The sequence below is a fragment of the Pseudopodoces humilis genome, chromosome 17 (genome assembly GCF_049639895.1).
Source record: "Pseudopodoces humilis isolate 2021_Gansu_Grassland_sample_001 chromosome 17, ASM4963989v1, whole genome shotgun sequence".
Taxonomy (NCBI): domain Eukaryota; kingdom Metazoa; phylum Chordata; class Aves; order Passeriformes; family Paridae; genus Pseudopodoces; species Pseudopodoces humilis.
The window spans coordinates 13,815,130-14,907,500 of NC_142216.1; the positions used below are offsets into that span (position 1 = coordinate 13,815,130).

Below are 1,092,371 nucleotides of genomic sequence, written 5' to 3' on the forward strand. Positions count from 1 at the left end.
AGGGAATGCGCTTGGGAGCGCTTCTGTCACAAGCTACACACTGGCAGGAATTCCCTTCCTGTGCGCAGCAGAGGACACTTGTCACACTCGGTGTGGATGAGCTCCGGCCCCACTGTCCCCCTGTCCCACTGTCCCACTGTCCCAATGTCCCACTGTCCCCCTGTCCCCACTGTCCCCCTGTCCCACTGTCCCAATGTCCCACTGTCCCCCTGTCCCCACTGTCCCCCTGTCCCCCTGTCCCCACTGTCCCCCTGTCCGGCCCGCAGGACACCCTCCCGGGTGGCAGGGCACTCTGGCTCGGGCCCCACAATCCCGGCAGGAATCCCGGAGCGCTCATCCTCGGGGCAGGAGGATGGAGCTGCATCCCTCGGGAGATGACGTGACTGGGACGATCCCGCTGCTGGGAGGGGTTCGCCCTGACTTCTGAGTGAATAACGAGCCAGTGAAACAAGCAATATATACCAAACTAATCGGGTTTTCTGCCAGATGTGATCTCCACGGCAGGTCGATGGAAATTTATTTACCAGTATTTTTAAACTTTCCTGACTGGAAGTGACTGTCTGGCCCCGTTCCTCAGTCGCAGGGCCAGGGCTGCAGCCGAGGACAGACCTTCCTCTGCCTCTGCTGAGGAGCTCAGTGCCGGCCCCACGGGCACTCGGGAGGGCTGGGTGGCTCCTGGCGACACCCGGGTGGCAGCTGCCAAGCGCTGCTGGTGTCCCGCAGGGGACAGGAGGGCATGAGCAGCTCTGGTTTCACTCGGGGGGTCTCCCAGATGGGTTAAACAAGGTTATAATAAACAAGGTTATTATAAACAGGGTTATTGCAAGGGAGAAGATTCACAGCCACACTCAGCTCCTAGAGCATGTGACAAGGCATAGCCACACACTCTGAGAGAACAGACACCTGAACTTCCCAGCTGTGTCGGGGGATGATGGCAATGCTTCCAGTGGGCACCAAAGGGCTTTAATAAAGCAACAGAGATAAGAGTTATTTTGAGGTAAAATCCACCCAAACCTGTTTTGTTCGTAGGTGAAAAAAAATCTGAGCGCCCAAAGGTCATAGTCAGGAATTTATTCCCTCGCTGCAGGCTTGTTTGCTGAAAGATAAAGATCTTTGATGCAGGTGTACAAAGTGCCAAGGATCGGGAAGGCAGCACAGAGTAAGCCCGTGGCCAAGTGACGTGTTTGTGGCAGGAATCACAGGAGCTGTCAGAGGTGTCCTGCCATGTATCCCGCTCTCCCAAGGCTGAGCTCAGCTGACAGAGGGTTTCCTGCCCTGGTAGTGATGCTGGCAAGGATGCTGCCCTGTTAGAGCCAGCCTTGCCCCTGGCAGGGAATGGCCTGACCATTTGCAAAATTGTAAATATTGACCCGTGGCTTGGTAGAACCCTGACTCAGGAGTGGCTGGAGACTGTCCCACAGACTGCAGCACCTCACCCCGGGTCCTGGGTAGTGGCCCCACCACCGGGGACTTGGCCACCTTAAAGGTCCTTTCCAGCCTCAATGAATCTGTGATTTCTATTGCATCTTGTTTCATGAGCAAACTAGTCAGGGACCTCTTATGACCCACTTTGAAGAATCTGGGAGTCCAGCCAGCAGGTTTCCTGGTATACTGGGAAAGCCAGCTGCTGCACGGGCCCTCTTTAATGGTCACACTGCTGCAGGATGCTGTGACTGCCCATCCCTCACATCCCTCCTCAGCCACGCTGCACTGTGTGGGACAGCCCTGTGCCACACATTCCCTGGGCCCTGAACACAGGGAGAGGGGCCTGGACCAGCGGGGCACCGGGCATGGTGCAGCCAACACCTGCCAGAGCAGCAGGATGGCTGTGCACACGTCAGATGCTTCTTTTTATTATTTTTTAATTTTTTTTTTTTTTTTAGGCCACCAGCAATGGGTCTTTTAAGGAGTAATTTGAAAGAAAACAATTAAGTGACTTTGCCAGTGTTTACAGAAAATCCCTTTCATGTGGGCACTGGAAAGTACAGAAGGTTGTGTGCTCTTCCCAGCCTCCTGGGAACCTCTGCTCTTCCTGCTGGGCTGGAAACAGCTTCTGAAAGCGGGAAGGCTTCAGGTTACTTCCACAATGAAACATTCCAGTGCTCCAAACCCAGTTTTGACTGTTCTAAAAAATAAAATTCCATTTGGAAACGGAAAGATATCGATGTGTAGTTTGGGGGTGGGCAGGATAGGGAAGAGGCTTTCTAGAATGGTAAGAGAGCTCTCCACAGAAATGATACTGTGTTTTGAGTTGAAAAATACTGGAGGTTTTAAATAAAATGTAGTATTTTGGCTAAATGTAATTGTTTCCTGGTAATTGAATTTAAACCCATTTTTTGGTCCTATTTCAGTTCAGATATCTGAAGGTGCTGGTTAAGAGACCAATACTGTGCCTCAGCCACTTTTCACCTTTGAGTTTTTGTTATTTGCACTCAATTAAGAATAGAGCTTCAAGTGTCGAGTACAAAATTAGAGACTTTTGAATGTATTAGGAAAAAAGAAACCCGAGTATCAAGCAACCAGCTCCTGTAAAACAGAGCCCACCAGCAGATAAAGGCAGCTCCTGTTACTGAGCAGCTTGTAACCAGCCTGCTGTGGACTCTGGTGGGATTGGGGAGTGCAGCACATGAGGTCATGCTGGAGATGTTGACCCCAGGGCAAAAAAAATTAGTTTTCTGCAGGCTTTGTTCTCTGCTCTGTTCTTCCTTTACACATAGGTAAGAGCTTACCTACAAACCAAACCTTCCTCTTCTTTGCTCATGTGAAAACAATCGCCTGTTTGTTTATTGTTTTACAGTTCAAACAGACTCTGATAACACCGAATTCTTTTGTTGTGAGTGTAAGTGGTAAAAGGGAGTAAGTTACCATATGCACATTCCAGATTACATTTATAAATTCATAAGGTTCAATGACAGGTTGAGTTTTTTCTGGGTTAATAAATAAAGAGGAGGGGACAAACAAAATTTTTTTACTTGAGTCAGAACTACCTGCAAATATTTTCTGAGGTATTTATTTCAAAACCAATTACATTTAAAAAATTTACACAATTACTTTCTTTGTAAATAGAGTTGATGACTTCTGGAAAACAAAGGGTATTCGGTCAGCTTCTTTACATACAGCCTTTTCCTATATGCTCTACATATGCTCTGAATTCTTTTTTAAAAGCTTTAAAATAAATATGCCTTTTGGAAATATCTCTGTGCTGAAACATAAGACCACAAATACAGGACCGTTAAAATACACAATAATTTGTTATCACTTTGCTGTTTACTTCTTCTGTTGTAGTATTTGAAAGCACTGGTTGCTGCTGATTTTCTTCCCATTGCCACATTTCCCCTTTTGAAATGTCCTGAGCATTTGCTGAGCGTTTTACAAAGAGAGAAACACTATTACCCACGAAATCAAAAGCAGAAAAGAGAAAATAACAGCCACAGTGAGTAGCCCAGTGCCCCGCAGAAATGCTTTGCCCTCCGCTGGCGCTGGCCCAGGGCTCCCGGCGCTGCCGGCTCTGCTCGCTGGAGCGGCACCGCTCCCAGTGCTCCCAGTCCTCCCTGCCGGAAAAAAAACACAAGCCCTGCTTAGAGCTGTGGACAGAAATGGTGTAAATTCCTTTATTCTTCATTTTTTATTAATTTAAAAGCCTTGTGTATAGTGCTGTTCATAAGAGCAATTTATTTAGCAGTCCGCACCAAGTCTGGCTTCAGATAAAATGGGGTTAAACCGGGCTATTTTCCAAATGCCTCACTTTCAGTTTTACTTGTCTTCATTTTCTTCCCTGCTCAACCACTTCATCAGCCAACTGCTACCACATTCTGCTTTGGCCTCCAGAGAATTAGCAGCCCTGACTCCCAGCAGGCTGTCAGAAAGCCCGAGAGAAAAAAATCCCACAAAATCTGGCACAAAAGTGAGATGTTATTTCTGATTGTCTTTTTCACTTTTACTTTTCCTCTCCAGCCCTTCGAGGCTCCCGTCTTCCCATCCTGCAGTTTCCTTTTCCACCCCTTTGCTTGGCAGGGATCCCTGCTCCATTCTGCTGTTTCAATAGCTGAAGCTCTCCAAAACTTCTTGTTTTTCCCCGGTGTTGGACAGCAGGAATCCGGCGTTGGCTGGTGCTCACCGGGAACCTCCCAGGAGCTGCCCTCACGCCAGGCTGGGCACGCCACCCTCCCCACGGCGTGCCACCAGCTCCCCTCGGGACATTTTGTCACGGGCTGGCCGGTCAAGCCGAAATGAGTGAGATTCGGGGAGAGAAGCTGTGGAGGGCACGTCCTCACAGCTGGTCCCACACTGCACGGCAGCTGTGCCAGAGCCCGCGGGGTGGGCACCATCACCCTCCCTGCGGCATGTGGCCGTACCGCCGCCTGTCTCTTCCTCCCGAACTACTTTCAGAACCCGGCTTTCCCACGCTCCGAAGTGTGTCCACGTTCCAGCTGCCACGAGCTTTCCCCCGGAGCCCACAGCGAGTCACCCCTGTCACTGCCATGGGCTGCCCCGATGGCTCCTGGCTCCCCGCCAGCCCCTGCGGGGAGCCCACCACGGCTGGGCCGGGCCACCCGAGGGCAGTGCACCCGGGCCAGGGCCACCTCCGAGCCCAGGGCCACCTCCGAGCCCAGGGCCACCTCCGAGCCCAGGGCCGCCCGTCCGTGCGATGCCAGCACCGGCTCGCCGCGGCCGTGTGCTCCAGGGCACCGAGCAGCCCCGATCCGCTCCCTGACACCCGCGCTGTGCCCTCAGCGCTTCCCCTCGGAAGCAGGGAGCAGGGCAGCGCTTCTGGCGGCTGTTCCCGGCCCTGGCCCGGTGCTCCGGGGCCGCCGAGCGCCCAGGCCCGTCCCTGCCCGGCCCCGCCGCCCCGGGGCGCTCGGGGGCGCGCGGCCCGCGGGACCCGCCCGGGGCGGGGAACGCGCCCGCGGGTGTGTCTGGGGGCGTGGCCGGGCGTGGGTGTGTCCGAGGGAGTGGTCGGGTGTGGGTGTGTCGGGGGCGTGGTCGGGGGCGTCGCCGCGCCGGGGGCGGTGCCGCCGCGGGGCTCGCGGGGCGGGCGCCGGCGGAGCAGGAAATGGAGGCGTGAGCGGGCGGAGCGGCCGGGGCTCCGCGCCCAGCGCTGACCGCGGGCTCGCCGCCGCCCTCCCGCACCGCCCCGGCCCGCCCCCGCCGCGGGGCCGGCATGTGGGGCTGCCCGGCGGCGGGGCCTCCCTGCGCGGCTGGGCCGGCGCGGCCCCCGCACCGCTGCGCGCCGCCCGCGGGAGGGGAGCCCCGGCGCGGCCCCCGGAGCGCAGCGCGGCGGTGCATGGGGCGGCGCGGCCGGCGGTGCGGACCATGCCGCGGAAGGAGCTGCCGCTGCCCGAGGGCTGGGAGGAGGCGCGGGACTACGACGGGAAGGTGTATTACATCGACCACGGCAGCCGCACCACCAGCTGGGTGGACCCCCGCGACAGGTGGGCGGCGGCGGCGGGCGGGGACCCCGCGGTCGCGGTGTGCGCGCAGAGCCCGGCGCGGCTCCCGGGAGCCCGGCCGGTCCCTGCTGCTGCCGTCCCCCGGCTCCTCCCAGGCTCCACGGCACGGCAGGGCGGGACGGTGGCGGCGTTACCTGCGGGCCTGGCCGGGCACTGCCGCCTGCCCCGCTGCGCGGGAGAGGAGGGATGCAGGGCGCTCAGCGAGTTGCGGTGCTGCCGATCTGGTCCCTCCTCCGCCGGCCCCAGCCGCGCTGCGGAGCCGCAGCTGCGATCGGCGCGGCCATGCGGCCCTTGCGGGGCTGGGAGCCCTTGCGGGGCACGCCAGGGGAGCGGCGGTGGCTCGGTGCTGGGGAGGGACAAAGTGCGGCCGGGAGGTGTCGGCGGGCCCTGTCCGGCATCGTGGCCCGCCTCTGCGGGCAGCTGCGCGGCCTTACCGAGCTTGGCCATCGCGGAGGTCACTGACTTCAGGGTGTGTCTCTGATCGCCCCTCTTTGCCGCCTTCTTCCCTGCCGTATCCCCTTGCTCCTGCTTGCCCTGAGTAGTTCTTTCCCTGCATCGCTCACTTAGAAAAGTAAGATAAACAGAAAACAGGGTGCTGCTCAAGACCGAGGTCATTTCCAAGCAACACTCTGTCCTAGCATGTTGTACTTCCATGCTTGAGGCAGTCATGGTGAGCTAGAGCACGGGAGCTTGGACATGCAGGAAGCTCAGCTGCTGGATCACCATTGAAATTAGAAGTTTTTAAATTTCTCGTTTAATGCTTTTTTAGCTACAGTTCCCAGAAACAGGAACTCAAAAATCCATCCTAGCGAGTTGGAAATTCCAACAATCTGAACTATGCAGTTTGTCGTTAATAAATTTCACACACTTCCCTATCTGACAGTGAGCGTTTTCCTTGTGATAGGGCAGAAAGTGCAATTTCTGAATTTCTGTTCCTTTCTTCCCCTTGCTCCAGCGATCAGTTCCTTGAAGGGGCTTCCATTCTTGGTGGGGTGTCAGGACTTTGCCTTTGCTCCGTGTACTTAGATGGGTTTTTTGTTAAGCGTGGAAGTGAATGATTGTCCAGTTTTACAAGATTTTAAGGAGTGTTCTGCATTCCAGGAATAATCCTTGTGTGTACTGTACACAAATGTAACCTGCTGCCAGGCAGGGCTTTGGAACTCATCTTGGGGTTCAGTTTTAGGAATGTGGTTGAGAAGGGCCAATAACAGAGTTGTTCTAAGGTGTTTTCTTTAACCTTCATAAAATTTGATGGAAGCTTAAATTAGGAATGCTTTCCTGGCATCCTTATTTTGTTCAGAGAATGAAGACTAGTGAGAAATCTAATAGGCCTAATGCAGGCTTATAAAAATTCCTGTGTGTCCTTGGTTAGTGATTCAGGAATGACAGAAATGACTAAATGGGTGCCTTATTTAGCCATGTGTACTGAGCTGTCGCAGAATCATTACCTGCTCACCACTGCTAGAGGAGAATAATCAAACACATTCTGATAACTCCTATCACATGGCACTTGTTGTGCACATAGAAATACACCTGAATACACGTGGCCCTGACGAGCTTTGCATCTGAGTCATCTTCCAGTAGTGCTACCAAGGAAACAACCTGCATTGGACACTGCCCCTGAAAATCTGCAAGGGTTTGAGGAGTCTAGTGGTCCACAGTAGAACAACTGTGTGACACAACACTTACCCATCATCTGGTGGACTGTGACTTTTTATCAGCTGAAATTCTCCTCTGCCGTACGGGAAAGAATCTTGTCTTCCAAGTAATTACCACTCCCTGTGAATACCAGTTGATGGGGGATTTCTCATCAGCTCAGGTGAGAAGATGCCTGCTCCCTACAGTGGAGTGAATTTGGATTTACACACTGAGCCCTAACTTTATCACTGTATTTTAAAGTTTAAATGTTTGCAAGGTTAGCCTTTTACAAGTCGTATTTAAAATTGCTGCAGCTGAGACGTTGGTTTGTGAATTTGCTCCATTGCTCTGTGTGCTGTGCTTACACATTCTGTCTGTAACCCAGCAAAAAGCAATAGATATTGGGTAACATGGCTGTAGAAATGCAGGTTTGAGGATTGTGGAGGAAGATGTGTATGTTAGGGCTCACTCTGAACCCAGTGGCAGTGGGGACCTTTGTAAACCTGATCAGTGAGTAGCAACTGGTAGTGAAAGATAGAACACAGGTTTTTAAACCTTCCCTAAATCTTTCATTCTAGCTTAATTTAGTGGAAATAAACATGAGCAGGGATACCATCTAGCTTCAGGGCATGGGCCATCCCACTGTTTTGTGATAAGCAGGCTTGCAGTCCTGCTGAGGTTGGCTGCCAGGGAAGCAGATCTGAATGTGGGCACACAGGGGTCTGCAGCAGGGAAGGGGAGGCAGGGGTGAAAGGTGGGACCTCAGCTGGCCTTGGGCTGTGAAATCAGAAGCTGGGCTGGTGCTTTTCCAGTTCTTGTTTAACACATGACTCCAGTCCTGCTGATGGGCTGTTGGTGAGAGGGGCTGTTAGACTTTGCCAGGAGGAGGTCCCTGGTACCCAGTGGCTTCTCACTGTCCTGTGGAGCTGGCCCGAGTGATGCTCTGGTTGAAGCAGCTGCATGTCAAAGCACTTTTACCTTGTACCTTTTAAGACTCAGGGTGGTCCTGAGAAACCTGTGGATGTTGGAACATTTTGGGAAGTCACCTGAGATTAAATAATCTGAAGAATTTTATGATTTAACTGTTGCTGTCCCTGTGGTGTGGTGTAATGGAAAAGAATCAAGAATCAATGTAATGCAAAAGGTACTTTTCAGGTTAAAGAGCTCTAAGGCAATTCTTCTGAGCAGATGGAGGGGAAAAAACAGAACCCTACTGTGTTTTCCCTTTTGTAAGAGGAAGCTCACACAGCTGCCTTTTTTGGTAGATCTGTTGGAAATTGGAAAATTCAGGAATTGAATAAAGTGTGACAGGAGATCAAACCTTACTGAGCTGGAGGAGAAAATTTGTCATTCCTGGTTTTAAAACTAAGCAGAACCTTTCAGATCTGCACCAGTACATACCAGTTGGCAAACCACGTCAGAGAGCTGTCTCAGTTGCTTTCTTAACACAGAGGGTGCATTGCTCTGGAAGCTGCTGTGCTGGTGGCCAGACAGAAAATACCAGTGATGTCTCAAAACTTTAGCACCAGCTGCTGCTTGTTCTTAAGCATCAGCACAAGTAGCACTTGAGCAACAGAGCGCCCCGAGTGAGATTTCAGTTTTCATCAGAAGTGAGGATTAGAGATGGGAATCTCTGTTCCAGTGCTGTGCTATCATTGGGCTCTTTAGGGGAACTTCTACTCTCCTTCAGACTGTCTCGTAAGAGAATAAATTTTTTAACTTCTCTTTGTCTTTCAGTACAGAAGCTTCAGGATGCATTGAAAATTTGGCCATGCCTGATAACCCATCCCACTCTTGAATATTTATGGTGTACTCTCCTGCTGGCCTGGTGGTGTAAGCAGGTTTTTCTGGGTTATTTTAGATGGAGCTGACTGAACTTCTCATTTCACTTCTATCACTGGACTCCTGTTGAGAATGAAAGCTATTGAAATAGGAGCAATTGTAGCTTAAATTTGGTGAAATTGCTAAACAGCATCAGATGTTTTCAATTTTGGGAGGCAGCAGTATCTTAGTTGATGGCACATCATTTCTTGAAGGCTCTTGATGCTGTAAAGGGTTGGGATGTAAAGGATGTTCATTATGTAAAAGCCCAGGTTCTGCATTTTCTGCCTGAATTCCCTTCCTGCCCTACATGAAGGTTTTTCTAGTATGAGCCTCCAAAGCAGTGAAGAGATTTACCAAGGCTGAGGGCCAGTGCATGTGGTGTTGCATGTAAGATCTTGTGTGTTTGAAATAGTTAGGGCCACCTATTGACTCAGAAAGATTCAGCTTTGCTGATCTCGAGAATTGCCCTTCTAGGCTTTATGAGAAACACTGCAGAGTATTGTCTCCTCTGCATTATTCTGATCTTTGTTTTTTGTCCCCAGTCTGCTCTGCACACTTGGTCCACAAACTGCCTTTATTAAAGATTTAAAAATGTGAGAGTTGTGCTGAAAATTCATACATAACTGTCTACTCCTAGGATTACTTGCTTAATGTAGAATAACTTTAATGACTGGAATAAAGCTGCTATAGCTAACTTAAATGTGAGAATCCTTCAAAATAAAAGGGCTGGAAGAAGGGGGGGCAATGAAAGGCAGCAGGAACAAAAGGCGTTGTGCTCTTCTGTAGATGAAAATCAGTAAGCATAAGGAGAAGAGAGAAAGATTCTCCAAGCTAGAAGAACCAGGGGAGAGAAATGCTCTTTCATCAGTGCCAACAGCATAGGTCATGCAGCTGAACGCTGCTAGTTTGATGCCTGGTGTTGCCTTTCTTTGATGATATCTAGCTAAGCACCCTGTCACATATATGTGAATCTGCTGCTTTCTCGTGTTTGCATTCCCCAAAATAGCTGACAGCTTCATAAGGAACAGGCAGCTCAGTGTGTGCCCATAGAAACTGCTGATGACCATTTTCCACGAGTACAGAAGGGAGTGACAGAAATGCAGTCTTCAAAGTCATCCAAATGCCACCTCTTGGAACAGGTGTCCTAATGCGTAGGATTTGTGCTGTTATCACTTTTTTCCATGGTAATAGTTTTATGTAGGTGCTAATACATGAGGAGACAAGGATAGCAAGTAAGATTATTGTGACACTTGAAATTATTTTAATTTTTTAATATCAAGTGTCTTCCAAGATGAGTTAGCTCAAGATGCACCTCTAGATTGGAAAAGTGGGTTGGAGCTGAAATGCATCACACCAGTTATAAAAGATCAGGCTTTATTATTTTGGGGGAGTTTTGGGTTGATTTTTTTTTTCCCCCTGGACTCCACAGATAAGCCTGAATGTTTTGAAGACTGCAGGATCTGCCTTCAGAACCAGTGTGCATCCTCAGTAGTGTAAGCTCACCTCACACTGGGGAGGGAACTGAACACAACAGATGTGATGCTTTTTAACAAGGGCATCACTACTAAAGGTGTGCTATGCACATGTGTGTAGAGACAGAGGATGCTGACAGTGACTTTAGAATGACAAAAAGATGTTACTTTATCCTGCTTCCCTATGGAACATTAAAAAAAAAATAAAAAAATGTGAGGCTTTGTTCAGCTCAGCAGCTTTTTTGTGCATCTTGGGGAATTCGGAGTCTTAAAGGATCAGAAATGCTTTTGAAGAAATGTCTGTATATCACATTGTTTAGAAATATGTAGGTTGAGCTTCATCTTCTGCAAGGTCATCTTGCTCACAAGTTCACTCCTTTAATTTTGCTTCAAAAACTGACAGCATATGAAGTTAGAACTTGCCACTGACTGGGAACTTATTTGGCAACGGACTCAGCAATTCCATTCCCTATGTAGGTCATATATTTTCATATCAGCATAGTTATCTTGATCTCCATCCACTGGAATGGCAGGAAATTGGCTAGTAAATTCCAGAAGATGTGGGTTTGACAGGGAAGAGTTAGCTGCGGTGTTGGGCACCTGGGGCAGGTGCTTGGTGCTGTTGTGTTTGGGGCACCTTAAGCTGCTGCTTCTGCCAGGGTAAAATTCTGTATCGTTGCAGGGAGTGAGGTCCAGAAGCTGGTCTGGCTGAAAAATGCCATTTTGCTGTCTGGGTTAATTTACAGGAACAGTTGATCCAGGCTGTGTATGCTTGTGCAGAAACTCGTGGTGGCACAGCTGGGGCTGAGCTGGGAGGCTTGGAGGAGTGGGAATGGGGCTGGCAACCCAGGAATGCTGCTGAGGATGCACTTGTGAAACTGTCCCCAGTTTCTGGTCAGGCTCTCTGCCAGCCCAGCTGAGGAGGTGTTCCCAGGTGCTTAGCTCTGCCCCATGATTTCTGATCAAGTTTTACAGGAAGAATGGATTTTCACTTGCTGGAACCCATGTGAAACCAACAATGAGGCAGAGCATCTCCTAAAGATATTCTTCATAGGGCAGCTTCATAGCTAGCACAGTTTTTGGAAGATGAGTTTGCAGCAAAATTTTCCATGTCTGAGTGTGATTTAAATTCCTCTAGATTGTGCCAGAAAATGTATTGGGAAATATGGGAAGTTTTGTCCAAAGGAGTTTAATGAAATCACTTGTATGTAAAGAAGTGATGTTTGCAAGGTGGCTTGGGGAGGTCCTGTAACTGACCCACCACTCCAGCTTTTGGGACTGGCTCTAATCTCAGTTGCTGGAGGAGTCTGTTAGGAAATGACTCCTGTTGTGTGCTCCTGGAGGTGGCTGCAGGCTGCCGAGGCTGTCCTTGCTCTGTGCTCAGCATTCTGAGCAGCATCACCGCCCCAGAGCGCGTTCCTGCACGCGTCACGGACACTGCTGAGCTCACGTCTGACAGGAGGGAAATGTCCTGGGCTGGGCTTGGCAATCACTTGTGTTGTATGGGACACCTTCAAGCCTTTCTCAGAGAGAGGGACAGACCATACAGCTGGCTTGGGAAAGCCTTGCTGGTCTCCCTGTGCCATGGCTGGCTGCACCTGATGGCCTTGAGTGCTGCAGCAGCAGGACGTGTGTTAGCTGGAATAATTAATCAATAAAGAGCGGTGGCAGCAGCTTGGCAGAGTTAGGAGGAGGTGTGTAGACTAATGCTGCTGCCTGCAACCTGTAGGAGAGCTATGCAGATTGACCACTTCCTTGGAGAGACCTGTTCATGCTGGCTGCTTGCCATTTAGAGACCTGTTTAGTAAGGTTATGTGCTTTGCTTGTGGTAATGAGGACTTGGCTTTATTTGAGCAGTTTAAGCTCAGTTCTTGTTCACAGAGCCTAAGGTTACTGTTCCCTCCTCCCTTTAAAGCTACATGCATAGATAATTGGCTGAACAAACAGTGGGCAAAACTGCTCCCTGCAGAAAAATAACTGCTTTTCACTGCCACTCATTCTGTGAAGTGGCATCTGGAAGACTCTCCAGATAGTCACAGGAGGTTTGGTGTGTAACAGGAAGATGCAAAGAAGCCAAATCCTACAGCTGTCAGTGTTCTCTGTTTTTTTTCATGCTCTTGGATGGGTTCTCCTGGCTTGGTTTGTTCTCAGTTTATGCTGATACTTACGGATTCCACCCCAGCCATGATGTTCTGCAGCATAAGTACCCAACACATTTAAAAAACAGATGAATTGCTTTCTCAATTCATGGAGGTGCTGTAGGGATTAATTAGTTCTGACAAAGTGCTTTCTGGCTGAGATGTCAAACTGATGTTTCAGGACTAATGGTATTGTTTAGTGAAACTGTTTGGTTCTTCTCAAATGCCTAATTACTATTTTAGAAGAATGTACTCCACGGAGGAAAGCTTTATTGATTTAAAGCACGCAATAAACAGTATTGATTTGCAAGAGGCAGTCATTCATATCTGCTCTGTTGAGTTGAGATGTAAGGTGGTCACACAGCTACTTTGAACCAAAATGTAAGCGAAACTATTGCTTAAATGACCCTGCAACAGCTTGCAGATTTCTCATATATGACTTTCAACTGCCTTGTACTCAGAACAAGGGCAGTCCCCTGCCAAGGAGAGGGCTCTCTGCTATTTCATCCTTCACAACCCTACCCCACAGGGAGGATGGCCTGCAGAGGAACAGCAGTGGGTGAAATAACCTTCTGGACCCTCCAAGCAGCACAGGAAAACGTAGGTAAACCCTGAAGGGCTCTGTGAAAATGTACTGTGGATAATTGGGTGGTTAATTTTGCTAGACACAGCTTTGGATGTCATGAACCAACTGGGATTCTGCAGCCACTAGAAGCCATGCTGGTGGCACAGCTGCCCAAGCTGTCCCCTTGGCCATGCAGCCTGCAGGCCATCAGCTCCATCAACCCCATGGGATATCCTCCAGAGGGCTCAGGCAGGTTGGCACCGTGGCTTGGCAGCAGAAACCTGTCACACCACGGCACCTGGCCCCTGAGTGAAGAGGAGGAGTCATCTCCTGACATCTTCATCCTGGACACTGGCTCCATTGTTGGACTGTTTGAAACATTGAGTGTATATTTGAGCTGCTTATCCAAATTATCTCAAAGGGGATTTGGGTGGGGATGATAATGGAAAGTATTTGGCTGTCACATGTGATGTCGCTGTGTGACTTATCCAGGTTTCTGTGAGGTTTCCAGGTTCTTCTGAGATACCTCAGGCTGGTGGCCTGTCTTGGGTGGTGCTTGGGTGGTATTTTTCAAAAAAATAGTAAGACTTACCTAAATCCTGATGACCTCTACTGTATCTAATTCCAGGTGAGCTTTTCATATTGAATTGTGTTGGTTTTTTTTTTTTTTAATAAATATTCTTAGCATTAATAATATTTGGTATTGTAGAGTTTTGGCATGGTTTAAACTTGAAATTAAATCATCACTTTGAACAAAGGTTTTTTGCTGGAGCATGGATGTGGTGATGCTCAGGTGTATTTGATTAGTGGTGTGTTAACCTTGCAGAGAATAAGGAGGTTAAATTCTCCCATTCAGTATATTATTCAACATTTCTCAACATCTGGTCTCTCTCCATTTCAGCTGTCAGTTGACTCACTTGTTTAGATTTTTGTGAAATTCCTTGAAGTCATCTCCACTTCCAGCTAACCTAAATAGCTTGTCAGCCAGCAAGGCAGTAAGCCAGGCTTGCTATTTGTCTTTCTTTATGTCACTTATGTCACACCACAAGGACTAATCATCAGAGTTAACACAAGTTATGACCTTGATGGGACTGTTTAATTCTTAAATGGACACATACATAGAAGACTTTAGGCTGTTTAACAGCTAGCTCTCAAAAAGTTTTCCAGTATTCTAGACATGGGCAGATTTGTCTGACAAAGAGATCTCTTTGCAGCCCTCAGTGAGTCTTATTCTGTCTTATTTTAATCTGTATGTGGAGGGAAGTGAAATGTCATGGCTTCTGCCATGTCCCATTGTTTTCTGTGGCACTGAAGTTTTGTAAGATATCTTGGACTCCTTAACTTTTCTGTTTTTCTTTTTAAATTTGGATATGAAAACTCAGCTGAGGTGGTCTATAATTCTGAGTAAAGGTAGACACATTGTCATCTGTCATCTGTTAATTACTAATTGACTGCTGTGTGGCAGCCATGGTGAATTTCTCATACAACTGGCTTACTAATAATTCAGTTTAGAAGGTATCTGCCTTCATCTGGCTGATGCCAATGTAAGCAGAACCTGAATATGAATACTTCTTAAAGCAATCTCAGTTGCTTCTCTTATATTCATTGGGCAGTACTCATCACTTCCTTTTTAAGATTCCTTTTCAGGAGAAGATTGGGTGGATGGCAGGGGAGAGGTGCATGGCAGGAGCCTGGTGTGGTCATTTGCAAAAGGGTTGCATGGATAAAAATCTTAGTTTGCAAAGACAAATTTGCAACTGAACTGGTCACACAGTCTTCCACTCAGGCTTGTTTTCACACATCTTTTGTAAATGACACTCTTATCCCTAAAGCAAATGTTCTGTGTTGAATTTTCTCATCTTTATTCTCTGTTTGTCCAGTAGTCTGTTGTTAATACCCCAGAGTGCTTCCTGGTTTCTTTCCTATCTGCTTCCCAGACGGAGGCTCCTGCAGTTTTGGATGGTAGCTCTGACAAGTTGTGTTGCATCTTCAGTATCTTGGCTGTGCTGGGGCTCCTTTCCTGTGCGGTCACCGCGGGGTTTGGGTCAGGTGCTGTGGTGGTTCTTCCTTCCCATCAGGAAAAGATCCCTGGGTGAGTGGAGGAGCACATGACTGCAGCTGAGCACGCTGCAGTTCACAGCCTGCTTTGGACCCCCCTGTGTGGGGCTGGGAGGATTTGGTCTCGTGTCAGACCGTGTCCCATTGTGTCTGTGTGGCTGCTGCCACCACCCCAGGCACCAAGATGGGCCTGGAGCCTGCTCCGGTTTCCTGACCAGAGCCAAGTGGCACCAGGTCCTTGAGAGAAGGTGGCATTTGGTGCAGTTAGCTCCTGAGTGCTGGGGTTTTGCTGTGTGTAGTAACAAAAATGAGAGCAGCCCAAGTGGTTTTCATACCTATAAACCTTCTGCTTGGAAGTTTGCTTGTGGCACTTGCTTCTGATGGAGTGTGGCATGTTGGTAAGTGCCCCTTCACAGTCAGATTTAATGCAGAACAGATTTGCAGTGAAATAACCCAAGTTTAATAATTTTAACAATGCCCTTTAAAGGCTTTATTGTTTGAATTACTTGTCTGGAGTAGATGGACAGCTATGTGGCAACAACTCTGAATGACAGTACTGCCTCTTACCTGTTTTTGTTGAAGGCAGGCTGGAATGCTGCTTTGGTGCAGCTGCTTTTTGACCAGCCTAGATGCCTGTTCAGAGGTGTAGGGAATAATGAGGTTATGTCAGTATGAATTAGGGATTTCACAACAGTTTTATTATTTATGTTGCACTCTCTGTATTTATGGAGGATTTAGTCCCCCCCAGCTAGTGGCTTTGCAGTCAAAGGCAAGCTGTTGACCTGTCATTTTATACCTTTGTGTCCCAGCTCTGGTGCACTCCTTTCTCCAGTGATTGTTGCCTCAACTTTTTCTCTCCCAAACCATATAAAACTGTTGCTTATTTCCCTTATGACCACATTTACAGGGTCTTTAAAGCCTTTCATAAATAAGCACTTTGCCTAATGGGAGAAGGAGGTTTATGGAGTTTTGGTTTTTTTGTTTGTTTTTTTTTTTAAAAAAGGCAAGAAATACACTGTAGGTAATAGATTCCAAAAATGCAAATTCATTTAAGCAACTTCTTAAAAAGAAGGGAGGGAGGAAGGAATTGAAGATTAAAACCTGTGTTTATATACATGTAGAAGCTGGAGGCAAAGCAATCCATTCATAAATATACAATAGGATTTATGTCATGGTGAGAAGTGCTACATGCATATTCATGTGTAATTTGCAAATCCTTTGGCGATTAAATACTTTACTCCAAACTCAAGAACTAAATAACCTTCTTGTTGAAATGAGATGTCCAAAGGCTCTAATGCTTTTCCAGTGGAGGGGAAAGGCTGGGTGGTGTAATAGATTCAATACATCAATTTTGACTCTATTAAAAGATTTTTGGTGTGCTTTGGGCATTATTTTATTAGTATAATCAGGAAGTTTTGAACAAAGCATGAAGCAGAGAATTGCAAGAAATATTGTAAAGCCTATCATGCTAAGAAAAGCAAATAGGCTTAGGAACTTGTTAGGATGTTTTTCTCAACTGATTTTAATGTCAAATACCTTTATCTAAACTTTCATATCCCACAGGTAAGCAAAGAGTTAAACTAGTATCAGTTGGAAGTGCAGCTATCTTAAATAAGTAGCTTTGTGCAAGTGGAAGTGAATTGCCTTTAAAGGATGTAGCCTCTGCTCTTCACTAAGAGATTGATATGAATACACTGTTGCCGATGATTTAGGTTTTCAAAAGTCTTTAAGTATTGTAGCCAAAGTACATACTTTCTAACATCTTGAACAGGGGAAAATGCTGCTGTGGAGTTACTGCTGCCTGCAGCTGGAGTTGCAGCCCGTAGTGCTCAGTGGCAGTGCCCGTTCCTGGCTAGGGTGAGGTGATGCAGCTGGTGCATCTTGCCCATCAGCCATCGCACTGAGTGATACTCTGAAATGGCACAGCGAGTGCCAGGCATCCTGCCGAGAAAACAGAGCTCAGCCTGTGCCTCTGACACCGCCGTGAAGAGGCTGGGATTTGTGCGATTCTGAGCTCTGTGCCTGCCCTCACCTTCCTCACGTCCTGTCCCAGCTGGAAGTGGCAGCCCCGTGTCCCTGTGCAGCCACCAGCTGCTGGGCTCGTGCAGCAGTGGTGGCCATGTGGCACTGGGGCTCTGTGGTGGCTGGTGTTTGTGTGTTGCTGTGAGCAATCACCAATGAACCAGAGCTCTTCTCAGTTCTTAAAACTGGGGCTAAGCCTGGTCAGTTCCATCTAGGTAAATTCCCTGTATACCCTTTGGGAAAGCTGTGGTTTATTCTTGTATCAGGACCATCACAAAATATTTCTTATTGCACTCTCTTGGTGTTCCTGATGGCTCATTTTGGAATTGCTTCTTTTTGTGGCTTTATGAGCTCTTTATCCTTTTTGCATAGTTTTGTGTTGGGAGAATATAAAGTACATCGATGCTAGATGGGAGAAGCCAGCAGAGTTCTCATGTTCTTTCTTCACCACTGAAGTTATTCCCTCTTTGAAAGTTGTGTTGTCTGATTTAGTTTTCCTGCTCCCGTTCTGTAACAGCCCAGCTGTGGGATGCTTTGATTGAGCAGAACAAGAAGACAGAGCAGTGCACTCAACTCACTAAGGACTATATATGCATTTTTCTGGCTGGCACAGGTGTAGCAAATTGCCCTTTTAGTCCTGTTTACTTGTTTTTCTCATTCAGTCACAGGTAGTTTCTGCTCCTTGGTGATCAGAGAAGAGCCCTGCATCCCCTGCTGCTGTCTTGTGCTGTGATCAGGGGGCATGTGGCAGAGACACTGTCCCTTCCGTGCCTGGGGGCTCTGTTGTACAAAGCTGTGCTTCAGCTGGCTTGAAATAATGTTTCCAGGTAACTGTGAAAAGCTGTTGCTTTTACAATGAGCACTGAGAATTTGTATCATCTGCCGTGTCAGAGCAGCAGCATGTCTAAGCTGGTGGCTGATCGTGTAAGGCTGTCAATGAAGATGCAGCACTGAGTACTTGAAGATTGTAAATTGGTGTAGTTCTATAAGAAGCACAAAATTGAGCTGAACAAACCCAGTTCTCCTTAAGCTGAGTCCTGAGCTGGTGAGTTCTTGGCTTTATAGGGTGGGCACTTCACCCATCAAGCAGTTCAGATGCACACAGGGGAATGGCTGGTATGTGAGGTATGGTGTTTCTGATTACCGTGACCAGATGTATGAGCTGGTTTTATGCCAGTATTTTTTTATTATGTGTTGATGAGGAAAGCTAGAAGAGGTAAAGTTATTAACAAATCCCATGTTTTAAAAGAGTGCTGTACAGGTAGAGGTTGGATGGGAGGTGAATTTAATTCCCTCCTGTTTTAGTAACTATAAGTGGTTGCCTCTGGATCAGTCTCAGAGGGGTGCGGTGTACCATTGCTGACAGTATTGTAACCACTTGCAATTCTGCTGGTGGAAGAAGTAAAAGTCTTTGCTGTAGAGGTTGGTTCTGGCTGTGGGCCTGGCACAAGCCCCACTGGCAGGGCTGGAGCAAGCTGAGTGACTGAGCCATCCTGCTGTGGGTGGTGGCCATTCCTTTAGCCCAGGTGCCCATCTGACTCCTCACTGATTTTGCTGGCATGCAGAAAACTGTTCCCTCTCTTTTTGGCCACAGTTTCTGCTGCTGCAGTAAGCTGGAACAGCCCAAGGACTGTCTGGCAGCAGTGACAAGTTGAGGTGGGAGTGACCTTCCTGCCAAGCGTGGTTCCCCTGGAAGTCACAGCTCACTCCTGAGCTGCTGTCAGTGCAGTTGTGCTGTGCTTGCCTGGCACCACGGGTGGTGAGTGTGGGTTCAGCCAGGCAGCTGTGTCACTTGTAGTTTGTCTTTCAAAGCAGACAGCTTAAATATCAGATTGATGCTTTCTCTGCTGTGCCGTGGGCTGTAATTCCATCTGCTGCGACACGGTGAAGGTGACACCTGAAAAGGTATGTGCTGCTTTCTGGATGTCCTCCCTGTACCTTCTGCATGCAGAACTGGAGGCACCATTTTACCTGCTTGTTGGCCTTGCTCAGTGTGTGGTTGCTTGGGAGCCTAGCAAAACACTCAATAATTTCTCTGAAGTGCTGCTAGAATTTCAATGTTGTATTTCATTCATCCTGACCACTGCGGTTTCTGCAGTATCACCGCCCTTTGTCTTCACTGCTTTGGAACAGTAGAAGCATCTGTTTATGCCATTGATCTGGCAATTATTAGAAGGACATTGAACAAAGGACATTATTAGTGGAAAGCAGGAGTGTTTTCTCCTCTGCCCGTGAGGTCTGTGTTTTTAATAGTTCTGCAGATTCATCACTGATTTTGGAACTTGATAGCAAGTTGGCTCTCTGGATCAGTCTGTAGATTAGATTAAAGTTACTAGACAAGGGTAGCAGAAGTACTTTGTCAGAGAATTTCGGCTTGATCTTTGCAGGTGAGCTGAACTGTAGGTAATGATTTATTTAGCTGAGTTGGTGGGAGTAAGTTAATATGCAGGTTGTGAATTCTGCACTGGTGGTGTAGATCAGCATTTGGGTAGAAATAAATAAAAAGAGTAATACAGTGCAACTGTTCACTGAAAAAAAAACTGTCACGGGAGTTGCATTTCATTCAGGTGCTGATGGTGAAGCAGTAGTGAGTTAAGCAGCAAATTTCAAACCTGTAAGTTCTCATGATGGCTTGCTTAATAGCAGGTATACGGTACTGTAAGGCACAGTGTCAGATCCATTAAACACAGTTTTGACATAAGGATGAAAATGAATAGCTGAGATATTTTAGGTAATTGCCTTGAGCAACAGTGATGGTTGTATTCGAGCAGCTTCAGTGAGCTATAAACAAGCTTCAGCTGAGGCCAGATCAAGCAACTGATGATTTGCACAGTGCCTGGTGTGGTTTGCCTGGAGAGCAGCACACATGGTGTGTGCAGGCTGTACTCCTGAATTCCTCATTTTCTGTACCCACAGAGGAGTGGGTGTTCAAATAACACTTTCCATCTCCCCAGCTGCATTAGTTTTACCTCAAATGTCTTGCAACAAATTCTGGTTTTGACTGAGGGAGACTGACTCATTCAGCTGCCTCTTATCCCTTGGCATATATAAAGGCTACAAAACCTGATAGTGATGGAGAAAAAGTGTTACTGAGGGATCTTGGCAAGAAATACTACTTTACACTGTCTGAAAAAAAAACTCTCAGCTTTTTCCTTTTTTATTTGGATGGAAGAAGGGAAAGCACAACGGAGGTAAGCTGAACAGGAATGTCTTTCTAACAATGTGAGCTATAAAAAATTTGGATTATGCATAAAGACTGGCTTTGAAGTAGCTTGTTTTTCAGAACCTTGCTTTCTGAATTTCAGGGGAAGGTACTAGCAACCTGGGGTATTCCAGGCCTCACAAGAAAATCTCAGGAATTAAATGTCTTGTGCCTTTAAGCACCTATAGATCCTGCAACTTGTTTGCTAGGTTGCTGTACAAAGAGGACTTATTTTTGTGAGGAGAGCTTAGATGTAGCTCACCATCTTCTTTTCCTGACTATATCCCCTTTACTGAAAACTGAGAGAAAGAAAATACCTTGTTACAGATGAACAGGGGCTGGGGTATGATATGGCACAACGCAAAGAAATGTTATTTCCTACTGTGCTGGGTTTGTGTGGCCTCTACTAGATTTTAAGAGGTTATTTTGACCAACTTGTATTTTCCAAGACAAAGCTGAAGCTCTTATGGATTTGTGCCTTCTGCTGCTTCCCTCAACTTGCAGGGAAGAAAAACATGTGAAAACGGAGGTGGTTTGGCTTCACTTGTTACAAAGCCTCAGAATAATATTCTGTGCGTTATGCACCAAATGCTTAAAATCCCATTTTGGAGTTCACATTAAATAATAGGCAATATGGCAATACATAGATGGTAAAAATGGAAAATTCAGTGCCAAAGACATCTTTTTGAGAGTACAGCACAAAGCTGTAGGTATGTGATTGCTTAGGATAGGGCTGTCCATAGGATGTAGCCATGCTATGTGGAGGAAGCCAGTTAGAGTTCATCGGCATGTTATACTGGGTATTTAGACATTTGGGAAGCTGAATTGAAATCCTCAGCAGAAATTCAAGACTTGCCAGAAACATTTTATAATCCTTGGAAACCATAGCTATTGCTCTCAGTTTTTGCACAGAAAGCACCTGGATGCTTTGGCCACGTGCAGTGTGGAAGGGAGCCCTGGTCTGAGCCACAGACCTGGGGCTGCTGTCACTTCACCTGGGGTGCTCTGGGGAGAGCTGCTGCCTTGCAGATCATAACTGGGCACCAGGAAATGAACTGGAGATGACTGAAGGGAACAGCCATCTCTGGTGTGCTGCAGCATTCTCTGTCTGGCAAACACCTAGGACAGGGATCTCCATCTGGCCTGGGCTCGGCCCTTGAGGAGTGGCTGCTGCCATAGGAACCACGATGGCTCCAACCCTACTGCCAGGATTAAACGCAGTACAGCCCCACTGTGGGCTCCCATGTTGAGCTCTTTGTCCTCACAACCCATCACCTGCACTGCTGCCATCCCTAACATCCCTCTTACAGCTTCAGAATATTGCTTAAACCTGCTGCAGTCTGCTTCCAGATGCTCAGTGATCAGAAAGGGAGTAAGGATTTTAACCATGTATGGGGAAGCGCTGTGTGCAACTGAGGGTCACAGCAGCCAGTCTGAGCCGCGCAGGGCTCAGCTTTGTATTCAGATGTGCTGGCCTGCGAGCTGCAGACATTCCAGATACTTGTGTTCGTTTTGGCTGTATCCAGGCACGCACTGACAAAGAGCAAGATGCGTGCAGTGAAGTATAAATCCCGTCCTCTAATGACTCAAAGCACTGTTGTGTGCGCATACATGCTTAACAGATTGTATAATTAGCTGGCTTTGTAAGCTGGCAGCATGTATGATTCTCCAGTAGCTCCCTAAAAAATCCTGTGTGATGTAGGGAGTGCACGCAGGTCCTTAAGCTGCTTGTATCCGTGTAGTGATGACTGCTGGGCACAGGAGAGGGGGCTGCATCCCCTGTGCCCGGAGGAGAAGGGCTTCCCAGGCCCAGTGCCACCACCTCTGCCCGTCCCTGAGCACTGGGCTGGCAGCAGCTCGTTTTTCCCCTTGGCTGCTGATGCTGGGCTGGTTTGGACGCTGCTCTGGGGACAGGGGCTGTCCCCAAGGCAGTCCCCATGCAGTGCCCTTGAAGACAGGCTCAGCAGATGGTGCAGCCAAGTGCTTCAGTGTGCACAGCCTGAGCTACCACTGCAGCCCCAGTGGTAGGCATTGGCCCAGACTGGAACCCGGTTTTATTTGCAATATTGAACTCAGGAGTGTTAATGGCGGGGCACACAAGGCTGCCTGCAGAGCTGTCCCAGGCCTGCAGCGCGGGCACAGAGGCGCTGCCGGCCCGGAGCGGAGCGGGGCCGGCGGGGGAAGGCTGGCCTGCGCTGCCCAGGGGAATGCCGCAGCTTGTGCCGATGTCCGGGACACCCGAGGGTGGGAGCAGCACCGGGCACCAGCGCTGCGTGCTTGGCATTTCACTGGGGCCGGGGAGGAGAACACGACCTTGAAAATCCTTATCGAGATGAAAAGGTGCAGTGAGGGAGCGCCTTCCTCCGCGCACAGCGCCCGACTGGCCGGGCTGACAGCCACGGCCCCGGGCCTTCCCACAGCCCGGCCGGCCGGGCCGACAGCCACGGCCCCGGGCCTTCCCACAGCCCGGCCGGCCCCCCGAGGGCTGCTCTGGGCTCAGGCGTGTGGGATCGGCTTCTGCAGGTGACTCTTTCTATGCATCTCTAAGTAATAATGAGCCTGGAGGCAGAAGCAAAGCGAGCTCTGGCAGCTGGAGAAGATGGGCCACTTGAGGGGAGCAGGTTTAATTATGATTCTGTGGCAGGTGAAACTTACCTGTGAGTTTGGTGCCCAGAAATCTGGTGAGCAGCCAGGCAGCTCATCCCAGCCACCAAGGGGGGTTGTGGTTTTCCCCAGTGCTGCTTCTTTTCCTGGCACTCCTCGGTCCCTGTACACCATCGACAGCCGAGTCCCCGTAACCCAGCTGGGAATGCTCTGGTCAGAGCGGTCTGGCTGCTGTTCTGCTCTGTTGCTGAACAGGAGCAGTTTGTGGGAGGGCTTGGAGGGTGCAGAGCTGGTCTGGGAAGAGGAGCAAGGAAAAGCTGTGTAGGGAGAGGTGGGAGAGATGCTTTTTACAGCCACAAAAACCCTTAGCATGGCTAAGTTGCTGATGTCTTTGTGCTGCGGATCCAACACAATTCCCCTCTCTCCCCTGTGCTAGCACATGTACAGTCACATGCTAATTCAGGTTAAATAACTGCATCTCCTAGAAATCGATCCTTTTCTAAGATGTTTTTTGGGTGCTTCTAATCCTGAAGCATGTCCCAGGAAAGTGACATTGTACAGATAAAGCAACCCTTGCAGTGCAAAAAAGTAATCAACACTTACTACTATGAATATGTGCTGTAAAATGAAAAATGCTGCATTCCTGAAGAAATCTAAGTATTGTTACAGCTTGACTATGGCACACTTCTGTTACTGAGGCTGCACTGCAGCTTTGGAAGCAGATACTTAAAATTCATTGGTTTGTGGTGGGATTTTTTTCCTCTTGACAAGGATAGAATAAAACCTGTCTTTTTCCATGGCTATAGGAATATACCCTTGTGTACTGTGTCTTTCAGTTGGAGGAATTCAGGCATGTACTGATGTCTTCAATAATTCCTTTGTAAATACTTAGCTTAGAACATTTGCATAAAACCTTATCTCACTTAACAAGTTCAGATTTTTTTTTTCAGTTTTACAGGATCTAGGAATTTGGATGTGCACTAATGACCTTGGGCTGGGACATTTGTTTTTATGTCCTGTGGAATGGAGCAGCCTCAGCCCAAGGAAGGTGGAACTTGCCCCTGCTGACGCGGGCACTCCTGTTGCTGTAGTTCATGAAGATTTGTTTCCCTGCTGAATGAGCTGAAGCAGCTTGCTGAGGAGTGACATGAGTAGTCATGCCACCACCTCGGATGCTCCTGTGGAAAAAGGATGTGGCCATGTTGAGTGGCAGAGTTGTCAGGCTTGGTATGGGCTGGCATGTGCTGTATCTAGTGAGATTACAGAGAATGTGCTGCACGTCCAGAGCCTTCTTCTGAACCAAGCACGGGATGGTGTGAACACACCTTTTCTGTCAAAGCTGGTGGCCTTGCTGGCCAGCTTCTGCATTGCTCTGAGCTTCATGCCAGGCCTTCAGCGTTTGTTTGCCACAATACTTAAGATCAATCTGGCATCTCTGGCCTTTTTCTTTGTGGTTATCTGGCTTGTAAAGCTGTGATGAAATGCAACCTGTTTGTTGGGATTCATCTCCTTCATTTTTTATCATGGAATAGCTAGGATGGTGGTAGTGCTGCTGGTGTCTCTGCTGTCAGGCAAGCCAGGAGCTTGACTGAGGTACAGACCTGCTGCATATGTATGGGAGAAGTAGGAATACAGAGACAGCAAAAAGACAATCTGTGGGTTTAGCCAGCTTCACCAGGGTACACTGGAAAAGGGAGGATTGATTGTTCCTTTGGAAGGAAAGAGGTTCCTGTGCTCTTGGTCATAAACTTAAATAGAATAGTAGCTAAATATTAATAATGAGACTATGTAAGGTGTGTCTCTGACACATACCTGAAGCATGAAGTGTGAGCAGCAGTGATAAAGTGATATGTATGCTGAGTCTCTGCTTAGTGGAAAGAAATGTTGTCTGTTTTGAACTAAGGAATAACTGAAAAACCAAATCCTCACCTGGCTTGTGCCATTTTTGAGCTGGCAGGACTGTTAAGTGGGCTTTAAACTACCCAAGATAGATGGGAAAGGGGAATGAAAGAGAGCAAGTGGCATTAGAACTTCCATGTTAACACAAATTTGATCTGTTGGCAAAATATATTCATAGTGGATCATTAAAAATAAACGATGTTTGTGAGAGTAAATCAATCAAACTCACTTGGTGATGTAGATCTCACTTTTGCTGTCCTCAGATGCGTGAACAGCCTTCAATAGTTGTTGATTTTTATCGACTCCCTTGCAATGTGTGAAGTACTGAGCTATGTTTAGTGCTTTGTACAGTTCTGCCTATAAACACAGTTTGGCATTTTGAGTATTTTTTGTGGCTTAACTACCTGGTAAATCAAGGCTTTGTTAATTTGGATGAAAAAGATACTAAACCTATTAATTTTATACTCTCACCTTCTAACCCTACATCTCCTAAAGCTTTAATCTCCACAAAGTTGTTCTGAAAATGTGTTCTTATTCTGACATTTCTGTTCATTTTTATACGGTATGGCTTTTCAGGATCCGAGAACACATTGCCTCAACACTTACAGCAACAGTAGTAGATCGTAAAACTCATTCTTCATTCTCATAAAGAATTCCAAGTGCTGTGCTTCAGCAGTGCTGCATTTATGAGCTGAGGGCTGTGCAACCTGGGCTTTCTCATTTTTGGATCAGAAGTGAGTTGCCATGCTTTCATTTCCAAAGGCTGTCCTCAGTGCTAACTCACAAGTCTGAATCTGTTGAAATAGTTTTGGTTTGCCACTCTTGAAGAAATGGCATGGATTGCAATCTGCAAGGCTATGCTTACACTTGAGTGAGTATTCTGCATCTTGAATTCACAGCTGCTTCACAGCTGCTTTGCAAGCAAAAGGATTTTTCTTCTCCTGTGTTCTCCACTGCTCTGACATCATCTTGACCAGGCATCTTCTCTGATTCTTGCAGGCAGCCAGAAATACTCCTGTTCGTACTGGGTGCTGCTGACTTTACGATGGCATTGGAGGAGGCCTCTGAGTGCCCTGAGACCCCTTGAGGGTTCATGTGGCTTGGTAGTTTCCTCTGTGTGACAAGGTTCTGCTCCATCTGGCCAGATGTCCAAGGTGGCGGGCTGATGTCAGATCAGAGCCTGCAGTAATGGTTTCAGAACTAAGCACTGCACAAGAGCTGAGTGGCTGCAGCTGATCTGACTTAGGGCAAGGAGCAGAAAAGATGCTTTGGTGATGCCCTGCTGTTTGCCTAGGCTGTGTTCTGCAAGGGGGGCAGACCAGAGAGCCTGCTAATGTTGCTGTTGGGGATTGGGACCATCAGGTAGCTCTATAACTCAGTCAGAACTTTTATAATGCAAAAATAGCAAGCAGGCAGCCCTACCAAAGCTGCTGTATGGATGAGCAGTTAGCCCAGTGCTAGCACGAGGCAAACCAGGGAGCAGCATGCAAACCATGTGCACGTAAAACAAACTCCTGTGCTTCCCTTGTCCTTTCCTAATAGGTTTTCATACTAGCAGTGCTTGTTTTCTACACTGGGGAGATTAGATGAGTCCAGTGATGCCACCATCCTAGGGTTGTATTTCCCACTTCAAATGTCATGTGAATAAAGGGCACAGGAGCTGACAGAAGGCAGGTTGCAGGAGGCATTTGCTGTTCACAGAACATGCTGTTGAGAAGTACAGCAGCATGCTTTTCTTCTGAAAGAAGTCAGGTTTTCACTGTACATGAAGTGTAAATTCAGTGTCTGATGAAGCCCAGTTGTGGAGTGAACCCCAAATCTCTTCCCTATCATCCCTGCCTGGATGGTCAGCTCACTGCTCTGCACTTGTTTCTGAATGCTGAGGTAGGGCAATTATTTCATACTTGCTTCCATGCTGAGATCTCAAATATTTATCTTTTTCTGACAGTAGCCATTGGTTCTCTGCTCTAGGAGCTGTACTGTGGGGGGAGTTTGTCCTAAACACCTCCTTATCTTGAGGCATCTTGCCAATATAAACTGCTGCCACCCAAACTAGGCAGCCTTTCAGGGAAGCAGGAATGCAGGCTGTAAGAGCAGAGACAGAGCCTTCCAGTTCATAATCTCCCAAATATGTCAGGGAGCTAGTCTGACTACTCTGGATGCTTGGTAGGCAGTTTACCCCATACTCTGATGTGACCAGTGCCTTTATTCAAGAACAGTTGAATTTCCAAGTGAAGAGAAAGCTGACTTAGTTAATCTACTCAGGCTGTGCTTGTAGCAAGGCTGCTTTTCATCCTAGAGGAACTGAAAGCAAACTTAAAAACCAATTTCAGCTATTTAAAATTAAAGATGTTTGAATTACTTGCATGGTTAAATTCCAATTCTTGCATGCTTTTAATTCAGTAGTGTTGTACTGTTCTCATCAAGTTGTACCTTACACTTTTATATCTTTTCTGCTTAATTGGTTCAGGAAAGCATGCAGGATATAGAGGCTGGCAGGCAAGTTAATGTTGTGAGAAGCCTCATCTCCCATTTCCTGACTTTTTAACCTTGAACTATCCCAGGAATTTTTGCATTTGAGTGATTAAGAAGGTATGACTGACCTCCTGCTTGAAGAACCGGTTTGTTAATCCCTGGGAATGATCTAAAATCTGCAAGTGGTTTTTGATAACCTTCTCCTTGCAAATAGCTTAGTTGTTCTTTGCTTCCAGAGGTAAGTGATCTGCCCTGAAATGACATACACAGAAAAACTGACTGTCAGTGTGTGCAAAGCAGAGCTTGTGAGCATGCAGGCCTTTTCAGAAGTGGATAGAACAAGCAAGCAGCTGACTGTACTGGTATTCTAGACATACTTTTTGGTTCTTGGTGGGGTCATAAATCATGTATTATATAGATTAATGCTTCTGTGAATCTATTTGACTAATAGACATGTATAAATGCGTTTTGTGTTCAGAATACCTGCTGGTGCCTGACTTTCAGGTGTCTTTGGTGTCTCCTGATCTTTTGTGGAGAATCTACTTGGGCAATATGTGACTAATTTCTGTATAAAAGAAGAATTCAGATGTTACCTGCTCATGTGAAAGCAGTAGAGGGTCTAACTGGCAGATTACACACAACTCAAGATCACCTTAACAAGGTGCAGAACTTACCCTCATGGCCTGGCCAGAAAATATCACTGAGTTCTTGAGTGTCAGTAAAAATGTGTAAAATTATGATAGCTTGGAAAACAAGCTCTGAGGATAGATGTTGGACTTGCTTATCCTAGAGGTGGCCCAATGCCTCAGGCATTGGGGGCCAGGAGGAAGTACAAGGTAAAAGAGGTCTTCAGGAGGCTGAGAAGATGCTCAATAACCACAGCAGTGAAGGCAACCACTTCTGAAAAGCAAACAGCTCTGCAGTTTGAGTTGCTTGAGGAGATGTGTTGTTTATTTTAAGCCATTTCTCTTGGTAATATATATGTTGTAGTTTAAGCAGATTTGTTTAGTTTACACTAACAGCTTCTAATATGCTTTTTTTCTCAGAGCTGACCCCATTTTACTGTAAGAGTGTAATTCTGTTCCCAGTTATCCTTTATCACAGCAAGACCAGGACCACACACTGGCAGTCACTGAAATGACATGCTCTTGAGGTAACCAGAAGTTTAGGGGGACTGGACCTTTGTGTGGGTTTTGGCACAATGTCTGCCTTCCAAAACCTTGAAATGTTGTATTTGATCTCGTTAGACTCCTTTGAGTATAGTTAAGAGAATTCTCAAATCTCTGATCACTTCTTAAAAGCTTCCCCTTGTTACCTGGCAAGGACATTCATGTTCATGGTTCCCCTCTGCTAATGGTGGCCCTGAATTGGGCCTTTCTGCTCCTCTGGGTGTAGAGGTCTCCCCCTCAACTCCTCTGCAGCTGGTGAGGTTTTGGTGCCACTGAGGTGTCACTTGGCCTGGAGCTGTGTCACTGCCGAGGCTGCTGGCTGTTGGGGATGAGCTGTTCCCATCCCTGTTCCCTAAAGTGCTGTTGGAATGGGAATCCAAGGGAGCTTTTCAGCCTGCCACAGGTGTGTAGAGATGGGCTGAGAAAAGCTTTGCCAGCAAGATATAAAACATTCACTGCCACACCTGCAGCCTCCAAAGGCAGTCCTCCTCCAAAGGCAGTGAGAGAAGATGCTCTCAGGGAAAATAGTTCCTGTAGTGACAAATGGCCCTGGTGTGTTTGAGGGCTGGATCACCAAGTTGAGTAATAAATGCGTAGGTGTCTATTTTTAAAGGCTTTTGTGAGGAGGAGATTGCAGACAAATTTTCTAGGACTACAGCAAAGTGATACGTTTTTCTGTGCTGAAGTTTAAAAATAACCATCGTCTGTCTTGAGAATGAGATGACCTCATTAAAAACAAAGAAGCTTGTATGTCATCGTGTGGAGCCTCCTGGCAGTGATTCTTGCAGCAGCCTTCTGAGTTCCAGTAGCAGCTCTGCTGGAAGTTTGAGTTCCTCAAAACTCTGTGTGCACAGCAACCCCAATGTCACAGCTGGAACTGAGATGCCTTTAGCTCATTCTCTATCCTGGTCTGTGTAGCATATCCTGGCACATAATGAGCAGTGAGTTTTATTCAAACAAGAAATGAAGAAATGCTGTGTTAAAAAACATAAAATCAAAAAAGTAAATAGAAGCCATTGAAAATAAAATCTGACTCCAAACTTCTTCTGCAAAATGCTGGGTTGAAAGGCTGTTTGGTTTTGTAAGAGAAATGGTATGAGTGGAAGTATCTGCCACAACTCATAATTGTGTCACCTGGCTTGACTTCTTGCCCATGAGGCTTGTCTGCCTCACACTCTTGCTGTGTACCTGTGAGTGCAGGAGGGAAGGGGAGAGCTCAGCAGGGCTGGTAGGGTGTTTGTCAGGGTTTGGTGGCTCATGCTGTAGCTGTAAGAGGAGCTGACATGATGGTCCCGGTGCTGCCTCTGTTCCTGGTGCAGTGAGCTGCTGCTGTGGGTACAGCAAACTGCAGGAAATCCCCTGGTCTGTCCTCTCGCCTCTAGAGTCATGAAGGATTTCATACAAGGCCATGTGATCTGTCCTGAACTGATTAAAATAAGGCTCTCCTGTTTAAATGGCTTTACTTTGTTAGGGGGTCTAAGGAGCCCTGCAAACACAGGGATTAGGTGGGTTTGTGCACGGTGGAGAAGCTTGGCACTGAGCTCTTGGTTTATAAACCTTCTCCTCTCGGTGACCCAGGCGGTGTTTGCTATGTGCACATCCACCTACGTGCACTTACGTCCTTGTGGCTGTGAGCCTCACCAGCAGCTGCTTGTGGTCTACTGCTGTGGGCCCCCAATTGATACCAAAATGCAGTAATTACAAAAATAACATTTCCTGGTTTAGGAAGTTCAGCATTGATTTCTGTTACCATTGTAGTATTACCTCCAGATTTGCAAGTGGCGCAGGTCACCCATCTCCAGCTCCCGCCAGGAACCTCTGTACAGCCATGTTTAACAAACCTTCTGTCAATCAAAAACTGGTTATACAAGGATTATTTGCCTTCAGTTTCCCATGTAATGAGGTTTTTGATTGACAACAGTGGAGTTCAAGAATACAGAAAGGCTTTCTGAATCTAAGATGAGCAAGTTTCCATTTAATACTGTTTGCACATGATAGAATTGGCTTCCAGTTTTATCTGTGATAGAAACTGAAGGTGATCAAAAATAAGAAATACAGAAACCCTTCTCATTTTAAAATAATGTGACTTAGAAAATAGAGGTAGGAAGCTAACTTTCTATTTCCTGCTGTAGGAGTGGGATTTGGACATTATTTGCTGTACAAATAGTTGAGCTACTGTGGGCAAACTTTTTGCAAAGATGGAAGTGTCTCAGAATGTTCACTGTGGCTGTGGTGAGCAGTGGCTCTACTTTTCAGTCCTGCCTCCACCTGAAGAGTGTCAGATGCTCCTCAGATTAGGAAGTTGGGTGATGCTGTTCTTCAACCTCTGTTACCAGGATTAGTTTCTGAAACAGCAACCTTGACCTGCTGTGTGTGGTGGTTGCTGTGGGTACCTGTTTTCCATGTGTCCTAATGAGGAATTAATTGCACTTGTTCAAGTAAATTTGAATTTCTTGAATGAAATGAAATGTAAAAATTACATACTGGAAGCTAAGAAAATGTCATGGAAATGGATAAGTGTAGGTTGGTATGTCTTTTTCAAAATACTAATTATTCCTAATAATGACTCCACTTTAAACATACCTGTGGGGGAATGGCAGTCACAGGTATGATGAATGTGAGAAACAGGTGAGTTTGTATGAGATGAACATATGGGTTAGTTCTGGGTGAGCTAGAAGGCCAGAGTTAGGCTGTGATTTCTAAGTATCTTCTCTAGCTTAGGCTAGTTTCTCTTGTAGAGCTCCTACACCAAGCTCAGCCTCCAGCTTAGGAGCAGATGAAGCACTTGAGGAGTAGTTCAGGTCTAACTGATGTCTGCTGGGTGTCAGAGCAAAGGGAGCACAGCTGGAAGATACAAACCAACTCTTGTCCCAAAGTGTCACCTTAAGTGTTTAACTAGGCCAGTTTGGATTTCAGAAAAAGTGCTATATGTGCAGACCTTAAGTTTAGCTCCTTGGTTCCCTCTTTGTGACTGGAGATCAGAAGTCATAGATCAGGATTTTCTGAACTTTTGGGTGCATTGCTTTCATGTGAAAGCTGGGTGAATGCATCTAAAGGTTTCCCTAAGGAAGGAGGGTAAGGATTGCACAAACCATTTTGCAGGTTTCTCCTTCCTCAGTTACAGGCACAGTGGTGAGAGGGGTCCATTTTTGTGCATTGCTGCTTTGAGTCCAGCTGCAGGGAGCACCTATTGCGTGATAATGTGGTTTGACTGAGCTGATGAGATTTTTTTTTTCAAGGCAGCTAGGAAGCTTTGTGAATTGAAAAGGAGATGTTTCAAAGGAATGGTCCTGCAGATGTGTCCTAGCTTTAACTTCCCACATGCAGAGGAACAGTCCCGTTTTATGCAGCAGTAATGCACTAACTAAATAATTTCCTGCTGTGAGAAAGAAGCTTCTCCCTTTGCTCTTTAATCCGTCATTGTGAGTATGCTCGAGGAAACACTGGATCCCTTCTGGAAAATTGGTTTATTTTAGTCTTCATAACAACCCCTAAAATCATATCTTAAAACAAGGAAATAATACCTTTTTTCTTTTTATGCTGTATTCAAAGTCTTGCTACACAACATATTACATGTCTTTCATCTAATTGAACCATTGCTACTTTGATTTGTGCCTATTTTTCCCACAACAGCTAGGGAGAGGAGCTTAGAAAAGAAAGTGATATGGTTATGAAGCTGCAGTTACTTGGGGAAATAGCTATTTTGTCTATAACAAGTGGAATTACACTCTTAGTTATAAAACTAATTATTATTCTATTTGCTAGTTGAATGACAGATTTCTCCACTGTACAAATGGGATAGTTGAAAGCTTTGGGCAGCCAGGAAGGGGGGCATTAGTCTGTGCTTGGTGATGGGTGCTCCTTGTGAGATATGCTGAAAATATCAGTCCCAAAGGTGAAATAATTGTCTGTTTCTGAGCCCTAGTAACTGGCAAGTATCCAGTTGGCTTGTGTCATTGCTATAGCAGACTGATCCTGCCTTGCTTTTTTCTTCCTTTTTCCAAAACTCTTAACTGAAAGAACTGGCTGGATGTAGTTCATGCATTGCATTTCATATGGAAAATAGGAATAAGCATCCTTCAGTTGCTTGGTCCTGGCTTCCTATTGAGTCTGACAGTTTCTGAGCAGTTTTGTAAGGAATTCAGCTGCTTCTAACAAAATAGGACTAGACAAAAGCTGAACAGAAGCTTTCTAAGTTTGGTGTTGCACTTTGGAGCACCAAAGTTGGCACTACAGTGCCATTCCCTGATGAAAGTATTCCAAAGACCTAGAGCTGATAGTGCAGCTCTACACTGGTTTTTGTTTATTACCAAGACAGGGTTTAATATTAATGTTAGGTGTGATTCTTGAGCAGAATTCTGCAAGAAACCACTCAGTGTGTAACACAATTTACTGAGATGTGTTTTATGTCTGCAGCACGCCCTCAGCTAATGTACTTTAAGTATGGGTTTAATTACTGCCCCACATTGAGGGATTCTTGCTTGGATCACTCACCAAAAATGTTGAGCACTGTAGCTGGGACATGGGAGATGCATGGCTCCTGGTTTAATCACTCTGCTGGGCTGGATGTGCAATGCCAGGGACTGCAAACCCAGGATGGAATTGCATCTCTTTTTACAAAGCTCTCTACAGAAGTGTCAGAATGGCAGTCATGAGGTGTTTAGAGTGTCACTAACTAAATTATGCAGGGGAAAAGACCCCTTGGACTTCCTGTGGCCTTGCAGCCCCACCTTGATTCCTGGGGGCAGTTGTGGGCACCACAATAAAAACAAAGACATTAAACCATTAGAGAGTGTCCAGAGGACAGCCAGGAGGATGGTGAAGGGTCTGGAGGGCAAGCCTTATGAGGAGTGACTGAGAGCACTTGGTTTGCTCAGCCTGGAGGAGACTGCAGGGAGATCTCCTTGTGGTCTGCAACTTCCTTGTGAGGGGAAGCAGAGGGGCAGGTACTGATCTGTACCTGACCACTTGCAGGACTTGAGGAAACAGCACGAGGCTGAGCCTGGAGGTTTAGGTTGGATAGAGGAAAAAGTTTTTTTCAGCCAGAGGGTGGTAGGACACTGCTCAGGCTCCCCTGGGAATGGGCACAGCCCCGAGGCTGCCAGAGCTTGGACACTGCTCCAGGGATGCCCAGGGTGGGATTATTGGGGTGTCTGTGCAGGGACAGGGACTGGACTCAGTCATCCCTGTGGGTCCCCTCCAGCTCAGCACATTTCATGGTTCTGTGATCCCAGCATGACTGTGCCCCTCTCAGGGATGGGAGCAGGTCCATCTACTTCAGCATTTAGCACTGTGCCCTCCCTCTTCCCTTCCTGTGCTGCTTCCACATGAACCACTGTCGTTAAATAAAAGCAGATGCCACTTTCAGAGATGGGGGAAAGTGTTAACCCTGGTGTTTAACTTAACATTGCCAGCATGTTTGCTACAGCACTTTCATCTCTGTTATCTCCAGAGAGTGGCTTGTATATGACCTTGCTCTGCATTTTTACCCTTGTGCATCTTTGATTTGATCAACTCAGAGCAGCACATATTGGGTACTCAGGCTGAGGAAACAGCTTGATCCACAGGGAAGAACAAGGGATAAGGGATAGCAATCACAAGCATTGAGATTCTATTTTATTTTCAGGTAGTCTCTATTTTCTATACAAACACACTTTTGGTACACAGTCTGAATTAAGAACTGTAAAAATAAACCCTTCAGTGTAACTTTATTGGGAAAGTTTCACAGTTCTATGTTGTGAAGCTGTGAGTTCTTTTGCACTGCAGAGCTTTAAATTAAATTGAAATTTTGTGAGAGAATAGTGATTCAAACTCTGCTTCATACGGCAAAGGCAATGCATTGAGAGGGAAATGCAACAGCAGTTAAATTAGAGGTGTTAGTGGCTTACATGGCTTTTACAAAAATGTTCCCACCCCATTCTTACTGCATACCAGACTTACAGGTCATATTTAGGGGGAATTACATTAATTGTTAAATGTTGATTTTATGTTGAATCTCTTCTGGTTGAAGGCTTTTTTCCTAAGACTCTTAACAAATAGTGACTGTAAGATGTTAATATGGGAGTACCAGCTGGTTCTCAGTGCCTCCAGATGATGTCTGCTCAGAACTTAGTAAAACTCTGTCAGCCCTCCTCAGTGACCTTTGGCTAGGGAAGACTTGCTAGAAGCTGTTCAGTGTCCTGCAGTGGGTTGCAGCCCTGCTGTGTCCCCCCCTTTGCCTCCCTGCAATGTGCTGCTTGCATGTGGCAGAGCTGGGTACAGCTCTGTGGGTGCTTGCTCAGCCCTTTGCTCTCGGTGTGTCCTGCCTAGAGGGACTGTGCTGTTGTCCCCTGTGTCCTGTGCTCTGCCACGAGGGCTTCTCTGGGAAGTCAGACTCAGCCCCCTTCCACATACACCACGCAGAGCACTGTGTGATGGATCTCTGGGCCTCTGGCATCCTGTGCTTTTTGGCAGCTGGGGATGTGAGGCACCTGCAAGATTAATTCCTCCTGGCTTGTGCCTCCCTGCAGTGCTGTTTGGTTTGTAGTTTTGTTGGTGCAAGCTGAACCTCATTAACTCTGAGTCAAAGGGAGGAAAGGGACATGGTTTCGGTGATTAAAATCTCTGGGGTCACTCAAGGAGTGGGCACTCTAAGCTTTGTGTTTAGCCATACAAGCCTTCAGAGTGTTGCTGGATGTGCTCTGTAATAGAAAAACTCATCAGAGCAGAGCTGTGGAAATACTTCCTTGTTCAGACAGAGTGGGTTACACGTTTTCTGATACTGAGAAACTAATCTTGTTTGTCATTAATGAAACAGAGCATATTGCAATGCAAATGAGAGAAGTTGCATGGCAAGTGGTCCCACAGTCCTCAGCACTTGCTATTGATTGTTCAGTCTTACTTATTCATGCTATGCAAATTGCATTTCTCATCTTGCTCCTTCTTGTCTACATATTTTTGGTACAGGACTTGCCTGCAAACAGTCTTGTTCTTTCACTGGAGAGACAGGAATTGTTTCTGGCAAAGTTCTTAACGTTCCTTTGTCGAGTGAGTACTGGCTGAGCCGGGCAAGGCTCTGGAAATCTGTCAGAATGAATTCATCCTGCTCTAACTTCAGATGGAGAAATAGAAGAGTTGGTGGTATATTATTTGATAAGAACAAAAGCTTTAAAATAGTTTTCAAATCTCTTTGTTTTTGATACTGAAGCCCTTGTGGCATTTGTTTTCTGGTCAGTTGTTTGGAACAGGCATGTGGGAGTGTTCTTTTATTCGTGCTAAATATTATTTTGCATTTCAGGTATACTAAACCACTGACCTTTGCTGACTGCATCAGTGATGAGCTGCCCTTAGGATGGGAAGAAGCTTATGACCCTCAGGTTGGAGTCTATTACATAGACCACAACACCAGTAAGTGACGTGCTGCTGTGTTTCTGCAGAGCGATTTATGCCTGTATAAAAATATACTGAACAAAAAAACACAGAGTTGCTAACAGTGTGTTTTAAAGTAGATGAGATCTGCAGCTTGTGAAATCAAATCCTGTTCTTCTTCATCATACAAAGTACTTCCCTCTCTAAGCAGGAATTTGAGACCTTCTGGGTTGCAGTCTTCAAGTTGGCAGCCACGTTCAAGCCGATACTGTGGGCACACCTCTGTCAGATTTGGTTCTACTGAAGAGTCCAACTGGGTAGCACTGATCTGGAGTTTGTTCTTAGCCTGGAATTTGTCCCTGTGGCAAGACCATCAGAAACAGTACGAAGGTCTTGTGTTGATTCCCCTGGCAGGGGTGAAGTGAATGAGCATGAGCTCCCTTGGCTGCAGGAGCTCACACTGCCCTTGCTGGAGACAAAACCCTCAAATAAGCTTGGGATGTCCTGGTCAGGGCTCAGGCTTGTGGTGTCTTTATCCTGTGTCCTCAAACTAAGCCACTGCTCACACCCTTTGCTAGATTGCTTGGTAGACCAAAAGAGTTAATTTTGTAAGCTCATTTGAATTATAAGAAAATACACTGGTTTATATATCATTACAGGTGTTACTAGAATAACTAGTAATGGGTTATGCTAGAACAAATCCCCTGAAAAAGTAATAAGCAAAACAAATCAGTGACTCTGATTCTCTTTATAGAGCAGTTGCAGCCCAAAAATTCACAGCAGAACCATGGCCAGGCCCTTTTAGGGGAGCTTGCAACTTGTGCTAAGAGAGAAACCTTTAAAAGACAAAAGTGCATTGAAGTACCTTGAAATTGTGGTTTTTTAAAAAATCTACTTCTAGGACTTCAACTGAGAACTTCAACTTTATTTTTTCTTCTTTTTTTTTGTTTTTTTTTTTTTTTTACAAATTTGCAAGATTTTTTTAAAAATAAAAATGTGGAAGTCTGGTGCAATTTTTTCCTTGGTGGAATTCCCCTCCCCCCCCCCCCTCCTTGGGTATCTTCATCTCCACACCCTTCTCTTTCTCAAAACTGACACAATTTCACCTGGCCTGAGACTGCACCCTCCAAGCTTTAGCAATGTCTCTTGGGTATTAAAAATGCAGAATGAAAAAAGCCTGCTCCCAAAAAGCCTAACTGACCCCTGCAATACAAAGATCCTGTATGCAATATACAAAGATCATTTCCAGCTGTAAGGTGACACAAATACTTTTATTTAGAACTCATGTAGATCCTGTGATTTTAGGATGACATATCTTCAAATTACTTCACTGTAAGTATTTTTCTGTGAGGTAGGGGACGTTGATTTTTCTTTCTATTTGAAGGTCAGAAAGGGTAAGCAAATCTACAGGATCACACACAGGAGATCTGCAGGGGAGAGGAGTGGACAAACTTTACTTTAGAAGGTGCTAAGTTGCAAGGCACAAATTTAGGTCTCCTAGGGGTCTGTAAGACCAGGTCTGGTGTTCATTTCACTGTCTAGGAATGGGAGAATAGCCTTGACCTAAAGCTGTGGAACATGGAAGCCTGTTGGACCCCTGGAGTGTTTCAGTTAGCAGAAAATCCAGCATTGTTAAATTTGTAGTTGGACTCAGTGATCCTAAAGGCCTTTTCCAGCCTAAATGGTTGAATGCAGTTGGGACAAACCAAACATGGTTTTGTTTATACATTTGAGTTGGTGCAGGATGAGCATGCAAGGTCTGGTTGCAGTTCTGGGGCAGTTACCCTGCTCTGTGCCACTCACAGGCACCATGGGATGCAGGGACATGCAGAGAAGCCTTCCAACTCTGCTGACACCTGCTTAATAACAGTGCCTTTTTAAAAGTTCCACTTCTATGGGATGCCAGAGGCCACAATATTTAAATGGGAATTTCAGCAGAAAAGTTAAGAAGAAGAGAAACAAACTCATTACATATTTCTTATCCCAGCTCTAATCCAGATCACAATAGAGCAGAACACATCCATTTAGCTTAACCTAATCAAGCAGCTCATCTTTATGGTTTATGTTGAAGTATCCTCTGGAGAGTGTCCAAAACCTTCTTCCTCTCCAAGGTCGCTGGCAGATTCCCTGGCAGGAAGGAGCTGCTGAGGGTGGAAAGGGGATGGAGCCACGTTGGGTCTTGCTCATACTGCACAAGTACTCAAGACTAATTATCAGAAACGAGCCCAAGGATAGGCTTAAATCTAAAGCCAGCAGCTATTAAAAGAAGCAAGATGGAGAACAATTGTAACCACCTCTCTGAGGGAAGATAAATACAATTAAATTGAATTGGGTACCCAGAATATTCCTAATACAGTATTAATGCATAGCCTTGAGTGTGTCTCTCTGGGAGAACTTTGGAATGTGATTTGCACAAAGGAATTACGCTGATGCAAGCATTGTAAGCCTACATTCCTCCACCATGAAGCAAGCAGATTTATTTATGACAAACTCAACATTAAATTAGGAATTCACAAGACAACAAATGATGTAATAGCCTGCATTTCTATCATTCTTTTATTGTTCTTTTTGAATGTATTTTGCATTTCTCAGTAGCTGGGGCTCAGTGAGAGCCCTTGACCAACATTTTCATTGATTGGTTTTACATGTTTGAAAGCCAAACTCAAAGCTGTGATCAAGGGGTTACAGTTAGTGCTTTGATTACTGAAAAGGTTGAGGTGAATATTTAGAATAAATCCGGACACAAAGCATTTCAGTACCTCAGTGTGTTGTCCATCCTCTCTGGGAGCTCTCTGCTGAGCATTCCCTGGGTCAGATTGTGTATGGGCTTGGAGCACTGGCAGTGCTTCACCACCTCACAGAGGTGTTCAGGATTGGAGGCTTTTCCAGTCTTCCTCCTCATTGCTTATAATAGAGGAATTTTCCTGCAGCAGCTTCCACCACCCTTCTTGGGATTATAGGAGAAATGGGCTGCTAGTCTGTGGAAAAACTGGAACTAGCCAGGCTTGAAGACTTATGTTGAGGTAAACTTATGATCCAGTGTCCTGCATCAGACTTTAAGAGCCACGGGTACTTCGCCAACATACTTTTTATGCTGGAAATTAGAGAGCTCCAAGTCACAGTTGCAGGTGGCTGTGCAGTCGTGTCCAGGGAAGCTGCATGTCTGGGAACGTGGGGGCAGCTCCCTGGGTAACAGCAGACTTTCCCCTTCTGGTTCAGCTGTGGAGAGAAGGCAGTTACTTCATCTGGGTAATGGTTATCTGGAAAATGGGATTTGGAGGCACGAATCGAGGCAAGAGCATGGGATTTCAGAGTCTTACGGATTCTGTGTCCTCCTGATCTTTCTTTTGCTCCCTCTAAAGTCATGGTGCTATCTATGAGGGCACCAGCACCTACAGCTGCCACAAGCAGCTGCTTTTCCCTCATAATATGATGAGGCAGTTTTTCAGGTCCAGGCCTAGCTTTAATATTATATCAGCTGAAATACTGCTTCTGCTTGCAGGACCTGTAAAGGACTCTTTGTTGAAATGCTTCTGCAGAATTTACTGAGGTTTTTTGATTGCAATTTGTGGCTTCTCCAAGTTTTGCGATATAATTTGAAGTGCCATGTATTCTTTTGGGTCTTGAGACATTGTTAAAAACTACTTACTGCTGGAGTAGCCAATTAATTTTCTTCTTCATGGACAGCTTGTGAAGAGGATTGAGTGTCCATCCCTTGGGTAAACCCCTTTATTTCTAGGTCTGCTGCTAAGAATGTTGTCTAACTTCCCCACATCCTCTGTACAGCAGTGTTAGTCTTACGCCTGACTCGCTTAAGAGCTGCTCATACCTTCCACTCTGGCAGCTTTTACTAAATATTTAAAGAGGCTCTTAAGATATGCAGATTAGATTCCCACTGATAGTTTCAAGCAAGTCCTTTCTATTAATTATTCATTATGTGGTAACTAGGCATCCTTATTCAAGCATGTTAGTTTAGACAGTTCAGAGCACTTGGTCAACTAAATATTGGAACCTGCTCCAAACAAGAACATGTAATAGCCTTGAAATATAAATGAAAAATATTTTGGGCACTTCTTCACAAAACAAAGACAAACACTGACAATAAATTTACCTCATTAGTGTTAGGACTAGCTGCATATCTGTGACCTTAGGCCTTTTTCATTATTAGAAACCTGGAAAGCAATGCATTGGCTGTGTTGGGGTAACGCAGATGGAAGTGTTGTAACTGCTGCATTCACATTGTGTTACCCTAAACTCAGTGGAGTTCTTCGTGTCCTTCATATTCTTCAGTCATTTACTGCTGTGCCTGCTTTCCCTAAAGGAGTTGTTTACTCCTCTCTGAGATTCTGTTCATATAATGTTGTTTAAGATGCTTTCACAAATCTGTGATTTAATCAGACTTTATTTTTACTCTGGAATCTGAGTGAGCAGGTTTTCTTTCTCCTCAGCAATAAAGGCCACTTGGCAGCCAAAGAGGGCGGGCAGAGTTGTAATTGCTTTCATCTTGTTGGTGCAGTATAATGCAGTCATGTGGCAATGATATTTTCTGAGAGTTTTTTTATTGGTGAAATAGTAGAGGTATTTTATTAGTAATGTTATAAAGCAGTTGCTATAAGGATAACAGTCAATGTCAGTATCCTAGAGCTGTGTATTCATATTCTTGGGTGGATGTTTTTAAGAGCCAGAACCAGGGCAGCTGCAGCAGCAGAGGAGTTGGAGAGTTATATGACAGTTTTGTTGTGAATTATTCTATTCAGCATGGCAGAACTGGAATTCATTGGAATTCATTGTGGATCAAGTCACCTCCTTAGAAAAAAGGAAAATGTCTTTATTCAACTTTTTTATTACAGGGATGAGGCAAGAGACTATTTTAAAATGTCATAAACAGTGGAGGTTTTCCAGACAGCAGAAAAAACCTGCATTCTGTTGATCTTGCCTTCTTCTGTTTTCTCTCCAAGAAACGACTCAGATAGAAGACCCTCGGGTGCAATGGCGCCGGGAGCAGGAGCACATGCTGAAGGATTACCTTGTCCTGGCCCAGGAGGCCATTGCTGCCCAGAAGGAGATCTATCAAGTGAAGCAGCAGAGGCTTGAACTGGCCCAGCAAGAGTATCGGCAGCTGCACGATGTTTGGGAGCACAAACTGGGCTCTCAGACCAGCTGTGAGTAGTTAGTGAGCTCTTAACCAGTGACTTCCTCAGCTGTGGACCCAGTAGGACAATAAAAGGCATGAAGCTGGCCCTTAGATACAGCACTGGGATGTTATGCCATGTCACTCTTTGATCAGTTTGTTTTAGAAATGGTATCTGCCCAGCACCTGTTTGGTAAAGGCTGATTGTTACAAAACACTCCGTGTGTGGCTCAGTCACTGGAGTCAATGTGCAGATTTTCTGCATGGGCTTCAACAAATGCTAAAAAATGCAGTGGTTGGCTCAATGTGAAAAAGTTAAATAATGCTTTCCTTGCTTCCCCTGTTTAAAGTACAGAAACAAGGCATCTTGGATAGTATTCCAGGCCCTTTTTCAGTTTTGTATCCCAGGCAGTTGAGTGATGGTCTAGTGGAGCTCAGGGTCTGTATTTTATGCCATGTTCCAAGTCACCACTGGTGGATTGCCTCTCTGTGTGTGAAGAACAGTGGTTTGTGCTCCATATTCTGTGTCACACACACATCAATACCAATGCCTCTTCAGGGTTTGGTGCAGAAATGTTTATAGAATGCTGTATTTCCTCCTTACTGGTACTATTTAGGTGCTGGAAAATGTCCAGAACAGGATTTATTTCCTGCATGTATTCCAGAATTTTTGTTATAATCCTCAGTATTGCAGATTTTCTGTGTTCTTGCCAGCCAAGAACCTCCCCCTGTTTCACTCTTATGAGTTATGTGTGATGGTGGAGAATTCCACTGGCTAATCCTGTGCCTGGTGTTAAAATTTTTTAAGTAGTTTTCTGTCAGCTGAAGGGTTCTTGTTTGACAAGGGTGTTGTCCCTCATCTGTAAAGGACTGGGTTTGCTCTTTTCTTAGGAGCATTCTGCCCAAGTATTGGTGTTCCAGAGCAGTACACTGAGAACATGAGTTACATGGGTGAGATGGGATCTGCCTTGAAAAATACAGCCAAACAGAAATAACTAGAAATGCTTTCCCATGTTTTATAGGGTATAAACTGGTGGCTGCAAGGATCAAAATATCTCCCTTGCCCACAGCTACCTCTAACAGCATTGCACATTGGGGAGCTTCGGTACCTTTTGAGGCAGAAGGGTTTAACCACTGCTGAGAAGAGAGTTCTACTCTTAATGGGACATTGATTTAATCTGGTGTGACACATTGTATGGTTGGTCGTGTCCTCAAGGCTGTGAAAAGGCCTGCATCACATTTTTCAGTTTCTTCTCATTCTTTGCTTTTCTTTGTTTCTAAACATCCAGTGGATTGTTTGCTCAATGAGGAAGTCTGAAAAAAATAATTAAGTAAACTTTCATGCAATGCCTATCCCTTCAGTTCTGTTAAATGCCTTTGGAAATGCAGGAAGCCACACTCTTGAATGGAGTGAAAGTGTTTGGGAGTTTGAGTTAAGTGTGTTAACCTGGAACAAATCCAGACTTTGGAGATGCAGGACATGCTTTGGCCCCTTCAGTCTGTACTTTTTGTGGAGTACTTGACTGCACTATTGCCTTTCCCTGTCTTTGAGCAGCGAGGTGAAGAAAGTGGGTAACAGACCTACACCAGCAAAGTGTGGAGGTCTGGGTGTGCAGGAGTGATGGGAGATCTCTGTCTGTGATGGGACTGGTAAAAGTGTAGGGAGGAAGGCAGAGAGCTGCTAAATTGGCTGTTGTATTTGTTCCAGTGCTTTCTGGCTCCTCATCAAGTTCCAAGTATGACCCCGAGATCCTCAAAGCAGAGATTGCTACTACAAAATCCAGGGTGAGTAGTAAAAATGGACCTTTGCTTGCCATGAGTAATGGTTTCAAATATTTCCAGACCTCATGGCAAATACTGAAAGGAGATGCCAAAGCAGTTGGAAGAGCTAATGTTGCCATTTAGGAGGTCATTGATCAGAATTTTCTAATGTTGCAGTCTTAGGAATTTGAAACAGGTGGTTTTATTCCCCTTAGACTTTAGCCTGGCTTGGCAGTGGCAGTGCAGGATGGCTGTGGGATGTGGAGCTGCCTGCTGGCTCCTCCAGTGCTGGAGAGCTGCGGGTCCTCCCCAGGGACTGGCAGCTGTTTTGTGCAGGGCTTAGTGGAGGCTGTCAGCAGGGGAGGGTGTGCTCTCATGCAGAGCACAGTTTGGGAGGAAGAAAGGACTGAAGTAAAGTAGGTCAGTGTGGCCTCTGTGGAGGAATATAAAACAGCAAGCTGTAGGGTCAGTGGATTTACAATATGGATTAGCATCCTGCTGCTGATGATGCACCACTCGTGCAGTGCGGCCTTTTCATTGGGGAGATTGCAGGGTGGCTTCAGATGTTGCAGGGTAACTCCTGTCCTGATGCTTAGCAGTTTTTTTTTTTAATAACTGGGAAGGTTTTAATGTGTTTCACTGCTGTCTTTTTTGAATTTTTCTCAATTTTTCCACTTGCACGGCTGGAACTTCCCTTGAGCCCCATGTTAAGAGATGTAATAGCAGCTACTGGGTAAAACCCTAGCCAGTGATAAACTCCTGATGAGGAGGCAGTCAGGTCTGTTTGCTGCTCTTGAGATGAGCTGATTGCCTGGAAACTTTGTTTAGAGCACTGTCTACACTGAATAAGTTTTGAGTTGAATGGGTAGCACTGTACCTAAATACTCATACAAAAAACCATTCTAAAAATGTGACACCTTGCTGCAGGTTAATAAACTCAAGAGAGAAGTTGCTCACATGAAGCAAGAGCTCCAGTACAAAGAGCATGGATTTCAAACACTGAAGAAGTAAGTGTGTTCTCAAGATATTTTTTTTCAGAACATCTCTGGCTTGCAATGCATCCCCCACTACATTTATAAATAGCTGCCTAAATAACATAAGCTGAAATATGCTGCTGATATCTTTAGGCTGCAAGCAGTACACAGCCGTGGGGGAGTTTTCTCAAATCAGTGCCTGTATGGGATTGACCACATTAGAACTGATTTCATGGCAAAAAGCTTTTAAACCAGGGTCCCATCAATTAACAGATATTCTGTTTTACTCAGTATTGTTCAGTGTGAATGTCACTACAGCCCATTGTCTTAATTATAAGAGCCATTGGTTTAGGGCACTGAGATAAAACTGGAGGTGGAGTGGGAGGAAAAGTTTCAGGTACTTGCCTTTGTGTGACTAGACATCAGGCATCTTTTAGATAAATATTTATTATAAGGGTCAACCATGGTAGAATTCCTTTGAGGAAGGGGAAGGATGAGGTGACTTGTAATTAGGTTGTGCAAGCAAATACATCTGTGCATGTGAGTCTGTGCCTGTTTTTGAAATCATGACTGAAAATAAGGTGATTCTCATAGATGGCTAAACTGATCCTCTCTAGGTTAGGAACAAGGCAGCTAGCAGCAGTCTGCCCTAACACTGTTTTGTGGGGTTTGTATGCACCTTTGCCCTCCCTAAGGAGTCAAAGAGATGATATTGCTGAAATTAGAGTTCTGAAGTGTAATGTACTGCTGAGTGGAGTAACTTAGGCAGTGGGGAGTGGGGTCCTTTGTTCCTTCTGTTGTCCTTATTATACTTTGGAGTGTGTTTTTGTTAAAAATCCATGTCAAGATGCATGGATCTAGGATGATTCAATTAACTGAATGATATTAAATATTAGCTCACTGGGTTTTTTAAAATTTCTATACAGAATTGACATGAAAATGTCTGATACTCAAGGTGGCTACAAACTTGACGAGGCACAAGCCATTTTAAGTGAAATGAAAGCTCTCAAGAAGGCCATCACATCAGGGGAGAAGGAAAAACAAGACCTCATTCAGGTATTGAAACAATATGACTTTTGTAGTATTTTACGTCACCATTGCTAGAAGATTGAATTTCTGAGAAGTAATTTAAGTGTTTTGTATTTCAGATACATAATTGAGGTTTTTATTAACATAAACTAGTTTTGTGTTGTGGTTGGACTGCAGCCTCTGCAGTTCTTCAGATGCTGTAAATGAGAAGTATAAAACACAGTCCAGCCATGCCTGACCTCGAGTTTGCCGAGTCTGAGTGGGCATAGCAAACATGGTCAGATCTGAGTCATGGGTTTAGGCTAAAGTTATGTAGCTGCTGAGGTACTTTGGGCAGAAGTGAACTCACCTCATGATTTTTTGTGGTTTTAGAGCTTAGCCAGGTTAAAAGACAGCTTTGTGAATGACAGAGGATCCCAGTCAGACCTGTGGGCCAGCAGTGTGTCTGTGGAAAGCTCCAGCCCTCTGCTACCACGGCAGTACCTGGATGTCAGCTCCCAGACAGATGTTTCAGGAAATGTGAGTAATGTGTGGGAAGCCTTGTGCACATGGAGACATTCCTCTGAACTGTGTGTAGAACTACCTCACCATGAGTTTCCAAGCATGGACAAGTTTCTGTGAAATCACAGCTTCTCCTGGTTTAAACTGCAGTGACTTTGTTTTTGTGTGCAGTGTTAATGTATCTCTAAGGGCAACGTGATGTTTCCCCACACTGTCTCTATCAGAGCAACCCAGGTAGGAATAAAAGGATAGGAAGTTTGATTTGGCCTGTAGGTGTAGCTTTTTGTTATATAAATATTCCCTTAGCTCTTTATAGCAGTGATAAGTTACAAGAAAAGAAACATTCAGCAGGTCTGTATGGGCTCAGCTCCAGTGAGGACTCTTCCCCTACGAGTGTTTCACTGTGCTACAAGTGAGAATATCAGCTTATGTGTAGATATTTTGATGCCACCAAAGTTATAGTGCTCATAAACCTTCAGTCCCACACGTGCAAGGAGATCAGAAGTGTCAGGTTGGTCCCAGCCTTGGTAAGGACTCGATCAGTGCTGAGGGTACATCTTATTTCTCACAGGACAGCACAGAGCCTCTCCTGTGAACCTTTACTTAAAGGTTTGCAGCCACTTTCCGTCAGGGCCACACATGTTAGTAAAGATCTGCAGATTTGGGCATGATATGATGTCCCTTGTCTTTAACAGCCAAAGCAATATGTCATTCAAACCAAAATACAGTGCAGCACTTAAGGATGCAAAAGAGCATTTAAGAAGAAGGATTGCTAAGGTATTTGTGTGTTCACAGAAATAGAAGCCCAAGACAGATGTGGTGGATTTTCTCTTCTTTCTAGGCCAGAAAAGGCCTTTGAATCTTGTTGGGGTTAAGTATTTGAAGAAATCATTAAAAGTTTATTTAAATGCAGCATGTTTGTGTTCTGTGATTGGTTTAACTAGAAAATGACTGACAAGATCAAGTGTCACTTGTAACAGTGTCAAGGAAATATCAAAAGAGGAGTGGTTCCTAAGTTGCTGATTTGATGTTTCTGTCTCAGTTTATTGCCAGCAGCAGTAACCAGCTGGCCGAGAAGGTGCGATTACGGCTGCAGTATGAAGAGGCAAAGAGAAGGTAATTCTTTGGCCCATTGCCCTTTTTGGTTGTCACAGAGCTTATTCTGAGGATAAGTTTCACTAGAAGAGGTGCCTCCAGACTGAAACCCATCATTGCTGATATGTAAATGTGGTAATTTTTGAGACAATAGGCTTTTTGGGCCAGTGTTATCTTTCAAGAAATGAATAACCATCCTAGAAATTACTGAGGTGTGACTAATACATAAAGAATTCAGTCTGGCCACACCTATGGGGACATAAGTGGTTCTGGTACCTGTTGCCAGTGCTTCCCCATTCCTAATAAGGAGACTGTACTGCAAGGCATCTCCTTACCTTATTTGAAATGAATGAATGCTTGCATGCCTAAGTGTGATAAGGAGAAATGTATATTGTGTTAACACCTTACATCAAAATACGGTCAATGGCTGCAATTCCAGAGCTTATCCGTAAGAATGTAAGTTTTCACCTTTGCCCTCTGATCTCAGATGAATGAAGAATAGATTAAAAAAAAATTTTATCTACTTAACAGGCCAATTTAAGTAAAAGCTTTCCAAGATTTACTTTTTAATAGATAGTAGCTGACTCAACTGTGTAGTTAAATGAAAAACCACCAAGAATTATTACTTAGACTTTGGCTGGCCTAGTCTTTGTTCAGTGATGTAACCATTGCTGGGGGTGACTTTCTTCACTTCTAACTGCTCTAGAGGGACTTTGCAACTCCAAAATAACAAAGTTCAGATGCATTTGTACAATCTGTGCTTGGGATATACGCAAAGACAAAGCTTTTTCTCCAGCCTCTGGTTAGAAATAAGAGCCTTAAGGCTGAGGTTACTAATAATGCTCTCATTTTGGTGTACTGGCATGGCCAATAGTCCGTGTTTCTCAGTGGCATAAAATTTGATCTGTGGCAGAACTATGTGTCCAACTGCTTTTGGCACAAATTTATACTTCTTTGCTTAGGTGGAGCAATTTTACCAGAACTGTTTGTTTTGTCAGTCCAAGATTTTCCAAACTACCTTGACATTCAAATCATTCAGTGACTTTTAAAAACAACTTTAAAAATACCACTCCTTCAAATGCAGTGGTTAATTAGGCCGTAGTAAAATTGCCTTTTACTTTTAAGCTTTGCTGAAGGCTTCAATTTAATTCACACTGACTTTACACATTCAGATTGAAGAGGAATACTCCTCCTTTATCCTGTACCTTTTCCAAGGAGGGGCAAGTGAATAGTGACAAGCCTGAAAACTTATTTAATATGCTCTTTATAAAGAGAGAGAACCTTATGAAGACAGCACAGTAGTTGAAGTGATGATGAGTGGCATACAACACACTTTGCAGTTAAAGAATACTTGCTGCTTACACCCCATGTTTGTCCTAGGTTATCTATAGGTTTTTCTCAAAGTTTAAAAAACATTACCATGAAGAAAGATGGATCTAAATGCATATGAATAGTTGATGCTAAAATGAAAAGATCTCCAGGTATCAGAGCCACCGTGGTTTTGGCACAGTATTTAGTAGGAGCTGCAGAAACAAATACCTTGACTGGTTTAAAGCTGGAACAATACTATGGATATAGTGACTCACAAGGAACCTTCTGTTCCTGTGAAAATTCTTCCTTATGATGTTAGAAGTGTTTCCTGTCCCCACAGCAGCATTAAAATGTTCCAAAAACACAATAGAAGGCTAAGTACTTCGCCAACGCACAAACTGTGCAGAAAGCGAGTGATGGAAATACATGTGTTGTATTAGCTCTGCAGTATCTGGAGAGGTAAAACTTAAGGTTTGAAATCAAGATGGTCCCATATTAATTAGTTTAGAACTACTAGATCTGTAAAGGGCTGGTGCTTTAGAAAGCAGGCTCCGGCAGACGCTGTTTGCACCATTGCTGTGGACCAGACTAAAAGCTCAGATGTGGGTGAGTATCTGACTGAACTTCACCACACCAGAACTGCCAGGACTCAGTTCCCCATCACTGCATCCTCTCCTGTCACAGCTCAGGCAAACAACAGATCCCCAGAGCAGATAATATAGGACCCAAAAAAAGACACAGGGCAGCTACAGTGACAAACCTTTGGCTTAATCGTATTCAAAACTGAGAATGAGTATCATGTCTAAAAGGCTGTCATTGCTACCTCTCAGCAAGGAGATAGCTGCTGCAGCATGAATGCAATCAGAGATGCAACTAAATTCTGTTGTACAACTTCAGACATGTAGGAGTAACTCAGTTGTGTAGCACAACTTGCACCCTGCATTGTTCTAATTTCTTCAGCAGTTAAAATTCCAGCTTGGGTTCTGTGTGACTGGTGGTAACTCAGGGATTTTAGAAATACGTTTTTTTAATCTTCTGAAATGAAATATTTTAATGTCACATTAAGCAACATTACAATGACGGTGGGTATTTCACTGGTCAGTTTTTAAACCACACCTCCCACTTAGCTTGTGGCTTTTTTTGCTCAAGAACAGAAGCTTATCTGATACAGGATTGTTAATTACTGGTTGTAGATACACATCTTAGTTCGTGCTCCTGTGGAGATGCATGTGCTCTGGACAATCTCCAGAGACTAAAAATTGTATGTGCTATGCCTATGTTGCATAATAATAGAAGGTGCTAACTTTCCCTAATTAACTAAAAAGAGTCTTGTTATGATGATGAATAAATCATCTAACTGCCTTTTCTAGGTAGAAAGAAAACAACTAAATAAAACTTGAGCTTCTTGTTCTGTATTTGTTCATTCTGGTGGCCATTCAGAAGGGTAGTGTGACCTGAGGCCAGCACTGCAAGCCCAGCCTGGATCATCAGCAGTGATGCAGTTCAGACTCAGGCAGTGAATGCTGAAGGGCTGGAGTGTTCAGCACAGTGCAGACCTTCTGCAGTGTGTTTCTTTTGTGATGGTGCTGTTTTATTGCAAAAATAGAATAATAAAACTCCTTTTAACTGAAAAGGGGGAAAATAATGATCATGTACCTGAGATAAAACTGGAGGTTAGCTTAACAAAGCTTTTAGACTCAGAAATGCATAGAGAACAAATTCCAATGGAAAAGCCATATCCATGCAAATGTGTGCCAAAAGTGATCAGATTTATGCTAGCCAATCCTCTTAGACTCATATCCCTTCAAAATGCACAGAGGAATTCTTGGATTATGAATTAATGCCACTGTTAATTCTTCATTGGAGCACAGTATTGCACTTAATCAGGCACTCAAAAACAAAACAGCTCTTAAGACTACCTAAAAATAGTTGAGCTGAATATCTATCAATTATGGAACTTCATTAGAGTGAGCAACCTGCTGTGGGAAATGGGTTTACAGAAAGTGATGCTTCCCTTCAGAAAGGTGATTTCACGTCTGTCTCCTGTGATGCTGGAGGCAGGTCAGTGTGTGTGAGCCTAATCCTTCGCAGGCTCTCTCAGGCCTTAAGTTCCTCTTGGCCTCTGGAGCCTGGAAGACAAAGCTTTATTCTTCAAGGCCATTCAGGAGCCTTCTAGCTGCTGCTGCCCAGATCTGCATCTTACTGCTTACTCCACACACTTTGATGTTGCTGTTTAGCACTGAATTTGCTCTGTGCCTGCCTGTGCGCTGGTTTGCTGGAGGAAGCACACACCATCCTCTGTGTTTCTGCAGCATAAACCAAATTCTAGAGAGATGAATCCAGATCAGTACCTGCAACTATTTGCTGTAACAGATTTAAGTCCAGTAAGTCTGTCACCAGATCACAAAGCCCTTTTCAAGGACAGAAACATATTGGACATTCATTTTACATGTCGCTTCCATTTCTTATGTATTTGCTAAACCTGAGTGTGGGATTAACCCGAGTTCATCACGTGAAGGGGCCTTGCCTTGCCTCTCTGATGTTCAGTCAGGTGAATTTTTTTGGAAAATATCTTGCAAAATACTTTCTTCTACTTGTTTGCCTTCTGAATTTTTAAATTTTTTTCATCCCAGACGGTTCTGGCCTTCCCATTCCTTGCTTCCCGCTTGATATTTTGGATTGTGTGAGTTCAGAAACACAGATCCTTGGTAATTCTAATTCAGATTTATCTGTACTATTGTTTCTCTTCAAACTACCATGATCAGCCTATCAGGTCTTGAAGACTTGTAGGTTAGTGAGTGCAAAGGAGGCAGCTCCCTTTGGGAGGACCAAGATTACTGCCCTTGGTTCTGTATCCTGCTTCTCTCTATCTTTTGCATTGCAGAGCTGACCATTTGTGGACCTAACTGAGCAGGTCAGATATTTGGGAAATTTGGAACAGGCAGACACTTGGAGTGAGCAGCCTCCTTCCCTACCACAAGCTGTGCTCTCCTCCTCTTGTCAGTCAAAGCTCTTGAAAAATTCTACATCCATATTGCTGTTGCTTTTAGTCACTGTCTTCCTCCCTGAGCTGATGTGGAGTGGTGCTGGAGGACTGGTGATACAGGCTTTCAACTGAAATCTGGAGTGATACCTCTAATGAAAATAGGCTTTGATTCTGATGCAAATAAGCTGCTCTGGATTTTGGTAGGATCACATTGCCTCTCCTACTCCTCACATCCTCAAGTGCAGGTTGCACCAGGAGTAGTGTAGCTCCTTAATGTGTCTAGAATGCTTACTGTTGAATCAACAGGTGGGTTCTTGCAGTAGCAGCATGGAAATATGATTAACTTCCTCATTGTAAAGACAAAAAAAGAGTTTCTAAGCTTTTGACTAAACACTAATCTTTATCTGAATTGTATATGGGGAGTACACAGTTATTTCCATAAAAGTGATTAAAGAGTAGGTAATTATCACATCATATCCTCCACACAAACTACTCTGAGATCACACTGTAATACATATGAAACATTTGTAGTATATCTGATTGCCTTTTCAAAATCCAGAATTTTTGTTGTATTATTCCCTGACTGGTGGACACTCTGCAGATTAGCTAGAAGCTTCTTTTTCCATTGTGAACAAACCTGAGTTAAAATCCCATTCTGCATGTCCACATCCCAGTGGTGCTGTCACTTGGCACCATTCTGGTAAGGGGGACACACAAGAGTGGTTGTCCTGGAGCTCAGAGCCTTCCTCAGGGCTCTGGAAGTTGTGGTTGGTCATGGTGCACCTCTGCGTATCTGGAGCAGGAGATCAGGCACTCCTCAGGGAATAACTGCATTTTTTTTTCCCCCTGCAGAATAGCAAACCTGAAAATCCAGCTGGCTAAACTTGACAGTGAGGCCTGGCCTGGCGTGCTGGACTCTGAGCGGGATCGTCTGATACTGATTAATGAGAAGGAGGAGCTCTTAAAAGAAATGCGATTTATTAGCCCCAGAAAATGGACTCGAGGAGAGGTGGAGAGACTGGAGACAGAGAGGAGGCGCCTGGAGGAGGACCTTCAGGCTGCTAGAGACACTCAGAGCAAAGCTCTCACTGAGAGGTGGGTTAGTGGGCACAGAGCAGTGCCTTTTTGGGCAAGAGGTAACTGGCAGCAAGCACCAGCATCCCCTGGCTGACTGCCCACAGCAGTGCCCTCACATTCCCAGGACACTCTACTCAGAAAGCTTCTGAACTCATCTCTCAAACAGCCCATGTGCAAGTTTTACTGTGCTAGTGGGGAAAGGTTGCTGTTCCTACAACAAATCCTTTATGGGAATGTAAAGAATGCTCTAAATAGCCCAGTGTAGTGTTAATGTAGTGTAACATTTCTGTATGCAGCCAGCACCTCACAGCAGCTTCTACTGCAGTTGCTGTGCAGTCTGGGCCTTGGTAAATGTCAGCAGATGGAATTTTAAATTTCTTAAATTTGCTGTTTGTTCTGAGCATCCTTGTATGTGATTCCTGTAGGATCTGGTATTTGACAGGGCTGTGGGGCTTGCAGAGAATATCCTGTGAATCTAAACTAGCTGAAAAAAATGCCAACTTTCTTCCCTAATTTTACCTGTGTTGCAGGAGGAGATCTCAGGGGAATGTACAGTGGGGATGAATACTGCATTAGGCATTGCCTACAGGTGTTTTACAGTCTGGATGTATTAATGAGGGTGGCTCAGTAGTGTTTCTGGTAGCTGCAGTCTCTTGAAATGGAGTAGGCACACTGCATCCACTCTCTCTTTGGCTCCATATTTTCATTTCTTCAATGCAGTGTCCAAATGACACCAATTTTATACATAGGCTTTTTGTGGTTTTATCATGCTGGAAAAAATGTAAATGTCTTGGCCATTACACTTTTACCTGCTTGAGGTATCTGTGGTTTGACAAATGGTTCTGGTCTTGCCATAAGGTAAAGACCTTCATTTGGGATTTTTGGGAATATGGTCACATTCTAGAGTGACAAAGACGTAACACATTTATGGAGAAGGATTTTATGTCCAGAGGCCTGTTCAGCTAGGGTGTGAGCAATGTGTTTGTCTCAAGCCAGTTCAGGTGGGAAATAAAGCTGAGATGCTGCTAAAGCCAATAATGGAAATCTGTAATGCAATGGTTAATAACTAAATCCAGTAACCCTCAATCATCCATAGGCTTTAGTGGAAGGAAATTAGGACATTTATAGTTTTATTAGCACATTAGGAATGCAGTAGTGTTTAGTGAGTAAAATCTGCCCAGCTCTTTTGAGGCCTGATCCTGGAAACATTAGCTTTTATGGTACCAGCTGTAATTATTTTCTCTTGTGAATTTTTTCAGGATTGAGTTCTGCATTTTAAGAGTTTATGAAGTTGGTAAACACCTACATATCTGGACCAAATTCAGTCCTGTGTATTCCTATCAACTTTTGTAGGATTTCACAGCAAAAAAAAAGTAGATTTTTCCTTTACTCCTTATTTCACATAGTAAATGCTGCTTTAGCTTGTCTCTTTTTTGATCTCCTCTTAGATTGAAGCTGAACAGTAAAAGAAATCAGCTTGTCCGAGAGCTGGAGGAAACCACACGGTTGGTTGCCATGCTGCACACCCAGCTGAAGAGGTAGGTGACCCTTTCCAGAAGCTGTGGTTGCTTTTGCTGCACATTGTGCCACTGACTTCCTCTGCTAACAGTTCCAGCTCACAGCTAAGGGCTAAAAGGCCTTTCAGTCCCAGTAGTGACCTAAGGCCCCTGTGTAGTCAGTGTAAGGAGAAGCCTTGGGATCATAGGTCAGTTTATGGTGCTTTTCAATGGGCTGAACAACCTCCTGCTGGTGCCTCTGTCTCACAGCAGGAGTTTGCACAGTCCCTTCTATTTCAGCAATATTTAGGTGATGAGGGATAGCTGAGACTTATTCACTAAAGTTTGAGTTACTGAAGTATTACATTAATAAAGTATGTTAAAGCTTTACAGACAGCAAGTGGAGTGAATCTTACTAATGCAACTACACATTAATGTGTGAATGATCATATTTCTCTAATTCCAAGTGTACTGTTGCTTGCAATGTAGACAATATATAGAGATACCCCTGAATCTGTTGTGGTTCATATGGTGTGAAGAATGGCTTCTAGTTCAGGCTGTATTTTTTGGAAGAACACAGGATTGGTGTTTCCAACATGCATGACTGCAGGCACTAAGGCCAAATCATTTTGCTAAAACTGTATTTTTATCATTCTGATAGCAAGGAAGTTTGGTGGGGTTTTTGTTTGGTTGAGGTTTTTTCCTGCCAGTGTGTACTGAATTTACTCTGTTTGTAGCTTCTGCTCCACTTGGATTCTGTTTCATTTTGTGAAGATGACACCGAAAAGACTGGAAAGAAATCATAGTGCAAGACTGACGTGTAAATAAGCCAGCATGGAGAATAGCTATCTGTGAGGCTTTTATGCAGTGGAAATGCATCATATTTTCATTTCACCTAGCTGATTAGGGATCTTTTGAGGTGACCAAGAAGCATGTGAAACTAATTTCTTCCTAACTGTGTGCCCAGCATTCTTGGCATGCTCCTTCATAAGAATAAGTGTTTGTTATTAACCCCATAATGCAAAATGTCTGGCATTCAAAGGCATGTACAAAAAGAAGTTGAGCCCAGTTTTTCGATAGGGAAAAGATTAATTTAAAACCTCTCCCTTTTAATAGTGAAGTACACTGAAAAGCTGTAAATTCATTAGGCTTCAACAGATGTGTATATACTGCCAATATGCAAAAACATCTATCAGAAGCTTTTTTGAACAAATGTGATGCACAGCACATCTGTCAGAAGACATTTTCTGCCAAAATTATACTAAATACAGCATACTTGCCTGGTTCTCCTAAGGTCATGGAAATAATTATACAAACATAGTTTCCAGCTTTTACTCTATAAATAATAAATAAGGGATTATTAGGCTTATTAATATCTCACAGTTTTTCAGCAGGGCAACTTAAGCCACTTACTCAGAAATTTTCAGAAATACTCAGAAATTTTTCAATATCTAATCCCTATCTGAAGTGAGGGTCAATAATGACCAAAGTCTTCAATATGCAGAGCAGGAGTGTTGGTTTAAGTGGAATTTCTAGAGATTGTACATTGGTACATGTTGCAGTCACTACTGGAATACTTGCTGGGTCTCCTGAGCAGAAAACTGTGCTGTGGTGTCTGGACTTTCTTATCTGAACAGACTTCTATTCAGCACCTGCTTGAAATTAATTTTGTTGTCAGTTATGTTCTGAATGTAGAACTCTAGGGATAAATAAAGCGTGTGAATTGATTTCACAGCCCAGCCCCTACTTTCTCCCTTGCTCTCTTGGCCCTGGATTCCATGTAGCAGTCTTTCACATGGATAAATCCTGCCAGCTTTCTGGACTGCTGGCTGCTGTGATCTCTGAGGGCCAGATCCAGGCAGCTGTGATACTGCCTTTTGGCTGCAGGTCCAAGATTGAGGCAAATGGAAGAAAATTTCCATATGGTCAGACAGTTCATTGCTATAACTTCATCTTCTTGCATGGGCCTTGCTGGTTTTTGCAGTCTGCTTTGAAGATTAACAGGAGCCATAGATACTTTCCAGAGAGATGCGGGAGGAGGGGGATGGCACAAATTTTAATTGGATTGAAGCTGTTCATTAGAGTTGTTTTGGCTAAACAAAGGCTCTTAGGAGTCTGATATGGTGAGTAGAAAAAATGAATATGGTTGATACTGTTTTACCAAGCAGTGACCCACAATTTCTGCTGTGTAGACTGTGGTTCTGGATTGCTCTGGGGACTAATGCGTGTGGCCTGAGCTAACAAAGCAACACCCTGTGGGCTTAGAGATGTGGTGACATTGCAGTGTTTTCATGAGAAATCAGAAGGTACAGTGTCATGGTTTTCTGACTTGTTTCCTTCAGTCTCTCCACCAGCATGCTTTCCCTCTCCTCAAGCAGCAGCCCTGGTTCTCTTGCATCTAGCAGAGGATCTCTTGCCACCTCCAGCCAGGATTCGTCCACCTCAGCCAGTTTCACTGATCTCTACTATGAGCACCTGGAGCAGCTGGAGCAGTTGGACTCGGAATATCAAAACAAGCTTGACTTGCTCTTAGAAGGGGCCACTGGGTTTAGGCCATCAGGCTGTATCACCACCATTCACGAGGATGAAGTAGCAAAAACTCAAAAAGCAGATACCACCAGTCGCATGCAGGCTCTGAGGTCCTTGTCTGGTACTCCCAAATCCATGACATCACTGTCCCCAAGGTCATCTCTCTCTTCTCCATCCCCACCTTGCTCTCCGCTGGTGATAGACCCACTTCTGACTGGTGATGCCTTTTCAAGCCATATGGATTTTGATGATGCAGAGATAAGTGCAAATCTGTCAGAACTCACCCTAAACACTGGGAGTGGCAACTGTAGACTGGAAGAGCCTCGAGCAGGAGATAAACATCTAGGTCAAGGTATGGTAGGAAAAGATTTTCACACACTGCATGCATTTATATTTAATGTCATTCATAAAGCATTGAGAAGCAAGTGTTTCAGAAGCTGTCATCTTGCTGTTTTTATGTTGAAAAATGTTTTCAACTCTGTTTTCTGTCTTGTTTGGGAGGGTTGTTCCTGTCTTGGAGGGAGGGTTGGTATTTTAATTTGTACACAAAAATACTGATATAATGAGTCTTGCATGAGACTGATTTATGTGTGTTTTTATTGTAGACAGATTGTGGACACAAATCACAGGGATTTCATGTGCAAATGTAAATGGTCGTGGTGGGATTCCTGCTTTGGTTTGGCACTTAACTATTCAGAATATCATCTATTGTTTTGGGTCTGGGAGACACAGTGCCATATTGGTGCAAAGTTTTTTGACCAAGCTTTTGAGGAGGGCTGGAAAATTCATATAGCTTAACAGTTAACAAATTATAGTAGTAATAATCCTTCCCCACCACTTTGGTATGCATAAGATCCTGCTCTGGTTCCCAGTAAATCAGTGGCAATGAATTTATTAATTTCAGCTGAGCAGACATGTCAAGGCTGTGCTCAAATTCTGCTGTTTTGGTCTCTTAGCAACAAAAACGTGTTTAGATTGTAAGCATGATAAAGTAAGACATTAGAGATAGTGGATATTCTCATATATATGCATATGGCTTGTTGGTGGGTGGGAAGGGTTCATCCTTTTTTTGGAATGGAGGGGCTGAAGCGGATGGAAAGCAGTTGGCACAACCAGGGCACAGTGCTAGGGCCTGTCTGAAGTTCTTGTGACTGCAGTTGGGTTAAATCCAATGAGTGAAAGGACTGGATTTGTAGCTGCAGTGAGGAAGAGCTTTAAAGGCAATATAAACTTGCAAGATACAGTTCTGTGAACCAGCAGTACAGATTGTTTCTGTTTTTCGTGGGATTATTGAACAGCCCATGTGAATAAAAGGAACCAGTACCATGTTACCACCACCTTCTGCATTAAGAAGGCTGACACAATTTAAAACACAATAAAAAACACAAGTGCAAATCTTCCCCTTTGAGCTACCATTTTCCTACAAGCAAGAGGTATTATGCATTTGAGTAGGAAACACTAATTATTAGAACTGGGTGCTGATTAGTTTTAACCTTTTTAGCTCTTCAAGATTTGCCAAGGCTGTTAAAGTGAAAGCTCAGGTGTTAAGCAGATTAAGTGATTACTGCTGTTAGCCAGTCAGCAGACAAAATAATCACCATAAGTAGTTTATTTCAGGGCAATAACGAGATGAGATTCTACTCCTCAGGCATTTTGGGGGTGGGGGGGTTCAGTGTAACACCCAAAATGCAGGGGACTGGCTCTGGGGTGGTCAGTCCTGGGCAAAGCACACTCACATGTCCTGGAAGCAGAGCTGAGCAGTATATCTGAGGGCTTTGCTGCTGCCTTCTGGTAGAGCAGAATCTCCTCTAGCTTTGAAACTGAAATAAAAGCTGCCTTTCTCACCTGAGAAACACCTGAGTGATTTAGGGGAAACGAATAGCAAAACCTGGAGCCTGGCAGAGTCCAGCATTCTCTGATTAAATGGTCTGGATGTGAGGACAGTGCATGACATGGCTCTTCAAGGCCCATGGAAGGGCAAGTAGCAGGAAGAGCAGAGCAAACTTCAAATTCTTCATGTGAGTGAAAACAAAAAGGTGAAACAACACTAATAGCATCCACCTCCTTGGAAAATGGAGAAGAGTTGAGTCAGTTCTGAACTCTTTTCATCAACTTTTTTATTAGTGTGATATCTCTTCAGACGCTTAAGGCTAAAGACTGAAAGTCTGAATTTTGTGTTAATTAGCTGCAGGAAAGGGCTGAACTTCTCAAGTCTTTTGCAAAACCAGTAAGGAAAAGGGTGTCTGGAATTGTTGTCAGGGAGCCATTCATTTTATTCACCTTTACACTGTAGCACTCTGCTGTAGAGAAGTTACTTCACTGTTGTGCACTTTCTGTATTCAGCCCCCCTGGCCCTGAGGTCCTCGGGGCAGGTGGTCAAGAATGAGGCTTTCTGGATTGGAAAGACTCCATGGCTTTGGGAACTGAGGGAGAAAGAGAGGTTTGGTGTGTGGAGGCCAACCTGCAGTGCCTTTCCCAGTGAGCCAGTGTCATGTAAAGGGATTCCCAGAGCAGCATTTGGTGTGTAAAACTCCAAGAATCATATTCAGGAAGCCAGCCAGTGGGGAAGAAGTTATTTTCCTATTAAAACCATGGACTAGGAGGTATTGAAGGATCATTGAGGAAAGAAGTTTTGACCCTTCCCACGAACCTCTAGCACGGCCTGTGATCCACAGCACTGCAGGAGCCTGGCCCTGGCACATGGCAGGAGGGAGGATGGATTAAAGTGGGAGTGGAGTGTTAAATGGATCCATTTGTTTCAGTTAATGACTGATACTTGTGTTACAGGTGATAACTTCTATTCATGTGGATTGGCCTATGGGGAAAAGGTCTTGGACATACTATTTCTGTCCAGTGGTTCCATGGGAGTACCAAGATGAGAAATGCCATTTGGTGGTAGTGTCAAAAAATGCGTGGATAAATGGGCCCAAAATGGCACAGGTGTCTGAAAGCATTGGGGTTACTTGTAGCACCCTCTACTGTTGGCTTACGAGTCCTTATGGTATTCCATAACCCTTGCACATTTTTCCTCCAGTTTATTCAAAGCTGGGTTTAATTCTTTAAGTGGCTTTGTGAGACTGTGAAGAAAACAACACCAAGAGAAATCCAAAAAAACAAACTCAAACCCCAAAAAACCAACCAAAACCCAAACTTGCTTTGTAGTAAAGAAAATATGCTTTGGAAACCATATATTGGTTTGAGGGCATGTGCTTGTCTAACTCTATGGGAAAGAAGGACCACTTCTGAAAAACAAAAGCCTGTTGGAGCAGAGTGTAGTGCTCTGCTACTGTGAGGCTCCAGCTGCTCCCAGGGTGACACTTTGGCACCTCCTCACTCTTGGAGCAGGTCTCCCACATCCCTGAGGATGAGAGCCAGGAGCTGGGTATGGCCCAGCACTCATTAGCCACATTGGCAGATGGAGTTCTCCAGACTCTTGGCTGCAGCTCCTCTCCACTGAAATGTTCAAGTGGAAAGATGCAGAATATGCAGGTTTCCAGGGAGAATCTTTCCCTGTTTTGAAGCACAAGAAATTTGTGTGAGATAACACCTCTGTACAAAATTTGCTTCACCTTCTTTGATTTCTCTTCCTTATCTCCTTTTCCCTGTATTCCTGCATATGACTGCTCTTTTAAATCCTATAAATCTCTTTCTCTCCACATTCAGCTAGTTAACCTGGTCTTTCTGGACCTGCCTTTTGTCCTGTGTAGACAAACATTTCAGATTTAGGGGGTGTTTTTTTTGCTGTTCCCATCTTGAAAACTTGGTATTAGCACTCCAGGTGGGATATGCAGCTCCACATGATCCGTTCCTGGCCAGAGCATGGTCAGCAGTGCTTGCCCAGCCATTGTTCTCTGGGTGGCTGGAGCAGGATGATTGCTGCCTGCCTAAGGGTGCCTTGCAGTAGGAGTTTGTTTATTGGTTCATATTTATAAGTTCACTAGAATTTGGAAGTCCTGCTGCTTCTGAGCATTGCTCATCATGTCAAGGGTACCACCCTGCCTTTCCAGGGCTTTGGAAGCCTCTTCTGGCATCTCCTGCAAGGACCCATGCCCGGGGAGGTGCCAGGGCAGGCAGCTGTAACTGGGCCCAGCCTGTGTGTAACCTCAGCCCTCACACTGCTGCAGGGCCCAGGGAATAAATGGGCACTCACTGTGCAATGAAACCCTCTCTCAACTCCACCACACAGTCTATTCCCATTTTCTGTGCACTTTTTGTTCTCTAAGGCAGTTTGGCACATTCCCTCACTTCAAGGCCATCTTTCAACTCAGCCTGCCCTGCCTCTGTCCTCTCTGTCTTCAGAAATGTGCTGTTACTTAACAATACCTGGCTGGGGAAAAAAATGCAATTCAGGGGGAGGATAAGAAGAAAAGCTGCTGGTTAACCAGTTTGTTTTCATTAACAGCTGCTTTTGGTTTTCCTCTGCTTTTCTGACAGGTATAAACACAGCTGGAGGGACGGCGCTGAAGGTGGCAGGCGTGTCAGCTGCAGTGTCTGATGAATCTGTTGCTGGAGATAGCGGGGTGTACGAGGCATCTGTACAAAGGTAGACATCAGATCTCTCTCCAGAACGAAGCCAATGACTCAGCTTTGCACAAAAGTCAGCTGGAATACTGCTGGTTATGAGCTTTTTTTGTAATTCGATGGCTAAACGTCTCAATCTCAGGTTTCTTAATACTTCTGAAAAAACTGAGCAGGTTGAATTTGATTATCAAAATGACCTATGCTTCCCATAATAGAAGCAGCTGAAAGGAATCTCACAGAGAGCTGTTTGAACAGCTGGCCTGTTTGTGAAGGTGTCGGTAAGCTGTGTCTGCTGCCTTGGTGGGGGGAGCAGAGCCATCTGGCAGGTGGAAAACTCCCCTCCTCTCAGCCAGTGACAGCCCTCAGTCAGTGTGAGGGGACTTAGGGGTGTTTAAGGAAGAAAGCAGAAGCACCTTGAACTGCCTGATGGATGTACACGTGCAGCGATGCAGTTCCCGAGTGCTTGAAGCAAGAGCAGGATGTGATGCCTGCAAGACTTCTCCCACTAAGGGCACAGCTGGGAGCCACTGCTCTTGCTGGCTTTCTGGATTGTCTGTGGGAGCTTTGTCAAAAAGTTCACTGGAAGGTACTGATCTTAGTGGTACATGGTTTGGCTGCATCTAATGTGGGTTTTCCTACTGTTTTATTAGCACTGAGGTGAATTATAGGGTTGTTAGTTGCAAAACACAGCTGTAGAGGTGAAATATCACTCATCTCAGATTCCACTCATTCATTAGTTATCTCCATTAATTCACTAGATAAATGAGTAATTTTTATGTTTACAGCACAGTTCACTTTGACAAGGGAATGTAATGGTTCTGAAAACTAGAGCTCCTGGGCTCAGGCAGTCAGCTGGGAGTCCCAGGGCCCCTGTGTCCCTTCAGTGGGGTAGGGAGCTCTGGAGAGGGGAGTGGGACAATCACAGAAGGCATCCCATACACACTCACATTTCTGATAGTGTTGTTTAGGTTATCGGATTGCCAACCCCTGTGGTGCCTGCAGTGTCTTTTTGGTGCCTGTCCAAGTAGTGAGGGTGGGATGAGCCACCCTCTGCAGCTGAAATGTAACAAAATGCAAGAGAGTGCAAAGCAGTAATATGGAAAACACTTAGAAGAGAAGAATGCTAATCCTGTTTTTATGTGCTACAGCATAGCCTCTTGAATCAACTAAACAATGAATGTAGTTTTGGGGACTTTCAGTGCATAAAACTTGGGAGGAGAAATATATTGGGAGGGAAATGATGCAGAATAGCTCTTTCCAGCAAAGCTAGTCAGTGTACTCTGTCACTTTTAATGTGCTTAAGAAAGTTTGATTTCTTAAAGAAACAAAGGAATTACATAAATCTAATACAAGTTGAGAATTTTTGCTGTCACGATGCAGGACAGGATTGTGGTTGTTAAGTTGTATTTCTCTTGCTGGCCAATCAACCATTTTTACTAAAAGCCAGTCAAGGGAACCCTTTAAAAATCCCCCACTGCTTTATTTTTGCAGTCTTTTGTGTGGCTTTTTTTCTTTTGGCGGTGAGGAGGGAAGACATATGACTTTCTGCTGATAAGCACTGCAATACATACCTCTAAGGCTGGTTGCACTTACTTCTTAAATAGGCTTTCTTTAAGCTGCTAATTTTACAAAATCCATATACCCAACCCCTGAATGGAAAGAAAAAGGTCTTGTATCACCTAAATGCAAACACTTCAATAAGAGGCAAACCAAATCCTTAATTGTTGATTCCTTTCAGACCATGTGTGTCAGAAGTGATGGTGTTTGACAGTGATGATACAGAAGCAGTTGGAACAGCCAAAGTGCAAATTGCAATGAGGTATGTGCAACGTATTTTACTGGATTTGCCTTCCAGTGGAAAGAATGATAAATGGGATTTAAAAGATTGTGTTTTCTATGCTGTTTTCTTCTCCTGTCCTATTAGTGTTAACTAACTAATGTCCTTTTTTAGTATAATTAAGAATTACACTTGACTCCAGGAGGTTCTTGGCCCAGATGTCCTCTTTCATGTCAGTGGAAATCAACTGGTGATACTGGGGTATGGGGGTGCAAACAAGCAGCAGGAGCACTGGCAGTGCTGGGCTGGAGAAAGCCCTTGGCTGGATTGCAGAATCCTTAAGGGTGCAGCTTGGGTGGGGAAAACTGCTGAGAATAAGAGGCAGTCTCAATCCTTGACCTCATGTGGAACCGAAAGGTATAGGAGGGCAGGCACAGAGCCATCCTCCTTAAATGACTTTTTGGAAGTGATGTGGGATTTGAGGAAAAGAAGTAGTTCAAAACTCGTTTGTCATGGCCCTCCAAAGCAAAAGGTTATTCATGACAAATACTCAAATATTTTTACTTGTAGCTTTCCTGTATTGCAGCTGTTAAAACCTCTCAAAAAATTGTAGCTACAATGCAGCAATTTAACTAGACCCTAGGAAAAGCAGTGTGTGTTAGGTCAAGTCTACAGTCCATTGTATCTGAATCCTGAAGTACTGGATGTTCTGGATTGTTCTATATTCTGGATGTTCTGGTAGCAAAACTTGATGAAAAAGGAAACTGGTTTTGTTTTAAACTATGGGCAAGTCATGGTCCCATTTATAGTGTTGTCTTTTTTGTAAATTTTTGGTATTGTTCGTGTGGCATATTCAGTCACAGAGTCCAAGGCAGACTTCTCTAATAATAATGCTTTTCTGTGTCTTTCTGATTCAGATATGATGACAAAAATAAGCAATTTGCAATACTGGTCATCCAGCTGAGTAATGTTCCAGCACTGCTGTTACAACAAGATCAAAAAGTGTAAGTGCATGAAATAAACACACTTGATATAATTGTGTTGGATCCCAATGAGAATGAAAGTGAGATTGCCTTATGATTTTTCACACTCTTAAAAATTTGCCCTTCCTGAAATATTTCTATACTTTGTGTGGTGACACTTATGAACTAATAAACCTGTGAACTGAAATAAGGTACAGTTTCTTCCTCAAAGGTCTGTATTTGATAGGGAAGGACTTGATGGAATTAGCACTGGCTGGTGACGTTCTTAATTGTAGCACTGTCTTGAGCACCTGCATTGAGTGAAGAGGGGGAGTTTGTCCTGCTGCAGAACTCCTTGGACACCTGCACAGGGCTGGGAAATGTGTGGCTACTGCTAGACTCATTCCAAGCACAAGGTCTTTAAATTCAGCTGTGTGCTGAATAAGCTGACAAAAACTGGATTCATTTTTGCTGTTCCTACCTACATAAGGGTGTGAGCAGTGTGACAGGTTGCACAGATGCAAACAGCCATGTAAAACAGGATCCCATGATGTCTGATTATGAGGTTCAGAAGGATGAAGTCTGTGGCAGCTCGTGCCACTTCACATCTCTGATGCTGTGATGAGATGCTCCTTTTTTCTCAGTTGGCTGCAGCTCCAAAGAACAGGAAAGGATAGTGGTGTCCACAGTGCTTCGGTTGACTTTCACTGAGGGATTTGTGTGGGGAGCTGCACACCTGTAGGGCAGTGCTGAGTGCTGTGCTGTTCCCACAGGAACATTCGTGTGGCTGTCCTGCCCTGCTCAGAGAGCACGAGCTGCTTGTTCCGCACCAGGCCGGTGGAAGCTTCAGACAATCTCGTGTACAATGAAGTATTTTGGGTTTCCATCTCCTACCCTGCTTTACGCCAGAAGACTTTAAGAGTCGATGTTTGCACTGTAGATAAGTCTCACCTTGAAGAATGTTTGGTGAGTATCCAGCTCTATTTTAATAACTTTGTGTTTGTTTCCTCTTTTTAATTAGACACGATGTTACACTCTTGAGGTATGGCAATTTCTGTGAAAGCCTTCCTGATAATCTTTAGCTATGTGGTCTCTCCCCCACAGCATTCTTTGCAATGACAATTCTCATCAGGAAAAACAATTATGAGATAAATGTTTTGTTACAGAACTGCCTCCTCAGACCACTAGATATTTCTCCTTCATGATTTGGTGTCAAACTCTAACTACTTTTCTTCCTTTTGGAAACATTTATGGTATTGCAATTGAGAACAAATTACTTTGGTTTTGGATACATCAGGTTGTGTACTAAATGTAATGTATTAAAAAATGACAAAGCAGATGAAGAGAAATGAGATATACAAAGCTAAAACATCTGGGTTTGGGCAGTCATTTGTGTCAGCCTTGCAAATTTCTTGAAAGGGAGTCATCCTCTCCTTTCTCTTTCTCTTTAAGGCTCCGGCTGTAATTTCTCCCTGCTGCAGTAGCACTGTTTGTACTTCTGGATTCTTGTACAGTGGAGCTGGAGTGAAACATTTGCTACTTAGATAGGAGGCCCTTGACAATGCTAAAAATAATTAAACATAAAGCATTGCTAGTGGTTGTTGAAATGGAATAAACAGACAGTTTTTCTTTTTGTTGAATTTTCCAAAAATCAAACAGTCCTGGATTTTCACTCTGATTTCTTCTGACTGGTATGGTAGCTGTTCATTTTACTACTACACTAAAACTGTGTTTTTCCTCTCAATAGGGTGGAGCACAAATTAGCCTTGCTGAAATATGTAGATCCGGAGAGAAATCAACCCGTTGGTATAACCTCCTTAGTTACAAATATCAGCAGAAGCAAAACAGGAAAAGTAAACAAGGAAACAGCCACTCTGAAGTACCCTGCACTGAAAAAACAGTAAGAACTGCTTAAATTGAACAAATCTCTTCTAAACAGGACAAGCAAGAGGGTTTGTGTGACTGTTACTATAGAGAAGTGAAGGCTGGTGTGTTTATATTTAAAACTTGAACATGTCGTTACATGCAGCAAAATAACTAATTTGTTGATTCCAGACATGCCCTTGTCCTGTGCTAAACACTTACTGAAATCTGCTGCTCAGGAAGCTGGGGGATGTGGTACATGGCATGGTGTAAGTGAAGTGTGAGCTCCAGCCTTCCTGCCCACCAGGCAGTTCACAGTGCTGCCATGAACTTGCTGGGCAAGTCAAGATAGAGTTTGCACATGCAAAATACAGAAGGTGCTCAGCCTGGAGCTGCACACCTGCACATGCTGGGGGAGCTGTGCCAGCTGTGCCCACAAGGCTGCACTGAGCTGTGTGTGTGCAGTGAGGCTGGGGGCTGCTCTCACCGCACAGGCTGGGCACTCTGCAGCCTCTCAGAGTCATTTCTTCACGAGAAGCCTCATTCTCTCCTCAGGACTCTGTCTCAGCACTCTTAGAGCAGACAGCTGTTGAACTGGAAGCTGTGGAGAAGAAACTGGAGGAAAGCAGAAGCACTTTAACTAGTGGAGAGAGCTGGTATGTGCCACCCCACCATCATCTTGTTGTGGAGTTATCAGAGCATTTGGGTGCAGAGGAAAAAGCAGATGATACTGAGCTGTGGGAGTATTCTTCTTTCCCTGTTTTGGTGAAAAATCCTGTTTCTTCTGTTCTGGAGGTTGTGCTTAGAGAATGAGCACAAAGCCGATAAATGTTGAAAATTGTCAGTAGCACTATGCTAATTTTGTTACTTGTACGGTCGTCTGTGGATGCCCTGAAAACTCCACTCTGTGGTTCAAGGCTTTGCTTGAATTTTAATGTGGCTGTTCTTCATATGGTCCAGATTCAGATTTCCTTAAAGAAGTCCAACATTTGAAATAGAAAGCAAGCCTGACCAATGGGATTGATGGAGAAGCCTGCTGTGAGGTCAAGGGAGCTGAAAAGGGTGTTAAAACAGTGCTTGAATTTTGTCCAGTAACACTTTTTAACTAAGATTTATGGCATCCTGAGAGCTCCCCTCAAGATACATTTGCCTTAAACTCAGACCACGTGGCTGAACCCTCATCTTGCTTCTTTTGAAGCCAGATCAGGATAAAGTTTTTGGTTTCATGTAATGTAGTCTTCTGATGAAGCTTCTCTCCTTTCTAAGCCTGTGTTTGTGTAATGTCAGTGGCTGCAGGGCCTGTCAGGTGTACCGGGCTGCCTTGGGGATGTGTTTCTGTCCAGCAGCTTACAGGAGGTACCTCCTGCTCCAGCACCAAAGTATTGTCCACAACAGGCCTGTTCAATGACAAAGTTGTTCCTTCCAGGCAAGATGAAGAGGTTCCTGACCTGGAAGAACAGGATGAGATCAGTGAGAATGAAGCAGAGGAGGAAGAAGAATTCTGTGTTGGAAAATCGCTGTGGGAAACAGAAGAAAGTCTGAATTCCCAGCTGCACACAGAGATAGCAGTGAAGGTACAGTCAAGAGCCTTTTGAACAGAAAGATGATTTAAGATTCCTATTTCTCAGCTGACTGGGTTGTTGCTGAGCTGAGCAAAGCTACAGCAGTTATTTGGAAGTTCATCATTGATGATTAAATTTTTATCTACCTGAAGTCTTTGTAAATAATTCTGTGTGACCATTTTGTCCCACAGTTAGTACAGCACCATTTCATGCCTTCTTTTTGCTGAATATGGAAATGGTTTCCATTAATGGGACAGTGGTTTTTACCTTGTTTAATTTTGAATGTAGCTGTAGTCAAACAGGAGTGTGCTGTACACAGCTCTCTCTGTACATTGATTTGGATCTTTGCTGCAGATGCACAAGATAATGGTCTTTCAAATCATACCTGCTCTCTGTGGGATTGCCAGGTCACAGTGATGTGTGGATCCACAGGCAAAGTCCATTGGAATCAATTGTGTTGTACAGCAATCAGTGGATGCAGAGCCCTTAGGGAGCAATCCAGTTAATGCAGCAGAGCTCCAGGAGTGAAGAGTCAGGACACACTGCATGAGAAGGGCTAAAGAATGTCTGGGTTTGAATGCAGCAAGCACAGATGTGGCACAGGTGGCTGTCACACAGCCCTGGGGGTGTGTCCTGGGCACATGGAAAGCTGGCATTTACACTGCACTGTGTGTCTTTCAGGTGGATAAAGAGACCAACACAGAGAGCCTTGCACAGTCCTCGACTGTAGTTCGTCCAAAAGACAAAAGAGCAGCAAATCCACCCCAAACTCAGTTTGTCAGGGGTAGCACCATCATCCGCTCAAAAACATTTTCCCCAGGACCACAGAGTCAGTATGTGTGTCGGGTAAGGAAAATGAAACCCTGAGCTTCTAAGTGCTTGTTTTCAGTCTGAATTTCTCACAGAAACTCAACAGTGCTTTCTTCTCTCCCCCTCTGACTTCAGAAGTTGCTCTGTCCTCACCTCCTGGACAGTATCTTACCTTGAAACTAACAGCATTAAGCACAAATTCATCAGATAGATATGTGCACATATATTTGTGGCACATGCAGCTTGTTGAGATGCCCAAACCGACCTGGAAGGGCTGCTGTAAGACAGTGATGAATAAGCTGCATATTAAACAGTTTCCTGCTGCTTGAAGTGTTCTGTGCTAACTCAGTTAGCTCTGTCCACCTGACTTCAGATCAGGTGAACATAAAATCTCTTGATAAAAATGGAAAGTACCTGATAATATCAGAAAAATAACTGTGGAAGCCTGAAAGTCATCAGTGTGCTTTGTGTGAAGGTAACTGAACATGCCATGTGTTGGGTCAGATGTCACTTCCCCTGCTTTGAAATGTTTGTTCGCAATTATTTCCTGAATTGAAGGTCAGAATAAACTATAAATATCTAATATTTTAAGTGAAATTGGCAAACAAGCAAGCAAGCACTGTCTTTCACCACATATGACCTGTCCCAAGTGGACAAGCCCGTAATACAGCTGAGCCAGATTGGCTGTGTAGGGTCTCCCTGGTTCAGAAGCAGGTGCTTCCAGAGGAACAAACCTTACTCATTCTGCAGCAGTGGCCTGTGCTTGAGTGGTACAGGTGTTGTGTCCCAGTGCACACAGATCACAGTGCCTGTTCCCCTCCTCCCCAGCTTTGAGAAGGGATATGAGAAGGGAATTGAAATTAAACCCTGCTTGAGCTGAGCTCTTTGTAAGGGTCTGCAGACAGCCACAAAACAAGGCAGGCTGTGTGTAACATGGCAAGTTTTCAGCTGATTAAACCCAGGGGGTTTACCAGATAAAACCAGGTTTACCAGGTAAACCAGGAGAGCTTTCAGATAAACTTGCCTCTTCCACCACTAGCTTAAAATACAGGTTATAGAAAAAGACAGATTAGAGAAAACAGAAATCTCTAATAAAATAGTCCAATGTTTTACATATGCTAGGAAAGATTATTATTATTGTTATTATTATTATTACTACTGCTACTACTTACAGCTTATTTTTCTGGGCTGTGTTGCCCAGCCTAGTTACTTGCACAGGAGAAGAGCAGTGGGGCAGAAGCCCATCATAGCCTAACTTAGTGTCTCTCTTTGCTCACAGCCTATTCCCAAAAAGGGACAGAGTTCAAGGCTTGTGGCAGGATCTGGCTGTGCCAGTGTGTGTGCTGTATACTCAGACTGAGGTGACAGCTGTCTGCCTTTCACAACAACCTCTGGTCTCGCTGATAGTGTGTTTATGCACTGCTTGTATTTCTTTCATGAAAAATTTGTGGGTTCCATCTTCCTTTTCAGCTGAATCGCAGTGATAGTGACAGTTCCACACTATCCAAAAAGCCCCCCTTCGTTCGGAATGCAATGGAGAGACGAAGTGTCAGAGTGAAACGGGTAAGACCATCACCACTTTTTTTTTTCCTCTAACACAGACACATGCAAAAACCAAAAAATTGTTTTAAAGGAAAAGTTTGGAATCATAAATCAGTTGTCACATGCTTTCATTCACAACCTTTTCATTGTGTGCGTGAAGTCTCTCAAGGATTCTTTGAAATATCAGATTATGACAGGAAAGTTTAAGGTGGAACTCACCTAAAACAATTAATTTAGGAAAATGGTTCCTGGTATTTTCCATCTTGTCAGAGAAGTAGCACAAACAGTTTTGCTATGTTTATTGTTGTGAGCTTCTTAAGTATTTATAATAAATTTGAGGAGCTGGAAAAGAAGATGAGGAGAACAATGTCTCAGATGCTCAGGTGACCCTTTTGTAGTGATGCCATGGCACACAATAAACCCCTGTGACCATTGTGATGGCAATCACTTAAATTCCCCAGGATACTGACACTGAGCTCCTAAGGAGATGGTTTTCTTGGGACAGCTTGTTTTTGAAACTAGCAGAAGGCAATACTGGAAAAAGCCATCACAGGTTTTTCTGCAGCACTGTGGATTCATCTGAAGATGAGACATTAAACTTAGTAGGAAGGTGTGCAAGCAAGACTTGTTTGATTTGGAGAAGCTGCCAAGGAAGAACTTGAGCAGAAGCAGAGAAATCAAAACACTTATAGATAAGACTTCCTTGAGTTCGTGGTATCTGTCTCAAGACAGACTGGAAAGCAGGATCAATAGAGATGGTTTGTGCAAAGAGAAGCATTAAAAAGATGGGTCTCATGATGTGTTGGCACTTTCTGGGTGGAGTGGTTGGGAGAGTTCTCCTCAGTGTGTTCACACACCCCTTCTCTTCCAGCCTTCAATCAAGTCCTTCAGTACAGAGCGCCTGATCCGCACCTCACTGGACCTGGAGCTGGACCTGCAGGCTTCAAAAACCTGGCACGACCAGCTGGTTCAGGAGATCTCGGTGCTGAGGGAACTGAAGGAACAGCTGGAACAAGCTCAAAGTCAGGGTGAAAAAGAGTTGCCACAGTGGGTGAAGGATGATGAGAGGTTTCGACTGCTGCTGAGGCTTGTGGAGAAACGAGTGAGTCATTCCTGCCTTGGGGTTTCGTTCCACTTGGTGGAGAAATGGAGAAATTTTGGGAAGAGGGGACTTTGGACAGTCAGTAAATGAAGTTTGAGCACTTGTTAGTCACTCTTGTCTGCCACATATGGCTCCATCAAGCTGTTAGTCCTGAGCCCTTGCATTTGCCAGCACAGAGATTTGCTGCCCTAGCAGAGGTGCAAATACGAGAAGTCACAAATGCCATCTGTTCTGCCAAGTGTGTTCCCCCAATCTGCAGGAGGTGTGGTGTGTGGTGGTTGGCACTTACTTTACCTTATTTTATATCACACCCTCTCCCATGCACAGGGCTCCTTCTCAGCTTCTGGGATTTCTCAGCACCTCTGCTGGCACCAGGCAGACACCAAGCTATGCTGGCACCAGGTGTAGGAGGGAGTTGGTGTGAGGTGCTCTTTGGAGTGCTGTCTTCTTTTGTGTGCTGATCTTCTGTCTTAAAAGATCTATCAAGAAGATACAAAGAGAGCACTGACAGAAGCAATTATTCTTACCACAGGCTTGAAGGACACCTTACAAAAAGTTCTCTCCCTTAGAATGATTAGTTGACAAGCTTCAGTTTAGCTTCTGTGGCTTGTGATTTCCAGAGTCAACAGTTTCCAAACCCCTCAGACCTGCAGCTGAAATACTGCTGTGTTTGGAGATCAGTTAGGATAAGATAATCCCTCCTGGAAACAAACAACTCTTCATTATTCATTTAGGTGCAAAATCCAGAACACAAGTGTGAGCTCAAGGCCGATAAAATGATGAGAGCTGCTGCCAAGGACGTCCACAGGCTGCGAGGGCAGAGTCGAAAGGAGCCTCTGGAAGTGCAGTCATTCAGGTAATTATAGGTAAAGGGGAGGAAAAATTGACTACTACCCTGATTTTCTGTGGATGACTGAGATGCTGATGAAGAAGACTGATCTCTGCAGAAGTAGTTAACTGTTCTGCTTAAATAAGAACTTCTGTATTTTCCTATCAGAGGTCTGACTCAGGGAAATTAGTTGCAGCACTGCACATGATCAAAGCAACCAGCATTCTCCAAGTCATTCTCCACCTGGCAACAAATTCTTTAACACACAAGCAGCCCTTCGCTTCCCTTAACAGACCCAGAAAGCAAAAAGCCCTGAGCTTTTCTGAAATAGCTTTTGGTAATGTCAGTGTTGTGGGTTTAACTCACACCTGATAAGTAAATAAAAGGTGTAGGATGTGAGAGGATGTACATCTGCTCCTGGCGGGGACAGCTGGTGGGATAAATTCTCATGTGGATGATGGACATTTCTGGCAGGATTTCTGTTGCATTTACAACTGATCATCTTTTTGCAGAGAGAAAATGGCATTTTTCACACGGCCAAGAATAAACATCCCAACGCTCTCTGCAGACGATGTGTGATCATCATAAAGTATTTGCTTTCTGGACAATTCTACAAATGCAGATTGGGTTTTGAAGTTATTTATGTGGAATTATGAAGGTACCAAGGCATTTGTATATTAGAGCTTTTGTCAGTATGTGGATGTTTTGAAGATTTTTAGGTTAAAGTTATATCATCACAGAAACCAGCATTAAAGTGACAAGATTGTATAGTTTGTATATTTAGGAATGTATTTTTGGGAAATAGAATTTTAAATAAGAACAAATGCAGCGTAAGGTGCTGTTATTCTTAAATAATGCTGTTTAGACTTTTTGTACAGCTCTACCTTTTAGAGGTTTTACTGCAATAAAATAAATTTGAAGGAACCTCACCCCTACCTTCTATGATGTTCTGCATCGGACTCTCCTCTGAGTGATGTATTTTGTACCCTGTGGGGAATGCTGGGAGCCAGCTGGGACTCCCAAGTGCTGTGAACGAATTCTCTGTGAGCTGTGAAGCATTTGTGTTTCCTGCCAGGTCATAAAAGTAGGTGTGAAGTTCAGAATACTTGCACTTTTAACATTTGTACTGCAGATCATGTCTGTAATGGGTCTGTTAAGGTAACGTGGGGAGCCCATTGAAACCACTGCTGTGGGAGGAGGGCTGCAGGTTTAAAGTCCATTTTAGGTTTTTCCAATAAAGTGACCTTTCTGGACAAATGTGCCTTCTTGCTTTTTGTCTTGAGTGGATCTTGTCATCCCCTGGCACCTAAACTGGGGTCCTTTTGTGTCTCCAGTGGGAAGCATATAGTTTTTCTCATGTCTTGTCACATGAGATGCTGTAATTGACACATTTCAGTTAAACATGGAATATCCTGAGCTGGAAGGGCGACACAAGGATCATCCAGTCCAGCCCCTGTCCCTGCACAAACCCCCCGGCAATCCCACCCTGGGCATCCCTGGAGCTCTGGCAGCCTCGGGGCTGTGCCCATTCCCTGGGGAGCCTGAGCAGTGTCCTACCACCCTCTGGGGGAAGAACCTTTCCCTGAGATCCAGCCTAAACCTCCCTGGCCCAGCTCCAGCCGTTCCCTCGGCTCCTGTCACTTGCTGGCTTTCCTCCCTGTCTGAGCATTCCCCGTGTCCATTTTGCGGAGACCTCCTGGAGACGGGACACGTTTCCAAGTGCGGGGTGGTGACAGGGAATGAGGGGCTTTGGGAGGGTGCGGGGGTGCTCTTTCGCAGTTCCCCTCAGGCCGCAGGTGTCCATGGCCGCGGCCGGCCCGGTTTCCAGGGCAGCATTCCCGGTCCCGCCGGGTCCTCCCCGCCGCCCGGGGGCGCTGCAGCCGCGGCCGCGCCCCCGCGCCCGCCTTCCGCTTCCCGCGGCTCCGGTCCCGGTTCCGGCCGCCCGAGGATGGAGGCGCGCGTGGCGCAGTCCGCGGCGAGGCTGGCGCGGCAGGTGCGGGGCCGGGCGGGGCGGGACGGCAGGGCACGGCACCGCACGGACCGGGACAGCCCCGACCGGGACAGCCCCGGGGCTCCGCGGGGCACAGGTGGCGGGCGACCCCCGAGAGCCTGCCCCGGTACCGAAGCCCGCGCGGTGCCCGGTGCTCCGGGCGGGTCGCTGGGCCCCGCGGCAGCGGAAGGTCTGTCTGGGAAGGGAAGGCGGAGAGCGGGCAGGGCTGAAAGCGCTTCCAGGGCTGCTCCCGTCTCTCCCGGGGCTGAGGGTAGGGCTGCAGCGCTGCCTCGTCTCACACCTGGGCGTGAGGGCGAGATCGTGAGAGCGTTCCAAAACAGCTTCCCGAAGAGTCAGCGGGACCCGGCCCCACACGGCCTGGTGACACCGCTCGGTTCCCGGTGCTGTGCCGTGCTCTGGCCGGGCGGGGATCACCCGGCGAGCCCAGGGGCGGCAGCAGCGCCGGCTCCGGGCCCCCGGAGCCCTGGGCAGCCAGGGAGAGCCGTGTCTCCTGTGCTGCCGGCACCCTGGCCTCCTCGAACAGCTTTACTGCAGCCATAAGGTGCTGAGGTTTGGGAAAAGATGGTGACAACCCTCTGCCTTTCAGTGACGATAATAATAGAAAATAAAAGTGCCAGGTCTGTCCGAGGCAATGACCAGTATTGACAGTAGAGTGCAGAGGCAGCTTCAGGAAAGGTTTGACTCCTCCAGGTTCACTTTTCATACCTTGCCCATTGTCTCAGGAGCATCCAGCTGAGAGGTCCTGGACCTTTTGGGTTTTTGCCTGCCACACTTGTGTGCTCTTGAGCAACTTTAGAGTGTGATTTCTGCTCACAATATATAACAGGCACTGAGATAATAAATCTGGTGGTTGAATCTCTGCAGCTCCTTCTTGCATTTGATTTTCCCTTTCTCCTTTGTTGCTAGGAGAGGAAGGCCACCTCAGGTGTTCTGGCAAGGTGGCTCTCACTTTGCTGTCACTGCTGTTAGGTCTTTAGTTCATAAGCAGATTCCAGGCACTGGAAGCAGAGCAGGAGGGATAGTGTTCAGCTCTAACTCTTGGAGGCTACAGGAGGCCATGCAGAATTACTGAGCCTCGCTCTGCCTGTCACTCCCAGCCACATGCTCCCTGTTTCCAGCTGCAGCATGCCCTGGAGCCTGTGGGGAGCCAGGCTGCACGAAAATAACCCAATAAAGAGCAAGCAGTGTGTGCTCAGCCGGCTCAGCAGGGCTTGGCAGAGTAGGAGTAGAGATAAAACTGAGCAGGAGGCAAGGAGGGGAGGGAAAGGAGGTGTTCTGCTCCCTTTGCTGTGCTCTCTCTGGCCATTTTCTCTCCTTTATGATTTTTTATTTTTCTTTTTAACATGATGGGGAAAAGCTCTGTCATATTAAGGCCCAGAGACAGACGTCTGTACAAGTTTCACGTTACCCACCTGCTCAAGTAGGGTTCCTGGAAGACAGTCTTATGTGCTAAGGGAAAATGTAAGGATTATTTTGGTCCTATTGAAAAAGCTGTAGTTTTTTTGTATTCACAGGTGAGGGGAAGATTTCTAGTACTCAGCTGAGCAAAGAGCCCTTGGAGATGTCAGCATGGCCTCATGTAATTCCCACAGCTCATGACGTGGTCATCAGGTATGACCCTTTACTGACAAGTTGTACTAGACAGTGCAGGTGCAGTAAACCAGGGCTGAACAGCAGCTTCTTCCATCCTTTTCTCAGTCTTTTAGATCAGAGTTGTATTGGCATTGTCTCCCTTCCTCACTTGGATGGTACCATGAGAGAGGAGTTGTTAGAAGGCTCCTCTGTAGTTTTGTAGTTTGTTTTTAGAAAGAATGTAGATTTCATAATATCCTCTCAATAACATCTAGCATTCACAGATCTTTGCTAGAGAATTAACTTTTTCACAGTAAAAGTGTTACTGCTGTAATAAGAGGCATTTCTGATGTAAACATCTGAAGACCGTTCTTTCCAGGCAGGCTCAGCAACATGGTTATGGCTGTGGGGTTCACAGAGTCATAGCATACCTCAAGTTGGAAGGGACCCATGGACATCAAGTCTACCTCCCCACTCCTCACAGGACTACCTAAAACTAAACCATATTGTTAAGAGCATATTCCAGATGCTTCTTGAACACTGTCAGGTTTGGCGCCACAACCAGGAGAGCCTGTTTCAGTGTACCAGCACCCTCCCAGTGAAGAACCTTCCTGAACCGGTATGAACTTCCCCTGAGACAGATTCATTTCATTTCCCTGTCTCCTGTCACTGATCACCAGAGAGAGGAGAGTGGTGAGTGGTGTTCCCTGAACAGGGGTGACCCCATTGCCAGTTTGCAGATGAAAACTGTACTCAGCTATGTGGCTGTCCCAGCCCAGATTTTGGGATCTCAGCCCCATCAGTTCTGGAACCCAGTGTACGCATTGCTGAGTTCAGGCTTTTCTGCTGGGTCATTTTGAATGAAAACTTCATTTCGTCATCAGTATAAGCTGTTGGTGAGCACAATAAAAAGGAAACTGAAATGGCAGCAGCGGTACTGGGGTAGGCAGCTAGGCCACCATGGTGAAACCTTTTGTGCTCAGTTCTCACCTGAGTAACAACATAAGGACTGCTGCTGGAACTTTCTGAAGAAGGGGAGCACTAAACAGGAGAGACAAATGTGTCAGTCTGGGGTGACACACTGGGCTTGGTCCCATCTGAAATGGTGCCATCCCAAATGCCTCCAGGTGCCAGTGCTGTGAATTTGCTGGTTTAATGCAGCCATAGGAAAAAGGTAGATGAGACTTGCTGAGCTGTGGCAGTATTTTAGAGTTTTTTATCTCCTGGCCAAATCCAAGTGATTACAGTGCTAATTGTCACCCCATAAAAGAGCTCTTAGGGCCAGATGTCTATCCAGGGGTCGGTGATTCCTGGGCACTGTGGTTCTGGTTTCTGACCATGCACATGCATAAACCTCTTTCATTGTCCTCACTTGGATTGTAACACTGTGGAAAGAAGCTCCAGTAGGTTACTGGCCATCTCACCTCCTGTGAGTCTTCCCTTTCCTTGAGTGGCCAGAGGCATTTCTGATTATGCAGGAAAATCCAACTCAGATTCCTCTTCAGTAAAGCTTGTCAGTGATCCCGAAATATTCCAACTGTTGTAGCTTTGGGGGAATCTTAGTGCAGGAGGAATACTTGTGAGCTGCTTGTTGTCTTGGACATGCAGGGACTTTAGTTTCAAAAGGAGAACGTGATTTTCTGGTTCTGGAGAATGTTTGCCTTTGATGCTGAACTCTTCTTGGGGTCTTTGAGGCCTGTCCTGAAGCTGGTGACTTCACTAGAGGGACGATAATATTGTGTGGACGGAGAATTTACAGATTATATGATAATTAGGGGTAGAAGATACCTTTGCACTTACCTTTAAAGCACGTTCTAGGCTTGGGGGGATGTGTTATGTATGTCACTGCTCTGATGTTTGTAGCAATAATGGTCACTGAAACTTACAGCAACACAACTGTGAAAACACAGTGAAATCTCTATTTTTTAATTTGAAGTGTAGATGATTTTACAAACGGGTCTATAAGTTATGTGAAATGCTACCAAATCAGGCCAGGAAGAAAAGTTGAAAATAAACAAATCTATTTGCTGTTGCTTTTATGGGGGTAGGTTTGTCTATGTATGTAAATGAGAGAAAAACTGATTTTTGGGACACCTGCCTTGGGTTTTGAAAAGAAAAGCTGAAATGGGACTATTTGAAGTGAGTTGCTTATAAGGTACAGCTGTGCTGTTCAATGATTTTAGTTGTGTAGATGCCAAACCAGAGGATTTGATAGAGCTTTGGGGTTTTTTTCTCAAAGTCCTGTTTCTTCACATCCAAACTGCAGGAAACAGCATTGTGTTCTCTGTAGCAGAGGAAACCTTGAGCTGTAACAGAAGTGGGCCATAAATTGAAGCACAACTGAAGAATGACCTCAAAAGTACTGATTTTCAGCTTGGCCCACAAATAGGCCAATCTTAAAATGGTTTTGCCTCAGATTTGTGAGCATGTGCAGTTAGTTACAGCAACATTCCTGGAAGCTGTTGTTCAGGTGGACAAACAAGACCAAGAAATTCAACGGCCCAGTTTTTTCCCTAATTAAATAGTCTGATTGTTTCAAGAGCAACAAAGTAAATGAACCCTTTTTTTATAAGGTTTGGTGGCCTACAGTAATAGCCTGAGCTGCATCCTGCTGTGGAAGTGCTGACAGAGGAGAGCCTGGATGGGGGAGCCAAGGGGGTGACAAGCCAGGGTGGGCAGTGCTCTCTGCCTCCCTCCATAGCAGCACCAAGTCTCTCAAACCTTCAGTAGCCTCCAGGATTCTGTGTCAGAGCCAGCTTTGTGGCTCAGGGCACAAAGCCTGTTATGGGGGAGGACAAAAGATGGACAACAGAGATGAAACTACAGCTATTTGGTTTCTTTAGGGCGTGAGGTGAGGAAGATTCCTGCTCCTTGCAGCAGCTTCGAATCATTTTGATGCTGGCAAATTTGTCTGAGTCGGGGCTGTGAAGTCTAGTGGGACACTGGGAAGTTTGTTTGGAACAGATTCCCAAGTGCTCCTGAATGCCTTGTGTCAGTTTTAAGAGAGGAGACATACATTTCCTTCCTAGACAGGGCGGGAGAGGTTGTGTGGCCAGGTGGAAGTGAGTGCACCCTGCAGAAATGCCCCTGTGGAGCAGCACACTACTTCTGGCATTCCTGTCTGTAGGTAGGGTTTGAGCTTGCTGGGGTTGTGTGAATGGTCGTGGTTTCCTCTTCTGAAACTGGCCTGTGAGATGGTGAAACAGGCTGAAGGAGGCTTTAGGGATTTTTGAGTCAAATCATTTGATATCTTTGTTAAAAAACCTGGAAAAAGTGCTTATTTAGGGAATATCTCATTAGTATGTCCTGTTGTCTTTCTTGTACTTATGTCTTGATATTAGTGAAACTTTTCTCACTGCCTTTTTGAAGGAGTGTTTCAGAATCCTTGTTTTTCACACCAGTAGAAACAATCTTCAAATATTAATTGTTTGGAATTATTCAGTTTACATGTAGCTGCTGTTACCTTTACAAGGCAAACTAGCAATGTGCCCAAGATCTTGCAGCTCCTCACCTCCTGTCCCCTCTCCAGGAATTATTGTGTGACAACTCAATTTGCTTTTCAGGAAAACGAGATCAAGTTGTTAACTGCAGAAATTGAGCGTCTGAAGAACTTTGGGTGCTTGGGAGTCTCCCCGAGTTTGGAAGGGTTGCGAGACGAAAACGCAAAACTCAAGTACCGGTTAAACTTCCTTAAGAAGGTAAGGGAATAAAGAGTTATTTTGTACCATGTGGCTTTTGTTCTCATTAGGACAAGCTAAATAAATGGTGTGAGTTTGTTACAGCTCTGACATGTGGCAGCATGCTTGTTCTGCATTCTGACACCTTAATTAATGGTACATCAGATATTTCTTGGTTCCTTAAAGAGAAACCTGTTTTATGGAAAAAGTCAGTAGGTTAATAAGCCCACATGGTCATGTCTTGGGCAGTCCTCAACCAGTTGGCCCAGCTGAGGTCTATCCCAGGCTCACCAGCACAGGTGTGAGAAGTAATGCAGCCATGCAGTCAGGAGAAGGTTTGTGCTGGGAGGTTCAGCAGGAGAATCATATGGTTTTTATGTTGTATATGTTGCTCCTGTGCCTGGAGGTGTCAGCCAAATCTGTCAGCTGTGCTTTGCCAGGCAGCCAAGAAGAAAAGTGGGATGTAACAGCTCCTCAGATGTTGTGAATTTAGCCTTCTGGATTTTGGTGGTTTTCTTTTTCAGAGCCTTCAAGAGGAAAGAAATAAATCAACCAAAAGCATGGTTAATATCAACAGCTGTCTCCAGGAGATCTTTGGAGCTGCCATTCAGGCTGCCTACCCAGACTTAGAAAACCCTCCTCTGGTGGTGACACCAAGTCAGCAGCCCAAATTTGGGGACTACCAGTGTAACAGTGCCATGGGCATATCACAGGTAAATGATGTAAGCAATCTCAACAAAGAAGCAAAAACAGGGATGTTGTCTTTTGGAAGGTACGGGATAGACAACACAGTGAGAGTTGCAATGTGAGACTTGTTCTGGGCTTGCTGCAGGTGCCTGGGCTGAGAATTGAGTGAGTATTTAATGCATTTTAAGGGAAGCATTGGCCTTTACAGAGCTGGCCTTAAAACCTCTGTTCAGGTGCCTGGTATGAGAGAGTTAACGTGTGTGACACAGAAAAACTGCTCGGTTCGTGGGATCTAAATCAAATCAGGGTTTAAGTGCTGCATCGATTTACTAATGATGTGCAATTAACTACCAATTAGTGAGTTGTATGTTTGGAACTGAAAACAGCAAAACAATAAATCACGATTCTGGAGAATTGCAAAATGTTGAGAAACACCTGCATATCTCTAACCGCTCTTCTCCAGAGCCAGGAAGGTGTAATATCCCCACGTTTGTGTGCACATACCCCCTTCTCACAAGGCAGGTGACAAAGGGGCATCTCCAGTTTCCCTTCTTGGCTCACACCTCACATTGCTATGGGTGCTATGGCTTCCTCCTGCTCACAGACACACATGGCAAAGCAAAGGGGCCCAGGTGCTGCTCTGTGTGCTCTGTTCAGTTTGGATACCTGTGTCTTACATCCCAAACTGCCCTCCCTGAGCTCCAGCCAGAAGAAACTGGGCATTGCCAGTCCTGGGCGTGCTCAGGAAGCACCTTCTGAGAGCCCAGCCAGGTGTGGATTGCTGCTTGGGCACTACCCTTCCCAGTCCTCTGGCTCAGTCCTTTGTTTAAATCTCTTGTTAAGTCCCTGGGTACAGGGAGTCTGACTAAAGAGGACCCAAATGGAATCAGAGAGACTTCAGCAGTTGCTCAGCCTGCTCAGTGGGCTGGGACTGTGCTGAAGTAAATCCAGGAGGTGTGGGAGAAAGAAGGTAGTGTGTGCTAGCTTACGTGCTGAAGCGGCCAAACTTTTAGCGCAGTGATGTCTTTGGGTGACTAAGTAGACACTTTGTAATTACAGATCTTATATTTGGCAATCTAAACAGAAAGAACTCCTTTTTCGTGTCCTGTTGTCAACTCACCTTTTTTAACCATTTAGACTGGTAGTTTTGACACTGAACTTGCACTGCCCCTCACGGAGCTCTGCTGTCCCAGGCTGTCCCGGTACAAGGAGCGTGACTGGGGCAGCACGGACACAATACGTGCCAGGCAGCAGGCTCTGGGCTGCAGTGCCAGGAGGAAACAGCCCTCCCACATCCCGTGTCTCCCCTCGGTCTCATTAGCATATTGTGACTGTGCTGCTGCCCTGGGTGACTGCACTGACACGGGATTCAGGGCGCTGCCACTTCTCTGACCGCCGCGTTACCCCAATTAAGTCGCGGTTGGGATTCTCGAGCAGTCCAGGCCAGTGCCGACGTGGTTCACATAACTCGGTGTCTGAACGGTCTCCTTCCAGCCAGCTTTCAGTTCCAGGTTGTCAGCTGTGGTGGTGAATAAGGGTTCCTAGTGCTGGGCTTGGCTGTGGAGTTTGTTACCTGGGCAGGCTTGGCTGTGCTCACACAGGCAGTGTGTCAGCACGGCAGAGCCAGGGGATGACAGCAGCAGGTTGGGAACTTTCTGTCAGCCTGTTTTAGGGGCTTGGCTGTGGTGCAGGTCTTGCCAGGGTGTCCCCTGGGCAGAGCTGACACGGGTCAGGGTCACTGGGACTGCCAGCGGAGCGGGAAGTGCCCTGACTGGGGCAGCACTGGTACGTGCCAGGCAGCAGCCTCTCCCTGCCGGTGCGCTGATGTGGAAGGGACCCTCACAAATGCCTGTTGTTTTCCTGGGAGCTCATTAGCATATTAATGCTTGGGGTTTCAGCCAGGAGCTCTGCTTGCTCCTTAGAGTAACAGGAGTGTGGTAACCATTTCTGGAATGGTTCAGATAACATGCCTGTAATCTGGTGTAATGTGCCCATAATCTGGGTTTGCATTTATTTTTCCTGTAGTTTGCACTTTGAGTAGCTCTAAAGCTACTGAGGTTTGCTTTTCATGCCCTTTTTAAGCCTTTTCCATTTTGTAAGGATCCTGTGTATGACAGGTTAAACAGAAGACTGTAACTATAGTAGAAATACATTTTAGAGCAGACTGCAAATTAGCAAATACAAGCAGTGAGCGTAAATTCTGAGTTGACAAAGAGGTACAACGTCTTCGTGGCCTCAGTGGGATTGTTTTAAACACATCACAGTAATACTGGAAAATCATGTGCTCAGAAACAAATACTTGTGGTAATTTTATACAAGTGTGAATGTAGTGTTTTGCAAGGGATGGGTTGAGCTAGCTTACAGAATACTCCTAAAGGATGTTTTTGTAAGATTTGCAAAAAGCTTCGTGAGAAGATGCTTTGGGAATGGACAGGGAAGTTGTGTGCTTGGACTAGGTGATCTTCAAAGGTGTGTTCCAGCTCAAACCACTCTGATGCTATCTGATGTGTCCTGTTCTTTGAGTTCCTCACAGTGGGCTGCTCATGTCTCCAGGGAAAATGAGAGCTACTTTAACAGCAGTTTCTCTGATGCTCTTTGAAGAAAATTGGGTAGTGCTGGGATTAACTTTGTTTGCTTGGGTTGTTGGATTCTATTTATTTATTCACTTATTAATCTATTCACTTATTTATTTATTAAGCTCGAGACTAAGACAGGGCTGAAGGCAGTTTGCTTTGGTTGTGTTTAATCATAAATAAACAGACCTGCTCTGAAACCACACTCAGCATCTGCTGGAGGCACAGTTGAGAACTTCAAATGTGAATGCTGGCATAGCTGAGGACACCCATGAGACTGATCAACAGGATTGTGTAGCACTGAAGGACTTTGCCAGCTATGTTGATTTTTAGAGGGTTTGTCCCTTTTACTAGCTTAGAGAAATAGAAATTTGCCAAACCGCTTAGCAGATTTTGAAAAATAGCCTGGGAGACTTTCTTCTGACATAGGGACTGCTCTGAGGAGAAGGAGGTAAACATGTTTGGTCCAGTTAGGTTTATGATCTAATCTGTAAAATTTGCTAGAGATGTTTCTCTTTGTGTGTATCTCTGTATTATGAAGCTAAAGGACCATGAGGATGTTTCAGTGCCTCAGTATCTGTGCTCTCCGTTTTGCTCTCTAGAATGTTTCAGAGGATTGAATTTTACTTGATCTTTGTTGTGTTCCAGATACTGCTCAAAACTAGGGAACAGAAGGTGATCCCACGAGAAATAGCAGAGAAAATAGTAAAAAATATCCCTGCCAATGAATGCATTGAGAAGGTTGAAATTGCTGGTCCTGGTAAGATAATTTCATTTTACAGACTTTGTATATCTTAAAGCAAAAAGGGCAGTTTATATAGTGAGAGGAAGCAGAGTTGAGTTCTACTGTTTTGTGGTTTAAAACTCCAGTTTCACAGTGAATTAGCTTCTTCTGTCTTGGTAAGCTTTGTAGCACTCAGACTTGTGCAGCAGCAGAAAATCTGCTTCTGCCTTAGAATTGGCAGGTATGATCATGAGCCCTTTAATTAGCAATTTTTCCACTGATCCTTAAGGGACCAGCTTTTCCTCTTTCAATACTGGTGATGGGAATCAAGCCACAGTCATGGAATCACAGCAAAAATCAACAGCCCTTTTCACTGTTGCTTGCATGGAGAGGAGACGTTGTCCTCTGAGAACTGAGAGGCTGGAGTAGCATGGAGTTTATTAATTATTGCATTTGTTTTGTCCCTGTGACCCAGGGAAAAATACAAGAGCTCGTACTCCTTAGAACTTCAGCATAAACACAAAAATCCCATGGCTATGCCCCCTTCCAGGGCTGGGGCTTGTTCACTGCCTCTATGAAATAAGAGAAGTAAAACAATGTCATACCATGAGCATAAATCATTCTAGATGAAACTATATGTTTTAGGATATTAATTTTTAAAAAAGATAAAGCAGGATTTGGTTTTGCATTCTGGAAACCAAATTATTTATTTTCTCACAAAAAATTGCTTCTGTAAATTCATCTTTGAGTGACAGTGTACAAAAAGGAGTTAGGTCAATGCTGTAGCTTGCGGCATGTGACTCCTGCAGTAACAGCTATAGTGGTGTGAACAGACTCTTCTAATCTGGGAACAAACATTGTCTTCAAGTGACAGCTTTGTTGTCCTGTGACTGAAAAATGTTTTGTCAAGCTGACTTCATGTGCTCTTGTGCTTGATGCATGAAAACAGAAATCCAGGGGGAAGGAAACAAAGTGTTTTAAGGTGCTTCTGCAGCCCCAGCACTCATTGCTGATTTTTTCCTGCAAAGGTTTTATCAATGTCCACTTGAGAAAGGATTTTGTGTCGAAGCAGCTGAGCAGTTTATTGATCAATGGAGTTCAACCACCAGCTATTGGCAAAAGGAAAAAGGTACAGCAGTAAGCACACAGCCATCTTGCTACAGGGGAAATGTTCTGGACTGCAGGTAGCTTTGAAATTCCCCCCTGGAGGGATGTGCTGAGCAGATGTCCACATCAGCAGGTTGTTAGAGCAGAGTATGTGGGATGTGGCATAGGAACCGGGGACCATGGGGTAGGTCACCTGTACTTGCTGTGGTCTCTGGTGGCTGAGGGACAGGGCTCCTTGGGGGTGGGGGTTGTGCCCAGGTCAGTCTGGGAGTGATCCCTGACCCTCAGCTGGGCTGCAGCAAAGCTCACTCTGATGTTCCCTGCTGAGGGTCAGCAGAGATGATTCTCGTTCCCCCTGTTCCCCCTAACAAAACCCAGATCAAATACACGAGGTGTGGTAATGGCCTTTTATTCATGTGTTCCTTTGGTTCTGTGCCCAAGGTGGTGGTGGATTTTTCCTCCCCCAACATTGCAAAGGAGATGCACGTTGGCCACCTGCGCTCTACCATCATCGGGGAGAGCATGTGCCGGCTCTTCGAGTTTGCGGGTTATGATGTTCTGAGGTGAGACTCCAGGGCTGGCTGTAGTGGGCTTGCTGGGCTGTTTGTGCAGTCCCTGTCTCTCTTCTGCTCTGTATTGGCTTAGTTTATAACCACACAGCAAATAACCCTTTATGGGTAGTAGATACTAAGCTGAGCAAGTGTAGCAGGGTTAGGCATCAAGGGCAGCAGCAGCTTCAGTGCAGTGAAATTGGGGAGCTTGCTTTGTTTGAGTTTCTGGTATTATGTGTGTTTCTTTTAGAATATATATTTTTGAAATGTGTGTATCTTAAAGTATATGTTTAAGAGATGATTATTGTTCTCTTTAATTGTTCCAAGGTTGAACCATTTAGGGGATTGGGGTACCCAGTTTGGAATGCTCATTGCTCACCTCCAGGACAAATTTCCAGATTACTTAACTGTTTCTCCTCCCATTGGGGATCTCCAAGCTTTTTACAAGGTATGTGTAGCAGATAAGTGTGATGTTTATGTCAGCATCTGAAAGGCAGATTGAGGAGCTTTACAAATTGCAGCATAGTTTCGGAGAAATAAAAGAATCAAGTCGCTGTTATTATTGCAATAACCAGCCATGGTGGGGTGAATTGTGGTATCTGGTATTGAGCTGTCTGTATGGGGCACAGTCAAAGGCCTTTGTAAGCACACGGCCTTTCTGTCTTGAGGTGAGCATGCTTAGAGAGCCTGTCAGGAGTCCTGGTTTGTTTCAGGGGAGAAAGCAGTGCTTTTCCACACATTTCCCTGCAGGAATCCAAGCGGAGGTTTGACACAGAGGAGGAGTTTAAGAAGCGAGCCTACCAATGTGTGGTGCTGCTGCAGAGCAAAAACCCCGACTTCATTAAAGCCTGGAATCTCATCTGTGACGTGTCACGCAGAGGTGACTGCCACATCTGGAATCATGTCTCAGCAGTAGAACAGTGTGGCTTTCCTCACTTTGAGCACACCCTTCTGTTTACTCCTGAAAATCAATGCCACACTGCTAAAAGAAGCTGAAAGCAAAAAGCCAGTACAACCAAAGTACTGGGTTGTGTTATGTGGAGACTTTCAGCTAAATCTTTTGTCTCCCAAGTTGTAGTCTGATGGCTTGACCAAGAGATGGATAATGCTTTTTGGGCCTTGCTGTACCCACTGGTAAACATTCCACTGGTTCGCACTGTGTGCTTTTAATGTAAGTTTTTCGTTCTGTTTCTCTCAAGAATTCCAGAAAATCTACAACTGTTTGGACATCACAATCACAGAGAGAGGGGAATCCTTCTACCATGAGATGATGAAAGACATTGTGAAAGAATTTGAAGATAAAGGTGAGGCTTTTGGTCTCAGGTCAGAAGCAGCTGTGAGGATGAGCATGGTAACCTCAATCCTATTCAGCAGAGCTTAGGGCTGATGCTTTTCAAGTTGCATCTTCCCCACCTTTGCTTTTTTTCTCAGCCACATTTCCTAGGAGGCTTTTCCTCATTCCAGAAAGCCTGAATCTTTCTTGCTGACATCAAAAGCAGTTTGTCTGTGATATTTGTAGGCAGTAGCACAGAGTACTACTGGAATTTATTGTATTCTGACTAAACAGTCAGGGAGCAATATATGACAGACTTCCTAGTCTTAGAGTTGTGACTGTGTGGGAACTTTGAGAAATCTTTGTGAAGACAGTGGGATCATGTTGACTTTGAAACTGACAAGAAGCCAAATGCAGCATAAAAAGTCTCTGGTTTTATGTGTTCCTGTCTGGATTTTGCAGTTCTTGAGCCTCACCATCTGAAGCATTCTGACTGTCTCACCTCAGAAGCACCCTGTACAGAGTCCTCATCACACCTCTGTAGCATTTCTGTTGCTTTTAATGCCATATTTTGCGATGGGTTTGTGGTTGTACAGGCAGATCTGGATGCAAGTGATGGGAGTTTTTGAATTAGGTCTTTCCTGGTAAGGCCACATTTATACAGATCTGTTTCCTTGGGTGTCGTTCTGGAAGTGCTGTACAGAATGGGACTTGTGTTGACACCGGAGTTCTCATGTAGGTCTTTTCGTATTTTTGATTATGTGAGTGTGTGGCCTTTTCTTCCTGGTAGCAGCAGGGAAGGGAAGTGTTGCTGCTGGCCCAGAACCTCCCTGTTGTGATTCAACACAGAATGTTTTTCATTGCTTATGCAGGATTTGTCCAGGTTGATGATGGCCGGAAGGTGGTGTTCGTCCCGGGTTTCCCCGTCCCACTGACAATCATGAAATCGGACGGAGGTTACACCTATGACACATCAGACTTGGCTGCTCTGAAGCACAGGCTGTGTGAAGAGAAGGGTGACATCCTTATCTACGTTGTTGATAGTGGCCAGGTGAGTTCAGCATCCTCTGCTGTAACTGAAGGTGCTGGTCAGCACAAAGTGTGTGAAATGATGGATGCAGCAGTAACACAGGTAGAACACCACAGGGTCTTTAGTGTGATTGGTATATTTACTCCTTATCTGAGCAGTGATGGGAATTTGCCTGTTGCTGGTTCTGTAAAGCTGGAAAACTCTTGGAAAGGTTGGACTTTTCAAGGCAGAATTTGTAAAGCTGGAAGCATTTTAAGTCTTATTGTGAGAGCATTGTTGTGAATAGGATAAAGCTGTGAAGAAACTGCACTTGGAGGAATGGATTAAGAACCAGTTGCTGGTGTTTATTTCCTTGCAGTCTGTGCATTTCCAAACAGTGTTTGCAGCTGGACAGATGATTGGCTGGTATGATCCCAAAGTCACCAGAGTGGCCCATGCTGCCTTTGGAGTGGTGCTGGGAGAAGACAAGTAAGTGTCTGGGTGTACTTTTTCTTCTGTCTGTGCTCTCATTCATTGACAAGTACATATGTGGCACACAAAAAAAAAACAAAACAAAAGAAAGCACTGCATCCTATGCTATTACCCATAACTGTGTCATTGTGTTCTGTGTCATTGTCCTTGATCCACACAGTCACTGCTGCTGTGGTCACATTCCCTCTCGAGCCTGGCTTCTGCTGCCTGACATTTGGCCAAGGGGTACTTGGATTGGCTGGTGGAAGCTGATGTAGGTACTGGGAGATGGCAGTGGTAAAGACCATGATTTTCATTACTTTCCATCTCCTTCATGGTAGATGAAACAAAAATTGGGAGGTCTAGTACTGGTATTGTGTGCTGCTTAATGTCTGCAGCTGTACAGTTCTGACTGTTGAATTCTTCCTGGCCATTCCTGCTGACCATGCTGTGGGCACTCTCTCACTTTTGGAGCTGTCCATGTCATGGCAATTCCTTCAATACAAAAGGATTTGCCATGTGCTTTTTTGCCAAGCTTGCTGGGCAGTAGGCAGAGGGTGGAAGTGTTTTGCCTCTTATGCAGGTGGTGATTTTGGCTGTGTGTTTTCAGGAAGAAGTTCAAAACTCGTTCAGGGGACACGGTGCGTCTCATAGACCTTCTGGAGGAAGGGCTGAAACGAGCCATGGACAAGCTGAAGGACAAGGAACGGGACAAGGTAGTTGTGATATATTGCTACTCTTTCCTGAGAACTTCCCAAATGTGTTCACAGACTTACTGTCTGCAATGCTTAATGAGATTTCTGTCAGTCTTGCTTCTTGATGGCCTGCAGAGGACTGGACAGTGTGGGTCATGGAATGTAACAGAAGGACCAAACTCTGTCCAAGCACGGTGTGAGGCAGTGTAATTGGGAAGTGTAGTGTAGGGTGAAAGTGAGAAGCCCCTTTTCAATCAGGAACACAAGGAAGCAAGGGAAAAAAAAAATCCACCTTGAAAATCTCTAAAGGGCTCATAGGAGTTAGGCACAAAGTGCTGCTTTGCCCTGCTGCCACCATTCCAGCAGAGAGGGGTTTGCAAGTGTTTGGATTGACCAAAATGCAAAATGTAAGAGTAGGAGGACCAGCATTTGTTCCCTGTACATGCAGTTTGTAGGAAGCAGGAGCAGAGCACATCACACTTGGCAGGTTGTGGGACACAGAGGTCCTGTGGGCTGTCAGAAGAGGGAGTCAGCCCTAACCTGAGCAGGGCTGTGGTGCCAGTGGATTGCAGGAGAAGTGAGGGGTGGGTGTGGGGTTGTCTGGTGCCCTGAAGCAGAGAGGTGTGTGTGAACTGAGCACCAGGTGGGTAAATCCCCTCAGCAGCCTGGGCTTTCCTTCTGAGCCCTGGTGAGAGGCCAGGGCTGTGTGTTGTGCTCATTCTTCCTCTTGACTGTTGCCTGTTTCGAAATCGCACCAGGTCCTGACACCAGAAGAGCTGAAAGCTGCCCAGACATCGGTGGCTTTTGGATGCATTAAATATGCAGATCTGTCCCACAACAGACTCAATGATTACGTGTTCTCCTTTGACAAGATGCTGGATGACCGGGGGAACACAGCTGCCTATCTGCTCTATGCCTTCACACGGATCAGGTGCGTGGGGTGCAGGAGCTGCTGCCCTCTGCATCTGTGTCACAAAGGGACATGTGGACAAAGGGGTGACAGTCATGTCAGTGCTGTTGGGGGTGTTTGGTAAGAGAAGCCAGCCACACTGGTATGCACCACAGACTAGATTTTGTCATTGCACACGATGTGTCCAGTGCCACCTGAAACAGCTCCTCTGTGTGACACACAGCCCAGGGAGGACACTGTGGGAGTTGCTGGTAAGCAGAGGATTTAGGTGGTTGGAAAAGGATGCATCTTTGTTCCAGCAGCTGGTCAGTTCAGGTATTGTCACACCTGTTTTTCTGGCACCCTGAGCCCCAGTTTGCTTGGCAGTGTCAGGTGTCCTTGCTGATGCAGGTGCCTGGAGCCCATTCCTCCCTGTTCCTCTGCCGTGTCCTCTTTGGTCTGGTCACCCAGGACTGGGCAAGGGAGGCCATCAGCCCTGATCTAGGCCAGACAGGTGGCCAGGCTGGGCCTGGGCAGGCTGGGCAGTGGGACCCTCACAAGCAGACTCTGTTTTGGACCATTCCAGGGCAATTGCTCGCCTGGCCAATATTGATGAACAGATGCTGCAGAAGGCAGCCAGAGAGGAGTTGCTTGTCCTTGACCATGAGAAGGAGTGGAAGCTGGGCAAGTGCATCCTGAGGTTTCCTGAGATCCTGCAGAAGATCCTGGAAGACTTGTTATTGCACACACTCTGTGATTACCTGTATGAGCTGGCCACCACCTTCACCGAGTTCTACGACAGCTGCTACTGTGTTGAGAAAGACAGGCAGACTGGTGAGTGTTGGCCATGGGGTGCTGTGTGTTCCTGTGTCACATCCTCTGGTGTTACAGCCATCTCCAGGGTGTTATTCTTTGTTGGAAAGGCTGTTGTCACACTTCTGTGTCCATGTAGGAGGACTGACAGAGACTGGCAGAGCCTGTGTTGTCACTGAGCAGGAAGGCTGAGTAGAGCTGGGAGCAGTCAGGCACCTGGAAACAGGAGGGGTGGTCAGTCTGCCTGGCTTTCGGGGAGCAGGAAGGGTCCCATGTGCCAGTCCAGGGCCTGGTTTTGGGCGGAGGGGTTTCCCCTGGGGAAGGTACTGTTGTTCTGGGCAGCTACTCCAGCTCCTCTGTCTGTGTTTTCCAGGCCAGATTGTGAAGGTGAATATGTGGAGACTGCTGCTGTGTGAAGCCACTGCCACCGTCATGGCCAAAGGATTCGACATCCTGGGGATTAAGCCTGTGGAGAGGATGTAGCAGTTCCCTGTGGAATGACAATAAAGGGACTAAACAACTGGAGTTGTCTCTGTCTGTTGGAGTGGGGTTGTGGTAAGGGAAAAAAAGTAGAGGGGGAGGGAAGAGAAGAGAAAAGGAGTGTGGCTTCAGCAGCTGCAGATACAGAGGCACACAAGTGGCTGTGAGCTTAGCTCAGAGCAATTCTTGGTGCAGGAGCCAAAACCTATGAACTCAACACCCAAGGGTACCTCCAGAAAGCCTCCAGCCACCCACACTCCCAAATCCAATGATACTCTGATCCATACTCCCTCCATCCACTTTACCTTAGGTGCCAGGTATGAGCAGGTCACCCAGTCTTTGATGTCATCTGTGATGGCATGGGGAGGCAGGCAGCAGTTTTACCTGGAGGAGCAGGAATCCCAGGGGAGGAGCAGATCAGTTAAACTACATTCCCTCTAAGGAAAACACAAGGGAATTGCCTTTCCCCTGAGCAGCAATGTTTGAATCCCTACAGAGTTGCAAACCTCTGCAGTACATACCAATCTTGGGCAACTACAAGGAGCCACAGCTCCTGCCTTTGCTTTGGGGTTGTTGGAGGCGCTGCTGTGAGCCTCCTAAAAAAACTTCCTGAGTTTTAAAGCAGCACAGAAATGCAGCTGTGCTACCACTGGAGACAAGATACTCCATTGATGCAGATGCTCACTGACATATTTATGTACATACATATTTGTGTATATATATATAGATCTGTATCAGGTTCTTCCATGTCCAGAGAGCTGGGGGGGGCTCAGCTCTCACAGCTGGACAGTGTCCAGTGCCTCGTGTGCTGGACACCAGCTGGCACTTTACCAAGGGCACACCTGTGCAAATGGGCTGAGCACTGCCCACATCCCCAGCAGGCCTGGTGCCTGCAGTGACAGCAGGGTGACAGCCATGTCACATCACCTGCTGCTCCCTGTCCCCCAGCTGCACCCACACCCGTGCCATGGCCGTGCTCTCCCTGCTCCCGGGGCTGAGGCAGAGCCAGGCAGGGCTGGGCAGTGCCTCTCCAGCCAGGGCCCCATCCCGCCCTACCTGGGGCCACGCCGGGCAGGCTGGGGGTGGCAGTGGTGACGAGCCGGGTCCTGCACGCTCAGGTTCAGTGGCAGAAGCAGCGTCAGCCGCAGTCCAGTGGTGGCCACAGTGACCAGTCCAGGTCTGGGTCCAGAGCAGCAGACCCACGTGTTCCTCCAGGCACGGGCACGGCAGAGGCTGCCACACTGAGCTGTGACCTCAGCAGAAGGGGGACAGCCCTCTCCAGGCAATCCCCGAGTCTCAGCACCAAATGCCTACCCTGGCACGGTGGGGTCACACCAGCAGGACACCAGCAGCCCGGGGAGAGGGGCAGCCCCACAGCTCAGGGCTGGAGTCAGCAATGGCCATAGCAGGGGTGTGTGGACTGTCTGTCTGTGCAAGGGTAGCTCAGAGTCCCCATGGGGCTATTCAGGGGAAGATGCAGCCAGGAACAGGGCCAGCTCCCTGCTGCCAGGACTAACCAGAGGGTGCAGGGTAGGCAGCAGTGTCAGGGCATCCCAAGGAGCCTCAGAGCTGGGCAGAGGGGTTCAGGCCACTGCTGGGGAAACAGGGACCCAGGGATGGGCTGGGGGTGGAGGGGGCACTAAAGAGCCCTGTCTGGGCTGGAGACTGATGCCATGCAGGGATCAGAGCCCTGGGAACCCAGCTGTTCTGGGGTGGGGTGTCACTCAGAAGCCAGGCACTGGCTGTGGAATCAGTGCTGGGGGAGCCCTGGGGGAGGGCCATGTGTCAGTGCAGGGGAGCCATGGGGCAGTGTCCCCTGCCCAGACCAGGAGCTGGAGCACAGCATGAGAAGGTCTGAGCTGAATGTTGGAGTGTGGACAGAACCCCTGAGGGTGTCAAGTGGGACAACAGGGCTGGCAGGGCAGCTGCCCCATCCCACACTGCTGGAGCTGGGCCAGAGGTGGCAGCCAGGGTCAGCCAAGAGCAAAGATCATCAGACACATCCATGGCGATGAGGTCCGAGGTAGAGCCAGGAAGGTGAGCCAGCAAGGGAGGTCAGGATCAGGTCCAAGGACAGCAACCAGGGTTAGCCACAGTCTAAGGATCACTAGGCAAGTCCATATTGATGGGCAAAGGCCGCAGTCAAGCTGGGAAGTCAGTCTGTGGGCCAAGGTCCAGGTTCAGATTACTGGGGTCAATGGCCAGGCACAGGCATGGCTGTTCTCTGGCCAGGCCCCAGCAGCAAAACTTCAACCCATTCTCCAGCAGGGATGGCCAGGGCCTCCCAGCCTGGGCACATGGCAGCCACTGCCCCACAGGTGCTCTCTAAGCTGTCCCCATGGAGTCAAGCCCCATCACACTGGGGATGGAGCGGGGAATAGAGCAGCGCTCGCAGTGACACTCCTTTTCTCTTTGGCAGCAGCAGGACTCCCACCTGTCACCAGTGCAGAGCAGCAGCTGGGCTGGCAGGGACATTGCTGGCCACCCCCCCTCCCCCCACGATGCCCAGAGCTCTTGCTTGGTGACAATGAGTGATGTACCTGGAAGAGCCTGTTGCACTCCATTATCATGTGGGCCAAGCCCTGCGTTGCTGCCAGGTTCTCGTTCAGCTCCCTCTGGTCTGGTTTCCCCAAGCTGCACTTCCTCTGACTGGATCTAGGAGAGGGGAAGGTGAGAGGAAGGCTGATCGAGCAGAGTGCTGGGAACCACACACAAAACACACTGCACTGAAGGACCTGCACATGGAGGGCTCATGCAATGTGACCACTGAAGGTCAATTCCCTCCCAGCACATCCCAAAGGTGTCCAGGGCACTACAGACCAGTAGTAATGGACACCCAAGAAAGGCAAGTCAAGGAATTTATTCCCCAAACACATCATCACACACTTGGCCAAGAAAAACAATGACCCCAAACTTATTTGTGTATAATCTTCAATATCAAGCTCCTTTGATACCTGCAAAGCCCATGTAGAACCTTTTAAATTCTTTGGGCCAAACCACACCCAACACATTTGAAAAACAGTACCCTCTTTTAATTCATGCTACTGGAATTACATCATCAGTCCTGGCTTATGAAACTTTTATCTGTGTGCATTCCTGCCAAATGGCTTGAAAATTGGGTGGAAGATAATAGTCCTCAGTGCTGCTCCTCAGAGTCAGACCTGTCAGCTTGAACCCTTTGAAGTGGGAACCCTGCACCAAGGCATTAATGCACAGTTACAGCAGAGCTAAAGCTTCAAAGCATCCTGGCTCCTAAACACTGACAACAAAGAGAAAACTCCATTGCTATCTTTGGTCCTAACATTTCAGAGCAGTGTTGATGTAAAGCAAAGAGGAACAACTCCCAGAGTGTAACTCCTAGGAGCTCAAACAGCACAGCAATCCTGCAGGACCTGCTGCTGCCGACATTCCATCGCATCCCCGGGTGCCTGCAGTGGCCCTGTGGTGTGCCAGCTCTGCACAGGGATGCCTGAGGCATTTCCTGATGTTTTGTGACATTCAAAAGAAAATCCTTAGTGTTTTATCTCCCTTCCCCTGTGCTATCCAGAGCCTGAAAGATGCCAACAGCACATCTGACAGCTTCTGCTTTGGGACCAGCCCTCCCCTGTAGATCCCCAAGTGAGGCGTTCAGCTCTCTCCGCTGTCGGGAGCACGATGCTCCCTGCACAGCCAGCTGTGCTCTCCTGCCCTGATCCGTCTGTCCACAGCCCAGGAGCAGGAGCAGAGCAAACAGCCCTGCCTCAGGAGGCCAGATAAGGCATGAATGCTCTCAGAGATTATTTGTCTACTTTGGCCCAAGGGCACCTTCCTCCCTGCACGTACAAACAGGGGATGTTATGCAACCCAGATACTTTTACTTATTTAGATAAATTTACAGAATCCCTGTGGCTCGATTTGGCAGGAATGATCCCCTTATCACTCAGCAGAACCAGTGCCAGCAGCTGCCTCAATCTGCCAGGTACCTGCAGGGCCTTAAGGCCGTACCCAGGCTCAGGTTGCCAGTGCAGGAGCACATTTCCAATGGCCAGCACCACTTAATGTTAGCAGTGGGGCACATGCTGGGCTCCTGGGCAACCAGGGGAGTGCAGCACTGGTGGGGGTCACACACAGACTGGTCAGGAGCATGGCAATGGGGCCTTACCACAGCCCTTGGCACTGGGCAGCGAGCGGCCGCGTCGCTCCATGCACTGTGGGCAGCTCCTGCTGCACCCGAGCAAACAGATTTAAGGCAAACCCCAGGGCACACACCGTCTATTTCCCCCTCAAAATCAGACACTGAGCCTAGGCCAGCTACAGAAAGCATCACTCCAGCAGGAACACTGTGGACAGCTGCAGTGCCAAGGTGCCAATACCTGGTTGAGGAGGAGGAGGAACTGTCCCTCCTCAGGGTGTTGAGGTGAAACAAAGAAGGCGCAAGACAGACAGCGATGTTGGTTGGGGTCATCTGGTTCTCCTCAACAAAAGCCACCACATCTCGCAGGAAGAACAGGAGGATTTTCAAAGCTTCTCGGTTTTCCTTTGGGAGAAGGAGAATAGCAGCCTGGACAGCCTGAAACTGCTGGTCCTTTGGCACGTCTGAAAACATGAACCATGACAAAAATCACACGTTGTGACTTGCAGAAGCATCCATCAGCAGGTCCCAAGCAGGGCACTGAGCTTGTAGGTTCAACTTCCTTGTCCCAAGCTCACAGCAGACAAGGAAAGACCATTTTCCCATCAAACATGAACCGTTCCTCCTACTGCCTGTCAAGTGCACGTTCACACCCAGGGATGCTGCTGCCTGACTTGAAATTTATCTTGACCACCATGCTAATGAACATATCCTGAACTGAGTTACAATCCAAATGTGGGCCTGTCTCCCCATAAAATATTACTCTGCAGTGATACTTTGGAGCAGGTAGCTCTACTGTCTTTTCCTTTCAGCTTCAAGCACAAAGAGAACAGATGCTCTCAGATAATTCAGAGACCAGTGTTTTGCCAACAGATTTTAATTCACACTAACCCCCACTGAGACTGTCTGCCCAAACAGCTCCAGCAGGAGGGTGGGTCTGCTTCATCCTGCCACGCATTCCCAGCACAAAGATTTCTCCAATTAACACCACTGCAAAGGCTAGATCACTTCTCCTTCCCTCCAGGTAGAAGCACATACATAGAACACACAAAACACACTGCTTGGTGAAAGCAGCACAATTTTTACCTCCAAAACAGTAATTTAATCTGTGCACTTGCTCCAGTCACATCTGGCAGAAGACAGGCAAGGGGAATGAACAGAATTTGGACATTTGCTGTTTCTTTCCCAAAACAAGAGACAGGAGGTAGACAGTGGCCAGATTACAATAATTTGAGAAAAACAGTTATACATCCTTTGGGTATGGGAATTGTAGATCTTCTTACAAAGGAGAATTTGTGAATGCAAGAAGAAAACTTACTTCAAACAAATAAATAATTTTCAGAGAAAATTTTAAAACCCTGACAGGTGACAAAACCCAACAGAACTTTCATGAACTTATACTGTACACAGAACAGCAGCTGCTCATTGACTTATGTCAATAAAAGCCACGTGGGTTAGGCTGCACAACCAGTCCTCTCAGAAAGCTCACACTTCATTTTTCAAAACCTTTTCTCAAAAGCAGGAGAAACCTGTCTGTCCCAACAACATATACTTCAAATTCCTTCCCCAGTTCATCTGCTTTTGGAAAGTGAATTCCTTGAGGGTAAAGCACTAGAAATAGAACCCATTTAAACTGTATGAAATGCAATATTTCAGCTTTGTGTTTTCTTGGGTTTTGGGTTGAGTCTCAAGGACAGTAACAGTGTGAGCACAGGCAGAAAGCTGCTGGCATTTCCCAGTTGCTTCAGTTTTGGGCACTTTAATAAAGAAATGTCATCCATATATCAGCTCTTCTCGCTCAAGGAGCTATGCCATGGCATGAACAAGGGAACCAGGTTATTTCTTCATTTTGCATAGGGAAATGACTGTTCAAAAGCACAGTTTAAGGGGGCTGCTGCAGCATTTCATTACTCTCATCCTTCAGAGAAGAGAATTAGCTGGTTCATAGGATGCAGATGGGAATCTCCCAAGTCCAGAGGCACAGTGAACTCATGTTCCAGAAATGTCCTGCCTGACTTGTCCCCTCTGACTACAGAGGCACTTGGCACTAGTCCTAGTCTGGCCACTGCCTTGTACAGCTGGATATTAAGATATCCAAGGCACTGGAAAATGACAGCTTTTGGTACCTACATTGGTAGATGTGGAGGAAGGATTCACAGAGCCTGCTGGTAAATATAGGCTCAGGAAGGTCTCGGAAATACTGCTTCACCATATCTGCCACGTCAAATGCTGACTGCCCTTCATAACAGACATTGTTTGGGTTGGTTTCATTCATTTCTCTTAAGGACAGAATCCTGGATTTAACACCGGATTTTCGGAACAGACCAACCTGTGGGTAAAAGAAATTATTAAAGACAAAGAGAGGAGTCACTGGGAATCAAAATTTTGACAAGCAAGTGATCCTTCACCTTTCTTGTAATAACAGATATCCTACAGCAGTGGGATTGAACACCGAAATACTTTTGTATCATTAGAAGCCACACAGACATTTCTCTGAGGCAAACCATGCCTGATGCCCACAGAATCAGCTGTGACATACCAATTTTCATGTTTGTTTGGCTTTTGTTTAATACAAAAGTACTCATTTTGCCTTTTAAAATCACTACCATTGATGTATGTCTGTTTTCTTGGGCAGGCTGGTGTTTACACACGGCAACTCTAAGTTTCAAATTCACCAGTGTGTGCCCATCAAACACGAACACACATCGAGTGCTGGCTTACACAAACCAACTTTGAGATCCACAAGGCTGCTTGTAATACCTCATACATGTGATACATCTAATCCTTCCACAGGCTGGCAAAGGGCAGATGCCATTTTGAGGGAAATTTTGATTTTCTTTGTAATGTGATTGTCAGCTGAGTGAGATTTAGGAGTTTCCCATGAGCTTGACCCCACCAAAGCTCCTGGTGACAGTTTTGCTCTGTACCAATGAGACAGTATTTACATTCTGATTTATTTATATGAACTGGATGCATACTATAAGCTCAAAATGAAAAACACTTGCATTGTCACTTCACAGAACTCACACACTTTTGCACTTTGGTGGATATTATACACTGAGACAATGGCAAAGCAGAGGAAGAGAAGCCCTCTCTTTAACTAATATGTCTCATGTCAGAAGGTCTTCATTTCTGCAGCTGTGCTATGAAAATACCATATACAGCACACACTTCCTCTGCCAGCTCCACTCAGGGGATAAATTTGTTTAAAATTTGCAGAAAAATTTGTTACAGGCACTGCTGTAATGGTTTCTCTCTGCATTTCAGCTGAAACAAGATTAATTTTCACATTAGCTCTGGCACTACGAGCAGCCACAGAACAGAGGGAAGGAACAATGATTGTCTGGCAGATTTGCCTCCTTGGGATGCAGAGACATGACACCTCCCCAGGCAAAGCCAGCCTGACTGCAAGCACCAAGAGACATGAATGCAGAGGGTTTCAGTGAGAGAAGGCACAAAAACACAGTACAGGGCTACAGGTATTCCCAGAGGGAGTCAGCACTGGTATTTCCTCCCAGGCCACCTGCTCAGATCTACACCCTTCTGCCTATTCAGAGCCTTAGGGGGCAAGAAAGTCCTTCACAACAGCATGTGAGAGAGCCTGGTTCCCTGGAGCAGACCTGTCCATGGCTCTGAGCTTCTCTGGGCTGCCTCGAGTTCATACCTGGTCAAGAAAGTGGCTCCTCAGATACTCCAGGGCTTGCAGGATGCCATTGGGCAGGGGGTGGCTTGTTCGCTGCACATTCAGAAGTAAAGGAACCCCAAACACATTTTTGTCCTTGTAGTCTGAGGCTTTTGGTTTTTTTATGAACTTTGGTATGGTCCTGGAAATGAAAAAGAATAGTTGCAGCTTACTAGGTGTCCAGCACTTTCCAGCTGCTGCTTTACACTCATCAGAAAGGGTTGAGCTGTACCTTGTCACAGCCCCAAATTCTGCCACACACCTGTACACACAGCATCAGGAGGGAGAGAAAATCAGCAAAGGCAATGACAGGGATGACTTCCTCATTCCATTGCTGAAATTAATAAAGCATCCTCATGGGAAATGCATTCCATCCCTTTATGGCACTGTAGGGTTTTTTCATTCTTTCTATATTCAAGTACCAGCTCCCTATCACAACATGCTGACTGATGTATGGAAGTCCTCTGAGTGTCTGAATTTGTCACTGGTTTAGTTCAAACAGACACTCAGGGCTGAAGGGCTGGATTCTCAGCCCAGCCCATTCTCACCTCAGGTCCCACAGTTCCTGGGATGGTCCTCTGACAAAGACCTGAAATTGGGCAAATTTAAAGAGAAACTATGATGTGCCTTAGAATCAGTAACAGCACTACCAGCAGCGAGGGGCCAAAGTACAGCCCACAGCAGAGGAAACCCTGGAGCCATGGAAATAACCATGAAGCTGCTGGCACTTTAATAGCATGAAATTCTTCATCTTGAACATGTGCAATGTAGGCAGACAAGGAAATTCAAATGCTTACATCAACTCCTCACTCCAGCTCAGGTTGCTTTAATACCAGACAACTTACCAGTTCCAGCCCTGCTTACTGGAAGGGGAATATCTGTCCATTAAAGCCGTGAGTCTCAACAGTGCCAGCTTTTGTGTGCGGGCCAGCTGGGCAGCTGACTGGCCATCAGTCTGAAGGGAAAGACTTTCCAGGTTCATACTCTCTTCCACAGACCAGGGCTGCTTCCTGGGCCTACAGGATAAATATTGTTTAAGCTTAGGACCATTTCCACCATCCCTGTGTTTTACCTGCATCTGTGAAGCAGCCAAGACTCTAAATGAGCTGCATTTAGCTGCACTTAAACAAGGTACTTCCCATCCAGGAGGGCCCCTGGCAATTCCAACTGTTCCCTGATTCCCATGCACATTATGAGTGTCCTGCTTACAGCAGAGGTCAGATATTGGTACCTGGGGAGTGGTACTTGCCACCAGCAGTGCAGACCCTGCTACCTAGCACAGACTTCAGAACACTTTGCTCTGGCAAATCAATTGTATTTTGAGTGGACAGAATCAAAGACAAACCCAAGGATGGCTGACCTGTTGGTATTTTTAGAGTCTGTGAAGTATGTCAGGTCTGCAGAACCAATCTCCTTGCCCAGGCCACAGCTGCTCTCTCCCTCAGCCTCCCCTGCTGTCTTATCTTCTGAGCCCTCTGTGTCAAGAGAGCTTTCTTTTGGGGAGGGTGGATACAAAGAGGTCAAATCACTGGCAAAGTCAGAATCCCCATCATCTGAGAACTTCTCTGTCCACTGATCAACCAACTTTTTGAGACCATTGACATCTGCTATGACACTGTTCAGTTCTGAAAAAACATCATCATCACCGACTTGTGTTGCCTCCAGGCTCTCCAGGTCAGTGTTGGGGATGTTGTCATACACACTCAGCCTGTGATCTCTGCCCGACAGGGGACTCCTGGGGGCTTTGGGATCCTTGGAACCGCTTCTGCTCCGGCTCCTCCTGCAGCCATGGAAACTCCCAGTTCTCCAGTTGACAGAAGAGCTGTCTGCTGGAGACAGGGAGCTATCTGTAAGTACTGTGGGGAAAGTGCCAGGTTTATGGCCTTGTGGTATTTGAAACATCTGGTTCTTTTGTAACGTCACGTCATTTCTAAGGTTCTGCTGGGATAGATCACTCCCCAGCAACATCTTGCTGGAGTCCATGTGCTCTGTATACATCCCCCTTCCTTCACAGGGGCTGCCTGGGTTTGTAACAGGACTTGGAGTGCTCCCTGTGCTGCTATTTACAGACTGATTGCTGCTGTTGCAGCTCCGGGGAGAAAAGGAAGAATTGTTCTTTGTTCGGATGCCAGAGAGGTCAGAAATATTTACACAGTTCAGCATCTTCATCTTTTCTTCATTAAGTCCTTCCAGAAGAACAGGTTCACTTATTATGGGTTTGGCCTTTGACTGACCACTCCTTAAATTGCAGCTCCTTAAGTGCAGCTTCTCCATTTTCTTCAGGAGGCTCTTCCTCTTTTTAGATGGTGATTTATCCAAAAGCTTCTCCTCACTGCTGATACTTAAAAATTCACTGGGGGGAGGAGAGCAACTAAAAGCAGAGTCCAGTGAAGGTACCTTAACTGAGGAACATCTTGAGGAACTCGTGCTGGTTTCCACATCTTCAAAAGGTTTTTGGGAGTTAACAATGTCACTGTCGGTACTGCTGGTGCTGTGAAGTGAGGACACATCGTGCTTCTCACCATGATCCAGAAAGACACTGTCCTCACTGTGGATGATCTTCAGTATTGGACTGCCTGGGGTGGAGGCAGCAGCACCTTCCTCTGCTGGAAAAGCTGCCAGGCTCTCGATGCGAGACCACCGCTGACTGCACCTCTCATAGGCCCATCTGTCACTTATTGCACAAGGTTCATCATCTTCAGAGTCGTCACTCTTAGAAGGAGGAAAAAACAACAAAACCAGTTCAAGGGCAAAGTTTGGCAAATTTTAAATTACAAAAACCAGTTTAACATAAAAAAGAGACTTAAATTTTCTGCCAACCTCCAAAACCCCCAAGACCAACACAGTGACTATTCAGTCACTGAAGATCTGCCCTAAGTTAGTTGAAAAACATGCTGACAAATGATGCCCAAGCATGCTGACAAATCTGGGAAGTTTACCACAGGAAAAGGTGACAGATTTGATCTAAGGATGAAAAATCCTGTTTTGTGGTAAATCCAAGGGTTTTGAAAGATAATCATATTGGGTTTACACCGCCTTTCCTAAAGTCAAACAAATCACACACTCTCACACTTCTGTGACCAAAACTCATGCATCTTCAGGCAAAGAAGTGTTTGGCTGTGGAACTGCAGCAGCATCAGTATCTGTGGTACCCTTTTGCAGCCCTCAGCCTCCCTTGCCACCTGCCCCAGGTGCCCCCTTTGCTGGATTGTCCCCATTCTGAAACGTTAGAGATGGGAGCCACCTGCCTCTTCTCTGTGGGCTCTCTTGCCCCATTCTGCCCTGACAGAGAACTCTCCAAAACCCAGACATTTTTCCAGAAGATAGCATTATTTTCTGGCTAGCCCTGCAGTTAATCCATGGTGGCTCAGAGGCTTTGCAGACCTGGTGCTGCCCAGCCAAGCTGTGGCCACTGCTCTGATTTAGCTGCAGCAGCAGAGCATAACCTAAAACCTACTCAGCTTGTACTGGCTGAATATTTGGATTGCCCTTTTAATTTCTTTGTTTAGTCACTTTCAGCACTTAAATAAGGCCAGGAAAGCAATGATAGCCATGTTGAGATGGGGCTTTGGGGCAACTACTGGACAGTAACGTGTGTCAAATCAAATTTCAAAAGTATTTCAAAAGTCACCCCTAACATACCTTGCAAAGTTTATGTAGTTGCAATCTCCACCCCTTTGTTTTCTCAACATAGAATGCAAATAGCAGAGCTTTGTGGGATGGAATAGAATAGAAAGGAAAGTTCAGAAATTGCTAATCCTTCATGCACTTCTAAACCCAGGTGTTTGATACAATAGCTAAACACATCTTTAATCAGAACAGGAACTGTATGTTACAGACATACCCGTTTCCTGTCACGGCTTATTTCCACTTTCATTGATGCATACTTGTTCAATGTGTTCAACCTTCTAGGGTTTGAGAAAAAACACAGGAGTTTTAAATTCCAACTATTTTATTTCTTGAAAACAAACATACACCAAAACTAGTTGTGATCTCCTACCACAGAGTCTTCATTATTGTCAAAGACTGACATTCTGTTAGAGGCTCCCATACACTGGTCCCCAAAACCAGCACCAATGACAACACCATGATGTTCACACTTCTAGTTCTGCCATGTTAAAGCTAGAGAAGACAACTATAATTAATAATTTAATTTTTAAAAATCATATTGTTAGCCTTAATGATTGTGAAAAACTCTATATTGATTTAAGATTTTGAAAATAGATTTGTGGGCTTCTTGAAAAAAAAGAAGTTTAAAAATCAAGATGTTAACCTGTATCCCTGAAAGGACTGTATTATCTATCATTTTAACTAAAGCCTGTGGAATCAATAAGGTCCCAAACTACTCAATCACTTAGTTGTCAAACAATAGGTGGCATCAACATGGGACACACTGAGAGTCACCAAGGAGCACTCGGGACAGAAGTGATACCAGGAAATAAAATATACCCAAAATTCTTTAGTATCTGCTGTGCTTTAGAGATGTGTGTGTGAACAACTCATCCTGGTGCTCTGGAACAGGCAGAGCTGGAACTCAGGTGACCTGACAGGACAGAAAAGGACCAGACCATTTCACCAGGAGAGGAACTTTCTAACTGTTAGAAATCATAATTTTTGCTAAAGAAACTCTGCTGAACAATCTCATAATGAGAATTCTTCAGTAACTGCAGTACCAGCTGAAGCAGAAGCCTCACACTGTCCTGGCACTCTTCCATGGGGAAATTCCACAGGGTCTGACTTGGCACTGACAGTGCAGGTTCACTTGTGTGCTCTGAACAGCTGTGGCCAAGCAATAACTTCAAATCAATACCTTTGCTTCTCACCCAAGAAATATTCAGGAAAATTGAACAGATCTCATGCAGATAATTTTTTTCTATCTGCTGGAACAGAAGCTGGAGGAAATTCCTGCACTCCATTATACATGTTCCTAGAGAGCAGCCTGCCACGTTTGCAAGGAACTGGCTATTTTTAATCAGCCTGCAGCCATTTCACATTACAAAAAAGATATTTGATGCCCAGTGTAACATCCCTGAGAAGTTGGCTGAAGAGGAAGTGCAAACATGTGCTTACTTTACCTTTTAATTCCTAAAACAACCAACTTCAGTGGCACTAAAATATGTGTTTAAAGGGTTTCCTTCAGTCACAGATTCGGTGACTTTGTTAGTCTCTGACAAAAACTGAGGTGTGAAAAGATGAGCAACAAATAACTGTGGGGCCTGGGGGTATCAAAGATGATTCATGATTAATGTTTACCTGAACAGTGATTCAATCGCATCTCCATCTAAAAATTCATGATCTCTCCTCACAGCTTTTACATCAATGGGAAACTGCATATCTGTGAACAAAGAAGTTGAATCTGAAATCTGAGTTGTAATTGCAATGACTTCCAATTTTACAATTTATTTATGGCAGGCAAAATGAAACTACTCCTATTTCTATAGCTGTACATTCATGCCAGTATCCTTCCAGCAAGTGAGGATCAGTTCCTTAGGGCAAGTGGAGAACAAATGTAGGGATCTGCTTGCTGCTGTTATTGCAGGTGGACAAGCCCTTCTGCATTTCCAGGAGCTTGCAGTCACCAAGTGCCATAGACATGAAAAGCAAAATCACTTTTAGATTTGCTTTGGCTCTCTGCACCTTCTACAGAATAAAGCTGGGATTGTTTTACAGGAGCCTCTGCCATGGGGAGGTGCAATGCAGCACATGAGATGCACTCTGAGCTCTAGGGAGCCTGACACATCATGCTGGGCTGGAAGCTGAAGAGTTCAGTGTTTCAGCTCCTGAGATTCAGCCTCGCACACGAGGGAGCCACTGAGGTCCAAACATATTTTCTTAGCTTATTTTATAAGCTTAATTTTCCTAGCCAGCTCAGGACACTGAATAAACAGCAAGGTAATGCAGAAGATTCATTTTCCAGAAGCATGGCAATGCACATTTCCAACAAACAGCTTATAGAATAAAATCTGCTGTAGACAGACAGGAAGCATTTCCAGGTTTCATGGAATACAGCTTTCAAACCCAGCTCTATGGGCTCAATTTCAATTTTTCAATTTTTCAGTGACTGGAGGAGGTGGGAATGAGAGCAGTTAATGTTCTTTTAACTGTAGTTCTTTGATAAAATCTCTCTTTAAAATAGATTAGCTTTTGTTACTTTCAATGTTTGTAATAAAAACCATATTTTAGAGAACAACAGTTTTAAGGTATATGCACAAGTGTGGCCTGAAAAATTATACAAATTCTCAACAAATCCATGCCTCCTCCTAAGAAATAAGCACTCTTTGTAAGTTTATCAACATGAAAACATGCTGAAATTTCATTTTTGACTGCCTGGCTGCTGCTGAATATTTCTTCTGAACACTTATGATTGCAAGATGACTTTTTCCAACATTCAAAACACCAATAAAACAATCTCACTCAGACCACAGGCTGGAGAGCCTCAGAGGAGGTTTGGTTGCAATCAGTGGTTGGAAACATCACTTCCAGCACTCCAAGAAAAAGAGACTGAAAAAATTATAAGCTACTAAAAATAACAAAAGCAGAAATTTGACTGAGTTACAGTCTAACAATAGGAAAATAAAACCAGGGAAGATTTGTCCCTTTATAGAATTCTACTGAGTCCCTGCTGAGATCTCCCTTCTGCAAGAAAACACACCAGGCCACTGCTTTTCTACAGGTTTGCATGAAGATATAAAAGAATTTGGAAGTACTTCCATCAAAAGTGTCAGGTTCTGAAATATATTATTTATGTAAACAGTTCCACTCGAATTCAGTGTCAGCTGCTTGGCAAGTCTTTGTGATCATACCTTCAAACAGCTGAGCATACTGGGGAAATCCAGCAGCTCTCAGCCAGTCGCAGGCTTCTCTGGCTTCAATTTCTGCAATGAGAACACACAACTGTTCATGGGCAGTGCTCACCAGAGTCAGTGATAAGCTAATTTCACCTGGCACACTCCCTGAGAATCTTGTATGTTATTGTTTTGTTAGGATAAAAAGGAATTGATATTAATTAATATCAAATAATTAATATTAGAAAGGAATTGTTGCTAGAAAGGAATAAATCCTTGTATCCAATGCACTTACAAGCACATAACTCTGTAACAGTCATTCCAGCACAGGAGAGATAAGCAAGCACAGGAGAGAACAGATAACAGCACATAGTTGGGATGTGACACATGGGGGTAAATCAGCTGTCCCTGAGCTGGGGGCAGTGGAGCATCTGCTGCAAGTCAAAATGAGCCACCAGAGCAGGGTGTGGGACACATATCTGTGTCCTCACACGGCAAAGCCCGCTCGTGCATTCCACCGCTGAGAGATGGTGATAAGACACAAACAAATCCTATAAATAAACTTAAAATTCTCTCACTACTTTAATAACACTGGACACGGCCTAAGCATTCCCAGAACAAGAGTTCTCAGGAGTACCTGTTGCTAGGGTCTATCAATATTTATTTCCTTGCCAACTACCTACGCAGCTTGGCAGCCACCGCAGCACAGATGTCAAGAGCTGCTCACTGTGACAACTGGGAAAGGCCTGTGGCCAGTTCTGCAGTGTTCCCACAGAAGCTGAGCAGAACAGAACATCACAGAATCACACACCAGGCTCCTCAAAAACACAAGCAGGTCAGCATGAGCACATGCCCTCAGGCTCTAATCTCTGCCAGCGCTGGGAATGGCTGGGTCAGTGGAAGAGGATTCCCAAACACACTTTCTCTAGGTCTGCCTGCACTCCTGCTTGTGTTACACCAGACACCAACCTAAAGGCAAAGACTTCTTTAAAGGAACATTTTTGAGCTACCTTAAAATCCAGCATGCTCAGTAGAGAGAAATGTTTTTAAAGCACCTTAAAGTGTGGCATGATAGGCCAGAGGAAGAGAGCTGCTCCTTAAAACTATTTTCTTTACACATACACTCCCAGATTAGGATTTCAAGGCACTTCACATACATACCTGTCCAAATTCACTTCTGCTTTTTGTTTGCTTTGCTCAGACTTCTCAATTGTAAGTCATCAGTGCAATCAGACACTAATGAAAAAAATCACACAACTTCCATGATTTTATTTTATACTTAAAATTGTTTCTGTTATCACTTAATCAAACTGGGCAATGCCATTCTAACAGAGACTTCCCTGCACAAAACTGTATGGCTTTCTCCATCTGAGAATAAAGTGATACCACAGGAAGACCAGGATAGTTTTACACAAAACAGATGCATAAATCTCTTCTTTTTTCACACTGCAGAACAGAAACTAATTTCTTCTACAACAGCCTATATACACTATGCCTATGTTTATTGCTATACTTAGTGCCACAATTTATCATAATCTTTACCACAACACAGCATTTACTGGAGACAATAAAAGACAAGCATTGTATTTATAGAGAAAAAAGGCAAAGAAAAGCTATTTGTGGAGAAGAGCTGGGAGGATAACCAGTCTAATACCAAAAGTCTTCACAAGGACAAAGTGATTTTCATCTAGAAAAACCCAATAAATTCACACAGCCATCTCAGCTGCTGAGAAACTGGAGCTCTCCTCATTCCTCAGCCTACTCAGCCAGAGCCTGTGCACAGCAATCCTGGGCTCAGACAGGGACTCTGTAGAGGCTGAAGCTTCCCCAGTTCCTAACACATTAAAAGCACAACTCCATTTTTAGACCAAACCAAACCATGAAAAGTGATGCAAGAAAGAACAGAAAAATAAAGCAGAAAAATATTTTGCACCTATTGAGGTTATTGTCAGTGAATATGACTGAAAATGTAACAGCATTGTCACACTTACAAGTGGCCTCTTCCACAGAACAAGGACAGAGGAGCTGGGAGAATTTTCCTTGCTGATGTACATCTTCAGGCCTTTTAACATACCTTTGCACAATCACAGGGCATGTTAGGATTAGATATTAGGAATAAATTCTTCCCTGTGAGGGTGGTGAGGCCCTGGCACAGGTTGCCCAGAGAAGCTGTAGCTGCTCCATTCCTGGAAATGTTCAAGGCCAGGCTGGACAGGGCTTGGAGCAACCTGGTCTAGACAAAAGTATGACAACTTTTTAACATCTTTTGGGTGCTATCTGCACAACTGAAAGAGCAGAGCAACCCAAATGTGTCACCTCCCTCTCCTGAACTGATTTCATAATTAAGCAGATAAAAAAAAAAAAATCCTGCAAAGCTTGGTATTCCTAGTTCAGAGGCTGCCTGCAACTTTTCCATACCAAGCCAGCTATTTCCCCATGGGCTATGGGTGGTAGGTTACTACCAGGTGTTTATGAGAAACAACACAGAGAACACAGCCCGTGCCACCCTTTGGCTGTAGGGTGTCCCACAGGTACGTTCCGTGCTGCAGCCTCAGCCCAGTCCCCCTGCAAAGAGTATTCAGAGTCCTGCCTGTGCCAGCAGCCCTGCCCTCCTCAGCTGCTGCCCTTTCCCCACTGCACCCTCCTCCCTGGAGCCCCAGCAGCTCCATCAGCTGGGCTGTGACCCCTCTCCTGCAGCCCCTGGGCTGGAAAGCCGTGTGTGCCCACCTGAGCACTGTCCTGCAGACACGCACTCCTCAGGTACTTGGAAACCAGCTGCTACAGTGGGAGTTAAATCTCTATCAGAATGAACAGCAGCGTTAACCAGATTGTTTGCAATAAGGGAAAGACATCTGTGCTGACATTTGGGCATTGTCTCTGAGATGTTTTCCTCACAAGAAGCAGCACTTCCCTATCAAGGCAGAGGCAGCAACCAAGATCAGTGACAGCTGTGTATCAGCCTTATTGTCAGGTGATCACAAACTTCAGCTAAAGAAGAACATCAAACTGCATTTAAATTTTAAAATACTCTAAATAAAATGTAAGAATAACAATTTCTATTTGAAAGCACCAGCACAGTGAACCTTGCTGCCAGGATGCAATGTTTCAGTTGCTGCCAAAGCAGGAGACCTCTTCCATTCCCCAACTGTGAGTTCCTACCTCTCCTCACCAACATCCTGAGCTGATGCCAGCAGGTCCTGTCAGCCAAACTGGCAGGAAATTAGTCACTTTTGTTTGGCAAGATGAGATTTAGGAAGTTTTAGCTTTCTGAATTTGCTACCACACGTTCTAATAAGTTCCAGTGACAGTACAAGGGCAGTGCTGGGTCCATGCAGGGAGGGTTGTGGGAACGTGCAGCTGCCTGCTCAGGCCAGGGAGCTCAGCCTACTGTGAAACCTTTACCTAAATGTATTGATTTTCATAGAGGTGTCTCATTTTAGGTCTATTTCAAAGCAAATTTTTTAACAGATTTTTAAAACAAATGCATTACTTTATCTCCTACAAAATAGTTTTCCAGTTTCAACAGGTAGGAATCACATGGTGATCAGGATTTCCTTAATTAAAAGGATTTTAGCCTGAATGTCTTCCAAAACCATGGCAGGAAGATGAGGAGAGGTCTTCTTGCTGTTTGCAGCACTCCTGCATTAGTTACTGCAGGATCCTCCTTGTCCCTTTCTCTGTAGGATGCAAGTGCAGTGCTTGTGGCAAAGAAAGGATTTCTCGACATGCCCAGCAGACAGGAGAACAGAACAGAGGGTAGGACTGACTCCTCACTCTGCACATTGCACCACTCTGTAATGAAACAGGAAAAAATCCAAAGGATTCTGCTCTTTCACAACCTCTGTCATTATACAGGAAGACCTTTTTTATTTTTCCTCGAAATGGCAGTAATGCTCCTCAACAGCCACAGCCAAGCAGTGCCCAGGGTGCCCACCTCAGAACCTGCATGATGTGCCCCAGCAGGGCCAGCTGTGCCTCACAGGGGAATGCTGCTGCCTCCTCCTGTCACTGCCACCCCAGACTGCCACCCCCCAGCCTCTCCAGAACTCTCTCCAGAACCCATGAATGCTTGGCAGCCTCATGTCAAACTCTGCCACACATTCCTCCTACAGCTCAGGAGCTGTGGGCGGTGAGCTGGCAGGTCCTTTACCCTGACTTAGATCCTGTCATTCCCGGCTGTGCTGGCAGTGGTGGAAGTGACAAGGGGTTTTTCAGGTTCCATTTGGACATCAAGTGATGAGTTTCCCATCACATCTTTCTGGTTTGTGCATCTTCCTAGGGCTGTAAGAATTGATGTAACTTCCCTGTGTCTTACAGCTGCTAATGAGGCATTTCATTTTACACACACCTGTGAAAAATGCATTTGCTGCGCTAGAACTGATCTCTGGATGACGTTCAGAACTGCATTTTACCTGTGACAGGATTTTTAATAACTGTTTTTATTTACGTTATATCCTTTTGCTTGGGAGCAAAAGGGAGTTGGAATGTGATGTCTACTCTTTGAGCTGAAGGGTCAAATGTGATGTTTTCAAAGTAGGGTGTTTGCACTGACCAAGACAAGCAGTCAGGGACTTGTAAAACCATCAAACTCTCCAAGAGCTAAGATGGAACATAAATAAGTGGAAATGTTTATTCTGTTTTCCCTTGTGCAGTGCAAAATATCAAAGCTTAATTGTTCTTTACTAACCCACTTAAGTAAGAGGGGGGGGGAAAACAAGAGATTATAGCTTGGAATTCAGCCAGGATAATTTAGGCTCCATGCAGATAGTGAACATAAATGTCTGGAAAATGAAAAGGCCAAGATATTTGTCCTTTCATTCCTACTTTACTATCATGCTGGTGTTTTGGAACTGCAGCCAACTCTTCAGTTATCACAGCTGGGAACTGCAATGTATCCCAGAACTTTGTGGCAACCTCAATTGCATCTTTATCCAGCTCCTTGGCATCAGCTCCCAAGCTGATTACCAGGACTCCCAAGCTGATAGTAAGGTCTTTACACAGGTCCTTGTCATTTGCCTCCCCTGTTGGTTCCTGGGACCCAGACAAGTTTAAAGGCATTTTCTTTGCTGACCACATTAACTGGCTTGTCAGTGCTGGCTGATCTTTTAATTGCTTCTAAATATGTTAGAGAAGGTAGTGCTTGCTCTACAGGAATTTCAAAGGGCTCAAAGAAAGTCACATCAACTTTAGGAGAAATAAGAGTATAACTATCTAATTTCCAATCCACACTAGAAAATCCTTATCCAAATAAGTGGATGAGAGAGGGGATTTATCTCCCTGCAATCTAATCCCAGATATGTTGCTTCACTGTGCTGCAGCCCTGCTGGCTGCGAAGCGAGAACAGATTCCACATTTCTCTGACGCAGGAGCTCCTTATGGATGTTTTTTCACAGGACCCTTGTACATGATTGAGAAACACTTGATGCAAGATTCCTGGAGGAATTGTAGCAGGGAGGGCACTGCTTGCTGCCTCTAGAGCCAATATCAATAAACCTATAGCACAGAAGTAACAAACCCCAAAACCAGTGAGCTGTCTGTGCTCTCTCATTGCATGGCACTAAGTTTTCTTTAATTATACAAAATGCCAATGACACTGCAGTGTGTGATACAGGTTCAATCTACATGTAAGGAACTATTTAACCCACCAGAGACTGCCCAGGAAGTGGTTGTAACTAAAAGCAAGCTGGATTATTTGCCTTGCCAAGGCTGTCCTGAGCCTGCAGAGCCTAGGGCAGTGGACAGTACTGGGTCACTCAACCCTGATGGAGCATGCTGATATTCAAAGATAAGCAACAAAGTCAGACAATCTACCTGGAACTTTCCAAGTGCATCCAACAAGTCAGCAAAAGCAGCAGCTACTGGAAGAGCATGATCCCAGGTGGTGACAGCTGGAGAGCTGCTGTCACACTGACCAAGCAGAGGTAAGAAACAGCAGCACCCACTGGATCCTCACCTGGGGATGTCATCTGCCACAGCACCCACTGGATCCTCACCTGGGGATGTCATCTGCCACAGAACCCTCTGGATCCTCACCTGGGGATGTCATCTGCCACAGCACCTCGCCCCGCCGGCCCCTGCAGCCGCTCCGCTCCGCTGGGACCGCCCTTCCCGGGCCGGGCTCAGCCCAGCCCAGCCCAGCCCAGCCCAGCCCAGCCCAGCCCAGCCCAGCCCAGCTCAGCCCAGCTCAGCCCAGCCCAGCCCAGCTCAGCCCAGCCCAGCCCAGCCCAGCCCAGCCCAGCTCAGCCCAGCCCAGCTCCGTGTCCCCGGGTCGCGCCGCCCGTGCCGCAGGAGGGGTGTCCCAGGTACCTGCCCGTCCCTGCCGGGTGTCCCTGTGTCCCTGTGTGTCCCTGTGTGTCCCTGTGTCCCTGGGTGTCCCTGGGTGTCCCTGTGTCCCTGGGTGTCCCTGGGTGTCCCTGTGTCCCTGGGTGTCCCTCTGTGTCCCTGTGTCCCTGTGTGTCCCTGTGTGTCCCTGTGTGTCCCTGTGTCCCTGTGTGTCCCTGTGTGTCCCTGTGTGTCCCTGTGTCCCTGTGTCCCTGTGTGTCCCCGGCTGTTCAGAGCCGCTATCCCAGTGCCCCGCACTCGCTCAGATGTCAGGAGGCAAATCGCCACCCCCTGGTTCCCTTGCTGGCTTACCTCCATGTTTTAAAGTTTTGCCAATGTCATTCCTCAAAGTTTTACAAAATCAGCTACTTTTGTTGTTGTTTTTTTTTTTTTCTTTTTCAAATACACAGAACTATGCTACCTCTACCCTACACAAAAATAAAATAAAATAATAAAAAAAAATATGGACTGATGCTGCATCTCGAAAAGGAGATGCCGTGCCCCAAGGCACAGGAGGAACAGAGCAGAGCTGGGATTCATCCCTAAAACTGACCTCTCATCCCCACTACCGACCCAGGCTACTGTGACCCAGGCTCATGGTGTTTTGCAGTATTGTTTTGCAGTGAGGTTCCCAGCCACAGTGGTTTTCTTGGGTCAGACAGAACCTGGGCTTTCACTTTGTTTAGATGGACTTAGTCTAGACTAAAAAGGGTTTGTGGTCTGAAAAGCTCACACACAGCTGAGCAATCAATCTGGGTGCTAAAATCATATTAGCATATTTTTCAACCTCTGCAACAGACTGGACTTCTTTGCATTTGCTGCAGCTTTGACTTTCTGCTTTTAATGATGTGGTACAAAATCCAGTAGAAAACCGTGATCAGTCTTTGCAGCCTGAATAAACATCAACAGGTACAGAGTAGCATGTAGGCTGCTACATGTAGGAACATATCAAAAGTTTAGAATTCTTTCACCAGAAGTTGACATTAAATCTCTAATAATTTTACATCTTCTGGACTGTCAGGCATTACATTTCAATAAGGGCAGATGGATGCTGTGTTAATTTACAGAGGTTGAAAGATAATTCAGACTCTGTGAAACACTCCAGGAAGCCAGACCAGGCTCTAAATTTCTGTAGAACAAATTCTTGTAGTGCTTAGGCTCTTAGAGTGTGGAGCCTAAAATGCAGCAGGAGAAATAAGAACTTGAATGAAGTGGATAAGCAAAAATTTTTTAATAAAAGAAGAATTAGGGTAGATGAAGAAATCTTCTTTTTCCTAATCTCATTTAGGAACATTATACCCTAATGAAATTATAATTTATGGGTGTGTTTCATTATCACTAGCTTTCTGTATAACAACCAAATGCAAAATTTGCACAGATCTATGATTTATTTTTGTGCAATTGCTTCCTAAATGGATAAATTGTATGGCACAATGAAAAAGATGTTTGATATTTGCACTAGGTGACACAATACAAAAGAAATTAGGGTAGTGTGATATATGGCATTAGCTATGATTACCTAAGAAAATGCTTTTTGCCAGACCCACCCAAAGCCATATAAAAAGTACACACCCTGCTCTGATTAAATTTGCAGCTATGTGCTTGGATTAAGGAGACAGAATGTATCATTTAAATCTCGGGATAACATCACTAGACTGCTCCCATCCCATAGAAATGCTCCAACCAGAGCATGCAGTTTCTCTTTCCCACCCATTTTCCTTTGGGCATTTCCCATGAGCTGGCAGTGCATAACCCTAAAATGCTCATTTTTTTTCTCTTAAAAACAAACTACCATCAAGCTCCCTAGTGTTGTGTGGGTTACCAGTCATGAAAAGACCCACATAACATCTTAGGGGTGAACTCCCTCAGTACAACACAGCATTCAGTGAAGAATTTCTGAAGGCTTTCCAGGAAGGAATGACATTCCTGCATTTTGATCATTTTGTGTATCCTATAGGACAATGAACCCAGGGAATTCTGGCATCTGCCTCTCACTAGAGGAGGTCCAGCCCACACAAAGGAACCTTACATGCTGGAGTAAAGGGTGTGTGCAATAAGGATGTCTCAGCTTCAGAAGGGCCATTTGGGTATTTTCACATGTCAAACCCTCCACATTCCTGCCTGGCTGGTGGCTTGTGGGGCTGCTGGTGGAGGTTCCCAAGACAGAGAGAAAGACAAGAAAATGTTTCCTGCTCACCTGGGCTTTTCAGTTCCCATCTCTGCAGCTCACCAAGGACCACATAATAACATTACCAGAGCCCCAAAGCTCATGCCACAGTTTGGGACTGATGCCTGGAAAATGGGGTCATTTTCCCCAAATGGTCTTTGTTGCTTGGTTTCCTATTTTCTTGAACCCCCACTGAAGGCTCTCCAGAACCTTTCTGACAGGCGTCCTTCCAAGCTTTGGCCAAACCCCTGCCTGTAGGCAGCCCATGCAGGGATTCTGCCCATAGCAGCTCCAAAACAGTCACATCCCACCTCACTCAAATGCAGTGAAAACAATCCTAGAGTGGGTCATTTTAAACAACTTCACAAAGTACTGCATGACCAAAATTAAATGTTTTTAGAAATGATCCTGTGGCTGCTAAATCCCTCACTCATGCTTAAGCAAAACACTGCAGAACACCCAAGTCACCAAAGTTGTTTCAGACAGTCACTGTGCCAAGCAATGGAGTCACTTCCCATTAAAGCCAAGCTCCCTGCATATTTTAATTCCTGTCACTGGAATATTTCCCATACATTTACAAGAGATCACCTCACTTCTTTCTTCCCCTCTCTCCCTTTTACCACCTCCCTCAACACTTTTAATGAATCAAAGCTGTGTGACATTTCATTTCTAACTTTCTCTTGGTAAGATCCCAAAGTAATTGTTTTCTATTTTCTTCTCTGATGATCTTGAGTTAACACAGGAGATCAAGGAACCTAACTTAAGCTGTGACTATACTAGGAGGCATCAAGAAAGACATTTCTATGGAAACAAGTTGTTCAGAGAGAAGCCAAATGATTAATTAACAAGTTAGATCAATTGGGAGGAAAAATGCAGAACAAAATACAAGCAATACATTGAGATAGTTAAAAGAGGGGGATGTTAAAGGTGGTGAGGAATAACTATCAGTTAGAAAGAAGAAAATTAATAAGCTCACTAGAAAAGGACTTAAAAATAATTAGATTAAATTAAGGAGAAAAATAGATAGGCTAACAAAACAAAAAATTCCTGAGAAGGAAATCCATTGGTTAAAAAGTATTTTTCCAGGGGCAAAGACTGAAACTTTATAATCTATGACACAACAGAAGTTAGACAAAGTGCACATACATGTATTGCAGGGAAAAAGATGTGGGAGCAGAAACATGGACTGTGTCACTGTTTTTCCTCTCCTGTGACAAGAATAAGCTGAATGAAGTCTTTAACCTTTTTTAAAAAGAGGAAAATAATATTGTTAAATATAAACTCTTGGATATGCTGAAGTGCTCTTGAGGTGAAGTCAAAACATAAACCCATCATATTATAGAAGTAGCATCTTGTTACCACTCCGGTCTTCCTGTCAGAAAGCAGCTGTGTGAGAACAGAAGAATGAGAAAATAAGCACATTCAGTGGCCCCCTGAAATTAACAGCAGGGTTTTTTTTTCCCTGAAAGTCAAAATAAAATGGTTTGGGTCCAAGTCATTCAAAAAGCTCTTGGATTACAGGAAGCCCATTCTCTTGGTTTGTCCCTCTGTAGTCATTCAAAACCATTTAGACCTGATATTCCAGGCTTCTCCATCAAAATATTAAAACACTATTAAAAACTCTCAAATGGTTTTCATATTTTCACCACCTCCCAATGAACTTTGGCTACTTTCACTGGGACATTCCAGTGAAACCTGCAGCAGATAAAGCATTATCCCATTTCCAAGTTTACTTTCACAGAGGTGAACTCCAGAAAATTCTGCTGTGGATTTTGGTCCCTAATGGGATCATGTCATCATTAATTCTGATTTTTATATCTTCCTTTCTAAACTGAGCCTTCAATTAAAAGGTCACAACAACACAAAGTGGTAGAGAATTACCCATACCCTACCATCCCTTACCTTTTCTGGAAATCCCTGCAGAATAAAACCCGGGGAGAATTCCCCTTCTAATACCAGATAACAGAACTGAGATTCAAAGACAAACCCTTTTTAAAATGGAAATGTAAAATGTCCTGCATCCCTGAGATGTCAGTCCATTTATATGGCTGTTTACCTGCTCCCATGATAATCACAACTACTCCATGTTGTTATGAATGAAAATATCGTGGAATTTTTGCTCCAGGAAAACAACACAATGTTGCCTCAGCCAGAAGGTATCAATTGATTTGATCTTCCCTCCTTGAAATTCTGATGCCCCCATTTCCATTAAAGTTGTGTAAAAATTCTCATTAGAGCAGGTCAAATCTCAAGCTGGAATTTAGCTTTTGCCTTCTGTTGTTAAAAGTTTTTTTAGAGAGGAAAACGCTATGCTATCATGATGAATTCCAGGGATTTTCACAGGAACTTTTAGGGTTAGACTAAACAAATTGAAGAATTCTTTCAGAACTATTGACATTCCTAAAATGTGGGTGAGAGAATGTAGCGACAAAACCCGTAACTTCTTGTTTCATAGATTCACAGAGACTGTTCAACATGAAAAAGCTCAGGAGAAATGTAGTGGGAGCATGAGCTGGAAATCTATGTCCAATGTTCAGGGAACAGAGCATGGAGGAGTTTAACTAGTGCAGGGAACAGGGTACCCAGAGCAAAATCACTGCTCTGAGCCCCTGCCAGCCAGGAAAAACGAGCACAGTAAGCACTTTGATTTTCTCAATCACTTAACTCCTTCTCCTATCTCAAGAGCCACTTAAAAGCAAAGGTGACATTGAAGGCAGAGCCACTGACACTTCTGAAGTCTCTACAGGAAAGCTTTGACCTGCAGAGCCTTGGCCAGGGTTCTCGAGTAACAGAGCAAAATCTGTGCTCACTACCAGACCTTCCCAAGGACAGAAAGTGCTTGATCAATAACACAGCCTTGGAGGCTTCATTTCAGTTCTTTCTTCCAAAATATAGTCAATGCTTTGGATAAATATAACTGGACTGAAAGAATACTGCAACAAAAGTTCAGGTGAAAATCAACATTTAACTGCTGAAGCTTAAAAAACCAGATCTGCATAGGTTGCAGAAAAAAAATAAAGAAAGATGCTTGTAATCTCTTATATTTCCTACTCCCAGTATTGTCTCAAAAAGGTTTTGTCATCTCTGTTATTAAAATGCATTTCTAGAATCATAACAGAACTTGGCCTTGGTTTATTTATGCTCCAGCAAGAGTAGGCCCTTCATAGTGGAATGAATAAGCTGCTAAAATGGTCCTGAGGAAGCTTTTAGATTGTACCTGCTTATATTTGGACCTGAGATATTTGTGAATAGATGACTCTTACCTCTGCAGCACACAGAGGCACTGTCAGTAATGCTTGGATTTTTAATCAAAGTAGCATCATTTCAGAAATGTTCATTCATCATTTCAGAAAATATGTTTTTTCAAGCAAAGCAGTCCAGCTACAATCTGCTACTCTCCAGAGTAAATTTTTGAGGCTAATGTTCCTTTTAAGGAAACTCTTGAGGGTTTTCATGTGAGGAAGAAATCTAAGTAAGTCCCTGCCTAACCAGCACGTGTCCCAGGCATTAGTGAACACAGTGTCCTGCCTTGGACAGTGGTGGTCATTGCCAAAGACATTACATGATGTGGGAGAGCCAGACAAACACATGGGAGCAGACAGAGCATCATGACATATATGAAGGTCCTGTGCCTAATATGTGTGGAATGGTATGGAAAAGAAAAGTATCTTCTTTAACTCCTCCCACATAAGAAGCCACAGATTTTATCTGGTTTTGATTCCCAAAGCCTTGTTTCACAGCCCTCTGCCCACTGTCTGCTGTGGTGGCCCGGGCTGTTCAACATGGTTATTGGACACGGAGGGAGAAGTTGGGCACAGAAGCAGCTCGCCTCTGTCTCAACACTGAGACACAATCTACAGTCAGTGATATCCTCTGGCTTCTGGAGGGGTTCTGAAGGCCAGGCACCCCTGGGGGAGCTCATTCCTGCTCGGAGTGACTGTCAGTTCAGCAGCACACAAAGGGAACAAACTCACCAGGACATTTTCAGCTGTTTAAATAAATAAACCCAGACTACCCACTCTATGTCTTACCAGTGCCATGGATGGGTGATCTGTTCTAGAAACAACACTTTGACACTTGAGAAATAAAACTCTTTGCATAAAATAACCAACAGGAGTCACGTCTGTGCTGCTGTGTCCCTCTGACAGGTGAGCAGGTGTGAAGCTGTTCACAAACCTGCCCTGAGCTGTTCCTTTCTACAGCCAGTGCAGTGTGAGCCAAGTGCCTTGGCACAAACAGGAACCCTCCCCTGATGCAGCCCCACCATTTCACCAGGGTTTGAGTTTGGTTTGCAGGGAAACAGTGTCACAGAGGACAATTCCTCAAGAGACCACAGTGTGCCACCATCCCTGGCTAAGGAGGTGATGTGACACAGAGACTGACAGGCAGCTCAGCCCTTCCCTCTGCAGATCAGACATTGTTGTGACACTGCTGTGGACCAAGACTGAATGAAATGAGATCTGTATCCAAACTCTGCATCCTCTTTCAGTCATGCTTCTTGAAAAACAGCAGTTTCTTGCCTGACCAGAAAAGCAAAATACTACTTTGTGCTTACCTTTCTTCCTATCTTCATTTTATCTCAGCTGTTGAACTAAAGTAGTTGGACAGAGGATTCTTCAAGGGCCCAGTGGATGCTCCTTCCAGCAACAAATCAAAGCAGCTGGACAGGTCAATTTTTTTGCCAATTAGCCAAAGCTAGTACCTCCTAATTTTAGGAGATTGATTTTGTGCATGAAAAGACAGTTTCTGTTTCCAACAATATGTGTTAACAGCTCAGGAAGGAGCAACAGGCAATATCAGCTATTACAGAGCAAATATCAGAGCAAAGACTGTCTTGAGTTTATCTGTGCCTGCAATCAGATCTGGAAATCCCCTGAGAACAGGTTTGCTTGTGAGTGTTTTCAAGAACTCCTTGCTTTTGAGTTAAATAGATGACAGAGAAATAAAGACATCTGAATGTCAGAGCTTGGGAACTGATGGTCCTGAGTTATTACCAGTGGTGTGGTATTGCCATCGGTGTGAGCAATGGGATGCAAAGAAACACGGAGGGTTTTATTATAAAAGAGCAAGGTATGGTGACTCACATATATAAGAAGCACTAGAAAGTATAAACTTTGAAAATTTTGGCAATTTGTTGGTGAAATTGAATATTAATAGTAAAATCTGAAAGGTAATTGTGTTTTGATAGAATAATGATTAAATAGATTTAACAAATACTGGCTTGAATTCTCCACAGTTTGGCCACAGTCACATCCTTGCTTCAATATTTTCAAACATTTGTGAAGTCATAGTTTTGTCCAGATGAATAACTGGGGACCAGAAGATCTCACCTATGGTTCTGCTGTTTGCTGTGAGCAACTAATGCCACAGTGACCTTGACCCATTTGCATCCCCCCATAAGATGAAACTATTTCCAAAGGTATTTGTCAAGAATTAACCAATCTGTTTCCAGGAATGTGACAATAACAGAAAAGGAAAAAGTAATGGTAGTGAATTTTAGCCAAATCAATCATTATAGATTATGGACTGATTTTATGATAAAAATTATGCCCTTTGCTCTTTTCCTGACTCAAATTTATCATCAGCAGATAATTCTTTGAAATCTTTGAGGCAGTCCCAGAAAACAACCACTGTTCTATTTCTGTGGTTTTTTATATGTGTTCATTTCCATGACAGATGCTTAAGCTTTTCATTTGAATCACTGTTATTAGGCCAGTGGTAAACTTCTGAAAATGCAATTGTTGTTTGGGAGGAATGGCAGCCAAAAGATTTTGATAAATAGCCTCAATAGATTCCACAAGTATATGTAGCATTTTCATCTGAAAAGCAGAATAGCTCATCTCTGGACCTCAGAGAAATGGAGACTCATTTTGGCTTTTCACTCTGGCACTTTAAATGGGAAGATGTCAAAGGGAACAAGAATAAAGCAACCAATGAGGAGGAAAAAAGAAAAAAAGGAAACTGCAGATCAGTATTTGTAAGGCAAAGTGTAAAATTGCAGTAGCAACTTACAAATCTATTTTCTGAATGTACAAGACGTGCTGTCTGGTCAGGGAACTACAGAGGAGCTCCCCTTGCAAACGTCCCATGGACTGTGACAAGAACCAAAAAACAGGTCAATATTCTGAGTGCTTTAAAAATAATTTCCTTTGCAGCAACTCTAAAAAGTGGAAATACCTTAGAAAGATGACAGTGTTGCTTTAATCATGTATCTCATTTTTACAATAGTCCTGGAATTGATGTCAAATCTATTTAAAGGCAACATAAAAGCAGATTCATATGCCATAGTAGGGTGAGCTTCCTTAATAGACTACAGTGTATCTCAGCAATGCCTGGGAGCTTGTTTTATTCTCTGCATGATAATTGTTTACTGAAAGAAGAGAGTAGAGTTGACATAAAAAATCAGCTTGTAAAATATTTTGAAATATATTAGAGCTCTGGAAATAAATATTTAACATAATAAATAGATAATGTCCAGTTCTTTTGTCTACCACAGGAATCAATTTGCCCTCTGCCCCACACCCACCTGTACTGACCTAAAATGTTCTGCCTGATAATACTGAGAAGATAATACTGAAAGAGTTCAATCACAGTTGGATGGAAAATTCATTCCCCCTTCTTAAAACTGAGTTCTCTAAACATACAGATGGGCATCAAGCAGGGGAACTATCAAGATAGCCTAACCAGCTCAGAATGGGATGGGGGTGCTGGCACAGTTTTCCTGTCCTCCAGGTCCCAGAAAGCATTCCTGCTTCCACACCCAAGCCAGCTCCTGGGAACCAGGGCATGGCCAAAGCCAAGGTGAGGCAGCACCTCCAGCCCCAGCCATGGACCTGCTGGAGGCCAGAGCATGGAGATGACTGCAGCCACCGAGCACCACTGCGCTGCTTGCCCAGGACCCTCCACACAGGGGGCTTTCCAGCAGGCTCTGTGTTTTATGGATGCAGCGTGTCTCTCATCAGAGCCTGAGTTGTGTACATAACTCGTGCTGACCTCTTCCTTCTCCACCGAGGCGCTCGTCCGAGCCAGAGATCTGTCGGGCGTCACCAGGCTGCTTATTTGACGCACTATTTTTAAATAGCTCACAAATATTTAAACAACATTTCTATCAGCATTACATGTTTAGAAGACATCCAGGAATGTCAAGAGTACCCGAGCTGGCTGGCCCACATTGAGCAGAACCCTGCAGCAGTGCCGAGCTGTCGAGTGGCCTGCAGCTCACACCAGCCCATGCACAGCCCCTGGCAAGAGGCGCAGAGCTTTCAGCACCCCGGCGAGAGGGCTCTCGTGAGACAGGCTGGGTATGCACGGTGTGACTGTCTCAAACACCCAGCCTCGGTTATGGTTTACTCGGGACTTCATTTTAGGGGATAACAAAGAGCCCAAAGTCACTGCTGAAGACATCAATATCCAGTTTTTAGTCCTTTCATCGCTGTGACGTCTCTCAGCCACTCGCAGATCCTCTCCTGGAGGAGCTTACAGCACCCATTCCGGCTAACAAAGCTTTGCTGGCTCTGACAAAGGCTGTGAGCCCAAGTCTTGAGGCTAACTCAGCCAGTGCCTCTATCACACAGCAGTGTGAAGACAAAAGCCAGTTGGATTTTAGTTCTAATTTAATGCAAATTTAGGATACATAGCTGTATCTTCCATAACATCTCCACAAGATCTCCACTATCAGGTAGTGGGTGCAAAGGCATTCACTATCCAGGGAATTAATAATCAATTTCTGCTTTGAAAAAGGAGCAAGGCCAGTAAAGCTTGGTTTTAAGACCTAAAAGCCTTTGCATTGGTTATTTTACCACTTGGCTATAGCAGACTTTCAAAACTCAAGAGAAGAGTATTTCACACATTTGAAATTTGAAGAAGATTGCTGCTAAGATGTTCAAAATAGAAATACTGACATTGAAGCACCCAAACCAATAAAACCTGTTCATAAAGTACTTCACATCAAAAGATATTGATGTGCTTTAGCTCATTTTGGATTTCAGCAGCAGTCAGACCTTGCCTAAGACTGGGGCAGAGCTTGGTGCCAGTCTACCTGTGATGGGAGGCTGCATCCATTCTTACTTGTGTCCAGGCACAACACAACCCCTTTATTGAGCCAAACCATTTTTCTTTGGATGGCTTGGCTGTGTAGGTTATTAGAGGACACGGAGCTAACAGGTAATTACAGCATTGTCTTGAGAGAGGGCTGGCAAGGAGTATGAAGCACATTGAAAATCTCCATCTTCTTTAAGCAGCGGTGACTAAGTCAGACAAGAAAAAAAGCACATTTTCCTGTCAATATTAGTATGCCAGTACATGCAAACACCTGTAAGTTGTGCCCTGCAGAAAAGCCATTTCTCACTTTCTGCAAAACATCTTGACCTGATATTTTGCATACTACAAGGCTAGCTCAGAAAGATCTAAATCCCTTTTGCAGAGGAGACACCATCCCTATGTCTGTCAGTGGCAGAGAAGTGAAAGGATTCCAAACATCCTTCCCAACACGCTGCCACTACTTACAAACCAAGAACCCAGCACCCAGCCAAGGCCAGAGCTTGGATGTGCCCTTTTCTGTAGGTGCAACCCTCGGGGAATGAATGGGTAGGTGTGCACTGCAGTTCATGTGCTGCTAACTTTAGGGACATTTACCTTTGCCTACAAAGCACTGCCACATATTTCTGTGACAGGAGGCTTTGCCTTGTCTCCCCACATTTAAGAATAACTATTGTTGTCAGGTTCCAGCTGGACACAGGAATGCTGTGCAGTTTCTACTGTGGCATTCAGAGAGTCCCTACCTCTGATAATAGAGAGTGAGGGAGTGCCTGGGCTGACAGGACCTGATGGCTTGGTTTGCATCAATATCACTTACTCAACTTCACTATAACTTTTTGTGGTTCTTCTGAAGGAGGCAGTATAAAAAACCAAATATTCATACACAGCCTCTTTGCTCCTCTCTACAAATGCCCCACTTCATCTTTAAGAAGTAAAAACAGCAAAAAGGAAAGGAAAAAAAAAAAAAAAAGGAAAGAACACTGCTCTTTTGCAACATCAAGCCAGCGTAAGCAGTGACAGCACCCACATGAAATATTTTACCATTAATGGCTCCAATAGAAATCTTTCTGGATGATCTATTGAAGCCCTGCAATCAGAAATAGTCTAAGCTTTGCTCAGCCCCATTTCAAAATCATGGTTCTCTGATGAGAAGGGAGTTGCCTTCACATGTACCATCAAATTTAGAAATCCATTTAAGTCCTTTTGATGTTATTTGAATGATCACTTCTGAAAGGTTATAAAAAAAATGCAGCTAAGCCATATTTGTTTTTTCTGCAAGGTTTTGAAAGTGTAAACACTTAAATCATCAACCAAGTGCATATCATTCATATTCACCATAACTTTTAAAAGCATACTTAGCATACCACTGAGAAAGATTACTCTGCTGACAAAAATCAAGTGTCTGGATTAATTTAAAGGAGTGCATTTCACACTCCATCATTCCAGAATAAGAGAACAAGGAACTGTTCAGTTAAATTAAACTGTGAGTTACTCTGGAACAAATTAAAGGAAATTAAGCTCTGCACTTGTGTCTAGTCCAGACGTGTAATTCAGGTCTGATGCTGTTAAAAGCCAATAGTCTAGCAGGGTTTCATAAAGGCTGAATCATTTTACAACTAATATTTGTTTGCACTCTTGCACAACATGAGAAGGCAGCAGGATTTGTGGCTTGTAAGACAAGCTGGCAGTTTCAGGCCAACGCTCTTCAAGGACTTTTTGAAGGAGAACAGGTGTGGGAAACCAGCCTGGGAATGGTGGGGCAGAAGCAAAGAGGTCAGCAAGGAGAGAGGATGCTCATTGCTGCCACCATGGCATGTCTGAGCAGCAGGGCCTCCCCAGCACACTCTGGTGGCCACCAGGGCTGGGTTTGGTTTGTGTGGGTCAGCTCAAGGGCTCTGTGTCACACCCTGCCCAGCCCCAGCTGCTCCAGTGGGGCCCTTCTGGGCTGGCAGGGGTTTGCTCTCTGAGAAAAGGATTTTGTTTGATAACCCCAGAGCCCACATGCAAACACAGTCCAGCTCAGCAGAACAGATGATCTCCTGAGGAGACTCTAAAAAGAAGAGAGCGAATGAAGAAATTTAATAGGAGAGTGTAATAAATGGTAGCAATCAGTTTTAGCTTTGTATGTGTTACCCAAAGCCCACTTCTCTAAGTGCACTTTTACTCTTTTCCTTTTCCCCTCTTTTTCTCCCCGATCTTTAAATAACCATTTACTATCAACTCTCTCCTTAATTTTCATTTAAAATTTTCTGTTTCAGTTTCTTTTCCTTTTCCCTTCCTCCCCCCAATCTTTAATTAACCATTTATTATCAACTGTCTCCCTAATTTTCACTATAAATTTTCAGTTTCTTTTCTCCCTGGCTTTGCATAGATATATTTAATCTAAACTTTTCATAGCAGAAGAAAGAGTAGTTTGAAAAACAATGTTCCAACAGGATGAAAACCCATTTTATAACCAGTTACCCTTAAAAAGTAAATCAGAATATTATTCTCATATACTTGACAGCATTCCAGGGAAAATATAAACATATTTAATTTACATTAATTGCCCTAACTAGGTTGTTTAGGCAGTGGTGGCTGTGGCCAGTGGAGGAGCCAGATGAGCACTGAGAACCCAAAAGGTTTAGTGACCTGGAAGGTTTAATGGCAGAGCAGGACTTCAGTCAGTGCAAAGCATTACAGAAACTCAGGGCACAGAGCTCCATTTCTCCAAGTGGGGCAGGCACTGGAGGGAGAGTGAAGCTGTGTCTTTGACCTGCAGGAGAGCCAGCAGTGCTGCTTAGGCTTCTCTGCCTGCAGACAGAGGTTGTGTAACTCTCAGAAATGCTGGCCTGCAGGCTGGTGTGTGGCACAGGCTGTGGCTCCAAACTGAGGAGCCAGATGAGTCAGACCTCTGCAGCCTCACAGCCATGGAGTGACAGCCACAAGCTGTGACCTGAAGCTGGCTCTGCTGCTGCCACCAGCAAACAGGCCAAGTGTGTTTCATCTCTGGCAGCAACAGCTTATTCCTCTCTCATGTCCAGCCTGATGTGGTTATCCCTAGTTTGTAAATCCACACACTAATCAGCTTGGGAGTTAATATTTCCATAAATTCTGATTTCCAACGTGCTGTACTTCTCCATAGGAAAAGAGGTATTTTGGTGCCCCAGGTTCTACCTGCACACTCCAGAGAGGACCAAAGCACAGGGAAGGTGCTCCTCTGAAGAGCTCTGCTGAGTGGGAGAAGGCAAGTTAACAAGTCAACAAGTCAAGTATGCATTCCCTATGTAAAAGGCTTCAGAAGGACCAAGACAAAAGCACATTTTCCTGTCAATATTAGGATGCCAGCACACATAAACACCTGTAAGTTGTGTCCTGCAGAAAAGCCATTTCTCACTTTCTGCAAAACATCTTGACCTGATATTTTGCATACTACAAGGCTAGCTCAGGAAGATCTGAATCCCTTTTGCAGAGGAGACACCATCCCTATGTCTGTCAGTGGCAGAGAAGTGAAAGGATTCCAAACACCCTTCCCAACACGCTGCCACTACCTACAAACCAGGAACCCAGCACCCAGCCAAGGCCAGAGCTTGGATGTGCTCTTTTCTGTAGGTGCAACCCTACAGAAGGCAAAGAGAGAGAGTAGATGTGCACAGGGACAGAGAGCAGGTGAATGAATGGGCAAATCCAGATCCAAAAGCCCTTACAGGACCTCACCCTTCAGGCCAGCCACACATTGTCTTTTCTGAAATCAGGAAAAATGAGAGTGGGAGATCATTTCCATCATCTTAGTGTGATTAATCCTACTCTGCTACAACAGCTGAAATACCAACCATTTGTTTTTATACATTTGGCAAAACACCTTTCCCTTTTATTGCCTCGACCAAATCAGCCCAATTTTTCAGGCTGATTGGGCGTTTGGCAGTAATGCACCTAAATGGCTCTGCTGCTGCAGGATGGCCGAGCACTGGCACAGGGAGATTGATAGCACTGAGCCCCAGGTAAGGATGCTCCATTTTCCTGCAGACTGATTAGGACTGTCTATTCCAGCGATTTAAGTGTTTTTTCAAAGAACACATTTGAAGAGCTGAAATGGATACACACTGTCAGCTCCTGGCAGTTTAAGTGCAAACAGCTGCCCTGAAAGCTCTGTGCAGCACCACAAAGAGATGAGCCTCTATGAAAGCTAGTCAATCAAAGAAGATAAATCTTTGTGTCAGTTCTAATTATTGAGATACTCCAGTTAACTCAGGGAATCATAGACATTAGACTGGCTTTAAATGCCCACGTGGTTGAGACTATACCATTGCTCCTGGGAGGCAATTTCACTGTCTGACAGATCAAGAGGCTTTTCTCAGCTAGTTAATTCCAATTAAGTTTTTCCTCTCAATTTCATCCTCCTATCCATTATCCTCAGTCAGCTACCCTTCACAATTCCTCTCCTGCCGTGCTGCTAGTGCCAAGACTTCTGGAAATAGTGACATTATTACAAGTACCTGGTGATGACACCCATGAGGCTTCCCAGTGCCTCCCAGGCCTCAGAGAAAAGATGGTTTCTGTCTTTAAGAGCTTTTTTCCAGCTTCTACAGACTTTAAATAAAGCTCAACAGTTTAAATTACATATGTCAGTAACCTCCCCTTCTTGTGCTTTGACTCTTGCCCTCCGATAAACTTTGTTTCTCCTGGCCCTGACTTCAGGCAGCAAAGTGTAAAGGAGATGTGTTTAGATGGTGTAACACTAGAAAAGAGCTGCTGCTACAGGATTACCTCCTGATATTTTTCTAGAAGTCCACAAGCACCGGTGTAGTGGAAAATGTCTTGAGAATAGATGACAAAATACAAAAAGTTTATACTGCTGCCTCATGACCTTTATATAAAGCAAAATTACAGGGGATTCCAGTAAATAATTCCTTTCCTTCCTCCTCCAAGAAGTGATGGGAATGGCTGTATCCTTCAAAGTGGATGGGATTCATCAGTGTCTTGTCTCTGACAGCAAAAGAGGCTGCTCACACAGCACAGCTCCCCTTCCCTTAACCACATTGCTGTCCCTCTCACACGCCCAGGAAGACAAATGGAATCAAACAATCTGTAAACATATTCATCCAGCTCAGGAAGATCAAGGGGTTTGCAAGTTTATTTCAAGAAACAAGAGGGATTTAGCCCTTTATTCAACACAGCAGCGAGCATCAAAGGATGGAGAGCTCCTCTGAGGAAGCAGGTCCCCTTACTCAAGAGCAGGGCTGCCAGGGATAAAGTGTGTGCATGGCCAGGTCAGGGATGGAGCTCCAACCCAGATTTACACCAGTGTAAAGGAAAACACTCCCCAGCTCAGTATCCACATTATTCAGGCCAAGGAAAAAATGTAGTGGCAGCTGTGAACAGCCCTGATAGGAGGACCTTCATGCAGGGGTTTAGTTTGTTTTTGCAGCTGATTCTCTGCATATCCTTTATCTTTTTTTTTTTTTTTCCCTCCTTTCAGAGATGGTTGACCTTAAATGCAAAAGGATAACGTGGGTCAGGAGGAGTGTTTATTATGTATGAGTTATTTTCTTTCATGTTAGCTAAATCCTTTTGTAAAAGTTGGCAGAAGTCCTTGTTACAGCTAAATTTTGGACCCATGGGTGATCTGGAATTTAAGATTATTTATGTCTCAGTATAAAAAAAGCAGTGGAAAGGAAGCAAATTCAAAGAAAATAATCAGAGCACAGCTGAGGTCTGTAGCTTTACTTGTTTAAAGCATTCAAGTCTATCACTGCCCTCATCTTCACTGATGTTGGGTGACTGTTTCAGTGGTTTGAGGCTTGTGCATAGATGCTGGAGCACTTGTAGAAATTACACATCACACTATTTCAGTGTTGTTTCACAAGGCAAGGAGCATGAAGCACTTTACAGATTCCAAGACCTGACTTGCACAGCAGAGCTCCTGTGTACAGGTGTGCTGACATTACCTGCAACTCTTGTTGCAGTTTAACTTCTTTGCACTGCAGGTAGAGAGGAACAGCAGGTGGGGAGCAAATCCTGCTGCTGCTGTCACTGCAGCCTCCTCCTGTCCCCAGTCCATGGCTGGGCTGGGGTGACAAGCAGACAGACTCTGCTGTCCTCAGTCACTCTGGTACGTGTTTCCTCAACAAATCACCTCTGTTTGCACTGTAAAAAGGAACTGCTGAGTGTGAACCAGAGCTGAAGTTCAGCCCTGTTCTGCCAGTGCTGTCCAGACTGGGGTCATTGCAGGGAAGATTATTCCTGAAGGGTGGGGCTGTAAAGAACATTTTTAGGAAAGGGTTATTTTTGTGTGTTTATTCTCAAAATGGTCCCAGGGTAAATCCATACTGGCTGTTTTTCCAAGTCTCATTTACTCTTAATCAACATTCACAGAAAACTGAGGCAAAAGTTCTTAAAATATTCAGAAAGCAGTTTTGCTTCTTCACCATGCTATTTCACAGCCATCTTCCAGCAAAGGTAAAGGGAAAACCACAGTTGTTCCTTATACAAACATGCCCAAGAGAAAACTCTCAGAACCTTGTACCCTCAGAGGCAAGGGTCAACCCTGCTGACAGGATAAGCTCTGCCCACACTTCTCCTTTGGCTGCTCATTTTTCCAGCAGACCTCTCTGCAAACAGGCACCACTCCTGGATCCCATAGCCCACCCCTGCCCTGCACAGAACAAGGAAGAAAGCAGCACCCCACAGCCCCTCCAAACTGTGCCCCAGCAGCCAGGGGTAGCTGTAACTGCTCAGCTCCAGGTTGAGAAGACCTGTCTCAGCTTTCAAGAACACATTTGAATGCACAGCAGCTTTCACTTTGAGGTGTCCTCCCTCTCCAGCACAGCAGACATTAAATATGTGCATATTTAATGCTCTGCCAGCTCTGCAGCCATCAGGTTGGATCAGCAAGGGGAACTCGCCTGAGTAATTCAGGTGTCTGTGGAATGTCAGAGCCTGCAGGTACAGCTAGGGTGACATTTTCAGAGGTATCTACGTTTCTTAGACTCTTCAAGCTCCATTGAAACTTGCTTGAGGTGAATTTGAATGGAGCATAGGCCCCCAGATCTCTTTTGTATTTTAGGTTAGCTTCTATCCTTTAAATTTTGCAATAAATAACAAGTAGACACTGCTTGGAAAGCTGGGAGCAGAGGAGGAGTTTGGATAGCATGATCATAAATGAGAAAAATTCTCTTGAATATTGAAAGTATATTTAATGTGGTGCTCAAGGTCACACAGCAAATCAATGGACAAAACTGAACCAAAGCCCTGAGGGCACATTACTTGCAATCACATGCAGGAGCAATTGAGTAATTGCAAAGACTTAGAAGCAGCACTACATCAACTTCACATATGGCTAGAAAGGGGCCTGGGGACATTCAGTGATTTGCTGGAGGGGAGAGAGGGCCAAGAGCAGGGCTGACATTAGATTTGAGCAGCTAATATCACACAAGTAACCTGGCATGGGGAAGCCTGCTATTTATAGTCCACAAAAATTCTGATTTTAGTTCCTTAGTTTTCAGTATATCCACTGCTGGAGACATGAGGAGTCCTCCACTTGAAGGCCACATCTTGCTGACTGTTGGCACTGTGTTGAGAGACCCTGAGGTGAGAGGCACGCAGTGACTCAGCTCTGGCACCTGGCATGACACTGCTGGCTAGCTGTGTCCCACTGAGAACCTTCCCCTTGGTGCTGAGCTTCCCCACGAGCTGCTGGCCCAGCAGCATCTTTACCAGCCCTACCTGGCAACCACTTGCCTCTCATTTCAGCTGTCAAAATTATATTTATGCTAGCACAGTATTTCCTGTTTCCTAATTTGGATGGTTCCCTCAGTCATTTTTCCACTAAAATGCTCAAGCATTTTTTGAAAACATCTAAACAGGAAGAGACCTGACCTCTCCTCCCTGAACATCTTGTGCTCCCTGCTCCTGGCAGCAGCAGATCACTCCTGTGCCAGCTGCTGTGGCGACTCCAGGACAAGCTGAGGGTGGATCCCATACCTTGGGGTGCACATGGGCTCTGCTTGTGTGCACTCATGGGTTGCCTTGAAAGGCTCAGCAGTCTTGGGATCCCAGGCAAGTCTTTCTTGTTCACACCCTGCTTTCTGAGCCCCCAGCCCAGCTCACTGCCTTTCCTGAGTGTGCAGATGGATCCCAGGTTCTGGTCAGCTGGTCATCCCCAAAAGGGGAAATGCCCATTGGTTCAAATGGTTTGATGTTGAGCTAGATGCTTCAGGCAGCAGATACCAGGCAGCTCCTCTGCTGGGCACTGTCCTTGGGAACAGAATGGCTTGAGGGGTTTTCCCACCTGGAGACCTGTAGGCTGTGGGACATCCATCATCACTGCACCTCACCTGGGAAAGTGCAGCCCCAGGGGCAGAGCCATCCCAATCCCTGCCTCAATTGCTTCCACAAAGGCCCCAGGGAGGAATCTCTCTTTCCCTGAGCTGTACAAACTCTGCATCCCAGGATTCAGTCTGTGCTTGCGCTCCCTTGCTGTTGGGATGCTGGATGCAGCAGGTGCATCCAGCCCAGCCCCACTGCAGGACCCACGGACACTTTTGGGGTGATGGGAGGAGGGCCTGAGGTCACTGCCCACTGCCAGGCTCCAGCTCCTCTCCTTGGGAGAGCAGTGCTACCCTCAACAGACATGACACACTTGGGGTTTAGGCAGACAAACTCCCTGCAGATGACTGATGTTGAGTTGGGCAGAAGCAGTGAGGAGGTGCTTTCCTTACTGCTGACAGCACAGAGTTCCCTGGCACCGGCACATCCCAGCTCTGGGGCACTGCACTCAGCCATGGGGAGCACAGCAAGAGTCTGTGCTGCATTCCCAGCCAACAGGGCAGTGGGATAAATGGGAAAAAGTTGGTTCTGCCTTCAGGAGGTGGAGAAGCTAAAGCACTTCATTTCCTGGAGTATCCACATAGCCCCAGGGAAGGAGAGAAGCGGTGCCAAAGCCTCTGTCAAACCCTCTGGCTGTGGGACAGAGAGGGAACTACCCTGCAGCCCCACTGCTAGTGAGCCCCACTTCCCCAGAGCTGGGCTCACAGCCATGCTGCCCTGGGCTCTCCTGGCAGAGGTTTAGTGGCCAGGCTCCAGATCCAGCTCTTTGGCTAGTGCAAATCAAGAGCTGACACACCCGAGGGTGATAGGACAGAAAAAGAGTGAAAAAACCCAGCAAGTGAAAAGAAACTTGACGCCCTGCATGTGTCTGTGCCCACAGATTGCTCCTGCAGAGCTCTTGGGCAGCTGCCTCCCAGCACGTCCTTATCTGCACTCTCCTCCAGAAGCCCTCAGTGCCTGGAAATCACATTCAATACATGCAGTGGGACATATTTAACATACTATTGTGGGGGCTTGCAGCAGTTAAGTCATGCTGCAGAATTAATCTGAGATTGGTGATAACTGCAGAAAATTAGATTTATGTTAATTTTTTTAATGTTGGGTTTTTTTCTCAAAGAGTTGCTGTTCCAAGTCCCAGCTCTACCCTACAGCAGTGAATCTGTAGTGCCACCCTCCTATGCCACAGAAAGGAGCACTTTGGAGTGTCTTTGGGGCTTGGGAAGGTGGCCTCACCTGGCACTGGCTGCTTGGAGCAGGAGCCAGGTTGTGGCCATGTTTTCATGGAATGCTGTGAGGCTACACCACTGCCCCAGAGCTGGAACTGGGCTCCAGCCTCCCAGCACAGCAAATCCTTCTTCTCCCTGCTCTGCTCAAGCACCTTCTGCCGTGTGGGCTGCTGCAGGGGGATATGAATGAGGAAAGAGCAGCACATGGAGTATTTTGGGAGACTCCTGATACTAAGGCACAGTCACTAACTGTGGCTAAGTAAGATTTATAGATATTCTGGACTGGTGCCAAGGAAGGGGGGAAAGGCAGTCCCAGACAAAGGAAAGCAATAATGTGTCATTGGTCAGGAAGATTCATGTGGTGAAAATGAATAGCAGCGAGTGGCTTGCAGTGAAAGCCCATCCATCTTGTCTGGCAGGGAGCACACGCTGCTGGGTGCCTGGGCAGCACGGTGTGTGACAGCCAGGTCACGAGCTGCTATGTACATCTCTCCAGGTTCAGGGGTACAGCAGGGGCTCCCCTCTGCACACACAGAGCACAGCCCTGCTTCCCCCACTCACTGCACATCTGTGCCCACCAACATCCCTCCAAGGAGCAGCAGGGGAGCTGCTCTCCAGGCTGGGCCAGCATCAGCACCAGGGCACAATATCCCTGCTCAGGCTGAGCAGAGCCGGGTCTCAAGATCAGAGAGAACAAAAGGAAAGCATCCCACTGTACATCCCTGGCTGTGTCGTTTGTTTAGTCTTAGACTGGGAAAGCTATGCTTGATTTTGGTGGCAAATGAAAGCCACAGAGTGATGCCATCATTAACTCAAGTGCTGCACTTCAGCCAAGAGCTGCCTGGGTGCAGTGGGTGGGGTGGCCTCATAATCTGGGTCTGGGTCTGTACACAAACCACTTCAAAAAGGAGGCTTCAAATGCTGTCATTGCTTTAGTTACTCAGCAAATGCTTCACACTTATATACTCCTAGTCTTTTAATAATATACCAGGTTTTTACACAGCTGTAACAAGTTCAGAAGATGACTTGCCTATCCCATCACCAGCCTGCCCAAAGCTGACCATGTGCATATTCCACCCCTGCTCAGCACAATGCTCAATGGAAAAACACCCACAATTAATGCTCCCTCTGCTACCGAGCTGACTAAAGATTCAGCTTGGATGGGAGAGGAAGTGCAGGGTCCAGCATGGCTTCCTGTGTGCCTATAAATATCTACTGGGATGGTTTAGGCAGAGGTCAGCCCCAGGCAGCTGCACGAGTGCCGGCCTCCTGTGCCTCGCACTGCTGGAGTGGCAAAACTCGTCCCCCCATGGAGCAAGAGCTTTGGGACACAGACAGGGAGCTCCTGCTGCATCACCTGATGTTAATCAGAGTTTGACATTTGCTGCAGTGGGAGTAGGGCCACTGGATACCTGCCAGGGCAGGGTCCCATCAGGGTGACCCCCGTGGGCTGGCACCATGTGAGCCTCTCTAGTCACCTGTTGGTCTCTCAGACTTGGCTGAGTGGCAAATGAAAGCCAGAAATGTTTTCAAAACGCTCTAGAAGACAAGAACAGACAGAAAGATGCTATTTGTGTGCTTTGGTCCAGCAAAGGGACTTCAGGGAGCAGTTTTGCTCTGCCCAGAGTGGGTTGGTTGGGGGTCCTCAGCACAAGCAGCACTCCTGGTTCCCACAAACCCAAGCACACTGTGACATCTAGTGGCAAGTTACCCCAGAGCCCAGGGAAAGCTGTGTCTGACAGGCCTTTCCCACAGCTCCTGGACAGCCAGCCCAGACAGGTTTGCTTTGTCACACACTCTTGAGGTGCCTCTGTGCACCTAAACCTGTATTCAGGTGTAGCAGAGAGTGTTGCATGCAGGTGTGAGCAGGTGTGAGACTGTGTATGACAGCTCGTGGCTCAGGCCGAGGTGTGCAGGTGACAGGGACTGTATTTGGTGTGCAGCTTGGGCCATATGTGACATGGCTGTCAACCAGTGTCCCCCAGCAGTGACCAGTGCTGGTACTTGGCCAGCTCAGGTGGCCTTGCCAACATTTCCCAGAAGCGAGGGGCACAAAGATCAGAGAGGTGGAGCAGCAGACAGGGAACCCCATACCCTTCCTGCTCATTCACCTCCATCTCTTCCCCATCCTTCAGCAAGGTTTATTTAATATTTCACCCTTTTTTTCAGACTCTGATTTCATGCACCACCATCAGTGACATATTCCTTATTAGCTGAATAATGATACAGAAATTAAATCAACAGGCTTTTACTAACAAGTAGAAAGGCCCCATCATGCACGTCTGGGCAGCATGAGTCAGGGATGTCATCTGATTACTGGGCTGCTTTGTGAAAGAAGGGACAAACAGATACCAAATATGGGGAATAAAACTGAGAAAAAAGGTCACATTTCAAGAAGATCCTCATTCCTGTGTGAGAGTTCAGAACTGGGCAGGAAAGTGGGAAGCTGCTGTGCAGCACATGAGCACCAGCCTCTTCACACAAGCACCCTCTGTGCACCCACCACAGACCTGCCCCACACAAACTCCCTGCTCCTGGAGGACGATGGAAACAGCAGCAAAGTCTGCGGTGTCAGAGCCCTGGGAAGCTAAAAGCAGGGTGGGCAGCACCAATCCTGCTTCAGGAGCTTCAGGTCTCTGAAGAGGGCTGAGACCCATGAGTGGTGCCCAGGCTCCAGTGCCAGAGGTTGTCAGGCACCACAGTAAAACCTCCCAAGCCACCAGCAGGGCCTCTCCTTTGTATCTGCCTTTCATAAAGCTTTGTTCGATGCACAAAACGGATTCTATATGATTTATTCGCCAGAGAAGCCAAGTTCCCTTCCCACACAAGCATTCCTTCCAACAGCTCCAGGTCCTGCCTTTTCCCAGGAGCACTGAGGGAAGCAGGATGAGGTGGAGGAGGGATGGGAACAGCAGGCAGTGTGTGTGCTCAGCCCCCTGCTGCACAAGGCTTGCTGGACCAGTTTTTGGCAGGTGTCAGAAATTTTGGAAAGACAGATTTTTGGCAGGTGTCAGATAATGTTAACCCTGGAAGTGTGAACCCTGGAGATGGTAAACTTCAGAAGCTGAAACAACAAATTTATACCAAGAAGAACAACAATCCACACAAAAACACTTCAAGAAACACCTCCCCATTTCTTAATAGCTCTCTAAAGTCAGGGCAAGTGCTGGGGAGAGGGGGGTGACAGTGCTGACCCCAGCACCCCAGCTGACCCTCTGCAGCCCCCCAGCAGCATCCTCAGCACTGCTCAGCCCCTGTGGGTACTGCTGGGACCTGGCTGGCCCTGCTGCCCACCTCAGCAGCCACCTGGGCTTCATGCCTGGTGTTCCTACTGGCTCTGCCAGCAGCTGCCACCAGGGAATGAGCCCACAGAGAGCAGGTGGATGGTGGCTTCTCCTTGCCCAGCGCTCCCGTGGCACAGCAGTCATGGCAAAGGAGGGTTCTTCCCTGTGGCTTGGCCCTTCCTGACCTCCAGCCAGCGCCCCTCACTTCCCACAGTGGTCATTGCATCAGCACTCCAGGGCTGAATGCTCTTACAGTGAATACCTGGCAACACAACCCGCTCCTGTCTCATGACTCTTAGCTTATGTCAACAATTTATTCATTTCCAAAACACATGTAATTTTCTACCTTAAAAAGCACACCTCTACTACTGCCTGGGAGACCTGTGTGTATCAACAGATGGATGTTCAGCCCTAGCCTGAAATGCAGCAAACTAATTGTGTTTCTCCCCAGTTCTCGTGCTCGGCACATTGCCAGGGTGACGCAGGGCAATGAGAAATAAATTGACTCGAAACTTGGCTAGAGAGCATCAGCAAACAGAGGGTTGAAAACTCAGCTTGATTTATTTTATAGAGAGGCAAAGGACAAGAAATGCAGTACTATTCCCAGCTGTGGTCCTGGCAAACAGTCCTCCAAGGTCCGTGTGAGAGTGGAGCTGCTGGTGAGGCTGGGCAGCCACAGCCCCAGGGACTGTCTGACAGGGGAGTGCCATTGGGAAGGGACATGGCACTAATCCCCTTTCTGAAAACATTCTGCAACCCTTGCCTCTCCTGCCCAGAGAATACAAAGTGTTTTACATGAAGCAATAAAATAAAGGCCACCTTCTGACACACAGACGCGTAATAGCCTCCTACAGAGCTGTCAGAGTTGCTATAGGATTTTTTTGGCATTACAAAGTAAGCCTTTAGCAAAGGCAGGAGCTGGGGCTGGCCCAGTTGATGGCCAGAGAAATGCCAGGACTGGTCCAGCATGGGGCACCAGTTCCTGCTGTTGGGGAGCTTCAGCCTGGGTGGAGAGATCTGGGAAAAGCAGCAATGAGACAAGAGAGGAACCGAGGCATTGAGCCAGCTGAGACAGGAACCACCCTGGGGTACATGGGGAAGATGTGGGAGCACAGCTGAGCATGGAGGCCTGGAGCAGCAGCACTGTTCCTCTCAGCCCCTGCTTGTGCTGGGTGACAGCCACATATTGCTGCAGGCTCAGACACCTGCCCCAAAGGTCCCCTCTCTCTGCCTTTCCTCCCAGAAAACAGATCGAAAACAGAAATTTTGCTATTGCATTTCAGGAAAAATGAATTATTGCTCAGGGTGACCTCCTCTGATGCTGGAGGCCTCATGGAGGATATGCTGTCCCCGAGAGTGTCTCTGCTGCTGCTGTTTTCCCAGCTCTGCCACCCCACTTGGTCCCTATGGGAAAGCTCACGCAGCAGGGATGAGACTCCCGAGGGAGCACTGAGCGTCCTGGTGCTCCCTGGGGAGCAGCAGGGCTGGAGCTAGTGAGGTGGCAGCAGGATGGGTGGCTGCTCCCCTCGAGAGGACAAATCTTTGCCAGGCAGGGACATTCTGCCACTGCCTCTCTCCAGGGACAGCTGCACTGCACCACTGAATGCCCACCATGGGACTTGCAGATGCTCAAATGCTAGATCTCAAAATTCCTACTAACTAAATTTTTTCTTCTAAATCTAAACAAAATATATCACAGAAAAACTTTCTGTTTTCTGATGGGCTTTTTTTTTTTTTTTCCTTTGGGTTCATTTTTCTGATAAATGAGCCCAAATAGGAGCAGCACATCCTGGGAACAGTCAGACCCACACCACTCTCGAGTTCATGCCTTGTTTTCTGGCTAATTGCATTATAGTTTGATTGCTGGTTTAAAAACCTCAAAGAAATAGAGTAAGCAAGGAAAGAAAACAAACATCCTCCTACCTTCCATGGGGAGAGGCAACTGCAGAGGGTCACTGTCCTGTGCAGAAGTTACTCCTGTGTCCCTTCAAGCGAGCAAGTCCTGCCCGGGGCAACTGAACTCCAACCCCATCTGCTCGGCTTTAAGCAGGACGGCTGAGATCCCACCCAGGACGGGGTGGAGAATCCTCCCTGGGAAAGAGCAGCTCTGTCACAGCTCCTTCCAGCCGCTCTGCGCATCCCGGCAGGGCTCTTGACACGCCGCTTCCTTTCTCTCCCCCTCGGAATTCAACTCTCCGACTGCCATCTCTCACCAGCATCTGCAGCTGAGCCTGCCACAGGGACTGTGCCTGGCAGTGCCAAAGGCGTGGGTGGCATGGGTCCCACCAAGGAATACTGGCAGGATCAATACGGGATACACACCGTTTAAATCTGTTGTGGGATGGAGAGGAATGGAGCACACAGAGGTACTCGAAGCACTACAGTTACATCAATGAGAAATCCTCGAGGAACTGGAGCACGGCCCAGCAGAGTGAGCTCAGTGCAAAGGACACTGCTGAGTGCTACAGTGTGGACACCACCCTGACACCGCTCCAGTTCTGCCAGAGGCGATGGGAAAAACATGTTCAATCCAGCGCTTTTGCACCAGAAGTCTTTTAGTCTGAAATTCTTTTGTGCAGCAAAGGTTATTTTCTTTAAAACAAAGTCTCTATGGAATTCATTCTGTCTGGAGAAGAGGCAGCTGACCATGGTTTGAATTTCCCTCTCAGTGAACATCCCTGGGCCCTGCCACACCAGGCAGGGGGTGCATGGAAGGCAGCAGCATTTCATGCCTGCTCACCCAACTGCTGCGTGGCTTGGAGATCCCCTGGGTTGTGGGCAGTAGAGGATGGCAGTGGTGTGTTTGGGCTGTAAGGTGTTTATTGCCCATCACATGCATTGATTCAGCTCTGGGTGAATTCTCTCTTTGTCTGTGACTGAACTGCCCAGCAGCAGGCAGCTCCCGCAGCCCAGCCCTGGCTCCCACTGCCACAGCTCGCACAGGGGACACTTACATTGGCATTGCAGTGGAGAGATGGAGATGGAGAAAGCAGATAGGGTACAACAGCAGAGAGACAGCTGTCACTGACAGCAGTGCTGAGCCCTGGTCTGTATTTGCAGCATTCACAGCACACAGAGGATGCCTGACAGGGCACTGGTGCTCTTTGTAGGTTCACTCTGTGCCTCACACCAGCTAACAAGGTTAAGCATTAATGAAGCAAAATATAAAAATATTCCAGGTGTTAATGCCTATGACACATATGACTCAAACTAAAATTTCCTACCACTGATGATGTTTCTGGTTGGAACTGGCTTCTGTGTGACTGGAGGGGGACATTCAGATTCATGTCCTGGTCACTCTGACCAGAGTGTGGTTAAAATAGTCACATCCCTTAACGGGGTACATGGGTGTGGTGAGAACAGAAATCAGCTTTTGATGCCTTCTGAAATAGGATGTGTGGAGGAATAGGCTTTTCTGACTTCCTTTCCCAGAGGATATGGAGACACAAGCCCCACGCAGGGGACCCTCAGCACAGGGGCCCAGCACACGGTGTCACCTCAGCTGACCGGCGTGGCAGTGCCGGGAGAAGCCAGGGCTCTGCAGGACACTGCAGACACATCACAATACCTAGCACGGAAATTGAGTAGAAAAGACAAAAATTCCTCTTCAAAAGAGGAGCACAAAGCCCTGGAGCGTCGCAAGTCGCATGCCACACACTTGCACACCATGAGGAGTACTGTGAGGAGAGCTGGCAGCGCGGGCTCAGCGGGCAGGGCAGCAGGACCGCTGTGGCTGCTGTGCTGTCTCCTGCAGGCAGCCCCAGGAACCATCCCGTGCCTCCGTGTGACGCCCTCTCCCCCGAGGCCGCCTGACCCCGGCTTCCTTCCCAGCCTCTCTGAACTCCCGGGCCCTCAGAGGAGCAGCACCACGGTATTTTTAGCCTGTTTACAAAGCCGGAGCAGTACATTTGTGTGCAGCTTGCAGCGAGGGAGCACAAGCCATGCAGGCCGCGGGGCAGCTGGCGGAGGGGGGTGGCCAGGGCAAAGGATGGCTTCAGAGGTAGAAAGAGAAGCAGAAGGAGCGCCAGGAAAACATTACCATTTTGCCTTTCCTTTAATAAGCATTTGATAAATTTTCTTTAATAAAAATTTAGTAAATTTTAAAGCCCTTCTTCTGGTGCTCCTTCAAGTGCTGAGAGTTTCAGCACCCACCCAAGTGGCAAGCCAGTGCAGAAGCCCTACAGGCTCCTGCTGCTCCCCTCTGTCATTGTTGGACACCATGTGGCCAGAAGGAATCACAGGGATCCACCAGCTGGATCTATTATGCAGTCTCCAGTGGAAGCATTATCCACTGTACCAATTTCTTTCCTGAATTGTGGTGTTTGAGCTGAGGACAGCAGTCCAGGAGCAATGGCATCAATTGTTATCAAAAAAGTAGCCAACCTTTGCCAGCTCCTCCAGGAAGTCTCTTGAGGTTGGTGCACACAAATGCATCAGCATTTGGGTGTCCTGTCACCTCACAGAATCTGGGGCAAACTGAGAAGCAGCTGTATTACAGCTCCTGAACCTGGTGCAGGGTGGCAGATACCACCCTCAGCTCTGTCCCTTCTGCTTATAAACCTATGTCCATGCTTCTTTCTCACAGCCCAGCTCAAAAGGCTCCCTGATGGTGCTGAGCCTTCTTCACACCATTTGGAGTGAAGAGCTGCAATTTGAGTTCTGGCTGTTGTTTTGCAGAAGAAAGACACATCCACCTGGCAGAACTGGTGTCATTGAGCTCCTCAGTAATACCCATGCCTGACCAACACATCCTGTGCCAACATGTGATGAATGTTTCCAGTGTTTCCCCGCTGTTTCCAGTGCATTGTAGTGCTGGTCTGGTGGGATGGCTCCACAGATGCAGCAGTGGCTGGGTTTGGTGCTGCTCTTCAGCCCAGCACAAAAGCCCAGAGGCATGACCAGCACACTCAAATTAAATCTAGGATTTTCAAAGTGGTTTGTGGACCTTGGAGGCACAAAAATCATAGATCTTGTACACAAAAGCAATTCCCAATGTCCTGTTCCCCCGCTGAAAGTCCCCAGTTAATCTGACAGCCTGTTTGCTCCATCCCGGTTGTGAACTGAAAGACAGCCTCAGCCCAAAGGGTAACTTGGCTCTTGCTTTGACAGAACAACAGGGATGTTTACAATAACAATCCAGCCCCTTGGCACCTCTGAAAGGTCTGCTTATAACAAGTGGGCTCAGGGAAAAGAGAAATACCTTTACTCATTTTGAACTCTCTCTCAGGGATGCGGACAGGGACACCCATCTGGCCAGAATCAAAATGCTACTACAAAACCTCCTGTCTCTGTGAGATGAACACAAGCCCCAGGAGGAAAGGTCTATGCACAGCCCACTGAGCTGCTTGAAAGAAAAAGAATCTAGAAAGCCATTTTCAGTAACTGGAGCTGTTATTACTCCTGCCCTGGGATGCTGCCAGATCCCTGCTGGGCACCGTGTGCCTGAGAGGAGGAACAGCTCAGGCCCTGTGCCCAGTGCTCACCATGGGGTCCCTGCACAGCCCCACACCTGCCACGCCCCTGCCCATCACCATCCTCACACAGCCCCAGGGTCTGCTCTGCCCACCTCTGCACATGCTAATGCACAGCTGGAGAGCTCGAGGTACAAGGCTTGGGGAAAGGTGGCTGGACACAGAGAAAGATTATTTCTGACACCCTAGAAAGGCTTCCTGAAAAACCATGCAGGTTCAAGTTCACAAGTTTCTGTAAGCACCGAAAATGAAGGTTTAGAAGTGACTCAGGTCATTTTTCAGCACTGTGGCTGTTGGGCACTGCATGGCTGACTGACAGTCATGTTTTAAAGTGTCTACAAAACTCCAGCTAAACAAAAAATATAACATTTAATTCTATATAAATCTGAGTATTTCCAGCTCTACATACAAATCATCAGCTCAAAACACCCACATGGTCCCACCAGTGAAAAAGCAGCCTGGGAAAAAGCAGCTCTGTGGTGCAACAGAAAATGCAGCAGCATTAAAGGAGCGCCAAAAAAAGTAAAGGTATTTTCCTTCCTTGATCAAGGACGTAGCCCCGATGCTTGAATCACACCAGTGTGGGATTACAGCTGCCCTTGGACTGACCTGCAAGGCGTTTTTCCCTGGCTGTTCTCCAGAAGCTGTCCCAGGCCCAGCTGGTGGAGCCCCCGGGGTGGTCGCTGAGGCATCTCCTGAGGTGGGGCCTCCCCCACGCCGCCATCCTCATCCTCACCACACCCCAACCCTCGCACAGGAGCCACAGGCCAGGACCAAAGCTAATCCATTCTCTCAGCTCCTGCCTCTTAAGCTGGACTGGAAAAGCTTCTGCCCAGGAGAAGCCTGCAGATAACTGTTGAGCATGGCTCTGGCAGGAGCAGGAAGAGGAGCCTGGGCAGCAGCCCCCAGCAGGGTCCCAGCACAGAGCACAGCCCAGCCAGGCTTGGCTCCCACCTCCTGTAAACACAGCTGTTCCTCCGACAGGGAGGATAAATAAGGAGCGAGGCCACGCACATCCCGGGAGCTCTGCACCTCTGCATTCCCAACCCCTGCGTCAAATGTCTGCACACAGCTCTTAATTGGACAGGCTGGGTTTGCCAGGGTTTGGGATTTTAATTCTGATTCATCTGGAATGGAGCAGCTTGGTCTAGAAGCAAAATAGGATATTTCTCCCGTGTTAGGGGATTTACCTGAGTGATGGTTTTGTGCAGAGACCATTCTGTTTGAAAAGTACTTGGCTTAAACATTCTCCAAAGAAACTCCAAAGGCACTCCTTTCCTGTGGTGTCCACTCTCTGAGCAGCAACAGGGATATAAAAAACCCTCTGCCACTTTACCTGTTCAGTTACATGCCTGGAAATAGTGCCCACACAAGTATGTTCTTCCAAGCACATGCAACCAATTAAATTTAGGTTTCCTCCCCATCTGGGATGTGAGAATGAAACATTTTTACAGTGGAAGTGTGTATGTACAAAAAGTAAGTATGTGACTCCTAGCTCAGCCCTGGTGAAGATCCTTGGCAAAATCAGTCCTGGAAAAGAAATTGATTGGGAGGTGACTTGAATGGCAGGTTACTTGGTGTTACGTGTCACGTATCAACCACTTCTAGAGCTGGCAGCAGGTTTGGGTCAGTATCTCACTGACCTGGAATGAGTCCCAGTGGTGTTTTCTGAGGGAAGTTCAGCACACAGGACACTTCCCAAGCTGCTCCAGCACACACATCACTGCCACACAGCTGTCACTGCCACACTCATGTTCCTGACACACTCCCCACTTCCTCAGCTGGGACATCACCAGACCCCACAGCAGCATGGATGCTCCTCACCAAGCACATCCCGCCTCCAGGAGAGGCCTGAGAGCAGCCTGGGAGTCCCTAAAGCTGATTCTTTATATTGTTTCTGATGCTGCAAGCCTGCATCCTGATTAGGACAACTGAGTTAATGTTTCCCAGAGGAAGGAAACCCAAGATTGACAGGCACAGTGGCTGCTCTGAGCTGTGAGCTGCAGCACTGAGCATACCCTCCTCAGAGTCCAGGACCCCTCCTCAGAGACCTGCAGAGCACACCTGATAGCTCTCAGCCACACATAATGCGTTTGATACAATTGACATGCAGGACTGGTTTTTTTCTTTAACACCTGAAGTTAGTATCAAGATGAGGAGAAAGCATTAAGGATATGCTTCCACTATAAAAAGTTCTTGGGGTTTGGACAAATGCAATCCCCAGCTATCACTGCAGGAGTATCCAGGCCATGAAAGCAGCCATTCCCCACACCTCCTTAACTTGTCCCCAGAGAAATGCTCAGGGCAGGAAGCTTGTCCTGCACAGGGTGACATATCCATGGCCACATCCAGGATACATCACAGGGGATTGCACTTCCACATTAAGGATGAGACTTAACGTGACAAAGGCATTTAGGTTTGAAAAAATTACATAAATGGCCACCTGAACACCAATGGCAGACACGGGTGTGGAAGAGGCTGTTTTCCACCTCAGTGCCCAGTGAGCCTCATGGGAGGACATAGGCACAAGCTGAACCCTATAAGGGCAAAGCAGAGCTCCTTGCAGGGCCATGGCAGGTGGAGACATCTCACAGCCTTTGGACATGGCTGCTGCTCAAGGGAAGGGAAAAGTGCCATGAGAAGCTGGGACTGAGACAACAAAATAACAATATTATGCTCATTTCGGTTCATTTTGGGGCACTAAATGCTTATTCCCTTCAGTGTCACCTCCCACTGTAGTTATGCTAACAAAACCCAGAGCATTTGGATTCTAAAAGCGGTGAAATGTGTTTTGTACCTCCTGCAGAGCTCTGCTGCGAGCCTGATCCCAGGGAAGTGTAGTTACCCTTCTGCTGATGAGAAAAGGTCGTGTGAGTTTGAAGAGAGCAGGAAGGAGCCACCAGAGGCACAGTGGCCATGGCTGAGCTGCCTCCTCCACAGCAGCTTTTCTGGAGCCTGTGCTCTTCCCTGTGCTGGGGCAGGGCTGGGCATTGGGCACGTGCTACTGCCTGTCCCACACACATCTGCTGTGAACAGCTGGCACCTTCCATGTGGGGACAGCAAGAGCAGGATGAGCTTCAGGTCTGGTGCCTCTCAGAGCACAAATTTGTCCTGCTTCATTTCACTTTTAACTTGATGAGCCCAGTGAGTCTGTGGCTATCACCCACTATTTCATGGAGCAATCGCAGCTGTAAAGAAGAAAATCTGTTTCATAAGGCCAAAAAAAATCAAGAATGAACAGTCAGGCTGTTCATAGAAAGGAGTTAAAGTACCTCCTGTTGTTTCCCAGACATGGGCCTTAAAAATGAGGCGTGCTAAAAATAAAGCTGTGCTAGGAAAAAGCAGCAAAGAGCTCCACATTCCTAGAAGCTTCTCACACTCACATCTCCGCCTTGGGACTCCTGTGAGGCCCGAAACATTTCCCGAAACATCAGGCCATTTCAAGATGAAGCAAACATCCTCCCTCAGCAGATACGTTTCAGTAATGTTAGAATTTTTAATTATCCAGAATGGTAAAACAACATACTTGGAAAAAAAAAAATAAAGCTAGCAACTAGTCATTAGGGTTCCTGCAAAAATAATCTAAATATGTCCATAGCATTAAAGGCCATGATACAACTGTTTTTATACACAATTTAGCATTTCCCTTGTGGAGAACTCAAGTGTTTGGGCATCTGGATTTCATCTGCACCTGAAGAGGCAGTGGGTGTGATGTTTTAACTGCTGGCTGCAGTGTGTTTGGATACTGCCACTCTCTCTCAGGAAGATTTAAAGGAGCGTATGATCATGTGCATACTGTTAAAAAAAGATAAAGAACAACCTTAACAGCTAAGGTTGAACTCGAGTCGTTCTTTTACCCAAAAAGACAACTTTATTAGCCAGCATAGAGGAGTATTTATTCCGAGTAAAATAAAAAATGGATGGTTTGAAGATAAGCAGCTTATCAGTGAGCCAAAGGCCTCTGGCAGCACTCACAGCACGCTGTTTGAGCAAGCCCAGGGGTGTCCTGTGCTTCTGCCATGGCAGGGCTGGGCATCAGAACGTGCTGAAAGTCTTGAGGAAAAGGCATTTCTGATTTTTCTTTACACGCAGAATTTGGCCATTTCAGCTGCTAGAAACCAATATGAGAGATTTCCTTCCCCTCTAGTCTAGCAGCTAAAGCTGTCATTTCCTAGGAGAGACCAAGGGAGAGGTTTCCCTGGCAGAGGGAGGCTGTGACTCAGTCAGATATCCCCTGTTAATGTCCACTCTCAGAGCACAGAGCAAACCTGCTGTCTGCTGTCCAAAACACCAATGACAACCCTACAGTGGTAAAAGCAGCCCATGTCTCTCAGCTCCAGCCACATTCCTCTGTTGCAAATAGCAACACGGAGGTCGCTTCTTCCCTACTCCAAAGGAGTTTTCAACCAAGATTTTAGGGTTATTGATGCAAGGACAAGCAGCACTGTGTGACTGCAGACAGGTACATCGGCAGTCATTTTCTTGGGCAAGTCCTCTGTCCCTTGAGAGGGACCAGCCCCACACTGCCTCACAGGGACTGCCACCTCCCATCCTTGGGGCAGGCTCTGGTGGTGGGACAGGGCTGGGGGGCTGCACCCACCTGACTGCTCCATGTGCCCTGCTTCCCAAAAGCACAAGGCAGCACACGGGCTGTCCTGTGTGCCAGAGCAGAGGGGCTGCAGGCAGCAGCAGAGAGGCTGTGGGAGCTGTGGTACCTTACACAGAGGCCTGTGCTTCTGCCATGGCAGGGCAGACACAGGCAGTGCTCCCACACAGACCACCATTCCCCTTGCTTCCCAAGCTAACACAGCCTTCTTGGCAAGGGTGAGAGACCTGCAGGGTCAGGGAGTGAGAACCAAGGTACCGAGGGCTGCGCTCACAACCCTCCCAGTTTGGTGCCTGCACAGGGAGGAGCTCCCAGCAGGAACCTGCTTTAGCTGTGCCCTAAGGAACACACAGCCTGGGGCAGCAGCTGCTGGAAAAACGGAGCACTGAACAGGCCCAGGCCTGATAAAATGAGGACTGGGCTCAGCCTGTCTGTGTGAGAAGACTTTGCCAAGGCTCATCACCCTGCCCCAGGACAAGCTCCCACAGCTGCCGGGAGCAAGCGCTCAGCTGCTCCTGTACCACTTCTTCCTTCACTCAGGAAAGTTTACATTACATATTACATTCCAGGAACACGCAGAACCTGGAAATTGCGCAGCTATTTGTAGTTTATGCAAAAAAAAGAGTGTCATTTAATACCTCTAAAACTTGTGGAAATCGATGGTGATCCTATAATGGAACACTCTGGAGCCAAGGTACTCATTTATGGACACCTGATTGCTCATCAATTCTGATTTTTAAATCAGCTTGTTAAACTGTGGATTAAGGCTTTAATCACCCTTAAGCTATGGATTTCCTTTTAAATGATAACTGCCACATAGCCTTGGTTATTTAAGATTTTGCTCTTCCATAATTGTTCTCTGGAACATATGAAACTTCCACACCAGGAGAACAGCAGACAGCCTTCCAATAAGGCTGGGAGCCTGTGCCAGCACAGGGATTTTCATGCTATTTTAAGCATTTACAAGTTGTCTCAAGCCTTAAACGACAAAAACATCAAGTAGTGAGAGTGCACTGAACTCAATATTTTGCTGTTGAGGCAGCCTAGTGGGAACATGCTAGTGCAAACATTTGAATGTAAGCACCAGCTGGAGGCACTTCCTCCAGCTCTGCCACGAGGAGTTCCTGGGTGAGAACAGAAGCCCTGGCCGTGAGCAGGAGCTGCTGCCCTACAAGGAAAGGTATTAGCTCTGCTGAGGGAACGCAGGGCCACACCACTGACAGCAGCGGGGCTGAAGGTGGCAATAGACGACTGAAAAGGACCAGGGTTGGTGGGAACAATTTAGAGGCTTAAGGAAGATTGAAAACTTGTTTGAGCAAGTTGACTTCATCACGCTGCCGGGGGCAGGGTTTGTGGGGCGGGGAGGTGCGCGGGCTCGCCCGGCCCAGCGCGTCTCCCTCACACCCCGGCCGGCTCTCGAGAGCTTCAGCCGCACCTGGCACAGAGAATTCCGTGTGTGCGACAGAATCTCAGCCGGACCAGCTCAGGGGCACCCAGGGGTGTTTGGTCCCAGCAGCACCAGATGGCCCCACTAACACCTGTGTGCCAGCCCGGCCTGGGCTCGGGCACTGCCCGGCTCTGCCGGCGCCGTGCCGGGCGCTGAGAGCGGCCCTGGGGCCAGAGGGGCCAGCCCCGAGTTCCACAGCCCCGGCGAGCCCTGGCATCTGTGTCCTGCCCTAAAACACAGGGCTGCAGGCGCTCAGGCTTCGCTGGTTCCGGAGCAGCCGCAGCCAGGGATGATAAAGCGGGACAGAAGTGGTGTTCAGCAGCCCCACAGCAGCAGCTCTGCCCCTCAGGAACGGCTGGTGACACTCTGGGGAGAGGCTGTGCCCTGCAGAGCTGCGCCACGAAGGCGTGGGGGAGTGACCCGACAAAACCCCCCCAGCACCTTTTTAATAAAAAGGGGTTGCAAAATAATATTTTAAGAACGAAGGCATGTGTTCCGCTAATCTACACAAATATTATCCATAGCCAAATAGCAGGGTAGAGTCCAGAGCTGAAGGAGTGATTTTATTTTTAAAATAAGATGTGCTCAGTTTCCCATGAAATCCTCTGAAAGGAAAATATTGTGCAAAAAACCCCAACACACTTCAGTGTTCAGAGACTTAGAATGATGCATTTATAAGCATATACCAGGCTAAAAATTGGCAGCTCAAGAGGATCATGTCTCTGAAGATAGGGGATGAAGAGCCAAGCAGCACATTGTTAGAGTCTGAAAGAGATACTCCCTTTGAATAAAATACTGTTGTTGTAGGCGTGGGAGCTGGAGAGGATAGGACAGCAGTCTCGTATTTCTTCAGGGAACACAGGCATTTCAATGAAATCATGAATGATACTCTAAATGAGAATCATATTTCAAACAAACATGTAAGTGACAAGTGTTATTTCAACATGTCTAGTTTCGTATCTGTTGAAAGGGCTGTTAGGAAATCTCTCTAAAAATGCCTGAATATTTTTTTTTTACTCCAGCAACACTTGCCATCAGTGTGAGCTGCAGCAACTGGGAAGGAGGCTCCAAGTGTGATGTTTATTTTGTTGACACACTCTGACTTGGAGAAATATGTTCCGATAATTACAGTGACTAGAGACTAGTGATATTTTAATTAAATATTGTGAGGAGTGACCCCAAGCCTTGCTGTGCCATCAAATCTCATCATAACATGTTTTTTAGGTTAAACAGCATATCCTAGGCACAAGAGCCCATGAAGTGTGAAACCCAACTTTGCCTCTGACAAGCAGATGTGGTGTTGAAGGTAATCTCTGAGCCAGATCCACCTTCCAGGAGTTTCTTCTGGAGCTGTTTCCACTGAGGTTGTGCAGGGTTTGCTTTCAGCAGGAACATGAGCAGTAGCACAGGGCACTTGTGCCCACACGGCCTGCAGGGCTGCCCCAGACTGCCCCAAAAAGAAATCCAACATGTTGCTGGATCATGAGTGAGCAGGGATGTCTGCACCATCCCTATGGAGGTGGAAAAGGTTCCCCAGGGCCAGTGCAAGGTGCAGCCCCCCTGTGCCCTCAGCAGCACGGGGCTGCAGGCTGGGGGCACGCCTCAGACATGCCCCAACCCTCCATGTCCTTGGAAATGCTCCCAGATCAACCAGCTGGCCCACAGTACTGTCTAGGCTGGATAAAACTTAGCAAATACATTTGAAAATAACCTTAGAATGCTTCTGAGATAGGATCAGTTCTTCCATAGTTTCCACCTTTCAGCAAAGCCCATCTGGAACAAACCAGAGGTGCAGAATTCAGCATTAACTGACGGGTGATTTCTAAGGTGGTGATCAGAGCAAATTGGGGTGTCTGCTCCACGAGAGCCACAACAACCACTGCAAGTACAGACAAGGGACATGCCAGTTTTCAGGCAGAACTCTAGAACTGGGGTGACTCCTTTGCAAACACATTGCTTAGATTAACACAATCAAACTCCTGCTTATCAAGAAACTTGAGAATCTTTTCTGCACAAGATATTTAATAATTCTACCTGAAAGTTACAGGGACATTTGTAGAGGAGCTGGTGACTCAAAGGGACCTGGTGTGCTGCAGGGACCCCCACAAGCAGGACCTGCAGCTGACCCAGCCTGGAGTCAGTTTCAGAATTTCAGAATCACTCATTTGCAGGCCCATGTACCCAGTATTGGTCATCACCTGCAAAGGTAATGAAAACTCCAGAAGCAAAAGCAAGAAAACTCTAGGAGATGTGGGGGGATAATTAGGAGTCATGTATATTTGCTGGGCTGTAAACAGAAACAAAAAAATCAAAATAAAATCAAAAGCCCCCAGTTTTGATGTGAGAGTTTGCTTTTAAAAATGTGTTTTGGTCTAAGTTTAAATGTCTCTGATGGTCAGCACATGAAATTAGTAATGGAGATGATGGTAAGGAGATGCAGATTTGGAAAACGCTACCGAAGTGTAACAGTAATTTAGGTCTCACACAAAGCATCCTGAGTTTGGATCCTGTAGTGGATCACTGTATATTTTTAACACCTATGGTCAGATTTCTTCTAGCTGATGTGCTAGAGGCAACTAAATTAGAAATACACGTGCCTCTGGATAATCAAGTCCAACCACTGACCCAGGACTGCCAAGCCCATCCCCAAACCATGTCCCCAAGTGCCACATCTGTGTGATACATAACCCTATGGGGGGAGCATCCACTGTCATTGTCCTAGGCTGCAGGCAAGAGGGGGCTCCCACCCACTCAAATAGATCCTATGGGGTTAATCCTGGCTCTGAGGCAGAGCCTATGGAGCCCTGGGGGGGAAATGAGCAGTTACTTTCGTGTCAAGACTAATCTTGGGTTTTTTAGTTGTTACAGAGGAAATGGACACGGAGCTGAAGTGTAACCACAGCCAGTGAACTGTCACCAATCAGCCTAAAATAAATACCACATTAATGTCTGAGGCTGGAACATGCTGTGGAGTGTTTTGTAACCATATCTGTGAGCTCAGGGAGCCTCCTGCATACTGCAATATTTGCCTAAAGCTCCTCTCTTGGTCTGGCAGCAGAGCTGTTTGCATTGGCATCTCTGCCCCTCTTCAAGGTCCCAGTGTGAGGGAGAAAAGCAGCTGAAAATTGAGAACTTGAAATCACACCCCTCTTATGAGATCCCCAGAGGTCCCATTCTCACCCTTCACAGCAAAGAGCAGCAGTATTTGGTGTGAAAGATGCTTATAACATCTCTAACACATTCCTGGTGGGAACTGGAACTCATTTTTTACTGCCCTGTAGCAGGACTGAATATCTATTTGTCTGAAGGTTTTTCTCACTTTGTCCTTCTCTGTTGTCTATTTTCTGTGGTAGCAGAATCAAACCTTAGTCCTCAAAGGATATGAGAACTTCAGGACCAAAATATTTTCCTGTGTCATGCAGGTCTCAGTTTGAGCTAACAAACACCCCCAAAAATACCAGAAACAGCTGGGGTGTTTACCCAGAGGTAAATGGATTGAGAAAAGCTGAGAGAGAGCCCCCAACTGCCAGCAACACCTCATGCAAACAATGGCTACAGAGGCTGGAAAGGATCAGTTGATCCCGTCTATAAGTAAAATATCTCAGGCTCTTGGAATTCCTCACCTTTCCTGATGCTGCCTTAGCCTAAAACTGCACCTCTGGCCCTGCCTGTGGGTCACCCCACCAACAGCTCTGGGACAATGGACTTGGGAAAGGCAGGGGTGGAAAGCACGGGTTTCCAGAGGATGGTGAATGTCTTAAAAACTGGCTGCCATTAAATACCCCAGAAATGGCCAAACAAGAGATGAGTTTATCAGGTGCTGCACACTTGCACTTCCCCGGTATCAACTGACAAAGCATGCGGGGGCTTCCCTGTTGGTCTGTGTTTCCCCCTTACCCTTCCGTGCTGTGCTCCCAGGTGTGTGTGCACACCAGCAGCTCAGCAATGTCCCTCTCATGAAGGGTAAATCCTTCCCTGAAGTCCCTGCTTAACCAGGGGACAAAGGAGAAACAGCAGCTGGGTGGAAAGCAGGGAGGGAGGAGAGTCCAAAGCAGCAGCTCAGCATTGTGAGCATCCTGTGAGCACCTCTCCAAGGGGGACCCAAAAAGCGATGCCTTTTCCTCAGATTACTGCTCTAAACCCCTGTGCACCTAACAAGGGAATTTTCCCTGGGAAGTTTTATTTTCTGCTACCAAATGATATCAGTAACTCTCCAGGAACCAGATCAAAGCCTGGGATATAAAAAGTGCATGAACAGATTCCATTAGAGGCAGCTCAGTAATTTACACACCTGGACACATCTGGATTAAGAAAGATGCAACCTTTGATACATTTAACACAGCCCCTCCAGAAAAGTGAGAACATGCACCAGTCATGGTGCATTGCATGAGAACTCTTCAAGCTGACAAACACACACAAATCTGTAGATTTTGGTTGACATCTGCCTGCTCCCTCCACTCTGGGAACAGCACAGCAGAGCCCTGGTACTTCCTGACACTTCCGTACTGTATCCTAAAATGGCAGAAAGTGGATATAATTACTTGAACCCCTGTAGATAGGCCTTTAGAGCAGGGGGTTCCACTCCAGGATTTAAGGGCAAACTTAATTTTTAATCTGTATTTCTAAAAATAGGGAAGTTACAAGGATTATTAAATTAGAGACTTGCATTTCTTGAGTCCAACAAAAATTCAAATATAGCTGGCTTGAACAGTCTTACAGTAAGTCACTTGTTTCATACAAACTTCTTAAAAAAATAATAAATCAGATCACCAGCTAAAATAGAAGCAAAGAAAACTTAGTTTATCCTGTCCCCTCAGCTTGCACATGGGCTGCACCAGAAGCAGTTAAGGACCCCAGCTGAAATGCAAACCAGTTTCAGCAAAAGGCTAGTACAATTCCCTCCACAAGGTATTTCTGCATTAAAAAAAAACCATACTGAACAGATCAGAACTTCCTAAACTTGTAAAGAATTTGTGTTCCTCAGCTGCTCACTACCCCTTAAAATCATTGCTGTGGTGCAGAGCTCACTGGAGACACAATACAGAAGGGAATTTTCATTTCTGGCAGTTTAAAATGCAAAGCTTTGTGGTTTGGATGGATAAAATATTTGCAGAGAACCCTGAAGGACCATCTCTGACACAGCTGGTCACAAGCTGCCCTGCCAGGATGCTGCTGTGGCACATGCTCCCTTCCTCTCAAATTCCTGCCCAGTAGGATCCAGTTAGGACAACTTCAGGATGACAAAATTTGGCATTTCAAAACATACGCGAAGGGCAGTTCCAAGAGAGGAGAATACTTTGCACATGAAGTATTTTACTCAGTAAAACATGCCACTGAGTTCTCCATCCCTGTGCAGGGAGCAGCAGGTGCTCCCAAGTGGATTTGGAAGGGGAAAGCTTACAATGCTTCCAGAGCAGACTTCATTCTTCAACACTGCAAACCAGTGCTGTTTAACACATCCAGTGTTTCTGAAAACAGGACCCGAATCCAAGAGCTGTGAATTATCAGCTTATTAGACAAAGAGCATGAAACCACAGCAGTGACACTGCCTGGGTTAAAGATATTCTGCAACAACACCCAGTATCAAATGATGCAGAAATTTACGATGCCAAAGGAAAGGAACATGCCCAGAAATCCCTCCCACAAAACCTACAAATGCAGGCCAACAATGAACAATCTCAAATTATTTATTAGGAAAAGACAAAGTACTGTTTCAACATTCATACAGAACAAATGGTAATAAACCCAGGAAAATAAACTGTAAAAAGTAGGCCCATGACAGAGGAGCTGGTTTATGACAAAGCAAATGAAATCCAAACTTCACTCATGCAAACAAGCAGTTAAGAATTATTTACAGTTTTGATGGGATGAATTACAGCATTGTCCATATTTGGGCCCAAATCAAATTACTCAGTGACATATTAAAGGGATCTAATCTGTACATTCAATAATGAGAATCTATAAAAAGAAAAATAATTTAAACAATTTACAAGAGCTGTATTACAGATGGCATAAAGGCATCATTTACAAGAGCTGTTTAACAGGTGACACAAAGGTATTCATGAGTAATTTATAATGAAAAATTTGTAGCACATATTTTTACATCACATCTTCAGTGTCTCAACAGTAAACAAGAAAGCAGAGACATACCATGAGTACAATGTAATAGAATAAGGCAACTTAACCAAATGGCTCTTCAGAGAACTTCCATCCTACCAGGGTTTACAAGTTACAAATTTGCCTCTCTGCTTTGCTAACCAAAACAAATACTTGAAGACAGCATCTGGTGATTACAAGGCCTGCATATAAGACAGTGAATGGAAAATTAAATGTTTGTTTGTTAAAATGCCAAAACTCAAGAATGTAAAAGTGCAGGTTATCTAAAGCCCTCTATACCCTAACACAAACACATTGATTTTTATGTTCTAGGTGTTGAAATTTAATGTCTCAAAATACTATTTCACTAGTCTTTCATAATGCACAATCTGAAACTAATATACCTCCTCCCAAAGCTTGTATTTACAATTTCTTAAACTGATGCCAGAAATGTGAATTGCGAAATGCCAGCAATTTATAGCAAAGATTAGCAACCAGCACACTATATTCCAGTTCATTTTATAGGTGACACTAATTAGCACATTTAGATTTTAAAATTACTTTAAATGGGTATTTCTGACTTTTTACCAGCTTTCCTAAACACTTTCAGTAGTGGCTGACTTTCTTGGAAGTTTTAGCAGAGAACAAATGCCAGTTGTGTTCTACTTGACACAATTTCTGCAAACAGCTACAGTAACAAAACAAGATGAAGGATAACAGGGAGTACAGCTATGAAAATTCATCTGTCTCCTAATGTGCCACGGGCCTTACATAAAGCAGCACAGGTAACCACACCTGCCAATGACTTGCCACATTAACACACATAGTCCACACAGTCAAAAAACCAAACCCAAAAGGGAAACTCAAAATAAGGCCAAAAAGTATTGGCAAATGATAAAATTTAAGTCTGTCAAAAGGACTAGGCCATAAATATTTTATTTACAATTTCTATTTAGAATCTTTATTTTCAACAATGATTTAGCACCAGCAGGAATATGCAAAGTAGCATTACTGTGTTCCCCAGGCAGAAGACCTTGAGGCCAAATCTAGCTCATTAGTTTAAAAGAATGATCTACTCAACTAACTACAGAGTGAGCAGGATTTGACACTCAGTTATGCACACAGAGTGCTCAAACCTAATTCCATTAGCACATTAATAATTACAGACATATTACAGCATCATCTGAGATGTTTCCAAAAGTGTGTTTTAAAGAATACTTTATATGCTTTCCATGTGTGAAATAAATGAAACCAATAAAACAGGTTTATTTGGAGACTTTTGTTAACTTAGAGAATTACTAATTTTACCACAGTTGACAAAATACTGGTGATGTACTTAGGAATATATCAGTAAAACTTTAAAGAACTTTAAGCAGGAATTATTCTTCTAGAGTGTGAAAAAGCATTTTTTAATCTCCCACGGTCATGTCTGAAGACTAAATTCTCCCATTTTCTCCACACTGATTGTGAAGCCCACCCCCTCCGACTGTGCATTAATGGGAAACGAAAAAATTACCACACCCAAACAGAAACTGTGCCAAGTGTGTCCCCAGTCTGCCCTGAGACCTGCAGGCCTTGCTCAAACACTTCCAAACTGCCCCACAGATGTCTGCCCACATTTTAACCTCAGAAAAGCTGTTATATGTGTTTTTTAAGCCTACATAAAAAGATGTAGATAAGAAAAGAAGGACAAGTGACAAGGGAAAGAATTAGTCTTGTTGTAACTAGAACTGACCAGAACTAGCTCAACAGAACCACGCTGATCTTCACCTCTGCTCTGAACTCACTGCTGCCTCAGGATTACAGTGCTACCCAGAATGTCAACAGTGAAAGCGATATTTAAAAACAGGCTGACGGCAAATTTATTCATTAATGAAAATTATTGACTGCATGTGAAAGACACCATCTAGTCTTTATCTAGCAGACATCTACTCTAGATAAAAGACCCTTTAATTAGTTCCAAATGTTAAAACCCCACTGTTATTTTGAAATACTTAGAAAAGAGAAGTTTTTTCCACTGATCTGGCAGGTGTTTCCTGAAAACCTATATGGGGTAGACACAAAGAGTATTCCAGCCCTTAAAGGCACCTGGCATCTATAGTACCAACTCAAGTGCAAGCAGGAATGTCACAGTACCACTGAAGGAGCAGATGAGCTAGTAGGAGAAGCCAGAGCTTTTGAATATCCACCTGAGGCTAAGTGGGACAATGTGATTGGTGTCTCTTCCTTTCCACCCTCTAACTCTCGATTATGAGCACCTGTTGGTAGAATCACACAGGTGCTTGAGAGAGGGAAACATCTTCAAAAGGCAGGGCAGACACCTGAACACGCTTTGGAAATCTTGAGCAAACCAAGACAAAGGGTGTATAACTGCAGCATCTCTCTGAACTCCTGAAAGTATCAAGACTTTACTAAAAAGAACAAGAAATTGTTTGTATTTAAACTTCTGCTCGGTTCAGTAAAGAACACTGAAGATGTTTTAATTCCAGCCTGTTAAATATTCAAGATGTATTGCAGGAGTTCCCCTTTCATTCAAACTGCAATTACCCAGGTAGACTTAGAAAGGTCAAAGTGGTTATGTTTAATAGCTTGGAATAACTTCACCCAAGATTGAACTTTTCTGCCCAGAAATAAACAGTAATTATCTCACTATAAACTTGCATGATTTTTAGGGAGATATTGATACAATAAAATTGTGCATAATACTTGAAATGACCAAGCTGGAGGGATAAGACCAAGAAACACAAAACCATTACCCCAAGATTAAGGGCTACAGGGATAGGAAGCTGGAAACCTGATGATGTTTTCCTGCTATCTCTTGCTACACTGGATTAAAGGGATCATGTCCATGGCCAATAAAATTACCTGCCATTCCTCTGGTAAGTAAGATTGGTTTGGAAACCTCATGGATAAAGTCCCAGTACCATAAAATTAGCATTATAGGAAAAAATTAAAAGGCACTCACATGGCTGACTGAGCTGCAAATGATTACACATTCAAAATGGGTCTTACATTTTACTTTCAAGAACTATCACAGAACTTTCCTCTACAAAGTGGTTCCACTTGAGAAGACAACAGTAGTCCTAAGAAAACCCCAAATTTTCTCTACTGTAGTACATCACACTGAATCAATTCACCCTAAAGCTGCTTCAACGAATTAGCTCTGAGGAAAAGAAATGGCAAGGGTAAAAGTAAAAACAGACTGTATCAGGAAAAAGCAACTTACTTCAGTGATTCATATAAAAGAAACAAGCCTTTTCAACGTGTTTACAAGAGAATTTAGAAGAAAAGACATTAAGGCTTATCTTGCAAGTATTTCTGATGCCTATCATTTCTCCTGGTGATAGAGTCAATCTCTGGAGACTCTAATAACAAGTTCTAAGCTGACAGAAAATGAGATGAAACCCAAAGATGTGACTTAAATACAGGACCCCTGGGCTTTACAGTAGGGCTTGACAACTGCCGTGGTTGCTCTTGTAATGAAGTAACAATTGTGCTGATAAAATTAGCAACAGGAAGCCAATTTTTTTAGAAGCTCAAGGGAAATAAAACAGAGGTAGGGCAGGCATACTTTTTGATTCTCACAGTAGTTTCTATACAGTACAGCTATTCAAGAATTACTCCATTTGCTTATTTTGTAACTCTGTACAGTTTACTTTAAAAACGTATGTTAGGTCACATCAACTTCAATTGGTTTAATTAACTATGGGTATTAGGTAATCATCTTCTATATGTGCTTTTGGTTAAATATACAAGTAGTAGCTTCTAACTACTGCTTCAAGAGGACTCTCAGTATCTCAGTAAAGAAAGTGAAGTAGAAACAAATGTGGTCTAAAGGAACTGTTTCTAATGGAGCTGTAGTATGTCTCTTAAAGCACCCTTCGCAAGTAAAACACGCAGTTAGCTTGCAAAATTTTCAGCAGGCTGCCAGAACATTCAGAAAATTAAGTTTTTACACAGTTTTATAACCAAATGAAGGTCACTTTTGATAGTCAATCCTAAATCAAAAGGAACACTTTACAGCATTTATAAAGACATTCTCTAAAAACTGTATCCACTTATTTTCTGAAGTGCTCTGATTTAGCATTAGGTCAGCTGAACTGTGAGTGTAATTTTTAGTTGTTTATATGTCTATAGTGAAATATCAAAGCAAGCACAATGGAAATGTAGTACAAGTACCAGGAAAAGCAACAATAAATGGAACTGCATTTGTGATTAGCATTGCACTTAAATGAGTTGCCTACTCTAAGGTACTGTACTCTTAAAGGACCCACAGCAAATTTTAAAAGCAAAAACCTATGATGTTAGTTTGGGGCTTTGATTTTGAGAAGACTGAAAATAGCACAAGAGTTTCTAACACAAGGGGGATGTATCTGTAAATACAACACAGCTATGCTGTGGAATACTTGAACAATCAGTTTTAAAAACCTTAAACCCCAAGATATGAACGTGTTAAGAGTCTGGTTGCTCCTCATGCACTTACAGGAATTAAATTTAACATGAAAATATCACAAAACTGGGTAGCTCTTTAGTCCACAAAAAGTCATATAGCTACTGACTGTGTAATAGTCCTGTAAGTTTAAGATCTCATGCCCTGGCTTGAGGGCTGAAGTTATTATAATAATCACAACTGTAAATTTTAAAAGTCTAGAGAAAACCCCAAAAACCAGTTCCAGAGTATAGATTTTATCCCAAGGCCACAATTTGATGAATGGTTCCATATTGTAAGTGCATTAAATACTGGTCCATTTGCTGCTGCAATACAAACTCTGATGCTGTCCTCAACTTCCAAATCCAAAAGTAACCTTCCAACTTCAACATCTACTTGAATTCTGATCAACTCTTCCAAAATCAGGGAGAAATCACAACTTCAAATCAGTAGGATGGGGCAAAAAATATTCCAAACCTCTACAGAAATAAACCAAAGCATCAGAATTATGAGGTCCCATAATTAGTCTATTTTATAAGGATTTCTTCAATTCTCTCAAGCTTTATGGTACCTTTATAAATGATGATTCATGATGGCAGAAATTAGGAGGGGGGAAAAAAAAGTAATCCAGAAGGCATGTCCCCAAAAAATAAAAATTTTAAAAAAATCTTCCCCCCAAAACCTGCCTTCATTAATCACTGAACTCTTTTCCAAATCCAATCAAAGACAGAGGAATCTTCCCAAAATACCAGCTGAATCTTCCAATAAATTAAGGTATCTTCATGAAACCTTCAAGATATCAACTGCTTAATCTGCTGTTTTGGCTGATTCTTTGTGTTTCTATTCTTCCCACTGGAAATTAAAGCATTAATATTATTTCCATCACACATAAAATAATTACTATGTTTACTGTGGGAAGCAATTGTCTATAGTTTCCTCATCTTGTCAATAGTACCTTGCTGTCTTTTGTTTTCTATAAGTACACATAAAACTTGTGCTCATAATAACAGTGTAACTAATGAAAATAATTTTTCAGGTATCAATTATATATAAAACTGATGGGCCTAAAGCCTTGGGAATAAAACTGCAATATTTGCATCCTGAGCACTTAAGGGTTTGGCATTCCTTCTTCTGGAATTCCTGGAAAGTTGTTTTCAGGGGATGTATTGCATATTAGAAATTCACTACTGGCTACACGTACCAAAGAACACAAATGATAGCCACAAACAGTTCACTTGCCAATGCCCAGCAGAGTGAAACCCCGTTCCTCACAACAGCAATACTCAGTAGCTTAATCACTTCTTAAAAAGAGTTACAGCAAATCAGCTATTTTCTTCTCCCAGATTTAATTCCCATCAACACAAACAAGTGTCATTCAGCTGGAAAATAGTTCAGTGTAGTGACATCTGGTATCTCAACTGAAATTTGGCAGCCCGAGCAGAGCACCAACAGCTCCAAAGTATCCCTGTTTAAAAAAAAAAATAAAAAAATCAAGTTTAAGTAGGGTATTAAATTCTGCAGTAATAACATTTTAGTGACAACAATCATCTAATGGGTCAATGCTACAGAAAGAACACTATACACTTTTAATATATAATATTTCACATTATATATATATATATTTATATATAATACACATTATATATTTATATATAATATAAATATTACTTATTTATTTAAGTTATTTAAGTCTTTGTGACTTAAATATTATTTAAGGCTTTGTGAAATTATTTAAGGCTTTGTGAAACAAACATTTTATCTTTCTTATCTAGCTTGACTTTAGGAGGTTTCCTGCCAAGCCTCACCGTACACTGCAGGACTTCTAAGACAGCTATCAGTGACTCCTAAAGCATGGAAATCAGGTTTGGTTTCTTCTTCCTAGAGAAGCTGCATCTTCTGCTTGCTAAAAAATCTTCAATACCCATAGCAATATTATTCCTAAAGTACAAGTGAAAATTCCTTGAACTATCCACACATCACACTTTTGGACTGTCTACCTACCTGCATGCAAAGAACACCATTCTCCTGTTGAATTATTTTTTGCCTGTGGAGTGAAATCTCCCCCCTCTCTATAACTAAGAAGTATTCAAGTGTTTGGAATATACACTTGAACAAATATGAGAGCTTAAAATTTACCCAAGAAAAATCTGAAGAGTGTAGAACTAACAAGGAACCATTCCACTGTTACTGTGAACATCAGGACAGACTGTCAGTCCTGGGATAAGCAGTAACGGAAAAGAGTTGTGAGAACCAACTGAAGGGAACAGATGGAATGCTGTAATATTTTCAGACCAAGAAACTGAGGACAAAAATTCCCAAGCCACAGCCCAGAAGCAACTGTTGTACCTGAAATTAATACTGACTGCCTGTATTTTAAGCAAAACAGGTCAAAGCTCTCAGCACTGCATACCTATCTAGATGGCAGAAGCTGCCCAAAAGCAGGTTATTCTCAAAGCATAAAATTATTAAAACAGCTCTGAGGGGTCTGTGGTGGAATGAAAACAGGCCTTGTCAAAGCAGTCTCGACTTTAAAGACACTGCTCAAGCTCAGCTGAGAACAATGCAAGTGTTTCAAAGGGCCAAGCTTTACATTTCTGCACTCTTTGAAACAATACTTACTGTTGTTGCCACCCAAACCCAAGGAAGACTGGTGACCCTTAGCACAGAGTTTAACATTTTCTTGTCCCTCTCCAGAGATCAGCATGAACTGAGATACCCCAAAGTGACTGAAGTACTTCCCTGACAGAAAACTGTACCCAGAAAACCAATTCAGCAAGACAAACCTCCTCTTATTTCTAATATTTACTGAGCACTTGGTGCCTCACGATATTGAGAGCTACTCAAGAGAGGCATTTCTGATTCATGGTGAAACAATACACACAGATAAATGAGCCACAGCATACCTCATGTTCTAGGAACAAGGCCTTCAGCTGGCCTTTTGACCAGTAATCCAGTGCATATGCAAGAAGCTTCATTGACAAAGTATTCACACGCAAAAAGTTGCCAACAAACACAACTCTGTTTATTTTCTAAAAAACAATAAAAAAAAGAAAAACAGCAAAGGATTAAGTCTTTTCACTGTTTAACACAGCTTTGAAAAATTAAGCTATGAAAAGGAGGACTGTTTCAAGCAAGGAAAAAAAACCACAAAAAACAAACCCACAATTAAAACATGGTTTCAAATTTTAAAACACGGCATACTAGGGGAAAAGGAAAAACAGTGCAACCCTCAAGAATTAAAGGACTTAATTTACAGACAAGTAGCATTTGTGTTTCAAATTAAGTGAGCGTTTTCAGCAATTACACCAAAGAAAGAGCTCAGCTAAAAGTGAAATGAAATGAAAGATACTTCTGTTCGGCAGAGAAGACTCAATGCCTTCATAGCCCTGTACAATGCTGCTTGATCCATATGCAACAAGGCAGCACTGTAAAGAAGCCGAAGGCAGTAAGACATGACAGATGTTCCTTTCATCTTCAGACCTCAGTATACCTCAGTCTGACATCAGACTAAGAGCTGAATACTATAAGTGAGCTGTGAATTTTAATCAAGTCAAATGTGAAATAGTGAACATCATTTAATATTCCCCATTAACTGAAGTAAATCCAGCGTTAAGTGAAAATGTTAAACACTGGTTTAACAACACAAGAGGAAGAACCAAAGCAAATGTAACTGTTAATCCTTAGCACAGTGCTTAATGGTCATATCCAAGTTACTGCAATAACTAATATGACAATTCAACCTGTAGTCAAATGTCTAATATGCAACTGTTTTTTAACCATCTTGATTAGTTCCCAGTGAAGACACAGCAGACACATAGTTAAGGCACAAAAACATAATTCTGCTCTACTGCAGGAAGTCAAAATAATTACATTTATTTAATCTTTATACATCAGTTCAAGGTGCTAGCTTGTATATCCCTATTAGCTATTTCTTATAGTTTGTAGTTCTGTGATATAGCTGGAATTAGACCAAAACCCCCTTGGAATAAAGCTGGTTTATGCAGTTTACAAGTTCTGATTTGTCCTCATTTACTCCCACCCTTAAGTATAAATTGCACACATTTGCCTAAGACATGTAGAATGTACTTTTAACCTCACCTTCATTTTAAGTCTTTTGTTATTAAGCTTTGCCATAAAGCAAAAAGCCAAAAATAACTTAACAGTCACAAAATTATCCTTCTTGTCCAAGACAGACATGAAGGAAAGATAATGAAACTGAGGGAGGAGTTGCAATATTCAAACCAGAAAATATAATTCATCTGGCTCCTAAGCAAAAGGAGAGTTACTGCAGCTAACAGGGATGTTGGTACTTGTGAGACAATCACATTCAAAGATTTTAAACAGAGCTCTAAATTCAGTTACCCATAGTCTTCTCCAAGAAAGCTTTTACTAAACCTCATTTTATCCCAAGTTTGTTGATAGTGAAGAAAGAAATCCCTGCTGCTCAGACACTACATCTTCTATGCCTTAATTCAGTATTCTTCCACAGCTTCTTGGCTGTCCACACTAATACTGAACACATACTGATTCTTTTTTAAACTCTGAGAAACAATGTCTGGAAACCTCCTCTGTATCAACCAGCAAGATGAGAGGTGTCAAAGCAATTTTTAAGTCAAAAGCTAGAAAAAAATTAAAATAATGTTTAACTAGAAACAAGGCTTTGACAAGAGAATAATTTCAGCTTGGAGAAACTGCTGGAGGCCATCATTATGCACTGCTCAAAGCAGGCCTTTCAGCAACTTAAATTCTGCAGTTGCTCAAGTCATGTATTTTGAAACCTCCAAGCACAGAGTCCACAGTTTGTTTCTGAGCCCACGTTTCAGGGCTGGATGCATTCCCCAGATGACCCTGTCTTGGCAGGGGAGTTGGACTGCATGATCTCCAGGGGTCCTTGGCAACCCTAACTCTTCCATGGTTAAAGCACTAGGAATTGCTTCAGAATATTTTGAATGTCTCTGGAGAAGTGGGACAAGAATATCTTTGCCAATGGGGAGGGTACCTGATGAGGAGCTCTGTTAAAGAATGGAGCCCAAAGCCTGCAGGTAAGCACAGGATCTTATGATGAAGTGACTGTAGGCCCAACTCAAAGCTACTACATCCTCATTTCACTTGAGAATGTATTAAAAGGTTTCATGTGAAGACAAACAGAGCTGTAAATAGACCATCTTGTCAGAAGTTTTTACCTCATTTACTGCACACATCCGGGCAATAGAGCCAATGTTATTTGTGATGGTGACCAATATGGCTCTTGCAAGATCTTCTTTACTGACAGACTCCCTCTTCTCTTTGTAGATCATATTCCCAAAACTAGAACAGAAGAAATGGTCATGAGTTACAAAATGATTCATGTGCATTTGAAATAATTTCAGAACGGATTTTTTTTTATGCTGTAATGGAACATATGTCTCATGTTTCCTCTTTGAGGAACTTGCTTTTTAAGTCTGTATTAAATACAGCAATTTGACGCTACATCTGTATTTATTCCTTCACAGGAAACACTCAATTGTGTTACAATAATAGCCCCCCAGCAAAACATTTTTGTTCAGATTGTTGACTTCCATGAAGAACCACCTACAGTAAAACAGTTGTAATATTCACAGAAGAATACACTGCAAATCTAGTCACTGTAAATTAAGTCACTGCTGGATTGGTAAATCCTCCACTTCTCATGCTTGTTTCCTCACAAATACCCCTATCCATTCCTCTATTTGCGAAATAGAAGAAAACCAGAAATGAACTGAATGGTTTTATGATGGAACACAACCCTCTGAAACAAAATGAAACAGCTGGCAAAATGCAATTTAGGTTGCACAAATGCCCTTCTGGATCAGAAGGGCACTTTCCTTACTATGCACAGCACAAAAGAAAAGACAAGAATCCATAGCTACCTGTGGTATTTTAGCACCAAGGATTCTGTGCCAGATCTAAGTCAGTTTGGAGAACAAGAATCCTGATTATTGTAAGACTCAAAAAACCATTACAGCTCTTAAGGATCTTAAAAAGCAAATGAGAAGAGAAAGTACCAACACAAAGCAAGTTAAAAAGTATTGACTAAAGTGTAAAGTTCACACATATTAAAACCTCTCAGCACATGGGCTCTCAAGAGGCTTGGATTCAGGTGGCTGGAGAGGGAGAACAATTAAGTTGCCATGAATTATGACTCACTATGGAGTAACAGCAAAAATTTAATGAACACTCTTATGTACATATTAGTTTCACTCGCAGAGTTGATTTTTCTTATCTTTTGTACAGGTAGTGAAGCTGTAATATCATCAATAATATTCCCCAATGGAAATAATATGTGCAGCTGGGACAGAAGTCCTCTGTCATTGACAATGACATTCTCATGGTGCAAACTGTGTTCAACAGCCCTCACCAGTGAGAAAAGTAGTTAAACCATTACATCAGGTGTCTGAAAACTTTGAAACCATGTTTCAAAAAAAAATTAGGAATTTCTCCATTGTAAGAGCAACACAAAAGCCATCTCCCACTCACCTTCCCTTTAGACAATGGCTCTACCAAATGATGCTAGGAAATCAAAAAGAAATTGGTGCTTTCTTCCCTCTCTTCTACTGGTTTTGACTGAGACAAAGTTAATTTTCTTCCTAGTAGCTGTGTGCTGGTTTTAGCTGGCATAGTTAATTCTCTTCATTGTAGTTACTACAGAGCTGTGTTTCAGATTTGTGCTGGAGATTGCTGATAACACAGGGATGTTTTTGTTATTGCTCATCAGGGCCTGCACACAGTCAAGGCCTTTTCTGCTCCTCACCCCACCCCACCCATGAGCACAATGGGGGTGCACGAGGATGGGGAGGGGACCATTCTGTTCCATTCCATTTCTGTCCTTTTAAACACTTTTTACCTCAACCCACCAATTCTACTTTTTTCCTCCCAGTTCTCTCCCCCATCTCACTGGAGGGAGTGCCTGAGTGGCTGTGTGCTGTTTAGCTGCCTGCTGGGTTACACCACACCACCTCTGCACTTTGTTCCTGCAATCACCTCGTGTTACCTCTAACTCACACAAAGCTGTACATGAAATACCTCAGAAGGCTTCTTCAATATCAACCTAGCAGGCACCTGCACTTGCACGTGGCTTTAAACCTCCAGGAAAGCTGAGGATACATACTTTAACAATAAAAATGGAACTTGACTACAATAAAACCTTGCAAAAAAGCAGCTGTTTCTGCGTATTTAAATCTTGTTTTTGAATCTCCCCAAACCAACAAAAGAACCCACAAAGAGATTCCTGCTTACCTGGATGCCACAGCCCATCCTGGTAAACCAAATCTTTCATAGTCTCCTCCATAAATATCCCGAACCAGCTTGTCAGCGTGTGTGCTGTCTCCTTTGGATGCCATTTCCAGAGCTTCTTCAAAACTTTCACAGCCTGTCAGCAAACTGCATAACCCAAGGAAGGTCCCTCCACCTAGACTAAGGACACAGAAAACCAGTAGCTTTTAAACATAATTTCCTCACACAAAAGATCCTTATGTCATTGCCCCATAAAGTAACAACCCCAATGTAGGTTTTTAAATTACCTTGTTCCAGTTACTCTTTTATAGTTGTCTTTGGAATGGACTGATAAAATACTGACTCCTGAACCAATGTTAACAACCAGCAATGGGTATGGATCATCCAGGTTAAAAGGCATCTTTTGGCATCTCTCGGGATCTGAGGCATTTTCAAAATAATAGCACTCTGCCTGGCCATTGAAGCTGACAGAGTCTATGTACAATAAGCCTTTGACAAGGCAGTCAAGCTCATCCAGTTTGTGCAGCTGAAGGTTTCCAATCTGTGTTAAGAAAGAAAAAAAGATGGTGGCAACAGGTTCTAACATTGCACAAATGTGCTACAAATTTTGACTATATTTGTACTGTCCAACTTTAAGAAGCTATCTCATGTGACTAATTCAGGAATTTCAATGCCACTATAAAGCCAACAAAGAATTTAGAGCTAAATTCTGAATACATAAACTAGCAAATTAATCTGAGTGTAAATCCAGATCTCAGACTTGAATCAAGAAGAAAGATGCAGTTTAAGTATCTGCTTGGGTAAAGTCAAAGATAACTTTTGAGATACTAAGACATTACTCCATTGAAAAATTAACAACATTTTTCATCAATTTAAATCAATAAGAGTTCATCAAATACCCTAGAGGCTCCACTGAGTGTCATCTTGTGGAACTCACATCTGCAAATCTGTTCAAGGTTTGTGGGGTTCTTCCCCCATCTTACAAGTCAAAACAGTAACTTGTAAGGTATCAGCATATAAAAAGCTCAATGGCATTGTGCTATCCCTGCAACTTCATTAACACCCCAAGGATCACAGAAAAACCACAGGTCAGAAATCCTGCAGGGCTTAAGGCTCACTAGAGTGCTCCTACAGTTCTGCATGTGATATTCACACTGCCGTTCTCTGATAAAGCAGAACAGTTAACAGGTGCTGTGGATTCCAGGAAGGATGTAACTTCCCACCATACTTAATTCATAATGAAAAATATTAGAGCTTCCCACTGTTTTCCAAAATACAGGTTATTTTAACCCATCAGCAGCAATGCTTTTAGCATCAGCTTCAGGCAGAAGCAAGCCAGGCTACCTACTGTGCGAAAGTCTTCCTCAAACTTGTATGCGCCACCACCGGTGGCACAGAGCACCGTGTGTAGTGTTGAGAAGTTTTTATTTCTTCCCATTTGGATAAAGGTAGGCAAATCATGAGTTGGGAACCGAATAAAGTGCAAGTTTCCTCTTCGAGCAAAAATCGTTAAGTCTTTCAGCTCCAGGTGGACATCCCGAATGCCAGTGGATCCGTAGGCTACATTGGAAGTCAGGTATTTGCGGATGCTTTTCAGGCTTTCCACTTCCTCCTGCTCCTCCTCTGCAGTGATGTCAATAGGTTCAAAATAAGCAAGTTTGACCAACGTTCCCCCAATGTCCATGCCAAACCATGGGAAAGCTGTGAAGATATAAGAATGAGCCATTAGGTTTGCTGAAGAACAAAAGCCATACCTGGAGCTTAAGACTGACTGAAGTGCTGTACTTTTCAACAAGACAGACATTAACAACAAACCTCACAGGAAAAAAGAACTCATTTCAATTACATGACCTTAAATATGTCTCTGGCCTCAGGTAAAAATGGAAAAATGAGAAACTCTACACATTTAAATGCTATAAGGTGCTCAGAAAGCCAAACTAAAAACTCCCCAAACTATAACCTATCTTTCAGAGCACCTTATAAACAAAATTCAACCACTTTTTTTAAATTGAGAACAAAGGATTAAAATAACCTTCACTTCTAAAATAACAGCTCTGACGTAGTTCAGCACGAAGACTGCAATGCACAATAGAAGAAAACAGGTTACACATTACAGCTGACAACAGGGGCAGGCCAGGTACTCCTCCTCTAACAGTCCCTCACATAATGTGGTTGTTGAGAGGAAAGCTTTAATTTATTTGCATGCACTTTAAAAATTGGTGCAGTTAAGATGCTCAATTTCTATCTCTTGAAGTTAAAAGGATAACAAAATGTCCTATTAAAAAGTGCAAGCAAAAGAGAAAATTAATATTACTGAATTTAGCTTCCATTTTTTGGTTTATTTTCTTTTTTTTTGGTATCTTGGCTAGGAAGGGGGAATTTCTGTAGTACAAAATAACAATACTTAACCACAAGTGCTTTGCCTTTGTCACTTATGCAGGATGACTGCAGTTCCTAAAAGGGATTTTGTCTATGACATGCAGGACCAAAATTTGAATATGCCTGTATCAATAAATATTCCTAAGTGCAGAGAAACAGATACTCAGAAACCCTACAGCAAAGACAACATCCTCACCTGAGAGCTTTCCCACTGTCATTTCCCAGAAACAGTAATTAAAACTTACTTTTTAAGTTTAAAAAAGATCCTAGCTATCCAGCTGGGAAGCTCATATTCTATTTCCTAACTGACACTGTAACTTGCTTGGTTTTGCCTCCTTTTTTTTTTTTTTTCTTCTATTTTTTAGCATTCCAATTTATTTTTTAGATGTAATTTATATCTTACAGAAGCATGAAAGTCAGGAACAAACCCAAAAAGATGTTAATATGCTTATCTTGAGCAAGATGCAATTACATTGTATTTACATTACCAGTGGGATCTATCCTTGAGAAGAATGACCTACCAAAATATTTTAATATATTTAGGCAAGGCTGGCTGTGTGTCAGTTCATTTATTGAGTGCTAAAGTTAAGAAGAAATTTTGATGATGCCTCAGCTTCCAGAATGGGTGTCAAGAGAATATTGTCAGATATTAACAAAAAAATTTAATTGGTCATCTTACCTTGAAAAACTAATTTTAAATACAAAGGTAAATTCTGTGAGCAAAATCTAGTTTGAAGTGGAAATGAAGAAATTCTATAAACCTGGTATCTTTTCCATAAAGCTGAGGGCTAAGCATAAAGATACACATGAACTGAGTTTGTGACTGCATGACATCCTTCTTCACCCTGAGATTCTGGACATAAGCAAATCTGTCATCTTAGTGTTTGACCACAAGTAGCTGAGGATTGGAAGTGACCTCACCAAATTTCAACCACTTGCCATGAATGGTGTCACAAGAAGAAAACTGAGGAAGGGCAGCTGATTCAGCCAGCAGACCAGAACATGTCTGTAGAAGTCAATCCAACCCATGCAGGATTTAACCAGGACACACCGAGCCAGGCACTACCTGGACTCTTCCTGTTCAGCAGCCTAGTGATAACTGGGATCTTGTCCTCCAAAAGAGGAAAGAGGGGGGAACAGCTGAAAGTTCATGTGATGAGTTTAAGGATGATTTGGTGCAAGTCATGCCTGTTTGTCAGAAGATCCACATCATCCCATGTTAAATGATCCAAAAACCTTTTGCAAATACAGCCTTAGTCACGCCTCTGTAAGTCTTAAGGTTTGTGGATCTTGTACACCAAGTAAAAAACAAGAACAGCAGAACTGCACGTTTATTCTGTAATTTAAATGAGAACACATTTTATGCTGAAAAATGGGATCATGCTGTACAAGATCAGTTTTCTGGGTTAACTGAGTGATCTTAACAGACATTGACAGATCTTGAAACTGAAAAAATAGGCCAGTTTTCACCTCTGTGACAAACCCCAGGAAGTTTTACATTTTTCTATTGAAAATTTGTCCAGATTTGGCTGGCAAGTACATTGCTCAAGTTTCATTTGCAAGGTGGAGGAGTTCTGACAAGCAACTGGGCCCACGTACTGTTAACTCAGTCCTTATACCAGCAAAAAGGTGTTACACAAGGATTCTTGTGCATGCAAGCCACTCTGGATTGATTTATATGGATTTTATTACAGGTGCAGCCAGGAAAATGAAAGCCATTTTCTTTTCCAAACACAGAAGGGGAGCCACATACACCCAAGTGGCAAGGGCACAATCAGCTGGGAAGACACAAGATTTATCCACACCTGAGCTCTCTTTAAATAGTAGAAATACACTGATTCTACCGAATTTGAATGTAGCTGTACATGGACACAACATGGAAACCTTGTGAACCTTCCTCTTACTGCTGCAGGTTTGCCTAGGATAGATCTTGACTCAGGATCCATCATATCTGGATGCAGGGATACACAAATGACTCTATAAAAAGTATTTTTTACTTGTATTTGTGGGTCATATTTCTCTGAAGAGATTTAGGAGCAGGATGCCAGCAGCAAAAATCTTTAAAAAAAAAAAAAAACCCTGAAAAAATATCCCCAGACATCAGCTTGATCCTTTCAGCAGCCATAGTTACAGAAACATGTCTGGATGAGGCCAATGCCAATTACACAACCTTTTTTTCAAGCTTACAGATCTGCAGATACTATGTTGGAAGACTTGCACAACTGTAACCATCATTCCACAGCTTCCATCTGTAAGGAGAGTCAATTCCCCTGCACTGAAAGTGGACTTTTTTTCCACAGCTCTGTGGGGATTAGATAATTAAAAGACTTTTTCAGCTCTTCCTCTTGATTGTTTTTCCCAGGAATATTCCACAAAAAGTGATGCACAGCTCAGAAATACTCCTTGCTGAGAATTTAACTGCTATTCACAGAACAAACTGAGGGCCCAACTTTTCAAAGTTCAACTCCTCTCTGCAGTAGTCAGCAGCAATTTGACAAAATGAAAAGTAAGAATCCAGCTTTATATTTAACAAGCCAAACTGCTTCACATAAACTACATAAAACTCTTCAAAAATACACATTCTGCTTTTAGGAAGTCAGGCCAGGCTCTAATTAAAAATACACAAAATACAGATCTTTACTATCCAAGAAGAGAGAGATACATGACGTAGGACACTAACTGGGAAGTCAAAACCCATATGGTGTTTAATGAGATACTTCACACCAAATTTAACTATCTTTAGTACACCAAGTGGAATACCATAATATACAACCTTCTTAATTACAAATCCAGACTTTCTTTCACTCCCCAGCTCTGCCAGGAATCACTGTGGCCCCTCCCTAGACACAGCAACCCCGAACCCTTGCAATAAAGCAGCAGATTGCTCAGTACATGCTGTGAAGACAGCTCTGAGGGGCTCAGAATTTTAAAAAAATATCATCTTTAAAAGGATTCCCTAGAACTGCTTCCTGCAATTAGAAAAGCACTTCCCACAAGGGAAGAGTGCTGTGGTCATGTAATGATGGAGCAGTTCTGCTGAGTAAGAAAACCCATGCTGGTGTGGCTGTTGCTTGTTATTTAAACCTTAATCATCTTTAGAGATACACAGGGAAACCTCATTCTCTTGTGTCTGCACTTCCCAAGTTTGTGCCGTACACAGTCACAGCAGTCTTAAGGTTACTTATATCTTATCATATAAGTCTTTATATGCCAAATGAAATAATTACAGAGCATGTCTTGTTTGTGCCAATGCAAGGACAAAGGTTGAAGTGTTTTTTTCCTTTTCTATGGGTTCTTCGAAGCTTTCCACCCAGACCAGAGATTTGTATTCTGATTTTGCACACCCATTCTAGTTCCAAAGCTGCAGGAAGTACACACTCAAAGATTTAACTACCCCCCCTGCTTATTCAGCCAAGTCTAAGATTCCTCAGTTTAATGTTCTATTTGTATTTTGCTTTTAAAAACTGAGAAGCAGATTCCTGTCAACCTCTTTCCTATGAATGTAATGACATATTTGAAACACAAACACCTTTGAAATACTTAATTTTCCCTTTAAGATAAAGTAACACTCTGGGTCAGTCCTGTATAAATTAACAAGAACCAACCTTCAAAGAAGAGTAGCTAACTCCTAATTCAAGCTGGGAGCTTGGCACTATGGGGAAGAAAATAAATTCACAGCTGTCAGTGACAGCAAAGAACAGCCTACCACATTTTGTGTCATCTCTGTAAGAAAGCTTATGCATTATTAAGAAATAAGACTGTTGCACTCCAAGTACAAACATGGCTTGGGGAACAACTGCCAAAGGGTGCCAAAGTTCATGACGCTATACAGCCTCAAAATACAAGAAAGGAAAATGATCATGATATCCACAAAAACTTGAACTTACTTCTGCCAGCACTGCAACAGTTCTTTATGAAAGTATGCAGTATCATCAGTTCTGATGCCCAAAATGTATCTAATTCAGCTCAGTATGTAGCCTTTGATAACAAAACTAACCTTGATCCCATTCTTATCTGAATACTGGCAAGGCAAACAACTATTTAAAAGTTACATTGAACTATTACATAGTTGGTATTTATAAACAAACTAAATGCATCTTGCAATTTCTCCAAATGTATTTTCTTCTGTGCATGTACATCCATTCTTATACTTCCAGCATTTCCCTAAAACATCAGCATGCAGCAAAGTAAAACCTGATGGCAAATTTTAACAGCTAAAGCAGCTGTGAGGCTAAGGCAGCTAATGTGAGCAATGGGACAAGTTGAGAGACCAAAGCTTGCTGAACTGCTAAATTAAATGCGATTAACCTGAGGGCTGGGCAGCAAAATGCCTTTGCTGTGCCCAAGAACACCAATCTACATGGCCTATGAGCCTCTATAGAGCAAAACTGCACTTAAGTGTCCTTAGTCCTTGAGATACTGGAGACTTTCCTTAACAAGTTGTGTAACAGGTTTTTTGGTTCAAATATCCCAGGTCCAGCTCAAAATACATTTGGGCTGGACAGAATTAACATGCAAATTAAATGTATCTGACACACCCTGGCACATCCTCCCATTTTCCTTGTGGGAAAACTCCATCACGCTCTGCAAACTCCCACTCAGCCACCTCTAATCACGCTCCAGAACAGCCCCGTTCACAGTGGGAGGACAGGTGGTAATGGGCAATTACTGTAACTGCTCGACATGGCCTTTATCACTTCTACAAGTGGGTACCACATAAAGCTTAATACAAGACAAAATATCACTGCTTTCAGCTTCTCCCTCCTTGCTCATTCTGGTAATTCTGTTGACATTTCAGCAGCGGTGTCATTGGGGATAGGTGTTATTATGGTGAGATACAGAATGCAGAGGAATAATTTAACACTTAAAGTTGCACTGTGTATAACACTTTTAGTATACACTGCTCCTGGCAGTATTAATCCATTATTAGAAATACATTTTTCAACTGCAATCAAGTGAGAGCCTGTAACATCTGCTATGGGCTAATAATTAGCTTTTAAGGACTAATAAGAAAATGCTAGGATACCAAAAACTATGCAGCAAATTCCATGGGAAAAAAAAAAACCCAAAAAACTAACATCTATTTATATGGGATTCTCCATCAATCCAAATGGATTTTTCATCAATTTTACTACACTAATCCTCCACGTGTCCACAGTGATTACATGCATCCACAGAGCCACACTGGAGAAAATAAACTTGAAATTTCATCTTTGCTTTACACTGATACAGGATTTTGCAAATTTCTGTGATGTACATTCATATATTAGCGCATCTCAATTCACCTCAAAGGAAAAGCGGGCATTTGTCCTCAAATAAAGAATCAAAAGGAACAAAGTGCAACAAGTAAGATACAGAGCGTATCAAATGCTCCAAGTCTGCCTTTCCTTCAGCACTGGGTTATGTTCCAGAGCCAAGAGGAAGGGCTCCAGCTCCCCTGGAGAGCGCAGCACGCTGGCACAGCGCTCTCGCCTTCCCCCGCCAACATGCACAGCTCTCTCCGAACGAGTTCCTGCTCCCTTCCCTTTGGGCAGATCCCACACAGCAGCAGCTCTGCAACACTTGCTGCTCTCGCATTCATCATCTCAACCCACAAATAACCTTTGGAAATTTCCTTAAAAATTGCCAGCCACTCTTCCCCATGGGCATTTCCTCAGAAGAGCTATCATGCAACTGCTGCTTGGAAGGTCCCTCTGGATGTCATCTGCTCTGACCTCTCAGTTACACCGCAGGAAAACTGCCAGCAGTAGATGAGGTCAGCTACAGCTTTGTCCAGTCAACACTTTGAGGCCTCAGAGGTTTTGCAAGAATCTCCCAAGAATGGAGACTCCACAACCTCTCCCCCTTCCACTGCTACACTGACTTAGTACAAGGTTTTCCTGATTTGAATTTGTTATCTTCCTATAAAAAATGCTTGATTCCTCTCATCACCAGCAGATGAGATTTAAATGGCCCTTTACTAGCCTCTTTCAAGACAGCCAATCTCAGAAGCCACGTTCCATAAATTCTGCTGTGTTTCTCACAGTTTTTACTCCATCAGATTAGTGACAGCACTAGTCAAGTGAAGATCTGGAGGGCAGGACCACACAAGCTTGTCTAGGCAGTGTACCCACATCAGGAACTCGTGAACTGGTTTGGTGTCCCCGTTTTACCCTCACCACTCTCATGCCAGGCGCTGCAATCAGGCCTTCCTTCCTGATGCTAAACATCACAGATGAAAGTACAGGTAGACTAAAGCAATCTGCTCAATTCTACTTCGCAGGTTCTTAAGTAACAATTACACATTTTTCCCCAGAACCACATTTGGCTCCATCACAGATGATTAGGTACTCACTTGGTCTAATGTACACTCAGCAATTGTTTTGAGAAGTGTCTACAAGTGTCTCAGCCAAATGATTTGTAAACAGTCTTAAAGTGGTATTGTGAGCCAAACTTAGGTTTCAGGTCCATGTGAGCATTTAAGCCAAACTGACAGCATTATTTGGGTACCAGACACCTTGAATATCAATTTCCATCTTCAGGGCCTCTGTGGATCTGGTCCTCTTCAAACATTCAGCTGCTCTCTCAGCATGATTAACCATGAGCAGAAATCTGCAGACTGAGTCTAAAGTTCACTGCCTAAGAAACTCTGTGCTATTATCTTTTAAAAAGCTACCAGCTCCAAAGTGTGTTCAAGAGTCAAGAAGAAATAAACAACCTACAGTGACACTGTATCCTTCCCCTCCTACTTATGCAGTTCCAACTGTTTCTAATTCCTATCATGAAACCAACATCAAAGTTCAGATTCAAGAATTGGAAAAGTGTAACTACAACTGCAGCATATTTGAGCAGTTAAAACTTCTTGATAACATTTGCACTGTTATTTATTTAACCATGAGGCTTAAATCCACCACTACAGGAAAAAAGGCTTTGAGGTCCAGCAGAGACAGTCCTGAAATTCACAGGTTTCTACAGTAGGAGCAGCCATAGTCTCCCCATTTCAATTATCAAACCACTGTAACATTTTACAGCCAGCTACTGCTGTCTTGATGAGATTTCTTAATATTATACCAGGGAGAAGAATGCTGCCTGAACTCTACTCTTCATAAACATCAATACAGTCAATTCAGCAATTTCCACACACTGGCACTAACAAGAGGTGATGGTTGTGTGCTAGAAGATGCATATTTAGGGTTTCCCCAACAGACCACAGGAAACAACGTACTTTCAAAGCCTTTACAGCTATGTCTAGAGCCAGGCTAATATTTCCTGTGTTAAATACGCATTTGGTGATTTTCTTCTTTTTGGGCCACCCAAAAAATAAATTTAAAACATCGACTTCCAATATCCTGTCTTAGTTGTGAGCTGTTCATTAGCCAGCCATGCCATATAAACAACATGAGGCCTAGAAATTTGGGACTAGCCATCTTTCCTATACAGTAACTCACCCTGAAACTAAGTCTTTAAGTATGATGACGTATAAAAAGATGCTAAACTAAGTGGAGCAATACCTGCATCCCTTCCAGCTAAGGCACACCTGTAGGAGCTTGACAGGTGTGTTGCCTTGCACAGCTGTGCATCTCTTACACTGAGAGCACATCAACTGTACGTTCGTTAACTATACCAAATCAAAATCCCTCTTCCCAAGAAGTAGCTGTAATCTTAAGACATTTTGTTTATATTCACCTGAGTCTGAACCATGTTTGCACCCTCCAAAACAAACATGGCACTTCAGAAAAACACATAGCAAGAAATATTATTACAGCTGTGGTTATTAAAGGGGAGCATTCAGCGTATTTTAACAGAAGAGTTATATCCAAGTATTAGTAAATATTCTAAAAAGTATTAGAAGTTGATTAGCCTTTAAAAACCAAAACTGTAGCAACTGCAGCCACCTGCGCAGATGCTCAGCACAGTGGTTAAGTGCCATCTTCATCAAACACAGCACCCATCCCCAATAAACTGATTATATCACTTTCTATTCTAGTCCTTCCGACGCCAGCACTGAGGATCACCTGAACCCCGACACCTCCCTTAGAGGGACGCACAGGAGCGAGACGCGTCTCTGCGGGCATCTCCCGGATCCATGGATGGGCACCGCCCGCCGCGCAGCCCCGCGCCCCCCGCGCCGCCTCCCCCGGCCCGGCCTTACACGGCTTCTTGGCATCCTTGATCTTCATGGCGCTGCGGCGGCGGCCCGGCTCGCTGCCGGCCGGGGCGGGTCTCCTGCCGCTCGCCTGATGGGGCGGGCAGCGGCGGCGGCGGCTCCGCGGGGCCGGGCCTCGCTCTCCTGATGCTCCTCGCCCGCCGGGCGCCCGCCTCCCGGGGAGCGGCGCTGGCCGCGCCCGCCGCTACGCCCGCGGCCCGGGCAGGGGCCGCTCCAGCGGCGGCATCGGTGCTCGGGCTGGGGCGGGGAGACGGGGCGGGGCGGCCGCGCTCCGCTTGCGAGGCGCCGAGCGGACGGTGGGGAGCGGCAGCCGCGGGGCGGCCCGGGGGCGGGGGAGCGCGGGGGAGGCTCCGCTCGGCCCCCCCGTGCGGGAGCGCGCCCGGCGCTGCCCCGCGGAGCCCCGGCGGACACGGGCCCGGCCGGCACAAGATGGCGGCGGCGCCGGAGCCGCGGCCGCGCACACAAAGGGGCCGGGGCGGCTCCGCGCCCGCCCCGCCGCTGCCGCAGCGCTGCCCCCGCCCGGCGCGGGGGGGCGCCGGGGGGCGCAGGCCGGCCGCGCCTACAGCTCCCGGCGGGCCCCGGGCCCTCAGCCACCGGCAGCTCCAGCCCGGGCCGCGGGCAGGGCCGGCGGGGCAGGAACAGGGCCAGCGGGGTTCCGGGCAGGGGGCACAAGCCCCCGCCGCTGGGCCGCCCTCACTTGCAGGCGGGTTTCGGCCCTGGCGTTCGGACTCTGCGGGAGCCACCCAAATGCTGTGTCGCTAAATAAAACGGGCAGTTGAAGTTTGCTTTCATTTCCCCTCGCTCTGTCTGGAGTGCTCTCACAATTAAGCACCCGAGCACTTTGGGAAATGGCTTCTTTCCTGTGCCCGGGCTCCAGTGATTGCGCCAATAACTTTATTTCTCTGGAAACTTTTCCTCGCCTGGTGCAACAGACTGATGTTTAATCACACAATCGGTTAGGTTGGAAAACGCCTCTGAGATCACTGAGTCCTGCCCGGGACCAAACAACACCATGGTAGCTAGACCAGAGCACTGAGTGCCGCATCCAGACTTCCCTTAAAACCCCTCCAGGGATGACTCCACCACCTCCTTGGACAGCCCATTACAATATTTATTCACCCTTTCTGTGAAGAAACTCCTCGTGGTATTCAACCTCCCCTGGTGGAGTTGAGGCCGTTTCCTCCTGTTCCCTGGCAGCAGAGCCTGGCCCCCTGGCTGTCCCCTCCTGTCAGGGAGCTGTGCAGGGTCACAAGGTCCCTCCTGAGTCTCCTTTTCTCCAGGCTGAGCCCCTTTGCCAGCTCCTTCTGCTGCTCCAGACCCTTCCCCAGCTCCACTTCTCTAAGCTCGCTCCAGCCCCTCAATGTCCTTCCTGAGCTGAGGGGCCCAGAGCTGGACTCAGCCTTGAGCTGTCCCTCACCAGTGCCCAGCACAGCGGGACAATGCTGGTCCTTTGGTCACACTGTTCCTGACACAGGCCAGGGGGTCACCGGGCACACACAAAGCTGTGAGCACAGTCAGTCCGTGTCACACCCGCTCCGAGGGCTGTGCAGTCTATCCTGCAGCCAGTGGCAGGATGTGGTGAGGACTCCCACCTACTGCTCACAACCCTGGCCTTTCCAGCAAGAATTCATAACTGGTTTCTTCCACTTTCTCCCCTCTCCTTTGTGATAAAGTGACATGTAATTACAGATCAGTTACTGTGACCTAGGATGAACGTAAGAGCTCTAGTCTAGGAGGAGGATTTGGGCATAATCTCTGTTTTGGAAGCTGAAGTTTCTTTGTGTCTGGAGTTTAGCTTTGGCAAAAGTCATTTTTGAAATAACCATTCAGAAACCAAGGAAAGACAAAATCATGCTCAGCTTCCTGGGCATGAGGTTTACTCACAAACCTGTTGTGTAAGGACAGGAATCCTTTTTTTACCTTCCATTTCCCCACTGCTCCTAAACATGTAAAACCTGTCATATATTTATTGTTCATTTTAATCCAGAATCTTACATTAAAAACCTGAAATTCTCATGTGGATGCCCTTTCCCATTTATCATGTTTCCTTTCTGAAATATCTGTATTTGGAAAACTTACTTTGAAGTCCTCTAAGTAATCATTTCTCATCCTTTAAAGGAAGTTCAGGGTGTATTAGCAAGGCTGCAGAGCTTCTCTCTTTCTGTAAGCTACATGTAATTATGGAAATTCCCATGTGTTACTCAAAGTGAGGAAATTTTGGTGTGGTTTTGTGGTTTTTCACTGCAGTGTAATTTACTATTGAAACGTTAAACACCAGCATTTACATACATCATAGGGAATACAAGAATTTAGCTGCTACCTGGAAGTTAACTTGCTCATAAATATACACAGTGATTGGAAAAGAGTCTTTAATTTCCTGCCTGTCACCAGACTGTGCAGTGTGGAATGTTTGGTGTAAAATGAGCTATCCGGTGTCTTGCAGACATCTCTGGTGGGGTTGTGGAAAACATCTGCAGGGAGATTTTTTATTACCTTAATTCTGAGGCATTTTTTTTTCCCCAGCACTGACACTCTGGCTGTTTCCTACACACCTTCTAACTCTAGAGGAAATTAAATACCATCCCTGGGAAGTGCTGGTAATAAATATATACATGCAACCCAGAAAAATAAGAAAAAACAGTGTGCAGCCTGACAGCTGTCTGGTTCCTGCTGTCTTGAAACAGGCAGAAAAGTTCCTGACCCAGCTTTTCACTGAGGAAATGATAACTCTCCCTTTCCAGCAATGCAGATTCACTGACTGCTTTCCCAGCCTCTGACTCTTGTCAGGGTCAAAAATGTGTATTTTGTGCATGGCTTTTAGGAGGAAGTTCTGAATTTTAATACATGGATGCCCACTTTAGCTATTGTATCAAACAAACCCTCCTAACTCATCTCCCCCTGTGAAAAATTGGAATAGGTAAAGGGCTCTATGATAATGAATGAGTAAAGGGCTGTTCAGTTAAAAACAAGATCAGCAAATCTAAAGTTTCAGTTTCTTCACAATAACCTGCAGTGTTTTATATGAATGTCACAGCTAAGACAGAATAGGTGAAATTAATCCCCCCAAAATGAAACTGAGATGATTGCTCACCTATCTTGAGTCCATCTCAGAGCAGAGGTTTAGCTCAAACTGGAAGTTTAATGTAGGCCTGTGGGAGGCTCAGAACATTCATTAATTTGCAGAGTAATTGATTTATAGGTTATGAGCACATTGAGATTGGAGTTGTTTGTATGTCAGTCAACATACTGCTTGGAATAGCCCCTAAGTAAGAATAAAGAAATCTGAAGGTACATGTATGAATTTCTATATAAATACAAATGTGTGTATATATATACATACACACATATATACACTAGTATATAACTTAGATAACTATGGGTAATGAAACCAGATGAGAGAATTCTATATGAATGATATACCTGAAGGCAAGGACTTTTTTTAAAATCAGTATTACTGGGGTGAAATGAAAACTGTTTCATTGCTATATAAAAATCTCATTTATTTATTGGTGTGACCAGCTTAGTCTGTCTTGGTGCCATAAATCACACTTTGGTGTTTTACTTCAACATAGTAAACAAAAAAAATATAAAAACCCCCCACCCCCAACAGCTTTACCAGGAGAAACTAGGGCAGGTTAAGAGATGCAAAATATGCTGGTGTGTAATTAAGGAAGTTTAAGCTGCTTTATAAGAACTGCCTGTTGTGCCTGCTCTTATCACATGCTAGGTGAAAGCCTGATATTATCTCATGTGCTGCAAAGTCCCCACCTAAATTACCTTGTGGTATTTAGTTCCTGTAACCTTGCTCTGCAAGAAGTGTCAAAGGCAGGGTTGAGGCTTTTGCCTGTCAAGGTTTAACCCCAGCCAGCAGTCAACTCCCTCAGTGCCACTCACTCCCTCACTCCCCTGTTAGAGGGACTGGGAAGAGACCTGGAAGGGTAAAAGTAAGAAAACTGTTGGAATGAGTTTAAATGAATTCACCGCTTCCCAAGGATGGGTGAGTGTTCAGCTGTCTCCAGGAGACCAGGTCTCCATCACAGGTGACAGTGACTTGGGAAGACAAACACCATCACTCCAAACATCCCCCCTTCCTCCAGCAGAGGAGCTGGTTAAATGCTGCTGGTGGAAGATTAGCTGGAGGGCTGGACCACTGAAAATGGCCTGATTGCCTGCCAGTTTTGAGCTATCGCCTGAATACTCATTTGCCCACTTTCTTCCCTCCCACACCTCAGAGGTAGGATGTGCGCTTTTCCTCCCCAGGTATGACACAGCCTTCTAAAAGATTATTTTTATAGAGAAGGAGTGATCCTTGTGTCGTGGGGACAAACCTCATAGACAAGTCAGAGAAGGCACTGTCATCCCCAGACTACCTTGGACATCACTGTACTTTGAAAGCTAAGAAGCCCTGGGAAAGTAGAAGGTCAAGAGATCAGATAGGAACAGGATACAAAACTGTGCAAGTGTCACAGCAACCTCTGTTCCTCCTGCTTGTGAGACTGTGGGGTGCCCCCTGCATCTCAGAGTAAGTGCAAGCTCCTCACACAAACAGGTACTGCCTGTGTGCTCCGTTCCATGCCCGAGGAGTTTCTTGCTGCCTGCAGGGCTCTGGGAGGGTGAAGGAGCTCGGAGCAGCAGCTGTGCTTTCTTCACAGAGAGGTATCACAGGCTGTGGGGTGTGCGCCAGCCAGCTCGGAGACCTTGCTGGGTAATGAGCTCTGCAGGCACGCAGTGCTTTTGCCTTGGTGTGTGTGAGCAAACAACAGCAGAATTGGGGTAGAAACAGCAGAATTGGTTGTTATTCCATAAGGTGCTAGCATGGAAATAATCAACATCAACTGCAGCCATGTGACACTGATGTCAGAGCACTGTCCTGAGGCTGCCACAGGGAATAGGCACAGGCTGACCCATATGCCCGCACACAGAGCCCTTGTCCTGCTGCCAGGGCTGGTGCTGGTGAGGTGCTGGACACCCTTAGGTCTCACATGCTCTCCTGGGGCTCAGCAGAGCCACCCTTCTGCTGCCAGTTCATGCAGTCTCCTGGGGTAAACCCACAGTGATCCCATGCCATGTTGTGGGGTCAACAGGGACTCCTGTTACCATAGGTGAACCATGCTAAGAGGTTGATGGCTCAGGATCAATAAAACCTGAGAAGTTATTGTTTAAAATTTCCCAGAAAATCTGTGTATCACATTTACATGTGCTTCTGTGATGAGCAGCTGAGGACTCTGGGCTTGTCTAGTTTGGAGGGAGGGAGACTGAAGGGTGACCTCGCTGCACTCGGCAGTTCCTGTGACAGGGAGAGGGAAGCACCGAGCTTTTCTTCCCAGGATCCAGACAGCAGGCATGGGAAAGTTTCAGTGCTGCACCAGGGCAGTTTATACAGGATATAGCAGGGATATACAGCTATATCAGGGAGCATTTTTTTGTGGAGAACCTAGAACAGGCTTCCTGGAGAGGCAGGCATACCCCAGACCTGGCAGTGCTTGAGGCGTTTGGATGGTGCCTTCAACAATGGGCTCCGTCAGCCCTGAGTTGCTCAGGCAGTTGCACCAGATGGCTGTTATGTGTCCCTTTCCACTGAAATATTCCGTTCCATTCCATTCCGTTCCATTCCATTCCGTTCCGTCCCATTCCATTCCGTTCCGTCCCGTTCCGGATGGGCCGCCCTGCGGCGCCGCCTGCTGGCGGACCCTGTTCACTTCCGCTGTCCTCGAAAGCTGCGGGGCCCATCCTAAAAAACATCTGGAAAACAGCTGGAAACACCCTTGCTCAGCACACAGAACGGTACCGGTTTGGCCACCCAGTGTGACACCTCACTGGGCCTTAAACCAAGGCACGGGAGTACCTTGGGCTCGGCAAAGCTGTGCCAACTCCGCCCGTCCAGCCCGCCAAACCGCGGGGCTGCCCGCTGCGGGCTGGAGCAGAAACTGGGAGGTAACTCCTAAAAAAGGTCACAAGGAGCAGAAGCGACAGGACCCCCAGAGAACAACGCAAACCCTGCAGCCAACCACCGTGCAAGCAGCAGCTCCATCCAGCTCCTCCCTGACGGCTAAAAAAGAGAAGGAACATGGGACAGAACGTTTCCAGCGCTGCTGGCCTCGTACCTGACACGCGGTACCCGGGGCAGCGCACGCACAAACACAAACACAAACACGAGCGCTGTATCCTCGGGCTGCAGCTCCTTGAGTGCCTGCTCACAAACCCCCAAGCTGCACAGCCACGAGCAGTGCAAATAAACTGTTGAGCAAACCAGGGCAGCCGCTACCCAGACATTTTTGAACGCTTCCCTGCTAGCTTTTTTAGTGGGCTCAGCTGGGTTTGCTTTAGGTGAAAATGCTGCCATCTGCTACAATTATGTAATTAACCTTCATAGTTCAGACTTAATGATGCTCATTAAGGTTGAGTGTTTTTATTGGCTAACTGCTGGCACCAGTTTTGCATGGAACTGCAAAGGCAACTCTTAAGGGCCATAGTTGGAAGCATAATTAGCAATATGTGAGTGTTGCACAGGGGCATGGGCAAGGCAAGGTAGAGGACTTGATGGGAGCTTTGTTTTATTCAGTGCTAAGACTGGAATACAGTGAACAGCAGAAGTGTGTTACTGCTGGGTCACTGATAATAAATAATCAGCTAGAGCGGTGTGGCAGCAGATTTGGAGTGTATGTGTGTCAGGACATCACAGGATCCCTTCCATCCATGGTTGGCTGTGTCCATTTCCTCAGCCTTACCTCCTCCATTCCCCGTACTTCTTCATTTATTCTAGCATTAATTAGTGTGTTTTTGCTGCAGGCCTTTCTCAAGCAGTCGAAAAAATGTAGCAAATAAAGTTTTTAATTTAAGAAAATGCCCAGGATCGAAAACTTTGTGGCCTAATTTGCCTGTGCATATAAGACTCCTAAAATATTAGGCTGTGATGCTATAAAAAATTTTAACTAGTGTACACACCGCCTTTAACTACAGCTGTTCCTTGTCCAAGAGGAATGTCTGTAGTTCTCCCATCATTTCCTGTGAACTACCTTGTGGACACTGAAGGTTGAACTCAATACCTCAAATACACAGAGAAATAACCCGCATCACAAGGTGTTACAATCTTCCATAACCCAACAATTTATTTAAACTTACATCACAATGAGAATCTAATAATAAAATACATCGGTCCACACCAGTCTGCATTGCCATTTTTAAAGGGTAAGCATCTTTCTTCACTTTATATTAAAACTTTCTGGAGGTAAAAACTACTGCATTGTACCCACAGTTCTTGAAATCTATTGTAACATTAGGCAGGTTACAGAGGAACTTTCAGAGCTAATTACACATCAGTTAACCTCACATTTTTGGCACATCTGAATGCTTTTTTATTTTCTTCTCAAAATAATTCTGTAGCAAGTCAGAGAATCATGGACATAAAGCATCACTATCCAGTGGCAAGTGCTGCCTAAAAGCATACAAAATTTGCATAATTTGGTTATGAAATAGGTATTTTCTTAGTTTTTTATCCCAACGCTTAACAGTGAAGTGCCATGACAGGAAAGGGCCAGGAACAGGGCCTTGCTGAGCTGTTGTTGGTCCCTTTGCCGCAAGGCTTGGCTTAAATCCCAGAGTGATGTTAACAAGATGTTGATGACTTTTGCCTTGCCAGGCCAGTGGCTTTCAAAGCAGCCTCCAGCAGGTGTGAGGCCACCCATAAATGTCACCCTCCTTCTCACAGCGCTGCTGCTCCAGTGACAGAGTGAACACAGGTTCGGACAGGTTCAAGAGGGGCCGTGTTTGTGCAGCCCTTGGCAGTCGAGTGGCTACAAATCTGAGGGCTGGTGAGCCACTGCTAGGCTGGATTCCTTCTGCCTGACACCACAGCAGCTGCTTCTTTAGAAATGACAATGTTTTTAAGCAGGAATGAAACATTAATGGTAGTAGTGTGCCTGGCACATATTTGTACGAGTGTCTGCAGTTACTTGCATGCATTTTTAAAACGTGTAGGTTGTGGTTTAGGTGATTTTTGTTGTACACCATAAACCCCAGCTGCTACGAGCTTCTGATGTTACATTGAAAGTAAAAAGCAGTCCATGGTACTTGCAACCAGGGTTGGTTTTTTCCTGGCTTTTTAGCTGTACTCTATCAATCGAGAGTCTGGCATAAAGTAGTGATTGTTTTATGTTTCACTGATTGTCAGCTCCATGTACTGATATTTATTTTGATGACTTTTTGAGATGGCTGTTCCATTGGTTATGTCCCTTCTGCTCACATTGCTCTGGTGGGAACAGAGAAATATGAATGAACTACTGCAGTTAAGGAGCAGAAGAACAATATGCATGTTAGCTTTGTGGCTGTACTACAGCTAGATGGTCTCTTTATGTTAGTGGGAAATAAACATTTCTACTTGTCATGACAGGGTTCCTTTCTGTGCATCCTTTCAAAGCCCAAATCAAAGTCTCATTTTCTTGATTCAACTTTCCTGCTCATCCTTTGCTGAATCCCCTGATCTGAAAGCCTTTTTGTGAGACCAGTAAGCATTCCCAGGACTTTATGGCTGCTAGGAAGCATCTCTGACTACCTTTCTTAGAGACAGAGAACTTGAAGAAAGGTTCATATTCTTATTCCATTAGACAAAGAAAGAAATTACACAGATAACAGAACAGTTGTTGATGGGGAGGTTTGAAACCTACAGTAAGAGAAAATTCAAGGTATCCATGGTGCTCTTTGCACGTATGTCCTGACCTTGAAAGGCAGCCCTGACAAAAACCCTTCAAAAATCAAACTCACTCCCAGAGTCAATTTTTCCCTCACATCCACAGTGAGAATTCATCCCTGCATTGATTTCCATTTCCTACTCAGCAGTTGCTCTGAACACAGCTCAGGTGAGCGGGGCTCAGGACACGGAGCAGGTGAAGAGCTGTGGTGAGCAGGTCAGGCTGCACTGGTGGAGCTGTGACACCTCTCCCTGTGCAGGACAGCGCTGCTGGGGCGGGCAGTGTCGGCTGAACGCCTTCACATGGATTTAGTGCAACTTCTGCTCGCTTGGAAAGCTGTGGAGAGGCAGGCAGCTGCTCAGAGCCAGCGTGTGGCTGAGCAGCAGCCACGGCCCAGCTCACACCCCTGGCTCAAGTGACAGTGGCAGTAAAAGCTGATATGTTGCAGGTGTGTTCTGGCACCTGCGGTATTTTCATGCTCTTTACAACCTTTGCAAGTTAAAGTGTCAAGGTGTGATAAACTATGTAGCAGTGCATTCCTTACATTTCATATACAAAAAAGAGCTCAAGACTGGGAGCAAGAAGGCACAAACTTGGGAAATAACATAGCTGAGGAGTTTACACAAAGGTACTATGGCATTTATTAGGCATCACTTAGCACTTATTTCACATTTTGCCCCCAAATTACCCCAAAGCAACATAAATTTCTCCACTTCCTTTCCCTTTGCACCCTTCTTTTGGATAAAGCTGCCTGTGCTCTATAGATACAGTTGCTGCAGAATATAACGTGAACACAGATAAATACAACATACACAGCAAAAAAATGTATTATAGTATTACAATAGTCAAATAATGTAATTAGCCTCAAGCTACGGCAGTGTCTGTGTGCTCCAGGGAACCAGTTCAGGAACAGCAAGCGGGGCCACTGTACAGGAGCAAACCAGCGTGGGCAGAGCTGGGAAGAGAAGGGGCTGGGGAGGCTCTTCGGGTGCCTGGATGCAGTCGGTCACGGGGATCTGCTCACCTGGAACTCCCAACCAGGGCCTCGGAGCTTTCTTCAGCCCGAATCAGTCCGGCGGCAGGTCCTTGGAACACCTTTAGTCTGTTCATTGTGCATACACATAAAGTCACCCCACATTCCTCCTGTTAGGCTATGTTTTCTTTATATATATAATTTTTTTTTAACCTTTTAGCTTTTGAAATTTTTTTTCTTACAACTGTTAAAAAAGTTTCATGGTAAAAATAGCTCACTATATGATACATATACCCAAAGTGGTGCGATACTTTATATAATAAAAGATGAAAATAGTCACTTTCCATAATAAAAATAAGTTCTATTTTTTGCTTATTTTACAATATACTTAATAATTCTTTTCTTCTTCTTCACTCTGCAAGTAAATAGGTCCCATTTTGATAACGCTTCTGAGTCGATTAAAGTGGCAAGAGACCGGAGAATTGCTTATAAGCACTTTGAGCAGCCGCACTCCACGTGTCTCTCCAGTTCTTCCGTGAAGGTGGAGCCATCCACGCACTGGAAGAAGTATTTCCGCCTCTTGCTGCGGAGGGGGACGCAGCACTGCCCGCTGCCACAGCTGCCGCGGCACTCCAGGCGCGGCACTTTGGAGGAGGTGGCACACGAGGTGTAGCCCTGCTGCCTACGGACCACTTCTCGAATGATGTCTCCTTGGCAGAGGTTCTCTGCTGGGACAACAGAGATGGAAAGGAGTGAAGAAATGTGCTAACTGTTTGGATGGATATTCCCCGTACATCAGCGAGCAGCCCTGGCTTCACAATGTGGTTCAAGACAAACAGATGGCATGAGAAGAACCTTCATCTTTTATTGCTTTGTACCTGCCACCAAAACAGATCTTGTCTACAGAAATGCGTAATATCCGGTGCAAGGTGGAGGCCAAGCAGGCCTGCTGGCTTTGATCAGCAGCCTGGAGGTGTTTTAATGAATGCAGAGTGTTGAATCCTGCAACACTCCTGCAAAATAAGGATTAGTTTTACCACGGCTGCTTCTCCAGAGCAAAGGTCAGCCTGCTCTGCGTGACACCAGTGGTCTGGGACACCTGAAAGTGGCTGTGCTGTTCTGCACTCCCTGTGCAACAGCCAGATACATTTTTGGTGATGGGCATGTGTAAAATTTGGAAAGTCTGTGGTTCATGCACAGGAAAGGGACAATCTAAATAAAAATAATATAATCCAGCTCCTTCCTTCTGGACAAGAACAAAAGAAGGCAGAAATGATGCAGTTAAAACTCTGTGAGTTTCCAGGGAGTCTTTTCAGGTTAGGGCAGAAGAGCTGGGCCTCTGCTCTCATAGGAAAGTCCAGCATGATCTGTGGGATTCCCCTGGAAACCTGCCCAAGCTGAAGGAGCGAGCTGAGAATCTTTCAAGCCACTTCAGGTGAGCAGCTCCTCCTTGTAAGACCTCCCTTCCCAGCACTGCAAATAACTGATCCCTGTTTGCTGAGGGTAAACCTAACAACAGCCTCTTCTTAAACATCCCACCCAGATCCTGGGAGCAGCAAACCTTGAGCATTCAGGAGGCAGAGAATAAAACTCTTCGCTCCATGTCCCCATTTCTCTATGTGATAGCAGCTACCTTTCTGTTCTCCCTGTACTGCTCTGCAGAGGTTGGCTTAGCTTTATCTTCTATTTGCCATCCCCCCCAATCTGAGTGGCAGGGAGGAGAGGTGTAAAGCAGGTGTAAAGCAGGTGTAAAGCAGGTGTAAAGCAGGTGTAAAGCAGGAATGCAGCAGCACAGCTCCGGCCCCGGGGCCAAGCCCACCTTTGTCACAGAGCTCTCCGCTGTAGCCGGGGTCACATTCGCAGTAGGGCTCCCCATGCTCCGAGACCTTACACTGCCCGTGGCTGCATTTCAAAGTCCTGCAGGGGCTTGAGGAATTGTTCTTCTTGTCACAGTACGTGCCCGTGTAGCCCTCCGTGCACTTACAGGTGTAGGCAGCGCCGGCCGCTGTGCACTTACCATGCAGACACCTGGAGAAACAGAAGCATTTAGAGCTGGGCTTTGCTAGATGTGAAAGTTCCTTTCCCCAGAAATGTTTGATTTTGGCATTTCTGCCCATTTAATTCCAGGACACTAATCCAAAAACAGCAGCTCAGTGTCAAACACTCTGGAGAAAACTGTGATCTTTCAGTGGATACTGGATAACGTTCAGAGAATGCCTTTGGAATTTGTGAACCTAAGTAGAAAACACTGGGCTCTCCCGTGAGCACAGCCCAAGGCTTGGCATCCACACGAGACAGCTCACATTTACAGCATCAGCACGTGGAACTAAGTGCCAACAATCAATCTGCATGCCCAGGCTTCCTGAGCAGAGTTACGGTACAAATAATACCAGGCGATGACAACCAGTGTGATAAATGAAGGTGCTTGTGGCAAAGCTGTGCACAGACTTATCAGTGGGCAGCTGGAGCTGAGGGTTCCCTGGCTCCTGGGGTTTGCAGCGAGCACTGGCATTTCCGAGGAACACCACAGGGTGGGGTGGTGATGCTTAGCAAGTTCTCTAACACTGTCCCCACTTCTGGCACAGGGGAAGACTTGAAATGGGCCGAGAACAGCGAGGAAAGAACTCTCTCCAGCCAAGGAAAAAGTGCTCAGGGCTTATAAACCTTTGGCATAACGTACCTTGACATAAGCCCATGTCTCTCTTATTTTTATTTTCTTTCTAATACTTTAAAATTATTCCCCCTTTATGTTGATTTTTGTACATTTAATACATTTTGTACATTTAATTTTTAATCTTTGAACTGAAAAGGACAGATTATAAGAACAGTTTCAGTCAAGTCCAGACATTCAAAATACTTTAACGAATGGAGTCACAGTCTGTACAGAGCAGACCCCACGAACCAGAGGTTACCTGATCTTTACAGGTTCGTTTCCTCAGTGAATTAACCTGTGAGTGTTGGAGCAGACACCTCCACACTCCCCTGGATACACGGGGCAGGGCTTTAGGGAGCCAGCTCCAAAAGACTGAAGTGATTTGGGAAAGGTGGGACAGTGTATGAGCATTAAAAACACACCCAGCTACTTTCCTTAGCAAGGGGCTATGTTCATGATTGCCTCACCCTCCCTGGACTAGGAGAGAAACAATCCCTCATCGTGTAAACATCTGGAACTCCCTTATTTTCCTCTGTCCAGCCACAACAGCTTTGTGCTGACATTTTAAATTCAAGGAAACATTTGGGTCTTCATACCTTTGGTTTGTAAACTGTCAGGTGCTTTTCAACACCTTCCAGACTTCAGTACTTTGCAGAATTAGAACCAGAAGCAGGTTTAAAATGGTACCTTTGCCAGGTTAAATTTCTGAGAGTGATTATTCACTGCATCAATTTACCTGTCAAAAGTATGTGCTCGTGAGAAGTGCCTTCCAATACAGCAACTGAAGGAACTTCTAAAACAGAAGTACTTCCATCTGCTTATGAAACAACACTGAAATATGCAGCCTGCTGCTCTGCACGGGACTGTTTCCTGTGTATTGCCCATAAGAAAGCTATTCATCCCGTGTTTCTGATGGAGATGTGGTTATTGAGCCTTTGAACTGTAAATACTTTACACTCACGCTCCCTTCACATGCAACACCACGCTATCCTTTAAACTTGCACTTTAAAGGGCTGTTTCGAAGTGTAATGTTTAAGTCAGCTATTTGGGAAATTTAAAACTGCTCACACTGGAGTGCATAATGGTCTTCAGGGAGTAAGTCTGAAGAATGGGCTCAGTGGTGCTGGAGAAAACCCCTAAAATGTAAACCTCCCACTCACAGGCAGCTCTGCTCTGGATCCATGCAGGCATTCACCTCCTGGGGTTAAGCCGTGCCCATTAACAGGAGGTTTTGTATTTTAATGTGTAAAGTCACAGCTGAAGGTATGACCTGCAGCATTAACACCTGAGCTCCTTCAGACCATGAGCTCCTCTGGCAAATCAGCAAGGTCTGAACAAGAAGTGGAAATCGAGAGCTGCCACAGACTCACAACTGTCAATAATCTCATGTGAGGACCCAGCACCTCCAAAAACAGTCAGATGTGGGTTTGCAAGATGAAATGTGAAATATGCATTAGCTGTAAAGCTTTCACTCTCCCATCAGCATTTGTCTGAGCTTACTTGTGGTTAAGACATGGATCTCCAATTTCCTGGTCACACAGAGGGCCCATCCAGCCTGGGTGACATTCACAAATCACACTCGTTTTCTCCAGGGATCGGCAAATCCCATGCTTGCAGATGTTACAGGATTTGCAGCCAGGAAGGACTCCCAGTGACTGCTGTGGTAAATCCTTGAAATCCTGCAGCTCATTGTTGATTCTGACGTCGTGAATGCACCCATGAAAACCATTTGGTGTCTTATCTGCACCCTGGCGCAGGGATGATAATCCAGTAGAGGTTGGGATCCCTTCAGAAAAAAGCAAAAGAGGAAGGTTCACTTACACTTACAATGACAATATATAAATTATAATTGCTAAAGCTTCTTCTGTCACAGCCCCTTAAAATATTTGAATAATTAATTTCCATAGGACCTTTGTAAGGTAGCACAATCTCATTGTCCTCATTCTGGAAATGGAAAGATAAAAAAATAAACTCACTTGCCCAATCTCCTGTAAGAAGTCCATGACCAACACCCCCTCCAAAAAAAGAAAGAAATAAAAGGAAAGCCAAACCAAACCTGTATTAAACCTATATTTTGGCTGGTGGCCACATGCTCCTGTCAGATAATGTTCTTTCTATCTACAGTTTAATAGCAATTATTCTTCTGAAAGTTTTGATTGTCAGCAGGCAGCATCCACCTCTGGGATGCAACACGACAGTTTGGCTTTACTGGCTTGTGTTAAGAGAGGGAGTGGTAAGAGTGCATCCCATGGAAAATAGTGCAGGAAAGCTCTAAAGACAGGGAACAGCACCTCAAGGGCCAGGCCAAGGCTTTGTGGTGAGCACCTCACATCTTGCTGAAGTGCTTGGACGAGATCACACTGTTGGATGGTTAGCAGGTTCTTTTGGATGTTGTTTTATGCCTTCCCCACTGACTCCAGTGTGGTTGTACAGCTGCATTAGCACAGGCAAGTGCTTCCATTTCCAGCCATGTGAGGCCTCTGAAGTTGCTGTCTGTAAGTAATGCTACCTGTAAAGCTGGTCCTGAAACAAATCCAGCATCTGTTTAATGTGTGTTAGGAGGAAAGTTGCTAGAACAGGGGTTGTGTTTGTGAGATGGACAAAACTGTGAGCACCTGAAGGGTCAGGTCTGTTTTAACCTTACTGTAGGTCAGGAACAATTGCTCTGGGGTAATTTAGGCAACCAGTTTAACTAAACCACCTGCAGAGGAAGGGCAGCTGGCTTCCATGGGAGGGCTGCACAGGAACAGGGGGCACATGAAGAACAGGGAGGGTTTAGAAAGAAGCAAGAAGAATTTTAATGGGCAATAACCAAAGTCTTTATTGAGGACATGGATCCTGGTATCCAACAGTCCTTCATCCCAGACCTCAGCTTTTTCCTGAGAATTATTTAGGTACCTTTTGAGAATTAGTATCGATCCAAAATGCTCATCCATTAACTAAACTTTTCCACAGGATTAGTTCCCAAGTTCCCTGTGTATAAATTGCTGAAGGATTGGTATCTTTTGTGCTGTGCTAAAGGGAGAAATTGTGATGGCCTCTGCACCAGCAGATTACCTTTGATGCACAATGCTCTTTAACAGCCTGTGACATTCTTAATAGGAGCCAATTAGAGAAGTTCAGCCTTGTACAAAGCAAGATTAGCCAGTTTTCTGTTTTACAAGGGCAATATCCAGGGTTCTTTTAGAAAAGTGTTATTAAAGAAAATTATTTAGAAAAGCCTTGACCAGCACCAACTGAAGTTGGTAAGAGTTTCTACTATTGGCTTAAAATGATATCATTAGAAAAGGCTCAAAGACTTTCTGAGCCTATTGCCATTCTGCTGACTTTTGTATTTGGAATAGGATGACTAAAAATTCAAGAACTCCATGTCACTGAAAGAGAGATTTCAACATTCAGTTCAGAAGAGAACTAGGGGGGTTCTAGAAAAAACAATCCATTGGGCAGAGACTAGCCTTTGTTCTGTCTCTCATAACTAGACACCTAATCAGTGCTATAATCACTATTCTGGGCATTGTTCCCCACCTCATTTGGCCTCTTCTTCTCTCCAGATTCAGTACTTAATATGAAAAAAAATCCTTAACTGAGGCTTGATCAATTCTAATATCTGTCTAAAACTGTGGCTTCAGTTTCCAATGAGAAAACTATTAACCAAGGTGTTCTTAGCTTGTGTGTTAATATGTTTTTTAATCACAGACCTCTTTCCTCACAATTTTTAGTCTATAAAACTTCCAGCAGAAATACTGCTCAGTTATGGTATATTTAAACCTACTAACTATTGATTTGCTTTTCTGCCATGATAATTTGTGATACTCCCACTGATACTTCTGCTTCAGCCATGACATCTTGGTGCCAGCCAATTCTGGAAGCTTCTGAAATGCCAAGCGGGCTGTTCTTGCAGTAGCTGTGTGAGAACCCTCTCCACAGGATGGAAGATGATTTGCTTCTGAGAAAACATGTTAAAAACTCGATTCTAGAGCAACTCACAGTACCTCCAATGTAGAGGGGTGTGTTGAGGCTGACAGAAGTCTGTTTCTGGAGCTTTCCCAGACTCTTGGGAGCCCCCTTGTCCACCACCAGGTTCAGAGTTTGATTCAGCATCACGAGTTCCACACTATGAAACTGCCCATCATTTACTGTTTCCACACTAACAAGTAAGAGGAAAAAAAAAAAAGAAGAATTAGAAGATGAACAAGAACAGCCTCTGCTTCTGTAACATCCTGTATCCTACACCTTGCACAGCACAGCTCTGGAGTTTGCAGCCACGGTGTTCTCAGCATTTCCTCCAGATGGCAGGTACAGACTGACACTCAGCTGATCCTGTGCAGGCAGTACTGACACATGTGGAACATTTCAGAGGGCAGCTGATCAGGAGAGCAGCCACTCCAGCTGTTTTTCCCAGGGCAGAAAAGCAACTGTGTAGCTACATGACACACTGGCTTTGGTAACAAAACTACCAAAAAATCCCATTCTGTGCCCTCAGGCACAGCTTGCTGCCCTCTTTCACACTGCTTGCTGCTCATGCTGCAGGCTGGATCACTGAAATTACTTCTTCTCATATGGGTATTATAACTTAAATTATCTCACAGGGTCAGGAGAGATTGCAGTTTGGGGTGAGACAGCAGAGGCCTCTGAACCCAGCATGTCCTCCTCACAGCAGAAGTGTCTTGGAACTATGTACCAAGGAATAAGGACAGACTGAGGTTCTTAAAGCCAGAGATAGAATTCAGGAGGTCTGGCTTATAAATGACCAGTGTGCTTTGTTCAATATCAGACAATCCTACCTGAACACAAGGAAAAATGACAAATTGCTACTCCTTTTTGAGCAATATTAAGGTGTAGATTGAAGCCTGAGGATAAAACAATAGGAATTGTTTGGTGGTGGGGAGGGAGCAGGCAGCCATCTGAGCAGACAAGATGTTAAAAGTACTGTGTATTTATTGCTTTGTTTTTAACACTGATTTTTCAGATGCATGAAGTCTGCAGCAACCTCCTAGTCTGCACCTCAAACAATCTTCACCTTCTCTTCACAGACATTAAAAGGTCCAGTGATAGCATTCCATTTGCTTCACACTATCATTTTTTTATTTTCAGGGCAGCTCCAGCTCTCAAACCTTTATGCTGCATGGTGAAATCCTCTAAAACAACCCAATAGTTTCAAAGCAGGGAAGGGCAAGGGTGGGATTCCCTGCTCTTGAGCAAAGAGGGTTTCAGACCAGGGCAGTAATTGCAGATTGGATGGGATTTTCCCACTGCTGTAGGTGTAATTGAAAGGCACAGTACTTGTGCACTCAAGACACCAGGGCATAATAAGAATCTGACAACAGCAGTGGTTGGTCTGGAATCAGCCTGTGGGCTCTGTGAACTGCCCACATGCACAGCATTGCCTGTGAGTGCCCTTTCCCAGGTTCCTCCCTTCAGGCTGGGGGAGCTGTTATGTGTGGGTAATGACAGAACACTCCAGCTTTGGGCATCCTGCTTGGACAACAGCCTGCATGTGGGATTGCTGCACATGTGGTGCACACCACAGCACAGTGTCAAAGATTGGGTTTCTGCTCGTTCAAAACGCCCACAAACTCCGCATCCTCTCATGGGAAGTTACAATTCACAGGTCAGGCTCCTTTCACATGATTTGTAAATTTGCAAGGTCAATGTCTCTGAGCTGTTTACTCACACTTTCTTCCCAGTCAGTGAAGAGACACACTCATCTCTAAGGGTGAATCACCTTTTACATGTGACCACCTCTCAGCCTAAGTGACATGCTGCCCATCTTTAGTGCCCAGTCCTGCAGAACTGATGTGTAAGGCTATTGCAGCAGGGAAATAGGACCTCAACTTCACAAACAAATTATGTGCCTTGGAGATTATTGGAATTCAGTTGTTGCTAGAAGAAGTTTCATTTTTATAGCGTTTTATGGTAGACCTGACATAACCAATTGTAGTTGATGTCAGGCAGCACGTCAGCACTGCAGGCATTTCTGGGGATGTGCTGTTTGAGAAGAGCACACTGCTGCTCCAGACTGGAGCTGATGTGCCTCTGCAGTGCTGCTCTCCCCACAGGTTGTTGGGATGAATCACGAAACCACAGACCTTCAAAAGCTCATGTAACGTTACATAGATGATAAGGTAACAGCAGTGTATGAGAACCTTTATGGTGTGGATTTACATAAGTGAGTGAGTTAATTCTGTTAATTCTGAGAAAGATTCCCAGGAAAGCTCTGCTGGCTTAATCACTCCTTCCTGGCCTGCAGGGAAGCAATGGGCTGTGGCTGCTGCCCATGTTCAAGATGGTGAGAGAGCCCTGGGGAGAACTCGAGAACCTGGAGCTGATGCTACAGTTCAAAGTGTTTTAAAGAAAAAACATAAAAGCTTGTCACTGAAGAAAAAAGCAGATCCAGTTGGTCCAGCAGACACTCTGGATCAGAGCAGTTCTTTCAGGGCCCTGCCAAGGGCAGTGAGCTGTGTGGGCCAGGATGAGAGGCAGAGGATGTGTGCTGGACCCACTGCCCACGGGGCTGAGCCTGTGCCCCTGGGAAGGGCAAGGCTGTCCCCCTGCACCCGAGTGCACCACAGTGGGGCCACACCTCGAGCACAGCACTTTGTGCATTGGCAGCTCAAGAAAGTTTGGAAACAGCTGGCCTGAACTTTGTGTTTAGATACTCTGGAATTCTGCTAAGTGTCTGCTGCATTACGAGGAGCAGCTGTGCTACGGCAACGCCGACTGGGTGATCCCTCTGTGCTCCCTGCTTATCTCACTGCTCTCTGCAATGCCCGATTCCCAGGGGGGAAGCACTTGGACTTCCAGCTGAAAGGTGCAGGATAAATGGAAATGCACATGTGGAATTGTTAGTCTGTGCAGAAGTGCCAATGAAGGGGAGAGGTGGAGCCAAGCCCCACGGGCTGTGAGAGCTGAGCACTGTGGAGGTGGGATGGATGCCTGTAGGATACGGAGCCCTTCCCCAGCAGGATCTATAGCTGAAGCTAACACACAAACCACATGGTTATCTGCAGAAGGCCAAGCCATGGCCATTTGTCAGAGGACAACATTATCACCTCTGGCAGGACTGGCTCTTCCCCGAGCCAGGATTTCACAAGCATTCATCACCTATTCTCCACAGGGTGTGCTTTTTCCAGATTATGCCTCGACTAGCAGGCAAACAAAAGTCTGTGAGTCCTGGGGATGGAAACAGCCACCCCACACGGTGCTCATGCCTTTCAGCATACCCAGAGCTGGTATTTTTGTTGGAAAGTGAGTGAGGAGTCCCAGTCTGCAGGAATACATGGATGAGTATTACTCCGTTCTGATTCTTTCACTTTTCAACACGGAATTGAAATAGTCTTTGCCTGAACTTTGTGAAACAAAGTAACTCACAGCCATCACCCAACACTGCAGTTTTGTAAAGCAGATAAAGTTAGACCAGGCAAAGCTCTCATTTGCTGTTTGAGAAGACACAGAGATATGATAGAAAAGCTGAATGTGGACAGCCAGGATGACAGGAAATCTCCAGCCAGCAGATACTTGTGTGAGAGCACTTACTTACTGCTGCTGCTGATGGAAAGGCATTCAGACGCCTTAGGATTTTGAGATGGAGACAACCGTGGGGGAGAGACCAGTGGTGAGAGAAAAGCTGCACGAACTCTCCTCAGAGCCTCTTGTGTAGCCGGGCCTTTAGGAGCCCCGGCAATCGTCGGAGACAGCTGGAGACAGTGGCTTGGCCGGGGATGAAGGGCGGCGGCCACAGGCGCTGAGCAGCGCACGCTGCTGCGCTCCGCAACCATCGGGGCCCCTGCCAGACCCGCTCCAGAGGGTCCTGTTAAAACCTTAACTGCATTCTCACTGGGGATCGGGTGCTCTGACTGGGCTCTTCCTTCTGGGACCGCCCGCGGGATGGAGATACCCTCCTTCAGTCGGGATTTCTGGGCTTCCTCCGGCCACCCCGCACCGAGCTGCCCGCGCCGAACGGGGCGGGTGCGGGCCGGGAATGGGGAATGAGAGCCGGGAATGGGGAATGAGAGCCGGGAATGGGGAATGAGAGCCGGGAATGGGGAATGAGAGCCGGGAATGGGGAATGAGAGCCGGGAATGGGGAATGAGAGCCGGGAATGGGGGCTGAGAGCCGGGAATGGGGAATGAGAGCCGGGAATGGGGGATGAGAGCCGGGAATGGGGGGTGGGGGCCGGGAAGGGGGAATGAGAGCCGGGAATGGGGAATGAGAGCCGGGAATGGGGAATGAGAGCCGGGAATGGGGGCTGAGAGCCGGGAATGGGGGGTGTGGGCCGGGAATGGGGGATGAGAGCCGGGAATGGGGGTTGAGAGCCGGGAATGGGGGCTGAGAGCCGGGAATGGGGGCTGAGAGCCGGGAATGGGGGGTGTGGGCCGGGAATGGGGGCTGAGAGCCGGGAATGGGGGATGAGAGCCGGGAATGAGGAGTGCGTGACGGGTATTCAGGGTATGAGCCGGAAAGCGATATACGAACAGGGAATGCGGGCCGGGAGCGCGGTGCAGCGGCACGGACGGGCAGCAGAGGGCGCCGTGGCACCGCGAGCCGAGCGGGGACAGCGCCGCTCCCGCTCCGGGTCCCGCTCCGGGTCCCGCTCCGGGTCCCGCTCCGGGTCCCGCTCCCTGTCCCTCTCCCTGTCCCTCTCCCTGTCCCTCTCCCTGTCCCGCTCCCTGTCCCTCTCCCTGTCCCGCTCCCGGCCCCGCTCCCTGTCCCTCTCCCTGTCCCGCTCCCTGTCCCGCTCCCTGTCCCTCTCCCTGTCCCGCTCCCTGTCCCTCTCCCTGTCCCGCTCCCTGTCCCTCTCCCTGTCCCTCTCCCTGTCCCTCTCCCTGTCCCCCTCCCTGTCCCGCTCCCTGTCCCGCTCCCTGTCCCTCTCCCTGTCCCTCTCCCTGTCCCGCTCCCTGTCCCTCTCCCTGTCCCGCTCCCTGTCCCTCTCCCTGTCCCGCTCCCTGTCCCTCTCCCTGTCCCGCTCCCTGTCCCGCTCGGCCCGGGCTGCCCCGCGTCACGGTGAAACCGGATCAACCCGTGCGAGCACCATGAGGGACACCCGAAAGCTGCGGCAGGAAGAGCCAAGGGCGCTAACAAACCGTGTGCCGCTCCTGAGATCCTTCCAAGCCCTTAATACGGTCAGGAAATTTTAGCTGACTTCCAACCGCAGCATTTTGTGCCACCGCCGTTGGACATTGTATAGTTTCCTACATATCCTTGTTGAAAAAAGGGGAGGAATTCCAATTAAAGAGTAAACACTTGAAGTGTACGCAAAGATTTCTAGGTATTTAATAATTAAAGTTGCTGAAAAGTAAGCAGCAAAAGGAATCAATAGTTTCCCATGATGCAGAATGGTTCCCCAGGAGCCAGGCACTGCTGCTCTGGGTCGTGGTCGGCAGCTGGTGAGGACCCACCTGGTCAGGCATTTCCCCACTGTGCTCAGTCTCTGCAGCATCCCTCCTCCTTTCAATCACACTCATCCTTTCACAGCCCACTCTGCATGCCCTGCCCAGTCCGGTGCACTGCTCTCACTGAGGTTACCCTCGTGGGGAGCTGGCCATGGCATCTGGTCAAATTTGGCAAAAAAAAATGGAAACTGCTGGGATGTGAGGAGACCACAGCCTCCAAAGCCCTGGGTCCAGCACCCTCTGTTCCCTCGGGGCTGCCCTCACTAGAAAGGGCTCTATGGAAGAGACATTAAAATTTCCTGTGGGAGGGAGCTGGACTCTTCTGCCAGAGCAAAAGATGAGCCAGTGGAGCCACTGCACTGCACTACACAGACACTGCACACAGTGCACATGGCCTCTGCTGGGAGCTCAGACTCCAGAACACATGGAAGTGAAGAGAAAGAGATGTCTGTTAAACATAAAACCCCAGGGAATACAGGAAAGAACTGATTTCCACTCTCATTTTTCAGATATTTCTCTTCTCCCTCCTATATATTTTCTTTCCCCTGTACTCCATCCAGCCCCAAGCACACACAGATGTTTCAAACACTGACTCCTCTTGCTCTAACATCCATGAGAGATTTAGAGCTGAGCCACTATAAATATGCCAGTGAACAGAAATGCATTAAAGGATTAAAGCATTCAATTGGAACTTGTAAAATTTGGGCTTTGGGGTCCGTTTTTTTTTCACTGTCTAGTAATATACCTTTATTGTAGACAGCAGAAAACAGCAGGGCAGAAGAGTCAAAACCAAAAACAGCTTTAAGTATCACAGCAAACCATGTCACTGAGGAGATATATAACCATCAATTATGCAAATGAGAACATTAATTCATTAGCTACAGTCTCCAGATTTTCCTGACCTCTGTCTTAATGGGGACACGCCTCATTTGACACACAAAACAAAGGAAACACAAGGATGGTAAGAGACTGAAGACCATGGGGAACACTGAACTTAGATAATCTTTGAGAACATTTAAAGTAGAAGGGAATAAACAAAAGTGCATGTCCGAAAGACCTTAAGGAGCTTACAGCACCAGAGAACAGGTAACAAAATCAAAAACTCAAGGTGAGAGCTGCAGGGAACTGTGCTGTCAGCAGTTTGGGAACTGTGAAACTCACACTGTGCCAGGCTGACTGCGGGTATCAGCAGTGATGGGTTCTCACCTTTCCAAGCTACACTTACCTCCTACCCTTAGTTCCAGCTATAATCAGTCCTTGGCCTAAAATACATTTAAACTTCTCCATGGCAACAAAGGCAAAATCATAATTGGAGTGGTGTTTGTGCTACCTCCACAATAACACATCACTTCAAGCGCTATCATCTTCAGGAGCTGAATAAAAACCACATGTTGAGAAAGAAAGTACGAAAAATGCTAATGAAACACAGGACTAGGGAAATAAGAGGTGAAAGGAATATTAAAGTACTCAAGTTCACTTTCAGCTTGAAATATACTCTTTTGTTATGTTCAATCCTGTTTTACATGACTTGAGTGTTAGGTCTTTTAGGCTGAGAGTACTCAACATTAAGAGTTTTTTCCTTGATACCTCCATTTTAATGTGCTTGGTTTTATACCTTTTCTCTTACTTAGAACGTTGTAGACCACCCAAATAAACCATCTTTCTCTTCGTGGTGTTTACAGCCCTAGAACACTGGCAGCTGATTACGGTATCTCCCTTAATGATCGTTTGGCCAGGCTGTGCATATCTAATTTCCAGCCATGATTCAATTCCTGCAGCACCCCTGCCAGCAGTGAAAGTCATTGTATTACACACCTTCTAAGGGAAAAGTAAGGACCTTTTTTACACCCCTGCAACATGCAATTAACACAATCCTGACCCCTTTCCCTAGATGATTCATTAAAGGGTGTGACACCCGGCCAGGGCAAACATTGCTTGTTTGCAGTGGATTCTCACAGTATCCCTGACCCCGGTGAGGTCCCACAGCTCCCTCCAGCTCCACTTCTGGGAGCAGGAGCTGCTGTCCCCTGCACTCTCACCAGCAGAGCTGGGTACCTCATTCTGCTGAGAATCTTTTAAAGCAAGTGCAATGGCAGTGAAACCAGCTGGAATGAACTCCTCAAGTCCAAGGCCTCTCCTGAGTGATGCTCCCTACTCAGCATCTCCACCAGGATACATTTGCTCCTCACTGCACACGGTGGTGTCCTTACAGTGACATGCATCAGACAGAGTAACAAACCCACAAAATACAGGATGCAAAAAAAAAAAAATCAGTCAGAGATTGTGCAAGTTATTGGGTTGGTGTGAAATCTGGTATCCTTTTATAAAATGCCACTGCAAAAAGCAGAGGGGAAGGCAGGCCCCGGCACAGCAGCAGGGCAGTGGCAGCCTGAGTGCCACATCATGGGTACAGCTGAGTGTCACACACCAGGACAGGCTGTGACACAGCCCTGGCCCCACCAGGGCTTGGAGCAGAGCAGGGTGTGTGGGGTCACCTTCTAGAAAAACAGCTCTGCCATTCAGCTGGTTATCAAATTGCAGGTTCTGATGAGAAAATCCACCAGGTGCCTTCACAGAGCTGTTCCATTAGGCAATACTTTACACATCTATGCCCTTTTCAGCTCTGGAAAATGTGCAGGTATCTGCCTGTTCACAGCAGGGAGCAGGGCCACTACAGAATACAATTAACAGGGCATCCAGTCAGATTGACAGAGAATCATGGGTTTTACCTGAAACTGGAGGCCAAGCCCCAAGGGAAAAAAAACCTCATGTCTATTTAGAAATTGTTCCCACCTCACCTATAGCACCATACCTATAGCTGGATCCTCTCCTTCCACAGGAATGACCAAAGCCATCGATGTTTGGCAGCCACCAGAGCAGCTGCCATGCCCACCTTGCTCCCCAGCACTGAGGTGTGCTGGCAAACGCTGAGCTGTGGCTCCCACACTGTGAAGAATCACTGAAATAACCACTCACAGACCCATCCTGCACCTCCACCATCTCCCCCAGCCCCAGGTCTGTGTGTGCTGCTTCCAACAGAGGCTTCGATTGGATCCAGAGCCAGCCCGGCACTCGGGACAGACGGGATATGAATCTATCACACATGGTACACATCTAAACTTTGTGTTACTCATCATGTTCACAAGAAACTTACAGGCAGGAAAAAATAAACATATTAGCTTGCTACATGTTGTTATAAGGCAAAAAACCTCACAATTCAAGACATGAGCCAGTCATTAGTGCACAGGAAGTTTATAAAGTCTTTTTGACTATGATTAGGTTTATTCCATCACTGTCTATTATGAAAACACTTCAGCCTTCCTCTGATGCAATCAGTAATAACCAACTTTGGCAATGTATTACTGGACCAACGACCTATGGTATAGCAGGAAAATGCCTTTAAAACATATTTGCAACCTTTTTCCAGCCTGGCCTCTGCTGACAGGGGATGCCTGAGTGCAGCTTAAACCCACAGCTCCAGATTTTGGCCCCTGAGTAAGGTGACCTGGGACTCAGAGAATGTAACTTTTATTATTATTACCACAGCACAAAGAGGCTTTAGATGACCCATCCCTAACTTGCTGTACCTGGTACAGCACACAGGCCAGCACTGGCTCACTTTGTGAAAGGTTTTGTTTTCTTCTGGTAAAAAGCTCACTCTGAAAGACCCTATACATGTGTGAGACATGAAGTGTGAATCTGCAGCTTCTGGGTACAGGACATTAAACAGAAGAGAATGAGCTGGGTGGAGGCAGAGAGAGAGGAGGTGAGAAACTGTCATTCATGCAAGAGATACTGGAGAGATTTACAAAGAAAAAAATTAATTCAGCTTAACAAGATTTTGCCTGCTAAGTCCTTTTGCAGCCTGAAGGACAAAACTTTACCCTTCCTAAGCTTCAGCTCAGCAGGAAAAAGTTTCCATATTTCATGAAAGCAAATATTTGATTCTGAACCTAATGATAAAAGTTAAATGATATTTTAAGGTTTTGACCTTACATTTCACTGTCCTACTGCACAAAAATCCAGGGAAAACTAGGGAAATGCCATGTTTGTAGCTTGACAAGAACTCACACACTTGCCATTTTTCTCCCATTTAAGTACTCCAGAGCCCTGTAAAAAGGTAAAAAAAAAAACAACAAAAACTCTGCTGTCCTTTGCCTTGGCTCATGCAAGATGTACAAATACATTCAAATGTTACAATTTTTCCTGTCCAGCTCAGAGACTAATGCCAGTTTCTTTCATTATATTTGATACAGAATCCCTAAAGGGTACCTGAAAAAATGAGAGTGCATGATAGAGAGAACAAAATGAATTGCAAATATACAGAATTGCAAAGAGGTCAGTGATGCCTCACAGAAATGTCTGAAAAACATGCTATTTAGAGCCCATCCAGAGTATCAAACAGGCATCCCACCAGGGACAGGCACAGCACAGGCTGCAGACTCTGAAGGTGTTAGGAAGAAAAGGACCAGTCATGCAGTGCACTCTGCAAAGACACTATTGCCAAAAACTGGCTTTTACAAGGTCTAATAATGATCCTAAGAATAATTAATGTTCTCACTCCTGCAGCACATTCCTCCCCAGAAGGCAGAGAATTAATGGTGAAGCCTCCCAGGCTTTACTGCAGGTAAGCAATTTCAGCTAAAGAGGCAATGGCACAAAATCTCTCTCTGTGGAAGGTGTGGATGTTCTTCCACCACCAAAGCAACTCATCCTCAAAAAGTTCAACCTCATCACCAGCGGAAATTTGCGTAGAGGACTGAAGTCCTTGGGGAGTGGCCCATGCATTCAGCAGTGGCACGGCCAGGGACAGTGCTGGACAGCGAGTTCCAGCAGCTTCCAGAGCCATGGGCAGAGCTGAGGGAGTGGAAGGGCACAGAAGTTTGCAGATGCCACCAGCATAAGAACCTTGTGCTCTTCCACAGCCTGGAGGAACAGGGGAGCAGGAACCTCACCCTCCAGAGACATGTAGCACATTTCTGAAACACCTTTTCTAATTTTCATGCCTTTCTCTACTTTTTAGCTTCCATAGGGAACCAGATTTAATTTGTCGTCTTGCAGTCATCACATCTGAAACAGATACAGTAGGAATGTAAGCTCCTTTATTTCAGGCCTTTTGCTTTAACCACAAGAACATCCATCTATGCTGTGTAAGAGTCAGCCAGACCATGAGAACTGCATGATACAATCTACAAGGAAAATTTTTAATGATGTAGCATTTTTGAAAGCAGATTATGCAAGGATACTTTTAAAAGGAATTATAATGTAAGTTGGGTGTAGTCTCTACAGAAAAACAAATATAATTCATTCTTATCTTTTCCTAACTGCCTCCTTTTTCACTGCTGTCAGGAACCCTGCATGGAAACATATGATTTTACACCAACGATGCCTGCATCTTGCTCTTTACCAGATATGACAGTCTGTGTGCAACATGGCAATGTGGGAACTCTGGAGGGAATTACATCAGCAGTTTGTGTCAATGTTCTGTTTTCCATTTCTATTAGGAAGGATTATTTCAGCATCCAAATCAATGTGACTGTATGGCAGCATAAAATCTATCAGAGAAAAGTTTACAAGTAAGGTCTTATCTCTGGCTCAAGGAACAGATGCAGGAAAAAAGACTGAAAATAGGGAGTTCTCCCTATAGAATACAGTTAAACAGGTACCAGTGTCAATGGCTGAATGCTGGAACTATGCAATTAACTGCTCTTTGTTAATTCAAACTTTTAACAATTGGATTGTGGCAGTAAATAAAAGCAGCACGTTCCCGACAAGCTGGCATATTTAAATTAAGGTACGGCATCTGTGTAAAAGATTTACTTCATTTCAATAACTCACTGTTGGAGCAGCACCAAGTACTGGTCATGACATGGAAGAGTAACTCTGAGCAGTGTAGAAACCAGGAGGGCAATAAAGCACCCAAAAAAAGATTCTTATTCTCATTTGTCCACATATAGAATAATTAAATAGAATTAAAGAAACAAGAACTAGGAATCCTACTTCAAAAATGGGTATTTCTGTTAAAAGCTTTACTCTGACATCCAAGAAACCATTTTTCTGCAGCTCACAAGTGACAGGTTCCAGTAAAAGATCAGCCAGATTTTCTTAGGGTGAGTTCTGTCATTGCATTATATTGTATTAATGCATTAATTTGTATTTCTCTCTAAACTGATGATAAATTACAGTGAATTTTAGGTAGTTAGTTCCACTGGACATGTGCTGACCTTTACCTGACTAGAATGAAACAGAAGCCCAATGTCAACTTTAACCTTTCTATCCAAACTTACCACAGGGACAAACATTAAGCAAATCTGAATGTACAGTTATCTTGGGATTTTCCATTCTGACTTTAGAATGCAGTTCTGGTTCAATATGCTCAGAGGAGCAACTAAAATACAGCAACAGGTTCCCTCTGGTAGCCAGGGAAACCTGCCTTGCCAGAGATGTTAAAATGAACATCTCTTTCTTGTCTCTTGTGTCTGGTGCAAACCTTCCCCCAGCTTTGTCCCACGGGGCTGGGGCACAGCCTGGCATTGGAACATGTGGAGTGCTTCATCCTTGTGGAATACTCTGGAAAAATACCACCAAGTGTGAATGCTGGCTTCCCAAACAACAGCTTTTATCTTATCCCTACAGGATATTACCTGTATTAGCCAAGTACTTTGCTAATTTTACTGTTCCTAAGTACTATTAATAAGTCTTATCATGGAGACTCTGATGAGGAATTACAGATCATGTGGCTTGCCAGTGACTTCCCACATCCCATCCTGGGAGTACCTGAAACAGCCAGGAAAACATCTCAGTTCCAACCCAGGACCAGGTCAGTGACAGATTTCCTGCAGCTGTAGCTGGCACAGCTCCCACCAGGCAGTGTTTTAAGGCCTCCTCCTCTTCTGGCAGACTCTTCTGGGGAAAACCAAGAGCCAAAGCCCTGCTCATCTAGTCCAAAAAGTGGACTGCTCTGGAGGGGAGCAGAACATGATACTGACTATGAAAATTAATCTAATAGTCTTTCAACAGAGCTTTGCAAAGGCAAAAAGCCCACTTTTGCTGAGATGGAAACTGAACTGAGGTGTCTAAATAAGACAGCAGAGAGGAGGCAAAAGGGAATGCAAGCTGCTTTACCAATGGTGAGGCCAGGATGTTACAGGTTCTTCTGGCAACCTTGTTTTTAACGACAAATGAAAACTGTAGAAGTTGAAGAAAAGAGTTTCCCAAATTCTCCAGGTTGAGATAAAATGCATCACACTGAACCAGCCATTCATTTCATCAAAATGCAGATCAGGAGAAAATACAAATAAAAGTCCAGATAAACTCATGGGAACCAGGTCCAGGTATAAGTAGACTTTAATTTCCCTTGAGAAAGCCTCTAAACAATCCAGAAGGTATTACTGATGCAACTTAGAAATGACAGCCAATGCCTGAATAATGGAAATCATTGACCATTGTCCAAGCTACTAAAGGAAATGGGGGATTTTCTATTATTTGGTGTTTTCCTGTCAAAACTCTGTGCCAAGCTGGAAGTCATGTCTTAGGCCAAACAGAGCTCATGCCTTAGCTATAAGTCAAACAGAGAGGTCAAACCTGATCCACTTATGCCTTCTACCCTTAAATCCTATGTTTGTAAGGGACAAGCAGGTTTTCCTGCTCCTTCTTCAGCCTTTAAGGAAAACAAGTCTTTTAATCTATTTAGAGGCCCTTTCTGACATTCTTTAGCAGCAGTTTTTCTCAATCAAGCTAATCTTTTCCCATCAAGCTCCATGCTAATCCCATTTTGCTCCACTCCTTAAACTAATAAAAGATTAGAGTGACATTTCAGAAAGGGCATCGTATTAAGCAGCTTCTTTCCCATCTCAGCAGACCACGGCACACAAAATGTAGTGAACGGGCCATTAATCCTATGGTAATGAGGTGTCAGTGTGAATGGAGCCCTCCTCCTTGATCCAAGTGAAGGGCATGGGGATAACGGGGATAAGGACACCACACCCAGCACCCCTGGCAGCTCTGCCACAAGGCAGCAGATCCATGGAGTGTTGTTTTTGTGGTGGTGGCAGCAGCCTGATGGCCAGCAAACATCCACATGGACCTGTCACCCCCTGTGCTGCCCACACACAGAACGAGCTTTCCCTCTGTTCTAATTAGCAGCATAAATTTATCAACTTCAGCTTTGCTCTAACAGCTGATCAATTAGGATCAGCTGCCACACACAGAGATATTTTTCACACCTATCCATCCAGCTGGTGAAAACCATGGGCAAACTTCATTCCTACAGGGGATAAGCCAGTGCTCTTTCTGGCAACATGTCTGTATTGGTATTATCCAGTATGCTTTAATACAGAAAGATAGTTTTAATTTTCTTAAAAATGTCACCATTCCCCTACAGAAAATTTCCTGGGAGGCTCAAGTGTTAGCAAGTGCTGAGAAAACTTTCTGAGAAAAGCACGAGGTGGGTGATGCGTGGTGACATCCATCCTGTCCCCTGCTCTAGCAGGATCTCCTCCCCACAGCCTGGGGTGGGCTGGGAATTGCAGCTCTGCTGCACACACAGTGCCAGGAGGCTGTGTTCAACCCAAAATGCTCTGTGTGGTCACAACTGTATCTGTGCTCAGAGCAAGCTGGAGCAACAGGGCTTGAAAACAACAACCAGGGGAGAGGGATGCTGAAAGAACCGTGGATGGAAAGGGCAGCACATCCTTCCTTCCTACAGAAATGTCTCCGTGCATAGATTTCACTTGTACATTTGCTTTTCCTTCTTGTGACTAGTGAATAAAACCTGTGGATTTCATATCCTTGAAAGCCAAGTGTCTGAAGGTCAAATTACCCTACAATTTACCTTTGCCATTTGTGCTCTTTTTGTGGTTGTGTAGTTACTACTGATACAGGCAAGAATTTCCTGAACAATATTCACCCCACCAAAGAGTTCAGCCCTTCTCCTTCTATTTGAGGCAGTCTAACCCTACAGTTACACATTCACTGTTCTGTCTTGGTACAGTCACTTAATGCTAGATATCAACAAAGAAACTGATTAATTTGAACTATTTCAAGGACAAAATTCACCAGAAACTGAAACTTCACAGTAGATTAGAAAATGCATTTTTCTACAATTGCAAGAGGACACAGCACCACTGGTATTGCCAATAAAATGTTAATTTTTACCAATGCAGCCTCTATATAAGTCTTTATTCTGACTTTCTCATCTAATTGCATGCACCAAAGAGATACTTCAAAGTAAAATAAAAGGATTTTCTCCAATGCACACTGCTTAGAAAAATCCTACCTCTCTTCCACCAGTTTTGGAAGTCAACTGTCTTGGCAGAGCTTAGCCATTTACCTGTATACTGTGGTGGGTGGGGAGTTCAGGGTGTCATAGATGAGCCTCACGTGTCCTTGGTACAGCTCCAGAGCCAAAGGATCGTTGTCTCCTTTGTACAGTAAGATGCCATTGTCCTTATCGGTGGCTACCTGTGAAACATTCATAACCAGGTGTAAGGTTGCTTGAGAATGAATAATAAAATAAATAAACCTATATTTAAAATCAAACCAAAATCATATATACAATTAAAATATACTTTAATATATAATATATATGAGCAGCAATGAGAGCAAGAGCCAGGGGGCACAAAAAGGTCTTGGTGCCCTTGGGTGGGCTCAGACACAAAGGTCAACTTCCCGTTTCACATGAGAACCAGTTTTCAGTTGTCTTCTGAACCTCAGGCCAGTAACAAAATCCCAGGCCTTTAGTCTGCTGAAAAAGCAAAATATTGTCCAGGGAGGCCATTCAGAGCAGTCTGTTTTAAGAAGCAACATGACATTAAACACCAAGTTGTACAGGACGGAACACAATGCTGTGAATCAGTAGGAAGACACGGAGCATTCCTGAATCATCCCTGGCTGTGTTGCCACTCTGGGAATCAGAGTGTGGAGAGATTCTGGGATGGGATGTGAGCCCACAAAGGTACACCAGAGCCTCAGTCACTCCTTCACATTTCAGTGATTTTAGAGCACAGAAGTGGCTCACACATTGACTCATTTTTCCAGGACTTTGGCCGGCAGCCCCCATTCCACCAGCACGAGGCACATGCCCGTCACAGGTACCATTGCTTAGGGGAGCGCATGACAAACCTGGAGGGAGATGTTGGCCTGAGGGCGGATTTTGGCGGAGGGCAGCTCCACGTAGGAGTCCTTGCCCACGAAGTTGACGGTGATGAGCTTCTCGCAGCGCTGTCCCGCGAAGCCGGCGAGGCAGCGGCACACGGGCTCGTGCTGCGCCACGATGCACTGCGCGCCGTTCTGGCACTCGTAGTTGTCACAGGGGCTCGTCTGCAGCAGCACCATGGGCGGCGGCGTCTCGCAGAACAGGCCACTGAGAAGGGAAGGCAAACAGCCTCAGTCACCACTGCTTTCTCATCTTTATTTCAGGTGCTGCTGCTGCCTTGGCGTGGCTCCCTAAAAGAGAGGCTAGACAAGGCTAAGGGAATAAAAGCGCAAGGCCTTCAATAAACACCCGCTTTTATTCTCTTAATCTTGCCTAGCCTCTGTTTCAGGCAGCCACTCCCAGGCATCAGTTTCTGGTGACCCAGGTGGGACCACAGTCATGAGTTTTTCATAGTTATAAGTTGGGTCCCTTTATCTATCAAGGGTTAATCCTCCAATTACAGCTTCAGCTAATGAAGTGATTTACTCCAAGTCTGCCCCCCCCAAAACCACTGTTGTTTATATCTGTTGGGGCCTGAGACAGTCAAGTTTCCTTGAGTTACAGGCCTAGAGAGGAATTGTTTTGTCTGAACAAAATGGGAGAACAGCAGCTGACACACTATTTATGTATATATATATATAGTTTTAGAGTTATACACTAAAGCAGGACAGGACCCAAGAAATATAAAAGCTAAAATCCTAGGGCCTCACTTCCATTCTGCTTTGCAGTAGTGGTTCTGAGGCCCAGCCACCATGTGCCTGCTGCCTGATGTGAAGGGAGCACAGCTGAGTGCTGGCAGGAATCCTGTGCTGGATGTGAACAAGCCAGGGCAGCCACTGAGAGCAGCCTTTGCACTGGTTCTTCAGCTCTGCAAGTCACTGCACCCTGACTGAAACACTTCCAGCCATACTGTGCCCTGCAGAGGTTCCCAGTTACATCTGTGAGCTGTTTAAGCCCAAACCTGAGACCTCCCCATCCTAGAGCTGTGATTTGAGTCTACTCTGCTCTTGTAAGTGGCAAACAAGCAGAACAGAGAACTGCCAACCCAGCCTGTGAGCTTTGTTCTACCTAATGCCCATAGTTTTGTTTTGTCTTCAGCATCAAGTAGAAAACAGAAGGAAAAGTCAGCGTATATAATTTTAATTTTTTGGAAGTTAAAAATAATTATAATAAAAAAATCCATGTGACCCACAACAGCCTCCACTAACAGAAAGCAAATGTTGGGAGAAGCCAGAGTGTCTGTGCTTACTGCTGCTCTGAAAGATTCCCCAAGCTCCTGGTATGGCTCCTGCACATCCTTGCTTGCTGTGAAACCCCTCTGGTGCGTGGCTTTACCAGGGCAGCACTCCTGATACTGGCACCTAGAAATTACACTAGCAACAGTGTCTGTCAAGGCTCTTTCCTTTTTAATTTTAAACATTTTAAAAAAGTATATATTTAGAAATAATTAATAGGATTTATTTCCCCAGCAGGGGAATGTGGAACACAGCCTGACTTCCATAGCTTGGCCAGGTCCATTCTGCCTGGTACAATCTCATTTATTTAAATAATCACTGCGAGTTCCTTGCAGCAATCTGTCCCAGTGGAGAACTCAGAAGCATCTGCACCACAGAGGAGCAGTGCTTCCATCAGGCTCTGCAGCTTAATGTGTGCTTCTCCACCAGAGCTGTGTTTATCAGACAACACCACTGTGAGGCTGATTGCTGGAGGGAAGCTTTGAGAACTTGGGGTTTATTCAGTGGGGCTCACAAATTCTCTAAAATGTTTTCATCTGCAGGGGGCAAATGAGTGCTATTTTGGGAAGAAAACACTGAAAACTTTTCATGAGGGAAGCATATTCTGCAGCTGGGAAAAGTTGGTGAGTGCTAAGGAAAGGTGCTGCAAGGAGCACAAGTAAACCTGACCAGTGAATGGGAAGTGATGAAATGGGAGAGTGTGTGCATGGTGGCACTATTGATTTCTGGGGCTGTCTTGAGAGCCTCACTGTGCATGAGGCCCTACCTACACTGTTCAGAATTACCCAAGTGCCATTTGTTCAGCCATATGAGGATGTAAGTTTTAACATCTTTTTAATGTGTGTCTCCAAATGGCTTTGACACACAGAGTAGTGACGACCATAAAATCATTACAGGTCTGTGTGCTTATTACAACAGCAGAAGCTCTGGATAATTGGGAGGGCACTCTGCAAATTCACTGCTGGGAAATGATTCCTGATACTTAGCCAAAAAACTTTATTAATCATCATCTTAAGTCTCCTAGTTACCTTTGTCAGACCACCCCTTGTGTTCTCTCCTTTTCATCAACACGTGCAGCCTTCAAACACTTGCAGAGTTATCTCCTTGCCACACGTCACCGTGCCCAAGGCAGCTGCGAGGACAGGGGAGTCTGTAACCCTGAACATCAGAAGGCTGAACTCTGTCAATCACCAAATTTGCATTTGTAATCTTAAGAGGAAAAAATCCAAACCTCAGAACCTCCTTCAGAGCAGCAGGCCTTTAAACTACAAAAGGTTTGAGTCATGGGAACAATAATGAGATCATATTTTGTTAGCAGAATTTTAATCCTGAATTCAAACAAGATCAGGGACTATTCTGCATGGAGAACACATGGAGCTCCATCTTGCTGTGTGTCTTGGCAGAGGGAGTGTGGTAGTGCTCCATGTGAGGTTTTTCTCCCCCAAGACCCTTGTCTTCCTTGCATCTTGCACAGGAAATTTAGAGAAGTGGCATGGACTAGTGGAAAAAATCTAAAGCAAACAGGAGAACTCAAGTTAATCCTGACTCTGCTGTTGACAGGCAGAGGCAATGGGATTACTTTGTTTGCCCATGGCTGCCTTGGGCTGTGAAGTGCTGTCTAAGCTGGTAGTTGAGTTTTGGAACTTAGTGTAGAAAGATGCCTCCTCTACTTGGAGCACTGTCAGTGGAATGAGACCCCCTCATTCGATCAAGAGAGAAGACTGTACTGTTCCAGGTTCTGCTCTTGGGGCCCCTGGTGTGAGACCAGACGACCTGGGGCACTGCCTAAATTGCCAGTAGAGCTCTTTGGTACCTGGGAAGAGACCAGACCAGTCTCCCACCTACCCCTGCTGCTCCACCCAGATGGGTCAACTCAGAACATCTCCGACAAACACTGTGACTCTCCTTCCCAGAAAAACCCCTCACATTCATCACTGCCTACTGCTTACAGGCTTTAAAAATCAGGGGACCTGCAGCACAAGTCTCCCAGCCAGTCCCATCTGATGACAGGCTCAAGTTACCCCTGACTCCAGCCATGGCACTGCAATCCCATTTCTCAACTCTAACAGTTAGATAACACTGAGGATTTAGATCCCACAGTCACGTCAGCCTTACCAGTCACCAATGTGCAAGATCCCTAAGGCCATCAAATGGGCTGAAGCAGAGAGTGAAACATGGAGAGAAGGGCATGAATTTGAAATTCAGAGGGTATCTGATAGCTTGTAAATAACAAGTCTGATTCTGTGAAACCATGGGCTGACATCATGTTATATACCAATGCCTATTCAGGGAAGGCTGCCTGCTTTGCAACAGAAATGTGTGTTGAGAGGGAAGGAAAAAAAACCCAAATCAGCAAGGATGAAAGCAAGAAGAATAAAAACAGTTGCAGATACAAAGCAGAGAAGATGATTTATACATGTTCATGCAATTTCTGCTCTGTCAAGACTGATCTTTTCAGGTACTCCTTCTTTGTCTCATGTGTGTATTTCAAACACAGAAAAGGTTTAGCTGGAAGGAAGCCAGTATCCAGCCCCAGGCAATGATTAGTGAATCCATTTGGAGGAGCACACTTATCTTTGACAGACAGAGAGATTTCCAGGAGTCAGATATATTGGCAGCTGTCAGAATGAGAGGCTGGAAATTTACAGCCTGAATCATACTGAGCTCGTCCAAGAGGCACAGAGACACTGCCACAAAATCTTCAGACTCATGTTTTCCTTGCAGCCATTTGTGAGGGTTCATAAACACAATTTTATTATCCCTTTCTCGCTCTGCACATGCAGGGTTTATCTCCATACAACTTATGTGAGTGTATTGGGTGGTGTGCTCAGTGTGTTAGCAGGGGTGGCTGGGGCAAGCACGCTCCCCCAGCTCTGCCCCAAAACCGCGGCTTTCCAAGCTGGAATCGCCAGCCCCGTTTGTTAAAGCCTCCTGCAGGGACAGGACTCGAGGCACCTGTTTCCAGGGGGATGGCAGGTGAGGGCTGTGTGAGGATGAGCCATCGCGGCTCTGCCGTACCTGAAGCCCTGCGGACACACGCAGGTGTAGCCATTGACCGCGTCCACGCAGGCGGCTCCGTGCCGGCACTTGTGCCCCGCGCAGTCATCATCATCCACCTCACAGTGTTTGCCGCTGTAACCCGGCAGGCACTCGCACCTGAAAGGCACCAACATCCCTGTTAATGGTTTCAGCGTTCCCACCAGCAGTTCACGCAGGCAGCCCAGCACCTGTTGCATTTGGGGTGGGGAGATGTTTGCAATTACTCCTGGCAGCATCAAGCACAGTTCCTGCCATCAGAAAGGCTCAGGTCTCTCCTTCCTGGCTGCATTTGAAGCTCTGCAATCTGCTGAAATTCAAGTCAAGCAAAGCACCACCATCCTACAGCTTCTCCTCAGCCCAGTCTGTGGAGAAGGGTTCACCTGGCAGACTCCCAGTTGTGCTAAAGATGACTCCCTAACCTTACAGACTCAAGGGACAAAATTCTGCAAGGGCAGTGGCTCTGATGCCTCAGAGTATGATTTTGCCAATGCCTGCACATCTGAGCTTGGCCCTGCGCAGCTTCATGGAGCACGGGAGGGGCCCACCTTCCAAATGGAAGAAATCTGTAAACAAGCTATAAACCTCAGCAATTCAAAGAGAAAGACCAAGTTTTGAGACCACCACCTGCTTTCCCTTCATTTGCAAGGCAAAATGCTGCTGCAACAATGGAAAGTTGTCTTTGCAGCATGTCCTTTGCCATGGTGACACCTGCTGTGGGGTCACACCTTGGGCTGGAGCACAGTGGGATATACCCAAACCTGCAGACATTGCCTTTATTTGGCAATAATTATTTATTTGGTTTTATTTTATACAGTTCTCAAGTTTGCTGCACAAAGGCTGCATCAGCATTTCTATTTATAAGTCTTGCAGAAGTTTATAACCTGACAATAGAAAATGCATCCCAAAGTCTCTGACTTGGACCAGATCTTTTGGGATTGCTGAGCAGCCTTTTTTGAATCTCTACTGTAGACAATGTTTAGTCATGAACACTCTCTAGTCCATAGAACACATTTCACTCCTCCCAGCTGGATGTTGTTGCACATCTGGAAAACAAAAGGCATACCACTTCAACCAGATCAGGGGAAGAGCTACAGATAATTTCAGCAATAAAAGAGAGGTCTGTGCTCTTGCTAGAGCCTGTGGTTGGACCCAACGTGCTCATCACCAAGAGCTGGAAGAGGAGAGACATCATGAAGCTGAAGATGTGGCATCAGGAGAGAGACTACAGCTCCATCAATGTATTGAGCTGGCCTACTCCTCCTCCTCCCTGCCAGCAGCCTGGTGGGGTAAATGCAGGAGGAAGCACCTTGTGGGAAACCTCTTCAGAGGAACTGGACACATGGGAGTGATGAGGAAAAAGCATTTCCACTTCCTAGGCAGCAGTCATTGTGCTGAGGAGTGACAGCACATGCCTCCTGCTGCTCCCAGGGCAGGGCAGTGAGCAGGTGACACTGCAGGACACAGCGGTGTCCTGTCAGTGCTGAGGCCAGGGTGCCAGCAGCCACCCTGCTCAGGCCACGGAATGTCAGCTCCAGTCTCCCTTTCAGAGCGTGGTTTGACTGGATAAACCTGGAGGAAAAGGGGCAGAGCCTGTTCACCTGTGGCTGTCCATGGGCAGGGTTAGGTGTGTGCAGACACTCCACCCTCCCTGCAGCAGAGGCCCCATCACCAGCCTGTGCAGCCACAGGAGGGTCCATGTCCCAGCTCTGCATGTGTCAATTGCTGTTTTACACCTCGGTGGCTCAGGGAATACTGTGATTAACATAATGGGGATGACAAATCAGAGCAAAGAGCAAGAAACAAAGTGTTCCTGCCCCAAACCCTAAGAAATGGGCAGTGTTTTCTGGCAGCATTGCAGACACACCTGCAAGGAAACAGTGTCAATCAAAAGACTTTGTGAGGGGAATTGGAAGCATTTAATCCTGTTGTTTTTTATTGATCCCCGCAGTCCTAATATAAAGTGATGTAATAATGAACAATGTGCAGTTCCTTATTTAGGGCTGCCATGCATCAATTTTATGATGTGTATTGGCTATCTCAGTAATGACAGAACCACCACTTTTCTCTGCGGGGCTGCATTAAATCAGCATTTTAAGCTGTCAGGTAATAATTCCAAGCTTTAGAATAATAAAGTATATTTATATCATGCTCCAACATCAATACAGTGAATGGAAAAACATGCTCCTTTCTTGAAGTTATTTTTTGGAAGTAATTTCATTGTGTTAAAGGCTGTTTTTTTGTCTTGTTTTCTGGCATACAGAAAGCTACTCTTCTTCTACACAGTAACAGCATACTAAAGATATGGAGGCTGGAGTGGAGGAAAGCCACCTGCAAATTTAACTCCAAAAACAAAAAGCTCTGTGCAGCCAAAGACCCACTGAAATAGTCCAGTTTGCTTCCAAGCTTGGCTTTAGAAGCATGGAATTCCTTTTGCTGGGTCAGTCTTCTCTGAGCTCTAGTGTCTCATCTAGGCTGAAGCTACCAGAAAATGCCTGCCTCAAGTCTAGGAGGTGAGAAATTCAGCCCCATGAGTTCCTCATCCATACTTCTAGGAACTTAGGATCTGTGCCATCAGGGAATGGTGGCATGGTAACCCCATCCTTATCCCACAGTCCCATGCAGTGCCAGCAAGGGACTGAGTGCCAACCAGTAAAACTGATGCAGTAAAGAAGGTGGCAAAGAAACCTCCATGTTCAGATCCTAGTAAGAGTAATTTACACGATTAGATAGTTATCTCATTTCCCAGTCACCATCTGACACCACTACAGTTGAAATCTTGTTTTCTGTTACAGCCTTGTAGCAATGGCAACATTCCCAGTATCACAGAGAGCCTAAAAACATGTCCAGTGGTATTTAAATTGTTGGCCTATCTGAGGGGATTTGCATCTGCATGCACTCAATGTCTGTTGTATTAAAGCCGTGAATCATGGCTTCTATCGCAGGGCCAGAGTGGAATTTCCCTCCCCACATCAATAAATAACTTGGCTTCCTATGTTTTTTCCTGTCTTTGTCATCTTTTCTTCCATTTGCAGAGCTGCAGCTTGACTGGGGCTGAGGGCAGGACAGACTGACTGGTGTGTCCTGCTCACATGGCATGGGCACAAACAGCTCAGGGACAATCCTGACTCCTGTCATTAACACTCCCAGCCTCTGGAAGCAGACACAGGACAGACAGAAGCCTGCAGGAGCATTATCCTGCACCATCAGAAAGGAGATCAGGCTGCTCAGGGGATCAGCTCCGCACAGGAGCAGAGGCTGCTGTTTTCAGTGAGCCCCAGCAGCATCCACACATCACTGCACAACTGCTGAGGGCTCATTTCTGAGTGGTTTGGTGCCACTGAAGCATGAAAGCTTGGACACCTCACATTCAAGGCTTCTTCAGCTCTCAAGTTTGGCTGCTAGAAAGCAAAATGGGACAGAAGGAGAAAATAAATAATGGACTTTTCTGTAGTGTTCTATGAATAGTGGGAAGAATAACACAACAAACAGTAGCAGAAAAATACTTAAAAGCAGTTATTTAGGCTCCCCTCAAGGATTAGTGGCCCTACTGTGAAGAACACTTTTCAAGTAAGCATGTGATAAAAAGTATTTATTTACTCAAATTGTTTGGGTGGCAGTCATGGTAATGCTTCCAGCAAGGGGAAAACCATTCAGGGCCACAGCTGTCTCCATCCCTTTGTGCTCTAAAAGAAGGCAATTTGAGTTACAAGCCTCTACCTCATAACATGACGTACTACTGAATTTACCAAAGGTACTGGATTAACCAAATGATGGATTACCTGGAAATGAAGCCTGGAAAGAACATCAGGGACTATTTATGCACTGACACACAGTCCAGTGCCTACACATCAGTTCAGGAACCATTCTAATAATTTAATAGCTTCATCTTCTTCAAGATTTGGAAACATTTCTGTCTGGAGGCTTTTCACCCAAAAGTAAGGCTTGTGTTGTACTGCCTGACTGTCTAGCAGAGAGTCAGCTGCCCTGGAGATAGCCACCCTCTCTAAGATTTTGGTTCATTTCCTTTCAACTCTCCTGAAATGTTCTGTGTGTCAGTTTACACTGTTCTGACATGCTGGTTGCTTCACAGGACACAATCTGACCCCAGCTGGAAGTCACCAGGAAGAACAAAGCCTGCTACCTTCCCTCTCCTGGGTGTGCTGGACAGAACCCCAGGAGGGAATCAGTGAGCACCCAGGGCTGTGAAAACAGCCTTAGGGGAAGCTGCAGAGACCATCTCACTCTGCACTGAACTCTTGGATTTGTCTCCAAAGATCTTTTCCTGATAAGCTTTTCACAGAGCTCGACTTTTCAACTGACTATCTCTATCTGCTAAATTGCTCTGGAAGACCCTCTTCAGACACACAGTGAATGCTGCCACTGTGCACCTCTCACAACTCCCCAAGCCCAAACCTCCAGGTGCTTTGCTGCCATCCCAAACACGAGGCTTTTGCCCCTGTGAAACAGTCAATGTCATTCCCAATAGGAAAATATAAACACAGACATCACCAAACCCCAGATTAGCCAAGCAAGGCTGGTGGAAAAGGAGGTTCCTGAGCTGCAGACATCCAGCTCTGGATCTGTTAAAGCTCCTGCTACACTGCTCGAATTTTTAAGTGGCCTAAGGAACACATCAGAAAACTCTCCTTGGTTTGTGATGTAGGATAAGGTACTTTGCAGTGACTGTTCCATAAATTCTCCTATTGCCATGCTCTATTCCAGAATAATTCTTCTGCTCTGAGGGTACCTCCATTATTTTGAAGTAAACCACAGAAAGCTAGAAAAGTATATATGGATGCATTAAAGTTAAAATGTGGCACAGACTGAAACACATATAGTCTTGCATTATTTGTGTTAATTTTGGTGATTTTTGCTCCACACTTATTGCCAGTACAACCCCAGTCAAGCCAATGGATGAATGTGCCCTCTGTGTTGAGACCCAACACACACACACACACACACACACACACACACACACACACACACTCTTACCTGATTCCTTTGTCCAGAGGAACACATTTGGACTCATGTTGGCAGGGATTTAGATCAGGAACACAGTGGTTAATCACCTCATCACACAGTTCACCTGAGGCAAAGGAAAAGCAAGAAAGCTGTAACACAGCTTGAACAATCCAGAACACCCATGATGTCCAGGGATGGCCAATCTCCCTAAGTGGAGACAGCTCAGTAGTTCAGCAGGAAGTGACAAAATTGCTTGTTGAGGGCACATGAGACTTCATTAAATCAGCTCCTCTGACCTACAGTGACCACACTGTTTCTATCACATGGATTTGAAAGGCTGGTATAAAAAGCACTGACGTATAAACTCCACTTGGAGACAGATGAGGGATCAAATGGGCAGTTCCTGACCCAGAACCTCTTATTTCAAAGCAAGAAAGTGACACAAAGTGAAGTTGCTCATTAGACTGTAACATTTTCACATGGGCACATATTTCAGCCATGGTTAATACTGCCAAAGAAGCTGATTGGACATCGTTCTGGGAAAGAACAACAACCCACAAACCCTCCCCTCAAAACCTCTGCGACTCTCCATAATAGGAACCAGCTTTATGACTGCATGCAATTATAAAACATTCACTATTTATAAGAGAAGTACTAGCTCTATTGTGCTCACAGGAGATGATGGCTTTTCAGAAAAAAATCCACCTCATGTAAGCCCAGCTCAGCTGTTTCTAGGTACAGTGTATAACATGCCACGAACCTCCCTGGATTTGTGTAAGTTTTAATAATTAATAGTTGCAGAATAGTCAAACCATGATAGTTTATTTAAATACAATCCTTCTCGGAGTCCTGAATTATTAGGTCACACTTCAGTACCCCAGGATTTGAGATCCAGCCAAAGACCACAGCGATCTTTGCTTTCCCCAGAATCCAAGAGAAACCTACCCCACACCTCCCAGAGCCCTGTAGGAAAAGCAAAGGTTGGGAATCTCAATATGGAACCCCCCAAAATGTACAGTCCCAAAGCCCCCTGTGCAGCTTCTGCAGGGTTTCAAGGTTATACATATTTTCTGTGCCTATACATGGTACACACCATCACATAAACACAGGCCATGGCAATGGTAGGGAAAAAGGGTAATGTGGGAGGCACTGGTGGGCTGGAATTGTTCTGGAAGGTTTTCATGGAGCTGCAGCTCCACCTGCCTTAGGAGAAATGCCATTTTCAAAAATCTTTACATTTCTCTACACTCTAGTGGTTACACAGAAACACTTGAAAACAGAAGCCAAGCAAACCACGAAGATCAAAACTCAGATGGAAAATGCAAATCAGAGCCATCCATCTCTTAGCAGTTCTGTGATCTGGTGGGCTGACTGAGAGTACAACTTTGAGGATGACTCTGGTGCTGATAGGTGTGGTTTGTTAACTCCCCCAGGTGCTAAGGCTCTGTCAGGTTATTCCTCCCACATCTCCAGCCTCCCTCCAGTACAAGATACACCGATCTTGATATGACTCTTCCTATTAGAATGGAAATATAATATTTGCCAAAATTACTCAATTGTTGTTGCATGTTTCAAACATGAAATGTGTTCTAGATCTGCTTTTGAGAGCTGTCAAGTATAAATGGGAGCAGGAATACAATCCATGGGAGGGGGCACTGCCAGCACAAACCCCATCCTCGTGGGCCATTCACACCCTCCTGACTTTGTGGCAGGCTGGGTTTGGCACTACCAGGGGAGTCTGGCATGGCAATCTGCAGTTTATTGTTCACAGCATCAGTCACAAGACAAGCAATTCCACCTGGAGCCAAGGAATCCCAGGAAGTCATCACTATTAAATGCTACCAAGTCTTTTCACAGCCCTGGACAAACCCTGTGCAAATATAATGAACATATCCAGCTCAGGAAGGGGGATGTGCCATAGAAACTGAACACTGTAGATCCATGGGAATCAGGGATCAGATCATTCACTGGGCTTGAGGTTGGCCATTGTACTTTGTTGTTCCTCACAAGCAATGAGAGATGTTCAGTTCTTACAGCTGTGAACACTGGGACAGCTATTGACACATTGTGAGGTGGCAGAACTGGGAGAGGTCTGTTTACTGCCATCCCCAAATCCACAGGCCACCAACGCTCCCAAAGGCACTCCTTCAGTCTTGGGGCAGACCTGGACATGAGCAGGTCAGACCTTGCTACAATGCTTGGAGAGCTGCCAGTTTGTCATCTTGATATTCCTCATGTCCCTCATGTGCTATGGATCTTATGTGAAAACAAACATCAAAAAAATTAACTGGCCAGTGACATTAAAAGAGCTCAAATGAGCTAAAGCTGGAAATAATTTTGGAAGACCATCTAATAACTGAAGAGAGTGTGGACAGATGCCTTCAACCATGCTTTCACTAAAAATGGTAAATACATACTTTTGAAGTTTCTATTTTTTCTTTTGTTTTGTTTTGAAGCAAAGGAAACAGGCTTTAAAAAAATATGAACAGTATCAAAACTCTCAAAGGAAATCATAATTCTTCTTTAAGTATTCTTCTGAACAGTCTTGACAAGTGCTTAGAGATCCAGTGAAAATCTCCCCAAATGTCAAATATTATGACTCACTGTGTCATTCTGAAGATACCACTATCAAAATGTAAGAGAATTCTAGGCTAGGTACCAAACACAGCATCCAAAAAAATGATATTTTTCATGCAAAACTTGGAACATTTAAGGATCCTTCCTGTTATTTTTCCCATCTATCACTCATTAGGGAGCTCACTTGGGAATGCCTTGCAACTAGAGCAGCCTCATCTCGGGAAGAAAATACCTCTTGGTCATTATTTCAGGCTCCACCAATGTTCAGTAGATGCTGCAGAAAGCATGCCAGGGAAATAAAACACTTTTTGAAAAGCAAAACCCAAGGCACCAGCTACACAATGTCTTTCTCATATTTTATTCACTCAGAAAATATCTGGGCCAAAAAATCTCTGCCCTCAGACCTGAGAGCGCAATATTCATTGGTCGTTTTAATGTCAGTATCAGAGGAAAAATGTGATCCTCTTTTTCTTTTTTTGGAGTGACACAGGGCTGCTTCTCTGTGCAGCAATTAAAGGTCTAGTCCAAATTTCTCACTGCAGAGTTATGTGAACCTAAAAACAAACCGGACATTCATCTTAGGCCAACTCCTAGCAGCACTGATTCTCTTTGTGGAAGATATTTGATCATGCTAAAACAAGAGAAAACTTCAGTGTAATGCTTTCCCAAGTGTAGGAAACCATCCAACCTCCCTGATTTCCTCTCTCTTACATGTTCTCAGATCACAGCTCCAGTTTGGGTATGCACAGGTTTCTGAAGCACTTCTATAAAAACAGACAGGAAAATCACAGCTGCATTTCTTTTCTCATCAGTTAAATGACTCTTTTAATCCCAAATAATGCTTTTTGTTCCATCAAGGCACACTTATTCTCTTTAATCAAAGCTGAAGAGAATAGGTAACATGCAAGAAGATGCTGGAGAGATGAAGAGAGAAGCCTGATATATCACAAAATATTGCAGTTTTCAGATTAGAAACAATTTATAATGACAGGTGGAACTCTAGAACTCCAACAGGTGGATGATCTCCCCTTGCTGCTGACTCATACTCAAAAAAAAAAAGAGGAAAAAGGAAAAAAAGAGAGAAAAAAACCCCTTGAATGATAGCCAAGGCATTCTGCTCCTTCAAAACTACCTCATTTTTGTCCCCTTTACTCACATTGTCTTAAGAAAAAACAGCGTGGGGTTTTTTTGGGGGTTTGTTGGTGTTTTTCTCCTCTTGCAACACTTTCCTGGCCTTATTTTTCAACAGAATCATGAATTTCATGGGGCTTTCCACAGGGCTCCCTGCTTATGAAGAGCTGCCAAGAAACACACTTAGGCTTTTTTGTAGCCTTCCTCACGTCTCAGAACGAAGCCAAAACAACAATAGGGCAATAAAGATGACTTTTACACACAGTTTAATAATCATCTATCTTTTTTCTGTTCTGTGCTGTCATGAGAGCTGTTTATTTCATGCCCCATTAGACTTTTAAACCAGCTACACTATTCCTCCTTAATCAGTAAGAGAAGCTGGATGCAGTATTTTACTTATTTATCTTTAAGTGAAATTGCAGTTTTGAAAAAACAATGTAGAGCACCAATTTGCAGCCAATGAGTTCAATGATTTTTCTTGTGATCCATGTGTCAGTTGGGTGATACTTTGTTCTAATATACTGACAAAACAGCTTAGAAAATATCCCCATCCTTAACGCAAGAGAAGCTTTAGTAGGGCCTGCAAGACTGGCAGTAAATATGCTGTCGAGAATTTCACAATATTACTTGGGAAAAGGAACGTGCTTATGGTGAAAAAAGGATGGAGAAAGTCTGGCCTGTATCCACAGCATGGAAACTTTTCCAGGCTGCACAGGGTGAGTGGTTAAACAGTGTTGCAACATTCTGAACTCTGCCAGGTAAGTCCGAATGGAACCTGTCTCTTTGCTGCTAATAAAACACACTGTGCTGTTTTTCTCATAGGAGATTACTCATTTTATATCTAATAAATTGTATTGGAAGAAATGTTTTCTGTGTTTTGTTTTCCCCTTCTCTCTGTCCAGTCATTACAAAGAAGTCAGTGCCAATTGGAAGTTTCAGAACACTGAACCTAAAAATGGTTGGGTGTTCCTCCAAGGAAGTAATTCAGTAAGGAATGTTGTTGATGTTTGATGAAAATGATTTGAGGCTCATCTAAGAAAATTTAAAAATTAATTTTTTACTACTTTTTTACTATTTCAACTTGCAATGAATAAATGAGAAACTCTGTGAAAATCCTTCAGCAGCAAATGCTATCATGTTAGATACAAAAACATAAAAGAAATCACCTGAAATGCACTGTAGCAGAGTAAATTCTGTATGAACACTGAAGTTTGCTCTTGCTTGACAAACACTGCCCACAATACTCAGCAGGCAAAAAGTTACTTTATGCTTTTTATCCTAATTGTTAAAAACTCCCAAGTTTTCACTTATCAGGTTTTGACTTGTTAAGCTGGACCCCTTAAGTTCAATTGCACACTGGGATTCCCACAGTGGCTGGTTTTTCAGATTCAAGGAGCAATTCTCCCTAACCTTATGATCCAACAAAAGGAGAATGGGTAAAACCAGATCTGGACAAGGGAAATAATGATCCTTTCACTGTTTCAGAATCTTGAAGAAGGAATGTGTTCTATGCACTGCTGAAGTATGAAAAACCATATTCAACATCCCAAATGCCACACAATGCAGTGTGTGAAGCATTAACTGAAGCAGACAATTTCCAGTGCCCCTACAAGGTGGTGACCTTGTCGTGCCTAAAGCACTATTCCTCAGAACCACTGTGTCTGGAAAAGATCATCATTTTGCTGGACACCCTACATTTTTCAGTGCACTTATTCATATGGATGCCTTCCAATTGTTTGGAATCAGCTGAGTATCAGTTCAGTTATCCACACAACCTAGTGCAGCAAGTCACACCCGAGATGCCCCACATTATGTGAGATGTCCTTCCTGGGCTGGCAGAGTTCCTTGTTTCCCCCTGTGTTTCTTGACAGACTGGATTTAATGACTCTCACATCCCGTTTGAGGATGAATTCACTCTCCTCATCCTAAAGGACACAAGTAGCTGGCACTCCACCTTCTTACAGACACGCTGTGTCCTGATGAACAAGCAGGAATTCTCTGGTAGATCTTACTCCAGAAACATGACACTTTACATTTTACAGATGGGAGTTTGACCAGAGGAGATCCTGGAGTTGAGCACTCCAGCATAGCAGGACACCCACACTGAGGCTAGGACAGGCTGCAGCACTGCCAGTTGCTGTGCTATTTCCTAGTACGATCAGATAAGAGTCCAATCTGATAGCAGTGACATGTGGTTCTCTCTTCATAAAACAGGGCTGGAAATGGGCTTAGGCTCTTGAACAAAGCCCAAACCTTCCAGGTCTTCCAGCATTTCTCATTCCTAGTTACACAACTGGGAAATGTGGGGTGCCTTTTTGTGTTTTACGCAGAAAGCAAGTACACTTCACATCTGCCAAGTAACTAAAACTGAGAAACTTCCATGTAAGGCAGAATTCCTTCAAATAAAAAGGGAAGAAAACACACTAAACTCTGACCACATTTTTTTCTGTCTTGAGGAAATTATGGCTGAAGTTCCAAAATTTAAAAGGAGTTGATAGTGAAGTGTATGTTTAAGCCTTCAGTATTTATTAGGCAGTCCAGATCCCTGGGGAACCACAAGGCTGAGCCACAGCACCTCAAACCTCCTTGTTCCCGTAGCAAAAACTCAGGGGGGGAGAAGCAGCCTCAGTGCCATGATCCACCTCAGCCTGTCCAGGGACAGAGCCTCAGGGGTGCCACATCACTGTCACAGTAGTCAGGATGGGAGCAGCCACCAGCCCCACACAGCTGCTCTCCCTGGAGCTCTCCCTGGAGCTCTCCCTGGAGCTCTCCCTGGAGCTGCAGTGGGTGCTTGGCTTTGGCAGACACAGTTATCCCAACAGGACACTCCAGGAAAAGGGATCTTAATCACTAACAGGGACCTGGGCTCTAAAACTCACAGATACCATCTACCACAGGACACCACAAGGTCCCCTAAGGTAAAACAGATCTTAGCCTTCTCTTCCAAAGACATCAAACCAGAAATAGCTCCTAGCTTTATTTTATTATTATTTCTTTTGAGATACATTTTTTTTCAGTGATACAAACTGCTTGCAGCTTTTTCCCAGGGAAGTGAACTATTTTAAAACACTTGGTCCTGCCATCTCTGCCATGGGTTACTGTGTATTTTAGTAAAGATCTATTTTCAGTAGTGGAAGCCACTAATTTTTTTTTTTTTTTTAGGTTTCAGAACAAAGAGGTGAGGGCATTGTTGAGGCCTTTTAGAATCTTTGGCAAATAGGAATATATTTCCTGGTTGTTTTTTTTTTTTTTTTTTGGTGTGTAAGTGCTACAAATTTCTGCTTCTGCTAAAATTAGGAGGAGGAAAAGTCACAGCAAAGAATAAAACCAAATAAACTAGCAGGCGAGGCACAAAAGCATTCAAAGCACCCAGGACATGTTTGGTGCAGCCCATTTGTTCCTCTATATATGTTTGGACCCCTCTTCATGTGGAGACAGAGAAGGCAGGGAGGCTGAGGACAGGATGCCTTTGCAGGGGTGAGATTCTGTGTTTGAGTCTAGGGCTATGAGCAAAGCAGTGATGGTCTGTAACAGCAGTGAACAGGGAAAAGGAATGGAAGGGAAAAGCTCTCTGAATTTTGCCCTACATTCCTATACCACAAAGCTGAAGGGAAAACACAACGTTTGTATCAATACCTGGAGACAGGCCATGCTACAGCCAAAAAGGCAGAGATTAGGAAAATACAAAAGGACAAGAACCAGGGTGGCTGATCTAGTACATATCCTTCTCTTCTGATGTCACTATGAATGTTTCTTTTTGAAGGGAAGGAGAGCCTACAAAACTGTAAGGAGGAGCTGTGAACCACCCGAAGTCCAAGCAGGTCATAAACCAGCCCCAGACCCCTCAGAGCTGGCTGGGTTTGGGTACATGATTGTCCTGGAATAATTACATGTTTATAATTTACCTTCAGGATTAGAATAACTAGTTGGGCAGAGGAAAAAGAAGACATCAGCTGACAATTAAAGCCATCAGAACTCTGCTACACGCCATGAGTGTCAGTTTGTTTATTTATATACAGATAACAAATATTGAAAATAATGATTTTAAGAATGGTGAGGAAACCTGGTGATGGTGGGGATGGGTTTGAAGCTTTTTTATGGCGTTCAGCTGCCTGCCTCCACTCCTCTCAGTTTTGTCTTCTTTAACTTGCATTTACTACTTCATGGAATCCATTTGTAATTCCACATTGTTTTAAAGTTAATAGATGGAAAAGAACTAGGAAGGAGGCTATTGTATGAGCGTGGGCTGCTTTTTGGTGTGGGATTTTTTTCTTTTTTAAAAGGAAAGTGAAATGGGGATGGAGTGTGGGAAATTCCTTCCTCAGCAGTCACTTAACAGATTGGCCATTTTTCATCTACTCTGAGTCGGGGGAAAGACTGTCAAAGAATTTTAAAAGAAAACACTGCATAATCTTATTAATTGAAGAAAGATTTTTGGCCTTTATTTTTCCAACCAATGAAAGCAAAATTCATGCATCATAATTTGGGATGTTGTTCCCTAAAAAGGCTATAACAAGTAAAACCAGGCAGACGGCAGATAGAGCAGGAAAACACTAAGGTATGGAAAAAAACAAAGCCTGGATACTGTGACTCTGTCAACAGTCAAAATTTTCATCACATTCATTTTCAATCTGTACTTCATTTAAGAACATAAGATTTACTATCATGGCTTAACCATTACTCAACTAAGCCAAGGGGGACCCTAACAATTTGTTACAGAACAAGACACATACACACTCTTGGATCTTCCTCGCTGCATTCAGACTATTTTCTGTGTTGCAGCATACATTTATTCTATAAATGCAGAGTTTACTGAAATACCACTGCAGTGTTACCAGCATTGTGGCAACCAAGAGCACAGGAGTGATGAGGGATTCAGGCTCCCTGCTCGGCAGGGGAGAAAAGCAGGAATCTGCAATGACTGAGCTGGGCACCTCTAAGCTCAGGTTACTGCAAACATCCCAGGCTATCAGTGCAGAAACAGCTCCAGTGCAAGACAGACCACTCCTGACTGAACATGGGGGCTAACTACAGCTGAGAAATCCCATTTGTACGTAGAACCAACAACTTGCATAATTACACTGATAAAAATGGATGGTCTGGATTTGTTCAGCCACAAAACCCAGCCAGTCAATCTTTCAAAGAGATTTCTATTTCCCATACAAGCGTTGGTGAGGAAAACAAAAAGCTTACTCTGCCTGCTCTACCTGTTAACAACAGAACTAAGGATAATATTTGGGTACAACATAGAGAAGTATCAACTATATTTTCTGTCCTGCTACATACAGCCTGGCTATGTATTGTTTGTGCCCTTTCAGGCATTGAGCTCATTGTCCCCCAGACTACTTCACAGGAAAATTGCTTCCCTGGGCTCTACACCCCTGCCATTCCTTGCTCATCCACCTGTAGATCAAATCCATGTACTTGCAATGCTGGAGCACACATGGTTTGCTAACACAACATTTAGTGCAGTCAGCATCAGAGAGAGGCAGGTACCTCAGTACACAGCTCTGAGCACAGGAATAAGCATTCCTGACCGCTGGAGTGAACTGCTTTTCTCTCTGAACTCTTGGTCTTCATACACTATGCAATACTGAACTCATCTGCACCTAATTCTTGTGTTGTTGTTGTTTTTAATAGATACTGCCATAGTAGTGTCAGATATTCCTTCAGTACAAAAAGGTTCATCTAAAAAGAATATACACAGAGATGCCCTGGATGTCACAGGAGACTTCAGTCAAACTCTTTGGTCAGCAGATCCCTCTCTTTCCAGGTCAGACACACAAACCATTGCAAGGTGCTTTCACAGCTTGTCTCTGTGCTTCCATGGCATTTCCTTCACTTTTGTTCAGTCAGTTGAACAACTCCACATGATGCCTCATTTCTCGTGTTTGGATTCAACTCCTAAGGACCCCTGAAAGCATTTCTCAGGTTTGACTGGCTTGTGTGTACTTTTGCTTGGCTGATGGCTTCAATTCTTCCAGCCATTTTATGCTGCTCCCTGTCCTGCTCCGAGGTCAGGGTAGCTCTGAGGGACATTTCAGCCCAGCCAGCTGCACTGCAGTCAGTCCTTCCAGGTGACTGATCAGGTTTGATGAAATATCCCCCTCCAAAACGGAGGTAAAGCAGATTAAGGCAATTCTGGTATCACGAAACTCTTCCTATTTTAAGCAACACAAACTATTGTAACCCTTCAGATTCTAATTTAAGCAACACCTCTATTTTATTTAATTATTTTGAAATCCTTTTCACCTACAATTCATATTACTTTTTCTGGCAGTATTTCCTTAATTTTTCAAAAATTACTATTTTTTTTCCCCCAATTGAAATTAAGCTTATTGCCTGCACCATAATAGCTTATGCCTACAGTGTGGCTGTATATTACCCACATGGCAACAGTGAGGTCTGGTATTTGACAAACCCCTGCTAATCAGCATAGGCACAGCACAGACAACATTCAGGTAAAAAAAAATACCCAAAGCCAGAAATCAATGAAACAAAACCCACTGTAAGTTGAGTAAAAATATTTCAAAACTGGCTCTAAAGTATCACATGAGTTCCCTGGCCATTATCCAGATGGCCATTTGAGAAGAAATCCCAATCTAGTTCTTTCTTACCTTTATTGTCTGGGGGAAAAAAAAAAATCTGCAATAATCCTGCAGAAAGGAAAGTGCATTTGCATACATGCTGGATTCAGTTCCTTACTGGATATGTCTTTTCTTGGCTGGTCAAATCCATTTCCTGTTGTAAATGTAAAGACTTTGTCTCCTTGCATTGGGTTTTGTTAGAAACCACCCAAGACTAGCTGACATAAATAGTGCACAAGTAAGCACAATGGGCTCAACATCCTACAAGCAAAACTCTTTACTCTGCTAAGCTGAATTTTTTTAGGTTTTGGCAGAAATATAATTTTAGAGACCCAATAAATGTACATTTGAGTCGTAAGGCTTTTCTCAGCTGAAGATTTACATGGGCCTCCTTTGTATCAGCCACAAAAGTATTTTAAGAGTTTGGAAATTCTAGAAGCTTTCCTCCTGCTTTACTCAGCCACTCAAGCTTGATCCCCATTAAATCCCCCGACATGTAATATATTCCAGTGTACAAGAAGCCCTTCATTGCTTCTCCATGCTCAGGAGGTAATAACCCCATTTCAAAGGCTGGAGCAGGAACTCCTGCAGGTGTTTCCTTACCCTCCATGCTGAGCCAGGAGGGCTGGGCTAACACCGTGTGAATGAGTCCAGGGAATGCTCCAGAATGGCTCAAGGAAAACCATTTCTAGATTCCACTTAGGAGAGTCTCTGCTCTCGCAGAAGGTTCAGGAAGGAATTTATCTGCAATGCAGGATAGTACTGGAGACATCCCATTTCTAACTCCATCACCAACCCCTGTGACCACGGACCCAGCAGCTGACCCTGCTCCCTGACCTGGGTCACACTGAGGACAACACCTGAGCCTGCAGCCTCCTACACAGCCTTTGCTTGCCCACTTGTGAAACACAGACCAGGATTTAGCAGCACATCATCAGGCTCACTGTATTCAACATGTGCACACCTCTGAGATCTCAGGTGAAAGCCCTGCCCCCTAAGTCAAGGTTTTAATGGATTCAGGACAGGTGTGTATCATGCTCAGCTCAGTACTGACAATGTGCACGCTGAAGAACAGACTTCTCTGATCCCTTAAATACAGTTTTCTTAATGTATTTAATAATCAGGCATCAGTACTTTGACCCAGAAAAGTGGTCATGTTTATGAGCACATATATTGCAATATTAGTAGAATTAACATTTTTCCAGGAAGAGATCCAGATTGTTTAAAAGAGGATTTTCAGTTAATTATATGCTCATGCACTAAGTAAGTATTTTGACCCTTCCCTTCAGACACTTCTCATGGATTCCTGTTCTCTGGCTGTGGCCTTTTCTTACCTGTGTAATTAGGAGGACAGAGGCACACATAGTTGTTGATCCCATCCACACATGTAGAGTTATTCTCACAGTCATTATCTTCACAGTCATCTGGATTTATTTCACACCTCTCCCCTTCATACCCAAGAAGACAAGAGCAGCTTTGGAGGCAAAAAAAAAAAAAAAAAGTTAGCATGGATCTAAAGGGACAGGAGTTCTGAGGTATAAAGCTGAAATTAAAACATATAAAAGTCAGTTGGAGCCAAATTCACTGCTGCTGTGAGGCACAGAGCAATTTAACCCCAAATGTTTGGTGAAGGATGCAGTCTGATGGTTCCTGGGGTCATGTAATTATTTACACAAGACAAAAATCATCCTCAGGAGCCAGCCTCTGCCATGCTCCCTTTGCTTGCTTTATTGATAACTCTGGCCCTTAGCTGAAGTAGGCAACTCCAGGGCAGGAGAGTAAACATTCCTGACAATATGCAAATCCTTGGCTTCCCTGTTAATGTTTTTGTGAGAATGTGGACATCTGCCTGCTGCACAATCACAGGAGAACTTGGCAGCTCTTAGATACCTTGGTCTCCTCAAAGAACAGCAGCTTGAGTTGAGTTTACAGACATGAGCATTTTCTTCTCATTACTACTTTGTCACTTGTCCAAACAAAAAATGTTTGGGAGCGATTGCTTTTACAAGTGCTGTAAGATTTCAGTACGTCTGCAGCTCCCCCAACATCTATTTGGAGAAGAGCTGATGATGCCCAGATAATTCAACTAAAACACAGACCATGGCAGAGCTAGTAATGGTTCTGTGAGGACGTGGACACTAGTGAAGAATAATTGCACTAGACATTTTATCTCACAGGAGTGTGATGTATGGTCCCTAGAGGGAGGGTAGCAAACTAAATGGCTGAAGAAAGACTTTTTTTCAATCTCCATTTCCTCTCTAGATCTAGAAGCTAAGGTTACAAACAGAACCTTTATATTTTAAACTATCTGTAAGTGATGGAGAGGTGGAGGCCAGAGTTTCCTAAAAGAGAGTCTAAAAACAGGAGTTAAGTGCTCCAGTAATATCAGGGGCTTCTGAGAAGCCAGCAATGATACTTGAAATGTCAGTTTTGAAGTGCCAGCATTACTGTTCAGTAGTCACAGAAAGGGCTGTTTGGAGTCCCAGTCCAAACTACACATTCATTTTGCTGTTCATTTCCTTTCTTATGCAGGCTCTGGTGGCAGAAAAGGAATTGAACAAGTGAAAAGCACTACTGATTGATGAGGATGAAAACCAGAGAGCACTACAGCAGTCACACTAATTGCCATCCACTGTTTTTGGAAACCAGGAGAATTTCCAAGGCAGACATAGCTGCAGGGTGCTGTTTTCAGCTCTGACAAAGTGGACCTGAGGTGGTTATTCTGCTTTATGCAGGTGTCGTGGGCTGGAGATGGGGAAAGCCCTGGAGAAAAAGGAGCTCTTCCAAATCTGTGAAGAAAGCTGCAGGACTTTTCCTTCCCTTCCTCCTGTGTGCCACAGCCTGAGCAGGGTACAGAGACTCCCAAGGGCGGGATGGCACAAAGCTCTGCATCCCTCAGCAGTCCAGGCTGGATCACAAGGGTTAGGCTAAACTCCTCATGATGTACAATCTCAGAAAGGAGTCATAAAGAGGAGAAAAAATGGGAAATTTGTCTTGAGCCACCACAACACTCAGATCTTCCAGATGGGTATAGAAAAGGGAGACTGGTCACATTCAGAGTCATCTTCATTCTGCAAGGACCATCCGCACGTCATGAGGGTTAGAAAACCTTCACCATGAATAACCAAAACCAAACTGCTCCAATAAATCCAATTTAGGACACAATAAATCTATGAGGAATATTTTCTTTTCCTGTCTCAAGCTCATTATTACTAATAAAGCATGTCCTCTTGTTGACCCAGAGCCAGAGGATCACAGGAGGCAGAGAGGAAAAGAAGAGCTGGCACACCATCTTTTGCGGCAATGCAAGTGTCAGGGAGGGGGTTAAAGACATCTAATTAAATACAGTGATACATTCATCATGTCTTGCTTTTTGATTACAAAACTCCATTTTCAGGGGTTTATAACTCAGTCATAAAAATATGCTCCAGGCTGCAACTTGGAAGAGAAGGTCTCAGTTTGGGAACAGAAATTTTTCTCTTCATTTAAAGAAAGGCAACAAGAGTGGCTTTGTGCTGGTGATATTTTAATGTGAACATAACACCATTTTCCTTCCACAAAACGATTGGGACAGCTTGGATGTGTGCAATTAAAAATGACATTATTAACCACTATCACAGTAATGGTTCACAGTGGAATTACCATTAGTAACAATTCATTTGGGATTGTTAACATAAATTGCTCAGTATTAGGACACATTCCATACTCAGGGAAATGTCAGAATAATTGATGACATTTGGCTACTGGTCCTTATGTAGTATAGGAAGTCTTTGCATTATTGCTTACATAGGATTCTTTATTTTGATTTGCATTCAACTGTACCAGATAAGAGGCCTGAAATTAAAAGATAAAACATACAACTTGGGTCCTGGATTGAACCACATGTTGAAAGAATTGCAGTTTGGGACTGTTTGTATGTATTCCCCTAGAAAAAGCCTAGAAGAAAAATGAAGTCTGCTGAGTGACTGGAAGGTCACCAAACTTGGGTTCCAGCTGACCGAGGGAGAAAATGAATTCCAGAGACAATGATGAAAACTTTGCAATGACTCAGTAGTGAAGCAGTGTGAGACAGCATTTCATGTGGATGTTGGAAACAATGGAGCCATGCAGAAAACAACTCTTTCCTAAGTTGCTGTGTTTTAATAAAGTCCAAATTCCCTATTCTTCCTGTTCAGGGATTGGCATTGTGTTTTCCTATAAAATATTAAATAACATCCCATTATCCTCATGAAGTTGCAAGGGAACACAAAGCTTAATGGCAATATTTTGGGGTGAACTTTTGGACCCAAAGCATTTTGTAAGTTTTTTTTTTTTTAAGCTGGCAATTTTTAAAGTTTACTGTATTAGATTTTTTTAATAAACTCTAATGAAACAATTTAGAATCAGTTTATTAAGATAGATATTCATACAGTGCATCAAGTTTCAAAAAAAAATTATTAGCTTTTAAATAGATATAGTAAATTCTTTCAGGAATATTACAATTTCATGGTAAAGATGCCTTTTATGTCTAGATCCCAACGGAGTAGCCTGTAAGTCTGGAAGTGCAATGTTTTTCCTTGAACTAAGCAGAATTAACACTAGGCAGTTAATCAGTTCCAGCATTTTACATTTATGAGGGCACTTGGTTTGTGGAAAATGCTAAAAAAAGCAATCTGGGAAACGAAGGGGGTTTTATATGGAGAAAAGTTAAAATAAGCCAGAGCCTTTGTGTCCCAGCACTGCAGGTTATCAGAGATCAGCTGCTGCCTGTGGGTAAGTGCAGCAGAGCCGACAGCTCTGCTCCTGCCAAAGCCTCCCTTCCAGGCGTGCTGAGCCACCAGGACATGTCTCACTGGCCATCTCTTTGATCACCCTTAATAAATGACTTTTTGGGCAACCTTTTGTCGAGGCAGACACAGATTAGATTAGAACGAGCAATTCAAAGGGAGGAAGAACTTCCCGTTTCTGCTCCTCTGAGCCTCGCTGTGTCACTCACCTACTCTTCAACACAGAGGTCGCCCCTACTTGAAGGAAGAGAATATGAAAATTATTCAGGATTGAAAAAGTGCAAGGCTAAAAGAGGATGGAGTAATTCCAGCTGAACCTTTGCCCTTGGCTGTCCCACCAGCATCTGCTATTCCAGCAAACCTGAGTTCCTCAGGTCCCTGCTGCTGACAGCCCTTGTGGGCAGCAGGCACAGTGGGGGCACTGGGCTGGAATCTCAGTCATAACTAAGAGTTTCCTGTCTTTAGGGGGAACATCACCATCTTAGCATTATTTCAAATGGTAATTTTCTTGTCTAAGGCCACAGAAACTTGAGAGTTAAACAGCTTGGCATTTCACAGGGAGAGAACTTTGGCTTAAGTTTCTTTTTTACAAGAGTAAAGATTTGACAAGTTTGGCAGCAGGGCTTGTGTATGAATATATTTCCCTAGGGAAGAGAATATACAGAAGATATAATTTCTTTTACAGGCCACACAACAAAAAAATCCAAGGAGGCCTCTCATGAAAATGTTTTTGACATCCGCTTCCTCACAGCACATAATGCAGGGCAGCATTTTTCCATCCTGGTGAACATAACTCTGATTGCTGCCATCCACTGGAGAGATTTCCCACCAAAAAACCCCAACCTAACCAACCAAATTCAATCTTGAAATGTTTCTAGATCTTCCTTGTCACTGACTGTTCCATCTCCACACCACATTTCCCTAAGCCATGCTAAAGCTCCACAGTCATGCAGAGCCACAGAGGTTATGGACTGACTGAATTAAAAACAAGAAATGGAGCAATGCATATGCTGAACATTCAATTTTATGCATCAGGATTTTGATGAGATATGGTTTTATGTGTCTTTTATTAGACCAACTGAAACTACATAAATAACTATAAAAGCAGAATCCTTCCCTGAAAAGCTTCGAATGTTGTTCAGCAACAAAATCACCCCTGCAGTTTTATAAAGGATTGCAAAAACAATGCTCATTTGGAACTGAAGCAAAGCCTCCGAAACTGTAAAATTCATTCAATTCAGGAGAGAAATTCAGATGTTGCTCTCAATTCAGGTCATTCAAAAGTCTTTATCTACTACCCCAGAACAAAACAAAAATGCTAAAGAAAAACCCAATCCAAAATATATGTTGAAGGCTCTTATTCTAGTATTACAGCTACTATAAAAGGTTTTACTACTGCATTTTTAGTAGAAGCTGTATTTTTGAAAAATGCATGACATTTACTGAGTGACAAACTTGAGATATTCTAATATGGTGTGGTTCCATTGGCACAAGCTGGGAAAAGCTATGTATATGAGTGAGCAGAAAGGAAAGTGAAGATCACCAGACCATTAATTCTCTCAAGCAGAAACTGAACCTGAACTTTTCCTCCTAAAATTGCTGTGCCTGCTAAAATCTGAATCAAGATGAGGCAGATCAGATCAGAGAAGTGGTTTCAGCAGAATCTATGGAGTCTGTCAAACAGCACAACCACTTGGAGATGCTGTGACCTGCTGAGCCTCCCCATCCTCTCCCACCACTGATCCTGACATTTTGACTCTTCTCTGCTCCAGCTGAGCCCTGAACTGCCTCTCATGGAGATGTGGCCATGTCTGCTCCTGTTCCACAATGGAAAACCTCCAGCTGCTGTTCATTATGGAGCCTGACAGTGTCTCTTCATCCCCATCAACCTGTGCTTTTCCACTGTACTATCACCAGTGTCTTGTGTCCTGTGATGTACTGCACCTGCTTCTGGGAGCAGGGACTTCTTGAGGGTAGCACAGAGAGAAGCGCTGGGACATTTCTTCTGTTTACAGCTTCTTCTTTTGCAAGAAACAGCATAAACATGGAAGAGCACATCTATGAAAATTCTAGCAGCTCTTTTTTAAAGAGAAACTTTCTAGCAACTTGAATGACAACAGGTGACCAAAGCCTCAAACTTGTATTTTCTTAGCTGTGAAGCAGTGTCTGCAGCAGCGCAGATCTCCCAGCTATCTCATTTAAATTTCTGGACTTCTCTTGGAGTATCCCCACCTATCCTACATCTTTGTTATATGGGCAAACTGAAATCCACAATAGCCAGCTGCAGAGATTATTTTCTTGCAGGGACAATGCCTAAGATGTGGTAATCCCCCCATGATTTTAATTGTTTCTTTAAAGCCTGTTTGTCTGCAAGATTCTTCAGTATGAAAACATTTTGGATCTGGCAACAGATGCTTACTTTACAAATACAAAAACAGTTTAGATGTGAGACTGAAATGCCCCAAGGAAAATTAGGATACAGATAACACAATGCAGATCATAGAGACCACTCAAGAGCTCTTAAATGTATATTCCATTACATTTAAGCAAGGAAGGAAACAAGGAAGCCTGTTTCACAGGAAATGTTATGTCACACCAATGAAACCAAAGCAATAGTTTTGTAGGGCAAATAGAAATGCCACATACAGCAGTTTCTATAAACTAGCTGTTACAGTTCATTAATGCAAAGCAGAAACACATTAAATTTTATCATCTCATTTTTAACAAACTTTGTGCTACTACCTGAATCCATCTTTATTTGCCTCTGTGAGATGGCAGGTCCCTCCATTCTGACATGGATTTTGAATGCAGGAATTAATGGGCACACTGCAGTCTCGACCCTATTTGGGAAAATTCAAAAGAAACAATGTTAGTAAGACTCATGTCATCTGAATCAGTGTCTCTAGTTCCTTCACTCTACTCATGGCACCACTTACAAGAGGTCTGTGGTCTTCAGACCCATAACATAACCTCATGTTCTTTATTGATGATCAGATTTATTCATGACTTCAGTGAGAATTTGGCAGGGCAACTGCTTTATCCAGTGGGACTGGTAGCTACTCAGTATCACTTCAGGTTCAAGACTGTTAATGAACTATTTCACTGGAGTGTTTTAAGGAAACAGCTGGTTTCACCATCACTCTAACACACTTTAATGTTAGTTACAATGAAAAGAACAACTCATGACCAAAGGTAAGTGGAAGGCCACACATGGTGAGCACAAGCCCACGTGGAGTCAGCACTCACCAGCTGCCTTTACCAGGCACTCAGTTAAACCCTGCAACAGCACATGCTGCTCCTTACCAGATCAGAACCCATGGGGGAGAGGCCCTTTGTGTGGTGTGAGCTGAGTTTGAATTTCTGCATGAAACACACCAAGATTTCATCACTGGCTCAGTTTGATTAAGATTGCCCTAGAATATACCTCAGCTCTCACTGAACCTCACCAGCCTGAGCAACCTCCACTACCACTGACATTTTACTGGCCCTTCAAGGCATAAACAAATTTCTCTGCTCATTATATTCTGCTGAATAGAACAAGCTATTTGTAAAACTGGCAAATACATTGGATAGCTTGGTTTTGCTTTTCAGTTTCTGACACACTTGGGTGGACTAAAGCCACCAAAAAGCCACAATACTCAAAGGATCTGAGCAATCACAAGAAGTTCAAGAGATCACTGCCCTTCCTGCTGAAGTTCCTGCTAGCAATGGACCTTTACCAGCTCATCTGCTGGAAAGCTGGTAGATTACTGCAGTCAGGAGGAGAAAAATACCTTGGGAGATACAATAACTCAGTTCAGGTAGCTGGTTTTTTGTCTTAGTTTGTCTCTGGGGTCCTTATATTGAAATTGGTGCAGCCTCAATTAAGCCTAACCAAGGCATAACAAACCCAAATCAGCTTATGAGTGTGAACTTTAGTAAAAGTTGATTTGATCTGGTCTGTCCACTCCTGGTACTTGGCTCTTCCTCACACGTTATACAGCTCAGTCCTCCAAATACCACTGAAATCTTCTGTACTTTGCAGCAGGTACAACATGCTGCCATCATGTGAAAAACCAAGAACTCATTGTGAAGAAGTGAGGCACACAGATTATCACAGAATCACTAGGCTGGAAAAGACCTACAAGATCAAACCCTACCTTTGACTGATCACCACCGTGACAACCAGTTGTTTCTTGAGCACCTCCAGATATCATCACTCCATCACCTTCCTAGGCAGCTCATTCCAATGCCTAACAACCATTTTAGTGAAGAAGTTTTCCCCAATAATCCAACCTGAACCTTCCCTGGCACAGCTTGAGGCCATTTCCTCTTATCCTATTGCCAGCTGCCAGGGAGCAGAGCCTGACCCCCACCTGGCTGCACCCTCCTGTCAGGGACTTGTAGAGAGTGAGAAGGTCGCCTCTGAGCCACCTTTTCTCCAGGCTGGGACCCCCAGATCCCTCAGCCACTCCTCGTGTCTGTCCAGACCCTTCCCCAGCTCCGTTCCCTTCTCTGGGCAGACTCCAGCCCCTCAATGTCCTGCAGTGCTGGTGGCCAGGACTGGACAGAGCACTCGAGGCGTGGCCTCCCCAGTGCCAAGCACAGAGGACAACCCCTGCCCTGGTCCTGCTGGCCACCCTATTTCTGGTACAAGCCATGTGCCACTGACCTTCTTGCCCAGCTGGGCACGTGGGGTTATGTTCAGTCTCTGCAGACCAGCATCTTCTGGTCCTTTCCCCCCGGGCAGCTTTCCAGCCCCTCTGCCTCAGCCTGGGGCTGCAGGGCTTGCTGTGACCCAAGGGCAGGCCCCAGCACTTGACCTCATACTGTTGGCCTCCAGCAATATGAATATATATATATATGTATATATTATCCTTTTTATAATTCCATCCAATACCACAGAAGAGCTTTGTTCACAAAGCTGTATTTCTTGAGGTTCTGTCTCCAGCATTCCCCAGAGTGAGGAGATGCAGGTTTGCATTTTGAGATTTCTGCAAATACAAGGAAAGAGGGACAGACTTCTCCAGAGTTGAATCAGAAGAGAAACACTTCCAAAGGACAACAGAAAGGCCTGGTCACCCTGTGCCTTGCTGTGAGTTCATCCCCCAGCGCAGCAGTGCCGGCAGCACGCACGGCCCTCACCCAAGGCCTGGCACAGAGGCTTTCTGCTCCATCCCTGCTCCGTGTGCCAAGCAGCCTGTCCTTCTCCATTTGAAATCCCGACTTCCCAAATGTCTCGGGCAAGAATTGGGATGGCGCCGAGGGAAGCTCACGCAGGTTTTATTTTGGCACCATGTGGCCCGCAGCACTTTGCGGATGCGAGCCGTGGAACAGTGACGCTGATCCGCTCCCACTCTGCTCCAGCACTGCCCATCTCTTGTCCATCTGTGCCCTGAATCCTGGGTGTTTACCACCTCACTGGAGTGAAGCTGCTGGTTTTTATACTTTTCCTGCGTCCCTAAAAAATTGATTATTATATAGCTACTTCACTAACATCAGCTACTTCTATTTCATACAAACTCTTCACCCCTGTATCACTAAAATACTAAACCCTTGGCAGCCAAGCAGAGCAAGCAGCAAAGCATCTGTTTTTCTGAAGATTTCTGTCACAGTTGAACACCATGTAAAACAGTCCCATCACTTCCACTATAATTACTCAGATTAATTTGAACATTCTTGTAAAAATTTAATAAAGATAAATGTTAAAATGAGAGCAGACCTTTCAGTCTCTTGCACTGGCACATGAAGTTCTGCGTGACAAATTCTGCTCTCATTTCTGTCCTGAACATGGCTGACTTATTGGCTTCTTGAGCCTCAGGCAGCATGGAAGCCCATGAGAATGTGCTGCTGAACCAGTTGATACACTAAGCTGCTATGTGGCTTTAAGAAAATTAGTGTCTCTCTGACTCAGTTTACTCATTGTAATAAATGGGCAAACAACACTTAATCCTTCTCTGAGGATTATCTTCTCGGAGCTGACTTCATCAATAGCACATTGCAAGCCCACAAAGCAAGTACAACTTCTCTAACAAGGAAGACTTTGAAAAACAAAGAACTCTGAGAGGAGAGAAGCTGCAGAAAATAGTGGTACTAATAAATCTACAGCAAAGCAAGGCCATTTTATTTCTGTTGAGACTGTCGCTACCCAGAAGAGCCTAAAGACATTCTAGAAACATCTTTCAAATGAATAATGCAATTCTCTAGTCTCGATTTACAGTAAGACTTACTGGAAAAATGGAATTGCTGTCAAGCATCACTAAAATTAATTTATCTCTGAGTTGGGAAATACTCCTTGAGTCACGTTGCCTGGAAATAACTATTGTTACAAAGGAGAATATTGTCTATTTGCTTCAAGACTAAAGAGCCTTTTAATGAAGTCTGAAGCAGAAATAGAGGTGCAGACTTGTTTCAAGGACAGGCAAGAAGATAGGACTTGTCTCAGCAATTCACAGGATGAGGATGAAGGTCCCTCTGTGCACAATATTTTACTTCTAGAGCTTTTTTAGGATACAATAAATTTTTGTCTGGTCTGATAGGAAAGCATCAGACCCAAAACACTTTAACGTATTTTCTCTCATTTTCTGTAGGAGTGGAAAGATTTAGGCATTGAAACAGGAAATTTCTGCAACTTATTAGAAGACATATATGTTCGGAGTCCAGCTGCCCTTTTAAAGCTGAAGTACCTCAGCTGGTCCAGACTATCTGGGCTGCTCCAGCTCCATATTTCAGTGAATGAGAACAGAACTATTCACCATACATAGAAAGAGTCAGTTCTTTGTTGAAATTACCCATACTGGGCATTACTGTATCTACAAGTTGTTCCTCAGCACTGCTGTGCCAAATTCCAGCTTTTACAAGGATCCAATACTGGGAACATTATATCATGATCAATAAAACACCCAATAACAAGTAGCAAAACCTAATAAGCACCCTCAGCAGGAAGAACATGGGATAACAGAGTAAAAAAAGCACTCATTTGCCTTGACACTGCTTCAACCACTTCAATACTTTTTTCAGTTCATTTTCAAGAGTCAGTATTGTCTGTGTAGATGGAGAGTTTCAGTCACGCTTACGTGGCAGAGGTTTGAACTCTGTCCATCCCAACGTGATCCTTCTCCTGTTTCCAACACCAGATAAGGGGTGGCAGCACAGAGCTCACCACAGGCAGAAGGTGGAAACCTCCTGGTGTATAAAACCATCACTGCAGGAGAAACAGGACTTGGGCAGCGAGGGAGACACCTGCAGACAGGCAGGAATCCATCCAACCTCACTGGTTTGTGAATAGGGAGACCTCTTTCCAGCTAATTACAGCCCTGTTCAATGACTGCAGATTTTCACAGCATGCTGGAAAAATGAGCTCTACAACAGAAATACCAAAGTTTATTCGACTTGTTAACAACATACAATGTGTTCATAATAAATTTTAGTTAGATGGTATATGTGGAGAACAGATGGTAGCGTTCATGTGTTTAGTAAAAATACTAAATGAAGACAAATATAGTTGATAGAGACTTTAAATTAAGAATCAGGAAATTTTCATAAACAACTTAATTATCAAGGTCTAAATACAGCTAAAGCTTTTAGGGAAAACAGACAAAATTACATCTACAAAGACACTGTACTGCACACTCTGTCCTTTACATTCCTAATTGTGGGAGTAATGCATCCACATCCAACTCTTAGTCTCACCAACATTAAAACACTTGTCTTATGGGTTTCCTGGTCAGAAGTTAATAAGAAACCATTACATTAAGGGAAAAGGCTTAGTAAATCTTCCACTTCAAGATAGGCTGAAAGGAAAATTCACAGAAAGATAACAGAGAAGAACACTGTGTTCCACGAGTATATCCAGGGATGTTATTCCAAGCTACAAGTATCTGCCAGCTTTAACATTTTGACCTCCCAATCCTGGGAAATGAAGAATAAATGGACTTGCAGCTGCTTGGTTGAGCTGTGCTCTGCTCCCACAGAGCATGGCAAGGATTTTATCAGTTTTCTGAATTATTCTGATCTAGGTTGATGCACACACTTGAGTGTTGCTACACTTGGATGTGCCAGTGGGACCTGCCCTTGAATTCAGGCCTGCAAGGTCCAGCAGCAGAGGGAAGGGCTAAATGTGGTGACAGTGATTTCCTGATGCTTCATATGAAAAAAATGAGATGGGATAGGACAAGAGGAAAGGAGAGGGGGAAGAATCCAGAAGCAGTAGAAGACACAGACAGCAAAGAAAAAGAATTCAGTTTGAACTTTTAAATGCAGCTTTTTCCTTTGAGTTTTACTTCTTTCATGCTTAGTAAAGTGAGAACTTTGATCAAAGGTTTTCCTGAAGCTGTGCCATGCAGCTATTCAATAAGGTATAAACTGATGCTAATTTTTACCTAATAGCATTTTTCACCAGTGACTTCTATCACCACTTGAAACCTTTATCCCTCTGCCAAAAATAGTCAAAGCTGGAAGGTAAATTGAAATTTTCCAGGGCAGGAAGGGAATGAGATGTCTCATGAACAAAGTTTTATCACATAAACCTCAATTCCACTAGAAAATTAAGCTGGGAAAAAAGAATGAGGCATTCAGCAGTTTTCCCTGTAATAAACACATTTAGCAGCCATAAATACAAAGAAGAAACAAGAAGAATTTTGCATAATTGACCGAGGAAACACGATACCATAAATTCAGCCTCACAGCCAACACCCTAAGTTACAAGTTCGGTAGGAAAAATTCTCTCAAGTTCTATTCACAGTTGTGTATTTCAGAGCCTTTCAAGGCAGGGAAACCCAGTATTTGATATAATGGGATCATAAAAAGAGGTTTTACATGTACTGCAAGTCTTACAGCAGCTATGGAAGCTAGAAGGGCAGCTGGTGCTAACTGCAGCACGAGGGACTTGGTGGATCCCTGCAAACACAGCTTGGGGAGGGGAATGCTATCAAATAATTACAGATGTTGTAAACTGTGTGAAGAATGGAACCAACTTCAAAATATAAAATTAACCTAAATTCTTTTAAAGGAAGGGCTGGACAGTACAGCATTGGGAAGGAGTTTTATTTTACCAGTGAGGCCATCTGAAACTGATTTCCTGATTGCGCTGATATTCAGATACACAGACAGCTGACACCCTGCTATCCACACACAGTAGTGTGAAGCTCTTCAGCACATCCAGGTGATACCATTTTCCTTCTTTATGCTCTTTCTGGCCTTGGATATAATGGCTAAGCCTCAATCTGGAAAAGATGCATCTGATGCTCATTGGCAAGGTCAAACAACTAGAAGAGCTGGCAGGGCGTGAGTTAGATCCATCTGCTCAGGCATATATACAAATTATTTGGCAAGGCACGGATAATATCACAGCAATTTTGGATCAGACTGCTTTCAGACTGCCAGGTGGAAGTTGAGAGATTTGATCATCTGTTGTTCACAAAAATCTCGTGACTCCTCCTTCTGAACACAGACCTTGCTACAGACACCCACACCTTGAGGACAAATCCCCACTCACACTGGGGATGAATTAATTCTTTCTCTTCAGCCACCCATCCCAATGGAGAAATAAAACTGTGCCTTCTGAGGACTGCTGTTTAGAAACCAATTAATTTAACATGAAAAATCAATTTATTTTATCCACCTCTAGTCTGGAATAATTTTTTTTTAATATAACTCCGGAATTACCTAGCACAATCTGAATTATTTTTTCAGTTCAGCATCTCTGTTTATACAGCTGCACTTACACTGACACATCCATACTACAACAGAGTTGCCTGCTGCTCAGAAACATGAGAAATACTATTTGCTAAATGGCACAGAAGGCAGGTTATGAAAAGAAGGGACTCTGATACTGTTCTTGTGCTGCCTCTCCCACCACGCAGCTGATTTAGCTCCCTCTGCAAACTTTCTCAGTGTTACTGTGGGAAGTAAAACCACAGAAAATATTTAAAACCCACCATCTTCAGCACTGTACAGTTACCTCCTCTAGCTTCATCTGGCATCTGATTAAACAATATTGGCCATGGCAGCAGCACTTCTTAGTGACTTCCTTGTCCTTGTTAATAAATCACTATTGTCAATTCATAGCAAATTAGGCAAACTCTGCTCTCTTAAGCCTCATTTTATTTAAATCGGAAAGATTTATGACCCTCCAGGGTATAATACACCTTCCATTACCTCTCCAGCTAGTAATCAAGAATATGCCTGTCAAAGTCAAAGTGCAAGGATTCATCATATTATTTTTTAAAAACTCTGCTTCTTCTCCTATGAGTATGGAATTTAATTCTCTGTGGACATTTGAGGTTTATTTTGTAATTATATTAATTACCATGCAAATCCTGATTGCCCTTCTAAACCTCTCCTCACATAAGCACTTTGGGTTTCAATGGTCTTTTGGGCTTTTAATCAATGACAGGAGATATGTCATTAATCCATCATGGAGTCAATTCACACAGCACATTTCTGAAACGAGTCCAGAGGTGCCAAACTGGATGGGACATGTGCTCCAGAGCTTCCAAGGTTACAAGTGACAGATCCAGACAGTTGTGTGAACATTTTGAGAGATGCGGAAGAAAATTAGGGACGCTGAAAATAGCTCATTTTGCTAAGGGCTGACTCTATACATAAAATACAACCTAATATATTTGATGTAAATCCAACACTGAATATTTCCTATGTAGTCTCTGATTCAACCAGTCTTCATGAATGAGAATAATGTTTTTAGTACCTTCAAAATACTTAAGTGCCTATTTATTTTAAAGTACATTTTGCAGTGATAATAAAACTTTCCCTTTCAGGCTATCCAAAGTCAGTGCCTCTTTTTCAATGTGAACTCTGGAGAGAAAGTTATAAAGACTGGACGTTTGTATAGATAACAAAAATACTATCAATGTGATTTAAGAAATAAAATATAATTGTTGTATTTTAAATTAACTATGCCTAATACTTCAGCTACTGAACAGCCTGCCTGGAGAGGAGGCACACATTACAAACAGAAACCCAATGAAGCCTAACATGAGGCAGAGATTATGTGATTTAAAAACCTCTCCAAAAAGATCACTGGGTTTCTGAAATAAATCGAGCTAAAGATGCTGGAAGAGTCCCAGTCCCTTGGAAGAACCTTCTGCTGGCACATCTCTGTTTGTTAAAGATGCAGGCATTTGGTTTGCAACAGCTCTCTGCTGATAAAAGGTCTCACACTGAAATACATATTATTTCAGCAGAAATGTCAGTGTAATCTGTTTTGCTTCTGGAAAAACTGCAAAGCTTCCCCTGCAAGATTTCCCAGCTCAGAGACAGCAGCAATCCTGTTTGAAATCAATCTGATAGTGGGCTGAACTGGCTGGTAACCCCAGAAGGCAGCACTGATTTCAGAATTAAATGTGCACATGAATTTTTCAGACTACTAAACAAGTGAAACAAGCTCACTATGAAAGGCAAGAGCCCAATGTTTATTTCAGAGGTTCTCAGCAGTATGAGGAAGGGACCCCAGGGACCATTGGGGTCAGAGAGCTTTGGGACAACCTTACCTGCAGTGCTTGTGCACTTACCCCTACACTAATCTAATCCCAATCTAATTCCCAAATGAGTTTGGAATTAGATCATCTCTATTAACAGGATTTGCTTTACTCTTCTTTTCATCTTAGCCTGCTTATAGCAACTTCATCAATTCCATCATCTCCAAAGGAAAGGAGAAAATAAGGCAATCAACCTCCCAGGACAATCTCTGTTCGTGTTCTTGGACAACAAAAGAAACCCAAAAGCCATTTCGTTGAGTACACTCAATGCCAAGAAAGCCTCAAGGATAACAGATGACAGAAAATCACAAGGAAATTTACAATAAGGATTTTCAGCTGTGGCCAACTATGTCAACTGGTTCAATCATGCAGAAATGGTGGGATGCAGAAAATTAAGACCTGGTTAAACAGAACTTGATTAAGCAGAGTTACAGCAACCAGCAATCACCTGAAAGGCAGAAAAACCACAAAGGAAGCAAATTTTTTATTTAGTGTAATAGGACCAGGCAAACATAAGAACAAGAGCCTGAAATTTGGACTAAATGCCAATAAAAACTTCTCCTTTACCCTGGGAAAAGAAGGATTCGAAGTCTGGTCATTCATTTAGAACTAGCCCAGGAAAACAGTAGTAAAACCAAAGAGGGGGGGAATAATCCACGCTGCCAACAGAATGAACATGACAGTGCCCTCCTGTGGGTCCAGCTCCCCATGCCCTGAACTGCTCAGCTCCTGGTGCAGCACTGCACAAACAGTGAATGCCTGAAGCTGCTCAACATCTGCTTTCTTGCTGGCCTAACAAAAATCAAAACACTTCTTCAGAGCTGGCTTTATTGTTAAGAGCCCTCATTAGGGCCTGCCACACTACATGAGTGGGTTTTTACAGGGCTTGTGGTGGGTGTGTTCCTGCCTCAACGCCTTCAGCCAGCCACTGGGGTGGTAATCCTTCCCTAAACCTTTCATTTTATGCTCTTCTACATGTAAATCTCCATTTTCTTTAGACCTACTACAACAGAAAGGGCAAAAAGCAAGCAACACAAGTCTGGCTGCTGCATGGTAAATTTTACAGAATAAGCATGTGGAAGAAAATATTATGATTTCTGCATTTTTTTCTGCCCCAGGAGCTTTATATGAAATTATAACCACCTACTGCTTACACTGGTGTTTGCCCTAAAAATCCACACATAAATACAGATCTGCTCATTTCACGTGGCCACCCATTACCTCTCATCCCTAAAGGCTTTCTCTTTTGTTTTACTATGAGTGGAAAATGCTTCTTCAACATTCATTAATAAGCATTTTCAGTATGGTTAAAAAGATCAAACAAAAATAAAACAGCCCAGATCACATAAACACACACTCCAGGAGAATTTAACAGAATGAAAGTTCAAGGCAGAACCACCTCACACAAACAGCATTTTGCTGCACAGGTTTCTTCTACATGAAATCTTGGCACTGAGCTGACATTCCAGCGCCTGTCCCCCCGACCCTGACACCGGGAGAGAAGAGAGTCCAGGGCAGAACAACACGTGGAAGCAGAGAGAGATTTGTTCTCCTGGCTTGTGTGGATGAGGGCAGGCTGCTTGGAGTCCCTTCCAATTTCTTCTCCCTTTGCAATTCCAGCTTGGAGATTTATTTGTGCGCCGAAGGATGCGTGTTAATGGAGCCAAAGACACAAAAACACAGAGCTGCATTTGCACACAGCATTGTCCTGACAAAGCTGGCACAGGATCTCACACAGCAGCAGCCAAACTCTACACTGGGTTACATCCACTGAACCCCACCCAAGACAGCATCAGTGAGAAATTGCCCTGTTGGAATAGTTTCTGTCTGGCCCCTGAGCTGGAGAGCTGCCCTGGGTGGCTGTAGGTGAGCAAACACCACCACAGCCACGCTGAGTTCTGTGCTGAATCGTCCCCAAGCTGCCCTTGCTGCAGGGCTCTCAGGGATTCTTTGTGTAACAGAACCTCCCGTGGCAAAGTGCAGACCCAGCAACCTTCCCCTGCTCCAAGCACAGCCCAGGGCACCCACGAGCCAGGGGTACAGCCAGGGCAGCACCTGTGGCACAGGGGCAGTGCTGAGAAAGCCTTGTGTCAGCCTTGTGCTCGGCAACCACAGCTCCTGCTCAGCTGCACTGACCCCTTCAAGTGCTGGCACAGAATTTGTATCAGTGCACAACACGGGATATGTGTGAATCCCCCATTTCAGAGACATCCTGCTCTGAGACCCTCCACTTCTAACCTTGTTTCCAGGGACAAAAACCAGGCGTGGGGAGTAGGGAGGGGAAAGAGCCAAATTCCTAGCAGAACTTCGGAGCCAGCTTCCTCACTAAATATCATTCTGGCTTCACTATAATGCCTCCCACCACAAGAGTCTGGCTGCAAAGAATGCTGTCTCTCCAAAGCCCAAGAGATTTACCCAGGATTTTTCCAATTGTATCTGTCATCCTGGATGATTGGTGAAATTGCTTGAGCCCTCAAGACACCGCAGGGCTGCAAGAAAAGTCAGGACACTGGCTGAACTCAACAGGGAGGTGAACAGATTTGGATAAAATTTAGAGCAACTCTACCACAGACATGCATCAGCATCTGGTGCCTGGAGTGTGGGATATGAGCTGTGCCAATTTTACCTATCTTCACTTCCCATTTCAGACAGCTTTCAGTGACAGCAGAACCCAGAGGTGACAAACATCTGAATTCCAGCAGCTCTGGCTCCTTTACCTGAGAGTACAATCAGAGAGGCTGTGCAGACTTCTAGGCAGGCACTGAACTTCCCAATCTGGATTGGCAATGTTCTTTCATTTCAGGCAGAACAAAAAAACATTTTAAACTTTTTCCCCAGTTCTACAAATAGTTCTATTTGAAAGAAAGCAAATCTTTATTTGTTGCTACCTCAATTTTAAGAAGTATATAAAAATCAGCCAAAAAACTCCAAAAGGGCATCTTCAGAATAAAGCAATTGCAAAATACATGAAGTGTTGCTTTCACTCACCTTAGTTTTTGCTACAGCTATTCAAGTGAATTTTTTTCCAGTGGCTTATTGATTGCAAGTTTGATTAATCTCTTGAATTCCAACACCCATGGACTCAATTTTGCAATATCAATGAGAATACTTACAAGCCACACACTCTACAGAATGAATGAACTGGCAGGCTCCCGTTATCTATTTCCCAGCCCCAGCTGCACTCACACACACTGGCTCTTGCAGGTGGCCAGTAGCTTTCCCAGCAGGAGAAAGCTCCATCTCTCTACTTAAAATCAGACTTTACAATCTAAACCACACATACTATTTAAATAATCATTCAAAGAATGCTGTGGAGAAAAAAACAAGCAAACAACCAAATATACTGGAGAATGACACCTATGTCTGTGTTTAATATGGAAACACAAGTTTTATAACATGGAGAGCCAGTTCTTGCCAGCGCTGGTGGCACCCTGGAGCTCCTGCTTGTGACCCTGCTGGATGCTGAAGGTGCCGTATCCCACTCCTTGGGGCTTTCTCCCCAAAGCACAGCCACAACAGCCCTGTTCCAACCATGGCTTATCTTCAGCAAGCACATTCATCACCCATTTTAAGGAAAGAGCAGCAGCAAAGATCATTATCAGCTCAGCCTTGCCTGAGTGAGCAATCTCTGTTTCTGTCTCACCAAACACCCCTGGGGCCCTCCAGCCTCACAGCTCAGGTGGTCCATGACTTATCTCACTTCTGAGTTTACCCAAATCATCGAGGGCAGCACTAAAATTGCTAAAAGCACCACAAAGTATACATTCAATAGCAAAAACGTCTCTGTGAGCACGAGAAGTAAGAGAGGGAACCGTCACCAGTGTGACAGCGAAAACCAGACCACAAGCTTTTGAGAATGCAGTTAACTGGGAGAATGTTCTGATCCATCAGGCACCACTCTGGTAACTTAGGTCTCTTTCTGCTGGCTGCCCTGTTTTTTTCTGAAGGCTGGCATGAGCACAGGAACCCCAGAAAGCTGCTTGTAATGCCTGTCCCTTCACAGGGAACATTATGAAGCCGTCAGCTTAAATTTGGAAAAAGGGTGGGTTTTTCACTTTATTGATGCACTCTTCCACACAGGATTTTTTGAAAATCTACATCAAACAAGGAAAAACAAATGCTGAGAGGGCAGATTTAGGGCAATTTATCAAGGTCTGGGAAATAGCTTCCAGATGGATGGAGCTGTTTGGTGCTGGCTGGTGAGAAGGAAGCAAGGTATTGTTATTGAATTAGCATGAATCTCTGGTGGAGAGCTACATGGTAGATAGAGTGCTCCTTTCATATGGTTCGCATTTGGACCTGTCATATTTCATTTTTATTCAAAAACCTGTGGTAAAGACACACAGTTCTTTTTTTGCTTATTAATTTTCCACCAATTCTCCCTGAACTGTTAGCCAGTGTTTTTAAACCCTGCTCCAAGTGCCATGCCTGATCTGTTTGCTCTTTGCCACGCTTGGCTGGCAGCTTGGTGCTTACAAGCTCACAGTGGTTTTGGGTTTTCATGCACACACTGATGTCACCTGAGAATGTGTGTGAGAGAGGAGGAAAGCTGGATGCTCTGTGAGATGTTTAAACTGAGTCACATGAAGTGTTTACCAAAAGCCTTCCAAGGAAAATGATGCATCCTGGGGTTTAATGCACACTACAGCATGCTGATAAACTAGAGGATTATTCTTGATTTTTCTCTTTAATAAATCTTCCCTTTATAAACATGTCTTCCAGCAGTATAAATGCATCTATACCAGTGACTTTGTGAGTAAGGGATAATGCAAAAAAAAAACCAGAACAACAACGAGCAACCAAAAATCTAAGGGCCAAGGAAAAAAAAAAATATATTCTCATAACACAATTTTACTTAGAATAACCTGGATACCTGCTCCATGACATGTCTTACAGAGTAAGGTATATGCAAAGACTTATGTGTTCTCCTGCTAGTTCTGAAGTATTTTACTTTTCAAGTTCCCACCTGAAGAATTCAACATAATTTATGTTAAAAAGAAAATGAATATGACCATTTTCTTATTAACCTGAGGAGATAAAGTGGCTGTTATCAGGCTGTCCAGGTAAAGAGATTTTTTACAACACAGTCTTTTAAATCCTAGAAAAGTTTCTAGTTGACATGCCAATGGGTAGAAAGATTTCTAAGGACAGGAAATTGCCAATGCTTTTTTCAATTATTTAGGAGAACTGTTGTTATTCTTGAGTACTAAGTGTAGGGGCACTGGGGTAAAACAGAAGAAATAAGCTTTATATTTTCCCTTTCCCAGAATTTCAGCGATCTATCAATTACTCTGGGATGCATCCCAGGAAAACAGAGAAAGGAAATGGTGGTATCATCAGTGCCAATTAATTCTTAAATCCTACCTTAAATTTAACACACGGATACTTGTGCTTACTTCCCACATGTATGTCTGGTTTTGCCCTTCTTTTTCCCCCTATAATTCTTATTACTTTGTGTTTTATGAGCATCTGTTTCAACTGACCAGGACTGTAAGAAATATCCAAAGAGGCAAATAAAATCCCAATCTGCAGGATTCAGCCTACTTTGGTCATAGCACCTGCAACCCCCCCGGCTGTGAACAGATCATATGCTTCATTTATTACTTAATCCTTCAGCTACTGACTCCTGAGCTGGATTTCCAGCTACATCAGCTCTGAGACAGAGCCCTGGTGTCCTTAAGCTCTTATAGTGCAGCATGAACAAGGGGAGTTATCCATCACTGCTGAAGAAACTGCTTTACTCAGTGACCCTTTCCTCATTTCCCAGTGTGTTATCAGGAAGCCCACAATGACTGGAATCCACAGGATTCGTACTTGCAGATCCTTCTGTGGTGCTCTGCATTCAGAGACAGCTGATTTAGGGGTTGTGTCTGATCAGGGATCACCCTGCTGCTCATCAGACTGTGGAAGGTGGATGTAAACTACCAGATGTCAACATTCTGCCACCATGGACCAAACTGGCCCTTAATTCTCATCTGAACTGCCTTCCCTTTGGCTGGAAGCCTATGAAATGGTTGGATCTTGCTGCTGCCAGAAAACAAGAAACTAAAAGGAGAGTAAAACCAACTCACCGTTTTACATGGATTCTACATCACAGAATCAGAGAATGCCCATGGCTGTAAGTGACCTCTGGAGATTGTACAGCCCAACCACCCTGCTCAAAACAGGGGCAACCAGAGCAAGTTTCTCAGGATGATCTGTGTAGTCAGAGCACAAAGCAAAGCCATTCCAACTGCACAGGATGAAATCTGTGGCAGGGCACAGCTGGAAAGTCACACACACAACCTGCTCAAGCAAGGGAACCTAGGAGCCCAGTGCCTGTAAAATTAACTTCTCACAGCACAACAATTAAAGAATCACAAGTGATGGGGAGCAGTTTCTCGCTCCTCATGTAGCTCATTTGGAGTCATACCTTGAAACCAAAAGGGCAAGTGCACTGGTAAAGCTCCACGGGGTCAGTGCTGCACGTCCCATTGTTCTTACAGGGGCTGGAGAGGCAGGGGTTACACTTGGACACAACACTGAGATCCACCGGCTCTGGAAAGGCAAACACAGAGAATTGGATTGCAAAATTAACGCCTCCCATGCACACACAAATGTTCTTCCCCAAGCACTGGCACAAATGCACATGCTGCAGCTGCACTGCACGACACCATGGGATTCCCAGGGATCAGAGAGGCTTTAAGTACTTAAATCAAGTGCTAGGCAAGTCTCAATGATGCTTATATTCTCCTGAAGATGCAAACATATGCTCTGAAAAAAGCATGTTGGGAACCTCCAGGGAGTGGGTTATATATATATATATGGCTTTCAGCAATTCCTCCTTTTCTTAGTTCTGGAAATCCTGTAACAGCAACCCCAGGGAACTGTAACCTGACATTTCTGTGGCTGATAAGAAGAATGAAAGTGCAGATGCAACAACATAAATAAAAACCATGCACGAGACAGATTTAGTTAGAGGCTTATGGGAATATTTAGGTGCAAAGTGCTCTAACATCCTTAATCATAACAGAATTTGAAACTTATTTTTTTCTCTTTCTGGCCTGAAGAATGATCAACACTGAGCTATCTCAACAAAGTGCAATAAAGCCAAAATATGCAAAGATATAAATGGATGCAGGTAAATACATATGACTACATGTAAACCATATAATAAACCTCATATTTGTAGCAGAAATCTTCCAGAGAAGCAGTGAAGTTTGTAGGTGAGCAGGGAAACAAACACAAGACTAAAAAACCACTAATTTCATTTGGGGTCCCAAGTCAATTAATATTTTATGGTTGAGATTTTACAGAAAGCTAATTTAGGCAGTTATAGTCACAGTTATATTCACAGTTAAAACATGGTGATTTTTTAAAATGGCTACATTTCAAATAATAAGTATTAACTCTTTGGCTTTTATATGTAAAAAATAAAACCTAGCACTTTAAAGTGGCTTAAATTGTATCAGGCAGTAAAGACCTTAAAATAATTTTATTTCATTTTCAAGGAAATTAATTTTAAAATAAATTGGTCCTGTACTAATCAGAAGTGGGCGCAGAGCTTCTGTTACTGCATGATAAATGGTAAGAAGGAGTAAATTGTGAAACATCCTGAAAGTGAAGAAAAGAAGCTTAAATTTGATATTCAAGAGAAGGTGGAGCTCCAGAGTTACCAGAACTAGGGATGAAGAAATCCCTTCCAGCCAGGGATTTGCTTTGAATTGTCCTGCATGAGTTATAAACCTTCACTGTTTACTTTGAACACTTGCAGAGCACCAGCAGGGGTAAGAACAGGGCAGAAATGGGCTCTGAAGGGTCTCAGGTGACAGCAGCTGGGCTGTGTCCTGGTTCTGTAGTGATGGTGGTGCCATCAGGGACTGACTGGCAGTGCACAGGCAGTAATGAGGGAAAATACACAGGAAGAAAAATTCCAAACATTAAATAAAGGACTGTTCCCATCCTATTCTGTCTTTGTGCTGATGTCTAACTACATGCCATACATGTTTTTACCTTGGGGGTAGGACAGCAAGAGGAAATCACAACTGAATTGCTGGCATTGACAGGGGCTGGAATGTGACATATCTGAGTTACATTTGTCTTCATGGTAAAATATACAAAGAATAAACAAGGTTGGCTCCTCTGAGAGCTCATGAGACAGGCAGCAGTGTTGCTCTTTTAGATTTAGAGGTCAGTAAGCCAGAATTTGTTCTACTATTTATTTCGTAATACATGTACATTTTCCATTTATTTCTACGGCATAGATCAAAGCTAATCAATGTAGGAGCTAATAAGAACAGTGTTAGTTCCTAGCAGTTAAGTAGTTCATTACTTTGCCCTTGTGGGTTTGATTTATAAATCCATATAGCAAAATGCCCTCAGCCCAGCACATTCCTTTCCTCTACTGCATAGCTGGGAGGGCAAGTTAATAAAAAGCAGAGCTGAGTTTGCATGACTTGCACATAACACACTTTTATTTCCTTGGCTCTGCTGAGACATAACCTCCTGCTCAGGCACAGGCTAAAAACATATTTTTAACAAGAATAAGTTAAACCACTTTTTTTTTTTTTTTCCTAATGTAGAAGTTCCTGGAGGTCACAGAGGACATCTGAGCGTGACCTTCACGCAGCAGCTCAAGGTACCAGCCCAGCACGGGCCAGCTCTTGGTGCTGGGGCTCAGGGTTTTGGGGGTCAGGGCTCAGCACTCCCTGAAATGGGAATGGGGTGCAATGAAACTGCCAAATCATGCACTGATTTTCAAAACATTTTTATTTTCATGAGCCAAGGTGAATTTTTGTAGGGCCTGGAGCTTCTTGAACTTTACTGCCACTTGTCCAGACCATCAACAGTTTCTGCTTGTGCAAAGACCAACTCCAAATCAACACATTTTTTCTCCTGTTCAGATAAAGCAAGCTATGGAGACTTTTGGGATATTAGAAAGAACATGAGCTGTCTAGTGGACCAATCTAATATTTACATATGAAGCAAACAACTACATCTAATATCCTGGATCACAGATCTACTGATTTCTTGCCTAAGTGGCTTGTTTATTTTAGAGAGAAAAAGAGCTTAACTCCTGATATATCACAGGTTCAGAATGAAGAAGACATCCAGCTTCTCTTTCTGGTTTAATTTTCAGATCCTGTTTAATATACAAAATCAATTATTTTGGTTCACTTCATGGGAACAAGTGCATTATTTGTTATTTTTAGTATTTCTTATACCTGTACTTCAGATTTGAGAGATAATTGTAAAGTCTGTGGTTTGATAATTATGGTCAGAGTTCTGATAGTTTTAAGACTGACATTTCAAAGTAATTAAATTATAAGGTTACAGTTATTAAAGATGTATTTGAAAGGACATAAAATTCAGCTCGGCCTTGGGAACCTGTGTTTTAATCTCACCCCAACATCATCATTTGTTTGTTCAGCAGTTTAATTCCAGCACCTATAAAATCACCCTGCCAGGCAGTGCTGTAAATGGGCATGGCACTCTGAGAGACATAAAAACAGGCTTTATACCCTCATTTCCATTTCTAAGAGAGGCTACTGATCCATCTTTTCCACTACAAATATAGCTCCAAGTCCTTGCTGGTAAACTAAGCAAACTGCCAAAACCCTTTTTTTTATTTTTTGAGAACATACAGATATGTCTTAATCTCCACCACTCACTTACGAGCTACTTACTTAATCCACAAAAAGTGGATCATCTGAGTGCTCTCTAAAGCAGTGCTGTCCTGTCCCTGAGTACCCCAAACTGTTCAGAGCTGCCCCTCAACCCTCTCCTGAATGAATGCACACTGAATTCAGATGTGACACATTTTCCATAACCTGCAGTTTCTGAACTGCCACCAATGGGAGCAGTTTGCAGATCTGCAGATGAAAATGTATTTTTGGTAAATATTTACTTTCTAGAAGAATTCTCAGTTTCTTGGTTTTCAAGTAAACATACCTAATAACTACAGTGCCGTATGTTTTTATAAAATTTCTGATTTTCGGAATTTTTTTGGGGTAAGTCACAGACCAAAATGCATTATTTGTTCCAGTAGGTTCTAACAACACCCTATATGCTAACATGCCATTACATAACCTGGTGTGAGCATCAGGAACACTCACTGCTCTGAGGCTCCCTGCATTTCCTGCACTTTGGGGGAGAACACAAGAAAACACAACCTGGAAGGAACTTGACGTTTTGGAGAACAAAACCCAAACCCAACTCCCCCACAATGCACAGAACCAAGGGTATAGAGGTGAGGACCTTTGGGCAGGACAGGGCAGAGGGTTCCAGCTGGCTCCTACCTTTGCACTGGAAGTGGTGGGTGGGAGTGGTGAGCAGCAGCCTGTCCACCATGGCTTCGGGGCCGCGGCAGCGGGCGATCCCGGGCTCCTTGTAGCCCGCCTTCACCCACTCGGAGAGCCAGCGCAGGTGGCAGTCGCAGTGCAGAGGGTTGGTGCCCAGAGCCCTCGTGGTGCAAAACAGTTAGCACAGGTTATTATTTATTTGGCAAAGATAACAAACAGCTCTGATCTCACCAGGCACAGTTTATTCTATGTTTCTACAGGGATGCTTTGTTCCCCAACACAGCAAAGATCTGATGAGCATTCAGGAAGGATTTTAGATTTATCTCCTGCAGTATTCCTGCTCCTCTCCTTTCTTCCCATCATTATTAGGGAAGTTGTATAAATACCTGAGAAGAAATACCTTTTTCAAATAATCATGCTTGAGCACTGTCACCAGACATACTGCTTTCATCAAATTTATCACACTGATTCCCTTTAATTCTCTGTCCTTCCTGAGTGTATTCTACACCAAATTGTGTAATTTAGTTTGGATCTGATGACTCACATCAGTGACACCTCACCAGACAAAACACATATGCAGAAGATACCTCCATTTTCCAAACTGCAACCCGGTGTCTGTCAACTTTATTTATGATTTTGAAAACACATTTGATGTTTGACCCATCATTTGACTTAGGTCAAATAGTGGAAAAGGATGCATTTATATAGTGCAGTTATAATTCTCAGAATTTTTCCTTTATTCATGAATATCTATCCAAAAGAAAACCAACCTTTTTACCTTAAATTTAGGTGCTGCCTTGACTAATTTGTACTTCTCTTTCTCTTAAAGAAAGTGTCTTTTCAGGCAATCAGTCAATTATAAACAAAGTTCACACTTCAGCAAAGTCAGTTTGAAGCCAACTAATTGTTAAAAATGTGAAGAAATGCATGTTGAAAGTCTGTATTTATTTTGCTCACAGTCAGCTTAGGACTTCAGCTGTACAACACCTGAACTGACATGAAAGGAAAATAAACTAAATAAAGAATAGCACAAGGAAGAGATACTAAAGAAGCAATGATCCAAATCAGTCTTTAGACTTTAAAATTTCTGTATATGCTATAAACTATTTTTAAGATGGTACTGTAAACTCAAGCTTCTTTCAAATAAAAACATATCAGGCAGAATATTAAGACAGAAACCTCAGTAAATTTGTTGATACATTTCTATTGGAGTGACTAATGAACCCACTGTGCCCTAGACAGATTCATAATGAGAGTTCATGGGTTCAAACCCTGACTGGGGCTCATTCATCAAAATTAAATGTGTACTGCAGCTCAGCATTAAAAAATATCCATCCACTCCTCCTGTAAATCCACTGCTTACAATGGAAAAAAACTACTGGGTTGACTTTTTGACCCTGGAACTGTGATCAACTGGCTCACTTGTCCAAGGTCAAACAAAATGCAGCAGTGAAAGCTGAGAAATTTTTAGTGTTGAGAAACTGCCAAATATAAAATGTGAGTGGGAGGACAATGGAAAGCTTGTTACCATGTTAATTAATATTTATAAACTACATTCGAAATAAAGAGGTTATATAGTCACTAGAAATAATTACTAATAATATTGTTGACAACTTCAAAAATGTATCCTTCCACACTTCTGTTTGTGGTTTGTGCTTTGTTTGGGGGTTTTTGCCTTTTATTTTTTTTAGTTTGGTTTGGGGTATTTTTTTTATTTTTAAAAAAATTATTTCTAGGAACTAGAGATAATTCTCATATTTTCATTCATGAGTTCTAACATCCTTTTTCAATTTCTTTGCCTATTATAGCAAATATTTCCAGAAGGTAAAAATATCTTCTGCTTTAAGGAAATATTACCAGCAGCATTTTTAAAATGTTGAGCAGATATTTCTGTTCAGACACTTATTTTGTTTAGGGGAAACTCTGAATAAAGTCACTTAAAACAACTCAATCCATGATAACGTTGAAAAAAAGAGGAGGGGACAACTTATTTTTATAGGCAGTTGATAAAAATTTGAGTAATTCAGCAGGATTAGAAATCTGAGCTGTTTATGGGAAATAAGGTGGAAATACCTGCTGTACTCAACATCATCTGTTGCTGAGGGTTTGTGGAATCCCTGGAGTGCCATGGGGTCAGTTTGTGTGTGGGCAGTGCTTGGGACACTGAATCAGTCAAGGGTGAGGACAACTGCAGGAACTGACCCAACTGGGAAGGTGCCAGTCCCATCCCAGAAGATTCTGGCCTCTTTTTAAGTCATATTATACATGATCCTACAGGAGTGCTGTAGGATTCTTATTATTATCAGTAAAGTCATGGCTTAAATAGACAACTATTTGATTCAACTAAATAAAGTAATAAATAGTAAACAAAAGCAGTGTACAGCACATACAAACCTACCTCCAAATTCAGTGAGCTAAAGCTATGTAGTTTGTTATGATATCTCCATTAGAGTGAGATGATGTTCATGACATAAAGGAAATTTGGTGAAAATGTTCCTGTAGGCTTTAAACAGCTATGGAGAAAGTGATTGGACCATCTAGATCACACTTTTGCTCTTCCAATTACAGACCAACTAAAACTATTGCAAAAGACTCTGACTAAAACCAATAGTTTTGTCTATGTTACACAAACATCTCTCTGCAGTTGTAAAAGCCAGTTTGATGTCCCCCTTGTCCTGCCACAGGAGGCTTGGGCTGACCATCCTCCCCACACCCTGGTACTCAGCTCTCCCCTGCCACAACACCAATCCCATCCTCAGCCACACACCTTGCATGGTTAAGACAAATTTTTGTTCTCCCATGCCTTAGGAGTTTGATGGGCAGCAAGTCCAAACTGACTCCAAGTGCATGCATGCTTTCTCTTTGAAGATCTATGTATCAGGAGGGGCTCAAAATGTATTTATTTTCAATCACATATGACTCAGTTTTGAGTAAGCACAGCTTTTTCGGGCATGTGAAGAAAAAATTCATTGTGGTTGCTAAAAGTTTCAGGATCCTCTTTAAGAAACTGGAGAGCACAATTGCACTGTAAAATTCAACTGCTCAACTGTGCAAATTACACCCCAGACAGGTCTTATTTATTTTATGGATCCTATTTATTACTGTTCATTTGGGCTTTGTGTATTTTACATTTCTGGCAGCACATATATCTAAACAGAAAGACTGCAGAGATTGTATTGGGCCAAAGGGGGTTTTATCACTCCCTAAGGCGAATGGTTTACCCAGGAAAATTGGATCTCCACTTCATTTAATGTAAACCCTGAGGGAAATCCAAACAAATGGGACACGATATGTTTATTCCTTGAGCTCTGAAAACACCCCCAGCAGCCAGATTCCCAGTATGGAAGGTGTCACTGCACTTCCAAAAACAGGTACAGAGCTTCAGCTCAGTCATACTTTCAATCCCAAGCACACAAAATTACTTGAATAAACTGGGAACAGGAAAAGCAAATGTGCAAAACCAGTGATACCAAGATGTAAGCTGGAAACACAGAAGATCATTTTTCTGCTCAAGTTGCCCAAGTTGTTCTCATGATTTCTGTCCCTACCAATCTGAGATATTTTTATTTTTTACTGTTCCTAGATGAACAAAGACAGAAAGCTGCCAAGAATGTATGTGCTATCCAGAAAATACTTAAATACAGTGTGAATCTGGTGTTCAGGGAAGTGTTCTGGAGGGCATGTTAAAGGTTAAAAAGAGACAATAAATAGATATAAACCTATGTTAAACATATCAGCTTGTGTGTACATCAGCATCAAGGCAGAAAACATCTGTATCAGCCTGTGAAACCACTCACTTCACAGAGGGACCAACACATCCCCAGCCCTCTGATTAACTGAGGACAGTAATCAAGAAACCTGCTGCACAAAATTGCTTTTCTGACATCAATTATCTAATAGTGTGAAGTATCACACACTATCTCAGTAAAAAAGCATTTTCTGGTCACTCAAGTTTAGTTTGGAGCCATTGCAGCTCTTTGTCTTTCATCAACTAAACTGCATCTGAAAGTCTCCTGGCCCTCTACCAGTATAATAGTAATTTCCTCAAAAAGCTGAAATGCCTAATAATTTTTGCAAACTATGGAATGAAGTATTAATGCTGTGAAATGACCAATTTCCATCTGATTAAATATATATGTCTGTAGTAGTGATTCATCAACAAGTCCATATACTGACAACATTCCAGTATGCAAAACATATGACACTTATTAAGCAAAGAATTCACATTTGCTTAATATTTGCTCTTTGTGGGAGGTTTCCTGTCTCACTCTCAAACCATAATATGCTCTGCATTTCACATTGACAATGCTGAAAGAAAACCTTAAACACAAAGTCCACAGCAGAGAAAACTGTCACACTTGCTCATTTGGTTTTCCTTAGGAAAATATTTTTATAACTAATAACAACAGGTCCTAGCAATTTTTATTTCCTTTGAACAGATGCACTATGAATATCCAGAGCACATTATGAAAAGTGAGCAGGAAAAACAAAACAGCTATACAATCCTACCAATGTGTGCTGTTTTACAAATCTGAAACCATCAATCAAAGAGATGAAGTCAGGCAGAAGTACTTACAGATGGGACAGGGACACCAGGTCATTGAAAGAGCCCTCAGGAACACTGGAAATATCATTTCCATGGAGTGTCCTAGAAGGGGGAGAAGCAGGAGGGTATCAAACCACAGTATTTTATCTGTTCCCTGCAACTGAAGGAATTGATGCTTAAAAAGCGTATTTAATTTTGATTCTTTGGGAGTTAATCTTTGAGTTTCACAACTCATGGACTTCCATGCTTTATCACCTCTCCCTCTAGGTGTTGGCATTTAAAACAATGATGCAATCAGAATTGTTGGTGAGTGCTGCTGTAAATTAAAAAGGTGACATACCATTTATTCTATTAAAAACCTACTGATGACAAGTAGACCCTCACATCCAGACCCGTGTTCTCTTACAGAATCCCATTAGCCAGAAGCACAGCAAAAACAGAGCAGGGGAAATAAGAATTGTGAAAGTTAAATTAAGTATTGACTTCAGAGAGATCCTAGGAGAGAGAGCGAGGGTCCCTGAGGGTAATTAAAGCCACACTTTACTGTTCTTACAGTAGAAAATACATCTCTGTGCTACCAAGGAAAGCACCTGAAATCAGTTGTTTTAGGACATTATGCACGCTATGCAAAGAAACTATCTTTTTTTAGCAACATTTTCAGGACTCCTGAAAGGAGTAAAAGGGTTCTCCACTGTTTCCAGGACAACTCAAGCACCCACTTTATCTCCTTCCTGAGAAATACATTTGTGTGTGGGCTACACAAGGAAGCATAAATGGGAATTACTGTCAGTGCCCCAGACATGGCAGAGGAGGGTGGAAAACAGAAAGCTGCTGTGTGTTTTGGAGCAGCTCTTACCCTCGAGTCATTTATTTTCTAACTTACCTGGTGATTTGCTGACACAGCAATCACAGTTTTTATTTCTGTGAGTGTACATATTGTTGAAACACTGAGTTTAAAACAATCCAAATCTCAACCCATGGAAACAGACAATAGCCCCAAATGAATCTGATTTTTGCAGCCTTTCTTCCCTGACACCACTTTCAGCTGCACCAGGATGTGCATGATGCCCTTCCAACATCCTGATTCTGAAATTTTCCTTTAAGCCTTCCTTGGTTTTGACTATTAATAATAACTTGGCATATATAAGGGTGTATCTCCAAGAAATGAATCTGAACAGGAACAGGAAGGATATGAGCTCCCACACAGTAACTCCAGATAAAACACACTCACTTAATTCTGAACAGAATGACCAACTGAGTGAGACAAACCCCACAGATATTAAACAAGGAGTATTTTGTTGGTGTGAGGAAGTCTAGTCAACCACTTGTCATCAAAATGGTCAATGAAATGAACACATTTAAATAAGCAGCTGCTCATAATGAACTTATTGCAAATCTTTGAAACTGCAAGACAACTCTCTGTAAACAGACAACTTATGTTAATCTTTGAGTTGTATCAGTCACATTTATCCTGTGAAGCAGTACAATTTCTTTTCGAGGTGTATTGGAAATATCTAAGAGAAGCTGAAGAATGACATAGCCATGTATCTGTAAAAAGTTAAACCCATCAAATAAAAACTTTAGAAGGACTGGCTTTATTACACTGAGGTGTTTCATGGATGCAAGTGCCTGCATTTTAATAAAAAAATCATGTCAGCAACATCATCACTCTTGTAACTAAAATGAAATGACAAATGTTAAATCCCCCCCTTAAAACTCATAATAATAAATAGTGGCAAGAGAATTCAACAGTGCAACAAAATCTTTCCTCTTGGATCAACATCAGAAACACATTTTTATACCAAAACTCCTTATAAGCAAATGGTCAAATAAAATCTTTCACATTAGGACAGTTAAAGCACACACACTGATGTGTGTATTATCCCTTAAAAGCACAACTTCTAGGGATCCCCCTGTCTAAACTTCAGTAAACAGCAGGGCTATGGACTTAAGGTGATGTGGATCTCCTCTGGAGGACAGAGTAACAGAACACTTGAGAATTCTTGAAATCAAAACTTCCTTCTACACAGAATCTCACTAATTTATTCCTTTGTCTTCAGGGAAGGAAATGAATTCAACATATCCTTTTGGACTGGGGTTTTCTGGTTGTTTTTCTTTTCTGAACCCTTCCCACGTCCTGCCTGCCAGCCCACTGTCCACAGCATTGGGTTACTGCAGACACAGGGGGGATGTGTTTTTGTGAAGAGCCACAACCCATCAGGGGCAAACACCTACAGGGAAGCGCCAAGGGTGCCAACCCTGCAGGAACCAGCACAGCTCGGGTGTCAGGGAAAGCCACAGTGTCACTGCTCCACGCTCACAACAGCAGAGCTTTCACAAACTGACTGGATAAATACAAGGAATCATTCTCTTATGCCTAAAAACAAAAAATATAAAAATAAGGAAACACCAGATGCTTCTGTCAGGTCAAGTCAGTGCAGCACCCAGCAATGAAAGTGTACTGCAAAAACTTTGTGCCCAAAGATTATTGGTGACAGCTTTATCATCCAACATATTAGTGTTTGTCTAAGCTTTGAACTGCAAGAAATATCCATCAGTTTTCAGTAAAACTGCAGTATCTGTTAACAGAATATTCAGTAGGTAATTTTATCCATTTTCCCCCCTAACTATAACATGGACAATTATTTAGTGACCTTAGAAAGTATTTTGATTTTTGGACTTTGCCTCTTAACTAAGTCACATGTGAAAATATGTGATTACACAATAATCTTTAAAATAATCTCGTCAGGCCATCCAGAGAGTCCTAATACTTTTAATTTTTCTCAATCTCATCTTCCTTAATCTGTTTATATTTAGTTTCTAAGAAGCCTAGCCTTGGACAAATTAACTGAAAAACAAATCCACAACTTTTCACTGTAATAGCTTTGGCTCAGAAACCCACTGATATCAACTTATGCTTATTAAAAAAATTCTCCAGACTTTACGTCCTGTGCTCCCCAGCACCCTTTGGCTGCTGTTATGGATAAACCATGTGAAGGCTGAGATTAAAGACCTGATTGTGTAAACACTGATAGATATTAAGATATTAAACATAAACATGCCGACTCTGCAGTTTTCTCACTTGGGCTTGTGCTGAAAAATCTAAGAAAAGGAGTTCAGAATGAAATATCTGTCAAAGACCAAGTGCACCATACAGCTATGATTATTCTGATTTTCAAAGCACTTATTTACTGTATCTACTGTAGAGGCAAAAAATGAAGAAAACGTAAGGAATTTGGAAGACCTTCATGAGAAGTGTCTGCTACCTTCAAAGGCATGCCCAGCCAAAGGTAATGAGATCCCAATATTCTTTTTTATTAAAAAAAAAAAAGAAGTAGAAATTGTTTTGCTGATGTTTTCTCTTTTAAGTTCCCCTGAGAGCGCAGATAATAAAAAACTGACAATAACAGATTTCATATTGTCTCTTGGAAACCATTTTCTCTTTGGAGAATTGATTTTTAGTAGCAACAGCGATGACACGTGGCAAAAGTTGTAGCTGATACCAGAGTTTTGTGGGCCATAATAAATCAAATCAGTCTGGAGGCTTCCAAATGCAGGGAGCAGAGGCAGAGATCCCCATTTAGGCTTCATTTCACTGCTCTGTGCAAGGCAGTGGGGGGTTTCTCCCTTGAAGAAGGAAGATACTTTTTGATTAGCAGATCATTTTAAAAAGCCAAAAAACAACAGTTGTCATTAAAATACTGCCCTCTGTTTCTGCCCATATGTGGCCTGCAAGAACAGAAGTGAAAAGACAAATTGTAGCTATTGGAAAGAGGGAGGCACGGTTTATCTCCAGTGTAATTCAGGGTAGAGAGCCCCACATGAGCTTTAATCAAACTAGCTTGCATATCAGAAGCAGGCCAGAAGACAGCTCCATATGGAATAATTTATTTGGCCATGGAACAGAATATATTAATCTGTGGCTGAATTTCAGGACTCATGTAACAGCTCAAATGTGACCATCCTAGTGCGCTAGAAATCAGGATCCTAAGCCAAACTTAAGACAACAAATCCAAATCACGTATCTTTCTTGTTTTTACTAATGAAAAGTGGGAATCCAAAACTGTCTTGTAATTTGGGAGGTTGAAACTGAGATATCTGTTTTACCACTGAAACCACAGTGAAAGGCCTCAGCCAAGCAGCTCTGCCTTATTGCTTCCACAGTCCCAGTACTGCCCATGTTGACACTCTGATTTCACATTTATGGAGCCACTGCTCTTTAAATTAACACAAACTTCTGCATCTGAACATAATCTAATTTTTTTTTTTTTTTTAATGGAAACTATCAATGTGAAGTGTCAAAACACTCAGGACAATCTTGACCTCCTCTGTCCTGTGCTTTGAGTGTTCAGAGCTCTTTCTCTTTCAGCACACTGAACAAACTCACCACAGACAAGCTATTTAATTTATCCCCTTTGGCTGCTCTGCAAGTCATGGTGACTCATTCATGTTTTTGGGCCATGGGAAGGTGCCTTCTCCACCTTCCTGACAGCTGCATGTGGGGCCAGGTGTCCACAAAAGCAAGGCAGGGTGTGTTTCTGACAGTGAGAGGCAGTGAATGAGACACAAGCAGAGGCCAGTCCTGTAGATGCCTGAGGAAATCTGGGAGGAACAGGCCCACACTCTTAAACAATATAAAGATGACTTTCACAAGAGATTGTAAACAAATGGTTTAATCCAGAAAGCTGCTGAAAGCAGCTACACTGGAAAGAAAGGAAGAGTGCAGAAAAGGACCTCCTAAGCAATAAACCACACATGGGGGGGCCTCTGAGCAGGCCCCCACTCAATATGAGGTGTTCTGTTATTCACAACTTAAGGACATTTGAGACAGGCATCTCAGTATTACTGGTGCCCAGCCAGTGGCTTGATTGATTCACTGATTTAGTGTGGGGGCTTCTAACTTCCCTTCAGATCACATTCTAGCTTGCCTGCATAAATCTGAATCCATAGGCAATATTCTGAAAATGCTCAAGTTTTCCACAAAGACACTCTCGCTGAAGCATCCAAGGGAAACTCACACTCTGACCAAGTGTGTCCAGGCTAAGAGAAAAGTCCATTCCTGTGGAGCACCCAAACATTGCTCAGGCAGAAGAGACAGACTGTGAAGTGTTTCAGAGACCTGTTCTCATGACAGTTCCTGTACCCGAGCTTTCAGAGAAAAGCCAATCCTCCTGCAAATACGTAATTCCATCTTTAGCACCCACCTGCTCTGGCCCCTACCAGACAAACTGCAGCAGAGCACAAATACATTGACACTAATTATGAAAATTCATGAGCACCTGCCCATTAAGCCCTCCCTGCCATCAGCTGCAGCCTACCAAAGCTGCAGCTCAGCTGCTTTGGAGGAGTTGCACTTACAGCACTCGCAGAGAGCGGAGCCCGTTGAAGGCGTGGACGGGGATGCACCGGAGCCTGTTGTAACTCAGGATGCTGCAGAAGGGGAGAGCAGAGTCACAACTCCGTGTTGGCTTTGGTTATTTCACTGCTAATTCAGCCACAGATAAGCATGGAAAGCCACATGCTTAAGCAACAAGAGATACACTAATTGCTCAACAGCTTAGATGGTGTTGGAAAAGCAATTAAAGCTGTTATCCAAACTTTGGGCTACTTACAGTGTTGATAACTGAGTCATGTTGCTGAAGGTGTGATTGGCCAATACACTGATGCTGTTGTTACTCAAATCACTGAAGAAACACAGAGAAAATATCATTTACACGTATGAATTAAGAAAAATGCCTTTCTGGAAAGGTTACATAATATCTGCACAGCAAAATGCTTGAAGCAATTGAAAAGTCATATATTATCAACTGGTGTATTTTCTGACCAACTTTGAATGAGCTATAAAGGAAAAGCACATCAGACTCCCCTAGAAAGCCTCAGTCAGAAATATTAAGGCATCTTTCCAGCACATAGCACTCAATGAAAAGAACAAATGAATAAATGATACAAGCACTGCTGAATATTTACTGTTGCAACTTGCTTTACAATATATTCCAGGCACTCAACTTCAATATGCACATCATTTTGACAGGTACTAGAACAAAATTTCATTTCTCATTTTAAAAAGTCATTTAGGCTCTACCAGAACATTTTGTTTTGTTATTGGTCTCCCTTGAAAAGCAAAATTAGAGATGTTTCCAAATAAAAAACCACTTAAAACAAAGGGTTCCATTTTTTCCTCCATGCTGTTTTGGTCTGAGGTTGCCCAGCCCATTGGACTGGAGTATCTGCACAGCTGATTCCAACAGGATTTGAAAATTCCTGATAAATAGTTCAGGCAGGAGATTTCACTCCTGTGTATTTCAAGGAGCAATTTACAGAACAAAGTCTAGCTGTGTCTCTATCTGCATGACTGTTCACAGAAGAAACAGCTATGCAAATTGCCATTGCCTTAGCATTATAAATACTGCCTCATCTAGCACAAATTAATGTGTCTCCTCTGCTAATGACCTTTACAGATAAATCTGCCAAGTGAAACTTCAGCAGCCTGTGTGAGAATTTTGTCCTCTTGGGGTCCTGCAGAGCAAGGGGCTTCTCAGGCACCCAACTCTTCATGAACATTTACTGGCAGCAGTGTCCACTGTGAAATTCTTTCCAAATTCAAATTACAGAAGGTTTTGGGCGTTTGGTGTTGGTTTTTTTTTTCCCCCCTCACCAATTATTTATGTTCCACCAACAGCATAGTGCAGAAAGAGTCATGCAATTTTCCTGACATTGAAACCACGTGTGTCTTACATCAGTGTCAGGTGTCTGAAGGCAGAGAGCCCCTTCGGCACAGCAGGCAGATGGTTTCCTTCCAAGTATCTGAAAAAAGGCAGATTTGACAATTACACAAACACGTTAACAAGAACTCACATCACTCAATCTGCACCATGAATGAGGACAATATAAAGTCAGTCACTAATGAAATTACCTTTGATTCATTGCTTTGAAACTCCAACAGCTTTTACTTTATATAAATTAATTACCCCACATGCAAAGCACAACAACAGCTTATTGATTTACTTTATTTGTTTTACAACTTGGAAGTGCATAAAGGATTTCTTGCCTATAGCAAACAGAAATGACCATTTGGTTCTTCTGTGACAGCAGCTGAAGAAGGGGAGAAAAATTGCATGGCTTGTGTCCTGAACTTAGAGTTACCTTCCCAAGTGCCTCCAACAGTGCTGACTGCTCCCTGACCTTGGAGGGAGGCTTCAAGTTCCTTGTGCAGCCAGAATGGGAAGAGGAGCTGCACTCCCAGATCTCTGTGCTGCAAAAGGTCCCACTTATTCCAGCATCAACACAAACATCTACAAGTTTGATGGTGCATCCACCCCAGCAATACGCCCTCCTTACCTCTCCTTTTCACAGCACGCTGCTACAGGAGGAGAACTTGGTATAAATTAAAGACCAAAGACCAAGCTCTCTTGGAACAGAGGTTCCTCCTACATGCACTAAATATATTTAACAACATATCTTGTGTTTCCAGTGTGGAAGTTGCTTGAGACACGACTGAACCTATTTCTATGCAGACACAGGCATGGTAGGGCTAAAGCCTTTGGGGATAATCCTGAGTCCTCATGCAGGCAAAAAGAGCCTCCATTTTGCAGTTTTTCTCCACTGAAGAAACATGATCAGTGAGTTACTCAGCAAAACCCCTGAAAAAACACAATACTTTAAAAAAGCTTGCCTAGAAGTGAGCATGGGTACCCCAGTCTGCAGAGCTGATTTGTGGCAGCAATGGGATGTGGGCATTTCCCTGTTTATTACAATAAAATAGACACAGAGCTGGAGGTTTTTTCCCTTAACCTTGTCTTTTAGGTGCCCCTGGAAGATACCAATGTAAGAAAGTTCCAATGGAGAGTGACTACTGTGGTACCATGGCACGATCAAGATGCTTCTCCAGACATCTTCCAGAAGCAACATCTACCTGGGAAACAAATCCATCCTTCTCAGAAAGCACCAGGGAGGAGGAAGGCATTCCTCCCTCCATAGCTGGGATGAAAGAGAAAATGATATTTCTCTTCCTTACACAATGCAGCTGACTTTTCCTGAGGTAGACATGAGGCATTGCAATGATATGGAATGTTTTGAAACATAATCAAGTGTAGCCAGGAAATGCAGCCCACAGACACCAGAACACTTAATGTGCTGCCTCTGCTGCTGAAAACAGAATCCGATAATCATGTTAAGAATTTTTATTCCACACATACAATTTCCTTTTCTTTGGCAACAGGCCCCCTTATTCTGCACTTACTATAGCAAACAACAATAATAATAGATTATCCTTGTGCTCTGTGTTCCCTTTCTATGTTAACTGTAACAGCACAGAGATACTTGTATAAACTAAATCCAAGAAAATTTTCCCACAAACTTTATTTTTACATCTTTCAAAAAATAAAATCTATAAAAAACAACAGAATTTCTAACATAATGTATTTTATAGCCAGCATTATTTTTTTCCCCATTTGTTCCAGCTTAATTATCTCTCAACATTTTCTGCTGCTTCAAATCTCTTTTCTGCTGAACTCCAACTGAACTACCCCAGCCAGGCTCAGTTATCCCTTCTGGCTGTGCACAGGATCCCATCCTGGCAGAGCTACCCCAGAGAATGCACTGGAGCTCACCTAACTCCTGCCAGGATTAGGCTGGACAAGGTGGGAATACTGACTTCTGACCTTTTTAACCAAAATAAATTATTTTCTCAATTAAAAAACCCTACTGAACTAATTAATCTCTCCCCTGACAATGATCATGAGTGTTGAGTAAGAGAGTTTCAGAGCCAGCAAAGCAGGGACAGTCACTAGCCAGAGGACAGGTTAGTTGTGGAAAGCCACTTGCTTAATTTTGGCTAAATCTGTTATAAATTAGTGTGAAAATGGAGTTCCTTGGTAATTTCCCACTATAAATTGCTATGTGGGAGATTCTCAGAATTTAGACATGCATGTCACATTTTTTAACAGGGCAAACCACGTCTCTTTCCCCCAGCCTGCTGTGGATGCAGCAAGATTCTGGGAATCTGTGCCTTCTCCTTCATCCCAGGAAATCACAAATCTCAAACCCATGCAAGAGGGCAGGTTAAGGTTCTAGTCTTTATTCCAAACGTAAAATTCTAAGGATTTCTAAAGGAAATCAAAAGCAGGTCATGTATTATGTATTTGCAAGTTATATATGATTTTAGTTTAGGAAAGGAGACTCTTGCAATATGTTGAATTCTTCAGGAACGTATTTTCAGGATATTCTCTTGTTGGATCTCAATATGAAACAGCCTGCAATTTAAACAAACTGATGGTAGTGAGCCAAAGTTTCTCCCTCCTCTTTTGCTTTCTGGGGCAATCAAAAGTCAAGGGTGCACATTTTAATTCAGTGCTTTATGAGTCAGACTAACATAGACATGCAGACCCCTGGAGTTAAACTCCTACAGAAGATCTGCTTTGAATAGCTCTGGATTTGCACTGCAGCAATTTGATGGTTATATAAATGTGCTAGCAGAAAACTGCAATACTCATACCAGTGGTACAGTTTCTGAATAAACACAATTTAACTCTGAAAAAAGTACTGATAACACACTTTTCATGCATCCATCAGAACAATTCACCACTGCTAAACCTCTCACCCCATTATCCAAAGCGTGGCAGCATTTTCTAAGCTAAATGCAATTCTGAAAGCACATTTAACCACAGGGAATTTAAAATAACCAAGGCTTTTAGGGCATAAGAGGTTGCCAAGTATCAGGAGGATCTGGGATGCAGGACTGGAGGCAAACAACTGCAGCAGGGGAGATGCCTCTATCAGAGCTGGGGCGTGCAGGGGAGCTGCTGGGCTCAGCAGGATGGATGGGGGCTGCAGGGGGATTGGAAGCTGGACACAGTGAATAGAAGAATTATTCCTGAGGGCAAATGGGCAGAGACACAGAACTTTGTGTATTTATGTGTACATCTATATAAATAAAAAAAAACCCCACAGATGAAGCTACAGATGCCCTGCCAAAAAAAAAAACCCTCAAAATAGCCATAAAAGAGTGAATGTGGAAGGAAGATTAAATTTTTAATTTTTTCCAGTCTTTAGCCAAAGGAATATGATGTCCATGGCATCTGGTATGCAAAGAAATTCTGATATGAATGAAGAAAAATAAATGTCTCATTTTAATTCTGGGAATCAAATTATTAATATACAGAGTCAAGAGTGAGTGTCAGTTGCCTTAAAATAGACCCTGACTGCCATCCAAAACAACCTCATTTGCTTCCTAAGGTTTCTAGGCTCTAGTTTAAATATCAGATTAGAGGGTTTTGGTTTTTTCTTTACCCTATGAATGTTGCTGAGAATCCTCAAATCTCAATAATGACTTGTAACCAACAAGCAGTTACCAGATCAAAAAGTGAAAAAAAAAACTAAACCAAAAAAACCCCAAATATGTGTTCAGCTCCCAAAGCAAGCCACCACCTCCCTACCTGGAAAGGTTTCTTCTAGAACATGGCCAAGGGGGTTGGCACTGTGGGACAGGGCCTGCAGCAGCCCCAGGGCTCATCCAACATCTTCCACACACACCAACATTGCACATAAAAAATTTAAAAGTATGCATAAAAGATGACAGCTGCTCTTTTCCCAACTTGTCTATTTTTGTACTGAAACCACTTGGATTGGAGGTGATATAACCAGCACAAGGTGCCAGAGCATCGTGTAACAATTTGAATCACTTGGAATCTTTTTTGTACTGAGATGTCTATTCAGTCATAAAGTCAAGCTCACAGTGGCAATCTGTGCTAAGAGGAGAAACTGGAGAGAGAAATCAGTTCTCAGGCAGCAATTGAAAAGGCAGAAAACCTTGAAGTATTCCACAGAGAATGTTACATTACAAAAATCAAGACACTTGGCAATTTTAGGTAGCTCTAAAATTAACTTACATCCCAAAGTTTTTAATGTCCATACACAGTATCCTAAAATTTTGAGTCAAATTTTATTTCCTAAAAATGGTGGTCTAAAAAAGAATTGGACTGTGAAAGATGAAACATCCACAAAACATGAATTTTAAGAGCTTCAATTACAGTTTCTTTAGAAGAAACAAAAATCAAATGTGGATCTAAATTCAAATATGCATCTTGAACTTCTGTAAGCTTTGGCAGATTTGGACTCTGGGTTTTGCTGTACTTGTACATCAGACCACAACCTCCATGCCCAACACACAGAAACGTGGCTGTGCTTGAGAGAAAGTTAAATTTTAGTCTCTGCTAGTGCTAATGTCACCTTTCTGATACATACCCAAACTTTACCAGTCACTGAACATATTATTTGATAGTATTGAAATGATTTACTTTTTCTAAACTATCAGGTTTGAAATGCAGAATAATTCCTCTATTTCATCTGTAACCAAAATATTCTCTGTAGAACTGTCCCTTCTCTCAATGGGACAATCCTCCTCTGCAGAAAATGAACAGGACCATGTACACCTAATTGTTTCTCTCCTTTGTTATCAAAGGAAAATTCCCTGATGCCTGTGCTGGGGGTCATTGTGCAAAACAGTGTGAACTGCCAGACAAGCAAGAGCATTTGCATTCTCAAGCAGATCATTTTCATCAAATATCTCCCTCCAGAGTTTCCCTTTGATCAGCAGCAAGACAGGCAAACTGAAAAATGGTGCTGAACTGTTACAATATTCCACACCTATCAAAAGGGTATATTTGTATATACCCTTGTATATACCTCTGCTTTGGGCATATTTGTAGCTTGGATTAGCACGGCCCAGGTAGGAGCCACTGCTTTTAGTCACAAGTCAAAGGAAATCACAAGTGTCTTGGAAGCTGGAAAAAAAGGACTGGGATTGGTGGTAAATACCTCCTAGTAGATATGAAAACTGATTTGTCAAATACATGAACCTACCAGGCAGAACAAAAAACAGAAAAGGGAGAGAGAAGGTTTGTGAGGAGAGAAAGAGAAATGGCAAAAGTAATGCAAATATTAGCCTGCATTAATATAAATGGAAGGAGAAATAATCACTAACAATGATGTATGGGTGCAGGTTTTTCTAACAATCCCACCAGTGCTATCCTATAGCCCAGTGTCATGACAACATTTGGAGTCTAGAGATGACATGATTGGTACATATTTATTCTAAAACACACCACGCTCATTATGTTACAGCTTGTGCACACGCCGTCCACATAACTGCCTCCAATGTTTTTCCCCAGTGCAAAATGTTATTTGCTGTAGGTCCATAAAAGCAGCTGGATGCTGTCAGATAAGACTTTATTAGAAATAGACTATACTTTTGTGAATAAAAGGAAAAAATCCAGTGTTCACACACTTGAGGTAATACATAAAAGGAGAAAGAGCATGGGAAACTTAGTTCAAACAGATTTAGGGGAAAAAAAAATAGAAGAAAAGGAAAACCTAAAACACTAAGCAGCAGTGAGGCTGAGTTCCAAACTAGCTCATTGCATGAACATTTTACTTTAGAACATCTGGTGCAGAGAACTGGATATGTTCAAAAAACCCAAGGTTTCTCTTCAGGGCAAGCAAACAGTGGGAAAAAATGTAGGCAGTACGTAAATATACAGTGGAGGAACATACAGTGAAAGAATTCGCAAGAAACAACGTATTTTCCTAATCCCAAGAAGCTGCAAGAAAGTTTGCCCATGATGGTGGGGTTTTCTGAAGGAAAATAGAAATTTCTGTTTCTGGAAAGTAGAAATTTTTGCATCATCACTCCTCTTAGAAAGCCAGGACACTTAGTGATCTTTTCAACTCTGTTCTAGATGGCAGCCTTCCCTGCCAAGGTAATCCCTGCTCCCAAGGGTGGTACAAACCAAACACAGGGATGTCTCCTATCATTCCAAGCTCTAAATATGACGGAGTTAATGGTTTTCACATGTCTTGTCTATATATACATTGAAACAGAAACTCAGAATGAACACTGAGAGGAGCAAGGATAAAACTTTGCTGGGGATCTCTTTTGCTGAGTGTAGGTACAGTGAAATTTGACCCAGAAAGGGGAACATTTCCCCTATGTGCCTGTGCAAGAGATATGCTTATTTTTGCACAGTGCTATTTAATATCTGTTACAAGGCAAGGATTCCTGTTTTAAGACTATTTTAAGACCTCTAAGAGAATTTAAAGGAACATCTGAGAAGGCTACATTCAGCCACAAGAGAATGGCATAAGCAGATATGTGGAAGCTCTTTTTCCTAAGCCATGTTGCACAAAATCACTGCAGTTTAATAAAAAGCACTGCAACCAATGTGCCTGGCAGACGAATACGTCAGCGAGGGAAGGTTGTAAATGTCAGACTGGTGCATTCATAAAAATTGCACTGAAATGCTCCAGTGCATCCTGTCCCTGCTCAGGCCTCCTGCAGGGAAGGAGCTGTGGGACACAGGGACAGGAGGCTCCGCATGTCCTTGTCACCTCCTTGGCACGTGGGACTGTGGGCTTGGGAAACTGAACAAGGCAAGTCTTTTCACCATGTGCCCAGGAAGCTTTTGGGTTCCGTCTGCCAGGTTCCAGCTGTCCTCAAGATGAGGCAAGAGGCTGGGTTCCACACGAGATGCAGCTTACCACAGCAACAATGGCAGTTCTCCAACACAGAACAATAAAAACGTGCAAATTCACACTGGTAACTTGTAACCTGCATGATACAGCAGGTTATGACTTATATGTCTATCTCAATCTGGAAGCAGAAGAAAAGCAAGCAAGATTAATTTTTTTTTTATTTACTTATTTCATTCTTGTCACAGTTTCCACAAACACATGAAATTTTCATGCTTCAGTACCTGCAACCCATCTTTTGGTGTAGATACAAATAAGGAGCTCAGCTTATGTTGGTTGAGAGGAGATTGAGATCAGGATTGAATTTTGAGACAGCTGGGACAGATTCAAAGGTTATATTTGCAGAATATGAAATATTCAGGGCTAGGCAGTCCATGGCTGTCTGTGTTCTGCTGACACATTTCTGGATGGAAAGCAGAAAGCTGAACTAGAGCTTTACACAGCCAAGAGGCTCCTACTGAAGAAGACAGTCACGTAAACTCCTATGAACTCAAACTGCTCAGTTCCAGGCTATTGCTTCATTTGCCAAGAAATGGTTAAGAAATATAGCAGTTTTTAAGAATGTGAGATTAATTTTACTCTTTTTGTGAAAGCTATGTCGTCAGGGTATCAGATAGTATCACTAAAACTCAATATGCAAAATTTAAACATAAAAATTCCTCAGTGTGGCAGTGGAAATCAAAGTAACATCTGTGATATCTTACTGCTGGCAAGTTACATTTGAATGAAATGAAACATGAATAAAAGCAGAGCAGAGATGACCTTGCAGACTTCTTAACACTGATGGTAATATATAAAGGAATCCAGGCCAGGAATTGACTTTTAATTCAATTCACTATTAAGCATGCCCTGGTCAGTGGTGTTCCAAGGACGTATTCATAAATGCAAAGTTTCCACGTTAAGTTACCCCAAGCACTTCCAGTACCCTCATTCACCAAAAAGCCCTGTATTTGTATACAGCACCGGTAAAAACAGTGTGAACACCTCATTCTCCCCCTGTGAAGGGAGTAAAAATAATAGTAGGTACTAGAAAGTAGCAGAACCAGATTTTAGTTTACTATAAAATTAATCTAACATACCAACGAACTCAACCAATTATTTTCACATAGAAATGTTGATGAGATTCTAACAAGTTTCAGCAATGACTCACCTGGGATAGATTTGAATAAGGGCCTAAAGGGGGAAAGCTCAGTATTTCTGCTGCCAACTGCTTAAGCCAAGCAGTTCCACCAGGATATTTTCTTTCCATGGAAAGAAAATCCACTATAAAGTCCTAGTGAGGCGTAGATGAAAAGACAACTAGAAAATGGTTCTCAACTAGGATGAATTTACTTTGCAATATAATCTAATTGTCTGTTATTTTAGCCATTTCATGAGGTTTGGAGAAAAGAATTCCTTGTTTCCACCACCAGCTTCCCTTTTTTCTTTTTTTAATCTCCTCAGAGGATAATTAGCTCACAGCTGCGTAACTCAGGAACATATTTTCATCATTTCTTCGAACTGCCTCTTGTGAGCTCGGGCTCTCACAGAAGCACTGCAGGATTATCTGATGCTAACAAATGCATTTGTTCCTACACCCAAAATTAATGGCTACAAGGACGGATAAACCCTGTTCCCATTACAAAGCGATTTATTCAGTCAAGGGACAAATAAGAATAAGAATGATGGTCAGAACATACGGGAAGCACCAAAGCACAGATGACTAAACTCAAAGGCAAACCCCCCACGGACCCACAAAGCCTCACTAGGATGCAGTTTGATGAACTTCTCGAGGGAGGGGATAGGTAAAAGGTAACTTACAGCTCAGTCACGTCCTTGGGAATTCCCTTGGGCAGCATCCGCAGCCCTTTGTTGCTGCAGCGAACCACGGAGTCCACACAGGTACACTGGGAAGGACAAGGAGGGGAAAGCAAGCAGCTGCTCTCATCATTACCTGCACAGGGAGAGAAGCAGAGTGGAAGGAAATCAGCATTCCAGCCCAAGGCACCCCCTCTGAAGATAACTGGTGACAAGGGAGGGGCACCCTGAATCCAGGGGAACCATCACAGCATTTTAAACTAAAGCCAATGCTTTGGATCACCCTGCCTTCATACAACTTTTTTAGGCAAAATGAACAGTTCATAAACTGAATAGAAATATTTTTAAATACTTTTTTTTTCCCCTAAGAAGAATAAATTTTGTAATTCTGCAAATTATAGTGCAGTCCAATGTATGAATCCCAAATCCTCCCACCACCCATAACACGCCAGCTGAAATGGAGAACCTGACCAGCACGTTACCCTTAAATTCATCTAGACAGATGACATTCACTACCTACTCTCCCTTTGGAAGATGTTTTTAAAATTCATCATTTAGGTGTTTATTTTTTACTTTTCAAAGTCAGCCTGGCACTTTGTTTATGATCTGAATTGTAAAGCCTCATTGTTTTTAACAACAATAACCAGGCAAACAACAAACTGAAGCAGCACACTTCCAACTGCTGCCAATCCATCTGTGCACACATAAAAATATCAACTTTCACCAAAAATGGTTTCAAAGGTCCATAAACAGCAGATTAAATCTTGTAATTGAAGAACAATAGGGTTTCTGCAGTAGAAACCAACGCTTTGAAGCTAAGAACATTAAAGCATGGATTTTCCCCAAAAGCAACAGGCTTTGCAAAACATAAGGCACATGCCTGCCGCAGGATCACGATGAATGTGGAAGGAAACACTTAGTGGCACATTCTGGGGATGACAGGGAGGGAAGCACACAACTGTGTGTGAGCACAGGCAGCCCAAGCTGCCCGGCACCGAGACCCAGCACTCCCAGCCTGCCGTCACTATGCGCTGCCTGCTCTGTTCTTTTAACTGATGCAAGGTCTAATTGAGACAGATCTGGTTCTTTCTTCTCTCTGCTGGAGGCACCCATGAGCATTGAGATGAAAGAAAAAGACTGGAAGTCCTGGTACAAGATAACAGAATTACCCCTAACTGTACGGGTAGGAATCATTTGCATTCGCAGGGTTCGGAGGCACCACCAGGCTACAGAAGAACAGAGAAGATTTTTTTTATTTTCTTCCCCGCTGAGTTTAATGACTGGAAACAAAATTCAAAGTCCTTCATAAACCTGGAGAAAGAGCATGTTTTTTCAGCATATTTAATTTTCCCCTGTGTTCTGAGTTTCACACCCTGCCACCACCTACTTTCCATTTGCCTCGACTCCAAGTTACTGCCTGACAGAGAAAGCTTCCAACTGTGGAATGACATTTTGTGCACCAGGATTCTTCTTTTCTCCCAAGTGTGGAATGTCAATCTGTAGACCAGGATTTTGGTTGATTTTGGGGCTTTTTTCTCTCAAATTAAAAGTGAATTATACTTTTATGACTAAACTTGGGTCTCTTGAGCTCTGAGCTCAAGAACTGGCCTGTTGCCAGATTGCTTGACTAGGACAGGAATTAATTTTTACTCTAAGCAGGGAAATTCTATCATTCTTATTGCCTCTTTAGAGGTATATGGTCTCTACAGAGATAGGCTGCTCCTTCAGCCTATCTGCTCTTAATATGCTGCAAGCCAAGTTAGCAGGGCTCTCATCAAGCAATTTTCTCCTTACTAGTTTCTCTAATGTCTGCTTGATCAGAAGACAAAAACTAGCTGAAGAATGAAAGAAATGTATTTTCTTTTAAACCCACATAGCCCAAAAAAAGCATGAAGCATCACTGAGTAATTTTAAATAATGTCCAAGGTTTTTTTTTTTTTTATTTCCCTGTATTCACCTTTTACTGGTGGCCCTGAACAGTATCCAAATCTAAAAGACTTTCCAAGCAAGCACGAGTCCCACTGGTTCCAGAGTGTTAACTAAGAGTAAGGAAGGCCTAGGATTACACCAGGATTAGACAAAAGACAGAATTTGCCTATAATAAATTAATTCTTACATTTAGGTGTAGATAGCAGAAATTCAGAAACTGGAAATCAGTAATAAAAATAAATCACTGGTAGAGAACAATGATGTTCAGCCCCAGGTGGCTGCCTTTTCCATCACTAAAGCAAAATGTTTACTATGCAGCACTGCTTGGTAGGAAGGGACCTTCTTACAGAGGTGCCAACATTACCACAAGTGCCAAATCAAATTGGATTTTCTTACCATCACAGGTGAAGTCCTGGACATCTACATCTTGGATTGGAATATCCTTTAGGAAAAAGGGTTTCAAGCAGCGTGGATTTCCACTGACAATTCTCTTCTTCCTCAGCCACTTCCCCAGCCAGGCCAAATGGCAGTTACAATTAAAGGAGTTAGCCAGCAAATTACTGAAAGGGAACAAAACATGATTCCACTACACATGAACATACAGAAATACTGAAATAACTACAGGAAGATGAGGGGCTTCAAGTCCAGGCTCTTTCTTGTGTTCTGTTCATGTGAGATCCCTCCTCCATCCTGCAGATCAGGGAAGTTCTGTGCAGGTTTTATATTAGGGCTGGGATTGCAATTAAAATATATATAGAGTTATGTTTATAAACCAAAGTGCTTAAAATTATTATTTAAACATACTTACATCACTACCAAGGATGGATTTATTGTGGAATTCAACCCAAGCTACAGCTCACACCCAAGTATAAACTCACTTCACAAACTGCACCCATGTGTGCATGATCTTCAACATGATCATGTACCTGCCCCAGCACTCTCACACCCCCCCTTCACCTCTGTCCCAGCCCATACAAACCAGAGCCAGGGGGCAGCCACTGGAAAGCTGAATTTGGGCTTCCTACTGAACCAGCAAGGACAGTCCTATGTATGTACATACATACATATATACAGCAGCACTGTCATCTTGAGCCACTTACGAAGTTTTCTCAGGTCTGGATATCTGTAGTGAAAAGCATCTGCCCTGCTGCCTCGTGAACTTTGTGGGGTCTGCTTCAAATCTTGCTCCAGCTCCTGGAATATCTTCCATCCAGAGCTGCAGCCTGCAGCCCCCAAAGCAATCACCTGACACCTCCACCAGAGGGATGAAGCCTTAACACAGCCTGGCTTAGCAGCTCTTTCCTAACTAAACTTCAGATGAAGGAAAGAGGCTGAGATCCCAGGTAAAAAGGGAGAGCTGACTATGCTATGTACAGAGACAGCCTCGATCTGAGGTTGCCTCATGGAAGAAGAATGAGCTCTCAGGGCCTGTGTATGGAAAATGAAGTAGCTACACTAATATTGATGGCATTTTCACACCATGTATGAATGTGTCCTAGAGTTAATATTTTGGCAGCACAGAAAGAAAGATGATAATGAAATTTCTTTAAATCATAGTGTATCTTTTAAGACAAGAAATTTGAAGGCAGGAAACGGGCACTTCAAGAGCAGGTGTAGTAGCTGAAGTAGCTTATAAGTCATCTTTGCAAGATGCTTTCACAAACCTAAACATGCAGTCAAAATCACATCAGAACTTCAGCCAAACAATTCCTTCAGGAAACAATAGTACTGAAGACAAAAACATGTGGCACAATTGAGGTGGGGCAGTTAGAAAGCAAACCCAAAGCAACTCCTAAATTCTCTAGGTTCTAGGCCAACATCACAATATCATTTACAGCTGCTCTCAGCACTGCAGCACTTCAATCCCTGCTCTGCCCTGGAGCTTTGGGGTTAATCCCATGTGGATCTAACACAGGCTTATGGACACTGTGGAGAAAGGAGAACTGGGGGGGGAGGGGTGGGCAGAAAACTCAGCATAATGTTATAAAAATACTTCACCTGTTTCACACTAAGATTCAAATGCTGCAGAAAGGTGAGAAAAGCAACAGGTTACACAAGAGCTTTCAGGCAGAAGGTGCAAAAAAGCCCTGAAAGCAATACTCTAATTCTAGCTGCTTTCCTTTTGAATTGTTTTCCACTTTCTTTAATCCATAATGGGACCACATGCAGGATGCTTTGTGTATTTTCCACACTGATACACTTTGGCATGAGCAGAGTGCCTAAACCAAATGTCTAAAGCACCGATGCTGAGTGTGCCAGTGCTTCAAAGGCCATTTGTTCCACTGATGGAAGAGAGGGAGATCATATTCACAGAACTACTTGCATGACACAAATCCTCAGAATTTAATAACCTACAGTTGGAAACAAACAGCAGGTGTGTATAATCTGGTTTCTGGAAAACCAGCAGCTCTGAGAGTAAAGGACATTTTGCACATTTAGAGAGTATCTTACCAAGAGATATCAAAAACTTTCACAAACATTCAATCTACAAAATGCTCCATATCAAAAAATAGTAATTATCCCTGTCTAGAGAGGAGAGATTGTTTTGACTTAATGTGCTATTGCTCACTAGCTGAGCAGCAGTAACTATCCACAAAACCTCCTTTTCTTCTTGGCAAATACAGGTTAACATATGATGTAACATGTTTGGAATCTTCAGTTTAGAAATTAGATTATGCTTTTTCTCAGGAAGTAAGAAAGAAATAGATTGTTACAGATAAAATTAACAAATTAAACACTGTCCCATTTAGAAATTCAAATCACTACAGGCAAAAAAGGGACAAATTTATCTTGTCAGCAATTCCACACGTCCTTCTGCCACTTTAGCAACATCTACATTTTATCTTTGTCCAGCTGCAGAGCAGGGATTTTTAGCTTTAATGCAGTATGAAGTTCACAAATGTCCCTACATACACGATCTTTCCATGGCAAGACTGTGATGCAACTTTTGATAGAAATGTAAGATGAAGTCTCTCCTTAAAGTATCACATGGATAAAGAGATTTCCTACTTGACTTGAAATGGAATTGAAAGTCTGGAAAGGCTATTTATATGCAAAAGCTTTACTGAGGAAACTGACTATTCAAGTGGAGTTCTCAAATCAGAAACAGTAATGTTGGGCAGAAAAACTGATGTGAAAACTCATCATTAATAATCAGATATTACAAACAATAGTGATTTACCCACTCAGACAGAAATACAGCAATCAGACTTTTAGGAGAGATTTTGTACTAACATTAAATTCAGAAGTGTTTACTCAAGGACATAGACATATTTGAAAAATCAAGGGGAAACAGAAATCTTGAGGAATGAAATATGCATATCCTACTGCAAGTGCCTCTTCAAAATTGCAAAGAATATTAACTATTTAAATGGATTCTAGTGACCTGTTAGAAAAACATGCTGGAACACCTCTGGATGTTTTTGAAATTAGGTTGAAAATATATTCTGGAATTTGGGTTAAGTTTATACAAGAATAGTTGTATGTCATTCTGGCATTAGCTTCATGCAGTTATTTTAATAATAATCCATGGAAAAGCAGTTCTGCTTGCAAATATCTTCCCTTCACTGTGTAAGGACTAAAAGACATGACTGAATTCTCTGTGTGAAGAAGTGCAAGTGCACTTCAAACTAAGATGCTACAGTGCCTAGTTTGACCAATAACAAAATAAAAATTGCTATTTTTTTCCATAAAATAGGTGTTCTTCCTCTACTGAAAATCATTAGATAGGGTATTATTTTCAGAGTTGTCCATGTTTTCAGAATATCAACGAGACTGACTCACAAAGGGTAAGAGCAAAAGGAGCAATGTTCTTTAGTGCTGTAAATATGCCAATATAAAAATGGAAATGGAACTCTGCATGAATTTTTGCCTTCCATTGATAGATGCAAAAGCAAGGCATTCCAATTCCCAAACAGCTCCCAAAGTGTGGGCTGAACAGGGAAAGCAGTCACACCAGCTAACTTCACTGGTGGTGTCATCCAATAAATCCACATACAATGGAGCACTGCTGGGAAATGAACAAAGCTGAATTCTGTACTTATATGTCAAAAATCACCATGGCCTCAACCCAAGGTCTAAAGAAGTCAAAACCACACCTTTTCTGTCTGTAGATCAAACACAGAATGAAAATGTGTCAAAGAACAAACTCTTCCACCAAGACACAGCGAGGAACCAGCAGGATTATAAATCAGTGCCACAGCAATGCATTCTAATTAGCAGCAGCTTTAATTGCTCTTGCTAGAAAGTGCAACAATCTTTTCCCACAGATGAGGAAAGAAAATGGGCTATTTTCTAACAAAATATGACAAAGACAATTCTATGAAAGCAAGGTAGGGGTTTCACAGACTGATTCAGAGAATCCCTGTACAGTGGGAGCCACAAAGGGAAGCACAGGGACAACTGAGAGAAGCAGGCAGGCACTGCCTGCAGCACAATGACAACAAGCTTTCAGCAAGTGCCACTTGCTTTGACCAGTCAATAAAAATAATCTGCTTGTGTTTCTCTCTATGTCCATCAATTTCAAGGAGACTCTTGGGACTACGCAATGTAAAAGGAAAGAAACTTCTGTGTTCCTTATGCTGCATGGAGTAAATGCCAAAATGAGAACTGATTTGCTGGAGAAAAGTTGCCACAGCAAAGGGGAAGTGTGAGCAACAAAACAGCTGAGGTTGAACACTTATTTCTTTGCCCAAGCATGAGGGAGAATATTTTCCAATCCTGAAATGCAATCGAGAGTTTATTTTGACATTTTGACTGGACAATATTTTCACGACAGACAACACCAGCTGGAAACAGAAGGCAGACTTTCTTTCCATATTTATCAGTCTGTACTTTATTAAAATGGACACACCAAAAAAAGCATTTAAAAGTATTTAAGAAGAATTGGATATATTTCAAAGAATGACTGAGAAGTGCAAGAGAATTAAAATAAAGCTTAGGTTGGGATTTTCAAGTTCACATTCCACACTTGACTATTTGGTCTCCTTCAGATGCTCTGAAAATCTAAGAATTATCTAGTAGACTTCTGATGTTTAACTAATTTAACTGAAATCCAGAAAGCTGTTCTTACAAAATCATACTCTACTGACACTAAAGCAGCTTCAGGGAGCTGAGTGTGTGAGAAGCTACACCCTTTGAATCTGCAGAAATTGTTTTACATGACCTTCCCCTGCATGTTGCACTGGGCTATGACACAGCAAAACACAGTCACCCTGCCTGAGGCTGGCAACCTCCAAGTGTTTTAAGCCACTCCAGGTGAAACTATTCCATTTTTTTTTAAATCACACCTTGTATCCTCCAAACCTGTGTTTTCAGTAGGATGGAGTTTTCTCTCCCTACACAAGGTTTTCCATATAAACTGAAACGTTGTCTGCTTCTAAAGGAAAGCACAGAAGAACAGCACCTTGACATGTTCATGCATAAAAAGATAACTTACATTGTAGACAAAGAGACCAGTGTGCTGAAGGCTCCGGGGGTGATGGTGCTGATGTGATTGTCATACAGAGAAAGGAGCCTCACTGAGCTCAGGCCAGCAAAGGTGTCGTTGTTTATACAACTGATGGAGTTGCTCCTCAGCATCCTACAAAGATTAAAACAGGGAATTAGGAATGACTAGGAGGGGGTAGAATTTCAGGATGGCATGTGCTTTACCAAGGGCATCAAGAGATGCTTTGGAAAACATTCTGGTTTTATTGATTGCTGAAGAAGAATGCAGGCAGAGAAGGGTTAGATTCACATAAACATGGTCTCATGAATTTAAAATGCATCTCTTCCACTCAATATTAGAGGCTGATGGCAGATGCACTTCTGAAAGCAATATGCAAATAAAATTATTACTTGTGACAAACTTGAAATAAAAACGAAAGGGTCAGTTTAATAAATATCTGAGAGTAAGCTGAGATGGATTTCAGAGATCAATTGAGAAAGACTGCCAGAAGTGTTTGACAGTAACAACACTGGCTGCATTACTTCTGCTCATGTCCTGGATGTTTTTTGTAATCCACACTGCAAAAGTATGGAAGGAAACATTATCCTCATCAAAAATCATGGAATATCTTAGGAAAGATTTCCAGACCTGGCACAGGCTCTGGAATGTCATTATCATCATTAATTTTGAAGACAAAACCCAGTAATCATTCTATAAAATGGTCTTTGCTTGGCATTTGTACCAGATGAATCAGTGCTGTGTTTTGAAAGATACATCTCTCTGAGTTGTTATGGTAACAATGAACTCGACAATAAAGACCAATTAATCTGAAAGACTGGAGTATCTTGTTTCACTCCATTGCAAAAAAGGCTCATGTGTATTTGTTACACTGCATGCCAATCAATATCTGGGTCTGTAATATCTCACTGCACTGTTGTGATATTCCTACTTAGGTGAAAAATTATTCAGTAATTAAAGCACACTACCAAAGATCCACAAAATGCATGCGGCGTGCTGTGGTTGCAATGAATTGATCCTCCAAAGTGAGGAGGGTTAACTCCTGGGTATCAAATCCATGCAGTGAACAGTGGAAATCCAGACCCCCCTAGGAGTTTGACTTTAAATCTCAGATTGGTATCTGCCAGCTGGGCATTGACATTCGACATCAATAGCTACCTGAAAATCACTAGAGAGAGTTTGGGTATGGCTGGGAAAACATTCCCAGTGTCATCACAGACAATCCATGTTTGAGGGTGAACGTTGTGCTGCTTTCACATCACTGGCCTCTGTGCAGTTACCACGGTCTCTGTAATTCTGGGATTGCAGCTGGGGTGAAACTGTGTTAGGAAAAACCCACAGGACACAGAGACACAGCTCTGCCAGGTCAAGAGCACAAGCTCTAAAATGACCAGGTAGTGAATGAGAGAATAAGGCCCTTAGTGGCTCAGCAGCAGTAGGAAACATTTCTGTGCCCTGTACGGATGTATCAGGCGGAACTGCAAGATGGGATGGATGAATTTGAATGTCAATATATCCTACACAATGACTTATTACATTGCAGGAACATACAGTCTTTTAAAAGCTGGACCATGACCCTGACAAATGCATCCCCTTTGCAAAGATTACTATTTTAATGCTGAAAGAAAGTCAATTAATGGATGGCAATATACGTCCCTCAAGCCAAACCCTTTGGTTTCATATCATGGCTCACCACGCACTGTGTGCCCTTCCTGAAAGAAAACTTAGACTCCCAAATCCTCATATCATGCTGTGTATATTTAGACTGCTTTATCAGCTGGGGGAAATGTAGGTCAGGTCAGCAGGATAGTTTGAATGTTAAGCATCTTTTTATTAAAAAATGCTGAATTTTGTTTAGGAGCACTGCCACAGGCTGCTTTACAGTATAAAAATTAATTTCATATCTATGGGCAGTATTTTCAAATCCCTTAGTAAAGTGCATACATTAAATTAAAGAACAGATGGCTGCAACCACAAAAAAATTTAATGGAACAGCGAAAGTTCCATATTTGTCATTACAGAACAAAGTCCTTGAATTGAAACTTGAATTTCTTTTTACACTTGAGTAAGGACTGAACTGATTGTATCATGATACCTTGCAACATAAGTAGTTTTTTTTTTGCTAATGAATAAACTGTAGATTTTAACTGTATTTTGATTCTTAGAGCCTATTTCTTGACAACCCCACCTAGTCAAGTGCTTTCTTTCTACAGCACAGCTCCAATTTGGATGAAGGAACAGTGGGAGGATGGACAAAGAGACAGCAAACATATTTCTACACGTCTTGTTTCCACAGGAAATAACAAAATAGTAAAAGCATTAAATGATTGGAAGTGCACAAATTTGACACAGGACAGGTTCCCCATCAGGTTAGTCCTGTGAAAATCTCTCAATTTTACAGAAATAGCACATAAATCTCAAACCTGCCCAGGACTAGAGATGTACTGGAACCCTCATGAGCACTCTACAAGGCCCAGCAGTAGCACTGGCTGTCCAATAACAGGTATTTCAGCAGTGAAATAGGTTCAGGCTGAAGCTGAGGACTCCCCCCTGCTCAGAGAGGAACAAAGGCAGGGCTTTGCACTTACAGGGTCTTCAGCCCCGTGAGGCCCCTGAACATCCGTCCGTGCACGGATTCCAGCTGGTTCTCTGTCAGGATCAGCTCCTGCACTCCTGCAGCTCCATCGAACGCGCCTTCTCGGATCTCCTTGATCTTATTGTTGCTTAGATTTCTGGAAGGACACAACCAGTCACAGTAAGAAAATCAGTAGTGTTTTACTCCAAAAAATCACACTGGAGGAAAGAGGTTAAGAAGAATATATTCTTTTTAGTGGTTATCTAGAGAGACATTCAGCAAGGAGAGCATCCAGAAATTCAAAGGTATTCCTACTGCTCTTACAGATAGTTCCCTTGCACTCATCAAAGCCACAATTACTTCAGCTGTATCAAGATAAATTAAATTAATGCAATTACCAGCTTTTAACACCTCATACAGTTCTTTCTTATCTATGTCTCAGGAAACAATAAGTGGAAGTTTCCAGCATCTGATTCATGCCCATGAAGTTATGGACAATGCTTGTGTCTGGGTGCAAGAGTCAGTTAATGTTACTGCCATTGAAATGGTGTCACAAATTGAAATATGGACCACTTTTATTTACTGTACCATGTATCTGAAACCAACTTCAGTACATGCACTTCACAAAAAACCACCACTCAAAAGGAAACAAGTATCTCTTGTCAATTCACAGCCACTCCAATACACAGCATTATTTTCTAAATATTTACTCTGCCTGTACAGTCTCAAGATGTTTGCTTATAGATCAATATTAGAAAACTTTGATCTACAAAGTCAAATGAAGTTCTCCTGAAATGCAAAATTAATCTTTTGAATATTTCATATTTGTGAAAACCCCAGTGAACAGACAATTTCTGAAGGATAAAAGTGCCATCAGAGATGCATAAAAATAAATGACATTTAATTATTTAAAACATTTATATAGAAGGCCTTAAACATATTAAAACTTTGAGCCTGACTCCTTCAAGTATCTCCCATGATGTCCTGTATAGATTATGATGAATAATTCTATTTGTTGAGGTTTATGACAGGAAATAATGTTCTTTGTTTTACTATCTACAACAAAAAGGAGAAAGTACAAGATACGTTCTCGCTCCCAAGAAGATGCTAAATTCCAACACCATTACTCATGCAGAATAGCACATTATTCCAGAAATGATCCCAGTACAGACACAGCATGAGTAATAGTTTCAAAATCCAATTCCAGGTGATATAAAACAAATGACAAGGTATCAGATTAGCACCTGGGCTACTCTGCTCAGAAGAGCTGGCAATCTTACTGGGATAAAAGTTGACAGAAGACATGGAAAGAGGACAGCTTGGCCTCAGATAGAAATAATGTGGGTCTTGCTCTTTTCAGAAGTCATCACTTAATAAAGTAAAAAAAAAAAAAGAGCCTTGGAAATATGTTTCATGTGGGAAACCGGAGTACACTGGTTTATGTCTGCTGAACAACTGTCAAGAGAGTGGGCCCTACAGCATGTGGCCCATCACCTCTTGTGCTTTCTTGTGATCAGAAAGAATAGGAGCACGCCAGCAATCAGCCAAAAATAACATAAAAACATATAGAAATACTTACATGCAGATTTCTCTTTCCAGAAGTTTAGTGCTTTGTGCTAACGCTCACATGAAGAGTTTATGTTCAGTGTCAAAGCAAGTCAAGGGAGGATATTCTGACATATGCTTTTAATTTTGGGGCTCAGCTATTTCTCTAGTGGAAATGTTTATAGCTCAGCATCTCTTCTGAATGCTGGCATAAATAAATGCTCCCAAAGATGCTCCTCTGGTAAAGATCATGCCATGATGAATATTTGCCCAGAAAATAATTAAGTAGGTGTTTGTGGTGGGAAGGGAGGTGAGTTACTATAATAGACAAGGACTTTACAGATTGCAAACTGACCTACATTTGTAGTTATAAAGTTTTATTAGTTACTTTTTACCATATAAAAGATATTTAAGTACATGTATTAAAGCATGGGGGCAATTTTAACTGCCTAGTAGATACTGAAAGTGAAAAAGAGCAAATATTGGAGACAAAAGCTGGCCATGATCTGCAAAGGACTTGGCACCTTTATACATTGCAAATATCTGAATTTTAATTGCTGCCAAAGGACTTCAGCAGATAGGCAACTCCGCTCATTCAAGTTAATAATGCCAGATCTTTTCAGCAACACAAAATTATCCATAAATATGCCAGCAGTTTCAGAAGAAGCCAATTATAAATACCTTTCCCATGCAAAGATCTGAAAATCCAAGATTATGTTTAAATCAAAGTTGCAAGGCAGAGAAAAGAGAAGCTCTGCAACAACAAATAGGTAAAGATGTTACAGCCCTGCATTCCTGCCTGGAGTATTGTCAAAGCACATGTTCTGCCAACCTGGATTTTGTTATTTGTCTTCCTGAATCAGAGTTTCACATATCAGAATGCAACAAAAAAAAGTAGTAGGTGACAATATTCAGTCACAAAAAAACTTTCCTCCTAAAGTCTGAACAGCTAGAATAATAAATATGAGAAAATACATACTTTTCAGTCTAGAGTTACCAGAAAAAAAAATCAGCTGGTATAAAACTTAAAAAATGAAAGCACTGTAACCTTTTGCCTGGTCTGCAATTCAGAGACCTCTAACATCCTTCCCAGCATTAAAGATTCTTTTATGTGTGATCATCACACTTGACAAGGAAATTTTTATCAAAAAAACCTACTGACAGTTTATAGCAAACTGCCACTACAGAGAAGCCTCATCCTCTTGCATCACTGAGTTTGTACCAGGAGCTCTTCTTGAAATACTGGAAGACAGTGGAAAAGAAATGGAGTTTTGAGATTCCCGTGCCCTCTGGCAGGACCCAAATGGGAGCCAGCCTGACCTCAGCCTGGTACTCCTGAAGGCCTATTTCATGAGGACTTCCTGATTTACCCTGCTGATAACATTTAATCCTATTTCCAGACTTTTATTTTGGGCAAGAGGTCAAAATAAATTTTGAGAAAGCCTGGGTGTGCTTTATGGGGGTGCTGTGAATAGGAAATGAAGAGCTCAAGAAGCTATCAAGGTGACATTGTTCACACAGCTCACTCCTCAGTCGCATTTTATTTACTTTATGTCTGAAGTTTATAATAATATTATTTCTGTTGATCTCATAAATTGAACACAGAGCAAGTTGGAATCTATTCAGACTTAACAGAAGCATTCACCCTGCTGTACCTGCTGGGTCAATGTCAGCATTCCAGCTCCCCACTGCTGAGTTACTGACACACCTTCCCATCTGGAAAACCCCTGAGCCCAGCCAGCCACAAGGGATCTGCTTGATCTCACCTCCAACCCTGCAGTTTTATCATAAAAACAGCCTGTTCTGAGTGGGATTTCCCTGGAATATTTCTGTCTGCTGGAGATGTGTTTGGAATCTTTAAGCACATGTGAGAAGGAGAAGCCCAGTGCTGCTGCATTCCTTGGAGAGGGTTTTACAGCCTTTCCCAACAGTCTGTCTGGGTCTGATGGTGTGAGCTGTTTCCAGGAGCTGCACACCACTGAAAGTCTTAAATACTACAGCCAGACAGTGAATTGCACCCAGTGACACCCCTACACTCATCCAGCAGAGCAGACTGATGGCCTTGCTGTAAAAAACACAATGAGCCCAAATGCCACCAAGCACAACACGATTTCCAGAAAATAAAGTCTGTTTCTGTATAACAAGCGACAGATGACTGCAACCTCATTTGCCATGGCAAAATTCATGCTTAGGGGAAGGAACAACAGCTGTTTCCAAGGGCACAAACTACTTCTGCCTCCCCAAGAAACTTGATATCCTGGTCTTGAAACCGACTTCTAGTCTGCAAACTTTATCATGATTCAATTTTATTTCACATGTAAAATGTTCAAATCCTGGTCTGACACTCCATACAGCTCAATCTAGCAGAAATACTTACAGCCAAATTAAGCCTCCAAAGGCAATTACACGCTGGAGGTGGACTGGCAATGCCAGCTATTGGCAAGACAGCCTGACATTTCTAATAATAAAGACCATATTACATGTTCACTTTGTAACTTTGGCAAGACTTAACTGAATGAACTGTTAGATGACCCTTTCAGGTTTTGAGGCAAATATTTTTTATTACTCTTGTTCTCAAGAGAAGAGGTCAGTCCCCCTTCTCCCCAGCAGTGCATGAAGTACGACAGTTCACCTTTCTATTTTGAATGTGAGCTCACTGCTGAATTTTTTCCCTGCAGAAGCTGCTGGTACCTCAGTGGGAATGGCCACTGATTTCCTGTTGGCACAGGGGAGTGGGCAAGCTCTAGAGATGGCATCTGGGGGCTGCAGCCTCTGCCTGTGGGTCAGTATCCCATTTCAGCAAGCAAGGGGTGTCCTTGTGCTCCCTCTGAGTCAGATACCCGGGGGTTTTGGACACTGAATCATGGCCAGGAGACCCCTCCAGGCTCCCACTGCCATAGGAGTCCCCAGGCACTTGAAGGTTTTTTTCTCTAATTAACACCTTGAGGTATTGCCAGGGAGTGGTGGGGTTCCCAGCATTGCCTCATGCTGAATTTCCTAGTTGCTGCAAGAAGAGAATTGCTCCCTTCCACAAAAGTCAAAACTTCACCCCTGTGAATGGGGATGTCTCCCCTCTCCCTACCATGAGACCTTGATGTGCTGAGTGAGAAGATCTCCCGCTGGAAACATCACTCCCTGTGAAAGCCAGAAGCTTCCAGCTCCCCTGGCTGGAGGGCAGCAGGTTCTGGAGCTTTTGTATATCCTGGGGATGGGATACCCCCAGAAGTCCAAGTCCTGGAGCTGCTCCCGTTCTTAAAGAGCCCAGAAATGCAGCCCTGTATTTCTCCTGCACTTGAGGCAGATTCAAAGTGCTCTTTGCTAACCACTGAAAAATATCAGCAACACAGCCCTTGGAGCCTGAAGTCAGTGGGATGGGACTTCAGCCTTCAGAGACTTCAGCTTTCCCTTCACACCTGCAAGATCAGGTGAGGCAATGTGGTAAGAACACAGTGAAAGCAAAACAGAGATCACTGGAGAACCCAGTAAATTACTTCTGGACTGGATTAGACATGTCTAGAAGAGTCTACACCAATCTTTTTATTCTACTGTAAAAAGCATTAAACATAAAGATGATTAAAATTTAGGTTATGAAAATAGCATTATGTACATGGGATTTTGCAGCTAATTATTGAAGTTGATTATTTTTTTTAAAGCACATACAGATATGTTAACCTTTTAAAAACCAGCAGGGTAATCTTAGCAATTTAATTACTAAGTAAAATGTGGCATCACATTGCATTATGTATCTCTGACCTTTAAATTTCTGTATCAAGAATTCAATTTTGTTTTGCATTAAAATGTATTAAATCCTAGGCTGACACATGATACAGTAAGGTTCAGCTTAGGAGGACTATTTACAGACAAATTGCACCACAACAGCTAATTACATATTAGAGGTGGGGTTGGTGCTACCACCTTTTGTGAAGGTGGTCTGACACTTCCCTTTTTTTCCCATAATTTTGTCTCTCTCTGGAATTCTGCTGGAGCTTTACCAGCCACAGAAGAACCACGGTTCTCTGAAACAAAGTTTCTTTCCAAAGTTCCTTAGCATGGATCTATCACTAGTCCCAAAGTCCAGTAAAAGACAACTGGAGGACAAGCAGTCAAATATCCTTTAGATTGACATATTACAGATATTCAGGTTCATTTGGGGAAAAAAGCATATTTCAGAGGAAAAAGAAAGAAAAAAAATTATATGATTTAGGCTAATGCCCTGTCACTGCAAAGCTCAGAGCTGTTTTCTTCAGCCTAGCAAGCAATTCAATTTCCAGACAGATTCCTCCACCTGCTGTTTGCCTCTAACACTTAAACAGACAAGGAATATATGATGAGACAGAGTCAATACTGTCAATCAAATAATAGTTAGGTTTCCTGTCGCTTATACACACTTAAAAATGGGGATTTGACCAATGTTCTTCCTCTCTGATTTAACAGGAGCAGCAATCCCATCTCTGGCATCCCCCCGCATTCCCCATCTTGCATGGTGGAGAGGGACCTTTCATTAGCAGAAGTATTTGGCCTAGTAAAGGCCAAGTAAGAACTTGGAAGGAAAGGGGTGTTTGTTTGAAAAGAAGTCTAATCTGGCTTTTTAAGGATCAGACCACTGAATAAAATTGTGGTTGAAATGTTGGTCTGCTCACATGAAAAAACACCATTTTAACAAAGCCCCTTTCATTAAAATGGAGAAACTTCTTTAGAGCATCAGGCAAAACAGAAGAAATTAGTTCAGCTATAAAAACTTCCTAAAGAGCCTCTGCTTGGAGGCTGCTCCTAAAACCCAGCAAGAGACACTTTGTCTTTGAGAGAGTGCAGCTCTGCTTTGTAGAGTGCAGCTTCTTTTTGCCATGAGTTTGACCTGCTCCTGCACACCTCTGATCTCAGCAGCTACCAAGGACAGATAAAAGAATCTTTTGTTTCACAGGAAACCCTCTTAAAAATACTCTCACAATGGTTTCATGCTGGATTTATGCCCAAAATACAGCCCCTGTCGAGGCATCCTTCCCTCTGAGTGATTGATGGGGACAGGAAAGACAGCACTGTGCTTCCCTACAGTAAATTTTAAATAAAGACAAATTATTCCAATTTTCAAAACATAAATCCTGAAGGTTTGATGAGGACAGATGCTTTCCAGTTTGTGTATACACTTATATAGCATGCATTTTTCATTCCTGTTTACTATCTACTTACACAGGGAACAGAGCACTTAACAATGTCAACAACATTTTCTGACTGCACTGTAGCTACAAATTATTGATCATTCATAAAACATGAGCCAAATGTTTGTGATTAGTTCCCCAAGTCTGACGGCCTGTACTTACACAAACACAGCCTCACCCCAAGCCTGCAGTGCTGCATCTGAAACTCTTGCAGAAATAAAAAGAATCCCACTACAGTTGCCTCCAAAGCCCCTGAGATCTCACATGAATTCAAATGGCCAGGAAGCTCCAGATGGCAGAAACCACGTGAAATGAATGCAGAACAAATTGCCTGGTTTGACTGGGTTCCCTAAATTAGTTTGATCCAGCCAATGAAACCTTACTAAAAGCAAATCGTTAAATGAGACATTAGCAATGGCTCTATAGGGCCAAAACTTTAAATAACTTCAGAAGGATTCATTTTGAAGACTATCAACAGGTACCTGACATATTAATCTCTTTCCAAAACACTGCACTTATTAAATATATACAATGCACTATGCCAGGACTCTCAGCAGAATTCTACAGCAATATTTGAATGACTAATTGATATGTTTGCTAATTTATTCTCCTTTCTCAATAATGATCACCAGAAGCTGCCATTGTCCATATCTTGTAATATTATTTTCCTTTAACTATTTGAAACAACCACACCACAGCTGGAGCCACACAATACATTTGAGAGACAAAACCAAAATGCTAAATGTCATCATAATCTCTAACAATAAGCATACATCAGAATAAACTTTGGGACAGAATTCCTGTCAGTCTGTATGAGTGAAAGACTAAGAATTGTAGGCTTAAAAACCCACTGAAATGTCAGCCTAGGGATCTTCATCTGTCAGTGTGGTTTAACTGTGCCTGCTCATCCAACAGGGAAACCCTTCAGTGTTGTTAAACCACATTAAAAAAGTGATTTCTACTACTGCAGTACTAAACCATAAAAAAATCATCCCTTCCTCCTTCCTTCCAATCCAAGGCTGCATGTATTCTAACAAGCAACTCAGACTTACATTTTCCTGAGGTTGGGCAATTTCTTGAAGAGTCCAACAGCTTCCAAAACAGAAATATCGTTGTCATTCAGACGCCTGAGAGGAACAAAGAAAAAGCTATTTAATAATAATAATAATTCACAGATGTCTGTAGCTATATCCCTGTGACATTCAGAGCTGCCACACAGAGAACCATGACCTTTGTTAAGCAAGGCACTCTTTGCCATCTCTCAGACTCTCAGAGAAGTAAAAGAGTTTAGCTTTGAAGGAAACGGGACATCGAGCACTATCTACAGCAAAAGCTTAGGATGCCTTAAAGAGTGTAATGCCAAAGGACAGTGTCAGAGCCACTTCATCTTCCAATACATGGGATAAGGAATTATTAACCTAATCTACTACACAAAAACCTCCTTTGCATGACTGAACCTCTGTTGTGCATTCTGCTACACGGGACAGGCAATTGGAGATGTGCTCCATGTAACCAGAAGGGCTCTGATTTCAGGTCCTTTCCTATAAAAGTCTGCTGATCTTCAGAATGAATGTGAAGGCCACTGTCTTGGCAAGCTTGGGATATAAAATTCTTTCTAGAGTCTTTGCTGCGTTTCTGGATGTCTCTTTTATTTTTCCTTCAGATCAATAGTTTTTATGGGGTTTTAAATAGAATAAGTACAATAAATACAACATTAACTCAAAAAAACAAAATTCTGTTTGAAAGGGCTACTAATGCAAGAAAAGAACCAGAATCTTCAGTTGCTAGGCAATAAAAATGTTTTCGCATACTCAAATTTCTTGAAGTTACATTAGTTTAATAGGACCTGTTCTACCCAAGCAGCAGACAATGCTGAGATAGAATGAGCTCCCAATCACAGATTCATTCAAAAGGTCAAAACCATTTCTTAAATAAATATGATCAGCTGCCAAAGCAGAGGACTCCAGGACAAAGTAGAAAGTATAGACACAGCTTGGGCCTGGCCAGCACTGGAGAAGGACACATGGCTGGTGCAAGGGGCCATGGCTCCTTTCTCATCCCCACAGCTCCATAAATGCTGAGGAAATGAGAGTTGTGGTGCAACTCTGAAATAAAATCAGCTTTCCCATTTTCACACAGGGATAAAAGTAGGAGGTGCCTTTAATTATCTGAGTCCCTTTTCCAGCCTTTAAAATGAAAAAAACATGTCCAGCTGAACAGCCCTGGGAGAGGCACACTTACAGATCAGTGGTGTATTCAGGGAGGTGAGTGGGCAGTCGGGTGAGTTTTTGGTTCGAGCAGTCTACGATTGTCCCCTCGCAGCGACACTTCTCAGGACAGACAAGGTCCATGAAACACTTCCCAGTGAATTTACTTCTGTAATCCTCTGACCCTGCAATGAAAGGAAAATATTTTCCAGCAAACAGCTGTTGATAACTGCAGCAACCAGAGGTATCATGGAATCCATCCTCAGGATGCGTCCTGTCATCTCCCAGCTCCCGCACACAGTTTTAATACTTGCCAAGGACTTGTGCTCAGCAATTTTTAAAATTGCTCCCAAGACTTGTCCCTGGTTTTTCACTCTCCCCTTAGCAGACTAATTCCTTGTCTAACAAGCCTACCTGTTAAGGTATTTTCCAGCAAAGTCACTTTTTCCCCATTTGGAATCTAGTCCAGCAACAAGGAAAAGGCATCTCATGAAGGAATTCAAATGACAAAAGACTTAAAAGATATCATTTAAAAGTCCCAAATGTTCAGACCTCAGCTATTAGAGCTGTTTTTTAGAACAATCTTTTATTAGACAACCTTGTCAACTTTCCAACAATTAGATATCTTTATTAACTATGTTAAACAAACAGCAAAGGAAAGTAATAGCAGTTTAAATCATTTTCATTTTAATTAAGGAATGGGTAGAGTGTACTTAGTGAGAAGCACTCCCTGATGTACCATTACACCCTGATTGCCAGACCCCTTTGACTGGGTTTTTGACCCATTCTAATGAAATGCTTTTCCAATTAGGCTGAGTGAACTAATCTGTCCTTTTCAGGTTTGGTTTTTCTCATTTAATAGCAGCAGGTTGGAAACTCGATCTCAGTGCTTCAAGGAACCAGGAGGATTAATAAATGTGTATGTAAGCAAAGTGCTGCCAAACCCCCACCATGCAATTCCTGCCCACTCACTTCACATTTCATAATGGAAGCACCAGAACCATTGCAGGAACCCTGTGCAAGGCCCAGGGACTGTAATTACCAAGAAGCATCTTTCAAGTTTTCCAAATTTTTAAAAGTCAATTACAAGGCTTTCTCAAAGAGAGGAGCTGAACAAATGTTTTAAGAACCCAAAAACAGCAACAAAAACTTAAACCTGAGCTGAAATTTGTTTACAGAGACTTGATGACACTGATCACCTGTTTCCTCTTCCCAGACTGATAAATACACCACTGCCCATTTTATGACCACGTTTTATTTTCTGAAAGAAAAAAGATGTTTCCTAAATCCACTGTTATTTTAATTTATGTTATGCATTATCTCCTCAGGGTGATGCAGCGTAAACAAGCAATTCTACAAGGCAAACTAACACTTTGATCCCACAGACACACTGTGGTTTAGTTTTGTAATTCCAAGTTTGACTATGGGAACACTGACATACAGATTTGTACCTTACTACTTTAGTGGTGCTAAACACTTTGCTGGTTTTTGTACTTATTATAAATTATACATCTAAAGTGAAACTTCACTGACAGCACAGCACTTAAAGGCATTAGGACCACTGGGCATTTTAAAGCACTATAAAAATACAGGCTTAGATTCTCCCCACACCATTATTACTTAAACTCTTATCCTTTTAAAAAAATCTAACATTTGATTTCCAGTCCTAGACATTCCAAGTATAGCAGTCAGAATGTTTGGTTGGTTATGATTCCTTGGAAACAATACCCAAAGACAAACAGTTATCAGAATCAGAGTTTATTAAAACTGCTACAATTACAGTACACATTGAATAACCCACCAATAATCAGTGGTCAGAAAGTGTTTTGGAAATCCCCAACTTAACCCTTGAAGAAGCACTTCTAAGTTTCCTAGTAAAAGCTTTTGTATAAAAAAAAACCACAAACAATATATAGTTACATAGGGTAAACATTTATTAAGTAAAATTTTTAGTCTAGTGATGGATACAAGATTCACCTTCCTATGGGAAAAAAGGGATGCGAGAGTAGAATTCTTAATAAATGAGAAAAAGCAGTGTATAACACTGGAGGGTGAAAAATCAACTTTTGGTTTTCTCTCAAGCTTTCTGGCTGAACAAATAAAGAATTTTAGCACACTTTGACTTGTCACCCACTCTCCTGATGGTGAGGCACACAACCTTCCACACTGCAGCAGCAGAAGTAAGAAGGTGATGCTGGCTGGGCATCTGTGCACAGCTATCACCTCTGAAACAGGGAAAAGGCCTCTCAGCTCAGCAGGAGAGGAAGGAAGCAAACATCACCTTCATATTTTTGCTCCTTCTCTCTCTCTTTTTTTTTTTCTTGAGTTTAAACAAGAGCTACTCAGGTAATCACTGAGTCAAAAGTAATCAACAGCCTGTATGTGCTCAGCAAGTACTCAGTCATCTCCTAGGCTGAGAGACAGAGCAGGAATCACCTGCCAAAGACCAGATAAAATTTACTATTTGACCTGAGCCTTGAGATCACTTGGACAGGTGGCTGCTCTATTAAGATATTCCCATCTGGGATAGCAATGTGAAATTCAGCCATCTGCTTGCAGAACTGTTTTAAGTACACATAACCATTCCTCCTGACTGCCAGGCTCTGAGAGAACACAACAGGACTCAGGAAGCACAGCTCACTTCCACAGGCATGGAACACTCCTTGTACACTGTAAAATCATCTGTGGAAAGCCACAGAGAAGAGATGCAGGACAGAACATGACCTGGGAGTCTTTAGCAATTCCTCAAATTAGGAAGAATTAAAGTTTGCTGTAAAACAAGTAGCCAAGGCCTGTGTGTAACTGAGGGTAGCTGTGGTTGCTTGATTTGTTAGTTACCCTGATAACATTTTTATTTCACAACCAATGTGCCACCACTATCAGGTACTGTGATTTCTTATTATCATAAAACAAACACACCATGGCATTCTACAGCAGCACTGAGATAAAGAGACATCACATTTCCAAGTGCTCAAACATTCTATGTGCCTTTCTGATACCCACATGGAGAATTAGGCAACAGAGAGAAATACCTTTTTGTTCTACTGTTCTTTTAAAGCATTGTTTAGAAAGCCTGAATTCAGTTTTTAAAACTCTGCCCAAAGCACTTAAAAAGGAATTCTGGAGGATCTGTTCTGCTACAAATCAGGCTGTCTCAAAAGGGTTTGAAAAGTGACCTGATACATTCACTCTAGAAAATGATCCAGCTGCCTCAAATTTGGCACCAAAAATATGACCATTGAGATCAACTGGTCTAAAACTTGAATGAAAAACCCAGGAATCCCAGAAGTTCTTCATATAACCACGAGATCACAATTCTCATCGGGAATAAAAAAGAAGTGCATTTTTTGGTCATGATTTCACATTGCTAGTGTTAGTTTTTATCAATAACTACAGATAAACTCTAAGAATCCTGGATGTCCTTCTTTTGATAGCTCCACAATAGAGATGTGATAAATTTGCAAGACAAGGCAATATTTCACCATAAGAAAACTTCAGTATGAGATTCTCAAAGTCCTTTATGATTAAGTGTCATTATCTCTGTGTAGGGGAAGAGTTAGGCAGAAATATTTTAAAGATCTTATCTGAGCTGTCAAAGCTAAGATGGCCATTTGGATTTGCTGACTCAGCTTTGCCCTGTGGAATTATTAGTGGTGTTTCCACACAGGCCATGATAGCCAAGTCATTGTCAAGAGATAATAGACAATATTTTTCAGACTCTTCTACAGTTTTTTGCATTATATTTGTTCACAAAGCAATGCCAGCACATTAAGAGCTGGTCCAAAGTTACATTGAGTGGCAGGTGTCTTGTTGCAGAAATGGCATCCAAAGTGTATCTCAAATAGAAGGATTCACTGGACAGCTCAAACAGACAGATGCAGCTTACATTATGCACAAGGTAAGGAGACAAAAGTGATTTTTCATCTCTGTAGGTACAGCCAGAGTCACCCCTGAATATTATCAACCAACAGAATGCCCAACTCCTTCACCATGAGAGCAATTAAACAGATTAATTACTTAGAAATGGTTATTCTGCATGCAAGCCCTGTGGAAAGTCTGTGCAAACATCAGTGTGGCTCCCTGGCAGTGCCTGGGAGCCGGGTTAGCAACACTTCACCTGTTCCACCGTCCCCGTGCGGAAAGGGAAAGGGAATCTCTCACCTTTCGATGCTTCTGCCCCAGCAGAAGTATCCAGGCATGCCATGCTGCAGGGAGTATGCAGCCTTCCATGGTGCTTGACAGAACCATGTTCCATTTGTATTGTTCTACCACATGGTTAGATCAAGCACAAAGGAAAACCCCATGGACAGCCAGAGTCAGAGTTAGGCAGCGCCAAAGAGAGAGGAGCGTTGAGAGGAAGCAGCATGGAGAAGCACAAGCTGAAGGTTCACGGAGAGCTGCTCTCCACTCCACCCATGCAAAAAGGTGCTGGATACAAGAGGTCATCCTTTATGCTACTGCAGGAACACCCTGGAGCACAATTGGGGTTAGTGAACACAAACAGAGCCCGGGCGAGTTCAGAGACAGAGCTGACACAATAGAAATCACTACCAGAGGAGCGCTCACTGCTCCTCCCAGAGAGCACGTGCAGCTCCCACCACACAGTGAATGCCCAATCTACGCTGCTTTTTATTACTTACTCTCTCCTGGTGTTTCCCTTCAGTAAAAATGCCATTTAGGTTTGCTCCATTTATTTAAACACAACCTTAGAAGTACCGCAGCCCATATTAATAACAGCAGATTCTGAGCTGATGGCCAAGCTGTGGCCTTAAATGCTCCCCGAGTGCCCCTTGAGCCTGACTTCAGCTCCCAGAGCCCCTTCATGCTGGTGGCACTTACACTGACAATCTGTAACTGCCACTGCTTTGCTTTTCCTTTTTATTTGGTTTCCTCTGCACTTTTCAGCAGAGTAGCACACACATGCTACTACAGACAGAGGAAGCATTTTGTTGCTGTGTTTCTGAGCATATTTGTTAGGTTTTGTACATCGCTCTATTTCCGACATCCTGAATTATTTCAAACAGCTTTGTTCTTGCAACTCATTCCTGCAACTTTGACATCTAAAGCAGGGCATTCAGTTCAGGCTTGACTGCTCCCACTGGAATAAAGCTCTCACTGACTCCACTGTCTGCAGAGCTGTGCCAGTGGACAATGATTTTGAAAGTCACATCTCAAATGCTCTTGCAGGATTCCCAGATGAGAGAGGAAGTGGCTGTCCTCTGCAACTGCTCACAGTGTTTTGCTGGACTTCAGTGAAGGTCAGTGCTTGCGCTTTTAAATACAAATCACTTGCCTTAGTAAGGGGTTTGCAGTGCCCAAAGAACAAAGTCAGCACCAAGCAGATTATTCATTACCTACATGGAGAACAGTACAAGTGCTTGAGCAGAGATGACAGATAATACAGCAGGGGTCTGTGCTTCACCATTTTGCCATGACCCAGCATTGTTATGCAGAAAAGGCAACACTTGAGTTACTTGGGAACTTCAGGAGATAAGTACACTGTTAACTTAGCCACCCCAAACTGTGGGCTTGGTTCAGCAATGAAAGAAAGGCAGTTTGATTTTGTCTGTCTTTACAATGTAAGAAATAAACCAAAGCACTTTTTCAGGGGAACCTAACACAAATCTTCCATCTCCACAAGCTGCCAAACTAGTCACAGTCTGAATTGATAAAAACTTTAGATTATTCATTTTCTTTTGTGACTCATGCAATGTGGCACAAAACCACATTAATTTTCTCGCTTGATTAATTCAAAGTATACATAACCCTGGAATACACACCTCATTTACTTAGAAATTATATCTACAACTAGCATTCCTGATAATAATTTTGTATGGCTCCACTGAAGAAGGATGTAGAATCCTATATCCTTATTCTTACACTGCTTTAATTTTGTTTGGGCTCTTCAAACAAATTAATCCACGGTACTGTGCTAAACAATGACAAGTAACAGTTCATATCTTCCAAAAACTTTTATATTATATACTGGTTTACAGTATTAAGTGGGATATCTGTAATAAACTCAGTAATTTCAGTGTCAATGAACTCTTTCAGTCCTTCTAGAAACAAATGCAGTGTGAGCTCTGCAAACACCCTCCTGAGAAACACCATGAGAATATTTTGAACAAGTCTCTATTCCTTTGCTGCACTAATTAAACATCACACAATAACTGCCTAAACTAATCATCAACTGCAATGAACAAGAGGTACCAGCACACAAAGAAATCGGTCAGAATCCTAATTTATGTCCCTAGAATACAGGAGAGCAGAAATACCAGGAAAGCACACTATTTTATAAATTACATTAAAAAAAAAAATCCATAAGTCTTTGGATGTACATAAGATCATCCTGCACAAATGTTTGCAAAAAAAGAAGTTGAAAAATGAAATACATCTCCAGCTGTTTGCCAGCTTCCATGAAAATTCCCTTTAGATACTTTACACGCAAACAGCATTGTATGGTTTGCTCTTGGTGTTCATTCACTTCTTGTAATCCACGTTCAGCTAATGGGTGCCTGAACCTGCAGTTTGTAAAGGATTTGTACACAGGACCCTATTTTTAACTGTCCCATCAGGGTGCAACACCTCAGGGAACTGCTGCAGTCTCAGAATAGTCAGATGAAAAATTTATTGTCCAACTGCAGCACAGACATCCTTGCACAGATTCATGCCAGCACCTCCCCAGTTCTTTTCTGTATCCCATTCAAGTGAGCACCACACACACACAGAAAGTGTCACCTCAGCACCTCTGGTGCTGCTCAGCTTAACCTCAACACGTGGAATGGCAACGTGAGAGGAGAGAGCAAACTCCGTGCCACCATAATGTTTGGGGTTAAAAGAGCAATCAATCACTCAGCTTTCTGACATAGTTAAATAAGAGGACAATTCAGATCTCAAGGGAGGAATCCACACAGCCCTGCACTCTGCCTACATGGGGAATCCAGGATAATTGTGATATTTGGATGCCTAAGTGATATAGATGCATCTGTGACTCAACATTCATCCTCCTCCCTATTCCCAGTGCCTCTTTACTATAATTGCAAATAAGGATGTTGGTGGATAACAAAGCTGTTTAGATATTTTGATTTTTTGAAGACTACTTCAACTCAAAAATAAAATGAGGCAGAGCCAGCCTAAAATAAAATTCCTAACTGAAACACATCAATTTACTTTCTTATTAAGAGCCATACTCTCTGCCAAACAGACCCACCTGTTATATGTTAAGCTTATGCTTCCTTGAGTGAAATTTTCCATTCTTTCCCCCCACTGCAGAGCCAGAACCCTTCACCACTGTGTTTTTCACAGGCTAGTGAAGGCTCAGAGTAACTAACACAAATTTTAACAAGAAAATCTCAACTGCTATCAGGGATGTGCAGAAAAGGGAGGGCTATAATGAGAATCCAGTACAGTCTAATTTAACAACAGCAACACTTGCACAGTACAAGGGAACCCAGCTCCATCACTATTGGTCACAGCAGTTGTATTGTGTTCTCTAATGATGTCAGCTTCAGGAAGAATTCATGCAAACCAAAGCCCAAATATACTCCATTTCAGTGTACCATGAAAAATTCATATTCATAATTACAAATTCAGTGTAGAATTTAATCTGCAGGTGATTTAATGGTGTTAAACAACCTTCCATTCAGATAAGAATAGTTCTTATGCACCACAGACATATCCCCAGTTTTGGTATATTCAGAGGGTTTCTTAAGATAGTTCTGCCGAGTCTTTGTGTCTTTCAGGGGGAAAAAAAGGGGTACAACACACAGAATTCAACTGAATAAAACAAGAACATACAAAAAACCCCAAATCAAACCAAACCACAGACAGATACCTGAATTCAGTTTCTCAAATCACGAGCAGTGCTTCCTATCCCTTTCCCTCACAGCAGGGCAAGGCCATGGTGAGAAAAGTGCTGGAGCTTGGTCTCAGATGAGATTTCCCACTAACATGAACAGGTCTAGAGCACCCAGGGGCTGTCAGGGCTTGGGGCTTGCTCAGGAGCTGCTGAAGCAGGATCATCACATCCCCAAAAACGTGTCCCTGTAGCACTGCAACAGGGCAGGCAGGAGCACTGGATACCTGTGCTTTCCATCAAACAGAAAATGCTATGGGCAGGAGCATGAGTCCGTGGGCTGTAAATGACTATTTGCTTATTAAAAATGAAAGAAATTTGCAAAGCTGTCATCAGAGTGATTGGAAAGTTCTGGGCACAACTGGAGAGTGTTTCAATCAGATAAATTATGTAAGATCTGGGTTAAATTCACCTACCTTTCATGACTTTTAAACACTGGTTTAACACATTGCAACACATTGCAGCTTTCATTTTGAGAGCTCAAAAATCTTAAACAGTGTTTACACATCACTAGAGCAGAGAAGGGGATAACCCAAGGAGCCCAAGGGACACAAAATGTGTGAACTGCCACAGGGAGGGGACAAAAAGTCCTGAGGTGCAGCCTGTGCTCCCCTGACTCCATGCATGGCAGTTCTGTGCTCCTAAAGGTGCAACAATGCAGAGAAGAGAGAAGGAAATTTCAGGTGATTGCAAGAAACAGCAACTCTGTTCCAAAGCAGACAGGTACCCCAAGAAAGGTGAGTGTGTATGAAGACTGAGACTGGAAAAGACACATAAAGAATTAGGACAAAAGCTGCAATTAGTGAGAGGAGCTTTTATCAAATCCCTTAAAAATTACGAGCTAACAAAAATCAGCTACATTACCATCTAATAATTGGGGATAACATGAGAGAAATGACACTAACACTAAATATGCCATTTTTGGACCCAAATGTACCACAAAGGCTGACTTTGCTTTGGGTTGGGTTAACAAGAAGTAGTGTCCAAAAGGAGAGAATAATGCTGGCAGATGGTTTATTTTCCTCCTCCTGTTTTCCCTTGTCCTTTTGATTGTATAGAACTGTCTGGAACTGAAGTAACTAATTAAAGGCAGTTAGACACAATGTATGCAGGAGGAAGCAATAAGACAGGTTCGCTTCAGAGTATTTCAAATAGCAATCTTCTTTATAAAAGTCTTATTTCTAAGAATTAGAAGATAAAGAGCTTTTGTGATGTGATGTTTGTAGGAACACATTGCTTTGATCATTATCAGAGATAGTTTGTGTCAGTACAGCAGGTGGAACTTTCATCGCTTTTGAAATGCACAATATACTGAAAAATGCAAACATATCACAGGGAGAAATAGATATACAGCTGAATGCAAGGGCAATTCTTTCCAAAAGCGATTTCATACACAGTGTCACACAGCAATCAAGGAACCTGCCAAGTCCTGAAGTGACAATAAGCTACCACAGAGACAACACAATCTGCTCATAGATTCATTTCCCTTACTCCTAAAGCCCAGTGCTGCCTTAGAAAACAAAACTGCTTGGTAGTGAACTTAATCAAATGCTTCTGGGCAGGATATTTGTGTTGATCTTTTTTCCCCTTATTCATATTAAGAATGGGAGCCTCCAGTGACCTAAGGCTGCCAAGCACCATTGGATCCTTAGGTGGTCAGAGCGGGCAGATGTAGCCAAAAAGAAAATGATCATCAGAATTTCACCGTTGCCACTGAAAATGACAGTATTTCCCTTTTCTAAACAGAAGAGAGAGGGAATTAGTCACAACCTCTACTTCTGATTTCTCTTTCAAGAAAACATCTCAGATTTTTTAGTCTCAGATTGTATAGCTGTGAGAGACAGTTGGGCAAGGGGGATATTTGTTATTATTGTGGTGCACTGCATCAAATGGAAAGCAAAAAAATCACAGGAAATAGCATCTATTGCAATCTGAAGTTTAAACATATTTGATGGTATATTCAAAAGCTCTGCCTGTCTCACAGCCCTGGGCAAAAATATGTCCTGTTCCCTGCTGTTCCTTCATTTCATGCTATAATGCTTCCAATTTTCCTTTTTAAAAGAATTATGTACATTATCTACCTGTTGCACAGAAGCTCCTTCCTATGGCCTCTCATAACCTTTGCAGCTGTTGCTCCATTGTTATCAGTAAAAGCTCAAGTCATTAGGTTCTGGGAGGAAATAGCATCTGGGAAAAGTGTCTCAATTGAAAAAACTGATCAATTGAAAAAAAAGAAGGTAAGTACTTCTGGCTAGAGGCTATCTAACAGGATGGTGGGGACCTGTGATGAAAACTGAAGGAAACTGTGCAGAATGAAGTTTTGTAGATCTGTCTTCACAGTTTCATTTAATTATCAAATACAGTTCTATTTAGCCCACCTGCTTCTGTGTCCTCTTGACATTACCTTCTTGATGCTCCTCTGCCACTTCAGACTGATGTTTGAAACTTCAAACATCTCATCTTTTCTCCCCTGTTCCTGCTAACCACTCCTCTCTCCTATCCTTAGAGGAAAAGCACTTCCCTTTCTTCCCTTAATTTACTGAACAGTCCATTTTTTTTCTCATAATAGGTCCCTTCTGACAGTCCCCTTTATGATCACAGGATCATGGAATGGTTTGGGATGGAAGGGACCTTAAAGGTCATCCAGTCCCACACCCCCAGCCATGGGCAGGGACACCTTCCACTGTCCCAGGCTGCTCCAAGCCCTGTCCAACCTGGCCTTGGACACTTCCAGGGATGGAGCATCCACAGCTTCTGTGGCACCCTGTGCCAAGGCCTCCCCACCCTCACAGGGAAGAATTTCTCCCCAATTTCTAATCTAAACCAATCATCTTGCAGTTTAAAGCCATTCCCTCTTGTCCAATCACTACGTTCCCTTGTCAAAAGCAATGTGGAAGACACAAAGGTCACTTCAGGACAACCTCAGCTTTTTATGACTTTACAACTGTTCGTCCCCTGATGTTAAAGTATTAAGCTCACCTGGGCTTAACTGCTCCTGGGTGTGATCCTGCCCTAGTGCCTCTGCTCCCACAGAGCTCACACTTTCTGTACATCCTCGTCTCTTCCCAGAAGTCAAACTCTTTGGACTGTGTGAGGATAAAATCCCTCACATTTCTTCCTTAACCAACTCCTCATTCCCTGCATTTGCCCCTCAAAAAACAACTTTCTGACCACTGACATGTACTAAATGTATTACACAAACTGCATGAAAATACCAGGATCCTGAAAAAAAGAATCCTTTGAGAAAGAGATGCACATATACAAAAGAGTTTAAAATTAAAATTGTTTTCTCATACACTGAGCAGAAGATGTAAAAACTAGAGAGGGAGAATCCCAGAGACACTGAGGACACCGTTACTGAGCCTTACCATCCCAGTGGGATTGTGTCATCCCTGGATGACAAAGCACTGCCCAATGCTCTAAATGAAGATTCATACCTCATGGACACTTCTGCACAGAGACGTGCTGTGCTAGATCCTGGGATGAAACATATTCCTCAAAATGAAAACATGGAAAATTCCTGTGAAATGCCGGGCCTGAAGGAGTCATGATTCAAAGGGACAAGTTGAGCAGAACAGGTGCCAAGGATGTCTGTTCCCTGGACTGATTTACAAGCTAAGATTTTCTCAACCATTAGATGTTCCCTGTCTCATGTGAGCAGACAGCAAGTCGAGTTGAATGTATCCCATCACCATCTGGAAACTCTACAGGCAAGGATCTCTCCTCTATTGAGCTTTTGAACAGCATTAGTTTTCATCCAGCTGAAATCTTTGTTCTGAAGCTGTTCAATCCCTGCTCTCCTCCTTCATAAGTCAGGTTTATGCCTTTTCCATGTGGTTTTGATATAGATGTAGAGCTGGAGACCCGAGGAAAAACAGCCTAATGCCTCCAGGAAAGGACCCCCAAGCTAAGAGCTCACACAAAATATTGTTCTCAGCACCAGCAGATACTGAGTTCTGCGCTGTAGCTCTTCCTAGCTATGACCTCTCCTAAATGGTGTCAGATGGTGTTTGCCTTCTCCAGCTGCCTGTACCTTTGTTCAAAGCATGCACACACATAACATTAATTCCTCTAGCCCATTAATAAAAGCAGAAGAAAGTAACAATGGCAAATTTGGTACAGGTTTATGCAGATCTGTTTCTGCAGGCTGCTTTCCTTTCTAAACTCTGTTTATGCATTTTCATTTCCAGTTTCTTTAAATATGAATATTACTGGCTAATTACATTGTCACTGTGATGGACACAATCCAAAAACCTAGATAAAATACGTCATAATTTGAGGCCTGATTATAAATTTTGTGGCTTGAGTCACAAGGGATTGAAGACCTTAACAAACCTGCCCAAGAAAAGCTGACTGCAAATGAAGTTATCTTTATTTTCTTTCCCCCATAAAGAGAAGGTTTAGCTCGGCATGTTGCTCACAGAGATGCACAAAGCACAACGGCTTGTTTTGGGCTGCTGCCACTCAGCTTCATGCTGCATCCCCATCTAGAGCCATTCATCTTTTACCACCAGGAACACAATTAATCACGTTTCTTTTCAGAGGAAAAAGAAAAATCATAGTAATTTTCATAGAAAACACCGCAAGGTACTCCATCAATAACAGTCATTTTTCTCCTCAGTACACACTAATAGATCTGCTTACTGGAACCTGCTTGTCTTGACAGTACACAAAAATGCAGTAATCCAAAATAGATATAACCAATATAACCAATAGGAAAAAACACATGAAGCAGTCATCTGCTTAGCTGTGCTGTGTAAGGCAAGGAATAAATATCCTTTTACTGATAGCTGAACCATAAATAAAGAACAGATAGGATTAAGAAAAAGCTGTTTATTTTACTTTGGAGGTTAATTTCAGGTGGAAACATTTTTCTGTCTCATTCACAACACAAAACCTTTGCCTAAATCATTATGCACCTTTTGATTCAAAGCTTGCTGAAAACAAAAATCTTACCAACTCTGATGGCAATTTTACTGAGTTAGTGTGTTACTTATGGATGGAAGAAAAATTAATGTATGAAAGCACATGAATTGGTACCATAACCTCACCCCCAGCTTCACTCCCATCCCAGACCAGAAATGCCCATTGCCAGTTGTACGAAAACCTCTCCTACTGTTCTCAGCCTTTTAGGTGTGGTAAACTTGAACTTTTTGTTTAGCACACTTTTTGTGTGCTAAACTTGAACTCAGCTCTCATTAGGTCAGTAAGAGCTCTGCTTAAATACAAATGACAGTCCTGTCAAAATAGAACATTTCCCACATGGATTCACATATACTATCGTTGTTTTCTTTAAATATTTAGTAATTTAGTAATTTTTTATGATTAAACATCACAAGATAATAAACATTATCTTTTATTTCTTTGTTTTTAAGAGAAGATAGCTATAGGCTGCCTTTTTTTTTTTTTTTCTTTTCTCTCTCTCTTTTTTTTTTTTATTTTTTTTAATCCATAAGGTAATTGGCTTTCTGTCGAACTAACCGAATTTCCCCAAATTTAATTTTCAAAGATGCTCCCTAATATCCATTACGGCAAACACTGTCCCACAGATTGGATTAGCGGGCTCTCTGGACCTGCTTATCCCTGAACGGAGGGCGCAGCAGAGGCTGGATAAATGAATTACCTGAGCAGCGGAACTTCTTGCTCTTGATCTGGCTGATGCGCTTGTTGGCAAGGCGACGGGGATTGCTGCAGCGTGCGCCGCTCGTCTCGATCGGATTATCCTGCAGGTAATCAGCCAGCCACTTCAGATGGCAGTCGCACACAAATGGGTTCTGAGCTAAATGTCTGCGAGAAGGATGGGATGTTTAATCAGGAGTGACCTGTGACACCGTGCTCCATCATTGTTTTTTTCACCAGCTCCCGAATATGAAGAGTGGAGTAATTGAATCGGCTCCCAAAAAAAAACCAAAGCCACCCCGGGCCTGGCGGGAGCCACAAGGAGCTGCACGTGAACGGGAGAATTCTCTGAGCGCTCACATTTCGCAGCTCATTAAGCCTGCAGCAAGTCCTCGAACGGAGGAAACAAAAATTAAGATAGCAGAGCCCCCTTTAAAGGACACAGACCTGCTGCTGTCTCCCAAGTGCCACCGTTTCTCCTGAGAGCTTGTGCTGCCTTTTGAGAGAAATGCACCTTACACCTGAAGATCATTTTGTATCCTGGTTTAAAAGAAATTTTATCAGCAAGCTCAAAATGTGATTTACTAAAGCACCTTGGATATTTGGACAAAGGCAGAAGTAGTCCAGAATCTTTTCACAAGAGTGAAATTAGTATTTGCAGACGCTCATCATGTGTAATAGTACTTCCTTTTTATGTATTTTTTCTTGAAGTAAAAGGTTTTAATTCAAAGACTGAAATGTTTAGGCAAGGTAAAACTTCACTCTGTCCTTCACCAGAATTTGCTCAACTAGTTTCCTATGAAATTGGAAATAGGTATTATAACATTGATTTAAACTGGGTGTTTATAGACTTTGGTAACAGAAATCTGCTGGAGCATCTCAGAGAGAAACAGCGTTTCTCTGCTGCTGTTTTGATTTATTCTGCTCGACAAAGCTGAGCACTGTGTCAGGAGAGTTGGCCAGGTCTTTCCCAGAGCCAGGCTCTAATCTCAGCTCAGCTAACTTGCATCAGTGCCTCTGACCTCCAAGGGAGCAGGACTCAGCTCTCCAATAACTGCAAAGACAGGTTAAGAAAAGACAGATGTTTCAATTTGGTTTGGACAGAGTTATAAAGTTATAGCCTCACAAGAACTCTCTCTGTTACTGTTTTCCACTTGCAGAAACTTCTTTTCTGTTTGCAGTTATATTTATGAACTGTCACAGAGCAAAATAAGTGTAAAATACAACAGGGCAATGGCTGTCCTGGATTGGGAAGGGAGAGCACACAGAGCAGAAAGGGCCTGAAAAAACTCAAGATTCCTGTTGCAGTAGAGCCATTCCTGCTATGAAAGATCCAAAGAACAAAGAATCACATAGAGAGAAAATTTGGTTCTGGTTTTGTAACTAGAAAAAATACAGAAGATGGCAATCACTTTGGGTATTAAAAATGGGAGAACAAATCAAAACTTCATGATAAAGTCTCTTGGTGGGAAGTGACAAGTCCATTCTAAGCAAGGGCTATCAGAAACACTAGCAAAACCCCCTGAAACCAACAGGAAATGTTCATATCTTAGGGCTATAAACATGAAAAAAGTCTGTTGTTTAACCTGACAAACCTTACATACCTCTGTAAAAGAACCCTCTCTGTGGCCCCAGTGTCTGTGTGTACATACACAGCAAGCTCAGCAGCAGAAAGCATTGGGGGGGCAGAACTGGGGGTTGTTGTACATCATTATTCCAATGCCTTAATGGTTTGCAGCAATACATACTGGCCAAATATCTGTTGGAAATTCAGGTTGTGTTTGCAGCTGCCTGAGGACGTGGCAGAAACTCTGCTGCAAGAAATCATTCCTGTCAGTTCATTTGTATATGATTTAAAATATTTATAGAACTAATTCAGCCAATGCATTCCCAGTATTAAAATATATAGATGTGCATTTGCATACAAAAATTGCAGTACTATAGCATGTGTGTGGATTGATACTGCAGTATGTATATATATATATATATATATATATATATATATATGCATACATATACACACACCCATAGATATTTTAACACTGGAATATCAGGCTGCCAACTCCAGCTCTGAAGGAGTACTATTTACCTTATTATCTTATTACTCACAGCTTCAGGATGAGACCTTCTACAAAATATTGAATCATTTCTATACTTTTGCTTCTGATGCCTATTCTAATGCCTTCAAATTCCAAAATGTTCAGTGGATTTTTTTAATGGATCAAATAATCCAACATATCGTTCCCCTTAAGTGGAATTTCAGCTGAAATGTGGTTACAGAAGTCACCAACTGCACAGCAGGACTCAGACCCAGGCAGGAGAGATGCCAACTCATTGGCTCATTAAAAACTGTTAGGCAATGATCCTAATAAAATCTGCTGTTCATATCTTATCCAAAGACAAATGCACACATTATCTCCCCAGCAAACAGCCTGAGCTTCATACAGTTCTGACATTTCTGTCACTAAGGGCAGGCTGTGTCGATCCTGCCCTTGCTGAACTGATGCAACACTTCTTGCTCCTTTTCTCTCAGTGAGGAAAGGAGGGGCTGCTACATGCATGTCTCTTCCAAAATTGTCTTAATGTCAGATGCAAAGACAGGCAACATCTTTGGTGGGGAAAGAGAGAGCTGTCATTTATGATATGGCTGCATACTCACAGAGTCTGGATCGATCGCAGAGGTGCAAAGAGCCCCTTGCTGATGGTCTGCAGTTTGTTGTCATAAAGAGATAACAGTTTGAGATTATGCAGACCTTGGAACGTGTTTACCCTCAGGCAGTTGATCTTGTTGGCATTGAGAAGCCTGGAAAAGAGAAAAGGTTTAGAATTCATTAATCTTGTAATAATCAAATAAAGATAGACTAGACTTTGGGGTTAAATCTAAAACAAAATTATTAACCTAGTTACCAAGGCTAAACCACATGTAAAGGCTTCATTTGCCTGTTACATTTAAAAGGTGAAAAACCCACAGTGGACAGGAGGAGTGCTCTCACAGCTGGGGAATATACAGACATATAACAGTGCTAGCCATTTTAAAATACTTCAAACCTGTGTGTGTGTGTGTGTGTGTGTGTGTGTGTGTGTGTGTGTTTGTTATATGCCTAGCCCTCTCCCAATTTATTCAAAATTCTACACGAATATTTAAGGAAGCCTTCAGCTTAATATACACAGAAATAAAAATTACTCCCCACCTTGCTATTCCATGCACACACAGCCCACAATGAGATGAACCCTTATTTTTGAATTTTCTCTACCAGCAGCTGTCTTAAATCTAACTGAAATTCTGGGAGTTTGAAATCTTTTGATAAGGAGTGTAGGGTTAATTTGATAATGGCAGATTAAAAAGATGTTTCTACTGGGAGACAAAAAGAGGGAAGTGTAAGGTCTGGGCTAAAACTTATTGAAAGGAAACTCAGTTCACAGCCAAGGACAGCCAAGCAGGAGCCCAGGCTGCTGCAGGAGCTGTGTCCTCAGTCCCTGTCCTTGGAGCTTTTCAAAGTGACACCGAATAAAACCATGAGCAACCTGCTCTGACCTGGCAAGGTGACTCTGCTTTAAGCAAGGGTTCTCCAGACTACTGTCAAGTGATCACTCAAGGTCCCTTCCAGCCTCTATTGCCCCACAATTCTATGAATTCCAGCCACACCAGAGTCCTGTGCAGCTGTGCAAAAGCAGCACAAAGGCACTTTAAAAACTATTTTTAGAAAAAAACATATATTTTACAACTACACATATATTTTCTACACAGCAACCAGCTGGTGGAACTAATCAGTTCAGCAAGAAAATCTTGGACAGTACTTGTGCAAGTTTTCTTAGATCATCCATCCAGAGTTCTTCCCCGTGTAATAAGTATATACAAACCCAACAACAGGCTGCATCTCCTGCTGAGACAATCAAACACAAGAACACTTAATTTGTCACTGTCATCTGCATCAGTGCTATCTTGTACTTAGAAGGGAAATAGGCAGGAAATTACCTATTCTTCTTAGCAAAGCCGAAATCCAAATTTCTTGACTACTACCAGCCTGAGAAAAATGGTGAATTGCAAACAGTGTATGTTGATAACTCAGTTCTCTTGAGCACAGAATTCTTCCCTTGTCTATGAATTTAAAGGACTAAATATTGCATCAGTGTGGCTCTCTGTGAGGCAGAACACTAATACAAAAACAGGAGACAAATATGTTTATAGGCAAAAAGGAAAATATATCTTCTATTCCTCAGCAAGCAAATGCATCTTTTTAAAGAAACCTCTAACAGCACAGGGAGTTCCATTCTCAACAAACTGCACAGGCACCACTAAAGACAAGAGGGCAGCCACTCAGGAAGAAATACAAGCTTGCTAGCTGCATGTGATGCTTTTCTTTTCTCCAAAAAGTAATTCAGAAGATGTTTCCTCTGCCTTCACATTCCTGAAACCTTCGGAACATCACAGGCTCGTTACAGTTCTCTGCTCCCACTGTTGTTTTGGCAGAGCCTTGCTGTGTTTGTGATACACAGGAGGTGAAGGCAGACCTGGGCAGCACGGAGAACTCCAGGAGAACAGGAATGCTTTGGAATGAGAGGGCTCCAAAGGAGAACTCCCCTTCCCAGCCTATAGGAAAGTCAGTATCAATTTACCTAAATTTCCTCCATTACATGTTGTGGAAAATGAAGTTTGACATTAGTTAACACAAAATCCCATAGAAGGCAATGATGGATAAATGAGGTTACATTTTTGCATGAACTAATAGCTAAAACAATTTTATGAAATCATAAGCAGCACTAGTATGACCCCTCTGGAATCTGTATTTCCATAACACCTAATCCACACTCCTGTTGGCTCCCCCATAAGTAAAAAAAGTCATTTTCCCAGTGGGCTACAGGAACAGCTCCTCCTCCTTCACTCCAACAGCAAATGCCATCTCTTCTGCTTGCTTCTTGCAGCCATTTGTGTGTCCAAACCAAAGCAATCCTCCTCCTCTTGGATCTCACACATCATGCATTTCTCTTTCCAGCTTGTAGAGTATCTTATCCACAAAGAATGGCTTAACAAGGTAGAAGGAGGCAGAACCAGGTACTGAATTTTGAACAATATCCCTAGACATGCTCTTAGGCATTAGAAATCCTTTGGTTTCTAGCACCTTTTGCACTGCTCCCACCCCAATTTTAGGAAATGCACATCAGCTTGGTTTGGCTGTTTCTGTCCCATGACAGAGGCTTGGCACCTGAGCTACCCAGGAATAAAACTCGAAACAAATATGTACTTCAATTTATTTTGCTAGGTGTTAATCTTTTCCCAGTATTATAGCAACGGCTTATGTTGCAAGCAGTACTTGTAACAAGGCATGAAGCAAAAATGAAAACAATCTCAGCAATAAGAGAATTTAGAACTAAACTACAATTGTATTTCCACAAGTGGGTAACCAGTGTGTCTTCTTGGGATGCTTCAGAAGTGCACAGCAGAGCTGCTCTGGGCAGATGCTGTTCCCTCCTGTGCAAAGATCAGGCACAAAGCCTACATTACTGATCCAGCCCACTGAAAAAAACTCCTCTGAGCAAAACTGACCTGCAACTGCAGTGAATGCACTGGATCCAGGTTCATTCTCCCATTAGTTTCAACAAAACATGAATAAACCCCATGCTGGAAAATAGAATTTACAATGTGACGAGGTTTCCTGGCAAGAATTTTTGATGACTATGTTCATGGTGATATAATATGTGACATTATTTAGAGCCAAACACTGAAAATGAGAGCAACTGATCCTCTACAGCCACAAATACAGAGGCACACGCTCTCCTTTAAGCATCTGAGTAATCTGGAACAGAAAAGTGCTTGTGCACTGTTTAGAAGTGAGAATGCAGGTCCTAAACAGCTTTTCTAAGGTGACAACACCTATTTTGTGTATCACAGATAGTCTGCTCAACAGTAATCCAGGTGTAGCCATATGGGGTGGATGGTGAGATACATTAATGACTTATTTCTGCTCAGAATCAGTGACAAACAGGGGGCAGAAGTGAAAAACTGAGGAAACAGAAGACATCATCCCTAAAAATCTTTGCCTCCTACTTACTGTTTGTTAGATGATGACTTTTGGCCAGAATCATTAAGGTTCATATTCCTTTCAAAACTCTCAGTTATTTTAAAATATCCGCTATGAATATTCCGCTCTATAAATCTCAGTTCTTTATTTAATCTTTCTTCGTTATCCCAGCTCCATTAATGGCATCTCATTTTTAATTAGGTATACAAGGCAGGCCTCACGTGGAGTTAGAAGTGGTTAGAAGAGTTAGAAGAGGTTTTTTAAACTAACACAAAGGCAGATGAGAAAAACATATTCCAGGAAGCAGAATCTTTCCTGAGCACTGGACCAGGCCATAAAACATATCAAGGGTTCCTTTACTGGACTTACACCAGATGAAGGAACATTAAAAGTGGAGTTCTATTTAAGCAGGAATTACATGGTATTTATTTTTGCACCAATTCATGGTGAAAATAAATTCCACCTATTTTGTTATCAGCTTGATTGGATGAGATTTACACACGGCCTCCAGATGTGGGGCTCCATTCAAAAGGAGGTTAAATATTCAAGTAGAAATGAAACCGCCTGCTAGCCAGAGGGATGATGGATTATTAACTCAAGTCTCCATTTTCATCCCTCTGGATATGTAAAAAACATGAAGAAACCTCTCACAAGCCTTGGATGACCACAGAATACAGGAGAATGGTTAAAAACCTTGTGGTTTGCACACCACTGAAACAGCGAGCTGAGCAGAGCACTATTACAATTCCATGAACCCATTTCCTGAAAAAGAGGATTTGTCCACACACATTGAAATAATAACGTGGTTCAGCTAAGCCCTTGAAAAGAATGTGCACTGAATTGGCTCTGTAATTGTATCAGCTGCTCATAAGCACCATCTGCATAATTAAGATGGTCCCATAATTGAATTATATGCCCAAGCACAGCTTCAAGTGATTAACATTTAAATAACATTCTGAACTCCAAACCCAAAATGACTGAAAAAATTGTTTTTTAAGAGCAAATGGGAATGTTTATATGGCTTTTACCCTTAGCCATATTTGTATTTTTATCTCAGTGAAGTCAAGTAATCAAACTATCAGGAAATAACCACAGAACTTGGAGAATCAACAGCAGCCTGGCAACCTTACACGTGCTGGGGACTGCAGGCTGGCCTCTGGTGCTCCAGGATAGAGCAGGAATCATCCTAAATACATAAGTGAGCCTAAAGGAAAGTGTTGGGGAGAAAAGCTGCACCAAGGCACTGAAAAGCTTCCCTTCCTTTTTCACCAGCTTTGTGTTTTGACAGCAACGACAACACGATCAGAATGAAAATGTTTGGCATCCCATGAACTGGCTGGCACATCCCACATGCCAGACTCCACTGGGGAAAATGAGAACTCACTAGAAAAAACAGATGTAACAGGCACAGGAGACTTGTAGGGGAGAGGAGAACTGGGTAACAGTTTTGCCTGGGTAACAGCAGAATACAAATTGAACAGGCATGACCTTTATAGAATATCAATAGTTGAAGGTTTCACCTACATTCAGAGGCACTATAAGGCAGCAAAGAAAGAATTCTCAGCAGAAAGGTTTCCTTAGGATATACAATACTTGTTACAAGAAGTCATTCTTGTAAATTTGGCATGTATTTTTCAGAATTTTCTCTTGAAATTTATAGGGAATCAAGTGTCATTCTTGATTTAACACAGCTGAAGTGTCAATACATAAATACCTAGTCAAGCACTTGGTCATCCCAGCAGCCAATGACAAGCAACATCTAATGACAGAATTAGACAGAATCTATGTGCCCCTGCCTAGTTATTGGAAAAATAATTATATTAAATTTCAGGAACATTTTAAGGTGGCCTGGACTGTCAGGGAGCATTTTGATTGTCTCTCACTGTGTTGAGATATTTAAACATCTACTAAAATTTACATTTTCTAATGTGATGACTGACCACTGAAGAGTCTGTCAGTGCTTCAGTTGATAATAACCAGCATGAAATCATCATCATACTTGCTTAACCACCTTCAAGTGTTTCTTCATGTTCAGGAAACTGGATGATGGTGATGACAAATTTATTCACAGTAAATTAAAATGGAAAAGTTGCAAGCTGATAATGAGTCAAGAAGGAAGTACAGAGCACAGTCTGACAGTCCTGTTTTGCTGGGAATTTAGAAAGAGATTTCAGAAATTCCTTTTCTGATCCAAAAGTCTGCAACTCCAGTTGAACACCACCCACAAAAGAATCCTGTGGTACTTCTGTTACTACCTGGAGAATTATAAACACATGTTATCACAGCACCCAGACTTCTGCTATTTGAAATTCAATAGTGTTTAACTTCTGCCTGCAGGTAAGATCACAGCTGATTCTAGATAAGCACATGATAATTCAGATGCACAACAGAGCAAGCACATTTTCACAACTTTCAGGGCTAGCAGAGTTAGACTTGTGTGTAATAACAAGGAGGAGAGCTCCCGTCAGCAGAGTCCAGCTTGGAGCACGGGGGCTGCAGGGTCACACTGACGCAGGGATGAGCAGTTGTTTTGGGAAGCTGGATGAGTGACACAGGAAAGGCAGATGCTGCTGCAGCCTTTCATTAGTGCTTGACTGTAATTGTATTTCTGAGTCTGGCAGATGCTGCTTCCTCACTTTTAACAGTGGCTATTGAGTTTAGTAACATTATCACAATAGCAACCTAAATGCAGAAATCTGAAGGAAGAAAGCTTGAGGCAAATGGCTGGAAAGCAATTCTAAAACTATTAAACAGGTCTGCGCAAGGAGAATTCCATCCTGGACTGGAAGGATGAGGGTGGCATAGTCTCTGTGCTGTAGCCAGAAATATTTTGAGGAATCAAGAGAAAAGCTCATATGCCATTTTGCTAGGAATTTAGGTTCACAGATCCCAGAAATGACATAGGTTGCAAAGGACCTCCAGGTCATCTGGTCTGACACCCACCCAAAGCATGACTCATTCATGCACAGTTAATGCAGATCACCAGATCACAGGATAATTCAGAATTCCAGGAAGCTCCAGTGGTCTCTTGTCCTGCTAGGCTGCCAAAACAGGATGAGCTACAAGGTCAGATGGGGTTACCTTGAGCTTCATCCTGTCTGGATAAAGCCTGGTCTGTAAAACCTTGAAGGAGAGAGGATGCACAGCTTTCTGGGCAGCCTACTCCAACTACCTGACATCATTATGAAAATGTTTTCCTCTTAGATTTAGTCATAAGGTCTCTTTTTTTTACTGCCTGTTGTCTATTCTCCATGAGAAAAATTAAGAACTCTACAGAACAAGAAGATTCTACACATCACTTAAAGCCCAGAATACTATGGGGGAAAGAAAAGACTAATGTGCTATAAAAGACTTGTAAATGGAGAACTGTACTTTCTTTATTCTGACATTTCTGTACTGTTTATATAGCTGGTTAATATATTTATGTATACAACAGTGCAATGTATACAATGCCAAATATTGGAACTGATGAACATTCTGTTGGTTTTAAAAACTCTGTATGAGTTTGTACATAATAGCATTCTCTTTGAGATTCTATCAAGCCCCAAAAATATACAATAAATAATTGGTAGATCCTGCTTTAAGCTCTTCAGTACTGTGATTCAATTTAGAATTACAAATCAAGCACTTCAAACTTGGCAGATGTGCCACGAAGATACTTGCCAAGCAACCTCACCAGAAAAGAGCAGGGCATACCAAGTATCTGCCTTATTCATACCAGAAAAGACAGAATAAAAAGCAAGTTAGAAAAACTGAGAATCACTCAAACCAAAATTTGACCAGTTGAATTTTGGGAAGACTGATGACAGCAGTTTCTGAAAGTACACACATGACTTGTCACTTCATACAAGTCTATTTTAGGGTCAGCTGAAGTTGTAACTATTTTATCTAGTTCCAATTTTAAGCCAGGTTAGATGAGTGATAATTTGTCACCACTTTTGACATCACTTTATCTGTCAATATGTCAAACTCCAGACACCAATACGATTATTGGTCCTTTCCAACTGCAGCGTTGAGTTTTCCCTAATGACCAGATATTAGGTGAAGGAGAAGGCTGTAAGCTTTTGGCTTAGTTTTTTGAGAAAGAAACACAACAAGCATCTGATTTTAAAATATATGCACCACAGGAGTAGATCTGTGATGTTTAGCAACATTGAAACAGAGCCCACTACGGGGATTTTTCCTCTCAATAAAACATGGTGATCACAAGCAGAAGATTTAGGATCAACACTCCTGAGCACTTGTATGATTAGCAGCTATGCAAAGTAAATTTCCTCAAGTTAAAGGATTTATTGAAAACTGATATTTGCCAGACATTTGAAAAATGAGACTTCATGCCTCATATTTTTCTGCTCTACAGTCTCTTCAAAGAGCAGATTTGAGGATAGCTCCTTGTTCAGGAACCAGAGCACCGCAACGCGCACGGCTGCAGCCAAAAGGCTCCCAGGATGTTTGTCTGAATATCTGAATATGCTTGCAGGGAGGGAAGTGTGTTGCTTAGCTCTGACACGTGCTGCCTCCCAAACTCGGTGCCTGCTGCTGCTGTTGGGTTTATCTGCCCCAGGGCTGCCCCATGGGAAGGAGCTGCAGGGCTGTGCTGTGCCCCCGTGCAGTGACTGGCAGCACTCTGGCAAGCTCAGGGGCTCCTGAAAGAGCCTGACCACATTCTGGGGGAGCTGAAGGACAGGTGAGCAGGACATTTAAGTGTCTTCCAGTTTCTAGAAAGCCCAAGGTCAGTTGAAGGACTTCTGGACTAACTGCCCACAGCTAATGGTTACTGGAAAACTTCCACCTTAAGCCTTTGCCATTCTTTTGGTATTTAAATGCAAGAAATGCAAACAATTAAATTAATCAAACAGTATTTCACAGCTTGGACGTGCTGCTCCCTCAGTAAAATGAAAGTTTCCATTCACTGTATAAAAAAACCCCACAAAAGCTAAGAAAACAGTTATCCCTTTCTGGAAAACAACATGGATCTCCCAAACCCGAATTGACCCAGAATTCCCAGAAGGCACTTGATACAACCTGCTGAAAAGAAGAATGTGTGAGGATAGGGTACAGTAGCTACAAAGCTTTCTATCATCCTCTTCTCTGGCACCTTCAAAAAGGATAAGGAAAACTACATGGTCCAAGAAAAGCTTCTGCTCCACAGAACAGATGTGCAGTTGGACTTGAAGAATGATTTTTCCTGCTCTTTGGTTACCAATGCTTACTTAAGAAACGTGTAAGATTTGTGAAATCAGCAATTTAACAAAAATCCGATTGCAATTATTTTTGTGGGTAACGTTAACTACTTAAGATAGTTACTTATAATGAAAACTTCAGAAACAACATTTTGAATTAAACCCGTAGGGTTTAAAAAAAGCCCAACAAAACCATACCCTAATCCCTCAGCAAAAAATCTCCAAACCCTTATTATCTAACCATGCCTAGTTATTTTCTTGCCAAATATAATATAATACTGGCTTACCACCTCTGCCTTATAGGACAGAAATGTGGCATGCTGATCCAGCCAGGCAGCCTAAAACTTGTTTTGAATTAATTTCCCCCTACACCAAAGTCAAACAGGACACTTCAAAATGTGACCATGCCTGAGATGAGAACCCCTTTTTCCAGTTCTGGGGCTCCTGTCACCAGTGCCTGAAGCTGTTAGGCCCTTACAGAAAATAATTCAGCCAGAATACAGAATAATCCTGGCCTATATTGTGACAGTATATTTAAACTGAAGAATAATTACCTGTCTGGGAAACTCTGATGAGTTCTAACCAAAACAATTAGTAACAATATTATCTGTTCTGAAATTTCACAGTAATTTTTTTTCCTTTTAAATAATATATTTTCTTTCTAAATAACAGTTTTTCCTTCTAAATAATACAGGACTCCCTTTTTCTCACTATGTCCTGCTTTATCATAAAGCCAGTACATTTTCAAAACTGCTTCTGCCCCAGCTCAGGAAATCAGACAGGCTACCAGGATACCTTAATCAGAGTGTTCTTATCAGAGTGTCTCCAGACTAATAAGAAGAAATCCAATCTAGTGCCCACGGAACACTAAATTAGATCTAATCGTAGGGCACTCTTCCAACTGTTCAACAGCAGGTCTAAGAACAACCAATGCCATTTATTTTTTTTTTTTAGTAGCCATTAAAATACTACAAGCAATCCCAGAACAGCTGCTTCAAAGCCACAATCCAAAAAGCTGCAGATATTTGTTTGTATTTAAAACATGATCATTCAATGCTCTCCTTGCCAAAAGATCCTTTACATACAAACACACTCAAGAAGACCCTGGAAAGCTCCAGGGTCATGGTATTTTGGGAATCCCAAAATGGGGCAACCTACTTACATTGTCTCAGCTTGAGAATGTTTAAAGAGTTGAAGCACAACACCTTTCAGTGGTTCCCTGGCACACAGATTTTGTCTCCTGAACAGCAAGGTATGAGCTAATTGTGACTAAAAACAATTGTAGCTTGCCTTAAATATTCACTTCACTGAAGGCCTGCCCTACATGCAGGACTATTCTATAAAGGAGTTAAAAATTGCTTCATGCCTTATGCAAAGTTCTAGACCCATATTTTTATAGGACATGGTGATCCATGTGTTGAGTGATTTTCTTATTTATGTTTTTCTACTGGGAATGATTCTATCTGTAAAGAATCTTGGATTAGATAGAACAAGTCTGGAAGAGTATAGTTTCAAAGTTGTAACTGTAAAATATTTAGGTAGGGAAGGATGGTTGTAAATCTGAGATTTCTTAAAATACAGTTTTTTTTCTCAGAGGTCAAAGCAGGGTGAGTCCCAGCTCCTCTGCACTTTGATAATTATTGTCCTCACACTGGCAAACCATCACCAAAATTTCTCTTACTGCCCAGGCTGCCATAGAAACACTGAAGTGCCAGAAAACTTGTGAGGGTTGGGGCAGGAGAGAGGAAAGGATCTGCCAGAAAAAGGTGCACAGGGTGAAGGTAAAATGATGGGCAGCTCCCCACTGGCACAGCTCAGGGACTGCCACAGCCAAACCAAAGGGGCTCTGGCTTGCCCTGCTCTGAACAGGGTGGTCCATGTCTGCAATTAAGGTCTTATGGATAAATTACACATCTGAGGAGTCCTTCACTTAGCATAGAGAGTTATTTCAGTGACTTCATTTTATTTGTTTGGCTTTGCTCACGAATGCTGATCTAAATCTAAGCTAACTTTGCTATCCCATGTAAGGGCAGCAAAGGCTGCAGTCACAGTGATACATCCAATGGCAATGACAATCTTTGGGAAGTTCACTGCTGGCTCCATCAGGATTGTCAGAAAGGCTTCAAGTAACATGTCTAAAAGCTACTTCATATTCTATATTAAATATGATTTAGTGTTTGGGGTGGAGTGCTGTATGTGACACAAACCAGAATTGCCTCACTTTCGATACATCACCTTTATTTCCTGAGTGCATCATCCATGATGGTAATCAGAACATTAGGAATACACATTAAACTCACTTCCCTGCTGCTCCCTCTACTGACTGGCTGAGGATTGCCTTCCCTTTGAAGGAGTTACTGGTTCCCAGTGTGATCATGGAGACAAGAGTGAAATTTGCAATTTCACATTTGGCTTCTGAAATTTTTTCTGCTCCTTTAATACACACTGAATATCTCTCTATATTATAATCTTACCTCTATCATGACTGCTAGTTAAATCACACGTGGCATAAAATACTTTAAATAACAATATATTGTAAAATCATTTCTCTTGCAACCAAGCCCCATTTGACATAATAAGAACGTGGAACTGAGCACGAGTTGCAGCAATCGGACCTCTCACGTTGCCCTTTCACTTGTCCCAGCAGGTTCTTGCAGCACAGAAGCCCTGAAGGATCCAGACATTCAACCACAAGTGCTAAATGTGTAAAAACAATCAGATGGCATCCCCACCCACGCATCAGCCGGTGACCAAATTTCCTTTCTTGGACCGAGTCTCTCATTTCCTCCCCACACTTAAATCCCCCGTGTCTATTATCCATTATACACACTGTGCTATAAAACTGTTGACACCTTCCTTTTTTAGTTTTTTCAGCCCTTGCCTCCCTCTTGCCTGACACAGAAACAACAGACTAGCACATCCCAGTGATTTTTCAGTGGAAAAGGTGGTTCTATTAATGTCAGAAGCTGAAAGAACAGTAAATCTAGCTAGTCAGTAAAATAAAGAAGAGGAAGGGATCATACTCACAGCAGCTGCAGAGACACAAGATCATCAAAAAGGCCCTGGGGAATCTCCGTGATCTTGTTTCCATAGAGCACTCTGAAAGATTCAGGAAGACAAAATAAATCTTAAATAACAGCCCAGTTTAGTGTCCTCCCACATCTCTGCATTATCATCTTTATTGATCATGGTGCACCATGCCCAGGATCTGTGGGCATTTCATTTAACCACTGATCTCATTTTCTTTTCAGAGAGCACATGGCATTAAATGAGTCGTTATGATTCAGGCTTCGTCTGGTGTTGGAAGGCATTTTTAATGTAGGAACTGGACATCATCCAAAAACTGTATCTGAAATATTTTTCATTCTGTTAAGGGATTTTTTTTCCATCCTTTTTAGAAATATTTTAGCTACTGAAAGGCACACTGTCTGATGCAAAAACCTAGAATTCTGCTCAGTAATACTGAATTTAAAAGCCAGAGAGCACAAGCTAGTTGTCGATAAAATTTCATATAACCGAGTCTCTTAAGATACAGTAATTGGCATGAAATGTGACACAGGCATCATTGGATAAAATATTATGGCTTCACCAGCTGCTGTTACCATTTCAATGAACTAATATAAAGAAAATTAACCTGAACTGGAAATAGACATGTATTTCAGGAACTCAAAAATAATTTAGGTACAGCTTAGTTATAAAAATCAGTAAAGCTTTAATAACAAAAATGAGAGTCACTGTGTATATTTAATCAACCAGAAATGTATGACCTGATATCCACTATTCAGTTTTAACATTAAAAATATTTCATTTTTTAATGGAAGAATGCATGTATATTATCCTTAGAAATTGAACGAAGGGGGGAAGAGAGACAGAACCACCATTACGCTGAGATGTGTTACCCAGTGACCAGAGAAAAATCATGTATGACAGGAACACCAGAAATTCAATCATGGCTGAGGTATTTGCTCATGTCATTTCTGCAGGTTGGTATCATTTGTCAAAACCAGAGAAGTGCCTGAGGAGCTCATGTGAGTCCTGGTAAAAGGGAAGATGATGAGGCTCCCTCTGACAACATTTTGCCTGACCTAAACATTTTAAACTGGGAAAAACAGAATTTATGTAATTTCTATGCTCTACATAGGACATGGCAAATGGTTATAGACCAGCTCATATCGAAACTCTGCTGCTTATGTGTCACTAAATTGGTTGATTCCCTCACTTTTTAATGTGGAACAATAGGCTGGAAATGAATCAAGAGGCCACGTGAGGCTTGGATGTTGGCAGAAATCCTGGCTTACCCTGCCTTACAACGTTTGAAATATTAGGAAGAGTTGAACATACTGAAAAACAAACTCTTAGCACAACAGACCATTCCCAATACCCCCTGGCCTTCCCAGAGCATCAGCAGCACTTCAGTTTACTCTTCATCAGTCACTGGGAGTCCATCCCCCCTGTGGGAACATTCCCAGATCTGCTCATTTCTGAGCCTAAACAAAATAACACCATTTAAATACCAAAACCTAAACTGAAACCAAACTTTTCATTACTTTTGCAGTTTAGCAGGAGCTGAAGTGCTACTCAAGAAACTAAGGATCATCCAGCATTCTACTGTTTCTAAACAAATGTAACAATTTCTCTATTAGAGTCAGGAGGTGTTTGTAATGTGCTGCTCCCAATAGTGTTTCTTGTGAGTAATGAATGCTTCTAAATTTTTCTGATTCAGAAGACACACAATTTCCTATTTTGACAAAATTTAATGCAGTTCATTACGATTTTTCTACTCAGTCCAAAGCTAGACAGAAACGGTGGCTGAACTTGGGAAGGTTTAATGGGATCATTCAGACAGAACATTCAAGTCCCTGGATTTCACTGGGCTCTAAATCAACACGTGAAAGGCTGACTCACAGACTTCCTTCTGAACAAAGATGTGTGCACCTGAATCAGAAAGAAAAACCAAAACCTCTACACATAAAATATTTGTAAAAGGTTAAAACATTAATGCCCATAGAACCCAGTATGCTTCCTTTCCATCTTTCAGTCTTTCTGAAAAACCTTTCTTTAGCAAGTGTGTCATCTGTGCACTAAGTTTAGACTGCAAACTCTGGGATGCCAGAGAAATATCTTCCTTAGTTTTGTGAAGGAGCAGGATCATCAGTGCTGATCAATAATGCATAGTACAACAGCAAAGAAGAATTGAGAAGCTAAGTTTTACAAAATGCCCACGGAAAGCAAAGACATTCCCACTCCAGACTAAGGGTTATTCTGGCTGTAGAGGTAAAACACTTAGGGAAAGCAAAACCTTAAAGAAATATCAACAGCCGTGTCCTATGGTACTACTGAATGTAAATATCAAAATAAGACCCTCAGAGCAATTCCTTTTTCATTTCTTTTTAATTTAAGAGTCAGAAGGTCATAGTGCAGTGTGCTTCTGCACTTTAAACCTTGGATGTGTTTATATATCTTCTTTATTATTTGGAGCAAAATAAAACAGATCAAAGTAGCTTACAAAATGAAACAAAGCTCTGACTTTTAGAAGCCATGAAAAGGAAAATAAGCATTTTCTGAACTAATTTGGCTTATGTGCATGTGGCACATTAGCATTCAAACAGATTAGGAACTAAACAAAAGTCAGTAGGAGAGCTCAGGCACTTGTCTCTAATTCATATTCATGTTCAGCAGTGCACAGAGCCCCAGAGCTCGTGCCAGGGCCAGGGGAAGCAAGAGGAGGGGAGATGTGCACTGCACTGCAGCTCCTCTCTGGAGCCCTCACTGTCCCTTCCTGCAGGAAATGCACAGAAAACCTGCTTTGCTCATAGTTCTGTGGCAGCCAGGAGAGCACACTGCCCCCAAGGATGGGCTGGCTCCTGCTCCAGCAGGCTCCTGCTCTGATCCTGCAGCTGCTGTCCTGGCCAGAGCGATGGAGCCAAGCCAGTCCCTGCAGCCACAGCCACCCTCCTGTCCTGCTGCCCCACTGCCCATCTCCCTGCTCTGCACCCCACTGCTCCACAACAGCAGCTCTGGGGGAAAGGAGCAAAACAAAAAATCCTGACAATAAAACCCACAAACAATCAAAACAAACAAACAAAAATTAAATTAAAAAAAAACAACCAAAAAAATCACCCTATAATAACAAAAAACCCCACAAAACAAACAAACACAAAACACAAACAGACCCCCCCACCCCAAAACACCAACTTAAAAAATCCATGTAGCAGGAAACATGACTAATTGAATTCAAGAGCTTCATTTAAATCTCCAGTGCTTTTCCAGCAGAAGTAAATTTTAGGAGATTTGCCCTTTGGCATTACAAGTTCTAAAAATGGAGTTTACTTGCTTCCCTCACACATGTTGCAGGACATGCAGGTGTCCTGACTAATGTGCAAGCTTGGCACAGGAACACAACCCTTCTATCCCAAAGCACCTGAAATTTTAGACCCAAAGCATTTTTTAAATTAAAAATACACTAACAAAATTAACATGTAATAAAAATAAAATTAGCTCAGTAATTGCCACCAATAGACAGTGAGTCAGTGAATTAGAACATTTATTAGAACACTGAAAAAATTACTAAGATGGTTTTTTTTGTGGGCTCCTGATTCTTCACTGGCTTCTCATCTTTACTAGAGCAAGTCAGCCACAGGTCTGACAAATACCACAGCACATAAAGCACAGACACCTGGCAGCACTGCAAGCATTGGAAATCCCTGGGAGCAGCACCCTAAAGAGTCATTATCAATCTGAAACAAGAAATTATACAAATATAAAACAGTCACAAATGAGGCATTGTGTTTCTTCAGCCTGATTCTGGCATCATATGTTAATAGTCCCCTAAGAATGTATCTATCCCAAGACATATATGTATATTAAATTTCCAATTAAAAAATTAATTGTTACTACTAAACTTCAAGTTTTGCCATTTAACCCATGGTATTCTAAAATAAAGATTAAACAGTAAGAAGAGTCACTGCACAGATTGATCTGCAATTCTGGGACACACCACACACAAAGAAAGCACAGGAAGCACACACAGCCACAAGGATGTTGGTGAGAATATAATCACTGAGGGACCAAACCTTCAGCAGAAGGGTCTTAAAATGTGAAATTTACACTGATTCTTCAGAGTCTCTATCCATTCTGACCTCTTGCACCATTTTGAAATGAGGGAATTTGCACTGACTTTACCAATACATGGCCTTTTAGATGCACTGAAGTTTAACACGCCACCTTTGAAGGGTGTGAAACAATAACTGCTGTGCTCTTTATTTTATGTCTCTGCTCCTCAGCTTCCTTACTTGCCAATGTAGTTGCAATTTAAGTGCTTCATTAAGCCAGATCACAGAACACAGAGATTTTTCCCTTGAAGGTGACACAGAGTTTTTTGAGGTATGAAAGCCTGGCACAGAATCCCTTACTTTAGACCATATGGTTTCCAGCTAAGTGTTCCTTTATTTTGGCTGGGCTGAAACATTCTTACTGAAGTGTCAAATTGTGACTTTATGCAATGTCTTTTTTAGTCCTCAGAATGCTTTTAACTTTCCTTTAGACTGTGAAAACAATTCTTGCTAGGAAGAATTATATTTCCCAAGCTATGTACAATGGCACGGGCTCAACACGAATTCAGGTTTTCAGAAGGGGACAAATTGATAGGGATAAAAACAGCAATAAATTTCTAATATCTAAAAGAAACGTAGACATGTAATTTTTTTTCTCCTTCACTATTTCATATTTCTTCAGAACAAGCTAAGCTAAATAAATCACAGTAAAACTATCCAAAGCAATTTGTTACCTTAAAATAAGTTTGTCAGCTATTGCATTAGACAGTGTTTTATTGCAGATTTCAAATCACCATGAATGACACCCCATACATCATCACCCAGGAGATGATGGTCTAAATGGGACTGCTGTGTCAAAACCTAAGCTGTCTCTTGTCTTCGTGCCCAGGCTGATCTAAGCTTTTAAAGTGTTCACTAGCTTAATTCAGTATATGAACAAAACCAAAGGAAATCTCCCTCTGCAATGGTCTAAAATTTATTAATTAAGTTTAACACCCTGAAGGCATAGACTATTTTGTCATATCTCATAAAATGTCCCCAGACAGTCTGGATATGGCCTTCCAAACCTACATTTGTGGGATGTTTACTGACTCCAAGAATTACATTTATCTTTGATACTATTAACAGTAACCAAATGCTGATACAATTTTCTTGCTGATATCGACAGATTCTGAATTGATTAAATGAAAAACTAATTTACATTCGAAAGTGTGTGAAGCAATCTTGAAACATGAAACTGTTCCTATTGTCCCCCATCCTCTGGGCTTTTATTACCACTGCAGAGGCCCTGCTTACCATGGAACACAAACACCACATACTACAAACAGAGTGTTTAGCAAACTTTTCCTTCAAATTCAGGTAATATATTATTTTGCAAACAATTCTGCCACACTTCTCCATGCAAGGGTACTATTTGGTCTCATATTTATATGAAGGAACTATTGCATGGTAAGACTAATTCTTCTAGTACAAGAAGAAGAAGAAAAGAAAAAGCCAGGAAACTCTAGGAAGAAAAAGAAGAAAAAAAGTTCTTAAAGCACAATGATTCCAGTTCCTTATTCTGTAACAACCTGGAAAAAAAGAAGTTATGTGCACCCCCAAATGTTTCTAAGTAGAAATGTCTTGTTCCAATGAGTAATAAGAATAGAGAACAAAATCCCATTGAAAAAGAGGCATAGAGAAAATAATTTATTTTTTCCTGCATGTGGGGAATAGAGAAGTCTTGAGTACCCTACAGGAACAAACTTGCCCTTCTTTTGCTAAATGCAGAGAAAACCCAAGGTAGAAATGGCTGCTTTCAAGTATAATCATTTCGTGTCCTGTCTGACTCCCATCGGTGAATTTCTTGTTAGAGAAAATATATAGATTTGCAATAAAAACTTATGACCTGCTAGCACATGGATCACTTAGCACTTTTAAAAGATTAAAGTTTTACACTTTTTAGAGGAAACAGCTTTTGTTAGAAACATTCCCATGTTTTGAAAACTGCAATACACTATTTTTTTCTACCATCTCAACACAAGTACAAGAGGCAGGGTTCTCTGAGAAGCATTTCTGCCTGGAAACACCAAGCCAAGTTGACTTCAGAAGAAAGAAGAGTAGAACCCACTAAACATAGGCCTGCATTAGGCAGGCAGACTAACAACCTTGGCTGCCTTCCAGAGGAGCACTCTGGCTCTCCAGACCCATAGGGAGCACTGTGATTGCACGCAAGCAGGGACCAGAGGGAGGAGCACAAAATGGGAATAAACCAGACAAAAAATGTTCAAGGATATTAGGTTATACAGCAACACTTCATTTTTAATGGAAACCAAGTTGCTTACTCTCATTTGTGCATTAATCCTTTCCCCTGCTTTCTTCTGGTTGGAACTCAGCTAGCTGCAAAGTCCAGCTGCTCTGTGCAGAGATTGAACCTCGATGATGTCTCATTAAAATGTATGCACCAATCACATCTGGCTGAGGTGCAGGAACAGTAAGAGTTGTTCCTTGTATGCAGAGCAGGGCTCCTTCAGGGCATGCAGCTGAGTCAAGTTACTGGGGCCTTGGGCACCAAAAAGACTGAGCTGCTAAGAGGGAATACTCTGGTAAGCCACAGTCTCACTTCATTTCTGCCTCCTTGTCCTTTCCCCTTTGGCAGTGTCATCGGGAGGGCTAGCACTTCCAAGGGTTCCTCTTCTCCTGCACTTGTCTTTCTGTGCCTGACTGAGCTGGGCTGGTGGCTGTGGCAAAGTTCAGACAAAAGAATATACTCTGAGGGGCAGAAACCTGGGCAAGCTTTCTTCAGAGAAACCCAGATTCTGCTCACCAGCTTCTCATCTTGCTTCATAAATATATCTAGGGCCCAGAAACTGAAAGAACTACAGAGAGGAACCTTCCAGGTCTGGATGACAGGTAGTGAAAAGTGAAGGATACAACCATGGAATAGGAAAAACATTTTTAAGACCTACCTGCAATGAACAGCAGGGGAAAAACCTTTCAAAAGAAAGTAAAAACACAGTGGACAACTGACCCTAGAAGAGGAGGCTGATAATTTCAAGACTGGAGTTGATATTGTCCTCGAAATAAGGCTGCCAAGAAGAGGAGAAACTGTGTGTGTGTTACAGCTTTGTGTGTCTGTGGTGGAGGGAAACTGAGGCAAACATGAACAAAGGAGAGACTTGAAGGCAGTTCCCTTGCCACAGCCTTTGCTGTGCTGCATCTCATCTCCCTGCCATAACCTGCTGGCATTAACTTAAGCACTTTCACCCACTTGGATATAAACATTTTCAAACATCATTCCCTTAAAATATCGCCTTGGATGACTGGGCAGAGAATACACAGTCATGTCACTTGCTTCTGTCTGCAAGTCAAAACACTATAAACCCCTGCCCAGTTTATATTCTCATTTCCTCTCTGTCCACTCTAATGTGTTTTGTCCCACACTGCTGAGGCCACCTGGGGGTATCTGAATTAACTGTGTTGAAGCTGAGCAAGTTCTGCCTTGGGAAGCCAAGCCTGGTGGAAATGTCTTGCCCGTCCAGCTGACTCCCAGGCAGGAGCTCTGCCAGCACCAGGAAGCTGCAGCACTGCAGCATCAGCAGCAGTTTCATACTAAGCCAAAACTGTAGTGTTCAGTAAATGTCACTCTCTTGCTGAATTGTTTCCAGACAGCAGTGAGGGATTTGACCATTTCCACAGCATGTTGAATAACACTGCCTGAACTATTCAACAAACACCAGCAACACTTAATATATATTTCTGGCATTCTCCCAGCTGGATTCAGGGCACAGAAAAGGGCCAATCCTTCTGCATTCTGTCTTAGAGGTTTACTGCAACATGTAAGTTCAGTACTTAATAACTTTCTGATACTCTTCTAGTCAAAAACTTATTCAGTTTCTCAGAACTATCCAGTATTCAGAAAATAAAATTATGGCATCTCGTAGAAACAAACTACAGTTTTTAAAAACCAAGCTGGGTTATATGAATATGAATAATTGTTTCCATATGGTTTTTAAAATTAATGCAGGTAAATATCATTCAGGTTGTGCTTCCCTCTTCTCTCAACATGGGGCTTTCTACCACTCTATTCTAATTTATCTTCAATATGCAGCTTCTGACCTTGTATTGCTCCTTTTGCCCATTAAAAGCTCAACTGTTTAATAGTGCTGTAGGTACCTAGGCTGAAATACAGCTGCATGTAAATTCAACTTGGTGCTAAATCAGTTTTCTGTGTTCTGTGTCTGTATAAAGAGAAGCAAATGTCTGTCAAGAGATCCTACCTTCCTTCCAGCTTCTCCATTAAATCATATCTTAGTCCCCTTCCAGCTTAATAAAGCAGTAATTACAACTAAGGTATATAAACATTTTCTTATGGTTGGGTCGTTCCCTAACTAGTTTGAAGAAAAAAAGACAAACCAAAACCCACCACCACAAAAAAAAACCAACTTCAAAAAACCAACAAAACAAAAACCAACCAAAAAACCCCTACACCACAAAAAACCCAAATAAACCAGAAAATTCCCAAGAGTGGAATTTCTTTACTATAGAAGAAAAATCCAGTATGGAAATATTTCCCCAACTGTTCCCTGATTAACACCTAATCCTGTCTGAGCTGAGGTGAGGTTTTGGTGTGCCATGAGCAGTAGGGGTGCATGGAGCAGCCTGCAGGTGCATGTGTACAGCAGACTGAATAATGCACTGATTTGATGAAGTGCAGAAGTCAGCTGCCTTATGAGAGACTTGCAGACAGTCCTCCTTTCTAAACTTCATTTTTCATTTACAAAATTTTTCATTTACAAAAGATCAGATGCTTCACACAAGCTGGCAGTTGCACACAGAAACATATGTTCCCCAGACAGCACATTATCATTTTTATTCCTCTTACAAGCAAGCTCTCCCCAAATGCCCATTCAGCTCTATTTTCTACTTACAATGAAATGAGAGATTTCAAGCCTTTGAATGCATCAGGTGCAATGTCAGTTATTTGATTCTTGCTGATGTCTCTGTGAAAAGAAAGAAGGATTAAAAAAATGTTAGTAAACAGGAATCTAATGAAAATATTTTAGCTGTAGCTTATTGGAAGAACACACTTGATATAAAAACAGAAGTAACTGATCATATAATCTCAGAGAAATGATGAACTGTGTAATGGCAGAGATAGGCAAATTCCAGGAAGGATCAGAAAACACCAATCAGTGTAACAGGCCACGGCCTCAATAGAGAGCACCCTTCTTAATAAGGTCTTTCATTTTATGGATTTTAAAAAAAAGTTTTTATGAAGAACAACAGTGATGTTGATAAAACCATCCCAAAGCCCTCGATAGTGGAGATGGCACTGTGACCCTGTGGGGTGGCCCTCAAGCATGAGGAGCAGCATAAAGCTGGTCTGAACATTCAAATGCAGAACTTTGTAACAACAGAGAGGATCATGCAGAGTGTCCAGCCCCTGATCCCAAAGCAGGGAGTTCAGCACTGTTCCACTGAGATCTGGGCTTTAGTGGTCTAGAAAAAACAAGCAGCACAAAATCCACTCAGCCTTTATCTGGTGAAGTTCAGACACTGGAGGAAGCCTTCAAGCATGTGAAGGGGAACTGTGGAGCTCTGCATTCAGCAGCGTTGTGGTTGTACCCAGAGTGCTGCAGACCCTGCCAGGGAGCCCAGCAAAATTCCACCTTTTTGGTTGTGGTGTGAGTGGGATTCAGTATTGCCTGCTATATTTTTTAAGTAAAGTGTGCTCCTGGTTTGGAAAATATTCTTCAGTTTGAATCATAACCAGCCCAGAACACGAAGATAAATACAGACTGTGCCACAGTAACTTTATACAAGGAGCTCAATTTACTACACTTGGCACCCAGGTGCTCAGAGCTGGGTGCCTCATCATGACTGTCACTGTCATCCAGACTTTGTGTCCATCAGTTCAACCAGGTGCTGAGCTGGGACACAACCTTCAGCCACCTCACTGCACTCCCTGATATCAGCTTCTATCAGTAGCATCAAATCTCTTCACTGAGAGCTGAAGCAATACAGTATTTCATGTACATCTTCACTGATATTTCCACTGGGGCACGTGCTATGGATCCAAGTAGACTCTAAATAATACATCACTTGAATGGGAACTTGCTAATCAGAAAGTAAGGAGGTTTTCCATTCTCTACATCTTCTGAGCTACAAATTATGTTGGTTAAAATTTTAATAAGGTCCTCAAAATCTTTTCAAATCTAGCCATGTAAAGTGGGATTTTTTTTGCCTGGATTTTTGATAACTTTTCTAAGGCTTGGTTCTTTTTTAAAAGCTCATAAAGAATTGCTCTGCAATCAACTGATGCTTTCTGTTACAACATCCTGCCTAGCAGGGCAGGATTCAAGGGAAGTTTTGGTTTCACAGCTCAACTTACAGCAGCCACACTTGTCACTGTGAAAGCAGGAACATTTATTTTTATTTTTATACAGGGTTTTGTGAAACTTGTTTAGACTGTCTGTTGCTTTTTATCCAGTAAGCAGAAGTATGGAGTGGAGCAGTCCTATCTAATTCTTGAGTAAAGTATTAAAATCTGCCAAAATCACAGGAAAAGGCGAGTTTGCTGAACAACGACAAGCATCTGAAAAGGGGCATCTAGTTTTTGACAGAAATATTTCCTCACTGTTTTAGTGATTTGCTACATCTCAGAATTTCCATCCTCCCTCTCTCCCCATGTCCAGACGCTAATGAGTGTGTAACTAATGGTGCCTGAACATGCAGAAGTGCCGTGCTGGGCGACGGCACGCTCTCACTTCATGCAGATGCACTACAATCAGCATTAGAAGATAATTAGACACATTATTTCCTTTCCATTAGAGCCCAAGTTCCACTGCTGTCAGATAAGGAGGTTCCATCTCCTTCTGACTTGAAGAGCTTCTGACTTCAGAGCAAGGGATCCAATTTTCTCCTCGTATTTTTGCTCCCTTTGTTTGGCCTGCTTTGGTGAGATTGTCCTATTCTGTCTTTCACTGACATCAGGACAGAATGAGGCTTTTCTAAGCTGCACAACTAAGACAATTTAGAAGACATAAGGCTCATTTTCTTAGTTTAGGGTATCTCAGAATCACTCAGGGAAAGTGCACCTCTTCAACTGGAAATGTAATAAAATTATCAGGCTTCCACTCAGGCAGAGATGACATCAGTCCCCTCATCCTCCCTCCCTGCACCTCTGACAGCACAGTAGAAATCTCTGAAAAGGTTGGTGCACACACCTTGGAGGGTGGCTGTGCTCAGTCACCAGTTGGGGACATAAATTGGTTTTGAGTTTGCACCAGGGGAGCAAGGATAACCCAGCAAGTTGCTGAGTAACACAACTGTGTGGCTTAAATGTCTTCACTGTAAAAGGTTTTGAAACAAAACAGATTTATTTTTAGATGCAGCCAAATGCAAAACTATAAATAGCATTGGTTGAATATTCTCTTTGTTGACTAACATTATTAAAAACAGATTACTTGATTATCTCATATAAAATGGACTGTTCTCATTTGACAAGAGTACTCGGTAAAATCCATGTCATATATGGTTTAGTTTGTAGAAGCTGTGTAAAAATGTCACAACTTCACACAGCTACTGGGAAGCCTGTGAAAACTCAATGTGTTTTCTGCTAAAATGTGATAAAATTAGTCTGACAACATGAAATGCCACTACAAGCATCAGAGTTAGTGAGGTGCAACCACATCCTTCAAAGTCATTCCATGTACTTGGCTCTTACTCTTGCTCTACAAACTTGTTAGATAAAAGCCTAAGAAGAGCAGAGACAGGAAATGTGGGCAATTATTATCAAGTCCAAGACAGAATAGGTTTCAGCTCCTTTACTAAATGTAAATATAAAATAACTCTCCCATCCTGGAAGTTGTTGAAGAGACATTCTAAACAGGAAACTGCAGCTGTAACACTTGAATTAATATACATTTTTTGCTATCATCTTGACCTAATAATATCAAGTCAGATCAAGATTTTGTTGGACAAGTGGATCTGATTTAATAATTAATCTCAGTTATCCAATTAGCTAAGGAAAGGAAACTTCATTATTTTGCAGGAAATACTCAGTAAAGAATCAAAATACAGAGAGTACAGAATTGCAAATGAGGACTATTATCACTTACATTCTTGCATATTTATTCACCAGAAGGAGAGAAATGCAATACAATTTACAGGGGTATGCTAATACTATCCTCTGAATGATATAAAATATTATTATAGTAATTAATAGTAATAATAACAACAATTATATTAATGTTCTTCATTTGTACCCCCAGTAGGGCATCCATTAATTAAACTGATAATCTTCCTGCTATGGCACTGCTCATTGAAATCAAAGTGACAGAAATGAAGAAAGCCTAACAAAACTTCAGTGATCCTGAACGTATCCTTTCCTCTAAAGGAGAAGGATTCTTTTGTTTTAGGATATAATCTTTCCACCAAAGTATATTTTTGCGTTAACGGGACTGAGAATCTTGAAAAGATGGTGTCAATAATCTCTTTAAACACTGAAACAAATGTCCTCAATAAAACTATGTTTTATTTTATTATTTTAGCAAGATTGTTGCTCAATCCAGAGCCTCACTGTCCAGCAGGAACTAAACTTTAACAAGGAGACAGGTGGATAAACAAATGGTGAAACATAAGGTTTGTTATGGGACATTCTGCAGCCCAAAGATCTGTCCCAAGTTCTCCCACAAGATCCCATCACCTTAACTAAGCTTTGGCACAGATCATCTGCCACAATAACTTATTATTTCATTATGAGGTCAGATCTCAATGAGTATACCAATTATACCCCAAAAAGCTGTTAGCGCCACTTGCTAATGGAATTCATCTGTGAAATTCTAACATAAATCATTTCACATCACAAGTGCTATGTTGGATAGGGCAGCCATCTACATTAAAGAATATTTTTTGGTCAACTCCCATAAAACTAGAGTTCACCAATCAATGAAAAATGAAAAGACAGTGCAAAAATCTAAAATTAGTCATACCTCAGAAAGAACTATGTAGTGATTTTAATAATAAAAAAAGTTACAATTTAGGTCACTGAAAAGGGATCCATCATTATTCACTGAAATTACCATCTTACTATCCAATACAGTACTTCTTTAAAAATACATACAGCTATATTGAAAGTGAGACAGAAGAATAGAGACCACCTGAGATTGATGATTTGACCTGTTAAATATTAAGATCTATATTTACTGTTCCTCAGCTCTAGGAACTTGCTAAGTTGGGACTGGAAAACAGCAATTTTGCCCTTAAATCAGTGGTATACTGCAAGCTCACTTCAGTTTCCCAAAGCTGTCTGATAATCCAGTGTCTTCTGTGAAATGAGCTGACAATATCTTAATTCCGGTATTGTTCACATCAGAGAAGAACTGCAAAGGTGTTTTTTCAGCAGCATTAGCACTGATCTACAAACCTGAATGACTTGTGGAAGTTACTGCTCCAGTGGCAACATCAATATCTCTACTGTGGAGAAGGAGGGCTAGCTTGCTTTACCATTATTTGTGTCATCGTGGAACTGTCACATCATCTCTCACATATCAGTCAAAAATGAAAGAAAAACCTGACTGGGGGAATGCCCCATGTTATCTGCATGACAACACTGCTACACATCAGGATTATAGGGGGTTTTTTAATCCAAAGAGAAAACACAAGAGGTAATGAAAGGAAGAATTATCCGGGTATCTACTGGTGATTAAGCGACAGAGAAAACAAGCTCCAGCAGACTTCTTTGTTTTCTTGTAAACAGTCAAACCATTTTAAGGTCAGAACATCAAAGGCACTGCAAAGAACTCTTCAGAGCTCTAAAAGAACGTGACTCCTGCTATAACTGGGGTCAGCCACTCTGACATGCTGCAAACAGGCACAGAACACAGGATGAGCGGAGAAACGGAACTTCAAACCTTTTCTGAGGAAGCAGATTTGAAGTTTGAACAGACTAACAACTAATTAAATCACATCATTTATAATAGGAAGTGAAATTAAGCATTATGAAGGATTTCATGCACTGTTAGGCATCCTGAACCAAATTCCATTGTTGCTTACACTCTGAAGAGATGATTTGTGCAGTCCCCAGTGATTTCAACACAGAATTGCCAATATGTTTCTAAAATGAAGATACTGAAGTGAGAAGATTCATGATTACTCTTGCATGTTGGTCTTATTAAAACTTACATTCTCTTAAGCTTCTTGTACTGGGTGAAAGCTCCAGGGGGAATGATTTTGATGAGGTTTTGCTCCAAACGTCTGAAAACAAACAAAGCAATGTACATGTTAACTACACAGCTATAGGACAGGGATCACATTAAATATGACAGCACATTTTATATAAATATAAAGCAATTTTACAGGGTTTTATGCAAAACATCTTTTTATTTTGAAGTCCACTAAACAGATAAAATACTGAGAAAACTACTTAGAATAAGAAAATAATCTCTTTGATTTCTAAATTGGTCTAGGAAAATGTCACAAGCTAAGGAAATTGTAAGGGTCATGGAATTAATAAAGAACAGTAGGCATACTTTAAACTTAAGGTAGAAAATAGAAAATACAGGTGCTTTCCTTGACTAGCTGCTGTAAATAGAATGTACCTGTTTAAACTGACAGCTAGGCTAGGCTGTGACAGCTCAGTAAACAGATTAATAACACAATCAGACCAATTCAGGAGCAACAACCTGTGGGAACATGCTAGAAACCGAAGTGAATTCATTGCAAGATGAATTCAGATTTTTAAGAGGCTGGGGAGCATTTTATATTAAAAGGATAAAAAAAGAGAACTGCATCTTCCTATTCCAACTAGCAAATACTTAAGTTTTTCTAAAATAAGTTCCAGACTACATGAAAAGTCTGCTGGTTTTATTTGTAAGATTTGGCTTGAAAGAGGTACTCTTTTTGAAGTACCATAAATGCATGCATCACTCACATAAAATGTAAGCAGCTTTAAGATACCACATAGAGCAACCACTGAGATTAATTTCTGTTCCTTCCTGCTAGTACTTTCAAGTATTTGTCAGCAAGTTCCCTGAATTCCTGCTAAAAGGAATGGCTTCTCCTCAGATGAACTTTATGTTCATCTCCATCAGAAATGTAAAAGTGGATCCTCAAACAACAAATTCCACTGACCATGGCAGCTGAACTTCTGCTCAGTTGGGACTGAGACCAAAGTGTGGTTTTACCATGCTCTTTCTTGTTATTGAAATGTTGTGTATTTTTTTTCCCTCAAGTGTCCTAAAAAGCAACAGTTTAAATAGTAAAAAATCTGTGGTTGAAAATGGCTTACAATTGAAATACAAAAAGATATTGGAATGATGGAATGAGGCACTCCAGTCATTTCAAGTTGCTGCAGCAATGCAAAGGGGAGAAAAAAAAGCTTTAGAACCAGGAATGACAATAAAGTAAAATGGAAGAAGAGAGAAGTAAATCAAGGTTTGTAAAGTACTAGGGAATAGTAGAAAAAAATGTGCAAGCTCTCTGTCCTTCTGGTGATCTGTGCTTTCATAAGAAAAAGAAAAAAATCCCCTTGAAAGTAAGATAACTTGCCATCTAATTTCTACTCCAAGAAGCCATTTAAGTACAAATATTTTGATATTTGCACAGTCAGCTTGTACAGTCAATGTGCTCACCCTCTTTTATATCTGTAGCGACCTATTTTTTAAAGGTTGTGATCAGAGTTAATTCTATTCTTTGTTTTGTGATTTGAATTAGTGTCTGAGATTTCCCTTCCAGTTGGTCTAAATATAACAGCTTCATTTCTGGCAAGTCCACAGTGAAATGCAAATTGCTGTGAGCTCCAGCACACCACTATTGTTGGGTGTTTGTCACCAGAATTAGCAGCACACACTCTTCCCATAAAGGCTTTTTGTCAGCTTGCCAGTCGGGTGTTTAATTCCTCCCGAGTGTTTCTGTGCAGGCACTTCTAGGAACAAAAGAGGGTCATGCCTGCCCCATTTCCTGGCCCTGGGGATGGAAACTGGGGGTTCACCCATCCTGCACACCAGGCTAGCAGGCAGTCCTTAATGGGAACCCCAAATACAGGGATGGGGGGAATATACAGGGATGTAGCCTTTTACAAGCAAAATTCCAAGGCGATTTTAGTGACTCAAGGGTGGAAATATACAGTTTTCTCCCCCCATAGGGTGAAAAAAATATCCAAAATTGGGATAGCCACAGGTGCCACGTAATGATTTTTTTTAAAAACTAAAATAAAATATAAAAAATTAAATAAATACAATACAATACAATACAATACAATACAATACAATACAATAAAATAAAATAAAATAAAATAAAATAAAATAAGGAAATTTCTAGAAAAAGCAGAGTAAGAGCAGGAGTTATTTAGAGTTGCATTCTAAGCTCCCTAGTGAACTCTTCACCCTTTCCTACAAGATCTGGAGGAGACGGCCTGTTCAGAAATAGATGGACAAGGCTCTTGTCATCTGCTGCTATATTCCACAGCACCTGACATTTTTTTATTCCATGAAGCCCTTGGCAAATGAAGAACTAAAGAATGCTCATAACACATTCTGCTCAGTGCACTGCACCTTGCAGAGGTACCAGAGGAGCACCACGGGCCCTCATTAGGGTGTGTGGGCAGGTGGGCTCCAACTTGGGCACAAAGCAGAGCCCTCAGCCCAGTGCTGCACTAAACAACCCTGGGCTTTAACAGAATGAAACACTAATTTGACTTCTAGTTACTTTTTACATAAATGCACGTAGAATAGAATATTCTATATCTGTGTATAGAATACCTGCATATAGAATGGCAGACATAGCCTGAAAAACACAATACAGTTCACAAGTAAAATAACAGGAAAGACCTTGTTTTTATTTATACTTTACTCTTTCATCCCATTTAGCTCATGACACATTGAGTAGAGCAGATGATTAAAAATCTCAAGAAATTCTAGGTTCTGCCAGAAGGGGTGTTGGCAATTTCAGGGTGATGAAGGCCTAATTAGAAACCATATAATGGGAAACTGCTAGAGATGCCACCTTTGAAATAAAGTGAAAAGCAGCACCCTTACCTAATGTTGTCCTTTTTTCCTCCAAAAAATGACAAAGTGTAAATTTTACAGCCACATTTCATTACAGAGAAGATTACCTAGGTTACCTAGAAGTTGACCTTTGGAAAACTGTGGTTTTTATGGTCTATCCCTATAGTATGGAGTGCTGTCATACACTGTAAAACCATCTGTGCTAGTGCAAAGCAACATCTGGGAGTTCATTATTTTGGGGGTATTACCAGAATATACTATAAAATAATTTTACAATACATTTGAGAAATTTGTACAAGACACACAGTCCTAAAAGGCTAAATTTTGAAAATTTAAACTACTACCCCCCCTCCCCCATTAAAGGTTGTTACAACTCAATAAAGTTTTTCTTGATTCTCCTCTGGTATTTCATACTCAGATCTATTTAAGAGACTTGCCAAGCGGAATTCACAGAACTGATAAAGTGAATTTGCCGTGTCCAAACTCCCAGTGGTTTTTGTTCCCCCTCTGTTCCCCTGGTGGCTGTGCCATGTCACCTGCTGCCAGCTGAGTGCTGAGATGAACTGCAGCACATCTCCCCCTCCTCTCCCAGCAATGCTCTGTCTGCCTCTCCCAGCTTTATTTTAGAGCCTTTGACAACAACATCAAAGGACAGGAACAATTTCCTTTCTCTTCTCTAATATATCATCAGAGATTGGAAAGTATGAGGGCCCACTGGATTCAGATCCATTTTTTCTTGTAATAACATGATTCTAGACAGGATAAGTCCTCCTTCTTCCCACTTTTTTTTTAAATTACTTTGCAGCAATGAGAGCAAAAAGTAAACATATCAGAGAAAAAAAACAGAACAAAACAAACACGGGGAAACCATGCAGTTAAAGATGAAATACTATCTCAGGGTAAAGAATAAGCACTCAAATTCCCATGCTAATCCATCTCAAAGTTCACTGAGGTGCAAATCTTTTCATCACCTCCTCCTGTGGCGCCTGTGTTGCTCACGCCCAGGATGACAGAACACAAAGGATAAAAAACTCTGCCTAACAGGGATTTAGCAGAACCAGCTCACACTCAGGAGTGATGAAGCCATTTGTCTTGAAGAGTGATTCCCCCTGCAGAGTTAGGGAGACAGACGTATTAATTTGGGCCTTAACTATCTCCTTTTTATTGAGGGAAAGAAAGAATTTGTTATTTGGGTCTCTAATGGAGCAGTTTGCTAGCAATTTTCCCATTTCAAACACTGTCTCAGCTGCTAATGTGCAATGTTTTGTCAAGCTTACCTACCCATAACATAGACAAATCACTACCTTGGAGAAAAAGAGAGGGAGTGAGGCATCAGTGCTGATAATTCTCAGCTGTCAGATGAATAGAGACTACAAATGAGACAGCCATGCTCTATTAACAGTGCCAGGAGCTGCTGCCTGAGCCGTGTCACAAACCTCCCTGTGCATGGGGCAGGCACCGAGTCCCCTGATGGGACACAGAGAGTGAGTGGATGTGCCAGAATGTTCCCTGGGTTGGGGATCTGCTGGGCTGGCATCGCTCAGGCTGCCAGGAACCAAACAGCCAAGAACCCTGCAAGAAAAGGGAAGAGAGAGCACAGCAGAGCAGCACAAACCTGTGGCACACCCGTGCCTGGCAGGACACACACACAGCCTGTGAAAAGGGGGGTAGGAAGGGCAAAATCCTTGTTTTCCTCCTGCACTATAAGAAGGGATTTGCAGGGAACTGGTTGGGGAAAGGAGTGTTCACATCCACCATGGTGACAAAACCCAGGGCTGGGAAGAATCGTTTGTATTAGGAAGGAGAAAATTTCTAGGGAACACAATCAATCCAGGGACTGAAACAACTGGACTATAAAAACCTACCTGGACCATTATTTTACATTTATCTCATAATTTGGGCTCTCTTATCTTATTGTGCATTTTGGTCCCTGATGAAGAAAAGTCCACAGGTGTATTCAAGGTGAATAAATCATATTAAATAAATCACCATCATACATGGTCTTACTGCAGATACAAGCTGGATCTGATCCCTGCCCTGACACCTTTCTTGCCTCTTCATCTGAAATACAAGCTTTATTCCTAGCATGCACAACATGTGTGGTAGCTGCTGAATACTGAAGTATTTACCCAATGACAGCCCTGGTTGGGAGAGAAGGGAGGAATCCTGCCCTGCAGTCACACAGTCACGACCTGGGGCTCATCCAGCAGCAAAACATGCAACAGCCACATTGCAAGGCCAAAACCTGCAGTTCTGCTGCTTCAGGAAGTGCTCATGGACCTACATCCCAGGGAACAGCTTTTTGTGTCTCTCACCACTCAGTTCCCAGGCAGAAAACAAAGTGCTTTGGGATGGCAGGACACAGAGGATTTTAGATGTCTGTGCTTACTGCTTGTTTTAACAGTTCAAGCCTTCACCCTCCACCCCAGCCAGACTCTACCACACTACAAGACCCCTAAACACATATGATCCTGCAAGATGTTGATAGTGCTGCCTTTCACCTCAGCACCTGAATGGCTTCCAAATAAAATTAATAATATACATTATAAATCCCTCTTATGTAGTTTGCCTTAGGAAATGGAGAGCTGAGAGCCAGTAAACCATCCACCTGTATTAATACAAGGTGACAACTGGAGTTTCCCTTCATATTCCCTTTGGTGTTGATTTTCAGGGTCTAGCTGTCGGGCTCCTGCTGTAGTTCCAGACAGGATTGCTTCCTAACAACTCACCCGAGGGCAGATCTTCAAGGGACAAAATCCTATCAGCAGTGAAGTGACTTGTCAACATAAATCTACTTAGGAAGTTACACAGATAATTCTGCTCACCAAAAGACATCTTTCAGAATGAAAACAGATGTTCCGATATGTTCCCTGATACCATGGTGTTATTCTAAAAGCAGTGCTAGTGACATTGGATCTTCTGATACACTGCAGTGAATTTAGTTTCAGCTGTGGAGCTGAGCAGTTGCTCAGGTATCAGCTGGTAACCACTGAATTTGTGATGGCAGCCACATTAGGAATCCATCTCCTCTGTTGTAGCATGTTAATTTTGCATTAAATATAGCACAGACAAACAGGAAACACCAGAGAAATCCGCAGACTGGTATTTCACAAAACGTCTTTTGACAAAACACCAATGTCTCTCTAACCACATTAACACCAGAATGAAACTGTTCTGCCAAACCTCAAAGTTTCTCCATCTACCACTGTGATACTCCACATACGTGGTGGGAATTTTTGGCCCTTCTCATCACCTTTCATTGTAATGTCCCTGCCAGTCTCATTCATATATTTTCATTTCTGTATGGCATGATATGGGTGCAGGCTGAGCCCTGAGCTCCCTCCCACTGCAATCCCACAGCTGCAGGAGCTGCTGCTGGGTTGTGCCTGGTTGTGATGTCCCCTGTGAGGATGTTCAGGGTTAATCAGAAGCTGTTTTGGGGACAGAATACACAATCATGTCTTGCTGCCCTGATTCTAGACTAGACAGGTAATTTCCCATCTCAGCTGACTTTACCGGGTCATGTGGACTCGGGATCAGGATTTTACCTCTAGGCAGGCCTGTGGCTGTGAACACAAATGCAGGAAACAGAGTCCTTAAACTGGAGAGATTTGGCAATTTCCAGGTCCCTGCTGGCAATTCCATACCTCCTTTGACCAGCACATGAGCTCATGAGCGTTGGTGTTTGTGAGATGCTGCAGTGAGCAGCAGACACACGGCTCCCACACCTCAACTCCCAGTGATTCCAGTTCAGACCCAGTCATTTTAGTTCAGAAGGCTCCAAAGAGACCATCCCACAGGGTGCTGAATAGAGTTCTGGTATTCACTTCCAGAGCACAGCATCTGCTCTGAGCCTCACTCAGAACGCTCCTGAGCACTTTTCACTGTTATTTTTTTGGAATTTTTTAGGGGGTTGTTTTGTGGTTTGTTTTTTTTTTTTTTTTTTTTTGTGGGTTTTTGATTTTCCCTGAAGGGAGATAAAGAGCTTCTCTAGTAGCTATGTGAAAGCAATCATTCACCAATGGATGAATCTGATAAATAAAAACCTGCAGGAATAGTATTTAACAAGTTAGACCCAGAATATTTGCTTCACTGAGAAACCCTGTGAGGTCCCAGAAAGACCAACCTCTAAACACATCACATTGTTATTTAATTTTTGCTTGAGGAGGTCAGTCCTGACCACCCTCTTTTGGCTTCCAATTATTTCAAGAAACCTCCATCCCTGATCCACTTCCCACATTTTCTCACAATGCTTTAACTAGCTCAGGCATCTGAGGATTTCAATCAGATTTGCATTTTATTTGTCAAGTTGCATTTTATTGTTAAGTTGTAACCCAAAATTTTAGACTTAGCGAAAATTAAAGTAAACTGACAGAAAAGATAAAAAGTTTTTTCTTTTAATCCCTAATCTAACTTATTTTTAAGAGCTCTGTACATTCAGTAACATCTGTTTTTACTGCCCATTTACAATACTGACAAGGAAAAGGTGGAACACCAGAAATTAGCAGAAAAATTAAGTAGCTTTCTGGTATTTGAAATTCTGCCACCTGTAATATTTTCTCAACAGATTCTGTCATTTGACAATAGCCATTCCTCAAATCCTCTTATTTTCAGTCTCTTAAAGCAAAATAAACAGAACATGTGTTAGCCAACAGACAACTAGTATTTCATCCAGTACAAAATCTGATTAGTATATTTTATGTCAAAGTTGTGATTTTATGCACTCTATTTTATTTTCTGTAATTGCTTTTCCTTTTCTTAATCAGCTTTAAAAACATATATACTCATTATATATTGCAATCTCTTTATTTTGCTTGGCAACACAGGAGTTTTGCTGTGAAATTTGTATAAGGTAAAATATATATGCCTTTTTGGTTCTACCATTAATTTTTATTAGTAATTATTAATTTATGTTTATACTGGACTGAAGTGATGTCTCTGGGAGAAAGAGACTACACAAACACACAAACCCCCAAAAAACTAAATCCAAACTAAAAACTAAAATAATCTCAAACCTACAAACCTTTTAAGTTTACACAGCTTGCCTGAGTAAATCAACCTGTACATAACTTATTTTCTAAAAGAAATCTCCCAAATACAAAAAGCAGTGAAGAAGGTAAAAATTGATATGGCTGAAATGAAAATTGCCATGTGTATGAAATCTAGATTTACCAAAACAAACCCATCTTCTTGTGCCTGCAGATGACATTAGCTATACAACTTCAGAAATAAAAGTAAAGATGTAAGAAATAAATCTGCCTTGATCTTGCAGCAGAAACTCCTTGCTGTTGCTGCTTGTTTCTAAAATTGTGAAATGCAGCTTTCTATTTTCCATCTGCACAGAAGACACCTTTATTCTTATAATTTTCCATATATTTGTATTTTCTCCACTATCAATCTAAAATATTTATTATTTATTATTTTTGTGTTTTGAATGCAACAAAAGATTTTCTACTTATTTTTGGCCTAAAAAATAAACTTCTGTAGAATGCAAGACACAGTTTGCCTGGTGAGATCCAGAAAATAGTAGTCAGGTTAGAAATGAGAAGCTGTCCAGAGCCAATTTACAGCAGTGAATGAAAATCACATTATATGATTCAACTACAGGAGCCAACCTGATTCCCCAGCCAGAGAACTTGCCACCAGAGGCAATTATGGAGCATTTATTGCAGTGTTCAAAAATACTGTGCTGGCTTCAGCTGCAGTATTTACTGGAAGCCTGGGAAAATTATTATATTTTTCTTTCAGGAGGAAGAACAAAGTTAAATGAAAAACTGTCATTCCTTTATCCATGAAGTTTAGTTTCTACACACATATTCTTGATAAGAGAAAAACCTCTTGCCTTTATGAAACTGAGAACTTCAAAGCCAGTTGTTAATAAATACAAAAATACTGTTGTATGGTTAATTTATAATTTATATAATAAAAAAATTATTCTTAATATAATGAATAGTTACTGGTGCTCAATCTTTCTATAATAGCTTTTCTGACTTTGTTTTAATTGGAAGAAAATTCATTTTGAATATACCAGTAATTAAAATGCCTAGAATTGGTTAATCACCTTCTTCAAATCACAAAAGCTTCCTAAGGAGTCCCAGCTGAAGTCCTAGCTGACCTGAAATACACATTCCTGCAGGTCCTGAAGAACAGAGAAGGCACAATTACTTCCTGAGCCAATTCCTGAAACAACAAACACAGCAAACTTGTCTGCCTACAGGTTTGCAACACTGCCCAGCACAGTGGTACCCTCATGACATTAGATTTGTCAGGAAACCATTCATTAAAGGTAGAACAAGTAGAACATTCCATTACAAAGTGATCATCTTGCAGAAAATTAGGTTTGTCTTCATTTTGCCAGAACTAGAAGAAAACCAACATTACAGTTCTCCTGTGCTCAAACTCTAGAATTTTTCCTAAAGGCAGAAATTCTGCACCAAAATCATGTACTACTCATGCCTACAAAAACATCAGCCACCAATTCAGCTGTCAGAAGTGAAAATGCTAAACTAAACCATGTAGAACAAGTGACTGAAGTGGCCACCTCGGTGCTGGTGGAAGGGCTGCCATCCCAGTTTGTTCTGCTCACCTGTCAGAGGAAGCTGTGGTTATTATCTCACTTATGATCACTCCATGGGTGCCTAAACTGCACTTTTCCTTCAGGGACTGCCAGCCTCTTTACTGCCTGGAGCAATTGTATCAGCATTTAAACAAATGGGCCTCATTTCTGATTCAGCCACATCCTACCCAGCTTCACTTTTGGCTCATTCAATTGTATTTCTCTTAACTCAGCAGACACAGAGTATGGTACAGATTAAGTAACAGTGGTGAAGCAAACTTCATGTTAACAGATCTCAGATCTGTTTCAAGATTTAAGGATATACTTTACATTCTGGACCTTGATTTATAAGTCTGCAGATGACTGAGACATGGCTTTTCAGAGTAATTAGCATTGCACAGAACAAAGTGTTCAAAGCACAGCGCCTGTTGACTTTTGCTGCAGCTGTGAGTCCTCAACACTTCTGAATGTCTCAGCTGAGTCAGCCAGAATCTGAGATTACATCACCAGTGGCCACCCAAGGAAAGTTTGTGCAAGTCACTTGCCCAGAATCAATTAATAAAACCACTGGCAAGAGACACAACCCAGTTCTCTGAACAGCATTCATGAGATTATCTTCCCCACAGTCCCCATTTTACAATTTTCCTGTTTCTGCAAAAAGGGAACAGACCCTATCTATATACACAGGCTCCCTCCCTACACATCCCTAGTCCGTCCCTAGACAACAAGAAATGAATCCAAGCTTTCAACAGTGGCATGAGACTATGCTGTTGTTAAAGTAAATACCACCACAAATATATACAAAAGCTTCAAATGATGACTGCAGCTACAATCATTATGGCATCTTCTAGCATTTTCTGATTTATTTCTTTTTACTTTAAAAGAAAAAATGTTTAATTTAGTGACCTTGAACCCAAAAGCTAAAATTACTAATTCCATCACAAGGATACTGAAGTGTAACAGAAGTGTGAGCCCCAGACTCCTGTAGTGCTCTGTAACTAGAACAGCAGCAGTGCAAACAGGAACTCCCTGTGTAGTTTAATAGTTAATGTATGCCTAGACAGTCCCTAATACACAGGGACAGGCACTCAAATTGTTGTTGGGTTTCCCAAGTATGTGGTGAGGAGGCAGGAAGGCTCCAAGGTGAATGTGCTATCTAATGGGAAGAGACCCCTTGGCTCCACCTTTCTCCGTGTCCCTCTGTCCTGCCCCCTCAGCCTGCCCAGCCCCAGTGTCCCAGCCCTCCTGCCACATCCCCACAGTCCACCCTACATAGCTGGTGTCCAGTGCCACCCATCTCAGGCCTTATCACCAAATATTCCTCACTTTCTCAGAGTCACAGCCCTCTGCTCACCCTGTCTCAATTTCCTTTGTTCCCAGTTCTTCTCCTCATGTTCTTTTCCTCATTTGAGTTCACCCTTCTTTTCCCATGGGTTTCTGTTCTGGGCCCAGCTTGTTTACATTCTCTCAAGCATCTGTCCCAACCACAATCCAGCCTCTAGCTTTAGCATGTAATTAATTCCTTCTTTTAAGCAATCAGATCCTTCAGAGAAGCAGCACCCAGTGCCAGCGGTTGCTCCAGCATCTGCCTCCAGGCACGAGCACCCGCTGGCAGCAGGAGAGGTCTGTGTCCTGCCTTTGGGGGGCTGTGCCCTGCTTTCACTCAGGAATGCCTTGCACTGTTACCAAACACAAAGGCACAAGTGGGATTCCCTGCACTGTTTCAAGGTGTACCAAATCCTTAGACAACAGCTGCCCAGAATTCACATCCTAAAATATAGCCTTGCTTGCAGTGACAAATAAAAAATGAGTGCATCAGTCTGAGGCAGACAAACAGCATGAAAACTTCATTCGAAAGAAGGAGCAGAGGAAGAGTGTTGTGAGGTGGGAAAAGATTAATAGGGAGTTACTGATACCTGTCCATGACTGGGAGGCATCAAACAAATGTGGCAGGCAGCACATTGAAGTAAATACTGCTTGAAACACTACAGGCCGGGCTGGCAGTGCCCTTACCCCCAGTGCCCCCATCTGCCCATGCAGGAAAGCTGTCCTTGGGCTGATTTATGCCAGGGAATCCCTAATGACTGAGAAAGGATCTATCTAGCCCACGTCCTGAGCCAGGAGCAGCCCAAACCAAGCGCTGAGGGAAAGTTGCTCCATGTGTTTGTCACAACCCCCTCCCGGGCTCCCACAGCTGGGAGGTCTCTGCTGTCCCCTGCCTTTGCTGGCTCTGTGGGCTGAGCTATCAGTTTGACAGGCTCTGGCTGCAAGGTTGTGATCAAGTCTGAGCAGAAAAACAGAATCTTTGGAGACTTTGTGCCCTCTCAGTTGGTCACCCCTCCTTGCCTACACCTCTCCAGTGCCAAGCCCATTCTGCACTCACACCATGTTCCCTATTTACCTTGCATGCACTTTCTCTTTCTAAATAACTCCAACCCCTGCTTTTGTTGTAGATGCTGACCCAGTGTAGCAAAATGACTGTTTTGTTCATGTACCAGCAAACCACCACACCATATGCATTTTGGTATTTCTTTTCAGTAAATGCCTCCAGGTGCTTAATGACTTTTGTTTTCACCCAAGTAGTCATGCAAAACTTTTCTGTGCTTATTCTCATGTGCTTCTATATGACACAAACTATTAATTTCTCTTCTAACAAGCAAAACAAGACCACTTTGTAAGCAGAGAATCTTTTGTAGCACTCAGCACACAGTCTGTATTCCTCAGCTTCAATTTCTTGTAACTCATTTTTCCTCTGTCAATTTGGCTGCTGCTGTCAGCTCCCAACTGAACAAGAAGCTTTATAAAAAAACCAAATTGCATTCTCTACATTCTTGCTATCTATTTTATGAAATTATGAAAAAGCAAGTCTGGGATACAGATTTCTAGCTTTCCTAAATTGCTTACTTAATAGCAAACATTCTTGCAAATTAAGTCCTTCACCTCAAGGAGTAATAGAGTAACATAACAGACTTCTAAGTCATATATGGCAGAGGGAAAATTAGCATCATATGATGCTTGTTTTCTGTCCCATGACAGGTGAGTTTCCTGGTTTATGATGGGTTTTTATCTACAAAAACAGTTTCAGGACTTGTTGGCAGCTTTGTCAGAGAAGGTTCTGCCTACCCATGCTAATGAAGAAAGGTAGGAAGGCTGAATAAAAGATCTTTAATTAATACTGAAATGGAGTGAAATGTAGGTCACCTTTAATAACTGTGTTAGAGCAACAGCTGTGTGTTTCATTTTCGTAGAACAGTTTGTAAATCAAGGGTTCTTACCAGAGCAGTTTGTCTTACAAGAAAATACTGAGTTAGGGAGGAATACAAGAACTCAATGTTCCTTGGGGTTCTTATGCCCACAGCATTAGAAGGACATGGATCTGCTGGAGCAGCCACACAGTGAGAGGGCTGGAGCCCCTCTGCTACTGAGAAAGGCTGAGAGAGCTGGGGCTGTTCAGCCTGGGGAACAGAAGGTTCTGGGAAAACCTTAAAGCCCCTTCCAGTGCCTAAAGGGGCTCCAGGAGAGCTGGAGAGGGACTTTGGACAAGGGCCTGCAGTGACAGGACAAGTGGGAATGGCTTCAAACTGACAGAGGGCAGGGTTAGATGGGATATTGGGAAGAAATTCCTCCCTGTGAAGGTGGGAAGGCTCTGGCACAGGTTGCCCAGAGAAGATGTGGCTGCCCCATCCCTGAAGTATTCAAGGCCAGGTTGGATGGAATTTGGAGCAACCTGGGATAGTGGAAGATGTTCCTGCCCATGGTAGATGGTCTTTAGGATTGCTTCAAACCCAGATCATTCCACAATCTTATGAATTTGTGCTTTATCATGGTAAATTTTGCTGTGTACCAGTATTTCTACAGCTACAAGAAGGTGGATGAGTCCATATAAATGAGACCATATAAATATTTGAATTTATACTGTGCAGACTGCAAAAGCTGGCTGGTTGTCAGAAAACTCTGTATGAAAAGAACTGAAATAAGAAAATAATTGATCTGCATTCCCGGTGGACTAACCACAAGCAAAATGGTTAATGTAACAGTATTTCAGGACCACAGTAGTATGAAGTCATGGATACAGAAATAGATGGTTCCAATTCTTAAAGGTAGCAATGACAAACAAGTCTGTAAAACCAGCATCTTATTCCACAAGTCACAAAACTGTTAAGGAACTAGAAATAACAATGTGGAAGACAAGATACAGAAGGTAAAATCAGCAGGGACTATGTGCTCTGATGTTCTAATTCATTATAAATGCATCCTGCCAAGCTAAAAAGACATCTCTCCATCTCATGGGGAAATCCCTGACTAGAAATAAAGAAAGGTCTGTGTATTTTCATTTACTGACTACAGAACTGCAATTCTGGGTTTGCGAAATGGAAACACAAACTGAACTTAAAGGCCTCAAGAACTTTATCTTGCTTTCAGGTAGGACAGTACCAAACTATCTTAATTTACATTTAAAAATTGTTTGAGCCCTTAGATCAAAAGAACAAATCAAAGAGGACAACTACAATATACCTGACAGCTACTTAGATCACTTTTTAAAACATGTGCCTTTCTTCCGCACAGGAGGCTGTGAAATGGAATAAAAATGGAGAGACATGGAAAAGATCTGTGCATTAGAGTGGCACTTACATTTCCCAAATGTCCTCTGGGAGGTTGGCTGGGATCTCTGTTAAGCCCCTTCCCCGACAATCCACGACGTTGTTGCTGCAGGTGCAGGCAGAGGGGCAGGTGATGGAACTGGCACTGCACGACGGCGGCTCGGACTGGGAACCTGAGACACAAAGAAAACATTAAATGGCTTTAAAAAATGAATGGGTGAGATTTTAACAACAAAATACATCAGGCTCTGAGTTTTGCAGATCCTCTTACTATACAAAGTAATCATTTATTTGCAAGTGAATATAATATTCTACAAATCAACTGCAGAGAAAACATGTGAAAGGTTACCATGTTCTTATTCCTCCCCAGTCTCCAACTCTATCAATCTCTTTCCCTCATGAACACTTATTTGGCCACCTTCATGCTCACCCATGTCAATTCATTCAAAGATTTTTAAATTAAGCTTTAGGGTCAAGTAGTATTTCCAAAAGTTATCTTTGCCTAGAAGTTTCCATTACACAAACACTTTTTGAGTACTTTTACATACTGAGAGAAGACTCTCATCAGCAATGAGAGTATGTTTTTGCAATGAGGTAACGTGCTATGGCTCGAAGACTGGGAATATAAAGCCAGTTTTTTTCAAGATTAGACAATGCAGTCAGTTAATGACAACATAAAAATAATTTAGAAAAACATGAGTTTAAACCTTTAAAACCTTGCTTATCTAGACACAAAGAGACAAAGCTACACACAGAGTAAAGATGTAGCATGAGGACATTGCTCTATACAAAGTCTAGTCAATTCATTAGATTCAGGCTTCATTAAGTGTCATTACATTTTTTTGAAACTGTAGCAATTATGTCAATTTTACTCAAATGGTTATGATTCCTACATTTAAGGTTTTGATATATGCATACATTTAGCCATAGATAAAATGGGTTTGCTATGCTAATTGAGGTTATCAAGAGGTAGCAGTTATTGGTTTATTTATAGTGAGTTATATTTCCAAAGTACATGGAACACAAGAAGCTTCAAGTATCTTCATGTTGAGATATAGATGGCTAAATGTGAAAGTTTTTCCTGGTAAAAAATGACAAAAATCATAAAAGATTGGCCTTTTGGGTGGAAAAATAAAAACATCATAGTTGTCAGAACACACATATAAAAATGTGGAAAAACTGTACATTATTGGGGTTTGTCTTTGAAAAGATCCATGATGGATACTTCCATGAATTCTAACTACAGATGACAAGAAGTTTAAAAAAATTAAAGAAAAAAAAAAGTATTTGCACCAACTTGCAATGTTCATTAGGACAACTAAAAATTTTATAAAAATGCAACATTTCTATAAATTTCCTCTCTTGAGTTATGCCTCCATACTTGCCTGGCTTAGCTCTTAGCTCTTAGCTCTTAACTCTGCACAGCAGTGTCAGCTTGTACAGAAATGTACACATGTCCCTGCTTTCACAACCTTGTAAACAGCACAGGAAAGTCAGTATTGGAAAGAGATTCCAGTGGCATCTCTAAGTGTCATTATTTTCAAAGGTAGATACAGTTTGAAAGGACATCAGCTGAAAACTTCTGCAGGTGACTACACTTTCAGAGGGAGCCCTCCTGGAAAGCAAAAAATTACTGTGGAATCATTCCCTCCATTAGAAAGGTGCTGAATTCTAATGGGAATTAATTTCAATTTGTCTGAGTTTCCATAAGTTCAAGCACACCGTCATCCTCTTTAAATATTATTTTGTAACCAGCGATGAACAGAAATGCCTTATATTAAAACACAATGCCAAGTTTCAGGATAAGATCACCATTTCAATTGTGGTAAAAACACTGCTGAACTCAAATATTAGGTTTGAAATATTTTTATTGGGTGATTACCTGACTTTCTGTCAGGACACCAGGAGAAAACTGGGTTTCATAGCACTGTGTTTTAAACATAGCTCTCACTGATGTTAATCCGAGCTCTGAGTGGCTGAATTTTGGCAGTCCAGACCTCAGAGCTCCAGCCAAGCATCCAGAAGTTTGGATGATTTTAAGAGGTAGTGACCATCTAGAAATAAATGGATCTCACAAGAAATTTGTGTATGAGCAAAGGTCAAATACATTTTTTATGAGAGTAGGCAGCTGCTCCCACTATGAGATAATCCTAATGATCCTTCCTCCTTGCTAAAATATCCTCTCATTTATAGTTCACTCTCCAGCCCCCTTGACAGCTGCAGGTAAGGAGTTTTCCATCAACAGTCTTTCATCTCAAGACAGAGACCCTTTTAGTGTCACCCTGAAGAATCATCTGGGCTAAAAACTACTGCAAAAAGAATTCAGTAACGTAATTAAAATCTAAATCCATATGCATATGGTCCAAAGAAACAAATTCATATTTATCAGGCAACCTGAACTTTGATTTGCTCCAGTTTCAAAATCTTATTATTGCCTTAACACAATCTATACATGTGACCCTGCATTTAACACAGTAGTTAAGTGGTAGCTATTTGAACTAAACAAGAAAAACTAATGTCACTAATTAAACGTGTCCATGTATAACAGGCAGGCCAAGCACCTCTCCTGGGTTTGTTTTCTGGCCATAGAAATGCAGGGCACACATACTGCCATTGTCAATTATTAGAGCTGATGCAAAATTAACAGAAATGTGCACAAAGCACTGCCAGCTTTGTCTTTCATGGAGTCTAAGGTTTCTGTAGGATTTTAACTGTGAGTACTTCCAAAAGTAATTTATATTGCCTCAAAATGCACACAGCCCTTTGCTGCATTTGTGTAGGAACAAGAAGTTTGTTCTTGGACCTGATCACCTACATTTTACATTTTCTTTTTGTCTGCCCACCCTGTGGTACAATGGCCAAAACAAAATGAAGGATGAGTGAGTGGAAACAAGCTCTGCAAGGTTCGAGGCATAGAGAAAAAATATCAAATTAGGAAGAAATTTCAGAGTAATCCTTGTTGTCTGAGAGGTAAAAAGTTGGAAACAAGGTCAAATCTTCCACACAACCGTTACCATCTCCACGTCTGATGCGCTTTCTGAAAAGGCTTTGGAGCAGGGGAAAGATGCATTTTGCACAGTTATAACCACAACCTATCACTGTGGGTTGGAGAAGCAGTAGTACACTCCCTTTTTATTAGGCCACAGCATCAAAAAAGCTGAGGTACTACCAGCTGGAGCTCTCAGAGTCTGTGCTGACACCACTGCATCTAAACCAACAGCAAAGGCTCAATGGAGCGCAGCTCAGCACCTCTGCAGTTCGGGAGGTGCAGCACTGCACAGTGGAGGAAAGGCAGGGCCTGCAAGGGGGGATTGGGTAAAGCAGTCTGAAAAGGGAGAAAGATAGAAACAATTCTGCGTGGAACAAAAAGCAGGGAGCAGCAGGAGAACCAGAGAATCATTAAGGCTGGAAAAAACCTCCAAGACCACTGAGACCAGCCATCAACCCAGCACTGCCAGCTCCACCTCTAAACCATTTCCCAAAGCACCACAAGCACATTTCTTTCTTCTTTATGAGCAAAAGCAGCCTGTAGGTTTCTGAGGTTTTTAATGATAAAAAGACTTTGTATATAAATTGCTCTTATCCTGATGAAATGCTTTTGCTTATGTTTTTCCTTGGCAAAGAACAATACTGTATTGCACAAGCACATTCAACAAGCATCTAGCAGATATTCCATCAGCTCTCACACAAAAAATCATCTGTTAAGGTGAATGTTTCTTGAATAACATTAGAAACAGAATTTCAAATCTGATTTGGATTTAATGGCCCCACTTCAATGAGGATCCATTGTTTTCAGATCTACAGAATGAAAGCACAAAAAAAATACTGGTCAAGAAAACAAGTCTAAGTCAACTATGAAATATAAAGTTATTAAAATTTGTCTATGACTTCCATAGGTTTGCAGAGTATACGCATACAGATGATCAAGCACCCTGACACAACACTGCCTCTGTAGAAGGATATTTGAAACCTAAGAATGAATTTTCCTTTTGCTGCCAATACTTTTTGAAAAGAAAAGACACAGGTAAGGCAAAGATATTTCAAGATTTCTCTTTGTGTCTTTCACAAGAGCAGTAAACTCCTTATGGCATGGCTGCAGCAAAAGGAAATGGCCACAGACAAATCAACTGCATTTACATTACTCCCCTTCTGAAGCTGTTCTCACAATCTGTCATCTTGCCACTGCAGATCTTTTATAATACACAGCAGCCCTAGTTCACCATGTTAATTATATTTTTCTCTGAGATAAAAATCATCAACTCAATCAATACATTTTGCTAAAAGAAAAACAAAATGTGGAAGCCAGGGTAGGAGCATGGTTAACAAAAATTACTATGCTTTTTTTACCTGATGCAGATGCAGTGGAATGACAGTGTCAATAATTATGGTAGTTAACATCTGGCACCACTTTAATTTACAGTCTCAGACTATGGGTTAGAGGAAAGGAGGAAACAGAGAGGAGACTTAGGACCCAGAAGTTTACAAAGAAATTGAATGCTTTTTCAAGTAATTCCTCATTGGCCTCTTTTAAAAGCAAACAGACTAATATTACTATTAGAATTGTTATGGTGTTTAAATGAACAGTTTAAATGTTACAGGCATCTAAAATAAATTTGCAATTACTAAGTAAACTAAATAATCTCATTTGCACTGACACCCAATTACAGCACGCTAAGCAGCGTGTTTTATTACCTCCTCACCTATCCAATCACTTCTGCAGCAGCTCCTTTCCACCAACAAAATGTTAGTTATTTGTAAAACTTGTTAATTGATTTTAAGATAAATCTGACAGGACTTCCTGGTTAAAAACCTGTGCTGACTTTACATCTTTTAAAGTATATCAGATACGAAATTATTGATCAATAAACAAAACACTACAAGTATTGCAGATCCATGGATATAGTATGACCTTTTTGGGTGTAATTAAATAACCCATTGGAAGTTCTGACCATGCTGGGATATCTGAAATCAATTCCTACTGCATGAGCCACAGTTTGCACTAGATTCCCAGTGATATGAACTAATTTATTCTAAAATACCTAAAGCAGATGTTGGTCCTGATTGATGTCTGCATTCCAGTTTAAAGAGACATCTGTGCACAGAGTCCTGCAGAGAGGGATGGGAAAGGGAACCACAACTGACCACATGCAAAATTAACATTCCTTATTGAGGGCAAATATTCCTCTAATGGACAAAATTTGTACGAATTTGTTTATCCTACACAAATGTGCAGCAAATGTTTTAAGCAAATATTTCCATCTATGGTTGTTCAACACTATTTGCTGAGCACAGCTTCAAGATTTATCATTAGTAACTTAAGCCCCTAATTGATGTTAATACCATTGAGTTCATGATATGCAAAAACTTGCCAGTCATGAATATTCATTATTTGATTCAAGTAGTCTGCTTTGCTGAACGTTCCCAAAGAGTAAATTTATCTATTAAAAATTCATGGCACAGAAGCACAACAGTTCTGTAAGGCGAAAGTCAACACTAATCAGTTTACAAATAAATATCAAGGAATAAAACTGAAAATATCCATCTACACTGAGAGGAAGGTCTGGCTTAATGAATGAATGAATTTTGATTCTACGAAATCCTACTTAGTTTCACAATCTATCAGTAAAGTAACACCAAAGTCAGACCTTACTTGACACTCTCTTATCCTAAAAGCACTAATATTGCAATTATTTAATTAACAATAGTAGCACCACAATTATATGGAATACTACTAAGGAAAATGAAAAAAAGTAGAACAAAGAAGCAGCCTCAACCATAACAACTGAGATTGAATGGGTGAATTTGTTCTTCTGGAGGATTAATAAAACAGAACCTGTGAGATAACTGAAGTCTGTAAAACTATGACAAAAGTGTTCTTCTCTCAGGGAAATTTATTCCACCTAAGCCTTCCAAAGGAGGGGTGGAAAAGTCAGATTATCTCTTATGCCCTGTGCCCACTCTGAGCCTTTCTTTCAAGGTCTTTCTCCAGCCCTGTCAACACAGGCATGTTCACCTTGAAGCAGGTAGAACTTAATTTCCAACTACTGCACTATGAGGAATAGAGTGCATTTGGTTCTCTGGGTTTGGACACTGCCTGCTCTTCCAAAGACTAACAGAAGGTCTTAAAAGGTGTAGTGCTCCTGCAGCTCAAATGGTGCCCATGCACAGTCATCTCATTAACACCAACTCCACAATTTGTATCAGCACTCTTGAAGGTGCCTATGAAGTGACATTTAAAAATAGGTCCAGAAATAATACAGTGAACTTATAAATATATTCAAGCATAAAAATGAAGAGGAATATAAATTATTTAAGTGAAAGGATGCCACCTGCACAAGGTTAAAAGATAGCTAATGGTCATGATCAATTGTGAGCCTGTGAAGGGAGTGCGGTTCTAAACAGATGATCCATCGTGGAATGTTCCACGATGAAGTTTGATAAAGTTATGGAAGGAATAGAAATAGTTTAAGACTATTCAGTCCCTGGGCTTTGATTTACTGCTATTTGAAAAGGAGTTTTAAATACTACATGATTTTGTTTGCTTGCATGTTTGTCTTTGCTTCTGCCCCACTGTCTGCATCCTGCTGCAGCGAGCACAGGGCTGTCCCTGCCCTGGCACAAAAGCTGCTCTCTTCAGGAGGAGGAGGATGAGGAGGGTGGGATTCACTCCAGCCAGAGGCATTACAGATTGACACAGACACTCAGAGTTGGCAAACACAGTGGGACATGTCTCCTGCTAATGACATCCAAGGGCTCCAGTCTGGTCATGAGCTTCCCCATAGACAGATCTGGAGGGAGGAAATGCTCTTTTCCAGGTCAGTGGGCAAGAACTGAAGAGTGAGGCACCATTCCCTTCTCTGGGCTGCCTTGGGATTCCATGGACCAGATTCTTTGGCATTTGGAACATGCTAAGGCAGGCAGGAAAAATAAAGACATTTCCTGGGAAAGGCTGGGGTTGCTGCCTCACGTCTTTTGCAAGAGGCCCCTGGTGCATTCAAGCTCTATAAGGTGTCTGGAAATTATAGAATAGAATTCTTACAGATCTTCAGAGCTAAACATGTTAGCCTGCCAATCCAAGGGGTAAATTTAACGAGCCAGGAGATCTCTTCAGTTTGGCTACAGGGTGTTGGTGTCCAGCTCTGCCAGGGAAGCTGCTGTGGAAGAGGCCAGGGCGGTTCTGGCTGCTTCCACAGATGAACCTGCCTGAGCAGGGACTGTGCAGCCCCTGGGACCTCTGTCAGACTGCACCTGAGAAAGGGCAGAGAGGTGCCAGGCAGCAGGGAGTGAGGAAAAAGCTGTGAGAAACAGCCCTGGGAGCAGCCAAGTCAGAGAATGAGATGCAAGGAGGTGCTGGAGCAGACCCTGGTTTCACCTCAGTGCTGTGAGGAGGGGGACTGTGAGCAGCAAACCCACCATAGGTGTTATGCCACTACATAACGTCACTAATTTCACTGTCAATAAAGCAGAAAGTCACACAAACCTGGTGTTGACTGTATGCAACTTTGCATTTTGCCCGCTATTAATTTCTAGAGTTATTTTATAAGCAGCTCTATGCTTGCTTTCATTACTCTTATTAATTGTGTATCAATAAATGAGTTGCCCATCACATACATGTATTTAACAGAAAAAGTCTACAGATTGCATGGAAAGGCTTCTGCACACACTCAAAGTCAGCCCTGTTCCTCTGTATTTACCACGACTGCACTCTGTGAAACGGCTCCAAGCACAGCTGTGGTACTGCCATGAAGTATTTTTTTTCTGTACCAAAATACTACCAGCATAACTACTCATAAAACAAACTACCAGCTTTGGACATTAACATAAAAGCTAATCATGTTATTATTTTTACAGCAACAGTTCAAAAGCTCAGTGGCTGAATAATTATACCCCAACCTACCATCATTAAATAAGCATTAAAGGGCTATACATACTGCTCTGGGGAAAAGAGAGTTCCAGAAAAAAAGGCTAATTATACTGAAAGGTAAGACATCATTTTCAGTAATAAAACTAAATTTACTGTAATTAAAAGCCAATTTTCAGCTTTGGTCTTTAAAGAAATATTAAGTGCTGTAATAAATACATATTTATCCTTCAGATTCACAAGATGGTGCCCCAAATGAAAAACACCATATGTGAAATCTTACATAGCAAGCAAGTCAAGAAGTAAAGTCCTACAGTATGAAACATCATCACTGCTAGTGCTAGAGTAAATTTAGATTTGTAATAAGAAACTTCATGGAAACTGAAAATAAACAAACTGATAAATAGTGATTAGTATCTCTCCAAATTTCCTATACAATTTCATTTGAGGAGCAACTAACAAATGCACAGTACTGAAATGTTTCTTCAGAATAAATGTTACTGTAAGTTTGTGGTAGCAAATTATAACAGGAGGTAAAAATTCCACCAGCATTCCATAAAAATTTCCCAAGATCAAATTTAAATTGCAATTTTTACCAAAAGGCTTTCAGTCATAAACACTTTCAATCCTGCCATTGTAAGAGCACTTACTGGGTCTGTGGATGATCACATAAAGCAAGAATGGTGAGAAGAAGAGTTGCCACCATCTAAGATGACTCAAAGGTCACTCTTTTGGAAAGGGGTCACAGTTAGATTGAAGTGGTTAAGGTCCCTTCTAAAAGTAATAAAACAGATGTACAGTGAGGGTGTCCCACAAGCAGGAAGTGACCATTCAAACACACACACAAAGGTCTCCTCCTCCTCCCAGACCGCTTATCCAGCTCTTTAAAAACAAGGGCCATTGGCAGCTCATCTGCATGAATTGGGATGGACTGCACCAAGAGGAATCCTCCTCAGAAGCCACTGCCCTGCACCAGCAAAACCTGCATCCCCAGCAAAACCAACCTGCATCACTACCAAAACCAACCTGCATCCCCAGCAAAACCAACCTGCATCACTACCAAAACCAACCTTCATCCCCAGCAAAAACAACCTGCATCCCCAGCAAAACCTGCATCCCCAGCAAAACCAACCTGCATCACTACCAAAACCAACCTGCATCCCCAGCAAAACCAACCTGCATCACTACCAAAACCAACCTTCATCCCCAGCAAAACCTGCATCCCCAGCAAAACCTGCATCCCCAGCAAAACCAACCTGCATCACTACCAAAACCAACCTCATCCCCAGCAAAACCAACCTGCATCACTACCAAAACCAACCTGCATCCCCAGCAAAACCAACCTGCATCACTACCAAAACCAACCTCATCCCCAGCAAAACCAACCTCATCCCCAGCAAAACCTGCATCCCCAGCAAAACCAACCAGCTATGTTTTAAGATTGCTTTACCTCACCCAAACAAATAAATCTGCCTCCTTATTAGGGCTGCCAGTCTGCATGAAGCAGCAGAAAGCTAACATATTTTCTTCTTATTATACCTCTGCTGCAGTGTCACCACACAAATCAGAAAATCTAGATCTTCAACCGAGATTTGGGTCAATCCAGTGTTTTCTCAAAATCAGTATCAGTTTATTTAGCCAGAAAACACTTGGCTATGGTAATAATTTCTCTCCTGAGTCAATTTCAGACTAAAATTTAAGTTATTTAGTCCAAATTATGCATCTTGATTTTCTTTACATTCTTTGACACTCTCAGAGTGGGAGCTAAGGATCAAGAGTCAAAGAAAATGACTTCTAATATAAAAACATAACATTGTATAGATCCAGTTTCCTTTTCCTACAATGCATGTTTCATTATTAAAGAAAACTATCTTAGAAAAGTACTAAAAATCACATATTTCAGACTTACAAATTTCATCAACTCTTAGAAATATTAGTCTCTGGTCTAGCATAAAAAATCTTACCCAGTCTTCATATTCCAGTGTAAACACTGTCCATTGTCAAGCTACTGGCCAAAACTAGAACAAATCTGGCCAGCAGCTGAAGTATGCTACAGATCACAGCACGAGACAACAATGCTCCTGTTTAGATGCACAGATATTTTCACTTACATACTTAGGAAAACCATCATCACTGCAAAAAACCATTCCAAATGGGGTCAGTGGCTTCTGCACAGAGAGCCCTGAGAAGACCAAAATGCTGCTGATGGCAGAAATTCATGAACCCAATGCTTTGTTTGCAAAGCTTTACAGCTGTTGCATGTGAGAAAACACATGATAACTTGACATAACTGATCAATATGTAAACTAATTTCAACTTCAATATGCAAGGAGCAGGTAGAAGAAAATTCAAAAAGCCATAATAAAATTTATATGAGAGGAAAATTAAATAAAATTACTATCATAAGGAGGTCAGAGGAGGACAAGAGACAGACAAATAGGCACAGAGAGAGAGAGGGAATGTGTTTGAGAGACACAGACAGAGAAGGAGAAGCCAGTCCAACAATGAAACATCTGAGCACAAGAAGGAAGCTGGGTTTGACCCAGGAAAATATGGGAAGGCTCTAAGAAGTACTGAGCATCAGCCAGCACCCCCAGATGCTTCTCTGCTACCTAAGGGAATATAAAAATAAACATCTACCAAAACCAGAATACAGGCAGCATTTCAACTGACACTGTCTTTGCTTAGTGCACTGTTTGCTCATCACAGCAGCATGGCAGTGAATGGCAAAGCTATGGTGGGGAGAGGATAAATATATCCTGCTACCTACGTGAAAGAGATCATGCTACCTGTGTGAAATACACCCCTTATCCATGTGAAATACACCCTGGTATCTATGCGACATACAGCCCCTATCCATGTGAAATACAGCCCCTATCCCTGTGAAATACACCCTGGTATCCCTGTGAAATACACCCTGGTATCCCTGTGAAATACAGCCCCTATCCATGTGAAATACAGCCCCTATCCCTGTGAAATACACCCTGGTATCCCTGTGAAATACACCCTGGTATCCCTGTGAAATACACCCTGGTATCCATGTGAAATACACCCTGGTATCCATGTGAAATACACCCTGGTATCCATGTGAAATACACCCCTCATCCATGTGAAATACACCCCACTATCTTTGTGCAGCACATCAACAAGGGGGTCATCCTCTGGTGCCACAGAATTTCCCCTTCTACACATCCCACTTTGGAGGAGACTCCCTCACCAAAGGCATCCCAGAGCTCCAGAACCAACTGTGCAGGAGGAAGAGGCTGTTTGGCAATTTCTCTGGGAACAGATGGCCTTGGAGGCAAAGGCCCAGGAAGGCTGCTCTGTCAGAGGTGGCTCTGGAGGAGAGATTCTCCTGCAAGGAGGGGACAGCTTGCTGAAGGAGCCAGCCAGAAGGCCCTGGTGGGTGACAGGAGTGCCAGCAGCACTTGGCTGATGGTGAGGAGACCATCCCCACTCTGTCCCTGACCTTTCCCCTCCTCAGTAACACAAATCCAAACAGACATATTTGCAAACCTATCTCCAGGCAATTCTGCCCTATTGAATCCTGCACCTTCACCTCCTGCTCTGAGCCAAATGCTCAAACAAGAGAAACCTGGAATAGCTTCTCCACTGCTCACAGGTGACCTACAAGCACCATTTGAATCAGCTTTTTTGTAATTTTTAAGAACAAGATGAACAACATTTTTGAAAGACTGACACCCAGGTTACACAGGTATGACTCAATTTACCTCGATGGACCTTCACATAACTCTGACTTCAGCCACATGATCTGGAGAGACTTTGCACCTAATGCAAATGCCATGGTGCAGGACACGTCTAGCAGTTTGGGTTCTCTTTACGGCACTTCTCTATCACTGTTTCAGTTCTTCTTTTCCCACTTGGCAGTAGCATTCAAAATCTGCTTCCAAAGAAGTATTTCTCATAAAATTCTAAAACATCACTATCTCTGCATTGGGTTCAAAGAATAAAGAGGAGTCTGTTTTTCAGTATTGTGTTTCTTTGCCCAAATTATGATTCTACTCTTTCTCCTCTGAAGCATCCAGCAGCACCAGTTTTGAACTGGAATGCTCTGATGAAGCCCATTTCACAGTGAAGGAAAAGCTGAAGGTTCTTTTGCTCCTGTGGTATTCCCACTGCCATAAAAACACAAGTGCTCGAGATTTGAAACCTATACTCAACAGAGCAGTTCACCAGTTTATATTTCAGCTCTTCCTAACTGGGATGCAAAGGTGGCTCTCCCTGCCAGCCTGAGGCTGGTTACAGTAATTCACATAACCTTAACTCGTATAAAATTCCTCCGCAGAGGAACAAGTTCAGTTCACTCTTCACCGCCTGTCCTAGTTTGACTTCATAGTCACACATTAACAAATTATGCTGTAAAATCAGGTGTAAGAACTGTAATGGGGAGAAGGGAAGATTTATATCCTCTTTAAACTAGCTGTCCATGTAGGTTTTTATCAAACTAGCACGTACTAAGCTGAGTTCTCAGCTAAATCCACCACTAAAATGAGCTCTCCAAATGAATTTCTTTCTCAGTACATTTCATTTCATTTCCCAAATGAGAGTTACAAGGATACAGTTGATGGACTGTCTCACTGAAAATTTTCATGATTTTTGTATTTTTTTCAAAAGCAGGCAAATCTTGAGAGAACGCCTATATCCTCTTGGTCCAACAGGGAACTGTTAAAAACCTTGTCACTTTTGGAAGTCATAGTCTGCACAGACAACCCCATTTAAATGAGTTCTGTTCACATTACATTTCTCATTCAGCAATTATTGTCTCTTCTCCTGACTTAAGCAACTCATTTTCCTCTACTTCACTGTATCATAAATCCAAATAGCTGAACTCATGCTCCATCTGAAACTTCATTTCATGAGAGGGGAAAAAAAAATAAAAAAAGCTGTGGTTGCCTCTGGTAAAATTAGCTTCTGCTAATAGCTTCATTCATTTATCTGGTTTTTTTTTATCCTTCCTCTCCCAAGACTATCACATTTCTAAACTTTTTTTTTAGTTAAACTTTTGATGCAACCTATCAGATATTCTGCCTATCATCACTACAGTGTAGAAGCAAAGCTGCTCAGCACTCTGAAATACCACATTTCAATGAGCACTATGCACAACTTCATTTTCCACATGCCCATAACACTTCTGCACACCTTTGGGCTGGGCATTAATTAAACATGGTTGAGTGGGATCAGACTTTTCTCCTTTCTCAAGCATTTCTCTTACTTTGTCACATGTAAATGGAATGATAGAAAAAAAAGGCATTCCTGAAACATTTCTGGCACGAGCAGTTCTACCGTATTTCCATCTGCCAATCCATGTACCCATGGGATAAACCTTTGGGGCTCACAGGGTGTGAGAGATAAGGAACAAAACAGTACAAGACTCACAGTCTGTCGAGATTCAGACTCACATAATCTCTGTAACAACCCCTGTGTCACCAATGGGGCTGCAAAACTATCTCCAAACTTATGTCTGGTATCTTTTTTTTCCACAGCATACACACTGCCATGCTGCTCCTCCACCACATCCTTCCTTTCAACCCAATTCAGAGATTTCTTTTTCCACTTTTTTTCTTTTGTTCTTTATTTTCCTCCTTTTAGGAAAATGTATTTCTATCCTACAAGAGCCAAGTGCAGTTCCAGAGACTTGATGAATAGGCCCAACATGCAGACACATGATTTGTGAGTATCATCAGCCCCATTTATCAGCGTGGAAACTTGTACAACAGCGAAGTGCACTGGCACCCTAAGAATCCATGCTTCACTCCCTGGGATAAAATCTGCTCCTCAGGTTCTAAAGCCCAATCATTTGTCAAAAGACTCAGATTTGCATTTTCTCTTTCCTTTCTTTTGTATTCCAGTCAGCTGTAGAGCTCTTCCCTTGAGAAATACCAAATTATCCACACTTAATTGATTTCTTATGTTGATATCATTGGCAATGTTAAAGCAGAAGAAGTAATTTGAGAACCAAAATGTTAACTGGAATCCAATAATTCTCACAAAGCTGAAAAAACCAACAATTTGATCTCCTCCCACACAGTTTAGCGACGACAAAAACAAACAGGACTGCTGTTGTTTGCATTCAAATGCGACACAGCCATTTTCCACGCTGTTTTTTTGACAGGAACAGTGATATAGGATAGATAAGGGAGGAATTGGCACCATTACCAGAGCAGACAAAGTCCTTCTTCTGCACCTCAGCCACGAGGAAGCCGCGCAGGCCGACGGGCGCCAGGCAGAAGGTGAACTGGCCGATGGTGCGGCGCTGGCGCAGCCAGTCCGACAGCCAGGCCAGGTGGCAGTCACAGTGCAGGAAGTTGGAGTGGAGCCGCCTGCAAAACACACACAGAAAAACCCACAGTTACTGGGGGCTTTTTAAACAAAACCCACAAAGAGAGCCATCAACCGCGAGCCTGCCCTACTCTCTGCTGCCATTTCAGCGGGGTCACTGTAGGTTCTTGCTTAGAGATGAGTCAGGGCTTGACTGTTCTCGTTGCCATGGGATATTATACAAAGGTCAGATACAAATTTGTGCTGTTATTTGCAATGTTTTCAAAAAATTAAGTTCAATAATGAGCCATCTACAGCTGGCCATTCTAGATATAAAAATATGCCAAATTTAAGATAATCCACGTATCATCACTTTGTGATTTCATATCAGAAAGAACACCATGGATGTGATATCTCTGAGTGAATGGCCTGTTAAACATGAGGACCAGGCTGAAGAACAGGATGATGAGTGATTCTCCCCTCTTCTTCATCCTTTGGGGAAAAGTGGAGAGAGAGAACCTGTCCACATGAGCTCAGCTGGCTGGAGCATGGTGGGAATAACACTAAGATTGTGGGTCTGATCCCTGCACAGGCCACTCACTGAAGATTTGGACTTGATGACTTATGGATCCTTTCAACTCAGAATACTCTGGGAAAAGACAGGCAAAATAAAACTTCAGAGGCTATTGATACCCTTTCTGTTCCTGTGTTGCCTGTACAAGTTCATTAATGCTGTTTTTCCTTTAGCAATTTAACACAAGTATAAAGGATCTAGAGTGGAATTTTCAGCTCATGAAAGATCCACACATGCGCAGCTCCATGCCTAGCCTGCTCCATGCCTCGCACCACAGACTTGCAAAACCATTATCACATCTGCAAAATGATGATGGGTTCAGGGAACAAATCTGGTCATTTAAATAGCTACTAAACTTTTGGTCAAAACAAAAGTCCAAGACATTAATTATATCATTCCTGTAATGACTCATGCATTTGCAGTGTTGCACCAAATGAAATGATGAACCAGGTTAAAAATCCTGTCAGAAACGGTTCGACAAAGCATTATTCACTAATATTACAGGCACACAATTGGTGTGCACCAGATTTAGCCCGATCCATCCTCCAAAGAAATGAAATGTCTGTCTGTGAGCTGTCCTTACAGCACAGCAGCAGCTCAGCTCAGCTGTGGCGCCCAGGCTGACAGTCCCCAGATTTGTATGTCTGGGGTGGACAGCCACAATAAAGAAAAATAAACCCCACAAATCTGGAACTGAGAGTTTATCCTGTAGAGATGGAAAGCACTAATCTCCTGGGAGTACTGTAAAATGTAATTGTTCTACAAGGATGTCTAGAAGACCTTGAGTTTAGGGATTGTGAAGCTCTTTAATTGAAGCTGCAGTAAATTAGATTTCTAGTAAAATGTTTGGCTGTTATGAACCATTAATCTGCCTTTGTATTGAAGAACAAATAAATACATAAATATCATCTACCCAGAAATCATCCTGAGTAAGGATTTGTTGTAACCTAAGATTAAGAGTCAGTGTTTCATTTAAGTCCTCAGAGTCTCATCCTTCCCACCACAACAATCGACAATGACACTCAGGATCACCTTCCTTCTGGAACTGAGCTCATCCCATGCCATTCCCTGCACCCCCTGTGTGCAGGCATGAGTGAGAAAAACAATTTCACAAAAAGGGTTAGGGTTAGGCAGTTTTCCAGTTCTGTGAACTGTTTTTTTTTCCCTCACTAAATTGATTTATCTGGGTTTTGGGGATTCCTGTTTCAGTAGTGCCAACCACCAGCTCTGCCTCAGCAGAGCCCTCCTTGTCATCATCTCAAGTCTTTTGGCACAGCTACTCCATGGTTTGCTTTGGAGAGGAGATCATTTAGAGACCCTATCTTACCAAAGCAGCCTATCAGAATATGTATTTTTTGTAATTATATTAATAAATACAGCCTCAAGAAGAGTTTTCACAGTACTTCAAAAACATTATAAACCAATTCCCTGGGAACACAAAAAACACTGAAGTGCTTTCACACATTTTCAGTTTATCTTTAAATAAAAAAATTAGAAGAAATAATGTAATTACCTGTCTCAGCAGTAATTCACAGATGCAGAGACAACAGGACACTTACCATTAAGCAAATAGGTAGAGGGAACATGCTTTATCATAAATAAAGCTGTTTCAAGCAAAGGAAAGCAGATCAATAAAAACTAATTCCTGTCACCTCCAATCAAGGCTAAAAATCAATGAAACTTAAGAACAGAAAAGACAGTTAACTAAAAAAATCTTAGCACAGAAGAGCTGATTTTAGTAAAGAATTCTTCAATGCTTCAAATGCTTTAAAACCTCCTGGCATTTTACCCTTTCTTTTCCTTCCCCCTGAGTGTTCATGTTGAAGGTTAATATACTTTTTATATTTTCTTCTCCATTCTACAATAGGCAGATTGTTTTGAGGGCCATGTAGAAAAGCTGTTTATTCACAGAACCATCAGAGCACAAGTAGCTGCAGCAGGAGCATCCCCAAATGTCCTGCTAATGGATCTCACCAGTGTAGAAGAGACACAAAGGAAAACACTGTCCACACTGCACTGGGCCTCAGCTGATTGGAAAAAGGGCTCTTCCCTGCTTAAGGAACATTGAGATCATGAATCTCCTATAAAAAACTTCCAAAAAAACCACATCTAAGTGTGAGGCTGTTTGAAAAGGTGGACACACTGATGCCCATTTGTAAAGAAAACAGCAGACTCACCAAACTGAGGAACATTATTCATGATCCATTTCCAACAAGAGAATATTAACATCTTCCCCCAAACAGTATCTTTATAAAAATTCCTATGTTGACCTGCTGAGGTACCGTGTATTATCTGGCACTCTTTGGAGGCTGAAACCTGTCATTTGATATTGATGAAACTGACTTTACAGAACATCAGGTGAATGAATACAAATGAAAGTTTGCTAAAGTTGCCCTTTTATCCATGGACCCTAAATTAAATTTCCAGCAAATCCTTTTAGAGTGGGGCAGCATTCATGTTCTATAAAACGTGTCTCTCAGAATTCAATAGAAAAGCTTCCCTTTATAAATCCTATTTATGACTTCCTTCCCTTTTTTTCTTTTCTTTTTTTTCCCCTTAATTACAGCAGAGGGGGATTAGTCAGTGTAAGTCTCCAGGGAGCTATATACAAAGCCATCTCTGAAATTAAACTAAAAGGAAAATGGCAGAAGGCACTGAAGGCACTCAGCTCTGCTAACAGACAAGACTGGCTAATCTGGAAAAGCCAGGCAAATTTTCTGGACCACTGTGACAGAATAAGAAAAGGAAAAGCTCCAGGAACCTTAACTCTATACCTTTATCTTCTTTAGCCATTCTCTTCTAAAAGACAAACATATAATTTCCATTTAATTACTTACATTAAGATCTAATAATGTCATCATTTGATGAAGAATGCAAATTTAAGTCAGAGGTTATCTTACAGAGATTGACGTAAGAGCCATTGTTCTTCAGTTCTGTTAATTTATTTAATATGATTTTACACATGCATGCATAGCATCCTTGAAGTATTGTATTTTTTCAGTGGCACAGAAAATTTTCAGGCTAGCTACTATTTCCCTTTCTTTACCTTTAGAATTAAATACATCTTGGATGAGTTTGACAATCTGGAGGAAAACCAGGGGTGCTTTGTTTAGACATGACTTTTCCTGAAGCTGTGTATTCCCTATAGGAATTTAAAGAAATAATTTACTTAAGGAAATGGTTTTGGTAGGCTATGGCTAAATTATACAAATGCTTAGTTTAATTTCACAGTCTTTGTATTTTGATCTACTAAAGAACAGAGCTTTTCCAGTGCAATGGCATGCAGCTCAAAAACAAATGGATTTGATATAAGAGAAGCTTTTATACAAAAATATCCATCAGAATAAGTGACATTTTGTTTCAGAAAATATCTGGAAAGATGTTTTTTTCATGTTCGTTTAAAATTTCTTGTTTCAAAAATTATTATTTTGAATTTGAAAAGAATAAATGAGATTTAAACACAGGATATTAACAAACTTCAATAATTTGATCCATCTGAGCAGCTTTTACAATCTTGCTCATGCTCCAGCATTTCACATTATGGATTTTCCCATGGGTGGGTGGGGGGAAAAAGCCAGTTTATTTTCTGGGTAAATTCAAAATCTTGATAAAACTGTCTCTTACTGAATGCTGGGCATATCCACAACAGTGGCTCCCAGGGCTCTGTGGGCACCAGCCCCCTTCACAACCATACCTGGGCTCCCCAGCCCTGCAGCCACCCAGGCCCCTGAGGCAGCCTGAGGGACTGAAATGAGATTATCACAGATGACAAATAACCAAGAAGTTGGCATACAGCATCAGGATTGTATTACAATATGAGAAGATCCTACTCACAGAGTCCTGATCTTTGGCATGTGATTGAAGCTGGTAACAGGAATGCGGGTGATGTTGTTGTTGTTGAGGGTGCTGTTAGGAGAGAAAAAAAAGAGAATAATATATTGATCAATTATTTGCATCTCTTCACCAACACACCATTTACAGAAACAACCAGTTAAAATGCTTGGCAAGCAGCAAGACACACTCCCTGATAGCTGTGACAATTTGTGACATACCATGACAGGAATGCTCAGGGAGAGCACCCAAGAGCACCAGGATGGCTGGAGGTCACTGTTTACCACGCCTGGGTAACCAGGGGTATAGAGGAGGAGTTTTTATCATCTACTGGAACAGATCCAGACCTGTCTGTTCAGCTGCCACTTTGTTTGAAAACCCAGAGCAGCCTGAGTGGGGGGACATCAGACTTGGGCACAGCTTTTAAAGGCAATTTGAAGGATTTTTAAGTACTGTGACCAAAGAGAGCTGTTGGCTCTCACAGGCTTGTTAGCACAGCCTGCTGACACGGACAGACAGTTCCCATTGCTCCTCGGAAACACACGGATGGATGGGCTCCCTCTCCTCCCTTTCCTCAGGAAAAAATATATGGGGAGTGGAGCAGCCTGCAATAAAGCATGTCCTGACCCAGGCACGGCAAGATTGCTGCTGCTCTGTCAAAGCAGAGCCTAAAGAGAAAATCTCAGCTGCTGGAGGGACCCCCTTAGAGCTTCTCAGGAAGAATGAACTGAGATTACCATCATCTGAGTGTGCTGCTCCCATTTGTGTAGCTCCTAATTATATCAATGACTCTCCAGCAAATTAGAAGCTATAAAGTTTATCAAGATGGCACAGGAAATGGAAAGCACTTCAACAGGGCATAATTGCCATGCTGTAAGTGCACCAAATCTGCAAATACAGTAGCCCAGTTTGTCACGAGAATGGACAGGGCTGGTGACCACTCCGTGTCCCAGCCACTGCCTTTTTGATGGTGTCCACAGCACCAGGGCAGGGAGCAACCTCTGCTTCCTACAAGGGGCACAGAATTCCACAGGGCCATTCTGGCAGAAGACAGTGCTTTTGTGTGTTTATGTATGTGCTGAAGAAGACATAAATACATACCTGCTGAAGCAACCTAACGGCACATCATCCTTCCCTGAACTACTTAACTATTCCAATATCATGTATTTATATAGGACATTTAATCAAAAGCTTTAAAAACGTCTTCCAGGAGTTAACTCTCTTTCTTGGTCATCAGCCAGTTCAAAAACCATTTTTACAATTCTGCCTAGAAATCCCTTGGCAGAGCTATCATCTAAAACATCAGCAGATTACAGATAATTAGATTTTTACCCTATTAAGACTGGGTTTTGGGTACACAGGAAGACACACACACACACAAGATGACACACAGGCAAAGCCAGGAGGTTGCAGGGTACCCTGGCCCTGCACAGGCACACTCAGGAGCAGGGTGGGAGTAGCTCTGACACTGGAAGCTTGTTTTGCTGCTGCTGCTGTGCTGCAGCCTGGCAGGACAGCACCCAAGCACTCTCTCAGCAAGATCAGAGCTGGTATTCCAACAGTGCTGCACCAGATGGACACACCAGCAATCTGGAGCCAGCTTGGGGGCTGACATACCCATGACAGCAAACTGCACCAACAGAGCAAAATTGCCCTTCCTTTCCAAATTTGTGAGCAGAGAGAGTTATGTCAGTAAAAGCAGAGTTTTGAAAATCTGGAATCTGCATGTGAGATCTGCTGCCAGAGATCTGTATCAGTCAAGTCACAGACATTCACACACCAGGCTGATAAGAGCTGTCAGTCTTAGCACATGGTAACTTATACTATAACATGTAGTAATCATTCCAGATCCTCTGGAAAACTTAAAGATATTAAATATTGGACAAGAAACACACAGTCAAGTATTTGGACCAATGGGTGTAGAAACCACTGCTTCTGTGGATTCAGATTGTCAATATGCAAGGACTCAAAGGCAGCCTACTAAAAGTTTAAAGGGCATGATGAAGAGGGAGACACTGTCAACTTCAGCTGGAGAGCTGGAAGTCACTCTTGGAGCTGCCAGCCCCTCTGCCAGCTGTGCCTCCCAGCCTGCAGGGCTCTGCTGTGCCATGGCTGCAGTGCTGGCAGCAAGCACCCAGTGTGCATCTGCAGGGCTGGAAGCTCTGCTCTCAGTCCCTGTTAGGTCCCAGTGACAACTCACATCCCACTGAGGCAGATCCTAGGGTGCAAAATGAACCTCTCTGTCATACAACTGCTAGTGCTCCATTACCTTATTTACCAGAGACGTAACCCAAGTCTTTTGTGGTCAATGAGCCAAAAACAAGCCTGAACAATAATTTCAGAAAATGAACAAACCCACTGAGAGTGCATGAATATATACATCAACACACCCACCCTTCAGTATCTGTACACGTTTGCTCTTTACATGTTGGGAAGTTCAAACATGGCTCAGAAATGGAATTTATAATTGCATCGCCATTTTGTTTTCCTGTAAACATAAAAATATAATTGTGAGGCAACCCTCTGCCTTAGCTGCCTGCTATGTTAAAGTGAGTTATGCACTTGGATGGAAGATTTTAGGTATGCAGTGATAAATAAAAGCCACACGTTAAATCAGCTCACAAACATTAAATCACAGACATAGCTATGTCTGAATCAGTTACACATGGCCCTACAGGAATCAATGTGGGCCAGAGGAATTCAAGAAAGATTTTTCTGTTGATTTCTAAAGAATGTGGATTGGATTCAGGCAGAACAGGCTATGACAGCGAGCTTCCTTCTGCACTGAGGACAGAGAACACACCCCTGTCTCCCAGTGCACTTCATCTGCATGCAGAAAGGTCACCGGTTACTGTCTGACTTGATGATTCAAAAATATTTTAAAAGTTCTTAAAATATATCTATTTAACAGACTAAGCACTATTCCAATCACACAGCATTTCTGCTCACAATATATCAAATGAGTGGCTCAGGTTTTGCAAAGGTTTCAAATACTTGCGTATTTTCAGACAAGCAAAGGTTTCCCATAGTTCATTGACAAATATATAACTCCTTCTGTGAATCCTAAATCAGTGCTGAATTAATATTCTCCTTAAACACAAATTTCAGGGATAACTCTAGCAGACAGCTACAGCACAGATGACTTAGTAGGATACTGTTTCATTGATATTTAAATGTTAACCATAATGAAGGCAATAAAACATCTATGATAACAGCAATTATTTCAGAACAGAGGAGGCCAAACACTGCAAAGGGCACTAATTGCCAGTGAACTGTCTGCACTACAGCCCAGCTGGAGCTGCAGGGATTTAACCCTGCTGCTCTGGCTGCACAGCACTCACAGCTCCCAGGCAGTGGGAACTCTGGGATGGGAATGTGTTTGGGTAGAGATGTGCTCTAGAGACATCCTGCAAAGCTTTCCATAATGCACATGATTCCTTCCCAGCAAGGATTTTTAAGAAAATGTGTCCTGACAGGGGTGAACATACAATTTTAGTTCATGAAGGGAAAAAATAAATGATGCTCCAGTTGCCTGCTGGCTGCTCCAAGGTCCCAGCCTCAGACTGATCCACCCCAAATACAGATCTATAGAAAGAGATTAAACACCAGGAAGTTGTGAGAAATAGGAATTAGAGAAAATAGAATCTTCTGACTCCTCCAACATCATATGGGGACACATATTCTGCTGAGTGGTCCTCAGCCTTACAGCTCCCACCTCTTCCAGAACCCAACATGTCCCTTGAAAAAGCACTGTCCTCTCATTTAGAAGTCCTCTCCCTGTAAACTATTCACACCCAAAATGCTGACTCAGGAAACTGGGGTTATAGACAATATTATTTATGCCAGCCAACTTCCCACCTTGGGCTGTGATCCTTGTCACATCTTGCAGGGTAAGCAGAAGCAGACTGCAGCAGCCCTAAGGATCCTCCAAGGACTACTAGGAAGATGCATAATGTGAGCTCAGCAGTCTGTGAGGTGGCACATCCTCCACCACTGTGAACTGCCAGAGTCCCACTGACTCCAATTTACAGCCCCAGAGGAGCTGCTCTCCTAACTCACTGCTCTGCCCAAACTGGATACAGGCATAAGTGGAGCTGCCTTCTTCCTTCTGAAGAATAAAACTGATTTATAGCCCCTGCTAATCAAAATTTTCCTAAAGGAAAGAGTGCTCAGTCTGCAATCCTGTCATGATTTGAAAACAATTACTTATCTCCTTCCTCTAACTTCTGGTGCAAATTTAATTCCATGCAGTTGCATTTTTGTTCTCTTCTGACTTGCTCCAAATTCATGAACACCACTGCAGCTCCCTGACACAGAGCTGGTAATTCCAGACTCAATGTAAATACATTAAAATAACCTACAGAAACAAATGGCATGTCTGTGTTTTTTTCAATAATATTCAGCCATTATCCTTTACACCTTTCTCCACCTTGTATAAGACTGATCAGAATCAGAAAAAAACAGTACTCCCTAATTCTAGAAGAAAGCACTCAACTTTTATGGCAGAGGCCTTGAGAAAAGAGGAAACTTTGAACCCTACTAATAGTGTAAGTGTTTTATTGTAAAAATTCATAAACTCTAAGTACCCTTTCAGGTCCCTTGGACTAATTCAGAGAGCAGAAACCCCAGGCTGTCAGGTCAATATTTAATCTCAATTCTGTAAATTGCAGACTACACAGAGATTTTGCTTCACTTACTTAGAATTCAATTAATATAATTAAGAGCATATAATAAACATCAGAATGCCTGTCAACTTCTTCATCTGAAATCATACTTTTATAACAACACATCCACGTGCTCTAAACTGGCTTAGTACCAAATGGATCTCATGTGACAGAATATGCTACACAACAGAACAGAAATAGCTGCAACATTAAACATTATTTAGTAAAAAGTGACTGTCCTAATATTTTCCAGTCACACTTCAAATGGGGAAATACATCGGAGGGTTGGGTTTTTGTTTAACACACAACATTGATGACACCTGCTACATCGCAGTTTAAAATAATTCTAGTATTCTAGTTGATCATCGACAAAAGGAAAAAAATGCCTATGCCGATGTCCATTTTTCTAAGTACAAGGCATTTTCATAGTGTTCATCAGTACATTACAACAGCCACAGTGATGCTTCTTGCTTCAACCTGAACAGATTCAAGTGAAAGGGGTAGGGGAGAACCTGTTGGATGCTGAAGGTGCCTTTTGCTATTTGTCAGTAACAGGGACAGATTCCTTCCCATTCCACATCTGCAGCTGATTAGCAAAACAGCTAATCAAACTGAGAAATTTTAATTTAAACTTAATTCAAATTGGGAAAACCAATTATTAAGCATTCCTGCAAGGCTTAATATGCATCTCCCATAGTTACTAGAGGCCTGCTGTGCTGGCCATTCAGGTTTTTGATCCACATCAGTCTGCTTTTGTGTCACATTTGGCTGGCCACAGGACACAGCATTTGCAAAATTCTCAGTTAGAAAGAAAAATTCAGACCCATTTACTGATTGGTAAATGGAGAAAGAGATCTGCAAAGGCACCAGCTCATGTACTGGATTATTGCTGGGTTTGAATGACTTTTGTGTTTGGCAGTGTAGATTCTTTACAGGTTTCTAACACACAGGATTTGGTATCAGGAATCCTACAAACTCCAGCCCTTCTATGGCAGCACAGACTTCCATGTGTCTGTGGCCTTCACTCTAAGTTAAACAGTGTTCAGCTCTTTTTTCAAAACTCTCTGAACACACTGTGAAAAGGTGGTGCTGGGTTATCTCCCTCTGTGATAAACCTGGGTTTTGAAAATGAGACACTGAAAGGGAGCAGCAAAGCAAAGGGTGCCAGGCCCTGCAGCAGTGGTAGCACTAACAACTAACATTTCCTTCTGTCTCCTCCAATTACCCCACTGCTCTGTCACGGGTGCTCCTGGCTGGGTGTGTAATCCCCGTGCTGTGTGTCCATAACACCATGTAATTGGGCCTAATGCAAGATTATTATCCATGTGCATGCAATGGATAGCTACAAATGGTGTGTCTGCAGGCTGAGAACGCTCCCAGGAGTGAATTACTGTCATACTCCCTGATTACTGCTTCTCCCACCACTGCCATGGCTCCCAGCTCCTATCCCCAGTGCATACATCCACTAAATGAGACCAGGAAATTCATGCAGACTTAACCAAAGCATCTCCAAGCATAATTAAGCCTCTCGTGCTAATAGCTTTTTAGATAATGTTACTTCTACTCAGAAGTGGGTGAAGTGAGGCAAAAAAAAAGCTGAACAGCTCTGCCTGAGTTGCCAGTGGAGCTCAGAAGAGAACACTACTCTGTCCCTGGCACTGCCAGGAACACATCTGAGACCTCAAAGCTTTGGGTGATGTCTGTGTGTGCAGTGTTGGTAAATAAAAGTGATCTTTTCCCAGGGTACATGTGGACTCAAACTGTTGAGCCTATGCAAGATTAGACATCACCATTAGTATTTATGCATGTAAAAGGAGGATCTCAGGGTCTGTCTGAAATGCAGAGATGAAACCTGAATTTGGGAGCTGCACCAGCAGCATAATTTAGCTCTAACAGTGCCATTACCTTAGACCTCTGTGTTAGCAGATTCACAGCACTTACTTTTCAACCTTCACCCAACTACATAAAATGCCACTGCAAAGGAAAAAGACATCCTCTGCTCCTTGTATTCACACAAGGGTTAAGCAAAGCAGAAACAGGTTTACATTTCAGAAAGAGGGATTTTCATTAGATATAGGGAAAATGTTTCCTACAAGAACAGGAAAAATAGAGAAAAGAGCTGTTACAAAGTGTGCAGCCATCAGGAGGGAAGCCTGTAATAAAATACTAAATGAATCCCTGTCAGGAATGGCATTGGATTCGATGGGCCTGCCCCAGGGAGGGACAGAGGATGACAATTTCTGACCCCCTCCAGCCCTCATACAGCACCCAGTACAACTAATAGCAGCAATTCCAAAAAGTGAATCTAAATCTATATTTAGTAATAAATGCAGGACTTGAGTTTCATATGCTGTCATAATTAATGTTTATAATTAACTTTCAGATTGCAGGGCAAAAGGAGCTATACTTCTAGTATCTGTAAAGAGCTATTTTTCACACAGGTGAGGAGGAATTTGCATTGAATTTAATATTTACTGTTTCAAATGGCCTCTGATGAAAAAGCTAAGTGGCTTTGGCACTCCATCCCTCAGCACTGAGTGCAGTCACCCTCGACTTTCAAGGAATCCAAGGTTTGCTTGTTAGTCAGTGCCCAAAACTCAACTTCATCTCCTCTGAGTTGTGGTGAGCCCCGAGTGCCTCTTGTACTCAATTCCCTGATCTCACCACAGACTGTTTAAGTTAAAGCCCACAACTACCATGTGGGCAGATAATGAAAGCAACTGATGCTGCACTGATTAATCCGTTACTCGGCACTGTTAGAAAACATAATGATCTCACAAGGGGCCTTATTCACTGACATGGAGCAGCAGAGCTCCGAGCTGACACCTCAAATTAGCAGCACAAGCAGTAACAGCTGGGGGTTTGTCTCAATATTTGTACCCAACTCTAAAATGAGCTGGCACCAGACAAGTGCTATTTTTAAACACAACGTTAGCCCAGGCGAATAATGGTCTAAATAGTCTCCAGGTGACACGAAGAAGCCACTGAAATAAAAATAACTGGTTGCCAAGTTGTGGTTTCTGTTCTAGTATTAGTCTTTTGACAATGTGTTCACAAATGTTCTCATCACAGCAACGTGAGAGGCTCCAGCATTGTTAACTTGGGAAGCTGACATCAGAAATATGAGTATTTCAAGGATACAGAGGAAAGAAAATCTTCATTTTAAAAATGAAAGAATAAATGAAATGAAAAATAAAGAAAATAATCTTAGCACAGAATTATGCACAAAACTGCCAACAGTGTTTATTGCTACAATTGTCTGGTTCTTCCCATTCTGTGGGTGATTTTAATTTGCATGTACTGTCAGATTTTAACTATTTAAGCTTATTATAAAGGCCAGATGTTTAAGGCAGATTTTTTATTTCCCTTGAAGGAATGAGATTCCTCTCAAAAACATCAGGCTTTAGGGAAACTGACTTATTATAATAACAGATTCTTTGTTTAAAATGCCTGTTTTGTCACCTGGCAAGAACAAGGATGCTCACATTTGCCCACAGTGATAACTTTAGGACATATTAACTTAAGTCCTGTAATTACTGCATTAATTCTCCCTGGTGTCCTTGGCTGGAGTCTCTGGGATGGGCAAGCTCAGGAGCTGAGGTTAAGAGCAGGGGAGAAGGAAAAGGAGGACTTGCAGCAACGAAGTGTTGGGCAAGCTATCCAGCTAAAGAGATTGGGACTAGGAATCAGTGGAAATAGGCAAGAGGTCAGATAAAAATCAAGCATGATCAAAATTATGGATTTTTGGTGATGCATGGCCAAACCTTTCCGGTGTTACCTTTAGCCATGAATTTATGTTAGATACGCACATACATATCATTATGCCTGAATTTACTTACACCAACAACCAAATAAATAAAATACTCCAAAACAAGATAAAGCAGAGAACAGGATAAGCTAAAATAAAACATAATAAAGTTTATACAGAGAAAGTGGGTACAAATTTAGATTGTGTACTTTGTTAGATGTCAAGAATGTCATTCATGTGGTCTTATATGAAATGTCTTATTGCTTCCCCTAGAGGAAGTTGCTTGTTCTGTGGACAGAAAGACATTGCTATTTTCCCACACAATCAAATCACCTCTATCAGCTGTATAAAATACATGTACCAGTTGCATCTCCCAGTTCTTTCTAACATCTATGCCTAGTGAGAGTTGAAAAAGCTTTTTAGAGAAGTTTCAATCAGCTTTTCAATCTTTTACATGTCACTTTAATTCTAGGCAGAAAATACAAATTCCGTTCAGCCTAAATTAAAATATAAAAGCATTGGTGCAAAGACAAGAGAATGCAGAATGAAATTATTCTGCCACTGCTTTATTTTTGAATGAAAGATTTTCCAATGAGTTTTTCTTCTGAACTCAAAAACAGCAAACGAAACATTGGCTTTCCTTTTTTTTTTATTTTTTTTATTTTTAATCAGGAAATTTTTCTCAGGTCTTTTCCCAAAGGCTACACAATTTTTAGTACACTGTATTGGGAATGCCTGCTGTGGCTCTAAGTCCCAATTACATCCACAAGTCTGATTTTGACTAAAAGAAATAAAAGTATTTCTGCTAGCACTGAGTAAATCTTTTGCATCATTAGGGTGGTTTTGATGTTTCTCTATGGTACCAAATTACAGGGCTGGTATTATTGCCTAGAACCACTGGGAACAAGTCCAATTGTCATAATACCCAGACCAATGTCTGCTAAAGTCAGAGCAAATCCCATTGCTGATTTCAGCAGGGAGTGAATCTAGTCCCTGCAATCCATTTATTTAGGCACAGATTTTCTCAGGAACCACAGAAATCAAAAATACAATTGCATTCTATTTAAACACTTCTAAATTTTGTTTTGTAGATTCATATGAAAACCTCTTGTTCAATGAATTAATACAATAAACTTAAAAGGCAATTATTTCACTTTAATATAAATTCATTGTTAATTAGAGATGGTTTGGGGGATTTTTTTTAGGTTATACAGACATCTCTCATACCAACCAAGGCTCTTGGTGTCACTCAACTGCATGCATGTCAGGAACTGTGGTTTATGGATTCTGTGCTGCTCCTGACAAAATCAATGGAAACTGGGTTCTCAATGCATACAGAGGTCTGAAAGCCTACCAGAGTGTATTTATGGAAAAGATGAGAAAGAATCAACAACATGAAGTCAGATTATACAAACCTTAAATTTGTTGCATCAGCTTCTCAGCAAAATAAAACAGTTTCTGAGGTCCCTGCCTACAGAATTGTTTCAGGTTAGTCCTTTCTGAAGATGAAACAGCTTTATAAACACAGTCTCATTCAAACAAACACAGTTCGACTCCAACATTTGAAAGGAGTAAGCAACTTCGATCTTTTGTTCAGGCTGATGGCTTTTAATGATGGAGATTTCCAAGGAAAATGTTCCAGCATTCAGTCAGCTGAGCATTACTATTTCCTTACAGGACTTCACCAAAAGCCATTCTAAAGAAATTGCTTAACATTGGATCAGAAAAGAACTGTATCATTCTTCAAAGCCATGTTTTAATTTGCCCTGTCCTGAGTACACTGCAGCCTAATGCTACAGCTGTACAGCAAAAGCCTCTATTCTTACAGCCTTCCATCCTCCTTTGACCAACACACCACCAACAGAAAAGCCATTCCCAGTGGCAGGCAGAAATCAGTTGCCTTTTCTGAGGTAGGGAAAGTGACAAAAATGGACTTCTGCATCTATTATCAGAGCTCTGTGGCAATACTCAGTCTCCTTGGGATGGTCACTATGCCAGCCCGTGGCCACCTCAATGCCGCAATGCGGCAGCGCCTGCGGGACTGCGGGAGCCTGCGGGGCCCGCGCTGCCCGCTGGGAACAAAGAGGGACGAGCCACCCACCCCAAAGTGACATGCCACTGCTGGCAGCTTAGCCGAGTGTCGCTGGACAAGGTTCTACCAACGCCTTCTAAGAGGCGGCAATGGGAATCCACAGAGAGGGGGCTGCCAGAATCCCTGGGTTCAATTTTCCCCCAACAGCAGAACCAGCAGGTCCTGCAGGCAAAATAATGCCCCTTATTTCTCTGGCCAGAGCAGCCATTCTGATTTCAGTGTCCCAGCTGCCCCTCAGCTCCCAAGGCCATTGGCATTCCCACTGGGAGAGAGCAGCAGGAAGAGAACTTCCATAGCTCCAGAGAGAGGACAATGGCCATGGTGCGGCACAGAACCACACAGGCAATTCCTGGCTTTGGACAGCACAGGAAGGAAAACAAGCGAATCTTTTAAAGACAGACCACTTCACCTTAACTGCCAAAATTGCCTCCCCAAAGTTCAAGAGACTGAGAAGATATTTGTGGAATAATTTTATATTCTAATGGTATGTGATGTCCCTATCTGCAATTCAGCCACGCTGGAAATTATGGCTAAAATACAGGCTAATATAAATCCACATGAATGAAATAGGGAATGTGTGAGACACACATTCTGTGAATTTAAACTTGCATGTATGAGCAGTTGTTAAGGAAAAGTTACATTTATAGAGGAAAGAAATGCTTCGAAAGAACAAAGATTACATATAGTTTCTAGACAAGGGCAATTACGTTTCTTGGCAAAGCTGGAAAGGGATCTGCTTTCCATCAGGATTTCATTTTAATAAGGCATTAGACGGTCCTTGTGTGTATCACACAAGAAAAAGGTCAATATGTTTAAAAATGCGTATCTTTCCAATTTTTTAGTTTCTCCCAAACTCCACCTGCCCATGAGAAGCAGCAATACCTGCTTATATTCCTGCAATACGGGTAAGAAACCGTAAGAATCTGACCAGCAAATACTCACAGTGTTTCATTTGCCTCCAGTCCATGGAGTGAAAAAGCACGAAATAAAATATACGGAGAAAAGATTCGACGCACACTGAACACGACTGTTCAGGAATATTCTACAAGAACGAGCAGTAGCTAAATAAAAGGACTCAACTGTTCTCCACACATGGCTGTTTCTCTGCATGCACCCAAAATAAAATATACCTGCCATTGCAGAGGGTCTGTCCTACGCGTTTCGGCTGGAGTGCCTCACCTGCTTCCTAGCGCCCTTCCCGCGGATGGGAAGACAGGATGTCTCGCAGACAAGATGGACCCAACCCTTTTAAGACACCGCTGGAATTGCCCAAGGAGCCAGTAGGAAGCGTGGGTGCTGCAGCGTGGGCTCCCCCTCCCCAGAGCCCGCCCAGCCCACAACCGCCTCCTGCACCAACGGGGGCTTCTCGCGGCCTCCAAAGCGCCGTCGCAGAGATGCTGCATTGCGGCAATTTATCGATTGCAGCAGCCAAGTCCAGCACTGAGAGCCACAAACCAGGGATGCTGCCCACACTCCCTTCTCCCAACAAAGCCCTGCTGGTGTCAGACACAACCCAAGGTACCAGTGGCAAACACAGACCTTGCCCAGTCTGGGCTGCCTCACTCCTCCAGCATGGCCATCAGACTGGCTTCCACTATGTTCCCTTCTCTTTACCCTCAAATAAACCCCACTCTGAGCAACAGTCTGGTGCTTGCGGACCAAGAAGCCTCACCCCACCCAAGCACTGAGAAGACAAAGGGGACACAATCAATTCTAAAAAATTAGTGGCACAACTGAACATCGTTTCCATCAATGGCTTTATGTAGCCATTGATGCTTTTTCAACTGACCACGCTATTTTCTCAGGTATCTCTAAAACACTCGAGCAACATTGAACATCAGAACAAAGGTTTCTGGATGGTCTTACAGCATTTTTAGATTTGTTTCTAGTGATATGCAGATGTCCCAAGCATGGTGATCTGTCACTCGTAAAGACTAAAACCAACGTGTTCAGATTATTCACCCCAAAATAGAAATGTGAGAAATGTAATTCTGGTTCAAAAATATTGAACCAGTTAACAAGAAATTGCTTCATTTATGATAACTTAATTAACAAGGAAATTGTGATTATTTATCTTCAAATGACTTTGACATTATTCTATACTTCCATCTTTCAAGCAGCTCTTTAATTTTCTTTTTTCTTAAACCCAGGACTAGATAAGCTAAGTAAATAAAATCTAATTTATATTAATCTTATTCCTTTATGATTTAAAAATTATTTTTCTTGATTTAACCTTAATTTTTAAATGCTCCCATCATCACATATACACACATATATACCTACACTATATCCATAACCTTTTGCACAGCAAGAAAAAAGACACTATTTGATCTTTACATCAGAAGCAGGTTTTACCAATACATTTTTTTCATGTGCAGATATAGTTATCTTCTTCGCTTCCAAGCAGTTCCAAGCTAACTATCTACATACTGCTGATTTGATTTCTCATTTATTACAGGCACAATATTATTGTCCTAGCTAAAAATACTGGATAATGCCAGTAATATGTAATGCATAGTACCCTGGTGTCTGCAGCTACGGTTTAAGGTAAAATATCTGACATCTTGCTTCAACTGGGAGCTCAACAATCCTGGTATACAGAGCTCCCATCAGAGTTTTACTCTCTCTTTCCAGGCTTCCGAGTCTTCCCTTGAATAAAGACTGGCTACAGCTCAGAGCCTTTGTCTGTGTCGTACTTAGCACAGCAGAGGGACAAAAGCAACCTCTGAGAAAGACAAACCATCTACCCCCCTACCGGTCACAAACAATGCCTTTAGTTGCGCACAGGAAAAATGAAGGGAAACAGTTATGTGTTTTGAAATGTTTCTTGTATTGATCATTTCTTGCTGTTGTGACAGCCCAGAGGAAGCAGGAGTCCTCACTTACACCACCAGCTCTGGACCCTGGATGGTGTTGCAGGAGGGCTGAGGACACCCCAGGATATCTGCCAGTGGTATCACAGGAACTGTGGTGCACATACAGGCAGCCTCCCCCGGCCACAGAGGCTGCACTGGTGCCAACAGAACCACATCCAGCTCCTGGAGCCTCGTCATCCTGCTGCTTTGGGGAGCTATAGAAACAATGAACTGCAAAGTACGGCATAAAATGACTGCTCATTCACCTTGAGCTCATCATGTTCCCACAGAAGTGTGGCATCACCTCAACTTTATCAGCAAGGAGCTTTATTCCAATCTAGTCCTCAGCTCAGCTCTTGGTTAAGGTGTTGAGCTGCACATCAGCAATAAATACACAGCTGAGTGTCCTCTGGATTGAGTCGTTCACATTCATTTGACTTTCAACAGTCAAAATGCTTGTTCTACATCTTTTATATTACTGATGAAGAAACTGTATTAGTCAAAGGGGAGGGAGGGCAGGTCACAAGATGAGCAAAGCATGCAAATGAAACAATTAGTATCGTGGGAGAGAAGGTTTGCCAGAAATCTCTGTATCTCCTGGAGTTTTGACTTTGGAATCTCTCCTGGAGCAGTGACTGCAGCACCAGGCTTAAACGACACAGCCCATAAAACTGGGCTTCCTCAAAAAGCATACCGGTCAGTGATTCATGAAACCAAGAATTCTAACCTGCCACTGCTCTTATCTTGATAAGTTCTGCAGTCTGTATGGCTCCAGGCTATTCTTAAAGGGAAAAAACCTTCCAACCTAATGGGGCAGGGAAGGAGAATGAGCACAGCATTCAACTACTACATATGCTCCAGGACGGGAAAAATCCATCTTTCTAAATACGTAATATAATTAGGCATCCAGACCAAGGACTGATAGAAATGTTCATCAATTTGCTAGGACATGCCTGGAATATGGCAGGATTAGCAAAATCATTGATCAATGCATTTATGCAAATATATTCTCCCCATAAAGAGAGAGTTACATTACATCTGTAACAGGCACCAGTGATTTTCAGAGACCCTCTCTTAGCCACTCTTATTTGGTCTCGGCTGGTCTTTGATATAAAGCTTGTCACCATGGTGCCATCTGGATAGTGTTCCTTTCACCACGCCGTACTTCCAACCTTCCATTTGTAATCTGCTGTACAACAGGGGTTATCTCAGATTTCATTTCCACATCTTGAGCAGGGACACCAGATCTCCCACAGACATGCATCAGCAAATAAAAACATTTCTTATCGAGCAACCACGGACGCACCCCATCTCCCCTCCATCAACTTGTTATGTTGATGACGAATCTCCTTTCCCTGGGGTCCACTGGGGGGGCACTCCACTTTCTAAAAGTTCACCCAAAAAAGGGCATTTCTGTAGTTAATCTTATATCTGACTATGTAACTGAAACCTTGTAGTAACCACAGCCAGGTTCTCCGGGAGCATTTCTCCTTCCCTTACAGACCGACAGCTATACAGAAGGCAGGAAAAATGGGAGGAGAAGAAACTACGAGACAGTCTAATAAATAACGGAGTGAAGAGAAGGGGAAATTGCCATTTGTCTACTGATACCTCTGTACTCTGGGCACACCATTCCCCTGTTGACAAACCAACTGTTGACTTCCTCTGGCATAACTTGATTGTCTTCAAGACAAGCTCAACATAGAAAACTGTGGCTACTCCTAGAAATGCCAAACTCCTTGTTTTTCACCTAATTTCACCAAGCAGGTACACACTTCAATTACTCATGCACTGTCAGTGGTTACTCCCTTACATTACTTTTTATTACATATATCATTTTTTCATGTTGACTGATAAAATAAGTAAAGATTTTAATTTGCTTCTATTAATTAACATACATTTGAGCTAATACACATCCTCGGGTAAAAAAACTCCACCATACAAACCAACAAAATAAACCCAAAAAAACCCCAAAACCCAAACAACAAAAAACATCAAACAAGAAATGTAATCATTTAAATTTCACTGTACTCAAGTATAAGTAAATTAGCTATGCACATAATTTGACAAAGAATTCTCATTTTCATTACTGTATTTAGGCATTTTGGTATCAGTTATAGGAACATTATTTACAGAGTTCAAATTTGATCCTGATTGCCTCAACCAACCGTAATTTCCAGCAAAACAGAGGAGGAAATCACATTTGTGTGGCATTTTCAGGCTTTCATTAAGCAATGACATCTCATATATTTAGAATTATGTCATGACTTTCGCTCCCTGTCTCTCCAGGTTGTGAAAGCAAATAAAAATCTTCTATCTAGTTAAGACATGCCCAGAATAGCATTTTGCAAATAAGTCAAACTGACTATCTAACTGAGTGTTCAGCATACAGAGGCAACCCTAGGAACAATTAAATCCTGGCTGTAGAACAAAATACTCATTCATGTTCAGAGAAGTTCTTAAAAGTTTGCTATGACAAAAGGCAGTGTGCATTATAAGCACATTCATCCACGACATCTCTATTAGAAATTGCACAGACTACATCTTTTATGAAAGCATCATTTATAACAAGAACATATTGAATCCCAACAAGGACAGCAGGAATAGTCCTGATTTTTACCCACTGGTAAAATGCTTGCAATGCCTGGATGTGGCAGGCAATGCACAGAACTGGGGCTGAAGGCCAGGCTGGTGTGACAGACCAGTTGTGTCCAGCAGACACAGCTCGGGGCTGAATCAGAGCTCGAAAACACCGGCACAGCCCTTGCAGCTTTGTGGTTTTGTGGGTTTGTCATGGAGCAGGAGGAAAAGTGGCAGAAATACATGGAGAGAAAAGGTTCTGCATACAAACACTGCAAGAACAGTTTCAACTTCTCTCACGACTTTAATTTTAAGATTTTGGGAAAGTAAAGGTGGTGCATTTTTCTTTATCCCAATTACATCTTGCAATTACAAGAAATTATCTTTTTAATATAATAAATTTAGGGCTCATTTGGAACTGAAATCACAAATATTAGGATGACCATACTTGCACTTTTTCATTATTACTTGTGGATGAATTGGTACGATTTTTCACACTAAGGAACCCAAAGTGGACTCGTAGATCCCTGAGCGCGTACGGCTGCGGACTCAATGGCAGCCACTGCTCATTGATTCCAAAAGCAGGTGAAACTCAGGAGGGAGGATTTTCAAACTCAGCCACATGATATGAAAGACCTACAATTAATGTAGCTAACAACAAACAAGCCCTCAAATCATTCTGTACTAGCTCTGTACAGCAAGAACCCCTTTGACTTCTTGAACAGAATACTACCCACAGACCTCCTAGGATTAGCTCTTGGTATGATTACATCTTATGCAATGAACAGAATGTGTTCAAGCTCTGAACCCTCTGGCTATCATTATAAAGCAGGAGAAAAACAGCTTTTACAATGTTAAAAAAAAAAGGAAAATACTCCACCTAAGTTGTCAACAGTGACTTGTATTTCTTTCTGTGCTGTCCACACAGTACAACTCCCATGCCACCGCACAGTTTTCCAGTTACCCCGGAGAGACAAAACAATGACAAATAAATTAATGGGCTTTCTGCTAAACTGAGTTCTGTTTCTTACTGAGAAAAATGGTTCAGCCTTCCCAGTCTAATGACAATAGTATGCTCAGGCACTCAGTATTACCAGTTTATCCAGTTTGAGCTTGTTGAACCATCTTGAAATTAATTTATTTTATTCATGTGTCCTGAGAGACTAGAAGTGAAATTCTGAATCGTGGATGTGTTTTATCTCATATCCTTCATAATTTTGGCATTTGGAAATAAAACCATGGACTAATTTCTAACCTATATTCTAAAGTATATAAACAGCATATTGTCACACCACAAGAAATAGTGGTTGAACATTTTGAAGACTACATTCGTTTTTTGGTCTGGTTTTTACTTTTTTTTAATAACCTTTACACATACTTACAGCTACAGTAATAGATATTTCTCAGTAAGACTGTTATTGCCAGATATTGCCACAGGACATAAGTAAAAATTAAGCAGAGCAGAGATCTTCTCCTAATAAACAAATATTTAATTGGAGGTTTCCCACACATTATTTTCAACTTTTCTGTGTATTTCTTTGCCAACAAGTCATAAGACAGTTAATAACTTTTGCCACTCATTTATGAATATATGCCCATTTTGCATTTTATTGCTGTTTCAATTGTTGCATACACTTTTCTATGTCTTGAAATGCAAAACCAAACCCACTGAAATATGTTTCATGGTCTTATGAAAAGGGGAATTATGTCAAAAAGATAAAAATTCCTACTTTATCAACAGATAGGAACCAAACACTTACTGGGAATCTGTTCAGAAAATCTGAGACAAGAACAAAGCCAGCCCCAGTGCAGAACTACCAGGACAGGATGTTTAAGTCCATCAGTTCTGCAGGTCATTTCACAGACATTATTTTCAACTTGCTGCTCAGGCAAAGACAATCAAGAGAAGGCACCAAAGCATTTTATACTCAACATTTTTGCATCTTTTACCCCAAAACTCAGAGTCAGCAGTAGTACTCGGCACCTGCTTTAGGGTCTATGTAGGTCAGGCCATAAAATCAGTGACACTTTTTGTGGCATTGGAACACAGAGGCTCCTAAACACTGAAGTGACCAAGAGCCCGTTTGTGATGGGAGCCACGTTCTGCACCCTGGGCTGCTCCAAGCTGCAGCTGAAGTTCACAACTCCCTGCACCAAGTACTCCAAAATAAGGCACAAATTTCAGTCTTGTTTTTATCTCTGCCTCTGCACTGCTAGTTGGTACAGAACGTATTTATAACGCAAAACAAGAAAATGAGAATAGTAAATGAAAACAACTTGTTGATAAGAAGAAATAAGTCACACGGGTCATGGCATGCTCTGCATTTTGAAGGATAACTGCACAAAAATTCCTTCTCTTCCTGCAGCTACTGAATTATGAAGCTTCTTACAGTGATGTTTTTTGAGGAGCTCAAGGTGAATGAAACGTGCAATCCAGAAACCAAAGTTGTTTCTAAAGGAAGTATTCTTAGTTTATTTTTTGAGCAAGGCTCTGCCCCGAGGTATAGACAAAATTTAGAACTCTGTAGACAGGCCGTGTGTGAGGAGAGAAGCGCAGAAATGGAAACACTGAATATCAGAAAGGTCGTGAGATTTCAGTAAGATAAAGAAGAAATACATTATTTGGTACTCTGGCAGACTGTTCAAACAGATAATTAGAATTTTTTTGCAGGAATCATTGAATATTTTCTACATACTGCATTCTATGCTAAAATATATCTGCATAATGTACACTGTGGGTCTGAAATGTTGAAATTTGGTTTCACTTGTTAATGTTCCTTGATGGTTCAGATTGCTTTAAATTTTAACATTTATGACGGCTTTACAACTGAAGATATTATATTCTCTAGGGCATTGAGCAAATTTATTTTGATAGATTAATTTCTCAGATTTTCTTTGAAGAAAAATATGGGAAAAAATTCAGATTATGTTGGAAATATAAAAGACGCATTTTGTGACTGCAAGAAAAATAAGTTTAGAAATAGATACTATCAATCTGTTTCCTCATCTTTTAGAATTAATATTGATTTTTTTTTCCTGTAGCAGTGTGTCTGTGCTGAAAATTAAAAATACATTAAAGAACTGATTATGATCTATTTTATATATCCTCATTTTCTCCCACCCACAAATGATTGGCATAGGAATAACCAATTAAAAACAGAGGTAAATAAACTAATTTAGCATTTACTAACTATATCCTGGGGAGAAGGAATGCACTCCTAGCAACTTCTGCAGAGCCTGCAGAACTCAGTATATTGCAAAAAAGGGCTCCATTTATTGTCCAGCCTATTTAGTGAAAGTTACAGCAGTCTGCTGTCAGTGTAGGACTGATTCACTCTCTGCAGATACAGAAAATCAGTCCTTTCTTCTTTTCTTTCACCACACAGTAGACTTTTCAATCTGACAGACAAGTAGAATTTTATAGCGGTAGCACATCACTTTTCCTGAAAAGTGCTATTACTACAGAATCCCAACAATACTTTTGATAACTTAAGTTCCCAGATAAGAAACTCTGCCGAGCCCTTTTGCCAGCTCAACATGAGCAACTCTTACTATCTGATGAACACCAGGGTTGCAGCCTGGGGACAGAGGGGCCGTGACAGACACGGCCACCAGCAGGTCCCTCAGAGAGCTGAGCTGCTGCTGCCACAGAGGGCAGAAGTGCTTTGAGCATCGCCAGGAGGTGGATCCAGCCCTTGGGAACAATCCTGTGCATTATCCTGTGCATTATCAGACGTGTTCAGACCCCCGTGGTGTGTGGCACAGGGCTGCCTCTCCAGCCCCCGCTGCTCCGCTCCTCTCAGGAGCCCAAGGCAATGTCGTGACTCTGCCGAGTCTCAGGTGCCGGCAGCGGCTGAGGCAGGTGCTTATTTTATCCACCTACCATTTGCTGTTTCATCCCGTGTAATTTAAGGGCAGGCTCTGCAGCAGCCTGGGCAGGCCTCCCCTGCTGTCGGAAGGTGTGCGCTGGGTCAGGGCTGCTCTCCCGTTACCTCACAGCGGATTTCCAGGGGCTGAATTTTGGGGAGGTCGTGTGTCCTTCCCACCCCTTTGGGCTCACAATTATGTGCTTTCACGAGTACTGACGCTCAGCTTTGCAGGATTAACTTTCGGGTGACAGGGAAAGCTTTATAGCAGTTCATATTGTGAAAACCTATTCTAGAAAAGATCTTTAAGTGAATAAGTTACTATTAGTAATAAGCAAATTATCTGCTCGGATACCCAGTTCAGGGTAATATTGGATTTGCATTACAATGACAGCGCTCTAAATGTAATGTGCCGCTTCTCTTGTGGAGTCAGCTTTCATAGTCAAAACCTTTTATCAGTACGTGCTGCAGCTTTAACAGCCTATGTGTAAAGTTTGTGGTACACGAAGAGCACAACGTGGTGTTATTTCAGCCCTCAGAGAAGGATCCTCCCCAAAAGCCAATGACTGCACTGAACGAGCCTGCCAAGCGCCCGTCTCTCCTCCCTCCTACATTCCGAACACCTCTGAAACAGCTTTTGTCTAGGGCAGCGGTCACACATCTCGTAATATTGCTCCCCATGAAGCTGTCAGCCATCCTCTGCCGGGCAGAGGCGGCCCGGGCCGGATCCCGGCTGCGGATCCCACACCGGCCGCACTGGGAACGCTGCCGAAGCCCATGTGCCCCGCCGCGATCCCGCGCCCCTTAGGAGCCGGCTCGTGTGGTTTAATCAGCAATAACCCCCACGCCGGGGGAGCCGTGAGAGAGAACCTGCTGAGGGGACAGCGAGGCCGCGGAGCCCCCAGACCCAGCAGCACTGCAGCACGGGGACCGCCACCCCCTCAGCGCCCCGGCACCAAGTCAACTCACAGGATCTCCAGGTCGCGCAGGGCTCGGAAGGCTCCATCTTCGATGCAGCTGATCTGGTTGTTGTCCAGTTGCCTGCAGAAAGGAAGGGAGAGGATGAAGGCTGGCTCGGAGCGCCAGGTTGGGGCTTCCCCGTCACCGAGGTGTCCCTCCACCCCCTCGCAGCGCCTGCTCAGCTGCCACGCTGCTCGCGGCTGCCTGACAGCGCTGCACGCTCCCGCACACTGAAGCCTGGCAGGTCTCAGTAAATATTAATTGCGCCTTTTTTTTTTTTTTTTCTCCCCCCCCCCATTTTTTTTTTTTTAAGGCAGAAGGGAGTAATTTCATTACATTAGGGCATCCAATCCATTATGAGCTTTTACCATCATGTCACTGAAACAATTTCATTAAGCTAAAGGCCTGTAAATCATTGGAGGTCACTGGGCTGCCCTCCGTGACCTCCCAGAATGCTGCTTTTTCTTTTACTGGAAGTTGGAGTCCTCTGTCCTGACAGTACTAAATCTTCAGGCTTTATCTACCCAAGAGCTGTGAGAGTGCATAGGGAATATACCAATTCCAAATTAGACTCAACTAATCTAATTTTATAGTCTTTTTATTATTCTAAGCACCAAATGTCTGTGGTGGTTCGATGCCTCTCTGCATTGTTACTGGTCCCATCTGGTAGCCCTTTCTATTGAAAGATTTCTGACTAAATACAGATTCTGTCTAACTGCATCAGGGAGAGCAATCCAGTGACAAAAAGCATTATACACATGCACACTTAAAACACTATTTTGCTTCAAAACGTGTAATTTAATATTTGGATGGCGGAGTTCTCTCATTTGTCTCCCTGTATGCACATGATTTAAATGTATTTTGCAATAGATGTGGATACAGCAAGACAGCTACATCTGTCTCCTCTGCTTAAAAGAATTAAAGTTGTAATTTAAAATTCAGTGATTACATTTTCTGACATCTGATCCCTTAAATTTTACACTTAAAGAAATAAAATTACATATCTAGTCACATGCATGTAAAATGTCTGCATTTCATGAAAAAAAAAAATAGATGCAAGCTCCTGACTCTGTTACTGCCCGTTGCACAGCATAAACTTTGGATTTGGTGAGGCAGAGGCCTTTTTTACTATGTGGGTAAAGTATCTTGAATAAAGGTACAAAGACTACCCTGTAGTTTCTGATTTTTATTTAAAAAAAAAAATATATATGGAACTATAGCAAATATATTACACCCATGTCTAGTACGGTTGTATAGTTTCACCAACTATTTTCCAATTACTTGCTGTATTTTTTGGTCTAATAAACATTTGGTCAAATAAACATTTGCAGCAATTTTCTTATTATACAACAATAAAGCACAAACAGCAAATACAATCTTTATGAACCCCTTTAAAGACTGAGTTTGATCTGCTAACATTGAGCATCCTGGATATGTACATCTTTGACAACCATGGGAAACCTACCCTTTGTGATGTAGTCTGTATCAATGAACATTGTATATTTTATGAATTAAAGTACAGGAAAACCCACTCTCTCTAAGGTCTGCTAAAAACCTTAGCAACCATAAAGCCCAAACTAAGGTTTTTTTGGAGCATTTGGTAACTTTGAAGAACTTTGTGAATTTGGCAAAACTTGGGCAATGTCTCCAATACTGACAGACACCGGGATGTAAAATCCTCCAAAAGAGATTGTTCTGTATGTAGGAGTTCATGAACAGCATATATACATATCTGGATAAATTTATGCATACATATTTATGTTCTCTCTGTTTCTTTGACCCACCTGCAAAGATCTTAAAACCTCTCTACTTTTGACTGCTGAGAAGCCTTGTCCTGATATCCCTGTTTAACTGACAAAAATTTATTGCTCAAACAGAAGGGATAGTGCATTTTGAAGAGGAATAAATTTCAATGAGTTAAATACAGTGCTGCCTGCATGATTAAGTACTTTACACTTAGCTTTATTAAGCAGAAGGTTGGCAGATACTAAGATGGTGAGGAGAAAGGAGCCTCAACTTGAGAATCACCTCCCTCTCCTTCTACAGGAAGCACTATATATTGCACAATTTTTATTGGAGTTACACTATGATATTGATTTTTCTGCCAAATACACTAAAATAAGCAAATAAACTCACAGTGTGCTGCTCTCAAAGCCTTCTGATTAAAGGGATCTCTTGGTGGGTATTGTTTTTTTTTAAAAACTGCTACTCTCATAGATTGATTTTTGTTGGAAAAGCATAATGACCATTTTAATCATATTTCCACAGGTCCAGTCATGTCACTGCCAACAACCAGGTTTAGTCTGTGCTGTGTGATCAATGCACAGGATCACAGCAAGGGAAACCTCTCAGTGCCCAGAAGACACACACTTAGCAGGACTATCAGTAAATAGGGAACATATTCATTAGTGATACACCCTGATTCCATGGCCCATGAACCAATTCCTCACAGTCTCTGGGGCGAGACTCTCACATATAATGCTCCTTTGTCACAGAGCTCCTGTCTCCTGGTATCTATCACACCAACACATTCACATCTGCTTTGAAACATGAGAATTTCTTCTCAAAAGGAAGAGAACTGCTAGTTGTCTTAAAATTAGGTTTTAAGATCCTCTGCCTCCCTATTTATTTCTCTGTGTGTAAAGATGGAAATCCTATTTCTCTGCATCTGTACAGCACCCTGGTGAGCGGTTCAGTCAAGTATAGAAATTTGAGAATTTAAATCTAAATGTCCTCCTTCCAAGACAAAGTGGTAAGTTTAAAGTTCTGGGAAAAGTTTAAGTAAAGTCTTTCAGAAAGCCAAGTATTTTTATGCTCACAAAGACCAAACAAACCCCCTGTGATATGGACCAGCAGCCAGCTCACACACTCAGTGTGCAGCTCAAGGGGCTGAACAGACATCCTTAACATTTGTTGAGAATAACATCTTACTTGAATAAAATTAACCGTATGCAGAGAAGATAAAATTTCAACTTAAAAAAACACAAAAAGAAAAAAAAGAAAAAAGCCCTAATATTTCAGAACAGGTGGAACCTACATTTCCCTGAGGAATGTTGTGACACCGCTCCCATCTCTCCATTCTGAACGGAGCACTCTGGCACACGGAGCACAGGTCAGCTACCTGAGACACACCTCACCTGCTTACAGGAACATTTTAAAATGTTCCTGTAAGCAGGTGTTGGGCTGCAGAAGCCTTGATTCAGAGTTAAATGCCACCTCTATTTGTCAGCACTCTTAGCCTTTCTAGAAAAATCTTTTCCTCAAGATTTCAAATGGGTTGTTGTGCACGTAGTGGTGCAACGTACTGGTGTTAAAAGGTCAGACAACACAAACTCAGATTTAAGAGGCAATTTTAAAAATACATGGAAAAAAATCACTTTTCATACCTGCATTTACTGTGCCTTTTGAAGGAATACAGCACTGGGCTCAGACTTTATCTGAAATTACCAAGCTATTTGACTGCCTCTGACCAAAACACGTTCTCACAGAGAATTCACAGAGAATCAAATATTGAGATGCTGAAGGAAGAACGAAACCACAGTAACTGAGCTGTGTGACACCTTCAGTTTTGCTGAGGTACATAGATACCTGACTTTAATTTGGGCCAAAGTGTATGGGTTGAATGCTGAATCTCTCATGCATTAGACACAAAGCACTGAAGCTGAGCAGACCCAAACCCGGAGCTGGGTGATGCTGTCAGCACAGGGCTGGGACACCCAGCAGCTCCCTGAGATTGAATTATCCAGGCTGACCCCACCTGGGGGGCTCCAGGGATCCCCGAGCTCCGTGACAGGCAATTAGTGAGCACACAATGCCGAGAGATAGCGACAGCAATACCAGGAGACCTCCGAGAACACAGGAGAGCACTCAAGCAAGGAAAATATTGAATGGACAATTGGGATTTAGGTGGAGTGTGACACAGACAAATGCTTATAAACAATCCAAGAATTTATAAAAGTCTTTGGAGGAAAAGACATCGTTCATGTGGCAGAGCTATAATACATAAAGCCATATGTATTAATGTAATTTGGCTCTAATGTAGACTCAATAACTACTTATTGGATAATAGTAGTTATTGGACTCAATAACTACTCTCAGTTTTTATTGAAAAGCAGGAAAATTATGTGACTACATTATATGCAACTGATTGATAAAACTTAAAATTGATGTTTTAAAGGAAAGAAACCAAACAGCTTAGACACAAATCACCTTTTTAAGGAATGAGGAATAATGCTGCATCCTAACAGATTTATATCACAGAAGAATCTATGCCTTGGCTAAAATACCACTTTAAATGTTTAAAACACCTTTTCCCTGACAGAGTGTAACTCTGGCTTATCCATTTAGACTAGTGCATTACCTATCATAAATAAGAGTTAAATTTCAAATACTATGTAGAAGGAATAGGGTTTTACAAGGTTGATATTCTTTGAAATAATCCTTTAAATAGCAAGCCTTGAAGGTTTTGCTCACAACAATAAGGAATATTTAATTTTCAAATGCATTTAGAGATAAAACCCCCCAGCAACAAAGCTGATATAATTTTACCATGTTAGTACCTTTAAGATTTTTTTAAACACAAAACCATTCATTAAAGAACATTAAAGAATTGAATTCATGCAGGGTGAAATTTACCAAAACTGAAATAATCTATTTTTTTATTAACAGTAAAAAATTACTGGTTTAAACCCTATATTTGCATTAATAGCAAGATTTCTTCACAGCACACCAGCTATATAAGAGATTTCAGCATTTTTTCTGCAATTAGCCTCACATTCACAAAGAAGAGGCCCTTCAAGCATCTACATTTAACAATAATGGACTTTATAACCAGTGTTTTGTACTTCATTCAGCAAGGGATTTTTTTTTTCCCATTTTCAAACACTACCAAGGCCACTGCAGAGCTCAAGTGTTATTCTGTTCTTCAATTATACTGTGACAGTAGTTAAATTACTATAACCTCTTTCTATATTTTGCCCAAAATCTAGTTAAAAATTTAAATAAAAGCCAGTATTAATGACTACTGTAATATATACTGTTCAAATTTCTTTCTTATATTTCACATTTAGCATAAAAAAGCAGTGTTATAATAGTTACACATTTAAAGTTTACTGTTACTGATATAAAGTTACTGTACTACTGTTATAGATTGTATCTACACTTGCAGAGAAAAAATTAGGCAGAAGCCATTTCCTAATTAAAGAAAGACTTGTATTTTTAACAGACATATCCATGTTAAAGGTATTGTATCACCAAAGTATTTAAAGGAATTTCAGTAGTGATTTCTCAGGAAGGTAAATGCACTGTAAATTATTATAGAATCATTTTCAGAAAATATTTAATTTTGCTAATTATATCTACAAAAGAACCTCTGTTTGGACAATGTTTCTTCCCTTCAATTTCCTTTTTGTTTCTAATACAGACTTGTTGGTTCTGTCATCCCTTTCCTGTAAAGTTTGTATTCTAGTATTTAAGTTCTTCCATAACCTGTAAGAATTAGAGAGACACTCTACAACATTTATTGCCCTTACGTAATTTCAAAACTATTAACATAGCTAAGGCAAGTGACACCAACACATCTACTTAAAATTTCTCACATACCAAACTAAAGTCCTTATCCTTGTATTAATTTATAAGGAAGCCCCAATGAATGGGGAAAGATGATGCTTTGAGGTAATACTAAATTAAATTAAATTGAAATAATGTGAAGTTCTTTCAAAGTAGCTTTTAATGCATTATTTCCCCATTTAATTTTTACTCTTTATTTATGCTTCACTAAAATCACTCTCTAAGAGCTTGTTTGTATTAGAAAATCTAAAAGATTGATACAGCTGCTGTGATCAAGCCGCAGGCTCACCCTTAGATTTTTACAAGTCTTCCAAAATTCCCTTCTTTTTTTGTTTCCCAAGGATACGGTTTTGCCAAAAGCTGTGGTTCAGGCTTTGTGCAGAAACAGCTCATCTGCCTGAAATAATTGGGCAGAGTCATATTCTCTGTCTTCAGTTTTCATAGCCAACCTGTGCTGCCAGGTTGTTAAATTCAAGGAGGGAGGAATATCTGATTTGAAGGGGAAGAGTTGCTTCTAAATAATTATTCTGCAGACTATTCAAAATTACTAAGTATTTACTCTGAGTGTTTGTATTGCATTAACTCACAAATCAAAATGCTGCTGTCACAAAATAACCAAAATATCAGCTCAGAGCAAAACTTGAGTGGCAAATGAACACGGAGGCTCCTCCTGCTGCAAGGACAAATACTCACAAACACGAGATTTCCTTTCAATATCAGGTGCTTTAGAACATTTTTTTTTTCTTTTTTTAACTCTCTCTGGTTGCTGATGTAACAAATAGTGCATACCAAGCACAGAAATGGCTGTCTCCATAGCAATTGGGGCAGGTTTCGCCGTTTCCCTAGTTACTCTTGACTGATAACCATCTGTTGTTCTCCTCTGCCACAGCCCCAAAGGGGAAAAGGGGAAGAAAAGAGGAAGATAAAATGGGTGTTTGAGAAAATGAAAGTTACTTACTGTCGTGTTTTTTACAGTTTTAGAAGGTTTGCACTTACTTAATTTTTTATTTATTGTTATATTCAGTTGACAAGTGTCAAGTACCACACGTAAAGGAAAGTTCTAGTTCAGAATGTTACTAACCAGTGACATTATTAATAGGAAATCATACTAGGGAATTAGATTAGGAATATTCATAGGAAACCATATCATTAGGGACAGTATTATGAAACTGGAAAATCTGAAAGCGAGGTACCTGCATAGAAAACATTGGGTTTTTTAAACTAAATAAGGAGTAAACGTTGGTAATGTGCAAAGGGCACAGGGCAGAGGAGGTGTGGGTGGTTCCATCCACCCAGCTGCTGCAGGTGGAATAGGAACTGCTGCCTTCCATCCCTGACTCTGTGCATCTGGGGCTGTTCCTTCCATCACAGCCTGAGCCCCTGCCTCCTCTTGGGTGTTTCTGGTGAGGAAGGGAGGCTCAGGCACTGGAAATCTGCAGCTGCCCGTGCCCCATCCCGACTCCAGCACGGCTGAATGATCTCAGTGAATTCCTCACCCAAAATTTGTGCCCTGTGAGCAAGGCCAGTGCTTACACAGGCTCATGCACCATCATGGCATCACTTCTGTGGAACTAACAGCACATAAGCCACTCTCATTTCCAAGGCAAAACAAACAAGCCCCCACAGGCGAGCTGTTACTGCCCATCAATACGGCAGCATCAACTTGGATTTGGGTTTTCTCCTTAAAATCATTCCGTGCGTATGTTCCCTGCTGCAACAAATCCATTACAGAACGAAAACTTTTAAAGAAAGACCCAGAATGCTCCATCCCTTCCTATTAAAAAGTGGATCAGCTGTCAGTTGTCAAAGACAGACAAAATTTGTTCGGAGCCATTGCCATTTTTAAAACGGGCTCAGGAGGACACAGGGCTGCAAGAAACTCTCCAGTGTGACACAACAGGGCAGGGCTGGTGCTCTGCTGGCTCCTGGCCACATGTCCTGCTCTGGACATGGGTGACACTCCTGCTGCCCCCAGGACACCAGTGCAGGTTGCCCTGGCACTGCCCGTGAGCCCGGCCCGCGCTGGTGGCACGGGAACGTGCAGAGCTCGTCGGGACACTTTGCAAAAAGCACGGTAATTCTGGTGATCTTCGTTGCTGACACATTTTTGTGTTTAAAAAACTCAGGTTTGAGAGGAAAATTAAGGCTCTCCTGCCTTTGAGGAGCTTGGGCTTGACCAGCAAACATGAAAACGTGTTGGGGTACGGAGGCTGTGGCAGATGGCGAGTGCAGAGCAGGGAAGGTGGAGGTGCCCAGGGCAAGGCCCAAAAGTGCTGGTTTTTACACAGTTAGGGGGTGACAGAGCAAAAGGAAATCTGCACATTTGATCTCCAGACATCTGTCCCCCCTGAAATTCCATATCACGTTAGATTAATTCTATTACCCACAGTCATACAATCGCTTGTGATATGTTCTTCTAGCTCTTAGGACAAAAATACCAAAGCACTAAATACTGGGAGTATATGGAAGAGTGTCGGCCTTGCTGCATGGCTGGTAAATTTGGGAAAAATACTGAATTTATTTATTTATTTTTTTTTGGTAACTTTTTTTCCTTGTGAAATTAGAACATTAATATTAAAACCTTGTGGATAATATCCAATTAACAGCTTGCAGTTATAAATGGTAGTTTATTAGTATAACACATCAGTAAGTTTTCAATCAAAGCCTGTTTTATTAGACTGTTTTTAAAAAAACTGGAGGAGGAATCACAGTTCTAAATATCTCCACATCCCATTTTGGATTGGGGGACTTTTTTCATCATGGTTCTACTCAGTTCCCCAAGCAATTCCCACAGCCACTGGAGAACAGTTAACAAATTACATATTTCAAGACACGGCATTAATTTAAAATAATTCTGATAGGGGTTTCCAGCACTGGCCATGCTTAACACAGTCTCAGAAGCTTTTCTAAGGGCTTCCAAATCAGGCCATTTCATCTTTAACACAGCTGTGGGTTCCTGTTTTAGGATGAATAAGTGGCATCTCCAGATGAAAAGCAGGGTTGGAGGGTGTGCTTCCAGGATTTGGCTTTGTTCTACCCTTTTTCTTCTATACTGATCAGGCAACAGCAGCTTGCTTTTGAGACATGGAATTTATCCCCTTCTAGTAATTTCTGTTGTAAAATTGGCCACTGACAAACTCACCAACTAAAGAATAAGTGTTTTGAATTACTTTAAGACAAGGAGCCATTTGGCTTATTTACAGTTCTGTGTTCACTCATGACCTGCCTGGGTATTATCAGAGGTTTGGTTTTAAACAGAAAAATGTTCCTAATGACATGCAGCTCCAAATTCTGACTCCTAACCATTTCTCTGCTTTGCTGGTTGATCTCTCAGGCCAGCTGAGGAAAAGCAGCAGCCACAAGTACCTCATACACAACTACAGCCCTGTGCTGTTGCCCTCTTACTGATACAAAACAGGGCTGGCAATAGAGACCATAGAAACCTTTGAAATCTGTTTTCCAATGGTTGCCTCAATGCATATGCAAAGCCCTGATCCTGTGATTTTAAGCCTTTATATTTGTCAGTTCTTAGTATCACATCCCATTTTGCAAGTCAGAGCTGTGGCTGACTTGTAATCAGTTCTAGATCAGCATATGGGTGAGTTTAGATGAATCGGTGCTAAGGGTGAGAAAGACACATTGGAATTCAGCCTGAACCTCACAAGCCTTTAGGACACTTACATCAAACTTCATTCTCACTACTCAAGGTAATGAATTCAAGTTCCCCATCCAGAGTCCCACTGGAATTACTTTTACAGTCTGATTCTATACCACATTGCCCCAAATTTGCTTGTTCTCCTACATGATTTCCAACAAATAAGTTAATATATGCTTTGGGTTACTGCATTACCTGCTAATGCTACAAAAACTGCAACAAAAGGGTGAAGTCTTGCTGTGTGCTTCTATATGCTGATTTATATTTGTAGTAAGTTTATAAAGATAGTCCATCACACTTTCCTGAGCACTCTTTGTGCTTATATACATAATTTAGGTAGTTACATATCCATGTATTTTTATATGAATAAACAAATAACACTTCCATTATACTAGGAATAGTGGGAAAGGGCTCCAGTAAGCACTAAAATCTGCCATTCTGTCACATACAATGAGGTCTCTCATTCAAGAGTCCTGAGCAGGCCAGCCTGCAGCTGACTCCTCATTATCTCTATTGCTGAGGTCCATTCATAGACATGGAGTGTTTGTTGGGCAGTTGAACATGAAGACCTATTCTTCTTCCCTGAGTAGCTTTCTATATCCAAATGAATCATCCTGTGTCATATTTCTGAAGATGTCACACCAGCTCTGCCTCTGTGACTTGTGGTCCCCCCTGCCACCACACTCCTTTGCCTACACCAGGTCTAGAACACTTCCCAAAATCACCTCTGCTATCAGTGAAACACCTGCACCTAACAAATTAAAGCCTAAAACACTTATAAAGAGCTAACCAGAACAAGAATTGTTTGGAAAAATAACCAGTTTCTAGAACAAAAAAGAGGAAATCTTTAAGAAAAGTAAAACAAAAGAAAACCCAAAAAATACTGTAGGAATCAACCTGATAGATTAAATGGGAATCAAAACCAAGGTTCTTCTTTGTTATCTAGGCACTTAGTAATTGCATCAGTTTTTAAATACGTTGAAAAGTGTTCTGGAATTAACAGCAAACTGGATCCCAGTTGACAAAAAAAGCCATTTTGCTTTACTGTTTTCAAGGCAGCCAAATTCACATCATCTGTGAAATGTTTTTCACCCGGGGTAAGGACAGCAATCCATCCTGCAGATTTATGTTTACAAGCACTTTGGAACAAATGTTCTATTTGAACGCCCATATGAACCATAAGCACCCAATATGTTTGGATGACTACATTCAGTTTTTGTTAGCAGATCTTCAACTTCCCAAACAATGTTTTACCAAATCAATGTGGCACTGCCACGTATCCTTCAGAAACACGGCACGGAGCATATGTGACAGCTCTTGTGCATATTCACCAGGGAGTTTCTTTCCATCTACATGTAACCACAGGTCTTTTAATTCATAAAAACAAATGGCATTTTTGGCATTTATGGGATGGCTGTTGCATTTGAGTCCCTCATCCTTTAATTTTTATTCCTCCTCCCCAGAGCTGTCAGCAGCACCATGAGGTTTTACAAAATTTCAGGAACTGAACTCATCTCTTCCAGTTCCACTAACCTACATAATTTCCAAATTAAAATGTTCTGCTCTGGCATTGGGACAGGTATAGTACTAATGTAAAACATGGAGGAGGGAGAGTTTACATCAAACACTGAACACAGTGTATAATTACTGATGTTATTATTGCCACAGAGCACCTTTACAAAGACACAAGTAAAGGATGTATAACAGCACTGATGTTTTACTGGGCTGCAGTGCTTAAAAGATAAAAAATCATCAAAACCCTACTGGTATATCCTCACATAAGCTTAATTCTTGGGGAGAGCTGAAAAGCAGGCTGCAGGTGCTGAGGTCTTTGAGCTTTCCTTGTGGATTGCTAATCTCCTGGAGAGATCAGCTGCTGGGAAGGGAATAACTCAACCTGGGAGCTGAAACATCACAGTGCAAAAACTCAAGTAGCAAGGGACAACCATAATCTCTAAAGCAACATAAAGTGCAAGAACAGGAGGACAGGTCACCTCCAAAGGGATTTATTCCATCTTGCAGGAGATATGAGTGACTTAAAACTCTGTACTTGCCTATAAATGCAGGACTTGTAATGAATGTAAGTGTGAAAGAATTATTTCATTAAAAACTGGTTAAAACAGCATCCTGAGGTACATGCATACCCAATTTAAAAACAAAAATATGGATAGAAGATGGCTTACATATGATTAGTATTATCAAATAATTTTTGTACTTCTGATATCAACAGAAAATACTGTAGAGGCAGATTTATGTACAGAATTTCCTAGAAGTTACAGACTACAGTATTTTTCCCTGCAAACTGTTCTTTTAATTTTATTTTTTTTAGAGAAAAGTACTTCCTTTTGAAATCATTACAGCAACCTTCAAGTCATCCTAGACATTGTGATTTCTTAAATATAAATGCTTACGTGTCTAAAATGTTCATTCACATTTACTCACTAGTCACTGAATAAGGATTCTACAAGCCCTACAAACTTGAAGCCACTATCAAAGAATCTTAAAAACTAACTTATCCAGATGATTTTGAAATTTCCTTGCTAGATGGTGTATATTTTATTAGTATATTTTCTTGACATTAGTACATAAATACATTCACACAGAGACATCTACTTCCTCTGCTACCACTGTCATGACAAAAAGGACGTGCAAGAAAACTTGTACTCCCAGGTAGGATTAGGCAGCAAGTTTTGATGACAAGAGAACACCAGTTACCTCACCTGACCCTTCAGACAAAACCTCAAAAATCTAATTCATCCTGAGACGTGACAGCACTGAAATATAACAGCCACAAAAAAGCCCTGCCCCATTTTTTTTCTTTCTTGCAATCAAAGCAACTAATTTTTTTTGTAAGTAGGTAAAGAGGATACCTGAACAATTGGCTTCACAGGACATTTCTCCCATCCTTCTCAGTCACTGTCCTGAGAGCGCTGCTTATTCCCCAACTTATTGTGAAGGGCTGGCTGCTCCCCCTCCCTGCCTGAACATTAACCCTTGGTTTTCAGCTGCTCCTCAGGAAGGGAGAGCACCTCACCCCTGAAAAGCAGCGAGAGCTGAAAACCAAACTGAAAATCCACCCCCAACCCCCTGCTCAAATGGTTCAGATAATTGTGAGTCCCCCTTACTCAGTGAATTATTTCAGGCAAACCACTTGACCTCTTTGCAAGCAGTCATTTTCCCTCTAAGACTGGGTTTAAAAGCAGGACCTAATCAATAGCTGTTGCTGCATATGACCCGAGTTTAAGCATATAAATTAAATACTAAATAAAGTAGGTTCAAGGGTGAAACTCACATACCAGGCAACAGAAGGGTCACACAAAAAAAAGGGGAAAAAAGTCAATCTCATTTCTAAAGCTAATTTTCACACCAGAAAGCTCCATTTCCCACCCCATGCCACAAAAAGCCATTTTTAAGGTGTATGAGAGAAGCCAGTTCTGCTGCCCTGAGAGGCAGGCTGGGTGCTTTATGTTGGGCTCCTGGAAATGCAGCAAGAACTGCTTATGGACTTCTTAATGTAAATCATTTGCCTTAAGATTTCTTGTGTACCACATCACAGTTTTATACAGCCCATTATCTTTTTAAATGAGTTAAATTCTAGGGTTTGGAGGTTTGGTTTTGGGTTGGGGGTTTTCTGAGGGGTTTTTTTGAAAAGCACCTCTCTATATTCTAGCATTAAGTTTTCGTGACTGCTGTATAAGCAATTTGTGATTGACAGGATATTGATGCAGAATTTATGTAGGGAAATAATATTGATTGTTCATTCATGAAACTCTGCTGTTCCATCAAATAAACAATTTCAAAATCCTTGTTTTCCCTGGTCAAACAAGAGAAAGGAAGAAGAATCCTAAGTGTGAAAATGTACCTTGGACAAACTGTGTATGCACATACTGCAGTGCTTACTGTGCTGCTCAATGAGTTGGAAAAATAACTCCAAAAAGAGCTTTAAAAAACCCACAAAAGACTGGAGCAGAGGTTACTTCCACATGAAGATGGAATTCTCTCATTTGTTTCTTTGACATTTATGGGACTACCAAAGGGTAAACAAAAGCAAAATTAGATACCACAGGCCTTTGGTAGGGAAAAAAAAGTGGAGGGAAACGATATTCAGCAGCAGAAATCAGCTGTACAAATGAGACCATCATCTCACAGCTTTTTCCACTGCTGCTGTCTCCACTCACCCTGTGTCATCTGGTCTTAAACAAAAGGGGTTTTATTCTTGCCTACCTCAAAGCTATTATACTAAAGCCATTCTCAGATTTGCACCTAGATAATCAACTTTATTTCTATTAATCTCATAACAGATATCTGAGTGCCCGAGAATTCCCTCTGTGCTTCGCTCAGGTTTAGATCTTTATTTTATAAAGGAAGAAGATACTGCAGATCCAAGCAAAAAACTGCTGGTTTTTATTTTTAATAAAACAAAGACCCTCCATAGGATCTTCTTAATATCCATGTAGGATTTACATGACCTGAGCTGCTTTTGAGGACATTTTCAAGTGATGCAGCAATTGAGCTGTTTAAAACGACTGTGTAACACCCCTTGCTGTACAAACACAGCGAGCATATGTTCATATAAAAACAATTTGTGATGAAAAAACTCTACAATACAGTTATACCATTACAGTTTAATATTTTTCTTTCAAGGCATATCAATTTTGTATTGAATTGAATTGCAGGTGGCTTTGTTTTCCTACATTTTATCTCATGGAGCCACCCAACTGCAGGATAGCAAAGTCATGGAGCAGACTGAAACACTGAATGAGAAATGTAATCATTCCCTTCTGGGCTCTAATTGTGGCAAGAAGCTGCACAGGCTTGTTTTAAATAGGCAGCTCTGCTCTCACACAGAAATCTGCAGCTGAGTTGAGGGCTTGGGTCAAGAAAAAAGCTGCAGCTGAGGTAAGAGTTGGGGTCAAAAGCGGGAGACATCCATCTTATTTTGTGGTCAAGGAAGAGTGGTGCAGGAAATCTGGTCCTCCAATCAATTACTGAAATTAATTTTTGAGCCTAAGTCATTGCCTTCTGGGAAAACAGGGATCCATTTACTTACCTGTTTTTGCATAGTGTTTGCATCACTTTTATAAATCAAGTTAGATTAAAAATGATAATTGTGTTATCCAGAAAAAGGGCTGAGGTATTAATGAAGAATTCAAGAAGTTTTATTAATACAATCACACAATGGCTTGGGTTGGAAAGGACCTTAAAGATCACTCACTTCCATCTCCCCTGCCATGGGACACCTTAAACAGTACAGCAAATCCAGGCACATTGTTGCCTACTTACAAAACCAAGTATCAGAATTTAATCCCAGTGGAACAAAAACAACTGGAGACCCCAGAAACCCAGTGCCTCTGCCTTGAAAGCTGAAAATCAAGTGTCTCTCCAAAACAGCTTCTGAGCAGGAGATCAGCACTCCCGCAGCCCATGTCCTTTGGGAGATCTCCATGGGCACAGAACTGTGCTGCCAGGCCATTCCCAGCCCAGGGATCCAGCAGGCTCTGCCCAAACCCACCCCCAAACACTTTATTCTATATTCTATATTCTATATTCTATATTCTATATTCTATATTCTATATTCTATATTCTATATTCTATATTCAACAGACATTTGTCACACTGACCAAAGAGCTGAAGCCAAACATGGGGGGAGAGAAAATAAGAGTGAAAAAAAAGACAACTCAAGCTGTGGTTTTAACTTCATCCAGCTGGGAAGGTCAAGTGGAGAAGGCAAACTCTGTTCTGCTGGTGGACAGTATTTACAGCCCCCCTTTCTCCATGGAGTCTGCACTAAAATGATATTGCTGTGCTGTTTTGGCTAGAGACTGCACATGCTTGACCCCTCTGTGGCCAGGACAGCACCGGAATAATTTCATACAAAAGGTTTGCATTAAATGTAATGAAGCAAATGACAAAATCAATAAACATGGAATGGTGTGACTGTCATAAAAATGATGTAAATTCAGAGTTCACTCTGGTTATGAAGCTATTTAGATGCATAATTAAAAGCAGTACTATCTCCTATTTTAGAATAAAACTTCCTTTTGACAATTGTAGATGAATGCTACAGGAAATCTTCAACAAATGTACTTGAAATTAAGGCATGGCACAAAGACAGCATAAATTACACAAAGGTAAACTGTAGGCATAGGTTAGCCTAAACACGTACGTAATAAAGAAAATCTGATTTTCATACTTTTTCAACTGATGTCACATCCCATTTTAATCAAGTTTTATATCAAAAGGACAGTAAAAATACTACACAGCCTGTTTTAAAATCAAGGTATTTTCTGGAGTTTGTTTCTGTCAGAGAGACTCTTGTAAGTCTATTAAAACAGAAAAGAGCCAAATCTGCTATTCATTACTCTCCATACAAAGGCAGTGCTGCAGCATGGGTGCTGCATCAAAATGTATCTGTGCTTCATTAGGATAAAAGAATAAAGAGCCCAGAAAGCAGCAAGCAGAGCTCAGCAAAATAAGTAAGCAGATAAGTAATCTCTGGAAATAGCCATAGTCACCCTGACTTTTTGTAGCAGATTTCGAACCTCAGATAATGGGTCTCATTCAGGATTAGGGATGGGGTTTTCTTTTATCAAACTCTGGACCTGGAGCTTGTGATCTTGTTTAAAAAAATTCCACCAATGTCCCATTTAGCTAAGTGAGTTATGTACAATTTAAATCTCCAGACTCCCGGATTTTACCTAATCAAAGAGAAATTGTAGAAGTGACCATCAAGCCTGAGGTTCTGACACACAAATACTGGAATTATTCAGTCTCCTGTGCAAAGGATTCCCATCCCTGTGTCAGCTGTGTCGTGTTCCTGATGGGACACAGCACATCCAGGTCACTTCAAACCCCACCAGTGACCACTACCAGGGCTCTTTGCTGATGGCTCCAGAGGAGCCCCTCTAAGGCTGGAGAAGGCAATAAATTATGCAAAACACAAAGCATAGGGAAGATCAGAACTGAATTTGAAGTAGGACAACTTAGGCCTGTGTGGGATACTTCATCTTTCTTGTCATCAGCATTAGGACTTTACTGTATGAGCAATTAAAGTGCAGGCTTTCAATAATGCTTGAAATACATTTCCAGAAAAGGAGAAAACAATTGGTATTTATGTTTGTCTTAGTTCTACAAGAAAGATTAAAAAATCTGTGGTTTGCCCAAAAATTAATACTAAAACCAATATATACTGCAGTGGATATCCAGAATACAGAAATTGGGTAAATCAGAATTATGAATAACCTCATTATGGAGGTAGTCAGCTCTGATTAGCTCAGAAAAATGAAAATTTAGAAAATATTAAATGCCACAGAACATACATCCTCCACTATTAAATACTCTTGGCTTATGTACTTCTATTTTATAGGTAGAACACACTTAAGAGATATTTCAGCTTTTTATTTATCTGACATTTTACTCAGGGGAAAGCAACCTTTACAGTGAGGAAATCTGTTCCTCAGGAGTGATGGTTCAGCTTTTAATAAGTTGTCAGTGACAGGTCCCTTGTGGCCAGTTGAGCCCACAACTATACAGACATCCATGAAAACAAACATTTCCTGAAATGCAAGTGGACAAGAGAACAGAGCAGACATCCACTTTACTTAATGCAGATGTTTTCATTTAAAAAATTAAAAAATAAATAAATCAGCATCGCATTTTCAGTCTGTGCAATCAATTTCACGTGAAGCCCAAGTCACAGTTTAGCACACTCAACAGATTTAAGATCGTGCTGTCCTGCTTTGTCCACCTGTTTAATTTATTAGTGAGGGACATGAGACAGGGGATTACATAAACCCAAATGTGTTTAAAAAGTACAAGTATGGTCTGATCACACTAGCAAATATGGCACAGGTTTAGGTAGTTCACGGGATGGTTTTGGGGTTACCCAGTGTTCATCATGTGTGCTGCAGACTTTGCAGGTCTGCAAGTGTCTGTTCCATTGCTCCCTGAGGCACAAGGGACCAGCCAAGGCTGTTGGGGAATAATGCAAGCAGCAGCATTCTCATTAACAGCCCTTCTCCTAAAACAGGAATATCCTGCAGGCTGGGACCAAACCCTCCAGATGAGCACATGAACCACAGGATCACAGAATCATAGAACAGTTTGGGATGGAAAGGACAAAAGATCATCTCATTCCACCCCCTGCAGAGGACACCTTCTACCAGGCTTTCCTGCTTTTTTCTCTTATTTTTGCTAGAAGACAGACAAGAGAAGCTATTCAGAAGGATCAGGGCAGGTAGATTTTAGAGGTTAGTGATTCAGAACAGAACAGAATAAACAAACCATGGGTCATTGTACTGGTGACCTCAGGCAGGGGAGCAGCAGCTCCCTGGGCAGAACCACGAGGGAGCCCCTGCAGGGCTGGGCCACAACTCTCAAGAGAAAAATGAAGCAAGCAGTGCCACTGTTCTGTGTCACTTGATGTGCTGGCCTTGTGTGTGTGGCTGAGATGTGAGAGAGAAGCACTTCTGTCTCACAAAATGTCCTCTGCTACCACTCGGAGTATCTCTGTGCTTGGTCTCACCTTAACCGCTGTGTAGGGAACATGTGTGTGCATTCCAATCAATCATATCCTTTTAATGAGTTAATTGTGAAATAGATGCTTTTTGCATTTATTATAAGGGGTAGAACAGATGGCAAAAGCTCAAACTAATGTATTCATAAAATTAACTGACGCTGCAGGTGGTGTTTCTCCATAGAAGGTGGTAAGTTGGTAACTTGTTATTTTAATGTTATAATAATGCTGCATGACAATGACATTTCTAGGAAAGCAAATGCAATGGCCACAGAGATCTCTCTTGAATTCATTATGGTCACTATCACAATGAAGACCAATTACAGGAGATAGAAAGGAATACACTGTTGGAATACATTGAGTGCAGTGTGAATTTGTGGACAAGGAGGAGGAAAATTATTTACAAATTTATACAGTTGAAGTAATGTGATCTTTTTGCCCTCTAAGGAGTGCAAAAGACTTGTCTCCAATGAGTATTCCAAATAGCTCTTTCCATGCCTCTGACCTGTTTAGCCAGCTCTTTTCCAAAACAACCTGAAATCTGTTCCATAGTAGAAATATATCCTTCCCTTCAATTTTCATGTGTTCCTATTTGAAATATACTGTGCTTTTCATGCACACCATTAAATATAGATACAAATTGTTCAGTCCATTGGGAGATACATAAGCAAACACATAACTAACGTGATAATCGATTCTCCTCTAGGCATTTCTCTGCTTTTATTTTAGGCCAACCACTGGCTTCAGAAGGCTTATTCCAGATTTTACACCAAACGAGTGGAAAATCTGGCCAACTGTTTATCTTCCTCCTTTTGTTTTATTTCACTGCAAACCGCAGGAGTAACACTGAATACTGTACACAAATGTCAAGGAACTATGGCCAGGAATTTCAGAGGGCTCTGGATAATAGCTTCCCTGGAGAACCCAGACTAAAGGAGTTATGTTTTGTAGTGTAACATTTCATTAAGATCTACTGCATATTTATGTATGGCAAATAACTCACAACCACTTGCTTTCTTGTAGTGAAATGGCTACACACAAATCAACCATTATTTCCTTTATTCATTAGTTTATTCATTAGTTTAACTTGACAGGTATGTTTAATTATTCCTATGCCTGAATGGCAGAAGCTGCAAATATACTCTGCAGTGGTGGATGTGGGGGTTAAAAAAAATTACATAGGAACATTTTAGTATTTTGTGTAGGTGAATGTAAAATACCTCTCAGTGTAAAGAGCAAATTCAGCTTTTTCCAAAACCTGAATGTGCAATTGAGATGTTTAATTTTTTTTAAAGTCCCATGGATTGATGCTAATAGTAGATGCATGCAGAAAAAGTAACAGAATCTTCCAGGAAAAGCCATTTAACAAATAAGGAACTGAAACTAATAGGTACAACAATATTTTACAGCACTCACAGAGCTCTGATTTTCCACACTGCCTAGGTAATTTAACCACGAGGAAAATAAATGTGTACTGACTTGCAGAAGTGTTAAACGTTACATATGAGCTGATGCATTTCTGTATTTTTAAAAACATAAATCTAAATGCTTCATTTCTTCCTTCACAAGAACCTTTAGGGCTATCAAGGAGGATATTACCCACAATTTGCTAAGTGGCTCCAGGATGCAGGGAAAGCCTCTTGCAGGTGCAGTGATAGGAGCTGTTATCTCAGGTGAGGCTGAGAAGTATTCAGACAGAAATGCAGTGGGCCTGTATTTACCATGACACACAAACTTTTTTCTTTTTTTCCTGAATCCCAGTGCTACAGAATCTTATAGCCAAAGCCAATGAGAGATAAAGGGCAGAGGCTGAGTATGGATGGAACTGAGTTCCAGTGAATCAAGAACAAGAAACTGCAGCAACCCCTGACAGAAAAAGCGGAGTCTGTGTCATTCCGTGTGGCTCTAGCTCTGCTCACAAAGGGTGGCTGCTTGGTCAGGGTGGTTCCTCCTCTGCTCTGCTGCTCCATCATTCTGCCCTGCATCCACTCTGCACATGGATTCCTGTTTTCCATTCCTTGGCTGGGAGATGTTCGTACACCCATCAGATGGTTTGGGTTGGAAAGGATCAGAAAGATCGTCGTCTTGTCCCCCAGGGACAGGGACACTGTCCACAAGACCAGGGTGCTCCAAGCCCTGTCCAACCTGATCTGGAACACCTCCAGCCACCCAGGGGCAGCCACAGCTTCTCTGGGCAGCCTGTGCCAGGGCCTCCTCACCCTCACAGGGAGGAATTTCTCCCTAACATCAAGCTCTGTTTATCCCTGTAGTGGGATCCTGGCTGCCCTCAGTGAGGTGGGCTGAGCAACTGCAGGAATGCCTCATCAGAGAAACACTCCCTTGAAAGCCAGGATGTGATATGAGCAGGGGAAACGTGCAGAAATCCAAGAAGCAGCTCTATAGATTTTTGTGATGGAAGGCCACAGCTGACAGTGCTGAGTTAGCCCAAAGCTCAATGAGACCCAAACCCATACACTTTAATTCTTGAAATAAATGTGCTTACTTGGGGCTAGATTCCTGCAAGAAACATTTCCTGTTCTCTAAGTAATAAGTAACAGAAATTGAATACAGGTGTGCTCTGCAGGCTGGCCCTCCCTTGCCCTCTCCTGTTCAGCTCTTAGAGCCACTGAGCAGAGTTTATGCATCTACTCCACACTATGTTCCAAGTGTCAGTTTTTGCCAAATTCCCAGATAAATTCACTACTGGTAATGGACATTATGTGCTCATGAAACTTTCTAAAAGCTGTATAATTATTTCTGCATTTCAGTTAGAAATGGATTCGCTAATTTATTTGTGTGCAGATTCTTTGATTTTTGTACTCAAACAGCAGAAAACACTTCATATGAAAATAATTCACACAACAAAATTTCTCCCACTTAGGAGTTTGAAAAACTCCAGTCTCTGCTTTGGCTTTGTCTTGTGCAAAAACACTGGCCTCCCTGACATTTAAAACTCTTCTTTAGCACAGCCCTAAGCCAAGCCCATTTTCCTGGGCTCACTGTTCTGCTAAGAGAGTGATGGAAGATGGAAAGCTTTTGCCATTTAAAAAGACAGACACAGTGAAAAATATCTTGAAACACTGCTTTTTATAGTTTTTTTAAATTTTTCCTCCTATCATTTTAACAATTTTTTTAGGTTTTTTTTTAATTTTTTTTCATGTATCAAGCCAGCTTTGCAGCCCTGGTGCTTGGGGGACATCAGCAAAAACTCTTTGCTTCACATATGGAGCAGCACCTCTGCCCTTGGAAGACTTTTTGTTACACCAGTCTGCTCCAGCTGGAGAGAACCTGTGACTCTGTGTCCATCACTGCCATGGCCATGCTGGGACAGAGTAATTCTCACAGGGTTTCCAAATGGTACCCACTGTAATTTATATTGAGCCCTCAGGCTGCATATTTCAGAGCTGGTATCCAAAAGGAATTCATGCCCTGGCTCAGTCTATCACATCAACTCTGCATTTTGTCCTGAGGGAAGCTTTCCAAGCTGCTGTTAAAGACAGCATTAATCTGGAGACTTTCATCTGGTCTAGCACTTGCTGTGTCCCTATTATGATATCTCCAGAGTTATTCTTTTTGCCATGACATTGGGACACTTTTGGAAGAACCTGGAAGAATTTGAGGCCATGTTAAAGGTCAAGGCATGAAAACAGACCTTTCCATGTCAGCCTTTCCCTATACAAATTCTAAATATAAATTGGAAAGGGCTGGGGAGTATGGGACAATTTGTAACTTTATTTCTTGTGCCCAAAAGTCTCTAAGATCGCTCACAAACACACTTTATAAAGTGGAAGAGCACTGAGACAGTACAATAAATCTGCAAAGTGATAACCAAAGAAGCAGCCAGCCCTGCTGCCATCAGCACCTTCATGTCACAGTCACCAGGCAGGTGTTGGCACAGCTCAGTGGCACCTGAGGCTCCTTCTCCTGCTCAGGCAGGTGAACACTCCTGCTCATGGCCATGGTCACGCTGGGACCCAGAAGGGAGAGCCTTGGCTGCCAACCACAGGTTGAAAATGGCAATCAGCATGTTTGGGCTCACTGCTTAAAGAGCTTTAACTTGGTTCAGCTTGCATCACACCCTTACCGTTATTGCTGGAGAAATTTTAATGTATTTCCAGCAGCAAGTTGGCTCAAGACTGTGCCATGTTCTTCTCAGCAAGTCACAGGCCACTCGTCTGTGTCTGGAAGCAACATCCTTGGCACAGAATTCATACATTTCTTATCAAGAAAGAATGTCTAGATATGAGTGAAAAGTCTGCTTCTCCTGCTGTTTATCTAAATAATCAGTACTCGTGGCTCACAACAGGAACCTTCAGAGTACCAAGCTTTGTGCTCCTGCTGAGCTGGAGGCTGGACTGGATGACCACTCTAAACCAGAATTATTTTATGATTCTGTGATAACTTCAGTGCTCCCAGGAGTCAGAAACTGTTGCTACAGGAAAGTACTTCTGATTGTGTCTTTTCCAGCAAAACAATAGATACTGCCTAAGGTGACAGATACAAGTTTTTGTTAAAGCTTTAAATCCCAACATTTATTTATACCATTCTTGTAAGCACTCCAGCCAGTAATCCCTTGATATCAGCTCATGGAAAGGAGGAACCCTGGATCCTTCTGCACTGAGAGTGGGTGCATAAATCCAAACACCTGTGCTCGTTGTGACAGCTTGTCAGAGGTGAACTAAACTCTAAATGCAAACTTTGTTATTTGAAATGAAATCAGACAACTTACAGTGAATTACAGCTGGGAAAGTTATCTGAAACAAAATACCATCTATTGTTCCTATAGATCACACAATGCAAGTAAAACTCATGATAACATGACAAAAGGGAAAGGACCCATCAGGATTATCGAGTCCAGCTCCTGGCCCTTCTCAGGATGCCCCAGGAATCACATCACGTGCCTGAGAGCATTTCACTGGGGCAAGATCTGAAAGCAGAACATGGGTATGTTAAAAGGCTGTAGAAAAGGGCTTCTTTTCAGATCTCCTTTAGCTGTTTCTCCTACTCCATTAAAAAAAAATCCACACCATTTATGCTGTGCTTCCAATATTTAACACAGTGGGGATCATTTTTCAGTGACTGGTGTGGTAACAAGTGCTAATTCTAATGGCTCTGAAATGCTTCTGAGAGTGGTTGCAGGTTGTCCCAGGAAATCCTGACCCTGCCGAGTCTGTGGTTGTTATTTCCTTGTTCAGTTCACCTCGTGCTGACTCCAGCAAAGCCAAGGGGGTGTTAGATTGTGGGTGTGCACAAAAATGGGTGTCTGTCATATAATGTGTAAGAGCCTCCAACAGCTCTGCAAATACAGAGCTCCAACTCATTACATGTATTTCAGACTTACAGCAAAAGGCTAAGACAGACTGGCTTCATTGGCACAAAAACCAAAGCCCTGTTTTCTCTCTTAAAAGGGTTTTATAAATTATTCTGATTTTAAATAGAAGCTGTCAAAGCTTGCACAGTTAACTGTTCCCATTATATTTTTTCATTTTCTGATATTTGTGCTCAACCACTGTGCCTGAGTTTGTCATATTTACTTTTGACAGAAGTGATGGGATAGAAAACTTAAACTAAGCAAAACATTTCAATTCCATCCCCAAACTCTAGCAGTAATTCTTTCCTATGCACATCTTGCTCCAGGACAGTGCTGCAGGAAGGGGTGAAGCTTTTGAGTATGTTCTTTTTCCTCAGCTCAAAACCTCCCTGGGTGTGTTCACAGGACCAAAGAAGCTTGTGAGTCCCTGGCAAAAACCTGCAGGGTCCCTTTTGTGCTGCACAGAGCTGAGCACAAGGCACTCAAACTGGTAGTAGCAGCCAGATGGAACATGAGGAGAAAGGTTTTCACCAGAAATATTAATGAAGTTGTCACTTACAAGTTCTTCACATCAATGATTCCTCGAAAGGCCTTTCTAGGGATTCCTTTTATCTGGTTTTCACTCAGGTCTCTGAATAAGAGAACAGAAAAAAAAAATACATTGTGTTAATAAAGAGAACACATTTCTCAAATCTGCATGAGCTAATGGAACCTCCACGTGCTTGGAAAAGTAGATGTTGCTGGATTTGTTACACCACACAGTGTTTTCAATTTTGTTTCTCTCCTCTAGAGGTCTGTGGAATGAGCCGAAATGACTCTCCAACCAAACCAGGAGAATTCCTGATACAAATGACAGAACTTCGAGCAAACATCACTCAAATGTGATCATGATGCTGGCACAGTGCCATGATTGACTGTCAAAGTACCTGCAGCCAAATCTCATGCCCTGGAATCACAACCCTGTAGTGTAAATGTAATTTTCTCAGCATGCTTCTATTTGTTTACTGACTGCAAAAATACTTGGCTACCCCTGCTCAGATGACAACTTCTTATTTGAAATTAATACTCAGGAAAAACATGACTATCATTCTCTTGTGAGCTTTTTTAATTTACACTGAAAAGATCCTAATCTACTGCATTAAAATCCCACTGCATTATGTATCAATGGGAAAAACTGAATTTTTAACCATGTTTAAAAACAAACAAGAAAGCTAAACAACCAACAGCAATTCCAAAAAGCCTTTCTAGTACTTAAAGCACATTTAAAAAATGGTTTTATCTGCATTGTGAGTGCAGATTTCATTTTCCTCTTACCCAGCCTGCATTCAGGTGCTTTTTCCCTTGATGAACTATAAATAATCCCAGGTTCACAGACCTCTGCCAGTGCAGTGGAGGCAGGAAGGAGAGCATCAGCAATGGGTGGGAAATGGACATGAAATCAGAAAGTTGGGATATTTTCATGCTAAGGAAAAACAGCATTTACCCCGATTTTCCTGCTGGTGCCCCATCAGCACAGAGAAGGGAGAGAGGTTTCAGTCTGGTTTAGGGGACAAAGGGTGAGGCAAGACAGCAATGGAAGAAGAAGAAAGAAAGGCAGAGGAGTGGGAAAGAAAAGTGTAAGAAATAAGTAAATGGATGAAAGGGAAGGCTCAGTGATGCCAAAAGGACAAATAAAGGTGATCTTGCAGAGAACTGCACACTGCATTGTTTGGGGTGAGAGTGTCCCCAAGGCTCTGCCCCATTTTCAGAAAGAAACTCTGGCTCTCTAATGATGATTAGGAGGGGCTGGCAGCCCTCTCTGCTCCCCCCCAGACACTCACTCTTTTCTGTTAGTACATTTAGTGTTCAGCAAGCTCCTTTCTAGCCTCCACCAAATTGGTTTTATCAAATGAGAGGCCAGAAATCCGAGGCTGTCACAAAAGCCCACATTGACATTGCGGGTCAAGATGTGTCACACAGGGCTTTCTTCTGCTTTCCATCAGGCAGATAAGAAAAAAAGGGGGCTATGTCCTTGTCACGAGACTAATTCAATTTATACCAGTCATGCAGTCTACACCAAATTCTCAAAGTAGCCACAATTGTCCATTCAGACTATTGCAAACAAAAATGTGCTGCTGGATACAAGTCTCTTTTTCAAGTCAGATTAAAATTCTTCGTGACCTTCACAATTTGTTTAACACTGATCCACACTCTGACCCCTCCTTCACCTTCCCTTTATTTTGCCAGCAACAAAATATTAGTTCTTTAAAGACAGACCTTCAACCCAGACAAATGATCAGGCAACCCGGACAGAGAAGAGACAAAGTAAAGGGTATTTCAGACCCAGAAAGAGAAAGTCTTTAGCTGTCACTGTGGTGTGACAGTGAGGCACAGCACAGCTGTGGTAAAAGTGTGACAAAATGGCTTAGCAGGGCAAAAATAAGTAAGATCTGAAAGGAAGACACAAGCAAAGCAGAACAGAAAGGGCTTGAAACAGTGGAATTGTGTGGTCAAATAAAACCACACTTAATCCACCATCTCAAGTTGCATTTGTCTGGTATTTTATTGTGCATTTCAAATCATGTGTAAAAGTAAATCAGGTTTTCAAGCGATATTTCCTAACATTGTTGTGTTGTACAAGGGCTAATTTATATGTTTGATCTCTGCTTTGTCTTTATGCTCAACTTTTAACCTGCAGCCAGGCAAAACCTGGCTTCAGGGGACTGAAGGAAGTTCATCTGTTTTCTATGAAAACCTCCTTGTAAAGTGAACTGTTTTTATTCTCTGGAAGGCACTCTCCTCTAGCTAACAATCCTGCCTCTTTCAATCTCCTGGATCATGGACTGAGTCCATAAATCTCTTTATTTTCTAAATCTCTAGGGCTGAAGAACTGACAGCCTGCGTGGCATTAGTGGCACAGCATGGAAGAAAAGTCACCAATGTTTCTTTTTCTGTAACTGCCTTCTCACAATTATAATCATCCTGTTTTGAGATGGTCAAGAGGAGTGTTTCTCTCTGCTTCCTGACATTGTGCCAGAGTTTTGTTAAGCATCTTTTATAAGCAAGCAAACCTCAACCAGGCTCAGCCTGTGCACTTCACAAAATTTGCTCTGAGGTAGCAGAAGGCTGTAACGAGAAACTTGTCTACTGAGTTTATCTTAAAGTCCCAGCTTTTAATTCCCTGCTTCTCATAGCAGGCATAATGGGAAGCTTACAGCAATGGTATGCAAAACAAATATTAGTTATTAATAGTAACTGTAGAAAACCAGATAAATTAATGTGAGGCCAAAACAAAAAAAAGCAAACGGAAAAATATGGCAGTATTCAAGAAAAATAAACAGCAGATTTGGGAAAAAAAGGGGTGATGATTACTAATAGATTTCCTAACTCTTAGACAGAAGTTTCAAGTCCCCTGTTTCTGTAATGGAAGGCAAGTCCAATTCCTGGGGGCAGCATGACGTATCCTAAAGGGGAAATCTGAAAAATCCCAGACTTAGAGAACAACAGACTTCCAAAAACGCTCACCCTAAGAGGCAGCATTAGAAAGCTGAAATCGCTTGACCTGAGGCCAAAGCAGAATGTTCCAGTCCATCAGCAGCACCCTCCTTGCAAGAGTTCCTCTGTGGAGAAAGCACCCATCCAACACGACCAAAACAACGCTCATCTGCATCCTGATCAAAGAGATGTATTGAGCTCAGCAAATGTTTCTAGATGGAATTATCCTGCTTGTTTTGATAAATACTGGCGAGTTTAGTGCAGTTTTGCCTGGCACAGCTTTCCAGCAGGGCCCAGAGCACCCTGCAGCCAGCCCCAGCTTGGTGCAGTGCAGTGATGGGGACAGCCTGGACCGGCAGCAGATCACAGAGGAACTTGGGGAGAACAGCAAAACACTCATCCAGCAGCAAACAGCCCCCCAGAGAAAACAGCATCCTCATTTCTGAGCTGGGGGAATGGAGCCACAGGGATGTTAAAGAACTTGGACCACCACTTTTCACAGAGGAGAGAGGCAGGAGCTGACAAAACCCAGCAGCTGTGGCTCACAGAACATATTAGTCCAACCCAGAGTCCAGCAAGAGTTGGCACAAGGCAGTACCTTTCTCAGTTTTTATTTTAATTTAGCTAAAATGCTCTGGACACAGATGAACTCCCTCTGCAAGTCTAATATGTTTTTCTGATCTTCAAATGTGAATTGCAAGTGCCTCACTGATAAAAGGATTGGAAAGGGAAAAAAAAAACCCATCCAAAAGTGCTGACATTTCCTAAGTGCCTCTGCAGTCTTTGCCGTAGTGCTGGTTTTAGCTTTCTGCTCTAACACTGCCTACTGCATCCTAAGTGGAAATTCAAATATCTAACAGAGCAATAGAATACATTAAGACTTTATGTTTTATTATTTTGCCAGTAAGAAAACATAAATCACTTAATTGGAACACAGACCCTACGAACATCCATAGAATGAATCTTCATTTGAACTACAGATCTAAAACATTAAAGCAACTACTTAAATACAACTTGCTAAGTTACAAAGGTACTGAAAATAACATATTTTATATGAAAACCAAAAAATCAGCAGTGATGGCATTAAGCTTAGGTTTTGTCCCTTTTCAAACACAAAAAATAACCCCACCCTTTGAGGATTTACCATTTATTTTCCAAACCTTTTTTAACACACAGATTTGAAAATTTAAAAAGACTGTTTTTACACAACTGCCTGAAAAAACATCTTAATTAAGAAGTATTTAATGTGGTTGAACACTAATCTTTAATTATTTCTCCCACTCAAATGGGCTGGGAGATCACCATGCAGCGTTATCCAATAAAGAACTCAGCTTGCCTTTAATGTCTAAAGAGTTTTATACAAAGACTTAAAGAACAAGTCACCCAGAGAAAATTCTTCACAGCCAAACCTGTATCTTTCCCAGTATGTTACTGTCGAGTCCACAGTAAAACTGCAAACTCACAGAGTTAACCAGTGACACATGAAATTTAACTTCAAATGAAGGAAAAACCCAGCCTAACAAACCTTATTCCTTTCTTCAGGAGCCTTTCAGTTTATCCACAATTCAACTGCATCTTGGGATAGTCAGGGGAGGTCACACACAGCTCTCTGGAGCAGCTGGTACAAAACCATAAGACAAACTCTGGTTCCTTTCACTGGATATGGGACTCGAGTGCACAGTAAGATTCTTTCCTATCCTTTCTTCTTGCCAAAATAATACTGGAAAGTTAATATTGTTCACCTGCTTTGCAAAATGAAACTCATGAAAGATATGACTCCTGGTTTTAAGAAAGGGCCAGCTGCCACCAGTGCCAAGAAATTAGCACTGTGCCCACCAGCTTTGCTCTGGCTACAGAATGTGCAGCTGAGAGAAATGGAATTTATATAATGGAATTTAATTCATCCCTGTTGGTAGTTTGTTTACATTCTCTTACAAATTAGGATTCTTGGGTTTAAAACATTTCAGTCCAATGCACTGATCAAAATTAAATAAAATAAAATATTCCTGAGGTTTTTGTGCACTTTTAAAAGTTTAGTGACTATTCTTCAAGCTGACTTTTCTTTACAACTGGACTAAAACTAGACTGAACTGCTCCACTAAAGGTCACATACTTAACACAATCTGGTCACTGCAATTTGTCTCATTAGAATTAGCTTTAATTTGTACAACATGTTACACATAAACTCTATCCTGCAATGTTTTACTGAATTATGTAACACAATTAAGGAGTTAAAGAATAACAGATGGGGAAAATTAGAGTGTATAATCCAAAGATAATAGGTATCTCTAAGTAACATGTAATAAATGATAAGCAAGTCAGTAAAGTGAGGAATGATACAAGGCAGCTTTTCATAGAACAAAAGTTGAGAGAAGATAACTCCTACACTCAGAGAAGAGACAGGTCAAGAGCACCAATGCTCTCTAGAGGAAAAGTCTGCAGGGGAAGTGGAAAGACCAAGGAAATCCATAGGGAAAAAAAGGAGTTTACTCAATTATATGTGTAAAAATTCCAGCACAGAATATTGTAAATTTTATTTACAGCAAGGAACAAAAGGATTTTTCCTTCTCTGCCAAAATCATGTGGCAGCTTTTATTTTTTTTTTTAATTAGAACTAATATTTAGCATTTTCAACACCTAAGTATTATTCTTAACTAGGAGACAGTGTCCTAGTATTTCCAAAACTGTTCAGTAATAGAGTTTTTCCTGTTCTATAGACAGATTAAAAAATAACTGAGTTAACAGTTAAGAACAATTCAGAAACTTTGAGCCTTGTAAATATGCAAGATAAATTCAAGATATTTTTTATCTTCCAGGTGGGAAATGCTTTGCCCAAATCAGGTTCCTCCAACAGTAATTAGAACAATCTGTGGCAAGTCTGACACACTCAGTGCAGGAATGGCTTCTCCCTCTCAGCAGGGTCAGTGAAAAAATGGTATTTACTGTAAAGCAGCACTTGTAGCTCTGTGGCTGAAGGAAAAATGGAAAAGTGTTGTTGCTGATGGGCTACAAGGCAAGAGCTTAACAACAGCAGTGTTGTAAAGCATTACTCTCTGCAAACTTGGCACTGCTGCTGATTTTCTGAAAGGAAAAAAATTCCTTCCTCCTACTAGTGCACGGAAAGTAAAGAGGGTGACAAGCATCTGAGTTCTGCAAAACAAGAGCAGGTCCTGCAGATGGTGTGCACCCTGAACAAGGTGACTGTGTTTTTCTAAATACAATACAGCTGCCTCTCAATTCGTGCTCTGGGAGGCTGTAGGGGAAATGCCTGTTTTGTTTTAGTTTGGTTTTGTTTGTTTTGAGGAGGGAATTTAACTCAAAAATTCCAATTAAAGCAGTCCTCAGTGCTTTCACACAGTCACACACTGCTGCACAAGCACTGCTGCTAAGCCTCCAGAAGATAAACAGCACGATTTCTCTGTTGCTCCAGTTGCACTGTGAAGTGAGAGATGGTAACTCTGTACTCCTGGATTTCAGCACTTGCCCAAAGCCCCACACAAGCCTCATTAAACCCAGTCTCACACACACCTTCATTCTGGACAGCAGGACACTGAGCAGAGCCAGAGCATGAAGATTCGGTGCTCACTAAGGACTCAGAGCAAAAAGATCTCAGCAGAAGATGATTATTTTATCATCATCTTCCACCTTCTCCAAGGACAATTTAAAAACCATCTGTTAATAAAGATCCTTCAAGGGATCCAAGCTGCATGGAGTTGTGTGATTTCTGTCCTGACACAACCACAGGGATCACAAAGCACATGCTGAAGTCTTTTTAAATGCTTCAAAGAACAGAGACTACTCACTTGTGGTTACTTATTTCTTCATTAGAGGTTTTTAAAATTCTTGGCTGCTTAAAAAAACTAAACAAAATAAAAAAAAAACACCAAATCCCACCTTTTTTCACTGAGACACAGCAGAACATTTGTCTCTTGATGCACCAAAAAAAGCCAGAAACAAATTACATTGATCAGAATGTCTCTAAGAAGATTGATAAATATTTGTATATAATTTTAAATGAACTGTAAAAACCAATCAGTGCCAGTGTCCAGTCAAAGGTAACATTTGTCTTTATGACTGTTACAGCTCTCCCTCCTCCTACCATTTCCAAAATGCCGAGCAAATAGTGATCAGACAGCATTTAGGAGACTCTTATTTTAAAACCATCCATCTTGAGCTTTCATTTTAGAAAGCAGCATCTGTTTTATCTTTTAGAACATACAAACAAAAGTAAAATCTTTCCTCAAAGTATTTACACTCAACTTTGGATATATCAGGGAATAGGAACTGGAAAGTAACATCCAGTGGACGCAGAGAAAACTCTTGAAGAAAAGCAGCCCACCAGAAATAGGATAGGATTCCTGACTAATAAATAACAATAAGATGTTTTTGTTTGCAGTATTTAATGTAGGGTTTAAGTGCTTTAGAAAATGGTATCAATATAATTAATCCTTCCTTTTGATGGAGGAGACAAAGGCACACAATGAGAGGCAGCGTGTGACTCGAGGTGCTCCAGCAGAGTGTGGGAAGAGACAGAAAAGCCCTTCCCAGTCAGTGCCACAGGCAGGAATTCCTCTTCATGCAATCCATCCAGTGAGCCTTGCCGCGTGTGGGGAGAGTGTTCTGCCAGCACAGACACAGCTCTGACACCACACAGATCTGTTTTGATAGGAAAACCTTTCCTCTGGAATTCTCCAGCACCACTGACCCTCTGGATCGCTGACAAAACCAAGGCTCCCAGGGCAGGGATGCTCCCACACAAATCCAAGTCCTCCAGCTCCACTGGAAGTGAGATTAGAACACAGAGGAACTAATTTGATTTAGTGGGGACACCACACATCTCAGAGAGGGGGGACTGAAGCCCTGATATCACAAGAAAGAAATTATTCCCCCCATCATTTTCTATTTTGGTCAATATTTTCTTGCTGGTAAAGCAATGTGAATTCAAAAGCTCTCTCACTGCTTATTAATGTTAGTACTTTCTAAAATAGAAATGCAACTGTATGGAGGTACCTTTGCTTTAAGCTAATTTTAAAAAGCACTGGTTCTATACTGTTGATCTGTTTTGGGGTTTATACTTTTGTATGTTGAGCTGTACTGCAAAGAAATCCTATGTATTTTCAAATTCTAGATATTAGTAGGCAATATCACCCTCCTCTGACCTCCCCAGAGATTCAGAAGCCTCCACAGCCCTGCCTGACCACTAAACAAAAAAATATTTGCAGTTTATTGGTTATATATTTTTAATTATGATGAGTTTTTATTTTAGAAGGTAAAGAATAAAACATGCACAGTCTTTGCCTAACTGATCAACATCTGGAGCAAGACTCTCTTTTGACTGATTTGTCTTAATTCTGCCTTTGTTAATGATGAATATTTTTATACTAAGGATTTTTTTTGCCCTTCACTAATATATTAAAAGAAAAAATACCCTGCCAGTTAATATTTTTGTGTACCTAATCATCACACTGTAGAATGGAAACAATATTCATAATACTATTTATTTAATTCAGGCTGTGATCTTGTACTTTAGCTAAGAAAATGAGATTTTTTTCCTAGGGTTAAGTAGCAATTACATATGTAAAGATCTAGGTTTTATTTTTTTACCAAGCTGTCCTGAAAGAGGCCAATTATACAATTTGTTTGTATGATCACTACAGACATTCCTGTGGCTATATAAAAAGTAATAAAAATTATAGAGAATTGGCGGATAGTAAAACCAATTTGAATTTCCATTCATTCCAGTGAGGTAGAAATGAGTTGTGAAGTATCTGAATGCAGTGCAGTGAGAAAAACAACATTCTGTTTATAGCCCAGGCCCAGTTATCAGAGGGCCTTTATTCTGTTCTGTGGTAAAAAGTGCACCTGTGCAAGAGGGGCACACTGGTACTTGGGCTGTAATTGAAATTGTAAAAACAAATTATAATAATGGACCAGCAATATCCACTCCACTGATATTCAGCAGACTGCAGGAACAGGTACTGAAGCCCAAGACAAAAGACAGAGGAGTTCCATGCACCTTTTCCCTTTTTGTAATATTTTAGCTTCTCTTTTCCTTCCACAGCTTCACCTTTATGTGTCTTCCCTGCTATGGATCGCTTAGCCCTGAGAGTCCCAGTGAAACACTGCAGATGGAAGAAGATCCATTCAGACTGGTTTGTAGCCATAATTCATTTTTCTGTGTGGATGTGACATCTAGATTTATTAGACCAAGATGTAATATCACAAAGTGGTTCACTCGAGTGGGGATATTCACTCAAGATTCAAGTGTTTAGGTGAGAGCAGCTCTGTTTTATGGGAGGATCCACAAACTTAGCAGCTCTTCAAGAACTCCAGAGCTGGTCACCCTGACCACTACAGCTGCATGACACCCTTACAAACCTCATTCTCCTGCTTTATCCACAGCAAAAAAAGAGTCACTGGAACATAAACATATCATTTCTTCTTTTTCAATGCCTATTCACATCGGTAAAGCACCTTTGAGAATCCCACTCCACGTACAGGAAGTTTATCATTCAGTAATGCCATGCTTTAGGAAAAGGCTTTTAAATAGAAGGTAGGTGTTATAAGTAGAGAAAATAAAACTCAAGTACACTAGTAGAACAAACAAGCTAACATGACACAAATCTAAACCAAAATTAGCTTTCAGCTAAAGTGCACATAAAATGGTGAATTCTTCCAAAGGAGAGTTAAACTTACAATCATTCTGCTCAGCTTACTGAGGGTTTTATTTGAACATTTCAGTAAATCAGCTGCCAAGGACGTAAACCTTTATTGAAAACTCAGCTAAAATCGAGACAATTCACAAGAATTAACAGTGCTCCTAGGACTTCATTGCCACTGTCAAACCAGTCTGGCCTAAACAAGTTACAAGCTGAATTAATTTTCTTGAATCCACCCAAATACTGAGTAACAAAATCGTCCAGATTCTGCTTTGAAAACAGACTCATTTTTTATCCTCAAAAACCCAAAAATACTCATAGGGAGCCTTGGGTGTGTGTGGATGGTTTACAGCAACTCTCAAAGGTGCTTGTGGCGTTTTTTGAGCCTTATTCCTGAAGCTGATGAGGGAACAATATTTTATTAAATCTGATTCATCAGCAGATGCCTCCTTCCAGAGATCCACGCCAGCTCATTTGCATAAAGCCACTTCCAGAAATGAATTCAGCTTTCCTCCGACTCCCTGTCAAGCATCTAGCTGAATTTCAGATTGACAATGTCAGCTCACAAAATTGAATTAAATGTAAAAGAGCTGACCAGGGAGGAGGGAAGAGTGGCTCCTGCACAACAGACTCAGTGTGTCCACACTTTGCTGTTTCATTGTTGAGGCACTCCCAAATCAAAGAACATCAAATTCCAGCGTGATTTGATTTCATCACTGCTGGGAATGATGATGACTTTCTCAAAAGTTCACTAAAGTTATGTGAGTCTCCAGGAGAAAATATGCCCAACAGTAAAACTTGACTTATTACCCCAAAATTCTTTTCAATTTATGACACCTCCTTAGCAAGCTTTTGAAAAAAAAAAAAAAAATAGCTAAAGGGGTGTCATGTGTCATACGACAAAAATAGTCTTATCAGAAAAGGAAATTTAACTTCATTATAAGACTTGGAAGGTTTACATCCTGGTATTATTCACATCATTACTTCCAGATGTCATGCGGAAAACCAACAATCAAGAGACAGAAACTTAGAGTCAGTCAAAAAATATCCACGAGTATCTGCATCCCAGTTCCATGCACAAAGATTCCTGTTTGCTTCCAGAAAGGAATTCACCGTGGAACCTTTTATTATCCCAGCTCAGATGCAATCACTCTTCCTTTCTTTCAACATTAAATTTGTGGAAAGACAACTCTAAATACCAGGGAACTGTGGCTAACGCAGAAAGTGATTTTCTAACTAAAGCTATCCCACCCTGTTAAGTTTATACAATTATGATATAGATTATATACAACTATAACACATATGGTTCCAATGCTCTTTCTAGCTTGCGCTCTTTGTTCAGTCTTTCTGAATCATAGAAGGATGTGAAGGAAAAAAGGCAAAACAAATACTAAATGTTAGGTTTGGAATGCTTTATCAACACTCTACCAAAGACAATAATGGAACAGAAGTAGTTTTATACATATTAAATATTTTCAACTGTCAGGTGTGGCCTATGTGCTTTGATTAGTAATATTAAATAAGAGCCTACATTTATTTCTTCATGGATAAAGTGCATTTGGAAGTATTAAGCACACCATATGTTTGACTTCTTCAGAAGGTTCCACAGAATTAGGAAAATAGAATCTAAACCAAGTATTTTCAGCTAAACTGGAAGACAATTCACTCTAAGACAAAGGAGATTATTCTTTCAGCTTTTCCCTAGTGCTTGGTAATTAGAAGCATTTTTAACCAGGTCAAAATCACATATCACAGGACAATGTCAATGTCCTCTGCCTGCAATAGCCCAGAGGGACTACTACTGATTGTTTTATTAAACTCTGTGCATTATTCCATAGGCTACCTCCCTGTGGATTTACATTCTGATTTTGTCACTTCCCATGGCAGACAGTGCCTGTCACACAGAAGTCAGCAAATAATCACCTCACTGAAATCTTCCCGCAGCTCCTGAGCCCTGGTTCTGCTCAGGGGATACTCAGCAGCCTCAGCAAGGACCAGAGTCCAGCCCACCCATGGGAGATTTTAAAGAGGAGAGAAGGTCCAAATGAACGTGTTCTAATTCCCTCACTTGTAACTCAGCTCCTTTAAACCCCAAGAGGAAGGAGCCCCGTGCCCATGAGTGAAGAAGGAAAATGCAGGAACTGAGGGCTCTGGCACACAACCACTGCCTCTGGACCAGAAATATCAGTGCTTTTAGCAATGTCATGGTGCCCCTGGTTAAAGAGATGGAAGTATATTTATATGGAACAGGTTCTAAACTGACTGAATAAACTATTAAAAATGAATTAATATTTTCTTGGCCTTTCAAGCATCTTCTTTGGTTATTAGAATGAGGCATTCATTAAAGCCGCAGGATTAAAAACCACATTTTCACTTTATTGTACTGAACCTTTAAAATGTAGATAAAAGGTAGGATGAAGTGGAAGCTGCAGATTGCAACAGTACCTGAGGGAAATTGCTTCCTTCAAAGGCCATCTGCATGTTATAGAAATAGCAATAGCATCAGTGCAGAGTTTGCTCCTCAGGGCACAGTGGTGATGTGATTCTGAGACTCGTGAGTGCATCTCTACCAGGGGTGGGTTTCCATAGTGCTCAGAGGCCACCCATTCACGTAGAAACCTCTCTCCCAGCTGTGTCTGTGGGGACAGAGCCTGGGGATGGAAAAGGCTGAAGGACAGCGTGCTTTGGGCTGAAACATGCAGTGCACCAGAACTACACACGCTTTCGAGTGGCCTACCCATTTTAAAGCTAGTTCTTAAAATGTCTTTTGTAGGGCTCCTATGACTCTTCAGCATCACTGATAAACCCTGACATGGTGAGTTTGTGACTCATGCCCCTTCTCTGGCAACACTGGAACAGTTTAGACAACTGGGAGAACACCCATTTGACTGTGGTCAGTCCTAGTTCAGAAGGAAGGATTTCAAATTTGTCCGTAGGAATGAAGTCACAGAAACCAAACAGACCCAAGGTCTTTTTGTTTGCCGTTTTTTTCTCTAACTTGATAAACAAATCCTGCCCAGGATGCTTCGCAGATTCCTGCTCTGGGGGTATCTGTGCACCCAAGACTCCAACACTGCAAGCATCTTTGCTAAGGTAGCATAAAATTTCAGAGCACATAGTTAATGTTCAAATGGCAGAGTATATTGATTCTCTGCCCATCCCCTAGTATCTTAAGTTTACCCAGAAGACTATTTTATTTAATTAACTTGGTGCTTTATTAATATAAATATTCCACTATTGATCATAAGAGAAGCTGACGCATGTTTGAGTCAGACATACATCAGATCCATTTAATGGAGCTCCACTTAGAAGAGTAGTTGGCTCTAAATCAAGGTAAATGGCAGCAAGTGCTCCTCTGGGATGACAGGGCTTAGCTGAATCTATAACATTTTTACGGAGCTAGTTTTCTTAAAAGCAGAAAATGTATGGAAATTAGATATGAAAATGGTCTCTCCTTGCACGTATCAATTAAGCATGTCAATACCTTAATTAAATTGCTCAACTTAATGAGATTTATACCAATGAATATGTTTTATAGTTATAATAGCTTTTTTGGCTACTGTTCAAGATGTCAAATAAATTGTAAAAAGAGGATTAAAAAAAGTAGTAATTGACATTCTGAACTGAAGCCAGTATTTTTTCTCCTCATTTTTTCCCTTCATTCATGTGATTTTGGAGAACGTATAAATAAAGTAATGAACCCTGTAATAGCTTTGCTTTTTAAAATGTCTTTCTTTTCCAGTTCTAATCCTTCTTATCAAGTTCTCTAAGTAGCACACCATTTGAATTAAGAAGCACTTCAGCCTAAATAATTATAGGGTTTTTCCCCTTTGAGGCTCACTAAGATGCAAAAACGAAGAAAAACTTTTCTCTCTAGACATGAAGTTAGTACAAAGACTTCTTGTCAGATTAGGGCAGCATAAATACCTCAAAGCACAAGGATCTTACACCACAAGCAATGGGGATCTCTACTCCCATCCTGGACTGCTTCCAATTTTGTATCCACTTTCTCTGGGGTAAAAAAAGAGCATTGGATGCTGCATTTCCTGGCATAACTCCTGGTTCCATCCTAAATGTACTGTGCAACCTTGACAAAGCCATCAGCTGTGTCAGTGACACCGTTCTACAGCAAATGACCTGGGCTTTGGTGATCCTTGTGGGTCCCTTCCAGCTCAGGATAGTCTAAGACAAGGAATTATATGTGAGAAATGCCTGACTTTCATGTAAAAATGAAGCATCTTCTCAAGTGGGAAGTGTTGCAAAAGGGCCATCCCTGCAATTGCTGCAGACACCCCCAGCAGGACTGCAGGTGAGCAGACAACACAAAGCATCTTTCCTCTGCCAAAAACAGAGGAGAAAGTTCTGTTCACAGAACTCTCTCATTGCCTGGCAAAAAAACAAACCAAAAACAAAAAAACAAAAACAAACCGAAAACTGAAGATAAAAAAACAATCCCAGGGGAGCTTCAAGTACAAAACCCCTAAGTAAAACATGAGCATTTATTATTCCTTCACCTTTCCTCTCAGCTGAACAATCTATTGAATTTTATTTGAAGAGTAATATCCAGCTCAAGCCTTTGCATAATTTAAATTTCAGGTTCCTATTCAAGTGAAGAGATTCTGCCTGTAAATATTTCAAGAAAGTATTTATTTAGTTGTGCTATGAACTGCACCAGGTTTTTTAAGACCTCTAACTAACCTGTAATTAAAACCAAATACAACTTGACAGTGGTCCTTCAAAATCATGAATTGGAGCAGCTATGTGCTTTTTCATGTCTTCTTTCTGGTCAGTAAGAGTCAAACCTTGTGTTTTGACTTTATTTCTTATCCTTATTAAATGTTTTCTCTGTAAAGCCAACCTAATTTTTCTTCTTTACCAAAACACTAGATCGATTTCTTTAGCTGAATTCCATGCCAGCATCTGTGACAGTGAAGGATAAACTCCTTGATATAAAGGAGTTCGTTAGGTTAAAAAAAAATAATCTTGAGAACAAGGGCTGAAATGTCAGGAAAGAAGAGGAATAATTTGTACAAGCCTCATCCTACCTTTTCCCATTATTTTTACAAATATCTAAGACATAAACTGATTTTTCAGTTAGCACAAGCAGAATTTGCTGTATTTATGGCAGTGATTTTCATGTACTGAAGTGCTATTATTTAAATAAAATAGCAAGTAATTTCTGGTCAGATTCTGGTGCCCACTGTTTTCTCCACATAGGTGAACTACAATCAAATGTTTTCTGTTGGAGTAGCATCATTTCACTTGGAGTGTTTGGTTACATCCTGGAAATTCCAGCTGACCATTTCAGTGGAGCTTTCCATCCCTTTACTGCTGCAGTGGGTAGGCTGGGCTAAAGAAACACCAAACACTAATTCATTACACATTGCTAAATTTATAACTAATAAACTACATTTCAGGAAAAAACTACCCCTTCTAGCCAGCTGATGGCCTAAAAAAGAGGTTACAAACCAAAAAATTCAGCGCTTTCCCACTTGGCTTGTCTGCTGTGACCTCTCCACAGAGCAGATTCTCTTCATATCAGAGAGTGGATGTGGACTGTGTTATCTTCTCAACACCCACAACTGCATTTTTTCCCCCTTTTTCTACACTGATGGCATTAAATTGGTTTGTTACCTCACAGTTCATTCTCAGAATATCTCCCCTTTTTCTTTTATGCCTAAATTTCATTCTCATGGTCATTTGTGAAATTGTAGATGATAGGGCAATATTTTTAATTTAAATAAAAAACTGTTAAATTTTGACTTTTGACATTTAACACTAAATATTTTACATAAAAAATTGCTGACAGGTGTGACATCTCAATACATCACTATTAGAGACAGCAGTATCTACATGATAACTTTAGTTTTCCTAGGGAATGTCAGAATCCAGTAAAGCAAAGAAACTGTAAAACAAATTGCTGGGTTATGTATAATTTCTTAAGAGGCATTTATTTTCCAAGTTTTTCATCCACTAAAAATGAAAAGCAGCACTAGTTTCAGCTCAAGCAATAATGCAAAGCAAAGCTGAGCCCTTTCCAACTGCTTAAGTGTTCCACATTTACAAATAACAGGAGGATTGGATTGGTTAAGAGAGAATAAATTAATTTTTTTTTTTACTTGGTACTCGTTCTAAACTAGATACAAAACTATGTTATAAAATGTGCTGTGGTCTTCCTGGAAAAGGATGAACAGAGACATTCACGGATTTAAAGAAAAGCATTTAATCAAAAGACTTTCTGCAGAACCAAACCAAAAGTCATTCTTAACAGGGAAGTGCTATTAGGATATTTAAATGTTTGACTGATTAGAGCTAATCACTTGAGAAAAGGACTGTTCTTTCCTCAGTGATAATGAGATTGAAGTTTTGGGTATCTGACTCCAAATCACAGAAACTACAGAATCAAAGCTGGAACACCCTAATGAGCAGATTTTCTCATTACTGAAGAAGTTGCTCAGGATTTTTTCTTTTTAATTAAAAAAATAAGTTACAGGATTCTTTTGAAAATTCAAATGGAAACATGAAATTCAGGTGCTTGGATGCTTTCGTATTTTAAGCAGTTTCTCAAGGGCAGCATTTTCTGAGAATGACAAGCTGTGGAAAACTCAGTTTTATTGTAGCACCACTGTCCTGCAGAAGCATCAGAAAATATTTTCTAGAGAAGCTTCTCCAAACTTTTGGTGCTTTGCAGTACTCAAACTTGCATATGCAGGCATCAGTAATACATTAAAAATAAAATAAAATAAAATAAAATAAAATAAAATAAAATAAAATAAAATAAAATAAAATAAAATAAAATAAAATAAAATAAAATAAAATAAAATAAAATAAAATAAAATAAAATAAAATAAAATAAAATAAAATAAAATAATCCACCTCTATCTAAACTATCTTCAAAAAGAAAATGATGCTCCACTCACAAGAGCCTCCCCCTGGGTTGAGCACTGCTGCTCACACCACGCCCCAACTGCTGCAGTGACCTTCAAATTAGGACCCCAGAATGCAACACTTCAATTTTATAAACAGAAAACACTGTTCATTTACTTTAAACCAAGGCTTGCAACACATTCCAAAATAAATAACTGTCCTTCAAATAAAACAGAACTACTGCTTTAATTAGTTGTTGCTTTAAGTTTTACAAGATGAAGAGGTACTTTTCACTTAAATGTCAAATTATTATTAAAAACATACATGTCGAGCAAATAATTAAAGAATATCTATCTTGTGAATTTATTTATATTTAAAAAAGACATTTTTTTCAATTCTAGGTATGCAATTATGCAGAAAATTTATTTATATTTAAAAAAGACATATTTTCAATTCTAGGTATGCAATTATGCAGAAAATAAAATCACAGTAATAAACCAATTTTTAGCACCTCATGCTAAAACTTTCACTTAAGTATTCTTCTGTAGGCTAAAAGAGAAAGTATGTTACAAATATTGTCTAAAACGAATAAAATATTTTTAATGTGAAACTAATACTACATATTTCACTTTTCATGAAATCAGCTAAGATTAAATGAGCCAAGGATGCATGCAGCCAAAGTCTGTTGGATAAGGGATTGATTAATGTTTGGAAATACTAAAAGGAAGCAGAGTCCCCAGTGTGCCCCACCCTCCTGGAGGGTTTGGTGAGCCAAAAAGTCAGAGTTTTTCTGTGTTTAAGATGGTAACAACTCTCATCTGCCTGTGCCAAAGTGAATCCATCCTGCCTCACATCCCAGCACCAGCACAGCACAGCTGAACCTCGGAGAGCATTTCTTATTTTCCACTTTGAATGGGAACTTTTAGCACTTGATCCAGAGACAGAAGTGCAGGCCCAGAAGTTCCCAGCTTTCATTAGATAATATAGATTATAGATCAGGGGACCTTAAAGTTCAACTTATTTTTTCAACACACATTTAAGAAGTTACAAAATACTGGACAGATACATCAAGTGGTTACCAGAGTGCTGTCTTTAGAAACTTGTTTATAAGTAGAGAAGGATGCTTTAGATGCCTTCAGCAAGCTCAAATCAAAGGTTCAGCTCCTTCCACAAGAGAAGACATTAAAAAAAACAAAGCACCTAATTTAAAGCAAGGCCTTTATAGATGGTTGAGGTGCCACATTCTGGTTCAGTGGGGAAGAGCTCAACATTTGCCTTTTTTTACTCCTCACACTTTCTTCCATGGATCTCCTCAGTGACCCCTCACTAAAGCAGGTGAACCTGTCCTAAGGCAAGGCTGGCTCCACACTGTGCTCACCCCAAACCCCACGGGCTCCAGGCTGGGGACAATCCTGCCAGGGATCCATCCCCACTGCCAACAACAGCTGGCTGGGAGCAAAGCCCATCCCATCAGGAATGCTCCAAAGCCTCCCAAAAGAAGAAGAAATGATACTTCTGACTCAGGAAAAGGGGCTTTTTTTGGTGGCAGCCGCTGGAGAACAGACCATGGGTGAAGTTTGCTGCTTGAGTGGTGGCAGCTTCGCTTCTCTCTCCCTCAGTTGTTTTGAAAGGGAAAATGTGAGTCTGCAGGGGTTCCAAATTGCTTTTTCAGCTTGGTATAGTGACAAAGGTTGGCAAGCCTCATTTCCAAATGCAAACTTTCTTTTCTCAAGGAAATGTATGATTTTCAGGTGACTTTACATTTAAAAATAAGGTTTATCCAATATGACCTTTAAAACCTCAATCCTTCTGCCAACATTGCCACGGCTCAGTGGTCAACTTTTATTACTTTTATTTGCAACCTATTCTACTAAGAAAACAATGTACTTTCTAAAGCTTGAATGCCTGCTATCTTTATGGTTTTAATTTACTGACAATGCCAATTGTTTAGGTCTTCAGTGATTTATCGAAAAATTGTTATTTCACGCTAAACAACTTGCATAACAAGGATGGAAAAGAGGGCAAGAAAAATCAGTGGGTTTAGGTGAACTCGATAGAACTATGCAATTTGTTAGTATTTTAGGCTAAACAAATTTTTGCTGAGCTATTGTCTCTAGGCAAATAATATCCAAGTGCAGACAGGAGAGACAAACAATTAATAAAAGTCACTCAAATGTGAAACTCATAACTTCATTTGTTGAAATTGTGATTTCAAGAGCAGCTCACAATCTCATATTTAAGTTAGGTACTTCTTTATGTCCTTTCAAGGAAGATTAGACTGAATTATTATCTAGGGAATATTTTTTGAAGTATATACAGTTATACATATTTTTACTAAGCCGATATTAAATAAGTGAAATTTCATGTTCTGGGACATACTGAAAATACTTGATTGTATGAGAAACCAACAAAAACAAAAAGACCTCATCCATGCCCTACACACATGCAAAAGCTCTCACATTAATAATAAATTAATTTGGAATAGGGAAGAAAATCTAGAGAATTAAAAATTGTCTCAGGTTAAATCCAACTATGATGACAAATAAGGAGTGCAATATTCTATTTTCAGTGACCACTACCAAAAACTGAATGTCTACAGCTCAGAAAATGTTTTTGTTTTTTTCTCTTGTTCTTTCATCATATATGAGCCAGCCTGATTATTGCTGATACTGTGTTTAACCTAAGACATTGGGACTTATCATTATCAGAACCTAAACAACATCATGGGGATGGGGAAGTCATAGAATTAGGAAGTTGATTTCATTTCCTTCTGGGCTCTCACCAGTCTCAAGCCCCACCAAAGAGGAACAATAACTATGAGAGCTACAAGGATGATTTCCTCAGTGCCATTCCACACACACAGACAATATCTATGTATTCCTCCCTAGTCAATTTTCCCTGCTTCCATCTCTTGCATAGTTTATATTTCAGTTTGAGTTCCTCCTTGGCACCTTTGCTTGAATTCCTGCTCATCAGGGAGCTTGGAGCCTATGGCAGAGGGTTTGAACTATAGGATCTTTAAGTTCTCTTCCAGCATAAATCCTTTCATGCCTTCTGATCCTTCAACATGACACACTGTGCTTCTGGTGCAATCAATGTCACCCAGAGCCAGTTTGAAACTCAACAAATAAATGGAATTTAAAACATTTTCATGTAAGGGTGCTCTGGAATCATTTTGTTGTGCTCAGTAATACATCTTTCTGACAGCCCTCAACTGAACTCATATGTGAGTAGGCAAACACAGTTTGTCCTCTTTTCTGTAGAGAATTCAAAACTTTGTCTTTCCAAAGACAGGAGACAGGAAAAGGGAGAGGAGGGAAGAAGGGAAATGGACAAAGCACCACTCCAACACACACTGTAAACTGGAAGTATTTCCAAAGCAGTGCCACTGTTTTTATGTCACTAACTGCTTCCTTTTATCTTGCTGGAAGCAGGAATGCAGGGAGAGCGCCGTGGGACAGCCCAGCCCAGCGTGGAGCAGGGCACTGCTCTCATCTGTGTATATGCATCATTTACTGCACTCGGCATTACTGCTGCCCTTCATTACTGCTAATGGAATCCCAAGGTCAACCACCAGTCATAAATGTCCATTCTAAATAAAATGTATTGAAGACACCCTCCCCAATGTCTTTTACAAAGGTTCCTGGTCAGACCAGGAGTGTCAAATACCCAGTTGACCTTTCAAGATAAAAGACATTATCAGCTGCATGGATTTAGATTTTAATCTGTCTCAGTTAAGCACACCCACTGAGATTAGATATTTCCTGTGGGCTGTTCACAGTTTGTGACATGTTTTAGCAATATTCATTTTCTCTTCCCCCTGTTCACAGTGCTTCTCCCACATGGTGGTCTCACATCATGCATATGCATGAGGCCTGTGGTGGGAGTACTGGTATTGTGACAATGCTTGGTATTTTGGTATTAAAAAATATATCTTTTGTATATTTAGTTTGCAGATCTGTCCCTTCTCACACAGAACAGCTGTAAATCATTAAGGAAAACCCCAAAACCCTCACTGGGCAGGATAATAATGATAGAATTCAGAGATAAAAAAGAAAAAAAAACCCCAACACTATGACAGAGAAAGTAAAAAATCTAATCAACCTAAAAATCACAGACAATATAATGTAAAATTTTCAATGCTCTGACCATAGCATAAGATCAAGCAAAGATACTTCTGTATAATTCAATTGCACAGGGATTTTTAACTTCCCCTAAAACATTTGTTATAGAACAGGGATTTACAACTTTCCAAACAAGACTGAAATGCTTTATTTATATTGCAGGTTTGCAGATCTCTTTTTAGTTTGGCTTTTTTTCCCTCCAGTTAAGATGCACTGTTTTTGACAGCAGATTTAGTCTTCTAGATGTACTAGGAGATGTAAAAATAATACATTTTTTAAATGTTTTGAAAATCCTGTTAAATGCTCCATTGGATGGAAACAGGTTAACAAGAGAGCACAAATATGTTTTACTTTTGCTAAATAAGTTTTACAGAGCAAGTATTACTGTCATACTGTACATGCACCTGTCTGCTTAGATCAAAAGGGTTCATTTTATAACCATTTGTTCAAGCACATTGTTTCAAAGGAGCTACACTACCCAGATGCCAAGATCATACAATAAACAACCATGCCAAATCTAATGAATTAAGAAAACCACATGAAGAAATTTTCACATGAAATCCGGTAATGACAGAAAAATAAAAAAGAGGATATACTGACATAAGTCAAAAAAATCTAATATTCAAATGGTAGAAAGGTTCTGAACAGGAAGACTTATACATTACTGCCTTTATATCATACCTGCTTTACTCTAATAAGTAAAAAAATTATTCATTTTAACACAGAAGCACTGGAACTTCAAATAAATCCATACACTAGTAAATATTGCAGAGAAGGGATTAACTTTCTGTTGAGGGATCAGAATAAACTACGAGATTAATTAAAATTTTATCATACCATTTCTTAGAACAAAATTCTGCATTTAACTACACTGCTGTGCTGCTAACGCTTGCATCCAACAGGCTGACAGAGGCTACTTGAAGACAGACAAGCAAAAAAGCTGAAAAGGGATGTCTGGGCTCATTACAGATGCTAATGCAGGGTAATGACCAATTAGATTTCTTTTTTAAACAAGGTAAAAGTGGTGTAGGAGTCCAGCTGTGCTGCTAACAGAAGCCAAACGAACTGCAAGGCGCTGGGAGTGCTGTGATGTGCATTATTAACCCAGTGCCAGATAAGCCTATATCCAGAACAGTATTAATGGCTCAGAAAAACTCCCTGCTCTTTCAGCTTGAGCCCTCTGAAGATATTTGCATTTTCAATCCCTTTTCATACAGATTAGTTAGAGGGTGGTAAACCCATAGCCAGTGGAACAATATATCCTGTATATATTGCAGGGAGCAGCAATATGAATTTTTTCAAACATTTGCTGCTCAGCCATGGTTCTCTTCACGTGGGAGAGGTGGCTCTGCTGAATATCACACCTGGGTGTTCTCCTGGCTTGGGCTGGTCCAGTTCCAGCCTTCTGGAATCAGCAGCCCTGTTGCTGCTCCAGCCAAGCTGAAGGGGGCCGTGGTTGGCACTGCAATGACCGGTGCTGAGAGTGAAGCCCTTGGCAGCAGGATAAATGACACCAATAATGCAGAACCTCCCTCTGATCCACAAGATGCCCCCAAACCACCAAAACTCAGCAACAGGAGCCCTCCACGGTATGTTACAGCATTGTTAGGTGGTGACAAGGTGATTAAAATTCAGGTCAGGATTGGATCAGCTCAGTAACACTGGCTCCCACATCTTCCCCTCCACCTGTAACATACCTGCACGTGTGGTCATACATAAACATCCTATTAACTGCTAGATTGCATATGTAAACTTGATTTATTTCAAATGCTATCACAGACCCCATCTGATTAATTAGAATGCTCTAAAAGCATTATATATCTATAGCTCGAAAACACAGCTAAAACACTCAAACCCAGAACAGCTACATTTCATCAAGATGCAGCCATTATTTAGAACAGTTAATAGTTCATCGCTGAATTTGCAGGTCTAAAGCTACACTTGTTATGAGTATGCAAATTCAGAATCATGGAAGCATTTAGGTTGGAAAAGACCTCAGAGACCACCAAGTCCAAGCTTTGAGTGATCACCACTCAACCAGACCATGGCACTAGAGTGCCACATCCAGTCAGCTCTTGAACACTTTCTATCACTGGAGAATATTTTTAAAATCAAGAATAATCATACCACATTACTGTAAGATTTCAGAATAAATATAACTCCATCAGTGAAAGAATTCAGCTCTAATATAAAGGAACCACTGAATTATCCAGAATTGAGATTCCTGAACTGTCCGCACTGTGATCAGGTTTCATGCCTACGAAACATTCAAGTTTTTAAAGATTTATTTCACGCTTTATAATACTAAGCAACTAAAATAATATGGATTAGAAGGACATCTGTGGTTGTAGTGAAACAAATATGTGTTTCTGTTTGTCTTATATACTGTACAGATACACCCAAAATGCTTTAAAAATGTATATGCTTTTTTTAACTTTCAAGCTTAGAATGTATTTGCCTGAAGGAAGCTTCTTTTCCACAGAGTGGTTGATGTTCCAGCCTTCAGCACTGTCAGAGAAAGCCCTGTGAAGTTCAGCAGTGGTTGCACAGTGCTGTAGTTTGAAGAAAGAATCTCTTCACTGTATTTAAGTGAATGTGGAAATCTCTCGTGGAAAGCAGACAGCACACACCTCAGCATTAATCCCGTGGTGTCTACTGTGCAAACTGTTTTAAAAGCCAGTAGAAGGTCTGTATGAAGTTATTCTGTTAAAGATCACACATCTAACAAGATCCTATCCTAATAAATTCATGTCACAAATGTCAGCCACCAATCCTACTGGAAAATGTAACCTGGATTTCTCCAGGGGAGCCAGCCAAACTACCAATACACCATGCAGAAATCACTGCCTTAAAATACCTTCTGGATCTGCAGTACCACAACACTGATTAAAAAGTACATCAGTTGTGGGTTTGATAGCAGATGGAAGAGAATAAAAAGTAAATTGCAGCACACACAAAGGGAAAAAAGTTATCTTGCCAAGGAGCAAGTGATGTCTAAATTCAATACAGTAATAAAGGGTACTTGTGTAGTAAGCAGGCAGATCCCTAGTAAATATAACAAATGAATCCTGACACAAGTCCATTTAATACACTCTCTCACAGCCCCTTATGAATGTTCCTTCCACTAAAGCTCCATTGAGCCAATCTACTTCAATATTACCTTGTATTGCAACTACTGCACTCAGCTCTGTCTCCCAGGGAATTCTTAGGAACTGGGCACTTTGCTCACCTGCCTCTTTGCTACCAAGGAATAAACCAGAAAATATTGTTAAAAGGTGATTCTAGAAATATTAAGGTTTCAGCATAATCAAGACTGTACCCTTTAGTGTTTGAGAAGGCTGGCTGGAGTTGTCATGAAGGAAAACACAGACACAGCTTGTAGACCAAAGATGTTGGAGAAAATGCATTAATCTGCTTTCAAAAATGAAAGGGTAAAGTTCTTAAAATAAATGACCACTTCTCCCTTGCAAAAGAAATGTGTTATACAGCAGCTACATTACAAAGAAATCTACTGATGTAGAAATGGCCCCCTTGCACAAACCATGATCTTTACCCATCCTGTGCCCCACAACCTCTCTGCTCACAGAGAACGTGGAGAAGCTCCTGAATGCAAATGAGATGAATAAAACAAAATGACCTCAGGTTCAAATCCTATAAAATACCTCTACCTACGTTTTTACAAGCTCTTCTTTGAGATATGTTTAATTAAAATAAAACCATGATATATGCTGCTGTGCAGCCATTCTGATAACCAGAGTAGCTAAGAAATAATGACATAAAAGTTCCCCTTAAGACAGTTATTTTAGAAAGGCACACAGATTACTGCATCTGCCGCTTGTGGGTCATTTATCATATGCCTACTAATTTTTCCAGTGCTTCAAGCATGTTTCAGGAGGAGTTTATGGGAAAAAAGAAAGATAGGGTTTTTTTCTTCTAATCTCTGTTTCACTTGGAAACAGAAAAAAAGTAATTTTCATAATAACTTTTGGTCTGAGGAAAATTTAAAAGGAGAAGATCTCCAGCCTTGCTGGGCTTCAGCTGATGTTCAGTGTGTTTTCAGTTAGAAAATGCACAATTTTTATTTGCTTGTTGTGAGTTTGCCAGAACACGACAAATATTTATCTTTTTGCAGAGAATTAGTAGATGCCACCAGTCTCTCTCTGCTCTGGATAATCTCCAAAGGCTGTGACAATACAAAGCACATGAGAAAGCAGAAGGATCCTCAGCCTCCTTGTGGTGATAGCAAACTACTTCACTGCCTGGATCCAAAACATTTCAAGACAGCTTTTTAAATCTTTTTTATTGAGAAGAAAATGGAAGAAGATGGATTATGTTATCCATGCAAACCCTTACAGAGATGCCATTTTTGACGACAAAATAAGTTGAAAACCAAGTAATTTTCATCTAAATTCTTCAACTTATTAAGACTCTGCTGTAGCTCTGGTTGGTAGGATGGGAAGAGAGCAGAGCCACAGTTAGTGCAAACCACCAGATTTTCCTCCAGCAGGGTTTGCAGGCCACAAGGTTCTGCTCTATCTTCTCTCCTATAGCATATTTTCAAATCTTAACTTGGACTGACCTTTCCAAATTCTGCATTCACTGGAGGGGAGAGTTTATTCCCTGCTGCCACCTGATTATTGCAGTCTTCTTATCTCCAGCATGCCTTGAGGAACTCAGGCTGCAAATAACAGTCCCTGCACAAATACTGCCAGAAGGATTGCTTTAGGAGACTATTATGGATAGACAGCTCTTAGGCACAGCTTTCCAAAGCGGGGTGACCCCTGACCCTGCCAGCCCTGGCCACTCCAGCAGCTCTCCCAGGGCTGTCACCACCTGGGGCAGTAATTCACGTGCTGAGGTCGCAGCTGGAGGTTTGACAGCCCCCACAGCAGAGTCCCACATGGCCACAGGGATGTTTGTTTGGAGCACTGCCTTTTACCCCATGAGAGATCATTGCAAAGGCCAAGGTCTGAGTAGCTCACACAACCTTCACAGCTGCATTGGTACTCATAAACAGCAAAGCCAGCGCAGCCCAGTGCCAAATTCAGCATTAAGAATCCTTCCCCTGTGCTTTGTCAAGGCTTCCAATGTGCTGTCTGACAATTCTGACCTCCATGGATTTGCCAGGAGCACTGCCCCTGGCTATGGGACAGGGAAACAGGCTTTCCTGCAGTGATTACAGTCTGGTGGACAGAGACAGGGCGAGGTTTGTTCTTCCACCAGCAGCATCACTGCCCACCAGTGCAGTCCCATCAGAGATTAGGGCCCACTGGAACAGCACAGCTGGCTCAGGTCAGCTGTGCCCACTGAAATGAGTCAACACTTCCCTCATTTGTACAGGGTAAGGTAATGGTGCTGATTGAGGCAACAGACACATTCCAGCTCAACAACTGGACCTGAGTCCAGGTGTCTGGAAACCAACACCAGGTGAAGAGGTCACAGAAAATTGCTGCAAAATTGGGATTTATTTTTTTTTTAACAGAAATCTTAGGCAATCAGCAGTAGTTATACAGCTGGTGCCTGTCTGAATACAGAACAGCCATTCTTGAACTGCCAGGCCAAGCTTTCCTCTCTTCATCAGGGCTATAAAGCAATAAAACTGTTTAGAAGAGGACTTTTTAGAAAAAGCAGCCTAAGGAACAGAAGGTATGAAAGACCTGTGATTAGCAGCATGGTGCTATAGTCTTAGGTCAGAACATGGCCTTGATAGTTTCCTGCCTAAAATCAGCACTAAAAGGTGAAAAAACAAACAGGTGTAAAGAGATAATTAAAATAATACCAAGTATCTTTTCACTGTTACCTCAGAGCTGGATAGACAGTCACCAAATAAAGCCATCTCAGTCACAGGAGAGTTTGGAAGGAACCTCTGGGGATCCTGTGTATCTCCCTTCTCAATGCAGGGCCAGCTAGAATGGGTTACTCAATTTCCAAATTGCTTCATTTTCTGTACTTCAATTTGTGCCCATTGCACCGGGCACCACTGAGAGGAGCCTGAGCCCCTCATCACCATCCCCACCCACCTGGGTATTGACAGACAGTGACAGAACCTCCCTCAGAGCCTGCTGTCCTCCAGGATGAACAGCCCCAGCTCTCAGCTTCTCCTCAAAAGTCAGGTCTGCAGTTCCTCCTCTTTCTGGCCCTTTGCTGGATTCTCTCTAATAAGTCTTTTGGGTTTTTTTTTAAGTAAGGTTCTTAGTTCTTAGAGACAAGTCTTGATCTCCAGCTCTGCCAGTGCCCCTACTAAAAAGGCTTTGGAAAGTCACTCACCTCCTGCAAAATTATAAAGCTCATATGCTGCAAATATAAATATATATTTATACATCAATGAAAATTACATAATGGCTTTATGACATCAATTATCTCAAAAAAGGATGTCTTCAAAGTGCCAAGTATTCTTAAGGAAATAATGGCTCCTAACAAAGGTTCTCTAATACTGTTGGTCTTCAAGCCTGACAGGTTATTCGTATAAATTGCATGTAATTAGCTTTATTAAAGCCTAATACAGTACAGTACTAATATAGTACAATAAAACTGCTCTGTGAAGGAACTCCCTATGTTAATTAGCACTCCAGTCATAACCCATTCTTTTGCAGATTTCCTGGTCTGATAGAGCCATTGGACTCTACAGCCCACATCTTGCAGGAAGACAAGAATCTGCCACAGAGACAGCCTGTTGTCAGTTTTATGTCAGCTCCTTTCTGCTCCAAGGCACAGCACATGGCTTGGACAGGCTGCAGACTATTCCAGCACAACACAGTTGGGTTTTAAGCACCTTCCATGTGCAATGAGATCTGAGAGGAGCCAAGAATGTATGGAAGAAAATTTTAGATTTAATGGAAAATGTGTGTATGCATTATCAGAAATTACGATACAGAAAGATTTTTCCTGAGGAAAGGAATGCTGTCTCTCCCTCCTACATTTTGATAAATGAGGATCATTAGCTAGCAAGAAATCAAAAGAAACCTCTGTCGTTCCAATTATTTTCTTTGCTCCCATGGGTATGACAGCTTCACACAGAACATCTCCAACAGAGCAGTAAGTTTTCCATTCCCCCATAGCTAAACACTATTTCCAAGATCACATGTGAGCTTTCTTATAATTAACCTGTGGCTTTTTACAGTTATTGATAACAAATAGAAAGAGCTGAATGACAAAGCCTGGTTTCAAAGACCAGGTGAACACCACCTTTCCTGTCTTTTCCATTTACCCTCCAATTCTTCCCTCTCAAATAGGAGCAGCAGCCTTTCAGCCAAGGCAGAAGGACCTTCCTTCTGTAAGACAGCCTGGAAAGCAGGCAGTGAGCATCAGACATTGTCTCTTGTTGGAGTGGGTTCAAAATCTGCCACTCCCTGCCAGGGCAGGGAGTTCCCAACAGCAAAGAGTGGCTCTGCTGGCAGAGCCCTTTGGCCTCTCTGTTGAAGTTGTGCCATTGACAGGAAGAAAATTAAACCTTCCAGAAAGTCAGAAATAGAAAGTAGCTGGTAAAAGAGTTGCCTGAAGGAAGGAAAAGTTGTCAATCCTTGCTGTAAAGCTATTTATACACTTCACCCAGTGACATAGATGTGAATGTGATCTCCTGGAGCAGGGAGGAGAGGTGATCTCACAGGCACTGGATTTAGCCCTCATCTCCCCACCACCAGGAAAATTATTGCACACAACTAACTTCAGAGATGAATTGCTTCTGATTCATGCCTGTGTGAAGCCAGAGTAAGCCACTTAATTAGATTAACAGATCTAATACACAGGGAGCTGCATAAAGACCTTAAAGCTCCAGCTTCACACCCCAGACATCCTTCATACATCTGCCCAAAGAGTTTTGGGGTTTTTTTACCATAACGGCAAACAAAGTCTCCCAAAGATGCACCCAAATTGCTTCAGCAGTAACCTTTCTAGAGGTCTTAAAATCCTTTAGCCTCACTATTCAGGGGTAAAAAGTAAAAACACTCAATTACATGCATTAAAACATCAGATGGGTTTCATTGTAGGTGAAATACATAGTCCATTCTTTTAAATAACACTAAAAGACATTTCCTTCCCCTCCTTTGCCTGCTCCCTCTCCCTCTCATCTGTAGGATGGGGCATGCTGCTTTTTCCTTAAGAAGCACACCAGATTTCCTGTCTTAAACACACTCTATAATTAACAACCAGCAAATAATGAGTACCCAGGATATATAAGTCTATTAGAGTGCTGGCAGTGCTAAAGACTCATGCTGTTTCACTGTGAGCTCCACTTGAAGAGGTGATTTATGGAGGACATTTTTTCATTAAGTAATAGCAAATGGTTTCCACCCTCGCAGTACCCAGCAATCTTCAGGGAACAGCACAGCAATACTGAGTCCCTTTCTGGAGAGGAACATTTCAAGGACGTTGGCTGGAACATAAAATGACAATCATTTACTCAAGGTCAGGAGAAAATAAAGGGAAATACAACCAGAGGTTAAGCATAAGGTGCTTGATTGCATAAGATCTGTCAGTTAGAGAAATAATACAGTTGCTTTAGAAGCTACCAGGAGCTCTAACTATACCCTTGCAGAAATAAAGAGGGCCAGATTGTCACCACGTGTTTGAAAATACCATTACTATTGCTACTGCTGTAGTCATTATTACCCCTAAACAGCTACACTCTCATTCCCCTTAATTACTCTAAATACTTCTACCTTGAGTAAATCATACACAAAGCTCCATTATGAAGTGACACAGCTCTGAGCACTGCCTGGATGCCAGCTAATACCACAACAATATTGGTACCTAATCACTTTAATTCCTTCTCCCCTAGGAGTAACCACATAGAAGAACCAAATATAATTACATTGGCACTCCTGCTACTGCACATCCACTTTCTCTGCAGCCCTCCAGTGCTATTTGCTACGAGACTGTGCTTGCTAGGAGGGATTTCTTCAGTGTACAGACATGCAAAAATTAAAATATCATAATTATAATACTCTGTCTTTCCAGGCAACTAATGTAAAGCATTTAAATATTGTAATAATATTAAAATAAACTCATAATAAATGCTCATGTGTATTATTTTTCACACATCGTGAATGCTGACACTGAATTCCCAGTGACAGCAAACCAAAATACTGATAGGTCTGGAAAAGCCCACTGGAGTCCTGACTCCTCAAGATCCAACACTGATTTTCTCAAATGTTTTCTCCCACTTGTAATAATTAAAAACTATTACCTACTTTGAAATGTCTCAACTGAGGAGTCCAACTCAGTACATACAGCTACTAACACAGCCTAATCTTCTGCTGTGCCAAGAAGAGATTTTGCTCTGACCTGCTCCCATAAGACAGAAATATCAGACAAAAAAAAAATCACCTCCATATATTAAATTCATTCAACATCTCTTTTGTGTTATAACAAAGTGGGTTTTTTTCTGATGAATCAGCACAGTCTTACAGGAAAGAATGACAACAGGATAGAAAAATCTTAAGTCCCAATGTAATTCAAGGAGTGAGCTGAACACTGGAAAAGTAGTTTATTTCAAACACCCACCTGAGCCTTGAAAGAGCCTCCCTGCCTGTAATATCCCCGTGCCCTGGATGGGGAGAATGAAGGCAGCATGAGGTAACAGCAACACACAGAAATACAATTCCATGGCTGTTCCTTGGCCAAGGCCATGGCACTCCCACAGCGCTCACTGCAAACACAAAGGTACAGATTCACCCCACTCCTGAAAGCACCATCATCTGGAAAGCACACAATTTCCTCTCAACACACACAACAGTTGCTACGTGCTCACTTTTCCATTTAAATTGACTTTGTAATAGCCTGAAGATGAGAGGAAAGCAAGAACAGAGCCCAACAATTTGTTCAGTCATCGTGACTTTACTACTTCTCTTAATTCCTTTCCTTTAGTACCTCCTGTAATGGGGGAGATTTTGCAAGAACTGCAGCTCCACTCGAGTACAAAAAGCTGTTTTCTCAGAGTTCAAATGAGCATGAATGTTAAGTTGTCATAAAAAGGGGGCCATGCTTTCTGAGCTCAGTGAAGCTCTGTATCTACTCTGAGGTTGAGAGATGAGCAGCAGCCCCCTGGGGACTCTGAGCCCCACACTGGGAAGGCAGACATTGCAATTTGTGGATGTTCTGATCCCAGCAGCTCTTTAGCCAGCTCCACACATCGAGTGTCACCCCTGCCTTCTGGATATGAGAACATCACCCCCTCCTGTCACTGCCACAGACAGGGTTTGCTGTTGAAATCCAACAGGCCCGAGTCATACCAAACACTTAAGACACTTATTATAAATCTCACATGCTTTCCATAATGCCTCTGTGAAAATACTCTCAAAGTCCTCAGAAAGTCTTAATCTGTCACACTTGAAAACACAAAATTTGCTGTGTTTGCTCCCTTGGGGGGGAAAAAATGTTATAATTATCTTCTGCTCATTTTCCCACTTGAAAGGAGCCACGTTTTCAAAACACCAGTGGATTGTTGAATCCATCAGGAGCCAGAAGATGTGCTAGGGATTATTCTTATTTTCTTGACAGCATTGGGACTCCTGAGGTCACATATGTTTCATTATGCATTCACACTACTGCCCTCCCAGAGCACCATCAACAGCCAGATAAAACCACACTGCAGCAACACACACACACAGGTAACACAAAACGATGTTTCATAAACAGCTCCTCAATTATTAACTAAATCTTCTGTTTAATGCCACCCCACTTTTTTCTGTCATCTCTCCACTCATGATGTTTTCTAGAAATTGAATTTCTCACAGCCTGTACTTTTCCGTGCATGGCAAGGGATGCATTTTTGCTAAGAATGAATAGACCTTCTATCTGCCCAGATTTCTCCTTGACACTGCAAAAAACTCATGTTAAGAAGCATTTGGCAGTTCGCTAAAGAGAAAAATATGTATTTTTAAAGATATAAAAAGCATCCTGCAAAATAATCGCTTTGTAAAAGCAGTTCTTCCAGTTTTAATACATCTGTTAACATCCTGCCCTTCACAGTAATTTCTGTTATCTAAAATAGTTTGTGCTGCCCAGAAAATCCCTCAAAAAGAAGCAAAAAACAGTAATTAGTAAAACTACACACATTTATTTCATGGGAATCCATTCAGTACTCCTGATACCCCTTACAAGTACAGTGAAAGATACAAGCAAGAGTTCAGAGCCTGCATGCCTTGTCTGGCCCAGAACTGAATTCTATTAATCTTAATTACTTTAATTCATGACATTTAAAGCTGAAGTGTAGATGAGAGTGAAAGCTCAGACGTTTCAGCAGCCCTGTATTGTAACGCTGTCCCTGGGTTTTAAAAAGGCAGGAAGGATTTGGAGAATTCACTTTTAGTCTAAGTTTTCAAATACCCAAGAAGCCTGGATTTCATCCTGCCAGAAGAGTCTGCAAGACTCATTTTACTTGTCCAAACAGGGACATTCTGGCTTACAAAAGCCAATGCATTTCAAGATAAAGATTTCCATTGAGTATAGCATAAGTACAATTTGTATTATTTAGCATAAATACTGTAACTGGGAGCTGAGTTAGTAAGTGATATTTGTTAAATTAATTATTAAAAAATGCAGCTCAGCTGAAGTCTGGTGGAAAGTATATTTCCATTGAGTTCCAATCCACAGTTTGTATTCCAACACCCACAGCTTCAGAATTTTCCTACTTAGCAATACTGTAAAGGGTAGAAGGGGACACAAAACATCATTTTGCAAGTGCCACATAATTCTTTAGAGCTATCACTCCCTTTCACTCAACTAATGTTAAAGGTGAAAAGAGCAAAATCATCCATTATTGATGGCCTGGTTCAGCATTTCTGTAATTTTAAGTACTTTTGTGTGACACAGCTGCATGCAGTAAAGTTGGGTTTGTCTCCACTTATGCTGATAAATATACATTTCAGGTTTTATTCTTGCTTGTTTAACTGGGATATGTCTTTAGCCAGTGTGACTTGTTGAGAAATCACTAAACTATATTTGAATATTGCCTCAGGATGTAGCAGGAGAACCTTCAGAGGGGGAGACTCGCCCTGGGCAGTGGGACAAGTGATTTAGGGTTTGATCAGCCAAAGGGATGCCTGGTGTGACACTCCCTGCATTAGTGCCCAGCCACTTGGCTTAAAAGGAAGAACTTGCCTGAAAAATTCTCCTGAAGATGAATTCTGAAGGATTTTCAACTGCCTGAGTAACTCTGGTGACTGCAAAGGCCCTGTGGTGGTTTATTGGCATTTGTTGACACAATGTACACTGTAACTGCTGGACCTTATCCAGGGAAGCTGTGCTTCACTGACCTGCTCTCAGCTTCCTAAAGTGAACATCCCCCAGTCCACAGAGCTGAAAGATTAATGAAACTACAGAAGACTGATATATTTAACAGAAAGTCAAGTTTATTATCAAATTATAAAATAACTGCATTATTTAGCAGCTACATGAATGACCCATTCTGCTGCAAGATTACCTGATCCATTCAGTTTTTATGTATAGTTTCTGAACAAATAATCAATATACACAATGCTACCTAAATCAAGGACTCTGCTCAAGCAGAAGATACTGGAAGTACTAAATTTAATACATCTCAAAAAGAAATCATCAGGTAAATAGACCTTAATACTATTTGGAAGGGATAGGATTTGTCAGGAAGGGAATCCAGCTCATCTCGGAGCAGCTTTGGGCTGAGATACATTTCAGAGAAATGGGAAGACAGAGAATGATAACAGATGCCAGGAGAAGCATGGCAACGAAAATCAGAAATTCTGTCAGAAAGCCAAGAAACAAAATTGGAAATGACACTGTTTTTTGTTGTCTCTTTTTTCACTATTCATACGAGTATTTATTGACTGAGAAACACAAGTACAAGCGGAGAGTTTAGATGCAGCATCAAAAGAAAGCTGTGGACAGAGAACTGAGTCTCCCAGTGACTGATGCAAGCACTGCATGAGCTACAGGAAACCAAGAAACTGGCCACAGAAAAAGGCTGAAGATATGAGATTTTCCTCATAACAAAACTGGCTTACAAAAGTCACAAAAAAAAGGTTTTATTACTATGATGGAACTACTTTGATATTCAGCAGGGGCTACACCTGAATCAGCTGCACTGCATTTCCAGGATGCTTAACAAGAGAGAGAATATAAATAATGTCCCTGTCAGACATTCAGCTGGAGGTACAGGAAAGGGTTGATAAACTTGGAAACATTTGAATTGACCCTGAACAAGGGACATCAAAACAAACGGTATCATCACACACCATAAAACATGATCTGCAGCCTGGAAACTCCTGTGTTAAAACCTCAAATTGTTACAGTAAGAAAATCAAATATATATGAGTATAATAATTTGGTTTATCATCTCAAAATCCACCATGGCTTTCCCATTAATTACCAGTGGTCTCATTATTTACTGGTGTTGCTTTGCCTATTTGTCATGAATAATAGCATTTCTTTTGGTTCATTTCCTCTCTGCTGCCTTTAGGAAGGGACACAATAAACTACTTAATAGCTTATGTCACTCTTTAAAAAATTGTTTATAGTTTAAGAACTAAAATCATGGTATTTAATCTATGCTGGATGCTGAAACATTCTCATTATGCATAAAGTTTAAAAATATTTTAAATTAAACCTCTTGGTATAAAAGATACAAACTAATGTCTCAAAGAAGTCTTAGTCTTGATCAAATCTATCACTCTTGATCAAATTTATCAAGTTTTTTTTGTTAGTTTAATCAAAATAGAGATGTGTCTTAAAGTACTTAAGAGCTTCTGGGATCTTCAAACATTTCAGATGCTTCAGATGTTTCAGAAGCCTGTATTTTAAAGGAATATTGCCACAAAACAGGTAAACAGACTGGAAATGTCATTGACACCTCACAATTAACATACTTCCTCTTCCAAAAATAAATCCTAAAGTCCCTCCTGTAAAAAATAATCATGGAATGACTAAATTCAGTCCTTAGGTAGAAATAGAAAGTTGTATGAAAATGAAACTTCTGAGACACCAAAAACTATTAAGTAAAATTTTCAGTAATAAAAGATGATTTGATTAATTTCTTTGATTTCAGAATTCCAAGTTAAAAGTCTTTACTCCCCAAACCATTTTGAATCCATACAAACAGACCAGGGAGATCTCATTGGGGTGCATTTTCCAGCAGCACAATATGGTTCAAACATTAAGCCATGCAGGTATTTAATACAAGAGTCACCCTGTTAAGGCAGATCATTAAAACTTGTACATATCCACCAGATTTTCTGGCAAAGCTGCTTTAAGACCTGCAGCAAGGGAATGAGACAGAGAAGTTTTAAACCATGTTTTAAGCCATTCCCATACCCCTGGCTAAGGGTGAGCCTCAGGGGAGGCCCTTACTTTGAAATTTAGGAAAGACAATTATGAAATTACTTCATTATGAATTAAAAGAAGAAAAAGTGGGGGAAAAAAAAAAACCCATCAAGGATTTCAAATGCACACAATTATACTCATTTAGGCAAGTAAAAGCTGAAGAAAAAGTTCCAGGAAAACAAGAGGCCATTCTGCAATGAGAAATGCTGCAGTGATTTTATGCTGGGGACCTGTGAGGGTGGGTGGCACTTTGGATAGGACCTGCTCACTAAATCCTAAAAAGCCTTTTCCACACATTTCCAGATTGATCACACACCATAACAATAGCTGTAAAACGCTGCTGTCCAGCTTCTCTGTTTAATAGCTTTTTAAATTAGAATTTTTTAAAAAGGCTGATTTCTCATGGAAATGGAAGTTCCTCATGGAGATGGAAAATTTATCCAGAAGAAGAGAGGAAATTAACTGAGAGCTAAGTTTTGAAATTCTGCACCAGTATCCACTAGAGACAACCGTCTCTTCCTTGCAGAGTCCTGGACATAAAGGGAATTCAGATTTCCTGATGCTTGGGGGAGCAGGAAACTACAGTGGCTCCAATAAATAAAATCCATCAAGTACGTGCTTGACCAAAAGCACTCTTGGAAACACCTCTCCCTTCAATAAGCATAAGGCAACACTTTGCGTTTCCATGCAGAGCTGATATTTCCTATTGGCAAAAACACTGCAGCAGACATTTAAGTAATTTTTTAAAAGCATTTTCAAAGGGGCTGTTTTTTAAAAAGTTACTTTCTAAGAAGTCAGAGGTGGTGTCTGTTCATATTTAATATACAACTAAATCAAAATAAATTCAGAAGAATATGAAGACTAAAGAGCTCATTCTGCTTCTAATTATGTTTCGGGATATAGCTAAAATTTAATTCAGCAGATGATGCAAATCACACTTATAATCAAGGAGCTCCTTTAAACAGAAGGATAATCTTTTGCTTTTGGCAAAAGATTAAAACAAAATTAATTGTCTCTATCAACTACAAAGATTGACAATATAAATATGTGGATCAATGGATCAATCCAGTCCTCACAACAAAAATTCTTACAAAAAGGCAGTTGTGTCTGCACAGATTTTTTATATTTTCATCTAAAAAGAAAACTGACTATTAACCATGATGCAAGTTAAGTGATCCCAGTGGAAAACTATTACCTTTCTCCCTCTCTAGTGGATCATCCCAAAGTTTTCTTTTGTAATTTTAAATAAAAAAAAAATAAATACCATTTTTCATTACATTGAATATACTAAAATTGAAGCAGTGCACAAACAGGGAAAAAAAGGAAAACTATCTTATTTTCATGTCACTGGAGTAAGGTTGATCCAGACTGCTTTGAAGATTGCTTTGCAATGGTTTTGCATCTCAAAGCATCGTTGCTTTGAGAAATAGCTCGTGCTGCACATGGGAGGAATGCAATGTGCACGTGGGCCTGCTGCAGCTCTTCAGGGCTGGAAGACCCTGAGAATAACTGGAAAGAACTACTTTAAAAAAGGTTGCTCTAAACTTCAGAGCAAACATCAATAAATAACAAATCAGAAGGACAAGAAAGAGAATGTGGCCTGCTGTTCCTTTAAAACAGGATCCAAAAGGAGATATGCTGCTTGTAGCCCAGAATTTCAACATGAATATTAATGTATGTTTTGAAAAACATTAAAATAAAAACCCAAATCAAATTGAAAACAGCTCCATAATGACAGATTTTTATCCCTACATACTAGAACAGGAAACTTCTTTGTATATAAAAAGCATTTATGCAGGTCTTAAATAAGTTTTGTACATATTGTCTGGGGAGAACTGTACAAATCCATCATGCTATAGAAAATACTGCTGAAGTCTTAATATTCCAGCAGCCAGGAAAGGCTGTGAGCATCCTGCCTGGAGCAGTTTGCTGTTGTTCTGAACTGGAAGTTAGACATGAAGGGGAAAAAGTCAATTTTTTTTCATCTGCAGCCTCACTGCAGATGGAATCACCAACACCCAGACAGGCTTATAAACCTAAAGAGCTCAAATGCCATTTTTAAATTCTTAATATAATTTGTAGGAAATTAGTACAGCCCTTTAATTTCTCTGTATTACGACTATCCAATATTTTTGTTAGACAGACTGGAGCCTAAAGGTGTGAATCAGAAGATGCACTACTCATACTGCAAATTAAATCAGCCCTAGAATGCAGGGAGTTTTAGCAGAAATTAACTTTTAGAGCAAAGTTTGTGAGTAATCCTAATTAACTTCAAAACATTAACATCACATATGGCCCAGTACAAGCACCCAACCCAGCAGCAGCTAAAATATTGCACAAAATAATGGCAGCATGTTCACATCCTCATACAAATATTTTAACATCAAGTCAATACTGCTGAAAAGCTGAACTTAGGAAAACTGAGCATAGGAATCATGGAGATGTGCTCTTACACTTTAAAATTGAACTTCTTTTTTTATATTGCCTTGGACAAACAACATAGCCACCTTTGCCTTAGTTTAATCCTGTAATGACCACATATAAATACTGTATATATTTATATGCTACATATATTTATGTTTTTGGAATATATACCGTAAATATGTAGCAGCATTGACAGAACACATCATGAAACAGGAAAGTGTCATCAGCTTATGTAAAAAATTAACACTACAGTAGCAGGGCAAGAAAATATCTCTATTTCAAACAGAAAATCCTCAGCCTTGAGATGAAAAGTGCTCATTCTAGAGATATAAAAGTTGTGTACAGGTGTAAGAATACCTGGAAGTTTGAGACCTAATGGATACTGTTGTTTCTCTGATTCAGTCTTGAATTTCTATCTACCTACACTAACACTTCTCAATTTAGATGAAGAAAGAATTCTACTTCAAGTTTTCCTCCCGTGAAATAAAAGACTTGCAGAACTGAATTACAACCCCCTGAAAACAGATTTAATAGAACCATCAAAGACCACAGCTGCACTATTGGATACCACTCTAATTAATATTACATAATCCATACAACACATGTGATCAATTTAGACGTCCCAGGCGGTTCTTAAACGAATGAATGCAATTTGTAAGCTCTGATCTGTCACTTCCACTTAGAGCAGAAGTGTCTACATTTCATATTACATTGTAATGCATGCTGTAAGCCTGTATCAGAACTCCAATTACTCATATCATGATCAAGTTCCATGGACATAATTAGGAAATGGGGAAGACAGGACCCATAAACCCAGGAGAGGATGGCAGAGGAAAAGTAGGGAGAGAGGTAGGAAAAAAGTTATCAAAGGGTCAAGTGTAACCTGCTTGGAAAGGCCACAGTGATTGGCCCTTGGCTGGCACGGCGAGGAGGAATTTCCTCAAATCTGCTTTACTTTAGGGCTATTTTGCATGAAGTGGAAAAATGAGCAGCTTAAACTTTATACTTTAAATGAAAATTAGGTGCTGAATGTGGGAAAACTTCAACAGAAATTCTTCTGCATGTCTTATTTCCTATGCCTATTCCATTCCAGCAGTTGAAAGGAAGTACAGCTTCAATTCCTTAGCAAGTCACCCAGTAAAAAGGAATCTGTACACATTCGGTGAGAATTGGCTTTGATCGGGGAAGGAACTTGCCTTGCTAAAGCACAAGCAAGAGCTGCAGTTTTCACAGCAAATTCCATGAATGTTTAGATTTGAACTACTGAACTATAGCCCCATTTAGAAAGACTGAAAGGTTGTACTTAAGCTCAAAACCTGTGTCCACAGCAGAAAGTGGAATACCGAAATAAAACTGATCTGAGATCTTCCTAATAGATTTAACATCTCATTTAGAAAACTGTCAGCAGGAACAGCTCCATTTTAGCAAACTTTTTAATTAAACAACAAAATAAGTGCTGAAGCTCTTTTACTTCAAAATTTTCCAAATAATTGTATGGAATGAAATATTTGGAAATGTACATATTCCACAGACAAGACAGCTAACAAGCCATTTGTGGTAGTGAATCAAATCCAAACACTTCCACCAAGGAAATCCAAGACAATTAGATTTTTTTTCCACAGCCAGGCTTCACATCCAAGTGACACTGTGTGGAACTAAAGCTGGTGACAGCGTAAGTCTGGGAAGGAAAGCTCTGAGCTGGCAGCCGTTGCTCCAATGCACCCAAAGCCACCTCATTCACAGCTATTAACCTTGTTTTTTTCTCATCCCAGAGTATAATATTTACTTCATAAGATGCAGAAACAATGCAGTTTAAAAAAAAATCATCTAGTACTGCTTATGGAACGGCAAATCTTTTTCAGAATGAAAATAAATCAGATTTAATGTTTTAAGAGTAAATACATGCATGAAAAAAGATACTATAATTACACTTACTAAATATGGGTCCAGATAATTATTATGCCGGCTTTCATTGAAAGAAAAAAAAAAAAAAAAAAAGGAAAGACGGGAAGAAAACCATTTTAGGAAGGGGAGGGGAAAGTCAGGGCAGTGACGTTAGCAATGTTCCATTATGTCCTTATTTAATTCTATGGCAAAGCTCCCATTGACTTCAATGAGAGTACAATTTGGCAGGAGAGAGACAAGCAGAACAAAATAGTTTCAAAGCAATTTTAATGCACTGTTTTCCTTTCTCAACTCTGACAAACTCATTTCCTTCTTTTTTTTTTTCTTTTCCTACTCTTTTCTTTGTTGTTGTCGATGAAGTTCTTGTACTCTAATAGAAAAGTAGCTCTTCAGCAGCCTTGGAAATGTACATAGAAAACACACCAAGGCCCATCGTGCGTGGTAATAATCAAACTAGGGCTGCATTTAGTGACAGCATGGTTAGTGTGAGACAAGTGCAAGGCTGGAAATTGAAACCTGCACAGTCTGACTGGTTAATAACAACCATCACTCAGTGTTTATACCAGTCCAAATCGGAATGAAAGAAGCAAAAAACAAAGGAGAAGAAAATGCGAGTGAAAAGCTATGGGGTTGGGAAATACTGAAGCTACTGTGAACTTACTGAAGTGATTGTTAATCAGTCTAATGTTTTTAAAAACAGTCAATTTAGAGAGAAGGCATAGCATCACACAAACTATTACATATAAAACGAACGCAAATATTTCAAATACAGAAATATTTGGGATATTTTGTCACTCCAGAAAATGCGCAGGAGCTCCCGTGGCAAAGCAGATGGCAACAGGCAGCCAATTACAAGGAGAGAAGAGTCAGATAAATGCTCCTCTTTTCCACTACCCATATTTATTTATTAGAAAAACGCGTCTCAAGGACGCAGAGGATTTCCACGAGAGCGTCACAGATTTTAAACACTTTGTGTTGTTGTGTGTAATGAGTTGTTTCCCCCGCGGCCGTGCCCAGCGCCGGCGCCTCGCTCCGTTCCGCTCGGCTCTGCCGCACAGCTAATCCTTTCACAATGGCCCTAATCCAGTTAGCGGCCAGCAATGGTGAAATGTCAGCCTAATTGGATAACAGCCTGGCATTCTGGAATTATTTCATTACGGCAGCAGGCCCCGTTTGAAGGGGACGCCCACCAGCGCCGCGGGGCCCTCGGCCGCTGCCGGCCCCGCTCCCCAGGGCGGCCGGCACCATGACACCAGCGGCCTCTCCCAAATCAAAAACACCTTTAGGAAAAAATTGATTTGCGCTCCGTTTTTGTTAACTGGAAGCCAAGCAGCTTTGGGATGCTGCAGAATGGATTTGCTCTGGCTCCTCAAGGGCGCTAGCGTTTCCCACCTCCCCTTCCCTCCTCTGTGTCCCCTCAGGCACAGTGCCAGGCGGGCTGGAGCAGGGTGACAACAGGGCCACCCCAGGCAGCGGCAGCCTGGACCTGGGGACACTGGCACAGCTGCTGCCAGAGCCTTTGTGTCCTGCTTCCCCCACATCCCTGCGGAGCCAGGGAAGCACTCAGCCGGCTGAGGACAGGAGTGACAGAGGTCCAGGCCCAGTGTCACCTCCAGCTCACATCCTGCTCTATGGCCCCGGGATCCTCCCACCAGCCCTGTCCGCAGCTCGGCTCTGCGACTGATGGAAAACACCACTCGAATCGAGCAGAAAATGGACAATATATGCGCACACGAACAATCAGATAGCCTGCAATATTTCCGTGGCTGTCCCCCAACACTGCCCACACTCTAACAGGACATGCCTTGCCTCAGGTCCCTGTGCCACAGGTACCCCACAGGTGATGGAGCCGCAGGAGCGTGTGGGACCCACAGTGTGGATGGACCAACAGTGACACCTGGGGGAGAGAGAGGCGGGAGGAGCACATCCCTCCTTCTCCTCAGGTACCCGCAGGGGCCGAACCCTCACCTGGGGCCGAACCCTCACCTGGGCCTGAGCCCTCACCTGGGGCCGAGCCCTCACCTGGGGCCGAGCCCTCACCTGGGGCCGAGCCCTCACCTGGGACCGAGCCCTCACCACACCTGCGTGGAGAACAATCCGTGTGGGAAACATCACTCACCGCTTAAACTTAAACCTCTGGCAATCCACCCATTGCCAGGGAACTGGGCCTTGTGCTCAGTCATGGAGTGACATTGATTTGCTGTTTGGAGTCAGTGCAGTTCACCATTTCATACCCCAAACAAGAAAAACACACAGATATTTATGTCCTTATTGATGGTAATTTTAAACTTTGTTTACTCCAAGCAGAAGATTCCACTTGCAAGAATATTTATATTCCCCTAAGAGAAAATAAGAGGCCATGAGAGGGATTATAGTATCATTTGAATAATCATTTTGGGCTAAAAAAACACATATAGGAAAGAAAGAATAAGGATTTATTTTTTTTTTTAAAAAGGTGTTTGATTTAGATATATACATATTTAAAACTCCCTGTGAAAAACTTTGTAGCTTAACTGCAGACTGAAACTGAATGGTGCACTCAAAAAAAGAATAAATTACCTCCCACACTTTCTTCTTCCCTCCTCCAAGTCTGTACCAGCTTCCCAACTCCCACACTTGACTTCTTGCCTCCCTTCTGAACTGACCACAGTGTCACTATTTATTTATTTGTTCTTATCTTCAGGGCAAAGGGCTGGTGGAGGCTCCTGCCTGCGCTCAATTACCCACACACATTCTCCTCTGCTGTGATGGAACCAAAGCACCTTGAGCAGGCTTGGAGATGGAATCTCGACAGGCTCCTGGCTGCCCAGGGCTGCTGTGGGTGGTGCAGGCTGGGCACCTGTGGGGCAGGAGCAGCTCCTGCAGCCTGGCACAGATTGGAGACAAGAGATTAAACAGGCACTTCCAGGGAGTCACTGGAATTCTTCGCTCTCTGGGTGGCCTTAATGATAAAGTTGACTTCTCTGAAAATAAAGTCTGCATCATGAGCAACTCTTTCAGTGTTCTAAGGAACTGCAGAGATACCTGTGAGAACACACTGTCCTCTCAAATGTTTATCTTGAGTTACTATAAATCTGATCAACAAAAATCACAGCAAATTGCTCAGCAGTAAGTCAACTTGACAACAGCAGTTTTTTCATCTCTCTGACTCAATTTGTTGTTCATAGCTCAGAGCTGTGGTTTTTTTGGGGGTTGCATAAAGCTTTTTCTTGGTTTTGTTTTCTTTTTTTCTATTTTCAAGTCAATACCAAACAGCTCAAACTTTTATCACCTTGAAGTTTTCTGGAGAATATTTTTGTACAAGCATTTGAAAAAAGTGGCTCATTAAAATCCTACAACAGGGTTTTTTTTCATCCAACACCTATTTCCTCTCCCTTATATGACTATTCTGCTGTTACTTCTTTGTGGAAATACTGTTTTGCATCTCCAGATCACTGATGCTTTCCAGACAAACTCACAGGGCTGTCACTCCAGAGTAGCTGATGCTGCTGATGCTGCATTGACAGCAGAAGGGATTTGAGCAGAGCATCCCTCCAAGACCAACCAGAGCTCCAGGCAGTGCTGCAGGTCTTCCCCCTCGCAGCCACGTGAGCAGAGGGGAGGTGAGAGCCTGACCACAGGGGATTACAGCACTCAGGGCTTGGTGTGGGATCAAACAGGAGCAAAAGAGGCACCAAGAGAACATTGCTCATAAATGGATGCTCCATACAGTAGGAAGTACCTGACAGGTTGTAGGTTGTGCTCTCAGGGCCACAGCAGCAATGTACAAAAGCCTTAGTTCCTCCTTAAGAGCATTTTCCTGTTTTGAGACTGCCCCTTCCACATAATTCAAGTTTGGAAACAGGAATAGAGGTGGGTGAGGGATGCTCCAGACAGAATCAGTGATTCTATTTTGCATGAAGCAATATTAGAAAGGAAACTTAAATCACTTATAATACAGCTGGCTCTTTCCAAAGCATGACCCAAAACTTGAATTATTGAAGACATTTCATTCAATCAGTACAGGAGACAGAATAAAGAAATCTACTTGATTTTAGATTTTATCAATCTAATGGATTGATACACCTGTAGAAGCCACAAATATCAGATCTTACATCATCTTAGGAGAAGGGTATACCTCAGAAACGGTAACCATGTGGGTACAAATCAAAGTGTCACACTCAAAACCAGCACTTAACACACAGACAAGCAATGTTGCTGCTCTCTGCAGCTCCTTTTGACAGCATCACTTCTCCTGTACTGCAGGCATGAAATCCTGCTGCAGTCATGCCGACAGTCAGCCCAGCTGCGCCAAGACCGAGTCCTTCCTGATGGAAACAACCCTAAGGGTTTGCCTGGGCTTCAGGATAGTCCACACTTGAATGCAAATAAGGGATGCAGTCAAAAAATCAGAACAAAAGAAGACAGGAAGAATTTATGCCATGATAAAGACTGTGAGAATATGTGAATGAAATGCTCAGGCTGAGTGGAACAACATCTGGCAGATAATCTGAAAAGCTTCCTGACTAAATAAGGAAAGGACTGAGCAACTCTGTGTAATAACTAGGACTGGAAATTCCAAGCACTGTTAAAATGTATCCACTCTCTGCAAGTTCAGAGTGTAGTTTTACAAAACAGTTTATTAAAAAATATTTCCTTTAATCGTATGTACAAGAGCCCATAAAATGAGAGGAGTGTGGCACAAACTTAGTGATTCAACACCACAGACCATAAGAGGTTGTACTTTTTTGCACAGTTACATGCAAAATTTACAGCTCTTAAAACAGCCACGTGACTTTTTAGTCATTCACACTCAGAATGCATTAGGACTGCACTAATTCACTAAGTTGATGTGTTGCAATTATTAGGGAGTCCCAGAAAGCTGAGAACAACTAAAAGTTTACATCATTATTAATAAATGTTCCAAGAGCTGTTGCATTATTAATGGAAGGAAGAATCATGGGATCAATAGCAAACACCCTAATTATCAAATATTGAATCAGTAAGCTCATAACCAGTGAAAAAAAAAAAAGCTTTCTGTAGGCATGGATCACTTGTCTGTAGGAATACACACACTTTTCAAAAGTTATGTTTGTTGTACAGATCTGCATATAGAAAAAAGGTAACGAAGTATAAGAGCTCTCAGATCTTATAAATGATGAGAAAATGAGTGCCCTTAAAATGGTCACCCAGTTCTCAACAAGTTTTAAGGTGCTCTGGGGCAGAGTCCTGTCTATCTGGAACAGGAGGCAGGAGGTTTAAACTCTTGGTCAGGTACACCATGGGAGCCACACAAATCCAGAGCAAGCAGATTCCTGGGCAGACCTGGGTGGCCTTACATGTGTTGTGCCAGCATCAGGGGACAGCACAGCTCAGGGAACTGTGATCCAGGAGAGGAGGACACACAGCACACACAGATGTGTGGCTGCAGTGGTGCACAGAGCTCGTCTGAACCCTCACACTTTCTGTGATTGAATGGGATCAATTTTCAAATGCTTCCATGCACTTAGAAATTTAATTGGTTGTGAAATATGCTGGAGAGTTCAAAAGTGTTCTTTGATATAAATAGAACCGTTCATTGTAAAAGATGTTGGCAGCATTGTATTTTATTTTTATACAAAACATTGGAAATGGTCTCTACCAAATTTCTGTGAAGATAGATCACTGTTCTAACAGGATGGAGTGGATGAGGGGAAAACCAAGATTCAGGAAAAGCCAGAGCCTGATAGGGATGAAGTTAAAAAGAGAGACCTCATTTTTCTTTCCAACCTGAACATTACAGCTGTAACAGCTTTATTACTACAGCTTTATATATGTTTACATTTTTTTGCTGATTGTTGGCATTACAGCCACATCTGGTATCATTTTTCTTAACTTGCCTTATTACCATTTGTAACATGTTTCCCCCCACTCCCTGAGCCTCTCAAGGATCAATCTTGCCTTGCCATTCCACCCCGTCTTGCCCTCCTACCTCTCCTCTAAGTGTCAGACTTTCTAAGACCTCTTTTCAAGAGGCACTCACAACATGAACAAATCTTTTTCACCCCCATTTCTTTATTTTTTTTCCTCCTTTTAAATAGGTAAGAATGCAACGAGCAGGGCTGATTTGCACCCTGCCTCTTTGGCCTGCTAGCGCTGCTCTCATCCCCTAATTCCAACTCCCACTCTGATCTGCTGGCCAAACAACTTAATTATATCATGCTGGTGGTGCCAGGCCCAGAGAACTGCTCTGCTGGCAGAGTTTTCCTAAACTGACCTTATGGCCAGCGTTCAATTCCAATAAATTTCAGGCTACACAGTGCAAATTTATCACCTGGGAGACACCCCGTCCTTCACTCAGCACTGAGTTACGGGGGACCATGAAATTTCATTTCATCAAAGGAAAACCAGAGCCCCTCCTGTCCTCCTTCCAGGTTCCCAGCTTCAAGTAATTAACAACCTGTGACATTTGCACATTTTCACACTAATTGAGAACTTACAAAATACATTTTTATCTTAAGCACTGTTGTAAAACCTGAGGGATTCCTCCACTGCTGACATTAATGAAGAACAAAATTCCAGGCCTTTTTTAGGGTTGGGGGAATCAAATTTGTCATTACAATTCAGTTATTGAGGAAAAAAAAGATAATTTAAGCCATCTCATTTAATCAGAAAATACTTGTTTCATACTAGCATTTATACATGAACCTGAAATAAAAACAGAGTGAAAAATGAAAGTTACATAACTATCAAAGGAATAATTATTCACAGAGCATGGGGAATGCTCCTATCCAGATGGCAAAACATCTAAATTTAGAAAATGTTACTCTTCTGTCATCTTTGCAGAAATCTAAAAGATAATTAGTTTTTAAATCAAAAAGATACCTTGTTAAAGGCATTATGTAGGGAAAAAACCCTACTCCTCTCTAGCAAGACTACAGAAAATGGGAACTTTCTTCCTGGGTGGTTGTGGTGCTCTCCAAAGAGATTTGTCCCTTTGGGGCGGGCTTGTAACCACTGAGGAAGATTGGATTTGGTGGTAATGGATGACATCACAGCAGCAGCACACAAAATCCATAATCCAATGACAAAATTAAGTATCTGTATCAGAGGGGAGGTTGGGAGCTGTGGTAGAGAGGAAGGGCTCCACTGGCAGAAGGAGCCTGTTCCAAAACCATCCTTGTACAAAGGTGTGGCACGCACAGGGAGCAGCTACTGAGCCCACAGAGCTTTTCAAGGGCCTGACTTCACTGCCAGCCACCCCAAAGAGCTGCCCACTACTGAAGATGTACTGTATGGACAGTCAGAACATTAATTAAGAAACAAACCCTAACTATTATTAAATTTTGTTCTAGTTAGTCTCAGTGGTTGAAGAATAAATACCAACTCAAGGGGCAGTGAAAAACACAGGCGGGGTTCTTTACACCAGTTTGCTAAAAATGGTTGTCTTTGAGGGAGTTTTGAAACATGGAGAGAAATTCCACCCAGGGAAGCCACAGCATCTCCTCACGTTCAGGTCACACCGTGTCTGCATTTTGGTTTTCCCCCTCCAGAGTGTGGTAATTCCAATGCAGGAAATTGCAGAGGGAGAGATCCTTTCAGCATGGATTTGTTGACGTTTAATCCCATTTGGAGTGCACTACATGGAGATTTAACTCTGCCATTCTTATTTACTCCTGCCACTTAGAGGCACTCATGGTCTTTGAAAAGGCATCTCCAAACAGGCAGGTGGGTTTTATTCTGTAGACTCCCTGAACATCTCCAGCTCCCTGTTTCCTTCCTTGCCCCTTCCAGCACTGAAATGGGTGCAGGCTCAGCCTGTTGCTCCTGCACTGCTTTGAAGCCACTTTAGCTCTGGTTGTGCTCATTTCCCACTGAGCCATTTTCCAGGACATAGAATATTCAGAGGTCTCTTGTATGGATTCTGGATTTGAGTATAATATGTAGGTTTATAGATAGATATGGGAGTACATGCTGCATATAATAAATGTTATTTCCTTGTTAAAATTATTGAAGCCCAAGCAGCAGAAGCCTTGCATGAACAGCTATTTCACAGAGCCTCCAAAAACTTTCAGTGAAGAAAAGGTGGTTCTTTCTAGAACAAAAATAATTTACTTTATCTAAACTAAATCTAAACTTTTTATCTAAAATGTATTTTATATTTTGTAACTTTTAATAAATGTTGTTTACATGCAGAAATGAGAAATCATTGGCTTTCTGCAAGAAAGTAATTATTTCAAATTAAGATAAATACATCAATATAGCTGTATGCCTATAGAGACTGTATTTTCATTTCTCCTTTCTGTCCTGTACCTATGTAGCTGTAAACCTAGAGACCAATCAATTCTCACAAAATTAATTATTTCAATTAAAAAAGAGCACAGAAAATCACCTACACTGGGAACTCAAGTGCATAATTTTTCACCTGTTAATACAGTAGCAGAGCCAGCCATTGGACACTGTAGTCCATTGCAGATGCTGAAACTAGATGCTAAGACCATATATATATAAAATATATGTATATATATTTTTATATATTTATATATATCAGCATATGTGGCATGTATGTATGTACCTACACACATTTGGAAGAAATACATCCCATGTTTCAAGCTTTGAGTTTATGGTTTTCCCAAGACAGAAGACAGTTAATACTAATTTTTTAAAAATTACTATAATTAACTGTGCTTTAGAGAGGTATTGGATTTCAGAGTCAGTTCTAAATGACTCCAGAGTTCTAATTAATTTTGTTAGACACTTAAGTCCTCTTTCTACTTTTCTAAATTTTACCACACAAAACTGATGTGATTTCTATTAAACTATTTTTGTGACAGTTTGAAGACAAAGGTAATACAAGGTTTCTGGACAGATAAAATATTATTCATTACACTAATTAGCTAATTCAACTAACTGGTTGAAAGAGAGATAATTTGTCTGACCTGAGGAAGGGGCTGTGTCCTCCAAAGCATGTCTACTTCCAGCTCCACCAGTTCCTCTGAAGATAACAAACTTAGGAGTTTTAAGAAACTCTCATGAGGGATGTATTTCCAGCTGACACCCAAGGAAGCTCAGCTGTGCATGGTTGTGTTGAGCTCCTCTGGGTCACTACAACCTCAACACAACAAAGACCAGGTGCCCCAAACACCTGGCCAAGCCAGCAGCCCCAGCACTGCATCAGGCCAAACTGGGCTGATCCTGCACTCAAACACTGGCCCACAAGCTCTGCTTAGTTTGAAACACCAAAAACATCTCAGCTAAAACTGGCATGGTTTCAGGAGGCAGGAATTATGAATAAAGTTAAGTTTGGAAACATGTGAGGAAATAGGAAGATAGCCCTGTCTTTCTTTTTGTCCCCACACCCAACACACACTGCACTTTGAAAATTTACACGAGGAGAAAATCCAAAGATACATAATTGCAGTGAGCATACACATTGGTAAAGAAAAAAAAAGACTAAAGAGGAGGAGGACAGCAGAGCTTTCTCTCTGAGGTGTTTAATGTCCCCTGACTCAGCAGCAGGGGAGCTGGGAGAACAACAGCACTACAGCTGAACACAGTCAGTGCATCACAGGGTGAAAATGGGCACAATTCCACCCACTGCAAACTTTTTGTCCAGTCCTTTGCTGGAGATGTGTGGTGTTATTTTGGATTTTAACCTTTTAATGAAAATAAAAATGAAGAGTTACACAAAAAAAAACCCCAAACAAACCTGTAGAGACACTTCTCATGCAATCCAGTTAGGAAATCTAGAAAGCTGCTGTGGCTCAGACTGACTGTGCCAACCCTCAAAAAGGCAACAGGTGTTGTAAATAAGATACACTTGGCCCCAGCTCCACATGCCTTGGTTATTTATTCTGATTTTCTGAATTAGTGTCTGGAGTTGGACAGATAAAGGACTGGGACAGCAGACAATATAACTGGCTGATGGTAATGACAGCTGTTACCCACATGCTGACAGAAGGAGGCATGTTTATTTCTAGCAACTGGGACCAAAAATGTTCTTTTCTGAGAGTACCTAAGGAGGGATAGGTGAGAATTAGTGCTGCACTGAATAGGGAGCTTCTGAGAGTGCCCATGGCAAAATGAGGCCTAGACATTAAATGAGATAGGGCATAAATGACATATTTCATCAGGAATATAAAGGTTCTTCATTTTGGTTTTTTTGTGAGGGAATCTTTCCTCTTATCGACTTAAATGCTTTAAATATTTTAATATTCATGCACCGAGGGGAATATGAATATTGTCCTGACACAGTCCAAAGCAATCACACAACCTAAATAACAGGCCAAGTCTGGAAGGCATATCGAGCATGTTCTCTGACGATGATATCATAAAGGTTCCCACAATGGGAAACACATGGCACCAATTCCTCTCATTCCCCAACCTGTACGCATGAAAATTCATTCAGCTCTAATCACTTCAGTGACAGAAATCAAAAGACATCATGACCTAAAATTGAGAAAATAACAAACAGGAGGTGCCTGAATTTCACACACTAATCCCATGTTTAGATAAAATTGGGGTGCCTGAATTTCACATACTAACCCTGTATTGAGATACACATATTTTATCAAAAAGCCAGGTGTATTCTCAAATGATGAATAGCTTTAGTCTGAAATTTAACTCAACATTTTGAGTTCACTCCTGATAAAAAAAGTAAGGTGTGATCTGGAGTTGTTTATTACCAAGTGTGTCTCGGAAGGGATGACATGAAAGCAAACTCCTTTCTCTGATACAAACATACACATGTTCACTGAAATACTGAAAAATCTGGCAAAAGCATTCCATAAAAGTGAAGTTACCAGATGTAAGTGCTATTGTAGCTGCTGCAGCTCCATGGAAGAAGCACTTAATCACACTGAGAAATGCTGCCTCTTCCCTGGGAGCTGCAGTGCTCTCTCCTTTGTCTTGTGCAGGCTGCTCACCCTCAGGAGCCGTTCATCCTGTCCTCTGCTGCTCACACTGCAGCTCCTCTGCCTCCACATCCATCCCCACCTCCACATCCATCCATCCTCCACATCCATCCCTTCTCCACATCCATCCCTGCCTCCACATCCATCCCTGCCTCCACATCCATCCCTCCTCCACATCCATCCCTTCTCCACATCCATCCCTTCTCCACATCCGTCCCTCCTCCACATCCATCCCTGCCTCCACATCCATCCCTGCCTCCACATCCATCCCTGCCTCCTCATCCATGCAGGAGGGACCCAGCAGAGATGGAGATGGAGACACACTGGAAATGCGAGAGAATGAATCTGTGACACCAACTTTTCTGTACCATTTTGCTGTATCTTGGTTTTTTTTGGAAAAGCTTCCTCAGAAGAAGCCACCAGTGTCTCTGAGATGCAGAATTAGGGAATATGGGCTGGGGGGAAGTGTCTGCGGGCAAAAATTGTATTAGAAAATTACTTCCATTAATGTGGTCAGAGAATAAAATTCTTCCTGTAAAGAGAAACCACACATGTCTCAGAAAACTTTTTAAATATTTTTGTTTTTCTTTTTGTCTCTGCAATTTACAAAATACATTCACTTCAGGCAACATTTTTTACTATTTTGACAAAATAGTTGATAGTTCCACAGGTATCTTGCCCAAGTTGAGAAGCAAATTCTCATGATATCTTATTTAGAGTGAGAAAACAGGGACTGCGCCTTAACAGAGATTTTGCTTATTGATTTTCAGAAAGAAATTCCTACTTTATTTCTAAGGAAGTCACAATATTGTTATTCCCACTTCATACATGAGATGAACAGAAACACAGAGTGAGTTATTGAGGAGAAATGCAGTAAAGAATAGGGATAAAACCCAATAATTCAGACTACTGGTTCTGGTTCTGTCTCTAGAGAACACTTCTTACAGAGAGAAGAGAGGAATAAACACCATTGGGGGAAAATAAAGCAAGCCTTAATAATACACATTGATATTTCAAACCTTTCTCTAGCAAAGGAAAAGAAAAGATACATGAAAGCTTTCCTTGAGATTGAACTACAACTGATTAGATTGTATAAACTACTGTCATATGATGCATCAGAACCTGTCATTCTAAATAAAAACTCACTCGATAATTAAAAACTTTTAGACAAAATGTGAGTCAAACACACAAAAATCACAGAGCCAAGGTAGCTCAGAGCAGTTACTGTAATCTTTGAAAGTGTCATTCCATCTCATCTCCCCACACGTCCCTTCTACAGAAGGTCCAGGTGTGCTGAGAACTCAGCCCCTCTTTCCTGAGTGCTGAACAAGCTCTGCAGACACAAAGTCTGTCACAAAAGAATGGGCTTTTCTGCAGTGGATCATTATCCTGAGGAGTAGTATATTTTTTCACAGCCACAAAGACTCAGCACAAGAGGGGACTGAGAGGATCAACCAGGGAGCTGAGCTGCAGAGCCAGCAGATTGCAGTGAAAAAGCTGATATCTGCAACAAGTAAAAATCAGACAGGTGATCTTGTGAAAACCTTCAAAACATCCTAAGATCACTCAGAAACCTCTGAGATATGTATCAAATCTGTATTTTTTACATATTTGAGTGCATGTGGATGGATTCACGTTGCTCCATCTGGCAGAGATGTCCAGAGAGGCACAGGGAATCTCACCTCTGCCTTCAAGTGTTTGGTTCCAGCCAGAGCTAAAAGGTATTTAGATCCAAATGCACACACACAAAATAACCCCAGCATTTTATACAGATGCATATGAAAACTTGTCTTTAGATAAGAAATCTTAAAACTTTTTTTCCAAAAGCTTGAGGTTTTTCTGTAAAAAACCCAACTCTTTGCCTCTGTCTGCTGTTAAGGAATACATAAAGAAAAGTATACCTTTCATTGAAGTACTTTAACAATCCCTCTTCACATTCTTTTTTTTTCTTCTGTGGTTTACGTATAGCTTCCCATAAAAAAGGAAATTACTGTGAGACAAATGCACCCCTTCTCTCTGGAAGCACAGCAAGAGGATGCTGTGGTGCTCTCCTGGCTGTGCCCCATGCTGGAAGCTGCAGCTCCAAGTGTGTTATCACTATAGTTACAGCATTTATCCCAACAAGGAGCTTCCTCGTGGGCAAATCAAACTGGTGCGTAAAAAATAAATACCGGAGACTTCATCTTCTGCAGACACTGTGATTTATGACCTCTTTTCATGCCTTTCACTTTAGAAACCTGGCACGTGGTTTTAAATAACCTGAGGTTTTTTCAGGACTCTGTTTAACCCTTGCTTTGGTTGTTCATACCTTACAAATAAAGCATAACTGAGGGCTTTAAGTAGTCATAGAACATTGAGTCAAATATATACCCAGGCCACTAAAAAGCATCTAATGGCAAAATAAAAACACCAGGTCAGAGAGTTTTCCTGTTCTAGGTCTGAGCTTTATGAGGTAGTTTTGAGAAGTTTATTTTATTTTAATGAGAATGACCAAGATAATTCTTTAGTCCCTAAATATAGAAGGAAGATAAACAGCACACACAACATTTCTCCTTTTAGCAGACAGTTTCACAGATTTAAAAAGGAAGTCCAGCTTGTGGATGTTAACCCAAAACCACGGGTATCATAGCTGGGACACAGGAGGCATCCAGGATTTCAGCCAGAGCAGCACCAAGTGACCGTGGATGCTCTTTCTGAGCCACCTGACACCAGTTCCTAATGCACAGAGACAGATCTGCTCCATTTCTCTTTATCATCTCTTTATGGCATGGCCCTGGTTTGTCACTGATCAGTAAAGCATTTGAAAACTCCCTTTTTTATATAATAACTACTTATCAAAATTGCCCAGTAATTTTAGCAATTTTAGCCATGTGGAAGGTGTTGTAGGAAGATCAGTTCTATCTGGCATAAGTGTTTCCTTTTTTGTTAAGGACAAAACCCCCAAGGCAAAGGAGTTTTTTGACTTCATTAATGATTTTTTTTCTAGTGAATGACCACCCCCCCCAAGAAATCCCATCTGAAAAATATTTGAAACAAAAGTAACTTATCAGGTATGTAAGATTTTCTTTCCCATATGTGATGCTTAAGAAGACACACAGGCTAAACTTTGAACTCCTCCAATATCAAGAGTGAAGTTTGCTTGTTACTGATGAAGTTGAGAAGACAAATATATGGAGTGAAATAAAAATGGGGCGTCTACTTTTCCCCAAAATCTTCACTGATCGTAAACTACAAATGTTAATGAAAATTTCTGAGGCACCAGACAATACAGTAATTAAAAGGCACAAAAGACATCTCCGAGTTGTTTTCCTGACACATTTTAAATGTGAGAATTGTTTTGAAAAATCTCCACCTAAAGTTCTAAAAATGATCACATTTGTTTATTTATTTCATCCAGTACAATTAAAATTTAGTTGAGGAAGTCACATGAGAAAACACAATCACAGCTAAAACATTACACTGGACACCCTTGTGCTGAATGAAACCTTCTGGTGGTCCTGCACATGCACGAGGAGGATGGATGACACGAGCCCTGGTAAAGTCTGACCTACTCCTCATCAAACACAAGGACTTGAGGCACCTCAATCAAAGGCAAAGCAGACCTAACATGTTTCTCTGTGTATCTTGGGGGGACATAATTGTCCTGGTCAAAAAAAAAACAGTTCAGACACAGAGAAGGTTCCACAATCATGAGCTTCTGAGCCATAACACCAGAGGGGAAAAAATGCAGGTTCAGGATCTAGGAGAGGCTGGTTAAGATGCAAGCATCCCTCATGGGATAAATCTGGGAGCTCAGCATAAATTGTGATATCTGAGCACCTACAGAAAATAATCAGATTTCAATGTCAACATATTCTGTCTAAAATGTTCCAGTCAATCCCAATTCCAACATGTGTCTTTCCATAATGTTGGAATGCAATAGAATTAAACCAGTGCTTTATTTCCTTAATGGCTTGTCTAGATTTAAATTTGGGTTTACTTAGCATGAGGAAGTCACATAATTTACAACCACCATAATAACTTCCCATGGAAAATTAAAGGCTTGTTCAAGACATGTTTACACCTTGACATTCACATTATTTGCTGGGAGCATACTTGATGAAACTGTCTACAGAAAAAGAATTAGAAGAAAAGCATTTCTTTAAGGATTCAATTTATGTGTTTCTATGAAAGATTGGCTTTTATATTACATTTGGTCCTTTTAATATTGTGAGTACTGTATAGGCAATAGTTTCCATTCTGTAACCCTTAATATTAAATTAATATTTGTTTAGTAAAACATCTTGGAGGTGTAAGAATTCTCAAGTTTATAGTTCAAGCCAGCAGTCTAAAGAAAGAGCAGAACTGCAGAATAGTAGTTAGTAAATTACTTAACTAGCACAATTTTAGTCCCTTGTCTGGCCTATTGCTCTCATGACAGTCATCACTGGGTGTAACAGAAGGAAAATAAAATTCCAATTGCACACTTTTCAGTATTAACTTTTAAATTAAACCAAGATTTTTAAATGGATATTTTCTGTCCTCTTAAATTTGCTGACATCTTTAACCACGACTGGCACTTTCCAAAGCAACGGTAATGGTTTTTGAAATAGAGTGATGCAGTATTAGATCTGTATGCTTTAGAGCCACCTGATTGATCAACATTGTCTTATCACTATTCTATAGAGCATTCCATAAACAATTAACTGCATTTAGCATTGTCATAGATTAAAAATTTAATTTGATGGGAACAATTTGCAAGGAGTTAAGAGACTGAATCAGACAAATTATTATAACAACCAGTAACAGGAGACAAACAAGACAAATTCTTTTAAAATGGTTCACTACATTAGTAAGTGAATGATCATTTGCTGATGGCAAAAACCCAACTGCTTAGTAATCACAACTCTGTTTGGAACTGCAGCCTATTCCCAGAATGTTTCCAGATAGTTCATTTATAAGAAAAGATTAAAAAAACACCTTACTAATATGGACAAGTTTCTCATATGTTAAGAAAAATGAGCAGTGTGCTATTCTAGGTGGTTAGACTCAAACATCAAAGCAAAGTCAAGCTGATGGAACTGTAAATCAGGAAAAACCCAGATTCACTCAGATGGGCCACAGAGTGAAAGGGTCTAGAGAGATGCAGGACGAGGGGATGCACAAGTCATGGAATTACCACCCAGTTTCTAGCTCCAGGAAGGGATATCAGAACATGTCAGTGTGACCAACCAAACACCACTGCCAAAGCATGGCTTTCCTCCTCCTGGAAACACCATCTAAACATTCCTGGGATAAAAGTCTGGCTGACACCTTCAAAAAAGAACTTCTTTAGAGAGAGCTAAAAGCAGCCCCATTAGACTAAGGGGAGGATTAAAGACTGTTTGTAGGAAGGACTAACCTCAGAGATCTTAATGTAACTGGAGGGAAGAAAATACCCTGGAATCGCCAGCTGGAAGCATTATGACTAGGATTTTTAAAAGATGCATGGATATTGATTCCCTCAGTGTCCTAAGGAAACAGTTACTTCTGAAAATTACAGAGGAATTTGAACTGGTAAAGAAAAGAAAAATCCCGAGGAGGAGCCACAGAAACAGAAATGTTAAACCTGTTTGAACTGAAGCACCTATCTCCTACAGCAGCCACAGCCAGTATCCAGGGCAGTGGGCAAATGGGACACACACGATCCAGCTAACACACATCTGCCAGCAACAAACACATCAAACGAACAATCCATTGCCATCAACACTGCATCTAATTAGATTTGAGAACAAAAAGGAATTAACTGAAACAAAGTGGAATATTTGGAAAGAATTCCAAAGAGAAAGCTCTCATGAAGACACACCAACATTCCCCGTTCAAGTCTTTTCCTTGCTCTTACTCCATTCTCTGCAATCCTAAAAACAAGCAGTGAAGATCAGTATGTGTGAAGTACAGCTAAAATTTGCTTTAAAACCCACTAAAACCCTACAAGTTAGAATTATTGTTCATTTTAAGGTGGATTTTGATTTTATTCATATTCAGTTACTAACCACAGAACCATACCAAAACCAAGAGAAAATGGCAGGAGCCTTGGCTTTGAAGTATCTATGGCAACATGCAACAGTTGAAGCCATGCCAAAGTTGTAATGTGGCTTGAATAATTAATTATGCTTGCCACACAGCTAAAATGAATTACCAGCTATTCAGCCAGTACAGAATATTTTCTTCTTCCTTTTTTTGCACTGGTACAAATCATAAATTTATTTCCAAAGGGATCCAGATGAAAACTCTCAGCATTTCTGTAGGCAAAATAAACCACGACGTATGTTCTTCTTGGCACAGCCACCATTCAAAAGGTGCCTGGAGATATGCTATACTGATTATGAGATATTATTGTGAGATTTTATTATCCTTTTAAACAATAAAGCAAGAAAAGAAACCAACATAAAAGCAAGCAGCTCTGTGCCAGATGTAAGAATTTAATGCTATCCATTCCTGACTAGCATTTGGAACATGTGCTTCAAATATGAAACTTTTCTAAGTCTCCCCAGGTGAGCAGTTGATCTTATCTTGCAATTTCTGCCTCTTTTCAAACACTGCACAGCCCAATCTAGCAGCTAAATGATCCTAAGAATGTCATAGCTAAATAAAGGGTTTTTTTCTTTAACATCATCTTCCCCAAGTAAACATTACACTCCAAAGAAAAATTTCCTTATAGTATCAGCTCAGAATTTTAGAAGGGAACAAGGAAGCACAGAACAGTCTGGGATTTGTGCTCCCCCCATCTCTTTTATATTTAACAGATCTTTCCTACAAGCCTTCTTGCTGTTAGCCTAAAATCTCCACTCACTCTGAAAATTCCAGAATTTAAAAATACTTTTTGGTCACGTATGGTGAAAAAAGTTTTTGAAAGCACAGTAAAACAGTCAATCCAAAAGACTGGGGCCAAGCTCCTCTTCTTCCATAAACCTGAATAGAATTATTGCACACATCTAGTTCTAAAACTGGTGGTTTGAATTCTCTGAAGGAGACTGTAAAAAATTCTGTTGCTCTTATGGTGACTTTAACATAAATAAAATTACATGTAAATTAAAGAAAAAAGAGCATTTCCTGGAAAAGCTTTGCAAATGGACAGTGTCTGATTGGATTCTCGACTAAGATCTACCTTGAGGGAAGAAAATCCATAAAAAAAAAAAGTTATTTTTGGATCTCAGCTTATCAGTTGCTTTGGAGTGGACATAATGGAGACAGAAAAATGAAAGTAATATCTAGATGAAGTAGAAAAATCAGCTTTTACTTGTGATAAATAAATTATGAAGATGTTTGTTCTCCTCAGCTGACATCTGTAGAGGCTTAACTGCAAAAAAGAGCATTTAAGCTCGCTTCAGAGATATCTGAAGTGTCTTGCTACAACATTCTATTTTCCAGCTGGTTATTATTTACAGTAGAATTATTAAATAGTTATTATAACACAAAGCAAGTATTCTCAATTGTCTTAACTCAATGTCTTTCAGTGAAGTGATAACTTGCTTAGATTTTGTACGTGAACCTACAATGTCATTGCCAAGAAAAGACACAAATGGGCCTCCGCCACTTGTCAAGGACTGTAGACAAAAATACATTTGACTGATTTTCTGTCAATTCAGTTGTTGACAACTTGCTAAACAAAGAAGAACAACACTACAATAATAGCTGACAGATGCTGTTTCCACTAACTTTTTAAACCTCTCCAAAGACAAATGCAGAAAGCGATCTGCTTGTCTGCTGACGTATGTCTCCACACAGAGATGTTCTGATACCACGGCCTATCAGGTCACATGGGATATTTTTACATTATCCAAATGCACACAAACCACAGATGACAGGAAAACATTCAGCAGAAATACTTGACTTTCCACTTACAAAACTACTGCAAAGTGGCACCTGCACAAAGTTTCTAGGGTCTAAATTTAGAATATGAGCTCAGGGTTAAAAGACACTCAAGCCTCTTCCATTTTCTGGCACCTGGTTATGGCAAAGACTGGGCCATCCCCTTGTCATTCTGTGCTGGTTTGCATTTTGCTCATGTGGGTTCTTTTGTTGTCTCTAGGGTAGAAATATTAGAACAAAGAATAATAGAATATTCTTCTACTGTTGAAGAACACTTGACCTGACTAATAGGTCTAAAACATTGGTGCTGATTTTGTAGAAAATGAAATGTCTATTTGTTTCAATTTCATAAATTCTCTATAACACAAATCATGCTCTGCATAATTAATGCCATTTGCACAAGCTTCTTGGCAAAACCTAGTAAGTTTGCCTTTAGCAAAGATTTTTTTCACTATTCATGTGCTCTAAGAAACAATGGTTGACTTTTCACTATTTATTAGGAAGCCATAAGCAAGAGTGGATGCTAGACTGTCCACACAAGCTCATGGGTTGTCAGTGTAATTTCTTTCTAATAAATCACTGGAATTCAGTACAGAGAGATATGATTAATCTCATCTCAACTACCTAAATGGTGGCCACTCAGTAAATACCAATTTTTGGTATCTTAAACAAACCAAATAGAAAAAAACAACACATAAACACACACACACCCATTTTGAGGAATTTCCTGGTTTGCGAGTGCAGGTCTGTAAAGATCTTAATATTCAGACAAAGAAAGAGAAGGTGCCAGATTGACTAAGCCAAACTTAGGATGGCCAGTGAGCTGAAGTGCCCTGAGGAGCCTCTGCCTGAATGTAGCACATCATTTTCCTGCACCTCACTCACTGACCTGACCTTTCCTTCCACGTTCCCACCACGTGTGAAATCCCAGGAATACACAAAACTGACAGTCAGGGACAGGCAATTGTATCCCAGAGTGAAGGTGGTATCCTGAAAAATCCTGTAGGAAACACACAGCATGGATGCTTAGGTGTTTATGAAAAAACACTGACTTGCACATAGATGTTCTTTCTCTGCTGGCACATAAATGAGGATATGGGTTAGCAAAAAAAAAAGTCTAAATGTACTGGAAATATTACAAATCTGACTGTTATTATTCCCCACTGAAAATCACAGTTTGAATATTTTCTCATCCCATCTATTACCAGTTAAGTGGCAAACAAAAAAGACAAATGGGAAATCACAGAAATAGAAATATTTTTCCTTGTGTACTCTTCTCACATTGATACTAGAAGCACATATATCATTGGTTCGCCTTTCCTTTTTAGAATATCCAAAATCCTTTCTTATGGGAAATTGTTAATCACAGCCCTAAGGTAAACAGGGTTTATAGATAATGCAGTTCCTTTGGGAAAGCAGGAAATAGGGAATTTTATTGGATTTCTGCTATTCAGAGGTGGTGTTCAGGCTACAGAAGAAAATACCTCCGTGCTTTCCTAAACAAGTAGTTAATAAAAAAAGTCTGCAAGACTTCACACTCTCTAGCTGCTCCCCAGAACCCTTTTGAAGAGTAACACTTAGCACCTGATCTGCTCCCTGTGGCCCGGCTGATGAGAGACCCTGAAGGATATTGTGGATATTGTGGTCCCCCAGCCACTTCAATCATTGTTTCATTTCACCAGGCAGGACTTGAGCAGCCTGACTGCTGTAGGCAGGCAAAGAGTCATTTTTAAACTTTATACCATGAGGGTGTGGGAGATGAGGTACTGGTGCCCTAAGTAGTGTATGGATTTCAGTCACTGACTTGTTTCACTTCAAATAAATGTGGAAAGAACAAATAAAATTGCTTTGGATTGGTTTCTCAGCCCCAGTGCTGAGAACACGTGCTGCCCACAACCAAGCTCATGAGTTATTTAAAACACCTAGTTTACAGGGGGATTTTTAATTCTCGGGATTTAAACATCTGAAAGTGTTTTGAGAAGACAAAGAGGCAGAGCAGAAGCTAACCTATGTAAAGAAGGCTGATCCAGGACTGAAGACAGATTTTCTATTTACTGGAAGGAACAGGTGGATGAATTACACAAATCATCTATGTCCCTATTTCCTTCCATCCATCTCTTCTTCTGCCTATATTCAGCTTTAGGAAAAACACACAGTACAGTTTAAATTATTAATTTTCTTTTCAGTTCCCTCTAACGTCAGTTTCAGTTCATTGACCTGTATAACTCATTGATTAAACTAATGCATTATCTACAATATTATGTATTATTAACTAATTTTGGTCTCTTAAAACATTTCCATGACAACATATCACAATAACATACTCACATTTGTCTAGCCTAAAAAATTATTTCTTCCTTTTCATATCATTCTCAGAAAAAGTAAATTAAATGTAGATTGCTCTAGTGCTGTAGCAGTAACCAGATTAGCAACTGATACCCTAACCCTGCTCTTCCCAAATAAACTGCAACTCTCTCAAGCCCTGTGTTCCCCCTGCCACAGGTATTATTAATCAAAATTTTCTGCCACCTTGACATTCACTAGTAAAAATGTAAAATCTCCGAGGACATAAAATGCTCTCAACTTTCACTAATTCCAAAAGAAAGGCAAGAGGCATTTCATACACAGACTAAATAAAAGGCTTTTTTTGAGTCACAATAAATATAGAACTGCACTGAACCACTGCCAGGAAAAACTGCAAACTCTGCCCTCCTCACCTAACTCAAATGTCTCGTACCTCCAGGGAAGGGAATTCCTGCCAACACCATAATCTGTGTTTTCTGCAAAGTCATCACTGAAACTAATGTGTAGGACTGCAACAGATTACAGAAGAAATGAGAACATCATTAGCACAGCTATAAAAAGATGGAGAAATTATGTGGGGTGATGCACTCTGGTGAAAACATTAAAATGAACTTGTATAGCTTGAAAAACTCAGTTGATGTCTGCAGCTTCACCTACTCTGCCTTTCCTTTCTTGTTTTAAGAAAGCCCCAACATATTATCCCACTAAAACAAAGCTTTATGTTAGTTAAACACTGCCATAGCCTTTAAGAAAAGTGAGCAGGAGCTGAGGATTTTTTTTATGTTTTGGGACAGGGAAGGAAGGACTGGGGCACTGCAGGGCTTGCACTTTCCAGTGCAACCTGTAAGCCCTTCACTAAACTAATATTTGGGTTTTTTCTTGTTCTTTCAGGTGTTAATCTTGATAAACTTAAATTTCTTTTCAACTCTTAAAGAAAAACCATTCTGAAGCCAGTGGGGCTTTTAGAAAAGCTTAGTTCATTCATTTTCTGCTACCCTTCCTCCTGCAGCAACTCTGGCAGTGTGAAATAAACACCATCCTACCTCTCCAAAGTGATCTCATGTTGAGCTGTTTGAACTTTTGTTTAAAAAAAGAGAAAAAAACTGAAACATTTTTGTTTGTTTGTTTATTTTCAAGTTTCAAGTCATGACTGAATAATGTTGATCTCTCTGAAATGACAGAACAGTCCGATGACTGCTCCGGCAGCTGTAGCTTGGCATCCCACAGCCTTTGGAAAGGCAATACTGGAGCAGCTCGTTCGCATGAAATTTTCTTTTATAACTACACAGTCTAAGATGGAAATAATGTTTCTGACCCCAAAGCCTTCCAGGAAAGCAGGCACGCTGAGGGGCTGTGCTGGAGATGAGAGCCTGCCTGCATCCCTGGACGCATCCCGGCCAACCTGCGCCCATCCCGGCAGGTGCAGCTGCGTTGATCTGGTGCCCTCTGCTGCTCAGTGCCTCAGCCCACCGGGAGCCACAGCTGGGCCCACTCCGCTGCCTTTCCAGCTGTTTGAGAGTCCAGAGCACGAACTGGTGCCCTCTAAAAGGAGTCTGCAAGGCCCCAGTGGGAGCGCCCACAGGGCCGGACGTGGGTGGGAGGGCGAGAGCCTCGGGGCCAGCGGGATCAGTGCCAGCTCCCAGCTCCGCTCCTCACCCTCAGCGCTGTTCCTCACCCTCAGCTCTGCTCCTCACCTTCATGGCTGCTCCTCACCTTCATGGCTGCTCCTCACCCTCATGGCTGCTCCTCACCCTCAGCGCTGTTCCTCACCCTCAGCTCCGCTCCTCACCCTCAGCTCCGCTCCTCACCCTCAGCTCCGCTCCTCACCCTCATGGCTGCTCCTCACCCTCAGCTCCACTCCTCACCCTCAGCTCCGCTCCTCACCCTCAGCTCTGCTCCTCACCTTCATGGCTGCTCCTCACCTTCATGGCTGCTCCTCACCCTCAGCTCCGCTCCTCACCCTCATGGCTGCTCCTCACCCTCAGCTCCGCTCCTCACCCTCATGGCTGCTCCTCACCCTCATGGCTGCTGAGCACAAACCGATTAAAGCAGCCCAACTCCACTCCTGGGACAGAGCAGCACCGGCCTCCTGCAGCTGCTTTGAGGAAGAGCAGCCCTGAGTTTCTCCGGCACTCTTTTCCTGCCATTGAAATGCTGGGGCTCTTTGAGGCTCCTTGGGGCTCCTTGGGGCCTCCTGGGGCTCCTTGCCCGCGATGAGCTGCAAGGAAACTCATCCAAGGACAGCTCTGCCACTGCTGAGGACAGGGCTCAAACGCAGGGCTCTGCGAGCTGAAATCTGGACTCCTCACTGCACCCAGGGTGTGGATTAAACACAACAAAACCCATAAACCAACCAGTATTTTTAAGTTCTTTCTCTGCCTAAGTATTCTAATGAGTATTCTGTCTCCTGAGGTTTAGAAATCAAAACGCAAACTGATATTCACAGTATTAAATTGGTAACTTCAGAGTTTATGAGGTACCATGACTGGACACTCCTTCTCAAGAGCAAGAGTTTCCATCACACAAAAGGTTTCTAATTGCCCTGACAAGAAATATATTTTTCAATATATATTATTCTATATGTCCAGTTTATCAAATGGAAAAAAAAACAGCCAATTACACTCCACAAATAATAGTTTTGACACTGACACAGTTAAAAGTTGAAATTATTTCCTCAAGTGCTTCAAATTCTAAAAATTTAATCCATATATCGTTCTGGTTGGAGGCTGTGAATGACTCCACGGTCAAAAATTAAAGCTTCTTCTTTAAAATGAGGTTATCACAACAAATAATCGTATTTATAATTCTTTAGTACTTGTCTTCAGGCGCTGCATAATTTGAATTAACATCTGTTCTTCACAAAGATTTTAGTCTAAGAATACATGTGCAAAGTGAACATCTCTTTTTCTAACTCAGATTAAGGATTCTACATCTTAGTTGTAGAATAAAAGTATTCTACAAAATATAAAATACAAAAGTATTCTACATTAATCTTTTGTCATAGCAGTTAAAAATCTCAAATTGTCAAACAGTCTTGACTATTGATAGGAGCGGAAAATAAGATTCTAATACATTTTGAGGTTGTTTCTGTAACTAGAATTTTCAATATGCAAGATTACTGTATAACTATCTGTGATTCATAGCAAATACACCATTTTCTATCTCAAATCTCACACTGAACAAAAAAACAATGTTTACCTACTTACACTGCCCAAAAATACTGACAGTGTGTGGAATTCCACAGATAATTAATTGCCTTGCTGTGCCATGGAGAAAAACCCCTTGTAAATAAGTATATGAGAAGCATATATCTGGTAGATAAAATTAACACCCTGCTCTCCCCTTACTTTTTCCAGCTCCCACCCACAAGACCATTTTATCAAAGCTCACAAGATTTGATTCAGATGTAGGTGCAGAAACCCCTTCATCAAACCATCCCAACACAGCTTGCAGCACTGGAAGTTTTCTGCAAGATAAATGCCAGCCCCTTCCTTGGAGCGAGGAAGTCCTCAGCACCCTGGGACATCAACACCTGGAGAAGGGACCAGGCACAGATCGGGCTCCTTTTATGAGTCAGTGGCCACACACTTCCAATCCCTCCATCGCACATTTTGGGAAAAGCTGGGCCCAATGTGCCATCATTCAAGTGTAACACGATATTTTCGCCACCCAGTTTGTTGAAGAAAAGCTCTGGGATAAATGAAAGGTAAAATCCTTGGAAAAATAAACTCAAGTCTGTAAAATATTAGCTGATGTTTTCATAACTTTTCCAGCAACTATAGTTTCTGATAGATCAAGTGTGACTGTATAAAGCTGCCTGGAGAAGTCAGAGTGACAAAGATGGACACATTACACCTTTCCCTTTAATGCACAGATATCACATCCTCCAAACTTGCTGAAAATAACTGCTTTGGTTATAATTTATATTTTATACACTTGAAGGTGAACCACAATTGGAAACTTAATATCAAGGTTTTCAGCTGTGTTATTTCAGGAAACTAATCACTCCTGTAGCTGTGAAGGTATGAAACAAATGGATGTTGTTCCCACATTAAAGCAAATAAAAGCATCTTTTTTGTAGTAGTGACTGAAATACAGAGTTACAGCTGAAATATTTCTCAGGAAGTTCTCAGAGAGCACAGGTTCACTGCTTCCTATATATTCACTGCAGAAATAATGTAATATCCACAGCAACTACACTAAGTTATATGCCATTTGTGTTTACTTATCTCCTTTCCATAAATCACTTTTCTTTTTTTTTTGCACCAAGACAGTGTTTATTGTCTGCCTGCCTTGCACTGTTGCTATAGCTTCATCTTTTTCCTTCCCTTCCCGAGTTGGTATTTACACTCTGCACTGTTTCCCATTAGTACTATAAATGTAGAACACATTTTTAACAAAAATAATTTAAATCAAAGAAAAAATCAGTCGAGAAAACTAAAACTGCATGGCCAAGAATATTAGCAACAACCAGGTCTGTCTGTCTATATCTTCAAAATCCACAGTTCCTTCTCCCCCCTCAGGTGTCCAGAAAGCTCTGCAGCTTGCAAGGAGCTCAAAGCAGGTACCACAAGGTTTGAAGAGGTTTTTGCATTTAGCCATCATTGTTAACAGAGCACAAACCACTATTTTATAACTTAAATAAAATTTAACATGGTTTCACATGATGTTCTACTCATTACACCCTGATAAAGCTGAAGGAACCTCCAAAGAAACCCAGCTCTAGAGTAATGATCTTGCTCAGACTTTAAGATTTATTTCCACCTTTAGACATAGAGATCAAAATGTTAAAACCTCTTCATTTGTAACACACCCAGAATTCAGCAAATATAAATGTTGGAAGAAAATGCTCATAAAGATATGCAAAATATTTTACCATTATTAGCCCATGAACTCTGTTTTCTGGCCAGCCTGAAGAATAATTTATTGCAATATAAACAGTTTCACTAACTTAAAAATTCACAATAGCACAGCCCCAAAGTGTGTCTTACAGAGAAAAGCTGGCACCAGTGACATCTGTCAGATGTGACTGATGACAGATGGTGACATCGAGCACCAGGCAGCCATCAGCCCTCCCTGGCTTCTCCTCCTCCCTAGGCAGGAAAACCAGAAAGCAGAAACCACTTGGCTCTCTTCTCCTGCTACAGAATCACTCAATTAAACTTGATGCTAAGACCACATTCTAGATTATTAAAATACACTGGAAATGACAATTTTTTAGCCCTCAATGATATTTGTACACCAATATACACATATGATATGACACAATGATATGGGTACACCAGGAATGCTGAGTTACTCACAATTTTTTCCCCTCTTAGAAAAAACCCACGTGTGTTACCCAGTTAATTACAGAAGACCAACCTGGGGAGCTGAACAAAGTCTGTTTGAAGGTCTTAATATTTTAGATGATTCTGCCTGGCTTCTTTTGTCTTAAAAGAATCTGAGAAGGAAGAAAAAAAAAGGAAACAAAAGACCTGCTTTTTCTACTAGAAATAAGTTTTGATTTTGTCTGGATAATAAGAATTTATAGTGCTGTTGAAAGGCCCTGGAGACAGACCTGGAGACTGAAGTAATTTATTTACTCGTAGAACAAGCACAAACCATACGAGCACTTGCCCCAGGAGCCCAGTTAAAATCCTCTTGGACCTGACCTGGAGAGACACCCCACAGAGGTGAAACAGGGTGCTGTGCTTCCCATGCCACTGGGGATATTTATTTTCCCTTTCTTTAAGCTTTTAAATATATGTGTATATATATATATTTATTTATTTTTATTTATTTTATTTTATTTTATTTTATTTTGCAACAGAGAGTGTGTGATGAAAAGTTTTCCATTCAGCAACAGTTCAGAGAATTCTTCATAAACGTGATTTGAAATTCTACCTGCTTTGAATGAAGCATCAGACCCCCTGTGAGGTCACTGATGTGGATTTAGGTCTTTGCTACTAAGCAAACAGCTAAATTTGGAGCCTTCAAAAAAGTGGGGAAAAGAAACAGGATATGAATGCACACAGACAGCAAATGAAGAAATAACAGCCACATTCAGGAGAATAGGAGTTACTGTCTGGATTTATGGAGTGTGAGGTACTAATGTGTATAATGAAGCAGACAATCTAATGACTCAGAGTGCTAAAAAGGAGGGAAAATATAAATCCACAGAAGTCACAAGATAGACTTTCAAGATTGATGGGGATAAACCAAACATTCCAGATGTTCTAGTCCTGGGTTCTTGTCCCTAAGCTACAGAAAATCACCTTTCCCAAGAGAAAAAACACCATTTGTCTTTCAACCTGCACTTTTGTCCCCGTTACCACTCATGAATAGTCAATTTTCATCTATCTGATTTTTTTCTTCCACTTATAATCAAAATGAAAGAGCAAACATCCCTTGTATATAAAACATTTTAATAGGTGTCTCTGAAGACAAAGTCCTATAGAGTACTATAGAGTACTATATCCATAATATGTATTTTATCAAGATGAAACAAAACTGTTCTTTTTTTTCCATAACTGCTGTTTAAATTATACAAAAGTACTCGTATCAGTTCTAAAGCTGCCATTGCCACCATTTTTCTTCTGCCGTAAAACCACATTAGCACAGCTAAGTACATACCCTATTTACTGGACAAAATTTACTGTTCTAATTACTGGAGCTGTAGCTAGTGGAAAATAAGAGTTATTGGGTTTTGCTCTGAAGAGGAAAGCTGTTCAACAACAAGGTAACAGTGGGATACAAGAGAGACCAGGAATCTGATGAGTCTGTAACTTGCTGTTACTATGGAAACCAAAGATTGTAACAAAATATTCCCATTTTAATCGTGATCCCTAGAGGACTGCCATCCCTAAATTGATCCTATTTTTAAATTCAAGATTTTTAAAATTTATTAATCCTACACCAGCCAAAAAAAAAAAGTCCCCTAGAAAGTCTCAGAAGAGCCACATTTGTTCACATGTCCCCAACACCAGGACTGAGGGGGAAGTATCAAGCAGCACAGCTCCATTTCAGTTGCTGCAGACCCATCATTCTCTCCACCAAGCACCTGGACTCCAGCATCTGAATATGTTAAATTCTGAGTTTCAGTGCTCAAAAACAAAGGGCTGTCCTCTGTGTTAATACTAGGAATCCAAAGTCTCAGAAGAACACGCTGTATTAGCTGTATCTATGTTTTCTGAAGCCCCTTTTGGAAAGGGCTGAGTTACACAGGAATGTGCAATCTCTCTGCAAGGTGCTCGAGCCCCCACACCTCAGCAGCATTCACAAAGCAAAAGTGCTCAGAACATGAACTGAACACAGGACACAGCAACCTGGAAGATTAAAAGGAAGGTAAAAACTTCAGCACTGAATTTCAAGAGTTGCTTGCTTAGACTGGAATTTCTGGGAAGTGTGAAAATAAGTTCTTAATCACTGTCAAGGCTACACTTTTAATTTAGACAGAAATCTAAGGATGTTTTTGCATGGCCTGCACTAGCCCTTCTAATTCAGCCTCTAGAATTGTCTGTGGCAAATCTGAAATTGCTCCCTGTCATATTTGGTCCTTTTGTAATAGGAAAAGCCAATCAACCAGCAATAACCAAACAAACCAAAAACAAACAAACAAACAAAAGCACAAAAAAAAACCCCAACAAAAAAAAAAAGCCAACCAAAAAACCCAAAAAACCAAACTTCAGAAGCTGAAGCAAGTTACATGAAAAGGTTTTTTACAAAGTCCATGGTCAACAGGCTTATGCAGGAGGCAAGACCTCCGAAGTGACTTGATTCTCACAGATACATGGCTGTGATGAGCAAGGGCTGGAGGAGCCTGACTGGTGCCAGAGACATCCTTGGCACAGGAGCCCCAAGGGGAGACCAGCCCTTAGATTGACTTAAATTGCAGAGAAACCTTTAAGGAAGGAGCTTAGTTTTGTTTACTTGTCCTTTTGTACTCTATTTCTAAATTTGCAGAGGGAAGGCAGCCTTGTTCTTTGCTGTATTTTACTGACTCTTCCATGATCAGGCAGAGCAAGAAGAGAGATCTCAGCGTGACCTGCCACCACATTCCTTGGGAGCAACAGCTTTCAACAGGCCCACGGAGTGATTTATAATCTCAGCATGTTTGGGGGCTGCCCGAGGGTGAGGAGAGCTTTTCCTAACAAATTGCAGAGGACCAAGGGGCTTGGCAAAGCCACTGTGTCAGGTCAGTGGTGTGGCACCTCCGCAGCGGTGGCAGCCACTGCCACACGAGGAGCAGCCTGCTGCAGGGGGAGCATTGTGATTTTGTAGCTAATTATGCATGTGGTTACCACATTTGAAGCTCAGCCTCCCACAAAGCAATCATTCACTGCTACAGAATGTCACAGGCCAGCTTTAGGTCTCCCATCCCTGTCTGCCCCAGTCGGATGGAATTCAGTGAGGATGTGGAGCCAAGAAAGCGCAAACACTGTGCCTGGCTCTGCTTCCCATCGCTGCATTTCAGCAGAGATGCTGAGAGACAAACAACCGTGCTCTGAATCAAGGACCATAACAAATATTTTGCAAGTACATCATTGTTCTCCATTAAAGAAAACCTCAATTTCATTTTTAAAAATCTGAAAACACAAAATCCTGAACTGGGTTTTTCAGAGGAGCAGTTAAGAAGAAGTTTAATAAGTTAGCTTCCAAATAAAATAAAGAAACCAGCCTTTATTAAATTATATGGAAGGGGGTCAGAGATTAAAAATCCTCTGCCTCTCATTATTAGACTTGAGATGACAGATTCATTCCAGAGCACAGAAGGAAATATATTATCCCAAAACAGGATATGAAGTTCAGTCCCAGTAGATTAGTCTCTGTTAAGTAAATTTATTGTCTGATCTTTTAACTCTCCACCAAAATGCTACCCAAGATTCTTTTCCCTAACAGTATTAAAATCCTTTTCTTCTGTTCCTTTCCCCACACTTTACAGCCCTACCCCCAGAGCTCCCCAAAATCCACCCTCTGGTCTCATTCCCATCAGGACTCTGTGATGGTGCGTGAACCTCACAGAAAAACAAGAAGGGAAGGAGGAGGAGGGAAAGGACTGACACCCACTAATAAAACCAGGCTGTGCTCTGGAGTGCTGGGCAGAGGGGAAAAGCAGGATAAATGTTTCCCTTGGTTCAGAGAGCAGCAGCAGCAGGCCTGTGCTGCCTCTGCCTGTGCATTTGTGAGTGTGTGTGTGTGTGTGTGTGTGTGCCTGGTAACCCCTCCGTAATCTGGGTACAGGCATTGAGGGAAACCTTCAAAAGAGCCCTGCTCACACTGGTACGTTCTGGGAAGAATTAAATGTACTGTGTGAGGTTAGAAGGCACATCACACAAAGAGCAACTCTATCCCTGCTCTGTTTACCAAGGCAGAAGCAATCTTCCATACAAAGATACATTTCGAACACTGTTTAGTCTGACTTTGGACTCCATGAAATTATTTGCAAGGACAGGGATTCCTAAAATATTCCAGCAGAAAAAGGCACTTTTCCTCATGCTCCCTTTCATTCCCTTCATTGCATGAAATTTAATTGTATAGTTTAATTGCATGAAAGAGCCACACGGTGACAAAGCCAAAATAACAAGTTTTTTCTGAGTGCTGCAGATAGAAATGTTTCTATATGGGCTCTAAGTTGTGCTTCTGTCACCTAGGAGGACAAATATTTCTCAAAGATCACAAGTACAACATGTAATACCTCTATTGTCTGATTCCCCCTGTAAGACTGCTTGTATTTTCTTCCTCTAATAATAAATTATAAAAATATTCCTATCAGGCACTTAAGCTTAGCACTTTGCATGTTTTCATGCAGAAGAGCTGTGAGGTACCATCTTTAGGCATGGAAAAATTGCACAGATCTTGGTCTCACCAACAGAGTGTGCTATCAGTTCGTTATTAGATTGAGGGCAACACTGTTAACCGAGAATTATTTTTTATTATTTTATCTGGTGATCTATTGCAATTACCCCATTCTATAATAAGATGTTTAAATAGCAATCTCCACTTAAAACAATTGATTTTCACAGCATCTGCTGCAAAATGCCTTTCTTGGCTCCGTGCTGCCTGGCTGATGATGCACAGTGCTGAGCTGCACAACTGTTTCTGTGCAAACCCGGCTCTTATTTACTTTGGGGGTTTTCTGTTTCTCTTTAGACTCTGCATGGGGAAGGCATGGGAATCACAAACAACACATTTGGCAACTCTTCACATCACCAATAGTTAAAACAGCCAGTCTTAGCCACAAAAGCATCGTTGTGTAGATGATTTTCTTCTCAAATTGAATAATGCTAAGATGGTTACTTGCCCAACTTGCACCCTGACATTTCAGCTCATTGCATTTTCACCATGTACAACATGCAAATATTCATTACTGAAATTTATTTCTACAGCAATCAGCATGGAACAAGTTCAGGATAAAAGATATTCAAGAAAAGAATCCTGCTCTATTTTCTGTATACCTTTGGCTCTCTTTTAATCCAGAACTTCTTTTTAATATTTTAACAGATCTTGAATATTAAAAAGAAGCTCTGGATTAAAAGAGAACCAAATACTGGAATAGATTTGATGTTATTGCAATGGCAATGTGTTCCTCAGATTCATTTTCAGTGAACTCTTAACACCACAGTCCAGCAAAAAAAAAAAAACCCGGTACTCTTCTCATTGCACTTGAATGCAAACATGACACACATAGAACAAACCCTGAAGGTCTCCAGCCAGAAGCCTGCATAACGCATTATACTTATATTCCAGCTTCCCTTTCCTTGGAAATTCATTCTTCAAGCAATCACACTTTTGCAAATAACCAAAAATACATTTGTTTCTGCTGATGTGAGGCACTCAGCAAGTGGCTTCCCCTGGTCTGTGTGCTCAGCGCGGCTCAGAGAGCAGGCTCCGAGTCATCTGGTGAAAGAGTCAGAGGGCTACAAAGGAAAGTGATCCACCAGCCATCTGTACCTGACACACAGGAGACACTTACATCTGCACGGAAGTATTTATGGGCACGCTCAGAAAAGGCTCTCACACTCTGGGAGAGCCCCTGGGTGATCAGCTGAGCTACTGCACCAAGATCCTCTTAGCACAGCTCTAATTGCCTCTGATAAACCTTGTGCTCAGTGGAAAAGGCCACATGGGCTCTATCCCAAGAAATTCATGGCTCTATCCAAGGAAATTCATCCAGAGAACTAAAGGAATTGAATACATCCACTGTTAATGTAAATAAGATGACATTAACACAAATTTAAAGCGAGCTACAGAATAGGGATTTCTGGGGGAAGCACGCTATGGGCAGGGTCTGTCCCTGTCCAGATGTATCCAACAGTAGCACACAGTTTTCCCAGCTAGGAAAAACGTCTGAAACATTTCTTTTTGCCAGTTTAAAGAGGATTACTAACATTCATCTACTAAAATTATATAAAAGGAAAACACAAATGAAGAGAGTAGTCCTTGTGCTTGCCTGACTCCCTCTGACACCCCCCAGAACCAAGTCCCCCAATCCTATTCCATGGCAGAACCTATGAAACAAATCATCATTTCCATTAAATGCAAGCAAATCAAATTAATCTTACATTTAATTATAAATATTTGCTGAAACTGATCATTTAATGCAAGGATTCTCCAATTACCAGGGCAGGAGAACAAACAGTGATGCTATTTAAGTAAAAATTCAGATGCACAACATTCTGTATTAAACACTGAATGATCATTCACTCAGGACAAACAGTGCATGATCACTGATACTTTTATGTTCTATTAAACTGTATTCTCCAATGAACATTGCACCACGGTTCAGAGGTGGCCAGAAATATTAACATCTAAACTATGGAGTGCTTCAGTCTAACCAAGCTGAAAGGTCTCCCTCCTGGGACTGGCTGCTTTCAAAGGTGATATTGATACCAGCAGTGTGAACACTATCACTGAACCTCTCTGCTGGAGTAACACCCAGCTCTTAGAGCCACTGAACACCACTAAAACTCAAATGGTATTTTCTGTACAACTGTCGCCATTTTCCTTTTTTGCCCCGAGCAAAAATGAACAAAAGAAGACAAAACAAACCCCCACCAACCAAACCAAACCAAACCAAACCAAACCAAACCAAACCAAACCAAACCAAAGCAAACCAAACCAAACCAAAGCAAACCAAACCAAACCAAACCACAAGTCCAATGAAACTTCATTTTAAATCACTAATTCTACCCTTTACTTTGGCAAAACTTGATTTTACTGCCTATTGTATCAGACTGCAACATACTGAGTAACAAAATAGTGTAAAAGTGAATTACGGTGAAAGCATTCAAGGTGACTCATTAACACAGGAATGTGGCCTGAATATCACAAATTCTCACATCTCTCCATTTAATCCCACTGGAAATGATGAGTGTACAAAGAAATTCTTCAGTTATTTGCCTGCAGTTATTTGCCTCCCTGCACAATTAATCACAGAATTAGGTACCTGCTGGAATTCCAAGTGGCTGCTGTGCTCTAAGTGACACAAGGAGCGTGGTGTGAGGTTCACAGCCTGCACAGGGTCAAAGATGCCATTCCAGTGCTGTAATTGCAGTGCAATGCTCCTGCTAAAGCTGGGCCTGTGCATTCCTTACCCTGACTCGTCAGTCAGAGCAGATAACCATCGGGCACTGGACTCATTCTTTAAACAACATCTCCCAAAACAGATGGAGACAGCTTATGGAAAAAGTGAAAGACTGATTGGAAGCCTACTCTGAAGAAATGTTATCATCCTGCTAGGTTTGGATTAAAAAGTTGTATTTCATAATGAAAGCCAAATGCACTGAGGAGGCAGGACTGTAATCCTGCCTGAGAAGGATTGCTTCAGAAATCAGTTTCTGCGCTCAGAAATTAATTAGTTCAGAAACTAATTGAAATCCCAGTGTATTACAAACCCAGATTCACTGGCCATTTCTCTTTCTCTCTGAATGAAAATGTGTCATTTCAGGAGGGTCACAACAAAGCCAGCAAAGGAAAATGGAAGGAAATCTCTTCATACGATAAAAATGGAGTGACTAATGTGGATGACTCAGTTTAATTGCATGACTTTCAACTAAGTGTATTCACAGGGACAGAAATAACACTAAATTAAAAGGAATATCTGGGAAAAATTATTCTGGATCAGTAAAATACTTATGCCAGAAAATAATGTCTGGGTTTTCAGAGCAGTATCTTGTTCACAACTGCATCCAAAACCAACAGAAATTGGGTTTGTGCCTTCTCCCACTCATCACTCAGGACCCTACAGCCACAGGTCAATCCAGGATGGAAGGGAAGCCTGGATTGTCCCTAGGGTAAAACAGGACCAGCTCCAAGGTCAGATGTGATTGCTTGTGCCTTTATCCTGTGGTCTTCAAACCCCCTGAGGATGGAGACTGCACAGCTCGCCTGTCTTCATGGAAAGCTCCACCTTACATCCAGATATTGAGATGCAGCATCAGATCCCCAAAGCATCCTGAAGATTATTCTGGTTTCACAGCAAAATTCAGAAGATTTTTCACGTACCATTTAACCGTATTTATTATTCTATCTCAGAACTTTACTGTTATCTGTCTGCTGTAGAGGAGAAGAAAAGCAGCTCATGTGAGTCTTCAGGTGCCAGATCTGAAGCAATTTGGGATGGAGAACAGTTGGTGTAGCAATAAGAGCTCAATTAGCACTAATTTGGGTCTACTTAACCTCTTCATATGGCTAAATAGAGAGTAGAAGCCCCAGATCTGTTATCTCTGGCCATCCCTGAAAACATGGAAAAGAAATGTCCATCTTGTAGCTGAGGGATTTCAGTACCATCAGGAATAGCAGAATTCCCTAGGGAATTCCAGATCCTTCTGAGTCATTCAGAAACACACACAGTTCTGCACTAAGACCAAGGAGGAAAGGGAAGAAACCACCCTATGATTCTATGAAATTCAGGAGCATGTGGTTATTGCCATAATATTATATATTGATTTACAATTTTATTTCATAAATATCTCATATATATTTCTGTGTAATAAGTATAATTAAACTGCATTTCAGTTTTCTTTCAAACCCTTTTGAGATGCTAAAATATCTGATATTATTCGACTGAATTATGAAGCAGCTTTATTTTTCCCCTCTTAATAGCTACCAAAACTTGGAAGCACTCACCATTTCAGAATGAATAATTAAAATAATTTGAATGCAGCAACATACTAGAAATCCACGACCATAAACTCACAATCCTCATAGCTATCACATTTGGCTGTGTGTGCTGAAATGTAAAATAATGAAATTATGAATGAGATCATAAATTCAGTAACAACTATAATTGCTAGTCCTACAGAAAACTATTAGAGTGGTAGGTTGATTTTCTTGTCATTCCCATTCTGCATTAAGCAAAAGAAAGAAAATATAAAATGCAATCAATGTAATGATTTTTGCAACAAGCATCTAATTGATTTTTCTGCCACTGCTATAATTTACAAATAGTCCTGTAGTAATTGTTTGGTTCAACTGGATATATCAAACAAGTGTTCTGATAGTGATATTAATTATGACATATTTTACCCATAAAGAAATTATTTAAAGACAAACAATGAATTCCATAAATGAAACACATCTTGCAGTAAAAACTAACATACAGTAATAGTGCAATAGGAAAATAATGCCAATTAATCTATTCTAATTTTTTATGTCACTCTTGTCTCACTGAAATTTCAGGGAGCATCAACAGGCAGTACAAATCAAGCAGTTTATAGATCAGCACACTTTCAGGAAACACATTTTCTTTCAGGTTTCAATAAATTATTTTCCTTTTTAATGCCAACACTCATAATCCCTGACTCTTCATCCATTTTATTGTTCTTGCAAGAAAAGGCAGATGATTGCACCATCGTTCATTCATTCCTTACTGTGATATCTGCACAAGGGGTTGGGGCAGCCCTTGACTGCACCCAGCTCTGCAGGACACACTGAGATGACAAATATACAAAACCCTGAAAGCAGCCTGGGTTCACTGCTTCCAGTTCAGCCCTGTCCCCATCAGCTGTGCTCCCTGCTCCACAGACCTCCCACAGCCAAGGGAATCTCCTGAGGAATCAGCTTGGTTCTCCCACCACCCTTTGCCATGTTCTGAAGGAGATCTTTTGTGCCTTGAGCCTGAAAATGAGCAATGCTCACGAACAATGGAAATTTCTCACCAGTGACTGAAATACAGATCTTTGGAGAGACTTGGACCACCACCATATGAAGGAATTATTTTTCTTAACTGACTCAGAATTATTTATTAATTCTGAGCTGAAGCAATGAAGTTTTAGGTCTTCACAAAGAAAAGTACTGGTGTCTGGTTTCTCTCAATATTTATTTAGTGAGGTTATTGCCACCACTGAAAGCAAAAAGTGATCCATTTCTGTTGGTTTTACCTCCTTTCTCTAGCACCTGGTGGTCTGGGACACAACATGGGCAATGCACCCTCTGATCAGCAGGATGTCAAATGTTGGGGGCCACCTGTTAATTAGGAACATTTATCATTCCAGAGCTCCAAGATCTCTCCCTGCTGGAGCCACTCTGGAAGGATAATCAAGCAATCCTGATAATTGCAATGTTCTGCAAGGAAAGGGCAGATGGTGTCTTTTCCATCAGAATCAGAATCTGGTGATTATTTAGTTCTGCTCATTCTGGTTTTCAAACCCCTCCATTGCTACCTCTCTGCCAGGATCTGAAGGCACCTGGTGCTCACACTGGCTGGAGCAGGTGTATACATTCAAAAGAAAGATTTAAGCAGACACTTTTGCTTCAAAAATTCTTGAAATGGTGACAGTGAGGTGTTTATGCTCCCATAAGTAAGAAGCTACAAAACAGAACCTGGTATTTAATGCTGACCTGTAAAACAACGAAGGAACTGCCTGCAAGACCAACCAATTTTAATTACATGAGCAGACTTGCTATCTGAGCTGGCCTCAGCCTTGGAGTTGTATCATCTATTATGTCAAGAACATCAACATCTTTTTAGTTTCACATTTCTCAACTTTCCAATTCAGCCAATAACATGAAAGAACATTGAATTTACCAAACAACTGGGGCAATCCCAAGGAAAAATGATGACTCTGAGCTGCAGGCTAACCTCAGAGATTCAGTTTTGTTTGCCTTAAATGCATCTGAGATGCTTCTCATGATACTTTGCTATAAACAAATAACTTTTCCAATTGCATTATGTTTATACCCAAACCTTGACCCCATGTAGCCCATAATAATTACAGTGCCTTAGATCATTACAGAACCACCATAATCATGGCACTGCATCTTCTCAAAAGGGTAAGAAGTTATCACCCAATTGTGGACCACATTGTGGAAAACACCTGAGAGAAAACACATCCAACTCTGGTTCCACAAGTTGTTTTTTTTTTTTTAAAAGAACCCTGAGGATTTGTATCCCAGATCCATTCCTTGAATATATAAATACATAAATACACTGGCAATGGCTGCACACACAGCCAACCCAGAGCAGCACTGAGCCAAATAATGCACCACCAGCAATGCCACAGACCATGAAATCACTCGGAACAACTCTCATGGTTCAAAAGAACCTTTTTTTCTCTCTCTTTTTTTCCTTTTTTTTTTATTTTTTATTTTTTTTTTTTAGTTTTCGACCACATTTTATTTTTCCTTCAAGAAAAAACATGTAATTTCAAAAAACATATTCTTGAAAGAATTGAAAGGAACCATTCTGGCAAAACACAGCTCAGTTTTGTAAAACCCAAGCATTGAAAGTCACACCTTTTTTTAGACAGTGAGACAGATATAAAAATACAAGAAAAGAATAAAAATTATTTGTGAAAACAGCTCCACTTGTCTCAGGGAAAACCCTTCCAACACATCTGCCAGTCTGCTTACTGATGAGAATGAAATCTTTAGCTGGTACAGAGAAAAACATTTTGTGAGATTATTCTGTACAAATAAAGATGTCTTCAGAGATTATTAAACATGGGAAGGTAAAGAATTGTCCCTGAACCCACTTTGAGACCCAACCCTCGCTTGCTTTGGCAGCCTGGTGGCTGAGAGCAGCTAGACAAAAAGTTCTGAACTTCAGAGCAACAGCCAAGTGTGCTATGACCAGTGTGCACTCTAAATTAATAAATCCATGAGAAAACTACATGGATTCTGCAATGTGGAAAACACCTGATAGTAAACACATTCAGCTCTGGTTCCACAAGTTGGGTTTTTTTTTAAATAACTTTGGGGTTTTGTCTTCCAGGTCCATTCCTTGATACCCACTGGCAATGGCTGCACACACAGCCAAGCAAATTTGTCCAAGTTTGGACATTATAACAATTTTTACTGGCTGTTTCTTCCCAATAAGAACACACAATTTCCCTCTTCTTAGAAAATATGTCTCATCAATACAACAAATTAATTTTAGCAAACATGGACTTTAAGCAGAAGTTTTTCCTTTTGTACAGGAATAACTAACTTGTTTCTTTAATCAGTTCACTAGAAAGTGAATGTTACTGAGTGACTGAGTTGACAAGTGAAATACAGTAAACAGGCCCATCAATAGAGGACAATCAATACAATTAAATTTTCCCAATATTTTCTTGAAAATGCACAAGAGGGAAGGAAATTTTGTTGTTAAGAAGGAGGATTGCTGAAATACTTATTGAACCAACAACTGTTTTTGTTTACTAAGCTAAATGACTCCTTCACAAATGTTTTAACGAAGTCTAGCTCCATGCCAATTACACCTATCTGGTTTGCATTACCCAGTTAGCATTTCTTCCATGCACATCAGCAGAGCAGGCCTTCGTTAATTCAAAATACTTCACCCACAAATATTAGTGATCACATCAAAAACCCATATTGAAATTATTTGACATTTACATTTCACTGCTCACTGAATGTCTGGGTGTCTCCATCTCCTGTACCTGATGAACAGCTAACTCAGCAGAGTCTGGACACACTCCCAGCAGCTGCAGCGCTGAGAAGCTGCCCTACAGCAACACTCTGGGGTCCCCATTCCCTTTGATAGCAGCATGGCACCACAAGTTATCCCACCAAAGATCAACTTATTGTATTTATATAGTCTTTCCCTTTTCAAGCCAAAGTTAAATGAAGTTGAAGGCAGTGTCTACAGGACAACCCGTAGTCACAGCCTTAAAGGATTAGAAGAAGCCATTGTTTTCGTGTCAGACATGTTTTTATAATACAGACCATGTCTATTCTTGTTATTTCATTTTCATCATCACACCAGCTTTTCAGCAGTCAGCCAACCCTTTCCAACACCACAGTTTTAAAGGCTCATAAACATTATCTTTATTATATTAAGAGAGATTCAAAAATTGTAAAACAGATGTGAAGTTGCTGCTGCCAAGAGCCTACACAGTGTGATTCAATAGGATGTGGGTGCTGTAATGTGCTCAAGAAAAGTCATTCTAAAACTCTGAGTTCAACTTGCCGAACAATCATTTTCATCTAGGAAAACAAAAGCTTAAAATAAACTAAGAACTCCCATCTGCACAGGACTAAGAGTGATCCAATGACCTGACTGCAGACCCTGCACAAAGATACTTTCATTGACAGGATCTGCAGACAAAGGAGCGATGAAAAAACAAGGATGCATTTTTGTCATTGCTTCTAAGGAAGTTTTGTAATGGAACAGCATCTATCAGATGTCTCTTGGTTGAAGAGAGAACACACAAATCCCACCATTCACTGTGTGTAGTAGCTACAAGTTGGCCAAGTTTTCCCTTCACCCCACTGGCAGCACATGGAGGCTAAAATTCCTGCCAGGTACCTGCCAGCCACGAGCAGCAGATCAGCTTTTCCCGTGTGCTGCTCACATTTCCCTGCCTCCCTCCCTGGGCTGGAAGCTCCTTCCTCCGGCTGCTCCTGGAGCACTCACGGCTTTTCCTCCTCACCACTTGGAGCTAAGTTAAAGCTTTTCCCACGACACAGAATCAATCCATGTGGCATCAGGATTTCTTTTTCCATGTCCTCTCAGCAGCCAGTAGCTTTCTGTTTCTAACTTTTCATGCAAAATCCCAATGTGGTGATATCCGCAGGAATTTTTCTGCACGTGTCTCTTGGAATTAACCACATTCATCTGTAGGTGGTCGGCTTAATTTCTGAAACAGTTGAGAACTTGATATAAAACAAATACAGGGTAGTTTCAAGAAGCAGGCTTTCTCCAGATAAGGAAAAGGTTTGTCTTGGTTACTGGGCTGGGGATTTTTTGTTTTCCTTCAAGACAATCCTGTGCACCTTTTTAGGAGAATCATACAGTGTATGCTCACAGACAGGGAATGTTTTCAGTGGGTGTCCAGGAGCACAGATAATCTGCTCTGAGTAGCACCCTCCAGACACTCTGTGTCACCAAAGGCAGCTTTCATTTCTTATTTAAAACCAAAGTAAACCAGTAATATAAAATCCTGATATAACAAACTTACTGTGCAAGTAGGGATGTGCCTGAAGCAAAATTTCCTGATTTCCCTGAAAACATGCATTTTGCTCTTTGGATTGAAGCCATCTCTTTTTCTGTTGGCTCTGCCCCCTCAGGGCCATGCACCATTCAGCTGAATAACTGTAAGGTTCTCACTTGCAGGCAAGTAGGAAGGAGTTTAATGAATCACAACATTTTGTTCATATTTTGCTTGGAGGAAGCATTTTCCACATTTTCTCCCTCTTAGTGGAGTTCAGAGAAATTCCACCCAAACTCAGTATAACTGCTTTATTGAGACCAAAAGTTCACTGTCAGATCCCTGGGTTTCCCTACCAACCAAAATGAAAGAGAAAAGGGGGCAGGGAAAATAAATGTTTCTGTGGAGTGAATTAACTAATGAGCTTGCTGAGGCTCACTCAGATTCCTCCAGAGGCCTATGAAGAGCAAGGCTGTGAATGGTGCTCGTGCACATGGACAATCACAGCTCACATGCTCTGGAATGCTCTTTCACCTATTAAAAAATTCCTTTGAAATTCCTCCTTGGTGATACAGGATTCACTGGAACTCCAAATCCCATTGCTCTTCATTGACAAAGAGAGATTTGTGGGAGAGAGCAGCAGTGAATGACACAGCCCTTGCCAAATGTTTTTGTCATCCCAAGTAAAGGTTGGCAAACGGGAAATCCAAGCCTGGATCCTTCACAGTTGTTGATTTGAGTCCTGCATTGCTCCTCCTTCGTTCCAGGAGGGGCAGGGGGGAGAGCTGGCATTCTGAGCCCCCCTAAATGGCTGTTTGAGATAAACATGGCCAATAAGGAGCACAACTCCAGCTTGGCTGCTAAACTGGGAACTGGATTTATGGAAATAACTTCACAAAACAACAGAATCACTTCAGCAGTAAGAGGTCCCTTACTGTGGCTCCAAGAAGTTGGAGAAAAGCCAAATGTAGCACAAATGCACCGAAAGAACTGTGCTAACCCTACTGAAACAGAATGGAAAGGATGCAGAGATGTGTATGGCTTAGATATATACCTTTACATAAAGAAATCTATTCACTTATTTTATTTCTTCCAAACTTTTAATTAAAAGTTCAGAAATGTGGAACTTAGAACAGAGGAAATTAGCTCAAAGGCATGTTCATTTGTCATATAAAAGGGTCTTTCATTAATCCCTAATTAAATATTTCTCCACACTTAAACCAATTAGACAAACAAATAAGAATGAAAACACAAATATTTTCCACAGAAATGCTATATGCAGCTCAAAGAAAAAAAAAGTGACCAGTTCTACTTTTTCCTTCATTTTTCCTTCACTAATGCCTTTCCATCCATGCAACAGCTCCTGAATGCCCTGATGAACAATTTATTCCTCATTTCCAAAGCACGTTAAAAATAAACCAAGGAGGTATTTGCTACCTTAGAAATAGTTCTTCTTTCCAACATTACTGATATATTTTCAGAAAAAGTTCTTACACTGAAGAAAAAGAAAGGACTGTGACAGATCTATGTGAAAAAAAGCTCAGGATGGAACAAAAGCTGCTGATGTTTACACATAATTCCTATTTTTTTATTTATTTTTTTTTTAAACAATGAGAATCATGAGCCTAAAAGAAGTAGAGAAGCTTCCAGGAAATTTGTGTCACTAGTAGTTTTTTTAAGCTTTTCTTAATAAAAGCACAGTAAGAGCAAAGTGCATTCAATAGCAAAAGAAGATTAAAATACCAACCCTTCTTTTCATTTTTCCATCTTGTTTTTACCTCAACAGATCAAACAAACTACATTAAAAGCATTATGAAGTTACCCAACAAACAAAATGCATGAAAAAACATGTTACAAAGAAATACATTTTATACTTAAAGAACAGCTTAGCATATGAGTGGGGTAAAGGAAATTTTTTGCAATAAATTTGATGCAAAGAAAATTCACAAGTATAAACCAGTTTCATATTATAAAAATAATGAGATGAACAGACATCTCCACCATGAGGTTCATCTCTCAACTTCTTTTCTTGCTTGTGGGTTGTTTCTTTCCCCCCTTTACAAAACTTTCATCTTGTGCTTGCAATTCATGGTGTGGATTTTATTAATTGGCAAAGCAATCTGTGGCTGCTGCTGCCCATTCTCATTTCAGGGAGCACAGAAAGGTGTGCTGGCATGGAGCACTCAGTGTCACAGGGCACTCAAGTGTTACAGAGTTCTTGTGTCACCCTCTAAAATCAGTTAAAAGTAATTATGCTTTTTAGGAAAATACAATTTTTGATTCTTTTCTTCTTTTTAAGGAAGTATTTTTAATTTAAATACAAAGCTGAAGTCATCAGGAAATGGAAGTGTAAATTTGTTCTGGTTTTAATTGCAGATCACATTCTTCAGTTCCTTCATCTGTCCATAAAAGAAAATCCATATTCAGAAACACAGGTTTCCTAGTCTGTCCCTCCTGAAATTTTCCCAACTTCAGAAGGAGCTGCAAACAGCAGAAGAAAGTAAAATTACTACTGCTCTCTTCTATGCAGGGACACAGGGCAGAGCAGCAGATACCTGTGAGCAACCAGGACTGGCCATGGCTGGATGTTTTAAGAAGCCAGAATCAATTCAACCTTTTTTCCACCAATTGTCTTCTTGCTTTATTGGGAGTGTCAAGAAGCACGACACAGACTTCTTTGTGCCTTGACCAGGAGAGTGAGGTTTATTACTTTAGATTTTCTTTTATAGACTGATATGCAAAAGTACAAAAAGGTAAAACTTTTATTGGCCAGTGAACTAACACATCACCATCATTGGTCAGTGGGGTACACCACCCCTCGACCTTCTATTGCAAGAAAACAAGTGACAAACAGCACCTGCAAGGCTGTCTCCTGTCTCTGAGGATTGTTTTAATTCCTCCTTATGATTTCCTTGGCCACTTTTTCAGGTGAGACTGAGAAAGTTATGCAGCCTGCTTTTCCACAGGCACTGTGCTCCCTGCTTTTGCTCCTTTTTAGCATCAATATTGTCTTATTTAAAAATTAAATCACATGTTGCTGTAAAGAAAACCAAGTCTTTGGTATAGTCTTGTCCTTATTCTGGTCAGTTGAGAAGCCTGTCTCTATTCCAGTTCTTTCTGGGTTCTCAGGCTCTTTTCTCTCAGAGATGGGCAGAATCTCACATTGCCTCCCATGCCAGAGGAGCTGGCAGGGCAAGCTGGGCTTCCACAGAAATCAAATCAAATCGAATCAAAATCCATCCACAGCATGATACAAGCAGCCTTTCCTCAAGCAGGCAGGGGGAACAGCAGTTTATTAAATGTTGTGCCAGCCTGCCCAGCCATCCTGCACACACACCCAGGGGTGCCCAGCACAGGCAGGAGGTGGCTCCACAGCACTGCACCACAGCTGGGGGAATTCTCCTCCGCTCACCTCCCTGCCCATCCTCATTTTTCCTGATTCACATTTTTATTAACTTCTCCATCGATTTGCCATGTCTGTCACTGGGTGGCTCATCCCCAGCTGCTGTCACATCAGCCCCAGCTCACAAGGGACAGGGGAGGAGGCCGAGCTCTCCCAGCCCCGCTGCAGAGTCCTGTTACAGGAAACACTTACTGGCAGTGCTGGTGCTGGGTAATGCTGATTGATGAGCAATGACAGCTCTTGTCAGAGTTTGGCATACATGGACATGCAACAAAAGCAGAGGGAGACTGGGGAAGCACAGCAGCAATCAGTATTTGGAGCTGAGTTATCAGATAATTCTATTTCCTGTGTTAGGGAGAATGTAGGAGTGTGTCCTGCAGTCTGACTTTAGCTAGCAGGCACCATCTCTTACTTAAATTTAAATCTCTTGAAAGCTCCTTGAAATGTAACCAGAGATTGCACCAGAGGTTCAAGCCAGACAGGGCTTCTTCTGGATATTTTTTAATTATTTCTGGCATTGCTGTGCCATTGGTAGCAACAGCAAGCCCAGAAATAGAAGCATCTAAGTAGATACAGGAAGAAAGCAGAAATGTTGCAAAGGATGAAAAAACACAACAGTAATGGGAACCTTCCATAGAAACTGGAAAACATCACATCAGGAGGCAAGGCAGAGCCACATCCAAGGGAATTGATGACTTGAAGTGGCTGCCTAGAGCAGAGGCTAGACAGGGTTAAGAGAATAAAAGTGAAGGCCTTCAAAAGAGAGACACCTTGGGCAGCCCCTCCAAGGGGCTACACCCAAGCTGGACAATGGTCATGAGTTTTTCAGATGATTTTAAGTTTGGTCCATTTACGTATCAGGGGTTAATCATCCAATTATAAATTATAAATTATAAATTATAAATTATAAATTATAAATTATAAATTATAAATTATAAATTATAAATTATAAAAATACAGCTTCAGGTAATGAAGTCATTTACCTCCAGTTTTCTCCCTCCAAATTCACTTTTGTTTATACTTTTTGGGGCCTGAGGCTGTACGGTGTCCTTGAGTTTCAGGCCTAGAGGAATTGTTTCATCTTACCAACATGTGAAGACAGTTAACTCACACTCTATACGGAGTTTAAAGTTATACCCTAGAGCAGTACAGGATTTGAAACATATAAAAGCTAAAATCCTGAGTCATCAGGGTGATCAGCAGCAGCTCTACACAGCCAGGCAGGGAACCCACAAACAGAGGAGCAGCAGTTCCCCTGAGCAGAGCATGGCACCTGGGGAAGTGTCAGCATCAGAGCTGCTCTGCACCACTGACCACGGCAGCCTCAAATGCAATGGCCTTGCAGGAACAGCAAGAATGTGCCTCAGTGGATTTTTAGTTTAACTTCAGAAGCAGAAACTACAGGAATGTAAGAAAAAGAGCACCTTGAATTCTCAAAAAGGAGTTCAAAGAGGCAGTTGACACACAAAGTCTATAGTGGGCAGCACAGAAACTATTTAAAGACACCGCACTGAAGATTCAAGGAAATATCAGAAGTAACTTCAGAAGGACCACGAGAAAGCCACTGCTTTGGTTAATGACACCCCAAGGAAAAAAACAAAAACATTTTATAAAAAGCGAAGGGTCCAAATGGCACAGGAAGGATTACACAGTCCAACAGGTTAAGTGCAAAAGCACAACTAGGTGGGGGCAAATAAACCTCACAAAATGCACACTTGGAAAAGAACCAACAGAAATCCTCAAAAACAGTGAAATACTCATTTATCAAAAATAAGAACCCTTGCAGAAAGCCTAAAGAACCACCAGAATCTGGTATTATACCAGGAAAAACTTCCATTGTATCCAGGCTCCTGCTGAAGGGAAGTTTTCATCTGCGAAGGGAGGAAACAGCCTCCACATCGGAATGATGAGGTGTGGCTCTTAATAAAACACCAGCAGAGCTAACCAAATACTGAGAGGAGATTCAGGAAAAAAACATGACTCAGAAATTACTTCTCACTGCATCAGAATTCTGTGTCACCTCACTGTATCCACACGGTGACTATGGGCACAGACCCAGCAGCACAAGTCCAAGTTCACACACATGATACAAATTGTACAAAACCTCAGCCCAGCTCAGACCTTCAGGTACAAACAGGGCTCCCATCTGCAATCCTCTGATGCCCTCAGCAGCATCTTCCCACCACATTTAAAGGCAAACAGGAGGAGGGACTTCCACTCAAAGTGATGGCTAAAGAAGGAGATTAACCAAGTCAGCAAGCAGGGCAATATTTCATAGAGAACACATCAAATCCGTGCACAGAAAATGGTAGGACTGGCAAAGAATATGATTTGGTAGCCAAATTTACATTATTTTTAATGCCATCTGTGTTCCTCAGTTGCATATAAAATCCTGTCCAGGGAGAACATGAAATACAGAAACAGAGGTGAAGTTGAAAGATTCTGGGAAGAAAAACCAAAAAATTTTGGTTGACAAAAGGTTCAGCCAAATAAAGAAGATCTTAAGTTCAAGGGAAGGATACTTAGCTTGACAATGCTTTAGATACTTAAAACAACTGGCACTGAGAATTAACTGAAAAGAGTTTGTTGAATTTTATATTTGACTTCAGAAAAAGGTTCTCAAAAAACTTTTAGAAATTAGTTGCAAGCTGACTCAACAGATAACTTGTCACACTAAAAAAAACCCCAAAACCCAAGAAACCAAACTTCCTTTTTACACAGAGAAATTGACCTCAGTCAACCCAATCCAGCTGGCTGGATCTTGACTGAAAATATAATTTGAGTGACATATTCCTGCAAGTTTTGGTACCCAGAATTGCCAAATTATTCTATTTCCAAAATAACTACTAATACATGAGTTTGACTGCCCAAAAATCAAAAAGTAGAATGATGACACAGAAATATTTTACTGCTGTGAATGAGGACTGTGAGTTTTGGAAGCATTTCCTCTGCTGTATAAACCAGCCTGGCATGTTTTCCCTTCCCTGCAAGTCCTTTTTTTCCAAGCCACACATGTAACAGAGGTGACACCATTTCCCTGTAGACACCCTCAGAGCAGCCAGCGATTCAGGTGCAAATCAATCAGCAGCTCATCTTGCAAGTCAATATGTACAAAAACCTTAGCACTGTGAAACACAGGAAAATGCACGACTGCCAAACAGCCACGAGGTACATGAGAACCATGTGTGCCATTTAGTGCATTCATTCCTCCTTCCTTTTGCAATTTAATTCCCCGAGTTGTGTGAATTGCATCAAAGGAAGTGCCAGAAACCTTACCCACCTTTCAGGCAAAGAACATGGAAAAATAATAATACATTTTTTCTACAGAAATTATTAAATGCCCAAATCATAATCCAGTATTTTCCACAGATCATCTTGAAACCATTTCATCATTCCAAAGCAGGAGTGTAATCTTTGTGCCACTTGCAAAGATTTAGGAAATGTTAGAAGAGAACATTTGTTTGATTTCGATTCCACGGGGACTTACACCACGGCTGTGTGTTCAGTGCACACCAATTTGCACATTAACATACAGTGACTACAGACAAAGCAAGGAAAACTGAAAAGCTGCCTGGATTCTTTTCCCACTCTCATGTTTTGCTGCTGAGAAAATTCACTGGGTCTGGCTTTGGGCCTGGCAATGGTCTGTCAAATTAATCAAAGGAATGACAAAGGTACTGGGGTTGAGCAACGCCCACAGGGGAGCCCCAAAGACCTCTTGCCAGATACAACAGGAGCAAATATGAAGAGTTAATATTCCAGGAATATGCCAAGTTTGTGACCAGTAAATAGGCAATTCCTTGCCAGCACCAGCCCTGCCTGGAAGGTGCCTCCACTGCAGTCATCACATCACGTGCCTGGGAAGATTTCTCAGTCAGAAAACCATAGCAGCCTCTAACCACTCCTGGCTTTAACAGAACACCGTGAGAACTGACTCCTTTTTGCACTGAAAAATTCCCTTTTTCTCATCTGTTTCTTTCTTTCTTTCACACAATACCTATAAATGCTACTTTGAGCATAGCCTTGGTATTAAGGCTGTCACCAATAAGACCTCTAATTATGGCCTGTAATAACCTTTCATTAAGGCCATGTCTATAGAAAATACAATTTTTTACTTAGTAACTGACCCAACTGAGGAAAAAACCAAAACTATTTGTGTTTTTCCCAGTGGTATTAAGCCTTCTAGCTCATATTTTTAGCTTTTGCTGTTATAGCACAGGAACACTTAACTAGGGTAACATTAATATTTGCTTCCAGACATTTAAAAGATATTTTCATTACTTTTCCAGTAAGAATACAAACATCATATAAAACTATGGAACAAAAATATTTAATATGTTATGCAGTCACTGGTGCAGAAACATGACCAATAATGCAAGAACAGCAAAAACTGACCTCTTTCCATACAACATTTAAGCATTCCTGTTTCAGGAAGTGCCCTAATCATAAATCCATATAACACTGTAGGAGTACAAAAGTGAGATTAGAAAGGATATCTACAAACTAGTTTTACATTTTGGTCTAAAATAGGCTGAGATATCTGCCATAAAAACAGTAACCATCAATTAGATTTACCACAAATGTCAAACATATGTTTAAGCCAAACCAAATCCTATTGCAACTGTGTTAAAACTTGGGAGCAAACCAGTCCAATTTCATGTGAAACTTCATTCACACAACTTGTGATGCTTGCCTGAAGTAGCTCAGTAAATGAGTAAGAACAGTTTATAGTGATTTCATGGGAAGCATAGCAAATTCTCCCAATCCCAGCTTTAAAGGCCGTCTCCGCAGAGGGAGTTTAAAAATGTGTGTTTTCTCAGGCAGAAGCTGTGTGTGCACCAGTGCTGTGGTGCTGGCAGGGCTTTTGCACTGGTGCATTTGTCAGAAATGCAGGACAGTTCATGAGGAGCAGTGCTGTCAATCCAGAACACAGAGTGGGTTTATCCTCAAACACGTTGGTGTTGTTAAAGCCACTCACACATCATGGCTGGGAGCCACACACAAATTTTACCTGTGCTTTTACTCTCTGCCACTCTGAGTTTTCTCTGTGGAAAACTGAACTACTTTTCCAACCTAAATCTCTTGCAGAAATGGCTGAAAAAATACATCAGCGCTTTAATGAGTTATTTGTGATACAAGTTTGAGAGTTGTAAGTCCTCAGCATCAGCTGCTCATTTTTCTTCTTCTAGGAAGCATTAGAAATATTTGGTTTCCATACCATTCCCACTGCAAACCAGCTATTTTCTCAGTGCCAGATCCAACATTCCTCTCAGCTTTTGAGGATTAAGTCACTTTTACTCTTTATCCCACACAAGAAAAATAAAACCAAAATTAGCATAGCAAGCCAAGAAATCAATATTTTAGATAAAGCCATCTGAATGACGCACAGAAAGAACAAAGTGCAAAATAAATTCCAATAATACATTAAAGTTACGTTTAAATGTTCTGGTAATTTCACATTCATTCTTAGCAAAACATTTCTCCTAGATACTCTTCCAATCCCATCTTGGAAACAGTTGTGGTCTAAGAATCTCCAAAGTCCCACAAACAGTGACTTGGCTTTGTGCATTGTTTATGAAAGATAATGCTAGTCAGCTAATTGTTCAACAGTATCAAACACAGAACTGAAAAATTATTAGTTAGAACTCCAAGAAAAGGTCCTATTATTGATTAAGCTTCTTACATCCATCACAGCTTTAAAGTTTCTTCTCTTCCAAATGGAAGCTTTATTCATAGGCAATGCTTTGATTCTAGGGGCAAGGATTTTATGAGAGTTACTTCAGTGAGATTAGAATAAACATCACTGGATGGTTTTTAGCAATAGTTCTCCTTTTCTGCTCGAGTGCAGAGAGTTGTGGCTGAAGCTCATAGGGCTGATCCCTGTGCCACAGCCAGATCCAGCAGCAGGACAGATTTGGGACCACAGGGATACAGTCCCTCAGCACCTGGCTGGGTTCTGTCCTTTCTTCCATCTGGGGCCAAGAATGGGAGGTGCATTGTCCCTGCTGCATTCCTGGTGAGCCAAGGGTGATTCTGTCTCAAATCAAGGTATGGGGCTGTGATAAGGTGGGGACATCCCCCTGTACTGTGGGACACATCAGGAGCTCTGACTGCTTTTGTTACTCAGTATCACAGACACTTTCTCTGCTTTTACCCAGATATAGTTACAACTTCATATTGAACTGCAGGACTGTTTCAACCACACACAAACCTATGAGGTTAACATGGGGCTCTGCTGTTCTAATGGTTAATTAAAGTAATTATCAGGGTACCAGCCATGTCTTGCAGCTTAACACCTATGGCTTACTATTAAAAAACTACAAAAAGTATTAATAAAAGAAAGAAAAAAACCTTAAAACACATCGATTCAGAGGGACCACCTGTTGCTAATAATACTTAAATTATAAATACATCACCCAGTGTTTTGCTGCTATTATTCTCAAACCCAAATTCCAGAAGCAAACACAAACTACATTTCACATAAACAGCTTTGCCAGCTGAAGGCCTCAGGAACAGGCTGAACAGGAGATAATTAAACAGATACTGCCAGAAAGATACTTAAGATGATACTGCCATGAAAAACCAAGCTGGCAGCTGGAAGACACCTCTGCTTCAGCTGGGATACTGTAATGGAGCTGTTGAGCAATGTGCCCTCACTGCTGTGACAGTGTGATCATTTGGGATCTATTGCACAGTCACTGCTCATCTGTGTTTATCAAGGCCAGTTTGGGAGGGCTGAAATCCAAAGGAAATCACACAGATTCCTGTTTCTCTTTTATCTGAGGAGGAGACGCTGCTGACCTTTCCCACCACCACTAAACTGAGCAACCTGCTCAGAAATGGGAAGGAAAAAACTGTTTTTGACAGAGGAGCACGTGGAAGAACAGCTTAAGCCAACTCCTGACCTTTGCCTGCTGTGGGTGAGGGATAACACATTTTCACTGCAACAACTGTCTGATCCATGAGCACACTGCTCAGCTCCAAGCCAGTTGTGTGCTGCCAGAGTCAATTCATGTTACACATGTTCCTCCAGCACTGGGAGAAGACAGGCTCAAAATGTTCCAGATGAAACAAAGCCTTCTTGTACAGAGAGAGTTTGATGTGAGCATCGGGAGAAAGGGAGAAAGCAACACCCTTCCTCATAAATCAGGGAACCTAACTTTTGGAAATTGCCCCTGCTTTAACAGGGATTACCAGCTCCACAGATTTGTTGCCATATGCTCAGTGAGTCACTGATCTCTTGAATAAGGCAAAGGACCTACTGGAAGAAGGAAAAGAAAGGAAGAGGAAATGTAATATGATTTTTCTCTCTCCACTCATACTGAAATATTTTATTTTTGCTGATGAGACTGAGGTTTCAAATTTAATAATGACCATTTTTCACTAGGACAGCCAAAGAGTACTAAGTCTTCATCATGATCACTTTTGTCAAAGAAATTACTGACAAATGAAAGCAAGCTTCTCATCTTCCAGATGTATTTGCATCTGATTACTGGAAAAACTAACACTGTACAATCAATCAGATTCATAGAGGCCACTATACAGCATTTATAGGATGGGCAGAAACTAACCTACCGTCATCTATAACCTTTCAGCCTTCACACCTCAGAAAAAGGGGAAAAAAGCACTAAAACTGCCTTGTCTAGAAGTGTATAAAGAGGCTACCAGGGGGTTGTCTGCCCATGGGCAAAGGTACAACATGGAAACCTTGGCCAGTGTTACCCAGGTGGCTCAGATGTGCTACAGGTCAAAGGAGGTAGAAAACAATTATGCAAAAAATATAAAGGGACAGGGAATAATACTTAGATTCTAAAAAATCAAGAAAGAAGAGAAAACCAGCTGATGGAACTGTCTTGGGGCAGTGCTACACACAACTGCTCTGTCTGCAGGGGCTGAGTGTGGGCACGAGGATGGGGCAGCCACTCCAGCCCAGCTTCACCTGGCCATGGCCAGAGGGGTTTTCCACACCTTGGGCATGGGGCTGGACAGACATTTCCACACCCTGGGCATGGGGCTGGACAGACATTTCCACACCCTGGGCATGGGGCTGGACAGACATTTCCACACCCTGGGGATGGGGCTGGACTGACATTTCCAAACGCTGGGGATGGGGCTGGACAGCCAAAACACCCCTGCCCCAAGGTGTTCTACTGCCTGTGAGGCACTGCACACAAAAGCAGCTCCATAAATCCCCAGCTGCCCATTAACTCACAGGGAATATTCTGGCATTTAACTGGTTTAATGGTCTAAGAGCAAAGCTGTTGCTTGCCATCGCTGCCATTTCAGACACCTCATTCTGAAGTCATTTAAGGCAGTAGATGTACTCCTTTCTAGAAACTTCACAGTGCATATCCTCGTTTAAGACTGAAAGGCTAATTTGTTTGCCAGAACTTCTGCATTTAAAAAATCCAAAAATAATCTCTTTTTCTTCTCAGCAGAAATGCTTTGAGATGGCTTAAAAATTGCATAAGGAAAAAGTGCATTGCTCATGAAGTAACTACTATTGCTTGTATGTGTTCTATAGGTGCAGCCAATAAAACATCCAGACTCACCTGGTTGTGGCAACAGTCTTGGAGGATATTTAGAAAAATATTTCCCTGAAGGCACAGGTGCAAATAGCCAAAACAAAGGGCTGCAACCTAAATATTTAATAAATACAAAGCCACAGAAAAGGAGACTTATTTCACCATATTTTTTTAATGTAGATTTGGCAAAGGAGAATAAACAAAAAACCCTTCTAATATTTAAGTATCAAATGCTGAATCATCCAGAAAATGAACAGCAATTTACAGGATGAATTTCTAAGTCACACAGATATTCTGATTTTGCATCAAGTAAAGTGAGGGCTGCTTTTGCTAATATGGATTCCTCTCAGGATTTTTATTTCCTTTCAGTATTTTCTTTTCCCCATCTCGCTCAATGAAATTTTACATTCTGAAAACTTCTAAACTGATTTTTGATCCAAAAGAGTATGAATCTTTAAAGTTGATGTGAGATGCAAACTGCTCATCTACTCCTATAAGTGGAAGAAGGAGGAAACAAACACCACTTAGAGAAATAACACTCCTTTAGCATTAATTATTTACTGTTGGCAGTCTAGGAGTCTTGCAGTGAAAGGTGTTCTTAATTACTGCCTAGACAATGAAATATTCTCTTTGACAAGAATAAGATCCAATATTTACCATTAGATATTTGTGTTGCAATGTTAAAAAATGGTTGGGTTTTTTTACAGGTTATATAGTCTCTGCTGACGTTTTGGGTTTTATTTTTTGGTTTTGTGCTTTTCCCCCCTCCTTTTTTCCCTTCTCTAGTCTACACTTCTTTAATTTTCTACTTTGGTCTGGGGTTTCTGCTTTGACTGTCCATTGTCCCATGTTTGCTCACTGCTCCCAGCCTTGTGGGGGCTCCTGGGGGCTTTAGAGCAGCCCCACGACCACTCCTCTGCCCCAGAGCTGTGCCCACTGCTGGTCAGGGCTCACCCCTTCCCATGGAGGGCAAACTCTGCTCCTCCCTTTCTCTTCCCTACTTAATGAGCCAAGCTGCCCTCCTAATTCATTCCTTTGGCATCAGTTCTGCCTCTCCTGGTGGATTTCGTGGTGAAGAATGAAGCAGTAGCAGCCCCACACCTCATGTAGGCCAGGAGGAACTGAGTTCTTCTCTCCATTTGATGCCTTCTTGATCACATGGACTTAAAACCAGGACATTTATAATTTAGGAAATCTGGAATCTGGGGATGCTACACAAAGCTCAGTGTTCTACTGTGCAAGGCTGGTGAGTGAACCAGAAACACAAAGAAACCTCAAAGTCACAAGATCCCTAGAATGTCTTTATTTCTTGTTGTTTCTGGAAAAAGCATAACTTGTTGGACTATTTTTTGGTTGATCTTTTTCTGTGCCATGGACACCCGCTAAGAGACAACAAGCTCGGAGGGTTGACAAGCCCCTGAGTCAAAATGCTGACGCTGATTTATGAGGCAGCAAGCCCTGCAAAGAATCAGACTGTCCCCTTGTGAATTTTCTCTTAAGCCATGGAAAAATATAATTATAAGGAATATATGTTAGTAGGAAACTGTGGTCTGATGGTTCAATTACTGCTTTTACTACAGCATGCTACCAGATCACATCATCATCTGTTAAAATTTCAGCAAGAGAATCAAAGTCATGTGCCAAGTCTTATTTATACATTCTAATTATGCAATTAATAATCTTGATAGAACTGTTTTAGCAATCACAGCAGATATTTGCCATTTGCACACCAGGGGACCACAGAGAGAAATGTGTAATCCTGTAGGAAGCAGAAAACACCTTTCCCCTCTATAAGGAAAACACAGAGATGTGTGTTAAGACCATCTCGTGTGGTCTGTGCAGGAGGTGGCTCCAGTAAAAACAAGGCAGCAGCTTCACATCCCCTTAGAGCCAATGCCCACCTGAGCTCATGGGAAATGCCTGGTGCTCCTCCACAGCTCCCTTGTCAGGGCTCTTAGTTACTGGTCTAAAAACATGAATGTACAAGAAGGGAAAACCTTCTATTTTTAAATGTTGCTTGAAGCTTGGTTTGAACATCTTGATGGGAGAGCACACTGAGCTCAGTAAGCAAAAAGGGCAATTTTAACTCCACTGCTTATGAAAATCAGCAGCTGACTTGAGTTATTTGATAGGCAAGCAATCACTTTGTGCCCAGCTGAAAATAAATGTTGACACAGCAATGAAATTTTACCTGTGGATTACACAAATATAACCTCCAGCACAGGAGATATAAAGCTCAAAGTAATCTGACCTTAGCAAAGGTCAGCAGGTAATAACCTCACACTGGAATGTGGAGAGCTGCAGCTGGAAGCCAAGACAGCAACACGTAACTTTTAAAAGAAAAGCCACAATGAAACCTGAGTGTTCTTTTACTAAAGAGTTCATTAAAATCGACATCAGCCACACAAGAGAAAGGTACAGGCACCTGAAAAGTTCCTTTCTGCAGGTTATTTTTAAGCTCAAAGTATCTGCAAGATGCACAGAACCAAGCAGTGGCATCTGATTCAAATTTACTTTAAAATATTTTCTCTTGGTATAAAGGTCAGCAGCAGAAAAACACAAAGCTGATTCTGGCAGCTGGATCCTCCAGAGGCTTTGCAACTCACAGGTAGCATGGTGCAGCCACTTGTGTGCATGGGATCCTCAAATCTCCATGTGCTGCCCTGGTAAAGCCAATCAAAGTATTATTTTAGGTACACTGCCAGATTGCACAGGGATATTAAGACAATTCTGCTTAGTGAAATGACATGAAATTATGTAAATAATTATACACTCTTGCACTGATTCGAAATTGATAGGTCCTGAAATTTCCAACCACTGAAACAATTTGGTTGACCAAAGGACAATACAGGTAGTAATTTTGCAGCATCCTAATTTAATGTAGAGTCAAAAGGAGTAAGCAGCAGAGGAGACTGGAGGCAAGTGCCAGTTAATCACTAATTTAAGAAGAGCAAAATCATAAGCAACCACACCAAAATCAAAACAGCACGTTCATATGTGTAGAAATTATCCTCCTGTAGATCAGTTCCATTTTGTGATGGGAAGTAATTTTAGATGCTATACAGTTCTAGATTTCATAAATTTTAAAAATAATAAAAAAGTGTGTTTCAAGTAGCATAAGGACTGACTAAAGGCATATAAGGATCTCAGAGAAGAGAAATACCAGCTTTCCATTAATAAATAAAAACTAATGAGATCCAACCCAGGCAGATCCTGGATTCTGAGGAAAAACTTGCTCAAGGTATTAAAAGTACTACTATATCTGTGTTGATAGATTTCAAAAGCAAGAAAACTGCCATAGAGTAGCAGCAGAGGGGCAAAAAGATGATAAAGATGCAACTGATATGCCCCTGAGACTTAAGGCCATAGGAGAAATGTGGAAATAATTACACTGGAGATCAGTAAGTTCCCACTCTGAAGCTTTCCCTTAAATCAGGTGGGAGCCAGAGGAAATGGCAGAAATGGAAAGGCAGGGGAAGAGGCTTTACAACACTGACAAAAATGCCAGAAAGATCACCTGCAATAGGTGTCAAAGAGCAGCTCTGACTCAGAATGACAAACACCTTGGCTTTTTTTTTTTGTTTTTCACTACCTCAGGATAAGCTGAACATGTTACTCTGCCCAGCTGCTTTTAGCTCTTTAAAATGAGCACATTTCTGCATTGATAACTACAGAGCTCCAGTGACTTCAGCAGGAAACAACCAGAAGGCACAGACAATATTCAGAAGACAATATTCAACCACAGGCAAAGACAATATTCAGAAGCAATTCAAAGGAAAAAAGGAAACAGACTTGTGAAATCTTGGTATTTAATTAGGATTAAAAAGAATCAGGATTAAGACATATATTGACCTAATACAGTGAAAACCTGCTGGCATGATGTCTATTGAATTCAGTCTTACCACAAAATAAAAAAAATTATTTGAAGTTGCCAGTAAGTCTATTACTCTAGGTGACCTTGCTGTTACAGCGTGTTTTAATTTCTGAAAAGCTTTTTGCAAAGTCCTTCACCAAAGACACTTGAAAAGACTAAGCAGTCACAGGATAAAAGGAAAGGGTCTCTGTGTGCATTAATAATATTAAAAAGTAAGGCACAGAAGCTGGGAATAAATGGGCAGCTTCCCACAGATGGGAAACAGGGGCACTGGTGCTGCCCAGTGTGTCCATGGAATGGAGTAGATGAGACAACAAGGTTGGTGGATGTGTCAGATTTTTTTCAATGTCATAAAAACAAATTAATTACTCAGGGTTGCAGGAAGCCTCCTCATACATAGGGACTATGACAAAGTGGAAAGTGCCTTTATCAAAGTTGAGAAGCTCAGTGTGACACAACTCCAAACCCAAGATAATGACAAGAAAGCTCAAGAAATATGGAATGCTCTCTGAACAAGGACAGAGCCAGCTGTGGACTTCCAGCTTGGGAAGGCTGGACAGTGGATACATTGAGTTTGCATGAAATATTAAGCAGAAAACAATAATTATTTTTTACTGCTTCTCACATGTGGAGAATTAGAATACATCAAATAAAATCCCCAGTGCATCTAACAAAAAAGAATTGCTTTTTGATAAAGCACATAGTAGCATAAAACTTCTTGCTAGAAGACCCAGTGAATATGAAATTAAAAAAAAAACACAAAAAGCTTGTTCTCAAAACCAGGATGCAAATATTTGTGGAGAAAAAAAACTCCACAGATGGAAATCAAAACCCAAACCAAACTAAACCAATGAAACTTGCAGCTCCTATTTGTGTGTGTGGAATAACTTCAGTATCGTGTCTGTGGGTGCCAGCAGAGCCCCAGGCAGGTGTAAACAGAGCTCGTGTGCCCCATCCTGACACACCAAACACCTCTGGTCTGACCAGTTGGACAATGCTCACTGCTCTGTTTGCTCACTAAAGCCTTACCCACACAAATCACCCCTGATAGTAGGATTTTAACAGGATCAATTCAGCAAAACAAAATAAAGTTCAAATCACTTGCTGATTATTGCATATTTTGAAAGACAAGGTTAATACTTCAAAGTCAGCACTCTAAACAGATTTTCTAAATCTGGATAAGTGTGTTTTGAATGGTTTATTCTTTGAAAGAGCTGGTCTTGAGATGCCATAATGGTTTTATTAACAAATAAAACACATGAAGATTTAACCAAGCTAATAACTTTTCTGCCTGTATTTTGTATGAAACTCAAAGTAGGGACAAATCTCTATGATTTTTCTTATTTGCAGATCACCTACAGAATGAATCTACAAGTGGAAGAAATGTATAGCAGGGGAACTTCAAATGCAATTTTATTTTTTTTTTTCATGCTGGAAAGAGTTATCCTAAATATTCTGGAGCTGAATAAAACATAGCTTCAAGGTTGAACTGTGAACCAAAGGAGACTCACTTCCAGCTGAAGGTCACATGGGGCAGATGTTGTTACACCTGGGAAGCTCCCATAAATCTCATTATGTGGAAGAAAAGGAAAATAAATTATTTTCCAATCAGCTTTTATTACAGCACCATTCTGATCTCTTGGATCTGAGGTGCAAAGCTATCCATCGTCACTGTAGCTTAAAAATTGCAAATTACACACCAGGACTCCAAGCAGCTGAAGATAAAAAGACGGAGATGATATTCAGACGGCCGAGGATAATATATCACAAGTGAGAAGCAAGGCAGACCAAAGGCACAGGAGGAAGACATTTGAGGGGCTGCTGAGGGAACAGCTCAGGTCAGCGTGACAGGAAGGGCTTTAGCACCTTGTGTTCATCAGGAAACACAACAAGGAATAATTGAAGGGGCAGATGGGGAGGACCAAAAGTAAAAGCCTCTGTAGGTGTTTACAGGGAACTCAGTTCCCTCCCAGTGTAAGGGCAATGTGGGAAGGGAAACTTGTTTAAAAACTCCAATACTGAGGGCCACAGTCTTGTTTCATGAGCTGAGAGGGTGATGGATTGCACACACACTTCTGAGAATGTTCTGCAACTGAAGACAAACTGCTTCTGCACCACACACATCCAGGGATTCCACCTCCTATCACAGCAAACAAATTGTCACACCTGAGAGGCAGCAGATTGACAGTGACCTCTGCAGCAGCATCCTGAACTGACACCAGAAAGCCAAACCATGCTCCTCAATCCAAGAAAAGCAAATGATGCAAAACAAACATGGAAATATCGATCCAAATCAGTAATTGTTCATATGAATGTAAATAAAAGGCTGAATTTAAGAATGATACACACACATAATCAGGCTTAAGGATATCACAGACACAGCACCCAAGTTTGGTTTGCTCTTTTTTTTTACACTTGGTAATGCAGTCTATAAATCCTGAACATGTACTACACTGGAGGCTCTTTACAGATGTAGGTTGGTAGCCTCCAAAACAATTAAAAAATATTTTTAGGTATTTGTCTTTTTAATCTGTAGCTGAAGGATATTCTCACATACAGAATCAAAGCTGAACACAGCTTATTATGCCTTCCTACAGCTTGCAGGACTTGAGGATAGAGGTCTCTTTGGTTTCATAATTAAAACCGAAAGATGAACCCTTTCTTTCTGGAGTCTCAAATCCCAGCTCCAATTTCAAACCATTCACCTTGATGTTTATTAAAATCTCAACATGTCCAAAGTATAGAGTTACTCAACACTCAGCAGCTGCTTGACCTCTCTCATTTAATCTCCTCCCTAGGTGAATACCCAAATTGAATTAAATGTTTACTAAATACATGACTCAGGGTAGAAACCTCTGCCAGGTCTGAGCCTTTTGCTACGAGGGATGTTGCTGACCAGCAAAGAAGGAATTTCGTTTTCTTTACACCAACAGGCAGTTCTGTGGTAAGAAATACAAAGCTGCCAAATTTATGGCAGAACAAGCAGAAGGAAAAATACTTCTAAGAAGCTTAACAGATTCTCTTGGAATGTATTTGACTACCTTATTTCCATGCTTTGTTATTTTGACTTTATATTAGCACTCTTCAGTGCAGAAACACCTATAACTTCAAATGCAAACCTTCCAGAATGTACCAGCATCTGTATTTAGCCTGCTCCTATTACATTGGCTCTAGCCAGGTCCAAGTCTTTGATACAGTTACTCATCGAATTAAATCTCAAGACTTCTGCTACAGCTTCTCTCATTTTCTTTTAACCTTTGAAATGAAGAAATACCAGCTCTGTGAGCTTGTGATTCTTGAGTTCGCCAGCCAATTTGCTTCATTTAAGCTAAATCTACTTTTAAACAGAAAACTTCAGAGGTGATCTCAGCCATATTTCCTCCCCACACTTGCAACCAACTCATGGAGATGAAAGCAACACAAAGAGTTACTTTTCACTGACAATGTTCCCAAAACATGTTCTGTACAGAGCAACATTTAAGACGGAAGAGCTTCCTTTTGGTTTAATTCACGTTGCAATTTGCAGGATCTCCTGCTAAGTGCTGTGTTCAGGAAGGGTTGCGCTGTACACATTATTATTTTTTATTTCTTTACTTTATCAATGGAAATATGTTACTCCAGTCAATTATTTCCTTTTTATTTTCTCAGAGTGGAACTTGAAATCCTAGAAGTGCAAACACTCACAGCTATCCTGCCACAGACTTACTCATTCCTCAGTTGCTGTTAAAACAGAACCAGTAGCTACATCTAAAACAGGCAGAAAGTAATCTGACAGTACAGAAGCAGATCTAAATCCTGGCCTACCTGCATCTCCTCTGGCAGGTAACAGTGATCCACAAGCTGCCATGGATCAAATCCTTTATTCTCTGTAGAGGCCAACAGCTATCCTCAAATAAAAACCATGGTACCACACAAATTTTACCATCAAAACAAATTAAGTAACTGTTCTGCCCTTTGGTTTTTGAGCATTTCCCACTCATGACTACAAAAGCCATACTTACAGCTTTTACACCAGTTAACAGGCACAATTCCTTTCCCCAAACAAAATTACAAGCTGGGTTGTATTCAAAGGTAATTTATTTAAAATATTGACAATAGCCATGGCAAAAAAAAATGTGGAAGATACTAGAATATAATAAAATACATGCACTCTAACTAAATTAAGTTTAACTGAAAGAGGATCACTGACTTCAGAGATTTCATATGACAGCGCCTCCCAGCCAAATATTAAGCATCCATTTCTTACACAGCACCCTGAAATTTTTTAAGAAAGAAAATTCACATCTCCACTCAGAGACCTGCTGAGCTCTTCTGTGTTTCTGCTGCAGCATATAATCTATTGATTAAATTTAAATTAACACAGCAATGCCATTTACCTAACATTTAACTTGCCAAGGAAGTTACATGCCACATGAATTCTGAAATAAGGTTATGAAGACAATAAATCAAGCTAACAAAAAGTCCAGTAAAACATGGGCAAGAAGAAAAATCTTGAAATCATTATACAGAAGTGCAGATGTTAAAATGCTTATACTAGATGAGGAAAAGCTAAATAATTGACAATTCTAATAAAAAAAAAATAGACTTAATTCCCAGAATTAGGAGTAATTTGGAAGCATCCAGTATATCAGAGCATCTTTATTATCCAGACTTCAGCCCAATCCTAGGTCTGTTATCAAAACTATCCAAACTGAATAAAAGGATTTCTTCACTTCAAAATGTGGGAAGTCAGGAGAATTTATGTATGCTTTTTCTAGCTATACTTTTATTGAAGTTCTGTTTCTCTCACTATCAAGCTTCTGGGTGCATGAGCAAGCACAGGCACTGAGGAAAACCCAGCTGGCTTCCAGAATTTTTTACACCATTGGGATTCGGGTACAGGGTGCTGCTCTGCCAACCCTGGTAAGGTTTCCGTTCCTGCTGCCTCACTCTGTCCTGTGACCTTGCAAGGTAGAGAAAACCCCACCCTTTCCTTCTCCCTGAATCTGGAAAACAAAATATTTAAATCTGGGGCAAAGCTGGTCACAAACTTGAAAGAAACCAGGACTATTATATGGAAAGCTGAACAAACACATCTGTATTATTCAAATAACAGCTTCAGTCTTCAAACTACATTGATAAGTTTGTCAGAACGGTGCAAGAAATAATAAAACACTGAATTTCAGCTGCTTTCATTTCAGAGGACACAGTAATTTAATGCATGGGGAATAACCAGACTCAGCAACTGAGACACCAAACCCTTGTGTATCAAAGAGTAATTTCTCTTAGCATAAATCACTGCAACAGAAATCGTGTTTAATGCGTTACTGTGATACTTAAAGGAAAGTAATAATCCACAGAAAGAGATTTCAGTAGCGTAAAGGGGCTGATGGCAAGGTCAGTCCTGTACAGCAGTGATCACTAAGGAGGTGCACACACATCTGCTCTCCTCCCAGAATGTATCCAAGGAGTGACTTCTGCAAAACCAGTTCCCTGCCCACCCTCAGCAACACACAGGTGCTGACCCCCAAGCTCTGCAGAGGTGTTGGCAAAGCAGAGCCTGGTGTCAGTGGGGAGGGGCACGGAGCACACCTAGGGCTGACCAGAAACAAGGGCAGGCCACAGCTGCAGCCCCACAGCGATGCCAGGCCCTGACCTTCAGGCTCCTTGTGGTACAGGGACAAGAAGCAGCAGGGCAGCAGGAGCCAGGTCCCCACAGGCACCATGTGGGACCCAGACTGCTCAGCAAACCTATCCCAGACATTGTCTTATCAGAGCAGAAGAGAGCAGGGCTCAGTGTGGTGTAATGAGTGAGGCCCACACTTCACATCCACCCCAGGACCCCACAGCAACCAAAAAGCCTGACAGGAGACATTCCATCTGATCCCTGCACGTGGTTCTGGTCAAACAACAGTCTGTGTTCCACAGCAAAAACAAAATGAACATCAGGTATCTCCCTCTTCTCTGTAGCCACGGCGAATGTAAGAACACACTGAACCTCACAAGGCAACATTACCTAAGCTGTCTGCAAAAGACATTAGGTACCAAAGCTGAAATTCATCTCCATTTGAAGCAGTGACTAACTAAGCATATGCTAGATTATCCCACAATGCCTAAAACAGAGCAACAGACAGGGAGGCTTTAAACTTGCTAAATCCTCTGCTTTTTTCATCATAAATTATGCTCCAGGACACAGGCTGTTATAAATTGCCATTACCAACAGTCACTTTTCAAGCTGTAACTTTTAAATCTAGCGGAGAACAGGCAAGAAGAGATCTCACATACTTCAAACTAAAGTATACATCCGAGATAAGCCCACAAACCATTGCAGATTTGTACAAGCCTTATAGCAGTTTTCTGAAGTATGTTTAAGAATAACAAGGCTGAGACTGAAGTGTGAGCCAGAGGAAAAGCAAGCAACACCACTTCAAGTTTCCTTTTCAAGACAAGCAGCAGACACAGTAGTAAAAGGCACCCTGTGAGCTGAGAGATAAACAAGCCCAGCCTGGGTCTGGAGCAGGAGTGCTATCTGAGGTCAGCAGCACTGAGAAGGCCCAGGGTTGCCCAAATGCCACTGGTATTTGTTTAACCAGGAAAACACACCTTCACCAAAGTCCGGTACAAACTTGTCACTGCCAAGGAGCAGAACAGCCCCACAGGCCATGCCTGGCTCAGGCTGCAAACACATCTGTTACTGGTGACTGCACTAAACAACACTGGGGATACATTTCCCAAGCTGAAGGAATTGCAGGAAAGATTTACAAAGAAAACAGAGCTTTTAAGACTTGGGCTACTCAGGATATTTAACAGCACTTCCATCTGGCCTCACTTCACTTTCCACCCAGGCTCCAGCTCCCCCTGAGCACACGTGCAAGCCTGGCCACTGCTCCTGTCCAGGCACACAGAGCAGCCTCCTCCAGCAGCAGCTGGGGGTAGAGGCAGAAGCTGCTGCTGTGTAAGGGAGCCCTGAACTGAACCTAAAATCCACATGGAACTAAGGTGAGCTGAACTTATCATTAAGGGAGAAGATCATTTTTTGTCACAGGGAACACGTGACATAACGTGTACCTTTATCACTCAAGTGAATTTCTGCATGAACATCCTTTCTACTTCTGTAATCCTATAGACTGGAGCACTCTGGGGACAACCCTCTGCCCTTGAAAGTACCTGTGGCATAGGAAATAACATTGCTTTGCAAAAAGCAGCACAGAAATGCTGTCAATCTAAACAGACCACAGACTGGTCCAAAACAACATCTTAAGTTGAATTTTTTCTCTTAGGCTGGCCACACACAGATGGATCAGGAAGAGACAAAAGTAGAGCAAAGGAAGATAGAATAAAGTCTGAGTTAGAACAAAGTCAAAGATTAGAAGAGTGTATGAAGAACTATCATACACAAAGTGGTATGAAGATCAGAGAGTCACAAAGCTAACAACAAAATTTTAAAGAGAGTGGCATGGCACCAAAGTGTCAGCAATCATGAAATAATTACAAAGTAAATTACTTCAACAAATTGCCAAGTGCAAATTAAAAGCTATCAATGCATTAAATCTGTACACACTGTAAATAAGATGTTAGAAATTACTAGCTTTTAATTAAATTTATTCTGTAAATTTAATAAAATTCTACTCCAACAAAATCCCCACCTCTGCAAACAGGGCCGCTGGCTGGAATTCTGTAGCTCTGTTTAGCAGTGTATATCATAACAGATCCAGCACCTTTGCCAAACCCAAGTCAGGCTGCTTTAAAATAAATAGCACCATTTTCAACTGCAGGAAACCCAGGAAGAGTTAAAAATCGCATGCCTCAGTGCTAGACCACCCAGTGTTGTACAACGCCCTAGTTTTGGGAAATGCTTGTAAAAAAATCCTATCAGTATTAACACGGAGAAGGCAGCAAACAAGTCCTTATGAATTAATTCTGATGGCAGCAGATCAGAACTGATTTTCCAAGGTTTGCATCAAGGCAAGGACATTCCAGCAGCCCATGGGTACCCATGGGTACCCATTTTTATTCCAGAAATCTTTAACAATCACGGAATCACCTGCTCCCTCTAAAAACACCTAAAGTCACTCAAACAGGATCTACTGAATTTCCCTAAAATGGGATGTATTCTATTGATTTTTCCACCTGTCTATCCTCCATAGCTGAGTACAGGGGGAAGAATAGAAATGAAGTGCTGACCCAGGATGTGAATTGAAGTGCACAGGTAATGAAGATGCCACAGTCCAGCCTCCTGTCCTGCACATCTCCAGCTGTGGAAATCCTGGAGATAGTCCTGGGCACTTCTCCATGGGCACCATGTCAGGACAGTGCCACAGAGGATGAGGATGGGGCAGGACATGAGCACTGGGTGTAGTCTGAGCAAGCAAAGGGAGGGGAATAACTTGTTCACAAACATGCTTCCCTTTCCTGTAGCAGCCCTGCTGTTTGGAGTTTGTACAATGCAGCAGGAGTTCTGTGGTACTTGATATCCACATCTGGACACATCATTATTTCTATGGCAGATTACAAATACATTTTCCATTCAACACGTCAAGAACATGACTGCACTTTATATTCAAATGCTCCATATGAAAGCATATATTCCAAAACCCAGTGAAAACACGATGGTTAAAATGCAACACCCAAATATTTAGGTTGTTGCATTATTTCAAACACATACAGTGGATTAAACAGGGAATTCAGAGACAGTTGGAGATTCCTAGAGGCATATCTATCCACATCAAAGCTCAACTGCTTGCTGTTTATTCATTCCAACTCCTGTGCTCTGTAGTCTTGGCTTCTTAGCACATGTTGGAGCTGTTTGCTTTTTAACAGTTCTAATGAACCAGGTTGATTCATCTGGAGTAGGAAGAGAACCCACAGTCAGACTGCTCCGAGACCTGCTGGGTACAGACAGCCAGTCCATAACAAGTCTTGCTGGCTGATGGCTAAAAACCTCCATTTCAGGAGTTGTGAATTCACATGAAATTGAAGGCTTTCACTTTCATAAAAATTCTAGGAGTGGTTGTTTTTTCACAAGGAAAGGCTGAAAACTGAACTGTATCATGAAAAACTAAAAGGAATGAGAAATAAAGGAAAAGCACATTTTATTTTCAGTGCTTGACAAGCCAATTTTATGTCAGTTTGATGAAATGGTAATTTTTCATTTTTAAAATGAATGCTTGTACACCAAGTGCTAGGAGATTCTGCAGCTGTTTTTCCTATTATTCTCCTTGAGATTCAAAATTCAGCTCCCTGCTATTGGAATCCAAAGGCATTTTTGCTCATGAGCTCTCTGCTCCACCCACTGTGGCCACAGGCGTTCCAGAGGTGGCTGTCCTGTGGCTCAGCACTGGCTCTGGGAACAACTGAGCACCAGGAGCAGTCTCAGAGCCCTCTCTGGGTCTGAGAGGGAGAAATCTTGCAACACACCAGGTTGGCAAGAGGAGAACTTTCCAAACAAGTGTAACACACAAAGAACTAATCAAGGCATGAAGGATTTAATTTCAAGAGGTGCCCTGCAGTAGCCTGGTTGCTGAGAAGCTTTACTGACAGCCAGTGACTCAGAGAGGGGCTTGTTTGTTTTGCATGGAGCCCAAATCACAGTTTTGTTCGAAACATCTGGAGCTCCACATTGAGGCTGCTTTCCAGGCACACTGGGAGAGGCAGCACAGAAAACTTGCAGAACAACAAACAGGCTCCCAGAGCAGCATGAGCAAGAACACACTGGGATTGCTCCTGCAAGGATTTTGGGTCTAAACTGTGAACCCCTGGAAAGCTGCCGGGCGCTGGAGAGTAAGACCTGCCTGACCCCTGCTCCCCTGGATCCTCCTTTGCTTTGTGTTTTGTCCTGTCTAAGTGCAGGGAATTTCTCTCCTTGCCCCTCACAGAGCCATCCCAATCCCCATCCCAATCCCCATCTCCATCTCCATCACCATCCCCATCCCCATCCCTTTACACAGGTGCAAAGCCCAGCTCCCTCCTCAGCCTGCTGCAGCAAGGGAATGGCCAGAAAGGGAATGTCAACAGACTTCACTTTCTCACAAGTGTTCAGAGCCCAATGGCACAATTCTGACTAAAATAACCCTGTAAATTAAACACTTTTCCAAACTGTGTTTTAGTATCAATATTATTATAAAAGTAGAAAGGAAAAAGGTAAATATTCAGCATTTGTTTAAATGGCTATCCACATAAGAAGAAAAATTTCCATTATTGTCAGTAGGAATTTTGATTAAAGAAATAAAATCCTTAGAGGAGAAAATTTTTAATAATTTCCAATAATTAAATATGTCTTATAGTCTGTAAGTTGTTTGTTTTAATGGGGAAGAGGCTTTAAAAACTTTAATTTATGACCTTTAATGAAAGCTACAAATGAAAAAAATTACTCTCTCATAAAAACAAATACTAATACTGATGCTGGCAAAGTTCATACTTCTAATGTGAAAAATACATTTTTGAAAATTGTGTGGCACAAGCAGACCCAAGGACCACCTGTAAAAATGGAGAATAGGCTTTTCCAGTAGTTCCCAGGACCAAACACTGGGTTTGGGAGTTTAGTTCCTTCTTAATATTAGTCATTTTAATTTCTATTTATAAATTCAATATGCAACCACGAGAAAAAAAGAAAATTCTTAAACAAATGCCAGCAGCCATTCCTGACCCAGACAGGTTAGAACACTGAAACACGGGGATGTACTTCAGAGTGAGGGAAGATCTCTCTTCACCATTGCCAAGACTTTCCATAAGAGATTGAGGAGAAAAAATGAAATGCAGACATTTTTTACTATGCATTCAAGACCTCCTGGTCTTTCCAAGTTAAGTGGAGTTTAATATTTTCTCTGGACTGCCAAGTAACTCGTGTGAGAAAACCACATGCACTTCGACATAACAAGCAGCCTCTGCTCGAGATCTCTGCTCCAAGAAAGAATTACACACCTCACCCACGGGCAGGGTGGTCTGTCACATTAGTGCTGAAGCCTTTTTGGCAGGGCAGACAGCATGGACGAGTGCCTGGCGCACAGATAAAAATAAGTAAAAATAAAAAGAATTCTGCACCACTTCCAGTACTTCATAGCCCAAGGCTAAAAACATTAAAAAGCTCCTCCCTCAAAAAAAACCACCCTCATCTTTTCTGTCTGCAAATCTCCCTCTCACCCTATTGAGTATCTCAGAAACAAAACATCTTTACAAAGCTACATAAACCTGAACAAATGCTGAACTCAAGATACTATTTGTGACTGTAAAGACAATATGTAAAACTTTAAAAACCCATCCAGCTGTGGAACATCTCACAAAGTGATGCACGGTGGGATCCTGGCTCAGTTGCCTCGCCCTGGGAGAGGGTTTCTATTGGGAAGCTGCTCCCTTTGTTTCTCCTGGAGGCTGTTTGGTGCTGCAGATCCCCCATGCAGGTGCTGCTGGGTCTCTTGGCGCTCTCCCTGCTGGTGGCACCCAGCTGTGATGGGCTCAGGCACAGCAACAATCCCTGCCCTCTTCACATCCCAATAATCCCTGCCCTCTTCACATCCCAACAATCCCTGCCCTCTTCACATCCCAATAATCCCTGCCCTCTGCACATCCCAATAATCCCTGCCCTCTGTACATCCCAACAATCCCTGCCCTCCTCACATCCCAATAATCCCTGCCCTCTGTACATCCCAACAATCCCTGCCCTCCTCACATCCCAATAATCCCTGTCCTCCTCACATCCCAACAATCCCTGCCCTCTGTACATCCCAAATCTCAGCGTCCTGCCTGCTCTGCTGCTGTCCCACAGCTCTGCCAGCCCCATGCTCAGCCTGAACCAGCTTCAGAAATCCACTCCTTCCCCTGAAATAAACGGATATTAAATAATACTCAACTTTGCTTTAAAAAAAAACAAAAACAAACAACTTGTTTTTTAAAGATAAAATTAACACGAAACCTATCAATCGGAAGTGGCAACATGACTGAGGACACGGGCCTGAATCCGGCTGGGGCCTACAATGTCAGGCTGCCTCAGAGAGAAATGGCTTGTGAGGTGCCCCCCGCCCAGGGAGGCAAGGATGTAGTTTCAGATAAGCATTGCTCAAGTGAGAGGTGTGGTTTTAAAGTCCAGGAAGAGTGAATTCCATTCCTCTGCCTCAGGGGATGGGCCCTGGGAGCCTGGAGTGAAACTCCACCCCAGACCCCTCATGGGGTGGCAGCCCAGGGAGCTCTGATGGGGTTTGAGCCCCTGGGGTTTCTCCCTTGCTCTGTCCCTATTAGTCCTGACCTTAAACTCCACCCTGGTTCTGTCCCACAAAACCCATCACCCTGCCTCTGTTCGGGGCTCTCTGTCTCTGGATCTGAGTTTGCTCCTGTGCTGAATAAATGTTTTCCTGAGCAGAAGCCCATCTTGTTGGAGTCAGTGTTAACTGCAGCCTCCCTGGACACGATCCTGCAGCCCTGGCACACTACAATTGCTGTTTACAGACTCTCGATGATAAGTTGTGCAATTTGGATTTAAGGTTGTTTCAACCAAACTGTGGTTGGTTGTGTGTCCATATCCCACCACAGAAACCAGGTAAACTCATCCAGGCCTTGGCAGCAAATGACTACAGCTCCTGTGTGGATTCCCCACATGGCACAAGAGCAAAAGTGCTGCTGTAAAAAAGGCTGGTTTTCTGTAAAACACTCCTTCCAGCTCCTGTCCCCACACTGCTCAGGGAAGGGCAGACATGGACAAAGAGAGAAAGCTGGAAAACAGGTTATTGCATAAGAGAAAATGAAAATATCGTGGCCTGGCTGAGCAACCAAGGTTACATGAATTCAACAGCCTGAAGAGGGTTTAAGATCAGAACATCTATCCTAAATTCTGTGGAATGATTAAAGGAAAATTACAAGGGGAAAGAGAAGAAATAATTTCAAAGCCTGCAGAAGGAGGGAGCACACACTAACACTGCTTTGGGAGCCACAGCTACACCAGCCCTGCCAAACATTCCTTTTCTCTCTCATCTCATGGTGCTCAACCTCTTGCACTTTTACCTTGCTCTGAACACTCACATTTCCAGTCTCTGCCATGGATTTAGAGGGCAAGAATCCTCAGCATTACCTGAACGATGAGAAAATTCCTCACAGAAAACTAGATCTTTTTTTATACTTTTAACACTTCCAGGCAACCAAATCAGAAGCTTTGAGCATCTTCCAGCCATTTACATCTCTTCACTCAGACTCAACACTTACTTCTGGCATTTTTCAGTCCAGAGCATATAAAATTACATATTCTAACGCATCATTCACAAGTGCTGTTTGGTGGAAGAAGCAGCAGGCAATTGCTTTCTGGGATACAAAATAGTTACGCTTTTGCAAGCATCAATGGCTGTTCACTGGCACTTTTACAAGTAATGGAAATATACATAACATTTTAATTACATTGTTACATGTTAATTTAATTAACATTCTTCTTACAGCTGAGACGAAAGCACATTCTACCCTACTTCACACAAACTTCTAGAATTTCCTAAAATATCCTCCAATATCACAGCAGTTAACTTTTTTCAGCTTTGTGGCCCTATTGATCAAATAAAAAATTGTACTTTCCATTTCAAATGTTCCATCACAATTATTCAATTCTGATATAAATCCTCATTTATATATGTATATGCAATTAAGATTGTTGCATATATACTATTATTATTATATCCATATAGTATATACAATTATAATAAGACTGGGAGGAAGGAAATTAAAACTTTTATCATTCTGTCTCACAAGGGTTTTAAGAATCTCATGAAGCCTCCACAGTTTGTAAAATCCTAATGAGCACTGAAATTTCCTCAAATACTCCAGGAAGTAAGCAGTCCAAGTGCGTACTCCACACTATTAAATCTAAAAAAAAATACAGCAAGAATTTCTCCTTTCATATATTTTTCCTACTCATTCTGTTCAAACCCCAATACCAAAAAGGGATCAGAAGAGAAATCTGCACAAGCTTGGTTATAATTTTATCAGCATTTCCAATGGGAGCACTTTTGTGCCATGCAAATATTCTCATCCATGCAAAGACAGAACTTGTTGTTCAGCTAAATTCTTGGATATTCTACATTTAACTTTTTCTGGCAGTGAGCCTCTGCCATGGCCACAAGCTATGAAAATAAGCAGAGCTCCAAAGCCAACAAGCAGGTGTGTGTTTCAGCTGCTGCCTGGCTGCTGTAAACACACACAGCTCACAGCTGGTTTCGTGCTGATTGTACTTGGGGCATCTCTTACCAATGATCAACATCCTCCAAGGGACAGAGACATTTCAGCTGCTTCTCCACACACTCCTGCGACACGACGCTTTCGCCACTCACTCCAAATGCCACTGTAAATATTTAATTTTTCTATTCTGTTTCTGCACAAGAGCTCTATAAAAATACCTGACCACACAAACCTGCTCAGTGACAACAGGATTCATATCACAGAACCCCTTCTGCTATTTTTCCCAATATTGATGCATTGAAGAAGATCAGTTCATTGTGTTTACAACAGTATCAATGCATTCTGGCTTCCTGCAAGTGTATGAGTACAGGGGGATGGAGTATCACTGCCTAACCCAAACATGGGATACAGCAGCAGAGATTCTGCACTCACTTAATTCTCACCATATTTCACAGCATCTAATTTTAGAAAAGAGATACAGCCCTTCTCCTAGTGTGTGAATACTGGTTTTAAAATCCATTCCTTCTTTTATTGTGCTTCTAAGAAAACCTCTTCAGATTTAGTTTATGTAATTTCTAAAAATAGGGCAATTGTAACTTTCTGCAATAGAAACAATAATAAAATTATTCTGCAGAGAGATGAATTATTTTCTCTGCCTAGAATTCCTCCACAGAGACTAAGAATATTGTGTTCCTGGTTCACTAGAGAAAATGACAATAAAATATCCTGAAATCATCTGAAATCATTTATGAGAACGGTTTGCTGAAGCCCCTGTGAAGACAGCAGACATGGAGATGAAATAAATCAGAAGTAAGGAAGCCTCCCTTTTAAAATACGATTTATGAAATAACAACAATAGCTTGTATCCAAATTCCAGGCTGGGGACATAAGTAGGAATAAAATCGAGTTGTTTGAAGTTGGCCTCTGGCAGTGGCAGTGTAGGTTCAGTGCTGCTGAGAACCCTCAATACTCATTTATGTCAACAGGCATTAGCAGTTCTTAGGGCAGGATTTAGTGCTTTCACTCCTGGCCTCTGCCAGCCAAACATCAAGCGCAGGGTGTTACAGCCTGAGTGCCTGGTGCACCTTCAGGAGTAACACACTCAGCTCTGATGTGCAGCACTAGAGCGCTCGGCTCTTTGAAAACAAACAAAAAAATCAAACAAAAAAAACCCACAAAACCACCCAAAACCAAAGCCCTCTGATGCAGAATTTGGGCTGTGCACTGTCCTGCCCCAGCTATGGCAGTGCTGAGCTAACACCAGTAGGTGAAAAATCTCCACAACACAGAAGAATATTTCCCTAGTCAGGAGGAAAAATAAAAGCTAACAAGAACTGGATGGGCTTTCTCATCTTAAAATTCAGTTGTTTCCTGTATCCTGATTCTCCAAGTGCCAGTCAGAACTCTTCTAAACTATTTCTGTGTTCAGGGCCTTTGTGAGAGCTTGCCCAGGTCACCACTACCAAATTTCTTGGCATAACAGAGATCAAAGTGTTTTATAACATCTGCTTCTGCTCTCTTTGTGCTCCAGTGATTTAAAGATGGCAGTCTTAACTGCTCTCAAAAATTCCATACAGTTCAGGGCAACTTTAGAGTCTAAGAAAGAAAGAAAAACCTCTAAAAAAATTAAATATCTTGTCTGAAGAGTCTGTAACATAAAAAAAAAATTAAAAGAAAATGAAAAAGAGGAAAAAAAAAATAAACTAATCAACCCTTGGCTGAAGATCCAAGGGAAGCAATAGTTTTTAATTATGCAAGGGAAAACGAATCTTTTTTTTTTTTGTGGAAAGTGCAACTTGAGTCAACTAAAAAGTGTGAAATCAAATGTCAGTCAAGCAAAAGAGAATGTAGTGCAATGACTTCACTCCTTCTCATTTCATAAAAAATGTAAACATAGAGCACTTAATTTCTCAATAGAGATAAATTCTTTTTATTCAAATGGGATTTTATTCTTTTAAGCAGGAATTAAAGATATAATAGGTTATAACTCAATCCTTGTTTATGTTTCATTTTCTTGAAGCATCATGGGATATTTTGGCATAAGCAGAGTTTTTCTTGGTTATTTCCCCAAATTCAGGTTCCTTTAATTATACATAGTTTTTGTCATTCAAAGTAAATTCAGTTTATTACTGAATAATACTGACTTTTTTTACTACCACTTGAAGCACAGTTAAAGAATACTCAGAAAGAGCAAAAATTGCAGCTCTGAATTGTTAAAGAACCTGTTCACACAAGACTGGAGAGGTCCAGGGGCCACACACTCCAAGGCCCAAGATGGACATCTTAGTCCAAACAGTCTTGTCACTGTTTATTTTTCTGTCTCCGAGATAACACTGAAAGGATGATGAAGCAAAGTTATACCCACTGCAACAGGAAGTACAACATGAGCTGTTTCTGGAACAACCAGAGCATCCAAGCAGGATTTCATGTCTGCATTGAGTGTACTGCTCACACACAAACCTCCACAGTGTCAAGGACAGCAGCCTCCCAAAAACGTCATCGGTCACAGACACCAGAGAAGTTCAGGATCTTCAGGGTCCCATCCAAGAGCTGTCAGCTCCTCCACTGAGCAGACACTCTTAGGGGCACCAGGTGGTTCTTCAGAGGGGTGTGTTTATCAGGCAGATGGTGAAGGGACACCCCAGATCCTGCAGGTAGCTCCTCTTTGCCTCCCAGATCCCCAGCACCACCTTGCAGCAGGCCCAGAAGCAGAGCAGCTGATCTGAGTGTGGCTGCACCCACATCTGCAGGGCAGAGGGGTTCTCTGAGAAAGCTGAAGCCACTCCTGGATGAGCCCTTGGCACATGGCAGGAGAGGGACAGGGCTGCGCCAGGAGTCAGCACGGAGTCCCAGCCTGGTGCATCCCCACAGCTGCCTGCAAAAATGTCTTCTGTGACTTCCATCCCCTGGCACTTAGTGTTATTGTGACGTATAAAATCAAATAAATCTCCTGTAAGATCCTAGCAAAGGACTGGAGCTGTTTAGCAGAACAGGCTGCTGCTCACTGGCTCCACAATCATGCTGCATTATTTGCAGATGCTTTTCTCTGAAAAGAAATCTTTAACCACACTAACAGTCAAAGTGTTCAACAGCAAATTGATGTCGCAGCTGAATCATTATGAACACACCATTTTTGTGATCAGGAATCAGATGGCTCTCAAGAGTTAAATGACTTTATTATTCCACTCTATAGAGCAAAAGATGGGAGACAGCAAAGGAGCAGTGGAACAGCTGGTTAATCTGAGTAAAGCCTCAGTAAGGAGCTGGAAAATCCATACATCCCCAAATGTGTACAAAGCAAACAAGAAATAGATTACAATGGTTCTCTGACAGCATTTCTATCAGACACAGACACCCAGAAGGAAAAGCAAAGCCCCATCTGCCTCAGTAATGTCCTCCGGTGGCCAGGAGCACTTGCCTTGGGTATTGTCCTGCAAGTAAGAGAAATATGGAACTTCCCTGTCTCTGTGCTAAAGGTTAAATATAAACTACTGTGATTAACAGCCCCTGGCAAAGAGAACAGAACCAGCAAGCAAACGTTTAGATGGTAATAAATAGACATAAAGACCTAGAAATACTTGAACAGCATATGACCCATTACATCACCTATCAAAGACAGGCAACTGAATACCCAAAGAGAACAGCAAGGTCAACTTAGACACATTTCAGGTGTTGAAAACTCAAAGCAATGCTTTAGTCCAACCACACTGTTCTTAGGGACAATATTAAAAATAATCTTCAGATTTACTAGCCATGGTTTGTGAAATGCTGGAAATTATAGACAAAGTTGATAAGGGGCACCACACAATATTTTGAAGATGACAGTGCTATTCCCAGCTGCTTTTTGTTTTTGCAAAGCAAGCTAAAACCTTCAGCAGAAATGATTGCACAATTTTCCCAAAGGTTGTTAGAGGGAACTAGCTTGCCCAGATGATACATTCTTCTGCAACTCTCTTGGCCTGAAGGAGCTGGACCTGTGCAGCCAAAAGCTCTGTGCTCCTGCATCAGTGCCAGCACTAAGTGAAGAACCAGCCCTCCATCAGTCATTAACAGAGCACACATCACACAGGCTCATCCTCATGCTGGAATCAAAAGCATGAGAATCCCCAGCCCAGCACCATCTTCCCCCTTTGCCTTTAAGCTTAGCTGAGCCTCTAAAGGATCTCATCATACCCGTGCTCACACATCTGTTGGGAGTTTGTCTTAGGAGTGTTCTGGGGTTGTTTGCACTGGGCAGCTTTTAGCCAAAGGCTGATAAAATGTATTTGACTTCTCCTGAGGCTGGTGTTTGGCTACCAGGAGCCTGGTCCCTCTGCTCACCCTCCCAGTGCCTGGACAGACAGGTGACAGTGACAAAAATGGATCACACTCAGGTCCTCTATTCCAGTGATGGGCACTGTGAGAGGTCACCTCACAGTTTGAAACTATGCCAGATTCAAAAGAAATGTACAGAACCCAACGCCTGGCTTTGAGATAGTTTCTGCATTTTTTGGCAGAAATATTCCAACCTTCCTTTCTGCATATGTGACAGAGTTTCCTAACTAGGCCACTCATTTTAATATGTTTTCACATAACTAACACTAACCAGAAATTATGTAAAGCTCAGCTCTTCTGAATGCATGTAACATCAAAAAATGTGTCAGGTATCTCAACAACAATCTGTTAGGAATAGCAGAATCTATATATAGTTTAATATCTCCTGAGCTCAGATGCATATTAGCAGCCTGTTTTAGCTGTAACTACCACAGGATTTATCATACTGTCATCAAAGTTTGCCCACTCTTTACATATTTGGAATTGTGTCTGTTATCTGATCTGATATTTAGGGAACACTGGATTTTATACACGGTGTACATTTCATCACGCTCAACAATTAATGCAAGCTGCTGTGGTATTCCCTATCTCAAAGCTTAAACTCCAAAGAGCAAAACGTTACTCTCAGAAATAAATACTAACTTGGACTGTTTTCACAGGACAACACTGCATAAATCTCAGAGCTGATTTACAGAGACAGCCCCTACCACACAGCTCCTATCAAAAACAAGCAAAACATAAGCCTGGTTTGGTCCACACTGTTTATATTAATTTCCAGTTTGCATCACAAAAATAGATGATCTGTAATCATGGCCTGTCAGCTTGGTTCAACAAAATGAGTATTTCTTTTAGCTTGTGTATACCTCCACCATATCTGTATATTGGTTTAATAAAACAGCAGTTAATCTAAATAAGAACATTAGCCTTCTGTCTCAAAATAACACACCCAAGTTTCAGTAATGCTTAATTTTAGTATCTATATGGATGATGAATGACTGAAATATTTACAAGTTTCAAAATAAATTCAACTGCAAGAAAAGAAAAATACTTTGTCTGATCCTGCTCCCACTGCCACAGTCTGTGTTTGTGCAGACACACACTTTCTGTCCCTGCTAGCCTCCTTTGCCTTGGCACTGTCATTTCCTGCACACTGAGACAGGAGATGGATGTTTAGTGCAGAGCAGGACTGGGATTGAACTCCCAGGGATTTCTTCATCTGTGGTCCAGCTGGAAGAGTACCTCCCCTGCTCCTCCCTCTGCCAGGGAAGGAAGAGGTCTCTAAGGGATGCACAGAGCTTTACAGAAAGGTGTTGGATTAAAAATCTCAAAAGACCCCACAAAACTTACGATCTCAATATGTTACCTGTTATTAAGGGATAAAAAGTGAAAAGTGTAATGGCTCTGCCCAACATCAAGAATTATCTTACAGAAAAATACATTAAAAGGGAATTGAGACTTTTACCTGTTTGTTCTGTTTTAGTATTTAATTCATGGTTGAAAAAGCTATTTCTCTGAACTTTATAAAAAGAGATTTTTACTCTTTTCCTAAAGACAAATACCTAAATTTTTACCATCTCTCACTAAAATCCTCAGAAACAGGAACCACATCCCTCATGCAAAACTCAGAAGTAATGCAGTAAAGCAAAAGGAAACTGTTTCCTTTTATGCCAGGATTTACCTTACCAGACCATAAACTAACTTTTTCCAGCTGGTACCACCCAACCCTCTCGCACACCATCCCAGGTGGCAGTGAGGGGTACCCAGGATGGATCTACTGAATTATTGCAAGAAGCACAGGAGAAACAAGTCCCAGTTAAGCTGTCAACCAGAAACCAGCTCATCCTGTCCCCCAGAACTACAAGCCTCCAACAATCTCCCCTCTTGCTGGACTCACCCCAGCATTCATGTCTGGTACTGGTGACCCCTGCTCAGATGTGTAGGGCCAGGCTCCCTCCCCAGCCCACTTGTGGCAGCCTTGTCCCAAGGGCACGTTCCTGGTTTTTGGTCATCTCAAGCCCCAGGAGCCTCAGGCCCTTCTCTGCCAGGCTGCTCCCCAGCAGGGCATGTCCTGGTGCAGGACAAGCTTCCTCTCCAGGGGCAGAAACTGCTGAGCTCCATTAACACCTTGGCCTTTTTCTCTAGGCAAAACCATCTGGTGGATCAACAACCCCCTTGAATTCAAATTCTGAATCTGGATGCTAAAGTAAAGTTAGATGAAACTAAGGGGAAGTTCTGTTGAAGTGAATCTGTAGTCTGCAGCTCAACATATTTCCCTTCCACACTACCAGAATGTCTTTCACAGAAATCAAAGATTTCCTTAAACTGAAATTCACTCATACAAGCACTCCTACACCACAGTGTAATCACTAGAACAAGATTATGCTGAGAAGTTTCCCTTCAGGTCTTCCATCTGGGATTTTTGTTTTACATTTTCCAGTTGTCTGCAGAAGGAATATCTGTTATAGACACAGAAGAACTACATTTAGCAACACCCAATTATTTAATTAACAGACTTCTGCTTTGCAGGGAAAGAAGTTAGTGGTAATCCAGATAGCTTTTACTTTATGGCTGGCTACAGTCTGCTCTGTGCAGAACACAGACTATCAGACACATATTCCTATTCCCCAATTAAGCTCCATGAACTACCTACTCCTTTAAAAAACAAGCAACTTAAAATTTTACCCATCCAGTCTTGATTTTCCCTCCCCCTCACTCCTTCTCTGTCGCTAGTATCTGTTAAAGCTGTCAAATATTCCCTTTCCTGATGCTTCCTAACTTCACAAACTCCTACTGCCTCTAATCTCCAGCCATTCCCCTTGCTTTCACAGACCTGCATTGCTGTACATAGCTTTTAAGCTCTCAATTTCTGCATTGATGATTTGCAGAAAAGCTTCCCCATTTGTACCTGTGTGCTGAAGGCTCTGCATTTCACTACCTGGAAGTTTTCCTCCTTACACAAACACTACCCAAAGCTGCAGTACAGCAACACTGCATCTCAATCAAAATGCAGGAATGGAGGCTGGGGCAGCCCAAATCCCACTCCACAGAAGAGAATGTCCTATTTAATAAGCCACATAAAAAAAATTCTCCTTCAATTAATCCATGAGAGACAGCCAGCTCACCAAATCAGTGTTTCCAGCAACACAGTATAACATGCAGCAGGAGAAAACCACTCTGCTAGAATGCAGCTGACTTTTCAAAAATACTATTTCCTATGAAGTTCCTTCTCTTTTTTTCACACTGTCTTGTGTGGTTGCATAAAATCTTTCTGTGAAACTGAATCTAACACTCCTTCCATCCACCCCTTAATTAAGGAAAAACAGAAAATGTGGAAAGATTGCATTATGTTAAAGCAGAATGTACCAGTTGTATAAGAGCCTTTGGAGAATTTCCAACTCTATTGAAACTTCCCTCTTCAGAGAAGGTGGGGGGAAAAAGAGGGTCAGGAAAGGCCTAAATTACCTTTCTGATTATGGAAAGGCTTTACACAATTCACATCACACATTAAAAAAAAAAAATCCTCAGAAGCTGAGCAACGTTTCACAGGAGCCTGAAGCACTGTGAATTCATGAAAAATGAATTTAATCGTCAAAGCTGAGACCAGGAAGAACTGTTCTACATAACAAAAAAGTTCTTAGCTACATTATTAAAATAATTTCTTAAAAGATCAATTTATATCAAAGGGTTGGCTCCCTGCATTAGAAGTTATCAAAGACACATGATCTAAAAAGAGTCTTTATCAAGCACAGTGCCTGCCTGCTGTAGCTGCAACTGTGTTATAAGTGCCATGCTTACAAACATTTTATCTATTAGTGGTCTTATTTTTATCTAAATGTAGTCATAAGATGGCTGCAAAGCCTGTTATAGACAGAAAATAGCAGGATTGATGATACTGACAAATTACTTGTCTAACTATTATAATAAAAAGTATTTTATATAAAAAAATGCTGATATTTCTTTAAACTTTTGATACAAACATTGGATTCCATTTAGCCCCACTTTGAAGCCAAAAACTGTAACCTGAAGCACACAAAACAAACTTCACATACCCAACAGCTTTAATCAAAATACACTCTTCAAAGGTTTCCCATCGGTTCCAGAAGACCAACACCAAACACAGAGGTAGGGCTGGAAGGCAAAAATCACTCCTGCCTGTATAGCAACCACTCCTCCCCCAGAGGGAAGGAAGCCTGAGCTGCATTTGCTACAGGTTCTGGGTGATGCTCGTGTAGGAATGAGAATAATTAAAGACTGAAGCCAATTCCTACCCCAGTTCTCAGAAAGCACCTAGAAAAATTGAAGAATCAGAAGGTGCAAGAGATTTTCTTCTCAGCACCATACTCCTCCTCCTCCTCTCCAACCCCTCTACTTCTCATGGTCTCCTGACAACAGGTCAAATTTAAAAAAAAATAAATTAAAAAGGAGTCAAATTTAAACAATAATAACCAACCAAGAGAAAAAAATAAAGGAGGCACATGAGGAAATATTCTCTCTTCCTCTCCTCTGATTGCACCATATAAGATTAATTTTGACATTTGGCCTGTGGATGCTGTTTATATGTAATCTACATGACCAGGAAATGCAACTTTAATTTATAAGACCATACTGCCTCACAGTATCTACCATGTTTTCTGTCTCAGCTTTAAAAGAAATCACTCAATAGGATTTATGTCTCTCCAGTATTCTCTGTCCATTTGAAAGCACATCTTGCTACTAAGGCACTCAGTGATGGATTGCCCATCAACTGGATGCCCAGCTCCTTTAACATCCCACCACCACCTGGATTTGTCTCTGCTTAGAAGATGGAATTTTGAGAGAGTATTTGAGAAATACTCTGATAGAAATCTTTATGATGAGGTTTTGGACTTATAAATAGCAGAGGACCCCCCTTGGTGCTTTGTTAACTGTGCTATTGCTTCCCAGTAACCATGGGAAACCAGATAAAATCTGAACCCATTCATCAAAATAGAAAATACTCCTCCTGTCAGTTCAGGAGGTTGTGCTTGTAGTATCTAAGCCGGTGAACAGAAGGTCATTTCCTACTGCTACAGTGTTAGATCATTTATTACATCTGCCCATAGCAAGCCAAAAACAAGCAGAGAAGAAGAACAATCAGCTGTCCAAAATAATAACAACGATCATAAAAAATACATCTCTTTCTCCTTCCATATAGGGAACACTAGCATTTCTGAAACAGAATCACAAGTGTTTGTCATGACAAGCCCTTCACTCCGTGCTGTCTCACAGGCACTAACTATTAAAACTAAGTTTCCAATGTGATACAATGTGCAATAGTCTGTTTTTAAAATAGAGCAGGCTTATACTCACAGTGGCAGCTCTAGCTTGATAAAATTAGCCGTAGTAACTTGGAGATGTGTGCACAAACCTGTTTAGTTTGGTGATTCAATTTCCTAATAATCAGCTACAAGGGAAATGCCTGGAAGGCAGCACTGACAGGAGACTGCAAAGCTTTTACAAAAGGTGGGTTTCATTGCAATATAAACCCTCAATTCAGTGTACAAAGACCTGCACACAACAGTGTGTTACTATCTACCCATTTATAAAGAAATTTTCTCTAATGTTTGTGCTAAACATCAGCTCCTACTCCAAATACTACCAGCCTGTTTCTCCTGGTTTTCTCGTAGCTACTCTGAATTGGAAAGCTCCAATACAGGCTGTCTTTATTTTAACATCTGTTATCAAGGTTTGGTAGTCATAATAACTGCAGTCATGCTCCAAGAGTAACAGGGAAAGGGAAAATAGAGGCTCACACCCCATCCTCAGTTTGCCACTACTAAGGAATACATTGCTTGGATAAGCTACTACAGACAGGGCAGTTGTGACACACCATGGCATAATCTGGAAACTAAAATAAACAGGGGGACTATAAAAATTTCCAGTTAAACATACAAAGTGCTGGAATGCTTCAAGACCCACACCTCCATTGCTCAGTGGTTGAGGGTAACCAGGAATATTTTCTGCAGGACTGGCTTTCAGAATCCAGGGACTGAGTTGTACTTTCAGTAAGAGGAAAACCTTTTATCTCCCATCACCGTGTTTAATTCACAAATGCTGATGTAACAATCATTCAGTGTTAGGCATAAATCTTGTTTCAAGAAAAATTATGTCTTTGTTCAATACAACTTCAGTTTCTAACTGCAAATAAAACTTAAAACATATGCACAACCACACTTAGTCCAAGTAAACAATTCACCTTGAATTAACCAGCTCTTGAATCACAGGTGACCATTCCACAGCCTACCAGTGGCTTCCAATTTTCTGTGGAATTGGAGACAAATGTGCTTGTATGAAATAAATCTTTTATTATGTATCTCAACTTTTTGGAAATACCAGGAGATAGAGCAGAGGAATTAGTTAGCAAGACTCAGCTGGGTGGCTGGTTGTGTAATATGCTCCTAATAATATCTATCCAAAAGTTTATACATTTGCATAATAGTTTAAAGTATACCTGTTACACAAGCTAAGTCTGGTCAAGAAGAAAAACAATCCAAGTCAAATCACTGTGCTTATGGCTATTATTGATGTCATGATGTGATGGAAAGACAAAACCAGCCATAGTCAAAATGCATGAAACCACACCAAGGTAACTTGGCCATTGGTACTTGCTGAATTTTTCTCCCTCATGGTCAAGAGCTACCAAAATGCTTCAGTAAAGAGTAAAACAACTCACTTGAAAGCAGCATTTCCATTGACTGATGAGATCCTACAGTAGCAAGCATCATTCCTACATGAGTACACTGGAGCTATGCAGTTAGAAAAACAAACAGTGCAGAGCTGTGGTTTATACAAAGAGCTGAGCTTTCTAAGTGTTTAACTAGGAAATAATTAAAACCCAGCAATTTTTTCCTCCAGAGGGGAGTATCAGCCTTATCCGTGGGCTCAGCAGGGTTTTCTCATTATTTGCTGCTTGTCAGAGTTACAAACTTTCAGGAGGAACTGGACCAGTCATGGTAATTTAGTAGGAGATAGAGATCTGTGAAGCCAGATGGTAGCTCACATTCTAACAGCTACAAATTGCTAAATTGGCACAGGAATACCAGATAGTTATCAACATTATGATTACTCCAGGTCTCCCATTCCTTCTCTTCTTGTATCTTAACTCTTTAAGCCAACCCAGACAGACATTTTAGCCCACAGTTGGTAATTTTCATACTCCAGGTAGGGCCAGGTGCAGTGATGAAGGGATGGTTGTTGCAGACAATCTGATGTGTGCTGCTGCCTGGTTTGTGCTCAGGGGGGTATTCAGTCCCTTCAGCTAGAACTTCACTCTATGAATGCAAACATTTCATCCATCATAAATATTAACGGCTTAAAGTCTCTACTTCAGTAACCTTTGTTTTTCTACTACCCTAAAAAATTTCCAGGTTCCAAAAACTGTTCATGTTTCACCATCCAAAGCACAAATATAAAAATTGATTCCATCACCACCACTAACAAAACCTCCCATTGTTTCATCTCAGCCACTGCTAGGCTGAAAAACATATTTGCTGAAATCTGACCAAGTTTGATGACCTTTTCCAGCAATCAATAATCAAGATAGAAGGAGAAGGTGGTTTGCTTGACCTTTCAAAAGTGTATCAACTTTATTTGGCAGCACAGCTTTTAAAAAGGGATTTTAGTTTCCAAGGCTCAGACTTGCTGCCCAGACTGGACGTTTCTGTGCAGTGTCTGCATTAGTCTCTTTAAATGCTCAACTGCACAGGACAAGCTCAGAAGAGGAAATGAATTCACAACAGGAGATCCTCTGGTTGATTAACTTCACCCTCAGTGGTGGATGTCAGTCATGTTAATTGGAATCAATACACAGCAGTTAAGGGGGCACAGGGATAATCAGGCAGGGCAGGGACAGGCCCATCAGTTCTTAAAATAAGCTATCTGTTAACAACTTACAGTGGCATGTGACAAACCTTCCCTGCAAAGGAATGCAAAGCATCTCTAAAATTCCAATTTAACACACAAATAAAGTTAATTTGGAAACACTTATCTTGCAATCTAGCAATAAAGGAAACAGTCATTACAAATTAAATCAATGCTAAACTGATCAAAGTAGTAAAATAAGAAATTAGGCTTCCAGAAAAGCTTATAGGAAATCCTTGATCCGAGTTGTACACAGAATAAAAAAAGAAGCTATAGTCTTAAAATGCTAACACAGATAATTTTAATTATACCCGCCTGCAATTTTATTGTACACCTAAGGCTGAAATTCAATGCACAGTTTCAAAAGTAGTAATATGTAAGAAAATGAAAAAGGAATAAAATCTTAAGGTTTTTCCTACTCTTCAGATGAGAAATCACTCAAGACACCCACTAGAACAGCCACATCCTAAGCATCTCTCTCTGGCATCTGCAGTTTAGCACCAGGCTTTCCCAATCCCTCTGCAGTCCAGCCCATCATCCTGGTCTGCAGGGCAGACACATCTCTGTGTTATGCTGTATGCAGAAAAGCCTCTGGAATGGATCCCAGCAAAAAATTCCTGTAGAAAAACACAGTCCTGTGCATCACACCCATCCTTAGTGCCTCCCCTGGCACATGGGTGTGACACTCCTGTCCCCATGGCAGTCCCTGCTGCACCTCCTCACACAGGGAGTGGGGAACTCAGCTTCAATACAGCACTAAGACAAGTAACACACAAATAATACACAAAAAGGAACAAATTAACCTTTGTTCAAAGGCCTCTATAGCTTTACTCCTTTAGGGAGTGAAATGAACGCCAGATGTTTCATTGCAACATCTTCATACTCTCAACTAAAGAAAATATCTCCAAGACAAGATCAGGTAGTTTTACTTGTTATTACAAAGGCATCAAATCATATTTAACAGATTTATGAAATCTGGAGCCATCTACATATTACCATTCTCCCCATTAAACTTACCCCAGCCTAACCAATTAAGTGCACAGATTAAGATCACAAGTCTTTCCTCCTCGGACCTATTCATCGACTTTGTGGAATCTGGTTAAGCACTTCAAGGTGGGAGGTTTTCCTTTGGCCTCCTTAGTCAGTAGAAAGTGAAACAAAATAAATAAAAAATAAAATAAAAAAAGAAAAAAGAAAATAAGGGCATCCTATTTTTTTACTGTCACAACCAACTGATCATCCCTTCTGTAAATACAGACATTTTACAGAGTTCAGCTGTCAAAAGAGAGCTTGAGTGACCAACAAGCAATGATTTCCCCTTCAAAATCACAGTTCTAATTCCCAATTTTCTACCATCTGCCAGTGTTAAAACACCAACCGATCAAGCAGGCCAGTCCTGCTGTTGTAGATAGCAGTGTCATTCCATCCACTTGGATATGATGGGAGAGAGAGACATTCAGTCTCCTAATGCTGGGAGAGGGGCTTTTTCCAGCTACCAAGCTCAAGGCCATGTGCACAGTGCAAGGAGACCTTGTTTTAAGCCAATTACAAAGAAAGATGACTGGTTTTACTGCACTTTGAGAACTCTGAAATCATAACTCAATGGGGTTCCACATCCAGGTGTCATCTGTTCCTCTGAAACCATGTACAGACCAGCAGCCTTGTGAGTTAAACTCAGAGCCTGTGGAACACATTCCAACCAAATCTTGGATTATTTAGGGTTATGAAGGCATTTCTTAGGAAGTGATTTTTCATCAACACCTGATGCAAAGCTGCTGCTTTTATCTGTTGCGGTGTTGAGCTTTTATTTAAGCATACTATTCGCCTAATTTAAGGTGGTTTTCTGAAATTGGTTCTGTATTGAGTAAGAACATGTACATGGAGTGTGGCAGAGCTCACACAGGCCCAACACCCGTCAGGAGCTCCACCACATCTTCCTCACAGGAAAGTTCCCAGGCTTCATGTCAAGCTGCTAAGTGCCCTGGCCAGAATAACCCACTGCATGAGCCAGTGAAAGTTCATGCTATCTCTTGACTTTCAGCTTCTTTGTATACAAAAACACTAAAATTACCACACACAACCAAATACAGTTTGAAGACAATGATCTTCAAAAGAGATGTTGTACTTAATGCATATCTTAGAAAAAAGGATCTGTCCACACAACAGCCATATCTGATTGCAAACCAGACATTACAGCTTTGTGATTCTTTGGGCATTTAGTTAATTTTATCCACATTCCCACATCAACTATCTCAACAACAGACAGAATCATCACTTGCCAAGGGAAGACTCAGATGTCAAACCAAGGGACTTGCCTGCACAGGCTGTATAATAGCACTGAATGTACAGGGTATGATCTAACAATGCTAACTGGATTTCATCACCTCACTACTGCCTTCAATTCCCAGCAAACAAAGCAGATAGTTGGGCACTTCTCACAATTACTGTTAAGTATTGGCACAGCTGGTATGATATTTTCACTGGTTAAATGAAGGAAAAATGAAGATGAATTGGCTTCAGCAAATACTTTGCTTTCAGACAAATTTCATATAGGAGAGTCTCAACATTCATACTACTTATGCTATCCTTTTATTTAACAGATGCTTTCATCAACTAATGGAAGTGACCTGGCAAGGTACAGAAGCTGGGCTGATACTTTTAGCACAGTGCTTGAAAAGAGCAGCAGAATTACCTTTTCCTCATGTAGAAATCCAATTTATTTTGCTGTGTTTACCCAACTGAGTTGAAATCTTCAGGCATTTCACTGTAACAGGACCACATGTGAAGCACTCCACTATCCCCTACACCCTCCCTTTATCCCAGGGATAAGCACAGTGAAGCAGACAATCAAGCCCAGCATAAAACCACCCAGTGGATGCTGTATGGTGAGCCTGCTGAAATCCCTGCAGCAGCTGGGGGATCCTGGGTGTAAAGGGTGCTCTCTGTGCTGCTAAGAGTCAAATGCCTACACTTGAAAACATCTGTCAGCCCCTCTGCTTGCTGGTGGCCACACTTGCCTCTTCCAGCTGCAGAACCCACTGAATTCCCATTTACATCCTGGTGCACTCCAATGCAGCCCTCCTGGCTATCCCATGCTGTTTCCTGATTAATTCTGGCATGCTGAGGGATGCTTGCTCACTTCCAAAGGGCAGCCACTGCAAATACAAGGCAATCCAACTAAATATGAACTGGGTAAGTCAACAACATCTGCATCAGTCTCAGTTAAATCACCAGGGTTAGACCTGCAGCAATTGAAGCACCACATCAACCAAAGAAATACATAGAAGAATCTTTCTTCAATGGTTTTACATTAATAGTTCCAAACTATATCAGTGCAACTAGAAATAGAGAAGAAACCAAGGGAGTAATCTTGACACAGCACAGCAGTACAAAAGAGTTGAATGTCAAATTTAATACCTTCAGAAATAACAAATTAGAGGTGTGATGGAATTCCAGCCAGCTTCTGAAGCAAGGAACTTCTTTTCTAAACCAAATCAAGACAAGGGGAATGTTCTGGGATTTTAGTCCTCAACTTGGAATACTTCCTTAAAAGTACTCACAGATAAATCCAAAAATGAAACTTAATATTTGTATGTTATCAGATACTTTTTTTCAATTATTATTTTTTACCTGAGCTATTAAAAACCTACTGCAATTAATTTCTAAAAGAAATATTTGAACTGAAGGGAAATTTGTCAACTTATAGAAAATGGTAAGGATTTTTGTTCCACCATCTCAAACTGTTTCAATCAAAACCCGTGTCTTGATTTGTTATGTCAGCTGTATCATACCTAGACTTTAAATCTTAGAGTTGTTTCTATGGTTGGCTTCATTAATTGGAAAGGATTAATACAAAACATTTTGCTATTACTGCAGGTTCAAGTATGAATGTTCTGTGCACAACAAAGAGCAGCTGCTTCTAACTAAACAGTGGAAGTGCTCAGTGACCTTGGCATGGGCTGAGCCTGCCTGGGTCAGCAGCAGAGCCTTGACCACCTGGAGAGATGTGAGGAGACTTGGGGGAAGCAGTGCCAGGGCTCCTTGGGGCTGGAAGGGTGGGAATTAGCTGTCCTTAGTGCCTGAAAACATTTAAATTACCTTGGGAACGGTTAAATGCCTCTATAATTGATGGATGAAACCTGTTTCTCCCAAGGCAAGGGGCTTTTGCACCTCTGGCCTGTAATTGCATTGATGTTGCATTCTGGAGGAACTGAGCCTGTTACTGACATCAGCAATCACACAAAAGCAGTTAACTGAGGAATTCCTAAACTCAAAAAAAAAAAAAAAAAAAAAAGCTTGAAAAGCACCTGATTAGACCAGACAGGTTTCCTATTAAGTGAATCCACACAGTATGAGCAGTCACGAATGTAAAGTAAATTAAGTAATGCGAAGTAAAATATTTAAACATTTAGTTAAAAATTGGCAAAGTTATTCTAAGCCATTTCACATCCACAAAGGACTGTAATCATGACCGAGGGCAGGCTCTCCTAGCATACCTGAACGTGGTATTTCCTGGAATAACATTAGAGAGGACTGGTCCCAGCATCATGTGAGCAAACTGCAAATGCGGCTCAGCCCAAATGCTGCTGCTGTTAAACACTCAGTGCTGCTTCTTCAGGGGTCCCACATTACAGAAGATTAATTTAATTCAAATTGAGCAACTTGAAAAAGGTAACATCATGACTGTTCATCCGAAAGATAAACACAGGACCGAGGGATGAAGCTGAAAGGAACAAGAGCCTTCTCTTAGAGCAGTTGACTCAGGGCTTACTTGAGAGCTTTGGGGTCTTTTCCCAATTTACTTCCTTTAAACACAAACCATATTTTTATTAAACACATGTGGTACTCCATTCTTCATTGGAGTCTCTAAATATTATCTTAATAAAAGCAATACAACTAAACCCAAATATGATTTTTGTATTGCTTCTGAAATATATAACAAATTATCTGAAGTATGAAGAGCTGCAAATTACAGGATTATCTGGGATTTAAGTGTATACAATTTACATTCTGACAGATTACAGTGAATTAGCATTACAAAGATCACATGTCCTAAATTGGTTTTTTAAACATTTATCTCAGCATTAGTATGTCAGCTATATGTTTTAGAAACAAAGTTAATCAATCAACAGTTAAGTATTGTGGGGATTTCAGGGCTTGTCTGTTGCTGTTTATTAAATCCCATCCTTCGTTCTTCTTTGGGGATTACAAAATTTCTCTGAATTATTTCTGCCTCACCCTATCCTGACTGAAACTAAACAGAAACAACATTAAATTTCAGTCCAGGCTACAGCAGGCTCAGCCACACTCCAGCAGGATCAGAATTCCCACACCCCCTTCTCCACCGTCAGCTTTACAAACCAAGAGCTACAGAAGGGCAACAGCGAGGGACAGTGGCCTGAAAAGAGACTGAGAAATTCGCTCTGACAGGTGGGTAACAGCAGTTAAAATCTTCAGGGAAGAATAAAGTACCTCAGAGTAAAAGCCAAACACGTTGCTCCAACAGGAGTCCAGCAGGAAGGAGCGAGGAGGAACAGCAGAGTTCTGCAGGATGACGCGCGCCAGAGAGCGTCTGGGCATCCCCAGCAACTCCCAGCATGGGTTTGCCATGTACAGCAAGGCTCCAGCACACCCTCCCAGCCCTTGGATCCCACAGGGACACTGGGAAGGGATGGACTCAGGCATCCCACACAAATTCAGAGGTGTTCCTACAGACCCTGCAAGGGCTGGGAGGTGTCAATGCCTGCAGAGAGGAAGAGAAGCTGACTGGAAACACAGACTGGAGAACTGTCAGGCCAAAGAGAATCATGTGCATTGGCAAATCCAGTTCCTACATGCTTTTAGTCTGACAAATCCTAGCTTAGACACTGTTTTATGTCCTGTGGATTAGTAAATCAGACAAATGCTTGCCCTACGACAATGAGTTTTGTTATCTCTAAAATATTCCTCAGTCAGCCCGAAATAACATGCACAGGGGTTGTGTCCCCTTTAACGTGCACGTTTACCCTGGAAAGATGGATTGATGGCAAAAATCCTAGAAATACTGCTGAAAGGTGTTTAAATCCAATGCTAGGAATAGAATATCCCTCAGAGCCAGGACATGAATGTCACGTAGAAGCTGCCTGGCCCAAGCCACAATAATTACACTTTGTGCTTAAAGGAGGAATAAAAGAGAAGAATGGTGCTATCAGGTAACTGACACACTCATCATCCAGTCAAAAGCAGATGCTACCTGCTTTCCTGGATGCAAAGACCTGAGAGAAGGGTATAAAACCAAAATATTTTTCCCTGTTGGTTTAGTAGTCACAGAATTCCTGCAGGCACAAATATGATTTTATTAGCTACAGCTCAACTGCAGCATCAACGCTCCATGTCTCTACCTGGTTCTTCATGACAATGTGGAACTAAATACCAGATTTTACTCAATGAATGCTTTCATTTTTGCACTCTTCTCCCACCAATTTAACAAGTTAAAAAGCAAGACAGATTAGGCTGAGCTGGTCACAAACCAACAATGCTCTGAAACCGTAGCAGAGGAAAATGTCTAACCTAGACAAAGAGAAGTGTCATTAAAGCAGCACAAAGAGCTGGTTTACCACTTTGAGTCAGCTTGTGACTCTTAAAGCACAGAAATTTGTCTGACAAATATAGACTACATACAAATATAGAATACATACTCTCAAACAACTAGCTAATTTGGCCAGCTAAATGGAGGTAACACTCAACAGCTGAATGACAAATCTTCTAAGAGTGGCACCCACTGCAGAGGCGGCTGTGCACTGGAAAAAAACATTAAACCACTGTCATAGAGAAAGGCCCATTGACAAAGCAGCCTGTGAAATCCAGCACTTCAAGGCTTTAAGTAACTTTTATATCAAACTGAAACATTCTAAATCAAACAAGTGCTGGGGGTTTTTGGTGGAGAGGTAGGGCATATTTTGGTTTTTGTTTTGGTTTTTGTTGTTTGTTTTTTTTTTTTAAATGAGCCTACAGATTTCTATTCAACTACTTCATATATTTCTTTTTTTAAAGGTAAAGGTACTTATACTCACAGTATATTTGCCTAAGAGTAACAAGCACTTGATTTTGGAAAGATCACCAGTGTCAAGTGCAAGACGAGGAGACAATGAAGCTTTGGAAGGGGCTCAGCCTTACTGCTACCTGAAGTTCTTGAAATAGTTTTCTTGCTCCTACAATCACTTTCCTGGGGCAAGCAGGGGTGGGATTTCTTATGCTACTGAAGTCTTTCATTATTGATAACTTTAGGGGAACGGTTCCTTTCCGCTCCATTTGATGCCCATCCCTTTTTCACAGCACCTGAGCCTTCCACAGCACAATCCCCTTGCAGCCACCCTGGATACACAAAGCGAGCAAGAACTGGTTGGGGCAGGGCACTGCAAGTTCTGTGTGATGTCTTGCCCTGTAAATCTGAATCCCTGTCAGGGTTTAAAACTGTGAAATGCAGTGGGAATTCAAACAATGATTCAGTTATGGGAGCAGGTGCCTGTTCAACTTGCTGAATGTTCATCCTGCTGTTAACAGCTTACACATTTATACACAGTGCATGAAACAGTCAAGTCCTAGAAAGAGTATAAGGTGTTAACAACCACTACAAAATATTTCTGTAAGGGTACATTTCCTCCATTTCCCATCAACATAAATTCTGACAACAAAACCCAATATTAATCCGTGCATTCATTCATCTTCAGCATCTGCTTTTAATTTATGCATTAATAGAAGGCTACATTTCATTATTAAGTTTTTCTTATTAGTGATTGAATCAATATTTCTGCCCCTTTGGTAGTGTCAGTTCATTAGTTTTCTGAAGCTGATTAAGTTCATTTTGCTGCTTCAAAAGGAGCCCATATTCTATTTACACAAACAAACAACACAGAACATGCTGCTTCACAGACACTTCACAAACATCTGCACCTCCTTAAGTGGAATCACTTCTTCATTAGCAGCAGTTCCCCTCTCACAGGCTGAGCCAAGGCTAATCCACAAGGAACCACACCAGCCTGGTGGGTACTCAGCACACTCATGTAACCAAAGACCATTTAATTAATTGGCAAAACCACACAATCCCCATAGCAATGCATATTCTGTCACCCCAAATTATTTTTTCTACCCTTTTACTGAAATGAACTCTACACTTACGACTATTAGTGCAAATTCTCCATAGTTACAAAGTCCTTGGTAATACCAAACACCACAAGCTGTGGAGAAAATCCCTGAGAGCAGCAATTAACAGTGTCCAACTGTATTGTCAAAAAGCAGTGCAGACACATTTTTGCAGCCAGAAAGCAGCTTCTCACTTAGGGGCACACAGAGCTGTGCTGACGTGCTTCATGGACCGAGGAAATTTTTAGGCTACCCCTAAAATTCCTCTGCAGTTCTACGAGTTAGGAAAGAAGCTGAAATACAAATTCATGATGATGGGAACAGTTGAGTACCTGATCCCTTTGGAAATGATTTGCAGCAGTTAAGATATACTGTCCTTTTCCCCTGCCAGAGATTAGAGCTCTGACAGCACAAATTATCATGTGAGCACTCCATAATCCCTTCCACTGCACAGACACCGGGTTTGGCCCAGTCCTCTGCACTGGCTGACTTTTCATAGCAGGGAACACACACACACACAGCCTGGCGTGGAAAACAGAACTTCAAATATCTTAATCAGAATGGCTGAATTTTAAGGAGGGAAATTGTATTAGAAGGGCAGGACCAACAGTTGGCTTGCAGCCTTTTTTCCTTTCATCACAAGGTCTTGTCAGAACATCCCAGAGAAAGCAATCAGAGGCTCACTGCAATGCATTTGGGAACACAAGTACCACAGAGTATTAGACTGAGTTTATTCACCTGTCTCTTGAAAGACAAATTCTCACCTGGCATTCCATTTTCAGGATTTCTGAGAGTTTGGTCTGGCGGGTTTTGGTTTGGGGATGTTGTTGTTGGTTTTGTTTTTTTTCAGAGAACATTCAGAGCTCTCTAAATGAAAGTTTGGCTGAATTAATGCAGTTATCAAGCAAATAGTGAGTGTAAATGACGAACAATATTCTTTAGTAACTTTGAAAACTGAGAAATATGTGAAAGGCAGTTTATACAAACAACAGCTTCTGTAGCTGCATAAAGGGAGGCAAACAGCTGACAAAAACACATCACTTCTGTGCTTTCAAATAATCTGTTTTGACAGTGTCACAGCAGAGCACATACATTAGTGATTTCTCATTTGTATCAGCCTCACTGGTGGAGAATCCAAGTTAATTTCCCAACTAAAGCAAACCACATGTGTGTTTTACCACTTCCTGGCTTTTGGAAAAGCCCAAGTCCACCTATGATTCCCAGTTTATGAAGCAGCTCCAGTGTTTCCTTTGGAAGATGACAGGAATCCACTAATGATGTTAATGACTACAGAGTTTTCAAAATTGAGACAATTACTTCTTTCAGTCTCTAAACAGGTAATCAGTTGTGACCAACTTTTCTCAATTTGCTAACAATCAGTAAGTCTTAACTAAACATTTAAAAGCATAAGGACTTCATTTAAAAGTTTAAGTAGAATCAGTATAAAACTTAAATGACACCATCTGTTCTTAGCAGACCACATTCTTTAAGTGTTGGAAGTAGAACAGGGCCATATAGCTCATCAAAAAATAGCAAACTGCTTGCTAAAATTAAGACATTTCCTTGAGATTCAATTCTAGCAATATTCTGAGACACCTTAATTATTATCAGAGGCACCTCCTTGATTATTATCTACTAGCAAAGGGCAACGTGTTCATTCATTTAGGGCTCATTACATAAACCACTGAAGGGCATAGGAAAAAATCCCACTGGGATTATAGAGTGAGAAAAAGAACTATAAAAATGATGTACAGTAATAAGAAAACATGCTTTAATTTGTTCTGTAAAATCAGAAAATGGGTACAAGGATTTAAGTATATGAAAATATAGACAGTGTTTTAATAAGCTACAGAGAAAAGAAACAGTAAAACTAAGTTTTACTCTGAAAGTCAGCACTACTAAATTGGTAACTTGAACATAATCCTGTTTGAAGTTGCAGAAAATTAAGTTGTTTTTTTTTTAAATATTGAACAGCTGACATTGTCCACGTTGCTGCAACAGGGGGCAAAGGAGTTTTTCACAAAATGGAGGCACATTACAGCATCAACCATAGGAAGATGGATACACTAAAAATGGAAGTTGGGCACGTCTGTACTACAACTGCAATACAAAAACATGTGGTGTGCTCCATAACATTACAATTTGATGTTTTGAAAATAGCCCTGTACAAACCACAGGGCAAATAAACTGCAGTGTGTGTCTCACATGAAGTCAGGAGCTTGCCTGACTCTGATGGTGGAAACTCACAGGCACACACCACAAACCACTCTGCTTCCACTCACGAAGATTTCACTCAAATGGAGATGGAAGTTTAAGTTCTAGCACCAGCTACAGCCTTGCTTGCTCTCTAGTCAGACCTTCCACTATCCAGAGCACTTGCAGTGGAATATCTGAATTCCTTTTCCTTGAAATGTTTGTTTTGTTATTTACCAACTTTGTTCAAGCGTGGTTTGGGGGGGAAATCCCAAGTATTCGCTGCTGAAAGTTTTTTAGAAAGGCTGCCAAGCAGGGAAGTTAAACCCCTCCTCCCTCACCTGAAATCATCCCAGGCAATAACTGAACTCAAGGGGAATGTGCAGCCCATGAGAACAAGCAATGTCTTTCTCAAAAACACAACCCTCTGTGCTGTTCTTTTGGTGTTGTAGTGAGACTCTGAACAAAGTAAACCCTGTAAATCACAATTTAGAAGGCAGGGGTGAGCGGGGTGAAGGTCCAACCCTCCCACTGGAGCACCAAAGCATTCCAGGGTACTTTGGGGTGACAGCAGGGGCAAGGGGCTGCAGGTGCAGCCCAATCCTGGCAGCTCAGGAGACAAGTCACTTTATAAACCTTTGCTCCCACTCTGTCATCTGCACAATTTGTACAAAAGCATTTCCAGTACAGTGAAAGGATCCACACCACATCCCAGTTACAGCAACTGTTCATTCTACATAAATGGAAAATGACCTACAGACACATTCACAGCTTAAAAGTGGCTTGGTTTAGATTTATGAACCTGCCTTACCCCATTCCACAGCATTATTGCACTCACACATATAAAGCTTTCCAACAGCACAAAGACACAAAGTAAATTAATAGTACAAATGTTTGTGCCATAAATGTGTATTTAACATTACAGTTTTAATACAGACTCAGCCACATCACAGTTTGCAAAGCTTTGGTTTTTTCCAAGTTAAGCCTTCTGAGTTTTCACTATATGCTGATGCTGGAAACCCTCCCATACCAAAATTATGGAGAACACAAAATAAACTTGATTCTATTTTAAATCACTGTCACATCTACAGTCATAAAGAACTATACACTTAAAAATGCATCAAACCCAGCCCTCAATAGCCTCATATCCTCAATATCCTAATGACCAGCACACCATATCCACCTAACAGCACTATCTTCAGGCACATCAGGAAAGCTGGAATAGGCATAATGAGCACCAAATCCCACCCAGCCAGATCTTCAGGGTACAAAATATCAGCAGGAAAGTATTCTCAGAAAATCTGCAGACTCCACAAGCTTCACACCAGTGTGTTTGAGAGCCCAGTCCCAACCCCCAGAGGGCAAAGCTGCATTTCCACACACAGGAAAAGAGCAGGAACAGAGGGGCAGGGGAGCTCTGGGAACAGCTCCTCCATGACTGAGATCAGCCCCTTTTTCTGCTCTCACAACTCATCTATGGAGCATCAGTTTAGTCCCCACATCAACAAATACCTTCCCTGCAACCTCAAACTTGTCTTTTCCACTGCACAGGAAAGGAGTCTCTGCTTAGTTACTCTGTTTTATATATAAAAGAGGATAATCCATTACTAGCTCTTAGTAACCATCATACCAAGAAAAAACATTACCTGTTCCTCTTCTGAAATACTTTTGATTTATATTTAGTCCACTATGAAAAACTGAAGTCATTTAACCTCTGCCTGATTTGTCAGTCTGTACCCTACAGGCTTTGGGACTGAAATTCCACCAGGTAGTTTTGTTTGTTGGTTTCCATTCCTGTAAATGTGAAGACACCAACTGCTGTTGGAGAATATTTTATTCTCATTCAGAAGTGGAGAAGAAGCATTTCACACTCATTATATCATTTTCAATGCTGGTACACTTACATTCTTTATAGATGACATTATTGATTTTCCCTTTTGTTTTATAGAAACAAAGACATTTATGTTACCATCACTTCATTTGTAAAAAGGCTATAAATGAGAAACAAGTGAGATGCATTGCCTGGAAACTACTAATATGAGAATCAAAACACACTGAAATACCTGAATACAATTATTCAGCTATGATTGTAATTAGCTGCATTTAAATCATAGTAATGAACTAATGGAGTAGTTCTCATGCAGAGGAAGTCAAAGGAAATCCATTACAAAGCTAATTAAACAACAGTCTTTAAGAAGAATAATGTTTTTTCTCCCTATTAGGTCACTCAAAGTAGTGAACTGTGTGCTTGGAACATTTCTGCCAGCAAGGCTGGGAAGCACCATTCCCCTGTGCCTGTAAATCCACAATAAATTTTGCTTTAAGAGAACCTTTTATTTCAAAAAGAGACAGGAAGAAAATTTGTTCTATTTTATGTGTGGATAGAATAAAAATAGGAGGGGTGTAATTATTATAAAGACAAAGCCCAAACCATTGGGTCAGTCAGACAGGAGCCAGCCCTGTCCCTGCTCCTGCTCTTCCCCCCTCACACCATCGTGCCAGCCTCAAGGAAAACTTCAGGAAAGAAAACAACCTCCAGTTGTTCATAATTTAACCATAGGAACTTTACTGAAGCCTGTAATGAATTGTTTTAGTAATGACTTGTAATTGACCCAACAGATAAAGATTTATGGCAGATTGAACAAGGGAAGTAGAAGCAAATATCTGAGCAAAATTCCACTGCCATTTTATTTGGATGGGGGTGGGGGAAAGAAGAAGAAAAAAAGGAAAAGATGCCTAGAAGGGAAACACAGCTCCTCACACATTGGTTACAGCAAGGAGCAGAATGATGAATGACTGTGCTGTGCTGAAAGGGCACATGACAAGAATATATTGTTCTCACCTGTGGACCTCTACTTTTCTCAGATTTTAATGAATCATAGTCCTTTCAGTTCACTTGCAAGTCTCAGCTCCTTACTCTCTGTACAAGACTAACGTTTCTGTTCCCACCATTCGCAGAACTGCTGTTGACTGAAGAATTTATGACTCAGCCCAGCTGACAGCATGCTGGAAACAGAAGAGATTTAGTCTGTCTTTCTCTACATTCCCAACAACATCTCATTTTTACTCAGGAAATATTCATCATTTTGTAAAATGTTCCCCCTGTTCCTTTAGCTGCAGAGTGGCCAAGGAGTCAAAGAATAAAACTGCTACACATATGAAAACACACTTACTGAGAGAATTTATTTAAAACTTTTATTATAACCATAGTCTCAGCATGAAAAGTAAGTCCAGTGCATCATCACCAATGCAAAAATTCAATTTCAGGGTGCAATAAACACTCTCCATGTCTCTCCTTTAGATTGAGTTTAACAGACACATCTTTGTGCATCTGTCCAAGTCCTGACATCTAATGGGGATTGTTAATGTTTCACCATCCCACTGCACTTGATAAATAAGCAACTGTCAACCCAAAAAAACTACCCAGAAGTGTTCAACCACCCTCCAAGGTTAATTAAAGACAAAGATTAAAGGGTGAAAAGCAAAACTTGGGTATTTTTCAAGCTTTTCCTTAGTTTCTAATAGAAGAAGAATATGGCAACTACTGTATCTTGATGCAACAAAACCATCAAATTTTTATTTTAAAACTCTGTGCAGAGGTGTACAGTCAATTCTGTGCTTTTCCCAGGAGCCAATGCTTGTGTCCAGGTAAATCCCTATATTCCAGTAAAAAAACCTGCAGCTTTGCAGCCACTTGAAGCATTTCAAATTTGGTATTTGTTGCCAGTGGTCACCATTTTCATTACAGCAGGTAATGAAAGTGCAGGTAAGTCTGGTGTAAGCCAAAGAGATGCTCTACACTGAGCTATGGAAGTAAAGTAAAATAAATAATGGCACAGGAACAATTATTAGGAACAGAATTTTGCCCACGACCACACAGTTAAACACCAGCAAATCTGTAAACGGATTTTCTGTTCTGTGTAAACAAGTTTTCTGAATCCCAGTACAAAGTCTTGTATTGATTAAAGTGGCTTCCTTCTTTCTATTTTAAGACTTATGACTAAAATAATACCTCTTACATTGATAATGGAAGGTGTAAGTACAATTTCCTGGTGGAAGCCTGGCATTTTCCATGACAAAACACTGTTTTTATAAGGTTAAAACTTCATTAAACCGAAAAATTTAGGTTCAGACTCTAGAAATTAAGCTTTAGACAAAAAAAAGAAATCAGATTGAAAAATTTTAGTTTGAGAACAGACACAGTAAATCCAATTATGATGCAGGTGCTAATGTGCAACTTGAATTCTTAGAATGTAGTTTTTACTTTTTCAAATACAAAATAGAGATTAAGTCACCAAATGAGTCATCTTTCCTCTCATCTGGAAACAACACAGTCATTTAATTAAAAGGGTGTGTGTGGTGGTGGGGGGTCTCAAACATTATACTCATAGTTTTATGGGTTTGTATTTTAAAGCTGAAGCATTTTGTTTAATTCTAGCTGAGGTTTGGGGGGCAGGGAGGTGGGGGATGCAATAGAAAGGCCAAAGTTCTCAGTGATGGTGATGTTAAAATACTGACACCACTTAGAGAAGGAGATTTCCAAAAGCTTTACAGACAGCTAGAATTACTCAGAGTCTAAACTGCCCTTTGCAGTGCCAGTGCCAGCTGATCCTTCATTTCAATGCCTGCTCCTCATCTAATTTCAATAAATCCTCAAGGGGAAACCTTCATGGAGCAGCTTTCAAGTCCCAAGCCACTCATACAAAATGTATGGTGCTCACACTCTATGGATCCTCAGGAGATAAAATGATCAGTGTTAGATAATCCATCTAAATAAATACTGTTGTAATTTTCTGCTTTATACCACAAAGGCCCTAACTCAACATTGTAGAGGGTAGCACTGCTAATAGCCTTGCATCCTTCAGTAGAAAAATGGCACAAAAATTCCTAGAGCACAGGCAAGTGAAAGAAAATCTTCGGCTAAACATACCTGGAAAGAAAAGGAATACATGTGATGGTGAAAAGACTTTCCACAAAAGTGTGCTTGCACTACAGTCATGGCCAAGCTTCCCATCAATCATCCTAATAACTCATGTTTGATTTTCTCTTGAACCATAAATCCAGACTGGCTCTGCTGTTCCAAAGCCCTGTAACAAAATCTGACAATCCTCCTTTCTGAGTTTTCATTTTCAAATAATATTTACAAACACTTCTACCTACCTTAGCTTAAAAACTGATGGATTTTGAATTCAAACCATACTAAATATTTGCCTGTCACCAAAATAATGTCACTCAAAGACTTTATATGTCAGTTCACACATTAAATGTATAATGTATTTTTATGCTGCTACTGACCCCTTAAATCAATAATCTGAATTTAAGTCGACTGGAATCACTGCTTTGTCTGTTTGACACTTCTGGCATCTGGAATAGCTTTAGCAATTGCAAAATAAACCACAGGGCAAAAACTATCAGAAGCAAGACCACGCTCAAGGTGAATATATCACTTAAACACATTTAAAGGCAGGATCAGGTATCAGATTTTTTTCTTAACTGAGATTTATCTCCCTTTTCCTTTCCAGCATACTTGCAGAGCAAATAAGACTACTTTGATTCAAATCAGACAGACTGATAATTCCAAGGCAGTGTTTTTAATTCCTCTTATATAATTAAATTCCAAAAGCTGAAATAGAATTATATATTCCATTTCCTATGTCCTAGAATTCCTTAGCACTCCTATGCACCAAAAGGAAACGCGACAGGATATCACTCACTGCTTCCACTGAAAAATGTCTTAGAGAATGAGGAAACTCAAAATTACTGTGTTCTTAATTAATCTTAAAATAGGGCAAGATTGTAGCATTAAAAGTTACATTTTGAAAATACTGAACTCACTCTGAAATAAAGCTCATGTGATCACACAACAGCTATCACACTTCCAATTTATAAAATGCTTTTAAACATAGCAAAGCTTTTTCCATTCTGACCAACCAGCACCTCAATCCTGTACATCAACTCAATTCTGCCAGCAGCCTAAATGCTCTGCAACATCACTCAAACTGTGCCAGTCTAGTCCTGTCACCAGTGAAGCTGTCCACAGGAGCAATCCCAAAAAGCCTTGTCCACAGCCAGGAACTTACCCATCCTTGCCTTTTTTTTTCCTAATACAAAGCCATTCCAGAGCTTTTCCAGATATTTAATCACTGAAACAACTGACTGCACTTTTAGTGCAGAATGGTGGTATTTAGGGGGGAAAAAAAAAAAGAGAGAAAAAAAAAAAAGAAAAAAATTGAAAAAGTTACATCTATCTATCAATCTGGTGTTTCAAGTGAATTTTTTTGAGAACAGTCTCAAAAGTAATTATATATGCCTTCCTAGCATAACTTGGAAACACTTCTTTATACTCAACCTCATGAAACCCTTTTTATGTTACTAAACCTGAATAACTGCTCTGTTCTGAAACCACAGGGTTACAGCTCACTACAAAGCATCTCAGAAACGCAATGGTATGAACTTAAAAATATCCTGACCTTTGTATTCTGTTGAGTTGAAAAATTAGTGCTTTTCTTTTGGATCTCTCAACATCACACTGTGTGTTGAAAGGGCCAGTGCTTTGGCCTGGTTAATCAAAAGGTGAGCAGTTCCTACCTGAGACTGAAATCTCTCCTTTTTCGAGTTCCACCAAGCCAAAGCTGTGGCTCCAAAGCACATTCCCACCTCCAGCACATGCAAATGAAGGATTATTTCTCTGCTATCACCACAGGTGCCTGACAGGGCTATGCTTGTTTCCTTGAGGTGTTTTCTTCTGTTTGGTGGAGGAGAGAACTGGGACCAACCAGCAGGAACCACAATCACTTGTGTCGCTGGTGCTGGCACGTTCTGGTTCAGCTGGAACCTTCTGGGGAAAGCACTGAGCCTTCTGCAGGCAAAGATGGCACAGCAAGATGTGAATCTGGAGCTGGACGTGACAAAAATCCTGAAAGGACCATCTAAATCCTTCCCAACACCCCTGTCACAAAGTGAAAATATTCTCTGAGAGCTGATGAAGAGCAAAGGTTTAAGGACAAGAACAAGCTACATGGCATTTGTGGAAAGGCAGGAGGTCACTGACACAACTGCTGAAGAAAAAGATCCACTAAGCCAGGAATGAGCAGTGACAGGAGGAAAATGCCTTGGTCTCAAAGTTAAAGGGAGCTCTGGAAATAAGATTGCAAGGTATATTACTGGTTATGCCAGTGAATTCTTGTGTGACCTTTCTGACATTTAAGTCCAAGTACTCCATTCTCCTGATGGATTGCCAAAAAGAGTAGTTTGAAAAGAGAAGAGGGCCAAACTGTAGATATGGAATCTGGGCTGCTGTTTTTCACTTCTATAAACTGAAGGACATTCACCTCAAATATTTTCTGTCTTTCATTCTTGGAGACATCACTGCAGAAAAGGAAAATTTGTTATGTTTGCTACAACTACTTTGATGTCTCAATGAAGTTACTAAACCCGCTCCTTGAATATCAAAAGTAACCATGAATTAAAACAAAATTTTTAAAAAACTGCTTTTAACAGTAAACTTGGATAATATTTGTTATGCTCAGCTTCAGAGGGAGGCTTGTGTCATGGTGAAGCGCTGGTGACGTGAGTGACAAGGCCACCCTTGCTAACCCCTGACACAGAACAGAAAGGTTTCAGATTCAGATGCCAGCACAGGGCACAGCACGCCAGGATCTGCCACAGCACAGGGATCTGCCAGGATGGCATCACCCAGGGACATCAGCCCAGCGCCAGGTGAGCAGGGCCACAAGGGCTACCAGCCCCTTCTGGAGGAAAAACCCGCAGAGCTTTACAGGCTGCAGGAGCTGCTTACGGATAGGCTGCACATCGTAAATTCTTTCACCCTTATGGAAATTCCTAATGCTGTGTGGCCCAGAGAACGAATATGATCCCCTTTCAAAGGCCCTTCTTCAGAGTTTCCAACTATGGCTTTTTCCTACCATGTCTCCCCGCTTTTCTGAGCAGAGCTTTGCAGAGCTGCAGGACTGGAGGATGGGGTGGGGGTAAAAAGGGAAGGAGCTCTCCCAGAGCAATGCATTCCATACATTGCTGGGGTAATGGTGCTGAAGTTTGTGTTTGGGTTTAATTCCCTCCCGCCCCATTTAAAATTTCAATTCTTAGTTATACTCCTGCCCAAAACTTGCAATGCTTCATTGTCAATTCCCTCAACTCCCATTTCTCTGAGCACCAAAGGGAAAAACCCTAACAGGCTGGGTTTAGTCACAGCTTTAACATTTTGTGAATTCCTTCAGCTGTGTAATGCAAACCTAATATTTTATAAACAGCTTGGGAGAGAGTTCTCAGGTAGTAAAAACCACTGAGTGAATTTAGATTTCTTTCTGCCCTCCCACCACCATTTTCTTCTTGTTCTCTCTGTTAGGAGGGCCATTAGTCATTTAAAAGACCTGTTGGTCCACTATTACCTTCAGACCCCGTTTGTGCAGCAGAGATGATGCCAAAGTGATTTAAAGATCAAAACCCCAGAGCAGATGAGTAGCATTGAGCACACTCTCAGATGGAGGCCCCATCTCTGTGCCCTACAAACCCTGTGCCTGATTTCAACCTGTTAAACAGCTGATCTTTTGAAAACTAAGATGCTGCTTCACTTAATCTCCATGTTCTTATTTTTTTATTTTTTTTTCCTTTTAAGACAATATTCTTATGCCCAAAGCAAGGTTGAGGATGGTGTATTAGTTCCTCTGAAGACTTATTAATAGGCTTTGAAAATCTTGGATGTAAAAATTTATTCCCTTTTGTGGGGTTTGTGATCCCTGGTAAGTAACAGCATCTTTGTCCTCCGTTCATTAACACAAAAATTAGATTGCACTAACAAGCTGTCTCTGAAACATTTCAAAGGAATTGTATCAGAAATCATGTACTAGCCAAACAAAAACCTAAATAACCCCAAACCCTCATCTGATATCCATCACCATCTCAAAAGAGTAAAATTGTATTAAAAACCACAAAAGTGTTTAAGCTTTCAAAACACCACTGCTATAATAAAGGAGTTTTCTTACTTAGATCTTTGAAAATATTAATTTTAAATTAAGTCTGCTGATTTTCTATACTAATATATTCAAATGCCACAGATGATACCTCTGCAGTGTTATTAATTTGACCCATATACTGAGATACAATAAAACCCAAAGATGTGTTTCCCTTCGGGTTAATGACTGTTTGCCACTAAATTGCTTTTGAGCTGAAAAAGTGCTCAGAGGTTAAAAAGGCAGTAGAAGGTCACACTTTGCCTTGAAGTTAAAAAGAAAACAAAAAAATAACCCCCTCCATTCATTGTGCTATGAAATTCTTTCACTCCATCCCAGATACCAGAAAATTATCTCAGAAAATTATCATTTATCCAAAATGGGTATTTCTGTTGGATCAAGGGGGCACAAAATGTTTCACAGGGTTCAATCTTCACCCTGCTCATGTCCCTCTCATCTGCTGGATGCAGCCTGTGCCCCCTTCCCACAGGGACAATGCTGAGGGTTATTTACAGCTCCCACCACTCGCTCCTTTTCTGGTACAGACAATCTCCAGCTCCATCCTGCCTTGCCAATGGCCAGAGGGCAATGGCAGGCAAAGGTTTTACACTCCAAAACCAAAGAATTTCAGGCCACATTCGAACAACAAAGGGTCAGCCAGGTGTTGTCCCATACAGGAAAACAATTTTCTGGTTCTGAACTTTACCTTCTGCTCTCAAGTCCTCCCCCCAGGGATATTTTTTCTTTTTGACTCATTAAAAAACCACCAATGGGAGGCTGAGAAAAGAATACGAGCCAATAGAGCCATGTTAAAACAATGAGATTATTCTTATCAATACACAATAAATGCAAGCCGGGAAACCATAAATTCTTAATAAAAGTTTACTATGTACCCTCAAATTCTTTTACAAAGTCAGCAAGAAACACGTATTAATCCATACAGACATTTTTTTCCTACAGAATATTTCTATGGTAGGTAAAAAGTTTTCTGGCAGGTCCATTTATTATTTGGAGAATGAGCTTCCTGACAGTGAATAACACATATAAGCTCAAAGCTGACAGCAGTAAACAGACATTCTCCACTTGTTTCCAAAAAGAATTTCAAATTCATTGGCACAGGGCAGACAGACCTCCAGTACTGACATTTTCAGTTAAGAGTTGTTATAAAGCCTGTACATACGTGTGTGTGTGTGTAGATATAATTATGTGCACAGTACGTATGTTTGAGACTGTATTTCAGTCTGAACAGTCACTCCTGGGCTAGGAGGACAGAACTGGAGAAATTCTGGAGGTGATGAGGCTTGAATGGCAGAGTCATTGACAGAGACCCTGCTGAGGGACTCCCAGGCAACACTTCCACATACAGAGCTTCACTGGTAGCATTAAAGCAGCTGCATCAGCATCAAAAGGCAAGAGTGAATTCTAATCTTTTTGGTCTGATCTGCCCCCAGTTTTGCCTGAAGATAAAATATCAAAAGGGTGTAGGTTCTTCTAACTACTTGAGTTTAGCAATGATGCAATAAAGGCAAATTTCATTTTGGAATGGCTAAAACAGAAACCAAAGATCTTTGGAAGAGGAAGCAGAGTACACTGCAGTACAGATCACCCTGTTGAGTTCAGGAGAAGCCCTTAATGAGTTGGACTGAGATGAAGCTGCCTGTGCCACGTTTGCTCAGGCTGCTGCTGGTGCCAGGAGGGGCTGGGGCTGAGCTCCACATGAAGCTGCATCCCACAGGAAATTGTCCTTGTGATCTCCTGCTCTTCAAAGCCCCAGCCCCTGAACTCTGTTTACTGGCTCAAAGTTTAATTATCCATCTCCGTGCCCTCCACCAGCACACAGCAGGGAAGGCAAAACACTGTCAGGATGGCATGGAAATGTCCCAGGCTGCTGCAGAACTCAGCACTGCCTGATGGAGCCTCCTCCCTCCCGCAGGACCACATTCCTCAGCTGCTCCAGGGGTTCCATGGACCCCTCCAGCCCAGGCACCAAACTCCTCAGCTTAAATCCATCAAAACCAGAATGCCAGCTGGTTACGTAACAACACAATGTCAGGCCAAGAGGAGACATTGTGAGCTTAAAATAGTTGTGTTGGGCTAGCAAAAAAAAATTTACAGACTAATTCAGTGATAGACAACGATTCTCCAACAGCATAAATGTATTTTAGTGCCTAAAAAAAAACAAAACATATAAAATATATATAAGTATTGGAAAAAAACCCCAAGTACAGCCCTAAAAGATTTCTCAAGGTCTGTGAAAGTCGTGTAACTGAACTGAATGCCACAGATGAGAAATGTGTTCAAATCTATGGAGAAATTAAAAAGAAGCAGTAAAAGAATTTAATTTAGTGAGAGTTTTAAGATATTTCCAGTATGAAAATGGTGAAAAAGGTGAAAGAAGAAAGAAACCTACAGATTCAATCTCCATAAAATTAGTCCATGGAAATGTAATTACTTTAATGGCATCACCTTAGATTAATAAAAAATGAAGAGCATGTCCCATATCTTATCAGCTGCTATTTTTAGGATTTTGATTGATCTGTAGACAATTACCCAGAGCAAAGATAATGACAACTCCAAACCAAGCCCATATTTATATAGCAATAAACCCAAATTTCCAGGTCAAGACTGACAGAATTATTGCTCAGAGTTCATTCATTGTAAAACCGCACAAGGGACACCAAGGCTGCTGCAGCAGCTTCTCTGCAGAGATGTTTCCCTCTCCTACACTCATCATCTGTCTTTGAGAAAAAGCACTTGTAGATGACTGCAGAAATAATTTGCAGAGCTAGGTGTGTAAGAGCAGAGTTTAATTTAGTGCTGAACCTCACTACTGAGAGGAAAGCAGCTGCTGTCTAGCTGATCAAGTCAAGAGAGGAAACCAAACCAATTAATTTCAGATCTCTCAGAGGCATTGATACATCCTCTGGCATCCATCCTCAACCAGATCCCACCTATACAACTCTTATGCACACCATCATTCAGGCAAAAATGGGTTTTCTCAAAAATCTACTTGAAGTCTAACACCTTACCTATTCTGGGAGCTCAGTCTATTCTTTGCACAAATGACAAACATAAAAAGAGTAGGGAAGGGAAATTCTTTAACAACTGCCTGCGTACCTATCAAGTGACAGATCTAGAAAGCCTCTTCTCCCCAAAAACTAGTACAATAAGAGATTTTGGGATGCTAAATAAGCTCAAGATGTGGAGGAAGCTATTCAGTCTGCTGCTCCAAGGGGGCACGGATCTGCATCCCACAGAAGTGAACAGACAGGTTCCCAAAGAGGAAAAGGGAACAAAGCCTTGAGCCAGATCCAGCAGCACTCACATGGCTTTTCTTCCAATTTCCCTTCCTGGTGGCTTCCCATGTTAAGATTCAAATGTTTTACTTCAGGATTTAATTTTAACAGAAATGGTTTCTAATTAGCCAGCACAGTTCCCATTAAATAAAAACATGTAAAAATCACAAACCTTTTTTTTTATTATTATTATTAGTTTCCAGATGGTATTTTGAAGTTTATCAATTACATAAGCTCTCAGGAGTAATAGAAAAAATCAAAATAGAGAAAACTCCTACTTTTGAATGCAAAGGGAGGCAAGCAGAAGTTCTGCAAACTGATATCCCAAAAAGGCTGCATTTTTCCCTGAAAGAGCACACCTGTGCTACTGCTCTGCTGTGCAAGAGCAACTTGGTGTAAAAAAGGTCAAGAAGCAAGCTTGATGAGCATGCAAACACCAGAGGTAAGGCAGAAAGCAATTTGCCACCTCCAGGGCTGGAGATGTTCTAAATTCATAGCATACTTTGTCATCAATACAGCCTGGAATAAAGACCAGACACCAGAGTGAGTCAGTGCAGAGAACATTCTTTCCTTACACATTTCTAATTTATAAACTAAACTTGGCACCTTAGAAAAAAACCTGCTACTGCCCAGGGAAAGCAGAAAAAAAGACTGAAAGATATTATGAAGCATAACTTATGATTTCACTTAATCACCACTAAATTTACACTTGCCAATGTCTGAGCACATTTACATATTTTTAAGTAACATGTTATAAAGATTAACTGCTTTGCAAAAGAACTGCCATTCAACGTCTGGCTACCTTCTCACTGGTTTTTTGGAAAGAGAGAAGTGTTTTACAGCACCACTTTATTTAGTCCAGCTATCAAAAACTGCTATGGCAGTCCTACAATTTAAAACTTGCCAAGCTCAAAAGCAACCCGAATCAACTGGTATCATTTCAAGAAGCTTAAGAAATTGTGAAACTACAAAAGGAGCATCTGCATTACAGAGCAGTATTTTAAAAAAGAAACAAACTTTAAGTAGGAAAAATTCTCTAGAACAATCCATCATCTCAATTAATTATTGAATAAACCTACCAACATATTGATACAACAGGAAAACATCAGGGTTATAAAGGGACCAACAGAAGTAACACTTGGGCATGGAACCAGCCACCTGCACTGCACACCCATCACCAGCCTTAAATGCAATCCTAGGCTCCACTTCCTACCAGGATATTTCTGTTTTGTTCCAATATAAAACCACAGGCTTCTGCCAGCAGGAAGTTCAGAATCCTTCTGTAGGAATCCCACAGAAACCAGGGAGCCTCATAACCCACAGACTGTGCCCACTCCCTCAGGCTCCTGCTTCATTACTAAAGAGCACATTGCCAAAGAACTGTTAATTTTTAATGCTACTATTCCTCAGTTTCATAGCAAATAAATCTTCCTGAAGTACACAGCTGTGAAAACAAAAATACATAAATACATCTGATATATGAATGAAATTTCTAGAAGTGTCATTCCTCTCCCACTATCCCATCTACTGAAAAACAGAGGAAAATTTCTGCAGTGGACTCAGTGGTCTGGCACTTTTTTTAACATCTATTTTTCCAGGCAGAAAACCCATCATGCCCATCTCACCTCTAACAACAGCTCTTTCCAAATCTAGGGATCAGTTTGGACAGGGCAGAGTGGCTGCTGGATTCTCCTTCAGCTGTAGCTCTAAGCAGCCGGCTGTGCCCTCTGAGGACATCGAGCTCCCTTCCCGCAGGATTTATTTGGGAAGGGGGTGCTCGAGACACAGCTCTCAGAAACGTTCCATATATTTTTTGCTGAACTGGTTTAGCTCTGACAGGTGTAAACAGTGGAGGAAAGGTGAGGGAGAAGGCAGAGCTGTGCTGGGTGAGCCCCGGGAGCAGGACACCACCGGCACCGCTGAGGTTTTACATTCTGGCTGAATTATGACGGGACAGACTTTCAGAACTTGTCACACATCCTGTTTCTCCAAGAGACTCTTCCAAAAATAACACCAGTCTCACTATATAACCGTGCACGGTGCTTAATTCAGTTATTACACGTGATGCCTCGAATTCCCACCATTCATTTTGCAGACTTTAAGGTCCAATTTGTTAAATGGCTGTTCTGTACAGAAGAGTTCAGCTGCAGCACTAGACACACTTTGAGGGGAAAAACACACAATATATGAGAGGTTTATACAATTATTTTCATTCCCAAGAAAACTCATATAAAAGAAATAATTCAAAATATTTATACTAACTTTAACACTTTAGCTTATTAACTTCAAAAATAAATACTGTTAACTAATTTTTATTTCTTTATTCACATCAAGGCCAAGTTGGATGGGCCCCTGAGCAATCTGTTCTAGTGAGTTGCATCCCTGTCCATTGCAAAGAGGTTGAACTAGAAAACCTTTAAGGTCCCTTCCAACCCAAACCACTCAATGATTCACATAACTTTATATTTTTTAAAAATCTTTTTTAAAGCTTCATAGAGCTATATTTTCACTAATCTTCAAGCATTTATTAAGTCAATTAATTTTGGACTAAGAATATCTTGCATCAAGTTTTCATTTCCACAGACAGATACAAACATCTGCTTTCACTGTAATTAGTTCATTTAAAAGGGACGGAATTTGTACTAAGCTGTATTTCACAATAAAGTTGCCAAAAAGTCTGGTCTATAAACTTTTTTCTCTCCTAAATAAACCAGCAATTAAGCAAGTAAGCTGCTGTCTGCAACAACAAACAGCTGCAGTAGGTGTTTTATAAATAAAGTTGCCCAGGGAGGTGATGGAATTCCATCCTTGGAGATACTCAAAATTTGTTTTGACACAACCTCAGGCAGGTTGGGTTGGATCTCCCTGCCAGCCTCAGCTGGGCTATCATTCTCAGCTGCTGGATTTCCTCATTTGCTGTTGCCCCCCCATTTTTCCATGTAACAATATCATTTTTGCCCCCTGCAAAACATTGAGGACATGGAGAAAACACACATTTATTTTCCCTAATTTTACACTCAAAAACAGCAGTTTGGAAGAGTCAATTTTAATTTCAATACACTTGCAATCTGCAGAGGGAAAATGAAGAGAACATTAAGTAAAAGAAGGAAGGACATAGAAAGAGCAGAGAACTACTCTGCAGAAAAACCCCCACAAAACCAATTCCAGCTGCTAGGAAACATGACATGTATCAGAAATCTGTGCTAGCAGACATCTCAGAGTTCTGTTATTCTCAAGCATTCCTCTTCTGTTCCTGCTGGAGAAGCTCCCTGGACTACCATGGCAGTGTGTTCCTCAGAAAATGGTGATTTTTTTAGTTTCTAGAGCCACACTGGATGTGTCCAAACACGGTGTTTCATCTTTCCACAAAGCACAGGCCTCCACAAGAAATGACCCAGTAGTACACTTGGAAAATACACTTGTCTTCTTTTCTCACTTTTAGAATATTAAAGTAATGTAAGGCTGGAAAAAAAAGCCAATATTCAATCCTCACTGGTCCTACCACTTGATTAAACTAAAAACATAAAAAACAAAAAAAAAACCAAACAAAAATCCCAAAACAACTCAGAACACCCTACAGATAATTTCCTCCAGAGAGAGGGAATGGAGCTCAGAACCTTGATCCTGCCTAATGCTGTGAATCTCAGAAGTCTCCGTGTGAATACTGCAGTCAACACCCTCACCACAGCAGCACATGGAAATCCTCTGGAAAATGGGAAACAGAACAGGATCCTTGACCATGGAAGAGACTTGGAACTGCAGCCACTGTTGGATACAATACAGTCTATGATCAAGATACAATTCTGTTGTTTAAAATATCCCTCGAAGACACCTGTGCTACACTGCTTGAAGACAGATGTTGGCAAACCCACAACTCGAAGTCTGATCTCTGTTTTCTCAATAGAAAAGTGAAGATAAGCATTGGGAAAGATCTTAAAGACTGGCAGTTCAGATAACATTTGCCCTTTAATTTATTCCAGTAAGGGTCTTGACATGACTATGAATTAAAAAAAAAATCACTAGTTTAATTTATTTCAGAAGTTTGGCCCTTCAACTTGGTTTCAGAACCTACGAGCCAAGGAATTGTTACTTCATTCCAGGAGGATTTAGGTCCAAACCTTTCTTAAATTCCCTTTTAAAGGGAGTATCTCAGCATAGGAAATTCTATAACTGAATTCTCAGCCGAAGGATACAGCTCAGGAAACAAAAATGGAGTGCTGAATGCTGGGCTGGACAACTCTGGCTCCAGAACCTTGTGAAGCAAAAGAAAGTAAATGGAAAAAGAATACACCTCTCCACACCTTTCCATGCTGTGTTCTCATGAGGAGTCTGGGTTTTTTCACAATAACATATGGGATCTTTTTTCTTTTTCATTCCCTTCAAGTTACCTTAAGCATCACCGCCTTCAATGTTTGCTACATTATGAGCACGAAATGCCATGATTACAGATCATTTCTTTTTTGCATTAGTAGCAAGAAAGATGTCAGGAATCTTTCACTGGAAGATATTTTTCACTTCCTACTCTGTACATTTGCTTGCTATGAAATTTTTGGGAGGAAATCCGAGCGTTACCACATCCGGGGATGCATATGTATCTGCTGTTGTTTAGAAGAATTTAGTATTCATCTCCTGCCAGAGCTAAAGATCTCATGGCATATTTAAGGGAAACGTCAAATTGCATTTAAAAAATGACTAGAACATACAGCAAGAGTTTATTCCTCCAAATTATACCCTTGTTATGCCAGAAATAGTCTTCTCCTCTAACTACCCTTGCTTGGTGACTGAGAACCCAGGGAACAAACGCCCGACGTTTGCAGCCCTTTCTGTCAGTGTGGTTTCGGATCACAGGGAGCTGGTTCCCTGCCTGACCACCTGGAACAGGGACTGCAAACAAACCAATGTGTCCCAGATGCACAGAGATGCAAAGCTCTGATTAAGGCACTGACAGGATGACTGGCTCCTGGCACTCTTGAAGAGAGCGATACGGCAATTCTACAGCCAAACTCTCCCAACTGAGCCCTTAGGGGAATTCCATCCATCCCAGAATACCACTGCTAAAATAGGCAGAGATTATTTCACTAGACTGGGAGTCAACTTTGTCCTGTCCAAAGCATCTCTAACAGTTCCAGGAGCACATTTAAGAACTCAGAGTGCAACAGGCACAATGATGGAAGAGCAGGAGGCCTGTACCAGCACACTGAGGGTGACTGCACACACCTTCATCATTCCCTCAGACACTAATGCCAAATAATGAAACAGCCATTTATGAAAATCAATAATTCATTTTCTCCCTAAACCCAGCTGCATAATTTATCCCCTTTCATTTGTGCAACTCAAGATTCACCATTGCCACATTTCCTACGACAGTACAACCAACAGGGGTGCAAGGTTTGCAGGGAGGAATTAATCTCCAACAGCATATCCAAAGTAGCAGCTCCAAATCCTTCAGGATGTTGCTCAGCACTCACTGTAGATGTTTCTAAAAGCACTGTGTTAATGCCTGAGCATGCTCACAGCCATGAAAGTCTTGCTTTATTTCCTCAATGAAGACTTCACACAACTGGTAAAATAACCAGAGCTCCAAGTTATAAACAGCACAACTGATCACGGATTACAGCACCAAGTAACAAACTTTGTGTTTTAATGTTATAAAGCAGTGGGAAAAAAAAAGAGTTCTTACAAAAAACATCTGTCTCCTTCCTTACAATAAACAAAACCCCTTTACAAAAGCCTGAGTTGCACAATGATTACACAAACCGAGGAATCATTTTATCAAAAGCAGGACAACAAAATCCTCAAAGAATCCTCTCTTGCAGGAAAACAAGCACTGAGATTCCAAATTTTTTACATACCCTGCACAAGCTGTTTACATAAGCCAGCGCTGACCCCAGCAGTGCTCAGCACAAGGGAGGCTGCACGGGATCTGTCCCCTCCTGTCATCCCACCATGGATTTCCAAGGGCACACCTCCCTTCCCACAGCTGGGACACACGGACACAGCTGGGACACACGGACACAGGGACACACACAGCTGGGACACAGGGACAGACACAGCTGGGACACAGGGACAGACACAGCTGGGACACACGGACACAGCTGGGACACACGGACACAGCTGGGACACACAGACACAGGGACACACACAGCTGGGACACAGGGACACAGCTGGGACACACGGACACAGCTCGGACACAGGGACACAGCTCGGACACAGGGACACAGCTGGGACACAGGGACACAGCTGGGACACATGGACACAGCTGGGACACAGGGACACAGCTGGGACACACGGACACAGGGACACACACAGCTGGGACACAGGGACACAGCTGGGACACAGGGACAGACACAGCTGGGACACATGGACACAGCTGGGACACAGGGACACAGCTGGGACACAGGGACACACACAGCTGGGACACAGGGACACAGCTGGGACACAGGGACAGACACAGCTGGGACACACGGACACAGCTGGGACACAGGGACACAGCTGGGACACAGGGACACAGCTGGGACACACAGACAGACCCAGCTGTCACAAGCTGCATTCTGTGGCCGGGATGTGATATTGCACATTTTTTGATGGGAACAAGAGCAGCCTGGCAGAGCCAGGGATGGACTCCACAACCTGACAGCAGAGTCAAGGCAGGAGACAATCTCCAATTTCCAGCAGCAGGGGAAGGAGCTGATGAAAAATCACGAGACTTTTGCTGAACTGCTGTCTTCTCCTCCTAGAGTTGAAGAACCCCCAATTCACCCATTTTTTTAAAAAAAAAACATTATTTTAACAAACCACAGATTTTGCAGTGCCCCACTCCTGTTCACCTTTTATTGCATTCTGCCAAAAGTTTTATTTAATGGAAGTAAAATGCAATATCTGCGTTACTTACTAAAGGATTAAACTATTGTCTCTGCTTTTTTTTTATTTAAATACATTTTCACTGGGGAGTGAAGAACTTGCCAGTCCACTGGCATGGATTTGAGGTTGGAGTTCTTGGGGTATTCTTCAGTTAGGCTTTTTTGTGGGGTTTTGTTTGTTCATTTCAACAGTATTAAATGCATTTTGAGCAAGATTTCCATGTATTAGTAATACTGAATTTCCACATTGCTTGATTTACAAGTTTTAGGCTCCAATGAGTCCTAATAATTGTCCTTTTTGTGGTACAGCTGAATTGTTGGAGGACTTAAGTGCCCTACACACATTCCAATGGGATATGTCTGACATTCAGCATCAGTAAAGATAAAATTCAGGCACTAATGTATTTCACAGATACTCTCTCATATCACATGGTGCTGTCACCTCACAAAAACATGAGATAAGTATAAATACAGTGTACACTCTTTCCAAAGGCAAAAATCCTCCAGCACACAGCTAAAAGAGAAATTACGTTTGCACCTGAACTTAAAAAATAAAAGGGAAAAAAAGGGGAAATTATACTTTAAAATCATCCCATATCTTACAGAACTTTCTGCTTCTCCTAAAGCTTGCTCTTTCCATAAAATTCATTAATTTAACATTTTTTTTTGTCATATGCAGCAGTTTTTGTATGTAGATTGAACATATTCATTCTTGTGAAGCAACTCAGAAGACTTATGAAGCAACTCAGCAAGAATGTGCATCAGAACAGCAGTTTATATGCAAATATCTCAACTGGAAAGACATAAATTGTGCTTAGAATGACTAGAAAATATTTCCTTCAGGGATCACCCCTGCAGCCATGCATGTCAAAAGTCCTAATTAACAGCTGGGCACAGACACCAGAACACTACAGAATAACACCATTTAAATTAAATAACAGTTGTGAAAGAAAAAGAATGTTTGTTTCGTAGCTTTTTCAATATCAGATTTTTATTTGGCATCCAGAGTGTCTTTGAATGCTTCCACTCACAGAACTGGAGCAGGTACCTGGGACTCCATCCTGTGCTCTGCAGAGCTCAACCGAGGGGATCTTCCCATTTTCCAAAAAACTTGGCAAGCATGAAACTAAAATATGCTTATTTGATAAGAGGTACTATACACTGAGGAATTCACACATGTGTGAAATGCAGACTGGAGCAGGCAGAACCACAACATGCACTGATGAACCTTCTGCCAAATTTTATTTACCAAGAGCACTGCTTGTTAGATTGCCTTGGCAGTGACATTTGGCTAAATAGGATTCTGACACTGAGGGCCAAATTTGACAGCCATTAAATTGCAAAACAAATCAGTTAATAGAAATCAGATCGGATTAGATTTATCCCAGAGACACTTCTACAAACATTTGATTTCGGTTAAGTGATATGTTGGTTTACTCCAGTTAGACACAAATCTCATACCATTTACATAAATTTTCTGCTGAAAAAAACAGATCTGTCTTTTACGCACTGAAGTTGAAAAAGATGCCTTCAACAAGTGGGGGATTTTTTGGCACAGGTCTCTGCTGAAAAACACATTGGTAGAATTTTCTACTGACTAATTAGTGGCATGTCCTATTTGCCTATTGATTTATGGCTTCTGATTAGACTGGCTGGGGAATGCATTACAAAACAGCATCCTCTCTGAAGTTGTTTTATTTTGGGTGAGGCTGCTACTCATTTTCAGATACAGAGGTCCTCTTAAATAGAATGTAAAATGAAGGCTGTCATAAGTATAAATTTGTGTACAATCGAGTTCTATTACATGCTTTGATTACACAAATGGAGGTCTTACCCCACAATTTTCCCTGCTCAACTCAGACTGCCTATTTTATTCTCCTTACTTGGTTATTATTGCAGCCACTGAAATTAAAACAAGACTGCCTTACATTCAGGGTAGTATTTTTGGGAGCTTCTTTTCTTCACACACAAACCCATCTTCCTTTCTTTGATAAGTAACCTTTGCAAAATGACACCACCTGGGAAATGCCTTCCTGTCCACTTCTGCAAATAAACCAGAGTTCCCAGAGATTCCCCTTAAATTCTGATTATTCTGGTGAGATCTTGGTTATCATCAGATCTTGGGATGAACAAGACAAATCTTAGAGGAGTTCAAAGCTGTGAGAGTTTACACAAACCTGCCGTTAACACAAGCCAGGAGCATCAGGCATCAAGTGCCACTGAATATATTAATATCTGCAAGCAAACAGCTTCTCCCAGTATTAATCATAAAGCCAAATGAGAAGTGCAGAAACATTTAAAAAAGGGGAAAAAAAAGCATCCTCTGACTGTATAATCCTCCTGAGGTTTCCAGGCCACAGAATGCAGGATAACAGCATTCCTCCCATACCAATCCCTTGCTTGAAGAAATCAGGCCTGGAATCAGTTTCTGAAACTCATTTAGCAGACCTGTTTTTCCCAAAGTTAGAGAAAAAAGACTAAAATTCAAAGAAATCTGCACATGTGAAAAACAATGGATGCTCCTAATTAATCAATCACTCCCCCAAAAAAGTTTTAACATCTCCCTAATTCAGAAGTAATTTTTAAGCTTTTCTAAATGTTAAAATATGATAATTTCACGTGCATAATACTAAAGGAACTTAGAAATAATTAACTGTTCAAGGGTTCATAGAAGTTTAGCTGTGAAAGAATTAATGTGCACAAATAAAAATGAATGTGCATCTCAGAAATTCCAATTCTGGAACATTACATTTTGCCCAAATCCGTGCAACGTGATGTTGTCAGTCAGAGAGGAAAAGCATGGTGGCCTCTTGTATTTTACCCATATACAAGGGAAGATAAATTGTAAAACTTTATGTCAGAAGGAAATTTAGAGAAGGACTTAAATACCTTGAAATGAAATTCTGTTTGAACGTAAACAAAACCTGTGTATTTTGAGATCCTCCAAAAATCCCTAAGAACCAAAAAATTAAAATACAAGCATGTGTAGATGAGAAAAACCTCCAAAAAGCAACGCCATTTGAAAGCAAACAACCCTGCAAATAGCACATAGCTGATAGGAATGTCAAAATATGGGCAAGTGGTGATACTGAAGCATCTATCAACATTCCTTCCTGGAGCAAAAAATGTTGGTGAAATAAAGCCCATTTCACAGGGTACATTTTGCCAAATCTGACAAAAGTGGTCTCTCAGTGCTTGTCCATCCATTCAAAGCAGTCATTTACAGAACTATCTGTAATCTGAGCTGCACTCTTCTCCACATTGCTAAATATTCTCTGCTGAAAAACGTTTTTGTAAAAAGTCAAAAGCTGCTCGTCATGTTTGGGAAGAATTCTGATGTGCAGGGCCTGGTGCTGTTAATTGTGTGCATTCCAGGAAGGCTGCAGGTCATGCTTGACTGCGGATGCAATCGTGCAGCATTGCATGCTGGAGCTGCAGATGCACAAACCAACAAATTTACTCATTTGGGATTAAAGTCTGTAAATGAACCAAGCACTGGTCACCCTGAGCCTCTCCTGATTCCTCTGGATTTAATGCTGCCTGAGAGGGTACAAACTCACCTCAGGAGAACCAGCCTGCATTTGCCTGAGAGATCTGAGATTTGTTAAGTGTGATTCAGCTCAAACTGACATGAATCATGTTTCTTTCTACACAGTCATCCACATATTACTCTTTTCAATCCAGATTGTTCATTGACTATGTTCTTGCTTCACCTTGGCTCAGGGCTGATCCTTCCATGAAGCTTAGCTAACAGCTCTTGCACTTTCATGCATCTCCATTTTTCCCCATATAAAACACACAGTTTAAAGCTTCAGAGACAGAATAATCTGATATTTTGTTAAATATTAATTCAAATAGACAATATGTCGACTTTTTTCCTAAATATTTTTGAATGTCCCTATGATTTTATTCCTTAAAATGTAATTTATTCAGCTGGCAAGAACTGCTGCAAGCAGTGACTGAGAAGCTGCGGCTTTTATTTTTTTGTTGTGCTCTCTTGCTACACCTGGGAGCCACTCTCCCTGCACCGTGCTCAGTTACTCTCTCAGATGGAGCCAAAGTCTCAGGGAACTGCATCCTTTGGCACAAGCTGGTCACTCATCAAATAAACCTGCAGGAAATCTTTCTCCTGCTGCTCAAAGAATGACCCAAAATTTCAAGGATCTGATCTCTGAGCTTCCCTTCTACGGCACACAGATTTCCATCTGTGCTGTGCACAGGATGACTCCACAAGTGTTTCGTGCACAAATAAACCAGGGCTGTGTTTTGCAGGGAGTTTTATGTTACCAGGTGTCAAACTCCCTGGTAGAAAGGGTGGTGGAACCATGTGAACCCACGGGCCCATGGATTTTCCTAGAAATGTAATAAAGCATTTGCCAGCGGACGCTGTTTTGTCGAAGAGATTGTGGTGCAAGCGAAAAGAAGCAAGAGAGGATATTCACTGTAACTTGTCAAATCACACAGAACATATGGACCTGTGGGCACTGAGCCAAGGCTGGAGCCACTCAGGACACCACATCCAAAGCTTTAAGGTGGCAAGCCCAAAAAGGAGAAACTGCCCCAAAATCAGAGGAAATTTTTCACATAAGGATCCACAAAGAGCCCATCTGAAGAACCAATACCAGTTTGGGGCTAACTTCCTGAGGTTTAGCATAAAACATTTTATTCTCACACACTCATTGCTAAACACTGATTTTCTGTAAAACAGCATCATTTTACCTAACGTGACAGAAACACTGAAATTCATTTTTCTCCCTCAGTCCCTGTGCTAATGACACATTTATCCTAAATAGGAATTAACCATCCTGTTCTTTTGGACCGGCTTTAAAAACAAGGCAGTCACATCACACCTCACCAGATCTGAGCTTTCCCACTGCCCCATCACTGATGACATCCACAATGGTGCCTCTCACCACGACATCTGTGAATACCTTAAATATATCACTAGCAGATCCAAAGAAAGGTGCAATATCTGCAAAAGCAGATGGTGAAATAGGCCTGGCCAGCTGGATAAAAGCCCAGGTTTTCATACCTTAAAATCAATTGAAAGCTTGAGCAAAATGAATCCAACAGCTCTCTGAATACGTCCAGATTTGCACTTCAGCATAGTTTTTGCATGAGCAACCTCTCTTTAAAGAGTCTGGAACAGTGCTTACCAAGATAAATGGAGAAAGCATGTTGCCATGTAATGAAAGTAAAACCAGAATCTAGAATACAAACTGATGACTGGTATATAGCACATAAAAATAACGAGAAATTGAAAAGAGAGAGACAATGAGGCAAGCAGCTTCAAAGGATAAAATAATCCCCCCCAAAATGTCACAGTTATATCCATGGCAGAGAGCATTCATCAAAGGAGCTCTCCCCACAGCGTGCTATTTGTCCTCCTACAACCTGAAATTTGGATTTGTATGTTTTCTTCCACCACTTCACACTCAAAAGCCTCAAAGGAGCATCCAAAGTAAACAGAGACCACATGAGAAAACCCCTGTGACCCTAAATGTTATAATGGACTTTAATGTTCACCTTTTGAGCTGTAAGCCTACAGCAGGGGCCCTTGGGGTATATCAGTGCACCAATATTTCCAGCAGGAAGAGCCTCTCAAAAGCATGAAAGAACTTAACAGAAACTGGATTTTTTTTAGTGATTTGCCTTAACATTTGCAGTGGGACTGCTATCTACAGTTAGCTATTTCAATAAAAACACCTGCTTGCTCTAGAAGAAAGGCACTCTGAGATGTGTTGATATAAAGAGATTAAACCAAAGAGGACTTCTTGAAATCCTTGATTTCTTTAGAAATAAACTTAATCTTCCATTTGATCAAGAAAATGAAAATGTATATCTTGTATAGAGACAGGCTGCTACAAAATATATACAGGAACAGAAATTTGCAGCACCCAGAGGCAAACATTTAACAGTGGGATGGGGAAGTACAATATAATTAAATGTTCAACATTACAGCTCACTATGAACATTTATTTACCTACAATCACACAATGGCTAAAACCAACCTCATGCCCTGAGGATTCACTTGCTCAGCTGGGAGAGAAATGAGATCTTTTTTCTCCTCTTGAAGCCCAGTTAGAAAACACTTGGGAAAAAAAAAATCTTTCTTATTAGTTTAGTGTAATATAATGATTTTTTTAAATTGCTATTATTTCTTAATTGGTTTAGGTTAGCCACAACCCATGGCAGGGTAAGGGGGAGGACAAATCTCTGCTTTGAGACCTCATGGGTGACAAAGTGGTTTTCCACCAGGGTAACTTTACTCCATAAAGAGAATGGGTGTTGATTCAGAATTTTTCTTTTCTGCTTAAAAAATAGATCTGGGCTTTTCACTCCAATTCTTTCTGTAACTGAAGACACATCTAGCTCGAGGAGGATGTAACATTTTTTGGGCAATTCACTCAGGTGTTACAAACTGATGCTCTACTGATCTCTGCCTGTTGGGCAACACCTCCCCTGTCGTGATCAATAAAACATCAAGGAGCTGCAGCACTTTTGGGTTTACTGAAGTGGGATCCAGGTGAATTGGAGAGCTTGGAACTTCCAGAAATTGAAATAAAGGTGCTTAAACAGCACCTGAGGGTCTCAGGCACCATAAAACTACAAAGCATTCAGCCACTGAATGCTGTCTCTTGGGAGATGATATTTCTTATACCAGACTAGATTTATTCCAATTTTTTATCTCTTGCAATCATCTGAACTTTTAAAAAGTCAGCCTGAAACATGTATTCTCTTCTGCACAGATTCCCATTCCCATATTTTGATACTCCATTCAGTTATCAAATACTTCAAACATTTGCAAGCTAAAACCTTGATGTTTTTAAATAGCACAATTTTATCCATCTAAAGTAAAAAACCGCTTGAGCAAAAAGTATCACTGCTTGGTTTTGCAGCTAACATTACTTTATAATGTCACTTAAACTCAGATTTCCTTATTCAGTGCAGTATTCTTAAATTTCTGAAACTTAAGGAACCATAAAAATGTATAATAAGAAGAAAAATACATGTTGCATTCAACAAAAATACTTTGGAAATTGGATATTTGAAAGATACCAAATTAAATTAGCTGATGGTCTCAGTGGTCTAAAGAAAAAGCAAAAGACTTCTTGGAGTGGTGGCAAAAAAGAAGATAGGGAGCCCTGCAGTCTATTTTTTAACCAATTTGATGCATGTTCATATACAATTTACAAACCCAAATAACAAAAAAAGCCCACATTATTTGGTTCACACAAATTATTTCCTAACAAAAACAACAACGACAAAAAGGATGACATATTACACTGCAAATCTGAGTTAATTTAAAATTTAAAAAGGGAAGCAAATACTCAGCTCTGGCCAGACCTTTTAAAACAGCTCTGTTCCCTCCTTTCTGTGTTCCTGCACATTTGGTGATTCCTCTCTCCACTTCAATTTTTTTTTCAGTAAAAACAACTTCAGTCAGGATTTTCACCCACTATTGAAATTTTTCTAATATTTCTATCAAACTCAACCTATCTGAATAATCTGTGTTTTTTAAATTAAAGATGCATCGCTGCTAAAGCAGTATCTATAATATTTCCATGTTTTTAATCAACTCACTGAGAAACCTGCCACAAAGAAAATAAACCCATAGATTGAAAAGCTTATTTCTTTTTAAATCACTGGAAATGCTTAAAGTACATCTTGCTGATAGAACCTTATTTCAACATTAACTTCAGAGCTGGGATATTCTGTGCACAGAATAATGTCCTACATTATAATAATCACATAAACCTGTGCTGTGTCTACTAAGTCAGTGCTCTGCCATAATGTCATTATCTCTCTTGAGTACCATTGTGAGAAGCTTTTAGCAGCTTTCATTCATTCTTGTAGCATTAATTTACATTTCTGACCTAGAAAGGTTATGATCCTTCCAAATCAAAACTAAGGTTTTGTAACTGTGTGGGTACTTTTTCCTTAAAACAACAAAGTATAACCATTGTATCTCTACAACTGACCTAATTTTCTGCCAGTTCCCTCTCGAGGCACTGAATTGCCATGTTTTCAATATATTGGTTTTCAAGAGTCCTTCCCACTCTACACCAGCCTCTGCATCAAGTGCAGGCAGCAGCTCCAGGAAATGTAATTACTGAACAGCCTTGTATATTTTGTAACTTGAACTGGAGAGCTCTATTCTTCTAAATTCCCTCTAATCAATCTTTAGCACAACAAAACCTTCTAATTGGAGCCACCAAAAAAAAAAAAAAATCCTTATTAAAAGACCACACAACAGAAAGGAAAGAGGAGAAAGAGGACATAAGTTTTGGGTTTGTTTATTTTAAATAAACTGCAGGAATTTGTAATCCCTTCAAGGAGATTCAATGCAGTTTGGCAAATGCATGCCATTTCTCTTCTAGTCAGTATTTCTGTCATCATTTACCAGTTGCTTTAACTTAACAAGATAGTCTCTACTTTGTTCCTCAAGCAACAGGCACACATGGATAACAAAATAAACTGAAGACAATATAATTGTCTTCCTACAAATGTGACTTCAAAAGACAAAATTTCAGCTTAAATATATTCTGTTGTTGCTGAGAAAGGATTAACCAGTTGGTCCCTAGTACTGAGCACGATAGAGACCCAGGGGTGTGACACCTGCGGGCCCTCAGTGTTTGTCCCTGTTCACACAATTTATTATTTACACAACTCCACTGCAGGAGTTGTGCAGTCATTGCAATGCTCAGGTCAAATTAAACCTGCCTGAAAATTCCCACCTAAATTTAAACTTTTTTCCTTGGTCTCAGCACATTTTTGTTGTGCAGAATTTCAACAGGAAACAAGACTCCCTCACATCAGAAGGGAGCTGTGGAGGCTTCACCCCTGCAAGCACCTCGTGACTTCACGAATTCAATACCCAAACATGCTCCTTCCATGGGGCTGAGGTTCAATTTACGGTCCAGCTCTTGGGGAAACACACACTGCCACCTTCCCTTTCCAGTTTTTCCCACAATTTAACCCAACCCATGCACCAAGCCATGCAAGCAGCACTCTCCCAGGGTCGCACTGTATTAGGAATGGCGGAAGCACAACACAGACTCTCTTAGCTTTAGCTGCAAAAGAGAGCAAGTTTTATTCTTCCAGATCTTCTTTTACAGACAATTCTGAGAAGGTCTGAGAGGAAAAAGTCTCATTGGTAATTAAACCAACACATCAATTGGACAATTGGGCCCCTTGGCCTTGCATGTAAACAATGACCCAAACAACACCTGCAAAGATTGTTTTCCTACTCTAAGGATGTTTGGGCTCCTCCTTATGATTTCTCATGGCCAGAGTGAGAACTAGTTTCACACAGACTCAAGCTAATGCCTGAAGCCTAAAAATCTCTTGTTTGACCATCATCAGTTCCCACATGCCAGCAGCTCTGAACCCAGGGAATCCTCCTGCTGGGCATCCTGCCCTCAAGGCTCCCTGGCCACGGCCACCTCTGAGGCACCAGGCAAACACAGCTGGCCAGCTGTCCTCACACCCAGCACCTCTTGGTGCTCTGTGCTCCACAGAAGGTTAATGCCACGTGAAATTTAACGAGCAAGGTAAAAAAGGCTTCATGGTTTGGCAGCCCTGTGCCAGCCATGGGAGGGAGCAGCTCAGGGAGAGGTCACTGCACGCTGAGGAAATCAATCAGTGCACGTTACAAATTAAACCTGCCCTGCCCAGAATTTTCTCTGCTTTTGCTGTCCCCCTCCGTGGTTCAGGTTATTCTCTTACTTGCTAAAGGCCAATAATGACAACAGATTTTGACACAAGCACTTTCCAGGCTTCTCACTTTTGAGAGTGCAACAGTCCTTCCAAAAAGGCAGAAGATCTTGACTTGACAAGAAAAAGGCTTAAAGAACACTCTGTTTCGTACACTCCAAAGAGCAACATTTGGACATAATACAGTGCAGTCTTTTAAAACTACATTTGGACAAAGTACTCAGTGACATGATACAGATTTTTTTAATAGGCAATATGTTAGATCCCAGAACACTTCATTTTCTTTGACGTTCACAGAGAAAAAGGAAAAGCTGTTAATTCTACAGCAGCATTAAAAAACCAAACACAAACCCAAAAATACAAAACCAAAAAAAAAAAAAACCCAGCTCTGGTGTTTTGTCTCAGATGACCATAATTAGAATGCTCTTGAACAGAAAAGACTGTGTGCTAAAAACTTCTCTGAAGCAAAAGAACATTGAAAAGGGACTAAAATGCTTCAGCTGCTCTCCAAATTGCAGGTACTGTTTTCAATATTCTCCAGCAGCTACAGCTCTGCCTTGGAGCATCTTATACTAATGATGTATTGACTGACAACCAAATAAAGCTGATGATTCTGTAGATGAAACAATCAAATTGTCACGAACAGGCTGGTTGATTAGCCCAGCAGTTCAGTCTTCCTTCGTCTCCTTCCTCTGCAGTGACACCTTGGGAAAATACCTGTTCATCCTGGAACAGAGCTATTTTCTCATGAACATCAGTTTCAGAATTCCCCAGACATTGCTCTAAAAATACAAATCATCTCTTTTGCATGATTCCAGATGAGGGTATTTTAAAATCTGCATTAGAGTCTGAGACATCTCAAAAGTGTCAAAGATCACCCAGAGAAACAAAGATAGTTAATTATGAGGTCAGAAAAACATTTCTGATGAGATCATGATCCTATTTTAAAATAACTCCAGTTAGAAACCAGAAGACATCACGTGTCACAGTGATCTCCAGATACACTCCACAGCTTAGTTCTAGCTCAAATATTTCATTGACACTTAACACTGCAAAAGAAAGTGCATCATAACAACAAAGACTGAGTTTTAATTTTCTGAGAGATTTTTCAGAGATTGCCACAGGACAAAAATTGCACTCTATATAATAAAATATTAAAACTTGCAAAAATATAATGTTTTAGATGATAGAATAATAAAAACTTGCACAACTTATAATGTTTTAAGTGCTTAAACTTGACTTTTGGTGATCTGTTTGTATTTTAACATATTTATAGGAAATTAACTTTTTTCTTTCCTATGCTGTGAGCCAATACAAATATATTTTATACAGTTGTACCCTGTCCTAATTCCAGTGCAGAGACACCCTGGAATAGCCCTCCTCCTTGGAGTGCTCCTTGCAGGGGAAAATCCAGGTTTCCCAACAGGAGCAATCCTTTGGGAACTGACTGCTCCACTCTGCCATACCAGTCCCTGTTCCCAAAGTGGTTTCAGCTGATAGATTTACCACTTCATCCAATGCTTCATCCAAATTTTCATACCTGAAAATGCAATTTCAAATAAATGGTGTTCTTTGTTGCAGGGGGAAGGGAGTGTTGGTGTGGAATTATTCTCCTTTAATATCTGCTTACAGATCCAGATCCATCACAAAAGCTGCTGGAGAACAGTAGCATTAATAAAAGGCTGGTTTCCATGGAGAACAAAAAAGGTCAAATCATAATTTATTGAAAAGAGTTCAACTCCATCAGTTAAGACTGATACACACTTTTGAAAATAATTTTAAAATAGCACCTATGCCAATTGCTTACATGGCTTATGAGCTGCAGCTTGAAGGCAACATCTCAGGTAAAAGCTCTCATGAAAATACATTTTTGTTTCAAATGAAAAGTTGATGGGAAGATAAAGCAGGTGAAAGAGAGCTACAGGAAAGAGCTGCATGTCATGCACTCGTGGGGTGAGGTGTGCACAGAGAATTTAATTTCTGTAATTAAATGTCAGGCTACATAAAGCAAGATTATAATTAGTTCAGCATAATTTAGTGCCATTCAGATGGAACTGGAGCCTTGTGTACTCACCAAACAATTTGTACTAAAACAACACAAGCTGTTCAAACAAATTGACATTTTTAATTCCTACTCTTAACAGACCTTTATTATCAGTTTCTGAGAGAAGATGTTTATTATGAATACAAAATCTTTCAAAATACTTTGGAAGGATGAGACTAGAAAATGCTAAAGGCATCTATCACAAAATAATCAAGTCAAGATAACACTGCAATAGTGTCATCCTCTTGTTAGAATCATCTTAAGAGAGGTAAAACCATAGGAAAAAAAAAAGGCAAATAAAATTCTGAACTTGATAAATTAATAATTTAATTGGGTTACCCAAATCCCTCTGCATCATGAAGAGATCTGGGCACTGAAAAGGAGAAAATATAAGGGAAATCTGCTGGTCTTGATATTGTTCAAGATACCCCCTTTCTTCCATTAAGAAAACACTTTTTACACTCAAGAACTGATTTCATACCAACACTTTTAATTAATAGGAAATACTTCTATAAAGACCCTTATGTCCAGAGAAGATGCATAAATATCAATGGTCCTGAAGTTAATCCATATCTGAAATTCTTATTCAAGGAAAAAATCTTCAAGAGATAAAGATTTGGAAAACAAAACAAAAACAAATTGTTTTATCTCCCTAACCAAGCAAAAAAAAGTCACCCACAAAACAACGAAACAACCACACCCCTAAAGAAATTGAAATTTTGTTAATTAATGCAAAGTGAAATCCAATTAGAAGTTTCCTACTGGCTTTAACTTGCCTTAGGGCATTATTGGATCAGCTTATATTCCAAATTTGCATTGATGCTGCTTTCAAAAAAAAGGAAAACAACACCCAAAAAATTCCCCATCATCTTCATTGCAGTCAAAGCAACTAATTGTGCATTTTATGCATTTATTGCTCATTATATTTGGAATGTGAATCATGTTGCTCCCTAGCCTTAATCTCATTTAAGAAAAGATTAACCTTTCTTGACTTTTCACCACAGAATCAACTCCTGAGAATGACAACACGAGAATGGCCACAGGACACTCACACATCCCCTTAAAGGTTACAGCACATTTCCAATTACTCTCCTATTGCTCTATCAGACTACATCATCTGTCTACAAGGGAGAATTTCTGCATTTCATTAGGTTCTAATTAGAATGTACTGAAGGGTGTGTCACAAGAGTTCGTTTCTGTACGAGACAGAAAACGTTTTGATTCTGAACACGAATTTCTGCAGCTCCACAGGATTGGAAGCTGCACAGAGACCCTCATAGCTGAATATCTAAGGTAAAACCTGGCCAAAACATTAAACTAACCTGAACACATATCTACAGCACAGGAGCAATGCTGACAGTGAACATGACCTGGCTGGATCAAGCAGAGTACTGTTCCCCTCCAGAATGATATTCCCAAAGGAGCCATTTTAAATTAAGCTTCCTATGTGACCAATACTTAGCCCCATATATATTCATGTAGTTGGAATAACCCACAAAGGTTCTTATGCTTCCCACTTCAAGACTGAGTTCATTTTTATTTTTAAATATCTACATGGGGGAAGGGTGTGAGGGAGTGTTGATAGCTTGAAACTGGTTACACAAGCATACTAATAAAAGGGAAGGAATTCTTCCAGCAAACAGTTCGTGCACAGATGCCGTAGCCCCAAATTTACAGGAAACCCACCATCATCAAAGAGGAGTGTTAGAGAGAGCCAGAATGTGAGATGCTGCACCACGAGTGACCCACTCACTCAGGCATTTCACATTTGAGGAAGGAACTGGTAAACCATGCGCTGTTAAATTCCTGCCAGCCGGCATCCTGCTCGCCCAGACACCACTCCCAGGACAGGACAGAGCTCCACACGGCCACCAAACACCAGTTATTGCAGAAATAATTGTTAACCAGCCTCTTCCTCAGGGCTGAGCAGAGTGAAGGGATTAAGATGTATCCTTTTTCTCCAGAGTGGTTTTGTGACAGCCAGGGCAAGGCGCCGCAGCAAAGCGCACAGTGTAAGGGACCCGCTTGTGTCTTGGACCCTCTCCCTGCCAAATACTTTCTTAAGCTAATATTGATACTTTAACCACAGCTCGAATTCTCTGACTGAAGTAAATATGCCTTTATAGTGGATTGCTTTTTCTGGACATTTGCCACTCCAGACATTATCCTTCGTTAATGACAGAAATGGGACTAGCCCTTGTCGAGGAACTGCTTAAGAACACACATTCTGCTTTTTCTTTTTGTGAGCACAGAATATGGAAAGCATTAACTTATTGAACTATACACAGCAAATACGCCTCTAAAAATTAAACATTTTAGCTTCTTTTGGTACATTTAATTCTCATCCCCAGGTATTTTCTAAAGTATTATTCTCACATGCCCTTGAATTTAGACCTCATTTCATCTCTGCAGAGCTCCCAAGCAGCAGATCTTGTCAGACAGCGATTTGATTCGTCACACTACAGTGGGTGAGATGGATTATGCCCCTGATCCTGCAGCACCAAGTGAAACGACACGTTTCCTGCACATTATGGAACTATATATCAACACTGAGCACAGCTCTGTGCTGCCTCCATGAACAGTCCCCAGGATTCCCTCAGCCTCTTCCTTCTCAACTTGAGCATTTCCCTTAAAAAATATTACAAATAAAACTTGATTAGCTTAACTGTAAATATAATATAAAGATTCACTGTTTGTTGTTTGCTTTTTTTTATTGCTGGGGTATTTGTATTTAACTGTAGCTCTTCTTCCATTAACAAGAGTCTGTCAGCTTTGCTAACTGGACACAAACCAGGATGACAATGCCATCATTTAATCCCCAATAATTCAGTCTAAGAAAACATGCAGATACAATCACTGCTCCTCTGAGGTGACGTCCTAACAATGCATCAGCAAAGAAAGTCAGAGATCGTGGCTACAAGCAAGCCATGGTGCTGCCAAAGCCATCAGCACGGCTGTCAGTAAAACCTCACAGGACCATTTGTCTGCAGTAGCTGTTATTACATATTAGCATTAAAAAGCCTACAAGTGAATGACCAGGTTTTCTTCAGAAACAGCACAAAATATTCCATTCCTAAATTTTTTCAGCAGATACAAGTTAAGGAGTTGATTGTTATTTCTTTAAAGACACTTTGTAACATCACATTTCAAAAATTCCTTTAATATGATTTTATTGTTAAAAATTGGTTGCCAAATATCAGAAGCAGTTCCTGTGAAAGTCACTACAAATGAGCAGAGTCTTGAAGAGCAGACACTAAATTTGCATGGGAGATAAGCTCTTCTTCCAAATCTGCCATGCCTCCAAGACACACAGACAACACTGCTCATTTTAATCACCCCATGTTTATATTTTCTCCTCTGCACAGTCCCTTTTTGTGAGTATGTGATACCTGGCAAGAAGATCAGCCTTGTACAAAAATGCAGAGTTTTAGAGAGACCACGGAAATCTCCCCCCTGTCAGCAGTTCACTGCCACTGTGTTTGAGCAGGTTTGCACAGCTTTAGGTTAAGTTAATTTGGTTTAAGTTAATTGCTGAAGGGGAATTGCTGTTGCCAATGCCCACATGCACAAAGTCCACAGCGTTCTCAAGATTTACTTGCAAATAGTCACAAACACTGAATTTCCATTCCTTTTAAAACACCATCAAGATTCTAATCCTCATGGAGGATTATATGACTCTGTCAGTAGGGAGGAGAATAAAGACAAAACTTTGGAATCAATATATACTCTTCTCACAGCTCATAGTTAATTTCCCAAATTTTGCATTGGATATTTAAAGGACCAACCAATGCACAGATTTTCAGAAGTGTTCTTCAGTTGGAGCATCCACAACTGTAATGGGGAAGATTAAAAAGTCACAAACCGTTAGGAAGATCCATGCAGAAAGTGACTTCATTAAAAGAGAGTGATGTAGAAATGATTTTCTGTTCTGGGATTTGGGTTTTGAGGGAGATTGTTTCGATTTGTACTGTTCTATTTCTTATTTTTTTTATTTATTTGAATCAAAGATTGCAAAAACAATTGTATAACACGAGTCAACAGCCACTTCTGCTCCTATTTCTGATGAGTAAGAGTAGCTTTTTTCAAATTACTAAAATTTCAAAAAGGATAGGAATGAAAAAAAACATTTCCTCCATGCATCTCTTTCTCAGCATACCTTTTATTGCTTTCTACTTATCCACACATAACCAAAAGTGGAAAAACCTCAAAGTGTGTTTTTGTCCATTCAGATAGAATTAAAATTTCAAAGACAGCAAATCACAGCACTACATTCAGTCCTCTGAGGAAAGAAAATGCATTTATTGAAGCCTCTCATACAGGGCATACACAATATCACTCTCACAGCAAGCAGCCAAGCAATATCTAAAAACACAGCAATTTCTTAGATTCAAGTCCTGTCCTGTACATCAGGTGCCAGAACTTCCACTACAGGGGGAAAAGTGCCATTATCCAACCTGCTGTTGCAAGAAAGCACCACCTTCTGTGTATCCAAACTTACAAAATTTTGGGATGGATTTCTAGTTCTCACTGCTTGAAAAAAGTTGATTTTCATCTAAAGACTGAAATATTTAATTAAATGGCCATTAATAGCACAGGAAAAAAACCCTGTGGTTTGCCCACAGGAGGAACTAAGACCAAATTCTTCATTTTCAGAAAACTTTAAATAAAGATTCTACAGAAGACCAAAGTAGAATCAAAGTGTTATAAAATGATTCTATTGTGAAAAGAGAAAAAAAGCCAAAACAAACCACCCAACAATTTAGTCTTCAATGGAATTACAAATATATTTACAAACAAGGGCTGAATTCAGGTAATGGCCTGTTAACCACCCTGACCTATTTCTAAATGCGAGAGTTAATTTCCCATTTAGAGCCAGATGCTCATTTTCAAGGTGATTTTCCCTCACCCCTAACCTACACATCAGTTCATCTTGGAATTACTGCCACATTTTGAATTTCACTAAGAACTTATACAAAAGGAAGATTTTTCATTACAGTTGAACTGACTCTGCAAAATCTTTTGGTGTATCTGAGAACTGATATCATTACTGATTTAACTGAATCCTATAACAACTCTGATTATAGATTCAAAGACAGGTAGCTTCATGTAAATGTTGATAAATATTTAGAACTGCAAACATTTGTTCTGTGCTATTTGTGACACATATCTAGCTTTACAATTCAGATCTGTCAAATATCACAGACATGGCTTTGGAAACAACACAACACCCTAACCAAGCAAAAATGTCAATAAAATGCAGCCTCAATAAATACATAAATAGACAAGTTGCCTGATAACAGTAAATAAAGTTTGCTGGAGCAGTCAGATATTATTGTTCTTTGTGCTTTGCCCAAGGAGGTTTTATACATCAATGCTGCAGGTGTCATATCACCCACCAACAAATGTAAATTGAACGCAATCAGCTCAAGTGGCTGGTTTCCATTTCAGCTCCTGTAAGGTTATACAGAAAGGCCCCAATCTTCTTAAAGGGGCTTGCACAGCTCTGGGTGTCACATCAAGGCAGCAAGCAGAAAAGGGAATTTTGCTCACCAAAAAAAAACAAATAATAGAAACAGGAAGAAATAAAAGCCCAGAGGAAACAGATGCTTTATTACAGTAAATTCTGTAATGAATAGTGATCTCCCTAATGCTGCTTATACTGCAAAATTCACTGATAAAACTGTCCTTGCCTAAACACCACCAGCTAATGCGAGTTTGAAAGATCCCAAAGAGCCTTCACACTTACAACCATCAAATACACACACACATGAGTTTGTAGCTCTGTTTCTGGGCAAAAAAACAAACCAAGCACCATTTCCTCTCCCTGCAAGGTTTGTGCAGGGATCTGGAATCTCCCTGGCAGGCACTGAGCTCCTGCTCAGGGAGAGGGAGCTGGGCAATGCCCTGGCCCTGGGCATCCCCTGGGTACCAAACACGCAGCAGGAGCAGCCTCCCACAGCTCAGAGAGAGCTGACTGTGCAAAGGACAGCATCTCCTGCTGACAAGCCAAACTGCTGGTTATTTGCACTCATTACCCAGACTGAAACCAAGAAGCTTAATTTCACTTCCAAAGTATTATTTAACAAACTTCTTTCAACTGCTTTTCAGTTCACCTATTAAATCCTTGGGAACTAAGATCTGTTGCATCCCCAGTATCTCCGGGCTGCATTCTGTTATTCCCCCTGTTTGAAGCAGGGTTTCTGCTCTTTGCTCATCCCAGTGGATTTTCTGACGTGGGATCAAACAGGTCACTGCAGTTATGACCCTGTGCTTAGACAGCCAAAATATCAACTCTGACTTTGTGGGACCAGCCACCCTCTTTTCAGCAATTCTGAAATCTCGTGGTGGCTTCTCAAACACCAAAGCCAGGCTTCAGGAGCTCTTTTCCTCCTCCCCTCCTAAGAGTGAAGAGGAGGCACAAACACATCCTGTCCTTAGGCACAAAAATAAACATTTACCTTACAAATAAACACTGCTACTTTATGTGGGAAACTTTTATGAAGTCAAAAGGTGACAGAAGTCGCAGCTTTTTTACAGGAAAGGGAGATGCTCTAAATGAAGAGCTTTTAAAAATAACTTTGGCAAAATAAACTGACTTTTTTTTTTACTATTTTATAATCAGCAGAAGTTTGTGAATCTTTGCACACAAAATGCTTATGATTAATCAGACCCTTTTGTCCAAAGGTTACAATTATCATTAATTTGCTGTGAGCTGCTAAATTAATCGTCTTGGAATGAGGCAGTTTTTCAATTAGAAATTGTTGATCTGTAGACAAAAGTGAGGTGGACTTCTACAGGGAAGGTTTTTAATGTACTTTACACTTCAAGAGAATGAAAACTACACAGAATATTTATTCTTCTAAATTCTCAGATAGTTAATATGGACAAATTGAGCAACTGGCTTCCTGCCTAAATAAATAACTAGAAGATTGTTTGGGATATTTGGCTAACTGGATTTTAAGAAGCCCAGAAGAAAAACATACATAGGTTTCCAAAAGCAACGATTCAGAATATTTACATTACAAGGCTCTGCGTCCCTGCTCACCTCTGAGGAATGATCATTAACTTATCACCCTTCCCCACCTGAACCACCCTGGGCGCTGCTATTTTACACCACCTTTGACAGCAGCAGGTTTTCTGGACAGCTGAGTTTGTTCAGCACTGAACAGGACAAGCTCCTCCAGCCTCACTGCCCACCTGGCAGGAGCAGCAAGGACAAGAATTCCCTGCCCCAGGCACCTGCAGAAGAGTTTTGTGACTGTACTTGTACCGTTTGTCTCAACATTTCCCATTTTAATTGCAGCAGGAAAATCGTCTGGCAGCTCTTTACAGGGGGCAGATCAGCTAAGGGAGGGTCACTGATAAGGGGCACAGACAAAATTCATTCTTATCTCTCCCTCTGATAATTCTGCAAACAAGGGAGAAGCTGCAGAACTGCGCTTTAAAGCTTGTCTGCCTTTTTAGGATGAGAAAAAACCCCAAACAGCTGTACACTCTTTTCTATTTAAAGACTGACTGAAGCTTTCTGCATCACAAGTTCACTAATAGCAAAAACCCACTCTGAAGAGAAGCTAATGAGCAGGCCTCCTCCTAAAATGCCTAAGCATAAGTCAGAGATGTAATCTCATCTCCTTTTTAATTTTATATTTACTTTTCTATTTCTCTGCATAATCTCTTTTTGAAGCAAGCTAAAAGGGTTATTTTTAATGTACAGACTGTATCTAAAAATGCACTGATTACCTTCCATCAGATGAAACTACAATTTAAAAAATATCTGGGGAAAAAACAGACAAATTAGCAACATTTGTATATAGAATGTTTGATACAGATCTATAAATAGTCTGGAAAAATTCATACAATTGACAAGGGAAAATAAATTTAAATTAAGGTATATGAAGGAAAACATGAAGTTTATCTGGCCTTAGATCACTGACAAATTAAGCAGCAAATTAAAACTGCACACTCCCTAACCCAGAAGAAAGATGCCATGGTAACTGTACCTGTGATCTTGCATTTCTGTGGTACAGTCAATGTGCATTTCCTATCAAGAGTCCAAACTAACATCAGAAAATAAATAGTAAATAAATATTACAACCAAGTCAAAGTTAGGCTAAACACTCACAATGGAAAGAGCAGAGATAACACTTACACACCCAGTTGAGAGAAGAGATATATTTCTTATTTCTGAAAGACAAACTCCTATGGTTTACATCTTAACAGGCAGAAGAGGCTCCATAGGAGAACAGCACTTTTTTATCACCTAAATATTTTCCCATTTTCCCATTTATATTGGAGAACATTTCCAAAAGCAGGTTAGATTTAAGCCATTAATATATCATCAATATTCTAACACTCCTAACACTATAGAAGTAATTCTTCATTTTAGTGTTGCAGCTTTAAGAAAAGGCTAAAGTTAATTTAAATTTCTAAAGCCATAGAGGTTAATGCTTTGATCAGCCTGGTAAAACAAATGCACATCTATTTGTGAATTTGAAAAGATCCATGTTTAATGCTCTTGCAAGGCTCCAGGAGTACTTCCACCTCCAGGAATGACTGACAAGTCACCAGCTCAGTCCACACTCAGGTTGTGGAGCTGAAGGAACACCAGGCACCATTTCCAAGTGAAATCCTACCCCTAAACCTTGTAGGCACCGACAGGAGCCAGAACTCAGCTGGAAATCCTCCACAGGAACTCCAGATCACCTGCATGGAGTCAGCCCCAGAACCCAACCCAGGCAAGGGAGGTTCTACACAAAATCTACCTCTCTTCCTCCCTGGCACTCACCTCCAAACTTCTCCTGTGCTCACAAAGATTTTTCACCACACTTAACCAGTATTTCAAGTTAACTTATCTCTGGTTTTACACCTACTGACAAATATTTTCTCATCTGCTAGTGCAGTTCTGCTTCACAGGATTTCCCAGTGCAGACTGAGGAATGGCACCACATGGCTCATTCTCATTACCCAAACACACTGGAATGGACAAAGAAAACTATGAGCTTACAAAACTCTCATTTCACACAACATTTACTGGGACACAGGACATAGGCTTGTGAGACAATCCTTGCTAGCAAGAAGTCAAATGAGAAAAAAACCCCAAACCAACCAAAGTTACATGGAATTGACAAACTAAATCATTTTATGCAAAGGTGGTCAAAAGGTTTCCACAGCTTGAAATTAAGATCTTGACTCACCTTGGCTTCACTCAGGAAAAGCAGAGATGGCCAAGCTGTGGAGAGCATTTTCTGCTTGTCTGAATAGAAAACTAAACCCATAAGTGCACTCCACCACTAGGCCCAGCCTAAGATGATGTTAATGCTCAACATCAAAGAAAAATTCACATTTACTCCTCAAAAAATGTCTACCCAGATTAGCACAGTCTGTTTCGCTTCTTGTGGCCCAAATATTACTCAGAAAATATTCTTGTGAATTAAACACTACGTTGAATTATGCCTCATTACTACAGAAGCAGCAGACTTTTCTCTGAATCTAACATTCACAGTCCCTACTCTCAGGAGATTTTTTTAATCACCAGAGACAGAGAGAGAGAGAGAGAATTCTGCTCAGAATTTCCTGGGACAGCTGAGAGCCATCTGAGTGCTAAATTCTACTCCTGATTTGTCTGTCAAAGCCATCCCCAGAATTTTTATGAAACACCTTAGTAAGGCTCCATCTGTTTTGTGGCAAAACAGCAAAACCTCACCAGAAGCACTGTAGCTAAGAACCATTTAGGCTCTAAATCTGCATGTCTACCAGCTCACCTTAATTCAGAATAAAGTCCCTGGAAATGCACACGGCTGACTTGCAGCTTGTGATATAAAAGTGTGGGCAAATGCTTTTAGATACCTCCCACAGACAGAACCCAGTTTGTCCATTATCACCATCTCTCCCCCTTTCTGCTGGTTGTTACTTGGAGAGCAGCTCTGACCTGGCACCATCAGGGACTCGATTTCAGAAGAAATCCAGAAAACCTACACAGCAATCCAAATAAAGATGTGAGGTGCAAAGCAAAACCCAGCAGAGAATCAGCCAGGCAAGGCTGGAAGACAAATATTAAAACAAGTAAGTGTCTAAAACATAAATCTAGTGCATCCTGTTTACAAAAACTCAATTCCTTGAATAAGGGATTGATTTGCCTGTGAAAATCACCCCTCTCACAACTGTGAAGCTTTTTTTTTCCATGGTCACTCAACAGCCCTGCTCCACCAGCCTCAGAATGGAAGCTGACTCTGGCCTCTCTTTTTAATGTCCTTTTTTCCCTTGGACACTGTTATCCTGCAGGGCAGGGGAGGAATCTCTTTCATTTTGCCATGCACTGTTTCTGTTCTCAGAGAATATCCTCAAAGCCACACAAACAAAATATTTCCTGAGATTTGCAGCAACTTCTGTTGAAAATTAATTACCTTTATCAAGTTTTATATGGAAGGAGGTCATGATCTGCACCATGCAGCTCTCTATGTTCCCAGAATAAATTAAAACTGACTATTTGGAATCAGTCTGCCATAAACTAGCAGGGTTTGCAAGAGGAGTCTGGAGGACAGTGGCAGCTCACAGCTGAGCTATGGGGAGGTGCTGCAGGATGCAACCATAAATACAGCAAGGTGCATACAGGGAAGAAAGACTGTACTGAAACAGAAGCAGATTTTTCTTATTTTTAAGGGGTACACTCTCTGTTTTCTATAGGTCTAGTTCTGAGCCAGCATGGAGTTCCATTAAAGTGTAATTTATAGTCTCTCTCTAAACTCCAGTTACTCTTTCCCATTCCCCCTTTAGAAACTTGTCATGATTTTCAATCCATGTGTTTTCACATCAAATAGTTCCTTGAGCACACCTTTCCCTCCAGCAACTGAACCTCAGCACTCTCAGTGCTTGGAAGGCACACTAGTCTGGAAATTTAGCCTCACTTGAATTAGGCAGCCAGCAGGATCAGGATGGATGGTTTGCTATCAGAACAACACGATCAGATCTCTGACAACACCAGCCTTGCCCATCAGGAGCTCAGACAGCTCCTTGCAGATAAATTTCTGGAACATTAACTTCTACACTTCAGTATGTTGACTGCCAGGAGCCAGACCACACAGATCACAGTTGGACAGAGCTTTCTAACTGTGCTCAGTTTTGACAGAGACAATAACTTACCATATTTATGCGTTTGTGATTCGGTTTGTGCTGTTAAACTGCTGCCAAACACAAGCCTGCTACACACATTCCTGCTTAATACCTTCAGGATTCCCAAGAACCAAGTCATCTTCAAAACATGCATGAATACCTCACATATGGAGATCTTCAAAGACAGAAGATTCCTCACCAGATTCTTTGCACAACTTTCAGCAGTTGTACATTTCCTTTTCGCATCTTGAGCTGATGACAGGGAACAAGATGCCAGTTTTTCCAGGCACAGAAATACACTCACACCATTCATGTTGTTACAGACCTAACTCTTCTTCCTATGTGAGATCAAAACATTTCACACGCAGCACTACATGAAAACAACATCATTAAAAACAATCTTCAAAGTGACTGTGTCAATCATTATGGTATTCAGGTATTCACACTGCAAACCTTTCCTACACATGTGGGCATTTTTAGGCTTTCAGCTGGTTTTAAGAATGCTGAAAACTTTGAGAAATTCCTGCGTGTTTCCAGGTAGCTCTATTACCTCTCTATCCTTTGAAGACTGTCCCACAATCCATACCTATTCCTCCCTCCACTTCATCCCCAAATTTGCCAAGAGCACCAGTAATATTTTGTCAGTGGAAGAAGTACTTCGTAATATTTTATATTTTTTTAATCCAGTAATATTTTGCACTGGAATATGCCCAGCACTACAGCATAGCACTGCCTCAGCCTCTGACTCCAGGATCATGTGCTCAGAAGTTGTTGTGGTGACCTCTTAATCCCTCAGCTAAGAGGTTGGGATTTCCTCAGAACTGCCTTTCAGACCCTGCATGTCACTCTGTGCAGACAGACTCCTCCATGGAGCCACTGGTGACAGCACAAACAGACGTGCACTTTGTGCTTATCCATCCCTTTTATCCTTTAGCAATGAAACACACCTAAAACCCAAAGTCTCAGGCCAAACCAGAGACTCAGACATCACCTCAAGTGAACAGCTTTATTTCTGGGAAAAACCTGGCTATTACTTCTACACCTGGTTTAGCTACTTCTTAGTGAATGAATTCTCATTCAGGAAATTTATGTTTTTTAAAAGACAACCCATCAATCTCAAGTGCTACCAAGAGCCTACTTGACTGCTGACATTCAACCTAACCTTGCAAAGAAATAAATCAAAATCAACACTGATTCACTTTTAATACTTTATATATATTATTCACACCTTGCTAGGTTTGGTTTTTTTAGGCAACCCAAACGCATCAGTGTTATCACCATGAAGACTCAGAATGTTGTCCTCCAGCCAAATGCTCATGTAAACTCTCAACTGGTCAGCAAATAGTCCCACATCTACATCTGGGGCCAAGGCAGACACAATTCCAAGCTTCCAGAGCAGATATTAAGCTCTGTGCCATGAGTCATGGGTGGTGCTTCTGATTCCCACTGCTGCAGAGGAGTGGGGGAAGGACAGCTCTGTGTGGGAAAGAACTCCACATCTAGACAGCATTTGGCATAGAGGTCTGCAAAGCTCTGCTCATTTACAGTATTATTCTTGAAACACTAACCTGTAAGTGTTCTGCATTTCCTAAAAAAAATAGGCTGGATGGATTAATTCAAACAATCAGATTAATACAGCAAAATATAATTACTGACATGTAAATTGCAGGGACTCACTTTTAGGGTTAGTTTCCTGTAACTTACACATGAGTAAAGAATGTGGAAGTGTATTTACTGAAAGTTGAAACGTGTAAGGAAATGAAAAATCAGAAAGATCAACTGGAAATGTCGTTAGTATTGTGAGGGAACAAGAAATAAATAAAATCCCAGTGATCAGAGAATAAATTGGAGCACAATGTGAGGCCTGACACACAGGCTCTTTGGGAAGAGTTTCATTCATCAGCATTTCTGTCACTTCCAGGTCTGGCATAATCATCTCTGACCCGTTGAGCTGTCCCTGCCCTGGCTGGCAGCTGGAAGTACCCACACTTGCCATCAGGAAACAAGGCTGGAGAACTTCAGGGTTAGCCCAGGTCAAAGGACTTGGGGTTTTCTTCTGCCACCAGAGTCGATTCCTCCTCCCTGTGCTAAACATCCAGAGGAGCAAGTTCCCCAGGCAGCCCTGGCACTGTGACTCTGCAGAGGCACAGAGGGGCTCAGGGCAGCAGCTCTGCCATGGAGACCAAGGCTCCTGGCAGGAGGAACCCATCAGTCCGGAGCCCTGGCATCCCTCGGGGTGTTCCTCAGCCAGCAGCAGCACGTTCCCTTGGGATCCAGGGAGACCCAGCCTGGCTCCACAGGCTGCAGGCTCCCACTGAAGCAGGCTGCTACAATCAGCCCTAGAGCCTGTTCCTGCAGTGATCCAGGAGTGCTGGAGAAATGGGTGAGGACAAAACGAATGGTTTTGCCTGTGTTCAGCCAGCACCTGCCCCAGGGAGCCGTGGCACAGCCTCACTCCACTCTCCGGCCCAAGAGCTGCTCCAAGAGCCATGGCCCCATGCTTTGGGGAGCAACCACAGCAGGGCAAAACAAAACTCCTCTGTTCACTTACCTGAGGTAAATGAATGAAGAGGTTTGATGTGGAAAGCTACAATCTCCCAGAACCAGGAAACTCCTGCTCGAGTGCTCTCACAAATCACACTCAGCAGGTCTGACCAATACAGGTATTTACAACAGCTTGCCTCACACCAGAAAAATCCAATGAGTTTTAGTGTACTGAGAGTACTTTCAGTTGTCTATTTGCTTTTGGCTCTAATTAATGTCCTTTCAGAATATACTTTTGTTATTTGTTAAAAAAAGGTGAAATACTTTATCATACTCCCTCAATATGCCACATGATACCTTTGAATTTAGGATACAGAAAAATCAGCTTTAAATCATTTTAGGATCAGTAATACATAAATACCCTTGATGTAGGTAAATTTTATAAGAAGAAAAAAAAATAAATCAGGACAATTTATGAGGAGATTCTTTTAATCCAAAGTAAAAAATCCCAAACAACTGAGTAGTTATTAACTTTTCAGAGTTCCTCAATACCTTCAATATTTGAATGCATTTCTCTGTCCTCATGCATTGCTCAGGATGTACACGTCAGCGACATTAAAATGATGGCACATTTGACACCCCAAAAAAAAATCATCTGCTTCTTTATTAGGTTGTTGAAGTTTTTTTCCCCACTTATATTTCCCCTCCCTTTCTTCTTTAAACAAAGTATGGCAACAATTTGATAGCCCAGCAGCGTTTTGCCCTCCTGAACCCTGGCAATGACCCAGAGGATTTACTCTCTCCTGCTAATCACAAGTCTGGCTGTGGCCATTTCCCATGACATAGCTGAAATTCTCCAAAACTAGCCCTCTCTACTCCACTTCCCAGCCCATACTGAAACCATTTTCTGTCTCTTTGCTGCCAGTCCCTGGAGCCATTCCCTGGACAGGGCCTGTCTGGGATCCAGATCTGCAGTAGCAGGTGCTCTTATCTGACACACACACACTTTAAAAGGAAACCAAACTTAAATGTGAAAAATACCCTCTGCACGTAGTGAAATGGCATTTTTAAATATTTATCTCAAGCTCATAAACTCAAGGCCTGTTTCTATTCCAGCCTGGCTGCTGTTCCAGGCTCACCATCACACATTCTCTTCAGTGGTGCATAAAAATGGCTCCAATTTAATTTATTCCTTTCTATTAATATCAGGAGCCATAACTCAGTTTCTGATCTGTGTCCTTCTATTATGCCACAAAAATTGGGCAATGTGTTGAAGAAAATTGCAACAAAAATTACTTAGATCACTCACTTGGATTTCTCCATTTCAAGTTCATTGTGTTTAACCAAAAAATTCCATGACTTTTCAAGGCAAGGAACAGCTAAACCTTTTGTGTCCTGTCTCTATATCAAGAGACTATTTAAACACTGATTTACAGCTGCTGAAAAAACATCAGTACTTCAGGAACAGGAACGATCACAATGCAGTCTTTTTGGAAATTATTTATACTGTAATAACTTCAGACAATTTAAGTAGTGTCTGATTCTCCCAGTGTTCCCAGTAAAACCCAAACCCAGCAATTTTTAATTCTACAGAAGCTTTTATTCAGAAATCCCCAAGTATCTCAACAGCTGCCTATTTATACAATATGCCAATAATACAACAAGCTGAAGGCAAAGAGTAGCATTACTGTACCGCTTTTATGGAATATATAATAGTATTCATATTGGTAATTATTTGGGCTGTTGCAATACATGTTGTTTTTACTAAGCACTGCATTTTCTCAAAAAACACTCCCAATGTCCACACTAAGAAATGGTTTCCAAGAGCAACTCAGCAGCAGCACAACATATGCAAAAGCAGTGATGGAAAAAAGCACCTACCAAGAGGGTGAGTAAAATGTATGTGTATGTGGAACAACCAGCACACAAAGATGCTTGGCTACCTACAATAAAATAAATCACCAGCTCTTAACACCAGTGCTGTCTAACAGTAAACTAACCCACAAAAATTTACTTAAGTCAAAATGCCATCCAATCCTCTAGAATCCAAGCTGTTTAAATAATACACTTAATTCAACAAGTGAAAATTCCAATCAGGACACCAAGTCTTGCCTACCACGTTCCAAAATTCCTTGCCCTTATCAGGTAATTTTTTTTTGCCATATTACCTAATAATTAATATTTTCTAGCAGGACTTTAAAAAAATCAATCCACATACTCAACTTCTAGTCACTGAAGAAATGTTTTTCCGAGCATTTTTGTTTCTCCAAGTTATTCCCTAACACAGTTCGAAATGCTGAGCAGAACAATGTCAGATTTCCAGGGGAGGGACTCTGCACACACCTGAGGGAGAGCTCAGCGCAAAGAGACAGTCAGAACCACAAAAATGCAGAATTTAAGCCCCAGCTGCTCTCTCCTGACTCTGTAACTTGGTGTATTCAGAGCACAGACTCTGCTCTGCAAAGGCAACGTCAGACAGCGCTTTTTGATTTTTATTTTTTTGCTTTTTTATTGTCTGACTTTAGGGTTTTTTTCTGGTTGGGTGGGGTTTGTTTCACCAGTCAGCAGAAGTTCCAAAGGCCTGCATTTCTTCCCAGGGGTTTATAATGATGGCCTCTGGTGCCAGTTTTGATTTCAGGCAGTTAAGCAATGTGTGCTCGCAGAGTTTCCAGCGCCGCGGAGCTGCAGGAGATGTCCCAGCCCAGGGATAACTCACCCTGGCACTGCTGCAGGATCAGGAATCTGGAGCAGGAATCCTCAGCCAGCTCCTCTGGCCATCACTTAGACTGGAAAAACCCAAAGTGCCGCAGGGGAATAAAACATCTCTCACAAAATCCTCTTCCAGGCTGGCAGATGCCAGTTCTGGCTCCTCTTGTCAGTTTATGGATCACTCTTTCATCCTCTAGTATTTTTTACAAGTGAAAGAAATGCTACCAGTTTTTCCCCACCTACACAAAATTCTGCAAAACAGAGCCACAAGTCCCATAAAAAGTCTTCAAATGTATTTTAGCAAGGGACAAGAGTTGACAATAAGCAAAAAAAACTACATTATCTATTCATTCAAGTACTCAGGTGCTTGGAGTAATTCAAAGGAATAAGAGCACTGCACATCAACTGTAATTTCTACATTTTCTCTTAGGAATTATAAAATGTATAACCCTATGAAATGTTAATCAATACTTTATTGCTCCAGTTTCAATAAGCATCATCAGTACATGGTAATAAGTGGGATGTATGGACTCAGGAGAAGTTACTGTGTAAAGTGTGTACTCAATTATTTCCAATCCCTTCAAAATAACAAAGTGGAGAATAATGTAATAATTAAGTAATTAAAGATAATTATACTATCTGGAATTATTTAAGATGCAGGGCTATGTAGTGATGTCTATCTTCAGTCTATGAAAATATAAGAACTGAATTTGTCTTTTATTAAAAATATAAAATTAAAACAGAAAAACATTTTAAATATATCATTTTTTCTTCAGAAATAAACCTTGCAAAAACTGAAGTGCTTGTCTCATCCATATAGTTCACAGTTACTTCACATATTACCTGTCCCTGACATAGCAGTCTCCACAGCATAAATCATTTCTTTGGCTAACTAGCTGAGAACTCTAAACTAATTAATCTGCATACACAATTGTTAGATTTTGGAATTTTTCTTTTAATATTTTGCATAGAAATGACTGCCAGAAAAACTCATAGAAACATTTTTTGGGGGGGAAAAAGAAAACACTGCTGGAAAAAAACTTTTTTGATTTAGTTTGTAATTCAGTAACTTAATTAAATGAGTCAAGGTGAGCCTTCCTGAAGATACTTTTAGAAGTCCTTCCCTTCAGTGTAAGAGGGAAGTATCACCAGTATCATCATGCAATAAATAGTTTTGTATTTTCCTTAGCTGGAGCTTTACCACAAGTTTCAAAATCATGAAATAATTGGTATGGCCTATTTGAATTTTCACATAAAAACCTCATTTGTGACATGGGCACAGTGCTGCAGCAGCTTAAAACATGCCTGAAATTCAGCATAACCCAGTGGACATTAAGACAACATTTCCTTTTAACCACTTTTTTTTCTTTAAATAGTTGGGATTTTTCTGTAATTTAAATCGATTGCTGACATTGTAGTAACATTACCTTAGAGACTGTTTGGAAATAAATTCAAAAATTAAATCAAGATCATCAGATTAAGATGAGAAAGAGAACAAACCTTTTTCTGTAGCTGCAACCTGAAACTAAGTTAATAACATTTAAATTCAAAAGCGACGTTTTTAGATAAAGGGAGGTTGAGCCCTTCTCTCAGATTTTACCAGAGCTCAGAGCAGGCCAGTCCTGAAACGCCTCCTCCTGCAGGAAAACCTGGATCCTCCATCCCTGCCATTTTCAACAGGAACTTGGGAAGGAAATCCCCGAGAACAGGAGCCATCTCTACCACGCTCCTTTTTCCTTTTTCCTGCTATTTTCAAACAGAATCTGGGCAGCACCTCTGCCTGTGTTACACAGGGACCCCTCCACAGCCTCCCACATCAGCCACTCTGCTTTCACTGGTTTTAAGCAAAGCAGAAAGAAGACAAAAGGGATTTTCACAAAAGGGATAAAGCAAGAAAGTTCCTCCTACAATAAGATGCAAAAACACTGAACACCACCAAGGCACATCCTGCCTCTGAAAAGGACACCGAAGTCAATGTTACAAGTGGATTCAAACAGCACAATTTAGGGTGGGACACAGCTAAAATTTACTTTCCTCAATAGCAGTTCCTCAGTTCTGGCTCCTGATGACTTTCCAGGGTTGTGGGAGTTGAAAACCAATATCTCATACTCTAACATCCTGATGATGAGCACAGCCTTGCACCTCTTAGGCACAGGATCTTCCAGCACCCACAAAAATCCTCTCTACTACATTTAATCTTTCATTCTGAATGGAAGAAGGACAAAGAAGGAAAAACTCCACAGTCTGGTATCCCATGCACAGTATCTGCCAAACCTTGAACCAGCTGAAAGCTTCCAAGCCCTAGCATTAAATACTGTAAATAACATATTCAACCACAGAATACTTCAGGTTGTAGGGGACCTCTGCAGTCATATGGTTCAACTTCCCACTCAAAACACAGCCAGTTAAATGTTGATGAGGTTAATATGCTCCATTCTTTCTTATATTGTATTGTATATATGTTCTTATATTTCTGGCAAGAAAATCAGAAAAATCTCCTTCTACAGGAGAAAGAAACAAATGAGTTGGCTACCACAATACTAAATATGAAAACCTTAAAAAGCAGGCACATTATTGGGGAAAAAACTCCTAACAACCCAGTGACTGCTGATCCAAGACAAGCCACTGACTATTTCTACAACTAATCCCCCCAACCTGCGCAGATGAAGTTGATTGTGGAAATTTACTTAAGAAAAAAACCTCAGTGACATATCTAAGCATTGCAGAATTGAAAAAGTGCAGTTTAAAGTTACACACAAGCATTGTCACAGGCCATGCAACACAGCAGCATCCCCAGCAGCCCTCTAGCTCCTGAATATTCACTGGGAACTGCTAGAGCTTGCTTCTTTATGAATATTGTACATTTTCATACATAAAAATTGCTTCCCCTCAGTTTTTAACTGTGTTAATCTTTCAGGTCACCGTACATTGGGGCTGAAAGCCCCAGGAGCAGATCACCCTGGTGTTCTTCTTGCCAATCTGACACTCCAGCTCTGGAGCACACACACAAAAAATGCCTTGGAAAGTCTCTGCTAACTGAACTCCTCCCTCATTTTCAGGCCAAGGCCACAGAGTCAAGCCAGAGAACATGTCCCTAACTTTTCCACATTTTATGATACGCTCAATGTGCCCTAAAGGAAGAGGGGAATCCTATTCCCCTTTCCATTTCATCCTTTAGAAAGGAAGGACTCTCTCAAACGAATTGAGGTGAAAAAACCAGACTGGCAATAAATAAGTCTCAGCTTTTAAAGGTATATAATTTACACTTTCCATAAAGCTGTATTTATTTACAAACCTTAACTACAAAGTGAAAAACAATCTAGCTGATATTTTTGCCAAGTTTGACACCCGACACATGGCCTGTTGTAAGCCACAGCTATCCAGAGGCCAAGCCAGCAACTGGCCCTTTGTTCATGTGCTTATTTAAACACAATGAAATGGGTCTACACCATTAAAGAGCACTTGGAATAAGCTCCAGCTGCAAGGGAGTGAGGTGGTCCTCATTTTTAAAAACCAGCAATGCCATTTGGGGGGAAGAAAAGAGTAACAAGCAGCAAAAAAAATAATTCCCTTCAAGCAATTGAAATAGCAGTTTTGAAGGTAAAACAGGGCAAAACCCGAGGCCAGTAAAAAGAAACATTGTTTTCCTTTGAAGTTCACCACCAACTGGGGCAAGTGGCACGTTGCATTCCCCAGGCTTATGGGAAATTTGTTTTCTGTCCTGTCAGGAAGAAAATACCATGGTCCCTCTGGAGCCAGTAATTACTGATGCATGTAAATTACACTTTATCAAAATACTCCACGAATGTTGCCTGGAAAGTCAAAACTGAGCAGCCCACCTAAGCAATGTCAGCCTAACTCTGCTCCTGTCAGGGCTGGTGGGAAACATCATGGCAAACACCAGAACAGCCTCACCGAGATCCTGGCTCACACAGGGATCTACCATCATGTCCTCCCAACAAACCCAGCAAAGGACACAGATTTGGGGCTTTATTGCATCCCAGGGTACCATCCCGGGGTGGTGTTTCCAGGGCAACCCTTGGCAAGCTCTCCATACAGCAGCAGCAACGTGAGGCCCCTGGAGCCAAGGAAGGGAAGGTGTTTAAGTGAGATACCTGCTACAGAGCAGCGAGTTCTGGGATCAAATAACACCAAGGACCTGCAAAAGCTGCCACTTCTGCAGAAAAAGTCCCAGTAAAAAACCTAGCTCAATGTAACCTCAGCTCTGCTCCCAGTAAGGGATTCCACAGTGTGGGGTTAATCGAGCAATTATTGGGAAAAAGTAGAGCAGGGCAGCACAAACTCAAGGTGAAAAAAGCCAACATTCCATGCAGTGCTTTTGAAGATACAGTCACTTTGTGCTTGGTGTAAAGAAACCAGTTTGGGGCTCAGAGCCTGAATGTCCCGGTGCACTCAGCAGCCTCCTCCTCCCAGAAAGGACAGCGAGGCAGGGCTGACCCAGGGGTGACTATCAGAACTTACAGGGAGCTCTGCTGCTGTGGCTGTGTGGTAGGATTCAAGATTATTCTCTCAACTAAAGAAACTAACTGTATAAGCACGATGTTTGGGCTCATATCAGATGCTTTTCTTGTCAGCATTTTTCCCCTCACAGTTCACCGAGCGCTGATGTTGTACCACGCACGGAAACCATTCAAAACATTAAACTTAACATTCCTTCATAGATCAACAGAAATGCAGTAAATTCACATCAGCTGTTTCCTGAAGAAAACATTTCATAGATGTCTTTAGCAACAGCCCATCAGGGAGTTTAACAGAGCAAAGCAAAAGGTAGGTACTTAATTTCAAATGTGCTTCAGTCAATTTTCTCAATAGTATTTGCATTTTCATTGCAGAAAAGCTCAACATTCAACAGTGGCAATTACTCTATATTTGAATAATGTCACTAAATTCCGAAGTATTATATAAGGGAAACATTAAAAATCAGCTCATGGACTTTGTGTAACACATGGTGCCATAACCTTTTGTTTTCAGTGCGCTACAGAGTGAAGAAATAAAAGCAGTTTAAAGGCACACCTTGTACAACATCCTTGCCTTACTCATGAGAGCAAGATGATGATAAACCACCCTTTCCAATCTATTCTCGTAGCAACATAACATTTAATGATTTGCATGGGTTATTTTAATTTTCTTTCATGAATATTTTCTACCCTTGTAAGTTTTACAGCGCAGTCTGCGCGGGGGACGTGGAGCTGTGTCAGGCTCCAGATCAAATCCCCTGGTTCAGCTTCTGACCCTCCTGACAGGCACACACACGCCCCAGGCTACAACCCCATGGCTCTCCCAACTGCAGGGACTGGAATCAAAATGAAATCCTGGATCATTTATGACTCTATTTCAAAAGCAAACCTAGTGCATTTAAAAGTAATAGCAGCTTTCATTTTCGTGTCTGAAATACTTTAAACAGGCATGGCCTGTTACCCCTGTGAAACACATGGAAAAGCTCCAGAAAGCCTGACTTAAGCTTCCCGTTGTACACATTGCAGAGCTCAAGAAGAAAACCAAATGATAATTGAGACAAGGAAGTTTTTGGCCTTGCATTGTTTTACCCACCAAACCCTGAACTCATGGGGCTCTCTGGCTGGGGCAATAAATCTCTGTAGGTAAATCAGGGTTCTGCTGCCATGAAACAACCAGGAGAGCTGAAGCCAGAAAACTGCTGATGGGAAATGGCCTTTTCTTTTTAAAGACACTGATGAAAATCAAGACCTCATATACAGCACTTTTAATTTAACCTTCATTAGTATCTCTACACCAATGATCATGTCCCCAACTTATCCACACACACACTAAAAGAAATGCTCATTATCTGCAACGTATTTCCAAAGTATTTGAAAGGACTTTTACAAGACGATGAATGTAAACTCATCTTTGGCCTCAGGATGACAGTCTATTATGGAAAGCAGCAGAAATATTTACATTATCATTATGATATTTTTCCTGTTGCGTAGATGAGATGTCTGCACTTCGGGTCATCAGTTCAATCCGTTCCTACATTCACTTTGTGTGAGGAGACTGCCTCAGTGTGAAAATAATGCCAAATGGATTCTAATCTCCTGTTCACCAAAAAGAAAAGAGAGTTATATTCACTCTGCATTGTCTCCACGTTGTAGAAATGACAATTTACAAGTGGATTTCTCACTCTAACCATGGACAAGACTCCAGCAGCTCAGAAGCACTGAACATTCAGAACATTTTTCAGCTCCTCTCAGAGCAGGGCTGAAGGGGAAAGGCAAAAAACCATTCACATATGAACTGATTAAAAGGAAGTTTTCAAACAAGAAAAGCAATACCCACATAACAATACACTGTGATGTGCTGACATTTGCTGACTTGCTCTAATGGCAAGGCCAAAAAAAGCTACAGTAAGAAAGCAAATGCAATAAATCTGACCCTGACAAACCTTGAGCTGCACAGACTACCAGGGTTATCCAGTTTCCGGAAAAGAAACTGCCTATAAACCATCAGGTTGGAATCCCCAGTAATAATATACCTGTGATATAACCTAATTAATCTCCAGCTGCAAGCTCCACAGCCACTCAATCCTCTGTCCAGCCTGAAAGCAGCCCGTGAGTGCCGCAGACAAACCCACCCTGCGGAGGCCACCAGCAGCATCAGCTCCCTGGCCCTGCCACCACCACAAATCAAACCCCAGGAACCAGAACCCAGCACTGCAGGGAGCTACAGAGCTTGGGCTGCTGCTCACAGAAATAAAAAAAGCCCAGATTCTGAAGACTAATCTAAGAAAACAGTAAGCCAATAATGCCCACCCACAACTGTTGTGTTTTGAGACATAACAGCCCTCGTAAGCAGAAGCTGAGTCTCTGTTTTCACCCCATTTCAACTCCTCACTCTGAAGACAGAAGCTGAAGACTGTAAGGACACATTTCAGAGCTGGCAGAGCACACACAGCCACCCTGGGACCCAGGTGTGCAGCTCTCCAGGTGGGGACAGAGCCCCCATCCAGCTGCCCTTGCTGGGACTCACTCAAAGCAGCAGTGGATTCTGCAGAAGTTCAGAAAAGCCTAATTTTGCTGAGCACCTCCAGGGTGTTCTCAAAAAGAATGAACTCTGATGGGAATTAATGTCTAATTGAGAGCACACAATGAATTTGTCAGTATTCCTTGTTTGATACTAAGAATAAGGCAAATTTTAAGAAGCATCAGAAACTACTTACAAGGGCTCTGTTGATTCAAAATCATGGACTGGACTTAATAAGTTCACAAGGCTGCTATTGGTGTTGGCATTTTGCAGTTCAGGACTGCTTTAAGCAGCCTGTTAAAGCATATTAACAGTATTTTTAATGTGTTATCTCCAAGCCATGTGATTTGAAACTAGAATATATCTGAGAGTGCTTTAAAAACCCCAACATTCAGGAAAACAGACACCCAGCAGCATGGCTAAGGCTACCAAATAATTAAATGGCAAATTAATCCCACTAATTTGGAGTCTCCTGATTTCTTGAGCTGAATATCAATGAAAAGACATCACCCTTAAAGTAGCAAAGGAAAAAAACATTGGAAATGCAAGGCAGTAGTTACTCAGCTGAGTAAAACAACTTATTTCCAAAGTAGACTTGTGCTTAATCTGCATGTGTGGCATTTCTTCTGGAAATGTATAACCCTTTGCCACAAGCTCCCTTAAATAGCTTTGCAATAAGATGACCTGATCACAGAAGTTGGCAGTAGAACCCTCTTTAGAAGGGAGACGCCACTAAAACCCAGCAGTAATTTTCACAAAAAAAACCCCACCCTTTCTTCCCCAGTCGTGCCTGTTTCCCTTAAGAGGGGAAACAAGACATCTGCACACCATCATTTCAAATAATCAATTTCACACAGGGGAAGAAGCAGTGCTGAGGAGAAAGCCTTCTGGCTTTTCAACATGTTCTCCTTTGTTTTCTACTCTCAAAATACAAATAATAAATTGTAAAAATCTTTCAGATTTTTAATTATTCTTCTGCACTAATTTTGACAGAAGGAGATCCTTAGACTCTTCATATAAAATTGGTGTGCACTTGTATTAAAAAAATAAATGGTTAAATACATTATTTACAAGCAGAGCCCAAAAGAAGACCTAGAATGACTTCAGCTTGATAAATGGTGTAAATGTCATCCAGCTATCTGCAGCACAAGCCCCTGACCTAATGCACATCTTTCCCAAGCCAGAAGTGCACCCCAGAGACCAGCAAACACTTACTGTAATTATTTACTGTCTTCTGAAAAGACCTGCTGTGATCTATACCCAGTAAAACTACAATTATTGGATGTGGATAAAACCACAAAAACACCCTGTTACAAGCCCATGCTCTTTTGTCATGGCAACACCGTAACTCAAACTCCTGCAACAATTGAATTGCCAGGATCCTGCTTTAATGGGAAGCGATAATGGAGCTCTGAGGCAGCAATCTGGGAAAGCTTTCTTTCTAGAAAGGGAACAAACAGAGAAATAAAGAGGACAATGAGAAAATTTATGATCTGGTTGCTTTTCCAAGCACAGCTTCTAATGACACCCACAAGATGAAAGAGATTGAATTGGAGCAGGAGTGCTGGTTTGATGCTCTGAGCTGGCTGAGGATGGGGCTGGAGAGGAGGGTTTACAAGTGACACTTCTCAGGGAGCTTCCAGCAGCAAATTCTGGGCAATTCACAGCCATGTGCAACAATCCCCTGGCTACAATAAACATCTGAGCCACACAGGCACTCAGAGGAAAGCTGGCATTGAGAATATCTGACACACTTGTCCAGTTCCAGGCAGGAGGCTCCGACTCACCTGGGCCAACACCTGCCTGCAGCTCAGCAGTGCCCCACAGGGAGGGTGAGAATATCTTCAGATTTATGTCTAACCAGGGTAGCTTCTTAAGTAAAGCACTAACTTAATAGTTCCAGCTGCTCCTACAAGGAATTATCCAAGGAAGCTACTCACACAAAATCAAATAGACACACTGATACCATAAGGAAGTGGACAAGTCAAGGAAAGAGATGGCAAATAGCAAGTTCTGAAAATGTAACACTGCCCTGCTGTGATTTCACTGTCAATAAAGTTAATATCCCCGAGTCAGGTCTGGTTTGCCTGTGACAGTCACAGGTGAGGGATCTCTCCCTGCTCTTATCTCACCCCACAAGCCTTTCATTACATTTTCTCTCCCTGCCCAGCAGAGAAGAGCAGTGACAGAGCAGCTTTGGGCACCAGTGTCCCGCCAGGGTCAGCCCAGCACACAACCTCAGCCATTCTGTGACTGCTAAAACTGAATATTGCCTCCTTTTAAGGCTACTCACAGAGTTTGCACTGTGTGCTGCAAGTACTTACTCACTATTTTACCCATCTATCAATCAACTTTCAAAACATTCCACTAGATAAGAAATGAGCATCCCACTGATCCAGCTCTGACAAATCTCACAGTGCTACAAATACTCACACCAGTGTTGACAACAAGCAACTCGTTCCAGAATGGCAGTTCCTGATACTGAGAGGAAATGCCATTTTATTACAACAAACAACTTGTCTACAACATCTCCACTCTGCTGATTGTGCTACATCAGCCTGCTTTAGAAAGAATTATAAATTAATGTGATAAAACTTTGGGATATCATGACTATCATGAAAATTTAAACACGGAGATATTGGGCACACTCAGCCATGGACCCAAATTGTCCCAGTGCAGGATCACAGGGCTCTGCTCCCACATTAAGACACTGAGTTTTGGAATAAAATCTAGATTCTGCTACTGCTCCAAAAAGTAACCAAATTCATTTCAGAGTCTAATGGATTGCTTCCATCTATCCTGATATTTTGTATCAGATTTCAGTACCTACATTTCCAGAGCCTGGTTTGCTCACTCAAGTGACAACTAAGACAGTTCATTAAAAGTAAATAGACCCAACAAATGGTCCACAGCTATAAATTTGGTAGAGGCATTAATTCTCACTGCAAGACTGGAGTTTAGAGCCCTTCTAAGAGGTTTTTTTCTCAAACACACAAAGGAATTTTACCATGACTACTTAGCAGCTAGCCTGAGGTATAGAGGCTTTGACAAATGAAACAAATAGATTCTCACCTGACAGGGTGTTTGTGGGGAAATGAGCTTGTTCCCCCCTTTTGTTTTCAAAGATAAGTATCTCATGGACCCCTAGTATACCTGTTTTTTTTAGTGAAAAGCAGATGCACCACAATCATTTTATACACCAGCTCTGCACACAGGGGAAACAGGATCCCAGCAGGCACAAATCTTATCTAACACCCTTTGCAGATAAATTTCATGAGTTGTTTTGGATATAAGAAGATAACTGCCTTAGAAACAAAACCTAGTTTTATAGCTGCTGAATTACATGTTTCATTTTATTATACTTTTTCTGTGCATTTCATCACCTGTATTAAAAATACCTGTTCCTTTATGGATAAATATTAGTAAGCATTAAAAAAAAAAAATCATGCTTTTATTCCTCAATTCATTAAAAATGCCTTTTCCTTGATTCAGTTTTCTCATTAAAAGTGCCTGTATTTTGAATTATTAGATAATTATCCCAGATAAACCAGTTCAGAAGCTTTAAAACCTAGGCAGTGAAGGCAACAGAGCAATGAGAAACATTTCCACTAGAGAATCCAATCAAGGGCTCATTCACCATCCAACTTCAACTTAAAACCTTTATCTAAACCAAAGCAAACAAAACCCACGAGTCTCAAAGCCACTCTTTCTAGAAGAAAAGGCTCAAAGCCTTATGAGAAACTCGTTTTGTGGGACGCCTCACATTCCATTTAAGGTTTATTTCACTATATATATTCCTGCTTTTAATATCAACCAGATGTGACAAGGAAGCCTAAGCAGCCCTGTAAAAGATGCAAGGATATCCTGAAGCTCAGAATTTAGGAGAGGCTTGGAGAAAAAAGCAAAGGTACCTGGAGTTGAAGTGAGGGTTGAGGATGCATAATGTGAGAAGCATTCTAAATTCAATTTCAGTAGTTCTCAGAAGGTGGATTTCAGTGGAAATGCACTGTGCATGACCTGGTGCCACACATGGAATCCATCAGGGACAGCAGCACTGCTGTCCCCAACCAAGGGCACGTGGAACAGCACGAGAGCCCCCAGGTTTGTGCTGCAGCTTTTCAAGCACATCATCGACATGAAACCATGTCCTACACTCTGATTCACAGCAGGGCTGAAGGGATTCTGCTGATATCAATCTACAGAAAAAAAGCTGGCTCCTCCAGTGAAGTCCCAGGTTTCTGCCAGGCTGACAGAACACTGAGAAAAGCCCTCAGTTGCTTTTTCAGCCTTTAACTACTCCTGAAACATTAATAGGTCTTCCCTGAAACCCTCCAGCGCACAAAATTCCTGCATGTTTAAGCAGTTCAGTCACTCCATCTCCACCAAATTTTATTCATGGTAACAAAAATACTCAATTTTCACACTCTGATCAAGCTACCAAACTTAAAATGTCATCTTTCTATTTAGTTTTATCTTAAAAAAAGTCAAGCTTGTACCTTCACTGACAAATCCATGGACTGTTACATTCACTGCATGCCTGCTGGAGAGGGCAGCTTCAGAATCACAGAATTCTATTTCCTCCATGGACAACACTAGGAGTTCTTCATTCCAATAAATAAAACCAAATCTAACAAATTAGACACACAGCACCAAAATATTTAGTTCTTGAAAATTTTGCATTGTTTGAGCTGTAGCAAGCTCACACAATTGAAATATTTGACTTTTGGGCTTTCTACTTTATATATTATTATTTAATATAATTATTAAGAAGAAAATAACCAAGTAACATCTGAGTAACTCAGAGTCAAGAGTTGGAAAATATGGCAGCAGTACTACAGCTCTACCATAGAAAATTAAACATTATCTACACCTTCTAATGTTCATTTGAATTCACTCCTTGTAAATTCCACAGAATCTACCTCACCCCTGCATCAGCCTGCCTTACCAATTTTTGTTTCACTGCTTTTATGCCCTTTCATCACTTTCTCAGCTCTGCTTTCTCCTGGAGAGGCTGGGCCAGAGCAGCTGCAGGGAGGAATGCAGGCACCACTGCCCCTCCACTCGAGCATCTGAGCCAGCCCAGAGCAGAGGGGCACTGCCGGATTCAGACAAGTCAGAACAGAAGCAAGAAAGAACAGCTCTGAATCTACCAGCAGTGGGACCAAGACAGCAACATGAAACAATAGAGAGCAACCATAGAGATGTGTGGCTGCTATTTTTATAAATTCTAGTAGGAAGCAAACTTTTCATTCCTATCCCATGACAAAAACATGCAACCAAACTACACTTGGAACTGCAAGAGTTCACTTGAGCTAAGATTTATTTGCTTATAATACACACTCTATTTATATAACACTTGTATCTTCAAAAGAAAAAGCCAGTTTCTTCTGACAAACAGTGCTGAAGTGATCTATCTAATGCACTGCTCAACAGTCAGCAAGACTGAATGAATGTCAGTGAATAAAGACAAATGTTCTGACAGCATCCGGAGGGAGGCATCACAGAACATGGAATTCAGATTAATCATTCCATTCTATGTAACTTTATTACAATCTTTATATTCTAAAAGCAAAATGACTGCCCTTGCTGTTAAGGGCTATAATGTATCATGATTACAGGACCTACTGAAGAACACACTCTGTGGTACTGAGCAGCCTCAGCCACTTTCACTTCAGCTCTCAGTGCGAGGTTCCCGAGGACAGATGTACACGAGTTATCAACACACACAGCATTCCACTGAAACCACAAATTACCACAGAGTTCCTCTCATGATATCCAGGTACAATGAGACCACTCACAGAGAAATTTTCAACAAGTTAAGCAGGAATTTGTAGAGATCCAGGTAAACTCTATAAAAGCTTTACTCTTGAAAGCATCATCGTGTCCTTAGACAACCAACCCATGTAAATCAACTCTTCTAACAGGTAAATACAACTGGAACCTTCCAGAGACCAGATAAAGGTATCTGCAACTATGTCCCAGCTCACAGTTTATACTCAAGCAGAATTTCAAGATGCAAAATTTCAAAACCATGCAAAGAACATTAGGAAATTCAACCAAATTGTTCAGCTCAAGCAAATCCGTTCAGCAAACATATCCTAGTGAATTCAAAAGTCAAAACAAAGCTTGCAAAACGAGTCCAACAAAGATTTTTCCAATCAGATTTTAAAAATAAGACAGCTACAGCTTATATATTAAAAAAAAAAAATTACAGCTGCCGAATAATGGCGTTGACTTGTACAGTTTTTCATGAGTGAGTTTGGACAACCGAGAAAGTTTGTTAGAAAATTTCTCCAAAATATCAGTATCACTTGTTGCACAGCACTGTTCTGTTTGCCTCTTGTAAACATAAACCAAGATCCTACTTCTTTAAAGACATCTGATTCCAAAATTAATCTGTGCTATCACCACGTGGCTTGTATTTCCACAAGAAGAAAAATTCACTGCACTGTCTAAATGGTTTGTTTGGCTGCTCACTGATGCATTAAAACAATTACAAAAACTCCACATGAATGGAGAACTTTTTCAGCCACCCTGTAATAACTTCACAATTTCACTAACCAAATCACAAGTCTTAGTATCTGATCTTCAATAAACAAACTCAAGCATTAAAAGAGCAGTTTTACCAAATTTCAAAAAGCCAGTCTGGATCATGAATGTAGCTTTGGCAGGATCCAGAAAATTATTTCAAACAGTTTTTGACTTCTCCTTCAAAAAGGCAGATGACTTTTTTTGATAGTAACTATGCAGGCACCTGCTCATCCATTTCATTTCTATGTATTTTTTAAAAATATGTATTTTGTACATCATCCACTTATTGTTTTAACAACACCCTCTCCCTCCTCCCACCAAAAGTGAATAATGCCAAGTTCATTATATCCTTCTCTTGCTTTTGAAATGGGTCTTGATTCCATCTGAACATTTTATAACAGTTTTCATATTTCAAGGAAAAAAACTGTTTACTTCTCCATAATTTCTGCTCTTCCTGCCTGATGAGGCAGCAGCCATAACTTTGCTGTTCTATCTGGCAAAGCCTTGACTTACTTGAAAAGATAATTTTCCAAACTAAAGAATTTATAGCTATTTTAAAGTAAGTATATGCACTCTCTCTTTGTGGACATCTAGCCTGAACCAGATACATGAACCTGACACTTTCCATGGTTTCTGTAGCTCTACAGAGTTCAAAATAAGTCACCTTGACATCATCCTGGTGAATATATGAGGAACAGAAAATTTTTGTGGTTTCTCCTCCCTCTGATATTTATGCTCTACCAAATTACAACTGCACACAAGCAAACATAACACATCCCCTAAAAAACCCTTACTAACTGGCAGCTTAATATCACAGAAATTAAACCTCTCGCCGCAGTCAAAACACAAACATGTGAATCTGCACAATAAGGAACACAAAATAGAAACACACCACAGAAAAATAAATCAGATTATACTTACAGCCTAGTTAACTTCTGTGTGTTCTGAAAAAGCAGCTCGGGAAGAACTTGCAATTTATTCTTGTTCAGACGCCTAAACAGAATAAAAAAAAAGAACAGATTAGGTTTTTTTCCAATTGAAGTTTATTTTATTATGCATAAACCCATGAAGCTCCCATTGTACTAAACCTGATGCTATGAACTTGCCTTGTGCATTTTATTCATGCAGGAGCCAAGCTGTGTCATTTGTACAGCACCTGCCCACATCCACGAGGTGGGGAGTCAAGGGACAGGCACCACGAGGTTTTCATATGGATGAATACACAAACATAACTTTTAAATTTTCCTCTGGATGTCTACTGAGAATCATACACTCAGCTCACTCTGCTTCAGGAACAGCTACTGGCTGGAACCTGGATTTTCACTCTCCAAAAAATGCAGGCACAGTAAATTCAGTAACTTGACCAACCAAGATTATTCCCAAATTAACTATTATTTCTGTAGTATACATAATTTTTTTTTTGAAAGAATTTTCTTGAAACTTCACTTGGAAAACCTGAGCACTGTTGTAGAAAATATGAACATATGGATAACCAGATGACTACATGGTGATTTGAAATAGAATATTAATCCTGAAGATTCTTCCAGGAACATTTTAGAGAACAGATTAGTGTTTATACATTAGTCCCTTTTACTCTCTCACTCTATGAGTTTTACTCTGGTGACAACTTTCCAGTTTTTAGAAAACAACCATTCTAAGCTATTCCAGCCCTGTAACTATAAAAAGCATGAGGCTCCTCTCCATAAAACGTGTGACAGCCCTGCAAAATCTAAAAGCAGCTCTGCTTGTAAGACACAATTCTTGTTCTTAATTCTTTTTCAATGAAAAGTCACCTGCTCTCACAGTGCTAATGAATGCTATTTGCATAAGGAGCTGACCTGAGCTAATTACAAACAACCCCACTGTGTAAAGGGGAAGCTGAGCTGTCCTCCAAGTTCATACATGAGCCTGACTTTGTGCCCCTTTGTTCCCAACCCATCCTCCAGGTTATCTTTGAGAGCAGATCTATTTCTGCTGAAGTTTTGATCTCCAAAGACACCTGGACCTTTCACAAACCCACTGCCACTTAGCACCCCATATCTGCTCCCCAGTTTTCTTGCACACTGAGTAATTTCAGTATCAGAATTCAAGAATTTTTGGAATTGAAAGGCCTTCCTGAGATCAAACTAACATTGTGGAGTTTAATATGGCAGAGTTTTCACATGGCCACCATATGAACAAGTCTTGTGAGATAAAGGGGTGATGGAGGAGAGGGGAATGTTAACTTCTCTTTCTGACACCTAGAACAGATCAAAGGCTGCCCCTGCAAGCTCACAGAGCACTGTGCATTACACACAGCACATGAGAACCAATGTTTGTATCTGCTGAAGTTATTTCCTGAAGCTTTTACCAACTACTCCATGACATTTCTGAGATAAATGAACAAAACAGCAAATGAAACTTTAAAGAATATGAGTGATGCTACTTTTGCTTTTGAGACAATACATGGGAAGATTTGAAACTGGATTCCCTTACACCCATGTGACATTTCACAATTTCATACCTAAGTAAACAATCTTATTTAATTCAAGGTTGATGGTGATGTGCTACTTAGCCCTCATCAGAGTCATTACTTCAGTTAATCATGTTTACTTTTTAGAATAACAGGATGAAATATAGCAAAAAAAACAACTTATTATTCAGGGCTTAGCATTCCTCATCCATCCTCCTTCACCAAGGCCAGCACTGGTCATTGAGAAACACTGAACAAAATCAACTTATTTATCACCCAAAATGCAAGAGTGCCAGTGAAGTGCATCTATTACACACGGTGTCAAATGTTTATTCCTGCATCTGATTATCATTTCAGATCTCACAATGTACACATAATTAGGCACTGTCAACCCAAAGTCATCCGACTCATCTCAAAGCAACATCCCAGCAATATGTTTTAAGGATATCCTTTTCTCTGCTTGCAAGGATTTCACAAATGCTGGGCTTATGCTTATTGTTTTAAGCCAAAGAAACTAATCAAAATCAGGTGAAATTTCTAGAACATGAGGTTTCACACCATCAAGCAGACAAGAAAATGTGTGTAGTAACAAGAAATTGTATCTCCAGGTTAGCAAGCTCCAGCCTCAGAAGTCAAACATTTACAACTTGCAGTGACACAAACAACCCAGAGGGAAAAAAACCCTTAACCTCGAGGTTTTTTCTCTAATTTACTATCAAATTATTCCAGAAGACTGAACATTTTAAATTATTTCCTATTATTTGTATGGGCCAACACTCTCCTACCTGTGATAGCAAAAGCACCAAGCTCTCAGCTGCCCTTTTTAACTCTCTGAAGCATTTTAATATCCCAGCCTGAAGTTCCCTCCATATCGATTTTCTTTCAAACATTTTATGAAGTAACATCCACACAAGGCCCCTTGCAAAGCTCACACTGTGACCTGCTCTTCACCAGCACTAAACATTTTATACGGGTCTAAATGTACTTAATATTTTAAATATGATATTGTTTTAAATGAAATTCTTTTTACACTGCAGCAGAAAGCAAACTGAATTGGTGTATGAAGGCCAAGAATGAAATTCTGCCTTTGTTTTAATTTATGTAAACTTTATTCTCCAACTCCCCCAGCACTACTGGTCTGTGCTCCTGCACAGATTCCATCCTCCAGAAGCTTCAGGTGAGCTTTGTTTCTGCCACAAGCCAGAGCTCTCTAACCCCAGGGTTTTTGTTACTAATTGATAATCAAGGAAATTAATGCAGCACCAAACACTTGAAGACAAGTATCTGTCCATATCTTGTTTCAAGCTGTGGGACTCTCCAAACCTTCCCCCACTTCCTAAGATTTATTTCAAGCTTAAACTTCTGCCAAAAGTAATTTTTTTCGTAGTTTGATTCTCAGGGGAACTAAGGGAATAAACAGGGGGTGGTTCCTGTTGAACATCAGCTACTGTATCATAACTTCTACTGCAATACTTACTGAAATGTAAGACTAGATCACCTCATAGAAACTCAGACATACCTGATGTAGGGTACATTTAACATGCTCATATTTATTATGTGTCAGAAAGCCACCAATAGCCTTGGAAGAAAATCCAAATTACAACCCTTATTTCCCTTCCTGGGCTAGAGAGGAAGGCCATTAACAAAGTTCTTGATACAGAAGTATCAAAGTACCAGACAGGATGTTTTTAAATTCCAAAAAAAGAGACAGAGAAGTGTTTAAAGATTATTTAATGAAAAGACCAAATGTTCTGAATGGTCATTTATAAGCACTGTTTCCTCTAGTTTGACAAAGAGGAGCCAAACACAGACGACATGCAGTGGGAGAGTTCCTAACACATCATTTGACAAGAACTGAAGTTTATCCTCACCCATCAGTATCAGTTCTAGGACAGAGAGAAATTTCCAGTTCAAGGGAACATCAGGAAAGCCAGCACAGGGATGGAGCTGTGCCTCAGCAGAGGTGCAAAGCACATTGAGGATCTGCTGGGCTGCAGCCCCTTCCCACACCAAATGATCCTAAGAGAGCAACAGAAATGCCCCCTGCTTGCCTTGCCCTATTACCAACCCAATACTGCATAAATCTTAACCCTGTCAGCTGTTCAGCTTTAATTACAGCAGTACTTTTGATTTTATAACAAGTCTCTTGGAAATGGTGAAGCCATACAACAGTGAAATAAAAATAGTCTGCAACAAGTTCATAAACAAAACGAGCCAGAATCTTGTAAAATTATTCTGTGGACATTGTTCCTGGGACTGTACTTTATCAACAAATATAGATGTTCCTGATTTTAAATTAGTGACTTAAAATAGAAACAACATCAGGATATACCTGGAAAATGCATTTAAATCCAAGACAGTTTTGTAGCTGTAACTGGCTAGATCGTGGAGGAATGACAGGTCAGCTTTGTGAATCTCAACAGTAGACTACAATTTAAAAAAAAATCATTATCAAATCTCTAGGACTCTTCAGACTGGGAATGCCACCTGGGAAGCAGCACAAAAAGAAACCCTCAGAACTGGGCTCAGTCTGGGAACACAGCAGCCCTGCAGCCAGGTACACCCAGGGGCAGGGAGGAATCTGGGGCACAGAGCCAGGCAAGATCTGCTCCACATTATTTGACCTGGGACTGCTGGATGGGAATGCAGCTGCTCAGTCTCCAATGTATTCCAAACTGGATGCTTTACAGCTAATAAGACCTGCAAAGTATTCCGGGAATCCGGAGCACTGGGCAGAATGATGCATAATCATCTAATGCCACGCCACAGATTAGCTCCAGTGCTGGATCAGAAGCAGCTCTGGATGTGCACAGCATGGAGCCCAGACTAATAAAGCCTCCTGGAAGCTGAAGAACTGCGTAGAGAGGCTCTCCAGGAGTCATATCAGCTCTGGCAATACCTGCATTGAGTCAAATTTATTAACTCTGATTAGACACATGCTGGCTGTGCAGTCAGCAATCTCCACACACTGCAGCTCCCTCCATCTTCCAGACTCCTTTAACCACTGCTATGCACAGGAAATAGAACTTGGCATGTTCTGCTCTGGGAGTCTGCTCCTCAGGTGCCCAGGAGGGACCCAAAGAGCTGACCAGGCTCCAAGTGCACACAAAGTCCTCGATGTGCAAGCCAAGGACTCCAGGGCTCCATCCATCACCTCCAGGGCATGCACAGAGCCCACCTCATCAGGGCACTGCTCTCCCACGAGGCTCACATTCACCCTGCTTCTGCTGGAAGATTAAAGGGAGCTACAAACAAGCTAAAAGCCCATACTTCTGCAGGAACTCAGTGCAAAAGTCAAGTATTGCTACTTTTGAAATCATTATATATCACTGGCACATTCTTAATAATGGCTGCTTACTAATTATTAATACTGGATGTTGACTTCTATTCTCACATAGAATTAGTACATAAATGTCTGTACTTCACAGCTTTATCATGTTACAAACTGCATTTACTTTCTTTATAACTCAAATGGCCTAAAATGCAGACTTAGAGAATTTGTGACCTAAGTCCATGCATACAATGCTGCCCTCTGGTTTATGATGTTTTCTTTAGAGCAGCCCCACACAGCATCAAACACACTGTTCCAACACAGGACAAACACTTCCTCTCACCTCCCCAAAGTATTTTGCTCACACATATATATAAACAAGTGCCAGTTTCTCTCCTCCTCAGCTCCCTCAGCCTGCTGCCCAACTGGGGGTTCCTGTGTCCTGAAGGCAAAGGGATAGAGGGAAACAACCTCTGTGTCAATCACAGAATATCAAGGGCCCTTAAAAAAACAATGGAGAAGTTATTAACTGTGAAATTCCTGCCTTCCTGGCTCCAAGCAGGCTAATCATATTCCTTCCTCTGTCTGAAGCTGGGATAGGAGAGAAACTTAACTATTAAGATTCCCCTGATTATTGAAACATGGAGTGAAAAACAATTGAAGCTTGGAAAGAAACAATGCTACAGGACTAGAGGAAGACTGAGATGTTTATCAAGATCATTCACTGAAACAAATGGAGCAAAAGATCTACACTTTAAAAAGGTTATTTAAAAATTAGTTATAATTTTGATTTATTCCTTTTCTCCTGGATAACTTCTGCGTGAGTAAAAAACCCTCAATATTGGTAATTTATTCTTAAGGCAGAGGTCATCTTTTCCTGGAGGAGAAACCTGATTGCAGCTGCATCCCTCATGTTCACACCACTGGAAGGGTCACATCCAGTTCTGGTTCTGTTGTCTCATGGAGCTCCACTCACAATAAGAGCAAAGAGGAGCTAAATTTAATCTCTGTGGAAGGCATGATCAGCATGGATGGCAAAGAACAAAATGCATATGGAAGCAGAACTAGAACACTGCTCAACTTGCAGCTATTTTAATCTTTTTTCAGGAGGAATCTAAACCAGATTCTTTGCTACTGCAAATTGAAGGAGAAGACATTCCAGCAATCCTGCAGCGTTAAACCCATCACATGCAGAACACCCCTTCCTTCTCAGGGCTAATATCACCAGGGCAAGGCTTTAGAAGGTTCAGAAATCAAATAAACAGATAAAAAGAACAATTAAAATATCAGACTTCTTCAGTTCTTATACAATTAATTTGGATAATTTGAAAAAGCTTCAGTGCAGTCACAGTCCTTGATTTCTCATTCATTTTTATAGAAGGTGTAAAAGGAGAGGGTCTGAGAAGCAACACTAACAGATCACACCAAATATAATTGTAGCCAGTATCTTGAGACAGCATTTTCAGCTTCATGCTTTGTTCTCACAGCTGCAGGACAATTTTACTCTGAGTAAGAAACAAGTCAGAGAAAACCCAAACCCCCTTTTCTGCAAAGTTTCAGTGAGCTGATGCCCACCCACTGCACAAGAAATTTCCTCCTTCAGTCCCTTCAGAGAGACACGTGCCTGCTTCCCATGGACTATGGAATCAGTAAGAAAGCCCAATGTAAAAAGCAATGCAAGTATTATTTATTCAAACTTGGCAAACTGCAGTTTTCCAATGCAATTTGATTTCTCATTATGCCACTGACTCAGTTTGAAAATTTTGAACACCGTAACATCTTCAAAATGGCAAATATTCAAGGCCTGAGCAGAAATCACCAAATTTACACGGCTATGGAGGAAAAATGCAAAGGACTTGGCTCTGCTAGATAATCTCACACCAAAAATCCCTTCTGCACATCTTTGTTTTTCATTTCAAATGTCTTGCAGTATTACACTAACTAATATTACTTAACACAATCCACCCAGAAGTTTAAGCTGATACACAGGCTCTGACTTAAACCTGATGGTTTCATTATTGTCTCCAAACAGAGCAATTATCCAGTTTTAGCCCCACAAATGTGTGTGATACCCATCAGCCTCCAAATCCTGTCTGCCTTTCTACTGCGCATTGCCAGCTTTGACCCAAATCAAAGCACTTCATATTTTTCATTAAATAAGTAGCACTCAGCTCCTTTCCACACAAGTTCAACAACTTTCAAGTTTAACATCCATATTCACATCACTGCCTAATACACAATTCATTCTCCAACAGAAAAATCAAAACTACAGAGCTTTCATATATTTTTAAATGGGTAGCTTTAAAGGAACAGTTCTGCTACTTCAGCCTTTAATATCCAGAAATTATCCAAGTAACTTTGGGTGCACTCTCCAGCCTGGCCATTTATTTTATTTCACACTCAAAACATCTGGGTCTCTCTCTTGGCAATAAGCAAGGTCCCTTTTTCTCTTTTGTTGTCAAGAGCTCTATGGCATCATCCTTGGAGATGTGGCTCGGGGAACACAATGCAGTTGAAGGAGTTCCTACAAGTTACTTTAAGCAAGAAGTGGTTACATCAGAAGCTTGGGCAGAACCAATAAGCAATAAAAATGACTTAATGCATGAAAGACTCAAACAGAAGAGTTACTGAACTCCAAGGAGTAACTAAGTTTTTCTTTGGAAGCACTGGCTTGGGAAGCAGGAACAGGAGCACAGCCAATTGCCTGCAATGGTTTCACCAGAAAATCCTATTAGAGTCAAGAAATACGTTGTGATCATTAATGTAACTTCTCCTTTGCTACGTATCACTTCCTCTTCCTAAGGAAAAACAGCCAAGATGCAGCACCCAGTAAAAAAAGCCAACCTTATCCATTACTTTCTGTCATCACCTCTTTATATTACTGCCCTAGGAAATAAAGCCAGACAATCTATAATGGAATTTCAATAAGGGCACAAGGAGGAAGCCCAGGACAACCATATTACAGGATTATGGTGTGGGATAAATTAACTTCTTTATCCATGTGATGTGTTATTTCAGAAGCTTTTACAAAAAACTGGGAGAGATACCACTGCAGGTTGCTAAGGGACCATTTTTTGAAGGAAAACTGTTTATAATAGTTATAACTTTGAGATCCCTTATTACAAACTTAGCAGGCTGGGTGGTCCTGGTTCACATTTTCAAAGCTGCCACAAGTAATAACCTTTATTACCAGCTTCTCATTAGACTGAGAAAGATTATCTCCTCTCTCTCAGAAGTGCAGAGTACATGTCTGTGCATTTCAGCAGCACAGGAACTGTGCCCCCATAACACTTCATATCCTTCATTATTAGAATCCAGCTTTTCTTTTTTTCCTAAGTATCTCCTCATATGAAAAAATTTGACATTAGGATGGAGAACAGAACTACACAGATGGTCTCTGGCTAGGAACAAACTAATAATAAGGAAAGCAGGAGAAACAAATCTCAATTTTTCCCAAAGCCAACATGAAAAAAATCCAAACGTCCTAATTACATTCCTGTGATCACCAAAAACTGCAATCAATACATTAAACAGACCCAGAAATGGACAGAAACCTTAGTACCAACCTAAGTGAAGATGAAAATAGTGTCAGAGTGTTTATTAATCTCAACAGCAATGGCAAGAAAATCCTTTAAATCCAGAAGAAGCAAGCAGAGGTGCCCAGTCTCAACACAGCACCAAGTTACAGAACTGCTGAGTTACATACATGCAGTACAGTAGCTTATACCTGCCTGCAAGGAGACTTTAATGTACAATAATTAACAATTTCTTTTAAGTATCATTCAAAGAAGCCAAAACAGCCTGATCCATAAACCCTCAAGCAGAGATGGTTTCTGCTGAAGCTGCTTCTCAGTTTCTGAAAAGCTTTTAGAAAGTTCTTCTATTTCAAATCTGAAAAAAATTAGGAACTCACACTTTGTAACTTCAAAATACTCATACAGAATGATAAAAACAGGGTTACTTTTACATTACTCCATTGACTATTGTGGAAAGAACAGGAACATAATCCAAGGAACGTAATCTACTGGAGTACCTCTAAATACCCATAACTTTTAATATTTCATCAATTTTTGGAAAGACAGTACCATAGACATGACTAAACCATTTTTTTACACCAGTGTGTAATCTCTCCAGATCAGGGCTGAAAGCCTATGAAGAAAGGAAAAAGTAAATTTTAGCATTCACATCTCCAAGCCTTAAAAGTTTATATTATTTCCAGAAGTCAGAAATTGCTGTGAACTATTAGCAGGAAAACTTCTAAGTACAACTATTATTGTCATTTTTAGCAGAAGAAACAGAACCCTGTTCCTGTTTGAATAAGGCAACACCAGCCCTGCTCCCCACAGCATCCATATATAGTAAGGAATGCTCAGGGCACTGTGGTGCTCCTTCTCCCAGGGATCTGTGCCAAGCAGAACCAGGAAAAAAGGAAGACTTGCAGGGTCATCTCCAGCTGAAATCAAATTGGATGCTTAAAAAAGGGTCCATCCTCCCAAGCCAGTGGAATGACTATTAGGAAATGATAAAGTGGCACAAAGAGCACACTTGAATCCAATCTGACAACCAAAAAGCAGTAAGGTTTATTCAAACAGATCAAACAGAAACAGCTCTCAACTGCTCTGTCAGCAGTGGGATTTACCTATCACAACTCAGCCAAAGGACATCATCTCCTGAGGAAGCCACCAGGGTCACCAGCCACAGAATCCACCTTGTCTGAAAGCTGAGAGCGCCCAATTTCTGTGATCATTCTGCTGATCCCCTTCCACTTTCCCCAGAAGGTTTTCAAATGCAGGGGTCAGCTGTTCTGAAGTGTTTCCAGCAGTTCCCATTTCTGTCCTGTATTCCTGATATACTACAGGACATCTATTCCACTCAGAGTTACCAAATACAACCACAAAAATGTACATGGAACATCTGTAACATCTGCATGAACCCTAAAATCCTCTCTTTTTGGGGGGATCCTCGTACTAGAACACCTTGACACAAGCAGAAAGATCCAGAGAAGAAATTTACCTCCAAGAAAATGAGAATAGGACACTAACACAAAGTTAACCATCAGCCAGCATGGATTGGTTTATTCTGCTCCATGTGGAAGGAAGGTGCAGTTCAACAGCCACAGCTAAAATGGAGTTGTGCCACAGGAAAAGCAAAGTCAAGACTGTACTGATCTGATCCATGCCAGGGAGACTGCAAGACCTCCATATTCACATATTCTCCAAGAACAAAAGGAGGTTAAGTGCTTTGAATTCATCATTGTTTCACTCAGGAGCAGGATTATTTAAGCACTGCTGTGCTCGACAGCATGAAATTCAGCCAACACTTAGGGTATTTCTGGGACAGCAAGCAGCATAATCCTTCTAATATGAGGAAGCTCAAAGAAGCAAAACCCTTTTGATGAAATTATTTAAGCTAAATAAAGTTCACCCAAATAATTCCAGACCACTGATGCAGCAGTTCTTACCCAACAGTAACACAGACACTTAAGCATTTCCTACAGATCTGGGAAAAAATGACTGCTAAATCCTTAAGTGTTTTGCTTAAGCAAACATCCTCATAAATCTTCAGCAAGTACAAAAAAACCTGCTAAAATCAAACAAACAAGCCACAGAAAAGAATGTTTAAAAGCTCTGATGTAATGTCCAGTGCTGATCAGCCATTCCAAGTGAATTATGGCTACACTGCAGTGGAAGTGTCCTTATTCCACTTGCTTTGTAACCACTGCTTTCGGAAGCTCGAGAATCCTGTGGTTACAGAACCTCTTGTCTGCATAAACGAGACCCAAATTTGTTTTTCCATGAGTTCTTGTGGGTCAGTGACCTATTACAAAAACGTTTTTGATGAAATCAGGTTCGTTTATTTTCATGTTGTTAAAATAAACCTCGTTGTTTTGTGGCCCTGGTCAGAGGTACTAATGCAAACCAAACCCTCTCACTGAAGCATTGCATCCTGCTCCTCGCCACTGCCCTCAGCCTCCCCTGCTCTTTTCCTGTGTTTGGACTCCTCCTGTGCTGCCCTATTGACAGAGCTGCTAATGGCTTCCCTTGGAAAAGAGGGGCCAACTTCTAATTTTTTATATTTTTTTTATTATTTTTTTTTTATAACGTTTGTAAAAGAAATAAAAGTTTTGCTCTTGGACCAGCCATAAACAAGAGCTTGGCTGTCCAGCAGTGGCTGAGTAATGTATAACTATATAATTATGTGCTGCAGACAGAGCAAACCATGAGATTTGATGGTATTAGAGACCTCTAGGAGTCCACAGGACATTAACACAGTGAATAGGAACTGTCACTTTTCCAACAGCACTACCCTATTAGAAAATACTACCTCCACACATCTTCAAGAAGAAATGCTTTCTTAAAATTATTTCATTCACTGAATAGTCCCCAAAGGATAAAGAAGTGACAGCTACTGTATCATTTTAACATTTCTTTCAATGAGAGTCCCATAAAAATGAACACAGAGGTAGGGTTCTTGGACAAAACTCATGGACAAGGAGGAGTGGGATTCATCTTTGAACAAATTTATAATTGATAGAGGCTTAATTTTTTGTTTGTTTGTTTGTTTTTGGTGGTGGTGGTGGTTTTTTGGTGTGTTTTTTTGGTTGGTTGGTTTTGGGGTTTTTTATGTTTGGGGTTTTTTTTGCAAAATAAAGATGGTCCAAAGCAGCAGGCAGTGCAGGGGACTCACAAAGCATCAGCTGATCGAGGTTCTCTGGTTCCTTTTTCACCTGTTTATTCCATTTTAGCACCAGATTTAATGGACAAGCCCTACCCCTTGCAAGGTACTCATCAACAGTAGAAGGATGAAGCTTTTACAGAATGTTTGTGTCCCTCACATCAGTTCCAATGAAGTGTTTGGGGTGCAGGAACACACATTATCACACCCACAGCTGACACAAGAGGAGCAAGTTTTGCCAGGCTGACTGATTTCCTCAATTCATCTGCACCTACTTCTTCAGTCCTGAAACTCCAAGTGCAGCAAATGCAGAATTTTTTTGGCAAATTGACAGCTTGCCTTAATTTCAACAGGGTCATAGGAAAAGGAAGAGGCAATTTTTAGGTTTCTCTAAATGGACTGCAAGAAATACAAGATATTCTCTCAAGCACATAATTTCTGCTTACACCACACACCAGCTCACCGTGCAGAAAAGGCACATATTTCAATGTTTGCTGTAATGCTTGATTAATTTCAATACAAACTAAAGTTATGAGTTTTAAATTAAGGAAAAAAAACCCAATATCAAGATCTAAGCCACAGATGCCTCTCATTTGAGGTAACACCCTGATCAGAGCACACGACACAGCCGAGCACTCTTTTTCAAGTACCCAACACCCACAGAATGACAAAGTCTGCCTCCAAAAAAAGGCCCAGATATATTTTTTTTCATGTTTCATCTTTCCCTTACACTTCTCTAAGTCATGTTCCCAGTGATGCTTCTAAAACCCAACTGACCTTTCCACAATGTGGTTGGAACTACTGAAAGAATCGAACCACAGACACTGAACAGGACAGTGACATTCTGTACAAGGAAAACACAGACTGGGGATGTCTGAAAATGACCCAGGTTCTGATTCTAGAAGTTATTTCAAGCTTTTTCTTTTTGTTTGACCACATTCTTACTCTGCTAGTGATCTATACTTACACTTGAATCACTGTGTCTCCCAAAAAATAAACAAGTTCTACCTGCAAGCCCCTATTGGCAGGAGAAGGTAAACATCAATTAATCTTGAGATACTGAGGCATGGACATTACAGAAGTGTGAATATAGACTACTTCGTTATTATGGTGCACACTTATATTACACAATATTCAGTTTTAACCATGAACAGAATTCATATTATTAGAATTTTAGTAAAACAACAACAACAAAAAAATCCATTTTTTATTTGGCTTTTCTAAAAAAATTTCTAAAAAATAATGAAAAGTTAAATAATAAAAATTTAGATAATAAAAATAATTTAATAAAAATTGTCTAAATTTTCTAAAAAATAATATGAGTTTTCAAGTTTCAAGCCCTGTGGTAGATCTTCTGAAGAAAATTCAATGAGTTCCTAGGAATAATTCCAGACAAAACTGGTAGCTACAGATATGAAATCAAGCAAATCCAAAGGGAAATTCATGTATTTTGGACCATAAAGATGTTAAGACAGTCTTAAAGCTTTAAGTATACTTCATTTTGGGACGTGCATTTACTGCTTATAGTACGTATTGAAAATAATTTATCATTCCTGGTCACTACCATTCTACTACAGCCAAAATAAAGGAATTTTTTTTCTGAAAAATTAATAGAATACAGAATACCTTATTCAAGATATGAAGTGGGTATCTGCATGAACTAGGCCTTACTCAAGTATTTTCTCCCATCCTTAACTGTAGTGAGAAACTTGACTCTATATGGAAATGTATGGACCAGACATCTTGCAATATTCCCTTGCAGGAAAAATGACTTTCTGTACTAATAGCTGCAAATTCCCCTCCTCTCCCAGTTTTAGATTGGCTGTGGCTCTGAAGTGTGGGAACAGCAACGAGAGAGATCCTTTAAACAAAAAAGAACAATAATCATTCCTGACCATATCTGATACATCACTTACACAAAGGACTGACATTTCTCTAAATTACTGGCACTTAAATAGTGTAAGAAAAATACATCTCAGTGAAATCTTCCAGAGCAGATATTGACAGATAAGTGAAGCATGTGAGCCATATCCTGGGAACATTTATTTTGGCTGTTTGAGCCAAGAGCAGCACATAATGCTGAATCAAAAGCAATACACAATTAATCAGCTTCCTTCTTCCTTCCAAGAGTTAACAAAGGTAAGCCAAGGTGAGACTGGACACAATGTGGTACCTGCATTCCTCCCCAGGGGCTGGCTCAAGTGTATCACTCACATTCAATCTGTCAATATCAAATTTTACTATTTTATCCTTTTATTTGTACACACACACACTCCCCCATATAGATCCACAGGAGCTACTCTGGCCTCATTATTGGTTTTGTCCTGTGTGATTCTAAAGGTAAAATATCGACCACACAGCTCAGCAATCCACCATTTGCATCCTGCATAGCAGCTTCCATCATATCTCATGAATAAAATTTGTATTTATTATTTTATCTTCTTGCAATAATTCACATTCCTCAGGGAAGCCACTGATTTTGCCTGGGTTTTGTTAAGCAAGTCTTATAAGAAAAAGGAATTACTTACTGGTGACCTGACAGGTCTCCTCTAAAGTCAGATATCCAGCATGAGCTCCTGTAGGGGCGATGGGCAGCTGGAAATCCATGAAATACCTCTGCTCCAGGCAGGGTAAAACAGCAGGGCTTGCCAAAGCACCTCAGCCCTCTCCATGCAAAGACACTTAAAAGCTGTTCAGCTAGTTCAGCAGGGGCAGAATTGGATTTGGAAAAGGAAGTTCAGTTTCTTGCAAAAGGTGAAAACAGGCAAATCTCCATTTCTGGCACTGACTGCTCCACATCCCATTTCCAGCAGTGCTGATTTGCAGCTGTACACAGGGCAAGGATGGAGCATCCTCCCCTACACCTCTGCCAGCTTTCCACCTTTTCCACGTGGGTTTCTCAGCTGGATGGGGGTTGGTGCAGCAGGATCAAACTGTGCAACTCTGAGGAAGGAATTGTGACCATGGAAAGCTGCTACATGAGGCTGCTGCTGCTACTCTATTGCTGTCAGGGTCAGAAAACAGCAGATGATGACATGGTCCACCTTAAGCAGTAAAATCTGCACTGCAGCCCCTAGAAACTGCAGACCCACACTCCAACACAGCTCTTGAACAAAGTAGTCAGACTCTACCCATGCAAGTTAAAATAATTAGTCCCTCCAAATAAATTCATGAATTTACCATGTGTTTTTCAGAGACGTTGTGTGAAAGGGAAGCCCTGAACAAACCCCAGACTTGAGAGTAAAATCAAATGCAAGGGACTCGCATAATACTACAAAAATTCTACAGCACCAACTGCTCCACTCTCCATGACTGGAGAATGTCCCATCAGCATCCAGGAATAAAACCAATAACACCCTGTCAGATACTCCCACCCAAAACATGTTGGACTTCTCACAACGTAAACAGTCACACACACTCTCATTTGAAAATCAATGCTAAATTTGCTTGAAAATGCAAGGTAAGAGAGACTGCTTTGTCAGATATTGGTTACAGGACTCTTTTACTCTTTTTTTCTATGACTGGAATAATTTCTCAGAGGATGTGGGGAAAGTTATGAACAATATTAATTAAATATGAACTAGTATCAATAAATATTACTTAAATTTGCAGGCATCAAGGAGCTTCCTATTGCTTAGCTCACAGCCGCAGGCAGCACAAAAAGTAAGCACTAATCCATCCTTCTAAGCAGGGGACCAAAACACACCTCCAAGTGTCACAAACTGAATTTCAGTTTTGTTTATCCTTTGCCAGCTCCCACAAAGAACAATTCAGTTTACAAGTGGTCTCTGACAGAAACTGTTCTCTCCCATTTACAAAAGATGGCACCACTGACCCCCCTGGACTGTGACCTGGGATTAGACACCACAGGACTGGTTTTGCCTCCAAGGGCAGCTGCTGCAGCACCAATTCTGCCCAGCAGGAAAGAGCAGCTGGGTTTTGACACATCCCACACACCCAGTTCCTCAGGAGCCAGGGGGATGCTGCTGTCCTTGGGTGAAAGCAGAGAAATCCATCAGGCCAATGTGCAAAGAGACACCTCCAGCAGCAAACCTGGGAGCAAACCAAGCCACCTGTGGCAGCAGCAAGAGGGAAAGACACAATTGGTAAAAGTGATTAAATACCCAGTCACAGCTCTAAATCCATTTTAGGGTGTCTTTTTTATCCTGCACTTCCAGAAAGCATTTTATGAGCACAGCTTTGTGTCACCCACCATGTCACAGGAAAATGGGGACTGAAAACAAGCAGGCTTTTTTTTTTCCTGAAAGGTTACATTCAAACTGTGTGACACCTTCACAGATCCCTGTGGCCTCTGAAATGTGGAGTGCACACAGCTCCAGCAGAACATGCAACCTGCACATGCTGCAAACCCTGTGTAAACACGGTGGACTGGTCCATGCTGCCAGGGATCAGCTCTTGTTCACAGCAGCAAAGAACTGCCCAGGGCTTTTATTACTCTCCCAGCTACTCTGAAGCACCTACCAATCTTCCCACTCAGCATGGTAATTGTGGAAGATGCTTTTTGTACTGCATGATTTATTTAAAGCCTGTTCAATCTCAATTTATGAAGCCCAGATTGTGAAGCACCACGTAACAATTTATTCTTTTCCTTAGCATCTTTGGTCACTAATAGCAATTTTACAGTACACTGTGCCAAATAAATACACTTTAATACCTCAATAAAACATTTGGGAAGCTGCTTACGAAGAACTCAATGCACAGCAGCATCACTGCAGTTAAAAATCAAACATCATTTTCATTTTGACCTCTGCATTCACACACACCTAAGCAAAACCATACCAGGGTTAAAATTTGGATTCTAGCTTTTTGCTATTTTCTTAAAGCTAATTGTTTTTCCCAACTTTGAGAAGATTTGATTTGGCCATGCTTATACATTTTTCCCCCCCTCCCCTAAACAACAAAAACAAAGTTTTAGTGTTTTCAGATGTTGAGATCTTTTATGCTTGCTAAAGACACTAATTTGAGTAGAAAGAAGCAGCCATCAGCCAAAGTCCATTCTTTTGAAGATTATAGAGCTACGTGACAATTCCTGGCAGTTGGCCGTGGAAAAGTCAGGATCTGTTGGTGTCTTATATCCTGCCTCATTTTTCACATCCATGTGTGACATACATCTGGCTCTGGGAGAAATGTCAGTTCATCTTTCAGGCCCACCAATTCTCCTCTTGATCCTCTTGGCGCGTGAAATTTCATAATCATTTCTCTTAAAATCCTAAATGGTGTTAATAGCAAAGCATAAAAGTGAAATGCCAAAATCCAAAACAGGGGTCAGCTACCTCACCACTAATCTTTATGTTCTGGAATAAAGCTGTACAACCTTGCTGCAATAAAAGCACTGGAAACATTTTGGCTTTTCCCCCGTGTACCACTGGTCTTCCTCAGGATTCTGGAGCTCAGGATTCAGCAGAACTTACACTGAATTTTGCTATGAGACAATGGGTTAGAGTCTTGCATTTTCCAGGTGCTGAGTACAAATGCCCAAAAAAGAGAAGTGGCTTCTACCTTCCACATCCACAATGTGGAATAATTTCTCAGCTTTGTGCTGTCTGTCACTTTAAGATACTTTGCGTGGTGTTCTTTCTTCAGCTGATATGGCCAAATTTTACTGAGCCCATATTCAGTTCTGACAATATCCTCCTTTATTTGCATTTTAAGCATTAATGTCCCACCAAAAAAAAAAAAAATCAGAGTAAATCCAAATAACTGAAGGGCCACCCCCCCTGTGGCATATTGGCAGCAGTGGGTTTCAGCCCTAAAAACATTTTATTTAAAGTTTACAGTTACATTTACAGTTACATTTATTTAATGTTTTACAGGACATGTCAAACAAAATTTTGCTAATTTTCTCAGATAATAACAATGGAATTGCTTCAATGCCCAGACCAGTGAAAATAAAATGAGCTCAAAAATTCACCTGAGCTTAAGCCCTTTGAATGCTTACCAAGAGCAGAGGAGTGGAACATACTTCCACTGGTACTTTGAATGAAAACTTTTATAAGTGGTATTTTGCCAGGAATAGAAATTATTCCTGTTCTTTAAAGTTTGACCCAGTGCAGCTGCTTTGTTTAAAAATAAGTTAATGATTACTTTTGCATCCATTTCAATAGATCAAAAAAGAACATTATTCCAAAAATCGAAGCAATGTAAGTGATTTTTGTTATTTGAAAGAAATTAAATGGAAAAAAGCCAGGTTTTTTTTAAATGCAACCAACATACTTTCTTCATTAACATTTTGCAATGTTTGACAATACTTAATAAAATAGCTTTAATATTACCTAAAATGTTGCAATTTAGCTTTTGTAAGTTACGCCAAACTTTCCACAGTCCATTCTCCAAAGCCTACTGACTCATAGCAAAAAAGTCAGATTTATAGTTTTGTTCTAAAAATGATTTAAGCTAAAATACCAAAAACTTGCAAGTTTCCAGACCTTCCTTTCATATTACATTAATTTAGGAAATATTTTAATGACAGGCAATCCTGAAAGAGAAGCAGAGATGCAGTATGGTTAACAGGCCAAGTTAAGAGTTTGTACGGGAAAGAAAAAGAAAAATTGAGACTTTCAAACATCAGAGAGTTAAAAAGACACTATTAAAGGTATCATATTTCCTGCCTTCTGCTTTCACAATATATATTGTTTTCAGTTGCTGGCAGAGCAGGCTCTGCAGAAACAACACACAGATGACACTTGAGTCTTGATTCTGGCTACCAATATCCAGCCCTTCTCCTGGAAGTTTTTCAAAACTCTTTCAAAATTTAACTACATGAACCTTTATCTAAGTATAGATCTGAAATAACTACAGGAATCTTTATCTAAATATAGATATGAGAAAACTCAATGAACCTTTACCTAAATATAGACATGAGAAAGATTTATTTATAAATGTATACACATGTATATAAAGTGAGCTTAAAAGTAGGGCTTGGTAGTTAGGATACTGACTCTTCAAGATATATAATGTGAAAAAACTATTCTATAATGTCAGGCTATGTTTAATTTTAGAAAATTAAGCTAGGCTTTTTTTTTCTGAAATAAATCAGCTATGGCAAAACTCTGCACCTGAAAGTACTTTCTAATGGAATATAGGTGAAAATCTGTTATAATCAGAATTTAAAACTCATCTCCCTTATTGCCACAGATGGAGCTTTCTGATTCATGACGAAAGTACTGGGTAATTTAATTTTAAATGTTCAGTGCACTCATTAAACAACTCAAATGCAAATCTAATCCTGAAATCATCTGAAACAGCTTTAGTACAGCATTAGCTCAATACTCCAGACTTCTCTTGAATAATTGCTAGTGGGCACTTAACTCTTGAAAGCTGCTTTAGAAAATATCAATGGGAAAATAACAAGTCCTACAAGAAATGCCTTGCAGATAACAGTTACCAATCAAGCATAAAAAGCCTGCATTCCAAACCAGCTTGTGATATTGTTCTGGTCACCTACCCCTAACAAAGAATAATTCTCCAAGGTATTTCAGTTTTACAGAGATTTTGTTCTGCTCCCACCAGAAGCAGACAGAATTCATGATGATGATAAGGAGCACACCCAGCTAAGAGCAGCAACTGGATGCAGAATTAATTTTCCCTTTCTAATATTTAAATTCATACTCCTGCAGGGGCAGAAGTTTCCTATGAACTTATTCCAGATTGAGACCCATCTTATATTCACCTTCTCCAAAATAGAAAATAAATTAACTTAATTGCTGTCAAAAGCAGAGGAGATCTACAATCCATCCTCCACTAAGTCTTCCATGATACCCTGGAACCCACTGCTACCACTGCCATTATGCCACTTCAGAGGAAAGGAAGCTAATCAGAATACTAAATATAAGGTAGTTTTAGAAATAATGTGGTTCTCAAAGGAGAAAATTGCCATTTCCATCAGCATAGACATAAAATAAAAAATATACAATAATATGAAATTATTATAAATAAAAAAAATCTTCCCCCCACATAACAATTTTAAGACTTGCCCAGATAATGTCCTTTTGATAACGTTATTGAGACTCTGGTTTCACAGTTCTAGTTTCTTGGCAGCCACTCTACATTTTACTTCAAGTATTAGCTATCATGTAATATAAATTCAGCTGTGTTTAAGAGCATGCTTTAATTTAGGCAGGTACTCAGCTCTTTCTATCTTAAAGAAAGTTAATTTTATTATCATGATATATTATGGATGGCCATTAACAGTGGGGTAGAAAATCTGTAGCTTTTCCATAGGTATAAATACAGATACTTACAGTCGTTCAAGTTGTTTCAGGTCCTGAAAAGCTCCACGTTCTATCACACTGATCTGATTCTCTTCCAAGTGTCTGCAATTCCAGAAATATCAGTTAATTTTGACAAAATATAAAAGCATCCCCACTTCTCTTCAAACATCAAAATGCTTTTCACCTCAGTATCAACACCAGTTTTAATTGAAGATTATTAAAATAATTAGGGCAGAGGAGCATTGTTTCTCTTCTTGGTCACTAACAGGAAACTGACCCCAAGTTTTCCTCCTGACCTCCACATTTGGTAAATATTTTTACTCCTAAACTTTTGTAACCACATTTTGCTCAGAAAAGTCTGAAGGCTGGTGGTTACATCCCTGGGACATTCCTAATTTTCTAGGATAGTTGTGTGCTATAATTGAGATAACTGATTTCTACAGCCCACAACAGGAACCCACTCAATGGATTTTTTTTGTCCAGACTGTTCTGCACCGATTTCAGGCTCGCTCTGGAGCAAATCCTGCCCTCGGGAACAGCAGCTGTGTGAAACAGCTCTCTACACTGTACAACAGGGTGTAAAAGCACCTGGGACAGGCCCAGCTTTCCTCTGGGGCTGATCCTGCTTTTCTCTCCACCTGACACCAGCCCTGGGATAAGTCACAAGCGGAGGAGACTGACTTCTCTCTGAGTTCAGGGATCACTGCCATTCCCAAATGCTGAAAATTCTGCCACAGCAGAAATGCTCCTGAGAGGTGAAGTGGAAGCCAAGGAAGAGAGATTCCAGCAGTCCCATCTGAGGTGCCCTTTTCCCTCCCTCCAGCACACACCCATTCCTGCTTCTGTGAGAGCACTCATGCAGGGACTGAACACCTCCAAACACTCTGTGTAAACACCTCTGAACAATCTGGACTCAGTGAAGACCAGGCAAAAATGCTGTTCTTGCCTGTTCAACAGGCACTCCTCTGCCCTCAGTCCTCTGAGGATGCTCAGAGCTGTTTGACTTGTTTGGAGCTGAGGGCACAGGCAGCAGGAGAATATTCCACAGACAACACCAAGAAGATGAAAATATAGAACTACAAAATTCAGGCATGTGAATGAGAGAGTGATGTGCTTAAAGGACAGGGAGGAAACACTGTGAGGAAAAGGGAAAAGGACAAAGCTATCAGGGATGAAGGGAAAAGGTGCACAAAGGAATATTTTCAATGTGTGGTGTTTGCTTGAGAATGGAGGATTATTTTCTGCTGTACAGGTCACTCGTTCCTAGTCCTCATTCTGATGTGTGCAAACAGGACTAGGTGACCTTTCGAGGAACACTGGGACAGGCTGCAGATTTCTGGCTTCTCACTACACCCCCAAAAACAGGGCAGGGAGGAAAAAAGAGGGGAAAATAGGGGTTTAGTAACAGAATTATGAAAAGACTGTAAGGGAAACCAAAGAAAAGTTAAAATCTGAAGGATGTTTTATTCCAATGACTTCTGTGGCAGACACCACACCACTCAAAGTCTGAGCAAATGAGTTACAGGAACCTGGAATGAACACAGGACAAAAGCTTCATGTAAAGTTGGACATTTTGCTTATTCCTGAAGGCATAAAGGACTGCAGCAGCATTAGGCAATGTCTGACACTGTGAAAATCCAACCAAACTGAAACAACTACTGGCATTAATATAGTATAGAACATGTATTTTAATAGCCTCCCAAAACAGTATTGACAGTTGGGATGGGAGCCAAGGACATCTAAACAACTCCTCTGCTGGAGATGAGAGAAACACCACAAGAACAAGAAGTCTCCCCACAGATTTGAGGTGTTCCCTCACTATATGCCAACTCATCCACAAGTGGTAGGGTAGCAGCAGCAAAGACTCACCTTTTCCTTAGCAGGACTTAAATATTACTTGAATTATCACTAAAGAACTGTAACAGTTCAACAGTTGCAGCTTCAATGGGTTTGTTTTAGAAGACACCCAGAGGAAAATGTTTCATCACTAACTTAGTGGTGCTGTTTGGTGTTCATGAAGAGAAAACAGGAAACCAAGAATGGCCAAGCCTGCAGGCTGATGTTCAAGGCCTACCTACAGGTATGGTTAAGGCCTTGACAGACACTGAGATCATCAGACAGCACCACCTGAAATCTTTGTATTTATGACTGCATACCAGTCAAAAAAACCTCACTAGTTTCCTTGTGTTCAAGTTCTTACAGCTATTCTTGATCAACTTCTGCTTAATACTGTGCAAGATGCTGCTAATGGCACTGTACCTTACAGTGGCCAAAATCTGAAAGTCCTTTTTGCTGGTGTCTCAGTATAATTGATTTATGCATAAGTGATTGAAAGCAGATTAAAATCTTTACCACATGACTTATTCAAAGCTAGTCAGAAAGAACTGAACAGCTCAAACTACAGTCACTTTAGTGTAGAACTAAAATTTACTGTTTCACGTGACAAACTGTTCAGATTGCCTGGTTTAAAAGAATCCCAACAACTGAATAATGGGCCACAATTACTAGAATTTGAACTCTGGAATTATGGAAACTCTAAGCAGCAGCACCCTGAAATAGTCTCATAAAAACCGGACAAGTTTTGTGTTATACTCACAAGACACGAAGATTCTTCAGCCCAGCAAAGTCTGTCTTTGTGATTCTTGTGATGTTATTTTTTTCAAGATCCCTGCAGAGAAAAAGGAAAGCAGTGTTCAGACACTATAACTGACACCCAAAACTCCATTAGCAAAAAGTATCTGCATCACTGGAGCACCCACCAGCTGCTCAAACTGTACAAACAAACATTTGCATTAAAATCTCAAAAAGCAAGTCCTCAATCCTGATGCATTTTGCCTCCTCCTCCTCCTCTATGTTGTTCTCACAGGAGAATTTTCTCCCATTTTTAGCTCTAATGTTCACTATATGCTTCTTTCCCCCTCAGACTATAATTCTGTAAGAGGCTGTGTATATCCAAGTCCCAGTTAGTACAAAACAGCTGAAACAAGACTACAGGGCCCCAAAATTTTTATTCTAAACCCAAGTCCAACCTGCTGCAGAAGCTGTGACCACACAGAGGACAACTTAGTTCAGTGACTCCTTGGTGTGCTCCTGCCCAGCTGACTGGAATATTCACTGGTGCCTGCTTTGCCATTTTCTCCCCTCTGCACTTGCCTTTGCCAAGAACCCCTAAAGTTCTGCCAGTTGAGCACATCCTGTTATTTGGTCTGAGATATTTCATGGTTTTCAGTCCTGTTCACACTGTTCTCCCTGACCTAGTGCTATCCAACAGGGACAAGACAAACAGCTGGTCTTTTCTGGTCTTCATGCCATCAAAAATATGGCATGTAGACACAAAATGTATAATATTTTTGGCATAACTTTCTCAAACATTTGACATCAATCCTTCAATGAGTCTAACATATAAAGCAAGACCTCAACAGGATTGAAGCAGTATGTGATGCACTAGAGCACAGAAATAAGTGTTAAGAATATTGGAATCTACTTCTAATGGTTATTGACAGATATCAAAATGATACTAATAAAATCCTTAAGTCATGAAACGGATTATAAACAGATTTTACAAACTATAGGAGTTAGTTCATGCATTTTAGCATGAGATATTTCCATAATACAAGAAACATTTTCCTGTCAGGAAAGCACAGATGGAAAGTAAGGATAAAGATAAGGAAATGAGGGAAAAAAGTCCCTATGTTTCAGTTACGTGAACAGGACAGCCTGTATCCCTACTTGACTTATGTCAGCTGTATTTTAAAAGGTTCACTGAAGAAAAGAAACCACAAAGCCTGAACAGGGCACTTTCCCTGCCTGTACCAGCCATTTCTCTTTGTCCTGTCGATCGACTCATGCTTTTCCCCAAGAATACCTTTGAATCACTGCCTACATCTTTCAGATTTTCCAGCTTAATTTCCTCTTCTGTTCTCAGTTCAGTTCTTCTACCCCAGTGCATCATTAAGTACTCACTGGTGTGCCAGTGAGCTGATTGCAAGAACCATTGGAAAGAATTACGTCTGGAGTAAGCAACGCGTAAATAGCTTGTTTGACTTGCATGTTTCTCCCCATCTGCTTTTTGTGGCATTCCATCACAAGCTTTCCCTTTATCTCAGAGAAGCTCTAGCAAAACACAGCATTCAGCTGGTTGGAATCCCCCAAGGCAGAGAGGAGCCAGCCAAGGGACATGGAGCAACACGGTGTCCACGGCCCCGGTTTTTGTGTATTTTGGTAAGACGCGATCCCAGCACAGCTTTACTTGGCTTCAGCATGTGCACGCAGAACCAGCACTGCTGCCATCCACACAGCAACCTCTCCACCACACCCAGCCTGAGACACCAGCCCCACACATGAGCACAATTCCTCTCTGCTTTCAGCCCCAGAAACACTCAATATTCCCTCCCTGGGGAAATCTGCAGCTCTCTGTTCTGAAAGACTTTAACATTCCTTGATCAACACGTATCTTGGGATTGCCGTTTCCCCTGCTCCGGCAGATTGGCACAGCCTATCCTGTATACACAGTATCAATCATTCTATTAATCACTTACAAAGTTTAGTGTCTAAGTGAAAGGTTTCCATTTCTGTTACTCCAATTTCTTGCACCATGCCCTAACCTTAAGAGAAACATTCCCATGAAGTTCACTTTGCTCAAACCATAACTGCAGCCTCTGTCTGTTTTAAGAAACAGTGTTTACCTTCCGAACATTTGCCTTTTCCAGCATGCTCTGCCTCAAGGCTTATCTGCCATTTGAAGAAAAACAGACTAAAACTGTGATGAACTATGTAAAATTTCCTCCTCCTGTTCACAGTAGGTCTAATGCTGCTGCAAAGCAGCAGATTGCCACAGGTTACCCCATTAGTCAATTAAACTTTGTGACTCTGAAGTTACTGAACTAATGCAGACATTAGTGGTTTACAGCTGGTATTTGTGGGCAACATAGTATTTTATGTTTCCTTTATAAAGTTTGGCAGCTGATTATGGGCTCACTAGTGGGTTTCAACTACAAAGAGCTAAACCTTAACATGTAATCTTGGTTGGCTTTCAAACACACCAGTGTTCAAAAGGACTCTTGGAACCAGATTTCTTGGAAAAGAAATCATCTGGGTCTAAGATATGAGGAAAAAGATATCATGAAGGCAAATTTAATTTGTATTTCACTTCAATACGTATCTATGTCCAGATGAAATAATTCTACATAATATTCTTATTGTGCAGAATTCCTCTGTTTTAGGCAGTATGTGGGGCCAAACAGATCTTAAATGCTGCTCAACACATCTCTCTCTCCCATGAGACCAGCTACTACTCTTGGCCATTTCACATTCAAATAAGACTGTCTAATCAATTAAAAACATCTAAGAAAACTCCATTAAGGAATACAAGTCTCTTCTGGAGTGTCAGCAGCAAAGCTGATTATCACTCCATTAAAAAGAAATCAGAAATGACATCTATACCAGCTTTGGTAAAGCTCTTGACATCAGGTCTGCCTTGTCAATTTATTAATTTATTTTAGCATAATTTGTAGGATAAAGCATGCTAAGAGCAGTGCAGCTACAGTGGTAGCTTTAAGAAAACAGACGTGGAAGGAATTATTTCAGTGAGAATAGAAACATGAATTGGACTAGAATGGTACAAGACATCATGAAAGTGAGTTCAGATGAGCTATTAAGGGAGCTTTACTCATAAACATGTCCTGCTATGTTCTAATAACAATTTAATTCAACACATATTTTGTAGATGCTGGAGACTGAGTCACACAATGTATACACTTATTACAAACAGGGATGCTTGGAGCAACTGGAGCAAATCCTGTCTCATTGCAATAATTCCTCTGAATTGCTTCATCTTTCATTCTTCTCTAAAGACAATCAAATGAATTTAAGACAGATTTTTCAATGTCTTAAAGCACCAACATTCCCAGAAGCGTGCCAGGAGCACACAGATTCCCTCTGCTGCATCAATTAAATTGCAGTTGATAATTATTCTGTTCAGCCACTCAAGACTTCCAAAACATCCGGACGTTCTCAGCCCCCACCCTCTTCCTTGGACTGGATAAAGTTTATGACTGGAGAAGGAAATCCACTTGTCTCTTCACACTTTGTGCTTCAGCCCTCCAGGCTCTCCAGCCTTGGCAAACACAGCCCTGAGCCTCCCTCTCCTCTCAGATGCACAAAACCAGGATTGAGTCTGACACCCCATCACCCCCACAATGAGCAGTGCAGCTCCTACAGAAGAGCCAATAACAACAGCAATCAGATGCTGAAGTCTTGCACAATCTTCAGCTCAGCAACTCAATAGATGTGTATAAATAAAATACCTCACACAACCTTCAAATCCTTTTATATACAAGGATGCAAAAATCCAAAGCAACTCTACTAGATTGTAGCAAGTTCCTACTGTAGGCAGAGGTTATTTTGCTACCATCTGAACCCTCTCTATATTATAATATCCAAGATAATGTGGATAATAAAGTTTGGGCCCTCATCATAGTTGTGAGTCGTAAACATACCCAGGTCAATCCCTAACTTAACTCCTCAACGTCTTCAGGACCATAGGTTTGGGATCTTTTAATCAACTGCTCATTTTAGAGCTCTGGCTGCCCCAGTTGAGCTTTTCCAGGCACACAGAAGCCAAACTGAAGTGTCTTACTACAGCACAAACCAGCTCTCTCTCTCCAACTCTGTCATGGTTTGGTTTTGCAGCCTCTGATACGTGGGCACTGCACAAGTTCATGGGCACACAAAACACTCTCATTCTCGTGTTCTTACTGCAAATGCTGTGCTTGCTCTAAGATGAGGTTCTATTTTGTGCTTTAAAAAAAAAACCAACATTTTTTTCTGATCTGAAAAACTACCAGACTTCAGGTCTAATTCTGATACCTTTTGGTCAGAAAAGAAATTGCCTAAATATAGGTCCCTTTCTAGAAGGAACACAGCTGTTGCATTTGGTTAAAGCCATTTATTATCAGTAAGTGCTCAAGAACAAATTTGCCTCTGTTTCAGAGAATTCCCAGGTGCCCATCTGTCAAACAGTGACATTCCTAACAACAAAACTAAAAAACTTTGATGTCCAATAATTTCGTGGCAGTAGCCAATTTTGCATTTCAGTGACAAACACAAGTCCCAGATCAGCGGTATTTTGAAAAATATTTATTGTGTAATTAATATTATTGTCTGTAACCTAAGACAGCATTACACAAAATGAAAATCCATGGAAAACAAAAATAACCTGCTACCTAAGGAGAATGAGCATTAGACTTAATTGCAGTCCTCAGATATTTCTTCATTTATATCAATGAAGAATTCAATAAGAGCAGTAGAGAAGCTCATCCAGTAAGAGCAGCAGGGAAAATATTTAAGGAAAAATTAACTGCCATACACTTCAAAAAACAGCTCTTACCCAAGTTAAACAGCACTAGGATTCTTTCCTGTCCAGCTGCTTCCTAGGTAAGGTAAATATTCATTTCTGGTCACAGAACCTCAAACACAAAGTTTAGTTTCTGTTCCTGTTACGTTTTCAAAGTGGCTACCACACACCAGTTCAAAGTTACAAACATCTGTGTCACAGTAGGGGCAAACAAGTCAGCCCAGAACCCAACACTCTGAAAGCATTCTTGTTTCAACCAACACCCCACAATCTACAGGGAAGATGCATTTCTCTTCACCTCAGTTTTGGTATTTTCCAAGAAGGAATGCATAAAATTTGTGTGTCACAGAACAAAGCTTAGGAACTAATAAAAACCTCTCTTTTTCCCCTTAAAAACAGGTCAGGATCCAACACACCATCTAGAATTCCCATCAAAACAAACCTCACCTGGGACACAATTCATGCAACTTCCAAATGTTAATGAAGAACAGAAGAAAAATAATTTTCCAAGGAACTTAAATAAGAGCACCTGTTTTGAAGTGATAGCACACATCCTTTGCTATGATTAATTTGTACCACATTCCAAAAGGTTTATTTTAAATGGCAAATCAACTTTGAAAACATGGGAGCAAAAATTCAAGCGCTAACGAATTAATCCAGATTCGCAGGTCTAAGGAGTTACTGATGTTTTTCATTAGCCCAATTCCTCCAAGTAGCTAAAGCAGCCCTCACTCCTGAGAAACACAGCTTTTTCTGTGCCACTGCAAAAGGACTTTGTCAGCCCAGACATCCTGGAGTGGCAGCTGAGTCATCCCCTGGAAGTTTTTCTGGGCTTTGTTTTGCCCATCCCCAGTCACCAGCCCAGGTAACCACGATCACAAACACACAGCACCTCAGCTGGAAGAAACCTGCATTTCTCCACAGCAATGCAGTTTTTCACCCTTGACCTGGCTACCTCTTGCACTGCAGAAACTTAAAGCCATGAGGAAAACTTTTTTGATTTTTAGGAAAGCTACCTGCAGAGCTGGAGGAAAAAGCTGCTCAGTAAAGCCTCCCCTCTTTAGGAGAGCTTTAGTTCTTGCTTTGGGAACTTGCTAACAGCAGGACCAGGAAAGGGACAAAAATCCACTCCCATCTGTGAATGTACCCACACAGCAGATCCTGGCTGCCCTTTCCAGTCTTCACACACCCAGTATCTGTTTTATTATTTTAACCATTTTCCAGGATTTCTGCTGTGCAGCTTATTTTCTTTAATGGCTATGAACTGCCACCAGCCTCTTAACCTTAAATGACCATAATTCCCAACAGAAAGCCCTTGGCAATTCTCTCTTTTGCCTTCAATCCAAGAACTTCAAAGTTACTGTGATAAACTACTCAATTATAACACTATCCTGAAGCCCTCTGGCAGCACAATCTGCATATCTTCAGATTGAACATATTTTCATCTCAAGTTTTGCAATGCAGGAAATGAATTCCTGGGACTGGATTTTATGAAATACACAAATTCCACTAGTTTCCAAATCACATAGGCAAGTATGAACATCACTTCTAAAGAAAGACAAAAACTTCAAAATCAAATTCAGCTGAGGTAATTCCATTTTTTGAAAAATTAGTACATTTCATGTCTATAAGACTCAAGTTATTTTTTCCTTAAAAACAGCTGACTTTGCAAAGGAGCATGAGAATTTATTTTTATTTCTACCAAGCTCTAGAAAGACTGACACTCTTGGAACATTTCACATCATTTAGTTCAATAGAAGAAAAGTATTCAAAGCCCTCTATCTGAGAGGAAATAAACCCAAGCAACAATCTCAGGTGGGGTACTGCATGAGCAAGAAGATGCTTTGCAGCCAAGTCCTCTGGAGTGCCATTGTGGCCCAAAACTCCAGCAGTGGCCCTTGAAGCAGCAAAGGCCACCTCAACCACAGACACAGGGCTTTGAGGATTTCAGAGAATTCACTGCTGCCTTGTCCTGTGGGGTTTTGCCAGCCCATCTGCAATTCTGGGTCAGTGCAGGTTCTCCAGGACAGGACAGACTATCAGGAAGCTTCTGATGACATTTGAACAGAGGCTGAGACACCTGGGTTTGTTGAACTTAAATAAAGAAAGGTTACAGGGAGATCCTACTGCAAACTAGAACCAGCAGCTTGGGGACTACAGACCTTGCCTGATCTGCAGTAAGAACAAGCCACAGGTGGAGAAACACTGAGAGAAAAAAAACAACCCCTGCCACAACCACCAGTTCTTTCTAAATATTCTAAAAATTCTAAATATTCTGCATTAATAATTTCATTTTAATTCATTTTAATTAATAATTTCAGCAACAAGAACTGCACAGATCCACATGGCAATACTGGCACCCAGCAATGTGGACATCTCATAAAAGACTAACAATCAATTCCCAATTCAACATTTCATCATTTTTGCTGTAGTTGTTGGAGACCAGGCATGTGACACTGGATAGTTTCAGTCCTCAGGAAAATTTAAATAGCAATTAAACAGCCACACAATAGTTGGAGTGTGCAAATCCCATGCTGCAGTCCATCATGGTTTGTAACACACCTACACGACAGCTTTTAATTCAGAAAAGGTTAGATCCTCTGTTCTGATTACAGAAGGCTTTCAGGTATGAGTCAGACTGTTTTCTTTCTGTCTGAACAATGAGAAAAATGGACCTTCGAGGTTAAGTGCCCTAATTTTGTGAATTGTCCATTCTTAAGCCCATTACAGCAGTGCTTGGTTAATAACACACATTAAGTGTCCAAATGATCTGGAACTGCTTGCAGACAACACACTTCTGCCCTCATCCTTACAAAAATAAGAAAAAAAAATATTTGGCGGACTACAAATGTTAAGAAAAAAAAAAAAAAAACTAACTTTTTGCAACTTGTCAGTGGCTGAATTCCCTACAGCAGACTGCAGTGGAAGTCATCCCAGGGCTCACAGAAAGCTGCAGAATAGATTGAGTAATTCAAGTATTCTGTTTCTTCCAAGGAAATACATGTTTGTCTCAGCCTGCAGGAATTCCTGTCTAATAATTAGAGTATACAGGTTTTATTATCCACAGAAAGGAATGGTTATGCTGACAGCATAATGTTTAACAGTACATTTTACACTCCTGTGTCCTTCACCTCTGTCCCCAGAGTCCTGTACTTGTTCTTGATGTGTTCCAGAGCTCCTCTGGCAGTGTCACCTGTGCCCTGCTGAAAGAGGCACTGCAGGAAGAATAAAAGGGGTGCAGGTTCCTGGAACTTCCTCATGTGCCAGTGCACACCTGGGCCAAAGAGGTGATGGAGCTCCAGCACAGGAGGGAGAGGACAAACAGCACCCAGGGCTGCAGAAACACTGCCCAAACCTCAAGTGATGGTCTGAGCAAAGTCAGAGCTCATCCGGAGCTCGAGCTGGTGAGGGTCATCAAGAAAAGCTCCTAGCAGTGCATTAGGTATAAAAGAATAAACAAGATGTGGTGGTTCAGCGACAGACTGAGGTGCTCAGAGCCTTCAGCAACACAGTCTCCCATTCTCTTGTGTTCAAGGAGGAGAGGAAGAGCCAGGAGTGGCAGAGGATCAAGCCAAACATCACTTGAGAGCTCCTGAGCTGAACAAGCCTGCAGGGAGAGTGGACACAGCTGCAGAGATCAGGCTGATCCAGCTCAGCCTCGCCCCAGCACCTCCAACACAGGCAAACATCACCTCTGCCTTGAGAAGGTTTAAAAGCACAACCTGGCAAGGTGCAGGCTGGTCAGCAGCAGCTCAGTTTGGTACTGGAAACATCACTGAAAACACTTCAGGAGGCAATTTCTGGTTTTCAAGACCTAAATGGACATTTCCTGACTGAATTCCATGTTCTGCTTTGAGCAAAGGCTGAACCAAGAGACATCATGAAGTACCTTCCAAACTTAACAATTGTGTGATTATACATTTTCTGCAAAGGAAAAGAGTAAAACAAGTATTTTTTGTCTTTTGTTTCAGTGGGAGTTCAGGGAATAGCCGAAAACTTTAAATATGAAACATAAAAAAATAGAAAATACAATACAGCTGCTACAGAAACCTGGTTTAATATGAAGAAGTCAGGATGTGCACACCATAAAGAGTAGCAAGGACAGCTCTGTGTCAGACTAGCTCAAGCATCATTTTAATTCATACTCAAAAAATAAAACCCAAGGTTAACAACTGCACATACAAAAAGTCACTTTTTAAATTTCTTTTCAATCCCTGATCTTGTTTAGCCATTCCTACTTAACTCCTACAGCTGCAGCTCTTCTTCCATGTCCAGCAGGACCAGCTGGTTACACAGATTTCAGGTGGTCAGACCAGCCCAGTGCTATTCCAAAGCTCAGACTGCCACAAAAGCAGAAATCAGAGCACATCAAGCATTCCCTGAGCCGTGTTTTCATTCAGCTCCCACCACATGGACAATCTCATCAGGAAATGATGATCAGGATGTGACAATTTTCATCTGGGCAGAAAAAGCATTGCTGCAAACTTCAGCAAAACATTGCTTTAATTCTGTATTTCACTTAGCAGTGTGGTGTGTAACCAGATCCCAGTGAAGGAACTGCTCTTCACTAATACAGACAACCTGATATTTCAGACTTGCAACATTTCACACCTGCTCCTGACTGCTGGAAATTCTTGATAACTTGGAAAGACATTCTATGAACAAACAAATTATTTTGGTGAAGCCTGGCATGAAAACTAAGCCTTGATTTCATCACCCTGCTCACTTTCAGACATGCACAGACTAGAAACCCTTCCCAGATCTTTTCCTGGAAAGGTAAGAGAGATCTGTTTATGTTTGGGGTTTTTCGTTTTGTTGCTGTTCAGGGTTTTGTTTTTTTAATGTAAAAAGCATCCAGTTTCACCAACTCTATTCATTCCTAGCACCACCACGCCGAGTGTAACATGTCTGCAGAGGCCACTGCGGAGCAGAGGAAGCCAAAACGTTGCAATAAAATGTGTAGGACAGTTTTAATATGTAAAATGAATTTTGAAGGAAGGGTTATATTGAATTGATGTTAGCAACCAGATGTTGCAACCAATTTACAAGCAATTCTCTTCACTCTTGAGTAGATTCCCACCTTCCTTGTCCCCCATCCTCACCCCACTTTTGGGTTTTTACTTGCTGCAGTAAAGCTGAATTGATTTCACAATGTTTGCTAAATGAACACAAAACTCAAGTTCTCCTAAAGCCTTTGCACAGAAATCTGATGTTTCAAGTTACTGAAACTCCTCATGCTCATAAAATCACTTTGCACTAACCCTGCTGCATACATGAGGGCTATGGAAGAACCAACCTGGAAATTATCTATTCTATAAAATGAAGTTAACATCAACTGGGAACAATCCATTTCCATCTTCTAAAAAGTTTCATAAGCAATCAGCTAAAGAACTTTCCAGAGGGAAAAAAATGAACATAAAACCAAACCAAATGCCAAACAAACCCCCAAAAATCCATAAAACACTTCTGATTGTTCCTTATCTTCTGTTGCCTTTTCACATGTTATCTATTAAAACTCAAAGCTCCAAAGGATCATTGGGCTGTTTCCTACACTTTCACATTCTTATCTGAGAAACTTATATCCAGATGTGTGTTTTCATCTCTCTGAAGAACCAGCCTTCCCCTTAGGGCTTTATTTCTCAGTATCTATTTCCACTTCTGGAAAACAAGTTTTCTTTGCTCAAGAATTTCCCTTCCATATTTATTTATTTTTTTTTACCTCTTTTTTTCTGGTCTCCAGCTATCCTCCCTGCTGCATTTATCTAGGCATTTCAGAAATGCACAACTGCTTCCCTGTGCAATTCCCTCACAAGGAGTTCTCTTTTTTGCTGCCCAGCTGTATTCTCTAAACCCCATCTCTAACCAGCTCTACCACTTCAAGAGGATGAGACTGCCAGGGCCTCTTCTCACCACTCTACAACTATTTCACACAAGCTTGTGACCCAGAGGCTCCCACATTGCTCAGTGATGCTGTAACCACTGCCCTCCCCAAAGACGTTCCATCCAGGTTTTGCCAAAATCAGCATTTCAAAAAAGCCATTTCTAATATAATGCCTCCCCAGTCTTAACAAAAGCATCACACAGACAAAAGACAAAATTGGAGAAAATCCATGGGTTAAGTTTCCACTAAAGTCCAGGCAAAACATGCTGTAGGACAAACAGGAAGGCATAAGACACGTAAACTTCTTTCTGGGCTCATCTTTTCCTTGCTGAAATTTCCCAGAGTTGTATTTAAACAGCACAACTGTTTCAATTAAACATTGCTGCCTCCATAGCTGTGGACAAGCGCTACATCCACATGCAGGATTATTTTAATGGGCTGGATGGCCTGTGATCACATCTGTTATGTGAAATTTATATGCTACACACTCCAGCCTAAACCAGAGAGAATGGGCAAACTGCTGTTTGCTATTTCCTTATTGGAAATAATGAAATCACTCATTATCATCATGAATTAAATAATGATACTTTAATAATTAAATAATTAAATTCATTCATCAGGGAAATTCATTAATTCATCAGGGAAATCATTAATGTAAAGTTGAATTATATTCTTACATAGGGAATGTGTAACAATGCAGGATTTCTTTGTTCATTCACCTTGGATAAGACAGCACATCCCAAGGAACACAATATAAAATTCTAAGGAAGAGTCTCCCACTTTTGGACAAGCTTTTTGTAATCTTCAAAGGAAAACTGAAGTTAGGAATTGGAATGTTTTCTATTTTGGGACAAATTGTTTGTGAAAAACTCTTCCAAGTAAAGTCAAGTTCTTTCATTAGGGTGGTATCTTGTAACGTATGACACTACATTTAATGCTAACACTGAAAACCAAGCACTACTTCAACTTAAAAAGCTGTCAAAGTATTTGAAGTGCTCAATATTGCCCAGTGCACACCCAGAGAAAATGTCAGAGATGACAATTCAGTAGGACAGTCCTGCTAAACTGCCTAAAAATACTTGGTTTTACTCTGACCCGAGAAAGCGAGGAAGGCTCACAACTCATGGTATCATTTGAAACTTTCAGGATTATTTATTAGATCCCACAACAACATAAACCAGCAATACCTCACATTCTACTAACATTTGTATTCTGCACCAGTTAATTATCACATTCCTTACCTGCCACAGGAGAAAAGGAAAAAGACCAACAGAAAAAAAAAGCCCAAGGATCCAGGAACAGTCCCCTAACAATTCTACAAGCATGTACCTTGCTTCTGCTATCAAAATGTTATCTTCCTCATAGTTAAATGTTTATCTTTTGACACATTTCATGAGAAAGTTGATTTCCACCCTCTTCCCCTCCATTCTGTGCCTCTCTCTCCCCACAGTGAAATAGCTAAAATAGCTAACCTTGACAGAATCCAGCTCTTGAAATAAAGTTTGGAGACAGACATTAAAAGCTGCATTTGATAGTGCTGTGATTTTGGAGATCAGAACCTCAGCTCCACTAATATGAAATTTATTACCATTTCTGTTATCATGCCTTAGAAGCACCCTTAAAACAGCTCAAGATTTCTTCATCTTGAGCACTGTGCAAACAAAGATTTCCCAAGGGATTTTCTGCAAAGAGAAGAGAGCAAAGGAATGAAGACAAGCAGTACAGCAGGCACTGTCCTCAACTCCAACACAGCCTAACTTGCACTCTGTATTTTTAACTGATATAATTAAAATTACAGTAAATTTTAAGTTTTGTAAAACAAACTGTTTGGGTTTTTTTTAACAAAGGCCATTCCTCTCAAGAAACAGCATCAGAATGGAAGGGAAAAAAAAGAATAAATCCACCAGAAATGGAGAATATCACCATTCTCCCCACACTTTCTATAAGCACGTTGACAGGCTGTTAAAAATGGGTTACTGATCTCCAAATCACTGACCTCCAGAGCAGTCTATCCTCCCCTTCCATGGAGCCCTGGGTGAAACAGAACCACAGGTCTGTGTCTCTGCAGAATCAAACAGGTACAGAGGAAACATCCTGAAAAACTGCAGGCAGCTCCTGTGGGTGACTGGCAGAAACACAACACAATGTCCCCACACCACAGAAGAGGGGCAATTAATTCCTAAATACAACAATAATTCCAATTAATTCCTAAATACAATATTAATTCCAATTAATTCCTAAATGCAATATTAATTCCAATTAATTCCTAAATACAACATTGCTGCCCCAAACCACCCTGACCATGTGTGCACAGGGCAGCCAGTGAGGTACCGACAGGGATAATGTGTCCCAAAATCCTCAGTGCTGCCTGGCCTCTAAAAACATTTACAGGTGTTTGAGAGTGTCCATCAGCACCCTGCTACTAATCCCACCAGGCTGATCCCTGTCCAGGCAGCTGGAGCAGGAATAAAGGTGGGAAGCACACAGGACTCTCCAGAGGAATCCCTGGGACACAAAGTGAAGAATTGTTCCTGCAACCGTATTGCAACTATTGAGGAAAACAAGTAAAAGTGAACTGCTGGGCAACATCAATTCTATCATCTATTTTGAAGCAAACTTCAGATAGGTTTTGAAGACTGATCAATGGGAAGTCAAGACAAGACCAGCTTTAAAATTGAATTTTCTGCCTCATTTTAACCACACTCATGTTTACTGTAAATGCTTCCTTCACCAGTGGCAGCAAAGGAGATTTGAAGCAATGGCTACATTCTCATTTCTACCTGAGAGACAAAAGTAGAGTCTCAGAAAAACAAGTAGATCACAAATAGAAAGGTAAAAATCTAATTAAAAGCTCCAGAAATCTATCAATCATAAGATTAAAAACATATATTGCAGCCATCAAACAGATGGCGTAAAAGCAAAATACAAAAATTTATTCTGACAGAAACAACTGACAGACCAGATTCAGTTGCAGGGGGGAAAAAAAAGGGCTGAAAATAACTGGCAGAGGTAAGAATCAGCCTCTTAAATTCTCTTTTCTGTGGAGATGGCCTCCAACTCAATCTGAAATTTACTGAGCACAGAGCACAGACCTGTCCCCCTTATCTTTGATGTATTTAATACCATTAAACAAACTGTCAGTTGCTTGCAAGGCCATTTGCTAATGGGGAAGAAGCAGTTCTTGCCACTGACAAGATCCACTCAAGACCTTAAATGATGATATGTCTGACTAGAAAACACTGAAAACAGACTTTGAAATAAAGCATTACAGATCTCTGGAGAAAAGACTTGAAAAATACTGAAAACAGAGCAGCCTGGGCCATATTGCAACCCAAATATGACTGGAACCCAGCCTTTTCTTATGCTGAATATGACTTAACAAACAAGAAAGTAGAATTAATATAGCTTTCCACTGGCAAACAAACCCTTTCAGGGAACAGAAGAGGGATGGGAGTCAGCACAGCAGTCCTGGATCAAAATCCATTTTGTGTTGTGCTGGAGCACTTGAATCAACGAGAACTTCTGGAAGCTTCCTGTGAGCTCAGCAGCAGAAAGGAGCCAAGGACAGGAGGCACATTTCCACCAGCCTGTGCCTCAGACCTCAGAGAGGACAGGGAACAAAACTGACCTCCATTATGTAACATTTTCTGACCCCCAGTGCTCCAGGCTCTAACGGGAATGGACATGGGAGCAACCCTTTTGCCACACTCAGTCATGACTTTCTCCATCGTGTCACCAACACTATTTCTCTCAAAAAAGCTTTGCCCTTTGAGGTTCACTTTAGCTTTGCTCCCCAAACTTACCTTCCTTCCTCACCTGTAGATAGAAACTTGCTGTGTCTCCTCCTCCCTGAGGAGGACAAACCCCACTGGTTTGTTTTGGAGTGGAAAATCAGCCCCACAGGAAGAGAGAAGCTCCTTCAGAGAGCTGTGGGAGCACAGGGTGTGTGAGTGGATTCCTCCACGTGCTCCCAGCCTCGGAGGAAAATCAAGCACAAGGGGCAAAACACAAACCTTATCAAGGGTTTTGGGAAAATTAAGCTTCAAGTCATTTCAGCTGTTAGTTCTTGGGAGGGAACACATCCTGATTTAAACCTTCTGAATAGTCTCTGCAGTAAAGAAACTCACTGAAATTACTCACTGAATATTCTTATTAGAGCCAAGATCTTTTCCCCTGTTATCATTATCCCCAAACATCTTGTGAGATTTCTGTGAGAAAATCATTTGTCTCTGCTCTGTGGAAGTTGAGGAATAGCCTAAATACTCTTAAAAACACAGACAGCAAATATCAGAAATCAGTGTCCACACAGGACAAGCTGCTTTTGTTTTAAACACAACTGGAAATGCTTGAACCCTGGCAGTGACATTCCAGAAGATTACAGGTAGTTTTCACTATAAAGGTCAAATGACATTGGAAAACACAAGGAGTTTTATATAGCTACTATAGCAACAAAAGAGTATTAGGATTTACTTATTTTTGGCCTCACATCCCTACAGGTAAGCCATACCTTAAGCCATGTTTCCCCAAACCCATACAATGCACAGATTCCAGGGATATAAAAACAATAGTCATCATTTGTGTTTTAGGACTTCCTAAAAGACAACAGCTGCTCTTTAGAGGGGCAATTATCCTTTAGCCTAATTTCTTTGCACGAATCAATATTCAGCTGCAAAAGTAAGAATATGAATAAAAGTAAATGGTCTCAGAGAAGCTCATTAAAAAGTTCTGCAGGAAGTAGCCTGGTCTCTTTCATCTCAAAATCTAATCCAAATTTTTGCAAATAAATACAGCCAACATGACAATGGCCACTACCTGCTTCTGCAGCTACCAATTTACAACAGCTAATTTCATCCTCCTTCCTGCTCCCATCCCTTCAAATCCACATCACAAATTTCATAGCACAAGGCTGATCCTACCCAAGTTTGTGCCAACATCCACTCCAGCACTACAAGTCCGAGTTACGTTTGGAAAGGGAAGTATCCCCATTAAATTAGGGAACTCAGTCGAGTTTTCCCAGTTTCAGTCCCTCCAAGAGCAAGCTTTTCCAAGCCAAAGCCATGTACATCCACTTATTGACACATGACCTAGGGGAAAAAATATCTGAGAAATGCTCCATGCAAGGTTTTGGAGACTATTACTACAAACAAATGAGTGGTAATCCCTAGTGGGAAGAGCTCTAGAAAAGCAGAATGTCAGTGTAAGAGTCACGTAATTATGTTTGCATGTGTTTAACATTGCCTTCTGCAGGAATATGGAAGCATTCAAGACAGGAGCTTAGATTTAATTTGGAGACAGAAACGAGGAAGTTGAAGACTTATTACAAGCCAGTGCAACTTCAGCAGCTCCATGCACCTAGGCCAAAACCACCATAATAATATATTTGTGTAACAGGAGCCCCAGACCACATGAAAACTCAGGAGTAAGCAGATGACTAAGCTTCTAAATTGCACCTAAATGTGGACACACTCAATTTAGCTGCTCAGACAGAGCACAGAGCAGATTAGTCCTACAAGCTTTATCAATTTAGCAAGGTAAAGAATCCCTCAAATGAAAGGCAAAACAAAGCAATGACTAACACAGGAGAGCTATCAATTAAACAAGAGCCTAAGCCACCAAACATAAACTCATCAAGGACTCAAACATGGTTAAATTCTCCAAAGAAGCTTTTATACATACATAACGTGCTGCTAACAGACAGGGAGATAACCAGGCATGAATGGGAGGAAAAACACAGAGGCTCATGCTGCACATTCAAACAGAAGGCAGACACTGACCCAGAAGACTTCTGAGCAGTTCCTCAGTATCAGCTGTCCCTTTCAGAGCTGAAGAACTCAGCTGTCAGGCAGGTGGCTTTGATCTGCTCACTGCATTTATGCATCATCTCAAACTAAACGTGACTATCAGCATTATTAAGTGTTGTGAAGAGCCACATGTGTAATATCCTACATGTATAGACAACATTTCCACTGAAGGAAATTATATAAATAATCACATCCAAGAACTGAAGCACAGCTTAGGAAACTCTGATTATGGGAGTTTGATGTTGCAATCCTAAGGAATGCTTCAGAAAGGTAAAATTTTGGAGATTCTCATGGATGTGTTTACATACCCTTAAATTTTCTTCCTTTATTAGGTCAAAATATCTTATCAGTTATCCAGCTAAAATAGAAGAATCACTGTGGCCACTCCAGATTTCTTTTTACTAGAGATATAAATAAATATAGATAATTTATTTTAGCTAATAAATAACTAGTTTTTCTCCAGAACACAAAAAATTCTATCAATCCAGAACACAAAAAATTCTATCAACTTCTATTTTTGGTAAGGTGCTAAGTTGCTTCACAAGTGTGGAGGGATCAGTAAATATTAAGAACAACCACAAGGGCAGCTCTACCACCCTGTTCCAGGACCCCTGAGGAGCACCATATTCTGCAGTGTGAGGACACATTGCACGTGGAATATTCACATTGCAAGCATGGAATACCATGAGCATGGAATCCAGAACAAGGAGAATTGGAGCCACTCCTGGAAGTGACAAGGATTTGCTTCACCACTTATTTTCCCCAGACTGAGCAACTTCACTGTGCAAAAGACAGTTTTCACCTCTTTTTAGCCCTTCTTGAGAGCTGAGCCAAAGCTCCCATCTCAACCACACAATTAGAGGGCTGCAATAGAATGTAATGATAAGGTAAAAGCTGCAACACAAATCTAACGCTGCTTACTGTATTTGCAAAGGTACTATTAAAGATCAATCTGTGTAAAAATTAAAAATAAAAGTATGGGATTGTTTTATAGTTCTGTTTCTGTGGTCACTGGTTAATCTGTGGATTTCCTTCAAGGTAGAAATCACAGCTACAAACCTAGAGACCTTCAAAGTGTTCAGGAAAAAAAAAATAAATCATGCATGCATCTCATTTCTCATGAAGAATCAGTAATCAAAGGTAGTTCATTTAACAGAACTTCACAATAAGAATTTTTTTTCCCCCTAAAGATATTTCCCATTGTTTCCTTAATGTTATATTTTCAGTTTTCCTGGGTTTCATATTAACACAAATTTGAATAATATTTAACTTGGCTCCACTAGCCCAAACAATCTGTAACATTTGTCCAAACATAACTCTAAAAGCTTGGTGGCAAAATATTTTAAGTGGTGCCATTAGATCTCTTACTAATTAAAGCAAAAAGCTTCCGACTTGAACAGGTATGACGAATTTTTAGCTCAGAGAGAAATAAATACCTTTCCAGAGCCTAACAGTTTAAAAAAAACACTTCATGTGTGGCCATCAAGAAACTTGTTAAAATTATTTTCCCGGCATATAAACATGTCTCTGAGATTAAAAATATTTTTGTGATTTCAGATACAATCAATTTGGTGTTATTTACATGCTAAACATACTAGTGAGATTACACATCAACCCACTGTTATGTCATAAATAGCTACGGGTTGCTGTGGACCACAGGGCAAAAAGAGATCCTCTGAGATATCCTGTGGCTGACTGATGTTTCACCTATGAGGAGAATTCAGACTCAGAGGAATGGAGTCTTTTTCTCTCTACTGCTTACATTAGAAAACCCAAGCTAACTGCAATTAGTAGAAATCTAGATTTGAAGGAACTGATACAAGCTTTAAAACTGCTGTAATGAAGATGTTGGTGAACACTACAAAAACAGTGAAAGGCTCACAATGGACTGACAGAAGAACGAAAACAGTATTTAAAATACGGATTAAAGTGTTATCACATGACCTTCGGCATCCTATTTCCACAAGGTTTCAGCCACTGAATGATCCAACAATACACTATTTATACATGTAAAAAAAACCCAAACAAACCATCCAACACAGCTACGTTTGATATTTATCAGCGGTGGTATCTCTGAGGTTAAATGTTCAAACTGAATATTGTGAAATCGCTACTATTGTTCTTTTCACAGCCATTAATCTAAAATTTAAATCTGTAAATAACACCAGAAGAAGAACAAGCCTGAAACAGTGATTATGCTCTCCTTCATTCTTTTTAACACTTAACCTGCCGAGGCCAAGAGCCTTCTTCTTCTGGCTCAGCTTGCTGCAGAAGGGAAGTTCACATCTCTGCGATGTTTGTTCTCGCAAATGAAACCCTGTAACAACATGAATTCAGCCCCCCTAAAACTCCAGCTATAACAAATTACCGTTTATTAAATGGTTCTCAGGTGGCCAACTAACCTTGTGCTTGTGAATCATTTTAACCTGCAATTTAAAAGTTTAATTCTAGCCTTCAACTCCTTAAACCATTCACACACCTCACCAGTGAGGCACACAAACCACCCGTGTTATCACACATGCTTGGCACACTCCCCTGGTACTGCTTTGTTGTGAGGTTTATCGTTCCAGATTTGGGGGTTTTTTTTGGCTCTAAAAGTTACCCACCAATTTTAGAGCACACATTTTCAGACACAGAAGTTAAGGTTTCTATAGCACTGACATCTGAAAGCTATTGCTCACACAGCTGAGGTTAAAAGGAGGGCTGATACGGCCACAGAACATTAAAGGCTGTAGAATAGTGTAGTAAAAAAGCTGCATATTGCTATCATTTAAGAGCTCTCAGTGCTATAAAATGCATTTAGAAACAGCCAAGGATTCTATAAAATTTCATTCTGGGACAGGACTTAGCCTTTAGGAGTGCTCTTTGCACACAAACTTTGTTTGCTTAGTAACCTCATCCAGCTTTCTTCCTCGGAGGAAAAACTGCCTGAGAATCTGAAGTTTCCCCAAGTCTATGACCCAGAAGGAAATCAAACAGGAAGCCAGGCTATACAATCTACAGCATTTGCTTACAAGTTCAAAACCATTTGAAGTTATGGGCTCACCCAGATGAGGCAGGAGTGAGCGCTCTCACCCCGGAGCGCCGGCTGAGGCTCTGAGCATCCCTCCCCGGACCTGTCCCTGTCCCTGGCCGAGATGTGCCATCTGCTATGCATTAAGGCTCCTCACAGACACCGTCCCCTGCACCGGGCGAGTGCCAGAACTCTATCAGAAAACTCAAGTTTGCTTTCAGCTTTCTCCCTAGGAACTCAGTGAGCGAGTAAAAACAGCTAAAAAATTCCCGAGAACTTAAAATACGGGGGATTTGCTATGAACGCATTCATTATTCTCCGCGCTCCCCGCAGCGTTACGTTGCTATCATAAACCCTGAAGCAGATTAAAAATTGAATAAGCAGCTTCCCCGCAGCTGTTTAAAACAGAAATTAGAGGCTGCTTAATGTGACTTCTCCATTTGAACTAGTTTATGGAAGCAGTCGGTTTTCCATGGTGATGAAATCACCATGCTGAGAAAGTAAGGAGAAACTGCTGCCAGCCGCCAGGTGAAAACATCCAGGTTTCTAATTGCATATTAAATTGGTGTTTGCACTGACAGTGATTACAGCCGGGAGCACTCCAGGTACAGCTCCGAACTCCATTTCAAGCAAGTCACTGCAAAACCCGATCAGGCGGCAGCTGAAAGTTAACGCGAAACTCTGAAACCGATGCTTTGTACAAAGGCACAGCGGCAGGAGCGCTGGAACTCCTGCAAAGCTCCTCCCCTTCCCTCCTGAAAACATTCATCCGTGCTGGATTACTCAAACTCCTGTTACCGAGTGCTCGGCACTGATAGGCAGGTGTTGGGAAACTCGTCCCAGGTGTTCCTACAAGTGCTCGAGAAGCCCTTAACAGCTCCTACTTACAGTCTCTCGGCATTCCTGGGAATATCCCTCGGCACATTTTTGAGTCCCAGTCCGTGACAATCCACGTTGGAAGCAATACACGTACACTTATGCGGGCATCCTCCAACAGGCATCCAACTCACGGAGCTCCAAAAGCTCAGGATCGTTCCAAGGCACAGAAACGCTCTTCTTCCACCAGCCGGCATGGTTCCCGATCGCTTCGGTGGGGATAAAAGTGAGCGTGAGCAGCCGGCCCTTAAAGATGAAATGCCTCTAAGAAAAAAGGGAAAAGAAAACAAGAGGCTCTTAGTACAGCCCAAGGGAAACCACCACTGCCATCATCGCCGGAGCACCAGCAAAGCTTCAAAGGCGCCCGAGAAGGTCACGTTAGGTGGAAGAAGGTGGGGAATTCCCTTTCGGGCTCAGGTTTCTTTCTGTTATCTATGAACGGTACCAGAAGGCAGATAGTTTAACAGAGCTCGAGCCAGATGCGTCTTCAGATGAAAGAGAACACGGGAGCGGAGGCAAACACACACAAAACATCCATCGGGAGCGGCGGCAGCCTCCGAAACAGCCTCCTCCGCTCTGCACCGCCCCACCTGGGCCGGGCAGGTAACCAGCGGAGGGGACGGCCGGGGCTTCGCAGCGACCCCTCCGCCGCGGGCCCGCCCCCGCCGCGGGCTGTGCGGGACTGTGCTGGAGCTGTGCGGGAGCGGTGCCGTGCTGTGCCGAGCCGTGCCCGAGCCGTGCCGGAGCAGCGCTGCCGCCGCTGCCGAGCGCGGAGGGGGGAGGGAGGGGGGCGCGCCCCCCCCGCCGCGCCATTGGCCGCCGCTCCTGACGTCACCGCCCGCCCGGCCCGGGCCCGCAGAGCCGCGAGTTCGGGACCCGCGGGGACCGGGAAAGGGACGGGCACCGGGACAGCGGCAGCGCGGAGCGGGACCGGCCCGGGGACAGCGCGGAAGGGACTCGGCGGCGCCTCGCAGCCCCGTCTTCCCTTCCTCGCCCGGCGCCGCGGCGGGGGGACGCGGTTCCCGGAGCGGGGACGAGCCCGCCCCCGGCCCCGGCTCGGGTTTCGGGAAGGAATGTGCGGGCTGGAGCACGGGAACGGGCGCGCAGCGGCTCCGCGCTGCCTCTGCGGCCGGGGAGGCTCCGCCGCTTTTTGTTGCCCGCGTTTGCTCTCCCCGAGTACCCCCTGGCGGCGGCAGCTCGGCCGGGGACAGCCGGGCTGGTCTGCTCCCGCACCGGGGACAGCCGGGCTGGGCTGCTCCTGCTCCCTCTCCCCGCTCCGGGGACAGTCGGGCTGGGCTGCTCCTGCTCCCTCTCCCCGCTCCGGGGACAGTCGGGCTGGGCTGCTCCTGCTCCCTCTCCCCGCTCCGGGGACAGTCGGGCTGGGCTGCTCCTGCTCCCTCTCCCCGCTCCGGGGACAGTCGTGCCGGGCCGGGCTGCTCCCGCTCCCCGCACACCGGCACCGTCCTTGTCCCAGCCCGAGCGCCTCCAGCCCCGGGACTCCGCCGGGGTCACTGCTGGGCTTTGAGCGCTGAAGTTCAGCGACAAAAGTTGAAACTTTTTAAGCCAATTTTTCTAAGATAAAAAGCCGGGTCCCTGCGCGTGGGCATTCTGTTGCTATTTGGTGCGGTTTAAGGCTCGGATATTTTACGTAAAGAGGGCCAAAAAAGGCAGCACAGCCTGAAAGTCCTAGAGCACTGGGAAAATGGCAAGTCCTGCCACAAGACATTTATTTTGTGGTAAATCTTGGCCCCTTAGCAGGAAGGGTCTCCCCGTAGTGTACCATACACAGTGACCTCCTGACCCAAAATAAAGCTGCTGTACGGACATCATGAACATCTGCCTGTTTCAATAAACCTTGTTTCTTATTTCACAGACTTAAAAATAGTTCAAAAGAAAGGTTTTACGACTAACTTACTTGGGAACACAGATACTCTGTTCTTTATCTACATCACAAACTTGTGGTCCGTGACTATGGAGTCTGGGCTCTGATCCTGTGGGTAGGGAAGTTTTCAACGAGGATTATGGCCAGCATTACCACAAAACCCTCACAACGCTCCAAATATTTGACATGTCTAAGTTACATTGGAACTCAGGCTCTCAGGTTGTGCCCAAAATGTTCTCTGAGGTGTTTTTTCTACAAATATTTAGTATTTTAAGTGAAGGGCTGGTAGGAAAAACACCACTGTATGAGTTCACCACAAGCTGTAGATACGGCCTTCCAGGTTGTAGTAGCACATCCTAAATAACCTGTTCATTTCTGGCAATGTTTTCTTTATGTTTTGATTACTGAATTACATGAAATTATATAAGGCATTCCTGCCCTCCTGGATAGCTGCTTTTGCCCAAGCCAGTTGAAGCGTCCTCCTTCACAGCCAGCAAAGCAGCTACTGCAGCTACTGTCTTCTGTAACAAGCAAAGATTTTGACACTCAAGTGTTTCCCTGTGAAGGAAAATTTGTCAAAAAGCACAAGCAAGACCACAAGTTAACCTTCAACTGGTATTTGGCTGAAAAAGAAACAAAGTTGTTTTTCTTATATAATAGTGAATTATTTGCATGAAAAATTGTGTTTCTAGAAACCACCTTAATCAAGCCTTGAGATTGAGCCCCTTACATGAGAACACAAAGCTCAGTGAAGTGGCCCTTACATAGCAGTGTCCAGCCCAAGAAGGCTCAGTGGCAAGTGGCACAAGATTTGAAAATGCCCAGAGGGACTCGGCTGTCACCCCTTCAAGTGGCTGCTTTATGCTGCTTCAGAAAAGATTAGAAAACACTATTCCCCCCCACCCCATCTCTCCCAAATCCACAGAACCCAAAAGCTTGGGAAGGTGTGCATTACCCTGCCTGGATTCCCAAATTAACCTCTCCCAGATCAAAAGGCAGAGGAGAATGACTTTGAGCACCAGCATGAACAGAAGAAGGGACAAAGCCACAGATCTCTCTCCAGCCTCACGGTGCCCAAAGCAGCAGTGATAACCAGCAGGGCCCGAGCCCTGTCCTTCTCCTTTTCCCTTCTCAAGAGGCCAAAAGCACAGCCAGCCCCAGACATGTCACCGACACTCAGCACTATCTATTCTGAGGCAAGCACCCTCCATCAAGTGTGAGCCTACAAGAGATCAGCTCTTGAACAAGGAACAGCTGGTTCAGAGCAGGCAAGACAGAAATTACACTGCTTAGGAAGACAAAGTACTCAGAAAGCTCTGAAGTCTCCTCCTCACAGACTGATGGTGTACGCCCTTAGCTCATTCTGACAGTGAAAATACTTTTGTTGGAACCTAACTCTCCTTGGCAGCTATGCAGCATCATTCCAAGGAAAGGTTCTCTTCCTGTTCTAGTTCACCAACAATCATCTTCCCAGCTCTGAAGACAGCCCTAAGGAGAGGTGCACACCCCTCACCTCAGGATGGGGGTACAGAAGCAGTTGGATGCTCAGTAAATAAGATTATAGGTAATGCAGACATCATAGCCAGATGGATTCTTTTTGTAACTGCTTATCTGTGATAAATTTCAAATTCTAAAAAACAATATCCCTAAAACCTCTTCAACACAGTTATCCAAAGCAGCTGACATATTCCATGCTTCAGTGGTAATCCCTCACAATAAAATTTCCCTGAAAGACAAGTGAACCTGATTAAATGGCAGAAAAATTGATGAGCCAAAAGCTGAGCCTATCCTTGAAACTTACTTAATTCGTATAAAAATTAAGAGGCACATTTTCCTGCATTCCAGTTAAAACTGCTCTTAAAGGGACATGGCCACAATCTCAAGGTATGCCACAGTGGAGCAGAGTGTTAACTCTGTTGGTTTTCCTTCACACACATCCTATGGCTTCTGGCTCACAGCAATTGCCACAAGCTGGCAAACAAGTCACTCTTCATTCTCTTTCTAGGGCATTTGGCACAGGACAGCATAGCATGTGTAACACAAAACTGCACAAAACTACAAATTATTGGATAATTTGAATATATAAAGTGTTTCTTCCTAATATAAATACAAATTTAGGCAAGTTATTTTTAGGAGGCACCTAAAGCTGGACAGCTTTTATCTGTACTATTTCCTCAAGTATTAGACACTACCAACATTTCCATATATGTAAAACCCCTTACAAACAAGATTACTATCAAAGGTGTGCTGTCTGCTCAGCAGGGATTTAAATCTTGCCTGCTGCTTCTGCAATAGGAAATGCAGTACAAAGAAATACAGCTTCTCTTAGTAAATTAGTAGTTCACTACTTACAACATCTTTGAAAACTGACTAATACATAAGTGTTTGTTTTGAAGTAAGGAAAACTCTTGGGTTTTTTTCCCCACTTAGCATGGGGTGACATTTACTAAGCAGATGTTCAGAGTATATCTACATCCAAGCAGTGCTGCCATCGAAGTGCTTCTGTAGCTGCTTTCTCTTAAGAACCCACCATCACCATCCTCAATACCTCCACCTGGCCATGGCATCCTCCACACCAGCCTAGGAAAGCTGAGTTCTAGGAGCAGGATGGGCAGAACCAGACCATGACAGCAGCTGCTTGGGGAGAGGTAAATGGGGAAAAAAACAAAATAAAAATCCCCCTTCTCTAGACAATTTTGAACTTCCAACACATTCTTCATGAAACATGCAAGAACAAGTGTTTAGGGTTAATTTCAAGATAAATTACATGGCGTGTCATGCATAACGTCACCCTTGTCCCTTGTTGGGGAATTCCTGAGCAGTTGTGCACAGGCACATGCTGTGCAGTAAGTGGGACATGTCTGAGAAGCACAGGACTCGCTGCACTGGTGCTGTGCATGTGGCCTGCACATGTGCAGGACAGCTGATGGCTCCCAAATGCTCATTTTTTAACATGCACAATAGTCAGTTGTCTAGACGCCTGATGGGAACAGGTCAGCTGGATGAAGTCCTGAAATCTAAAAGTTAATGGGCAAAAAGTGAGACCTTAAAGGGATCCAAGGATGTGGCAACTCTGGTGGGAGAGCAAAGGACCATCACAGAAGGCCGTGCTGCAGAACTACCTGACAGCAGAGCTTCCACTAAGGAGGGTGGAGAGGAAATGACTAATTTTGATCACTTCAAAGGAATCAAGCCTTGAATCTTATCATAAGTCACAAGGCTCTCCGAACAGCTCAAAGAGGAGCTCTCAAGCACATCAGACATCACTTAATGCTTCCCCACATGATCAGCCTGATGTGCGCATCTCATCCGTGCTCAGCTCAAACCCCGCCTAATTTTAAAGCCACTGATGCAACCACGGGGGAAGCAATGACACACAGAGAGTTAAATCAAGTCTCCGAGCACATTGCCTAAAAAGGCCGTGAAGCAAACACTCGGGAGCGCTGTGGATGCCGAGGAAGCCGCAGTGGGTTTTCTCAGGAGCTGGCAGCGCTCGGTTCGGTGTGACAGCGGCAGCGCAGCCTCGGGGCCGCGGTGCCCTCTCGCGGCCGCCGCGCTGGCCCCGAGCCCTTCGCGTTCACCAACAAAACATTCTCTTGTTTTGCTTGTTAGGAATGAGTCCAGCTAAGCAAAACAGTGTTTGCAGCCGTGCCTTCGTTTTTAGATATTGTGCCTATTGAAATAAGCACGTGCCGCTCTTAAAATACTATAAAATGGAGATAGTCGTCAGATCCAAGGCACTACTGAAGGTAACGGCGTCCTCTGAAATAGTGAGGAGATTAGAAAGTCTAGCCAAGAGAAGAAGCCTTACATGCCCTTCAAACAGGTTAAAATATCAGCGACCTGGACATCTTTACTCATAAATCCACTCCCACTGGGGGACGTGGTTAGAGGGAAGATGACCCTGTGTCAGAAGGGTTCTGCCACTTTGTCCCCTGGCACACTGGGATTCACCACGTAGAACACAAAAAAACGTGGTAACTTTAAGCAACAAAGAATTTAAATGGGATTTCTTCCACTTGGAGCAGAACTCCTGTGCAAAATAATTATGTAGGAAATCATGAATGAAACTTAAACCATCTATTTTCTCTCTTGCTTAGATTCAGAGAGTGAATTGCAATTGTCCTTGAAATTTGGAATTAGTTTATTCTGTCAGTTTAATTCTAATAATGGATGGTACTGAATTCACTTGCTCCTTGTTATAGTTTCTAATCTGCTATTGCTCCAGCAGTCAGAGGGAAGTACCAGAAAGCCAACACTGAGATGGGATCATGCACCTTCACAGCTGCTGAAAATGCTTTAAATGTGTTAAAAGATTTTAAATTATGGCTTATGAAGTAAACAAAAAGTAGTTCCACTAAAAGCTTAGTAAATTAGATTAGGTTTTTCTGTATTAGATTTGTATGCTGTATCAGAAACAAGCCTTCCACATTATCCCCTCTGCTGCTCCCCCTGCCATATATTCCATCAGCTAGAGAGCATTAACTATTGAGTTACCTGTCTCAGGCACACACAACTCACTACAGCTTTTTCTGCTTCATGCTCAGCATTTAAGTGAAAGAATGACCAAAAGGAGGAAAATACAGGAAGCAAAGCCACTACTATATGCTTTTACCACAGAAATGCCACCTAAAAAATGAGTATTTTCTTCTTAAACCTGCAATCAGTAAGACCATGGCTTGCACATAGCATGCAATACTCAAGACACTTTGTTCTGTTTACAGGGAGTATAATAATCCTGCAAGGAAATACCAAGTTAGTTGGGAAATCTAAATAATTTCAGTACTTATGAAATATATAAAAGGCCAAGGAGGTCACAGCATGGCATCCTTTCAGGCTTGAGGGTGCTACTTCTGATGCAGGACACAGCAGGCTGGGAAATGGGAACAGGAGAGATTGGAGAGTCCCAGTGTATAAAACCCATGACCTTCACTGCCACATGAAGCAGTATTTCCTTAGCTTCAGCTTGTTCTGTCTCAGCTAGAAATTGTCACTAAGCAATTTTGAGAGATTCTGCATCAGAGGACATTTAGGGTTTGTTTTGTTGTTTGCTTTGTTTGTCTGATTCAAGGCATAATAATTCATTATTCATGGCTGTCTACACCAGCAGTTGCTAAAACCCCCAAACAGAGGGGCACAAATCATGGCTAGAAATTTAAATATAGGCTTCTTGCTCCACCACTGAAGTGTATTAAATGCAGAAGTTTGCAGAGCTGCAGGCCCAGAAGCAAATACTTCTCTTGGACAAGAGCTAACAACTCCACGCTTTAAGGCCAAGCAATCCTTTGCTTAGAGAATATCAGCTCTATAACCTAAATACTTAAAGTATCAAATATTTGACTACTTCCTCTGTTTGGAACCCAAATCAGAAAAATGGCCAGGATGTACCCTAAATAAGCCCTTTTCACATGGAAAAAGTGTTTATTACCTTGCATTGTCTTGGAGGACAAAACTGAGCTGCAAGTTTTGGCATCTCTGGAGAAAATAAAGCATTCAAAGCTGTTATAAATCACTTGTGTATTGTGATTGAATGTTATTAGCACTTGCACTTAGAGCAGTGCCACTGCCACAGTGTGAAATGCTCCATTACCTCATGTGATGGTTCACATGAGTGATCTGTCTGGTTTTGAAGCATAAGTGCCTTCCTAGAATGTTTGCTTCAAAAGGAGCAGCAAGAGAAGTTAAAATGTCATTTAGCATGTGCTGGCATCAGGGGTTCAGGTTTTCACCTACTCACAACAGAGTGATTTCCTACTATTGACTCCAAAAATTCGGTAATGTCAGAAGTTAAAAGACACGTTCAGTGCAAAGCTTAGGCAGCTAAATCCCCTTTTTGCCAACACACTCACATTAAAAATTCTTCTGAGCACAGAGAGGAAATATCTAGTGCTTAAAGCAGGAACCAGAAAACCTGGATTTTGTTTTTGTGTTACTTAGGGGCTGTGACCTTGGCAAGTCAGCCTTCTGGCCTCCATTTAGTAGTTTGTAAAGATTTATAATACACACCAGGTTATAGAGCAGTCTGAGCTTTTCAGAGCATGTTTCAAGAATTATTTTTTCTGTCTAAATTAAAGTCTACATTAAATATAAAGAACTAAAAGTATTTTGTAAATATGCAATGTTTTATTAATGTGAACACTTTGTGGTCTTTGACAGTAGAAAGTTTTTTTTTCCCTTATGGATGTCTTTAATGGATATAGTAATTGAAAGCAAAGTACTGTAGAAAATTCCAACTTTTCCCTGTAAGTGCTTACATATGTATGTACATTGATCTGGAAGGCTGTAGAACATTATTTTTAACAGTACTTTACTATATCTGCTCTGCATGTTGTGCGAAAGTCATAGAACACTGAAGAATGAAGGATCTGAGAGCATTTTATGGTATTTTACACTTCAAAAGATTTGCATATCTAGTTAATACATTTTGTAGATTTCTGCATCTTTGGGCTTTCTAATTTCACATCTCCAACCCTCAGGGGAAAAAAAAGTACAAGAAATTTCCCAATGAAACCATAACCATCAGGACAATACTGTGAGCAGCCTCACTGCACAAAGCAAAAAGGATTTGTCTGGTCTCTGGGCTGCACAGACTTCCTCACAAAATTTACTCCAACACTTGGAAAGAAAACTCCATAATGTTTATTCTAAGGCATTGGAGTTGAAGATTTCAAGCTCAGTCTTGCACTTGGTATAGAAAGTAAATATAGAAATATTAGAACATTAGAAATAATATACTTTCTAATATTAGAATATCAGAAAGTAGAGGAAGTAAATATATTAGTAAATATACTAATATTATTGTTTATATTAGTAAAACCCATTGGAATGAAAGCAGTCTCTATCCAATAGGATTCCTAATTGGAAACCAGATGTTGTTGGTTTAATGAAGTTGATGGGCACAAAAGACTCAAAAGTGTTACTTCCAATCTTGTTTCCACTTTCAGACACACAGACTGATATGCTCAGACTTTTGAAGTATTAAGAGAGTTTAAACATTTTTAAAGTACAAATGAAAGCCTTAAATGTTATAGTTCCTCGTTAAAAACTATTGGCAAATAATGTGTTAGGCCTTGAAATAAAACTTCATTGTGATCATGGTTGTCTTTCCACAAGAGAAATTGTTTAGAAATGTTGGGATTAAAAGCGCAACTGTGCTTCCTTTAATGAACATACAACATATGGAAACAAAAGAAGAGAATTGGAAAATAAAGCTTCTCTTTCCGGTGGCAAGAAGTAGGCCTCATTTCACACAGTTTAATTTTATGACATCATTCACTGTCACTGTGGAATAAATAGGAGAGAAATCCTGAAATTATGTAACTTTATATGTGAACTCTCAGGATTCCATAATCTATTTGCTTTTCTATCATTTTCTCTTCAAGAAGTACCAAAGCATTTTATGATTCACCCTCAACAACCCTCTTCACAGAGAATACAATTTACAAAAGAAAAGGACTTATGCTATTAACCTTTTACTTCTTGAAAAAAGTCTCTGAATGTCAAAATACCAATTTATCCCATAGTGACTCTAAAACATGGCTCCATAGCCAGAATGATTTCTAAGCTTGATGTTTTATGCCTAAAAAATCCACTCTATACCATTAAAATTATTCTAATGCTATTGTAGATTACTATCTCATTATGAATAGCCTAAAATGTTTAACTTTTTTATTCCCTTTCTTTAAAATGTCTTTTACTGGAACATGTTCCTTCTTCACTGTCTGTCATACAATCATCTGCCTTTAAACATGGAGAAAATCAAAATTCACATCACAGAAAAATGTTCAGCTAACATCAGCTCCTAAAGTTTGTGCAAAATACATCCAGAATTCAAAACTGCACTTGAGGCTAGACACATTCAAATCCCCATCCAGTCTGGTGGCTGTTGTGGCAGTAGCTCCAATGCAGCTTTTAGGCAAGCCAGCTTGAGCTATCACTATCAGAATGGCATCAGAATTTAATATCATCACCTTTTAGAGATGTCAGATTTACCACGTCCACATGAAGACAGGAAGCGTGCTTCTGTACTTTGTGTATTTGAGACAGCACTCATCCAAGTTAGACTGCAAAATTTCCCTTCCAACTGTTTTCCTTGATCCTCACTGCTATTCCAAGGTCCTTATTTTGCTGACATTTCAGAAAGACATTCCCAGGGATGCCAGAGCAGCTCTGTGCCCTCACTCACCAAACTCTTGGCCAATCTGTCTCCTGCTCCCTAAACTGCGTATTTAAAGCAAGAGATTCAGCCCAGGTAGTCCAGGGCTCACGTTCAGCTCTCCTTAGCTGACAGTGATTAGTGCCTGACTGGAACGAGCTGGTCCTGAACTCTGGGCTGTTGCCAATGCCTTGTTTCATCCTGTGTTTCTGTGATTTGATTGATGTGATGAAAAAAGCATTATTGGAGACTGGACTGAGTGGGGAATAAAAAGGTTTCTGAAAACTCAAATGAAAGGCACATTTAGTACCATTTTAGGGAGATGTATGCTGATGATAATGCCCTGCTCTACTTCATTTTTTCCCTTAGAAAATATTAAATATCTCATAAAAAGCGAAGTTTTTCTGTACCAAAGTTACACAGGGAAGAACAGATAGAGGGCAACACCCAGAGTAAAGGGCTTCCCCTATAAATTCAACCCTCCATATGTGAACTAAAACTACTGTATTTGAAATAAAGTTTCATGAAGTTACCCATGCTGACACCACACATTCCTGCCACAAAGCCATTCTTTCACACCTGAACATCAGTTTCCCTCAGCTTTTCATCATGGTGCACTTGGGAATTATTTTTACCTGACCTCCAGAACAGGCTTTAGGTGTTGCAACATCTGGAATTTTCACATTCACTGCAACTAGACAGAAGTCACTGAAAATAATGACCCACAATATAACAGGGAGCCACAATGAATTTTCAGTATCAATAAGAGTTACAGCTCTGAACCAACCTGCAATTCCTTCAGTAGGTTCAGAAGAACCATCTGGACATGCTGCTGAGCTCCAAGAGATGAACAAGGTTGAATTCAATGCAATTAGAGCTGGAATTGTCACCTCCGAAAGAAACTTCTCTGCAGAACTAAACACCAAGTAGTTCATTAAGCTCTGACTGCACAGACCATTTATCAAGATAAAAAAGAAAATATGAAAAACTAAAACATAAATGAAAACTCAGCAGCATCTTCTGTATGTACAAATATATTTTATATATATTTTATATATGTACAAAGAGCAATCATCTAAACAGCAAGAGATCATGGCTAAGCTCAGGATGTACCACAGACTCAGTTTTCTTTTTACCTTTAACCTGATCATCTCTCAAAGAAAGAAAGAACTGAAAGAATCCTCCCCTTAAACGTGGGCAACCCTACAAAGACTAAATTCATACTCAGTGTCTGGAAACATTTTTCAACCATCTTATTGCTGCCTCAAAAAGCTTTGTGGAAAGAGGTCTTTACCTGTGCAAAATAAACTTCTGAAATCACTCATCTAAATAAGTACACATAAGAATTTTAGGGATTTTTCTTCCTCAGTCCTTAAGTTCCATGATTATAACACCAGGAAAAGATTTGTTCTTCCTGCTGAAGTTTATTACACAAAGTCTCATTTAAAATTCTCAAGTACCCTGGCAATAATAGAGCTATTCCAAGAAATGACAGAGAATGTTTTTAGAGAGCAGCAGAGTTACAAAATGCAGACTAAGAAGAAATGGAGCCCTGATGAAAAATGTTAAGCTGTATACTTTGGGTATTACTTGTGTATACAGACACAGAAATACCCAGATTTTGTAGTAGACCTCTTGACCCGTTCCATAGAATTATTGCCAAATTCTTTAAGTGTTCTGGATCTGCTTAATGCAAATATTTTGGTTGTAATTATTGATTACTTCACTGTTTTTTCATATCTTTGAGACATATTTTCCTTCAACTTCTTTAAAATTAAGATCTCTAATGCCTGTAAGATTACCTTTCTTCAGACTGCAAATACTTCCAGAACAAAAAAATAGTTCATAAAAATCATGGGGAAGTTTGTGGCTTTCTGGGGATTTTTTTTTTAGTGGCAATTTTTTTTGCTTTCTTTCTTAACTATTAAAGTTGTGTTTTACTTTGTTAAAGTTCCATTGTCATGATTTTGCTACCAGTTCAACATTCATCTGGCTAATTAAATGCATTGCTACAAATTGCTTTTCAGATAATCGATACCCAAAGCTTTCCTTGAACAAAATATTCAAAGTGCATTGCATCTAAGTTATCTGCTTTGTAACTATGTCAACTTTGAAAATTTTAGGATCAAACTAATGAGTACCTGTATGTGCACATTATTTCCCTTTACACACAAAAAGAATAAATCTTGAACCATTACTCATTTGAAAGTGGTTTCCAAAATTGCATCACAATCACTTAAAGGTGCTACTGAACTGCAGAGGAAGCTCAGCCCATTTAATGCACTAACCAATAAATTCTGCAGTTATTTCAGCACTCATCTGAATTAGCTTTTGATGCCTTCCTGGGTGAAAAATATAATTTTCACTACTTATTGTTTAACTACCTTTTAGATACTTACCTTTTATATATTGCCTGTAAAAACAAATCCCTCAGCTGCAATGGAAAAATAAAAACAATGCATCATCTATGAGAATAGAAATCAATACCTTAACTAGATCTTTTCACACTTTCCACCAAGTTATTTTCATCCAATATGAGGAGGGAAAAAAAAAATGCAGAAATTGCAACTTCTTCCTGAATTTATGCCCTATGATCATTTTCATCTAGTGTATTGTGTTCAGTACAGAGTGTTTGTGATCAGTGCCCATCACATTAATTCAGTATAAGAAATTTAAGATTATATTTATTTACCAAAATATTCAAGAAACTATAAAGAGTAAATGAAAACATGGAATTTAGCCTTTAAAGGCTATGGAAGGAATGACAATGTTCATTGTGGCCAGAGAAGTGGAAAAAGGCTAATTGGCAGCACAGAGGAAAACCAATCTGGGCTGCTGCTGAGTGGAAAGGCATCGCTACCAGGGTAGAGAAACTGTCTGTGAAGGTCTGTCATGTAGATGCTCATGTCCCCGAGAGCTGGGATAATGAGGAGCACCAAAATAATAAGCAGGTTGATCAGGCTGCAAAGATAGAGGTGTCAAAGTAGACTTAGATTGGCAACACAAGGGAGAATTGTTCCTAGCTCAATAGGCCAATTAGCCAAAAAGCCAATTAGCCTTTTGTAGCCATTGTGCCAATACGGGTGTGCTGTGTGATGAGGGCAATCCACTTGCTCCAGGTGGCATTGGTGCCGTGGTGGGTAGAGGGAACCTTTGCTTTGAACATCCACCCCAGCACCGGCAGTTGGGGTGCTAGGAGGAGTTGTGCTTCTGTGCCAATCACTTCTGAGGCAGCTTGAACTCCTTCATAGGCAGCTAAGATTTCCTTCTCTGTGGGAGTGTAGTTGGCTTCGGACCCTCTGTAGCTTCGGCTCCAGAATCCCAGTGGTCGGCCTCGAGTCTCTCCCGGCACTTTCTGCCAAAGGCTCCAGGACAAGCCATTGTTCCCGGCTGCAGAAAGAGCACATTCTTCACGTCTGGTCCTGTTCTGACTGGGCCAAGGGCTACTGCATGGGCGATCTCCTGCTTGGTCTGAGCAAAGGCTCAGGGCCTTGTTGCTGTTCAGGGCCCCAGTGGAAATCATTCTTTTTTCAGGTAACCAGGTAGAGAGGGCTCATGATCTGGCTGTACTCAGGAATGTGCATTCTCCAAAAACCTACAGCACTTAAAGCTTGTGTTTCCTTCTTGCTGGTCACTGGAGACATTGCTGTGATCTTGCTGATGACGTCAGTAGGAATCTGACGCCATCCTTCCTGCCGCTTTACTCCCAGGAACTGGATCTCTCAAGCAGGTCCCTTAACTTTGCCCTTCTTGATGGCAAAACTGGCTTTCAGGAGAATCTGGATGATTTTCTTCTCTCCTTTCTCAAAGACCTCTGCACCTGTAGTCCCCCACACAATGATGTCATTGATGTACTGCAGATGGAGAGAAGGTACACCCCACAAGCTGAGCTGTGGTTCTTCCTGCATGACTGTGGAGAAGACATGAGGAGATGGGATGGAAAATCTACTGCTGCTCTGGCAAAACGGGTGCTTGAATTGGAAGACAGCAAGACTCAGAAGAAGTTCCACCAAAAAGAAAGCCACTCCAGTAGCCTGTAGCCAAACTGACAGGTATGATGATGGTGATGACACCATGTCTGATCCCCTTGAAGAAATCTCCAAGACAGATGCTCAAGGAAAGAAGGATAACCAGGCTTAGAGGACTCTGCCTCTAGCCAGATAGAGGCTAGGGAAAACCGTGTCTTTTGGGCTGTGTGGATTTGTTGGCACATCAGAACCACAAAAATATGAGGCACTTGGTTGCACAGTGCACATTGATCCCATGAAAACGTGGGGAAAAAACCTGTTTCTATTACTGGTGTGACAGGGAGATCACAGGACTTTGGTGGAAGCTGATGTGAGCCTGACTGGAAATGAGTGGAATAAACACCCCATTGTGACTGGCCCAGAGGCCCCATGCATTTTGGGCACAGACTTCCTCTGAAGTTGGCATTTTAAAGACCCAAAGGCACTCAGGTTTGGGATAACAGCTGTAGAGACGGAGGGTGTTCAGCAATTGAACACCTTGCTGGGACTGTCAGAGAACCCATCTGCAGCAGGACTTCTGAAGGTGGAAGAGCAATGAGCACCAATTGCCACCTCGACAGTGAATCTCTAGCAGTACAGAACAACTCAAGATGCTGTGATCCCTTATCCAAGATGATCCTGGATGAGCTGGACAGCCAATATTCAGGAAACTATACAGAGTAAATGAAAACATGGAATTTAGCCTTGAAAGGCTTATGGAAGGAATTACAAAGTTCACTAATAGTGAACAACCACCCCTTTTCAGGGATCTTTACTAATCTATCACAGGTTATCAACAAGGCTCACTGGACTTTTTAAAAAGATAATTTTTCAAAGTCCCTTTCAATTCCTGCCTCCAATAGCTACTCTCACCACCACAGAGGGCCCTCCCAGCTCAAGTTTGTTCTTCCCTTCAGAGCATTTTATAAGAACAAAGTCCAGGAATGGATTCAGGATTTGATAGGCTGTCAACAGCAGTTCTCTGCCTACCTTTGTTACTTTTTTAGTCTTGTGCCACAAACCTTCTTAAGACTCAGTTCACTGTAGCTGACTCTCCATTCTGAATTTAGAAATTCCAAGGTTAGTCAGCACCCAGCAAGGCAGAGCTGTGAGTTTTCAGTCATTGTGCCCGGTTCTGCAGCCTCCCTCAGTGTGAGCACACACAAATCCCATCTGTCTGGGACCCTCTGTGCCCCTGCAGCTGCCCTGCGCAGACACCAGCACACTTCAGACCCAAAGCCCTTCAGCTGCATGCCATGAATTTGGATTTTACAGATCCACTTCCACAACAGGAAATTTCTAGGAATTCTTGCAGCTCAACGTGGTGCGGGAGACATGAATTCCTTCCCTCCTGTGGCTCAGTATTTGCTGCCTCAAGTGAAGGATTTGTGCTGTGTGTGTGTGCTCTCTCTGGAGCTCTAGGCTGCTCTCAGGACAATGCCACAGCTCCACCAGCACAAGCTGTTTGACTGATGTCTCCTTACCTCACTCCAGAGCTTCTCCTTGAGGAGCTGCACGTGTTACAACAGCCCAGAGCTCTTACACAGCCTCACAAGAGCTTGTGTTTGGGGGCAACTGGTACGGAAAGATCCTAATTCTTAGTGCACAAACTCTGTTTAAATGAAAATAATCTGTCCTGATCACAGGTGCACAGCATCCAGCTGCCTTTTCCCTTCTCACCCCAGCAGCACAGCAGTAAGAGGTGAGACCCAAGAAGCAGAGATGCCTCAAGGTGAAGGAGCAGAAGAGCAACATGCAGGATGACAAATCAGTTCAGTGATGCAGAAGGACAAATTCAAGGAACACACAGCAGGAGATTTGCACATCAGCTCCCTGGTCCAACTCCCATGGAAAGAAAATCTGTCATACAAGGAAAGACCCTCAGAACAGCATGATTCTCACAGTGCAATAACAAAACAGCTACTGAAAGGCTCAGCTTTAGCACTAAATCCTGCCCCAAGGTAAAATTAATTGAATATATTCCTAAAGGCCACATCTTCTGTAATAGCAAGCCTACCACAACCAAATAATAATGACATTCTGAATGAGAACATTTGTCTGGTTAAATATTGCCATGAGGTAACTGCTTTTGGCAAAAAGAACCCCACCAACCTGTTATGGTAAGGTGATTTCTTTCAAAATACTCATTTCAAACTAGATTAGATGCACTCTTTGTGTTCATTATTCACACACATCTTTCAGCTGAGGATCTGATGACTTCAGATCTATTAACCTACACCGTACGGAAAACTTGCCTGGAGAAGGAAACAGGTATTAGTACACTTTCATTTAATGGCATTGAATTTGCAGAATAGGTGTTGGAAATTTCAAACTAAAACCAGCACCTTCTTGTGATTATTTTAGTCCACTTATTCTGACCAATTAAGACATTCCTATATGACTTCTAAACTGAGCCAACTAATCAGAGTTGAAAGAGTTCTGCTGGTGTACAGGGCTGTCCCTGATTCTGGCCACCAGAAATTGCATTTGTTAATTCCCTGTTACCCTCCAGGATCTGGCCAAGCTCTGTCAGCCTATCTTCATTGACTTCCTTGACAATTTGTACCTGCAATTTCAAATGTGAGTTTCTTGTAGTCGTAAACAAGTATTTGGCATAATAAGCACATGATTTCTGATAAGAATTGAATACCTACATGAAATCTCAAACAGTTGTTATTAACAATGCACAAATATCAGAAAGACTGGGAAATATTGCAGAAACACCCTCTCTGAACTAGACAGAATACATGTACTACCAGGATGAACGAGGTTCACACACTTACTGTGGAGACAGACTTGTCAGAATATTTTGAGTTTCCTTTTGAAGCCAATTGTCAAGTCACTAAGGTATCCTGCCTCACCCCCTAAAACAGCTACTTCAAAACCAGTCAGCAAAAGGAATGTTTAAATAGGAACCATGTTTGTGTTGTCTTCAGTTTTGTTATTAAAAAGAAATAAGGAGGGAAAACTTGGCTTATCCTTCACATGTCTTGGCCTTAAACTACTTCTAAAGTCAAAAATAACTATCTGAAATTGTAAACATCATACTCTTAAGAGATAATGCAGAGTTATCATTTTGGGGAAAAAACCTAACAATAAAACCTCCTACAACCATGCTCATATTATTCACATTTTTTCTTGTTAACAAATAATAACACTTGTGTTAGTGAAAATATTTATTCATTAATGGTGCCTTTGAAGAACATACAAGGTAAAACTCTGTTAAGTGCTCCTTAAAAATATCTGTCCTTTCCTGCACTAAAAACACTCAGTGTGCTTATCAAATTTTGGGACAAATGATGGCACTTTATGTAATCTAAATATTTAATAGAGTCACTGGTATTATTTATGAAGATACACTGCATATGGAATTACTTCTTTAAAAAAGACTCTTACTCTATACTTCAAAGTTGAAGTAGAGTGAAATTTCAACTTCAAATTAAAAACAGTTGGATTACCATAGACTGGAAAATGCTGGTAACATCCATACTACCATATATATATGTATATATATACATATATATCACATTGCAGGATACACATCAACTTTAATGAAGTTCCAGTGTTTTAAGATTTAAGTAGATTCTAATTAATTAGTAAGATAAATAGCTTGCCTTTTGCTTTTTTTTAGTGTCTAGTAACACCTAAACAAGCAATGAGTGATGGATGTTCCCATCAAAAATGTTTATACAGTAGTCTGAGCATGAGAAATTATCCCAGCAGATTGCAGAGGAAAGTGACAGCAAGAACTATTACTTCAAGTGTGTGGACTGTCATTCAGCTCCTACAAGTGACAATATAAATCAATGTCTGCAAGTATTCCATCTAAGTAATGCTGCTCCAATCATGAAAGAAGCTCCAGAAAAGCCAGGTCTAAAATTCCTTTGTTTCCACACCAGAGATGGTGGAACAGTGAGGGACTGTGGGTGGTGACAGTGTCCCAAACATGACAGCTGAAGGAACACTAAAAAATTCAGTTTTTTGCTGATCACAGGCCTTTTTAAAGGTGTGACTGAGGCAAGGCTAATCTTTCTGAGAACTTGTTTGTAGCTGTGTATTATCTCTTGAGAAAAAACTACAGTTTGTACAACCGATACAAGCAGGGAAACAGCCAGGCAGATTTCAGACTCCTGTGATCACAACAGGATCCTGCAGCTGCGACTTTGGCACCACAAAGGGGAAATATTGGGTTTTGTCTGTGCCCCATCACCCTGTGCCTGGGTCTGCAACCTCTGCTTTGCAGCAAGGAGTGAAATTGGTCTCTTATCCAGCAGAACCTGAACAAAACCCATCCTGAACAAAACACATCCTGAACAAAACACATCCCTGCCACCCACTGCACAGAGCTGATTGCTGGGCACCACGAGCCCTGCACAGATAAATCTGCCCCTAGCACTTGGCTCAAACCATTTTGTTTCATCCTCAGCTGGTGCAGCTACCTGGGACAGGCTGCCTTCCCTCCACATCCCATCTGGCAGGACTGCAGGAGGATTCAGCAGCTGAGGAACCTTCCAGAGTCATGACCAGCCTTGCAGGATGGGTCCTGTTCTCTGCTCACTGGGGAGCATAAATTACCTCACTTTTGTTGTGGAATAGGGCAGAGTGGGGAAACAGGAATTTGTAACAGATAAATTCAGACACTTTAGGTAGAATGAGGTATTTGTAGCTCCTCCAAGCACCTCTACTCCACATATTTTGGTCAATGACCCAAAATAACGTGGCACGGACAGCTGAGCATCTCCTGCACCAAATGTTTACAGCATGTGCAATTGATAAGTTTTCTTTTTAACTGTTTCAGCATTTACATTTCAATATAACCAGCCAGTATACCCCTGTTTCCATAACCAGGTAGTAACTCTAAGATACCTCACATGCTTGTCTGCTTCAGCAGCCAGGGAAAGTAGCAAAGTTCTCAGATCATTACATTCCCCTAATTACTGATGGATGTGTTACTGGTACATCTTGAGTAAAGAGAAAGGGGGAGAAAAAAAAAGTCATTTGTTTCTTTCAAGATCCCTTTCCTGAGGAATGCCCAGAAGAGCCAGCTGGCACTCAGAAACTCTCACTACTTATTGCAAGACAAATGTTTACTTCCTTTATGAAGTGCTAAAGTAGCACATCACTGACAGTTTAATACCAGGACCAAAAGCAATTTCCTGCAGAAATCAAAAAAGTAACCTTGATTAAAACAATCAAGAACCAATTTTGAGACACTGAGTTATCAGCTGAAACAAGAAAGCCTACAATTTAGCTCAAATTTATTTCTTTTCTATGGTAGCATCCTAGATTTCACTGAACAGGAAAATAAAGTTTCTGTTAATGAATTTCTTGAGAGTTTAACTAGGGCACTGCTGCTAAATAACACTCAGTGCAGATTCAGAGGTCAGGGTGGTGGGTTTTTTCTAACATCATGTTGTGAACAATTGATCAGTTCCACATTCTAATAGATGTAGGACTTTCTTGTGTTTCTTAAATCATGAATACTCATCACTTAGTGCTGCCAAAGCTTTCTATCACCCTCTTTCTATCATTATGTACTGTAATTGTGAGCCTAGTTTTGAGAACACTTTTATCCAGTTTTGAGCTCATAAGCTGCTACAGGAAACTTCTGTTCCATGGGGATCTGAAAAAAAACCCCAACATAGAAACAAAACCCAAGCAAAATCCATTCAACCAAAAAAAGACAATCTTTTTCAGTGCAAGACATGAACAAGAACAGAGTCCTACCAAGGTATACTCAATTTATCTATGGTTTTTTAGAACTGATGCACACACACTACAGCCCATTTTTCCCAACTCTGTACCAGAAATAGAAGCAGCTTAGATCCAAAGATAGCTGTAAAGCAGCACAGTTTGAAAATTTATTATTTTGGAATACACATAAAATCAAAGTCAGTAAAGAAGAAAGCACCCCAAAATATTAAACCCTGAAAGTATTCACACTCACTATTTCTTCTGTGGTTTTTTGACAGTTTAACAGTTTCTCAGAAACTTTGATCCCTTGCCAATTGCTTCCTTCTCCCCTGATCCATGGCAGCTTGCTGCAACCATTTCCTTGGTCTTCCAACACCTCCCCTTTTCCTAACTTCCTTTACCTTTTTAGTTTGAGGCTTGCTTTGGGATATGGAGACCCTACAAATACATATTTATGCTTCTGTTCCTGCTCTACAGCAGAAGTATTTACCCATCTTTTCTGTAGTAATTCCATTCTTTGATACATTTCACAGTTTGAAGTGTGCTAATTAATGAAACAAAGGCATCTGAAAATATTATTCCTTGTCTTTATTATTAACAAGCTGCCTCTGTAACTAAAATTCTTCTTGAATTTCTATAAATTGATAGAAGCAAAACAAAGTAACAGATTTACAGTGCTTGGTTGTTCAGGTTTTTTAAATAAAAAACTGAAAGGATGCCCAGAGAGCTCAACAAAGTAAAGGCTGCATTAAACTTTTTTCTCAGGTGTCTTAATCCAGAAATAATTTTGTTCTACTCAATAGAGACTCCTTTGAATCAGGAATTCAAGGCTGACAGGATTATTTTCATGTTTACACTTCTAGTCTATTTTAGATAATTAGAATATTAGAGGAAAAACCCACTAGGGAAAGATGAAAGCTTCAAAACAATTTTTCTTTAAATGGCGATTTATCCATGTAGACTAAATTACAGCTACTTCACAGAAATGTGGCCAAGGTTGGCAGTTGTGTCACTACAAAAGTAACAAAGTAACAAAGGGTTGGCAGCAAAATTGAGGGTCAGTGGCTGACACATTGTGAGGGTTGAGAGTGGGACAAACACAACCCTGGAGGCACCTAACAGGGAAAAAACATGTTTGTCTGAACTGAAAATCTCACCCAAAGATAAGGAAACATCCATTCTTCCAAAAGGCATCTTAGCAGGATCACAAGTAGAAGCACAATGTTCTCAGAATTTAGGAGGAAGAGAAGAAAACCCACCTAAATCCTCAAACAGCAAAAGAAAAATTGGAGGAATAATTGGATACAGGGTAACTCACTAAGTAAACATGTAAATAGGTGAACTGTGCTTACACTGAGGGTGTGGGCTAATCAGCAACCAATAAATTGATTTCTAAGCACTTCTTCCTGTGCCCTCAGGACATGAACTAAACCAGGCTGAAAATAATTTTAAAGATCTAATTAACTCATTAGCTTGAAGAAAGAAAAAAAAGTCTCTTCCTCATCACAAACAGCTGTACAAGCCACAACAAAGCAAGCGTGGATGTTTCTCAGAACTCCAGAAATCCTGGCTGAGGGAAAAGCTGTCAGGGAACCATTCTGCTAAAATCAGAATTAATGTAACACTCCAAACCCAGTGTCACACTTGATGGTGACAATTCACCCCTCAGGGATGGCAACTAAATTACAGAATACTGGCAAACACCTACTCCACATCCTTTAGTAAGAATATGTGGAATAGAGCTTCAAAAACACAAAAACACTGCAACCTGCAAGAAATGTATTTTCTTGCAATACTGCTTCATTCAGAGAGAGTATTTTTCAAGAAAGAAATTAGAAGAAGATAGGGGAGAATCTACTAAGATTCAGTCTGGGCATCACAGTCTACAAGTAACCAAGGCACAAAATACCTTTTAGAAACTCACCTTGGACAGGAATTCCCATTGACCCTTCATATAACAAAGGCCTTGCCCTTGTGCAGTTAAGCCAACATCCCCTGGAGCTCACCTGGGTACCTCTTGCTCCACTAACACAGTATCTTTCTTTTGGACCTCCACATAGCTCTAATATTATTCAAGGCAGTAATTTTTATTTTCATTCAACCAATTATATGTAATCAAACATGCTTCATAAGCATGCTACTGGCAATATCTGGAACTAATGAAAAGAACAATACTGAAATTCAAAACTAACCAGATAGCCTGGATGAATATTGTGGCTAGTAAGAAATGATGAGTCCAGATTCCTGCAAACCATTAATCAGGAATTCAGGCAAAATAAAGGGCAACAGTGGATTACAAACCCTGAGAACATTGAGGGAAGCAGCTTATTGCTGGGGCACAGTCACCCCCCCAAACCTGAATATATCCAGTCAAGCTCATGAGAGAAATGAGAACCACTCCAAAGAGAGCAGGAGAACAAGCACCAAAATATGACTCGGATAAGACTCACTGAGTGGGAGTGCAGCCTAAGGGGAGGCAAACCTGAATGCACAGAGAGACAACACAAACACACAAGTGCTTATTTCAGGAGAGATCAAAAGAGCTCCTTCTTTGCCTGGGGGATAATTAGCACTGGACCCAAGTTACTCTCTGCCACTACAGTGACACATTCTTGACCAGTGTTAAGAAACATTAGTCTAATATTGGTAGAGAAATACCAGTAGTTGTTCATCACTAGGGAATAGTATTTAGGTGCACAGTTAACACCTCTGGAAAGGTTTAGAAATAAAAAATAAAAAAATAATCAGAAAAAGGCACAGTGTAATTTTATTATTAAAATTATTATTAGTTTTGAGAACATGACACAACATCCTAACTTGTAGCTATTAAATATAGATATATTACCACTACAGCCTTCAGGGTTCTGGTTTGGAGTTTGCATTTTTTGCTTTGGGTATTTAGTTGGGTTTTTTATCAGTAAAGCATAAGAGCAGATTCATTTAATTATATTTTTTCCTAGATTATTTCAGTTTGAAAGTTGAAGACTACAAGCTTCAAGATTTTACAGTTATACTGCTATGAATTCAGTAGAAAAACTCTTAACTTTTATTTCAATCCTTTATTTAAAATACTGATCTGCCTCTCTTGACAATACATTTTTATTTATTATTATTGTGGTAATAAGTGTTCAATAATTCCTTCTTTCTCTGTCCGTAAAATGGGCTACTATTTGAAGTGGCCATGTATTTTTATCTTTTTTTTTGTGTTTGCATTTAAAGATCACAAAGTCCTACATAAACTTTGAGAGACAGGAGTTGGAAGGAGACCTCCCAAGTGGCACTGTACACTTACAGCCCACTGAAAAAGTAGAATAGGAGTTGGATAAAATAAAGTCCAAAACCACAGCTGCCCCATGTAGATTTTACCTATGTGTTATACAAACCAATTTTGTGTTTTCCTGGCCCAGCTTCAAAGTTATTTTTCATCTTTGGAGGATAACAAAACCTTAGACAAATAGTTTGTTCATCTTGGGGTATTGTTAAACACTGGAATTATGGCAGATGAAAAAACATTTGTTGTCCCTTAAGCAGAGCTTGGTTTTACCATCAAATGTTGAGTTTGGGTATTCTTTAGGAATGTTTTACATTGCCATGCTCATCTCAAGAAGTTTCTTAGTGACCACTGGCATCTGTTATGCTCTCAGTGAAGTCTGAGACTAAAGTCTGACATGGAATTGTGGCTTTCCATTTGTTTTGGAGCTTTAAGGCTCAGAACTTGAGGGAATATTGCCACAAAGCTTTGTCACTGCCCAGAGCCAAGATCTCCTCTCCAGAACAAGAGAATGAGTAAAACCTTTGGGTAATGAACACAATTACATTGATGTATTTTTTAATAACCTAAACACTTGATTTAGCACTGTGTTGGGCCTGACAATGAAATTGCCAACTATTTATTCACACAGTCCACCAAACCCCAAGATAAATACTTTTGTTAATCCTCTGAAATTTCTTCTATACTACATTTTATAATCCATTCACTACACTAACAACTAACTTGCCAAATGGCAATAACCTTCCTGGTTTTGAGTATTTCTGTCTCAGCTGGAATGACACTGCCCATCACATGTGAGGAGACTCACACAAACCTCAGCTATCCTGACATGGCAGAATGAAACCATGAACTCCAGCCTTCAAAAGGAGGGGAAAAAAGCTGCAAAGTGCTCCATATCAGGGAAGACCTCAAAAAAACCCTGCCAATCTCTATAAAATCACTTCAGTGCTTCAATTGTTTATAGAATTTACATATTTAATATGAAGAATGCATAAAACCATTAGATTAACTTTCAATAAACATCTATTGAAATTAAACTTGCAGTTTATAATAATAACAACAATAATGAAGTATTGCAAATGAGTTATTTCTCACATAGCAGGTGGTACAAAGAAACCAAGGAGTTTTCTTCTCCGCCTCTATAACTTGGCGCACACACCAGCTGGAGCTGAGAATGGTTTCAAAGAAACACCTTAACCTCCATCCAGGTGAATATTCCGAGCTTCCAATTTCCCCAGCAGCATTGTTATATATGAAATAAAGGAATGAGAGACATTAAACCTCTGCACAAGATGCTTTAAAAACTGCATCTGAAGCTGCCTTCAGGACAGGCAGCTCCTCCCATGCAGCCAGGGAGGGATCAGGGTTTGGCAGAGTTCTGCCTTACAGAATGGTTGGTAAGTTTTTCTTCTTTGTTTTTCCTTTCCCAGATCTAAAATTCTTTTGCACCTTCCAGCCAATGAGAACTTTGCAGTTGTAACATTTTTGCTCATTTAAACCTTCAGTGTTTTCCATACACACAGGTCTATGTTAATTTAAATTTGATCAAGTGCTGCCTGAACTGTTTGACCTCAGTTGAGCCACAGAAATTGACTGTAGTTCAGGGTCTTCCAATCATCACAACTACATCTCATAAAAGCCTTTTTGCTTTCTATTTATCTCAAATGGAGTCCAAGACTGAATGGTGTAAGCACACATGCACTGAACTATTTGACTTAGGGACAATTTAAAAGAGAGATGAAAATTAGATAATGCTTTTTCTGTTGCACAGTGTAAGATTAAATGGTTTGTCACTTTCTACTTCAATAAAATGAATGATTTAAAATAATGCTACTGACATCAATATTCAGTGGAGTACTAAATTGGCTTTTCAAAATATTGTTCACGTATTCACAAAAACCATAAAGCTCATAATTCTCCCTGTTCTGTTTGCTGTTACATTCCATCCATTAAGTCACTGAGACATCCATTCCACAGCAAGACAGAGTTGATGTCATTCATATACACCAATTTTTCTAAAATAAGTTTGGTTCCTGCATAGCCAGTGTGTTGGCTCTCATAAAAGACAATTACACCACAGAAGAGTTGTCAGACATGGTTTTTTTTGAAAGCCACCAAGGATTTAAGTTTCTATACGGGAAATTTTACTTAATTTTATAAGACAGGAAGATTAAGTCCTTCCTCAACACCTTTATACCTTTGCTGATCTGTTTAAAGTTTTAAACCTTGCTCCACCTGGGGATCACCAGCATTGCTGTTCCATCAGTACCTGAAAAATCACAATTCCTGACCCCCCAAAAGAAACATTTCAGACTCTTCTTGACCCCCAAGTTTCAAAGTAATTTCTTAACCTACCTTCTCTTTTGCATTTGAGTCACAGCCCACATGCCTCTGTATTTACTGGCAATATTATATCCTGGAGGGTGAAGGAAAGATGAGCTCCAGCCTCAGCATCCACATCCACTGAGCCCTTAGCTCAGTTTCTAACAGTATTCATGCCAATTTAAATTGCTGAAAGCATTTGTTCAGTTTTTTCATATGCTCTAAGATGGATCAAACTTTGATTTAAACAAAAAAACTGTAAAGTGAAAGTGTCTTTGGCAAATGCTAAATCTGCAATGTCACAATTGTGAGGAACTATAGCACATAAAGAGTGCAGTCAAATCAAGGATCTTCCCAATTCCCATCAGTCCAAGTGTTTTGGTGTTTCACCTGGCCCTGCATTCTGGGCAGGTGAGAAAGAATATACTCTAAGGCAAGACTGGTTTAAATACACTTTCCCAGAAAAAAAAAACAAAGTTAGCTCAGCTCTCAATGCCACTGCCCAGTTCCTGGTAGTTGTTCAATTCTCTGCTGGCTGTTGTGTTTGTTTTAGAATCTGCTCAAGTTCATTTTTCAGTTTTTGCTGGGAAGTCTACCTACTTCTTTCATACTGCATTTTTCTTTCTGACATTTTTGTTATTTTATTAACTGCTATGCATTAAAGTGACAGACTGCAAGAAAACAAATGGACACTAAGATGAAGCACAGCCAAAATTCTGGAACACTGGTGAGATTGTTGAAGGTGATGAAGGAAGAGAGAATTGCAAATGAGTCTTCTGCAGAGGAGCATAGCCAGAGCTCAGTGCAGGAATCCAAGGACACTGCCCAGAGCCATCAGCAGCACACTCCTTGGAGGATCATTTGATCAGATCATTCCATGGAACGGGAGTTGCCAGCACTCCAATCATCACTAGAGTGCATGTGGCAGACAGCTCCTAAACGCTTTCTTCAAATTGACCTGTGTGTATTTTGGTCTGAGTGAGAAAATTTCAGAAAAAATCATTTTCATAGACTATATATTAAAATTATCTTTTATATTTTACCCGGTTGCTTGAACTCTGAAGCTGTTGGGATTCAGTTTCTTGTTCCTTTCAATATAAAAACTAAGTTTTATAACAGTTCATAAATTATATCGTTAGTTACAGAGGAGAAAGTTCTGTGATAGCATTCTTAAGCTCCAGATCACACCAACTAAACCTTAAAAGCTTCTGGATCAAGACCATTTTTCACAGAAATAAAATCTATGGGGTTTTTTTGGACATGAAGACATTGCAAAAGCTAAACAAAGTTCCTCTGTTAAATGTTGTGTAGAAGCCTAAAAGCAGAGGGGGCAGATGGAGCTGGTGTCCAGGCTGGGAGGGGGATCAGGGCAGGGACAACCTCACCAGGGAAGTTCTGAGAGAGCTCAGCTGTGTCTCCTGTCCCTCCCACAATGATGTTTCAGTTATGTGGATACAACAGAAGCGGTCAATAAAGCTCCATTTTATCTGCAGATAGCATCAGGAATTCCCTGAACTCTCATTCTGCACATGGAGAATGTGCAAATAAAAAAAGGTGCATCTTTGTGTTGCAGTGCAAAGCTTTGCACCTCAATCAGAGGCACAAAGACATTTAGGAACCTACTGAGTGCATGGGATAAGTCATGTAAATGCTTTGATTTTTCTGAGCAAAGGAGTCAAGTTTCTCAACATGAGCTGCAATATTCACAAACAGCAGGAAAGAATGACAAAGTGCACAGAATTCACAGCACTGGGGCCAAATGGATCCTTGTATATTTTTGAGTTAATGGGCATTTATTTCATCATGGTCATTCCAAGAATCACTGAGGAAATTTCTGACTTCTGAGAATAAGGCTTCACATCAACTTTTCAATGTTAAATTATTACAAGTAAATTATCTATTTAGCTCAGAATTAACTGAAAAAAGCATCATTATCCAGTAATAAGAAATACAATGTCCCCAAGAGTTGCTATGAATTATTTTTGGACCCCTTACTAAGGTGGGGGAAGAAGGAGAGGGCATTAAAATCAGTAAGTCCCATGGAGTTACAAGCAGCTGTGTTTTTTTTCCTGTCCATTTAACCTGACCTCTCCAAACTTCCTAAGCCCATGCTCAAATTCCAGCAGTTAAAAATTCCATCTTGATTGTTGTTAGAGAGTTTTACTGTGACACTGAAATCCTCCTCTCTTGCAGCATTCCTGATCAACAAGCTATAAATGAACACCCTAAGGAGGATTTTAGCAGTTTATTTCCATACTTGCAGCTCTTAGAAACTGGAAAGGCCTTGGATAAGTAACTTGGGAGGGTTAAGGGGGCTAAAGGAGGACCCTGTGTCATGATCCATCCTGAGGGTCAGCCACACCTCCAGTGTTCATGTGCATTTTTATTCCCTTTGACTTCTCAGCTGAAAGGATGTGTCCTCCTCCCCCAAAGGCTGTGACTCAAAAAAAACACACAAAATACATTTGACAATGCAACATTTGCCATTCCAACTCCTTGAAAGCTACACACAACCTCTGAAACTGATATATCAAAGACAAAGAGAGCAACCACTACTGTCATTCTATTTATCTAAAAATGAATCAATTTCTTGTGGAGAGTGATAAGCATTGATAATAACTGAAAAATAAACAAACTCTTCCTAGAGAACACACCATTTCTTCATTACTGACTTTTTTTTTTCCTCACACTGCTCATGTTCTTATCTGCAGTATCTATCCCAGGGTAACTGATGTTTGCAGGGAAAAAGTCTATCAGTACTTGCACAGAGGTTCAATACATACAAAATTTATCTTGGTAATAGCACAGAAGAGAAAAGGAGAACATTTTGCTCAGTCAATATCTCGTACAATAATTTGATAACAGGGGCCAAGTCCAAGCTTATTGTGCATCCAAACAAGATAGGCAATAAAAATGAAGGACACTGGAGCCAGGGACTCTTTCCTAACACTTCAGCAAATGAATTCTCAACATTAGTATTCTGGCAGTGCTGCAGTTGATGGATCCACACAAGAGATGACATTTTGTTATCTGCAAAACTGGCTGAAGTGATAGCCATTGTATATTTTACAGAGACTAGGACCTCATAAGAAACAACTGCAAATAATACTGGAAAAAATCCATGTCATTTGTGCAGTTCTCCGACTCTGCATCAGAGCTGGCAAGCTTCCCATCCTCTAGTTAAAGAAAGGCTAATGGAAGTGTACAGGCACACAATGGGATTCTTGGGGCTGTCCTGTATAGGAGTTGTTGAACTTTGATGCTCCCAGTGGGTCCCTTCCAACTCAGAATATTCTGTAATTATACTATTCATTTACAAGATGGAACATTTTCCAACTATGGTGTGTACTCTCCTCAGCTGTAGAGCAGCAGCCACAAAGACTGCAGACACCAAAATGTTTCAAGCCCATTGTGTCTATCTTGTATTTTTATATCAGTGCAAAGTGACAGAAGCAGCAGTGAAGGGCATTAGAAGAGATGACAGTTTATTATTCCTGTGAGAGTAATTTTCACTGCCCCTTTCCCACACATCATTTAAGGCTTACCCCATTTCCACCACTACCTTTTTTTTAACTTTTTTTTTTTTGGTCAGGGTTAGGTGGGACAGATGCCTCAAAGTATATTTTAACACTTGGAGGTATGTACAGACTTGCTATGTATTTGATCTATTTTCATTACTCAATAGAGGTTAAAAAGGTGGGGATTTAAGAAAAAGCAATCTCATGCTAAGATCAGTCAACAACAAATTCTCATGTAAAAAGCACCTACCAGAGCCTGTGAGGTGATTTCAATTATCCAGCAACTCTGATATCATCTGTCTAGGTTTTCTTATGCTTAATACCTTTGAAAAAAACATGTCTTCTAAGCAATTATTCTTATTTTAAAGATGCCTATCAAACCTGAAGTAGAAACCTCATAGCTCTATTTCCATAGTTAAACACCACCTTTATAGATAGAGGAATACAGCTCAGCATCAAGAACATGCAATAGAGCAGCTTTAAAATAAAACTAAATTAAGAAAAACCTCTAAGTTATAATTAATTTAGTGACAGCAGCAATTCAAATTGAGTCTTCCATATCAAAACCTGATGCCACCCTCTACCACTATTAGTTTTATCAAAAACTGATCATTCCCAGGAAATGAATAAGTCAACAGCCAGCACATGAAAGAATTTAGTTCTGGGAATATCCATTCAACCACAGCTAGCAAATGTGCCTGGTCAGTTGTTGACCATTTTTAGGTTGAGCACCATAAAAGCCCACTCTAGCCATGTGTCATACACAGATTAAAGCAGAAGAAAACAGGTGGATTATCAATTTCTCTAATTATCATCAGAGGATAAGTCTTTGGACTGCTATCTATTAACAGTCTCATAATTACTCTAAGCGATCACCTTCCCTGAAAGCACAACCCAGCCTGTTGCATCTTGCAGTGGAGCTGACTAATTGTGCTCCTACTCAAGGAGAGTCAGTTACAGGAGTGGTAAAACAAATACATTTCTGTTTGCTTTTCATTAGTTTTCAGAGATTTGCATTAATTAAGTTACTGATTATCAGAATGAACAAGACTCCTAAGGCTAAGATTTTACATGAGTCATCTCACTTTCAACTCAGTGAGCCAAAACCTGCAGTGCCTACATATTGTTCCAGCTAGGAAGATAATGGAATCTGGCATCTGGTGCCACCCTTCCCTTTGTAGTTACATCACACTATTGTATTTCCCTCAACACAGCAGAAATCAAAAAGGGCAATCTTTGTTTATAGTTCCAAACCACTTCTAATAAAGTCTTGAACCAGAAAGCACTTTTATTTTTGGCAGTGAGAAGTGGTGGGAGGGTGGGGATGGAATGTCCCACTGAAAAGCTTTGCTCAAGGTACAGCTACAGGTTGCTTTATCCATCCTTGGGGCCCTTTTGTGCAGTGGTTCTTCCTGTTGATCTCACAACCCTTCTGTGGGTACAATACCTCCCAGAAGGCAAGGCTCCCTCCCTTCCATCCTTTCAGGGCTCTGCTCTTGGAGTTAAGTGTCCTAATTGAGCATTTGAGTTCAGTTTACTTCAGTGAGAGAGGCACCCTAGCAGCAAATATACAAACGAGTATAAAACTAGGAAGGATCAGTTTGCCTTTCATGCAGGAAAAACCAACTGGGGTTTTTTGGTACATACACAGGACTTTTTGCAAAGATGAAAACTCCTGGTGCTGTAATTCCCAGCATGTTGTACTATGGAAACCAAGCCAATAATTTCATGAGATTTTCCCAGGTAAGTTTTAGCTTTTGAAGAGAAGTAATCCAAGGAGCCATGCACCTAAATTAGCCAAACAAGCTGTTTTTCCTAAACCTGTAACTCCCCAAGAAGCAAAACAGGCTAGAACATCTCAGACAGTCCTCTCAAGAGCATGAGTGAGTGGTGGTTTAAATGCTATCTTCACAACAGATATGTAGGATAAAAGGCAAAACTCTCCCTCCCTCCCTCAACACCGCTGGCCCCAGGGGAAACTATCAGTTCTGCAAATCCCTCAAACCAATGAGGTGAAAAAACCCTACTAGACACCTACAGTCAGTAAAAAATGAACTGCAAGGGTCTCATGGCTGATGGTCATGGAGCAGTCACATGCTACTTACCAGCCTCCAAAGAGGCTGACATGCTGCAGCCACACTTGTTGGAATACAAGCTAAAAAACTGTTCAAAGCATTTGAGAACTTTAAATGAACCCTTTGCATAAAGTTTCTTTAATTTCAGCAAGCTAAATCCACATCAGTCATGTTACATTATTGCAGAAGGAATGTACAGAGAGGAGCCAGGCTTCTGGGATTTTTTGGTCTTCATATTTGCAATTAGCACTCAAAGATTCAATTATTTTACAATAATGTGATGTTCAAAACTGGAAAAGTTGTTATCATTTGAACTACAGATCCTATAGAACACAACCAGGTAAGTTCCAGGATATTTATTTTGCAAACTAAGGTTACTACATCTCTCTGACACCAAGTGACAGCATTACATATTTCTCTGAAGAAAAGAGACCATCATGGTGAAATAGGTTAGCTGTCCTTTGATTTGCAATCCTCTTGAGATTGTGATAACTCTGATATCTGTAGCACTTAAACTATGGGTTATTTGTGTTGTTTTCATGTTGTTTTTATTAACGGGGAGTGCATTAGGAAGCCCTTCAAGGACTGGAATTGGGATGTCAATTCATTTACAGCTCAAAGCACAGACTTAGGAGTTCACCTGCCCCGGCACCCTGAAACTCAGTGCTTTATAACCTGAGGTGAGTGATGGTAAAGTAGCACCACTTTTGCTATAGCCTGTGCCAGAACAGGGCTCCAGAGCTCTGAAGAGAACTCTCCATGTACTTGAAAGTTGTGAAGCATAAAGCAGAGAAGCCTCTTCAGGCTGTGGTTCAGCCTGGCTTGCTGTCCATGGGGAGGTGATTTGCTCACCTGCTCCTCCACCATTTCTCCAGGCACTTTTATTGTCCTGGAGAGCCTCACATGACCCCAGACCTTTTCTTTTCTAGAAGTTATTTCACTTCTCATGACCCAACAGACTCCTACAAGATACACCTAATTCTCTGGAACCACACACTCAACAGGCCACCAAGCCTTGAAAGCAAATTATTGTGGTACAAAGTAACAACCAAAAACTTCTGTCCTCCAAGTAGGCCACAAAGCAAAATTCTGTCCCATGGACAAGATAGGAAAATTATAATCACAGCCCAAATGAGAACCTTGAATTTTCCCCAATATGTGAGCAGCTCATGTAGTAAAGCCTTTCAAGAATGCAAACTGGGAAGAGAAACAATCACCTCATCACTTCAATTTCATATCTTCTGTTTTATTTTAAGCCTTACTAGTAAGGGCTTTCATGTGTCTGGGGAACTTAGTTTTGTTTAACTTTCCAGTCTTCATGTTTGTTTAATAGATACTATTTGTAAACCTATAGTGTTTCTATATCCAAACTCTATTTGTGTTTGTTTCTCCAGCATTTTTCCTCCCTCCTGTGTTTATTTCTCTACTGACACATCAAGGAAGGGTTTGCTTTTGGCACACGCTCTTGCCAAAACAAATTGGTTTATGTACTATTTCCTTTCATCAGAACTTCAACATATTAACAGCTTAGGATATTGCATATAAGTCTACATCAGGATTTTAAAAAATGATGGGAGGAAGAACAGGACACATGTTGAGGCAAGAAAGATTAAAGGAAAACATTTCTCTGAATTGAAGTCCTCTTAGCAGTTGAAACTATGCCCTAAGTTTTGTTTTGTCATTAGACAAGTTCAGCCCTTGATGAAATCATGTTTATAAGTAATTTGGGATCAATCTTCCTTTCCTGGAAACAATCAACAAGTTAAATACAGAACACTTTCTCTTTTTGCTGTGGGAGTGAGGCAGTAAGGTGGCAGCTGGGTAAAAATAAAAGTAAATAGAAGAGTAGAACTAACATAATTAGCTTTTAACTGTCTCAAATTTGCCTATGAAATGGGAAGTAAAACTTAGTGCAGTTGAAGGTACATTAGATAATGTTGTTCCAAGTCAAAAGCCTCCTCAGAGCCAGTTAGACATGTACATTAATTCCTATGATTTTCCACATATAGATTTACAGATGTTGGCTAGAATAAAGAAAATAAGCACAGTAATTCACATTCATAATTGAGACCTAATATAGTACATTAAGTAATCTCTACTATCCTATTTAGGCCACACTTGGCAAAACCAGCTTTGATAAAAGGTAACTGTCAAACACATTTTCTTGTGGATCCTGATCTGAGATACTCTATGATTTGTTAGAAATTCTGTTCATAGCCAGTAAGTTCTGTAAAGATGACAAACTCTGTGTCATCTAGATTATTTGAAAGATGTATTTCTTCATTAGCAATGCCATGTCAAATAAGCTGTGACAGCACTGATTTGTCGTGGGACTCAGAAGATTATCATACATTCAAGCAGGCAGAAACTGTCTTCAAAGTTACTTGCCTTCATCTCCAGTAATTCCAAAGGCATTCAGTGGGTGCTTTGAGCCAGGTCATGTCAAACAGCTACAGAGAATCAGGGAGCCTGTGTGTGACAAGTGCACTGCGCAGCACAAGTACCTTGGACATGACTGACACTTTTAAAAACATGGATTCTTATTTTGCCAGTCTACCCTTGGAGAAGAAGTCACAGCACATCAGTCACATCACAGCCTTAGATATGTGTGTGCCCAAGACTTGCAGCACGTCTTTCACTGCCACAGAGGCAGACTTTCCATGGTAGCACAAAGGAAGGGGACCCAGGACAGCAAGGGCATGACACATTGCCAGAAAAGCTGGCATTTAGGCAGCTAAAATACAACTGAAGGGCTTGTTTTCCTTTTGGGAAGCAATAAGTTTAAGGATTATCATACTCAGATGAGTAAGTGGTGATGGGAGCTCCATTTCTCCCATTCATATTTCCATTAGAGCCTGTTAGGTGAAACTTGACCAGTGTCAAAGTTGTTTCAGGGATTTGGTACTGGACTCTAATAAAAAAAACAAAACAAAACTATCAAGAGTCATATCAATGAAGCCTTGAAAGCAAAGAAATACTCATGTGAAGTTTTACTCATGAGAGGAGACAGTGATAAAAGGACCTAATGTTGGGAAGGCTGGTAGGTTAGATATGATCAAGATTTAAAGTCTTAAACTCACTGTACAGATATTGAACAGGTGAACAGTGGTTACAGTCCCTTCACAGGGCTCAATAGCTGCAAAATAAGTGCAGCTTATCTACTGCATAACTTGGAGCAGGGGAGCTGGGAAAAAGTCTTTGAGGGGCTATGTTATTGTTGAAATTTGCTAAATAATGATGATAGCAAGACTTTCCAGACTTACAGTACACAATTTTTTTCTCACCCAGTTGTCTATTTTTAAATACTTGCTCCATGTGCACAAATCCACTCCTGAAACATGGAATACAAACTAGAAATCCTGCTGTGAACAAAGATGATTAAAAAACACTGATTTTCATGTTTTGTTTTGGGTTTAATTTTAAGTTACTGCACTTTGGTACATGCAGCGTTTTTGACACTATGTGTTATATAGTCAGTTTGGAGCAGAAATTGAGCTCAAATTTTTAGTACAACTCTAAAGTAAAGAACTTTTTGTGATGTTAATATGATTCATGGTATCCTCTTATATGATCTTTTTTATTTTTATCCTCATTTTTCTCCACCTTTCTATGTCTAGTCTAGTTCTCCAAGTTCTATACTCCTCAAAACCCTTTTTTTGTCACTGCCCTGCCTATGGCATTCATTTTGGGCATGGTCAAGGCTTCAGTCTCATGAAACATAGCCAGTACCTACCAACACTGATGAAAAGATCATTCCACAGACACACAAAGGCAAGTGGCTTTGGACCCCCCACTAACATTAAAGAAAACTGAAGGAAGAAAAATTCAGGAGTTGGCAAACCTAATTACATTTTCATAAGATGGATAAGATCTTAAAAATTCATAAGCATTGGAACACTTCTGCATTATGTGTTGACCTCAGTCACACTTGCTATGATTAAAGAGTTCTGTGAAGAAAACAAAAACAACAAAAAAAGAGGCAGAACCCACTCAGCCCCCTAAAGGATCAGGAGACATCTGCCAGTCAGGGCATCTGGCATGGAAAAAACATTTTCATCTTGCCTGGATTTTGATTAAGCAAGATAAAGCTTCAAAAGCACAAGTAGTGCTATCTATTAGGCCTTGTCTTGGAACAAAGCTTTAGATGCAACCCTGTTTTTTCCAGATTGGCTTTTGCCTGCTACACAATTGTTCCAGTCCCATGGGAGTCAATGACACTAAAAAATTATCAGAAAGCAAGGACACTCTGAAAAACAGAAAAGCAGAATTTGGAAAGATGTCCAACGTTTCTGGCAACAGTTACAGGTGCTCTAACTTTTTGATTTGGGGAGCTGGCAAATAAAGCTTTTTCAATATGAGAGCAGCACAACACCAGAGTTACCAGTTAGTATGACATTTTCCCCAAATTTCACACCTCAGTGAAAGGAGCCAGTTGTGGAATTTAGCATAGAAGCACAGAATTAGGGTCAAGCATAGTGGTATTTGGTGGTGCACCACTACTAATTACTTCAACAATATGAATGCATATCAAGAATTCCTTTAAAACTATCCCCCACAAATATCCCAGAGGAACAGGTATAAGCAACACAGGTGTTTCTTGCCATTTTTCTGCTCTGAGTCCTTCTCCATGACCACAATGCCTGTAGACAAAGCCAGCTACAGATACAGCTGAATATTTTGACTTGGTTCAAATTGCTTGATCAGGTCTTACACCTTAATTCTGCTATGCCAGCTTTTCAGTAACTTAGTATACTACTGAGCATTGCTTTCAGAACCTGGAAGAGGTGATTTTTGCTGGAGGATAGTACCATGATTTCACTGCTGGAAGAAAAGCTTTCATTGTTCAAGTTACTGGCACAATCTCATAGAGGTGAAGGCAAAAGATAAACTCTCAGCAGAATTTTCAGTCAGGCACACATCCATATCTTTATCTGTCTTTGTCTTAGAAATTGCACTTTGTCTGTGATTCACTTTTCAGCTCTTGGGATTTGGATTGCTTGAAAAGAATTCACTCCATTAAGGAATCAAATATTTGAAAGCTCCTATGTGAAAAGGCTTCAACCCTTGGAGATCAATACTAGATCTGCATCAGACTCAAAATTATGGTGAACTGCCAGGAACAGACAGCCAGTCCTCTTGGATTGCTGGATTGCTGTAGCCTGAGAAAAAGTCTTTAATGATTCTAGAATGCAGATTCACTTGAACTGGTGAATCCAAGAGGTAGAGGATCAAGTGCGCAGAATAACAACTTAAAGCATCATTGTGCCCTGTGTGGATCTCATGTGTAGTAGTACCAGGGCCAGCCTGAGTAATGCTCCTCAGACTTAAGTAAGTTTGCTCTAGTCCAGGAAATTAAGCTGGGCCTGAAGCAGACACCACTACCGAAAGCAGAGTCAGTGGAACAGTGCTGGGAGAGTTTTAAGTCAGCAGCTACAAAGGATCAACAATTTTCTTTGAACTCAGCAATTTTAAATCCACCAATAAAGAAGAAAATCAACACTTGCAAGTTTCATTCCAGTAATAAAAAGTGACTGAGACACACCAGCTAAGGTCTGCCTTGCAAATCATTCACCCTGACTTGGAGGAGATGTCAATTAACCAAATTCAACTATTGAGATACACAACCTAAGAAGAAGAATCAGGCTATAGAAAGGTTTGCTCTTCTATGAGTAACAGCCAAACTTCCAGAAGTAATGCACGACTTAGGATTTACTAACCTTCTAATAATATCATTACAAAAGTATTATCCCCAACAAAACTTGAAGCTAAATTTGAACAGGGTCTAGATTTCAAGTGTCCCCAGCTATCAAACACCAGTGAAATCCCCATCTTGAAGTGTGGGAAAGCTGATAGAAAATAAAGGATTCTGAGTGAATATCTTTAATGGCAATTGATACATTCATGGATTTAATAAAACAGCATATCATCAGAAGAGAAAGTATTAGGATGAAAACAAGCACATAAAAAATTCCTCTGTTTGGAATTCTGAGATTCCTCTTCATTCTGCACAGAGAGCTGCTTGAGTCCCAGCCCCTGCCTCATGCACAAGAGCACATGTGAATTACCTATGCTGCTGTGAGCCTGCCCTTTACTCTTTCATTCTTATCTTCTCTTCCCACTGGTATTCACATCCCTTCCTTCCACCACTTATCCCAGGGATCCACCTAAAAGAAGCTGCTTTTCTCTTTTGGGCTTCAGTCATCAAATTCTTTTGACAAGTGTTTACCAACTACAGAGAGAAAAATCAGATTGTGTTCTGTACATGTTTAGCCTACTTCTCTTGCCTACAAGATATTCTTGGGGACTGCAAAAAAGTCACAAACTGGATGGCAAAGTGCAGCAGCTTTGAGCACTGATATTTAAGCACAACTGGAGTGGCACTCGCAGTGCAATGTGTACTGGCACAATTTGGCATTTGTGAGAGCCCTTCTTTGGACCTGGCTAGAAGAAACATTTTGAGCAACTTCAGTATGTACAGACAAATTCAACCCAAGTTCAAGACCTCTTCTTACTCTGCTTGCTTAATCCATTAGAACAGAATATTCCAAATTATCAATATCCAAATCAAACAGCCAGTTTTTCAGCTTCAAGCAGCATGACCCCAGAGAATCCAGCACATGTCCTGGAAAACCAGACAGTGACCCAAGGCACAAAACCCTCATAACAGGTTTCAAGCCTGATAATTCCCATAAACACATGCTACAGCAATGAAGTCACCACTACAGCTGTCCAAAACAGAAATATAAATGTATCCTTCAGAAGGGACCAGATGACAACATAAAGCTAAAGTAACCTTTAATTCCCAGCAGTAAAGACTCAAAAACATACAACAATAAGATTCACTTATTTTATCCAAATTCTAAATCTTTGGTTTCCAACTCAAGTCCAGGTGTTTTGTTTAGGTAGATTCATGTGGTATTTCATTGCTTGACTTAGATCATTCAGAACCCTCTTGTGCTGCCAATGATTCTGTACTCAGGAGCAGGTGCTGTGCAGATCAGGCCCTGGAACCCACTGCTTTTGCATCCAGGATGTACCAAAGGGTCTCACTGGGGCCAAACAGCCAAGTCTTTGTGCAGACAAGGACATGACAGCAGTGCCTTTCCACAGTAAGAATCAGTCTCTAGGTAGTGAGGACCATTTAATCACCAACACAAACTCCAGAGCTCACAGCCCTCCAGAGAGCCATTAAAGGAAAACAAATCGTTATATTTTCCTTTTGAGACTATTCCCAGACACAGAGGTTAGAAAGTTGTAACAAAGCCTAGAAAAGATTATTGGTTGATACCACAAATGGCAGGCTGCTTGGAGTGTTTCTGTTGAGGCTAACTTTAATAGAACTCCTCCTCCTCATCTTTATCACAGGTATTGCTCCAGTAAACAACCCGAATTAGCAATGTTACCTTTTTCATTGCGAAATACATCTATATAAGGGATTGGAAAATAAATGTGGTTTCCCTATCCATTACAGAAATTGCAAACATAGCATGAAGTTCTAAATGCATCTGATTAAATGTGCAATATTTAATAACTACTTGATTCTGTATCAATGTGACAATCATTACAAGTGATTGATTACATGTGAGAAATATAAATTTGTGCAAGTATTTGCATTTCACTTCTAACAGTTTTGGTGGCCAAATCAGTGAGCAAATATAATCAAAACAGGTCAAATCCTGAACACAAAAAGCTATAATTTGTAAGCAACAGCTCTAGCAGAACTGTTTAAAGGCTGCATTTATTTTTCAAGGTATTTTTCAACTGGCAAGAGGAGTTACCACATCATGGTAGAGCTAAACAACACATTTAAACCGTTCTGGTTTAGAAAGGACAGATAGAAAATGTTAAATGCTGTCAGGACCCCAAAGGTCCCAGCCACGTACACTAACAGACACTCAGTTAAGAAACTTTTACCTTGACATTTAGAAAGTTTAGGTTGTCAGTTCAGGATTTTGGGAAGGTCTGCTCTTCATGTGCTGTTTTAGTGGCAGCTGTACATCCTCTCTACTCTTGTAAATCTTAGTTGCAGGAATCCCCTGCTTTCCTGAGGAAGCTTTAATGAAGTTTATGATAAAGGCAGCATTCTGTAACAAAACCTTTTCCAAACACAGCAGAAATTTGATCTCTAAGTTGACAGGTAAACTTACCTGTCTTGATCAGGAATCTTAGAGCCTATATATTGATAGTCAAAATGGACTTATTACACACTAAAAAAATTAAAATCAAGCCTTATAGGGCAAAGTAAATGGAAACTGATCAGTAAAGAACTTTAAATAGAGTAATAGACTTTGAATAAAGTAACTTATTCAAGATTAAACGTTTGGTTGTTTGCTGCCATCATAATAAAATCAAGATCTCAGTCTGAGGATATATCCCAAGTCTTGTTGCAAAGTCATGCTCCGGTTGCTAAGATTAATTATGTATATCCAAACAACAAATGACTATGTACAGCATTCAGGGAGATTAATTAGTTACAAGCAGAACTTTTTACCTCCACAGAACTTATGACAGAAATAGTTTGAGCTATTTGCTGCCTGAACGTGGCAGACAGCTTATTTCCTAAATGAAAGAGTATTTTCAGCTGTTAGTGAAGTAGATACAAGAAAAAAAAAATTAAAGTTAAGTTACACTTCAGCTTCAAAAGGAGCCAAAGGGCCTTCTGCACAAATGCTGGCATGGCATCATTTCTCAATGTAAGTACCAGAGAACTTTTCACTGGAAACAAGTTATAATCCATATTCTCCAGCAAAGATCTGTGAATCAGTGAAATCCTTATCTACCGCTATTTGACAATAGCTGTGAGGCAGATTACTAAGGGCAACATTTTCCAGATGAAGCAGACCTCTAATTAGAAATAAAGCACTTTTTTCTTCCTTTTTCAGAAAAGACTGCTGTGAGGCAAAACAATAGAAATGGCACCATCTGCTAATAATCCAATTAGAGAATTTCAAAGCACCAGCTGAAAAAGCTAGCTGGTAGGGATTTATTCTTCTAAACATATTTCTCAATTACACACATGGATGTCCACATGCTTTCTAATTACATTCTATTTGGAAACTGCAACAGTTCATGAGATCAAGGAGAAATCATATCATGGATAATGCATAACATGACTTTTTTCCCAGTTATATTTGTCTTCCCTTGTGACAGATCTTCAGCACTTTCTCATATTCCCCCGTGATAGGTGTTAGTCAAGCATGTCTCAGACATGACTTTTCACAGAATATTCTGCAGAATGACCTAGGATATGCCCTCTCTTCCCACTTGGCTTATGATCAGAATAATCAACAGATGCCAAAGAAACAGTAACTGTGACTAAACATTCTGAAATGCTATTTCTAGGCAGCAATTGCTGCCTATCATTCAGGATTATTTGCCCAGAGATGGAAATTCATCTAACATTATTTAGGTGGGACAGGTTTACCTATGCCAAACATCTTACTGGTTCTTGGCCTCTTGTTGGCAGTAGCAAAAAACCCAGAACTCAATCACCCCTAATATTTGAATATGTCTTCAGAAGATATTGACAGGTTCAGTAAAACAACTGAAAATTCCACTTGAAATCCAATGTTCAGTTTCTGCCTTTCAGTAAAAACACTACATTTTATTGCTGAAACCAGACAAGAATTTCTTCCAAGCTGTAAAGTTTTGAATCCAAAGGTGATTTTATGGTAAAAAGAGATCTGTTTAAAGTATTATTTGCCTGGAAACACTTTAACAGCAGCTAAGGTGTAAATCATATGTCCACCATAACTGCACTAGGCCCAAATATTTTCTTCTCACTTCCCTATCTCCAGATTAGCTTCCAGACAACAGCACAAAATATTATTGGAAGTCTGAGCTAACAGGTTTAAAGTGGTTTTACTGGGCCTTCAGAGTTTAGCAAACTGCTAGACATTGTAATCATGGCCAATACTTCACTGTACAGCAGCTCTTGGAGAAAAACTGAAGGTGGCACATGGATTATTGTGGCACAAGGAATATCCAAATGCCCAGTTCTGTCAGAGCAACAGAAAACCTGACAGCACTTGTATTCCAACTCCAAGAACAAATTCATTCCTGTAGTTCTGTAGGAAGAGCTAAAATGAATCCTTCGGGGAATGATTAATCCCCCAAGGCTGCCCACTATACAGAGTCCATGAAAAATACTGATTTCTTCTTCACCCATCTCTAGTACTCCAGCAGTGGGGTGGAGCACAACTTGCTGGTAGGTTACAGAAAGTATAGAATTTTACCAGACCAGGTCTTGTTTCTTTTTAATCCCCTTGAGTGTGTGTAATGAGACCACTCATATAGATGAACTTGTTCCCAACTCATCTTTAAACCTGCCCCTTTACAGCAGCAGCACAAAGATCAGTGCAAACCAACAGCAGGCAAGATAAAATGTGCACTAACCCGAGTTTCATCAACCCCTTGCCTGATAATGTAACTTCACTAACATACAAAAAAAATATTCTGCAGTTGCATCCAAAGATTCCCGAGTTCCTAATAAATACATTCATTCAGTCACAATCTCAAGCAACTGTTGACCTAATGAGCTCCTCTAAACCTGTTGCCAAAATACAAGGTCAGAATGAAATTTCAGGATCAAGAGCCATCTCCATGATGTACCACCAAGGTCTCATTTGATGGACAGCTATCATTGCTGTTTACAGCATGCAGCTGAAAGGAAAAGATCTTTCTGAGCAGTTCCATTTCAGTTTTATGCACCTCGTTTACTGAGAAAATGAAACAGTGCCACAATGCAATATTTTAATGCAATTCATCTATGCAGTGATAAGTAAATAGGTATTCCATGAAATGTGATCTCATAATACTTAATTCTGGATTTGACTGCTGTTTTTCAAACTAAGCTATATAAGTAAGGAAAAGCACAGCACACACAGATTTCTGACAAAAATATACCTCAACTGGAAGAATAACAACAAACAAAAACCACCTGCAACACAAAGCCACTGGATATTTAATATCGCTTCTTCAGCCCTGTTTGCATATACAATATTGAAAAGTAAATTGTGGAGTTCTTTTAATGAGATGCCAATGCTTGATCAAAAGATCCATTTCCACAAGTGTTTTACTTCCATGTTAGTTACTAGAACCACATCCCTTTCTCTACAATAAACAATCTCAGGCAGAAGACAGCTGAGCTGCTCCTTCAGTTGGTGACTATTTCCATGTTGACTGGCAAACTCCTGCACTTCACTTGTGAAAGTCATTGAAAACATCACTGCTACCAAGTGAGCCCTTCAAACAGACTGGGATACAAACCACAGCTTCCATTCAGAGTCTTTCATTTTACAGCATTTGAAAAGTAGAAGTGTCATTTCCCACCTTTAGTAGCTACATTCAATCTAATGTTTGAAGTGAAAACTGGAGTGGGCAGATTGTTAGGATAAACTTATCCCTAATACTTCAGAATTGCACAAATATAAACATCATGTAGGACTCCAGCACCATTCCTGAAGAGACTTTCAGGCTCTGAATAACCACAGCTATCCATTAACTTTTGGTAACACAACAGGCTGGAGGAAAAACAGACAGCAACAAGCTACTGAAAGTATTAACAAGTAGGTTTGCTAACACAGGCTCTGTACTCAGTGTTAGCACAGTATTTCCCAGCTTGGTGTTAAAGTTAATCCAGACCTATACATGCATTTTGCTCATTCCAAGTCTCATCCCGAATGCCTACAAAATAAAGTATAGCTTAATTACTCCAAACAGCTGTATATTTTGAGAACTGTTTCAGAGACAGAAGTTTCTGTGCCTAAAAAAGTATATCAAATAATGAATGGCAACTTCAATATGAATTCTCCTCTCATTCATTCACTATAATCCAATTGTTAATAATCAGAGTGCATTTCCCTGACAAGTCTGCTATATTAAATACCTTTTAGGTCCTTCTGCTCTTCTAATCCCAAGAACAAAGCCATATTTTTAATGATGCCAAAACCCATCAGCTGCTTTCTGTTTTGTATTTTTAAACTTGCTTTACCCACCTGCAAATCCAGAAGCAAGATGACTACGCACAGAGACAGGAGGAGGCAGCTCTAAGAGATCACACAAGTTCTGCACTGGATATTAGCCGCCCATAATGGGCTAAAAAAAGATTTAAAAAAAAAATCAGCAAACAAGAAATTGTCTGGCAGCCAACTTCCATCAGGATGTGGCTGTACTAAAGGCTGAGATCTTCAGGAGTCCTGAGGAGAGGCAGGTGCTCAACATGTAACTGTCTCAAACACTTCATTTGTTTGAAGATGCCAGACAAGGAGATTAAACCTAATCTGCTCCAATTCATTTTAATTCATATTCTGTTGGAAGGAGCATTAATTGCATAAACTTTTGCCAGTTTTCTGCCTAAAACTTAAGCACATTTCATTTTATTCCCCTGAAGGAAAAGCAAGAATAAGTAGCTATCATTACAAAGGTGTATAAGGAGTCAGCACAAGTGCTCTTCAATAAAAGAAAACTTGTGGTAAACAACTGACTCAGGGAATCAGTCTTCCTGCTCCGCCCAGCACATTAAAAGTTTGCCTAAGGAAAAGCCTTAATTCGGGCTTGCTTCCTCAAACTGGGAAGCAACTGCCAAAACTGTTTCTGCTAGAAATTAAAGAAAAAAATATTTTATATAAGTGACCTAAGATCAGGGCAGCTGCTGAATTTAAGATAGGGCCTAAGTACTACCTAAGAGTGAGATAATCTATGTTATTCTTCTGGTTGGTAGAGTGCTGTACTAATGCAATACAGGAAGACAGAAGTGAGAATAATATACCCAATACCAGCTTCGTGAAAGTACTTCAGTGGAAGTGTAGATCCAGCCTAGTCTCTCACTATAGGAAACAAACAGCAGAGCTGAAATCTGATCACTGTATTTCCAGAGGCATCAATCTCCCACAATTCAAGCCAGCTCTAAGCAGAGCAATTTTTCTAGTTCAGGTTTCTAATACACCGAACTAGAGCTAAAATCTTTGCTAACTTTGCAAACATTTTATTGTATATACAGATTTTCTTTTACCGGTTTTGCATTTTTCACATTTTGTGCTGAAAAATTTCTGCATTTAAGCTTCTTTATACTTTTCATTAATCATCCAGCTAATCAGCAGCAGTAGAAAACCTTGAAACCATAAGAATACATTGAATTAAGAGAAAGCATAAGACAGAAAAGTATCATTAAATATTCATATAAGTCATATATAGTGATATGGTTAAATTCAGAAAGTTCACATTAGGCTGTCCATCTTCCAGAATTATAGGAATAGCAGGGAGATATAACCCAAAGTCTAGTGCAAAATCATCTGAAATAATAACTAAATCCCTAGACAGAATTTGTCTGTTAGAAATTTAAGTACAAAGAACTTTTAAGGAGTGCCTGCACCTCCAGGCCTCAAATTTCTTGCAGTTACTGGGTATCAATACGGTTCACATAGTAAATTGGAGGAGCAGAGCAGAGATTCAGAGTTCCAAAAGGCCTTTAATTCTCAAATACAGGTTCTGAAAGTCTTGTAGTCAAAGCTAAAAAGGGAATAGCATCTAACTAGATAAGGGATTGCAATACTCTAGGATCACAATGTCTTGAGAGTAATCACTTAAGCGAATTCATCTTGTCAACTGCACAGAATCCACACCTCAAGAGTTAAAATGTTAATGTTAAAATCTGCTAAGTGTGTAAAAACCAGCCTCAGCAGAAGACATTAGGTAATGAGTGTCTGCTGTAATTAAGACTTGCACACTTTTCCCCCCCAAGAAGTGATGGGAGTTTCCTGATGAGCAGTTTCCAGGTTGGGCACTGGAAGCAGCCAAATGAGTCATCTCTTCCCCTAAACCTGGCAATTGATGACTCTTCTTTCACATCAGGGTTTTATTAGTTTTTGCTTTCAAGGCCAGTGCACAGCACAACATCCACTGCCACAGAAACCCAAGGAAGCAATGAAGACTTAAATTCTTAATTTCAGCAGTTGTCACTGCCTGACACAAATAAGTCTTTTCTAAATGTACCTCTTAAAAGCACCCTTACACATCAATAAAGTCATATCAGACATACTTGCTACGTTTTGCATAATGATAGCCTTTGGAAGTAGCCTTCATGGTAATTCTAGATGAAACCAGTTTCAGTCTAACTTTTGTCACAGGGCTATGATACTTCATGAAACAGCACTTCAGAATCAAGCAAACCTCTGAAAAAAAATCAGTTGCAGGTAAAGTTCACAAGAGACGGACACAAAAGGCCCAGCTTAGTGTCTGTAACAATTAAAGCTTTACATCTTCAATTTTGATAACCTTTTAATTAATTATGCCACTAACAAAATAATACTTCACATCACTGAACAGACCTCAAGGCAACAGAAGGGCTTTACTTCCTGTGAAAGTCAGTTTTACTATCCAATACTCTTTGTAAGATAACAGTAAAAAGTAACAATTGCTTGTCTTTTACAAGATGTGCTTTTTTTCCCCCCTCTCCCTCCTCTTTTTCATATATTTTTGCAACTCCAAGGCAGATCAGAAAGATCAGATTAGTCTGTGAATATATTTTGAAACAAGTAAATGGCAGGTATGTGGTATATAATTATTTACTGTGAAAAGAACTACCTGTCCTGTATTGTCATTTGGACTTGATTAAATCACTTGTGGGAAATGATGCAGCAGTGGAAAGCTTAGAAAGACGTGATACAGAAAAAATCATTATCTTCATAATCAGACATTCAATCAGCAAGGAATTGTTGCAGGTACACAGAACATGACTCTGTATCATGATTAAAGCTAATCATGGTTAGTGGTAAATTAAATCAAGTCACTGAGGAGCTACAGAAATCTCTCACTAATATTGTGGAAGCGGCAACCAGGCAGGAACAGGAAAGAGCCAACACAACAGCCAAGCCCTTCAGTTGCAGCACAACTGAAAGTTGACTGAGAAATTAAATATACAATTAAATTGATACAAGAAAATAAATAGTACTTGTTCTGATCTAAAACATTTTCATAGCACAAGGGACAAACACAGCCTTGAACTTGAGGTCCAAACCACAATGAACGTCATTTATATGGGGAAAGAACACCCGTCTCACCATCTTGGATAGATGGTGCACTGTGCAGCAAAAAATGGCACATTCAATGCTTTCCTCATGATTTCATCTGGTTCAGCAGCATTTAAACTGCAATAAGACTTCAGCTGGCAATTATTTTGTATGAACTAGCAGGATTTTCTTTTTTTTACAGGTCTTTTTAAAAAGAAACATTTAGTGGTCTCTCTGTGAAAAACTTTATTAGAAGAATTTCCCTCTGAAGTTACTGAAAACTGAGCAGCACAGAACTATACAGGCAGAACAGCCTTACCTCTCTCAACCCTGAATAATAAAATACAATGAAGTCTAAAGACAAAGCACAAACCTGCCATAAAAATACCTAATTTAAATAGTCCCACAAATACAACAAATACTAAGACATTAGAAGGGAGTAAAACCAACTAAATATCATTAATGCAAACCTCACAAACAGCAGATATAGAAATCCACATTAATGACAAAATAAAAAGTTTTGATGAGACACTGAAGCCCAGTGGAACTTGTATTCTGATTTTAGATTACTCATAAGAAATGGGGATAGGCAAGACCCAGCTCAGCAGGCAGCCTTCCTGCAGGAATCTGTCCCTCTCTCTCCTATTCCCTCATTTCCTAACCAAGTTCCCTGCACTGGACACATCAGATCATAAAACAGGTCTCTGCTGTTTTTTCAGTCAAAATACCTTGTCTGCTGTTGTTAACCTTAATCCATAAGCCCTCTTCATAATCCCTCTTGATATGAATCCATGTCTATGAGAAGTCAAGAGCAGTAATTGTCAACATTTATCACAGTAACAAAGAAAATCTGACCTTTTCACTTGGAGAAAGTGTCACCCCATGGTTCATGATTTAAATCAGCAATGTGCTTTAAAATTGCCATTTCCAGGAGTATTTCTAAAGTCTTATTACTCATCTAAACATGATAATTTAAACCAAAGCCAGATTCCAGCTGCTCAAATCAGCACACACAATTTAAAACAGATCCTGAGACTACAAAGACATTTTGCATACCACAGGAGAAAAAGAAGCTTATTGTAATTTTAATATTACTATTCTTTGATATAATCAGTGTGAAAAAATCTGTTAACAATTAAAATAAAGAGCATTTGACCTCAAATGCCTGACAGAAGTTAACTATGTTCTCATTGCTATGATCATGAATAAAAAGTTATTTAATGAAGATATGCATAAGCATCCTAACTTGTAGTTCAGGGTTTAGATGCATATTTAGTATGGGAATCCTAATTTCTGCTGAAGATCAAATAGCCAAAAGCTTTTTACTGCTTAGTTACCCTTGAAAAGGCACCTTTGACCACACAAGAAAGGCTGCAGTGCCTGTCACAGGACTATTACCACATTTAGGGTTTACCAAGACTATTAAGAAGTTTAACAAATAGCTTCAAAACACATAAACACATGGGGACTTTTTAATTTGCTACTACCCAAGATGAAAACAGAAGAAAACAAATAAGCAAATACTTCAGAAGCTATAAAAATGTAAGGAAATTAAGTTGAAATTAACCTTCTGGTAGCATTCTTGCCTAGCTACCCAGAGTACACCATCATTTATAATAAGAGAATCCAGGTAACTCTCACTTGATTTTTTCAATTGCACCCATTTATGTTTGAACTACCCTTTCACCTTACTCATCATTAGTGAGACTCTAACAAAAAGTGCTTCACACTGAACTAATCAGCAGAAAGTAGCACCCCAGCAATTTATTTTAAGCCATTCTATAATGGGGCAGACTCAGTCCATCAAAAACTGGCCCTGAGTGCTGAACAAAGTGGTGATTTTGCTGCTCTCCTAATTCTGAGCCAACCCTTAGAGGCAATATTTTAAGAAGAGAGTTTTAGTGCACAGAACCATTCACATTTCTCCTTTAAGCTGAGGAAACTTCTATAGGCCATTGCTGCTGAGGTTTTCTACGAGAATTTCCTCCAGTTCATGCTGGCATTTTTTTTTTAGTTAACTTTGCCCAAATTAAGACTTCAACAAGAATGTGTGTGCAACTTGATATTTTAGCAGGATTGGTATAGTGACAATGGTTTGCTCAAGACATACTTTTAAACCTAAAAAAAACTCAGGTGAATCTCAGTAGATTATCCAGGCTAAACTGGGCTAAAGCAAGACTTTGCAAAGTTTAACACACTGCTTCACACCAAATGCCACATTAAGTTCCGTGGCTGAGAAGCTTTTTGGAGCATACATTTTAGGCCATTCAATAGCACAATTTTCTGGGGAAACAGATCAATTCTATTAAGTACTAAAATCATAGACACAAAGCAGCAAATATGGTTCCAGGCCATCTTCACTGAGGCATTTTGTGAAATCTTGCACTTGAGATGAAATAGTTTTATATTTTGAGATAAAGCATGAATATTTAACAATGAAATAAAAGCCAGTTGTGTTTAGAATTAAAACTAGGCTCTAAGCTGTTGATCTGCCAGTAAAGTAATTAATTGGTATAATTACATAGAAAATGAAACTGGGATTCTCAATGTCAGAATATTTTACCCGGCTAAGCAAATATAAAGAACAAAGAACATATTTAAGTGATTAGACCCTTCTGTTTCATCTCTCTAAACTGCCCCATTTGACTCAATCATGTTCACTTCATTACTTTTATTTTTCATTTTGCATTCAAAAATAAGTACAAGGGGAAAACAATTACACTAAGGAAAAAATATTCAAACCACCACAAAAAGGCCAGGGGTTGTTTGGTTTTTTACAAACATTTTCCAGACACTTTGGAAACATCTATCTGCTTTGTGGTGAGACTTAACAGGTCAGGTCATTTCAGCCCAGCAGTCCCAGAATGAGACTGGCCAGTGCTGTGGGTGAAGATGCAGTTCAAGACTGGCAGGGGAAGCAGGCAACTGAAGATAAAAGTGGTGCCTAGAGGACTGAAAACTCCCTCAAAGCCATCAAACTCTACATCTGCTACTTCTTTATAGAACCAGAGATCAGATACTGTTAATTTAGTTAACTTCTAAAGCATTACTTTTTACCTGATTTAGGTGGTCTAATGACATGTTACCCAGCTCTACAGTCAGAGCAGAACCACACAGCCCCAAACAGGATCAGCCAAGTTCCCTCAGGAATAACAAGGCATCCCACAGGGTTTAGCTAATAAAAGGTGGGAGTTCACCCTTGAAGGGGGATGGAGTAGGGCAGGGCTTGAGGTGAAAAGTAAAAATCAAAGGTTTTGATAAAACAAAAAAATCCTTGTTAAAAGCAGTCTTAGAAACAGATAGCCTAGAACAGAAACAAAGCTAAACCAGCACAATTCAATTCATTACTCTCTTATTACAACTTACAATAAATATATTAAACAACAAAGTAGCACTTCAAAACCCAATAGCAGCTGGTATTCTACAATTTAATCTTTTAATTTCTGTAGAGCAACAGACCCCAACCCATGAAAACATAAGTGATCACTTTTCATGCATTTGTATATATCTGTTTCTAGAAGACCTAAGTTAATCTCTAAACATAACCCCCATTACAAATAAAACCAGCATTATAAACAAGACACATAACTTATAACAATCTTAGCTTGAACATTTCATGACACCATCTTCCACTAAAAGCTGGCCTCAAAAGTAAAATACACTTTTTAAGCCATTATTTTAGCAGTGAATTACAGCTCTTTTAACTTACTACATTTCACTTTTACTTTTGTTTTGAATTTTTCTTTATTGTCATAAGCATCAGAAAGATATAGCACTAACTAGCATTAACAAAGTTACCTAATAGATAAAAACCAATGGAATAGAGATTTATAAGAACTAATACAATCATACCACACACTACATTTTAAAATGCCACTTAAGAGGAGCTAAACTAAGAAAAATATCAGTAGCTTAATATATTGTACAAACAAACACTACATATTTTAACAAAAAAAAAACAAAACAACAAAACTTTGCTTTTCATAGCCACCTACACAGCACACCTAAACCAGCACAATTTTAGGGGAAGTCAGGCTCTTTTATAGCAGGCCTGAAACAAGCTCCAGGTAAAAGCTATTGATGGTGAAAAAGCTAATGACTTCCAGCTGGCAAAACTGATTAAACTTTTTACTCAATTTGATTTGAAATTCACAGTGACAGTGCTAAAGTTTCCATCCAAAATATAGCTGATGACCTGGATGATATTTAATTGAATTAAAATTAAACACAATCCCTTTGTCCAACCTTTTAGCGACGGCAGAAAGAAAAGTGCAGCCATGACAATTAATTTGAACCGTGCCTTTGCTCAAAAGGAAACAATGTTAATTGATGAGATAATTTTTCCCGTTAATATTTGATGCCTTGGATTGCTCGGGTTCGGCTCCCGGGACGGGGCAGGGAAGGGGCAGCGGGAGCCGCAATGGTGCGGGACGGCCGCCAGGTGGGGCCGGAGACCGCGGCATTCCCGGGAATAAAGGGAATAAAAACCTGAGGCTAAAGTGAATTCCGGCTGTAAAACTGACTGCATTAGAGAGCTCTGCTATTAGCGGGCATGTAAAACACCCGCATGGAAACTGCAATAATCTATAAGGCGTTTCAGAGAACGGTAATTGTTTGGGTTAATTCATGGTTGTGCAATTAGAAGGGTTGATGATGGTGCCTATATGAATATTTTTACATCACAAAATGTGATGTATTAAGTATTTAAGTACTGGTTTCATGCTGTTGCCAAAGAGGAGAGCAGCATTTAAACACTACTTTAGCTGCATATCAGTGCAATAAAATGAGCATGAACTTGTGTCAACTAAGTAATCTCTAAATATAAGGAAAAAAGAAGTGAGGGTTCTGACCCACCATTGTGGGAATATTGGATATACAGGGTGTGAAGTTCAAGTGGCTTTTTGAGATATTGCTAAAAGAAAAGTTAAAATAACTTTGAGTCACAAACACTCCGGGTTCTATTGCATGTGGATTTGGCAACCTTGTTCTGGGATTGACTGATCCCCTGAGTTACCAGATATAAACCAACAAAAAAGTTGACTCCCTGGGGTTAGCATAAAACTTGCATTGTTATTTTGTTGTTTTTAGCAACATCTTGTAATTCTGACTTTAACCACGGGTATTTGAAGAATATCAAAGATGCATCAAATTTTACCCTTTCTTTTAAGAATATATTACACACTGAAGATAGTATATTTTCATAACTGTGTTCCTTGATTACATAAATCCAGGAAGGTCATTGTGAGGCTCCTGTCCCATTCAAACAAGCAGTAAAAATGTGACCGATCTAAACAAAAGCAATGGAGAGGTTTCATAAGGGAATTACAAAGCTGAGAGTTTTTGTAACCCTCACACCCACTTGATAGATTTTGCAGTGATCACATGTGGCCACAGAAGGCTATTTAAGGTCAGACTGGTAAGAAAAAAGCTAAGTAAAGACATGTTTTGCTAACAAAGTGAGATGGAGTGATTTGGATGAGGTCAGTGTCTAATAGTTTAGAGAGGATTAGAAATCACTGGCGCTCAATCTGTTGCTGTAATTACTGAGCTACTCGAGTTCCTCACAGAACAACTCAGGTATTGCTATTACTGCTCTTGGTATTCATGGTAATAAATTAAAACATATTAATATTCAGGCTTCTGTTTAATGGAAGGTGAAAGTGTCCCATCTCAAAAAAGCAGAACATTTTCATATTTACCTGCTGAAAAATCTGGGTAGAGTTGAACCTGGGCTTTTACAAAGCTGTGCTAGCAAATAACATGGCATTAAGTTGTGCAGCTTTAAGTGTTCTTAAATAATGAAGTGCAAAAACATGTAAAAACAAACAAATAAACCACACTCTAATGCTCCAGTACGTTTTTATTGTGGTGAAGCCTGGGTCAGTTGTGCCAAAATGAGGGGCAATAATCAACACTTGTCACCAGACTTTGGAACTCCCTTGCTCCATGGAGCAGTTGGCATCTCAGTTAGTACAGGCACAGTTAGTAAAACATTCGTCAGCTCATATGTTACCCTGAGCAATTAGCAGGGAAAGACCAAGAGAGCTTTTTTAACTCGTTGGTTTTTATGCAGATAAAAGCAACAAGCCTCCTCCTCAGAGAGGGAAAAAACCCATCAACACATTTACTTGCTGCAATTAATCCCTTACTTATGTGGAATTCTTGCCTGCTGGTAGGTAAGACTCACAAAATATGGATTTCCATTATACACAGGGTCAGCAGTGCAGATATTTAATTAAGTGTGCTGATACAAGATGTCAATAAACAAAAGTACACAAACTCCACACTTAGGAAACATTTATGCTTCAGTAGCTACTGGATTTGTAGAATCTCTAAAGGGCAGTGGTTGTTGTTGAGGACGGAAGCAGGAGAAAAGTTCCTAACAGCAAATTTATGGTTACAATAGCAAGCTAGGGACTAAATATAATGTAAGCAAAAAAGAAACATAAAAAGTGACAGTCTTCTCATAGATAAGTGTGACAAAAGTATTTGTATCCATAAAGCCATATTTACCACAATCAATGGACATACTGACCTTGTCATTCTGTGTTCTTCTTAGAGCCCCTTAAAGTGAAATCCAGCTAAGGAATCCTGGTGAATATCAGAATTCGATATTGTAACACCAGGGAATGGTCCTGCAGCATTCTGGCGAGATGGTCACTCCACTTGACAAATTGCTAACAGCTTGTTAGCAAGCCATGCCTGTATTTTCTATTCACAAGTTGTAGATATGGTCTGTAAGACTGTTCTAGTGATTGACATTTCAGCAAGGGGAAGAGGTCGGAAGATAATGGATTTTTAAAATAATGGATTGGTTACTTTGTATCTAAGCTCCTAACTGTACTTTAGAGCATAAATGGAAATTCTAAGCCGAGGAAAATATTATGGAGTGTGCTAATTTATTTCATATATTAAATATCAGCTATCATAGATAACTGTGGAACCAAAGAGGGGGAAGCAGCAGCTATTCTCTTTTATAATTTAGCAGGCTAGGAGGGTGCAGTAACCATGTTAATACCCAGCATTTACAATGTATTTTACTTTTTACCAAGATGTACTCACTATGGGGGGGAGTTATATGGATTTGTTAATTAAGTCACTGTTGTCCGTATTTTAAAACAAGGAGGTTTAGCTGTGGGTATTTGGAGTGGTTAATCACACAGTGAACACAGCAGAATCAGGATTAGAACAGGATTGTCTCATTTCCTGTCCCTGTTTTAATCAACTTGGTATTCTTGCCTGTCTAGACCACTCTGTATTTAATTTTTAATCCCATTTCTATTGACAAAACCTAGACTCCCATTTTGATAGGAAAGTAGAAGTAGCATAATTTTGACAGTTGTAGTGTTTTATTGTCTCCCTCCGTCAAATTTTAGACTCTCCTTATTTTCCAGGACCCTTTTTTCTTAGGACATCTATTTTTGTCCCAGTTGCTCCAAATAGGATTGGTATCCTTGCATCTACTTACATCATGTTGCTTGAATTTAACCTTGCATCACTTGATGTTTCACTAAAGTGAGAATCGGCTATCACATGTTTATGTGCAGTGGCTTTAGTTATGGATGTCACATCAAGTAGGCTAATAAGTACAAAAATATATTAATCTTGCAGAACAGATTAAAAATTTAATCACTGATTAAAAGGTAAAAATTACTTAGGTTTTCTTTTGGGGAAAAAATAAATAAAATAAATACAATATAATAAAATTAAAAAGTACACGGACACTTGTGCTTGGGTTTCTGAACAGCCATGGTGAAACACTCCTGCTGATGGATTTTGGACTTCTTTGTGGATATCACTCAGATCTTTGATACCTTAGGAAATCTGTAAATAGTAGACACTTTAGCACTATAAAATCCCTCCTTGGGGATCCTGCCTGGTACGGAAGTGAGGATGAGTAGAAACTAGAGCAAGTTAAGGAGAAAAATAGAAGGTTATTGACAGCTGTGCTACAAGCACTTGCCGAGTAGCTTGGACTGTAAAGCTGCACAGAAATTAAGGAAAGGCTTGCCTGAGTAAGCAGGAGGCGACATCCCCTCAGGAGGGGGAGCTGCCGGATCAGCATGAGAAACGATGTAACAGCATACAGCAGTTTGAGCAATCATGAATGGAAAAGTTACGGAATTCGTGATGATGCCTCTGCTGAAATGCATAAATAGCGTAAAGTTTTGCTGATCGGTGAGCCAGCCTTTCGCGTGTTACCATCCCGCTCCCTACTTCGGGCAAACTGAAATAAAACACAGAAATCGCTCTCCTCGGTGTGCGAATTGGCCCCCGCGGTCGGGACAACGCTGCGGCATTTAATGCCAATAAACGGGGAGGCCACGACCCCGCGGCAGCGCCGGGACAGGGTCACCGCGAGCGCCCCGGGAGCCGCGGGCACCGCCCGCCCTCAGGGAACCGCCCGCCCTCAGGCAACCGCCCGCCCTCAGGGCTCCGCACGGGCCCGCCCTGCGCGCGAGGCGGGCGGGCCGGATCTCGCGAGATTTGGGCGGCGCCGTGGAGCCGAGTTTGAACGGCGGCAGCGGCCGGTGCGGGGAGAGCGGGGACAGGGGGTTGAGGGAGGGCAGCGAGCGGGGTTTGCTCGCGGTGGAGCCGCTGCCAGCGCCGGCTGCCGCTCCCTGCAGCGGGTGGGGCCGTTTGCTCCTCCACGAGCCCCGGTGGAGCGGGGCGAGCCCGTCCCCGCCGCCCTCGGGGCCCGTTCGAGCCGTAGCGGGTGTGGGGGGTCAGGCCCGGTCACCGGCCCGGTCTGCAGCGGGTCGGACCCGGAGGGAGGGGACAGCGGGGACGTGGCGCTGGTGACACCCAGCCGTGCCAGAGCCTGCCCGGGCTCTGTGCTGGCTGAACGGTGAGGCTGTAGTGTGATATTTGTATGTTCTCTGCAGTACTGACCCACCCAGGAACCTGTTTGTGGAAGGTGATCAGCTCCGGAAACCTTTCAGCCTGAGTGTGCAACGTGGTAGGTGCAGCTATGGACTTGTGTAAGTAACTGGCTGGAATTGTCGGGGAAATACCTGGGCTGAGGGCGGAAAACCACCCTGATAATTGTGTTCCTGATCAGAAAACTGCACAGGTGCTTCTGACAGGATCTGAACACAGCTGTTACGTGTGTTCCTGGGGAACAGGAGTTTAACCAGAACTGTGCTAGACTGGGAGAAGAAAATTGGCCTGCCAGGAGACTGCCTTTTATCTCCTACCCTATTACTTTTATTAAAGGGTACTTGAGTGGTTGAATAATTGAGGTGTGCAGCTCTCAGCATAGGATCTCTCATTAAATGTTTGAAGATATTTGGATAAAAGCGAGTAACTCTTGTAACTCAGCAGAATTAATGAAGACTGATGTCTGTTATTTCCCCCTCCTACCTACACACCTTGCTACCCATTCAATTGATCTTAAAACGTTATTTTCAGAGCAATTTACTTACCCTCGTGTATAATATTAAATGACTGGCAATTATTTCAGTGTACAACTTCATGAACAAAACTACCTAGACTTTTTTGATTCATCCAGAATTGACAAGGAAACATTGAGGTTGGCTGTGCTCCAAAAATCATACTTGCTATGTTCCCTAATAGTCAGCAGGAATGTGTGAATAGGAAAGCTATTTCTCATTCCCTCCTTACTTCAACTATAAAATTAAAAAAAGCCCATAAGATGTATGTTTGTTTGTTTGTTTGTTTTTGTTGCCTAGTAAATAATTTATTAGGAGTTCAAAGTTCTTGGATGTGAAACTAGAAGAGAATTGCAAGAGATTGAAGAAGTAGGAGAGAGTCCGAAAAAAAAAAAAAACTTAAAAATTGCAGGTGTTCCAGAAGAAGATGATCCTGTAACCTGTTTACCTGCCCCAGAGGCCAATTGCAGAGCCATCCTTTGGCAGCATTGCCTGATCTGTTTCTGAACTGTCTGACAGCTGCCTGACTGAGATTTGAATAAGATTTGCATTTATGTGGGGGTTTAGCTTGTGATCTGCATGTTCATGAGGCAGCCAGCAGGGTTAAGCCTGTTCTGGAAAGGGACTGCTCTGAAGGGCTGTGCTGTGATGGCAGCTCAGACTCATCCAGCAGTAACAACTGTTGCTTTTTTTTCTTTTAAAGGTGGAGTGCAAAAATAAGGTCAAGAAATAATTCAATGGTCTTCTGGAGGTGAGTTAAACATGCTATTCATTTAATTTAGTAAACTAGGAGCTGCCAAATGGCTGTGTTGCTTCTATATTGTTGTTGAAAATAAAGCTATTTCTAAAATTCTGTTTGTGTAAGTGAACAGTGATTCATTCATACTCTACTAACGGAAATGCATGCCAGAAGTTGCTCGCTATGTTCTTGTGTTGCTACACCTTGCCTTGAACACTTGACTATCAAATTGTGCATGGTGTCCCTGTCCTTGCATTACTGTAATACTGATGATTCTCGATTATTGGTATGCAAAATTCCTGTGTTTTACTAGTTTATTTTAGTATAGGTGTAAAAAGTATTCCAGGCATTGCAGTGGTTGGAGGTGAAAACTGAAGTTTCAAAGCCTGGCTGGATAAAGTCTCTTTGTATGTGTTAAACCTGGATAGCAACAAGTGAGGAGAAAATGCAAAAACCAGAATGTGATCATTTCTGTCTTGTGCCTTGGAAAGAAACTGGCACAGTATTGACACAATTACTTCTCCCTGTTAATTACATTATTTTCTATTAGGAGAAGCTGGGTAACTCTTCTAGGAGTTATTCATGTTGAATAAAAGTTAGCAAAAAAAAGAAGTGAAGGTATTATAACATTCATAAGAATGATGTATGTGCCAGTAAGAAATGACAACCAATAAATTGTCTCTGTGAGAACAAAAAGCAAGAGTTAGTTCTTCAATACAGAATTACTTTACTTCTGAAATTATAGAAAAGTTATGGGCCCTGGCTTTGAAAAATCAACTACAAATTTTTCTTGTGTGTTTGTCTCTCACTGTTATTTCCTACTTTCTGGGAACACTCTTGGCATATGTTGTTCAAAAGCCTGAGTTACTTAGCATTTTCTGTCTTAATAGGATTTTTTTGCAGCAGGCTGATTTAGCAGATTTGGGAGCAAGCAGTCATACCAGCTTATGGTGTTAATTTGACTTGGTTTTTATTTTTTTTTTTTAAATATTTGGTTTCTTGGATTTACTTCAACTAACACTTTTGCAAAATTCACCTTCTGTCTTCTGTTATACTCTACAGTTAGAAAAGGATGAATTTTCTGAAATGTGACAAGGAGATGAGTATTTACAAATAAGTTGCCAGCAGCAACTAAATTTTGAAAGACTTCATTAAGCACTTAAATAAATACACAGCCCTGTGTTAAACTCCATATATTTTAACAGGGCTTCTATTTTTGGCTCTTCCTTTCCTTTTATCTGTTTCTCTATCCCACATAATGTTATTAGGAGTACACTGTCCTGCTAAGGCTGCTGCCTACGCCATTCTTAAGTGTTATTTGTGTACATAAGAAATGCTGGACTTGCTGGGGCTTGGTTTATAACCAAGAGAAAATAGTGTCAGACAAGTGCATAGCAGTGATTTTCTAAGGTTATTTAATTGTTTTGTACTTGGCAAGAGAGCTCTGTCCTAAATTAACTCTGGTTGTGATGTACAAAGAAACCAGGCACAGGGGTGTGCACAGGAATGCTTTTGCTGCATGTTAGACATAATCAAGAATAAGGCAGTAACTAAGTTTTTGAAGAAATAACTGGTTTTTTACTGTTCACAGGTCTGTGTTGTGAGCTTTTTTTTGTGTTTTGCATTAATGCAAAAATATATTGTTCTAACTTGTTAAGAAAGGAAATCCAGTTACTTCTTTCAGATAACTACTCTTATCTGTAAAATATTTTTACTGCAATATATTTTTTAACAATTTTTGTTTGCAGTGTTGAATAAAAGAAGGGAGAAAAATGGAGGCAGAGACCATTTTAAGTCTTAAACAGCAACTCAAGGAAGCAGAGAACGAGCGAAGAAAGGCAGCACAATATGGTTTGCATTTACTGGAGTCCCAAAGTGAGATTCAAAATCAGCTGGATCAAACACGCTCTGAATTGACTGAAAAAACTGAGGTGATGACTGCCTTTTCTTCTCAAAGTTAAAAACCAGAACTTTGTTTTATTTCAACTATTTTCTGAAAGGCACAGGTGTTTTACAAGCCTTCTAGCATCTAGATTAATTTTAATAAACCTCTAAGTAGTTGTAGAGAGGGCTTTTTTCTCAGCTTGAAGACATTGAGCATAATTGTATCTAACTGGGACAGGGTTTCATAGATAATTATGCATCAAGTGTTCAGTATCATGTAGGACTAATTGCCTTTAATGTGAAATGAATGCTAAATGCTAAAGTAAATTTGCTTCAAGCATGTGTTTTGCCTCTGCTTAGCAATTCATTCCTGTATGTTCTCCCAGTCAGCTTTATATCACTTAAAAGCTGTGAGAAGAATGCTAGCAGCAAGACTGTAAAATTGATTTCTTCTGTAGTGAAGTTTAAATTTTCCAAATACCCAGGGGTTCTGAACTTATTAGCACATTTCTTTGCAGCTCAGAAAAAGGAGTAGTATAGTGCTGAATTATAGAGGTATTATTTAGTTGACCAGTTTTCTTTTTAGTAATTGTTTGAGAAAATTTAAGTTGGCAAAATCTCTTCTACTTTTCATAAAGGCTTTAATGTTCATGTTTGTGTTCAAACATGAACACAAATGAAAGCCAGGCCATGTTTCACATAAATTATTTATCTTTATTTAGTCTGTTTCTGGTTGTGCATCCATCCCTTGTCCTGGGATAGAGCTGAAAGGTTTGTTTTGTAGCAGCTTGGAGGGTTGTAGCACCCTGCTGTTCTGAATGGACAGAATTTTTTATTCTGGTCAGTTCACCATTAGTAAGCTTTGTGTGAGAGGCAGCTGGAGGCACAAGTTCCAAGGAAGCCAGGGCAGGATCATCCTTTCCTGCTGACCAGCAGAAAGAGCAGGTACTCAGCTGTCAAGCTGCTCCCGTAGGTTGTGATCCTGTGTGAGAAGCTGGAGCCATCTTCTGAGCCTGGCTGATAACTTAGGTTCCAGGGGTGGAGGGTAGAAACTGTGGGCCTTCATACAGTAGAATAACATTTTGTGTGGGAGCTATGCGTACCCAACAGGTTCTTCAGAGCTTTTGAATCTCTCTCTGGCTCTTCTCCTTGCAGCCTGAGAGCCAAGACAGTTACTGTGAACACGAGTGTGGGTTCTACCAGCAGGCACAAAAGCCTCTACGAAAGCTCTGTGTGCTCTTCTGTACCAGCTGCAGGCAGGTTCTTGCTGGGATTTTGTTGTTTTTGGCTCTGGCTGAGCACTGCACTCCCAAACTTGTCCTGTGCCCAGTCTTTATCTTTGTGTGAAACCTGCCCTGGGTATTTGAGAGCTAAGCCTGTCCTTGATAAGCTGTGTCTAGGCCACAGAGATCACTCTGATACCTGAGAGTGTTTAGTTTTTTATTTTATTCTGCTTTGTGTCTCAAGTGTTAGGTTATTTTGAAAAGGAAAAAAAAAATCTGCATATTTAGATTAATTTGGCTTCTTTATTTTGCCTTCTTTATTTTTGTTTTTTGCCTTCAAGATTCTCTATTTCTTTTCCTTAGTTGCTGGCTGAATGGAAGAGTAAAATGAAGCTGCCCTTTGTATTTAGCCAACATGCAATCATAGCTGGAAACTGTTTAAAAAATTATTCTTCAGTCTGGAAGAATTGATGTGATTTATTATGAAACAGACAATTTATCTGTCTTAAAAGAACTGGTGAACTCAGCTGCTCTGCTTGATGTACTGTAGTAATTTTTAACATAATTGGGTTCTGTAGTGGTAGAAAGGGCATATAAACTGGCTAAATTTATGACACTTGCAGAAAAGATACCCATACCTTTCATGTTGGGTGCAAAGAAATAGAGTTTCCATGAAGAAGAGAATATTGCACAATCAAATTATAATCACAACATTTATAAATCAAAACATTTTAGAGCAGTTATTTTTATTTTTTTTAAAACATGAGTATTACAACTCTAATTGGCACTCTGAACAAAAGACTAAATGAGCTACAAGCATCTTGGTTCTGAGCATTTTTCATAAATGCTTAGGGAACAGTGTACAGTTACATCTAGATTCATTAGTGTGTCATTTCTTTCAGAAATTTGAGCAAGAGAAGTACACTCTTCAGAGAGAAATTGAGCTCAAGAATCGAATGTTGGAAAGCTTGAATTTTGAGTGTGATTCCCTTAAACAACAGCAAAATGTGCAACTGGATAATCAGAAAGAACAGCTTGACAGAGCCTATGGACAAGAAATCAGTGACCTTAAAAGCAAGGTTTGGTTACTAATGTATAGCTAAAAGAATCTTAATACCATTTTAGGTACTATTTGCTTAACTTTTGCTCTCTTAACTACCAAAGGAAATAATAAATAGTTACAATGTATAGTAGCTTGTTTGGTTTTAAAAAAAATATCTGTAGTCACTTATGAATTACATTAAATTTCGGTGCTTATTTTTAAAGCAACTTTTGTCTTTCCAAGACATTTTCTGTAATTGGAACAGTCAGAAATATTGTGCTTTTCAAGAATTTACCATGAAATTATACTACTGAAGTTGTCAACTGTTTTTAAGTTGGAGAACCTGAAAGCAGAACTGGATGAAACCCGACTCTCAGAGAAACAGCTGAGACAAAAAGTGGAGCATCAGAAGGAAATAATTGCTGCCAAATCAGAAGAATTACACATGATGTCTGAGCGTGTCCATGAGACCATGTCTGCCGAAGTGCTTAACCTGCAGATAGAGCTCACTGAACTCCAGAGTCAGAAGGTGTGTGAGTAGCACTGAATTTGCAGTGTAGCCTAGTTGAAGATTAAATTCTGCCGTTTTGCTCATTTCATTTTTAGGTGTGTTGTCTACAGTGCCACATTAGGATTAACTTTTATTCAGACAATATGCACAGCAAAAAGTAGCAGCCTTAATAGCTAGGCTTTAATACCCTCTCTTCTTCAAGATAACATTTTATCTTAAAACTAATTACTTCTAAGAAATGGCTTTGGTTTACCTAGGTCTGCTTGTCTTCCAATCGTTTTGAATATTTTTTATTTCATACTTGTTTTTTGTTTGTTTAGGCCAATGATGAAGAAAAGCTGAATGAACTGCAGTGCAGTAAAGAACAATTAGAGCTTGTGAACAATAACTTACGTAACCAGCTGGAGCGGCTGCAGGGGGAAAAAGAAGAGAGGGAAAAAGAAGTTGTTTTTTACTGTAATGCATTAGAGGTATTCTCTTAATTCTACTTCACAGTGGTAGATAAAGCCCAAATTGCACAATCTGTGTTGCCAGGTTTTTGGTGGAGTAGGAGTTGTGAGAGAGAGGAAAGAGAAGGATATTGGTTGGTCATGTTTGGTGTTGCCTGGTGGTAAAAGCTCTCCGTTGGCCTTGTTTTGTGGCAGCTGTGAAGGGAGAGCCTTTGCAAGGCACTGTTCTGCCTCTTGGGGATCTTCTCACAGGTCACTGGCAGAATTCTCCTTTTTATTTCAAATTCCTGCTGAAAATCATGGAGAATCTTGTACTGGGAAGTAAAGTATTTGTGAGTGATGAACACAGCTGAGAAAGTGGTCTGAATATCATGAATCCAGTTGACAAACACCAAAGCTTACCCTTAAAGGCTTTTAGTTGTGCTCTTGTCCTGAAGAACAAGTGGAATATTAAGTGTTTTAGTGAAAGGAAATTAATTTGTCTCTTATTGACTAGGACTGTATGTACAGTTAAGGACTTCAGTACAATATAATCTCTGCTAAAGTATAGGAAATTAAAAAGAGTTAAAACTATCTGATTAAATTCATGTATGCAGTACATCAGATACTTAAATGACCAATATCCTCTTTGCTTTAATCTAGAAAGCTCGTGAGGCTAATCAGGAGCTTCAGGTTCAGCTGGATCACGCAATGCAAAAATCTTTGGACCCTACAAGTAAAGGCAATTCTCTCTTTGCTGAGGTACAACTATTCAACAGATGCCTGAGAAGTATTTCCAGTTTTCTTTCTTATATTGTGTTGAAAATATGAGAGTATCTGCACCTGATCTGGCCAGCATGTATCTCTATTCCTCAAATATGGCTTCAGTGTTGATCTGACATGTGGAAAACCATTTCAGGCTCTCTGAAGATAAGGAGTTAATAAACTTAATGGAAACAATTCAAGTTCTGACTATCAAGTCAAAAGTTGTGACTGAGGGTTCATGATGGTTCTGTCTGCAGCCCTCGATTTTGTGTTCAGCTGATAAATCTGTCTTTAATGTGGAAGACTGTATGTGAAATATTAACAGAGGCTGATAAAAGCTGCCTTACAAACTTCCTGAAAATGTCTGGATGTTTGAGCTTTTTGGAGGGTTTTGGCATTAGCTTTTGAGTAAGAGTTAAATGCAGAGGGAGCATTGTTTCATGGCAGCATCCAGGGGATGGGTGAAGTTGGAAAACAGTTCAGATTTTTTTGAACTGTTTGTTTTGTTACCAGTGGACAAAACTACAGCAACACTGAAGCATATGAAATACTATTTTCATTTTGATATCAAAAGAACAAATGAAAAATCTGTTGCATTTCACTGATTGGACTTCAGTGGCACTGTCTACTCACTTCTACCACAGGGCAATGACAGTAGCCTGTATTTTCAAGTACTGGTGCTGGAAAAGCAGTATTTACAGACTGAACATAAATTGCTAAGCAACATGTCCTTATCAAACTCATCATCCAAGTGACAGCAAGTGTTGTGATTTCACAGTAATAATTGTTCACAATGTTCTGTAGGTGGAGGACCGTAGGGCAGAAATGGAACGACAGCTGATCAGTGTGAAAGTAAAATATCAGTCCCTACAAAAACAGCATGCATTCAGTAGAGAACAATTGCAAAGAATGAAGGTAGGATGATTCCTGTAATACTCCAGGGTGTCCTTGGGTCTGATAAGGCACAGCTTTAATGCACAAGGCCAGGGGATTTTTTATCTTTAAAATATGGGACAGTAGTCTAGGGGGAGGGAAATGGGAGAAAAAACAAGTGAGATGATGTTGTGCTGTTTGACTCTTGTAGTCCAGCAGCATACACCTTACAGTGAAGGCACCATGTTTGCTCTCTTTGGCCATAGTTGTTTAATGGATAAAAGTAAAACACAACTCCTGTCTGTCAAACTAGCATTCAGTTTGTCTTGGTAATGGTTTCTTCTGTTCTTGTCTTATTCTTGTACTACATGGTTCACGTCTTTGTGCATTAAGTGTGGTTGTCAGGAATGAGCATAAAGAAAAGGACAGGCTTTAACTGCCATCACACTATAGGGATTTGGATTTTTCTACCTGTGTTGCTTTCTTGTCTTCGTCCATATTTTTTCTTCTTGCTTTTCCCTATTTTTGGTGTAAATATAAATCATAACTTTCAGAACTCTTTAAGTTAAACTCCACTGCTGTAGGATGGGATCTTGTTAGGATTATTGTGGGGGACTAGTTAGCAGAAGCAGATTTACAAGATAATGTCAAGGGGATGCTGCAGAGCTGTCAACTGTTGTCATGTTGGTATCATGATTTTTCCAATCCTAAAATAGATCCTTTCATTTTGATCAACTGTTTGGTCATGCAGTTTGAGGAGAGTACTTAAACATCAAGGGTGATAAATATGAGTTGCACTAAAGGTTTATATTACCTAGATTTTGTGGAGTAGGTTGAAAATAGTTCAAACAATGGTTTTAAAGTATAAGAAAAGCCCTACTAATACAGCAAAGATTTGAGTGAGGAAAGTCATTGGGTAGGATCAGTTCCTTTGGAAATTTTCTCCATGTGGTATGGGGGTAACACAGTCATATTGACTGAATGGTGTTAGAAACACACTTAACACTAAAAGTACCAAAAATGGAGGCAAATTGGTATCCCTGTACTAATGCTTTTATTTTAAATTTTTTTGTAAATTTTTCTGATAGTGTTTGAGATGGGTAGGAGATTGTTAGGACAGCTGTTTTGCTTAAGCTGCTGTCTTAAGTTCCCTGTTAGCATCCTCTCTGTGTTGTGCTGCACAGAGGTGCTGCCAGTTAAATCTCAGTGTGAGTTTAGCTGATCTCTCCACTCAAAGCTGCTTACCACAGGAAACTGCTGCTGCATCTTTAGTTGAAGGATGTCACTTTGTGGTATTTACTGGTAAGTTTTGAGGATCTGACTCCTGTACAGAATGTACACAGCACTCCTGGGAAAGCTTTACCACCTCTAGTGCATTTTTCCTAGTCCAGAGCATCCTTTCCAGTTTAAGTTCCTGTTCTCTGTTATGTAGATCAGCTGCAATTTGCAATTCTGACAGTTAGCAGGAGGGTTTTAAGGGAATGGGGAAAAAGGATGGGTGTCTTGTGCTTGGGAATGGTAAGGATAGTTTTAGTGAGCCAGTGAGGTGGAGTTTACTGTTTTGTCTCCCTTACATCCTGTAGAAGCTCTGAGGAGATGACTAAATCTTTTTATTAGCTCTAATTTGTGCGCAGAATCATAAATACCCTTGACCTAAGAAATTCTATAGGGTAAATGCTTTTCTCACTTTCTCTCTAATCTAATTTTTCACTTGATCCTTTCCCTGTGATTTCTCCCAATATTACCTTATCCATACTGACTAGACTGATACAAATGCTTGTTTTCACTAACACTTTGTGAAGTCTTTCATTTATTGTATTTCCTGTTGTTTAAATGTCTAATTTATCACCTGTAACTGAATGTATTAAGAGCCTTGTACTTCAGTATTATGTTAACACCAACAGAAATATTGCTGTAAATGTAAGATTTTTATAACTTCTCCTTTGTAATGACAGAGGGTGTTCTTTTGCTTGAAAGGATGTATTCCATTGGATAAGCAGAAAAAGCTGAAATTCTCGGGGTAATGTTGTAGAAGGCAAACATGGTGGTGTTATACCTGAAAAACAGAACTGAAAAAAACAAGGGGTTAAACTTGAGGGTTTTCCTAAGTGAGTTCTCAAGATGCATTTTAGCTCTGATAAATCAGCCTGCGCTCAGACTGGGTTCTGGCTGGCTTGGTGCTGATAGTGTGAATGTGGAATGTTGTGCGTGTCCTTGGCAGTGTGTTTATGTGCTCCTTAGCCAGCACAGAGATGGGTGGGACACCTCAGGACTGCTCAGTGAAATCTCAGCTGTCCTCATGCCTTGGAGTGTCTGTGGTGATAATTGCTAGGATTATGTCGTGAAGACCGAGTTCAAGCATCCAGTGCCCTTCTGTATTCAGGTTTAGAATTGCAAGGCTTAAGTTCTCAGTTTTGTGTAAAAGGCTTGGATTTTCAGTCACTAATCCCAGTACTTGTTGTAAATAGTTTTTTCCTTTTTTCTAGCTGCAGATGGCTACACTGCTACAGCTGAAAGGCTCCCAGGCAGAATTTGATCAGCTGGAACGCTTACAGTCCATGTTAGAGCAAAAGAATGGTGAAATAGAAGATCTCCTTATGAAAGTGAGGCAGCTAGAAAAATTTAAGGTATGTGATTTTTAATTAAGTAGAAAATTTTAATTGGAAGCTAAAACATGAGAACAAGAAGAATTATGAAAACTATTTGAAGTCCATGCTCAGGTTTTAAAAGGGATCCAAAAGCTGACTCATATCTTTATTTGATCTGAATTGTATTCTACAGCTGGAGAATATTAGACACCTCAAGTGCAGAGAAGCAGAAAATTATACCCCATCCAACACCTGGGTTGAAGAAACAATTTTTTTGTCCTGTGTGAAGCACCTTCGTATCTTTTATATTCTAGCTTTTAAATTCAGTTACTTGGTCAAAGTTCACTGAGCTGCGACATCAATTTTTCACTGGGAAGGTTTAGTCATTTGGTGCTTTTACTGTGTGTTTAGGCTTTAGCTTTTAGTGTCTCAGCTCTATTGAATTTCCTGGTATTTATTTTCTTGATGTGTCTTAACTTTGCAGCTGAAGCACGCTCTTTTCTAGCAAAACTGAATTGCTTAATCATCCTTGTTAAGTAGTTCTTTCAGTCCTCTTATGCACCTTGAAAACATCTTGTCAGTATTTTGAAAAGTGAGAAACACTCATGGACTTCTGTATACACCAGTGTAATGCTACTGATGTGTTAGGCTCCAGTTTTTCACTCTGGAAACATTCTTAATTCTTGCATGTTTCTGTACTTGTTTGGCCCTTTCTTACCAGAGCTTTGGAATGCAAACTGAGGTGTATTAGCTTGTGCATTAGGATTATGCTTTCCAGGATAGACTCCTCTATTCTGTATTTAACCCAAGTGGTGTGAAGCCAGGCTTAACCCATTTTAGCAGTAATTGAGGAAGTCTGATTGTTTTACTAGTTTTGTCATGTTTAAGCTTGATCTGTACTTACTCCTATCTCTAGGCCATAAATAAGTAGTGTTGGAAAATCGAATAATTGATTCCAGTAACCATCAAAATGTCTGTGGGCAGTGACTGACAGAGGCCTGGGAGGTTTGTGGGGCAGGATTAAATTTGAATACTGCTGGTTGACAAAAAAAACACCAAACAAAACCCTCAGTGTCACGTATTTCTTCATTTATAACATCTTTACTACAAATCAATTTCCTTGTCTGAAATATGTAATTGATTTGGAGATTTTGACTATTGATTAGCATGGCTGGTATTCCTCTGGGGTCCAGCTGCTGAAGGCTAGAGGTAAATGCTGAGAAAAATTCCCTGTGGGTTAACTAGATACTCTGTGTTTTCAAGCAAAAAGCAAGAAAGCTGTTCTGCAGTTCTGCTTGCAAACCTTGTGGAGTTGAGATAACTCACTTTTTTCCCCTTTTTTCAGTGAATGGGAAAGATCTGTCAGTTTTATTGCTATTTGACATTTGTAACAAATGAGAAAGTACTCAGAGCAGCTGAGGTTTATCTTCTGTGTTTAAATCCCTCTATGATGAGGCTTCTCCATCAAAATGCGTGGAAAATGTTTCCTAAGAACTAAGCTAATGTGCTTCTGAAAGGACACTGCTTGACAACCTGACACTTGTTCTTTATCAGAGTTTATATGAGAATATGGAGGAGTCCAGACCTGCTAATGGCGCAAAAGGAAGTGATTCTGAAAATGGTTACTATGCAGATTTACTGCAAATTAAACTTGATAACTCAAAGTAAGTACTTCCAGCCTGAGGCCCTGGTTGTGGTAGGGTTATCTTCTAGGTACTTGATTTTTATCCTCCCTTTTTTGTTACTGTTTGTATGCACTGACTGCATGTGCAGATGGGTTTTGTTCTTGTTGCATTTTCTGATTTCATTATAGGACCGAGTTGGGTTTTTTTTTAATTTTTTTTGTAGTTTCATTTATGTTTTAAAAGATAATAGCAGAAATATTGTTCGATTATTGCTTTCTTCCTGGAATGTTGTTAATACTCCTAGATACAGGGCTATTGAGACCTTGAATCAATTAAAAGTTGATCTGTAAGGAAACTGTATGAAAAGTCTTAGTCTTTAGGCTGTGTATGTTTATTTCTCTTATAAAAAGTGAGATAATAACACTCAAAATGTTTCATAAGACAAAAAAGCTTGATTTTTCTTATTAATATATTAATACCAATTTAAGCTGAAGTTGAATGCTTAGTTGTTGCTTTACTGAAAGAAAAACCCAAACCAATCCAAGTCTGACTGATTTTATAATTCTCCTCCCACCCCAGCAAGGAAACTGAAACACTGAAAAATGAACTATCCCTGCAGAGAATGAAAGCTCTGTATGAGAGCCAAAGGGTCCTGGAATTTGAGAGGAAGCTCTTCACAAATGAGAGGCATTTGCAAGCTTGTCAGAGTGAGAATATGAACCTGCGGGTTATGTTGGATGAGCTGAAAATGAAATATGAACCTGAAGGTAAATATTTCTTTTCTATCTGGGAAAATACAGATTTCTGATTTTCTCAGCCTTTAGAAATGGAATGAAATTAAAAGAGGAAGACATTGGTTTAGTTCCAGAATTTAATGCTTAAAGGCTAGCTGACCTTCTGAAATAACCTGACCCAAAATCTGCTGAGCTGAAGTAGAAAAGCTGCCCTGCCTTGCTCAAGACCTCACTTGAATATGTGAACACTGGATGGAGGAGACTAAAGAATGTAGTTTTTCAGTTAAAAATTGCAGTGTTCAGGGGCTTTCTAGAAAACAGGCAGATAACCGTATTCAAGTGGGTGGGACCAAATCTCAGGTGTTTCCCATAATAGCAGCAGTGTTTTTGTGGTGATGAGAAGCCTTGGATCTCTGGGAGTAGGCAGCTGATAGGAGCTTTGGAATAAGGTGCAAAGCATTTACAGGAAAACAGGTTAGTAGCTCAAGTTAATATGGATTATATTTTGCCTAGAGAGACCCACCTGACAAACAGCTGATACCTGAGTATGTGCCAAGCAAGGGAGCTGTGAGGGAGGAGGATTCTATTTAAACTGAGAGCAAGTTTGGATGGGATATTAGGAAGAAACTTCCCTGTAAGGGTGGGGAGGACCTGGCACAAGTGCCCAGAGCAGCTGTGGCTGCTCCATCCCTGGAAGTGTCCAAGGCCAGGTAGGACAGGGCTTGGAGCAGCCTGGGACAGTGGAAGGTGTCCCTGCCCATGGCAGGGGGTGTAACCAGGTTGACCTTTAAGGTCCCTTCCTGCCCAAACCATGCTGGGATTCCATGAGTGAGGAACCAGTTAGGAAAGTTGTTTTTGTCCATACTCAAAGGATTTAACTTTATAATGTTATTTGTGGAAGTTTACCTCAGCAGTCTGCAGTTCAGAGCATTTAATTTAAAGCCTTGGTGAAAGGACCGAGTGGATGAGGAGAAAGTTATTGTCTCTTTTTCAAGCTAGCTTCTGTTAGGATGATCAGATTATATGAAGAAACATTCTTTCAAGGATATAAATCATCTGTTAAGAATGATTCCAAGCTCTTTAGTCATGTGAAATGTTCTTAGTTTTATTATGAGCGTGTTGGGGGACAAGTCATCTCCAGCTTCTCTTTTGTACAAAGAGTATATTCCTTTTGTTTCCTTTAGAATTGCTTAAAGGTCCTAAAATTAAAAAGAAGAGGGAGAGAATTCCAGTGAATGCAAATTGTGAATACTTTGACAGCAAAAATACTCCAGTAAAAGAAGCTGCTCTCACTCAATTGCCAAGTAAGGAAGGGAAAAAGATGACTGCCAAGAACCTGGAGCAAAGTGATGCCTCTCCAAAAAAACAGCCTTTCCAAGCGTCCCCACTACATACAGCTCTCCAGGCAATACGAAACATTGTTGAACCTGAAAGAGAAAGAAAAAGAGTTAAAATTCAAGATGAGAATCACCTCACCTTGACTTCAAATAGCAGAAGTGGAAACAACTCCTTGGCTCCAGCTGTCCCCAGGTCAGTGTCATCTTCTGTCTCTGCTCAAGGCAATCAGCACAGACCTGCATCTCTTTTCTTTCGCTGCATGAACTGTGCTCTCCACTTCTTTATCTATTTCCTCAGTGTTGCATGCAGTGTCATTCCTCAGCTCCGGCTGCCCACGCTGAAACTCTCCCTGCCTTTTAGGAGGACTAAAATGCTGACTAATAAAAAAGACTCTTGAAACAGTCTCTGAAATAACTTTCCCATTGCTTGAAGACATTTAGAGTGTGCAGGTAGCATGGCAGCTCACTTGGTTTGCGCCAGCATCAGAAACTTTGTGTTCTTGGTCACCTCAAAACTGCCATGCAGCTGTGTTACAGCTCAAGGTAATCAAGGCAACTGGAATCATGTTCCAGTTTCATACCTAAGTTCAGCCCCCCACAACTTCCAGATTTAGCTAAAAGCCTAAAAAATTATTTGAGTAATTCTTCACCTGAATTGTGTTAACTTTCATTATGCAAGATAATAGAGAATTAATTAGCTATCTGTATTGTCAGACAAATGAAATGCATGGTCTGGATGCATGATAGCTGGAAACACAACTGCCAAATTAAGATGGAATTTTTCCCCTGAACTGAGAATTGAAGTTAATTTTTGCTAGATGATAAAGCAACTGAGAACAGTCATTATCTTCAGCTTTTTTATCCTGGTGAAAACAATGCTGATTTTGATTTTCTGCTTTTTTAACTAATGCTTCTTGTATTCTGTTCATAATCTTTGTAAACACATATTCAAATGTTTGGGGGTAGAAAAAGGTCTAGGCTAGTCCAGATGTTTTGGGCTTGCAACTTTCTAATATCTGCTAGAAGAAATAGCCAAAGTTAATGGCATTCAGGAGTAATTGGATTGATGCTTTGGCCCTTAGATCAATTACTCGTGGGTGCATGGATGCAATTAACAGACTTAAAGTAGCCAAGCACTGCACTGGAGCGAATGTGGCAGAAACAGCAGTTTTATCAGCTGTGTTAAAATGTGGGATTGTTAGTGAGGAGGGAAGGTCAGGAAGGTCAGATGTGGGTGAAAGTGGAGAGGAAAGATTGGGATAATTTAGTGATGGTGTTGGGTTTTGACAATGTCCTCTACACATAAAGGAACAGGCAGAATGTAACATGATATGAAAAGTTTAACTTGCTTCTTCTGCATTGGGAAAAGAAGATACAATGTCTGCTTACAGGAAACTGTTGGAAATAGTTTATGGGAACTGAAGGGGGAAACCTACTGTAGAGGGGGTGAGTAGTGGAAATTATTTGTGGCATTGATGCTGGAAAGCAGAGAGAGTAGAAAAAGTGGAAGAGGAAGATGAAACCATAGTTCAGAGGGAGGTTTCTAATCTTATACCCACTGCTGTTGGTTCAGTTAAGGAACAAAACATGAAAAATATTTGAAAAATAAAAAACGCAAACACAAGCTGCCACAAAACTCCATATAAGCTATTAAGCTTTTTTTGGTGATAGCATGAGCCAGATTTGCCAAAAGGCAAATCCAGGCAGAAAGTTCTGTTTGTTTTTTGATTGTATTAATGAACTACTAGAACCCCAAGTCATTATATTAAGCTAACATTAAGGATTTACTTAGCCCTGTTCTGCTGTGATGTGCTATAAAATAGGAAGTCATGTTAAAGTCTGAGTATTTGAGAAGATGGATTTCTAAACACTGAAAGAAGCTCTAGACTGTTCTGTGATGGATGTGGCTGAACTTTGGGCACAGAAAATATTGGCAAATTGATCAGGAGTGGGAATCTGAAAAGGGAGAGTTTGTGGGAGGAAAAAATAAGGGTGGATAATTGTCAGTGTTTCACCTTGTGTTAACTAAAATGTGATGTTGCAGCTGAAAAGGCTGTTGTGGTCTCTGGGGGTTCTTTTCGTGCCTAGAATAGTTTTTGTGCAGTAATTAGTGGAGCTCTGCTATTGGCCCATAAATTGTGGGAGAACAGAGCCACCATAGCTGTGAAAGGGCTGCAAACTTCATTTCTAGAAAGTGGTGTTTGGAATTTGTCATCTCAGCCCAGGAGGCGATGAAGAAGTGGTGAGAAGTGATCTCTGTGTTTGTGGAGGTAACAAACTCCCTTGTGTGAAGAGACTTCCTTGCTGAGGTGATTTGGGCTGCAGCCAGCACTGGAGTAGCTCAGTAGGTGGTGGCACAAGCTTAACTTGTGTAAACTGAAATTAGGTTAGGATATGAGAGTATTGAGACCACAGATTTAAATATTCAAGTGATGATTGTCACTTGTCAATGCATACTGGAATTCTGGCAATGCAAGGATTATGTGCATTGATACCTTTTGTTTGGCCAACTAACTGGTCAATAAAAATATACATTTCTCTATTGAAATGTTTTTTTTTCCCTTCTTAAACTGAAATAGCAGACTCTAGTCCTTGCTGCACAATTTATTTTGCATTGAGATTTTAGGTTGTTTGCCTTTTTGATCTAAAGAAGAGCTTGGATGTCTAAGAGCTTATTTGCTCCTTTAAATTATTTACTTGGATTACATCCACCAAATCTACTTCACTTGGGCTTTGTCCAATTGCCTGTGGCCATTTGGCTCAGCAGGAGATCTGGATAACTAATAATAATACTCTTTGGGGTTTTAGGTACTGCCCTCAGCCTTGGGAACTAAAGCTCCACCTGATGAAACAAGTTCATCTTCCTTAAACAGGTGGAAGGAGCCCCAGTTCTATCTCAGTTTTGGAGTCTGTAGAGTCAAAGCTTGAATCATGTCATAATTATAGCAGCGTTTGCTTGAAGTGTTTCACCATTGTCTGTTCTTTCTGATCCCTTGCCTGTGTTGACACCTGAGGACCAGGACAGCGCTCTCAGGGGTGCTGTGGGGGCTGTGGGGTGAGCCTCAGTTTGCTGCCAGCTGCATCAGCTGCTCCTCCCTCCCTTCCGTAGGGCAAATGAGAGCACTGGATAGAAAAAGAGTGGGTAACATGACAGAGGTCAGCTGGTCATGGGCAAACCAGACTTGGGGAAGATTAACCCCTTGCCACAGTGGGGACAATGAGAAAGAAAGAAAGAAAGAAATCTGCCCCAGCTCTTCTTCCCAGGCTCAGCTTCACTGCCTCAGTCCTGGCTTCTATATCCTCCTCACCAAGAGGCACAGGGTGAATGTGATTGCCAGAGTTGTTACATTATATGCTGAGAGAATGATGTAATATCATGAAAGGGCAATATTTTGTATCAGTCCAGTTGTGCTGCTTTGGGACATAATTTAAATTACTGTGGTTTTTATTTGTTCTTGTAGTTTGAGTTCTTTCTGCTTGTTTATTGTTTTGGTTTGAAAAGATAGGTGTTTGCTAAGAAAGGCAAAAACTTCCCTTGAAATGGAAAAATGTAAAGCCCCCCTTTCTGAATTATTATAATCTTGAAATCAAGGGGCTTTCAGGCAAAGATACGGGAAAAGGAATAACAGTTCTTTACTAGGATAATTAAAAAAAAAAAATGCAGTTGTACAAAAAAGAAAACCAACAAACAACCCCCTGACAGAGTCAGAATACAACCTGACACCCTGTTGGTCAGGGTGTTGGTAGCAGTCCAATGAAAAGGTGGCTGCAGTTGTCCTGGAGTGACAGATGTGGTTCTGTTGAAGTCATGATCTCGTAGAAGGACATTGTTTCCTCTGAAGGTCCGGTGGTGTAGATGGGTCTGGTCTGTCTCTTCTGGGAATTCAGTGGAGAAAGGCTGCTATGCTGTTCTGAGTCTCCAAGGATGTACATGTTTACATGCTTGGCTGCTCCCCCTGGCTGGAGCATCTCCCAGTGGGATGATGGAATTTTGTCAGTCCTGCAGTGAGACTCAACGGCCCATTAACAGAAGATATCCCCCAGTTACAGGGATGGGTCATGAAAGAGATAAAGAAAACTTCCCTACCTGGTTTTCACAGATAGTGATAGGATACATACTTTTGGTTACATCTTGCGTCGCAGCTTAAGACATTTATAGGGACTCAGTTGGCAATTTTGGCCACTGGAGTAGTGTTTTGGTGGCCTTGGACAGAGGTTGTTTAAGGCAGAAGAGTGGGAGGGACAAATGAAGGGAATCTGCCATAGGAGCAGGTTCATGGACAGGAACTCTCCATCCCCAGCTGCAGCTGCTGGGGGAGTACAAACCACATAATGGCTACTGGGAGCACTATTTTTGTCTTCCTTGAGTAATTCCTTCTGGCTGTAACCACATAGTGATTTGTCCAACTCACAATGAAGGTGACCGTGGACAGAAGATGCTCAGCCGTCAGTTACAGGTGTGGGCTGAATGCACATCACACAGAAGAGCAAACCCTGATCTAGAGGAGACACAGCAGAGCCTGTTTTTCTTCATGCACATGGCCTGCAATGCACCATAGTTTGACAGCAGTTTGAATCTGTAGCTGAATTTCCCCAAATTTTTTTTGTTACAGCTCCTTTCATAGACCTCATGTTCAGCTGCACCTTTCTGTGTTGCAAATAAGTCTCTCACAACTGAGTAGCAGCTATTTGTGTTGGGCAAAACATCACTGAAAGCAGCTGTCCATGGTATGGGTTGCTCACTGAGGGCTTCTGAGACCATTAAAAATCCACAAGGTCACCAGAGAATTTCTTTAATGCATATCCTTATAAACAAGTGTAGAGTTTGTGTTGTAGTGTAAAGTGATGTTTAATTTGGAACTTCATTTTCCATAATTTTTCTTTGTGAAAATAATCATGTGTAACAGTCAGTGGGCTGTGGGTGATTTGGTTGGGTAAAATATCACAATTCATCAATTGTTCTAATGGCATGTTTGCATGTTCATTAAGTTAAAAACAAGATTTAGTCATCTGAGCACAATCTGATGTTTTGATTTCAGAATTATCTTTTTAACAGCAATGAGACAGTTTTATCCCCATTTACATTCACAGCAGAATTAAAACCTGTCAGCGGACAAATTATATAATTTAAAGCCTGAAAATAAATCTTCCCCCGACTTAAGATATTGAAACACTAAGCTGAAGGCAATAGTAGGGTAGAACAAGGTTGAAAGGAGTATATTATTTTAAGGGTAGTTTCTTTGGTGGTGTAGAAGCAAGAAGCTTGATTTCATCCTGTTTATATGATATTGCTCAGACTTTCCACCCGAAGTTGTACTTTTGGGGACTGGATCTCCTTTCTGTGCATGACACACTCACTGGTGTTTCTGAAGGCTGATCTCAGCCACTCCACATATTCAATAACCTTTCTTACCAAACATTTCAGCAGCTGAGGTGTCGGGGGAAGGCTTTAAGTGATGAAATGTGATTAGGACTGATATAAAAATGCTTTGGTTTAGTCTCATTTTTTTCTTAAACTGTGCTTGCTCTGTTTCTGTATGGATGATCTTGTTTGCCAGCTGGCTTGTTAATTTTGCCTAAAATTCTTATTTTAGTCCTGGTTTATATTAACTAAATATGTATTTAGAATGGTTGCTTTGCCTATAGGTTAACAGCTGAATCCAGATTTGAAACTACAGAAGAAGATAAGAGAGAAACTAAAATCTCAACAGAGAAGAAAACACAGAAGAAAAAACATTCCACATTGTATGTATCTTCTAAGGCAAGTTCTGAAACTCAATGTGCTCAGCAATAAATCACTTCTGCAGGGAGCCTGGACAGTCTGGGGTCCTGCTTCAGCAGGAGCTGCTGAGTGAACTCTGGCTCACATCAGTGCACAGGTTGCTGACTTGAGTATTGATCTGCCTGCTGTTAGAGCAGGGTGTGATTGCCTGGCAGAGCTGGTGGCTTCCCTGAGGGCACCTGGTGTGTTCCCTTGCACTTGACCTGAGGTGTGGCCTGTTCCCCACTCTCGGCAAGGTCTCTAAACACATTAATTCTTCTTTCCTTGAAGCATGGGGCTGTAGTGGAGAAGTTCTGGCTAACAGAGGTTTTATTATATGGTAAGACAGGTTGATGGAGAACTCAAGTGATGTGCTCCTAAATGTCTTCCAGTTTCCAGATTCAGACTTCTTAATGTTTTTCCTCCTAATGTATAACTTCCCAACCTACAGGCTGACCTATTTGCAAAAGTGCAGTTGAATCACTCTGTGTGTTTTGTTGGTCAGTGTTTGAAACTCTATGGATTGTTGTATTTGTACTGCTAATTAAAGGTTTTTCTTTAAATTAATGTTAATTAAAGGTTTCTTTCTGTATAAAATGTAGCTTGTAATGTATTTGAGAAGAAACATATATCCATTTTTTAAATGAAGGTGATGTCTTTTGTAGAACTTTTTGTTAAATAAAAAAAGTACCTCTCAATAAATGATAAGAAAGTGCAATGCAAGTGCTCTGTGTCATGTTTTTAGGAGACAATTCTGTAACTTCCTGAAGTTCATGCAGAGTAATTCTGAGGAGAACTTTTAAGCTAGTTCCATTAATTCTTGGGGTATTTGTATGGAAGTTGGATTGCTTCATTTGAGTAATGATGCTGCAGTTTAAGCTCCCTCTGGTGAATGGCTTAGCCAGTTTCTAAGTAAATGATTCAGTAGTTAAGGTGAAAGTTCTTTAAGACTTTTTTAAAATCTGTCATGGAAAATGATACAGTGGGGAACAATCTTGCAGCTCCCTGGTTTGTTTACAGTTGTTTGCAGTTTACAGACTGCCAGGTCTGAAGTGGTGTCCGGGATTTTGTTAACTCTGACTGTGCATGTGGGTGGCTTTAGCTCATCAGTCACTACCTCAACAAAAACCAAATTCTGATCACAGCAGAAGTGACTAAAAAAGTGGGAATGTCACCTTCAATTACCATGTCTTCTCCTTTTCCAGGCAGCTCCATGTTGTTATCAGAGCATTTCTGAACAATTCAGTTTAGGCACAGCCCAGGGGCTGCTACTCCTGTTGAACAAAATAACCAGAAATCTGTGTGTCACAGAACCAGATTGTGTCCCATCGCTGATGTAAGAAATTTACATTGTAGCTGAGTTTTTCGGTCTGTAGTTAATGAAGCTTCATAAACTGAGAATATCTTCTTTGACTTTTACTAAGGTATTATTACTGACAGCAATTTTATAGCCATGAAATAGTTCTTGCTCTTCCTGACTTTGGCATGTGATCTTAAATGATGTTATGCTGAAGAAATCCTGGTTTTAATGCTACAAAATGTTAGAAAAAAATCCTTTTTTATGCAAATGATGAAAGTTACATTTGTTTGCTGACACTACTGTGAGATGCAAATGTATAAAACAACTGAAGTACATGATTGTTCTACTTAGAGGAAAACCTTTGGTAAGTTGACATTGGATAATGTACTTCAAATGGCAGTACTGAGGTATAGATTGTCTACTAAGACAGTTAATTATGTTATGTTAATTGTGTGTTGATTTATATTGTAGTTAGCTTTATGTTGAGCTGCTGGGTATGTGGCATTTCTAAATTTTTTTCTAGGTTGAAATAACTTGTTAATTTATGTGACAAAAGTGGGGTGTGATTTCAAAAAACAATGAAACTGATTATCTGATTACCCCCAGGATCTACTTTGCAGTCTTTGCTGCTGGAATCCACTTGGAGTGTGCAGCCTTTACCATCTTATGCAATGTATTTGTGTTTACACATCCTTTTGCAGGAGGGCAGGTGGGGAAACGTGCCTGGGGTTCAGGCTTTGGGTTTGCTCTAACGCACGAGTACTGTGCATGAGAGCTCTTGATGTATTTTCTTATTTGGTTCTGGTTCTCTCAGCAGTTGCTTTTTCTGAAACTGTGCTCACAAATCTTGGCACAGAACAGAATTTAGAGGCAGTTAAATGCAATTTATGTCTTCTGCTCAAATTCTTCTTTATAATGGAAATTAGCTTAGCTAAAAAGTGGATAATTAGCTACGCAGGATCTTACAAGGTCTTGTTTTCTGGAGCTGATAGCAGTATTGAAGGGAGCAAGAATTGTTTCCCTTCTGCCTTTCCCCAGCCCCCAAAAGGTAAGTTTTTCTTGTAAGCTTCTAACACAGAGAGTTTCATCTTTCAGGGAAGCAAGGAATTTTCTATTTTCCTTAAAAAAACTGTTCTGAAAAAGACTTAAGGTAAAAATAGTGGGATATGTGATGGTGATGAATCTGCCCACTGTTTTCTGTGGAATATCAGTATGGAATTAACTGCACAAATAAACCAACTTGGAATAAAAACCTCCATGGACAAAGGGTGAAACTATTGCCCAAGTGAATTCCTCAGACCTGTGTTGGGGTTTGTTCTCTGCTGTGAGAACAGGATTTTAGGGTTACTGTGTGTGCTTTGCTCTGAGTGCACTCTCCTCTTGCAGCTAAGGAAGGATTTGGTTCCCCAATCCATTCATGAGGAGTTTCAGGCAGGAATTTTTCAGACATAGCCAGACAAGGTGGGAGCTGAGATGCAGGGGCTGGCAGTGGGTTCCAGTAGCTGAGGAGTTGCAAAAGCATCATGATGAAAGTCTGCCAGGATGAAGTTCCAGGAGCTGTGCAATGCTGAGAGCTGGAGAGGGAAGGAGATGGCAGTGGGAGACAGCAACTCCTGAGGGAGTTTTGGCCCTCGAGTTGGCTTTTGGGGTAAGTCCAAAGGGTCCAAGAAGGGACCTGAGCTGTGGCCCAGAGCGCAGTCCCTTTGTTCGTGCTGTGCTCTGCAGAATCACATCAGGGCATCAGAAAAGTGCTGCAAACTGGATCCCAGTTTGCAGGTGAAATTTCTGTATTTTAGATCATTTACTTTCAAAAGACAGTAGTATTAACTAGGTGTGTTAGACCTCCATGGAGAAACAGGTTTGTAAATGAGTGCTAGAAAGGAACAGTTTTCCTCTGGGCTGTTACTTTAGAGGGAAACAAAGTAAGGACAAGCAAGGCAGAACAAGAAAATAAAAACAAGGCAACCTTTAGGCAAAGTAGAGAATGGGAAGAGGGGATTTGCTGCAACAGGAGTTGGGAGTGAAGAAGATACCACTGGTTAGGAAGTTACTACTCAAAACCCAGAGTGAAGTAAAAGATTAAATTGTTCAGGCTCAAAATCTCTTTTCGACAGAATAAAAATATAAAGTGGATTTTCCAGGGACAGAAGAGATTAAGAACTTTTAGCTTAAGCTTGTTGTCTGTAAATGGAGATAATGGGAGCTGCTGGGAATTTAGCCCACTTTAGTAAACATAACATGACTTTCAATGTTATTTTGGGGAAGAGTAAGGAGCTAAATCCTTTTCTAAGCTAGTATGGTTAAGATTAGACCAGTTCAAGTAAATCTGTGGTAAAGGTTAAAGTGATTTTCCTGTAGAAATATATATCAGAATTCCACGAGAGACTTGGCAGTCTGTGTTCCACATGATTACTAGTTAAAATCGAGAAATAAGATGTCGTGTGTTATCAAAATCAGAGGAGATGGTTATAAAAAACCAGGAGATGGATGCAGCATGGCAGTGTTAAACAGTTTGGATAAACAATGATTGCTAAACTGCACTGGAATATCCAGAGGATGGGATTATCAACTGAATTTGTTGTACTAAGCAGAAGATCAAACAAACAGTAAATCTTGCAAAGATTTTGTTTGGGTTTTTTTAACTCTAAACTACAAGCGCAGACTTGGTGCTTTAAGGTGACATGCTGCCTTCAATTCATTTTCCTTAATTCACATTTCAAACAACTTGGCTTGGTCTTTTGCACATCCAAGATATCCTCACCCAAGCTGGCTCCCACAAGAGCCTGTGTGGAAGCACAGGCTGGAAATGTACTAAAAATTGCTTTTGGCAGTTTTGTACTAACAATAAACCTTTCAGAAAGTACCGCTTTGTTTAGAGAAGGGAGTCTCCTACTTCTTCCTCCAAACATAAAATGATAGAAATTTAAAAGAATGGGTGTGGTTTGAAATGTGGCTTTGTCTTCACTCTGTTTCTATCTGGAGAGGAGACATGACAAGCACAAATCCAGGTTAGAAAAGCAGAGTTTTTAAGATGTAGTGTCCTCTGAAGTGGAGCCTTTCCAGGCTGGTGTTGATCTGGTGTGCAGCACTAGCTAAGCCGTGCTCAGAGGTGCTGAGCCGGCCTTGGCACGGAGCTGAGCCCCAGGGTGGTGCCACACGGTCCTGGCGTGCTCCTCTGTTCACGGCTGACATGGTGCAAGAGAAACACGCACTTTGGGATTCCCCTCCCCCAGGACACCGTATCTCGAGTTGAGAAAAGAGGAAGGAAGCTCCGAGAGGCAGCAAATCTCACAGAGCCCTCGCAGCTGCCTCCGCTCGTCCCAGGGCTGGGGAAGGACGGCGCTTCCGGGGCCTGTGTTTGTCAGTGCCAGCCCTGCATCCCCAAAATCCTGCATCCCCAAAATCCTGCAGCCCGAAAATCCTGCAGCCCTCGGGCCTGGGCATCCCTGGGAGCCTCACGGGTTCTCCTGGGATGGCAAGATGGCACAAGACAGAGAAGAGTGGCGTGGGTAAGTAGCTCAGGGAGCTGCCATTTGAGCGTTGTCTTCTGAGCAGGATGTGGGCAGGTGTTTTCTGTGGTGTGATGAGTTAACACCGTCTGCTTCACCAGCCTGGATTAATTGGAAGGATCAAATTTGTACAAAGTTTGGATCTTTCAAACAGAATGGCACGGAGTACAGTAGAGTCAGCTTTCCTGCTTTCACAGTAATGCAGCTTTTCCCACCTTGGTGTGTTAGAAGCAGACTGAATAAATAATGTGTTGTATAATGTGCAATGGCCAGAAGTTATGGGGAACAGATACAGGGAAAGGGGAATCCTACAGTTTCTTCTGCGAGATTGTCACTTGTGGTCTGTGTCACAGAAAAAAAATTGTATTTGAGTTGGTAAGTTGCACTTTTTGGAAGGAAAGTCATCTTAAAATGAATGATGCTAACTTGTATGAAGGACTGAATTGCTGTTTTAAAAAAGCCTTAAACAACTAGAAATCAAAGCTAAAGCACTTGAAAGATGCATGCTACTACTTAGTTACTAACCTTCTAAATGCTTCTAAAAGAGATTTTTAAGTAGGCTCTAGTTTTTTGTGATCTGCATTAAAAACCCAACTGCCTTCATGAAATAAAATGTAACATCTAGAAATTAATAAGAGGAAAACGTGTTGTTCAACGTCCATGTCCAGCAGTAGCAGAATTGCAAAATGGAAGGAGCCTGTTCTGGTGGCAGTTTACATTACAAAATAAAATGTGTCAATATTTTCTGTTTCCATTTTACAAATAGTAGAAAGCACCTAATTTTTGCACTTGTAGTAGCCTCTATAGTAGTTGAAAGGTACAACAAACCTCACACAATAAAAACCATCTTGTGAAATACAGTCTTTGAAAAACGAATGACAGCCCAGCAACGGTTTTCATGTCCAAAACAATGCAATTTACTCTAGAGTAGGTCACTGGGAAGGCCTGACACTGCAGACCTGCTGCTATTTCCTTTTCCCTCTGTTTTCTCCCCTGCTGCTCTCACTGTGAGCACAGAGTTTGGTGTAAAAAACAATCTGGGCATGCTGTGTCCTGCAGTGTGGTGATAGTGCTACCACTTAGTGGCCCCAAGTCCATTTCCTAGGTTAAAGTTTTTCTATTAAACACCTTATAAGGCTCTTTATTATATTTCTATGTAAAAATCACAATTGTAGTGGTGTCTGTGGTTTAGTGTGTCACAAAGCAAAACAACAATCAAACTGACTTCCTAACAATATTGGAATAGTGATATAAGTGGACATAGATATCCCTTATGGTAGGTTTTCTTCAGTAATAGCATTCTGTCTCTGTTTTTGCACAATTGCTTGGATTTCATTGAGTACAAATTCTACAAGCTTTAGCTTATACCCAGAAGTTCCTTCTCTTAGCCAAATTGTTGGCTCACAGTTTATTTTACTCTATCTTGGAAACCAAATGTATTCTTTCATTACATACATTGGTGAGAAAAATGGAGGACTCTTGCACCCAGAATAATTAAAACCATTAAACAAACCCAAACAAACATGTACCACCATCACTGGCAGGTCCTGTCCCATAAATTAAACAAATTTCTTAGAAATTGGCAGGAAAATAGTGTGATTAGCAAATTTAAAGTAAATTAAACTCATGGAATAGTGAGGCCTGAACAAGGATTATTGACAACTATGATCACAAACGAAGAGGTTTTTGAATTTACAGTCTGTTGTAAGCATGCCTCCTGTGTCTGAGGGAAATGAGAAAAATGGGAAAACTGAGTCTTCTGAGTCACAAATTCTGTGAAAGTTGATGAGCTTTTGGAATAATACATACTGGAAGCTTTTTGAGCATAGAGGGCTCAAAATGTCTTCTGTGTTCTTGCAAGTCTTTGGGTTTAAGTCTCTGATTACAAATCTCATGTTGAATTTTCAAGTCTCTTATTAAAGTGTGCCTGCTGCCTTCAGTTTCTGCTGATGAGCAGTTTCAGTTTGAGAATATTGGGCCCATCACACTTGGGATGAGCAGAGTACACTGCAGGGTGTATCTGGAAGACCACGCCATCCCTTGGTTATGGTAAATTGTAGCCTTTTGTGCCCACTTTTGTGTTTTACTTAAGTAAATGGAGCAGTCCAGGTAGCAGACAGATAGTTTTGTACTAGGAAAGTACAATCCTGATTTTACACATGAAAAGGCTGTTCTTAGTCTTGCAGCATTCCCAACATAAATTTGTGTTACTCCTATGGACAGGACAGGATGGAATAGTCATGGCAGGCTGGTGGCTTTGGGTTGCAGTTTCCTGATGGAAAGTCTGCTGTCTGCTCAGATTGGAGCAGAGTTACAAACCGGTGAAATATTATGTTGTCATTCTAAACTCAAGCATCAGATTTACTCCTGTTCTGCTGAATCTGAAAATGAATGTTTGTCCTTTTGAAGTAAAATTATGGGGAGGGGTGGGTGACTTCTTTGAAGGTGTAGAGAAGCACGTGCTCATCCCAAGTGCACAGGGCTGAGACTGGCTTGTCTGATTTCATCTGCTGAAATCCTCTGAAATTATTTTGCATCTCTGAAATCTGAATAGATTGAGATGTAAGAGAGCAGAGCTTTATTTAGGGCATGTTTCCTCCATGAAATGCACCCTCTGAACCCAATAAACTGTTCCAGCTCCTTGGGAAACAGCCAAAGCTGGGGAAACAATATTTTTATCCATGGTCCTTCATGAAAAGGAAAAATCACAGTTAAATACCCTGTTCTTCACAAAGAGTTTTAAGAAAAATGGCTGTGCTACAATTTTATATAAGAAGGCACAGAGTCAGAGACAATATTTTTATATGACTAGTTTGGTGTGTTAGAGCTTCCTGGTTCTGGTAATCCATCCTGGCTTTATTGTGTTTAAGAAGGAAATAAGTAGCTCAGGTCAGCCTAAACCTCCATCTGGCCCCAAGGTTAAGCAAGTGAGGAAATCTGCATTCAGTTGTTTTCTAAGGTAGCAGCTCATTACCTGAGAACTGCAGCTTTACCCTCTGGGCATGATTTGCAATAAATTTAATCAGCTTCTATCCCCCCCAGAGGTTTAGGACAAGTTTCTGACCTGTCCTAGAGCTGTGGCCATGCTGTGGTCATTAAGCCACACTTGCTCTGTGGAATTTTAGGGGAGATCCTTAACTTGGAGTATTGGAACACATTTTTTCAGGTTTCTTACCAAGAGTCAAGAAATCCTGTTAGGACTGTATATTTTCACCTGGGATTTATCTGTCTCCTTGCTGAATAATTTCACTCTCTTCTCTTAGGAAGAAAATGGTAACTGAACACAAAGAACTGATCTTTTGTGGGTGCTTGACTACTCATGAAAGTGGAGCTGCATTTTTAAAAAATAAAACAGGGTGGTTTGCTGAGCCTATTAATTAGCAATTGTTTGAATATGCAGAACACATCATGAGTTTCATTGCACCAAAATGATACCAAATTGTCCTTCCGTAGTGGTAAAGTGAAATTAGGAGCTGGTTCAGCAATACCTTAGGAATTTTGATTTTTTTTTTTTCAAATTCTGAACAAGAGTGGAAAAGTAGCCAAGGGAAACAACTTGAAACATGGATTGTTACAGAAAGGTGAGTCTCCAAAGGAAACAATGTAATGCTTGTATTTTTATAAAGAACAGGACGGGGACTGCATGTGAAGGAAGACAGGCAGCAAAGACACGTAAGATTATTGGGCTAATAAATTATTTCAGTGTTAAAGGTTGTAGGATTTTCCTTGCTTACCATTCCCACCTTGCAGTGGCTTACAGGCTAACCATGTGAATAGCAAGAATATGGGGCATTAGCACTGAGGAAATTTGGCTTCTTGAGGAAGGGGTTCTGTTACCTGCGACATTGTGACTCTTCTAGAATGTTTTTTGAGTGAAAACTCCCTAACAAGGTCTGTGGTATGAGGGATTTTTTTTTCTGCTGGCCATTTTCTAATGTGAGGAGAACATATAATTTAAATTATGGAAGGTTAACTGTTTTCTGTCTCCACAACCATCTATACAAGAATGTGCTCACATATTTATCTAGTGAGGAGAACGTGTGTATCAGACCCAACAGCTGCAATAGATGAGTAGCAGTTCAATGGAAACAGGGATTTTCTCCAGCCCTCCTTTTTTCCTTTGAGATGGACACTGGTGGAAGTCTTTGCTCAAGCTCTGGGTGTGTGGGTGACAGCAAAACCACACAGAAGCTGCTGAGGGTCACTGTCTTTGCAGCACGTTGTGTTTGACTGGGCAGGGAAGGATTCTGCGGGCTCTCCTCATGGACACGATGGGAATAGTTCCCACTTCCTCAGGTACAATTCAGAGCCCACCTGGGCTTGAGCAGGGTTCAGTTTGGAAGGCTGGCTCTGTCAGCAGTCTGACCTGGCCCTTTCCACTTGCTCTCTGAGGAATATCGATGTCGTGGTGTGTTGGCCTTCAGCTCCTCTTTGGAGGGAGCTGAGAATCTCAGGGGTTTACACTGGGCTCTTTGTTTGTTTGCTGAGTTATGTGTGTGCTATCAAATTACCACAGAGGTTGTGGGGAGCTCTAAAGAAATGGTTTTCCTTCTTTGCTCATTCAGGGGAAAACCTTCCATCTGTGTTGTCAGTAAAGTCCCTATTTAGGAGCACTGGTGTAAAATTGGAATTTCTGGGCATTCTCTGTGCCATCCTGGGGGAATCCTGCAGCATCTGTGTGCAGATCCACTGCTGCTAGGGACACCTCAGCCTGAGGCTGGGGAAGATATTTGCCATCCAAATATCTCCCTCTAATCTTAATGCCATGACTTCAGCATTCCTGAGGTCAGTAATTGCTGTTAGGATTTAGAGTGGTTGTTGGGGCCTTCAAGCAGGTCACTTCTGTGCCTGAAGGATGCTGACTCATTTTGTATTTATGGTTGGGATGCAGGATGCCAGGGAGAGGAGCAGTAGGAAAATTCTTCAGAGTGATTTGAAAGGGTTCTTATTTCTACCCACTGGAGAGTTTATTTTTTTTAAAAGTCAATAACCCATTGTGAGTATCCCACCAAAAATACTTGAATTCCACATGGGGTTTTCATGTACTATTTTTGAGGAGAATAATGAGTTAAACGTGTTTGTGCACACAACAACCCTGAGGATCTCAAAAGAGGGTGGAGGAAAGGGAGCCTTGCTTCTGGCTGGTGAACTCTGAGGTGACACAAGTACAGGAGGTCCCAGTTTGTAAGGGAAATGACATCACTTACAGCTGACAGCAAACATTACTGGATATAATAGTCAAATTTTTATTCACAGTTAACAGTTAAAGAAAAGCAGATGGGATTGTCAAGCTGTCTGGTGCTGTAGATAGGATCTCTGGATGTTGGTGTTGGGTTATTTGGTACATTTTTTGTGAGGTGGTTTATCATAAAATGCACAGACAGGTCTATAAAAAAAATTGTACAGTGATTTTTTTCAACTCATCCTACCAAACAATCCAAGTTCTACAGTAAAATAGCTCTTGTTAAGTTTCCACTTACTCATCTAGAAATATCTAAGCTGATACAGCCACTTCCTTTGCCAGTTTGCTACTGCACCTTTCAATACATTCAGGGCTGTTAATGAAGTTTTAAGAGAGCAAAACTGAAATGCAGTGTAAATATATGACTCAGTAATTTGCATTTATATTTTGAGACACCTACAACTAAGTAGAGCAGTGCATATTTTGAGATCTAAAGTATTTACTGGTCAACAGTAATCTTGATCTCCATGGACTTTTCTGGAAGTTAATATAAGAGATGGGAATGTACCCACATCTCCCACCTCCCAAACACTCCAGGGAAAGGTATCCTGAAATACCATAACAGCTCTGCAGGGTTGTTTGCCATCCTCCTCTTCTGGAAAAGAGACCAGTCAGAATAGAATTACATGTGTCCTATAGCACGTAAACTCAATTTTGTGTTGGGCTAAGGCAGTTCTGAGAAAGTGTTTTCAATGTTCTTTTGAGTAAAAGGCTGAATTGGAGCAGCAGAGCCTCACTTAAAAGTTATACATCTTATAGTCCCCCCCTTGTGTTGAATGATTCAAGCCTTGCTCTCTCCACTCAGGAGAAGAAGCTGCTGGAAACCTTTTTATGTCAACAAAAAAGAATTTATTCTTGGTCCAGTAAGCCTCTTTAATTGAAAATTCCTTCTAATTTCTGTTCCAGAAATATAAGAAGTAAAAAGAAGGCAAAAGAAACAAGAAACGTAATTTATGGAATACTTGTAAAGTGAAGAGGATGAATCTATTTTAGCTCTACACTCCTACTTCAGGCATTTTTCTGGAGGGCCATTTATTTTAAGACTTTAAGTAAAATAAGTCAAATGTTTAAATGAAATGTATTTTTATACATGTTGGACCAGCAAAGACATCCAAAATCCTTCAGGTTTGGTTGCTGTGTGTGGCTGGATGGGGACACTGCCAGGAGCAAAGGCAGAGCTCTGCTGACCAACACCTTTCCTGGACACCTGGGTCACCTGCAGCTGTTCCCACCTGCACAGTTTAATTGGGGTTTCAGCTGTTTGTATTTTAGTCAGCTCTCCTGTGTGATTGTAGCTTCAATAATCACTTCTGCTGTAATGTTCTTGTAGAAATTTGTAACCAAGCCTGTGAAGAAAAAAACTTGACAGAGGCACAGTTAGCGTAGGAGCCCACATCCTGTAGCCCTGGAACATAACTGGTGAAGAACTCGTTTTCTTGAATTCTCTCTCAAATGCTGGGTGTTTCTTAACCACATGCAGATAAGTTTCTGATTAGAACACTTTCAAAATCCCCTGCTCCTGTGTTCTTTTCAGAGTCATACAGACAATACAGAAAATGATGAAACTTCATTCTGTTTCCATGTGAAACACAGTTTCATGTTAAATTAAAGCATTTAAACTCAGGAAAAAAAATCAGTAAATTCAGTTTTCACAGGCACCTCTGTGACCTTTCATACCAGTATAGCCATAAATTTCTGTAAACTGTGTGCTTAAATCCTTTGGACCAGTAGACAAACAGTTCCCCAGCACTGTGACTGTGTATTTATCAAAGACCTGCATCTGAACAGGGCTCCTAAATCCTGTGCAGAGCAGTGCTGATTAATAGCTGGTGTCCCTGTGCCTCCTGAGTTTTCTGTGGGGTTCATTTGTTTGGTTTTTGCTTTCAGCACTGGCCCTTTTCACCACTTTTCCATTCTCAGGAGAAAAGAGATTATTTAATGCTGACAAATGAAGCTTCTTGATAGAATTATAGTTCTGTTTGTCTAGCCTAGTGTATTGATCTCAGTATCCAAACCTCAATAACCACGTGTGCTTTTTAGTTTCACTGTGATGTGAGGCTGTATTGAAAAATATTGTTTTTATCCTTTTATTTTCCAGCTATATACAATTTCAAAGGCACAGGGACACCACAACTATCTCTACAGATTGGTGATGTGGTCCATATCCTGGAGTCCTGTGAGGGTAAGTCACATTTTCCATTTCATTGTGAATAACATACTCCTTTCACCTCACAGCAGTTCCCTATATTACATCAGCAGCTTTCTAATGCCCTTATTTTTTGTGGTGGTGGTGTATTTTGAGGAAGAACCTAATCTTTTCTGAACAGCCAAAATTAGACATATTACAATACATGTGGTTTTTTGGGATGCCTTTACCAAATGAGGAAGTCATCAAGGTGAATGTTGAGTTTTTGAAGTTTGTGCTGGCTTGTGATATACCTCAGGGAAGTTACATTAAATTTGATTTAAGAGTTAAAGGAATCCACTTTCAGCCTCTAAACTAAATCTTTGTTACTAGGAGATATTGAGAACCCTCATCATCCTGTTGTACAATGAGGAAGCCCAGTTAAAGAAATCTGAGTGTCAGCATGATAGAAACAGTTCTGGAAGCCAACAACTTACTGAGCACATGAAGCAGAAAAATCCCAAGTCATGACTGATGGACAGTCAATACCTTCCCAATCCCATAGATTCTCTCTGTGTGACAGAGCTGCTGAGGCTCCCATTAGTACAAAGCAAGGAGAGTGGAGCTGTTATTGCTAACTCAGCAGTGAGGTATCTGCAAATGTCACTGTAAGAGCAATTTATTTTCGATTTGCAGTGATGCTCTTGACCAGGTCAAGAGTTTTTTAAAAAAATTGAAATTGCTTAAGACTTTGAAAAATATATTGTAAAACTATCTTCTTCAACCTACTTCTGTTGATAGAAGATGTGTTTTATTAACTGCAGTTATGTTAAAGAGAGAGGCCAATTGCTGCATTGCACAGTGGCAGGGCCAGCTCGGTGCTGGCACCCCTGGTGTGTTGTGGGCACAGGGCTGTAAAGACTTTAAAGCTGTTTGAACCCAGCCCATTCCACCACACAGAACTCTAGGTTGTTTTGTCTGGAAAGAACAAAGGACTTGGGGGAGGAGCACCTGAAAAACCATGTTTACAATGTACTGGAGCACAAAAACATAATTATTTATCTTCTGTTTGTAAGATTAATTCAATATCTTTAAGCATCAGTGAAAACATTGATGTCACTCAGCAGTCAACAGAGTTACAGTGATTCGTGTCCTCCCATCAAAAAAAATGTAATTATTTAGGCCTCCATTCTAAACATTTTGGCTAAGAACAAATCACACACACTCACAAACCAGGAACCTTCTCATCCCTGTATTGTGTGTTAGTTGCAGAAATAGCATTTCAGGCTTTGGGTTCCTGGGGTTCATTTGTTGTCAGCCCAGCCTAGTGAGTGGAGTGCTGATCTTATGGGGTTATTTTTTATGTAGAAGTCTTTTCTGAATCCCCTGCCCTTGATTTGCTCTGTCATGCCTTGCTTTATGAAATATGTTTGTCAATGAAGAAGTGGAATCCTTCTCATTGTGTGAGTGAAGTTCATCTTTTATGAGGTATCTTCAAAATTTGCTGCCAGCTGCAGCTGGTGAGTAACCAACAGTGACAGGATTCTTCCTGTGCTCCTTTTATGTCCTGTTTCGGTTGGTTTTGCATGCACAAAATTTATGCACAGAACATATATGTGCTGTCACAGCAAATAGGATGAAACCTGTTTTACAGACTTGGTTGTAAATTGAGACTATGTGCAAATAATTCAGTTTTAGCAGTAAGATGGAATTTTATTGTTGATAAAACATTTAAGAAAAAAATCCCACTGCAGAAAAACCTAAAAAAAAAAATTCTGTCCTGAGTCTCTCTTTGAGGTCAGCTACCATCCTCTGACTTTTAGCATCACCTTTCTGACTGTGCTGGTTGGCATTTGGAATTTATTTTTATTATTATATGCTTTGCTTCCATGGCTGCATTACCTGTGAGAGAAAGGGTGATAGCAAAGATATCATATCTGCTCATGAAATTACAATTAGGAAATGTATGCTTTTGGTCATAAATTCTGTCTATGGGATGAAAAATATCATATTCAACAGAGTTAAACATTGTTGCTGTGCAGGTGATTTTTCATGATGGGCTGTATGCACAGTGGATGTAGCCCTTGATCTTATTTAGTAAGGTTGAACTCTGCTTTTTATGTTTTTTGTAGTTTATTGAGACTTAACCATGGAATAGATGGAACAAAGCCTGAATTAATTTGTAACTTGTCACTGCTGCAGTTCTGCACCCCTGTCTTTCAGAGGGGCTTTCGAGTTACAATTGGAGCAGGAGCCCAATAATAGCCCTGAGTTTTCTTGACATTCCAATTTAAATTTATACCAAGAAGCTGCTTGTTATGGCTGAGTCCAAAAGCCATATTTTCTCATGGAACAAAAATGACTTAACCATATCACATTGAAGGAAATTGGATCTGTAACTACCATGTGCTTTACTGGACTAATACTGAGCCCAGCACACAGTAAGAGCTTCATTTGCTGTCCAGGACCGTGGGGGATCGTGGCTAACATAGATATTTAAGGGTGTGCACACATTACTTTGCAAAACAAATATCTTATTCTACCTTTAAATGTGAGCAGGGAGTATTAGATTCTGTGTACAATTATCTGTACTTACTGTGTAAGGCTTAAAAGCAGACAAAACAATCATATTTGATAATAAACAAGTAATGCTGGATATAATCCCTGCTACTCCCTTTAAGCTACGTGTGTTTGAAGTAACTATTAATTTTGACAAATACCATGATAGGTATTTTTTATGTGAAATAAACCCCACGACTTCATTGTGTGCTTTGTAATGTGTGGGGTTTTTTTGTCATACCAAGTGATCTTTCTTCCTTTCAGATTGGTACAAGGGTTACCTAGTGAGGTACAAAGGAGCAGAGGTAAGATCCCATTGTTCCTATGAGTCTGTTTTTAAGGACTCTGCCCATGAAATGGGGTTTTGGGTATCTCTGCCTAGATAGCCCTGATCTCTCTGTTCTGATCTCTCAAGTCACCTCTTTCCACTCTTTCATTTCAAGATGAATGAAATGATCAGTATTCATCCCAGACAAAGTTGGTAAATAGAAGTGAGGACTGGAGAAAGCAGATCAATGAAGAAGAAATGACTGTGCTTTCAGGTTAACAACTCTTGAAGCCACCACTTGGATTGAATTTTGAATCAATTTGCTGCCAGATGTGCTTGTTTCTGTACTTTTCCCAAGGATTCTTTAGGTTACAAACAATATAAACAACTTGTATGAGGCTTAAGTTCTTAAATATCTCTAATGTACAAAAATAATATTAATTTTTTAAAATATGATATTCTTAGATTTGAAAATGGAAAGCCACAGAGGAAAAGTTTTTACCCTGGGTATGATGACTCCTGAGTTAAGTAGCAAGAAAATTACTTCTTAGTTTCAACTGCACTTTTCTAGAAGAAAAGCATTTTTGTTTGTAACTTCTTGGTATAAGATTTTCTAGGGAGCAGCAATGTAAATGCATTAAAACACTGCACCTGTGTTTTCATTACTTTGACATTTCTTTTGACTGAAAATGTTATTAGCATTTATTCTACATAACATTTCTATTTTTATCAATTAAAATTTAGCCTAAAACTAAAAAGGGAAAATATTTACCAGAACTAACCATTTCCTTTTAACGAATTCTTAATTAATTCCTATTATTGCTAAAGGGCTTCAAGATCATCGTGCATAACATGCTTTAAGAAGTATTATTAATTTCATGTACTAAGATATCACTAAATTTACCATTACTGGGACCTTTTTTCTTTTACTTTGCTTCTTCATGGACTTCTTTGAACTTTAATCTTAATGAAAAAAAGTGGAAGTGATAAGACATGATTGTGTTTCGATTAAGATGAAATGCTTAGAAGAAAATGGTTATAAAAGCCACAATCTAATTCAGAGAAAGGCTTTGTAAAGTAGCACATTTGTTATTGAATTTTTGTGGTACTTGAAGTACCATATGTGAATTACTGAATAAAGGAGAATCCAGCAAGGATCTAATTAATTACCAGGGTGAAATTTGCCAGTTCAGGGGAGGATTGTCAGGACAGAATGATTGTCAAACATTCCTTTAGGATGACTTGAGACATTTCAGCTTTTGTAGAGCAAGGACATTAGAACTTTTTTTTCATTTGTTTTCCAGAGAGGTCAGTTAAAATAGACATGAGATGATGCACAGACCCAATGTTTCTTTACTGAATTTAAACTGTATTTTATTAAATTTTATTTAACTGAACTGTTTTCTGGGGTGGAAAATGGGGTTTCTTAGGAAGAAAGATGCCTATGCAGTCTACATTTGAAGAGATATGACAAACTTCTATTATTTATCTGTCAAATAAAAATGCATCCATCTGGATGAAAAACTAACCAGGAGTTAGTTTGGGCATTACAGTTTATGCTCACGGTCATGGTTGTCACCTAAATGTTTTTGGAGAATAAGTGTGGATTTATAATTTTCTTCTCATTCATCAGGGAATATTTCCTAAATCCTTCATCCACATCAAGGAAGCTGCTGCTGAAAAGAAAAGGTATTGAATTTATCTGTTTTATTACATTATTGAGCTTGTCTGCTAAAGAATGAGTTTTAAGGCATTTGTGTACCTCACCCACGGTAAGTATAATATGCACCCTTGAAATGCAGACACTCTTTGTGATCTTTCCTAGACATACAGAAAATGTTATACCTGCTGAGATTCCCTTAGTCCAAGAAGTTACCACTACTCTGTGGGAATGGGGAAACATCTGGAAGCAGCTCTATGTGGTAGGATATTTTACATGCTGTTTCTTACCTGTTAGTCCTATTTATGCACACTTGGGTCTTGTCCAAATTAGTGCCTCTTCCTACATTCAGGGCAGGGTCTGAGTGGATTTAAGAAATTGCTTTCTCACTACTAAGATTTTCTTCAGTGGCTTTAAATGTTTAGTGACTTTAAATCTGGTCCAGCCATCAGCCTTGGTGATCTTGGTGATCTCTTCCAATGTGGATGAATCTGTGGTTCTGTAAAGGCAAAGCTGACATTGCTGAGGAGTGGTGTAACTTCTCGCCTATTGTTTCAACCTTGAGTATCCTGTGCATGATAAGTTCTTCATAATTTTGATTTGTAGCATAGAAAAGTTTCCAGATAGGAGTATAAAAGATAATTGGGATGTTTTTGAAAAAGATTCATGGTGCTCTTGGATTGCTAGAACAGAAGTTGTTCAAGAGTTACTGGGAGCAAGTAGCTATTAACAACTGGCAATTTCAAGAATTGTGCTGACTATTCCAGGATCCCAGCCACTGGATTTTTCTTTATCTCTGCTGGGACAAAGGGATCTTGAATGTGCTGTAGTTTTCTGAATCATGTCACTTTTTAGTCTTTTTGATTAAGCCAGCAATGAAAACCCTTCTTTATTTTCAGTGAATGACATCAGAACTGCTTTAGTCACTTCAGTGTATTCCCTCATTTTTCTCTTAAATGTGTTAATGCCACAATCAAGTGTTATTGTTCCCATCAGTATCTCATACTGAAGTTAATAGTTGTTGTAAGTTTTCTCTTGAGAATTTGTTAAAGAATTTTAAAACAACACAATTAAATGAAAAAAAAATAACACAATTCCCTATCCTGATACAAAATTTGATGTTATTTCATTATGATCATGTGGGATATTCTATCCTTAAAAATGTGGGATGAGACATCATTATTTTGCCTACTTCTTGCTCCCACTATCATTTAGCATTAAATATGACATGTAGCCTGTAGCTGTCAAGACCAGTGTTCCACTTCAACTTGAAGTCTGAAACTTACTGAGGTTTTTTTATCTCTTAGACAAATAAAAAAGCCCGGTTCCAGCAGGTGCAGTCCATGATGTGTGACTTGATGGAGTGGAGGTCACAGCTTCTGTCCGGGACCCTGCCAAAAGATGAGCTCAAAGAACTCAAACAGAAAGTCACATCCAAAATTGACTATGGTAACAAGTAAGTGGACTACACTGCTTCTGGCAAGCATGATTTAGTTTAAAGCACAGCACCAAGGAGATGTTGATAAAGTTTTCATGTTTACAGGTTGGAATTCAAACGTGTGATTCATATTCAATCTTCCTCTTCAGACTTCTCCTGTAACTCCTGTGCTAATAGTGGATACCATGATGAGGCTTTCCATAGCAAAATATTTTTTCAAAATATTAATTTATTTCTTAGTTATAAATACATGAGCTTGTCAGTTGGGAAGATTTGAGGTCAGATAACCAGCCTCTAGGTACATGTATCAACAGCATATTTGGGGTCCAAAACTTGTCCATGTGTCACAAACATGGCTTATGTCCAGTAAGTGACCCTCAAAAGTGGCACTGGCAAACTGCATTGAGTCTGCAAACAAGCACATCCACACCCAATTCACTAGGGAATTTCCAGGCAGTGCTCTGCTTCTGGTAATAGAAGTGAAACTATCAAGGACAGAATAGTTATTTGATAAAATATCTTGTCTGCTCCTTGCTAATAAAAAGTCACTGCAACACAACATATTTTTTGGCAAAATTTTGGGGTTGTGGTTAATGGTGTCTCCCTATTTGATAAGGAGACAGGGGAGAGAGAGCTTGGTAAAAAAATCTTCACAGTATTGTTTTTACAGGCATTAGAATCTGCTCATAAACTGTGTTTAGCTATTTTAAGTGACTGTGGTGGTTGTGACCTGAAAGGCCTCTGTGCAGCTGAAAGTCTACAATTACCTGTGGCTGCACATAAGAAATTACTCAAAGTGTTATGAAATTCTTAACTTGTTCACTGTGATTTGGATGCAAATTTGTAATAAATTATAATCATACAGAGCACACTATGGAATACACATATCCTACTGCACTGTGTGGAGCTGAATGCTCACTTAAAACCAGAATTTACTTTGAAGTTCTCCAATCAAAGAAGCCCAGCTGTGATTAAGACATTAAAATTAATTTGCTTTCAGACTTCTGTTTTGTCACTTTTATATTCTTTCTGTGTTATGAGACAGTAAAGTGCTTCCTTTGGAGGAGTAGGGGTGAAGGGGATGTTTAAAATTATTTGGATTTTAGCTGGAAAGTGTGTGTAAGCTCCTGAAAGTGAGGGGTTGAACTGTGTGGTGTGAAAGAAAATTGCCAATCTGTGGAGAAGGAATAAAGGGGAAATGGCAGTGGAGGCTGAGGGGATTGTTGTGGGAGAGGGAAAATGAGTAGCAGAAAAAAAGCATGATTCATATGAGAGCAGGGCAGGAGAGGGCGGAGTTAAACATTGGGACAGAAAGGTTGAGGGAGCAGCATAAAAGCAGAATGTAACAGGAAGACCATAAATATCTGAATAACAAATGTTGAGTGTTAAAAGCTAAAAGTGATGAAGACTGCTAGAAGTCATTGAAGAGGGTGGTTTTGTTTTATGTGAGAGGCATTTCAATGCTTTGGTGACACTTCTATAAATTCCTAAATATTGGACAGCAACTTAAAAAAAATCATGGGGTATAGTTAAATTTTTTCTTCAGAGAAATACTATTGCATGTATTTAAATTTTATAACTTTAAATCTTTAAGTGCCTCCTTGTTTGTTACATTTCTAGTCTCTATATAAAAGGAAATAACCCTACCATTATGCCTTTTGTATTTTCACAGAGTACTTGAGCTAGACCTGATAGTTAGAGATGAAGATGGAAATATCTTGGACCCAGATAAAACCAGTGTTATCAGCCTGTTTCATGCACATGAAGAAGCAACTAATAAAATCACTGAGCGAATTAAAGAGGAAATGGTAAGAATGACTGGCTGAACTTGAGGCTTCCTTTCTTAAAAGCCAAATAAAAACTTGCCTAAGGGTTGAAGGATGGAACCATAAGATCTGGTGGAAACTTTCCTCTGACTTAAGAGTAGATCCACAGTCTTGTGTTAGAAATATGGCTAAGCCTAAAACTGAATTGCATTTGTGCAGTGGATTTGGGCTGTGGGCTGGGCTGCAAGCTCATGTCTAAAGCTGTTTGTGATCCATTCTTGAATTCCTGTATGGAAATATGGCTCCACTCCATCCATGGGCTGCTCAACAGTCTGAATGGCACAGGGAATAGTTACACACTTGGAGTTCAGGCCGCAGAGCAGCACTGCCCACAACTTGTTTTCACAAGGTCTTGTGACTACACTGGTTGTTTGCTAAGTGTTGCTGCTTGCTAGTCAGTCTGATGGAGCTGAAGAATTTAAGCTCACTGAGGAGGAGCTAGGATGAATTCAGCATAATCTTCTGGACACCAGAAGTTCATGTGCCAAAGCAAAGCTGACAAGTACATAAATTAAATCTTCTAAAATGCAAAGCAGGTGACTACACTTCCTTGACCTGTTGCAATTTTAAACCTCTGCAAGGGTATGTGAGCCTCTTTGGTTCTTTTCTCCATTTATGAGATGGTAAACTGTAAAAAAGCAAATAAAACACTAAACAGAAAATAGCTGGTTTGTCATGACACTTCAATAACACCCATGACAAATCACTGGAAAAAGCCTTGTAATTAACTGACAATATAAGGAAAAAAAAACTTGTGAGTCTGTGATAGACTGTGCTGACTTGATAGAGACAAACAATGGGTTTAGAAGTGTTAAGAAGCTGCTTCTTGATGGTTAGCATGGGAAGTAGGTAGAATTCAGGAGCCTGTTTTTGAGTCAGTGAACCTGCTCAGCTGTATCCTGATCTCAGCATGTTCTTTGTCTCCTCTTCAAAGAGACTGACTTCATTTTGCTATTGCTCTAGCACACTGCAACCCCACTGTGATGTGGATCATAGGCCTTCTGCTACAGCCTAGTATGTTCAAAAATAAATTCTTTCAAGCTTGTAGCCTTGTCTCTGTGCTGACATTGTGGTACTTGCTCTTTTCTTTAAGAATGGGGAGAATATTTCCCCCTTTACATCATTGCCTGAAGAACTGGCCTAAGACATGGGAGTCATAGAATAGCTCAAGGTGGAAAGAATTATGATAATTACTGAGTCCAGCTTTACCAGAAAGTAAAACTGCTTGTAGTATAGCACCATTTCAATTAATGGATTATAATTACCTGGTTTTCCTCCTCCTGAGCAGTCAAAGGACCAACCAGATTATGCATCATACTCCCGAATGTCTTCATCCCCCACACACAGCCTGTATGTCTTTGTGAGGAATTTTGTTTGCCGAATTGGAGAGGATGCAGAGCTCTTTATGTCCCTGTATGATCCACAGAAGTCAACAATTATAAGGTAAAGCTTCCTCCTCTGACTGGAGAAGAGTAATGGAAAGCAAAATAAAGTAAAAAAGCAAATAGAACCAGCCAAAATGAAGTAAAATAATTCCCAGTGTGCTGTACTAATATAATAATGCAAAGAATAAATGGAATGAACCCAAAAAGCAAAGTAAAGCGTGGCCAGATCTTGTTGCTGTCTGCTACTAAAGGATTCTAAGTTTCCAAATATTTTCATAGGTAATTCCTGTATTGAACATTTCAGAAGTTTGGGAAAGCCTGAGCTAAAATTTCAAATTTTAGAGATTGTTCTAGATGGGCAATATTGTGGTGTTTGAAGTGCTGAAGGGGGAGGAGCAGAAAAATAATTAAATTTATCAATTTCTGGGTAGCTTAAGATTCTTTGGAGTATTCCCATTAAATGATGATGGTAAAGTTGCCTCAAGAAAAAAAGATGCACATTTGTGTTATGTTCAAGTTACTCTTTCAAAACTTACTGTTGATACTTGTATAGTGTTTTGCTTGTCTTTTTAGTCAGGTCTTAGATTTGAACCATCACCACAGACTGCCTGTTATGCAACTTTTGTGCTGTGTAAAGGGAGAATTTTTTAATCACTTGACAGTAAGATATTTATCTTCCAAACAGTGAGAACTACTTGGTGAGATGGGGGAGTCGAGGCTTTCCAAAGGAAATTGATATGCTCAACAATCTCAAAGTGGTATTCACAGTAAGTGTTTTCCAGGCTACTTCCATTTGTATTTGCAAATGAAATTCTCTTCTCTGTGGTCACTGTCAGATCTCCTAAAGAGTGACCAAGATGAAGAAGGAAGCAAAGGTAATCTTAGAAACAGAGCAAGGTGACCAGTCACTAAATTCTTTAAGGCTTCAATTCTTTAAGGCTTTAATTCTTTAAGGCACAGTGCTTCAGTGGACTTTCTTCAGATCACTTCGCTGCCTCATGAATTTCTTGATAACTTGATTTATTTGGTTTTATCTTCTGTATCTCAAGATTGTGATTTTTTATTTATCTAACCTCATATTTTTTTCAAACTTTAAACTGTCTGTTTTTTCATTCTTTTGATGTGCTCAGTTTTTTTTGTTTGTTGAGTTTTTGGGGATTTATTTGTTTTGAGGGTCTTTTGTTTACTTCCCCCCCCCCCCCATTGATTGCTAAGATTCAGTTTATTACTGGAGCTCCTGTTTCAATTTCACAACTTGCTTTTTCCCCAGGTAACACTATGGTTCTGTTTTGTTTGTATCTTAGGATCTTGGAAATAAAGACCTTAGCAGAGACAAAATTTATTTAGTTTGCCAAATAGTGCGAGTGGGAAGGATGGACCTGAGAGACAGTAACTCAAGGAAATACACACAAGGGCTCCGGCGGCCCTTTGGAGTGGCAGGTACCTGCTGTCCCCTGTGCTAAGGCTGAATCAGAATATCAGTGATTTTTGCCAGCCCTGGACTAGTAAAATCTCTACCAAAACATGTCAGAATACCCATGAGCTCTATCAAATCTGTACTCTTTGGAGTCAGTAAAGACTGCACCTGCATTGACATTTTAGTTCAAGTCAGAAATGCACTTTTGAATTTCATTTTCTAATTATTCATACAATGCCAAGCTGTGCAAGAGAAAGCACAGAACCAATTTAATAACAGATTCCCTTGCAGATGAAATAAAGTCAGTGTTTATGTCCTAAAAGCACCACCAAAGCTTGATACTTGTATTCACAAGTTTGTACTAAAACTAGACTGAATTCTCCTTCTCTCTCCACAGCATGTGTTTGTAGTGTGGACTTTGCACAAAATGTTCTACCCCACAAACCCACCCCTGCTGGTGAAAAATCCACATTTACCTTGAGGCACAAGAGCGCTCATAGATAAGAGAAACTATTCTGAAATGCTCTTATATGTTCTGATGATTTTTCTTTTGTTCTTCTAGTCATGGATATTACAGATATTATAAAAGGAAAATCTGAAAGTGATGAAGAAAAGCAGCATTTCATTCCCTTTCATCCGTAAGAGCATCATAGATATCTTTTTTTAATATGTGAAAGAAAATATTTGTCTACCTCTGTTGCTGTAACAATCTGTGAAATTGTTAAAGAATAAGGAAGTTTTTCTTTAAGAATTTTATGTTGTAATAGTGCTAATTTTTTGGGTATGACTAAATGGCATTTAAGACTTGCAGAGGTACCACAGCACATTAAATTAATGAATAATTCCATGAATGTGCTCCTTCAGACAGCTGGTACCATGTCTGATTTCACAAACCCAAGTCAGATAGTTACAAGTTAGATTTACAAGCAAGGATAACAACTATTTTATGAGATTAGTTTTGCTTAGAATATAAAAAAAAAATCTGAGTAAAAACTGTGTTTCCTTTAAAAAGTAATAGAATTATCATATACTATCTTCAGAAGAAATGCCAGGGCAGCTGCCTAAAAATGTGATGCTCACAGATCAAATGAAGAGATACCAGTGGAAATACTGGAAATAACTCTCTGTGTCCTACATAGCACTGCTGCTATGTACTATGGAGGCTGAATTTAATTCTGAAAGAGCCAGCTATGACACACTGGTTTATTTTTTCACTTGCTTCCAATTTGACCCAACTTGTTTGCTATGTGAGAATTTGTTTCTAAATTCAAGAGAAACTGATACAAACTCCAATTTAATTTCTCTGGCTGTTTGTCAGGGAACGTGGACTGAGCTGGAGTGGTACATTGGTGAGTGCATTCACATTGTCACTGCCACAAAACACCACTCTTGCTGCTTGGCTGAATCTTTTCACTTCAGTGTACACACAATGGAATGTGAGTGGGCTGCAACTTGAGTGAGAGATAATAAAAATACCAGATATATCTCAATCAGGCAATACTGCAAAGACTGAGGCTGTTACTCACTAATGTTCTAAATGGTGTCTGATTTATTTAGCACTTAATTCCTGAGCAGACATGGCTGTTTCTCTTGCAGGGTAGTGGCAGAGAATGACTTTTTACACAGTCTCCTAAGCAAAATCACTGCATCCAAAGGAGACAGTGGTGGACAAGGTAAAGTACATTTTTCTTGTTTTAAGTTACACGGTGTTTTTGTGAAACTTCATTTTATGTTGCAGCTGTAGTAACACAATGGAGGTGGGTCAGCTTTGAAGCTGGAGTGAGGAACCATGAGTTTGTTACAGAATCTTGGGGGCAATTTAAATTAGTAGTGACAGTTTTGCATTACAGAGCTTTTACTTTCATCTGAAGTGGAAGTGGGGAAAGCAAATTCTTATCCCTATTTTGGTGGGTAGAAGAGGCAATCATCTGAACACACATTTTTTTTTTCTACTAAAAATGTAATTTTTTTTTCATTTTTTTTTCCTTTTCTTTTTTTTCATAGGTCTGTGGGTAACTCTGAAAATGCTGGTTGGAGATGTGATTCAGACCAGAAAGGATTACCCACACCTTGTAGACAGAACCACGGTTGTTGCTAGAAAGCTGGGATTCCCTGAAATAATCATGCCAGGTAGGAGGTGCTTTGCTCTGTGATAGGAAGGGATTTTTTCTCATTCCTATGTTAATAAGCATCAGCTGCTGCCTAACTTATTTCTGTAATGGCTAACTCAGAGGATCTTTAGCATTCACTCATGGTAAGTTTTGTTCCCATATTAGAGTCTTATATGAAATAGTGAAATCCTTGGAAAGTAGTTTCTAATTCTTGAACAGGAAAAATAAAATCCAGACAAATAAAAATATCTCCTTGTACATAACTTTCTTATCCTGCAAGAAGAGGATGGTGGATGTCACTTGAATTTTAAATTAACCACGTTTTTATTTTAACAGATTGTTGTTCTTTGTTAATAATAAACAAATGAATTTGAAATACCTTGATTTTATTTGTTTGTATGACAAGATATTTCCAATCGAGATCACTTGCTGTCTGGCAGGCTCCTTTTTAAAAAACAAATAATGAAAACGTCCCTCACCCGAACTCAAGGAAAATTTCGATCCTTTTAAAAGTCATGTGAATTCGTTTGGAGGAGAGAATTAAAATGTGAAGCTCCCTCCAGAAAGAGAGCTGAGTATTTGGGGAAAATTCCGAATAGGATCATCTGCTACCTCACCAGCAGGTGTCGGGGCAGGACGAGAATTGCTTCGAGTCACTCCGAGCTCCCATTTGCTTCTCCTCACATCACAGTTTTGCCTTAGCAAAGATAAAGACCTGAAAATTTAAGTTGAGATGAAAAATAATAATTTCTTATCTGCTTCAAAGCAAACAGTGTGCAGTTCAGCCGATCCTATGCTCTTAGAGCATTTTAATTGTTTTTTAACCTTTCAATTTCTCTTTTAGGCGATATAAGAAATGACATATATATTACATTGCTGTATGGAGATTTTGATAAATACAATAAAACAACTCAGAGAAATGTGGAAGTGATAATGTGTGTCTGTGATGAAGAAGGAAAAGTGTTGCCAGTAAGTTTTCTTTTTTTTCCTCCATGAGGGACATAGAAACATGAGCTGCATTTTTGATGTAAGGTTCAAATTACACATTTAATAAAACACCACTATTCAAAAAGTCAATTCCCTTACTTGTGTCATCCTATGACATCCTGTGACAAATAAGTTTTAAGATTTTTAAAATGATCTGCTTATTAAAGCCCTGTAGAATCTTGCATAAAAAATGGATAAGGAATATTGGAATAACATTGGATGACCTATTTTAGCTGTGCCAAGGAACAAATGCTGATTCTGACAATTACTGCATTCTTACTCTAGGGTTTTGCTTGAGGAAATTCCCAGAGGAATGCAATTTGCACACTGAAATGTTAGAAATACCATTTCTGCTACATAACAAATGCTTGATTTGTGCCAGGAAGTCTGTGTCACTGTCACTTGGTCTAAGTACATGGCAAAGAAAGAAATTAGTGACAGCAATTACATATGCAACATAAATATTTACAGTATCTTTTTGCTTGTCTATTCACATTTTGTAGATCCTTTGTCTTTTCCTTAGGGTTTATCACCAGTTTGGTATTCAGGGGGATTTTTGACCTGTCATTTTCTGAGCTTTATAGTGTTGGGATCGTGAGGGTGAAATCATAAAGACATTCTTGAGATAAAGATGGAGTAAAACACTGTGGTTCATGACTTGTTCATGAACTGCAACTAACTGCTTGACCTAAAATGTAAAATGAAAGCTTGAGTAAAGAATATTTTAATCCCACATAAGATTTGAGGTCCACACAACAAACTAGCCCTGATTACAAAATACTGCCTGTACCTATGACAGCACCTGACCATGCCTTGCATGCACAGAAGCTAACTCTATTCTGGATTCTGTCTAATGACATATAAACAAAAGCATTCCTTAGGGAAATAAACCAAGTAACATGCATTAAATCTTGCATTCCAATATTACGCATGCTCACTCCTGCAGATACGTAATTTCTGCAAATCTTAGGAGAAAGTGAATTTGTCTCGTTGTCTTTGAGAGGAAATATCACACCTGCTTTCTGTAATATGCCTTAGATATATTTAAGCAACAATTTTAATGAGTTGATTGAAATGCTGTTGAATGCAAGTAATAACAAAAGTGACAGATTTTTCCTTTTAGCCTATAAAGATACCTCAAACCAATAGACTTTCAAACCCATGAATTTATATTAATGTTTCTCATAACAGGTATGAGTTCACTACACAGGAAATTGGTTGGTTCTGTTTAGGTATCAAGCCAGTTCCAGCTGCAGAAGCAGCCCTTGATTTACAGTTACAAGGAATAGAACTTTTGTTCCAAGTGAATGTCACGGAGGTGACAAACAAGCAGGTGCATAAACCTTGAAAAGTCTCTACTCAGGCAGATGAGACATTTCTTTCTGCAGTTTAATCCCTCTGACCAGACCATACAAATCATCCTCAGGTATCAGCATCACATTTTTCTGGTCACAGGGCATCCTGGTGTTTGAAGCAGACTTTTAAGATCCACTGGACTTTCAGCAGGATTATTGCACCTTTGCAGCAGTTAGTATAACCTGGATTGGATTAGTTGAATCTGTGCCTTCAACAGAGAATTAAATGTTTGCTTCCTTCAGGGACTTCAGTTTCATGTCTGGCAGGTATCAGTGTGCTGGTGCCTCCCTGTCCAGCTGTAGCTTTTACCCTGCAGGTACAGCTCAGCTGCAGTCAGCCAGACCAGACGGATGCAGGCTGAGTCTTAGAATCACTAAGGAAAACCACAAGTTTTGAAGCTGATAAAATCTTTCGATTGGCTCTGTCCTAGTTCAGATAGTCTTTAAAGAATGAGAAATTTTAATTTATTATTGGTGCCTCTATCACATCCAGTTTGGAAGTCACCCCTGGTGTGTGGCCTAGAGCTTCTGAGAGTCTGCAGGAAGAAAGTATTTAAAAATAAATGAGAAATAAAATAATGAAGATAGATTTCTTTTTTTCCTTTTGTATTTCCTCTACTAATCGAGATGACATGTTGATTATTTAAATTCAACACATGGAGAAATCAAATCGATTTTATGTTCTTCAGACATCTTAGAGCCCACTGTGTGTAACCCCTGTAAAATGCAATTACACTGGCTGTACCCATAGATTATGGTAAATGTTAATTTCCTCTGTGCTCAGAGGCTTGGAAAATGCAGAGTCTTCACGTTAGTGCTTCCCCCCTGTTGGTGCTGTCATGATTATTTAATTTTGAACGATGCCACGTCCAAATTCAAACCAGCAGCAAGGGCGGGAAGCGGAGCCCGTGAGGGGAAGCCACGTCCCAGGGCCAGGGAGGAACTCCCAGCTCGGGACTCTGAGGGGAGGCTCTCTGGTGGCCTTTTGGGTTTGCTCAAGCTAATTTACCTAAAATTGCTCCAAAAATTACCCAGATTAATGAGGCACTAAGTACTCTTTTCCCCTCCTTTTGTAAGAATGCTGTCTGCCTGGGAGCAGGGGACAAACCCGTCAGCGAGTACAGATCAGTTGTTTACTATCAGGTCAAGCAGCCACGATGGATGGAGACATTGAAGGTATGGTGTGGATACTTCCCACTTTATTTTTTCACTTCTTAATGCCACACACAGAAAGGTTATACAGCATCAGCTTCCTCCAAAATACATCTTGTCCCTGACTACAGCCGAAGCATGAAGTCTCAGTCATACATCAGTTATTAGAGGTACATGATCACTGAGGCTTGAAATTTGGCCTAGAAAATGATGTGTAGGTTTAGTTCAGCAAAACAAATGAGATCATCTTAGATAACCTTATGTCCTAAGAGGGCTCATCAAAAATGAGATACTGCATTTGTTCTATTTTGGTGAAACAATGGAGATTAGGAACTTCAATTAAAAAACAAACAAACCCGAACCAAAAGCCAAATGAAAATACCAACCCCCTCTTCTGATTTCAAAAAGAAAAAGCTGTTACTTCTCTTTAGAGACATCCTAATAATTACCTAATCAAGCTTTAATGTTTATGATTGGAAAATGCCCAGAAGTTGCCAGAAACAGTTCTTACAAAGCAGTATTAGGCTTGCATGATTTTTTTTAGGACTAAATAGCCATGTATAACAAGCTTGCAATTATTACCTTAAGGGGTGATACCTGTAATGGTGAAGGACAGAGAGGGAATGGAAGTGTGATTTGAAATAGAAGCTTATTCGTTGTTTTGAAAACATTGACCCATTCTGTTTATTGCTTATTATACTTGTTCCTTTTTAAAATTATTCCATAATTCAATCTTTTGTACAGGATCTCTAACAGTAGGTCCTGTTGAAAAACATAATTATTATTAAGGTATTGTTCAGTAAGATTTGTGAAGGGATGTTGTGAATGCACATAAAGGTGTGCAAGTCCTTTAATTTTTAGAACTATAAAATTGATAATATGAAAAATTGTGCTTTCCCTTACACAGTTTGCCTTCTTTGTTGCATGTTTGACCTAAAGTATGGTGTTTTAAGAATAAAGCACTTGCAAGTTCCTGTGATTCTCCTCAAGGCTTTACACTAAATTTAATCACTAAAATACCGTCAATTTATTTTGCTGGAATTTTCCTATCCTTTTCACCTGTTTAATAAATTGGTTGTCAATTTCTGTATCTGAAATGTGGAAGTTGCTTAATGCAGAGGTGTTTAATTCTCTGTGGTTAAAAGGGTGAGCAATAGGACTGAACTGTGATTATTTTCTAGAACCAGTGTGCATTAACTCACTGGGTTCTGTGCTTCATTTCTTTGCTGGTGCCAGACTTTGAACAAAGTCTACCAGATCATTGCATATCAGCCACCACTTTGCTACTTGAAATGGCCTGTGAAAGGCACTATGGAAACAGAAGAAGTAGGGCTTATTTATTCTAAAATAGGTGCTCATTACAAGTGAAACCACCCCCCATAACTCTCATTATTTTCTGATTTTACAAAAGGTAGCAGTTCCCATTGAGGACATGCAGAGGATTCATCTGCGCTTCATGTTCAGGCACAGGTCGACTCAAGAGTGTAAGTAGGGAATTTTTACTTTAGTGAATTTTAATTCATCGATGGGTAGTCAACCCAAAATCTTTCGCTTTGTAGCTAAAGATAAGGGAGAAAAGAATTTTGCAATGGCCTACATAAGACTAATGAAGGAGGATGGAACAACTCTCCATGATGGCATCCACGATCTGTTAGTCCTAAAGGTATGGGCTCAGATTTCCCTCTTTCTTTCTCTCACAAAATGTCTTTTTTCACACTGTTGCCTTTGACTGCATTGTCTATTTACTTAGTGCTAGATTGATTTTATTATACTATCAAAGATGATACTGCTTAACAAAATGAAAAGGTGCAACCTGATCCATTGTCAGTTAATATTGCTCTGCATTTTAATGACATAAAGATGTTATCTAAGCAGTGAGACATGATCTTTTTACTGATATTTGTGTTTTTGGCCTTCTGTAGTATAGAGCAATTTGTGCTGCAGCTCTGTACTTGGGTGGGTATCATTCCTCTTGCTGGATATGGGAGGTGTTTGACTGACTTAAATCTTTATCTCATGAATAATCTGGGAATGCAGTCATAGGAAAATGCTTATTTTAAACTACTGTGTAGTTCCTCAGGTACAAAAGTGAAAGTTTCAGCAATTTGGGTTCTGGGTGTGAAGAATAGCTTTAGTTGCCACCAGCTGGAAACAGCATCTTTGATTTTGTCAAGGAAGCAGGGAACAGATGTTTCAAATTTTGTTTGCCTTCTTGGAGAATGGTGTCTAGCAGGAACTAAGAACCAGAAATCACTTCCAGTACAAAGAAAACTTAGGTTATTTTTCAGCACTCTTTGACTCTACTGATTACTCTCAGTAAACAAGTTTGCTGTATCATTAATACCAAGTGAGATGCATGCAACTAAATCAAGTTGCTTAGGCAAGCCAAAAGGGATTAATGGCAACATAGAGTTATTTATCTTCTCTTCATTGAAACTATCATTTAAAATATTGAGACTAGAAGGAAAATTGTGGACTGTGTGGTTAATGTTGGTTATGAAATTCCACCTAATTCATTTCTGCATCAGCTCAGTAATTTTTTTTGAAGTGATAGCATGGATGAGAAATGTTAAATGGAGTTGACCTAGTTTATGGTTGTGAGTAACAGACAGATTTTCTGACATATGCTTGCCTATTCTAGTATTAAAAACAGTAATTGTAAGCTGTGTTTAAAGCAGTCATACACCTGGCCTCTTACAAAAAGTAACTTGAAAACTGCTAGGTTTAAACTGTCTTTAGACATTGGATCTTTTTGAGAGACTTTTGGATCAAAACTTCATCTTTTTCCCATTGTCTGTCTTGTCCCAAAAAGAGAAAGTCAAGAGTTTCTTTTGCTTGCAGAAATCTGGGAAGTAATTATTTGGCAAGCCTGATACAACTATAGATGTTGGTACTGCTGTGTGTTTTGCTGCATAAAGGTTTTACTTCCTGTCTGTCTAGCACTCCTACAGTCAATTTTTAACCTTACCTCTTTGATACAAAGTAGAAACTGCACATCTGCAGTGACTGAACCAGATAAAACTGCAAAACTTTGAAATGTCTTTCTAGATCATGGTTTTTGCAGCTCCTCGTTCATTTGTAGACTAAAGGTCTGCAATTGAGTCATATCTTGTTACAGTGCTGTAGCTTTAAGTGACATCTCAAATTCATCAGGGAAATTTTCTGGAGTAGTTTTGTTAAAGAAACACTGTTTTCTCTAAACAGTGAGGAGCATGATTTTTATTGTCTTTGTCTAAAACTCCTTGCCTGTCTGGAGAATCTTAAGGCCCAGAAAGTCTGTGGGATTGTGGCACGGAAGTTGATGAAAGAGAGGAGGGAAAAATCTATGTTGGCTCTATGGTTTTGTACTGTTCATTCAGGTGAAAAGCACGTATTCTATGTCATTTAGTTACTGCAGCATGCTGTCTGATTTAAAATGTAATCTTACCATGCCCTGATCTTTTATATTCAAGGTCCAGGTATAAAGTTATAATGAGGATATCAAAACAGTGCTTCTATTCCTTCCTTACTCAGCTCTGTTTTCTGGTTATAAGTTGTGTGCAGACATTATAATCATGTCTATATCCTGTGTACAGTCTTCACTATTCTTCAGTGTTCCACACCCACTGACATTTTAAAGAGAGATTTGCTCTTGCTTTTATTCTGCTGGGGGTGTCACCCCTCAAATCCCTTCCTGCTCCTCAATTTTTTTTTACTTCTCTAGAAAGTACAAAATAAGTCTAATTTTAAATCTGGTGGTGTGAAATATGTAATGAACAGTGTGTTGTTTTTCAGGGGGACAGTAAAAAAATGGAGGATGCTGGTGCTTATTTGGCATTGCCTTCTACACGTCTGCACATGGAAAACAAAGGAGCAACCTTAGTCAGGAGCTCAAGTATTGTTGGGGGGCTTTCAGTCAGCTCAAGAGATGCATTTTACATCTCAACTCTTGTTTGTTCTACAAAGTTAACTCAGAATGGTATGTGCCTTCTAAGGAGGTGGGAGTGTTAGAAAGAAAACATTTGCACAAGTTGATAAACCAGATTTTGTGTTTTAATGTCTGCCCATTTATTTTCTATCAGTGGGCTTGCTGGGTCTCTTGAAGTGGCGCATGAAGCCAGAGCTGCTTCAGGAAAACCTGGAAAAGCTGAAGATTGTGGATGGAGAGGAAGTAGTGAAGGTAAATCTTTAAATTTCAAATAATAGTTATTCTTCAGGGCCCTTCATACACAATGCCTTTGTTAGTCTGCAAAGGACATGAGCAAAACTCTTCATTAGACGGAGCAAGAAAACCAGCAACTGGACAAGATTCTTCACAGGGCTGGCCAGCTTTCCTGCTACTTCTTAATTTCAGATATCTCTGCTGTTGGCTATTGTTGGGCTGGGGGATTTCTAAGATTATTACTACTAGGAGATGAAGATAGTAATGATAAAATATTTTCCACACTCTCTATTCATCTCTTTCCCTTTGTCTATCTGAAATATTCCAAACAATTCCTACTGCTTTCTTTGTGGTTTTTAATATTAATTTACATGTTGATATTAAATCCAAGAAGTGTTATGTACCCAACAAAGCACTTTCTTAACTTAAGGAGTATATGAATAAAAACTGTTAGTATTTTGGAAAATGGCAGATACTATTACCTTTGTGTCTTTAAACATAAACGTTAGATGTCTCTGGAGACAAGGAATGAGAATTACCAAAAAAAACCAAAAGAGGAGTGCATTTCTTAAACCAAAGATTTGTGTCCCAAGTCACTGAGGTACTTTGATTTAGAGCAGAATTTGAATCAGACCACAGCAGCAGGAAAATTATTTTTAATCAACATGTATATGTGAAGATAGCAACCACTAATCTGTGTCACTAAGGAATGTAGTTTTAGCAAGTTTTGTCATTTATATAATTTTTTAATCTTTTTTAGCTTTGAGCTAAGCATGTATTATTGATTGCTCATGTGTCTGAGGATGTAGGTTCTTAAAATTAAACCAACTAGAGCCTAAACCCTTGGAAATGTATTCTCAATTTAAATGATGCTTCAGTAAAGGTAGTAAAATTCTAACTTGTGGAAAACCAAGTTTACTATCAGAAAATTTTCTTGTGAGATTTTCATGTTGAATTGGTTATCAGTTTGTCTTTTCATATTCTGCAGTTTCTCCAGGATACATTGGATGCCCTGTTTAACATCATGATGGAGCATTCCCACAGTAATGAGTATGACATCCTTGTCTTTGATGCACTGGTAAGAATCAGCACCAATGAGTTTATCTGTCAAAGTAAAGAACCTTAGAATTTTGAACAAACTATCAAGTTTTTCAGTTCAGAGAATTAGTCTTAAAGTCTTTATAGAACAGAGGAATATTACTCATTAACTGAAAATCAAATTTCTTTTAAAACTTAAATAGTAAATTACCAGAAATACTTCTAGGAAGATAATATTTAAGTTTCCAATGTGACTCTGGCTAATTGTGTGCATGTCTGTTTAGATCTATATCATAGGGCTCATTGCAGACCGTAAGTTTCAGCACTTTAACACTGTTTTGGAAGCATATATCCAACAGCACTTCAGTGCAACCTTGGCATACAAGTAAGTTTGTTTTTTCTTCTTTCTCTTTTTTCCTAAACCTCCACCATCTCATAAAAAAAAGTAAATCCTGCTTGTGACTTTTCTGATGTAATTTATGGTGACTGTTGTTTTGATGCTGCAGTTTGCTTCTCTGCTTCTGAGACACATTTGATTAATAAGTGGAATTAATGAACCCATAGCAAATGATTTGGGGTTAAATGGTGCTTTGGCATTTGTTTTCTGTCATCTGGATTTTGCTTTGTCTGAGCACTTCACCTGTATCCTGTCAAATTTGTCAAAAGATGCTTTGCTCTCCATTTGTATCCCTGACCTTAAGCTGAAATGCCTCAAGTGATGACTTGAGGCTCTCCTTAACCCATTTACATAGACTTCCACTTTTTTTTTTCACATCAAGCAAACTCAAAGGCAAAATAATTATTTGGGAACTGTCAAGTTTTCATATGCATTTGAGTCTGATGTTGCATCTGGAGGGGTTCAGTGCAGTGAATTTTGGTATTTGTTACCTGTCCTGCTATGAAATGGAGTTGTTGTATTTGTTACATGGTCATGCCAATGGGTGGACTTGTAGTGGATTTTTTATTTATTTATTTGTTTTCAACTTTTGGAGCTTCCACATAACACCCAGATGAGAAGACATGGACTCATAGAAAAGAGTAAAAACTGTGCAGTTGTGTTATACACCAGATTTAATCTTAGATTCCTGCTTTGTTTTGAATAGGCTTTTGCAGATGATGTAGGATAAAATGACTGAATTGTGAAGGAAGTTAACATCTTCAGCTGGTGCTGATCCCTGGGATGTGCTCTAAAAGGATGGATGTGGGGTTTTAATCTAAGAGGATAGATGTGGGTTTTTAATCTACCTGATGTCTCATTCCGGCAGCTTAATGGAGTGGCAGAATGAAGCAGAACTTTAATTTGGAATATGAATAGTGCATGGAAGACCTGAGCTGAAGGTTTGGAATAGTTGGGGATATCTTCTACTGTCTGTGCTGAATTTGCGTCAGTTCTAACTAAACACGAAATGTCACAAAAAATCATGCACTAGACCATGAATTTCCTAGGGTTGAAAGGCAGCAGTGCAAAATCAGCCCTTTCTCACACCTCAGTAAAGCTGAAGTGAGCTGGGCTCAGAAAGCTCTATCATAAGCTATGTGCTCTTCTTCAATCCTCTCTCACTCCATAAGTAACAAGCACATGTAATTTAATGCTTTATTAAAGAAGAAAAGGAAGGGTACAGAACCTCTCAGGACAGCCTTATTTGCATAAAATATTTCTAAGACTTACCTGTCTGGGAGTATCTGATGATTTAATCAATGTGATAGAGGCAAAATAATAATGTTTATGATTGCTCCTCACATCATGTGTTTTCTTAGCATTCAATGCACATCATGAAAGATTTACTCTGGTTCCAGTATCATTTATAAAGTATGCAAGTGTGTGTGGCCTAACTCCTAACTAGGAAGGAAATACTGTATCCCAGACATATTATAACCATGTTATGACATGGTTGGTTGGCCAAACTGTCACCTATTTATTCAGTTCCTGTTGAGTCATCCTTTCTGCTGGCTTTTAGAGAGCTCTGAGAGGGGTTAACATGCACTACACCTACCTACAAGTTGGATAAATATTGCTCCAACTCTGAGCAGCTAAAAGGAGAAAATGGAAACACACAATGGATCTAATGCCCTGGAGGCTGAGAGGCTGAAAGCACAACATTTTGGTCCTGAAATGTGAGTTAGGCTGGGGATGTGTATTAGTTACACAGAGGTTTGTTTGTTGGCTGTTTGTGTAGGGCAGGGTCCCCATTTTTGTAGAGATGTAGGGAAAAAAAACCCCAACCATCCTTATCATGGCTGTATTAAGATCAATACTGCATCATTGGTATTGCTTTAATCACTTGAGATAACTCTATAGCTACAAATTAAGGAACTTAGTTTTAGATGAACTTCTGCTCATTTGTAGCTGGCTGTGTCTTTAACAAAAAGTTGCTTTTAGATACAGAATAAAGAAGTGTTTAAGTAAAGTAAATTATTTAAGCAGATATTGTTGTGTACTGGAATATTGTATTTACTTGCTGTTAATTAGAGCATGCAGTGGTGTTTAATCACTGCTCAGTGGAGGTAAGCAGAAGGAATATTTTGTGTTTCTTTGTTACAAACTTCTGTAAAGGTGCTTCCAGGATTGTGTAAAGTCATGCTGCTTTTTTGGGATTTCAGATTTCTCTCTTGCTTGTGCAGCTAAGAATTTATTCCTCATTTGTTTATACTGACAGAGTTTGTGCAACATAAATCCAGAAATACATACAGTCTGTTTTCTTGGATGTGCTTGACTAAGCATGAACATATATTTAGAGCTGCCAAAGAAACTAAAGAAGGTTATTAAAAAATAATAATGACAATTATTTTTTTAATTATTTTTAAACTTCAGGAAATTAATGAGTGTTCTGAAGATATACTTGGATACTTCCAGCCGAGGGGAGCAATGTGAACCCATCCTCAGAACTCTGAAAGCACTGGAATATGTTTTCAAGTTCATTGTTAGATCAAGGACATTATTTTCCCAGTGAGTACTCAGACATTGCAATTTAATTAGCTGTCTAATATCAGACATAGAAGGAGACCTGAGAAATAGAAAAAGTTAGTTCTAGAACAGAGCTGATTTTTATTTTTACAAATAAAACATAAAAACTGACAACTGCTCTAAAATACAGACACTGCTGAGATATTTTTTGTAGAGGGAAGATCCAAAAATCCGCTTTCTGAATCTCAGTGTAAGTTCCAGAGATGGATTTGGTAATAGCAGCAGGTTTCAAAGGGTGATTATTCTTTGTGTCAGGTGGCTTGGCCTAAGACCAGTGGATGGCCAAACGTCTCAACAGATGGCTGGAGGCTGGAGACTTGTCCTTGAGAACATCGTGTTCAGCCCCTCACACCGTGGACAGAGCAGTGTCATTTCAGGAACCATGCTCACACTAAATTTAGAGTTTTGGACCTCCTCTTAAGGAATTTATAGGGAAGTCTCAATGGACTGGATGTTTGTAGCTCAGGCAAACAGAGGTGTAGTATTTACAAGTGGTATTCAGGTTTAGGGGAAAAGGAGGAGGGGAGAACAAAGGAAATGAAAAGTGGAAGGAGAAAAATTGCACACTGGTAACTGTACTCTCTCCATATACCACAGACCATTCCCTCCATTCTTTTCTGCTTCACCCCTCTCCATTTATTTATCCTGAGCTGGTTTTCCCCTACAGCGAGTTCTGATTTCCCTTTGTGGCTGAAGGACTGTAGGGGCAGAGGTCAGGCAGTGGCAGCCTCAGACCTGTAGGGAGAGGGAGTGGTTGGGTGTTGTGTTTGTGGCTGAAGAGGAAGGTGTTCTGTTCCAGCTGTCTTATGCTCAGTGGGAGCTCTAACACATTTTCCCTCTGATATGCCACTGCCCATTAAAAAAAGAAATCCATATAAATTTACGGGTTTTTTTAATTTGTTTACTTGCTGGATGATGATGTTTTCGTTGAAGTACCTTAGAAATATTATTGTCTCTAGGAACTTACTATTATAGATGGATACAGGTAAACAAGGTGTAAAGCTATATAAGGAAGGAGATTGTGCTTTGGAGAGCTGAATACAACTTTATCTTATATTTTTATCATAGGTGTAATGGCAGAAAAGTATATTAGAGTTTTGGAGAAGGAAGCATTGTGTAGAGGATTATGGAAAATTTCTTGTCTGGATGAAGGTCAGAAATCAGAAGGGTTTTTTTCAGGGAGAACTTTGGTCCTCATTTTAATCCCTTGTGTTATCTTGCAGCTGAAAGTGTTTATTGGACAATCTGTCATAAAGTGGGCAATTGCAATGTGTTGCATTGCAGTAATCATAATCACCTGAATAGGTGATAAGCTACATATACCTACTCTTACTTAACTACAGGTCTGAAACTCTAAATTCATGGGAAAAATACTATTATTGTAAGCAGTCTTACATTTCAAATTGAAAAGAAAAGCAAATGAATGACACTGCAATACCTTACTTTAAAAAGAGATTTTTCTCTCCTGATGGAGCAGAAGAGGCAGCACTTAGCTCACAGTATTCTACTCACATTTCAGGATTCTCTTGTCTTCTTGGATTTTTTCTTAGCTTGTTTTTCTTTAACTCTTGACAGCTGTTTCACATAACTAATTTCACATGTCATCAGTGTTTTTACTGTTTATGTAGGTAGTGTTTAGTACTAAGAGCCAGTATGAACAATACAGGAGAGATAATCTGAGGGATTCAAACTTTAGGACAGGGAATGGAGAAATAATGGAGAGAGCTCAATTTAAATGCACTTTTAAACTTTTAAGTGTCAAATAGAGACTTTTTTCAAAAAGCAGAATGGTTAATGGGGCCAGTAAAAATAGCTCTTGGAAAAAGTGGCAGCAGCAGCAGAAGACAGAAATTGTCATAATTTGTGGAATGTATCCTTGAGTAGCTCAGTTGTAGTGGGGGAAAAAAAACCCACCATTTTTTTTTCCTTTTTGCACATAAGTTACTTTGAAAGTAAAATGATTTATACAAGCTCCAATCTGGGAGGTGTCATGCTTTAGAGGCTTTTAAAACAATTGAAAGTGGTTATTGTAGTGTTCAAATGGAGGAATTCTTACACAATATAGTGAATAGCAGTTATAACCCACCAGGGAAATATCTATGTACATAATATTGCATCAACTTCTGAAATATTTATTTAATGTTTAATCTGTTGCATTTGGGAGGATGTAACTTTCTAATTCTGAAAGGATAACCTAATGCATCTCTCAACAGATTATATGAAGGCAAAGAACAAACAGAATTTGAAGAATCAATGAGAAGACTCTTTGAATCCATCAACAACCTGATGAGAAGCCAGCATAAAACTGCTATTTTGTTGCAGGTTGGTGTGTGCTTGAAAACCAGCTGGATTTGGTTTTCTATATGGATTTTGTACATGGGCTTTTTATTTTTGTCCTTTTTAAATCAAGGAAAAGACACAGGAAATTTCTCAATATGTCTCTTTTGTAATTCCCCTCTATTGGAAGAGCAGGTTGTTTGATAAATTTGGAGCCTAGTTTGAAAAGGTCAGGACAAGATACGCTTACAGAAATTCTGTGAATGTAGTCAAGGAAAGAACCAAGACACAAATGTTGGAAAGTTTCAAGCAATCTAATGACTGAAGCCTCCAGTGGGACCTGAATGTTTAATTCTTGAGTTTCTCCAGATAATGCTAAGCAGGGATTCCACCACCTTTAGTTGGGAAAATAAATATTATTGTCTCAGTCTTTGGGAGTTCCATTGTTTAAACTGAAAATAGGATAAGGGTTTGCCATTCATGTCAATCTCAGTTATTCTAACCCTTCAGAATCTAATGTTTTAAAGAAAACTAGAAAACAAGGAGCTATTTTAATCATTAATATCAAATAATTTGCAGTTCTGTATTAATATGAAAAACTATCAAGATTTCCTGTAGAGTGAAATGTAGGAGATTTATTAGCTGCAACATTGATGATTCATACATTCTTTATTAAAAACTGATTGTATGCATTTGGCTTGAATTTTCATCTGGTTCTGTGTTTTGATTCCTTTTGATATGACTTAGATTAGAAGTGGAAGCCTGTGAAAAAGCCTGTGTTGAATAAAACCTCAGGTGGCTGATCTTGAGATTTGTGTCAGCTGACACTTTGCATGGAGTGTTTAATGTGCAACTGCGAAAGCTGAGAAAGTAAATACCAAGTTAATTGTATAATACCATGGTTACAGTAATTTTCTAAATGCATTTAAAAATCAAGCAGATACTCTGTTACTTGATAATTCTGTAGAGGCCTTCCTGGGAATACTTTGTACATTTGAATGCTGCATCAGAAGCAGGAGAAACTTCTGAAAAAAAACCCCAAAACATCTTTAAATACTGAAAGAGTTTATATAATAATGTTTGCTCCTATGGTACTTGCACTAATTAAGAAAGAGATCCTGGAGGATTTGATGCTCATTGGGGAGAGCGTGTCACATCACTGGTGTGGGGTTGTCCATCTGTCTTTCCTCTGATGAGCAGGGCAGTTTCCTCTTGAGAGTGACAAGAAAGGCTCACACAAAACTTTTTCCTCCTTAACAGTTTTTGGGTGTGCAAGGGGCAGTGGTGCCCCTGAAAGGCTGCTGGGAGTGTTGCAGAGCAGGTTGTAGAGACAGTGGCACTGTGACATTGCATGGACTGAGGAGTGTGACTGTGGCTACCCCCATTTCCATATTTCCATGTTTCATGCCAGCTCCTAGCGCTGTACCTGCTTAGCAAACATGTACCATATCTTGGCTGATGTTCCTCAGAAACAGCAGAACCTTGAAAACAGAGCTGAGCATCCCTGAGAAGGACTAAAGGATGCTAATGCTAATTTTAAAGAGCACATCCTTGTGCTTCATAAACAGACCAGTAAACAGTTATACTTTGATCAAAACCATGTTGAAAATCAAAGTTTTTGATTTCTAATGAGGGCTGTCAGTTGTGCAAAATGGGTCCTATTTATTCATAATTCTGAAGCACTAGTGGGCTTTGGGGGTCTCTAAATCTTCATAAGACACTGAAAGTTTTCTTTTTAGCAGGAACCTTTAATGGCAGATGTGAAATACTGGTTTATATCACAACTTTGCTCTTGTTCTAGATACTAATGGCTCATACAGCTGTGTCTCTGAGAGAAGCCTACAAAGAGATTGCTTTACATACAGTAAATAAAAACTACTGTATTCATGTTATAAAATTCTGATAAGAGAGGCATGGAATGAGCAGTGCCCAGCTTTAATTTAGTGTTGGCTGCTGGAAATAAGTTTAGTGGAGGAAAAAAATATAAAATTAACACTCCCTCCCACTTCATCATGAACTCCATAAGCAGCCACAGCTTTCTCAAGGGACAGTATTTATGTGCCTGTTTGGAGGAGATTTCAGTGCTGGTACTTGAGACTCCTGCCCTGGTAGGTGGATGCAGGCCAGAAAATGGAGATAATTTCTAGTGAGAGGGAGGAGAAAGTAGTAGAAAAAAATTCATAAATCTGCTTCTGCCTAAATCCAACACTGATTTCCCTTGGGGTATTTGAGATGACAGTGATGGATGTTGTAGTAGTACAAATTAACTTTGCAGAGTAAGGGACAGGTGGTTATTCGGTGATTCTATGGACACAAGGGACCCCATAGATGTTACAGTTTGTGTACCCAGAGAGGGAAGTTCAGAGTCTGTTGGAAAAATACTGGAATAATCAGAATATTAAAACTGGCTTAAATCTGTCACACTTGGAATTGTCATTGATAACTGGAACATAGATTGATAGGATCAATTGAATGGGTACAAGTAGATTATAGTCTGAAGATATCAGAGAAGAAAGTTTTAGGAGCCCTGGAGAAAGTTGAAGTAATTGAGTTTCTCAGGATATTAAAACTTGAACTAGTTTGCAGAGCTTTTGAATGTGAATTTTTAACTCTTATTTCATCCTTGGCTGTCCAAATGCTTAGTGGGTTTTACTGTAGATGATTCAAAGAATTCTTATGAAACCTGAAGTTTCTTGGTCTCTGCTATTCTTAATTTTTTTTTTTTTTTTTTTTTTTATTTGGAACTCAGTATTTTCACCTCTAGTAATTTCGCAGCTATTTTTACTGATAGACTCACACTCAGACTTGCATTGAAAATTAATTCACTCAGGAAAGGATTTTTTATAAAATTGTGTTATATGGAACAGCCTCATCTATGCCAGAAGCACTTTATTGCTTTAATTTAACTTTATCTGCTGAGTGATATCTTACTTCCTGATCTGTTAAATGCTGTATACGTTTACAAAAAGTTAAAGATATCTTTTCAGTCCTTGTTCTAAAGCTGACTGAAGTGGATTGAGGCTTTGACTTACTGTAGAGCCTGAGTTTTGGGAAGGGCAGATATCTGTTTCTGTTTTGTAGTACTTTCACATAAGCTTTGAACAGCTAAAGACTGAATTGTTAATTTATTGTTGGCAGACTGGAAATGTACATATTAATCCACATTAGCCTGTTTTAAAAAAAAAAAACAACTTCAGGAGTTGGGCAAGTTATCTTTTTTGTTTAAAGATGCAGACAGAATGCTTCTCAACTTCAGCACTGCATGAAGTAATTAAACTACAATTAGGATTCTATTTTCAATATCCCTGCTGTGCTGATGTTTAAGAGCACCCATCTGAGCTGCAGAGTGGCCTGGCTGCATCTGAGTGCAGAGCTCCAGGCATGGTGCTTTGTAAAGCTGGCCCTTGGAGTGGAGGCTGGGGTGGTTTCATGCCTCCAGTACAAGAATCAATGTGCAGCTGTAGGGTAAGGATTCCTCCTTTTAAGAGGATTTTTTACAGATTGCTCCTGTAATTATTTAAAATAATTCATTCAGAAGTTACACTGTCTTTACAGTGGTAGGGCTTTCTAGGCACTACACTTAAACCTTTCTTCAATTTCTTTTGTCAGGGATGATGTTACAGCTTTGTTGCATTTATCAGCTGCTCTTCTGTAGCCATTGCTGGTGACTCTTGTCGATTTTAGAGAGATTTTTTCATTAAGTCTGTACTTCTCAGGGGGAGAATCCTTGAAATCTGGAAACCTAGAAAGGAGTTTCCAGAAACTGCAAAGAGTTTGGTGAAGGGAGGCTCAGGGGTTAGGGGGAATAGAGGAGGTATCAGTACTTTTTATCCTTTGTCTGAGCACTCAGGGAAACAAACATAATTATTAGTGGATGTGTTTTATGTCTGTTTAAATCACTATTTCTGGGGAATGAAATTGAATGAATGATTTTTAAATTTCGGATTATATGGTTTTTACATCACCCTACTGTTGACTTGTAGTCTGTGAGTGTGCCCTTTCATTGACCAGCTTGTGCTCTCAACCTTAATTTACAAATCAAACCTCTGCTCCTTTTCCAACTGTTGTGTTCCCCAGCTGACACACCACGTTTGACCTACAGATGGTCTTGTCTGCTGCAAATGTCATCTCCCCCCTGCTTGCTCCTAGGCACTGATTTGAGAAAGCACAACTCCCTGTGCTGTGCATGTTTTCAGAAACCTTAGATGACAAGTTCTCAAGGTCATTGAAACATAGCATAAAGGAATTGTCTGTGGCACTGAAAAGTATGAAAAATAATGGAATATGAAGCTGCTGCCTTTCATTCTTCCCCAAGCAATTTTGACCCACCCTACTGCTGCAGTAGATTCTAAGGACTTTATGGATCTCTGTACAGTTTTCTTATGAGGGAATGAGGCTAGAAAGGTACTGATAATGGTGCTTTGCTTATGGTGCACAAAGGGGGATGGCACAGTAACTTCTTAAAGTTGCCTTGATAGCAAGTAAAATTAGATTAAGAAACAGAGCACCAGTGATTTCTTCGACTGTACTTTTCATCTCATGGTTACTCGGATTTCATGAATATGTATAATGTAATACTGCAAAAAGAGGGCAGCTAAAAATAAGCTTGGTCAGGAGTAAAGGTTAAAATAAATTTAACTGTACATTGTATATGTAAGAAATAATTTTCTGCAGTGCTGTGGGTTTATCTGTATCCTGCTTAAAAAAATAATCTCTTAGGGTTTGAAGAATGCAGAACATCTTGTACTGCTGACTAGGAGATTTTAATGACTTCATTAAGGACAGTGCTCAATTGTATCCATAGTGCATCATTTGAAGCAATTACTGCAAATGAAACTTGTGAGTCTAAAATAGTGCAGGGGATATACTCATTATTGTACTTCAGCTGGAGCTGTGGATCTGCAGAGAGAGCTTGCAGCTCTATCCTTCCCACTTCCCTCCTATGCAAGTGTAGAACAGGGAGCATGAGAAAGTCAGACAGCACAATAGTCCAGCTGTCAGTGGAGTACTACTTGAAATATTTTCTGGCCGCTGGTGGCTCTCTCTTTTATCAAACACCTTTCACAGTACTTGTGAATTGCTGTAAAATGAAATTCAGATGCTGCTGTGCAACAAGTATCTGCTGCTTGAAAAGTGAGGAGCAGCAGCATGAGTCTGAACTCAAGCTGGAGGCAGTTTCCAGCCCAACACAGGGGCTTGTATGGGTGCTTTAAATAGCCCAGGGATTTCCCAAGATCAGTAGATTTCATCTCTTTTTTAAACACTCCTTTAACCTTTCTAGGTTTGTGTATGAGTGTGGGATGAGATCTGCAGGAGAATGACTTTATCTGAATGTATCATATGCCAGCATTGAGTTTCTTTGAAATACTGTATTCACTCGTGCTGCAGACTAAGCTCTCTTTTTCAATCAAGACATAATTAGTTTTTTGTTTTGTTTTAATTTTCTACTGCAGTGGAAGCTCATACAAATAAAACTATAGATTTATTGTGTTTAAAAGGTCTAAAAGAGCCAAAGAAAGCTGTGCTCTGATTGTCTTCATTCTAAGCTCCCTACTCTTAAGAAAGAGAGTAAGTTTTTAACAAGGAGCTTGCTGTATACAGGTTAGAGAAATATTGAACCTGGATAGGCTACTATCACATAGATCAGTAATAGAAGGCTTCACTTGACTTTAATTTAGATTTTAGGAAGATGTTAGTAGGAATTTCCACCCTAAAGCTGTGCAGTGAAGTACTGCAAATCAGTTTTTATGCATATTAGCCTTAAGTGTTAGTGGTGATTTTGAGCCTGAAATTGCCTGCTCAAGTTTTCTTGTCCATGTAAGAATAGTAACTCGTCTCTTAGCCTTGTCAGGGTAAGGTTTGATTATCCCACTATGCTGTCAAAACATAGCTCAGGAATTGATAGGAGGAGATAAACCATCCCACAGCTTGGCTGCAGATGGTTGGTTAGGGACATGACACCCCTTTTCATCTATTCTAGAAAGTGTGGCATTGGGGTGGGCGGTGGCTGTCACCCTGACTCCTGCACGGCACATTTCTAGGATGGAATTGATACAGCTCCTGCTTTGATCAGTGCTTGGTTTACTTATTTGCATCCTAATGACAATTTTAGTGGTCTCCAAAGAGATGAGCTACAAAGCCTGGGCCCTTTCGCCGCTTGGCAAAGAGAATCAGATCCACTTGGAACTATGGTAAAGTTCCTCTGCATTGCCTCAGCACATGCAACTCTGGTGAAATTTATTCAAATGTGAATATTTCAGCCTGGGGAAAGAAGTCTGAGATTTTCAGTTTTGTGTGTATCTGTCTCAGTGGTGGGCTCTGTGCTGTTCATGCACATGTATAAACATCCACAATTAACATGATCTGTCTGTCAATGCAGGTTGCTGCCTTGAAGTACATACCATCAGTTCTTCATGATGTTGAAATGGTTTTTGATGCCAAATTACTGAGGTGAGTCACTCCTGCGCATTTCCTAGCTGTCTGCAATTAATTCTTGTAGATCAGTTTAAGTCCACAAAGGCATACCAGTTCCTACTGATCAAGACAGTGGTTGGTCCCTGAATACATTTGTTACTGGTCTCTTGTCAATATTCGTGATATATAAATAAATGTAAGTCTTAAAAAGTGATAAATGTTTAGAAATATGTGATCTTTTGCTCTTTTTCTCTGTTCTTATTAACACCTGATGAATGAATCTGCACGGTATTTATGACATCTTTCCTTTTCATGCAGCCAACTACTATACAAATTTTACACTTGCATCCCACCAGTGAAACTACAGAAGCAGAAAGTGCAGTCCATGAAGGAAATTGTACGCAGCAACCTTTTTAAGAAGCAAGGTAAATACAAAATGCCTGTAAGGCTTCGAACAAATGTGTGAAAATTTTCAGTGGCTCATGTGTTGTGCAATTCATGTTTGAAATTGAGTGAAACAAATACTGAAAAAGTGTGAATGCCAGAAGCCTGAGCTCTGGAGGGGATTCATCTCTTTCCACAGGATGGCAAGAGCTGTACAAAGTGTGATTGCTGGCCTAAAGCAAGGAACAGGTAGGGCTCAGAGGAACAGTTTTGTGTGGTTTTCTTACGTTATGGTGGTTAGGTGGGTGAGCTGTATATCCTTTCAACCCATTTTAAGGTCTATAATGGAATAGGAACATGAAGTGAAACCTTGTGAACACAGATGTTATATAAGGCCTCTGCCTGGGAAGAGGACAAAAAAAATCTGATTGTGCTGTGGTATACTTGGCTGCAATGCAGCATTTCCACTTACAGGAATTATGATGCTTCTCGACCTCTATCAGAACTTAGTGTCTCTCTCAACTCTCAGGAGTGTTAATGATGCTGAAATGCCTTTATCACCATTGTGCTCAGTTTTCCATCATGTTATCACAAGAAGTGAATTTTTGCTGAAGGAATCCTATCAGTGTAGCCAAGTTTTACATGATTAGTTTCATATCAGTGTCAAGTGTTCGACTCCTCTCTTGTGGACTGGATGGTTGCTTCTCTCTCCCCACCTTTTTGCCTGTGTAGATAACCTTCAGAACCTGAAAGGCACACAGACTGCTCACATGAGTTCTGACAATTTAGAGATAATAATTCCAGGTACTTGTCGGTACAGCAGTGGGTTGCAAATAGTGCTGTGAGTAAATTGAGAGAGGATTGCTTTGCTCACTTCATTCTGAGTTGCCAGGAGAGTGATGCAGTTCTAACTAGCCAGGACAGATCTAAATTACACTTTATTTTCAGACCTGTGTTGTATTCCATTGAGACTGAATTGTATATTGTAAGCTTTAACAATAACTAGGTGCATCTGCTGTGTTTTAAGACCATTGTAGGTTTCCAGGAAAAAAAGCCAAGAAAATACTGTAGGTGGTTTTACTGTTTAGATTAAATTAAATAATATTTTCACCTATCTTTATCTTAATAGTTTCATGGTCAACAGCTGTGTTTTTGTTTTAACTATGTGTAAATTCACATTTGCTTTGGATTGGTGAAACACAAGTAGCTGCAACTTAGGTATCTCCAGACACTGATCCAAACTATTAACAGCAGATTCTAATTAATTTTCAAACAGTTCTAGTCCTGCATTCACACTTCGCTCTGGTAGTTGGCTGTATTTCTGTTTTACAAGCAGAGTCTGATACATCATTGCAGTATGAGGTGCCTTTACTGCTGCTGCTTCTAAAATCAGAAATGCCAGACTTAGTTTTAGCTGTGGTTGTGGTGAGCAGAATTTAGAGCAGAAGGAGAAATATACCCTCTGTTTGGGTATAAATAAGGCACTCTCCTGAACTCCTGGTCTTACTAGAGTTCAGTCAGCTACCCTGTGTTTAATACTGAGAAATTAAGTGTAAGCTATAAACTTTTTTTTAGTTCAATAGTTTTTCTTCAGAGAAGCTTGTCTCACTGAAGTACAATTATTATTGGTTCTCAGTTCAGAAGTGATGGTCAGGACAGCAGATCCCAGGCTTGTATAATAGGGAATAAACTCTAGTAAAGATTCAGAAGGAAAACAGTTGAGCATTCAATAACTGTGTGCTTCACAGTTCTATTCACTAGTGTACATCCTGCAGCTCCTTTCTTCCATCCCTCTGTGTGTTCCAGAAGAGAAAAGAGTGGGTTTGGATTCCAAAGAAGCTTTCATTTTAGTCTGCTTAGTGTGGTGCTTGTTTCATGTGTTTAACAGGCCTTTCCTTTAGCTGAGGTCTGTTAATGCAAAATACTCTGTAAAGCTCTTACTACTTGCAGATAAATAATAATAATAGATTGCTGGTTGCTTGTAAATGCAGCTTGTCTTATGTCTTGAAATAAATAGCTGGTCTGTCATGGGATATGTCTACCTCAGGATGCATTGTGAATTCTAAAAAGAAGACAACTGTTTCTGTATTTTTTTGGTAATAATGAATAAGAAATTTTGTTAGGAGGATTTCTAATTCTGGGGACCTTTTATAAAACCAATAAATGGTGGGTTTTGCATAGTGCTGACCAGATAATTAATACATTTTAATTTTTCCCCGACAGGTGGAATCATTTAGTCTTAAATTTGTAGGTGAAAAAAATGTATTGCCCAAAAGCTCTATTTTTTGGTAACATCAGACACCTGACAGCAGAACCAGGCAGCTGAGAGCATGAAGGCAGAATATCACACTTGATTAATTTGCCAGCCCTGTTGTTTCACCTATATCCTGTATTTCTGGGTATTGTGATCCAAACTTACCCTAGTAATTGGCAGTTAAAGTGTATCCACTACATAATATGTAAAAATTAACTGCTTGTTTATGTGCTTGTGGGGATTACATGTGTAACATCTATCTTAAAATGTTTTTACTGTGATACTTAATATAGTAATACTTAGTATATAATTATAATACTTAGCTGTGTTCTTTTTAGAGGAATCTGGGGAAATGGATTAATTTTTTTTTTCACTTATCAGTTTAAAACAAGAGAAGCCTCTGAAGAAGTACTTGGCCAAGACAGAGAAATCAAGTTGCCATCATTTTTAAATGAAACTAAAATGAAACTAAAATATACCCTGTTTGTTTTAACAATATCATGATTTATGTTAGTACTAACAAGAGAATATTTTTGCTAACTAGAAAATATTCATTTAAACATTTTGTGTGTCAGTAGTTTGATGAAGTGACAGAATAAAACAGCTCCTTGCTGGTACTGTAGGATTTACAATTGTCATTATTTTAGAATTCTAAATGCCTGAAATGGACAACTTTGCTTTTTTATTTTATTTTTTCTTACTGGAGTGGCAGACATACTTTTACACCATCCTTGGTGCAACCTAGTCAGGGCTAAACAGACTCTTGCAAATATCTTTTCCATTTCCTGAGACCATTCCATGAAGTTGTTATTCCTGTAACACAGAATGGCCAGCTAACAATGCTCCTGACAATGCCAATGGTGTCCAGCTAACAATGCCAGTGGTGTTACCCAAGTATCTTTTAGGGTATTTAATATTGGAGTTCCTCTGTTTGGTAATGATCTTTATACCTTCCCTTTTCACACAACTGCCCCTGCATTACTAATGGCAGAAAATCATCCTTTTAATAATTACAGGGTGTTTTTTTCATCTAAATTACATTTTTTTATTATTTGCATTTATGTTTTGTTTTCAACCTTAATGTTGAAATTACCATAGGGGGAAATGTCCACATCATGTTTAAATGCAGGTGCTGAAAAATGTGAAAAGACCAATACACAATTAACTATTTATATTATTATATAATAAATAATGTAATATTATTACAGTATTATTCAATATATTATATAATATTATAGTGGTACAAAAACATTTCTGTACTGTGCTGTTGCAATGCTGTGCAGGGTAAATAATAGCAAATAAATCCTTTTTCATTTACATTACCGTGGCTTAAAATAGAAAATTCTAAAGGTGGTTTTTTGCTCTACATTAAATACAATTGATTTTAAAATTAATTGGGTAGAGAACCAAGTGTGTGTAGGGTGTAGACGCCGCCTGATTCATTACTGCACTCAATGAGCTGGAAGGTCATTTACAAGAATGAAAGCACATGTAGGCTATCTCAGAATAGGATACAGCATGATAATTAAGGTAAGATTGCCAACAGTATCATTAACTAAAGTTCACATTTATCTAGGACAGGTAGTATTTTTTCTGCCATGAATATGGAATATATTTAACTACACTGCTAATTACAGCAAAGTCTATTAATTTGCACGTATTTCAGATTATCCATTTTTCCTCCAGACTTTAGTCTCTTTCCAGGTAGTTCATTGCAGTTCTTCAATTAATTTGCATCCATTCCCAGAGGTATTATATTTATTATTCAATTGGATTGGATATACTGGCATTTCTACTCTTTGACCCATTGATATTCACAGCATTTTCTAAAGAAGCAGAATTGTGAAAACATGGGAGAGTGTTTAAAAAAAAATCATTTGAAAGCCGGTGAAATTTGCCTTTATTAAATAAGTTACACATGAACCTGAAGGCTGGAAATCTTGAGGGTAAACTGAATTTATTGCTAGGTATTCCCAAGCATTACAAATTTCCACTGAAGACTCATGGAGTGCTTTCATCAGATAGGAAATGGTCCCATGCACCTCTGCTGTAATTGATCTTCAAACACCTTGCAGCACTAAAGTGTCTTTTGAAGCCTTTAAATTACATTGTAATTTTTTTGTAGAGGCATTGATTTCTTGTTCCCACTCTGTAACTGTAACCCAGCTTGGGGAGGTTATGGGGCTGCAGGTATTTGAGGGATGAGTGGAGGATGATGGATGCTTTCCACTGCTTGTGCACCCTCACCATAGCATTTAGGAATGTTCTAACAGGATGTGTGAGCAGACTTTTATGCAGTTTTGTCTTTAGAAAATATTAAGTCCTTTTTGGTCAGAGGAAAACAAATCTGCTTAATCTTTGACACTTTGCTTTTAGATTGCTTGATATTTTATTATTTTAAAATATCAAAATGAAAGAAATGGTTGCCTTGTCTCATATAAACACCTCTAATGGGATTTTAGAGTCTCTTTTATGATGTAAGAAACTGTCTCCGGTCATATCTGTCGCTCTGTTTAGTAGGATGTAAATGATTATTCTCTCCCTGTTTTGAAAAATGTTGTTAGAATTGCTTAATTTCTATGTAAAACTACTTTTCAGGAGTTACTTTTTAATTGGTTTAATTTTAGGAAACTTATTGCCAAAATTTCCCCCACCCTCTTTCTGTTTCTAAGAAAATGACAAATTAAGAAAAAGCTGTACATAAATCACGTGGAGTTATTATTGTAGTTAATGTTGCTGAGTTTATAGTATTTGGAGCTAGATGCTTATTCTAAGCTGGGCCTGGAATATTTACTGACATTAATGCTGAACTCGTAAATGAGTGGCCTTGAGAGAACTGTTTTTTATTGGTGTGCAATGAATATAAAGTGATGAAATGCATATGTTTTGATAGTGGTGCTTTGGACACGGGATTCCCTCGTGGTCCAGTGAGGGGTTTGTGCTGCAGCAGAACTCAGAGATCACCCGAAAGAGCAGGAGCTCTAAGTAGGGCACACAGATGGTCACTGGCAGGGTGGGAATGGAGTTTGTGTCTTGGCTGGAAATGCAGCTCTGTGCTCACTGTGGCTCCAGACACGGCTGCTGCATGTTCAGCATATGCAAACCACTTGCTGATTTTGGAAGAACAGCAGTAAGAGGCATATGTTAGCACCAGGGGTTAATTTGCCAGATGCCAGAAGAAATGCTGAGACTGTAGCAATTTTTTTTTTTCCTCACTGAAGAACTCTTTCTATTCTATTCAATTACTGTTTAAACAAGAGAAGTACTTGCACACACCCATAATCACACTGATTTCCCAATACTCGTGTGCATTACTGAGTTTTACCTGTGAAATACTGCACAAATTGAATATTGTTGCTAGTTTGTCTTAATATAGTGTATTTTTTTTAGAATTATCAAGAAAAAGTTTTTTTAAAAAAAAAAAAGGAGGAGGAGTAATTTCTGAATAAGCATCTTTCAGTTTAATTATTATAGTCAGGATTGAGTTCTAGATATTGATTTTTGCTGTTATAATCTTGCAATCTCCTTCCTACTGACAAGAGTTCCTAAGCCTAAATTTTTTGGGTTTTGTAGGGGTTTTCTTGATTTTTTTTTCTTTCCCTGTGTTTAATATAACTTCTCAACATTTTAAAAATACTTGAACTTAGAGCTTGTTAATGCATGTGCCTCTGCTGTTTTTAGCTGCTGGGAAAAAATTTATATTAGTCACTGTTCAAATATTCCTTAAAAAAGATTCTGTATTGAAATTATATTATTATCAACTTATTATATTCTGTATGATCCAGTCTATCCCGTAGATTCAGTCTTGGATTTTGTATTTAGCTTTTTTATTTGGGTTTTTTTCAGGGGTACATTACCTCTAAAGCGTCATTCAAGTCACATATTTCAAATATTCATCTTATGCCAGTTCTATTGCTGCAATGCTTTGATATGGATGAGTATGGCATAAACTTATCTGTAAATATTTATCTGCATACATTTGTGGTGAACATATGCAGATTAAAGCCATTACTTGTGTTTATGGGCAAGTAGGAGATATGCTTGATATTGCAACTGGTAACTTTTTGTTAGACTTGACCCATTATGGCATTTCTATAATTACACTATCAAAATATCTTGTTATGTGGAGGGAAATCAAGTTAAGTGAACTAGTTTTAACAAAGAACTTCTAAATGTATGTGTAAAACATGGTTTACAACTACTTCAAATAGAAAAGAGAGATCAAAAACACATTAAAGCAGTTGATAAAGACACATACTGGGTGTCAGTAAAATGAAATGAGGAAACATGAGAATTGGAATTCATCAAAATTCACAGAATCATAGGATGGCCTGGGTTGGAAGGGACCTTAAAGATCTAAATCTGCCAGAGAGGATTTGCTGACAAGGCTGTGTTGCAGCCTGGCAGACTGCAATGACTGCAGGCTGCAAAAGGCACCGAGGGCTGGAAGCGCTGTTTGGCTGGAGCAGGGATGTGCTGGAAGTTGTGGCAGCCCTGGAATGCCTGGCATTACTCAGCCCTCAGAGGGGAGACACTTGAACACACACCTGGGAGCTGGAGACTCCTGGGGTCAGAGGTGTGCTGGGGCTGTTGTGCTGTATCTGTTCCATGTCCTGCCTCACCTGCTGACACTGAACTGCCAGCAGCTGTTGTGTGCTGGCCTCACAGAATCCCTGTGCTTCTCCTTCCTTCATGTTCCTATTAGAGTCCAGGAGACAAAGGAATTTTGCATCTTGCAGTGCTGTCAGAATCTGTAGGTGACCTATGGTGCCTTCCTTCCTGTGGCTCTTATCTAAGCTGTGAACTTTTAATTTAGATTTAACAATCAATAAAAAATATGCCATTTTAAAGTCATTACTTCGGGGCTTCCTGCAAAGAGTTAAATTGCAAATAACCAAGAGTGAAGACTTTTAATAGGAAGATTGCTGCAGTTGTGAACAGATGTCCTTTGTGAAGAAGCACAATGCTTTAATTGAGCACTGGCCATCAGAAGTCTCACCTCATTGAAAGAATGTTGTTCACTGGCCTTATTTTTAAGGCTTTGTTCTAAATCTGTATTCAGATGACACCTATGTCCTTATTAAATTGGCATGCCAGTTTTTAAGTGGGCATGAAGCCATCCTAACAGATGGATATGACTGCAGGCATGCCAGGGAATCAAGAGTAGTGTTTCCTAAGGGAGACAAAAGTGGTGTTAAATCTTTATTACCATTTTGGCTGCACATATGAGGCAGTCAGGAATGAAACCTGTCTGTGATTTTTGCTGAAGGAGACCCAAATGTCTTTTCTAATGACATGATTGCATTAATGACTTAAGAGTTTGAATTTCATTTACCTGGTACCTCAGAAGTCATTAGGTATCCTCCAAGGGGAATAAGGTGAATAGAAGGGCTAAAAATCCCAACCAAACCCAAAATAGAAAACATTTAACTGCTTAATCTTGGATGACAATGAATCTACCTGCCCTTATTCAGGAAGGTGCTGCCAGGGAGCCTCTCCAAGAAGTGTGTTGGAATTTGGGATTGGTGAATATGCATAATACTAAATCTTTTGACAGATCTTGATGAAGAAAATGCAAGATGCTCAAACTCTATGTTGATGTTTTATATATTCAAATAAAGTTTGGGGCAGCTAGAATAAAAACAGAACAGTTGGGCTTTTTCATGCTTTTGAACATTTAAGAAGAATGGGTGTTGTTGGCAGCGTTCTTACATTATTTATCAAGCAGAAAAGAAAGCAGCTAGTATTTAAATAGGCATCTGCCCCCTCCATGTCTCTCCCTTGTCTATCTTGAGCTTTCTTGGGGCATGGAAGGAGGTGTGAGAATGTGAATTGCTTCATCACAAACTTAGAGATTTGTTTAGGTTGGAAAAGACCCTTAAGAATGAGTCCCAACTGTAAACCTAACCCTGCCAAGTGTGCCACTAAACTGTGTCCCCACATCCACACATCTTTTAAATCTCCCCAGGGGTGGTGACTCCATCAGTGGCCTGGGCAGCCTGTTCCAGGGCTGGACAACCCCTGAGACAGTTTCTGCTTATCTCGTGCTACTTGAGAGAGGAACATCCTCTCTGCACTCTCCTCTCAGGGAGCTGGAGATGGAACCTCCTTTCCTCCTGGCTGAGCCCTGAGCTCGCTCAGCCACTCCCCATCAGACTGAGCTCCAGACCCTTCCCCAGCTCTGCTCCCTTCTCTGGCCTCTCTCCATTCCCCCAGTGCCTCCCTTGCCCTTGCCAGGGCTGGGCAGAGCCCTCAAGCTGTGGCCTGAGCAGTGCCCATCTTGTGCAACAATGCCTTAATATTACACCACAAACATATACTGCTTCAATAAGCTTGACTTTGTCCCAGGATAGCACAAGGATTTCATATTTTATGTAATGTTCTAGGGAAATAGTTTTAGCTGGGTTTTCAAAGATACAACTACGATTTTAGGTTTACTTTAGTCCACCTGCAGGCTCAGGCTGAGATCAGAACCTCCTTGCTACAAATACTAGTCTTTTTCATTTGCTTTGGTTGTATTTTCAGAATATCTTGGAAGTTCATCCTCATATGGGATGATTTTAACTGGTAGAGGTCTTCTAAAATCTAATTAGCTTTTCCTTTCCTTGTATTTATGAATAACGTCCTAGAAATGAATTACAAAATTAAGTAATTCTCCTGTAAAATCAACAAGCTGAGTTCATCTAGCAGCCAGTCAAAAAACATAGACATAGGGCATTAATATTAACCAAACTAATTAACACACAAAAAAAAATAATTTCTTACTAAAATCTATTGATTTTTTTCATATTAGTATAGATGGCAGGTTTGATTTTTTTTTTTAAAAAGGAAATAATGTAGCTAAGAATAGTTAAAAAACTTTTGAATTTCCATGTAGCTTGACACTTCAGAATTGTCCACATCTGAAAATGCCGTGTAAATAATTGATCAGCTGCATATGTTAAGTTCTTTCAAGATATTCTCTGTGTATCAAATATGGATACTATCTTAATTTATATTGCCAAGTACAGCTGGGATTACTGAAGCTTGCAGAGTTATTAGCTCTGAAAACTGGAGGAAACTAACTGTACCTTCTGCCTCAGCTGTTCTCTCAGTACAATAAGATAATTTGGTCTATGCAAGAAGCCCCATTTCTCCATGTTTAAAGAGTGTGGAATGGCTCTATGTGGTTTTGAAATGAGTTATAGACAGCAGCAGGCATTTTGCATTCTGGTAGGAAGTTTTAAGTGACCTCTGAAGGCTGCTAGGGAGGAGTTTTAAATTTAATATAGTTTGCTTCCACTCCTCTTTAAGTTGTCTGGTGCAACTTGTTGTTATGATCTTATCTATGCCTCCTGATTATCGATCAAATGGGTATCACTGGTATGTGAAGTCAGATGTAATTTGGTGATTAATATATCCATAACACCTACCTTGAATCCTAGGGTTTTATTTTCTATATGAGGATAAATTAAAAATGTACTTTATCTAGAAGACAGGATTCCTCTTGATCAGTGACTTTGCTCAGTTTAGTCTCTTACTTTGCTTTTGAAATAAAGCTCATTAGGTATAGGTTTTTATAATTCAGTTGCTCCCAGTGACTTTGAAAGCTACCCCTAAGGAATTTTTGTATCTGCTGACTGTCAGACAGTTCAAAGGGACATCTAATAGCTTAAAATTGAGCTGGATATTATTTTGAAGGAGTGAGAGCAAAAAGTATGTTTATCCTGGCAGATGTGAAGCTGGAATGTGCAAAGAACCTTCCATCTTTGTGAGAGCTGAAAAGGAGCTGAGATGTCACTTAATGTGATGTGACTTTGAACTTTGCTGTTACGAGCAGCCTGTTAGAATAGCACTCCCTACTGATGCTTTTTAAATTGGAAGTGTTTTCAAGGCATTATTTTTAAGAATGATAGTTATGGGGAAAGAGTCTCCAGCTGAATTTCTCACATGCTGTTGATTTGGAATGTGGATTTCTACATCTCGTTGCAGATTAGTTAAAGGTTGAATGTGTTTGTCTGAATATGTTCATCTTCATGTTGTATTAGTTGTAGCTGTTACTGTGCCTGTTGCAGATTGTTAAAGTATGAATTTTTATTCAAAGTGTAATTTACACAGAGCAGGCTGAGAGCAGAGAACTTGTGGCACAGTGTTGGCATGGGTAGAACTCTGCTGTAACTGCAGACAGGCAGGGAGAGGGATGCAGGTGAGTTTTACTGCCAAGAGTTTGCTTGGTGTATGGGATCCAAAATGCCATAGAGAAATGTGGTTTAGCTGGTGCTGAATCATTCCTTCAGCATATCCTGCACACAGTCAGAGAATCTGGAAAGGAGCACAGGGATGGAGAAGAGTGGAGACCAGAAAAGAGAAATTTTAATTTATGTGTATTTCTCTGCAGGTTAAATATATGTGAAATGGTTTTTATGCCTGACTATAGATGGTGTGTGAATGCTAGGAGTTAAAATGTGTTTATCCTATCTGTCTTTAGAGTAATGAGTTTGGTATCATCTCTTCTGACATAGGACACCTTGATGTTTGAGTCCATGGATGAAAAAATGACAAGCCCCAAAAATGTCATTCTTTATGTATACAGGCACAAATGTAACTTTGTTCCTAACTCTCTGACAGTCTCATTTTCCAGAGATTCAGGATGTCCTGTAAATTCCTTGCTGTGTTGTGGCACTTACTTGCTATTCTTGTCTTCTCTGTCCAGCTCCTGAGCTTTATAAACTGGTCATTTGCAGTGCACCAAGCTACTGCCACACTAGCACTGATTAGCAGTTTTGGCAATCAAGGATCGTAGAATAGTTGAGGAATACTTGGAAGGAATCTGGGAATGCATCCAGTCCTACCTCCAGCTCAGCTTGAGGAAAGCTCTGAGGTCAGACCAGGTTGTTCCAGGACAGAGACTGTGCAACCCGTTAGTTCTACTGCTTGTCTGTCCACGTGAGGAAGAGGTTTTTCCTTACATCCAGCCAGAACTGCTTGCTTGCCTAGTGCCCATTCTTTTTTTTATTCCATCTGATCCACTTTAAAATGTGTTAAATCTGTGCCCTCTTTCAGTAAGACTCTTACACTTATGGTCCTTCTGCTAAGCACCATTCAATGGAACTCAGTTAGCAATAAGTGCAATATCCAAAATGTAGCTTAAATATTTTTGGAGTGGTCAGAATCTTGATGAATAAATTCTGAACTGATCATACTAGGAACTGTTTCCCCACTGGACAACCTTAGATTGTTGAAGGACAGTTTCCACAGACAATAGTGAAAACAGAACTTCAGTTTTTTACTAACTTTCTCAAAAGTAGTGAGCTAATAATCTCTTTTATAACTTGCACTTATTTGTTGACTGAATATATAAACCCTTTATTTAAAAGGTCCTATCACATGTCAGCAAGTTTTTCAGGTATTGCATGTAACATTTTTTGTTGCTAATGATGTTTCTTCGGTTTAGTTTTGGCTTAAGCTAATAGCACTGCATTTCTTGCATTTACAGTTAGTCAGAAGTGGTTCATATGAGCAAATCACGAAAGTGTTTGCTAGGTATTGAATTACATCTCAGTTTCAGGAAATTTATAACATTTGCTGTCTGCAGCTGGTGGCCACGAAACTGCCAGTCCTGACTTCTGGAGAACAGATGTTGCGTGTCCATGAGCACAAATGCACACAGAGGTGCTCTAGGAGTGTGGGCATCCCCTGCTGCTGGGCTCCACTGTGTTTTGTGAACTCAGCCCTTTGGTTTCTGCTGCAGAGGGGTGGCTGTGGCCTGCAGCAGCTGCAGGCAGCGTGGCTGTGCAGAATTGGGCACATAAAGGGACTGTAGGCTGTGTGAAATTCATTTTTACACTGCTCTTCAAGCAGGCCTTGTGTTGATATGTGTTCTTTAACTGCTGTTTTACTGGTGAGTTTGTAATTTAGTTACTGGGTTACATTTGTCTTGTAGCTTGGAATAAGTATTCTGAAAATGGTTAACAAGAATAGGGATACTTTCTGAGGCAAGAAATTATGCTGCTCTTCAGACATGATTAAAAGCTCTTGGCTTCGAGTAGATTGGAGCTGTTACTTCAAATAAGAATAATCTGTGTTGACTGTTTCTGTTGCTTCAGCTGCAAAATTCAGACAGTTATAATCTACTTGCTATCTCTTTCTCTCTTTTTTTCTCTCTTTTTTTCTCTCTTTTTTCTCTCTTTTTTCTCTCTTTTTTCTCTCTTTTTTTCCTCCTTTTTCTCTTTTTTCTCTCTTTTTTCTCTTTTTTTCTTTCTTTCTCTCTCTCTCTCTTTCTCCCTTTCTCCCTTTCTCTCCTCTCCTTTCTGTCTCTCTTGTCTTTCTTTCTTGCTTTCTTGCTTTCTTGCTTGCTTGCTTGCTTTCTGTCTTTCTTTCTCTCACCCTCCTGTCTTCCTGTAGTAACTCCCTTATTCTGGGGGGATTCTGAGCCCCTGGCTTGTTTTAAATCACATTAGATAAAGTTTCACCATGTCTCACCCTGCACTTGTTTATCAGAGAGTGCACTGTGTGTCCAGGTGCTCTAAATCATTCTTTTTTAAAAAGTATATTTTTTTTTATCACTGAGTAGATATTTCTCTCATTCAAGTTATTTCAAATTTGTGGTTTTTGTACTCCTGACATTTCCTATAAGCACCTCTCTCTTAAAAAATGTACGTGTGAGATTGGAATGCAACTTCATGTTTATGTCAACTTCCTTAAATTTAAATAAGGATGAATATATGCACAGCTCTCCCTATCATAGGCTCAATAGGCCTTCATTAGAGTCTTTTTATTACATTCTTTTATGTGCTTTTAGAAAATATGTTTCAAAAATTATTACATAGTTCTGTTCTGCTGTATGAGTCTTATTTTCAGAAAAAAGTTAATAAATACAGTAATTTTCTCACATTAAAATCCTGTCATTGCTTAAACACAATTAATTTCAACATATAAGTAATTTGTCCCCAAGTACTTGATATAAACTGAACAGGCTTCAGAATTTAACTGAAGAAAATTATTTTTATCAGGAACTTTTGGTATTGATATATGAAAATATTGTTGACTTGTGAAAATACCACACAAGTTTGGAATATTCCCAAGGCACAATCGGAAAATCAACAATTCCACGTTGTGATTGTGGCTGTTAAAGCGTAAAGTGTTTCACTCTTTGGGGGAGGGTTTCTTTGCACATAGTATTTAATTTCTATTTCTTGTTAAGATAATTTGCTTTCTTTCAGAATGCAGGGACATTCTGCTTCCTGTGATTACAAAAGAGCTGAGGGAATTACTGGAACAGAAGGAAGATCAGCAGCTCCAGCTCCAGGAGAGGAAGTACTGTGTTGAATTACTTAACAGCATCCTGGAGGTGCTGAGCTGTCAAGAACCTGTGAGTATTGATGATGATGTAGAGAGCCCAAGTCTGTAGAAAGCCTGAGCTGATTAGGAAATAAATTATTGATGATGATTAATCTCTTTCAAATATTTAGTGCAAGTCAGTGGCAAATTGAACTTTTCTCCTATTTTTCATAAACCAAAGGGCAGCTGAGGTATTAAAGATGAATAGTGACTTCTGAGTAACCTAATCCAGTTGATGATGGAGATTTCATGGACTACATGACCTTGAAAGGTCCCTTCCAACCACAACTTCCCATTGGTTATTCTGTAATTATTTTAATTATACAGAACAAACTCATAAAAACCCCTGCAGTGTCTGAAAAAAATACTTTTCACTGTACAAATATTGTAGAATATGGTTTCTGCTTTCAGCAGTATCTGGGTAAAACAGATTACTCTTTACTGTATTTCACTTGGAGACTGTAGTTTATTTATCAGATTTCTGAAATTTTGGAACACTGAAATTTTCATCTGAGTGGTTCTTTTTTTTCCTCATTTGAGAGAATGTTGAATTGATTTTTTAGTCCCTCGCTTTTTAATGAGCAGTAGGTTATTCAATGAAGCTTCTCAATTATTTGAGGAATTTATTCTGAGAAAACATCATAATTAATTACATGAAGAAACTGTAATTTCCTTAATCTGTAAATATGTGCTGATTTTTCCTCAGCTGTAATCTTCTGATACACATGTTCAAGCTTTGCAGACTTTGGATTAAGACAAGTTGTCATTTTAGGGATTTTTCACTGTGGCTCCTTGGATCATTTCCTAGTAAATGAAACCATTACAGTATATATCTTGATTTTATAAAAATCTTTGATACTGCTGAGGCTTTTCAGTTTTCACAGGGCAATCTTTCCATGTGTATTAGGAGCTATTTGCCTCATTGGTTTAGACTTAAGCAGTTCAGGAGGGGTTGATCCAAGGGGATACAAAAGAAATATTGGAAATTCTGAGTTTGAAATGTAATTCTTGAGAAAAATGGTGAAAACGTGATAGGGCAAAAACTGAAGTTATCATCTCATAAGGCTCTAATGCAAAGTAACCAGTTTTGTGACTGTATCCTTTAAAAGGTACAACACAACTGTAAAGCAAGATGAGTAATACTTTCTCTGTATGTGTACTGAATAAATGAAGTTTATTTTTGAATTTAACAGTTGCTGTCCATAGCAGCAGTTGCTGACATGTTAAAAGCTCATTAAAGCCTACTGAAAATATGGGTTTGTAGCTCATCTTTGTGTGAGTGAGAACATTATGCAGAACAGCAGAAGAATTGCTGAGAATTTCAAACAGATGCATTAAAAAAAAAAAATTACATTTGTTCAACAGAAGTGGCATTTCTGCAATAGTTTCTTTCAAGGAAGGTAAACTGGAGATTCTCTGTGAGATTTTTGGGTCACAGTTATTTACGGATTGTGCTTGCAGTGAATACTGATGCATTTCTGATAAGGAGAAAAGCCCCTTGGGGTAAGTTTAAACCTCGCAGTGATATCAGAACATGCTGAGCCCTCTAGAAGCATCAGATTCCTAAGAAATATCATAGAATAGTTGGGATATCAACAAAAGAACCAGATGCTTCTGTTGCAGGAAGTCCACACCCTGGTAGGCCTCTGGAAATGCAACTGCTGGTCGGAGAGAATATGGATTTTAGGATATATAAAACTGTAACACTGGACTTTGTAACCACAACAGCAAATGTGTGGCCATCACTCGTAGCTTTTTCCTTCCTTGACAGAGGAATCCATGGATTATTATCTCATTTTTTTAATCAAACACTGATCCTGCTTCAGTACTGAAAATCTTCTATTGAGGTGATTTATCTGACAGAGGAAAAAGGAGCAAAGGAAGGCAACACAGCAGCATCCAAGGATCACACGGTGATCTGTTTTTAAGAGCCACTACAGATTTCTCTGGAGTGTAACACACATGTTTATTTTCCAGCCTAAGTGAGAAATCTTTTTCTTCCTGCTTGCAGCAGTAAATACTTTGTTACCTGTAGGCAAATGAAAGCGTACACATATGGCTGAGTTGTTGTTCAGGCAGTGTCCTTCAGGATGCCTTTATTCAGAGTGATCCAGATACAGACAATTGGTTTGGTAATTAACCAAATTATTTCAGCTGGGACTACACTTGAACCCTAAAATGAATACAGTTTTCTATTCAACAATTAATTCCCTGCATTTCTTAACGTCTTTCTAAGAAAATGGAGAGTTTGACCAGCTGGAGGAGAAAGTTTCAGCCTTTAGCAACAGAATCACGTTATAAAATTAACAACACCAATGTCTTTTCCCTATTTCTTCTGGTTTTTTCCATCTCAGTAGAGAAACCTGGTTTCAGACTAGTATTCAAAACTTTTTGGAAACTTAACTTTGCATTGTGTTTATTTTGTGAAAGTCACCAGAAATAGAACACACACAAAGGACAGGGAAGAAAAAACAGCAGTAGTTTTTCTGTTTCATGTGGTGAAAATTTATACTGTGAAGTGATCTTTGAAGTTGTTAAAGAATTTTTGAAGAATGCATTTTCTTTGTCAAAGGCAAGGATATTTTCATATTACCTGCTCTGCTCTGCTGTTTTGCCTCACATTGTTTAGGGAGTGGGAACATGGGAATCATCAGATCCTTGTGTTCAAATGCTGTTTTCTTCAGCTGCTGCCTCACTGCTGGGTTCTGCAGGTAGCCAGCATGTTGTTGAAAATCTCTGTTTTGTGTAGTGTTTGTGAGTTTATTTTTATGACAAGACAGTCACTGTTGGGTGTCTCAGTGAGATGCTAAGGTTTGATTTTAAGATTCCTCTCCAGCAAACAATTTTTGGACATAAATGGCATGTTTTGACTTAATCATATCTGAAATTAGCTTTGTAGCTTCAGATTGTGCTTCAAGCACCTGTGAAATACAGTTAAATCTCAGAACTGCAAGTCATTGATGAAGGTCATGATTAAATCAGCGATTTTTTGTTTCTGTTTTAATTAAAACCACTTCCCTTTTTCCTCTTTACAACACTTTGTTTCATGCAGTCTGGCAGTTCTTCATGAGGTGGCTTTCCTTCTAATCTGACATATATACTATGTTTTAAGATTTACTGAATCAGAACAATTTTTTATTTATAGTGCTTAAAAAATTAAATATAATGGTAAATGCTTTCTCTTGGAATCTACAGAGAAATCTTGGTTAAGACTGTAAGTGCCAGAGAGATGAAGAATCTTTTCTTCTTCTGTGCATTGTCAATAATTGGCAGCAGTTGAGTTTTAAGCTGTTTAGCAAACACTAGCAAACAAGCCTGGAGGCACTTTAGAATTGTAAAGAAATTTTTTAAGCATTTCCCTAACTTATGGCGGATCTTAACACTTTAGCAAAAGAGAATTTCAAAGGGATGTAGTCAGGAATTCTGCATGTTCTTCCAAGGCCAATTACCTTAAGGTATTCTGCAGAGACTTTTCAGCCAGAACAATGCAGGATTATGAGTTATGGTTTAAAAAAGAAATTGTTATCCTTTAATATGTGCCTTTATTTGTATGTGTGTCAAAGAGGGGATACAGGTTACAGAACTGGGTGCACCAGAGAGTGAGCACACAGGATCTGGTTGGTGCAGAGCTCATTTTCTCTGTGGCTGCCCACACAGTGCCATGGTTTGGATTTGTGACCAGAGCAGTGTTGATAATGCAGCAATGAAATTTTAGCTATTGCTGAATTGTGTTTGCACGGTGCCAAGGCCTCCTGTGTTTCTCACTGAGCCCATGCCAGGGAGGAGGGGAGAGCAGGGTGAGAGCTGGGGAGGAGACAGAGCAGGGACAGCTGAAATGAATTGACAGAAGTGTTTCCAAGTGGGTATCTCAAGTACAGGCTGGGTAATGTTGTAATTCCCAAGCAGCCATTCAGTGAGTCCCTGTTTGCCACTGTCCAAATAAATGAACACTCCATCAGAATCTGAACTGCAGGGTTGACTCTGAAACAACAGAATTGCTTTTTCTGTCCCAATTCTGTAGCAATTTAAATAGAAAATGAAAGCTAACTCAAACAGCGTCTGCTTTTACACTACACAGGTATTTTTGAAAGAGAGTGAAATTTTGTCTGGCTTGGATTTTCTATTAGCTAATTTGTGTACCCATCTGTGCCATCCAGCCTGTCAAGGAACCCGAAGGTGTTTGAGTTCTGTGAGAACACTCCCCTGCTGACCTGCCTGTAGAGCATGAACCCTGGTTGCTCCATGTCTTGGCAAATCTTTCCAACAGGGAAGACAAACATTTTTGATCACCATATTTAATTAAATGGAATAATACAATTAATTTTTTTCCAAGAGAACATTTGTACATGATACAAGTAGTTAATTTAAAATCTTATGCTTAATCAATGGACTGAAGCCAAATGATGGTGGGTTTTCCCATGTCATCCTTGTGAAGAGAAAAGTGATCTGCAAAAGCACATGTTGCAGTTGGTTGTTAGACTATCTTCTGAAGCTAGAAGCTGTAAGATAAAAGCTGAAATCTTGTGTATTGACAATGTGTGAAAACAATTTTTGTCAATTTAGCAATGTCATTATTGAATGCTTAATCGTTTCTTAGATTATCAAGAAGAAATGGAGTCTCAGTTTCTAGAGAAACCATTTTATTTCATTTGCTAATGTTTCTCTGAAAATTCAAAGGTCTGGTAGAAAATAACCTTTGTGTGCTTGAGCATATGTAATAGTCTTTCCAGGAGAGGTTTGTTATGTGCTACTTGTGAATTAAGAATAGAGCTCATCTTTAATGATGGAATCAGGGCTAAATGTTAAAACTCATTATGCAATGTTCTGAACTGTTACTAATTATGGTATAGCACATACTGAAATCTGGAAGTGAACTTACATTATATGAGCCCTCATCTTTGAATTAAAAAAAAGGGAAACTAATGAACAAATTATATCCCTGTGCTAAGTGGTACTAGATAGTTTATCAGTTTTGGCTGCTGATAATATTTTTTTAAATTATAGTGATAAACAATGTTATAAAAACAACAAATGTGTCTTCTGTGCAGCCACTCTCAGGTGTAGTCGTGTTATAAACAGGACTGAACCAGAGAAAGTGAAATTTTAAAGAAAGAAACACCAAACACAAATTATTCTGTGACTATGTTTTTCATTTATAGAATATAACAACTTCTGAAATGCTGTGACAGGTGAGGAGATCCCTTCAGCTTGTGTGTTATTGTCAAGGGACACAGGAGGACTAAATGGTAACAGTAAATAAATTGCCAGATGTGAGGAAGGTCCCTGTTTTGAGGTGTGTGGTTGTATCTGGCAATCAGAATAGGAGAAAGGAAAAGAAGACATTGGACTGACTCAGAGGAAAAACAGAACCTGGGGCAGTTTCTCAGCTACCTAAAACATTAAGAACTCAACATGGCTTCTGTGATTGTGTTCTTTCCATGCTATATCTGACATTAAGTAAAGGTCTTGGAGTAAGCTAAATATCGTTTTCTACTGTAAATTTGTTTATACTTTTTCTTTCTTGTTGCATGCTGCTTTCCCAAGTTGTCGAGTGATCAGAGTAAGGTCAGTGAAAGTGGTGAACAGGAGGTCATGCCCATTTGCTCAGGATTTTAAAATAAATAACCAAATACTGTCCTTCAGGCAACAAGAGCAGTACTTGGGCCAACCACGTCCAGTTTGTGCCTTCCCAGAACAGCTTGGGTACATGAGGACAACTTTCTCCTTTAATAACTCTGTATTTGTGACTGCCAGCTAAGAATATTCCTGTGCCCCAGCCTGCCCTGAGAGCACTGACAGATACGGGGAGCTGGGAGAGAATTTGCCTCAAGTTAACTGTGCCAGGGTTAAGCTACTACAGACTGCACAGTTAGGGGGAGAGCAGGAGTCCTTTGAGTGAGAGATGGGAAGTGACTGTTTGAAACAAAAACCAGTTGTGGAGTAGATTGGGCTGAAATTGGATTGAAATTGGACACGAGTATTCCACTGAAATTGCTGGAACTAAGGAGCAGTGTGAGCAAGAAGAATTAGTGTTGCTCTTTCAATAGGGCTGTTATATTGTACAACTTGAACTGTCAAAATGGAAATAATTGGTTTCTTCTTACTTTTCAAAGAGATATGATTTTAATATCAAAACTCTGGTTTTTTTCACTTGCAGGCTTCAACTTTTCACCATATTCAAGAAATAATGGTGCAGTTACTACGCACAGTGAACAGAACTGTTATTACAATGGGACGAGATCCATTAATTGTGAGTAATATTTTAATGCATTTTCAATGCTTTGAAACTCATTTTGTAGTTATCCTGGAAAAAATAGAAATATAGCATTTGTGGCATCCTTGTGAATTATTTGCTTTTAATTTAAAAAGTCTCAAGCTTTGCTTTTTTTTTCATTCAGCTGTGACACTGTAGTCACAGTATTTTGAAGTATAGACATAAGATTTGAACATTCTTTAAGAGAGGAAATGATAAATAGAAAGTTAATTGATATTTGCAAAAAAAGAAGAAAGTTTTACAAACCTGCATATAATACATGGTTTAAGACACTGAAAAGCATATTTCTACTAATCTATAGTGAAATCATATGAGTAAAACTAAAAAAAATTATCTGGGCATATGCTGGCACTGAACACTCACCTGAGATTTTATTTTGTGGAGGTTCCATGATTTAAGGTTCTGTTTGAGTTATATTGAGATTTTGCAATCTATTCAGATTTAAGGACACATCACCTGAGCGCTCCTCTGGATTGAGACTATGTGGGAATGCAAGGAATGCACTGGGAATTTAGAGTTTTCCCTTCAGACTGTTCATTTATGGAAAGATGCTTTTTAATGGTTTGTCTTTGGAGATTTATTTTATTCTACAAAATCATAGCATCATTTACTTGATGGTTTTGGCCACAAGAGGTACATTGTGTGCCTTTAGAAACATCCTGTTTCCCTGTTTATTTCTATTGGAAAATAACAGTTTTAGATCATTGCCAGCCAGAGCATGTGTGCCTCCTAATGATTAGGCTCCTAATAATTGAGGAGACTAATTGAGTTCCTCAGAGGAAATATTTGCCAGTGGTTGCTTTGAACTCCCTGGTGGTACATCTGCAAATTTGAGGCATCTCTGTAGCTGTTCTGAACTCCAGGCTGTTGCTGCTCTTGTGGAACCCTCGGGCACATCCATGGTCACAACAGGGAATGGTTTGGAATGAAGACCAGTGACCCTTTCCGTTCTCTGGAGTGCTGGAAAGTGTTTTCTGTACAAAGAAAGTGTGATAGGAGTGTTGTGCATGACCTAAGCAGTCTGTTAAGAACTATTTCTGGATACCATAAACAGCACATGAAAAGGCAAAACGAAGCTGTTTTAATCCTGCATAAAAGATCCATTAGGAAACCAGTAGGAAACAAGCTTGTTACAGTAAATTGAAATGGCTTAGAAAATCTGCTTCTTTTTTCTTCCCCTTCCCATCTAATGTAATTTCTTCAGCTGTTTTAACCTGAAAAGAGCAAATTCACTGTGAATTTTGAAATGCACTTCACTTGCTTCTAATTATGTTCATGAGAACCTCTACATATTTGTTTATTGGGCATTTTAGAGGTATTCCAAAGCAGAACTCCAATAAATAGCTGTTTTCTACAGCTGAAGCAACATTTCTTAACAGAGTAGCCTTTTATAAGCAAATAACTTGTTTTTAATGAACAAAAGTCTTTTTTATTCAGAAAGAACTGGCAAAAGAAGCTTTTTTTCATGCTCTGTGTTCTACTTTAGTTCACCAAGTTAATTTTCAGGTCTGTTTTAACCCTTTTGAGAGGTTCAAACTTGCTGTGAAAGCCCAAATGCTTGATCTTTTCAAAATGAAGCCTACAGTCAAGAATTATGTCCAGGACAATGCTTAGATGAGCTCAAATTGCTGAAAATATGGTGAATTCTGCAAGTACAGGTGGAACATGTGGAATTTCTGCAGCTGGACTATGTAGCTGAAGTTATACAGATATAAGTGACATTTCAAATCTATCACTTCCAGGAGGACAGAAGGTTACTCTTTAGATTTTTAAGTCTGCTACTGTGTTTGTGAATGTTGCAAATATTTTTATTAACTTCTGCAGTGTAATTTACTATAACTTGAAAATGCTATAGAAAGTAATGCTAATACTGATTTATGCTGATAAGAACAATGGTTACAATTTACAAAACCTATAATTGCTTGCAAGTTGAAATGCCTTGCACCTGACAGATAACTGGATCTGATTTACCTGAGAGGATTTTTTGCTTTCTGACAGGGTTAAGCAGGTTAATTTTCATATTCAGGTGCTCTTTTCACAATCTTCTAGCTTGTTGGCAGAGATCTGGCTTTACAGTTGCCTGGATCCTTTCGTGCTGTGATGCCAGTTGAAGGGAAAAAGGGAAAGGGAGGGTTCTGCCTTGGGCTTAGCTGGTAAGTGCCTGCTGGGAGCTGTGTTCATGTAATTACTGAGAAGAGTCAGGCTCAGAAAGAAATAATCTCCCCAGGAGAAGGAGGTGGTGGAAAGGTAATTTGGCTCTCTGCTGCTACTGCAGGGAAGACTTAGTTAAATGCCATTCTTGCCTTCACTGTGGTGTTTCAGCAGCTGAAGGCTTTAACAGCTGCTTGGTAGTTTTTGCTCTTAAAAGCCCACAAAATCTTCACTGTTTGTAGTTGTAGAAGTGCTTCTACACTTTCATGAAGAGGGTCAAGTTTATTGTCTGAAACTGGCTACTCAAGCCTTACCTTGAATACCTCATGAGATTTAGACTTTTAGTTAAAGGTTATTGTCATGTAGTGAAGTCCTCCTACAGGAACTATAGAAGTCAAATTTATAAACCATGTAGAACACAAAAATACTTGTTTTCAGTCTTGGCTTGATTAGGTAAATAGAAATATCATAAATCCACCATATGTACCTAAAAGGTTTCCTTTAGTATTTCCAGACTTGATTTTGATCACAATATCAGTTTAACATGATGAAATGTGTAGCTATGCTACACAGAAATGTTTTTAGGCAGTATTTATATCAAATATTGTACAAATAAAACTTTGCCAAAAAGAAATCTGTGAGCTCTGCTAAGCAAAGCCACTCTAGAGCAGACAACAACCACAGAAACTATTTGCAGAGCTGCAGTGGTTGGAGAATTTGATATGTTCAAATACACCCATGGTCTAGCTAAAAGCTGCAGCTCTTTTGTTTGGTATTCAAATTGACATCCTTGCTGTACCTGGAAATGCTGCAAGAATGATTCCATGACATGCCTGTTAGCTTTCCATTTGTTTTTTCTTTTCCCAAAGAACAGCTGTTCCCTTCCTTTGTAATCTAAACGTTGTTTATTATTAATTCACTCCTGAAACCTAATAAAAATATCTCGTTTTATTGCAAAAGATAACATCACATTTAAACGGCCTAGAAATATACAAAACATACATTAGAGATTGAGTGCCATTAGGAAGATGTTGTGTGTCTGTGCTGGCAGGATTATTATAGTGCACAGAACCATCAGAAGCCCTACATGAACTGCTGTAACAGGAGACAAATCAGTATTTTATTCATACATTTTTAATTTTTAAAGAAAGTCAGTTTGACTCCATAAAACAACAGTTTCAAATACAGTAATTTTGGAATATACTGCATTCCGTGCAATGTTTTGTATATAGCATATATCATTTAAATATGTATTTCTCAGAAGCCCACAGTATTTTCATAATCAAGTGCTGGCAGGTAGCTGTGATTTGGATTTTTTGGTAGGGTTTTATGACAACTTGTGGGGAGTTGTTGGTTATTTTTCAATTTTATTTAAAAATGTGTTTGTATTTCTAACATTTATTTCCTGCTCTGGGAGCTAGTTTTAGTGATTATGCTGTAATTTTGTAAACCAGAGAAGTTTTTTGTAGCCAATACTTTTATCTTCCAACAGTCTACAAATTTCTACTGCTCTTCCAATCTTCACACTATAAATTGTGTAGTGTGTATCTGGCACTTTTTTATTTCCTATAGGGATTAATAATTAATTACTAAAATAAAAACCCCAATATCATATTTCCCATAAACCCTTTCATATCGTATTTTCATATAGCCAAGATTCTCCAATTATGTGTCACAAAGCTTTAAATTTTAATTATTTTATATTGCTAAGATATGCACATTTTAAAATCTAAACAAAACAGCAGCTAAACAGCATTACCCTTTTCCTGCTCTTGATGTATCCATGACTGACAACATCCCACCAACATCTTTCAGTGGGACAAAAGTCTTTTTTTTCCAAAGTTGTCTCAAGTTTGATGTAGAAAACCTTTTGAGTGTCGAGCACCATGGGAATGACTGGGGGTAAAAACTCCTTGCAGTAGAAAGGAAAATGCTTTCACAGCGTTGGAATTCCATATTTTCTGTCCTTGAAGGGGGTGAGTTTGAAAACTCTGGGCAGAGAGGAGGCAGGGACAGAAGTGGCTGTTCCTGCTTGGCTGAGGCTTGGCTGGCCCAGAGCCTCCTGCCCTTCCCTGCTGCTCCGTGGGCAAAGGCACAAACACAATTTCATATCCAGACTTTACTGACTGAGAGCAAAATCCACCGAGTCAGGAATCTGGAAAACAGGAGCTAATTGGGACTGGGAGATTAAGGATTAAAAACTGGCTATGGTTCTGAATCCCATCAAGCTCAGGCATTAAAATATGAAACCTGTAAACACTTAAATCAGTGTATTTCAGATTTTTATGAGTATTGATGTTTCTTCAGGTCATAAAACTTAGAGCCTTATTTATAACTACCTTTGGTTGAACTTTCTTAAACTGAAGAGTTTTCATAGTTCTCCTGACACAGGAATTGATTGGTGTTATGTGGTGAGCCAAAGTGCTGTGGTTTGTTTAAATTATCTTTGAAAATAAATTGAAGGCGTCATATGCATAATGTGGGCAAACCCAAAATCAGATAGCTTAAAATGAGAACTTTTTGTGCTTGTCAACAAAAAGAAAGGCAAAAAAGTTCCTTTTGTATCACAACTTAATAAAAAGTCAATACAGAAAAAATGCTTGCTTTTGTTACTAGTGTTAAAGTTCTTGGTGTTACTTCTTATTGTACTTTACCACAGAGGATATTGGTCTTAAAATGTTATTTTAATACACAAGAATAACTTCTACACTAATAAATCCTTCACTGCATCAATTATAGAGACTGATGCCAAAAAGGACTCAGTGGTGTTGGCACAGCAGCACAAGCAGTGCATGTACTTGAGTGTAACATAGTGATGTGTTCTGATGGAGTCATTTAATTCTTACCTTTTTTATAACCACAACCTATTATTGAAGAGCTTTTCTATCTCACTAGAGGAATCTAAAGATATGTTAGTAAAAAGTTAATTTCCTTCTAAAAAGCCTCTAAAATAACAACAGTTTTGTTCCTGTCATTTCTGTACTAACTGAAATTAACGTAGAAATGTATTTTAAGTGTCAGTCCTTTAGAATTTTGATAAATTAAGCCATGGAATATTGCATACTTTCTTCTAAAAGATTCTTTTTATAAAGAAGTCAGTTCCTCCAGACAAAATTCTTCTGTGCAAAATTGTTTTTAATGTATTTTCAAATGTGCAATTAACCCTAAGAATTCAAGGAACACAGAAGTGTACAAAAAGTGTACAGACATTTAAAACTAACATTGCACAATTAACACAGGATGACTTAGAAAAATAAGATGCAGGGTTTAATCTATAGAATACCCTGAACCAGGGCCACTTCTAAGAAAAGGTCTGTAGTACATTCCACTCAACTTGCTTTGGAAAACCTTTTCCCCCCTACCCCCATATGAAAGGTGACCATGTTTTCATGAATAAAATAATAGGATCACCAATCATAAATTGGCTTCCATTGGCACACCCTATGGTGCTAATGGTAACTTGAGTATTTTTGGAGGAAAGAAGTAGCTGCATTGATATTTGATAAAATCTTTTCAGCATATATAATTATTTTTTTTGTGTGTAATACAGATCAGTTCACTAAATATTATTATTATGTTCAACTTTTCATCATATATTAATTTACATCTTAAGGCAAAAAAAAATATTGGGATATTTTGGTACAGCAGTACAGATCTTAAATGGATGGACTGGGCAAATGATTCAGTTAGACAGTAGCCAAAATAGTTATTCCTCTTTATCCAGAAATTGTGTGATGACCTCTGAGGGATTGTGTCCAGTTTTAGGCTTCCAGGTGTGTGAAAGACATCAGCTGACTGCAGGGACATCAGCAGGATGGCTGTGGCTGCAGCGTGGGAGATGAGACAATGACAATTGGGTTTGTTCAGTCTTTTGGAAGATTTAGGAGAGAGGACTCATTATCCATGGAGCTCTTCTTGCAGGTGTACTTGGACAGAGCCAGGTGTAGTGGACACAAACCAGAATGCAGGAGGTTCAGAGTAGATGTTAGGGAAAAACCCTGGAACAGCCTTTCCCAAGGAGCTGAGGATTCTTGTCTTTGGAGATACAACTCAAATTCACTGAACTGACCTTGCTTGAGCAGGGGTTTAAGACAAGAGTTACTGTGACCTTCTCTTGTTTTACAGCTCCCCAGTTCTTTTCAGAGAAGTCCATTAAATGGCTGAAACTTCTAAATGGTGGCTTTTTATAATGAACAAAGAAAAGGATAGAGTTAAAACTTAAGCTGAAATTCTTTTGTTTGTTGTTCAATATTAGATGACAGCAACAAAATTATTTCAATGGGGATATGAAATAATTATAATTGTCTCCTTTGAGGAGAGATTTGTTTGAACAATTTAGGTTTCCCTGAATTTGTTCTTGATGATGTGGTTTGTTCAAAGCTCGATGAAGTTTTTTTTCCTTTTAGTCCACGTTGCTTATAAATGGGAAATGAAGGCCATGTGACATGCTTAGCTTTGTCTACCATTGTTTTTTAAAGTAGAGATTTAAAACTTGTTATTTTTGGAAAGTTGAAAAAAAGGTCTTTACAAAGCATATGAAAGTGTCCTTGGAAAAAAATGAGAACTTCCTTTTGAAAGAAACAATTCCTTTTCTTGAAAATTGTATCTTCATGCACCTTTATTCAGTGAGCTGATTTAATTAAATTCAATTATTTTGATTTTTCAGGTACACTAATTAAACATTCTTAACCTTTTTGATTTCATAATAGCACATTTTCAGGTGTGTGCTCTCAGGCTCTTTCTGTTTTAGTGTCTTTTGAAATGTAAAAGGATGCATGAGGAAGTCAAATCCACCAGAAGCATTTTCTTTTCACCTTTTTTGTTTTTCTCCTTAACTCCTTTTTCTCGGGAGCTGGAGGATCAGGTGGAGGCTTCTGAGGTGAAGCTGGAGCTGGATTTTGCTCTGCATTGTCCAGTGTTTTCAAAATCTGATGAAATCTTCCTTCTTGTTGTCTGAAGTCATATTCTACACTGTGGAAAAAAAATTGAGAGACCTATGCTAGTAAGTGAGAAATTACCCCTTTAAAGAAAATGTCAAAGGCTGCTTCCCTCATCAGAATAATTTGGTGTTGTGCAGTGATACAGCCTGGGGAAAACACAGGGCATTTAGGGGTTTTTCCTTTGAAAACAAGTTCACCTCTTGTTTATTTTTTTTTTTATGAAAAAATTTTACTTCATGTGAGTTAAGAACTCCAACATTGTGCCCAAAAGGATGGGACAAAAATAAAAATATATTAGGATGCCCTTTCAGTTTTATTCAAAGGTCAGATTTTGATCCCATAATCCAACAGTCATATGCTCGTAATTAAAAGCTCTCACATGCTTAACTTTGTTAAATGTGAGTGTCACCCACTAGGACACAGGCTAGGAACAAAAATATATGAAATTAAGCCAGCATGTAAGTCTTTGAGATATGTGGTGTTAGTTAAGAGGACAGTAGAACTCATTTCCTCAATTGAAAGCCCTAATTATTATTGATGTCAAACAAGAGCCAAGATGATAATTAGGTAACAGCAGATAAGTGCATGGAAATAAATGTGAGGTTCAAAAGAGGCAATGTGGACAGGAATAAAGCAGTATTGTATGTATTTTCCTTATTTCAATAATCTTTTCTGGGCAGGAGAGTGAGTTGTATCAGCCTTGTTGGCTATGAAGGTTTTAGGAGATTTTAGGGGAGAGTGGAAAGGTTGTATTTGCCATGATGGGAGGAAAAGAGCATTATTTAAAGGGGTTGGGATGCCACTTCATGGCTCTGAAGCTGATTTTGGCACTGATCAGAAGAAATCTGTGAAAGTTAGTAAATGTGCAAATCTTTACAAGCTTTTAATTGTATTTTTATATAAAATCTATAAACATCATTAAATACTATGTTAAAATTAACTGGAAGATCATTTCCCTTAATTCACGTGTCTTGGGATTTTTCATGAAGTAATAAAATTCAATGGGTAAAAAGAAAGCAAGAGGATTATTTTCAGTTAGAAAAGAGAAGGGTCTCTTGAACAAGAAGCAATACATAATAAATATAAAAAAAGCAGAAGGAAGTGATATAAAATCAGTGCCTCTTGCATTTTATCAGCTTATTGCTAAAACTGCAACTTAATACCTTTCAATATTCACAGAGCAAGGGTACTGGAAAATGAAATGCTGGGTTTATAGAATACATAAGGGCAGCATCTGCTCATGTTCCTTTTCTCCACCCTTCTACAGAGTTTTTAATTTAATGTTGGAGATATCATTTCCAGAGGCAGGAGGTCAATTCAGTCTTCATTTAATACTGTCCATGATAACTGGTTTTAGTTGCTACTTGCATTTGTTTTTTACAATACAAATATTTCTATTACACGATCTAGATGGAAAATCCCAAGCCTGGAATCCCTGCTGGGTAGTTAATAAAGCTGAATTTACAGTCACTGTTAGGCTGAAAAGCTCTTTATTACTTTAGTGATCAGTGTAATCCACACGGGGATTTCTGTGAGATTAATGCATTGTTTGACTCAGTGACTGTGTGTGATAAAGATGGTTCAGTGACAGCAACCCAGCACTCAGCATGTGCAGGATTGCATCAGGGAGGAGTGAGGTTCTTTAGGAGCAGGAAAACTGGGAGAAAGATAAAACACTTGATTTTATAATCACAACTGTGATGCTGTCTTAGGGAAAATACTTGCATGGACATTTCAGGCACATAAAACACAGGAATTGCACGTGTTTGTCTGGAGCAATCACTGATAACAATTGCTTCTTTCAGGATATTGTCTAATGAACTTCAAATATTAGTCACTCAGAATGATTTTTTCATAACCACATCCTGTGGAACATCTCTGTAAATCAAAAACTACTGTTTCCTTACTGTTTCCTCCTTGTCTCTTAAAAGTAGAAACTTTTTAGAGCACCTGTTCTGTACATGTTCTATTTATTAATCATTGCAGTGTGAGCCTCCAGGCACCATTATTGTTGCAAACTACCTGGTAAATCAAAAAGGTCCCTGAATGTTTTCTTACTTCCTCTGTTTTTTTCCTTTGAATGATGGTGCTTGTTGTCCAAGATCTATCCTGCACTGAAACCATGTAACCTTAAAAACACGGGGTATTTTTCCAAAGAGAGAAAGCATCCTGTGGTCAAGGGTAGTGTGTAAAATTCCCTATAAATTCTAGGGAGTGGCCTGTTCATGTCTAGTCCCATAAAACACACAGAGATTGTTTATTCAGAGACCATGATCAAGTAAAGGAAATCTTTTATCTTTTTTTTTTTCCTATGGATCCAGTCTGTGCTCTTGGATAAGTCATGTAACTTCCCAGAGTATGCAGGGGGCTGTGAAGAAGACCTACAGCTTTGTCTCAGAGGAGTTGTGGTGTTTAATTTGTGACATGTTAATTGCTTGGAAATTTCATTACCAGAGGTTTAGGACATCAGTATGGGACTGAGCTGCATGTTGAATAATGGGTTCTAGTGCTCTGTCTAGTTTATTATGCTCTTTACTAAATTTGGTTCATGCAGAACATGTGTATTTTCTATTAATTATTTCAATTTTTAAAAGTTAATGCTATAGTGATTACAAACTGTTGAAGATAATGGTCTGCCATGTTCTTTGAAACGAAGGAAAAGGTTTCAGCCTCAAAGAGAAATTCTGTTACCCTTTATTTTTGTAAATGTAATCAAAACCCAAGATGTGGGTTTTCTACCTCATAACTGAGCTTGCAGAGATTAGATAATGTCTTTATGAATTCCCTTACTGAGTGGACAAAACACACGTGCAGTACAAGCAAGACTTGGTACCTGCTGGCTTTGGGGTTGATGTCTGGACAGCTGAAGGCTCTCACAGTGTGTTTGTACAGATATAGATTTTGGAATATTACAGCTCCCAGAACACGGCCCTGCAAAGCATTCTGGCCATAAGAGTTTAGCATAAACTGCACTTGAAATCTGAAGTAGCCTACATTCAAATTGCACTCTCTGAAATTAACAGCAACTGAGGTGAACAGTGTGGGAATTTTGGGTTTGTTTTGCATGTTAACATGAACTGTAGCTGTAGCTCACTGGCATTCAGAGAACCGAGAGTTTGTCTTTTCCAAAATCTAAAGTTATTACAGAAACCCCAGCTTTAAAAACGTATCACACGGAGGAATTTCATCATCAGAAATGGCATCACAGGTTTTCAGAGCGTGCCAGGGATAACACTATGAAGCTTTAGAGGAAAGTTTCTGCTTGGATTCTCCCAAGTCCAGTCTCTCTCTCAGCTAACACCACTGTGAACTGTTTCCTGCTTGGGGAACAAACCACGCACCTCACAAAAACCACTTGGTCTTTTCTTAAAAACTGGGTTAGTCACAGTTGAGACATTTTCTAAGTGTGAGCAAAAGACTGTTTTGTGCAGTTGAGAGATGTGCAGGCAGGACAGAGCTGTGTGAGGGAGAGAGGTACCTGTAAATGATGCACGCCGTGTTCTGACAGGTGCTGCAGTTGTTGAGGTCCTGCCCAGTGTGGTAGAAGTTTCGCCTGGAACAGAGAGCAGTTCATGAGAGATGGAGCTACAGATAATAACAGAGCTTGGAATCTTTTATGAACAAAAGCCATTCTAGTAACCATTTCTGTCAGCCCTACTAAAAATTCTGGTGTCAAATTCTATGTTGGAAAGTTTCTTTAAAAGCACACAAACCCTGTGAGCCTTGTCTTGCACCTTTGCCACCTCATGCTGTTAAGAGTTCTGGTTGCTGGTTCTTGCATGAACACTTGGTAGGAAAACACTCAGACATGAGACTGCTTCTAACAAACACACTTTCAAATATTTGAAAATCCATGCAATTTGCTAAATCAGTCTGACCTCTGTCCTTACGCTTTCCAGTCTTCCCTTTCCATGTTTCCTTATTTGAGTATTACTAAGTCAGATTTTTACTGCGGATAAGTTACAAATTTGTAGCGTTGAGGAAACAAGAAAAGTGAGTTTTCATGCTTAACACTAACTAGAGCTGAAATATTTATATGATGGAGAGATGTGCATTAGAAACAGGTTGAGATTAGTGGCTCATTATGCCTGAAGAAAGTGTAACACTTACATTTAACAAGTTTTATTGCAATTAGGGGAGGTCAGCTGGTACCAAAATAATTTTCTGATTGTTTTGGGAAAAATGGGAGATCTTCATGTGCATTGTTGTGATATCAATACAAGTGCTTGGAACATTCAGCATTACTGTGAGATGAATCTGCCAAGGTGGATTAAAGCTTCTCATTGAATCTCAGAGTGACACTTCAAGATATTTGACAATTTTTTTTCTGTTCAGCCATGTGGTAACTGAACAGAAATGGATTATAAATATTGCTGGATAATCTGACCATGCTTCACTGCAAATTAGTCTTTGCTATGGGCAGATTTGCAAATCTAATTGAAATTTAGGTTCTCCCCTAGAGAGCTGCATGAAGGGGAGAAGGAGTGGGTGTTCTTTTCTGTCACTTCCTAAGGAACCACAGGTGCTGTCTGGATGGAGATCACAACAGAGCAATGACTGCTCAAACTTGAGACAGACTTGGATCTCTGCCTCGAATCTTGTCTCTTACCTGAATTCTTGGGGGTTGGAGTGTTGTAAATGTTTTTTGCATTTTTGCTGTTAGTCTGTCTACGTGGATTTTGTCTCTTGTGTTTAGGCTATTACAAATTTGGTGCTAGAAAATCGTATGGAACAAGCCTCTGAGGGAGAGTAGCTGGATTGTATGGGTGAAATGTTATATAGAACAAGAATTTATATGGGCACAGTAGAAGCTAATGAAAGTATTTTCATGCTAACAGCCAGAAGGACATTACCAGTTAAGGTTTCCAGATTAAAAAAAGGTAATATGTATGGAGTGAAACCACTTGCTAATTTGTTTTATATTATTTTCAATTTTTAATGAGTGTAAATTCTTATTTTAATTGTAAGTTGTAAAGTTATTCAACAGAAATACAAATTAACTTCAGTTCCAAGATAAAATACATGGAAAGAGAAAAAACTCTTCAAAATAGATTTTTTTATTTTAATTCTTTTTTCCTTCAGAAGCTGTAAGAATATTGGGGTATATAAAGTTCTGGCCTCAGTTAGTTCTACCTTGAGAGTTCTGCCCACATGGGAACAAGGGCAAAGCCCTGATGCTGGGTGGTGTGAGCACAGCAGCATCGTGCTCTGGGCTCTTTCTTCGACTGCACCTACACAAAACCCTCAGTGCAGCCTTCTTGTGATGTTTGTACAGGTTGTGGAAACGTGGAAAATTACCTGATTTGGTCATTATTGTAATCAGTAAGTACAACTGATACACATGATCTAATTTTTAAATTAAGAGTACAGTTTTGCATGCGTAAATGATTTACCTACATGCATGAGGTGCCTGTGCTAAAGATTAAATTTACGGTAGCATAGTTTCTTTTTCCCCTTAAAAATAAAATGGAACATTTATTCCCTTGATTTATTTCTGAGCTTTTCAAAGATAAATTGTTTGAAGGATATGCTACTTAACAACAAAACAGAACTTTAAAGTGTGTCCTAGATGCAATTACTGTAAGAGCTGCTGTTGATAGCTTGGAAAGCTCTATTGGGATATTCTGAAACCTGTTTTGAGCATAAAAAATATTTATAATTCTATTTTAACTTTTTCCAGTCTTTGGATGTTAGTTGCATTTATGGTATCAATATTATTAATAATGCATAATAATGCATGAATACTGCTTGCAGCCTTGGCACAGTCCCTGTGTCACCAAACTGACAATATATACAGGGTTTTTTTACATTATTATGGGGGTGCAGAAGGGAGCCACTCTGAAACCTGAGAGTCTGAAGCGAGTTCTTGCTGACAGCCTTCGCCTGCTCTGTCCTTAGTTCTCGGTCTGGCACTCCATGTGTATCTGACCTTGCCATGCTTTGAAAACCTTAAATCTAAATAAAAAAGGGAGCTGTTAAGCTGGGTCTTGCACTGGATTTCGTAAAGGCAGTGTCAGCTGAAGCCAAGCTATGAAGGAACTTGCTCCTCTGCTGAAGCCCGAATACCACAAAAAGGGTGTAAGACATATTTTTGCAAACTCATCTTTAAATATCAGAAGAGCCTTGTTTTTCAGTAGCAAAGGTTAAAAGAATGCTAATATATACTTTACACTTCTGATAAATTACTAATATTAAAAATGAACCATACCCTTCACTGAGGGCTCTGGATTTTTCCAGGTCTTGGATTACATTCAAAAGGACTTTAATCTTCTCCTGGTTCGACTGCAAGGATTCCTCTACAGACTGCAGCCTGCCTTGTAGGGCACAGAGTTCGCCATGTGCCAAGTGAATTTGATTTATTTCGTTAATCTCTTTGTTGCTTTGCAGGTTTATTTCATTCCTTGGCGGATAAGACTTTATGTGAAATCCTTCTAAACAGCTGTTGGACTGGGAAACATCTGACTGGGTGGAATTTTTCTCCATTTCAGTGTTCCATGACAGCCGTGGTTTTGGTGCGTTACTGCTGGCCAGTGCCACTGTTGGGTGATCATCACTTGGTAACGTCACGCAGCTGGAATCTGGCTTGTGCTCTCCTGCCTGGTGACAGTCTCTGAGGAAACAAGGAGATGAGCTGTGATTTGATGGGGGTGACAGGGGAGTGCTTTCCTTACTGCTGGCATCTCTACTGGCTACAGGCAGCTCAGGGTCGCTTTTCTCCGTTTCACGAGCAGCAGAGTGGGGGTTCCATTCACTGCAGCTCACAGAATTGCTTAGGCAGGGCTCTGCTCTTTCAGAATCAGATGACAGTGTGCTGTTTTCATGACTTTCGCTGCTGTTGATGACGGTAGAAGAGTGTAGTGAATTACTCAAAACTGTGGTCGTGTCTGGTGCATCCAGGGGAACGTTTCTGTCCTGTGGAAAACTCACATGAATGTATTCAGGCACCTGTGTAGACGCAGTTGTCTTGTCTGAGGCTGAGAAATCGTCCGAGTACTTCGGTCCATTGCTTTGTGCTTTTGATGACCTTTGAGCCAAGCCCACCTCGCTATTCCTGCATCCATCCTCCAAGTGATTACTTATCCTCAGGTAACAGAGCTCTGAGGACAGAATGTCTGCTTCGCAAAGATTGCCATTTACCTGGATAGGGTTTGCAGGCTCCGCTGGCATTTCTGTCAGCGACTTGCTTACCGTCAGCTTTTTCCTTTTAAAGACTGGGAAGTGTTTCCTGAGGCTGGGAGAAGTTTGTATGGCAATATTCCGAAGCCCCTTCTGAGCCCTTGGAAAAGTTGGAGACTGAGCTAGCAAAAAATTGTGATCCCTAAATATTTCTGGTTTTCCAGTTGAGAATGCTGTGTCTTGGGCAGGATGAGCTTCCAGCTGTGCCTTGGTGCTGACACCGTCATCCTTGAACCGAACTTGCTGGGATTTGCTCCTGCGGTGCTGGGGGTGTCTCATAAAATCTGCCGAGTCCAGACTGTTCCTTTTCAGCAGCACTGGACGCATTTTCATGTTTTGCTGGGCCATTGAGTCACAGTTTAAAGTTTGTAAGTAACGTGTTTCTCTGCGACCCATTTCATTTGACATTTGACCTGTATATTAATATTGTTCCTAAGATACAAATTAACACCTTACTCCTGGAGTTGATCATTCTTCTCCTTGTTATTATGTATATTTTCAAATGGCATGTTCTCTTTAGGGATTCTCTTCCAAATTTAATTGCAGATTAGACCAAAAACTAAGGTAAATTAAATATAAAATTTAAGGAAAGATTTCTTGTAGCTCAGGAGTGCAGGAATTTTTACCTGCAGTTAACATGGTCACTGTATTACAAAATTGCAACAGGCTGTTTCAGTTAACTAATTTAAAGGTAAGGTTGAGTCTATGGCTTTCCTGGTTCTCTTTTGACAGCAGCTCTCCATTAGGGATCCAGCTTTATTCACTCACATGTGTTTTATTTGCATGTTGTCTAAACTTTGGGGGGAATTTTCATTTCTGATGCATAGTTGCACTGATGGAATATATCCATTAATACCAAACTGAATTGCTTTCTTTAGAGATAGTTTTTCTTCCTTAGCCATCTTTTTATTGTCCAATTGAAACTAATCTTCCCAAACAGGTAAGGAAAATGTCACCACTTATGACCAGGGCAGAGCAGAGCATCCAGTGGGATTCCGTGAGGAAAGTTATTGATGTGTAGTTGTTACTGCTGTTCTTGCAGTGCTGCACACTGGCAGATCATATCCAGCACAAGGCAAATCATATCCAAAGGGTTGCCTCAGTTCTGTAGACAGGACAGAGGTCCAGACTGAATAACCAGAAAAAGAGGAATCAGTTCCTGAAAATAAAAAGACAACAGCTGTAGCTGAGCAAACTGGCAAAAAGGTGTGATTTTCTTCTGCTGTCTCCTAGTAACTTCCCATCGTCACTGCTTCTGTAACTCTGGCAATGAGATACTTGTACAGAAACTGAAAAATGTTTTAGAATTTTGAGGTGGCTTAAGTTTTTTTCATATGAAATGCAATGGTCAAAAAACCAATATATATATTTATATACAACAGATACAAAATATCATAAGCCTGAATCTGTTCCCAAATGTAGATTTTAAAACTTAAGCAGTCAGATTTGAAAATGGCCATTAAATCCTGATATGGATGAAATATCCAAAACTGAACAATACAAATGTGAACTCTTAATTTGGAGGCAAGTTGAGGTTTGAACAAAACTCAGATTCTTTTTTTTTCTTTTTAAAGTTGTCAATTTTCAAGTGTTCAGATTTGAGTACAAGATTACAGCTAAATTCCCAGCACAGTGGTAAATTACTATTAATCCTGTTCCCTGTTAATTCACTGGTCATTTCATTAGCCTTACTACTTCCATTAGCTCAGAACCTTTTATTTAAGCATTGCACAGATTTTACCATATTTAATTTACAAGAATTGAGGAGATGGGTGCAGTGGGAAAGATCTTGTTATAGAATATAGCAAACTGTTAATGTACCATCATGTAACATTTAGGTACTGTAATATAATTTAAGCAAAGTAATAATGTGATATTACTCTATTACAAAGTTTTAGAAGAAAATGAGTGTTGGGTTATTTCACTGCAGAGAGAAATGCCACATAAGATATTGAGGAAATAAATATGTGCATTAATACCAAATTTTACTTTTGTGATATGCATGAAGTCATGGAAATCTCTGTGCTGATTGTGCACTGGAAACAGGAATCACAGTAAACAAGTCCAACAGTTTCTGCAAACAACATTCCAGTGCCAAGTTCTGGGTTCTCATTTCATCCACTAATTACCAGAGATTTTTTACGGTTCCGTTTGAGAATTTATCCAAATATTGCAGTAGCATTCTCCCCATCACAGCTGCTGTGCTCCAGGCAGATGGACTACTTTAAAAGTTATACTTTCCCAATTAAATTCCGAAAGAAGCTTTAGAAAGCTAATCCTTTGTGTTTTAAATAAAAGTAAAAAGCCCTTAAGGGTTTTATGAGAGCTGTCTCCTTTGCCTGTTGAGGCATTTGAGCTACATTCCTGCATTCTTAATTTGAAAACTGCTATTTTAACTCTGTTGATTTTTAGCTACCTTCTCATCCAATACTCTGGGTTTACTATGAATTGTAATGAACATTTTGGTGCTGTTATTTATATTAAATCAAGCTGAAAGAAAAAAAAATATATAGCTAGCAATGTTCAAATATTTGGATTTAAAACCCAGACTGGTGAATTTCAATGAGTTATAGGTGTCTGTGCTTGAGTTAACGACTCAGTACAACATTGCCAATTACTATGTTTAAATAAATTTTCACTTGCCCAGCATCTAATTCTTAATTGTTTCCTGACACAGCAATTTAAAGTTCTTTTTTGCTCATTATTTGACATCAACTGAAGCAGGAAAAATCCTAAGGATCCATTTCATAGAAATGCTTTCAAATTATTAATTTCTTTCACTCATAAAGAAAAGATTAAGCCAGTTTTAAATTAATGTCTTGTAGTAACAGTTTTAGTAGAAGAAGTTTACTGGGGTTTAATGTTCCGTGGCTCCATGACCTCCCATCCAGCTCTGCAGCCTCTTCCTGCCCATCCCATCCCTGGGCACTGCCCACAGGCCCGAGGCATTGCCCTGTGCTTGGTGCCCTGCTCCATGAACTCCAGGGCTTTGTTCCATTCTCTCCCTGCCCTGTTGGATAAGTGCCCTGTGAGGTGCTGGATGATTCATGTTATTTTTTAATGGTGCACATTTCATGCTCCTCTTTTCAATGTTTTATGTGAATCTGACTGATGTTGTATTTTTTTTTTTTCTTTTTGGCTTGGCTGATAGTGTTAAAGAAAATCTTGATTTTTAACATCTCTACGTGCTTTGCACACACAGTTCTTGGTGGCAGTTGCTCTTCAGTGTAAACTTATCCTTGCTCCATTGAAATTGCATCCCAGGGTGTAGCAAGTGAACCCCCTGGAAAACACTCAGGTGCAAAGCTTCCCCCTCAAACAGCAATAGAACTGCTTTTCCAATCTGGGTTTGAGTTCTTAGAGGTGCACACACAGCTTAATCAGACTGCCAGGCAGAGGAAGTTTGACAACATAGGCATTTTTTTATATCATTTTTCTTCCATCTTTCCTGCCTCTGCCTTCCCAATTTCTTCAAGAGAGTCAAACATATTTTTTTTGGTTCATACTTCAGTTTAATGGCTGAAGCGATGGGTAGAGAAGTGCAGATTGAAAGGATAAATGGAGATTACAGGGAATTCCATGGAGTGGAGAACCATGCAGCAACAGAGAGCGGGGATTTTGGATCAGTGCAAATGTGTGAGTGGTGGTTCTGGGCATTTTCTACAGTTTGTGGCAAAAGTTCCTTAATTCCCATGGTTTTCAAACCCTTTCAGTTGCAGTTGGACACCTCAACTTTTCATTTGACAAGTTTGTTCAAAAAATAAATGTTTTTCCCATAGTGAAGGTGTGACATGTATTTTAGAATTTTGTTTTTCCCTTATGCATGTTTTAAAACAATATTTCTTGAAACTAAATGTTTGGACAGAACCTTTTCAATAAAGAAAGGAACAAGGTAAAATTTGTGGGGGCTTTCAACAGGAAGATGATTAATGGAATTTTTCTTCCACTTTTGAGCATCCACACTTTAAATTTCCTGACTCACTCTATGGCAGTGGGTTGGAACAAGGTGATCTTTAAGGTCCCATCCAACATAAACTGCTCTGATTCTGTGATAGGTGACAGCTGTAATAACTGTAAGATAATGTATTCAGACTCAGCAGTTTTCTGTCATGTCTGATTTGTGGTTTGTCCTGTAGAATACAGATTTTTTTATGGTGCACATTTGATGGACATTTTCAGCTTAGAGAGGCAGCTTGCTGTATTTAATTATGGTTTGTATTTGATAATAAGCTGTTTTCTAGGTGGGAGGTTCTCAGGTTCTAAGAAATTTGTGTGACTCTCACTTTCTCTTCATGTTGCAAATCTTTCCAGGGTTCCTAAACTATTGCTGGGATCAGAGGCTGCATGCGGGGGCTGCTGTGAACCTTGTGCTTGTCAGTGGCTGCAAACAGCCTGGCCTCTGCAGAGCTCTCCTCCTCTGCAGGTTCATTTTTCAAAACAAAACATTAATATCTGAAATGCACCTTTTTCAGTTAACAAGCCCAAATTAAGGTTTTAAGTGTGTTGGTTTGGATGTTGCTTTTCTTTCACTTCATTTTCTGTCTCCATCAGAAACTTCAGCAATAGCTGTTGGCCAAGCTGCTTAATTTAGTCATAGCTCTTTGCATAAAAGTCATGTTGGGTTTTTTTCCTCAAAATAATGAGAGATGTTGAGGATAAGTTTAGATATGCTTCTGAAATCCCTGGAGACTGCAGTGAAACATACATCACCAGCTAGCACAGAGGGCTAGAGATGGATTTGAAACCATTGGAATTGGATGATGCTGAAAATTACCTCTTTTTCCTGTCCTTCCTTCTTGCAGAGGGAAATGGATGGAAATGTACTCAGAGTTCCAGAGGAACTGCATGCAAGGAGGCCTCTGAAGGGAAGGTTTTCAGATGAAAATGGGTGAAGATGTAGAGCCTGTAAAGCAGAAACAGTCCCCCAGAAGGGCAAATTTGCAACTTACTGTGATACACAGGAAAAGCTGGCAGGGAACAGGAAAGATGAAACTGCTGAGAGAGGTTTTTAAATGGCCTCTGTGTACAGGGGCTTGTTGTTGATCACAACAAGGAGTCTCATTGCTTTGGGTCCCACAGAATAAAGCACAAAGTTATTTATGAAAGTAAATGTGTTTATTATAAGAGATGGAGTAATTTGTGGAATATAGTTTTGTACCTGGAGTTTTCTCCAGTGCACAGCAGTATAACATTCTTCTATTTCTTACTCTAATTGGGCACTACACAGAATATCTGATTCTGTTGGTGTGCACGGCCCCAGAGGAGCTCTCTGGATGTTCCTGGATGTGCTCAGTTTTCCCCTGCAGCAGTGGTTTGGTAATGCTGAAGGAACTTTGCTTGAGCAAAAACGACTGAAGAAGGCAAGAGCTTTCTTACAAATCCCGCTGGTGGGTTTTGTAAGTCACCTCCAGGTGGGATCGAGGTGACTGGAGAAGAGGATCTAACAGAGATGAGGAATACAGGGTAGGATGGAAGCTTCTGTCCTCAGAAAGGAAACATTTCAGTGAAGGAAGAGATTACAGGATTTTGTCCTGGATTAATTTTACAGCAAGATCTGAAAATTACTTCAGTTGGTGAGACTGGGTAGAGAAGATGCTGTGATATTTACTGCAGCAGAAAATGGGCTTAACTAAGCAAGTTTTAGGGATGAAAATTCAGTGTGGTTTGCCTATAATTTGATTGAGATGATGCAATGCCATTCCACATGAAGTGCTGAAGATGCACTAAGATAAAACCATGATGATCTTGTTTCTGAAATAACTTTCAGAACCATGGTACTTGAAATTCCTTTATTCCTCTTTAACAAAAACAAAAGTTCTTTTCCTCTGAAAAGATGATAGATTTCATTTGCTCTGTCAGAAAAAAAAATCTTCATGGATTAGAAAACATTTTTTATCTCAGTATTTCTTCTAGAGCATATGCTGGAAATTGTTCATGCAAGGTTTAGTGTCAGGAGGTAAGATACAACTGCTTATTCACTTAAGAGAGAAGCATTTCAGTCACATATTTATATACAGACACAAGTTGGATTTTTTTTCAGTGTTAGTTTGCAAAGATGAGTGTACTTAAAACTGAGAAATTTCTCTTGAAGAACTGCTTGAATGCCTACAGGGAGAGGGAAGTTATCCAATGTGACAGGCTGGTGAGCTGGAAAGTGTCCAAATAGCTGGTTCACAGCACAAAATTTCAGTGCTTTTCCTTGTATAAATCTTATCAGTTGAAAAAATATTGCTAAGTACTTGATGTTTGTATCAAAGTGTGCATGAACTTTAGATTATTGTAGGTTTATATTCAGGTTTAATAAAATGTTAACAGAGTAATGTGTAGATCTGTAGGCAACCTGTGCATGGGGAGGTTTGTGCCTCATGCTGCTTTGCAGGCCTCAGCACTTGGTTAGAGACAGATTTATAAAAATGACCTTTTGAACTTTCTCTTTAGTTGTTATATTGTTAAAGTGCCTGTTTAAACACAAAAACTTACTAATTTTTCACAAGTAGCAAACTTAAAAGCTGCATTTTCATGGTTCTTGTGTGACAGATTGCCACTGCCCAGCACCTTTTTCCTGTTGAGACACTGCTACAAGAAAAAACATTTAAAACCACTATAAAGTGCTTGCTAAAAACTGTGACTTCAACACTGGAGTTGTTTTCATCATTACAGTATTTATTTAATACTAAAAAACAAGTTTTGAGTGCAGCCCCTTAGCTTTCAGTTGGTTTCTGGGGTTTTTTTTCCAATAAATTTATCACATCTGATCAAGAAGGACATGGTGAAGCTGCATCCAAAAGTATTTAGCAGTCTGCTGTGCTGCAGCTATGTGGAATGCCTTGTAAGCACTGTGTGTTCAGTTATGATTCTTCAGGATCTCCAGAATTCTTTTACCACTTCAATATGTGGGAGTTTCAGTAAATGTAAGGAGTCAACTGTTACTCTCCCTTGTGTCACAAACCTGCCTGTATGGGGAAGCAGTGAGAGAAGAAACCATGTCAAACTCTCACTGAATTGCATCATCCCATGGCTTCTGTTCCCTGTGGAAGTGCTGAAACCTGCCTGGCAATATTGTGCCAGCTCTCATGGTGGTAACAGTGCTGGGATTTAAAATTGCATCCTGAGTTTTGTTTAGCTGTGCTCCTCCAGATCAGTGAATGACATGAGGAATGTGAGTAAATGGCTATTTCTTCCTCCAGATATGTGTTTTGTGTACCCAGCTGAATGCACCTGGCTGTGCCTCTTCCCGGATGCCGCTTTTGAAAAACATTTTTGGTGTGGGGGAATTGAATTACGGCAGCTCAGACTGGGTTAGCAGCAACTGGCTGACAGTAAGTGCAGGAGAGACTGTAATTGTGCTTATTGGCTTTGGCAGGGCATCTGCAGAGGCTGACACTTCCCACAGGCTCCCAAATTCTGTCACACAAAGCTACAGGTGGAGGAGAATTGGAGGTTGGGATCCAATGAGCTGGGGACTCCTCTGAGAAAAATCTCTGATCTTTTCTGGCTGTTTTCAGTGTCAGAGGAAGCTTTTCTCAGGCTTTATCAGTCTGCAGGGTAGTCTGCTCAGTCATTCTGATGCCTTGGCACATCTCCTCTTTGAATGGTTGCAAAATGGAGCTGTGCTATGATTGGCAATAAGGTTAGTAGCTCAGGTCCTTGTGTGAGTTCTGTTTCATTCTATCCTCAATCTGTCAGGAGCCAGAATTATCCATTCTGGAGGGGGATTAGTGAGGAGCAGGGCGAGAGAGAAGCCTCTGTTTATTTTGAGTCTCAGTTATAAGTAATTTTAGATCAAAATACACCAGCCTACTGATGCTGGAGAGTTCAGTCTTGTATTTTGTATTTCAATCAATGTATTTTGAGTGTTACAATTAGATAGAGGAGAATTGCATGATAAATTTTTGCATGTTTGTTCTCTTCTGACTTTGCAGTTGCAAATTTTTAGTTCTGTTTCACATCATCAATAGTGGAGGCACTAAGGAAATTCAAAGTTCAGATTTATAAGACTTACAAGTATTTGGTAAGAACACAACTCTTGGTATCATGTCTGTCTATTTAACAGCTCAGTAGCTTTGTGTTGCAGTAGAATAATGGGAAGGGACAACACAGGTACGTCTTACTTGTGTCTGGTCTGCTGTGCAATACTTCACTTCAAATCCAGAAGAAAGGCAGCAGGTTTATTCTCTTTTATGAGCATTGTAAAGGTAGTTTTTAGAGTTGTGTTTTAAATCTCCTTCACCACCTTATCCATAATCCTCTGTGACTTTATTCTGTCAATTTATACATCACTTCTGCCCTGTATATTTAAACAGTCTGCAGTTTAATGTTGTTTGTGAGGTGCACAGATTATTATTATGGAGGGCAGGTGCCTTTAAATTTGAATTGTAGTATCATTATTGCCTGGCTACCTTTTCTAAAGGTAGAGAGAACTTGCTTTTGAAAAGCTTTGCTTTTTGTGAGGAGAGGATTTTAAAGAATCCCACTTCAGTTAATTATTTATAGCCTGAAAAATAATGTAGCCTTACAATTGCTCTCCAAGCCTTGCTCTACTCGGAGCACCAGGAAAATGAAAGTTTCTCTGCAGCTCATGCTTTGACAGAGACAGCCATTCTAAGTTATTAGAATATCATTATTACCATGTGTAGCATAACTTTATATTATTAAAATATTTATGGATAGATGCTTCAAAGTAATAGAGTAAAAATTCAGTCAAAACTTGTCCCACTGGGGTAAGACAAACAACTGGCTAATTTGTTCTTCACACTACTCAAATCATATTATTTTATTTTTGCTTTATTTTTGGTGGTTACTGCTGGCTTGGGGCAGATTATGAAAGTTAAAATTGTCTCAGTACTAACAGGTACTGAGGAACACTAGAATATGGAACGTTCAAAAAAATGCCAAGCAACTTTTTCTCCTGGTATTTAAAAGAAAGTATGTGTTTCTTCTTTATCCAAAGCTTGTTTAGTTTCTCATGAAGCTGGAAACAGTCTGAGGTACAAAGGGACCGGACACTTGGCTGGAACCCAAATGCCCCTGAAGGGCTTAGGTGACATGTTAAAAAAACTTAACTTAAAACTGAAAGGATTAATTTACAGTTTTACTGTCAACGTTGTAACCAATTGTTTCTCTATATTCACCTCTTAATCTTGATAATATTTGTTATTTCTTAATATTCAAGAAATGTTAATGTAAATGATTTCTTAAATCTAAAAATTCTCATGTAGAGAAATTGAGACTCTGCAGTTTGAGGTTGTTGTTGGAGAAGCCCCAATGCCCCCAAGTTAAGGGCTGAAATTCCAGTAGCTGGGAGTCTTTGGCACAGAGCATAACTCCTACAGAAACAGAGGATGAAGGAAATTCTGTAAAACTCTGGCGTCTTAGGAGGAGGAAATAGTGCATGTAGTGAGATAATAATTATGATATTTGAAAGGCATTTAATCCCATGGCAGAAACAGTGAGATGATGACACTTTATTTTGTGCTGGGATGGGAGGAGAGAGTGATCTGGTAGCTCACTGAAGTATCACATAGGTATATTTATGTCCTGCTGGGCACATTTAGAATCGTGGATCTTGTGTTTGGTCTGTCTGGAACTTGTCCAAAGAGCAAAGGTGCAGTCATGGTTAACAAAAATAAATCACAGAAGTGTAGATAAACATTTCACTCTCCTCTTGGGAAAGGTGATGCTTCACCTTGTTGAGTTTCTAAGACGGCACCACAGAGGGAGGGAGGTGACCCCTTGGTGACCTCCTGATGGTCACTAAGGGAAAGATGAACATCTCTGGACACTCCAAGGGCTCTGAACCTTGCTGGAGAAATGAACACCTTCTCTGGCCAACACAAGCTCATGTTCCAGTGATATCAAGGGAAAAACAAAATCCTGTTTGTTTCCTTGCTTTTCCCAGTTCAGGTATTTCTCAATATTGGTACCTTATAACTGATTATATACCTTGTATAAATTAAAATTTTAATTTTAGTTTACAAAATTAGATTTAGATAGTCAAAGAAGTTAATAATTGATGATAGGTCTAATAAATCTGAGCTGTGTGGCACCTGCTTGTCACTCAGGGTTGGAGTTTTTGTTATTCAGTCTTTACTGAGGCTGGCAGTTTGAAGAAGTCCAGAAGTTCTATTTGAGAACTACAATAAGCCTGACTTAAAGGCTGCATGGAAATAAGAGTCTTCTAAGAAATTTTTGTATGCTCAAATTATTCTTCCACAAGTGAGGGCAATTAATTTCAAAGAAGACAGGAGATAGAAGACATGCAGCATTCTGTACAAATTAATAGAAACTTCAGTTCCTCATATGTTTTGAAATATGTGAAGTCCTTTGAAAGTAATATGTAAGTGAACTGCATAAGCAGATGAATATTTACTTAAACTCACTTTCCCTGTACCTTCTGATCCTCTTCTAAGCATAAAAATGCAGAATGGCCCAAGTGTTTGAGTATTTTACATGATTGTATCATCTCCAGCTGGAGATGAAGAGAGCATTCTCTGAAGTAGTTACATAATATAGAATATGGCCTGCCCTGTCTCAGGAACAAAGATGACCTTTCTTCTTTTGTGTATCCCTGGGATAATCTCCCATGGCCTGTTAGTGAAATATCAGCAATTTTATGGAAGTTACTCCCTTCCTTTATTATTCCATATGAACACTGTGTTGCCTTAATGGCCCTGCAATGAGGTTATTTTCAGAAAACTTTAGTGGTTTTTATTTTAAAGAATAATTTAAATGTAAAAGATCTCCTTGGGAATAGCTTCAGGTTTAATTTGGGTAAGTAGCAGTGTGATTCGTGAAAAATACTGAAATGTAAACCTGTGTCATTAAGAAGGCAAGTAAAACATGAAGCACATAAGCCTGGTTGTGTCTCACTTCAGACATGACTGGACATGCAGTTTTTCCAATGTTTTCCAGAAAAAGTGAAACAAGAAACCAAATGAGTACCTTGCCACAAAGCTGAGCCAGGCAGACAACCCAGAAGCTCTTAGAGAGGCTTGGTTAGGGTTATCATATAATGTATTAGCTGCATAAAATTACATGTGTGTTTCAGGTTTTTATTGAATGGTTGGTTTGTCGTGTACAATTAAAAAAAAACAACAAAAAAAAAACCCAAACCAACAACTAAACACCTCAAAAAAATTGATAGAACCCACAGAAATGTTGCCATGTGTAATCTGTCAAGATTGCCTTGTTATTCCAAGTCCAGCAAAAGAGTTCTGAGGTAGGAAAGTCTGCCTGGCAGCCTGAGGGCATGTGTATCCTTGTACAGCAGGAATTGACCTAGTTCAGTGGGAACATCCTTTCCTCTCTTTAAAAAAATAACTTTCATTTCTTGATAGAGATGTTTGTAATCCTGGTGTCACTTGCTTTGTGAAGAGCTTCCAGAAAATCGCAGCATTCTCAGAGCTGCTTCTGTTGCAATAATTAAGATTTCTGTTAGCAGACTAACAAGGCTCCTTCTCACGGCCCTGGTGTGTCCCCAGGATATCCCACGGGTTTGCACATCAGGCTACGATCCCCGTTAGCCTGTCTGGAAACACTGCTGTGCCCAAAGCTGTGGGGACACCACTGATGCAGGATTTGGAGCCAGCAGCAGGGAAATCATCTGAACAAGGGCTGTGTTTGGGTTTTTTCAGCCCAAACCGCTCCACCGGCCCATGCCCACATCCTGCTCACTGATATTCCCCGGTTTCTTTGCCACCAAAGAACCTGCTCCCCACACACTGCTGTGAAATCCTGCATGATGTTCTTCAGTCCAGCAGAGTGCAAGTTCCTTTTTCTGTCTTCTCCCAAATCCCTGGGACCACATTACTGGTTTCCTGTTTTCATGCTTGAATGCTCTGTTCTCGCAGAGCATCTGTGCCTTGAGCTGCACAACCTGCCAGGGCCGAGCTAATGTCCTGGAACTCTCTAATTGCAGCACAGGCAGATAATCTGCAAGGGGTAAGGGAGCTCCACTACTGCTCCTCTGCTTCAAATTTCCTCCCTCTCTACTGCCTTATTCATTCAGAATTAACATATGAACAATATTAGTTCTCCTCTGGTTTAGTTGTAAGGTTGGGTTTTTTTAATATATATAAATGATTTGTAATTATTTGCTAAATATTACTAAAATATTTTATTGTTTGTTGCATTTAACAGTCTTGGAGGTCAAGACCTTGTACCAAGACAAGATCAAATAAAAGACACTTTTACCTCATGTGACTACAGTGCCAACTGAAAAAAGACAAATGGCCTTGATCTAGTACTAAATGCCTTATTTTCATATTTTCTAAATAAAAGATAGACATATTTCTTTTGAGGGAAATATTAAGAAAAAAATACTCTCCATTACTGGATTCCTGATACTGAGCTCTGCAGTCTCGGAAACCTTGTTTTTAAGATATAAAATATTAGCAACTTCCTTTAAAACAAAAACTGAGCAGAACAAGTTACTTTTTTTTCTTCTTTTTAATGAACTTGCCTTGAAAACTGCTAATAATCCAAATGGAAAATTTGATTCCAGTCTCTCCAGCTTCCCAGACTCTTTCCTTAATATTATAACATTGCAGCCATAGTTTGGAGAGTCTTTGACCAGGAACAACGCAACAGATCACAAGATCCAGATCTAGGAAGCTGGAATGGAACATTCAGCTCATTGGGTTTATGTTAAATAAATAGGAAAAGGATTTGTTTCTAGAACATACCATAATGATGTTGTCAAGATATGAGATATCTCTTCAAACACCTCAGAAGTTCTTTTACCTGTGTGATGGTATCTACCATGGTATCAGCATCTACCAAACATTTGCTCTGTCCCTCAGCTCAGAACTAAAAGGACAGAAAATTTCCTTCTCCACAACTTTGGTGGCATTTCAAGGGAGGACAACAAAGATGACACTGCTGACCATGATCTAAGAAGCTTTTATGAACAGCTTCAGTAGCATAGTCCTGAAGCTGCTATTAAAGCAAATAGCACTAATATGGAAAATACAGTGGAGGTGTAGGTTGTAATGGTTCTAATCATCACCTTTTCTCTGTGTGTGTTGTTAGATATGTACTGATGCTCCCACACACTCTGTATTGCAGTGACTAATCATAAAAATAAGAGACTGTAAGACTGCTCAGGTGATGCAAACTCTAAATATCAGAGGCATAACAAATTATATTTCTCTGGCCCTCTCATTGATCAAATTTGCTTTTATATGCCTGTGGTTCTGCTTTTTCCCTAACATGTATCTACACTCATGATTTCTGTTTGCTCTGTCCAGGAGAAGGTGTTGGCACCCTGGCTTCTTAGCAAGACAATCTATTTGAATGAAATCCTAGTTTAGAGATGAGGAAAAATAAACCTCTGCAAATAGCCTTGAATATTTTAGCAGCAAAGCAACAAAAAGAGGTCTCCTTTTGGCATCCAGTCATCCTCAGGAATTCAGGTGGTCAGAGGATGTGAAACCACAAAATATTTTGGGTGTTTGGGAAACTGTTGAAAACTGCTTGAAGCCCAGTTAATGTTTGGGGAGAGCTGTTGTTGCACAATGCTGTTACATCAACACTCACCCATTTTTCTGAGGGTGGTTTATGTTTGGGGGGTTTTTTGGGGAGCAAGTTTTAATTTCAGAATAAGGATATAATTTTTGGTCAGATGGATTTAATGCCAGGGGAGCAGACATGCTGGCTTTTTCCATCCTGGCATTTTCCAAACAGCCTGGAACAGGAATTCAGTCTTGTCCTATTTTGGTTTCAGGAGTCAGAGGCTCCTGGATTGAAGTGACTGAGCAACCAAGGGATAGTCCCACTCCTGATGGAGTCTAAACCAGGACACTCTGGAATTCTTTACCTTTTACAGGCTTTTTACTGGTTTTAGTTTATCTCATTTGAAAAAAAAAAAAAAAAAGGAAAAAAAACAAGAGCTAAAATAATCCCTGATTTAGTTATTCAAAAAAATTTCAACACTCATTACTTTTATTGTAATGAATCCAGCTCTTGGGCTGGTGCTGAGTTATTAAAGGAGTATTACTTATTCTTCAAGAGCCCAGGGATAATGTGTTAGAATCTCCCTAAAAATACAGATTAACATATCCACAAATAATTGATCCAGACAATGCTATTTGGGAAATTCCCATCTGTATATTATTAAAGTATCAAGATTCTGTGATTATGTTACATTATAATTGAAATTCAATCAACTGGGACATCCCTTGAAGAGACCCACACCCGAGGAGGATGCACAATGGGTTGTAGGTTGTGTCCATTGGCAGGACATTCTGTCATTTTTGGAGTTTTATCCTTTCATCTTTATACATGTGTTTCCACAGGGTTTTCTTTCATGGAGAATTCCCTATGCAACTTACCCAAGATTCAGTATGAAAAGCTCTCTTTAGACAGATTTTGGGTTTTCCTGTGAAATTTTGTTTTAGCCCATTACTCTGCTAACCAGACTCCAAGATTATTTTTTTTTTTCCAAGCTTAAAAGTGGAGCCCACTGTTATGAAACAATTAAAAACTTAATAAAAACCCTTACTGGATATCATTTAAATACAAAAAATATTTCAGATGCAAATTAAAACTATTCTAACACTTTCTAGTTTGTATTAATCAATCCTAAACAAACATTGTGGGTAGATTGGTTCATTTAATGGATATAATTTGTTGGAAATTTTTAAAATTTTATTTATTGGGTCCTATTTCCTCTATAAGATCAATTTAAAAATAAGAAGGAAGTTTCTGGAGTGAAATGATTTTCAACAGTTTTAAGCAGAGCTGCTGTGATAAAGTTTTGTTTTAGCCATTCACAAATATATTTCATTAGTCTCATCTCTTATCAAGTAGTTGAAATTTAATTTAATTTTTCTGTCTTCAGTAAGTGCAGCTGAAAAAGAACAAAATCAAATAGAGTGATATAGTTCTGGGAATGCAGGAGGTGGCTCTGTTTTAAGGAAGTGAATCATCATCCAAGACATTCGTCTTCCCATTGTGTAAATTTAAAGTACATGGCTTACCAGTAAAAGATGTTAGTGCACTTTCAAGAGCTTGGATTGCTCAGTTCTGTTCTTTTTGACCCCAGGGTTGCTCTCCCTTGCAGCTGCTCTGCAGTCTCCTGTTGCAGCCCTGGCTGGCTTGGTTCAGTTTTGCACCTCAGGCCAGGGAATTTTCCCCCAGCCCCTGCATCACTTCCTGCAAGTTCCCAACTTGGTTTCCAGTCCTTTCAAATGGAAGAGATTGGCCAATCTTTGTTACAGTAAATAAATCATGGGTGGTATTTTTAACCTTATTCCTTGCCTGTTCTTTGTGTGTAGTTCCACAGTTTCTCTGGAATGCTGACTGCATCATCTCTAACATGGAATGAGAGCACTGGGACGCTGGGCAGGGCCAGCCACGCTCTGCCTGCTTGGCTGCCTCTGGTTTGGTGTCATCAGGGCAGTGCAGCAGCACTTGGATTAAGAAATTAGGGAAATGAGCAGTCTGACAGCCCTGGGACCTGGGGGTCACCTCATGTGTAGCAGGGCAGGAAGGTCCTTCTGGCCTTGGGACCAGGCTCAAGTGATTGTAGGGAGGCAATCAGTGGGATGCAGAGGAGGAGGAGGGAAAAGATCCCTGCAGGCAAAGGATGAGAGCAGAGCTGAGATCAGGAGTGTGTCAGCAGCGCTTAAGTGAGGAGCTGAAACAGCTCTTTTTTATTTATTTTTTTTTTTTCTTTGATAACTGTGCACTGGACTAGTTCAGTTTCCAAGCAATGATTGCTCATTCCAAATCACATCACCGTAGAAGAATCACAGAATGTTCTGGGTTGAAAGGGACTCCCAGGGATCATTGAGTTCAGCTCTTGAATGGCCCATAGAGGTATTAAACTCACAACCTGGGTGTTATTAGCACCATGTTCTGACCAGCTGAGCTCAACCCAACCTTCTGACCTCATTGATTAAAGTTATTCATAATTTATTTGTAAATACGCCTTGAAGATGAACACAAAGTTAATATTACAGGAAAAGAAGTAAATGACACAACTGTGTTTGAACACAGACTTAAGCAGAAGTTAAATCAATTACAGTGTTCATATCAACCAGAGACTGTAGCAGAAATTCTAGAGTGGATTTATGGCACAAAAGCAGCCAAACAACAAAACCCAGCAGCAGAAAAAAACATTGCAAAGAATGAAAAATCTTCTTTTATGGAATATTGCTGGAAAATCAGTACAAAGTTAAAAATAGACCCCTGTAAAAAAAATCCAAAGATGGCAAAGAATATAATCCATGAAAATCAAACTACTTTTATGTCCTACCATGAACCATTATTTTATTGCTTTTATCTATGTATGGAAAAGTCTTGAATGAAATAATACTGAAATTGTTATGTTTGTCTAACTTGTAACATATCTTAAAATTGGACAGAGCAGCTGCTGTTCCTCTCACTGTGTTACAAAATTGTTCTGTAGTATTCTACCTGGTAGTCTGCTGCTTTTATAGTTGTACATCCTTTTAGCTAAATCTTGTGAATGTAAAGAAAATGGTAGAACAAGCTAAAACAGCCCAGCATGTTTTCAGTCAGAAATCCAAGGCTGTCAGTGAGATGCAGAAGCAGGATGCTGTTCAGTCAGCTATAAAACACAGGGAGACAGAACCAATGAACTATATGAATGTATAAATGGAAAATTAAAAACTCTGACCCACTAAGAGTAGATGAATGTTACTGTAAATGAATTATTAGTACCATGTGCTCATTGGCAGGCTCCAGGTCTGCATGGACTGGGAGCTCTTCCCCATTGCACACGTGATGGATACTCGAGGTTGTTGCATAGCAGCCTGTCTTAATGTTTATGTATTTGTGCCTTTCCAGCTCGAAACAGTACATTTTAGGACTGCACATGCATTGGCAGGGACATCTATTTCTAGAGAAAAACAGAACTACTGCATTAGCAATTCACTTGAAATTCTGCTTATTTTTCCTTTCAGACTGGTGTTGTTTAGTATTTGCATAATATGATCAAGATGTTTGTCTCACCCTCTATATGTGCCACAGTTCTCAAAGTTTAATGGGGTTTTCTGAGGAACAGTGGCTTCAAGCTACTGTGGTTCCTTGTGGCGTCACTGAGCATCTTCCATACTTGTTTTCATGTTGCTCTTTAGCTCCTGACAAGGAACAGCTGTGATGACTCAATGATTCTGTGAAGACAGTATTTTTGGAGACTTTCTCAATAACAGACTTGTGGTACAGCACAAATATTGATGATTTTTAATACTTGATTAAAATAGGTGGTTGGTTAGTTTTTTTTCTTTAATTACACTCAAGATGACATATTTGTCACTTTTTCTGTTGTAAAGATGTTTGTACTTATTTCTGAATAAAAAAAAAACCCAACGAAAACAGAACTCTTTGGCCTGATAAAATTCCTGGTCACTCTCTTTATGTCCTTTATTTTTACAATAACTCTTTCTAACATGCAATGAATTTTGAAACTTTTATCCTAAAAGGGAGTTCAGAATTAAATCTAATCTATGATTGTTGCAAACACCACAAAAATTCTGGATTGTTTGAGTAAGGTTCTTATTAAAACAATAGAGCAAGAAAGCTGTGGGTTAATCAAACCATCATTGGTGTGGGGTCACAGGTGGTGAGGGTGGTGCAGAGCCCCTTTTCCATTTGAGCAAAATGAGCATGTGCACATGGTTTTGTTCCACTCAGGCTCTGTGTTGGTGAAGTGCTCTGTTAATGAGGGTAAATGCTACTTCAGTGCCTACATTAAATAAATATCCCCCTGAGTCCTTCCAGAAGTGCATCTGCATGAGGATTGCCTACCCTGCAGCCACCGAAACCCTTCTGCTAGATTAGATCAAAATGTAGCTCCATTCCATGTTATTTCTGTTGTTTTCCCAGAGCATTTGCCTCATCCTTGTGCTGCTGCTCTATTTGAAGTTACTACGGCAACCTGTCACCATCTGCTATTATAAAGTGTGCCGGGCTTTAGTTGCTAGGTGTTGAAGTTTGTCATCTTACTCATCTGATCCTGATGTTCCTCAGCTGCTGCTTTTCCTGTGCATCCACAGCCAATCTGCACTTTTCCAGCAGTGCAAGAGATTCCACATCTTCCTGCTTGACCTTAGGAAGCCCTGTGTGTTTTACACAATAAGTCTGCAGTTCCTTTTGATGTACTTTGTATACACTCAACTAAAACATCTCTTTCACCTTACCCACTACTTTGGAGTGTTTATAATAAATTCAGCACTTTATTTTATTTGCATATGCTATTAATTATGAGCAGTTTTAAGTGGACAGAGAATTTGAATGTTTCCTCTGAATTTTCTCCTCTGTTTTATTTTCATTTGACTACCTATTTACTCATGTTCCTGCTCCTGACAGCAGTGCAGTGTTCATACTGTCAATTGTCCTATTTCTTTACAGGTTTTTTTAAAGTGTGACGGAAAATTGAATAATTAAAATTATCCAGCACAAAATTCAGTGCTGTTTCTGTTTTCATGTTCATAAGGAAATTAATGTATTGAAGTTGGAAAATATTTTATTGACTCTCTTTAGAGTCATGCAGAGTTGTTTCTGGGGTTTTTTTTCTGTTCATATTGCCTCAGCAGTCAAGTGTTTACTTTGATACATTTATTTTTTATACATTTGACCTAGTTCTAATCAATGTTTTCTCCTGTAATTCACAGGCTAAATCCTAACAAGCTTGAGCACAGCTAAAAATTATTTGCTAGGATTCTGCCTGAACTTCACCTTGTCTGCCACAACCTTTTTTATACCATTGAATCCCTATGTACAACGTTTGACTTAATGAAATAAGTTTTTTAATAGACTGTTGTGTGATTCTGAATTTCTTCTGCCATCCTGTGAACACACAGGCTGTGTCCAGGCATAAGAGCTGCTTCTTGTGCAGAACTTACTGTATTCCCAGGCAGCTCGTGCTCTTTACACACTCCATTAAGGGGCACTTCAACCCCATAGGAAAATTTCAGTGAATGCAGGGAGATATTTGCAGGTTTGAGCACAGCTCTGGAGAGAGAGCCCTGTGTCACCCTTCAGCTCTGCCAGTGAGAGTGGCAGTGCTGGGGGTGCAGGGGCTCTTCAGAGATCTGAGGCTGCCTCTGAGAAGCCAATATTTATTGCTGCCATTTGGGGATTAGGAGGGAGGGGCAAGCTTTCAACCTATAAAGGTACTAGCAGATGATTTCTGATAGTTGAGATTGCTGGCAAGAAAATGATTAAAGATCAATCAGTATTTGTAATTCCCTGCTTTACAGTTACGTGGGAAGGATGGAGGAAGTTTTTGCAGCAGACCATCTTTACTGACTCCTTTTTTGTTACCATTCAGCCCAACTGATGTGAATTTGGCAGGTTTGATGTGGGGTCCTGGCCAGCAAGGTGTGATCTTTGTGTATAGCTCTTTTCAAAGGCATTTCATCTGTTAATTTTAAAATCACCATAACCAGTCACCAAGGCGTTTGTGCTGTACCACAAACACAGACATAGCTAGACACATTTTTTGAAGTTGGTTTTAACAAAAGAAATAACCTCTTTAAAGTCTTTCTGCCCTTAAGCATCATAATATATTTATTCAATGCTTGTGAAGAAATGCTGCTTATTTCAAGCAGCATTATTTGAGTCTAGAAGGCATTCAGTGCTGAATGCTTAACTACTAAAAATACAAGCTGCTTTTCGTGTCAATTCTCTAACTTCTGCCGGTAATCTTTTTCAAAATCAAGACATGAGAAGAAAACCCCCACACAATTTCAGTACCGAATCCTTTGCAATTCATTATTCCTTTCAGCTATGCATTTAACACCACAGCAAAGATTTGTCTGCTCCAGAACTGTAAAAGTGAAGTACTACTGCAGGAAATCCAGCATTTCTTTTAGAAGAGCATCAATACCCGAGAACACACGATTTCTTACCTGAAAGCTTTTGGTTTACCTGCAGAAAATGAGTCTTCTTAGCCTTAAAAAGTAGGCAAGGCTCTCACTAGCACTAAGGTTACTCCAAAAGAAGGTACGATAGGTCCTTTAGGTTGTAATTTCACTCTTTGTATGCAAGAAGTGTGCTGGGTCTGCTCACGTAGGAATAAATAAATAAAGCCCCAGCAGCACGAAGCGAGGAGCAGCTGGTGGAGGGAAGAACAAGACCTCTAGTGGTGACAGGCAGCAGCTGAGGCTGGGACTGCTCCGGAATGGGGACAAAATGGTTGGGTGAGACTCTGATGTAACAGCAGGAGCCAGCCCAGAGCATCCCGGCAGCATCCCCTGCACATCTGGGCACCCCCCAGCCAGGGCACTGAAAAGAGGCAAGGAAAGCTGCAAAATTGTTTGGCGTGCTCATCGATTCTGGTGTTCAAATAAAATCGAAGCATTGAAAGCAGGCTCGTTTTTTAAACCAAGAATTAAAACTTCAGCAAGTTAAAAGGGATCAATAAAGAGGAATCTTTGCAGTCTTAAAGGAAAACTGCAAATTATTAAACTCATTATTATTGCTTGGTGAAGAAACTTGTGGCTTTCAGTAACTTACAGAGGAAGCTCAGGGCTGGAAATCGTGTTGTATCTTTCAGCATTTTGACTTTAGGATTGAGAAAGACTAAATACTACCTTTTGAGGAAGTTTGAAAGAAGTTTTGAGATGTGAAGGTCATAATGTTCTCTAGAAGTCTGAGAGCTCTCTAATAGCTGCTTAAACACCTACAGGATGTAAAAAATAGTATTTCTTGTACTGTTTCTTCTTGTGAACATTAGAATTATTAGAAATTTTTGATTCTAACATATTTTCTTCCCATGAATTCCTAATAGGGAACATCACATGCCTTTCAGGAGTCTTAAGTGACACTGAGTTGTACTTTATATAGGAACTTTTCTTGTCACAATGTATGTTTCCATGTGGTGTGTCATTAATGATGCAGCTTCCTCACAAGAACCTGTCCCTTGCCAAGGCAGCTTTTGAATAATCCTTTGGAGTTCTTAGTTTGTTTCTTTCATCTGGGCTCGCAAAAGCTTGAATATTATTTATTTTTACATACATAAAGGGATTTTTCAGGCATTTCACATGCTTCAACTTTAGAAGGAGTACAATCCAATATCTTAAGTAATCCACGTGTATTGATTCTGCCTGGTTTGCTTTCAGAGTCATTTTGTGGCGTGCATGACAGCGATCCTAAACCAGATGAACGACCAGCATTATTCAGTGTACATTGAAACTTTCCAGACAAGTTCAGAACTAGTGGTGAGTACTAAGTGATCGTGGAGTTGACAGTTACAGTATTTGATTTCCTGTGAAAAATCAGTAGATTTTTTGGGTTTTTTTAAGTTTCTTGTCTGGTTCTTCCTAGAATGAATTCTGTTGCTGTACATTTTTTATCTTTGTGTTATTGCACTGCCTCCCTCTTCTAATGGTGACACTGGACAATGTTGTAATCAGAAATTTGGAAAGAAAAAAATTTCTCTGTTGATCCTGGCACCAATGAAGATGTAATGATCCAGCAGAAGTAATGAGATCTTTCTCTTTTGAGAAAGGGGAAAAGAAAAAAGAATAAACCCACAACAAAATAACAGCAAAACTTATCCTCAACTAGTTGAACATTCCCTCCACATTTCACACACAGTGATCCATTTCCATTTCCATTTTCACTATTGAGTCTACTCCTGGTACAAATAACATTTTAATCTAAATGCAATAAATTCTAGTAGTGCATCCTTTTATTGCAATAGTTTCTGCCATAATTTAATGGTACCAAAGGTTTCCATAGTCCTGTGTGTGTCCTCTTTCTTTCCTGGTGTAGCTGTCAGGTAAGTCAGGGTAGTGGCACAGGTCTGGATTACATCTACAGTTAGTCCATGGAGGCAATATCTGCACTTGTCAAGAACTGATCACTTTCCTTCCTTTCTTAAAGTCAGAGTGGTGCCATAACTGAAATTTTAAATTTGAGCTAAATGGAGTAAAAAATTTAAAAATTGTGTATTTTTTAAACCTATTTGTTCTTATGCATAGCGAGACTAATTCATAAAAAGTATCAAACTTTACTCAGAAGTACTAAAACTTTTTCTTTCCTTTCATTTATGTCTTCTATTTTCCAAAGAGAGATATGTAATGGCTTTTAGCTTCTATTTGGAATCTGAGACTGCTGTTCTGCAGGACTTTGGCTCTAATCTCAGATTTACTGATATCACCAGGAGTTCTTCTCTTGACTTCACTGAGAGCAAAGTGGAAACTCCATATCTTGGCTCCTTAATCACACAGAAACCTTTCCAAGTGTGTGTTACCCAGCCCCAGCCTGACTGCATTTTGTCATTCCAGGACTTCTTGATGGAAACATTCATAATGTTCAAAGATCTCATTGGGAAGAACGTTTATCCCTCGGACTGGATGGCCATGAGCATGGTGCAGAACAGGTAAAGAGGGGGGCAGGACCAGTGCTCCTGCTCTCTCTGCTTGTGGAGAGTCACTCATTTCATATCCTACAAAACATTTTTCAGTGCAGTCTAGGATTACTTTATCATTCCAGCCTGGGGAATGCCAAGAAGGTCATGTGAGACAATCCATTAAATAGCTTGTTGCCTGCACTTCAAGTCCACTTAAAATGGAAAGAGAAAATTACTTACTTTTTTTAAAATTTATTTGGATGTTATCTTTCCTGCTGAACTTATTCTGGCTTCTTTTTTTCAAAGAAACACTTTGAATTTAGATGCTGGATTGTGTTATGAAATGAGTACACTTTTAAATCAAAAAAGTAGAGGTGACTGTGACAGGTCCTGTTGACAGTCACCTGCACTTCTTTATTTTAGTTTTGTAGGCATGGTGATAACACTGAGTTTTCTAGAAGTTGCAGCAGAACAGATCTAGGAGTTAAGTGTCAAAAGTGCATAGGTTTGAATGAACTTAGTACACAGATGATGTTTATTTGAAATGTCACAGTAACACCTTTCTTCTACTTTTACAATATATAAAAAGAGAGGACTGAGGATACTTAATAAAGTTGATCACCTCCTGAGAGTGCCAATAAAACTGTCAATAAAATTTACAGTTTTTGATAACAGATTGTGATATTGGATACATTTTCATCTAGGATTTGAATGGAATTATGTTAAATGAAAAGGTTGTTTGGGGCTTTTTTTGCATTCTATGATTCAAAAGTGAACATTATGTTCTAGTGGGTGGTGATGGTTCAAGTCAGCTGTCCAAACCTCACTTGTCACTCATGCACATTAATGACCATGCAGAGGGATCCCTGACCCCTCTTCTGAGGTGGGCAGGTACAGATGTGCTGGTGAATGTGTAAATTCAGGTAAAATTTGTACATTACCCAAGTTTCATCCCTCTTGGTTTTCTGTCTGAGCCAGTCTTTGGCCTCTCAGGTAAAATCTAACTCCTTGCACATTCTTGTGCTGCTGCTGCTGTGATTGCAATCAGTTTTGGTATAGCAAGAATTACTCTAAAAAATAACAGTTCAGTACAAAACTACCTACAATCATCAGGCACATGTCAGCACATCAAACCTTTCATATGTAAAACTGTTTCTCTCATCTAGAAAATGCTGTTGACACCTGCATTATCCTCAAGTATTGGATTACTTTTTTCTGTGAGGGTGGGAAGTGTCCCTGGTCAAAGAAAGTCTGTGGGGCCTGGGGCTTCACCTGGTAGTGTCAGGTCCTGACAGTAAAAATTACTTTGGGGGGACTCTATGTGTGTTCACGTGCCTCCTAATGACTCTGAACTCTGTGGACAAGGTGTTCCAGGCAGGTTTTGTCACTCCAAGCTTTAACCTGTGTAAAGAAATAAGACAGCATTAAAAAAAAAATTGTTTAGAAGCTATTTAATAGTTCTCCTGTAAACAAATTGCTTACCTAAAATGACTTGGCAGTGTTTATACTCCTTGATTATGTTGCTGTTCTCTGGAATGCATAAGGAAATGAGTTATTGATCTTACTTTATGTCTTCATTTTATGTTATAGCAACAACTGAGAGAGAGGATTTTTAACAGTCTTTATAGAAATTTGGTTTTGTTTTTTTCTTTGTTCGGGTTTTGGGATGGTTTTTTTCAGGGAATGAATGTTCTACAAAATAAATTGAAGACTAATTTAGTTTTCTAGATTTGTCTTGTTAACATTCTTTACCACAAACCAGAGAAGTAGCAGAGAAAAAGTCACAGGGGAGCAGGCTTAGGTCTCTTATAATAACACCAAGAGAAGAACAGACAATTAAAACAAAACCCCAACAAACCAAAGACAAAAAATATCAACACAGTGTAAGTTTTGCATTCTCTATTGTTGTGAACAGGAGGCTTCATGAAGGCTTTTTACTCCCTGGAGGAGGTGTTTTGCCACGAGTCTCCCCTTTCTGCCCTTGCAATGGGTTTGGTGAGGGCTGTGGGGCACATCTGGGGTGTGTGGTGTCACCTGGGCAGGGACAGGCTGTAGCTGGTGGCCCTTGTGCCCTCAGGGTGTGCAGCACAGCCTGGCAGGATCCCCTGCATGGTCCTGGGTGTTTTGTGGCTTGCAAGGAAAGGGGGAATTGGAGGAGTTTTGCTGTAGGAGGGACTGCAGCCCAGAGATGTGAAATCAGTACATTCACAGAGAGCAAGGAGAGGGAAGAACATCACCAGCACTGCAGGTCTGGTCCTGTTTGCTGAGCAGCACACCCCAATTCCTGTTATCTGGAAGTAAAAACAGGCAGTTCCTGAGTGATATCAGGGATGTTTCAGCTAAAAGTTTGATGTCTGGCAATAGATGGGGGCACACATTAGAGAATGACTTCTTACAGGGTCTTAAGGAAGGGAGAGTGGGCACATTCTTGTCCAGGAGAAATTCTGGTGGGTGAGTTGTAAGAACTGGTGACTAAACTTAGTTATCAAGCTTTGTCTGTATCAGGATGGGATGATTTAACTCAAATTACTTTAAACCACCAAGATAAACAACTTGCTCTTTGCTTCCCAAGCATGCTCAGCCCAAAGCACTTTTGAGGGAGGCAGCTGTGTGTGACAGGCAGTACTCAATGAGCAACAGAGAATGAAAAGGGGGAATGAAATAATGAAACACCTTTTCTTTTTCCTGTTTCCCCTCTTCCATTAACAGCAAGATGGAATGAACACTTTTTTATGGCATGCTAGGTAGGGCAGAACACTTTGGGGAACAGTAACATCGTCATTAAGGTCGTGAAGATATAATATCTGAGTTGTTTTTCTGATCCTCCATGGTGAATTTAATTAACTTTTGCTCTAATTAAAGTTGCTTACTGCATTCTTCTTATTAGTTACTACTGCTTGTATGTGCACTTTATTCCACTCATGACACTTAGATATTGGCTATTAACTTATTAAAAGCAGTAATTCCTAAGTACATGGCATTTGTGGGGAAATGCTAGGCTGGTTTAGGTAATACCATATAGTCTGTTTATCTTTCAGCTGTTCATAATTTTAATTTAGAGGGATATAATTTCTCCCAGGAAATTCATGTACTTTATTGTCAACATGAAGTGCATGGGGAGTCAGATTGGCTGAGTAAAAGGAACAGTTAGCAGGGTTAGCAACTACAGGGAAAGAGCTCACATCCCTTCCCTTGTCTTCTGGGCTTTGAAATGGTAATTCCTCACAGGGAGTCTGAAAGTGTTTGATCTTATCATAATTAGTAGCCAGGGTCAGTTTGGTTGGTGCCCACTCTGAAGTGGCTTTGTGAGCGTTTTGATTGTTTCCTGTGTCCATTTGGGTTGGTTTTTGAACCTTGCCCACACTATTTTGAGGTATTTAAAAATAAATGGAAGCAGGGTTTCACCAGCACATTTCAAGGTCAGATCCTACTCACTGAAAAAACTCCTGCAAGATAACACTGTAGGGTATTTTCTAACACCACTAGTTTGGCTTTTTCTAAAAAATGTTTTCATTACCTGTGTATCTGAGTGTTTTCAGACATCTGTCAGAGTCAAGTCTTCCCCAGTGCTTTTTAAGTCTAACTTGAAAGGTTTAGCACTGCAGGTATTTGGCAAAAGAGCTGGAATTGTTGTCAATTTTCTTTCATTATACATACTAAAAATAGCTGCTTACTTGCTGATGAACTGCTTTGTAACACCCTCCAGACGTGGTTCTCATGGAGCTCACACTTGGAGCGCTGTTATTAATTGAACCAAAGCTCGTTGCCTTCAAATCAGTGACACCTGCATCCCCAGGCCCTCAGCTCATCCCAGCCTGCCAGGGCTGTGGGCTCTCCCAGTTATCCTGCTCCTGGCCAGGCAGCAAAGGGAGGCAGAATAAATCCCTCTTTGGTGCCCAGCAAGAGACTGCTGGGACTTCTGTTCCAGAGAGGACAGTAGGGATTCCAGCCCTGGGTTTTGCTGGGGTTTTTTTGGGTTTTTCTTTTCACAGATCACCAGAGAATGGCTCTGTGGCTCCTAAAAGCTTGTTTTCCACACATGTGTGCATGGTCCTGAATACAACCTTGGAATAAATGTTGAAGGCCAGGTTGGGCAGGGCTTGGAGACACCTGTCCCAGTGGAAGGTGCCCTGCCCATGGCAGGAGGTGGAATGAAATGAGCTTTAAGGCCCCTCCAACCCAAATCATTCTGTGATTCAATTAACTCAAGCTGAAAGAAAGAAGAACCTCAAAATAATTAAAATATTTAATCTGCTATTTCATCTGCTTCTCAGTCTTCCATTTATCTGTTGGTGGAAATAAAAACCTGTCACATTTAAAAAACAAACAAAGAAAAACCCATACCACGCCCCAAATGAATAGTTTAGGTTAGTTTTACCCTGAAAGCCGATTCATTTATATAACTAAGGTTGGGTGATGGTGTTATGGTTTATTTTGTGCAAATAAGGCAGAATTTAGAAGGCTGATCTGCTGCATACAAGTAACTCTCTTCTTTGATCTTGTTTTCCTCTGCAACTTTTGACTGATTTAAACATCTTCTTATAGAAATGCCGTTGTTTTTATAAGGGCTTGAATTTTCAGGGGAGCAGAATACATTTATACACAGGCTTATGGCATATTGCAGAACTTAGTAATTTTAATGTATGAAAAAATATTTTAAGCAACAAGTATAAGTGTCTAACAAAAATATTCTTTTATGCACACTTGCAGAAAAGGATAAATCAGGTATTATAACAAGTGCAAACAAATGTTACTGTTTAGTCATTGATTTAATTGTGTACAGTGATAGGATGTGTCCTTGGACTGTTTGGCTCTGTTATGAGACTAAAAATGTCCCTGTTGAAATGCGGTTTCCCTGTTAATATAAAGTTCCTTTCAGAGGGAAATTTATTTTTTTATTGTTTCCCATGCTGGGGTATTTGGTACATAATGCCTCAGTGTTCTCAAATTTGTACCTGCTGTCCATTAAATCCAGATTCTTCTGTTTCTTCACTGTATTTCTCAGTCTCTACAAAAGGCAGTGTTTGTAATCAGGGAAATGACATTAAATTAAATGACCCTGGGGCAATGGGGTAAGGCAGGTGAAGGCAGAGGCAGTGCTTTGCTCCTGGAGAATTTCACTTCCAGCTGCAGGTGCCTGACTCTGCCCATGCCAATGTCACCCCTGCATCCTCCCAGCACAGAGATGTTCACTCTGCACTAACTCTGCATGTCTTTGTTATTTGTGTCATGGAATTATCTGTTTACCAGCAATCTGAACACTCCATTAGGTGGTGGCTGCAGCAGAGAATCTGCTCAGCGAGGGAGGCAGTTGCCCATTGTGGCCATGGTGCAGAGTGGATGCCTGGAAGGTTTTAACTGCAGTAATTTATTTAATCTTTTATCTGAAATGCAGAGAGAAAATGTGCAGGGAGATGTCCCATTCCCACTCCCACTGCAGAGTGCCTCATCTTACCTGGTATCAGCTGCTGGGGTGCTCACACTCCCAGAGTAAGAGCTCCCTGAAGTAATAGAAAAGGGAAGGAAGGGAAGGAAGGGAAGGAAGGGGAGGGAGGAAGGGAGGAAGGGAGGAAGGGAGGAAGGGAGGAAGGGAGGAAGGGAGGAAGGGAGGAAGGGAGGAAGGGAGGAAGGGAGGGAGGGAGGGGGGAGGAGGGGGGAGGGGGGGGGGGGGGGGAGGAAGGGAGGGGGAGAGGGGGGGAGGAAGGGAGGGAGGGAGGAAGGAAGGAAGGAAGGAAGGAAGGAAGGAAGGAAGGAAGGAAGGGAGGAAGGAAGGAAGGAAGGAAGGAAGGAAGGAAGGAAGGAAGGAAGGAAGGAAGGAAGGAAGGAAGGAAGGAAGGGAAGGAAGGAAGGAAGGAAGGAAGGAAGGAAGGAAGGAAGGAAGGAAGGAAGGAAGGAAGGAAGGAAGGAAGGAAGGAAGGAAGGAAGGAAGGAAGGAAGGAAGGAAGGAAGGAAGGAAGGAAGGAAGGAAGGAAGGAAGGAAGGAAGGAAGGAAGGAAGGAAGGAAGGAAGGAAGGATTGGGAATTTGATGCTCTCAGGGAGTTAGTGAAATAAACTGTTACTTTCCTAGATACAAATTCAACTTGCAGATAGAAACCCCTAAGGTTCTTTGCTATGTGGCCTATTATAAAATGCTTTCAAGTATTTTAATTTTAATAAAACATCTGGGGATTAAAAGAATTTTTCCCTCTGTGGAATATATATGCAAATGAGTAAAAAAACATTGAAGAGATTACCCATACAAACTGTTCTATGTCACTACAGAAAAGACTAAAAATTCAATACTCATAATTTTCATTAGTTGTAAGTGCAATTGAGCAGTCCTTCTGTGTTCCCCATTCTGAGGAACTTTGACCAGAACTTCATCTAATTAGAGATTTTCAGGAAATAAAATACATGCAATTTCCTTGTATTTAACATTATTTTGAACAGTTAATTTTCTTTTTTTTTTTTACCAGAAGCATCACAAAATAACTCTGCTGGTGTATTATGTATTTGCTGCATAATCATCTCTTTTAAAATTCATAGTCTGCTGGTTCAATGCAATGAAAATCAGTGGAAGAATGGAGAAGTAATTTTGTAATATCAATTCAAACTTCAAAAGTAAAGGCTGTGGGAGTTTATTAGTGTGTGACATCCTGACACAACCATGTTAAGACATTACATTCGTCTTTAAGAACAGGTTTTCAGCTTTGTGTCTGATTCCCATTCTTGATTAGCACTAAAGACAGCATGTGATTGCTAATTTTTTCATTAATTCAGAATATTTCTTCTATGCAAAAAAATTGTCTGGAATGCACAGAAAAGAAAAGGAGACAGAAGTGAGACAAAAGTCACAATATAAGCAAAATTACTGGAAGTAATGAAGTACTGAAACCTCTCAAGCTGATTTACTTAGACTTCGTTCTGGCAGCTCTTTCTACGCTTCATTTTCAAGCTATGAAGTTCTTTAAAGCATTCAAAACATCCCATTCCCAGGAGTTTGGCATAAAATGTGATTCTAATATGCAGACTTGAAAATATATTTTGCTTCCTAAATGAGAGCCACAGACTGTTTAAAGCATGTTTTGGATAGATGCTGAAGGAAAAGCCACATGCAGAGAGCCCGTTGGCCAAGGTCTCACATGGAAATTTGGCTTGTCTGGCACAAAGCCACTGCACATTCCTGACTTTCTCTGGGAGTTTATTGTGCTGCTGGCAGAAAAACTCTGACACATTATAGCATGAAGTATTCTGGATGCTTGGCATAGATGTTTAATGCAATTTTTCAAATAATGCAAGTAAGGAAAAACACAATGTACAATTGAGAGAAGCCCCAATATTATAATTGAGGCAGAGCAGCTGGGGCACAGCCATTTTGAAGCAGTTGCTTTCTGACCATGTTATTTAGTTATACTCTGGGTGTACATTGGAAAAGAATTTAGGAATATGGCAGTTGCTTTATCATTAGAATTCAATATGAATGGTTCAAGAAATTATTCCTCAGTCTGTAGCGAAGCTGAGTTGACACAAGGGAGAAATATGATGAAATTATTCTCCTTTCTTTGTGCCACTGGCCATTTTTTTGCAGTTACCATGGAAGTGGATTTTTTCCCAACTGTTGCCATTATTGTGCTCTTCATAACTAGGTTTCATGTAGCCACAAGGTTTTTAAATATTGTCTCCATCTTGCATTACCCTTCATTTCTAAATCAATGATTGCCATGTTATTAGGAGATAATTTCTGTTGTTGCTTTGTGAAGATTTTTGCTATTTCACCTGGAGTACCTGTGTGTTTTAGTCTCTCCTGTCACACCCATTGCTTGTCTGGTCTCTCTTCTGTCTATTTTGTACCTTCCAGCATTAGTTTATAGTTGCCATTCACTGTTTCAGTCCTTGACAATGAGCAGCATTGGGGTTTGTGTCTGACCCACTCTTTGAATCTTCTCATTCTGTAACGTGCCTTCTTCTGCATTTTCTGCACACAAGGAAGGGAAAAAGTTCTGCACACAACAAGGAAGAGAAGCCCACAGAAGAATCATTTTACTTCAGCTGCTTTTCCCTAGTGTTTGCCTTATGTTACAATACCCATCAGGTGTCGTCTGCAAACCTTTTATGAGGATGATACTAAGTTGATATAAATTATGTACATGTATTATTTTGGCTCTGCTGTTCCCTGCTCCAGATCTCATAGAATTGGCATCATGACCAAACTTTTTCTATCCAAACTCAGAAAAGATCTTTAAAAATAACAGTCAGTACATCCTCTAGGGTTTGCAAAAACTTCCCTCACGTTCCTCATCTGTTCAAGTAGAGGATTCACTGATGAAAGTGCTGATTGATCTGTTTGGGGGATTACAAAAAACACTGAAGTTGGTGTAACTCCTTCTGGCTTGAATTTTTGACCGAACTCTGTGATGTAAAAGCACCTAAGGTTTGTGAGAGGAAGTCCTGAATTGTAAAAACCATTTGTACCTTCACTGGCTTTTAGATGTGACTTAAAAAACCCATCATTTTAATGGTTTCTTTGAATAAGTTTTCACAACACAGGAAATACACTCTTTTAAACTTTATTTCCTGTGCCTGATTATCCAGTAGAAGTTCATACTTGATGCATTTTTTTCTACCTGTCATTACATCAGTGCAGTCACGGCCTGAGGAGCCATAGCAGGCAGAAGTTTGTGCTCATAAATACCTGAGTGAATTCATTCAGCCTCCACCTCAGTATCTGGGTTACTCATCTCAGACTGGGAGCAGTGAACTCTCAGATTTTAGAGTCATGTGAACCTGAAAAGACATTGAAAAGCATCTCGCTGCAGTTGGGCCCTGCTTTAAAAGAATCTGCCTGAAGAGTCTGAGGAAAGGTCTGTTCATTATTTTGGAAATGTTTCTAATGCTGGATCTGATTTATGCACCTTTCCCAAAACCATGCTGTGGACCCAGAAGTGTTCTTTGTTTGGAACAAGGTGCAGAAAAAGGCCAGCTTTTGCAAAACCACCTAAGAGCAGTCAATGTGAATTTAAGGTTTTGTTTGTTTGGGGTTTTTTTGGGATATTGTTTGTTTGTTTGTTTGTTTGTTTTATTAAATTCTCTGTTTTATGTTGCAAGAAGCTGATGTAACAATTCTAACTAGCTTGCTAAATATAACTTGGGAGTTGCAGATCTGAATTTTAGGTTTATTACCTATTTACACTTCAAAAGCAAGGACAACATGCAGACCTATTTTACTGTTAGACAAAATCATCATCTTCTGAGAAATAGCCTTGAAATCCTATTTTGATTAATATGTTGTTTATGAATACAGAATTCTTTCCTTGCTCCATCTCAATCTCTCTGTTTTATTTTGAGGGAGAATCAGCTTGAAATCAATCCAGTTTATCTTAGAGTGACATAAATTTTCAGGTTTTTCTGTCTTAAATTATTTCTCTGTGTTACTTAAGGTACTGCTCTCCCCTGTTTGGAGCAGACATCCAAGTGTGTGAAACTGAGTACAGTTACACAGGTTTCTATTCTTTGGGCTCTCTTTCTGGACAAAATTTTTAACAAATGTCTCTGACAATACAATAAAGTAAAGCAGAAGCAGCAGGAAATTCAGAGAGAGAGAGGAAACAGGAACAGTTGAACCATGACAATTTTGTTGCTGTCCTAAGCCAAAACCCTGCATTTTTATACCCAGATCTAGCCCAGAGACTTTGGACTTTGAAGATCTTCCATAAATCTTCAGGCCCAAGAGTTTTATATGAGCTGTACATTAGGAGCATCAATCCTCATAAACTCAGGAAATATCATTGAGGTTATTGTGGGTAAAGGAATTTCAGCAATTTTAGATCCCAATTATTTAAACTGTCAAGAAATAAATTCTGTAGTAAGTGTCTGTAGGAAAGTTATTGTTTCATTAAAATTAATTGAAATTATAACAACTTAATTTAAGTCTTTAAAAATTAGTGTTTAAAATAATATTTTCTCTTTTTTTTTTTAATCAAAATTTCACACCGTTTTACAAGTACCTGTTTATTTTCATACTTGTGACTACTTAATTAATGCCCTTTTTTTGGTGAAAGTGGAGACTGAGGCAGGACAGTGAAATGATGGAGGCATTGGCAGAAGCCAAGAATAGCATTCAAACCTACTGCCTAAGTGACTCCCAATGACAGGAATAGATACACCCTTTAGGCAAAATACAAATGCATGAAAATATTTGGAACTTGACAGCCTGGAAATATTGCATGCTCCCTAAAAATGTGTCATTCCAGTCTGTCAGATAAAAATATTTCTGAGAGTGAAAAGGATATTTACAGAAGACAGCTTACATATAATTATATTGTATAGAAACCTGTAAATATTTTTAATATTTTCCGTGATTTCTACAGGACATTAAATACCCCAGTATTTCTTAGGTGTCCTTGAGGTCTTTCTATATGGCTAAAAGTAAACCACAAATCTTCACAAAATTTTTTATTATACCTAGTAATATATTCATATTAAGAAATAGATTTCCAATAATAAATTTCATGTGTGTTTAAGCTATGATTATTTCTATATCTATCTTGAATGATATTTTTGTTTAAAGAGTAAAGTATTGAATAGTGTGGGATTTTTTTATAGCAAGAAAAGTTATTAAAACCAGATTATACCAGAGTTTGCCTAAACTGGACATTTAGGTGATATGTTTCGCCATAGTGTCAGAGCAGTGTGGAAATGCACAGAATTTGGGAATTAAAAAAGCCTCAGAAATAGAAGACACCCCCTCCTGCTCCAGCCAAAAACTCTGAGTGATGGGAAATGTTCTCCCTGAGAAGCTGGAGCTCAAGAACTTGCTTATGTGAGTTGGCAAGTAATAAACTGTAAATCCAAGGGTCTAGAGCAATACAGAGCTACAGAAAACTGAACACCAAAAAGGCCTTGACCTAAAATTCCTGTTTGGAAGTAGAATAATGATGATGATGATGACACAAATAACCTGTCTTGATTCTGCCAAGCTGTGTGGGGTTTTGTGCTGCCTAAAATAAATCACTCTCCTAGAATCCCCTTTTTTTGCAGCATCTTAAGCTGTTTGTGTCAAGTATCAGGCAGCTTGGAGGAGATAAATGTCCCCATGTGAGTGGAGCGTTAGGGAAAAATGTGTTTATTTGCTTGTGGGCAGCGTGGGACAGCTTTCAGCAGGAATCACATTTAGGAGTTGATCACATCAAGGTGGCAAAGCTTGGGAAATGGCAGTGGGGGCACAGGGCAGCCCTGTGAGAGTGCACAAGGTGTTCAGCAGAGCACTGACAGCCTGCAAGTGATAGCACTGAGCAAAATTCCACTTCTAGAGCTGGAGGAGATTTGATGCCACGTGGCTTGTGACAAATCAGCCCCTTAATTCAGCTGGCAGGATTAGCTGAGCCAGTGCTGGAAGATGAGATCAGAGGATGCCCTGGACCACGGGGAAGATGCTCAGCTGAGTGTGTGGGATGATGCTGCAAGTGACACAGCACCATCAGAAATCTGTTAGCTCCCCCTGCCACAGCTCCTGCAGCGTCCCTCTGGTCACCTCAACAAAAAGGACTTGGCAAGATGTGACAACGTGCATAATTACTGAATTTCCTTGATCCCATCAGCAATACAGGGGAATGTCACACAGATGGGAAGAAGTTCTTTTTTAGGTTTTTCTAAAGAACATTTTCCTCCTGGAGAGCCTCACCCACAAGAAGGGATCTCGCTCCAGCCAGTCACTGCTCTAATGAAGCAGGGAGCTCCTTTGGATGATTGCTCAGTGGTTAAGTGGGATTCCTTATTGTAAGCTTGCCAAAAGCTGAACTTTTGCTTTACCTCTCTCATTAAGAAGCTGAACTTATCCCTTCTAATTTATCTTTTATTTTTTTGTGATGAGACTAAAACTCCTTTTCTCAACTGTTCTGTTTCTCCAGTGGCTCACAGAGGGCTGCCAGGGGACCAATGTACAGCAGAGCTTGTTTGCTGTGTTCTACCAGCCTCCAGTGACCAATGGCATTTAATTGTCCTCCCTTCAGTTTGGTCTTTGATGTGTCTGATCACTTCTGAGCCAGTACAAAATTCAGACCTTCGCAGCATCCCATAGCAATGAGCTGCAGAGTTGAACAAGATCAATACAGAACCTGGGTTCAGGGCAAATTTGGGAGAAAACCTCCAAACTGGGACCCTCTAGAAAACAAATTCAAGCGAGGCCCCCCCCACAAGTGGTTTGGGAAAAAGATTTCCTTGGAGAAAAGTGAGAAAAAAACTGTTTATTTAACAAAAATTGAATAATATTAAACAATAAAACCTCATGCTGTTTGAAGAGATGTTAAATCCAGAAAAGTCCTTTCCATGGGTGTAGCTCAGCTCGCTCAGTCTCGTGTCAGTCCCTCCAGCACTGGAAAGGGCCCAGGCCCAGGCCCCGGTGGCCACAGGCGTGAGCTCCCGGGGTTTGGCTGGGTTTTCAGTCCAGAGCAGGTTTGAACAGATCCAAGAAAAAGGAAAAAAAAATAAATCCAGGGAACTTCTCTGCCTCAGCTAACTAAAAACCAACTAACAGCACAGGAGAGCTGTGTCCCGCTGTCTGTCCGTGCTGCAGACAGCACAGGCCAGAGCAGCATGTGGGGCAGTGAGGGCTCTTCCTCAACACAAACTGCGGCTTCTTCTTCCCCCCTTTGCTCTCAGAACCAGTCCTAAAGGTACAGAACTTAATATGTAACATAAACAAGGTGATTTGGGATACAGGCATCATAAAGTCATCCCAGGATGCTGGGTTTGCTTCTTTTGGCTGCACATCCTGGTTGTGTTCAGGGCTCCCTGGTGCTCCCCTGAGAAGCTGTGAGCGCTCAGTCTCTCATCTCCACAGTACTTTGGATTTTATAGATCCTGTCACCTCCCTCCTCTGTCAGTGTTCCTGAACAGATCATTTCTGTGTCACTTGTTTGTTTTCTTCTCTCTTCTCTCTTTTTCTATTTGTTTGTCCTTTTGCGATGGGACACCAAAATGCCACAGAGAATCCAGCACAAGGACACAGCGTTCCTTTGACAGTAACATATGGATATCCTGCTGTGTCTTAATCTTTTCCTGATAATCCTAATTAATTAATTATTGCTTTCTCTGATGTTGCTAATCACTGAGATGGTGGGGATTTCTGGACCTGACTGTTATAACTATTAGATTTTTTTTCTGCCTGGGAATATCTAGTTGACAGCCAATCATTATATTTGAGCAGTTAGGATTGGTTTTCCCTTGGGTTCATCTTTCTGTTTGCCCCTACAGTGTTTTCCATAGAAATATTTCCACTTAATAGCTTTTAAAAAATTACCTATGAAACAAAGGCAAATGATCACTTTCAGTCAATTTCCAATTTTGAAAACAACTGAATTATTAAAATAAACTTTATAAATATTTAAAGATTCAACTGATTTTTGTTTTACGAATGTCCCGTGCTGGGAAGTCAGACAAAGCAATTAGCTTTAGAAACATGACTTAAGCATGCTGCATTAATCAACAGCTTAAATAGGTGCTGCTTTTCAGTCTGGAGAAGTAATCTTCGTGCTCTTACTCTTGGAAGAAGTAACTGTATCATATTTTAATATTAATATTAAATATATAATAATGTAATAAGGTATAATAATTATAAAATAATGTGCATTTTCACTCTTTGGAATGTGTGCATAATCCACCTGGTTCTGTTCCTGGGGAGGAAGGTGGGCAGAGGTGCTGTCCTGCCCTCCCCACCTGTAAGGAAGCTGAAAGCTGCACTTTATATATTTGAAGTGGCAGCTCCTAATTAATGATGTGAGCACAGGAGCTGTTTCAGCCATCAAACCCCGAGAGGAGGTGATGCCACCCTTGTGAATGATCCAGGTTTGGCAGAAGGTGACATTGGATTTGAAAGAATTACTCTGTTTTCTCAGGAATGCAGCAGAGTATGCAGCAGGGGAAACAAAATTCTATTGTCTGACTTTTCCAGCAGAGGTGGAGAAACTTTTTGACAATTGTATTAATATTTTTATGCGTAACACCATCAATCCTGTGCCACTGTACAGGTTGTCACCCGCTGTGCTTATGTGTGAGGCTCCCAGAGTGTTCAGTGCCAAATGTGCTCCCACCAGTATCACACCCAGTGGGTATTGATTGCCAGAGGTTACTTTTGTTTATCTGTAACACTGCTTTCTCTTTTTCTTTTTTTTAGGGTCTTCTTGAGAGCCATCAACAAATTTGCAGAGACAATGAACCAGAAATTTTTGGAGAATATGGATTTTGAAGTCCAAGTAAGTATTTAGGGTTTTTAACATGTCTGCCAGAGCCCTGCTGGCTCTGATATTTACAGTACCAGATGGGCTGTGCATTTGAGTGGGGCAGGAGTGGACCATCTTCCATGTGACATCAGAACTGGGCTTTCATTATTTATGATAAGGCACCCAACCAGGGTATTTTCTTCTATAACTCTGCTCAGGACTAGCAAGCAGAAAAATATGGTTTTTTTCTTAGCCAGCTAAGTGAATTCAGAAAATCAATCTCAGACATAACACATGGAGCCTTTACCATGTCAGTACTATGGATGTAGGACAGAAAGAGCTTAACTTTGCTGATTCCTAGAGTATTTAGCACTTAGAATTTATTTTTCACTTGTGGTCTTCCCTGACAAGTCTATCTTCTTCTATTTATTTTTATTAGTTCTTTCTGTCATAACTTTTAATTAGGAGTAGTTGGGGTTTTTGTTTGTTCAATATCATTCTGTGAATGATTCAAGTGAATTATTTCATTATGCATTTTACTATGTTTGGCTTCCTTTAGATAAAGATGAAAATATCTGTTATTTTCACATTCATTAAATTGGTATTAAAATGTAAATATACTTTGAGATTCAGGATTCGTCACTAAGTGCTGCCTGATTATGGTGTGTGAAGTTATTCTGTTTCACCTTTTATATAAAGTTCAGGGCTTTATATTTTATGGTTCATCTCACAGCTTTCAATCTGTTTTAAATGATTCCACTTGTGCTAAAAACTATTTGGGAATTGGTCTCTTGGTCCTCAACACAAAACCCCTCGGTCCCAAAGAGCTGCAGAGGAGCCACGTAAGTGGTTACACAGGAAGTTTGAAAGACAGTAGTGAGAAGAAAGGTAAAAGATTCACACTCAGTTACAGTGACCTCAAGTAGAAAATTTAGAGCTTTTTCCTGCTTTATTTCATTAAAAATGTTTTACCTTCAAAAGGTGTGATTATAAATAGGTATATATGTGTAATGTTAATTAAGATTTTTGAATCACAATGAAAGATGTTTCTTCCAAGGGACTTAAAATATATTTTTTTAGTAAATATCCCTGTTGGAAACTCTGAGGCCCTTAATGTATTTATGATATAATCTGTCTTAGGCTCTATTAACAAGCAGTTTATAACCTATTGTTTCTGCAGCACTTGATCCCTTTTTACTGCACAATGTGCCAGTAATTTTTAAAAGCAGATAACAAAGGCCTGAAAGACATCACCATCTGCAGGATACCAAAACCACACAGCCTATAAAGTCTGGATCTGTCAAAGTTTTATTAAGGTGTACACTGCCTTTTTCAAACATGAAAGCAGCAGTTTGATCTGGAGCCTTTATTTCAGCTCTTTCCTGTGGCAATTCTGTGCCTTCCAAAGTGTTATCAAACAACCAGGGATGCTGTAGTTCACCACTGCACCTTGTAGTTCAAGGGGATGCATTAATGCTCTTTTATTCATGACTTGTCAAATATCTGGAGGCTCTGAGTAAGGTAAACAATGTTATAGTAAATAAGTGGTGCCCTATAAAGAATTGTAATACCCTTATAGTCTTCATAAGAGACTTTAAAGTACAAATCAAGGTGTTACCTTACTTTTCTTTCATGAATAAAAGCTCTACAAACCTTCCAAGAGTTTCCTAAATATACCTATTTAAAAAGTTGCTACTGGAGTAAAATAGGTCTGAACAGTGCAAAGCACATTGTCTAATAGCATTAATTATAAATTTAAATTTGATTTCCCACAGTATATATCTATATATATATATATTTGTATTAATATATCTTGGCTGTAGGCAAACCTGAGCAGTGGTTAACTCAAAGTAGATGAGAAACTCCCATATTTTATAAAATAATTGACCTTACAGTATAGCTGCTGTGTAGCTGTATTTCTATTTTTATTTACATTCCTATAAAAAATTGAGAATGGAACAAAGAAACTTGATTTTTCTATTTTGGTTTGAGAGAAAATTTGGAAGACTGTAGCTTTCATGTTTGTTAAGAGCTGCAGCCTGATAATCACATGGGCTGTTCATTACCATCTCAGGATGCAAAGGCAGCCCCACACATCCCAACCCTCAGGTGGAGGAGGAGCTGAATGGGGAGAGCAGAGATGCAAATCAAAGTGTTATTTAAAATAAAAAGATGCCACACTTTCAAGTTCTGTATAAACAAGTGCGTGATTTTTGCTGTTTGTAGCACGGTGTTTTCAGATCAGATTATTAAGAGCTGAAGCAAAGTCTTAATTAAAAGAAAAATTTGAAAAGCTAAATAAAGCACAGGGAAATAGATCTGTGGATTTTCACCTGGCTGAGTGGTTGCATGGCAATAAGTAGTAGACAACCAAAGCAAACAAAACAAGTCAACTGTGAAGCAATTGAGCATCTAAAAAAAGTGTGGTTTAAATCTATAGAAACGAAGAAATTTTTTGCAGCTCTGGTTGAGCTTGTTAAATGGGGAAAAAAAGGTTTCTTTCTGGTTTGCAAAGCAAATTGCTTTTTTTATTTATTCAGGTAGAAGGGAAAGAGGTGTTTCCATTTAGGGCCTGAGGAAGGATATTCTGTCTGATCAAGAGGGGATCCAGTCCTTAAGTTTAGAACTCGGCACTGCCTTAAGGTTCAAGCCATAGGTTCAGTGCTGAGGCTGTTGGATAGAGAGAAAAATCCCAACCCTCTGCCCAGCACAGCAGTGAAGAGCTGTTAAATTTCCTGCCTTAGCACTGTCATCACTCAGATTCACTGTCCCATTTTGGTAGGGAGCCCTTCCCTAATCCCAGAACTCTGACACCGAGGCTGTCATCGCACGGGGCAGGCAGCAAGGACCACAGCAGGCCCTTTGCTCTTGGAGGTGAAAAAATCATCTGATATCTGAGGTTTTGTGCCTGCTGGGTGAGGGGGTGGTTTTCCTTGGTTTGGTTTTTTCCTGGGTTTGCACAGAGTGCACAAGGGATGGGTTCAGTACGGCAGTGGCACTCAGAGGTTGTGTCCTGCAGAGATTCCCCAGTGTCAGCACGCAGCAAAACTTAGCACAATAAAATCAGCTGTGCCTGGAAGGCTTCTGTTATGGAATATTTACTGTTGTGCTGATAAAACAAAGCTGTTGGCTCCAGAGGAAATAATTTTCTAGGAGAGAAAAGAGTGAAATTTCATTAAGTGATTGACCAAAAATAACCCATGAAGTAGGAGTGAAGGAGAGCTCCCAATATTCATGGTGCCAACAGTACAAACAGGGACAGAATCTTGCATAATGCATGACTCTGCATTCTTCAGTGCTGAACATAAACTGGAACATGAGGATTTAATGCACAGAAACCTGGAATTTCAGCAGGAATTATTGGCATAGGTAAAACCCCTCAATATTTAGCAGTTTCTATTCTATTCATGTCTCTGGATTTGAAACAAGTTATTTTCTTGCATTTATCTTAGATATAAAGAAGTTATGTTAAATATTGAAACAGGTTATCTAGAAAGGCAGGGAATATTTGCTCACTCCAGGATTCTGAGGAATGAATTCAGCAGTTCACCTGTCTGAAGCAGTGTAACAGCTCTTGTCTTGGCGTGTGGAGCAGGAGCAGCTGAGCTGGCGGGTGTCCTTCCAGGTTCAGAGCTTGCAAGGAAAGGTCTGAAGGCTTGCAACTGTGGAAAGTATTCTAGCTTAAGAGTCTGTATTCAGGATGACCCTGTGGAGAGAATATAAGGAGATATATTGATGGCACACAAGAAAAAAAGGCAAACAGGTCTGAGGTTAGACTTTCCCCTGAAGACCATGACAATCGAGGTCTTACTGCTCATTTCACTTCTTGGTTGCATTTCATGTCAATAAAAAGTCTTATCAGCGTGATAGCAAATTGCTTATTTTTCCCTTTTCCATCTTTTTTGTTTCTTTGTTCTCAATATTCTTCAAAATACTATTCCCAAGGATTCCCTTAGCTGATTGCAGAGCTGTCTGAGGCAGCCAGTGTCCTCACCACCTCCACTCATCAGTGCCCCCGTCAGGACCAGGCTGGGCAGTTGTAAGAGGATTTGTTGTGGGCTGCCTTTGATGTTCTCTTTTCTCTGGAGGTGTAGGGTTCATTATCAGCTTCTCCTGCTAAAGACAAGGGAAATTCAGCCTTTGGCAAAACATCTAGATTTAAAAGATGTTGCAATGTTGCATTTTTTTGCTGGTTCATATTAACAGCTCTTCAGGGGTTTGCAATTTCAAATGTGAAGATTGGACACCATGTGCAGACCACTGCTTTGCAGCTGGGCTATTGGAGAGCAGCAGGACAGCTGCACCATCAAAAGGGGTAAATTCTGGATTTAGGGTGCAGGAGTTGAGATGGGCTTTTCAGAAGAGGCTTAACAAACAAAAAAAATCTTTAAAATTGGGGAATATATTTTTGAAAAAGTGTTCCCTGAAAGTCACCCTGGTGTCTTTGGTTTAATTGTAACAAAAGCTGTGTGATTTTCTGTACTCATGCAATGCATTCATGGCATCCTCAAAAGCTGTGGTAAATAGGATGATCCCAGGACATTTCTGTTCCTGTTGGCAGCTGGTGGCATTGCAAGGTGTCTCCTCTGTCCAGGACAGAGCATCTGCACTCTGCTGTCACTGTCACCTCCTGGCTCCATCACCCTTGGTTTCAAGTCCTGCAGGAGGAGTTTCCATTCAGGGAAGGAACCCACCCACCCTTGGTGCCTCTGGATTTCCCATGGATTTTGTGCAGGATTCTCTGGGAATGTCACTGGTTGGGGATGGCAGCTCTGGCACCTTTGGGGCAGGCAGAGAACAAACCCAACATTTTGTTGTGCTGGGCACAGCTGTTGTAGAGCCTCTGCTCTGGAAATGCAGCGTTACTGATTCCTGCTCCTCCCTCCCTTCCCTCCATTAGCACTACATTTACAGGGTGTTAGAAAGGATTATTACATCTGTGCAGTTACAGCGATTATAATTCATATATTAATCACCTATGCCACAGAAATTTATTATAAAAGGCATAGTCCAAAATCTAATGTCAGTCTGATCTGAAAGAAAATGCTTATTTTTTGTGTTTTCCTACCCTTCTTGCATGAGCTATCCTCCATTAATAACTCAGCAGTAATGAAATATATTTCAACATCACAAACAGAATTTTGCAACTTTTTATGTTAAAATCTTCTTTTAGAAACCCCAAAATCAAAACCCTCAGTGGGAAAAATACACACTGCAAAAATCTATGTAAGACAGTGACAAACATTGCAGAAACAATGCAGAGGTTAATAGGGAATGAAACCACTGGGAAATTTAGCTAGAATTAATTGCACTGGAAATATTAAAATGTTATATTTTTATTATTATATATAATATTGCACATTTGAAATTTATCAAATTACAGAGTTTGAAGTTCATATTTGATCCTTCCACTAGAAAATATCAGCTTTCAGAGGAGTACGAAGGAGGAGGCTGCAGCCTTTACTCCTGGGTGAATTTTTAGGATAACTACCGAATATCTTCTTTGTGAGATGGCTGGAAATTTCCTTCTAAATTAATTCCCCATTTTCCAATTCTACAGATGTCTGAAACACCTTGGAGTGTTACTGTGGGGATAAGAGAAAACAAAACATGTCTCATAAGAATAATTTTTGCATTTTTTAAATCTGTTTCCATTTTATTTTACTTTAGAGAGAGACTACTTTGTCTCATAGAGTTTTAAAGTTAGTTTCAGTGCTTAAAATCTTGTGAGTCCTTAATTTAAATACGATATTGAAAGGGAAAGGATCCCATTTTTTCAGCCATTTTGGGGCACTCTGAGGATGGAGGAACAAGTATTTTATAAATAAGATAGAGTCTTTAGGGTATGTCTCTGACAAAGGTGGCACTGAACTTGGAGCTTTTAAATTAAATAAGAGACCATTTAGGAATAAGCTTTCATTTTTCTCCCCACAATCTAGAACAATTTGAGAAATTTTCCATTTCAGTGCTATAATTGACACATACAGAGTGTGTGCCCTGCACATCAATAAACACGGCTTCTCAAGGGGCTGAGAGCTCCACACTGCTCAAAATAATCTCTTAAAATATTTGGTGAGAGAGTAAAAGAGGCCTTTCAGGGCATAACCAACATTTGTCATGAGAGCAAGGCTCTGAATTGGCTGCAGAATTGAGCTGTGTGTGCAGCAGGGTCAGCTCTGCTCGCTCAGGCACACACAGAGCCCTCCAAGGGCTTTGGAAGGAGCAGCTCTGCTGGGCAGATAAATTAATATAATTTAAATTAACATAAATTAACAGCAGGATCACCTACAAGTTGTAGAGGAGGTTTGAGAATTGTATTTATTGTGGGAAATGTCTGTGGTTCTGGGTGTGGTTTTGTGTGTTGGGATCTGTTTTTCCTGGTTGTTTGCACACCAGAGTTTTCCAGGCTACAAAGGACAGAAGCCACTTAAGTTTTGAGGGAACATTTTGTTTCCAGGCTGTTTAGTGTGGGTTCCCAACCCAGGCTTGTATAGCACCATCCAAAATGAAGAGCTCTGTCCCATGTTTTGTTCCATCCTTTGAATCACCACTGAATACATTTCCCGTTGCCTTCTGCTCTCTCGCTGAGCCCTAGCGCTGCTGTTAGCTACAGCTGCATTTTTAAGTGTTTAAAGCTGCTGCTGACTGTCTAAAAGCTTCTGAAAATTGTATTTCCTTCCTTAAATTTGTGTTTCCTAGGGAAGTTTCTCTTTTCCCTTCCCATTTCTAGTGTGTGAAAAGTGTGGAACGGATAGTTTGCTTTCAGGAATGGAGGGTTGTGCACTGTAAGCACAGAGGCTTTTTGTCTGCTTCAAGTACAGACTCATTACTATCAGCTGTTACTTAGGGATGTATTTTGTCCTTCTTTCATGTGGAGAGCTCTTCACAAATTACACTGGAATTTCATACAATGGTTGAATTAGGATCCAAAGAGGAGGCAGGAGATGCCTTTTTGAAGTGGTGCTCAAATGCAGTGTAATTACATCGGTGCCTTTAGCTCCAGTTTAAGATCCACCACCATGTAACGTGTTCACCCAGTCCTGCTTTGGTTCAGGGTTTAATGTTGTTGGCTAATGAATCTCATGTGAATCTTTTTTTAGCAATATTTGTTCAGCTGCTCTGTTATTAAGAGCAAATGTGTAGTAGTGGTTATTAAAATTCATCTTTCTTGCTTTTCTGCTAATTGCATAATACTAATGATGTACATCTCTGCATAATATAAAAATCTCATATTGCTTGCATCATTTAGTTTCATAAATTATTCTGCATTATGCATCATTTAATATTATTCCTGCTTTCCTCAAAATTATTATAATTTCCTTATATTCAATTTACAGCTGTGGAACAACTATTTTCATTTGGCTGTGGCTTTTATTACTCAAGATTCACTACAGCTAGAAAACTTTTCCCATGCAAAATACAACAAAATCCAGAACAAGTAAGCAAAATATATCCTTTAGCTAATATCTTTATTTTTTTAGTAAAATGATAAAAAAGGTAATGATAAAAATACCTTTCCTATTCCTCTCCTCCCAGATATGGAGATATGAGACGTTTAATTGGCTTTGCTATCCGTGACATGTGGTACAAACTTGGTGAGTAGCAAACTTGAGCTTCACTGCAACTGAATCTGTCACATAATGTTTGTTCCATTGAAAAATATCTGACATGAAGTGCTTTTGTAAATATTTCTGCTATTTGAACTTAAAATATGTTTTCACTCCTGTGATTAAGCTTGCAGCCAACATAAGATACAGTTGGATTACTGCCAGGTTTGTATTTAAAAGAGAACTCACAACCTTCTCTCAGATTTCAAACATGACTGAAATCAGATCTCAGAACCCTTTTTTGTAGGATTGACACTGGATGATTTTCCCTGAGAAAGTTACTGCTCAGCCTGAACCTACAATTCAGCAAATTGGAGACTCAAATTTGGAATCCATTTGGATTAAAATTCAAAAAAAGTTTTTACATTTCTCATCCAGCCAGGTTCTGCTGTTCCTCCTTTGAGAGTTTCTCATTAATTCCTTTGGGATCATCTCTTATTAACTGAACTTAGGTAGAATATTTGTTTTATCTTGGAAAATTTTTGCATGGCATTGGCACTGAAAATTCACATGGCACAAATCAAGAGAGGAGCATCAGACTCAGCACTCCTCAGTTTGGAACAAGTCTCACATTTGTTGCTGAGAATTGTTTTATCTCCTCCAAGCATCAGGCAGCACTGAATTAATTCTGATAAGAGAGATAATTCTGCGTGGGTTTAGCAGCTGAGTTCTGTGGATGGTGTTTCTGTTACTGCTCCTGATTCTGGAAATTTTTGGAAAACCAGTAATAGTTTTCTCCTTTGTAGAAATGTTACTCCATATGACATCACTGTGTTGTGCTCTCCTGCTGGTAGAATTTGGGAGGTTCTTAGGCTAATTTATTACTTTCTACTCTAAATATTTATAACGAGATGTCAAAAACTGAAAAATCAAATTCTTCACTGAAAATATCAACTCTTCTGGCATTCCTGCTTGTTCCTGGCACTGCATTCTAGCACCTTAGAAGGAGACAGTATCCATTCACATGCCCCCAGCTTTTGAGAAGAAATGAAGTGACTGAGTTGCAAGATTTGGCCAACACAAATAGCTTAAATGTTACTTTAAATAATTGCAACTCCTAGATGTCTTCCTAAAATCATTTGGTTTGCTCCTCAAATATTCAATTTTTGGTTTTGTTTCAGGCCAGAATAAAATTTGCTTTATTCCGGGGATGGTTGGGCCCATCTTGGAAATGACTCTTATCCCAGAAGTTGAGCTACGAAAAGCCACGATCCCAATTTTCTTTGACATGATGCTGTGTGAATATCAGAGGACAGGAGAATTCAAAAAGGTAATTACAAGTGCTCTGCTTGAAAATGCATTTAAATGTCATGTGCTCAGTATTTCTGGTAAATGTTTGTGGAGTGAGGTTTTCTGCTTGCACAAAGTGAAATCCCAAATATTAAGAACCAAAGAAACAGGAAGTGTAGGATCTCCAGAGTGACTTAGTTCAGCTTCGGTAAAACTTGTTGCAATGACAGCAACAAATGGAACAGCAAAGAGGAGATCACAGGATTTTAATCCAAGTTTTCAGGATTTTACTGGAAAAGGTTTTGAGCAGCAAGACTTATATTGAAGTCAGCCCTTCATTAAGTAGGAGATAGAATTAAATGACCTCTAGGGATCCTCTATAATCTAAATATTTCCTTATTCCCCTTCCTTGTGGCAAAGATATTGGTAAGCTAAAACTTCCAGGTTTTAGTACAGAGTACCTGACAGGAGTAGCAGTGAATAGTTAATTATATATTATCAGATTTATCAGGAAACTTATCAGGAAATTCTTATCAGATAACTTTTCTAAATTGCTAATGTGATTAAAAATAATCACCATGAAGAAATTAAATTCCTGGAGTGTTTTTGGCAGTAATTTTGAAAAGGAAAAAGAATTTTTAAGTCACTACTGTGAAATATTTTTGATTGATGGAATAGAAATTGTAATCTAAATTTCCTGCCAGTGCTCCCTGTGTCTGCCTGGGCAGTGGAGTATCTATCCCTGTCTGACATCTCCATTCTCTCGAGCTCTTTGGACATGGACTCACCTTGTTCTGTGTTTGCACGCTGCCTCCCACAGTAAATTATACACTGGATATTCAGCTTTGTAGTTACACAGATAATTAATTCAGAACAGTCTGTGTAAGGGAAAATTACAAACAAAAAGGCATCATTTTAGGCACATGTAAATATAAATATCTCGTATACCCAGCTATGTTTAATACTTTAAATCATTTGGGGCATTTCTGTGTCAATGAAGTGTGGAACAAATGAGCAGATGGAATTTCCATTTTGGTCTGTATTCCACAGTGCAAAGCTTTTGGTTCAAGGCCAAGATTAAAAACCACTTTGTTTCTGTGCATCTGTTCCCTCTATGTCCTGATAGTCCTATATTTGCCTTCTTAAAAATGCTTTCCTGCTCGTGGCTTATACCTCATCTCTTGGGAGAGACACAGATCTGTAGAGCCCAGGAATCCTTAAAACTCATCAGTCATCCTGCCTGACACCAGGAGCAGCAGCCTGGGAGAGGCCAGGCACTCCAGTGCCCACTGAATCACTTCTCCTGCCATAAAAATAAGTTTCAGGTGGTATTTTACAGTGCCAAGGAACAAGGACATTGGGTTTATTGCAGCTTAAGGAAAAAGGGGAGTTTTCATCAGATGGTGCAAAATCTATCTCATAATTGAGCAGCTGAGTCTCATTGGACTCTAATGTTCTGCTTTAGGAATTGTGATCATTTGCTCATCAAGAATCATGGGGTTTGTCCTCCTTTGCTATGGATGAAGTAATTAAGATTAAAAAAAAACTTGCCTCTGTAAATTTAGCCATTTTGATAAGGTTTTTAAAGTATGTATTTTAAAGGAGAGGCACATTAAGTTTTATGTTTTAAAATTGTTACCACCTTAATTTAAAGGAGAAAATAAGTAATATGAATGGATAATTATTGGATGCAGAAACACATTAACTCCAGGATTTGGTAGTGGGCAATTTTCATTTGCAAATTTACATTTAGTAATATAAAGAATTTTTTTTAAGCTTTAGTATAAAATTTTGAGAATGACAACATGTTATTTCAAGAGTGCCTGGGGCATTCAGGAGCCCAGAATGACATTCACTTAAAACATAATTTTGTGGAACTTTAAAAATAAATAATTTATTTCTAATCTAATCTTCTCTAATGAGAGAAGAGGGGGGAAAAAAGCAAAGCAGAAACATCTTTACGAGCTGAGCCTGTACCAGCACAGAAACCAGAGCCTGTCTGGTACCTCCCACATGATTTAATAACCTTTCCCAAAATTCCTGTCTCAGTTAACATGTCCTGGTGCTGTGCTGGGACAGGGCTGTGCTCTGGGGGTACAGGGGGTGTGCTGGGGCTGGGGGCTGTTCCTGCTGTGTGCACGCAACATACAGGCAGTAAGGATATAAAGTCATTTAAATTTATCAACCAAGAATTTTATTTTATTTAGCTATTTCTAGGAAATCATCTAATCCCAGAGAAAACAAAATTCCACCTGTGGTTGTCTCAAGAATGAATTGCTCTACAAATTTATTTAATAGCTTGGAATCTGTATGTAGGTGTAGGACGCCATATGATATTTTCTTGCAATCCTTTCTTCTGCTTTGCACATGTAATTTCCATTCACCCAGAGCAGTGTTACATAAACTCTTAATTTTAACTCTAATTGAAGATGTAGAGAGGGAGTCATTAATATCTACTAATTTTAGCTATTGAGGCTCTGCCTGTCATGAGCTCAGAGAGCTGGGAATCTTGGAAAGCCAATTTATTCATCTCAGTGTCCGTGGAGAGACTCAGTCCTGTAAATGGATCCTTTCCTCCTTCAAATAAAAAGAGAAGCTCATTGCTCATTGCTCTTGTGTTGGACACACAGGGTTAAAAAAGTCCTCCAGATGCTGATAACCCTTTCCTTTCCTTGAAAGATCAGGTTGTGCATTTTATTAAGATTTCCCAAAGGAAGACACACCATCAAGTGAGCAACCTCATCCTGCTTGTTCTAACTGTGATCTCAGGCCAGGAGTTAGAAAATGCTTGCTTAAAAAATCAAATAAACAAATAAACAAACAAGGAAAATTAGCTCTTTGCAGAGTAAATGAAAATATCATTTAAATAAACATGGATTTGAGTTACATTGTGGATTTAACTTGGCTTAGGAAAGATTAATTCATCTGTGTTTATATTTTTGTTCAAATAAATCATTCTGTTTGTGTTTGGTATTTTCAGTTTAGTGTCTCTCGTGGGTTCTGCCAATTGCTGGAGCCATCTGGGGAAGTTTTCTGTGTTTGCTTTCCTTTCCTGGCTGCTGTGGGGCTGTGTCAGAAATCAGTGCTGGCTGCTGCTGTGTGCTTGGCTTTCCACACTCGCTGCTAGGGGACAGACCCTGGTTCTGGGGCAGAGTCCTGTGGTTCTGAGCTCTCACAGGTGACTGAGAGTGACTGAGGTGTCCTCAGAGAGCTCCTCTGGCACAGGAGATTTACCTGCTCTAAACAGCCACATTTCTTGCTCTCAACTCTTCAAATCTGGTTGTGTGTAAGGGTTTCAGGTGTGATCTCAGCAGCAGAGGCTGAGTTTGTGCAGCCTGGGGCTTGAGAGAGATCCATGTGGAAAACGTGGATGTGTTTTGTGCTTTGGTATGGAGATGTGCTCAGAACTGGGGAGATTCCTTGGATCTATTAGAGAAGCAGGTGGGTTTAAAGCTAAATTGGTGCCACTGACAATTAGACACACTCTGTTTAAGTGAGGAGAAAGACACTTCCCAGGGCTTAATTTTGTTGCACAGAACCATTAAAACTTTATTCCATATTTCTGCCAACTTTTTTATTTTGTTTTGATCCAAGCAACTGATTTTCTCTCTTCTTGCAGCTTGTTGAGAAACTGCAGGAAAGATGCTTAGGAAGAGTTTTTTTGTTCAGGTCCAGGAATGTGAAATTATTGCCTCTTTGAGAAGTAATCAATTCTCTACCTGCTGAATAAGTACTAGGAAGGATTTAAGAGGTGGATTTACCTGGTGCTCGACCTGCACTATATTCACAGATTTGTCTTACTGCAGTAAGCCCACAGAAAATGGCTGGATTGGATGTTTTTGCTCAATATTTCCTTGTTCTCAAACTGCCATGCACCTGTGTTACCCACATTAAATACTAATACACATCCTGCTTGCACATAAAAATGAATTCAGAGCCCTTTAGACTTCTGTTTCAGCCAGGATGAGACAGAGCAATTTCACTTTTTTCTGTTAAGCTATTTTTCAATGATAGCTCTTTATTCTCTAATATTTATATAGCATGTACTGTTCAACAGACAATCTTCCATTTGTATTCTAATTACAGAGAAAGAATTAATATTGGAGCAGTAAAACCTGTGAGTAACAAAGAGGTGGAAATGGCTCCTTCCTCCCTGCCCCTTTCCAGAGCAGGCTGTGCCTGCACTGCCACTGCTCTGAGTCCAGGTTTTGCTCTTGGTGTGAGCAGTGGAGAAGTTTGGCTGCTCAAAATGCTGTTTCAAAGCTCCTTGAAAGAAGCAGCAGACACTTTAATTTCTGCCTCGAGAGTGGCTGGCAGGATCAGGGTGACCAATAGATCTGGGCTGGACACTGAAGGGAAGATGGGAAAGTTCGGCCTTTTGTTCTTGAAAAATGATGAATCATTTTTCTGGGTGGAGAGTTTGAATCATGACCTACTTGAAGGAAGTACATCTAGTAACATATTTTAATTTAGAATGTCATGTTCTTTAAAACTGAAGAAATTCTAAAAAAACATCTGAAGAGATGTGTGACCTGCTTGGGGCTCTAAGAGGAAGGACTGATTTCCTCTGTGTAGCCTTGGCTTGGCTTCAGCTCAGAGCTGAATGTTTTGATGAGGATATATTGAAATAAGGTGAAATATTTTGCATTGCAGTTATCTGGAAGTACCACATCTGAAATACTACAGCAATTCTTTGTACCATGAGAGGCTTCCAGTTCTCTGATTGGGATGATCTGGATCCCAGCCTGCCAAAACTCTCAATTACACAGAAACACTCCAGGGAGAAACAGAATTATTCATGTACTGACAACTGTGTGAAATTTTGTATCAAAGAAGGTGAAAACTTGCTGCATTAGCACAGTAATGAATTCTGTCATTTTTACAGTGGTTTTAATAATTAGATCTGTGTAAAGCAACTGAGCTTTATTTCAGTGTAGATCTCCACTAATGCTCTCCCTGTGCCTCTTGATGTGTTAATGGTTTGTCAAGAACCCTGAGGTAGATCTTTCCTACCTTCTGAACAGGGTGCAGTTGTTTGCATCAGGACAAAGACTGCCTATAGCTGCAACAGACTCTGAGCTTGTGTCTCACCTGCCCAGTGCAGGGGGAGCTTTGTGAAAATCTGTGTCCAGGCTTTCAGCCCTGCTAAAAGCCCAGACCAGAATATAGCCAAGAATTTAACCTTTGGGAATATGTGGCATAATTATACAAAGGTACATTTTTGATGCCCTGTTGAAGTGTGTTGACCTCTGGATAGCTGCTCAGTATTTTGATTTTTCTTTCTTTATTAGTTTGAAAATGAAATAATTTTGAAGTTGGATCATGAGGTGGAAGGAGGACGAGGGGATGAACACTACATGCAGTTGTTTGAGTCCATGTAAGTAGTGCATGAGAATAAATAGAACAAATGCCTTCAGGATATGTTTCTATCTTATTGCTCCCATTTCTCAGGTTGGTAACCTTACCTAAAATAGAATCTTTGCAACTTTTTCATGAAGGGACTGGAAATACCATAATGCTTCACTACACCTGGTTTGCTTTGCAGTTTTGCTCACAGAAATTATTTTTCTGGTTGCTTTTCATTGTTCAGTGCTTCAGGAAAATTATGAAGAAGTTTTACCTAACCTGGATTTTTACATGTCTAGATTGGTCTCCAAGAGATTATTCAGACAAGTCTGAATTTAAATAAGGCTTTGTGATGTCATGTTTTACTTCCTCAAATCTTGCTACCCTGTGTGGGTTGTATCTCTGGGTAGGGGTAGCAGTCTTTGCAAAGTCACATTTCTCATCAGATGAACCATGAAAGCTTTGGGTACACACACAGGGGACATAAAGAGTGATTTATTCTGTTTCTTTTTTCAGCAGCTTTTATCAAATTTGAATGTTTCTGTCTAGTTTCCTTCAGGATTTCCCTTAGGGTAAACAACCCCAGTATTTTAGTTTATCATACAGAATGTTTTCTGGACATTCCTACAATGTCTCCATCTGGTTTTAAACACTACATTGCCTTAAAGCTGGAGAGAGTGTTCAAACTGATATTTTATCTATGCAAAAAGCAAAACTTTCCTCAGATCTTGTGTATGTGACCCTTTGAAGTTCACTCTTTCTGAGCTGTGTAACATTATTTGCTTGCCTTGTTTGCACTTTGCTCTTTCATTCCAGTGCTTTTCTTGGAAAGTGGCACTATCCAGTTAAAGCCCATCTTTCAGCAGTGCAGTCATGGAGTGTCATCAAACACAGTGCAGAGCTTTTCATTTCCTGCCTTTGCAAGGCCCCCTTCTCGCTCTGACAAATCTGCCTTTTCCCCTCGGTACTGTCCCACTTTCTAGAAAGCCTCAAGTTCAAAGTTTCCACATTTCTAAAGATGACAATTCATCTTATCTCCAGATTTTGTTGAATGGCACCTGTAGATGGAGTGTTGAAGCAGAGGCTGTGACCTGCCTGGTAGGACCTGTTCTCTCAGTTTGGTTCAAGCCTTTCTACATTTACACCTTTCATAGCAGGGATTCCAAGCCTCTGTCCCCAAATCCCTGTTCCAGCTGGAAGGAGACCCAGTTAAATTTGCCTCCTCATTTATTCATTTGTTCATTTTTCATCAGCTGATCTCCTAGAACTGGCTGCACTCCTGCACAGTTCCAGGTACCTCCTGAAGGCAGATATTCAGCATCACTCAGTGTCTGCTGTGTCTCTGCTCACCTCTGCAACCAACATTGCCCACGCTGGTGCTTGCTGGGAATTTCTCCATGCCCACAATAATGAACTAAACACATTCAGCAGAAGTTTAATTAAGCACTGCCTTGTATTTGTCTCTAGACCTGAATTTGAGTGTGGCCCATGAGGGGAGGTGACCTGTCCCAGACAGTGCCCAGGGGATGTGGGACAGGTGAGAGGTTGTTCTCAACAGGCAGAGTAGACAAAGCTGCCCTGCCTGGGGAGATGCAGGAGAATCAGTGCAGCTCCATGAACACAATTTGTGCCCTTCCACTTGTCCTCAGGCTCAGAAAATGAGTTCTGGCATGTTTTAGTTCTTATACAGGCACAACAGGAAATGGCACTTGGCAGTTTTCCAGTTCCCCATGCTATGCAGTTGTTTTTTTTCCAGCTTTATTGCAAATATTTTTTTTTTATTTAAAATTTTCTATTTTTTTCAAACTCTGTTTAAAAATTCAAAGGTTTCTTGCTCCCTCCTGGGGGTAAAAAAATCTTCTGAAGTTTTGTGATCCTTTTTATTGGGATTATGGTATAAAGCTGAGCAATACAACTTTTTGAATCTTGCCTCAAGAGACAGGAATTCTTCTCTCCTGTTCTTTTTGTAGTTCTTTATGTGGCCTCTGGTTCACCTTTCTTTAGTGACTGGAGTTATACATGTATTTGGGTGAGACCCAGCAATAGCTTGTGGTTTATGTCAATGTTTTTCTGCTTGTATTGGGAAGAAATGTGATGTCTTGGTATTCATTGTGCAGTCAGGGAATGTTCACAGCCTTGTTTGCTGTTACTCCAAGGGAACCTGTGGCAGAAATCCATAATTGTCACTTGAATGGTGGCTGTACTTCCTTCATTAGCGTCTCACACTGTTTCTGCTACTTGTAGCTGTAAAATAACACCATGTTCCTGTATAATATTCCAGACTCCTATGTGTTTCTGAGGCTTTCTTACTTTCTTTTCCACAAACATCTTTTAATGTGCTCCAGCCTTTTCTGTCACTTGTCAGCTCTTCAGCCCCTTTAGTGTTTCCATTCCATTTGCAGTGTATTTTATAAGCCATGTGTCAGTTTTTGATTTAAATATTTCACTTTCAGACCAGTCAGACAAGAGCCATTGGAGTATTTTTGGTTTATCTGCTGGCCTCTGCGCCTCCTACCTTAGAAAATATAAATGTTCTTTCAGACATCCACATATACATTCCCTCTGTGTCAGGACTCCACTGGAGCTGCACAATCCAAGGAATAAACTTTAGATTCTGCTTTTATTTTCCTTGAGTTGGAACTTTTTTCCTGGGTATTCTGCAGAGGTTCCATTCTAGACCAGAGCTTTGAGGATTTCTTTGCAACTGAAGCCAATATGAATATGTATTTTCTGAAGAAGGTTCAAATAATTATGAGAAGTAAAAAAAATTGTTTTGCTGTTAATTAAAACAGTATATTTTTTAATTAGAGTTTAAAAAAATATTGTGCCTAATGATTACTAATAATTTATTTTTTTTTACCTGTGTCTGGAAAACAATGATGTAGAGCTTAATTGATAATTGAGTACTAAGAGGTCAGAACCTTCCCAGCTACCAACACAAAACTGGACTGCCTTGGGGAAAATTAACTGTATCTGTGCCTGACACAATGCTTGTATCTATAATTATATATGTGAAAATATATATATGTATGTATGTGTGTATATAAATATATATTATACATAAAAAATGCAGCTTGTCAGAGACATCCCAATGGAAAACCAGAATGTTAAGTAGAAGAAACAAAAGAAAAGCAAAGAAAGAAATAATTTCTCATAAGCAAAGAAAGAAAATACTCCTTAACGAGATGGAGGTAATCAGTTAATGATGTTTAAACAGTTAAATGTCATAAAGATCAGAGAGTAAAGTGAAATCTCTACTCCTAAATCATTTCAACACTTTTTAGAAAGAGTATATATTAATGTTTTGTTAAGGTAAATTGAAACTGATGATGCCAAAATATAAATTTCCCTTTCCTGTATTTTTATCAAAAAACATCAAGCTGCTCTTTTCAGTCTGCAGAAAGTTGATTGTTTTTGCTTATTTCTCAAAGTAAAATTACTCTGGTGATGTTTTTTTGAGCTAAAACTGTAATTTTTGTTCATCTGAACTTTTACTCACGTGTAAGAGTAAAAAGAAGGAAAGCGCTTTTGTGTTTTATGCTGAGGAAAGGAAGGTGCAAAATTTATTGCAATAGTGTGATATTTCAGACTTGACTTTGTGATAGCAGATGCAGATTTCTCTGTCCTGAAGCTTTGGCCACATCCTTGAATTCAAAATTGTTTTCAGACAGGAAAAGTAAATGTTTCTTTTATTTGTTTTCCTTTTTATTTATATGCCATCTGTCATCTGAATATCTAAATTACCAACTCACAGAGGGAATTTCCAGTGCATTCTGCAGTTGACTTAGGCCTAATTCAGTATATGCCATTAGCATTGTACCAATATTTCTGTATTTGCAGCCTTACAGAGTGTGCCAGGCAGCACCCTGGCATTTCCAGCCTGGTGGAAAGCTTTGTGAGCCTGGTGAAAGGGCTCCTGGAGAGGCTGCTGGATTATCGCGCTGTGATGAGCGACGAGAACAAGGACAACCGCATGAGCTGCACTGTGAACCTGCTGGTACGTTCTCTCCTGGATTCTGGGGAGAGGAGGGGAGGGCATTAGAGTCCATTTATTAAACATGAAGGTAAATCTTCCTGGGGGCAGGAGTGGGTGACTATGTTCTGTAGTGATTTAAACTCTGGGGCAAGAGATTTTTGTATCCCTTTGCACGGATATATGAGCAAGTCTGAAAGCAGCGCTCACCCATTTGTCACTTGATTTGTATCCTTTATCCACTTGGATTCTGTGGATAAATAATGAAGTTTGCTGCTCATGTACCTGTACCTTTTGGCAGACTTAATGGGACAGTGGGTTCTTGACAGAATCAAGCTGTGATGAGGAGCTGACCCACTTGCTGCTTCAATAGTTAGACTTTTCAGTGTGGGCAGGAAAGCTGCAAGGCACCTTTGCAGTCGGGTACTAAGAGGTCTGAGGTTCTGACCTTGTCCTAGGCCACTCTGTCTTCTTTTCTATTCCTGTTTTGTAGTGAGGATATCACACAGAGAGATTCTCCCTCCAGGAAATTCCTCACAGCTGAGGAGGAACCTCTGCCACCTTTAAATATTGCACTCTGTTCCTCAGTAATCACTGCCCAATTTCTGCAGCTCCTCAAGAGACCATTCTTGTCATACATTTTGCACAGCCTTAGCAATATGCATTCCTGCAAACATGTTATGGTTACAAAAAATGAGCTTTATTCCTGGAATTGGCCCCTTTTGAGGTATTGCACAACAATGCTCCATAACTACATCTGCTTCAATACATACCAGCTTCCACCAAGTGTAGCTGGAGCATGTGTTTTATTCTGTAAATGCATTTGGATTACCATATTTTCCTCTTCTTCAATAGAAAAAGCTTCAGTAATGATCCTATTATGAACTAGGAGAAATATATGTATGTATAAAACCATAATATAACTAATAAAAATATTAATTGAAGAAGTAGGTCCAGGTTTAAACTTCAGATAGTCTATAAATAATCTACTTTTCATGCTTTCTATGCTTTCTAACTACCAAGAAAAGCAAAACCTCAGTCTATGTATACATATATATAGCATTTTATTAAAGGACATTAGGAGGTAACTTTAAATATTTGTGTCCCTAGAATTTCTACAAGAACATTAACCGTGAAGAGATGTACATCAGGTATGGCAGCCATTCTATTGGATCTCTTTTGGAGAGGGCATTTAATATTGTTTTGTGAGTTCTGGTTTTATTATTGTGCTTGGATTTCTGTATTTATTGTTATTTTACCATCCCAAATGGCTCTGTGGCAGCCCTGGCCTCATCTGCATTCTCACTCTGTTGTTAGCTTAGCCTTCAGCAACTGGGAATCTGTGCTATGTATTCAGCAGCAGCATTTCTTTCCACAAGAATTAACTTTTAATTGATCAAATCACTCAACATTCATTGTCTATAGTTAAAAATTAAGAAAGTGCTGATATATTTGGGGTTTCAGGGAGGGTGTATCACACATTTAGGATGGCAGAAAAAACATTCTGGTTTTGTGGAATGGCCCAGTCTGCTGAGTCTCCTTCAATAAGCAACACTCCATCGGCAGGGTTACAGCTGAGGCATTTTCTGTGGGGACTGCAGCTACACAGGCAAATTCCTGCAGATGTGCCATGGCTTCTTGCACTTTCCAATGGCAAATTCCTGCAGATGTGCCATGGCTTCTTGCACTTTCCAATGGCAAATTCCTGCAGATGTGCCATGACCCTTGCACTTTCCAATGGCAAATTCCTGCAGATGTGCCATGGCCTCTTGCACTTTCCAATGGCAAATTCCTGCAGATGTGCCATGGCTTCTTGCACTCTTCAAGAGTTCTGCATGTGCAAGATTCTGCAAATCTTGCTGCTTCAAAAGCTCTGTTTCCTGCCTGTCCTCTCCTGCAAGATCTGCAGAATAAAGCCCAGAGTTCCAGCTGAAATGAGCCCTGGAGGTGATTCAGAGCTCACCCTGGAGCTGTGAGTGGGAGCAGCGGGGGGAACAACGCTCCCTCTGTGGGCATTGCTGAGGGGAAAACTTTCTGTTGGGCTGGCAGCTGGGGATGGGAGTGCCTTGGACTGCCACAGCAAGCTGTCAGAGCCCCTGTGGCTCAAAACTCCTGGTATGAGTTAGAGGAAGGGATGCAGTTTTCTCCCTGGCTGCTGTAGATGCAGCTTGAGCCCCGTGGTGGGCAGTGACCATGCTGGAAGCAGCAACGCTGCCATAGGGATCAAGGAGAACATTCACCTGAGAACAGCTCTTCTGTCCCAAACAGCTCCTGCCTTGTACAGGGACTGCTTTGCCTTTCTGAACTGGTATTTTCTCCTTTCTGCTTCCTCCTGTTACCTGCTGTGGTTGCCTCTGTGTACATGAAGAACGTGTGCCTGCAAGCAAGAGGTGCTGCAGGCCAAGGAAACTGAGGCACCCTCCAGGGATATTGGGCTCGGAGGTCTCCCTTGGACCTGGAGTGCAGCAATTCCTCCTCTCTGAGGAGGAGCTGACTGCAGCTCCCTGGAGGAGGATGGCTCTTCCTCCTCTCAAGCACAAAGTTTCAGCACACAAAAAGAACACAGCAAAGTGGGAACAGCCAACCAGAGCTTCAACCCCCTCTTGGTGTCCTTGAAGACTCTTTGGGGAGTCACAGTGTGACATCCACGGAGTTTCCTGTTATCTGGAATGTTTTGACACTCAGTATTCCAGTCGTGTCAGTCTCCAGTCTAATCCTTGCTGTCTCCTCTATCAGGTATTTGTATAAATTGCGAGATCTTCATTTAGATTGTGAGAATTACACAGAAGCAGCATATACCCTTCTACTCCATACGTGGCTCCTGAAGGTTAGATTTTCTAAACTCAATATATAATTAAGCTTTTGCAAATTTCAATTTGATATTCTTAAGTGAATGTCTTAATCTCTGAGTTATTTTCCACAGGGGTATTCAAGATTCTTGTTAGAAATACTGCAGTAGGTCATACAAAACTAACTGTTGACGTTATATTTTCAGTAGGTGATTAAAAGCCATATACTGCTGAAACTAAATATGGTAGAAAAATAGTTTTCTTTCCAGTGAGAACATTGTGTACAAGTGTAGTTTTCATTTTGGTAATTTCTTACTATCCTAAACATAACAGTTATGAAAATTAAACACAGTTCCAGCTATCACAAAGGGAGATCTAATTTTTAATTTAAATATAATGGATTACATAACCAAGTTGGCTTGCTTTAGTAGCTGGTAATTAATTATCTTTCACAATAACTATTGTTCATTATCAATGTAACAGACGGTATCACTTAAAATGGGCAGTAAGATCAATTTCCACTACAAGGACACATTCCAAATTTAAATGTTCTTCTGCAAAAATCTGGTATTTCTTATGGAATTTACTTTAGTGCAGAACTATATAAATTTTTGCTATCCTGCTTAAACTTCATTTTGATTTTCTGTGATCATACAAATATAAAATATATTGTCTGTTTGGTATAGACAAAGATAACAGTATATGAAATATTTTAATACAAAAAATCTAACTCAAGTCAGTCAAGATGATAGGACTGAAAAAAAGACCTCATTTTCTTGGGCAAGGATGGGCAGGCATAACATTTTAAAATATTTTTTTAAATATTCTGCCTAGTGCTGGTTATCACATGAAATACACCATTTGTCTGAAGAGGCAGTGAAAGCAATCACTGCACCTTTCCCAGTTTGTCTGTGGATGGGTAAAAAAGACTTGGGAACAAAACACTTAGAAGAGCCCAGGGGACCAGACCTCGTGGGAGGGGGGACTTTGATGTGGAACATTGAACTTGAAAATTCTTTTTGATGTGTTCTCAGTGGTCGGATGAGCCATGTGCACCCCAAGTTATGTCAACAGAGTTCCAGTGCTCACAGACCTACAGACACCTGAAAGAGAATTTATATGAAAAGATCATAGAATACTTTGACAAAGGAAAGGTAGGTCTGGAGAGTTCTTCCCCTCCAAACCTCTCTGCTGCACTACTCTGAATACTCGTGTTTAATGAATGTGCCCTGTATAAAACATTTGTGAGGAAAAGCTGCTTTGAAATGTGGGTCAAGCAAAAATTGTGTCCTGGAGGCTTATTCCCAGAGCACATCCATTCCATAGGAATATGTTGTTTCCATGACCTCATTCGCAGAGAAAGAGGGCTAATGTCTCAGCACATCGTCACAAGCATCTGTCAGGCACCATGAAACACAATAAAATATGGTGAATCTTCTTTCCCTTACAAAGAAAAGAGCATGGACTACACAGATTCCATTTCTAAACCACTCAGCCCTTATCTCAAAAAATCCAGATGGTTCAAAATAGACATATTTATTTCAGAGAGGACTGAGAATTGTATACTAAACTTAAAATGTAGTAGATTGATGCTCACTACCTCAGTTTAGTTCAATTTAAGACAAAAAAAATGTTAATAAAATTACCTGTCAGTGCAATGGAATTAGAGCTGAGAATTTTGGAAATAAAGCAAAGGACTAGAAAGCAGGAAGAAACTCTGCAGTGCCATATAATGAATCCCATGACCCAATATGACCTTTAAGTCATTATGTCTTGTTCAGACATAGCCAGAGGTATAAAGGGGGAAGGCAGTTCTTTACTACTTTGTGCAAAAGAAGCTCTTCCTATAATTCACAAGGTAGAAAGCTTCAGCTTCTCAGATTTTCTGTTGGCATCTGCAGTAACTGCAGTGCAGCAGTGCCCACCCACTGCCCCAGGAGAACCAAACCCTCCCAGCTCCTGCTCTGCAGCACCCAGCACTCAGGCTCAGCCCAGGGCCAAGGACTCAGCTGCCAGGGTCAGGAGTACCTGGCCAAAGAGCACCTGGCAGCACGTGAGAACAGCCTGATGTGTGACTGCCAGTGCCAGATGCTGCTCAGGGACCCCATTGTCTCTTCTTTCTGAATAGCTGAGGAGACAGAATTTGAGAAATATCCTCAGGAGAGGGAGCTTTTTCCTGCTTTAAATCCACTTTTGTGAAGTGCCCACAGCAGATGAGAAAAGCAGTCCTGGTCTTTCAGTGCCACTCATTGTCACAGGCAGCTGTTAAGTTGTGTGGAAAGGACGAAGCTGCTGCTCTGGGCAAGTGGAAATTTAAGACTTGTAGTTATTTAGCTGAGGAGGAGAGCTCTCATAGACAAGGCTCCCTGTGATTATGGATGCTGCAGGATATTTTGTTAAATGGTGTGTGTTTTAAGGACAGGCAGGTGTCAGTCCCCTCATAAACTGCTCTGTGCTTGGGGTATGTTCTGAATGTCATCACCTCTGTGATTTAATCTTTCTTTTTCTTTAATGTATTTGAAAGGTTAGATGATTTTTTTTTAAATGTTACTCTAATAATAAAGTAGGTTTACTTATTCCTTACTGTAATGAATCATAAAACACTTTTATTTTTTAACATTAATCTGCTTTCCTTAAGTTTATGATTGCCCTGAGTCTTCCACTCTAAATGTGCAGTTAATAAATGACTGCACTTTAAAGACAGCATAATCAATAAAACTGCAGTTAAACTCTGATGCATTGAAAATTTGTTTGTTGGTACTGGATTTACTTTTTGAGTGTGTGGTTGCATTGCAGATGTGGGAAGAAGCCATATCTTTATGCAAAGAACTTGCAGAGCAATATGAAAAGGAGGTTTTTGACTACGAACTTCTAAGTCAAAACTTGGTAAGACTATATACAGATCTTCAAATTATTGCAGTCACAGAAATTAGTGCTTTTCAGCTATCAAACAGCAGAGCTGCCTTTTAGCTTATGGTCTAAAATTGATTTTTAATTCATTTGTTGAAGAGTTCCTGTTTCACTGCAGCAATCCAGTGGTAAAGGTTCATAAATAACTGTTGGCTAAAGTTGCATGAACATCTGTTTATTGAGGTATTTTGAAATGTCTGTAGATGAAATAAACATGTTCTCACCTAGGGAAATTTAAAGGCCATGTTTTGAAGCCTCTGTACTGCCCTAGGGTAGAAAGAACACCTGGATGAACTTTTCCCAATAAATTTTTCTTTCAGTTTTAGCAGCGTGGATCTTGACAAGCCTGAATAATTCTGTCCTAATTGGGACTGTGGAAGTATTACAGCATAATGAATTAGAACTAGGTCCAAAGGCTAGAAGGAAAATTTTGAAGGAAAACAAAATATTCAGTTATTTGTTTTCATTAAAATTGAATTAATCCAAAAAGGATCCCACCCCCCACAAATGTGTTTTTTTTCTACTCCCAATATTTAATGTTTGTATGATTTTTAACAGATGTTTAGGGTTCATTCAATAGATACCCCTGAATCCTCCTCAAAAAAAACCCCAAAACAGCTGTGGGAATCAAAACATGATGTTCTGGAATGGTGCTGTGTATAAAGAAACTTCTTCTGTTCTGTTTTTATCATGAATTAAAGGACATTTTTGCCAGTTTAAGTTGCAGTGCAGATCTCACAGATATAACACCTTGATGACACTTAGTATTTTATGGATGAACTTGTTCTAAGCCCTTTACATGGTTTGTATCCTTAATAAGAGTCTACAGTAAAAATTGGAGTTGATCCCATACCTCGGGAAACATTTGAGGCAGGGACTTTTTCCAAATGTATTATTTCAGTAATATTATCAGTGGCCAGGATGACTTTGGTGTTTTCTCCTAAGTGAAGGGTAAGCCCAATTCTGAGGTCAAATATTAACACTGAAGCCCATTTTGCTGTGTATTATATTTGCATATAAATGTAAAGTGTTTAATGTCCCCCTGCAGCGTCCTGTGTGAAAACTGATTATTGCTGTAGCTCATCAGCTCTTGCATGTGTAGTAGAGGTTAAAAATGCACAGATAAAACCCCCAAACACAAGTAATTACAGTTGGTTTTGCTTTCAGATCCAGCAAGCAAAGTTCTATGAAAACATCATGAAAATTCTGAGGCCTAAACCAGACTATTTTGCTGTTGGATATTATGGCCAAGGATTCCCAACATTTCTAAGGGTAAACTTGATTAATTCTTACTTTTTCATCTATTTTCATTCTTCTTTTGTTTTCCTGTTTTCCTCATGATTAATGTCCAGATTCATTTTTTTTTACCTCTAATATGCTTTGAGCTGACATGTTCATTGTACTGCTCTAAGTTTTTTTTCCTGAATAGTCCCTACTTTAGGACAACTGTGGTAAGTTTGAACTGGTTTTATTCAAATATGCTGAATCTACTCTCTTTTCTTTACTTTTCTCTGGTTTTCACTACCATGAGGGAAATCCAGACTCCAAAGGGTCTGGTTTTACAAAGAAACCTGACAAACTTAGGAAGTGGTGCACAACTAGATTGTACTGTAGTTTTTTAAAAGGTCATTGTTTTAACCACAGTAGTGCATGACTTCAGAGCATACAAATAACCTAAATATTTTATATTTCTTACTACTAAAACCCTCTCTTACATACAACAATTAATAGGGAGGCTTTTTTCACACTTGGAAAGCAATGAGAGTCCCTACTTCCCAAGTTCAAAGGCCAAGCTGCTTTGAGAACTTCGGGAAAACAGTGAAATGATAGGCGGGTGTTAAACCTCTGTGTCCAGACCTGGACAAAGAGTTATTGTTTCTGAATAACAAAACTTTGAGTCCAGAGTCTCTGGAGAGTCAGAGCTGCTTTCCAGCACTTGGTCAAGAGGGTGTTTGGTTTTAGAGCTGATTAATACTCAGAAAACAGAAACACCCATTCCAAAACCTGGACCCTGCTGTGTCTTTGCACCAAACACCATGGAAATACAACTCCTGGCCAGGCAGTAACTCCTCATTCCTTGCAGAACAAAGTGTTCATCTACCGTGGCAAGGAGTATGAGAGGAGGGAGGACTTCCAGGCCCAGCTGATGAGCCAGTTCCCCAGTGCTGAGAAGATGAACACGACTGCAGCGCCCGGAGAGGATGTGAGGAACTCTCCTGGTCAACGTATCCTCGGACACGTGGGGGATTGAAGAGGGAAGGAGGGTTGGGAAGCCTTGTTCTTAGCATGAGTTTATCTGTGTGAAACCAGAATTTCCTGAAAAGGTTGAAAGTTTACTGATGTGGCAGCTCAGTCTGCAGTTTGCACATCCTCCATGTCTTTTCTGGTTTGTTCCTAAGAGAGCTCCTGTTTTTCTGGCAGTTCAAAGGAGTCTGTCTGTTTCATTAGTCATAGAATCATTTGGGTTGGAAAAAACCTTTGAGTCCAACCTTTAAACTTGTTCACCCATGTTCCCAAGTGCCACATCTGCATGTCTTTGAAACCCCTCCAGGGACGGTGACTCAACCACTTCCCTGGGCAGGCTGTGCTAGGGCTTGACGGCCCTTCAGGGAAGAAAATTCATTGTAGTTCATACATGGTTTAAGTTTATTTTCTTCAAATGGCAAAACCAAGTGTCACACACTTGAAGAGACACAGTTTAAAGCAGCAAATTTTCTGTTACCTCAAATTCATAGCTCTTGTGTCTTGATATTAAATTCATGTCTTCCTTGAGCTGACTGCTCTGACTGGCGCCACACTTCAGTGTCACCTCCATTTCTTGGCAACATGAACACGTCTCAGGTCCCTCAGAAATTTTCTCAGGAAAATTAACTTACAAATGTTGTTAACCAACTTTTAGAATGGCCTCAATTTTTTTTGGTTAGAATAACTCTGATTATCTTTTTCTTCTGATTTGAGTCATTACTGACTGAGCAGATACGAGATCACCTCATGGGATCAGACATTTGTTTTTGCATGCTGATTTTCCATTATTAAATTTCAAGGTAGTGTTGTAACACTTCACAGACTCTTGAGAATTTTCTGGTGGAACTTCCTGGAGGAGAAATGGAATACTTTCTTTTCACGCTGTTGGGACTGAAGTGGGATTATTGCAGGCTTGTCTAAAACAGTACATTAAGCTTGAAAGCCAGGCTCTCCCAAGTCTGTCTTGCCTCTTAACTAATTAATTTTTTTTGGAGAACACATGCTTCAGTCCTTAAGGTAGAATTTGCTCATCTATTTGCAAGGAACAGGAGATAGGCACTACTTCTGCAATTCTGCAAAAGGATATGACCAGAGGGCATGACTTTCAAACACACTGAAATATGTAAGGATGTGATATATTTATTTGCAGTACTCAGATTTTAAAAACAGCTCTTCTATAGAAAAAGGAAATCTCAAGTAAAAGGGCTGTTCAGTTACAGATTTCAAAATGAAATGTTAACCATCATGACTTTATGCATGCCTAAAGCTATATAGTGAAACTGTTAACATCAGATGTGGTTGATGTTATTTTTGTAAGTTGCCTGAGCTTAAAAAATTAATGAATGAGTCAGTGTGATAAATTCAGCTGCAGATATTCAAGCTCAGGAAATAATAAAAATATGCAGTTCAGAATTAATATGTCTTCACTGGTTACTACTGGCAGATTTTTCCTTTTTTGGCCAAGGAAACTCCAGAAATGAAACCCTGAACACTTCAGATTTTTCCTCAGAAAATATCTTTTTTTATTACTATTATTATTTTTATTTCTCCTGCAGCCTATGGTATTTAATATTAATAGTTAATAACATGCCCTTAACTTTCACAATTTCAGATATCCAATGTTTTACAGTGCAGCCAGTCCTGGAGGAGCAGCCTAGATTCAAAAATAAGGCAGTGCCTGATCAAATAATAAAGTAAGTGAATTTCTGTAGTAGATAGTATAATGAAAATCAGTCCATACTCCTAAACTGACAACAATTATTTTGTGAATTCAGTCATTTGCCAATGAATCTTGGAGTTTTTGTTGTCCTAATTTACTGACTTAGGTATTCACAGAATCAGAGAACAGTTTGTGAGGGAAGGGACATTCACAGGCCACCCAGTCCAACCCCCCAGAGACTTTGCTCAGAGCTCCATCCAATCTGTCCTGGATATCCCCAGGAATTCCATGAAAGAGCCTGCACCCATCTGTCACTGAAGAAATAACTCGTGGATACAGGGCAGGGAGGTGGAATCTGTGCTTTGTGTCGAAGTTACTGAGTTTTCAACACAGCTTCTCAGACAAGGGGTGGAGAGAGGGCTCTTGGAGGGGACTGGCAGTGTGAGGGTGGTTGAATGAAGGCTCTTGGATGATAGAATCTTGTTGTATCTTGTCTGGTCCAGTGCAGAATACACGGTGGCAGAATGGTTTCTGCTGGTGCTATGCAGTATGGGTTTTGTAAAGGAATAAAGGAAATTAATTGACCAAAGTATTTTGAGACCAGACTGACCAAGAGCTGCTTCCAAACCAGTTGTGCCCTTGGTCTGCAGCTCTCTCTGTGGAATCTTTACTGAAGCAGCAACTGACTCAGAGTGGAAAAATATGAATCACCTCCCCACATACACCAAAGTAAATAAAGCAGATACAAGAACAAGTCTTGTGTGTCAGGACTTTAAAATAAACAAATAAACACAGACCAAAAAACAACCCAACCCCAAAAATTGTTGTTCTAATTTCGACTTGATTAATTTTAAAATCAGTAACTTGAAGGCAGATTATAAATGTGGTCCTGTTGGAGCAGATTTCAGTGTAGAGACAGCCACACTTCAAACTGCTCCAGTTTATGTAGCAAAGTGTTCCATGTAAAGTACAATCTCTGCTCACAGGGGAGATTTTGTAATGGTTTGTCTCAGCTGCAGAATTCAACCAAACTGCAGATTACATCTGGGCTTAAAGATTTACTTTTATGAGTTTACTTTATTGGGCATTTGTTTGTTACATTACTTGGTGACAATGCATTTATTCTATCAAAGAGCTTCAAAGTATCTGTCCTTTCAGATGGAACTGCGTAAAGGGATCTGACACAGTGTGGCAGTATTTTCCAGTTACTTTTCTTTACTAATGAAGAAATTCTTAGCAGTTTGGATCAGAAATCATCATTTCCAATGAACTAACATACCATGGTTTGCTTAACTCGGATGTTTCCATTTGTTTTTCTGGGCTTTCAAAACATGGTTCAGTTTTACTGGAAGAGATTTCTGAGATTTATTTTTTTTTCTGCAAAATTAGCTTTTACTTAACAAGGGTTTCAATTTAATTGATCTTTAAAACAAATACTAAAAACACAAAGGAGAGATTTTTCTGTGGACAGCAAAATGCTTAGCCAAAACTCTGCAGTCCCAGTGCTAAAAGCCAAGTGGTGCAAATTTAGTGGAAAGATGTGCTCATGATGATGGAAAATGAAACATTAGCTCAATAGAATAGACCATAACATGAATTTGCAAAGGATTCTTTACTTTATTAATTATTAATATTAATATATATTATTATATATAATATATTATATTATATAATAATATATTAATATATTAATATTAATTAATTATTATATTAATAATAATTCTGCATTTTATTAATAGTAATTATTATTCTACATTGTTATTCTATATTATTATTATCATTATCATTATTTACTTATTGGTGTAGCCCTCTACAAGCACTTCTATACATTCTATTATCTATCTCAAGAAATCCTTATTCATGGCTTCAGCTGTTTAATTTGTTGAATGTTGTTCAGCATTTTAAGCAGGATTTCTGGACAAGATTAAACTGCTTTGTCATGTGCCATGTTCCACTCCAGGTGAAAATCCCTGCTCTGCTCAGTCAGTCAGAATGAAAGAGACTCCTCTCCTAAACCAGGATAAAGCTGGCAAGCAGGGCACATGGCACAGCAAGAGAGGAAAAATCTCTTCTGGTCCTCCTGTAGATTTGAACATTAATCTGGAAGTTCTGGAATTTTTATACCTGGGAAATACACCCAGTCACAAGCTGAAGTTTAATACTTGTGAAATACTGTGTATTGACCCTGATTTATAGATAAAGTAGCTGCCTCCTGAGTTTCCAGTAAAATCCTTTTTTTCTGAGCAGTAAATTTACTTTTAATTAAAAACTCAACTACTCAAAATGAAATATTTCTCTGTGATAACAAGACCCATTAATTTCTGGTTTCTGTATTTTACAATATAAATTTAAAAATCTTTCAGCTTTTATAAGTCAAATAACGTGCAGCGGTTCCACTATTCAAGACCAGTCAGAAAAGGATCTGTTGACCCTGAAAATGAATTTGCTGTAAGTAAATTAACGACAAGGTGATGGATGTAGTTCTGGTAACTAACTGAATTTTGATCCTAGCTCCTTTCTTAGGCTCAGATTAGCCATTACAGACAGCTTAACTTTAAGATCTGGTTCAAAAAAAACCTTCTCTATTTCAGCACGACCCGTGTGCTTAATTATACATCACTGTTCCAGCTGCAGGTAAACATTGTGCACTTAAACACATTCAGCATGTTTGTGTTTAAGCAGTAACATTTGCTGGTACAGATTTTCATTAGGAAACAAGGTGACATGTAAATAAATACCAAATACTTTTGAAACACTTCCATCAGCTGCCAGCCAGGCAATGAGGTGAGTGTTGTCTGCTTTCATCAGTCCTGTGAAATCCTGACTGCTGAGAGAATTGCCTGTGTCATTTTTACTCCCATACCTAAAGGCCTTCACTCTTCAAATATTCTAAAAAATCTACACTACCATAAATTACTTTTCAGTGTTAAGTATAAAAATGTGGTATCTGTGTTTTCATTTTACAGGTATCTGGTATTTTATGGTTTGTTTTGAAAAGCAGCTTATCCAAGCCTAAAGCTGGGAAAAGCTGGGAAAAGCCATTTCTTTCCAAAATGTACAGTTTCTGTTAGGTGTGTGCTGATTAGCAAAGTCAAGACTTGCTTGTAAGAGGTTCCCACCTGCTGTTAAATCAACACTTCAGACACAAACTCTACCCTGACATCCCAGAATGTGTTGTCAAGACTCAGGATGCACCTCGGCTTCCTTTGCAAACTAGAGAGTTTTGGGCCCATTTATAAATGTACCTTGAAATGGTTTTACAAGAACTAAATTGTTGATGTTTTCATTGCTGAGGACAATAGATGAGATGCATGTTTCCTTCAAAGAGGAGGAAACTGGGACAGCTGGAGTGTCTTAATTACATCTGTTATGGGTCTCTCAGTACTGGCAATTCCAATGAGCTGATATTGAAATAAGGAGCAGCAGTGGCTATTCCAAACTATTCTAAAATACCAAAAGCCAGTCTTGTTCAGAAAAGAAAAATGAGAGGAACCAAACCAAAGTCAGAATGCTGGCAGGTTGTTATAGGGCTATTATTGCTTTTAATTGCAGAAATACCTTTTGAATGTGGAGGGAGGAAATATAATCTGGGTAGAGGCAAGAGCAGGTCACTCAATGACAGCCATTCTATCTGCAATGGCAAAAATCGGAATACAGACTAAAAGATTCATGGGTAATTTTCTTTTTCCCTTGCTTTGCACAGGCTTTGTGCCTGAAGATGACCTAATCTGAAATCAGAATTATTTTTTCAAGTTGCTATTCTAGATTTAGTTTGCAATGTCTTTTTACGCAAAAATATGCATATGTTTTCCATCTACATCCATTTCACTCTGACATCTCAGAAGGCAGAAGAGATTAAAGTTTCAATCCTGAAATATCATTTTCTCCTGCCATGTTTTTTAATAGTCTATGTGGATTGAGAGGACATCGTTTGTTACAGCCTACAAACTTCCAGGAATCCTGCGCTGGTTTGAGGTGGTCTCCATATCACACGTGAGTATTAACGAGCTCAGGGCCCATCCAGCTTGCAGCTGTTGAATCCTCAAGTACAAATCAGTTTGCAATATTAATAACAAGGCTTCTGCAAAATTATCAACAAGTTACTTATTTTTATACATACAAACCCATTATTATTTACATTTAATCTTTCTACTGCTCAATACAGGATCGATATCTCTTATGCCTGATTTATAGTTTGAGAATTGAAAAGCTTGTGTGGGTTTGCTGACTTGCAGAACTGTTGTTCATGTACATGAATTTTATAAAACTAAAAAGGCCTGTTTATATCTTTATGAACCTTAGAAGTGTTTTGTTCCTTTACAGTGCACAATTAGTCCTTTAGAGAATGCTATTGAGACTATGTCCATGACAAATGAAAAGATTTTGATGATGATTAACCAGTACCAGAGTGATGAGAACCTCCCTATTAATCCACTTTCCATGCTTCTGAATGGAATTGTTGATCCAGCTGTCATGGGTGGCTTTGCTAAATATGAGAAGGTAGGAGCTTTTGAGTCACTGCAAAGAACATTCTCAGGTGCATCATTTCATAATCCTCCTACATCCCTTGTTAAAGTGGCAGTGCAGTGGGGATGGGGAAGAGGAAAACCATCATTCCATCAGTTAAGGGATCCTCATATCCTCCTTTCCTGGTCATCTCTGTCTTTGACAGCAAACCAGAAAAACTGAAGTTACCAGTTGATGTAAATCATGATACTCCAAATCTGTGCCTTTTTAGTTTCACTGTAAACTTAATAAAAGGAACAATGATTGGGATTCATAATAAGGGTCTCCAAGTCAGAAGTGCTGGATAAAGGCCAAATAGATCTTTTTACAAAGTGCACCTCAGTTCCCAGCTGCCAGAGGGAGGAATTATCACAGCAGCATCTGGCTAAGGACCATGCCTGTGTCTCTCCTCTTTGATGACCAGTCTAATGATCAGGATGTGTGAATTAATGCTTGATTTCTTTACCTGTCAAAATGATGGACTCTATTTATTTATTTTCTTGTCTAAGGCTTTCTTTACAGAAGAATATATCAGACACCATCCAGAGGATACAGAAAAACTGAACAGACTCAAAGATCTGATTGCTTGGCAGGTAATTTCTCACTGACAGCCAGCACTGAGGCTTCACCAGGGGTTCCTTTGTTCCATTCCTGTCTTGAAGGAGAACACAGCATTGAGGTGATTGTGTCATTTCCACTTTTTTTTAACCCCTGAAAGGTATTTTGTAGAACACATCATCTGGAATGGTTTATCAAAAGCCATGTATAGCAGGCTACATTTATGGTTAAAAGGATTTCCAACTTGGGTTATATTCTTGAAGAGAAAACTGAGAGCATGACAAAAGTCATAATGATTTCATGAATTTCTGGGGTTGCCAAATGTCAGAAACTCTCTTGGGGCACAACTCTTTCCTAGAGTATTTGTTCTTTGTGGAGGATTTTTTCTGTTTTTCCCACTAGAAACATTAATGGTGTTTGGTTCTCTCAGGAATTATTTCCATGTTCAGTGACCCTTCAAGATTGCTGCTATGTGTTTTCTGTGTGGCAAATAGTATGTAAGATTATTAGGAAATATTTTTAAGCTGTATCTCCAGAGCAGAATATTCTCCCTATATTGGCAGCACTGAGGTTATTTGGGTTTACTATTTATTACTTTATATACAGTGTATATATGGTAAGACAAGCAGCCTGCAGAACCCTTTTGCCCTCAAGGAGGAAAATGCACCAATGGAAGGTGGTAGCAGAAAAAACTCTGTTTTTGCTGAGATTCAAGGGAAAATGGCTCTTTCTGTTGACCTCATAATGATAATGGAGCAGAAAAACATATGGCCTCAGAAATTATCCATTCTATTTCCATTAACCAGTCCAAAACAAATCATTGCTATCAACAGATAGAGGGATGGTAAGAAATAGTGAGAATTCATCTGGGATTTTACTATCAGAAATTAATGGCTCAAGCTGTTTCTCCTCATGTTCCACTCATTTTTTGTACTTACTAAAAACATCCCTGGAAACACCCAAGGTCAGGTTGGCTCTGAAGAACCTGATGGATTTGAAGATGCCTCTGTCTATGGCAGGGGGTTGGACTGGAAGACCTTTAAAGGTGCCTTCCAACCCAAACTATTCAATGATTCTATGATTGTCTCTCTTTCATAGATGAGAAACAGCAAAAATTTACTGTTTATTCCTCTCTCAGGTTTGAAATTCATCTTCCAAATACTTTTAATGGAATTGTTTCTACTATTTTCTTAATGTTATTGAAGTTTATTCCTGTTTTATTTTGATTCATCCCAGTTTGGTTATTATTTGAGTTGTACCTTCACAGTTTCTCCTGTGTCACTGCCCACCACAGCTGTGTGTGGTGTTGTTTTCTGGCCATCAGAATCACTCATTGAATTCAGTGGGATTGACTGACCACAATGTCACCTGGCATTAGGAAATAAGGGGTAATTTCTACCTATCCCTGCAAATCCCTCTAAGGAGGACAAACAGATCTGTCAGAAACAGATGGGCTTTAATACCACGATTTTAAAAGTTATATTGGAATTGCACTTCCATAACACATGATCAACACGATGGTGGACCAATGTTAACAGTATTTACTGAGGCAGGACACAAAAAGGAAGCATGGAATTGAAGTGGATTTTACAAAAAATCCTGGATATTAATGCAAAAGAGTTGAAAGCTGAAGTAAAGCAGATAGAAAAGGTTAGTGGCAGAAGGGGAGCTAAATTATTGTGCACAAACCTCATAACATTAAAATACATAGAAGAGAGAAAACAGCCTCTGTGAGGCAGACAACATTTTTCAGAAATTTCCTGGGAAAACCCATTTTCCATGAGCCTTTTCCATCTTGTATTTGCTGCTCCAAGCTGAGATCAATGGACAAATCCACCTGCCAGTCACAGGAGGAGTTTTGCAGTTGATTTCCCAGATAATTTAAACAGAGCCAGAGAGGTTGTTGGACCCACTTGAAAAGTCTCACCTTTTTCCTTCTTTTGTTCCTCCTAAGATACCTTTCCTTGGGGCTGGAATTAGAATTCATGAAAGAAGAGTTTCTGATAATCTTCGTCCTTTCCATGACCGGATGGAGGAATGTTTCATGCACTTAAAAGTTAAAGTGGAAAAACAATATGGAGCCAGAGAATTGGTATTGCTCTCCTTTTAACCTCTACCCCAATTTCTCTTTATTTAACACACACCTTGTTCTAAACAAAAACATGCTGGGTTTTTTTTGCTTATGGGTTTTCTTGTGATCTAAAGGTAGTAAGATCTGAGTTGTATCATCCAAGAGCTGATTCAATTCTCTGATCAAATATTCCTCGTTCTGGAAGATTTTGAGTATATTTTATTACAACTTAAAATTGCAAGATTTTTCAGCCTTATTGAGGAAGTAAAAGCAAGCTCTTATGTTTGTTCTCTTTGTAATTTTTCTTAGTGGTTTAGGCCTTTGATCTGCAATTGATGTCTCCCTGTGCCAGCCACTTCCAGCTGTGTTGTGAAGGAAAACCTGTCATGTGTATAATACTATAAATATTAGTTGAGAGCAAACTGAAATATCTTGCAATTGAAGGATAACTTCTGAGAACAAACTCCCAGGACAATTCTTGAATAATATATTCTGAGTTGTGCAGGCTAGCAAGAATGACATTGCCTGGTTTTTTGTGATTAAATTCCAGTTACTTTGGTAATTATTTTATATCATTGCTTTCAGCACTGGTGATTTTATAACAGGATTTATTTATTCTGTTATAGGGGGAAAAGCAGCAAGTTTTTAACTTATATTTTGGATATGTGCTGTATTATACACCTGTATAATTAAAATTCTATGTATCTATCTGAATATGGTTTTTATTTTGCATTAATAGAGGCCATAATTGCAATAATTTACTTGAAATCATGTAATTGCAATAATAATTACAATAACAGAGGCTGTAATCCACAACTGGAAATCTTGCCTCTTGTTTGAACCCTCCAGCACTCTTAGGGACCAGCACTTAAAAAACCCAACCTATTTAAAATTTTGCAGAGAATGAACTGTGTGAATTGAGTTTGGGAGGTTTGAAGTGTAAGAATTCACCCAGACCCAGGACAAATCACAGTAATTAATGGCAGCAGACAACTTCTTTCATGCCAAGTGTTAAACATCTGCACAAGTCTTCAAGGGCAGGTGTGAGAAGGATGAATTGAAGATCCAGGCTTGTTTGACAGGATGTGTTTCTCTTTTCCATCCTGTAGCCAGAGTTTGATGACAAGAGGGTCGGGCGGCCAAGGTCGATGCTGAAATCCTACCGCCAGTTATCCTTCATCTCCATGTGCTCCATCAGTTCAGACTGCAGCACTCCCAAAAAACTTGCTTCAGAAAGGTTGGTTATAAATACAGTACAAATTCGTTTTAAGTCTTGATTTTTAATCAGTTTTATGAGACAAAAGAAAAAGATTTGTAAAAAGAATGAAGACCACTAGAAGCCTTTTCAGACTATACCAACATTATTAACTGTAGTTATCACTTCCTCCAGGCTGAAAACTACAGTGTTTCAATCTTAATATTTCAATCTTAAAATGTTCAATTCTCATTAAAATAAAAAAAAAGTGGCATTTAATTTTCAGCAAATAAGTATTTTAAAAATTAAATTACATTTCAAAAATGTACCCAGATCTAGGGTTTTTTTACAAGTTTCTTTTTATACAGATTTTAACTTAATTAGCATCTTTTTGTTTGTAAAATGTGAATAGGAAAGAAATAATCTTTACAAACTTGAGGTGGAAGATTTTAGTAAAGTCAGTAGGAACGTAAAATGCTTTGTCTAATGTTTTTTAACTGCAACATTGGAAAACAAAAAGACTTTTGAGAGAACAATTATAGGTATAGCTTTTTCATCCCCAAATTGTTTTGTTCACTTTATAAATTATCTTTCAGGCACACAGAACTTCTTCCCAAACGAGGTGCATGTAAAACTGAACTTGTTGAGCAGTGTTTGGTTATTTTTTAAACATCTGATCTCCCTTTTTGAGTAGTTCACTTGGAAAAAGTCCAGTGGTGTATGACCCTAATGTGGAAGGGTTGGCTCTTAAGACACCTCTTGCTCTACTTTGAGATTCCTGAGGCTGCTCCTGCTGCCCTCGAGCTTCCCCTCCAGAAGGGTGGAGCAGCCAAACCTCATTTGTGTGTGCAGCATAACAGGAGACCTCTGACAGAGCCAGACAAGCCCACTGAAGCATCTGCACCTGGTTTTAGTTCTTTGGATGCTAATTTGTTTCTAGGAAGTCACAGGTCACCAGTTAGCACACTTCTTGATTTATCAATTTTTTATGTTGTAACAAGAGTTCCATCCCATGTTCCAAAGGCTGAGAAGGGAGTAAAGCCAGCACCAATTTAATGGGTTTTGTTTGGTTTTTTGTTTGTTTTGTTTGAGAAGTAGCCCAATTTTTAAAATGTAAAAATTAGAGGAAGAGAGAAGGTGGAAGGGGGGTTAATCTCTGGGTCTGTGCATTCTTGTCCAGTATGGTGAAATAAATAGGAGAATTTATTTAAAACATGGCAGCAGGTAGCCATACTCTGTTCCACTCTGGTTCTTGTCTTGCTTTCAGCATCACCACACATCAACTTGCCATGTGAGCTCTGTTCAGTTTAGGAGTTCTTAAGCTGATGCACAAATCTTTAAACAGGGATTTGAGCTTGTTTTAATATTTTACCTTCTTCGCTACATTTTAAGATGGTGCCACACTGCCTGAAGGCATCTTATTTGTATCTCCAGTTGCCAGCTGTTGAAGCACATCAGATACTTTTTGCCAGCAGTTTGCAAGGCTGAATAGAAAGCAGAAGGAAAAGAATGACCTGCATTTATATTTTATGGGGAAATGACATCAGAATACCAGCAGTTTTTAAAATATCACTCAGCAACTTGTACTTTCTTTCTTTTGCTCCTGCAGCTTTGATCTGGAAGCAGTGCTACCAAAGCAAGGAAAAGCAGAGTCAGAGGAGACTGCTCCGCAAAATAATCCTCATCCTGAAGTCAAGATGAGAAGGTCCAAAAAAAGAACAAAAAGAAGCAGTGTGGTGTTTGCTGATGAGAAGACGGCAGCTGATATTTCTATCACTGACATGAAATGTGTATGTTACTGATTTACAGTAGTGTTTTATAATCCATGAAAAAGAGGACATTACTCCTTTCCTTAGAAAAAGAAAAACATATCCCAGAGAACTCCAGCTGTCATAAGGGGAAGGATGCAGGATGCAGAGATAATCTGCCCTGCCATGAATGAAACATGCAAGATGCTGTGGAGGAACAAATCAGTGAGAAAATCAGATCATCTCTCCTGGCTTCTAGTGGCAGATAACAGAGCTCTGAGGCTGCAGATTCTGCAGCCTGGTTAGCTCAGAAAGGAGCACCGTGTGGGGAGGGTTAAGCTGCTTTCCTGTGGAGAGACAATTGACTGTGCTGACTTTTCATGGCAGCTCCTCACAGTCAGGGCTATTTCAAAAGTGATGAGCCCTGTACGTTCTGTACCTCGTTATGGAACATGCAGCTGTTGGGAAACTGCAAGATTGCAAACAGTGCTCCTCAAATGGTGCCAGACTGAAGTTTGGAAGCACAGGCATCTCTAGCTCCATAGATCATCCAAGGGCTTCTATTGCTCTGCTGGATCATTACAATGACTTATGTAACTTACACTGGGCCTTTTTTATAGACAGAGTTTAATCCTCAGGAGAATTTTATTTTAGTATATGTCCTCTAAATACACAATCCCCATCTAAATTAAAAAGCCTGGCAGTAACAGATTGTTGAATTACATGGAGGGAGCATAAATAATTTGATCAAAAATGTTTGAAGAAATCATCAAAGGTAAAATGAATGGAGTAGAAAGTCAAGACTGCTGGAGAAGCACAGAGAAACTCATGGATGATTATGACTGTCTCACACTGCATGTCCTTATGCAAAAGAGAGATAAAGCACAGTCATGCTTTGAGAAGCACTGATACACAGAACAAAATAACACCTTTGGCTTTAGATGTAATTAGATAACACATACACCAAACTGTGGGGATCCCACTGTGCATTGAGTTAGAGGATTTTCTTCTGCTTCAAAATAGCAGTGACAAGGCTTTGGCCAGCAGCCAAGCTGGGTATGTTAATGCAATAGAGAAAAATGTTTTCAAAACTTCATTTTACTTTGCAGATCACACCCAGAGTTGTCTGATGGTATTATGCCAAAAATAGGGTAGAAATTCAGATTTTGCATCACAGATTACTTCTGTAACTTTTTTAGAATTCTTTTTTTCTATGTAGAATGAGAAGTTTTTATCTAACCATAAATTATCTGCAAAGTTGTCGCATGTTTTTAGATTGTACATAATATGATACACGAACCAAAGTCTCAGTTCATCATTAATGCTGGGGCTTTTTTATTTAACAGCTGTCTAGGAAATACGAGTTCATGAGTGACACCAACCTCTCAGAACACGTGGTGGCACCTCAGAAAACTTCTGTCCTCAAGCAGATGAGCACTGTCAGTCGTTCCATGCCAACTATCCCAGGTAAGGTGCTTACACCAGGGTGAGAATTCTGAACTTTATTAGGATGGTAAAAAATCAGCAATGTAGGGTTTGCTCCAAGCAGGGCTGCAGCTCTCTCCACCCTTGTGAAATCCACTGGGATATAGATTATAACTGAAGAGTGTACTGTGCTTGTGGGGCTGGACTGCTCCAAATGCTTGGGAACACCGTAGGACCTTGTGCCAAAATGCAAATTCTACAACTGTTGCTCCTGGAGCTCTGAATTTCACTTCCTTGTACAGTGTGAGCATTCCTGCTGAGGAAGGAGCATTCCTACCTAGAAAGAGTCAAGGTTTATTCAGCTTCCCTGCTCTGTAGGGTCTCAGGAGCAGAAACAAGGGCTCACAGCCAAGGGCAGAGTGTGATACAGGGAGAAATGCTCCGTGCTGTTCTTTGGGGGATGAATATCCCCAAAGGTTGTCCCATAATGGGATTTCTACTTCTGCTTTTGAAGCCAGAGAGGAATCCCATAGATTGCCTCACCATGGGAGGCAGAGGAAGCAGGATAACACAGCTGCCCCCAGACAGATGGGTGGTTTGAGAAAGAAAAGGGCAAAGTGTGACTAAAGCTGGTGGTTGTCTCTAGGCTGAGGCACACAGAGAAAACAAGCCCAGTTCCAGTCTCTTTTACCCCCTTGTTCTTCAGGACATCCCATTTCCTAACCTGCATTTCATCTATCCCTCTCTCTGTCCCCCTTTCCAGATGCCTGTAACAGATGTTTAGCACAACACAACAGACTGCCATGGCCCACTTCTTTGTCATGTGTTTATCTATTTTTAATTCTTTGGCCAGATTGGTTCTTTTTTTTTTCACTGTTCAGTCTCAATGTAATGAAATTTATTGTTTCTTTATTATTTAATATTTTATTCTAAGGTTATAGTAAGATTAAAAATTACTCAGTTTTTCCTAGTCATTGCAGTAGTGCACAGTTTTGAGTTCTGCTTTGTCTTACAGTCTGACTCTCCTCTTTTGGTTTTGTTTTGTGTAACCAGTATTGTTTCCATTTTAAGGATTAACTCTGTCTGTCAGCACCGTGGCACCCGATGAAACAATTGCCTCACACAGGCTGAGCCAGCCAGTGTTTCCTTCCACCTCAGATGGTGACAAGAAAACCTTCAAAAAAAAGAAAGTGAACCAGTTATTTAAAACAATGGTAAGCCCTGTCTGTTTGTGGAGGGAAAAAGGAAATGTTCAAAAATCCTGTGCTATGAAAATTAAGTATTTTTGAGACAAATAGGCTCATAAGTCTTTTTTCTTGATGCTTTTGTCAGAGAATGGGGTGGAAGCAAAGCTGGCTGTGGCAGCACTTCCAGTGAGGGAGGGATGCTGGGATGGAGGGATGCAGGGATGGAGGGCTGGAAGGCTGGAGGGTTGCAGGGTACAGGGATGGAGAGGTGCAGGGATGGATGGGTGCAGGGATGGATGGGTGCAGGGATTCAGGGTTACAGGGATGGAGGCTGGAAGGATGGAGGGATGCAGGTGTAGAAGGATGGAAGGATACAGAGGTGCAGGAATGAAGGACTGGAAGAATACAAGGATGCAGGGATGGATGGATGTGGGGATGGATGCGGGGATGGATGGATGCAAGGATGGATGGATGCAGGGATGGATGCAGGGATGGATACAGGGATGCAGGGATGGATGCAGGGATGGATACAGGGATGCAGGGATGGATGCAAGGATGCACCTGCATGTGCAGCTCCGCTCCCGGCCCGCGAGAGGGCGCGCGCGGCCCGCCGAGAACCGGTGCTGCGGGCGGGGAGGGAAACGGGGATTCCCGGTGGGATCGGAGCGGGCCGGGATGGGAGAGCCGGGATGGGAGAGCCGGGATGGGAGAGCCGGGATGGGAGAGCCGGGATGGGAGAGACGGGATGGGAGAGCCGGGATGGGACAGACGGGATGGGACAGGCGGGATGGGACAGGCGGGATGGGACAGACGGGATGGGACAGACGGGATGGGAGAGCCGGGATGGGACAGACGGGATGAGAGAGCCGGGATGGGAGAGCCGGGATGGGAGAGCCGGGATGGGACAGACGGGATGAGAGAGCCGGGATGGGAGAGCCGGGATGGGACAGACGGGATGGGAGAGCCGGGATGGGAGAGCCGGGATGGGACAGGCGGGATGGGAGAGCCGGGATGGGACAGACGGGATGGGAGAGCCGGGATGAGAGAGCCGGGATGGGAGAGCCGGGATGGGACAGACGGGATGAGAGAGCCGGGATGAGAGAGCCGGGATGGGAGAGCCGGGATGGGACAGACGGGATGAGAGAGCCGGGATGGGAGAGCCGGGCTCGGAGCGGCGGGGCACGGCACCGGGCGAAGGTGCTTAGTGGAAATAATGAGTGCAAAGTGGAAATCGGCTCCCGCTGGAGTCGTCACTCTTGCTAAAAGCCGGCTGCCTTCCTTTAAAGTGAGGAACGTTTCAGCGATGTCTGAAATTTTCAAGAATTTAAACCATTTCATTTAGTGTAGTGTTTGACAGAAAAGAAAAAAGAAAAAAAAACAAACAAAACAAAACAACAAAAAAGGAATATCCAGAGCAGCTATTCGGACACAGAATGTGAAGTTTTTCCTATTTTGAAGGTGGTAGGAGGATGACATTTAATGCAGATGTGGGTAGCTACCAACATGTGTTACTGCATAAGTATTCTGGAATATTTCTAATATTTTACATGCCACCTTTTCTGATCTTTCAATGCAAAGGGTTTGTTGTTTTGGTTTCTTTTTTCCTAGGTAATAGCTTTCATTTGTATTCATTACTTTCTGCAGTGTTTTGAGGTTTTTTTTTTTTAAAAAAAAGGATAACACCTTCAGGGGTCATACAGGAAAACCTTCAGTTAAATGTGTTCATAATCACATTTTTCTGGTAGAAACAAGAATAACCTATTAATGTGAAGGCTGTAGTATTTCACTTACACTCAATTTATCACATACTTGCTCGTTTCAGACCCAGGAGTTGCAGCTTTTCAGCACTGTCTTGTCCACTCGTACTTAAATTTAAACAGCATATAAAATGCAGAGGATAGAATACAGCTAAAAATCCAGTTGTGAAGTGCTTCATAGCATGATTGGAATCATGTGGACAGATTTAAATACAGGTTTAATATTTTGCAGAATAGAAAAATTAATTCAAAACATGCAGGATTTTGTCAATGTATTTTTTTCTCTAGCTACAGCTTAAAGGCACAAGTAATTAATACACATATTACTGAATCCAGCACAGAATCAATTTTAACATATGAAAATCTGTTTTGTTGTTTTTTCAGCGCATTTCCAAAGTTCTGGAAGATGGAAAGCAGTCTGTGGAGCAGCATTTCAAACCTTCATCAACAGATCTGTAATCAATTTTTACAAGACCACTTCTCAACTGAAAAGAATTATATCTACACACAAATATTCTATTTTAGAGCGCCATCCACTCTAAAGAAAAGCACTGATGGAGAATATGAACAACACCCCCCATGGGCTCTGATAAGTTACTTGTGATACAGATCCAGGAATCCCATTTGAGGAAAACACTGCAGGATGTGTCCACTGGGCTCTGGAACAGAAACCTCTGTCTGTCCAGGTCAAGGGAGCTGGGTGTTCCAAGGCTTGCTCCTGGAAGTGACGTGTGTGTAAAGACCAGCAGCAACTCTCACTGTGTCACGCAGCTCAGGCTCTGTTCCTTCCAAACAGCAGAGCTGAGGCTTTCTGGAGCTTGTACACACTCCAGATATCCTCAAACCCTCGCTGGCAGTGTAGCCGAGGCAACAGATGGCTCAGCACAAAACAGCCACTGCCAATTTTCTGTGTGGCTGTAGCTGGATTTGCAGCCCTCAGATCCCTCTGCTGCTCCCAGCACACTGCTCTGTACCCTGAGTGTTCCCTGGGTGATGCCCCTGGCTGTGACACCTCTGCCTGAGCTGTTTCCAGAACAGCAGCTACTGTGTGGAAAACATGCAAAAGTTTATTTACACATGTACAAATTGACCTTACACCCAGCAGCATGATGAAGGAAAGCTACATTTTCTGCTGTTCAATAAAATGTTACAAATCTGTTTTATTTGCCCTGACCCTTTCTCCCTGACATCTCCAGGCATCATTGTATGAAAGGTAATAGATTTTTACTGACAGCAAGCAGAATTCTATGAGCCCAAGTTTTCTGGGTTTAGATTGATTTTCTGTGTCTTCCCACCTCGTGAGGTGGAGTTGGGAGGTGATGCCTCCTTGGTGTGAAGCTCCACAGCACTGCAGGTCAGCACCTCCGAGTTTTTATAACCTGTCAGCTCTTTCTCTAAGTTTCCCAGATAGAGTGGGGTCTCTAAAGGTGAATAATTGATTCCCTTCACTCATCCCTTTATGTTTCAGACACCAACATAGGTTTATACTAAGTAAATAAAATATGTTCATGTTCAGTGTTGTGGATGAGGGGATTGGCCTTTTTGCCATTTCTACAGATTTGGGAAAGAAAAAGAGGTTAAAGTTACTCATTTCTGTGGAGTTCAATCTATGGAAAGACATCTGCAGTTTGTTTAAACCAAAGTTTTTCTATCAACACTTTAACTTACAGTGTGAACAAATTAGTTTTATGAATTTATCTGTCTTTGCATAGTGAATAGTTTTCTACAAGTCATAGTTTTCTATAGGAGTAGTTAGTGATTGTTTTCTCTGAGGGGTTTGGAATATTTGCCATTGGAATTAATGCTGCACCTTCACCAGAATAACCACAGACAGCAAAACAAAATGGGCCCAGTTTTAACACTAACTGCAGCATTTGACATGACTTCTGATAGACTTTTGGTTTCATTTTGTTTCATTTGCTTTCCACAGCAGCTTGATAATGCTTCTCAAGAGACACAGAGGAAGAAAAAGGCTTTCCAAGTAAAAAGTCTTCTGTTTAAGAGAGAAGGTTATCAGTGAGTGGGAGAAAATGAAAGGTTGAAGGGTGCATATTTAACATCTTGCTAACCTGGGAGAAGAGGAGGGAGGGTATCAAAGCTGTCCTTCAATATTATCTGCAGGTACCCTGAAATATAGCACAAAATAAACAAGTATTTTAAAAGAAAAGGCTTGGTTCTACTGGAAATGAGTAAGAAAAGGATGATTTAGGAACTGTTTATTCTTTGTAAAAATACCTGTTAAAGGTTATCTTTTATTTATTTTATCTTGCAGAGATGCTTTCAGGTGAGTGGAATAATGGAGTTTTATATCTAGCTGTTATTATAAATTGTTATTGAAATACTGTGACTCAAAATAAAGAAGTGGCAAGAATGGAAGTGAAGGAAGTGCCCAGAAACAAATACCAGAAAAGCAGGAGCACATCCAAAGGAAGTTTGGTGTTGGATGTTAAGCCAGTGGTTCAAGATTTGTGCTTGTGTTTTGCTCAGGTTTTAGTACAGTTTTGGGTGAAGGGTTTAGATTCACATTTAGTTTACTAAATATCAGCAATAATTTTATTAGTTGTCCCACACCACAGATTGTCCTCCTCTTGTCTGCCCAAGTTCCTGAAATCACATCAATCAACTCTGAGCAGAAAAGCAAAATTAACTAAGAAAAAACAGCTGCCAATAACAGGGCATTCGTAGAACTGGAATTTTAAGGATGTTTGGACAACAAGCTCCAGCCTTTCACAAGTTTCCAGAAGCTGTGGATACTGACATTTAGTCCAAACAAACAACACAGCATGAAGTTGATGCCCTGGGAAAATCAAGTGCCAGTATGGCAACATCTGTTTAAAAAGGTGAATCAGCACTGCTTGCTGCCAATTCTGTCATGAGCTCAACAGACCTTTATTTCATGTATGCAGAGGTGGGGGACAGAACCTGTATTTGACATTCTTTGAGGTGAAGCACAGAGGGCAGAAATCTCCTCCAGGACAGGGTCAGGCTTTGGCTGCTGTCGAGAGAATTGCTGCAGCAGGAATGGCTGCAGCTCTCCCTGTGTGGGTCAGGAACACAACCACGTTCCCATTGCTTTTCCTTCCAGTTATTTCCCTTCTCTCTGGCATTTCCACTCGCCTGGCTGGTGACAGTGTGGTACTGAGATAATGAAGGGGCTGTGTGATCTGTAATTAATGAGCTGTTTGCAGGGGCAGGAAAGCTGCAGGTGCAGCTGAGATTTGATGAGCTGACCTGCACCGAGCTGTTTCACTGCAATGATGCATTTAAGCTGCACACTGTAGTTCAGTTTAAGCAGAAATCTCATTTTTAGCCAGATACAGGCACCTGGGTGTCTCTGTGGAGTGTAACACCATGTTAGAGGTGCTGGTCCAGCCCCAGGAGCTGCTGTGTGAATGCAGCACAAGGTCTGCACAGCAAATGTTGGCATTTACCCATGTCAGGGTACTCAGGAGTATCCTCACCTGAGGTGGGTATCCAGCCTGCCCTTGTTTGTGCCATAAAGTCATACCAAGTTCTAATTACGAAATTATGACTTAAATATTCATTCTGGGGGAAAATTAAATGCCCTTAAAATCTCATTAAAAATTAGCTGGTGTGAGCTATAGGAAAATGGTCAGAGTCTAAGTCAATAAGGATCAAGTTTCTGAGGAGGAAGGAGAGTTTTATTAAAGATTTTACAGACGTTAGGAACACTTTGTTCTGGAACTCGGATGTGTGATAGACCTGTGTAACTGCTTGACATTGAACTTTTATCTCTATCATACACAGCCTGTAACCTTCTTTATTAGACAGTAGAAACTGTGGGTGAGTAGAATCATGGAGTTTGATTTGGAAAAGATTTTGAGTTGGAAAAGACCTTGACTTTTGAAAAGATTGGCAATTCCCAGTCCTCTGTGGGGGTACTGGTGCCACACTGGTTATTCTGTGAGGAGTCCATTGACACACTGGACATCACTGGATCTCTGCTTTCATTTGTTCCACCCTGATCATGGGATGAGGGCACTTTTAGAAAGAAGAGCTGTTAAATAAGTTTTCAAAATAGCATGATAGGAAAGAGAAAGTGGTTTTATTTTTTATAAATCTGGTTTATGTTTGAGTCAGCCAAGGTCCAGGAGTTTAAAGGCATCCAACTGCATAATTCTCTTGCTCACTTCCTCTGCTGTTTTCAAGGATTTTACCTTAAGTATCACAAAAATACCAGAGGATCCTTTCTTTTTGTTCTAACTTCAGTAAAAAACTATTCAAATGGTGGAGAATTTATCCCATAGACTGGTTCCATATAAGCCAACATCAATGGGAATCATCCAGAATTAGGGCATTCTGTTTAAAACAAAAGCACAGGTCAATTCTCCAGAGTGGGGGAAGATAAAAGGAATAACTTAACCAAACACAGCATTTTTCTCATTTAGAAATCAAGAGAAATCAGCAAATTTAAAGCCAACTTGTATTTTGCAGCACATATTTTTTTAAATCTGTTTCTGAGGGGGGAAAGAAAACAACACAATTTAAGGATTCTTTCCCTCATTATTTTTTGGATGAAGAGATGTCCATCTTTTTAGAGGCATCTCTTTATTGTTTTAGGAATATGAAAGCCTTCATGAAAAAAAGCTTAGGTTTTTTTTTTCTCCTATCCTGGGTGGCTTGGAGAAGTCACTCCATAGAAATTATATCTCCCTGCCAGAACTTGCTCTTAGGTATTCAAGGTCCTTCTGAGGGGGAACATTGAGCAACACTCCAGGGGCTGCCCTGAGCAGTAAGGACTTCAGCATTGGCAGTGTTTACTGCTCTGGGGTGAGGAGAGGACTTGTTCTTTATTGACTGTGTAATTTTCTGTTCTGATTTGCTCTCATGATGCAGCGTGTGCTAAAGATTAACACTGTAAATGAAGAATTGCTCTGCAAACAAACCTCAGGTAGGCCATGGATTTCATAAACTTTTAAATGTTAGATAAATTTAATCACAGCTTTAAAGCGAACACAGTTTGATCTGATTGGGTTTTGCATAGAATTATCCTTTTTCAATGTAGTCTTTTGTCTTCCAGGATAGCTGACAGCTTCTGTGTGCCATGAGGGATCTTTCCTATGGCTGACCCTGTGATGAGACAGCCACTGTGTCTGAGCTGGAACAAACACGGTGTCTGTGAGGATGATTTTTTCATGTGCATTAATGCATCCTGCATCTCCAGCTGCCCCATTCCATGTGTGGGTATTCAAGCTGCATTTAGTACCAGCTTCATGTGACAGGCATGACTGATCTCCCATTCACAGTTAACCCTTGAGAGGCCTTGCCACTGCTTGGATTAGTTCAGCTCATGGCAGGTGGCTGCTGATGGTGTCGCCATGGGTTTAAATGGTGACTGATTCAAAAGGCACAGGACAGGTGATGGGCATCAGAAAACTGTCATTTAAGGGATCTATGCCCTGGCAGGCCAGCAGCCAAAAAAGACTTACGGAGGTGAGGCAGCAGGAAACTTGTGCTGTTGTAACTGGAAAGAGTCTAAATAACTCTCCATGTTTGCCAGGTATTTTGAGGGATGACTTTCTGCAGAATGTTTATTTATGCTTTTAGATATAAGAAAACAGCCCTGGACCAAGTAGCTTTAGATGCAGACCTTTTAACCTTGTATTTTGTATGGTATTTTATTGTACACTAAAGTATGTTATGATTGGACACCCGGAGTCTACAAGTAATGAGGATTGCAAAACCTTCCTTCAGTTGCCTTGGCACACACGGTAGCACACACAGGCCCTGAATTCATAGAGCCTTTCTTTACAACTGAAATTTGGACTAATTTCACAAGACAGGAAAAGAGGAATACAGGAAATCAGGATGGGGAAACAGGAAAAAAAAAGGAAACTAATCTAAAACAAATCTCTAAATCTATCCAAATTTCCACTCCGAATTTCAAAGCAAATGAAGGATTCAAATAGGGAAAAGTTTCAAATATTTACATATGGCATGGGTTATTTTTGTGGATCCAGGACAGGAGGATGCCAGGGCGGGTCCGCAGCCAGCTGTGCACTGGCAGGCGGTGTCGCCGGGGGGCGATGGGATGTCGCGATACTCTGGCCCTAAACACCCTGCTGGCAGGTTAGGTTAGCTCTGAACTCAAACCCTGGCTACAATAAACCAGCCTGAAGTTTATCTGTGGCTGGGTGTGACCACTCAGAAGTTCCCTGTGCTTGCACCGATTCGCTTTCCAGCCTCAGCTTCTAATTTTCTAATTTTTCCCAAGTGTTTCTGTCGTGTAAGAACTAAAGGGTGTGGAACACTGAAAAAATCCTTTTTTTTCCTTAAAAAAGGACGTTATGTTTCCCAAAAAATTCTGTGGTTCTAAAATGTCTTTTCAATGAAATCTCCATTTGAATAGGAGAGGGAGGGGCTGATTTATCCACACCAGCAAATACCTTGATATTGAAATGTGACTGAAAAAAAAGAAGTAGTGTTTTGCTACTTTTTCTTTGTATAAATCATTGAAATGCACTGAAATGAATAAATACATTTCATTGAAATGCACAAGAATTTAAACTTTGAAGGGTTTTGGAAGTGTGTACAGATGAATTTCTTTGGTAACTGTGTTGATGTTCATACAAGACCTCATTTAATTTCAGCACCATTGATTTCTCATGTAAGCACGCGTTTAGTGGTGAGAGTGGAACAAGCAGATGACCTGAAAGAGGGAGCTGCAGAAGCAGTGAGGCTGTCAAAGTATGACTGATTGAAGAGTCTGTATCTGTATTAATTTCCTGTAACTGGGAGAGACCCCTCGGATTCTGGCACGAGGAGGATTTGTCACAGACTGATTCTGCCCCTCTGGGACAGATGTGACCACATCTGTGTCCCTCAGCACAGCAGATCCCCCAGCAGCCAAGGGGAAGCTATGGATTCCTTGCCTGCCTGTGGCCTGTCACCACTGATACACGAGTCAGAGGACACCTAATCCCCTCTACCATATTTATTTTATGTGAGGAGATGGTAGAAGGCCTTTTTGGAGGTAGGAGTTATAAGTACTTTTATTATCACCATTCTCATGGTCAGAGAGCAGCTACGAGTCCTTACAAGGTTTCACTGCCTTCTAAAACCCCAGTTATAAAGTTGCTTCAAAAATCCACAGTGATTTTGTTCTGGATGGCTTGGAAAGTCTAAGGGCATTCTAGCATTTCAGCACTTATGGCACAGACCCAAATGATATTGCCTTTTCCATTAATTTAATGTTCAACCTGCCTTTCTAGAAATAAAGCTCAGTTCCCTTGTTTTGCAGTGCTGTATTTTACATTTCTTATGCTTTTGTAGTGTCCTTGAGATGACATTGCTTTGCCTGCTACAGCCTGTTCTTTCTCATGGTGTGGTTTATTTTGTGGATATGCTGGGCAGATGATTAGTGGAATAAGACACGAAGACTTCTAAAAGTTATCTACTGGACAACTGAGAACATAGAGAATCTTTCACTGTGTGAAAATGTCTTATTGATGGATACTGACCTGTTTCTCAATTCAGAGTGTGAATTGTTTGAAACAAGAGGTGTCACTTGGCATATTGACTTACATGTAGACCCCTTTATTTTAAAAACAATTTTTCCCTCTTCTTTGTGACCACAGGAATGGTTTGTATGAACCATGTGCTGGTGTATGCACACCTCTCCCGAGTCACTGCATTTCAGAAACACTGGATGTGCAGGTTACTGTGGGGTATAAGTGGTCTTTTACAGAAGGGTAGTCAGTGTGAAGAAATATTACTGCTGGCTGGAGTGGAGGGGTACATGGGAGCTGACCTAAAAAACCTGTGGAAAACAATGGTTCTGCCAGGGCTCAGCCTCAACCCTGCAGATTTTGGAGCTTCACTCAAGAAACTGAGAGGAGCAAATATTTGTGTAATGCAAGAGTTGTCAACAGTCTTTGGTTTGACAACAATCTGTGGCTGCCCAGGCTCCCAGCTGGTAGAGACATGCACTCAGGGCTGTGCAGTACTGGACTGCAGTAAAAAGACATGATAAATATATAATGCATCCTGCCTAGTCTGACCTTACTGACCCAATGCATTTGGAAATAATGATCATTAAACTTTCTCCAGCAGCAGCAGCCTCCAGTTTATTTGCAGAATTTTCAATGCCACCTTTATATGGAAGCCTCACTGGTTTTCCTTCTCTTTTCTCCACTTCTGGAATTGCTACCTTCTTCCAGCCCTGCCAAAAGGAAGACTCCCAGTGGTGAAGACCCCAGGACAATATTCCTGCTTAGACTCAATTTCCTCCAGCCACCAGAGCTTGAACAGAGCTGATTCTCTCCCTGCTGCCTCCTTGCCTGCAAAGGAGCATCTACAGCAGAAGAGCTGCCCAGGAGGGTGCTGCAGTGACCCCGCAGCAGCAAGGCGTGCCCAGGGTACTGACGAAGTACCTTTTTCCTGGCACTGGTTATACTCTGATCTGAGTAAATCAGGCCCAGCCAGCTGAAGGGAAATGCTGCTGATAGGATCGCGTCCCTGCTGGAAGCTGTGCCAGCCGTGCCGGGGAGGGATCAGACTTTGCCCCCCCTTTCACAGCTCCGTGGGCAGCAGCCCAGAGATGTCTCTGCACCTCCCTGCTGTAAAAGCAGCCCTTGGCATCCTCAGCACAGTTCCTGCTTTGCTGGGTTCTGTGGGACATGCTCAGCTGGGAGGGCTGGCAGGGCTGCCCATCCCCAGGCAGCTCGGGCTCACCCTTCTCAGTCAACTTCAGCAGCGGTCACTGGCAGAGGAAATGTTACAGCCATCACCATCTCTGGCTGCAGCAGTAATGCTTTTTCCCTTTGTAAAGCCTGGGCATTTTTCAAAGCCTGTATTCACTCAGCACCCACTTGAGTGTATTTTTATTGTAACTATGCATGCAGTGCACCTCAGGGAATAAGTATTTAGATGTCAGTCATCGAAGTCCATGATGCAGTTAGTTGAATTTTTACTGCTTGGAATAAATTTACAAGTTTTTCTTGTTTTCAAGGGTTTTTTTTTGGCAAAAAATCTAATCTGCTGAGCAGGTCAAAAATGTATTATGTTTATTTTTCTCACTATATTCTGGCCCTTTAGTTAATTGTAAATGTGGTTTTACTCATGTGTGTTTCTTAAACACTCTATTGACACTTCTGTAAATGAAGGGGGGTTATTACCAATATTTGTACCAATATTTGCAGGGATGCATATATTTTTAAATATATCTATATGTTAGACAGTTAATTAGGAAGCTGTAGTGGGTATTATTCAAACAGCATTTTGCATGTTTGTAACTCAGATTCTTATGATGAAAAAGATTATTGCAGATTAGTCCCTTGAGGAGGGAAGCATTCACATTATGAGCTCCTGAAAAAAAAATTTTTTTTCTTTTTTTTTTTTGTCCAAGTCACCTTTTGTATAGCAGCTGCCACTTAGAAAATAAGCCAGTGCCACCAAGTTCCACTTAACTGTTGTCTGTTTACTGTGTGTCTCTGCACAGGTTATTTGGCATTTACATACTCTGAGCTCTCAACATCCAAATTAAAGTAGCAGCTTGTTTGTTGTGGTACAAATGATTTTCTGTGCAGTGAAAGCATGGATTTTTAAAGTAACAGCTGTAGAGCTGCATTTCTGAGCTGGCAAATTGGCTTGCTCTGCCATTCTGTATTCAATATTTCAGCAGTATTTCCAGTGGAATTATTTTTCCTACCTTTCAAAGCGACAATATGGACATGGCATTAGTGAATCACTAATTCTTAGGGAGTGGGGAATCTTGGTGGTTGTGCTACAGCACAAAAGATTAAGATGTGGCAAAGCAAAAGGTCTTTGATAGAGCCAGGAATTCAAATCCATGGGTCAAAACTGGTGTTTCTGCAGAAATTATAGGACAAGAGCTACCTGGAAGGCTCTGTCATATCATGACCTTCTTTAATTGCATGAGTATTAAGGCTGAGGCAAGTTTTAAATTATGTGTGTGCCTTAATCACTAAACAAAAACGCAAATATCACTGTGAAGGGAACTGCAGCTCTGCTCTAACTCCAGTGCAGGCGTTCATGCAGCGGAGGGCTGCCACCCTGAGAAGGGGTGGCGAGATTGCAGCTCTGCTTTTCTGTCCTTCAAACATGCAGGGTGCCATGCAAAGCACTAAGGATTTGTCCAAATCAGGAAAGAGCTAGAGGTTTTTCCTTATTACTTCACTTTAAGGAATCAGCTCTTGTCTGTATAGATACAGATGAAGTTATTGGAACTAGGTTAAAAAGAGCTGTGCCGAACGCTGTCACTGCTCTCGTGTTTGGAAGTTGTGCTGAGGTTTTATGAGCTCTCTGCACCAATCCTGCAGCAAAGAGGAAGCAGCACATAATGATTTCCCATCTCAGTTCACCAATTTCAACTCAAAAGAAAGGTTTGATTATTAAGCTTGAAATTTTTTCCTCACAAGATTAATCCTTACTTTAGGGAGTTAATTCCATTTATATCAGTAAGATTACTCACGTGAGTAACCAGCCACAGAATTTGCCTGTAGTACTGTGATTGCCTAGGGGGAAGTACAAGCAAGTCTGCAATTAAAGTTACAAAAGGAAAACCTTTTCTGACCTTTTCTTTTCTTCTTTCTTTTCTTTTTTTTTTTTAAGTATATATCTCTACTGTTTCATTGACTAGTGACAATGGCTGTTGCATTCTGAGGTGTTAATTACAGCAGCACAAAATGGCTTTTCTTTAATAAGAAAAAAAATAGGAAATGCTACAGCTTCACTGAGAAGGATCTTTAACTTCAAGAAACCCTAGGCTTTCTTCATGTGCATCACATTAGTGGAAAATTCCTTCATTCATTTAAGAAGATAAACAGTTGTAACTTTCACGTTTGGTTGATGTGACATCAATGACTGACTGGGACTGCCAGCATTCCAAAAAGGATATCGTCCTCATCTGCAGCCACTCAGGGCTGTGGGGTGGAGCCTGCAGCACAGGCTGAAACATTTACAGGTGCATAAGTACCTAGGGAAGGGCACAGGTGATGCACCTGTCCCGAGAAAGGAGCACTAGCACAGGTGTGTCACAACTCACCAGCTACCTGGCTTAGAGCATGAGCTTCTTTGACCCACAAACGCATTCCCCTCCACGCTGCAGCCCACAATTCCCAAATATCGGCCAAGAACCTCCAGAGATGAATATCTACTACGAGAACTTCTTCCATCCACAGAACATCCCGAGTCCCCAGCGACCAAGCACCTTTGAGACGACGGATTACAACGCCACTCCCAACCCCTACCTCTGGCTAAATGGACCTTCCATTACCCCACCGCCGTATCTGCCAGGATCCAACGCCAGTCCTTTCATTCCGCAGTCGTACGGGATGCAGAGGCAGCTCTTGCCTAACATGCACAGCTTGGGAGGAACTGACCTTGGCTGGCTTCCCCTCCCGTCCCAAGAGGAGCTCATGAAGTTGGTGAGACCACCTTACTCCTACTCTGCCCTCATTGCCATGGCCATCCACGGGGCACCTGACAAGAGGCTGACTCTGAGCCAGATCTACCAGTACGTGGCTGACAACTTCCCGTTCTACAACAAAAGCAAAGCTGGCTGGCAGAATTCCATACGGCACAACTTGTCCCTCAACGACTGCTTCAAGAAGGTGCCTCGAGATGAAGATGATCCAGGTATAGCCCTCTCCCCCTTTCCCCCCAGCTCTAATTAAACTTGATGAATTTTAAAATACCTAGTACACTGTAAAGAGATGTAGTAGCCCAGACACAGGACACAGACACAGCAGCACTTTGTTTTCAAAAGGCTGAACTAGAAAGCAGCTTTGCATAGCTGAGATGTGAATCAATGTTGCTGTGAGATCTCTGGAGGGAAGGGAATTCTGTCCTGCTCTGGGTCCTCCTGAGAATGGATCAATGAGCTGAGCACAATACTCAGCAGGCACAGGAACATTTAACTGGGCAAGGCACACTCAAGAGCCATTTGGTGTAATGCATGACTTGTGTCAAACTTAACTGGGAATTCAAGGGAAGGGGATTTGTCAAAGAAAGCCAATGGCTTTGGGGAGTCAGCATTAATTCTCAAGAGGAGAGCACGCTGCTTTTATTTTGTTTGTTTCGATTTGTTTTGCTTGGAATGACACCTCTGCCATTGCCAACCCCTTGGCTGGTAGGCTGTCAGATATTCCTTTATTCATGGTTTCCTATCAATAGCTGTGAAGAACCACTGAGAACATTAAAAACACATTGAAACTATTCTGCAGTAGAGGGCCAAAAGTCTAATTCTATCTTGTTAGAAACCTATGATACCCCACTGAATCTGGAGGAGCAGCCCAGTGTGGGATTTGATTACTCTGCCATAATTTCAGAAGACCAGCTGTATTCTGAAAACCAAGAAAACAAAACAAAAAGCCCTCCCAGTGACTCCACTTGTAGTTTTGTCCTTGTGATGAGTAAGGTCTAAAGGGTAGAACCCAGAACTTTAAACTTTTTTTCTGAATTCGACAGACTTGTACTTTTGGGTGACTAAAAATACATGGGTATTGCTCATGGAATTGTTCTGTTTCTGTGAAATGAGAGAAGCACTGTAAAGCCCTAAATGACTGCTTTTTGTGTGTGTGTGCCTATTTTTAAATTTAAAGTGTGTGTTTGTTTCCTTGGACAGGAAAAGGGAATTACTGGACTCTCGACCCAAACTGTGAAAAGATGTTTGACAATGGAAACTTTCGCAGGAAGCGGAAGAGAAAGTCTGACATTGATGCCAGTGCTGCTACTCTTGCATCTGAGAAATCCGAGGACAGTACCCTGACTGGCAGCCCCAAAGCTGCAGAGCATCATGATATCTTGGAAAGCTCATCACCTGGGACTGACAATTCACCTGAGAAAGGATCTCCTCCTCCCTCTTCCAGCAGCCCGTGCCTCAGTAACTTCCTGTCCAGCATGACCGCCTATGTCCACAGCTCCAACTCGGGGAGCCGCTCCGGGCCCGTGGGACTCAGCTCTGAACCCATTGACAAAATGGGGCAGAACATGGTAGGCTTCAATTCCTACTCCCCACTCTCCAGTATCCCCAGCCATGGTGTGGGAGACTGGTCCAATTCCATGCCTTCCAGTCACCTTGGCCACAGCAACTCGGTGCTCAACCAGTTTAACACCCATTTTTACAGCAGCCTCAGCACAAACAACACCCTGTACCCCAGGGAAGGCACAGAGGTTTAACTGAAGCATTCTAGGACACTGGAGGATAGTTATTTATGACAGGAAATGATCCACGGGCAGGTGATTAGCATTAGCCTCTTGTCTCTAGGACCACACTGCATCCTCCTCCTGACAGCCACCAACTTGTTACCTTTATACTGAAATCACAAACACCCCACATTCAGCAGCTGCATGGGAAAAAGCAGGGATCATAGAAGGAATAGTGAAAAGTTCTTCTCAGACACTGCTTGTGCTGCTGCCAACCAGGCTCCTCTACAGAAGTCCTTGAGAAGTTACAACTTGCCTTAGGCAGGAGGCTCTTTCTGGCATGGCATTAACATTGCTGTGCTTTTTAAAGTGGTAACAGAAATGTGGTGGTACCTTTACATATCCTGGCTTCAGGTATAGGCTGCCTGTATTAAATGCTCAGCAAGTTCTTATTTGGCCAAAACTCTCCTGAAACACTCAGGAGGATCCATAATAAAAACCACTGTATAGTGAGTAACAAGCAGCACTTGAATGGTGAGTGCTGTCTTTGGCTTTTTCTCGTGCCAGTGCATGTTTAAAGCCTGACCCCCTTCCAGCGCCATGGGAACGTGGCAGCAAACTGACTTCATCCTGCACACAACAGGAATTTTGAAGCTGAAGGGAAGCATAACAAAATACACTGGAATTGTCTTCTGCTGTTGGATCTTTGTGCTTTCAATTCTAATTACAGGGTCAATTTTATTTCTTACACATGTAAATCTAGTCACATAAGGGAAACAGGATCTGTCCTGAATATATAAATATATATTTTTAAGATGTTTTTTGTAAGAAAACACATCTGTTATATCTTAACATTCTTCATTAATCATTTCTACTGAGTAATGGGTTTGAATACTGGGGTGGGAGGTGAGGGAAGAAGAAAAGGGAGGTAAGAAGTTTAACTGTCTTTGAATTTCAGTTTCAAAGGCTGGGATCTTTCAGAGTATCATCTGCAGATATTACAAAAAGTCTCTGTACTGTATATTTTTTTTCATTTTGTACAATTTTGTGCTGTTAGTCCTTGTGTAAATATTAGAAATAATTCTTATTTTTCCTACACTCTACTGTAGCTGCAAGCATTTCAAAATATAGATGAAGTTTTTTAAACCAAGAATTTACTCGAGTTCCACATTTATGTAGAGTAATATCTCAAAATGAACAACCCCAGAAGCATTTTTAATAAAGCATTTGTAAAGAAGAGTGTGTACTTGTGTTTGTTTGTTTGTACTGCACTACTTAAGCCTTTAAAAGTCTCCTTACCAGTTTGACTTGAGCAATTCATGTGAGGAAGAGCAGGTTAATGGTAGCAGAAGGTCAGATGCTGAGATGACATATCCAGGCCATCAGCATTTGCATGCCTGGCAAATATAATTGGCTGCTCTTATGCAAAATATTATCACTGAATAAGAATCACCCTTGGAGTTCCCCTGCTGGAGTAAAGTGGTGCCAATCATTTAAAATTTCAGAAAGCAGACTGTTTTCACATGTCAATTAGACCACATGACTGCAATTTTCCTGCATTCTTATTTATCATTTAATTTCTTTTATGTTTCAAATTTTTCACTATCAAGGTTGCTCTGACTTTTCCTATCATAAATTGCCACTTGGGAGTTGAAGCCTACTTACACTACTAACACCTTTGTTCAATAAAAAGAGAAAATGCCCTTCTGGTGGTGTCCTTGTGCCATCACTGTAAGTTTCTCTCAAGTCATGCACATGCTGAGACCTGAGCTGTAATTCCTGTCCTCAGGATCTTCCAACCCTTGCAGAATCTCAGCCTGCTGGGTGGGCTGCAATAAACTCTGCAGTGGCAGCATTTATCATAGAGATCTGCTCATGTTAAAACAGAAATGTCTTCACTCACTGTGCTTATGTCTTGAATTCAGCAGACATGCCACAAATTGCCCAGAAATACAGTTCCTGTAGAATATATGGTCCACAAACTCAGAGGAACTGTTTTCTTTAGTGCTGAAATGGAAAATGTTCCATCATGAACTTAGAGATCAAAAGCGTGGGTGAAAAAAGGTGGAAAATAAAGTAAGAAGAATGTTGTTGTTAAGTGACAGCAGAGAGTAAAAAGCAACTCCTTTGTCACTCAGCACTTTGACTCTCCTAGTGGCCAATCCCAAATAATAACAGGAACTCCATATAGGTGTGCATAAAAACAAGCTTGTATCTCATTGCTTCCCAGATGCTGTCAATCCAATACCACTTTTGGCTTCTGCATGCTGAGGAAGTGCTGCCAAAATTCCAGTTCACAGACAAAGGTTTGTTCTCCAGTGGCTTCCCTGAACACCAAGGAATTGGTTCCCCTGCAGCCACTGAGCTGGCTTGGCACATCAGCTCAGCCGGTGGAGCTGCTCTTCAAGGAGGACTGGAAAGATGATTGCAAGCATTGTAATCCTGTTTCTCCTCCAAACAGAGCTACTTTGTAATGAAATAAATCTTCAACTGTATTTTTGTGTTGTTCAGAGAGAACTCTTTTGGTAACCAGCCATGCCATGCATTCCTGAAGCTCCTGCACACCAGTGAAGCAGCTGCAGGGAAATTTAGCAACTATTCTTGTACGAGCAGCAGCACTGCTCTGTCAAAGGTACTGCTTCCCTTCCTCTATTTTACCAATATGATCAGTGTAAGGGTTTTGGATGGAAGAGCATCTGGGTTTTAGGGATTTTTTTACTATTATTTTGTTTGCTTGTTTTTAAGTGTGCTATTAAAGAAGCCACTAATGTTGAACCCATAATTAAAATATATTTAAAATATCACTGATATTTATAGACCTGTAGTGTGATTAATAAACATATTTACTAAACTGCTCAAATTCAAGAGAATCTGGGCTCCAAGAACTCTGAATAGTTTTCCCTGATAATATTCTTGATTCATTATTTCATTCTTAGAGTGTGTTTTGTGTTGAGATACAGCTGTCTTCACATACCACTGTGTTTCATGACTCTGCAATTATTTGTTCCTGGTTTAAATGTTAAACCTTACAGGCTGTTCCTATCTCCCCACAAACACATCCAGCCCTAAAGTGCCAGAGTAGTTTACAACTTGCTTTCCTTCTGTATCACAGCAGAACAGCAAATGTTAGAAGCTTCCACTGGCAGGCAGTGTGTCTTGACTAATGATTAATGAGTAACAAGTTCCTACGTAAGTCTCAGGTATATTGCTGCTGGATCCCTGGGGCAGCTTCACTGTCACTGATCCCATTAGGAACACCTTCCCTGGGTTCTTACTCCACAGTTTCCCCAGTCTGTGTCCTGGCTCTGCAGCCTGGAGTCTGTGACTCTCCAGCCCTGGCTGAAGTGCCAGGGAGAGGAGAGATTTGGGGTTCACAGCGGAGGTCAGGGCACACAGAGATCCCTTGTACCACTGCCAGGGTTGTTCCACCTCATTATGGGGTCAGCTGCAAGCCTGGAATCCTGCAATAATAGGTTCTGTTTAGTTGAGGTCCTTTGTGCCCCAGCAGTCCCACTGGAGCCTCATCTACAATTCAAGATATTTAAGCCACAAGGTTTAAAGATTTGGGTTTAAGTGCAAGACCTCAAATGCCTGAGCTTCCTGATGATAAACTGATGAGAGCTTAAATGTTACAACTGGTTCAAAGATGACACCAAGAGGTGTGATACAGGTATCCCCTGTATAGGAAAATCACATTTCAGGCCTCACAGTATTTACTTCTCCCATAAACAGCAGAGGGGACTTTGCCAGATTCACTCTGAATTACAATGCACTAAGTTTCTCTCATGAGGGGATACTTTATGAAGCTCTTCACTGTTCAGTAGTGTCAATAGTTGCTTTGTTGCTTCATGTGAAGGCATTCCCAGGGGAGGGAAATAACAAGCTTCTTCCCAGTAGGTTTGCCAATTTCTAACACTTCCAGTTTGTAGTGCTTTGTAGCAATCCTTACTAAAATCAAGATTTTAGGAAGAGCTGCCCTGGCTCTGTGTGATTTTTTTGCCTAAGTACCACACATCTGGATCTGTGAGCTATGAACCAAAAGCCTGCTGTACACTTGGAACCTGTAGCTTTCCCTGCTTTAAGTGCTGACAGCTGCAAGACTCTTTTGCTGTAGTGTTGGAGGTTAAATACACCTCAGCTGGTGCTTGCCATGGGCTAGAATCCTGCAGGGCTGTCATACCCTGGACATAAATAAGAAAAAACTTTAGTTTTTCTTATTTATGCTGCAAGTCTAGTTCTAAGGGAGCAAGGACTATGATCTACCAAAACAACCTTTCCTAAATGTACTTGCCCAATATCCTGCCTGCTGCTATTCTGTGCAAATTCATTTTCAGAATACCTCTCTGAAATTAATTTTTATATGTCTTGTGTTAGCTAAATTGCAATAAAAATTGTGCTTTACCTCAGCATGGTTTTGATTCTTTTTAAATCCTCAAAGCATTCCTCTGCTAATGTCTTTGCACAAAGTGGTTTTACCCTTGTGCAGCATATGGTATTCTTTTCTCTTTAAGAGGGAAGGTGCCAAGTTGAGGCAACTCTAAAAGTAGCCATTCCAGTCTTCTGAAAAGTGCTCTTTCACTGTGTGACAGCCAACAGTATTCCTCATGTTAGGCATACTTTGATTCTGTGACTGCCCTGAACTGCTCCAGCTCCTCTCATTCAATCCTTTGCAGCTGCAGATCTGTCCTGCTGCCTCCTCATTACCAGTGACAAGTCCCTCTAATTATTTCCCCTTGCTTCTGTTCTACTGGCAGATTCCAGAAGGTAAGTAAGGTAGGCAGGCAGTAACAGATGTTAGCATCAAACTCTGCATGAGGAGCTGTCAGAAGCTCTACTCTAACTCCATGACACATCAGGAGAGCTTTTCCCAGTGTTTGAAATTGTGTGTAGGTGACCTATGAGAGCTGGATTAGCAACACACTTCATCCCTGCAGAGCCCCAGCTGCAGGAGCAACTTCCCCATAGTGTAATGCTGATACTTTCATGGCAACATGACACAGAGAAACTAATTGTGCATTGCCCAGTAGCTGAATGATAGAAGCTTCCAAGCACCACATGGAAAATGGATTTGTGTAATCTGGGAAATTTTTTTATACATTCTGCATACAGGTTCATCAGGGCCTCAGAACTTCCCTAGAGTCAGGATGTCCCACGAAGCAGTGAAGGTTATTTGGACTGCAGCATGATGACAGGCACAAAGCTGCTCAGTTTATCCTTTTTGTTGCCTTTGCAGAGCTGTAGATTTGTGTGGAGAAGTCTCAGTAGCACAGCACAGCAGGGTAATAATACAGCTCAGTAGCTATTTGATGCTGTTGTTTGTACAATGGGTTCTGACATGAGCAGTTTATTGTTTGCTAGTTCATGACAAGAGTTTTGTGTATGCAAACTTGCATGCAAATCAGGCATAATTTATTATGCTTCTCTCCAATGAGAGTGGAGGGAGAAAAACCACTGTTTAACTTCAGTGATACATTTTCCTATGAATAGGGCAGCTATTAAATGATTTATGGAGGGAATGTTAAGAATGCAAGAAGTTCAAAGAAGGTGGGGGGATATCTTCTTCCTTTGTCAGCTGGGAACCTGGATATTTAATGCTGCTAAAGCCATCATCTAACTTCAACTGTTGTGCCCATATGATGGACCTGCACTTTACTGCACCACAAACAGGGAGAGCTCTAATTAGTCTTGCTGTTATTTAAAAAACCCAAACCAATTTAACACAATTCTTGCACAGAATGAAAAAATGATGAGAGGGTTGATATTTATTCACTTTTGTTGTCTGTTGCTTTGTAGTGGTCCTTCCCTACCCTGGCCCTGCTGTGAGCAGCTCTGTTTAGCTCAGATGTGAGGAATTCTCCTGGACCTGCTCCTTAATTTTGGCAGAATGGAGATACTCATTTGGCATGCTCATACCTCTTTAACCCCATGAACTTGGATAATGATTTCCCCTTCTGCAGTGAAATAGGTAATATTTTCATAGAGGTGAGGATTTTAGATTATTTTTATGATATTACATATTTTAATAGGAAACATCTTAATGAAAAATTCTACCCAGATGACTTAATATTAATATTAATAAGCTGGCTTTATCACACATCTTTCTTTAATTTAAATTGAGTAGACACTTGAATAAGTGGTACAGATATCATAAAATGAATATTATTTTTCATTTAATTTTATTGGATTCATTCCTATGAAATCCATCAGGTGGACAATGCAAACATGCATGCTAAAGGAGACATATGTCTCCTCATGTGGACTAAATACCACTTAGAATGATGGTGAACCAACATGCATCCTGCATGCAAAGGCAAGTGTTGAAAACTATTGGTTCCTGGGATGCTACATGATCCTTATTAATTCCTGTTGAATATTTAATCTCTCTCCCTCTCCATAACAGGAAATTTTGGAGTAAAAATTATCTGACACTTTTCTTGCCACCTATAGAAAAGCTGCTGGGTTGTTCCAGGATCAGGTTTGTGTGTTGTAAAATCACAGGCTCTCAGAAGCTGCACATTTAAGTCATTGTTTTTCCCTTGGCACTGAAAGCCACCCCCATTCATGCTCTACAGCAGACAGCACACAGAGCTACAGCTCAGAAAGAGCTTTGCACTGAGACTTTTAACATTTTTGTCATCTGACATATGGCCTCCTTAATAATCAGGTGACATCAGGTGATGGTCACTTCTTACTTGGTCTAAGCACTCAACTTCATTGATCCCAGATTTGTCCTGAGGAAAAATGCAAAGCTTACAGAAGCTGAACATTTTCCCAGGAGCACAAAGTCATCTCCTGTTCTGTTTGGAAGTGGTAAATTTGAGCTAACTCTGGCTAGTTCTGAAGCAAGATTGTTTTCACATTTGGATTTATCTACCCTTGTCTCCATGCACTTTAAGTAGACATGTGCCAAAAAATGTGATATGCTCTGTGAGACATGTGCATGCAGAGCAGTCACTGTTTTCCTGTTATGTGTATCCTTGAAGATCTTTAAACCACTTTGATAGAAAATAGATGCAGCCAAAGAATATATAATTGCCTGCCCTCAAGCAAGGATAAGACAGTGTAAGTCACCTGCAGGTTTCTTTGCAATATACTATTTCTCGTTTTCATATAGCATGTTGTTTACAGCAAATATTGTAAATTCAATGGATTTTTTGATCTTAGCATTAAATCAAATACTGTAACTTTATGCAATTTTTGAAGACAGTATTTATGCAAATAAATATGCAAAGAGGCCAGGTCTTTTATCCCCTGGCAAGTTAGCAAGGTAGCCCTTAAAGGCTGAAAGTCCTCAGACCACTGCCAATCATGACTTTTTTCTCCCTCTATCGAAGTATTTAACATTCCTAGCCCTGCACAGAAGGGGAAAAATAAGGTCATAGCTGTGGAAAAATCTGTTGATCATAACTGATAATATGAAAATGAAGCAGTCAAGCAGGCTGTGGATAGCACAGCTCAGGTCTACTTACACAAAAGCCAAGTTAGAAATGCAAAGACAGAAACATGAAAATTATGGAACATGAATGAAACAGAAGCCATCAATTGTGATTGGTGATTAAAGATTAATCCTTTAATACTGCTGATATTTCCCTGTTGCCATGTGGGACAGGTGATGGCTGGAGTGTCCTGATATCCCAAATACATGGGGAGTAACCAACAAACATGACAGAGAAAGGGCTGACCTAAACCCTGCAGTGTGGACAGCAAACAAAAACTCTGCAGCTTGAGAATTTTCTGAGTTTACAGGGTTTTGACACAAGTGACAGCAGAAGTATTAACTACCTCCTGCAAATTTTGAGCTTTAGTGTCACAGTGATTTCTGCACGACTTTGAGAGCTCCTGGGGTGGTTGGGATATCATTGCTCTTACCTAAGTGATCCAACAGTGAAGCTGTCTGCTTTATTACATATTTCTACTACATATTTCTTGAGATTATTCATCTGCTAACTAGTTTGAGTTTGCAGATTATATTTGTAAAGGAAATTTTCACCTGAAATTTATTTTTAAAGTTTTATGTTAGATTTCAGTTATAGTTACATGAACAAAACACACAGGTCTGTGTATTATGTGCAAATAATTCTGGAGATATGTACAGGCTGGATTTGGATAATATCAGGTAAATCAAGTGCTAACCTTTAAATACTCCCGAAGTTCTGTGAAAATTATATTTTAAGCCCCACTCTATTACCTACAAATTATGCTTGTCAAACCAAATGTTTCCCCAGTAAGAAAAAAACAACAACCCAAATCAAAAAGCAAGGTTGGTCTGTATTTTATCCTGAATCTACTGACTACTTCACATATTCCTACAATAAATTGGAGGATTTAATGGCAGGAGCAGTACTTTGTGGAGCAAGCATGAAACTGTACAGGGACTGGGAAATAACTCTGGAACTACTTAAACTAAAATTGCTACCAAGGTTTCTGTCACAAAGCTTCATCCATGGTCTTACAGCAGTTCAGACTAATTCTGTATTTGGGTAACTGCTGTATAGGACACTTTCATCACATCTTCCAAGGGAAAAAAAAAAAGAAAAAAAAAGAAAAATTCAAGCACTTTCAAATCATCAAAAGTTTTAAAAACAGGTGTGTGTTGGGAGAAGGGAGATGGACTTTGTTATACAAATTTCCATGGTCCTTCTTACTTACTACTTTTTTCCACAGTGCAACTGACACTGAATCAGGGCTCACACCTGAAATGAGAGCAGTGAGCACTCAAGATTTACTCTGTCCCCTGGGTCTTTACAAGCTTTAACCATGAACTGCAGATGCACATTCGGCTTGGAAAGGAGACACAAGGCACTTTGGACCTGACAGTTGTTTTACGCAAATGGGATAATTACATTGATAGAACAGAGAAAATGAGCTGTGCACAAATTAACAATCAAAATTAAATGCCTGTGTAATTAAATACAAACAAGGGAACAGCCCAGTTTTAAAGGTTGCCGATGAAATTGCATCAGAGTTTGTGTAAAGGGCCAGAATTTACTGCTTTTTCCAATTGCTGGTTTACAACTCTCACTACAAATCTGAAGTGAAGTGAATGTATCTGCTTGTACTCCACACAGTGAAATAATGTCATCCACTTCTGTTGGTTAGAGTTTCTGTGGGGTTCTAGAGCCTGGGGAACTGTAGTATTTCACTAACTGTAGTAGTAGGTTAAACTCAGGTGGAGAATATCTGCTCCTGCTGCAATCATTCAAATGGCACTCAGCCGTGTCTCCAGATGGGGCCCATTGTCATAACTACAGCACCCAACTGAAATCACCCTCTGATCAATAACATGATTTCTTTACTTCCATCCTTGGAAATAAAAGAATATCCTCCTTCTTTAAATTACTCTTTAAAAGGAAAATGCACCTGAAAACCAGTTTTTCATCACAGAGTTTTTGAACTACTTTTTCCAAATTTGCTCACACTTTCAGCATAGGACTATTTTATCTGATACTACTAAGTGACCTCCTGAAAAATCTGCCAGAAGTTGCAGGTTTTTAGATGCTTTTTCTGGTTATTTAATTTTAAAACACTGAAAAAGTCACTATTGACTCTTGAAATCTATCATCAGTCTGTACTTTCCTGACAGGAGAGAGTGGGAAAAGATATCACGAGACCATACCAGCCATTGCCCATGCTCTCACAATGCCCTGACCACAACAAAATACAAGATTTATGCATCCTACATGTCTTGCCCAAGTTTAAAAGCTTGTGGATTGAGTCTGAAACAATGAGCAAACAAATGCCAGTAACTCCAGGGAAGACTGAATCCATTTTCCACATACAGTGAAAAAACAAAGGCTATTTAATAATGCCCAAGAGTCGGGTCTTTTGCTCATGCACACAAGCTTTTCCTTAGTATCTTACTAAATTGTTTGTTTGCTTGTTTTTTAGGAGAACCTGCCTGGCTGGAACTGAAGGGGACTGAAGCAAGAGGTGTTCTGAACATGGTAGCTCAGCTCAACTGAAGTAAAGAAATTCACAGAAGTCCATTTGCCTGGTAAAGCTGCAGTGGGGACAATTAGTGTCTCACAGCAATTACAATTATAGGAATTGGCTCTAGAAACTTGGTGCTCTATCTGCTTTATGCTTACATTTGAACACTGCTAATATATGACAGAGAATAATTCTGTATGTATGAAATGCAGACTGATGTTTTCCTTTGTGTCCAGTGTATGTTTTGCTTCCAAAGGAAGGAAAATGCATTATAAAAATGTCTTCATTATGCTTCCCTGTAAAGTGCCAGCTTCCTGCACATCATGGATGTATTTGCATTTTGGTCATTTGGAAACTGAGGTTTGGAATGAATGGACATATCTGAGGTGAGGCAGTAAGTTGGTGTTACAAATGAGAGTATATGGGATCACTTTAAAAAAATCACTGGCAAGGGTATGAGCAAAAGTCAGATTTGATCCTTTTAAGAGACTTTAAAATTCATTCCCCTTTATCCTGCATAGCAGTGTTACCATGACAGCTGACAGTCACAGAGAGGACAGCATACCTGGGTTATTATGAGCTTGATTAAAAATTGTAACTCAGTGAAGTTCCCTATCCTGCAGTCAAAGGTACTGCTGGAAACACCACCATCCCTCTTTGCCCTGCACTCCATCCCCTGTTCATGTAATTATATCTTACAGCTTGTAATTATCTCCTTGGTGCAGCCCCCTAAGAAACAGTAAGTCCTCCTTACCTTTCTGTAGAAAGGAGTTAACACACATTCCCACTGAACAGGCCTAGTTAAGCTGAACTGCTCTTCAAAGAATTACAATAGCAGAATTTAATTACAAAAACATGTGTGTGTATGTATATATATATACACATTATCCTCATTATCCAGATTTTTGGACTCAGTAGAAGCTGTCTTCTCTTTAACTTTTCTGTCATTATTTGAGCAGAAAACACTCTCAGAATGAGCCAAAATTTTAAGAGCCCTGATCATTCTGCAGTTTCTTCTGATTAGTGCTGGTAAACAGGTGCACCCTACACCTGCCATGGTATAAAAGGTGAGTTTTACAAGAAATATAGTTCTTAATTCAGCATGCACCACCTATAGCTGTAAGGTAAACCCAGAAGAGCTATATGGAATAGCTAAACCCTGCTAGGACATTACTCACATGTTCTTAATGTATATTTATAAAGAGATTTTCCAGTGCTGAGTTGGTGATACAAATGTAAATGCATTTCCTGTTGTCTGAGGTATTTAGTTAGTGACTGCATTAATTCTGTTACCTTGCTGTTTGCAACACTTCTGTAACAGACGATCATGTGAGTACCAGCAAGCAATGACACTGTAAATACAAGTAAAATAACTTTATATACCATTTCAGATATAGACAGCACATGAAACCTAACAATCCAAGCATAAAAAGATAGGATCATGCATATCAATGGTCTTAAAATGTTGAAAATTACAGTGAAGCATGCAGAACTACATTCTGTATGTATGATTAATTTTCATTTTGAAAATCTCTTTCTAGATCTGTAAAGTTGTGTTCTGAAATAGTTTGTCTGTCCCATAAATCCTGATAATGGAAAGGGAACATATATGGAAAGGGGTTTCATGGTGTCCAAAGCTATGAAGAGAAGAGCAAACTCTTGCACTCTCTATCACATATTTTAGATATTCTGTTTCAAGTGTGATGTGATAGTACTGAAATTACCTCATAAAATCCTGGGCAATTTGAGACAATGTGGAGAAGGAACAGTAGAATGCAGCAGTAGCTGTTCTCTGTGGTGGTAAATTCTGACTCTAGAAGGAAAAACAATGGGAAGAAATATGTGTTAATAGTAATTTAGATAGATTTTCTAGAAAAAGACATGACCCAGTAATGTAAAGAATAGAGAAAAAAAATAAATAGTAGTGTTTGTAAAACCATTGGAAAAATGTCATGTTCATTATACAGTAGGGATATATATAATAAGGAATTAAGTAGAAAATTATGTATTATTTTAATCATTTTCATTTGCATCTTGATGAAAAATAGCCTGGTTTTCCTTTTAATTGCTTATATTATGTTAAATAGTACCCACAAGTAATGTCAGTGCTGTTGAAAAGCAACTCATAAAGTTTTACTCTAATGTCACACAAGGGTAAATGATTGGTAAATCAGTTAAAAAATTGGCAAAAATGAGAACAGAATCCAACTCAAACCACAATTCTTGGGGGGCGAAAAATCATAGATCTATGTTTATAATATTTAGCAATAAAATTTACAGCCCTGTTATCTGCCAGCTATGCAAAAACAAACACTTGTGCAGGAGGAGGAGTGTGCCATGTGTTTATATATAAACAAATGGCCTAATCCTGCCCTAGGGCACTGCAGTGCTGGAGCACACAGAGCTCAGGGAGATAGCGTGGGCTGCGGGAAACCAGCCAGGCCAGAAGAGAGGTGATTTGTCTCAACCACCTAAAGGGAATGCAAGGTGAAGTTCCAGGCACGGCTCGAGTTCACATCTATGGGCAGACTGCTGGCTGGGCTCAGATCAGAGCAGGAGCCAGGAAAGCAGAACTCTGAGCCTGCCCAAGCCATGGGAGCTCTGCTTCAGGAGAGCTCCAGGACACCTGCAGCCAGTGCAGGACATTCGCTCTGTGTACCTTCCTCTGCCGTCACTGCTTTGGCAGGGATTTCTTTGTGTCACATTCCAGGTCACTCCTCAGGCATGCTGCTCTGATCCAGGGAATACTGTCTCTGGGATCTCCCAAAAAATAGAGGCATAGGTCATATGAGGTTCTGTGTTACTGAGCCTCATCTGGAAAGTTGTTTCTTGTCATTAATTAAACGTGGAACATAATTTATACTGTGCATACTAGCCTCAAACTGCATTTCTCAACATAAAAGATAATTCTTCCAGTTTCTTTCCAGTATCTAGGGAGTTTGATAATGAAATATAAATTAAATATTTACTTGCTGTCAAGCTGTTTTTCTTTTCTCATGTGGTATGGAGAAAACCGAGTCAATGTATGTTACTGTTCTGTGAAAGCTTGACAGAGTCTCAGCAATTTGAGTTTGCCTTCATGAGAGAGGAGGCTGTCTCTGAGATGAATTTTGAGATTTGGGGTTATTCAGGTGATGGTTTTGCTATACAAGAAGCTGTAAGGGGACAGGGCAACAGTAGAGAACTAGGAAGTTGCATCCTTCCTGCAGAGCAAATCCAGAGATTTGTTTCCTGTGCTGATCAAAGAGGCTGATGGCCTTACCCTGCACATGGGAGGAGGCAGCCAGTAATCCTCATAAAGATGATATCAAAAGCTTTTTCTGCAGGGTGTAGAAAACTTTGATTAAAAACCCATCTTTATTGTGAAAATTAGCCCTTGGTAGAAGTTATCAGACAGGCCAAGGTAATCTAGGCCTTAATCAAAACAGTAGTCCGTTGCATTAAGGCACGTCAAAGATTATATTCAATGCTATAAAAAATGACTCATTTGGGTCATTATGTATCTAAGATATGTTGTGCCCATGCAACAAGGTACACTAGTTTGCTATAAAAAAAGACACAATTTTATTATGTGGCAGAACTCAATGCATTTTTTCGGTTGGGTTTAGGGTGGGGGTTTGGGAGGGCTTTTAAGTGGTTGTCTTTTCACCTCTTGTCATTGACACCCTTGATGCAGCAACATAATGGACACACCACCATTAGCTCGAGAAGCTTTTATTCAGCTAGTACCAGAAGGGGTCTTTACCTAAAACCAGGACTAAAGAGGAGAAATGGGACACAAAGTGTGCAACCAAGTTTGTGAAGCTCAGTGTGTAAGGCAGTGGGTCTACTTTAAATGAGGCCATGGTGGCAGTTCCATATTGTGGAATTTAGTGAAAAGACAAAGTGCTTTTTCTTTATTATTATTCTGTTTGGAGGACTGATTTTTCTGCTCTTGTTCAGCATGCATTTTTTTTAGTGGATCAACTTTTTCAAGGCAAATCAAAACTGGCCTAACGTATGTCCAATTTCCCAAAGTACTGATGACTCCTCTCCAATTAGTTTCAACCCAGTCAGTCTTTGGAACTCCTTCTCCTCCACCACCAGTTACAGGAAGACACAGAGGGACAGACCTAAAGCTACAGTCAGTAAGAATTTTACTTAGAAAATTTCTAAGTAGAATAGTATTCTAAGATGGAACATAGAAATGGCAGATGTTGACAATTGCTGAACAGTTGGGGTTTTTCTAATATATTGTTCAATTTAGGTAGGACAGAAACAGCTCTGTGTCTCTGCAAATGCTTGAGTTTTGTGGGGGAATGCTGAAGGAAGACATTAAAATATAAATAAAACAGTATTTCAGGAAAATATACTGTGACTTCAAAATGTTTAGACCTAAACAACAGATGGTGAGGCTGCTGCAGATCCGGCATTACTGGAGAAATCACAAGCTGAAGAGTTCCTCCTGGCCCTTTTCACTGATTTGCCTTAAAGCCCAAGTGTCTTGCTGTTTTTATTTTAACTCTCATTTCTTTTGATCTTCCAGCCTTCAAACTTTAGTTTTTAACCCATGGTTTTAATTCTACTTCTGATATTATCAGTCAATAAAAAACCACAATTGTCTCCCGAACAAAGGAGACACTCCCCACTTGCCATTCTGAAGATTTAAAATTAAATTGCTTCCCACTGAAGCTAAGCAGATAGTTGGAAGACAATTCTGCATCAAAAAACTCGAACTGAAAGGTAGAATTAAGCTTACCACAGTCTCTCCTTTCTGTCTTTTCCTATATATCACTTCAGCAATATATCCAGAGAGTTATTACAGACAGATGCCACCTCTGATCTACTTTAAGCCAGGTTAATAAAATACAAGCTCTTCTTTCTGCCATGCATAGGAACAACTTACAGGAGCTCAAACACTGACTTTGCCTCAGTAATGGGTTTGGATAATTTACAGAACAGTAAAGTAAGGACAATAAAGTATTAAAAGAGTATTTCAACAAAAGGCTCTTAGGTTGGCATCAAGTTTTAAGCAGATATGTTGTGCCCCATAGTTTTAAAACAAAACATAAAATTAAATAGACTAGGGATGACAGGGAAGCTAGATAAGTGTTGAAAAGCAAGTGGCAATGTGGTGGACAGGGACAGCAAGCAAAGGATGCAGGATGAAGTGCCTAACTTCAAGTGCTGCCTACTTAGGAACTGAAATTAGCAGTTAAACCTGTAAAACCTATCTAAGGATTTGTACTGAGTGTGTCATGCAATATAAAGCAATACTTTTACTAATGTTTCTTCATTACTAATATTTTTAATCTCTTATTCATTCATACTGTACACTTAGTCATTGTGTGTTCATTATTATAAATAGCAACACTCTAGCTGGCTTTAAATTAAAATTGCTTCCTAATTACTGTTTATTGCACAGGAAAAAAATGTTACATTTTATGTTATTCTCAACAGGACTTCTAAAGCTCGGTTGGAGATACGTAGTAAGCACCAAAGCGTTCTCATAAATCACATTTTTGCATATAATTACTATATGCCTGTAAAAGTGAAATTTCAGCTATTCCCATGTTACCAACCAGCTCTGGCCTAGGAATTGATTCAGCTTCCAGTGCAGAGCCTCCACACACCATTTGTTCTGCAGCTCAGATTTCCTTCATTTCCATACCATGAGCAATTCACACCATTTTACATATAAAATTTCTATTTAAATAAATTCCTATATTTTCCTCATTTGACATTATGTGATGAAGGAAGTCCAGTCTCTCCCTTCTAGACTAGATCCCATTTGCTGTCCTCCAGTGTCCTCTCTGGAAAATGTCACTTTTCCAGTAGCATCCCTGTATTCATTTTTAATAATTTTCTTCTCCACTCAGTATTTCTACTCCAGCAAGCTGGATTACAGCTGCTGAGTTAGTGAATTTTGTTTGGATGAAACCAAAATGATGAGGTAGTGCTAAAGAACGCTGGTATTAACAAAACCAGTGAATGTTTATTTATGAAATGGACATTTGTGTATTTACAAAATGGCCAAGTGTGTGAAAAAGATTTGATCTCCTTGAAGGGTCTCTTTTGTAAAGCCTACCAGTCTGGTCAGCATTTTTGTGATCAAAAACTTCATGATTTTTTTCTTAGGTCAAATATGAGAAACTAAAATGAGCAACCTAGGTTGTACTAAAATGAATCATTAATTTTATAAAACCTGACACAGTTTGTTCTAGGTTATGACAGAAAAGGGATGAAGTACTGCAAAGGCTGGAAGGTACATACTTTTCTCTCTCTCTCTTTTTTTTTTTTTTTTTTTTTTTGAGAGGGAAATAAGGACTCTGTAAAAGTCAGCCAGCTAAACTGAATTCCAAGAAAACACCCTTCAACCATGCTAGCAATCAAATAGCAAGAAACTTTAGGGTAAAAGTCACAGTTAACCTGAATTTGTCAGGAAAAAAAGCTGTACCAAAGCAAACTAATAGCGTTCACCTTGGCAGGGCACCATCCCCACAGCATCAGGGCAGGAGTGACAGACCCAGAACAGGGCTGTGGGATTGCAGGGCCTGGACATGGAAAGGACAGGTAAGGGCCCACTGAAACACTGCATCGGTCTTCAAACACTGCAGAGAGAGGCTGAACTCAGAATAACCTCATATATATATATCTATATATATATATATGTGCGTGTGTGTGTGTGTGTCTGTAAAATAACAAGAGTAGCAAACACCTAGAAGAGAATTGCAGGAAGGTTCTGCTATCTGTTTCACTGTAGCTTTAAAGCAAAATCAGATCAAGAGCTGGCCATGACCCTGAGCTGTGGCCCTTCCCTGGTGTATGTCTCCGAGCCAGCGCAGGCACTGCTGGCCCTGCAGCCGCAGGAACTGTGAGACCACCGAGGAACCGGAGCTGAGGCCGGCTGAGCCCCCAAAGCCGCCATCGGCCCGGCCCGGCCCTGCCCTCACAGCGCTCCCGCTGATCCCCACAGCGCTCCCGCTGAGCCTCCGGGGCCGCCATCGGCCCAGCCCTGCCCTCAGCGCTCCCGCTGATCCCCACAGCGCTCCCGCTGGGCCTCCGGGGCCGCCATCGGCCCAGCCCTGCCCTCAGCGCTCCCGCTGATCCCCACAGCGCTCCCGCTGAGCCTCCAGAGCCACCATCGGCCCAGCCCGGCCCAGCCCGGCCCTGCCCTGCCCTGCCCTGCCCTGCCCTGCCCTGCCCTCACAGCGCCTCCCGCTGATCCCCCCCAGCCCTCCCGCTGGGCCCCCCGGGCCGCCCTCGGCCCCGCCCTGCCCCCAGCGCTCCCGCTGATCCCCACAGCGCTCCCGCTGGGCCTCCGGGGCCGCCATCGGCCCAGCCCTGCCCTCAGCGCTCCCGCTGATCCCCACAGCGCTCCCGCTGAGCCTCCAGAGCCACCATCGGCCCAGCCCGGCCCTGCCCTGCCCTGCCCTGCCCTCACAGCGCCTCCCGCTGATCCCCCACAGCGCTCCCGCCTTCCCGCCTGTTCCGGCCCTGAGCCGCGGCGGTGCCCGGGCCCTCAGTGCCCTCAGTGCCCCAAGTGTCCCCAGTGCCACCAGTGCCACCGTTGTCCCGTGTCTGGGAGCAGGAGCGGAGCAGCTCCTGCGTGTGCCGAGGTACAGAACCGGCCCTACCCCTCAGCAGGGTCCTGCTCCCGAGCCCTCACCTTGCCCTCAGGCAATGGCTCGCTCATGGAACGCGGCGGTTCCTGCTGCAGGGGGAAAGAGCAGGTTGGAGACGGGGAAGGAAGGGATGTCTGTGCCGCTGGGCGGGTGATGAGCAGCACAACACTGGGCAGATTGTTCTGGAGATGCCCAAGTTGCTCCTTCAGTGCCGGTATTTCCCCACGGGTGGGAAGTGCTGGCTTTGCTCCCCCCCCATAAACCCAAGGGGTGAATTCCGACCCCAGCCAAGCCTTCGGTTCTTCCCTTGCACCGGGCACTTCAGGCCATAGATTGATACTATTTTAGCATTATTCCAATCCTACAAAATAAATGAAACGTTTGAATTACTCACGGTTCCGTTTTACAGAACAAGAGTGAGCAAAACTGGGTCTTTACTCCAAGGGAGTTCATATGGAGCCGAGTTGTGCTTTTCAGGTGCAGAATTTAATGTTCTTTTTAAACAAAGTGTAGCTAATCTTGGCTTTTTAGAGCTTGACTCCATCTCTCTGCTTTTTAGAGCTCCTGGTTTGAATTTAGATCACAAATCTTGTGAGGGTATGAAACAGCTTCATAGGTTGCAGAGATGGCTCTCAAGCTGAGAAACCAGAAATAATTGTAACTGAAATTCATTTTCCAAACTCTTGTTTTATAGGAATCTCAGTACTCTCAGTCTGCATAAACCAGTTTGAAAACATGGTGACCCAAACCAAACCAGCAAAAATCCAAATTAAAACAAACAAAACCCAAATCAACCAACCAATCAAAAAACCAAAGCAAAAAAAAACCCCTTACAAACAACAACAAAAATGCCTCATGTTTTACAGCATTGTCACCCACAGCACTGTGGTAAGGGTAAGATGGCAGAGAGAGTTCTGCATTTTATAGCACAGGAAAATGACAAGCTGTATTTCCTTCTCATATCTTGTGCTGTTTCAACATTAATTGCTAGCAAGCAAAGAAGTCATTATCTCTGGTATATGGTTAGATCTTAATATACCTACTGAAAAGGTGTAACAATGCACTAGACATTTTTTATTTTGATGCAAGAAAGCAAATGGGCATATTTTGAAATGCCACAGTCCCATAAGGTAAAACAATTTATTACATTGGAAGGATCATGTCAATGTCTGTGAAACAGCAGTGCTGCAGACTATTTTTTACTGAGGTGATGAGCAGCAAGTTCCAGGGTGATCCTCTGTCTATCACTGCTCTAAGATATGGTATCTAACAAAAATTAAGTACTTCAGCCTCCTTTTTCATTGCCAGGGCCAGTCTCTGAGAATCTAGAAGGATGATTCTTTGGATTTAAAAGCAAAAAAAAACACAAACCAAAAAAACCAGCTTAAATTCCATTAAGCTTTTGTAAAACTTTGCATTGCAAATGAAGAGATGATGTTGCAGCCCTGGAAGTCTGCTGTATTTCATTACAGAAACTGTTAAATGAGAGCATTTCAGACATTTTTGAAATGAGATGTAGTTTCTGAGCTCCAGGCTTAGTTATTTCACAAACTCTTCCCCTTCTGTGAAGTCTTATAGCCAAACAAGCTTGGAGAAGCTTTGAGAATTGAAACTTTTGGTGGCAACTAGAGAACTGAAGAATTCTGATATGACTGTATTTATCAATTTCTTTTCCTTTACAGACACCCTTTGTATTCAGATAGGCATAAAATTCACAAATTGTGCCCATAAGCAGTGCCAGGTGCTTCAATACAAGACTGAGGGTACAAATGTAGTACTTCATACAGTGATCAATGACTGTAAGTGTGATTTAATCTCTGTTTTGATGGGTTATTCAGGGAAATTCACTTGGTGGCTGTATTCAGGGAAACGGAGTTTTATGATGAATTTAATAAGTTTTTCCCTCTAACATTAATAGTGAGGCAAGGCTTAGCTTTTTGAATTGAGGAGGCAGGTTTCCTGAAATATTTATGTGTAGATGTTGTGCCCACATTTGTTTCTCAGTGTGAATGCATCAGCATTTTCACTGCTGGTAGCCAAAAGGCTTTCTTGACTTCCTGCCTGTCCTGGGGTGCTAAACAGAATTTCAGATCACAGTCTTTGTGTGTGACAACTCCCAGAGCTTCGGTTTTCATCTGTCTGTCCAGAAAAATAGAAAATCATGGAAAATATGTACATTTCAAGTAGGTGAAGTGTGTGGGAGCTATTCTTGATGGGTTTTCTCCATTTTTTCAGTGATTGATCTTCCTTGCCCTAAGAGAACATAAGTTCCAGCAATTCATTTCATCCACCGTTCCCTTTATAATTTCTTCCCTTCCTCCCTTTCCTTTTCTCTGCCTTGTGATAAATACAGGTATAGCCATACTCTAAAAGCAGCCCAGCAAGCAGAGAACAAACACTTGAGACCAAAACTTGGGAACTGGAGTTTGTAAGTTATGAAAGAATAATAATACAGTTTCATGATTGTGATGGAGTAATTATCGGGGAAGAGTGATAAAAGAAAAAAAACGGTCTGAAACATCACATAGAAAACAAAAAGTGTAATATTTTGGTTTGAAAAGGAGTTTCTGTGTGTAAGACTTGAGATTTGCTACAGAATTCTTTCAGAACAAGGATTTAGTTTTAATTATCAGGGTGGTATCTTGGTTAATGGCATTCTTTGAATTCTTCAGTGGCTGTGAAATGCTGAGGCCTTATTAAGGAAGAACATCGAGAAAAAGGAGCCACAGGAGATGAGCACGCTTTCCCAATTTCCCAAATTAAATGTTCCAAGTGTACACATTCATGGTTTTCAGCTTTGAGATGTGTTGTTAATTGAAAGAGCACAATGGGTGTTTATGGAGATGCAGTGGCGCATTCAGGGGTGTAGCCGATCCCCTCGGGTTGTGGCTGTGCTGCTTCCAGCAGCCCCCTGAGCCTGGCTCCAGCTCCTCGTGCACACTCCTGCTGCTCTGGGAGTGCTTCTCATGGCATTGCCTCGGCTACAAATGCTTTATGCTTTTCTGAGTTTAGCAAAAATATAAGCAGAAAATATTTCTAAGCCTACATAAAAGTGCTGTGCTTGGAGAGGCAACAGTGATTCACTTTTTATTTTCAACTAATTTAGCTATTTAACAATTCTTGTCTAACTACAGTCTTGCTTCAGAGAATGGGGGACATTCAGTGTTAAGCAGAGCCCTGCTAATACAGAGTGTAAATAACTTTTGTCTCCACTTTCTACATAAAATACCTGTGTAATGTTTAATAAGCTCCATGGAGTCAGACTGGGGGTCCCTCCAGCTCAGGATCCTGCCTCCAGCAGTGGCCAGAAGTGGCCAAGGGAAGAGCAGAAAGTCAGCAGTCTCCTTAGAGATCCCAAAGGAGTCTACATTCAATATGCAAAACTAAACCCCCTCTAATAGCCCTCCATAAAACTGAACCAGCTACATGCTTAGCTGACTCCAGTTACTGGTAATGCAAATATTGATAGAATTCAAATGGATTTAGCAGATTCATCTGATTCAATGAATAATAAATCATCTTGTGTTACTCCTAACAGTAACACATTTAGTATTTGCATATGGTGTGAAAGTTGTCAAAGGCATGCAAACTAGAGGTTGAGAAATTAGCTTTCTAAATAAATAGAGATCTTGAAATAGAAAAGGCAATATAGATTTGGTCTTTGCTGAACCCAAACTGCATGTACACATTTCTCTGTTTCGCTCCCCCCACAAAAAACCTTTGGGGAAAACCTTTTTAGACAGTTCATGGAGAACTTCCAATATTACATTTCCTTAGTCCTCAGAACAAAGTTGTATCACTCATGAGATCTACTCCTCATGCTGTGTATACACTCCAAATACACACTGTCAACTGAATAAATAACTCTATAAAAATCTGTAAGAGGTCACAGATGCCACTGTGGTCTTAAAAGGGGTTGTGTCTAATCTTTATTTATTTTCATAGATAAATACTATATTCTATGGTTTATTATTTTGAGATGGTTCAAAAGAATTTAGTCATACTGAATTCCAGTGAGAGATAACAGCCTAAATGCTCAAAAATACCACTCTACACAACTAGATTTTTATATCCTCCAATGCTATTTGTAATTTGGAAGTCTCTGTAATGTGTTCATATTGAAATCTAGTCGAGAAACAGAATCTTTAAATTAATTTTGACACTTGAAAAATGCCTTGTGCAGTTCTCAAGGAGGAAAACAGAACAATGGAAAGATTTGGAAATTTCTGTCAATTGAAAGTAAGGCTATAAAGAGAAGATAAAAAGAGGGAAACAAGTTGGGATGGACTCTCCAAAGACACAGAGTGTGTAGTCAGAGCTGTCCTGAGAAAGGAGCTGTGGTCTCGTGCTGCCAGGTGAATGCAGCTTTACTTCTTTCTTCTGTCAGTAGCAGGCTGCACTAGATCTTTATCAAAGAGACTGAACAGAACTCTGCAAGAAAACAGGCTCTGTGGATACTTGAGCTGTGTAAAAATGTAACAGGGTTCTGATATTTTGCCATGCAGCATCTGATCTAAAACCTGTGTCTAAAGTGTGCTCTGGAGTCCTGGAGCAGGAGCACAGGAATAGGCATGAGCCAGTTCAGGTGATGGTTTCTTTTCTTGTGTAATTCATAAAGTTCTTGCTAAGGTCCCTGTAGGAAAGGGAGAGATGCAGGGAGAGAAATACATCTTTACTCAGAGCTCAGTAAGACAAAATTTTCAGATTTGCTTGTCTAAATTTTAAGGGTGCAGCAGGAAGAATTTGTAGAAGATCAGGACACATTTGGGAACTCAGAAAGGTCTGGTGGCTTGGACATCAGCAAAGAAGTCTAAAAAATTGAATTTTGCTCCTTTAGTAGATGATTTTATTTCAGTGAGTCACTTCATGCCTCTGTTTTCTCACATTAATGTGTTGGTGCTGGGCATTCTTTTCACTGTTTTCTTCTATCACAACAGTTTCCTGGTATTTTTAGTGGATTGTGGATTATGCTACAATACATGAAAAATAAATTAATATATGGAGAATCAGGTGCAGCCTTTGGGCACCAAAGTGTAAAGTCAGATTGCTTGAACTTCTGGGTGCACATTCTTAGGAATTAGGTTTCAGGATGAATGAAGCTATTCATCCTTCACAGCATTTAAGACTCCACTTACGTCTGGAACTTTCCAGTATCCTCTGAGACCTGCAGGCTGCTGTTGATTAAAATGAAGTCTTTTTTTTTTTGTGAATACAGCATATGTTTTTTTAGTGGATGCTAAATATTACTATGGTTAAGTTGAAATGAGGAACAGGCATGCTGCACCATATTGTTATTTGCTGTGAAGTGATTTAACAAATGTTTGAACAGCTGTGCTGAGTAGGCCCTCTTGATATAAGTAGTGGAATCACGAGAGCGGCTGTTTTGGTTGTTTACAGTGGAAAAGGATCAATCAAATAATTGTCTGCTGGGGTAAAGGACTCTATATGAATGTAATAGAAAGTTAAGGTAATTTATGATAAAGTCTACCAAAACCAGCTTGGCATGTGGTGTGTTTTGCTAAAGATGCACATTTCTGATCTTCCAGAAAAGGTGATAAGAGTTTTGGCTACTTCAGCAATCAAGGAAAATTGCCTTGGAGAAGAGTCAGGACAGTTGCTGGTCTTTTTATTACTTAAGAACACTCTTTCAGTTCCAGAAATTAATAATCTCAGAACCACATTTCTAGGTGGACCAACAAAGTGACTGCCACACAGATTGATCATTTGTAGCAGAAAACCAGTGTTTCTGTGGCCAGCACCCCTTGCCATGGGAAGGTTCTGCTCTGCACTACCCTTAGCTTGCCAGTTTTTCAGTAATGAGGTAGTGAAAGGAATATTGTCTCTATACAGTCATGAGAGGTATTAAATGAACAGCTGGCATTCCTGGCATACCACAAACTCACCAAACAGGAAAAGAAAATCAGGGTAGAATATTTTAATGGGTTTTACTCCTAAAAATGGAAACCAGCTATCCAGATCACAAAGACCCCACTTGAACTTTCTGCCTGTGGTCTGACTTCTGATAAGAACTAATTTGTAAGGACAGATTTGACAGTGGGCAGCCACTGTGACTGTGGGCAGCCTCTCACACTGGAGCTTGAGTTTTCACCTTCCAGCAAAGTGCACCAAATGAAGACCCTTAACTTTAGCATGGTGGTGAAACGTTTTGGAAGTCTGAACATTAATTTTGGTGCCAGAATTGATCCTCTCTGAGTACCTGATTGCCAGGGCTCAGGTTTGCTGGGAAAGGTTTAGTGGTGGCAAACACAGTGAATTGTTCAGAGGGCACACTCGTGGTCTGGGAACCTGAAAGTCCTGGAGGATGTGTAGGGACAGTGGAAATGCAGTGACTCCAGCCTTGTCTGTCTAGAATGTTCTGTCCTTCTGCTTTCCTTCTTTCACTGCAGTGTATTGCACTGCCCAGACCTCTGAGCACTTCCTTGGGCTTTTTAGAAAGAAGAAAACATGTAGGGGACATAGAAAGGACTTTCTTATACTAAGGGGAATGGCAAACTGAGTTATACTTATTGCCAGCCTGACCCTACCCGAGAGCAGTCCTCTCCAGGAGCATTCAGAGTGGCTGAGGTGCCTTTATTGCAAGGAATGCTATGTGACAATAAAACTTTCAGTAAAGTTTATATTGCTGCTGCTGTAACTGAGACATTATATTTAAACAAAATAGCACTCCCTTTATGAGTGCACACTGTAATATGAGTTCTCAACCAAAAGGAAGCGTTAAACTGGAATTTATTTTTTATGAAGGATAAAAGCTGTCGCATTCTGTGCCGATAGCTGTAGGTGGTTGAGTACTGGGGAGTAACCTCAGTCACTGGCTATGGGTGCAGAGGAGTTGTGCTGCAGCTCCTTTACAAGCAGTGTGTCTTCATAGTTACTCTGCTTTGCAGGGAAGCCCATCAGAACTTCATATTTTGAATTAATTGTGTTTATCATGGCAGCTGAGAGAGAGACATAATCAAGATATCCCCAAGTCTACTGTCATCAAGGCAAGGCCTTGGTACATCTCAGGGTGGGCTTGAATACAGCCAGGGAGGAAGCTTGTGCTGCAAATCTCCTTACAGTATCCCACTTGGCTAGTTAAAAATGTCTGTGAGCCCTTTTGTTCCTCTTTTTTGTAGTCTAAGTAAATTCCAAACTGGAAACACATTGAGGTTTGACTTCATGGTTTTGACCACTGTTATAAGACATTTTCAATCTGTGTTAAAGATTTCTTTACTTTTAATTTTGCTACTACAGCCTTTTCTATTTCTTGGGTTTTTTTTTCTTTTCAATTAATACTTGGTCTTCCTAATGAGCCACAAAATTTTTCACCTAGACAATTAGGGCAGAAATCAGTAATATCAAGGTAAGTGGTGATGTGCATGTCTTGATGAACATTAATGGTACCAATTTCAATAATGCTTTCACTGTTAGATAAAAGCTGGCCTGAAGATAATGAATCTGCCTTCAGGAAAAGCTAAGACATAATAGACTGGAAAAAGCATTTGTCTTAATTATGGTAATTATGTTAATTTAGGCTTTAAATAATAAAAGGGTGGCACTTTATATATTTAATATTTCAGTTAACTGTGAGCATTAAGGAAAATGAGACATCTCAGAGATGCAGATTCATTCCAGCATTTTATATAAGCAATGCTATGAAGCTTCCTGGGAAAAGCAGCAGTGTGAAGAAATACAGTATTTCTGGGCTGTTCCATGTCCCTGTCTCACAAACACTGAGAGTTCAGCCACGTTTCAGATCTGCAGGTAGAGCACTGCAGCCTGTTTGGGGTAGCTGAGGACCTGGCCCACAAATCCACTGGAGACTTTTACCCACTGCTTCCGTTGTCTTAGCTGCTTTCCTACCCAGTGGTGTGATCTGAGACTTATTGTACTGAATCTCCCTGGCAGGATTAGGGCAACCTCAAGGCTATTTCCTTCAAAATCAGTCTATGAACAGAGTTTTCTTTGCAGTGAAATGTCATCTTTATGAATTCAGAAAAAAGAAAGTCATAATCCCCTGTCACTCTCTATACCCACATGTGCCTAAGTATCCTGGAATTTTCTGGTTTTCCTGCTCCATACATAGTAATTATATTTGCTGAGATACTTTTGCATGTTTCCCAAAACTTCATTCTCAAACCAGTCCAAAGAATCTTCACATCCCCATTGTTTTCCCATGCAGGACGTCCTGTCCTGGTGCCATTGGTGCCCATGTTTCCAGTTAGGCTGGGTCACCTCTCTGGCAGACAGGCAGTAACTTGCATTGCTTTTTCAGTGTCTTGTCTGCAAATGTATTTCATGTTGCTCTTCTCTGCAGACAAATCAGTTTGGGTCGAGCTCTTTTATTAGTGGGGACAGAAGGAATTACACACTGCAGGCTCTCAGCTGGCTTGGGGCTGGGTAGTTCAAGCCTCTGAGCAGTGCAGCTGCGCAGCAAACAGCTGGGACCTGCCTTCAGCTCCTCCACCAAGAGTGCCTGTGGTGACTGGGATAGGCCTAGATGAGCTGCAGTTCCTGTAATGTGCTTGCCCTCGCAAAAAAATTCTAGAAAGGGAGCTCTGAAGCTGCAGCAAGTGAGGCTCAGATGCAGGATCAGCTGTGGGAAGGCAGGAAGGTAGGTTTCTGCAGGATCTGAGTAGCTGCACAGCTTTGATGGTAGCGGAGAATGCCACTGCTTTAATTCTGTACCCCTACTTCAACCTTCGGCTACCACTGTTGCTCGACAGCTCTGTGCACCAACTGCTGCCTCATTCCCTGGCACGTTCTTCCCCAAGTGAGCCCTGCAGTTCCCCTCAGAGGGCTTCTCCATCCCAGCCAGCTGCTCTCTATCTGTCTATCTTAGTCTCTAATCTGGGCTATAAAGCAGGCCCATTTTCCAGGCAGTGTTTACTGAAAACACAGGAGCGTGCCTGGCTCCCTCGGCCATCCCTCCTCCTGCCCTCCCACTCCTGGCAGGCTGTGGAGGTCAGGCTGCTGCAGGACTCTCCTGCTGCCTTTGGGAGAGCGTGCAGTGAAATCAGCAGCCCGTGAGCCCATTAACCCTGACAGGCTCGCAGTGGCTTCCCCTGCGGTTAAGGGAGTTCATTATGCTCAGCCAGTCAGGGTGGTTGACAGTAAAGCAAACAGTGATTGAAATCTTCATTAGAGAGAAAACTGGAGTGCTAAAGTAAAGATTTGGGATAGAAGAACACAGTGAAACATCAATGCTTTCAGTGAGATCAGTAATTTTAAAATGAATTTTCTAAAGAAGCAGAGAAGAGATAATGAAAAGGGTCAAAAACAAATAATAAGGGATAATTATGAGGTTGATGTCATTCCCAAATGGCACTGGAGAGCTGGTAAGAAGAAACAGGAATTTGCTGCAGTGCTTAAATTAGGAAATACTCAAGTCTTTCATGAAAAAATACATTTGAAATGGTAACTTCTTTGAATTTAGTGCTGTAGATTAAATCTGACTAAGACTCATCTATTCTGTAGTTATGCTCCTATTTCTGTAGGTATACACTAACTTTTTGGAAGCAGAAACCATCTGGAGCAACATCTTTGTCCTTGTTTCCTGACAACTGGGATTGTGACGAGATAATTAGGGCCTTTGCTTGAATTAAGTGTTTGCAGATTTCTTTGAAGCTTCTTCTGAACTAATATTCATTCATATCCACCTTGAAAAGATGACTTGCCTTATTCTAGAAGTGAGAGGAGCTGAATTCCTTGTCTGGCCCTTACTGCATTTTTTTTATTATTTTTTTTTCACCTTGGACTTAAAGGCAATAGAAGGAAGTGAGCTGGGTGATCTTTTCCTTGATAACAGCTGCTTTTCTTGCCTGGTGTTGTCACTAAAGCTCCACAGGCTGTTGAAACAGTGTTGTAATGGGGCAATATTGAGCCTCTAGGATGCAGACTGAGCATTGATGTTTTAATAGAGAGACTTTTAGGAGCCTTCCTCACTCTTGTTAAAGCCAGGACACATCCCTGCATGTCAGTGGAAATGAGATAAGATTTCAAGTCACATCTTGCATCCTACGCATTTTCCGGGGTGTCTGGAAATTTCAGTTATCTCCACTCATGGCTGGAGATCAGGACAGCCATTTGAATTTTTAGTCAAATAAGCCAAATGCACCTCTATCTTCTCTAGTTATATATTTATTCAGTAATTAACCCAACTTTCAAGCTCACAAACTAGTTCTTTGTCTGTTTAAATATTTGTCCTAGGGGTTAGGAGCAGTGATCTCCAGGGAAGATGCAGAGTCACAAGAGGGGTTGGTCTCTGAGCCAGCATGGCCAGGAGCTCCACAGTCCCACATGGATGCCAAGGCTCTTTTGCACTACAGCCCCATCTGATGTCTGGAGTTTTAACATCCTTGGACACTAACAGGATATTCTTGCACATGGTAGTGTGTTTGTATTTCCTGTCCATTTTAGTTTCTGGGTGAACAACAAGGAGAGAACATATTTTCCGCTCAGAATTTTACTTTTATTTTAGCAATTTAGCACAAAGAAGAATTCTTGTTCAAAAAATGACCTTGAAAGAAAAAATCTGATTATCTGTTTTGTTGTAGGTGTTAGCAAAAGGCTCAGAGGAGTCCCAGCCACAGTGAAATTTGGTATGAAACTCCAGAATATGGGCCCTTTTAATAGAGAGTAAGTAGAATAATTAAATATTGATGAAAAATTATATCAGAAGAACTGAGAAGCCTGTTTTTATGTAATTATCTATTAAAAAAAACAAGATATTTCAAAGTAATATTGAGAAAAAGCATTATTTTTAAATGTAATTACCTACAAAACAAGATCAGTGATCTGGAAAGAAACCAGTTTTACTTAACTAGAAAGCAGTTGCCAAGAGGTTTATTCCATGAATTAAATTTTATGGATTCTGTATTAAAAATTTCTGCAATATAGCTGAACAATTTGTTCCTGTCTTGACAGGAGCTATGATAATAAATGCCAAGAGGTTAGATGTGTATGTTTTTCATCCTCACTAGGGGTCTTCGTTAATTAAGAACTTTTGGCAGCCATTCTTTCCTTTCTGTTTGAATTGTTTTTAGCAAAAAAAAAGGATAATATTTCACTTGAAGAGCAAAGTGTCTGGAATTTATTTCACTCTTATTACTGAAATGATCCTAAGCAGAATGTTGTGAGAAAATTCATTTAACATTCCTGTCAACCTTGATGTTTGCTTCTCCTGCTGGTCTTTTCTATTTCCTTTTTCTCTGATTTACAGCAAATGAACTAGTAGAGTCAGAAGTACATCTTACTTTAGGCAGAAGAAACAACTGGGCAAGCAAAGCTACAACCTGCCTGACACCTCTGAAAATCAATGAACTCATTAAATGGTCCAGAGTTTGGTATTTTGTTACAATTGAACATTTGCATGTAATGTCTGTGGAAGCCTTCAGAATGAAAACATATATGTAATAAATTCTATTATTTGTACCCAATTTAGTATTTATGAAATATGGAAAAAATGTCTTGTAGTTTGGCTTTTTGTTGCATTCAAGCTCAGGGGTATTTATGGATTTGCTGTGCTCTCTAATGCAGTTACCTTCTACTTCTCAGTGTTTCTCATTCAGGTGGAGCAGGAATTGCAGGGTTTGCCTGGGCTGGAGGATGATGAAAATACTGCAAGCTGCTGACAGAAATTGAATGCAAATTGGGAAATAAAGTGTTATGAGGCATTGCAAACATTAAATATTTTGTTATTTTCTCTTTAGAGATCACTGCATATTGTGAAACCTTCCTGACACACGAAGGCTTTGGAAGCTGAGTGCCCTGAGGGCTGCTGGCTCAGAGCAGGGCTCACCAAGGGGCCTTCTCTGAAATCCCTCCTTCACTCAGGAAGAGAAACATTTGTCCATCTGATGGTACACCTGAAACAAAGTTACACGATCTGTTGATATTTATTAGTGCAGGTAAGTGAGGAAGAGTTTAAATACATTTCATTTCAACTTCTTTGAATTATGTACTAGGGTAAGGATGCTCAGAGCCTTTTCTGTATGCATTTTATTGTCCAGTTTGTGTTTTCTCCTGACATATTCATTAGTTCAATTTCAAGCTTCTAGATAAGCTCCAAGGAGAGAGTGGGTTTATTTTAGAGGAATGAAAAAGATAATAATTTGCTTTCTATCTTTGCTGCCCAAAATCACACTTAAAATATCCAACTGTGAAAAATGCAGGTAATAGACTCTCTGTTGTGTTAGTCAGAGGTAAAAGATAAAATATAAGCCTGCTGGCAACCAGAACCCTATTTCAGCTGCTTCTGAAGTGTGTAACAGGCAAGTCTGCAAAGATATTTCATCATATCAGTGATAAAGATTGTGCTGTATTGAACTGGTCTGCAAACATGCAAACAGGCTAAACTTGTGTGGGTACTGTGCATATGTGTGCATCTGGATTTGTGGGCAAGTGGAAGGACAGCTTTTCAAGAGCTTTGTAAGTGAGAGAAGTTCACTGCTCACTAACTGCTTTCCAGCTGTTGTCTTATTTTGGCTGTTCAGCATTTTTAGTGCATGGAAGTTCTAACTCAGCAGTACAGCCATGTCATGACAGAGTAGCAGAGAGCATTTCCAGCTTTAAGGGCTAAGGCTTTATGAAGGTAAGGGGATAAAAAGTGGTGCAGAAACTGTGCTTGACTTCCTTTTCACTGTCACTGCCTTCTGGAAGCTGTTTTGTTCTGGCTGCTGATTAACTTCTTGAGTGGTTATTTGAAAGTCAGCAAACAAGGACTGTTTCTGAAGCTGAAAACAATTATCAATAATACAGGGCTGGAACATTTGAACAGCAGCTCCAGTCTCCAAGATCACACATTTAATCCTCCTCAATGTTTTTAACATTAGAAACATGGTGACTTTCCACAGTTTTTTTCATATTACCTTGGATGTAAATCTCCTTCCTAAACTGTGTGAATGTACAATGTTTTGACAGTGTTTCTCTTTGGTAGGACAGACTAGGGTTTCACAGGAGAGAAAAGTAACAATAAATGAGTGGTTTGCCAAGAAAATATACATAAAGTTTTAAAGCCTTGAAATAGCACATTCTACTTTTTCCCTGAGATCCTTGTGAAGGATCCTGTTCATGATGCCATTTAGTCTGTGACTGGTGGTGAAGTCTGTGCCATCATCACTGATAATAACAAAGATGTTGGGCTAGTTTTAATTAAATATATGTGGCAGGTAATGAAGTACAGGATAGTTGGGATGCTGTTTGTCAGGAAGAATTGGATAAATCTGACAACACCCAACTAAGCTTTGTATAGGAATGCAAATCCTATCCTGTCTGCATGGGATGTTGCTGTGGTTTGTGGAAAGAGGAACCCTGGTACAGAAGGAACATCTGGGTAGTACCTTTATTGTGAGCTCAGGAGGGGTTGGTTTTTTCCAGCCTCTTGCAAAGATCCCATCTCTGTCTTGAGTCCTGGCACCAAATTCAACTACTAGGTCTTTATTCAAAAGTATTAGTGGAACAAATAATAGGTAAGTTCCCCTCCTGAAGTCAGATCTGGGATGCTAAATATGTCTGTCAGAAGCTTCCTGGAAGGATGGAAATTTACAGTAAATGCAGCACTGAAAGCAGAAGTATTATTCTCTATTACAGTTCTGCACAGCTCAGCAGATTAAAGCAGATACTTTGTGCAAGCCTGGCAGCAGAGATAGACTGTCTCAGAGGCATTTTATTAATTTTTCAAGAGTATAAATCAAGACAATTTCATGTTGAATAAAGAATTAAATACTTTTTGCTCTCATTTCCGGACTCTCAGTAATCATTAAGGAGACAGTAAAAGGACTGCAAGGGAATTAGCTTTTTGACCCAGTATTCACCAACAGTAGATTCTGCTAACAGTGGGAATAGTCTTAATGAGCAGTTTGCAAGTGAAAGATTTATATACTTTCATTATAAGCAGATTTTGTGAGGTTTTTAACTTTGTGGCCTGAATGGAAGCTTTGAGGTAATTACAAAGAAAATAGTAAGAGTGACTATGGTGCATGAGGAAAAAGGAGTTGTGATGAACTTCCACGTGCTGGTGGTGAGATTCTGATGAATGGCACATGGTATTGCACTTCCATGCATTTCACAGGATCCCTTCTCCTCCTGTGAGGTCAGTGGAGAGGAGATGAACCTTTCAGAGTTGAGACCGGAGGCAGATGGAAATGTAGGTTATCATATATATTCAGCACATTCTAACTCCTCTTCACAGTTCCTCAGTTCCTAACTACTGAATCTTCAGAGCACACATTTGCTGTAGAATAGTTGGATTTGTTACCTTGCTGTGGGTGCCAGCAGGAAATAATCTGTTTAGCTTGATCCCTGATCTGTCTTTGTGTGGGAAAAGCAGAAAAGGGAAGGTAAAAAAAGGATAATACTCTGGTGCTGTTCTGCGGTGTGCCTCTGGCAGGGGACTAATCCCAAAGGTCAAAAGCTGAGAACATCAAGCAACTTTAAGCTAACAAAAAGAATGCTTGGCAGTCCTTCTCCATCAGGAGCCAGGTGCCTCAAGATTTAACACATGGATGTGCCTCCTCTGCATAATCTTGTCCTGTGGCCCATCCACCACTGACTGAAAATGTCCCACTCCGGGAAAAAATTCTCTGTTCTGCTTCAGCAAGGGCTTCTTCTTGTCCTGGTTAGTGGGAGGAATAAGAGGGTTTACTTCCTTGAGCAGGTGGACATGGGGCCATCCCATGTCCCATATGCTCAGTGTTTCCGCAATCTTGATCTTGTTTCCTATGGGACTGTGAGAATTATGGTAAGGCCAGACATGTGCCACTTAAAAATGGACAAACTGATCTTCAATAAGGGATTTTTTTTTTTATCTACTACAATAATACTGGTCTGCAAAGGTAAAATGTATTCTGTTGAAGAATCTTCAATTCACTTCACTGAAATTCCAGGCTGTGTCCATTTTGCAAGACCTGCCTTTCTTTCTCAGGATACTCTGTTAACATTGCCAACATGGGCTCAATTAGATAATAGGAAATTAATTTAATTTAATAAACAAAGCTATGAAATCTAAAGGTAAGCTTTATAAAGGCCATATTGCCACTGAGTCCTGGGAAGATGGCTGGCTGCATCTGCTTGACCTGATGGGAAATTGGAAATGTAGGACATTCTCCTGTGGCTTAGCACAGTGCATTGGGCTTCCTGAATTTGAAGGATACTGCAAGAGAAAATGCAGGACATGACAGGAAGTGAATCAATGACTTGACTAAGTCACTTCAACCAACATTCCTCTTTCATGTTAGAGCAAAACAATGTTGCAGCCTGTCTTACAGCAAATTGCTGCTTAATAAGGCCAGAAGTAAGTCATCTCTTTTCAGCTAATTCCTGTTCAGCTTCCTCAGCTATAAAACTCTTATTAAAGAAGCTTTAGCAGCTGTACTGTTCTCTGAAGCATGAAAAATCTTGATTAAAGCCACTATACTGGAGTCAATGAAGCTTAAAGCTTGATATACTGGGACACAGGGAGGGTCCAAGCCAGCTTTATGCTCCCCAGTGTCCTGCTGGCCAATCCACAGAGGACTGCTTGTTTTTGAGTCTGGAAAGCAGCTTGCCAGACCTCCTGCCTGTCAGATAAGCATCGTGTTATCTGTGCCTAGCTGCAAGGTTAAGAGCAGCAAGCAGAAAGCCGTGGTCACCAAATAAAAGATATTTAAGCAACTTGGAAGCTGAGCTTCTGGAAATTCCTGCTCTTGACTAAAAGGAGTGTTTGGGGGAGCAGATCATGGCTTTTACACTTCAGGTGTTGGGTTTGAGGAGTACAGTTGAGCTGGTAGTGCAGTTTTCTTAATAGTTCTAAGGAAAGCTGTGCCTCACAGTGTTATTTAAATCACCATGTGACTGTAACTTCATTAACAGCATTAATGCAAGGTGATTAGTGATTGATAGAAATCAATTATGTGATAAATTCTGCTCTGAATAATACCATGTGACTGCAAGAAATGAAACCTAGCACAGAATTGGAATGCTGGCTACTGATGCAATGGTACTGCAGTCACAGGATTAACATTGAATCAATGAGTTTTGATTCCTGCATTCTTTATTAACATTTTTTCCATTTATTCTGGGTATGATATAAATGAGTTTGAATTAGGTCTGAAAAGCAGGGAAACAGCTTTATATAGAATTTGATTTTTGGTTTTGTTCAGTTCTGTTTGTCAGTCCTTGCAACAAATGAAATATATTTAATTAGTTTTACATTCGTTTTCCTTTTGTATTTACCCCAGAGATTATTATAAAATATATTCCCAAAGGTAATGAACTGCTGAAATATTCTGATGAAAATTATATAAAAGTTATTTTTATTTCTTAATTGGTAAATGAAAAATTTTCTCATAAAGATTAAAAAACTCCAGAAACATCGAGATTATATTGCAAGAGATTTCATCTGTAAACTCAGCCTGGAACCTCCAGCTCATCAGTTGCTATTGCAAAATGTCTTAGCAAGAAAAGAAGGGATAGTAGCTGGACCAAGGCCACCTGAGCAAAACACTGATTGGGAGATTGCAGTTATAGAATCAAGAATCATGTAAAAACATTTTTTATGATTAATGAAGATTGGTTAACGAGTAACTGGCAAAGAACAGATCGCACCTCTCTGTGGTTATTTAGGTGTCATTGGCTTGAGTGATATCACAGAGCTATTGTGTTTTATTAGGATAACCTTGTCTGATACACTGAAAATCACTGTTTTTACAAGTTTGTTTCTTTTTTAGTTAATGCAGAAAGGCTGAGTCATTGCTCTTAACCCATCTATACACAAGCAGCCTCTGAATCCATGCCAGCATCCATGTTTGGGGAAAGGTTCAGGAAAAGTGAGACTGTATGGTGAGAATGTGGGTGCAAATGGCAGAAATTCAGGCCTTTGGTATCATCCTGTGCATAAAAATTAATTCTGATCTATGTTCTAATTGCAGATTGAGAGGTGTTTCAATTTGTTTTCTAGGGATTATGGTATAGAAGCTTTTAAATGTCACTCAGAAGTTGGGTGTTACTGCTGTGGCAACATCAAAGAGTGATATTACAGAAGTAAAGACTGAGGATAAATGATATTGTCTAGAATGGATTTATTTGTTCCCTGTGTGTAAAACGTATCTTCTGTGCTCACAGGCTCTCAAATATGTGTCATAGTAGGTCATTAAATACATCACAGATCATCTCATTTTCCTTTTTCCATTCCATCTTCTTTCTTTGTAGTCTACTGTTTCCTTTCTGTCAACAGTTTTTATCTGTTTAGGTGAGAAAAACAAGTTATTGCTTCAAAAATGTTATTCTTAATCCTTTTTCACTAGTACAGTTGTTGAGCTTTTTAGATAATAATTTAGGCAAATAATAACAGATTTTTTTGTGATCTGATTTTAAGGAATTTCCTTCATACAGTAAACCAGGAACAGCTTGGTTTCTGTGGGAAAAGAGGCAAAATTCATTTAAAAATTGTTAAGGAATTGGTTTCTAGCTATTCTAGCTATTTTCTTGTGCTAGAGACCACAGGAACTAAAAAGAGAGAGAATCAGTATTCTGTCAATATTCATCTGGAATATTTCCTTTGCAGTCACACATATCATAAAACATTAATGTCAAAAGGAGAAATAAAATGAAATCATTCTTATTCTAAGGGCTTCAACTGTCACTATTTTTATATTATAAATACAGTTCACAATAAACTTTTCACCTTTAGGGTGAACCTGCAGGACAGAGGAAAACTAAAAGATAACTTGAAGGATAATGAACTTGGAGATTGCACACAAATTCAGGGAAATACCAAGCTGGATTAGTCTAGTTCTTACTAGGAAATACCAGTTTCAGGCTGAAAAATGCAATGCCTGCTGGAGAGATATAGACCAAGCACATAATTAGCAGGCACTGCATTTTTCATCTGTCAGGAACTCTATTGCCAAGGTGTCTAAACTGAGGAACTGAAATTTGTGCCTACTGCAGGTACTGTAGGAACTGTCGTGTTCCTGCTGACACTTCCCTGTCCTGTGCTGTTCTGGGACAGCCCACTGCCCTTTTTCAGCCCAGGATATTCTCTGCTACTGTACTCGAGTGGGCAAAGACCCAAATTGTCAATAAATGTGAATAAAACTGCTCCCAAATAGGCCAGAGTAAAACTCATTTGCCTGTTATAGTTAAAATTTGCATTGAATTCATTCCAGAGACTAATAAAGACATGCAATCAAATGATTTCTCCTAGGACTGATTTAAGGAAGCGAGGCTTTGAGGGGCAAAAAAAGAAGTTATACATAAATCAAGACACTAAAATATTCTGTATTCTAGAGATTTTGGTGGTACTTTGTTTTTCATAGTTGAGTATGTGCAAACCCCCCACCAAGGACTGCCTTTCCCCTCTTTTGTTGTGCTCAGTTGTTAGCAATAATTGTTCATAATTCTGCAGTACAATTGATTTGGTCACCAAGCAGGTACATCCTTCTGTGTAAGCTGAAGTGTAAATAATAGAAATAAAAGGATGATTACAGTCATCATCGATGTCTCTACTGTATTTAATCGACCTCAAGGATTTTTTCCATCACAGGAGATAAAGTAACTGTATGTGAATAGTGGGCTATTTGATCAGTGAAATGTTTTTTAAATAGCCTGTACTTGATTACTCCCTCAGCCTTGGATTGATGCCTCCACAGGTGCATAAACTGCATTCCTCTGATTTATTCTCCATCCTTGGAAACCTGGTCAAAGCCTTGAATGTGGGGAATGGCAATACAAATGTCATTATTAAATGTGATTATCTTTTGCAATAATGCAGCTTTGCTGTAGAGGACAGGTGATTTATTAATGCTGGATTAAGACCCATTGCCTCACTGAATCAGTGGCATCCTCCCTTCTGCAGAGGTCCCCACAGTAGAGTGCCATGTGCTGCATGGCACAAATTAGTAGTGCAATGAAATTAAATTTTTGGAGCTTTCTGGTGCAATATTGAGCTGTAAGCAGTTTCTCTCAGGGCAGTGTGTGCAGGGTACCCTGTTCTCAAGGGTGAAAGTTGCCTCAAGAGAGCCATTAGTAACACAACCCATACACTAGGAGTGAGGAGAAGATGATGCCTGTTTGAGGGCTAATTCATGGTAGGCTCTGCTCTTAGACCCCTCTCATGTAACCCTGCAACAAAATAAAAAGTGACTGTGCTAAAGCCTATGAAGGACATTTGTGGCACAAGGAATTCCCTGGTGCCTTACAGGCACTCAGCACACACTGTGAGTGCTGGAGGATAGCTGTAAATGACAGAAATCAGTCGTGTTGAGCTGATGTTGCTCTTACTCTATTCTGGGAAAATGAGCAGCAGCACCAGGATTGCATTCCTGTTTCTCCAAAGCATCCAAGCACCAGTCACATAGTGTTTCTGCTTCTTGCCACAAGTGGAATTCTGAATCAGGAGCCACAGGGGTGTTTTCAGATCTTAATTGACTCCACACCAGGCATCCAGCCTTAGAACAGAAATCCACCCTTGCAAAGAAACCAAATGCTTTAGGGGATCCTACATTGTGTACATGGTTATCAGGGAAGCAGGAGGCCTTATTTATGTGGAGTACAGGAATTGCCAAAGCTGAAGAAATACTGTTTTCTTTCAATGATTAATATGCTCTGTAGAAGTGTAGCATTTCCTGCCAGCTTTCATTAACAAATCAATGGAAAACAAACCCGCGTGGTAGGGAGTGTGTCTGGGAACAGCTTAAACAGGACTGAGCCGCTTTAGATTTCAGCTGTTTTCTTTAGCACAAGTGTGTAGAGCACTTTCTTGTTTATAGAATAAACATAGGGGATTGAAGTGATCTGTGTAGCACACAGGAGAGGCTGCCAACCCATAACATTTTGCAGAATGCAAAAATTCCATAGCTGCTCCCTTGGGAGTCATAGGCTACAATCTTCTTGCATGTTTGTTTCAATGTAAATACCAGTTAAATCATCAGAACAGACAAACTGCCAGGAAAACTTTGAATAAAGTATTAGTTCGTTTTCCTTCCTTCATAACATAGGTTCAGCAGACTTACAGCTCAGCCAGCTATTGGTTCAGAAGTTTCACACCAAATTAATACAAGTAATGCATAAAAGTAAGGCTGTAAATATGTGCTTTTTTAGCTTTCTCACAACAAAGACTGAAATACAATAGGTAACTTTATTTTTAACCTTATTGTCACTTGAGAATGATCACACAAAGAGATCTCAGACTGGATGTGGGTTTGGTCTATGACAAAAACTTCACTGACTCAGCCTCAGGATGTGCAGTGATTGGAGTATTGCTTTCAGCATTTCCAGTTGCTCAAAGCCTTTTTTATTTTTCATGTAGAAATTAGACTATTTTAAACAAATGAGCAGAGACTATTCCAAGCAATTATGTGGCTGTCCTTCAGAAAACATTGAAGCCTAGCAATCTTCAGAGCCATCTATTTGAATATTTGCAAAATTATTCATTAATGGTGAAAATAACTCACAGGGTGGCAAAAATATTTCAGGAGGAAAACCAATAGGTACCAGCCCATCAAAACATTCAGGGGTAAAACCAATAAGTACAAAACCTGAGGGAGGTAAGGCAGCCATCCCTGCAGGTTATAGATTTAGGACGAAGATGGCTTTGGGAATCTAAGATAATTGTTCTAAAGCCAAGTACTCTAAGCTGAATGACAGTACAGAGAAATAAGCTGTACCTTCAACTGTACCTGTGAGCTGTGCTGAAATCAGGGAAATCTTCCCTCTAAATGTTAGATAGGAGACCAGTCCATGTGCCCTGCTGTTCCCATAAAATCAGCCTCTCCCAGTTGTCTTCTCTGCAAAGTACAAAATCCCTCCAGACAGAGGAGAACAAGATAGATTTCAACAGCTTAGAATAGGATAAACTTAAAGTTCACAAAGGCTAAACTAACATGCATCAAAAAATGTTTCTATATATTAAATAGATGGAATTAGATTTACAGTTTTCCTGCATAGGATTTTGGTGTTTAATACAGACTTGGTGCTCATGTAGCTGACATGGTCACACACTGAAGAGAGCTTCATGTTTCTGAGAACAGAACCTGGTCTTCAGTCACAACATACTGTAACTATCTTCACCATGCAAATGTGGTTATTTGCTAATGAACACACATCCCTCTGTACGTAATTGCATCACACTTTTCAGTCCTGTGTTCTCTCTGTAGTGATTATGTTCTCTCTGTCTCGTGGGAGTCATCAGACTCCTCAGGTATATCCAGTGTGTGCTGTGCAGATTGATGCACTCAGCAGGTGTGGCAAAGGACAGGACAGTTCAAGTAAAAGGAAATTGAAATGTATTTTCAAAGAGAATGTACAAATAGCTTAGTGTTTGATTTCCAGGGTGGTGATTAATTGCAAACTGTGAGATAAGAACATACAGGACAAATAACAGTGATAGCCGTTTGTTGTATCATGAAGTAGATTCACCTCTGGTTTGAGCTGGCTTTTGGTGGTATGAACTTGAAAGCAAGGACTCTGGCAGTATAAAGATAAGCAAAAGCCTGATTTCCCTCTATGTGGTGAATTCTGGGGGCTGGAAAGCTGCACTCAGAGGACACTGAGCTCATGGGCTGAGATTTTCTGGCACTGTGTGAGGACTCCTATCGGATATGATGGTGAAAATTAAAATATGGCTTGCCCATGTGATCACAGAGCTCATGCTCAAGTTGATCCTACTCATTTATTTGTACTTGCTTGCTCTGAAAAGCTCATCTTGGCCTCCACATACATCCTGAGTTCAGAGAATATGGAGTGACTGTATTTAAACCCTGAACTCAAATACCAGCAGTGTAATCTGCAGAGTCTGGAGGTGCAGTGTGTCATCAGAATGTGCCCAGCTTACACTTGAGCTAGGTGAAAGAGCAAAAGGAATTTGGAGCTTTTAGCTCTTTCTCTTGTATTTATAAAATCATTGTATGCTTTGGTACAACTTGCAGTTCCAACTAAAAGCTGTAAAAGTTTCTGTGTTCCAGATCATAAATTGGGGTGAGATGGCAGTGCTGTGTGATGAGGCTTACACAATACCCATGCAGCTTATATCTGACTTAAGGCTTTGCTATTAATTCCTCACTTTCATGGACACAAAATTAACTTCCTGTTCTTTTCACTTCTCTGAAGAACACATCCTGTTGCATGATACAAGGAGGAATCTTTTTCTAGACAGAATAAAATTCCTCAAGGTGTAATTCAGTGAAGCAAGATCGTCTCTGACATGGCTGTGCATTTCCCCATTACTCAGTGCCTCACACTACTGGAAAATGAAATGAGTCCTGGCCTGAACGTTGCTGCTGTTATCTAACTCCCACTGTACTTCATGTCAATTATTAACATCAGTGATGATAGAAATCTTAACACATGTTAAGAAACAGGACTCCTACAGAATTTTTGTTAATCTGTATTATTTTTTCCTATGATCTTTCTTTCAGAGCCTACTTTTCTCCATCTCCTTTTCCAATGTGCTCTTCCAATTGGAATGTTTTGGGCTGCCATGTTTCTTTCAGTATTTGGAGGACAGAGTGCAAAACTGTTTATTACCTCTTTCACACTCCAGCCAGAGATCTTTTTCATCATATATAAGCCTTCTGTTTGAGTTAATTTATCCAATAATAATGCCAAGGAGGCTAACAGAAGTCAGTAGGCACCACTAAATTACTTAGCTGAGCTCTCAGATCAAAACATATTTTTGTGTATATATATATATATATATATAAAGGAAATAATTGTATATCTGCCTTAAGTGTGGAAAGCTCCTTTTTTTGTTGTTGTTGCTGGATTATTACTTAATGCTTTTCAGAATGCAGTCATGTAGAACTTGGGGTTGGGAGTAGGAGGGGGCAAATGGTTGTAGAGTCCAGGCACTTGGACTGAAAACAACAGGCTGCTTTGGCTTTGCTCTACTTCCAGTGCAGGTTTGGAACAGCACATACTGAGGAGAAGGAACTTTGTGTTCTGCAGCTGGGAAGGCTGAGAGTGTCTCCAGTCAAGAGACAGTAACCTCGGTACAGCACGTGTACTGGGATGGAGGGAAACATCACTAGAGCCGTCTCTTTCTGCCATTTCTTACCAGAGGATACAGTTTTAAGCTTTGCCACCTGGCAAGTGACAAAACAAAACAAAATGGTTACTGAATCTGAGTCAGGAGGAGTTTGCGGAGTGAGAGAAGTGCAGGACTAAGCTCACAGTGAGCAGCTTCTCAACAAGATAAATGATGACAGTGGCTGGTACTGAGTAATGCTACCCTCGTGGTTTTTCACTACCATAATGTAACTGCACATATGCAAATAGTACCATTTGTACCTCCTTTGTGTAACTGAATAATGCTGTGTACCTGGGACAATGAAACACAGAGATCAGCTAGAAAAAAAGAACCTTTTCCAGCTGAAGTTTCCCCACCTGTATGGAGCCATATCAGAAGAGCTGTTCAAGTGCTGCATGTCTGAGTTAGGGATTTATTCTGAAGAGTCACAGAGTGTCACTTTTTCTTCTTTCCTTTCTCAGCTAGATAAAAAAGCTGTGAGAACTAATCCATAGATAGGAGTGTGCAAGAAAACCCATCTCTGAATCAAATTCTGAGAGGAGTCGGCTAAATGTCAACAAGGCTGTAGGTTGCATCTGCACAGTCCACACATTACAAGAAGCAGGAGTATTAAACAGTAGCAGAATGAATCAGTGATCTAGGCGTGTAGAAGGGCTACCCATAAATTCCTAGAAATTATGTCATTTCAGAGCCCACTTGTATAGGTCAGTCATGAAAATATTGTTCCTTTTTTAAGTCAGGTGTCTTTTATCTTTTTTCAGCTCTGAGGTGATTCATTCTGAAAGCTTTTTAGTGTTTGCTTTATTTCTCATCAAATCACTTATTAAATGTGTAGAAACCTCATAAAATTAAGATATCTAGTTGGATTATTATTTGAAATGCAGAATTACAACAGCTTTCTCCAATAAACTTTAGGAGAGTGGGACAAATTCCTGCTTAGACAAGAAGCTTTGATAGATTCTGAGAGATGAAATGATCCTGCAAACTATCTGGTGAACAAGGAACAGGAGAAAGGAACTTGTTATTGCATTTTCCTTTGTGTTAGATGCTGAACTGCACCACATGCATGAGATAGAATGTCTTTCACTTTGAGTCCTTTCTCAAATTCTGTGTTTTCTGGAGCTCTCTGTGTGTCAAGACAGTTGGAATTGGCATCCAGGCTCACCAAGCTCCTAGGCCAAGGACTGGATGACCTGTTCCCTGTTTAGGATGCTGTGCAATGATACTATGGATGTTGTGTTTCACAAGGTGTCATTTCATGTTCTCAGAGAGAGGGAAAATTGATTGCTAGATGTGAGCGCACGGCCAATGAGTGTGGTGTCAGCTTGTCTTCCCCTGTAGCACTGCTTACCTCCCCCACATCACAAACACATTGTCTGTAGTGGGATTCAGGCTGGCAGGGCACCAAACCCAGCTCACCCAGGATGCACACAGGAGCAGGGCTCTGCTCTCTGCCAGGGGTTTAGCACTTGCTGAGCTCCTGCTGAGCCAACACTGCAGGAGTTTGATACCATCTCAATGTCCCCATCAGGATTGGCTTGGCCCAGCCATAGATGATTCCCTGCTGGGTCAAAACACACTGTGCTGAACACAAATAACCTGGGAAGATTTGATACATTTGGGATGGATATCATGTATAAGTTCCTGACCATATGAAAAATGTTTCAGATTATTCCATTGTGCAATCACTGGGCACTTGACTGATGACAGTAGTCCTTTGTGTTTCAGGTCAAATGCTTTCTCAGAAACAAACCCCGAAATAACAAAAAAAAAAAAAACCCTGCAGAAAATCAGGAAGAAATTAATTTTTATTTTTCAATGAACTACACTTGGATGGTAGAAGGGTATTAAGTAGCAGTAGTTGTAGAAGTGCTGTTAGAAATTTTCTCCTTAGTACACAGGATTTATGAAAATAATCCCACCAATTTAAGGCATAATTCAAGTAAGCACTCTTCTGGAATGAGAGAAGTTTTGTTTTGGAAAATTCAATTGGGCAAAGAAATTATCCTAATACATGATGTAGTATGGGTTATGTAGTGATATACCAGTATCAAAGCACTTAGCTGACCTTGGACATTACTGAGGGAATTACAGCAGAGGCACTACTTTAGTGAGCTGAAAAGTATCCAATTAATATGTATGGTATTATATTTCTATAGAGTTGTAATGCTGTGGTACCAGGTAGATAGTGGTGGATATTATCACCACTCTAAAATGATGTTTGGGAGATACAATCTTGTTTGTCTTGGTCTGCTGCAGTGATGGCAGAATCTGAGCCTGTACCTGCAGCTAACTCCCAAGCTTGGTCCTTCTCCAAGTCTTCCAAATACATGCTACCATTGCCATCCCTAAGTCACCAGTGCTCAAAAAAGCACATGGTGACATGATGAATTTCCAATAGAAATACTTGAAGAGATATTAAGGACAGTGGCAGTGATTGTTCACCTGGAACACAGTTTTTATCTTTGCTCAGGCAAGATTTACATGGGAACAGGCAGACAGAATTTTTACTAAAATGATCAAAAATTGGAAGATTTTTTTCACAGCATGAAAGACAGAAACAAGTTTAATTAAACCAAACAGAAGCAGTGTAAGGGCTAACTGATAATGTTGACACAAGAATCAGAAGATAAAAATTGGTGAAGAACAGATCCACACTGGAATTTTTATATAAGAAGAGAGGGGAAAAAAAATTTCTATGATGAAACAATACTTTCGTGGAAGGACAGAATTATGTAGTGCCATGAAAGTCAACCATACTGAGTTACTCATGGGATCACCTTGTAGTCAGTGTTCCTTAAATCCTTAATTTCTCTATACCATTGGAAGGCATGAATAGAGTTATTACCACTCACAGGCACAAATTTTATTATCACAGAGCTTGGCTGCTCTTTGCCCTATACACAATGCCACCACAATTTTGAATAGATTGCTCACAGCTGGTACTGGTTAAGCAAGAACTGACATGGAAACTGCAGTCCTGCATCAGCTGCTTCTGTGATCCCTGTGGTGCTACATGAGCAGCAGCAATGGACAGGTGAGCAAATGGCCCTGTCACAGACTTACCTTCTTTTTTGCCTAATTTTTTTATAATTAACGTTTACAGCAATACCAATTCCATGCTCTCATTAGAGCCTTCTTTTATGCTAAGGCATAATCCCCTTTGTAAGGTGAATTTTGAAATACCATGCTGCCCTCTTGAGGGTACATAACACGCTTGGGGGGTTTTATGCAGTTACTGAAAAGAAAATAACATTTTAATGAAAATTTGTTTCTTATGGAAATAAACAGCTTAGACATGAGCATTTCAAAGTCATCTTTGTGTTTTGCATGTTCCAAAAGGAATTTGCCATGCAATGGCCATTGCAAATGACTTAATTTCTCAACCCTAACTCCACAAAAGGTTTAGAGGATCATGTGCAGAAGAGCCAGTGGCTGGGAGTAGAAATAGGGTTACTTTCTTACAAACATTGCTCTATTTAGATTTGAACAGAGATTTAATTTGCAGAATAGGAAGAATCCTGTTTCCAGTGCTCTGGTATTGAGCAGCTGTCTTGCATGACACAGTCATGGTCCTGCTGCTCCAGAGTGGTGAGTACACAGTGACTGATCCAACCTGTCTGTACTGCAGAGCTCTGGCTGCCTCGTGATTTCTCCCTTCTGCAGTGTCTCATTTGAAATGTTTGCTTTAAGAGAACTAAATGTGTCTATGTTGGCAAGATAGGAATGCAGGTGGTTAGGACAAGTGCTGTGAAGGGCATGCAAAGTATAAGTACAGAGGAGGGAGACACTGGCAGAAATTGCCTCTGATAGTTGGGGAGGGAGGTGACATCAAAAAGGAAAGTTGCTGGAGTGGCAGTGAGCAAGAGCCCCTCTTAAATGAATTGTTTAGCATGAGACCAGATGGACAATGGTGGGAATAAGGTTAGGAGAAAGTAGGTTGCCTAATTGCTCATTTTTTATTCATTGTTCTGGGAATCAATTTAAAGTACAGTGTGTTCATCAGAGACAAACAGACTGGAACAAAAGAAGAAGGAGCTGGTTAAGGCTCCATGTGGTGGTGTGCCACTGTAAGGCTCGGACTGATGGGATACAAGAAGACATTTTAGCCATCTGTCCTCTCTCCTCCTGCTCCCCCCTGCCTGTGCTAGTCCAAGGGGATCATACAGAAGCAGAGGTGTGCTGGGCGTGATTTCTGATGCTAGAGAGTTCAACAGAGCTTCTACTGCCTGGACCAGAGGCAAAGGTTTCCATTTTTTTATATAGAATTCTAAATTCTAGAAGAATATTTGCTGCCTGTCCTCAAGAGTCCCTTTCAAGCCCCAGCTGTGGCTTCAGAGGCAGTGGCTGGTGGAGCTTCTGTCCCAGGGTGCTGAGGTTGGCAGAGCTCCTGGCTGGCAGCGAGGTGGGAATGCCTGGCACCTGCCATAGCAATGCCACAGTCAGTGCTCCCTGTGCACGAGAACTTTCCATTCCAGCTGCTCAAACAGGAATCAGGGGCTCCTGAAGTGATCTCCAGTCTGCCTTGACTAGAAACTGGGAATTGTACTTCACTGAGCAAATATCCATGGAGTGAGCAATGCCAGTGAACCTCAAAACCATGCCCACTGCAGGGAGTAACATTACTAAATACAGAAGAAATATTTATTCTTAATATCATATAAAAAGGAATTCAATATCCTTTTCTGATACCTTCTAAAATTCCTGAAAAACAGGCAATGGCCCATGTATTTATTTTTTTCAAGAGTAGATATAAATATTCCTTGACATGTCTTTTTATATGCAAAATTTTCAGACCCCCCCATATTGTACTTTGTTACACAGATTTTCAAGTAGTCTTGTGTTCCTTCTATAAAAATGGGCACATAGAATGAATAAACACCACTAAATAGAAGCAAAAATCCAAGTAAAAAAACAAACCGTTTATAACTGACTTAAAAAGTTTTTCACCAGTTGTCTGATAGAAAGCTGAACATTTATTTTTAAATGATCAAATGTTTGTTTCCTGTAGATCAGTCTATACTTTATAAGGCATTTAGCAAGGGAAAAACCCCACCAAAAAAAAAACAAAAAACCAAACCCAAAAGACCTCATGAGCTTGACTAAGTTTGATTTCAAGTATGGAATAATGTATTTTAAAATATTTTTTAAAGCAGGTTTGCTGGAACAAAAAGCATAAACTTCTTGCAAATTGATCCTGTTTACTGGCACTGTTGTTTTTAACAAACGTAATTTTTTTTTTTTTTGTGGCAGGAACTTAACAGAATTCAACCTCTTTCCTTTCTCTAATGCAGAATAGCTTTGCCTTGTTCCTCAAGGCCATGTGACTCTTCAGAAGCTTTCCTGCCTTTCTGTTCTTGCTCACTAGGTTGGAAGGATCTTTTCACTTGTGTTATTCCAGCCTTCTTAGAGACCTGCAAATTGAAAATATTAACATATGTCCTTGTGCCTTAGGTTATTGGTGCATAGTTATAGTAAAATAAATACTGAATAGAGAATTGTGTTCAGCTGGTGCTCATTTCTCCTGTGATGTTGCTCCCATATATTCCCTTTTTAAAGGTCTGTTTACCAGAGAGGGGAGTAACAGATAAAAAGAATCATAGAACACTTTATGTTGGAAAATACCTCCAAGATCACTGAGTCCAGCCACTAACCCAGCACTGCCAAGGCCACCACTAAATCATGTTCCCAAGTGCCATGTCTGCATGTGTGTTACATCCCACAGCCTTTCCATAAAGAAATAAGCAAAATTTCTGTGGGGACTCTCAGAACTAAGGACATGATGACAACTGGTAAAAAAGAGACATTTTTTAAAATACCTGTTCTATATTTTATATTTCAGTGGCAGCTCAGTTCTCCAGGGATTTCTTTGAGGCAATGTGTACACAGACATGTTGATGTGTGACTTTGTAAGTCAAGTGTGCTCTTGCTGGCATTTTCTGTGTCCTCTGGAGCAGTGTAAAACAGCACTTTTCAGATTTTCTGTGGACACCGAGGGAAAACTTGCTCAGTGCAAAAGTTCACATGCAAAAGCTGTTGTTGAGGTGTTGAGATTCAGGCACATTTCATACAAACTTTATACTTTTTCAGAAGTTCATAGGAAGTTCCTGGTTTTCCTTTATTGAAAAATTAACATTAAATGGGAACATTGCTCATGCACAATACCAATGTCTGCTGATATCCTGGTGAAACATGTCTGGCAGGAACCTAAGCACAGATTTAGGAGGAGCTGTAGAGTATCTTGTTTATTTGTTTTATTTTCATCTCTTCTGTTCTAACCTCCCCTGTACTTTATTTCCCTGAACCAGTGTGTTGCAGTCTTAAGACAGGAAAGTTCAAATTTTTGTATGGAGTAGGACTATGCATCAGTAAACAAAATCAGCAGCTGTGAACTCAGCATCTGCAAACTGGGCTGTTTTACTTATTACACTTATTTTTAAACTCTAAAAAGATGAAATTGCACAGAACATTCAGCTCAATGACTCAGTTCATTCAATTTGCTTGAAGCCCTGAACTCCAGCACTGTCTGATTTCAGGCTAAACAAGGTTGGTACCAAATTGTGAAGAAGCAGGAAATGACCTTCAGGAACAGCACTTACTACTGGTTCAGAGTGGGCACATGGTCATTGTCAGGACACTCTTTATCCTGAGCTGAGACTGAACAAGATGGAGGCAAAACAGTATTATTAAAAAAAATTGTCACTAAAGTACGATTTAATCAAAAACTTGTATATTCACCCTTGTACTCCAGACTGCAGATCTAAAATCTCTTTCACACTAGAGAAACCTATCAGAATAGGAAACAAATAATATGCAGTATTGTTGCATTATTTACTAGTAACCAGTTGTTTCTGTCACAGAATTTGATAAGAGTAAACAAAAAGAGATTTGATTTTAATAGAGCCAAATATGTTTTTTGCAGAAATGTTATATAGTGATTCTGTGAAAGCGAAATTCCAATTTTCAGTGCTACTTCTGCAACGATGTATGCAACTGAAAAGAAAATATAATGTGACTTTAGCAGATTATCTGAGCTTGTCACATATTTGGGTGATCTAATTGGCAGAAATGTTTGTAGACATTGTAGGCCTGAAAGCAGCCAGTATTGCATTACTGAAACTTCTTATGCAACTGTTTTTATGGCTTTGTTTAAGATAAGATGTTTTATGCTGGTAGAGTAATACTTAGATAAGTGTAATTAATAATAGTAAGCTATATAATTTATCACCTCATTTTCTGTTTCTTGGCAATGGAGTATTTTGTTTACTTGGTTCATTCTCTTACTGCATGTTCAGTGCTTCTGAAGTGGCACAGCTCTGGCCCTTTCAGATATCACACACAGAGCTGAGTTCTGTTGGTTTACACATAGACCTGAAACCCCAACTTTTGAAGCAGCTGAGGCAAAAATGATAAAAGATTATGTACATAGCAAATAAAAGGTGTTGGATGCTCTCCCTTAAAGTGTCATGGGCACCTTCCTAGTGAAGTACTGAAGGAAATTCCTGAGGACCTTAATCACAGGCAAAAGGTAGGAAAAAACCAAAGACATTTGCACAATCCAAGGAAGTTTGTCTTGGAAAGAAGTTTCTGTATATGGAGGTAATTAAAGAAGTTGCTGAGATCTTGAAGACAGAACTTGTCCTATGACTTCTTACTCATCCCTGCTGCACTGAGGCATGAGAGCAGTAGTGAGTTTCCATATAATAAATATTCTATACATGTATAATGCTGCAAAATTTAAAAGTGTTGGTTTATTCCAAAAATTACTAAAAATTATACTTCATTAGACATCAGATCTTCCTGATGTGCACATTCAGTTATAACTTCTTACTTGAGATGAAGAAGGATTAAAGGAACACTAATTAAATGATACCTCCTGACACGGCTCAGGATTGAGGAGCTGGGTTGATTTTCCATGGCAGCATTTCTAGTGAGGTTCCAGATGGTGACACATGAGCACAGAGGTGATGGAGTCACTGCAGCCTGGAGTGCCAGGATTACACTGAGTTCATTTAAACTGATAGGCTACAAGCCTAGAAATTAAAGGGAGAAAAGTGTGGGTGACGTGATCATAGTCACAATTCAAACACTCTAAAGATAGTTTGAAATGGAAAATGTGTTGAGTGTAAAAAGAGTATTAACAAACCTGCTGCCTTTTCAGAACCTTTACAGAACAGGTTATCCAGGCTGCAGAGTTTTTTTTCTTTCTTTCTACTTAAAGTTTTATCTCTGTGATTATGTCAGCTCAAGTGTCCTGAGGGACATGTATTGATCCTTATGTTAATAAATACACATGCTCATCTAACCATAATGTTAAGTAAACATTTTCAGTCATACAGATAACCCACCTTATTCATCATCTAGACAAAATGGATTTTACTTACATAGACATCAGGTGATGAGTTAAAAGCTGTCTGTTGTATCAAGTTGTTCAAGCTTTATTATAAGAATTAAAGTTTTAAATTCAGGGAGGTGTTTTGGCAACATGGAAGATTTCTCTTTAAAAATGTGTTTCAAATATTAGATCATGATGAAACATCATCTCTATGTGACCTTCAGAAGGTTATGATGAAGAAAAGACTTTTAGGCTGTTTTGGTAACAAGAGTATCACCAACAATGGCAAAACAGGACAGACTGAACTTATAAACATTACATCAACCCTGTGCTAGAGATAACATGTTTACTAAACTTCTCAAAATGAGCTGAGACCACGAGTCATCTCATTGTGATCAGCACTAGGACTATTTCCTGCTAAGACTGGCTAGAAGACTGGTATATTACTGCTTGCCCAAAATATTGAACTTACAAAGAGAAGCTGTCTTTATTTTGTGTAAATAAGTATAAGTGCTCTCTCCTGGAAGGACAAAAAGGTTGCCAGCAAATACAAATACTGGAAAATACCAGCATGCTAATGATAAGGACATTTGAAGTTCATCTGTTTTTAAGGAAATCTTATTATCACATTGATAAATGAAAAAATGAAAATGTTTGGAAAGACTAAAAGGAAAAGGCCTTTTAGTCTTTCCAAACAACTATGTTTATATTTTTAATTCAGCAAAACTGGTCTTTTTAAATAAAACCTATTTAAACCTATTTAAATAGGTTCTCCTGTGCCTACAGGATGTTGAACTTTTGGAAGTTCAAAATGCACTAGACTTAATACTCTATGAAATGGGATAGAAATGTGCTCAGGTTTTGCTGTGGTCTTCATTGTTTTCTCAGAAATCAGCTCATGTTTTGGAATTTTCCAAGACAACTGAATTGGGAGGGCTGGGGTAAATAATAGTGGAGAAATAAATGCATAAAACTAGGTCCACTTGTCTGCATTTCCAGAAGGAAAAAAATTGAATTGTTTAATGGTATTTTTGGAAAAATTTCCAAGTAATAAAATATTCCAAAGATGTTTAGGCTCATTTTTAGATGACACCTCTGTGGTAACAAAAATGACATTTTGAATGTGCCTTTCCTTTGCTAAGCCTTCTTAGCAAAACCAAATGTCATTTGTTGTCTCAAAAGCTAAAGACATATTTCACATGTCAGATGTACAGAGATGCTACTGAACAAAATTACAGGCGAGACATTTAAATTCTGCTGCTGCTGGAATTTCTGTCATCTCTCTTTCTGATGCAGTGCACAGCAGCTCTCTGTGCTGACAGCAGAACTGGTTCCATTATGCTGCAAAGTAAATTAATACTTTGTGTAAAGGCTTAGGTCAAAATAAAAATAGTTGATGGCTTGTTGTGTGCAGGAGTGACACTGTTATGTGATTAGGAAGTACTGCAGCATGCAAGTGGAAACCTGAACACATGTATTTTCAAATTTCAATTGTGTTGTTTTTGAAACTATTTCTTTTTAGGATCAACGTTATTAACATTTCTTGTATGACAAGAGAACCCCATCTACCCAAAGAGTAGATGACTTTTCTAGTGATGTATGCTGAATATATTAAATATTTTAATTAATTTCAAATAAAGAAATTAGTCATATTATATACCTGAAACATTAAAATTTGAATGACCTTCAAAGAAAATCATGTTTAGTTTTGCATGGCCTAATCCTTGAGAGTTATCAGTATTTTGTGTATCTTAGGGTCTGTGTATTTATCCAAAGTTTCAGATAAATATCTTTGAAAGACAGATGAGCTAAAAGCAAGATAGTCACTTTTATATCCCACAGCAGAACTCTTCAGCACTTTCAAAAATGTCACTGATACTTAGAAATTTTCAAATTAATTTTAAAATATAAGCAGAATCTTGCCTTCCTTAGGACTCCGTGAGTCACTTTTGATTTCAGTATCTATTTCTGCTTGAGAAGAGTCATTCAAGAAAATACATTTGCCAGAATTACTTGGAAGACAAGCTAAATTCAAAGGTTTGAATTTGCACTGCAATCCAAGTATGTGGCTCTCCTTGAGTTTAAATTAGAGGAGGGCAGTATTTAGTCATGACCTGTTGTTCTGGATTCTGAAAACGTTGAGCAATTCTAGTTTTGTCTCCAATTCTCATATGGCTGTGGCAAATGGAGGCAGGTGCTGTTTGTGTGCAATCACAGCAACTCAAATGTGCCTGCACTCACTTCCCCTCACCATCAGTGAAACAAAGGGAAGGAACTTCTCCCTCCTATTCCCTTACTTCCTAGTTGCTAAAATACTTCACTTAAGAAAATTAAATAGTTTGGATTGTGTAGCCTTATAAAATGCCTTTTAAAGCATTCTATTGCCAAAATGTTGTTCAGAAAATGTTGTCCAGTTGTCAAGAAAGTTGTTTGGCATAATTAAAATGGGACACTTGTTTCCTCAAGGGTACATTTTCTGTACCTATGACATTTATTTTCTTGCAAAGCAAAGAAATCACAATGGTCTTCCGTGTTTCTAAACATCAATTATTTGAATTCCCTTGTGTATGTACAAAGTAGTATTTCTCACAAAAAGCAAATTAAACAAAAAAAAGCCCTTTCCCCATTAAAAGAATAGGAAAATAGCAACATCATTTTTTCTTCCCTTGCAACTAAGATTCATTCCTGAGCAGAAATGTAGGAATATTGTCCTGGGTTTGCAGCCCAACTTCTTTGTGTGTTACTCTGATCCATGTTAGTACAAAGGACTATACAGCCATAAAGCTTTAAAGTTGTTCCATATCAATATTGCAATTAAGATTGTACTTATCTGGCTGCTGATATGATTTGAAATCTGTTCTTCTTCTGTTTTGAAGTTCAAAGAAATAATGCAATAGTCCTGCAGTAAATCTGTTTGGGAGAAAGGCTTCACAATTTCATTCACAAAGTTAAATTTTTGAATACTTTTGGTATCAAAATACTTTTGGTCAGCATTGATGACCCTGAAGAAGAGATGTCTTCTGCAGACACAGACCATTTGTCCAAAATTAAGCAAAAATATATATTATATGTTGCTTCCAAAGGCACCAGCATGTGATTTCCACACTGTTCTCAGACTGCACACGTTTCATTAGTCACAGATACAATGCTAGCTTGAAAGGCAGTCCTTACAATATTCTTCTATTTAATTAAACTTTATATTTAATGCAATATATTTATATTACAAATCGTATCATACCACTAAATCCATTTTTCTGCTGCTAGATTTGCATTTAATTCAGGATTTGAATCATGCTCAACCTCATTGTTCCAAGTAACAGAATTTATTAGAATGGATCCACACAATACTGCACATAATGAAAACGGGAGAATCAGAAACCTCAATTGCAAAGCCAGAAATGGAGGAAAATAAGACTGGCAGCTTTGGATGTTTCTATTTTAGAAGGCCAATGTGTTTCCAAGGCCTTCTTTTCAAAAATTGCCACTGAGCTTTCCCACAGTGCTGAGCAGTTCTGTTGCAATTTCTTATTAATCAGAATAAGTCGAAAAAACACGTTCTGTACATTTACAGAACTGGTCTCAAACTCCTTCAGTAACTGAAAAGAAAATTAAAATCTTGCATTCTCAGAACTGTTGTGGCTTCCTTTTCATATTTCCTGCACTAAGACAAGGCAAACTGCCCTAGAATTTACATTCAGTTACACTCAGTGCTTTCACAAACCCCTCTCATAATTACAACTCTTAATAATCCTTCACCTGCCACCTCAGCTTCTTCATGTGAGAGATTTTTGCCATTTGATGTTACAAACGGCTTCATAAAAGTAGGAAGAGGAAGGAAAAAATCTTTAAAAATCATCTAGAAATTGATTCTTTCATTTAGTGAAAAGAGAGACTAAAAAAAGAATTTAATTATCTTTTAAGGTGTTCTTAAACCAAGAGGACGTATTTTAAGAACAAATTAAATAGTGAGCAGATATTTTCCTGTAACTAAAAATTAGCTTCTTATTTCCAGGTACGTGATTTAAGGTTGAAGAGCATTTTCCAGCTACCTGTCTTGTGCATTACTGAAATGTAAAAGTAAGTAAAAACCACTTAATTATATATATATTTTTTCATACCTTAGAAAATATTTATTAGATAGAACACAACATGTGCATAACTTAAAATTAATGTTTACTAGTAATTTCTTATTCTACCTTCAAATGCCATAGTGGCCCTGTTATATCCCAGAATTACAAGTACTGATAAAATTATCTTCCAGCTCCCCCTTCCCATCTCTTCTACAATTATCAAATAGCTTAATGCACTAATTGGACTAAAATATATTAAGATTATGTTGCGTTATGAATATTTACCCTTGCAAATCATTCATATGAAATCATTCCTTTTTAAAAACTAATTAAAATTAAGCTTCCTGACTTGTACTCCAAGCTTCTATCCACAATTCTGGTTGAAATAAGGTCCCCACAGATCCAGCCAGTAACCCTCACTGAAATCCCACCTGATCACCTGTGTCACTGCATGATGCTATCCCAAGAAACGAGGCTTTCTCAGAGTGAGCTTAGTGGGTCTTTGCTCTGGGATTTATAAAATGCAATAAAAAATGACAAAAAACACAAATGCAAATATAGTTTAAAATATAATATTAGCATTGTCAACATGAAAGACTTTATTTACTGCACAGAGAAGAAAATATTCAGAATAGTGTAGTTTGTTTCGGGGAATGCATGAAAAAGTTTCAACAACTAACACACAGTGTTTCTTTGCAAAATAGCCCTGTGCATGATGCTGAAGTGAAATGGGTTTTGCTCATTCTTGTAAAAGAAGGTCATTACCTGCTATTGTGACTGCTCCTTTTGGATTACCTATCTTTGTCTCTGCACGAGTCAAACAATAAATAAAGGTAGTCTGTTAATATAGATTAGAGGTTAAAGACTTATTTATTGTCACCTTTTATGGAGAGATTCTATAAAGGTTGTTATTGACCTTCCCTGCCTACAGACTAAAAGTCAGGTATTTATCCCAGGCAATCCGTTTGCAATGAAAAAAAATCAGTCTTCCTGAGAAGGCACAGGCAGAAACTGGGCTGCCACAATAATTCCTGATGAGTAAGAGTTCCCAAATTGAAATGCATCACAAATTCACATCAGGTTATGTTTCTGAGCATATGAGATGAGGAAATAGTTGAGAAACAACAGATCTCCTGCTGCAATTTTTGAAGTCTTCTTTTAAATGTCCTCTGGGATTTGGATAGAGTTGAGCATGAGAAAAGTGTACAGCACATTTTCATTCCTTTGAGTTTATGTAGTACAGAGAGCTATAAAAGCAAACAACACCAACAACAAAATTAGCATTCTCTTTCATGTGTTCCTTGAAATTGAAATGGTTGAAGAAAAATCAGTGTAACAGCCACCCACTTACTGTGCCTTAATCACATTAGCAGCATCCCCTTGAACTGGTTTGTGATGGTACTTCTGCAGTGCACCCTGGATCAGAACACACCTCAGAGATCAGCTGCAAAGCTTGCTGTAACTTTGAAGCCATGAAAGAGCTTCCTGACTGCAGAGTATGGAAGGTTCCTGCTACAGTGAATAGAAATTCCTTATCTGAACATCCCAAATTGTGAGGGTGTCAGAAATCCAGATTAAGCCTCCCATAATGCTAAGAATGGAGAAGAGAGAAAGAAAAAGATCTCATAAATATTTTATTTTCTCTTTTATAAAGCAGCCACAGTCTTCTGCTTCCTCACCCAGTCTGTCTTACAGACTGAGCACTATGAAATTGTGACTATTTGAAAAGATTTAAAAGTCACTTGTTCCAGTTCTGCCCTGTTGTCAATTCACCTGTGACCACACCACAAGGTTACAGCAGAAGGAAACGAACCATAATGACATTTGAAGAAGAAATTATATCCATCCAAACATGGCCTTTTTTCCTATCCCAGCTTGTCAGTGTTGGTAGAGTAGGCAGCAAAGAAGTCTTAGCCTGGATAAGAAATCCAGCAAAAAAAAAATCCAGCTGGATAAATCCTGGTGGTGTTTCATCATCATAGCAAAGTCAGAGTGGGGAAGGGAGAGCTCTGCAGCCAGGCACAAGGTGTGTTAGAAGCTGTGGCAAAGAAACTGTCTGACATTGCTTCTGCATTGTCACTGCAGGGTCACACAACTGCCTGCTCCCCTCCTCACCAAGCCCTAAACAATCTGCTCAGGTTGACAGAGGTAAGAGAACAGTTGTTGAATTATTGCATCTTCTTCATTTCAAAGCAAAATGGTTAGAAAAATGTGAATATTTTAAATGCTTGAAGAAGTAAAGTCAATGTTTGTTTTCCAGCTGATGTCTGGGCAAGTATCTCTGAATTCTGCTGTGTCTAACTACTGAAGTTCCACTTTGGTTAGTTTAAAATACTTACTTATTCTACAGAGCAAACCCCAAATCTCAAATTTATTAAATAAGACAAACAAGAGAAGTCCTTATCAAGTCCTTGTCAAATATCATTACAAAAACCATAGGAAAACCAACCAGGAAACCTCATAAGGAAAGGGAGAAATTGTAGCAGAAAAATAAAATAACCACATTTTCCAGAAACTTATGAAATTTGAGAAATATTTTTTCCCTGTGAGGGTGGTGAGGCCCTCAGGATGCCCAGAGAAGCTGCCCCAACCCTGGAAGTGTCCAAGGCCAGGCTGGACAGGGCTTGGAGCAACCTGGGACAGTGGAAGGTGTCCCTGCCCACAGCAGGGGAGTGGAACAAGATGATCTTTAAGGTCCCTTCCAACCCAAACCATTCTGTGATTCAAGTTCTCAGGAGGATGTTAATCTGGAAAAACATACAGTAGCTGAGGTCTGTACTAGCCAAAACCCTGGAGATAATATAAGGTGGGGAAAATGTGAGATCAGACTTCAGCTCCTCAACAGCATTTTACTGGTATGTTCCTGCTAACAACCTTGCTCCACCTCAAAGTTCCTTAAGGCTGATGGTTTTGTTCTCCTTGCAGCACAAACTCCAATTTGGAAAAAATGTCCACACATTGGTTTTAGTAGTCACCAATTTTTGAGACAAAGTGTTTTGTTTGTATATGGGTTGTTACAAAATGTGCTTTGTTTTTCATTGTTCTAACTGCCTGCTTGGGAAATCTGTCATTTTAATGAGCAAAGCTTTTCTTTTTCTCCTCCTACTCTTTGGAAAAGACCAAAATCTCACTGATTGCACAGCTATCTTCATGAAAGTGTTGGAGTGAATGCAGTCCAGTGAACACCTAAACAATCTGGTCCAAAGTGCTTCCATATACTGGTGACACCATCAAGGCTCAGACAAACCAGCTGGAGCACTGGAACTGCTAATTGTCAATAATCATGTTACTCAGATTTAATTCCTTCTGAAAACAATGGAATGGCTTCTTCCTAGCCCTATTAAGCAACTTGCCCTTCACATCATGAACTGTTTGCACTTTGCAGAGGTTTTAACTATCTGACAGGTGTGCAGGGCTTTATTTAAAGTGATTTTATGTCACTCCCCAGCTGCTGTATCCTGTAGCCCCTGGGTTACCTGTGACAGATTCATTAATCGGGCAGCTCTACAGAGACAAGGTGGGAATGCTGCAGTGACTTACAATTGAGCTTCACTTTAGACTGAAGTGCATTGGTAGCTGGAAATTTAAATTTTTTATGCATCAGCTGTAATATTTTACTTGCTTATTTTCAGGTTGCCTATTTGCAGCCAAGTAAAATCAAATTTAGGGAGCTTTTAAACCGAAATTTGAACTTATGTATTCAAAGACCTCTAGAGGTGTGCTACACAGAATATTAAAGATGCTTTGTTGCTGCCAATTCTGCTTCCCAGCAGCAAGGAAAGAAGGATTTAATCAAACAAGAGTGCCTGGGCTAAGTGGTAAATCATGCAACACTCCAAAAGTGGGCAATGCCAGCCTGGTTTGGCACAGCAGATTCTACACCCAAAGCATTTAAAATGCATTTTATTGCACCAGCAGTTGCCAACAAGTCCTTGTTAATGTGATCAAAGTGTTAATGAACAATGACATGAAAGTTGCTTCTGGCAGCTTTTTCAAAGAATGACTGAGGCCAAGCTGCCCAGTAATGTTCAGCAGCTGATAGGCCTTTGTGTCAGAGAAACTGGTAAGAAAAAGGTAATGAAACAACTTTACATGAATCATTTTGGTGAAGTATTTTGACCTTCTTATTTTGGAATGACTGCATGCATGTATTTGTGAATCTCTTTGTGGTACTTTTATTTTTCAGTGGTACAGTTACCAAAACCAAACTTGTAACAGTTAAAAGATGGCTTTCCTGAGAGTACACCCAACGAGGTGCTTATAAAACACTGAGTATCAGAAAGCTGATGAATTTTTGCTTCACCAAAGGTTGATTTACAAGAGAGGCTTTGGATTATAGGATTTGTTATATGTACACAATGCACGTTCCCCTGATGAGATATGATGATTAAAGTAAGTCAGAGTAAGATTTTGCACTTCCAGATTCCTCTCTTTGTGATTCTTTATAAACATTTCTTCCACATTTATACTGAAAGTTCTTGCTAGAGGAGAAAGCTATAAAAAGCAAGCACTGAAGCAATATAACCTAGGTGTCATAAAAAACCTGGGCAGTAAAATGTCATCATTTTTCCAGAAAATAAATGCTCTCATGACTTTCAGTGGAGCCCCATTGCTTCCTTTAAATGCTAAGGTAGGGTCAGGATGAGAACAGAGCAGCAACACCAAAATGATCTTAAAGTTCAGTGATCACTTATTGGTGTCAACCAAGATACCAAGACCCCAAGTTATGATCAGATGCAGAGCCCATTTATTCTGTGATCTTATTCTCTCTACTTTCTTCCTTGATTTTAGACACATAGATTTTTATGTTCAGTTGCTGAAATAACACTGTACTTTAACCCTGCAAGGCCAAACATTTGGCCATATTCAAATCTTCCCTAAGAAAAATTTTGTATTTCTGATTGAATAACATTTTTGTGGTCTCATGGATTTAGTTCAGAGACAGCTCTTTAGGATCCCTCTAGGTCTCTTTCTGAGGCACAGTAACCTCTGCAGTTCTGTAACAAAAACCTTGAGTTTCATTATAACCATGAACAAGGAGCCAGCAGTGAACAGTTTATTCTGTAGCTGCTCATTTTTCTTATCATCTCCATTGCAAGAGTGTAAATTCAAAGTAAATATCTTTGAGGAATATTAATTCAAATGACAATTACAAGAGGGGTTTTGTGAATAAAATATTGAAACAAGTGCACTCAGAAAAGTTTTAATATTTGCACAGGTAAAGAAGTTTTCTATTTCATAGGTTCCTTATTTAGAGCTATCTCTTATAATAGTCAGCAACAAAAAATCTGCATTATTATTCATAAATTGGCAATTGATGTCAGAACATTTTTACTATTTCCACTTTACCTAATTACAGTATATCATTTAACTTTGGAAGGAAATTTATAGTGATTTACATGTCCCAGACATGTCAAAAGAGATACTAAGCAGTATTAAGCCCTAAGAAATAATCCCACTTTATTTCATTCCTTCTGAGGACTGTGCAGAGGAATAATGTGAATGGATTAGGAAATTGGTGTAATACCTGTCAAGTAATGTTATCTGTGAATGTGCACATGAATTCTCCAAAGTTAAACCATCTGTTCTATATCAAATTCTTCAGGTTCTTGAGGAAGGTAGGAACAAAAATAACCTATTAAATTAGCTTTTAAAGCTCCACTTTCAATGGGCCATTTTTATTTTCTTGGTGTGTACAGAGCTTAATCCAGTGCTTTGTAAACATGTTGTCTCTGGTTGAACCCACAGCACTTTGCTGCAAGGATATTTCTACACCTTCAGTGGGAGCCAAGCAGAAAAGGGGGTAACTTTGGCAGTATTTTTCAGTCATTCAGGCATTTCAGTCCTTGCAGCCACATCAGAGTGCCTGGATCTGCAAATGTTTGGGTTGCACAGCTCCACATCTACTGCTTTGGGATGTGCTCTCAGCAAAGCTGACTGACCCTGGCAGGGAGTTCACTCCTGCTGCTGCTCAGGGTTGGAACTGAGTAAACTAATTTTGGGGAGAAACTCTTGCCTGGATGCAAAATGCAGAAAACAGAGCATCCTTTTATTTGAATGTTTTGCCACACTTCCAGAAAGTATACCTGGGATGTCAAGGGAGAAAGCATCTCTGTAAGTTTATAAAAGTCCAGGAAATTATCATGTCTGCTGCTGAGGGACAATTAAAGCATCTGCTGGGCTGGAATAGGATATTTTGATTGCAAGCACTTACATAATATGCAATTCTGCACAGGATCCAGACTGTCTGGATTTTAGGCTATCCGTGATGAAGGTAGAAGGTAGAGTGTGTAAATATTAATTAACTCTGGATTTCAAACTGAAGAAAAACCTTTTATTGAACCTTTTATTATGTCAGCTGTGCAGTGCCTCCAGCAGAAAACACGTTTTGTGAGTTTATTGGAGTCAGCACAGAGCTGACACAGGCCCAGAAAGCAGAGGCAGCTGGCATGACAAACATGTCTTACTTTGTAGCTGGTGGTGTCTGGAATCTGTTTCTCACCCTGCTGGAGGAATCACAGGTCCATGATACGCAGGGAAACAAGGAGGGGAGGGCACTGAGAAGGTGCCTGGATTTGTGAGGTAAATACACTGCCAGCTGTTACTAACTCTTGACAGCCACATTCTACTTCATTAAATTCACACACGGTGCTATTTCTTGTCCAGGCAGTTTGAAAATGTTAGGACTGACTTCATGTACTACTAAATCCAGCTCCTGGAACAGGAAACACCCCCCATTTCTTTGTGCTGTGGTGTTCCAGTGTGTCTGCAGCATCAGTCTGATAACCAAATCACACTGACCATGATTTATCCGGCTTCCAAACTTGCTGAAAAATGAGCACAATAAAAAAGGGTTGTGAAATATTTCTCTGGTTATAAATGTCATTGTTAACATATCAGAATGCACAGAAATGGGGATTATGTATAACTGTAGACATTCTGCTGCTTTAAAATGTGCTTAATTTGTCATAAAATTATTCTTCTGTGGTTGCAAAGAAACCTAGTAATGTCATAAAAGATTTCACCCATTTAGAGTTTACAAGAGGAATTATCAACTGTCAGACCTGTTCCTGGAACTGTCTTCCAAATTCTTATTTTTCTCTTTTTGAGGAGTTTTGGGTTACTTTTTCTCATACAGCTTCATTGCACATTTAAAATTATTTTTATTAGATAAAAAATGAAAGCAATGGTATATATGTAAAATATATCTGAACAGGACAGCCCCTGAAAAGAAGCAAAATTTTGGCATTAATTTTGATTGACTTTCTTAGCTATTAATCAAGTTTGGTGAAGCAACAGGGTGAAGGGCCTGATTCCCAGTTTTGAAAACATAGAATCATAGAATTGTTAAGGAAAGAAAAATTTCTAAGTCCATCAAGCCAAACCATTCCCCCAGCAGTGCCAAGGCCACCACTAAACTGTGTCCCCAGGTGCCACATCTGTATGTCTGTTAAATCTCTCCAGGGACAGTGACAGGTTTTAGTCTTTGAGGCTACATAGCTGCCACAAAATGATCAGAGTTAATCACTGATTAACTTCTGTCATAGCTACTTCAGAGCAGTCTTGCTCCTAGTTGGAAAACTGTTAAATTCCAGTTGAAATAACTGATTTCACACATTCTCCCTTCTGCTAAAAGAATCTGAACATACTCCAGTATTTCAGTTTGCTTATTTGATTCAGAACATAATGCAACTTTTCCATATCTGCACATGCAGCAGTGCAGCTCACCCAGGTACACACCAGGTGGGTTTTGTGCAGGCACAGCCAGGACATGCAAACATGAGGTTTTCCACAAGATAAATGCACAGGCCGGAGATGAAGACCAGTCAACTTCAGTAAGAGAAAGTCCAGCTGTCTCAGCTGTCACTGTCATCAGCAGAAAGGAAAGGGCTTCCTTTGGAGTCGTTTGAATATGCCTGAATTCCCTCCTGTGGGTGGCACTGGGAGGGACAATCACTGACAGTGCAGAATGTGAGCAACTTCTGTGTGTGTGTTTGTATTCCTTCCCCCTGCTCCAGCCTTCCCCCGGGATCACAGCATCCCTGAGGATGAAGCTAACACCATGTGCTTTTAAGGCAGTGGCATTAATTATCTGACATCTCTTAGATCCTTGTCATTCTCACATTTGGCTTGAATCACCAACTTTTTCAGGCAGGCATGTTCTGCTTTCTGCTTCCTTTGCCTAGCATGCTTTGATTGTGGGAACGAGGGCATCTAGTGGTTTCTCTCTTGCTGCTCTCCAGTTCCACCTTTTCATCTTCTAGAGACTGTAATACTGAGAGTGTGTGAGGCAGAATTTGTGACACAGTTTATTTATAGAGTATGAATAGTATTGCAAGAGTGAAGTCTTTATTTGTGAAATAAAGAATTTGCAAAGCCTTAGTTACAGGGAAATGCTCTTAACAGCCGAGACAGGAATTGGTTCAGGATATTTTGTTGTGCCTCCTCCTGGCCATGTCATGAGTTAAAAATAAGTCTTCTAATAAAGCAACAGAAGTAATCAAGCCTGTAATTTCAAAATGATAATACCATTTTCCTGAGGAGAATTAAATTCTTTTGTTCAGTTCTCATTTCTGACCTCTAATGTTTATAGGCCATTTCATGTAGTTATGTTTGCAAGCTGGTGGATGAAAAATAATGTGGATAATTACAATAGAAGCAGCTAATAGAAGCTGTAATATCGTGTCTCTAACCATTATGGTTTATGGTATTCAATTCATTTAAATGAAGAAGGGCTAATTTGCAGTGTAGCAAATGATAAACTTGACTTACTGGTATTAGCACAGTCCCTTATTTTATTTCTCCCTGCAGTATTTCAGGCACTGTGTTGTTACTGCTATAAAAATCTAGGAAGATAAAAAAGCAATGGTGAATTATCTGTTAAAAACAGAACTGTTAAGGGCTCTGTCAAAGGGCGCAGCACTTTCCAAAAGACAAACTGGATTCACTGGTTTCTTACGATCTGGAGAGAATTTCACAATTCCTTGCTTTATAAACTTACTTTCCCTGGATGGATGAACAAAATCTTTTTAAATGGCACCTGGTGTGAAAGGTTGTAGAGAAACAAATGTGAGTGGCCATGAGAACTAGAAGCAGACACAGTTCTGTGGCTCTAGACAGCTGCTTGTGAACAAGTAAAGGTTCACAATTCAAGCCCTGGGTAATTTCAGTGGTTTTATGATGAGCTGAGAAAATATTTGATAGCATCAGAAATCGCTTCTCTTGTAAAATCTAGGAAGCATGAGGAATTTCTAAATGCTTCTTGAAAATCTTCCACTCAATTCATGGATGTATCTGAATTTCTTTAAAAAACACTGCAAGATCAGTCGTGCTCCCAAATTCCAGTGGCTCAGACCTTGCATGCCAAGCTTTCACCAGGAGCTCTCCCTTTCCATAATATTTAGACTATGAAGAAAGCAGAAATATTTGTAAATCTCCCCAGGTTCCACTAAAAATAATATTTATCATTAATTGTCCAAATTATCCCACCAGAACCTAATTGATTTTACTATTTATCTTTTAAGAAACTCCACACCTATTTACCTGACTAAAAAAACTGAGAAGCACAAGTGTTATATATGAATGAGCTGCAGGAAATATACCTTTATTTTTGCATAAAAGATATTTATACCAACTAAGCAGCTTCAACACACAATCCCATCTGTATTAGCAATAGATGTGCACAAATCTTCAGTTATTGAATATACTAATTTTAACAGGCCATATAATTACTTTAAATATTACATTTAAGAACCACATCAAAACTATAGTTCGGAACCTATTACAAATATTTTATATACATATTACTACACATAACAAAACTTTCTAAAACTCCAGGTGGTCACCTTCCAGGCTATCTACAAAGCATAAGCTTATGCTATTTATTGTTTAAAAATAATTACATTTCTTTTGTGAATGGCTGCAGTGGTTTTCATTCTGTAGGTGCAACACTAGTGGTTTTAATATTTTCTTAATCAAGTATTATTAAAACATTCTCAGACAATTGTATTATGTGTTACATAATGCAACATCGTGTGCTACGTAATTTCTTGAAGTTTGCTGGCTGAAAACTCAAGCAAACAGGTTTTACCTATTTACTATTACATTATACTTCATATAAACTATAACATTATACTTCACCTATTAACTGTAACAGGTTTCACTTATTATACTATGCCACAAATATATATTTTAACTCAGGGTTTACTCTTCCTATTTTACGAGCATGTTTTAAGGCAAGGCCATTTGCTTAGCACTCTTTTCCACCTACCACTCTTTGCCTCAGCTATTTGGACTGTAACTTTTAAAGTCAAAGTCTGACTTTTGCTTTACTGTCTTTGTACCATCATCTGGTCAGGCTTTTCTTGGCCTTCAGCATTTACCAGCTTTCATCACTTAAAATTTGACATGTGCTTCAGAGCTTATGAAGAACATTATTTTATCAGAAATTACTGTCATTTGCCAAGGCTCCATGGTATTTGTTTCTATTTGACTTTCCTTGCAATCTGAATTAAAATTTTTTATACTCAGGCGATGATAAAAAATCAGTTTCTCTTTTGTCAAAGCTTTTCATGTGAAAGTTTAATAACATGCATTGAAACTTTAAACTCTCCTATTAGACCCACTAGGGAATTTTTTATGAAAGCTAAAGCCTTCGCAGTAACAGCAAATGGTAATATTTTCAGTAAAACTTTACAAGGCACTGGAGGATATGGTTTAAGGATGGTTATGGTGGTAGATGGCAGGATTAGATGAACCTGATGGTCTCTTTCAACCTTGGTGATTCTGTGATTTCCTTATGTCTCATCTATTACTGCAGTGGCATAAATATGACTTCCTTAAAAGACAGATTCTCTAAATGTTTATTAAGCTGCTCACTAAAATATTGAAGTCAATACATTTTTTTCTACTTCCCACTAGAACAATTTCTTTAAAACCTTTGTAACCATAAGATACAAGATTGTGGTTTCTCTCTTTCTACTTCATCTCTTATTACACAGGAAAATTCTTTTGTATATCCTTTGTTTTCAAACTCCCCTGTCCAGTGGTTATGTATTTAACTGCTTTATTTTGTCTGAAGTTATTCTTAAGGTAATTTTACTGCAGAGGTGAGGAAGGCAGAGTGAGCTGCCTGTTTTAGGTGCCTGCAGAGCTTGCTCATTCTCATCATAACCATAATTCTGCATCCTGAAATATATTTGTAGTCTTCCTGATCTTTTCCTCTCCTTAGAGAACTGGTTTGGTAGTAATTCTGTCTTTATCAGGGATTCATAAAAGTGTCTGAACAGTTTCACCTGCCACAACTGAATGTGATCTCTGAAAGCCTCCGGGGACAGGGGGGTTTTGTGTGTAAAGTACCACACATGGCCAGAGCAGCCCGTGATTAAAGAGCTTTGGGGATCTTTGCACATAAACCTGTGGGTTTACTTCAGGCAAAGAGCAAACTGCAGCTCATAAACTGAAATGCTGATGTGAAATTGCCAGCAACACCTACGAGAATGCTCCTCATAGAGATAAAACTTAATAATTTAAACCTGTAATTTCAGAGTTTCAGTTTGAAATATTGCCTTATAAAGAAAATCCAGAAAGTGTTTCTGTTCCAAGTAAAATCAGGCATAGAAATTAAACATCTCTTACTCTGGTTTTTTTTTTCAAATGTCATGTATAGTTAATCTCCTGCACTGTTGGTCGCCTTGCTGGTTAAAATCTCACATTTTTGAAGATTATTTATAGAAAGGCCCTGCTTTTAAGAACCACTCTATTTGGTTTGTCCAATTGATTCTGGAAACTCAATTTATTGTACATATTTTGAATCTAAATTTTCTGGTCATTACAATATCCTGGTTTTCCTTATACTGTTAGTTTACAGAAGAATTTAAATACAATGGGAATGATTATTTATAGGATGTGGAAAAAACATCCAAATGTAGAAAGTAAACTGACAGAAACAGGGGTTTATCTGTTGGAGCAGTCTGCTTTACAGGTTAGTGAAGCAAATAACTGCTTTTTCTAGCGACTCAAATATTTTCAGGACCTTGCTAGGATACCATTTTGCTTTTCTGTATCTATATAAACTTTTGTAGGTTCTTTTGTATTTTGAAAATACATAAAATCAGCTTGTATATTCTTTGGTACACAGCTCTATTTTGTGTTCTACCAGCAAAATCAGCAACTTCAGCTGGACTTTTTCCTTCGGGCCACAGAAAAGGCACAGTTAACTTGTTCGCACTGGGGTGCTGGTGAGAGGTTGTAAAGGGTGTAGTACAGGAATTAGTGCATGTGTGAAGGGTTTCCTACTCTGCATTTCTCATCTCCAGAAAGCCCCACAGTGGAAGCAGCATATCATGTTTTCTGTTTGAATCACAGTTCAATTCTGCCGTACCAGAATATGTTGCTCTGAGTTGCAATTCAGTCATAAACCAATACATTTAGAATGCTTTGTTTTAAAGAAGAAATACCATGAAAGCACATCCCAAGCACACCCTGGCCATCTGTTCTCTACTGCACATCCAAGTAATTCCACTCTCCTCTGAGATGCTGGTTATTCCTTCTCCACTGGTGCCAAACAGTGAGTTCAAAATACAGATGAATGCTGAGCAGCAGGAAAAGTGGTTCCAGTAAATTAAAGAAAAGTGCTGACAGCCATTCCTCTGCTTGGTGTCCCTGGCTTTCGGTACTACAGCACAGCCTGGGGAAGAAATGAGCAGTTCCCAAGCCCAGGTCATTAGTTAGCAGTTTTGTTGATTCCAACTCAAATCAGGTATGTGCTTCTGAGGGCAGTGGTTATTTCTAAATTAACACTGAGAACGGATAAACGTGTCTAGCTTTGGCTTCCTTAAATTCAAATTAATCATTAAGCTTTGCTCAAATAGCGTAACTTACTTCACTGCATATACATTTGAATTGCTGACAAAAAGGAGCTGACTGTTTGTAAATTAGCTGCTGCAATCGCAATTAGCTCTCCGCGGGCAGGGCCTCAAAGGCCAGCAGGAATTCATCGGCCATTCACCACCCCCTGCTGACCCCTCAGCCCTCTCTTCTCCATTTCTCCTTCAGCTCTTGCAGCATTTGCTGTTACTTTTTACCACCCGCTCCTTAAATTGTGACTCTCCCAGGACTCCTGTAACCCACTGACCTCTCATGTGCTGGAAGAGGGACAAACAGTGGGGTTTTCCTTGCTGAGAGAAGCGGGAGGCAGCGAAGCCGTGCCCGGCGGGCGAGTCCCAGCCCCGCTGCGGGGTCAGAGCGGTGTCCTCGCTGCTGGGGGAAAGGGCCGTGCTCCTGCTGCCTGCACTCTCCTCAGCACCTGCAAGTGCTCCAGCCCAGCTTGGACAGGGCTTGCAGCAGCCCTCTGTGGTGCCTTCCAACATAACCCGTATTTCAGCTCATTTTGGAGAAGTTTTGGAGGACTGGCTCCCGTGCAGGGCAGTGACCCACAGGAGCCCAAAGGAATCGTGCCCTCCCTGAGGCCTTTTTGGAGGGCACTCAGAGGGGGACACACTGACTGTCTGCCCCAGAGCTGAGCGACTTCTGCCTCATGTTATTGCATCCCAGGGTGAAATAAACCTCCCTCCCTTTTTTCTCCCGTTTTTTAGTGTCGAAACAGCTTTCCAGTGACTGTCACACGCTACAGCTTGCCTGAAGGTGTCCTGACTTGTTAGGAGAGACAAGCAGGAGGAATGGAAGAAGAACAAGCCCAGGGATCTGGTATTTAATCTCAGCTCTGTTACTGACTAGCAGACAGTGCCAAAAGAATGTTTTAAATGTTCCAACATTTAATGTTTTAAATGTAAGAATGTTCTCTTAAAGAACCCCAGATCATCGGGGGGAAATGCACCACCATAAACAGTCGACGCATTTGTTTGTGTGTACTTTAGCTTTTCCTTCCATAAATCCATGTTAGAAACCAACTGAAATGTCTTTTTAGATCTCTCAGAAAGCTTTCAGTTAAAAAAGTACAGGAATATGTTTGAGGAATTCTTCATCACCATTACGCATACACATATTCACTGTTAGTAATTCCACTTCGAACTCCTGAAAAAATTCTGAAGCACTGTCCCTAAAAGAAAGTAAAGTAAATAAAATCCAAGCTTTTTATTCTTCCTCAAGAAGAACTAAAACTGTTTGACCTCTTAGACTCTACTTTCAAACACTAGTGAAAGTAATGGCTAATTGTTATATTTTTAAATGTTATTATATATTTTATGTGAGATACATACATTTATGTATTTTATACTTACTAATCCCTAGTAATTTGGAGGTTGTCTTTTTAGAAGCCTCAGCCATGACTGCTGAACTCAACACAAAGCCACTGACTGAAGGGAAAAGAGACTCAGACAAAGAATCTATGTTAAAAGTATGTTAATTTTCTTGGTCATGCTTCTTAATGTGCTGAGATTTTCTACATAAGGAACATTATTTATGAATCACTCAGAGTTTTCCAGATTCTATTTTTAGAATTTCTGAGTTATAAGTAGAGAGCTTATAACTAGGCCAGAAATTGTGCTATGTGCACTTCTCTGAAATTTTTCATAAGGAAAAAATTACTAAAGAGGAGTGTAGTACACATTTGACATTTCAAATTATACTTCATTGCAAATGGTTAATAATCTTAATTTGGTCTAGATTTCTATTGGTTTTTAATTAAATTTAAAGGCAGGAAATATGATTTCTAAAGTAGACGAGATATTGATTATAAACTGATTACAAGTGTTTCTGGGCATGTTTAGTCGGGTTCATTAACACTCAGTGTTAATAGTGACCAGGTGTGTTCGTCACGTTACTGTCACTGTAGCTCCATCTTGTGGCTGAATTATTATTCTCAGTTAATTTTCGATTCTGTAGGAAAAGGTCGAAAACAAACATGAAAAACGACGAGGAGAGGAATTCACAGATCTGATTAATTTCACTGCGGTTGTTTCTATAAGAAAAAAGTGACAGGAAAAAGACAACCCAACCCTAAGTGCTTTTTAGTGCTCACCTTCCATAGCTGTAATTTGCCATGTCTAAGAGGCTAATTATAAAGTGGGGGAAGTTTTAATAAAATATTAATTAAGAAAATGAAAGAAAAAAATGTCAATAGTATTACGATTACCTGTATCAATGAGTTTATGAATCATATATACCCTGCCAGTCATGTTTTGTTCCTATTTTGTACAGGTGATCAAAAATTCTGATGGACAGTTTAACCTTGAGGCTGCAATTAAAAATGTTGATACAATGGCCAATGAACTGAAGAAAATAAATGGTAATTCTGACTTCACCATCCAATTAAACAAAGACATTCTTCTAAGAGTGTGCAGTTGTGAATGGCCTGGTTTTCTGTGTCAGACAACTGAGTTTTAATGTAGTGAAGCAATAGCTTTGCTCTTGTGTTTTGAAAAATTAATGGAACAGTAGTTAGAGAGCAATAAATCATGTTAACCATGGGAAACACCTGCAAGGTGACCAGTCATTCCTTTCCAGGAACACTGAGTCTTCTAATGCAAATATTTCTAACTTGCTAACACCAACTGAATTTAACTATCTTGAAGCAAGTGAAACAAGGCAACCCTTCAACTTTTTGAGTGAGTTGATAGATGAACACTAAAACAATGCTGTCTGTAGATTACCATTCACTGTCATTCAGTAAATATCATGCTGATACATTGACCTTTGTCTTCCAGTGGACAGCCAGCTATTGCTTTGTGACCTGATTGTGAATTTCAACCATCCTGTGAAGGCCAAAGATTTAAGAGAAGCTGAAGAAAAGACTTGGAGTTTGACAGATTAAGTAACATCCATTTTTATGTATTGTCTTCTATTAATGCTGATGAAACTGCTGCTTTTTCTTCTTTCTTCTTTCTTTTAATTAAGTTTGGACCGTTCAATGATAGCATGGTTTCCTGCAGTTAAACTATTTTTATTTTAAGCTAAACATGTGAAATGGAAAAAAAGAGTAGGTTATTGGTTCTGAGAGGGGTTTTTCAACCCACATTTTTCAAATTAAGCCCACTAGGACTGGAAAGACTGATGTAATTAATTAAAAAGGTTATGACATTGGGCATGAAGTTTTTTCAGGTGGTTTTCTCCTTTTAAACAAAGACATGTTGGAACAGTAACAAAAGATTTGAAATTTGCTTCAAGTCACTGCTCTCTTATCTCAGTTGTGCTCAGAGAAACAGAAGGAAAGAAAGAAACTATCAGTGAAGGAGGAACTGCAACTTGTGTTTTGAGCTGCCTTCCTCATCTTAAAAATATTGCTGAGGAAGGGGTCAAGGAGCAGATTATTTCTGGAAAACTAAAAGTACTTTCCATTCTAGTTTCTGTAATGACTCTCTAATGCAACTAGCTACAAAAATAGGGTGAAGTTTGTGGTTTCAATGCTCTATCCTGAAATCTTCTTGGCCTAACATTTGCACAGCCACTGCTTTCATGTAGTTCATTGCCATTAATATTCAATCACACTTTACTTGTGAACATGTTTAAATGTTGAGATGTATTTTTATTCTTACACCAAATATCTTTCTCTGAATAATCAAATAGAGATTTATTCTACTTTAAAAAATATGCAGTGTTAGAATTTATTATGCTGGTTTATATTTTCTTTCTCCTTCACTGGTGAGATGGTTTAAAATTAATAAAACAAATTCCATAGGAGGTGTTTCTAGGTTGTCAGATTTTTCAAGGCAGGGCAATAGAACAGAATTACAGTTCACAAGAGTCAGTGGTGATATGGGGGATGTTGTTCTTAATTTTAACAGTTTTTGAAAAAGACATATTTGGAGTGACTTTGTGTTCATCAGATTAGGAGACAACTTTTAAAAATATTGGGCTAGAAGCAGCTTTTGTCAGCTGAAGAATTTTTTTAATTTTATTTTTCATCTTTATTTTTGGACTCATAGTTGCATGGAAATGAACTTTGCTAGCTTTGAATTCCAGCTCTTACCCAAACATCTTAGAAAGTAACATCTACAAAACATATTTCTATAAGAAAAACTGTTTATGAAATCTGATTATGTTATCTGGGAAGCTTTACCGATTATATGAAAGGTATTTTCTACCTTGAATTTTGGTTCCAGTGTTTTAACTGATACAGACACAATAGCTTTAAATGAGAAAAAGTGTGATAATGTCATAATTATCAAACCAAGGTCTTTTCAGAACACAGAGTAAATTAAAACCCAAGGCAAAAGGTTGGATAAATTCCACTTAACAGAGGTGAGGGAAAACTCTTGGTACGGGGTGCTTCAGTGTTCCTCAGCTGCAACTTGTATTTCTGAACTGAGTCCCTTTTTTTCTTTAAAACATCCAGTAAAACAGAAAGCAGTTGTGCAAGAGGAACTAGATTTGGCCTGACTGTGTGCTTTCTAAGAGATTGGGGGGGTTCTGCCACTTAAGGATCACATGATGATAATTTTTGTTGATGTGCTCCCTGTAAAAATGCAGTTGCTTGATTCAGTCAGAAAGACACAGCTGAAGAGAGATCTGTGTGGGAAAATCTTTTTTCTGAGTGAGGTTAGAGAATTCTAGGAAGTAGAAGGTTCCAGTTGTGGGCTGAGGCATGGAATCCCCAGTGCTGTGGCAGAGATGGTGTGCTGTCTGTGGGTGTGGTGTTTTCCTGCAAAAGTGGGAACAAACAGTTTCACAGCTGAGTAACCCAGACAGGATCCTGCATTTCGAGGGTTGGAGGGGTTTTGGTGCCACTGAAACCCATGTGTCTTTCAGATCTCAGCTGATCTTTTCGTAGAAGTGAGCAGAGGTAGATTGATTTATTTATTGAGGAAAAATGGGCTTTTATCTTGTCTGCTCCTCACCTTTGACAATGTTTGGGTCTACTCTGTATTCACTTCAAATAACAAAATTGCTGTTGCCATTCTGATCCAAAAGAAGAGCTCCTATGAAAGCAGAGACTTGTACTGATATTTATTTATGGTTCATCAAATTTGGTGTGGAAATAATTTCAAGAGGATATACATATCTTGGAAGATAAAAAATTCTCATGTGCTGTATGATTAATGGACAGTAATAAACACTTTGTAGGAAAATTATATTTCTAGAACACTCTATTTAAGGCATAATTTAAAAATAACATAGTCCTTTTTCTTTGAAACCATGAATTTTAATGACTTCATGATTTTAGTTTGCTGAAAAGGGAAATATCTTGAAGTTTATAAACTTCAGTAGGGTTCAGTACCATATGTGATCTTCTCTAAAATTTCATTTAAACATGTCCTGCCGCATATTTTAACATGCACTGGTTTCTTGAGCCTCTGTCTTTTCCATCAATCAGAAGAAGAGGTGTTCTTTGGAAGTGGTCAATGATATCTGCTACAGAAGAAAATTCCTGTGGGATGGAAAAAATGAGAAGGCTAAGGCCAAAATGTCAGAATTATTAGTAACCAGTAGAAACAAAAGGGGTTTTTTTTTTAATTCTAATTATTTATCAATATTATAAAAAAATAAATAAGGTCCAGATCAACCATTCTCATTCCTGCCATGATCTGTAGCTCAGTAATTCTGTGTACAAGCTGCTGCAATGTTGTATAATTAATTTCTGTAGTCTTCATCTGTTTAATATGTGCTGTTGTCACTGTGCTTGATGTGGTAACTGTACTTGAGAGTTCAGAGGTGGCTGATCAGTTCAGGGGTTCTGTCTGGATCAGAATTGCCAGGAATGTGCTGATCAGTCTGGTGCCAGCAAATCCACCCAGTCCTGCAAGCTGGAGCTGAGCCACCAGTCTGGGAGCAAAGCTGGAAAGTGGCAGGTTTGGATTAGCTGTCAGCTCTGCATTTCCCTTCTCTGGTATCTCAGTGGTAAACAAACATCCCCGAACCGCGCACATGGATTTCTAATGGCCGTGTTCTAAGGCCACCCCTTCATTCCCTGAGTGCAAACTGCATAACCTGATTCTCCTTCCACCAATAACAATATTCTCCTGTGAATAACTCTGAGACAACAAGCAGAATTCCACCCCAGGAGAACAATCACCTGGCACTGAGGAATGAGGCAGGGATGCCTTACAATGAAGAGATGTAGTGTGAAAAACACATAATACCTCTTTTCCTTTTAAGCTGGTTCCTAATAAATATAAGTGGTCCTGCTGCTGGTACCGGATCTGGATGTTGTACACTTTATCTCTGTACAGCACCATCAGTACATATGGGTGAGTGACAGTTTTTCGTGAGCTGTCTCTCACCAAGAATGTTCCATCCTGAAACATGAAAAAATTAAAGATGACAGATAGCATCTCTGGGTTTGATCAGTGTAACAACTTTCACTAGAGCACTCATGCTTCTAAGTGTGTTTTCTTTCTGAAATCTTTTTCCTTTCTGATAAGAGAAACTGCACTACTAAAGCATTTAGGTCTTTTGACAAATGTGTTGTCTTTCAGTTTGCTACTTCAAACTTTCCACTCTGTTACAAAAGCAGATTCTAAGGGAAGGTAGGGATGCTGTTGTATGAGGGAGAGATTCCATTAAAGAAGGAAGTAAAATATCAAAGACCAAACCTCACATCACTTTAATCAGAAGAGAAGTTCATTTCCACTAAGTGCCAATCATGTTTCCTACGTGATGTATTTATAGACGGCTTAAAATAATGACATTGTCTGTGTAATTTAGATAAAGGCAGTGATACTGTACCACTCTCTCTGCTTTTCTTAATTTCAGGTCTACTTTGACAAGCCCTCCATTAGAATCCCTTTCTTAAAGGCACTGAATGGGACCTCATAAGCTGGACTTTAGCACAAGCCACTGGAGTGGTGCACATGCCATCTTCAGCTCATGGCAAGTGTAGTGAGACAGCACAGGGTAACCACAACTCCCACAGCAATAATTCTGTTTATCTTCATGATTTTAATTTATTTCCACATGTGCAGATAAGCCTTGTTTGTACCTGTACTTAATTTTGCTGGTCTCTATGGCCTAGAAAAGGGTGGGATTCCCAGCCCTGTGCAGGTACCTTGTTTATCCTGCGGAGCGCTGTCTCTGCCTCGGGCCGGCTGACAAAAGCCACGTACCACTCATCCTTCAGAGAGCCCTGGGGCTGGGGAACAGGACAAGGACAAAGTCAACTGCCAGGGAATGGCAACTATCACAGTAGAGACAGACAATGACACCTGTTTCTTCTTCCATCATAGCCCCATCTTTATTGCACACAGCTCATATTTATATGGTTATCAGAAGGCACCATGTTTCATTCCAGTTGGTTAGGAACTCACTGGTTGGTAATGGTGAGTGTACACATCAATCAAAACTTTTGTTTCTAACAATATTTACATACTTTTTCTACTGATTCTCATGGAACAGATCCCTCGTTATTACAGGTGCACTTGTTTTTCTGCCCAAGAATAGCTTTTTATGTTAACAAACTTTTCATTTTCAAGATGGGAACTTATCAAGCTAGCTGCTAGTTATACTTAGCCAAAATAACAAGGCCTGAACCATGATTTTACAAGGCATTTCTTTTGTAAGGTTTTACCTATATGTGACAGGCAACATGCAAAGAAGAGAGAGAGATTTCAGTGTGAGGGATATGTGGGTCTGTGTGAAGAATCTCTGAGGGTATGTGTGTCACAGATCACACTGCTATTATGGTATGGAAAGTGCTGCTAAGTTGTTTTAAATTACCTGCTCACTTTGATAAATGTGAAAATATTACAGATCTACCTATAATGCCCTTGCAGGTGAGCTAAGAAAATAGGTATTTCCAAAGACCTTCAGTAAAAGATGTTTGGTATAAGTGGTATGTTCTTTTTTATCTACCTGGACACTAGGCACAAAGGTGCCTTAACTATCCTTGACTATCATCTGAGACTATAATGCAGACTTCCTGTGAATGTATTATTTATGGTTGCCCAGCAGTGCTATCACCATGAGTGGTTTGCTCTAAACTTGTTTTATTTAAGGAAATGTGAAGCAAAAATGCACTTATAAGACTGAGTCTTTTACTCATTAAAGTTTTGTGGATGGAAAACTGAAAATCTGATGCTGCTTGAAGGCAGTTGTGCAAAACAAGTAATCCAGCAAATAAGTATTTTTCTTATTTTGTTCTGCTGGGGTTCAGCTGTTACTGTTTTTCTTGGTGAGGACAAAATAAGACACTACAGTTTGACACAGAAAAGGAAACTGAAAGCACTCAGTATGTCCTGACAGTGACTACTGACTAGAAGAACAACTTTGAAAGACGTTCTCTCTCAAAGCCAGAAAACTGGCTGTCTTTACACTTATGGTTCATATTTTGTACCTCATGTTCCTGTGTGTTTGTCTGGTGAACAGTCTGTCTGCTAGGAGCTGGCAATGGAGGTCTCATGTCAGCTGGGCCTCTTGAAGGAGATCTGCTGTTGCTGCCTTCAGAGATACAAAAGTAGAAAAACTGTTAAAACGAGGAAAATAATTTCATCTGTGCGCCCAGGGTGTAGGATCTTGATTTTATGAAGCATGGAGTATTTGTATCACCCTGGTACTGAGACATCTAGAAATTATTTGAAATCTGCTTTAGGTTTCTCTATGAGAACCAGGTTCTTTACATAATTCCATCCTTGGTGCACAGGGACTTTAACTGAGCTCTTGTGGTTCAGATTTTCAGTAGAACAGATGAACTTGAAATAGGGGTGACATCAGTTTCTGTACCACAGTTACTCGCTTGAGGGCATCTTCTTTAGAGACAGAAGTAATATTGTCTCTTTGCAATCCTTGCCTTCTCAGCAATAAGAAAGTAAAAAATGTCACTGTAGGATATTGACACGTGTTACCATGTGCAAAAAATTACTTGTAAGGCAATCGATGTCTAAGTTTTCTTTATTTTTTTTTTCTTAAAAGATAAATATGGAGCATATTTCACATGAAAAGCATTTGCTAATCTTTTTGGGGAGTATTAGCATACCACAGTGATTTGCATAGCTCAGCTCTCAGTACTGTACAGAAAAGGATGGTTTTATGAAGTTTTGACACTGATTTAACTAGGCAAGAAGCCTAAACTTCATGGGGGAAAAAAAAGGCTTAAAATCTTTAATTCAGACTAAGTAAGGTACACAAGATGCCTTTCAAGAACTTGATAGTTTTCTGTTCACAGTCCAAGAAGAAATATCCATTTAAAAAAACCAAAAAAATTATTGACTTCATTGAAACTATCTTTCCACTTTCATTCACTTAAAGAAGAAAAAAAGTATAAGAATGCAGGATACAAACCTGGATGGAAGCGTGGTGGTAGAGAGCCAGTTGAAGACAGGTTTCTAGCACTGTTTAAAAAAAAAGAGTAGTCAGTATAAACAGAACATTTCTCTACAACATGTCTGTGTTCTGATCACCTGATCTGGACTTTGTGCCTGTTTTACAGAATGTGAGAGCCCCTTGAGACCTGTTCAGGGTGAGGAGAGCCTTCTCTGTTCTTCTTTTTGTTTTTCTTTCCTTCTTTTTGTGTAAGTGGATCCACCTTTAAGTTTACCTGGAGCTCAGTACCTGGGTATAAGGTAATCAGTAAAGGCCACCGAGGTTTCTGTACCAGGATCAATGGAGAGAAGTACTTCAGCTTCTCAGTGGAGTTTTCACAGGGAATGACTCCATCCTTCCCCCAGAGCAGGAAGCACAGGGCTCACCAGAGCTTTCTCGCTGCAGGGTTCCACTTAACAGAGTTATTTTTCTTGCGACTTCTCTAACATTGTTGATAAAAATGTAGCATCACATTTATGTTGCAAGCTGGGAAGAACCAGCAACATCAGGGACTGGGGCATCTCCCACATGAGGAAAGGCTGAGGGAGCTGGAAGCTGAGAAGGCTCAGGAAGCACAGAAATATCTGAAGGAAGAGCCAGGCTCTTTTCACTGGTGCCCAGTGACAAGACCAGAGTTTCCCTTGGAACATCAGGAAACATTTTTTAATGTGAGGGCAAACAAGCACTGGAGCAAGTTGCCAAGAATGCTGTGGAATCTCTCTCTTTCCTTGGAGACATTCAAATGCCACCTGGACATAGTACCAGGCAGGCTGTTCAAGGTGACCTTGCTTGGGAAGGGGGTTGGACCAGAAGACATCCAGAGATCTCTGCCAACCTCAACCCACATCCAAAACTGCTCAAAATGGAGTCACACGCTTCAATTTCTGTTATTATTTTTTGTTTCTTCACCTAATTGAGAATAAATGGCCTGCACTCCTTTCCTTTACTGTTCATATTTCTCTTCTGCTTAAATGAGCTGTTGAAAAGACTCTGAGATAAATATGCTAATTTTGTTTGCACAGCAAAAACACCCTATCATGACTTGATTTATGGGAGAGAATCAGTCAAACCGGGGGCCTCTGCTACAGCAAATTTGGCAATGCTCTTTGAATATAAGCAGAAGTGTTCATCATAGGAATAGTTCAATTTGCATATGACCTTGCTATTGCTACTGCAATATTCGTTTTGCTTGGGTGTCAGCAACTCCAGAGAATGATGGTAAATGTGAGGAATTCATCAAAGAGCCATTAAAAAATATAGAGATTAGAAAATGTGCATCAGACATGGACTCAAGGAGCCAGCTCTAAGTCATCAAAGTTCAGGTCTGTTGCATGGTACATCAGAAATCAAAATTTAATTAGGGACTTTCCTGTCTATCAAATGAAGGCATAACAATCAAATATTTTTAAGTTGAAGCTGGGAAAAAATTACAGCAAGGCTCACAATTTTAAATAGGAATTATCAACCGTTAGAGTAAAGTTTAGTAAATGGGAGGTAAAATTCTTTCAGATTCAATTCCAGACAACCAGGGTTATGGGTTTTTTTTAGTTTTTAGAAGTGTGAGGAGTTACATCTCTAACACTTAAGCTCTTAGAGTGTGCAGGGCTCCTTTGTCCTGAATCCTGCCTAGTAGGAGATGGTCCCTTCCCAAAACAACTGGTCATTCTTATGGATCCTGCAAGCAATGGGAGAGGTGTCTCAAAAATGGAAGCCTTGTACTGTGTAGGGTCTTGATGCCTTAGGATTTTAGCTTTTATATTTCTCAGATCCTGTCCTGCTTTAGTGTATAACTCTAAAACTCCATAGGCTGTCAGCTGCTGCTCTCACATGTTACTGAGACAAAACAATTCCTCTCTGGGCCTGAAACTCAAGGACACCTCACTGCCTCAGGCCCTGAGAGATGTAAACAGTGAATTGGAGGGGTGAAACTTGGAGTAAATTACTTCATTACCTGGAAGCTGTAACTGGAGGATTAACCCCTGATATGTAAATGGACCAAACTTTTAATTGTATGAAAAACTGGAGACCATCATCCATCTTGGGTGTGTCCCCCCTGAGGCTTCTGACTGCCCAAGGTGCATCTATTGAAGGCCTTCAATAAATACCTGCTTTTATTATCTTAAGTTTGTCTAACCTCTGTCCTAGGTAGCCACTCCATCAGTTTTAAAAACTTCCTTGCCATAAAACAGAGAGATTCATGGTTTTTTTCTTGTCTAATGTACACTCTCTACTCCACTGATACAGAGCTTAAATTCTATAAAGGATTCTCCTGGATAGTAGGAACATCACTAATTAGCATTTTGTAGACGCAAGGGCACAGTCTTAGTACTGAACTACCCAGAGACTGATGTTCAAAAGGAATGAGCAATAATGGTGAAACAAACCTTTCTGCAGCAGGAATGCTGTTGGATCCTGGCTTAGGTGGAGGCTTGACAGATTTGGGTGGGAATGCATTGAAGCTGTATGGGTGCAAAGACAGCTGTGGCACTGGTCTTTGGAGGGCAGCTGTGGAGAGGAAGAGAAGGAAACTTAAATCCTACATGAGATATTCTTAAATTAAGTAGAATGAAGAAATTCTGTCACCTTACTGCTGTTTCATTAGATAAATATAATGCAGTAAAATGTCCTTGATGTGTTAGTTACAGATTAGAAACTCATATGGTCAGCTCAGAACTTAAAACTAGATATTAAAATTAAAAATAAACTGGAACTGGATTGAGCAATATTTACATTTTCTGACTTCTGTTTTGGATAAGCCACAATTCAGGTATGTGAACTGCAGCAGAGCTGAAGGTGGTACATGTTTTCTGTCACATTGCTTCTAAATAGCAGATTTGATATCACCTTTTTGAACATCATTCTGAGATTTCTCCTAGCATGAAATAAAACATTTTCTTTCTGCGGTGTCCTCAGACCTGAACTAGCAGTAAGAGTAGAACAGATTTGTGCTCTGCATACCTTAAATAATCTTTTTCTTTATGGAGGCTTAGGGGCAGTGATAATTCATAGAGACTTGGCCAAATGTCCTGCTTCTGTTATAGAGTCACTTTACCAACTTAATTTCAGAAATCAGCATTCTGCAGTAATTTAGAGACACTGTTGGTACATGGAAGAAGTTCTGCTTTTGTTCATAAAAGTGACTAACATAGCACAGAGCCTGCTGCCAGCAGGGTTTGCTGAGGACTGGGAGACATCAGGTTTCTGTTTCCAGCTGTTTGATGCAGTGTGCAGAACACAAATCTCTCTACTGTAATGTATTTCAAAATAAGAAATCCTGCTGGCTGACTGGAGGAAGCTATTAGCTATTGATTTCCTGGGGTTTGTGGCTTTGATATATAAATCTGCATGAGGCACTTTATATGAATTCTACAGCCTATCAGGGTACCACCTGACTTTAGAAATGGCTCTAAGGAAACAACTCTGAAATAATTCCCTATTTTACTTTCCTTTTTTTTAGAATTAAGACGAAGAAAGATTTTAAGTTTGAAAAATCACTGTAGAAATACTTACTGTCTTCTTCTTCCTGGGGAGCCAAAAAAAAAAAAACAAACCATTAGCAATGTATTATAGCACAGTTCTTAGGGATGTTTTACAAAACAAAATCTGAACATTGGTGAATTTTGATTATACAGGGACTCCTAATACCTACACTGTCACTTCCCTCTAAAGTTTTGTTTTGTCTTCATGCAACACCAAATATTTCTAAAGTTTTCACATTAAAGTGCAGCTATTATTTACAAGCAAAATGTGTGATGGATGTCCCGTAGTGTGTATTGACCTAAAACAGTCATAAACTCTCAGGAGATATAAACTTTCTTTATTTCTTCAAGTAAGTGTAGACTTTCAGAGTTATCTGAAAGTGAAACTTTTAGGTCAGCTTAAGCTGAAAAAATCCCCAGAAGCCTAAATCTTCTTTAAGCAAAACCACTTCTCTCTGTGTCATAGAAGAAATTCTGGCTTTATTCCTGTTATCCAAGATAAAGTTCTCAGGGAACAAACTGAGCTTGACACAGAAGAACTGTTTAAAAACACCCCATGTGCTATGGAAAGATCCACGAGTATTCCTTATAATTTATGAAAGAGACAAGTTTACCTTTTCCAGCATTATTAGTTTATACAGGTACTTAATTTTACTGTAACCCCTATACTTCTAGATATATGCTTTGAGACTATACTTACTTCATTTTTCTTGTGTGGTGGCCAAATCTGTCTGAAATGAAAACAAAACACTCATCATAGGTGGAATAATACTCATTTACTTTGTGTGCATTAGGCCATATTTTCAAGTAGAACATGAATTTATAGTAAATTTTAAAGACCAATGGATGCAGAAACATTTTTTCCTCATAAAAACATTTAAGATTCTAATTTTCAGCCATAATCTAAGGCATTATTGTAGTCCTTAGCCCATCTTGATTTTATCAATAAGGAAAATGTCTGATGATTGTAAGATTAGAGCTTGAAACAAGTTTTGTACAATGATGAAACACCAGTGTTCAAGTCTTGGACTCATTTATAATATTTGACAGCACTGCTGGAGCACATCATAAGGATATCAGGCTTTGTTTCTCTGATAAATTATCCTGGCTGATTAGCAGATCTCAATTATTTCTTCTCTTGTTTTAAGTTCAGTCAGTATTCAGCCCCCAGGTTTTCTAGAAAATGCTGGGGAATAATGGGGAATGCAGGAAAACCCTGCTGGCTGTTAAGAAGGAGTTTTGCAGGCTAATAAAATCAATGGGATGAAAATAAAGGTTTCCTTTTCTAACACCCTTAAACAACAGCAATAGAACTCATGTAAGAATGTTCCCTAGAACAAGAACTTGCTCTGGTGGAAAAAATATGGATCATGCATATCCTTGTGTGACTTGGAAGTGAGTTGTGCCCCATGTAATGGCTCTTTCACATATGACTAGAGAGATTTTCTGCATTCACACCTTTTTGCAGCTTCAAGCACATCCTGTGCATATTAATAAACCAAAACTTTGATATCCACAGACCCTGCTGTGGTGCAGTACCAGTAAATCAGACCATTAACAAGTACAACTATCAGTAAGTCAGATATTTTTGTTAAATTTCATTTCTCCTTATTGAATCTCAATTAAATGAGCACTTACTTTCCAGGGCTTTGCTTCCTTAGAGGAGGTGGATTGCCTCTTTCATATCTGTCACTTGGTGGGACAGGAGGTTTTGGCATCATTGCTAATTGTTCTCCCAGGGATCTAAAGCAGGAGAGAGATGAAATAAAGGCAAAAAGCTGCTTATTAAGAAATAACTGGGGAATACTGGCAATGAGAGGATCGTTTGCAGAGGACAAACTCTTACCTGAGCTGTGAAACCAGAGGCTGTAAAACAACAAGGAGTAGTTAAGAGAATGTATAAGTGTATCAAAATAGGCAAAAATTATCAATAATCACCAAAAAAAAATATTACCTTTTCAGGAATGCCTGGCTTCTTCCCTGAAAACAGTAAAAGCTTACATTTAGAAAAAAAATGGAAGTTAATTAATTAAACTTCCTATGAAATAAATGAGTTTTGCATAAAATTCAAAGTCAATCTTGCAGGCTGAAGAACTCATATCCTGAGATGAAAGCCAGAAAAATATCTTGGTTTTGCAAGTGGTGGTAAAATTGCAATCTCTTTTATTAAAGGGAAATTTGAACAATTTCAGCATGGCATGTGTCACAATCACATTATCTAAGGTTCAGCTTTGAACTACTGGATACTTTTTTTGCTATTATATAACAGATAAGAGTTTAGATAATAAAATTGTAGAGTCATATCTGTAGATGCTTTGTGTAATGTGGTTTTCAGGTCTGAAGGAAATGCCATTTTTTCTGGGTTCTATTAGTTCTCATCCTTCTTTTAAGTCTCTTGCCACATTACCTACAGCAGTGTATACAGAGTTTCACTACCTTTGTATGCAAAGGTGATTTCCTCCTTTAACCTATTAAATATTTCCATGTTCAATCAATTAAGTGGACATCAAACCTTTATTACTCAGGGTTTTCATAATGTCTTTCTGTTCATCTGTCTGATTCAGGGTTGTTTTTAGATGAAATTTCTCTCCCACTTTGTAAGTTGTGCTCACACCATTTATTCATAAACAGATGACTTTGATTACATCTGGTTGAGCCTTGTTCTTTTCCATTAATTATATACAAACTGATGATTTTCAGTAATTAAAGCAACCCCAGTGATATTAATGCAAGCAAATACTGACCTGATCCTGGGCTTTCTCTTTCATATGGGGGAGCAAAACGATCCAGAGAGGGTTTTGTGCTTCTGTCTATAGAAGGAGCTGGGGCTAAACATAACAACTGTGTAAGATCATTTGCTGGTATAGAGCAATATATATTTATTTTGCATAGATTAGAACTGGTGTTACTTTGTAAAATAACAATTCATTCTCCTGTAGGAGTAGCAGAAGAGAGTGGAACTGAGGGAAAAGAGGGAAAAGTGAAGTGCAGTCTTGGGAAAACTTTACAGAGAGAACACCAGCTGTACTCACGTTTCAAAGGCTTCATGTTTCTGTCTCTACTCAAGTCGTTGTTGCTTGGTGGAGGAGGGAAAGCTGGCAGCTAAAACAAGTATTTAACAAGTGGTTAAAATGTGTCTTTGCCTTTCTCCTTTTGAGTGTATTAACCCTACCGCATACATCTGCCTCTCTTGTGTGGTACAGCACAAGGAGCAGGTCTCTGCTCGTGGCAGGAAGGAGCCAGGACCCTCCTGAGGCTTGACCTACACTCACTGGGTTTTGTTGGGTGCAGAACTGCCTCCATCTGCTTCCTCCCAACACTCAGTGGGATGTCTCCTGAGGAAGGGGGTGTGGATTGTCCAAGGAAAGGAACAGGAGCTTCAACAACGCTGTTGGATCTCTGTGACACTGCATCAGACCAAAAGTCCCTGCAGCACATCCTGGACCTCTACTTGTGTATACATTGGTAGGTTTAGTGTATATCTGTTCTTGCAAACACTGAACCTATAGTGTCAGCTGTCAACAGCACAAGAGCTTTCCGTTTTGAAGTAGGCACAGCAGGAAAAAGAAAGTAATCAAATACTGGCCATCATTGTTCTGATTATACAGTCTCTTACACTTTTATGTGGTCCTAATTCAATTGGGCAACTGCTAGAAGTATAGCTTGGAAAAATATAACCTTTTCTTCAAAACAGAGGCATCTCTTACAAATCTATCATTTGTGTGGGAGAGGCATTCACAAGTAGGTGCATATTTCCAGTGTAAGAATCAATGAAGTAATATGAAATAATTAAATATATTTCTCCCATGAAATGTAAGTGTTCCTTGAACAATGGCCACCTTGTAACAGAGTTCAAATCTGTTTTGATGGCTTTCTCTTCATTCACTAGGTGAGTGAAAATGGTCCTACACTTGGACTCCTAAGAAGGTCCTGGGATAGAAAATAGGTGAGATATTAAGAAAGGAGCATACAGTAACACTTCTTCCCCCAAATGAGGCTGGGCCAGGTCGCTGGGGAGGTACTGGAGGCTGATGTGGTGATCTGGTTGTTGAAGGTCTGTCTAAAGAGAACAAAAATCCCAAACTAAGAAACTACGCAGAGTTTGATTATCTAATACTCATTAGATCTTTATGACAAAGAGCCCTTACAAGAACCTGACTACTGAAATTAATAAATCATAGAGACATTGCAGTAGGATTTGACTGGCAGTTGTTTTAGGATCAGTGTTGGGAGTTCCAGGCTGGTGTGTCTCTGTGGGATGACTCCCCTGCCAGGCTCTTGGCCACAGGATTTATTTTATTCCTGCAGCCTTGAGTGCGAAACACCAGCCAATCTGAATGGCAGCTTTGTGCTCCTGAATGGACTCCACACCTCCAGGCTGCTGAGGAATCAGACATAAAACAAAAACAACAGGCAGGGACAGCTGATTGTTCTTTTCCCAAGTCTCAGTAGTTGTTTCGCCATTGTTGTGGCAACCTGCTCTGTCCAAGGCTGCACTGCTAAAGCTACTGAAGCATGTATATGTGTGTAACTTCATACAGGTTCAAATCAAAGGCCAAATACTGCACACATCACACAAAACTAATCTTTATTCCAACAGAGCTTGTCCAAAGTAGAAAATGTAACTTTAAAAGTCACAAGCTCACAGAATTTGTGTCACTAAATCTTGCTCATGAACTACACTGCTACCTTCAAGGAAAAGTCTCTATTCCATTATCACCCACCTAAAATGTGGCTGATAACATGGGAAAAAATCTAATTTGTAAATCATTTATAGCACTTAATTTTTAGTAATTACCTATATAATCTGTGCTGCTTGGAAGTGACTTGACAGGAAATATGACATTGTGATGTGCTTCATCATTATTGGTTGGAGGTGGCTCATAACCATCACTGTCATGTCCTGCTTCCTCAGGCTCCTCTGTTGGTGATTCATAGTCAGCCTCATCTTCCTTTTCTTGGTCTTCGTCAGGGCTTTCGTAGTCATCATCATCATCATCATCATCCTGGCAAACAAGCATAAAAAGTGGATGTTGGCAGAGAACACTAAACCCTTCAGAGCAGTTTCCTTGGGGCCTTTCACAGTGGGATTTTTCACTCTGGAAAATACCAAGTTTTTACAAACAGTTTGAGGGGAAAAAAATTTTTTGAAATAATAGAGGGAAAGGGGGCAACATTCCACTAATGCATGGAGCACTCAAGAGCTTAAGAAACAAAACAAATATCCTTTGATGACAGTGAGTACAGTGGGAGGTCAAGATAAAGTGCAAGTTTACTGAAATGTGTGAAGTGTTTTAGGGAACAGACAAGGCACCAGCAAACAAGCCAGTGTTCCTAGGAACACAATGGAGCAGCAGTTGATGCTGCTGATATTAATTCTTTTATTAATTTCCTGCTTTCTACAGCATGCAACCCAACTTTTGAAAAATCATTCATAAAAACTGAGGTCTTTGATTTGACTCTTGGCATGCTCCTGACTCAAACCAGCCTCGTTTGCAGGACCTCACAAGGTGACAGTGTCAATACGGTCACTGCACTTCTGTGCAATCTGCCGAGGCTTGAGAGAAAAAGAACACTCCATTTGTCACTGGTACCACAGCTGGAATTTCCACAGTCCTCTGCACTGGCATAGAGCCCAGGTGCTCTGTAAGTGGTTACTTTTGTGCTCCCAGAACAGCAGCAAATCTCCTGTGAGTTTAGTAACAAGTGTCTTCTAAAAACGCCTCTCCCTTTTATTTTTGAAGAAAAGCCATTAGCACTGGTCAGCTTTGGAGATCTTCATACAGGCAGGCTGTGCATCAGCAGCTCAGGTGGGTGTGTTTCACCAAATGACCTTGGCAAGGTATTTCCTATGCCAAAAGGCAGAAGGAACTTCTGCAGTCTAAATAGCTTGGAAAAAAAAATTACTGTTCAATAAATTGGTTCTAAATGGCAAGAATTTGCCATTGAATAACACAACAACTTTGCATCTACTAACACCTCATTTAAGAGCTTGAGACAGGTATGTAAAACTCAGCTGTGGTTCCTTGGGGACCTGCTCAGAGGCTGGGAGCTTCTGCTCGAGCCAGTGGAATAGGAAGGCAATTCTGTATTTCTGGGGGAGAACCTTTTCTCTGTGAGGAAATCTGTATCCAGCCACTCCTGCTTTTCCTCCCCCAGCCTCCCCAAGCAGCCAGTGCAGGAAGGGACAGCCCCTCCTGAGCCAGGGGGTTTTCTTAACCCAAATACTCACAAACGAGGACCAGCCACCGTCATCCTGAGCGTACCCTGGGGAAAGAAGCACAACCATACATTTCTTTGTCAAAGACGTAATAACTTGTCAGAAACAACCCAGCAAATCCCAGGTGAATTCTGAACCTCAGAACTGTGCCACAGGAACGAGCTGTTCTTTCAGAGTCACGGATGGCACCGCGAATAACATCCTGATTCAAAACTAAGATAAGGCTGCCCTGCTGTGACATGATCTGGGTGCTGGCACTTCGAGTTTGTCCCACTTCCAATTTAAATTATATCATTTGAAACAAAATGCTTTCAGAACGAGCCCGGGCTTCTTATCTCCTTGTTTAAGACTTTTTTAGCTTTCATAAAAGAAGGGTTTGTTGTTGTTTTTTTTTTTAATTTCAGCTTCCCTCTCTAATTCCGTGCTGCTGGGAGGAAGGGCAAGGGGTGGAGATGTTGGAAGAGAAATATATAAGCAGTGATACAATTTATTGGGTTAAAGAAAGACATTTTGATGATTCTCAGGTATAAGTCTCAACTCTTGCCTTCCTTCACCATCTTTTCTCTTTAAAAACATTTTTTCTTATTATTCTCTTTGTTACTATTTCCCTTTTTCTTCTTATTCCATCCTGCATCTACACTTTTCTTTTTTCTTTATACTCCCATATTTTCATTTATTGTTTTGGATTTTTGGTTCCTAATCCTGCTCCCCTCTGTTGACTCTGCAAGTATTAATTTAATATTTTAATATTTTTAAGCATTTTTGTTGCTAGGATCTGCCAGTATACACTTACCTGTGTTTTCTGGAGATTTTTGTGTTTGGACCCTGCAACAAAGATACAAAAAAGAAATTCTTTCCATTAAATGTTTGATGCTTCTATTGCAAATAAAGGCGATAGTTAACTGTTACAGTAGAATGAAGTTTACACAGATAAGTTTCACTCTGCCCAAAATGCCAAAAAAATATTAGTTGATGTTTAGATAGAGGATCCTAATAAAAACTTTGTTTCAAGGAGAATTGAAGTCAGAGAAATCAAGTGGTTTGAAGCAAGGGGCTCAGAAAATACATTTACCAGTCCTGAAAAGAGAAACTTCAAAGTCAAGTTCATAAATGTAAAGTTAAATAAGGTTTTTATGGTTTTCAACTGTAGTTTTGGGTTCTAGTGACTGGAAGAGTGTAAAATCCTGTTATCAGCTGATGCAAAACCATGGTTTGTAGACTGGACTTGGTTTTCATCAGGTAGGTTCATAAATTGTTCTTTTCTCATAGAATGTTCTTGTAATTTTTGCTCTTCTTCTATTGTGAATATTATTTTCAGTGACAAATATTAAGAATGAAAGAGTATAATGATCTGTGGAATGCATTAATGCTGATTTATTAATAATATATGCTTAGGCTTCATGGCCTTCTTAAAGGCTATGTGCTCAGGTGATAAATTGCATGAAATGTGCAAATGTTACTTGGTTCTGGACATGGCAGGATTATCTGGGGTGTTCATGGGCTCAGGATTTGATATTTGATATCAGACGTCATTAATGAAACAGAGCTTTATTTTACAGAATTTCCAGGCTGCACTTCTGATCCAGGCATTGTCGATCAAATGAAAACCAGTCCAGAAATGATCAATCTGAAAGCTTTGAACAGAAACTTGAGTTATCTTACTCACCATTTTGGAAGGAAAGAGAGCCTCCCTTCATTTTTGTTTATTTCTTGGCTTAATTTACTTACAATTCTATTGGAAAGAAGAACAAAAATAGTTTGTAAAAAAAAATCCCTTCAACCTTGTCACAGCAGCTAAATAATTTTCTTCACCATTATTCCTCAGTATTTGCTAAATTTAATCTGGTAACTCATTATTATTATTTACAGTGTGATAAAAACCACTTATTGCTAAGTTGTGCTACAGCACAGCCAACTACAAGCTAGACTGTTTTTACCTTGGCAAAACCCCATGTTGTTGGATGTGTTTAAAAATAAACATTAAACCCAGCAAGCCTTGGGATCTTTGGTGTTATAGACATCACACTGCTTCAAATAATGGCCATGGCATTTGTATGATTTTGCATGGAAAAAGCAAATAATACTTCAGAAAAACAGAGTTTATGGCTGCAAAAGCAGGGATTAAATGTTCCCTGAGAATCTTCTTTATTCTTCTTGTGTTCCTTCCTCTGCAGCCAAGCCATCCCTCCTCCAGAATCCCTCCAGCAGAGAGGAGGGAAAGGCTGATCTAATTCTATGTTTTAATATATTTTGGCCATGAAATACCAAAAGGTTGTAATTTTATGCCTGGAGAGGTCTTTCCTAGTGAAGGACAGTCAGTACTGAGATTCACAAGGTTAATTCTACTGAGAGACCAGAATTCTGTTCTGCTACTAATGAAGTTTGCCTCTTTGATTATTTTGTTTCAAAGAAAGCTTAGGATGAGCCATGATCTGATTCCAAATTGTCATTATTTCTTATTGAGGAACATCCAACAGAGAAAATCCTGTGGCAAACAAAGCAAATTGCTTACATACATCCAGTTAAAAATATCCCATTTTACTTGCAGCTTGTATTGTTTAGGTCTATCAGAGACAATAATTGTGGAAATATAAGTATTATGAAAAACATCAGGAACTTTACATATCTGTTTGTCTCAGATTCTAAATTCTGTAAAATCTTAATTGTTAACTTCTTCCCCACACAACTTAGACTGGCTCAATCAGAGTTGATATCAATGTTGTTAAATACTTGTTTATGGGTAGGCAATTATCACCCTATTGTCTTTTTCTTCTCCTTTCATGCGTTTCACTGCTACTCAGCAATAACAATCCCCTGTTTTTTTCCTAATGACCTAATTAGCGCATCTTTCACGTCTAACTGCACTTCTGAGCCGGGACTGGAGGAAGACAGGTTTTCAAGCCCTCTAAGAAAAACAAGCCAAGAAAATGAAGTCATTTTGGATCAAGGTAATAGTGCTTCCTGAAAAGGATGACGATGAGTGGTGTGAAGTTAAGGGTATGCACTCAAGGATCCAAGTATGAAAGGAGAAATACAGAGAAAGAATATTGTTTAGATTTTCTTGTTTAAGGCAGGATTTTACAGTTTTCTGGTTTGAAGCCAATATTATCATGCTTGCCCCATTTTGAAATAAGCACATGCACAAGTGTTAACAATTTCTGAAGGATTACAGCTGTCTAAATCTGACATTGTTACCCAAGCAAGTTGGATAAAGGAAGAGAAACGCCAAATTACAGGCACAGGAGAACTCTTGCTCTTCTTTTCCGTGGAACCAACACTGTTCTGAGCAAGACATTTCCTTTTGCTGCAGGGGATAAGGAAGTTGCTGTGTGAATAATAAATTCCATGTGAGACATCAGGAAATGCCCTGGAGTGAGCAGTGCCCTGCACACATCAGTGCTTTGGTTGAAAAATGGATTATGGAATTTGTCTGTGGCTTATTCCCTGGTGTAGAAGAGGCAGAGGATCTTTCAGAATATCTTGGTGTTTTTTCAGCTAAAGAAGTAAAATGAAGTTCTCTGGTTTTGGAGCTAATAATTCTTAGAGTTCAGACTTTCCTGGGTGTGAATGAGACGTGAGTGTTTGGAAGCTTTCTGGACTAAACCTGGGCTGGCTGCTATGAAGATTTACACCAACAGGTTTTGAGGAGAAACTGACAGGAAGAAGTTGATCATATTATCTTGCTGCCAAAAATTAATCATATCATTCTTAAAATACAGTGTCTAATCTACTTTATTTGAAATGCTTCAAACCAATAGCTCAGAGGTTTTATTAGAAAAAAAGTAAATTTTAGGAAGGTCATGCATTACAAGCAATGTTCTCAGGGAAGAGAACTGAGCAGCTGAGCCTGTAACCATGTGAGGAAGGAAGTACAAAACCACACTGCTCTCTGAGCTGTGGGAGTGGATGATAGGAGAGGATAAGGCAACAGCACTTGCAGAAAATGTTACTCAGACTTCTCATTCTCTTTCTACCTCCTCCACCAGTTGCTAAACTTAAAACTAGCAGGAAGTTGAAATTTTTAAAAAACCCACACAACCAGCCCCCAAAGCAGGACTCCAAAACTGGCTTTTGTTCACTTAACTGCAGATACTGTTGACATGAGTAGAATCCACTCTACATGTATTGGGACAAAGGGCTTAAGATGGGTGAGAGGTGGAATAGAAGTTCCTCTAGGGCCAGGAGGCTGCAGAGGTGCCTACTGAGCACTGTCAAAAGCATAGCTGATGGTCCAAGTCTTTGGTTTGGCCTTTGAGAAGATTCTGCTGGGCAGATGCAATGTTGTTTTATTGACTTCAAACCAGACTGAATACCAGTTATGTTCCAAACCTTGCAACAACCTTTAGACCCCAGCTGAGAGCATGTGTGCACTGACATCTGCCCATTACCTTTTTAACAAAGAAAGAGCAGATTTCTCAGTTTTTATGTTTGCATTTTTCCTCTTCTGAAAGTAGAATGACTTCCAGACTGTGCCATGTTTGCAGGCTCTGGCTGTGTCACACTGAGCTGGCAGATGCCATGAGTGCAGTGATGAGCTTTCTGCTACTGGAAATTTCTGCCAATGCCATGGGGTACGCTTTGGAGTGCTGTGGGATATACCTTAAGATTTTTCCACAAGGCTGGAAATTTCAAATCTCAGATTTGCCATGAACCTGCCACTGGAATAGCCAGAAGGATCAACAGTGTCCTGAAAACTTGGAACTCTTCTCTCAAGATAGCAAATAGGAGTGACAGACTAATTCCAGTGTTTGTACCATGGTTCAGGTATCATGTATCAGGTGTCAACCAACCATTAGCATTATTTTTAATTAAAACTTTGCTTTTTCTATTTATGAATTCTGACCACAGTAAATAAGGCACATTCTATTTGTTGAAAGTGCTTTAAAATATTTTGCAAGACTCAAATTTGTTCTCTCCAAGTATTAAACTTCATGACCTTCTCTGACTGGCAGTAGTGCTAATGAACAATAGGAAAACTGGTTTTTTCCCTTAAGCTGCAAATTGGCCTCTTGCTTCATTAGATTTTTTATCAAAATGTTAGTAACACCCTCATGATTAGGTGTGAGTTTCATTTAGCACTTACGACTGATGGTCAGTGTCTGCTCTGTGTAAAATACACCAAATCCCTTCCCAGTCTCACCATTGTATCTCCTTCAGGACACAGTGTGTTGTTTGTGAGGATTCAAGTGTGTATCTAAACATAGTAGTATTAATATCAACTTTTTTAGCAAAGTTTTCCAGAAAGAGTTCAGCCCTTTCAGTGGAAAGTGCTAAAGATTTTAAGAAGTATTTTAATTTTCAAAATAGCACTTAAATCTGGGGGCTTTTTTTGTTTTTTATAAAGCAGCAAAAATTTTATGAAGATATGCACCTGTAACAGGGCTGGTGGAGATTAGTTTTCAAAATAATAGTTCATTAGTAATAAGAGAATGTTGTAGAGTTTTATAATTAGATTCAGGAAATGACCTGTCATACCTTGTAATGATAACTGTGACCTACTTTTGACTCTTGAAAAGTCACAGGATCATCCCCAAATAATGACAAGAGTTCTATTCAAAACCAGAGCAGTGGGTTTGCACAGAGATGCACATTTACAAACCCACACACCCAGGCCAGGACACCTGTACAGATCCAGGCTGTGCTTTGTGCTTTGCAAACCTTGTGTGATTCCAGGTGCTGGCTCCATGTAGGTCAGAATATTCCTAATAATACATTTAGAATATTCCTAGCTAATTTACTGAGGAACAATCTCTCTTGTCAATTTATCTTTTATTTATTTCAGCACTGGCCAAAGCTGTTATTAGGTTTTTGCAGAATATGCTCAGTTTTAGCACTGCTATTAGGTATAAGGTAGTGTAACTAAAATATGCTAATGCCTCTTTCAGCTTGCAGAAGAACTCTTGCTACAACCAGTTGGGGTTTGCATTATGATAAAAAAGAAGAGTGTGAGTGAATGTGTTCTAGCAGAAGTCACCAGCCAGCACTTTGTGTTTTGATGAGGATGTGGAGATTCTGAAGAAATTAATGTTTTTAAAAATGGCAGATTCTTCTGTCCATTAATTCTATCCAGGAGGGTTGTTTGGGGTTAAGGGGAGTTTTGGTTTATTGTTGTTGTTGGGTATTTTTTTTTGGCTGGTTGGTTGTTTTTAGTGAGAACCAGTTCTCTTCCCTATTAAAGCTCTAAACTCTTATTTTAAACAATGGCATTACATGGAGGACCTTTCTGCATGTATAATCACCATATTCCACTGAATATTTTGCTTTTTTGTAAATTTGGAAAAGTCTGAGAACAGAGGCCTTAGTTCCAGAGCTTTCCTTCAGATTTAAATATCTACTTATTTATTCAGTTCCTCAAGCTGTGCACCAAGCTTCACTCTTCTTTTCAAGCTCTTGATTTCAAATTCTCTTCTTGCTGAGAAATCAAAAAGATCTGAGTGAAAAGGCTGTTCAGTTTCTGCTGGCGTGTAACAAGTGAGGAACCCAAAGACCTGTCTAAAAATGGCTGTTTGCTTTTTCTAGGGTGTGAAAATCAAATTTTGAGGCATCAATAGGTTTGATGAGGAAATAGGAGCAAGTCCATATGGTTAGATTTCATTTTAATGATTCACCTATGGAATTAATATCTCTGATATGCCTGAGTTTATCAGACCATCCACTGACTACTTTTCTCTCACAAATTTGAAAGGAAATTACCAGAATCACCAGAAGTTTTTAAAATTAAAAGCTCAGACAATGAGAACAAGAGGTAATTCTGCCAAAGGACTGCTAAGGTGGGACAAATTACCAGAGAATTCCAAGTTCTCCAGTATGGTAAGATGAGTCTGTCACAGTCTAGTCTATCATCAACATTGTTAAATGTTTCTTTTAATTGAAAGTGAGTTCAGAAATTCTGAGACATCAGAGCATCTTTTTAAAATAATATCTGGACCTCCTTACTAACATATTATACACCAACAGTCTCTATTGTCAGGATATTTATTGTACGAAAATATAGATGTGATTTTAAGAAATATGTCACATCCAGGGCTTTCAAATTCAGTCCTTCATATATGATCTGAACAAGGGTCCTGCTGGGCTCAGCTCTTCCCACCAGCTCACCCATGAGCACAAAAACACCTTCCACAAGCTCTGATGTACCAGAAAAGGCAAAGCAAATTGTATCTTGTGTAGCAAAATCAAGATATGTGTGAAAGGAGAGAGTCTGGAGCTGGGAAATGAACAACACAGCCATGCTGGAACAGCTTGAATTCATTTTTTTTCTCCCTCCTTTGTTTGGAAGACCATGAAGAGCTCCATGTGTCTCATGGTTAGAAACCTTCTAACCTCCAGCTTGAATATATAGCAGAGAACTCAGAATTAAGTCCTTCATTTTCCACCATTAAATACTAAAAGAAGCCAATTTTTCTTACTCAGTATTGACTCAATGGGATTATTGTTCTTCATTAAGTAACTTCTATGAAATTATGGAAGCTATTCAGATGAACTGGAAACTTTTTCAAGGCCTAATCCACAGGAGCTGAGGAAAGCTATTGAACATTGAATCACATGGCCCAGACTGATTTCTCTTGAATGCCCACCTAAAGCAAAAGCATATGAAAATAATTTCAAATCCTCACCTGTTGTGGACATAACTGACTTTTTTCTTTTTTCCTTTTAGTTAAAGTCAACAGTTAAGCAGTGAACAGTTAAGTCAGGCTTCAAAGGTAATACTTGCACGAAAGTTTAACCTTTGTGTAGCTGCTGTCAGTCAAAGAATTTGTGCAGGAGTTCTTTTGAACATCCCCCAGACAATCTTTTTGTATTGTATCATTTTGCTTGAGCAGTCATGACAACACTCATTTTATCTTGGAATATTCTTCTTTTTCTCTCAGTATGCTCCAATACACAAATCTCTTGCCAATCATTCACAAATCAGTTGCCAGATATTTCCTATGAGACTTCATTGCAAAACAGCAAAAATAAGTTTTAAGATTAAGATAGTTTGACTTTACTTACGGCACTCTGAGCTTTGGAAATTTCTGGATATCATTTTCAGACATGTTCTGGAATGGAAACACATGGGATATGTGATAAAATTGTCCATGGAACACCCTGTGACTTATCCAAGTAAGTCATACACATATATTCAAAAATGTGGCATGAATTAATGTGGTATTTACATAACTTCAGAAACCAGGTATATTGAATTCCTTCGTGTCTGCACAGTGAAATTAGGCAATATTGTGCATGATTGCAAAATTTCAAAGTGGAACTGTAGATTTTAAAATACAGAACCTTTGGCTGGAGTTTTGTTCTAAGAACTTTATTTGTAACAGAAAGAAAAACAAGAAATCCCATGTTCTAGGGGACACATAGCTAGAAAACCCCTTGGACTTAAAAGCAGCCTTGGCAGCCTAAGAAGATCTTTCTAGAAACTGGGATGGGGGAAGGATGTTTATTCCCTCCTCAGCCATAACACAGCCCCTGGGCTGTCTGGAAACCTTTCCTGATGCTCCTGCAGAGTCATCCCTTCTCTTCCTCCAGCATGTGCAAATCCAAAGTTAGGACAGATTCAGGAATTCTGAAGATTTTGGATTTCACTGGTTTAGTGTTTTGTTTAGTTAATCACAAATTAACTATGGAACAAATTCTCTTTGGAACAGGGATGATAGTCTGGTTCTTTTTGTCTCTTTTAGTGGTAACTTTAATAGGTTTCTAATTACACATTGGTTCACAAAGCTGTCAGTGTCAATGTTCAGGACAGAACAAATCATATCTGTGTTTTTCCACACTATTTTGCCTCTGGGAGGAGTAAAACACAGGAAAAACATACTGCTTTTATGGAAATGTCCTGCAGTACTTCCTGAAGAATTGTATTTTTTCTAAAGGCTTTTTAAGCTTCTCTCCAGAGTTCTGTTCAGTTCTGATGATAAACCTGACAAATATTAGAGGTATAAACTCTTTTACAAGGGCTACATTTCTGTTTTAAATAACGGAGAATTTTATTAGACTAAGTTACATGAAACTCCTTTGGTTTTATTCCTACTGCATCTCGATAGGACTTTCCTTGTGGTAGCCAGTAGACACAGAAAGGTGACTCTGAAATTAGGATGTTATTCTGATTAATTTTAGAGCCAGATTTATCATGTAGATCTGACAACAGCTACAAACCCAGCAAACACTCAGCCTGAGCAGCTGCTTCTGTCAAATATAATTTGGCATTTTCCAGTCACTCACAAAATGTAAAAAGATGTTTCTTAGGAAAACCATTCATAGAGAGAAGCAATTTTTTTTTCCAGATTGCTTTGTACTCTGGAATATTTTACTGGACATCTTCTGTGGTTCTGTTTAACAAATGAACCTTTTCCCTTTTTTTCATTATAAAATGAAAAATTTCATTATTGCCAAGTAATTCAAAAGCTTAAAAAGATACTGAGCAGAGGTGAGCAGCTGCTTGGCTTGCTCAATAGAAAACATCCTTCAAATCTGCTGGGATGCCTCTGAGGAGCTGCTGCACTCTGAGCTAATTACAGAAACACTAGAAAAAATAGAAAAACACAAAAATCACTTAGAAATCACACAGTTATTGCACTTTCTATTTACACCTCACAAACTACCAGAATGTCATTATGCTTCCAGAGCCAGAGCTCCCACTCCAGCCACAGATCCTCAGTGCTTGAGCTGAGGAGGATCTCTTGGGGGCTGGTGGGATAAATCCCATGACACATCTGAATAATGCTGACTGCACCCTCCAGCAGGAGGGAGGGGTCAAATCCTCTTCCTACAACAGCAGCTTGAAAATTTTTATGTTTCAATGAATTTTTTTTTGTTTCAATGAAATGTCAAAAAAACTGAATATTAGGAGAAATAAATGAAAAATACAAAACTTCAGAAGTATGGAGAGATCTCCCCACAATCACTAATTAAACAGAAGACAAAAATTACTGCTTCTGGGAAAATAGAACAGCTAATATTTGAAAATCAAAGTAAAAAGTAATACTAAAGTCTCTTACACATCTTCATGAACATGTATTTAAGACCTGGAAACAGCTGCTATGTTGGTGGAAGCTATCAGCTTTTTTCTAAAATTAAGCCAATCCTGGAACAATGTTGATTTAAAGCCACTAGGACTTTGCTTACTAGTTTTGATGCTCTTAAATTTTATTGGTTTTGTGTATTGCAACAGAGGAAATCTAATTTTATCTATAGAGGAATGAAGGAGTTATTCCAATGAAAGGCCAGTCATTCTGAGCAGGGCTGTGTCTTCTTTAGTATGAGAGGATAATTAATAAATGTGGGGTTTCTGTTGTTAATATTTGAAAACAAGAACTTCCTGTAAAGGAAGATATTAATTCAAGACAATATTATTGGCTTAGAACTTCCAGTTTAAAATATATTAATATTGAACAACATGCTTGGGCTCCCAGCATTCCATATGGAAAGCAAGTTGTCTGCCTGATTTTAGCAAAAGCATTTACCTCCCATATTTATACGTCAGTAACCACCTGGAAGGCAGCTCTTCATCTGCCAGTTCAAAACAAAAAGTCAAAAACATCTCTTGATTAGAATTTTACAGGAATGAATTTTACAACTCCACTTACCAAAAATCTTTGTCCATTTATGCTGTGCTTCCTCACGACTTTCTCACAGTCTTTATACTTTAGCTGTCAATGAGAAGATGATTATTGCACCCTTAATTAAAGTAATTAATAAAGATACTTAAACATATGGCTGGCTTTGAGGAGGTGCTTTCAAGATACCTTTTTGTATGCTATGGCCTGCCTAAATGGCTCATTTTGTCCCATAAACATAGATTTTTATGACAAACATTTTTCAGTGGACTTAAAGGTTTTCATCCACTTATGAACACATTATTCCTCACATTTACAAACCACCTCACAGTTGCTTGGCCCAAAGAAATATTTGAAAAATTTTATTACTGTGGTACTGACTGGGATGAGCAGCTGCAGAAGTAAAGCAAAAACCCTGTTATCCAGGAATACTAAAGCTGACTGATCCCAGACACAGAATTCATTGTTGTGATCCAAAAGTTTTCACTTCTGGATGGAAATCTCACTTGTTAATCCTGGAAATGATCTATAATGTTTGTAAAGCTTTCCCACAGTATTATGTTTTCCAGTAGCATTTAGGACAAAGATATGCTCCTCAGAAGCTGCTCATGTACAGCTTGACCACAAAGCAAGACATGGCTTTTAAACATTTTCAACAGTTGTACTAAGTTTTTTATTTTCTTCTTTTTTAAATTTGAACAGTAATAGCATAATGTAAGAACATCATTTAGATTTTTTGATCTGGCGTTTTTCCCTTTCAAGTTGATCAGGTCCAAATCAGAAGGAACCCAAAGATCAGGCACACAAAGTGACTTTTGGAGGCTTTGAGACAAAAGAATGACTCTTATTCTGTCTGAAACTTTAGTCAGTGAAAGTTATGCAGACAAATTAACCTGGGATAGCTCCCCTAAAGCAGAGGAGCTCTTACAAGGGAGCTTTGTGCCCCTGTAGTTCTGTCCCTATTTTCATTTTAAGGTGTAACATTGTAACTTGGTGAATGTGAGAATGGATCCTGGAACAGCAAAACGGATATTTTTATGAGCCACCTTCAGTTATTCATATGATGAAACAGACCTAACTCTGGTAAATATTTTAGGATACAGATTAAAACTGTTGTGCAGACTGAGAACTTAAACCTGTAAATAATTTCTTTCATACAGTGAGTGCTATCGTGATGTTACCAGCACAAGTCTGTATGCAGAGGGAAGCAACACATCACTGTGATTGAGACCTAACCTCAGTCTTGAAGTAATTGATTAAAAAAAGCTGTTTATCTATTAAAAATATTATCCCAATATGGAATAGCCCAAATATGAACATCTTTGCTTTTTCTAAACAAACAAAAATAATTGGAAATGATTTGAAAATTTGGTTCTTCATTGCTTCATTCATTCTCTGAGTTTCTCTGGGGATAAGATCTGCTCACTTGTGACAGGTGCCCAGAGCTGGCTGACTTGGGCTGACATTCTTGTCTTAGCCAGATTTTTTAGATCACTTAAACAACTTCTGCCCTAATTTAGCTCTCCAAGAGTGGGATGCCATTATCTCTGTTCTGGAGAGTGTCTTGATCACTAGAAGGGAGGCACTACAGATAAATGTGCATTCAGTTATGGCAGAATTTACAATTGATCCTCTTACCACAGTTCAGAATATTATTATCAGATCTTTCAGAAAGCCGTTTTTCCTTTCCTAATTTCTTGGAAATGGTGGTCCAACTTCCCCCTGCACTGTTGCTCTAATGTTTTTCGTATTTGTCTGAAGTTACCTGTTGATAATGATCTCATCTGTTCCATCTCCAGTTTTTGGTTTCACTTTCCTGTACCACTAACTACTGCACCCTAAAATTAGGGGCTTGTAAGTAGATGGGAGTTTCACTTCTCTGGAGGTTTGGTAGACACAACCTCTATGTTTCATCTGCTCATCTTTATTAAGTAGTTCTGCATTCTACCATCAAACTGGCCTCAACTCCCCAGACAAGACTGAGTAATAGGAGCCATTGAAAAAAATAAACTTCACATTATTTCAAAACTAATCCCAAGGTGTTGCAAGTTTTACAGGTGTAGCCACGGATGTGATTAACAGAGACATTCAGAGGCTCATTTGTTACACTGAGCAATTTGGGAAAAAAAACATCACTTCTGAAAATCATTGAAGATGAAACAGAAAATTTGTAATCTTCACACCTGAGTGCCTTCCACAGCTGTTAATGTGTGTTACACCAACCAGTACTGTAGTAATGTGTTTATTTTCTCTAAGCCATGAGTTTCTCTATACCCAATACAAAAATCCCTTTCAAGATTCATTTTCGCTGACCACTTGAGCTCAGCTTCTCATTTGACAGCGGTTTTGCTTTTAGTTCTGCAGCGAGCTTTGCCCAGTATAAAATATCTGAATTCAGCCCAACCAATGTTACAGCAGTTCATTCCTCCTTCAGAAGAAGACAAAACATGGCCAAACTCACCGTCCTGAAATATTCTGCCAAGTCATCTGGGTCCCAGGTGAGCACGTCGGAGCGGTAGGGGACATTCCGCAGGTCCATGGTTGGTTTTCTCCCCGAGGCAGTCAGGGAGTGCTCATAGCCTTTCTGCCATGGATTCCCTCTCTCCAAGGAATTCCTTGCCCAACCTCCAGCTGCTTCTGTCAAGGAACTGTTCTGGTCAATTGAAATTATGTTGTGAGTTCGTTTCAGAGCGACACTGCTTCCTCTTGTACAAAATGGTCTCTTCTCAGAAAAGTTTCAGCTAGTCAGCCTTACCACTTCCTTTCTCTGAATATAAATAAGTAAACAAGGAAGCACAGCAGAGGGTTGAAAATGCTCTGCCTGCTATATAGAAGTGCCTATGGACCCTAATTGCTTGTAGTAGCACACATAAATATTTATGTATTTACTCACATTATACATGTATAAAAATATTGTCTTCTTATCTGAACACGTGTGGGTTACTCTTCTGTGCAAGTCTAGCCCAGGTAAGCCCCCTCAAAGAAGAAAACATCTACTTAAGAGAAACTTCCTTGATTTATCTCAGGACCTGAAATATCCTTCTTTGTACAATTAAAGGTTATTGTCAGAGCTGTACATATTGAAGAACTAATGAAGTAACAATGGAATTACAGTCAGTATCCCTTCAAATAAGGAATCACTGAGTGAAACTAAAAAATGTACAAGTTTAGATGAAAAATTATTATGTTGCCATCGTATCAATAGTTCATTTTTTGGCTACTTCTTCCAAGGATTTTTGTATCTGAAAAAAAATCCACAAAACCATATTATTACCACAGGGACATGATAGACTTTCATCTGTCCTGCATAACCAATTTAGCACCCTCCTATCAGCAGGTCCCTTAACTGAGATTACATTGAGTAATTCCAAGTATGTCTGTTTTTTAAAAACAACCAGCGTGTCCATTCTCCCTTTTCTTGTTGTGGCACCTCCTCCCAAAGCTGTGTTGCTATGAATCCTTGGGCTCACTCCTCCATTAGACTGCACAAAAGGTGGTAATTTCTGAGCTTTCTGGACTAGTAAGAATAGGTGCATAGTTCTGAAGCACTGGGAAGGAAAAGTTCCTCTTCTTTTTATGGAGAAATGCATCCCTCTTGTCTCCAGTCACTGACGACCTCGTAACCTCGTGTCTGCAATCTGCAGGTGTGCTGCATGTGAGTGCATGTATTTGAGATCAAACCTAGAGGTCTTCACAGGAAGAGCTTTCCTTTTGAAATTCAGAGTCTGATTTAGAGTAGCTTACTTTTTTCTGGAGAAATTCTGGTAAATGATGGCAGCATGGTATTTAAAACTCTGAAATGAAACGGCTGCCACAGCTGTTCTAAGCAGAGCACCATTTATCAAGTACATGCTACAGCTGTGTTTTCTGGATTCTTGCTTGAAATTACCTGTGTGAATCATCTTAGGCATGTCCTGACAGTATCACAGAAATATTATGCCCTCTAGGTCTGGGGATGAAATAGGACCAAATGAACTGGTGACAGAGAATCCCCAAAGGAAAACTTGCTTTGCTGGTGCATTGTCAGCAGTGGTAAAGGGGAGGTTACATAACTACACCTCAAACATCCCATCACACCCCCTGGATTTCACAGGGAAACAAGCAGGGAGACAGGAAGAAGGCTGTGTTAATTTTCTAATTGCTTTTATTGAAGATGTGTTTCATTACCTTCTAATCTGGTTTCTATCCCAAACCCAGTGTAGCAGATCTAATTGCAATTGTGTGACTCCTTATTTGTACTAATATGAAACTAATTAGTCTGGTCAAATTTTATGCTGGTGGTGTTACAGGAGAATTACAGTACCATTTGTTCTGATGCTGAGAAAGGAGGAAATCAGTTACCTCTAAAACTGATCTCCCGGTCTCAAGAGCAGCTAACACAGGAATTCTAACACATGTATCTATCTATTATTATTTGCTTGCATCCTGCCCATGGCACTGAGTACATCATAGCTACGTGCAGATTTCATGCATTTCTTGCAAAACCCAGCTGCACACAAACTTGAGGTCTGTCTTTCCCTACAACTTCTGTAATATCACAAACACATCGGATGTGGTGCCCCAGTGAGGCTTGCTGAGGAAACACCACTTCGTATTTTCTATATTTGAATTTTCAGATATAGTCCTACAGCAGCTGGCAATCACATAAAATGGATTTTAAGCTCTTGGATTTTCAAAAGCTGAGAAACACTGACTTTACTGCTATTATCAGATGCATATCTTCTTATTGATACTTTTTCCCCCTCTTTTTAAAGAACTTAAAGATGTTTCGTAGGTATTTTATAGCCTGCAGTGACACAACCTTCACCCAAAAAAAAGTGTCTCCTCAGTAACAGCTGCTAGTGGTAAATTCTTTCTGCTGCAATGATGATCTGGTGATTGATGTTTGAAAATGTGAGACTCAAACCATTTTAGGCAATACAGGGAGGAAATTCACACTGCCTTCAAAGAGCAGCAACGTTTTCCATTTTCTCCCACCTCTCTCTGTGGTCTTCTGTCCCTGCTTTAAGTGGAGTCAAGAGCTTACTTTGAACCACTTTCAGAAGGGTTTATTTTTCTAGAGTAGCTCAAGTTACATGTCCATATCCATAGAGCCAAACAAAAAAAAAAAAAGTTCAAACCTTTTTTAATGTAAGAATTTCATCTTCATGTTCAGCTCACTCACAAAGTGAAGTGGATCCTTATGGAGTGGTTTTCTTTTCTCCTGCCCAAATTTGTTTTTAAAAGACTGGGGTAGGTTATTCCTTTTACCCTGGAAATTTTTATCCTAGACAGCCTGTAGTTCCATTTTTAACATGACATGCCCAATTCCCAGGCTGTATTACCTACCCATAACTGTGAGAGACTGAAATGTCAGTGTTAATTTGGTGCTTTGCTGAGGCCAGACCAAAGGGAGGGAGAGGTTTTGGATGTGTGCTGGACAAACCTCTGATCATAAGAACAGTCCTGGTGCCGTGGAGGTTCAAATTTGTTCTGAAATTTCAGATATTTTCATCACCCACCTCAGGAGGATGAGCACAACAAAGTGACCTTTGCTTAGCAACAAGCTGGGTTCAGAGCCAGATAAGGGAGATAAGGCAAGCAGACCCTGTGAGGTAGGGTATAAATAATGCTGTTTTTACCATGTCAGTGTCCTCCCTTCCACACCTGGCTCAGGTGTAAAACTCCCCCCTGGAGAAATTATCAGGAAATTCATATTCACACCTAGATCAATTTGAAAAAGAAATTTGCAGGAATGGAACTTCAAGGCTTTTTCCCCACCCAGCCCCACAGTGGTGACTGTCAGGTGCAAGAGCAGGGATGGATGGACCCTGAATATGACACTTTAATGGGAACAGCACCTGAGGTAAATGCTAACCAACCTACCTGCCTCTAGAATGTATGGCTTGAATAAAACTGAGACACTGGCTTCAAATCCAATTTCACACAAAGCACACACACACACAAAAAAAAAAAGTGTTCTCTATAGGAACTCAACCCTCAGCAAAGATTTTCCTGGATGGAAAAAAAAAATACGTCAATTGTGTTACAGTGAGCAGGTGTCAAGATGGAGTTTAGGCGATTTCAAAAGGCCTGAAATCCTAAAATACAGCCACTGTAGAGAGGTGCCTCTGCCCAGGGAGGCAAAGATTTAGTTTCAGATAAGCATTGTTAAAGTGAGAAGCATAGCTTTAAAGCCCAGGAAGAGTAAATTCCACCTTCTTCCTCAGGGAGTGTGCCCTGTGAGCCTGGGAAGAGTTGTCCCACCCCAGACCCTCGTGGGGTATCAGCCCAGGGTGTTCTGAGTGCTTTGTGCCCCTGGGGTTTCTTCTTTCCTGTGTTCCTATTTGTCCCCGACCTTAAACTCCACCCCAACTCTGCCCCACAAAACCCACCACCCTGCCTCTGTTCTGCATTCTGTCTCTTGAGTTTAAGCTGAGTTTGTACCTGTGTTGAATAATTGGTTTCTGGAGATTTACCAAGCAGAGACCCGTCCCGTTGAGTCCCATGTTGGTCACCAGAATCCAGAACCTCCCTGGACTTGATCCTGCAGCTGCAGAATGCAGCACTGTAGAGTGCAGCTGGACTCTAGCCAGAAGACCAAAGAGAATCAAGTATCTACTAAAGTCCTGTAAAAAATAAGGCAAGTACTTAGAGATATTCTAGCAAGAGAAGTTTGCTTGGTTTACATGTTTTATTCCACTCTGTTTGGGTCATAAGTGACATAATGTGTCTGGTTAGTCCAGAAATGCTGCAAATAAATGCAGAGAGCACTTAGGAGACCTCTACTGAGGAAAGACTGAAAAAAATGCTTGCTAAGTCTGAGAAAGGGAAGTTGGAGATGAGGGAAGGAAAAAAGGAGATAAACTTTGTGATTTTGGGTGATAGCAGTCAGTTATTCTCACAATGTGAAGGACTCTGCTACCAAGAAAAGCTGCTGCAGGTTTGAGAGGGAGTAAATGGGGACAGAAGAACTCTCCTCCAGTATTTGGGCTGCTCAGGGCAGCTCAGCAGATCAGTTCAGGAGCTGCTAAACAGGATCAGCTGTACTGTGACAGAAAAGGGGCAAAAAGAACACCTGGGAATGATGTTCTGTTTTGGACACGACCCTTCTGTACTAACAGTGCCTTCCAGGTACAGAACTCTGCCAGTGAACACACCAGTTTTGTACTTGAGGTCACCAGTTTGACAGAGACATTGGAGCTTAAGGTAAAGATGAAGCAAGTTAAAAATACCCTTTAGTCTGGGCTAACTGCTCAAACCCTTTCCACCTGTGCTGTCAAAAAGCACAGATTTCCTCCCCCAGCTCCAGGCCAGCCCCCTGCCCAGGGGAGCTGCCAAGACCTTGGCTCTGCAAGGTTCCAGTTATCCCCAAGGCTTTTTTCCACCTGCCCAGCTCCCTTTTGCCTTAACAGCTCCTGCTCTGGCTCCCACCCGATCCCTGTCCCCTCTGCACCACTGCAGGACTGGGCTGTGCTGGGAACCCTCCCAGCTCGACTGGAAACCAGAGGCTGTGGGAGCTGCTGTCCCTGGATGGAGCTGGAGCCTGAGGAATTCCCATTCAGTGCTTCCATAACAGGCTCTCCATTTGCTTTGCCTTCTTTTGGGTTTTGGTATGGTGTGGTTTGGGGTTTTTGGTACAAGTTTATTAAAAAATCCAAAATTAATCTCTTTCAGCAATGATGCCAGAACAAAAGTTATGCTTTTGTTTTTTTTTTTCATTTAAGCTTTTTAAACAGCGGTATTTCAAGTCTATCCAACTATTCTGACAGCTAAAGATATGATTTTATTTTTTTTTAACTCAACCCATTTTTCTATTTTAATCAAATGAACTGTTGACACCCATAAAGTTTGTTGGCTCTGACTTTCTAAGTGATCTCCTTTTATTCAGTCAGGCAATGTTTGCTAACCTAAACAATGCTACTTTGTAACTTTAATTCTATAGAAACTTGCAGAATTTATACTGTAAACTGGTTGCCAACATGGGATTTGAGTCGTTGAAGTTGAAATGTTCCTGTCCATACACAAAGTCAGAATTGGATTCTGATCCTAATATATTTCCAATTCTCTAAATATTTCAACAGCTTGCTGACCAGTGAGAAAAGCACTTGTGATTTTGCAATGCTGTGAAAAATAAAAAACTTCTACAACTTTTCCACTAACATATATTCATTTCAGACCTTCTCAGGAAAAGATTTTGTCAATCCTGAAAGTTTTCAAGAGTGAATTTCACAGACCAGAAAATACACAGGTGACTTGAAGAAAAATGCTGCTAGCCACCATCATCTCGTGTATAGTTTTGTTTTTAATGTCAGTTTTGTTTTCAATCTTTATGTTCCTCTCTATGACCGCCTTAGAGTTTCCAAGGAGCTGAATCACCCCTTGCTTTTCAACTTTTCATTGTTATCTTCAAAATATAGTGTATTCATAAGAGGCTTTTTTTTTTCATAATAAAGAAGAATTTTGCATATATTTTAAGTTGTACACATGTATTGTACTATGAGTGGACTTAAGACAATTCCTTTTGTCCCCTGGCTCATTATGAAGGAGAGCCAGCACAGGTCAAAAGTCCATTGGAGCAGTCCTGATCTGTCAGGGCTTTTCTCTGAGATGTGGATTAAATTAACAGCAGAGTAGGATCTCACCTCGATTGTACTTTCCATTCACATAAGAGAATACCTGCAGCTGCTGTTTTTCAGAAAAATGTCAGAGGATTAAAATGGATAAAAAATATATTAATATTTTTCACTTTTATCTCCATCCAACAAATAAAATTTGAGATTGTGTAGGAGAGAAAATTCAGTCTCATTTTGCCATCTAGTGGCAACACTTTGCCTTCCTGAGATGCATTTCAGAAAATGTTAGCTGGAGGTGGGTATGAGTTACTAATTCTTTGGAAAAATCAGTCATTTTTCTACTTAAAATATTAAGAAGCCTAGTTACATTTTATAGCAGCACTGCACAAATAGGCACATTGCTAAAGTGCATTTCCATTTGCAGGTACTTGGGTGAGCAGAACCTATTTCATTAATCCAGTGTTTTATCATGTCTTTATGGATCTGGCTTACTAGTGACTTTTTTACCTTGGATATGAATCATTAACTTCCCTTTCTACTTGCTCTTGGATTTTTACCAAGACAATGGTACAGCCAAGCAGTTTAGAAATATAAAGGACAGCTCAAGGCAGACTGGCTGGACAAGTTATTTCTTCCTTCCTAAGCAGAAAACCCAAAACTTTTTAACTTTTTTTTTTTTTTTAATCATTATAATTTTGTATTAAATTTCTATTTCTTTGCTATAACTTTTTGTGTGTGTCTGTATTTCAAGGTTTTTAGTAATATTTCTTTTTCCTCTTCCCACAGTTTGGTGAGATACTGGTCATTATCTGGACCTGCAAGATCATATGCTTTTGGGACCTTAAGGAGTGAGTATAGCCTGGCAAGTGACAATGCTGTGGAGGGTTTGGAATTATTCTTTGGGGTCTGGACCAGGGGGGCTGCATTCCTCTGTGCCAGAAGTGCTGGGCTGCCACAGCAGGAGTAACCTGAGTTCTTGTTAATAGATCCATTGGGGAGCATTAGAGGTGAAATGATACTGAATGAGCAGTGTTTGTAAATAAAAATATGTAGGGTCTATTTCAGAACCATTTAGAAGCAGTGGAAAGCAGAGATGTAGCCATTCCAGTTATTATCTATAGTAATGCAACAATATAAAAGCATAGGAATAACAGGTAAGAAAATGTATTAGAAAGAAAGAAGAGGGAAGGGTAAGAGTAGAAAGATCTCACCACCCGTGGATGCAGTAACTAGACTTGACTGAAGAGACTTGATTATTCCAATTTTGAAGTCTGGTGGTCTGAGTGATAGTCACAATCTTGGTCCATCAGGGGTGGGGGAAAGCCCAGGAAACACCAGTGTCAGTGGGTTAATACACATTTAGATTTAGACACAACATGTGGCTACCTCCCCTGGGGAGGGGAATTTTGCGCTGTCTGAAGGGTCTTTGATGCTTTATGACCCCTTTAAATCATGACCCTGCCTCTCTCTTGAGCAAAGTTGAGCCAGTTATTCTCCAACAGAAGGGATAAAAGCCCTCAGTCCCAAGTGGGTGAATGTCCCATGTGAATGTCACCCTTCTTTGGGGCAGGGGGAGGACACTGGCATGAAAACAAGCACCATGGTCTGTCTGGCCTTCTCCCTCATCTGGCTCAAACCCCAGAGCCTCTGGTGGTGGGTGTGCACCCCCTCTGTCCCTTGCAGATCAGGTTTTGAGCCACCAGAAGAACCAAATACATTGGTTTAATCTACAGGATGGCATGAAGACAAGCCAAAGGTTAAAACCAAGCAAAAGAACATATAAACTCAAAGGAAAGTGTGAATATGTAGAAACTTTTATGAATATGCGTGTACCCCTGAAATGTAATAGTATATAAAAATATGTTGTTTAAGCTAAGGGTGTGCTTCTGGCAGATAGCCATTGTCAGGAAAATTAATCCACAAACACCAGAGGTTTATGCCCAAAAAGGAAACAGAGGAGTCCTTTTACTTTATTCGAATAAAGGGAGAGGCCCCTGGGGTCTCTCAAATTTTTGGAGGATGAAGCCTCCTTTTTATCCCAATTTCCCGGTCGCATTTCCCTCTTTCCCCGTTGGATGAGGTACTTGAGAGGTCCAGACTCCCCAGAATGCCTGATGCCTGAGATTCCACTCTAATGTATAACCCCTTCCCTTTAATTTTTAATTCTTATGGAATTTGCGCTTTTTTCCCCATTGTTTCTTTCATCTTTCAATATCCAATTTCATTTATCGGCAATCCTACAGTCTGTTTATAAAGGTAAGTATTTTTTTTTCCATTTTCCCATTGTTTATCTCTCAGTGCTAGTTTCATCTACCAGCAGACCCACGGCTTGTTTGTAAAGACAAACCCATCATTCGTCTCACCAAGCACCCCAGCGCCGCATTTTATCCCTTATTAAAACTTTAAAATTGTAAAGAGTGGGCTTTGTTTTCCGCAGTCCGGGGTGGAGCGGGGCGGGGGGCGGAGCTGCCTTTTCCCCTGGCCGGCCCGAGGGAAGGGCAGAGATCTCCGCGGCGCCCATGGAGCGGCAGGTGAGCGCTGTGGGGGCAGCCCCGGGCGGAGAAGCGGAGCCCTGGAGCCGTGCTCACCTCAGGGAGGCCTTTCCCGTGGGGACCGGAGCAGCCACGGCCCGGGCTGGGAGCACAGGCAGGGCTGGCCGCTCCGCCGGGCTCCCCGGGGCCGGGGGTGCGCGGAACCCCCGCTGGCAGCACCGGGGGCTGCGCTGAGAGCCGGCTCCTGCCTCTCCACACAGCCCAGGCACCCCTCGGGCCGCTTCCCTGGGCTGGGACCCATCGCGGGAGCCACGGGGCCGGGCCACGAGGCTCTGAGGAGGGAATGGGGCTGGTCTTCTATCCCGCTTTGTGCTTCCCGCTCTCATCACAAGTTGGTTTTTAGTCTTCGTGAAAGATGAAACTCCTTGGAGGTGGAGATGCCATCTGTTGGCATTCACTATCAGCTGGAGAACTTTTTACCTCGGTCCTTTCCCGTTGAGGTATCTGATAAGAACCATTGGCTAGCTCCTAATGCTGATGAGGACGGTCCTAATGGATCTTTCAATTGGTACAAATCACTTGTTACCGAGTTTCTTTCGTTTGCTAGGACTCCAGCATCCATACATAGTGCTCCCAATTCTGTCCCCAGCACAGCTCCTCCTCTCCCCATGATGGTTTTGGAGGGATCAGGGTCTGGCTGTGCAGCCCTGCCCACCACCGTGCACAGGGACTAGACACAAGTGGCAGCTTTCATTGCAGAGATACTGACCTGCATTGTTAACTCCACTGCTTTGAGAATCGCTTAAACAAATTAAATTGCACCTCTTTGGGCTGGTATATTTGATGGCATAGCGTCCAGTTTTAGAAATTTGTGGAGATAAGATTTCACCGATCTTATCAGGAGCCTGGGAGGTAGTGAAATGCATTGTGAGGTTTAAATTCGTTTTTGTTGTGCCAGTATGTATTACTCACAGTTGTGGATATATCTCCACTAAAACTTACCTTTCATATTTTGTGTCAATATTGGAAGCTGAGTAAATTAATTTCCCCCTTTTTGGTTGAAAGTTGTGCTTCACATATTACGGTTATATTTCCCTCTGCCAAATTCATGTTGATAGGCTGAGCTCCTAAATTTGTACAATTATGGCTTATTCGTTAACAATGGTCATTGAAATGCACAATTACATTTTACAGCCATTACCACAGTGACCATTAGAGATGGAAAACTTGAAGGTTCCCATCCAGTGGGTCAGGTTTGGTGATTTATGTCTGATTCATTCTGGTGCTGATTCCTTCAGTGAGGAGAATGAGCAGTCCTTCAATGGATATCTTGATATTTAGTGGAAATAGTGCTGGCATAATTTTCTGAAAAAGTAAAATAATACAAGTCCTGGTGGGGTTTGTTATTATCCCACTAAAACCAGGAAAAAGCTACCTTGCACTAAATCTGTTTTTTTTCCACTGCTATCCTTAGTTTCCGAAGTGTGCCCGGAGAGTCAGTTAGTATTACATTAAATTAAATTTAAATTAATTTAAAATAGGAAATTTTAATTTGTGTTACTTTTACAGGAATAGGTGGTCCTGATTGTAAATTGTCAAATGTTCCCCTTGAATGGAAGTTGAATCACCTCACTCACGGTTTGCATAAAGTGCTCGAAGGACACAGACAATATTTAACTCATGTAAAGTACCCTGAGTATCCCCGGCTGTGTGTATGGCTTTTCTATAGGCCATTAGCTCATGCTTCCGTTTGACTGGGGCAATTTGGGGTGTGGAAAACCCATTGAATACTGCCTTCCTGGCCCATTTGTACCTCTTCTATGGAATATATGAGCTCCTTTCACTGCTCAGACTAGAGATGAATTTCCCATTCAGAAGATCTCTGTTCTGTCTCCTGAAATGCAGTCGAACTAAACAATGTAAATACCATTGCTCAGGGTCAGTTTGAAGCAAATAGGTAAAACCCCATCCTGCTGTAACCAGATCGTGGAGGTGTACTGCTCCTGTTGGAAATGATACAGCTTTTAAATTTTTTTATTAACTTTAGTCAGGGGTTTCTTTCATCATTGCCCCGGGGGAGGAGAACGGCAATTTTTGGAATTCTTGAAAATCATTCTTGATTATATAATTCTTTCCACTTCTGTTTTCTTGGTGGACGACCTGTAAATCCTAGTTCTAGGGAACGGTCAATTAGTCTGACATTACATGTAGAATTCTTGGTATCACCATGAAAGTTACTCCATCCCACATCTCACTAATATGGGTGAGATGTGGGATGGAGTGAATTTCATGGAGATACCAAAAATCCATGCAATTAAGTGTTGCTCAGGTGGGGATTTCCCTGTGTTCTAAAATTTCAGTAACACTCCAACGAACCAATTGTTCGTTAAAGGCCGTGTCTTTTCTAATTTCATCTCGTTTTGTAACAAGACTGCCAATCTTCAGGAGATGAAGTAAATTTTCTAATCTGCACAATGTCAGGAGCACTTGGAGCCCGCATAAGCATTAGCTAAACTTTCTCCTCCAACTTCTGTTTCCCTTTCTGTCCTCCTGTAACTGTCCCAGCTGCTGTTCTGTTTTCAAGGACAGTAATAACTCAGCTGCTTTCCAGTTGTCAGTTCTTGTTACTCTTTAATATTATATTTACTGGCAGGCAACCTTCCACTACCCCAGGTTGCTCCAACCCCCTCCAACCTGGCCTTGAACACTTCCAGGGATGGGGCAGCCACAAATTCTCTGGGCAACCTCTGCCAATACCTCACCAGCTTCACAGGGATGATTTTCTTCCCAATATTCAATGTAACCCACTGTCTTTAAAGCTGTCATGATGTACTGGGTCACCTTGGCTCTGTGCTCCAGCTCCCTCTTGTGGCACCAGGCTGCTGCTGCCTGTGCTTTGGCTTTCCAAGCCTTGCAGGGCTGTAGGAAACTTGAAAGTGTTGTTGACTTTGGGCTCTAACAAAGTTGCTGGACTTAGAGTCAAGTAAGGTGGAGCAGGCTCAGACAGTCCTTGGGATGGGAGTGTCAGGAAGCTCCTCAGGTTCCCTGAGAGCAGAGAGGTTCCTGTGCTCCTCCACAATGCTGCCTGGCAGTGGATCTTGCAGTTCCCTCATGGGGTTGGGATGCTCCCAGCTGGGAGGCTGAAAGCTCTTTGCTCACACAATCACCTCCATCATCTCCTTCTTCAGATGTGGAGCAGCGGAATCAACGAGGCCGGTAAGATGGCCCTGCTCGCCTGGGAGAAGGAGACCGGCATCGAGCTGGTGCAAATCAACGGGCAGAGGCACTACGGAGGGCCCCCCCCAGGTACGTCAGGAGGGCAGCTCGGCCGCGGCGCCCCGGCAGCGCGGCGGGGCTCGCCACGTCCCCGTGTCCCCGCAGGCTGGGTGGGCGGCCCGCCGCCGGTCGGCACCGAGGTGTACATTGCCAGGCTGCCGCAGGACGTCTACGAGAACACCCTGATCCCGCTCTTTGAGAGCGTGGGGAAGCTCTACGAGTTCCGCCTCATGCTGACCTTCAGCGGGCTCAACCGCGGCTTCGCCTACGCCAGGTACGCGTCCTGGCAGTGCGCCCGCAGCGCCATCGCCACCTTCCACCGCTTCCAGCTGCGCGAGGGCTGTGCCATCGTGGTGTGCTGGAGCACGCAGAAGCGTGAGCTCCTCATGAACGGCCTGGCTGCATCGGTGAGCCAGCAGGAGCTGGAGGCCAGGCTGCAGGGGGTCACTGAGGGGATCTGCAGTGTCACCCTGTACGCCAGCCCCCGCCAGAAACAGGCCAAGCTCGCTGTGCTGAAGTACAGGTCGCACAAGACTGCTGCCCAGGCCAAGAAAGTCCTGATGGAAGGTGAGTGGTGCTGAGGGATGCTGCTTGGGCTGGTCTTCCTGGTGTCTTGCACCTCCAGGCTTGGCTGAAAGGTGACTTCAGCCTTGAGACACCCCTTGCTCTCCCTGTGTCCTGTGGGATGCCAGCTGCCCTTAGTGCAGTTGATTTCCAGCAGTCCTATTGGTGGTGGGATGAAGGGGCTGCTGGAGGTTTCCAGGAAGCTGCCTAGTCAGAGCAGGAGCATCACCAGTACCAGTTCAGGGCATCCAGAACATTAACCAAGTTATTAAACCTTTCCTGAGCTGCCCAACCCCTCAGTGTCCCTTAAACTCACCTGATGTAGCTGCTCAGTCCCTCTGAGCCCCATACCATGATTGCAATGCCCTGATGGGACACACTTGCCAGACATCCAACTGGGACCTCCAGAGTCCTGGTTTGTACCCATTCATGCCCCAGCTGAGAGGAGCATTTGGCTTTGGTATCTGTTCACCTTGGCCCTAAATTTGAGCTGCCCCTAAAATCCTGGAGATCACTGTAAGGGATGGGATGCAATGGGATGGAATGGTGCTGGAGCATCTCCTGTCTCCTAGGGAACTTGAAGCTTGGGGAAGCAGGGATGAAGGTGGACTGGCTGGACCCCCGACTGAAGCAGAAGCTGCAGCTCTGTGAGGAGGAGCCATCGTCCAGCTGGGCGCAGGGAGGCAAGAGCCTGGAAGTGCCCAGGCTGACGGCCCTGCCTCTGTCGCTGCAGAACGTGCTGGAACACCTGAACATGGTGTGCTGGAAGCATCGCCTGAGGACACCCCTGTTCATCATCAGGTGTGTCCAGGTGAACCCCAACGGGTGGCAGCGGTTCTGGTACCAGGTGGTGATCCCGGATTACCACGTGTCCGTCAGTGGCTTCACTTGGGTCTTGCCAGACAGGCAGGGCCAGAGTGAGCATGAGAAGGCCAAGATGGCAGCAGCCCTGCACACTCTCAAGGTGTTAGGTGAGTCCTTGGTAAGTCCTTGCATAGACAACTCCTTGTCTTTCCCAAAGTCTTGAAGAGTCTCCTGGGGATTGGAGCTGTGGCACTTCTGGGGCAGGGAGGGACCCAAGCTGGCAGGCAGGGCTGAAACACTGTCACCTCAGAGCTGTGGGTGGGATTCCTGTTTGGGAGCACAGGATGCAAGAGGGAGGGGGTTTGGGGGCAGAGCCTGACGCTTCCCTCTCCACTGCAGGGTGCCAGCTGACCTAGGCAACTGCTCTGCCAGAGCCACGATTGAGCCTGAGCCCTGCTGGGGTCCTGGCCCTGTTCCAGCTTCCCTTCAGGTAGTTTGCATCGGTTTGCAATGGCTGCTGTCCTCGTTCCTGGGCAGCCCTTGAGTTGGTTCAAGTTTTGGGTTGTTGGTTTTTCTGCCAAGTTTGGCTTCTGTTAAGCTGGTTTGTGTTGTTGCGTTGGAGGGGCAGATCCTGGAGAAGCAGCAGCTCTGGGAGGGGCTGCCAGCACTGGATGCCAGTGTGATGGAGGGAATTCCTCCACTGGCACGGCTGGTTCCTGAGGAACAGCCTCAGGGGAGGACAAGGCCACACACAGGGAGTGTCCCAGTGGTCTGGAGGAGCTGCTGTGTGGCGAGAGGAGTGCCTGTAACCTGTTTGCATAGTGAGGAAGCAGCTGTCCATGAATGTCCAAGCAGTGTTGCCAGCTGTCCATGAATGATTCCTCAGGAGTGGGAGGTCAGGTCACATGTTGTTCTTTTGAGATAAAAGAGTTCTGGAAAGCACCAGCTGTGTCACATCATCTTTTCCTCCTGTATCCTCAGCTCCCTGCCTGTCAAGTGCATCTCTCCTCACACCAGGAAAGGCAATTGGAAGGGACAGGGTGGGATTTGGTGCCTTCAGAGCCTGCTAGGCCCACTGTGTGGGAAGCAGCATTCCCTGGCACCTTGATCTTTGTTGTCTTCTACTCACTGGGCTTTTTCTGGCCAGCTTTTGATATCCCTCAGGCTCCTCCGAGTGCTTTCTCATGTCCTCCCCAGTGAACCTCTGTGACATCTGGTAACACCTTGTTGGCAGTTAGGGTTTTTCCTTTTGTTTCTCTCTGTCTTGGGAAATTTTCCCCCGTTTTTGTTGCTAAGGAACAATAAGCACTCCAAGGGAGGCTGCTGCCTTCCTTAGCAGACACCTGTCTTTCAAACCAAGACACCCTTTTATGCTCTCCAGGGACTCCAGGTGTCTCTCAGCTCCAGGAATGCCTCTGGCCATGTCCCAGCAAGTGCAGCACAAACTCCTGGGCCAGCAGCAGCTGGGGGCTGCAGTTGGTGCTCCAAGGGGTCCCAGGCAGTGCTGGGAATCAGCTGAGGGATGTGAGCCACAGCCAGGAGTAGAAATCCTGGCGGAACTGCACCAGATCCTGTTGACCAGCAGGTGCAGGGGGTCCTGCAGGGGCTTTGGTTGCAGTGTCCAGCAGTATCTGACACTGTTCCAGGCCCTGCAGCCACTGCCCACTCTGCTCGTCCCCAGGGAAGGACCCATCCCAGGAGGGATCCCTGCCCCTCTCCCCCTCATGGCACACTGTGATGCATATCTGGACCCACCATGTCCTTTTAGCAGCACCCAAATCCCACCCCTCTTCCTTTTGGAGATCCCCAGGATCCTCCAAGAGCCTTTTGGTACACTCTTAAGTTCTTTTTTGCACTCCCTGGAAGTCTGTCTGTCCCTCTTGGGGCACTCCAGGAGTCCTTCCCTCATGAGGATGAGCCAAACCATCAGCACAAGGCACTGGGAAATGAAAGGCACTGGGTTTATTTCTAACAGAGCTTAAGTCTTAATTAACAACAAAATAAACAAATTAATAAAGTGACCTGCTGGGCCAGCAAGGCAGGAAAGCAATGAATCTGTGTGGCCTGGCCAGGCACCCCCGGACCCCATGTCACCCCCTCACCCCTCCTGAGAAATGTCCTGCCTCCCCCCACCCCAGGACACCCAAAAACACCAGCAAAGCCTCTGCCCTCCCAGTGCTGCATCCCCCACCGGAGCCCCCCAGCTAGAGGGTGAGGGTGCCCCCATCTCAGAGCCACTCCCCATCCATCACGGACCCCTTCCCAGTCCCTTCCCAACCCCAGCCTGTGCCCCCAGGCCGGGGCCCCCCACGGCTCCTCCGAGCCACCATAACCGCTGTCCCCTGCTCGGACACGCGCACAGCCCAGCTTGAGTGGCAGCCCTAGGAGCCAATCAGAACGCCAGCGCCCTGCCCAGCGATACCGTTCGCACTACACTGAGGCCACGCCCCTTAGGCGGGCACTCCCAGGAGCCGCGGCTCTGATTGGCCGCGCCCCGCGAAAAGAGGCGCAGAGCCCCGCCCCCGCGCCGGGCGGGGCGGCAGCGCTGAGGGGGCGGCCCCCGGCCCCGCGCGGCCGCTCAGTCGCTGTCGCTGTCGCTGCTGTCACCGCCCTCACCCACCGCCGCCTCCGGCTCGGCCTCGTCCCGCAGGTCAGCGAAGAAATCCTCCCCGCTGCCCAGCGCCTTGCTGCTTAGGGCGCGCAGCGGCCCGCCCTTCTTCTTCTTCCGGCGGTAATCATCGACCACCATGGACCCGAGCGCCGACACGTCCCAGAACTTCACCTTCTGGTCGTGGCCGCTGCTGGCCAGGAGCTTCCCGTCCGCGGCCACGGCCAGCTGCTCGATGGGCTCGCCCAGGTGCTGCCCCACGCAGCCCAGCACGCGGTTCGGTAGCACGTTCACCGCCCTGCGCACGGCACGGGGCACTGAGGGCCCTGCAGCGCCCGGGGACGCCGTCTGCCCTCCTGTCCTGTGTGCTGGGCAAGGCTGATCCCGTCCCACACCCTCCTCATTCCGTCCCTTCCGCATCCCACACCTCCCCGTTCCTCTCCATCCCATCCTCCACAATCCCCATCTCAGCCCCTCCCCATCCCACGCCATCTCCAGCCCACTCCTCTCCCCTTTCTACCCCACCATCCTCCCCTCCCTATCCCATCTCACCCCCCACAATCCTTCCTGATCCCATGTCCTTCCATCCCTCTCCATTCCCCCTCACCCCATCCCACAGCTCCCCATCCCTCCCCACGGCACTCCCCTGACCTGATGACTCCATCCAGGGACCCCACGCACACGATGCTGTCTGTGATGGGCACCATGCAGTCAATGGTCTCTGCCCTGAGCGCAAAGCGGTCGCTGGCGGCCCCGAAGCCGTCCCAGTTGAAGAGGTAGATGGTGCCTTCACTGGAGCCACATGCCACCTTCCTCCCCCTCTAGGCACGAGAGAGGGCAGTGAGGCAGAGGCAGAACAAAAAACTGGAAGCGAGGACAAAGGGCAATGGGATCCTGCTCCACACTGGGGAGCAGTGCCAACCTTCATCAGCACCACAGATGTCAGGTCCCCGTTCTGCGGCTCTGAGAGCAGCTCAAAGCGCCGTCTCTTCACGTTGAAGACGCCCAGGGTGCCATCACCACTGTGGGAAGGGACACGTGAGCACACAGCACTCCAGCCACGAAGAGACACAGGGAACCCAAGACCATGAAACCCCTCCGATACCTGGCTGTCAGTAGGATCTTCCCGTTGCCATCCACAGTCATGGCACTGATGTATTCCTCCTGCTGCCGTGCCTCCAGGATGGCGCTGCCCTTGCGCAGGTCCCACACCTTCACTGCCCCGCCTTCGTCACCCGTGGCAAAGATGTGGTTGTCGATGGGCAGCACGCAGTTGAGGGCCGACCTGCAGAGACCCCGGCCCCACACCCCCGCGGTCACTCGGGCTCTCCCTGCCCGGCCCAGGGCTGTGTGGCCCTGTCGCGGGAGGGAAGGGGACAATGCCCCAGCCGTTCTGCCCAGAATGAGCCGCCTGTATGGACTTACTCGTGGGCCTTGGGGAAGCGCGTTTCCAGCCGTCCTTCCTCCGCTGTCAGAATGTGGATGGACTTATCCTTGGACACAGTGAAAAGCTCTGGAGAGCCGCGTTAGTGCCCCCGCCCGGCGTGCCCCGGTGCCACCCCACGTCCCCCGCACTCACTCTGCCCGTCCTGGGAGAACGCCACGTCCCGGCACGACTTGAGGTGATGTCCCGAGGACCAGAGCTGCCGGTTCTCCCCCTCGGTGCAGGAGTACGAGTACCTGCCGGCACGGGGAGTGCTCGCCGGGACCCGCGGGCGGCCGGGGAGCTCCGCCGCCGGTGCCCAGCGGGTGCCAGAGCCGGGAACCCTCCCCAGCCCCGGCCCCACTCACAGGTACACGTCGCCGTCCACGTCCCCCGCGGCCAGCAGCGGCCGCGCCGGGTGCAGAGCGATGGCGTTGGCCGTGGCCTCCAGACAAATGTCCTCGGGAGTGTCCCGCACTCGCGGCTCCCGCGCCGCCGGCTCCGGGGACTCCTGGGGCTCCTGAGGAGAGCGGGGCCGTGGGACCGGGGCCGGGGGCTCCGGCGTCCCGCAGCCCCACGCGTGCTCACCTCCTCCATGGCGGCCGCCATGGTGCCCTGCTGATTTACATGGCCACGCCTCGTTTACATAGACACCGCCCCTTTGTTTACATGGGGCCGCCCTCTCCAGCGCTGCGGGCCCGGCCCGGCTCGGGGGACACCGCCTCAGGGGACACCGCCTCAGGGGACACCGCCTCAGGGGACAGTGCCTCAGGGGACAGTGCCTCAGGGGACACCACCTCAGGGGGCACTGCCTCAGGGGACACCACCTCGGGAGACACCGGCTCGGGGCTCCAGCCTGCGGGCGCCCGTGGTCCCATTTCACCAGGTCGCTCCCCACCCACCTCATGTTTTGCTGTTCTTTAGCGCTTCACCATTGGGAGCTCCACAGGCTCCTTAATTCGCACCACAGGGTCCTTAGTTCACACTGTCATCCCCTCTCTCTGTTCCCAGGGGAGGGGCAGCCAGGGGCCAGGTAGCACTTCTGCCCCTTGCAGGGCCTGCAGGGATACCCCCTAAAGACCCCAGCCCAGCCAGGGACCACCAGCAGCACCCCTGCCCGAGGGGCCAGCCCAGCTCCCTGCTGGCCCCATCACACACACCCAGAGCAGCCCTCTGCCAGTGCTCAGAGCAGCAGAGAATGCTCATTCAGGTCATTGCACATGCTGTACCCTACCCAAGGTCCCATTTCTTCCCCTTGCCCTGAGGCACAGAATGTTCACCTGGGATTATTGCTCCCAAATAGACTTGTCAGTTTTATCCAGGGATGCTGCCCCCAGCCCAAAAGGCTCCCTCAATAAATACACTGAGCCACGGTTTGCCCTGTCAGCCCCAAGTGTGCTTGCTAAGTAGAAGAGTCCTAGCCTCCCTTCTGTTTCAAAGAAGGCTAGAATGTGCCCAGGCACCTCCTCTCTGCACAAACAGATGACCACACACAAATTTAATGTGATTTTATTAAGGCTACAACATTTACACAGCACAGGCTCTACAGCAAAGAACAGAGTGAGGAAGAGCCCCCAGCCCTGAGCAGAGAGTGGACGGTGTGTGGGGCAAGGAGAGCACACCAGCACGCTCCAGGAAGGCAGCTCCCAGCAGGCCAGGCTTCCAGGAGGAAAAAACATGGGAGCCATCAGTACTTGGGACGTTTCACCTCAACCCTGGAAGAGAGAGGGGCAGGAGAGTGGTGAGGATGCAGGGCAGGCAGCTCCACCACCCTCCCACCCAGAGCTCAGCACTGACATCCACACTCTCACACCACAGAAGGTGGGGGGCCCCCAGTATGGCCCCAGAAGCTGAGCCACAAGCAGAGACTACTGTACTTACCCATCAGCCTCCAACTTCTTCCTCTTCTCGATGATCTGCAGAGAAAGCACAAAGTCCTATTACCCTCAGGGAATCTGGCTGCTCACAACTAGCAGAGGGGCTGGAGGATGCCAGATACACTGGGGAGAGCTGCAGCCAGGCCAGAGAGCTGATGTGAGCTACAGTTGGAGAAGCTTGGCCTCTTCACCCTTTGCTCCTTTCTGGCCACCACAAATCATTTGTTCTCACCTTCCCCAGCCCACCCCACCCTGCTCACCCTGCCCCAGCTCTGCCAGCTGGCACAAACAGGGAGCCACTAAACATGTCCTGTCCCCTCCCATCCCCTTTGGATGGCTCCAAACTAATTGTTTTGGACATGTTCATCTGCTGCACAGCCCAGAGCAAAAAGCCCCTGACTGGGGCTGCTCTCAGTTCCAAACAGAGCTCCAGACTCTTCTGCAATACTGAAGGCCCAAGTATTTGCCTGATACTCTTGCAAGGAGCAAATCCAGCTGGTAGAGCCAGCTCTGGTGCTCACACACACATTGCCAATGGCTGGGATGAGCCGTGGCTGGGACAGTGAGGACAGGAGTGGGGGGGAGCTGTCCTGGGCAGCTCCAGGCTCAGTAGCCCCAGCCCAGCTCGGGCACTCACCGCACTGATCTTCTTCCACTGCCGGTCCAGCTCCGCCTTGTCATTGGTCTCCTTGAAGCGGCGCGTCTTGCGTCCCTCAGACATCTTGATGCCGTACTGGAAGGCTGCCCTGGAGAGGGAGCAAGACATGGCTCAGCACCCACAGGGGATCCACAGCCTGCCAGAGAAAGGGACACATCTCCCCAGCCATGTTCCAGAGTTTGCCTGAGCCCCCAAAAGCAGCGCCTGGGCTGGAGTCCTCAAGAGTGACACTAAGAGCAAAAACAAACCACCAGGCCCAGGATCCACAGCTCCTCCCCAGGTTCTCACAGGGGAGCCCCCAGCTTGCTTTAAGCTGCCCCAGCACCCAGGCTTGGCCAGCACAGTCATCCCACCCAGAACCCTCACTTGGCCCTTCCTGAGGGCTACACTCACTTGGGCAGAGCCTCTTTGTTGTTCATGTACTCGCTGTACTCCTCCTGGGTGTCAAAGTCCCAGCGGCCCAGAGGCCCCTTCTTGTTACCCTGCAGGGATTACATTACAGACAATGACTCAGAGCAGCTTCTCACACAGCCACAAGGCTCCATCTCCCACCAGCCCCAGATCAATGGCCTTGGCTCCATATTCCCTCCCCGAGAAGTTCCAGACAGATTTTGTAGAAGTCAGAACAGAGTAGCATGCCTGTCAACACCTCTGGGTCAAGTGCCAGTGATACTTGTTTGCCCCCTGACACAACAGTGAACTGATCAGCAAACCCCAAAGCTCTCAGCACCCAGCTCCACTGCTGCTTCTTTCCCATGGGATCCTCGCTGGCACTGGTGCATGCTTTGCTGGCTGCTCCTAAAGGCTGGTGCCAACATACCTGATCCATTTTGCTGTAGTCTACCTCTTCATCACTGTCCACAGCCATATCATCCATTCTGGGGAGAAAAAAAATCAAGGAAAGGGTTCAGAGTGGGTGCCTGAGATGGATCAGGACCTTGGATGGTGGGAGTCATGTCTCGTGGCCTCAGACCAAACACACAGCTCCTGGACCAGAGGGGAGTAGCCCCAGCTGCAAGCCCTGCAGGTGGACCTGTACCTACAGGGCATCCAAGGTTGGAAATGCTCCCAGGATGACTCTGCAGGCTAAAAAGATGTCCCTCTTCCACCGAGGGAGCCCAGAGCTTCACAACCACATGGATTAACAGGGAATGCAGCAGATTCCCAGGCATCTCAGCCTCCCCTTGGCTCTGAGGGGCAACAGGCTCCAGGCAGCCACTTACAGCAGAGAGCAGCTAGGAAGAGCCTGAACAAGGGCTTGGGATGGTTTTACCAGGCAGCTGTTCCCACAGACAAGGCCAGACCTGCTCTCCCAAGGAGCTGTGAGGCTGATGCTCAAATTCATGCTGCCAGAGAACAGCAGCCCCATGGCACATCCTCTCCCACCCACAGCTCCCTGCTGCTCCTTACGTGGCAGGGTAGCACTCAGCATAGCTGTTGGACATGCCAAAGAAGTCTCCAAGCTGCTTCTTGTCTTCTGGCTTCTTCAAAGTGGCAGCAGATAAGGAAAGCACCGCATGAGCTGAGCCTTACAGCTACAGGCTGGGCACAGCCAGCTGAAAAACCCCATCCTACCCCAACACAACTGAACTGGGGGGTGAAGCTTTTGTTTGGTGTAGGAGAAGCAAGGCTTGGGCCGCATTTCCCTGCTACGAGGTGAGGCAGGACAGCCCCCAAGATGTGCCTGTGCCTGCAAGGGCAGCCCAGCCCCACAGCCAGCCAGGCTGGCACAGACAGTAAAGGATATGCCTCTGTTCCCTCCCAGCCAGCAGCTCCAGCAAACTTCTCATTGATGGACTTGATGAGCTCCTTGGCTGAGCCAGGTCCTGGGGTAGAGAAAGCAGCAGGTTAAATCTGGGGGGAAGAACAGCTCACTGCAGAACACTGGGGCTGGACAGAGTCACTCTGGGACACAGTAACAGGCAGGACAAGCTGCACATGAGGTACGAGGGGAGGAGCAAACCAGTTTGGCACTGATGGGGTCTGCTGATCCCAGGAGACCTGGAATCTTACAATGGTTTGTGTTGGAAGGGATCTTGAAGCCTATCTTGTTCCAACTCCCTGCCATAGGCAGGGACACCTTTCACTATCCTGGGTTTCTCCTAGCCCTGTCCAACCTGGGCTTGAACACATCCTGGGATGGGCCAGCCACAATTTCTCTGGGCAACCTCTGCCAGGTGCTCACCACCCTCACAGGGAAGAATTTCTTCCTAATATCTAATCTACATCTCTCCTTTTTTAGCTTAAAACCCTTCCCCCCTTGTCCTATCCCTCCCAGGGATCCGCACCACTTGACTCACCTTTGTCAATGTCTGTGGGCTGCAAAGAGAAGGGAGAGACAGTGTCAATCACACAGAGCTGAACCACAAACCCAAACAGGCTGGTGCTGCCTCACTTGCTGAGGGACCAGCCCTGGGGCCAGGCAGAGCTCAGCAAGAGCTGACAATAGCACGTGTAGGGGCACAACCATTGATACCCAAAGCCCCCCAAGCCCACAAAGGGCAGAGCTCCGGTGGGACAGTCCTTCATGAGCAGAGACTCACTTCATCATCAGCCTTGGGCTTCTCAAAGTAGCTGTGCCTCTTCTTCTCCTCCTCCCGCTCGCGGTCCCGCTCCCTGTCTCTCTCGCGCTCCCGGTCCCTGTCACGCTCTCGCTCCCGGTCTCGCTCCCGGTCCCGCTCTCTCTCCCGGTACCTCTCCCGTTCCTTGTCCCGTGGCATCTTGGCAGTGGAGGGCACATAATCCCCAATGTCTTCAAAGATGCTACAAGTGGAAAAGAGCCTGGAGTTACGTTGTGCTGCAGAAAGAGGCCATAACCACCTCCTTGTGACCTGGAGCACACAGGACCGAGAGCTAAGGACACCAGATATGGAAGTGGTTTCCACATCTGTCAGAGGTATCACTGCACTTCTGCTCCCTTCTGCTGCAGGACCTGAGTTGTGTGGTCCAGGGCAACAGTGAGCCCTCACCTGTCTCAAGCCTGAAATCCAAACCAGAGCTTGCCTCCAGCCTTGTCCTATAAACCACAGGTCCAGCAGCTCCAAACTCAGCCCACTCTAAATGTGGTGGGTCAAAAAGCCATTCCCTAAGGGACAGAGCTTTGACCCCATAGCCTGAGGGCAGAGAGGCACTTACTTCATATCAGCCTCAGGAGGCTTCTTCTCATCCAGCTTCCCTGCAAAGACAACAGCAGTGAGAGGCACATCATCCCCTCTGCCCCCTGTGCTGCTCCTCTATCCCTGTCCGGGGATAGCTGCAGGAGTGGGAAGCCAGGACAATGTCACATCATACCCAGCACCCCAGGAAGCCACTGTGTCCCTCCCCAAGAGGGGGCATTTTCCCAAGGAACTGGGCCTTCATCAGAAGAGCAGAGCACCACGAGGTACCCTCACAGCTCTAGTTTCCCAGTAGCCTGTCCCATGTGCTCCTGCCTTCAGGACACAGCATTCAGGAAATCACTGTTCTCCAAGCCCACTGTCTCATGGCCCAGGGGAATACCACAAACCAAAACACATCCCATTCCCTTGGGATATGCTCCAAGCACTAAAATCCTATTACTTGGTTCCTTCAACTCCTACCTTTGTCTTTCTTCTTGAGCTTCTTGTTGCGGGTGCCTTGCCTGAGATAGGAGAGGATCTGCGTGAGCTTGCTGATGACGATGTCGTTGGTGGTCAGCGTGGTCTGTGCCTGAAAGGGAAATCCATGAGGAAGCATCCTGCTCCCTTGACAGCAAATCCTCCCAGAAAAACCTGCTCTGGCCAATTCAGAGCAGGGAGGTGAAGCAGGCTGGAGGCCTGCTGGGTACCTCCATGGTGGGGCAGTCAGCCTTGCTGCGGATCAGCGTGGTGGGGATATCGGTGTCGGCGTATTCATCATCCAGATCTACCACGTAGGCCATCCTGCCTGGCAGGAACAGCTCATTCCGCTCGTAGGTCTTGTTCTTGAACAGGATGCGGTAAATGTTGCGGCCTGGAGGGAAGGAAAAGTGTGGGAAAGCAGAGGATAAAGCCAAAGTGAAGCGTGTTTAGTTCATCAGCAACATGAGAATCGCCTCCTGAGGACACATTTCCTCCAGTCCTCAAATTTAGGACTCTCCCCCTCCAATGGTTTTCATTCTTCCATTCACCCTCCAGGATTTCTCCCACTTTCATGGCACAGACAAGGTGGGGAACAGACACATCCACACAGTCTTACCCAGCCGGGTCTTAAATTCAATTTTGTTCTCAGGATCTTCATCTTTCCTAAACAGAAACAGAAACCAGAAGTATTAGAGCCAAGTGAATGGCTCCTCTGCATCCTCCTCCCTGGCAAGCAGCTGCACTCAGGAGTGTAAAATCCTCAATCACTCACTTAGCTTCTTTCTGGGGCTTCTCCATCATTTCCTCCTCTTCCTTCTCCTTGCTGGCAATCTCAGCCCGTACCTGGATGCAGAGTAAATCCACAAATTACAGCCCAAGACATGCCATTGCTGCCCATCTGGGAGCCCCATCAGATCCTCAGCCCTGCAGCAACCCTTCCCAGGAAGGGAAATCCATACTGCCAAGACCAAGTAGTAACACCCAGCCTCGTGTCTGTGGGAGAGGACAGGGCAAGAGCAGCACGGTGATATCTGCACTCACCTTCTGCAAGAGCGCAAAGTCCAGACCCTTCACCAAGTGAGTGTGCTCCATGTCACCACCCAAGAACTTGGACTCCTGGATCAACTGTCTCCTCTTCTCTGCAGCAGATTTATCCCTGTGCAATGAGAAGGGAGCCAGGTAAGAGCCAGCCCCCCTGGATCAGCCTGGCGAGCCGAGGCCCCAGCACAGCCCACGTACGCCTCGGCCGTGGGCCCCACAGCCCTGTAGTTGGCAGTGGTGCTGATCAGCTCTGTCTCCTCGTAGTCCTTGTTCACTCCATCTCTCCTCTCCTTGGCTCGATCTCGGTACTTCTCGGCCAGTTCCCTCTCGCGCTCGATCTCCTGCTGCCGCAGCTTCGCATAGTAACTGGGGGTGGAAAACAGCTCAGGGTTAAGAGTGACCTGTTCATGTTTCTGAGGTCAGGTAACAGCCCAAGGCCTCACACACACCCATTCTGCTCCAAATCCCTTCCCCAAAATCACACTAGAGCACCATGGGACACAACAGGCCTGGGGGGAACTGCTGTACTGAGGCCAGCTAAGCTAAGCTCCATCCTCCCTTCCAAAGGGAAGGGGTCCAGTGCAGTCCTGCTGTGCAGACATGCCCCAAGCACACAGTGATCAGTGCAATGTCCCACCACTGCCCTGCTCTCCCAGACACCCACAGGGCCTCTCCTGCTCCTTCTGGAGGTGAAGCTTCAGCCCCATCCTACTGCTGCCCTCCCACAGCTGTTGCCACAAGCAGTGACAGTTCCTCAGCCTGAGCTCTTCTCCAAAGCTCTTAAATAATCTACTCAAGACCCTCTTTGGGAGACCAAGAGATCAGAACTGCTTCCATGAGCAGGATGTGATGTATAATGACAAGTCCTGCTGCATCTCTTTCCCCACTTACCTTTTTTTCTTCCTCCTGCGAGCAGCTGGATCTTCATCCTCATTGTACTCCCGGGGCATCCTGGAAAAGGGTGTAAAACACATGTACAGTCTGCAGAGCCACATGGGTGACAGGTGAACAGAACAGTCCCTCAGACACAGCAGGGCAATAAGATGCTCAGAGATGGAACAGAACAGTCTCTCACCCTTAATTTCCCCCTAACTCCACACTGTCAACAGGGAGAGGAAAAGATTGATTTTCACTGAGACAAATCTGCCTCCTGCACAAAGTGTCTCAACAGCCATGAAGCCTCACTCTTATTTACAACAGCCCCGACCCACCTGCTTCTCCACTTCCCACACTCAATGGCAAAAGCCCTTGTAGACATTCCCCTACAGAGTGCAGGGGAGAGGGTCAGCTGGGCACAGAGCCCCAAAGGGACAGGGTGCATGGATTGTCCCATGGACCTGTGAAACAGAGCCCTACTCACTCATGGTGGCGAGATTTGGAGGGTGGCGCAGATGTTGGCGCAGCCCGCGGGGTCATGAGAAGCTTCCTGAAGTCTTCATTGGTCAGCTTGGACCTACAAGGGAGGGAACGAACAGAAATCATCATTCCCAAAGAGCGCTGGAGGAGGAGCAGGTCCTGTGTGACTGAGATGGGCACCAGGCGCCCATGGAGGGGGCCCAAAGACTGGAGTGCACCAGTGACTTCCAGCATCTCCATGGGAATTCCTGAGAGAGAAGAGGAGAGTGCCACAGGTGTGGCACAGGGGTGCCACAGTGCTGCTCCAGTCCCGCCCCAGGGCCCCAGCGCTGTACTCACTGGTGGAAGGAATGCGAGTCGTCCACATCGTGGCCATCGGGGGCCAGGGGGTTGGAGAACGGCTCATCTAGGGGACATGAGAGAGAGCTCAGACACTGCCTGCACAGCTTCACACCCTCCCAGAAACCACGAAGGGAACAGTGTCCGCCTGCAGCTCCGAGGTGGATCCCAGCCCGCTGTCACTCGGGCCGGCCTGGTCCCGGTGCCACTGCGAGACCTCTGTGCCTTCCGGGGGGTGTCCCAGGGCCTCCCGTCCCCCACACCCCGGGACTGCCTCTGCATCCTCTCGGGAGCCCGAAACAAACACACTCCTGGTGTCAACCCCCGCCGCACCCGCGGAGCTCCTCAGCCCCGGGCTCCCGCCGGCTCCCGGCCCGCGAGGTGCCCTGGCCCGGCTCCGCGGGCTGTGGCCGCACCCCGTCCCCCCGCAGAGCTGTCCCTCGCCCCGGGCCGGGGCTCCCCGGGGGATCCCCCGCTCCCCCGCGCAGCTTGGGCCTACACTGCCCTCCCCACCGGGCCGCTGCCACCCGCCCCGCCCCAAGCGCCGCGACAGCCCCTGCGCGGGCCAAGTGTCGCGGCCCGGGGTTGTCCGGGAATGCCCCGTGTCCCCTGTCCCCTGTCCCCGAACTCACTGTCCCGGTCCGGCATCGCTGCGCTCCCAGCTCCGCTGCGCGGCCCTTCCGCTCAGCGCTGCCCTCCCAGCGCACCCCGCGCCGGGCGCTCCCATTGGCCGCTGCGATCACGGCGAGCCCTCCCATTGGTGGGCGCAGGAACTGCGGGCGCTCCCATTGGCGGGTGTGATCACGGCGAGCGCTCCCATTGGTGGGCGGACGGGAAAGACGGGCGCTGATTGGCCGAGGTGCCGCAGTCCCGCCCCCGCGCTGTTATCCGCAGGGAAGATGGCGGCGGCCGCTGTGAAGAGCATCGGGGGCGGGCTGGGCCAAGGGCTGAGGGAGCTCCGCATCCACCTGTGCCAGCGCTCCGCCGGCAGCCGCGGCGTCAGGTCAGCGCGGGGATGGGCCGGGACGGGGCCGGGGGTGCTCCTCCAGGGGACCGAGACACCCCCGGGCTGACCCACAGGCACCGCCGCTCCTCCTTCCCTCCGCAGGGAATTTATCGAGAAGCACTATGTGACCCTGAAGAAGGCAAATCCCAGCTTCCCCATCCTGATCCGCGAGTGCTCCGGTATCCAGCCCAAGCTCTGGGCTCGCTACGGTGAGTAGGGGGTGCCCGCCCGGAAACACCATGGAATTATCATGGAATGGTTGGGGGTGGAAGGGACTTTAGGGGACGTGAGTGTTTATGGGAAGGATCAGAAAGAACTCAGCAGGGGCTTTCCAGCCTATGACACGATCTCACACCCCCACTACCTTCACTACACAAAATTGGGGTTGTTTTTCCTTTATTTTCACTGCCTTCTCAGTGAAACAAGGCAGCACAAAAGCCCATCTGGGGGCTGGAATCCTGGAAAGGATTTGTTTTCCTCAATGGTCATTTGGGCTGGAAAAAATTAATTTAGAAGCTTTTGAAATGGTGCAGTAAGTCTGAAGGAACAGTTTTCAGTCTGCTTTCCTGAGGGGAGCACCTTGCTGGGATGAGGCTGACAGCCACAGGGTTGCTAGAAAAAGGAGACTGGGAAAGGTGGTGAGCTGCTTTGAGTTCTTCCCAAGGGAAAGGAGGAGAATAGGAAGGTGAAAAAGATAACTTGGGCACATGGAGGGACACTGGGACATGGTGAGTGGGGAGGGGTGGTGATGGGAGGCTGTGACACCAGTGCCCTTGCAGCAGGAAAGGTGCAACCTGCCCCCTCTCACCCTGTCTGTTTCCCCAGAGTTTGGGAAGGAGAAGAGCATCCCACTGAACAACCTAACTGTGGATGAAGTGGGCAAAGCCCTGCAGAGCCTTGTGAAAAGCCACGCGTAACGACAGACGGGAAACACACGTGCTGGAGACTTGACTGATAATCTTTAATGTCAAAGGTGTATCTTTAATTTATCAATTCATAAATACAGTGTGTTTACCTTGAGCTTGGTGGTGGCTGAGAGCCCAAGGAATGGCTGATGCAGCCATCACCCCTCCCTGGCACAGGACAGTCTGCCTGGGCTGCAGCTCAGCTCTGCCCCTGCTGCAGGCTCTGGGGGCACCTCCCCTGTGCAGCCAGCACTGGGCACATCAGAGCCCTGAGCAGCCCTTGGGAAGGTGCCACAACTTGAACAGACAGTTTATTCCCCCTGGGAATGCAGGGAAGGAGCAAGGCCTAGGAGAAGGCAGCCAGTGTGGCCTGGCAGGCACTGGGGGCTCCTGACCTGACCACATCCAGCAGTGCCTGTGCCCGCTCCTGCAGCTCTGGGATGCTCTGGTGCTGCTCCAGGGCCTGGTGCCCACCTTGCCTGGTGAAATCAGCAGCAGCCTGTGTGAGAGAAGAGGGTGAGAGCTGGCTGGGTGCTACACTTGATCATCTCTGCCCAAGCCACCACATCCCAGGGAACGGGGCTGAGGGAATTCCCCAGAGCCCTCCCACACACTGCATTCCTGATCCAGGTAAATCCCAGCATGCTGGTGGTTGGTTGGAAAGGACTTTAAAGGCCATCTCATTCCCACCCCCTGCCACAGACAGGGACACCTTCCACCAGGTGCTCCAAGCCTCATCCTGCCTGGCCTTGAACATCCAGGGATGGGGCAGCCACAGCTCCTCTGGGCACCCTGTGCCAGGGCCTCTCCACCCTCACAGAGGAGAATTCACTCCTGTGATCTGCAGCAAGTGAAGCAACCTCAGCAGGATCAAAAGAAAACTTGGAGTAGAAACAGCCTGCCCAAACACCAGTCCTTGCCAGTAAGAAAGGAACTCTCTGCAGACACAGGAAGGGCTTCCACCCTCTGCATCAGTGTCCCTTTGGATGGGGGCCTGAGTGCTGTGGGGTGCAAGGGAGTGGGGCAGTGGTGTTCAAATTACAGTATCATCCCCCTCCACAATAACAATAACCCCCACAATAATCATTCCCCATCCCCTTTCCAATGCTGTGCCCTGAGCCCTCACCTCTGGGCAGTGCAAGAACAGGAGGTGCAGCAGCTCCAGGCACTGCCCCACGGCCTCGGGGTCGGGCAGGGTGAGAAGGGGCAGGAGCTGGGGCAGGAGGGGCTGCTGGAGCAGCCGCTGGCACTGGAACAATCCCTTCTCTGCCATGTTGCACAGCACGGTCAGCACCTGTGGGAGGGAGAGGGAGCGAGCAGCGAGTGCTCCGTGGGCAGGTTCCTGACAGGCTTGGGAGGCTCCCAACCACTCTCCATGCCATGGAATTGTGGAATGGTTTGGATTAGAAGGGACCTTAAAGCTCATCCAGTCCAACCCCTGCCATGGCCAGGGACACTTCCACCCTCCCAGGCTGCTCCAAGCCATGTCCCTTCTCTGGGCAACCTGTGCCAGGGCCTCACCACTCTAACAGGGAAGAATTCTTCCCAATATCCCATCTAACCCTGCCCTTTGTCAGTGTGAAACCATTCCCTGTTGTCTTGTCACTCATCTCCTTGCCCAAAGTCCCTCTCCACCTTTTTTTCTTGTCCTGCCAGGTGCTTGCCCACAGCCAAGTGCCCACCAAACCACTGGATTTGTAATGTTTCCTGCACACCTACCCCAAGGCACTGTTCATCCCTGTGCCAGGCAGACCCAGCCTTGCCACCCACACCCCTGGCAGCGTCCCCAGTCTCCTAAAGCTTTGTGGTCTTTCAAAGGAAAGTGGCAGGAGCCTTCCCAGGCCTGCTCCAGGGGCTGGCCCCAAGTTAACATCTCCCTTGGGACACTCTTGTGCTGGGACAAGGCTCTGCCAAGGGTAAATACAGCTGGAGTGGCTCTGGGGGAGGTAGCTGGTGACTGCCCCCACATGGGACCTTCTGCCCAGCTGTCACTGCTGCCCCATCCACCCTCCGAGTCCAGCACTGTCAGTGTGGGATTCATGTTCTGAACCCAGTGCTCCCCACCATTCCCAACGTGTGGGGCAAGGTTTACCAGCACAGTGGCCATGTGGGAACACGTCAGGAGCTGCAGCAGGGCCGGGAGCAGCTCCAGGGAGAGCAGAGCAGAGCAGAGGAAGGGATCATCCGCTGGGGTGGGCAGAGAAGGAAGATGTGAATAAAAGCAGGGTGGGTCCCAGCAGTGTCCAGCTGTGCCACCAGCGCTGTGGGACACTCACCTGTGAGGTTATTGAGCAGCCACAGGCACTCCTGGATGAGGAAAGGGTGCTGCTGCAGGAAGCACTGCAGGATGAGGAAGAGGGCGATGAGCAGGCGCCCGTCCTGGCCCTGCCCCTGGCAGCCTGTCTGTGCCAGCAGGTTACTGAGACTCCGCAGCACAGGGCACACGAGCTGTGACAGAGGGACACACCAATCCCTTCAGCAGTGTCCCCACAGCAATCCTGAGAACAGCCAGCACCCTGCCCACCTCTCACCAGCTCCAGGCCCTCGGGAACATCCTGGGGGATTTGGGAAGCCAGGTCGAGCAGGAGCGAGGTGAGGGCAGGCATGGCCCCCAGCGCCAGCAGCACCTCGTTGTCTTTGTGCCTGCAAAGAGAGGGACAGTGCTGTGGCCTTGGAGCTTGGGGAGGGGAAACTGCCACATCCCCTCACCAAACAACAGGGCCTGGAAATTCAGAGTGCTCTCCTGAACCACCACAGGGCTTATTTCATATTGGAACAGTGGCTTCTTTCACACTAGAATAGCAGATTTTTTTCTGGGCTTAGAAGAAAATCTAAAAGCCCCTGAAAAACAGATTCCCTGGAGTTATCTGTGTGGGTCTGGAAATGACAGCACTGACCCTTGAGCATCTACACATTCCTTGGCTCCAGCGGCAGGCAGGGATTGCTGGCACGGCCCAGATGGGTGGCCCTGGGCCAACCCCACAAGTGTGAGGGTTGCCTTGGGAAGTGTGGGGGACAACTCCAGGCATGGGAAATGAATTTGGGGGCATTTAGAGGATTAGAAACAGCCTCCTCAGGTTTATCACCCATTACCACCCTGTAAAAGAGCTCAGTGACCCCACACACTGCACATGTGCTCAGACAGGAGAGCTGGGATATCCAGGACAGCTGGGGAATTGCTTTCCCAAGGGAAAAGGGGAAGCAAACCAGATCCCCTTGTAGGACCATGAGCCTTCGTGCCTCTATTTGGCTGCTCCCAGGGAACTCAAAACGAGGAGAAAAATGCATTTACCTACAAATGATGTAGTGGAGACACCACGCAAACTCCACGGCCGCTCCCATGGCAGCCTTGAGGCCGGAGCAAACCAGTCGGAGCATGTGCTGCGGGAGAACCGAATCCAGGACCAGGCTGGGGGCAGAGGGCAGAGTTAATGAAGGCACAAGCAGGACACAAACAGGGAGACACAAACCCTGGCCACTGAGCAGGGAGCTGCTGTACCCCATACTGGGGGCCACAGGGTCCAAACACACACCTGGAAGGGATTCTGAGCCAAGGGCTGTGGCCTTGGGCTCTCCCTGTCCATGGCAGGGCCTGGGGACATTCAGGACACTTTGACTGGGGTCACATTTTTGGCACTGGAGGCTGTCAAGTTGAACTTTTCCTTTGCAAGAGGAACACAGCCAGAATTCCCTGTGAGCCTTCCCTGCTCCATGCTGGCCTTTACTGAAATACCAGAGCTGTCTGCTCAGATGAGGCCAAGGGCAAGGAGCCAAGCCCTGCTCCCTGATCTGCATCAAAACTTCCACAGTTCTGGTAGGATTCTGCCCTGAACTATTAATGTCACTGGGATGGGGAAGGTGTCGTGTCCCCAGCACACAAATACCACTCAAGGCCCCGGGGCCCATCCCGGTGAGGGGTTCAGAGGCTCAGACTCACGGGATGATCTCCATGGGCGCTTCCTTGGCTTGGAGGAGCTGTGAGAGGACATAGCCCACACCTTCCAGCACTGCCTCGTGTGGGGACTGCAATCCAAGAGAACAGAGCTGATCCCTCCTCACACAGCCAGGGCCCCAGGGTGCCAACCAAACCCAGCTGAGCAGCACAGCCTCACTGTGCCTGGAGAACAGGGGGCACAGAGGGGCCAGGAGGGACACAGGAACCTCCAGAGCAGAGCTGTCCCCCTCCCCACATTCACTGGGCTTAGCCCAAATGCAGCAAAATTCCTGGTTTGAATTTGGACCTGCAAACCCCAGCCCTGCTGGGCCCAGGGCAGGCAGAGGGGACAGGCTCCCTGTGCTGCAGACTGTACCAGGCAGCCACTGCATGGGGGAGATTGTGCTGGGAAGAGCACAAAGGGGTGAGCTGAGCCCTGAAATGAGCACAGGGAGCCCACAAGTGACCCTCACTTGTGGGAACAGCTGCCTGCAGAGCTCCCCCACAGCTGGAAGGAAAGCTGGGGACTCAGGGCTGTCAGAAAAGTCTCTCTAGGGCACAGCAGAAATGTGGCTGAGCTGTTTCACCCACCTGGATGCAGGATGCCAGCACTGGAATTATGCCCTGAGGCAGCAGTTGCTTCCTCACAGCCTGACTTTCTACCACGAGGTTCCCCAGTGTGTACAAACACAGCTCCTGCAACAACACAGCAAAGCAGGAGGTGACCCCGAGAGCAGCCAGCAAAGCCTCAGGTCCCACACAGTGCCCTGAGCAGGGCAGGAGCTGGCCTTGGAGAGGGAAACACAGCTGGATGCTGCTGGACTCCCCAGGCACCCCATTCCCAGCTCAGTCAGCTTCAGTTCATTCTTCTTCTATCTGACAGAAGTTGGGATCTCATCACTCCCACTTTGGAGGTTTTTCTGGCTTCTGATTTTCAGGATGCCATTTCCCTGTGCCCCTTCTGGTTCTCCTGGAGCCTGCCTGTGTGGTGCATTCAAACGGGATCAGCACCTGGGGTCACTGCCCACCTTGCTCCTTAGCTCTGAGCCTGTTTCCAGATGGAGCAGCTGGAAAACACGTGGGCATCCCAGAGCTACTCCAGCTGTGCTCCTTTCCCAGACCAAGTTGTACAACATGGAACCACAGGCACTCTACTATCTACTCTTCTCCTTCCTTCCTTTCTTTCTTCCTTTCTTTCTTCTTATATATTTTCTTAAGTGATATCTTTGTACTTTTATATTATTTCATTTCTATAGTTAACAACCAAAGTGGCTACATACCTCCTTTGCATTGCAACCAAACTGCTCTAAAATAAACCTCCCATATATATATATTTTTATATATATATACACATCTGTGTACATAAACATGGGTCATTCTGTGTGGTTCCACTCTAATCCATCCCAAGGGATCTGTGAGTAATGAGAACTCAGTTACCCCACCGTCAGGGCAGGTCAAAACACCTGGGGACTGGGGACAGTCCTGCTCTCAGGGCAAGGCTGTGATGCCAAAAGATTTTGGCTTCCAGAGGGCCCTGTCCCACCAGCACTCCCACGTGAGCTGTGTGTGACAACAAGAGGTCAATACCAAGCACACCAGAGGATTCCCAGGTGCCACAGCCCCGGCAAATGTGGATGTGGACAGGGATCTCACCGTGAGCTCCAGGCTGTGTCCCGACAGGTAGGTGAGCAGGTAGGAGGTAACAGGCAGACACGCCTCAGCCACCGTGGGGACACTGGAGTGGGACAGCTCGTGCAGACAGCGAGCAGCCTCCAGCTGCAGCTCAGCCAGGCTGCTGGTGAAGAGCCCGGTGAGCGTCCGGATGCTGCCGTCCAGCCTGGGGGATCCAAAGGCTGCTGTCAGCTCCCACCCAGGGCCACACGCCAGCTCACCCACCCACAGGGATACAGGGCCCCTCAGGACCTGCCCCACGACAGCCACAGCAGGCCTGGGCTGACCTGACAAACTTCTGCTGAGTCTCCTCGTTCTGCAGAGCCCAGCGGAGGCGGCCGAGCGATCGCTGCCTGTCCTCCGAGCCCCTCTGCACACCCCTGAGCAGCTCCAGAACCTGGCCAGGGAATTAAAACATGCACTTTAAGCACTTAACAACTTAAAAGCACTGCCAGCATTAAGATTTTGCCCTGTTAATCCTTGAGGCAAAGGAACCCAGAGCATAAAGATGGACACAAGGAGCCTTGACTGCGTCTGGCAGTGAATCAGAACCACTCCCAAACCCATCCTCCTTTATATGCCGAGTCTGGGGAAGACCCCTGAGACCCCCTTTGCCGTGAAGAATGTCAGGTCTTTCACCTCATCCTCCGAGAGTGGATCTGGCACGACGTCTGCTCCATCCTGTCCACCCTCCTCGGCCGCGCTGTCCTCCCGCAGGAGCCGCTTGCTGACCAGCTGCTCCTGCCGCCGTGCCCTCCTGAGAGCTGCCATCAGACCGGGACATGTCACCCCCTGCCCGGGACAGGACACTTCTCCATCCCACCCAAGAGCCTCATTCCTCCCTCAGTCCAGGGAGGAACTGCCCATTCCTCCTTGTATGAGCCTGCAAGGGACGCAGGGACTGCACTCGGAGGGTTGGGCACACACAGTGGGAAGCCACTGCTGGGATACTGAGCAGGAACACGGGACAGAGGCCCGAGGAGCAGCTGGAGGGACCTGAGGCTGGATCCCACATAGGATCATAAAATCATTAAAGTTGGAAAAGACCTGCAAGATCATCAACTCCAGCCTTCAGCTGAACACCACCATGGCCACTAAGGCAAGCCCCAAGTGCCCTATTTAATTGATTTTGGAAAACACCTCCAGGAACGCTGACTCCACCTCTGCCCTGGGCAGCCTGTTCCAATGCCTGACCACCCTTCTGATGAAGAAATTTTCCTTAACATCCAACTTAAACCTCCCCTGGCCCAGCCTGAGGCCGTTCCCTCTCCTCCTGTCCCTGTTCCCTGGGAGCAGAACCCGATCCGGCTGTCCCCTCCTGGCAGGGATTGTGCAGAGCCACAAGGGCCCCCTGAGCCTCCTTTGCTCAGGGCTAAGACGTAGGCGAGACCCTGGAAAACCCAAACAGTGGGGGGGGGGGAAGGGGCTGTCGAAGAAACGGGGAATTCATGGCAGAAACCCCTCGGGTTAAAACGTGAAGCTGTAAAACGCTTCCCGGGCGGGCAGCGGCGCCCGTCCCCCCGAGATGCGCGCTCGGGGATGGGAGCGGCCAGGGCTGAGCTGGGGGGTCCCTCCCAGGCACGGGGGACCCCGCAGCCCCCCGGCTGTGCCCGCTGTCCCCGGCTGAGCTGGGGGGTCCCTCCCAGGCACGGGGGACCCCGCAGCCCCCCGGCTGTGCCCGCTGTCCCCGGCTGAGCTGGGGGGACCCCCCCAGGCGCGGGGGACCCCGCACCCCCCCGGCTGGGCCCGCTGTCCCCGGCCGGACCTGCCTCTCGCTCCCGCCGCCGCTCCCGCAGCTCCTCCGCGCTGCGCCCGCCGCGCCGGGCCCGCCGCCGGCCCCACATGGCCGAGACAGGAGAAACAGCCAGAGCACAGGATGAGGAGGAAAAGGCCGGTCCTGGGCCGGTCCTGGGCCGGTCCGGGGGCGGTCCCGGGGCGGTCCCGGGGCGGGGAAAACACGATCCCGGCCCCCCTTCGCGCCCAGCCCGCTCCGAGCCCGGGCGGCCGTGCCCCGCAGGGATGCGCGGTGGTTGTGCCGAGGACAAAAAAAACCCCAAAGATTCAGCAGAAATGTGAAACAAGGCGGCTCGGTGGCCCGGGACCTCCCGCAGTGGTGATGGGGACCGAAGGGCAGAGGAGTTCGTGCTTCCCCAGGGAGGTGTTTGGGGAATTCGCAGCTGGAGGGCAGAAATTAAAGATACCAGCCCTGGGCAGAGCTGCCGGGCTCGACAAAAGGGGCCGGGAGGAGAGCTCAGAGGGCAGCTGTGACTTTTCCATCATGCACTCAGCAGCGGTTTCCTGGAATTGCAGACCCATTTGGATGGGAAGAGACCTTAAAGCTCCTCCAGTTCCAAAACATCCACCATGGTCAGGGGACACCTTCCACTATCCCAGGTTGCTCCAAGCCCCGTCCAACCTGGCCTTGAACACTTCCAGGGATGGGGCCCAGCTTCACTGGGCAACCTGTGCCAGGGCCTCCCTACCCTCACAGGGAGGAATTTCTTCCCAATATCCCATCTAACACTGATCTCTGGTAATGGGAAGCCATTCCCTCTTGTCCTGTCACTCCAGGTCCTTGTCCAAAGCCTCTCTCCTGGACTCCCTTTAGGTGCTGGAAGGGCTCTGAGGTCTCCCCTGAGCCTTCCCCAGGCTGAGCAGCCCCATCTCCCAGCCTGTCTGCACAGCAGAGGGGCTCCAGCCCTTGGAGCATTTCTGTGGTCTCCTCTGGGCTCGCTCCAGCAGCTCCATGTCCTTGTGCTGAGAAATTTCACGTATCCCAAGGATGTAGAAGAGGAGTCATGGAATTGCTGAGCACCTCTGCACACGAGTCCCAGGGAGCAGGGACCCCACCCCAACTCGTGTAGTGCCCCATTAACAACAGCAAACTGGGAGCTGTACTGTCCAGTCTGAATCCAGCATAGGCAGAGAAACCTCTGGGAAAGAAAAAAAGTCCTGAGAGATCACAGAGTCACGGAACCATTTCGGTTGGAAAAGATCTCCAAGACCATCAAGTCCAGCCTTTGACCACCACCTTGTCATCCAGACCAGAGCTCTCAGTGCCACATCCAGCTGTTTGTGGGACACTTGTGGCTCCTGCCGGTGAAGGAGTGCCCTGTGCAGCCTCGAGAATTGTGCCATCCCCATCCTGCATGGAACACAGGCACGGTCTGGGTGCCAGGTATGGCAGTCCTGAACCCTTCTGCATTGCCTGCAGGCTGCTCAGCACCCGCTGAGCCTTGAGCAAGCGCAGCAACACCAGAGCATCTGGAAGGGCTGACGCCGAAAGCGCCGTGGGGGAACCTCGCCCGCATTCTGTTCCTCCACCCTTCCCAGGAAAGCGAGCAGCGCTGGCACTCCGGCCACAACCTTTCCCAGCCCGCAGCCACAGGGAAGTGAAGCACAAGTGCCTTGGTGGCTCTGTCGTGCTCAGGAAGTCACGCCTCGGGAGCGAGGGCTGTGCCCGAGAGCCGGGCTCGAGGAGCCTGCCCAGCCCGGCCTGGGGACCCGAGCCGGGCAGCAGCAGCTGGAACACATCTGGAGCGCCGAGGGCTCAGCATCGGCTGCCGGACGGAGCTGAGCGCCCGGAGACTTTGGCAGCTCCGGCCGGGATTTGGCAGCAGCTGGAGGAAGCAGGGGACGTTTGGGTGTGAGCTGGCTGGTGAGTCACTGCACAAAGGCACCTGCTCCTGCTGCCCGCGGCCAGCCGCGCTCGGGGCAGGTGCCGGCCGAGAGCAGCTCCTCGGGAGGGCCCCGCAGCCCCCAGGAACAGGTAGGGAGAGCTCCGTGCTCGGGGGACTCGGGGATGTGGCCAAGGAAAGCTGAGGCTGATCAGGGCTGGGGGCAGCGACAGAACTGCTCAGAGCAGGAGGCTGGACTGGGACCCCCAAAGACCCCCTTTGAGCTGAGTCAGCACATATTTGGGAGCCTTTAATCTGTGCTTGCCGCTTCTTTTGCAATCTGGCGATCAGAGACTAGATTCTGTCAGCTGCCCAGCTTCTGGTGTGACAGGGATGTGTTCACACCTTCAGGGGTCGTTTTCTGCCACCCCTTTGGGGGCTGGTGATGAATCAAATCGCTGGGCGAGGAAGGAGAAAACATGAAGCCCTCTGTTGCAATTTCCTGCCCCAGATTACAGAGGAACAAACAGAGCTGGGGCTCTCTCCCTGGTCAGACTGATACATCTGGCTTCTCTGTCTGTAACTCCGCATTTGTAGTTTCTCCAGGCCGTTTAGGAGTGGGATCCTGCAGCAAGGCAGCCCAGGCAGGACAGTGCAGAGCCTCGGGAGGCTCCCTGCTGAGGGCAGGGTGGCTCAGCTGCAGCTCTGGGGTGTTTGGCTGCTGGCCCGAGCGCTGCCCGAGTCCTGCAGGAGGGATGAGGGCAGTGCCCTGTCCCCAAGGGGTGGCTCTGCAGGGCTGAACCTGCCCAGGGCATCCCTCCACTGGTGGTCAGAGTGGTGCCCTCAGCTGCCATTCACTGTTTCTCCTGCAGTTTTTAGGTCGTTCACCATGAGGGTGGCTGTGCTCCTGCTCCTGGGGCTGCTGGCAGCAGAAGGCAGAAGGAACAGGTGTTTCTTCAACCGCACTAAGGAGCACTGTGTGTGCTACAACCTGACCGAGGAAACCATCGGCAGCATCATCCAGTGCCTCCCCGCAAATGTGGTGGAGTTTCAGGGTGGAGATGTGGAGAAATACATAGCCTTCCCAATCAGGGACCTGACCCCCTCCATCATTGAGACTCTGGACTCCCTCATTATCAAGAAAATAATTATTGGAAATGTCCTGGTGCCTGAGATACTCCTCGCCCGTGTGCTGAGGTTCTTCTCCTACACCCATGTGCAGGAGCTGGCCTTTGAGAGCTGCGTTTTCCAGGGGACAGGTGACTGGAGTGACATGGATGGCCAGAGCTTGCCCATAGTTTCCCTGAGCTTCCACAACGTGACATCTGCCCCTCTGACGGGCCGTGAGCAGGCCTTCTCCAGCCTGAGCAGGTGGCTGGAGACCCTGCAGGAGCTGGCTGTCACCGGCTCCCGTGTCACCAGCCTGCCCTGTGCCATCGGGAGGCTGTTCAGAGCTCTGCTCTCCCTGAACCTGGCACAGAACAGCCTCGGCGATGGGAGCCTGGCCCTCACCTTCTGCCAGGGAGCTTTTCCTCGGCTCCAGGAGCTGAGTCTGCACCACAACAACCTGAGCTCCTACAGCAGCGTGTGTGAGGGCGTGGGGCTGCTGCCGGAGCTCCGGCACCTGGATCTGAGCCACAACGAGCTCGTGGCAGACCCATCCTCCTCGTGCCAGTGGCCAGCATCCCTGCGGCGTTTTAACCTGTCCAACGCTGCCTTGGCTGAAGTGCCGACACCGCTGCCTCCCCGCCTCGAGGTGTTGGACATGAGCCACAACCAGCTCCGTGCTGTAGACACCTCCCTCAGCTCCTTGAAGAAGCTCTTCCTGAATCAAAACCTGCTGCAGGCCGTCCCCTCCATCAGGAATTACCCCGTGCTGGACACCCTTCACCTGGACAACAACTCCATTTCGGAGCTGCCGAGGGAGGAGGTGAAGCTCCTGGGGCGCCTGCAGGACGTGGCTGTGGCTGACAACCCCTTCAGCTGCTCCTGCTCTGGGGCCAGGGGGCTGCAGGCGCTGGCGGCCACGGGGCACCTGGGGCAGGGCTGGCCCGGGGACTACAGGTGCCAGTCCCCAGCTGAGTACCAGGGCTGGCAGGTGGCCCAGGTGCCGGTGTCGGTGCTGCGCTGTCACCTCGGTGCCGTGGTGACCCCGCTCTGCGTCATCCTCGCCCTGCTCGGTGTGGCTGGGGCCGTCTGTCTGGTCAGGACCAGGCCCTGCCGCAGAGCCTGAGGGGCCCTGGGACCCTTCCCACCCTTCCCACCCCCAGGGGCTCCGTGGGAAGGCTCTCAGGTCCCCGTTCTGCTGAGGGGCTCTTGGTGTCCCCACGCTGGTGGAGCAGGGCTGTCTGCAGGGTTATCCCACTGCCCCAAGTTTTGGGGCACCCCTCACTCTGAGCCCCGTGCTGTGCTCTGACCCAGAGCCTCACCCTCCCATGGGGGATTTCCCTGTGGCCAGCTCCAGCTCCCCAAGCCCCAACACTGCCCCAGCTGCCCTGGACAAGAGGAGTTCAGCTCCATCACATTCCCACTGGTAGCGCTCAGGTGCCCCAAGCCTTGCTGGGGTCTGCCCAGAGCCCCCCCAGACCTCTTAGCCCCAGCAGCCCAGCCATCCTTGGAGCCTCCATGGCCCCTGTGCTGATCCTCCCTCTCCTCACCCGGGGCTGTGGCTGGGCCAGCATGTCAGCTTTGGCAGGATGCTGCTTGGCTGCTCCTCAGCCTAAGAGAAAAACCGAAAAACCACAAAAGACAGGAAAATTACTAAATTAAACACCCCTGCATGCAAATGCTAATGAGCTGGAGCAGCTCCTTATACCTGGACCTGAGGCACTGGGGAATGAGTCCAAGTGGGACCTTGAGGAGGTTCAACCAGAAACTTTTTAAGTGATAAGAGGAAAACTGATTTATTCTGGGTTCTGGGTTATTCAGAGAATATCTCACAGTAAAGAGAAAATGGATTATGGAATGCTGAAGGAGAGCCCTGGAATGCAGGACTGGGGAATATTCAAAGGAAGGGGGTGGGTAGGGAAAGGACAAGTGTGGGAAAGTGGGGATGGGAGAGAATCATAGAATCACAGGGTAGTTTCAGTTGAAAGGTACCTTAAAGCTCATTTCATTCCACACCCTGCCATGGACAGGGATACCTTCCACTATCCCAGCTTTCTCCAAGCAGCTTGGCCTTGGACACTTCCAGGGATGGAGCAGCCACAGCTTCTCTGGGCAGCCTATTCTGGGGCCTCACCACCCTCCCAGGGCAGAATTTCTTCCCAATATCCCAGCTAACCCTGCCCCTGGCAGTGGGAAGCCATTCCCCCCTGTCCTCCCTCTCTGTGTCCTTGTGAAGAGAAGGGGCTGGTGGCAGGCAGGCAGTGCTCACCTGGCCAAGCCCTGCTCCTCTTGCCCAGGGCCTGTCCTGCCTCTGCATTAAAGTTGGTGTCTGGGTGTTCCCTGTGTCCGTCCCTCTCTCTGTTTGGGCAAACACAGCCGGGCTGGGGGAAAGCAGCGAGTGGGGAGGACCCCTGGAGCTGGAGGGAGGCTGAACGGGGCGTGGATCGGGATGGACTCGGGGTCTGCTGCACGTCCAGGCTGTCCTGGAGGGGCTGTGGGGCTGTGTCCCTGTCCTGGAGGGGCTGTGGGGCTGTGTCCCTGTCCTGGAGGGGCTGTGGGGCTGTGTCCCTGTCCTGGAGGGGCTGTGGGGCTGTGTCCCTGTCCTGGAGGGGCTGTGGGGCTGTGTCCCTGTCCTGAGCAGCCCCAGGGCAGGGTGGGGCCCTGGGCTGTGCTGGCTCAGGGTGCTGGTGCACACCAGGGTGCCCCTATGCCTTGGGAACCCTGGGCTGGCTGAGCATGGAGCAGCAGCAGCTGCTGCCTGAGGGATGAGGAAGGAGAAATCCCTGCCTCCTGAATCTGAGGCTTTGCTATCCCTTGGGAGCACCCACACGGGGCCAGGCCCTGCCACAGCACATGAGGGGGGTGTGTGACCATTGCCACCAGTGCTGTCCCACAGGGGCTCCCTCACAGCACCCCAAGTGCTGCTCAGGGGCTCTTGGAGTCCCCAGACTGGCTTCCCCGTGGAGCAGAGCCTTCCCCCAGTATTATCCCACTTTATTTATTTATTATTATTAATATATTTATTCAGTAATTTCAATTAATAGATAATTAAATTAATATAATAATATTATTTTATAATAGTATATAGTACATAGTATACATATATAGTATATACTAAACACTATATACTATATAACATATAATCTATAATTACATTATATTATTTCTGTCCTATTTATAATAACATTATTGGTATTATTAATATTATTAATATTATTAATATTATTAATATTATTAATATTATTAGCATAATGTTTATTTATTTATTTATTTATTTATTTATTTATTATATTTATATTTTTATTTTATATTATTTGCCCAGCCAAATTCTGGGGAGCCCCCCAAAGCCCTGTGCCCTGCTCTGTCCCAGGCCTTCACCCTCTCAAGGGCTTTTCCTTGTGGCCACCTCCACCTGCCCAAGCCCTCACATGTCCCTGTTGTCCCTGCCACGTGTCCTGCCCTGCTCCTGATGCAGTCCCCAGTGCTGCCTGTTCCATCTGTGTCCAGCTGGCATCAGCCCCACACCTGAGGCACAGCTGAGGGAGTTCTGGGGGCACATTGGTCTGGTTCTGTACAGGGAACAGGCGGTCAGAGGGACACGAGTGCATCTGCTCCTCCTGGTGCTGCCCAAAGCAGGGCAGGGCTGTCCTGGGCCCTCTCTCCTGGCCCCCTCCATCTGCATTTCCACAGGCAGTGAGGATCCCCAGCACTGGCATTTCCTTCTGTGCTCTCTTGCTGCGACTGATCTCCGGTGATTCTGTGGTTTGTGGTCACTTCTTGTGACAACCTGTGTGGCAGTGCAAGGTCCCTCAGCTCCCAGCCATGACAGAGATGTTCCTCCTGGAGCTGGGAGCTCCCCGGTGGTGTGAGTGGCTCTGGGCACCCGCCTGTCCTCCGTGGTGCCTCGGGCAGCAGGGCCCAGCCCCTGGGCCAGGGTGCCTCTGTCACTGTCAAAGTGATTCACACGGACACAGCTCGAGGTGTGGTGAAAGAAGAAGGAAGTTTATTTGTTTTTTCAGTATTTATAAGTTTCTGACCACAACCAGGGATTGGATAGTCAGGTTAACACCTTCCCAACCACACTGGCCGTGAGAGACATCCATCAAAAGGCAAATCTTTAATGGAATGTATAAACACCTATGTTTATAGTTACTTTCCTGGGAAAGTGGCTAGAAATTATGAAAACAATATCCAAAGGTCTGATTCTCAGGGAGACATGGCTCCAGGCTGGCTCTGGCTCTGCCCACATCCATCAATAATGCAGGAGAACCGGATCCCTCAGGTAACCCCATCCCTGCCCCAGCAAACAGCAGCTCACGGCGGCTGCTGCCACACTGCCCATGGACGAGGTGAGTGCCGTGGTGGGGGACAGCCCAGGCTGGCTTGGAGGGATCTGCCAGGGGCTGCCCAGCTCCCTGGGGTCTCCTGGTGGTGCTGAGTGTGTGTCTCCCTCCCGCTCCATCCCGGCAGGCTGAGCAGGATGTCAGCGTGCGAGCAGCTCTGGGACTCCACCGGGCAGCAGGTAGAGCTCAGGACACCCCGGAGCCTTCAGCTGAATCCCCAGGAAACAAGGGGACAGGGTGGCAGCCACAGCTGTGGTGGCACTGGACCAGTGGCTGAGCTGGTCTGGGCACTGCTGACAGGGACAGGGTGTCCCCCCATCCTGGTGGCTCTGAGTGATAGCGGGAGGGCTCAGGAACGATGTGGAGCCCTGGGATGTGGCTCCAGGCTGCAAGGGGGGCAGGACAGGGCTGGGACAGGTGGGGGTGACCCCGCACACCATCCCACACTCGGTGCTTCCAGGGCCAGGAGGAAGCTGGGTGGACTGCAGCAAGGACCCCCTACAGCTCCTCTTCACTGGGAAGGAGCCCCAGGTGAGAGCTGCAGGGCAGGGACATCCAGGCACGAGGCTCCCCGGGGAACCAGGAGGGAGCAGGGGCTCTGTCCCACCTCCTGCCACACCTGGGACCCTGATGGGAGCTGAGGTCTTGGGCTGATGCTGCCCCACGGGCCCCTCTCTTGTAGGGGACTCCTGGGGGTTGCCAGAGAGCAGGGGAAGGGAGGGGGTCTCTCGTCACCCCTGCCCATGCCAGGCCCTCAGTGACTCCTTTGCCTGCCCTGGTCACACTGGGATAAGGGAAAGCTGAACATTATCCCCCTCCCTCACACCAGGAGAGCTCCCTGACTATCGATGGTGTTTTCCACTTGGATGCAGGACAGGTACCAAGAGCCCCAAGTCCTCCTCTGTACCCTGTCCCCAGCCACATGAGCCAGGGCCATCTGCACCCTGCTGTGCCATGCTGTGCCATGCTGTGCCATGCTGGATATGTCTCTCCTACCAGGAGAACGTCCTGGAGCTGGCAAGACCCCAGCTGGCCCTGGTTCCCCTTGGCTACAGCGTGTCCCTCCTGCTGTGGGACCCCCATGGCCCTGGGACACAGCTGCCCTTCCAGAGTGTCATCTGGCAGGTGAGGCCACAGGGGACAGGTGGCAGGGAGAGGGGACAGCACAACTGGGCAGTGCTGGGCTCCCAGCACCCAACAGACCCCGATCCCACTGGGCCAGGGGTGAGATCCAGCCACGGGTCCCGGGAAACAACAGATCCCAGCTTGTCCACAGGTGATTGACATCATCTTCCAAGAGCTGCAGGCCTTGGGGGATGACACACGGAGCCTGCAGATGGTCAGTCTGGTCCAGGTAGGGCAGGAGCAGGGCAGGATGTCCTGGGATGAGGGTCCCATTCCCTCTCTGCCACTGCCCAGACCCTGCTGTGCCAAGAGCACGTATTGCCCTGTACTGGCATCCAGACCCCTCACCCCGAGGGTCACCAGGCACTGGAGACTTTGGATCCCAGGTGTTCTCACCTCTTCCCAGGATGTGGGAAGCCTTAGCTGCCCACAGAGCACCTCCCAGGCTCCAGCAGCACGGTGGGATCCGGGGAGCCCTGTAACCCCTTCCTGCCCCCATCACAGCCAGGCTTTCTGGGCCAGTCACTGCTCCCTCCAGTGTGGCCTTGATCGGCACAGGAGCGATGCCAGCTCCTGCCACTGGGCTGGGTTCTGCCCTTTGGCCCTGGGATGCTGCCAGGGATCTGATAAACTCCACACAGGGCTCGGGTGTTCCCAGGGCTCTGCCCTTCCCTGGTGCCAGGGCTGGAAAAGTTGGGAGTTACTCCCAAACCAGCCTTTGTCAACCCTCACCTGTGCATGGCCACAAGCAGTCTGGGCCCCTGGTGAGTGTGGGATGCCAGCAGCCCCCTTTTCCTGCCCCCCTGCCTAATGCAGCCCCCTCATTCCAGGTCAGCACCCACGACAAAGCCTGGGACCTGCTCCGTCCCGACGGCCGAGCCCTGCAAGTGATGGATGTGGCACCCCTGGGCCTGTAGGTCCCTGATGCCCCACGGCTGAGCAGATGCTCCTGGAGACTGGCACCCCAACATCAGGAGGGGGGCTGGGCAGGGAGCACGGTGCCCAGCCACAGCACGGCCCTGGGTGTTCCTCAGCGACGAACAAAGGGTGGATGTGACCCTTCTCGCTCGGTCTTGTCTCCCTCTGCTTCCAGGATGGTGGAGGAGGCAACAGAGACAGCCGTGCCCGATGCCCAGGCTGCCGTCAGTGCCTATGCCAGGGGGCTGGCTGCCAGCCCTGCATTGCTCCAGGGGTGTGCTCAGCAGCCTCTCGCAGACGGGCGCTCGGCTGTGCAGGGGTGAGGGATTTGGCCCAGATCCCACTGGTTGGGAAGGATTGGGCTGTGGGGTGCTGTGCTCTGCTGCAGCCCGGCTCCCACACCCGCCTCTCCCCAGGGCCGGCAGCCTCTTCACTCTCACGGTGGAGCGAGAGCTGGAGGGTGGCAGGCGCCAGCGCTCGGCCCTCAGGATCCTGGTGTCCCCAGGGGCCACCAGGCCCTGCCCCAGGTACGGGGGCTGGGCTGTGTTCCCATCCCAGCACACCCATGTGCCAGCTGTGGGTCAGGGAGTTCCATTCCTGGAGGTGAAGCAGGAGGGACACCCCCGTGGGAGCCCGTGGCTGGGAGCAAGGGGGTGTCACCACTCCCTGGGGACACGGGCTTGGGGACACGCGTGGCCAGCCCGTCCTTGGGCTCTTGTGGGACAGGGTTGAGCCTGCCTGGCACTGCGAGGGCCAGCCTCTCCTGCAGTGTCTCTGCTCGTGTGCAGGGAGTGCAGGGAACCTGGCGCTGTCTGCCTGCCCTGGATCATGGAGCGGCTGCTGGAGGGGAACAGCCTGACCTTCCTGCTGCTGTGTGTGTCGCTGCCAGGTAGCCCCTGGGACTGGGACACACTCTGGATGTCCCTCCCTGAGGATTCCCCCCATCCTGCCCCACACCTGGCACTCAGTCCCTGGCTGATGCAGTTGTTGGAAGCTGGACACCAGCTCCACTCATCTCCATCACACCGGGACCCACCGTGCTGGTGGAACCCCATGGCCCCTGCCCAGGGCTCGCTCTTCTCCCAGACACCTCCAGAGAGGAGATCCTGGGAGCTCTGGGACTGGCTGAGAGGGTGAAAGGGATTGCCAAGACCATCTGTGCCACACTCTGGGACCCTGAGGAGGAGATTGCGGCGCGCCGGAGGGAGATCCGAGGGCTACGGAAGGAGCTGCTGGCTGGATCCGGCCTCCCTGAGCAGAGGACGGCTGTGGCCCAGCTGCAGAGGGCCCTGCGGGAGCTGCAGGTGGGGAATGCCCCTGGATCCTTGGGATGGCACTCATTCCTTGGGCTGGGGAAGGGGCAGACTCTTGACCTGGTGTCAAGACCCTTGTCCAGCACTGAGGGCAGGGGCTGAAGCTGTCCCAGGGGTGAGATGTGTCTCTGGAGCCATGCCAGGCCTGGAGGTCTGAAACACCCCAACAAGGATCTCCAGTTTCCTTTTTCCAGGTGCTGAAGAATCAAAGGTGGGAGAAAAAGCAGGCAATGGCCGAGGTGCCTGGGACAAGTGAGGTGTGCCAGCCCAGTGCCGAGGTGGGCAGAGGTCAGGCCAGGCCCCCTCATCCAGGGACAGCCTTCTGCAGGAAGAGCCCTGAATTCCAGCTGTGTCCCTGTAACATCTCCTTCTCTGACAGGAGCAGGTCTCTGCAGGGAATACAGCGCCAGGCCAGCAGTCTGGGACCCAGACACACCCAACCAGCACCAGCCTGGAGCCAGCAGAGCCGGAGCGTGGGGCCCGGCACGCATCTCACAACTGGGTGGAGGATATGTGGGCACAGAGCATGGCTGCACACGGTGGGAAAGGCCTCACTGTCCACCTGAACATCCTTCTTCAGCCCCCCACGTCACACTCATCCTCCTCCCATCCCCACACAGCAGGACGCCGGGGAGGGGACAGCCGAGCTCTGGCCAGTGCAGGGCAGGGGCTGCTGGAGGAGCCATCCCAGAGCAAAGTGTCACAGGCACAGCCACGGCCTGGGTGTGACAGCGTGAGTGGGAGCCCACAGGGTCCCTGTGCGGGGCCAGCTCTGTGCTGCCAGCACTGGCTCCTGGTGCCATCCGAGCCCTCTCTGCTCTCCCCCAGGCAGGGAGCCGGTGCCAGCCAGGCCCATCCCCGGAGGTCCAGCGTGCCCTGGCCAGGGCACAGCGGCAGCGGCTGCGGGCTCAGCACTGCCGGCAGCTCCAGCGAGAGCTCGGGGCCGGCGCTGTGCCAGCCCAGGAGCACAGCGGGGAGGTGAGCACAGGCAGAGCCCAGCACTGCGAGCTCCAGCCTCCCCTCCCCTGGCACTGCTCTCCCTGGTGCAGCCCAGGGGAGCAGGGACACCCTGGAGCTGCCCTGACCTCATCCCTGTCCCCCTCAGGGGGACACGGAGCGCTGGCAGAGGGAGGTGACCGCGCTGGGCCTGAGCCTGGAGGCAGCGCTGCGGGAGCGGGAGGCGGCCGAGTGGGACCTGGAGGCCCTGCTGCACAATCACCACCAGGAGATGGAGGCCTGCAGACAGCACCTGATGCAGGTGGGCAGGCAGGGCTGGGGACATCTGTGCCGGCTGTGCCAGGGCTGTGCCAGACTGCCCCGGGCATCCCGCAGGTGCTCCGGGACCAGCAGCGCCTGGCAGAGGAGCAGCAGGAGGCCCTGGAGCGCCGGCACCGGGCGCTGCTGCAGGAGCTGCTCCGGGACGCTGTGGAACTCGCAGAGCACAACCAGCAGCTGCGGGATGCCCGACGGGCAGGCACGGCCGGTGGCACCACACAGACCCCCTGAGCCATGCCCAGGGCTGGGCCGGCAGCTCTGGTCCCTGCGGAGCCCACCCTGCACCGAGCCACCAGTGATGCCAGAGGACTGGCCAGCCCCGGTCACATGAGTTATCCCAGGCACTGCCTCCCCTCCTCCCTGCTGCTCCCGAGGGAAAACCCTGCTCTGTGCTGGGAACCGGCCCGTGGGAGAACAGGCTCAGCCTGGTGGGAGGGCTGGCAGCTCACAGCTGCAGCCACATGGAATAAAGTGGGTGCCCCTCACCCGTGAGTGTTGTCAGGCTCAGACACACCCCTGGCCCCCAAACCTGTCCCAAGGGGCACAGCCACCATCCCACAGGGTGGGCAGATACAGGACAGACACACAGATGCTGTTGAACCACAGCTTTAATATCCTGGGTGGCCTCTGCCTGCCAAAAACTTGGTACAAATTTAGGGGGCATCCCCCTCTTGGGGAGCAGGTGGAAGTTCCCACATGCCCCACTCCCCATCTGCTCTGCAGAGACACTGTGCCCAGGAAGGGGAAACGGGGCCCAAGGACAGCAGGGCTCCAGGCAGGGGCTAGGCTGGAAAACCGTGGAGGTGGGAGAGGCCCAGGGAAGCAGCACCAGGAATGGTAGGGATCAAGCAGCATCCATGGGAGCTGAAACAGCACCACTCCCATGCTGGGCTGGCAGGAGCTGCAGCAGGGCCAGTTACTGCTGCAGCATTCCCAGGCCACTGTGGTGTGGGGAAGCAGCTTGAGGACACAGGACACGAGTCCCAGATTCATTTAGGCGGGAAAAGACTTCCGAGATCATCGAGTCAAACCTGTAACCCAACATCACCCTGTCAACAGAACCATGGCATTAAGTGCCATGTCCAGTCCTTAAACACCTCCAGTGATGGTGACTGCAACACCTTCCTGGGCAGCCCCTTCTAAAGTTTAATCACCCCTTCTGTGAATAAATTACTCCTAAGATGTGCCTCCCCTGGCACATCTTGAGACTATGCACAAGGGGCTCAGGACCCCCGCTAAGGTTGGGCATGCCTGATCCCATGGGAACACCATGGCACAGAGCCTGGCTGGGCTGGAGCAGGGCAGTTTCCCTGTGGAAGCAGGGACAAGGTGCTCTTCCCCTCAGTGGATCCTGGGGGTGCAGACACCCACCAGGAATGATTGCAGCCCTGAGGAAGTGCTGGGGCTGCCCGGACACATGGGAGGAAGGCAGTGACTATGTGACTCCATAGTACAGGTGCACGGCCAGGCCAATGCACACCACGGCCACGAAGAAGAGGAGGGTGAGCTGCAGGTTGAAGAGGGCAACAGAGAGGAGAGCGTTGACCAGGATGGAGCAGGAGATGACGAAGAGCCTGGTGATGTTACTGCTGTGCTTCATCACCACGGACATGATGAGGCCATTCAGAGCCTGGCTGAGCACAACCAGCAGCACCCACGGGGAGAATCCCTCCAGGAACCCGCCCTCCGTGCCGCTCCACACGGAACCCATCAGGTTGAGCAGGACCCCAAAAAAGTACAGGAAGATGTTCTGGAGGCTGAGGGGCAGCGCCTGGCTTTTCAGGATGGCTTCAGTGTAGACAGCAGAGAGTCCAGAGATGAGGCAGTACACGGAGAGCAGCAGCAGCCCCACGGGCGTGACGTGCAGGCGCATCCCGCCGGGGTCCCCGGGCCCCCGCAGCCCCCCGCAGCTGTAGGCGACACCGGCGGCCAGCAGCAGCAGCAGGGCCAGCCAGCGGCGCCTGCCCAGGCGCCGGCGCAGCAGGAGGCTGTACAGCAGCGCCGTGCTGACGATCTTCAGGTTACTGAGCACCTGGAAGGTGCTGGGGTCCATGAAGAGCTGCATGTGCACCACCAGGTTGTTGTTGGCAGCGTAGAGCAGGGCCGAGAGGGCGAAGGGCGCGGCGTGACGCCAGGACAGGGCCGCTCCCAGCGGCTCCCGCGCCCCTGCCAGCAGGAACAGGAGGGACAGTGCCAGCTTGGTGAGCTCCACGAGGACCACCACGGACGTGGAACTGAAGGGGATGGCCCCATCCACCTTGCAGAGCGTCAGGAGGGGAGCGTGGGAGCCGTAGATGGCCACAGACAGCAGCAGCATCAGTGCCCACAGCCCCCTCTGGAGCAGCCTGTTGGCAGAGCCAGCATCATTCCCAAACATCCCCATTTCCGGGCGAGAGCCAGCACGAGTGAGCTGCTGTCAGTGTAGAGAGGCCAAACATACTCCCACCCTGCAACACTGAAGAGACCAAATACCAAGAATTTAATGAGCCTGATTCAAGCAGGATGTTCCCTGCAACATTTGCGATGCAGCAGGAGAGCAGGGTGCTGTCTCTCGTTAGGAGGAGAACTACAAGCCTTCCTGAGGAGCCACACAAAGCACATTGCCAGGGCACATCGTGGGCAGGGCACACGGGTCACAGAGCACAGCAGCCCCTCAGTCCACAGGGGCACAGGGAAAGGTGAGGGGAAAAGGCAGCTGGCAGCCCCTCAGTGCTCTCAGGCTGCTGTGGGTTAGTGCAGTGATCACTGCTGCCACGATGCCCAACAAACACCCATCACCAGCCCCCTGGCGTGTCGCATGGTGTGGTGCAAAGCCCTTTTCCAGCAAAAAGAAGGGAGCAGGTGACGTGCCTCCCAGAGCCCTGGGGGTGCTCTGTGCCTGCTAACTAAGGAGCACCGTTCCTGCAGTCCCTGCTGCCTCCGGGCTCCTCCTCGCTAGTCCCGACCTTTTTTCAGTGAATTCACATAGTCCCGAAGAGTCTTCTCAACGTTGGGCACGGCGTAGTTCTGGGCGGCATAAATTCCCGTGCAGGTGCCGACCACGAAGCCCAGGACGGCGGAGAAGCGGAGCTTGGCCACCAGGTATCCCGCCAGGAAACCTTTGAGTAAGGGCGATGCCAGCAGCGATCCGTCCTGAGGGGAGAGCACCGTGAGGCACGGCCGGGCGGGATCGGGGAGGGGACGTGCCCCAGGGGGGAGCTGTGGGTTGGTTTTTCCCCTGGGATTTGTTTTTTCCCCACACCAGTCCCTCTCAGAGGGAGCGGCAGGCCCAGCCCGAGCCCGCACGTTACCTGCCCCACGCCGGCCTGCACCTCGTCCTCCACCCTGCGCTGCAGGCTCTCCAGCTGCCCCTTCAGAAAGGCGAGGTCCTTCAGCTTAGGCAGCGAGTCCTGCGGGAGACACGGAGGTGATTCCCACCTCCCCGCGGGAGGAACCGGCGCGGCCTCCCCACAGCCCCGGCAGCTCCTCAGCCCCGGCCCTCCCCGCTCACCTTATCGTCCGCCATCTTGGCGCCGCCGCCGCCCGCCGCTGATTGGCTGGCGGAGAGGCACGTGACACCACCCCCTTTAGTCCCGCCGCTGATTGGTTGCCGCGCAGGCAGCGACCTCTCCCGCGCGCCCCTTCCCGCCACGGAGGCGTCACCCGGCGCTGATTGGGTGGAGCAGAGTCACGTGGCAGCTGCTGCTCCCTCACGCTGCCTGTTCGGCGCCATCTTGGGAGGGCGGTGTTTCTCCTCGAGGCTCGGCCCGGCTCTAGCGCGGTAGCGGCCCCGCACCTACCGGGACCGGGACCGGGACCTGCGGGGCTGCCCCGGGGCTCACAGAGCTCGTGGCCGCCCCTCAGAGCGGTCAGGGCTTCCAAGACCCACTCACCATCCCACCCCTGGATGGGGGGGTCCCAAGCTCTGCAGCTTCCCAGCGCTCTTTCTCCGTGAGGAGCCTGATCCAGTCCCAGGCTTGGCCAGTGGTTTGTGTCTAAAGCAGTACAACTGAGCCTTTATGCGACTTTGTCCTTTAGAATTAAGGATGGTAACCCAAAATATTTATATAAATAAAAAATTTAATGATTGTAAGGATTACGCTAAAAAATCTTCAGAATCTACTGCACAGTGTAGGTAGCTCTAGCTACTAGAGCAGTGCAGTATTTTTGAAGCAATGTTCACACTGTGAAAAACGAGGTTCACATATTTTTTATAGAATTTAAAAGTTTAATAAAAAGAGAATTAGGATATAAAATAAAGTATACAGATACGGCCGGGTGTCTCTGCTTTCAGCCAAGAGAGCACACCTAGTAACAAAGGTGTTAAATTGTTCCTTAAAAACAGAACCTCACTACATACCCATAAATTCTCATACATATTCATATATTCTTCTTAGGCTTTTTGGTGTTCTTCTGTTTAGTTTTCTCTTGCCCCCTTCCCAATAGATCAGTCTTCTTGACGCCATTGAGATTTACATTCCCTGATAACAGAAATGCAATAAATTCCTCCCCCAGAGCTCTGGTCACTGCTGTCTTCATCTGGGTAAGATAGTTTAACAAATGCAGGGGTGTCCCTAACGATCTTTTTTAGTCTTTGGGTTATACAAACAAAAACAGTTTTTATTTTAATACTACGCCATAGCTTAACATATATGTATTATACCACTGTTTCTAAGTTTCATCAATAACATAAATAAAGGAAACTATATTAATACAGCTAAATGTTCTGATCTTATACATATAACATTCATTATAATATTTGCGAAAAGCCAGTAATATGATACGCATTTATAACAATACTAAGTGATATCAAAGGTAGTAATTACTGAACAGGCATTGATGCTTTTCACCCATCTCAGTACCTGGAGCAAATCTCTAACTCAGCCTCGAGGAGACACTCTGATGGGCACTCCTCAGCTCCAGGGGGGAATTTCCACATAAACTCCCAGAAATAACAGAATAAGGAAAGAACAAAAATGACTTTGGAGTTCTTTTCCAGCCTAAACGATTTGTGATCATCCAATCTAACCATCAACGCAGCCCTGCCAGGGCAAAAAAACATTAAAAAGCGACCAGCTCCCAAGAGCCACACCCACATGTTTTTGAATACTTCCAGGGACGGAGCCTGTCGCAGTGCTTGGCCGGCCTTTCCGTGAAGAAATTTTCCTGAATCTCCATTCTCTGACACAACCTGGGGCTGTTCCACCTCTTTGTGTGAGCCCAAAGCCCCCCACAGCTGTGCTGGGGACACGCTCCAGCTGACACAGCCACTGAAGCTGCCAGTGAAACCCGGACTGCCGCACTTCCAGCTTGGAAAACAGGCACTGCAGAACTGCAGGCAAGATTGAGGAACTGTGGGAAATGTTGCTTTCAGGTGCTTGGCACAATTTAATTAAAAGCCGTGGTGCTGGGGGTTATGTATGCGTTACTCTCGTGGGTGCTACGCCAGCATGGAGACAGCTCCATGAAGCCTTCTGGGCTGTCGGGCTGCTGCTCTCTGAATTAATTTAGATACATTCCCAGTGTATATTACACTGCTCCCACTGAGCACTGGGAAAAGGAAAGGAAACAGACTCGAGAGGCAGTGGCAGGTGCAGCCCGAAGAAGCAGCATTAATATTGTTATTAATATTAATAGCCAGCTTAAGTCCAACTATTGCTGAAGGCTGAGTGCTGAGCTGCTGTTTCCTTGCTTCAGCCACCTCAAACCAGACACTTTTCAAACAGGATTTTTACTTCATAAAAGGTTAAAATCAAATAAAAAGAAATAAAACAAAGCAAAACAAAAAATAAAATAAAATAAAATAAAATAAAATAAAATAAAATAAAATAAAATAAAATAAAGTTATGTGAATGAGTGCAAGGGCCTTTCTTGGAATGTATTGACAACACTTGAAAAGTGCCACTTAGTGCAAGGCTGTCTTGGAAAATTTGGGTAATGGTAAAAAACATGTGAGGGCAGCAGAGCCCTGTGATCAGTCACTGCTCTCACCTCCAGAGAGGTGAAGCCATTGCCAGCCTCACCTGCTGCAGGACAGCATGGCAGAGGTTTATATTGGCTGCTGGGAAGAAGTTGTTCCCTGTGAGGGTGCTGAGGCTCAGGTTGCCCAGAGAAGCTGTGGGTGCCCCTGGATCCCTGGAAGTGTCCGAGGCCAGGTTGGACAGGGCTTGGAAGGTGTCCCTGCCTATGGTTGGGGGTGGGAATGAGATGAGTTTTAAGGTCCCTTTCAACCTAATAGATTCTGGGATTCCTTGAAGATCTGTTTTTCTAGGTCATGGAGGAAGCTGAGCACCTGCCCTCAGAGGGTCTGTGAGGGAGCTCAGCTCTCAGCCCCCCGAAGTTACAGACTAAGGCTCTGTGCTGTGTGGAGCAGTACAAAGGGGTCACTGCTGTGGTTCCTGGGATTTCAGGTGGGAAAACAGCTGGGATGTGAGGGAGCCCTGGTCCCAGCCCTGGCTGGAGGGAGGATGCAGCCATTCTGTGCCTTGCTCAGCAGGATCCTGGCTGTGAACCTCCCTCCCTGCTGCACCTGGGACCTGCTGGATTGTGGTGGCCCCTGGACCTGCTCAGCTCACCTTGCTGAGGTGTGGTGGCATTGCTGCTCCCCATGGATGAGGATGGGGCTGCCTCCAAGCTGGACAGTCATGAGTGTGAGTCAGACCTGCTGTGGGATGCTGTGATTAGCACTAAAACTGAGCTATATGTGCTGTTGGAGAGCTCAAGGGGAAACTGGTTATCCTGTGTTTGCCAGCTTAGCAGCGAGCTGCCACTTCTGAGGTTTGATTTTCCTGCCTCTGATCCAGCCCTGCCTCTGGTTCCTGCTGCCAGCAAAGGCTTTCACCTTGGCCCCGGCTGTGCCCTTGAGCAGTGATGGGAGCTGAGCCTTTGGCTGGCAGCACGGCTGCTGCTGGAACAAGGTTGTGCTGTCAGATTTCCTCTGGGCTTGTGCCTGTCTTTCAATCTATCCCCTTCTAATATGGCCTGAGCTTATCAGTACCTCCAGCCCAGCCTGGCTGCAGTGATGGGCGAGATAAGAAGCTTCAACATGAGAAGGGAGCAGGGCATCAAGGAGGACACAGGGCTGTGGGTTTGAAGGTGTGAGCCCTTGGGGGCTCAAAGCAGTGGCTTTGCTGCTCACACAGCTGCTGCTGGCTGTTCCCATGTTGCTGAGCTCAGCCCTGATGTATTCCCCTTGCATCTTAGCAGGTGCCCACAGCATTTGTGCTGTGCCCTTGGGAACGCTGCTCAGGGATCAGGACCCACATCCTGCCCACACCCCAGGGCCACACCCCCACTCTGCTCCCTGCACTCACGGTGTCTCCTACCAGGTCCCTCACCTGCTGTCTTCCCTCTCCAGTTAGCCCAGCACTGGCAATTGGCACATCCTGGAGGCCTCAGCAAAGATTCCTGATAGCTCTGCAAACCAGCTGCCTCCTTACAGTGGCCTTTGCTGTCCCAACCCTCCCTTCCCAGCCCTTTCATCTGCTGTTTTTGCTGTTTTTGCACAGATGCAGTACCCAGAGATTAGGCTGCAGATTAAGGTTTTACTGCATCCTGAAATGGGTTCCAATTCCCAGTCCCAGCAGGACCAACATGCAGCCAAATGTCTCCTGAAAGCTCACTGGGCTGGAGCTGGGGAGAGATCTCCCTCCATGTTCTCCCACATGCATGAAAGGTGCAGTCCTACATATATAGCCCAAGTGAGCCACCTGGAATTCTGTGTCCAGTTCTGGGCCCCTCAAGAAAGACATTGGGGGGCTGGAGCATGTCCAGAGAAGGGAATGGAGGTGGGGAAAGGTCTGGAGCACAAGATGAGGAGCAGCTGAGGTAGGGCTCAGCCTGTAGAAATGGAGGCTCAGGTGGCACCATCACCCTCTTCACAACTCCTTAAGTGAGCCCCAGGTGGGGCTCTGCTGCCAGAGAACAAGACAGCACCAGAGGAAAAGGCCTCAAACTGCCCCAGGGGAGGGTCAGTCTGGACATCAGGAAGAATTTATTCACTGACACCGTTGTCAGGCGTTGGAATGGGCTGTGCAGGACATTCACTGTCCCCTGGAAATATTAAACACAGGGATGTGACACCTGGAAACATGGGTTAGTGATGGCCTTGGCAGCTGGTTGGACTCAATGATCTTAGAGGGTTTTTCCAGCCTCAGTGATTCTGTGGTTCTATGATTGATTCTAAAAGGAGCTGGGCAGCCAAGGGCAGGAGCAAGGCTGTTGTCTCAGCTCCAGCCTGCACCTGCCCAGCATCTCCCCATCCTGGCTGAGCCTGCTCTGCCCCCAACACTTTTGTTCAGGCTGGAGGCTCCCCTGGAAGTCCTGAACATGATCCCTGTGCCTGCAGAAGCTGCCCCAAGATTCTGGCCACATGGGCTGGGTGTGTTTGTCCCAGGACACACAGGCACACTTGTGGCTGGCATTTCTAAAGCCCCATCCAACACCACAGCGTATCACAGAATCATGGAATGTCCTGGGTTGGAAGGGACCCACAAGGATCATCCAGTCCAACTCCTGGCCCTGCAAAGACACCCCAGCAATCCCACCCTGTCCCTGACAGCATCATCCAAGTGCTCCTGGAGCTCTGACGGCCTTAGAGCCATGACCATTCCCTGGGGGAGCCTCTTCAGTGCCCAACCACCCTCTGAGGGAAAAACATTTTCCTATCCCACTTGGCAGACTGCACATTGTACCCAAAATTTAGGATACTGCAACTTGTCCCAGAGAGGAAAGTGCTTTATACGACACAAATGAAAGCTGATAAAAAAACAATACACCCACAGAAGAACACATGAGCTGCACATAACAAAGAAAATGGGAAGCATGTCACAGGGCTGTGGGCTGAGTCAGCTGCTCCAGTAACCGTGGTGCACAGGAGGTTTGGGTGGGAGCTGGGGGTTGCAGCCATGGCTAGCACATGCTCCAAGAGGAAGGGGTTTGGGGAAAGGTGACCTGAGCCCCACGGGGCGGTGAGGGGCTGTGTGTCAGAAGCCGTCAGTGCGCAGTGGCTGTGGCAGGTCTGACACGCTGATCTGCAGGTTGAGCTCTGCTGAGTCCAGGGCTGTGGATGGGGTGTGTGGGTGGCTCCCCTCAAGCACGGCAATCTCCTCGTGGTGCTCCTGCTGCAAGTGCCACACGATCTCTCTGGACAAAAAGTGTCTCTCTGCTTCTTCTGGCTCTGGAACAGAAGAATGACAAAACCTTCCTTTGCTGGTTGTCCTGAGGCAGAGCTCTGGGCAGGGAGCAAATACCCCAAAATATGCAGAATTTTCTGCACTGTCAAAATACAGCTTTTACTTCCCATTTTCAGCCTGGCAGAGGGAAAAAATTCAAACACGAAGTGTGGGGAGGAGTGTAAAATTACAGGCATTATGTGCTGGATTCCCAGTAGTGCTTGTGATGGGAACTGCCTCACTGGATGGAAATGCTTCTCCTCATCAGGGAGAGTGCTGAGTTTCCTCTGAAAAAACCGACATTCATTACAGCAAGATGCTGATTTCATCTGGTGGAGGTGAGGAGACGGGAGATGAAAAGATGATGGGAATGAGGGAAAACCTTGCTCCCTCCCATCCCCTGTCAGCAGGAATGGCACTGAGCCAGCACACACTCATCCCACTGCTGGGGAGGGTTTTATAGCCCCAGCAGCTTCTTCCAGGAACATCAACAGCGAGGGGAGCTGCTGCTTCCCCTGGATGCCTGCTGTTGTACTTAATCCTTGCAGTAGACAGCTTGTCTCAGGTTCACTTGGGGACTTCAGCTGGGATAACCAGTGCTGCCACCACCTTCCCTGCTCCTCAGACCCACAGCAAGAAGTCCTTAGAATTATGGAATCATGGAATACCCTGAGTTGGAAGAGATCCACAGGGATCACCCAGTCCAGCTCCTGGCCCTGCACAGACACCATGTCCCAGAGGGTTGTTCAAACACTCCTGGAGCTCTGGCAGCCCTGGGGCTGGGACCATTCCCAGGGGAGCCTGTTCAGTGCCTGACCACCCTCTGGGGGAAGAACCTTTTCCTGATATCCAACCTAAATCCCCCTGGCACAGCTCCAGCCATTCCCTTGAATCCTGTCACTGGTCCCAGGGAGCAGAGATTGGAGCTGACCCTCAGGAGGAGCTGCAGTCCCTGGTGAGGTCTGACTTCAGTTTCCTCTGCTCCAGCTGGACAGGCCAAGTGCCCTCAGCTGCTCCTTGTGTGGCCCCTCTGGGCCCTTCACCATCCTCATGTCCCTCCTTTGGACACTTCCTAACAGCTTTAGATCTTTCTCATATTGTGGTGCCCAGAACTGCCCCAGGGCTCTAGGTGAGGCCACCCCAGCCCAGAGCACAGTGGGACAATGCCCTCCCTCAGCCAGGCAGTGATGCCATGCTCAGTGACATTCTTGTTTCGTGTGGGAATGCAGTCCCTCCCTTCCTCCCATGGCAGCGCCCCTGCACATACACTGATCCAAGATCACACGGGGCTAGAAGAGCACAGCCACTGTCCTGGGCACCCCAACTCCTTTCCCCTCGCTCACCCTCGTAGGCAATGAGCTGGTAGGCATCTGCACACTCCTTGGAGCCTTTCAGGATCTCCTCCAAGGTCCTGTAGAAAAGCTTGGCCTGCTCCAGGCGCTCCTCCCGGCTGAAGGCAGCACACTCATCCTGGGACATGGCGTAGAGGGACTGCAGTGGGGTGGCATATTCCACAGCACAGTGCCAGGGCTGCAGGGATGGAAGGAGAAGATGTGGGGACAGGAGGACTGGGGAAAGGGCTACTGGGAGACCCTGGCACTAGGCAGAACAGTCTGGACCTCTCAGCAGCTCCTTGGCCTGCCTTGCACTGGGAGCACTGGGACAGAGCTGGCCCCAGGGTCCCCCTGCCTCTTGCAGAGCAGGGAAAGAGCAGCTGGCCTGACAGGTCCAGGTGTCCCCTCTGCCAGGTGGGCTCAGGGAGCTGCCTTTGGCCATGGGGGGCAGCCACTGGCTTTGTCAGTGCTCCCAAGAGCAGCCTGGAGGGTGATCTTCCTTATGGAATTCAGTTCCCTAGGGAGACATCCTTTTTCTGTGATCGCACCTTCTTGGTGGCCTTCTGCTATACAAAGGAAAGTGGAGGGACAGCACCAATCTTTGCTCTCTATGACCAGTGACAGGACCCAGGGAATGGCTGGAGCTGTGTCAGGGGGATTTAAGTGGGATATCAGGGAAAGGTTCTTCCCCCAGAGGGTGGTCAGGCACTGCCCAGGCTCCCCAGGGAATGGTCCCAGACCCAAGGCTGCCAGAGCTCCAGGAGTGTTTGGACAATGCTCTCAGGCACAGGGTGGGACTGTTGGGGTGTCTGTGCAGAACCAGGCATTGGACTTGATAATCTTCGTGGGTCCCTCCCAACCCAGCGTATTTTGTGATTCCATTATTCTGTCTAAGCATCCTAACAGAGAGCTGGAGGGCAGAGCATAAACATTGGAAAGGTGGAGGCACAGCTGGAAGGAGGCTGAGCAAAGAAACAAGGAGAAATCTCATAAAGCCATGAACATGCCAAGGAGGAGCAGTGTTATTAATAAGTCTTACACTGGAACTGGAAAGTTTAATGGAGTGAATTAGAAGGAAGAGGGATGTGATCCCAGGTAAAAGCAGAGAAGCAGGAAGTTCCCAGCCTTGGCAGGCAGATGCTGCTGTGCCCTGGGGCAGGTGCATTGATGGGCCCTGCCTCATTGTGAGGGACTGGGCAAGAAGCTGAGGGACAAATATTACTGGAAGGCCAGGTCCAGGCTCGGAGCTGCTGAAGCTCCCAGGGAGCAGAGTGACTCAGCAGGAGCCTGGCACATGGAACACAGCATCAGTGCAGTGGGAAAAACCCGCGGTGCTTCCTCCGGAGCAGGGCCAGGAGAGGCTCGGGGTCCCTGCAGGCAGGGCTTTAAAACTGCAGCCCAGAGCTCAGCCCTGCCAAAGGGCAAAGCAGGGGACCCAGGTGAGGAGCCCAGAGCTCTGCCAGTGTCTCCATCCATGGCACCAAAGGGTGTTCCCTCCTCCAAGGGGAAGGGACAGGGCCAGTCTGCCGGGAGATGTGGGAGGAGATGAATGCAAGGTGAGATGGAGAGATTTAGGGCTCAGCAGCCTAGAAAAGGGGTGACTGGGGAAAGGAGGGAGTCAATGATTCACAGACATCTTCAAGCACCTCTCCACAACACAAGGAAGCATTCATCCTATGGGAAATGATGCTCTGTAGCTCACATCTGCTTTTTTCTGCTCAGTTTTCTACTGTTTGCTGGACTTAAATCAGCTCCAGGAGGGTTTAAGCAAGCCCACCATCCCTGCAGCTGAGCCTGGGAGGAAGGGGTACAGGAATGGGATTTCTCCATCCCATGGAAGCCTGGAGAAAGCTGGGAGTATCTAATAGGAGAGGTGACAGTCTCCTGTCCTTACGGCCACTTCTGGGGACAGCAGGACTTTTGGGATGTTGCTCCCAATGCCGCTCTCAGCATACCTGTTGTTCTTCATCCTTGATTGCATAGAGGCTGTGTTTGTAGACCCTCTTTTTGGTGCCAGCTCGGGCCAGGGTGGTTTCAGTGAGGTCTGTCACATACTGGATGTTGCTGTCAGCTTTCTCCAGGTCATCATAGACAGCACAGTTCAGAGGGACCAAGATGTGGAGCTTCCAGGTCTTCCTGCACGCCAGCAGGTTGGGATTGGCTCTGCTGAATTCTTCCATGGACTTTTTAAACCCTGGTGGAAGACAGCATCAGGCAGAGGTGCCTGGTGTGAGTACAGCTGCATTCTGCCTTGCTCCCCATTTCCCTGCTAACACTGTAAAAGTGGGAGGATTGTTATTAGGAGCTATTTCTATCTGTAGGCATGAGAATGCAGGGAAACAGCTACGTACGTGGCAGGACTATTTTTAGGTACCCAACATAATAGGACCAGGCAAGCCCATGAGCAACGTTCTGCTTGGACCTCTCGGACATCTCAGATATCTCCACTGCTGAGGGCTTCTGTGGAGGGAAGGACAGACAGACCAGGTAATCACAGCAGCCTTTCTGCAACAGTCAGCTCTCCACATGGATTGGAGAACTCCAAAAAGATCTGGAGAGTGAGCAACCCCACCAGCCCTTTCCTCCACCATGCAGGGCAGCGGGGCAGAGCCCCTGACAGCCCCCACAGAGGAGGGAACTGGGGCTGGAGTGAGCCAGGCATTTCCCTGGCTGCACCTTCCACTGGGATCGTGTGTCCCAGTGCAACTTGTGCATCTGCCCTGTGCTCCCAGCATGGGAGAGGAGACAGCCCAGGGCTGGATGGGGGGATTCCCAATGGCCTCTGCCAGCTCCGTGTGTGCCATTAGCTGGAGATGGGTGTTCTGTCCCACAGGCACCTGATGGAAGCGCCTTCTGCAGCCTGTGTGACCCTTCCAGAGGGCACAGCAGAGCCCTCCCCATTCTGCAGAGGCACCTGGGGCTTGCCTCTGCCCCCACACCACACTGATAGTTGAGAACACACAGGCTCTGCTTTCCCCTCAAGCTCCAGCTTGACTGACATTTAAAATACCCCTGTTTTTCATGTCAGGGGGGCCGTGCCATCTCCTGGAGTGGTTGTGCTCATTAGGAGGCAGCCTGGCCCTCCTGCCAACACTCCTGGCAGCACAGGGCCAGGGAGATCAGCTCTGCAGGGCTGAGCTGAGAGTGTTCCCCCGCCAGGCTGACTCTGGGTGGGCTGGACATGCAGGGGCCATGCAGATCTGGCTGCGTGCCCCCATGGCTGCTCAGGGCTGAAGGGCTCCCCGGGCAGCCAGCCAGGCTGGAGGTGTGGGAACCTTACCTGGAGCCCCAGGGCAAGGATGAGGAGCTGGCACAGGCTGGCCAGGATGAGGTGGAGGCCAAGTGGCTGTCCATCACTGAGAGCCATGTAGGCTGAGGCACAGACGAGCAGCAGGGGCCCATGCCAGCAGGGGGGGAAGCAGGTGCTCAGGGCCCTCCAGAAGCTGCTGTGGTGCCTGGGTGGGACAGGGAGACAGGAGTCAGGCTGGTGGCCACCCACTCACCCTCAGCAGCCGTGGCCAGGGATGCTCCCATCTGCTGGCCAGTGCCACCAATCTTCCACTACAGAGCCATGTGGGATCCTGCCCAGCTCACCCCAGCGTTCCCAGCCAGGAGAGGGCTTGGGTCCCTTGCAGCACCTGTGGGACTCAGAGGGAGCAGATGGAATGTCACCCTGGACAGCAAACGGAGACAACAGCCCCCTGTCCTCCAGCACTGGGCGGTGGGGAAAGGCTGGGGGCCAAGATCTGTTCCCTGGGGAAAGGTTGGGGGCCAAGATCTGTTCCCTGGGGAAAGGTTGGGGCCAAGATCTGTTCCCTGGGGAAAGGGCACACTAAGGGGTTACCACGGAGAGGAACCATCCATGGATGGGATATGGGGGAGCTGGGCAGGTGGGAGAGGGAGCAATAGATGAAAGGGACAGGAGGGTGACAGTGGGCACAGCACATCATTGCCACAGAAGGCACTTGTGGGCACAGAGACCAGGAGCAAACCCCACCGCATCCCGAGGGTGCAACGCCCTTGTCCCCAGGGCGGTGGCAGGAGCGCCGCAGGCAGCCAGCCCCGCTGGCTCACCTGGACTCCAGGTGGAAGATCTCCTCGGCCAGGTAGCAGGTGCCCTTGAGCAGCGCCCCGATCTGCAGGGTGGCGAAGTGGAAGGCGAGGCTGCGGGCGGTGGGCACGAGGGGCTGCCCGGCGAGGAGCAGAGCCCCGGCGCAGAGCGCCAGCAGCAGGAGCACGGCGAGCCGCGCCCGCCCGGCCCGGGGCTGCGGGATCCGCGGGCAGCAGCGCTGCCTCGGCCGCCACGGCTCCCGGGACATCTGCGGAGGTCAGGGGCTCACAGCAGCTCGTCCCCAGCGGCAGCTTGTCCCCAGCACCCACGGCAGCGCTGTAGGAGCGGGTAAGAGCTGGTCAGGGGATGCGTGCGCCCAGCGCTCACTGAGCACCCCAAAGCACACAGCCCTTTGGGGAGGCTCCCCTGCGCTCCCCGCCCCGGGGCTGTGCCCTGGGCCCAAATGGGCTCGGCAAGACAGAGCCAGGCTGCTTACCCCGCTCCCGAACGGGTGCCAGCCCGCCCTGCTCCGTAGCCACGGGGCTCTCGCTGCTCTGGCCGCACTCACCGGGGCAGTTTCCAGCCGCCAACCCCGGGCTTCCTGCGCTGGGGTTCCCGGGCTCGGCGCTCCCGCCCGGGCAGCCGGGGCTCCTTGCAGGGACAGCCGGGGCTCCTTGCAGGGACAGCCGGGGCTCCTTGCAGGGACAGCCGGGGCTCCTTGCAGGGACAGCCGGGGCTCCTTGCAAGGGCAGCTGCACCCGAAGTCTCTGCGACGCACGGAGCCACGGGTGGATCTGCACAGAAAAGCGCGCAGAAAAGTGAAAATGAAAGAAGCTCTGGAAGAAGCCCGTGGAGCGCCAGAGCTCTCCCACACTGAGCATCCATGAGGTCTCTCAGCCCACAGGAAATCCAGGCACTGGTGGCTGCACCGGGTTTCGATATCCACGAGCTTGCATATCCTGGAAAGCCCCAAATTTGCCAAAACATGGTCTGAGTGGAACTGGAATGAGGAAGGAAACCAGATTTTATTGAGATTTAATTCGTCAAGGGCAGTAGATTTCAAAGAATGAAATGATTCAGCTCAGCAGATTGCCAGGGGCAAAACGGACTCAAGTTCCATCTAGAACTTGAGAAGGTGACTCACAGTGCCCTGGATGCTCCCACCCCACACGCTTCCAGGAGATGCTGGGTCGGGAAGCAGTGCCCATGAGTGCTGGCAGCACAGCAGGGGCTTCCTGCAGCCAGGCTCTTGGTGGCCAGTGAGACCCTCAAGACCTCCAGCTTGTTCCAAGGAATGTTTCCATCCTGGAGGAACATGGATTAGGGAACACATACACAAAACCCATTGGAGCATGTGGGATGCACTCAAGGAAGCTGAGGGAGATGGATGATGCCCTGGCAAGGTTCATTTCTGATCTCTTTGGAATGTTGTAGCAATCAGGAGGTTCCTGATGAGTGGGAGAAGAAAATCTCACACCCAGCTTTGAGGAGGTGAACTACAGCCTGTTCAGTGTCACCTCTGACACTGGGAAAGTGATGGAGCAAATCTTCCCAGCAATCCCTGCCAAACACTTGAAGGATGAGACAGGAACAGCCATCAGGGATTTCACATCACATCGGATGGACCTGACTACCTGGAATGGCAAGAAAAGTGGCTGTAGGGATGAGGGGAGAACCTCCACTTCAACAAAGCTCTCAGTGTGGTTACCTGTGGCCTCTGTGGAGCCAAACCAGGTTGATACAGGCTGGGAAATGGAGCAACTGTCCAGAACACAGACAACATTGCTTTCTGTCCAGGAATGCCCCTGGGTTCCAGGAGACCCTCACAGTCCCCACAGACCCACATTGCCAGGGTCTCTGGAGGCTGTCACAGGATTACAGCACAAGGATCTTGATTCAGACATGCCCACATGGTTCACATTTAATTAACATCATAGAATTAAAGAATCATTTAGGTTGGAAAAGACCCTTGAGACCATCAAGTTCAACTATTTCCCCAGAACTGCCAAGTCCACCACTAACCCATGTCCCCAAGTGCACATGTCTTTTAAATCACTCCAGGGAAGGAGACTCCACCCCTGCCCTGGGCAGCCTGGGCCAGTGCTTGACAGCCCTTTTGGGTGAAGAAATTTTCCCTAATACCCAGCATAAAGCTCCTCTAGTAGTGCTGGCTTGAGGCCATTTCTCTTTGTCCTGTCCCTTGTTCCCTGGGAGCAAAGCCCACCGCCCACCTGGCTGCACCCTCCTGTCAGGGAGCTGTGGGAAGAGAAGGTCCCCTTGAGTCTCCTTTCCTTCAGGCTGAGCCCCCCAAGCTCCCTCAGCTGCTCCTCATCAGACCTGTGCTCTGCTGCCCTTCTGTGGACACAACTCAAGCATCCTCAAACCCAGAGAGTGGGAGGAAGGGCCTGGCAGGGAGCTGCTTGTTTGAGTGGTAGAAACCCCAGCAAACCATCTGGCCGGCGTTCCCAGCCCCGGGAGGGCCTGTGGATACAGCCAACATGTTGTTTTCTTTGTCAGCACAAAGGCTGGCTAAAACATCGAGTGAATCACTTCCTCCTCCAGCACTTGTCCCATTCCAGCCAGGCTTCACTGACCTGCTCTGGTTGGCTCCTCAGGGTGGTGGATGGGCTGCCTGGCTGCCCAGCCACCTTCTTGCAGGTCCCCATGCAGCTGGTGACTCTCCTGCCCACAGAGCCTGACCTGGCTTTTGGTTCTACCCTCAGAATATACTGCCAACACCTGCAGTATTTCTGTCTCACTTCTGTTCAGAGCAGAGCTGTAGTACCAGTCCAAGAGGTGAGTCTAAACCCCAGGAGGTTTCAGAGAATTTTGGAACCATGGGATGGTTAGGGTGGAAAGGGACCTTAAAGTTAATCTCGTTCTCAACACCTGCCATGGGCAGGGACAACTTTCCCAGTCCCAGGTTGCTTCAAGCCCTGTCCAGCCTGGCCTTGGACACTGCCAGGGATCCAGGGGCAGCCACAGCTTCTCTGGGCAGCCTGTGCCAGGGCCTCCCCACCCTCACAGGGAAGAATTTCTTCCCAATATCCCATCTAACACTGATCTCTGGCAGTCATTTCCCCTTGTCCTGTCACTCCAGGCCCTTGTCCAATGTCTCCTCTTTGAGCCCCTTTAGGCACTGGCAGGGGCTCTAAGGTCTCCCTGGAGTCTTCTCCAGGCTAAGCACCCCCAGCTCTCCCAGCCTGGCTCCAGAGAAGAGGGGGTCCAGCACTCAAAACATCTCTGTGACCTCCTGTGGATGTCTGCAACATCTGAGCTTGCCTGGGAACAGAGAGCCCAGTGCTGCCCAGAGCCACCCACTGCCTCAGCACAGCCAACAAGAAGTGGCAGGATTGAAACTGTCCCCATTGTCCCCCCTGGCCTTCCTCTGGCCAACAATTTGCTTTTCCAGATCATGTCTTGTCCCTGTTTGCTGTTATTCCCTCAAGCAGAAGGAACAAGAAGTCACACATGATGCTGGAAGATTTTAGATGCATAAAAAGCCCCAGCAAGGCACCTCTGTGGATCAGCACCATGGCACTGACACCTGTGTGAGGATGAGCTGTGCACAGAAATCAGCTCTGTCTGCAGTAACCTACAAACTCTGCAGCCCTTGCTAAGATCAGGACAACCAAGGAGTCATGGAATATTCTGGGTTTGAAGTGACCCACAAGGATCACCCAGTCCAACTCCTGTCCCTGCACAGACACCCCAACAATCCCACCCTGTGCCTGAGAGTGATCTGGAAACACTCCTGGAGCTCTGGCAGCCCTGGGGCTGGGACCATTCCCAGGGGAGCCTGTTCAGTGCCTGACCACCCTCTGGGGGAAGAACCTTTTCCTGATATCCAACCTAAATCCCCCTGGCACAGCTCCAGCCATTCCCTTGAATCCTGTCACTGGTCCCAGGGAGCAGAGATTGGAGCTGACCCTCAGGAGGAGCTGCAGTCCCTGGTGAGGTCTGACTTCAGTTTCCTCTGCTCCAGCTGGACAGGCCAAGTGCCCTCAGCTGCTCCTTGTGTGGCCCCTCTGGGCCCTTCACCATCCTCATGTCCCTCCTTTGGATGCTCTCAAACAGCTTTAGATCTTTCTCATACTATGGTGCACAGACCTGCCCCCAGATAGAGGCTGGATACATGTGGCATGTCCCCAGCCAAAAGTCTGACCAGGAACAGGGTGTTTTCCCTGGCATCCCCTGGGTGAAGGGCTGTGAGCAGACAGCAGCAGCATGACAGAGCTGGCTCTGCTGCAGGATGGGCACGGCAGCAGCACTTCCTTCCTTTAATTCCTTTCTTTTCTATTCCCTGTGAAAGCAGGTAGAGCTGCTGGCTTCATGCAGAGGGCAGGCTGCCCAGTGACAGCTTTCACCAGGGATACCTTCAGGGATGGGGCTCCAGTGCCAGGCTGGTGTCAAAAGTGGCTTTGGTCCCTTGACTGAAAGTGCTGCAGTCGGTGTTTTTAGTGCTGCAGTTGCACCAGCAGTGTCCCTCAGAGGTCCCGTGTGACAGGGCTGCTTTATTGCCACAAAATAGCAAAAATAAAGTGCTCTGCAATATTCTGTGTGGCCTTGGGCTGTGTGAACCAGGCCAGACTCTGTGGTGCAGTGAGGAGCTGCAGGAGATCTGGGGGCAGCAGGAGAGCTGCTTCCTGAGGCTCCCAAGCACACATCATCTCTCACTCGCTGAGCTGAGCGCTTCCACAGACCACAGAATCATGGAATATCCTGAGTTGGAAAGGACCCACAAAGATAATCAGGTCTCTGCACAGGACAGCCCCAGGAATCCCAGCCTGATCCTGAGAGCATTGTCCAAATGCTCCTTGGACAACCTTCTTGTCCAAGCATTTTGCTGTGGGACCAAGGAGGTGTCTTGGCCCAAGGATTTGGGAGTTTCCACCTTGGCCTCCAGATTCTACCTGATCTCAGCTCACAAAGCCCACATGAGGACATGATGCCTTTCCAGGGATGTGTCCAGCTTGGGAGATCCTTTGCCTCACCCTGACCCCAGCCTGTACCCCTCAGCAATGATGAGTATAAAATCCTGGTGGCAGAATTGAGCATCCCTCCATCCCTGGATCGTGGGGCTGCTCTGAGTGCTGCACGCCCCTCACCCACGGAGGTTCTGCCTTCTTTTGGAGCACCAGAACTTTCCCAGGAGTTTGGATTTAACAGATGTCAGTGGATCAATCCCTGATTTCTGTCAGCTGCCAGCACTTGCAGTGTCCTGTGGCACTGAGTCCACACTTACATGTTGGTGGAAAAGCCATTTTTGCTCATTTCAAAGCTGTCACAGGCTGGAATTGGAACATGATGAGCTTCCAGTCCCTTCCAACCTGAACCATTCCATGATTCCATGACTGGGGTGGTACTGCTGGGTAGAGCACCTTTGGGACACCAGCTGCTCCTGGTGCTTTTTTTCTGTGAGTTTCCTTTTTTCTTTGAATCATGCCCACCAGTGTGTGCCCAACATTGGAGGTTTCTCCTTTTCCAGTTGTGTCTTTCCTTCTTTAGAGTGGCTTTAGACACCTTCTAACCAAGGCCTCCTAAGTTATCAAAGCCTGGAATAACTAGATTTAGCCAGCTTGGCTGGAAAGTTTCTATTCCTTTAAATTCTTGTGCCTTTCCCTAAGCCCTTCAAGAGTATTTTTCCCCTAATACAGCACTGTAGCTTGACCCTGTGGAGTAGAGCTGATCAAAGGGAGATGGTGAAGGAAAGGCCTGTGGAGACAGGAGTCATCTGAGGACAAGGCAGGACTCAGGGAACTCCAGCAATGCTCTGATGTTGGCCTAGGATGGTGCTGGCAGGTGCACACAGCAGATCCTTCAGTACCTCCCTTAGGAGCTTGAGGCACAGCAGTGTCCCCAGGATGGGGACAGCCACACCCACAGGGTCTGCAGGAGCAGCTCCAGCTCTGGGAGACAGAAGGGAGGAAGCTGCAGGTGGAATCTCCTCAAATGCCGTGAGGGGGTGTGTGAAAAGCTGGGGCTGCCCCATCCCTGGAAGCGTCCAAGGCCAGGTTGGACAGGGCTTGGAGCAAGCTGGGATGGTGGGAAGTGTTCCTGCCCATGGTAGGGGGTGGAACTGGGATGATCTTTTAAGGTCTTGTCCAACCCAAGGCAGTCTGTGACTCTGAGTTTCTATGAAATGCCATTCCTGGATGTCTCGGGTCATACCTTGTGAAAAACCATTATGAAAATTACTTTCCTGCTTCCATTTCTTATCTTGTGGAGAAGTTTGCATTCAGCTGGCAGCAAGCAGCAGATCATCATTATCTCTGGTACTACAACCACCACAAAACCACTTTTCTATCTCTTTCTGGGGACAAAACCCAACTCTTACTCCTGCTAATACTAGAAAAAAAATTGCTTTAATCTTGGCTGATGTGAAGTCCTTAGAGCTGTGCTTTGAGGGTACCTGGAAAATTGCCCTGGAAACAGGAAAAAGTTGGTTCCAGAGATATTCCCAAGGGGCGGGAAGCCTTTTGTGCCCTGAAATACAGTCCCAGCCATGATGTTTGCCTGACCAGGTTGGAGAGGCTGTCCTGCCCTCAGGGACCACAGGAGCATCTCCTAGAGAAAAGGAGTCTGTGATGTCACTTCCAGTGATGGGGATCAGGTTGCCCGACTGGGATCAGGCATTGGCTGGGCCATACAGAAGGAAAGCAGAAAATGCTGGGGGAAAAAAGCAGTTTTACCCCAACCAGGATTGGCTTTAAGAGCCAGGACTACTTGGGATTAGTGTTTGAGCCTTTCCAGTGCTGTGGCCAGGATGAAGGGTATGTTGCCTTGCCATTGGATCAATGAGCTGTGCAGAGCTGTCTGGAATTTGGCAATCAAGGGGTGCCCACAATGAAAATGAAAGAAAGAAAAGAGCAGGAAGCTGTAAAATGAACCAAAGTAGTTGAGGAAAAAAAGCCAAAAACCAAACCAAAAAACCTCAAACAAACAAACAAAAAACAAACCCACCCATAGAGCCATTTTTATGAAATTGTGGTTTATTTTCTCCGTAACAAATGTGGACGGAGAAGAAACTAATTCAAAATACACCCTGCACAGAACAGCCCCAGGAATACCAGCCTGGATTCCTGGATTTCTTGAGGGAGTGCTACAGCCTCCAGAAATGCTGAAGTCTTGCAGAAGGCTGGCAGCAAAGTCAGCCTGCGAACAGCTCACCGTAGCCCAGAGGCACCAAGGACCCTCAACCCCACCGGGGCACACGGGCAGCAGGAAGGAGCAGGGACAGTCGCCAGCGGTGCTTTCAGTGTCATTTATCGTCAATTGTGCTTCCCAGGGCCAGGAGCAGCCGCCACCGAAGTCCCACAGGCTCTATCAGGACGAGCCAGTTACCCCTGCGGCCACTGAAGTGCTCCAGGAGGGCTCTGCTTGAACCAAGCGCACGCCCGGCCTGCCCGGGACAGGCCTCGGGGTCTCTGCGCTGGAGCGGGGGGAGAGAAGTGCGGCAGCTCCACAAGGGGCCGGGGGTGGAGAAATGCGGCCGGGGCCGCTCCCGTCCCCTCAGGCCCGTCCCGTCCCCTCGGGCCCGCGCGGTCCCCGCGGCCTCGGGCCCGGCTCGGCCGGGACTTCTTCCCGTCCCGTCTTCTCGCGAGAGAACGCGCTGTGGCGTCACGCGCCGCGGCGCCCGCCTCGCGCGCGCGCGCTCTCACGCCGCCGCCGTATCCTTCCGCGCGCTCCCCCTCCCCCTTCTGGAGAGTTCTGCACGGCGGCTCCGCACGACAAATAGTCCCCGCAGCTCCCCGCCCCCCCCCCCCCCCCCCGCTCCTCCTCCTCTTCCTCCCGCCGCTCCCGCGCAGGCCTTTTCCTTCCCACCCCTCCCCGCCACGGTGGTGCCTCCGCCCCAGGAACCGGAGTTGTGCCCGGAGGCAGCGGCGGCGGCGTGGCGGAGTGATCCGCTGCGGGCGGCGCGGAGGCAGCGCATAAAGCGGCGGCGGCGGCGGAGGGAACGGAGGAGCTGCGGCAGCGCTGAGCCCGCGGCCGCCACCGCCCGACACCGGCCAGGCCCCGGCCCCCGCCGCCCCGGGGGGCCCCGGTGCCCTCCCGCCCCTCCGCTCGCTTCGTCCCACCCCGTCCCCTCCCTGCGCAGCCGCCACCTCCGCGCTCCTCCTCCTCCCCCCCTCCCCTCGCAAATAGTCCCGCGGGCCGCCCCCTCCCTCCGCCCGCGCCCCTCCTGCCGCCGCCTCGCGCACACAATGGCGCTGAAGAGAATCCACAAGGTAAGGGCCGAACCGGCCCGGCCCCGCACGGCCCCACTCCCCCCAGCCCGCCCGCCTTACATAACCCAGCACGGCCCCGGGCCTGCAGTGGGGGGGGCGGGCAGGCCGGGCCGGGCCCACCCGGGTTCCTCCCCGCGGGGCTCGGGCCGGGCGGCAGCGCAGGGGCCGCTCCCGGGGGCCGCGGCCGCTTTGTTCGAGGGGGGCCAGGCCGGGCCTGCCTGCGGGGCTGCACCGCGGCCGGGCCCCTCTGGAGCAACGTGGCTCCCGGGGCCGGGCCGGGGCCGCGAGGGGGCGCCGGCGGCGGGGCCGGGCCGGGGGTGGCGACGGCCCCGGCAGCTGCTGCGGCTCCGCGGGCCCCCGGCCCGGCCGGGGGACGGCGCCCCGAGGAGCGCAGCGTGGCCCGCGCTGGAAGTTCCGGCGTGGCTCGTGTCGGAGCCCTGTGTCCAAGGGCTCCTCTACCTCCTCCAGCAGTGACAAGGATCGCGCTGTCGGGCAGCGGAGCGCAGTAAACCTGTCACACAGTAGTGTGGTTTGATCTTTTAATGGATCCAGCGCTGTAATGTAGCCTGAGTCATCCCGCAGGCTTGTAGGGAAAGCTACGAGCTTGCCTTCTCCTGGAGCGGGAGCTGCGCCGTGCTCCATGTCCTGGCCTTTTGGAAAAACACTGCTGCCCAGTCCATTACCGTCTTAGGACAGTGCTTGATTATCAGTGTCTTTTACCAGAAAAAATACTCTGAACGGTAATTGCAGTCCACTTTTTGTGACTTAGGCAGGGAATTTGTATCCTTTTCCCTGCAAAATGTAGCTGTCAGTTTGGAAGCTGTACAAGGTTCAGGTGTGGGAAACAGCCCTCTCATAGTGTTTCTCTACTTGCTCATGATGTAAATTATTTTTTGTCCAGAGCCAGCTGTAAACCCACTACCTCCAAGCTCACTCTGTAGCCCTGTTTGGTTTCATGTGTAGTGTTGGCTCTGTGTTAACATCTCTGCTTTGGTTGTAGGTTACCTTGGAGGCTTTGTGCAGCTTCATGTGTCCTACTGATCAGGTTAAAGCTCAGGTGGAGAAGAAAATGGAAGAGCTTGAAGCCTTACTTATGCTTGTGGAATAGGTAGTCCTGGGAAGGGAGGTGTTTGGAGTATGGTTTTAGACTGCTGGATTTCCAGCTGTGGATCTGGTAGTGAGTTACATAAGGAAGTTGTGTCCCAGCTGAGTCTTGCTTCTCTGCACTGTTCTGTCCTGCACTTTAGTGATCCTCAGAGCATTGTGAGGACTCTTCCACAGTGTTTGTGGGCTCGCAGGTGCTTTGGAAGAGCCGTCAAACCTCTGCAGTGGGTTCATAGGTGTGGGAGATACAGCAGTGGATGCTGAATAGGGTAAATGTGGCTGTGGGAGGCTGGGCATACACAGGCAGTGCAGAGCTGTCGTGGGGAGGGTGAATTTTGTGTCAGGCAACTGAGATAAGCTGGTTGGTTGTAGTTCAGTGCATGCTGAGGGTCAGGAGTCAAGACTCTGAGAGCACTTGTGTTTCCAGGCTGGTTTGTGACAGGAGAAAAGCTGGATGTGTGGAGTCTTTGTTAACGTTGGGTGCTTGTGGACTGACTCTTCATGCTGCTTTTCAAGAATAAAGAATCCTGAGAGATAATGGGGACTGTGTAGGGGTATGAGAGTCTTCAAAGCCTTGGGAAGTAGCGAGAGCATCACCAAAGCAGTTTTATGTGAGCTCTGCAAAGAGAGTTTGAGTGGAGTGTGGTGGCTGTGGAGGAGAGGGAGGTGATGGGGCTGGAGGCAGCATTTCCACAAAACAGCGTATGGGGAGGGAAATAAATCTGCCTGTTGTAGCAGCCCAGATGCTTTGAAAGTTGGATGGGCGTGAATCTACAGGCTGGAAGAAACACTCTGAGTGAGTTGCTGTGGGTGTCTCAGTGTAGCTGCTTCAGTAATCATGGCTGGCTGTTTACGCTCTGGCTATTTTAAACCCCGTGGAGAGCGTTCCTATCATCATCGCAGGGTTGTTCTGGGCTCTGGCAGTGTGTAGTGGCCATCCCTGTTAGGATAACGAGGGGACAGCCAGTTTCTGACCTTTGCTGCTGCAGAAGCTTGCAGAATGTGGATTGAGTAGGAATAATCCCAATGGACTGGAGCACAGAGACATGATGGGAGAGAAAACTGCTGCTTTGGCTTTTTTTTAAGGGTGTTCTCAGTCATGGTATATCGATGTGCAGGGCTCAGTCTGGCCACTGGCTCTTGCTCTTGGCAGTTGGGTTTTATACTGAGCCACCAGGGCTTTCTTTGAGGCTTTTGTAAAAATTTTTGTGTCCTCAGATAACACGGGGCTGGGAATTTGGAAAGGAGAAAATCCCAAGAGTGAAGGTTTGATACAGTGTTACCTGAAATGGCCTCTTGTATGTTGAACTTGGGGTGGGAGAGAGGGGCAGAACATGCAGTGAGCCAGAGCTGCTGCTGGCGTGAGGCAGCACAGGAACCTGCAGAGTCTGTCCCAGTGTGGCACTGGTGGCACAGTTACTTTTGGGATTGTGCAGAGGCTCGAGCTGGGGTAACGTGTGCACACAGCAGCAGCTGTTCTCTTAAGCAGATGCTGCAAAAGAGCTTAGACTGGGTGAGACCTGCTCTCAGATTGCTGCCTGTGTTACCACAATATTTTGGGCAGTGCAGCTCTAAATTCTTGTTTAGGTGCTTTTATTGGATCATGGGTCTGAAACTTGCAATCTTTTCTTGTGAGAAGTGTTTGAGGTGTAATCAGTACTGCCAAGCAGAGTCATTGGGGGTAACACTGAAGTATAGTAATAGAATTGGTATTTTTATATATATGTAAAAACTATCTATTTTATTCTAGATGTATTTTATAAGAAAAGCAGTGTAAAGCAATCCAAGGGCAGGATGGCAGGGAGGTACAGGAGGACCTTCCATTTTAAGGTTTAAGCTGAAACCTTTTGGATTCAGCCACATCCTCAATCTGTGTTGCTTATCTTTAGAGAATGCAATACCTATAACTGGATAACTGGGGCACGGTTTGGAGTTCTTTGAATGGGAAAGCGAAGAAAAGGTTAGCTCATTGTCTTTGACGGGTTCCCCTGTGTGATTGGCGGGTGAGGGGGAAGGGAAAGCAGCAGCTGTGCTTGAGCGCTGCTCAAGTAAAACACTTTCTGCAGCAAAGGAATTGAGGATTACTACTGCTTATAATGCATAGGCCCAAAAACCGGGTAGCTAAACTGAATTCCATAGTGCTGTTCCTGTGTAGCTGTGGAAGAGAGTGGTAGTACTTGCAGTAGTCCTACAGTCCAGAGATGCTTAGGCATCACTCCTGCCAAAAGGAGCGGTGCCTGTGGGTGGGATTTGTGAGGACAACAGTGCAGACCAGCGTTGGTGGTCAGAGTTGTCTTTGTTCTACCTGTGCTCAGCAGACCTGGTGTTATTTCTGTGCTGCCATTTCTGTACAGCAGCCAGTGGGAGCAACTGGGTTTTTCCGCTGGGCCTCTTGCTGCGTGCGTGGAGCTGCCAGCGCAGCCCATCTGTGTTGGAGAGCTTGTGTACAGAGAATGCTGCTGCAGCTTCTGTTAGCTAGAGAGGTGTTTTGGTACTCAGATTCTACACCAGGAGGAAGGTACACATTGCTTTGGTCTTCTTCCTGTTCAGACTTTGGAAAAAAAAAAGAAAGGCAGCAGTTACATCAGAGCTTGTTTATATCATGTACTTTGGTTATTGCAGCATTTCATGACTTCTTATGCTGCTTATACTTGACTTCAGACTTCTGCAGAGCCTTGTGAGGAGTCAGAGTTGGGGGATCTGAGCAACTTCAAGCATTGCAAAAGCAATTTTTATCAAAAGGAAAGGATTAAATTGTTAATAGTAGTGTCAGATACTCTGGAATGACGGTCCTGTTGTGGGGAGAGCACCTATGGATACTGTAGGGAATTGTTGGTCTGACCTTGTGCACATGTGTGACACATGACACTGCTGCTGGGCAGGTGGAGAGCAGAGCTGAGAAAATGCCTCTGGATGCAGGCTCTGGCACCTGGCAGGGAGATGCTGCTGGCCCAGGGAATGTGCACAGGCTCTTCCCAGCTTCCTGCACTGTTGGCCCTACACAGGGAGCTGGTAGCTCGTCTGTGCCATGGTCCTGAGGTGAGGCAGGGTGTGATCAGTTCGACTTTGGCCCTCATTCCTTGTTGCTTGGCTTTACTCTGTTGGGAGCTGGGAGCAATTAATGGTTAAAGTGGCTACCAGTTCCTTTTTGGTTACATAAATCAGGATTTTGTAACATCTCCCTACGCTGCCTGTTGCTGAAGGGTTCAGGGGCTTCAGGCAAGTAAACTTGCTAAAGGCAGATGGAAAGCTTATTTCACTTACAGCAGCAACCTGAGGCAGAAATTAGGTTTATAATCAAGCTAATGTGGCCTCTCAGTAAAGTAGTGTGAAAGCAGCTCATACTGGAGCAGAGTCGAAAGCCCATGGAGTTCAAGTTAAGAAGACTTTGGATAATCCAGAGAAATACATATAGTGTGTTGGAGTGGATTTGAGGAGCACTGCTGTGTACCAAGGCTTAAAGTTGCTGGTGCTGACTGTTAAAGCATGCTGGCTTCTTACTTGTCTGATTGGCTTCTTGATGTTGGCAGTTATGTTGGTTATTCTTACTGAAGGTTGTACTAGCATTAAATGAATCCTTAAAACTAGTCTTACCATTTGGCCAGAGCAGGTTTTACCAGGAGTGTGTTAGACTGGGGAGGTATTTGTTGTCTATGGGATTAAATTGGAACTTCACTAACAAATGTCTTTGGAGTTGATAATTATAACTTGAAACGTGTGCAGGGTTAAACTTAGACTTAAACCATTTCTGCTTGATAGTTTTTTTAAAGCTTCTTGTACAATTTGTGGATACTTCCATTGAGGTATGTTTTAAAGGCAGTGTACCAGCTCCTGGGAGATAGAACAGGAGGAGAGTAGGGATGAGGGTGGTGTGAGGCTGAGCAAGGCTGGTGGCACTGGTTTACCTGTGAGCCTCGAGGCCTTGCTGGCAGCTGATATCTTTCATGACTTGGGAAGCACAGTTGGGGAATCTGTAGTATAAGCACATTCCATCTTCCTTAAAATGCTTTCCTGGAACCTCTGAGTAGGGATTGGTGTGTTGGGAGTTTAAAAGCACAATTAAATTGGGTTTTGGAGCCTAAATGACAGTTTCTTGTGAGATTTTTATAGCTTTTAGGGTATCTTCTTTGTGGATTTAGTGGTAGTAGTTTCGTTCAACTTGGCCTTTAGGCAGGACACCTTGAACCTTGCTTTGTGGTGTGCTTCCACTTCCTCATTTTTGCTAAGGAACTCATTAAGAGTTGTGAGATGGGTCAGGTTAATGGTAGGATTCACAGCAGTGGGCCCAGCCCCAGGGGTATTTTGCTTAGGGGAAGATGGCAGAAACTTTTAAATTCTGTAAGATGCCTTCAGCTGGAAAGCCAGCTCAGGGTGAGGCAGCCCTGGGAGCTGAGTAACTCAAACTGGAACTTGATCTAAAGGCTGCTTGTAAATTCCTGAAGCAAAACCTGCATCTGCTTAAGGATCAAAAACTGTCTGGAGTGGAAACTGCTATGGTTTTCTTCAGATTTTGGCTTAATATCAGTGTGGTCAAGGTCTGTCTTGATCATGGACCAGCAAGACTTCCTGGATCACAGGGAAAAACAGTGGGCCTTGCAACTTGGGATCCAATGCATTCAGGTTTGTAATGATAGCAAACTTTAACTGAATTCTCCGTGTGTTAGGAGTTCCAGTTTTATGGGCACTCCAGAGTCATTTGTTTGCGTTACAGAAACCAGCTAGTTCTCAGAATCCCTCAGCAACAACTGGAAGCCAAGACCTCGCTGGGTTTGGTGTCGTGCTTGTGATACCTCAGGAACTGCACAGGAGCTTGCAAAAGGCAGAGCAACCTCTGGGACGGGCGCCTGGCTCTGTGCAGCAGCTGTGGGTGCTCCTCTCTGTGCCTGCCTGGGTAGATGCAGCTGTGAGCTGCTCCTTTCTTGTTCCTAAACTTGGCTCTTCGGGTGTAGTGGGAGTCTTAGAGCAGCTGGAAGGGAATGGCACGGGGTGTTAAAGGACTTATCCTTGCCCTGCCAGGAAATCCAGGGGTGTGTTTGCCTTTCTTGTAGGCAGAAGCTGGTGCCTGCACTCCAGAGGAGTCTTGAAGGGTGAAGGGGAGGAGCTGAACTTGTTCTCCAAGCTGTTCTACAAAATTTGGGAAGTTTTGTGCTGCAGGAGCTTGAATTGAGAGTTGGTGCAATACTTTTTTAAGCACAAGGAACTTACACACTGGTTATTACATAGACCTTTCTATTTTAGTCTGTGATGTTTGACTCTGTGAATTTACGGTGCAGAACCTGAAATGCCACCTTGTCACTGAGACAAGCAGTACAAGTGGTTGTTGTAAGTCATCACTTTCTACTGAGATAATACCCAGGGCTTCAGAAAATTCAGAAATCTCCCTGGAACTGAAGATGTAGAGAATGAAATAGTATTTTGATGAGAAACTGCTACTACCTGAACTTCAGTGCTACCTCTGTGTCTGTTGGGGACTTACCTTGTGTTCCTTCTGTTAGATGCAGTTTGGTGAAGTGGTTGTGCATTTGGGCAGCAGGATATAGGGTAAGAGTCAGAGCAGCTCTGGAGCTGTGTATTCTACTAACTGATAGAATGTGTGCCCAAGCTCATCTTTGTAACATGAGCAGGGAAGGTTCATGTGTGCTCATAAATCTCATCCATGCTAGGTTGTGGTCAAGCATGGAAAACATGGATTCTTACAGTTGTACCTTTTGAGTCTTGTGGATGTATAGTATTGATACATGAAGTGGTAAGAAGTATTTTTTTTAGTTGTGTGCTTGGGGTTTTGAATACAATAGCATTAAATAGATTTTTGGTTTTTTCCAAAAAATCACAGTCCAGTACTGTTTGGATGTGGATTGTACTCCATACACCTTTAAAAGAGTAGATACATTGCTATTTTAAAGTTTATATGCCTGTTGTGTGTATAGACTCACTTCATTCTTTGTAGCCATGACTAGACTGACCCTGAGGAAGGTGTGTGCTGGTTTCTGCACGTTCCTGTGCTGCCCTGGTGGTTCAGGGTGCTGAAACAACTCCAGATGGCTTTGTGCTTTTGCAGAACACTTGGAGATACTCTCTGCACCTCCAGGAGGGAGAAGGCTCTTCAGCAGGTGCTGCATGCTCAGTGTCTGTTCCTGCTCTTGTCCATGCTGAACACCAAGTGGAAAAAGCCCAGCAGGAGCACTTGAAAAGCTTCCACAGTCTGGTGTCAAGTCAGTGAGGCCTCCAGCAGGGCTCTCTAGAAGCTGGAAGCTGCTGAGGGCAAAATCCAAACTTGTGTGTGTGTGTGTCAGGGCCTGTGAAGTTTTCTGGGGCACTGCATCCAGAGGGGGAAATCCAGAGATGTTCGTGTTTGATGTGAGCAAGCATTTCTGTCTTGTGGGTTTGGTTAGTGGTGGCCTCCCAGTTCCTGGGAAGTAGAAGCTGGAACTGCCAGAGATCATCTGTTCAAGAGCTTAATCACTGCCTGTAAATAACAAAAGGCCATTAAATGGCAAAATTCTTCCATTCCTGCAATCAGCTTGTCTTAATCATTGTACTTAAATGTTTTGTCTGCCAAAAGCCTGGTATGGAGATTCCAGTTTGAACTGTTCTGGGAGGTGAAAAGCTGAACACACAATGGCGCAGGGACAGCATGGGAGTGTTTCCTGAGCGCTAGATAATAGTTGTAATCCTTATCTGGTGTGTGTTCAGCTTTCTAGACTGACTTCACAGAGAAAAATGGTAATACGTTCAGGCCCATCATGCAAAGCATGTCAGTGACTGAGCCAGAAATGGAGCAGGTAAAGTTTGGCTTTAAAGTTTTACTCTATTTGCACTTCCCACCAAACGTCCCCTTCCTGAGTAAATGGCTGATGTGAATTACTGGTAACAGTAACTCTTTGAACTGTGCTGAAATTTTGCTTTGAATTGAAGTAAAATACTGTAGTTGAGGTGTACGGTGAGTTACTCAGCCTGTTCAGACTCAAAATAGGATTTTTTCCGAGGAAGACTTGATTGACACAGCCAGTGAAAAGCACAGGGTTTCAGTGAGGTCTCTAGGTATGGAAGGCCTTGTGTTTCATTCCATTCCACCCATGGTCGCTGATGTGTGTGTGTGTGTGTGTGGAGGCAAAGCAGCCCCAGGTTGTGGGGGCTGTGTGTGCTGCAGGCTGGCTCTGGAGGTGATAAACTGGATCACTGTAGCAGCCCTGGAACTGTTACAATTGAGGGGATAAAATAAGGCTGATACTGAGAGTTGTTGGATTGAGGCCATCTTATCTTTCTGTGACCCAGGGCTGCTGGAAGATAAAATACCTTGGTAATGCTTGGGACCAGTGCAGGCAGACCTGACAACCCCTGCGACATGAGGATTGCTGTGACTCAGGGCTCTGGAGCCTGGACTGGTCACTGAGGCCTGTGCCAGATGTGTCTCCTGGGTTTAAGATGCAACTTTACTTTCCAGAGTCCTGGTTATTAGTTCTGTGGTGCTGCCAGAGTGCCCCTAGCAGCCTTTGAGCAATGACATGGTTGTTTTTGAAATGAAGTGAAACAAACTCATCCTGTTTTTTAGGAGTTGAACGACCTGGCACGTGATCCTCCAGCACAGTGTTCAGCAGGGCCTGTCGGGGATGACAGTAAGTATCTGCTCTCAGCAAGCACCTGCCCTCTCCCACGTTTTTCCTTTTCCTTCTGAAATGGGATGTCCAGATTCGTAGCAAGGAGAATTCTTATGTTTCTTTTAGAGTACTAGATAACACTCCTGGTCTTATATTTGCTGCTCTTCAATATCTCTTACACCTTCCCTGTGTGCCAGTGGTGTTATTCCCACTCTATTGATTGGGCAACTCAATGCATGTCTTAAATTACACCTTTTAAATTAATTGTTCTGGAATTCTCATGTGGGATGGTGTTAGAGAACCTCAGTAGATCTGTGGTCAAACCAGCAGGCAGCTGCCCACAGCCTTCTGAGCTCAGATATCTAAACTGTACGTGGTGTCTGAAAACTGTACTCAGATCAGCATGCCCTGCCAGATCCTGTCTAAGGGACAGCCTCAGACAACCTTCTTGGCCTTCCTGTGCAAGTGTGTTCACCTGGGGTGTGACTGGGAGTTGTTGCTGTGTTCTGTGCTCACACTCTTTGCTGTAGCAGCTCTGACATGTGGGAAAGGCTCCTTGAGAACCCTTGGAAGCTGTGACTGCAGTGCCCCCTAAACAGCACACGCTGAATTTGCTGTGCAGTGTGCTCTGACAAGTGATGTCAGCAAAGCATCCAGGCTCCTGAGAGAGGCGAGAGTGAAGCAGGGAAACCCCTCCTTCTCTGTGCTGAGAGCTCTAAGCTCAGGTATCCTTTCTAAAATGAAAAAATGCTGCCAAGATCCTTCTGAATCATTTCTGAATTACTCAGCCGTGCTGAAGTGTATAGAAGGTTACACATTCCTGTAGAAATGTAGGGCTACATTTTAAAAAAAATCACATGAAACCTGAGGGTGAAAATACTGAAATTAGTGGGAATGTTCCTGTTCACCAGCTTTTTCAAATGAGTGGAAGCCCAGCTTGGTTTTGAGGGTGTTTTAGCAGTAGTTACTTCACAACCTATTTACGTTTTCCAAATAGTATTTCAAAGAGGTTTGTAGTTTCAGAGACAAGAAATGACTAAGATGGAGAGACAGTGAGAGGCTTTTATTCCCTTAAATTAGCAAGTGTGATTTGTGCCATGATAAACTACTTTGTGTTTTCCAAAGCCTTATCAAAGGTGATGACGATTGTCTGGCAGAGGAGGTGGTAACAAAAGTTGGTGAAGGCTGAGAATGGAAAGTTACTACTGAGTACAGAAAGCTTTAAAGTACTATTGAGTTCTGCTGCTGCCACCTTTCTGAAAGACCTCTAATGAAAGACTTTTGTTCTTGAGAGCCGCAATTTGGATGTGTGTAAGTGGATAGCAGTGGCAGCAACAGAAAGGTGCCTTCTCCCAGGTCCCTGTGCTCCAGGTCTGCCGCAGCTGCCTTGTCAGAGCGACATTTCCCAGAGTTCAGGACATGCTGTGCTTGCAGAGTGCTGTCCTGTGGCTATTCCAGCTGATACAGACTGTCCCCAGCTGTAAGCTTCTCATCCCTGTAGTTCATGAACCTCAGAAAGTAAAGGGCTGTTCCTACCTTGTGCACTGTAGGAATGGGATTTTCTTGTCAATGTAGCTTTAGCTTTCTTCCACCCACCTCTGGCCTGTGTTTTGGAAATGTGCTGGGGCCTTGATGACATTGATATGCTTCCAGTGGCTTAGCCTTTTCCAAGCATGTACCTGTGCTTACCTACTGAAAACCAATAGCCCCCTGCCTTTGTAAATGCCTCTGTATGGCTGATTTCAAAGGAAAGAATCAGTTGGAATAAGCTCTGCATGACAAATCCATCTCTGCATTCACCAGACTCGTCCTGGATGTTACCAGGATTTAAAGCTTAGGTTAAACAAGCATATAGGTCTGGGGTGGGAGTTGAGTGGGAGGAAACACAAACCTCCCTTCTAGCTTTTAAAAAGTTAAGATTGCCTGTGGATATGTTTTTATTTCTGGGGTTTTGTTTGGTTTAAGGGAATCGTTGGTTATTTGAGGTTCTCTTTCCAGTGGTGCCTCTGCAGAGCAATCACAGTGAATCTCATCAGGATCTGTGAGGTTGTTACTGGTTCTGTTGTGATTGGCTACAATCTCCTGTGGGATTTCTGCTGCCCCTTTGTCCTCTCCTCCAGGTTTCTCCCTGTCCTGCTGCAGGTGACAGGGAGCTCCTGGGAAACTGTCTGAACCCCTTGAAGTTGGGTGAATGCTACATGTGAGCTGCTGTCTTGATTTCCTAATTCTGCATTGGATGTAGAGTTTCTCAAAGCCAGGCTCCTGAGAAAGTGAATATTTAAGTAGTGAAATCCTCTATCTCTGTTAGAGCTGAGAACTCTAAGCTCAGGTATCCTTTCTAAAAGGAAAAAATGAGCTGCTAAGATCTTTCTGAATAATTTCTGAGCTACTCAGCAGTGCTGAAGTGTATAGAAATTTACACATTCCTGTAGAAATGTAGGAGTTGATGAAAACAAACTTGTTCCAACCCAACACTCTTCTCCCCTGGCCTTGCAGGGCTGCTCCCACTCTGCTTTTTTCCTCCTTCCTTGTATGAGATCATTCTGAGCTGTAATGCCAGTACCATGTGTAATTAAAAGCTGCTCGTGCTAGATGAGAACAGGTAGTACCACTCCTGCTTTTGGCCCAGGCAGTCCTGACAGCTGTGGACACCAGGTGCCAGTGAGGCACACACACTTCCAGGTGGCTTCATCTCCTGTCTTGAAGACTTCACTTGAAACAACTGGACTCATCTACAACTCCCCAGCACTGAAGGTGCTGTGTAGGTGACATCCATGCTGAGGGAAGCTTCCATAGTATTAATTCACAAATATTTTCCTAGGCTGGTGCTCTTTGCACAGGCACTGGAGCCTGTTGAGATGCAGGAATCCTGAGAACTCCCCAGTGCTCCTCCTACAGATTATCAGCTTTGACTGTTTTTCTTTCCAGCACAGCAACATTCTTCACAAATCCTGTGTGTTACCAGGTGAAAGTTCTCTTGGGCAGATGCATACAAGTGAGGATAAACTTCTGTCTGTTTAACCTGAAGTGTGTCCTGGCACATCCTGCTCCAAGTATGGGGCAGACTGTCATTCCTGCATTCTCAGGACAGTTCTTTCTGCTGCTTTAATGAAATCTCGAGGCCTCTGTGGAGATTAAGCTTAAATGTTGTGAGGACACCACTGGTTTAGGTCACCTCTGTATATGTGTTTTACACAGATCTTGGGCTTCCCCTCCATGTGTCACAGGTCTGAGTAGGAGAGCAGGTGTGAATCCATGCTGGACCTTTGCTGTAGCTGGCTCAAAGAGGCCAGTCATGGGTGCTGATTCAGCTGTTTCATTAAAATTGCAAAGTTTAAACTCACAATTTGGAGTCTGAAAAGTTGCCTAGAACTATGGGGATTTCTCTTGTAATGTGATTTTTTGCAGGGCACATATGTGGTACCACAGCAGTCCCAGAGTGAGGACTGCAGAATGTCGAGTGCTTTGCTCTGTCTCTCTTTAATTCCTTGGCTCGCTTCCCTGCGGCCTTTCACAAGGCTTTGTTTTTAAAATAGACTTTTCTTTTCTGTGCTGCTTTGTCTGGAAGAAAGTAGATCATTACTCGAGCTTCTCCAAACTGAAGTAAATCTCTCTCTTTTTCAGTGTTCCATTGGCAAGCTACAATAATGGGACCAGTAAGTATGAGAGAATTGATGTTCATGGCTTTTTATGACTGGTGGTCTTGTAGTAACTTCTCAAGCTGCAATGATTCTTTTTCATTAACAGAACGACAGTCCCTATCAAGGTGGAGTATTTTTCTTGACAATTCACTTCCCAACAGATTATCCCTTCAAACCACCTAAGGTGAGTGGCTTCTGCCATAAATCTGTCCTTTACCATGTGGTGTGATGTGTATTTGTGAGCCTACACTGAAATTTTCCTTCTTCTGCAGGTTGCATTTACAACAAGAATCTATCATCCAAATATTAACAGTAATGGCAGCATTTGTCTTGATATTCTACGATCACAGTGGTCCCCAGCACTAACTATTTCAAAAGGTACCTCCAATGCTTGTTTCATTTTACTCTGCTAAAACGAAGTACTGAGTTGGGATGTAAAAGCTGCTGCATTTCCTGCTGGAATCCACCATTTCTGTGGTCACTGCTTCTGTCCTGTGACTCTACTTGGAGCTTGCAGCCAATTCCTGAGCATGGGATGCTCAAGACATCAAGCTTCTCTGTGGCCATAGGGAGACTCCTCAGCTTTGCCAGAGGATCAGATAAGTCTTTCTACACTGAGTACAAACTCCTGCCACCTCACCTCAGAACACTTTAACTAACAATAGATATAAACACATATAAAATAAAACTTAGTGTGTGACAGTAGAAGACTTTATTGTTCAAGGTATACCCAGAGTAAAATATAAAAGGGAGCAGCTGTGGCTTTTATAAAATGGTGAAGTTGCTAATTCTTTGTCATATAAAAAAGAATTTCTCTTTCAAGGGAGCATCAGAATTCCATGTTGCTAATTTTTTAACAGAACTTCCAGTGGTGTGGATTACTGAAACATAGTTTAAAACTTGCCTAGCTTGAACAATCTAAAATAATTAGCTAATAGCATCTTGGTCCCTGTGACCTGTGTTAACTTGTGGGGCACTGGAATATAGCTTTTGCCTGGTAAAGCAGTATTCATATTTAATAGAAATAGGAGGCTTTAAACTTCTTGAAAGAAGACACAGGCTGGATTTTTTTTTTTTGGCTATTGAAACTGTAGATTTACAAACTGTGGGTCAAGTTTGTAGGTCTAGCCATAGCTATTTAGGAATATTTGCAGCCTACCCTGTGCATGATCATGTCTTGACCCTTCTGTTCTGTAGCTTCACACTGTCCTTGTAATCAAATGCTGCAGTTGTCACATTGATTACATTGTCCTTCACAGTGTCCCTGCTCTGAGGCTCTCCTGTTGCCTGTCCTTCTCTCCAACTACATGTGATGTTCCCAGGCACTTTTTGGTTCAGACAGGTGATACTGGTACATCCCTTGGACATCATCACTGTCTGCCTTTCCCTAAACCCACAGAGGTTCCCACATTCTCTGTCCAGCTAAAGGCGTTTGCAGAAGCAGATGGAAAGGCAAAACAATATCTCCTTGTCTCTTGTCAGAAGTGAATCTGCTTGGGCCCAAGGCTCAGAGTCTTGAAAGAACTGATGAAATGGTGTCAATGAAGAAAAATGATTGTCATGTTGCTGCAGTTTCCTTACAAGTGCTCTCAGTACTGGCTGCTCTTAGAAGCACCAGATTAGTCCCAAGCACTGATGTCTGTTCTGGTTTGATGTAATTGCTGGTGAACTGGAGAAAATGCTGTATTTTTTTAGGGAGTCTGAAGTGACCATATGGATGGTGGGGTGATAGACAGCAAGATTGAAAATACTGGAAGATAGACTGGAATTAGGACAGTTGGGAGAAGGTGGGTTAAGAATTTATGAGGCTGGTCCAGGATGGCAGTGAACTGCCTGTTAGTGGCTGTCAGCCTTAATCCCTCAGAAAATATATCCTAGTGTTAATTTTATTGCCCAAATACATTTGCAATATGTTTTAACATCTCAGTATCCCTCTGTTCTGCTTTGAGCTCTTTTTTCTTACCCTTTTTAAACTATATCCTTGTGACTCAGCTGGAACAAGCCATGGGATCGGGGTTGCTGTCCGCTTTGCCCCTTCCAGTGCCCCTCTTCCCCCTGAGTTTAGGAGGTTCTGTCGTGCTGATCACTTGTCATTGCTGAGCAGTTCAGCTGAATGCCCACACTCTGCTGCACACAGCACAACATCCACACAGCTCTAACCTGGGAGAAAACCTTGTCCCAGCTCCCTTGGGCTACATTTGCTGAAGGAATTAAAACAACAAAGCAAATTCTTAGAGGTGACTTTATAGGAATACTTTCCTCAGAATCACAGGGATGCCTTACCAAAAGGCAGGCTTCAACTTCAGAAGCAAAGAGCTGATACTTAGGGGGAAGTGTTCCAGTCTTGAACAAATGGAAATAAATTCTACAAAGGCAACTTGAATCTTTTGGGGTTGAAGTCTTTTGTTCAGTCAGATTAGAAAGTGTCATGACAGACTTCAGGGGTGTTTCAGCTTTCTAGTAACTGATCAGCCTTATCAAAGAGTGAATGTGATGTTAGCAGGAAAAATTGTTTGATTAGGTAATTTAGAGTGAATAATAAGACTTAAAACATTCAGCAGTAAGCTCACACCTCTTCCAAAGCAGAAATTTATTATTTGCAGTATAGATTTCTTAGAGTATTTTCTAAATTGTGTCACTCTTTAAATTGGATGCTACTGGGAGCAAGATGTTTGAATACAAAGTCTATAAGCAGATAACTTAAAGCAGCTATGAAAAAATGTACTTCCTGCTGACTGAGAAATCTGGGAAGAGTAGAAACAATCCTTGTAGGAAAGAGTTGATCATGCACAGCTTCCTCCTGAGGCAGCTGGGAGGCAGCACTGTCAGCAGCTTGCTGTTATGCTCACAGTTAATGTGTGGTACATGAAGATGTTTTTCACCTTAACCTGCAAGGAGAGAGGGGAAGGAGTGTGCAGTGACTTCCTTTGGGTTAAAAGTGCCACTTTTTGGTGGAACCACTGAAAAATCATGTCAGTGCTACTTAATCATTTCAGTTCAGTGGTAAAGGTAGTAAGGGTCTCAGCTCCTCGTGCTCTGGGGCCAGCTCTCTGTAAGCAATTTAATAAAGTGATTGTGGCTATGATAGAGGTGATTGGCATTTTGGGGTTCTGTTCCTCCTACAATTGTTAAAATGGTTAAAATTTGGGAGAACAGCAGTGACTGTCTCAGTACAGCAGTGGACTTGCTTATATTAGTAATCCTGAGCTCAGTGTTCCCTCAAGAATACATACTGGAGAATAAATAATCTCAAAATATAGTCTTAAACACCCCATGGTGGGTAATTTGAACTCCAAGGCTTAAGCAGAATGTGTAGGCTTAAATTAAAAACATTATCTCCAAGTCTGCATAAATAAGAATCCCTGTTGCCTGAAACAGGAGAATAAAGTGTTTTAACACTATTAGCAGCTATTCTCAGCCATTTTGGGGGGCAAAACACTCTTTCTCTTGAATTTGACAAGTGCCTGTACAAGAGTTAATACTGAACAAAAGCAGTTCTGCAGTAAAGGTTGGACTAAGGTGCTGTCTTGTCCCACTTCTCCCTATGTTTTGTAACAAATAAATCATGGATCCTGTGTGACTGTGCTGGAGGGCCCTGCCTGGGAGGGGCAGTGAGTAACCTCAGCCTCATTCATGCAAGACTTCAGCTCTCACTGCCCAGACTTCTGTGCCTGGTGCAGTGAGGATTTTCTGAGATGTTGCTCTTCATGAATCACTTCACTAAAGCTTGCTGGAAGTAATAGTACCAAGAGATTGAATTGGACATTCACAGTGCTGTTTTCAAAATCAGGAAGTTGGTTTCTGATCATCTTAGCTTTTAGTTTGTCCATTGTAGTGTTTACCCACATAACTGGGGGTGGCTCTGTCACAGAGCATGGGTCAATCTCTCCAGCTGTGCTGAGTTGGGGTTCTGAGGGAAATGCCCATTTTTATGTTTCAAGTCTCACAACTGTAATTGAACCACTTGTGCTGCTTCCCAGGAGTTTCTCTTGCTCCAGCAGACTGGTGGTGCCAGCAGGCTGTGATCCTTTCCCTCTGTTGGATGCTGACAAAGTTGTGTCTGGAGCATGTGTCCAGTGTGGGCTCTCTGGATAAGGAGAGTGTGGCTGTACTGGAGAGAGCCCAGTGAAAGGCCAGGAAAGCCATGGAGGGACTGGAACATCTCCCCTTTTGAGAACAGGCTGAGAGCTGGGACTGCTCTGGAGGAGCTTCAGGGGGGTCTTAGTGTCTGTAAATACTTGAAGGGAGGATGTGGAGATGACAGAGCCAGACTCTTCTCTATGAGTCAGGTGCACAGGACAAGAAGCAGTAGGCACAAACTGAAGCCCAGGAGGGTCTCTGAACAGCAGGAAACACTTGATGTTGCAGCTTTACTGTGAGGATGCTGAACACCAGCACAGGTTGCTTTGGGAGGTTGTGGGCAGTCCCACCTTAGAGATACTCCAAAGCCCCTGGACATTGTCATGGACAACTTGTCTTGGGTGGCTCTGCTTGAGACAACATGATCTCCAGAGATCCCATCCAACCACAACCAGTCTGTGATACAATGGGCAACACTTAACTTTTCTTCTTTTGTCACCAGAAATTGTTGAACTGACTTAGCAGGAATACAAGTTGCTTTGAAGCCAGAAGTTTAAACTGCTCAGATTTAAAGGTACACTTCCTATAAGGCTGGGGAAGATGGCTGGAGGAGTTGGAAATGGGGTTGTGGTTAAGAAATAGGATTTAACTTGAGCAGAGGCCAGAGTTCCTTTCTTTTATTTGGATGCATCTTGCCTATTCACAATCAGGAGCCAGGCATTTGAACCTGTTGGTCAGTGGTGTTTCCAGTGTTTAATGCTGCAGGCTTAATATCTGCCAGTACTGATAAAGCTTTGACAACTGTAAGTCTCAAGTTTCAAGGGTTTGGGGCCTGAAAATCAAAAACAATGATTGTGTAGGAGAATGCTCCTTACAGGAGTTGGGTTTTTTCCTGATTTTGAGGAACAGAGATGGAAGAAGCAGTGAACCTTGATGTGCCAGGCTGGTGATGAACAAAGGAGCCCTTGCTGGTGAGAGAAGCAGGACAGCTGGATAAACCCTTCAAAATGGAATTAAGAGTTCCTCAGCAGTGTTACATGTCCAAAGCTCCCATTTCTGCTGGCAGAGGTGTCTCCCAGCATACCAGGCTCAGTTAAACCTGAGCTGAGAAATGGTTAGTTTCACACTCAGAAACTGGGCTGGACCAGAAGCACAGCACTGTCTGCCAGAGCCCATGGGCTGGTCTCCAGGAGGTGACAAATTGCTTTCCTTGGAAAGCCCTGGCACAGTGTTTGTCATTCACCCAGGACAGAGCAGGTGGGGTGAGCTGCTGCCATTGCTGTGAACCCATGATGGCCATGGATTGATGCTTGCCTGTTTTCTCCAGCTACTCTGTGTCACTGCATGAGCTTTTCCATTATCAGGAGGTCCTGACACTGGTGTGACTCCAGCCAGGATGGAGAGCTGAGTGTCGTCTTGCTGTTCTGACAATCTGACAGGCAGAGCAACCATCTCAGCACCTTCTTGGTACTGCAACAAACATTTTGTTGGTGCAGTCTGTGTGCCTGCTTAGAGATGGACCTTTATTCCTAGATGGATTCTAAATTGGCTCCTCTTTGGAGAGCAGTAACTGCACCAAACAGCAGCTGTTTCTTCTGGGTAGCTCATTGCCTTGGAAAAGTGAGTGCTATTTGTCTCCCTTCTGTGAATTGCTAGAGATTCCATGGCTCCTCAGCTGCTGTTCCTTACTCTGAAGTGTCCCATGGATGAGTGCTTTACTGGAGCAAGTTTGTTTGGAATTCCAGCTAGACTTAAACAGCAGGAACTGTAGTGGTTGGTGCCCTGTGTCAAGGGGGTGGCTGGAGTGGTGCATATTAGACCAGTCAGGCTTTGCAGACAAAGTGAATGATTTGGGGTTTGTGTTTTGGAGGATGAGGATTGACTGCTTTTAAGAGTCTCTTCACCTTTGAGTTCCAGGAGCTTTAACACACCTAAATTTGCATGTTCCAGCAGCCAGATAGGCTTTGAATTTTGTTCTGCACTGCTCATTTAGCTAGTGCTGGAAGGACCTGTGGATTGTCCTGAGTAATGGCTGAGCTGCTTCATAGCAGAGAAAACCCAGCCATGGAATTTACATATGGAATTTGCATCCACATCTGCTCAGTCTGAGGTGGGGCAGAACCAGGAAGGTGCAGTTGCCTGTCGAGGGTGGTGGGCTGACCTTGGTGGTGTGAGAGCACAGCAGAGCAGCTGCTGAGTTGGATTGTGCAGTGGGGAACTGGAGCTGGTCTTGTTGACATGCTGTCATGATTTTCTGCACAGAGGAGCTTCCTGGAGAAAGGTTGCCCATGAATTTCAGTGTTACATGCTTTGTAAAGTCAAGTCTTGCAGTGGGAACTTGGATCTCAGTTTTGCAGTGTTACACTGGTGCATTTATTTTGCATGTTACTCAAGCAGTCTTTAGTGTTCAGTGATCATTCTGCCTGATGAAAATGCATTTCTGTCATTGCTCTGTGGGGAAGCTGAGCCCATTTTCTAGAAGCACTTTTTAGCAGCCCTTCTGCTTGATGAGTTTGGTTCTCCTGGCTCCTTGATGTTGAGGAGTACTCAGTCTGTGCTAGTCCATGGCAGCAGGAAGCACACTGAAGAGTAAATTGTGTCTGTTGTCTGCAGAGATAGATGGGGAGTGTAGTTGAAGGGCTGGAGGTCAGTAAGCTGCCTAGCTGGTGAAATAAAACAAAGCAAAACCAATTTTTGAGTGAAAAGGAGCTTTAAACTGACAGTGGTTTAAGTTGCTTAGTGTCTGGACAGCTCTGACAGCTGAGAGTGATGAGAAATAATTCTGTACAGAATTATTTCAAGGGATGAATCCCTTGAGTCAATGGCAAGTAAAATTTACTTCTCTGTTACTGAGAAAAATCCAGACTTGAATTCAAAGAGTGCACACTTGTGGTACATCCCTGCCAGTGAGAGACTTGAAGGGATGCTGCCAAGCTGATAATGCTTTGCCTATGGCCTTGCAGGATGTTCAGGTGCAAAGTGTCACTTACCTGCCTTGTGTGGTTATTCAACCTGATTCTGTGGTTCCTTAATTTTTTGGAAATTCTCTTTTTATTGTTTGATAGTAGTGCTGTAGTCATTTGACTAGAGAATGTCATGGTTTTGCTGTGGAATTCATTGCAGTAGTACTTGATGGCAGAGGGAGGTGGCCTGGTGAGTCTTTCATTCCATGGTTTTGGTTTAACTCATTACTCTGATGCATCAAAGAGCTGTGATACACAGCTGACATTTGTAAGGGTAAGCAACCCTTTACCCTTGCACTGGAAACTTTGAGGTGGTGCCTTTTCCAAGGGATTTTTCTGCATGTTGGTCTAAAACGTGTGCATGTGCAGTGTTCTAGTGGAAAGCCTCAGGAGAAACTTGCAGAATTGATTTTGGCCAAATAGCTGGGTTCAGCAGGATATTAAAATTAAACCAATTTAGTTAAAAACACTTTTTTTTTTTTGCTAAGGCTGTACAGATAAAAGGGGAATGATATGAAGTCACCAGCAAGAGTGAGTGTAATGAGAATAGTTTGGGATAATGAAGACTTAGAAAAATAAATCAAAGCAGTTGAATGTGGCAGCGCAGCTTGAAGCCAAATGATTGCGTCCATTTTTATTCAGTGTTTTTGGAGTGATACTGAAAAGTGAACTGCTGAGTGTTATGAAAAGGGGCGTGAGGGTGGGCAGAGAGCATTGGACAGACCTGCAGTGTGGTTCTGCTGATGAAGGCTGAGCCACTGTGTTCAGAGAAGTCCTTGGGTTTTTAAAGGACTGTGATAAGATAAAACTTGAGGGAGTAGTTACAACAGTTGACCAGAAAACTTTTGATTGGATTTCCTGTGTCTTCTGGTGAAGGCAGGGGACAGATTGGACCTGCCTTGCTCATCCTACAGCTGAAGAAACTTCAGTGACCAGAGCAGTGGAGTCTGACAGACAGAAAGAAATGAGCTACAGGAAAATTGCTGGAGGAACGGCTGTTTTGAAACTGCACTGACTGGGAGCAGTGTGAGGTGGCAGAGAGGTTCCCATTGAAAACTAACGTGGGCTTTACTTGATTTATAGGGGGGGAAAAGAACTGGTGCTGGGTCTGTACTACAGGTGCTAAATGTGGTGCCTTGCTAAGGGACAGCAGTTGAGCAGCAGTGGTGTCTGCAGACCTCCTCACTCTGAGCTGAGAGGGGGCTCAGTACATGGTCCCTGTGTCAGTTGATGGTGGAGAATCATGAAGTTCTTGACTCACAAGTGCACTGCAGAGAACTGGGAAAAGGGAGAAGGGGTTTGCTCCATTTTCTAGAACCAGAAATCTGTTCACCCAAACCAAGACCAGTTTATTACCAAACTTGTTTTAGAGGCTTTGAACTGGGAATTTATAATTCCTTAGTGAAGGGTCTATAGAAACAGGTGGGAAAACTGAACTAAGTGGCTTTGTAGGTTCTTGGTGCTCACAACACTGAGCAACTTGTGCAATTCAGACCTAAGGGAAGCTTTCACTCTTTTTTTTTTTAAAAAAAATCCTGAATATCAGACCTGTTTCCATCTTTTCTCTGGAATGTGGTGAGGCCCTGGCACAGGTTGTCCAGAGAAGCTGTTGCTGCTCCTGGAAGTGTCCAAGGCCAGGTTGGACAGGGCTTGGAGCAACCTGGGATGGTGGAAGGTATCCCTGCCTGTGGCAGGGGCTGGATTGAAATGGACTTTGAAGGGCTTTCTAACCCAAGCTATTCTGAGATCTGTTTTGTGGCTGTGTTTTAACCTATTTTAACTCCTTTGTTGTTTTTATGGGCTGCATGCCGTTTCCTTTTGTTTTTCATAGATAGCTCTGCCTCCTGCAAGTGATGGAAATTGGAGCAGATTTGTGTTTAGTGTCTTCAAACTCCTCACTCTTGTCATCTGCACCTTGCTTGGAGGCTGCACTGTGACAACTGCTTTGCTGCAATTGGTGAAGGGACATATGGAGTGGCACTGTTTGATCCAAACAGGCTGAGAGAAGGGAATGTTTGGCATTTTCAGGAATGGGGCAAGATGTCCCTGCCATGCCTGGTGTAGTGTTGTCCCAATATGCTTTGCTCATAACTTCCTGCCTTCTCCTCCCTTCTCCTCTGCAGTGAGTGTAGGAATGTCCATGTGCTATTTGTGGCTTTGCAGCAGTGTCCTGGCTCCTTGTATGGGTGAGGGTTGTCACTCTGCCGAGCAGAGTGTGCCTTCTGGGATACATACACTATGTATTTATAGTGAAACACTCACATTCTGGGGTCTGTGGTTGATAGCAGTGCAAGGAGCTGGGCATTCTTGGGTCATTTCGAATGCTGTTCTACACTAAATCCATCTCAACTTCCCTTATGCTTGGAAAATAATTAAGCCTCTCAATTCACTGCAAGACCAGCTTATTTTTAAACATATCTTCAGGGCCAGGGTGGATGGGCTTGGAGCAACCTGTGCTGGTAGAAGGTGCCCCTGCCCATAGCAGGGGTTTGAACAAGATGAGTTTTAAGGTCCCTCCCAACCCCAACCATTCTGTGATTCTTATATAGCTGTGAACAGCCCTTGCTTCCTTCATTTCAGCTAGATTTGTCTGCTGTTTGACTTTGAATTAATGCTTCTCCGAATAATCCAACAGTGATGTGCCTGCTTTAGGGAACAGTTGAATTTTGGGTGCAAAAGCAAGGATGGTTTCCCAGAGGACTCTCAGGTACCAGGCTCAGGCAGAACACTGATAGACCTATCCAGAAGGTTACTTACTCACTGTGATATTGTGGTTGTGAAAAGTTGTGTAGTTCACTGGTAAAAGGAGTTTGTTCAAAATCACTCAGCTGAATTACATGGGACTGGTGCTCTTTGGCAAACTGAAACAAATGCTGCTGATGCTACTGGCTGGAGGGGAAGGAAGTGCATGGGCTGACTGGTGCAGGTGTCCTCAGTTGTCCTGGAACTAATTCAGTGTCTGTTTTCTCTCCTTAGTACTTTTGTCCATCTGTTCTCTGTTGTGTGATCCCAATCCAGATGATCCTTTAGTGCCTGAGATTGCACGGATCTACAAAACAGATAGAGAAAAGTGAGTATGGAAGCAAAAACCCATGGAATTTGACAGGGCAGAATCCACACTTACACAGTAAAAGGGAACTGAGAGGAACTGCTTCTTGAACAAGAGTGAGAGTGAAAAGAGGCAAATCAAAGCTCTGTGGTCTTCTTAGAGATTTTTTTTTTGGTTGTTTTTTCCCTGGGATCTTTATAGTGCCAATGTCTGAGCTGCTTTAATCCCATATAACCACCAGAGGGAGAGCAAGTTACTCCAACGGGAGAATATTCCATGGCAGCTCTGGGTCTGGAGTCATACAAAGAAATAACAAAACCTCCCTGTTTTACCTTTACTTGACAACACAAGGGAAGAACCAGTGGTGTAGAAGTGGGGCAGGAGGACTGGAACAAGTGTAGAGAAATTTCAGTGCTAACAAGCACTTCAACATTTTAGTATTGGTGTAAACACTTCCTACCTCACTGTTCCCTTCCAGATCTGATCAGGGAAGGGAAAATTGCCCACAAATTTGCTTCCTCTACTGCATATTTGAGGAGCAACACATATTTGGAGACACAATCAACAGTGATTATCTGAACTTTTAAGTGTGCAGAACTCCCTCCTATTTTTTCTGAAAATAGGGAAATAAATTTTGGGTTTAAACAGAATGACTTGCTCCTTGGGTAGTCTCTGAGCAGTGATATGAAGGAGAGTTGGTTATGAGTGGATTGTCAGATTGTTTAAGCCAAAGAACCTTGTCTGCAGATTAAATTCCAGCACAAACCAGCTTGGTGTACATAGCTATAGGAAACTTCAGGCTGTGTCTTACCCTACAAATTCTGTTAGAACGTGAACAGCTTGTCAGAGAGAAGCTAATCACACAACTGCTTTGTTTTACACAAGTATCCTGAGCTCCCTCTGGCTGTAAAGGGTATTTGGGTGCAGAAGCTACAGATTTCTTGGGAATTGAATTATATTGTGCCTTCAGAATAAAGAGATTCTGATGGACAAATCATTGTGTCCTGACAGTCACCAAAACAGCCAAATGTGTAGGAAGAAATGAGGCTGTTGGGGTTTAGCAGATTAGTTGACGGCAGGTACTGGGCTTAACTTTGCAGGGAAGCAGGAGATGGGGGACCACGTTTATCTGTTTTCCAGAATGACCAAGTGAAACCCTCCAGTAAGTTTCCCCAGGGACACAGCAGATGGGGCTGGGGGAGGCACAGATAAAGCCTTCCTGAAAATCCTTTCCCCTCATCCCTGTTCAAGCTCAGTTTTGTGCCTCCAATCACAAAGATCTTGTATTCCTGTTGTAAATATGACCAGGTACTTCTTTTCCATGAAGCACTGTGGGCTTTCTTGTTTCCCCTGTTTACTTAATGTTTAATTTTGCTCTTAAATTTTCCAAATTGATGGTAGTATTCTGATTTCATGCCATGTGTAGACTAGAGGGCTGGAGCTGAAATGCTGTGCAGATGCAATGTTAAGTAAATCCTCTTTTTATACATACAGGTACAACAGAATAGCTCGGGAATGGACTCAGAAGTATGCGATGTAATTAAAGAAATTATTGGATAACCTCTACAAATAAAGATAGGGGAACTCTGAAAGAGAAAGTCCTTTTGATTTCCATTTGACTGCTTTCTATGAGCCCACGCCTCATCTTCCCCTGTGCACATGTTTACCTGATACAGCAGTGCTGCGTGTTGTACATACTTGGAACAACAAACTAGAAATACTGTATTTCCCCGTACCAACATTGACTCCTAGCAGAGAAGTGTGTGTGTGAAAAGCTGGTTCTTCAGTCATAACTTTGTGAGCCTAAAAGCATTCCTTGCTGAGTTAAATTAGGAAATCAAATGGGAATGGGGAGAGTTCTGGTGGGTTTCAGATTTTCTAGGGACAGTGTTGCCGATCCATGAAGGATTTTAAGTGGAATCCTTTTAAACTCATAACAGTTATGAAAAGCAAGGTGAAGAACTTGAAGCTGTTTCTGTATTCATTTTATTCTGAAGGACCTACACCTTAGGTAAATGTTATGACCAATGAGAAACTGTACCCACATCCTGTGTTTAAGGTCTAAGTTTAACCGGTCACCATTTAAATGGATTGGAGCTATTAGTGCATCAAGTGATGTTGATTTGTTTCAACTCTCTCCCTCCCTTCATACTTTTTTTGGTTTGTATGTGGTTTCTCAGTTAATACCTAGCTAATAGCTCTTATTTTTTCTTAAGTTTTTTAACTGCTTAGGTCTTTCTGGATGTAAGGGTAAAAAAAAAAAATCCATATGACAGAAAACTTGTGTGTATTTAAAGACCCAACTGCTCCCCTGGAGCTTGTACGTTCAAGAATGAATTAATCTGTGTAATAAACTGATTACTACAGTCATTACATATAACTTTGTGTGAATAGGCTTTTAATTTTCAGAGCAGTTTGTTACAGGCTTAAACTAACGGTGGATTTCTCTAAAAAAACTTTTTGGGCTGAAGTCGTGAAGCAGCTTGGTTTGCATCACACAAGGCACCTGAAGAGGCAAACAGGAGCTTGAGCACTTAGATGAAATCAGGATGTGTAGTGTGCCAGGAACTTGACTGTTAAACCAAATAAGCAGTTTACTAAATGCGAATCAGAGTGACATTTTACAAAGCCTGATGGTATTACTCCCACTTGCATGGGACCTAACACAATGCATATGTACTGTAGGTAAGTGAAACCTTATGTAACTAAAAAAAAATGGATGTAAAAGGGTAAAAAAAAGAAAAAACCTACCAAACACATCAGCACAAACTTTCATAAAATGTAGCTTTTACATAATTACTTTGCACTAAACATTTGCAAATGTTCATACAGTTTTAAATTGTACTTGTATGTGTCTTTTTTTTTCTTTTTTTTTTTTTTTTTTTTTTTTTTTGGAACAAAGTCTTCACTTGAATCTAGTGAAAAAAAAATGTAGTTTGAAACTTTTCTTTGTATACAAGTGTATTTGCCAGCATCGTTGGTGTGACAGTAGGTGAGTCTGCAAGTTTATCTCCTCTTAGTAGAATTGTAACCCAAGCCATCGGGCAGGAGAGGCTGGAGCCGCTGGCTCTCCAGCCACAGGGTCTGTCCCAGCCATTCCCAAATGCATCTTGACACTCTTGCACAAACGAGGAATAAATGTCCACTGCTTTTGGTCTAAATCTGTTCCTCTTGTCTCATCTCTCGCTGTCCTGGTGGTGCAGTGCTGGGCAGGTGTGAGCCCTCCTGCAGGGAGCTGTGTCCCTCTCTAGAGGCACGAGGACCCTGCTGCTCTGGGGACGGAGCAGAGCTTCCCTGGAGAGGGAAGGGAGCCTGTGGCCACGTGTCCTGGCTCTGGAGGGTCACAGGGGAAGGGGAGAGATCGCTGTGCAGGGCTGCAGAGCTCGGGTGGTCACCTGAAAGTCACGGCACTCGTGGTATCCACCGGGTGTTGGTGTCTGGACTGGCTGGGAAGCAGCCTGTGGCCCTGGATAACACCTGTGGCATCAAAACTGGAGTGTAAGCTGGTGGCTGCTGGGGTGGCTGGGCTTTGTGCCAGCCTGGATCCGTGGCCTTGCCTTTCCTGAGCTGTTGTGCTCCTGCTGGACTCTCCAATACACCTCGGCCATGGTGGAGTTGCCCTCCCGTGTTTTTCCATGGGGTCACAGGGAAAGGGTTGCACTGATTGTGTTTGGGGGGGTTCTCTTTAACTGCTTTGCAACTGAGCCACCCAGGAATGGTTTTTGTGGCAGATCTGGCTGCTTTTGGAAATTGGCAGTTACTGGAAGAGAGCAGAGACTGTATGGGGGGAGAGACACAGAGAGGAGGGAGCAGTGACAGCTGAGGGAACTGAGGAGGATGGTTTCTCGTTCTGGTGGGGCAGGAGCCACAAACACGAGGTGACAAGACATTAACAAGCCACATGCGTTGAAACAGTCCCGAACCTGTAACAGCTTCAGCTTGGAGGATGCATCAGCACATCTGCTCATGTTGGGATGAGCTCATTTGCAGTTAAACAGTTCTGAACTTCTGCTGATGGCATGACCACAGTTGTGTGGTAAAAGCAGGTGTGGTGATGTTTGACATGGGAGGATGTGCTCTGTATGCCTCCTGTGGGTTGACCATTTGTTATTGAGGGTTGTACTCTGAGCTAGGTGGAGGAGCCCTTAACGTTTAACTGAAAACCTGACCCAGCTTAGCTGTTTTTGGGACTAGAATCTTGCTTCTTTGAAGCTGTGCATTGAGTATGTTCTAATGTCAGACAGCACATGAGGCCAGGGTCATTACCTTTCTAGGAATCCTGAGCCTATCATGTCATCAACCTTTTCCATCCCTGTCCAGTTTTGTTACCTTGGTTTAGTAATTTAAGTTGCCTGATTCCCTTTGCATGGCTTTCTTTGTGCTGGGCTTTCTGTGGATGTAGATTGTTCATGCAATTCCCTTTTTGCCTGTTGTGTGCTAAGTGTGTTTTATTTAAAAATAGTGCTGGGCTGCTTAGAACCCCCCAGCTCTGGCAGCAAAGCTGAAACACTGTGCCTGGATACATTTCTTGTGCTCATCAGTGCCTGTCCAGTGCCCAGAGTGACCCAGAGGAGGAATGTGATCCATGTATTTTTGTCAGTGTGCAGGAGCTGGCTTAAACATTCCTGTGGCTCAAAGCCCAACCTCTCTGGACCTGCAGGCTGGGATGGAGCTGATCCTGGGAAGTGCTGGAGACCTGATTACTGTGCTTGAAACACCCAACTTGTCCTGTGGTGGGATGTGCTGCTGCGTTTCTGTCATAGCTTTTGGGCAAGGCAAGAGGGATTTTTAAATTTAATTATCCTGTTATCCCAGTGCTTCTAAGTAAGCTGCATCCTGAAGTATCCTCATACTTTTCAGTCTGCATCCATCAAATGATGCATGGGAAAACCAGCAGGGCTGTGTTGGATATGATCTTGTGTCCTTAGTAAGCATAGCAAACTGTTCCCTGTCCCATGCCTCTGAGGGTCTGTCCTGATGTGTGGCAGCTGTGGCTGCACACACCAATGCCTGGCTCAGTTTTTTGACAGTCTTGGTCATCTTCAGCAGCAAAACATCTCTAGAGCTGCTCTTGTTGCCACTTCTGATGTCCAGGAGAAGGTGAGAATCCCAAGGGAAGCTCTGCCCAGTGAAAGGGGGATTTCTTTGTGCCTGAGCAGCTCTTTCTGGGGGGGAGCAAGGCAGGAGAGCCGGGGGTGTGGGAGGTGGCGAAACTGCTGGCAGGAGTGAATGTGTCACCTTGCTCTAAAGAACCAGGATAACAAACCACCTCTGAATGTGCTCAGCGCTCCCATTCCAGGTGGAGGAGCCCTTGGCTAAGGCTCCAGACATGCCAGTGCATCCAGGCAGAGCTTGGAAGTCACCTCCTGGGAGAATAAAAGCCTGGAGGTGTATCTGAGTGGCAGGAAGGCTGTCCCCATTAAATACAGAATCTCAGAAAAGTCTTCTCAGCCTTGCAGCATCAGGGAAGCCTCCTATGTTCTCCTACAGGTCGCTGGAATGGACTTCGATCCCCACTGTTACTGCTTCCTTCCATTCCGTGGCTCTTTGGGTAGGCTTGGAGCAAAAAGCTGCAGATCTCAGTTGCTGGGGTTTGGCAAACACGGTTTCCTACAAGGAATGCACAGGGAAAAGAGCATTGAGGGTGTCTGGAAGGTTAAAAGCAGGACAAATCCTGCTGTGCATGGAGGCATGGAGACAAAACCCTGTGTGAGTGACTGCACTTGGAGGCTCCAGGAGGGATCCCTGCAGCTGATCCTCACTGCCCCTCCCTCATCTGGAAGTGTGTGTGACTAGATCCATGCTTACACTGTCTGTACTCTTGTATTGTGTTGCAATTTGATCACCATTAAATAATTCCCTTAAACTCTCTGGCTTGCTTGCTTTTTTTTTTTTTTTTTTTGCTTTACCTGTGCCTTTTGCCCATCATTTACTTTGGCTCATGTGGCTTCCTTTCCTCTTGTGGCTGTTCTGTCCCTTCTCCCCGAGGCTCCAGTCTTGCCCTGTCCCTCTCTCAACTATCTCTAGTCACCTTCATTGTGTTTTTTAAGCTTCCTGCAGAGGCTGGCTTGCTCTGACCGCAGGCACTGATTTCTGTGACCTGGAGTGGCCTGGGGGTTGTTTGTGTTCATGCAGAAATCCCTATGAGCTCACCAAGCCCAACACTGTCCCCTTCCTTTTTGGAAGCTGTGACTTGATAAAGTTTGTTGGTGCTCTGATTTCATCATGAGCTGTCTGCAGCACCCCAGTCCCTGATCCACTTGAGAAAAGCTGGGGTCAGCTCTGGAGCCAGAGCACAAGGCATGTGGGGTGCTGGGGGAAGCTGGAGCTGTTGGGTCCCACAGCTCATGGCTTTCTCTTCCCTGGATTTGGCACCCACAGGTTCTATTTTATTGTGTTTCTGCCTCTCTGTGTCCACAGAGAGCCCTTCCCTGTGTGAGAAGATTTTGTTTTTATTGTTTAGTCAGGTGAAACCACCTCGGGGCGAGTGGGGGTTGGGTGTATTCTTGTCCTTTCACGAGCAAATCTGTTTGTTGCTCAACTCTAAACATTTCTTAGGGTAGGAAGAGCAAGTTGTTGGGGTATAGATAAAAAAGGCATTTTGAATGAGCAGTGAATTGGCATCCTGAAGCCACAAGCACCATACCCCAACTTCTCTCTTCCCAGTGTCTGTGGTCCCTGTGTCCAGCTGAAGCTGCGTGGTCCTGCCCTGGCCCAGCCCCAGCTGCTGGAGGTGGTTTGGGAGACACATCCTGCTCTGCTGCTGGCAGTGGAGGAGGCATCTGAGCTGGCCAGGCTGGGAGAAAGGAACAAGCTGGCCTTGGGCCACCACAGCTGGGAACAAGTGCCCAGTGTTCTAAAGGGGGGGGAGCATTAATTCCTTGTTCTGAGGGAGCAAAGGTAGCCATGCAGTGTCTGCTGCAGAGCTTTCTGGCTGCCTTAAGCAAATCTGGTGTTTTGTGCCTTAAACCCTCCCCTTGCTCCCCCCCTGAGGCACCTGAGGCAGTTGTGCTGTTTGGGAGGTTTGATTCCTTTCCTTGTGGCTATTCTTGGGTCAGTGTTTAGCAAGTTTTGCTGAAACAACCTCCCCTACAGCTTGGGATGGTGATTATTTTTCTGTCACCTGACCTGGAGCTCCGTGAGTCGCTGCAGTGCTGCTGTCTGGGGCTCTTTGGGAGGTCTGTGCGTGGCCAGTTCAGCATGGGGAACAGGAATTCTGCAGGCTATCAGGCAAACAGAGTTGTTTGGGTTGGAAAACCCCATAAGAACGAGTCCAGCAGTTCCCCCAGCACCGCCAAGGCCACCACTAAGCCATGTCCCAAACTGCCACATCCATAGATCTTTTGACCACCTCCAGGGATGGTGACTCCACCACAGCCCTGGGTATCGTGTGCCAATGCCTGACCAGCCTTCCAGTGAAGACCTTTTCTCTAATATCCAACCTAAACCTCCCCTGACACGACTTGAGGCTGTTTCCTCTTGTCACTTGAGAGAAGAGGCTGACCCCCACGTGGTTCAAACCTCCTGCCACAGAGTTGCAGAGAGCAGAGGAGTAACTTGGTGTCACCAGAGCTTCCAGGAAAGGATCATTGTACTTTTAACTTACCCTTGGCTGTCACCTGCACAGCTGCAGGAAGGATGTTTCCACATTTCTGATCCTCTGATGAACCCTGTGCACAGCTTCCCTTATTTATCCCCTCCTTTTTACCCCCGTTGCTTGACACCGTGTGGGATAACAAAGTCAGGAGAACAAGTGGAATGGAGCAGTTGGTGAGGGTGTGTGAGCAGGGTGATGCAGTGAGGTGACAGCAGTTCCTGGATGTTCTTGTGTCCAAGCTCACCTGCAGATATAAAGGAGTGTGTGAGATAAAGTCCAGCCATGGCACCTTGGGCCAGGTGAGCTTCAGCTGTGTGTTGATCCTGTTGAGTCAGAGATGGGATTGACCCTGCTGGATTTACCACTTCAATAAAGCTCCATGGGAGTTTTCTCCTGTTGGAACCCTAAATACCAACATAAAGCACTCAGGTTCCAGCTTACAATGCTTGGAAAATGCTGATGGAAAAGCTGTAGGAACTTCTCCAGATCCACGCTGGACACTTCATGGGAGGATGGGCTTTTGCCAAGTAGGGTTTGTTGGGTTTCTTGTGGGGTAACTGTTCAAATCAGAGAATCATATAGGCTGGAAAAGATCTCAGAGATCATCAAGTCCAAGGGCTGCAGTCTGAGCTGACATAGAACAGGTAAGCACAGACTCTCTGTTTTTAAATGCTAAAATCTCCCCTTATGTCAAATCCCACCTTGGTCCAGTAACTCCACTCCAAAATGCCTCTAAGGCACCCAGCAGCAAAGGCCAAGTCCTTGTCCCGAGGTTTTTTGGAAAGGGATAATGACACAGCCCAGCCCCAGCGAGGAGCAGATGAGGCAGACCTGGGAGCAGCTCCCAGCGGCAGTGCCTGGAGCCCAGAGCTGAGGGAAGGTGTCCTGTGTGGGAATGACCTGGGATGAGCCTCAGGAAAGTGCTGCTGAGGCCCTTTTGGTACAAAATGAATGGGGCTTTGCAATAGGATTGAACCTCCCCTGCTTTGAGTCCTCTCATGCACCCTGTGCCCTGAGGGGTGACTTGCATCACATCTCCATGAACTGAAAGAAAATTCCAACTGTCCAGCCCATTCCTCGGTTTTCCTGCTGTCTTTTCACTTTTTCTCCTGGCAAAGTTGTCTCCCTGCCAGGCCATGTCTGTCCCAGCCCTGCATTAGCAGCATTTGAGCACTGAATCGTCTTGGTTGTTAAGCCCTCGGCTGTGTAGCCACTGTAAACTTCTGGCTGTTTCTAGGTTTGGGGTTTTTTCCTAGCTCTGCCTGTGCCATTCCCTTTGGTCAGGAACTTTTTGTGGAAGAGGAACTGGAGCTGGTTCTGAGACCCAGACTCCCCAAACCTCTCAGTGTAAGGGATCTGCTGAATCCATGTCCCTTTCCTCAAGCCCGAACCAAGCCTGCCCCTGAAGTGAAACTGCCAGACCCAGAAACTCTTTCCAAAGAGAATCCATCCCTCCTGTCTTTGGGGACTGCTGGAAGCTCCAGGATTTCTCCAGGAAGCAGCAAGAATGGACCCATGGAAAGGCCAGGGTCTGAGACAGAGCTGCAGAGGCCTTTGCTGAGCTGCTGGAAGAGCTGGGGCTGGAATCCCACCAGCCACGTTCCTGTGCTGGCCCTGGAGCTCACAGCCCCCTCCATCTCCCTCAGAGCCCTGCCAGGCAGGAGTGTTGTATCCTGCTTGCCTGTGGTTTTTTCCAGGAGGAGGGATGCTGGGGAATCTGTTTACAGGCAGCTGCCTGCAGTGGGCAGGGCAGGGATGCTGCTCCAAGCAGGGATGTGGCACCCTGGGCACTGTCCCCTTCACTAAGGGCTGTGGGGAGGCTGCAAGGGACCCCTTGAGTGCTGGGGGGTCACAGGGCAGAATTTCCCCCTGTAGCCGTGCTGCTGGGGAAACAAGGGTGTGGGAATTGTAGTCACAGCCTGAGCTGGAAGGGATCTTAAAGCTCCTTGTGGGAGGGGTGGGCTGGGATGGCCAGGGGAGAAGCAGCTGGACCTCCACGGGGAAGCGTTTATCACTCAGGTGTGATTTGTAAGGTCAGCTTTGGGTTTTCCAGCTGGGAGTGGAGCTGGGCACAGGGAGAATCCCGAGCCGGGAGCGGGGGAAGGTGAGGACAAGCAGGAGGCCGAGGGACAGCGGGGTCTCCTCTCTTCCTTCAGTCAGTGTGGATAAAAAAACTCAGCTGAAAAGAGGAAATATCCCCTCAGAAGGGCCCGAATTAGGAAATACCCGCAGCCGGGGGTTCCCTCGTCCCGGGGCGCGGCGGCCGCTCCGCTCCCCGCGGCCGGGCGAGGGCAGCAGAGGCCGGGAAGCGGCCGGGGATGGGATGGGATGGGAATAGGAATGGGGATGGGGATGGGGATGGGGATGGGATGGGGATCCCCCGTTCTCCCTGCACCCCGCGCTGCCAGCGGGGCACGGCACCGTCAGCACCGGCATTTAGGAACCTGCTCTCATTAGCAGTAATAAAACTAGTCGTTACTTCTAGTTTTTATTATTTTCGTTGGAAGCCCGTGAACCCCGAATAGAGAAGATGTGCTCCGCGATGCTCCAGCCCCCAAATCCCGCCCCAAGTGTCTCCTGCAGACACAAAGGGCTTGTCCTGCTGCTGTGTCTGCTCAGCATCCTCTGGGAAACCCACGGAGTGGGACAGGGCAGAGCTGGGGGTGCCCCCAGCGCAGGGGACATGGGACATCACCTTATTGCTGTCCCTTCTTGCGGACTCAGGACTAGGATGGGAGATGCTGGACCTGCCCAGCACCCCCTGTCCGGCAGGGGCACCCCCAGCCTGGCCACCCCCTCCCTGGTCCCAGCTGGAGGAGGCACCTCGGGGCTGCACGGTGCCAGGCTGGGGTTCACCCCCCTGGAACCCGAGGAGCTCCACCGAGGAGCTCCGGGCACAGGGGCTGTCCCAGCCCTGGCTGCCCCGATGTGCCACAGCCGGGCTGATCTCGGGGTGCCCCCGGCTCCAGCTCCCTCCTCCCTGGCCTGGCTCGCTCCGTGTCCTGCCATCTTGCGCCTGTGAATAATTCACCGTCCCTGTCCCCGTTGTTTCCTTGCAGGTATTTATAGCCCGTGATCACGTCTCCTTGGAGGCAGCTCGCTCCGCCGCCGTGTAAATTTAGCTCCCGTCGTCTCTCACATGTCATGCCCTCCAGCCCTTGCGGGAGCCCTTCCATGCGGCTCCTTTCCGGCACGGCCCGAGCCCCCACGTTCCCCTCCAGGGCTGGTGGAGCCCTCTGGGCAGCCGTGCCGGGGATGCCGTGCCCGGTGTCCCTGTCCCTGTCCCTGTCCCTGCCCGCCGGGCCAGCTCAGCTTCCCTCCGGCAGCTGCGCG

At 42.1% G+C, this 1,092,371-nt stretch overlaps 20 protein-coding genes and 2 long non-coding RNA genes across 50 annotated transcripts; 10 read left to right on the forward strand and 12 right to left on the reverse strand.

Moving 5' to 3' along the window:
* The first annotated feature begins 5,251 nt into the window (after positions 1 to 5,251).
* On the forward strand, positions 5,252 to 71,978 carry WWC1 (WW and C2 domain containing 1). Of its 2 annotated transcripts, none has more exons than XM_005523465.3 (23): positions 5,252 to 5,432; positions 35,793 to 35,902; positions 40,822 to 41,025; positions 42,703 to 42,779; positions 43,683 to 43,762; positions 44,656 to 44,785; positions 45,131 to 45,277; positions 46,302 to 46,375; positions 51,504 to 51,746; positions 53,177 to 53,266; positions 55,567 to 56,105; positions 60,188 to 60,296; positions 62,013 to 62,093; positions 62,969 to 63,055; positions 63,787 to 63,979; positions 64,761 to 64,913; positions 65,432 to 65,532; positions 66,303 to 66,450; positions 67,120 to 67,284; positions 68,719 to 68,811; positions 69,662 to 69,892; positions 70,627 to 70,748; positions 71,234 to 71,978. In XM_005523465.3, exons 1-23 carry the CDS (start codon positions 5,314 to 5,316, stop codon positions 71,298 to 71,300), a joined length of 3,363 nt encoding a protein of 1,120 aa, XP_005523522.1. In that variant the 5' UTR covers positions 5,252 to 5,313; the 3' UTR covers positions 71,301 to 71,978. The 2 variants fall into 2 exon arrangements, with proteins under 2 accessions (XP_005523522.1, XP_087919719.1); XM_088063593.1 differs by having other exon boundaries at positions 55,603 to 56,105.
* Positions 71,979 to 72,640: 662 nt separating this feature from the next.
* On the forward strand, positions 72,641 to 89,294 carry RARS1 (arginyl-tRNA synthetase 1). 3 transcript variants are annotated; one of them, XM_088063451.1, is made up of 17 exons: positions 72,647 to 72,714; positions 74,247 to 74,343; positions 74,684 to 74,923; positions 77,868 to 78,002; positions 78,506 to 78,694; positions 81,890 to 82,001; positions 82,994 to 83,094; positions 83,514 to 83,635; positions 83,951 to 84,071; positions 84,374 to 84,503; positions 84,823 to 84,927; positions 85,769 to 85,947; positions 86,285 to 86,394; positions 86,987 to 87,092; positions 87,830 to 88,002; positions 88,547 to 88,794; positions 89,147 to 89,294. In XM_088063451.1, the coding sequence occupies exons 3-17, from the start codon at positions 74,831 to 74,833 to the stop codon at positions 89,254 to 89,256; spliced, it is 2,034 nt and encodes a 677-aa protein (XP_087919577.1). In that variant the 5' UTR covers positions 72,647 to 72,714; positions 74,247 to 74,343; positions 74,684 to 74,830; the 3' UTR covers positions 89,257 to 89,294. The 3 variants fall into 3 exon arrangements, with proteins under 3 accessions (XP_005523521.2, XP_087919577.1, XP_014108613.2); XM_014253138.2 differs by lacking the exon at positions 74,684 to 74,923 and having other exon boundaries at positions 72,649 to 72,714; XM_005523464.3 differs by lacking the exons at positions 74,247 to 74,343; positions 74,684 to 74,923 and having other exon boundaries at positions 72,641 to 72,714.
* On the reverse strand, positions 89,132 to 135,195 carry LOC102109602 (rho GTPase-activating protein 7-like). 7 transcript variants are annotated; one of them, XM_088063450.1, is made up of 13 exons: positions 106,559 to 106,584; positions 105,823 to 106,064; positions 103,850 to 103,921; positions 102,300 to 102,381; positions 100,891 to 100,954; positions 98,407 to 99,758; positions 97,892 to 98,062; positions 97,029 to 97,188; positions 95,495 to 95,693; positions 93,606 to 93,828; positions 91,794 to 91,908; positions 89,559 to 89,637; positions 89,132 to 89,263 (listed from the first exon to the last, which is right to left on the reverse strand). In XM_088063450.1, exons 4-12 carry the CDS (start codon positions 102,377 to 102,379, stop codon positions 89,599 to 89,601), a joined length of 2,403 nt encoding a protein of 800 aa, XP_087919576.1. In that variant the 5' UTR covers positions 102,380 to 102,381; positions 103,850 to 103,921; positions 105,823 to 106,064; positions 106,559 to 106,584; the 3' UTR covers positions 89,132 to 89,263; positions 89,559 to 89,598. The 7 variants fall into 7 exon arrangements, with proteins under 7 accessions (XP_087919576.1, XP_014108610.2, XP_087919574.1 ...); XM_088063447.1 differs by lacking the exons at positions 105,823 to 106,064; positions 106,559 to 106,584 and adding exons at positions 90,310 to 91,413; positions 135,097 to 135,166 and having other exon boundaries at positions 89,210 to 89,263; XM_014253135.2 differs by lacking the exons at positions 105,823 to 106,064; positions 106,559 to 106,584 and adding an exon at positions 135,097 to 135,195.
* Positions 135,196 to 150,366: 15,171 nt separating this feature from the next.
* PANK3 (pantothenate kinase 3) lies at positions 150,367 to 173,106 on the reverse strand. Of its 2 annotated transcripts, none has more exons than XM_005523463.3 (7): positions 172,984 to 173,106; positions 163,822 to 164,174; positions 162,761 to 163,014; positions 162,477 to 162,653; positions 160,406 to 160,529; positions 158,126 to 158,251; positions 150,367 to 156,687 (listed from the first exon to the last, which is right to left on the reverse strand). In XM_005523463.3, exons 1-7 carry the CDS (start codon positions 173,009 to 173,011, stop codon positions 156,637 to 156,639), a joined length of 1,113 nt encoding a protein of 370 aa, XP_005523520.1. In that variant the 5' UTR covers positions 173,012 to 173,106; the 3' UTR covers positions 150,367 to 156,636. The 2 variants fall into 2 exon arrangements, with proteins under 2 accessions (XP_005523520.1, XP_014108641.1); XM_014253166.2 differs by lacking the exon at positions 172,984 to 173,106 and adding an exon at positions 172,880 to 172,934.
* Positions 173,107 to 180,081: 6,975 nt separating this feature from the next.
* Positions 180,082 to 645,465, reverse strand: SLIT3 (slit guidance ligand 3). 2 transcript variants are annotated; one of them, XM_014253183.2, is made up of 37 exons: positions 645,163 to 645,465; positions 644,730 to 644,979; positions 624,389 to 624,460; positions 621,823 to 621,894; positions 602,085 to 602,156; positions 408,471 to 408,542; positions 384,872 to 384,943; positions 364,101 to 364,172; positions 359,591 to 359,754; positions 345,584 to 345,725; positions 331,574 to 331,645; positions 326,317 to 326,388; positions 317,382 to 317,453; positions 305,811 to 305,954; positions 303,156 to 303,319; positions 289,712 to 289,862; positions 288,523 to 288,597; positions 280,783 to 280,926; positions 278,186 to 278,329; positions 273,145 to 273,308; positions 270,823 to 270,955; positions 262,234 to 262,302; positions 261,111 to 261,182; positions 260,857 to 260,928; positions 255,529 to 255,600; positions 250,950 to 251,113; positions 247,085 to 247,209; positions 231,938 to 232,035; positions 225,764 to 225,903; positions 214,165 to 214,258; positions 209,152 to 209,289; positions 204,826 to 205,066; positions 204,035 to 204,165; positions 189,304 to 189,458; positions 186,812 to 187,097; positions 184,478 to 184,686; positions 180,082 to 183,386 (listed from the first exon to the last, which is right to left on the reverse strand). In XM_014253183.2, the coding sequence occupies exons 2-37, from the start codon at positions 644,912 to 644,914 to the stop codon at positions 183,145 to 183,147; spliced, it is 4,566 nt and encodes a 1,521-aa protein (XP_014108658.1). In that variant the 5' UTR covers positions 644,915 to 644,979; positions 645,163 to 645,465; the 3' UTR covers positions 180,082 to 183,144. The 2 variants fall into 2 exon arrangements, with proteins under 2 accessions (XP_014108658.1, XP_087919618.1); XM_088063492.1 differs by having other exon boundaries at positions 180,082 to 183,383; positions 644,730 to 645,465.
* A 49,769-nt stretch (positions 645,466 to 695,234) lies between these two features.
* On the forward strand, positions 695,235 to 720,269 carry SPDL1 (spindle apparatus coiled-coil protein 1). Of its 6 annotated transcripts, XM_005523461.3 has the most exons (14): positions 699,050 to 699,180; positions 699,535 to 699,630; positions 700,745 to 700,792; positions 702,529 to 702,711; positions 704,790 to 704,966; positions 705,264 to 705,458; positions 705,761 to 705,910; positions 706,532 to 706,630; positions 707,438 to 707,548; positions 709,993 to 710,133; positions 711,649 to 711,758; positions 712,299 to 712,486; positions 713,638 to 713,983; positions 719,437 to 720,269. In XM_005523461.3, the coding sequence occupies exons 4-14, from the start codon at positions 702,553 to 702,555 to the stop codon at positions 719,582 to 719,584; spliced, it is 1,824 nt and encodes a 607-aa protein (XP_005523518.2). In that variant the 5' UTR covers positions 699,050 to 699,180; positions 699,535 to 699,630; positions 700,745 to 700,792; positions 702,529 to 702,552; the 3' UTR covers positions 719,585 to 720,269. The 6 variants fall into 6 exon arrangements, with proteins under 6 accessions (XP_087919849.1, XP_014108501.2, XP_014108502.2 ...); XM_088063723.1 differs by lacking the exons at positions 699,050 to 699,180; positions 719,437 to 720,269 and adding an exon at positions 695,235 to 695,255 and having other exon boundaries at positions 713,638 to 714,549; XM_014253026.2 differs by lacking the exon at positions 719,437 to 720,269 and having other exon boundaries at positions 699,048 to 699,180; positions 713,638 to 714,549.
* Positions 720,270 to 724,155: 3,886 nt separating this feature from the next.
* Positions 724,156 to 879,107, forward strand: DOCK2 (dedicator of cytokinesis 2). The gene is made up of 52 exons (XM_005523460.3): positions 724,156 to 724,360; positions 731,701 to 731,784; positions 734,551 to 734,591; positions 736,188 to 736,243; positions 736,380 to 736,476; positions 737,522 to 737,670; positions 739,325 to 739,460; positions 740,767 to 740,921; positions 741,549 to 741,630; positions 742,168 to 742,303; positions 742,843 to 742,918; positions 743,877 to 743,953; positions 744,285 to 744,410; positions 745,236 to 745,360; positions 747,811 to 747,909; positions 749,297 to 749,369; positions 749,445 to 749,548; positions 751,660 to 751,843; positions 751,947 to 752,044; positions 753,015 to 753,104; positions 753,349 to 753,449; positions 755,877 to 756,011; positions 758,243 to 758,351; positions 764,686 to 764,756; positions 765,039 to 765,145; positions 778,560 to 778,708; positions 784,835 to 784,927; positions 820,308 to 820,406; positions 821,478 to 821,572; positions 835,693 to 835,771; positions 843,076 to 843,176; positions 843,275 to 843,333; positions 844,467 to 844,615; positions 849,867 to 849,952; positions 853,762 to 853,918; positions 855,005 to 855,045; positions 856,631 to 856,721; positions 857,718 to 857,837; positions 859,480 to 859,569; positions 860,761 to 860,865; positions 861,677 to 861,818; positions 863,450 to 863,531; positions 865,861 to 865,945; positions 867,404 to 867,490; positions 867,821 to 867,997; positions 868,513 to 868,596; positions 870,516 to 870,653; positions 871,742 to 871,869; positions 873,437 to 873,617; positions 874,922 to 875,042; positions 876,072 to 876,214; positions 878,329 to 879,107. Exons 1-52 carry the CDS (start codon positions 724,324 to 724,326, stop codon positions 878,401 to 878,403), a joined length of 5,505 nt encoding a protein of 1,834 aa, XP_005523517.1. The 5' UTR covers positions 724,156 to 724,323; the 3' UTR covers positions 878,404 to 879,107.
* On the reverse strand, positions 790,369 to 819,234 carry INSYN2B (inhibitory synaptic factor family member 2B). Of its 2 annotated transcripts, XM_088063413.1 has the most exons (5): positions 819,096 to 819,228; positions 816,196 to 816,356; positions 798,251 to 800,377; positions 795,521 to 795,595; positions 790,369 to 792,073 (listed from the first exon to the last, which is right to left on the reverse strand). In XM_088063413.1, exons 3-5 carry the CDS (start codon positions 799,624 to 799,626, stop codon positions 791,887 to 791,889), a joined length of 1,638 nt encoding a protein of 545 aa, XP_087919539.1. In that variant the 5' UTR covers positions 799,627 to 800,377; positions 816,196 to 816,356; positions 819,096 to 819,228; the 3' UTR covers positions 790,369 to 791,886. The 2 variants fall into 2 exon arrangements, with proteins under 2 accessions (XP_087919539.1, XP_014108704.1); XM_014253229.2 differs by lacking the exon at positions 816,196 to 816,356 and having other exon boundaries at positions 819,096 to 819,234.
* Positions 879,108 to 888,561: 9,454 nt separating the features above from the next.
* On the forward strand, positions 888,562 to 892,309 carry FOXI1 (forkhead box I1). Its single transcript, XM_005523459.2, has 2 exons — positions 888,562 to 889,563; positions 890,552 to 892,309. The coding sequence occupies exons 1-2, from the start codon at positions 888,990 to 888,992 to the stop codon at positions 891,103 to 891,105; spliced, it is 1,128 nt and encodes a 375-aa protein (XP_005523516.2). The 5' UTR covers positions 888,562 to 888,989; the 3' UTR covers positions 891,106 to 892,309.
* A 41,164-nt stretch (positions 892,310 to 933,473) lies between these two features.
* Positions 933,474 to 957,670, forward strand: LOC148182964 (uncharacterized). The gene is made up of 4 exons (XR_015774053.1): positions 933,474 to 934,648; positions 943,959 to 944,023; positions 946,102 to 946,164; positions 957,612 to 957,670. It is a non-coding gene; the product is annotated as an uncharacterized LOC148182964 (long non-coding RNA).
* LOC148182965 (uncharacterized) lies at positions 936,719 to 944,495 on the reverse strand. Its single transcript, XR_015774052.1, has 4 exons — positions 944,448 to 944,495; positions 939,485 to 939,644; positions 937,431 to 937,593; positions 936,719 to 937,025 (listed from the first exon to the last, which is right to left on the reverse strand). It is a non-coding gene; the product is annotated as an uncharacterized LOC148182965 (long non-coding RNA).
* A 4,235-nt stretch (positions 957,671 to 961,905) lies between the features above and the next one.
* LCP2 (lymphocyte cytosolic protein 2) lies at positions 961,906 to 989,167 on the reverse strand. Its single transcript, XM_088063783.1, has 21 exons — positions 988,918 to 989,167; positions 986,487 to 986,549; positions 983,902 to 983,948; positions 977,573 to 977,638; positions 976,700 to 976,731; positions 975,919 to 975,953; positions 974,485 to 974,692; positions 973,658 to 973,746; positions 972,719 to 972,788; positions 972,431 to 972,514; positions 971,641 to 971,666; positions 971,533 to 971,552; positions 971,325 to 971,429; positions 970,387 to 970,417; positions 969,718 to 969,730; positions 968,592 to 968,712; positions 966,187 to 966,236; positions 965,243 to 965,346; positions 963,959 to 964,042; positions 963,054 to 963,209; positions 961,906 to 962,341 (listed from the first exon to the last, which is right to left on the reverse strand). Exons 1-21 carry the CDS (start codon positions 988,993 to 988,995, stop codon positions 962,219 to 962,221), a joined length of 1,605 nt encoding a protein of 534 aa, XP_087919909.1. The 5' UTR covers positions 988,996 to 989,167; the 3' UTR covers positions 961,906 to 962,218.
* Positions 989,168 to 993,856: 4,689 nt separating this feature from the next.
* On the forward strand, positions 993,857 to 1,003,089 carry DND1 (DND microRNA-mediated repression inhibitor 1). Of its 8 annotated transcripts, XM_088063635.1 has the most exons (5): positions 993,857 to 994,048; positions 994,614 to 994,686; positions 995,798 to 995,859; positions 1,000,692 to 1,001,346; positions 1,001,916 to 1,002,392. In XM_088063635.1, exons 4-5 carry the CDS (start codon positions 1,000,692 to 1,000,694, stop codon positions 1,002,368 to 1,002,370), a joined length of 1,110 nt encoding a protein of 369 aa, XP_087919761.1. In that variant the 5' UTR covers positions 993,857 to 994,048; positions 994,614 to 994,686; positions 995,798 to 995,859; the 3' UTR covers positions 1,002,371 to 1,002,392. The 8 variants fall into 8 exon arrangements, with proteins under 8 accessions (XP_087919761.1, XP_005523796.3, XP_087919760.1 ...); XM_005523739.3 differs by lacking the exons at positions 993,857 to 994,048; positions 994,614 to 994,686; positions 995,798 to 995,859 and adding an exon at positions 997,528 to 997,542 and having other exon boundaries at positions 1,000,692 to 1,000,809; positions 1,000,885 to 1,001,346; XM_088063638.1 differs by lacking the exons at positions 993,857 to 994,048; positions 994,614 to 994,686; positions 995,798 to 995,859 and adding an exon at positions 1,002,547 to 1,002,679 and having other exon boundaries at positions 1,000,544 to 1,000,809; positions 1,000,885 to 1,001,346; positions 1,001,916 to 1,002,314.
* A 1,306-nt stretch (positions 1,003,090 to 1,004,395) lies between these two features.
* On the reverse strand, positions 1,004,396 to 1,006,799 carry WDR55 (WD repeat domain 55). The gene is made up of 8 exons (XM_005523457.3): positions 1,006,767 to 1,006,799; positions 1,006,547 to 1,006,698; positions 1,006,335 to 1,006,435; positions 1,006,181 to 1,006,268; positions 1,005,861 to 1,006,040; positions 1,005,678 to 1,005,777; positions 1,005,407 to 1,005,576; positions 1,004,396 to 1,005,053 (listed from the first exon to the last, which is right to left on the reverse strand). The coding sequence occupies exons 1-8, from the start codon at positions 1,006,785 to 1,006,787 to the stop codon at positions 1,004,726 to 1,004,728; spliced, it is 1,140 nt and encodes a 379-aa protein (XP_005523514.1). The 5' UTR covers positions 1,006,788 to 1,006,799; the 3' UTR covers positions 1,004,396 to 1,004,725.
* An 872-nt stretch (positions 1,006,800 to 1,007,671) lies between these two features.
* IK (IK cytokine) lies at positions 1,007,672 to 1,015,752 on the reverse strand. Its single transcript, XM_005523456.2, has 20 exons — positions 1,015,660 to 1,015,752; positions 1,015,028 to 1,015,094; positions 1,014,693 to 1,014,785; positions 1,014,224 to 1,014,283; positions 1,013,531 to 1,013,698; positions 1,013,333 to 1,013,447; positions 1,013,064 to 1,013,134; positions 1,012,908 to 1,012,954; positions 1,012,519 to 1,012,682; positions 1,012,292 to 1,012,400; positions 1,011,849 to 1,011,888; positions 1,011,257 to 1,011,476; positions 1,011,014 to 1,011,032; positions 1,010,461 to 1,010,539; positions 1,010,124 to 1,010,204; positions 1,009,534 to 1,009,591; positions 1,009,107 to 1,009,195; positions 1,008,693 to 1,008,801; positions 1,008,060 to 1,008,094; positions 1,007,672 to 1,007,893 (listed from the first exon to the last, which is right to left on the reverse strand). The coding sequence occupies exons 1-20, from the start codon at positions 1,015,673 to 1,015,675 to the stop codon at positions 1,007,866 to 1,007,868; spliced, it is 1,668 nt and encodes a 555-aa protein (XP_005523513.1). The 5' UTR covers positions 1,015,676 to 1,015,752; the 3' UTR covers positions 1,007,672 to 1,007,865.
* A 155-nt stretch (positions 1,015,753 to 1,015,907) lies between these two features.
* Positions 1,015,908 to 1,017,053, forward strand: NDUFA2 (NADH:ubiquinone oxidoreductase subunit A2). Its single transcript, XM_005523455.3, has 3 exons — positions 1,015,908 to 1,016,030; positions 1,016,136 to 1,016,242; positions 1,016,859 to 1,017,053. Exons 1-3 carry the CDS (start codon positions 1,015,927 to 1,015,929, stop codon positions 1,016,948 to 1,016,950), a joined length of 303 nt encoding a protein of 100 aa, XP_005523512.1. The 5' UTR covers positions 1,015,908 to 1,015,926; the 3' UTR covers positions 1,016,951 to 1,017,053.
* On the reverse strand, positions 1,016,974 to 1,024,440 carry TMCO6 (transmembrane and coiled-coil domains 6). Of its 2 annotated transcripts, none has more exons than XM_088063546.1 (12): positions 1,024,309 to 1,024,440; positions 1,023,183 to 1,023,307; positions 1,022,831 to 1,022,940; positions 1,022,526 to 1,022,709; positions 1,021,464 to 1,021,568; positions 1,020,876 to 1,020,961; positions 1,020,231 to 1,020,347; positions 1,019,470 to 1,019,581; positions 1,019,215 to 1,019,278; positions 1,019,031 to 1,019,125; positions 1,018,065 to 1,018,232; positions 1,016,974 to 1,017,437 (listed from the first exon to the last, which is right to left on the reverse strand). In XM_088063546.1, exons 1-12 carry the CDS (start codon positions 1,024,385 to 1,024,387, stop codon positions 1,017,285 to 1,017,287), a joined length of 1,398 nt encoding a protein of 465 aa, XP_087919672.1. In that variant the 5' UTR covers positions 1,024,388 to 1,024,440; the 3' UTR covers positions 1,016,974 to 1,017,284. The 2 variants fall into 2 exon arrangements, with proteins under 2 accessions (XP_087919672.1, XP_005523795.2); XM_005523738.2 differs by having other exon boundaries at positions 1,019,215 to 1,019,386.
* Positions 1,024,441 to 1,025,886: 1,446 nt separating this feature from the next.
* CD14 (CD14 molecule) lies at positions 1,025,887 to 1,029,605 on the forward strand. Of its 2 annotated transcripts, none has more exons than XM_005523737.3 (2): positions 1,025,887 to 1,026,312; positions 1,027,033 to 1,029,605. In XM_005523737.3, exon 2 carries the CDS (start codon positions 1,027,050 to 1,027,052, stop codon positions 1,028,391 to 1,028,393), a length of 1,344 nt encoding a protein of 447 aa, XP_005523794.2. In that variant the 5' UTR covers positions 1,025,887 to 1,026,312; positions 1,027,033 to 1,027,049; the 3' UTR covers positions 1,028,394 to 1,029,605. The 2 variants fall into 2 exon arrangements, with proteins under 2 accessions (XP_005523794.2, XP_014108511.2); XM_014253036.2 differs by having other exon boundaries at positions 1,025,887 to 1,026,201.
* A 7,226-nt stretch (positions 1,029,606 to 1,036,831) lies between these two features.
* SLC35A4 (solute carrier family 35 member A4) lies at positions 1,036,832 to 1,038,624 on the reverse strand. Its single transcript, XM_005523736.3, has one exon. It carries the CDS (start codon positions 1,038,622 to 1,038,624, stop codon positions 1,037,677 to 1,037,679), a length of 948 nt encoding a protein of 315 aa, XP_005523793.2. The 3' UTR covers positions 1,036,832 to 1,037,676.
* A 73-nt stretch (positions 1,038,625 to 1,038,697) lies between these two features.
* LOC102107667 (SLC35A4 upstream open reading frame protein) lies at positions 1,038,698 to 1,039,807 on the reverse strand. Its single transcript, XM_005523454.3, has 3 exons — positions 1,039,732 to 1,039,807; positions 1,039,532 to 1,039,630; positions 1,038,698 to 1,039,373 (listed from the first exon to the last, which is right to left on the reverse strand). The coding sequence occupies exons 1-3, from the start codon at positions 1,039,744 to 1,039,746 to the stop codon at positions 1,039,176 to 1,039,178; spliced, it is 312 nt and encodes a 103-aa protein (XP_005523511.1). The 5' UTR covers positions 1,039,747 to 1,039,807; the 3' UTR covers positions 1,038,698 to 1,039,175.
* Positions 1,039,808 to 1,044,735: 4,928 nt separating this feature from the next.
* Positions 1,044,736 to 1,051,559, reverse strand: STING1 (stimulator of interferon response cGAMP interactor 1). 3 transcript variants are annotated; one of them, XM_005523735.3, is made up of 7 exons: positions 1,051,275 to 1,051,558; positions 1,050,802 to 1,051,114; positions 1,050,008 to 1,050,182; positions 1,049,079 to 1,049,187; positions 1,048,683 to 1,048,921; positions 1,046,737 to 1,046,923; positions 1,045,063 to 1,045,398 (listed from the first exon to the last, which is right to left on the reverse strand). In XM_005523735.3, exons 2-7 carry the CDS (start codon positions 1,051,044 to 1,051,046, stop codon positions 1,045,205 to 1,045,207), a joined length of 1,149 nt encoding a protein of 382 aa, XP_005523792.3. In that variant the 5' UTR covers positions 1,051,047 to 1,051,114; positions 1,051,275 to 1,051,558; the 3' UTR covers positions 1,045,063 to 1,045,204. The 3 variants fall into 3 exon arrangements, with proteins under 3 accessions (XP_087919742.1, XP_087919741.1, XP_005523792.3); XM_088063616.1 differs by lacking the exon at positions 1,046,737 to 1,046,923 and having other exon boundaries at positions 1,044,736 to 1,045,398; positions 1,051,347 to 1,051,559; XM_088063615.1 differs by lacking the exon at positions 1,046,737 to 1,046,923 and having other exon boundaries at positions 1,044,737 to 1,045,398; positions 1,051,275 to 1,051,559.
* A 7,280-nt stretch (positions 1,051,560 to 1,058,839) lies between these two features.
* UBE2D2 (ubiquitin conjugating enzyme E2 D2) lies at positions 1,058,840 to 1,083,821 on the forward strand. The gene is made up of 7 exons (XM_005523453.3): positions 1,058,840 to 1,059,006; positions 1,067,663 to 1,067,726; positions 1,071,333 to 1,071,364; positions 1,071,456 to 1,071,533; positions 1,071,622 to 1,071,727; positions 1,081,369 to 1,081,462; positions 1,082,936 to 1,083,821. Exons 1-7 carry the CDS (start codon positions 1,058,983 to 1,058,985, stop codon positions 1,082,979 to 1,082,981), a joined length of 444 nt encoding a protein of 147 aa, XP_005523510.1. The 5' UTR covers positions 1,058,840 to 1,058,982; the 3' UTR covers positions 1,082,982 to 1,083,821.
* Positions 1,083,822 to 1,092,371: the final 8,550 nt, after the last annotated feature.

Bases quoted from the DNA above. Each gene is read 5' to 3' on its own strand.
- RARS1 (XM_088063451.1), top strand. From the start codon at position 74,831: ATGCTTCTTGAACACTGTCAGGTTTGGCGCCACAACCAGGAGAGCCTG. The intron at 84,072-84,373 runs GTATGTGTAGCA...ATTTCCCTGCAG, and splicing joins ATCTCCAAGCTTTTTACAAG to GAATCCAAGCGGAGGTTTGA. The intron at 84,504-84,822 runs GTGACTGCCACA...GTTTCTCTCAAG, and splicing joins CTGTGACGTGTCACGCAGAG to AATTCCAGAAAATCTACAAC.
- STING1 (XM_088063616.1), bottom strand. From the start codon at position 1,051,046: ATGTCCCGGGAGCCGTGGCGGCCGAGGCAGCGCTGCTGCCCGCGGATC. The intron at 1,050,183-1,050,801 runs GTGAGCCAGCGG...TGTCCCACCCAG, and splicing joins ATCTTCCACCTGGAGTCCAG to GCACCACAGCAGCTTCTGGA. The intron at 1,048,922-1,049,078 runs GTACGTAGCTGT...GTCTTCCACCAG, and splicing joins CCTAAAAATAGTCCTGCCAC to GGTTTAAAAAGTCCATGGAA.
- WWC1 (XM_005523465.3), top strand. From the start codon at position 5,314: ATGCCGCGGAAGGAGCTGCCGCTGCCCGAGGGCTGGGAGGAGGCGCGG. The intron at 43,763-44,655 runs GTAAGTGTGTTC...ATTTCTATACAG, and splicing joins GGATTTCAAACACTGAAGAA to AATTGACATGAAAATGTCTG. The intron at 65,533-66,302 runs GTATGTGCCACC...TGTTCCTTCCAG, and splicing joins TTAACTAGTGGAGAGAGCTG to GCAAGATGAAGAGGTTCCTG.
- LCP2 (XM_088063783.1), bottom strand. From the start codon at position 988,995: ATGGACCTGCGGAATGTCCCCTACCGCTCCGACGTGCTCACCTGGGAC. The intron at 972,515-972,718 runs GTGAGTACAGCT...TGTTATGTTTAG, and splicing joins AAACATGAAGCCTTTGAAAC to CCCCAGCTCCTTCTATAGAC. The intron at 966,237-968,591 runs GTTTGTTTCACC...TTTTTTAAACAG, and splicing joins AGCATTCCTGCTGCAGAAAG to TGCTAGAAACCTGTCTTCAA.
- LOC102107667 (XM_005523454.3), bottom strand. The intron at 1,039,374-1,039,531 runs GTAACGTGCGGG...CTCTCCCCTCAG, and splicing joins TGCAGGCCGGCGTGGGGCAG to GACGGATCGCTGCTGGCATC.
- NDUFA2 (XM_005523455.3), top strand. From the start codon at position 1,015,927: ATGGCGGCGGCCGCTGTGAAGAGCATCGGGGGCGGGCTGGGCCAAGGG. The intron at 1,016,031-1,016,135 runs GTCAGCGCGGGG...TTCCCTCCGCAG, and splicing joins GCCGGCAGCCGCGGCGTCAG to GGAATTTATCGAGAAGCACT. The intron at 1,016,243-1,016,858 runs GTGAGTAGGGGG...CTGTTTCCCCAG, and splicing joins CAAGCTCTGGGCTCGCTACG to AGTTTGGGAAGGAGAAGAGC.
- LOC102109602 (XM_088063448.1), bottom strand. The intron at 98,063-98,406 runs GTCAGCCATCCT...TTTATCCTGTAG, and splicing joins GACTCTAAAAATACCAACAG to GCCCAGGAAGCAGCCCTGGT. The intron at 93,829-95,494 runs GTAGGTACCAAA...TCATGTTTTCAG, and splicing joins CTTCCTCCACATCTACCAAT to ACGTGCCAAAGGACCAGCAG.
- SLIT3 (XM_014253183.2), bottom strand. From the start codon at position 644,914: ATGCCGGCTGGTGGAAGAAGAGCGTTTCTGTGCCTTGGAACGATCCTG. The intron at 232,036-247,084 runs GTATGACTCCAA...TTTCCCAAATAG, and splicing joins CTTGCCCTTTTGGTTTCAAG to GGTCGAGACTGCAGTGTGCC. The intron at 214,259-225,763 runs GTAAGAAAAGGC...CCTTTGCCTCAG, and splicing joins CTGTCCTCCTAATTACACAG to GTGAACTGTGTGATGAGGTG.
- DOCK2 (XM_005523460.3), top strand. From the start codon at position 724,324: ATGGCAAGATGGCACAAGACAGAGAAGAGTGGCGTGG. The intron at 765,146-778,559 runs GTAAATACAAAA...GCTTTCTTTCAG, and splicing joins CAACCTTTTTAAGAAGCAAG to AATGCAGGGACATTCTGCTT. The intron at 859,570-860,760 runs GTAAGACTATAT...TTTTGCTTTCAG, and splicing joins AACTTCTAAGTCAAAACTTG to ATCCAGCAAGCAAAGTTCTA.
- PANK3 (XM_014253166.2), bottom strand. From the start codon at position 172,919: ATGGATCCGGGAGATGCCCGCAGAGACGCGTCTCGCTCCT. The intron at 164,175-172,879 runs GTGCGTCCCTCT...ATATCTTCACAG, and splicing joins CAGAGACGCGTCTCGCTCCT to CTTTCCCATGGTTTGGCATG. The intron at 160,530-162,476 runs GTAAGCAGGAAT...CTTCTGTTCTAG, and splicing joins GGATGGGCTGTGGCATCCAG to TTTTGGGAATATGATCTACA.
- CD14 (XM_005523737.3), top strand. From the start codon at position 1,027,050: ATGAGGGTGGCTGTGCTCCTGCTCCTGGGGCTGCTGGCAGCAGAAGGC.
- DND1 (XM_088063632.1), top strand. From the start codon at position 1,000,626: ATGCTCCCAGCTGGGAGGCTGAAAGCTCTTTGCTCACACAATCACCTC. The intron at 1,001,347-1,001,915 runs GTGAGTGGTGCT...CCTGTCTCCTAG, and splicing joins CAAGAAAGTCCTGATGGAAG to GGAACTTGAAGCTTGGGGAA.
- FOXI1 (XM_005523459.2), top strand. From the start codon at position 888,990: ATGAGCTTCTTTGACCCACAAACGCATTCCCCTCCACGCTGCAGCCCA. The intron at 889,564-890,551 runs GTATAGCCCTCT...TTCCTTGGACAG, and splicing joins TCGAGATGAAGATGATCCAG to GAAAAGGGAATTACTGGACT.
- TMCO6 (XM_005523738.2), bottom strand. From the start codon at position 1,024,387: ATGTGGGGCCGGCGGCGGGCCCGGCGCGGCGGGCGCAGCGCGGAGGAG. The intron at 1,022,710-1,022,830 runs GTCAGCCCAGGC...TGGATCCCCCAG, and splicing joins ACTCAGCAGAAGTTTGTCAG to GCTGGACGGCAGCATCCGGA. The intron at 1,018,233-1,019,030 runs GTAAACCTTGCC...TCCCTCCCACAG, and splicing joins CCCACATGGCCACTGTGCTG to GTGCTGACCGTGCTGTGCAA.
- IK (XM_005523456.2), bottom strand. The intron at 1,012,401-1,012,518 runs GTACCCAGCAGG...TTTCCCTTTCAG, and splicing joins CTGACTGCCCCACCATGGAG to GCACAGACCACGCTGACCAC. The intron at 1,010,205-1,010,460 runs ATATCCTTTACT...ATCTGCTGCCAC, and splicing joins GGCTGGGAGGGAACAGAGGC to TTTGAAGAAGCCAGAAGACA.
- WDR55 (XM_005523457.3), bottom strand. From the start codon at position 1,006,787: ATGGCGGCCGCCATGGAGGAG. The intron at 1,006,041-1,006,180 runs GTAAGTCCATAC...GGGTCTCTGCAG, and splicing joins CGCTTCCCCAAGGCCCACGA to GTCGGCCCTCAACTGCGTGC. The intron at 1,005,778-1,005,860 runs GTATCGGAGGGG...CCCTTCCCACAG, and splicing joins AAGATCCTACTGACAGCCAG to TGGTGATGGCACCCTGGGCG.
- UBE2D2 (XM_005523453.3), top strand. From the start codon at position 1,058,983: ATGGCGCTGAAGAGAATCCACAAG. The intron at 1,071,365-1,071,455 runs GTAAGTATGAGA...TTTCATTAACAG, and splicing joins AAGCTACAATAATGGGACCA to AACGACAGTCCCTATCAAGG. The intron at 1,081,463-1,082,935 runs GTGAGTATGGAA...TTATACATACAG, and splicing joins TACAAAACAGATAGAGAAAA to GTACAACAGAATAGCTCGGG.
- SLC35A4 (XM_005523736.3), bottom strand. From the start codon at position 1,038,624: ATGGGGATGTTTGGGAATGATGCTGGCTCTGCCAACAGGCTGCTCCAG.
- SPDL1 (XM_088063723.1), top strand. From the start codon at position 702,553: ATGGAGGCAGAGACCATTTTAAGTCTTAAACAGCAACTCAAGGAAGCA. The intron at 710,134-711,648 runs GTATGTGATTTT...GTTCTTTATCAG, and splicing joins GGCAGCTAGAAAAATTTAAG to AGTTTATATGAGAATATGGA. The intron at 712,487-713,637 runs GTAAATATTTCT...TGTTTCCTTTAG, and splicing joins AATGAAATATGAACCTGAAG to AATTGCTTAAAGGTCCTAAA.
- INSYN2B (XM_014253229.2), bottom strand. From the start codon at position 799,626: ATGTCAAATGAAATGGGTCGCAGAGAAACACGTTACTTACAAACTTTA. The intron at 795,596-798,250 runs GTATGGTTCATT...TCTCTGTTCCAG, and splicing joins TCCAGAGCCCTCAGTGAAGG to GCGAAACTTCTACCACACTG. The intron at 792,074-795,520 runs GTACCTCTCTCC...TTTTTTCCACAG, and splicing joins ACGGCGTGCATCATTTACAG to TGTAGAATATGACTTCAGAC.